General features: G+C 45.3%; 5 protein-coding genes and 2 long non-coding RNA genes across 12 annotated transcripts; 4 read left to right on the top strand and 3 right to left on the bottom strand.

Annotated features, from left to right (window-relative positions):
* Positions 1–6,043: 6,043 nt before the first annotated feature.
* LOC142010342 (uncharacterized) lies at positions 6,044–212,445 on the bottom strand. Of its 2 annotated transcripts, XR_012644772.1 has the most exons (4): positions 212,210–212,445; positions 156,060–156,159; positions 72,077–72,134; positions 6,044–6,775 (listed from the first exon to the last, which is right to left on the bottom strand). It is a non-coding gene; the product is annotated as an uncharacterized LOC142010342 (long non-coding RNA). The 2 variants fall into 2 exon arrangements; XR_012644773.1 differs by lacking the exons at positions 6,044–6,775; positions 72,077–72,134 and adding an exon at positions 145,683–146,079 and having other exon boundaries at positions 212,210–212,438.
* MAP10 (microtubule associated protein 10) lies at positions 111,313–115,302 on the top strand. Its single transcript, XM_074990162.1, has one exon. It carries the CDS (start codon positions 111,348–111,350, stop codon positions 113,985–113,987), a length of 2,640 nt encoding a protein of 879 aa, XP_074846263.1. The 5' UTR covers positions 111,313–111,347; the 3' UTR covers positions 113,988–115,302.
* Positions 212,446–212,513: 68 nt separating the features above from the next.
* Positions 212,514–230,447, top strand: NTPCR (nucleoside-triphosphatase, cancer-related). Its single transcript, XM_074988653.1, has 5 exons — positions 212,514–212,638; positions 217,099–217,261; positions 219,236–219,332; positions 222,953–223,162; positions 229,226–230,447. The coding sequence occupies exons 1-5, from the start codon at positions 212,605–212,607 to the stop codon at positions 229,292–229,294; spliced, it is 573 nt and encodes a 190-aa protein (XP_074844754.1). The 5' UTR covers positions 212,514–212,604; the 3' UTR covers positions 229,295–230,447.
* An 8,004-nt stretch (positions 230,448–238,451) lies between these two features.
* PCNX2 (pecanex 2) lies at positions 238,452–496,714 on the bottom strand. 2 transcript variants are annotated; one of them, XM_074988652.1, is made up of 36 exons: positions 496,547–496,714; positions 479,201–479,406; positions 475,069–475,186; positions 473,183–473,219; positions 469,971–471,275; positions 462,693–462,840; positions 462,376–462,521; positions 454,862–454,955; positions 429,129–429,264; positions 425,721–425,863; positions 423,642–423,795; positions 423,503–423,535; positions 400,209–400,380; positions 395,469–395,579; positions 394,055–394,146; positions 377,179–377,288; positions 373,235–373,353; positions 369,879–369,887; positions 365,344–365,408; positions 364,000–364,092; positions 363,274–363,424; positions 360,772–360,913; positions 355,326–355,503; positions 341,334–341,444; positions 336,928–337,055; positions 304,352–304,410; positions 301,433–301,648; positions 278,876–279,129; positions 277,260–277,493; positions 275,276–275,379; positions 260,457–260,601; positions 256,897–257,127; positions 256,181–256,455; positions 253,962–254,146; positions 241,168–241,616; positions 238,452–239,516 (listed from the first exon to the last, which is right to left on the bottom strand). In XM_074988652.1, the coding sequence occupies exons 1-36, from the start codon at positions 496,697–496,699 to the stop codon at positions 239,343–239,345; spliced, it is 6,480 nt and encodes a 2,159-aa protein (XP_074844753.1). In that variant the 5' UTR covers positions 496,700–496,714; the 3' UTR covers positions 238,452–239,342. The 2 variants fall into 2 exon arrangements, with proteins under 2 accessions (XP_074844753.1, XP_074844751.1); XM_074988650.1 differs by lacking the exons at positions 365,344–365,408; positions 369,879–369,887 and adding an exon at positions 276,896–276,898 and having other exon boundaries at positions 277,254–277,493; positions 373,257–373,353; positions 496,547–496,699.
* Positions 496,715–500,375: 3,661 nt separating this feature from the next.
* Positions 500,376–563,299, top strand: MAP3K21 (mitogen-activated protein kinase kinase kinase 21). Of its 3 annotated transcripts, XM_074990161.1 has the most exons (12): positions 500,376–501,300; positions 522,031–522,211; positions 543,036–543,184; positions 544,346–544,521; positions 547,423–547,663; positions 552,262–552,384; positions 553,667–553,783; positions 554,328–554,478; positions 556,179–556,273; positions 558,342–559,130; positions 560,339–560,562; positions 562,320–563,299. In XM_074990161.1, the coding sequence occupies exons 1-12, from the start codon at positions 500,562–500,564 to the stop codon at positions 562,359–562,361; spliced, it is 3,027 nt and encodes a 1,008-aa protein (XP_074846262.1). In that variant the 5' UTR covers positions 500,376–500,561; the 3' UTR covers positions 562,362–563,299. The 3 variants fall into 3 exon arrangements, with proteins under 3 accessions (XP_074846262.1, XP_074846260.1, XP_074846261.1); XM_074990159.1 differs by having other exon boundaries at positions 560,339–563,299; XM_074990160.1 differs by lacking the exon at positions 553,667–553,783 and having other exon boundaries at positions 560,339–563,299.
* Positions 563,300–636,874: 73,575 nt separating this feature from the next.
* On the bottom strand, positions 636,875–679,088 carry LOC142011158 (uncharacterized). Of its 2 annotated transcripts, XR_012644977.1 has the most exons (4): positions 678,983–679,088; positions 642,804–642,886; positions 641,007–641,086; positions 636,875–637,032 (listed from the first exon to the last, which is right to left on the bottom strand). It is a non-coding gene; the product is annotated as an uncharacterized LOC142011158 (long non-coding RNA). The 2 variants fall into 2 exon arrangements; XR_012644976.1 differs by lacking the exon at positions 636,875–637,032 and having other exon boundaries at positions 640,773–641,086.
* Positions 678,247–727,766, top strand: KCNK1 (potassium two pore domain channel subfamily K member 1). The gene is made up of 3 exons (XM_074990158.1): positions 678,247–679,509; positions 719,199–719,594; positions 723,030–727,766. The coding sequence occupies exons 1-3, from the start codon at positions 679,155–679,157 to the stop codon at positions 723,287–723,289; spliced, it is 1,011 nt and encodes a 336-aa protein (XP_074846259.1). The 5' UTR covers positions 678,247–679,154; the 3' UTR covers positions 723,290–727,766.
* Positions 727,767–938,851: the final 211,085 nt, after the last annotated feature.

Below are 938,851 nucleotides of genomic sequence, written 5' to 3'. Positions count from 1 at the left end.
CGGCGAGCAACGGCTGCAGGAGCAGGTGGCGCCGCGCCGGGTGGAGGCTCCGGGGACGGCGCCTGGACCCCTGTGTGGTGGGCGCAGACTGCAACTCCTGCTCCTAAAGGAAACTTCGGAGAACTCCTTATCTGGCTCTGACGAGGCAGGATCGGGTCCTGTTCTCGCACTGACTGAGCTGGAAGCCAGGCTGCGCCTTTTGCAGCAAGGTCAACAGCCTGGAGTCGCTGGCTTCCCTTTCAAGACCCTGGACAACTCCGCCCCGGCCCACGCATCTTGGATCTCATTTCTGGCTGCGATTTGTTCGCTTTACTTCAGTGCCCGTTCCATGGCCTCCCGCTTCCACTTCAGTTCCTTAAGCACACTGCAAACTTCCACACCCTGTGCGCTAAGCCCCCGTCTACCCTCCTTCAAATCTTTCCTTAAGTCCCATTCCGTCATAGTCTGAATCAGGAAATCCTACATAGATAACGAACGTCCCAGTCATCTAAAGATGTGGGTCTTAGAGAGTGAACACGGTCTTTACTCAACAAATAACCCACAACTATGCATCTATTTTCTTCTGCCTTCATCAACTTCAGGGCATTGTAGTAAGTGATGCAAACAAAATCTGATTTAAGCTTTGAAAAAAATCGTCAGTTTCCATTTGTACTAGGGCAAGTTCAGACGGGTCCACCTCACCAAGGCAATGTTGCAGAATAAATATGTTCATTTTCCTGCTATCAGCCTGGCAGTTGTAATGGTGTTTCCCTTTTACTCCCAAGTTATAAAGAGGACTGCAACACACTTTCAAACGAAAGCCCACTTCTATGTAAATTGATATAAATAAACCCATAGTATTTTTTTCAATTGTTATGTAACTTCCTGATTGTACCAGTTTGTTCAGCTCTTGTGACTAGGGCAAATATTAACATTTACAAGAATTGTGCTGTCTTGTAAATTTCACTTACAGTCTATTCTTCCCATAGATCAGATAGACTCAGTGAAGAGGAGATGATATATGGATGCCCAGGATACAAAACATTCTAGACCAAATTTTAGAGTGCTCACTTTAACTGTTCCTTTCATATTTAATTTGAATTAGAAACATACACTGATATCTAATTCTTAGAATTCAGAGACTCCATGTTTACTTAGAGATGAAACCATTATATGTCATGATTTACTCCAGAATATCTGTTATTTAATATTTGGATTGGTTTTATATGTTATTTTTAAGTGAAAGGATGATAGGTGATTGTGTATTAAGACAAGAGGACAGGCATAGTTTTGGTGCCAAGAAAAAAACAGACTGTAAAATAAAGTATTTCTCCATTAGGAGCATTTGATGAATATTCTTGGTGGAAAGTTAATTTCTCTAAAAACCAGGCTAGTTCAGGAAAACTCACTTCCAGAGAAAGTGTCTCAACCCAAAGAACACAGGAAGGTTTAAGTGTCTAATAAAGCATGTATTATAAAATCTGGCCTTTGCCATTATTTTTTATTCTAATATTAATTATTATTACCTCAGTGCCCAGTCTTTTTATTGCAGTGCTCCGGCTGGTTTGTCTTCTAAATCTTTCTTGGGAAACCAGGTTCCTCTAGGAATTCAAACTTCTTGCTACAGCTATTTCGGCGGGCGGGGGGCGGGGATTGTTCACAGTCTGGCTCTTCTTCTCTCTCTACTTCTCTGCATCTGAAGAGAAGTTATCTAAGCCCTAGAACAACAAGAAGTCCTGTGGCTGGCACTTTATAGACTAACAGATATTTTGGAGCTAAGCTTTCGTGGGTAAAGACCTGCTTTGTCAGATGTGAAGTGGGTCTTTGCCCACAGAAGCTTATGCTCCAAAATATCTGTTAGTCTATAATGTGCCACAGGACTTCTTGTTCTGGAAGATACAGACTAACAGGGCTACCTCTCTGATACTTATCTAACCCCTGTCCTTCACAGTCTCCTTCCACCAGGAGAACCCCAACTTCCCTGCTAATCATTCTCCCTCCCTACCCACCCCCACGTATCAGGTTATGCCTGCTCTTAGCTGCTAGGTGAGGATTGAAAGCTTCCCCATACACCTTGTGATCACCATCCCCGCGTTAAAAAGTGCACTTTATATCAAGTGATGCACAAACTCTTGGTCAAATTCTATTCTCAGTTGCTTCCAGAGAATCCTGTAACCCACAGCAGTATTTGACGAAGAATGACTGGTCTGGGAACAAGAGAGTAAACATCTCCTATTTGGATTCTTAACGTTACTGGAGCAGCTCCATGTTCCGGTGGGGGCTGTGGAGAAGGGGACTTTGACAGTTACCATAAGCTTTTATTGTGTTTCTTTTAACAATTACAAGTCTGACAGGAATGAGTTTTTACTGCTAACCACCACTAGGTGTCCCCTATCAATTATATAGCTGCAGCCTCCAAGGACCCAATACTAGCTTGGAACAAGCTCTCTACAGGATAAAGATATTTCTAATTGCTTTCAATCAAATCACTAGTTTCAGTTGTGGCTTTTCTGCTGCTTTTCACGTTGTAAAATTTTCTCTAACAAACTTGGTTTTAAAAGCACAGTGAAATGAATGTAATGGGGATATGCATCTCCTACAACTGGAAGGGATCTTGGGAGGTCATCTAGTTCAGTCCCTTGCCCTCTTGGCAGGGCCAAGCACCATCCCTGGCTTCTATTTGCCCCAATTCCTAAATGGCCTTCTCAAGGATTGAGCTCACAACCCTGAGTTTAACAAGCCCATGCTCAAGCCAGGGAGCTATCCCCCCTGAAATACTTAGGATCTGATATATTGATTCAGTGGACACAGCAGAATAGCGTTATTGCATCTTGACCATGTAAAACAACACTTTGGGACTTGTATGTTGATTATTTAAAATTTATATAACAACATGTTTTGGATGCAGATCAACTTTTTACAACAGGTGTATTCTTTCACCTACCTTAACAAAGAAACAAAATGCAAGGAAAGCTTACTGAAAGGGCTAGTTGAACAGTACCTTTCAGCGCACCTTTGAGATCATGCTAGTAAATCCCTGAAAGGATACTACAGTGATACCATTCACTTCTTCCTACACTCAGGGTGAAAATCACCCTTCTGCAGAAAGCCAGTGCAAGGCCCCTACCCTGCTTAAAACTTACTTAAGAAGGCTTAAATTGGTCCTGTGTGGTACATTAGAGCTGGTGTTGATGTTCTGCAGTGGGGTGAATTTCACTTTTAAAGAACAGCCCTCGTAAAGCAGTGCATCTGGTTAGAAGGCAATTTGTCACCTGAGTGAATGAAGTGAGTGTGGTGCATTAGCAGGTATGAGGGATTGTATCCAATAGACCGAATGTGTTTAGATTGAATTCCTAAAATTATAACCTATAATTTGACAAGCCCCAATAAGCTGCTGCTCTCATACGTCAGACATGTGTGATCCTATAACACACTGCAGTCATGTTATGCTCATGATTTACTAGGAAATATATTTCTCTTCCATTGTCAATCCATTTGCTTACAAGGTCACCATCTTGCACTCTCAGGGAGATGACAGGAGTAAAGCAAAGAAAAAGAGACAGAATACAGGTAGGAAGAGGTAAACAAGAGCGTTTGCATTAAACAGGATTGATACAGATATCGGGAATGCAGTGAGACTATGAAAGGGATGAATCTCCTGTAGGAGCAAAACTAAAACAGAAATTAAAAACAGGAAAGAGATGGGAGGATGACGTGTTTCCTTTGACATTCAAATACATCCAGATTGTACCAGTTTTTCTACCATTTTCTCATGAAGTGCGTCACTTCTACAGATTTGAGATTTAAAAGCTACAGCAAATCAGAGGTATTGCCACCATGTCTTTTCTTCAAATCACCGTATTTGAATTTAATTTCAGGTCAGCTGCAATGCTGTAGACTTCATAAATTGATTTCTCAGTTCATGCACCTAGAAGTTGGTATGCCATCAGGAGGAGGATTGGCTGGAGGTCAGGCAGCGAGGCATGTTTGGCTAACTTGGGGGAGTGAATAGGCCACATGCAGGAAGAATTTGTTTGTTTCTTGGATCCTAGGGTCCTCAGAATCCAGGTGAATCAGAGGTAAGTAAAAGGGTGAAGCAGAAGTAAGTAAATAAGTACAAGATCAGACAGCATTTCAGAACCGTAATACCATTTGTAATTTTTTAATGTTTTTGTTCAGTATTTTCTTAAGTCCTCAGTGAGGATGAAATTCGCAGAGGTAGAGAGGTCTCACACAAATCCCTCAACAAAAGCCAGCCCCTTCCATATAGTTGTGTAGGAGAAAGGAAAAGCTGTGGGCAGAGTAGCTGCATCTGAACGAGCAAGTACTTTCAAAAGGTCAGGCCCTCTATACATACTGCGCTTTCAAAAGAAAATCGAAGGAATGAGCCTGAGCTTTTGAATTTGGTCTTCCTAACTGGAAATAGGGAAATCCCCCCTCCCGCCCACTTGAAAGGCCCTTTTGAAAGACAATGTGTGTAGATGCACTGCAACCCACTCTTTCAAAAGAGAGGGTCCACCGTGGCCTCTGGCAGGAGGAAGAGGTCCTAAAAGAGATGGGGACCAAGCACCAGAACATGGCAACTTTCGCTTGGCTGGCAGACGAGCTGTCCTCCAAGGATCACCCTGTCCGCACTCCCGACCAGGTCAGGAGGAAAGTGAAGGAGCTGGGGCAGGGCTATGCTCAGGCAAGGGACTCAGCTGGGGGTCAGGGGCAGGTCCCTCTTGCTGCAGAGCCTCCTAGGACGCAGGAACAGTGCCTCCCTGCCCACTGTCCTGGACACCACCGCTGTGGAGCCCCACCCCAGGGCCGATGAGTAGCCAGGACCTGTGGCCAGCCACACCACACCAGAACCAGAGCCAGCGCCAGCACCAGAGTGGTCGAATGACAGGGGTAAGCTGCTCATCGACCTCTCCTCCCACTCCTCCAGCCGTGCTTCTGCCAGCTGGGCATCCCCTGACCTTGGCGGTGGACGCGCTGGTAAGTACCCGATGGCACGCACACCCCGGATCACTGGGTGGGGGCTCCATACCGGACAGAGGGCCCCCACGCCCCCAGCGTACCCTGGCTGGCCACAGCCCAGCTGGGTGTTGTCCTCAGGATGTCATAACAGCCGCCAGCAGCACTCAGCACCTGCTCCCATGGATAGTGCCACAGCCTGCTCTGGGGGGCGGGGCGGAGCCAGACCTCACAAGAGGGTTGCCCGCAAGGGGCCAGGGGCCACATGTGACTCTGTGATCCCCCAGGGCTGCCCTGCTGTTGGATGAAGACAGGCACCTACTTGTCAGGAGGGAACGGGGCTGGTGTGGCCCACGGGGCAGAGGTTCAGGACGCACAGCTCGTCCCTCCCTTCTTTTCCATTCCCACAGCTGCACTGTCAGAGGGCCAGGAGAGTCTCGCATGCTCAGTCATGCTGGACAGCCCCCCCGAGGCAAGGGACAGAGAACAGGCAGCCCCAACACCAGCACCAGGGCGTCCCTGCTCCAGGAGGGGCCGGAGGCAGAGGGCAGATGACATGCTCCTCACCTTCTCCATCCGGCACCAGGTGAAGGCTGACGAGCAGCACCTTTGCCTGGAGGAGGCCAAGGCAGCCTGGCGGTGGGTGGCCTCGGCGGAGCTGAAGGAGCCCTCAGGGATGCTGTGGGCACCTGCTGGGAGCTCCTGGCCTGGCTGCCCCCTCTAGCTGCCCTCCCACTGCATCTCAGCTGAACCCCCTGCTGGCCCAGATGATGAGCCCCCTGCCAAGGTAGCCACCCAGTCCCCACCTCCCCATCCTGCGGCCCCAACCCAGATCTGCTGGGGACCCTGAGCCAGGGGTGACTGGAGATCCTGGGGACGTCGTGGCTCCAGGGCCTCCACCCTTACCCTGCAATAAAGCCCCTCCATGAGGTGCACCCATGTCCCCTGCCCCAATGTAAATTGTTTGCCCCCTTCCCCATGTGTATATAGTTCTGTGGTTCTATGTTAATAACTGAACAGTTTGGTTAAACATAATATACTGTACTTTATTTTGTCCACATTTGGGGGTAGCTGGGGCAGTGATTAGTGGTGCCTCTGAGCAAAGTGCTCATGGAGGGTCTCCCAGACATGGACCCCATCCCAGTGGACCTGGCAGCTAAGGGCAGCAGCCAGCTGTACATAGGCTGCCCTGGACTCTGCCACCCACCCCTGGATAAAGGCCTCCCCTTCCTCTCTACAATATTGTGGAGAGTGCAGCAGGCACCCACAGCTGGGTGCACGTTCTGGAGGCCCACCTGCAGGCACGCCAGGAGACAGCACCGCTGGCCTTTCAAATACCCGAATGTGCACTCAACCTCATTTTGGGCATGGTGTAGCCAGGAGTTGAAGAGCTCCTGGCTGGGGTTGGGGTGGCCTGTACAGGGCTGAATGAGCCAGGCCTAGAGGGGATAGGTGGCATCACCACCATGCACAGGAGCACCATGATCTCCCCGAGAGGGACCTCCTTCTGGGGGATGTAAGTCCCTTCCTCCATGTGGTGGCACAGCCCAGAGTTTCTGATCTCTGGTGCATGATGGGTGAGGCCAGGCCAGCCCACATAAATGTCCTGGGATCAGCCCCTGCTGTCCACCAGGGCCTGAAGCACCACAGAGTGGTACCTCTTTCTGTTTATATACTGGCCCCTACTGTGTTCTGGAGCATGGATTGGTATATGGGTCCCATCCAGGGCGCCAAAGCAGTTTGAGAACCTGAGAGCTGTGAAGCCGGCAATGACCACATTCAGGTCCCCCACACAGATCACCTTCTGCAGAAGCACAGCATTCATAGCCCGAACGACCTGCAAGAGAAAGAGGACATATGCATCCATGAGGGTATGCAGGAAGTGCCAGGCCCCCCGCTCCCCAGGCTCCTCCCAACCCCTGATTCCCCACAACCTTCCTGGTCCCTGATCCCCGATGGGTTCCTTTTCCTGGGATCCCTCTCCCCCGGTGGTTGTATGTCCTGAGCTTGCCTTACTTCCATTACAACAGCCTCAACAGTGGCCTTGCCCATGCCAAACTGGTGTCCAACAGAGGGGTAACTATCTGGATAGCCACTTTCCAGACTGCTATTGTGACCCTCTTTTCAACAGGGAGAGCAGGCTGCGTCCTCGTGTCCTGATGCCGCAACACAGGGGCTTGCCCCTCACAGAGCTCCAGGAAAGTCAGCCTCTGTGTTCTAAAATTCTGGAGCTACCTGCTGTTGTCCCATTCCCCCATCACCAGGTGCTCCCACCACTCGGAGCTACTGGGGCAGCTCCAGAGTTGGCGGAGAACCCGGGGAAGTGGGGGAGCACAGAGTCTTCGTAAGTTCAGGGGTTCTATGGCCATGCCAGGTTTGTGGCAGCTCTGCAGGCCTCCTGCTGTGCAGGGTGAGGCTGTTGGGGAGTGTCCCTTTAAAGGGGCAACTGGCTGCAGGCCCGGAAGGGCTTGTCCACCATGTGACCCTGTATGTGGTGTTTCCTGGCCCTTCGTTTCAAAGAGAACTTGGGACAGTGTAGACACTCTTTTTCAAAAGAGTACCTCGCCCTTTTGCAAGGGCAGATCGGAAGAACCAGCCTCTGCTCACGTGTGGACGCTCCATTTCAAAAGGCGATCTTTTGAACCACCATGTTCGAAAGGGTGCCTTTCGAAATCATGCTGTAATGTAGACGTAGCTAGTGGGTATGTAGCATGGCTTCCACACCCTCTCTGCACTTTGTGTGCACAACAGAGTTATTCTAGAAATAATCCAGTCCAGAATAGCTATTCCAAAAGTAGCTTATTTTGAAATAACACAGCAACAAACAAGAATGCATTTTGAAATATGTGTCTAGACACATAGTGCCTATTTCAAAATAGCACCATCGGTTGCCATTTTGACTTATTCCGCCTATAATGAGGTTTACAAAATTCACAATAACACACCCACTATCTCAAATTTATTTCAAACTAGCGTGTGCCCAGTGTAGACTCTAGCAAATTTATTTCAGAATAACGTTTGTTATCTTGAAATAACTTTGCTGTGTGGCCATAGCCTCGAGCTCCTCTGCAGTATGATGAAAAGGAGCCACAGAATCCACCATTCTGTATATAGAACACTAGATCCTATGATCCTGCAGGAGCATCATGGACAGTTTATATCTTCAATGACAACACTTAAGAGAGGTGATCATGGGTGGTAGGAGGGGTGGATTTTCCTCACTCACTTGCACACATTTCAACAGTATAAAGACCTTTTCTTTGAGCCATGTGGCAGAAATCAACTTCCCACAATCCACAAAATGTCTATTTCACACATTGCTATTAAAATACAAAAACAATTGACCGCAGTGCTAATATTACATCCCAGTAGCTTTCCTAGACCATAGCTTATGAAGTCCGACAAACTTTGCTCTACATCCCCTGAAACTGACTTGGAAAGAGCAGATGTAGGAAAATACTATTTGTTTTTATTAGTGATATCCTTCAAATGAACCACTTATTAACTGAAGGGACATACAGAGTTTCATCTCATTTCCCCTAGTTTACTTAATACTGCTTCCCTTTTCTGTGGTTTACCAGCAAGAAACCACTGGAGAGGACTACCCAGATAAGCTCAGACAACATACGATTTGCATCCTCACTCTAACCAGGCTGATGTTCTCCAGTCGTTCTGTGAAATGCTGAGATGAGAATCACAGCTGTTCCAGCTTCAACCCACGTGGTGAAGAAAGCAGTTTTGTTTAATTCCATACCCCAGTCACCAGCCATGGTCCTTGCGACAAAGTGTCACACAAGAAAATTTCAGTTTCTTCACTGATAAGCATTTCAGACCATATGGTGGATTCACCCCAGTGTATGATGACCACAACTAAGGTGTTGAGTTCCTGCAGTGTCAAGCTGTTCAGGGGAGAAACTGGGCAACTGCAAAACAGCTGCAATCTCCCCTCTGCTGGAGGATCCTCTGGTTGCTAGCAGAGCTTGAAGCACGCGCTGTGATGGCAAGGAAGGAGAGGTGACTGGCTCAGCAGGGATATGCTCGGATTAACCACTTCTCCTCTGGAACCTATACAAGCAGGTTTCCTATGAGACCCCCCCCAGTTGGACACAAAACCTCCTCTCCCAACATAAACCATGCAGGAGGGCAACAGCAAGAAACACCTGTTCTTGCCAGAGTGAATGCCTGAAGGGCACAGCTGCTCTAACTGTAATGTGGATGTACACTCAGAATTCCCCTCACACTTACTCTGCTGCTGGTATTGTAAGTCCATTTTGCATTCATTTTGCACCAGTGTGGATGACTCTATGAGTCACAGATATACAGAGAAACAACTCCTCAGCGATCCCACAGTGCAGCCAACAGCCTCACCAGGCCCCTGGGTAAGACATAAGGTGAGCCTTATTCTACACTGCTAGAAGGGGCAGGGCCTCAGGCAGAAGAGGTGGAGCCAGGGGCAGCCAGCCCTCAGTGGTGCGCTGTAGCGAGGTGCAGTGGCCTCCCCCTGGCTCAGAGACCAAGGAAGCCTCTCAGAGACCTTGGTGGGCAGGCTCAGAACACCTGAGCCCCACTCCCCCATAGTGCAACACCTGGGGCCAGAAGTACCAGGGGCAGGGCCCAAGGCTCATTAAAAGGCTGGCCTCTGAGCAGAGCAGAGGCCTCTGACCAGGCTCCTGAGAACTAGAGGACCCAGGCCAGGCCACCAGGCAAGCAAGAGCCACCAGACAGCCACCCTGACCAACCCAGAGGGCCGCAGCCCAGCCTGCCACTAGCCAGGTACCCAGACTTTCCTGACCTACTGGGGCCTTCCAGCCTGCAGTGAGGTCCATGCCCTGAGGATGCACCAGAGCCAGGGAGCCTGCCTGTTGCTAGCTACCCTGGGGTCCCAGATGGGCACGAGCCTGGAGTCTTGCCTGTTGCCCACAGTGTTGAAGCCTCAGACCTGCTGGAGCCCCAAGTTCCTGCCCCTTGCACACTACCCAAATGACGTGGAGATGCCCGACTGGCCAGACCTGCCAGCTGCTACCTACCCGGAGGACACCTGCCTTCCAGAGGTCACCGAGCACTGTCCAGAAAATGGATGAGGTCAGCTGTGGAGAGGATAAAGCCATGACATCCAGGAGACAGACTGACACAGCACATCTCCCAGACAACATATTCGGGCAGGGCCTTTACTGAATTCCAGCTAGATTTTAGAGCTGCTTTCACAGCCATCCCCACCACTGCTAGAATAAAATTACATGAGGCGGTACTATCCTCTCCTTTCCACTGGGAGAATCCCTCATGAGAGCCACCGCATCCGTGTATAAGTGGCACCCCAGTGAATCTGCAGAGTGAATTACATCCAGGGGTTTTTAACGCCTTGCAATTATAGGTTGAAAGATGCTATATAAGAGTCAAGTGTGTAGCTGTTATTACTATTGCTATAATGCTTAGACACCCCTATAATGAACCATGACCCCAATGGGCTGTTGCACAAACAGAATCAAAAAAGATGTTCTCTGCCCCAAAGACTTTATAATCTAAGTTGACAAAATCTAGATGACAAAAGAGAATGGGTGGATACAAACAGGTGGGAGAGTACAAGGGAATAATGAAAGAACTGTGGTCACTTAACAGGCAGTGGTTTCAGCACAACTACTGTCTGACCACTGTCAAGCTTTTTGTAGGGATGGCAGCAAACGAGAATTTTAAGGCAGTTTAGAAGGAAGATGTTCACAGAGCGCTCCACCCAACTGTTTGGGGCAGCATGGGAGAAACCATGAGCTGGCATGTTTGAGAATTTAACAGGTGAGCTCTGGAGGCTGACATCATGGACAGGTCAGAGGTGGAAGTCAAGACCTTGATAGTGAATGAGAGATGATCGATAGGGTGGGAACAGGTTGTGAAGGACCTTTGAGCATTTGGAGGATGTTCAAAAATCTCATATAGGTCATATTCAGCCTAAATCTGCTGAGACAAATGTGTTGTACTTGGAATTCACCCTTGTGTAGGTGGTGGCCATATGACGCTCAAAGCACCAAGAAAGCCCCTCTCAAATGTTTATTTTTGGGATAAAGTGAGGAAATAAGGCTTTGTAGGGATCATCTATACAGGGAAAGAATTTCATTCTGTTAGGGTTCAGTCTGGTAGATTTAAATGTAATTGTGAATGATCTTAAATCTGTGCCTCTACCCAAACAATGTACATTGCTCGCGTTGTCTGAGATATCATCCCAGTACAAACCCATTTCTGTCCATTTTCTACACTTGCCAGCCTTTCTACTGCATTGGCTTTTGGGCTTGACAAGCAGAAAACATCTGTTCCTTCTGGAATTCATGAAGGTGTACATGTGTCTAAACACCACACAAGTACTACAGCCCAAATATTTATATTTCATATAGATGCCAGAGACAACATGTACTCAGATGTATCCACTAGAGCTCTGTGGAGGAAGCACCTGCTTGTCTGTGCTGAAAATCTTTAGGGAGGAAGGTAACCTAGAAGTTGAATTCCTACATGTTTCCAAAGTCTAGACACCCCTTTTTCCATGTGTTACATTGCCTGGTATTTGTAATTGTCGCCTCTTGCCTGCCAGTTGTGGATGTCATTTCACAACAAGATCTCTCTTCTATCTCACTGTTTAATCCATGACCCTGTTTTCCCTTTAGCACACCATGCTAAACTCATGTGACTGGTGCTGAAAACAAAGGGTTTCTGACTCATCTGTCACATGAGATGTTTAACATATTTTGTGTGATTTATTTTTTGGCTGAGGCTGTTCACTCAGTGCTCTGACTTGGGCCCATCAATGGTGGGGGCAAAAGGGGTATTTGCCCTGGGGCCTGGCCATTCAAAGGGGCCTAGAGCTTCTGGCTGGAACCATGGGCCAAGTTGAATTGCCACCAAAGCGACACTCCCTGCAGCTCTGAGGGCTGGGCTGGTGGGGTGGGCCATGCTAATGACTAACTGCCCTGGGTTGCACCTCTTCCAAGCGTGTGGACCCCAGGCTCACCCTCATCTTGCCACAGTGCCTGCAATGGATGTCAGCCCCACTCCCCTAACTGGTATTATAACACTGCCTATACCTAGTGTGTGATCCTCCATTACAAATTAGTGAATTTGTTCCACGTTTCAGAAATTACCAGATGCAAACACCCTGTCAGACCCTCTTGTCTGTTTAAAGGGTTGAATGTACATGATTGGGGCCAAACTCAGAAGTCCCTGGACATGACTCTTTCTTAGCTGAAGGCTCTTTCTCACATTCTGGTAACGTTTTGTGTAGATGAGACTCAAGCCTCTTGAGAGGATTGGAAGTTTTTCTCAAGTAGAACGTGAGTAAGGAGCTCAGGATCATCACATCACTAATGAATTTCTCTATTACCTCACCATCTGCTCCTTCCCACCACTTTTGTTTGTCTTGCGCCCCCGTTGTGTCTTGACACAAGATTTTAAACTCTTCACAGCAGAGATTATGTCTTTTGCTTGAATATCTGTATGGTACCCAGCCCAACACAATGGGACCATGATTGAGGCCTCTGAGTACTATTGTAACACTTGTGCTGCTGCATAAGATAGTAAAAGACAGGCTCTGTCCTAAAGTGTTTACAATTTTAATTTAAGACCAGAGGCAAACAAATATGGGAAAGAGGTTAGCATAAGCGAATATTCCAAAATACGTACTGGAGCAAGATATTGGGTGTGACTGACCTCATGGGTGATGGGGAATGCTCTCTCACTGGACTTCATGCATCCCAGAGTGGAACAGTAGTTTTCAGGCCTTACAGAGATTAGAAATTTAGGAACTCAGATGAGAAAGGCTGTCTGGGAAAGACACTAAATCTTCACCGCTCTAGAGTGCCCAGTTTTATCCCTTCTCTCCCAACCTATGCCCCCACTGATATGCCCTCAGGAGAGCAGGGGTTATGAACACTTTGCATTGCTGCATCTCTATGACCTGTACGGCTTCTGCTACCAGAGGGGTGCTCGGGTTGTCAAAAAATTTTACAGTCTAGGCAGCAGCCACAGGAAGTTATATTTCAGAAGATGGTTTTATGCGCTGAGCCAGCTTCAGGTGTCCCAAGTCTGTGGATCAATAAGGTAACTGATAAAAGATACGATTTTGTGGAAAACCCACACTGACAGGCCTGCAATGCAGAAACATTTCAGGTTTTCAGTAGCACATGGTCCCATAGCTGCAGGGCACAGCCTGACTTCCACTGGCACAAATGGGTTGAACTGGGCCCACCCTTTTCAGTGATGGTTTTACCTGTGGATGCTTTTTAAACCTATAGAAAACAATCATGGTATTTGTTTGTTTAACCTCAGTGGAACACTTCAACCAGCAGTTTCTTTTCCTTTCCTTTGTCTCTTAATATTTTCATTCCATTTTATTGACCTGTCGTAGAAAAAAAATGTTAACATAAGATCTGGAACAGGCCCCTGAACGGACTCTATGACATGGTCCAAAGCCTGCTGAAGACAGTGGGAATGTTTCCATTTACTTTGGATCAGACCCTTATATCAGAAATCCATTACCCAGAAAGGGAGAGGATGCTAATGTAAACCGGTTCCAGAATCTTTCAAACACAATATTGATTTCATTCTTTTTTTCCTGTCCTAAAACTATTTCTATTCTCACTGTTTTTCTAATTTGTTTCTGTATAGTTTCTTTTCAATGCTTTATACCTCATATGGGCCGTGTCTACACTAGCCCCAAACTTCACAATTGCCATGCAAACGGCCATTTCGAAGTTTACTAATGAAGCGCTGAAATACATATTCAGCGCTTCATTAGCACACTGGCGGCCGTGGCACTTCGAAATTGATGCGGCTCGCTGCCGCGTGGCTCCTTTTCAAAAGGACCCCGCCTACTTCGAAGTCCCCTTATTCCCATCTGCTCATAGGAATAAGGGGACTTCGAAGTAGGCGGGGTCCTTTCGAAAAGGATCCCCGTCTGGATGAGCCGCGCCAATTTTGAAGTGCCGCGGCCGCCCACATGCTAATGAAGCGCTGAATATGTATTTCAGAGCTTCATTAGTAAACTTCAAAATGGCCATTTGCATGGCCATTTCAAAGTTTGGGGCTAGTGTAGACACAGCCATGCAGAAGAAAGGAAAGGGAGAAATGCATCCATTATAATAGACAATAGACTTGAGAACGTTTATGATATTTTTTCCATATTGTTGAGCAGCTGAAAGTAAAGAAGTCATCTTTTGCTTCAGAGGTCAACAGACTACAGAACTGTGTAGCACTGACTGCCACCAGAGAATTTTCCACAATTGCAATAATAGGGTTGCCAACTTCAGAGATGTCTCCTAATTTCTGTTCCTTTTGAAAGGTTAGTATTTCCCTAGACCTCACCTTGCTTTTTTTTTAAACCAGAATGATGGTGCTGGGGGAAAAAATATTTCTTCTTCTGATTTACATTATTTCCAATACAAATTTTAAATTAAGATTTAGGCTCCTCAGACATTTCGACCTCAGTATAGTGCAATATTCTGTTTCATTTGTCAGAACAATGTCACACCACCATATGTGCTGTAAAACTGTAAATTAGCTTTTGTTTCTGCACAGTTCCTTTCACCTTTTCTCCACACACAAACTCCTGCTCCCTCTTTGCCCACAGCCTGATTGTTTATTGACCCAGGTTTCGAGACTCTCACTGTCCAAATTGTTAAGAGACACATGTTTTGAGTTACTGTGAAATGAAACATGATGATTTGGAGACCCCTTGCGAATGACTGAATTACGCTAATTGGCAAAGGAAAAATGGCAATTTTAAAAAAAGAAGAGTAAAATTCATTTTCTATAGTTAGTTATGTTCACAGCTGCAGGCTAATTTTAATTATTTCTCATACTTCATAAAGTGCTGTAGCAATGTTCCATTCACTGATGGAAAAAATTATAGGGAATACATTTTGTTATGTGTACCAAGGCATATGCAGCTGTACACCATCAATAGAAACACATGCTGCCAGCTGTGGGAAGCTCTGGGCACTCTGCTAATCAGCTGGATGGCATTTAAATCTCTCCTGGATGCATCTGACGAAGTGGGTCTTTGCCCACGAAAGCTTAATGCTCCAAAGCATCTGTTAGTCCATAAGGTGCCATGGGACTTCTTGCTGTTTTTGAGGCTGCAGACTAACACGGCTACCCCTCTGATACAAACCTCTCCTGGGTGGCCACTGAAGTACACAGCTTACAGGGAACTCTGTGCTGTAGTATAGGAAGACTTATAAGCAGTATAGTTTCTGTTACTACATCAGTGTTGAGCAGTAAAGAAATCAAATAATAGAATGTGGGCTCAATCCTGCAATGAGCTGAGCACTCCAGCCCTGATCCAGCACAGCACTCAAGCACCTGCTTAAAAACAGGCATGTGATTTGTTTCATTGACACTAATATGCCTAAATGCTTTGCCAGATCAAGGCCAAGTGCTCAGCACTTCTCAGGATCAGATCCTGGCTGCAAAAGCAGGGAAAATTATAAGGAGCCTTTCCTACTGGGACAACCCTGGCAGGAAGCAGGCACCTTTGAAATCCCTGCTGGTGCTTGTGAGGCAAAAGCCATTCTGAAAGGGGGGTACACGGCAGTGTGATGTGGCTCCAGCTTACCCAGCAGAGATGGAAAGGAAGTGGGGAAGAGCATGTTGCATACCCTTAAGGAACGATGCAATGGGTTCTTCGCTCTATGCCTCCAGGAGCTCCCCAGCACATTCTTCCTGGTGTTCCCGTGCGGGAAATGGGGCTTTAATGAACCCCCCAGTGCAGGATAGTGGATCTTCGATGTATGGCTTAGTGAGATTCTATTGTATTCAGACAGACAGCTACAAAACACACTCCTCCTCCCTGCGCCCGCCTCTTGCGTTATAACAGCAATTTCATCTCTGGCATTGCTGCTTTTGAATTGAGTTTGTTGGTTTATTCGGGCCAGTCCTGCTTCCAATGAAAACAATAGCAAAGCTCCCAGCAACTTTCATGGGAGAAGGACCAAGCCCAGAATAGGGATAACTTTTAAAAATCTCAAATGACACCAAAATGCCACTTTTCATTTAAAGAGCTGTCTCCTCTTAAAAGGCTGCATGCACATTTTGCCTTAAGTCAAACCCCAAGAAATATTGTGACCAACAGACTTTACACATGAGCTGTCCAGACACTGTAGTTAGGTTAAAGTGAACTTGTAGTAGAGGAAAGACTACCGTGTAAAGATTTTTCTCTGTTCCTTAACTTTGAAATCAGGAACACTACTTAACTCCCCCTCCCCTGCCCCCAAAACTGCTAACATTACGGCTACGTCTATACTAGGGAAAAACTTCAAAATGTCCATGCTAATGGCCAAATTGGAGAATACTAATGAGGTGCTGAATATTCATTTCAGCACCTCTTTAGTATTCTCCGATTTGGCCATTAGCATGGCCATTTCGAAGTTTTCCCCTAGTGTAGATGTAGCCATAAAGACACAAAATAGGATGTACTCTTTGTGGAGACAAACTTTAAAAAGCATGTAAGCCGCTTTGCTATTGAGTCTGAACATGAATATTCAGCTCTCTATTTCTATGGCTCTCAGAACCATAGTAACTGAGTGCATTCATTCTTACAACTGTCCCATGAGGTGTGTGTTGTGGAGAGGTACCCAATCTCTTTCCTACTGATGGACAGCTGAGGCCAAGGTAATTAAGTGACCTGCCCAGTCACTCAGGAAGTCTATTTCTGGGTCAAGAATGGAGACCAGGTCTCCTGTCCCATGTCATTCTATTTCCTTTTCACAAAGTCCAGTGTAATACAGTCATTCTGGAAGGGAATAACAAGTGGTACTCCACCAGGGCCAGTTTTGAGGCCAGTTCTGTTCAATATCTTCATCAGTGATTTAGATAATGGCAAAGAGAGTATGCTCGTCAAGTTTGCAGTGGATATCAAGCTGGGAAGGGTTGTAAGTGCGTTGGAGGATAGAGTCAGAATTCAAAATGATCTGACAAACTGGAGAAATGGTTTGAAGTTCAATAAGGACTCCACATAGGGAAGAACAATGAGTTTCACACTTACAAAATGGGAAGAGACTCACTTGTAAGAAGAAGTACTGGAGAAAGGGGAATAGGGGTCATAGTGGATCACAAGCTGAGTGTGAGTCAGTGTGACACTGTTGCAAAAAAAAGGAAACATGATTCTGCAATGCATTAACAGGAGTGTTGAGCGCAAGACACAAGAAGTCATTCTTCCACTCTACTCTACACTGATTAGGCCTCAATTGGACCAGTCTGTCTAGTTCTGAGAACCACATTTTAGGAAAGCTGTGGAAAAATTGGACAGAGTCCAGAGAAGGGCAACTCAAATGATTAAAGATATGGAAAAGCTCAGAGAAGATTAAAAGAATTTGTTTTGTTTCATTTGGAAAGGAGAAGGCCACCTGCCCTGTGGGTGGGTGGCATATGCGTGTGCTTGTTGCAAGGAGCTCCTGACCCTCAGAGACCGTGTTTGGGTTTTGGAGGCCTGGGTGGCTGAACTGGAGGAGCTCAGGGAGGCAGAGAGGTATGTGGACGAGGCTTTACGGGACACTGTAATACTGTCCCACGTCCAGTCTGAGAGCCCCAGCGCTCTTAAGGAGGATGAAAGGCTCAGGGGGAGAGAGCAGCCACTGGAAGCTCAGGGAAACCATCCCATAGTTGGGACCCTCCTTCCAAAGGACATTACGGTATCCGGGGGAGGGAACACCAGTTGTTAGGAAAAGGCAGGTGTTAGTAGTGGGTGATTCAATTGTTAGAAACATAGATAGCTGTGTTTGCGATGACTGGGAGAACCGTATGGTGACTTGCCTGCCTGGTGTGAAGGTTGCGGATCTCTCGAGGCATCTAGATAGACTAACGTGTAGTGCTGGGGAGGAGCCGGTGGTCGTGGTACATGTTGGTACCAACGTGTAACACATCCCGTGACGCCCAGCCCCTTGGTCTAGGGCGGGCGGCAACAAAAGAGGGGGGTTAGGGCACCAGCCCGCACTCAGTTCGGGCAGTCAGCGGCTCACCGCTACCCCCGTACAGGCCCCAGCCCTCAGTCCAGGGCGGGGCAGCAGTTCACAAGAGTTATATAGTTCTGGGCCCAGCCCTCAGTCCAGGGCGGGGCAGCAGTTCACAAGAGTTATATAGTTCTGGGCCCAGCCCTCAGTCCAGGGCAGGGCAGCAGTTCACAAGAGTTAAGCACCGGCCCAGCCCTCAGTTTGGGGCGGGGCAGCAACACAAGGATAAACACCGGCCCAGCCCTCAGTTTGGGGTGGGGCAGCAACACAAGGGTAACCACCGGCCCAGCCCTCAGTTTGGGGCGGGGCAGCAACACAAGGGAAAACACCAGCCCAGCCCTCAGTTTGGGGCAGGGCAGCAACACAAGGGTCTACAGACAGGCTCAGCGGGGGCTGGCCCTGTCAGGGAGGGGGGTAGGGGGTTGCAGGCCCTCCCACTCCACTGCGACCCGGCCCGGGGCCCTGGGGGTCGCTCACATGCAACCCCGGCAGTGGGGATCCAGACCGCAACACACTGCCATTGGTTCATGAGCGACGTTCCCCGGGCCACTTCCTACCTCACCCTCTGTTGGCGGCAGGTCCCAGTCCATCTGGTCGAGGGGTCCTCCTAGGTCGGTCTCCTCTGGGTCATCCACCTGTGGGGGCTCCGGCCAATCGTCCATGACCACGTCGTTAGGGTAGTCAGGCGGTGGCAACACAGGAGATGCACGGCGGTCCTGGGTCTGAGTGTTGTACGGATCCGCCGGGGCTCTGGGGCAGCCTGCTCCCGGGGCCTTTTCCACGGCAGGGGGTCTCCACCGGCGGGAAGGTCCTGGTAGGTCCGGGAAGTCCGGGTAGTCTCCTTGGGGCATACGGACCCGGGGTTGCGTGGAGCCTCTGGGGGCCTGCTCCTCCGGCCTGGCCGGGCGGCCGCAGGCCCTCTCCCTTTGGCCCCGGGGAGCTCGTGCAGGCACGTCCTCCCTGCCCGGAGGCCCAGCACTGAATGGTTCCGGAGTCCTGCCTTTGGCTCTTCTAGCCCTTGGCCCCGCCCTCTGAGGGGTGGGCCTCTGGTCTCCTGACTCCGGCCCCGCCCACCAGGGCCTCTGCATAGCTTCCCCGGCCTCCGGGTCTGCAGGAGGCCATACTGACCCACTACACAACGACATAGGAAAGGGTAGGAGAGACATCCTGGAGGCCAAATTTAAGTTGCTAGGAAAGAGACTGAAATCCAGGACCTCTAAGGTGGCATTCTCAGAAGCGCTTCCTGTTCCACATGCAGGGCCAGGTAGGCAGGCAGAACTTCAGAGTCTCAATGCGTGGATGAGACAATGGTGTAGGGAGGAGGGGTTTAGATTTATTAGGAACTGGAGACACTTTTGGGAGAAGGGGAGCCTATACAGGGATGATGGGCTCCACCTAAATCAAAGGGGATCCAGACTGCTGGTATTAAACATTAAAAAGGTCATAGAGCAGTTTTTAAACTAAGAGATGGGGGAAAGCCAACTGGTGCAGAGGAGCACGTGGATTGGACAGAAACTCCTCTTAGAAGAGAATCCTTTGATAGAGATACTCTAAGCTTTAGTAAAAAAGCGACGAGGGGAGATATCAAACACTGAGCTAGATCAGACAAACAATCATGTATAAAAGAATCTAATACATCTGGGATATGAAGACAAATAAGCAGAGGCAAATCTTTAAAATGCTTCTACACAAATGCTCGAAGTCTGACTAATAAGATGGGTGAACTAGAGTACCTTGTATTAAAGGAGGAAATTGACACAATAGACGTCATGGACACCTGGTGGAATGAAGACAATGTATGGGACACAATCATAGCAGGATATAAAATATATCAGAAGGGTATAATGGGTCGTGTGGGTGGCGGAGTGGCACTGTGTATGAAAGATCAAATCAAATCAAATGAAATAAGAATTTTAAATGAATCAAAATGTTCCCTAGAAGCACTATGGATAGTAATTCCAAGCTCCACTAAGAACACAGCAGTAAGGATATATTATCGACCACTTGATCAGGACAGTGACAGTGATGTTGAAATGCTAAGGGAGATTAGAGAGGCTATCAAAATAAAACTCAATAGTAATGGGGGATTTCAATTATCCCCATATTGACTGGGTACATGTCACATCAGGATGAGATGCAGAAATAAGATTTCTTGATGCCGTTAATGACTGCTTCGTGGAGCAGCTGGTACGGGAACCCACAAGGGGAGGGGCAATTCTTGATTTAGTACTGAGTGGAGCACAGGATCTGGTCCACAGGATCACTATTACAGAACCGCTTAGGAATAGTGATCATAATGTAATAACATTTAATATTCCTGTGGTGGGAAGAACACTTCAGCAGTCCAACACTCTGGAATTTAATTTCAAAAGGGGGAATTATGCAAAAACGAGGAGGTTAGTTAAACAGAAATTAAATGTCAGCGGGACGAGAACAAAAACCCTGCAAGACACATGGAAGCATCTCAAAGACACTATAATAGAGGCCCAACTTAAATGTATACCCCAAATTATAAAACATACTAAGAAACCAAAAAAAGAGCCACTATGGGTTAGCAGCCATGTAAAACAAGCAGTGAGGAATAAAAAGGCATCTTTCAAAAAGTGGAAGGCAAATCCTTGTGAGGTAAATAGAAAGAAACAAACACTACCAAATTAAGTGTAAAACTGTAATAAGGAAAGCCAAGAAAGATTTTGAGGAACAGCTAGCCAAAAGCTCAAAAAGTAACAACAAAATGTTTTTTAAATACATTTGAAGCAGGAAGTCTGCTAAAAAACAGTGGGTCCCCTAGACGATACAAATGCAAAAGGAGCAATCAAGGATGATAAAGCCATTGCAGAGAGACTAAATGATTTCTTTGCTTCAGTCTTCACATCTGAGCATGTTGGGGAGATTCCCAAACCTTCACCATTTTTTGTGGGAAATGAAACTGAGGAACTGTCCCAGACTGAAGTGTCATTAGACGATGTTTTGGAACAAATAGATAAACTTAATATTAACAAATCACCGGGACCAGATGGCATTCATCCAAGGGTTCTGAAAGAACTCAAATGGGAAATTGCAGAACTATTAACACTAGTTTGTAACCTGTCCTTTGGATCAGCTTCCGTACCTAATGACTGGAAGATAGCTAGTGTGACACCAATATCTAAAAAGGGTCTAGAGGTGGCCCTGGCAATTACAGACAGGTAAGTCTAACATCAGTTCTGGGCAAATTAGTTGAAACAATAGTAAAGAATAAAATTGTCAGGCATGTAGAAGAACGTAATTTGATGGGCAAAAGTCAACATAGTTTCTGCAGAGGGAAATCATGTCTTACTAATCTGTTAGAGTTCTTTGAAGGGGTTACCAAACATGCAGAGAGCAGAGATCCAGTGGACATAGTATACTTAGATTTCCAGAAAGCCTTTGACAAGGTACCTCATCAAAGGCTCTTATGTAAATTAAGTTGTCATGGGAAAGAGGGAAGATCATTTCATGGATTGAGAACTGGTTAAAAGACAGGAAGCAGAGGGTAGGCATAAATCGTAAATTTTCCAAATGGAGAGGGGTAACTAGTGGTGTCCCCCATGGGTCAGTCCTAGGACAAATCCTGTTCAATTTATTCATAAATGATCTGGAGAAGGGGTGAGCAGTGAGGTGGTAAAGTTTGCAGATGACACTAAATTGTTTAAGATAGTCAAGACAAAGGCAGACTCTGAAGAACTTCAAAAAGATTTCATCAAACAGTGACTGGGCAACAAAATGACAAATGAAATGTTATGTGGATAAGTGTAAAGTAATGCACATTGGAAAAAATAATCCCAACTATACTTGCAATATGATGGGGGCTAATTTAGCTATAACTAATCACGAAAGAGACCTTGGAGTTATTGTGGATGGTTCCTTGAAAACATCCATGCAGTGTGCAGAGGCAGTCAAAAAGGCAAATAAGATGTTAGGTATTATTAAAAAAGGGATAGAAAATAAGGAGTATCTTACTGCCCCTATATAAATCTATGGTACGCCCACTTCTTGAATACTGTGTACAGATGTGGTCTCCTCACCTAAAAAAAAAAAAAAAAGATATCCTGGCACTGGAAAAGGTTCAGAAAAGGGCAACTAGAATGATTAGGGGCTTGGAACGGGTCCCGTATGAGGAGAGGCTAAAAAGATTGGGACTTTTCTGAAAAAAGAGGAGGCTGAGGGAGGACATGACTGAGGTATATAAAATTATGACAGGTGTGGAGAGGGTGAATAAGGAGAAGTTATTTACTTGTGCCCATAATACAAGAACTAGAGGACACCAAATGAAATTAATGGGTAGCAGGTGCAAAACTAATATAAGAAAGTTCTTCACTCAGCACATAGTTTACCAGTGGAACTCCTTGCCAGAGGAGACTGTGAAGGCAAGGACTATAGCAGAATTTAAGAAAGAGCTAGATAAATTCATGGAGGTTAGGTCCATAAAAGGCTATTAGCCAAGGGTAGGAATGGTGTCCCTGGCCTCTGATTGTCAGAGGCTGGAGATAGATGGCAGGAGACAAATCACTTGATCATTGTCTTCGGTCCACCCCCTCTGGGGCCCCTGGCACTGGCCACTGTTGGCAGACAGGCTACTGGGCTGGATGGACCTTTGGTCTGACCCAGTATGGCTTTTCTTATGTTCTTATGAGAGGGGACATGACAGTAGCTTTCAAGTACCTAAAAGAGTGTACAGGGAGGAGGGAGAAAAGTTATTCTCTTTAATCTCTGACGACAGGACAAGAAGCAATGGGCTTAAATTGTATCCAGGGACGTTTAGGTTGAACATGAGGAAAAACTTCCTGCCAGGGTCATCAATTGCTAGAATAAATTGCCTAGGGTGGTTGTAGGGTGTATCATTGGAGATATTTCAGAACAGATTGGATAAATATCTTACGGGGTGATCTAGACAATACTTGGTCTTGCCATGAGGACAGGGGACTGGAATTGATGACTTCTTGAGGTCCCTTCCAGTTCTAGTGTCATATGATTGCATAGAAAGGAAATGTATAGGTGCTGCAAATTTCACAGCACAGCTTCTACATGGCTGGAGCAGATGTATCCTTACATAACAAAAAGCACATTTCATTACAGTGTTTCCTAGTGGCTTTTAGCAGAAGGTGAAATATAAAAAATATTGGCCCATATTCAGGGATACATTGGGTAAACATATACCGGAATGGTGGGACTGCGGTGGGAAAGGCTCTCACATCAACAATTTCAGGACTATAGGAATAGCAAAAAAAGGACTGCTAGATGAATGGAAGTACCAGGGAAGGATGAAAATAAAGAAGGTATAAAAATTACCATGGAACAAGTTTGCACAAGGCCCAGTTGTGATACACTGATCCATGCTGACTAGTATTTTGCACCGCGTGTAGTTATTAAACACCACCTATACAGTAGAACTCTGAGATACACACACTCAAGTTGTACGTATCTCGGGTTAACGCAACTCTGAGTGGTATGGAGCTGGCTGGCTCCAGGCTGCCTGCTGCTCAGGGGAGCTGGAAAACTGACCAGGGCAGCAGCTCTGGTCAGTTTCCTGGCTTCTGTACATGGTGGGCAGCCCTGAGCCAAGACTCAGCTCCCTGCCACTCAGGAGCTGGGAAACTGACCAACACTGCTGTGCTGCTCAGTTTCCCACATCCTGTGAGTGACAGGCAACCAGAAACCAGTCACCAGCTCCCCGCCACTCTCAGGAGTTGGGGAAACTGCTTAGTGCTACTGTGCTGGTCAGTTTCCCAGCTCCTGTCAGGGGCGGCAGGGACTCTTGGCTGTCACCACTGACAGAAGCAGAGAAACTGACCAGCACAGCAGCACCAGTCAGTTTCCCCTCTCCCTTAAGTGGGGGGCAGCCCAGGGCCAGGCTCTCAGCTGCCTGCCACTCACAGGAGAAGGGAAACTGACCAGTGGTGCTGCAATGGTCAGTTTCCTGGATCCCCTGAGTTACACTAAATTTGGCTTATGCGGGGTTGCGCAAGAATGCAACCCGACCTAAGTCTACCTAAACCTGTACCCAGTGCAGCTTTTAACACAAATCAGCACACCATGAATGTGTTTGCTACAAATAGTCAGGGTTTTCTTTTCAAATTTAAGAGTCTGGAAAACCCCATACATTCTTTATTTTTCCTGTTGTAGGTACATCCCAAGGCAAAACACCACAACAAAGGGACTTCCAAGAGAAAGCTATTACCCTGGAGGGTATGAAAAGGAAGTGTTACAAGCATCAGTATAGAAGAGTCAGTGTCACCATAATCACTGTGCTACCAGGCAGTTAGGCTATGTCTACATGGCAGAGCTTGGTATCCCAAAATAGCTGCTCCACTTCTCTGAAATGCGCCCCTTATTTTACAATATTTTTCAAAGTAAGGGGTGCACTATTCTGGCATCTCTGTACTCCTTAATGCAGGAGGAGTAAGGGATGCTTTGAAATAGCTCATTACTGTAAATCCTTCAGTTATGCATCCCTGTGTAACTCGAATTTCCACACAAGTCGGGGGAGATGGGAAACTGACCAGGACCCATCAATTTCCTGGCTCCCAGCAGCTGGTGACATGGCTGTGAAATACCATTAACTTTACAAATTGCTCCCAATTTAGCTTAACTACCCTAGAGATAAGCCTTCTCCATACATGCCTCTATGCCTCTTAACGTACTTCTTACTTGATTAACCCGGGACACTGCTGCTCAGTTGGTGAATGCCGCTTCTCTCCTATCAAAACAAAAAAGCAGTGAAGTAGCACTTTAAAGACTAACAAAATAATTTATTAGGTGAGATTTCATGGGACAGACCCTCTTCTTCAGACAAAAGCTCACCTAATAAATTATTTTGTTAGTCTTTAAAGTGCTACTTGTCTGTTTTTTGTTTTGATAGGATATAGATTAGCATGGCTCCCGCTCTGTTGCTTCTCTCCTGCTAAGAGAAACAGGGCATTACAGCAGCCTCCTTGGTGCTTCCAGGACAGCAGTGGGGCCAGGGTTTGTTTTGCCACTGTCTGATGCCTGGGACCACAATGGAATTTCTCACCAGGATTTTGCTGTCCTTAGTTCTGCTGTGCACCCAACAGCACAGGTATATCAGGTGATGGGGGAGGGTCGAGGGTTTTTACTTGTGTGTTGTTATCCTCCTTTGCCAAGTACACTCTGAGCCCATGAGCTGCTGCAGATCTCTGTGCTCTACTTTTGTTCTTAGGAGGGAAGCGGCTCTCCCCAACTGAGCACCTGCATCCCCGGTTAATCAAGTGAGAAGTACTTTACCATTCCTGCTGAGTGAAGTTGAGGCTCAGTTTGAAGCAGTGTGTTGCTCAGCAGCAGCCCCCACAATCTCTCCAGCCCCCGAGAGACACACAGGCAGGGCTAGGTGGGGAGCAGGGTCAGCCCTCCTCGATGCCTGGGCTGCACCCTGTGCCCTGCCTCATACCAAGGAGAGCAGGAGCAGCATGCCAGCACTGCTGTCCCAGCCATCCCCATTCACAGCTGCTTTTCAAAGGTTTCTTCCAAGCAGACCTTCTTCTGTGCAAAGCTGGTTGCCAAAAATAACGCCCAAAATTACAGACTGGATCCTAGCAAGCATGGGAGAAGGTGAACTACAAATGCTCCCCCCCGCCCCCGATTTGACTCGCCTTAATATAAAAACACGTAAGTCGAGTCCACATAAAGCGAAGGTCTGCTGTATTTGGACATTTGGCTCTCTTTAGATAGTGGCAAATGCTGAAATAGCTTAGTGCAAATTGTGCATCTTATTTCACGTTCAAGGTGCCCTGTAGACATAGCTATACTGACTCTTCCATTAACCTAAGCATCACAAACGTGAAATCCAAGACCTTGCAATTCACTTCTCTTGAGAAAACAGAGTTGTTCAGATAGCCAGAGGACCATTTGAAATTTGCAGATACATTTCTGTGGTCTTATCCATGAAGGCGCATTACCTAATAAGTAAAATTGTCTTTGAAGTGCTATAGGACTGCTTTAAGCTACACACTAACATGCCTCCCCCCTGAGACATTTCAAATGACAATTTAAAAAAAAAACAAGCATGAGAAAGCCACTTAAACACCAACCAAGACATATACAGGGAATATGAGGATATTTGATATTATAGGGAATCTCAGCCATGATATTCAAAAGGTGATCTATTCCCTTTGAGGCTAAGTTCACTGCACCTAGGTGTACAACAAAAAAGTCCCACGTCCAATACGTGTGGCAGGTGTTTCAACTAAAGCTGGTCACAGGCTAATAATGCCATATCATGAAGACTTTGTTTTTGTTCTGAAGCAAGACAAAAACCAAACCTTTCAAAATTTTTTTGAAAAACAACGAGGTCGGTGTGTCCATCAGTAGTGACTGTAGCAATGGGTATGTAACCTGGTGAGAAGAATACAGGTTGCAGGAGGGGAGAGTTGAGAGTATACATCAGTAAGTTAATTTGCTTTGTTTCTTGGTGGTACTGTTTTGTTTTCCTGTTAATTACACTCCCTTCCTTATATTGGAGGGGTATCTGTGTTAGTCTGGATCTGTAACACAGGACCCTTCGTTGCTGTTACTCCCTTCGTTGCTGATTCTTATTGGCTGCTATGTTTCACGTACCACATGCTTAGGTAATATGATAGGACCAATGTTCCCTCTAATCTTTTCCATCCATGTGCAAAATAATCTTCGCATATCAACTGAGGCATGTATGAACGTGCACTCTGCTAATCAGCTGGATGGCATCTTAATCTCTCCAGAGCAGCCACAAAAGTGCACAACTTATAGGAAACATTGCATAGGACTTCGTGTTTCCAAAACTAAGCTGCACCTTTAGTGAGAGAACCATTTATAGGGATGCTTCAATTGCAGCTAATGTTTGCATAACGTTGCATTGACGACGGACTGAGTTCACTCTGTCTCCTCCAAACTCTTCCCCCCGTCACCTGTGTTTCCCACCTCAAGTTCCATGAAGCTTGTTAGAGACCCAAGAGCCCCAGATATCAGATATTTCCCCAAGATCATGCTGCCCTCTGTACCCTGAAGCTGATGAATTTTTGTGAAGGTGACATCTTCAAAACGAGTAAATAAAGACTTGCAGAAATCCAATGTTACTGGTCCTTCATTGTAGAAGTGATGGAAGAGTTAATCCTCAATACAGTTTTGAAATAAGCAGCCTCTTTTGCATTTGAATATATACTAGAAAAGAAAAATGAGACTGGAAAAACTCCCAGATGCCTCTCCACACTGGAAGTGAACAATATACTACCCTTCAAGGACATGACTAGTTTTAACTAAGGCTTCTTTTATTACCAAGGAATATAATCCAGGGTTTTATTTGGAGTTAACATTTTTTAACATTCAGATTTGAATATTGAACAGTATTATTCTGCAGATAAAGAAAAATCTGGACAAATACTAGGATCAGATTCAAAAGAATAAACTGGCCGAGATTTGCATAGCAGCGAAAGTCCATATTATGCTTTAGAGAGATAAGGAGGGTGAAGCAATATATGTTATTGGACCAATTTCTGTTAGTGAGAGACACAAGCTTTCAAGGGTATGGAGAACTCTTCTTCAGGTCTGGGATATTATGCTTTCGCTAGTGTATTTTTTTATGGGCTTTTCTATAGCATCCATAATTTCGGACTTCCTCACAAGCATTCATTGAGTTATTCCCATGACACCTCACTAAAGTATTACCCTGATTTTACAAGAAGGGAACTGAGGCACAGAGGAACTAAATGACTCATCCAAGGTCAGGTGGGAAATCTATAGGAGATCATTGCTTGACTCCCAGGCCAGAATTTTAACCACAAGAGTTGTGGTGCATGTGAGCAACAGCTTAGACATTATTCAGTCAGAGGCTGAATATCCGTCTGTCAGAGAAAATACAGGAGGAGTGAATCTGCTCTGTGAATTATTAATGGATTAATAATCTTTTCACCTCTAAATTAAAATCAGTACAGCGATAACTGTGACCCAGAAAGCACCTCAAAGGCAGCTGGCAAAGGGCACACCACCCCACAACTCTCATTGGGTCTAACAGATTCATTGATTCAACACTCTGCTATCAAGCCTTGTATCTAAAGTGTGTCACGTGAAGTATCATGCCAATCGGTAATGTGGTATTGATATTATTCTGTGAAGTATATATGGGACTCTGTGAGGTGCATATGGGCAATGTATAAAGAATTCTAGATGTGTGATTATACATACATACATATATATATATTCTTAAAAGACATTTTGCAAGTAATAGATAATCCAAGCCTGTCCTAGACAAAGGAATGTTGTTTTACCTGTTTTCCTGTGTCTCCAATATAAATTGAGTTAGGTATTACTTCAGTAGTCGCTTTGCCAGACCCTAAAGGCTTTCCTTTTTGCCTTAGGCATTCAATTTCTACATTGTGATCAAACCAGTCCTGATGCTTCCTGGACTGGGAGCCAATGGCTTCTCCACAAGGTTCAATTTTTTTTAATTGACACCAGAGTTCTTTCACATCTTCATAGTGTACTGTCGGCAGCTTCCTTTGGAGCACTATTTGGAAGTCAATTTGTCTGATGGGGTCCTTCAAGTTTGCATGTTAATCTGTCATTGGATTTGTTTCCTCTGACTTCTCCACTTGGTGACAATCCTAATTGCCATTGTGGATCGAACAGGATTATGATCTTGGGAGGATAGGTGTATGAATACTAGTGTCTGGAAGAGTCAAACGTGACCAGCACTGAAGCCATTATCATTCATCAGCAACTCTGTTGGACTGGTCATGTGCTTCAGATGTCTGACCAGGACCCCCCAAAGCAGATTCTGTTTGCCGAATTGGAAGAAGGACAGAGGAGTGTTGGAGGCCAGAGGAAGCAATGTAAGGACATGGTGAAGGCACACATGAAAAAGTACAGCCTCTGTGTTGACACTTGGGAGAACCTTGCCCATGACAAGTGGAGAGAAGTAATCTGTGAGGGGTGATGCAATGTGAGAGGTCCCACTGCACTGCAGACAAGAAGAGGTGGAGGAGGAGAAGAAAAGTGTGACAAAAACTGCCCAATGCCACTCCAACAGCTACCAACACCTGTCCCTCCTATGATAAGACCTGCAGCTCCAGAATCGGGCTGGTCAGCCATCAACAAACCCATAATTAGCAGGGTGACATTAAGACATCCTACTCATTATCAATTGACTGGGGAGAGAGCAAGACCTCAGTAGACTATGAATAGTAGATTTACATATATGGTAAACAAAGCTATTACGTTAAACGAGCAGGGCAAATGCTGTTTAATGATCAGAACAGGGATGGACCCTGCACCTCAGGAAGCCGTCTTAGTTCCTGAAACAGAGAGCTTGGAAAATATAATCAAAGGCAGAAAGCCATTGTGGCATTGATCATCTAATGGGCAAAAAGGAGCAATGCCCTTTAAGCTCCTGGAAAGGGAATCGTCTTGGTCTGAAAACAGAATATGTGGAATGGACAAGTGAGAGATTTGCTTAGACAAAGATTGTAACTTGCTGAAGTTAAGTCTCAGTCACTAGAAGTATGTGTCATCATGTTTTACTGGTAACGATAGCTTTGTTTTCTATTCTTACATTTTATCACTTAAGCTTTTCCTTTGTTAATAAAATTATTCATATTTCATTACAAAATAACTTCGGTTTTGTGTATTAAACTGAAGTGTGAAGTCATCTATTAAACTAACAGGCTGGATGTATGTTCTGTCTCTTTGGGGACAGGAAACAGAGGGACTGGACACTGCAGAGGACACTGTATTGGGGAAATGGGTGTTGCCCCGCAAGGAGTAATCAGCCTGGTGGAAGCCAGAATGAGGTCATTGTGCTGTGAGCAGGCTGCTGGCTTCAGGGCTCTGAACCAAAGCTGCACAACAGAGAACCACCCGGGGCTACTTGGGGGATGGTGACAGGACCCCTTATTGGGCTGGGTGAGTCCCCAGAGCGTCACAGTACTGATTAAAGCTTTTGACACCAGATAGCCTTAGCCCAATACCTAATGGATAAGCATCCATGAGGAAACAGTGCAAAAACTACCTATAAATTGGCACTATTTGGCAATGTTAAATGACAGGCCGACAACTGACCAGACAAGGTGAACGAACTATTCTCACACCCAAAAATGCTCACAAAAGTTTTCAGTACTGTCGTTTAGGCCATGTCTATTCTGGGGTTAAGCGAAGAATAATATCCAGGGAGTAGAATAGATCAGTGACAGCTGTAAAATTTACAGACCTACAAAGTTTCCCAGGAGGATTGCAAGTAATGGTAGTTTGGCATAAAGATATTCAAAATCATTTTAATATAGTCAAAATCTTCCTGCCCCAAGAATATTGCTGACTGTAAAGTATGCAAGTATGTTGCATAAAGATGGACAGATTTGTGCTGTCTTCTTCATTTGAAATCTCAGCAACCAACCACTCACTATCTTCACTGGATTAATTGTGCTAAAACCGGAACCCAAATGTTGACTTTCCAGGTGATTTTAACTTCCAACTACCACATCTTACCCTTCCTAAACTTATGTCTTGACTTCCCCTTCCCTGCTTGTTTACACTTCTGTTTTCCTTGCCTCCTGACCCCTGATCTCATTAAAGATGCTTAGAATGGGCAACAGCTATAATGGATAAGATAAGCTTTGGTCCATCAATCCATTCCAAATGGCCATGTACAGAAAGACAATAATAGCTGACTTTCACAGGGTAAGAGTAAAAAAGATTAATCACATAAATGCCAAAACCTGCTCCATTTGTCCAGTTGAGACATTATTATTTGTATTGCATTAGTATGCAGAGATTGCACCTGGAGATCAGAGTCACTTTGAGATACTGTATACTACACACATGATGTAGTGACAGTATCTACCTGAAAGAATTTCCAGTCTAAGATGACAGAACACAGATGGATACAATGAACAAGTAACGGTAAGTCAATTTTGACTGATGTAATGAGTATTAGTACAGCCTGGCTATGACTTCAGAAGGATTGTGCGTTTGAATAAACAGAAGGATTTAACTGGGGATACCTCTATACTTTCCAGATGATTGACCTAGTCAGTATCAATCTTCCAGGTTCGATTTAGCGCACCTATTGGGGATGTGCTAAATCGGACCATCAGGCCTCGACAGTTGTCCCTGGTACCCCTCGTTCTGATGAGGAGTAAGAGAGGTCAACAGGAGAGCTCCTCCTGTTGACCTCCTTCTGTGTGGACAGCCTGATAAAAATCGATCTTAGATATGTCGATTCCAGCTATGTGGACCTTCCCATAGAGAGCCAAATACTCAGCTGGTGGACCTCAGCCTTCTTTCAATTAAGTCCACAGAGCTATGCCAATTTACACCATCTGAAAATCTGGCCTTACCTTTTGATATTGTGTCAAATGCTGTTCCCACATCAATGTAATATTTGCTGTTTTCCACGTAGAGTCAAATTTCTCAACTATTGCACTTGTGCTTGGAGTATTGCAGAAGAATGTCAAAACATAGCTTGATAACTATTTTGTGGTCGTGCCCAAAGGCCCCAGTCAGAATCCCCTGGTGCTGGGTGGTGTACAAACATACAGGAAGAGAGAACATATTTGGAAAAGCTCACACCCTAATTTGACTAAGATAAGTCATCAGGCCCACTCTAGTAAAGGAATTTGGAAATATTCCAATTGTTCATTTTAAGTTTAGAGCTTGACAAGAGAGCGAAGAGATGGAATATTGCCAGCTCTTTTATAGCAATCACCTGGATTCTCCCACACAGCATGTCCTTACAGCCCAACTCAATGTGCTGAGTAATCCAACCTTGAAAAACAAATCCTCTTCCCTCCCAAATTGTCCCTTCAGCGTCTTCTGAAATACACAATAAGTTAATGATAATTGGTTCATTTACGAAAAAATGCACTTTCCTCATTGAAGAAGCTGCAAATGGAAAACCTAATTACTCTTAAACACAAGGACAAGTGCTCACATGAAAATGTCTGGCAACCTCTTTATGATTCATCAACATCATCTCCACTGAGTCCTGAAAATTCAGCTGCAGTAAGGTGACTTTTGTTACAGTGGTGAAAATCTTAGCTCTGTTTTGGCACAATCATGATACTAGCTATGCACTTAGAATGGTGAGTAAGATGACATAAGACACCGCTTCTTAGGCAACCAATAGGAAAGGTTGCAGTCTGGGGTGGAAGAATTTGTCCCCTCTCACCCACTTGGTAAGCAGAAACAGAGAGTGGTTGGAGTGTTCACTCTGCTTCCTCTCCACCCTCCCTTCTAACATGCCAGCCAGCACTGCTGGACTAGATCAAAGGACAAAGCAAGGTTAGAATCGGTGACCACGTTGTAATTCTCAAGCACTTGGCAAAGCCACAACTGAGCCCTTTAAAGAAAATGTCTTTGTACAACTATGGCATTGGTTACATTGTCATTATTTATTGTGTGCATTGCACAAGCGCCAAATAAAATCAGGACCCCCCTACACTAGGGCAGTATTTCCTAAACTGTCTTCCAGGAAACACTGGTGTTCTGTGAACTACTCGCAGGTGTGCTGCAAGTGTTTGGAAAAATACACCAATGCTATATATTTTCTGTTATTTAAACCAGATAAAATGTTCCTTCTTCATTGCTATGATACCTGATTAAATTACTTCATTTTGTTTTTCTTGTATACGTTGATGTTTGTTTCTGGTACGAATTTTTTTCCCTCCAAACATTTTCATAAGTGCCCTGCATAAAAAACATTGTTTGGTGTTCCGTGGTCTCCAAAAGTTTAAGAAACACTGCACAAGGCATTGTACAAACTCTATCTTGCCATGAAGGGCTGATCTAACCAGACAAAGTGAAGGTGGGTAAACAAAAGCACAGACAGGTGAAGTCATTTTGCACCCTGGGTCACACAACTGCTCTGTAGCAGAGCCAGGGTTAGACCCCATGTCTCCTGATTCGTAGGCCAATGCTCTATCGGTTAGATCACACTGCCTGCCATGGCTGCATGGTGAACATTAACTGACAAATGGCACAAGCCATTTCTTGAACAGAAAGAATTTTTTAGTGTACTTTCCGGGTAACAGAATGCTAACAATGACTTCTGGTGCTCAGGCTCATCAAGCAATTGACCGAGAAGCTTAGGAGCTTATTTTCCTGAATTTAATTTTATGTATCTGAAGTATGATTTATATTAGGAGGGAACAATAAGCCCATTAAGGAGAAAAATAATTGAACATAAGGGCAATTAAGAGGAGTAGTGTCAACTCTCCACTCACAGTGATTGGTCTCTTCTCAAAATACTTATTACTATTATGTGATTTATGGGCTTAGATAGAATGATAAAACTACGATAGCAAAGAGACAGGCAAATCACAACTATTAAAGGAGGAAGATGACCTCTAGGGTCTTTATTTTGTCTTTAATTCACCAAAGATGAATATTAATAACAACAAACAATATTTGCTTTCCATTTCCACAGGGATTTGCATTATTGACAAATTAATCCTCACAACGACTCTCAGCGAAAACAAGCAATGCTGTAACAGAGTTATGGTGAAGGCTTTGGAAATTTGGCCCTCATGTCTCCCAGCTTCAGTAGGTGGTACAAAAAAGTTTGGTTTGGGGTTATGAAAAAGAACCCCTCTGGGAAGAGTTTAAGATTATTCTGTGATCTAATATTTTTATTTGATATCTTGAGAGGGGTTGGGATAAAGTGCATTACTTCTCTGCCTGTTTATACATATGTGCAATTTAAGTATAAATGAATGAAGTTCTGATTTATCAAGGTATTTGAGCACCTTCCAAGCTTTAAGCATGCAAGTAGTCCCATTGCCTTCAGTTTAGTCATGTGTTTCAGTACTTCTCTCAGATGGGGAATTTGAATGCATTTTTCTGTGCACACTGGGGATGGAGAACCCAGAAGAAATGCAGAAAAAGGATTAGACCAAGAATTTGAGACTAACAGCCAATCAAAATCAGCACTGGAGTACTCCTTCACCTGCATTCAAGGATCATTAAGTGTCTCTAGTTTCAGTTTCCTATAATATTTTAGATTCAGACAGACTACAAGATCTGTAAATAAAACTGAATCTACTCTTTAAGATGTGAAGGGACAGAATGTTTAAATGTGGATTGTGCTCTGAAAAGAGCCTCGGGGAAATTAAAAAAACTGATCTTATATCCAATTAATCTCTCTCCATCCATTTCTTTTTAGGTTTTAAAGAAGTCTGTTCTTGTGGCATCTAAACATCTGAAAATATAGTGGCACAGTTGGAGCTACATATGTGAGACAGAAATCCCGCTATTTCTTTCTTCTCTATTGGATTGTTTATTACAGCTGCACAAGACCAGGTAGAGCCCCTTATATTTCCTAAGTCACATGGGTTACAAATAATTTTAAATCATGGATTCAATAGCTGCAAATCATTATTCTTACGACTAGGTTACAGCTGTTGAAGCTGGTTTACAGAGTACTATATTCCTTGGGTGAACACTTCCTTTCAATCCACAGAAGGGAAAGTATGGACCAGACAGCATTCTGAGGCTTATGCACCTCCAAGTTCCATTCAGGCCTCCAAGCTGCCATAGATCTAGTACTGGCCTTCTACGAAGTGATCTTTTTTACCCTTCGTGCCTTTTATTTAAGTAACCCAAAAGCTTCAAGGCCTCCCCTGGGGCGATGACCCCCCAGCCTACCACCCCCAGCACCCCAGTGAACACAGCTGAGGAGCATCCCCCGCCACCCGCAGGAGAGCCAGAGCCAGGGATGGAGGAGGAGCAGCCTGGGACAATCGACCCAGGTGGGCCGGAGACACCCTCCGACCCAGACTCCAGTGATGGGACCTTTGTCATCACCGTGTCCTCAGCATCCACCAGCCAGGACATGTCGATCAGGGTGTCCCCAGATCTATTTGAGGGTCCATCAGGTAAGTACCCAGCACATCACACACCCTGGGGGTGGGGCACTTGCTCCTGCCACCGCTGTAAGTGGTCTAGCCACATGGGCACTGGCCTGACCCCAGACAGACCCCGGAAGGCCACCACCCACGGTTCATGGGCATGACCGCAGGTGACAGCATCTGCTTTCATGGATAGGTCCAGGAGCTGCATTTGAGGAGAAGGCTGAAGGGGGAGGCCCAGACTGCATCCAGCATGTGCCCCACACATGCAGGGACCCCTCAGTGCCTGGGATCCCCCAGCACTGCTGGGTTGTTGGATGTGGGGGCAGGGGGTCTGCTGCCCATGGGCTGTGGTGTGGGACTGACTTACCTTCCCCCCACTTCTCTCTTTACAGCTGCACCATCCGAGGGCCAGCCAGACCCATTCAGGCCCTGGAGCTGAGAAGTCCAGGAGTAGCCGAGGAGACGGCCAGGGCACCACCAACACCAGTGCCTGGGTGTGCTCATGCCCAGAGGGCCTATTGGTTTGTCTGTGATGAGGCCTCTGCCTACATGGCTGCTCTCAGGCTCCAGAATGAGCTGGCAGAGTGGAGGCTGCAGGTGGAGGTGGAGGACCAGGCATGGCAGCAGGATACATGGGGACAATCACCGCCATTTGCAGAAGCAGTCGGCCCAGCCACCCATCCATGATGCCCCCCTGCTCCTGCTACCTACTCTGCTGCCCTGCTCCTGCCTGAACTGAACCCGGGCTTCGACCAGTGGCTGATGGCCACAGTGGGCACTGCCATGCCAGTCCCCCCCAGGTCTCCTTTTTCCTCTGCTGAGCCCACTGCACCCCTCCCATAGCTGTACCTCCCCATGATCCCAGCCCCAACAGGGACCCCAAACCTGGGTGGGAGGGGATCCTGGGGCCACTGTGGCTTGTGACCCCCCCCGAGGACTAATGCCCCCATCCCGTCCCAAGCCCCCCCCATCCAAGTTGGTGTGCCTCCCCCTATCCAGAGCTCTTCGACACTACACAATTTTTGTGCATGGCTGGTCTTGGACACTGCACATACTTTTTGTGCATGAACATTTATTACCCACATTCTCCTGTCCCTACATTAATGTGTAAAGTATAAAGTTAGTGGTTCACCACACCCATATCCCTCCTTATTGGGGAGGGTCAGTGAGGGGTGGATGGGCAGGAGGGGCCTTGGTGGGGGGGCAGTAAGGGGTGGATGAGTGGGAGGGGTTGTGGTGGGGATGGGTGGGGATGTGGTGGGGATGGGATGTGGTGGAGCTGTGGGCCAGAAGACCCAGAGGGGTGCCTTGGGATGGGACACATGGGCCTGTGGGTGAAGCTCTCCTGGAGGGCCTCTTGGATCTGCATGCCATCACTGGGCTTGGTGGTCAGAGGCCACACCAAGCTATTTGTAGCTGGGGCCGACGTTGGCCACCCATCCCAGGAGGAACACTTCTTCCTTGCTCTCCGTGATGTTGTGGACAGCACAGCATGCCCCCACAACCTGGGGGACATTGTGCACTCCAGTGTCCAGGTGGGTGAGGAGACACCTGAATGGAGCCTTCAGGTGGAAGGTCTTGCAACCCAGGTGTCCCTGTCTAGTGTGTTTCCTGGTCCATTCTTTCAAAAGAGTGGACAGGGCTGTGTGGCCACTCTCTATTGATAGAGCAGATTGATTTTTCAATCCCTGGCCACACACAAAAAGCAATCTTTCAACAGACATTTTTCTGGAATAGATCTTCCAGAAGGACTTCTTCAAAGGATTGCTGTAGTGTAGATGTAGCCGAAATGTTTTATTTAGACTATGGAAAATTCTGACAACTTTAATCAAATTGCCCCAATGGAAACATCCTCACATCTGTTCAAACCCAAAAATTGATTTGTTCAAAAACCTGGAAAATTGTTTGTGTGTATTTAGATTTCTTTTTAGAAAGTTGAAAAATGTTCATGAAACAAGCACTTTACATTTTTTCATTTAATTGAAAAAGTATTTTAAAAAAATCATGAAATTTCATTGAAAACATTTTGTCCAGCCATCCTGTTAAATAGTGTTGCTCTAACTCAACAGTTACTCCATCTCACTCCAAAAGGGACTGTATTTTGAGCAGTTTATGAAGCTAGCCCCGTGTGTTTGCATCACTTGTAATTCAGTAAAGTGCTCTGAGCCTTGATAAAAAAATATTAAATTAATAAATGTGACCACAAACACAATCCAATACAAATACTAAGAACACTGTGCTCTGAGTAACAGTAATTTGATTTTTTAATGTAATTCAAACAATGGCTTATAGCCTGACCTTTAGACAATAGCATTCCCCTTGTCTAGAAAGAAAATCAAAATAACTGTAAGAGTAAAATGAACATAATAATCAATTTAGTTGAATAGCAATATTCTTCCCCCATGAAAGCTTACATTGCAAGAACACTACATCAAGAGTTTCATATTTTCAAAAACTGTAGAAGATTAGAACTGGAAGGGACCTCGAGAGGTCATCAAGTCCAATTCCCTGCCACACGTTCTGATTCTGTATGAAAATGATTGCCTTACATAACACGATGATATGTTCTTCAGGCAGGAGATAAACCTTTGCATAAACTTTTAAATGACATAAACTTGGGTTAAAATGAATGTGTTTAATTACTAACTCTTCCAGGTGCCTAATTCTTCCCCAGTCCTCTAGGCATATAAACTTTCATCCTGCAGATATTCTACATAACTCAGATGCATAGTAATCCCAGGTGCACCATCAGATTGAAGCAGATTTTGCTCAACCATTAAAAGACAGAGAAGGTCAAATGTGGTCAGGGGAATTTTCTACTGTATAAGACTATACAAGACATAAGCCATATGAGGGTTTCATGCTATATTGTATTCTAAACAACTGGAAGTGCTGTATTCCTTTTGTGTTGATCGCAACATTGCTGCGACCTCCTAAAATTAATACAGTTTTGAAAAATGCACATGGCTTGATTGGGTATCTACCACACTGGGCTCAGTATTGCCGGCAAGGCACTGAGTACCTCCTACCAGGACTTGAGAGTTGTCTTCTAATCCTGGCTTAGCCACTGACTTGCTGATTGAACTTGGACATCATTTCACCTCCCCTTACCTAGTTTCTCCATCCATGAAATGAAATAATGATACTGACCTCTTTTGGAAAGCACATTGAGAGCTGTGCATGAAAATGGCTACATAATAAATTATAAAACTTCCTCAACTCCCATTGACCTCAGAAGCCAGTCGCCATCCTTCACAAGCTCCTCCTATTATACCTAAAGTATTGGCCTGGTGGGAAGGAAAGACAGCTCAGTGGTAGAGGCACAGGCCTGGAATGTAGGAGACCTTTATTCAATTGTCTGTTCAGATACAGTTTTTCCTAAGCAAATGACTCAGCCATTCTGTGCCCTAGTCTTCTTTCAGGGATCCTGGAGAGGTGACAGGCACCACTGGGATAAACTGCCCATTGAAACAATAAATGATGGCCTTAAGACGATGCTGGTCTATATATATAGCCTTAAGATGATGCTGGTCTACATATATATATTATATATATGTAGTTCCAGCATGGACTAGTCCACAGGCAAAACATGAGATGGATGATTCTTGTTCTGAAGTCATGGCTCAGGACCTGCAGTGGAACCTTCCTAGAAAATCATTTTGTTCCTCTTAAATGTTTCCCTTCTTATAAATTCTAGACTCAGTCTAGTAAGTGACATCTGAACTGTGCAACACCAACGATTATAGGCTATGGCTACAGTAGCGAGTTTTACTGACACACTCCCAGTTTCGTCAACAGAATTCAGGGAGCGTGCAAGCACGTGCACGTGCACACACACACACACGCGCGCGCTCTGTCAACAGTGTTTTGACAAAACTCAGCACTTTTGCCAGCAGAGTTCTGCTCTCAGCCACGAGGCATAATGCTGCTGTTGACAGGTTCTGTTGACAAAAAAGCTGTGTGGACGCTCTGGGGGGCCTTCTCTTGACAGACAGAGCCCCCAGAACAATGGGCAGCCCTGTCTGCTGTGCTTCCAGGTGCCTGTTTTGGCAAGAGAGTGGCCAGGAAGTCTGGCGGCTCTGTGGACATAGTGGAGCGCTCTTTCAATCTGCTTTTACTGTTTGGCCACACTCAGTTGACAGAAGCTTTGTAGGGAAATCTCTTCTGACAGTGACTTCTGTTTGACAGAGTGCTGTAGTGTAACAGTAGGCCATAATGTACATCCTGGTACAGCTTTCAGTATACACTGAGAGCAGCAGACAAGGCTTTTTCAGTCATATTGACAGAACAGACTGAAAAAGAAGGTCAGAGGAAAATCCTTCCACTCTGCCAGGCCGTATTTCCCATTCTCATGAACCTCCCTCAGTTTGAGTTCTCAATCCCTCCACAATACCTCACTCTAAGTCCACAGCACCGACAACATACAACCATCAAAAGTGGTGAGGGCCCCGTCCATTCTGCTATGTTTAAAACCTGGATTAAAGCCCTGCACTTTTTGGCCAATATACAACAGTCCTGCCTCTCTAAAACATAAGACAGATCCAAGTTTGTGTGTAAGCTTGGGGAGAGGAATGCTACAACTGAAATGGAAATGCAGTCAGTGGTGCCAGAAAAGTTTTGGAGGGGGATTCTGAGCATGACCTCTGGAAGCATGCTTTGCTCTTAAAGGCAAGGAGAGATCTGAAAGGTAACAGATAGCTCCATGGAAGACAATGGAAGAGTTGTTGCAGATTTGACATTTCATTTTAAACATCAAATACCTTTACCTTTTAATGAAGAATCAGTAGAAGACCAGTTTCAAGGAGCCAGCTGTTTTGCACAGTTTCAGTTTCCTCTAGCTGAAAATATGGACGAATTTCCCAGTAGTATGTGCATTAATTTCCCTGGGTATTCAGAGATGAAAAATCATGCACAGGAACAATTTTTTTTCCCAGTGTTTTGTTTCCTAAGGTCATTCTTTAGAAAAATAAAAAAAAACGTTCCTTTCCTGTGCATTTATCATTTCTCACCTTGGGAAATATAAAAGATGGAGGAGGAGGTGTGGGGGGGAGGGGTGTACTGCAAGTGACTCACCCTTTTGATATAGTAAATTCACAGTTAAGAATTAAAAAAAACCCTGAAAAATATCCAAGCCAACCCAGTCAGTAAAAACTTTTAGACAACAGTGGACAAAGAGGGTCAAAACTGTCCTTTCAATTACACTAATGTACATGAAGAATAATGCCATTGGACTTAGAATTAAGTTTAGATTTACACCCTTGTAAAGGAGCACAGGCTTTGATGCAAGATGAAGTTTAACACTAAACATATGACTAAAGTGATGAACATACAGGAACACGTTTTCGAGGCAAGGCAATCTAAGTAGTAATCAGCCAGTGCGGGAGGTTAGGTAACAATTCCATGTTATGTAACTCGATCCTCAGGTGATGGAAATTGGAAGATATCCATTATTTCAGTGATACTGACTTACACAAGCTGAAAGCCTCATCCTTCTTGCTTCCAGCATTACTACTTTCTTAAGCAAAGTAGAAAAGTCAGCCAATTTACTAAAGGCTAGCAAACCTCACAATATTGATATACCTTTTCACCAAAGCAACTAATCAAAAGTTTGGTGCCATGTGGTTTTCCCCCCAGTATTGAGGAGTAACTGATGATAGACAGGTATTTTCTTCGCTGCAATCCTGCTTATTCACAAATATTATACAGAAAGTCCTGTTTGCCTGACCCCAGTAAGCATCACAAAGGAGACAGCTACTGTTCTACCCCTGTCCTTCTACCCAGCATTCTGTGTACAAGCAGTTTCCTCTCTTAAGCCGTGTCTACACGTGCACGCTACTTCGAAGTAGCGGCACTAACTTCGAAATAGCGCCCGTCACGGCTACACGGGCCGGGCGCTATTTCGAAGTTAACTTCGACGTTAGGCGGCGAGACGTCGAAGTCGCTAACCCCATGAGGGGATAGGAATAGCGCCCTACTTCGACGTTCAACGTCGAAGTAGGGACCATGTAGTCGTTGCGCGTCCCGCAACTTCGAAATAGCGGGGTCCGCCATGGCGACCATCAGCTGAGGGGTTGAGAGACGCTCTCTCTCCAGCCCCTGTGGGGCTCTATGGTCACCGTGGGCAGCAGCCCTTAGCCCAGGGCTTCTGGCTGCTGCTGCGGCAGCTGGGGATCCATGCTGCATGCACAGGGTCTGCAACCAGTTGTTGGCTCTGTGTATCTTGTGTTGTTTAGTGCAGCTGTGTCTGGGAGGGGCCCTTTAAGGGAGTGGCTTGCTGTTGAGTCCGCCCTGTGACCCTGTCTGCAGCTGTGCCTGGCACCCTTATTTCGATGTGTGCTACTTTGGCACGTAGACGTTCCCTCGCAGTGCCTATTTCGATGTGGTGCCGCGCAACGTCGAAGTTGAACATCGACGTTGCCAGCCCTGGAGGACGTGTAGACGTTATTCATCGAAATAGCCTATTTCGATGTCGCTACATCGAAATAAGCTACTTCGATGTAGGCTTCACGTGTAGACGTAGCCTTAGCTACATTATTTACCAGTAATGTTCTGTTACCATCCATTTGGCTGGCCACTGACTACTCCTGTCTCTCTGGCTTAACAACTCCTCTCACATATACATGGACAAAACCTGTTTCATCAGCCCCAGCCCTGGCATTTGCTACCAGTCTACTGGAAAAACCCTCTGGGCCACATGGTGTAGCTTCTGCTTGAGCTTCTCCAGTGTCTGTGCTACTGCTATTATTTCAGCCATAACAGTGGGTCAAAATAGCTTCTGGATATGTCTCCTGAGTAGGAGGCAGTGGTTGCCTGACATCATAACAAGGTTTAACCCAGTCAACGATAGCGCTCAGAGGCTTTTCTCAGATAAACACCTAAATGTTCAGTAGCTCATTCCAAATACTTCTAGGCTGTAAAATTGTGTTGATGATCTCATAGGAACAAACTCCCTCATGTTGTTCCAGTATACCAGTTCCTTGTATTTTCCAAAAGCTAGACATCCAGGCCTATAGATAGAATATCCCAAAATGAGACAAATGCATGTAGGTACAGGTAGTTAGTTTGCAGATTCATCATTTACTGCATTCCTTGGACACAGCTATAATCTCGCTAGGTTCTGGGACTTACCCACAAGTTAACTCCATTGAACTATACCCTTAGGTAGCGCTGATCACTTAGCCTATGTCTACACTATGAGACAAATTTGAATTTAAGGCAGTTAGCTCAATGTTACCACATGACTGTCTTCACTGTAAATACTGTTAGCTCGATTTAGGGAGCACTAATATCAATAGCACAATATTGTCAGTATCTGCTGGGTGTAGCATCCAACTCAAATTCAGAAGTATAACTAAAGGCCAGGGTGGAAGCACCATGTCTTAAAATCAAATTTATTAGCTTCCAGAGGTATCCCATATGTAACCCACAATGCCCCTCAGTATGCCACTCTGGCTGCTGCTCTTGGGTGCGCAGGAATTAGGTAACAGGAAGACTGTGAATTTCAAATCGGGACCAGGAAGCCTGTGGCTGTGGGCTCATGTTTGTATGAGAGCCTGAGAAATGTCTTTCTTTGCTATTACCACTGTGAGAGCATCTACACATTACATATAGCCCCAATATGGAGTATGTGGTTCTGTCTCTACACTTGGCATTTTTTTCTGTGCTGCCTGGCACCAGCCAGTACCCCACCGTACCATGTGGCAGCAAGGCTGTTGTCGGGGTTCTGCTTCCATAAGAGGCTGAGAAACTTCTCAGCGGTTTACCTTCGTATGCAAACCCCTCCTCACTCCCTCACAGGTGCCACGTAGCCGGGGTCTTTCCCACACTCAGCCACATCATGTGGGTAGCCCCCAAACCAATAAAAGGAGGTGCCTGCCATTCGGCGCTGACTATGCTGCCAGGCAGCACCATGTCCTGGATTGCATGAAATTAGGGCTCCAAGGGCGGGGGAAGATTTTCAGGGACTTGCTGCTGCCGGGGGGGGGGGGGGAAGTCTCCCCCCATGCCTAAGATATTTGGGGGCTTGCATCATGGTAGGCACAGGCAGTACCATCAAAAGTTGAGAGGGCAGACATTCAGTGTAATACATTTCTAAATTATGTAGCATCAAGAAGTATGTGTGACAGAGCAATAGCTTGGCATGAGTTTGAGCCAAAGGCCAATGAAATCAGCGTCTTAGCTCTACAATTACCACAGTTAGCCAAGTAAGGCGTAGAGTGACCAAAGGAACCATAACTGATTTAATGAGCCTTTCGCATTTGCAGTGTAACTCCCATGTGTACTTAGCTTGATCAAAATCCTTTACAATCAACAAAAGGTGATTAAAAATGAACCCCATGTGTACTTAGATGTGCATTTCTAGATTACGGAGCATCAAGAAATAAATGTGACAGAAAAATACCTCAGAATGCTATGGGGCTCAGGGAACTGTGGGATAGGCTCCCACAATATACTACTGCAACAGTTAATGTTTGGCAACTTGTGTGTGGCAGTAATAAGCTGAATTTGTGGGGAGCCTGTGGGAAGGTGAGAATGCTCAAATTCAAATTTATGAAACCCAGCATTAAAAAGTCGATTTTAATAAATTAAAATTTATCTCCTAGTGTAGACGTGGCCTACATCTACACAACACCCCTATTTTGAAATAACACAACCAAACACAAAATGCATTTTGAAAGAGCACTTAGCTATTTCAAAATAGCATTTCTGCCCCGTAGTGCTAATTGAAACAATGCCATTGGAGCCCATTGTGGCCTATTTTGAAAAAAGCATTATTCCTGAGGGAATGAGGTTTACCACAATAGAAACAACACACCCGTTATTTCTAATTTATAAACCACCAATCCTGCCACTATTCCTAAGCGTATGTTAGAACACTCTCGGATGAATCCTGAGGGAGCAGATCCCTGAGCTTTATTTCCCTAGGAAACATATGGTATAATTCTGCTTCCATGGAAATCAATCCGAGTTTTGCCTTTATCTTCTGTGGGCCAATAAAGGAATAAAGCTGACCAGCTGTGTGACAGGCTTGTCATTTTTCTGCCAACCTGCAAGCCCCACAAAAATCAGAAACAATAATTTTAGCCAAGTACAAAATAACAGGGGTAAGTGAAGGCAGTCCAGTCGCACAATAAAACCTATCTTGAATCAAGAGTGAAGCTGGGATTTTGGCTTCCGAGTCAAGGGTGAGAGAGCACAATGTGTTGGTAATGGGTTTCTTATCTGGAGGATGGGTATGAGCTACAATATTTTTGCAGCAACCCCAGTGACTCACCCAGGGAGTAGCTCCAGAAGCATTTGGCTGGTAGCGAATGCTGATACTTATTTGGGTGGAAGTGGGCTCAATACAGAAGAATGAAGTAATGATATAACAATTCACCTTTACGGAGTGTCTGTCATCATGAAGATTATATATATATATGAAAGGAGAAAGAGCAGCAGTCACCTCAGCATAGGGTGACCAGCCATCCCGTTTTGGGTGGGACAGCCTGGTATTTGGGAATGCCTTCCCAGTGTCTCACTTAATTTTAACTTGTGTGGCTGTTGGGAGCCAGGAGCACAAGGGGCCCCCCAGCTTGGAGGAGCTGGAAAACTGACCGGCGCTGCTGTGCCTGGCTCCTGGCTCCCCATCACTGGTGGGAACCAGGAGCCAGGCACAGCAGGGAGTCAGGAGCAGCAGTGCAGGTCAGTTTCCTGGCTCCCAGCAACTGCTCCTGGCTCCCAGATCCCCTCCGCTTGCAGGAGCAAGGAAACTGACCAGCTTACACACCCAATGTTCAACCAGCATGCCCTACCAAGAACCTTTCCTTACACTCCTCCCAGGATCATACCGTGCTGATGGCTTGATGCTTGGCTTTTATGCTCTGCTCTCAATCTCTTCTCTGCACTCCAGCAGCTTATTTTTTTCATACACTCCCACTCACCCTGATCATAACACTCACTTGAATGCTTTGCCCACACGGTGCTACTTCCTGGGCAGGCTGTTAGACCTTGTTTGGGGGGTAGCCCCTTAACTGTCTCCAATGAATGGCACACACACACAAGCTACGTCTATACTATGCATAGAAAGCTGACTGCAGATGTGCAATTTTAGCTATTCCAATTGCACAGATAAAATCGGCTTATCTGCACTCGACTAACTTGTCTGTCTTTACAGGACGAGATAAGTGGGAGAGTTTCTCCTTTGACTTTCCTTCCTCCTGCTGCCTTGCAATGAGTACAGGGGTTGACTGTGACCCCTGAGAGCTCGAGTTCATGTGTCCAAACTGGAGGCATGAAACAGAACAACAGAAAATCAACCCTGAGTGGGTCAATCTTTCACGATAGATAAACCCACAGTTCCAAAGAGGTTTTAATTTAACCCATAACAAGATTTAACCCAACTCATACCAGCTTCTTTTCACCTTGGCTAACTACACATGCAATGTAGCTGACCACCTGCCTAGCAGTTATTTTTCATGATATGTTACTTATTTAGAATGTGACAACAAAATGCATGGTTATGTATAGGTGTTAATAATGCTAATGATAAGGAAATCACAATGATGTTAATGACCCAGTTCGCACTGAGGCTTGATTTTGTTTTCATTCATTGACTTGGCATTACTAGTAGTACCAATGTGACTAAGGCAAACTCTGTTGTACACGAGGATCCTCACTAACAGCCACAGTCTATATCCCAGGAATACCAGTCCTGGAACCCTTCCCTGCAACAAAGCCCGCTGCCAGCTTTGTCCACATATCTTCTCTGGAAATACCATCACTGGACCTAACCAGGTTACTCACAGAATCACGGGCACTTTCTCATGCTCCTCTACTGACATCATAGATGCCATCATGTGCCTACAATGCCCAGATGTTTTGTATATTGGACAGACTTCTAACTCCCTTAGACAAAGGGTCAATGGGCACAAAACAGACATCAAAACACTCCAGATCCACAAACCAGTTAGTCAACATTTTAATGGAATGGGGCATTCTGTCAATGACCTAAAGGTATGTGTGTTACTGAAGAAGAATTATCGCACCGTTCTGGAAAGGGAAACAGCCGAGCTGGCTTTTATATTCAAATTCTGCACATTAACACATGGTTTAAATCATGATGGGAACTTTCTGAGTCACTATAGGGGCTCGTCTGCATACTTGGCTCAGTCTAATTCTTGACCTTCCCCCCCCATCCCTCCACTCTCTGATTTGCTCACCTTATATTTTTCTGATTTGTCCTCCTTGCTTACTGTTTTTGGTTCTCTGTGCCTTAAATATTGAGTCTGTTCTGGTCTGGCTATGGTCTGAAGAAGTGGGTCTGTCCCACGAAAGCTCACCTAATAAACTATTTTGGTAGTCTTTAAAGTGCTACTTAACTGCTTTTTTCTGTTGTACTTGTGATGGATGTTTTTAGACTGAACCAGACAAAAAAGCTCGATAGCCTTTATAAGGAAGGTCATGTCTTGAAGCATTTGCTCGCATGTCAGAATCAGCAAATATTTATATTGATGTTCTCTGGCTGTAACAGTACAGGTGGTTTTAATTAAAGAAGAGAAGGATTCAGGATTAAGAATGAAGAGGAGATTGTTGTTTTGACATACACTGTCAGTACGTATTTTAGTGACACAGGCTAGCATTTACTGTTGCCTGTCACACTGCATGGGAATGTCTTTCCTTAGTTCTTTTATAAAGGATATTAGTCTATTGTGACTTGTATGGCCACGAATTAGTGATAAACCTAGGACTTAATTTCAGCCACCTTCAATGACCAATTTGTGAAATTTGAGCGACTACATGATGATTCCGTTACATTCCTTGCGATGCTTTTGATGCCACCAACATGGATCAGAAGCTTCATTTCTTCTGCCAAAAACAAGGCCATGATAAGTAGTAGCCTAAACTGGAAACTCAACACAGACAGCTCCAGGCTCAATATAAATACTTTTGACACTCCCACACATATGCTGAATTACTTGCAGTTAGTCTCTGGCTTTCAGAGTTGGCACATGAACAGACAGAGCTCATGCTCCTTCTGGCCCAAAAAGAAACTTTACAGAGTGGAAAATGAAGCATGTAAATGATTAGTCCCTGGATCTGGGTAATTAGAAGTTAGTGGATTATAACAAATAATTTCAACCATCAGCATAATGCTGTAGTATACACACAGATTTCTGCATCTCACTGGACCAATCAGCATTTAATGACAGAGACACAAAATATGCTGACTGAAATCTAGCACTGCCTAATCATGTTGTAGGAGCCTTTGAATTGGATTCTATTATCCTTTTGCCAAATGTTGTGTGGAGGTCATATGGATTCTCACCGTTGTGGGAAACTGGGGAATTGAGAGAACTGTGACTGAATGAACCTTTTTCAGGGGAAAATTCGGTCCTGTTTCATTTTCATTTGACTTCAAATCTTTCAGAGCCATCACTAGAGGAACGGGTTCACTGTTTCAACAGTGACAATAGTAAAATAGTGGAATTTTAGGCACCTGTAGTAAGTTTGGAAGACCTTCTTGCATGCTTAATTTGGGATAGCTTAAGAGCTGTAAGTTTACGTTAGAAAACAAAAAGCCAAGCAGCAGAGTCTGCATTAATTAGAGTTGGAATTCCTGTTAGTACATTTAATTAGGAAACCCTAAGTGGATTAACAGTATGTGTATACAACACATAGAACACTTCAAGTACTAAAAACTTTGGGCCTGTACCTCATTGTAGACATTTACATCAACACAGAAAACAATAGAAATTGGAGTAAAATACAAACATTTTGATATGGTAGTTTCACACCCAATTTGCACTATAAATGACTACACAAAGTGCAGGGCAATGGGAAAAAATCAGGCCCACTGTGTGAATAAACGTGCATTTGAAACAGCTGTTTAGTTTGACCATATTTATATGCCTCATCAGTTACTATTCACAAGTTAGTCAAACTAGGGTCTTTTCATGTTAATGTTTAGGGAACTGTTATGGGGTCCATAAATACTCCAGTTCCAACACAAAATAGGTTATATACAATATCTGGAGGCAGAACCTCAGGTGGTGTTGACTCATAACTCTGTCAGTAAGATGATTTATACCAGCAGAAACGAAGGGTCCTGTGGCACCTTAGAGACTAACAGAAAAGTTTTGAGCATGAGCTTTCGTGAGCACAGATTCACTTCATCAGATGCTGGTCTTCATCAGATGACCAGCATCTGGTGAAGTGAATCTGTGCTCATGAAAGCTCATGCTCAAAACTTTTCTGTTAGTCTATAAGGTTCCACAGGACCCTTTGTTGCTGTTACAGATCCAGACTAACATAGCTACCCCCCCGATACTTTATACCAGCAGAGGCTCTGTCCTCTACTACTGTTTATTCTTTCCTTTCTCCTATTTGAAAAGGATCAGCCATCAAATCAGGGAGTAGAAATACCGTGTGACTTAGATAAGCAGCCCCTTGCTATGCAAAGCCGAAGTGAACAATGTTGCCACCACAGATTGAAGTTTCCAGACATACATTAACCAGAAAATGTGTGAACAGCAGAAACATTACCCAGAATTCTGGCTGAGCCATGAACAGGGAAAAAAGGAACATTCTCTTGATTTATTCACAGTTACCAATTTGTCCCATTCTAATTACAAATATAGGAATTTTTTGCTCACGGGTGTGAAAACATAGCTGCCCCCTCCCACACCACGCATTGCAAGTTACAGCACTGTAAAGCATCAGCAGAGATAGTGCTACCATGCTGAGAACACAGCTACTCCCTTTGTGGAGGTGGTTTACACTGAGCTCTGGGAGAGCTCTCCCCCAGGGCTGCTGCCTTGGCCACACTTCTCTGTTAAAGTGCTGTAGCAGCTGCCATTTAAACTCAGAAGTGTAGACAAAGCCTAGGTGTAAAAATATGATAAGGAAGACCAATAAGGATTGTGAGAAACAACTTGCTAGAGATGCAAAAGCAAGCAGAGAAATTTTGTTATGCACATCAGATGCAGGAAACTTGCCAAACATGCAGTGGGGCTATTAAGTAAGGGCATGTACACACTAGACCTGAAAAATTGATCTTAGATGCACAATTCCAGCTATGACAATTGCATAGCTGGAATTAACATATCTAAGATGTATTTATCAGGCTGTCCATCAAGAGGGAGATTGATAGGAAGAACTCTTGCATTGACTTCTCCTGAGAACGAGGAGTACCAGGGTCGACTGTCCTGATGGTTCAATTTCGCGTGTCCCCACTAGGCACACTAAATCAAACTGCAGAAGATCAACCTGGACCAAGTCGATCTTCCAGTAAGTATAGACTTATCCTAAATGACCAAAGTCCTCAAGGAACACTCAAGCAAATGAAGGCCGTTTAAGGGAAGTTAAATGAATTTCTTTGTATTGGTCTATACTGCAGAGACACATCAGAACTATCCTTTTAAAGTTACATATCTGAAGAAATGTCCCACACTGACATGTTCATACACGACGTTTTAGAAAAAATTGATATATTAAATAGTAAACTGCCAGGACCAGATGACCACCCAAGTGTTCCGGAAGAACTCAAAGTGCAGAACCACTAACTGTAGTAAGCAAGCTCTGAAATCACCCTCTGTCCCAAATGAGGGGAGCACATCTAACATAAAGGCAATTTTTAAAAAGGAGGCTAGCATACACCTGCTGTTACCTGCAAACCTGAGTCAAGGCTAACAGTGTGTCTGAGGAAATTGCTTGGTAACTAACAGACTGGGGGACCAGAGAGCTGACACCCAGTTTAGCACTAGTATGTGCATCTTGTTAAGACAGAGGAGTAATAACCTGACTAATAGTGATGAGTGCCCTGAGAAAGCATCATGAAACATGTTGCCATTTAAACTCACAGAAACTAACAGCATTTGTTTTTAAGAGTTCTGTTAATTGTCATGAATAAAGGACAGAAGAAACTGTTAGCATTGAAGTGCTAGTACACAATCCATGCTGTATTTTCATGGTAATTTCTACAATAGAAAGATCAAAGATGGGTCAGACTTATTTACCTCTAGATATTGGTTTTAGGCTAAATCCATAAACACCCCTCCATAGGGGAAGGTACCCAAATAAGAAGTAGAAGGCCTGGGTTCAAGTTATTGCTCCAAAACAGATAATGCCAAGATTTGAATTTGTGTCTTCTGCTGCTTCACTGAATGAGCTAACAATTAAGCCTACTTGCCCTAGCTAAGAGCATCTCGTAGGCCATCTTTAAGCATGCATACAGGATCAGGCCCTGCTAGTCAGCAAAGCAGGAAACGTCTATTTTGACACCCCAGCTCAGGGCTGTCAGGGTCTTGGTTTCAGAGAAGGCACAGAGCAGTGCATTAGCTGCAGGACGGCATCAGTTCTTAGGTGGTGTTGTGAATACCCCCCAGTGGAAACATCCCTATTTTAGGGTCTAGGATGCCCACAGGCTTTGGGAACTATGCATGGTGACAAAATGTTGGATTTAGATGCATAAAAAGACAGACAGTTAGTCAGTGCCTCAATACCTTTGTGAATCTAGCCCCTAGGATATGCTGCAAAACCACACTAGTTTATAAAAGGTGAATCAGCCGCAGGCTGACTTGCTGCTGGAGAGGCATTCATGTCTGAACACCACACAGTGTAACATTCAACTCATTTCTGGCTTGTTGAGTTTGTGGGTCAATGTTGTTGATATCAACCAGTTAAAAACTGCCCAATAGCCCAAATGCATGTGAAAAAAGCCAAACACGGTTCTTCAACTTCACAAAAAGGCAGAGGCTCAGTGGAACAGACAGCTCAAAAAGATAACAAGTTTTTCTTCTATATTACATTCCTTGACAGAGATCAGTGAGAGGTTTGAACTGTTAACCCCATGCAATGTAACCCAGGAATTTCCTAAGTCTATGCTATTTTGTTAAGACTGAAAACATGAGTGTTCTCTGTTGTTTTGCTGTTGTACTACCTTGGCTTTCTCTATATGTGGTCTTCTTGCTAGGGCAGCAACATCAGATTTGGGTCTATGACCACTGCTATATTGTGAATTGATTACCAGAAGTCACTCGGCTTCTCTCAGCTTCCTCGTGACATTACAAAGAGACATTGGGAAAGTATTAACAGATGCCATAGCTCACTTCTTAGAAGTGGCTGCAACGGACATGATGAGTAAAATTTAAAACTACACTTAAGTAGTATATTTCATCTGAGGATCTTGTGGTAAATGACACAAAAAACTTTTATTTAGTATGTTACAGATGGGGAATCTGGAGTACAGAGAGTGTAGATTCGTTATCCAAGGCTTACACAGTGAATTATGGCAAAATCAGAGTACTTTGTCATCTCAGTCTTGCATGGTGGGCTTTTTCTCCAAAGGTTTATCTCATCTTCAAATTTAACCACTGATGACGGTTGCTATATTTATTACTGATAGATGCCTTCAGGTAACAGACATAAAAGATATCACATGTAAGAATACATTTTGGGAGCTTTTAGCAGCATACTTTGTTCGGGATAGAATGGGAAAGACTGAAGTAGTCAATGCTTTTTTTGCCTCAGTCTTCACAGACCAGGTCAGCGCCCAGACTACGGCAGTAGGCAATGCAGTACGGGAAGGAGGTGGGCAGCCCTCAGTGGGGGAAAAACAGGTTAAGAGCTATTTAGAAAAGCTAGAGGCACACTAATCCATGGGTTCAGATTTAATGCATCCAAGGGTATTGAGGGAATTGGCCTATGTCATTGAAGGGCCTTTGAATATTATCTTTAAAAACTTATGGAGATTAGGAGAGATCCATCTGATGATTGGAAAAAGGCAAATGTAATGTCCATCTTTAAAAAAAGGAAAGAAGGATAATCCAGGGAACTAGAGACCAGTCAGCCTTCCCTCAGTCCATGGAAAAATCATGGAGCGGATGCTCAAGGAATCTATTTTGAAGCACTTGGAAGAGAGGAAAGTGATCAAGTAGTCAACGTGGATTTAACAAGGGCAAGTTGTGCCTCACCATCTGATTAGCTGCTATGATGAGGTAACTGTCTCTGTGGACATGGGGAAGTCAATGGATGGGATATACTTTGACTGGGATACACTTTGACTTTAAGAAAGCTTTTGATACAGTCTCCCACAACATTCTTGCCCATAAGTTAAGGAAATATGGATTGGATACATGGACTGTAAGGTGGATAGAAAGCTGTCTTGCTGGATGGGCCAAAAGGGTAGTGATCAATGGCTCAATGTCTGGTTGTTGGTCTGTTTCAAGTGGATTGCACCTAGGATTTGTTCTAGGGCCAGTACTGTTCAACATCTTTATTAATGACCTGGATAAGGGGGATGGATTGCACCCTCAGCGAATTTGCATTGGGAGAAACATTTCCAGAAGATCCAGAGAAGTTATTTTGCCCTCTACTCAGCACTGGTGAGTAGTAGTGTCCAGTTCTGGGACCCCAGTATAGAAAGGATGTGGATGCATTGGAGTGGGTCCAGCGGAGGGCAAAGAAAATGATTAGGGGCTGGAGCACATGACCTATGAGGAGAGATTGAGAGATTTGGGTTATTTAGCTTGCAGAAGAGAAGAGTGAGGGGCAATTTGACAGCAGCCTTCAACTTCCTGAGGGGGGCTCTCAAGAGGATGGAGACACACTATTCTTAGTAGTGGCAGATGACAGAACAAGGAGCAATGGTCTGAGATTACAGAGAGAGAAGTGTAGGTTGCATATTAAGAGAAACTACTTCACTGGGGGTGGTGAAACACTGGAATGCGTTACTGACAGAGGTGATGGAATCTCTATCCGTAGAGGTTTTTGGGTCCCATCTTGACAAAATGCTGGCTGGGGTGATTTAGTTGGGGTTGATCCTGCTTCTGGCAGGGGGCCAGACTCAATGACCTCTTGAGTTTCCTTCCAGCCCTCGGATTCTATGATTTTAGATCTGGGGACAGATGCTCGTGCAAATTGTCAGAGCTCCAGTGACTTAATCAAGTCTTCCATCCATAGAACAACTGCAACATAAGCAGTGGCAGCGCATCACTCACACTGGTCTAGAAACAGGAACCCCACGGCCTCCACCAGTGCCCCATCAAAAACAAACAAAAGAAAATGAAAAAGTTCAAGGGAAGTCCCTAGTAAAGAGGGATCATTGGGCTCCCTCTTTTTCCTGCTACAATTAATGGAACACTGGGCCAGAGAAATCCATTAAGTCATAGTTTCAGAAGGGTAGCCATGTTAGGCTGTTGCAGCAAAAACCATGAGGAACCTGCAGCATCTTAAAGACAAAGACTCTTACTCCAGAAAGCTTATGCCCTAATAAATTTGTTAGTCTTTATGGGCCATGGGACTCCTTGTTTTTTTTTATTAAGCCATACACTTCTTTCAATGAAATGTTTATTACTTAAATTTGAGCCACTATATTCAAAAATAACCAGACTGGCTTTTGGTTAACAATCATAAACCATGGGTTTTATAAGGGTGGACTGGGAATTTGGGCACCTAATTCTCTTACTTTTTAAAAAATCCCAGAGGTAGCATATACACACATTGATGACTATTTACTGACCTATGTTGTGTGCCCTAGAAATATTTACCACTGTAGTCAAATATTAGGGATCGTTTTACCACAGTATGTTTGGTTCAGCTTTAGCTAGACATCTAGAATATACTGGTTGCACCTGACACTTATCCAAACTTTCTGGAGGTACCACAATTCCCTTTCTAATACAGTCTTCTCCTTGCCCACTCAACAAACATTTCCTCTTATCTGATGTGGCCTTCTGAGGATAGGGAGAGAGAAGGGATGCTAGCAAGCACCTACAAAGACTTTCCTGATGTGCTTCCTAATTCTCTAGTTCTTCACAGGGATGAGTGAGGCTTTCCAGCTTCTCTTTGAAAATAGGGGATAACTCCAGACCCACTCACCCTTGCCCAGTTTGGGGCACACAACAGGCTTACCCTCTCCTTTTCAAGAGGAAAATACAACTTCCTAAGCCACGGGGTTCATGTAATCACTATAGTAAAAGGGAGATTTCACCTCCCTCACTCATGAGTCCCTTCATGCAAATATGCACAAGCATTTAAGATCCTTCCTCAATCCCTTCCTCTAGACAGATGTGCACTTCCACATTCTGGCCCTCTTCACTTCCCAGGCTCACAAAGTATGTATGATGGTGGATAGTTTCACACATACACACTCACACCTTTCAAGCTCATATACCCATATGCCTGAAATCCAGTAGTAATGGCAACTATGAAGACTGGAGAGATGCTGCAGTAGGTTATCCCGAAGGAGCCATGTTGGATGGGGAAGTTAAGCGATAGCCAATGGCACATGTTAATAAACACGCACTGCTTTTCACTGCAGAGCTGTCAAGGTGAAAAACTTGAAATGTGCATCTTGATTTGACAAGCCTCTAAAGCACTTGCAATGAGTGTGGGTGGGTTTGGCACTAGGGAGAGGGTCAAAGGAGCAGCCAAAGAAGTAGGAGACACTTGTCACAAAAAGAAATTGGAAGGGTTTGGCTGGCTAAAAGGGGGCCAGAGCACTCGCAGTAAGGGAGAAAAGTTTAGGGATGAGAAAGGGAGAGTGAGTAATGTTTTCCTCTTGGCCACAGGCACATTTTGGTTTGTTATTTTAGAGTCGCTGGAATTGAATTTTGTTCTCCATTTTTAGCTATCTAGGGACAGATTCCAATGCCCTTCCTTGGGCTGACTCCTGGTAACTTTTCTGGCTGATTAAGGAATGGCCTGTTTCCAATCTCATTAACAAGCATAAAGCAGGAGTGACTCCACCAAAGTCAACAAAATTATGCCAGTCTGGAACCAGTGTAAGTAAAGTGGAAGAGGGGCCTCCTTGTCGCCACTGCTCCCCACTCTGTGAGTGGGGCCTGGGCAGACTGCCATTCCGTGGGGTTTCTGGGCTCTGCTGTAATGGTGCACAGCATCACTACGCGGCTCGTAATAGAAGGCCACCATCCTCTCAAAGTGTCTGTTCACCAACGGGCACCTGACACACACACACAGAGGGTTTTTTGTTTTTTTTAAATATCTCCTTTCTGACCTTGCCTCCTGGAATATCATTGGAGCAGAAAATTCAACCCTTTACATTTGCTCTTCAGTTTATATGTTCACTTATAGTACACAGACTGGTGAAAACAGATCCTGCTTTGGGGAAGGCAAACCATAAAAGTGATCTGATGGTTTCATCAGTGTAATAATGGGAGCATGTTGAGGGAAAATAAAGATTATAGATGCACAGACAGGAGAATTTTCAACAGAAATGAGGCGTTCTTTTACTATCGGCGGGAACAAAGTGAATGTAGTAAACCACGATGATGCGGTAAGTCTGACAGACACTGAACAACTCTGACTTGACTCTGTTGTATGCTGATGTAATCTCATGGTCTGCAGTGGAGTTACGCCAAACATACGCTGGTCTAGGTGAGCTCTGAGACGGACAGTGGAATTGAAATTCTAGGCACCTGCCCAAGACTTGCATATAAGGGTTAATGAGACAGATGGGAGATGTACAGAAGAGGTTTATCATAATATAATTGTTACTGTACGTGGATTCATATCAAAGTATGAAATCACAGTTTTTTTGATGAGTTTAGGATTTTAACTGAAATGTTCTTTAATTTGCAAGGCGTTTGGAGATAGTGTTTTTAAAAAAATTATGAAGAGAGTACAGCTATAAGGCTGATTCTCCAGTGTCTTGTTCTTGTATGTAGTCAGCTACCCCTGCAGAAGGTAGTTGTAAAAAGATTTACCAAATCCTAGATCTCTACGAATTTATGCAGGGGATCATTCCCCACATCTGCTTGCCACTTGTTTTACACACGTGTAAGTGACAACACAAGGTGAATCAGGCCCCTGTGTCAGTCTATTCTACATACTCCTCAGTAACAGTGTCATAAAATACTGTTATAAATTAAAGAAAACGTCCTCTGTCCAGATATAGGATGCATTAGCTATGTAACAGGAAGACCATGCAGTTGGGAATGCACAAACTCTGTCCCACAGGAAGATATAGAATTGGAGGTGGAGGTAAACGTCTGGTGAAAGGATTACGGTTATTAAAAAAGCATAACAGCATGTATCTAAAACTCTGCAAATTGGAACTCCTGACTGCAGACTGATGAGCGAAACCAGACCAATGACGTTTGCTAAGTTTTCAGAAGACAGGTAGACATTTTGTTTTTGAAAGGATGCAGTTGGCGCTGTGATTTAATCCATCTGCCCTTCTGTTCCCAGAAACAGAACTGCTTCTGACAGGTAACATCTGTTTTGCCTTCACATCAGTCTTGAGTCATCATCTGTCACCATTTAAGCCACCATACAGTCAGCAACACTGGAAATCACTCTCAGGGAAATCCCAGGGCTGGAACAGCAGGAACGCTGCTGGCGTGGATTAAGAGAAACTAACATCTCTTCCTAAGGAGGAAGGAAGCCTTATGGAGCCTTATGTACTGCATGCTTCTCTTATGTCAGTGCAACCAAACCCTTGTGCAGCGTGCAAAAACTACCAAGCAAAACCAAAGAAGCAAACTAAGTGCCAATTCCTGGCCCAGTTTACCAGGCAGGGAGAGGCAGAATAGCCTTTCACAGTATTAAAATGTTAACAATGTTGGGAAGTAAGAAAGCAGCACATCAGCCAGTGTTTCGGTATCTGCTGTGTTTGGTAAGCTCTCAGGTGAAGAGATGGCTGGAGAAAAGCCCCAGCATACGTTAACTGGAGACAGGGCTGTCCTGAGGTGGGGGCACCCCCCACCCCCCACGTGCGCACACACACACTAGTACCTCAGGTACAGGGCCCAGGGCAACTCCCCCTGTGACCTGGCCCGGCCCCCCTCCTTCTCCTCCTCCCACAGCAATGTGGCAAGGGGATTTCCTGGGACCAGGGTTGCACACAAGAGCGAGAGCAGCAGCAGCAGCAGGTGGTCGCCTTCCCCTGCCCCACTCACCACACAGGCGGCGGGAAGCAGCGGGACTGGGACAGCGGAGCGGAGCAGGCTGGATCTCCTGCCACCTATGTAATGAGTGCAGGAAGGGGGAAGAGGGACTCTCTGCCACTGCTGTCACTGCTGCGCACAACCCCTAGCACCAGGTAATCTCCTGGCCCCGATGCCTGCCTCAAGGAATCCTTCCCCCTCCCATCCATAGGACAGCTGGGGCAGTCACTACGGGCTCCCCCAGAATGTAGGGTCTGGGGCAGCCGCCCCACCTCCTCCTAGCGACAGGATGGCTCTGTCTGCAGGAATGCCACACTCAAGGGGATCTGCTCAGGCTTCTGCCAACAACTGGGCCAACAACAGGCAACTATCTAGGGGCCTAAATATGAATTTACATGCCTAAACGTAGGTACCCAAGCCTGAAAATTTTGGCCCTTAGTAGGGTGACCATATTTCCCTGTGCCAAATACAGGACTCCTGGTAAAATTGCTCAGACTTCAGCGAGTTCAATGGAAATCATCAGACCTATGTAATGAAAAGGTTTCAAAATAACACTGTTTGCTGAGCACCCATTAAAAAAGAGATACTACACTTTTATAACTAATAGGCAAAAAAGAATTTAAAAAAATATATTTTCACTGAACTGAAGTTAGCCAGAAGTTTATAATGGAGAGTGCTATGTGCTCATGGTTTCTAATGAAAAAACTTTCCTCAAGTCTTGCAATGAGGTGTATATGACATTACGAAGTCACCATTTCCCAACTGTAACCATGTACATGCCCTGGGGAGCTGGGAAAGGGGCTGCTGCCCTGCCCTGGGGGTAGGGCTCCCTGGATGTGGAAGGCGGCTGCCCCACAGGGGGTTCCCCAGCTCCAGGGGCAGCTGTCCCGCGGGGGAGGGCGGCAGAGGAGAAGCTCCCCAGGCAACTACCCTGCAGCACAGCAGGGATGAGGATCCCTCTCCACAGGAGTCTCCCTAGCTGGAGGGGCAGTTGCCCCAAAGAGGGACACCAGGTGCCCTTAAAATCTCAAGCAAGAAGCAAGTGGGTGGGGACACACTACCCCCCACCACCTGCCTTACCATATGACAAGGCCCCAGGCTCTCTCTCCTGCTGCTGCCTGCACACGTGGTTGGTCGGTACATGCAGCACATGCTATCCAGCGAGCACCAGGTACCTGCAGCCGTGGCTGTGGTGGGACTGACTTGGGGGAAGGGCAGCTCAGCGGGCGTGAATACGGGACAATTAGCCCTTTTGTTAAAATAAGTCAGGACGCCTTCCTGATGCCTGAAATATGGGACTGTTCCAACAAAAACAGAGTGGATGGTCACCCTACCCTTAGTCACACTGGCCATACTCATAGGGTTAATACATGGGTGGGTGCAATTACTCGCATGTTACCAGTGACATGCATGCAATTTTTCCCCACTCTTGAGCAAAACGAATTTCACCATGTGCAGCAACAAGGAGGTGATATGCAACACACCGTGTTCATACTGGTGCACATAACAAAATTCATGTGGTGGGAGTAGGAGCCAAGGGAGTCTGAGCATTGGATGTGGTTCAGAGCCGGGGCAGATAGATGGGGTGCCTGGGCGCGAGGGCTCCACTTAGCTCCATCCCCACCATATGAGTTTTGTTATGTGCTGCATATCACCTCCATATTGGGGCAACATAACAAAATTCATTTACAACATTCATTCCCTCAGGAGTGGAAAAAAATAGAGGGAACACAATTTGGCGGGGGGCGGCACAAACTGGCCATATCTATGCCTAGAAAAAACTTTGAAATGGCCATGCTAATGGCCAAATCAGAGAATACTAATGAAGTGCTGAAATGAATATGAAATGAATTCAGTGCCTCATTAGCATGCTGCCGGCCACGGCACTTCGAAAGTGCTGCATTGCGCTCACGCATGGCTCGTCGGCGCAGGGGTCCGTTTCGAAAGGACCCTGCAAACATCAGCTGACAGGAATAAGGGGATTTCGATGTCTGCAGGGTCCTTTCGAAACAGAACCCCGGGCAGACAAGCTGCATATGAGCGAAACGCACCACTTTCAAAGTGCCGCGGCTGGCGCCATGCTAATGAGGCACTGAAATGAATATTCAGCACCTCATTAGTGTTTTTCGATTTGGCCATTAGCATGGCCATTTTGAAGCTTCTTCTAAGTGGAGACGTAGCCATTGTGTGTCAAACCAAGCCAAAATTAAACATTTCAAATCAGTTAGGCAAATAAAACAATATTTTGATACAGAAGCGTCCAAATAAAATGTTCTGGCATTTCCAAATTGTTTTTTTCTAAACTTTCCGTTCAGGGAAATTTCAATATTTTGACTTTTTGTCCTTATTTGGGATGAAAACTTTAGAAATACCAAAACGTCACGTGGCATAAATATCCTGATTTTTTTTTTAACCTCTGTCATTAGTACAAGTTGAATTTCTGTTATCCAGCGCCCTTGGGACCTGACCATGCTGAATGAAATAATTTGCCAGATGATGGGAGGTCAATATTGTCTAGCACTTTACCAACACTTCCACTGCCTACTGGGCTCAGACATTTAGGGGTAAATTACAGCTAAACAACAGCACAGAACACAGAGCCAGGACTGGTGCCTGCAAACAAACTTTATGGAACCATGGGAAACTTGGCCACATCCATAAATGGTTGCCTGGCTAACTAAAATCATGACATATTATGGATGTTGCTGGACAAGAGAGTTCCGGATTGGAGAAGTTCAACCTGCAGCCAGTTCAAACTGTTCCTCAGTTCGACTGCTTTTAGAACTGTTTGCACTTATGAAAGAAGCAAGTTGGGGGCGGGTCCTGTGTTAAAAAAAGGTTCCTTAAAGCGATCGTTTCTATTTCCATATTTCAGTGCTTCCCATTCAGAAGCTGCTCTGCACAATCTAGAGAGCTAGCTCCTTTTTTTTATGTAAACATAAGTGACGTTTAGCAGAAAATACTGAAATCTACAGAAAGACTGTAAATCCTTGGCAAAGGGTAGAATTTTTGTGAGATGTGTATTTCTAGAAGCTAAAATCATAGCTCACTTCACCAGGTTAAATTAAATCCAGACTGAATAATATTCTTACTCGCAGCAGGAGTGGCATTTGCATTATAATATTCCCCAAATCACTCTTTTGCTTATTACATTTCCAGAAAACAGGATTTCGCCTCATGTAAGCAATCCCCCAAAGAACAGGTGTTTATAATAGAAGTGACTGTGAATGGTTGATGATTTTTATGTTATTTCAATAAATAATGTGAATCACTTACTGAAGTCTCAGTTATGTTTAATTATTAAACAGTACAGCCTTTCTTCTGATTTTTGAAACGGTGTGAGAGGAAGTGTTACTTTACACTGGTTTTTCAGGAGACCATGGCATATTACCAGAATGCTACAATGTAATATATACCAGTGGTACATGAGTTTACTTAGTCTTTCTGCCCAAGGGTCACCACACAGAGTGTGCTGCATATGCTATTAACGGTATCCAATGTTAGTGCAGATGTGTAACAGTGTTGGATTTGCTCTAAGTGCATTGTAGAAAAAGTAAAATATGGGTCCAAAATAAATGCTTTTTACTATAAAAAGTCTGATTGTACTTTCAGAGGTGGTAGTTGCTGGGAACTTTGCTCGAGTTTGAGTAACATGATACATCTTCCTTTTCTTGATGTCATTGGTAAAATGGTGTAATATGAGAAAATAAAAAGAGCAGACGCATTTTTTCCCACTCTAGTCTTTCCTTTCTTCATATATTGTGAAGAGTTATTATATTAGTCATTTTTCTTTTCCACTTTCTCTTTGTTGCAACTTGCTATGGTAATTACACCGGTTGAGAATATTTCCCTAGCCTCTTACAGGCCCAGCTGCCTGGCAGAAAGGCGATACTCTTTTCCACAGGAAGCAGAGCCACCCTTAAGCATTTTTGGGGTGTCCTGCAAAACAGTTTTACGTTATCAACACTTCCAACATCTGGTGTAATGAGGTAGGGAAGGACAATGTGCCAGAAGCATTTTGTGGCAAGTAATCTTGGCAAAAGAGTTACATAAAGGGTGAAATTTATACCACCAGTTCCTGGCCTTTGCCCCAAATTCGTGTTGGTTGGGAACATAATACAGAACTTACCCTGAAGTACTGGTGGCTACCAGGGCTTAGCTAAGTTGGGACTCAAACACATATTGTGAAAGTTGAACTGTTTAATCTTCGAAAGAACAGTCTCAGCCAATCTGGCCAGTTGGTTTCTTTGGCATATACTCCAGGGAGGTGTATAAATAGGTGGCCCGTCTTACGTGGGGGAGGGGAGCAGAGCAAGTCATCCCTCAAATGTAACTTGCAAAGATTCCAAACAGCAGTTAGCGCGTAATAAATCTGTGGGCTGACCTAGAGTTCCTCTTTTAAATTACATTGTGTGCATTTCCCTTCCGCTATGCCTGGAATTGTGCTTTTGTTATTGTTACTTAAAATGTAGCTTTACAAATTGTATCTATTCTCATTAATCATAGAATCACAGGGCTGGAAGGGACCTCAGGAGGTCATCTAGTCCAGCTCCCTGCTTCAAGCAGGATCAACAGCCCCCCCTAAGTCATACCAGCCAGGACCTTGTCAAGCCGGGACTTAAAAACCTCTAGGGATGGAGAATCCACCACCTCTCTAGGCAACGCATTCCAGTGCTTCACCACCCTCCTGGTGAGGTACTTTTTTCTAATATCCAATGTACACCTCTCCCTCTGCAACTTCAGACCATTGCTTCTTGTTCTGCCATCCATCACCACTGAGAACAATTTTTCTCCATCTTCTTTAGAGCTCCCCTTCAGGAAGTTGAAGGCTGCTATTAAATCACCCCTCAGTCTTTTGTAAACTAAATAAGCCCAAATCTCTCAGCCTCTCCTCATAGGTCATGTGCTTCAACCCCCTAATCATTGTCCTTGCCCTCTGCCGAACCCTCTCCCATGTGTCCACATCCCTTCTATACTGTGGGGGGGGGCCCAAAACAGGACACAATATACCAGATGTGGACTCACCAGTGCCAAATAGAGGAGAATAACCACTTCTCTAGATCTGCTCGAAATGCTTCTCCTAATGCACTCTAATATGCCGTTAGCCTTCTTGGCTACTAGGGCACACTATTTTACTTATATCCAGCCTTTCATCCACCATAACCCCTAGGTCTCTTTCCGCTGCACTGCTGCTCAGCCCATTGGTCCCCAGCCTATAACAATACTTGGGATTCTTCCATCCCAAGTGCAGGACTCTACACTTCTCCTTGTTGAACCTCATCAGATTTCTTTTGACCCAATCCTCCAATTTATCCAGGTCACTCTGGATCCTCTCTCTACGCTTCAATTTATCTGTCCCTCTCCCTACCTTAGTGTAATCTGCAGACTTGCTGAGTGTGTAATCCACTCCCTCATCCAAGTCATAATAAAGACATTGAACAACACCGGCCCCAGAACTGAGCCTTGGAGCACTCTACTTGAAACCGATCACCATCCAGATATTGAGCCATTGACCACTACCCATTGGGCCCGACCATCAAGCCAGATTTCTATCCATCTTATCGTCCATGGATACAACCCATAATACCTCAATTTATGAGCAAGAACGTTGTGGGAGACTGTATCAAAAGCTTTGCTGAAGTCAAGGTATCTCACATCCACTGACTTCCCCATCTCCACAGAGCCTGTTACCTCATCATGGAAGTTAATCAGATTGGTCCGGCATAACTCACCCTTGGTGAATCCATGTTGATACTTGTGATCACTTTCCCCTCTTCCAAGTGCTCCAAAATGGATTCTTTGAGGATCCCCTCCATTATTTTCCCAGGGATTGAGGTCAGGCTGATGGGTCTCTAGTTCCCTGGATTGTCCTCGTTTCCTTTTTTTAAAGATGGGCACTACATTTGCCTTTTTCCAGGCATCTGGGATCTCTCCCAATCTCCAAGAGTCTTCAAAAATAACGGCCAAAGGCTCAGAAATGACATCTGCCAATTTCCTCAGTACCCTTGGGTGCATTAAATTCAGACCCATGGATTTGTGTACATTTAGTTTTCTAGGTAGCTCTTAACCTTCGGCACCTTCCTTCTCTATTGATGGCTGCCCTCCACCTTCCCAGACTGCATTGTCTAGCACCGCAGTGTGGGAGCTATCTTTATCTGTGAAGATTGAGGCAAAAAAAGCATTGAGTACTTCAGCTTTTCTTACATCATCTGTCACTAGGTTACCTCTCTCATCCAGTAACTGCCACACACCTTCCCTGATAACCCTCTTATTGTTAACATGCCTATAGAAACCCTTCTTGTTACTCTTCACATCCCTTGCCAGCTGCAGTTCCAATTGTACTTTCACTTCCCTGATTACAGCCCAGCATTCTCCAGCCATATATTTATACTCCTCCTCGTCAACTTTCCACGTTTCCATTTCTTATACGCATTCTTTTTGAGTTTAAGCTGACCAAGGATTTCCCTGTTAAGCCAAGCTGGTTGCCTACCATATTTGCATTTCTTACTATGCAGCAGGAATGGTTTGTTCCTGTGCCTTCAGTAAGACATATTTAAACTATTGCCGGTTCTCTTGAACTCTTTTCCCCTTCATCTTCATTTCCCAAGGGATCCTGTCCATCAGTTCTCTCAGGGAGCTGAATTGTGCTCTTCTGAAATCAAGGGTCTGTATATTACTGCTCACCTTTCCTCCTTTTGTCAGGATCCTGAAATCTACCATCTCTTGGTTGCTGCAGCCCAGGTTGCTACCCACTTCTATTTCTCCTACTCGTTCTTCCCTGTTTATGAGCAGCAGGACAAGTTGTGCATGGCCCCTGGCCGGTTCCTTCAGCACTTGCACCAAGAAGTTATCCCCAACATTATCCAAAAACTTCTTGGATTGTCTTTGTGCTGTTGTATTGGTCTCCCAACAAAAGTCCAGGTGATTAAAGTCTCCAATGAGAACCAGGGCCAGTGATTTGGAAGCTTCTCTCAGTTTTCTGAAGAAAACCTCATCTACCTCATCTCCCTGATCGGGCGGTCTATAGCAGACACCAACTACATCATCACCTCTGTTGTTTCTGCCTCGAAGCTTAACCCAAAGACAACCGTTTTTTCTCCCTCCTTATACAGGAGCTCTGAGCTATCATACTGCTCCCTCACATAGAGCGCAACTCCTCCACCTTTGCTCCCCTGTCTGTCCTTCCTAAACAGTTTATAACCTTCCATGACCGTGCTCCAGTTATGTGGATCATCCCACCAAGTCGCCGTTATTCCAGCTACCTCATATTTCTTTGACTCTGCCAAGGCCTCTAATTCTTCCTGTTTGTTCCCCAGGCTTCTTGCGTTTGCATACAAGCACCTTAGAGAAGTGACTGATCAGCCCACTTTCTCCTCTTCACGTAGGAAATCTACTTTATTGTTCCCTACTCCTTCCTCACCTACCTCAGAGTTTGTGTCACCATCGCCCGGCGAATCTATCTTAATGCCATCCTCACTAGGTTTGCAAGCCTTCCCACAAAGATGCTCTTTCTTCTCTGCCTTAGCTAGATCCCATCTCTTCCCAGCAATCTTTGTTCACAAAAGAGAATCCTATGGTCAAAGAAACCAAATGCTTCTCTGTGACACCACCTACGCAACCACACATTTACCTCTGCGATTCAACGATCCCTACCCCAACCCCTTCCTTCCACAGGGAGGATGGATGAGAACACCAGCACTTGTGCTCCGTATTCCTTGGCGATGACAGTTTGTACAGATGTCAGGGGGTGGAGGCAGGACTGTCCGAGGGGGGCATGGGCCACGGTTCACAGGGCGAGCCCCTCCATTACCCCAGACATGAGGCCTAGGGTTGTGACCTAGGGCAAGGGATTGGGGTGCAGGGTCTGGGAGAGGGTACGGGTGCTGAAGAGGATTCTGATCTGAAGGAGTGGTGCTGAAGAGGGGGCAGAGTATTGGGGAGAGGAGGAGATGGGGAGGCAAATGCAGGCTCTGGCCATGAGGCACTTACTTAGGTGGCTCCCACTCAGCAGCCCAGCAGAAGCCTCAGGTTGGCTCCCTGCCTGCTACAGTTTATGGCCAATGGGAGCTGCAATACTGTGCTGGGGACAGGGGAAGTGTGGGAAGCCTCCCTCTGCCCCAGGGCTTGTAGTGTGCAAAGAACACATAGCCCCACAGCCAGATGCTGCGAGTGGTGTGGGGGGGGCAGAAGGCAGCGAGCCTACCCGAGGTTCCCGTTGAGCCAAGGGAGGGCGGCTGGCCAGATCTGGTGGTTTTGTGAGCTGGGTTTAGCCCACAGGCTGTATTTTGCCCACCCCTGATCTAGTCCAACCTCCTGTATGTCACAGGCCACTAATACACCAGCCATCCACATATTAAATTCAACAACAGGAATGACACCAAGGTATTACCACCCTCAGGAGACTAAACTATTTCTCTTCAGAAAGCTGTTCAGTATCGATCTGAACTCTGCTCCCACTCTTGCTGCTGCAGCTGCTATCAGCTCTTAACTATTCCTTACTACCTTAATAGCAGCAGAGAAAAATAAACATGCCCACAACCTTCATAATATCCTAATGCATATTTTAATGCTGCTCCTTGGGTGGCTTTAAATTATACAGTAATCTTGATGGCATTTTTCTACAGTCGCTCCCCACAAGAGTATACACTTTACAATGCTGACAGGACACAGACTGCAGGAATCACAAATCTGATACTTTTTGCTATTGCATATGGGAGTCGTACACAACTTCTACCACTAGAGATGTAATTCAGTAGATGATGTTCACATTTGTTAACCATACATGAGATCTAGTTCTAAGTCCAGCAGCATTAGCTCTGTCTGTTGTTACGGATGTTGCAGCTTAAGGACATTGTATCTTCAGTGCACATTCCGTTTCATGACCTAATAAAGCCAGGAATTAGATCCTGGCTTGATGCCTATGGAAATCCAGCTCAGTGAGCATATAACATGAAAGCTTTGGATGTAAGTTATTTATAGCCATCATTGTCCAAACTATTAATTTACCAAAAAAGGTTTAAAAAATTAAGCAAACTGTGGGCATGGTGCTCGCAGTCAAACTGATTTAGGAGACCTTTCCAAATCACACTTATCTTCCAGCTTTGCTACAGATACCACAGAGAAGGATTGTTAACATTTCATCAGGTCTATTTACAGAATCCAAGACTTACTACTACATTTCACAGCACGTAGCAAAAATTTATGATCTACACCGTGGCCTGAGAAAATAATGGGCTAAACTTAATTTTTGTAAAAATATACATATTACTACTTTTAGCAGATGTAAGTGTTGGAGAACAAATAATTATACCCTCAAAACCAAACAAAAACAAAAATAAAAGCCAAATCCTGGGCACTTTGGTAGTGTTTGTTTCACCAGCAGGGCAGTTCAGTGTATTCTACAAAGATAGGCCCTGACCAGTGTTTCCTGTAAACCAAGTGCGTGGGTGGCCACCCAGAAGAGAGTCAGTAGCTGCCCAGCTGACTAGCAAAGAGCCCACAGCCACCCAGAGTGGGCAGCATGTGTTTTTATGGGTGGTGCACAGCTGCACGGGCCTTGAAGCACGTGACAAAATTTATTCCAACCGTGGATGGAAAAAGTTAGAGGGACCACTGACTCTGACTCTACAAATAGATCTATGCAGGCAGTCTCCTTGTGTCTGCATGGACCCCCACTGAATGACTGCCTTGTGATTGATTACTAAAGTTTTCCTTCAAATGCATCTCGTTCCTCAGTAGCGCAAAAGGCTATTTTTAAGGACTGAAACGTCACTGCTGCAGCTACTCCATTGCTTTGGTGGGTCACATCTATCTTACGTATTTCGAGGGCAGCTCTCTCCTTCGCAGTTAAAAGGCAACTATTGCATTAACTATGCATTCCTTTTTGTGTTCTAGAATGTGGTCAATAGAGCTCATTAATGAAATGCACTGTAGCATCATCTTTATCTCCTACCTACATCATCAGTCCCCAGAGACGTACAGGATCAACCTTCAATATCCCCCCGCCACCTTGCTCTCATTTGGAGGATAATTGCACTGACAAATCATTACTCTGCTAGCAACATAGACAGTAAACCCTCAGCTATATTTATTTCTTATGAATCTGTGTTACTTTGCCGGCTGTAACTTCACATCTCTCTCTTTTATTTATGAGTAAACACAGACCATTTAGGTCTGGCAGAAAAATGTGCCCAAGAGACGTGTAGGCAGCAAATTATTCAGGCTGCTGAGAACATGCATTTTAAAAAGATGCATAAAGTCACACTCAGGTCACATTTGGAAGAAGTTAGAGCTTCACATTTAGTGAGGTTTGTAAAAGATGTATTTCATGTTGTTTGTTTTACAATATTTATTTTTTCCATACCAGCTTCTGACTGGGACTGGAAAACCAAACACTGTTAGAAAAACTTCTTATGGCATTTCTCATCAGACGATATGTGGAATGTCACAAGTGTTTATTCTGGGGCCATTTACAACCTAAATTCTGGATCCTTACTCAGGCTGTTTTTCACAGCTGAAGTAGCACAAGAGAGACAGAAATCCACCCTAAAATCAGGTCCATGTGCAGGGTGTGGTGCAAAGGGTGCCAATGCACCTCTCGTTCAATGTCCAGCTTCATTCCCTTCCTCCCTGCTGTGCAGGGCGAGCCTGAAGGATATGATGGGGGAACCCAAGGAACCCTGGGAACTGTAGTTCCTTGGCCAAACCCCTGCCAGGGACTACATTTCCCAGCATGCCCTTAGCTGCTAGAAACCAAAAACTAATTATGAACATGTCTTAAACACTGCTGTCACGAAGAAAAATTTGCTGTTACTTAAATTCTATTTCATTACTACTAGCACAGACATAGTCTTAACTGAAAAATTCTGAAGACAAAAAAATACCAGGTCATCTTTACACTTGCCTACAATGGAGTGATGTCAAAAATTGAATTTCCAAATGGCTTCAGGGGAGGAGATGGCTTTAAGGTACATCCACACATTACTGGGATAATAATGTTAAGTTTAAGAGATGTTCCCAAAATTTTCAATCTTTAATCAAACCAGAAGCACTTTTCCCCTCAATGATTGCCTTCACTAGCATTAATTTTAAAGAAATTAAGCCCACCTCAAAATTAATTCACCATAATTATTGAGCTATACACAAGCTGTCAGGTTTCTGTTAGGTGCCCATGCAGGAAATTTAGTTTATTTGTATCTGTTTTTTGTACTATAAATGTGGCCAGAGACCGTCATTATAGGCAGGAAAACGGGTCTTTGAAATTAATTTATTTCATTCCCCCTTCCTGTGTATGTTTCTTGCATACATTAAACATGTTACTTATTCAGGTCTTACAGAGATGCTTACAGATTTCCCTGGCATTGTTATTAAAATCAGTACCAGAGAGTATCAGCACAAGAGTACTAGAAAGATTGGGCTTTGATCACAGGTGGGGTTGCTCAGAAAATGTCAGTTTAATCACAGAAAATATTAATATATAACTCCAAGGACTGCAGCGGATTTAGTTTGATAGGAGCTAGTCAAAAAAATAAGGGGGAGATTGCATTTCACCCCATTCATTTCACTGGAAATTTTGTGATCAGTCCCAGCTCTTATTTATACTGGACCATCAGTTCAGGTATAAAGAAATGCACCATCTTTCTCATCCCAATGAGTTCTAAAGGAGACTCAAATGTGACATCACACAACACTCTGCTGTACTGAAAAGTTGCTTTGAGAATTTTCAGAGAAACTTGGGAGTTCGTAACTCACAATATCATCAAATCCTAATCCACTAAGATTGAGAAAAATTTAAATTCCCAGTGAAGCCGCGGAACCAGTGGCTCACCTTTTCTAAGACAGAAGTGATTTTTTTCTGAACAACTCAATGGCTGTGAGACACAATGAAGACTGTCATGACCCTTTCCTTAAGAGTACAGGTATTATAAAATAAGAGTGGAAAAAAGTAGGATCCTTGGAATTTGGGAGCCGAGTTCCAGTCTTAACGAATAGCCAGAGGGTAGGTCTACACAGCAAAGCTATTTCAAAATAACTTTGCTAGCATCTACATGATGCAACCAATATTTCAAAATGAACTTGAGATAGCAGTTGGATTATTTTGAAATTGGTAAACCTCATTTCATGAGGAATAGTGCCTATTTCAAAAGAGGTGCTGTTTAGACAGGAAATAGCACCTATTTTGAAATAAGCCACAGCACATCCAATGGCTTTATTTCAAATTAGGATCTATGGCCGTGTCTATTTCGGAAGGGGCATGGTAACGAGCCACATCAGCAGATGCTAATGAGCTGTTGCCATAAATATGCAGCACCTCATTAGCATAATACTGGCTGCATGCAGTTCGAAAGTGACAGTAAAACCAAATAGGAAGAAGGGGCTTTGGAAGTCCAGGGGATCCTTTCAAAAGACCCCATCTACATGGGCGGCACGTGATTCAAAAGCGCCACTTTCAAACAGCACGCGGCTGGCATCATGCTAACGAGGAGCTGCATATTCATGACAGCACCTCATTAGCATCTGCCAATGTGGCTCATTACCATGCCCCTTCCGAAAGGAAGGGGCTAGTGTAGACATAGCCTATGTGTGTAGATGCTGAATTTTGAAATAGCTAAGTGCTATTTCAAGATGCAGTTTTGTACGTAGCAGCATTATTTTGAAATAAGCTATGTTGGAACAGCTATTCTGGAATGGTTTATTTCAGAATAAGGCTGCTGTGTAGACATACCCAAAGAGAGCACAGGAGGTGGAGAGGCAATAACCGTATTAGTCTTCTTACCAGCGCTGTGCTTCCTCACTCTTGTGGAAGATCAAGGATGCAGGAATGGAGGAGGGCAGTACCCATCGTGGGTAGAGGTACTCAGAGGTGTCTTGTGAATCTGGTCCCTTGTTTAGCCTTAATCAACCTCTTGTCATAGTTATTCTTTATCTAGTCCCTGTTTTCACCTGATCATGGGTTGACTGGGGCCCCCATGCAGTCAGCTATGATTTCACATAACAGGTGCATCTACACTAGTCAGCTACTTCGAAGTAGCCGGCACAACGTCGAAATAGCACGTGTCGCGTCTACACGCGCCGTGTGCTACTTCAACATTGAAATCGATGTTAGGCGGTAAGACGTCAAAGTTGTTATTCCCATCTGAAGATGGGAATAGCGCCCTACTTCGACGTTCAACGTCGAAGTAGGGCGTGTGTAGACGATCCGCGTCCCGCTACTTCGAAATAGGGGGGTCCTCCATGGCAGCCATCAGCTGAGGGGTTGAGAGACGCTCTGTCCAGCCCCTGCGGGGCTCTATGGTGACCACGTGCAGCAGCCTGTAGCCCAGGGCTTCTGGCTGCTGCTGCAGCTGGGGGTCCATGCTGCATGCACAGGGTCTGCAACTGGTTTTCGGCTCTCTGGATCTCGTGCTGTGCAGGGCAAGTGTGTCTGGGAGGGGCCCTTTAAGGGAGTGGCTTGGGGCTTTGCTGGCCCCTTATTTCGATGGGGAGCGCTTGTGTGTGTGGACACTCCACATTTCCTTCCGGGGCAGCTCCTTTTGATGTTCCCTGTCGCTACTTCGATGTGGAACATCGACGGCACCAGCCCTGGAGGACATGTAGACGATACACGTCGAAGTAGCCTATTTCGATGTCCTTACTTCGAAATAGGCTACTTTGAAGGCTACTTCGACGTAGTGTGCTAGTGTATACATAGCCAACCAATAATAAAACTTGCCATCTGCACGCATATATGTCAGCAACAGGGTATAGTTTAGAAGTCTTTGCTTCTGCTAGTTCAGAAAGGAAACAACAGTAAAGCCCAACTACCATGTCAAGATAACTCCCAGGGCTAGAGGCAGGAAGCAGAACACAGGAGATGTCAGCTTTGCAAATGTAGGCCCTTCTGTACATGGGAGCCTCTGACTGTTACTGTGTGCTGCTACCTGGCTCTAGAGACTACAACACCTATGAGGCTTTGGGAAGGAAAGGAGGCTTTTGGGGGCTAGACTGGAAAAAGAACACGGTGATCTCCTGTTGTTGAAGAGTTAAGGATGATTGAACAGAACACTTCAAGGCAAGTGTGAAGTTTTCTCCCAGATGGGAACTGCTCTGGGGAGCTACTGCCTGCTAGTGAGAGGCCCTGCAGGGAAGAACTTTATCTGTCTGTTAAAGTGCTGCAGAGGCCAGCTCCACCTCAGAGGGCCTGGTTAGCGCCTTGCCTTGCCTGGACCGCCCCGTGGAACTCTCGCCAAGCTGTCTGCAGTCCAGTGAGCAACAGCCGCATGTCACTGCAAGCGAGTAACTGGAACTTTGATAATTAAAGAGTGTACCCTCTGGGGTGGGAGAACTGAGGGCAGTGTACCTGCCAGTTATACGTTTCATTTGTCTCTGTGTACATTGTTAATTGATTTCATACACATTTAGTCTGTAACGCTGCTTCCTTAAGTTGTTAAGTAACGGTATGTGTTGATTCTGTGATCTATCAGATATATACTATTCTTAACTGCTGCTCGCGCGTTGAACCCAGAGTATAACTGGATTAAGTTCCCCAGAGGTTCCCAAAGGCACACCATTATATGTGTAGAGGGCCAGCCAGGTAGAGGCACTGCCTTTTCACAGATCTTTAGAAATCAGGAGTGGAAAGGGGATTCCCAACTATCCAACATCACCACTGGGACACTCAGGATCTCCTTTAATATTGAACCCATCAGGTCCACAGACACACAAGTGAGTGCTGCCTGCTCCTGAGTAACCCAGGGATGAAAGAAAAGGGGTTACACAAACAAGAAACAGTTTTGTTTCTGCTCGGTGTCAATACAAACGCCTCACACGTAGACATTGGAGTGAATCTGAGCGTAGCAACTACACACAGGCCAGAAGCTTCTAGTCTGTGCTCCCAAACGGTGCTGGGAATGGCTGAAATGATGGGTTAGGGGAGAGCGGGTGAACCTGTGGGTGCTCAATTTTCAAAGCAGCCTGTGGGCCAGTCCCCAGAGTGCCTTTATGTTCTGTGCAGTTCCTGCGGGCAGGGCTGGAGCATGGCCTGGCTCTCAGCAACTTGGTAACGTTTCCCAAAGCACACAGAGCCTCTCTTACAGGCTTGGCAATGGGCCTCAGACAGTGGTACCTCAGCCCAAGTCAGGAAGTGAAAGTTGACAGTGCTTTAGCAGTCACCCACCATCTTCCTGTCCAGAGCACAGGAGGCTCGACACAGGTGTCCTCTGCTCAGCCCTTTCCCACATCCACTTCCTTAGGTAATGAATTACACAAGGGGAACACAGAGGACCGTTACAAAAATACTAAATAAAAGCTTTGGAGATGGGCATGTCTGGCTCAATCTGTGAAACAAGTATTTTTTTAAAAATGGTGCCTCGCCCACTTCGGAGACAAACACGTGCACTTACGTATACGGGCTCCCACCCAAGCAAAACAAACCAACACTTACCAGTCTGAGGTGCCCCGGGTTTGCAGGGCCCAGTGGAGAACCTAGCATGCTGCAGCAGCTAAAACAGAGCAGGGGAATCAGTAAGACAAACATAATTCTCTGCTTCCTGTCCCCAGATAAACCAGTCCCGTCCCCCCCGAACAACAAAAGCAAAAAATCCCAACAACTCATGTCACCCTGACGCCTCCAATAACCTCTGGTCTCTCCATCCTTGAAAATCTGAGATGGTTCATGGTTGTGTCAGAGATTCTGAAAAGTCTGTTTGAAAAGCTTCCCTGCTCCCCCAATCGCCTGCATACCCAGTGCCCCAGGAACATTACTTTAAAAAAAGAAACACCCATTTTCTTCTAAAAACTTGGCATGAATTTGTCAGAGTGAGCTCGGGAAGTTTTGCAGGAATTCACAAGGATACATACGGTACTGTATTCATTTCAGGTGGATCAGATGAGAGCTGATGTATGTTGACAGGAAAAATGAAAAAAATGTAACCACGTTTATCTGCACCTACTGTTTAGCTTGTGGCCATAGTCACATTAAATAAAGCTCTTGTGTCGCATCTGAACAGACAGGTAAACAAATTTAGCCTAGCACAAGGCTATCAAGGGTTTATAGTTTTTCCTTGTGACAGACTGTGAGTGGGTGTGAGTGTGGCAAGAGAGACTGCTTTGCAATTTAACAGTGAAATGCTGCTAGCAGACATTGGTAAATTAAATAATGATTCGTTAGCAGCTGCAGTGATGCAGATACAATCACACTCAAACAAAAAACAAAGCACAAAAGCGCTGGCAAGAGTTAGAGAGCCTTCTGTAGCTTTTTAAAAACATATATTTATTTATTAAAATCCCCTGGCTACAGCTCTTGTTCAATATTCATTTGTGTTTCACTTGCCTTGGACCAGAAACAAATATTTTGATAAAGACTGAAAGAGCCAAATCCTCCGCTGGGGTAAATCAGTGTAGCTCCACTGACTTCAGTAGAGCTGAGCCAATTTACAGCAGCTGAAGAGCTGGAGCAAAGACCTGTTATTTCCCTGTAGCTTTTAGAAGTTATGAGCACTAGCACATCCTTCACTGAAATGCTGGTTTGTAACGGCAATGCTCCTCGGTATACCAACAGATGGAGGTTGAGATTCTCAAAGCCAGCTGGGGGAATTTGGCTACACAATTCCATTGAAATGACAGGGAGTTATGGGGCTAACTGCTCTCTAGCATGCTTTGAGAATCATCTCCATAGTTCTGCTGCCTCCAGTAAGAAAAGCACAGTCAGCGGGGTTCAAATTTGTGTATTTGTGTGGAGTTCCAACCTCTGGGCAGACAGCTGTTGTCACAGTGTGCTTACACCGAGAAAAGTGCAGGGTTCCACCTGCATCGTTTTCAAGACTTTGAACCCCAAGGCACAACACAACAGCACCGAGGTATGAAAGCAGACATTGCCTAACAAAGGTAAAACAAAGAACGGACAAAAAATCTTGACTTTCCTCTGCTTACTTCTCAACCCTATTCTCCCCTCTCCCACCCCTCCAATTCTGGTCAACTGCCTGGTTGCATCTAAGTGAGCGGCCCATCAAAGGCTCCATTAAAACCTCTTCCTCTCTCATTTCTGTACAGCGATTCATTAGAGAAAGGAATAGCTAATCAATGCAATCTTGTGTTGCTATTATTGACATGCTTGCTGCCCTCAAACAACCCCCCAACCTCCGCTAGTGTGCTGCACCCACCCTGGGGTCTTGTCCTTATTTAGACTGAGTTCTGCTGTGACTCTGAGTTATTTTATGTAACGTGGCACAGCAGCCAGAAGACTGGCATCTTGCTGCAAAACAGACTGTAAATAACTGGAAGGCATAAAGGGGAGTGGGCCGGAGGAAACAGTGAAAAGAGACAAAGGCTATGTCTATACTACAAGATGATTCAAATTTATTAAAATTGATTTTGTAACGCTGGGTTTTATAAATTCGAATATGAGTATCCTCACCCCCCCACCCCCAAAGTCAACTTATTGCTGCCATGCTCAGTTGCCAAATTGAGCTGCAGCTGAGCATTGTGGGAACCTGTCTAACAGTTCCCTCAGCCCTGTAGCACACTGGGTATTTTTGCTAGTGAAGCATGGGAAAAAAATGCCCCACAAGTGGTTGTGGGTATGTGATGTTATCACATTGCACTGCCCTCCTCTGTGGAAAGCAAATGACCATTTTTCCAGAAGGAAAAAAGGAAAAGTAGGGCACAGCTCCAGCAAAAATTGCCAAATTAACTGAAATCTCTTGCTTCTATAACTGAATTATCAAAGATCTTACAAAAGCAGCAGGTGTCTGTGTCTTCTCAACTGGCCCTCCAGCCACTTTTCCCTGCCTTAAGGGGCCATTTGATAAGGAATTTGCCAAAGCTTGAAGAAAGAGAAGGCTGGAAAAGGTTAGAAAAAAGATTTTGGGCTTCCCACTACACTACACAGAGTTGTCCAAGATTGAGGATGGGGCTTGCCAAATTTCAACAAGCAGCTGCCCCCCTCATCCCATGGGAGGGGCTTTGGGGGGGGAAGAGAGGATGAAGGGCCAATGGAGATGATCTCTTCAGTTTTGCTCGGGGGGGTGGGGGGCAGCCCTGACTGACTGTTAGGGGGCTGGTTCCCCCATTCCATGGGGGGTGGTTTTGGGGATCAGAGGATGAAGGGCCAGTTGAAATGCTCTCTTTAGTGCAAGCCCACAAAATGGTCCCTTCAGTTGCAAGCACCTAAAAATCTTAGCTGCTGGGGGAGACTTACCCCTCATGGCAGAAAGGCCCCAAAAATATTTTTTGTTGGGGGACCAGATGAAGTAGTCCCTCTCTTAGTCATCCAGGGAGACTTCCCCCTGGCGGCAGCAAGCCCTCGAAAAACTTTCCCGCCTTTGGAGCCCTCACCGCACGCAAGCCAGGACGTGGTGCTGCCTGGCAGCATGGTCTGCACTGAACAGCGGACACATCCTTTTATTGGGTTGGGGGCTAGCCACGTGATGTGGTTGGGGGCAGAAAAGAGCCTGACTGCATGGTGTCTGTGGGGGAGGGAGGTGGGGGCCTTGCACAAATGTAAACCGCTGAAAAGAAGTTTCTCAGACTCTCCTACCAGCACAACCTGCCCCCCCCCAACCCCAAACAGCCAAGCTGCCACATGGTGCAGTGGGGCAGGAGCTGGCGCCAGAGCTGAAATTAAAAAAAAATCAAAGTGCTCAGCTTGCAGAGGTAGAGACAGAACCACGAACTCTGTGTTGGGGCGATTTTTTAATGGGTAGATGTGCTCACAGCGCTTATAGCAAAGAAAGAAGGAAGCTTCACAGCCTCTCATACAAGCATGACCCCGCAGCCATGGGCTTCCTGGTGCCAAATTCAAATTTGCAGGCTTCTCGTTACCTAATTCCTGCACACCTGAACAGCAGCAGAGATGGAAGCGGCCAGAGCGGAGGACTGTGGGGCATTGTGGGACACGCACGGGACATCTCCAGAAACTAATAATGTCTATTAAAAGACAGGGCATTTCCACACTAGCCTTAAGTCAAACTTTTAAATTCGAACTTGAGGCTACATTGAGCAGCTTTCAACAGTGTTATAATGCCAACCATAGTCGTTGTCGTCATAATCATCATCATCAACCACCATGGGCTTTGCATCCACTGGTGTCTGACGCCTCTCTCACTGTTTCCTTCCATCTTTCCCTGTCCAGTGCAGAGTGGCTTAGTTTCTGTAGACTAGCTCCGCACCAATCTACTCTGTCATCTACCCATTTTCCGTGGGGTCTTCCACTCCTATTCCAGCCACCCATTATGCCAAACACCAGAGTCTTGATTTTTCATTCGTCATTCATTCTGCAAATATGTCCAAATAGCTGTAACTTGCATTGTACAACCTTCTGCAGTAGGTTCTTTGTATCCTCCTATATAATTGCTTAGTGCTGCCTAAAATCAAACTAGTGGCATGTACAGTGAAGACAGTGACATTGTAAAAATCAAACTAACTGCCTTAAATTCAACTTTATCATCATGTAGTGCAGACATAGCCAAAGACAAAGCTCTGAGTTCATTCCTGCACCAGTGTTGAGGCTATGCAAGGCGGACTGTTTCTTCTTCCAACTCAGGGCTGATTCTTCCCCAAAACTGGCAGAGCTGAGGGCTTATTTAGCTTCTGGTATCCTACCATGCAGTCCAGTCACAAGCACATAGTAAGTTCTTTTAACATTTTGTCTTTGCCAAGTTTTTTAGAGTAATTTATCTGAAACCAAATCTCAGCCACAAACTGAATCTGTTATTCACTGGGCTTGACACTAACAAGCTGTCCAGGGCAAGTAATGTCAGGAACCACATGGAAGGCTGGAAGAAAAGGCTATTTTTAAATTATTCTTGATCGGGTCTCTTTGGAACGTGTGATGTACCACGTGACACTCTGCTGTGAGATTCAGTGTGTCTGATTCTCTTAACTAAATGTGTGTACAGGGGTCAGGATCTGGGGAAAGTGACAGTATTCTTCCCAAAGATTGGCCTGCAGCCCATTCTTATTTCTCTGGATGATGTTTTTGCTAACATAGCCGCCAATTAACAGGGTTGATGTGATAAGTGATTAGTCTTCAGAGCAAACATGCAAAATAAGTTAATTGGGAGGAGTTGATGCCACTCAGAGGAATTTTATAAAAACATCTGTGGGCGAGTAAGGCAGTAAGGCAGTCCATTTGCATCTGGATAATTCTCCCCAAGCTCAGAGAAAGTTAGGGTGAGCACCTCATTCCAGCTGTAGTCCCCTTCCAGTGGGCAAGTGCTGGAGCACCAAGAAGAAGCCTTAAACCTCCCCCATCCAGCATGAATATAAATATCAGTACAAACGGGATACCATAGACAGAGGCAGTAAAGGCATGGGTGACCCATGCCAGATACTACTGCAAATGCGTATAGATAAGCAGAGGAAATCAGAGCCCTACCTTGTAGTGTTGACAAGACCATCCCCTGGGAAGCCTGGATTATGGTGCATTTTGAAGGTCAGGAAGGCACTCTCCTCCCGCTACGGCTTTTTAGACTTAAAACCAGATTCACACTTCATATTTCTAACTTCACATACCAGACACCTGGGGAGCTGGGGATTACACCCCTGTGCATATTTCTCTTTCCTCGAGAAAGGGGGCTGGCCTTCTGAGCTCTCGCTGGGTAACATTTTACACAGGACAAGACACATTTATTTGGGGTTTTGGTCCTCTTTGGGGTCTGTGTTCCCTAGTGCTGAGCCCTCCCAGAGCTGCACTGGTTTGGTGTCTTTGTTGCTCTGCAGGAGCTCTGCAGGACAGGCAGTAACCCCAACTTTGCGCTTTGGCTGGGGGGACCAGAGCTTTTGGCCCAGCAGAAAAAGAGGGCGGGGAGCCCCAGAAAGCGGGAAGGCAGGCATCAATGACTTCTGCGATCCACCCCACGACAGGGGCAATACTTAAACTCAAATGACTGACAGCTCATTTGGGATCAACAAAAATAAAAAATGCTGCAATACCTGGCAATTTCACATGCATGGAAGTTTGAAAAGCAGAGAGACTAGAAGCCTGGGAGCTGGTTCTCCTCTCATTTACAAATCAGAAGTAACTCCCCTGAACTCCTTGATGTTAATAAGTGGGGAGTTTTTCTCCTCTCGCAAGAGTTGGACAGTGAGAGATCAGTAAATATTTGTGAGTGGTTCCATTTCTTTTCACAATGTAGCAATGACCTCTCAGTATCTGGCCTGGGTTTATATGATTCGTGCTTCTTGGGAATCAATAAAGCAAGAAGAGTGGGCCCTTCCTTCCACATAAAACATGCTCCTCACTCTTACTCTGTGCAGTCATATAATTGAATTGCATCCTGGGAGCATATTGACACTGTTAAGGTGAATGATCTAACAACAACAGAAAGCATATTTGCAGCAAGTGGATTATAATAATTGCTTGAGCAACAGTACAAACACCACCTTGCAAATTGGCCTTCTGCCTGCTTTATCATCACCACCACCAGGCCCCCTTTCGTGATGGATAACTCCCCATCCCCCATTCTTGAAAGGAGCAATCCTTCCCAAGAAGTCCAATTGTTAATGACTGGTGACCTCATGTATGCATGCATCATGCACCTACCCAACTGTGCACCACAGGATATATAAGAATATCAGTATTTGCGGATGTACAGCATTCAGGGACTTCTAGTGTTGCCAACTTTCCCTATTTCCAGGCAACGGAAGTAACATGATTTTGGCCTCACCACTGCAGGAGATATTTGTCATTTGTGGCCTTCCCCATTTCCCCATCTCCTGGGGAAGATGTGCCAGTCAGAGCTGCTGTGGAGGCAGGCAGAGCATTTCTTCCTCCCTTGGGAGCCAAGAGCAATTGTGAGTAAGGGGGAAGACAAAGGAGAGCATCAAACCTCACTTTCATAGTCAGGGAAGTCATGAGAGAGGGCAAAGAGAGCCCAACAGTTCAGAGCCTAGCAGTGGTCCCTCCTCCAACTGGCTAAGAATGGGTAATTCTGCTTTCTTCATGCCCCCCACTTCCATCTCAATCCCTGCAACATCCAACCTGGGAAGGGGCAGAAGGGGGCTTGCTGCAGCTGCACCCCCCAGTCCTGCCTGTGAAGGGCGGGGGAGAGCTGCTGGATCTACAGGAGGAGCTGAGGCACACTGAGGGAGAAAGGGCAGAGGTGGGGCCGAGGAAGGCAGAATGGATGTGTTGGTTGGGAGTGCAGTGTTGATGCGGGGGGTTGACAGGGGACATGGTTTGACTGCTGGGGGGTGACAGAGAATTATTTAGTTAGAATTGGGCAAGCTGTGAAGAAGTGGGAAGCTCCACACAGTTAGGCAGCATTTAATACAAATCTTTGTAATCCGATCTCAGTCAGGTTCCTCCTGCAGCAGGGGCCCAAGTCCCCTTCCTGTATAAATGTGGGAAGGCTAGACACACCGCTTTCATCACTCACCTTGGGACTAGGCAGGGAGGGGTCAATATCAAAGAGACCAAAAAAAGCCACTTCTTGCCCATTTTTTTAAAATAACTCTTATGATTTATGGGCCAGCCTCCCCACAACAGCAAGATAAATAAATGGCAGTGAACTATAAGATTCCGAGACCACACAGGGAAGACAGAGAGGCATAAGAGTGAAAACAGAAAATGCAGACGGCAGTGCGCACTGAAAGCCAATCTCACTAGCGTACTTACCAGTGTATGTTTGCTACTCAAATGCCCCCATAAGCGAATTTGATCACGTTCTTTTGGTACAGTTATAGCATTCGCAGGGTATGGCTTCACTACACAGAAGATTGACTCAGCCAGGGTCAATCTTTTGGGATTTGATTTTGCATGCCTAGTAGGGACATGTGAAATCGAACGATCGGGGGTTGATAGTCGACCCCTGTACTCCTCAAAATTGCAAGGAGCAAGGGAGGTCAACTTCCCTCTGTGAGGGCAGCTGTAGCTAGAACTGTGTATCTACAATCCACTTTAAGGTCCAGTGTAGACCTGGTCTCAGAAAACCCCACCTTTCCACTGTATACAAGCACTTAGCCACTGTTTAAAACTGGATTGAGAACTCAGGACAATTATGAATGTGTTAGAGCATATCTTGTTACAACTACAGACAAAGGGCCAGATTTCTCCATCCACAGAATTCACTTAGGGCAGCAGACACAACGCAGTGTGAACTACCTCGAAGTGAGGGTCCCTCTACAGAAGTCCATTTATATGAGAGAAATCTCTGGCTGGTGTAAAGAAGATTTTTAATGAGATTTGAAAACCACACTGTAAGACCATAAGGGCTCAAGTTCCCCATCTATAAAAATCAATACCCCGCTATGGTCCTTAGCCCACTTCGGGGATTTATAATAAAGTTACTTGTAAATACAAAACTTTAATTTTAATATAAGATTTCTGTACACATTTCAAAAGCAACATCTATTAAATCACTGAATCTTGAAAGGAGCAGAACAATACCAAATCAAACATGTATAAGATGCACTTAGAACCATTGATCAGATTTCTATTTCTAGACTTCAATTAGAGTAAAATATTTTGTTAAATGCTGAACAAGTAATCAAATTGCAATCAGCAAATCTTCTTTAAAGAGAGAGAGATTTAAACATGTGTTGCTAGATTTGAGACGAAAAACAAAATTCACTGTAGTGCCACAGGAGGATTGTGGCATAGTCAGTCTACAATAGAATGAGGTTCAAAGGGGAGAGTATTGGGACTGGAGACAAAATTCAGGAATATAGGAATTCGTCCAGTTATACAGGAATTCCTTGAGAAATTTTCCCTTGAGAGCACAGTAAAATCATTATTATCCTGTTCAAACAACCGAGTCATTTCTGAAGGCATATGTATTTTTGCACCATTGTAGGTGAAAGAAAGAAAAACAAACATCACCTCCAAAATTTAACAGCATAAAAACTATAACTATTATAATGTATAGCATGAAACTGAAACTTTTCTACTGTTCTTATGGTCCATTCCTTGTCAAGGGGTGAGGTGGCCTGTGTGTCTCAAGGACCTGGAGAGCTGTGTCAATGGGAGCTACAGCTGCTGGAAGGGTCACCCGAACTGGACAGGTCAAAGAGTAGAGACCAGACAAATTTGGATCACCTCTCCCCACAGTAAAAGGAATTGGCTTAGGGTTACCAACCCTATCCATAAAATAGAATAAAAAAAAAGTGACAGAAACATCTACAAAGAAACTTACAACTACACAGCTCTTGGGAGGAGTTGACAAGCCGCTTGGATTGAGTATGAAGCATGGCAGGGAAAGCCAAAAGGAAGGTGCCCCACACATGACTCTTTTCTCCCCCAGAACAGCCACCCTGTTTGGTATATGGAACAATCTGACCATGTTTCAAGCGGGGAAGACAGCACAGATTGTGGCGGAGATGAAACAGTACAAGCTTGCAGTTTTGGGTTTATGTGAGACAAGATGGACACAATCTGGGCAGCGAGGTCTGGCAACAGGTAAAACCCTCATCTATTCAGGGCATGAAGAAGAGGGTGCACCACATGCAGAAGGTGTGGGCTTGATGTTATCAAGAGAGGCATCCGGTGCTTTAATGGAGTGGACAGCAGTAGCATCACGCATCATCACAGCCAAAGTGCGAAAGGTACTAATTGTGCCATATTATGTACCAACCAATGACACAGCTGAGGAACGTAAAAAACACTCCTGTGAGAAACTACGAAGCGTGGTGAACCAGAAAGCAAAGAAGGGTATGTTGATTTTCATGGGTGACTTCAAAGTGAAAATTGGAAGCATACATACAGGCAGAGAGCAGACCACTTCCTGCCACTTGCCTTTCCCAGTGGGTAAGTGAAGACACTAAAATAACTAGAAATCAGCAAGAAAGTCTCACAACTGAGAAGTCCAAATCTCTTCCTTTTGGGGTTTGGCCAACATCACCACAGTCAGGTCTCAGGAAGAATGAATTCCTTCAGAGCTCCTTCCCAGGTGCTCCAAGTGTAGGTCAGTTCAGCTCAGCTCCCCTGTCTGTTGCCTGCTTGCCTTCTGAGCTCTGGGTGGGCACCCTACCCCAGAGCAGCTGCCAATCCCTTCCTTATCAGTAAAAACCACAAGGAGTTGTGTAGCACCTGTGCTACAGGACTCCTCATTGTTTTTACAGGCACAGACTAACACAGCTATCCCCCTAAGGCTTTCTTCCTTATTAGTGTCAGGTCTGTGTGCCTCGGCACATTTGCAAAATTCTACTTGTTTACATCTGCTGGGGAGAGCAAATATTTTGGTATTAAAGTGAAATCGCCATTTGTGTTCCCATTATAATAGGTCATAGTGGTGAAGGTGGGCAAGAAGATGTTTGCCTGGACTTATACATTTTCCAAGCCTGTTGCAGGTAGTTGATTGTTGACCACTCTCCTGATCTTAAATGTTCTATGGTTTTGTGTAAAATAATAATGGAAGCTTTTGACTCTGTAACAGCAAGTCAAAATATTTATATATAAGTATGAAAAATATGCTTGGCTATTGGTTTTAAGCATTAAATGATCGGGTTCCAGAGTGAGGCCTAGAAGTTAGCAATATATATTTTGTGAGATTTTAGCAGTGCATCATGTGATAAATAAATAACCACAAACAAACAGATGCTAACATCTAGAGGTTTTGTGCCACAAAAACTAATTGCAGTGTCGTGTCAAAATTATTGGGACAGGGATTCACAGAACTAATTGCATTGACTCTCAGGAAAATGTAGTGATGGCTCACCAGAACACCCCACTTGGGCAACTGGAACCCTAAAATTGATCTCCTGGAATACCAACCATGAGCAGAGGCCTGAAACTTGAGCAGATGTGGTCCCAGATATGTATGGATGAAATGGAAAAAAGATGGGTACATGTTTCTCAAGCTCATCCCTAGTTGAGATACAAGGGATGACCACAGCCTGAGAATCAACAAGCTTTTTTATGGTGACTATGATGTTGGTAGACCAGATGCCAGCTCATACCAAGACCTAGGCCTCTCTGAACACTGACTAATGCACAGCTGGATTCAGTTTGGATCACCTGTGAGTTGCTACCAGTCTCCACAAGACTGTAAGTATGTCCATACTGGAAAATTGTTTTGTTTTGTCCTAAACTTAGATTGTAAGTGTATGCACAATCTGCTGTGTGTTTCATTCTGTGTATTTGTTATTGTATAATTATACTTATGCTTGTATTTATTTGGATGAACTAAAGTTCTCAAATGTCTATGTGCTCCACCAATCTCAACCTAGACAAATTTCTTACATTGTTACTTGAGTAAAGAACTTACCTGCGACTGATGAACTTTGCACCCCAGATTAATCGAGGCTAGAATTACCAGCTGTGGCTCTTCAGCAGTCTATATAACAATAGTTGATGGTCTCAGCCCACTTCATAGCAAAGAGTTATGATGATCCAAAAAATAAAAATAACCTGAAACCACCAGTAGCATCATCATCAACTCTTTTGGCAACCTCAGCAGGATGCCAAGCACTGATCTAATCTGTGACTATACAGCTGGTCTCCTTGGTCAGTGATGAAGCACATTGGTGGGAAAACTGACAGGAGCTGATATTGCTAACATCTACATTATATCTGTCTTCCAGATAAATTACGCAAATCTAAAAGTACTTGCCAATATCATAAAAGGGCACCATCAACATGATTTCCAAACAACCTAAACAAAAGTAAAAAGAGTTCAAAATAGCTTCATGTAGTCTAGTCACTTCACTTATTTTTGTATCTTTACAATCTCATTTTCAAAGTGTATTTCTAGCCTCATTGCAGTGTAAAAGAACAGGGGAAAGTGGCTGATAGACAGTATGAGCAATGAGACTAGTTATTACAAGCAAAGTGCTATCAAATACATGAGATTATGGTAGAAAAAAAGAAAAACCTGTAGTCCTTTTGCACTTTCAGTTCCAATGCATCACACATTGCTCTCTACTAGTAAGTGAAACTTTGTGGGCAACACTGTGATTTTAAGTTGACAGTTTCCTTTTAAACTAAATATATACTCTTACATTTCTACACACACACACAAAGTGCCTAACCAAGGCTCTAAGGTTACAAAAAAAAAAAGGTCATCATTCACAGAACAGAAATAACACAATTATTTAGTGAAACACGCATCATGGAAGGGAGCATTCCATTTATCTTCAATGGTCTTTATGAAAACGTTTGCCATTACTGATTAACGTATATGGAGGGAATATCGACAACAAGCAAACAGCACACCATCCCCAATTCCATTGACTGAATGCAGAAAAATGCGTCAACTTTTGTCACTGGCAGCAGAACACTTTTGGTCCACAGAAAGATGTCCCCAAACCATTTTAGACAAAGTAGGAGTGAGCACTGAGATTCCATTAATTCCCACTATATACATCATCTTCAGGTGAGTTCACGAGTCTAGAGTTACCTTGGTCTCATGTGACTTTTCAAAGCAAATTACCAGGCAGGTTATCCTTTGGATATTTTTACAATAAAATGAAATGAATATGAATGAAAATGGCAGTCTGGCTATAAGAGCTAGTGTACAAAGAAACAAACATAAACCCTTCATCTTTAATAACCAACAAAGCGTTTGATATAAGCAAATGAAATATAATTGGATAATGTTTGTTGGAAGTTAATGATCTGTTAGCTGGAATTACAAATGGGCTCTCTCTATAACAACAGCATTATTTCAGAATAAGCTATTCCAGAGGAAATTTTCTAGAATGGTTTATTTCAAAACAGCACGTCTACACACAACAGCCACGACTACACTGGCAAGTACATTCGGAAAACCTGGCCCTCTTTTGAAAGAGTACACAGCGCGTCTATCCAAAGCTGCACCCTTTTGAAAGGAAATTGAAGGAATGTGGTGCAGCTTTCAAAAGGGCTCCTCTGGTCTCGCATTAGGAAAAGTGCCCTCTTTTGAAAGATTCTTTAGAAAGAAAACTTCTGTAGACACTCCACATGCTGCTCTTTTGAAAGAAGAGCCCTCCATAGTGACAGCCGGCTGGGGCGTGGAGACATCCTGGCCAGTGCAGCAGAGCTCTATGCTCCCTGAGTCTGGCCATGTTTAAATCTACCCAGACCCAGAAACCCCATGGCAGGGAGCTAAGAGCGTGCTAGCAGCAAAGGCACAAGCTCCTTGGAGCACACCCTCATGGCCACACCCAGAACATTGATATACAGCAATGGCCAGCAAGACCCCGGGGCCCCCCGCACGGGGCTCACAGGAGCCCGGCCAGACTCAGAAGAAAAGGGCTCCCTCCTGGACAGCTCTGGAGCTTAGGGACCTCTTAAGACTGTAGAAGAAGGAGCAGGTCCTGAGGGAGATGGGTGGCAGATGGCAGAATTCAGCTGCCTTTGCCCACCTCACCAATGGACTGGCTGACCAGGGACACCTTGCCCACAGCAAATTTAAAAAGCTCTGGCAGGGTTATGACCAGGCCCGGGACCCTACTGGCTAGTCAGGGGCAGGTCCCACAACCTCCCTCTACTGCTAGGAGCTCCAGAGCCTCCTGGTGCCAGGACAGCCCCCCACCACCCACAGTCCTAAACACAATGGTAGACAAGCCACACCTCAAGGCTGAGGAGAAGCCAGGACCCCAAGGCAGCCCCTCCCTATCAAGCATCAAGCTGGAGCTCCTGTCCAGGGACAGCAGTGATGGGGAGCTGGTCATCAACCTGCCATTACAGTCATCGAGCCAGGCGATGGCCAGCAGGGCATTGCCAGACCCCAGTGAAGGACGCTAGAGTAAGTGCTTGATGGGACGCACACCTCAGCTCATGGGGTGGAGGCACCATAGCTGCCAGCAGGCCATTCACATGCTCAGCGGACCCAGGCCAGACACATCCTGGATTGGCATGGCTCCTGGCATACTGTAACGGCCAGCTGTCAACATTCAGCACCTGCCCCCATGGACAGTGCTGTGAGCTGTGCACATGGGGAGGGGGTCAGTGGGGCCAGATCCCACCCAGGGCCTGTCCCACACAGGCAGGGACCCTCTCAGTGCTCACAATACTCCATGGCTGCTGTGCCATTGGAAGGGTGCCCACAGGTGGGTGTGGGGCACGGCCCTCAGTCTGGTACTGAGGGATTGATGTGCCATCCATCTCTCCCTCTCCAGCCTCACAGCTGCACTGCAAGAGGCCCGGGATAGCCCCAACCCATACGGGATCCCAGACAGCCTGGAGGAGACAAAGGAAAGGGCCCAGTCACACACACCCCAGCACCACAATGGGGCAGCACCAGGAAGGCATGGCAGCAGTCCGCGGGCGAGGACATCATCCACCGCCAGAGAGGCGGTGGATAGGGTTTGGAAAAGCAAAGTGATCAGCCTAGGAATGAAGCTGAATGTCTTGAAAACGTGTATTCAGCAGCTTGTTGTATGAGACATGGGTAATGACAAAAGATTTGAAGAGAAGGACATTGGCATTCGAGAGGAGTTGTTATAGAAACTTCCCAAGAACAGGGTGGATGCAGAAGGTCACCAATAAGGAATTATATAGGAAGACACATCCAAAAGATAACCTACTGCAGAAGGTTATACTACGGAAGCTACAGCTATTCAGGCGTATCTGCAGAATGGACAATGAATGAAAAGTCAAGACCCTGGTATTTGTCATAATGGACAGTTCGAATAGGAGGGACAGACCCCCCAGAGAATGGGTAGATGATATAGTAGATTGCTGCAGAGCTAGTCTACAGAAACTAAGCCACTCTGCACTGGACAGGGAAAGAAGGAATGAAATAGTGAGAGAGGCCTCGGACACCCACAGGTGTTGAGCCCACGGTTATTGATGTTGCTGATCCTTGGGGACCATTGTGTTAAATGAATGGTTTATATCTTATTATAGGCTGGGATTGTATGCAATAGCAGAGGTGGCAGATGTGACTGGTGTGAGGCCTGAGGGTCCAAGGGACTGTACTGAACAATGTGTCAAACAAGAAAAGACTTCGGGAACAAAAGGCGGTAAGTGGGTCCTGGAGATTCTTTAGTGGATGCTATTTTTCCACCCACAGTAATGCAAAACCCCAGCTTTTCAAAGCGAGGTGTGTGGCATTGTCTGCCAATATCTAGTTACATAAGGCAAAAATCAAAGGCCCAAGCTATTTGATGAAGAGGTTGTTACCCACAGAAAGCTCATTACCTAATAAATAAAACTGTTAGTCTTTAAGGCACTACAGGACTGCTTGTTTTTTGTGAAGCTACAGAATAACACAGCTACCCGTCTGAAACTATCTAGGGCTAGGATGAGTTGATCCCGGTAGAAAAAACAATCGTGGGGAGAAGCTACTGCTCTCCCCCAGTCCTCCTCATAAATAGCACCGTTTCATAGTTGTTGTGGTCCTGAATCTGAAACAGTTGTGAACACATAGTCACACTGTGTTATGGGGCCAGAAATGATTATGCATCTTGCAGGCTATGTAATCAAAATTCTCCCTTTAAAGCTATATTAGGAAAGTATGTAGGGGTAATTAGGGCTATTCATTATAAACAGCTAACAAAGCCATGTTAGAGAGACAAGAGCTTTGAAATGTAGATTTGTATTGTTAAATAATTGGAAGAAAATAGTGATTGGAGTATTTTATTTTTAACTACATCATGTGAGAGGTTAACAATGTAATCATACAGTTCCTGTCTAACTGTGTTCTGGTAGTTCAAAGATAAAAAGGAAATATTAGCAATTAGATAAACTGTGAATGTGGTACTATCATTGTCTTCATTTCTCTTGAAAGTACATACGCAAACGCTCATGACCTAATTGCTTTGTTAGTCTCTAAGGTGCTACAGGATTACTTGTTGTTTTTGAAGTTTATATGATGAAAAATATTTTCAGTAATCCTCATCATATTTGACCTATCTGTGTAAGTAGTCAAGGCGTGGTTGCATTAAGGTAATTGTATTTCTGGCTTCTGCGTAAACAGTAAAATATTGCAGACGCTCTTTTGTTACTGGCTTGGTGAATCCAAGTATTAGAATAACCACCAGTTTTAGGGATTGTCAGCTCCATTCTTTGCAGTTTGCCCTAACTGATCAATTTCAGCATGCCCACCCCACTCCCGAACCCCAGTCACACCCACATAAAACTGTTTTGAAGAACTGACACATAACAGGACTTAAGGCTGGAGCTGGGATGACATCTGGTAAGCTTTTTAGCATGTACCTAGGTTCTTTTGTCATTTATAATGGCTATGTCTACACTTGCAGTCCTCTTTCAAAAGAGGGGTGCAAATGAGGGTAATTGAAAATGCAAATGAGGTACAGATTTACATATCCAGTACCTCATTTGCATATTCTTCCAAAAGGAGAATATGCAAATGGCACACCAGATATGTAAATCTCCACCTCATTTGCATTTTTGATTTCCTTCATTTGCATGCCTCTTTTGAAAGAGGAACAAAAGTGTAAACATATGTTTTCTCTTGTAGAGGCTTCACTTTAAGAATAAATGTGCTTGCTTATAATAGATGAATGGTAACTGATAACCACACCCAATCACATTGTTTATAGGCTTCAGAGAGAAAGCAAAGTGCAGATGCTGGAACGTTTAGGCAATCTGGCTTGGTGGGAACAGCCTGGAAAAACACGTCAGGAAGGAGAGAAAGGTGGATCGCTGCCCAAGAGAGATGACCAGCTGAGGTCAGTAAATGTTCTTGAGGACGAAGAAAGGAAGCATTGCATGAGGCAGCAGCAGGGCTGGGGGATGCTGGGAACATAGAACAAGTTTTGGTGGAGCCCAGCCCCAGGCCAGGAATATTTCTAGTGTGAGAGCACTACCCACCCACGTAACTTGCCTCCTATGTCTGCAACACTAACTCTGCTGGGTCCAGATCACAAACTTCTCTGAAGCACCCCCTTAGCTTGCAAAATGAACAGAACAGTCATCTGGGTATTGAAAGTGATACCTTACAATTTTACTACAGTTTTCAATGAACCACAAATTCTTGTTCAGCAGAATATTTTTTAAGACACACCTCCAAGTACAGAAAATAGGGCTGTCAAGCTATTAAAAAAAGGTATCACTAATCACAGGTCTGCCGGGGTTCTCCCAGCACAGGCCAGGTCCCCCCAGCTGCGGAGATGATGGCAAGACTCTGCCCTCAGCTGGCTCCCAGCTGCGAGGCTGCTCTCAACATGGGCAACCCTGGCAGCCTTGGGGCTGGGAGCCAGCCGGGCTGCAGAGCCTCACTGGCATGCGCACTTAACACTCCTAACTGCTGGCTGTCAGTTAACTCGTTAAGGTCTGCAATTAATACACGTGAATTTTTTAAATGTGTTAAGTCTGCCCTCCATTAAGCGCCAGCATTAATTGACAGCCCTAACAGAAAATAAAGCACATTTTGTTTCTCTGACTGGTTCCTTCTGCCTTTGTGCAGAGGGATGGTGTGGACTGCCCTGCTTCACACAATATTTATATTATTTGTTTTATGTTTGTATGACTCTGAATTACCGTCAGTAGGAGAGAGAACTCTAAAGTTTAAGTTGCTTACCAGATCCTGTCTCCTGCTGCTGCTATCCCAAGCTACACTTTGGGTTCTGAAGACATCATTCAATAACAGCCCATGCAATTTCTGTGGCTTGCTGCCATTGTGCCTGGTGATCTCATACTGAGAGCAGCTGGGTAGCAGAGAGTTAGACGGCAGCACACTTTGCTTTGCCATGGCCATTTCCCCCAGGTCCCATGCGCATGTTCTTTCAAAGCAATAAACGCTTTGGGAGGGTCAGGCTGACAGCATTCAGAGCAACTGTGACAACAGACTGAGTGTGATGCTGCTGGCAAATGCTAAAACAAAATTTGCCAACTGTGTCTGAAAAGTTCACTGCCCAAAGGGAACCTTGAAGAAAATGTTTGTCAGTCTCTTTTTAACTTAAAAGTCCCCTCTACGGATTTTTGCTTTAAGGACTGCATCAAATTATGTACCTGCTGTGCTGTAGGGAAATTGCCTCTGTGCAAATCTCTTCTGTTTTTCACTCTGCCACTTCTCCTGGGGTCTCCCTCAGGGGTGCAGCTAGTAATTTCAAATGTGTATCTGACTGGCCAGTTTGTTGCCCCAGAGTGGCATATTCAAAATTGCCTAAGACAGGCATGAATTTATATCTAATATTGCCAACAGAAGGCGTACGTTAACAGAGATCCAGCTGAGCTAATCAAAGGCCTGATGAAGAAACTGAGTAATCTGCAAGTCAGCACAAGAACGTCAGCCCCTAAGGAGCTATATTATTGGACACAGTGGCATATGTGTGATACAACCCTGCCTATACCCATGTTTCTCTTCCCTCTTCTTCTCCTGCCCTCTCCAAGGTTTCCTCTCTCTCCGGCATGCACTAGGTCCTTGGAATCGCAGATTTACAGGAGCAACACTGGTAGTCAGGACCCATCTTGCAGAGCCCAAGCAAATCATTCCCATGAGCTTTGAGAGCATAAAGCAGTCTTCTTTCTAAATGTTTAGATGCAAAGGAGTGCAGTCCTCCAAAGAACTGCATTCGGGTGTGAACCCAGCCCCTAGCACCATTGCATTTTTCTTTGCATATCTGCAAACCAGGAAGTAGAATTGAAACAAAGTCTGATCTCCCCTACCGAGCAGTGGAGCGAGAAACAACGAGATAGCAGCTGAATTGTCCAGTGATGCAGCTGACGGCTGGATCCAAAGAGCAGGGAAGGACATTTTGGAGGTTTGACAGCCAAGCCAAATTCTGCAGTCCTGACTTGGAGTTTTACCTGAGTAAAGCTGGCAGGAAATGGCCAAAAGCATCTACCAAAGAAACTCCAAATGTGTGTCTGTGCAGCAACTGGCAGGCATTATTGCAGCACATGTAAGCATAGCCGAGGGACCTCTGATGAAGCTAGCACTCTCAAACTAACAGTAGTGCTGTGCCACTGGTAGCAGCCTAGGCGAGCCATTCCAGCATAATCTCAGCCAGAATTCTATGTATATCTTCAGGCAGCTACCCTGGGCCACTGTCCACACAACGGTGGCTACATGGCTGCTCTGAGCGTATGTCTACTCAGTAGCATTGTTTTGAAATAAGCTATTCGGGAAAAAAATTTCCGGAACAGCTTAGTTCAAAATAACATTGCTACACACAAAATGCATTATGAAATAGCTGAGTGCTAGTTTGAAACAGAGCGTCCAGGCACAAGAGATCGAGCCTTTTTTGAAATAGAGCCAATGGACACGCTATTGCTTACTTCGAAATAGGCTCTATTCCCCGCCTACACAGTCTCTGTTTTGTAATACCTACTTCGAAATAAATGCTATTCCTCATACAATGAGGTTTACCCATTTTGAAATAAGATGACTGCTATTTTGAAATTATTTTGAAATAGCGGTCACAACATGTAGACACTCAAAGCTATTTCAGAATAACTTCGCCATGTAGACAGACTCAGAGTGAGCTAGGACAGCCAGACTACCACAGTGCTGTATGTCCGAGTTAATGACTACTCCAGATTGTTGAGTAACAGGCTCAGTTGGAATTATTTAATCAAGGGGTATCAATCAGAGATTAGTACAGCACCATACAGAATACTGAATGAATGAGTACATTTCACCTTGTGATGTGTTGATCATAGTAGCATGAGGTCTGGAGCAAATTCATTCCCCAACTAAGCTCCTGTATCAGAGCCTTAATATAGAGATTCCAAACACAGAAAATCCCAATGCCAAAAGAAACATATGGTCTATACGTTCTCAGGTTACCTGATTTGTGTGTGAAGACATCATTATTTACAACTGAGAGGACTAACAGTTCTTCAGGATAATATATTTCAGTCAGTCTTTCTCCACCCATAATTATTCTTTCCTGTTGTTTCCCCAGCAGAAAACACCTGCTGCAACAATCACTTCTTATCAGTTTCATAGGTTTATGCAGGCTAGTGTAAACAATATATATACTTAACAGAAATGGTTTCCCAGGCTGTCTAGAAGACACAAAAGCATCCAGAATTATTATAACGCTAAGTCTAACACTTAGGGTACGTCTTCACTATGGGGGAAGAGCTATGCTGCTGTGGTTGGTCTTCTGGAGTTCAATTTAGTGCATCTGATAGGAGCGCATTAAAGCAAACTCACAGGGGCTACGTCTACACGTGCCCCAAACTTCGAAATGGCCATGCAAATGGCCATTTCGAAGTTTACTAATGAAGAGCTGAAATGCATATTCAGCGCTTCATTAGCATGCGGGCGGCAGCCGCACTTCGAAATTGACGCGGCTTGCCGCCGTGCGTCTCGTCCAGACGGGGCTACTTTTCGAAAGGACACCGCCTACTTCGAAGTCCCCTTATTCCCATCAGCTCATGGGAATAAGGGGACTTTCAAGCAGGCGGGGTCCTTTCGAAAAGGAGCGCCGTCTGGACGAGATGTGCGGCGGTGAGGCGCGTCAATTTCGAAGTGCCACGGCCGCCCGCATGCTAATGAAGCGCTGAATATGCATTTCAGCGCTTCATTAGTAAACTTCGAAATGGCCATTTGTGTGGCCATTTCGAAGTTTGGGGCACGTGCAGACACGGCCAGGGTGACCCCACAGTGCTGGTACTCATGCTCCCCATGAGGAATAAGGGAAGTCAATGAGAGCATTTGCTACCCTTGTCCTCCTGCAGTGGAGGTGGTGCAGAATTTCACATTAACATATGCTGATACTGAGTTGTACATCTTAAATTTGACCTTCCCCTTTAATGTAGACCTGTCCTCAGAATACCTGAGTAGGGTAATTTATTGTTCAGTGTTCTGGGGCCTAGAAGCCAATAGATTCTTTGTTAACATCCTAAGGTTTTGAAAGAATAATTAATGTGTAAATGAATAAATAAAAAGAAAGCAAAAGACTAAAGTGGCTAATATTTGCTAGCAGGTTTTAACAACAGGTATACCTAGGTAGGTTATCCCAATTGCAGCCCAGATGTACACCGAATGTGGCTTTCCTGTCTCACAGCTTAATAAAGTGGTTGAAACTTAACAATGAATACGAAAATACAAAACCAAAAACATCTGATGAAATTAACTTTTTAAAATAATACCATGAATGTGGGTATTATATTTGTCTGAAAACTAACTGAGAGACGGTAACAGGGCAAATTAAACAAAACTTTTGTTTTCCTTCCATTTGTTTACCTTGTGCACAAGCAGCACCGTATTTATATTGCTACCTTTATTTTTCCCTCAGTATAGTCAACAGGTTTCCAGTCCTGCAGGTGAGCTGCATCAAATATGACTATGTCCACACAGAGCCCCATTGACTTTTATGGACTTTCTCACTACAGCAGATTACTGGACTGGGGACATGTTTAATAAGTTTCTCCTTTGCTGACAGGGCCATTATAAAGATTAACCAGTGCAGTGAGGCAGCATCAAAGAACAAAAAACCACAGGAATTTTAGAAAGAGAACTCTGCATATTTGTTACAGGGTATTGTTTTAGAAATGAAATTCTTTTGCCACAAAAGAAAAGCAGCTAAAAAATAAAAACCAATTCCCCGGGATACAAACTTTGGTAAAATCTGAATTCGAGATTTGGACTATCTGTAGGTCTTAGCACTTTCTCTCTGGCTTTCTGGAGTCTAGCTACCATAGAGACTGGCATGTATGAACATACCTTTTCTTTTTCTAATGGCATAGTGAAAGATAGATTCACCAATCATTAATCTGGCAATGTTGCTGAGCAGATAACATCACAGACCATTGTTTAATGGGCCGTACTTCACACAATATAAATAACCTACTAAATGGTAAGTTATTAAAAAATGAGAGCTTTTGTTTATCAAAAACAAACTCCTATAGGCCTGGTTCTCATTTACACAAAGGGCTTGTCCACACAACTAGTTATATCTACAGCATTATGGTGACACCAGTATAACTGCTTGTTGGCACACTCTCAAAAGAGTGGCTTTTTCTGGTTCAGCAGCTTAACTGGAAAAAGATTCTCCGGCTATGTCTACATTAGAGAGTTTTGTAGACAAAACTGGGGTTCTGTCAACAAAAACCATGGAGCATCTATATACAAAATGTGTTTTGTCAACAGAAACTGTAGACAAAAAAAGCTATGTAGGTGACCCAGGGTGCTCTTTTGTCGGCACAGCAGGTCAAAAGATGATCCACTTTTATGTATAGACGTGATCTGTTGACAAAAGTTTTGTTGTAACATCTCTTCTGACAATAACTTCTGTAGACAGATGCTCCTAGTGTAGATGTAGCCTCAGAGTGGAATAAGATCATCAACTCAGGGAGTTCTAATGCTATAATATGGTGTTTAAATTCAAGCTTTATCCTGGAACAGCTTCCCACATAAGCCCACTTCACCTTCTCTGGCTGAGAAACAGAAACTTAAAATGAGTGGAAAGGTGAATCAGACCCATTAATTCAATCTTCCTCGGATTACCAAATACTGATTTATAGAATTAGCCTGCAAACACCCACCAAAACAAAAAGATAGAAATATCACTGATATTCGTAATCAAGCTGAATGCAAAATAAAATGTAAATTGCTCTTATGCTAAGGAGGCACTGAACAGCAGTATGCTTACTTACAGTAAGTGAATGACAACAGATTTAAGGTTTAAAAGTTGAATTCTCATCTTCAGATGCTTAGGACGAAACGTAACTTAATAACTACCAGTAGTTACACCCAACATATCCTATTTCCACAGGTCTCATTCACTATTTGGAGGCTGGATGCTGAATTCTCAGAGCACCTCCCTTCTGTTTTAAGTTCCACCACTACTTTTTAAATGCATCCAGCAGAAATAATTTATTCTGTTTAAGATCAGCCTACGAAGTATAGTAAGACCGAATGTCCTTTTCTCCTCCCTGAGAACAATGGGGATAGCTTCCTAGACATCCATGATGAAGGGATGTGGTATCTAACTCTGAGAACTGCCAGTGTTAACAAAGGCATCTTTCAAGGAGACTTTAAGAAATGAATGAATGCACTTGGCAGCCCCTGGGTGTTTTCAGAGTGGTTTCTATTTTTACATTTTGTTATTCCTTGAAGGCACAGAAAACATGTACATTATGTGATTCTTTGCTGGGAATATTCATGTTCCCCAAAAGACACTGTTCTCTCTCAAGCAGAAATTTGAGTCACCTGGTTGGGGTGCTCCAGTGGTTTATGTTTTCAAAGCAAACCTACAATTATGTTTGCTGTACCTTGTGCCTGGGGATTAGAACCCAGCTCTTTCATTCATGGCTATTCATCAGCTATCTGAAACTTAAGTTAATGAAGTATATTACTGATTCAGATCTCAATTAAAATAATTTGATTTGATTTAATAGTGCTGGGATTCCCTTTGAGGTTATGATGTGATATAAGACCAGAATCCATATCTACTCCAGGAAGACTATTTTTAGAAAATGTGAATGATTGAAAAGGAAGTTCTTGGAATGGAATAATCTAAACCTTAACTATAATGGTGCTATTCTGCTGATGCAATGGCTGCTAACACATAGTCCCTGGTGTGCAGTGGACTATCTATCTATTTGGAGCAGAAATACCTATGTATATTTCTCAGAGAGGTGGCCATATTAGTCTGTATCTGAGAACAACAAGAAGTCCTGTGGCACCTTACAGACCAACAGACATTTTGAAGCATAAGCTTTCGTGGGCAAAGACCCACTTCATCAGATGAAGCAGGTCTTTGCCCACAGAAGCTTATGCTCCAAAATGTCTGTTAGTCCATAAGGCGCCACAGGACTTCTTGTTATGTATATTTCTGAAAGTGCTAATTCACTTGCCCAGCAAGTACACATTTAAAAATATTATACATGTTTGCAAATACAGTAAAGTCACGTGCAAAACATCCCACCTCCTCCATCCCTTTTCATTACAGCACTACTCCTGGGCAGGGCTGGAGGAGACTTGCTTTAGGGTATATCTACACTACCAAGGTTTACTGCCATAAACCCCTTTTTGGTGGCAAAACTCTCATAGCTTTCACACGGCAATGCGACAAAAGTAATGAAAAATGCCCATGTTTGGTGACAAAAGAGATTCCACCTCCAGAAGGGACTTTTTTCCCTTTCCCTTCACTTTACAGTTGACAATCATGCAGTGTGCGCCACAGTGGCTTTTTTGTCTTTATTGAACTCCAGGCTCTCTTTCACAATGTCCGAGTTGCCCACCTGGGCATCACTTAAAACTCTGCTACCCTGCAGTCAGGTTAACAGCAATCGACCCTTCCCTCTTGCAAGCCCTGGGATACTTAAATTTTATTTCCTGCTGGCTGGCTCACCATCGAGTGTTCTCATAACTTCTTCCAAGCTGATCACGGCTGGCTATCACACCAAACACTCTCCTGCTTGGACCACAGTGGAGCTTTTGGATAAAAATCAGTGTGGGGGGAGAGGAATCTGTGCAGTCCCAACTGCAAGTGATCAGTAGGAATTGGAGCATGTATGGGCACTTTTCTGGATGCTTGTGTGGAAAAGTGTATGAGCAGGATGCAGTATAGGGATGAGCAAAGATAAAGGAGCTGAGGCAATCATACTGTAAAGGTGAGGGAGGCAAACCATCATTCTGGTATTGCACCCAGGATATGCCAGTTTTATAAAGAGCCAGACACAGTCTTGGGGGATGAGACGACCTCCACCGCCAAGACTCCTGTGGATATTTCCAAGGGCACTGGGTCAGCAGAAAAAGGATTTAACTCAGAGCATGACATCACAGATGACAAAGTAAAGCTGGACAAGGATGTGGGACTCACAATGGAGTTGCTCCGTGTGGCAGACAGCCAGAAACTCGTTTCAAGTTCTAAGGCGAATGGCCAATCTCAGCAGCAGCTTGACAGGGAGCAGGAAGCAAGGGATGAGATGCAAGGTAAGTAACTCTGGCTTGGGGAGTGCAGCAGTGGGAGTAGGGCACAGAAAGGTGAGAGGGTGGTTGTGTTTCTGTGAGCTGCCCATAGCCTTGCATAGCTAGATGTTATCTCCAAGCAGGGTGTTGATACACACCGAGATGTCAACTGAATCCTGCAGAGAGATGCTCTGGAAATGTTACCCGAGGTATTTATTGATTTCTTCTCACAGGTTCTATGGCAGCGCATCCATGTTGTAGGACACTCTCCCATACCATTCTTCAATCAGTCTTGCAGAAAGCAAAGTGGCAAGTAACTGGGCTGCGTAAGGAGTGGGGTGACACCAGCTAGAATCCAGAAGTACAGCCCAGGTTTTCCTGCTTACTTTCATGGGTGAGCTACCAGCAACGGTGATATTCACTTGTGGAAAATTATTTCCATGCAAACCTGCTGCACAAGCCAGGACTGTATTTTAATATGCTGCTATGCACACTCCTCATCCCCACCCCACACCCCTTCCCTCAAACTCACCATGCTTACAGTGCCTGCACAGAGGTGTGTGTCTTGCAAGGGCCAGTGGGAAAGTGACTACATATGTTGAAAAAGGCGCTTGCATGTGAAATGTTTCAACTTTGTGTGGGAATTTAACAATCCCTCTTCTGTTACATTCTATGCTGAGGTGAGACTTGGAGAACTCAGAAAACTTCTCCCGCTAACAGACTGCATCAACTGAGATGGAGACCCAGGTGAAACACGGAGATCTTGTCAGGGAAGTTCTGAACCATCCCTCAATTGATTGGGGGTGGTGGGGGGGAGAGGAGCAATGACTGAGAGAAAGGGCAAGATAGGTAAGATGCCAATGAACATATGATCAAGGTCATGGAAGTGTTTAATCAAGCTGAAGTGTAAACAGACCCCAGCTGCAACCTCCCCTGCAACACAGAGAATTCTTTGTCCAGCAGCCCACCCACTCATTCCTTTTCAATGTCTGGGAATGCTCAGTTTCTCCATTCCCTAACAGAATTGTGACTATGACAGCTAGACCTACACGTAGTTGTGAGGCTTTACCCTAACCCAAATCTTCCCTTACCAGCACCTACTGATCCTTAAGTGTGTGACTATGGCTTGAAACTGATCAATCAAGGTACCCATTTTTAACAGTGCAATAACTTTATCTGCTGTTCCACAACCCATAAAAATCAGTCAGTTCTCAGGCACAGGCTGTTAAAGCAGCCCCAATACAAAGAGACATTTCAGCATCCCTCATTATCAAAGTGACTCTTCAAAGCCTCCCTCATGTTAACAGCTCTCATTTGGGTGTCCTTGCACTGCCCTTGAGGGCAGGTCAGCACACAGCTCCAGGACAAAGCCAGTGCAAACATACTTTTACTTTTGGTGACTTGTGCCAGTCGACATTACTTTTATTGCTAAAACATTGCAGTGTAGACATCTTCCAAGAGTCTGTCGGAAGTGCACTTAGTGAAGCATATGAGGAGAGGTTGAGGGATTTAGGTTTATCTAGTCTACAGAAGAGAAGAGTGAGAGGGGATTTGATAGCAGCCTTCTACTACCTGAAGGGGGATTTCAGAAAGAGGATGGAGAGAAGCTGTTCTCAGTAGTGACAGATGACAGAACAAGGAGCAGTGGTCTCAAGTTGCAGTGGGTGAGGTCTAGGTTGGATATTAGGAAAAATTATTTAACTCGGAGGGTGGTGAAGCACTGGAATGCGTTACCGAGAGAGGTGGTAGAATCTCCATCCCGAGAGGTTTTTAAGTCCTGGCTTGACAAAGTCCTGGCTGGAATGATTTATTTGAGATTGGTCCTGCTTTGAGCAGGGGGTTGGACTTGATAACCACCTGAAGGGCTCTTCCAACACTATGTTTCCATAGGGGTCACTACTGAGCATATACCACCAACCTTCTGGATTCTGGGGCTGGGCAACACTTCCAGGGTCTTTGCCAGCCAGGCAAAAAGATCAGGCCCAGAAACTGAGATTGGGTGTCTTGTATCACAGAAGCCAACACAGCAGGCCAGAGAGCACTGCTACTATGAGGTCATATAATTGCCCTTCTTCTAAGAAGCCAGGATTGCATATACATTTTCTTTAATTAAAATTAGAATTCTATTTCACTCTTCAAGTGAGGGTCTAAAAATACAAACAGACAAGCCACAGTGTCACCATCCAGTACTTGCAAAGTTCAGAATAAGAAGAGCAGCTGCAACCTCAGAGTGCCTTATCACAGTAAGAGGGAAGATTTGCTTTTTCCACAACTTTTCTCTCTTGATTATTTTCCTTGCAAAATTAAAATGAGCAATTTAAAGCCAAGTCTGAATTAGCATATTGAGGACAGTTTATTATTTATGAGATGGAAATCAGGATCCTGGATGACTGAACTCATTAACGACCTTTTGGAATAGTTCCCATCGACTTCCTCTGCAGCACTCCCCACAACAAATGATTCACACAGTAATTATTGCAATGTCTCCTCAAACAATACATGCTTCCAACAGGAATAATTCAAATGTGAAATGTGCAAAATGGCACTGAAATAGCAATAAGCTTCAAATACTTATCTGGAAACAGAGAAATTCTGTGTGAAGGCAACCACTGTACCCATAATTCAGCTCATTGGGACAAATATATTCCTGATGTAGTTCACCTAAATGTATGGCATTCAGTGCTTCTTTTGTGCTGGTACTGAGTACCGGCAGCTCAGCAGCCCCAGCTGCGGGATTAGCTGGGGATGGGGAGCAAGCAGGCGGAGTACTGGCTCTTTATTTTTTTTTAAACAAAAAAAAAAAAAAAAAAGCACTGAGTGTGTTAGACGAGGAGGGATTTATCCCAATGTTACTAAGTATTGCAGCAGATGCTATAGGATCAATTCTGAGAGTGTCATACAACACGGCGGGATGTTGTACAACCAAGTACTGTCTTACACACCAAGACTGTCATACAGGCAAACGTGGTGTAAAAAGATGTTCTAACCAGCCGTGGGTCATGTGGCCTCCTCTATATTCGTGAAAAGGACATTTAGTTAACAGGCAGGCAAAGGTAAATATTTACTCAGTTGCTGCAGCCTTTTAATGCTCTCTTTGTGCTACAATCTCTAAGCCTGAAGTAGAGGTAGAGAGATGCTGATTCTTTGATTATGTTATTCCTCATATCCAGATTTATAAACCTATGTGTTGTGTTGCTAATGTCGTCATAATGATGGGTATATTGCAACACAAAGATGGTAGATTTCGGTGCTGTGGGAGGGATTTCTATATGTGTGTGCAGCGTGGTATACCATGCTACAAAGGACTGTGAAGCTTGCAAGAGATGCTGTATAATCTATTCAAGGTAATTACAGCTTTAATGTATTTATCCACATAGCACCGCTAGTATTATCCTCATTTTATGGATGGGAAACGGAGGCACAGTGACATGAAATGACTTACCTAAGGTCACCCAGGAAATTTGCTCTGCAATAGGAGTTCAGCTTAGCTCTTTGGAGCTCTAACCACTGAACATCCTTCCTCTCTAATCAGTAAAAAAAAATATATTGATCCCAATCTTGGCCTACCTACAGTGTGTCCTTGTAGCCAAGAAGGCAAACTAGGGTGCATTAGGAGGAGCTCTTCCAGAGGACCTAGAGAAGTGGTTGTTCTCTTCTGTTCGGTACTGGTGAGGCAACACCTGGAGTACTGTGTCCGATTTTGGGCCCCCCAGTCGAAAAAAAGATGTGGATGTGCTGGAGCAAGTTCAGCAGAGGGCAACAAAAATGATTAAGGGGCTGGAGCACATGACCTATGAGGAGAGGCTCAGGGATTTGGACTTGTTTAGTTTACAGAAGAGAAGACTGAGGAGTAATTTAATAGCAGCCTTCAACTTCCTAAGTGGAGCTTTAAAGAGGATGGAGAGAAACTGTTCTCAGTGGTGTCAGATGGCAGAACAAGGAGTGATGGTCTGAAGTTGCAGAAGGAGAGGTGTACGTTGGATATGAGGAAAAACTACGTCACCAGGAGGGTAGTGAAGCACTGAAATGCATTGCCCAGAGGTGGATTCTCCATCCCTAGAGGTTTTTAAGTCCCAGCTTGACAAGGTCCTGGCTGGGATGACTTAGTTGTGGTTGATCCTGCTTGAAGCAGGGGGCTGGTCTAGATGCAAGCAGCTTTATATCTCAGTCTCACTGAGCAAGGAGAGAATACCTCTCTGCCCCTTTCCACAAAGGGCCTGAACATCCTCAGCATCATTCAGCCCCATGCTGATTTCACTGAGCATAAGCGGCTCATGCACGCTTTACTCCCACAAAAATGGGCTGAATATTTGGACCAAAGACAGCAAGGAAATTCTTGGCCCTTACATTCCACCAGACTTTCTGCAATCTCTCGAAAACAGAAACCCCAAGCACCCACGCTGATTGTAACCTCATTTTGAGGAAAAAGGGATAAAAGCCGTCAGGGCTGGAAATGTGTAGTGAACATAGTACCAACCCCTTAAACATAGTTTGCAATGGCATTTATGACTTGTACTTAACAAGGAGTGCCAACCATACAATGCTACAATGCACACACTACAAACAGTTTCTTAACCAAACAAATATTTCAGACATCTCCAGTTTTTTGTTCATAAAAGCCCATCTAACTGTTGGCTTCAGTTTAATACCACCCTGAGGCTCATAAAAGCTTACACTGTAGAAAGCACTGTCGGCTTTCTTAACTGCAATTTGCCCCCTGGTGGTTTCAGCTTGACCTATAAGCAAACGCTGTAAATGTAGCTTTTTAGGTGGTGTTAAGTGAGCCAGGCAAATCCATGCCTACAGAGAAAGAACCAGATCCTGAGATGTACCGAATGCCTGCAGCTTTCATCAGCTTCAGTGGGAGTTGGACAGAGTCTCAGAGCTTTACAGCATTTAGCCCAAAGACTCTTTGCTTCACATAAAAAAAGCGTGCAGCCCTAATTAAGTTGTCATTTATGGATGACTAAATGGAATTCTAACATGATTCAATGTATACAACTACAGCGAGTATAGGGTTGCAGCCATAAGGCCAAAGAAAATAAACTGACCTTTTTTGAATCCCTGGCAAGAGTTTCCCATGTACCGGATGTGTAGGTATCACTACTGAAACAATGGCTGATGAATTAATGCTGAATTACAGCACAAATGCTCAGGGGGTTTCCATTAATACCAAATGAGTTTGCGATGTTGTACAATAAATAATGAAAAAGAATGAGGGCGAGACCTTTAAATTAGAGTGATAATGACAAACTGGTCTTTCAAAAAAGAAGTTGTGCTGCTGGATTGTAAAAATGATGCCAAGAAACATATTCACATGGGAATGGATTCCAATCACCGTACTTCATTTCTTCTCCCCCTCCTCCCGCCGCCCTTTTTTTTTTTTTTTTGAAGCAGAGCTCGTATAGATTTCAATAAGAGAGTTTTGCTTGACTAAGGAATGAGCAAACACCTGAGGCATGGCTCCACATGGACCACCACACTCCCTCACTTTTCACACAGCTGCCTAGCCTTTCTTCTCCAGCGCACCTTTTTGTGACGATGCAGGGAGGTGCAGCAGCTGTGCACACTGGGATGGTGCTTGCTGTTTGTCCTGGTCCTTTTGTTAGGAGGGAGGGAGGGGAAAGTGCACAGATTCTGTGAGTTGTTCCCCTACCCGCTCCCTCACCAGACAGAGTGAGTGGCATGCAGGCAAGCCACTTACTTTACTCTCGCTCCCTGATGGCCAGGGAAACAGGAAAAAGAGCCAGCAGCACCCTAATACATGTGGCTGCTGCACCCCAGTACCCACCCAAAATGATACAACATCCTGTTCTCCACTGGCTCTCTTGACATCTTTCTTGGTTCTTCGCTCCAAATCTCTCGTGTGCCTATCTCAGCTGAGCTTTCCCAAGCCTGGGAGAGGGGGTGAAAGAATAACCCTCGGCTTTCGGTCGAAGAGGCACAGTCGTGTTTGTCCACATGCCACATTCCACTAACCCTATAAGAAAGCTCAAGTCCAGAAGGGGGTGAGTTTGTGGGGACTGTACTGGAGAAGGCTGGGAGAGCCACATACCTCACACGTTCGTTTATTTGAGTCTTTAAAAGACAGCGGTTTTTTTGCGCTAAAGCAATGAGAAAACAACCCTGTGGGCCCCCATGCTGGCTCTGCAGGACCAATTAACACACAAAGTTTCTCTCTCTGCACCTGAGGAAAGTAAAATATATGGCCAGCATTGGTTCATATCAATCTCCTTAAAAAGGCAGAAAATACATCACTATTTGCCAAATGGGAAACGACTGTTACAGAAATGATTATTTTTAAACTTCCAACAGGAGTCAAAGATAGCGAAGAATAAAAATAAACTCAATACCTGTTGTACTAAAATAATGTTATTAATAGCCTTCTTTAAATAAAACAAAGCAAAGAAAGTATGAATTGAGTGTTTTGGAGCCAGAGCTCCAAATGTATATTAATAATTAATTGTGGGAACCTCCAGGCTTCATTTCAAATAACAATCCAACATATTTTTGGCCTACAAGTGAGGCTGGAGCTCTGGCTGGATCAGTTTCTTGCAAGTAATTTCCAGTGCACTCTGTTTTGGCTGAGTCAGAAACTGGACAAGAAAAAGGCTGTTCATATTTCAGAAATTCCATTTCCAGAGGAAATGGTCATGGAGAGGGGCGCGCTCACATACACACAATACATGTTAAACTTGGCCCGTTAAGTTTCAGTTGAAGGCAGTTTGACAATGTGTTTGTTATTCCTACTGGGATCCTTTTCTTCTGCTTTAGAATTCTCCAAACTAATTTCCATGTGAAAGTCAAATGTTTAATTAAGAATTATCCATAAAATCATAGAATCCTAGGGCTGAAAGACACCTCAGGAGGTCATCAAGTCTAGCCCCCAGCTCAAAGCAAGATCAACCCTAACTAATCATCCCAGCCAGGACTTTGTCAAGCCAGGACTTAAAATCTCTAAGGATGGAGATTCTACCACCTCTCTAGGTAACACATTCCAGCACTTCACCACCCTACTGGTGAAATAGTTTTTCCTAATATCCAACCTACACCTCCCGCTCTGTAACTTCAGACCATTGCTCCTTGCTCTGCCATCCATCACGAGTGAGAACAGCCTCTCTCCATCCTCTCTGGAGCCTGCCTTATCACCCCTCACTCTTCTCTTCTGTAAATTAAATATGTACAGATCCCTCAGCCTCTCTCATTTTCATTGCCCTCCGCTGGACCTGCTCTAATGCATCCACATAATTTCCAGAACTGGACACACTACTCCAGATGTGGCCTCACCAGTGTCAAAGAGAGGGGAATAATAACCTATAGGTCTGCTGGCAATGCACCTCCTAATGCACCCCAATATGCTATTGACCTTCTTGGCCACAGGGGACACTGTTGACTCATATCCAGCATCTCATCCATTGCAATCCCCAGGTCCTTTTCTGCTGAACTGCTACTTAGCCAATCAGTCCCCAGCCTGTAACAGTACTTGGGGTTCTTCTGTCCCAAGTGCAGGACTCTGCACTTGTCCTTGTTGAACCTCATCAGATTACTTTTGGCACAATCCTCCAGTTTATCTAGGTCACTCTGGACCCTACTCCTACCTTCCAACATATGTACCTGTTCCCGTAGCTTTTTTAAAGATGAGCACTACATTTGCTTTTTTTCCCGGTCATCCAGGACCTCTCCCAATCGCCATGAGTTTTCAAAATAATGGCCAAACGCTCTGCAATGACATTTGCCAATTCCCTCAGTAACCTTGGATGCACTAAATCCAGGCCCATGGATTTTTGTATGTCTAGCTTCTCTAAATAGCCCTTAACCCATTCTTTCCCCAACGAGGGCTGCCCAGCTCCTTCCCATACTGCATTGCCTAATGCAGTAGTCTGGGAGTTGACCTTGTCCATGAATACAGAGGCAAAATAAGCTTTGAGTACTTCAGCTTTTCCCACATCATCTGTCACCAGGTTACTTTCCTCATCCAGTAATGGCCCCACACCCTCCCTGATCACCCTCAATGTTAACATGGCTGTAAAAACCTGTCTTGTTACCCTTCACGTCCCTTCCTAGCTGCAGTTCCAATTGTGCTTTTGCCTTTCTGATTAGTCCCCTGCTTTCTCCAACAACACATTTATACTCCTCAGTCACCTGTCCAAGTTTCCACTTCTTATATGCATTCTTTTTTAGCTGGAGCTCACCAAGGATTTCCCTGGTAAGCCAAACTGGTTGCCTATACTTACATGAGATCTTACAAACATACAGGGCTTGATTCAGAAAATTGATATTCATGCAAGTTGTCTCAGTGAAGGTAATGGGGTTACACAGTATGTGTAAGAGCTACTCATCTGAGTAAATGTTTGCATAATCAGACTGCTCATGGATAAGCTGGATAGAGACAGCCATGGCACTGACAAATAATTCAGGAAAGGAAGACTGCCTGCTTTATATGGATAAAAATATGTAAAATTACACACAAGTGGATTCTCCATTGCATTCCAGCTACTTGTACCACTCAGGCAACATAAATATCTCATACAAACAGCCAGTGAAGAATTCCTCTGGCGGAGAGGAACACACTGTTGGTGTAAAAGCCATCCCAGCCAGCTTCTGTACCAGTTGTCCTCATCCTTTTCAGCACGGAGAGCAAACCATGGATAGGACTAGACATGACAGGTGTGGGGCAGAGTGCCACAATGCTGTCCACTAACAAAAAGGCTCCTCAGGAATACTGCATTCCAATGAAATAACTAGCACAGCCACTAGGCTGCTCTTCCTCATTCCCGATCTGAGGTAGCAAAGGATCAGATAATCTATTACTCTCTGCTTCCTTGCACCAAGGGGATCTTGGGTGCATACAACAGTTAAGTCTCCTGTGTGCATATTGTCAGAAATTCTGATGCGGATGATCAGGTCTAATGGTACAGCCGGAATCAGGAGTTCAGCACCAGGTCGGAGTGAATTCAGAGTTACAGTAAGGTTGGAGAAGGGCTGGAGCAAATGGAAGGGTGGAGCAAGCTATGGGGTGGGAGGGGGAAGTCTGTTGTCAATATCACGCAAGGACGCAGTGTGGAAGGGAGAAGTGATGCTGAACAGGCTGAGCTGCTGTCCCTCCTTTTAAGGTCACCAGACCAGTCCCTGGATCGTGGACAGGCTGGAGCCCAGCACAACAATGACTCTTCAGTGCAAGCGTTAATCAGACTCTAGATCATGAATGTCTCGGCACCTCACATACACATGTGGACAGAGCACGAACTGTCCGTTTGGAGAGGCTAGCCCCTGACCCCTCCCCCACTCCGTCTTCTGGAGGCGCCTCACTTTTCACCCCCTCCTCTGCTGAAGCCCTGAGTCTCACGTTGTGGCTAGAGGAGTGCTGCCAAAGCTGCCCAGCTGGCCCCAGCCACCACAAGCTGGGCCACCGGCCAGCCCATCCTAGCCCCAGTTCACTTTAGGGAAAAGGAACAACCTGGGCTGGGGCCATGAGAGAAGACAATGAGGCAGGAAGAGACCCCAGGACGAAATGTGGGCAAGGCCACGCCTGGCTGGTTGGGGAGACTCCCTTGTTCTGCCATACCCTAGCCTCCATCCCCATGCACACACGTACAAAACTATGTCACGTTCCCACCTGAATTAGCTACTGCTGTAAACCCTTCCTGTGCTCTCCAAGAGGGAGATCTGAGGAGTGTCACTCCAACTCCAGCACAAGCCCTTGTAATTTACAGCTCCTTATTCTCTGGAACTAAAGAAGATGAATGCTGATAGGAACTGAGAGGGGGTTATTGAAGGCTGACACATGAATTTGTGAATTTCTTTTTGTACTTATCACCAACTTGACAAGTGGGTTTTTCAACAGAGTGGCTGAGAAAAGACCAATAAGACTTCTTTGAACTTACTTTAAGCTACAGGATTTCAAGAATTGCTCTTATTGTTACAACTGCATATTCCAACAGATTGGCTGACCTCCTTCTGACTAAGAGTGCTGTCAAGCAAAATATTGCACGCATTCCAAATCCATCATTTATGCTTAGGACTTGGAAGATTATTTTATATTTAATAAAACAAGAGCTTGTGGAAAGAATAAGTTGCCATGGGTTTTCATGTTTAGAAAATTTGTAATTTCCTTGGTCACCAAAATAAGCATCTTTTATTTGTAGGCTCACATGATTTAATTTCTCTTTCTGAATGTTAGATCCTTTCATTTATAAAGTGGTTTCTGACCAAAGAATCAATCACTTGCAGCAGCAGGTCAATGAATCTAAAGACTTATAAACCTTGCTCTCTTTGAAGGGGAACTTTAACACTTTTCTTGTATCCTTCAAAGTATTATTTGAACCAAAAGCTGATGAGTTTCTGGCCAACAGAGCTAGTTCTCTAAGGCCTGGTCTACACTAGGGATCAAAGTCGATGCAATTCTAGTCAAGCTATTTGCATAGCTAGAATCGACGTATCGCGATCGCCTTTCGTCCCTGGTGCTGACCAGGGATCTTTGGGCTCGCGCCTACGTCCCTTACTCTATGGGGCAGCCTCGAGTACCAGAGTCAACGACTGAGCCCAGAGAGATTGATTTTGCTGCGTCTTCACACACACAGCAAAATTGATCCCTGGAAGATCAATCGCGGCGCACCACGCCCATCCCCTGCTCCTAAGTATAGACATATCCTGAGATATGATTTCTGGGAAAGAAAGGTTAATAACTCACACAGATAAAGGAACGTTAAGTAAAAGATTCCAGTGATGATCCTCCTGGTTTTCCAGTTTCTCAGAAAGAATTAAATCTGCTAAGAAATAGGAAACAGGATGCACTACTCCAGTCAGAAGTGGATGAGAAAGGACAAAAACAGACAAGGCAATACACTGATCTTCCATTTAGCCAGAACTACAGGCTAGAATTGCCACCATCATGTGACATATTATTTGGTTGTCTTTCACCTTCCAGAGCATGGATTTGGCATTAACTGTAATCCACAACTGTCTTTCTTCAGAATTTGAAATGCCCCCACATCAAAAATACTCAAAGTAAGCCTATCTAACAATTCTGGATTTTTTTCCCTTTATTCTCCTCAGATTAATCTATTTGGGGTCACATTTAGTAATCTCAGATGCCAAAGAAAGAAGCTGATGGATGGAAGTGCTAATATCAGAGGAAAAATAAATTATGTAGTTCTGTTGGCCATCTGATTTAGCTATATATCTTACTTGAACTATTTGCATCAATGTGAATGGGTGGAAAAGTATAAAACACTTCCCTATTATCCATGTAGTTTCATTCACTATATTGCTGGATTCCAGAATCCAGTCTTTTTGTTGTATGATTTTTTTTTCTTAAGTAGCTTTTTGCAGAATGCTTCTGTGAAGTAACTGAAACGAGGAACACTATAAATCTTCCTGTCATGCTGCTCGTTAGAAATCATGAAACATGGGACAGAAACTTATTCTTTTTTTTTCCCCCCTCCCCAAATTGTAACTATAGCCGTGTTGACATATGCTCCTCCCTTTTGGAAGAAGCATGCTAATGAGGCACTTCAGAACAGGTTAATGAGGCGCTGACATGCATATTCAGTGCCTCATTGGCATAATGACAGCCAGTCACGCTTTGAAAGTGCTGCTTTTGAAATGCAGACTGGCTGTATGGACGCAGGCACTACGAAATAAGCACCACACTTCGAAATTCCTAGATTCCCAAAACACAGTCCCCTTCAAAAGAACTGGCCAGGGACTGAGGATTGCTCTTTTGAAAAAAGGGCCCCGGGGACATCTTCACATATTTTTTTCCTGAAAGAATCTTTCGGAAGAAGGCACTCTTCCTCCTCTGGGAGAGGAAGAGGGCCCCCAGAAAAAGTGCTGCATTCGATTTATTTAATATTGAAAGAATGAATTTTGTGCATAGACACTCTGTGGGATTTTTCAAAAGCGCCCCGGCTTTTTTTAAAAAAAATTCGCTATTGTAGACGTAGCCTTGAACTACAGATTTCCTTCAGCTTTTATACAACTTTTCTTTTAACACTTTGCAAATATGATTAAAATGGAGGGAGCGGTAGAAGTGACAAGGAATTCAATCCCTAGTCACAATTTGCAACTCTTTACTTCGGCAAAATAACTAGTGAAAACCACATGTACTTGGCTGAAAAGAAGAGTTGGATTCTGAAAGGATGGTCACTCTAGCCTGCAGAGCTGGCTCTGTGGAAGGTCAATGTCCTGCCTCAAATTTTCTTTTTTTTTTCTTTTCAGTTTTCAGATGGACGATTGTGATTGTTGGCAAAGGAAGGAAAGAGAAAGGAAGGAACAGAACAGAACAGAACAAAGGAAGGGAGGAATTAGTTTTCTTTTCCATTAACGAGCTCCCTGCTGGCAAATGCTAAAAGTGTTCTGTAACTTTAATTGAATGCCACCAACCTAGGTCACTTTATTTTATAGTAATTTTAATTGAACAAAACAATCTTCAAAAAGTAAGTGCCTCACTGACAGCTTTGGTCGTCTATCGGTGGCAATGAGACTGTTTTTAAAGGGTACAGAGATAAGAAAACTGGAAAGGCACCATGAGCAGTGGGTTAAGCTCCATTCCTACTTCCCCAGGCCCTGACCCCGCTCCGCCCAGGCTCTCCCACACTACTGCCCTCTTCTCTTTCCTCCCACTCTCTGTTCATCCCTTCCAGCCATATCCATGAACCCAAATGTAGCAAATATTTGAAGACAAAAAAACCTAACATTCCTTTCTAAAATAAAAGGAACATATTCTCTGCTGCGTGACAGATTGCAAAGACTGGACATGCAAAAGGTACCTAATTAAAAGCACTATGTTTGGGAATAAAAATGGCAGTTACGGGTTTTATATATACCCCGAAATTTGTCAGTGATTTAATTTGCAAAGCTTTGTATTGAGGGCAAGTCAGCTGTCCTGCTGAAAACAACATTAAATATTACGGAATACATGATGCAGCTCCTCTCTGTCTTACATTTTCTTAACCATATTTCTAAGCTGATCTTATATTTTAAATGTACTCTGCAACCTTCATGAAATAATCATTCCAGATTACTGCATATTTAACTCACTGAAACAAAAGGAATTACTTTAAATTAACCAGTCTGAGCAGTTTGTTCATGACAAAGTTCATTGCTTTTAGAAAAAGGGAACAATGTTATTGTGTGTAATTCCCACAATAGACAACAGTTTATGGAATTTCACCATGCCTTTATGTTAAAATGTGTTTCCAAAGATTTTAGGCCTAACATAGGATTTTATATCTCAGTAAGGTATTGATTTTGGTGGACGGTTCTCTTAAAACTAGTTCTGACTATTTAATGAAGTAAAGAAAGGTAAGGTCACTTCTCCAGCTATCCAGAAAAAGACATGTTGTCCTTTTTACAGTCTTCTTCAACAGCAGGCATGAAAGAAGAGTAGGACTGGATAGAAAGAACAGGAAGACTTTGGAAGCAAGTCTGGTACTATGATAATTAAAATGTGTATTTTAAATAGGGTCTTTTGAAGAATTTATTTTAAAGCTATACATCTGAAGAGCCAGTCATTTAAACCTAAAGCTTTAGACTGTGCATCTAAAATTTTATGTAAGGATATTTTTTGAGAGATGAAATCTTATAATCTTCATCAACAAACTACTGAATTATTTAATGCAAATTTCAAGCTCAGGTCCTGTAGACAGTATTTTTTAAATCAGTAAATTCCGGGTTGCAACATGTCAATTAGATGGCTTCATTTACCACTTAATGGCTCTTTTAGGGGATTAGTGTTATGCTACTAGGGCCAGCTTTAACTAAAGGAAAAGGTCAAATTAGGATATGCTCCTCCAGTTACATTAGTTAGGTAGCTGGAGTTGGAACACTTCAAGTTTCTGCACCATCTCCATTGTGGGAGGGTTGACTGGGGTGAACACTCAGATGACTTCTCATACTCCTCACAAGAAGCATGAATACCAGTGCCAATGGGGCTCCAGTGCATCCTGTGAGTTTGATTTAGTGCATTCCTAACAGATACACTAAATCAAACTCCGGAAGACTGATTGCAGCAGTGTTGATCTTCCCTGCCTTGTAAACTGGAAGCCTTTTCACTTTTAAGTTAGCTGAGCCACACCTGGGAAAGAATCATTAGTCTGCACGCTGCACTAGCCTGCTGTGGAAGTATTTAGAAATAGAATAGGGACAAGAAAGCGGTCAGTTTAGCACTAAGACCCAGGGGAGGCATTACCTCCCTTTTCCTCTTGTACCAGCTGTGCATAAAAGACACATAATGCTCCGGCCAGAGGATGCTAAATGTGATATGCATCTCACATCAGTTTTCACTCTGGTACAGCTCAAGGGACTTACAGTTACTTCTAACAAATAGGAGCAGGAGAAGAGAATTAGGGCTGGTGTTTTTCATGGAGTATACCCGGTGATCTGATATATTGATGGCTGATGGCTTCTGTGCTGTCATAAAAGCATTTACAGCTGATACAATAACTTTTGCTCTTCCTTAGGAATGGCACGCAGAGCTATGTAAATCTTGTGTCTGAGCGATGGGCGTCTGCCTTGGTCAGGTTCCTCTAGCATGGTGGGACCCAGGCAGCTGAGAAGCAGGGACTGGGTAGTCCTTGCCATACATGCAGTGACTGTGGCTGGGCACATCACTCTGGGGCTGGCTGCTACCTCTGGGGCCTGAGTGGTCCAGCCCATGCCCTGCCCTGCATTGCTGTCCCTTCCCTGAAGTCCTGATTCCCTGGCCAGCAGCAGCCGGGAACAGACTCAGGTGCGAGCAGGTTGCTGCTGCAGTCACCACCAGGAGTCGCCCTCCCAGCAGTAGTGCAGACTACAACTCCCAGGGGGCTTTGCGAGGTCGTCCGGCCGCCATTAAACCCGCTTGTGCGGCTCCCTTCCGCTGTCCGCGGGTCTCCACACTGCTCTCGCGGGAACTTAATTTACCCCCCCCCCCCCCCCCCCATTTCGCCAGTCCTATTCCCTCTCGCACCCTACCCACTCCCTCTCGCGAGACCTGAATCAGCCCCTAACTTCCAACCCGCCGCGGGGGCGCCCCGGGCTATGGCGACGGAGGCGGGCGGCGCGCGCGAGGGTCTCTTCTCGCTGGAGCTGCTGGTGGAGTGGGTGCGGCTGGAGCTGCCCCCGCGCGGCCCCCTGCGCCCGGCCGTGGCGCTGCGGCTGCTGGACTTTCCCACGCTGCTGGTGCGCGCGCCCGAGCCGGGCAGCCCGCCGGGGCCGCTTGTCCCCTTCGGCCGCGGCAAGTCCTGCCTCTTCCGCCTGGCCCCGGGCGCCCTGCGCGGCCTGCAGCTCCACGCGCTGCTGCTGGCGTTGCCCGCGGGGCCCGGCGCGCCGCGGCTGCTCGGCAGCTGCTGCGTCCCCCTGGCCCCGGCCGCAGAGGACCTGCTGCGGCCGCCGCAGGGCGGGACCTGGCCCGACTCCCGAGGCCGTAGGGGCCGCTACCCGTTGCGAGACCTCATGGGGGAGCGGGTCGGGGAGTTAGCCCTGGGCTACCGCCTCAGCAGCTTGGGGCCTGCCCTGGTGGGGCACCTGCCTGCTGACTTGGGGCAAGGGGTGGCTGGGAAAGAGCTGCCGTCCAGTCCCCGCTGCGCCCCAGATTCCCAGTGCAAAAGTGAGCCCAGGCTCCAGGGGGGACCCGTGGAACAAGAGCCTGGACTGGCCTTGTCCGGTGGCAGCGAACCCGAACCCCTGCACAGGGAGGAGGTTGGGGAGCTGGAGTCAGAGCCCAGTGTCCAGCCACCTTCACCTGGCAGCCAGGCCTCACTGCCCCCTGGGGAGGAGGAGGTGAAGGAATTGGAGATAGAATCAAATATCATCTGCCCTCCCCCCTTGTACTACACGTGCCTGTCTGCAAAGCCCCTTCCAGCCCAGGCCCCTGGGATGATAGTAGTTGCTCAGCCTCCAGTCCCACAGGAGCAGATCCCAAATGTACCACCGCTACCCGTGCAGGAAGCTTGTCCAGATAGAGGTCAACCTGCAGGAGCCTTAGCCCAATCGCTGGGTAGTACCCAGCAGCTCAGAAACACACTCTCAGAGCTGCCTCTGCTCAATGCTTTGCTAGTAGAACTGTCTCTGTTGAACAATCAAACCCTGCAAGTAGGACCATCTGCTGTTCACCCACAGCTGGCCTGGCTCTATCGCAAAGTGGAAGAAAACACAGAGGCCTCAAGTCCTCCCAGTGAAAGCAAAAGGCCAGGTAGGAAAGATAAGGAAACTATTTCTAACCCTAGTGCAGGATTCAAGAGAAGCCAGCAACAGTTTTCTAAATTTGGGTCTTTTGCCTTACGAGAACCTGGAACAGGGAAAGGAACCAAGAAATATGCAGTATCCAAGAACAGTGGTTTTGACAAAAAGAGTGAAACCAAAGAAAATACACCCCAAAGAAAGAAACTCTTTTATGGACTGACAAACACCCTAAGGTTAAGATTACAGCAGACCAATCCAGATATGTTAATACTTCATGAAAGGAGAGAACAATTGAGAAAGAGGCAACTGGAGATGGGCAGAGGAGAGAAGAAAGGCAAAAGCTCTATTTCCAAAAGAAGTCTATTCAGAAACACTGCTGAACAGTGTTTGATGTCTTCCAGGCATCCTGCCAGGGGAGGAATTTTAGAGCAAAATACTCAGCATGATGAAAATATTGAGACTTTAATACAAAGTAGTGTTGAAAAAAATTATTCTACCATTATAAGGGAAAATATTTCTGAACCACGGAAACATGCTGCCTATAACAGGCCAAACAATCATGAGGAAAACACAAAGGAAGAGAATCCATATGAAGTGAGTACAAACTCTTCAATTGAAGGAACTACAGTTAAAACTGCTTACAAAGAAAAGGATATGGAAATCCATCTGCCAAGAGCTTTCACACAGGATACCGATGCAAAGAGAAATAAAACAGATGAGGAAGCAGTACGTGATATTCATGACAAAGCCATGGATGACTATAATGCTTCCATATTAGGCTATCATCAACCAGGCTCAAACAGTCTTGAAAGTAATCCTGAACTCAAGTATTCAGATGATTTTGTAGGCAGCCCTGAGAACACAGCCTACTCAGAAGATTTCACCAGTGCTGACTATACTGGCAGAGACTCAGTAACTCTCGATAGCAGCCCAGAACCTGCATTGGTAAGCCAAAAGCATACTTGCTCGGACATGGAGTCAGAATCCAAGAAGTCCAGAATTTCTGAAAAAAGTCTGAGAACTGAAAGTATTTCAGCTCCTGTACCAGTTGCTTCAACTGTGTCTCCAGTCCACTCTCTTAGAAGACTCCATGACATAAAAGCAAAAAAACAGAGTTCACATGCAGCTGTCAGTATGTCCGTTAGTGACTCCTCTCCTGCAGGTTCATTAGAGCAGGAGTTAACTTCATGCAACAAGGAAGATAGCAAGATTGACCAAAATATTACCCATGCTCCTGATGTGAAGAGTAAGCAAGCTAATTCTGATATTAGTAGTGCAGTAAAGGGCCAAACCTCTTTGGAAAAGAGCCAGTCATTGAGGACATCTCAAGTTAGCTCCTACTTGCCATCCAACATGTCTGATCTTGAACTTAGTGGTGTGGAAAACAGTATATCAGACAAGGAAGAGGATGACGACTTTGGGACACTGAGTATTCCCAATCAATACAAGCACATCAGTGAGCTAGTCGTAAACAAGCTTCCTGGATATACAATGTAATCAAAATACACTTTTGGTCAAACAAAAGATGTTTAACTGTTTATTTTTATAAATGATATTAAATTAAGGTATTTGTAATTGTGTATATTAAAACACCAAATGTAAATGGCTCTTAATTTAATAAATTGCTATTTAGATTTTTATAGAAACATTGTAACTTAGGTTCAAACTACATATGTTGTATACACCAAACTTTACAAAAAGTGCTAAAATACCTCTTATTTTCAATAGCAGGAATGAAAATGGAAGCAGTAAACTTTCCTAGACTATCCAAAGTCTAGTGTCAGGAGACAATATTAGTGCTAAAGAAATAATCATGGAGTTAAGTTATGAATATAAATTTTGTTTAACAATTTTTACGGACTGATTTTTAAAACCACATCACCACCTCAGGAAATGTATTTATTATCTGAAAGTATAAAAATTACAATTGCTACTTAAATGTGCACAGGAGCAGTAGGAGCATAGGAGGAATTATGATAGTCTCATCTGACTTACATAACACAAACCAGAAGTTGGTAACCAAAATAGCAAAAAGCCATTTTTTCTTGAATTTGGTGGAAACTCAGTATTTCAAGAGCTGCAGTGCATGTGAATATGAGACAGCCCTTAATAATTAACATCAGCCCATACTTGTGTGGAGAGTGGAAGACAGGCTAGTTTAGATTGTAATACATTTTGACTGCCTCAAAACCCTTCTGAATGTCTCTCATCATTCACTTGCTGACTAGAAAGACATCAGTTTTTTTAAGATGCCAAGCTATGGAGAATGTATACCCCTCACCACTTGCTCAATGTGTATTTCATTTCTAGTTTGTGTTTTTTTGACCTCCAACTAATGAATAGTTTTATCCCTTTTCTGCTTTTTGATTTGGGATTATTTTTTTAAGCATTTGCCCATAACCATTTTCTAAATTTCAGAGGCATTCTCCCTTAGGTACCTTTGCTGACTTCGTAATGGTCTGTGACTACAACTCAAAACTGCTGCTTTAGTATACATCTTCACAATTTATCAGCAGAACTTTTGTAGCTGAGGGTATGTGTAAATAAAGCATCCATCTGAGCAACGCAAGTTACACCAGCATAAGCCTGGTGTGGACAGCTTTATGTTCAGGGAGAGAGCTTCTGCTGCTTGCAAAGTGTTGAGAGCTCTTTGCTGTCAGAGAAGAGCAGCGTTATCAGATGCAATGCTGTAATGCACCTGCAGTACCATACGTGTATATGTGTCCTTAGTTTTTTGTTTTCTCTCTTTTTAAAATATTTATTTATTTAGGCTCCTTACCCCTCCACTCCTTAGGAGCCTCAGTCTTGGCTTATGTTCCCTTCCTTGACTATGCTTGTAGTTGCTGTCACTTATGCTTGTATTTGTCTGTCTTCAGCTTTCCTCAAGCCTAAGTTACTTCCTCACCATTTCTCACTTTTAAAATATATATGCTTTAGTTTACTATGGAAACTGACTCCTGCACAAACACCTTCACATGTCATGGAGCTAGTCTATAAGAATGTTTAGTTGCATTTTTTCCACTTTTATACTTAGTCTGCTCTTACTCCCATTAGTTTTTTTTTTTCCCCCTGCACCTGTAAGTTAATATCTCCTTGTACTATCTAAATCACTTTAGCTATGTTTACACTTCAGGATCAGTTGACAGAAGTTACTATTGGAACAGATCTTCTGACAAAACTTCTGTCAACAGAGCGCATCTTCACACAAGTGGATTGAAAAACGATCCACACTAAAGGAGTGTGGCCAGACTGCCGACAGAACAGCCAGCTGGAAGCACAATAGACAGGGCTGCCCCGTGACCTGGAAGCCCTATCTGTTGACAGAGGGCCTCCTGAAGTGGCCACACAGCTGTTTCATCAACAGAATCTGTTGAGAAAGGCCTTCTGCCTTGGCTGGGGGTGGGGAGGAGACGCAGAAGTCTGTCAACAAAAGTGCAGAGTTCTGTTGACAACGTATTTTTAGTGTAGATGCTCTGGGTTTTGTTGACAAAAAGCCTTTTTTGTCAAAGCCTCTAGTGTAGATGTAGGCTTTATAATTACTATAATCTAATGGGAGTATTGAAAATCTATTAGAATCTGAAACTCATATGCATTGTAGTTTAAAGACAAGAAAACATGGCTCCTGTACCTAAAGTAAACTATAGAAGAGCTGCATGAAAAATTTAGATAGTTTGATGAAAAACGCAGTTTTGGTTGATCAGAAACTACTTGCAGGTTTGACATAAATAGTTAACATGGCCAGAAGGAGGCAAATGATATTTAGTCCTGTGGTTAGGGTGATGGCCTAGAGCAGAGGACACCTATATGCTAACATGACAACTGAAAATTAGATTTAATGAGCCCTTTTACATTTTTATTTTTCCTATATCTACACTCGCGCATGTGCGCACACGCACATACTTTTCAAATAAAATGCAGCTAGGAAAGTCAGTTTGTGCTACTGCAGGGAAAGATAGATAAATGGAGTCAGCCTAATTTTTACCCTTCAAAATGCTAGCTTGTTAGCAATTTGAGTAAGATCAACTGGATATTAGCAATGCTGTTAAGAGAATTCAGAGCTTAGTCTAATCATCAAATAATTGTCCAGTAAGAGAAACGGGATATTTTGTTTCATTAGTCTATTACTGAAGTTTTATAAACCAAGTATGTTGGAAGTGTGTTTTAGTAATACGATGATTTTCTGCATTTCTATGCAACAGAACAAACCAGGGCTAGTAGTTACTGTTGTAAGAAATATGAGAGTAAGAGGGAGAGGGGTCATTTTGCATGAATCTTAGATAATATACAGATGACAGTTTAAATTGGTATATGTTATGTGGCTCAGGGTTTTGAATAAGCCAGCCCTCTTAGAACCCTATACCAACCTAAGTGCTGATGTGGACAACAGTCAGTGGGAGAACTCCTGCCAACATAAATAGTGCTGCATGTGAGGGCTGGTGTAATTAGGTCAATAGGAGAACTCCATGAGAGCAGCTGCTCTAGAACCAATGAAGATGCATCACAGTAAACTGTGTAGTGTAATCAGCCTTACACTTACAGATTCAACTTGGCTTAGTAGTCAGTCACCTTGGTTGTATGCACAACTTGGATTAAATGTTCTCATGACCAAATTGCTGGCATCAGACAAGCTTATAAGAAGGGATCTCTTTATATTTCGCTTAGCTGAACAAATTTTTCAGTAAAGCATTTTTTAAAATTAAGAGCAAGATCCTGGCCGGTCCTCATGCAGGACTGCAGGGCAGGATGTGAGGGAGGGAGGAAGGATCAAGTGCTATCCTTGTGCAGCTTGCATAAAGGCTGGCTAGATTTACAACCTCGGACCTCAGGAGCACAAGGGTCACTGCCATCCCAAGAGGTGACAGCGTAGGCAGAGCCAAATCTCCATTTCCCATCTCTTCTGCGCTGCCAAGCACTGGAGGCTTTCTGAATGGAGGGTTGCAGGAGAAAGATGTAGCAATCTCTCAGAAGTGGGCATTCTTCATTGAGCTCTGTGTTATGTTCATGCCTTGAAAGGCATAATTTAGCCTCAAGTGAATATGAAAGTGCCTGGTCAACATCCCTAAAGATTTTGACCCACACACCAGATACAGAATTTCTTGAACGCCTCAGGAGAAATGTGCGTCCACTCTCCCCCCTTTTGTGTGGGTGAGGAAACAGTTATTTCTTATATCCTTGTTCTCTACTAAGATAACCATAACGGTTGCCATTGTGTGCCCCATCTGATGTAGGCACTTGCCCCACAGGAGTAAATTTCACATAGGCCAAACAGCTGCCACATTGCAACAGCTTTCAATCACTATCCTCCTATAATGGATTAAGATGAACAGTTTGAAGGCAACAGGTTGTGCAATTCCCCTGAACTGGCTGTTCTTATGGCAAAGTGCTTTGTAAGTGTTATATGTCAGAACAACTAAATTAACATTTAAAGTGTAATACAGAAGCATTATGTATGTCAAAAACTACTGATTTAGCCTCCTGTATCCTTCTAAGTTTAAAAGTAAATTGACAAATTATGTAATTTCTTAAAATCTAGTTAACCTTATAAACCTCAAACTTTAAAAATCTCTTATCTCTTCTCTACTTAAGCATTAACAAACTACCCCTTGGTTACTTCGAATGCATGCATTATACATTTAGTATGGCATATGCTACTTCGCTCTTCCATAGTTCACACATCTAATGTAAATTCTTTAATGCTTGAAAATAAACAAATGAAAAAGTGAAAAAACAACCAAACATTACTAAACTGTTCAACTGCTGCTTTCTTTGTGACTTGCAAATATTGTGCATTAAGGCCCTAATTCTATAAAATGCATGGTTGTGTTTAACTTTACTACTGCAAATAGTCTTGAAAAATCAGGGGGGCCACTTGTAGAATTCCAGTTAAATACATGCTTGAACATGTGCAGATCTGGACCCTAGCTAAAACTAATCAATGGATGTTTATGAAGAACAGTTTTCAATTACCTAAGCTGGATATGATTGAACCAGTTAAAAAAATTAAACTTTAACCAAAAAGAGCTAAACTATTTTTTTTTTTAAAGCTAAATGTATTGTTCAACTCTTCCACCACCCCCACGCCCCTGCCCAACATGCTACAGTTTGTACCTCCATCACCTGGAATTCTCTCATCCCACAAAATCCATAATCCAGCGTGATTTTAGTTAGCCAGACAGCCACTTACGCATCGCCAAGCTTTCTGTGGTCCATAAAGTTTGTTTGTAGCCACCACTTCTGGCTCTCAGTGTTTTTTGCTGCTATTTAGCAGTAATTTACCCCTAAATGTCTTCTAAGAGCCCAGTAAGCAGTGGTAATGTGCTAGACGACATTGACCTCCCATTGTCTGACACATTCTCTTTTCCTGCATTGGTCAGGTCCCAAGGGTGCTGGACGAGAGAGTTCAGCCTGTAAAATCTGGTAACACTAATACAGTAGTTTGTTATGGCAAAGCATGTAAAACTTTACAAATATTCCATCATTGTTTATTCAGGTAAATAGGTAGCCTATATAATAAAACTGGAGGAAAGCCCAATATATCAAGTATTGACAAATCATTGGCCACTGATCAGTATCATTTTCTCCTACTCTCCCCCTCTCCTTGACTCATTCCCAATAGCTTACTCCCTTGCTCCTGCTCCCATGATACCAAACACATCTGGAGGCAGTAAAACAGTGATTTCCTCCATGACACATTTGTTGTCTCTTTCAACTGTAACACTTTCCTGGTCAACTTGTACCATTTCTTTATTCAATGGCTACTGTGCCTACAGTTCTCATGGGAGGGGTTTGATATGCTGCAAGTTAGACATAGCTAGAAAGCACTGAAGCACTATTTAATATAAGGATTATCTAGGTCTAATTTCAGCAATTGTGCAATTAGATTTGCCATTGAAATTATTGCACTGAGGTTTGCACTGTTCATAGTTTATATTAGCCTGGGACCAGGTATTTTTATGACAACTAATTTTGTATTAGTTCTACTTATCTTTGTTTTAATGGATATTCTTATATATAAATTGCCGCTCACTGTTTCTAAATTCCATGGGACTTTATTTTCTTTTCCATTTTCTCAGCATTTGTCACAGGCATGGCAGCTACTTTATTATTTGTTCAGAGCTTCCAGGTTGAGTCTCTAGACATAAAGCTTATGTTCATAATCTCAAAGGTTTTGTTAAATTTTGCATTACAGCACTTGCATTAGCTTCTGCAAAGAGTAATGCTGTGTATTCCTATCTGAGACACAAACTTCTAAATATGATGGCTGTGTTCTTGATATACATGGTCCAAATATTTTTCTTTTTTTCCCCCACTCCCCACCACCAGATTGCCCTGCTTCCACTAATTTTTGAAAATTTTAGCTTCCAGAACATGTTAGATGACTGAAGCTCATTACTTTGAAATAGTAAATTGCTATTACCTCTAGAAGCCTGTTAAAATAAATTCAATTACATCTGCTATTCCTATCTGTCTCCAAGCTGTGGGCATTTTTATTTATTTAACTCTCTCTTTTCCTTACCCTTATTGTCATTTCAGCTTTGTTCCTGAGATTTCCTCAAACCTGTTTCACATACTTGACTGAGTATATGTTTCCTGTATACACGGATTTGCAATTTTAACAATACTCATACATGTTATATCTTCATAGCTGGCATATCCTTAAGTAGCATGGTTACTCCTGTTTTGGTTTGGGGTTTTAGTTTGTTACCCCTGAACTTCAGCTACTGGGGTTTTAATTCTTTCTTTGATTTCATGGTATCCTTTAGTAAGTGTTACCTAAATTTCATACTAGCGTACAGATCCATAGATCTAGAACCCAGGTCTCCAGAGCATGGGGTAATTAGCACTCTCACATTGACACTCAGAGGCCATGCATGAAGAATTGGCCAAACAGGCCAATGGAACAGCACCCTGATTGGCCTATGTGTAGTATGTAAACCTTAAAGCTGCCCAAGGAAGTTGTCTGGGCAACCATACAGGCTTCTGTGAGTCTTCACATTACTTTCCAATCTTCAGTCTCCAAACCTGGCCTGACACTGACCCTGATTCGTGCCTCCTGACCCCAGTCTGGTAACTACTTCTGAAATTTAATCTCTGGTTCTAGCTTGACTCCAACTTTTATTTGTTTTCCTACTGACCTTGGCTCTTGCAGCCACTCTGGTCCCTACTTGCTGACCACTGCCTTGTGTACCACCTTGACGTCACAACAGCAACCCAGCAGTACCCACTAGGCAAGACCGCCTACACCCCAGTCCCTTATAGTTTATTCAGACCCACTTTGACTCCTTTCATGGAACTACATTAGCAGGGGTATGTAAGGGGCAGGTTTATCGTTATCTATGGTACTTCATGAGGTGTAAGATATACAGGAGAGGGTCACAAAACTTCAGAGTGAGAGCCATCCACTATGGGCCTAGGTGATGCAGCTCCTACCAGAAAAATGGACACTCTGCAAGCCCTGTCTCAGGAAGAGAAGGTCTGATTTAGGCTCATGTTGGACTATTGTCTTCCAAACAGAGTACTATAGTAACAAACATCTTTGATGGTAACTGCCAGACATTCAGGTGGTTTCTAAAACATTTTCCTGTAGTGTCCTCAAATGTATCCCACTGACTAGGCCAGAGTGAAACTGGCTATCAGTTTACTAGCTAGAGAAGAGCTGGAGCTCAGCACCTTAGTGTTAAACAACTGGAACCCCTTCCTGGGAGCATTTTCTTCAGTTTTTGATGATCACCACAGAGTGTCAGGGAAGGGCACACTATGAAGGCTCTTCAAAGACCAACTGCCTCATATGTTGGCCACTTCTGACAGCTTGTGACAGGCATTAACTAGAACTGGCAGTCCAACTGTACCAATTTCAATGTGGACTTAATAAAAGATGAGTTAGTCTGTGTTGCATTCTCTCATCATTCTGAAAGCCTTCACTGGTCTCTTTCTCCATAGTGACAACTAGCTGCATCTTGCTTACATACCATGCCAAAAACCCTAAAGCTCAGATCGTGACTGGGCCTACCAAAGCTTGAACCTGGAAGAGAAGAAACAGTAATGGTGTAATAACTTGTGCTTGTTTTATGAAGCTATGAGACATGCCTTCTTATCTTATTCTGAGGATGGTGACTGGCAAACAGAGAAAGGAGTGAACACAATACTAATGGGAGTGAAGAGAGGTGACGTGGTATCACCAGGGCACTATGCTTCACAAGTATCCACAGCCGTTGATGGAAACGTTACGTGGCACATGCTGGTCCTCCCTACACTTCTTAGTACTGGTGCAGTTATGTACCATGAATGGAGTAAAGTTGATTTACAGTTTATAGATATCACAGTTTCCTGAGCCCTGTGAATCCTCCTACAGTTGAAGGCTAAGTAGATATTGTAGCCACAACTGACAGGTCATTCCTGTCCTCAGGGCTGGAGATTCAGGAAATGGTACCATTAGAGGCCATACATCAGGAAATATTGCAATGCAATGTGATTCATTCTCTCTAACACTTCCCCTGATTCTCAGCACTACCTGGCACAGTAGCATGACCCTTGCATCTCCTGGCAAGAGAAATATCAGCTTCTCCTCTGAACATTGTCAAAGGGTCTTTTTTTGTAAACTGTTGGCTCCAACTCCCTAGACCTAGACTTACGCAGCCAATTAGAGGCAATAGCATCTGTGGGAAAACCCTGGACAACAGCCGTTATACAGAAAGAACTACTCCCAGGTCACCATCTGAGCCTCCACTTCACTGATAAATCCAAGATTCTGAGGACCTTTGTGAAAAGAGAAGTAGGTGTCTGTGCACCAGGACTACAACTGCTCCATTGACCTAAAGCGTGGGGCAAAGGTCCCTTACAGATGGATCTATGCAGTGACAAAGCTAAATCTGGCAACCCTTTGTTCATACATCTGAGGCATCTGGCCAACAGTTTGGCCAGCGCTCAATCTCCCTGGGAGATTGTGGACCACAAGCTAAATGAGTCAACAGTGTGATGCTGTTGCAAAAACAAACAAAAAAAAAAGCAAACATGATTCTGGGATGCATGAACAGGTGTGTGGTGAGCAAGACACGAGAAGTCATTTTTCCTCTACTCTGTCCTCATTTGGCCCCAGTTGGAGTATTGTGTCCAGTTCTGGGCACCGCATTTCGAGAAGGATGTGGAGAAATTGGAAAGGGTCCAGAAAAGAGCAACAAAAATGATCAAAGGTCTAGAGAACATGACCTGTGAAGACAGGCTGAAAGATATGGGCTTGTTTAGTTTGCAAAAAAGAAGATTGAGGGGGGACATGATAGCAGTTTTCAGATATTTAAATGGGTGTCATAAGGAGGAGGGAGAAAACTTGTTCTTCTTGGCCTCTGAGGATAGAGCAAGAAACAATGGATTTAAACAGCAGCAAGGGAGGTTTAGGTTGGATATTAGGAAAAAGTTCCTAACTGTCAGGGTGGTCAAACACTGGAGTAAATTGCCTAGGGAGGTTGTGGAATCTCCATTGCTGGAGATATTTAAGAACAGGTTAGATAGATGTCTATCAGGGATGGTCTAGACAGAACTTGGTCCTGCCATTGGGGCAGGACCTGATGACCTCTTAAGATCCCTTCCAGTCCTAGTATTCTATGATTCTATGATAGTCCTTTTGGTTGTTAATGGAAAAGAGACACACTATACCTCTTGGTTCAGAAGATAATCTGCAAAGTGATGAGCACAAATCAGTGTTTTTTGCCCCTAATCTCAGAGTTGTGAGATTCTATTTACAACACAGTGTACATTAGGGCAGAAGATGAATGGGAGACTATCTTCCAAAGCTGCCATGGACACTGTGAATAAATTTCAGTCTGATTAATGCTCCCATTACCTTTCAGCACTTTGTGAATTATGTGTTTAGAGACATTCAGGATCAGTTCTTTAGACCGTTTCTTAGCAAATCAATTCAGTCACCTTCAAATGTAGCTCCCCTGTCCTCCATGTCCCCCCACCACAGCCTTATATGAGGATTTCTTTCTTGATCACTCTGAACAGTCACCCCAATAAGTCCAGCTCCAAGGGCATGAAGAATGTTTAGCCTGCCCTATCACCTCTAGTCTAGACAATGTATTGCTTCACAGGTTGTGGGGGCTATGGTCCTGAAACAGCTCCTAAGGAATGTGCTGCCCACGTCCATACCTTGATAAAAAGGCTCCATCGGATAACGTGGGCCTGGTGTTAACCCAGAGGAAGAGCAGCCCAAAAAGGAGGGTAATAAGAATCTACAAGACTAGAACCCAGGTCTGCAGAATCTGGGGCAGTGCATGTTCCTACATCACTGCAGGCAGACCACACAGTACTACCTACAAGGAGCATCCTAGAGACTGAGCACCACAGGAAACAAGGCCCAATGAGGCCAGACTGACACACTGCAACCCCTTATTGGCATAAGTTTACTATAAAACTCTGGAGGGTGCCCATGAAATTGATGGGGCAATCATGCAGACTTCCAACAGACTAGCTGTGACTCCTGACTTTGCTTCACTCACTGACCTTCAGTCTCTGACCCTGGTCCACCACTCTTCCCCTTTCCTGTTTCCCAGAAAATTTATTAGGATATTCTTCAGGAAGCTATGTAAGGTGCATATGAAAGTCTCACTGCTGAGTCATTGCGTGAGGTCTCCTATTGTTTTTCAATCTTCAGTTTTGCAGGCGGGGCCTTCGCTGTTGATTCAGTTTTCCTATCAATTTATAAATTATACAGCCTAGTGGAGGAAATTGCTAATAAATATCTGTGACTAACACTGTTCTTAAATTTTAAAATTACGTTCTAAAAGTGTATTCAGTTACAGTTATGGAATAAGGAAGAGGTTACAAAAGTGACAGGCTACATAGCATTCCTCTTATGAGAGAGGTGCAAATGAGGGAACCTGGAATTGCAAATGAAGTGCTGATTTACAAGTCTCGTGCTTAATTTGCATAATCTTGCACAATCATGCTGTCGGGAGGGATTTTGGCAAAAAATAAAAAAATCCAGCCATATAGACAGTGTTCTGTCAGTAAAAGCCCGCTTCATTGACAGACCCTTATCCCTGGGGAGGGGGGAAGGTGTATGGGGGTTTTCACCAACAGAACCCCATCTACATGGCTGGGTTTTTTCCTCCAAAATCTCTCCTGACAGTGCGATTGAGAGAGATTATGCAAATGAAGCACAGGATTTGCAAATCAGTGCTTCATTACATGGCATTCCTCTCACAAAAGAGGAATGCCATGTACATGTAGCCACAGAGAAAAAGGTTTCAAATTTACATCAGTTAATTTAGCATAATTACTCTAATGGCAAGCCCATAATTATTTCAAACCCCCAAATCTTTCGGGTGAAAGACCTCATGCTATTCGCTTTATGCATTGGTAAAGATTCATTATCAACTGCTGGGCTAAATAAGACAAGAATGGATTGAGCCTGAAACACTCTCTTATATTTAAATGGTTCTTATGTGAGTAGTCCCATAGTTTTCTATGAGACTAATGTTGGGGTTTTCACAGGCGCTTAAGGATTTATATGCTACAGATCCCATTGAAATTCAATAGAAGTCAAGCACCTAAACCCCAGGGTCTTGCAAATTCCAGCTGATCATTATAATGCTTCCACTGGGAGTGAAGGGTTGAAATCCTGGCCCCATTATGGTCAATGGGAAAAGTCCACTTTGGCATCAATGGAACAAGAATTTCACTGAGCCGTGTCTACATTAGCCCCTGGCTTCAAAGGGGGCATGGAAGTGACACAGACCGGGAAATATTAATGAGGCGCTCACATGCATATGCAACACCTCATCAGCAGCCCTGCAAATTTCAAAACTGCTAACTCCGAAGAGCTGACAGGCAGTCTAGATGCAAGCGCTTCAAAATATGTGCCTGACTTCGAAATTTCCTTACTCCCAAAACAATTTGGGAATAAGGGAATTTCAAAGTTGGACACACATTTCAAAGCAACCACATATAAACTGCCTGTCGGCACTTCGAAGTTAGCAACTTTGAAATTCATGCAGCTGCCATTATGCTAATGAGGCACTGCATACGCATGGCAGCACCTCATTGATATTCTGTGGTCTGTGTCATTTCCATGCCTCCTTCAAAGAAGGGGGCTAGTATAGATAGGGCCCCTGTGTAAGTAGGGCTTGCAAAATGAAGCCTAACGCTAGTAAGTGGTTTGTTAGGCAGCAACTCCAAGGTGAGCTGAGTACATAAAGAGTTCATTACATTCTAGTTTCGCATCTTGAGGCGGAATCTAGAATACACTTATTATAAGCAAAGAACATTTTTATGTAATAAAGATCTATAACTTAGCGCAAGGATGGAGCTAATTTTTGCCCAGGGACGGATTAAAGTTTTCCCTCATCTTCCACATCAAAATGAAGTTTTGTCCTATGTTCAAGACCTTGCACAATTTAGCCTCTTCCAATTTTCAAGTGCTCTTCCACTTCTACCTTTGCATTCCTTATCTCTGCCCAAACCATAAAACTAACCTCTACCTCCTCTCACGCTTGTTTTCATACTGGTGCATATTTTTGACTGAAGTAACTTTAGATACATGCCTCAGAAGTCTTGACTACACAAGCAAAATTATTAGCTGGTGGAAGTGGGAGTCACTATTGGCTGCAATTAAATAATGCTAAACACAATCTAACGGCAAGCACAACCAAGGTCTGTTTCTGCAGTGGTGCTAAACTCTGCTGCGAGTAGCATGGTATACAAAAGGATATAGAACAACAGAAATTCAGGACTGGAAGGGCCCTCCAGAGGTCGTCCAGTCCAGTCCCTTGTGCAGCAGCAGGATAAAGTACACCTACATGGCCTGGTAGGTATTTATCTCACCTGTTCTTGAAAACCTCATCTCTAAATAACCTATTCTGCTTCTTGAATAGTAGCCATGTTAGTCTGTATTCTAACAAGACAAAATAGCAGTCACGTAGCACTTTAAAGACTAACAAAATGATTTATTAGGTGACCTTTCACGGGACAGACCCACTTCTTCAGATCTATAGAATTTCCAGTCTAGACCTAGTTATATAGCATCGAGGTCCAAAAACAATTGCAACAAAAACTGACAAATCAAATACATAGGACTGAAGGAGAGGGGTGAGAGATGTTAAGTGTCTTGCCTGAGATAATTCTGAACAAAGGAAGGGAAGCAGTCCTTGTAATGCGTGAGATAATTGCTGTCACTGTTCATATCAACTGTTAATGTGTCGAATTTGAGTATGAACTCCAGTTCACAAATCTCCCAATGTAATCTGCTTTTAAAGTCTTTGTTGCAGTATGCATATTCTCAGATCTTTAACAGATGGGCCCACTCCTTTGAAATGCTCAATGACTGGCTTATGTGTATTGAGATTCCCGATGTCTGCTCTGTGTCCATTTGCATTCTTTGGCGAAGTGTTTGCCGGGTTTGTCTGACGTACGTTGTAGAGGGGCATTGCTGGCACAAAATGGCATATATAATATCAGTCGAGGTACATGATGTTCGTAATTATCTCAGGCAAGACACTTAATGTCCCCCTCCCCTTACCCCCCTCCTTCAGTCCTGTGTACTTGATCTGTCAGTTTTTATTGCAATTTTCTTTTTTTTGGTCCTCTGTGCTATATAACTGGGTGTGGACTGGAAATTCAGTACAACTGTAGGATGGAAATTTCTGAGGCAGATTATGGGATTCTGCTAAAGACCCCCTATTTGAATCCTAAAGTCTGGAGTATGCCTATAATCCTATAGTTCAGAAACCCAGTTAACAGGAGTGGAGAGATACCTCACTGCCCCAACCCCCTTCACTCACCAGACCCATGGAAGGTTGTCCCAGCTTGGTCAGGACCTTGGAGTCTGAAGGGAGGGATGGTTACCTCAGCAACCACATTCCAAAAAAAGACCCTGCATATGAGAACCTAATTATGGTATTTTCTCCTCTGCCATCCCAGATTGCTACTCAAAACAAATATATTATTGCTTTATGCTGTTAACGTCTTTTGCTTCATCCCTCTAGATAAGCACCCCTGAATGTGCCAGTATGAAGGCGCCATCACCACCCTCGTAGACACATCATCTATCCTATCCGACAAATAGGTTATTGTCTATCTGTTTTGTTCTAATAACTTGTTACGAAAAACACCTGTATTAGAAATAAGATTTTCTATAAGCTATGGGCGGGGATACTCTGTAACCTTTTTCCAGGTTATTGGCTTACTGGGCTCATTTCCTCTTGCTGCTAGGACCTATCCAGTCTTAGGCAACACCCATGCCATAGCTTCCTCTCCCCGTCTGCTGCCCATCAATAATCTATAGAATTAATTGTAAACTATTGTCTGGCAGTGCTCCACTGAGTCCTGATGGGCGAAGTGACACACCACCAGCGCTGTGTGTAATAAACCCTCCCGCTTGCTTCATATACTGTGTCCAGACTCTGTTTCCAACAGAACTGAAGAAGTGGGTCTGTTCCACAAAAGCTCATCACCTAATACATTATTTTGTTAGTCTTTAAAGTGTTACATGACTGCTGTTTCGTTTATTCTGCTGCTTAACTACATAATTAAAACACTTTTGCTAAATATCTATTCATTTGCTTCAAACTAAGATGATTACTTCTTGGAACTGGTGCCTGGACATTCTTTTGATTTTGCATGATATCAGAAGTGAAGCTCTAGCATACCACATCTTAGAAGTATTTTTACATTTTCTTCTGTCTTATGGCGCTAGCATGATAAGATAAAATACATAACTAATCATTTTGGGTGATGGAAGAAAGCCTCTGATTCAGTCACCTCTTTGGAGACCAGTTGCAATCATAGTGAACCTCTCTATTGATTGCGAAAAGCCTATCTCAGCAGGGCTGCTGAGAGCCTTATTTACAGTCCTGTAGGCTTTACACAGTTATCACCATTTCCAAATACAACTTTAAGATTTCTTTAAAATACATTTCTAATGAATTGTAACTTCTTATTCCTTTTAAAAACAAAACATGGAAGAAAATTCTCTATTAATGAATGCTTATACCATTAGTGAGTTCAGCGCATTCTCTTTGAGAGAATGACCTTCACGCCATACATGAGCAGTCAGTTATGAGAAGTCTTCATTTAGCTGTATCCTTTTGCTAATCTTCTATTTCTTAATTTCCATTTAAGCACTGATTTACTTCAAGTAAAAATATGAGTTTAACTATCAAAACTTATTCTTCTGAGGACTAAATTGCTCAAAATTTACACCCTCAAGATTTACCTTCCTCTTCTATGGCACCTTATGTAATAATTAATCATGAAATTACAACCTCTGACATTGAATCTGCTGGCTTCCAGTTGGGATGTGCATAACCATGAGTGATGGGCTTCAAAAGGGTTCTGGGATAAAGTTCAGCTGCTCCTCTAAACATCTGAGTCTCTTTAGATTGCAAAATAGATTTTGAAGCCTTTCAAGGCAGAAGCCCACAAAGTAAGAAAGGGCAAATCTGACTCACCTTCTAGAAAGTTATCATTGTTTTATAAGTCACGCACAGTGCCTAAACACTGTATTGAAAGACTGTGTGGGAATGCTTACGAGAAAGATTATCTGCTCTTTCTGGAAAGATTTTGGAATACTTCAGCCTTCTATTCATGTCTTAAACGCAATCCTAGGTGGAACCAACAAATCGGGAGATGCACAGTTTTGTTTTGCTCTGAGTTTTTAGCAGTTGTTCAGTTTACAACAGTCCCATTTTTCTCTGAGCCAACTCAGTTGCACAGAACACTCAGCAACTGGTGTATATGCCAAGGTTTATATCCAAGACTGTCTTTGTTATAAAATGAATTGATCAGAGAACCACCACTTAGCACATGTACATCATTAAGCTACTCTGAAAAAAAGTCTACACACATAGGTACATTAGTAACAGTAGAGGAGGAGCTTACCCCTTCCAGACGGGCACTTAGGCACGCCCCGAATGCCAACAAACTCCAACTATGGACATGCAAGGAGGGAAGGGCCTTCTAGCAGGATCCTCCTTGCTGAGAGCATCCTGCCTGCGGCTCCTGGTCTACATGACCAATTCAGCATCACAGCAGATCCAAGCTGCTATCCAAATGTGGTGTGGCTTTTAAGGTAGCGTGGACACAAACCATTTACAGGTCAAACCAAAACCATTTTGAACCAGGAATGTGTGTAAGAGTCCAGGTTTCATACACTCCCTAAAACAAGCACTACTTCTTATTGATAGGCTGGGTTACCTTTCATTTGAGTCATTTGTTTTTTAGAGTATTGTCTAACAAATAGTTGGATGCAACTGATAACACCCTTTATCCCCACTCCCAGAAAAATGTAGAAAAGCAGAACAAATTTAAAGATGAGAAAAGGAGCAGGGAAACTGTTTATTTCCTACCAACTTAACAGATGTAGAAATTGCTGTAAATCTGCCTGTGAGATGACCTGCTCTTTACCCCCAACAGCCCAATCTCCCTGTCAGTTGCTCAAGAACATCAGCAGTATTTTTGGCACTTATTCTCCAGATGTGCATATAGCTTCCTGTAAGCCAAATTAGTTACGTGCACATCTCCAGGGGAAAACAGGCCCCATAAGTGGTCTGGGAATTTGTAAAGCACCATGTCCTCTGCTACTTCATTCCATTTTCAAAAGCTGTCTACATGTTTGTGTGTCACTTCAAGTCATTTGTCCCAGCAGGCAGCTGGCCCTGTCTCGTGGTAACATACTGCTTTTCCTTCAGTATCCTGGAACAATTATTGTCCATTATATACAAAAGCTTCCTCTTCACGTCAACTCCTATAATCTGCCAGATTGCTGCCTTTGAAAGAATCCTCTGCAACACTCTTAGCACTATAAACCTACAGTTGTAATGCTACCCTGAGAGTCACCAGAGCGACTACACACTAATGGGCTAGTCATCATCTCCACTTTTATGGGCTAAGGAGGAAAATTCTTAGCTCTGGACAAGGAAAGACAGGGGAACGGCCATCTACTCCTGTAGCTTTGGTCTTGTGAATAACTGTCAACTAAAGGGCTAGAATATATTTGTGTGGGGATGCCAAATGGGGAGGAAGATAGTAGCCACAAGAGATGAGATGCCTGTCACTCTCCTTCAGGGTGGTACAATGGCTGCATTGCCCAGGAATCATTACACCTCCTTTAGGTACTTTGTGTCCTGGAAGTCCCACTATGACCGCGCAGTTTGGTATATATCCTTCCCCGCCTCTTCCCCACAATGCAGAACTGATTTGATCACAGCCTGTAAGCAACTCCATGAGAAACAAATATTTAAGAATGAGCTCTCCAATCTAGCAGGAAAAGGTATGACATAATCCAATGACTGGAAGTTGAATCCAGACAAATGCAGAGTAGAAAAAAGGTTCACACTTTTAACAGTGAGAATAATTAGCTATTGGAATAATTTATCAAGGATCATGATGGATTCACAATCACTGACATTTTTAAAAACAAGATTAGCTGCTTTTCTAAAAGGTCTGCTTTAGGAATGATTGTGGGGAAGTTCTCTGGCCTGTGCTATACAGTAGGTCAGACAAGATGATAATTCGTAGAGTCACAAGGAACCATTGGGATCCATTGTTAGTTTAATTACTAGGATCCCTTTATGTTATTGTGGGTCTAAAGTTGGTCAAATTTTGCTGGTAAATCAAAACACACCACCTTTTCAGAATTCCCAATATGATTTTCATTGCTTTGGGGTATTAACTAAGACCTAACTACTTTTACAATATTTAAACAACAGGGTTTTGTTGCAAAAATTTCCAAGGAAGTCTCACATTCAGATTGGAAACAGTTGTATGGACTGGCATGTGATATGATACAACATAAAACATATGGACATAATTACAGACCAACTGTTTGGCACTTGTTTGTATGGGCATGAAATGGCAATTAAGCTGTATTGTCAGCATGTGTAGATGACAGATCCCATATGAAACATCATAGCCTGTAAACTGTCTAAATAAAGAGTGATATGTTGTCCAGTTAATGAGTTAAATCACATGCCATGGTTATATACTTTGTAAATAACGTGCTCCTTTCCCATGTTCTTGGAAATGAATTATTTATCCAGTTGTTTTTTTAAAAGAATGGCCCATACAGCAGGTAAATAGGAACACTCACACTCAAAACTGGCCCTACACCAAGCAGCATCTCAGACAAGGAGCATCTTCTGTGCACACACTTAAAACTTTCTAATACCTTATTTTTTATTGCATTTGTAGCCTATTTCACAACTTTGCTGTGGAATTTGCATGCATAATTCATCCCCTCATGGAAAATGATAAATATTGCAGCTGAGCACTCTTTGTTTCAGTTCAAATTTTTATCTCACTGACTGACTGGTGACTCCCCGCTCCTTACATATCTTCTGGGAATGGCTGACAGCATTCTAGAAGGTTCTACGAGATTCTACAAAGACTTAGAACATTCTAGAAGGTTCGTGAAAAAAATTAATTCACATACAGGACACCTGAAATGAGTATTACTTCCAACATTCCATTTTCTCCTTTGTTGCTAATAAAAGCAGCACCCTGAACCTGCTACGCCAGGTGGTTGCCACCTCCTAAATCAGGGACTGGTCGCACTTTGCTTAGAGCAGGGTGATACAGCTGATGAGCCAATTACCCTATTTACCTGACAGACCAGAATTATGTCACACGCAAGCTTTCAAATCAAATGACTGCACAAGGTCACAAGATGGTTCTCAGTGAAGCTGAATACAACTATGAAACAAAGTACAAATCCCCTCCTAAAGAATTCATGTTGCTGACAGTGATTCAGTTGCTATTCTCAGTGGTCACAGGAGAAAAGCCAGACTATCTCCAGGGTATCAGCAAGTTTCAGGAAAGAGAGACAAATTATTAATGGGGTAGCATGGAGAGGCTCACAGCCTTTCAACTATGAAATATGTTCTGGTACTGGAAGAACATTGCATTTACTTCTTTCTCAGCCACAGTAGACGTCAATGGCTGTGAATGTCTCCCCTTCTTTTAAAAATATACGCAGCACTCTCAGTCACCTAACCCAAAACAGTTTTATCTTTCACCCACATTAGTTAGTGTTCTGATTCCATTAATTAAAACACTTTACAGCTGCTGATCCTTGACAGTTACTGCACGCCTTCATTTTGAGGCAGTGAAACCAATGCCTGATTCAGCAAACAAATCTTATATTGTCAGTGTATGTAGAAGGCAACGTAAGTCTATTCTACCTTCAGTTAACCTGTGGAATCAATGTTAAATCTAGATTGCAAAAATAGATGATTGCAGATTATGGGCGGGGGGGGGGCGTGGAGTAGCCACCTCACTACCAAAAAGAGGAGGAACCCTTCCAGGATCCATTTTGCCTAGAGCCTGGCCCTTCCCAGTCACCTGACTGGAAGCCAGGAGGTGGGACCAGGGCTATAAAAACCCCAGGGCTGAGGACTCAGTTAGGACTGAGTCTCTGGAGGAACCAGAGGATGGCTCTGGACTCAGTCTGTGCTGAGCTGCTGAAGGAGCCAGAGGATGGTTCTGGGCTCCCAGCCTGGGAGGCTGAGATCTGGATTGGGCTGCCTAGGCCCCTGCTGGTCCTGAAACCCTACAGACCCCAGCACAACCTGCCTGAAGAAGACCATCTAAACCTTAAGGACCAACCAGCATATCCACCTTAGCCTGCACCCCAAGGCAGTGGAATCAATAGGCTGCATAGGCCTGGACCTGGGCCACCTGGACCCAAGCCAGATCTGAAACCCTGTGAGCCCTGAGATGTTGGAAGAGACTGTGGGTATGGCTGGGTGGGGAGGATTGACCAGGAGTGGCCCAAGGTGTAAGAGGACCATTACAGGACCTCAGGTCAGCATGCTGCACTCTGGAGTCCCTGCTGACCTGTGCAGCAGGCTGTGCTGCTGCAACCAGAGCCTGTGGGCCAGTTTGTGGTGGAGTGGGTTGGCCTGCATTCCCACCACCTATTTGCCAGGTAGCAATCTCCCCCCTCCACCAGTACAGGTAAAGTGTTTGTGCCCATGTTGGTTGCCCTGCCATGAGCTGGGGCTCTTCTGGGAAAGGAGATAACTTGATGCTGCCCCACCCTGAGCTAGGGCTGGGGGGAGGGACCCCTGAACTATTTGTTCATTGCCCCACCTTGCTTCAGGGCTTCGGCTCTTTTGGATGGGTGCCACCCTGCCTTGGGATAGGGCCAGAGGCCACCTAAAGCCTGTGTTTGTTGCTCTGACCTGAGCTTGGGTTAGGGGCTTTCTATGAACTGTAGGTTTGTTGCCCCCTCCTCCAGCGAGGGCCAGGGGCCTTCTAAGACTGTGGGCCTGCTGTTGCCTGGCCCTTGGGTGAGGTCCTGATGAGAGCTAATTTTCCCCAGCACCTGCCTGAAGTAAGGCAGGGGGCTTTGAACTGTTGCCTCTCACCCACCTGAAGCAAGGTAGGAACCCCCCAAAGGAGTGACTTGGGGGTTGTTGGGTACTCGTGGCACTGGGGCAGGATGGCCACCTGCTGACCCAGAAGAGGCGGCACCCTTCTGGGAGCCTGAACTGGCTACAAGAGTCATGAATGATATTTCAGATCCCCTCTCATTCACACTGGTACAATTTTGGAGTATTCCATTTAATTCAGAGGAATTACTCCAGCTTGAGTTCTGTTACACCAATCTAAGAGTCCAGTCCAAGTTTTGGAGAACTTCTTGAATGTGTTTTAATGCAGAAATTCAAATGCACAAATGGAATGGAGGTATTCTACTTTGGTCAACATTTAGAATATCATTCAGTTGGAAAAGGTTTTTTTTTTTTCCATGTTTTTGGTACTTTCCTCCTTTAGCAGTGTTCACTGTGGGAGTGAGAACTACCACCACCACTGCACCATCATGACAACCATTTTAAAAAAAAATTAAAAAAGGGTCAAGCCAACTCTTTGAAGTTTGCATAAGCAAGTGTCTGCAGTCTTAACACTAACTTTCACAGTACCACTACAATTTTGGCTCTTGAGGAACACTTGAGAAAAGTTGATCTCATTTATTATTTACACTTTCCAGTAGCTTCACCTCAAGTAAATCATTTTCCACCCTTTTAAAATGGATTTTCGTAGGCCAGCGAATTTCTTGATGAACCAGCATGTTTAATGAATGGAGAAGTTATTTAGATGCTACAACTTTAAAAAAGAAATCAAGCACTCATAGATGCACTGCAATCAGGCACACAGCAGTCTGCCAAAACATCAATAACACAATCAAGACATGGATTGCTCCTAGATTATGAGTGTTGGGAAACTATTCAGCCATTCCATTTCTTCAGAAGATTAGGGCAGTGAGTGCAAATTTGAAAGAAAAGAAATCTTTTGAACCTTCTGAAAGTTTCCAAATTCCCACAAAGCCAATCTAATGTGTCATATTGGCGCATTAATGGCAGCTATAAGTAAACCCACCTAAACGCTTCCATTCCAAGTTTTTGTTTTGAGCCCGGCAGACATTCCCAAAACTGTTGCTCATCAGGCAAAATTTTACAAAGATTTTTGATGCTTATGAATAATCATTTTTGAACAAGGTTAGAGAATATAGTTGACATATTTGTGAAGGAAAATAAAAAGGTGAGGGAGAAGTTGTGGGAAGTGAGAGGGTGCCCCCAACCCTTTAACACCGATCATCTCCCTTTACAAAACTTCTTCCTGTCCTGTCCATCTCCACATACGTAACTAAGTTCTGGCCTACATCGGAAGCATTTCTTAAGAGCTATTGTGGAACAGGTCTTCCTCCCAAGCACCTCGTGTGGGCACTCTGCTTAAGTCTACTGAACTGCAGAAAGCTGACTTAAGATACATCAACTTGGGCTATATTATTTATGTAGCTGGAACTGCATATCTTAAGTCAAATTACTGTGGGAGCTACATGTGGGGGATTGACTGGACAAATTTTCCTTGTCAACTTACTCGTCCTCAGGGTTCGAGTAAGGTCTTCTTCACTAGCTCTACTAAATCAACCACCAGTGGATTAATCTTAGCACATCGATGCCCCACTATAGAGTAGATGTAGCCTTGTTCTGCACTAAAAGTGCCTTTGTGCCATTTAGCATAATTACAATTATGAAATAGCTACTGCACTAAATGCAAGCTGGCTCTATGTCCACCCTTGAGGTGTGGCTGCTAAGACCTCATTTGTTGGGGCGTGGGGTCTCTGGGAGAGAGCAATGTGAGCCACAGGGTATGGCCAATGGTTCATGTTTCCTATATACCCAGCAGGCCCTCAGACATAAATATTTACAGTAGCCAAATATGAAATATTTATCAGTAACCATATATGAAATTACCTCAATTTCAAAAGGAGACCAGTTAGGAAACACACAAGCAGTCAGCAATAAATACAGTATGTCTTGCAGTGCAAAGGCCATGTGAACAAAACATACTGCAGTGGCCTATCCATGAACTCCAGGAACAGAAAGTGAATTAAAAAAACGCCACAAAACACTGCAAAATGAAACAAGCAGTCGCTTAAATCCTTAGTTGCTCTGAATCTCATATCTCCAAAGTAAACAGAATTAATTCTATGTAATACTAATATGGGTATATTGGAATTTACATGTAATCTAATAATGATTAGCTAATAGTAATAACGCATAGCATCATAAATCATTCACTTGAGGGTCTCCAAACAAGGCTTTGGAAAATGGACTTCACTCCTAAAAATAGCTCAATATGTTCTAGAGAAGCACAGGCATATGAATAAGAATGCCATCTGTGTCCACAAGCTCCTGAATTCATGCAGACTCTTGCCCAGTATAGCAGCTATACTTTAAGGCCCACGGCTGACTTTTCTCAGAGCTCGTCTATACTTAAAATTCTAAAGGGTCACAACTAAGCCACTGCAGCTACACTACTGTAGCACTTTTGTGTGGACACTAACTATACTGATGGGAGGTATTCTGTTGGGCAGGTAATAGTAGGTCAACAAGAATTCATCTGGCTAGTTGGTGGTGTCTACACAGGATTTTTGTCAGCTTAACTATGCTGCTCAAGTGTGTGGATTTTTCACACTCTTGACTGACAATTAAACTCATCTAATTTTCACGTGTAGACCCGGCCTATGAGAAACTGTCTCTCACAGTCACCAAGGAGGGAGAATAATGTGGATCCAGAAGCCTGGCTCTTATGAAGACAAAGCTCCTTGCCAAATTTACTTACAATTGAGAAATAGATATAATTTTTGAAGTGTTGGTAGAGTTTTATAATACTAGGAACTCTCCTTGTCATGATCATATGAACATCACAAGTCAAACTGCAAAGACAAACACCAGGATTCCTAATCCTTAATTGGGAGAGTAGGGAATTGCTTGAGGTTCCTTTTCTGTGCAACCTTCATTGATTATGCTTTATTTTGTTCCTTGAAAACATAAGTCTCATGACTGGGTTATTGGGGCCAGACTTACGTATTCATGGGCTTCACAGTAGCAAATCCATGGCCAAACCCTCACATTCTGTTTAATTGACAGGAGGAGGAGAGGTGAGTGAAATGGGCAACAAGATCTCATCTCCACTAATTGGGGCTCAGAGGATGGCACACTAAGCCACCCCCAAAAATACAACAGAACACATAGTTCCTTACCTGGATATATTTATAACTGTTCACCAGTGTGCCCTCATCTTTTTCCAGCCATGTGAGGAATAATTCTTATGAGCACTGAGACATATGCAGGTGTGCACCACCCGGAGAAACACAAACCCTAACCGTGGGTGGTCAACGAATCAGCTGGGGGCACTTGAATCTCTCCTGAGTGGCCACACAACCACACAGCTGACAGGGAATGCTGCCGTTCACCTCCCCACAAAACTTCCTGTAACACTGGAAGAGAAGTTCCAGACTTTAAAGGGCCCTGTAGGAGCTGCACATCTTAGGGCACTCGAAATTATGAGGCTATCCAAGACAACTGCAGTACTAGGTTTTTTGTTTTTTTTGGGGGGGGGGGGTTCTCCTCCCCCCCCCAACTGGGTCTTTTCAAGTTTTTCCTCAACAGTTCCAGGGTATGTCCACACAGCAGCCTTATTTCAAAATTAGCTGTTCCAGAATAGCTTATTTCAAAACGACACAGCTTTCACAAAAATGCATTTAGAAAAAGCACTTATCCATTTTGAAATACAGCATCTACACACACAGGCCATGTCTACACAGGCAGCTTCTGGCAACACGACAGGGCTTCTGGCAACAAAACTCAGAGCGTCTACACAGTTACAGCACTGTTGAGAGTTTGTCAACAAAAGTCAGCTGTTCTACCGGTAGCATTATCTCTCTCCCTGTTCAACTATCCTACCACGGCCTAACGTGTTTTGTCGGCAGAGTGCCCATGTAGACAGTTCTGTCGACAAAGCAGGTCCTGCATGGCAGCTAGCTGCCAGAGCCGGGAGAGGCCCCTTCCACAGCCAGCAGGTGTCTATGGTTACTGCTTCCACCCTCCCTTAAAGGAGCAGGGATCCAGGAAGCCCAGAGCAGGAAGCTGGGGGCATGCCCACAGGCTGGCGGCACATGCCCAGGCACACACCCAGCAGCCACATCCCAGATGTTGTAAAGTGGCAGAGGCAGCCCAGGATCACCGTGGCCTCTCCCCAGGAGCCATTCCAGGAGCCCACGGCGGGGGGTGAGGGGGAGGGGGATGTTTGCAGGCTTGCCCGGTCACCATCCAACAATGAGGTCAGGGACTGGGCTGATGAGCCCCTCCTGCTGGACCCCAGTGCAAAACGGCACAACACCCCCAGCTATGGCCACCTGGCAAAAGCCCTGAAGCAGCGCTGCCACCCTGCATGCACCCTGCAATAGGTGTGTGCAAAGGTGAAGGAGCTGCGTCAGACATACACGCAGGCCAGGGACACCTGGCACTACTTGGGCGCAGGGTGCCCTTCTGTCCCCCAGTATGCAGCCCTACAGGGCATGCTGGGGGGAGATGACAGGGCCCTGGGACTGGAGACGGTGGATACTGGCAAGGAGGTCCCTCACACTGACACCAGCACCACCGACCCAGGATCCTTCCCAGATCCCTAGAACAAACCATCCTCTGACCCCAACACCAGCCAGGGCACAGTCACCATTGCTCTGTCCTCCATTCCCTCGGCGTCAGCATGGGCATCCCTGAATCTGTACATTACCCTCTGGTGAGTTCCCCACAGGGGAGCGTACACCCGGTTGGGAGTGGGGAGGAGACAGGGCATGCCACAGGCCCCGATAGGACAGTCCCACCAGGAACAGGCAGTTTGTGCCAGGCACATGTGCCATGTACCCATCAGAGCATCCTACACGGATTCCATGGGTGGCCCGTGGCCAACTCCCAGGGCTCCAGTGCAGATGGGAAGCCACCTGACCCTGCCATGCCTAGGAGCACACCAGCAACAGGGGCAATGGGCCTGCCACACACACACACCCCACTGCTGGGTGTGGCACTGCACCCTGGATCTGGTCCCAATCTAGCTGGCCCAGCATATGGCACACTGAAGCTCCCTCTCCCCTGCCACTGACACCCCCTGGCTACTACCCATTGTCCTACCTCATGCCCCTAGCCCAGGTGCTGGGCCAGGCCCTGCATTGGGCATTTGGGATCCTCCATGCCCACAGGCAGCCCTGGGGCTCCCCAGCCTGGGTGCTGAACCCTACCCTGCAGGTGCCCCTCTTCCCCAGCCATAACTCCCCATGCTCCCACCTCCCACATGGTCCTGGGGCAGACACCAGACCGGAGTGGATGGGGCAGCTGTGGCTGGAGGCTATCCACCACCTCCCTAGAATAGAGTCCCCAGCCAGTTCAGCTGCCCCCATTCCACCGTCCCTCCCCCAGTAATGTAAGTAGTTGACATGTCAGTAGGTAGTACATGGTGCTTTATTTTTGTGCATGTCATTGCTTTGGTTAGTTCACATTTCCATATTGTTTGTGAAAAGTTCAGCTTTCCTTGGTGAAGTTTGTTCTCCACAGTCTGTGCCCACGTCCTTCCTTTTGGGCATGGGTTGGAGAGTGATGGGGGGAGATGGTAGGGGTAACTGGGGGAGGTGGAAGGGCCGCAGTCATGGGGCAGCTCCCAGAAGCAACCCTTGCGAGGGGGGTCATAGGGGGTGCTGGGTGAGCTGCTCCTGCATGGCCTCTCAGATGTGGACCCCATCAGCATGCGCCTGGTGACTAGGTACAGCACCCAGCTGTTCATAGGGGCACCCCCACCCCTGGAGGAAGTCTTCCTCTGTCCTCTCCATCAGGTTATGGAGGGCACAACAGATGGCCATGACCCAGGGGATGTTTTGCTCCCCCATATCCAGCCGATTTAGGAGGCACCTGAAATTCCCTTTCAGTTGCCTGCAGGCAAGATCAATGAGGTTCTGGGCCTGTGACAGATGGGCATTGAATTTGTCTTGGCTAGAGTCCAGGTACCCAGTGTAGGGCCTTATGAGCCATGGCAGGAGCAGGTAGGCTGCATCCATCATGCGACAGAGAGGCATGTGCATGTTCCCCAAAGCCAGCTCCCGATGGAGGGAGGGGACACGTGCCCACCGCCATCCACCTGAACCTGCTGGAGTTGTGGAACACCCGCGTACCATGGCTGTGGCCCAACCACCCGCTGTACACATCTAGGAATTGCCCCTGGTGATCCACTAGGGCCTGCAGCACCACAGAGTGGCAGCCCTTCTGATTGATGTGGCTTTCTGTACGGTATTCTGGGGCCTGGACTGGTACATGGGTCCCATCCAGCGCCCCTGAGCAGTTGGGGAAGGCAGTGTGGGCAAAGCTGGCAATGAGGGTGGCCACATCACTGATCCACACCAGCCTCTGCAGCAGGACGATGTTGATGGCTCACACCACCTGTGGGGGGGGAGGACAGGGGGAAGAGAACAGAGACAGCCATGAAGGTTGGGGTGGTACTGGGCCCCTGGGCTGTAGCAGACCCTACATAACTGTCCCTCCAATCCCCCCTCCCCCTTCTGTATGCCCCTCCCCCTCCTTCCCCCTCCCACTGTGCTCAGCCAGCAGCTGGCTGGTTCCCTTACCTGCATCAAGACAGCTCCAATGGCGGACCTCCCACAGCCGAATTGGTGATCCACGGAGTGGTAGCTGTTGGGGTTGGCCAGCTTCCAGAGGGTGATTGCAACCCTCTTCACCACAGGGATGGCGGTCCCCATGTTGGCATCACAGCAGAGAAGGGTGGGGACGAGCCAGGTGCACAGTTGCAGGACTGTGTCCTTGCACATCCTGAAGTTCAGTGTCCATTGCTCATCACCCCACTGCTGCATGACGACCTGGTTCCACCACTCAGTGCTCATGGGGTGCCACCAGATCCACCCAGGTACCCGAGGGGCATGATGATGTCACGGACCTGATCTGTAGGCTGCCGCCTCTGAGGGTTTGGTCCCTAGATGTGGTCATGGAGACTGACGATAGCTGGTGGCAGGTCCTTCAGGAGCTGGTCTGTAGTCCTGGGCATGCCTGGGGGCTGCTGTGCCATGGTCAGTGTTGGGAAGGGTCAAGGAGGTGTGGGTGTCAGGTAAGAGACAGCAGTTTAGAAAAAACCACTGGTCTCTCAAACAGCAACGAGCCCTGTAACAACTTTGCTTTTCATCCAGGAGGTAGGCAAGCCTTGGCATGGGCAGGCATGCCTTGTGGGTTGCAGGGCGCTCTCTGTCGACAAAGGGGTTTGTTCCATCGACGGAGCAGCTGGCGTGTAGACATGGACAGAATGAGGTTTACCTATTTTGAAATAAGACAACTGCTGTTCTGAACTTATTTTGAAATAGCAGTTGTGTTGTGTAGATACTAGGATAGTTACTGCTGTTACTTCAAAACAACTTATTTCAAAATAAACTTTGTTTAGACCTACCCCCAGAAATTGCTTCCTGCTTCTCATTTGAGTTTGCAGAAAAGACAAGTGGCAAGTTTTGAAAACTTAAAAAAAAAAAACAGAATAATTTCTCAAGAAGCTATAGCTAGTTACAGGAGTGTACCTATGCTTTTGAACACCCTACACTGAACATTTGTGCAGCTTCCAGTGGAATAATCAAGGGAAGATGGTGGTATAGAGCTAGGGGACTGGGTATTATGACGATGGGGTAGTAAACAGGAGAAAAAGTGAGTGAAGAACACTTAGGCTACGTCTACACTAGCCAAAAACTTTGAAATGGCCATTTTTCGAAGTTTACTAATGAAGTGCTGAAATACATATTGGGGACTTCAAAGTGGCTGGGGTCCTTTCAAAAAGGAGCCCCGTCTGGGCGAGCCGCATCAATTTCAAAGTGCTGCGGCTGCCCACATGCTAATGAGGCGCTGAATATGTATTTCAGCACTTCATTAGTAAACTTCGAAATGGCCATTTCAAAGTTTTTGGCTAGTGCCAACACAGCCTTAGTTCTTTAAGAGCAGCTAAGCATTATTAGAACAGTGTGTTCTTTTTCTGTGTAAGCCAATTACAGCAGCTGTTGCTAATAGAATGAAGTGGCCTGCATGATTCAGCTGGGTTGGGGTCCATCTGACTACAGCTGTGTCAGTATGGTACAGGAAGAGGAGGTTGCTTGGGCCAGCATCAGGATGTGTGGCACTTTATAGGTAGCTAGCTGATTCTCTCATGGCCAGGTCCTTAATTTTTGTTCTGGGTTAAAAAGGAAATTGTTTATGCTTTAAATGATTATATTTTTCAAAAAAATGTTATTTTTATGAATTATTTCAGATATCTTAAAAGGGGATTAATTTTTCTGTTTAAAGTTTAGTACATTTTTAAACAGGAATTCCAAATATATTTTTTCTTCATCCCTCTAAACTCATTCCATTTGCTATGTTTTAACAAAAGAAGGGCCATAAGCAACTTTGTTTCCAGTGACATTTCCTTCTAGTTTTCAAACCTTAAGCATTGATTTAGCTGTGCCAAAATACACTCTACTCCACAGGTCTGTTTTTATTCTGTCTCTATAAGGTTTATTGAGATGCAAGCCTATTTCAGGTCCATCCTACTTTTTTGGCTCATCACGGTTCAGTCTCTTTCAACATCTGCTTGGTTATGTCAGCTCCAAGGACTGTACTTGATTTGGCGATTTTCTTCTCTGGTTGGTTTTCTGAGAAGCAATCCCATTCCAGGCACATCCTGTTTTCCTGGCATAACCAAATCTTGACCTTGTTTTCAGTTAGAAGAAAAAGCTGCATACCAAATTTGGTGGTCCTACTCTTACTGTTTAGGAGGAGTTCTTGATCAAACAGGCAAACTCTCTAAAATAAACAGTAGATAACTGGGCCTGGCAGACTTTGATTATAAACACTGATATGATCAAAGATTATCTACTGAAATTTTCAGTGTTAAAAGGAAGAGATGTTCTGGGGGATAGCTGCCTATTGTGCTGGCAGCTGCCTATGTGAAGATACAGCCAGGTCCCCATTCACAGACTTAATGCTCATAAATTCAATTATTCATGAGTGGGTGCTTCACTGGGGCAGGGAGCGTTGGTGACTGCCGCCTCGCCGGCGCTCCAAGCAGGGAGCAGCAGCAGCTGCCACGTTGCTGGGGCTCTGGGCAGGAGCACCAAACCCCCGAGGCTCCAGGTGGGGAGTGCCAGTGGCTGCCTCTTCACCATATTCAGGAAACTCCCCATTCGTGAGGGTTCTCAACACCAAACCCTCGTGAATGTAGTGACCCTTCTGTACAACACTGAGCACCGACAGTGCTTTACATCTTCCATTGCAGACATACCTTAATAGCACACAATCTGTTCGAAGAGCTGAATGTAGCTGAACTGCTTGGTAAAATCAGCCATGATGTAATCATATTCCTGTAGAGGGGGAAATACCACAGAAACCTACCATGGTAACATTTAATTTCAGAGAGGGGAACTACAAAGAAAAAAAGAAAAGCCTTGGAGGCTAGATTTGTAATTTACTTTGCTAAACTATCCATTCCACCTTGGATTTAGCTGGGACACTGGGGACTTGTCCACATTTAAATGCTACAGCACCACTTAGCACTTAAAGTGTGGTCAAAACTAGCACTTTTGTGAGCACAGCTTGTTTGATCACAGGTGTGACAAAAATACAACCCCCCAGATCAATCTAAGAGCCACCAACAAAAGTGCTGGTGTCAGCGGGAGACCCTCTCCTGCCAACATAGCTACAGCAACTCATTGAGGGTGGACTAGTTATGCTAGCAGTATAACACTCTTCCACCAGCATAAAGCAGCTGCATAGGGGACCTTACAGCAGTTGCTCAGCTATGCCACTGTAAGAGCCGTAGCCTAAGTACAGGCTCACTCCCTTTCCATCTACGCACAAATCACATTAACCCAGGTCTCAGGTCCAGGATCCCAGAACCCTGGGGGTGGAGAGGGGGTGGTGGCGAAGGGGCTCAGACAGACAAGCCAAGGTCCATGTTTCAAGACCTGTTGCTCTGCAGTGTAGATGCATTCTCAGTGGTTTCATGTAATGCAAGTCCACCAAAAAGTATTCCACGAGCAAGCTTTTTGTCCTCAGGCACTCAGGTTTGGTGGATGTCAACTTTCCCTACACTGCAGCTCAAATAAAGGACTATAATGGCCACAGTCTGGGAATCAAGAATAAAGCATTGAGACTAGAACATTGTCATGACGACTTTGCAAGGCTGCTTTCAGATCCCATGCAACAAAAAGATAACTAATTCCCATAAGCTATCTCCACTCCATTAAACAGTGTCTCTCGGATCTTTTCCATTCATAGCAGGGTTTCCAGATGATAAATGCACAGATGGCTCAATTTTTTGGAATGAATGAGCAAAATACTACTGTAGGTTTTTGAGTTACAGTGGAACTAGTCCTGGATTAAGGCACTGCCAAAAGAAGCAAAGGTGGCAGAATCTGATCCTTTACTACTGTCTTTTTTAAAGGAAAGCTTTGAGCAAATTTATATCAGGGTCACTCTTGAAATTATCTTGATTTATGTTTATCTAGAACCAAAAGTTCACCCTCTTTCCCCACTGGTGTTGAGAACATGTGGCCATCCACCCCATCCCCTTCTCTCTCATGTTGAAATTTGAAGCAGAAGGACTCTACCAATCACCCACAGACGTCACTGTAACCTTGATTGATCATATCAACTTTTGTAATTCATTATTAAGTGGCTCATGATAGGTTAGCAAAAATCCTAATTAGTAACCGCGACCATGTCAATGGTTGAAACCTTTCCCCATCACTGACACGTTATTAGATGTTACTTTCCCCATCAGTGACCTTCCCAATGCTACCCACCAAATCAGTGATAAGTAGCTCTTCAATGTCTCTCCTGCAGCTCTTTACAGCCACTAAAATACTGTGATTTAATCATTAACTAAATCTATGTTATTAACCAAACCAGGATGCTTTTGCTATGTTGTTAACCAGTTGTGGCTGATAAAGTTCTTGGTCATTTTGCCAAAAGAATGGACTATATTTAATAAATGAAACAATCAATTCACACTACCACATGTGGTATCTTTAGGGCCATGTTGATTGGTAATTTGCTCCTGAGTTGTCTGATGAGTTTCATTGCACTAAATCAAGTAGGGTTGCAATAGCAAGAGGAGCTGTTTGCTGTGAACAGCATGAAGATTGCCCAGCTGCTCCAGCCCTCCCAATAGCCTTAGCCAATTCAGAATGGTTTGTGTGTGTAAAAAGTAACCCTTATAGAAAAGCTAAGTGCAAAGCCTAGCTCTTATCAATATAAAGGCTGTTCATATAGAATTTCCCAAAGTCTGAAATCTCACGGTTATTTGCAACTACTGTCTCCCATATGTAAGCCTTGGTCTGAACTCACCCTTTCCCTGCCCTGCCCCCACCATGCTTTCTTGTTTACAGCTGTACTTATTCCCACATTGCAGTATCCCACGGTACATTGATCATTCCAAAGCATTCCATATTTATGTGGATTCTTGACTCTTGCTGGAAGGAAGCAATTTATCATCACACACTCCAACAGGTCTCCAAACAGAGGAGTCTGTCTCTTTCAAAATAATCATTCCAAGCCTTATGGGTAGGTCTGCCCATTACCCCTCCCCTTACTGACCCCCAACTTATGCACAAAATTACATTGACTTCTCAGAAGAAACCACTACAGGTACCAAGCTTTTTTTTTTTTTTTTTTTTTATTCTGGCAAGGCTGAAAATAGCAACTGTTAACAAATGTTTTGCCTTTCACAAGGCTTCTCACTGAGAGTCAGCTGTTATTTCATTTAGTAAAAGTGCCAGCCCTAAGGGGGAAGATAGACACTTAATTAGGTTAGAATAAACTTCAAAAAATGTGCCTATTGAGAAGTGATACCCATAATGCTTTGCTGCATAGGACCCTTGCACTGAATTCTAGCTCATGCTGTGAAGAACACTGAGTTTAAGCTTCCCGAATTTTTTTTCCCTTTCTTGTGCTTCATGTACTGATGACTTTGTTTCAGTCATCATAAAGCACCAAAGCTTTATTCCTTCTTTTACTTGCTGAAGCAGATAGATCTCTAGGACACAATGCTCAGCTTGTGTGGAATATCCTCTTCAGATTCCTAAATACCAATCCATCAAAGAATCCTTATTTACACTAAGCATAATGTGGTCTGAGAAAAAGCTTTGGAGAACTTAGCTTGAGCTGTGTAATTGTCTTGTGGAAATCCATAAAACTAAGATCTTAGCAAATCTTAGCACGTGGATGCAAGAAGCTTCTTCCTGTAAAAAGAGAGAGAGTTCATACTAGCCTTACTAGGAATGAAACTACAACCAGGTCAGATTCAATCATTAGATGTGACCTATTACATGTGTTTGTGTTTCCTTGCATTCTGTGTCAGGCAACAGAAAGATTTGTTTGTATATATAGCAGTCATCTTTGATGTGAAAGTGGAAATAGCAAATTTCCATTCCAGGTCTCACCTATACACTTAAGGAGTCTGTCCCACTAAAAATTGACAAAGTTGTAAATATCTTTCAGAAGCCATTCCCATGCTTTACAAGTCATGGGACCCCTGACAATAGGGCAAACATAATAGGAAGTTAACACAGTTGTGAGCGTGTGTACCACCAATACAAAGATCAGGAAGATCGAGGGAAATGTTTCCAGTGCATCCCCAGCTGGATGAAAGTAGCCTGGCTGTCACAACACTACCACCAAGGAAAGTTTAAGAGCAGTGCCATTTTCTCAATGCAGTAAACAAGGCCATAAAAAGGACAGCTGGAAATTGAGCCACATAGCAATGAGTCACTGAGCCATTTGCACTTCACTGGCTAACACAAGTGTCTGCAAGTTTTTTTTGTTTTTCTTTTGGCAAGGTGTTGTTTTTCATACCCCTTTTTCCTTTCCAGGCAGAGGCCATTGCATGGAGCTCATCCAGATTCAAACTCTTGTGGTAAGTGTTATGAGCACCTTACACATTGTGTTACAGTACATGCAAAGCCTAAGCAGCCTTCAGAATGGTGAAGACTCTTAGGAGGACACGGATATGTGAAACACTGGAGAGGAGGAATGGGGAGATGCTGGCCACACTCAATGTTTTGAGCACTGTAGAGCTCTGGTTCTGGTGCTGTGGAACAAGCTCAGATTGGTGGGATTACATTGTTTGGTAGATATGGGAGGATCAGCAGTGGTTAGAAAAACTTCTGTATGCATAAGGCCTCTTCACTGAGCTTTGTGACTTGTTTTTCCCCTTGCCCTGAAGTGCAGTAATAAAATGAGACCTTGACAGTTCAGGAACATGGGACAATAGCTCTGTGGAAGCTTGCAATGCTAGATAGCTACTGGTCAGTGGGCAAATCTTAAGTGGGGACTGCTGTCATCCAGGTAGCAAAGGCAATCAGTACCCTTCTACTACAAAAGACAGTGACTCTGGGAAATATACAGGACATGGGACAGTTTTGTGGGGCAACAGATGCAACACACATCCCTATCTTGGCATGAGACCACCTCGCCACAGAGTGCATAAACCACAAGGGGTACTTCTGCACGGTGTTGCAGGTGTTGGTGGATCACAAGGGTCATTTCAGACACATCAGTGTGGAATGGTTGGGAAGGGTACATGACACACACATCATTAGGAACTCTGGTCTGTTCAGAAAGCTGCAGAATGGAACTTTCCCATAGTAATCTTCCGGTCTGGGAAGAGACATCGAGATGCCCATAGTAAGCCTGGGGAGATCCAGCTTACCCTTTTCTCCCTTAGCTCATGATATACCACCCAGGCAGCCTGGACTACAGTAAGGAGCAGTTCCACCAATAGGCTGAAGAAGTGCAGAATGGTAGATGTGCATTTGCCCATTTAGAGGCCAGGTTCAGAAGCCTCCTGACTTGGTTAGACCTCAGCAAAATCAATATTCTCCTTGTGATGTCAGCCTGCTGTATACATCACAATTTATGTGAGCGCAACAGGAAAATTTTATGCCATGGCGGAAGGCAGAGGCCGATCACCTGGCCACTAATTAACGAACAGCCAGACACCAGAACAATAAGAGCACAGTGGGGCGCACTGCTAGTCAGAGAGGCTTTGAAATACATCTTTATGCATAGTGAGACAGCAACATGATAGTCATGTCTGTTGCTCTTAAGGAGGTGCCCTCTGAATGATAACATTTAGCCCATAAAGGAGTTTGAAGAACAGAATTCTCTGCTTCAGTCTTCAAGGATGAGAATGTTAGAGAGATTCCCAGACCCCGAGGCATTCTTTTTAGAAGACAAAGATGAGAAATTTTGCAAGAATGAGGTGTCATTAAAGGAGGGTTTGGAACAAACTGATAAACTTAATAGTAACAAGTCACCAGGACCAGTTGGCATTCACCCAAAAGTTCTGAAAGAACTCAAATGTGAAATTGTGGAACTATTAACTGTAGTTGGTCCTTATCCTTTAAATCAGCTTCTGTACCTAATGAATGGAAGATAGCTAATGAGACGCTGATATTTAAAAAGGGCTAGATAAGTGATCCTAGTAATTATAGATCAGTAAGTCTAAAGTCAGTACTGGGTAAATTAGTTGAAACTATAGTAATGAATAAAATTGTCAGACACAGAGGAACATAATTTGTTGGGGGAAAAGTCAAAATAGTTTCTGAAGAGGGAAATCATGCCTTACTAGAGATCTTTGTGAGGGGGTCAATAAGCATGTGGACAAGGGGGATCCAGTGAATATAGTACACTCAAATTCCTAGAAAGCCTTTGAAAAAGTCCCTAACTAAAGGCTCTTAAGTAACAAACTGTCATGGGATAAGTGGGAATGTTCTCTCCTTTATTCCTACCCTTTGTATCCTGTCTTTTTAACCAGTCAATGAGAGTGGTTACTAGTGGTGTCCAAGGGTCTGTACTGGGACCAATCCTATTCAACCTATTTATAGATATTTGGAGAAAGTGGTAAACTGAGGTGGCAAAATTCACAGAGGATACTAAACTACTCAAAATAGTGAAGAATAAAGACTGAAGAACTTCAAAAAAATCTCACAAAATTAAGTGATTAGGCAACAAAATGGCAAACTAAATTAAAAAGTTTATAAACACAAAATAATTCACAGTGGCAAAAATAATCCCAGCTATACATACAAAATGATGTAGACTTGGAGTCATTGTGGATTTCTCTCTGAAAACATCCACTCAATTTTGCAGCGGTAGCCAGAAGCCAATAAAATGTTCAGCATCATTAAACAATGGATAGAAATGAGAGAATGTCTTACTGCTCTTATAGAAATCCATGATTCACCCACATCTTGAATGCTGTGTACAGATGTGGTCATCTCACCTCAAAAAATATATTGGCATTGGAAAAGGGTAACCCCTTGCCCAACCTCCAATGTACAAAGTTTGCCCCCACTCCCCACTGTGCATAGTCTTTGTATGCTGGCTGGACACGACACTGTTCTTAGAACTAAATATAATTTTATTTTTGCATCACCGCTGTGTTGCATGCGCTTCTTGGGGAAGTGGGGGTGGTGGTGAGGGATGTACGTATCGGGGGCAATCCCTTGGGCCCCTGAATGAAGCTTTCCCAGAGGATGTCCCTGATGCAGATCCCATCCTGGTGGCTTGGAGTGCGGGCCAGTTGCTCATAGCCAGGGCTGGACTCAGCTGCCCACCCTGGGGTGGGAAATGCTTCGCCCCTGCCTGCCATGATATTGGGGAGTACACAGCAGGCACTCATCACAGCAAGCATCCAGACTGACCTCCAGTCACATGAGCACACAGACACCACTGTCCCTTCAGGCACCCAAAGGCCTGCTCCACCATGTGGTGGGCTTCGTTCAACCTGGCATTAAAGACCTACTGGTTGGGGTCAGGGTGGCTGTTGCAAGGCCTGCAGCCCTGGCTGATGCAGAGGTGTACACTGTTCACCACCATGCAGAGGGGCATGGTCAGGTCCTGACCTGGGAGCTCCCACAAGGGGACATATGTTCTGGCCTCCATATGGCAGCAGAGGCTGGAGTTCTGGAACACGTGGGTATTGTGGCTCCAGCCTTCCCAGTCCACTTAGATGCCCTGGAAGTGCCCCATCAGGTCCATGGGAGTCTGGAGCACTACCCAGTGGTAGTCCTTGTGGTTGACGTAGGTCCCAGCATGCATTCCAGGGCACAGATGGATGTGCCTCCTGTCCAGGGCACTGAAACAGTTTGGGAACCCAAGCCCCCTCAAAGCTGGTGATGCCCAGATCCAGGTTTGCTATACAGACAGCTCTCTGGAGCACCACTGCCTTGATGGCCTTCACCACCTGCATGGGATGGAGGACAGGCACTGCCTTGATGTCATGATGGGCTGTGCCATGCTCTTTCCCTCACCCTCTCTACCAATGTTCCCCTCAACAGCCTAGGAGCCCCCTCCCTCCTCCTTGTGGAGGATGCCGAACATCCATGAGGATAACCCCAATGGTGCCTTGCCCACCCCAAATTGGTACCCCATGGACTAGTAGCAATCCAGGGTGGCCCACTTCCCAATAGCCGGGGGTGGGGGGCCTCATTCAGGTGTCCCAGTGCCTCAGGGCAGGGACAAGCCAGTAGCAGAGCTCCTGGAACTCCATCCTGCTCATCTGGAAGTTCTGGTACCATCTGACATTGGCCCAGGTCCTCCAGCACCCGGCACTTCCACCAGTTGGAGCTGCTCAGGTGGCTCCAGGGGCACTTGGGGGAGGAAGGGCCTGGAGCAGTACCTGGTCAAGGGGTTCCAGTATCCCAGAGGGGAGAAAGTATACTGTGGCCACAAGGACCATGGCCAGGTGGGCGACTAGGGCCCTACTGATGGGCAGCTCACAGAGACGGAGCCGCTGCTGTGGGTCCATTCTGCCATTATATGGCATCTGCTGTGCCTTGTGGAAGTTGGGTGGCCCTGAGCCTGTGCAGGGCATGGATGCTTGGGAGAGGCCCTGTCTGCAGCATTTCCTGCTCTCCTCTTTCAAAACACATCTCTGGCTGCATAGACACTTTCAGAAGAGTGGTCCACTGCTCGCACGTGGACGCGATCTTTTAAAGAAGCGGATCAGAGGAGCGATCCGGTTTGTGCGCGTGGGGATGTGCTCTTTTGAAAGGCGCTGTTCTGGGGATACCTTCCGGATGATCGTCTTTTGAAAGCATGGCGTAGTGTAGATCTTGCTCAAATGAAATGTATGGGTAGCAGGTTTAAAACTAACAAAAGGAAGTTTTTCTTCACACAGTGCACAGTAGGCCCATGGAAGAAGATGTTTTGAAGACCAGCACTTTAACAGGCTTCAAAGAAGAACTAGATAAATTCAGGGAGGTTAGGTCTGCTGATGGCTACTAGCCAGGATGGATAGGAATAGCATCCCTAGCTTTTGTTTGTCAGACACTGGACATGGATGACAGCAGAGGGATCACTCAAAGGACTACCCGTTCTGTTCACTCTTTAGGGCCTCTGGCATTGGCCTTTGTTGGAAGATAGGATACTAGGCTAGACAGACCTTTGGTCTGGCTGTTCTTAAAGCTTCTAAATGTCGCCCTCCCCACAAGCAGTAGTGACACTGGTTGCGAGAGCTTTCTTGTTTTCACTCAGGGGACAGTAAAGGAGTTCATGGCAGGGAGTTTGCAGAGGGTAAGGAAGGGCAAGTAGCACTTTGCCATCACAGGGGGAGGAAGTGTCCCTGGGAGCAGAATGCAAGACTGCCCTTCACTCGCCCCGCTTTCCCACATTCTGGGGTGCCAAAGTGGGAGGGACAAGAACATGGTGGGGGGCATGTGGTTCATCATGTGCTGCAGTGGGGCTCTGTGGTGCCGTACTAGGTACCTCAGGAGCTCCATTTACCACCTCATCAGCTGAAACATCTCCCCCTGGGACTGGGCTTCATGCTCTGAGCGCTCTCCTGTCCTCCCAATCTGCCTGCATGTACTCCAACATGGTTTTTCTGCAGGCATTCAACTGTGCCCCAGCCCTGCAGGCAGCTTGTACGTGTTCTCGGAGTGTTTGCCTCAATGATGTTATGAAGACAACCAGGACAGTCTGTCAAGATTATTATTCCCTTGCTGTGTATATAAAACAATTTACAGACTTATAGAGAGCTGTAGTTTGCTTAAGGGGCACAGGGAATTAACTCTGCTTTAAAACACTTGGGTCCAAACAACATTTGATATTTAAACAGAAACATCTTCATGGATTCAGTTGGGGCACACTGAAGCTATTTCCATCCCTTCACACACTTCACTCTATTGAAATTGCAAAGTGCATAAGTAGTATTTGCATAATATCTTCACAAAAAATAAGCCACTCTGGCTCACATATGGGGGTTGGCAGGAGGAACTTATGTTTGAGATAGAATATTAGTGAACAAGAATTGATTGGCACAAAATAAGACTCCTTAAATCATAACCCCTAATCTAGACCAAATTTATTATTTCTTACAAAAAAAATAATGGCAGGATAACACCTCCCGCTCCCTATCTCCAAATTCTGTTCTTACCAATTCCACTCACAGAAAGCCAAGGTACCATAAAAAGCAAACAAACTTGAATTCCCCTCCAGTATTGCTGGCCTGACAGAAGAAAGCTATGAGAATCAATTCTTGTCCATTTTCCAGCCTACGCTGGCAACCTCAAGAAATTTCAACACCTATTTGAGCTTTTATAAGTTATCCAAACTCTAATCCTGTTGTCATCTTTGGTGACAGGGGCACTGCCAGGTGAATTTTGTTTTCTTTTTAGACTTTGCAGTTCTGTTCCCATTCTGAGGAGTGGCAATACACCTTCACAGGTAGCAATGTACAATTTCTCATCTCCAGACACCTGGCCATTGATGGTATTTTTTACACTGCACCTGGGAGCAAACTTTCTATCCCAGGCAGGTAGACAAACCAGCAAAGCTCAAGCTAGCATGCTAAACATTCCAATGTGAACACTGCAGCTTGAGGAGGAATTCAGGCTCTCAAGTTCACCTGAGCCTGTAAACTTGAGCGCACCAATGATGTCCACACTGCTGTTTTTAAGCGCGCCAGCTACATACACATCTATAGCATGCTAGCTCGTTGGGTACACCTTAAAAATCTGCTTAGCTTTGTCCCTACCCTTGCCACCAAGTAGCCATCCCAAAATTTGAAAAACAGATTGACAATCCCAATGCTGATGATCATTGTATAAGATGAACAATTTGCAGATAAAACAAATTTTACAAGCAGGGATAGCCAGAGAAAGTGGTGACACCTAAATGTAGCAATAAGTGAAAACACTATGCACTATATACAAAGTTAAAATAGTTGGGGGCAAGGGTGTGTGGGGATTAGAGGGGAGAGAATGTGGCTTCTGCTATATTTCCCCAGGCCTTGAATATTGCTAACCCCATCTGCTCAAAAATCTGGTGTCAGAGCCCCCTGAAATCATGAGAAAAACCCCTCCTCCAAAACATTTCCAGATTAATTTAGAGAAATTCAGCCAGATCCAAAAGTCATTATCCAGCCCAAACTTCCATTTGTCTTTATGGAAGTTGTGTCCGAGTAAGGAGTAACTAAACCCTGAGCTTCAGGATAGGTTATACTGTCTAAACATTGATTATCATGGCTGTCGACCAATAGGAGTCAAAAGAAAACCAAGGTTATAAACCATAGCCCTGGAGAAGCATGCGTGTTTGGTATAAAGAAAGCACATGCGCACAGCCTCGTGGGGGACGTAGTCAGGACTGATTAAAGTCCCTCCTCCCAAGGTAAGACATCTTTTGACATGGTTGCATTCCATCTAATAAATATTGAAAGAGTTATTGGATAGTAACAGAGAGGAAGCCGTGCTAGTCTATACACTATCAAAACAAAAAGCCGTCAAGTAGGACTTTAAAGACGAGCAAAATGGTTTATTAGGTGAGCTTTCGTGGGACAGACCCACTTCTTCAGACCATAGCCAGACCAGAACAGACTCAATATTTAAGACACAGAGAACCAAAAACAGTAAGCCAGGAGGACAAATCAGAAAAAGATACTCAGGGTGAGCAAATCAGAGAGTGGGGGGCTGGGGGAAGGGGGAAGGTCAAGAATTAGATTGAGCCAAGTATGCAGACAAGCCCCCATAGTGCATAGTGCATACTTGGCTCAAAGTATGCACTATAGGGGCTCATCTGCATACTTGGCTCAGACTAATTCTTGACCTTCCCCCCCACCCCTCCGCTCTCTGATTTGCTCACCTTGATTGTCTTTTTCTGATTTGTCCTCCTGGCTTACTGTTTTTGGTTCTCTGTGTCTTAAATATTGAGTCTGTTCTGGTCTGGCTATGGTCTGAGGAAGTGGGTCTGTCCCACGACAGCTCACCTAATAAACCATTTTGCTCGTCTTTAAAGTCCTACTTGATGGCTTTTTGTTTTGAGAGTTATTGGAGTTTCCTGAGCTTAGTGACACATGCTGAGCTCTCAACTAGTGCTGGTTGGGAATTTCCCTGTAATCACTGGTCCACAGAATCTCTCTCACTCTCTCCTGAGAAGTGACTATCCAGTTGAGTAGCTCTGAAAGAAGAGACTGAAAGAGACCCACCCCCATATAGGGCACACACCTATAGTAGGTTCAAGTTACTATTTTGAGTCAGGCAGAGCAGTAATTCCCACAACCCAGGTAAATCCACTAACTATGAGGCTGCTGTTTATGCTAGGGTCAGTCTCTCTCCCTCACTGAAAAATTTCAAAAGGTGTCAGTTTCATCCCAGGGAAAAGTACATTTTTGAAACCTTATGAAGGTTTGCAGGTTCTCACATCCATCTCAAATGTTTAGAATCATCCATCAGGAATAAAGGAGCAATGCTTTAGCTCAGGACTGGCTGAACCACTGTCTAGCCTCTCTTGCCAGTGTAGACAGAAGTACTGCAGATGCAACAGCCTGTTCTCCTCTTAACTCTAGTCCAAGACAGGGACTTATACCTGGAAGTTATCCAGAAGTCTCACCTCAGGAACAACATTGCTGAACTAAAGAGTATGTGTTTGAGACTGGAACCATTAATATAATGGGCTGTATGTTGCCATAGCAATTCTGTTTTTAAAACAGAACCTGCTATGTGAACAATAGAGGACAAATAAGGCAACATTATAGGCCAGGGTCTGCAATGGACTCTGTGCTCTAGCTCAGATACATCTTAAGTTGTGGGATTTAGAGGAACCATGAACCAAACATACATTCTTCAGAGGGCTTCCTGGGAACCTCCCAGTCAGTCAGTTTCACCTTGCATGAGTTCCCACTCCATTGCATTCAAGTCAGTATAAAATTCAGTCAAATCCAAGGAGCTTCATTTTGTGTTGAAATTACATGGAAACTGGTCATTTCAGGGTCTCAGCCGTAAACAATATAGCGTCCCAGGGTCATTTGAAAGTTATTTTCAGCCACAGAATGTACTTGAATCTTTTGCCAAACCCAAGCTGAGTTTCAAACTTTAATGGAACTATGATAGTTTTGTATGTTTTCAAGTTCTGTGGAAAAAACTTTTGGAAAGTATTAACAGACTTTAAAAGCCAAGCGATTCGGAGTAGCTCTTTTCTCTATATAGCATGTAGGACCATATTAATTCCTGGTATAGACCTGAAGTAGAGTTATATCAAGGACAAATCTGACTTGCTATCTTCAGAGAATAAATTAGCAGTAAGCTTCTTACCTTTAAGTTTTATACATTGCTTTAACATCTCCCTTCCCCCACCTGTCCTTCAGAACAAGTTATACCCTTCGATATTCCAGTTACATGACTCATCCCACCACATTTCTTTAATGCTAATTATTTCATAGTTACATTTATTCACTAGTATTTCCAGTTCTTCCTGTTTATTCCCCAGATGTCTTGCATTAGCATACAGATACAAGATGTTTATTATTATTTTGCCACTGCAGTCTCTCTGGCTTCTTTTTTCCTTGCTGTGATTATCCATGACCTCCCCCAGATCTCTATATTTTGGGCTAACCTATGACTTTTTGTCTTCTGCCCCTTCCAACCTACATTAAAGCCCTTCTTCACTAGGTTAGCCAGCCTGTATTCAAAAGGTACTCTTCCCCTTCAATAGGTGGATCCAATCTCTGCTCAGGAGTTTGCCTTCTAACAGGATCCTATAGCAAAAGGAGCCAAAGCCCTATTGCTCACACTATTCATGTTGTGATATCTTTACCTCCAAGTGTGTCTGCCCAGACCCCCATCCTTCACTGTAAGGATGGATGAAACCACCACCTGTGCCTCCTAAGCATCAATCCTACTTCCTGGGCCCTATTGTCACTTCTGCTCAGCTCAGACCATACCTTGCAGTATTATGAATGGATGATCCTCAGCAATCATGCTGTAATGTCTCAAGCAAGGACCCCTGGCAGATGCTATAGCTCCTGGGATGTCCAGTCAGACCTGCAGATGGTACAAATGTAATAGTATACAATTAGGTAATTCCATATGGTAAAAGCTGCAGAATAGCTTTTTCATTATTGCAATTATAAAAGCATGACCAGACGTTCAGCCTATCGAATAATTCTATTAACTGAACATTCACATAGGTCTTTTCTAGAACTATGCAGAGAAGACACTGCCTGGAGCAACACTAATAAACTGTTTCTTTGTTAGAGTTGAAGACTCATTATATATTAAAATTTTGAGAGCAAAACCCTAAAACAGAGGAAGTATTTCCTGGCGGGTGGGAAACACTGAAGCTTCAGAAAATGAAATTGTATCCTTGATAGGATCTGTAATAAAAAAAAACTTAACAGTTCTGTACTGTACTTTCCATCTATAAGCCTCCCAGTGTTTGACAGACACCTATTAACTCAGCCTTGCAACACATAAAAGACCACAAACTCAGAGGTCAAAGATTATGCCATTTCTATGCCAGCTGAAACTATTTTTAAATGTATCACTGTAACATTATCAGCAGTCAACAAATGGTGCTAGCCCTGCTGCTGTTACAAGTGGGATTTTTCCTGAATGACTCAGCAGCTAGCCCTTGAAGAAATGCTGGTTATCGGCTGTGGAGCTGTTAGAATGATATGCATCTCACCAGTAAGCTTTTTTTGGCTTTTGTGTGCCACAGATACTAAGAATTTATTGGTAAGTTGGCCTTCAGGGTATACCCATATAAGCAAACAAAAGAGAACACGATGTCATAATGTTAGTCATCAGCCTTCATTTTTGTCTGCCTTTTAGGCTATAGGCGCATCAAGGCAGGGATTGTCTTTGTATTCTTTGCAGCCCTCAGGCAGCACAGTCTGTGCTCACAAAAGCAAAAAACAACATGCTCACCAAAAGTAAAGTATTATCCCCAGCACAGATATGAGATGACAGAGGTATGACTTCCTAAGATTCCACTCTACTGAGAAATGATACATGGCCAGTCCAGGAATAGCTTTCAGTCCTAACCCTCTGAACCATAAACCTGTTGCCTAGCATTGTGTCCAAACCACAGAGCTACCCATCCACACCCACCAACAACTGTTTCTCACATTTGTGCACCCTTATATTCTTGCTTAGAACTACATGGAGCTGCTCATACTTTTTTATCTCCACAGCACCCATCAGTATATATGTAGCAGCTCTCATATGGAGCGATTCCAAAGCAGATCACAATCCATAACTATTCATAAAGTGATTATTTACTTGCCTGCCAAGTACAGCAGAGGTTCCTTAAAATACTTCTAGATTTACAGTAAATATAGACAAAGGACTGCCATAAATATTTTCTGCTCATCCCACACCCTGTACAGTCTTAATGAAAGTTGGGCGTGGGGAAGAAGGGTCTTTGCAGAATGCTCAGAAAGCCAAAACACTTTTGTCTGACAAAGATTAAATGAGTGTCATTTTGGATTTGCACTGGTGTAAACAAGAGCAGAATTTGGCTGCAGATCAAACACTCACATACTTACCTCAATAGTAGGGACCTAGTTCTGTTCATAATTGAACTCATTTAAATCCAACTTCAGTTGGATTTAACCACGGATAGAACTCAGCCCTCTTTCAACACAAACCAACATTCTCTGAATATTTGACTGTCTCATTCATTGAGCCAGGGCCATTGTGAGGACATTTTGTTAAACTGAGTTGTATAAAGTGTTTATTCTGATCATTCTAACTGAGAGTCTGTGGGCTTGATTCAATGTCCCAGATACTGCAGGAAGTGGGTAAATACAAGTTTAATCTCCCCGATTTCAGTAGCAATATTCCCGATTTACACCAGCCTATGTTAGAAGAGCTAGCCTTTTGCTTTCTAGGTTCTGAGAAAACAATCCTGTCAGAACAGAATTTGGGCAATGGCTACATACAGAAATACTACCATGCCTGCTTTAGATTAGGGGTGGGCCCATTCTGGGGGGCATGAAATTTCATAAAGGGGTGCAGCACAATTGGCTGCAAGGTATCAGGTTCATTTATCTCATCACAAATGTTGAAATGTTACTATTTGTGTCTTTGTATTGCTATACAGATAATGTAAAAAACTATTAGTTTTTTTTTGTTTTGACTAATATTACTGCTTTTTTTGTTTCAAACCACCACAAGTTTCAGTTAAGTAGCACTTTAAAGACTAATGAAATAATTAGGTGAGCTTTCGTGGGACAGACCCACTTCTTCAGACCATAGCCATACCAGAACAGACTCAATATTTAAGGCATAGAGAACAACAAACAGTAATCAAGGTTGACAAATCAGAAGAAGTGATCAAGGTGAGCAAATCAGAGAGCAGAGGGGCAGGGGGAATCAAGAATTAGATTAAGGCAAGTATGCAAAAAAGCTCCTGTAGTGTCCCAGAAAATTTGCATCCCGATTCAAACCACGTGTTAGTGTCAAATTTGAATATGAAAGAGTTCAGCAGTCTCTTTCCAAAGCAGAGTGAAAATTCTTCTTCAACAAGATGCAAACTCTTAAATTATTAACAGAATGGCCTGGTTTGGATTATGTGAGACAGGCTGGGTAGGGCGCCTGCTAACTGCAGAGATGAAGAGTGGGGCGCTTCCTAAAAAGTTTGCTCACCCCTTCATTAGATTACCAAGATTCAAACTTTTCTCTCTGGTGAATGGTGAGAAAAGGAGCAAAGGGCTGCACAGACAGTCAGGGCAAGACAACAGTGAAGAGCGGGGAGAAAGAAGAAGAATAGCTTTGTATTACGTGGAAGTTCCTCTGCTAATTTTGCATGGATCAGGCTGTGTGGTTGAGTGGAACCAGAGAGCAGTCACTTCAACAGCCTGCAGCTTTTCCAGCAGAAGTTAAAGCGGCTTGCAGCAGTATTAGCTGCACTTCAGTGGCTTTTCCCTCCTCCTGTAGTGCACTGCTTGGCAGTAGCCAAAAAACTCCAGCAGCCTAGATGTTAAATGGGCCATGCTATCAGTGGTTGGAAGGAGTAAGGCGGATCAGAGGGACACAGCATGGTTCCCAAAGGAGTCACTGATTTGTAGAGCACAAACACTCCACAAGCTCAGAGAGAGAGAGGAGGCTGCGTCAACACAACAACCCACTTCATTAAAACCGATTAATGCTGGGTTTTAAAATTTTGGTTTTGAGCATCCTCACCTTCCCCCATGCTCCCCACAAAAAAGACACACCCAACATTGCTTCCATGCACAAGTTGCCAAAATGGACTATTGCAGCAGGGTATTGTCAGAACCTATCCTACAGTTCCTTGAGCCCCATAGCCTTCTGGGTATTTTTACTGGTGCAGCATGGGAAATATCTGATGACATTTCCCTCATTCCCCAGCTGTGTTAATCAAATGTCCCTTTTTCCAGGGGGTCTGGCTTGCCTATATAAGACGTGTGCTTTTTATAGGGGAGGGGAGGAGTAGTAAACTGCTTAGGAAAGGTTAGAAAAAAAGATTGTGTTTCCCAACCAACTGGTTCAGAACAGGATGTAAAAGCCCTGGGTCTGGATTTAGACCCCCTGGCAAAGATCCTCAGATCAATAATTTTGTCTCGAAGGCCAGCCACTCTAGTGAAAAAAATTTGTGTGCGCCTGAACAGCAGAGCTACAAGCTGCTGTGGACACATTCTTGCACGCACTCCTTTCCAGACAGTGTTCTCCATGGCACACCAGGAGGGAGGCTCAGAGTCCCTGTACTCTCAAGGAATCAGCTGGAGGGGTCCAAGGAGCCAGCCTGGACTGGGTGAAAGTGCAGACCCTCCTGGACCTGTGGGATGGGGAGGATCTACTCTAAGATCCCAAGGTAAAGCACTAATTCCCAAGCCTAAGCCGGATGGCCACCACCCTTGGAGAATGAGGCCAACCACTGCTGCTACATGGAGGAAGTCCAGGCAAAGGTGAAGGAGTTCCAGCAGGGATGCTGGCCAACAGTCTGGGGCAGGATACACCACCTGCCTGTGGATTTAGACCTCCTGGCAAAGACGACCCTCAGCACAAGAATTTGCACCTGAAACGTATGTGTAAGTAGACACGGGCACTACACTGAAAACACAATAGATCATTGAATCAATTATGGCTGCTTACCAACACTCCAGGGCAGGACATACCACCTACCAGGCGTGGATCTGGATTTAGCCTGCCTGGCAAAGTAGATCCACAGAACAAGAATTTTCATCCTTGCACCCACTCCCAGATCTGGAAGTGTATGTGTAAGTAGTAGACATGGGAGTCACATGGAGAATGTAATAGATCATCAAATCAGTTATTGCTTGATTGGTCACTGCAAGCCTTACTTGGAGAATTGTGGTAACTGTAGAGGTACTACATTGACATCAATAGCCTTTTGATCAGGCCCATACAAAAATTTGGTCTCAAAGGACAGTCACTCTAGTGACAAAGGTTTTTCTTCTGCTGACCAAAATGCCTTCAGGTACCCCAGGGGACATCCTGTCTGCAGTAATCAAGGCTCTATCGTGCCTGCCTCTGGCTCTTCTTAAAGCCTCTGAGAGGCCTGTGAAAGCTCATGGCAGGACCCACCACCTGCCCATATGCCCAGCAGGCCCACAGGAAAGTCTTAGCTCTGAATTTAGACCTCCTGGCAAAAAAGATCCTTAGAGCAATAATCTGCACCCAGTCCATAATCTAAGTACCCACAGGTGTTACACAATGTCCACCTGATCACCTTACCCATAGGCATAGGAAGTGCCATTGAAACGGGGAAACCGGAGGTTAAATACAGAAAGGGAGCCTGACAAACAGCTGCCACGCTGGACCAAGTACACTTTAAATCCTTTAAATCCGGTGAAGGGCAAGTCTGGTCCCAGCCCCTGCCTCTGGGCACCTGATGCTCTTAAGCCAGCCCTTGAACATTAGCCTCTGAGGGAAACTTCCCCCAGGGGGCTGCAAGGTCCCCAAATAGCTATCAGCCCCCCAGTATCTTAGCCAGAGGGGGGGACTTCCGCCAGGCGACTTCCTTCCAGGCCCCCCACCACACGCAAGCTCTCTGGCAGCTTGCACAGCATGCCTCTTATTGGTTCAGAGTCAAGTCATGTGATGCAGCTGGGTGCAGGAAAGTTCCAGACTGCGTGGTGCCTCTGGAGGGGGGAAAAGAGGAAGTGGGGGTCAGAACAAAAAACATAAAATGGCTGAAAAGAAGTTTCTCATCCTAGAATACAAGCATGACCCCCACCCACAGCCTTGCTGCCACGGGGTGGCAGGGAGGGGACAGGACAGAGGCTGGCACCAGACAGCGCAGAAGAGAAGACTACGACAGCTAGCAGAGATAGACACAGAGCCTCCAACCACAGCCATGCTAATAGCGAAGAAAGATTTGAGCCTCTCATACAAGCATGACCCTACAGCCACAGGCTTCCGGGTGCTCAGCTGAATTGGTCTTCCTGTTACCTAATTCCTGCACACCTGAGAGCAGTGGGGATGTAAGAGGCCAGAGCAGAGAACTGTGGGGCATTGTGGGACACATACAGGACATCTCTGGAGGCTACTGAACTCAATTTAAAAAGACATGACACTTCCTCACCACCCTTCATTTAAAATTTTAGATTCAAACTGAATGCTACACCTGTCAGGTTACAATATTACATCTATTTTAGTGCTCCATAAATTGAGCTAATGGAATTCACAGCGAAGACAGGCACTTGGTTAAAAAAAAAGGCTAATTGCCTTAAAATTGATATTATCTTGTAGCATAGACATAGCCAGAGAGAGAGAGCGCGCTCCTACAACCTTTTTACAGCCAAAAAATCACTTCCCACCTTAGGAAGATTGTCAGGATTCCGCTGTTTCAGGCCATTTTTCCCTCCCTACTTGTCCAAAGGTGAGTAGCAATTAGCAACAGAAACATGAGGAACAGTAGATATGAAGGTACTGTCAGTGGGATAGTCTTCTGAGTAGACAAAGAAATTGCAAGAGCACTTCTTTTTAAAAAAAAACAAAAAACCTCCCATAAAAGAATCTTGGATGGTCTTACACTTCCATGGGAAGACAAACATGGAAAGTAGAAAGGTTGAGAGAGACACTCCATAGTGACTGTTCTCACTCTCCTTGATTTATTTTGACTCACTCATCTGACCTGGAGATGACCTCTCTCAAGATGTCAAAAATCCCTTTAAGTGTGTTTTTCAGTGTACTCAGTCATCCACACTGCCTATTGCCGACTTCATCACCCTGCACCCTCCACACGAGGGACAACACAAACAGAATGAAAGGGAAGACCTGCCAGAGGAACTGGAGAAGGAAGTAAGCCATCCACTGCTAAACAAAAACAACAACTGTAAGAGACAACCCAGACCAGACCATGAAAACTGCCAGATCAAAACAGACACAGAAGCTTTCCAGGCTTCAAGGTGGAAGCGGGGGTGGCAGTGGGGAGGAGAAGGAATCTACCTGCCTTTTTGGGGGGTGGGGTGGGGTGGGGTAAGCCTTTTCCTGGAAATAAACACAGAATGTTCATACTGACATGCACAGAAAGTTGAAATAAGGTGTTTTCCCTCAAAATAACTCCATGGTTTCTCACTTAATGGTCAAAGGAATCTTAAAAAGGTTCAGATGGATATTTTCTGTGACTACTCAGCCAAAAAGAGAGAGAGACTATATCAGCACAATATTAAAAACCAACCCTCCTCAAAAAAACAAAGCAGCAGCATCAACAACTAAAAAGGCCATAATTCAAGTGTAATTCTAGTTACGAATCACTGAACTATGATCAATAATTTTTCCTCATTATTCACAGAGCTCTAATTCTTAGGTGCGTGTAGTCAATAAGAGCTCATTTTCTGAGGATTTTAACTAAATCATGGGCAGTAGAATCAGATAACCACTGCTTTAGTTACCAGATGAAAACATTATGCAAAGCACTAACCACCCCACTGTACCATTATTCCAACAATCCTTATACAGATCATTTATTTTTCTAACCTTAACAGACGGGGGTTAAATTCCACCCTGGCATCAGCAAATGCAGTTCCGCTGAAATAAAGGAAGTTGTACACACACACACACGCTGCTGAATTTGACCCCTTCTGGAGCCAAAGATGACAGATGCAACATTGTGAATTAAACAAGAACGACTGAGGTACCTCAGACAGCTGTCAAAACACAGCTCAGAAACAATATTTAAGCATTTCTTATCAGTGTTTATTCATTCCAGTTTTGCTATTGTAGAGAAAACCTCACGCGCAAGTATGTACATGAGCAAATCTATAGTTAGGAAGCCAAGTGTTAGGTAAATAAGAATCTACATGCTCTACCCATGCTATGGGTGACTATTCAATGTAGGTAGCTAATATACATGAAGTACTGAGGCCTTGTGTATCAGCACCCAATTCTGAGACGCTTGAAATAATATTTGTCACAGGACAAGGACCCAATTTTCTTGACCCCTTCACTGCTGAGACAAAGCAGTCTAACATACAAAAATGCCCCCTGTGAACTCCTTCAGCATTAGGGGTATCAGAGCTACTGAAAAGGCTTTATGTCTACCCACTCAAGAGCTGTGGGAACTCAGGTGGGCAAGGGGTGCTGCAGTATTTGCAAGTTCTGATCCTGGCCCTGCAAGCTTGTGGCTCAGCTCCTTCCAACCCCCATGTCCAGCTCCTGGACTCTTCTCACACCCAGGGCTTTCAGCTCCCACCAGCCCTGCTCCCAGTGGCTCCACCAGGAGCAGTGGCCATGGGATCCCACAAGCAGGCTTAGCTCCTTCTGGGTCTCATCTTAACTGCTGGCTGGCACTGGCCCCACTTGCAAGTACCGTGCTCATGACCCTACACCCCAGTGTGGCAGCAGCTCAGCTCCTCCTGGTCTTACCACAGTTCTGGCCCCTGGGCTCTACTCATGGCCCTTTGCCTGGGGCTTCTGGCTGCCACCAGCCCCATTCCCAGTGGCTCTCTGCTCCAGCTCCTCTTGGTCCCATGGCCAGGGCTTCTCACGCAGGGTCCTGACTACAATACAGCTGCAGCTCTGAGCCCAGGGCTCTGCTCCTGAAGCAGGTCCCAACCTTGGCAATTGCTACTTCTGTCTGCCTCCAACTCCACCTCCCTGTCCGCACCAGAAAAAGCACACCAAAACCACCCCTCCTCTGTGGAGCATGAGTCATATCTACTGAGTCAAATAAAACTAGGCAGGATCATGCCATAATTTGATGCCCTCAAGTCACTGTTCTCATTTTCTTAGTAACAACTGGCACTTGGCAAAATGGAAATGCTATGTGAAATTAAAAGAAAAAAGATACAGCTGGGCCAGTCTTATTTGCTTGCTGCCAGTGAAAACCCAAACCCAGGAGGCCAGGTTTTAAAAAGAAAACATGTCATTGTCTGAGTGTGTTTTATGTTTAGAACATGGTTTCCCAAACTGGGGGTGCCCCCCCGGGGGTTGTGAAGAAATTCCAGGGGGGCTCAAAGCAACCCAGCTCCGCCCCCACCCCCCCGCCAGCCATTCCCCCTACCCCCGGAATAAAGAGCCAGCCCTTGCTTCCAGCTGTCAGCCCCTGCCATTTCGCATGGGCAACCTGGCACAGCTGCTGTAAAGAGCAGGCAGCTGACAAAGGCCCACATGGAGCTAGCTGCCTCCTGCAAAGCTGAGCAAGTGTGGGTTACATGGGAGGAAGAGGATGGGGTTAGATGAGGGGCTGGTGCTCAGGCATGTGGCTCACAGGTGGCTGGCCCACAGTAAGAAGTGCGGGGTGGGGTGTGAGGGTTTCTCAAAAAATCAAAGGGGGGACCCCCAGGCTGCCAAAAAGTTTGGGAACCACTGTTTTAGAATGCACATCAGGCATTCCTGCTTGCTGTGCTTAGTTAAGATTCTGGTGTCAATAATTTACATGCTCTATCCTTCACCTATGTACAGTAAACCCTCAATTTAACCAACCAATGGGGGGAGGGGGGTCCATGAACGCCAGAAGTCTGTTCTACCCAAGTGGTTATATTATATGATGATGCACTGACCTTCCGAGCCCATCACTCACCATTGTCCTCTGCCCTCCCTTCCCCTCACACCTCCATCTCCCTCTCCCATCTACCAGGACAAGAGCTGAATGCTGGCCTGGCTCCTTCCACCTCCTGCAGCTCTTAGTGCTGCAGCTCCTCCAGCCCCAAGCCACACGCATGAAGGTGGAGCATGGCCACCTCCAGCCTGCCAGCAGCCTCCACCATACCTGCTTCTTAGCATCATTGCAGGCAGTGACGGCTGGGTGCCATCATGAGCCATGCATGGTGGGGTGGGGGAGGAGAGCTCCTGCACCTAGGTACGAATTTACTACCACGGTTAAGAATTCATATTGTTTCAGAGCTCTATATATGGTGCATGGGGGTACTAAGGATTTATCTATTTTTAGTCTCATGGAACAAATCCACTACCTGTTGTTAAATAACCCAAAATTCTCTAAACGAATTCCCAGTTCTTTGCACACCTCACAGAAGGAATCAAGAATAGCATGTCAGATGTCCTGTGATAAAAATGGAGTAGAGTGGAGACAGGCTCATAGCACTATTGTGTTTTTTTAATTGCAAATACCCCTTGTTACATAAAATGAGAATACCACATTAGGCCGTACTGCTATGTGATAGTTCAGGACTTTTGAAGAAAATGGATGGGAAAAGAAACAAACCCAGCAGATTCTGCTAGTGGGAAGACTTTTTAGCATTAAAATCTCATTTACTAATGGGAGAGAAGAGCAAATTGGGCCTAAGTGTTCTGCCTCAGGGAGAAATGCTCCTGCTGAAGCCAGGAGCTGAAGACTAGGGCCCTTTCGGCAGCTGTGAAAAGAGGGCCTCTCACTAGAAAGAGAAAAGGTCATTCTGCTCGTCAGTCTCCTTAGTATCTCTAGATTTACACACCAAGAGATTATAATTGGTCTCTGTCTTTCCCCCCACCCCAGGTTCACTTCCAGGTTTATAAAACCAGTGTATTACACTCGGCAGCTGGGGTGAAAAGGCTGCATAGATCACTGTGTTCTTGAGAGATTATTGGAGAAGTCTTGTACCTTTCCCATCCAAGGAGACTTTTCTTGCCCTTCATTCAGAGTGCCATGGAATCCCATTCAAGTCACTTGGAGGAGTGTCAATTTCACTTGGGTGAAAAGTTCCCTATTTGCACCATGCATCTTTCTGGTGTGTTGGCAACGCTGTTCCTCGTTGCTACCACTCTGATGTACGTGGGTTTCAGTGAAAAGAGGAATATAAGGTTGCTATACAGTAAACCCTCAAGCCGTGCAAGGGTTGTGTTCCTGCAACCCCCACCTTACTCAAATTTTCATACAAAGTTGAGGGGAGACAGGATCCAGGCTGCAGCCTGGATTCCAGCTCCCCGGGGTTTGCAGGAGCCAGGGAACTGACCAACCCACCAGAGCTTGTCAGTTTCCTGGCTCCCAGAGTGGTGGGAGCCAGGCTGGTTCCTGGCTCCCCTTTTCCCCACTGTATGCAGGACCCAGGAAACTGACCAGCCATGAGCTAGTTAAAAGGACTCCATGAGCCAGTCAGTTTCCTGCCCTTCCCCCCCAAGCGGCTGGGAGCTGGGAACCAGGGGGCAGCCTGGCTGCTGGCTCCCCTCCAGCAGCCATGGTCAGTTTCCTGGGTTGAGCCAGGGAAGGGGAGCTGGGAACCAGGAGCAGCCTCGCTTGCAGCTACCCTCTGCTCCTTGGACGCCTGTCAGGGGCAGCAAGAGTCAGGCTGCTGCCCCTGACAGAAAATTTCCCTGCTGCTGTCAGGCAGCAATCTCCGACTTGCAGCTGCGCCTGACAGTGATTTCCCGCTCCTGTCAGGGGCAGCAGTCACATGAACTCAAGATGCATGCAACCAAGTCGCATGTGTCTCGAGGATTTACCGTACTTTGTACCCGAGTGTAGAAGAGTGACACGCTAGTGGTCAGTGCCCACTTGTGGTAAGGCTTTTCCCCCTCTGGTGACCCCTCCTGACAACTGCTCCTGTTTCGTCCTGCTCTGCTTCTTCTTGTGGCTCGGCTCTTTTGCAGAGTCTCTTTCAGTCCCTTCCTGGGCACCCAAAACAGTCTAGTGACCTTAGGCCAGGTCTTTGGTCCAGCTCTGGGCTCTCATTTGAACCTTTTTGGCTGCTCGTAAGGAAACAAAGGCCCCTGCCCTACGCTGGGCTCCAGTCCACAGACCCCTTAGCAAGCAGCTATGAACTGCTCCCTCAGACCCTTTGCTCTCCCAGCTCGCCTCCAAGTTCTTCCTGGGATCAGTCCTCCAGACTCTGTCCCCCCTAAACTCTACAGCATTTCTCCAGCTCTTGTGCTGAGCTTGAGCTCCCAGGATTCTGCTCCTCCCAGAGCTGCCCTCTTTTTGTGCTTCCTTCACGTGTAGCAAGACTGTGGCTGGGGCAGCAGGGTCTGAGTGGAGAGCATCTGTTGTTTCATATGCCAGTCGCGAGATCTTCCAGGAAGGCTATCTCTCATCTGCCTCCTCCATGGCTCTCTGGAGGCCTCTGGCCTCCAAAAACCTTATCTCCCTGGGGTCCGAATGACTCAGTAGCTCAGTTCATCTCAGACTCACCAATGCACTTTTCTCAGGCCAGGACCCCAAACCTTACTTGCCCTCTGTTATTTTGAAGGTGCAATCACCCTGTTCTGCTCAGCTGGTACACATCCCTACCCAGCCACTAGTTCCTCCTCACTGGGGCCTGGCTCTTCTTCCCCATGCCCCTATTTCTCTCCAGCACTTGTTAATGTTTTACTGGAAGTGAGAGGTCCTGCCCGTCAGAGCAGGTGGTACTAAAAAGTCACAGGATGGAGATTTATGCAATTCACAAGCGATTAAGGATGTCCAGACAACTACAGCATAATCATACAAGAGACCATACTTGATAGGCATCCTCTTGTCCTAAGAAACCCTAAAGCAGGGACAGATTGAAGCGATGAGGCCCTAGGCACAGCATGAAATACTGGCTGCCTTGTAAGGGAGTGGAGGGGCAGCAGAGGTTGCAGAGAGGAACAGTGGTCCCTCAGTATTGATCCCAGTGGAGGTTTATCTGCTATACTATTTACCCTAGCAGATGCCTCTGGGTGCAGCAGGGGCAAGAATAAGCCCTGCCTGCCCCCTTCCCACCGCGGGCAGCGCTACATTTCAGACCCAATTACACATTCTTGGTCCTGCTGTGAGTGCAGGAGACTGGATTTAATGAGGTCTCTTCCAGTTCCAATATTCTAGGACTCCCTCCTCTTCGCATCTTCCTTGTCTCCCACTTAAAGTGTTGGGAATTTCTTCAGTAAGACTCATTAACTTGGTGCCAAAAATTAATGCTTCCACAGAGAAAGCCACTTATCTTAAATTCAAGATACCAAGGAATTATGGTCTTCTCTGGTGGTCTGATGTTTAACCACCACCTGCAAAGTTATTTCAAATAAAACCTTGGTTTTAAGGCTTAATTTTTTGAAATGTTTGCCATGTCTGAAAACTTTAATATTTAATCTGTCCGAAGATAGATTATTTTCGGGAAGGCTTGACCATTATTCCTTCAGCTATGGGAGTATTATTTCCTCCTCGTGTACTGCCAGCAAGGGTAACGCTACCTGGGAACTCTGGGTGCCTGAGCCTCAATAATCTGAGCTAAAAGCCAGCTGGCTCTGAGCTAAGACTGTGGAAGAGACTCATTTGCTCTAAGTGCCACTACGTGGGACATGATAGGTTAGTCTATAAGGTGCCACAAGACTTCTTGTTCTCAAAAGCTACAGACTAACACAGCTGCCTCTCCGATGCATGGAACAGTGAACCACACCCAGTAGGTGTGTGGGTTACACTTGCACTAATTTTATTGAAAATTGCCTTTTTATGCAAGTCTTTTCCTATTCCTATGAAGGACCAGAAATTAAGACCAAAACATACAAAAATGCTAGTCAAAAAGAGGGTTACCATATTGTTATTCAGTGTCTACCAACTCATGTTGGATTAGTACACCACAGGGCTTTTCTTCTGGTGGAACAACGCAGAACATTGTTCCACCACCTCTACCCACTGCTGTGTTTTTCTAGAGGCAGCTGGGCGGCTCCAAGCCACCCGTGGCTCTTTAAGGAACCTACCTCCCCGTCCCTCCCTGACAGCCTCTAGCCAGCTGCACCATCCTGCCCTGCCAGGGCACTGCTGCCAGACCCAGCCTCGCTCAAGTATGTGTGGGGCTGGTGCAAGGGAGGGCTGGTAGGGGCCCAGATCAGTGGCGAGCTGGAGTGGGCCAGGAGCAAGGGGCAGCTCAGGCCCCACTGGGGCAACCTAGTCAGGCCCCAAGTGGGGATGCCAAGATGTGTCGTGGGCCCCACCAGGATGGCCTGCTTGGACCTGGGGGTGGGGTGAGAAGACCCACTCGGGCCCCATGCAAGGAGGTATTTAAGCCACTGGAGTGGGGCGGCTCGGTTCCCACATGAAGCAAATTGACCCTGCCACAGGAGGGCTTGGGTCCTGCAGGCATTGGGGGTGGGGGAGAAGGAGTGGCTGGGGCACTATATGTGGGGGCTTGGGCCCCATGCAAGGCAGTGCAGGCCTCTCTGGGAAAGGCCTTTAAGCTGCTGGGGTGGGGGCAGCTCAGACCCTGCACAAGGCAGGTTGGGCCCTGTGCAGGGGACAGATTGGGCCCTGCTGTGGTGGCTAGAACCTCCCTAAAGGGCAGTTAAGCCAGTGGGGGACAGCGTGGGCCCCATATGGGTGGGCAACTTAGGCCCCCACACAGGGCAGCTAAGCTGCCGGGGGTTGCTTGGAACCTGCAGGAGGTAGTTTGGGCCCCTGGAGGGCGGTAAACCCCCAGAGGTAGTTTAGGCCCTGCCTGGGTGGGGGGCACTTAAGTTGCTGGGTTGGAGTTGAGCCTTGGGGCAGAAGGGGTGGTGGTTTGGGGCTTTAGTTCCACTGCCTCTTTTTCCAGAAAAACAGCACTATCTAGTACAGCAATACAATGTGAGTTGGCAGATACCGACACAGCCTCTCAGAGTTCAGATATGGTAACCCTAGCCAGAACTGCAGGGGTGGGGAGTGTCTTGGAGAGGTAGCCAGGTTAGCCTATCTTCACAAAACAAAAATGCAGTCCTGTAGCACCTTAAAGGCTAACATTGTGTTACGAGCTTTTGTGGGACAGACCCACTTCTTGGAAGGGGTGGCCCACAGGCAGCAATTAGAAGACAAACGGGCATCTCTGGAGTGGGGAGAGGCAGCTGGGCCTAGTGGTTACATGGGAGGTCAAGTCACTGTGAGAGAGAGAGAGAGAAACCCCATGATGGGGGATTTCAGTGGGAGATGGCAGGAGGCAGCAGCAGGGTAAGGATTTCCAAGTCCTCTCATGGGGATATCTAAGTCACAAACTCTGAAAATCTTGTTGACAGAGTGGAGTAGTAGAATGTAGGCCTGTTGTACACCCACGGGTGGCAGGTTTGGCATCCGGCTTGGCATCATGCGTATGGCTATCAGAAGGTTTGTTGTGCTGTACTGAAAGTTATGGAAGAATATATAAACCCTTAGCTTTCAAAGCGAGTTAAACTGTTGTAAATCCACCGACTCCAGTGAAATTAAATGGAGGGGTGGCAGGGAGGGGAACTGGCCTTGTAGATTTCATTCTTTTTATACTGCTGCAAAAATATATCCAATGGCTTACACTGTTCCAGTACCCAGCCCCAGGGCTCCTCCCGACTCCGAGCCCTGATCTCCAGCTCACTCACATACCCCAGCCCTCCCCCAGATACCCGTAGCCTCCTGCACCTCTCTCACTGCCAGCCTACACTCTGAAGGACAGCAAGATTAGGACAAGGCAGGCACTTTTAAGCCATGTCTACACGTGCACGCTACTTTGAAGTAGCGGCACTAACTTCGAAATAGCGCCTGTCACGGCTACACGTGTTGGGTGCTATTTCGATGTTAACATCGACGTTAGGCGGCGAGATGTCGAAGTCACTAACCCCATGAGGGGATGGGAATAGCGCCCTACTTCGAAGTTGAACGTCAAAGTAGGGAACGTGTAGCCGTTGCGCGTCCCGCAACATCGAAATTGCGGGGTCCTCCATGGCAGCCATCAACTGAGGGGTTGAGAGACGCTCTCTCTCCAGCCCCTGTGGGGATCTATGGTCACCGTGTGCAGCAGCCCTTAGCCCAGGGCTTCTGGCTGCTGCTGCTGCAGCAGCTGGGGGTCCGTGCTGCATGCACAGGGTCTGCAACCAGTTGTCGGCTCTGTGGATCTTGTGCTGTTTAGTGCAAGTGTGTCTGGGAGGGGCCCTTTAAGGGAGCGGCTTGCTGTTGAGTCCGCCCTGTGACCCTGTCTGCAGCTGTGCCTGGCACCCTTATTTCGATGTGTGCTACTTTGGCGTGTAGACGTTCCCTCACTGCGCCTATTTCGATGTGGTGCTGCGCAACATCGAAGTTGAACATCAACGTTGCCAGCCCTGGAGGACGTGTAGACGTTATTCATCGAAATAGGCTATTTCGATGTCGCTACATCGAAATAAGCTACTTCGAAGTAGGCTTCACATGTAGATGTAGCCCTATAGAGCAATAATCACTCAATTGTAGGCCTCTATTTTACCTTTTTTTTTTTTTTTTTTTTTTTAATAATGCAGTATATGGTTTAAATGGGGGCTCACTCAACTTAATGGTATTTTGAATATTTGTACTGCATAGTTCTTATGGATTGCCATTGAATTCGCTTAACTCCAAGCAATTTAGCAGGTATCCCATATTGCACACAGGGAAATATGGTCACCCTACTCCAAGTGTTCCTACTAAGCATCAGGGACCAGCAATTGCTGCTTAGAACATTTCTGCCTCATTCCAAAGACCCAACCAATGCATATATCATGTGTAAGCTTAGGCTGGACATTGGTCATGACTTTTCATTTTTAAAGTGCTTTAGGGTGTGAAGCCTTGTATATGCACACTGGATTGTTGGTAACTGGTCTCTCTGAAAAGCAGAGTATAAACCCAGAGGAGGATAAATTAGGGAAGGAAAATAGGATTTGTGCTTCACATGTTTATTTATTCTCCATATCAGTTTACAAACCTAAAAGGGGCAATCCATTATGATCTCTTATCCATAATGAACAGTTGGTATGGAAGATTCTAGTCACCAAATATACTAGGGGTAAGTGACAGCATGCTGTAGTGTCTTTGTCTAACAAAAGGTGGATGGGCCATTCAAGCACAGGTGGTTGGGTGTGTGGTGTATGTATGCTGCAGAGGAAGTTTGTAGCCCATATGTCAGATTATATGCAGTGGAGGAACTGAGCTCCACTGAGAACACATTTTTATAGAGGGGGACAGGCGGGGTTTTTGGAATTTGTAATGTGGACATTGACCTGATTGCTTCATCTGAATATTTACATCCCTTTTAACTGCTAAATTTTTTCCAGCCACCTGCACACAAGAGGAATGTGTGTACACTTGAGAGCATGGCAATTTGAGTACATAATGCAAGTTAAGATTTAATTTAGAAATACATAGCTTTAAAGTTAGTTTGATGTGTTTCCCCCTTCCCTGCCACCCCAAAAGTCCCACTAACATCTGTTTAGATACTGGCAGTGATTAGGCCCACCCTTTGCCTACGTACTATAGCAGATGTTAGTTTCCAGTTGCCTGTTTCCCTAGGATGTGGGTATTGTTTACCTATATTGTAATGAATGGACTGTGTGAACTAAATGGAACCAGTTATATTAAAAATAGGGCATTATTCTCTCATATGACTAAGTTACATTGGCATGTTTAAGTGGAAAGAAATACTTGTATCCGATGGAAGGCTTCCATGCCCTCCTAAAGTTACTTCAAATTGTAGATAAACATCAGCCAAACAAAGTTCCTAATGATTCAGGCCAACATCTTGCTGAAAGTTTGTGCAATTCTGGCCTCTTAGTGGAATTTAAAATATTTTCTAGGACTTCACATTAAAATGCTTACGCTGGACATGTGATTGACAATGAGCTGAGCTCTAACTTAATAAGGAGAAGAAAGTTGGACTGCCTTTAGGAACCTGGGCAGTCTTTGTTGATTCCAAGCTTTCTGCTACCACAAAAGCCCATCTCTTCAATTCCAGTATCCTTCTGGTAATGCTGTATGGGTGCAAAATGTAGAACACTGATTCCTCTAATCCATAAGCCAAAGAGCATAGAAAAATGCATCATGGGTGTAAAGAGGTTACAGCATGTTACTATTGCTATGCATGCAGCAAGTGGTGTTGTTGATACCATCCAAGTTATGTATGACTGGAGAAAGAAGTGGGCTGGTCATGTTGTGAAATGGAGAGACAGCATGTATACTCCATTGGTATCAATGAGATATGAAAACAAAAGGAATGCCTCCAGGATGGTTGGGTGAAGTCTTTACTGAGGATTCGTGGAAGGACATGGACAAGAGTCATGCAACACAGGATGGTGTGGAACAGTTGTGATCTGCATCAGAGGTGAGACTATCCACAATCGATAAAAATCACAGGCTCCTGTCAGGGGAGAGAGGGGTCTGCAAATTTTATCTAATTTCCACAGGGATCTGCAGCTTCATTCCAAATTCTAAAGAGGCCTGCCAATAAAACAGGTTGAAAACCACTGGCTTAGATACATGATCCCCCTTTGCTTGCCACTCAGTTCCTACAGCTCTAGTCTTATGCTCATTAAAAGTGCATCCAAGTGACCCTGTCTTGGAGGTCCTGACAAGCTCAGCTAGTTTCTTTATCTCCTGCTTCAAGGAGGAGCAAAAATTTTGCTGTTTGTTGAATACCCCAGCAGGGGATAAAGACTTTAGAGTGACCTGGCTAGACAGCTGAGTCACATGAAGAGGCAAAGCAACAGAGTGACCTCCAGCAGGAGAGTTATTGCGGCCAAGTGTGGTGGAGCAGCTCTCTCCCATCAGAGGGCACCAGTGGAGAATCAAACCCATCACAGCTGCTGAGGGGGGTACTGGCACACTGAGTACTTTAGAGAGGTCTCACTGCGGATTCAAAACTGCTGTTTGTTGAAAACTCAAGGAATGCAGATAACACAGGCAGAGGAAGTATGTGCCTGGAGTTAAGATGTGTGACTGGAAGTCAGTTTGTGTCAGAATTCGCATCTGACCTTGGGCAAGTCATCGTTTCTCCATTTGTAGAAGTGGAGCAATAGCTGGCTTACCTGCTTCACAAGCTAGGCTGTGAAGCTATTTCAGACACCTGTAAAGTGTTCAAATCCCATGCTGGGAGAAGCTGCAGATAGTGGCAAAATGGCCAGCTTTGCTAGGGTGGATCCCACACTTTTCTTTCATCCCTTGCCCCTACTCTTGAGGAACCCAGGGCCCTATTAGTGCCCCAGGGAGCGGTAAGGGTGGGAAATGGGGAAGGTGTCTAAGCTCCGGCCACTTTCAAACTCCACCCCCTGGTCCTTGATGCTGGGTGACAGTATCTCCCTCCTCCAATTCTCTTGTCTTTCAGATCTCTGCAACAACTTGCAAAAAAGTGAGCCCCTTCTTTAATCCACCCTGTCTGCCTAAAGCAGGTTATTAGGTTCCTGACAGAACTTCAGCCAATTACAGATGCTTCTGTTAGCCTGTAGTAGGCTTCCCCCAGTTTACAGGGAACGGTGTCTTAATTAGCCTAAGGTTTATATACCTCCCTTTTAGCATTCTTCCACTGCTTCCTGGCTGTGCAGCATCTCAATATTCAAGGCATTATTAGGTAAAGATAGTGTTTCTTCCAGCAACACACTCTAAATGTCAGGAAAGACGTGTATGCAAACTGCTGACCTCTGGCCTGCAAAAAAAAAAAACAAACACCTCTACAAAACACCTTTGAGTCCAAGAATCAAGGCACTTGACCAGATTTTGCTCCCACTTTTATTCATGGCAAAATGCCACACAATGAGAGTGGGCACAGGAGTCTGCTGGTGGTCCCTTCTACAATCGAATTCAGTCTAAACATGTCCAGAACACAAAGTGCTAGCAGACCCAGAGGCCATTTTTCTTTAGTACAAGTTGTCTCCTTTTTGCCACAATGACTTAATACTTGTGTGCTAAACTGAAGTGGTCAGTTATGATGAGAAAGTTGAAGAATTCAGGGCAGGTGCCTTGGGATCAGGAACAGAGTAGGAATCTTGGAAGTAGCTGTTCAAGATGCACTCCGCTGTATTGTCAGTGTACAAGTTTCTTCTGTCTAATTCCTGGAATCTGTCAGGGATAAGTTTCTCACTCCTCCAGCCTTAAACAAGCTTCACCAAGTACAGTAAATTTGTGAGAAAGGCAAGCTGCAAACTCAATCAACAGTACATGTGGCGGGGGGTCACCTCCCCAGGTGCAGAGAGCTTCCCTTCAAACAATGCATCCATTTCCCCTTCTGAGGCACTACAGGACCTAGTAAGTATCATAAGGGCCAGTGCTAAGGATGGTGAAGTTAATCGAAGGCAGATTGCAATCAAGTGGCTAAGTTTAGAGGCATGGCAAAAAGATTGAAAAGCCAAGCTTGATTCATACCCAGCACCTTCTATACACAGATCATAGGAATGGCCATTACTAGGTCAGACCAAAAGATCCATCTAGCCCAGCTTCCTGTCTGCTAACAGTGGCCAGTGCCAGGTGCCCCAGAGGCAGGGACCAAAGACAATGATCAAGTAACTTTTCTCCTGCTATCCATCTCCAGCCTCTGACAAACAGAAGCCAGGAACCCCATTCCTACCCCACAGCTAATTATTTTGTGACAAGCAGTAGGATAACAAGGATCTAGAGTGTAAGGCCATCATCTGCGTAACATTTGCTCTGTACTTCATTAAGCTTGATTCTTTACATATTGGCTATGGTTACACTAGTGAGTTTTACTGACAAAAAAAGCTCTGACTGCTTGGGGGCAAGGGGCTTGTCTCAATAGACAGGGCATCCAGAACAGTGGGCAGCCCTGCCTGCTGTGCTTCTAAGTGCCTGTTTTGTCAGGAGCGTGGCCAGGCAGTCTGGCTTCTCTGTTGACAGAGCAGAGCGCTCTTCCGACTGGCTTTTGCGTGGCTGCGCTCCATCAACAGAAATTTTGTCAGGGAATCTCTTTCAAGGGTGACTTCTGTCGACAGATCGCTGTAGCGTAACTGTAGCCATTGTCTCGTAACACAGTATTGTTAAGTGTCAGCTGACCAGTGCAAGAGGTGTGCACTCATGGAACAGACCGCAAAATGCCAATACACTCACTCAGATTTGAGTCACTGAAGAATGCCAAACAGAGCACATTTTTATAGTCTTACTTTCATAAAGTCCTTCACACAGAAAGCAAGGAGGGATACAGCATAGCTTAAGAGTAGCAAGCTAAGACAAGAGCTGTCTGATAGGCAAACAGCTTATCTTCATTAAAACTGCACAGAGTTTCTTCCCTCCCTTCTGTTAGTTACAAGCATCCATTTCCTTTTTCTATATAGCAAAACTTGGCATAGTGACAAAGACTACTTAGCAACAGACATCTCCTCCTGCCATTTTCAGCCAATAAGCTGCCCTAGACTTCTGGTTGCTGTGCATCTGCAGACAGCATGATGCTACTCCTGCGCTGCCATCCATTCCAGCAGCAATATTCCAATACTACTAAAGTGGACACTCAGGAAAATAAGAGCTCCTGTTCTAGAGGAGTTGCTCTGTAAGGAGACAATCAGCGGCATAGGACCATGACTTGATGTGCACTGGTGGGAAGTATAACACATGGTTGTTCTTAACATTCTAGCCTGATTTTTCCAATCATCATCAATAAGGGAATTTGTTCATCCCTTGTCCACTGCCCTATAAACAACTTAAGTGCTAAAAACAACCCACTCCATTGTCTATTTCAATAGCATGAACTTAGTTACAAACTGGTTCCAAGAATCGCTTCTTCAGAGTTGTTAGAACTTGAGGCTCAGGATCTCTCCCCTACAGCGTCAGTAGCTGGATCAGCACACAGACACCCTTAAAGTAACTATGGCTTTATGATAGCAGCCATTCAAGAGGCAACTCTTATTCTGCTAGGATTTATGCTGCTTGCTATCACCATAAACCTAGAACGAAGTGTCTAGAAGGAAAGCTGTTGCACAAAGAACCTACAACCTTCCTCAAATTAGGGCTGCTATAAAAACCACCGAGTCCTGTGGCACCTTATAGGCTAACAAGTATTTTGGAGCATAAGCTTTCGTGGGCAAAGACCTGCTTCATCACTCATGCAGCTGACGAAGTGGGTCTCAGGTATTTTGGAGCATAAGCTTGTGTGGGCAGAGACCCACTTCGTCAGCTGCATGAGTGATGAAGCAGGTCTTTGCCCACGAAAGCTTATGCTCCAAAATACTTGTTTGTCTGTAAGGTGCCACAGGACTTGTTTTTGAAGACACAGAGTAACACAGCTACCTCTCGGATACTTGTCATCATGCAAGGCTGCTAGTAAGGGACCAGCACAACTGAAACGGGCAGTGGTGGTCAGGAAGAAGGCACTTCTGGAGCAGCTGGGCAGTGTGCCACTTCAGGGGCTCCCACCAGGCTTTAAACAAACATCCCCTATAGCAGAAGCCTTCAGAAAGGTTGAGGACACTGAAAGTACCCCACATGGTGTGATTCACTAGGACCCACAAGCACAGTTTATGCTGTGTGTGGCAAGGGTTCCAAGCATGGCTGAGACAGCTATTTATTCCCAACTCTTCAAAACAAAATTCCCTACAAAGTAATTGTTTTATTTTTGTTTAGTGCTAGTGCCTTGGGCTTTGACACATGAATTATATCCACCCAAAAGAAAGCACTTAGGTCTGTGTGTTTCTCTCCAATATGGCAAGCATATTGCCATGCAGTTTATTTTGAAACATTAACTGCTGTGTCCGTCTCCGATGCATGTTGTAGGGCAAATCCAGATGCGATTTGCCTTGACAAAGGGTGACAAATTCAAAAGGTGCCTTGACTTGCCATAAGGCACAATTACATGCCTGTCAAAGAGCCTACAATGCCTTGTTTTTAAATAAATAAAATAACTTTGCTCTGTTGAGCCAACGTACCAACTCTCCAAATACTCTAGTATTACTTATGATTGCAGGTTTCCATATGCTGTGCAACTGTAAGTCAGTCAGTACTATCATGGTAGCTAGTCAGCCATGTGCATACTATCAGAGGAAGTTCATAATATTCTTACATTGCCATTGTTTGGCTTAGCCTTAAATTCCCCTTTAGGATATTTTAGAGACCTATTGAAGTGTTGATACTAGCCACATATTCCTGCCTACTCACAGCTTAGATTAGCAGATCTTGATCCAAAGGGTCAGAAGTACCTTCTGCTCCAGGAGGTATATCTTGTTCTTCCTCCCAATCCCAGAGAAATCACTCTGGAGGTCTGTTATTTATTACTTTATAATATAGCGGCATAGAAATGCCTCAGCCAGATCACTGTACATGTCAAATGAAAGTCCCCATCTCAAACAGCACAAGGTCATAAGAAACAAAATACCCATAGGGTGGTGTGAACAGAAGCAGTTTTAGTGAGGAAGGATGTGCACAGTTCAAACATCACAACCCAGACCCAGTTAGTTCTACAGGTTGAACCTGTCTACTCTGGAATCCTTGGGACCTGACCACAGGAGAGCAGTATTGTCTGGCACATTACCAACACTTACCAGGCCCTTAGACATTTGGGGTAAATTACAGCTAAACAGCATGGAACACTGGGAGCCAGAACTGATGGCTGTAAATAAACTTCATGGGACCACAGGAAACTTGTCATGGATATGGCCAAGTCGTCAGTTGGATAACTAAAATCATGCCAGATTGTGGATGTTGCCTGAAGAGTGTTCTGGATTAGAGAGGTTCAGGGTTCTCTAGATCTGCACATTGCGAGTGGGGTAGGCTAGCTGCTGCTATGCTACATTTATCACCCTGGACACCACTACAAGTTAATGCTGATCTAGTCAGCACCAGAGCTGTCTTGCATGCCACACTGTGAAGTCACCTAGAAGGGGAAGGTTATTGGAAATAGCAGCTCATGCTGGCCAAGAGCCAATTAAAATGCAGTCCTTGGAGCCCATTATGCAGCTTGCCATAGTCACCAGCATAGCCTAAGTCCAACAAGGACTTAATACTCTGTAGGTCTCAGGGTCCAGATCATGGTGGCAACCCCATGGTCCCACCATCAGTGGAACTAGGAGTGCAGACTCCAAGGATTTCCAGCCTCTTGGGCAGAAAATTTCAGCTTTAAGATGAAGCTTGATATTTGGCTACCTCTACATACCCCAATATACACAGTAGACCCCCTGACTTACACAATTTCAACTTACATGTTTCTTGCAATAGTGCAAGTCAAAGTTGTCAGTGGCAGGATGCTCGGAAGCAGGCAGCAGCCTAGCTCTGGACTCCCCACCCCTTGGGGCTGATTAGCACAGCAGCGCTGGTCAGTTTCCCAGCTCCTGCAAGCTGAGCAGAGCCAGAAGCCAGGCAGCCACCTGGTTCTTGGCTCCCTGCCACTCACAGGAGCAGGAAGCCAGGCACAGCAGGCAGCAGTGCCCCGCCCACATCCCATTCCAACTTGCATGAATTTGACTTATGCGTAGCTGCCCAGGAACATAACCTATGCTTAAGTCAGGGGTCTACTGCAGACTGAGATTTTTGCTGCCCAATACATGGCAAAACAAGCAGTAAAGCCAGCCAACAAGATTAGAGAAAGAATACAATGAGGTACATATTATATAAAGATATCATGTTGCCCCTTATGGAATGGTATACCTGCCCTGAAAAGTTTAAATATTGGTATTCTCCTTGCATGCCTTTTTACTAGCTATAATAAAAGATTAACTCAAGCAACTCTTTGCAGGAAGGCAGACTTTGGGACCTGTTAGCATTGAGCATTGCCAGACTGCTCACTTAACAAGCTTTATAATGAAGGTCAAGAGAGAATGGACCAGAAGAATTAGTACTACCAGCAAGCTTAGAGTTTGTCAGAAACGTTAATGTTCTTTGAAGTGTTTATGGTTATCTTGATATGATCTTACATTTATAGAACACTTATCATCTAGAACAGTTCCCTTCCAAAACCACACACCACGGAAATGGCTCTCTCTCCCCCCATCACTCCATTAGTGAAAAGCTTAGCCTCTCTGAAGTGAAGTAAAATAAACCAACAAAACTAACAGAAAGTAGGACAGACAGTAGAGACTAGTACATTACCTAACTGTAGGCAAGGTACAGTACTCTAAATATAATGTGATCAAGATAATGGGGTTAACAGTCCTACTCAGATGCCACAGCTTATGTCTACACCAGAGAGTTGTGTCAACAAAACCCATGGAGCATCCATACACAAAATGCGTTTTGTCAACAGTACGTGCTTGGGAGGGGACACTCCCACCCCCTCACATTTATCAATAATACTTACCAAGTAATGTTAGCTGACATAAATGTTCATAGCTACCACCGTTTGGCAAATACTAACTTCTCAGTGGTCCCCAAAGTGGAATAATAATGGATTGCCAAAACAAACCAGAAGCAACAAGCACATTTTTAAACAGAGTTACATTAATTCAAAGACCCTTGATTAATGCAATTTACTAACATCAGGCTGATTCTTGCAAGCCTTCCTCATGCCAGTAGCCCTCCAAGACACTGATACCCCTCTGGTAGTGAGCAGACCTGCTTGTATGCTTAAGAGTTACAGGTGAAGGCTTTTGCAGCTAAGGGAAATTTATTAGTAAGACCATTTCCTTGAGGTGATCACAACTCCATGGTTAAGGTTAAATATTGGGGATAGCATCAGAGACTCTTTAAAGAGCAGAACAGATTTCCACCTCTTTGTTCAGCCAAGAGGAAAATAAAGTCATAAGGCAGCTTCCTTTGGGGAAAAAAAAAGGCCCAAATAGCCTCAAATCAATGCAGGCAAGCATCTTTCTTCCTAGTTGGAGTACTGACAAGCCAAACAAGGACAGCTTCCTTCAGCTTATGAGCCAGCTGGAAAAAACATAAAAATACTTCTTACCATAGCTAGTTTCTGGGCATCACTATAGTCTTGAATAAAAGTCAGACAAAAATTCCCCTTTCCTTGTGCAAATCTGGTTCAGAGTATCCTCACTGTAGAAAAGACTGAAGCAAACTTTAGCAGAGTAACAACCCTTTCTCTTGTTCCCCTCACCCTCTTTTGTTTCCTTTTCACTGCTTCTTTTCCTTAGGAGGCACAGGTGCTAGTTTCACTTCCCAACAGCTTAACAAGCCACAGCTGTCTTTTCTGCAGGTCTGCCAGCTCAGGTAGTTTTTAAGGGCTATTTCGTACTGTCAACTTTAACTCCATCTTTATATAGCTGTTGTCTTTGATTTGTACTTACATATCTGGAGGATCTGGATAAACATCAAATGGGTTAAAATTCTATAATGTGGAAATATTTAAACAATGAGAAAAAAGGTATGTTCCTGAGCAAGCCTGTAACCACTTACACATGCACTTAACTTCATTACCGTGATCTGTCCTTTTGAAGTCAATGAAACCATTCACAGTACTATAAGTAGATGCCTACGTAAGTGTCTGCAGAAATGGACCCCAAAATACTGGAGTTTTGGACACAATTATACTACATTATATGGTTTTTTCTTTAAAAAAAACTACACTGGAAACCGATCTGACTCAGTCATGCAGATGTGAATTTAGAGAGTGCATATTATATGCACTAGGACTGTTAAAAGTAAAATGAGAGCAGCTTTACTCATGGGGAAAACAAATCCTCATTATCTGACTATAAGGCAAGCTGCTGTACCTAGCAACTGAGATTACAGAATAATCTGAGGGTGATGAAGCAGAGGTTAAAATAGCAGAAACAGAACTGTGGCACAGTCTCTTAGAACAGCTTATGGGACAAATTGAGCATAATGACCACATCATTACAAAGGATGGGAAATAAACTGAGTTAAGCTATAAAACACATTAATAAATAGTAACTAAAACAAATAGTAACCATGAAGATGGTTTTTATGTTTTGAATAAAATTGTTATCTGTTGGTGTAACTCATTTTTTTCCAAGTGATCAAGTGGAAGGACCACAGAGCAATGATAAACACATTATACAAGCAAGCCAAGTGGGGCTCTGATTTTTCAGATCAATCAACGGATGATCAATTGTCATGAGAGTTCATACAGATATATTCCAGGGGAATCTTTGTTAATTTTGTGTAACCTTACTATGCCTGTATTTCTTTGACAAAATCACAGGAGGTACCAAGTGGGATTTAGTTAACTAGTGGAATTTTCTACCCTCATTCCATTTTTTTATTTTGGTGGAAACAGAGAATTTCATAGAATCACAGACACTAAAACTGGAAGGGACCTCGAGAGGTCATTGAGTACAGTCCCCTGCCCTCACGGCAGGACTGAGCAATGTCTAGACCATCCCTGATAGATGTCTATCTATCTAACCTGCTCCTAAATATCTTCAGTAATGGAGATTCCACAACCACCCTAGGCAATTTATTTCAGTGTTTAACCACCCTGACGTTGAGGAAGATTTTCCTAATGTCCAACCTAAACCTTCCTTGCTGCAGTTTAAGCCCATTGCTTCTCATCCTATCCTCAGAGGTTAAGGAGAAATAATTTTTTCCTCTTCTTTGTAACAAACTTCTATGTACTTGGAAGCTGTTCTCATATCCCCCTCAGTCTTCTCTTTTCACGACTAAATGATCTCAGTTCTTTCAATCTTCTGGCATACATCAAGTTTTTTAGATCTTTTATGGAAAGAAGGCCCTATCATATATGAAGGATTATCCTCAATACCACTCAGATTTTGCTAAATTTTGCCCAGAATTGATCTGATGGGATTGTTACATATAGAGATATTACTCAATAAGTTACTCTATAAGTAGCAAAGTTAAATTAATAGATTTTTAAGGCCAGAAGAGACTATTCTGATCAACTGTCCTACTATATAACTTAAAACATAGAATTTCATCTAGTCACCCATGTACTGAGTGCAGTGAATCCTGGATAAACCAGAGCATATCTTTTAGAGAGACATCTATTCTGATGAAAAGACTTCAAGGCTGTGTCTACACTAGCAAGTTCTTTTGAACAAACTGGGCCTTTTCCGGAAGAACCCACAGAGCGCCCACACACAACATGTGCTCTTTCAATCTGAAATCGAAAGAATGCAGCACTTTTTCTCGCAGCTCTCTTCCTCTCCCAGATGAGGAAGAGCACCTTTTTCTGAAAGATTCTTTCGGAAAAAAACTCATAGATGCCCAGAAGGCCCTTTTTTTCGAAAGAGCAGTCCTCATGGTGTCAGATTTTTTTGACCCCCAGCCCTGTCTTTAGAAAGAATGTGGGCTGTGTGGACGCCCTCTGTTGAAAGAATGGATCAATTTTTTAATCCGCTTTTTTGTGTGTGGACGTGCTCTTTCGACAGAAGTTTTTTTCGAAGAGATCTTCTGAAAGAACTTTTCAAAAAATTGCTGTAGTGTTGAGATAGCCCAAGTGATGGAGAATCTAGTGACACCTTTTGTTAAGATGTTCCAATGGTTAATTACCCCTATCATTTAAATTTTTCATCTTATGTCTTTTTTCTAGCGTCAACATTCAAGCACTTGATCCTCTGCTTGATTATAGCCCTACAGCAGCGTTTCCCAAAGTGTGGTCCACAGCCCAGTATTGGTGCTTGGAAAAAAAATACCAGTCCTTAGAAAATATAAAAATAATCGTTATGTACTGTGGAAGCCATCTTGCATAGAAGCCATTTCACATTTCTTACTTCTGCAAGTACACAAGACCCTGAACTTTTCCTGACCTAGCTGGGAATGGCAGGGAGGATGAGCTCTATGGAATGTGTTAACGAACTGTTTGGAGTTAAGGCTCCAGCTCCCTAATACCTGTTTCTCTTTGCTGATAACGGTTTCTCTTTGAGAAGTGATTAAAGTTGCCTTTGACACTGGGCTTTGTTTGTGTAAGGGTATAAAATACTAGAGTTAGCTGCATCAAGCAGCCTTGCTGGACTTGGTTTTACTAGTGTCCAATTTGGTTCATCTGTTGCCTTATTGAATTCAATAAAGCTGAATGTTAGCCGCCTAAACACAGAGAAGTCTTTGTGCTTCAACATGTACTATTATTATTGTGAATAAACAATAAACAATGAAAATGTATTCATTTTTCATTCTTTTTTAATATGCGTTCATATTTTTGGGGCCGCAAAAAAGGTGTTGAAGAAAAACAGGTCCCAACTATATAAAGTTTGGGAAAACCTGCCCTATGGCATCAGATAACTAATGCTTAAGGTTCTCCGTTTCGTTTAAATTAAGCGACCACTTGTATATCTTGCTTGTACTTACCTCCATGATTTTTAAGAGAATGTTAGACCAACACCAGTCAGGTGGTCCTAGATGGTGTTTGGTCCTGCCATAAGTGCAAGGGACCAATGTTCCCTCTTATATTTTCCATCAGTATATGGAATAAATTTTTTACGTTCAGTGAGGCATGTATAAATGTGCACCACCAGCAAAACCAGAAACCTAGCGCGGGCACTTTGCTAATCAGCAATGTGGCATTACTCTCTCCTGAGAAACCGCACAAGCACACAGCTTACAGGGAGCACTGCAAAAGACTGGACTTCATGACCTCTCAAGGTTCCTTCCAGTCCTGTGATCTATCCAGACACCCCATCACTAGAGAACTCACAGTTAAAATATTTTGTTGAACTTTCTTCTACAAGGAAATACGCCTTGTCAAACTAGTGTTACTCTGCCCCCACTCTCCCAAACGCACGTTGAGCGATTCATACTTATTTTGTTTGCTAGGAAATAAGGCCCCAGTGAGACCCACTTTGCTACTTTGCCCCAGGATTTTATTATTCACTTCATCCTGTGGTGGTGCTGGTGGGTTTTTTGTCTAACTGGAGTGCTGGTTTATGCACTCGCTGTACGACATCAACTGCAAGTGTGGGCACTGCCTAATGTCACGCAAGGTAGTGTAAAAACTCACTTATGTTCTGGTTTATGTAAACCAGGCATGATTTATTGATACTCTTTTTCATTTATGCATGATACAGTGAAGGGTTTTGTGGGCCACTGATGGCTGGGAAAAAAAGGAAGTTATCTTGGTCTCCTGAACAAGAGCTGGGACTTATTTCAAACCCAGATTGATTATGGTTAGGCTGACGGTGAGACAGTCCCATATCTGGGACTCCAGGAAGGTATCCCGATTTATTTTCTCAAAGGGGCTAATTGCCCTGTATTTTCAGGTGGCTGCCTTCTGCCTCCCCCCGCTGGGGGAGCCAGGAGCTGGACCACGTGGCAGCACAGCTTCCCCCCAGCTTCCCCTGGTTCCCCTGTGGTGGTGCGGCTGCCCGCCCCCCAGCTACCTCCTGGCTGGGGGAGCTGGGAGCTGGACCTGGCCAGGGCTATGCCCCCCAACCAGCTTCTCTCTGATGCAGGAGCAGGGAGGTGGACCATGTGGCAGCATGGCTGCTCCCCCAGCTCCCCCGTCGTGGCTGCCACCCAAATTCCCCCAGCTGGGGGAGCTGGGAGCTGGACCCGTGCTGTGGCTGCCCCCCTGCCATCTTCCCTTGGGTGGGGTAGCCAGGAGCCGGACTGGCAGCATGGTGGCCCCCAACTGGTGGAGGCAGGGAGCTTCACTGGCAGGGTGACAGCCCTCACAGGGTAGCCACCTACCGACTCCCAGATAGGGTGACCATCCGTCCCATTTTGGCTGGGATGGCATCATTCCCTGTCCCATATTTGGGCGGGGGAGGTATGGTCACCCTAATTATGGTCTGTACTGCTCTTATTACATAATTGAAACTAGAAATGGGTTTCCACCACCATGTTGTCTAAAGGAAACGACTTCTCTCCTGTGGCACCTCATTTCTATTGGCAATGTTGGGGAATGAACCTGACTGATTCCAAATGAGACCTTAAGTAATCACCTGCTCTCATGTTTACAGCAGTTGACATCTAAACTAGTGAGTTTCACCACCTTTTAAACCAAGAATTATGCCTTCGTTACACAAATACACAAGGCTTCAGCTTCCCCAGAATTGTGCTTTGTATTGTACTAAGGAGCTGCTCATAGCTGTGTCTACACGTGCACGCTACTTTGAAGTAGCGGCACTAACTTCGAAATAGCGCCCGTCGCGGCTACACGCGTCGGGTGCTATTTCGAAGTTAACTTCGACGTTAGGCGGCGAGACATCGAAGTCGCTAACCTCATGAGGGGATCGGAATAGCGCCCTACTTCGACGTTCAACGTCGAAGTAGGGACCGTGTAGACGATCCGCATCCCGCAACATCGAAATTGCCGGGTCCTCCATGGCGGCCATCAGCTGGGGGGTTGAGAGACGCTCTCTCCAGCCCCTCAGCTCACTGGTGGCCGCGTGGAGTGGCCCCTTAAAGGTCCCCTCCCACTCCCTTCCTCTGCAGGAAGCTGAGGGAACGTGCAGGCTGCAGCCTACACACGCGGCCAGCCTGCACCACCCTCAGCCCCACACAGCTGCGATGGCTGACCGGCAGCCCCCCCAGCGCCCCCAGGGGACCCCCCCCCAAGGGGAGCCAGGGCAGCCAGGCTGGCAAGCGGCAGCGGGGCCCCTCCTGGACGGAGGCCGAGCTGCGGGACCTGCTGGGGCTCTGGAGCGAGGAGGAGGTGCTCCAGGTAATGGGGAGCAAGAGGCGGAACGCGGATGCGTTCGCTCGGCTGGCCGACGGCCTGGCTGCCTGGGGTCACCCTGCCCGCACTCCTGACCACGTCAGGAGTAAGGTCAAGGAGCTGCGGCAGGGTTACTCCCGGGCCCGGGATGTGGCCAGCCGATCTGGGGCCGCCCCCGTCACTTGCCCCTTTTACAGGGAGCTCAGGGACATCCTGGGCCCCCGGCACACCTCCTCCCCTCCGGCCACCCTTGACACCTCGGCCGACGAGCCCCAGCAGGCCCTGCAGACGGAGTCCGCCCCGGAGGCAAGCCCCGCACCCCGGGGGCCCCCCCCGGAGGCCACCCCCGGGACATCGTGGCAGGAGGAGGAGGAGGAGGAGGAGGAGGAGGAGTGGGGCTCCTCCTCCGCAGAATCCGGGCTGCAGATCCTCCTCCTGCCATCCCGGAGCAGCAGCAGGGCCTCCGCCCCCCGGGGATCTCCGGACCGTGGGAGCGGACCGACAGGTAGGTACCCCCCTCTGGTGGACACCCCAGGGCTTGAGGGGCGGGGGTAAGAGATATGTGTCCAGGGCCCCCCACATGCTCACATGGCCATGGCCCCAAGGACACCAGGGCCATGGCCCTCACAGCACTGCATCCATCAGCCCCTGCCCCCCCACAACCCCGCATGACAGTGCCATGCCCCATCCCCAGGCCAGGGGGGAGCGGAACCTCGAGGGGCCCCCGGGAGGAGGGGGTGGGACACCCCGCAGCAGCAGCATGTGATGGAGTGGGGGGAGTGCCAAAGGGAGACTCAGGCTACATATAAGCCACAAGAGCCGAATAGCTCCCAGGGGCAAAGGAGGATCCTGGGGCTACAGCTGGCAGGTGACACCTCTGCCCTGAACAAACAGGAGGGAGGAGCCGAGCTGGCTTGGACTTGGGGGGCGAGGGTGGGGCCCACAGGTAGAGGCTAGAGGAAGGGAGAGCTGGAAGGCAGCCAGCCTGAGGAGGGGGAAAGCTGCATCCCCGAGGGGCACCCCTTGGGGTCTTCTCCCCAGGATGGGTTGGAAGGACTGTCTCTTCCGACAGCTGGTGCTGTCACTCCTGGCAGAAACTGGGCATCTGTGGCCTAAGAAACCTCTCCTGCTCTCAGACCCTGCAGGGTGAAGTGAGAGTCGCTCCCACCAGGGGACGGGGTGCAGGGCAGGGGGACCCCTGAACCCCATCCATCACAGCAGCATCTCCCGGGGATGGGGAACCTGCAGCACAGGGCTGGGGGGACAAAGGCCACGGCTCGGGGCCCACACTAACGCCTGTCTCCATTCTTCTTCCCCCCCTCCTCTCCTGTGTCCTGCACCTGCACCATCAGAAGGACCGGAAGAGAGCGCCGGCGAGGTGTCAGTCATCCCGGAGAGCCCTCTGGGACCATCGCTCCAGGCCAGCCCCTCGGCCGAGGACCGACTGGCCCCACGGCGGGCTAGACGGCGGACCCCGCGCCACCAACCGCCGACGGCGACGGACCCCCAGCTGCTGGCCATCCACCGTCGGCAGCTGGAGGTCGCGGAGCAGCACCTCCAGCTGCAGGAGCGGGCGCTGGCCTGGCGCCAGGAGGCATGGGGGGCCTACATGGACACATTTAACCGCTTAGTGGACTACCTGGCCCCCCATGCCGCGCCGGCCGCAACATCGCCCGCCCTGCCTGCTCCTGCAGCCCCAACACCAGCTGCTCCGCCCGTCGCCGTCCCGTCCGCCGTCGCCCCGCCACCCACCGGCGAGGGCCGGAGTGCCGAGGGACCCCTGGAGCCACCTGACACTCGCTGGCCACCATACCTTCTGGTCCAGCCCGCTCCCACCCAGCCACGGACCTGGCTGCGAGCGCGGTGGGGCTCCCGGCCGCCAACGCCCGGTGCCGGGCTATAGGGGCGAGGGGCCCAGGACGTGGCCCCCCCCCCTTGTATATAGTTGGACCCTGTTTTTTTCGGCCCCCAGTTTGCCCCGTCCCCCCCATGTAAATAGTTCGCCCCTTTATCCTCCCTGGTTTTCTTTTTATTATTGCGGACAGTTGTTTCTTTGTATTGTTTTATTTTTGTACATATTGCTTTTGTTCAACGTTTGTACATAGTTTTTGGTTTGTGGTTCACATATTTATTTACAGTCATAAAAAAAAAAGCTTCGGAAAGAAAAAAAAAAGTTTACGTTCAGCCACAAGTGCGTACTGTCATTTGTCCAGGACAAGTGGGCGGGGGTGGGCGGTGGGGTGCTCCATGGTGTAGGCGTTGGAGCAGGAGTGTGGGGGAGGAAGGGGGGGGCAGTGGGGGGCCTGGGCAGAGTTCACCCCGCAGCCTGTTCATCGAAGAGGGCCCGCAGGGCCTCCTGGACCCAGGTCCCCTCGGGGTCCACCTGCCGACTGGAGGCAGCAGGTGGCTGGACGTGTGCCCTGCCGGCCTCCGCAGCCCAGCTCTGGAAAAAGGTCTCCCCCTTGCTCTCGACCAAATTGTGCAGGGCGCAGCAGGCACCCACAATCTGGGGGATGTTGTTGGGGCCCGCATCCAGGCGGGTCAGGAGACATCTCCAGCGTCCTTTCAGGCGGCCAAATGAGCGCTCCACCACCTGGCGTGCGTGGTTCAGGCAGTCGTTGAAGCACTCCTGGCTAGTGGAGAGATGGCCCGTGTAGGGGTGCATGAGCCACGGCCGGAGGGGGTAGGCCGCATCTGCGATGACGCAGAAGGGCATGGTGGTGTCCCCCAGAGGGATCTCCCACTGGGGGATGTAGGTCCCCGCCTCCAGCCGGCGGCACAGGCCCGAGTTCCGGAAAACCCGGGCGTCGTGCGTGCTGCCAGGCCAGCCCACGTAAATGTCCTGGAAACATCCCCGGCTGTCCACCAAGGCCTGGAGGACCACAGAATGGTAGCCCTTCCGATTGAGGTATCGTCCTCCACTGTGATGCGGGGCGCGGATGGGGATGTGAGTCCCATCCAGAGCCCCGAAGCAGTTGGGGAAGCCCAGGGTGGCAAAGGCGGCGATGGTGGCATCTGGGTCCCCCAGCCTCATGAGCCTGTGCAGGAGCATGGCATTGATGGCACGCACAACCTGCAGAGAAAGCACATGGGACAGCACCAATGAGGGGTGAGCAGGGTGTGCGTGGCCCTGCCCTGCTCTGGCCCCCCTGCCCTGGCCCCCATGCCCTGCCCTGCCCTGCCCTGCCCTGCTCTGGCCCCCCTGCCCTGGCCCCCATGCCCTGCCCTGCTCTGGCCCCCCTGCCCTGGCCCTCCTTCCCTGCCCTGCCCTGCTCTGGCCCCCCTGCCCTGGCCCCCATGCCCTGCCCTGCCCTGGCCTCCCCTCCCCTGCCCTGCCCTGCCCTCCCCCCGTGGGTTCGCTTACCTCCATGAAGACAGCCCCAACGGTGGCCTTGCCGACACCAAACTGCTGGCCCACGGATCGGTAGCTGTCTGGAGTGGCCAGCTTCCAGACAGCGATGCTGACCCGTTTCTGCACTGTGAGGGCACGCCGCATGGCGGTGTCCTGGTGCCTGAGTGCGGGGGTGAGCCACTGGCACAGCTCCAGAAATGTCTGCCGGCTCATCCTGAAGTTCCTAAGCCAGCGGTCGTCCTCCCACTCCCCAAGCACCAGCCGCTCCCACCAGTCGGTGCTGGTGGGGTAGCTCCACAGCCACCGGCGTGTGAGGCGGGGGGGGGGCAGGGTGCTGCAGGGGTAGGGGTTGAGCCCTGCTGCCCTGGGGGCATCTCCTCCTCTGGGGCAAGGAGGTGCTCGGCTGCCTCCTGCATGGCACGGAGCAGGGCAAGCCCTGCTCCTGCCGGGAGGGCTGGGTGGACCTCTAGCTGCTGCTGGGGGTCCATGACTGTGGCGCCCGGGGTCTGTGTGCCTATGGCTCCTCAGACCACGTGCTGTGCAGGCTGCGTGTGTCTGGGAGGGGCCCTTTAAGGGAGCGGCTAGCTGTTGCCCCGGAAGCGCTAGTCCGCCCAGTGACCCTGTCTGCAGCTGTGCCTGGCATCCCTATTTCGATGTGTGCTACTTGGGCGTGTAGACGTTCCCTCGCTGCGCCTATTTCGATGTTGGGCTGCGCAACGTCGAAGTTGAACATCGACGTTGCCGGCCCTGGAGGACGTGTAGACGCTATTCATCGAAATAGCCTATTTCGATGTCACCACATCGAAATAGGCTACTTCGATGTAGGCTTCACGTGTAGACGTAGCCCATGAGAGCTGTTCATTTGCATGTTAATAGAGCCTGCTCCAAGAGAGCTTAACTAGAGTTTGTCAGCATGGGGGATTTAAACTGGATCAAATCAAGTTAATCCACTTTGAAAATGCTTCTATATGCACAATACAACCCACCACACTCTGCACTAGCTTCACACTCATCAGGAATTCTGGATGGGGTTTGTTTCAAACTGAAGTAGTTCAGGTAGGATATTTGTTCATATACATGCAACTGCAGTGTCCCAGTTTTTCATGCTTTCAACAGATAGCCCAGAATTCTTTGCAGGTCAATTGTTGCATAACTATAGACTATTTTTCACTGCTCTTTCCCACACCTGCAGGGGACAGAGTCATCAGTCCTGCTGTGGGAAATTGCTCCATTTTTGCTTGGCACATTGTAGGGAATGGCTCAATGCCCATATGCCTGTGGTATAGCTTACCGGCCCTTTCCACAACTGCAGCTCTTCTGAGTGGGACCAACCTGTGAAGCTACTCACCTGGATCTTTCATTGGCCTGCCCTTTGCCTCTTTGAATAAGGCCTTTCTTTGCTTGCTAGTTATGCTGAGGGGAGGAGAGGGACATTAAGAGTGAGGACACCCTTAAGAGGCTGTACAGGGGATTGCTATCCAGCTCAGCCCTGCAATGCTCCCTTTAAACCCCCGATGCCAGTCCTCAGAGAAAACTGCAAAGAGAGCCGTGGAATATAGCTCCAAACATCATACTCCTCACAACACAGAAGCAGGTACAGTAGATTGAAATCCAGTCATATTCTGCACCCTCTGTTTACCAGATCACTCACCATCACGGATGTTCCCTCAAGATTACACACTAAAGAAAAAGAGCTATTGTAATTTGTCTGGGATATGACCAATGAGCAACTTCTTTTAGGGCCTCCATGTATTTATTTACTGATAGGCTGGGCAACCTGAGGGGGAGCAAAAGGAAGACTCAGGGCAAGATGTTCACACATCTCATGACAGTCAGAGGAAAGCCACGTGGGCTGAAAGGCTGAGACTGTACACAGTGACCCAGAGGGAGAAATGTGGTTCTCCCATGAGATCCTGGCAGTGGCCAAAGACAGCATCGTAGTAGTTGTGGCCAAAAACAGGGTGCCACCAGAGTGAGAGAGAGCATGGAAGGAGACAGGTGCAGAGGCAACTCATGGATGCTATTCTGAGCCAGAACATCCTTTTACAAAACATGCCCCCTCCCAGGCCAGCAGCCCCATAATCTGGAACCCAGCTATGTCCTTCAGCCCCTCTTGACAATGCTGGCTACTACGACCAGCAGCAACTCCTAACCGCTGCTTCTTTGCAAGAGTGCTTGAAGTAGCTCCCATTCTTCTTTCCAATCCAACTTCTGAGAACACTTGCACGTGGGTGTCCAGCTCTTCTGAGCTCTGCAATGCCCATGAGAATTTAGAGCCAAGATGCCAAACCTCAGAACTGCACAAACAAGAAGAGCCAATGGCAAAGCGTATAATCACCTTTCAGATCCACCTGCCCCCACAAGCAGTGTTGTATTTGAAGTGTTCCTATTTGTTTGCCCTGTTGGAGTAATTAAAGGTTTGTGTTTAGTTTGTCAAATATGGTTTCAAATACAAAGATGTTGTTTTCCCATTGGCTTCATTAAAGCTATATTGTTTTTTAAAGTGTAGTTTCATTAAAAAAAAAGCTTTACATTACATCCACTGAGTCATCACTGCTCTTAAACCTTTCAATAGTGTACAGTGCTTGCAGTATACATATGACAACACCATCCCCACCCGTAGGCTAAAAAGTTCAGATAAATCAAAATCTGAGCAGTAGGTACAACTGATAGTGTTCCCATGGGTGTTTGGTCTCTACATCATACCATGCTGGCTGCTTCAACCACTGAGCAAATATCTACACCTCGGCTTCCCACCCATCACTAAACTTTCCCTCTTGCTCTCACAAATACTGTGTGAAATCACACATGGTTAGAGTGGTCGGAACATTTCTTTCTGCTGCTTCCAACCTATTCCATAAGCGGAATCTGCCTTTCAGATGTCTAAACATACCCTGCATTACCCTTCAGCACTTACTCAGATAATAGTTAAAATGTTCATTCCTTCTGTCCAAATGGCCAGTGTATTGCTTTGCTAGCAAGGGCATCAGGAGTAAGCTGGGTGTCCCAGAATAACCAGATCACCCTCTACAGCATTAGTGGCCACAGTGCTTCAAGCATCAATACAGTCCTTTCTCCATTAATATAACTAATACAGGTTGAACCTCTCTCTTCTGGCAGCCTTGGGTCCTGACTGGTGCCAAACAAGAGAAATTACCAGACCATGGAAGGTCAATATTGTTTAGCAGCATTACCAATTCTTCCACTGCTAACTGGGCTCTTAGAAGACCTTTAGGGGTAAATTACAGCTAAATAACAGCACAGAACACTGAGAGCCAGGACTGGTGGTTGTTAGCAAACTTTATGGGACTTTGGGAAACTTGGCTACCCTAAAAGTATGCTGGATTACGGATATTGCCTGATGACAGAATTCCAGATTAGAGAGGTTCAACATGTACTGAATGTGGTGGAAATGCCAGACACGTGGGCAATTAGTTGTCACAATACGGTTTGGGAACACTGTGAATGTAAAGCCTTTAGTCAACTCCTGAGCCTTACTAAGCTTCATGAACCAATGAGACAGTTCCTTATCAATGGCAAAGCAGAGCAGCATGAGCATGGCCCCAAAAGTTGATCTCCCCATGCCAATCTGAGTGGCTATAGACTGGTAGCATTCTGGCAGCAGCAACCCAGTTTCTCCATGGGCAGAGGGAACACGTGTGTGGGAGGGGTGGAGGGAGTTCAAATCCCTCCCCCCACCACACACACACATTTCTGCAAATGCCAAGCTACCCTCGAAGGTCTCAAAGCAAAGTGTCCCTGTGGCCCCAGGAAGAACACAATGTCATTGGGGCTGGGCACTGTAGGAAAATGCAGTATAGGCCCAATTATCCCAGCACTGACCACTCTTCTTCCCAGCTCTTGGCCCTTCACCGCATCTCAGTGCTCCACTTCCAGGTTTCCCTCTGTATCGCCTGCTGATGTGTGTGTGCGTGCGTGTGCGCGTGTGTGTTTGTGTGTGTGTGTGGAGGGCAGGGGGTGTTGTCCTTGTCATGCTGCAACACACACACTCCTGGCGCATTTCCGGCTCACTCACCCTCTCCCTGGCAACTGGACCCAGGCAAGGCGTGGAGAGGGAGGACCAGAGCAGCTGGTCCTGCCGAGTCAAGACAGCTGCTCCTGGTCGCTGCCTGTGTGCAGCATGGCAGCTCCCCTGAGATCCTGGCTGGGGTGAGTGTGAGGGAGGGCCTCTGCAGCAGACAATGTTGTTGGGGCAGAAAGGGTGCAGTGGCCTCAGGCTAGGCACATGATGGAAAGCGTCATGGCCGAAAGGTACCTTTTTGAGGCAGTGAGGAAACTGTACTCCTTATCCCAGGGAGGACACCAAGGAAAGCAGAAGTGTATTTTGATACCACTTGAAGGACGTAACATTTGGATGTTGTTCCCTTTCTCCCAATGGTGAAGAAAATTTGTGTGACTTGGCTCCTCATCCTGCAGGGATACAGGCCAATACAACCATGTAGCTATTCAATAACTCCACTGAAGTCAAAGACATAAGAAGATCCCCCTGTATGCATCTCTTTGCACAAATGAAGCCCACTGTGTGCAGCTCAGTCCCTGAGGGAGGACGTCGGCTCAACATGCAGGTGGTTAGACAGAAACACTTCATTCTAGCAGAGTGACATATGCTGTGCTTGGACACAGACTCGGGACCGAGCTGCTTGAGAGACATGATGTTTCTGCCTTTCAGGGAATCAGATATCACAAGTATTCTGAATGTACATATAAACGTAGGCCAGCATGAAGGACATTTTCAGAGTCTGCTTCAGATGTCTAAACTTCTTTCTATTGCCGTTCTTTTTCTCCATAGTAAACTGTCAGTCAGTGCTTTTTCAAGCTATTATCTCCAGGGAGAAATAATATTTGGCAGTCTCAATGGGTTCTTACCCACTTAAGGAACACGGGGAAAAGACCCAAGATGCAGCCTATATTGCAGTTTGGAGAATGCTGCATTCTTTCCTTCAAAGCAGTTCAGTGATGAACCTGCATTTACCAATGTGGATAAAATGGCTAATCTGTCCAAAGAGACAAGATGATATAAGATGTTTAATGGAGTCTCAGTGTCTTCCCTCATCTATTAACGAACAACACTGTTCTCTATGCAGAATCTTGTTACATTAGCTAAATGATAATAAAGCTGATTTTATAGCATACACGGCAAAGCACAGGAGCCAAGATATTGAAAGATCTCCAAAATTAAGAAACCAAAATACAATAGGGTCTCAACACTTGCTAGGGTTCCGTGTTGAGAACCTTCGCGAATTTTGAATTTTGCAAATACGGCTCCTGCCTGGAGCCCGACTGCTGGCATTCCTGCCCAGAGCACCAGGGAAAGCAGCAGCTGCCAGCGCTCCTGCCCAGAGCCCAGGGAAAGTGGCCATTCAGCTGCTCGCGAATAACTGAATTCGTGAACATTGTTTGTGAATCTTGAGCCCGTACTGTATAATTTTCTTCCTGACTCAACCACTACACTACACAAGAATGCTTTTCATTTCAGTCTGGCATGTATTGAAAAATTCAGATTAAGTTAATGGATAGGAAAGAACTACAACAACCTCCCACAAAAGAACTAAAAATGGACTCTCTATAGTAAGAACTAGCACCTCCATTTGCAAAACCAGAACTGCAACTCCGCAGTAAACCTCCCTTCTAGCTGGCTTCTGACACTGTAAGCTGCTGACCCAAATGGAGAGGGCAGGTCAAAGATAGAAGATTGCTCTCACTCTCCTTTCAGTTCCTACCTCAGGGAACATCACTTGGATAAATGACCTCTTTTCTTGGCCACTGGTCTGGAAACTTGCTATTAATTAGTTTCTCCCATTCAACCCAAAGTTCTAGAAATTCATCTAAGCTTTTCCATATACTACCAATATAGACTTCCCCTTGCCTGAACACTTCCAAATATAAACTCTAACTTCAGCTTCAGTTTAATACAACTGTAGCAGCTTCCTATGATTTGGAAGCTGGTAAAAAAGAGTTTCAGAAGTCACTTGACAAGTCTCATGAATTGTCCATTCTCTACTACATGTTTAGAAGTCATCAGGTACTATGACTGTAGCAGGGGTCAGTTGACTCCACTGAATTTACTGGAGTTATTTCAGATACACTAGCATAACTGATCTTTGTAGCCTATATACACACCAAAGGTAGAAGTGGAAGAAACCTGTTAGAGCAGGCGTGTCAAACTCACAGCCTGCTGAGGACCACACGCATAAAAACTGAAAGCTTTCAGGGCCACCAAAGAAGATCTACTTCTATCGGAAAGTCGCAATGACTTATTATTAGAGATTATGTTTTAGGTATATTTTATAATATTTTTCCAGGTCTTGTTCGAATATAATACAATAATTTAATTGAGAATTTAATACTTAATATGAATGTTATTGTTTTATAATTTCATTGTTCATAAAATTTGATGTGTGAAATTGTTGTTATTGTGTCACATATGATAATTTTCATTTTAAATATAAATTTAAGGTACTCTGTGCCCCAACTGGCTCCCAGCCCTGGGGTTGCCAAGATTGTCCCTGAGACTGGAGCTGCTGGTGGGATTCCCAGCCCCAGGGCTGCCAGAGATTCCCCTGGCAGTGGCTGGATGCCTGGGACTAGAGCTGCCAGTGGGGCTCCCAGCCCCGAGGCTGCTGGGGATCCCCTGGCCCTGGCTGGATCCCCAGGGCTAGAGCTGCCAGCACGTGGGCCACATGTTTGACATATGGTGTTATCCCCTGTTATATGTTAACTATGGTTTTGCCCATTCTTGTTTATCTCAAACAGAGCTTTCACCACTTCCCTTGAAAAATGCTTCATAGAGCCAGGAAGCATTTACAAAATATTCATCTTAAATGCTTAAATGCAGCTTTCATAACTTTATACCATTACTCCTAGTTAAATTACTTAGGATATCAGTAAATATATTCCCCTGTTTGTTAATTATATCTTTTAGATTTTCAAGGACAATTGTGCCATCCTTACATTTTTCTTAATTCTTATCTTCCAGTGAGATTTATGCTCTTAAGTCTTAGGCATGTAAAAATATCTTACTCTTAGCAGTTGAATAAATTACAGTTATTCTAAATGATTCACAAGGGTTTCAAGACCAACCATTTTTATAGCTGGTGAGAAGAATTCCAGCTTCAATATGCTGAGCAACTTATGCAGTTTGCTGAGAAACTGTAACATTTTATTTCTGTCACTGTTTCGGCTTCTAAATCCAGTCGTGTTGTTCTGCTGCTCTCTTCTTTCCTTCATTGCCTCAAATTAGGTCCCACTCCTGAAAACGTTATTCACTTTAATAGATGATGTTATTTGTGAGTAAAAATAAGCTTAGGTGTATGATATTTGGGGCCTTAAATGTAAACTTTACAGGTCATATATGATATTCCTAATCTACTGTGGGACACCAAGCACCCTACTGGGTGCAATAAAATGCATAATGAGCTATGCTTGTTTTTAATTGAAAACAGTATTGCCTCCAAATACTTGTATTGCTTTCCCCCCAGCTCCCTCCAGTATGAAGGTGCTCACAACCAACTGCATTCCGGCAACTGTTGCATTACAATAGAATAAAGAAATACTATTACCTCCTTATTATTATTATACCTCATACCTCTGTGCATGCAGCCCAAAACTGCAGCACATGTGACTTGCACAGCAATCTAATTTGCTGTCCCTGTCTCTACACATCTTTCAGCATTAATGCTTTATTCACAGATTCCAAACCCTGGAGGCACCATTCCAATCATTGAGTCTGACCTCCATTGTAACACAGGCCATAGAATGTTAGAAGTTTCTTTGGCCCACAATCTCCCCGCCCCCCCACCCCACCCTCACTTGAAGGATTTAAGTTTTGGATTAGTTTCCCCCATATCTATTTGCTTGCATTTTTCTAATTGAATTTCATTCCATGTTCTATTCATGTTGATGGGGTATCTGACCCATGCTGGATTGCAAAGGTTAACCTCAGCAGGTCGTGGGTCCTCCACGTGGCTCAGAGAAGCTGAGTGAGGCACAGTCAACCAGGGAGGAGTTGCCAGGATCACCCAGTCCAAGCTCCAGCATCAGCAAGCTCACATAAAAAGGAGCTGCAGGGCTGGAGTGAGTCAGTTGCTGCTGGAGGCTCAAGGAGTGAAGACCTGTGAAGATACCTGTGGCACCTTGGCCAGAGCAACTACTGGGAGAGACCAGGGGAGTAACAGGGGTGCTCCCAGCTGGCTGCTGAGACTGAATAGTTGCATGTGGAAGAGGCCCAGGAGTCACAGCAGCATTATAATAAGTTAGGAGTCACAGCAAGAGGCTGAATCTATAGGTTCCCAGGGTCAGAAACCAGAGGAGTGGGCAGTCCCCACCCTCATCCTTTGCCACTGGGGAAGTGGCAGAACTTGGACTGTGATACTAACTCCCCTGTCCTCTCCCCATGAAGGGGGAAACACAGATGGTCACACAGCTGGAGGACTAGCCATGAAGAGGATACCATGGTTCCTGAGGCTGGGAGAGAGGCTGCGGGTGAGTACACTGCACATGGGTTGCTAGCCTTGAATAACCAGGAGGAGGTGCCTGACCAGCAGTGAATGACATGCCCTGTGACCCCATGTTGCTAGTGTCTTTAAGCCTTTGCATAATGACTGGTTGAAGAAGATAACTGAAGCCCTCTACTTCCTAAATCTGCTCAGATAGAAACACCACCGTTCCATACTGGGCCAGTAAACTGGAAGAAATGTACGTTTTCCAGATACATTGCTGGGGTAAAGGAAAATTCCTTGATCCACATATTTAAGGCCAGATGGGATCAGTAGACCTAGTCTGACCTCTCAAGCACATATGATAAAACTTCATCCTGTTACTCTGATATGAGTTCAGACAACTGGGTTTGACTAAAGACTGGGCCCACTTTCTATAGAATAATATGAAGGAGCCATTTTCGGGGGGAGTAGATAAACAAGCTATCTGTGGGCAAAACAAAACAAAAAACCCACTTTTTCCCAAGTTGAATTTTGAGTGCAAAACTTAATTTACTATTTTTTTCAAAGTATATTTTCTTCGGCTATTATGCCACAATAGATAGTTGCTGTATATCCTGCATATTTACACAAACCTAATTTAACAGTTCCTACATATTCCAAAACACTCCTCACCCACACATTCCCAGTGCCTGACAAAGTGGCCCTTCTGAAGCTAAAGGAGCGTGATACACACCCTTTTGACACATCCGCAAGTAACAATTTCTGTGCACCATTGGGGCTTGGCTATGAGTACGAGGTCTCCATTGTGTTTGAGCCAACCCACATTCTCCAACAAGGCTACTGTGGGATTGTTGCGGTTTGCTGGCCTCTACACTGTGGCACAAAAGCAAGTTCTTTGGAAGTGATAGTGCAGTGCATCACTTGTGTGGGGGTGGTGTCTCTGGTGATTGGGTTTTGCAGAACAATATCATCTGTGCCTTGTTGCAGCTCTCCTCAGGTAAATTGTACATGATATAGGTGAACCTTCCCACTGAAATGCTATTCTGTAGGTCATCCTTCCCCAGGTGTCTCAAGGCTATGTTTCTCCAAGAATATCGTCCAAACAGTTTTCTCGCTGTGCCCAGCACTATGGTAAACAGTATCACAACCTAATGGTGCATAGAAGGAAAAAATTGTTTCTGTCTGCTTGAGGAATTACAGGCAGAAGCTTCTCTTAGTTAGGATACACAAGAATGCATTTGGGGTGTTTGATGTTCTAGTCTAGCCTTCATCTACAACTTGCTGCAAGGCACTTAATCATCATGTGCCAGTGCCACTAGCAGAAAAACAACCTCCGTGTCTTGTGGTGACACAACAACACAGTTGATATCTGTATGCATGCCAAGAAATACAATCCTAGTGTCTGCCTCTTTCTGTTCAGCTTACAACTCACGTGTGATCATTTAACTGTACTGCTGTCTATGAAACTTCAAGATACATTTTGTGGAACGCTGGCTAGGAGTCTGAGAGGAAGCAAACCAGATAAGCTGTATCTTTGCAATGGGTCAAGAGGTCTGGCCAGCTGTTGTGAAGTAGAACAAATCTGTCTTCCACGATTTTCCAAATTGGCCTGGAAGCTTTGGAGCGTGTCTGTTGTGTCATTCTGTTAACAGAATCATGTTTCTTGTGTCATTCCTTTAGTAGAATTGTGTCTGTGCCAGTCAAAAGTTACATCAAACCTGCTGAAGTGCTGTACAGAATGAAGAACTGACTTGACAAAAATGTTTGCAAAGCCACTGAAGGCTGTACATAGAAGAGGTGTCCCCAGTGCTGTTATACATTGTTGGCCATCAATTCCCCAGAGAGGAGGTACTATCAAGTACACTTTATCCCTCGCTATACGAGCACAACTGGTTCCCAACTTTCTGCTCGTAGGTGAAAACTCATAAGAGGGACACTAAATTGCCATTAAAATACATGTAAAAGTCTCTGATTGGTTCCTAGTGCTCCTAACTGGGGGAAAGAGTGGCAGCATGCAGCTTGAAAGGTAAGTGAACCTTGCAAGGTGGGGGGAGTGGAGTTTGGAAAAGGTGCAGTACCTGTGCGGAGTGCAGTGGGCTGGGGGGTATGTGGGGAGTTGTAGGCCAGGGGTGTTGGGAGCAGGGCCAGGCGGGGCTGTGAGTCTCTCCGTGCCCCGGCCAGGGACCCCACGGCTGGCTCATACAGGTGGGGGAAGTTCATTCTTCCAGTGAACAAAGGTATATATTTATGTCCCTCATTTTAGCAAGTACTCATAAGTCAAGTACTTGTTAAACAAGGGATGAGCGTATTATCTCAAGAGGACAAGGGATATCTCTGGTTAGAATGTCTGTCATACCACTTATTTCCAACTCTAAGATGGCAGTTTTTCTCAGTAAGAATAAAGGGGAACTGGTGTTAACTCACAATGTACATACACTCTCTTTTCAGTACTGTCTCTTCCTCATGGACCTTAAGCCCAGGATATCCAGTATGAGCAAGTGTACCTAAGTGTAATTTCAGCACTGCACATACCATTGAAAGAAACTCATCTTCCAGTTCAGTCGTGTACATTTTTCTCCTCCTGCGTTGTCTAACAATTTACAGACAGGGCGTGATGTGATGGAATCTGACAGACACTAATAGTGTTTGCTCTCTGAAGCAGGTTGATGAAAGACAGTGAACTGGTCAGTACCATCAAGATGTAGATTAAGTTCTTCTTTGAAGGCTCCCATACAAACGATAGGATTTCTCCACTCCCTTTGTTTGAGATAAATCAGTTATGAGTCCATACCTGTGAAAGTTCCACAATATGACTTTTTCTGCACAGTATTTTAATTCATTACTAAACCAGGCCACTGGTAACTCAGTAGCACAATGAGGGGTTTCCTGTTTAGTTTTGTTACTTTTCTCAAGAAATACTTATAGCAATTGAAGGGGTGGGTGGCTGTTCAAGGCTATGAGGTTACTATCCCAAACATGTATACACTCAGCTTGTATTTATACTCTGTTGCCTCAAGTACCTGTTCTCTTTGAATGTTCTTACCAAACAAAGTAACTTCCATCCTGCAAGACACACACTCCATGGGATCCATTAGGAAAGGGATAGATAAGACAGTAAATATCATAATGCCACTATATAAATCCACTGCCCACCTGGATTACTGCATTTAGTTTCAGTCACCAAATCTTAAAGATATTACAAATGGTAAAAGCAACAAAGGAAAAGGTACGTGGAACAGCTTCCATACAAGGAGAGATTAAAATGTCTTGGACTGATTAGCTTAGAAAAGAGACTGAGGGGTGAACATGATAGAGGTCTAAAAATCACAGGTGTTGAGAAAGTGAATAAGAAAGTGTTATTTCCCCCTTCCTATACAACAAGAACCAGGGGTCACCCAATGACATTAACAGGCAGCAGTCTTAAAACAAACCAGAGTATTATTTCACACAACACAGCCAACTTATAGAACTTGTTGCCAGGTGTGGATGTTGTGAAGGCCAAGAGTATAATCAATTTTGAAAAAGAACATGATAAGTTCATGGAGGACTGGTCTCATCAATGACCATTAGCCAAGATGGCTAAACTAGTGACTGCCACATGTTAAGACAAGATGACTGGTGATGAATCAGCTCATACTCACTACTGGCCTGTACAAGAATCCTATTAGAATCTTGTACTAGTGGCCTGTACAAGAAACCTCTCACCACAGCATTGTACAGGGAATTCAAGTCAAGTTGTTTGTCTGCTACGTTTGTCTGCTAAGTCTCTTTCACACTGTCTGCTGTCCAGGATACAGTTGTATGGCCTCAATTACTGGCCAGATTACATTGTTGTCTTTGGAATGAAAGTTCAACACAGCAAATACTTAATCATAGCTTCTAAATGTTAAACTCTGAGTACGTATATTATGAAACTTCAAACTGGATTAGTCCATGCAAATATTGCTCTTCTTTTGGAGAGAAATTTTGCAATGGTGAGCTCTTCATCTGGAAGCACAGCTTCCTTTTGATTCTCACGTTTCTTGAATACACTCAGTCAGAGAAGGTTTGATGAGCTCCATTGCAGATTCAAATGTGAATCACTTCTAACAAACCCTGGGTCTACAAACATTCTTCCATGTGCTTAATTTTACCTTCAAAATCCCCACTCAGCTGCTACAAAATGACTCCATGGTGCCTACATTTTTGCTGGTGGACATGTACAAACCTACTTCAGCCCTGATATCTGGTGGCTAACTAACTCACATCTAAACCTAGCATGGTCATTTTCCATGTTGTCTTAGTGTACTTGATTATTCCTTCCTAAGCATAATACTTAGCGTTTGTCCTTATTGAATTTCATCCTATTTAATTCCAACCACTTCCCCACTTTGTCAGGATCATTTTGAATTCTAATCCTGTCCTCCAAAGCACTTGCTTCCCCTCCCCATTTGGTATTGTCTGTCACACTTTTAAGTGTGTCTGTACCCTTTATGTACTCATCTTCCCTGACTGGAATTATCTCCTATGTCAATGGGATGTGCTCTTTGTCTAGCGATATATGACTATCTCTCCCACTGTTTCCCTCCTTAGGGTAGCAGAGGACAGTGGGTAGCCCTAAATCCACAGGCTCTCCTATAGATTTATACTACACATCTCTGCAACCTCACCCCACCTCCCAGCCCCTTTATAAAGAGCAGGTGCCTTCCCTTGAATATAACTTGACAGCATGTAATCAATTGCCTCAGGAGCTATTCACTGTAATGATATGTTTTACGTACTGAGTGGGGATGCACTAAATCAAACCATCAGGGCTCTGCAATTGGCCCTGGTACTCTTCATTCTCATGATGAGTAAGGGAGATCAACAGGAGAGTTTCTCTGGGTGGATGGCCAGAAAAAATTATCTTTAATAGGTTGATTGCTGCATAGCTGGGGGAACTGTGTTTCTTAGACTGAATTTCTGGTGGAGGTTAGACCTGGCCCGAGAAAAGAGGGCACTCAGCCAGGATGTGGGAGACTTAGGTTCAGGTTCCTGTTCTACAGCAGGCAGAATGGACATTTGAACTGCATCTCTTACAGCTGGGAAGGACAAAATATGACCCACAGGCTGAATCTGGCCTGTCGAACTGTAAGATCTGGCTTGTCAGATTCTCTGGGCTGCCAATGTCCCACGAACCAACAGAACCCTTGGGCAGGCTCTTGCACGCCACTCAAAGCAGCCAGTTGCTGGGGCCATCTGTGTCTCTGCACCATATGCTCCATGGGGGGGCACTGTTTGCTGCTCCTGTGCCAGCACAATCTTGCAGCTCCCAGTGACCAGAAAACCAGCCAGTGGGAGCCCATGAATTCCCCCACACAAGTGATTGCCAGCTTTGAGCAACATGCAGGAGGTGTGGAAGGCATGAAGCCTTTCTCAGGGTCCCGCTAGGTTGAGATCTGGGAGCCACATCGGGTAAGTGCTTCCCAACCAGAGCCTGTACATGACACCCCACATTCTCCCTCCCACCAGCTCCCTGCCCTAGGTCACAGCCCAAACCTTCTGCACCCAATCCTGCATCCCTTACTACTACTTAACCCTTTTACTCCGCGTGGAGCATAGGTCATCTGCAGGTTTCCACTTCACTCTGTCTCGGGAAGATTTCTAGCTGGCTCCAGGAGTAACCCTGTTGTCCTTCAGTCTCAGTGGACTTTCTCCACATTGTCTGAGGTCTTCCTCTTTTGCGTTTTCCTTGCAGGTTCAATGAGAACTTGTCGGACTCTGATGGATGATGGTTTTCCGAGAGTGTGGCCTAGTCATCTGTTTTCTTCTCTTGATTTCCATGTCAGTTGGTTCTTTTCCTGCTGTGTTCCAAACCTTCTCATTTGTGATGAAGTCTTGCATCTCTTCCCCTGGTCATAACCCCCTTCCAGACCACAAACCCCCTCCTGCACTCCTCCTCCAGGTCAGATCCTCTCCTGAACCCGTACTCATACCCTGTCCTGGACCCTGCATCTCCTCCTGCACCCAAATCCACGGCCCCAAGCCACAAACCCCTCCTTTACACAAATCCCTTCCAGACCTCCCACCCCATCTGTACCCCAGTCCCCTACCCTGAGCTCCCTTCTGCACCCAACCTCCATCACAGACCCCGTACCTCCTCCATTAACATAGAAGAGTACAGCCCTGGACCACTTACTAAATTCCTGAGGTGGCCCCTCATTAACAATAAATTCCCACCCCAGTCCTACATCCTGGGCAAGTATTCTAACCAGGGGGCTGCTAGCCGAAAAGCAGAGCATCTCTGCCTCAACCGTGGGGTTGTTTTTCCCTTTCAAGAAGGGACTAATCTGGCTCGCCAAATGTTTCATGGATGCAAAGCCAATGCAGACAGCATGTGCTTAATTTCCTCTAAAGGGCAAGTTTAAGCCTTTCCTCAGTGTCTCCCATTTCTGGATCCTCACTCAGCATGCTGGCCTTTGTGAATCTCACTCCTAAGTGCCTCTTGTTCTCCATGCACTATATGAGGAATCGGCTGTGGATTCCACAGGGTGAGAGGGTGCCTAAAATTAATATCGCAAGGCTGAGCCGAAATCCTTTTAGTAGATCTAGTCCAAAATTGCCCTCGATACACGGTGAGGGAAAACCAAGAACTTTGCCACATAGTAGCAATAGGCCTAATAGTCTCCCAAGGCAATGATGAAATGTGAAAATAGAATGATTTGTAAAACCTAGTAAAAACAGTGTATTGTGGGAGGGGAGTATTATCTGGAGCTCTTTATGCAGCTTGACTAGGCGGCCAGCCAGTGAGCTGAAAGAATTTAGTATGTACACATACTACATATCATACTATTAATCACAAGAATTTCTGGGTACTAAACCGCATTTTTATTACTGTGGACTGTTTTGTGTAAATGGTCTACTATCTCTGCAGTGTTATCTATGGTTCTTTCTTCAGGGTAAGCAACATATCTAACATCACATGTTGCAAGCAAAAGGTTAACACAAAAAGCAATTCACTGCTTCTGATCAAAACAAGACATTTTAGAGGGGTTTAAACTACCAGCACTCACTTCTCATTTCTAGAAAGCACTGGCGCTGTCTTCACTGGCTGCCTCCCTCAGTGGCACGTCTGTTTTCATTTAAGGCTACAGCTGTACTATGAGATAAATTGACATTTAAGGCAGTTGGCTTGATATTTCAGCATGACTGTCTTCACTGGAAATACCATTAGCTTGAGTTAGGGAGCACTGATATCGACATCATAATATTGTCAGAACCGGCTGGGTGTAGCACCAAGTTTGAATTTAAAAGTTCAAATAGAGGCAAGTGTGTTAGCACCAAGTCTTAAAATCGAATTTTACTAGCCTCCAGAGGTGTCCCGTATGTACCCCACAATGCCCCACAGTGCTCCGCTCTGGCCACTGCTCTCCAGGGCTACGTCTACACGTGAACACTACATCAAAATAGCTTATTTCGATGAATAACGTCTACACATCCTCCAGGGCTGGCAACGTCGACATTCAACATCGACGTTGCGCAGCACCACATCGAAATAGGCGCTGCGAGGGAACGTCTACACGCCACAGTAGCACACATCGAAATAAGGGTGCCAGGCACAGCTGCAGACAGGGTCACAGGGCGGACTCAACAGCAAGCCGCTCCCTTAAAGGGCCCCTCCCAGACACAGTTGCACTAAACAACACAAGATCCACAGAGCCGACAACTGGTTGCAGACCCTGTGCACGCAGCATGGATCCCCAGCTGCGGCAGCAGCAGCCAGAAGCCCTGGGCTAAGGGCTGCTGCACATGGTGACCATAGAGCCCCGCAGGGGCTGGAGAGAGAGCGTCTCTCAACCCCTCAGCTGATGGCTGCCATGGAGGACCCCACAATTTCGATGTTGCGGGACGTGCAACAACTACACGGTCCCTACTTCGACGTTGAACGTCGAAGTAGGGCGCTATTCCTATCCCCTCATGGGGTTAGCGGCTTCGACGTCTCGCTGCTTAACGTCGATGTTAACATCGAAATAGTGCCCAACACGTGTAGCCGTGACGGGCGCTATTTCGAAGTTAGTGCCGCTACTTCGAAGTAGCGTGCACGTGTAGACACGGCTCAGGTGCACAGGAATTAGGTAACAGAAAGACCATGAATTTCAATTTGGGACCAGGAAACCTGTGGCTGTGGGGTTGTGTTTGTATGAGAGGCTGAGACACGTCTTTCTTTCTTTGCTATTAGCACTGAGAGCATCTACCCATTACCAATAGCCCCATGGTTCTTTCTGTACCTCTGCTAGCTGTGAGTTTGATATTTTTTTCTGAGCTGTCTGGTGTCAGCTGCTGCCCCACTGCACAATGTGGCAGCCAGGCTGTTGTGGGGTTGTGCTTGCAAAAGAGGCCGAGAAATCTCTCAATGGTTTACACTTGTGCACGGTCTTCCCTCCTTTCCCCCCAGGTGCCATGCAGTTTGTGTTCTTCCTGCACTCAATCATATCATGCGGCTAGCCCCCGCCCCAGTAAAAGGACATGCCTGCCGTTCGGTGCTGACCATACTGCCAAGCAACACCATGTCCTGGCTTTTTTGCAGTTAAAGAGGGCTTGAAAGGGCAGGAAAGATTTTGGGGGCTTGTGGCTGTGGGGAGGAAGTCTCCCCCAGTGACTAAGATTTTCAGGGTGTTGCAGCTGTCTGGGGGGAATTGCTTCAACTAGCCCTCCACCAAAAATATCTTTGGGGTCCTTCTGCTGCTGGGGGGAAGTCATACCTGGCAGCTAAGATTTTCAGGGGCTTGCAGCCACCTGGGGCACATCTAGCCCAGTAGATACAAATTGCACAGGCTTGCAGCTGCCTGGAGGAACTACCTCAACTGGCCCCCCACTCAAACCCCCGCCATGCTCCATGCCCCGGCAAGGTCCAGGGGGCTAGCTGTTGCCATGGGAAGTCTGCACCAGTGGCTGTGAATTATGGGGGCTTACAGCCACCCGGGGGGGAGGCTACCTCAAGTGGCCCTCCCACTCAACATCCCCATGCCCCGTGCCACAACAAGGACCCAGGGGGCTAGCTTTCACTGGCGTGACGTCTCCCTCGGTGGCTATGAATTGCAGGGCCTGGCTGCTGCCTGAGGCAAATGGCTCAAGTGGCCCTTGAGCCATGGATCCCGCACCCTACTTCCCAAAAAGGCTTTTGAGGACCATGTGAACTGGCCATTCAACCTCCCAAACACCAAATCGCCCCTCAACAGCAATGAAATTTGGCGAGCCTCTTCCCCCATCCCCCGTGTTGGCAATGTCTGTGCAGTGAAGAGGGAAGTCAAAAATCTTTTTTCCTAGCTTTTTCTATCCTCTTTCTTATAACTTTGGACTCCTTCACACAGGGAAGAGTGGGTGGAGGGCCAGCTGAGAATACAGACTGGGCACAGAGGCTATATAATGGACTGGGAAGCCACAAACCCTCCCTCACCAAATCTCTTTTTTCAAACCCTTTCCTATCAACTTTCTTTATGCTTTTCAATGTCCCTGTATTATTTTCAAGAGTCAGATGCAGTAAAGGGAGCGAGAACAGTCTGTGGATGGCCAGCTGAGAACACAGACTGTGCACAGAAGCTGTATAATGAACTGGGAACCCAAAAACCCTCCCTTCAGCAACATTGTTTTTTCAAAAACTTTACTATCTACTTTCTTCATGCTCTTCATTGTCCCCGTATTATCTTTAGAGATCAGATGTAATCAAAGGAGGGGGGACAGTCAGTGGAGGGCCAGTTGAGAAGACACACACCTGCTGATTTTTATATAATCTTTCATAATTCAGTTACAGCAACAGTTTTAAAAAGCAATTCAGTTATAGAAGAAAGATTTCTGTGCATGTGGCAATCTTTGGTGGTACACTAGTTTTCCTTTCTTCCACCTGGAGAAATGGATGCTTGCTTACCATGGGAGGGGAATGAGGGCAGTGCAAGGTGGAAAGATGATGTCAAATACCAGTGAATATACCCAGAGTGCTACAGGGATGAGGAAACTGTGACTTAGACAAATTGGAAGACTGGTCTGCAAGAAATCTGATGAGGTTCAATAAGGACAAGTGCAGAGTCCTGCACTTGGGCCAGAAGAATCCCAAGCATTGTTATAGGCTGGGGTCTGACCGGCTCAGTAGTAGTTCTGCAGAAAAGAACTTGGGAGTTGTAGCGGACGAGAAGCTGGACGTGAGTCAACAGTGTGTCGTTGTAGCCAAGAAGGCTAATGGCATATTAGGTTGCATCAAGAGGAGTGTTGCCAGTAGATCCAGAGAAGTGATTATTCCTCTTTATTCGGCTTTGATGAGGCCGCATCTGGAGTACTGTGTCCAGTTCTGGGCCCCCAATTATAGGAAGGATGTGGATACACTGGAGACGGTCCAGCGGAGGGCGACCAAACTAATTAGGGGGCTGGAGCATACGACTTATAAAGAAAGGTTGAGGGAATTGGGACTGTTTAGTCTGCAGAAGAGAAGACTGAGGGGGGACTTGATAACAGCCTTCAACTTACTGAAGGGCGGTTGCAAAGAGGCAGGAGACAGGCTGTTCACGGTGGTCACGGATGGCAGAACACAGAACAATGGTCTCAAGTTGTAGTTAGAAAGGTCCAGGTTGAACATTAGAAAAAAATTTTTCACTAGGAGGGTGGAGAAGCATTGGAATGGTCTACCTAGGGAAATAGTGGAGTCTCCATCCCTGGAGGTATTTAAGTCTCACCTTGACCAAGCCCTGGATGGGCTGATCGGATGGGTTTGGTCTTGTTTAGGTCTCTTCCAGCTCTATTGTTCTATGATTCTATGAACTGTGAGATTCTTTCCCACAATGCACTACTGCAACAGTCGATGTTTACCAATTGAGTGTGGCAGCAATAAGTTGACTTTGTGAGGAGCACATGGGGAAGTGAAGATGGTCAAAATCGAATTTATAAATTCCAGAGTTACAAAACTGATATTAATAAATTTGAATTTATCTCATAGTGTAGATGTAACCAGTTTGAGTATTTGAGTGGTGCTGCTACTCACTGTCTGTATTGATATTAAAAGGATCATATGAGGAAGGGAATTTATAGATGATTAAGAATATAGTCATTTTAACTGGGCTCCATCTACAATGGAAAAAATAACAAATAAGAAATCATGGTAGCCATTTCAAAACTTGGGTCAGTTAAGTCAGGGTTGTGCTATGGGGCTAAAAATAACCATGTAGGTATGCCCTTTCCAGCTGGAGTCCCGGCACTAAGTCTCAGCAAGGAATCCAACCTCCAGCCTCTGCAGGAACGCACAACCTGGTATTAAATTGTAGTCCTGTAGCATGAGCCTGAGGCAGTTGACCCAGCCTCTGAAACTCTCTGCAGCAGGTATTTTTTCTTTTGCCATATAGACATGCTGAGTGTGTGACCTGGTAGAGTGAACAGTCAACCAATTATTCGATATTATTCTTCTCTCTGATACTAACTTCTTTGCAAGACCTCAGGCTAGTCATTTAATCTCTCTCTCTCTCTCTCACTCTCTCTCTTTCTCTCTCCTTCAGTTGTCCCATCTGTAAATATAAGTGCTGACTCTAACCTTACTAGTGTCTGGCAAGAAGTCTGAGTTCCTCAGAAAACAGGAGCCACATAAGTGCAGAGTACTATCATCACACACTAAAATAACTTCCTGTATCTATCATGTTTTTAGATGACCCAGCATTCTACACAGACTCCATTCCTGACTCACCTCTAAGGAAATAGCATATGCTTAAACAGCAAGAAAGAACAAACAGAAAAGAGTCTGTTCTTCATCCGAGCAATAGTACAAAACCAGCCAAGGGTGGCAACATGTAATGTATACATCTAAAATATTTTTTAAAATAATGGAGCTATCTGTCTACCACAAAGTACTTTTCTCCTGCTGACCTATGGTTCTCAAAGCTAAAAGAGAATCCTCTGAGTACGTTCAGGAAAATGATGAATGACCCTTAAATTGTGGAGAACAATGACACATTTAAAACAAAGGTGTGATAGAGGCAGTGAACTGAAAGAGAGCATTTATACTGAAAGGAAGCACTAAAAAGGACATGTCAGCCTTTTTCTATTTTAGGTATTCTTTTTGGTGTTTGTACGAAAGGAAAGAACTAATAAAACTATAGGCAGGCATAGTGCCAGCAAATACTGTGTAGCCTTCCACAGAGTTTTGCCAGTACACTTCACTCCTAACTGGCTTCCCCACCCCTCTGTTCTGTTACAAATTTTTGTCTCTTCAGCATAAATACTGAGGCCAAGCAGTGGTGTTTTGGGAGGTGGGTATAGCCCATCTGGGGCTTTCTTGAGCTTTCCAAATTCTTTTTTCTGATATGACCCAGTTAGCTGAGCTTTCCAAGAGCCTATTGTATGAAACTTCTGATACAGATAAAGTTGGGGGAATCTGTGTAACGCGACAAGAGGACTTTCTGGAGGAAAGGAGATTTATTATTATTTAAATAAAAAAGCAGTCCAGTAGCACTGAGCTCATCACCTAATAAATTATTTTGTTAGTCTTTAAAGTGCTACTGGACTGCTTTTCTGTTTTGATAGTACATAGATTAGCACGGCTTTCTCTCTGTTATTATTTAAATGATTGTCTTGCTGCATGCTGCAATATTTTATTTATTTCCAGGTATGACAAGCACCTGTCCCAAACACATTGGCCAATTCTACACATGCCAATTTCTCCGAAAGTGGCATGCTAATAAACAGCCTGAAATATGCTAATGAGGCATGGATGCAAATTGCCCATGCCTCATTAGCATAAGGTCACATGATTTGGAGTCTGGAAGATATTCTTCCAGGCTCCAAAATAACATCAACGTGTAGAAGCACGTCCCCCGAGGGGGTCTTCCAGAAGGAAGTCCTCCTTCTGGAGGTCCCTTTTTCCTGAAAGTGGCATGTGTAGAAACAGCCATTGAGAAAATAAACAGATCAAGCTGACCAAAATAAAATCCTCCTTACCCCCTACTATCATCTTAATTTTTCCCCTCTGCTCCCAATCAAGGCAATTTCCTTCTCACACTCTCCTGGGGGGCAAAAAATCCTAGGGAAATATATTAGCTTTGGAGTTGCTTTAAGAGCATATTAGGTCAAAGGTCAAACATATTACAAAATTAATGAATTGTGAGAACCCTAGTCACTAGCCCCTTCTCAAAGAAAAATGGGGATTGTCAGTTTGACTGACTGGTATGATTACAGGTGTTCCCAAAGGCAGAGGCCATTTCTAAGGGCCACATTTTAAAAGGTGTGTAATGTAGATGGCAATAGGCAGGTAAGCAAAATCAAGGACTTCATGTTTACAGAAAACAAGCAGTGTCCTAACACCTCAAAGACTAAGGTGCTACAGCAGGTGGTTCTCAGCCAGAGGCATGTGTATCCCAGGGGTCCAGAGGGCTCTTCCAGAGGGTGCATTAATGCAGTGTTGCTCAACCTTTATATGAATTTAAAAAAAATCACTTAGTTTATATTCATCTCTTTTTATTTATCCTTTTTCACCATCATTAAGTAGGATGGCAAGTTTATTGCCTATAGGCAATTTCATGCAACCAGCCAGTTATGATTAAGTTGTTCAAACAAATGTGTTGCAAGGATAGAAAATATTTTGCGCATCTGAAAACTGTAGATACTGGGGATACTTGTGATTTTTTAAAGGGGCGCTTTATAAAAAAAAAAAAAAAGTTGAGTAACACTGTGCTACAGGCCTGAGTGTAAACATGAATAGTCTCTCGTGTTAGTCTGCAGCTTTATAAAAATAACAGTTTGCTCACCAGGCAAAGGGGCTTTTGCTTAAAGACGCTGAGAGTCCCCGTGCGAAAACCAGGGCAGGGCACGAGCACTGGCAGGAGCCAAATGCCCGCGCGGGGCTGGCACCACAGGCCAGCCGTGTCCGTGCTCTGTGCAAGCCCAGCCCGGCCACAAGACTCAGGTAACCCGCGGCCGCCTACAGAGCCCGAGGGAAAGGCTGCCCCGGCCCCGCCCTGCAGAGCAGCAGCGCAGGAGGCCGGAGCAGCGCCTGCGCCTGCGCCACCTTCATACCAGCACCAGAGGCCCTGCAGGGAGCGCGGGGCGGGGCGGGGCGGGGCGGGGCGCAGCAGCAGAGCGGGCCCATCTGAGCGGCTGCTGAGGCGCGGGGGGGCGGGCGCAGCTCTCCCGGCCCCTCTCCATGGCCAAGCACGTTTTCCTCACCGGACCCCCAGGTAACCCCGCCGACCGCTGCTTGCGGCCATCGCCGTCGCAGTCCCGGGCCCGCGTGCACGAGCTGGGCCCCGCCGCAGCCCTTCCGAGTGCCGCGCGGCCTCCCGGGGAAAGTTTGGCCCCACCACCCTACGAGGCCGCCATGTAGAGGCACGTCAGCAGCCTCTGGGCCAGTCGAATTGGGGAATTTTTGCACGAGTCTCGCGGCGGTGTGTGAGCTGGACTGGCTGCATCTGCAGGAGGGGTTCGCACCATTGCGTTGCAACGGCTGGGCGTGCACGCGGATGCAAAATCCCTGTGGGCAGCCCAGCCATTGCTCTGCCGGCGTCTCACCCTGGGCCCATGTAAACCAGAGGGACGTTTTTCCTTCTGGCGATTACCTTGATTTCTGTGTACTGAAACCCTCAACTTCACCTTTAAGTACAAAACCTGTTTTTGAGTTAATTCAGCCTCCGTTCACATGAGTAATCTGCAAGTTTGCAGATCTGTGCAGGTCTCCCTTGTCTGGCTGTGTGCTATTTAGGTGAGAAATACTGAATTCAGTAAACTGAGATCATATAGACTTTCATCTTAGACAAACGAATGCTATGTCGCATGCATTTCCCAGCAATATTCTTTTTTTGGTTTTATGTCTTGTCAAAATGCTAGACAATTAAAACCCCCATCAGTTTAACTGCCAGCATTTCTAATTTCCTTTATATGAATATTGTCTGTAACAATTGTAATGACTTAGCATGTTCAGTCTAAATAATGTACCATTATGGTGCAATATTCTTGTCCCTCTCTTAAGAGGCAGAACAAAGCGACAGAAATGTAGCACTTTAAAGACTAACAAAAATGATTTATTCAGTGATGAGCTTCCGTGGAGCAGACCCACGTCTTCAGATCAATTTCATTTCCAGTGCAGATTGACATTTATAAGTACAGAGGACCAAAAAGGAAAAAAAATTGCAATAAAAACTGACAGATCAAATAGGATAGAAGGAAGGGGATGAGAGGTGGGGGGGTGTTAATTGTCCTATCTGAGAGGCAGTAATTGGAATCCCAAATGAGTTGAAGAAGGTAGTGCTTTATTACTGCCAGGGAATTTGATTATTATTGAGGTAAAGTGGACCAGAATGCTGCTGTTCTTTTGGTACAAGTTGAATAAACAAACAGTTCTTACTGTTTAGCTATCAAATTCAAGAAGTGAACTTATATTAACCTAATTCTCCACTGCTTTATGTACTTATGTAGAGTGAGCATAAAATTATACTAGGTGAGAGTGGTAGCAGTTATACCCTATTTGCACAGGATAAATAACTACAGAAAGTGCAAGATAGTGGGGAATCAAACTGCTTATGTCTGGAGAGTGCTTGAGGCAGCAAAGACCCCATTTATACTGATTTAGCTACATGTGATTTGAAATTGACCAGGTTAAGGCAGGAAACCCTCCCTCTCCCACATAAATGCATTTACACTGGTTTAAGTCTTGTTTGGATCAGTTTAGTTTGCAGTAGTAAAATACTGAGTTGTAATGACCAAGTTCCAGATTCAAAATCTGTTTAGTAAACCAATACAACCAATACAAAGCATCTGAGTCTGAAGATGCTCATACTGTCCGTGCCATAATAGTAATTTTGTTTTGATTTGTATCAGAGGGGTAGCCAAGTTAGTCTGTCTTCAAAAACAACAAGAAATCCTATGGCACCTTATAGACTAACAGATATTTTGGAGCATAAGCATTCAGGAGCAAAGACGCACTGGGTCTCATGCATCTGACAAAGCGGGTCTTTGCCCACGAAAGCTTATGCTCCAAATATCTGTTAGTCTGTAAGGTGCCACAGGACTTGTTGATTTTTGATTTGAATGCTCATTGTCATGTAGGCTTCATCTGTGCTACAATTTCCTCTGTGTTGTGAGCCGCTGAGGTCAGCTGGAGATTTGCCATAAATATTGGCCCCGAAGAAAACAATTTTTAAAACTGTTTGTTTATGTAGGAAGTCTCCACAGATTCACAGAGCCTTTCTATGTAAATATGAGAGAGAAAACAATCATTACAACAGTGAGCTGTTGTTTAGAGAAACATTAAAAAGTAATAAAATCATTAGATTTCTCTGTTTGGTGTCCTATTACAGGGTAAGAACCATTAAACTGCCAACAAGAGAACAATTTTTAAGTACAGGTTTAAAAACTGTTTCTGCAAAAGCTAATACTGGTTGGTGGGGAAGGGGCATAATTTTGTGAGAGACATTATTGTTCATTATTTTCTATGATGCTCATTCATTTAGCCATTGGAATGATCTTTATTAAAATTGTCTAGTGTCAGGTTTTTCAAAACTTTTAAAGGGTTTAGATTTTTTTCATAGATTATCTTTGTATAATTATTATATTAATGCATATGATTAGCGAGAATAATGAAGTACAGGTATTAATCTCATTAAGTTCTCATTCTTTCAGTGCCATTGTAACTTTTGTAAAGCTGTAAAGTGCAGAAGTAATTACTAAAATGATAAGAAAACTATTTAACTGGAGCGTTTTAACATCTAGGATAAATCTCAGTACGCAAACAGTGTAAAGATGTTGAGAGTATTACAAATTGGTTTTAACTTAGTTCTGTCAAATCTAGGCATTTATATTGCTCACCACCATGATATATGGCTTATACAACAGTGGTTTGTTTTTTTTTAAACTCTTCATTTACCTAGCCTAACCCTGTGCAAATGCAAATATAGATTAAACTGGTAGCTGAGGACAAAAGATTGCAGTAAAAGCCTGATTATCTGACATTTGGATATCCAGCACATTTAGTTAACCAGCATGCCCAGCTGGGGGGACCGCCGGTGTTGTGGTAGGGGCCAGCTGCTGCAAGGGCTGATATCCCAGCCGGGACTGTCTGCCCACTGCCCTGCCCAGGGATGAGATATAGAGCAGGGCCAGCTGCTGGCTCTAGCTCTACTAACCAGCACATTTTATTAGACGGCAGCTTTTTACTGTATTACCTTTATTACTTAGCTGGGGAGCTCCATGAGGCAGTCTTGTTTTGTTTGTACAACGCCTAGTAAAACGGGGTTGGACCCTGGGCCCTGGTCTATGGCTCTTAGGCATCATTACAGTAATGCAGATAATTATGCTACTAGGTGTGTGCTGTATAAGACATGATAGACTATGGGCCACATTTTCAAAGGTATTTAGGTGCCCAAAGATGCCCTTCTTTTGCAAAAGTGACTTAGGCTCCTAGCTTCCATTAAATCATTTAAATCAACAGTCTGGAACCCCAGTATCTTTGAGGATCTCGGCCTCAGTGTCTGACCCCCATGAAACTGAGCACTTCAGCACTTTTTGCAAATCCCTCTGGATGCCTGCGTCTGTTGTTGCACACCTAAATACCTTTAACATGGGCCTTTAGGCATTTAAATGCCTACTGTGCCAGAGACTTAACACTTTTGATCCACTAGGGTTATCCTATTTGCCTTTCAAAAAAGAGGAATCCCCTAAGAGGGAGTGTATCTGTATCAGTATCTACCAACTCAGGTTGTATTAGTGTACTGTATATACTGTAACACATTAATACAACATGAATTGGTAGGTACGGATACAGATGAAACCCCTGAGAGGGAGTGTCTCTTTTTTTATAATGATAATCCTAGATCCATAAATAAATCTACTCCAAGCAAGACAGCTGCCTGGCATGGTAAAAGAAAAGGGATGAAATAGCAAGGCTGGGTTTTGTGTGAGATGGAGGTTAATTTGAGTTTAAAATAAGAGACTGCCAAGTGGTGTATCTGTGGTGTGGCTTGGAGGGTCAGTTAGATTGTGCGATTGCAGGGAACCCCTGGAAGACTACCCACCAGGTAGAGGAAGAGGTACATGAAATACAGTCTGTCCTGCCCTGGTGGGGTGGGTGGTGGGAAGGGTTTCTAGAACCACTTTGGGATGAATGACTGGATTATCTTCAGCTTTTTTAGAAGTTTATTTATCTTGAAGTTTATTCCTTTTGTTAGAAGTCAGTTTGTCCTCCAAGACTTGATTTTTTTCAGTGGTAATGAAGCTGCTTCTCTGAGGCCAATGGGAGCTGCAGATGCTCAACATCTGTGAAAGTCAGGCCCATAGGGAATTCAGTTATTTTTAACCATTTGCTATACAGATGAGATGAACTCGGACAGTTTTGCCAACAAGAGAACAAATGACACTGTAATAAAGGGAGGCTGTGTGTGTCAGAGGCCAACAAACCTTCAAAGTGAAACATAAAACCTGACTTCTGTTCATTCTCCCTCCCCACCCCATCCCCTGGCTCCCAGCTTCTCCAGGACAGAAAGGTTTAGTAGTTGATGCTTTTCCTAATTCTAGTTTCTCCACTCTGTATAAAACGTGTGTAGCCAGCCATCTGTCTGCCAAATGTGTTGGTCACCTCAGAAAGGGCACATTTAAAACCAGGCTTTATGCTTTGCTTGCACTAATAATAGGCATTTCCTTATTTTAGGGATTGGAAAGACAACATTGATCCAGAAAGCCATTGAAGTCCTGAAATCCTCTGGGGTCGCTATTGATGGATTTTACACACAGGAAGTCAGAGAAAGCGGCAGGAGAATAGGATTTGATGTCGTCACTTTGTCTGGGAGACGAGGAACTTTATCTAGACTTGGGTACTGCTATTTTAATAGATTAAGGTGGTTACTGCTTTAGGGGTAGTCCTGCAAGTACCTCAATGCCTGAAATGCTTTTGAAGTCAGTGGGATTTCCACATGCACAGAGCTTTCAGGATCATGTTCCTTGTTAGATTCTGTGCGTCTGAATCTAACACTGTTATCCTTTGCTGTAAGCAGACACTAGCATGTGTGTGTGGTGCTGTTCAGCTCTTTAACTGAAGTAATGTTTATAAAAAATGTACATGACCTTTTTTTCAATTATAGTTATTTTTCAGATGTGCCCTTCCAGCAGATTCCAGCGGTGTGCAGGGTGTCTGAGGGGTGCCTGTCTGGAGGGGGATGCGCTGCCCCCTCCAGCTGCCCCTGCCCATGTCCTGCAGACAGTCTGGGGAGGACCAGGCTCTGGGGACTGCCCCTCCATCTTATGGGGACTGCCCCCCCGCTGAACCCTCCCCTGTAGCCTGCAGGCTGTGTGGGGCTGCCCCCCACCGCAGCAACTCCCTCTGTGGCATAGGCTCTCCATGGGGCAGAGTGGGGCAGGCTCTGGGTTTGGGACAGGGGAGCTAGTTACCCAGCCTTTGTAGCAGGCAAGATGGCGGGGCCCCAGCCCTTCTGGCCTCTCTCGGTGCTGAGACTGCATCCAGTAGCCACTCTTATTATCCTGTCCCTCCTATCTGTGCCCCTCCCTTTCCGTCTTCTGGAACATCCTTGGATTTCAGGCATTTCCCACTTGCCAGGAACAACTGAACCCTGACCTTGGTTTAAGTTAAGTTCGGAGGAAGCTGTGTACCAAATTTTGTGATTGTAGCTCTTACGGTTTAAGCTGAGGTCTTGGAACAAACGTAGCACATACAGAAAGACATACTTCAGCAAAAGGGCTGGTTTGCCAACTAAACGCGTGGAGCGTCCAGATTCCCCAGGACATTTTGCTGACAGAACACAGCATTTTTGTCGACAGCTGTACCCTGATTGCCACAAGGAATAATACCTGTTAACAGAGATCTGTGGAAAAAAATTAACTGTGGGCATTCCAGGGGGTATCTTCTGTCGCCAGAAAGTACTTCAGGGACACCAAGCAACCCTGTCCACTGTACTTCTGGCTGGCTGTTTTGCTGATAGAGCAGCCAGGCAGTCCAGCCACTCTCTGTCAACAGAGTGGATCGCTCTTGCAATTCACTTGGCAGTCTGGTGGTGATGTGCCAACAGAAGTTTTGTTGAAAGATATCCTCTGACAAAACTTCTGTCGACAAATCAGTCTAATCTAGAAGTAGCCTGAAATGTAGGTATGGATTTGCATCTCTGCCAAGGTAACCTAAAAAACCCTACTGACTCAGAACGTTTGTCTGGCTTTCCCCTGCAGCAGGGCAGCAGTGAACTGAGTTCTCTGAATTCAGCATGGCCTCGGTATCCCTGTAGTACAATAGAACATGCAAGCTAGTTTCATGATGCCAGGCACTATTTTTTCAGATGGTAAGGAAAATAACTTGCTTCCTCAATTACTTTCTAAGAGACAGAACTGATCATCATGGATCAAAGAAAAGTTCAGATAAGCAGTCCACAACAAGCTGCTGACTGTCCCATAAATCCCATAACTGTTTTTCTAACTAAGGAAATGTTTCAGATCCCTGTGCAGGAGGTACAAAATACATTGCAGTTGGAAGTCCCTCCTGCTTCACTAGACATAGGTCTGTGCAAAATGTTGGCTTCTTCACTCTTTCTACATACTGTTTAATATCACATTTAGATTACATTGTGAGTCATCTCAGAATGTCTCTGTATACTAGGAGGAAGAGCTCTCCATTTTCTGGTTTACCATCTGCAACATACCCAGTCTAGGTTTTTAGTTTTTTGGCTTATTGTACAACCACTCCCATGACAGCTAAAAGTATTACAGCAAATTTTTGGAACATTTGTGGTTTATAATATTGACACACCACCCCTTTTTTTGTTTGCTTTTTTTTGTAAATTCAGTTCTGAGTCGTCTTCTACAAGACATGAATATCGTGTTGGACAATACGTAGTAGATCTGGCTTCATTTGAGCAGTTGGCACTTCCTGTGCTGAGAAATGTGAGTATCTTTTGAAAGCTTCTAGAAAGCAAGTATACCAGAATGTTATCAGGTTTGATAGGTTCAGGCTGATCAGTAGCAGTGACTCCTGTTTTTAGGTTTGGCTGTCCTGCACTACAGGGGGGGAAGAGAGCAGTCTCCTCTGGTCTGTCTGACTTTAAGGAGATCCCTCTGTTTCTGGTTCCCCATCCCTCAGCCAGCAAATAAGTCCTAGAAACACCCTTTTATAACCGTGTTGTATCAGCTGGGGCAGGGAGCTGCAGTCTTAGACATCAGAGGATTCAGCAGCACAGCTTGCTGGGGTGAACTGCTGTGTCTGTTCACTTCGGTACCCACAAAATATATGCTTTTCTCCTGCAGAGCTCAAGTGGAGGAGTTCCCAGGGAACGCCAAGAAGGGGAGTTTGTTGCAGAGCCAGCAGCTGCTCTCTTCCTTGCTGTGATCCCCTTTTCCTAGCTTTCCTTTTCCTGTGAACAGAGGATTGTGTGTTTGTTTTATTTTAATAACTTGTTAAGATTTAGCCTAGTTTCAGGAGACTTGTTTCATCTTCGTTGCTGACAGTAACTTGAGTGTCTGTCTGTTGGTACTCGTGGACCACTCTGGCTGAATCAGTGCAGAACCTCTGTTGTTGTATTTTAATTGCCATTCTAGATATCACCTGGTGATGTAACTATGTTGCTAAAAGCAGGTTAGACTAGAGCAGAAGAGAATTTTGCAAGGCACCTGAAGAGGACAGGAAAGCAGACCTGGTCGGAAACAAAGACGAGGTTGAGGTTATTTTACCCAGTGCTTTGGAGGAGGAACAAATATACAACTGTATGGCAACAAAGACTGGATTGAAAGAATGTGAAGGGGGGAGAAGACATCAGTAATATTTACATGCATTTTAATTTAAAAATGAAACCTCACTTACAGTAAACTCAAGCTGGAGGAAAATACCTCACTAAATAAGGGCTGCACTTCGTATACTTATAAGGGATAATATAACAGTGGATATTTAATATAAATTCAACACAGATCTTACTAAAAAAGGATCATGTAATACTTTGCTTACAAGTAATACAATAGTTACAAGCATAGTGCTGTTGTGTGTATGCTTGAAAGGGAATGAAGAGTAGAAAGGAGTTGGAAAATTTCCTGCTCGCATTGAAAGTAGAAGCAAAAGTCCTCATGATTCAGTGGGAGGAGGATCGTGGGTACACAGGTCATTGGTGGGCAACCTTTGGCCCATCAGCTTAATTTCCTGGTGGGCTGTAAGACATTTTGCTGACATTGACCATTTGAGGGCATGGCCTCCCCCAGCTCCCAGGGGCTGTGGTTTGCTGTTCCTGGCCAGTAGGAGCTGGTGGGAGCGGGGAGGGTATAATACCAGCAGATGGTCAAAGTCAGCAAAATGTCATGCAACTGCCAGTGGTTTTAACCTGATGGGCTTCAGGTTGCCCACCACTGGTTATGTGGTACAGGGTGGGAAAGGAATAGTGTGAAAGGGACAGACATCATCCTATTGGAGTAGGAGGAGACCAGTGGAAAGTGGGTGAAGCAAAGTGGAACTAAAGGGGAGGGTAGGTATAGTCAGGGTGGCAAAGCACTGGAATAAATTCCCTTGGGAGGCTGCAAAATCTCCATTATTGGAGATATCAAAGAGCAGGTTAGATAAACATCTGTTGGGATTGTCTAGATGGCGCTTGGTCCCGCCGGGAGTTCAGGGGACTGGACTCGATGACCTCTTGAGGTCCCTTCTAATTCTAGTATTTTACGGTTCTGTGCAGAAGGGTGGCAAGCTGAAATAAGCTTAGATACAAATTAGCTTAGATGGTTGCCAATAAATGTACATGGTTCTCAATAATATTTTGTAGGGACTATGGAACAGCACCATAAGCCAAATAGGCAAAGCCCTGTTTTTGGATCGTTTGCAGAAACAGCAAAATATATCAGTTTTTAGTCCCAAGGCCCCACTACAGTTTACTGGAACAGAGAATGTCAGTCTGGAGTTTGGATTAGCCTGCTCTGATCACAGAGCATCTCGAACCACAAATATGCTACTTAACATGTTTGTGGGACTGCCTAGGTTCTATAGGCTAGCTCCCAGTTACTTCACTGGGCAAGAGTGAGTGATAAATCGGATTGTGTTTGGGGCTCTGGAAACTTCACCTGAAGGGACTGGGGATTCTGTGCAAAGAATTTCTTAGCATTTTCTTAGCGACTGGTGCTGGCTTTTCAGTTCACTGCTCTGTAAAAGGATTTTAGATAAAACTACCCCACCTTGCTGGGAGTCATTTGGGACTCTGTTCTGAAAGGTTTTAGGAAATATGTAGTGCATCCATTTTCATAGGAACTAACATTTTCTGTGTTCACATGGGACAACATGTAACTGGGATTCCTCCTTAAATGACATTCATAGCTGGTATCTGCACTTACTCGTGAATTAACAGTGAAGCTTTGACTTGGGTTGATTTGCTGCTTGTAGATCTAAATAAGAGAATATTTTTTTCAATTAACTGCCTCAGAAGAGGTGAGCTCACTTTGATCTCATAGCTTGTCAGATTTCTGTACTTTATTGGCTTGTGCCATCTTAAAAATGGTTGTGAAATGAATGGCTGAAGTATGGAGCTCCTATAATACCAATTATCAGAGGGGTAGCCATGTTAGTCTGGATCTGTAACAGCAACGAAGGGTCCTGGGGCACCTTATAGACTAACAGAAAAGTTTTGAGCATGAGCTTTTGTGAGCACAGACTCACTTCATCAGATGAAGTGCTGAAAACTTTTCTGTTAGTCTATAAGGTGCCACAAGACCCTTCGTTGTTGTTATAATACCAATGGTATGCTTACCAGAGTGTGGTAACCCCTGCCCTAATTGTAAGTGTACCTATCTATTGATCCAAGCTGGTGCAGTGGATGTGAATGGAACTTTAAAGGCCTGTTGGCCCTCAGACATAACTACAGTAGCTGTGTGCAAAAATACTATCACATCTCTACCAAGCAGTAGCAGATGTTGAGACCTTGCACATCAGTTTCCTTGGGAGGAGACATCAAAGACTTGGATTAACTTGTTCTGTACAATACATACACCAGTCCATGAAAACAGGTGGTCACAAACCACATGCAGACATTTTCTGTCTGAAATCTTAGCCCAAACACTAATGATTTATATGCTGGAAGCAACTTTCCTCCAAGAACTGACTTCAGTTAGAGAGATTAAGTTGGAGAACAAACTGCCCTGCTATTTCCAACAGCTTCCCCAAAAAGAACCTACATCACAATACTAAAAACATACCACATCTCCAAAGTTCTGTGTTGGTCACATGCTAATACAAGTGCCCTGTAAGATTCTGTAACTGCACTATCTGATAATTGTTGCCCTAAAACTTTCCAATCTCCACCAAGGAAAAAATGTCAGATTTTCCTTTCTTCCCATCTGTGATCTTGGTGCTTTGCTAGGTAACAGACTGGCTGGCATCCTTAGCGACTGAGGTGACTAGCTTTACTGTCTTGATTCTCCATCACTATTTCAAAGAAATGTTACTCCTGAACTGATGCTTCTTCCACAGAGAAGAGTGACTCCTACTTCTGTCTTCATTTCTTCCTGCATTTTAATCCATTTGTGTATCTTTCCTATAGGCTGATCTTGGCCGTGACACAGGGAAAAAAGTATGCATAATAGATGAGATTGGTAAAATGGAACTCTTCAGCCAATCTTTTATTCAAGCTGTTCGTCAAATTCTGACTGATTCAAGGACTACAATTCTGGGAACTATACCAATACCAAAAGGCAAGCCATTGGGTCTTGTGGAGGAAATAAGAAGTCGGAAGGATGTTAAGGTGTTCAACGTAAGTAATTTCCAAGGTCCTTAAGGAGCCTTTTAATTCTTGGTAACCAGTGTGAATCCGGCTCAATTCAATTGCCATCAGTGGATGTCTGTTAGATATCTCTAGCGAAGTGAATTTAATGGCTTCTGTTGAGTTCTTAATGGACAAATGTTCACAACACATACACAAAAAAGCACAGTGGGAACTTTTATTGGTAGATTTGAACCAGAGAAGCTAGAGATTGAATGAATGGGTCTGTCAAAGTACTATTAGTATTGTTGTTTCTAAAATTCCCAACACCAAGGTGTTCATCATCATTCATGCTTTCTTTCAAGTATATTCCATCATTGACAATTGGCCTGCAGAACCTTTGCCACCTGTATTAATAGGGGAGATGGAAAGAACCTAGCTTGAAAGTGAGCTCATGTTGAGTTTGCAGGATTGGTAATTGGAGAAAAACGATGGCATTTTTGTTCCCCTTGTAATTGGAGCTTCTTTTATCTGGAGATATAACAACATGGAGTCCATTGTTACAACACTTAGTTTTCAGATTAGAGGTGCACTTTAAGACTGTACAAATCAAGCACAGACAAATTTTCAAATCTGTTTCTTAACAATTGTTGCCTCCTTACAGAAATACCAGTTTGAGGCTTGTTTATTAAGCATCCAGAAATATGCTAGAGGTTTAACAAAACAAGCACGTTTTACAGATTTGATCTCTTGCCTTCAGTTTAATTTTGCATTTTGATATTTACTGTAACTAGGACACAGAATTATATCATACATCCAGAACATGACAGTAGAGTTTTAGGAGCTATAAAAATTCAGTACTTTTGACTTGTAAGAAAATGAAAAAAAAAAACAGAATATTTTGGTGCAGTTATATCATACAAGTAGATAGTAGTGCCTTGTAGTTCATAATTAAGGTGATGCAAGTTATGATGAGTGCTTACCATATTTTTTGTACATCAGAATTAAAATGGAGTGAATGATGAAGGAAAAAGTAGTCATTCTGATGCTGCTTTATAAGCTAAACGATCGTATGTAGTGCATGCTGTTTAAATCACGTGATGAAATGTCCACCTTATTGTGCCATGCAGCTCCCCAAAATATTCAGTTATATTATCAAATGTTACATGGTTTGTGAAATTATATGAATGGGATAGGATGCACCCCCCACCCCAGCTCTACTGCAAGTTAACATCTTTTTATTATACATACATTCTTTCCCATATATTCAATCAGCCTCTGTATGACATAGAATCAAAGTGTTTATGTACAGTTAATACGTCTCTGTGAAGTCTCCATACATCATCATTCTCCATACATTCAGCTTACTAGAAGTATGTTTTTACTAGTAGAATACTAAGCAACCATTATCAGGAGTCTTTCTACAATCATCCCTTTGAAGCTGACCTTTTTCAAAGCCCCACAATTTAATTGTTTACTGAAAGCAACATTTCTTCCTTTCTGATTTTTCCCCTTGTTCCTTCTGTCATGACATTTTCTTTGGAGAATTACTTGTTAAATAGCAAAACACCTCCTTTCCTCTCTTAGCTGTTGAAATAGTTATCTTGCATTTGTTTTTTGTAGTAACAGAGAGGAAGCCGTGCTAGTCTATACACTATCAAAACAAAAAGCAGTCAAGTAGCACCTTTAAAGACTAGCAAAATAGTTTATTAGGGCTACGTCTACACGTGCACCCAACTTCGAAATAGCTTATTTCGATGTTGCGACATCGAAATAGGCTATTTCGATGAATAACGTCTACACGTCCTCCAGGGCTGGCAACGTCGATGTTCAACTTCGACGTTGCTCAGCCCAACATCGAAATAGGCACAGCGAGGGAACGTCTACACGGCAAAGTAGCACACATCGAAATAAGGGAGCCAGGCACAGCTGCAGACAGGGTCACGGGGCGGACTCAACAGCAAGTCGCTCCCTTAAAGGGCCCCTCCCAGACACACTTTCATTAAACAGTGCAAGATACACAGAGCCAACAACTAGTTGCAGACCCTGTATATGCAGCACGGACCCCCAGCTGCAGCAGCAGCAGCCAGAAGCCCTGGGCTAAGGGCTGCTGCCCACGGTGACCACAGAGCCCCGCAAGGGCTGGAGAGAGAGTATCTCTCAACCCCCCAGCTGATGGCCGCCATGGAGGACCCCGCTATTTCGATGTTGCGGGACGCGGATCGTCTACACGTCCCTACTTCGATGTTGAACATCGAAGTAGGGCGCTATTCCCATCCCCTCATGGGGTTAGCGACTTCGACGTCTCGCCGCCTAACGTCGATTTCAACTTCGAAATAGCGCCCAACACGTGTAGACGTGACGGGCGCTATTTCGAAGTTACTGCCGCTACTTCGAAGTAGCGTGCACGTGTAGACGCAGCCTAGGTGAGCTTTCGTGGGACAGACCCACTTCTTCAGACCATAGCCAGACCAGAACAGACTCAATATTTAAGGCACAGAGAACCAAAAACAGTAAGCAAGGAGGACAAATCAGAAAAAGATAATCAAGGTGAGCAAATCAGAGAGTGGAGGGGTGGGGGGGAAGGTCAAGAATTAGACTGAGCCAAGTATGCAGACGAGCCCCTATAGTGACTCAGAAAGTTCCCATCACGATTTACACCATGTGTTAATGTGCCGAATTTGAATATAAAAGCCAGCTAGTATCTGGTAACTACATGTCAAATCCTATTTGTATTATGTCTAGTAAAATCAGAGGTACCAGACACAAACTCATTGAAGTCAGATGCCCAAGATGTTCCTGATTTATCTGTCAGTTTATTTTGATACAAATATCTAGGAATCTAGATTTATTTTTGTTTACTTTTTTCACCTTTTTTCCCCCTTATGCTCAGAAGAGGAAAGATTTCCAGATAAAGATTTTTTTGCAAGTTGATCTTTCCCTGAGAGTACTTGGACTTCCTGGTGTTCTTGCGTCTTTGGAATCATGGTGGTGTTTTTCTGTGTCTTACCCAAATGCTTTCTAATAGTGATCTCCATAGACACTTCCAGCACTCTGGCTAAATACTGATATCTCTAACATATATCACTAGAAGATTTATCAGGTGCTTAACCCAATGATTTTTTGTTTTTTCCTTTATTTAAATCATTGCTCTGGGGTGGGGCTGGGATGAGGGGTTCAGTATGCAGGCTGCCCCAGGGAGAGGTGACTGCCCCAGCCCTCTCTTACCGCAGCAGCCTGGGGGTGGGTGAGAAGCACCTTTCCATGGCCACTGCAGCACCAACAAGGGAGGAGGGGAGCATGTCTCCTTCCTGGGGCAGGTTCTGGTTCATCTGTTCCCTTCACTCCCCAGCCAGAGTGAAGAATGCAGTAAAGTGTGAACTTTCCCCTCCTTCCCTATTGAAGGTGAGGGTGGGAATCTTCCGCTTCCCCACTCTCCCTAGAAAGTGCCTGGGGGGTGGGATGCTTGGGGCTGGGGCAGTCCTGGACAGGTGGGAGGGGGACCCAGCCAGCCCCTTTCATTTGCTTAGTGATTCCGTCACTCTTTTCTGTGTGGTTTTATGCAAAGCAATCCCATTCCAGGCACTTCCAATTTTCCTGTCACAACTCAACTCCGACCTTGCTTTAAGTTATGGTAAGAGGAAGCAGTATAGCAAATTTGTTGGTCCTGCCTCTACTGTTTAGGAAGATTTCTTGAACAAACAGAGAAATTCTTGCAAATATATAGTGCATAAGCATGGGCTGTTGGGTTGTTCCATGTTGTCTGGAAACCAGCGCACAACTTGGGACTAGACCACCTCTAGAGGTTAAGAGGAGAAGTATGGAAATCTTCCAAAATAACCATGAAGATTCGACATTCTTTACAATATGGTTTGCCAGTATTCACAGTTTAGGTAATGTCTTGCTGCACGTATGTACTTAATGGCTTTAGCTACACAGTGATTTAAAATACCTTGAATATTTGGATATTGCTACTTCAAAATTTTGGCAGGTCACTAGGAAGTCCAATAAGGGGTGAAGTCAAAGTATTTGCTGTCGGACTATGGCATGTGGCTTACTTGTGGTATCCACAAGTCCCATGGTAAATATATATCCTGTAGAGCAATTGCACTTTTGAGAGCCTTGATCTGCATTTAGTTGGTCCATAAAAGTTACCTTTTTAAAGGCTTCTGCCTCCCTCGAGTTTTCCATGTCACTTTTCCATTGCCCATTATGGTATCTGCTCCCTGGAATTAAACCTGCCTGGATGAAAGTGTTATATCTCATTGCTAACAGGCTGTGCCTCTTCAGGTTCACATGTGTTGTCAGTAATTACATAGGGCTTCATTTATTGTATGCAGTAGCAGATGAGGACATTACCAACATATTTATATGTACATAAAGAAAGACTCTGCAAAGTTACTCTTTATTTCAGTGCTAACTGTTTTTTTGGAAGGGATATTGAACCTCATGCTTCAGGGCTTAAGCCAATTCTATTTTAATTTGCAGTGCAACTTTATTGGGGCAGATGGTCCCACATCTCACCACTTACTGTTACTGCATTTATGTACAATGGGTGAAATCACGTCCCCACTGAAGTTAACTGGAGTCTTCCTATTGACTAGTGTGGTCAGACATTAACCTGGGTCTCCACTGGTGCAGGCACAAGTAGTTTTGTATGTGCACATCTGACTGTGAACACTTGCATGTGCACAAGTGTTAGACTTTGCAGTCACAAAATGCAACAGTTATATGAGCATAAGAACCAACCAGCAATGTGCAGAGGTGTTTGTATTTTCAAAAGGATACTAAATTTTGTAAGACAAGGCAGTCAGGTAAAATATCTTTTATTGGACCAACTTCTACTGGTGACAGATGCAAGGTTTTGTGTTTACACAAAGCTCTTTTGCAGGTCTGAGCTTAAGAAATGTTCTATGTAAGTTAAAAAGATTTTAGTCTTTCACCAACAGATGTTTGTGCAATAAAAGATATTACCTTACACGTCTTGTCTTTCTGACAATGTGGGACCAACATAGCTATCTATAGTAACACCTGGGCTATGTCTACATGAGAGTTTTGTTGACAAAACTGGGGTTTTATCAACAAAACTCATGGAGCATCTACACACAAAAGAGTTTTGAGAGAAACGGTAGACAGAGAAGCCGTGTAGACACATCAAAGCCTTTTTGTTAACAGAGTGGATCAAAAGATTGATCCACTTCTATGTGTAGACATTATTTGTCAACAGAAGTTTTGTTGGATAATCTCTTCTCACAGTAACTTCTGTAGACAGTAACTTCTAGGGTAGACATAGCCCTAAACTTTAACTAGATTTTGAATTTTAAAAATCTCCAAATGTTCTAAGAAACCTAATATCACAGCACCAAAACAATGTTACATTGTAATCAAGGGCTTGTTTTAATTCACTGTAGGTGTGGCTGACCTGAGTAAGTCATCTCTATTGAACTATAGTCCTAGCATATAGTGAAGGCAGAAAGAAGTCACTACTGTACAGTTCGAATGGTTTAAGGTGTCTTTAAAAGGACTTCTAGTAATGGAGAAAGCGTGTGGTGCGTTTGAACGACGTTAGTCATTCACAAGTGAATAATCCATGCAAAATATCACTTGTATTTGCAGTACTTTTGAAGATTTATTTTAACAGTTTTCTTAGGTTTTTATGTATAGCAGATAGGTGTAGTAGCTTTAGTCTGTTAGCTGCTGGTGCTGTTAGAAGCACCCCTCCACTCTCTGATTTACTCACCTTGATTAACTTTTTCTGATTTGTCCTCCTTGCTTACTGTTTTTGGTTTTCTGTACCTTAAATATTGAGTCTGTTCTGGTCTGGCTATGGTCTGAAGAAGTGGGTCTGTCCCACGAAAGCTCACCTAATAAACTATTTTGCTAGTCTTTAAAGTGCTAGTTGACTGCTTTTTGTTTTGATAGTGTATAGACTAGCACGGCTTCCTCTCTGTTACTATTCAGGTGTTTCAGTTATTCTTTTTCTAATATGGAAATAGATGTTGGATATGATGTTAAAAAAGGAAAAAAAAATCCAATGATATTAAGGTGGTTATTCAAATGGTAAACCAAATCCTCGTATGTAAAAATTTTGATTTTTTTTTTTTCCTCTTCTAGGTTACTAAGGAAAATAGAGACAACATTTTACAAGATATTGTGACAACTGTGCAGAATTGCTGGAAATGAAGACCATTTCCTTGTTAGTAACCGTTAGCTTTTATATAAGTCTATTGGAGAGCCCAATCCTACTTGGGCCAGTGTCTTCTGAATCTGTAGTCCTCTAAAATGTGCGTGCTTATCAGTCATTTACATATTGTTTACTCAGTTCATGAGATTTAAAAAAACCCTCATCCTGGGATCTGAAAGTTAAGCAGTTGATTCTGATGCCAATTACAGTCGTGCAGATCTGATTGGGGAACTACTAATTCAGCCCCTAATCCTGCAATATGTGGTGAGGTTGTCTGCTGTGTCTGCAGAGATGCATTAATGAATAGAGCACTGCACAGGCCCCCACTCTCCCAACAGCCTTCCTGCACAATACACATTCCAGACCTAGGGGGCTGACAGCTGTGTAACAGAGCAAAATCTGGCACAGACTGCATTCGATTTGCGTTGTGCACCATCACTAGCACTGAGGTAGGGTACTATTGGAATGTGCCTCAACTCACTCCCCAACTTGCCTCAGCTGGGTCAGTATTATAGGGGTGATGGATAAAACAAAATAGCTTGATCCTCAGATTCCAGGATAAGTAAACTGAGCAAATGTGATCCAAAATTGTAAGACAGATGCACTATATAAATGTACAATAGTCATATACAGAGCTGAATTTTAGAAAAAAATGGTACTGCAAATTCTTGAGACAGTGCCTGATAGGAATGCTGCCTGCTGTGTTCATTTTTGCGTTGTCTGAGAACCAAAAAGAAGTCTTCAGGATCATGGCTTTCTTAATAAAATCCTGACAGATGTTTTTCATGAAATGTTTAAAATATTAATTTGGACTTAAGGCTGCCTAGTTAAATGGCTTATCGATGTGTAATTATTTCTGTTTATTTCCTTTTCCTGTGTATGGTTTTTGATTGATGAAATGAGTATTAGACAACATATATGCCCAGGAGGTTTGTAAATATGTTCAGGAAAAAAGCGTTTACCACTTCATCGGTCTTGCATGTCATAAACTAAATTTCCAGCCAGGTGTACTTCTTTCCGCATACAGCTGAAAGAGTTTTCCACTTCAGTAATTTAGGAATGCAAAGAACTGAATTCCTTCCTTTTCTGTGTAGAATGTAACATATGTTCAAATAAACATGTTTGTTAAAGGCATATGGAAACTTGCATTGTAGTTAGTATTTATTTGTACACCCGTACATAGTTATGCTCAAGTAACAGCTCTGTGTGTATTTATAAAGCCAGATGGTGACAGCCCTTTTGCAAGTATTCAGGAGGCTGTAAAATCCTTCCTCTTGCCCCAGGCCCAATGTGAGGGCCTGTTACAAGCGAGTTCTGCCGTGAGCCTCTTGAGGTTCATATCACCCCAAAGGGGTGGGACTAAAGCCCTGTTCTTAATGGGTTTGTCTACACTTGCCCCTAACTTCAAAGGGGGCATGTTAATCAGGGTGATGGAAGATTATTAATGAAGTGCTGCTGCGAATACGCAGCACTTCATTAGGTTAATTCTCCCCCACCGAAACTTCAAAGTGCCAGCACACGTGTAGCTGCAGATACTTCGAAGTGCCTTTACTTCTCAAAATTTTGGGTTTGAGGTGTTTGATGCTTCAAAGTTGTCACGGGGGAGAATTAGCCTAATGAAGTGCTGCATACTCGTTGCAGCACGTCATTAGTAATCTCCCATCACCGTGATTAACATGCCCCTTTCAAAGTTGGGGGCATGTGTACTAGGGACTGAGAATTGATCCCAGAGCTTCCTCTGGGCCCATAAAGTGCTCTATGCTTCCCCAACGCGGGGCTTTAACTTAAAGACATAATCGATCCCCTAAGTAAATATCACGTCTCCATTAGCTAGGCACTGTGGACAGCTCCAAGCTGCTGCTAAAAATATTGATGTTGGAAGACCCAGTCTTATTATCCAAGAGTGTTTGGATGTGTTCCTTACCATTAAGATGAACAGATACTGTCCCTGTCAGAATCAGGTATGGGACTGTTTTCCCCATTGTGAATACCCAAGTCCTTATACTCAAGTGCCTAAATCTAGGGAATCAGCAAGTATCATAGAATCATAGAACACTAGGACCAGAAGGGACCTCGAGAGGCCATCGAGTCCAGTCCCCTGCCCCGACGGCAGGACCGACCACTATCTACACCATCCCTGATAGACATCTATCTAATCTGTTCTTAAATATCTCCAGCGAGGGAGATTCCACAACCTCCCTTGGCAATTTATTCCAGTACTTGACCACCCTGATAGTTAGGAACTTTTTCCTAATGTCCAACCTAAACTTCCCTTGCTGCAGCTTAAGTCCATTGCCTCTTGTTCTCTCCTCAGAGGCCAAGAAGAACAAGTTTTCTCCCTCCTCCTTATGACACCCTTTAAGATATCTGAAAACTGCTATCATGTCCCCCCTCAATCTTCTTTTTTCCAAGCTAAACAAGCCCAATTCTTTCAGCCTTTCTTCATAAGTCATGTTCTCCAGACCTTTTATCATTCTAGTTGCTCTTCTCTGGACCTTCTGTAATTTCTCCACATCTTCCTTGAATTGGGGTGCCCAGAACTGGACACAATATTCCAGCTGAGGTCTAACCAGCGCAGAGTAGAGCAGTAGAATGATTTCTCGTGTCTTGTTCACAACACACCTGGCTAATGCATCCCAGAATCATGTTTGCTTTTTTTGCAACAGCATCACACTGTTGACTCATATTTAACTTGTGATCTACTAGAACCCCTAGGTCCCTTTCTGCTGTACTCCTTCCTAGGCAGTCTTTTCCCATTCTGTATGTGTGAAACAGATTATTCCTTCCTAAGTGCAGCACCTTACATTTATCTTTATTAAACTTCATCCTGTTTACTTCAGACCATTTCTCTAATTTATCTAGATCATTCTGAATTATGACCCTATCCTCCAAGGTAGTTGCAACCCCTCCCAGCTTGGTATCATCTGCAAACTTAATAAGCGTACTTTCTATGCCAATATCCAAATCATTAATGAAGATATTGAACAGAACTGGTCCCAAAACAGACCCCTGCAGAACCCCACTTGTTATGCTTTTCCAGCTGGATTGAGCACTATTAACAACTCCTCTCTGGGTGCGATTAGCCAGCCAGTTATGCACCCACCTTATTGCAGCGCGATTTACGTTGGACTTGCCTAGTTTGTCGATAAGAATATTATGCAGATTATTACCCTATCTCTGCACTGAAAGTGAAAAGTAATAGTTGGCCCAGATTCACGGGGCTTGGGCTGTAGGACTGTTTAACTACAATGCAGATGTTTGGGTAGGGACTGGCACATGGGTTCTGGAACCTTGCATAATGGGAGGGTCTCAGAGCCTGGGCTCCAGCCCAATCCAGAATGTGGAGCCTAGACATTTCTTTGAGAAAGGGTGTGACTCTCCCCGCTTCTAGAAGGGGACGGGACAGAACTTCTACCAAATTTACTAGCTGTTTCCTGATCCTAAGCTGCTGGGAATCCTCTAGTTGATTAGTGTGTTTGAATGTAAAATGAAATGAAGAGCCCAATCTCACTGATGCTCTTTACCATTACTCAGGCTACCTTTCAAGAGCCTGTTTGTTTCATAATGATGTAATATCTCAGGTGGGCAATTAGTGCTTATAGAGGTGTTCTCTAGCGCTGCTAGATCTTTCCTGCTATGGTTAATCTTCATTTTATAGGGTTATGATGCTGTCTGGTTGTAGCATACCTAGTATGATGGGTTCTCTACTCCTAGTGGGGACCTTTGTGTACATTATACAGCTATTAATTTTTTCCTTGATAACAGCCAGATAAGCCATCTGGAAAGTTCTAATAACATTCAGGCGCCTCTTGTAATAGAAGAGCCCTTTATTTTAATTCATTCTCAGATTCAAACTCCTCTCGACACGTAACTCTTCCCTTTCTGGTCTCTGATTAGATAGCCAGATTTTTCACTATATGAGTATGTGCCCCTAACAAGTTTCACACAAACTTGTGCCATTTAGATGTTTTAGCTGTCAGGGGTTTGCACCTGTAGTCTTTGTGTGTGTGTGTGTGTGTGTGTGTGCACGCGCGTGCACACACACAGTGGTCCGCATTATGTATCTCATAATGTGGCTGTAATTGGACTTCTCCACCAGTGCTCTGGGGCTTCTGGTAATTACCTATAACTAACTTTATTTCGAAGCTCAAAATGAACTGGGAAATAACACTGTTCTATTTGGTAGCAGTTTAATTCAGACTGCCCAAGAAAAAGTGGCTCATATGAGCTGTGGAAATGAACAGGTTCCCTGTGAAATGGTATTACACTTTTTCTGTCCCCACAGCTGAGTGGTTTAATATTGTTTTTTGATTTACATATTTCATAGAGCTGGAAGGGACCTAGTTCAGTCCCCTGCCCTCACAACTGGGCCCATCACCATCCCTGATTATTATTTATTTATTAAATGTTACTTGCCCTTGAAAGGCACCCCTCAAGGACTGAGCTCAGAACGCTGGGATCATAAGACTGAGCTTTCCTGAGAGAAGACAGGCTTTACTTAATCTGTACCTCCCACTCTCTGCGGCTACTGGGGGCATTTCCGCCACCCGCTGAAAGCACTTACTAGCCATTATTTCAGGTTAGAAATTCTTCCATTTTAAATTGGAATTGCATAACAAGGGAGCTGGTGCATTCACCATCATTTTGTTGTGGGATGAAAACGTGTCATAGGTGTTTTTCAGGTGAGTTCACCGGATTGAGGAGATCATTCTTTTTAAACAAGATTGGGTCTCTTTCTAAAAAACAAAACCAAAGCCCTGCTACAGCACACATAGGAGTTACTGAGAAAAATTCTCTGCATTGTGTTATGCAGGAGTTCAGACTACATGATTTTAATGCTTGCTTTTGGCTTTTAAATTGAAGATAGTCCCAATGTAATGTAACTTACCTGTTTTAAATGTTCAGTAATGGGGTGAGTAATAGATAGTTCCAAATTAAATTCAGCTTTTATGGTACCCTATGTTCACACTAAAGGTAAAAATGTATTGCCTGGTCTCATATGTGCAGCACTTTATCATCTGATCCCCTCATTTTCAATTAGCAAACGTGTGACAATAATCTCTAACAGAGCAACAAAACTCCTGATGACAATTTGCAGGTGCAGTACCATTGTAATTGGTGTAAAAGGCAGAGAATAATTAGTGCCTCCTACTCTGTTTAAGCTTAAAATCAAGGGTATTGTTTATAACAATTCCACCATAAAACAGAGCAGACAGCCTGACATAAATAGAGGCAGCCTTGCTGAGTGAGTGTCAGCCAATTATTTTATACGTGGCATTTGAGAAAACAGAGGGGATAAGTCTAACATGTGACCCTCTACAGAGCTGTTAATAGGGCTAAGAAATATCAATCTTACAGAATTAAGTACAAGTCACAGTAAAGAGCTCTAATTAATTACCAATCTCCCTTACATGGAGCAGGATAAAAATGGCAGTAACAGTAAACCCTCAGTTTAACAGACCCCGATAACGGATTTCAGAAATAACAGACGCTGTCTGCCAGCCCTCCCTGCCCTGCTCCCAAATAAATGTTGGAGACTCACCAGAGCTGCTGTCGGAGTGGCTGCGGTCACCGGGACTGGAGGAGCTGGGGGGTGGGGATTGTGGCAGGGTGCAGGAGCTCTCTTCTCCCAGCCCCATGTACATGGAGCAGGTCATCCACTGCTGCCTGCAATGGTGCTGAGTGTCAGAGGCTGCTGCCCCCGGCAGTGGCCACATTCTACCTTTGCATGGGCACCTTGGAGCCGGGGGCTGGAGGAGCTGCAGCGCTGGGAGCTGCAGAAGGTGGAAGGAGCCAGGCCGACATTCAGCTCCTCTCCTGGTAATTGGGAGAGGGAGATGGACGTGTGAGGGGAAGAATGGGAAAGGGTAATGAAGGGTAGAGGATATGAGTGAGGGAGGGGCTGGGAAGATCAGTGCATCATCATACAGTGTAACTATGCAATAGACCGGACTTGCGGCATTAATGGACACCCCTTCCTCGCTATTAAATCGAGGGTTTACTGTAATTTGGTAGTTAAGAGGAAAATTTGACAAGGAGAAAGGTATTACATGCTGAAAAAAATTAGTTTTATTCAGATGTCCTAAGCTGAGTTTCTGGAGTACATTTAAATCTGAACCTGAACTGCACAGCCTCTTTACCCAAAGCCAAGTAGGCTGCAGATAAACTGAAGTCAGCCCAAAGAAGCAATTTCCTCTTCCCCATCCTAAGCAGATGAGCTATGAATTAAACTGCAAAGACTCCCAAATACTTGATGATTACAACAGACTTCAAACATTCTGGAGATGGAGAAGGGAAATCACACTGCTGTTAAGTAGGCTTGACAAAGTTTATCCCAATCTTGTCTGTATGTTAAGCCCTGTTCCCTACTGACTACATAATCAGACACCTTTCCATAAGCCAGGCTTGGGGACTGCCAAGTGGTGACCAGATGCTAGGGTAAACATAACTGATTTAGCAGCCCCTGGCTGGTTCCACTAATGTTACTGAAGTCATTGATTAGACCCTCCCCCCCGCCCCCCCCGGGGGCAGATTCTGACCCTGTTTCCACCAGCGTAAATGAGATGAGCGCCTGACCTTTACTGTATTACTTGAGCATGCACAAATTAGTGAAAGACTAAAATACAGTCAAACAAGCCAAGAGAGAGAAACCAGTTAATCTGAAGGCTAAAATAGGACTAATCCTGCAATGTTTATACTTATTTTACCATATATCCCCACCACTCTATTTCTTTGCTCAGTCGTGATACATTAATGTCCCATCCCCCCCACCCAAACACACACTTTCCTCCATCTTTAATCACCAATAAAACGTCACCTAGCTAGGAGACTGAATATTTTTGTCACTGCCTGTAACTACGGGATCTCCAGGAAGGGCAGTGAATGGGGTGGTGCCACCATTCCTTCATCACTGATATTTCCATAAAAATAGCACAAACACAGCTTGTACTTGGAGCATGAGAGTTGTCTCACTCAACATGCAGTTGCCCACTACGCTAGGGGTGTACAACTTTGAAGCAGCAGTAAATGATTCACCTTGGCTATCCATTGCTGCATCGCATGGGTCATAGCAGTGCTACCTCCCAGTATACTGGGCACATTTTGGAATTAGGTGAATGAGGTTCTTTGCTACAGAGCATGTCAAGTAAGTGACTTCATGTCCCTGTTATTTTGGAAAATTTCAGCATATCACCTAAATCGTCAAAATATATATTTAAAGGCGTTGGTCACCGCCATCCTTCAACCACCACATTCACCGCACATCATGAACATGTCATATATATAGCTACTGCTTAGTCTCTATGCAATGCTGGATGGATAGTATATATAGTTAGGCTCTCAGAGGTACGCGCATATTGGAAATGGAAGCTGTTCATAACCTGAAACGGGTGTAACTATGAACAAAATGTTATTGTTTTCAAAAGGTCACAACTGAACAGTCAACAGTTTTGAAACTATTATGCAGAAGAAAAATGCTGTTTTTAACCATCTTAAATGAAACGTGCAGAAAGTGTCCTTACCCCGGCAAATCTCTTTTAACGTCCCATTTTATAAGTAGTGTACATTTAACGTAATACTTTATTTTATTAAAATTTTTTTTAAACCTCTGCTGCTGCCTGATTGCATACTTCAAGTCCCCAATGAGGTGAGTGGTCAGTTTATAACTCTGGTGTTCGTAAGGCTGAGGTTCTACTGTATAAGCTATTTCTAGCTCCAGCGTTGGCACAGGTTTTTATAAAAGAAAAAAAAGACAGTTACTAAAAGGCATTCAATAAAATTATCTACCTGGACCCTATTTCATGATTCCCAAGAGACCATCTTTGATGATGCTGTAGATATTGTCGCTAACTTTAAATGCACTGAAGATAAGAGTATTTTATTGACAACATATCTCAAGTGGTCACTACAAAGCTAATATGTGTAATTGTTACTGTTGGGAAAGTTTAACATTCCTGCTGTTCACCAAGCCAAGATATTTCAATAACAGTTTTAAAACAAAGAAAGATACCTGTAAAGGCATGTATAGGGGCTAAAAGTAACTGGATACTTTGCCAAAGTCCCCTCGCCCGTCAGGGGGCAGTTGGGATCATTTTTGTAAACATAAAATGTGTAGGACTGAAGCCGGTAGTGTGAGGCTAGGGCATCCTGTGCTTTGGAGGGACAGAATGCCTTCTTTATCTGCACACTTGTTCAGCAGCAGATTGGGATTCATTATGAGAACTCTTGTGGGGCAATGCTGCCTCAAAAGCACATGGCCAGTTGTCTAGAAATATGACTAGAAGCATGTCCTGTTCTCTGGTGGAGCAGCATCAGAGAACATGAACTTGTCACCGTGATCCCTTCAGGGCCTGTGGAGGCAGGAGCTCTGTGATGCCTTCAAAGGCTAGCACGTTCCAATTTGTCCCTTGCGTGGTTGTAATGAGGCATGGAAAGATTTTGCCCATAATATTCAGACCTTTAGGCTAGCTCTACACTAGGGAACAAAGTTGCTCTCAGATACCCAATTCTAACTATGCCATTAGTGTAGCTAGAATTGACCTATCTGCATCGACTGTGTGCCCTAGTGTAGATTGGGGCTCTTCAGGCTCGTGCCGATGTCCATTATTCCATGCACTAGTACCAGGGTCAGCAGCCGAGCCCAGAGAGGTCGATTTTGCCATGGCTTAACACAAACACAGCAAATCAAACTTCAGAAGATCAACTGTGGCACGGTGATCTTATGATAAGTATAGACACACTTGGAAGCAGGGTAATCGATATTAATGACTGGGAGACAATGTGGATTTCCACAATTTGGAAATCAGTAAATAAGCATGTAGACATGACTGAAAAGAATGAAAAGTGCTGCATCAGAGGCTGTACTTGGTTCATGTATTTTAACTAGTGTCCTATAGATGGGTTTTTTACAGTATTTCATACAGATGTCATGGTGATGGGCAGGATCTGCAAAGGTGAAGGCAACAGTATATTGTATAAAAGTCAGGAGATCTTGCTACAACATCCCCCTATTCAGTCTTGCTCATTAAATGGGATGAGACAACCTGGATTTGTGTAGAAAACCAGCATGGCTGTGGGTTAATGTGGTAAGACATAGAAAGGAGGAGCTGCTGTAATTATAGAGGAACATTGAGACACAGATAGTTGTAAACTGTTTAATTACAAAAAATTAATGAGCATGTGTGTGCACATCCTATAGTACATTAAGGATTTGTTTTAGGCTCACAGCTTCAGATACAAGCAGGCATTCCCGTAAACTTACCAGCAGATTACATGTAGGAGCAATCTTCTATCTAAAAACTGCTTTGTTTGCAAATAAGGAGCACCATAGGCTTTGTGAAGGCTTTCCATGCACAGGATATACTTGTTTTCAAAACATGCCTTGTGGCAATGTGTAATCTAAGCTCTTTCATACAATAGTTGAACATGGCGGCATGCAGTATATCTTTGCCTATATTAACAAGTCTCTATATGTAATGACCATCTGCATAATATTTTAAAGAAAAGGAAAAATGAGGGTTGACTTTAAAAACTCTCAGCTTCAGCTCTAATGTTACAGTGTGTATTGTACTGTCTTATTACATATTCATTGCTTCTACTCAGAATTTTTCTTTGTGATGCATAATGCATAAAATGCCAATTATTTGACGTGCAGTCCTCGTTTTCATTATGGCAGGAAACAGATGTGTGCTTTTCGCCAAGTTGTATTAAGATCTTCCAGTGCTTTCACATCCACTTCTAGGCATGCATCTTTTTGAGCACTTCCAGATTTCCACCACAAATGCGTCAGCACCCGCTGCAGGATGGGATATCAGGAGTTTATTCATTGCTTTAGAAATGTCAAGAACCTGAGATGAAGTTACAGTGCATTTTAGGACAACTTTAAACTCAGTAAAGGTGAGTCTTTTTGCTGAAGGGGTTCTCTCTGCAAGGTTAGAAAAACAGATGGTTTTGAGGATTGTTGTTACAATTGAAATAACTGCAGCTGATTTGGATGGGGTTTTCTTTACTTTGAAGGAGAACATATGGCCCTTGGACTAGCAAGACTCTTCATTGTTCTTCTGAGAGGCTCTGTTGAGAAGCTGTATCCTCTAGTGCCATATCCTCCTGGCTGGCTCTTCTACACTCCAGGTTATGACTCATGAAAATGGCACGGGCAGGGCCTAGATCTTTTCGTTCTCTAGGTTTTGTAGCATCTGTCACTTCATAAGTCTCGGAGAATTGCTTAAAACAAAATTTAGAACAGTTTAGGCAACGTCTCAATGGCACTTCACTTGGTTCTTTTCACAAGGACATTTTGAAACAAAAACGGACATTAGATTTCTGGACTTCACTAAAATTTATGTAATTTGGCATGATTCACATTGACTGGTAGTGTAAAGTTCAGGAGCTAAAAAGGAATTACAGAAAACTCCTGTACTTGTTCCCCTTCATGTGGTTAACAGCATAATACTGCCCACAAGAGCAGATTGCCAGATAGATATAACTGCAAATCTCTACGTTGTACTGTGCTTGATCATGTTAATTCAGTCTACACTGGAACCCATACAACAGAACTCTGTTATTAAGTAACTTTAGGCAGAGGCAACCAATGAAGGAATTCTAAGGATGTATGGCGGGGAGAGAGGCACTGGCCAGGTGCCCCTGCCCCTACTCGCCTCTTCCAATGAAGCACCACTTCTGGTGCAAGCGGGGCAGTCCATCTTCTCCCTGGATCAGCACAGCCTAGGAATAGCATGATCTAGGGAGTTCGTGCTGCTTCCAGGCTGTTCCATTCTGGGGGAGGGGTGGCACTGCACCAGCACACGTCAGAAGCGGTGCGGCGCTGACAGTGATTCGGGGGGGGAATGCAGGGGTGTGCATGTGACCCCCTAACACCCCCATGCTTTGCCTATGACTTTAGGTCTGAAAAGGATGCTCCAAATTGTCCCTAAACGTAACGAATTCAATTATGCTCCAACTTCCCTGGAAGACTTCTTGTGCTAAAGCAATGAGTTTAAGTAAAAGCCTTATTTCACACCACACTCTCACCTCAGGAGCTCACCTAGTGCCTGGCCACACAATGTGCTCAGCTCAGCACTCATGACATCAAAGGAAGCTGAAAATGGTTGGTAGGATCCAGACCTTCAACTGTAAATACTTGGGGTAGGGGTTGTGTCTTACCTGCTTGTGCAGTGCTGTACATGCTTATTGGTGTTACAGAAAGACAAAAAAATACTTCCATAAGAAAGGCAAGTGGTTGGCCTTAGATGAATAATGTTCAGTCCAGCTCTTGCTTGAGATAATGGCAAAACTCACTGCCTTCATTTGCAGTAGGCCTGAACATTACATGATGTGGTGAGAATGAAACTAAAATATACACAGAGCATAAAGCTTCTGCCACCTTAGATTTGGGTAGCCGTGGTGTCCTCTGGTTTTATGTTTATTTATGCTGTGTACATGAGAAACCAGATATGGCCTCTCCACATCCAATGATGTTGTCTTACAGAACTTGTTTCCATTTGGTAATTAAAATTATTTAATAATAATGATCCCCTCAGTCTCTCATTGGGTTTGCTGAAATGCTTCATTGTCTGAGGTGTATGATTTTATGTTAGCGGTCTGGAGGGAAGATGATGGACTTCAAAAAGGAAGTGACTGGTTGGAATTAAAAGTTAAATGATAGTCAACTATTCAACCACACAGACGCTAAAGTTCACCCACAATTTCCCTGGGACAGAATGAGAGAAAGAAAGAATCAACTCATGTGCAAGAAGATATTAGTCCCACTGCTTAATGCACTCCTGGCAGATGCTTGAATGCTACAGTGATAAAAGCAGCATAAGAACGTGAAGAGAGTAGAATTATAGCTCCTGCTAATATGATTCTGCCTTACCCGTGTTGCTTGGCTTGCGGCTCTAGCCGATGGTCCCATGGTAATGTTGACGCTGCTGGACGACTGAGTATCCGTTGTGTTTCCTCCATCAGCAGCTGAGAGCCCAGAAATCACCAAAGCACTTGAAAAACTTCTCTTGCCAAACAGAAGGCTGAGAGTAGAGCTGGTGGAAGAGGCCAGACTGGATCTGAGCATTGCTCCAGCTCTACTCTGGATAGTCAGCTGGCCACTAGCAGGAATGGCAGGGGTTTGAGAGAACACAGATGTGACTGAATTGTGGAAGGACAAATGGCTTCTGGAAAGCCTTTGGACAATTTCATGGGCAGATGCAGAAGATTGGATAAAGCGTTGGCAACTTTCTACAACTGGCTCAGAACGACTTGAAACCGGTGGTCTCTGGTTTAAGGCAGCATGTGTCTGTACCGACTGACTCCTGTATTTTCTTCTGCCTTTAAAAGAGAGTAATAGTTTGGTTTTAAATTACGTTTTCAGTTATGTACCATAAAAGCACATACATTGCTGGTTCTATCCGGTTAAAAGTGTATATTATACAAGGTATATTTTATCTAGTGTTTATCGAACATGCACTTTTACACTGGGGATATACACACATTCAGCAAACCATAGAAATTAGAGATTGAAAAAACACATAAGTCATTTGGTCCATCCCACTGGCAATGAGGAGTGTTTCAAATCTTCTGTTGCCTTGATGGTAGCAGAATCTGACACTGTGAGGAACATAAATAAGGTAATTTATGAAAGCCATTTCACAAGATGAATAAAGGGAGAAGCAAAGCTAGAAATTCCCAAAGGCCGTGTCTACCCTAGCCAAAAACTTTGAAATGGCCATGCAAATGGCCATTTCAAAGTTTACTAATGAAGCGCTGAAATACATATTCAGCGCCTCATTAGCATGCAGGCAGCCGCAGCACTTCGAAATTGACGCGGCTTGCCACCACGCAGCTCATCCAGATGGGGCTCCTTTTCGAAAGGATCCCACCTACTTCGAAGTCCCCTTATTCCCATCTGCTGATAGGAGTTGCATAGCTTGGCCCAGCCACATGGCAAAGCCAGGAAACCAGATCTCCTGACTCAGTCAGTATCCTACCTGCTCTTCTCCATGTATCAAGTGGCAATAACATGATTGAAGCAGCTTACCTGGAATAAAGTCTAGCTGGTCTCGCAAGTCGTGAACAGTGTTCCATACCATTTACACCACCACGTGATTTCTGCTTTTATACTTAGAAACAATAAAAAGCACACTTTCGAAAATGGCTTGCTGGGCAGTGTCCCCTGCAATAAAAACCTCACGCCTCTCACTAAAGCCAATGAGCTCAATGCAGCGTAAACCTCACGCATTGATTCAAAAATGCACCCATGGATTTTCTGCATTTCAGATGGGCTTACTGGAGAGTGTTAATGTTAATTAAAGACAGGCCTGAGCTACAGACTTTGGATCTAACTGCAGTTCTTACTTTCCTGAAGACCCAAAGTATTTAGACTCTGGGGTTTTGGTTAAGCTCTACTTCTAGGTCAGTTGCTTATTTTAGTTATCTCCTTAAAATATAAAGGGCAGATATGAATTAAGAACAGCGACACTGTTATACTAAGTTCAGTCAAACATGGACAAACATCTGTTCATGATTTAAACTGCCAAGCTGAACACTGTCCAAAAATATTCTAGATTCATCCCAAATTCAGCTGTGTAATAGACCACCCATGTCTACACATAAATAGCAGAGCTGCTGCAAATGCTTTAGAAACAAAAGCTGTTCTATATTCTGCATTGTAAAGAAACTTTTTTTTTGTGTGTGCACCCAACATATTATCGGTGCTCCTGATCTTCCTCATTTTTATGTGGGACTGTAATTGCATTTTGCAGATGGAATGGCACTGGTCACTAAAGTGAAATATTAAATTAAGGAACACTAAATACAGTTGGTTCAGAAAATTGTAAGGTCAGAAGGGACCATTGTGATCATCTGGTCTGACCTCCTGTATAACACAGGCCATGGAACTAATACAATGAATTCCCATTTAGATGTCTTCCTAAAAGAAGTTCTCTAGTTCCATCTTGACTGAAAAATTTCCATGAATAGAGAATCCCCCCATAATCTTTAGTAAGTTCTTCCAACAGTTAAATGAAATCCCTTTACAAATGTGTGGCTTATTTCCAATTTGAATTTGTCTAACTTCAATTTCCAGTTATTGGTTCTTGTTATACGTTTGCTACATTCAAGAACCCTCTATTTTCCAATTTCTATTCCTCATACTGTTACTTGTAAATTAATCAAGTCTGTTAAGCTACATAGTTTGAGCTCTTTGAATCTATCACTTGAGGCATGTTTTCCAATCCTTTAATTATTCTATTGGTTCTTCCATGAACCCTCCAATTTATCAACATCTTCCTTGAATGGTAGACCTCAGAATGGCCACGTCTACACGAGCCCCAAACTTCGAAATAGCCACGCAAATGTCCATTTCGAAGTTTACTAATGAAGTGCTGAAATGCATATTCAGCGCTTCCTTAGCATGCGGGCGGCCGCGGCACTTCGAAATTGACGCGCCTTGCCGCTGCGCGTCTCATCCCGACGGGGCTCCTTTTCGAAAGGACCCCGCCTACTTCGAAGTCCCCTTATTCCCGTGAGCTGATGGGAATAAGGGGACTTCGAAGTAGGCGGGGTCCTTTCAAAAAGGAGCCCCGTCGGGATGAGACGTGCAGCGGCGAGGCGCGTCAATTTCGAAGTGCCGTGGCCGCCCACATGTTAATGAAGCGCTGAATATGCATTTCAGCGCTTCATTAGTAAACTTCGAAATGGACATTTGCGTGGCCATTTCGAAGTTTGGGGCTCATGTAGACACGGCCAACAACACACAGTCTAGTAGAAGTAACAGCAATGCTAAATACAGACTTAATATAACCTCTTAAGTCTACTCTCATTTATACATCCATTGGCGACATTTGCCTTCTTGGCTACAGAAGTACATTGGGAGCACATATTCAACTGATCGTCTACCATGACCTCAAAGTCAATTTTAGAGTCACTGCTTCCCAGGATAGCATCCCTCACATCCTGTAGGTATGGCTTACATTCTTTGTTCCTGTATGTGTGACCCTATGAAAATGTGCATTATTTGCTCACACCTGTTTGATCAAGCAATCTGGGTATTTCTCTGTCGGAGACCTAGCCCCTACATTATTTACTATTCCCCAAGTGTGTCACCTTCAAAGTGTGTGATGTGATGATTTGTTTTTTTCCAAGTCACTGATAAACTTGTTAAATATTATCAGATCAAGAACCAGTTTCTGTGGGATTCCACTGGAAACATACCTGTTGATTATTCCCTGCTTATGATTACATTGAGACCTATCAGTTAGCCAATTTTTAATCCATTTAACATGTGCCATGCTCGTTTTGTATCATTCCAGTTTCTCAATTAAAACATCATACAGTGCCTGTCACCATACAGGAAAATTGCACATGTACTTCCCCTCTATGCTCTAACAAGGGCAGCCATTCTCAGGCTTCCAGCTCCCCAGCCACTGCCTTTCTTGGGTGAAGACTCACATTTCACTCCCTTTAACTGGGATATTTGAAGGCTGCAGAATTCCCTGATTTCACTGTGTTATTCACAGCAGAGACAGGTAGCCTGTGTATACCTTCTTGCTTTCTCCTTAAAGATTGATACCAAAGTGATTGTCAACAGTTATATCTAACACACAACTCTTCCTATGCAATTCTATTTTATTCTTAAGGCAAAAAGCATTAAAGAAAAGACATTAAAAACAGTACTAAAACCTATACACATGGCAATGAATTTGCCAGATACCATCAGAACTCGAATATGGGCTCTGGCAAAAGCACTCCTTCAAAGCCCCTTCCACAGGTTATGGTCATGAGTCACCTTAGAATAAGCACCAATTCCATGGGGCAACAGTAGACCCATTCTTCCACCTCAGTGTTAAAGAAAGGGGATCCCACGAACCAGGGGTCTGTTTGCTGGATTAGGAAGAAGGCCATGAAATAGTTTAAAAGCTGACTGTTTATCTAATAGTCCTTTCTCTGTCTGGTTCCTGGAGAATCCAGTTTGAAGTAGTATATGCGTATGTCTCTGGAGGTCTGGGGATGTCTTCAAAAGGCTGATAAGCAGAGGAATTCATTAGCATCACCTCCCTATCAGAGATGATATATACAGTGCCACAATAACACATATATAATTGCATTTTTAATACAATGGAATCCAAAGATAATAAGCCTAAATCAATAAGGTCTAATTCAATAAAATTCATTTGGGATACAGTAGGAAATTTGACTCAGCATACCAAGTCAAATGCCAGACAAAAGTTTAAGCATGCTACAGCAGAATGATTAGTTTTATTAAGCAAACTTATAATCTCATAAAAAATCAAGTTAGTTTGACAAGATTGATTTTCCTTATACCCATGCTGACTGTTATTCATTATATTATCTCCTTGAATTCTTTATTAATCAAACCCCAAATCAGCTGCTCAATTATAATGCCAAGGTTGAAGTCTTACTGACAAACTTATAATTACTTGGATCTTTTTGTTTCTTCTTTTAAAATGTTAGCACAATATTAGCTTTCTTTTGAATCCCATGGAAGTTCCCCAGTGTTCTGAGACTCACTGAAAATTAACATTATGATCTAAAACAGGGATAAACAAAGTGTGTGTGGCGGGGGGTGGGCCCCTCATGGAGGTGTGAAATTTCATAAAGGGGGTGCAGCACAATCAGTGGCTGGGTCTCAGGCTCATCCATTTAATTAAAAATGCTAAAATATGTTACTGTTTTAATATCTGTGTATTCACATTGATATACCAATTAATAAAAGTTTTTATATTCTACATATGTATTTTCTTTTTACACTTGCCAAAAGTTTTTTGTTTGGTTTTTTATGTGAACATAACTGAAATTTCCATTGGCTTGGATTACCTTAGACAGGTTGGAGGGCCGGCTAATTGCAGGGGTGAAAAGAGTTCTTTTAAAACTTTTGAGTGCGAGTTATCTGGACCTGCTCATTTAGAGAATGTCATGCTGTAGCTGCCTTTTAACATTCTCCTTAGTTTCTTTTGGAATGGAAACTATTTCATCATCATCATGAGATGCATAAATGATCTGGCTATATACAACTGAAATATTCACTCAACATTTCTGCCTTTTCCATATTATTAATACTTCTACCATTTCCATTTGTTAATGGACTAATGCAATTGATAGGATTCTTTTCATACCTAATACAATTTTGAAATTGTTTCTTTTCTTTAACTCTTCCTTCTGATTTATATTATTTTCATCTTCACCTTTTTTGCATTTGTTATATATAAGTTTAAAAATATTTTCATAGATTTTTCACTTCTCTAAGAGAAGGGTTTTTTAAAATCAGTGAAGCCTTTTATCACTATTGTGCCTTTTTAGGCATCTAGTAAAATGTTCTTAAGCGGTTCCCAGTAATCATTCATTGTCATTTGAGCCCCTCAGGATCATTATTTTACAATTAAGCTTACCTTCCTGATTATGGCACTATCAAATTATAAAAGTGCACAGGGGGATTGCTCCAATAAAGGAATAAAAAAGCAGCAGTGATTGCAATCTTATAGTATAATTTATATTCATGGGAAGATTCTCTCCAGCCTCATCCATTATTTTTGAAGTAAGAGCCAACAGATAAAATAAGAAATGTTCCCAGTTCTCTGCATTAATTCATAACCTATAGCATAACTGTGATGTACAATTAACTCAACCTAAGCCCAGGGAGATGTGATGATTGTAACTATTATTTTACCTGTTTTATAATTTTACACCAGTATTACCAGTGAGCAGGTAGCTAGGCCTGCCTTAAAGACTATCATGCAACTCAAACAATTTTGGCTCCAAACATGAGTTCAAAACATGGTTTTGTTCATAAGTGATAAGGACATGAATTACGCTACATCCAAATAATTGGCCAAATCTAAATGTTGGCTTTTTTCTGATGAATGCTGTGTTGGTACAATGGAAGATACACTAGAGAAATAATCCCTCTTGCATTAGTGATCAGGAAACCCTCTGGTTTGTATAGTCCGGACCCAGGATTGCTTTCTCCAATGTCTCCCATCTAGCAATTTAGTTAAGATTTGGCACAATTTTTAGGGTTAGGGTTCCAAATAAACAGTCAAGGCACAAGTGTCATTGAAGTCACTTTTTAAGTCCTTCCTATTTGTATTTGAATTCAGCAGTGTGTCAGTGGACACACAGGTAGCTTCTTTGATAGCTCCTTCACTTGTCCTATGTCCTCCCAATGACCCTCCTCTGGAAAAGTAAGTCAGAACGTCACCCCCAAACACACCTGCTTAATAGTATACTTGGAAATTAGGGAAGATGAGATCTATACATTAGGATTTCCTTTGGACATTTCTTTTGTTCTCAGTCTGGCCCCTTTTGCACAGCTCAGATGTCACAAAAGTGGCAGAATCTGACTACAGCTAGAAGAGAATACTCCTAGTGAAAGGGAACCCTCTGCAGACCCAGGGAAGCTGGCTCCTATGTCCATTTGTAGTACCAGTATCTAAGGCCATGTCTACACTAGATATTAAAGTTGATTGTAGATACCAGTTCTAGCTACGGCACTTATGTAGCTAGAATTGACTTATCTGCAATCACCTTACCTAGCCATCTTCACAGAGGGAGGTTGACAGGAGAAATACTGCAATACTGAGGAGAACAGGGTGTGATGGAGTGGGGGATACCTGTGTGTATGTGAGTGGCTCACAAAGGGTGTGGGGCTCCTGCTGAGGGTAACCTTGATGACCAGGTAACACCTTTGTACTGCAGACAAAGGAGGAGGTGGAGCCTGAGGGGTTTGAATTGGAACTGGGAGTTGGGAAGCAGTTAGTCTGGGCTGAGGGAGAGCGAGACAAAGGAGGGGCCAGGCCCCAGCTCTGGGGGCCCCTCGGGGCCTCCTCTCCTCAACATGGATGGGACTGGCTGTCTCTTCCTGCTGTACTGACTCCTCTGTACAATGCTGTGTCCTGTTGGCTAATAAACCTGCTGTTCTCCTGCTGAGTGAGAGACTCTCCTGCCTGCGGACAGGGTGCAGAGCTTGGGGGACCCCAGAACCCCATCACACTGGTGTCAGAAGTGGGATGTTTTGCACCCTGAGGATGGAGCATCCAGCAGTAAGTAACCGGGGCCCCGGAAGAAGTGGGGCCTGCGAGACCCAGGTGTGCTGAAGGGCAGTGAGGTGCAGCTCCCCAAGGTGGAGGGGCCTGCGGCCAAACCCAACCAACTGCGGTTGTGGTTCTCGAGGGGGGGGTGCCACACCCAAGCAGGGGTTACTCCTGGAAATCTGTTGGAGTTGGTCCCAGAAGGTGGAGGGGCCGAGGGCCTAACCCCTAGAAAACAAGTGACCCACAAGGAGGCTGACGCTGAATAAGTTCTTCCCAAGACAGTGTGCTCATGGTCCTTGAGAGCGGGTGTCACACTAAAGAAGGGGTTCCTCTAAGAGTCTGTTGGAGTCGGTCCCAGAGGGCAGAGGGGCCTACGGCCTAACCCCGGGGAGCTTGTGACCTGCAAGGAGCCTGGCACACTAAAGGGATTCTTCCAGGAAGCGTGGGGTGCAGAGGGCATCAGCCTGAGAGCCTGCAACCACACTCAGCAACGCCGCTGTGAAGTGGCAGCACCTGGAAACCGAATCAAAATTAAAAAAGCTGGACAAGGCAGCGTGGATGTGCAGTGGAAGAGCTGAGGGTTAAGAAAACTCCTGCAGAGGTGAGCCCGGATCGGGGCAGGGAACCCTGGACTGCATGGAGCTCTAAACCAAGTGGCCTGCCACAGCTGAAGGAGGGAAGGAGCGATTCCAACCCATCATCTACTAGTGGCCAAGACAGACCTGCGAAGAGTTTTCCAGGCCTGGGCCGAGGAAGGTGCCTGTGTGTCTGTGCAGGAAAGCAGCTGATCCACTGGGAATGGCAAGTTGTCTGTGAGAGAAGCTGCTTCACCTTCTGTGTGTGTGTGGAGACCAGCCGGGGGGCTGGGACAAAGGAGACAGTGTCTCCCATTGTCTGTCTGTGTTGAACAGCAGCAGCAGCCTGGGGAGAGAGCAGAGCCTGCATTTGGAAAAGGAGCCAATACGGAAACTAGCCGATTGTCTGAGAAAGATTCCCCAGCCTGGGGTGGCTGGAGAAGGAACCACCAGGAAAAAGCATTCCAGGTGTGCCTAAACCCAAGCATGGGGGCTGGAGCAGAGGGAATGGCTCTGGGATGGGCAGTGGTATCCCTGCTAAGGACACTGGTCCTAGGTGCAAGAAAAGTGCTTCTGCTTCTGGGGAAGTGAATCCTTTGCCTGAGCCTGTGGGGGCTCGACATGGGGCCAAGATCCCAGAGCTGGATCTGAGGGCAGCTGAAGCCCAGATGGGAAGTGGGCCTACCTCTGTGTCTCTCATGGGGGATGATGCTTTAACTTGGTCTAATCCAGTTAGTATCATCAGGGAATCCCAGAGACCAGACAATTCTGGTACTTGTTCTTTGCCTGATGCTGAGGTGTTACTGGGAGGGGGTGAGAGGACTCTGTCCTACCAGAGTCATCCTCTCGCCAGGACACAAGAACAGACGGGCAATGGAGTTACGCTGACTAATGAAGATAAAGAAGCTGGTAGCAGAAGGGAGGAAAGGGATCCTAACCTTCTGTCCGGTGGTACTGGCTGTCTGCCTGGAGGGGGATTACGTGGGAATCTCCCTGATGGGCCAAAAGTAATCCTGGGTGTAGGTAAAACCCAGGAGCTGGTTGTGGCTCAAGGGAGCAGTGCCCCTGTGGAGCCAAACAGGGGTAAGTTATTGTTTGGGGGAGCTCTTAAGAAAAAGAATTTTCCTAAAACTTTTCCTGACCCATCTGTGGGGACTGCAGAAAATGGAAGTAAGGTGAAGAAGAGTGAACAGAAAAGGTGCATGTGTGTAAAAGCCAGAGCAGCCCTTTGCCTGGGGAGAAGTTTGTTTCAGCTCCTGATGGCCAGGACCTGCCTGAGTGTGAAACCACTGGCTGTGCTCTGAAAGGGTCCAAAGAAGGCAGTGTAAAAGTTTCTCAGGAATTGGAAGCTGGTGCAAGTAAAGTAAAAACTATCAGGGAATGTAAGCAGCCCTGTAAGAACCAAGTAAAACAGCTGCACAGCCAATCTCTGCAGGATGCAGGAGAGCGCCAGCAATTCCCCATCTCCAAATGGTGGAAACACTTATATTCTCATACTGAATTCGACTTCTGATTCCATGGGGAGGCAGTAGTTGGAGGTAAAAGGACAAAGGAGCTGTGGGCCTGGTGGGCCACTAAGGGATAAACAGGGATTCCTTCATGTGGATTCTGCGTCTGGGACTCACAAAACAACTCTCAAAAAGCAGTTTGGTTTGCAAATTTCCAGACTGGCAGGAAGGGGGCCGTCTCCCTGAGATCATCAATGGCCCAGCTCTTGTTAAAAGGGAGGGCACACCCAGAGAGATCAGATTTCCACCCCAGGGGGCAAGGGAGAAGATTAAAACTTAATGGTGCTAAGAAAGGCCTCAGCCATTTATTCCCAAAATACCAGATTCTCAAGGAGGTTACACAAAAGTTGTGGTCTACCAAAGAGCAACGTAAATGTGCAGTTGCAATGGGTTTGTTCTGTTACTCACGCTAACTGCGGTAACCAAGGGGTGCTGCTACCAAAAGCTGTAAAATTGCACCATGCACTAAATGTTTAAAAAAAGCCATGTAACATAATAACATTAATGTAAAAGCACAAATTGTATGTTAAAAAAGTCTGTAACTCTAAAATGTCACCATTGTTCCCTGTAACTAGTCTTGCAACCTCTAACATAAAAAAAAACATTCCAAACCTATTGTGTGGCATGGAAGGGAAAACTAAGGCACACAGCCATTTTGGTGGTCTGGCTAAATGCCAAGGGTGGAAGCATTTGTACCTTCCATTACTGAACTGTAACTAAATTCCAAACATTGGCTGGAGCAGCTGTATGGACTGGTGGTCAGATGGGGCAGGACCCAGACCACAAAAGACCTGTTTAATTTGTTGGTGCTGCAGCATCTGTATGGGCTCTGCCTGCCCAACTTAAAAACGTGGCTAACGAACTGGGGCCGAAGCAGCAAGACCAACCAACCCAAGGAAACTAAAGGGACTTGCCCGGCTGCATCACATGAAAAGGGCCAAAACCAAGCTCCTAACTTGGAGCCTCCCTCAGCAGGACTATGATGTGAAGGTGGTGCACATCAAGGGGAGAACAAAGGGTACAGCCGATGCCCTGTCACAAGGGGAGAGCCCCAAACTTCCCCAGGTCACCAGTTAAGTGACCCCGCTCAGTTCGGTCTGAAAGGGGGGAGAGATGTGATGGAGTGGGGGATACCTGTGTGTATGTGAGTGGCTCACAAAGGGTGTGGGGCTCCTGCTGAGGGTAACCTTGATGACCAGGTAACACCTTTGTACTGCAAACAAAGGAGGAGGTGGAGCCTGAGGGGTTTGAATTGGAACTGGGAGTTGGGAAGCAGTTAGTCTGGGCTGAGGGAGAGCGAGACAAAGGAGGGGGCCAGGCCCCAGCTCTGGGGGCCCCTCGGGGCCTCCTCTCCTCAACATGGATGGGACTGGCTGTCTCTGCCTGCTGTACTGACTCCTCTGTACAATGCTGTGTCCTGTCGGCTAATAAACCCGCTGTTCTCCTGCTGAGTGAGAGACTCTCCTGCCTGCGGACAGGGTGCAGAGCTTGGGGGACCCCAGAACCCCATCACACAGGGGTCAACCCCAGATAGTTTGATTGCGTGCAGCCATACTAGTAATGAAGGCATATCCTGAGACAAGTTGGAGGTCGGGCAGGGGTGTGGCTAATGCCGTTGCCTTAAGATACAGACTAGTTCCCAGGATCAGGGAGCTGTAACCCTAACCAGCTCCTTAGCACAGCTCTTCTCTTCTCATCTACACTGAACAGATCTCAGACCCAAGGGCAAACCTGGCCCAGGATGTGTCTTCTGATTTTTTTAAATTTTTCAAAACACAGTATTTGATATGAAGTGTAATAACTGGGCACGAGTCTGGCGGCATCAGTATTTTTGCCATGCTCACATCCAGCTCGTCAGTAAGTTACTCCATGTTGTCACCTCACTGTGGAATGGATTTCAGAGAAATGAAACTGTTATCTTGGTGAATTATTTTGACCATTCAAATTCAATTCAGCTCCAGCAACTACGTTCCTCTCTTTCTTGTGCTGTCTTCTTCTCTTTGATAATGTAACACAAATCATGAGACGGTAAAGGGCGGAGTGTGTCCTCGCCTCAGCTTTACCAGAGCAGGTAAACATAGAGGAGTCTTAATACATGTAAAATTTGGTAAGCTGAGTGCTGTAGAGCTTTTCTGAGGCCAGAATCACCAGCAGGTGTAGTAATTTGAATCACAGTTTATACATGTGTCAGAAGAGTAGCTGTGTTAGTCTGTTAATCCTAAACCACTTCATGCATCTGACAATGTGGGCTGCCACCCACAAAAGCTTATGCCCGAAGAAATGTATTAGTCTTAAAGATGTCAAAAGACTCCTCACAGTTTTTACAGTCCTACTCCATAGAACCTAGAATTCTAGATGATGGTTCCTCTAAATCCGGGATTCACAACCTATGGTTCGTGGCCCAAACATGGGTTGCGATTAGATTTATTGAGGGTCGCTGGTAGGTTGGAGTTGCATGTCGTTCTTAAAGGAGCCATTTGCAGCTCCTTAATGCTGCCACATACAGCAGCGCTCTAAGTCAACTCCACTCGAAGGCATCCTTCAGTCTGCATAGACTATGGATCGTGCCCTTCATAACTCCATTTAAGATCGTCATTTGCAGCATTGATTGTGACTGTGGAGGCCCACACAAGAGTGACAGTCCTTGCTACATCTGCTGCATAGGTAGTGGGTGTCTGGCAGGTCCTTGCTGTCCTTCTATGGGCTCTCTTCTCCGAGAAGCAATTACACATTACAAAGACATCTTCTCCACCTATGATATTCGTAGTCATCCCAGACAAGCCACATAATCAGACTCTTGCAGTAAGTCATTTTTGCCCCACCCCTTTCCCCTTCTATTCTGGGCAGCTGATTTGTCAGTTTTCATTTTTTTTGTTTGTATCTCCCTCCAGCCTCTGAGTGTGACCTCCCCCAAATCCCGAACACCCCCATCCCTAGTGTGACCCCTGCAACCCCCTAATTCCCTCACAGCCCCTGAGTGTGACACCCCAGGCCCCCAATGCCCTCAGCTCCTGAGTGTGACCTCCCCCAGGCCTCCAGCCTCCTGAGTGTAACTCCTCCTCAGCCCTTCCAGCCTCTGAGTGTGGGGTTTAAGCTGGGAATGTGGGGGTGGGGCAGTTTGGGGATGAGGGATTTTTCCCCACCACAACTCCGATCAACTATAATAATAAAACAATTAACTATAATAAATGTAGCGTTATTTTTATTATCATTGTCTTTTCCTTTTTACTATGAAATAACTACTACGAATATATAAACATGAGGATACACAATTGTATATTCTTGCTTCAGGCACAAAATTAGCTAGTTATGGCACTGTCTCCCCCTGCCCTCTGTTTTTGAGTTGCCTTGGGTCACCAAGTCTTCCTGAATTGTCAAAATGGGTCCCCATCTGGAAAAGGCTGGGAACAGCTGCTCTAAATAGTCGACTGGATCAGATCATAAAGCTACAAAATAAAGTGCCAAACGCACCAGTCATAGTTTCCCTGCAGAATAATAAATGTAAACATAGAGCTCAGAGAGCCGATATTTGGACATACATACCTGCATATCGATGGGAATCTTGTGAAGCAGGCTGCATCTGGGGGGTTCCATTTCTTGTGTGCTGTGAGCTGCTACTCTGGCTTGAATTACTTGCACAATTGCGGCTGGATGAAGACCCACCTCCACTATCCACCTCTTCAATGTTGCTTCCACTGTTGTGACTTGCATGACAGTCCTTCCGCATTCTATTTGTGAGGTAAGACATACTATCAAGTTAGGTTGTTTATTACAATTTGTGCAACCAACATGAAATAAGTGTACAGTAGAAATGAATAGCTGTGCTCTGACCAGCCCTCAATAGGTGAATAACAGCTCCAGTCAAAATAAAAAACAATGTACAACTCCCCTCATCGCACATAACCAAATCCATATTGAATAGTAACAGAGAGGAAGCTGTGCTAGTCTATATACTATCAAAACAAAAAGCAGTCAAGTTGCACTTTAAAGACTAGCAAAACAGTTTATTAGGTGAGCTTTTGTGGGATGGACCCACTTCTTCAGACCATAGCCAGACCAGAACAGACTCAATATTTAAGACACAAAGAACCAAAAACAGTAAGCAAGGAGGACAAATCAGAAAAAGTTAATCAAGGTGAGCAAATCAGAGAGTGGAGGGGAGGGGGGGAAGGTCAAGAATTAGATTGAGCCACATATGCAGACGAGCCCCTGTAGTGACTCAGAAAGTTCCCATCACGATTTAAACCATGTGTTAATGTGCCGAATTTGATATAAAAGCCAGCTCGGCTGTTTCCCTTTCCAGAACGGTGCGATAATTCTTCTTCAGTAACACACATACTTTTAGGTCATTTAGGTATGTGTGTTACTGAAGAAGAATTATCGCACCGTTCTGGAAAGGGAAACAGCTGAGCTGGCTTTTATATTCATATTCGGCACATTAACACATGGTTTAAATCGTGATGGGAACTTTCTGAGTCACTATAGGGGCTCGTCTGCATACTTGGCTCAGTCTAATTCTTGACCTTCCCCCCCACCCCTCCACTCTCTGATTTGCTCACCTTGATTATCTTTTTCTGATTTGTCCTCCTTGCTTACTGTTTTTGGTTCTCTGTGTCTTAAATATTGAGTCTGTTCTGGTCTGGCTATGGTCTGAAGAAGTGGGTCTGTCCCACGAAAGCTCACCTAATAAACTATTTTGCTAGTCTTTAAAGTGCTACTTGACTGCTTTTTGTTTTGAAATCCATCTTGATGTTTGGTAGGTGTCCTTGGAGCCGTGAAACACATCATCATACTTTAGCCAATGTCTACCTGAGCCCGTAAGTTGAATCTTTATATGAGGCAGCCAAGCAGCATGCTCATCTTTACTCACTCTCAAACACTCTGGGAATGAAGTACACTCTGCAAGAGTAATACTAAATGCTAGTGTGCAGCAAATAAAGATGCAAAGATGGGTCCAGTAAACCAGGGTTCCTTCTCTTCTGTCCAACCATAAAAGGAATGGGGTAGGTGGCATTTCAAGTGCACTAGCTCTGTACGTATTGTGGTAGTTGGGGGCCTCATGGTGAAGATTCATTACAAGGTTAGACAGTATAATACTATCTGCTTTTGCACTGTCTGATCTTGCAGCTTTAACAAACAATATAGATTCATAATGTCATAATTTGATTTGGATAACTTGCAAAAATTGTGGGATTTGGTAATACATACTAGGTATAAGTCATTTATGTTTTTATATTTTTTGGTATTTGTTTTTTTAAGACAATTATATAATTTATTTTTTTTTCTTAAATAAAGCTTACGTGTGTTTTGGTGAAGTACCAGAATTTGGGAATGCTTGTCTGACCCAAACTGCCAAAGCTTTGGAGCAGAACACCTATGTTCTTGTTTCAGTGTGTTCAGAGTCACTGCACTGTTGGAATTCTATACTGCTATTTACTAAAACCAGAAAGGTAAAATGCCTTAGAATCATTTTTGTTTTGCAAACTCAGTCTTTCCTGAATAAGGTGATTGCCAATAAGGCTAAGTAGTAGGATGATAACAGTGCTGTCTGGCTGACAGAGGACTATACTTGAATGTCATATACAGAGCTCTGAGTTTGCTTTCCACAGTAGTTGAAAGCTATTTTATATTTGTAACTATGGCTGCAGCCATCAGTAATTTTTCCTCACAGAGTGAGAAACTCCCTTAATTTAAAATCATGTGACTGCAGACTACCTTTCCTGCATATCATAACACAGGCTGGCTATTTTCTAACCACCTACCTTAACCACTTGGATCTGAACCACGTTTTAATGTTGTCCAAACTGACAGGTCCACCCCAGATGCTCATCAGTTGGCTGTGTGTCCCGATGTATGACGTGGTTAATGGGGAAACATACATTGGATATCCCAGTGGCTGATCACATGAACTGTTAATCAAGTTCCTCAAGACTTGTTTATTGTTCTGGATACTGCCTCGCTCTGGATTACGATTACGCAAAAAAATTAGCTCCTGTTGCTGGCCAGCCCAAAGTCCTCTGACACATTCCTTGTTTACCTACAGTTAAATACAGTAGAAGAATATGGACCATTTGCAAATGTTTTCCATTGAAAAAATACTACAATAGGTGTATCATCCAAATAGAGTGATATTTCCATTTACGTGGTACCCTTTAACAACAAATCTCAAGAAACTTTACACATACTCCTCAGATAAGCTTGAATTTTTATTTCAAGTGGGTAAACAGAAGGACAGGAATTTTAAGTAAATTTACCCTGGCCACACAGTCAGTCGGGCATAAGACCCAGGAGTCCTGGCTCCCAGTCCCTGCCCCTATAGGTGCTTGATTAAACTCCTTTCTTAGTTAAACTTCCTCACTTGGCAATAGTATCCAGGTCTCAAGAATTCAACAAATGAAGACTGCGTGTTTGTGTAGAGCCTTAGAAGACACAGATGAAATCATACAAAACTGAAATACCAGAAAGATGGCTTTTGTACCTTGATAACTTTGAAGCTCAGGTAGCTTTTGTGGAGCATAATAACTTTATATTCATCTGTGCCTTCATCCACTATGTGTCTCAAAGTGAGAAGCTCTTCTCTGTTAGAGAGCACTGCTCTGCGCCAGGCAGGGTCACCTTCATGGCAAATTACAATCTTTTCTTCAAAGGACTGAATAGCGTCATACAGAACGGCAGGGTCTTCATACTCATCTGGACAAGTGAACTGGTCCTGGTGTTAAGTGAAAAGCATTACTATGATTAGCCAGTTCCATGACAAGAGAATAGCTATTGATGATAAACTGCTCTCATTGAAGTCAATGTTAAAGCACCTGTTGACCTTTGTTGGAACAGGTTTGGATCTATAAAAACTATGTAACACAGGGTGAGAGAGGGGACTGGTTGAGAGAAAAGGGATAGAACAGTTAACACACTCATAATATAGAGGGCTACATGAAGAAAAGGTTTTATGATTACAACTAGTTTGCCGAGTATCCACCCTCTTTGATGGATAGACAAAGAAAGAGTGGGTTTTTTTTTTGTTGAAGTATAGAATTGAAATAGATGGCTCTGCAAGTAGGTTAGGACTAAAATAGAACAACCTGTAAAATGTTGCACTTTAAGTGGAACTCCAATCTTTATTGGAAAAAAAGAAAAAGTCCACAAAGCTAAAGGACACATAAGCTGCGTCTACACGTGCACGCTACTTCGAAGTAGCGGCAGTAACTTCGAAATAGCGCCCATCACGTCTACACGTGTTGGGCGCTATTTCGAAGTTGAAATCGACGTTAGGCGGCGAGACGTCGAAGTCGCTAACCCCATGAGGGGATGGGAATAGCGCCCTACTTCAACGTTCAACATCGAAGTAGGGACGTGTAGACGATCCGCGTCCCGCAACATCGAAATAGCGGGGTCCTCCATGGCGGCCATCAGCTGGGGGGTTGAGAGATACTCTCTCTCCAGCCCTTGCGGGGCTCTGTGGTCACCGTGGGCAGCAGCCCTTAGCCCAGGGCTTCTGGCTGCTGCTGCTGCAGCTGGGGGTCCGTGCTGCATATACAGGGTCTGCAACTAGTTGTTGGCTCTGTGTATCTTGCACTGTTTAATGAAAGTGTGTCTGGGAGGGGCCCTTTAAGGGAGCGACTTGCTGTTGAGTCCGCCCCGTGACCCTGTCTGCAGCTGTGCCTGGCTCCCTTATTTCGATGTGTGCTACTTTGCCGTGTAGACGTTCCCTCGCTGTGCCTATTTCGATGTTGGGCTGAGCAACGTCGAAGTTGAACATCGACGTTGCCAGCCCTGGAGGACGTGTAGACGTTATTCATCTAAATAGTCTATTTCGATGTCGCAACATCGAAATAAGCTATTTCGAAGTTGGGTGCACGTGTAGACGTAGCCATAGGGTGCAGCTACATGAGGAGCTAACTTCGAAGTTAACGTCCAAGTTAGGCACTACATCGAAGTAGCCAGCAGAGAGTCTACACACATTTTCCCTTACTTCAAAGTTAACTTCAAAGTAGAGAGCCCAAATTCGAAGTCCTCACTCCACTCCTGGGAATGGAGTAGTGCCCTACTTCGAAGTTCAGCTTCGACGTAGGGTGTGTGTAGATGCTCTACTTTGAAGTTATTTTTGTACTGTAGACAGCCATAGAGAAATATCACAATATTGTGCTATTTTTATGAGATACACGGTAATATTACCAGCATTAACATAAGGAGAAAATATCAATGAAATGTGCAAGTTCATATGCTTTGTATGGCTAGTTTAAAAACTTACCTATAGCTGTTTTGAATTAAAAGAACATAAAAAGATTCTTTCCTGTCTATCTAAAGACTTTAATATTCCCTTACAAATAACCAGCATATAACATCAACCCAAGCTCACCAGAAAAAGGCAATTTTTCATTGTCACAGTTACTGCACCTTTTGTCCCTTTTGGTCTCCCTGAGCATATTCCACTCAGGTATTGAGCCATCATCTCTCTTGGTGTACTATCACACAGTCCTTCTACCCTCAGACCAGGTCCTGGGCTGCAATCACCTGTCCGGGAACTGTGACTACCTCAGCAGGTCTGAATTAAGTTCAGCACCAGCAGTTTTTTTCCTTCTGGGAGCTATGATCAGTGGTTAATACAGTGATTTGTCAGAGGCTGGAAGTGGATGACAGGAGAAGAATCACTTGATGATTACCTGTTCTGTTCACTCCCTTTGGGTCATCTGTCATTGGCCACAGGGTAGTGGGCTAAATAGACCTTTGGTCTGACCCAGTATTGCTGTTCTTACATTATGTTATGTTGACACGTTATGTTGACCAGGAAGCCTTCTCAAATCAAAATAATACTTATGTAGAACAAATAATACTTATTTAGAACCATTAGAAAAAAACAGAACCTAAAACAACAAACAGCCTACATGCTTGTCTCCCTTTCCCTGAGGCTAACTCTTCCAGGAGTGCTGGGAAGACTAACATCCACAGAAACTTCTCCAGTACCTTTCTGTCAACCACATCAGCCGCTCTGACCCTCAAGAGTTTACTCACAACTTCCCTCTGTCTCTCACCGGAGTGTCCTTTTAAACTTTTAGCGTCCCTTGGATCTCTAGGCTCACAGCATTAGCAAACATATCCGTGACTATGCAAAGGAACCTGCAGTCAAGCCAGTGTCCTGGCATTGTCCCCACCCTAGTGTTTTTTTTTTTTTGTTGTAAGGTTGCTTATCTATAGCCATTGGACTTCATTCCTGTTGGTTTCTCCAACAGCAGCCCCGTAGCAAGCAAAATTAATAGCTCCATACAGGGAAGTCCAATAACCCAGTCTTTCTATGCAGTAACTCACTGATCCAGTTACATATCGTGTTCATAGAATTATTATTGATCAGTAGTCTTAGATTATTACATAGCAGCTCCACCATCCACTACATTCACACCATAGACAGACAATACTACCAACTAAATAACAGATAATATAGGGCCAAAATACCATGTGGTTCATTTACTTGAACTACCCTCTGCTCTGATTACACAGATGTAAATCAGGAGCTGCTGCAACAACCTCAGTGGGAACACTCCAGGTGAAACCTCCTGGCATAAGCAAACATAGAGCTGTGATAGTGGACCAATGAGAAGAGTCTTAAACCTTCCAAACAACTTTTCTCCTCAACTACATTTTTTTAAAAGGAAATGTCAAATAATTACTTTCTTAGCATATAAATGGTTAACAAAATAGCAATCAAATTAGTTTAATTTAAAAATCCAGAAATGAATCTTGTCCTTCTTGTGTAGGTGAAACTTTGATAGAAATCAGTGAGACAGTTTTGTCTCCAGGAAGACCAAGGACCCCAGAAAAGAAATGATTTAAAATTGAAGAGGAAAAGACAAAGAAAAGATCAAACAGTAAAATGTAAGCTAAACAAATACAATCATGGGCAAAGCTTTTCCATTTTTGTCAAGAAAGTTATTCAGAATGAGTTACAACTACAATATTTCTACCTCATTATGTTTTAGGCAAGTTTCAGAGGCTTCCTGAATTTCCTTGGGAAGACATGCACAATAAGAACAGTGAAGAACCTGCCTGATGTAGCTTCAAGGACATTCTGACGGCTGGAACAACGACCTTCTGCAACAGATCCATGTCAGCAAACACCCATTCATCTTTTGCTGTAATTCGAAAGTCTCCTTTGAACAGCGTGTGGAGTCCATAAAGAAAGGAATCTAAACTGTAAAATAACAATATTAGTTATTCCCAAACCAATCATTGCAAAGTTTTTAATTTTTTACAAGGTACAGGCATTGATGGTGTAGTACCTGGAAAAGTGAGAAATGCTACAAAAGATCAAACAATGGAGTTCTGTTTCGATCCTGTGGCTCAAATGTAACTATTTTCTCCTGCAGCTTGCATGGTAAGGCTGTGTCTACACGACAACCTAAATCAATTTTATTAAAATCGATTTATTAATGCTGGGATTCATCCATTTGATTTTGAGCGCCCTCACCTTCGCACATGCTCCCCACAAAAATCAACTTATTGCTGCCATACACAAGTAGCTTAAATCGAGTGCTGAAGCAGTGTTTTGTGGGTACCTAACCCACAGTTCCATGACCCCTGTAGCATTCTGGCTATTTTCACTGGTGCAGTATAGGAAAAAAATGATCTGCAAGGGGCTGTGGGTATCTGACAGTATCTTCCCAATTTCATTTCCCCCATCCCCTGCCATGTTAAACAAAGGTCCCTTTTTCCAGGTGGGGTCTGGCTTGCTTGAGAGATGTGCTTTTTATAACTGAGGGGTGGGGAGGGGTAGTGAAGCACTTAGGAAAGGTTAGAAAAAAGATTTTGTGTTTCCCAACTGATAGGTTTTCAAAACAGGATCCAAAAGCAGACTTGGATCTGGATTGAGACCTCCTGGCAAAGATGATCCTCAGATCAATAATTTTGTCTCAAAGGCCCAGCAGCCATCCTGTGGTGCCAAGAGGCAGGTCCCTCCTGGACTTTGGGGTGAGGAAGATCTATTCCAACACCCCAACATGAAGTGCTGTAATGCCCAAGCCTACACCAGATGGCCACTACCTGGAGGAATGAGGCCACCCCCTGCTGCAGCATGGAGGAAGTCCAAGTGAAGGACGTCCAGCAGCGCTACATCTGTGCCCAGGACTCTGCACGACACTCCAGGGCAGGACCCACCACCTGCACCTAGAGATAGACTTCCTGGAAAAGAAGACCCTTAGAAGAAGAATTTGTTTAAGTAGACATGGGTGCTACACTGAAACTGCAATGCATCACTGAAACAGTTACGGCTCAGGGTGGCTAAAAGACCCCAGACTACAGCCAGCACCCGAAAATTGTGACGCCCAGGGAGACCCACCACCTGCCCCTACTAACGGCATGCCTAGGCTTGGATCTAGGTTTGAGCCCCTCAAAAATGTAGACCGCTGGGAAAAGAAGACCCTTAGAAGAATTTGTTTAAGTAGATGTGGGTACAACACTGAAACTGCAATGAATCATTGAAACATTACAGCTTGGGGTGGCTAAAAACTGTGAAAATCGTTACCACTGAGGGAAACTTACCCCAGGTGGCTGAAAGACCCCTAACTATAGCAAGCCCCTTGACCTTTGTATAAAGCCCACAGAAAAATTTCCTCTGAGAGGACAGCCACGCGAGTGACTAAGTTTTTTCTTCTGTAGCCCAAAAACCATGACTGACCAGGGAGACTTTCCCTGGCCAGCTACAGGACCCTCACTGCGTGCAGTCTGCCCGGTACCTTTTGCAGCACATCCTATTATTGGTTCGGGGTCAAACCACATGATGCGGCTGGGTGTGGAAAAGCTCCAGACTGCATGGTGCCTCCAGGGGGAGAGAAGAGAGGAGATGTGGGGGTCAGGACAAAACGTAAGCATCTGAAAAGAAGTTTCTCATCCCAGCACGACCCCCCCCCCACCCACAGACTAGCTGCCATGTGATGCATGCGAGGGAAAGTTCCAGAATGCACAGTGCCTCTTGGGAAGGGAAGGGAGGGGATGTGGGGGGTAGGAAAACATGTAAACGGCTGAAAAGAAGTTTCTCATCCTATCAGACAAGCACGACCCCCACCCACAGCCTAGCTGCTACTTGGTGCCGGGGGCAGCGGCCGGTGCCGGGCAGTGCAGAAAAAGGGCAGCTAGCAGAGTTATGCACAGAACCACAGACCCCACAGCCACGCTAACAGCAAACAAAAAGAGATAAGATTTTTCAGCCTTTCATGACCCTACAGCCATGGGCTTCCAGGTGCCAAACTGAAACAATCTTCTTGTTGCATAACTCCTCCACACCTGAGAGCAGTGGAGACGGAAAAGGTCAGAACAGAGAACTGTGGAGCATTGTGGGGCACATACGGGACATGTCTGGAGGCTAATGAATTTGATTTAAAGACATGGTGCGTCCTCACTGCCCTTCATTCTGAATTTTAAATTCGAACTGAACTCTACACCTGTCAGGTTACTATGATATTATGATATCGATATTATGTCGATTTTAGTGCACCATAAATCGAGCTAATGGAATTTACAGTGAAGAGAGGCACTTGGAAAAATCAGGTTAAATGCCTTAAAATTGATGATTTCTCATAGTGTAGACACAGAGTAAAGGACTGACTACAAAATGAGAGTAAATTGGATTGTAAATACTAAAGGAGCGTGGTTGTGAGTAAGGTTTTTAGATACATCTTGGGCTGATCATCTCACCTATGCATAGGAGAACAATCCCATTGATACCAGAGAGTGTACTTGCATGAATAAACATTGTAAGACCTTCAAAATGCATCTACTATCATTAACTTTAGAAGTTTGCAGCAGCAAGACACAGAAGTTTAGATACAAATATGCAGACGCTAATTGCAGCTGCACAAAACACTTTCAATGAATCCTGCAGCTTGCTTGGTTTAGGATTTCATTGCAAACCTGAAAGTTAAAAAAGACATGCTGTGAAGTACATTAAGATTCATGATTAATTCAAGGAAACCTGGGAACACTTTTGAGCAAAAGTAGAGGTAGTTTGCATTGAAATAACGAAAACTACACTGTTCTGTGCAGTTTTGATAAGAAGCCAGAGGGAACTTGGTGCTTCTGACTAAGCTTGGTTTGGAAGGTGAGCTTACTTGAGCTTGATATACTCAAAGCAAGATGCACAGGGTATAAATTCAGAAGATCAATACCAACGAAAATTTTGCACAGACCCTTGGAATGCAAAACTGCTAAGTTCAGCTATTAATGCTTATCTGAGACCAAAAGCTACCCAGGACTGTAACAGATGCCTACAAAAAGTTGACATTTTTTTTTTTACTGAAAATGACTTAAACCACAGTCCTAAAACTATTCAGAAGAAGCAGGTCATGGTGTTCAAGAAAATAGAATTAGACCTTGGGACATCTGTTACAAACCCACAGGACATTGCTAATCTACCTGACATGATTTTACTCACTCTTACAAGAGTGGGTTTTTTTACATTTTAAAGACTCTTAGGAGAAAAGCAATAAGATCATCGAGATTTCCATTACCATTCAGGCTTTCTCCAGAGAATGTGTGAGCTTTTCACTTAATTGAGCTTTTGTAATTATTTTAGAAGTTTGGGTGAGAGGCAGGGGGGTGGGGTCGGGAGAAAGTAATTTTCTTTTCAAGGGAGTAAACAGAGAGTTAGGAAATTGTCTGGTCTATCTTCAGCTGCAATACATTTCTAATTTTGGCTTTAGCAGGTACCATGTTTTTAAAAACTGTAACAGGAAGATATAGGCTATTACCAGCTGGATACCAATTTTCTCTTTAAAGGTGCTGTGTAATACAAACCCACTAATCAGCATGAACTGAGGTCACACTGCACCTAGATTGAAAGGCAGAAACTGGTGTCACTACTTGTGAATGTTATAAATACAAGTGTTCCCCTCTGAAATCTTAATTTACTTATGGTTATTAGTATTTAATAACACTGAGGTGGATTTTTTTTAAAGTGCCGCAGCGAATTATACACATAACTCCTTTTGACTTTCAAGCTCACCCAGATACTAGAAAACAGTAATATGCCAGCTTCTGGGTTTGTAGCTGGGATATCAGCATAAGGAACCATTTTAGTTAAGATTCATGTGTTAATATTATCCATTCTAGTGAAATATATGTTTAAGAATGCAAGATATTTACTTGAAACTCGTGAGAAGAACTCCCCCTGTCCCACCCAACTCACCCTTTGACCAAATATCCAGCATACAACTGAATCCTCACATGGGAAAATTGCTATTGTATTTAAACCATTTTTACAGGATAAAAATTAAGAAAACACACTGATCATAACAGTCTACAGAACAGTTTTTGTAAGGCAAAATTCCGCAGCTGGAAGTTGTTTGGGATGGGAGGAGAGTAGGTAGCACAGGGAACTGTTTTATTTATTTCCCGCTACAGCTTTAAGTCCAGTTCCTAAAACCACAGCTGATGAAGTGTTTGCATTCTCACCAAAGACCCTTATAGACTTTGTGCGAGTGGCAAACCCTGCCAAAGACAGGTCCAGGATTAGGATGTCTGTGGATGTTACCAGTAAGAATTCAACTGCATCATCAGATTCGTAAGTGGAACACTTGCATGCATTTGCTGTCCCTGGCCTGGATTTAGAAAGAACTGTCAATACCACATTCTGATGTACAGTAAGTTCACCAACCAATATTTCCTAAGAATCAATATTTGTACTGCAAAGGAGATCATATCAGGAACAGAACAATTTTGGGGAATCTAAAGGGCAATAACATTAAATAACTATAATCAAAACATAAGGCTGGAAGGAACCTCACGAGGTCATCTAGTGCAGTCTCCCATGCTGAGACCTCATTCATTTAGACTATCCTGATGGGTGTTTAAATTGTGTGTGTGTCTCTTGAGGCAATGGGATGAATTTATTTTATTTAAAAACATTGAACCTTTTTTCTTACACTGACCATAATTAGATGGGAGTACACCCTTCCTCTACTGCAACTGTCTTAACTCATCAGTACCGTGTACCCTATGTTAATTAGGCAATACAACATGCAGCCATTGTTATTTCTCACGTTAACATGCTCTGCGTCAAAGACTCGCATTTGATCATCATGAAGCAATAGCCAAGTTCTTTGATTTCCGGCCTCTCTCAGGGCTGGGTTTAATTTCTTGGCTCTGGTTTTAACACACACATCTTGGTATAGCTGCTGTTGTTATTAGTTCTCATAAAACCCTTTTGACTTTCACGCCAAAGAAATTACATTCACTAACGGAGATATGTAAAAGCATTAAAAACTGATGTCAGTTCATTTAAAGGATAGTCTAGAGAATTATAAGAAGATTTTAGGACTGAACTGTTCCTTAAATCATGAAATGAGCAGGGGATTAAGAGACAGGATAATCTGCCATGATGGCCCATAATTATCAGACGTCGCGCAGCCAAGCCAAAGCGGAACTGTCCTTTTCTCTAAGTCCACTGCAGACATTCTATGCAAATAGTAGTTGTGTATGTCCACACTACTTTTTCTTTTCCTTCTGAAAAATGATCTGTGCTAATAGTAACAATTGCGGGAAAGGTAGTATAGAGAGTTCACTGGGCACCCACAAGCATTTCAACTCCTGTGCCACGTTAGTCTGCTCAGAAGAAGGCTTTATGCCATAGTGGCAAAAAAATGCTCGTACTGTATCTACATCTGTGGAACCACTATTGTGATGGTAAAAATGGTGGGGCACTCCTCTGTCTAAAAGGCTGTTGTAGATGGGACTCTAGGTTTATTGGGTGGGGATGTACTAGCCAGGGGTCTGGGAGAAGAGCCATTTTTTCAAATTCAGTTACAAAGTCAACACTTCAAGAGCCTCAATGCATGTGACTACGAGACAATCCTTAATAAATAACGTCAAACTGTACTTTTCGTCATCCCTGTTTTAATAACTGCGCGCGCACACAATGATTTGTACCAGTTAGAAAGTTCAAGCTACTTTCAACCCGACTGGCGAGCAAAAGAGGACAAAGAAAATTGCTGTGCCTGGGGATGTGCTCTTTAAAGCAGGAAGGAGCAATGTTAACATCAACCCTTCTTGCTCACCCCATTCCCAGGCTCTGCCCCCTCAGCTCCCAGACCTGCCCCACAGCTCCAGGCTTTACCCGCCTCTGCCTCAGCCCCCAAATCTGGCCCCCTACCCCCCAAGCTTCACCCCCATCCTGAAATACCAACCTCTCATCTCCAGGCTTAACCCCCTCTCAGCCTCAAATCTGACCCCCCACCCAACACCCAGGCTTAACCCTTCTCATCCCCAAACCCACTGCCCTCTGTCCCCAAGATCAACCCATCTTAGCTCCAAACTGGCCCCTGGGACTATCCCATCCATGGTGCTGGCTGGGGAGCCTAGGCCGGATGGCCACATGTGCCCAGCAGAAGCAAGGCTGACATGGAGGTGTTCTGCTGGCGGGCGGGAGCCGAACCACCAGAGAAGTTTGGCTGCTCAGATAGTGGGTCGAGTGAGGGGCTCTCTGCAGCTTCCTGCTCTCCCACCACTGAAATACTGGAACTAAATTCAGTTGGTTTAACGGCCGGATCCTTCCCGCTACACTGCTGGCCATTAAACAACTGAATTTAGTTCTATTGTTTCAGTGGCGGCAGGGCATGGACCCACAGAGGAATCAGCATGGCAGTGTCCAGAGCCGCAAATGACTCCTTAAAGAGTTGCAGGTTGCCGACCCTTGTACGAGGCCAAAGAAGGACACAACTTTGTGTCCCAGTAAACCCATTACGTACATACTAGAGGGAGTTGCTGCTCCTCATTCGATACCCTAATGTTAGGCAGTCTATTAAAACCTAATCTAGTCAGAGTGACCATTCTAACTGCCACTCTGAGCCTTCTATCCCCTCAAGAGGCACAGCCACAGATGCGTAGGCAATCACTGGTCCATACTGGCTCCTCAGCTAACTGTGCCGATAGGTGAGAAACAACAAGGAGGCACAAGCTCTCTGCATAGATTGGTAACAGAACTTTCCATTGATCCTCAATGTGGGCTAGTGTTTACTTGTGGACTTTTCAGACTTCTAACAAGAAGCAGGCGAGAGAGAGACAGGGAGAGAGTTCAGAAGTTCTCTAAGATATTGACTCTGGTTTCATCCATTATGTTGTTTGAATAACTGTTTACTGAAACCTGAAACTTTCTTGTTTCCTTGAGAATTTTACAGATTGGTGATGAGAGACCAGATGGTAAATGCATTTGAGAAAGACAACAAGACCAAATAAAAACATCACACTGAAACCTTATACACTCTGCTTCCTCAAGAACTCAGAAACCATGCAGTTCACAGACCATTCCCAATGTGCTCTTTGCAAAACCACAACCCCAACCCTACTGAGGAGACAATAGCTAGGAAGTGCCAGAGAGGAATCTACATGAACTTTCCATAGTAACTTTACTTTTTCTACAATCTTGCTGCAGGAGGGACTGCATTACCTTTAGATTTAGAAGCAGATTCTGTCCCCCTGTGTGAGAAGAAAAACTTCCCTTATAGTTTACATGAGCTGTATGTCTTAGCTGACGGGGGAAATCTTTTCTGCTGTGCTAGACCCATTTACTTCTATCAGCTAGAGAGGTTATTTTGGATCCTGAAACACTATTAGCTAAGGGCTTACACTGCTTCAATGAGTATATGCAACTACCATTTGCATCCATGGGGATTATCCACAAAAATCTACGACAGATGTTAGACAAAGCCTTTGTGGATTAATTTACATTTATTTACAGTTTTACTAACATAAAAAGTTATAATGGTGAATACTCAACAATTCTGTCCCTTTACTTTCTGGAACCTCAAAGGTTCATAATAGTCACATTTTAAAATAAAGTAATCCACGTATAATACCCATAGACAGCATATTTAACAACAGGGACTTAACATTTATTTGGTAGTATTGAAGGCAGTATTATAAAAATATCACGGGCCAGATTCATAAATCATTTACACAAATGAAATTCATATTTATGCCAATGGAAATATACACAAATGTAACTGATAGCAAAATGTGTGCCCCCTTATTCTGTTCTGGTTAGTCTAACATTATCCTCTACTTCCTATCTTATCCTTCCTCCCCTTGTCCTCTGCACTACACGTGCCCTATCCTTTAGAGTCATCTTATTTAAAGCCTCAAGAAAAGGTAAAATAAACAGAGAAATCACAATGGTTACATGGACGAAAAGGAATTTAGGACTAAACTCTCTCCCTCTCTCCCTGGAAAGATGGGCATGCTGACAATGAGTTGTCCAGGATTCCCTGATTCTGCTCTGTTCAGCCTTCTCAGACAAAGCCACAGGGTGTGCTTTAATCCACAGGTAAAATCTGTAAAGGCACAGTGGAGCCTTGTTTTCTTGTACCTTCCTTCCCTATCTCTTTCCTCCTTTTCATAGGCAGTGTAGCCCTGAGGGTGATGGAGGTGGTGGTGTCAGATCATGGATGAGCGCCAGCTGCCTCCCCCTGCTTTACTAGAGTGAGAGATTTCCCCTCACAGAGGAATTCTCCTGAGGGAATCTCCAGCTGGGTGGCGTAATGCAGCACAAAGTGAACATGGTGAACCTAAGAATCCAATCCCTAAAGCTCATGGACCCCAGTTAGTTTTGGGGCTCTCTCATTTCTTGGTTTTTTTTTTCACAAAATACTGATTTATTTTTCTTAGTCTTCAGCAATATCTGCTTCTCTCCCCTTGTCCTATGCTCCAAAACAATGACCCATGGAGACTCTTTACTGGAAATTATTTACATATCTGGAATTTTTCCACAGTCCAGATTTATATTAAAGATGGTAAAATGTAGCTTCTTTTCTTTTTGAAGGATTAATGAACATATTTTTAAGCTCTCTCTCACAAACCCCCTTATGCTAAATGAAAAATGACATTGACACCTGAATAAACTAATGGCAAAATGATGTCATTCTTCAAATTACCCTGCTGAGATCTGCAAGATGTTGCCTAACACTTGAAGAGCATACGTGATTTGCATAGCAATATTCTGCTTTCTTAATAAGTAAATTTATTATGCAATCTAGTAATAATACTGGGTTTGTAGCAATATTTACATGAACTGTCACACTAAAAATTACTTACAAACATTATATAGGAAGATTTAAAACCTTGGTTTATACAATAACAAGTACAGATTAACAGATTAGAAAAAAATCATGTGTAATTGGATAGGTTCCATACAATTTGTAAACATCCATTTTGATGCAAGTGTGGGCAGCTCAACACAACTTTTTAAAAAGTAGTTTTGTATTAATATTTTTGTTTAGTACCAGCATGCTCAGCACTTCCTGAGTCAAATTAAGTGCCATTTACTCTAGTCTAAATCCAAAGACACTTTGCCACAATCAATGGAATTATGCCAAATTTACACCAGTGTAATACAAATCAGAATACAGCCCAACTAGTGCATACATTAGCTTCACAGATTTTCTACTAATTCATTTACATGTGTCACAATTTTGTGCTTTCTCCCACAAGATCTGCTGAGCAGAAATAGCTGACACTCTACAATCCTCAGACCACCTGTTGCATTTCATGGTAACTATGATAAGAGCTATGACTGGCGCAGAAGAGAGTGCATTTGTAGTTTTCTTTTTTGGTAACAGCCTTGGTGTCAACAGGGAGATATTCTCTTCTTGGTACCAATTTTAGCCTTATCTAAGATTCCCTATAAAGAGACATATATACTTTATTCTGACAGTATTCTTTGGTTCATCCCTATGTCTTCTGATTAAAAATTAATCTCAAAAATGGAGATATACTTATTTCACAATGGCCCTATGACATATAAGCTGTGTCTACACGTGCACGCTACTTCGAAGTAGCGGCACTAACTTTGAAATAGCGCCCGTCGCGGCTACACGCGTCAGGCGCTATTTCGAAGTTAACTTCGACGTTAGGCGGCGAGACGTCGAAGTCGCTAACCTCATGAGGGGATCGGAATAACGCCCTACTTCGACGTTCAACGTCGAAGTAGGGACCGTGTAGACGATCCGCGTCCCGCAACGTCAAAATTGCCGGGTCCTCCATGGCGGCCATCAGCTGGGGGGTTGAGAGATGCTCTCTCTCCAGCCCCTGCGGGGCTCTATGGTCACCGTGGGCAGCAGCCCTTATCCCAGGGCTTCTGGCTGCTGCTGCGGCAGCTGGGGATCCATGCTGCAGGCACAGGGTCTGCAACCAGTTGTCGGCTCTGTGGATCTTGTGTTGTTTAGTGCAACTGTGTCTGGGAGGGGCCCTTTAAGGGAGCGGCTTGCTGTTGAGTCCGCCCTGTGACCCTGTCTGCAGCTGTGCCTGGCACCCTTATTTCGATGTGTGCTACCTTGGCGTGTAGACGTACCCTCGCAGCGCCTATTTCGATGTGGTGCCGCGCAACGTCAAAGTTGAACATCGACGTTGCCAGCCCTGGAGGACGTGTAGACGTTATTCATCGAAATAGCCTATTTCGATGTTGCTACATCGAAATAAGCTACTTTGATGTAGGCTTCACGTGTAGACGTAGCCATAGAATCCTAAGGCCAGAAGGGAACTCAGGAGGCCATCAAGCCCAGCCCCCTGCTTCAAGCTGGATCAACCCCAACTAAGTCATCCCAGCCAGGACTTTGAATCTCCGCGTAGCCTGGAATCTGGTAGTAAACGTCACTGTTTAAAAAAAGACTTATGCTGAGAGATTCTGAGTTTATTATAGGATTTATGAGCGAAAAAGGAAGACAAAGTGACAGGCTTCCAGAGAAGTGTCTTGTGAGAAGGAAGCAAAAAAGATATTGGCAAAACTACCCTCATTTCATGTGGAGCCCTTTGTTGGTGGTGGTGGTGCTTTTGGTTAACACATACCCTTGCAAGGTACTATTTTCCATAGCTGTGGTCAGCCCATCAGTACAACCTTACTAAAATGAAGAGACAAATTTAATAGGAGATACCAAAATACATAAGAGAAAAACAGAATATTCATAACACTGATATAATTGTACAGGCCATGAGACTACTCCATGTCTGCTGAATGTCCTCCAGCCCCGCCATGCCCAGTATTCTTGAGAAAAGAGACATCCAATTAGCTGGCAATACGTCTGAGTGGTGACTACAAAATCTTCGTAAAAGCCTTTTCAGGTAATTAACTTTACCTGAAGTAATTGCTATATTAAACTTAGAGAAGGCTGAAATAAAATTATCTATTTGCAGCAGCAAAGGCACCATAGGCAGCCATTATCTACTAATCATCGGGCCAGTTAAATTTAGTTGCCTTTGCTAAAGTGCTGATGCACCGTGATGGAGATTTCAGGATCTGAGGTAACAGCTGCAAAGCAATGCCTTCAAGTAGCTTTCCTGGCCCTTGTAGACTGGGCCATTCGCAGGCATACGCAGCTGCACAGGTCACCATTAAATTAGTGGTGTCCTATGCTGAGTATGCCTGGAGACGGGATGCTAGACAGCTGCAGGTAGTGCAAGCTCCAGCAGCTCCATACCCCAGCTGCCCCTCACCTGGACTCAGCACTGGCTAGGAGGAGACAGCAGCACCAGCTCAGCACAGCCAGTGGCTGGAGATAAGTGGTGGTTTCCACTTCAAAGCGCCGCTTCTCACTGCGGCTGTTCAGCAGCTTTCTGCTCCCCCAGCCCCTGCTTCCATGGCTCACTGCCGCCCACGTCTGCCGCCCCTGCTCTCTTCAGGCTGCAGGTGAGCCTCCCTCCCTGCTCTGCTCCATGGGTGCCAACTCTCCTAGACTGGACACCATTTCAGAAAAAGGCATCCAGCTGGCAACCCCCCGCCTCCTACAGCTTCTGTCACCCCAGCTACTGCTCCCTTCCCCCATTGCAATGTCTGCTCCCCTCCGTGAGGGGGGAAGGGGAGGCAGGGCTGGGGCTGGGCTGCACAGGGCACCACCGCTTGTAGGGACAGCCCTGTCTACATGTGAGTTTCTAATAGCCCCTTCACTGTAGTGTATCTATTGATAGGCACAGACCCCGACTGGTTTAACCTTTTCCCTGAAAATCTCATCAATGCATAAAAGTTCTTCCAGAAAGTCCACATAGTCTAAAATTAGGCTTGCAGAGAAAAGAGTGTAACTTCAGGAGAGACTGGATATTGCTTGCTTACTAAAGAACACGCTACTCTGAGTGGTTAAAAGTGAGAAGAATAAGAAAGTTAGTCCCATTCAAAGTATAGTTAAAACAGCCAGGGAGCATGCAGCTGTTAATGGGGAGGAGATGAAATGTCTGAAGAAAGAAGAGAAAAGCAACACACTGTGAAATAAACAATGTGGGCTCTCAGTTTTGAGTCACTGGCTCAAAGAGAAATACATAAAGGTGGACTTTATAGTTAAAGATGAAAAAGTTAAAACAAATATTTAAAGGATTGCTTTATCTTGAGAAGGAACAGGCTTACAACATAAAATGCCTTCAAAGTAATACAAGTTGGCTGTGCTAATTCTTTCTTAATCATTCACACAGAGCAAACAAACTCTTAAGCAGAGTGGATATAGAAGACAGCCTAGTCTATTCACAATTTTTATCTCAATACAACTACATCAATTAGAAATGTATTTAAGAAAATAGCTTTCCTGATACAATCTCCAGAGTGGATGTATTAAAGGAATAAAGGTTCCTTATTCCTCTTTCCACATGAGAATTAGCTTTACCAGATAAGCACTTTTACACCTAGAGGGTTGTAACATCTTTAACTACACCAGTATAGTTAAATTAGTGCCATTTGCACAGTGAGACAAGGCCTTACTCCCATTTTTCATTGGCTTGGAAGCACGAAATAGTGAATAGAATAGCGAAAACAAGAGTGAGTTTGAAGGCAATAGATAAGATCTGGAAAAGCAAAGTTACTAGCTTAGGAATGAAGCTGGGCATCTTGAAAACGTGTAGTCAGCAGCATGTTGTACGGATGTGAGACATGGATAATAATGAAAAATTTGAAGAGAAGAATTCGTGAGGAGTTGTTATAGAAAGATCCTGAGAATAGGATGGATGCAGGGGGTCACCAACAAGGAATTATATAGGAAGATACAGCCAAAAGAAAACCTACTGCAGAAGGTTATACAGTGCAAGGCACAGCTATTTGGGCATATTTTCAGTGTGAACGATGAACAAAAATCAAGACCCTGGTATTTGGCATAATGGACAATTCCAATAGGAGAGGCAGACCCCACAGAGAATGGGTAGATGACATAGTAGATTGGTGAGGAGCTAGTCTACAGAAACTAAGCCATTCCCTACTGGAGAAGGAAAGATGGAAGGAAATAGTGAGAGAGGCATCAGACACCAATGGGTGCTGAGCCCATGGTTGTCGATGATGACTTTGATTTCTGTGTCTCCCTTTCAAACTGCATTCAAAGATCAGACCATATATACTACAACTAGGGCCATTTATTTGCAGTTTTTACTTTATTTGATTTTTTTTTCTGGGAATTTCAGTGTTTATTACCACAACAACAAAAACAGGTGAAAATCAGAGCAAAATATTAATAATTTTTCTGGGTAAATACTGAAGGTTATTTTGGAAGAAGAGAAAATGGAGGAAATAAAGTATTCAGTAGGTAAGTGCTTATTTATGCCTGCTTCTGTGATTTCCACTCCATACATCTCATGAAATCTCATACCCTAATAAAACTGTTAGGCTGCATGTACACTAATAAGTTCTTTCGGAAGATTTTTTGAAAGAAGGGGACTCTTTCAAAAGATCCCACAGAGCGTCTACACACAAAAAGTGTTCCTTCAAAAGTAAATCGAAAGAATGTGACACTCCTTTTGTAATTACTCTTCCTCTCCTGTTTCAGGAAGAACACCTTCTTTTGAAAGCTTCTTTCAAAATAAAATGTGTGTAGATGCTCCACAGGGCCCTTCTTTGGAAAGAGCAGTCTTCATGGGGCCTGACTTTTTGATCCTGGCCCATTCTGTCAAAAGAGCCGGAGCTGTGTGGACGCTCTCTTTCGAAAGAGCAGATCACTTGTTTGATCCGCTTTTTTGTGTGTGGATGCTCTCTTTTGAAAGAAGTTTCTTTGGAAGACATCTTCCAAAAGGGCTTCTTTTGAAAGATCTCTGTAGTGTAGACACAGCCACATTCTTTAAGAAGCCACAGAATTCCTCATTGTGAATACTTTGAATTTATCAGTATTGTTTGCAGCAGAACTAAAAACATAATGCTACCTCTGAGTTTAAGAAAACAATCTCTAGTCCTGAGATAAAACTTTTCATTTGACCAAACAATTTACTGTTGTAGACTTAGAACTATCGAAATGGAGAAGAACAAGCTGAGGTGCATGCCCTGGAGCTGTGTCCTTAATACCTGGGTCACCAAAAAGTTCCATAAGATCATTTTATTGTAAAACAAACAGGGACTACAGCGCTGATGCATCAAAGAAGCCTACAGATTTACTATTTAGTGAAGTGGGTCTTTGCCCACAAAAGCTTATGCTCCAAAACATCTGTTAGTCTATAAGGTGCCACAGGACTTCTTGTCATTTAGCCTATAAATCCATCTCTCGCTGTAACCAGCTACAGCCAGATGATTTAGTGGTATCGTGCCTTTTTGGAGAAGGTCATTGTTGTAGTATCTCATTCCAAAATTCAACCTATATGTGATAATTACTCTGTATTCTCTGCTGCGTGTAATTTTACTTTGGTAAATTAAAAAAATGAAACAAAAAACAAAACAAAACAAAACAAAAAAAACCCAGAAGTATTCATTATTGTACATGCTACAGAGGGTAAAAAGGAAGTTGATGACAATGCTTACAATAAATCTATGAATGTAAGAGCCCTTGTCAGTGATCAAGGGACCTTTTTAGCTTTCATGGTAAATGAAAGAGCAAAACAGCATCTCACTTTAAGATAAGTCCATAGAAAATTTTCAGTATATTTCTAGAAATTACCTGATGACCATATTGTGGGCTGCTGTCCCCAAAGCTCTTCTACCCAGGATACACAAGGCAAAGGAAAGAGTTACTAAAGGTGAATCCTCATCACAATCCAGATGCTGCAAAGGTTTAAGGATAGTGTGTTAGTTGTACATGCAACCTTATAAAAAGTGTTACAACAATCCTATAACTAAAATAGATCAATGCATGAATACATTTATAAGACTTATGCTGTCACGTAACTATGCCCAAATAAAACACTCCCCTGTGCAACTAAACAGAACAGGAAGGATGATCATCACCATGACCAAGAGTCTGCCGCAAATCAAATGAAAGCTCATTTAGCCTAATGACTAGAAACAAGAAGTTTTTATGTGAGTTGGCTGGATCCCAGAGTTTGTTTTTTTATTGTTCAGAGTGTCTTGAAAAGAGGTTGATGAGCATCAATGGGGAGGGAATACCTCCATTTCCACCTGGAAAGCTGGATGTGTGTGAAAGCCATACTTAGCACGCAGACCTTAGAAGCACAGTCTGGCTCTGAGAAGATCTGCAGATTCAGGCCATTAGTGACTGCCATCCTTACTTATGACAATCATGACAATGACACCACATTTTAACAAGTGCTTGATCCATACCCTTTACATATACCACCTCCACAGACCATTCTCCACAACTCTTCCAAAATGCTTGACGTCAAACAGGAGAAAAATTACACAATGGGAGTTTAAATTTTGTTCTGTTTCAGCCCATACAACGACCAATTCTTGTCACCCATACCTTGTTCCTGAAATTGAGGCAAACATTTTGCACCTCCCTTTATATAGTACACAGAACTTCAAAATGTGCAGTGCAGCTGTACTTTACACAGCATCTTCCACACAAACTTTTCCACAGGATGCTTCACAACATTAAAAAAAGGCAGCTTTGAAAATCTCAACAATTGTATGGAGAAAATAACTAAATCATGGAACAAAAAGGGAGGGAGAAAAGGCTGAAAGAGAAATGCAATGGAGAAGAGAAATGTTCCATATTTTAAATGTTTAAAGAGAGACGGAATATTGAGGAGGCAGAGAAATCAAGGAAAGTTGCTCCATAATGAAGAGTTATAATATTTCATAAAAAGTTCTAAATGCAGGGTGTTACTGCAGAGAACTGAACTAACAAAAGTGTGGAATCTTATTCAAAGAAAACTGTTGGAAATTCAAAGGTTCACTATAATATTCTCTTCAAGCATTTTTCTATGGTACAAAAAACATACATTTGCCCACAGTGTTACGCTGTAGAGTTTAGACAAAAACTAATGTTTGTATTATTCTTGGGTCAACAAAAGCGTAACTGTTACATAATTCAATGTCCTAGATGAAACATGTCAAACATGCAGACACGCGGCCCGACTGAATTTGTTTTTTGGCCATCTGAGACCTGGGCTGAGAGCTCCAGACCCAGGAGCCTGGGCGGGGCCAGGAGAACCCCAGCGGCCTCAGAGCTGAGAGTCAGCTGGGTGCGGAGCCCCGCGAGCAGCTCCAGCCACAAAGATCCATCCATGGCTGGGAGCTGGCTGGGGTGCAGACCAAAAACTCAAACTTACAAAGTATCTCAAATTTTCACAGAAGCCTGTTTTATTTGATTAACCACTGTCTAGACTTGTTTATATTTGAACAAAACAAGATATGTATCATATAAAAATAATTAAAAATGTACCTTCAATTTATATTTAAATTAAAAATTATTATATAAGAGCAAATAATTTTACACATCAAATTTTACGAGCTATTCATAAAAGGATAAAACAATAAAATTCATACTAACTATTAAATTCTCAACTAAAATATAACAAAATATACCTAAAACATAATCTATAATAATAATAAATAACTACGACTTTCCGATAGAAGTACATTTTCTTTTGTGGCCATGAAAGCTCTCAGTTTTCATTTGTGTGGCCCTCAGTAGGCTGTGAGTTTGACATGCCTGCTAGATGTTAAAGACACACACTCACCTCTCTTCTTTTTCTAGCACAATACTGAATCCAGTCAAGATAAATACTGCAGAAGCTAGCTCTGGTTATTCCCTGAAGACATGGAACATAGTCCTCATCAATGTTAATGTTGAACATTGCGAGATCACGTTCAATGTAATGCCATTTGGCATAAGGCTGCAGCATCTTCTGGATTGATTCATCTTTTACCCAGTGTGAGATTTTGGGCGAATTTGCAGTAAAGTATATTATACTCTGTTGACAAAATGCAATGTGGTTAGTCACTAGACTTGTGCTAAAAACAGAAACAGCTCTTTTATAACATATAAGAACAAATTAGAATAAGATGACACTATTTGTAATCTTGCATATTATTCCTGCTACTTTCCATCATTGATTCATATTTTGTGTGATAGTAATACTGTATGTCTAAATGAGAAATAAGGCAGCTAAATAATAAGAGAATATAAATTAATGGAACTTAAAAAGAATATTAATCATAAGTACCATACTTTGAAGAGTGTATATGGTGTAGACAATGCCAAAATCTGGGTAAATTAATTGGAGAATGTAAAGTGTCTATACTGCATACGCCAGAGTCGATAGTGATGATGATTAAAGCTTTATACACATTTTTCAAAAATAAAATGAAGTTGTATATGGTCATAAATATTTCCTTTTTCCCATGTGAACTTTCAGATTTGGGGGTGCGGTTTTCCCATTTCTTTAGCAATCCACCACAATGAACCTGTGAGAGTGCGAACTGTATCCAGAAAAAAAACCTCTTTTAATGGCTCTCTTCTCTCTGCAGTAAGAATTTTGGCGTTGTTGCCTGTCAATGGGGACAGTATATAAAAAGTGAAATGGGACCTCTTTAACACTTATGAGCTGTGTCTACACGTGCACGCTACTTCGAAGTAGCGGCACTAACTTCGAAATAGCGCCCGTCGTGGCTACACGCGTCGGGCGCTATTTCGAAGTTAACTTCGACGTTAGGCGGCGAGACGTCGAAGTCGCTAACCTCATGAGGGGATCGGAATAGCGCCCTACTTCGACGTTCAACGTCGAAGTAGGGACCGTGTAGACGATCCGCGTCCCGCAACGTCGAAATTGCCGGGTCCTCCATGGTGGCCATCAGCTGAGGGGTTGAGAGATGCTCTCTCTCCAGCCCCTGCAGGGCTCTATGGTCACCGTGGGCAGCAGCCCTTAGCCCAGGGCTTCTGGCTGCTGCTGCGGCAGCTGGGGATCCATGCTGCAGGCACAGGGTCTGCAACCAGTTGTCGGCTCTGTGGATCTTGTGGTGTTTAGTGCAACTGTGTCTGGGAGGGGCCCTTTAAGGGAGCGGCTTGCTGTTGAGTCCGCCCTGTGACCCTGTCTGCAGCTGTGCCTGGCACCCTTATTTCGATGTGTGCTACTTTGGCGTGTAGACGTACCCTCGCAGCGCCTATTTCGATGTGGTGCCGTGCAACTTCGAAGTTGAACATCGACGTTGCCAGCCCTGGAGGACGTGTAGACGTTATTCATTGAAATAGCCTATTTCGATGTTGGCTTCACGTGTAGACGTAGCCATGGTTAACACAAAAGCTGACTGATAGACAATTCCATTTTGTGGCAAACTCTCTTCACTAATACTCTACCTTTATGTAATATCTGATGAGTATTCTTCTCAGATCAAACACCTGCAGCATTGTGGCAGCATTGTTATCAATGATGCTATATCCTTCCAGTATATACTGTGTTCGTGTTATTTCCCATGTCAGCCATCGGAGGTTAAAGGCTGCGTTGCAGGATAGCAAATGAGGCAAGTGCCCTGGCTGACAGCAGCAGCAGCCTTCGTTGTCTTCATCTCCTTCTGTTATAGCTTCCACTTCTCTCTGCTGGCAATATGTCCCTTGTGAGTTAGAAAGGATAACGCAATAGCAGTTACAGGAGGAAGAAAGAAAGATCCCATTCAAAGCTAAAAGTGTAACCAAATACCTCAAGCACATACTCGAAGACAAATCAAAAAGAGCTATATCAATAAATTAGATGTGCTAATTGAGCTGTGTACAGCAGACAGTAATGAGGGCTACATCAGTTATTTATTGTTTCTAGCCATAGAAGTCAAAAGGCCCAATCTCACGGTCTGGGCATCCTTGCGTAATTACACAGTATCACATATTTGATTATACCACTTCCCTAATAAAAGCTCACAGGAAAACAGCAATAAAGGCTTCGGATGAATTGCCAACTGGAGGGCGTTTAATTTATATAGGTATTCTTTAAACCTTGCATCTTGGCAGAGGGTTAGACTTACACCAGGCACGTTAACAAACACCTCATTCCCAACCCACTTCCTCCAAAAATGCACTGAAGATGAATATAGATGTTGTAGTATGTCACAAGTAAAGGTTGGTAAGTAATTGATTTTGTTGGTAAACAGGATCCACCTCTCATGCCTCCCAGGTGAATAACTTAAATCATCAGCCAAGAGTGATTCTCACTCTCTACCGCTTTGGCCTGATAAATATTTCAGAATTGCAGAGTCCTGCACTTGGGACAGAAGAATCCCAAGCACCGTTACAGGCTGGGGATTGACTGGCTAAGTAGCAGTGCTGCAGAAAAGGACCTAGGGAATACAGTGGATGAGAGGCTGGATATGAGTCAACAGTGTGCCTTTGTAGTCAAGAAGGCTAACAGCATATTGGGGTGCATTAGGAGAAGCATTTCCAGCAGATCTAGAGAAGTTATTATTCCCCTCTGCTCAAACACTGGTGAGGCCACATCTGGAGTATTGTGTCCAGTTAGGGCTCCCCGCCCCCCAGGTATGGAAGGGATGTGGATGCATTGGAGAGGGTTCAGCAGAGGGCAATAAAAATGATTAGGGGGCTGAAGCATATGACCTATGAGGAGAGGATGAGGGATTTGGGCTTATTTAGTTTGCAGAGGAGAAGAGTGAGGGGCAATTTGATAGCAGCCTTCAACTTCCTGAAAGGGGGCTCTAAAGAGGCTGGAGAGAGACTGTTCTTAATGATAACAGATGGCAGAACAAGGAACAATGGTCTGAAGTTACAGAGGGAGTGATGCAGGTTTAGGAAAAAAGTATTTCACCAGGAAGGTGGTGAAGCACTGGAATGCACTGCCAAGAGAGGTGGTGGAATCTCCATGCCTAGAGGTTTTTAAGTCTCAGCTTGACATAGTCATGGCTGGGATGATTTAGTTGGGGTTGACCCTGCTTTAGGCAGGGGGCTGGACTAGATGACCTCCTGAGGTCCCTTCCAGCCCTAGAATCCTAAGATTCTATGAACTTTGAATCCATACACCCTATAATAACCTGGCACCTGCTGATTTGGATGCTCATAAGGGACGAGGTAAATCTGTGCTCTAGTCTCTGCTCCCCAGGACAGGTTCAAACTTGAATGTCCCATAGCCTAGGCAAGTGTCCTAAACACTGGACTAAAGGTTACAAGGGAACAGACAAATAAACATGTGGACCTAGAAAACTCTTCACTGCCCGAAGCTAGATGATCAAATTACCAAATAGCGTCAGTCAGTTGAAGCTACGTTTGTTGGTCAATAAACTTGAGACTAACCAACCTAGGTGCTGGCAGGTCTCCTAGGTGGCAGATTACAGAGAGACAGCACAGCTAGCAACACCCTCTCAGTTAAATCAAAGCAGCCCTCTCTTAAATGCCCCCAGTGATAGCTACCGTGAGAGTAGACCATGAGAAGTAGTCTGTTATATATGGCCTTGAAGTCTTCAAATAAAAATTTGATTCAGGTTTTAGAAAGACATGCTCAAGTTCATCCAGAAGTAATGTCTTGATGCAGGAAACACTTAGGCTACGTCTACACTAGCCAAAAACTTTGAAATTGCCATGCAAATGGCCATTTTGAAGTTTACTAATGAAGCGCTGAAATACATATTCAGCGCCTTATTAGCATGCGGGCAGCTGCGGCACTTTGAAATTGATGCGGCTCATCCAGACAGGGCTCCTTTTTGAAAGTACCCCGCCTACTTCAAAGTCCCCTTATTCCCATCTGCTCAAAGGAATAAGGGGACTTCGAAATTGATGTGGCTCGCCGCCGCGTGGCTCATCCAGACGGGGCTCCTTTTTGAAAGGACCCCGGCTACTTCGAAGTGCCGCAGCTGCCCACATGCTAATAAAGCACTGAATATGTATTTCAGCGCTTCATTAGTAAACTTCGAAATGGCCATTTGCAGGGCCATTTTGAAGTTTTTGGATAGTGTAGACACGGATTTAGTGACATTCTAAGCCTCACTTTATGCAGAAGGTCAGACTAGATTATCATAACAGTCCCTTCCAGTCTTAAAATCCGTTCATCTTGTCCCCAACAAGTTGCAGCACGAACAAGTAAAGCCAAAACAGTGAATTCCATCAGGAAATCTATCCGTAACCAGTGCAGCTCACAGAACATCTGTGGTATGCACTATTAAAGCCCAGCTCGGTTTGGTGAGCACATTTATTCATTCACAGGCTGTTACAAAAAGCATGCAACTAGGTAAATCCAACCTAAGCCCCAATCTGAGGTCTTCAGTCAACTTTAAGTAATACATAAATCCTGAATGGACTCTTTACAAATATCACATCTCACTCAGTAAGAGAGGTGTTGAATTTAGCTTTCAGCTGATCTCAAATGGAGAAATTTGTTGGAGATGTCATTCATCAGAGAGAAGACCATCTCAGTTAAATTTTAGCTGGCTGGACAGGATACTGGAAGCACAATACTTTGGATCTGAAATAAAGACCATATTTACAGATAGTTTCTCATTTGTTGTTTATTATTTCCCTGACAGGATAATTTTTTAAATTTAATCATTAGCTGATTTACTTTTGAATTTCCTCCATCACTTAATTTTGATGGGCAGAGTAACATTGAATGTTGCTCCTCACATACCAGAAAGTACACACTCCAGATGATACACACTATTTTTATAGTTAAAAGTAGAACAAAAACTATCTCATTTAAAAAAAACCACTGTGGACATTTCCTTTTGGCTTGCATTTAAAATTATTTCTACAACTCCTAATGAGAATGTGATTGATTTAGATCCCATAGAGAAAAATCAGAACTACCATCAATAACTCAGTGAATTCACTGAAATTCCCCCTAGAATTTATGATGGGCCAATTTTCCTTCTCATCTATGCAGAGGAACACACTGAAGTAAATTTTATTGCACCCATGGAATAAGGAAGAAGAATGTGGCTACATCTGTCTGTAGTAATAATTAGCAATATTATTTAGACAGAGGTAATACCTACTGCATGTGCTGTGTTTCCTAAACACAGATGAAGAACCTAAGAGTATTGTAGCGTAGTTCACACACAAATAAACATTACTGTTTCGACAATATAAGTGCTATAGGTACATACAGTAAAGCAGATTAATATATCCCCTCAGATACCCCTAACAAAAAAATTCTCTTTTTCAGTCAACTATAGGTTGAGCATCTCTAGTCCAGCATCTTCGGAACCTGACTGAGTTTGCCAAACCATGGGAGGTCAATATTGTCTAGCACATTACCCACACTTCCACTGCTTACTGGGCTCTTAGAAGACATGTAGGGCTAAATTATAGCTAAATCACAGCATAGAACACTGAGAACCAGGACTGGTGGTTGGAAACAAACTTTATAGAACCATGGGAAACTTGGCCATCTTCATGGTAAGTGAATATTCAGCTGACTAAAATCATGCCAGATTATGGATGTTACTGGAAGAGAGTGTGTGGATTACAGAGGTTCAACCTGTACAAAATATAAACCATGACTCATCAGTGTGACATTTACAGCAAGACAGATACAAAGAGAACTGCTTCTACTTTGCATTGAATAGATTTCTACAAGAATTAAGGTTTAACATAAAACTACAAAAAAGGCACAACTACTCTTGGACCTCTTGGTCAATGGATCTTTTTCTTAAGTAAAGTAAAGACACTGTAATCAAAGTAAACAGGGCAAAAAACTATTCACAGGGTTGGAAGAGACCTTCAGAGGTCATTGAGTCCAACCCCCTGCTAAAAGCAGGAACAATCCCAAATAATTCACCCCAACCAGGGCTTTATCAATCTGGGACTTCTGGTGATGGAGATTCCACCACCTCCCTGGGTAATGAATTCCAATGCTTCACCACCTTCCTGGTGAAATATTTTTTTTCTAATATCCAACTCAGGCCTCCCACACTGCAGCTTGAAACCATTGCTCCTCATTCTGTCATCTGTCACCACTGAGAACAGCCTCTATCCATCTTCTTTAGAACTTCCCTTCAGGTAGCTGAAGGCTCCTATCAAATACCACCTCAGTCTTCTCTTCTGTAGTCTAAATATGACCAAATCCCTCGGCCTCTCTTCTTAAGTCTTGTTCTCCAGGTCCCTACTCTTTTTTTTTCCCTCCGCTGAACTCTCTCCACACCTTTTCTATAATGGGGACCCCAGAATTGGACACAATACTCCAGATGTGGCCCTCACCAGTGCTGAATAAAGGGCAATAATCAGTTCTCTCTATCTGCTGGCAGCGCTCCTACTAATGCATCCCAATATACCATTAGCCTTCTTGCCAACAAGGGCACACTTAACTCATATCAAGCTTCTCATCCACTATAATCCTCAGGTTCTTTTCTGCCAAACTGGTGCTTAGTCAGTCAGTCCCCAGCATATAACACACAGTTAAATAGTTTGAATGCCAAAGAAAAATACAATATTTGCATTATTTTCATTTTTTTTTCTGTCTAACTTTTTTGAAAAGCCAGACCTTAAAATGTTAAACTGGAATTTACAAAAAGTAAATCTTCATCCTCGACCCTAATGTAAACAATATTATAGCAAATTGATTTTATGCTTTTGTCAGAAAAATATTTCGAAAGGGAGGAATTATAACCATAAAGGGTGTGTGGCACACTTGTGAAGTTAAGGGCCATACTGACAACTTGCCAGGAGCCCAAAGAGTCATGCTAATGTGCATAAAAATAAGGCAGATTGTGGACACCATCATCTTTAACTATCTGTGAAGTTCAACCTCTGAAAATTACAGGTCCCAAAGTCCAGCATCGTTCCATAGATTGAGGCAAACACACAGGTCATGTTGCAGAAAACTGTAGGCTGAACTCTGGCCATTCCGAACATGCACTTTTATTAGCATTTGGATGTTGAAAGGTCAGGATTTTCTAAATGTGAAAAGATTTTCTAACAAAGAGTCAGGGAAAAACCAAGCAATCCAGTTAGTTATTTTACATATTTAGGTTGCCCAAAGGAACAAATAGCAAGTGTTATTGAATAGGAAGTCCCATTTGAGATTTTGAATTTGGCACTAATGACAAATCACAGTATTTACTCTTTTTTCAGGTTTTATATTTATTACTTGAAAGGGGCACTGGCTTTCAGATGACAGGCCAGAGTGTTATAAATATGGGTAATAAGATTTACTTTATAACAATCACATCTTGTCCTTCCTCCAAAGAGGTTTCCTGACCTAGCAGAATCAGTCAGTATTGTCAACCCCAAGCATTCAAAAATCTGAGCCAAAAATTATTCATAAAACTGAAAAGCAGTGAAGCACAAAGTTCATTAATGTAAGCAATAATTAAGTGTACCACTGTTAAATATTAAAATACAGGAGGCTATTTTACTGGTAATTAGTAATTTTAAAATCTAAGGGAAAAACCTTTTACATTTTATAAAGAGAGTCAGTTCCATTACTTCTTGTACTATATTAATCATTTTCTGAGACACTTGCTTGTATAGATGAGACAGATTAATTTGCAAGATATCCATGATGGATGATTGCCAAAAATCTCCTGTTAATGTAAAAATGTGAGCCAACTCAGTGAAGCAAGGTCAAACTATTTGAGCCCAGGAGGAAACCAGTGTAAGAACTGGACTTTTCTCTTTTCCTGACACATCAGGATTTAAAAACTCACTTGCACTCTGACAGAATTACCTGACCTAAATGAAAGTCAGGAAATTGAAACTCATGACTCTCATCTGACTCAATAGGATACACAAAATGACTCCATTTGATGGCCATCTATCCAGCAAAAAACATTTCACTGTTGCAAAAATAATCGATGAAATAAAAACATGCTTTTGCTTTTCAATTTGCAAACCTACTGAGAAAAGGGACAAACCTTTTTAATTTTCTCAGGAAAATACACCAAATATGCTAACACAATAATATATATAAAAGGCTAAGGACTTTTCATTTTCAGACTAAATATGTAGCTCTCATAACATTCAAGTGTCCCAGATTAGGGTGACTGCACCAGTATTCTCCCTCCTTGTTCCCTTAGGGTTACCCACTCTAGTTCCTGGCTCCTCACCCATCATCTTTCTTGGGCAGAAATCATGTTTCTCTCTCCTTCTGAAAGGATTTTACCTAAACTATAGAGCTCTGCCAATATCATGATACTCACAACAAGCCAGACAACCTAAAGGACTCGCATCTTTGTTGCTTTCTCTCCAGATGTGATGAGCAGCATAATTATTCAGTTATAAGCAAGCACATTTATGCTTAAGGTGACAGCCTTAGAGAAAACATTAAAACAACTGAAGAACCTACACACACCCTAAAAAGCATATCAGAGATCACCAAGCTCAAACTTCACCTCTGGTATGTGTCTGTCCTTCAAAACCACATCTGTTTTTTGCTGGAGGTGAAAAGTAACTAAGTAGAAATACTTAGTTATACTGCTCAAGTACCTGCATCTGACCAAGTGGGTCTTTGCCCACAAAAGCTTATGCTCAGACATTTCTGTTAGTCTATAAAGTGCCACAGGGCCCCTCATTGCTTTTGCAGATCCAGACTAACACGGCTACCCATCTGATACTTGCTCAAGTATGTTTTTAAAGTATTTGTACTTTACTCAAGTAATTTATTTTTGTAATACTTTGCCTTTTAGTCCAGTCTTTCTTTAAAAGAAAATGTTGTACTTTTCACTCCACTGCCATTTCCAGTTATTTGCGACTTTCATCATGCCACTGACATTTGCACAAGCCAGCATTCTGATTGGCTAAAGCACAGCTGTATCCACAAAGCAGCCAATCATCATACAGTGATGATTTTTTTAAAGAAAATAACCAATGGCCCTGCCAGCAATGTAGCTTTTTCATTCAAAAACAGGATCTATGCATGGGTAGGGGGCCCTGAGCCTTGTGGGCTGGATCCAGCACACAGGGTTGAAGAAGCACGGCACTGCTGCTAACCCTCCCGCTGGCTGGGAGAACACAGTGCCGGAAGCTGCTCATGGGGGGATTTCCTCACTGCTGCTATTGGACACATAAAAGCCCACAGGAGCAACAGAGGCTACGTCTACACGTGCACCCAACTTCGAAATAGCTTATTTCGATGTTGCGACATCGAAATAGGCTATTTCGATGAATAACGTCTACACGTCCTCCAGGGCTGGCAACGTCGATGTTCAACTTCGACGTTGCTCAGCCCAACATCGAAATAGGCACAGCGAGGGAACGTCTACACGCCAAAGTAGCACACATCGAAATAAGGGAGCCAGGCACAGCTGCAGACAGGGTCACGGGGCGGACTCAACAGCAAGCCGCTCCCTTAAAGGGCCCCTCCCAGACACACTTTCATTAAACAGTGCAAGATACACAGAGCCAACAACTAGTTGCAGACCCTGTATATGCAGCACGGACCCCCAGCTGCAGCAGCAGCAGCCAGAAGCCCTGGGCTAAGGGCTGCTGCCCACGGTGACCACAGAGCCCCGCAAGGGCTGGAGAGAGAGTATCTCTCAACCCCCCAGCTGATGGCCGCCATGGAGGACCCCGCTATTTCGATGTTGCGGGACGCGGATCGTCTACACGTCCCTACTTCGATGTTGAACGTCGAAGTAGGGCGCTATTCCCATCCGCTCATGGGGTTAGCGACTTCGACGTCTCGCCGCCTAACGTCGATTTCAACTTCGAAATAGCGCCCAACACGTGTAGACGTGACGGGCGCTATTTCGAAGTTACTGCCGCTACTTCGAAGTAGCGTGCACGTGTAGACGCAGCTAGAGAGTGCTACCTGGTAGTGGCAAGGAGAGTGGAGCCAGGTAAGCGCCAGCCCCTGCATCCCCACCATTCTTCCCTGCCCAGCACTCCCAGACCGTCAGCTCCTTCACTCACCTCCCACTCCAACTCTTCACCCGAACTCCCCCTTGCTCCTGCACCTTCCCCCGTCCCACGCCCGGCCAGACACTCCTCCCCCAGCTCTCTCCTGCTCCCAGCCAGACACCCGCCTCCCAGCCTGCGCCAGCACTCTCTCTCCCATCCAGACTAGGGATGGAAAACCCCATTTAATTGGTTAACCTGTTAAACATTAAGTTTAACCAGCTAACTGATTAAATGGGTGGGAGGGATGCTGGGGCGCCCAAGCTCGTGGCACGCTGGCAACAAGTGCTGCTGTGGTCCACCTGGCGCATCCTCGCCTGCAGCATCACTGCAGATGGAGGGCCAGCAGAGGAAGAGGCAGAGGGGCCCCTCCTGGACGGGGGCCGAGATCCGGGACCTGCTGGGGCTCTGGAGCGAGGAGGAGGTGCTCCAGGCAATGGGGAGCAAGAGGTGGAACGCGGATGCGTTCGCTCGGCTGGCCGAGGGCCTGGCCGCCCGGGGTCACCCTGCCGCACTCCTGACCACGTCAGGAGTAAGGTGAAGGAGCTGCAGCAGGGTTACGCCTGGGCCCAGGACGCCGCCGGCCGATCTGGGGCCGCCCCCGCCGCTTGCCCCTTTTACAGGGAGCTCAGGGCCATCCTGGGCCCCCGGCACACCTCCTCCCCCCCGGCCATCCTTGACACCTCGGCCGACGAGCCCCAGCAGGCCCCGGAGACGGAGTCCGCCCCGGAGGCAAGCCCCGCACCCCGGGGGCCCCCCCCCAAGGACACTGGAGGAGGAGGGGGAGTCCTCCAGTGACGGGGGGGTTCCAAATCAACCTCCCCTCCTGCAGCTCCAGCAGGGCGTCTGTGGGAGCGGACCGTCAGGTATGTACCCCCCTGGTGCACACCCCCGGGGTTAAGGGGCGGGGACAAGAGATATGACCAGGGCCCTCCACACACCCAGATGACCATGGCCCCGAGGACATCAGTGGCACGTCCCTCAGAAGAGTCCATCAGCCCCTGCCCCCCAGCAGGACAGCACCATGCCTCATCCCTGGGGATAGGGGGAGCAGAACCTAGGGTCCCCTGTGGCGGGGGGGGTGGACACCCATCAGCAGCAGCAGCATCTCCGGGGGACGGGGATGGGGAACCAGCAACAGAGGGGTGGGGGGACAAGGGCCACAGGTCAGGGCCCAGACTAACGGCTGTCTCCACTCGTCTTCCCCCTCTGTTCCGCAGCTGCACCATTGGAGGGCCCGGAGAGCACCTGTGTGGCATCTGTGGTCCCAGACAGCCCACCGGGGCCATCCCACCAGGCCAGCCCCTCGGCGGAGCATGGACCAGCCCCAGGATGAGCCCGACAGCGGTGGAGCCATCCGCGGGCATCCACGGACCCCCAGCTGCTCGCCACCCTCCCGCGTCAGCTGGAGGTGTCCGAGCAGCGCCTGCAGGTGGAGGAGCAACAGCTCCATCTCCAGGAGCGAGCGCTGGCCTGGCGCCAGGAGGCTTGGGGGGCCTTCATGCACACCTTCGAGGACATCGCGCAGCACTTGGCCGCCCCCACCCCCCGCTGCTCTGCCCGCTGGTCCGCCTGCTGTCCCTCCACCATCCGCCTTCCTGGGGCCTGCTGCCAAGGGGAACCTGGGGCCTCCGTACACCGCCCGGCCCTATCTGCCGGTTCTCCCGGCCCCCACCCAGCCTCAACGGGGCCTCCGGCCGAGACGTGGGTCGCACCCCCCGACACCAGGCGCAGGACAATACTGGGTGTGTGGCCAAGGACGTTGCCCCCCAAGGCCCCCCTCCTTTGGGCATATTCCCCCCATCCTTGTAAACAGTTTTTCTTCTACCCCTGTTTACTACCTGCCCCCCCCATGTACATAGTTCCCCCCTTCTTTTAATTATTAATAAACATAGCACAGTTTTGTTTAAAAAAAATTCCATTTATTGCACAGAAGTGTGGGGGAAGTGTGCTCTCGGGTTCTCTGTGGTGTGGGTGTGGGGGCAGGGAGTGTTGTGGAGGATGCGGGGGTGCAGTGGGTAGCTCACCAGCAGCTGGCCCTGCCAGCGTTCACCCCGCAGCCTGGTCAAAATGGGCCCGGAGGGCCTCCCGGACCCAGATCCCCTCAGGGTCGACCTGGCGACTGGGGGCAGCGGGTGGCTGGATGTCAGCCCTGCCAACCTCCACAGCCCAGCCCTGGAAGAAGGCCTCTCCCTTGCTCTCCACCAGGTTGTGGAGTGCACTGCACGCACCCACAACCTGGGGGATGCTGGGGAGGCCTGCATCCAGGCGGGTGAGGAGACACCTCCAGCACCCTTTGAGGTGGCCGAAAGTGCGCTCGACCACCTGGCGCGCATGGTTCAAGCGTGTGTTTAACCGCTCCTGGCTGGCTGTGACATGGCCCGTGTAGGGGTGCATGAGCCAGGGCTGGAGGGGGTACGCCATGTCTGCGATGATGCAGAGGGGCATGGTGGTGTCCCCCACAGGGATCTCCCGTTGGGGAATGTAGGTCCCCTCCTCCAGCCGGTGGCACAGGCCCGAATTTCTCAACACCCGGGCGTCATGAGTGATGCCAAGCCAGCCAACATAAATGTCCAAGAGGCGGCCCCGGCTGTCCACCAAGGCCTGGAGGACCACAGAATGGTATTCCTTCCTATTCAGGAAGCGTCCTCCACTGTGCTCCAGGGCATGGATGGGGATATGAGTCCCATCTAGTGCCCCAAAGCAATTTGGGAAGCCCAGGCTGGCAAACCCCGCGATGGTGGCATCCGGGTCCCCCAGCCTCACGAGCCTGTGGAGGAGCAGGGCATTGATCGCGCGGATGACCTGCAGGGAAGGACATGAGAGAGCACCGGTGAAGGGTGTGCAGGGTGTGTCTGGCCCTCCCGCCCAGGGCTCCCCACCTCCCCGCAGGGTTCCCCTCCACCCCGGGTCCTCTTACCTCCATGAGGACAGCCCCGATGATGGCCTTGCCCACGCCGAACTGCCGCCCTATGGATCGGTAGCTGTCTGGAGTGGCCAGCTTCCAGACAGTGATGCCAACCCGTTTCTCTACAGTGAGGGCACGTCACATGGGGGTGTCCTGGTGCCGTAAGGCAGGGGTGAGCCACTGGCAGAGCTCCAGGAATGTCTGCCAGCTCATTCGGAAGTGCCGGAGCCAGCGATCATTGTCCCACTTGCCGAGCACCAGCCGCTCCCACCAGTCCATGCTCATGGGGTATCTCCACAGCCGGTGGTGTGTGTGGCGGGGGCGGGGCTGGGAGGGCAGCAAGGTCTGGGGCTGCTTCCTCATCCCCTGGGGGCAGCTCATCTTCCTCAAATAAAAGATGGTCAGCTGCCTCCTGCATGGCACTGAGCAGGGCAGCCACTGGTCCTCCAGGGGCGAGTGTGTGGGCCTCTAGCTGCTGCTGCTGCTGGGGGTCCATGGTGCGTCAAGGGGTGTGCGTGCTTGTGGATCTTCAGACCGTGTGCTGTGCAGGCCGAGTGTGTCTGGGAGGGGCCCTTTAAGGGAGCGGCTTGCTGTTGCCCCAGAAGTGCTAGTCCGCCCTGTGACCCTGTCTGCAGCTGTTCCTGGCACCCTTATTTCGATGTGTGCCACTTTGGTGTGTAGAAGGTCCCCTGCAGCGCCTATTTTGATATAGTGCTGTCCAACGTCGATGTTGAACGTTGACGGCACCAGCCCTGGAGGATGTGTAGATGCCATTCGTCGAAATAGCTTCTTGTGTTGTAGCATCCCAGTGTAGACATAGCTTCTCAGGTGTAAAATTCAGGATGGGAAAGAGTGGAGATAGTTTATGAAATAGTGAGACCAGAGTGTAGCCCTAACACGTCTGCTTACAGCAGGGGTGGCGGGTCAGATCTGGTCCACCAGGTTTACTCCCTGGCAGACCCCAACCTCTATATTTACCTGCACCTCCAAAGGCATCAGGCAACCACAGCCTGCATTGGCCACAGATTGCAGTTTGTGGCCAATAGGAGCCCATTTTTTTATCATCCACCCCTGCTTATAAAACTGTACTCAGAATAGAAAAATGTAAAACGTTAGCACTAACGAGTTGAAGCATGAAGGGGACACACAAATATTTAGCATACCTGGCATGTAAAGACCTTGCAAGGCTAGCTAAAATAGTGCCATGCAAATGCTGGTTCTTTCAGCTGACATAGCAAATAAGAAGTGGGCAGCATTATCTCCCGAAAACGTAAACAGATGTGCTTGTCTTAGTGATTAGCTAGCCAAGGAGTAAGATTAAAATGACTCGAATCTGGTGAATTGACAAATAGCGTTTCTTTTGTTTATCTTTTTTACAGAGCGAATATTTGTAATAAAAATAATATAAAGTGAGCACAACACACTTTGTATTCTGTGTTACAACTGAAATCAATATTGAAAATGTAGAAAATCAGTCACAAATATTGATAATAAATACAGTAAAGTCTCAGAGCACACGAACCCAGAGTATGCGACCCCACTCTTATGCAGCTGATCCCCAATTCCTACAGCAAACCCTGGAAATGTGCAATTTCCAGTTGCGCTTCACTCGCTCACCCTGGCTCTGGCTTAACGCTGCCCCTGCTCCGCATGGCCCCCACTCAGCCCCACCTCCAGCTCTGCTCACCACCTGCACATAGCTCCTGCTCACCTCCCACCCCACCTCTGGCTCTAGCTCACCACCCCTCAGGCGTAACTCCGACTCAACCTGCCCAGCCCCAGTTCAACCCCCCTGCCGATTCACTACTCGCGTGTGGCTCCAGCTCTCCCCCCACACCCCCAGCTCTGGCTCTAGCTCAACCCCCCTCATGCTCTGGTTCAACTCCCCCCCCACCCCTGCACTCCAGTTCAAACCCCCCATGGCCCGGTTCACCACGTGAGCAGGGCTCCAGCTCACCACCCCCACACATAGCTCCAGCTCATCTCCACGCCTTGTCCCCCTGCAGCCCTAACCCACCGCAGACTTAACCCTCCCCAACTCTCCAGCTCACCCCAGGACTTACCTTTCTGCTGCTTCTCTGGCTGCAGAACGTGTGTTCCACCAGGGAAAAACCTGGACCCCCACTTACGCAAAACTCAGCTTGCGCGAGGGTGCATGGAACGAATCCCTCGTGTAATTTGGGGCGGTCTATTGTATAAACAGATATTCTTTTATTGTTTAGCAGTGTGGTTAAAGCTGTGACTAGCTGTCATCATTTCTTAAATCTAGTTAATATGTTTTTTTATTTATCATATGCACTAACCGTGAGCAATTGACAGCCCTAATTATTTACGGAGATTCCTAGGTGCCACAAAATATAATCAGTAATAATAACGACAACATTTAGAACCAAAGCATTAAGAGGAAACAGATCTTAAACTAATAACCTTGTCTATACACTTCCCTGAGAGCCAGGGAAACCCCAGGTTTTTTTTCTATACTCCCAGAGGACCTGTCTCTGTCTTTCATATCTGCCTATTCTCCTCTGGCATGGCTGACTCAGCTACCCTTTCTCTTCTTGCAGAGTCTTTTCAAATCTTTAGTGTTCCTTTCAGCTCTAGGCTCCTGTCCCAGCCTCAGTAAAATATCTGAATAACTTGGTATAGAGCCTGGAACACCTTCACTGTTAATAGTTCAACTCTTGTCTTTTAATAGCCTTCCCCAGCCAATTTTGATGGATGGCTGCTTATCTAGAGCTATAGAGTTGCCTTCTAAATTGTTTTTCCAATAGCTTCTATTGAGATAGACCGATACATTTATATCAGAAAGTCCAGTGAAACCAATATAGGTATATAGTAACTCTACTTCATTGATCAGATCACCTGGACTATTTATAAAATGATTACAGATCAGAATCGTTAAAATATTACATAGCAGCTCCAGGTCCACCACAACCTCAAATAGAATTCTCCAAACGTATTGCCTCCGCAGACCCACACTGCTGAAAGACATGTTCCATAGCTCAGAAGCCAGACACAAATATTAAGAGCTGTAAAATGATCAGGGGGTGCAGACATAGCTATGAGCATTCCCAGTTGTGGATATAAAATGCTTTGCCCATGTTTTCCCCTCAATCTGGAAGGTTAACAGCCTGTAGCAAGTCCCTGTAGGAGGAATGAAGTGTACTAATTAGGGAGTAGTTGAAAGACTACCTCTTCCTGAAATTAGCATCTGTGGTTCTAGAGCTAAGGGAAAAAAATAATGCTTTGTAAAAGCACGTACTGGCCTCTTGCACCGCAAACGAACAAGTTTGAAGACAGGACACATCCTGGAAACAGCTAGCTGTGGCCGGGCCACTGCTCACCTGGTGGAATGAAGCTTTTAGTTCTTCTAGTAGTAGGACACCAATCCAGTGATTATAGGCCTTGATACATTCAAATTGATCTTATGGAAAATGTACATGCAAAAAAATCCAACTATGCTACAACTACTGAAACAAGTAGCTACTAAACTTTGTTTTGTTAACTAGCGGAAAAAAAATGTTTAAAAATTGGGATGAGCAAGAAAAGAGATTGGTTCCCCTGCTGCTCCGGGAGCAGGGAAGGAGGAACCAAAGATAGGTGGGGATGATTTGGGATGTTAAAATCTGTATTTAATACAAATGCACCTCCTGATAGTTATCTTACTACAAATAGTTCTGCAGCACGTAAGCTTCTAATCCATGAGGACAACCATTAGGCCCTTCACAGAATCTTAGATATTAGAGATGAAAAACAACTATTATTAGACCACCCAACCTGACTCCCCCATCTTCCTCCCTATGCAGGATTTCTCCCTATAGTATACTTTCTATCTAATCTCTTTCAAGCGATGTAAGAAGAGAGCCAAATACTGAGAGCGTGAAGAAACTTATGTTTCATCTACAACAGGCGAGATAAATTTAATTCACATTTTGCCATTGACCTATGCTTTTATTGCACCACAGCAAAATTACTAAAATGCTCAGGGCTGAAAGGGGACATCACAAAAAAGTTGAAGATAATCCAACACATATCACAACGGTGCTTCATATGTCAACTGGGTCCCCATCCAATAATGGTCCAGTAATGGTTCTAGTTCTATTCCATTCATTACCTACCATGGTATCTGAAGCACCTCTAAGGGCTAAGACCTAATTTACAAAACCTTATGCAGAGTGGGACCTGATTGCTCCAGGAACCCCTTTGCTTTGCACAGAATACATACAATCCTTTGATTAGAGAGACTGCTGCTAACGGAGCCCCAGATGAAACTCTTTGGTGCACTGGGAATAGGTGTGGGAACACCAGGGATGAAGATAATTTATTTAGGATTGTTGTACATGAGGGCCTACACATTAAGTCTTCCTGCTTTTGATCTCGCTTAGCTAAATGATCTATACCTATAAAATTCTTTTAGTCTTTCGTCAAAGATGATTTGCTCGTAAGGTGCAAGTGCGAAAAACTGGGCTCGGAGGGGATGTGGAAGGAGGAAAAAGGTGCCTAGATAAGACAAAACTCTGAATATTAGGACTGTTCCTATAAAATCTTAAAATCTACAGTAGTTCCCAAACTTTTCAGCATCACGCCCCACCTTTTGAGTTTTGAGAAACCCTCATGCCACCCACCTTTTTTACCACCATCCAACCCCTGCTTAACAAAAAAAAATTCAATGTGTAATTTAAAATAAACACAAAAACTTGATATAAAAATGTTATTTAAAATTAAAAATAAGCACAAATAGTTTTTCTTGGCCCAAAAATTCAATAAAAATTTAATTTAACATCAGAAACAAAACAAATTTAATGTGATGGATGATGCTGCATTTTCTTCACAGGTTGGGAAATCCTAGCTTTGAAAGATAAAACTATACAACACAAATCATTTTGACATCTAGTCGATTTTTTGTTTCGTTTTTAACGTGACTAAACTTGAAAAGCTTTTTACACAGAGGTACATTAATAAAAATGGAAGAATAATGTGCAGTACTTCTCCAACTTTTGCGTACATTGGGAAACATTTTATCCAAACTTTCTTCTAGCTTGAGTTTTCGAAATTATCTTTTGCATTTGAATCATATTTTATCGACTGCTTGTTCTTGCAATACTTCTGGCAATGTATCAACATCAAAGCTGAATGGATTGTGTACTAATTTATGAACGGGGTTGCCAGAAAAGTTGTCTGGAAAATAGCGGATGACTTCGTCAGCCAGGCAGTCCAGAGGAAACACAATTTTGTTCTTTACATCCTCTTTACAAAGTTCTTGGAAACCTTTATCTTCAGTGAGTGATAAAAATGTCAGAAAAGATGAACAGTTAGGCATCTGAGCTTGTGTTCAACATTTCCAGAGCTGGATTTTTTCTGTAAATGCTTTAATAGCATCATGGTGTGCTACAAAGTTTGCAGCATTGTCTTCTTGCAGCTTCAAATTGAGATTATTCAATGATTCAGAAATGTTCACAAGGTATGCCAGTGAAAGTTGAAACATTTGGTCTGTAAATGCATGATATAACTCTTCTTTCTTCTGTTGCTTGAGGAAAATTTCCATTTCGTCTTTCAGTTTAAAGAATCGTGAAAGCATGTTACCTTTCGAAAGCCACCGTACCTCGGTGTGGAACAAAAGAGTTTTATGATCCACTCCCAAATCCATGCAAAGAGCAGCAAAAAGTCTTGTATTTAAAGCACAGTTCTTCACAAAATTGACAACTTTGATGGCCAAATTTTACAGTCACGCAAAGCGCCTGAAAGGGTTTTAGTAGCCAACGCTTGTCTGTATATGATGCAGTGAGTTGTGGTTACAGCTGGATTTTTCTCTTTCACCAATGTTACAAATCAAGAGCGAGAGCCAAGCATCACTGGAGCACCGTCTGTGCATACAACAACCCGTTTTCCCCATGAAAGTCTATTTTCTTCCGTGGTATCATCACAATGAATTGCAAAATAAGGGGAAAACCAACACGGCCTTCACAACTTGAAGTTTAAGATCTTCTGCTGGGTTGTCGATGCAACATTTCACAGAACTGTTGGAAAGCGAAATTCCTGATAGTTTTCTCTTGTTTTTGACACCAAGCACAATATCAACTGCTTTCAACACGCAAGGCTTCGCAAGAGTTTCTCCGATTATGTGCACTTCCTTAGATTTAGTGATGAGCAATGATGGTTCATAAGATGCTTCTACCACTTTGGCTGACACTTGATGAAAAGCTCCAGGAGTGTCCAGCTTCATGCATTTCAAATTTTGAAGTTTAGCAACAGAATGCTCATTTGGTTTGTCTGTCAAGGTGCTGTGGTTCTTTGCCAAGTGTTGCTCAAGACGACTAGCTCTCAAGGCATCATTGCTGAGAACTGTGTGGCATGTACTGAGGATGATCAATCCCATTTGCTTCCACGGCAGTGAAGCCATACATAATGTTGTCTTCATTGTACTTCCTTTTTCTAATTGCGGCCATAATATATTTAAAAAAATCTATAAAACAATCTTCCTGATTAGAATGAATTTAATGGATGCAAAATACTTTGAAAAGTATCACAACTGTTTATTTACCACTTTTATGTAGAGATGCATGCTGCCTTACATATATCCCACCACCAGTAACCGCACAAGACCAGCCACCTAGTCCCACGATAGTTCAGTCCCAAACACTCCTGTGAGCATGCTAGAAAGAGCTCCATTGCCTTCTACATCATTCTTCAGCCTCCCAGCTAACCAAACCAGCACCCTTACACATCGAAAGGAAAAAAAAATATCACATTTTGTGGTATGAAATTCGAAATTTAAACTTTTTAAAGGCAGTGGTCTCCAATCTTTTTATATCCCAGATCACTTTTTCAATGTCAGGGCAAGCCCTAAGACCCCACCCACCACTCTTGCTGTTCCCCCCCTCTCCATCATTTGATTTCCCCAGCCTTTACTCATTCTCACTGGGTTGAGACAGGAGGTATGGGCTCTGGAGTGGGAATGAGGGATTTGGGTGTGGGAAGGGATGAAAGGCGCAAGCTCTAGGTGGGAATTTGGGTGCAGGAAGAGGTGGAGAAGGAGCTGCCGGCTCAGGGTGGGGGTTCCAGGCTGGAGAGTGTTGGGGCCAGGTGTAGTGTTGGGGTGCTGAGCAAACCACAGGCTTGGGGATGTGAGGGTGCAGGAGTTCAGGTTGGGGTGTATGAGGGGCTCAGGGCAGGGGGGTTGGGAGTGTGATGGGCTCAGGACACAGATGTGCAGTGTGTAGATTGTGCAGTGGTGTTGTGGTAGAGGACTGGGGACGTGAGAGGCTCAGGACAGGGGGTTCCGCTGACAGATTCAGGATGGAAGTGTATGTGGGGATGCAGCAGTGTTATGGTGCTGTGGCCAGATGGGGACTTGGTCCCGACTGGGGGCTTGTTGTCCAGGCTTCATTTTTAAATAAAATATGTCCAACACAATTGTTTTCAGCATTGTCTTTATTTCTGGGAGGGCTGGGGAACGTGTTTAGGGTCAGGGGACACTGACCCACAGAAAATAAGTCAGGTGCTAGTGGGAGCTGGGGCAGGCGGCAGGGTACTCAAGGGCGAGGGGAAGGGACAGCTCGGCTGGTACCTGGGGGTCCCACAGCTGCGCGCCAGGCCTGGGGTCTCAGGGAGTGTGTGGGCTGCTTCCCCTCTCTGCACAGCTGGTGTGTTTCCTGAAAAGCCAGGTCTGTTGCACACCAGTGACTTCCTTCCGCCTGCTGCCTTACAGGGAGTGGAAGTCCTGGGTCCGCACCAGCTCCAACTGTTCAGGCAGCCGGCAGGCGACAAACTTGGCTTTGCAGGAAACACACCAGCTGTTTGGGGAGGGGAAGCAGTGCACGCACTTCCTGAGACGCTGGCTCCAGTGTGCAGCTGTGGGATGCCCACCGTGACACTGCAGGAACACGCCCCTACCTCCATTTTTAGTGGTGGAACTCAAGCTCTAACCCTGCCCCAGCCACACCAGAAATCAAGCCCCAAACTGCCCCCAGGCTTCACCCCCCAGGCACCCCAGCTCCCCTCGCAACTCTACATCAATGCCCTCTCCCAGAACCAGGCACCCCCAGGCCTCTACTCTCACCTCAATCTCCTGCCCTCCCACCAAATCCTGCTCCACCAGCCCCCCCCACCTTATCCCATCACCCTCCCCTCCCCTGGAACCAGGCACCCCCAGCCCACCCTCTAACCCAGTGGTGTCCAAATGCACTTGCTTGGATTGCCACATGACCCTCCACCCCAGCCAAGTACTGCCCCCTGCAGCCAGACACCCTACCCCCCACCCCCCACAAACTGCCAGTGACTCAGTGGAGCTGTGCCAGCCACCAGATCCTTAGTGCTCCCCTCAGTCCTGGGGCCACCTTACTTGCTGCCAGACCTTGACCCCTGCTGGACTGACACCAGCCCAGCCATGGGCTGAAAAGGCTGGTTCCAGCCACATGCTGGACATGGCCCTGGACACACGGGCACCAGCTTCGCTTTGACTGGGCTGCCAGCATGGCCCCAGAGCTGCAGGCACGGCCTGGGCCCTGCAGAGAGCAGCTCCAACACTGCCTGGGGTGCCGGACACTGTGCCAGCGCTGTACCAGCCCAGAGGCTGACTACGGACTGGCCAGGCTAACAGCACAGCCTCCAGCTTGCGGGTGCCTCGTGCAGTCCCCGCTGGCCAGCTGCCTGAGCCCTGTGCCACCAGCCAGAGCTGCCCCCACTAGCTGCCAGCCTGCCTTAACCCCCCCCGCCCCGCTGCTGCAGCCGCCTGCCCTAGCCTTGCACTGCCAGGGCCAGCAGCTCACCCACCAGCTGCCAGGGCCAGCCCCCCAAGCTGCACCCACGACCCACCAGGTCCAGCTGCCTGAGCCCCACCCTCCACCTACTGGGGCCAGCCACCTGATCCCCCTGCTCTGCCAGGGCAGCCACCCAAGCCCTGTGAACCACTCCTCTGAGCCCCTCCCCTCCACCAAAGCCAGGCACCACCAGCCCTCTGCTCTTACCCCATCGCCCTCCCCTGAGCCAGGCACCCCGGCCCCCATTTAACCCCATCCTCCTCCTCCTCCCCCCACAACCCCCACTCACTCACCTTTGCAGGATGCAGCTCATGGGGGTCTTTGCCGGCTGCCTTTACAGCAGCTATGCCAGGTCGCCTACATAAAATGGCAGGGGCTGAGAGCCAGAATCAAGGGCTGGCTCACTCTTTGGGTGTGTCAGGGGGGGTAGGCTGAGGGGGGTCTAGGTAGCCTTATGCCCTTCCCCCCGAATTTATTCATGCCCCCAGAAAGGCACACACCCCAGTTTGGGAAACCAGCATCTAGTCACCCTAATCACACCATATACCTGAGTACTATTTATTCAAGTTGCTCTTTTCTGAATTCCCTTTGGTTTGTCAATATTTTTCTGGCAATTTGGTGCAGAGAATGAAATATAGTATTAACAAGCATAAGGACAGAGACTTTTCCTTCCCTACAGAATGAAAATATTGTATATTAAAAATGAAAAGAAAGTTGCAGCCACTCTTTAAATAAAGAATTAATCTTGCTAATAGATCAGAGTGATCAGACACAAAATTCACATAACTATTCCCTACAATTGCAATGTGTTTTGCTACTGCAATAAAACTGCATAAAGTATATACTGTAGATTGAAAGAAATATCTGGCCTTCTTACTTTAATCATATTACTGTGCCTTGGATATATAATTTAAAAGGACCATATCCACGATCTATTTTTTTGGTGGTGGTGGTGGTGGTGGTAGAAATAAATTAGACAATGCATAGAAAATCCCAGGGGTGATTCCATTGCCACTAGAACAGCTGCCTTCCACAGATGTGCAGTTACATCTATGCCTTCTCTGAGCCCACTTTCCCAATTCATCTTACAAAGTACCAGGCGAATCCTGATTTTTACGTTTGCATAATCACTAACAAAAATCAGAAGACAAATTTAGTAACTAACTGAGTTACTGAAAGACAAATGGAGTCAGTTAGAAAATAATACCCGCAGGTATCAGCAACTTGGTCCAGGAAGAATTTCCACACATGCTTTGCTCTACTAGATATTCTCCAAAAGACATTTTCTTGATGCATGGATTCAACAAAAGATTCCCCCACAGTCCAGCACTTTACTCACAGCTAATTGTGTTCTCCTGAAATACTCCTGATCTTTTCTTCCTCCAAATACAGCCATCTTTGTTACTTTTATTAATTATTTACTAAGCTATTTGTGGAAGATGGAAACAGACCCGGGGTAGTGAATGGCAAGATGGCTGCTGTACAGAAGGAGTGCATGATTTTTTAACAAGTGAGAATTCACTTGTTAGGTACTTAGAGCTCCACAAAAAGATATTTTTCATCTCAAGAGATGAACAAGTTAGCAGTTCTTAAGTTACTATAATATAGATACTTTTGTCTGTATATGCTTCCCTCCTACCAGCAAAAGACCCAGGACAGGAGTGACCACCAAGAAGCCTCCAAAAAGGAACATTCTCCTCCCTTCTCCAAGCAAGAAGCAAAGCAGAGCCCTCCCTCCCATGCTTCCAGGAACCTGCTGATCACCTGCACTTCTGAACCCTGGGAGTCATGAAGCCCTGATCCAGGGATCTACTTCTACTCTCTCCCCACTCCGCCCTCCCAGCAGGAAGAAAGGTAAGGTCATCTTCCCTCCTGACAGGCTTCAGCTTCACTGGAAGACATGAGCTATCCCTTCATGCTAATCATAATTGGCTTAACAGCAGCACTGAAAAACTGTACATACATGGGTGGTGCTTATGTTGTACAGTGATGGAGGTGACATCTGTATTGTCAACCCACAGGATTCATTTGCAAGTCTTGCAATATTTGGTGTTTTTCTTCAAGCCTCAGCTTGTAGCGTCAAGTGATGTCATGAGAATCCCAATTTCATTTTAAATAAAGTTTCTAATGCTCTTGATTGTGGTAAAGATATCCTGAAAACACAGTTCAAGTGCATCCTACAGGCTCAGAAACTACCAGGCACTCAATAAATCTTTATTGTGTTTTTAAAATATCAAGATTTTGAGGGGTCTGACTCTTGATTTTTGAAAGTTGGCAATACATCCTGTAAATAACTAGAGAACTAAGTCCTTCCAGTATGCTGCATAGCTAACTAGCTCAGGGGTTTCAGTATGCACAGGAAGTCTGACAACTAATGTGTTTGTATTAGTCTTTCATGCCTTCAGGTGTGTAGATCCTTACCTCGAAATTCTAGCCCTCTGAGCTGGAAAGTGACAAGGCCATTTCCAATTTCGATCAAGTGAACGAAGGCATTTAAATAATCAGATGCCAGAATAAAACAGTCTCCTGAGCTGTAGTTTCCCCAGCGGCCAAGCATCAAATCTCCACAAAGAGACTCCTGCAAAGATCTTGTCAGATGCTCATAAAAAATGGAGTTGAGATTATTGTCATCATTTCCTAAAATCAGAGGAACAAAGATTTTAAAGAGGTAAAATGTATTCAAAGCCATGCCTTTGTGAGAAGAGCCCTATTTCCTTATTCCTTCCTCCAGTAGCACCTCTTCTTGTGAGGTGAGGGGAGTGTCTCCTTGGGGACATATTGCACTTTCCATTCCTATTTGATTCTCATCACCTCACAGAATCAGTATTTTGCTGATAAAAAAAGCAGCACTGTAAAACAGAACAACGTACAAGTGACAACAAGCAGCTCACCTCTGAACCTTTTCATATATTTTATGCTTTATGATAACAGGCATTTTCTGGAAGCTTCTGACTAGCTGGGCTGAAGGCCCTCAGCTATATTGATAGGTTCACTTCACCATGCTGTCCTCAGCTGAAGTGAAATAAACCCACCTCAAAATCATTATTACCTGAACCTGCAGCCTTACACCAGAGTATACTTGTTGAGTTTATTACAATCAACTAGAAGATTTAGTCACTTTAATTTCGATCAGAGTTGCGTGACTGAATGCTCTGTTAGTTTTGAAAATCTCCAACACTACAATGTATGATGGTTAATTAAGAATTTGCTATTATCAAACTTATGTGAAAGCCACTTTATATAACAAATTTAACAAATAGGAAAAAAAGATCATCGCTGAACCAATTCACCTGTCCTGATGTGTCAATATCAGACCAACTAATCTTCAGAAGGTTGGGTGAAGCAGCACCAAATCACACTCTAAAACACTCCTGGGGAATCTGTGTTCGTGGCATTTAAAATGTGATTAAAATCAGCACTTAATTATACTTAGTGCAATGAAATAAATCTTCACCCATGCCAAGACAGTATCAGAGAGTCTAATAAAGTGTCAGTATGCTTGAATTCTCTTACATAATAGGTATGCTTGGTTTGGCCCAGGCATTCATTTTCTACTTTGCATCAGTGGCTTGCCCTCCGATACAACTAATGCCTATCCGAGGTCTTGTGTGTGTGTGTGTGTGTGTGTGTGTGTGTGTGTGTGTGTGTGTGTGTGTGTGTGTGTGTGTGTGTGTGTGTCCCCTTCTTTCTCTCTCAAACACATACATACATAATATATATATATATATATATATATATATATATATATATATATATATATATGTGGAAAACATTCATCTATATTCTCCTTGAAATATTCTGGGAAGATCTAAATGAGTCAGAAGTTAACCTTTCAACCATATTAGAACAAATGCATGTTTTGTCTTAGCAATGTATTCAAAACCACAATTATATCATGTGTTAATGTACATCAAAATACTGTGTAGCATAATGACTTTTACCAGATGGTAGCACAGAGTTGAAAAATACCTTTGTTCCATGCCTTGTCTTGATAAATAGTAACTGTGGATATTAGGATGACCCATAGTTTCAAAGCACTAACATCTCCCACACTACCTACAAATATTTATTCACTCTAATTTCTACTTCAAAAATATTGAAAATACTGTGCTAGTAGAATTGCATGTATGAGAGGGGAAAATTAAAATGTATCTTCAAAGTTGTTTTTAACAAATTTTCATAGTTTGATTAATATTTGACATGTCTAAAATTCCCTTTTGGGTGAAAAGACAAAAACATATTTTACATGGGTGAAGAGAAAGGCCACAGGTGAAATTGTGATCCCATTGAGTGGAAATTCTGTCAGTAACATCAAAGAGGCCAGGATTTCACCTGAAATGTTTACATCAGATTCTTCTCTAAGGATCTGATCCTGCAGAATCCTGAGCAAGTTCTCTGAGGTGCTGCAGACCTTCCACTCCCACTGACTTCAGTGAAAGATGAAAGCACTTCTACTTTCTGGGAAATGCTTAACACCAAGCAGGATTATGTTCTGTTCCTGGGCTTTGAAGGATCAGATTTTCTTCAGGAAATGTTGATTTCATAGTACACACACAAACCCATACAGAAATACTTCCATCAATGATAATCAAAATGTACAGATAGGCAAAGTAAGAAAAATGCTGATGGAAAATGCATTAGAATTAGGTCAAAGGAAATTCAGTTTATGTATTTTGATACACGATGTGGACCACTTGTGTTTTAATGGTTATAAAGCTTTAATTAAATGGTTATTAGCTGACCCCGCATTAATTTAATAGAACACTGAAACTTCAAACTGACATAAATAAAAAATGTTTAAGTTAAATATCAAAAATTATAAAATGAATAAATAGAATTTAAATTCTGACAAGCGTTTCTATATTAACATTTATCAAGCCCGGCCTTGCAGGCTGCTAAGCAATATAGCAGCCTATGTCACTGTGTCGCTTTGTCTTCCTGCCCCAATTTTCCCCTCTCTTTCTGTAAAATTTCTATTTGCTCTGATAAATCAGTTTTGAAATACAATGAAAGCAGACTATATGTCTATGCTTCTTACTTGTAAGTGACCATCTTACATGATCTTTCCTAGACCACTGCTTGACCAATGACTAATCCATGTCTACTGCTTATTACCTGGAAACTGAAACTGATTTACCTAATCAACTCTAAACAACAAATCACATCACAAGACGATCAGGATCTTTGCATACGTATTTTTGCTATTATAGTTTAAATGATTGCCTTCATTCACCCAATTCTTAAGCATTTTGCATCTATTTTAACCTTTATAGGCAAGTTACACTATGATACATCAATCACATTTTCTAAATTGTGTAAGAATAAAATCCCATGCCATACCTGGGTCCTTTTCAATCTGAATGGCCAGCCTTGTATTAGAATGATCCGCTCTTTTTGTGCTGAAAACAGACAGAGACAGTTCAAAGATAATTTCTTTTTTAAAGAGGACTTTCCTTCCCCCATCACAGCCCTGTTGAACATTTCTTACCACACTTCCTATTGGTGCATCACACAGTTCATACTGCTAATCTGTTAATTGATTTATTTTCAGTGTTAACATACTATTACCATACTAGGAAGTATTTCTTTTTCTCACACAAATCATGCACATATTTTATGAGCATCAACAATCAACAGGTATGTTTCTGCCACTTTCCATCACCTTCCTTCAATTTGACGATACATATAGTAAGGTGCTAGTCAGGGTAACAGGATTAGGTGGAAAGCTAGCATTTGTAATAACAAACAATAGATACCTAAATATTTACATGTCACAATAGACAACTGCCTACTATGTATTTACAGGTAAAACAGGTTCTCTCTCCTTTCCTTCCCAACCCTCAGCTGAAATACCTGGATTAATTTCTAGGGTTTTATGCATTTCTACTGAGAGAAAGGTGAGTCAGATAAATGAGTTCTGTAGTTAGTTGTTTTAAGCCAAGGGTCATTTTTACCTGTCAGGGAAATGCGTCTGATAGTCTACGTTCCACTGTGAGAATTCTGCCTCCCACATTAATATGTCTTTCCTTATTGGCCAGCCTTTTAATTGTCTCGGGGACCACTGCTGTCCTGAAAGGATGTGGCCATGGTGAGAGACAAGATGGCTTAGGGAGTTCAAGCCTTTGTCATAATAAGGTACGCTAACGAAGATGGGAGAGCCAGGAAAGCATTGTCACTGTGGCCAGATCACAGTCTGACAGGATGGGATGCAAATTAGCCAGCCTGGAAGTGGGTGTTTTGCACCAGCATGGCTATTTGGGAATTTAGTATCAAAAGAAGTCAGAAAGATCTTCCCAGCTGCAGACTGCAAGCAGAAGCACTTGCTAGCCTGGGTGATATAGAAGGTATATCTTCTGTGACATATTTCCTGCACACAGGAACTGAGGAAGACATCCAAAGACTCTCCTCCAAGAAACCCAAGCGAGTTCTGATGGTGGGAACACATGAGGAAGGGGGAATGCAAAACACAGCGCTAAAGAGAACAAGAAGTCCTGTGGCACCTTATAACAGATGTTTTGGAGCATAAACTTTCATGAGCAAAGACCTACTTCTTGCATCTGATGAAGCGGGTCTTTGCCCGGGACAGCTTATGCTTCAAAGTATCTGTTAGTGTGTAAGTTGGTACAGGACTTCTTGTTGTTCTCTAAGATACAGACTAACACAGTTACCTCTCTGGTACAGTATTATAGAGATTTTGAGGAGCACTGCAGTCCATAGGGTAGCATGGAGAGACTGACAACTTTGAAATCCCACCCCACCAGAGTTGTCTAAGTTATGCTGGGTGAGTGTCTAGCCCCCAGAACAGCTCTAGAGTAGGCAAGCACAAAAGGTGGCTTCAAGCCAGGATAGCTCACTCCCTCGAGGCTGAAAGTTGTGGGCTGAGCCACAAAACACAGCACCTCAGCATTGGAATTTCTCTCTCCCAGTTTTCTTTTGAGCCCAGGCCCAGCTCTTCCTCTTTTTCACCACCATGAAGACATAGTGGTAGCTCTACAGAGGTATGTCTATGCAGCAATGCTGTTTTGAAATTACAGCTGTTATTTTGAAATAACTTTACTAGCTTCTGCCCAACGCAACTACTATTTTGAAATAATTTCAAAATAGCAGTTGGCTTATTTGTGGATTGCCAACTCCTCCCAAGACTTTGTAGCTGTAGCTTTCTTTCTAGATGTTTCTGTAACTTTTGTTTTTTACAGAAAGGGTTGTTAACCCTAAGCCAGCCTCTTTTACCTTGACGAGAGGTGATCCAAATTCATCTGGTCTCTACATTTTGGTCTGTCTAGTTTGGGTGAGGCTTCCAGGAGCTCTAGCTCCTGCTGGCATCACTCTCCGGGTCATTGAGACACACAAGCCACCTCACCACAACAAGAAATGGACCACGGGTCAGTTTCCAAGTAGAGCTGTCCAACAGATATACACTTCTGTCAAACCTCATCCTGGAAGATGTTACCATGGAACAAATTTGGGAACCCACCAAAACAGCCTGCAAGGAGATCTGTCATAAAGCACTGGGAAAGAAGACAAGGTATCACAAAGAATGGGTCACAGTAGAAACTCTGAAAAATGTGAAGGAACAAAAGGACAGAAAGGCAGCAGTCAACAACAGCAAAACAAGAGCAGCCAAGGTGGAAGCTCAGAGACTGTATTTAGAGGCCAACAGAGAAGTTAAAAAGGTTGCAAAAACAGGATAAGAAGAACTTTGGGGAGAACCTTGCACAACAAGCAGAACAAGCTGCAGGATGGAGAAACTAGAAAGAGCTGTATGAAATCACAGTGCATTAGCCAGTACAGGATAAAGAGGGGTTTGTGCTAACAAGCACAAGTGAACAGCTCAGTAGGTGGAAGGAACGCTTTGAAGAGCTACTGTACTGCCCTGAGTACATGGAACCTCTGGAGTTACCACCTGCAAGTATACCTCAGCAAATTAACAGCAGTGGACCTATAAAATAAGAAATCAGAAAAGCCCATTGCCCATCTCAAGAGCGAGAAAGCATCTGGTCCAGATAACATCCCTGCAGAAGTAATCAAGGTGGGTAGTCAGACATCAGTCAACATGATGTATAATCTATTTGAGAAAATTTGGGACACTGAAGGGATCCCACAAGACTGGAAATATGTCTAACTTATTCAGCTTCCCAAGAAAGGCAACTTGAAGGAATGCAAAAAGCAGAGGGGCATCACATTACTGTCTATTCTAGGAAAAGTGTTCAATAGGATTCTATTGGAGAGAATGAAGACAGAAACTGACAGCTCAGGAAAGAACAAGAAAGCTTCCGAAGTGAAAGATCTTATGCAGAACATATAGCAACTCTCAGAGTGATCACAGAACAACTAATCGCTTGAGTGGAACTCCACCCCATACATAACCTTTGTAGATTTCGAAAAAGTCTTTGATAGCATTGATCAAGAAACTGCTGCAACACTGTGACATCCCATCCAAAATTATTGCCCTGATCCATCCAACATACGAACCTTTGACATGTTTAGTTGTTCACAATGGTGTCTCGACAGAAGTCTTCAGCATACTCTCAGGAGTGTGACAAGGGTGCCTACTGTCACCCTTCCTGTTCTTGAGCACAATGGACTGGATTATGAGCAGGATAACAGATGGCCATCAACAGGGCATTCAGTGGACCCTTTTCAAACGGGTAGAGGACATTGATTTTGCTCACAAGGTCACCCTCTTTTCACACCGGCATGAAAGCATGGAGGAGAAGGTTGCAACACCACACAAAGGTGTTTCAATGACTGGACTGAACATTAGCAAGGGAAAGACCAAGACAATGAGGATCAACCAGTCCAACACCACCACCACCACCACACTGGGAGGGGGTGACCTGGAAGATGTACAGCAGTTCACCTACTTGGGGAGTATTATGGGCAGAGACGGAGGAACAGACAAGGATATCAATGCCAGGATAAGGAAAGCAACAGCTGCATTCAAGATTCTTCATCCCATATGGAGCTCACAAATAATATCTGTGAAGACAAAATTACAGATCTTCAGCACAAACGTGAAGAGTGCGCTCTTGTATGGATGCAAGACCTGGTGTACTAAAAAGTCTTAAAATCACAAGCTACAGACAGTCATAAACAGATGCCTGAGGTAAATCCTTCACATCAAATGGCAAGACTTGGTCACAAATGAGGAGCTTTGGAACAGAGCAGGACAAGAGCCATTTGACATTCAACTCAAGAGAAGAAAGTGGGAAGGCTAGGGCACACTCTTAGAAAACCAGCATAATTCGTTCAGCTCTCAAATGGAACCTGCAAGGAAAACCTCAGACAATGTGGAGATCTACTGAGACTGAAGGACAACAACTGGGGTACTCCTGGAGTCAGCTAGAAGTTTTGTCCCAAGACAGAGTGAAGTGGAGGAGACTCACAGACAACCTCTGCTCCACTCAGAGTACAAGGGTTTAAGAAGTAAGAAGAAGAAATAGCTATTTCAAAATAGGAGCTGCTTAGACAGGGAATAGAGCCTATTTTGAAATAAGCCACAGTGCATCCAATGGCCCTACAGGAAATCCTTGAATTTACACGTCCTGATTTAGCAGACTTCAGAAACAATGGACATCCGCCAGCCACGTCCTCTCCTCCCCCACCATTGTTCCCAAAGCCCACTTAATCGGGGCTTGTAAAATCACAAATCCCACCCTCCACACCCCCAAAAAGGAAGGTGACTAACCAGAGCCACTGCTGCTGCAGCTGGAGGAGCCATCGCTTCCAGCCACCACAGTCCACTGGAGCTGAACCCTACACCTCAGCCTCAACCACCACTGGAGCCATTTGCTCTTCCCACCAGCGCTGGGGCACACGTGCAGGCAGCCAGCACTTGTATATGTGCCCCACCCCTGGTGGGAGGAGCATGTGGTGGCTCCTCCAGGCCATGGCGGAGCTCCCAGCCATGGCAGTGCTCCAGTCCATGGTGGAGTCTCCAGCCACAGCGGTGCTCACAGCCACGACAGAGTCTCTAGCCACAGTGGCGCTTCCAACCATGGCAGAGTCTCCAGTCACAGTGGCACTGGCTCCAAGCTGTGGTGGCTCTGGCCCCAGGGGCAGCAGCTGTGGTGAGTCGCTGGCATTTCTGGGGAGGGAGGGCGGGCAGGCGGGCGAACTGGGGCTGAGTGAGCCTGGTGTGGGGTGGGTGGGCTCTAGGATGAAGTCCAAAGTCAGAAAACCCTTGGATTTAATGGACTTTTGGGTTTAACTGATTCCCCTCCACCACATTAGTCCATTAAATCATGGATTTACTGTGTTCCAGAATAGGCTCTATTGTGTGTAGATGCTCTATTTTGAAATAGTTGAGCACTAGTCTGATAAGCATTCTGGCCATGTCTACATTAGCAAGTTCTTCCAAAACGTTTTTCCAAAGAACATACAGCGCATCCACACACAAAACGAAATCTTTCCATCGGAAATTGGAAGAATGTGGCTCTTCTTCCAGAAGCCCTCTTCCGCTCATGGATCAAAAAAGCATGTGGAGATACTCAGTGGGCACTCATGGTGCCAGATTTTTCAGTCCCTGGCCTGTTCTTTCGAAAGAACTTATGTGGATGGTTTTTTTGTGTGTGGAAGTGCTCTTTCCAAAGCAGATCTTCCAAAAGAGATCTGTTGGAAGATCGCTATAGTGTTGACTCAGCCTTTGTGTGTAGCAGCATCATTTCAAAATAAGCTATTCTGGAAAAGCTATTCCGGAATAGCCTATTTTGAAATAACACTTCTGCATAGGCATAGCTTAGATGAGCATCATGAATCCCAATTATTAAATGCCAAAATAATGTATTTCCATTTCTGCTTTCTTCACGCCTACAAAAATAGAAAATACATTCTTAATTTTTCAAAATACAGTTTTTAGATTTTTAATGACAGCATATATGAAACAACAATTTCATAACTGAAATCATTTAAAACAGTATTCTGACTTGAAGATACAGCATCTATCCCCACTCCTTTGTTGTTGTTTTTTTGTGCTGAGTACTCTTTTTTTTAAATCGCCACACAACAAGTACATTCCACTTGGTTTGAAAGCTTGAGTTGATCTAACCACAAGACATCTCACTCATTCATGTAACTATGGAGAATTTCATTTCCAAAACAGCAATGGGCAGAAAGCAACATGTCTGAAAGGGGTAAAACTTCAGGTTTTTCAGCTTAACCAGAGATATGGCTTAATTCATACACGCATTAGACATTGGTTTGGATTCTGGATCCCAGCTCATGGTCACCTGTAAAGGGTAGGGACCAGGCTAATGTCCGCTTCAAAATGTTGTCATAATGTGGGTTTGTCAGTTGGCAAAACAAGCAGAGATGTCTCAACGTCCATGAGGACACCACAAACACCCTAGTCAGGAGATCTGAAGATTCAGAACCAGAGGTGGCATATAAGTCAACAATAACAACCTTGGTGCATAAAATCCCATTGACTTTCCTAATGTTAAGAAGAAAATTCCTGGCTATTTCCTCCATCTTCCAGCCCTGTCTCCACCACAAAACTCAATAGAAAATCAATCACAAGAAATCCGCACAGGAACTTCCACAAAGTAAGTACAAAAGGGTTGCAATCGCCCTGCCTCAACTCCCCATGTACTACTGACCTTTTCTGAAAAGAAGCAGATTTTCTACTATGCTCTACATGAAATATTGTTGGATAAATGATGGGCCTTAATTAGCATTAGAATATTATCTGCATATATTAACAATTTGTCTGATGTATTATTTATTTCTGTGCCTTCTATTTCCAATTGGCTTGTTGAATTGTAACTACAGTCTTCAATCCTATTGCAGCAGAGAGTGGTGACAAGCAGAGGTGGCTTTCTAAGGCAATTCCAAATACGAAGAGTTATTTTAACTGCAAGAAGATTGCTAGAGGTCTTCTGCGCTAGGATCTAGGCCCTTTACCGATAATGCCTGCCCTCCTGAATTTAAGGAAGAGCAAGGGGATCAGGGCGTGAGATTTGAACAATTTGCCACTCTAGCTGGTCAACACTCTGTAATGTATTTTTTCATCATACAAAATAATGCTGTGGACAGCTTGTCTCCTAGGTGAAGAAAAAAAATCTTATCCCCTCTCCTCCCTTTTTATGCAATTACAGACTATTGTCTTTTGCCCTGTGATGTTCCCTCTTCTGAGGCTTATCTTTGGATTCGTTTTTGTAAATTTTTAAGCCTACACCTGGCCCAGACAGTCAACACAATCTGCCTCCATAAATGTTCACTGAGCTGTATGCTGATGGAGTCAGCCTTCAATATATTTTACCTTTCTCTTAAACTACTTCCAGTGCTAACATTTTCGCAACAATTGCAGTAACCAGTGGGCAACTGGTTCTTGGAAGATATCTTACAGTCTACCCTTTTGTGAACTTTACATGCATATATCTGGCCCATGGTTTCCTGTAAAACTTTGTACATCTCCTGTTGTCCATCACTTGGCATCAAGATGTCTCCAGGTCACTGAGACTGACAAAACAGTTATGGAAAATTGAAGTACAATGGCATGCTCAGAAATGGGAACAAGGAGAGGAATTGCTATACCCAAATGAAGCATTTTGCATAACTAAATGATCTGCGTAGGAGTTTTAAACCTGTGTTCCAAGTATACTCTAGACCAGAGGTGAGCAAACTTTTTACATCAGGCCCCACTTTTCGTCCCTGCAATTAGCAGGGCCCCTCCCTCACAAACTAATGGAATCCAAAGCACGGGAAATTTTGGTTACGTTCATACCAAAAAAAAAACCCCAACCTTTTTCACACATGTAAGAAAATAAATACATAGAATGTAAAAACATTATCTAATCGGTATATAAATGTGAACACACATACAGAAAAAAAGTAACAGATTTCAACATTTTTAATGAGATGGATGAGCCTGAGACCCAGCAACCAATTGTGCGGCTCCCCCTTTGCTAAATTTCACACCCCCAAGTGGGCCTGCCCTTACTTTGTTCACCCCTGCTCTAGATCAATTAAGCTGTGAAAATAGGGAGGTTCAAGATGAAAGAGGATAAAGCAAATTATTTTTCCTAAAAATATAGGAAAAGTCCAGCTCTCTATCCAGATTCTCTCAAGACATACTTTTAATTTATTGTAGAAATCCAGGGCAAAATTTAGTAGATAGTGGCTGAAAACCAAAAGATTTATAAATGACTTCTGCACTAAAACTCAGAGGAGCTGAAGTAGCTTATACACAAAGTCCATTTTGGATCTTAAAATATTCCACAATTATGTTAACTGAAGCTCTACTCTCTATTTGTAGGAATCTGCATAATATTGAATTATAAAATTCTGTGTCTAATAACTAAACCCAGCCGCACATTTACCCCTGGGGTTTTTGCTGTCAGCTAGGATCTCTAAAAATGAACTTCTGGGACTACTGGGCAAATTTGAGCTTCCCTTCAGAGGTTTCTTAGTGTAAAGTTAGTTCCTACCACTCAGCCAAGGTGATAATTAGCCCAATAATTGGATTTCTTCCTGAACTGCATTATTGTACACAAACTGAGTGAAGGTCCTTGGAAAGCAAGGGAGTATGTCTGAATCTCTTCAGAAAGTCTAACTAATTTTAAAGCCAACACCTCACATAGTTCCTAAAATATCTCACCAACTCCTGTTCTTTTACACCTGAGCTAAGCTGAGCAAAGCTAGGCAAGCAGCTTAGCATTATGGTACTGCTTCAACTATTATACCTAACACTTTATTTTCTTGTTACAGTGGGATTCCTGCCAATAATTTCCCTCCCACAAAAATATTGCCCGGTCTTCCAGCTGGAAATAGCCTCTGCAGCCACTCTCTCCTCTCCCTCCCCTGAAATTAGTAATCAAGAAGGTAAAATAAAGCAAGGATCAAGAGAGACGTTTAGATAGTATGTGTGAGATCAACGGATTCCATACAATGAAGCGTGTTTTAAGGAAGATTGCTTCCTGTGCTCCTTTCCAGAAGGTGGGGGAAGTGAAGCCATATCTGTACTTTCAGCCTTGCTGCTGCTTGATTTCACCCGAAGCAGATTAATATTTAATATTTCTGGGGATGGAGCACATATCCTTTCTGGAGATCTCCAGAAAGGCCTCATCCAGGCACTCTTGTATATTTTGCATGAGTTTTTTGGGCAGGCCTGACTTATTGCGGCTTCAACAGTAGCACACCTTGACATGCCAGATAACCAGATAGCGATCTGGTATCATGGTGCCACACAGCATTTTGCCAACTTTTCCAGGCTTGTGCTCACACAGGATGAGCATCTCTTCTTTTTCGCTCTCTGTTATTCTTAGCAGGATGATGTTTTCTTTGGCAACCTAAAGAAGCACGGGAATTTGGAGTGGATTTCTTCGCAATGCTCCCTGCCCTTTTACTTCTCCCTGGAGGGCACTGCTACACCATGTGGCTGGCAAGTGCTCTGTCTCCCCCGCACTGCACAGCTGGCAGGCTCTCTGGACCTTTTCCCCACCCATTTCCCTTTCCCCGTGCATCTCCTCTCACTTTACAGGGATCCCTTCCCATTCAGATGTCCCAGGAGTGAGTATTGGAACCTTCTCCACCCTTCTTCCTCGCCACATGGCTGCCAGGCTCTGCGGACCCTACTATTGCAAACCAGAATGTCCAGCACTAGTGGGTTTGCCCTCCCTTACATGGCATGATCTCCTGTTCATTTTCACGCAGTTAGTGGGTACTCTGAATTCTGGTGAAGTGCTTTGCATTCTGGGATAGTGACACCAAATACCCACAAATAGTTGCAGCAATTTTTTCACCCACAACTCATTGGTACAAAACCCCAAAAAGCAACAGGGCTAAGGCCCTGTGGCACAGGTACCCACAATGCATTGTGCATGAAGTCGAACTTGGATAAGGCAATGGGGACACAGTAACTCAATATGGAGAAATGGTGGATCAAATTTCCAGATGGATTGAGGACACGAATTCGAATTCATAACAAACAGGTTAAAAATCAAATTTATTAAAAGTCGAATTTATCTTATAGTGTAGAGGTAGCAAAAGGGGGTGAGCTACTATCTTTTTATTGAACAGTTTCTTCCAGTGAGAGAGACAAGCTTTTGAGTTTACACAAAATCTGAAGTCTTAATTCTCCATTCACAGCACTTTTCACTGCATTGTTTTTCCTTTTCTGTTTGCCCTGTTTACTTCATTTTTCTTGTTTGAATTCTAGATCTTTATGTTTGTGTTCTTGCCTGGCAGCTGCATACATTCTTACTCTGATGCCTCCCTTCTGTCTTTACGCTTTTCTAGCTTCCTAGAGAGATTCAAGGAACTGGACCTGTGAATGCATGTAACTTGGCAGGGAAGTATTGAGCATCGAATCTTGGATGCATTCCCAATCAAATTCCATAAATATGGCAAATATGGCAATTGCCCTTAATTTATGTTATTGGCAGCCACAGACAAAATTGAGAAAAAAAATGTTACTGGCTAAAGGGATACTGTCATATATTTAAAATATAACTTTGATTTTGTTGTACTCTCCAGTGGTTCTGAAATCTTTCTTAGAAGCTTAAAAACAACTTATTTTATACCAGTTTTTTTAGGGTTACCATATAAAAAAGAGGACACTCCTGAGAGAGAGAGAGCATCTGCATCAGTATATAGTATATATAGTACATTAACACAAGGTAAGTTGGTAGACACTGATACAGACACATACCCTCTTAGGGGAGTCCTCGTCTTTGAAAGTTCAAATGTGGTAACCCTAAAACTTCTATATACTTGGAAAACACTCCTATTCTCGCTCACCCAGACCTTCCCATATCTAGCAAAGCACAAACTAATTTATAACTTATTCTTCTGTTACCTCTTTTTTATTATATCTACACTGATAATTCATATCAGTACATGTGCATTTTAAGGACTGGGTGTTTCTTACCAAATATTTTTACAAGCCCATTGTTCCAGATTTATTACCAAAGCTCATAACCGTGGGAGCAGCCATGCTTTCTAGTTACAAGTAAAGAAATAAAAGTAGTTAAGGAGGAAAGCCATTTTCCGTCTTAAAAAAAAAATTAACCTTCCAGCCTTTGTAGTTCTGTCAGTCAAGGAGCCACTACCAATTATGACCAAAGTGCCCCATCCTTCCCAGTGCTTGAACTATGAGAGAAAATATTTTTGGACTAGATTACTAGCCCCTGGGCCAGTGGAACCCAAGCCCAAAGGCGCCTGGAAAATGGGTGCCCCTGCACACTAACCCAATCACTGGCAGAGATGCCAAGTGGGTGGGTGGAGCGGGGCAAGCCCCTTCCCCAAATCCACTGTCTGACAGGAGCATTGGGCAAGCCCCCATGCCTCTCACTTGCTCTGGCCCAGGGGCCCAAAAGACCCTAATTTGCTCAAGTGTGCCCAGTCTACCACTGCAATAACAGTTTGTAAGCAATCTCTGACTGTATTGGAAGAAAATGGCAAAACGGCAAAGTTAAGGGTGCCACAGTGACATCCAGAATGCTGAGTTCAGCGAAACTCAAACTGACAAAAACTTGAAAATAATTAAGAATTAAGGGGAATGCCCACATAACCTTAACTCTGCTCCTCTGAAGCTGACAATAGCCACTGGCACCTACTTGCATGAGTCCCAGACACGTCCACTGTGATAGATGCAGCTGTAGTGAAAGGTGAAGCAGTGAGCTGGTGCAGCTTAGAGGAGCTCTGATTGAGAGGTATGGGGATTCATTGGATCAGCTGGCGAGAGCTGTGCATGTCATATGAGCAGATCTCCATATGATTTCATCTATGTACATTATCAGACAAAAGTGATACATATCTACCTGGACATTTACAGATTCATAGATGCCAAGGCAAGAAGAGAACAGTGACCATGTATTGTGACCTCCTGTACAGCACAGGCCAGAAAATGTCCCCCAAATCTCTCCTAATAACAGAGCCAATCTTGATTTTAAAACTGTCAGTGATGGAGAATCCACCACAATCCATGGAACAGTGTTCCTTAGGTTAACTATTCTGACTTCATACTTGAATTTGTCTAGCTTCAGCTCCCAGCCTTTGGCTCATATTATAGCTTTTTCTGCTAGACTGAAGTGCCCACTATTAAATATTTGGTCCCCAGGTAGATACTGGCGCACTGCAAACAATTCACCCTTTAGCTTTCCCATCGTAAAGCTACATAGATTGAACTCCTTGAGTACATCATTATACAACAAGTTTTCTAATCCTTTTATCATTTTGGGGGCTCTTCTTTGAACCCTCTCCTATTTATCAACATCCTTCCTGAATTGTAGGCACTAGAACTGGACCCAGTATTCCAGAAGTGCACACACCAGTACTAAATACACAGGTAAAATAACCTCTCCACTCCTTCTCAAGATTTCCCTCTTCATCTCACTTGCAGCTGATGTTCAGCTCATTAGCTGTACTCAAATCATTCTCAATCACTGCTTCCCAGGATAGAGTCCCCCACTTTCATTGATGCATGTGCAACCTACATCCTTTCATAAAATCATAGGGCTGGAAGGGACCTCAGGAGGTCATCTAGTCCAGCCCCCTGCTTCAAGCAGCTTCAACCCCCACTAAGTCATCCCAGCCAGGACCTTGTCAAGCTGGGATTTAAAAACCTCAAGGGATGGAGGATCCACCACCTCTCTAGACAATGCATTCCAATGCTTCACTACCCTCCTGGTGAAGTAGTTTTTCCTAATATCTAACCTACATCTCTCCCTCTTCAACTTCAGACCTTTACTCTTTGTTCTGCCATCTGACACCACTGAGAACATCTTCTCACCTTCCTCTTTACAGCCCCCCTTCAGGAAGTTGAAGGCTGCTATTAAATCACCCCTAAGTCTTCCCTTCTGTAAACTAAACAAAGCTGAAATCCCTCAGCCTCTCCTCATAGGTCTTGTGCTCCAGCCCCTTAATTATTTTTGTTGCCCTCCACTGAACCTGCTCCAGCACATCCACATCCTTTCTGTACTGGGGGGCCCAAAACTGGACACAATATTCCAGATGTGGCCTCACCAGTGCCGAATAGAGGGGAACAACTACTTCTCTAGATCTGTTTGAACTGTTCCTCCTAATGCACCCTAGTATACCTTTAGCCTTCTTGGCTACAAGGGCACACTGTTTACTTATATCCAGCCTTTCATTCACCATAACCCCTAGGTCCCCTTCTGTCGTACTGCTGCTGCGCCAGTTGGTCCCCAGCCTGTTAACAATGTTTGGGATTCTTCAGCCCCAGCTGCAGGAACCTACACTTCTCCTTATTGAACTGCATCAAATTTCTTTTGGCCCAGTTCTCCAATTTATCCAGGTCCCTCTGGATTCTCTCTCCACCCTCCAACGAATCTACCTCTCCCCCTAGTTTTGTGTCATCTGCAAACTTGCTGAGGGTGCAATCCAGTCCCTCATCCAGGTCATTAATAAAGATGTTGCACAACACCGGCCCCAGAACCGGGTCTTGTTCTTAGTTCTTAGCCTTTGTTCTTAGATATATGTTTACATTTTGCCATATTAAAAATACATATTGTTTGCATCCTGTTTACAAAGCAATCCAGATTGCTCTAAATTAGTGTCCTGTCCTCTTCATTATTTACTCCTTCCCCAATATTTGTGTCATTGGCAAATTTTATTAGTGATGATTTTTTTTTCCCATCTCATTAATAAAAGTTAAATAGTGTAAGGCCAAGAGGCAAAGCCTGCAGGACCCCACTAGAAACACTGCCGTTTTTTGACGGTTCCCTGTTTACAATTACATTTTGAGAGTTGCCAGACAGTCAGCTTTTGATCCATTTAATGTGTACCACGTTAATTTTAAACTCTTCTGTTTCTTTTAATCAAAAACTCACACAGTACTAAGTCAGAAGCCTTACAGAAATCAAAGTATATTATGCCAACCTCATTGTGAGTCTGCATCATTTCAGTACAGAACTCTGTAGGTCAGTAGCAGGGCACTTTCTGTAAGTATTACCAGTGGTGAGGTGTGAGATGGGAGAATTCTGTATAGTTAATGACAAGTAGCAAAAGTGTAGGTTAAGATGATATTCTGTGCTGAAGTGGGAAGGGGTTGTAAAAGGGTGCAAACTGCCTGTTAAACTGTATAAACGGGGTATTCTGTCAGAGTAGTTGGCTCTGTGTTTGAATATAGGGAAAGTACAGGTACCACTGGTCCGTTGCAGCAAAAACGAAGAGTGGGAGAATGTGTGTTATGGACATGTGCAACATTCCTCAGAGAAGGCAAAGTTAAAGTTGCAGAGGTGTTAACCTTTGCTCTGTATTTCCTGAGTTTCATAGGATATTAGCTATTATTGGGTAGGCTTAACCCTGTGTTAATGAAAATATTTCTGACCAGGTCTGGAGTTAATGGCAACGTCTACACTGGGATGCTTCATCGAAATAGCCTATTTTGACGTAGAAAAATCGAAATAAGCTATTTCAACAAGTAGCGTCCACACATCCTCCAGGGCTGGTGCCATTGACGTTCAACGTCGACGTAGGACAGCACTACATCAAAGTAGGTCCCACAGGGGAGTGTCTACACACAAAAGCACACACCCCTGGAGCAGTGGCCGCCCCACTTGGTGCCATGAAGGAGGCAGCTCAGCATCTTCTATTAGAAGAAGATGAGCTGTCCTCGGAGGATAAAGCAGATGCCATAGACCATGCAGGCCTCCCAGCCTCCCCCCGCCGGACACACCACCAGCTATAGAGGTACCCCACTAGCACAGACTGGTGGGAGCGGCTGGTGCTCGGCGAGTGGGACAACGACCGCTGGCTCCGGAATTTCGGGATGAGCAGGCAGACATTCCTCGAGCTCTGCCAGTGGCTCACCCCTGCCTTGTGGCACCAAGACACCCCTATGTGACGTGCCCTCACCGTCAAGACATGGGTTGGCATCGCTGTCTGGAAGCTGGCCACTCCAGACAGCTACCGATCCATAGGACAGCAGTTCGGTGTGGCTAAGGCCACCGTTGGGGCTGTCGTCATGGGCATAAGGGGACCCCAGAGGGAGGGGGAGAGACCAGGGGGAGCAGGGAGCCTGGGGCGAGGGGGACCCCAGGGGGGACTGAGGGGGCAGCCGGGGGAGAGGGGGAGGGCCAGACACACCCCTCAAGGTGCTCTCATGTCCTTCCCCTGCAGGTGGTCTGCGCAATGAAAGCCTGGCTGCTTTGTAGGCTCGTGCGGCTTGGGGACCTGGATGTGGCCATCGCGGGATTTGCCAGCATGGACTTCCCTAACTGCTTTGGGGCACTGGATGGGACCCACATCTCCATCCATGTCCCGGAGCACAGCGGGGGAGGCTTCCTGACTAGGAAAGACTACCATTCAGTGGTCCTCCAGGCCTTGGTGGACAGCTGGGGACGCTTCTTGGACTTATATGTTGGCTGGCCTGGCAGCACCCACGACGCCTGGGTGTTTAGGAATTTGGGCCTGTGCCGCTGGCTGCAGGTGGGGACCTACATCCCCCAGTGGGAGATCCCTCTGGGGGACACCACCGTGCCCCTCTGCCTTGTCGCAGATGCGGCATACCCCCTCCGGCCCTGGCTCATGTGCCCCTACACGGGCCACCTCAGTGCCAGCCAGGAGTAGTTCAACACCCGCTTGAACCATGCGTGCCAGGTGGTCGAGAGGACTTTTGGCTGCCTCAAAGGCCGCTGGAGGTGTCTCCTCACCCGCCTGGACACAGGACTCCCCAACATCCCCCAGGTTGTGGGCACGTGCTGCACATGCCACAACCTGGTGGAGAGCAAGGGGGAGGCATTTGTGCAGGGCTGGGCTGTGGAGGCTGGCAGGGCCTATGCCCAGCCACCCGCTGCCCCCAGTCGCCAAGTCGACCCTGAGGAGACCTGGGTCCAGGAGGCCCTGCTGGCCCTTTTTGACCAGGCTGCAGGAAGAACGGTGGCAGAACCAGCTGGTGAGCCACCCACCGCGCCCCCCGCCACCACAACACTACCTGCCCCCACGCCCACACCACTGAGCACCGAAGAGCACACACCACCACACGTTTGTTTTGCTGTAAATAAACCAAACCTTCTTGAAAACAGAATGATGAACTTTTACATTAATGGGGAACTATGTACATCGGGGGTAGGGGGGACAATGACTACAGAGCCCCAGCAGGTCCCAGATCTTGGCGTCTGACCAGGAGGGGCTCCACTGCCTTTTCCCCCACTGGCTGGATGGCTGGGAGCCCTGGGTGCCCTGTGGGTGCTTGGGGGGCTGGCTGGCTGCCATGGGTGCTGGGTGGTGGTTTGGGGTGTCTGGAGGGCGTGCAGGTTGTGCACGTGTCTGTGCTGCTGCCTGCACGCTCTCAGCTTCCTGCCACAGGAAATAAGGGGGCAGGGAGCTTTAAGGGGCTGCTGCATGCGGCGACCAGAGAGCTCAGGGGCTAGACAAAGCATCTCTCAACCCCTCAGCTGATGGTCACCATGGAGGACCCGGCTATTTCAACATTGCAGGATGCGGATCATCTACACATGCCCTACTGCGATGTTCAGTGTCGAAGTAGGGTGCTATTCCCATCTTCTGATGAGGATAGTGATTTCGACGTCTCGCCGCCTTACGTCGATTTCAACTTCGAAATAGCGCTCAGCACGTGTAGACGCAGCGGGCGCTATTTCGAAGTTGGCCTTGCTATTTCGAAATAGCTGGCTAGTGTAGACGCGGCTAATATGCTGATTTGGAGATCTTTATGCGCTCTTAGTTGTCTCTTTTCTCTGATGAACAACCCTAAACTTTTCAGACTCTGCTTTCGTGGAAGCTGTCCTTTACCCTTTATCATCTTTGCTGCCCTTCTCTGAACCTTTTGCATTTCCCCTTTTTCCTTTGTTGAGACAGGGCAACCATAACTGGATGCAGTACTCAAAGAGTGGGTACACCTTTTGAATACTCTGCTGTACTGATATTAGATTTCTTCAAAATTAAAAAGCATATAAATAATGAAAGCACTTGGCAGAAGCAGATTTTTCCCCAATTTTTACAGTTAATTCTCAGATTTCTGCTCCAAGTAGATTTCAGACTCGAAGTTGCAGGCTCAGAGAGGGGTTATGTGGCTTATTCAACTTAATTAGATGTTGTCAGAGGAAAGAGAGCAACCCATGGAGACAACTGCAGCTGGAAACAGCTGGTCTGAGATGCATGAACTGCCCCGCTCATTTCAGTGGATGGTCCCTCCCCGAGTCCCGACTGCGGGAGAGTTTCTGCTGTGTTTCAAGCATACCTCTTCTCAGCACCTCACCTCCATCCCAGCATTGTGTTCTGGGAGCATGCTCTTATCATGCCTGTTGTAAGCCTCCCTGTCAGAAGGCAGGGATTTCCAAGGAAGACAGGGAGGGGGCCTCAGATCCTCCCAAAAATCGGGCATAAATGAGGGAAGAAGAGCGGGAGAATCCGCTTCTTGTAGACAGACACAGGGCAATCACCGAGCATCATAGAACACTGGACTGGAAAGAACCTTGAGAGGTCATCGAGTGCAGTCCCCTGCCCTTATGGCAGGATCAAGCAGTGTCTGGACCATCCCCAATCAATATCTAGCCAACCTGCACTTACACAACAAATGAAAGTTAGGAGAGAAATACCCTGAATGGGGAGATTATTCCATCAATGTCCACTACCGAGTTTCTTGCACTTTCCTCTAAAGTATCTAGTACATTAAACCCTCGATTTAATGGACTACGGGGGGAAGGGGTGTCCGTTAAACCTGAAAGTCCATTAAATACAAGGATTTATTGCCCACCCACACCCGCCAGGCTCCCCCAGCTCCCTCAACCCCTGCACCCCCACAAAAAATGCTGGCAACTCACCAGAGCCTCCGCTGTTGGAGAAGCCACTGAAGCCTGCTGCCCCTGTTGGAGGAGACGCTGGGGCCTGCCACTGCACGAGGCTGGAGCAGCCAGAGCCCACCACTGCGTGGGGCTGGAGCTGCTGGAATGCCCTGCCCCTGGAGTCCGCTGCTGTGCAGGGCTGGAGCTGCTGTCCCGCCACAGCTGGAGCCACTGGAGTGGCCTTGTTGCTGAGTGGGGCTGGAGGTGCCAAAGCCCCCCGCGGCTGGAGCTGCTGGAGCAGCCTCGCTGCTGCGTGGGGCTGGAACTGCCAGAGCCTGCTACCATGCAGGGCTGCAGTGGCTGGCCCATCGCACTGCCAGAGGCACCACCACGTGCGCCTCCCACATGCGGCGGGGCATGTACACGAGTGCCATCTGCCTGCATATGCACCCCACCCCAGGTGGGAGGAGCATGTGGTGACTCTGGTGGTGGAGGTCCAAGCCACAGCAGAGGGTTTAGCCATGCTGGCTCAGGTAAGTTGCCTCACTTTTTTGGGAGGTGGAGGTCAGAATTTGGGGTTTTAAAGGCCCCAATTAAGCGGACTTGGGGAACAACGGGGGGCCAGCAGACATCCATTGTCCCCACTTAATCAGGGCCCATACGATCGAGGGTGTACTGTACTGATCAATGTCAGTGACAGAAGGCTGAATTAGACACTGTGATGGGGTGCAACCACAAAAGACCCCTTGGGATGTTCCCTGGTATGTTGATCATGCCATCGACATCCGCCTTCTTACTCTCTGGAGCTCCCCACCATCCTGTCCTGCTTGGCCAGATCCTTTGGTCACCCGTAAACAAGGCACAGAGTTGGGGTTACTGCCCCAGTGCAGAGCAATGCTGACACTGATTTACCACAGCTCCGGGAGGATGCAGTTCCAGGGCACAGCACCTTGGAAAGCAACTCCAAACAGTATCAAACTCCTTAATAAATGCGTCTCTCTCTGTGCTAAAGATTTGCATGAGGAAGGCTCATTAGGTAAGCTCTCTGTGTCAATGAAAGGGAGATACGCATAGTGGTAGCCCCCCTCAAGTAATAATTATTTACACTGGGCTTGATTATAAACAAATCATAGAATCATAGAACATTAGGACCAGAAGGGGCCTCGAGAGGCCATCGAGTCCAGTCCCCTGCCCCGACGGCAGGACCAACCACTATCTACACCATCCCTGATAGACATCTATCTAATCTGTTCTTAAATATCTCCAGCGAGGGAGATTCCACAACCTCCCTTGGCAACTTATTCCAATACTTGACCACCCTGACAGTTAGGAACTTTTTCCTAATGTCCAACCTAAACTTCCCTTGCTGCAGCTTAAGTCCATTGCCTCTTGTTCTCTCCTCAGAGGCCAAGAAGAACAAGTTTTCTCCCTCCTCCTTATGACACCCTTTAAGATATCTGAAAACCGCTATCATGTCCCCCCTCAATCTTCTTTTTTCCAAGCTAAACAAGCCCAATTCTTTCAGCCTTTCTTCATAAGTCATGTTCTCCAGACCTTTTATCATTCTGGTTGCTCTTCTCTGGACCTTCTCTAATTTCTCCACATCTTTCTTCAACTGGGGTGCCCAGAACTAGACACAATACTCCAGCTGAGGCCTAACCAGCGCAGAGTAGAGCGGAAGAATGATTTCTCGTGTCTTGTTCACAACACACCTGCTAATGCATCCCAGAATCATGTTTGCTTTTTTTGCAACAGCATCACACTGTTGACTCATATTTAACTTGTGATCTACTAGAACCCCTAGGTCCCTTTCTGCTGTACTCCTTCCTAGACAGTCTTTTCCCATTCTGTATGTGTGAAACAGATTATTCCTTCCTAAGTGCAGCACCTTACATTTATCTTTATTAAACTTTATCCTGTTTACTTCAGACCATTTCTCCAATTTATCTAGATCATTCTGAATTATGACCCTATGCTCCAAGGTAGTTGCAACCCCTCCCAGCTTGGTATCACCTGCAAACTTAATAAGCGTACTTTCTATGCCAATATCCAAATCATTAATGAAGATATTGAACAGAACTGGCCCCAAAACAGACCCCTGCACAACCCCACTTGTTATGCTTTTCCAGCAGGATTGAGCACCATTAACAACTACTCTCTGGGTACAATTAGCCAGCCAGTTATGCACCCACCTTATTGCAGCCCCATTTAAGTTGGACTTGCCTAGTTTGTCGATAAGAATATTATGCAAGACCGTATCAAATGCTTTACTAAAGTCTAGGTATACCACATCCACTGCTTCTCCCTTATCTACGAGTCTCGTTATCGTGTCAAAAAAAGCTATCAGGTTGGTTTGACATGATTTGTTTTTTACAAAACCATGCTGGCTGTTCCCTACCACTTTACTACCTTCCAAGTGCTTGCAGATGACTTCCTTAACTACCTGCTCCATTACCTTTCCTGGCACAGAAGTTAAGCTGACTGGCCTGTAATTTCCTGGGTTGTTCTTGTTCCCCTTTTTGTAGATTGGCACTATATTTGCCCTCTTCCAGTCTTCTGGAATCTCTCCTGTCTCCCATGACTTTCCAAAAATGAGAGCTAACGGCTCAGCTACCTCTTCTATCAGCTCCTTGAGGATTCTAGGATGCATTTCATCAGGCCCTGGTGACTTGCAGACATCTAATTTTTCCAAATGGTTTTTAACTTGTTCTTTTTTTATTTCAAAAACTAACTCTACCCCTTTTCCACCAGCATTCACTATGTCAGGCATTCCTTCAGACTTCTCTGTGAAGACCGAAACAAAGAAGTCATTAAGCATCTCTGCCATTTCCAAGTTCCCCGTTACTGTTTCTCCCTCCTCACTGAGCAATGGCCCTACCCTGACCTTGGTCTTCCTCTTGTTTCTAATATATTTGTAAAAGGCCTTCTTGTTACCCTTTATGCCTGTAGCTGGTTGGATCTCATTTTGTGCCTTAGCCTTTCTAATTTTACTCCTGCATTTCTGTGTTATTTGCCGATGTTCATTCTTTGTAATTTGTCCTAGTTTCCATTTTTTATAGGATTCCTTTTTTAGTTTGAGATCATGCAGGATCTCCTTGTTAAGCCAAGGCGCTCTTTGCCCATATTTACTATCTTTCCTACATAGGGGAATAGCTTGTTTTTGGGCCCTTAATAATGTCTCTTTGAAAAATGAAAAAATGAGCTTTTATTAAGCAAAACACACAGCTAGCTCAATTCTACTAAGAATCTACTTATATGTGAGTTCTTACCCTGAACAACTGCTCTTACATCAGGTGAAAATTTGAAGTCAGGAATGATTTTGTCCTGACTTGGGTCTCTAGTTCACTGTTAAGTTCTCTCCCCCTATTAGGATGGGTCAGTCCATTTCCAAGGCAGGCTGAAGACCAAGATGGAGGAGCCCTTATGACCCTCTTTACACATTTCCCCTGTGGAGGGAATTCCATGTTCTTGCTGTGTAAATGTTTACTCCAAGATGGAGATTGTCCCATGAGCGAGTCAACTGTCCATGTACGATTCAGCCCTTGCTGAGGCTGCAGACATTGCCTATGTGCTCGTTTGAGTTTTTACAACAAAGTTCCTTAGATGTGTACTGGCACCCATCAAGGTCCTTTGTCAGTCACATATTGTTACGCCCCTGATAAGCCATCCTCTCACACTAAGGTAGCCACGCCTCCTGTTGAGGTCTTCACAAAAACAAACATTTGGAATACAAATATGTGGACAATAGTCTTACCTTCTAATATAAAAAATGATATGTGCACAAAAGCAGGAGTCAGTGGGCTCCAGCAGATTATACCATTGAAAATGATGGGTCACAAGGGGTATTATATCCAAAGCTCCTCCAAGTTATGTATATGTATATTCATAACCCATTTTCCATAAAGCACCACAGACAATATCTGTTCTGATATTTCCTATGCAAACAGTAACCACAGTTACTGCCAAAGTCTAAGAACAAGAGGAGGAATGTCAGACAGAGTACTGAAGAACAAAGTAATAAAAGACTTCTTGATAATGTCTTGCATTTTAAACATATTTGAGTGGGAGAAAAGAATTATGGACCAAAGCAGTGGCAGGGGGAGTGTGCTCCACTCCAGAGGCAAAGACAATGAGAGAGAAGAGACGGGCTCATTGGCAAGCAGGAGGAACAATGAGGTATCATGGTATGTGCTTTTGGAGGGGGTGGAATCTTTATTTCAAGGTAGGGAAGGAGATGAATGGGCACAATGTACTTTTTAGCTCCCTCTACCCCAAACATACATGATGTAGGTAAGTGCTAATTATGGCTACACTAGCAAATGCTTCTCCCCTATGGTTTCTTTGTATTCCACTAGCAAAAGGAAGGGTTGTCTTCAATGCATATGGGCTGTTCTTTCGAAAGATTTATCTAAAGAAGGGGCTCTTTCAAAAGATCCCACAGTGTATCTGCACACAAAAAGTGTTCTTTCGGAAGTAAATGGAAAGGATGCAGTGCTCCTTTCGAAATCACTCTTCCTCTCCCGTTTCAGGAAGAGCATCCCCTTTCGAAAGCTTCTTTAGAAAGAAAATGTGTGTAGACACTCCCCAGTGACCTTCTTACGAAAGAACAGTCTTCATTTTCAATCTCTTACCCATTGTTTCAAAAGAGAGGGGGCTGTGTAGATGATCTCTTTCAAAAGAGCAGATCACTCTTTTGATCCAGTTTTTTGTGGGTGGACGCACTCTCTCGAAAGAAGTTCTTTCGGAGGAGATCTTCCGGAAGAGCTTCTTTTGAAAGACGTCTGTAGTATAGAGGTACCCATGTCGTTCAGGGCTTCTTTTCCCTTCATTCCCAGCAATTTTAACATTTCAAGGTGACTATTTTCCAGACTACAGTGACTGGAACAATAAACTCGATGGTACGCTTGAAAAACAGAAGGAAAAATAAGTGTTATTGCAAGAGTCTCAATACAGTAAGGAGGCTGTAAATAAGAGTTCTAAGATAACTGGCAATTTAATCATAACCTCCTTGGGGACACTTAACTGATTTAGTTACACCATACACCAATTCACTGGAGACCCCAAAGCAAATGCAAGCTGTGCCAGACCCAAAATAGAAATTGAGACAGATGACTGAGAAAGGCTACAAACAAGAAAGAAAGGGAAAGAGAGACAAAAGAGAGACTTGTAAGCAACATCCCAAAATTCCAGTTTGTTTGCTGGAATGCATCAGAGTTGTAGCAGCAAACTGCTTTACCAGGCTGCTCTAAGTGGTCAAGCAATAAGACCCACTGGGGAAGAAAAGTAAACTTATTGCACTATTCTGTTTCTATATCCAAGATAAAATACTCAGAGGAGTGGAGGGGGTCTTTAGAGCTGCAGTGTGGAAAGAGTATGTTTTAAACCAAGAAAAAATGGAAGGAAAAGGCAGTTTTTAAAGAAATAATTGAAGCTTTAAAGTGCGTAGGTATTTAATAAGATTTACTGCTATTTCCCTTTCACGCCCCCTGACATCTATGGTCTAATCATCTGAACAGCTGTGAAAATAAAGAGTAAAACAGGACACTGAACTGGGAGTGGAACCCAGGCTGGGGACAGGCTGGAGCTGGGCTTTGTAACAAGATTTTTTTTTCAAAGAGAAAGCAGAAAATTTCTCACAGTTTGACTCCAGTGGGAAAACTAACTACGAAGTAGTGAGAAAACTTTATACTTCTGTCTATCCCCCACCAAATGCAGTGCTGTCTACAAATGTGCAAAGTTGTAAACAAAATAGTAACAAGCTAATTTGCCCTTTCCCAACATTCTTCTATTTATTTGTTGTATACTGCTTTAAAGGTTTTATTAAAATAACTGATCTCTATAATGGACTGGAATAATCATTGGTCCAGCTGTCAAGCAATTAACATTAATTGTGATTAATGGTACAATTTAAAAATAATTGCAATTAATTGCACAATTAATTATACAGTTAAAATGATAGACTACTGTTTATTTAACTATTGAGTGTTCTCTACATTTTCAACTATATGGACTGCAATTACAACAGAATACGAAGTGCACAGTGCTCACTTTATATTTATTTTGTTTACAAATATTTGCACCGTAAAAAACAAAAGTAATAGTATTTTTCAATTCACTTAATACAAATACTGTGGTGTAATTTCTTTATCATGAAAGTTGAATTTACAAATGTAGAATTATGTACAAAAAATAAGTCCATTTCAAAATAAAACAATGTAAATCTTTACAGCCTAAAGTCCTGTTGGTCCTACTTCTAGTTGGGCTATAATTTCTGGGACATAGTGCTGCCCATTTCTTGCTTGCAACATAAAGTGAAAGTAAAAATACGCATTCACGTGCGCCATTGTAGCAAGTGTCACAAGATTTTTATGTGCCAGAAGTGCTTAAGCTTGATAAGCCCCTTCATGTTTCAACCACCGTTCCATAGGACACGCGTCCCTGCTATTGATGGGTTCTGCACAATAATGATTAAAAGCAGAGTGGACAAGTGTGTGTTCATTTCCATCATCTGAGTCACGTCACCAGCCGAAAGCCAATTTTCTGGATTTGTTGTTCAAGTTCTGTGGTTTCTGCATTAGAGTGCTGCTCTGTTAAGACGTCTGAAAGCAATGCTCCGCTCCCTGTATCTCTCCAGCTTTGGAATGTACTTCCGATTCTTAAACCCTAGAGCTAGCGCGACAATGAGCGGTAGTGCTGGCAGCTTGATGCAAATAGTGGACTCGAAAATATAAATGGACACTCATTTGCATATTCAAACAGTAAATCTGCATATTCACATGAGATCCCTCTGCTGGCAGAGGCTGCTGCCAGCAAAAAACAAGCAGCATCAAGGTGGTTCTGCTGGCAAAACCTCCCTTTGTTGGCAGCCTCTTATCCCTGATTTTTTCCAGGCATAAGGGGCTGCCGAAAAAGGGAGGCTTTGCCAGTAGAACCACGTCTACACTGCTTGTTTTTCGCCAGCTGCAGCCTCTGCCAGCAAGGCAATGTCATGTGAATATGCAGATTAACTGTTTGAATATGCAAATGAGTGAACATTTGCATTTTCAAGGCCGCTCATTTTCATCAAACTGCTGGAAGCATGGCTCAGTGTAGCCCTAGCCTAGGTCAGTGATGTAGCTACTTCTACAAATCTCACACTGCTGTCTTCTTTGTTTTGGTCAAATCTGTTGTGAAAGTGTTTTTAAAACAATCATGTGCTGTATTGTCATCTGAGACTGCTATAACATGAAATGAAATGAAATGAAACGTATGGCAGAACGTGTGTAAAATGGAACAGGAGACAGAAGAATGGAAAAGGAGTTGAGTCACGTTGAATTAACGCTTTTTTAAAAGGGCATCATCAGCATGGAGGCACGTCCTCTAGAACGACCGTCGAAATATGAAGGGGCACATGAAGGTTTAGCACATCTGGTATGTAAATATCCAGCTTCCATTTCCTGCAAACTTGCCTGTCAGTGACTGAACAAGAAATAGGACTGAGCAGACTTGTTGGCGCAAAAATTTTACATTTTTAGTTTTTGAGTGCACTTACTTAATAAAAAATCTACATCTGTAGGTTATGCCTTCATGATAAAGTGATACTACAGTACACGTATGAGATGAATTGAAAAATACTATTTCCTTTGTATCACTTTTGCAGTGAAAATATTCATAATAAAATAAAGTGAGCACGACACATCTCGTATTTTGTATTGTAATAGAGATCAATTTTTTTGACCATGTAGAAAAATATCCAAAGATATTTAATACATTTCAATTGGTATTCTATAGTTTAACAGTATGATTGAGATTTAAAAACACAATTAATTTTTTGAATTAATCATGCAAGTTAATTGCAATTAAGCAATATACCGAATACCAGATATTTAATAAAAATGTTTACTCATTCTATAACAACTATCGTCTTCTATTCCTGGCATGATGTGATAAGTGCTGTGCAGACCCACATGGGGACACAAAAGCACCAAAGAATGTGCTAATACTTTTAGGTTTTTCCTTTAGGTTTGGCAGAGCTGATTTAAAAATATGGGCAATACCTCCCTTAACGCTTCTATACCCAAATGCAAGACATGCTATGAATAAGCTACTGCACATCTCCAAAGGAGCAGGGTAAACAGACAGCCAAACTGCACTTCCCTGAAGAGTTGGAGAAGCTGCTTACTACCCAGACTGGTGGCCTCCAGACACTCTCCTTTCTGGTCTTCAGTTCTCTGTCATCCCCCTTCCACCCAGCCAAATGCATCATCAACATAATAAGAGCAGTCAGAGCTTTACACATATGCACCAATGGCTCTTCCTTACAAAAACTAATGAACAGAATGATTTTTCCTCAACTAACACCACATCCAGCTATGACGTGCCAATTCCTGCAATATCTGCTTCTATATCTATCCATTTACCTTTTAACAAATTTTAACAATCAATGTATGTAAATTTGACCTACGGTTTGCATTCTTCAACACCCCATAAGAAGGTTTTTTTGGGAGGTGCTATAACAATATTGCAGTGCAATTCAAATACCTGGATCTCTTGTTCTAATATCTTTACATGATTTTCCACCCCTGCATGCACCAAAATGCAATCCTTCTGATTAGGTGCTTTCTGCGTTAGGCCCTTTCATGGAGCAATCCACAGTACCTATTATGATAGATATTTTCCTACCTAGCCTATTAAAAATGTAGATTAGTCTCACTGACTTCAATAGGATGCTCATGTATGCAATGTTTTGAAGGATCAGGCCCTAATACAGGATTGATCTGACATTTTTTCACTCCAGTGTTCATGAGCGGTGGGTGACCCCATGGCTTGAGGAGGCAAGACCCTGAAGCCATGTCCTTTCTGCCCAAGGCCCTGCCCCCACTATGGCCAAAGGCCCCCGCGCCCTCAAACACACACAATGGGACCACTGGCCCCCCCAGTCCAAGGAGTTCTAGGGAGCCATCGGCACAGATGCAGCCAATCCCGGTCCTGGCGTACCAGGGAATTAGTGGGCAGTATGGCTGCCCGCCTCAGAGATACGGGGAGCCGGCGAGCAGTGTCAATGATCAGGGAGCCAGCAAACAACATGGCTGTGGCTGCCCAGCCCCCATCCTTCCTTTCTCAACCTTTGCCACCCACCAGAGGAGGCTGGGGGAGGGAGCCTGGGGGCCTCTGATACAGCATGGGTGGCACCAAGTGAGGCAGTTTGGGAATGCATTGCCTTCTCCTGCCTACAACACTCACCGCCCATGCCAGTATATTATAATATACTACCTTTAATATAATACTGTGCTCACTTTTTATCCGATAGTGTTTCTTTAGGGTTCTTGATGTCAGGAACTTCTACTTCAAACTCTTGCTGTGCTTAGAAAGCTTAACTGTTCATGAATATAATAAAAGATTGATGTGAAAGTGAAGAAAAGTAGAATCAAAGCCAGAAGGGCTAATGACAAAATGAACATAGATGCAGGTAAGGTGATTATATGTATAATTTTTGCAGATTACCACATGTTCATGCAAACGTTTATTTCACTTGGACTGCTATCAGAATCTTCTGAGAGACTAATTTTGTACTTCCATATTAAACAAAGGTGAAAGGGAAGCAAGGAACCATACCCTATTTTCCCGTGCATGACAAACAGCAAATCTGGCAAACCAATGTGGTCTTCAAAAATGAATAACAAGAAGGAAAAAAAGTTTTAATTCCGAATGACAAACTTTGAGAAATGAAGGGACAAAATCCAGCAGGCATAAGCCATCACAGTTTCACCAACTTCAGTGGAACTGTGAGAACATACACAGTTAAATCTCTGACCATTTGGATACATTAGTATATGCTACACGTGGGATGAATTCGTTACCAAAGGAAGAACTACAGAAAGGCACTAAAAGGGAAAGATGCTTAAAAGAAAATATGTACCGCCATGTGCGTTCCATTTGTGTAATGAATAAAAAAATCTACATCTGTAGGTTATGCTTTTGTGATAAAGAGGTTACACTACAGTACTTGTATGAGATGAATTGAAAAATTCTATCATTTTTGCACTGCAAATATTTGTAATAAAATAATAATATCAAGTGAGCACTGTACATCTTGGTTGTCTACACTTCCATTCCTCTTTCAAAAGGGGAATGCAAACGAGGGAAATTGAAATGCAAATAAGGCACTGATTTACATATCTCATGCTTCATTTGCATAATCTCTTCAGAAGAGATTCTTTCAAAAGAAAAAAATCAGTGTAGATGGGGTTTATTTGCACAAGAGCCCCATCTACACTGCTTTTTTTCCTTTGAAAGAATCTTTTCCCAAAAAAAGATTATGCAAATGAAGCATGAGATATGTTAATCAGTGCCTCATTTGCATTTTCAATTTCCTTCATTTGCATTCCTCTTTCGAAAGAGGAATGCAAGTGTAGACACAGCCCTTGAGTGACAACCACTGAGTGACAACCACTAAGGGTCTAACTATCCCTTGCTCTCAAAGATTATTGCTTTAGTCTACCAAGAACTCCCAATGATTCCAGTTAGAGTACTTACAGAGTAAGGTACTAGTCAATGCAAGCAAGAGTGGCAGCATTGGTTAAGACAGAGCCATTTGTTTGGAAATATAAACTGTCCCTGAACAAGAATATGCAAAACAGGAACATGTACAGAGTAAAGGAAAAAATTAACTAAGGAGGCACAAGAAATGAGTAAGATGAAAATAGACTAATGATAAACAGAAGCAAGTTTTAAATACAGTAAACCCTCAAAATGCATGACTTTGAGTTAAGGGCAACTCAAAATCCTGGTCTTCCTGCCCATGGCTCAAGCCCACACCCCCATTTCAACACTCTCCCCCAATCCCACTCACCATCCATGCATGGCTCCAGCTCACCCCACACCCTCACCTCTGTCTCCAGCTCACCACCCTTCAGGCGCAGCTCCAGTTCAACTTCCCCAGCCCCGGTTCACAGAATCACAGGGCTGGAAGGGACCTCAGGAGGTCACCTAGTCCAGCCCCTACTAAGTCATCCCAGCCAGGACCTTGTCCAGCCGGGACTTAAAAACCTCAAGGGATGGAGAATCCACCACCTCTGTAGGCAACGCATTCCAATCCTTCACCACCCGCCTGGTGAAGTAGTTTTTCCTAATATCTAACCTACACCTTTCCCTCTTCAACTTCTGACCATTAGTCCTTGTTCAAACCCCCCCACCGCTGGCTCAACCCCCCCATGTATGGCTCCAGCTAATCCCCCCTGCACATGGTCCTGGTTCAAATCCCCCACAACCCTAGTTCAAGCCCCCCACTGCACCAGTTCAAACCTCCCCCCACAGCCTGGCTCTAGCTCAACCACCCCCACCCCACCCATGCAGCTCCAGCTCAACTCTAAGCCCTGCCCCTCCACAGCTCTAACCCATTCTAGGCTTAGCCCCGCTGCCCTCTTCCCATGGCCCCAGCCCACCACCTGGCTTAACCATCCCCAACTGCCCCCCAACCCCAGGACTTACCTTTCCAAAGGAGCTCCAGGTGCTACTGCTGCTTCCCCAGCTGCAGAACGTGCGTTCTGCTGGTGGAAAAAGCGGCCCCACAACTTACGTGAAATTCCAGTTATGCGAGGGTGCATGGGACTGCAACCCTCGCGTAAATCGAGGCACTACTGTACATATGAAAGAAACAACTAGACAAGCACTAAGACTATATCTATACTACGAGATAAATTTGAATTTAAGGCAGTGAGCTCAATATTACAAATAGACTGTCTACACTGGAAATAAAATTAGGTCGATTTAGGGAGCACTAATATCAATATCATAATATTATTCAAACATAGGCCAGTGTAGAAGTGCCAAGTCTTAAAATAGAATTTATTAGCCTTCAGAGGTGTCCTGTATGTGCCCCACAATGTTCCACAGGGCTCCACTCTGGCCACCACTCTCCAGGTGCGCAGGAATTAGGTAACAGGAAGACGGTGAATTTCAATTCAACACTAGGAAGCCTGTGGCTGTGGGCTCATGTTTGTACGAGAGTCTGAGAAACGTCTTTCTGTCTTTGCTATCAGCACTGTGAGCGCATCTACGCATTACATATAGCCCCAGCACAGAGTTTGTGGTTCTGTCTCTACCACTGCTAGTTGAGCACTTGGTGTTTTTTTCTGCACTGTCTGGTGCTAGCTGCTGTCCCACTGCACAATGTGGCAGCCAGGCTGTTGTGGGGGTCGTGCTTGTATAAGAGGCCAACTAACTTCTTTTCAGTGTTTCACATTTGTGCGTGAACCCCCGCTTCCTCCCCTGCAGGAGCCTTGCAGTTGGGGGACTATCCTGCATTCAACCACATCATGTGACTAGCCCCGACCTCCACAAAAGGACAGGCCTGCTGTTAGGTGCTGGCTATGCTGCCAGGCAGCACCATGTCCTGGCTTGTGTGCAGTTAGGGCTCCAAGGGCAGGAAAGATTTTGGGGGGCTTGCAGCCATCTGGGGGGACTGCGTCAACTAGCCCCCACCAAAAATATTTTCAGGGCCTTTCTGCCACCAGGGGAAAGTCTCCCCCAGTGGCTAAGATTTTTGGGGTGTTGCTGCCACCACGGACACTACCTCAACTGGTCTCCCAATGAATCCCTGCCCCCACTCCCTGCCCCAACCAGGACCCAGGGGGCTAACTATTGCCAGGAGGAAGTTTCTATGAAGCGGAAGTGGTTATGAAGTGTGGGGCCTGGCTGCAGCTCGGTGGGAATAGTTCAAGTGGCTCTCAAGCCACAAACCCTGCATTCCACTGCCAAAAAAGATTTTCAGGGACTATGTCAACTGGCAATTCAGCCTCCGTAACACCAAATCACCCCCAATGGCAATGAAATTTGGCAAGCCTCATCCCCCGCGTTGGCAATGTCTGTGTAGTGAAGAAGGAAGCCAAAAATCTTTTTTCCTAACCTTTTCTATCCTCTTCGTTCTAAGTTTGGACCCCTTCACACAGGAAAGCGTGGGAGGACAGGCAGTTGAGAATACAGACTGTGCACTGAAGCTGTATAATAGACTCGGAAGCCAAAAAGCCTCTGTCATGGCTCCTTCCCCACTCTAGCCACACAAATGCAGAAATGGGAGCCAGCAAAAGTACCTCCAAAACCTTATCTACCAGGTTTTGGTATAAACTTCCTCCCCAAAATCCTAAAAACCTTAGATTTTGGGGATAAAATTTGCTGCCACCACCCAAGTAATAATAAGGAAACCAGGGAGAGACTACTTGGGAAATCTCAGCCCCAAAAGTAAATAGCCAGGACACAAACATTAACCAATACCAGGTTAATAAAAAGAAAAAAGAGAGAACTTTTATTATTACAATATTCGTGTTGCAAACCTTATGACTAAATGGAAGAGTCACAAAGTAAAACACATGGGGAGTCTCCATCATAGGCCTAGAACTTAGTTACAAGGACAGTAAAAGAACATTTCTAAAAAGTGCACAGACATCAGATCCCACTTCCCAATCATAAAACAATAAAACCTAATGGACTCATCTAAACTTTACCCTACTTGCAGCAGATTGGAGGGCCTGTTCTTGGAGGGAGATATTCTGTCTCTCTCTCCCTCATGGCTGGAAAGAAGAAGAAACAACAGAGGACAGAAAAGGGAGGAGCCAAAAAATTCAATTCTTACCTACATTCCTAGAGGCCAACCCCACCTTGCTAAGGATGTTAACCCTTTTACTCCCAGGCTGCTGGCTAACCCTCATGATCATGACAGCCTCCCTCACCAAATCCCTTTTTTCAAAACCTTTATTATCTACTCTTTCTTCATGCTTTTCATTGTCCCTGTATTATTTTCAGAGATCAGATGCAATAAAGGGAAAGGGGACAGTTGGTGAGTGAAAAATCCATTCACTTCCACCTAGGAACAACCCAAAGCTAGCTAGATCTGTGACTGATAGAACGGGCTCTATGTGCCCCATGCATTCATGACTGCCAGATTTGATTCTGTAATTCATATCTCAGGAAAGAAGCCGCACACCTTCGAGAAACTCCAGCTGTCGCAAAATACAGGAGCCTTTCTGTTTAGTAACACAGGACACCATGAACAGACCGTGTCAGCTCTTCATTTGCTGCACTTGCAGTTTAGCTACCTGACATTCTCTCTCTTTCCACTTCCATATCCTCACAAAAACATACTTTCCACTAGAACAATGCAACAAATACTGAGGGATGTTGTAAGAGCAGGACACTGCTCTCAGGAGAGCTGGATCAAGACTATGAAATATCACCCACACCTCTCTCCTCCCTGCAAAAGATGACCAAAAAGACCTAATCATTTCTAGAAAGAAATACATTTATTTGACTTCACTTTACCTCAACAGTTTCTTCATGCGTGTGCATTCACACCTATCTATTCACTCACACAAACAAAAATCGACCTCATAGCAAAACCACGGAACTAATCTTGCTACTTCTCCTCTAGGCTGGAATGGAAGAAAAGGAAATAGTTGTTATTTCCATATTTAAATACTTAGAAGACACTCAGATACCAGACTGAGTTGTGCAACAGACGCACAAAGTGTGCTATACTCCTCTTTGGTCTGGCCATTCCTATTTTGTCTAACATTTTCAACACCTCCCCTAAACTACTGTGAGCTCATGTGTGCCGTTCAACAGAGGCAATATTTGACTCCAGAGCTGGCTGCAAGTCGGTGGTGGATGAAGAAACTATAAATAATCGGTTAACTGCTTTGAAGTCCAACTGAAAAAAGATGATAAAATAAAATGAGCTGTTTAATTTCTATGTTGTGTATTTTCTTGTCCACACAGAGGATACAAAACTAAAATTAAACAAAAATATCAAAATACATATAACTTCATGAAAGAATACCTGTTAAAATAACTGCATCAGACTCATCAGTTTGTCCATTCACATTAAGTGCTGTGAGTTCCCCACCATTTGCAAACTGGTAAAATTTTTCTAATACTGTCTACTAAAACAATAAAGGACGCATAAATTTCCATAATGCTGTTGCTGTTTGTCTGTACAGTAAATGTGATGTGATATAGCATATGTAAGATCCTGGTAGTTATTTAAGTTCATTTTAATAAATGACTAAATAAACACAAAATACTAATACAATAAGACAAAGATGTTAACACTAATGTTACTCTCAAACCCTACAGCAACATGTAGAATTATATTTAAAAAAACAAAAACAGCTTAAATGAAACTAGAAAGGGCAAAACCTTAAAAATAACTGGTGTATAAAACTTTAATTGTCTTACTTGTAGTTCTTCTCCCAGAACTTGACTGGTCTGGCATATGAAGTGATAAAAAGGACACTACCAAGAAATGGACTCAGTGGAGTAGAAAAGATCGAAGTAGCTAGAGTTTGAAAGAAAAGCACGGCAGAGTCTGATAATTTCAAGTTAAGGCAACATGAATAATTTCATCACAGTTTTAAATAATTCTTCAGACAGTTCATCATTTTATTATTTTTTCCAAGGTGGAGGAAGAAGCTCTGAGGTCATATATGACTTATTATTGAGAAGCTAACCAGGGTTGCCAACTGTCTAATCAGGCAAACCCAAGACTCTTGTCCTATCCTGCCGCACCCCTTCCCTGAGGCCATGCATCTGCCCCACCCTTTCTCTGAGGCGCCATCCCTGCTCATTTGTCCGTCCTCCTCCATCTGTTTCTTGCTCTCCTCCAACTTCACTAACATGCCACAGGCTAGAGTAGGAAGTTGGGGTGAAGAAAGGGGGCTGAGGTGCAGGCTCTGGGAGGGAGTTTGGGTGTTGGAGGGTGATGGGCTCTGGGAGAAGGTTTGTGGGGGATTGGCTTTGGGCTCGGGCAGAGAGCTGAGGTGCAGGAGAAGGTAAGGTGGGTGGTGCTTACCTCAGGTGGCTTCTGAAGGCAACCAACATATCCTCTTGGCAGCAGCTACTAGATGTGCAGGTTGGGGTGAGGGGCACAGGGGATGTCCACACACCACTGCCTGCACACACCGCTTCCGCTGCTCCCATTGGCCACAGTTTATATTAAATGTACAGTCTAAGGGGAGCTGCAAAGGTGGTGCTTGGGGCAGGGGCAGCGTACAGAGACCACCATCCTCAAACCTCAGCCGCCGCTGAGATAGTGCCAGCCACTTCCAGGAGCAGCACGTAGCCAAGGCAGGTAATGGAGTTTGCCTCCACTCCACTGCCACACCAGAACATCAGCATCCAAAATCCCCTAGCTTGGCTGAAGTAGAACAGGGTACGATTCCAGGAGACTCAAGGCAAAAATGATTGGAAACCCTAAGATGAGAACTGTAGCTGTTCAAACTTAAATAATGCTAATAATGAGGGCCACAAGTTCAGGTGAACAAGTTGCAGGGAGCAGTGGCTGGCAGAGCCACCTCTGACAGCATTTCCCTATGTTGGGGCAGGGTGGGCAGGCCTTCTCCAGCCACCCTAATGCTTCAACATTATCAGGGAAGACCATTCTCATTTGACTTTTGAAGGGTGGCTTTAATTAAGAATGTCATATACTTAAACAGAGAATAGGAGCAGGTAACAGGACCGTGGCCTCTTTCTTTACATTGCAGGATCTTTTGACAATATTTGTATCTGATATGCTCTATATTTTCCAAACTTCAGGACAGGGAATTTGTTTTATTGCACATACCTTAGCTTTTAGAAAGGGTCGTGAATATTTATAGAACATGATAAATACTTTTCTAACTAAGCTCATTTCTAAACGGTCCTTACCTCAATTTGACGTGTAGTGCGGGTAATTATTTTTGTCTGCTATCGTATCTTTTCAATTCACAGCAACTGACGTATTTTATTAGGTTCTCTTGTGTTTGGTAGCAATGCACTGATCATGTTCAAGTATTATTATAGTGCTATGTATGGTTTTATAGAACTTTTATTACCATGAATTTAAAAGCTTACTTACCTGTATTATGTTCCAGTTCATTTCCCTGGTGCAACATCTTCTTTATGCCTACTGTATGTGCAGAATTTGTCCCTTTGCAGAAGATACCCATAAGACGCTCCATGCTATGGTCCATCCAGAAAATGCCCACATGAGGCAAGGATTGAAAAAGCAGATATAGGATGCTTCTACAAATTCCTGGAAAGCCTGCACAGATATACTTTAGGGTAGCATAGAAGAAAAGACTAACACTGGCTAGGAGAGAGGGCAACTGGATTCATGTTTTGCCAGAACTAGTAGTTGTGAAATCTTACAGATTGGCTATGGAGGGTTATTATAAATAGGTTTCCATCTACATGCACGCGCTGATTGCTGGACTAGTTATTGCTGGGGTGTTGTAATACAGTTCCATGATATTTTGGGCTTTGTGCTCATTTCACCCCTTCCAAACTGTACACACAACCTGAATCTTGAAGACTTTCTTCTGAGATTAGTGTAGGAGTCACAGGTCTCTAGGTGGCAGCAACTGGAGAAAGGAGATGGGGCAGATGGATGCTTTTGGCTTCCTTTTCTGATATCAGCACAGGAATCAAACGAGGTAGGTGTAGTGTCACATCTCCAGCACAGTAATCAGAAATGCTAATTATTCTGCTCTTGATCCCATATATATTTTATTCAGGGAAAGTGCCCATGGACTCCTAACTGCACGAGTGCCAACAATGAGGTTGGAATTTATGGAATGCATCCAATAGCTGCATCATATTGTCTAGTTTTAAGTACAATGGAAACGAAAACCATTTTAGGCTTTTAAATCACTTAGATGCTTTTGAAAGTTGTACCCTACATACATTAGTAACTGTTTGCAGGAGTGGCCCTGCCATGCTCACCAAAAATTCACTAGGACTTTCAAGAACAATTTATTCACTTATAGTTGTTGTATAAATTACACACACAATAAAGAAAGTAAGACGACCTCATTACCATCACCGATAATGTTGTTACAGTGGTTTATAACATAAGATAAAAAGTATTTATTTGGTTATTTGGAAAAAAGATTCCACAATGCAAATAAATATGTCAAAAAGTAAACCTTTCATATAATATTGGAAGTAAGTGCCACTATTAATCTTGCCTTTCTAAGGAGCAGGACATAGAGAGAAAATGGGAAAGTTTCAAAATGATAACTGTACACTGCAAACCTGTATACTTCTGAAGACCACATCACTGAACAAATCCCACTGTGACTTAGTGTGTTCATTTGAATGCCTCATTGCTTAGCTATCTGTCAGAACATGAAAATAAATGCATGTTATGTGCGCTTTACTATATTTTTCTTCTGTTTTAAAAGAAATAATTAAATGAAAGATATGTTAATGTAATATGATTGGAAATTTACTTGAACATATTCAATTCCAAGTTATGGTTCTCAGATCAATCATACTGTAATTTAGCTCTTTTGAGCATGTATAGCATTTTTGCATTATTTTAATGGGGATGATGCATAAAAGTTAATAGAATATTCCATGCACATACAAAAAGGCAGAATTATGGTTGCTGTGGGAACCATAACTTATTCATGTGAAGTCTTAACAATAATATTAAATTAAGATACTGTTTTGCATTTAACAAGGATATAATTAACTTAAATAATAGATATCCAGTCCAAGTGTATGTCTACAATAACTACATAAATCAACTAAATTCTATTCGGCAACTGCCTTCCTTTTGAAAAGTCTTACTTAGGGATTTTATTAACATTAAAGTTACTGTCACTGTAATAATAATAATTGAAGACAAATCTTGTTAAAGTGTAATCTTCAGTTTTGAAATGTTCTGCTAAATAACTTTAAATAAACTTATTAATTGCAATTCATAGATAAAAATAGGACCCAATTCAATAAGAACTGGATTTTGATGATAGCTTTTCCTACACATACCATTTCAAAACTGGTTAGAGGCATCTTTACTTTTACAACACTTTTGTCAATAAAGCCTTTATGGAATCTTTCCTTTTTTTTTGTGGGGGGGGGGCGGGGATGGGGACGGGGGAGGAGTGGAGGAGGAACAACAGCTATTCTAAATATGTTTCCAGCTATCTTGTCACATTTCATGTGTTAGAACCAAATGTGGAAAATTTTGACAGGAAACTTCTCAACCCACTCAATGGAAAATGTGTATAAAAGAAAATCGAAGTCAGACTGCAATTCAGATAGGAAAAATTTAGAGATGAAACAGGGAAAAGCAGCTGAAGTAAATCTCTGCATTCAGATATTAGCCTGGGTTAACTGTTGAAAGGATTAACGTTTTAGACCCTCATCCTCAGGATGCTTTGCATCCCACAAGAACATCTTTATAAAGGTGACAGGTCACACAAGATGGAAGTATTGTACTGCGAATACATTTTCTACACAAGACACACAAGTTTAGTGCTTGGACAAATGAGAACCTTATAAGAAAAGAACACTGGCTGAATACGAGTGGAGAAGAAGAAAATACCATTCAACAAACTGATCCAAATTCTGTTAAATTCCCCAGATGCAATTCCTCATACAGTCAACAGCTGCCTCCAGAGGACAGAGGAAAAACTGAGTATCCTCTGTCTAATGATACCTTATTAGAAGTAGCATGGCATCCCAGAGTCAGTGGAATGTGTTTTCACCTTTTTATAAGATGTAATAAATTATTAAATGTTACTCTTCTTTTTCAAACCCTATACATACATAAGCCATGAAACTGAGCGTAAGCGCAAACAATAAAATCAATAAAGGATATGAGGTATTGAGAAGAGCTGAGCGAAAACGTGAAATGAAGACCCCCAAGCAATCTGCCAGGGAGCAATATATGTCAGAACAAACTGTAATTTTTGCAGTAGATCCCAGAGCTGAAAACAAGAGAAAGAAAAGAAAATGTGATACTTATAAATACCTAGGTAATTTCAACAGTAACATTTAAAAAAATTCTAAACCTTTTACCATTGTGCATTGTGTGGCAACTATATAGCAATAAACGAAATTCAGATTCTAACATGCTACTTTTTTTCAGTGATACCGGTCCTGATTCAGGAAGATGCTTAAGCATGTGCTTAACTTTAAGCATATGATTAATCCCGTCAACTTCTCAAGTGTTTAAATTTGGATACATGCTTAAGTAAATAGCTGTACTGGGGACTAACTGATTTTCTTTTAAAAGTAATTGCACTGGAAGAGGAAATAAAATTGTGTTGTGCTAACTTCTTTATTTTTGGTTGTATTATATTCACTTCCATTATGTTCTCTTAGCAGTGCCAGGGAAAGAAAAGGTTAGAGGTGATTATGTTGGGAATAACAATGAATCTGTAATAGGCATTTGGTACACCAAACCGGAATGCTTCATCTAATGCACTACATATCACTAACAGGATGGCAAAGAACACTAGTTTGACTTTTGTAAAATGTACATGGTGCTGCTATTACCAGCTTCCTAAATTTTCAGTTGATGCCTGGAGGATTCTGAGCTTGAACTTTCAAATGTTCCTGTTGAATTTAATGGTCCACATATTTATCAGTTCTACTTGAGTGACTGGTACCAGCTTCCATGTTTGGACTCAAATCTGTATTTCTAAGTCTACTGTTTTACTTTATCTTTGGCCATGGCTACACTAGCCCCTGCCTTTTGGAAGGGGCATGGTAATAAGCCACTTCAGCAGATGCTAATGAGGCACTGCCATGAATATGCAGCACCGCATTAGCATAATGGTGGCAGTGCGCATTTCAAAAGTGCCACTTTTGTAATGCGCACAGCCCATGTAGACAGGGGCCTTTTGAAAGGCCTCCTGGATTTCGAACCCCCCACCTTCCCATTTGGTGTTGGGAAGAAGGGGCTTTCAAAATCCAGGCGGTCTTTTTGAAAGGCCCCTGTGTACATGAGCAGCCTGTGTTTCAAAAGTGGCACTTTCGAAACATGAGCGGCTGCCATTATGCTAAGGAGGCACTGCATATTCATGGAAGCACCTCATTAGTATCTGCCAAAGTGGCTTATTAGCACACTCCTTTCAAAAAGCAGGGGCTAGTGCAGCCACCGCCCTTGTGTTTATATATGTACTTGTGTCCCAAGTAAATTAACAAAAATATTTCTTTGTTTGCAATGGTCAATTGTTTGTGGGGTATATACTAAATTAAAACTATTGTTTGTTTGCTCGTTTGTTTTGTTTTGCTGAAGTTTGTAAAAGAGTTGATTATGCCGCCAGTTTATAGCCTAATGTCATTTGAAACATATGCCGCCACTGAAACACTGGAAAACAAGATTTACTGGAAATAGTAATACTTTTCAGCGCTATTGCCACAAGCTATTACAGTATTCTGTTGACATAATTTGAATAGAAAAATCAATCTGAATCAGCTACTAATGGGTTTTGTACAACCCCTAACTGCATCTGGTTCAGAGAGCTTGAAGTTTTAATGCCGTGTGATTTCATGATGCTCACCTAAATGAGACATATGCCATTAATGCATGTTCATTAGTGACAGAGAGATAGCCATGTTAGTCTGTATTCTATCAGAACAAAAAAGCAGTCATGTAGCACTTTAAAGACTGACAAAATAATGTATTAGGTGATGAGCTTTCAGGAGACAGACGAAGTGGGTCTGTCCCATGAAAGCTCATCACCTAATAAATTATTTTGTTCATCTTTAAAGTGCTACATGACTGCTTTTTTGTTACCATTAATGCAGTAATAGAGTGACTACCATTTTAACAAAAATGGAAGAAGGGAACTGAGTTAACATGTATCCTCCCTCAGAGGTTACTTTGTTAATTCTTGTTATATACTGTGGCTCATCAGCGAAGTAAAAATATCTGATACATGTACATCTCTTAAGTCTCTCTAATAAATGGAACATACAAAACAGGGAGGAAGGATGATTCGTCAAGGCTACTACGAGTTGGGGCTCTTCAGCCTGACTCTTTCACTATCTTTAGGTGTGATCTTAGGCACGTAATTTTACTTTTATCATCTATAAAGTGGCAATTAAAATCACCAAACACAGAAGGGTCCTGTGAGGCTTAATCAGGGCAACTTTATCTGCATAGCACTAATAATCTGCTCTCTACATGTGTTCATCTCCCACTGATATCAACAGGGGGGCCTAGAAGCTCATGGAAGCTGGATATCAAGGGAAGATTGACTGCATTCAGGATTTCTGCATTTTTTGTATGTCAGAGAAGTGTGAAATTTGTCAGCTCGAAATGAGCAGGATGGGTGTACTTCACCCATAGGGTGGGGAGAGGATGTATGTAAAAATTCACCGTAAAACTGAAAACATCTTTTCCCTTTAATGTTTGTCAGATTCTTTGAAATTTACAGATGAAAAGGCACAAATGTAACAACAAACACGAGTAACGTCAGTCTTCTAAGCTCTATAATCTTAGTGCCACAAAGCATAATACATTTATCTGGCAGAGAATGACATAAGCACCACTAGACAAACAATGCATGTTGTATCTTGGGAACATGCCAATTAAACTAAAAAGCTTTCCCAGTGACTTGAAATTAGCCAGTGTGCAGCCTACATAAAGGGCAGGGTTACCCAGAAGAGGTCATGTGGGAGGCCATACTTTGATTTAGCATACCTCCTAGGGAGTATCCATGAAAATGGCTACTACAGAGCACCACTTGGAACTATACGGCCACATCTACACTACCAAGTTCTTCTGAAATGTTTTTTCAAAGGAAGGGTCTCTTTCAAAATATCCAGTGGAACACCTACACGCAAAACGTGTTCTTTTGAAATTAAATTGAAAGAACACGGAACGCCTTTTGAAAGCATTCTTCCACGCACGTTTCAGGAAGAAAACATGTAGACACTCTACAAGCCCCCACTACCTTTTTTTTCCCCCCAAAAGAGCAGCCCTCATGGCACCTGATTTTTGATCCCTGCCCGTTCTTTTGAAAGCGTGGGGGCTGTGTGGACCCTCTCTTTCAAAAGAACAGACCACTCTTTTGATCTGCTTTTTCTGTGTGTGGACGCGCTCTTTAAAAAGAGGTTCTTTCAGAAGAGATCTTCTGGGAGGATTTCTTTTGAAAGATCACTGTAGGGTAGATGTAGACTATGTGTATTCTTTGAGGCAAGGCGTCCCCATGCCCCGCCTGGGCCCCACGCCTCTCCCTCTGGCTGAAGGGTTTAGGCTGCACCCAGCTCTGTTGTTCTGGGCTGGTTGGTCAACCTCTTCCCCTCACCTAGCCATGGCCCGGCTTTCCCCATGGCCAGGAGGAGGGGACCCCAACCACTCCTTCCTTCCCATCTCCTCATCTCCCTCTCAACTGCTTCCTTATCTCATCCACCTCTCTCCTCTGTGGTCTCTCTCCCTCATCCTGCCCTGACCAGTATGGCTCTTAAAAGCCCAGCCAGCACACTGGTCATGAGATCAGCTGGCTCTCATTACTTAATTGCAGTTTTCACCTGCATGCTGAAACAGCTGGTTCCTTTCCTCCCTGAGTTCAGGCTGCATCCTGAGGTGCCTTTCCCTTTTCCTGACAGGGTCTGCTGGCCTGACCCTGTTACACAGCCTGCTGGAGCTCTGGGAAAAGCTTGGTGGTAAACTTTGTTAACATCTTATGTAAACAGCTGCATGGAGGAAGCCATTTCTAGGGCTCATCATATTTTTGAGTGCTACCTATCTTTGAGGTATTTACATGTATGATACAGAATACTCATAACAACAAACTTCTACCCACTGGAAAGTTACCCTCATCAGTACTGAGCATGTGTGTGTAAACAGCACCACACTATACTGAGAATGTGTGTTTGTCCCATTGTTGTGCATTGTCTTAGTTCCTTTTTAAAAAGGCTTAAAATTTGGAGACTGTGCCAGGAGCAAAGTCAGATGTGGAGATCAGTGATGGAAGGATGAATGGAAATAAGTTAAACTACATCTCCAGTATAAAATAGGAAACGAATTGCTAGCCATCAGGATTATCCTGTCAAACATCATGTGCAGCATTGGGTATTTTACTCCACAGAAAGCATCATATCAGGGACATATATACTAGATATCAAAAGATGAGGAAACAGCAGTGAGCTAAGAGGGTGCAGCTGATTAAAAATTGGATTTTACTGTGCAAGAAAGGCAAGAATTGGAATAGAATCTGAATGAATGATTTACCGTCAGAAGCTTTAAATCAAAACATTAGAATTATGGGAGGGGACTGAAAACTGGAAGGGAAGAAGAAAAAGCCATGTTTTTATCTTACTACGGTAACTAATTCACAGCAGCTTGCAGGTTAACCTTGAGCTATGTGGGCTGTATCCACAAAAATAAGCCAAAATATCCAAAAATTTAATTAGTGGGCTATAAATCAAGATGATGGTGAAGAATAAAAGATGATATGCATAAATTCACTCTCCTTGGAAGCCTGGTAAACCTGTTAAACGCTCACAGAATTAAGACTAATCTGAGCAAGTTTGGCAAGCTGTTACTGCCTGGCTCTCTTAGCTGGAGTTATGGTGACATGAATATCATCTTTCATTAACACACGACACCTGGTACGAAAGCAAAGATAAGCTATATTAAAAGATCAAAACCTTTATTAAAAATAAAAAATGACAAAATGTAGAGTTTTCATTACTCTGAAAATTCACAGGCGATCATGCGGGAAGAGGGAGGAACAGAAAAAATATCAGACAGGAAATATGTATCCATGAGTGAGCTCAGCAGGAATAAGGCTATTCTGGCAAATGAATGCAGTGTTAATGAAGGCATATTAATAAGCTCTGGTTCTTTGATTACTCTGTTTCATGCATAAAGACAAATTCTGAACCCTCTGAGAGTTTGACTATCAGAAAATATAAGATTAGTTCATATTTTAGTATTGCTAATTAGTTCATCCACACACAAATTAAGAGGCCATTAGACTGCCTGTCAACACCATACTAAAGGCAGAAGGTATGAAGATATGGCCCTACGGATTAGAGATTTAATGTCACTGGGTCAGATGATTCCCACTTGGATTTACATGCAAGACTGTATATGTGAGGATGTGTATAATGTTAATCTAAGATGACAAGGAAGCTACACAGCTTTACAAAAATTCTAGTTTTTACTAGGCCCAAAAATAAATAGCCTAAGGAAAGCTATGAATCTCAGGCTCAGAATGAACAGACAAGGGCACCCTGTGTTCCTGTACCAAAGTAGCCATCCTAAAACTGCCTTCACCCTGGGAGCTCCTGAGAGAAGCAGTGGCTCACATTTAAAGTGCCTTCATAAATTTGTAGATTTTAGGGACATCACGATCATCCAATCTGACCTCTTGCATAGGACACACCAAAGAACCACATGTAGACATTTCTACATCAAGGCCATAACTTTTCTTTGACAGCAGATCTTTTAAAACACTAACCTATCTCAACTGAAAGATCTGCAATGGGCACATTTGGATATGTCTGAGGAGGACAGTTTGGTTACATCTACACTACTACAATCTTTCGAAAGTTCTTCTGGAAGATCTCTTCCAAAACAGCTTCTTTCAAAAGACTGCGTCCACACACAAAAGAGCGGATCAACAGAGTGATCTGCTCTTTTGAAAGAGATCATCCACACAGCCCATGCTTTTTCGAAAGAATGGGCCAGGGATTGAAAAATCAGGAGTCTTGAGGATTGCTCCTTCAAAAAAGGGCCCGTGGAGCATCTACACACGCTTTCTTTCAAAAGAAGGTTTTGAAAGAAAGCACTCTTCCTGATTTAATTTTGAAATAACACTTTTTTGTGCGTAGATGCTCCACTGAACATTTTGAAAGAGCCCCTTCTTTCAAAAAAATGTTTGTAAACTTGCTAGTGTAGATGCTGCCTTTGTGAGCAGCTACTATAGTTTTGCAGTGTAAAAAAGGTGACAGTCCCCTTTAGGTTGAGAGCAGAAGCTTCAATCATTTAAAAAAAAAATAAGCTACTCTAAAAACATTATCTTGCTCCTTTTCCATGGCCATTTGAATCCCAACTTGGTGTATTCATTTTGTGTATTTCTAATCAGTTTTAACATTGCAATTTTGAATTCTACAATTTTTATATAAAATTTAGATGGGAGTAAATGCCTTCATAAGAGCAGTAAATTAGTCATATGACACTAACAAGTCACATAGCATTAAACAGAACTGAAAAATCAATCTCGATTAAAAATATCTGCACTACACCTCCCAAAAAACCCAAACCAAGAGTCAAGTTCACTGAACCCTGATGTTAGCTGCATCATCTCAATGCAAGTGGCATTATTATTAGCAAATGTGGAGAAAATCTGTGAGCAATCATTTCTGTTGTAATGCCCTGATTTGCTCAGTGAACAGTCATATTGATTTGAATTGCCTGATTTGAATGGATTGCACTACTAGCCTTGTGACAAGGGGAAGAGGGAAGAAACACAATCACTAGGAAATTCAGAGATATTCTATCTGACATTACTAGTGGACCTACTTCACCAGCAAGATGTAAGACCTGAGGACCAACTAACAAAAATTGTGAACATCTGCCAAGTTTAAATGTAGTTTCTTCCAGCATATGGCAGAAGAGAAAATAGAGAGGTGCTTACTACATCATGACTTTGGCTACCTCTACGCAGTAAAGATATTTTGAGATAACAGCCATTACTTCAAAATAACTTTGCAAATGTGTACACTCTGAAACTGCTATTTTGAAATAAATTCGAAATAGCGCGATGCATTTTTTGAAATCAGTAAACCTCACTGCAGGAAGAATAGCGCCTGTTTCAAAATAAGCACTATTTGCTGTCTTACTAACACCTATTTTGAAATAGCTATTTTGAAATAGGCACTATGTGTGCAGATACTATATATTTTGAAATAGCCAAGTGCAATTCATAAACACATTTTGGCTGCAGCTACACTACAGTGAGATTTCGAAATGTTAGCTTTCGAAACTCACCTTTCAGAAGACCACATTTTGAAAGTGCACATCCACACACAAAAAGCAGATCACATTTGCGATCTGCACATTCAAAATACTGGTCCCCATCTTTTGCAAGGGAGTGTCCACACAGTCCAGGGCGCTCTTTCGAAAGAAAGGGCCCGGAAATGCCATGGATGGGGTTGCACAGAGGACAAGCCCTTCGTGGGGCCACAGAATGCTTCTCCTTTAAAGGGTCCCTCCCCACCCCTGTCAGTCTGCACACATTGAGGGCTGGCTTGCCACCCAGAGCACCACAGACCCTGAGCAAGCAGAAGAGACACTTTGGGGCACACCACGAACCCAAAGCAGCTACCCGATGCCATACTGCTCGAGGTCATGACCAGCCTCCTGGCCACGGTGCTAGTTGCTGTGCTCCAGAAGCTCCAGGAGGGCCACCATGATGGCTGCACCAGTACAGGCAGCCCTCATGGTGTGACACCAGCACCCCCTCCCCAGGTCATCTGGTGCCTGTGGGGCTACCCCACCAGAAGCGAGTGGTGGGAACGGCTGGTGCTGGAGGACTGGGACGATGCTCAGTGGCTGTGGAACTTCTGAATGAGTGAGGGAACACTCCTAGAGCTGTGCCGCTGGCTCACCTCAGCTCTTTAGCACCACAACACCCAGATGTGGCCCGTGCTGCTCCTGGAGAAGAGAGTTGCCATTGGATTTGGAAGCTGGCCATGCTGGACAGCCACCAGTCAGCTGGCCGTAGTTTAGGGTGGGCAAGGCCACTGCTGGAGTGTCCTCATGGAGATAAGCCATGCTCAGGTCACACATCCACCACGGGGAGGGAGGGGGTCCTAGGCAAGGGGATCCAAGGGCACCAGGGACTGGGGGGGCCTGGAAAGGGGGCCCGGGGAGGAGGGCTTGGGGACAGAAGAGGGGGCCTAGGGAGGGGGGCTTGGGGACAAGGGGCTAGAGTAGGGCAGGGGGGCTGGGGACAGAGGAGGGGGCCCTGGTTGGGGGGCTTGGGAACAAGGGGGCAGGATGGGGGAGAGGCCAGCTGGAGGAGAGGGGACAGGGACCCATGGAGCACCCCTCCATGCATTAATGGATGTGTTGTCCCTCCACCCCATGCAGGTCGTCCAGGTGATCAATCACATCCTACTTCACTGGGTTGTCTGTGTCGGGTACCTTAACGTCACCCTTGTCGGGTTCCAGGAGCTGGGGTTCCCCAACTGTTTCAGGGCTCTGGATGGGACCCACATCGCCATCTGGGCCCTGGAGCACAGTGCAGGTGCCTTCATAAACTACAAGGGGTACCACTCTGTGGTGCTACAGGCCCTCATGGGCAGTTCATGGACATGTGTGTGGGCTGGTCTGGGCAAGCCCATGACACCTGCGTCTTTTGGAACTCTGGGGACCTACATCTCCCCATGAGAGCTCCCTATCGGAGACACCACCACGTCCCCCTGCATCACGGCCGATGCCGCATACCCCCAAATGCGTGGCTCATGCAGCCCTACACAAAACATATAGAGCCCACCCAGGACATTTTTAACGAGCACCTCAACCGGGCTTGCAACATGGTCAAGCGGGTGTTCAGCAGTCTCAAGGGGCACTTTTGCTGCCTCCTCATGAGGCTGGAGGTCAGCCTCCCCAGTGTGCCGCAGTGGGGGCACGCTGTGCCTTCCACAATATTGTGGAGGCAACACATGAGCCCTTAGTGCAGGGGTGGGCTGCAGAGGCCAGCCAGGGCTTTGAGCAACTGGCCACTGCCCCATGCTGCCAGATGCAGCAAGATGAGGTGCAGGTGAAAGAGGCCCTGTGGGACGCCCTATGACACCCCCCCCCATGCACTTACAATAACAACCCTCCTCCCACACACCCACCCACACAACAGGACTTGGAGGTGGTCTGGGGGTTTGGGGTCCGTATTGCTCTAGCAGGGTCCAAGGGGCAGAATCTACACTAGCCACAGGATCTCCTACCACCCCAGGTTCGGAGTCCCAGTCATGGCTGGGACAAGGACAAGGGTAGAGGGAAACAGGGGCACAGGATGGGTCCTGTGGGCTCAGGCTCAGCCTTGGGCTCATGTGGAGGCATGGACAGGGAGGGAGGGCTGGGAAGAGAAGGGGGGACTGGCTTGCACTGGGCAGCACGGGCTGTGAGCCACTCAGCCAGTGCCAGTTGGAAAGATGGGGTGAGATCGGGCGGGAGCAGGGCTGCAAGGCTCTGGACTGCGTGGTGAGGGGGCTGTGGGAGTTGCTAGCAAGGGACAGGGAGCCTGGGTCACAGTCTGAGTGAGGGTGTCCAGCCTGGCCGCCACTTGATCCCAGGCCATTGCCAGTCAATGCCGCATGATGGTGGTTATGTCCCACAGGGCAGTGGTGTGGGCAGCATCAGTGGCATCCTCCTCCTCCACACAGTGATGTCATCACATGGCCTGGTGCCAGCCCCACCTGGCTGATGGATGGAGTGTGGTCCCGGCCCCCTTGCTTCCCAGTGAAGGGCTCCACAGCCCGTGTATGGGTCTCAGCTTGCCCACGAATGGTGGAACTATGGAGACCGAAGGGGACAGAGGGATGAGCCATCACTACCACAACCTGGCCCTGGGGGCTGTGCTCTGCCACCTGTCCATTGCCATGGGGGTCCTGTATGATCCAGGGTGCTAGGGGACCCCACAGGGGTGTAGCACATGCAGGCGGCCATCCCCTCACCTTCCTCCTGGGTGTGCAGCCTGAGGTGCTATCTACAGGAGCTGGTGCTGAGTGCCGCATGCTGCCCCCGTCCCCGGGGCCTGGGGAGCGCAGCCATCCGGGGAGCATCCCAAATAGAGCTGCCATCTGTGAGAATGGCCTACTACCAGCTGTGGCAGAGACAGGCACCCCTCCCCACATACTGGGGGCACCCAAAATACATGAGACCTCCCTGCATATCGCTCCAGGAGCTTGGGGGAGGCCCTGGTGGAGGGGGCCCAGCTGGATGGCTCAGAGAGGAATGTGATGACAAGAGCTGCATCACTTGAGAACCCACTGTCGCTCGGGGCCTGTTTCTCTATGCCCATTGGTGGGTGGATGCTGCCTGACATGGTTCCTGGCACTACCTGGGGCTTGCTCTTGAGCTCCTGGTCCGGAGAGGTAGTGTCCAGCAGGTAGGTGGGCAGGGCCACCTCTTTGGGCCCCAGAAGGTTGTGGAGCTCCTAGCAGTGGGGACAGGTGGTGGCCCCTGCCCCCAAGTGGCTGGCTGCATCACGAACCTGGCAATATGCCTGCAGCATCTCCTTAACCTTGCTCTGCACCTGTTCTCCAGTGCAGGAAGGGTGGCCTCGGGAGATCAGCCTGGTGGACAGGCAGTTAAAGGCTGCTCACTGAGGTGCCATCCAGCTATGTGGAGCAGCAGCCCTTTGTCTCTGCAGAGTGCCAAGAGGCTCGGGAAGCTATGGGCTGGTGTGGAGGGCGTGCTGGTGGGAGCTTGTGCTTTGTCTGCTGCCAGCATGCTCTCAGCTTTCTGCCTAGGGGTTTCCAGGTCCCTGAATCTTTAAATGTGGCTGGCAGTGTGGCGCATACAGCCCTGCTTCTGCTGGCAAGGACATCTCCGTGCGCCAGCTGGCCGGTGCTGTGGAAGACCCACTCTTTTGAAAGAGCAACCCATGGAACGTACACACGCTCTCTTTCAAAACTGCCTTTAAAATGAAGTGCTCTTCCTGAAACGGGCAGGGGGTAGGGTTTTCAAAATGAGCACTGTGTTATTTCAAAATTACTTTCCGTATGATGTGTTTTGTGTGTAGATGCTCCCTGGAGGCTTTTGAAATAGCCCCTCCTCTTGAAACGTATTTCAAAAGTTTGTGCTAGTGTAGACGTGCTCTTGGTGTGTAGCAGCCCTATTTCAAAACAGCTATTTCAGAATAGCTAATTTCAAAATAGCTCTGCTCTTTAGATGGAGCCTTAGAGAGCTTGCACACAGTTTCTTGTACAGTACCGATGCTAAAAAATTATCATTAAAATGACTATGTAAAATATAATACTTGAGACCCCAATTACCAGACAGTGGAAACCTCATATGTTTAGTGATCAAATGGATCCAACTTGCCATTTTCCAAATTAGTTCTGCACAGGTGGTGGGTAAGAACTTCTTTTCTATCTTTTTAAACATAGTCATTAACACTGGTCATTGTGCATGTGACTTTCTAATATAAATAATTCAGCTATTCGATTTTAATTTTTAAAGCAATTCATAGCCAGGTCCACCTGCTGAACTGATGACCTGAGAAATCGCAGATTTAAGGAGATTTGGAGAAGCTGGAAGACCTCGGCTACAGAATAGTGCTATAAGTAGACATTTTAGCACCCAGGAGCCGTGTCTACACGTGCATGCTACTTCGAAGTAGCGGCACTAACTTCGAAATAGCGCTCGTCACAGCTACACGTGTTGGGCGCTATTTCGATGTTAACATCGACGTTAGGCGGCGAGACGTCGAAGTCGCTAACCCCATGAGGGGATGGGAATAGCGCCCTACTTCGACGTTCAACATCGAAGTAGGGATCGTGAAGTCGTTGTGCGTCCCGCAACTTCGAAATTGCGGGGTCCGCCATGGCGGCCATCAGCTGAGGGGTTGAGAGACGCTCTCTCTCCAGCCCCTGTGGGGCTCTATGGTCACCGTGGGCAGCAGCCCTTAGCCCAGGGCTTCTGGCTGCTGCTGCTGCAGCTGGGGATCCATGCTGCATGCACAGGGTCTGCAACCAGTTGTCGGCTCTGTGGATCTCGTGTTGTTTAGTGCAACTGTGTCTGGGAGGGGCCCTTTAAGGGAGCGGCTTGCTGTTGAGTCCGCCCTGTGACCCTGTCTGCAGCTGTGCCTGGCACCCTTATTTCGATGTGTGCTACTTTGGCATGTAGACATTCCCTTGCAGCGCCTATTTCGATGTGGTGATGCGCAACGTCGATGTTGAACGTCGACGTTGCCAGCCCTGGAGGACATGTAGACGTTATTCATCGAAATAGCCTATTTCGATGTCGCTACATTGAAATAAGCTACTTCGATGTAGGCTTCACGTGTAGACGTAGCCAGGGTGAGCAAGCACATTTGTGTTCCTTATGATCATTTCATGATTTTTACACCCTGGTGGCTTTGTGCCCTGTTCATCCCACTTTGGTTATGAACTGGCATAGCTGGATTCTCAATGATATCTATAATACATAACTTCAGTCCAATACTGTAGGTTTCACCATACCAAGCATCCCATAAAAACACATTTAATTTACCATGCACCTTTGATTGTCTCACTCTCTAGCTCTGCTCATTAATCCATCTCTGCCAGGGCTAACATTCCAAATCTCACAACAGCTTCAAATAGCCAACGCTTAAAATCAAACAGCAAAAAACCCTTCACTTCACCCACAGCCACATATATGCAGCTATCAACAACCACCCTAATTGTCACACAGCAATTTTCCCAGATAACTGCTGATTCTGAGTGCCCAATTTGAGATACCTTCAGGGGCTTGCTTTCTGGAGGGCAGCACTCGCTGCAGTGTCCCAGCCCTTACCTGTAATTCTGGATCCACCATGCTCTTTTCAGACAGTGAAAAAGTAGAGAGGACCTATTAACCAAAATCAGCACACCTCCTTTGAGAAAAGAAAGCTACCCTGTCTACTAGCGCACACCATAATCCAGCTAGGACTTAACAACATTACTCAACACAACCAACCATTCCAATTACCACTCAGAAACCCACCACTCACTCCTGAGTAAGCTAATTGAGAAGTTCAGTAAAGGTCCTCCAACTCTACAGAGGTAGTGTCAGTATCCTGGGCCTTTCCCAGTAAGGCTGCAGGTTAGGTCATGGCTGACTAAGCTACTTGTGGGCACAGGATGGCCTCCATATTTAGACTGTGAGACCTCTGCACAATATTTGTTCGGGTTAACCATGGAATTAACCTTTTCCCCTCTCAGAGATGCAGCCAAGTTTAGATGGATCAGACTGAGGCTATGCTTACATTAGGGTAAAGCAAAACACTTTCTCAGCAGTGACACTTATAGGTCTAGTTGTATTGGGACTCACAAACCATGGTGACAGGTGACCGTATTAAAAACCAAACCAAACCAAAGTAGATAATTGGTACTAGCACTATTGGGGGCTACAGTGCAGACAAAATTCAAGCATTCTGGTATTTTAGCACCATGTCAATTTAAGCTGCTTCTAATTTGAGACGAGCTGCGCAGGTCATGCATTTGGGTACAATCTGGAATTATGAAGACCATGTTATCACCATATACACAAGTCAAATAAAATTATGGTGGACGAATACGAAGAGAGTCCACAACACATTACAGTTAATAATGTAAAAGTACGGAAAAAGACTGACTTTAAAATTAAGTACAGTATAACTAGGTTAATGCCCTGAAATTAAGTCTGGAAAAAATTACAGTCAGATTTAGGAAATCATTTCTTATTATATGGATGGTTAAATATTGGACTAATTTCCCAAAGGAAGTTGTTGAGTCAAACACTTTCAAAGGAAGACTAGAAATAAAAAACACTCACGCAATTAATACAATGGGTGACCCTGCTTAATGTCTCAAAAGGCCTCTTTCAAGTCATTTATTGCTCTATTTTTAAAAATAATAACTGAAATTTTATGGCACCATGTGAACAAACAAGAAAATACAAAGTTTCATATGGAAAAAAAAATTCAACTTTAAAACTACTAGTTTTATCCTCCACTGAGATTTTTCTTCTGATATACTAATGGCCTGTTTCTGTTAAAAGGATATTATAACATAAATATTTAAAAAGACATAGCAGCCATTTGTCAATACAGTGATCTTGTAAAGATAATTCAAACTATGAAAATATTTTATATCAAGAAAACAGTGGTTTATAAACTTGCCTTGTGAAACACAATGGACGTTATGAAGAAATCCAGCAAGAAATTCTCTGAGATATCTTTGTAATCAAATTGGAAGAAGATTGCAGTAAAGCTTAAAGTAACAAATTGATTAACAGGATTACAGAATGAGGATCGGAGCAGCTTCATCCCAGCAATTGTTATCAGGAAAATATCACAGCTGGGGGAGTGTGAGAAAAGAAAAACTTAATCAAGTTAATCCAAAAAAAAAAAAAAAGAGGCTATACCTAATGAACACGAATAGCCATATCAGACCTAGTCTTCATTAGTATATCTACCTACACACATAGAGTTAATTTATTTTTACATTAATACTACTTTTTGTTTTAATAATCCTGTGTATTTAATCCATCTGCCACAGCACAGCTGAACACTGCCAACATGATGCATATCTGGCATATTTACAGACTGTAACATGGTAACGATTCTGTATTGTAAAAGTAGCATCCATACTGCAGTAAGTACCTTATAAAATAATAAAGATATAATTAAATAATATCCCTAAAATAAAATTTAACTTGGGTCTTAAGTTCGGCACCATTAATTTAGAGCACTATAATTTACACAGCTTTACATTAGAAAACATACCACTGTTAACTATGGCGAGTAAACCATAAATCACCACCACTTTAGGATGAAATAGTGATGAACCAGAATTTGTAAAATGATGAAAATAAATAAATAAATAAATTTCAGAATTTGTAAAATGCTGAAAATAACCCTTGATTCCAATCACAAAGCAACAGAAAGCTTGTGAAAGCGTGTGACAATTGACAGCTCAGAAAGTTCTAAATGAAGTGGTGCATTTTTGTCTTTTTAAGGCTCAGAGTTTGTGCCATTTTTATAGCACTTATTCACTGTTATATGTACCTTAATGCAGATTTTGAATGAGTTCAGGTCATTCCACAAATCACCTAGTTATGATTGTCTGAACTAAATGCCAAAAAAACCTAATTTCTTACTCCACCAGAACGTCTTTCAATGTTACTTGGATTTCTGAATGCAAAACTAGGAATTACTAGGCAACGTTCTATAGGTGTTTTAGACAGGGGGTCAGACTAGTTGATTATAACAGTCTTAAAAGCCATCAACCTGGTCATCATCTCTCACTGTTCTCAATGCGGGCTGAGTCAGACTGCCTTAAAGGAGGCTCCTTAGCTATTGAGAGCAAGGAAGGATATAGGAGAATGGGGAGGTGCATGGAATAAGAGGGCAGAGTAGCAGGGAAAGAGACTTTGGTAAGATCTTGGTTAGTAAGAGGAACACTGGGGAGAATTGTGTAGACTGAGGCTGTGTCTACACTAAGAGCTAAAATCAATTTTATTAAAATTGATTTATTAATGCTCGGTTTTATCAATCTGATTAAGAGCATCCTCACATTCCCATGTGCTCCCCACAAAATTGACTTATTGCTGCCAAGCCCAAGTTGCCAAAATCAACTGTTGCAGCAGTGTATTGTGGAAACCTATCCCACAGTTCCCTGAGCCCCAAAGCATTCTGGATATTTTCACTGGTGCAGTACGGGGAAAAAAATCCCCCACAAGTGGCTGTTGGTATCAGATGACATCTTCCCATATTTCATTTCCTACATTTCATTTTCCTCATTCCCCTCCTGTGTTAACCTAATGTCTCTTTTTCCAGCGAGGGTCTGGCTTGCCTGTATAAGAGATGTGCTTATAGATCGGCTGATAGGAATAAGGGGATTTTGAAGTTGGTTGGGTCCTTTTGAAAAGGACCCCCATCTGGATGAGCTGTGCGGGAGCGAAACGTGACAATTTTGAAGAGCCATGGCTGGCAGCATGCTAATGAGGTGCTGAATATTCATTTCAATGCCTCATTAGTAATCTTCAAAATGGTCATTTGCATGGCCTTTTCAAAGTTTGGTGCCAGTGTAGACGTAGCCCCAGTCTTGTACCTTGTGTCCGCTGAAGGAGACTTTCCCCCAGATGGATAAAAGACCCCCTGACTATAGCCAGCCAACAAAAATCATGACCACCCGGGAATACTTCCCCTGGGTATCTAAAGAACCCCCAGCTATGGCCAGACTAGAAAATTGTCTGCTGAAGGAGACTTCCCCCAGGTAGCTGAAAGACTCCTGACTACAGACAGCTCCGAAAATCATGACTGCTGAGGGATACTTCCCCCAGGCAGCTAAAACACCCCCAGTCATAGGCAACCCCCGAAAATTGTGTCTGCCAAGACAGACTTCCCCCCCAGACAAATAAAAGACACCTGACTATAGCCAGCCCACTAGCCCTTGCTCTCAGAGGACAGTCACCCTAGTGACAAAGTATTTTCTTATGTTGACCAAAAATCGTGTCTGTTGAGGGAGACTTCCCCTGGGTGGCTAAAAGACCCCTGACTAAAGACAGCTCCCCAGTATCCTAGCTGCTGAGGGAGACTTCCCCCAGCTGGCTACAGGACCTTCACCACATGCAAGCTGCCTGGCACCTTGCACAGGCACATCCTTTTATTGGCTCAGGGTCAAACCACATGACGTGGCTGGGCGCAGGAAAGTTCCAGACTGCATGGCACCTCTGGGGGGAGGGAAGGGAGGAGATGTGGGGCCCAGGACAAAATGTGAACAGCTCAAAAGAAGTTTCTTGTCTAAGCATGGCCCCCACCCACAGCCTGTCTGCCTCATGATGCCGCGAGAGAAAGTTCCAGACTGGGTGGCACCTCTTGGGGACGGAGGGGCGGGGACGGGACGTGGGGAACAGGACAACACGTAAACAACTGAAAAGAAGTTTCCTCTCCTATCATACAAGCACAACCTCCACTCACAGCCTAGCTGCCATGTGATGTGGAGAGTAGGGGGCACAGCAGCTGGCACCAGGCAGCACAAAAATAAAAAGGCAGCTAGCAGGGGTATGCACAGAACCACAGACCCCACAGCCACAATGACAGCAAAGAAAGAAGATTTTTCAGCCTCTCATGACCCTAAGCCACGGGCTTCCAGGTGCCGAATTGAAACGGTCTTCCTGTTGCCTAATTCCTTCGCATCTGAGAGCAGTGCAGATGGAAGAGGCCACAGTGGAGAACTGTGGGGCACACACAGGACATCTCTTGGGGGGCTAATGAATTCAATTTAAAGACACGGCGCTTCCTCACTACTCTTCATGAGGAATTTGAAATTCAAACGGAACACTACACCAGTCTAATTACTACGATATTATGATATCGATATGAGGTTGATTTTAGTGCACCATAAATAGAGCTAATGGAATTTACAGTGAAGACAGGCACTTGGTAAAATGAGGCTAAATGACTTAAGACTGATATAATCTCATAGTGTAGTCATAGCCTGAGAGAGATGTGGGTTCGTGGAAGAGGCTGGCTGAAGGAGAGTAAAGAGAAATCAGCCAGACTGAGGGGATATCTAGGAAGATGGAGTGCAGGAAGAAAATGCAGAACTAGATAATGTGAAGGGTTAGAAACAGTGAGGGGAAAGGGAAGGAAATACAGTGAGGCAAGTGAATGCAGGAGCTATATAGGAGAGCATGGAAGGAGGACTTGCATAGGGTAGCTGCTATTCCACCCCAACTATCCTCCTTTCTAGGTATTCTATCAAATTAGGGAAAAGATAGGGAATCTCTTAGCAGTTTAGAGGTCATCAAGCAAAAATTTCCACATAAGGCTATCTTGAAAGAGCATATTATAATCCTGTGGATCAGCCACATTCAGTTCTAACTAGAATCACAGAGGTGAGCCACAGAAAAAGCTTACACTATTCTCCTGATCACAGCCCTGCTAATTCAGGACAATTTTGCCCTCAACATTCTTGAATGCATCATCCAATCTAGCTTTAGTGACTTTAGTGATAAGGCCCATGACACCTCCTCTGAGAGATTTTCCACAGTCTAATAAACTTTACAGGTTTCTGATATCCAGACTAGATTTCTCGTTTTACCTCATTAATCTTGGTTACTCCCTAAGGTGTTCATACTCTTCAAATATCTGCAGACTGATGTAGTATGTCCTGATTTTAGCTGCCATTTGGGTAGGCTGTACATGTTTAGTTCTTTAATCTCCCTGGCCGTGTCTACAATAGCCCCAAACTTCGAAATGGCCACGCAAATGGCCATTTTGAAGTTTACTAATGAAGTGCTGAAATGCATATTCAGTGCTTCATTAGCATGTGGGCGGCCGCGGCACTTTGAAATTGATGCGCCTCGCTGCCGCGCGGCTCGTCCCAACGGGGCTCCTTTTCGAAAGGACCCCGCCTACTTCAAAGTCCCCTTATTCCCATCAGCTCATGGGAATAAGGGGACTTCGAAGTAGGTGGGGTCCTTTTGAAAAGGAGCCCCATCGGGACGAGCTGCACAGCGGCGAGGCGCGTCAATTTCGAAGTGCCGCGGCCGCCCGCATACTAATGAGGTGCTGAATATGCATTTCAGCACTTCATTAGTAAACTTCGAAATGGCCATTTGTGTGGCCATTTCGAAGTTTGGGGCTAGTGTAGATGTAGCCCCTAAGGCCATTTATTAGCATGCCACTTTTGGAGAAAATGCAATGCTAATAAATGGCCCAAAATATGCCAATGAGGCACAGATGTAAAAAGGTCACATGATTTGGAGTCCAGAAAAAGCCCTTCCGGACTCCAAAACAGCGTGTGGAAGCACAGCCCCTGGGGGATCTTCCGGAAGGAAGTCCTGCTTCCGGAGGCCCCTTCTTCCTGAAAATTTTTGGGAAGAAGGGGCCTCCAGAAGGAGGACTTCCTTCCGGAAGATTCCCCAGGGGCTCAGCTTCTACACGTTGTTTTGGAGTCTGGAAGACCTTCTTCCAGACTCCAAATCATGTGACCTTATGCTCATGAGGTGCGGGGAATTTACATTTACACCTCATTAGCGTATTTTGGGGCATCTATTAGCACGCCACTTTTGGAGAAAGTGGCATGTGTAGAAACAGCTTAATAAATTTATATCTCTCTAGCATCAATCATGTTTGCTGTAGTACCAAGAGCACCCCCTTTATCATATTCTAAAGAAGTTTGAATTTTCCTTTAACAGAACCATTTAGTAGCATTTTCTACTTACTGTTTTTTATTAATTGCACAAAATCAAATTGAGGCAAATAATAAGATTCATTTACACACCATTACACTTCGTAAGAACATAAGAATGCCCATATTGGTTCAGATGAGTAGTCTATCTGGTATCTTTATCTTTTGACGGTAACTGGTGCCACATGCTTCAGAGGAGATAATAGAAAAGAACAATTATCCAGCAATCTATCCCCTGTCATCCAGTCCCACCTTCTGGCAGTCAGAGATTTAGAGACACCTATATCATGGGGTTCTGTCCCTGACCATCTTGGCCAATAGCTATTGATAAACCAATCTGCCATGAGTTTCGTCTTTTGAAGATTAGTCTCAATTTGAGCTGCGTTTAAAGTATGAATCACATGCTATCAACTATATTCAACTTACTGTGTACCAAATCTCTTGCCATTACTAACTGAAAAAGCATCAATCGTGAGGGCATTCAATATTATTGCCGGATACAAGATGTATTTCTCAAAACACTGAAGCCATACATACAGCCTTTCGAACCACATTAAATGAGCAGCATCTGAAATAAAAACCCAGATAACAGACCATTTTGTCAAATTATTATTTTTTCAAAATAAAATAATGTATAGAAAATAAATGCATTAAAATCAGAGGAGAAATCATGAGTTTCATATATCACACAAGGTTATAACACTTCATGCATTCCTTAGCTCTCTTGCTGTGCAGAAATCATTCTGTTCTCTGGATCTGGCCAATATTTATACCTTACAAACTTTGCTTTTTATTGCTGCATTCACCACACAGTCATATATATTAGCTGAAATACTACATACTAGCAGATAGATCCTGCTACATTTTTAGAAATAAAACATGACATGATATTAACAAACATTTGTTTTTCACCATTTTAATCATTTTTTTTTTTTTACTTAGAATTCATAATTAACTAACACCTTTTCCTATGACCTGGGGGGATACTGGGTTCCCTAGTGCAGAAAGCATTGGACGAGCACACTGTAATTCTGTATTTCTATTCCCAACACTCTCACTGATCTGCTGTGTGACCTTGGTTAATTAATGTCACTTTCTTGTGTGTCAGTTTCCCCATCTGTAAAAATGGGGATAATGATTATGAATGTTTGTAATGTGTTTTCAGATTTGAAGGATGAAAAGCACTATGAAAGAGCTAGGGCTTATTATTATCACGGTGCAACCAATATACTTTACAAATAAACTATTATACATGTCGATACAGGGATTACTTCACTTAGCAACAACCACTGGGATGGAATTCAATCATTTAACTGTACACAACAGAGCAATCAGTCCTGTAGCACCTTAAAGACGAACAGTCTTATTTAGTAGGTAATGAGCTCTCATGGGACAGAACCACTTCTTCAGATTAAAAGGCAACCTTCAATCAAGTTTCTTAGGTACTTTATGGTCTGTCCGAGGGGCCCAGTGAGTCTGTCAGCCCCAATGTATGTGAGAGCTGATATTTAAGAGAAAGGAACCATGGTAAGAAATAACCTTATTTTGAAAGGGATAATCTGTGCGTGGCCCTGGAGGATTTCCTGGATACTCTGGGGCTGTGTTTATACTAGCAAGTTCTTTTGAAAGATTTTTCAGGAAAAGGGGGCTCTTTCAAAGGATCCCACAGGGCGTCTACACACAAAGCGTTCTTTCAAAAGTAAACTGAAAGAAATGCAGCAGTCCTTTCCAGATTGTTCTTCCGCTCTTGCTTCAGAAAGAGCACCCCCTTTCAAAAGCTTCTTTCGAAAGAAAATGTGTGTAGAGCCTCAGCAGGCCATTTTTTCGAAAGAGCAGTCCTCATGGGGACTGATTTTTCGATCCCTGGCCTGGTCTTTCGAAAGCATGGGGGCTACGTGGATGCTCTCGTTCGAAAGAGCAGATCACTCTTTTGATCCACTTCTTTGTGCGTGCACACACTCTTTTGAAAGAATAGTAACAGAGAGGGAGCCGTGCTAGTCTATATACTATCAAAACAAAAAGCAGTCAAGTAGCACTTTAAAGACTACCTAATACATTATTTTGATAGTCTTTAAAGTGCTACTTGACTGCTTTTTCTTTTGAAAGTTCTTTCGGAAGAGATCTTCTGGAAGGGCTTCTTTAGAAAGATCCCTGTAGTGTAGCTGTGGTCTGGTAGCTGGGGGCAAAGACAGAGGAGGTGACATGTAAGGAGGCTCCAACGCATCAAATGATTCAATAAAAGGGGAAGGAAGAAGCAACAAAAATAGAAAGAAAAGAAGTTGTTGCATGCAGAATTAAATTCCAAGTGTGCTTATGGGGTAGGCGGTTGAAATGTTTAGAAATATTTTAAATGTCAATCAAAATGTTCCACTTGAGTTTAATTCATAGATGCCCTATCCTGCTGCATCTGATGTGTAGTGGAATTTGCCTATTCACTCTCACAGATTCCTGCTGGAGGACAATCTAGAGGACTGGATGAGCATGTGACAATGAAATCACAATAGGTTGGGCTTGCCGCATCAGTTTTGCTAGTCCTCTCTTAAGACAGGAGGGAATGCTTAGAAAGACAGGTTAAACTTCTTCGGGCTTGAAGGTTTGGATAGTTGGGTAGTTTTTGCAGAATCTTCTGCTTGAAATATTCAAATCCTCCTTCTACAATGAAATGTGGAAAAGTTGCAGTTCACCTTTCTATCTATTATGACGTTACCATATTACTTTGTTCTTCCAGTCCTGACAGTGCCATCCAAAACAAACACAGAAATCAAAACTTGATACTCTTGATGCTCACAGGTATACCATAAAAAAGAAAAAAACTCACCTTGAAAAATATTGTCATTAAACATTACCATGGCCATAAGTAAGAATTTTTCCTCTAAAAACTGACAAGTTAAAAGCAATATCAATCACTATTCCGACAATATTACAAACCTCTCACTTCCCGTTGCTGATATTCCTTGTTTTTAAGTATGGGGTGTGAAATCCACAGCCAGGGATGATGCTTGCGGAGCTGAGGAAGTATGTAGTGTGTTATGAATCCCACAGTCCATGCTAAAGCAAACAGCACAATGCTGAGAAAGGGCTGAGCCAAAGGAGGAAAACAATGGAATCACATTTACAAACAGTATTTTATAGACACACGACTTTTTTTCATTTATAAGAATTTCATCTCCTTGATATATTTACTTGCCAGAAGCATTGATTCTTATATAAAAAAGCATCATATACTACTGATGGGAAGCAGATGTGGGGCTCAGGAAATGAAAGTAACAATCTTAGGTCTTTTCCAAAATGTACTTTACACACACATTTAACCAGTATTGTAACCACAAATAAAAAAAGCTAAATTGGTCAAGCTTATTTAAGATTTCTCTTTTCCAGCAGCTTGTAGCTCATAAAAAAGACTACTATACAGCAAAGATTTATAGAAAACAATTACTAAATGCATTAACTTGTGCCTGATATACATATCTATAATTGCAATTTACAGTGTGTATCAAAAACCGTAAAATTATCTTTGCCATTAAATATTTTTTCATTAACTCTTCTCTGAAGATCTTTTCTCTAGTTTGGTATTCTAAAATACCCTGTAGTACTGGTGAATAGAGATAATATCTTAGGGGAAAATATGTAAAAGGAAGGGACAGAAATACATACCTTTAATGACAGAAACACAGTGCTGGCACTGACTGCAAATGATAAAATTGCAGCCACTGAGCAGACAATGAGATCTGATTTCAAGATTTCCTTCTGTGAATATAAGTATTAAAAAATACAAAATTATCAAGTGAATATTATAATGACTGGCTAAATTTAATTACTCCATTATGAAGACTCTAGTCATTATTTAAACATATATTCATATTTTTATATGTAAAAATATTTTCTGCTTTGCGCTTTGCAAAATTATTTACCAACACTGCAAGTTTGTTAAAAAGATCCTGTCAATCATATTAAAATTTATCAAAATTCATTTTAAAATATATTTTATAAATATTGTTTAATTGTAAGCTGGGAAGCTTAAAATTAAAATGGTTTTACATTAAATTTTTGTTGCTGTTTATATAATGGTATTTGTGTGGGTTTTGTATTTTTCAAAATGGCAACAATCTGCTAAAATTCTGTTTGAAAGCTCTAATGCTTTCTCAGGATAATGCACTGTTTCGTCACTTGCTTATAATCTGTACTTTCTGCAAGAATAATTATAATGTGTTCACCGAAATCAATGATAATACATTTACTATTATGTGCTACGAGATGGATCAAAGCTATGATCTTTGGTTCGATATATGGGTCCACGTTTCTAAAAGATTTGCAGGTTTTCAAAATGGGACTCTTTCTAGTATTATGTAATGATAATGAAAGATAAAACAAAAATAAAGCACTGGACTAAAGTAATCGTGTTTTGGGAAACTTGGAAAACATGTTCTTCCTAACCCATATTTTTGTGATTAAAATATCATTGTAAGTAAAGAAATTAACAAGATCAGTTTTGAGCTATGTGAACTTATGATTTCATTTTAGATTTTACAGAAATGTCTTTGGTCAGCAAGTTAATAACTTGTCTTAGACATACGACTAGACATATTACAGAGTGTTTGCAGGACTTAGTGGTGGAAAAGAAGGTGCTGACTGACATAAATTAAATGCTTGCTGATAGATGTTTATCAACACACTGACTTGTAATGCTTTAAAGACCCTTAGTAATCTGAGATACAACAAACTTTCACTTTAAAGAAAACCTCATCTGACTCAAGATGTTACTGTAACTTTGCATCAAGTATCAATAACCAGACTAGTCAACAAGAGTTTCTGTGAGAAGAAGGGAGAAAACATACAATAACACCAGGATAACACTCCCAGCAACAGGGAAATAACAATGAAACAGAGATGCAGGAGACAACACTTGATCAATAAATGGAGTTCAAAGTATATAGGAAGCTGTTAGTGACCACTATATTTCAGTTGTTGAGCAACTTCAGCTCCTGAGAACTCTATGGCACTGTTTATAGAAGGCCTTTGAAATTTAGCTGGATTTAGACCCTTTGGCTTGAGTAGAGCTTTTTCTTTTTTTTTGTATCCTGTATAATTCCACTGAGGTTTAGCTGAAATATTAAAAATGACAAGACCACCTGCGGCACCTTATAAACTAACAAATATTTTGGATTATAAGCAGATGCATCTGACAAAGCGGGTCTTTGCCCACGAAAACTTATGCTCCAAAATATCTGTTAGTCTATAAGGTGCCACAGGACTTCTTGCTGTTTTTGAAGATACAGACTAACTCGGCTACCTCTCTGATACCTGAAATATCAAGTGTTTACTGTTCTTTTCCTTCCCTTGCTTGTGTGTCTCGGAAAATTCTGGCAGGCTGCCAAAGTATTTATGGAACATGAACGTTCTAAAGAATTGGATTTTAACAGCAGCACTATGAACACCACAAGCATGTTCTAGCAATGTATGAAACCTAGGAGGAGTATGAGCAGAGCTGGTGCAGGCTTCCAGCAACTACCCTGACTGCCTGGAGTCAGCAGGTGGTTCTGGTGGTTCATACCCATCTCTGAGGTCATGACATGCGACAGATGCTTTCCAACTCAAGAGGCAGAGGAAAAGAGAGGACCAAGGCAGGCCAACCTAGCCCCTCACCATCAACCAACGCCTGGTCCTTCCCCAGTGGCCCATTGTCACCCACAGAATAGCCTTCTCCTTTGACAAGGTAGTGTAGTTAGCCCTGTAGATTAAGGGGTAGCAGCCTGTGCACCAGTATTGAAAGTTCAGGGTTGAAACCATGATGATATTCATAGAATCATAGAGCTGGAAGGGACTTCAGGAGGTCATCTAGTCCAAACCCCTGGCCAAAGCAGGATCAACCCCAGCTAAGTCATCCCAGTAAGGACTTTGTCAAGCTGGGTCTTAAAAAACCTCTAGGGATGGAGAATCCACCACCTCTCTAGATAACACATTCCAGTGCTTCGCCACTCTCCTGCTGAAATAGTTTTTCCTAATATCCAACCTACACCTCTCCCTCTGTAACTACAGTTCATTGCTCCTTGTTGTGCCAGCTGCCATTACGGAGAACCGCCTCACTCCATTCTCTTTAGAGCCCCCCTTCAGGAAGCTAAAGGCTGTTATCAAATCTTTCTCACTCTTCTCTTCTGCAGAGTAAATAAGGCCAGATCTCTCAGACTTTCCTCATAGGTCATATGCTCCAGCACATAATGGAATCTATTTCTATATTTTCTTTATTAAAAATCCTAGGAAATTGAATACTAAAAATACATTAAATGAATGTTTTTAAGATGCAGAGTTCAGCACTTGAAAGCTTGGAAATGCCAGATTTATGGTTGCCTGTAAACCCTTAATTAGCCTTATGGTGTATATGCATTATAATATAATTTTATATTACTATAATATAATCTTTAATTACACAATCACATACCATCCTCAGTGATGCCAACTCCAAGCATTTAAAAATCATGAGCCAGGCCCCAAAGAAATCATGAAGTTGGCTAAAAATTAATAACTGTACTCAGGTCATGTTTGGAACATACTCTTCTAAAATGAAAGTCGATATTCTCACGTAAGCATATGCATCCCAGAGCTGGAGTCTTAAGAAAAACATCAAATATAATGACATTTGCAAGTAGATGGTGAGAGCTGGTGAGAGTAAATAAAACACTACACATCTGCCACAAGACCCCCGCACAGTGTGGCGCACTGCATGGATCCCAAACGGGCTGAATTAAGTTTGGATAGCCCACCACTTCCTATCATTTTTAGTCCTCGACTTTGCAACCTGATACACTTTGGATGTACTGTTTGATACGAATCATGCATGAAGGGTTTGACCTAGTAAAATTAAATTACAAATACTTGGACTGTTTTGTAGTAAAAACAGATCATGAAGACAAAGACTCAACAACACCCTCCCACCATTCTATCAAAGCAGTATCTCTTTATTTTTCAAAAGGCTATTCTGGATACCCACTGCTTGTGAGAAATAAACAGGAAAACATGCTGTAAATTGATTTTTCTTCTTGTTTTAAATTATACACTGGAGGCTTTGTATAAATCCTTTTATGAGCAATCTGACTGTTTGTACCAAAGGCCAGGAAGGAAGCTGAGTTTGAATAAAACACAACACCCTCAGGCCACTGGTTAATGTAGTAATCAACCATGGGGATGCCTATAGAAATTAATTATAATGCTAGGAAGCTCCATTCTCAAAGTTGAATGGTCAATTATCCATCATAGCTGTTTTGTAATTCCAATTGCCAAAGATGACAACTCTTACACAGCCTTTGGAGCAGAGGACAAAAATAGCACAGGTCATGTACTTTAAACATTACAGGTGTTATATTGATTACTACTAACATTACTCTGAAGCCTCTATACAACACGGCAGATTTATATTAATATTTAAACCTATTTGGTTTTATCTTGGAAGGTGAACTAGCTATTTATAATCATAAATTTATTGATTAAAAAGGCGCTATGACTTAGCCTGATTATTCAATGTGCTTTCCTCACGGGTGCGTATGCTACTGGCCACTGGACATTTTGTTGCACTTTGCCATCTAATACAGTTGAGAGTGGAGGAGAAAGTGTGTTAGGGCCATTACATAGGGCCATCCTGAGGGAAACAAAAGGGGGAAGGATATGCTATTCAAATGTCTCCTTCTGGTCCTCACATAACAGCGCACCCAATTCCCAGACAGATTAAAGCTCTTACAAAGGATCTGAAAGCTATTTTTAGTTTGCTTTTGAAAATTAATCAAAGCCATAGTGCAGTAAGGTTAGAATGGATTGTTGCTTGAATGTTTCCCATGGGTTTGATGCATCTATCTTTTTAGCTGCCTACACTCACCCATTTGCTGTACTGGCATTGCACGGTAGCCGCATCTACACTAGTGAGTACTTTTGAAATCTCAGGCCCTCTTTCAAAAGCGAGCGCGGAGCGTCGACACGCACAGGGCGCTCTTTTGAAAAGAAAATTGGAGGAAAACCTGTGTGGATGTTCTGCAACCTGCCCTTTCAAAAGAGTGGGTCCACCATGGTGCCGGACAGCTGGGATGCGGAGATGTGATGCCCAGCGCCTGCGGGGCTCTATGGTCCATGCATGCAGCAGCCCCTAAAGCCGCATAGAGCCAGAAACTCTGCTGCAGGAAGCTGAGAGTGCACAGGCAGCAGCCATTGCATGTGCTGCCCCGGAACACCCCAGCGAGACCCCAGCAGCTTCTGGAGCACCATGGGTAGCAGCCAGGCACGTGAGGAGCCCCAGGATTACCACCCCCTGAGTGTGCCCAGAGATCGCAGGGGTCCAGCCAGTCTGGCAAAAGGTGAGCCCCCCTGGTCTGAGCATGAGCTCAGAGATCTCCCGGGTCTGTGGCAGGAGGAGGAGATCCTCAGAGAAATGGGGAACGTGGCCACTTTTGCCCAGCTGGCTGGGACAGCGCCTGCATCCTGCCCTTTTACAAGGAGCCGCGGAGCCTCCTCGGCCCCAGGGACACCACCTCCCTGCCCACCGTTCTGGACACTGCCACTGAGGGGTCCCACCCCAGGGACTACAAAGAGCCGGGACCCACAGCTAGCCCCACCAGGCCAGAGCCAGAGCCAGCTGCAGAGTGGTCGAGCGATGAGGGTGAGCTGATCAGTGGCCTCCCATCCCGCTCCTTCAGTGGTGCCTCTGCCAGTTGGGCACCCCCTCATCTCGGCGGTGGATCCTCTGTAAGTACCTGACAGGGCGCACACCCCGGATCACTGGGTGGGGGGCTCCATACCTGGCAGAGGGCCCTCCCATATCCCCTGCATACTCTAGTGGGCCACAGCCCAGCTGGGATGGCGTCACAGATGCCAGTGGCCTTCAGCACCTGCTGTCATGGATAGCGCCGAGGCCAGGGACCCCTTCTGCCTGCTTGGTCCCTCAGGGCCGCCCTGCCATTGGATGGGGGATGGGGACCTGCTGCTCACAGGGGGATGGGGGGCGTGTGGTCACGGGGTAGGGGGTCGGGACTCATGGCCTGTCCTTCTCTTCTCTTCCATTCCTGTAGCTGCTCCATCAGAGGGTCGGGAGAGCCTCAAACCCTCTGTGGTCCCGGACAGCCACACCAGAGGTGAGAGACGGTGGCAGGGCAGCCCCACCACCAGCGCCAGGGCATCCCTGCTCCGGGGGGGCCAGAGGCAGAGCACTGAGGACTTGCACCTCACTGCCTCTTTCCGCCACCAGGTTGAGGTTGCGGAGTGACGCTTCCGCCTGGAGGAGGCTGAGGCGACCTAGTGGTAGGCAGCTTAGGGGGAGCAGATGGGGACCCTCAGGGATGTGGCAGGAACCTTCTGGGAGCTCCTGGCCCAGCTGTCCCATCCTGTTGCCTCCCTGCCAGCCACCCTGAAGAAGTCCCCGTCATGGCCGCTTCCCTTCCTGAGGCAGACCCCAGGCCCTATCTCCCCATCCTCCCCACTGAGGACCCCAAACTAGGGAAGGCTGGGCTTGAGGCCCCCCAGCCCTTCCCCAAAATAAGGCCCCTCATGAGGTGCACCTATGTCCCCTGCCCTAATGTAAATAGTTTGCCCCCCTTCCCCATGTGTATATAGCTCTATGGTTCCATTTTATATTGTTGTCAATAACTGCACAGTTTGGTTAAACAGAATACACTTTATTTTTCCCACATCTTCTGTGTGCTGTGTCCTTGGGAGCGGGGCATGGAGGGGAGTGTGGTGGGGGGTGACAAGGAGTATACAGGGGACCTGCTGGGGATGGCCGGGAAGGTGATCAGTGGTGCTCCTGAGCAAAGTGCTCATGCAGGGCCTCCCCAACGCGGACCCCATCCTGGTGGATCTGGCAGCTAAGGGCAGTGGCCAGCAATGGGTAGCCTGGGCTGGACTTGGCTGCCCACCCCTGCATGGAGGCCTCCCCCTTACTCTCCACAATATTACGGAGAGTGCAAGAGGCACCCACCCCTTGGGAGACAATCAGGAGGCCCATCTCCAGGTGTGCCAGGGGACAGTCACCAGCCCTTCAACATCCTGAAGGTGCTCTCCACCGTGTTCCAGGCATGGTTTAGCTGGATATTGAAGTGCTCCTGGCTAGGGTTGGGGTGGCCCATATAGGGCTGTATAAGCCAGGCCTGGAGGGGATAGGTGGCATCTGCCACCATGCACGGGGCACCATCGTGTCCCCAAGTGGCATTTCCCTCTGGGGGATGTAAGTCCCTGCCTCCATGCAGTGGCACAGCCCAGAGTTTCTTAACACTCGTGCATCGTGGGTGTGGCCAAGCCAGCTCACATATATGTCCTGGAACCAGCCCCTGCTGTCCACCAGGGCCTGCAGTACCACAGAGTAGTACCTCTTTCTGTTTATATACTGGCCCCTGCTGTGTTCCAGGGCATAGATTGAAATATGGGTCCCATCCAGGGCATCAAAATGTTTGGGAACCCAAGCACTGCGAAGCCAGCGATGGCCACATCCAAGTTCCGCACATGGATCACGCTTTGCAGGAGCATGGCGTTCAAAGCCCAAACCACCTGCATGAGACGGAGGACATATGCGCCCATGAGGGCACGCTGGGAGTGCCATGCTCCCCCCACAGACTCCTCCTGGCCTCTCTCACCTCCCAGGCCTCCCACCACCCCCAGGCTCCTCCCAGTCCCCAGCAGGCCCCCTTTCCTGAGATCCCCCTCCCCTGGTAGGTGTGTGGCCCAACCTTGCCTTACCCTCCATGATGACGACCGTCCTCACACCAAACTGGTGGCTCATGGAGCAGCAGCAGCTATCTAGATTGGCCAGTTTCCCGACAGTCATCGCAACCTTCTTTTTGATGGGAAGAGTGCTCCACATCTGGGTGTTCTAATGCCACAATGCAGGGCTAGCCATGGGCAGAGCTCCAGGAATGTCTGCAGCCACATCCAAAAATTCCAGAGCCACCTGTTGTCATCCCATTCCCCTATTACTAGGTGCTCCCGCCACTCGGAGCTAGTGGGGTAGCTTCAGAATTGGCAGGGAACCCGGGAGAGGTGCCAGAGGAGTCACAGGTCCAGAGGTTCCATGACCATGTCGGGGGGACTGCTCCCAGCAAATGATGGAGGGCAGTCACCACTCTTGAGGACAGCAGGGCAACCATGCCGCTGGCAACGGCCAGAAGCAACTCAAGCTGCTGCTGCTGGTCATGTGGACTTGTGTGTACTAGCGTCTGCTGGGCTCGTGGCAGCTCTGCAGGCCTCATGCTGTGCAGGGTGAGGCTGTTGGGGAGGAGCCCTTTCAGGGGATGACCAGCTGCAGGCCCAGATGGGCTTGTCCACCATGTGACCCATCTGTGGCGTTTCCCGGCCCTTTATTCAAAAGGGTACTCGGAACAGTGTAGACACTCTCTTTCAAAGGAGCGGGTCACCCTTTCAAAAGGGTGGATCAGAGGTGCCAGCCTCTGCTTGTGTGTGGATGTTGTATTTCTAAAGGGCATCTTTCAATTTGTCATTTTCGAAAGGTAGCCTTTTAAAATGGTGCTCTAGTGTAGACATAGGTCATTAGAACAATTGTGAAACCTATCTAAATTGGGTCATCTATTTATTAAGACACAGGTGCCAGACACTAAATGGTTTAGACAGAGCATGTTTTAAAATACAGTTGCCATCTCCTCTTCAGAAATATTGTCTGTGTCCCAGCATGGAAGAATTAGAACTACATAAACCAATTTAGACTTGTGCATACCTGCTTACATTAATATATAAACCTGAGGAAACCTAAACAGAGGAAGAAAAGAAGGGACAGAAATGCATGAAGCAGCCAGTACACAAAGCCTGTCTTTCTGGAAAACTACATGAAATGCCAAATCTGTGCAGCAGACGTGCGAATGACAAGCACCAAATTAAATCAATTCCTTGGCAGAAAAGACCACAAAGAAACAAGTTCAACCACAAAGAAGGGATCAAGACACAAAGGCCCTGTCTATAGCATTAGTATATTACAGAGCATTACAATGGAACACAGTTACCTCCTTTTCCTAGTTACATGGGCCCAGTCAGTCGTATGGTCAGGACTGTAACTGTGTTTTTAAACAGATCCTCATGTACGCTCTGAAATGAAATTACTGTAACAAGGGACAGCCATATTGCTAACTGGGTCAGTCCCCTGACATGGTTCCACTTGTAGAATAGAGGAGGTTAGACTGTACACTTGCCCCAGGCAATGAGCAATAAGTGGAAGGGATATGTGGGTTATAAAAATCAGAACAAAATTATGTCTCCTCTATACCTACAATACAGTCAGTCAGTTCATACAAATCATTGACAGTGGACTGTAGCCATAAGCTACATTCCAAAAACACCCGGAGTACGCAGCCAAGATTTATACATTAGATTTTTGCTTTGAAGCCTCCCTTCATTAATAGCCATACCACTATTATGCAATTCAACCAGGTGAAGTAATTAAATTTAACAGAAGCTATGGTTTCTACACCAAACAGCAATGTTGTATATTTTCCATGCACTGCTTAAATACTATGCCCACAGATATTTTGCAGATTAACTAGCTCCCAAGTGCTGTCTCAAGAGGAGGAAAGATGTCAAATTGCTGGGCAATTCAGAACTTTTGGAAGTAATTAATCCCACATTAAACCCCTGGGAATCCAATCCTTGACCAGCCTGAACTATTTAAGGTGTCCACCTTCCCTGGGGACCAGTCACCAATATTTTCCTAAGGTTATGTCTACACTATCAGGTTTTTTTTTCCATCAAAAGTTTTACTGATAACCAAAAAATGCTTAAAGAAATTCATTGTTGCATGTTCACATTGTTTCCCTCTGTCAGCAGAGTGCTTCCATACTTGAGGCAATAGCACAAACAACTGAGCATGGTTAGCAGATTCAACGTGAGTAGGTTGCAGGTCTCCAATACATAGAGCAAATAATTTTAGAAAGCCTTACCACCGACTGTCTCATCTTCTCTGGGAGTGGATCTGCTGATGAATCTTTCAAATTTTGACGTAGAAAGTGAGGAAAAATCTTACACTGAATAAGGGATCTATTGCAAAAAAAAGATTTCTGTTAGAATACTTCTGGATAACAGCTTTTCAGCTAATGGGGTTATATGCCCTTTGTAAGGGCAGAATGGACATTTTAGAGCCCAACTGTATCCTCACGTATGTAGTGACTAATCTAGTGCTGCCCAGCTGTGGCTTGCTTTGGAAAAGCTGTACATCTGGCCAGGACAGTGTGAACTTCCTCACTGATAAGGAAGTATATTCTAGAATCAGCACAGTGGTGCCAGCAATCAGCTTCAGCCTTGATTGGGAAAGGACCACCTGAAAAGTTCAGTTCTATGCCCCTTCTAATCTTTGACTATCACTGAGCATGCTGGCAGGGGGATTCATTAGTGTCACTGTTGCCCACATACACTAACGTCACAAAGGGCAAAATTCTCATCTCAATATAAATGACATGTTCATCCTCATTTTAGTTTTACACAACACAACTAGTTTAGTTTTCTCCTTCATCTCAAAGTTTATACCATAGGCCATCCCTTAAATACTGTTTCCAAGCCTCTAAACTCCCTTTAGTTATGTTCAGAGTCACTACAAATATTGAAAACCTTTTTCTGGGGATTACACACTTTAATCATGATTATACAATGAATACTTGATGTTCTTGTAAAATCAGAAGCATTTTAATCTCAAACAAGACATTTAACAATAATTTGAACTGCTCAGAATTTGATTAAGGTAGTTAGGGAATTAGAAACTAGATTTAAAAGGTGGCCAAGAAATGAACTGGAGGACTCAAAACACCTTATTTAAAACAAAAAAATGAGGTTTTGTTTAATTAAAGGCATTATATTCTGAAAAAAATACATATTTAAAATTTAAATAACACACTCTTGAGTGATTATTTTGTATTTTCCAATCTGTGCTTTACACAAGAACTGAGTAAGCCCTCCTGTGTGTAGTGATACTTCCCCCCAGAACCATTTCTGGATGCAATAGCACCATGTAGCATGAGTAATAGATCAGTTGTATTTGGACCTTACCCAGAGCCCAGTAAAAATAAATGGACAGCTCTGAAGAGTTTTTGGATTAGGCTCCAGAAGAGTAAATGGAAATACTTTTACTGTATTTCCACTTCAGACAGAATACAGCAGCATGTAAATATCGGACTTATCTGTCCTCAGGCATCATGAGGATGATGACAGGACTTAACATAAGCCATGCTGAAGAACTCAGCACTGCTTTACACCACAAATCCTTTTCACCTTCCTTTCCATTTCTGTTTCCTCTCCTGCATAAAATGATTCCACAGTCTTCCACAGTATTACATGACTCTCTGTAAATGCCCAAGAAAGCCCTCCATGAAGAGGACAGGGGTCCCATGTTTGTACATGCATCTCTACTTCTGTCAACCCAACCTTAAGATAGCAATGTTGCTTATTCTACCCTGGTTCTTCACTGTCCCCCTTTTAATACTTACTACCTTGCGGAGGAGTGTGGCAGATGACAGTCTGTAGCTGATAGGTGAAGGTGGGCAAGGGGAACGCTTTGGGCATTGGAGGAACCCCTTTTTGTTCTCCTTGTAAGTTCCCAGAGAGCGCAGTCCTGCAGGCTGCATAGACAGATGGGGCTCCTCAAGGGTCAGCCAGCATGAGGCTGTAGTTGAAGCACCTGGGACCAATAAAGGCCTTCAGGCTTTTCTATAAAAGGCTTTCCCCAAGCAGCAGGAGAGGGGCGTGGGGCCCAGAGAGAACAAGGCTGGAAGTGTGGAGCCCAGCCCGGCCCAGCGCATAGCAGACCACACCACACCACACCACACCACACCACACCACAGCAGCACAGTACTCGGGGAGAGATCCCAGAAGGTAGTGGTGGGGTGAAAAGGACCAGGGAAGAAGAGCTGTCATGGGGCAGGGGCAAAAAGCTCCACTGGCTTCCTCCTTGCCTAGGGTCCCTGGGCTAGAGTCCAGGGCAACGGGTGGGACTGGACCCCCCACTACCTTCTGTGGTAAGGTTGGAGCAGCTCGAGGTAGGATAAGGGAACCTCCTCCATCCCAAAGTCAGACTGACCGATGATGAACATGGCTCGGTAAAGGGAGACCCTTGCCTTTGGGAAGTACCAGGGCAACAAAGGGGGCCTCCCTGAGTCGCTGAGGCCCACAAGGAACTGCCTGGAAGCACAGGACACTTTAGGGATGGTCGAGGGGTCTGTCACAGGAGTTAATATCAATGTAGAGGCAAAGTTGGTGGAACTGACTGTAAAAAAATAGTTGTGATCAGTCTGTGCTCTCCAAGGGTCAGAAATTCTTCTCCTGGCTTCTTACAAGGCCTCCTAATGAATCTCCTAAAACCCTGGCAACCAACCTATCTGCAGGTGCCATCTATTGTGGATTAGCTAGCTCCATTTAATTCCCAGACAACAAAATCTGGCCAAAAGAACCTGGTACTCATGAAAGGTGCTAGATTTACTGCCCGAGTGGCTGAAGCCATTTATTCCTTTATGGAACAAGTACACCACTGGCAGCTGGTGTGAACACTTCTTATTTCACCAGAATACTTTTGAGCAGATCCTCCTTGTGGTAAGAAATTGAATAGAATCATAGAACACAAGGACTGGAAGGGACCTCGAGAGGCCATCGAGTCCAGCCCCCTGCCCCAATGGCAGGACCAAGTACTATCTAAACCATCCCTGATAGACATCTAACCTGTTCTTAAATATCTCCAGCGATGGAGATTCCACAACCTCCCTTGGCAATTTATTCCACTGTTTGACCACCCTGACAGTTAGGAACTTTTTCCTAATGTCCAACCTAAACCTCCCTTGCTGCAGTTTTAGCCCATTGCCTCTTGTTCTATCCTCAGAGGCCAAAAAGAACAAGTTTTCTCCTTCCTCCTTATGACTCCCTTTTAGATACCTGAAGACTGCTATCATGTCTCCCCTCAATCTTCTCTTTTCCAAACTAAACAAGCCCAATTCTTTCAACCTTTTTTCATAGGTCACATTCTCTAGACCTTTAATATTCTTGTCAGTCTTCTCTGGACCCTCTCTAGTTTCTCCAAATCTCTTTTGAACTGCGGTGCCCAGAACTGGACACAATACTCCAGCTGAGGCCTAACCAGTGCAGAGTAGAGCGGAAGAATGACTTCTCGTGTCTTGTTCACAACACACCTGTTAATGCATCCCAGAATCATGTTTGCTTTTTTTGCAACAGCATCACACTGTTGATTCATATTTAGCTTGTGGTCCACTATAATCCCTAGATTCCTAGAAACCAGTAGTTTGGTTTCTGTTTGTTCATTTGTCGATCCTTCTTTTGAGACTATTGGCAAAGGCACTAGTTAGTGCTGGATCTGATGGTAGTCCTTCAAAGGGGACACCTGCTCACTGAAATGGACCAAACTCAAAGATTATTTCACACAACTATCATACTAATGATACTGCTTTTCAGCCACTGACAACAAGTTTTGGCAGTGATCCAGCAAAACTTAACTATTGTTAGTCATCCTATTGATTTCAGTGGGACTGCTCCTGGAAGTACACTTAAGCACATGCATAAATGGTTGCAGCATTAGTACCAGTTATCTAGAGGTAAATATGTATCTCATTGCTCATCCCTTGAGCTATCCAGTCCCCCTAAAAATGTGTGTTTTCTAAAACAGTGTTAACAATAGCCATAAAAGTCATCTGTTATTGTACTTTTTCAGTATGCATGTTTCCAGCAAAACCCAAGTTTACACAGCTAACTTTGCTAGAAGTCACCGAATTAAAAAAAAAAATCACCATCTCCAGATTAAATATCATCCTGTGCAAATTAGAATTTACATGCCATACAATAGAACCAATAAAAAATTTACTCACAACTTACATAAGTACAGATGGATCACTGCTTTGCCTGCTAAGGTGATAAGAAAGTGCTACTAAAAGGCCACAGAAAGCAGAGAACAATGCTGGAATGTGCTGAGCATCCCATGGCTCCTAATGGGAGATACAAAAAGCAGAATACTGTTGTGTTAGGAATGCAAAACTTACTTTTCAAAGGAAGTTCAACCCTATAAACTGCCAGATCTATAATATGCAATGCATCGTATATCAAGGAATTATAGTTATTTCATGTCACTTTCTATTATTGTGAGAATGGCCGAGATAGTGCAGGCATGCTTTTTAATTATGCCTAGTGCAGTACCTCCATAACCTGCAATTAGAAAAGAAACTACAAAACACATTAACAGCAAGCTCCACCCCCCTAAAAAAAAACACTGGCACAAAAATAATAATCTTCATTAAAAGAACAAATTAACATTATGAGTGAAATAAATTCTATTGTATATGCTAAACCTTAAATTCAAAGGTAGTTTCTCGAACTTTGACAAGCTTTCTCAATAGCTTAGAGATGGACAGAGTGACATGCCAAGTTCCTCAGGCACGGTTAATACAAACAGCAACGTACATACAATAAAGCAGGCATGAACAACAGCTGTGAAAGGATCAATAAATTATTTGTTATGAGAGGAGGTAAAACAGTGAGTGCCATTATCATCATCATCATGAGCTTTCATGGGTAAAACCCACTTCCTAGAATGAACACTCCAGTCACCTGAGGAAGTGGGTCTTATCCATGAAAGCTCATGACAACACAGCTCCTCCTCTGAGACTACTTACTACAAAACATTGCATTTGACAGCTCTCTCCAAACTTTACACCGACTCTTGCCTGAATCCCAAGGGTCTCTAAATTGGGAAGAATATGAACTGATAAACCTTTCTCCAGAAATCTGCTTGAATTTTTATGTGGCTGAAATAAAACTGTGTAATAAACCTACAATTCTATATTAGGTCCCTTCCCTTACTCATGTGGGAATTCTACGTATGAAGTTTTCCGTGAAAAACTTTTGGGGGTAGTTTTAGCTGTTTGAAGGGGAACATATTTTTGCCCTGGTAGAACTTAAATTAAGGCAAATATATATCAAATTATAATTGCATGGATGAAATTAATATTCTTAAAAAGCACATATTAGGAAATAGCGTTCCACCTCATTATTATGACTACTGAGTTTGGGCCTGAGTCAAACTATCCCTCAACCTAAGCTAATGCTGAGATGTTACGAATGGGACCTAGAACCGCTCTGAAATTTTAAAACTGCTTGCCAAAAATTACAAAGAAATTATTTTGGAATATTTGTTTCAAGGAGCACAGCACAGCCACTGACATGCAAATCATACACATCTAATGAAAACAGCCAGCATCTGAGAGGCAACAGGCCGTCCATGCCGCTTACAAAATGAGGAAATTAATATTTTTCCCTGGATCAAACATCTCTTTTCTTCTCAGGATGATTAAGACAACTTATAAGTTCCTTAAATTAAAAGAAACTACAAAAATTCATTTGGATCTTAATGAATCACAAATCAAACGTCTGTGGTTGTATGATGCAAAAAGCGTTAATTTTAAATGGCTGGATGCCAATTCATTTGTATTAAAAATTATGACAAAAATTTAGTTTAGTGAAACAAGAAATAGGAAGTGTCTTCCACTATATTAGTCACATTTTTTTTTTTTTTTTTTTACAGGCCTTAGGGAACCACCATTATTGAGACCAAGTGAAATAATCACAATTATTACACATGACTATTTTATTACTAAAGAAAGGAAAATAAAACATTCAATCCAATGATAAAATGGCTACGTCCATGACAATCTATTCTGTATGTCTGTGTGGAGAGAGCTTATAACAGAGATTATACTCTTGAGCATTAAGTGCCTCTGGGGGTGATTCTCTTCAGTAAATTAAGACCAAAAGTATCTTCCTTCCTAACATTATTATGAAACGTTGTCTTAGTATCTTGGGGCTTGTCTATGCAGCAGGATAATGCACTCTATAGCGGTGTGATGATTTCTGAAGTGCACCAAGTATGCTGTGCATGCAGTGGTTTGTTGGCACCCTTTCAGCATGCTTTAGCACAGCGATATTTCAAAGAGCACAGGTTGAAACTCCCAAAACTGGCATTCTATTGTCTGGAAGAACCATGGGTGTTACTGGGCCAGAGAGGCTGGGATGGGAATTTAGTATGGAGATCCTGGCTGCCTTGGGCAGGGGATCCCAGGCTCCGTGGGGCCAGGACGGCACCTGGCACCTGCGGAGCTGGGGCCGCACTGACAGCCTGGCTGGGGCTGCACCAGGCGCCCCACACTCCCTCCCAGAATGTAGCTGCCCTGATCTCCACAGGAATGGGGCCAGAACTGGCAGCCCAGCTCATGCTTCAGCCAGTCTCCACGAGGCCAGGGCCACAGTTGGCAGCACAGCCCACGCCAAAGCCGGCCACCAGCCTCGGGGGAACTTCGCTGTGGCCACGTCAGGAGCTAGCACACATGAGGCCTGAAGTAATAGGTCTAGCAGGCTGAAGTAATCTCTGCAGCCAGTGGCACGATGTGGCCAGGTTGGTGTCAGCCCAGCAGGGGCCCAAGGTCCAGACAGGAAATCCTGAGCCCTGGGGCTGAAGTTGAAGGAGGGAGCAGAAGAGGAGCTGGCAGCAGACTACATGGCCAGAGCAGGGGACCACCCTTCATCTGGCAAACTCTCTCATCCGGGATCAGTCAGATCCAGAGGTTGCCGGAAGAGAGATGTGGAACCTGTATTACATTGAAGTGCACTAAGGAGCCTTTTAGTGTGCACCAGCAGGCTTTATGCACACTAATTAATGTGCAACACATTAGCACTCTTTAGAAATTACACCCTTATAAAATGCATTACCTCATCATGCAGACAAGCTCTTAATAGCTACTTCAGAATTGTTCTTGTATAGGCGACAGAATTTGTCTAAGGGTAGGTGGATACTGTTGGTTATTATAACCAGACAGTTTGCAGTAGGGCAAAGTACGCAATCTTAACTAAATCCTATGAAATTGAAGGAATATTTAAATTGGTTATTTAAAAGAAGCCATTTAAGAAGCTGTCTTTAGACAGCAATTACCAATAGGAGGAATCTTAAATCCAATTTAATCCCATTTTTTCTGAATTTATCAGTGTTTAGTCCCCATCTTGTTTCCATTTTTTTTTCTTTTGAGATGAGATTTGAAGTGCTTTCTCTTTAAGCAGGATAGCAGAGGATGTGGAGGGTATGTATGTGAGGGGTACACACTGCAGAGTTTTTTATTTTATTTTCTTTCCTTTTTAAACGAAATTAAGGGAAAATCACCTCTTCCAAGTTTGTTCAGATTCAAATTGGTTCCTATCATTTTTTCTTTGGCTCTGTGCCTTTTGGGTCAGTTTAGGTGACACTTTCAGCTGTAGCATATGTGGTCTATTTAATGAACACTCAACTTTTCTAATTACCTTCATTCTTTGTATAGCAGAAAAATCACAAACACTATTTTGAAGCTATACATAAGCATTTTCTTCTTATTCATTTTTTTAGAATCTTTATTTAATTTCCTTAGAGTTCAGCAGGAAATTAAATTCTGTTTTTAAAATGCCCAAACACTACTATTCTTCATGTAAAAGTTTTCAGATTACACAGTTATGAGTTTCAGTAATTAATTCCCCATTACTGTAAATATTCTTTATTTAAATCACTTCTTATATGAGTAACTAGTTCAGCAAGTTCATTACACTCCAAGAATTTTACTTTTGGAAATGAAATTAGGAAATTATATTAGGAGCTTTGCACTTAACTAACATACTTGGAAATATTCCAATGAAATTATTTTCCATTTCAACATTTAATTAAAAATGTTAAAATATTTCCAACAATGTCCGTGTTACCTAGACGCTTTTCAAAAGACGAGCAAAAGATTTTCTCTGAAAAGAAAGGTTTGGGAAGCTTTGTACAGATTCACTTCACCCCTAGATTTGATGGTTTGCTAAGGATCTTCAGTAATTCTTCTCTTTGACATCCGTGTTGTGTGTACCAGTTGCAGGCTTTACAACTAAAATGCCTACCAATTATTTTATACACAGCAGCAATCATGACACCCACGCTTAAACCCATTTTGCAAAACATAGCACAAAAGAAATTCATAGAGAAAATTAAAACAAATTTAAAATGCAGCTTTTCTGAATTTGTATAAATTCTCTTGGGAGGCAGGCAGGTAATAAACACGGTTTTATAGCTAAGGAGAGATTGTCTTCCTGCCATTTGCTTCTCCTTGGGGACAGAAAACAGAAACCATCTACGATTTCTTTAACCCAATCTGAATATTTTATAACATAACAAATTAAAACATACAGAGTCAGTATTATATTTCAAGCATCCTGGCTATACCATATTTGTAGCTATATCTTAATATTTAATAAAAGCACAAGCAAAGTTGTAATAGACTTATAACAATTTTTGCATTAATTTTGATGACTGTCCACCTCAGCTGGAACAACCTCCGAGAGAGGAGGAATCTGGTGTATTTTCTAGTTTGTTAATATATGCTGATAGACTGGTTGCGGCAAGATAGCCAATCAGATTGGTAAAAATGAAAAGTGACACTGCTAAACCAAGCACTTTGAATAACCGTGGAGGGGAAAGGAAGATATACCTGAAGGTTTGAAAGAGCAACCCTTAACTATTTAGGCACAAGCCAGAAAAAAGCTCAAGAGAGCAGAAACATGCAGTCCCACACATGCCAATGAGATTCCACATTGTTGGATCAGCATTTCCAAGCTGATGGATACAACATCTGAGAATAAAAATATCTCCAAGAAACAGAGAGATAATCGTTTTATACACCGGGTTCTAGGATGGTTATTAGGACTGTTTATTTCAGATGAAGTTTACAGAACCAACATGTAGAGCAAAAATAGAGACCAGTTGAAGGGAACAGGCATGCTTTCAAAACTAAACAAGTGGTACCAACCACTTCAAATGAGAAAGAGAAACCTCTGTAATTGATGCTGTTAGATACATGAATGGAATTAATGACCAAAACAGCCAATGAAATCATATCCAGGCTATTGAATTTTACAGGCACCCTAGTAAAAAAAGAAAATTAATAAATGCCTAAAAGAGTTGGACTGATACCTTGTCAAGAAAATGACCTACTCAGAAACAAAATCCACTCATTCACTCTGACCACACATGAGGAAAATGAAAAAGCAATGATACATGATTCACCATGGGCCAGTAGATTTTGGAAAGCAGTGCTACCTGCCCAGTACTCATGTGCAATTTAGCTCACATTAACTTACAGGATGATATAGCTAAGGGATGGCGAGGAAGGGTAAAAGAAAATGTCCTTGTAACCAAGCAACAAAAATAAATATTAGCAATCTATGTACTGTGGCATTTATGTTCTCACCATGTGAAATTAATATACAGTAGTCTGAAATGTAACCAGCTGAGATAGGCAGCTGGTTTTATTTTGTTCATAAGATGTGGAAGTGTCACATAGTATAAGATTTATGAAAAGCTATTATGCAGCATGTGAAAGCTATAACCAAAATACCATTTTGCCTCGCTAATAGGCCGCGTCTACACGTGCCACTTCCTCTGGAAGCAGCATGGTTATGAGCAGCCCAGTAGACGCTAACGAGGTGTGGATTTCCTGCACCTCATTAGCATATGGCCATATGATTCAGAGTCCAGAAGTAGCTCTTCCAGACTCCAACATAGTTGTGTAGATGCAGGGCCTGTGTGGATCTCCTGAAAAGAAACTCTCCTTGCGGAAGCCTGTCTTCCTCAAAATTTCATGCTCCCCATGAGGGAGGACCATCACAGGATGCTACTGAGTTGACTCATTTCACACAAAATGATCCTGGGAAATTCACTATCCATGAAACCTGCAGCAGTGCAATGAAGCATAGGGGAATAAAGGCAGGAGGAATCTTGGAATTCCTGCTGACCTGTAAAAAAAATAAGTGCTGGACCATCTATTCTTTTGTGACTGCAGCTGTTATTAAATTTCATCTGAAGAACAGAGTCAGTCCTGCCAGGTGGCAAAAAAGCCTTACTTGCAAATGTAAAGACAGCAAATGAGACTGTTGTACTTACTGCACCATTACTCTTCTATCTGCCCTGGGGAAAGCTTTTGCTCCTGTCTGGTTGGCCCAAGCTGCTGATATATTAAGGTGCAAAGAAAGACTACGAAAAGCTGACTTCACTCCAGGGTACTCTACAGTGGAGTAAATATTCCCAGTGTTCTAGTTTATTGAGAAGGCATGAGAATGTTAAGTGCCTTGCTCACAGTGCATCTGTGGATATCAAGGATGCATTTGACACTATTGAGAGAGAATCACTATGGCTGTGTGAGCGGTTCACACCTAGGACCCGATGGCCTAGTGGCTAGGCCCCCTGGCCAGGGCCTGTTGGGTGGGTCTTCAGCCCCACCCGAGAGTCTATGGGTTAAGTCTGGGGCATGGCCCTGAGAATCTAGTTTCCCCTTTGGCAGGAGAGGGGTACCCTGGGAGGGGGCTCCCCACCCCTGCTCAGTACCTGAGGGAGGGTCCTGGGTTGCACTCTCTGGCGGCTGACCAAGTGGCAGCTCTGGCTTGGGGCCTGCTGCCTCAGAGCCAGCTCCTGCCTCTTGGCTGGTCAGCCCCAAACTGACCTGGCTTCCTTCCTTTTATACCCCTCCAGGCCTGACACTGGCTGCAGGTGAGCTGGGGTGGGGCTGATTGGGCCAACAGGCCTTGTTTAACCCCTGCCTTGCCTGGCCTCCCTCTCACACTCCTACAGGCTGAAACTCAGGTCTCCCTGACAAGCTCAATAGAACATTTAGGGCTTGTCTACACTTGTCTACATCTTTCAAAGGGAGGATAGTAAGTAGGGTGTTGGGAGTTTATTAATGAAGTGCTGTGCTGCATACAAAGCACTTCATTAAGCAAATATACCCCCGTGGCAACTTCTAAGTTTTAAACTTTGAAGTACCAGCTCGCATCTAGCTGCGGCTCACCCGCTGGTACTTCGAAGTGCCCGGGGAAACTCTGAAGTCCCTTTACTCCTCAAATTTTTCTTAATATGCAGCACAGCACTTCATTAATAAACTCCCAACACCCTACTTACCATCCTCCCTTCAAAAGGAGGTTGGTAGTGTAGACACAGCCTTAATCGCCTATGTGATAACTCCTCAAGCTGCATTCTTGCAAACAGGAAAAAAACCACAAGCTGCCAAATTCAATCCGCATTCAAGAAGTATGATTTGACCTACTTCAGCTCTTTCTTAATAACATGGGCAGCCCTGGGAAAGAAGTTAAAGTCTGTATAGCAAAAGCAACCTCAGTAAAGGGCTGACTTATCAAGAACATCTTTTGAAACCCAAAATGCCCTGATTCACCTTTTCTTTGTTAAGCTAAATACATTGAGCTTTTTAAGCTTATCATTATGAGACACCTTTTCCAGGCTTTTAAGGCTGGACATACTGTGAAAACCAATGATCTCTCTAGGACAGTACCCATCTTTTGGCTGCAGCCAATGCCAGATATTTCACAGGGAATTAACTGAACAAAGCAATCCTCTAGTGATCCATCCACTGTCATCCGCTCCCAGAATCTGGCAGTCTGAGACTTACCTCCAATGTTGCTTCCCCACTCCCTTCAGAAAAAACCCTTTTTTGGGGGGGTGGGGAGGGAATCCATTGTGTCTACACTGCAAAACTTGCTATTCTGGAATAATAGGGCACTTAACTCAAAATAGCAACTCCACCAAAACAAACAACTTTCACTGACCACCCCCTTTCAATTTTGAAATCGACTCAGTGTGTACTAAGCAGAGGAAATTATGACTTAATTGGCCTCCAGGGAGGCATCCCATCATTGCTGTTAATTTCAAAGCTGGGCTCTCTAGTTTAAATGCTCAATTTCAAAATGCTCTTGCAATGTGAACACACTTTTCAGAAATTGCTTATTTTGATGTTCAAATGTCAAAGTAAATTATTTCTGAAAAACCATGCAGTGTGGACATAGCCTTAGGGATACACAGAGCACAGGGTTGCATCCCTCACCATCTTTGCTAATAAATATTGATGGACCTATTGTCCATGAATTTATCGAATTCTTTTTTGATTCCAGGTATACTTTTAATCTACTAATTCCAAGTGTTTGTTTTAAACTTCTCTCTAAGGCAGCAAGAATATGTGCACCAAATGCCTACCAAATTCCCTACAAAATCATCTGCAACTTTGATCCAATGAAAGCAGGATGGCAAAAACCACCTAGAAGGCCTAAACCACAAGGGCTGACAAACACTTGTCCCTCAAAGATATACTACCCTATAACATACTGGATTTGCCTTGGGACTGATCATAAGGTCACATAATGGTTACGTCTACACGTGCCCCAAACTTCGAAATGGCCACGCAAATGGCCATTTTGAAGTTTACTAATGAAGCGCTGAAATGCATATTCAGCACTTCATTAACATGCGGGCTGCCGCGGCACTTCGAAATTGACGCTCCTTGCCGCCGCGTGTCGCGTCCAGACGGGGCTCCTTTTTGAAAGGACGCCACCTACTTTGAAGTCCCCTTATTCCCATGAGCTCCCATTTCGAAAAGGAGCCCCATTTGGACGCATCGCGCGGCGGCAAGGAACGTCAATTTTGAAGCGTCGCGGCCGCCCGCATGCTAATGAAGCGCTGAATATGCATTTCAGCGCTTCACTAGTAAACTTCGAAATGGCCATTTGCATGGCCATTTCGAAGTTTGGGGCATGTGTAGACACGGCCAACATGTTCTGGGAGCCATACTTTGTCCAAACAACAGCAGGAGAATTAACTTAACCTAGTAGTAGATTATTGCTAACCAAACTCACTTCTCTAGTCACTGATCACCTTTCTAATCCTTTGATTTCTCATGAGCACAACCAGTATTAGTTTATTAGCACTCACTTTTCCTCCTTCAACCCGTGGCACTAAAGAAAAGAATGAACAGTGTCATAAAAATCTTATTAACACATCAATTTTATTTCAAAAATATTTCCAATTTGGGAGTTTTCATATTTTAAAAAAGAGTGGTTAAAAATATCCACACTCTAATTTTTTGAAGAAACAAAGTGTGTTTAGGCAAATACTTAAAGAAGTAAAGTAAGGTTGAACCTAGTCATTCTACAGGACAATATAAAAAAGTGAGGACACAAGAAGCACTCAAGGAAAGAGATGTTTGAGTTTGATATTACTGAAAGGATATCATTTTTCCCTCTGAGTGTTTTACATGAGCAATACTCTGCCAGTACAAACAGTAGAAGCCTCTAGGATATATATCTGTTCTTCAATTTAATTCAGGAAATAAAATTTTGCTGCGTATATCTGCTGAGCTATAAGATGTCCTGCAAGTAAACAGGGAATAGATTTGATAGGTTTAAATTTCAGCCCAACAACATGTTTTCTCTGCTTGTAATTTCTGTTTCTGGGTCAGGCGACCATGTTTTCCTACCCTGAATGATGCATTTCTTTATTTCCATAATATATTAGAAATACCCGATATGTACTTTTTCTCATTGTTTCTGACAAATTTGAATAAGCCAGTGGGGATCTGTAGTTTCTCCTTTTGCTAGCTGCTCTGTTCCTTTACCTCACTCTTCCAACGATCACTACCCCATATGACCAGCTAAGTCAAATGTATTATAATTCTTCAGCCTCATGGCATAGCACTCATAAGACACCTACACCCCAACTATCTGCCTCACTCATGTATTACATCTTGTGCCATATGAAGTTCTGGGGCACAAAAGTCTTCTTTGTAACTGGTGTGCACAGTAGGTAGCAGAATGGGGCCCTAGTACTGTGTGGGATTTTCTAGGCACAATCTTATTATAAATAAATATTAGCTTCAAAGCCTATTAGAAATAAATATTAGCTTCAAAGCTTGGAATTCATAAATTCCATTTTCCCCCTTCATTGCAAATGACACTGTCTGGTACCTGAGCTGCTTTGGGTTTGATCCTGCAGGCTCCGGTGCACAACTGTGATGGGACGTACCAGACCCCTTGAGATCCTCTGCTGAAGGCCTCATGATCCTACCACACTCCATCCCAGAAAAGGAGCAGTGAAGAGCAGTGGGAAACAACTAATCACAATGCAGCAGGCAGCTGCAGGGCCTTAGCAGATCAGTTGCTGGTTAGGACCAGAAGAGTGAGGAAGACTGTGAAACTCTCCAAGTGAGGGGGCCTGGGAGAGACTGTGCTCAAAAAGGGAACAGAGAATTCCTGCCCTGAGCTACATGGGAAGGGGCACAGGGAATAGCAGCAGCAACTATTACATGAAGTAGCTGCTATTTATAGCGTCCCTTGTTTGGGACCCAGAGAAGTGACAGGGCTGGATCCCCCCAGTGCACACTGGCAGAGTAGCCAGAAGCCTGAGATGATGGCAAGTGCCATTAAGAAGCCCAAATGAAGGGCAGGACTTGAAGAGTCTGCAGGGAGGAAGGCCTGCAGCACTGCTCTAAAACAGGGCATGATCACGCTTAAAGCTAGTCCAGAAGAGGCTGAAAACTGAGCCCAGAGACGTTTCCAAGGGTACACTGACAGGCCCTGTTTGTTCATTTATGCATTTGACTGGGTGACTTAGCCAAAGAGAGGAGCCACTGAAGACCCATCAAGAGTTCGTACATGGCTAGCAGGAGATGCTGACGATGGGCAAGTGTGCACTGTTGTGACAACCATTTTGGTAAGATTAAGAATCAAGTCTGCTGCCTGAAAAAAAAAAAAAGACAACTTGGTTTCTGACATAAGCACACATTTCACAGTGGTCACTATTCAGGGCCACATTCTGCCCCACTCCCTTCAGCTGAGAAGTGCTCTTCCTCCACAAAGTCACAATGAAGTCAATGTATATACTCATAATTCAGGTACTTCTCAGGAGTGAGAGTGGAAGAATCATTCCTTTAAAATAGTTTAGGTAACTGCCTAGAAAGAGAAGAAAATTGGGGGAGACTTAGGAACAAGGTAGATTTATGACAGTGCTCCTTTCATGTTGAATAAAGGACAGATCTATGAGAATTTTAAAGCCCAAGTGGGCTAAGGTTATGAGCCAAAGTAAGTGGAATTATCACTGTATGCTTTAAATTATCCTGCTTATAAATATATTCTGGCAAGCAGTGCAATAAAAATTCAAATGAGCTATAATATTTCCATGCAAACAGAAAGTCTGCACTTAACATGGGTAATTTACAGCAGATATCTTGTAAATCTCTCACCGCACTCTCCACGTTCAGGGTAGCATTACAAGCATATTTCTAAGCAGTTTGAAATCTAACCTCTTGGCAAGATTGCTTATCTGCAAAGCCACTTGCATGTTGTAATTTAAACTAATATGCTGACAAAAGAAATAGTTGTACAATTTGGAAAATATTTTAGAAGAATTTTCCAAAATGCTATTTACAAAAACTATTATAAATTGTCCACCATGCAACCTCCCTGACTCTCTTTCTGTCCACCTGCTGATCCCTTCCTTTTCCAACTTCATAAGAGACCCAACAACTTCCATCCACAAAAACACTCCTCCACACATGACCAATTAATTTCCTGCTGACTGGTTCCTCAAATATTTCTCACCATTTGTAGCGCCTACTTTGCCCTCCTCCCAACTGCCAGTTCCAGGCCCATTAACATAGCTGAGAACTGGTGATCATGATGTAGACAACTTGCACCAGACATTGTGGAAGTTTCCTACCATCATGGAGGTAGGTCAGGTGAAAACAGTATTAGTATAGTTGACGCAGAGGGCTGGGGCCAGCAGTGGATACAGGTTAAAATTTTAAGTAAGACACTGCAACATACCTTAACTGTACATGTTTTTCATTGATTAACAGCACCTATGGACATGCCTTAAGTCCTTGCGAGAGGTTGCTGGACTTTGCGTCAACATTATTCTCCCTTTGTTGTTTTGAAACCTTCACTATTTCAGAGCACCCAGAGCTGAGAACCCCTGCCACACTTACACATTGCCCGGGGTAGGCAAAGTCTGTTGCCCACCTTGCCCTTTATTTACACCCTTTGGGAGGGTCAGGGACAAAAGCCCTGTCTACACGTAAAACATAGGTTCACCATTGGCTCGGAGCTGGGAAAAATTTAACCCCTTGTATCATGTAACCTAGCCCCCAACTGTAGGTACAGTTAGACTAGCAGAAGAATTAGTCATTTGACCTAGCTACTATCTTCTCAGAGAGGCTGATTACTTAAAATTATAGGAAAAACCCTTCCATTGACATAGGAAGCATCCACACTACAGTGGCACACCTGCAGCACCACTGCCAGGTCACTATAGAGTAGACTGACCCTTAGAATTTCCAATAGTAAATCACTATTCCCTAGAAAAGGGGACCTCATCCTTTTGCTTTCTGTCGCCTCTCCCCATAACCCCCAACATACTACAAAAATTCCATGTCCTACCTGTGCCATAACAACTATTTTCTGCATATCCAGTCGATTAAAATCCAGGGCCAGCATTAGAGAGGAGCAGGCACAGCAGGGGCCTGAGAAGCTAAGTTGCTCAGGCTTCAGCCCAGGGAGGCAGTGTTCAGGATCTACTGTTTGTCATCAGCTCTACTGACATAACATCAGCTTTATTCTCTAGTTCATTTTGGTAGACCCCCTGAAACCTGCTGTGGCCCCTATCCCTCACTGTCCCGGAGGGGGCGGCATGAAGCCTGGGTTGAGAACTTCTGGACTAGAAGGTGCCAAGAACTGTTTGAAGATGCATCTCACACCGTGATGCATTGCTGAAGCACCACCAGAGAGTGAAGCACCATTGTTGAAACCCCACCAGATAGTGGACAGATGCAATTACCAAGCACTGAGACTGCTATATAGTATTATTAAAAACCAAAACATGTTACTACAAAACATTAAGGAAAAAGAGTTTTTATCTCATGAAATCTAGGGTGAAATTCTGGTCCTGATGACGTGAACAAAAATTTTGCCATCGACTTCAACAGAGCCAGGATTTTACCTCCAATGTATGTATGTTTGTTTGTCTGTTTGTCTGTGGCATTAGGAATATATTACCGACCACCTAACCAGGACAGTGATAGTGATGCTGAAATGTTAAGGGAGAATAGAGAGGCTATCAAAATAAAAAACACAGTAATAATAGGAGATTTCAATTATCCCCATATTGATTGGGTGCATGTCACCTCAGGACGGGATTCAGAGATTAAATTTCTTGATGCCTTAAATGACTGCTTCTTGGAGCAGCTAGTACAGGAACCCACAAGAGGAGAGTCAATTCTCGATCTAGTCTTGACTGGAACGCAGGATCTGGTCCAAGAGGTAACTGTTACTGGACCGCTTGGAAATAGTGACCACAATATAATAACTTTTAATATTCCTGTGCTGGGAAGAACACCGCAGCGGTCAAACACTCTGGCATTTAATTTCAAAAAGGGGAATTACACTAAAATGAGGAAGCTAGTTAAACAGAAACTAAAAGGTAGAGTAACTAAACTAAAATCCCTGGAAGCTGCATGGAAACTGTTTAAAGACACCATACTAGAGGCCCAACTTAAATGTATACCCCAAATAAAAAAACACAGTAAGAGACCTAACAAAGAACCACCATGGCTAAACAGCCATGTTAAAAAGGCAGTGAGAGAGAAAAGGGCAGCTTTTAAAAAGTGGAAGTCAAATCCTAGTGAGGAAAATAGAAAGGAACATAAACACTCCCAAATTAAGTGTCATAACGTAGTAAGAAAAGCCAAAAAAGATTTTGAGGAACAGCTAGCCAAAAATTCAAAAAACGATAGTAAAATGTTTTTTAAATACATTAGAAGCAGGAAGCCCGCTAAAAAAGCAGTGGGGCCCTTGGACGATAAAGATATAAAAGGAGCGATCAAGGAAGACAGTGCCATTGCGGAGCGATTAAATGATTCCTTTGCTTCAGTCTTCATGGCTGAGGATGTTACAGAGGTTCTTAAATCTGAGACAGCCTTTTTAGATGACAAATCTGAGGAACTCTCTCAGATTGAAGTGACATTAGAGGAGGTTTTGGAGTTAATTGATAAGCTGAATAGTAACAAGTCTCCAGGACCAGACGGTATTCACCCAAGGGTTCTGAAAGAACTCAAATGTGAAATTGCAGAGTTATTAACAGTGGTTTGTAACCTATCCTTTAAATCCACTTTGGTACCAAATGACTGGAAGACGGCCAATATAACGCCAATATTTAAAAAAGGCTCTAGAGGAGACCCTGGCAATTATAGACCGATAAGTTTAACATCAGTACCAGGCAAATTAGTAGAAACACTAGTAAAGAATAAAATTGCAAGGCACGTAGAAGAGCACGAATTGTTGGGCAAAAGTCAGCATGGTTTCTGCAGAGGGAAGTCGTGTCTAACTAATCTATTAGAATTCTTTGAAGGGGTTAATAAACATGCGGACAAGGGGCACCCAGTGGACATAATATACCTAGATTTCCAGAAAGCCTTTGACACGGTCCCACACCAAAGGCTTTTATGTAAATTAGGCGGTCATGGGATAGGAGGAAAGATCCTTTCATGGATCAGGAATTGGTTAAAAGACAGAAAACAAAGGGTTGGAATAAACGGTAAATTTTCACAATGGAGGAGGGTAACTAGTGGTGTTCCCCAGGGGTCAGTCCTGGGACCGATCCTGTTCAACTTGTTCATCAATGATCTAGAAAATGAGGTAAGCAGTGAGGTGGCAAAGTTTGCAGATGACACCAAGTTGTTCAGGACAGTCAAAACCAAAAGGGATTGTGAAGAACTACAAAAAGATCTCAGCAAACTGAGTGATTGGGCAGCAAAATGGCAAATGAAATTTAATGTGGGTAAGTGTAAGGTAATGCATGTTGGAAAAAATAACCCAAATTACACATACTACATGATGGGGTCAAATTTAGCTACGACAGATCAGGAAAGGGATCTTGGAGTTATAGTGGATAGTTCTCTGAAGACATCCACGCAGTGTGCAGCGGCAGTTAGTAAAGCAAATAGGATGTTAGGAATTATTAAAAAAGGGATCGATAATAAGACAAAAGATATCATACTTCCCCTATATAAAACTATGGTACGCCCACATCTTGAGTACTGCGTGCAGATGTGGTCTCCTCACCTCAAAAAAGATATATTGGCATTAGAAAAGGTTCAGAAAAGGGCGACTAAGATGATTAGGGGCTTGGAACGGGTCCCATATGGGGAGAGGCTAGAGAGACTGGGACTTTTCAGTCTGGAAAAGAGGCGATTGAGGGGCAATATGATAGAGGTATATAAAATCATGAATGGCGTGGAGAAAGTGAATATAGAAAAATTATTTACCTTTTCCCATAATACAAGAACTAGGGGACACCAAATGAAATTGATGGGTAGTAGGTTCAAAACTAATAAAAGGAAATTTTTCTTCACACAGCGCACAGTCAACCTGTGGAACTCCTTGCCCGAGGAGGCTGTGAAGGCCAGGACTCTATTAGGGTTTAAAAAAGAGCTTGATAAATTTTTGCAGGTTAGGTCCATAAATGGCTATTAGCCAGGGATAAAGTATAGTGCCCTGGCCTTCAGAACAAGGGCAGGAGATGGATGGCAGGAGATAAATCACTTGATCATTGTCTTCTGTTCTCCTTCTCTGGGGCACCTGGCATTGGCCACCGTCGGCAGATGGGATGCTGGGCTGGATGGACCTTTGGTCTGACCCAGTATGACCATTCTTATGTTCTTATGTTTGTTTGTAGGACACACCAAAATTACGGGGCACACACAATGATTATAAAAAAATTAAAATATACCAAGTACAAAATAACAAAAAAAAAAAGTCTATTTTCCATAGCTCAGTAATTAGAGCATTGGCCTTGTTAATGCAGGGTTGTGAGTTCGGACCTTGAGGGGCCTTTCAAGATTCTGTGGAAGATTAGATTAAAAAAAGAATCTGTTATGGACAGTGATTAGGTCCAGCTGTGAGTGCAGGGTACTGGACTCACTGGCCTCTCAAAGTCCCTTCCAGTTCAGTAAGATATATATGTATAAATCTATTTTTCTGCATCTTAAATATTGCCAGACCAAGCAGGAGAGGAGGTTCTGTGGTATTAGAGAAATGATATGTCCTATATAAATTCGTTTTTGACTATAGACCATGCAGACCGAATTTCAATAGGGACCATATTTTTAAGGCTCAATAATAAATACTGGAGGGCAGAGTTTCAGAGCCTTGGCTCCAGCCCAAATGTTTACGTTGCTATTTTGAGCCTCATGAGCCTTAGTCAGATGACCAAGGTTCTGGGACTAGCCACTATCAGTTGCGGAAAAGGGTGTTTCTTTTCTTTCTCTGTTCTGTTTTTTTAACAGTGTAGATACAGCCTAACAAAGTTCTGTAGAAAAAGCCCAAAATTAGTGCAACTAAGCTGCTTACTGTTGTAACTACAAATGGGGGAAGGGGTGGTTGCTTTGTGGGGCATACATGGTTTTGTTTTCAAGAAAGCAGAATCTTTGTTAAGAATCTAGACCAAATTCAGTTCAATCATCACCGTGATTAACTTGCAGTGGAATTGATGGGAGTCATGCCTATTTATACCACAGTAGTTTTTGGCCCTTTGTATTGAAAACACTAATGCAACAATTTCCGGTAGGACGGTAGACACCATTGTTCAATGAAGTCACGAGTATTAGTCATGGGTAATTTATACCAGTATTTCACAAAGATTTCTAAGTTTTACAATGTAGGTTGCATAAAGTACACTTATAAGCCACATTTTAAGCAATCTTGGGAAAAAAGCAGTGATAAAATGGATGCAGAACAAAGTAGGACTAAAGCCACTCACTAAACTAGAATATCTCTTGAAACATAAATAGTCCATTTTGCCACTGCAGTTGTGCCCACTTACCTTCACAGCACTGAAGCAGAATGCATACAGCACAATCACAACTACAAAACTTCGGGAAATACCGTATAGGGCAGATATCAGTCCAGCAGCAGCTGAAAAAAGGACATAAAAAGTTGTTACTTTCTAGATGAAATATATTTTAACCAAAAAAAAAAAACCCAACCAAAAACGGACTTGGTCCCTCAGAATTAATACAAAGCTTGCATCACAGCATTATTCTCTTTTTTTGTACAAAGAAAACTTCCAATGGTTTCATCAGTTAAACAAGCTACTCAAGAGATTAAGGGTGAAATTCTGGCCTTACTAAGTCAATTGGAATTTTGCCATTGACTTCAGTGGGACCAGAATTTCACTTTAAATACTATCCTGCCAAAATGTTGCTGACTAACCTTTTTTTCATTTTTGAAAAGAAAAGGAGGGTGTTGTTTAAAATATGTTAACCCGTAAACTGCTGCTTCATTCCATTGCAGCATTATTCAGAAATAAAGAGAAGATAAAGATCAGCTTATGTGACAGCGCTCATACTGTGTAAAAATCTGGCTCCATGGACGTCATAAATCCCTTGACTTTGATGGTGTCAGGGTTTCACGCAACAGGTTTTGCCTTCAGATCTGCTACATTATTCAAGAGTCAAGAATTGATACAGGTTGAACCTCTCTAGTCCAGCACTGTTGGGACCTGATCGGTGCTGGCCCAGAGAATTTGCTAGATTGGAGATTCGATATTGTCTAGCAGAATTACTAACACGTCCACTGCTTACTGGGCTCTTAGAAAACATTTAGGGGTAAATTACAGCTAAACAACAGCTCAGAACACTGAGAGCTAGGACTTGTGGCCATGAACAAACTTTATGTGACTACAGAAAACTTGGCCACACCCATGACAAGTGGTCTTCCATCTAACTAAAATCATGCTGGATTATGGATATTGTCGGGTGAGAGAGTGCTGGATTAGAGAGGTTCAACCTGTAGTTAACCTCTGACTTTAGCCCTCTGAATTTTTCTTTTCTGACTTGAGCTGAGGAGAAAAAAAAACATTCAACAGTCCCTTTCTCTTTCTGGACTTCTCCATACCACGTGTGAAATAATGCCAGAAATCACCATGCTTCTAACACATTTTCCTTCGTGTGAAAAAAGGATTTAAATTCTGCCACTGATCATGTTAGACATACTCAAAACATTTCTGTGGGCTGTGAGGTGGTTTGTAGTCCCATGCACAGTTTAAGTACTGCTGTTTTAAAGCAATATCTCTTGGTCTATATACATGCAATAAACCACGTGTAAGTGTGTGATTGCCTCTAGCACTGTTCCAAAGCTAGTGTGACTGGGGACTCAAAATATGCAGTACAACCCAGCTTAATTACATCTGACTCTGGACTTGAACAGATGATCTCAGACTCCAATAAGGTACTTACCAGAACCCCCAAAAAGCAACATGTCTATTTGTTCCAAGAGATATATACAGAATGTGTTGATTTGAGGAAAAAGGCCAAGAAGGGAGATTGCAGGGAAGCAATACAAAAACACTGAAATTAAAACAAGATGTACGTTAGCACATATTTGACTGTCACAATAACTGAACATACTTACATGAAAAAGTGAGACATTTCTTCTAACCAGATTAGGTTAACTTTCCGTTATATTTCAATGTTTTCTGCAGTAAGTAACTTTGGATATTAGGAACAATGGTGTACAGGCTTTTAACTGTTACTTAAAATTATTTTTAATGTTTCTCTAAAAGCAGTAATAGAAAGCACTATGAAGAATTCATGCAAACCTATTTACCCTCAAAGCAATTTACCAACTTTACTTCTCACAGCCCTCAGAAGTAAATATTATTTTCCTGTTTTACAAATAGATGAACTTATATACATAGGTTCTGTCTATGAGAGAGGATTTTTCTGGCAAAACTGGCCTTTTGTCGGGGAAAAACCGCAGAGTGTCTACAGGCATAATGAGCTTTGTCGACAGGTTGTTGACAAAACCTGGCACGTCCATCGGCAGCATTGTACTTCTCCCCATTCAGGTACAACACCTCTCTTGACAGCATTCTGTTGACAAAACAGCCATGTAGATGCTCCAGGGCCCTTTAGTTGACAAACAGGGCTTCCGGTTCATGGGCAGCCCTGTTTATAGAGCTGCCATTCTGTCGCGAGAGGGCCAAGCAGCCGGGCTACTCTGTCGACAGAGCAGACTGCTCTTTTGATCTGCTTTTATGTGTAGATGCAATCTGACAACAGAAGTTTTGTTGGGAAATCCCTTCCAACAGTAGCTTCTGTTGACAAAAGCTTCTCCTGTAGATGTGGCCAAAGAGTTATAGTTCAGTTCTACTTTGAAAAGTGACCTGGGGGGACATGATATAACAGTCTCCATTCCCCATGTCTCAATACATTTTAACATCAAATCTGTTCAGTTTAAATATTAAAAGAAAAAAAATTCCTTAACTTAAGGTCTCTGCAAACTCAGCCTGAAACTACTGACGTCTGGCTAATATATGCATCGTTACTGATAAAGATTCTGCAATTAACTTCCAGTTAGTTACCACGTCTGCTGAGCACGCGTGAGCCCGAATAGAATCCAGCTCTCTCTCCATACCTGCCTTGACTCTGAAGAACTGACAGAATTAAAACTAGCAAAAACTTATTTACACAGTAAAAAAAAAAAACCCACAAAGGTCAGATGATCTATTGAGTAAGATGGCGCCATTTATTCGCAGCCACTTTCAGAGGGGCACCTCACTTTAAGTCAAAGGCAGCAGGATTAGTACGCAGGATTCTTGTCTTATGCTCTTACCACATCCCTGTGACTCCGTGTGCTCCATCTTGCAAACTGCTGATCATATTGGCCCTGATCTAACAACACAGTTAATCACATGCTTAACTTTGAGCAGATAACAGTCTCACTGACTTCAGAGAGACTACTCACATGGCTAAATTTTAATCACATGTTTAAATGCTGTGCGGGATCATAGGCCTGAATGTTCAGCACCTTGCATGATCATGCCCTGTGCAAACAACACCACAGGGATGGGTGAAGGTAATCAGTGATGAGGGAAGCTAAAGCCAGACATTTTCAGGTGGCATAGCGTAATTACAGAAGCAAGAAATGAGGTATTCAGAGTGTGGCAGAACAAACAAAACGAGGGGAAAAGAAACAAGATAGAAACAACAGCATGTTAAATCATGAGATAAGCAGATTCTGAAGAAAAGATTTTCTTGTTAAACCCTGTAGAAATAAAAGCGGAGTACAAGGCATATAAGGGTATAAGCAGCCCATGAATTTCTGCCAGCACAAGTCAGATTGTAACTGCACCATAAAGAAATAAAGGCAAATGTGATCTAAAGTCCTTGTTAAAAGGAGGGGGCAACACACAGCAGGTTATAGTTTTATTCAAAGAAAAGCCAGTCTGATAGCTATGTTAAGAGCACCATTGGGAGACCGCAGAAAACTGTGCTGCAAATTGCATAGATCATTTGTCCCATTTTTTACAGAAAAAAGTTCCACTGTTCCTGGCAATGTTCCCTGTGAACAAACTTGTATTTATTTATTGTACATGCTGGGCAATCTACATTTTTTCCTCATTTGCTGTGATAATACATCAGTGCATTATGTCCCTAGGGGACACTGCTATCTCTATTCTCAAACCTGACCATTTATTCCTACTCTTTATTTCCTGTCTTGTAAGATATGTGGAACGACAGATCTTTGAAATGACATTCTCATTTATCCCATGATTGCTTAGTTTGTTTCAGAGCCTTGGGTGAGGGACTTTGTCAATGGCTTTCTGAAAGTCCAAGTACACTGTACCACCAGGTCACCCTTGGGCATCACATTAGCGATCCTCCAGTCCTTTGGTACAGAAGCTTATTTTAGCAATGCTATACTATGCTATGCTATGCCTTATTTTTCAGTTCACGTTGTACCTCTGAGATGCTTTCACTACATCATAGATAAAATCTCAGCTCCCTTAAAATTTTTAATGGCAAAACTTACATTATCTCCATTGGGGCTAGGATTTCATGTTTTTATCTCAAGCTAGAATCCTGAAAACAGAAATACTTAAACCTTCACCGTTAAAGGAACTACTGAAGTCCTGATAGCTCCAGCAGTCTGGCAGTGCAATATGTAACCACATACAAGACGTACATTCAAATCTATATTCTTCAAATGGTGAAAGAATTCAGAAGCTTGATTTAATAACATGAGTTTTATGAGCAACAAGAGGTTATCCAACTCTTTGACCATGAGGAAATATTACAGCACAGTAAAGACATGTTGGATGGGACTGCAGGGATTGAATCAATGCCCTGCTTTCTCACTCAGACAAGTCTTAGCCCTTGAACCATGAGCTAAAATAAATTTTGTCAGACTATGGGAGAAGAAGAGGCAGAAAATGATGCAGTAGGCTCCACTCTAGTAAGTAAACTTACAGCAATTACCTGCTTTCACACTTAACAAAGAAAACAAAACAGCAGAAATGTAGCACTTTAAAAAATAACAAAATTATTTATTCAGTGATGAGTTTTCATGGGACAGACTCACTTAATCAGATCCATAGTATTTCCAGTTCAGACTGACATCTATAAGTACAGAGGTCCAAAATAACTGTAATAAAACCTGACAAATCAAGTGCATAGGACTGAAGGAGGGGGTAGGGGAGGTTAAGTGTCTTGCCTGAGATAATTATGAGCATCAAAGGAAGGGAAGCAGTCCCCGTAACACATGAAGTAATTGTGGTCTTTTTTCATATAAAATGTTAATGTGTTGAATTTGAATACGAACTCCAATTCACAAATTTATCTATGTTATCTGTTTTTAAAGTCTCTTTGTTCTAAGACACAAGTTCTCAGGTCTTTAACAGAATGGCCCACTCCACTGAAGTGTTTGCCGACCAGCTTATGTGTATCGCGATTCCTGATGTCTGCTCTGTGTTCATGCATTTTTCAGCGAAAAGTTTGCTCAGACTCTCCAATGTACATAGTGGTAGGGCATTGTTGGCACATAATGGCATATAATATTGGTTGAAGTACACAAGAATGAGCCCTAGATCTTGTAGCTAACATGGCTGGGTCCAGTGATGGTTTCCCCAGAATAAACATGTGGAGAAAGTTGGCAGTGGGGTTTGTTGCAAGGAAAAGTTCCAGGATTAGTATTACTGAGGTGTAGCCTGTGATTGCTTGTGAGAATCTTTCTTAGGTAAGGAGGTTGTCTATAGGAGAGGACAGGCCGACTACCATTTATGGCTTTTTGGAGTGTGTTGTCATGATCTAGAATAGGTTGTATGTTTTTAATGATGCGTTGCAGGGGTTTGAGCTGGGGGATATAGATGATGACAAGTGGTGTGCTGTTATTGATCTTCTTGGCCCTGTCTTGAAGCAGCTGGTATCTGGCCCTGTTGATTTGTTTTGCTTTTTTTATTTCTCCCAGTGGGTAATTCAGTTTTATAAATGCTTGGTAGAGGTCTTGAAGTTTTTAATCTCTGTCAGTAAGGTCAGAGCAGATGTGATTGTATCTAAGGGCTTGACTGTAAATGATGGATCATGTGGTGTGTGCTGGATGGAAGCTGGAGGCATCTAAGTAAGTGTAGCAGCCAGTGGGTTTCTGGCAGAGTGGTGTCGATGTGGCCATCAGTGATTTGTACTGTGGTGTCCAGGAAATGTATTTCTTGTGTGGAATAGTCAAGGCTGAGATTGATGGTAGGGTGCAGGTTGTTAAAATGTCTGAGGAATTCTTCCAGAGTCTCTTTACCATGGGTCCAAATGATAAAGATGTCATAGATGTCGCATAAGTAAAGGAGGGGTAACAGGGGTCAAGAGCTAAGGAGACCAGGCAAACTCTTCACCAAAGAATGAAAGGACACAGAGCACACATCAGGAATCTCAATACACATAGGCAGGTTAGTCTCATTCCACTTCCAGCTTTGGCCTCAGGTGACAGGTCTCAGGCTTCGGTACGTGGACCCATCAAATGTAGAGCAGATCTGGCAACCCCATTAAAATAGCGTCGAGACCCACTTTGGAGGTCCAACCCACAGTTTGAGAACCGCTGTTTTAGATGAATGAAGGGGCCAACAGACATTAATTTGATTGCTAACATGAGAAAAGATAGTTAATGGTTAATTCATTTTTACATTCATAGACAAATTATCAACTCACCTATGACATGGTCTCTGGCCAACTGGAGAGATCCAGGTGTAAAGAGCTTTAAGCCGTACACTGTATAAATAGTAGGACTTTTGTCTTTAGATCCAGCATCCAGCAGCAAAATAAGGCCACACAAGATACAAAAATAAACTGGTCTGCTGTACATTATGATTTGATTATGTCCCTGGAAAAGACAAGCAAATGAAATATTTCTTAATGCTGTACTTTTATTTTCCTATTTATGTCCAGGACAGCATCTAAGCACTGCATCAAATTGGTAGGCGGCAGAAATGCTGAGCAATATTTTCTATATCATAGTCCTGCATTATTTCTTCTAGTCTTAGTTCCATCTATATGGGTTCAGTTCTTTGACTTCTTCTCCACTCAATTCTGTCTTTAAGCAGTCTCAGAAACACCGCAACAAACCAAATCCTTTTAACATGAATTCATCTAGTTTTGGGACTCCCAGCTCCTCTCTTACCCTCCACTTCTAATTTAACATCCTGTTTCTGATATATTCTTTCAGCCTTTTTTCCCACTTGATCAAAGCATCTAGACCTGGATTCCCTCAGATTTTCTTTAAATGGTACCATCCTTACTTGCCCCCTAATTTGTTTGTTCTTCTAATTAGTAATATAACACTACAAGTTATTTTATCTACTGCAGAATAGTCAGTCAAAGGCATAAATAGAAATTACAGAACAAGGTGTTTACCTGGCATTTGTGCCTTTGGAATCCTGCTCTTTTGGGCCTTTCAAAACTAAAATAGCAATTGTATATAAGTAATTACCTTACTCTGAGCAAAATCTAGACCTAGAAGAATCTTGCTCCTTAACAGGAAAATTTACATTTTTTAAAATATAAAGCTATTTTAATCTGTGTCTGCTTTATGTACCTTGACCTTTATTCCCAGCATTTATTAAATAAATAATGAAAACTTATAATTTGTGTTATATTAAGGAAAGGTAGTCATTGCTACCCACATCCTAGAAAAGGAGCTTTGTGGTCCTCACAAGCATAAACCTCCACATTTCACCCTTTAGAGCACTGTGTGTGTGATGTGTCTTATTGTAGATCACAAGCAAAATAAGTTCAAAGATCTTGATTTAAATGAAGCCTGGTTACCTTATTTAAAATCAGTACACTGTTTGTCAGAAGAAGCATTTACAGCTGAAAACACACAGCTTGCAGGGAACACTGCTTGCAATCCACCTGACCTGTGCTCAAATGGCAGGCGTGTTTCTGGAAGACCAGGGCCACATACTAATTTTACAGCTGCCTCACTTCTGTCTCTTGATTCTCTTACTTCTCACTACTCATTAAATTAAAGCAAACTACTTTTTCCTTTATTTTATCCTATTTTTATCCCTTTTCCTTTATTTTACTTTACTTTATCTGGAACTGCACATCCTCACACTGAAAATTCCCTTTAAAAAAGGAATTTTCAGACATTTAAATAATTAATTTTATCCTCTGGGAGGTGGCTTCCAATCTCTTCTTGTACCTCAGTTGTGTTTTGTCCATCCCTTAAGTACAGTACATTTTCATAAATGGCTTCCTACTAGCCCCTTCACTACCAACATTTTACCACCAGATTTTAATTTTTGTAAGGCCCGAATCCTGTCACTGTTTCCTTCTACTAAATCGCCACCATAGCTTGGGTAAAAGCATATTAGTTTGTGTTATCAAGATCATCCTACCTTTGCTGCTTTTTAAAGTACTCCCATAATTACAGTTCTGATTCAGCTCAGTTGACCTTGGTCTTTTTTTCCCCCTCATCAATCATTCTTTGCTTGAAACAAAAAGAAAGCTTCACTGAGAGGTTAACTCATGCCACCTCATTCGAGCTGAAAGCTCATCATACCTCACAAGCTATAGCATGTCAGCACTTCGATGAGAAACCTCAAAGGAAAATGCAGATTTCTCCAGGAAGTGACAGATGCTATGGGTGATTTAGTAGATGGGACCTCTGATCTTAAAACCAGTATGAAAAGTGTGCCCTATCATGTTGCTGAGTGGCACTGTACTGTTGGAGGTGTTGCTTTCTGAGGAGCTTAAACGTGAGGCTCTGCCCACTTTCTGTCAGGGGAGCTCCTAATGCTGCACGAGTGAGTGTTAACCTTTGTCTCTTGTCTCGGTTCCAACTTGCATCATTATATTTTGCATTCATTCCCTGGGCAGTTTCAGGCAGTTACAGTGTTCTTCTTTCTGTCCTTAATCACTGTGTAGTGACAAGATATGCTGGTGAACATCTGCAGCTTTTCTTTCCAGAAATGGTTCAATTTCAGCAGTGAGTGAAGCAACATATGAGTGTCTGTGTACTGAAGACTCATAGCAGTTTTGCTTGTGTTAGGATAGTTGGCTAAAACTCATGATTTGTGGGATTTTTTGGGGTAAAAAGCACTCCACCAAATGTACCATATCTCCAACATTTTTCTATTTTTTATTCCATGTGCTACTTGACCATACACTACAGCAATGCTTCTTAAACTACGTTTCGTGGAACACTGGTGTATGTGAACAACTCGGAGGTATGCCACAAGCATTTGGAAAAATACACTGATTTTCTGTTAGTAAAACCAGATACAAAATTTTCATGGGTGCTCTTCATAAAAAAATATCATTGTTTGGTGTTCCATGGTCTCAAAAAGTTTAAGAAACACTGCTCTAATATACCTGCTACCTGGGGTGACATTCCCCATGTTTCAGGCATATCAGTTTGAAATGCTGAACTCCCATCGGAATGCTGCAGAGGAGGCTGAATAACCATATATATTTACAAGAAGTTAAATGTCTTTCGTTTACATGATTCAAGCTGGTTGAAAAACATTTCTGTGGGGGTGAGGGATGGAGAAAATACAAGCAGATATATTAATAAAATATTAACAGCTCTTCCGACAGTAAGCTCAAGGGTAAATAGAATATTTTATACACTGGCAATTCAAAGGATGCCTTGAGTGTGAAAAGCCAAGATCAATGTGACAAGGTTTCAGGTTTGCCTTGTAAAATGTTGCCATAAACCTATTTGTACTTGCTAAACGTAATTTAAGGGAGCACCTCTTCTGTAGTAAAAGAGCACTTCTTCATAATCCATTTTTTAATCTGGAAGAAGGGAGAAAGTGACTGTAATGTTTTGACTTTCAGACAGAAACATACTTTGGTATTAATATTGACAGATATGTAATTGCTTTTGGAATCAATCAGTCAGCAATGCAGCAGATTACTAGGAACTGATGTGCTTACATCGCATCCCAGATTCATGAAATGTGAATTAAGTCAAAAGGTGAAGGCTTGTTAGCGTTTAGCCATGGACTCAATATTATACTGCAGTTCTCTCTCCCTTTTTCTGTTTAATGACTTTGTAAGCCCATGAATAACAAAGTAAAGTCAGACATCTAGATACAAGGGTTATTAAAAATGGCAGTTTTCCAGTTGTTTTAGAGTGTTATTCATTTACCTTAGAGACAAACTAAACACAAGAAAAACACCAGAAAAGCTTTGTTCCTAAAATTCAGTTCCTTAGCATAATGTACAGTGATGGCTAAAGACTACTGTAGCTTTGAGCTACATTTTTGCCTTTTATCTACTTGTTTCTTGTACCCAGATTTTGACTTTAACAAAATAGCTACTTTAAGTCTTATGACTAGCTAGCCAGAGGTTTAGCTTCAAACATCCTTCATTCCCAAGCAGATATATGATTGCATATAAATGTACTTACAGTACAGTTTATTAAATTTTACTCATGCTCTTTTATATGTTGGAATGAGGATTCCCATGCAGTAGTCATAATATTTTGTATTTCTGGAGCTTCATTTATCTCTAAATAGCTTACAAATTGTGGATAAGTACTATTTTCCCCATTTTATGGATGAAGAATCAAGGCACAGAGAAATTAGCTAAAATATCAGACAGTGGAATATAGTCAAGAGCAGCAGCACACTGTTTCCACAAGGACCCCAAATATGTAACACCATGATGGCTAGGGACAGACTTCAGAGCTGGGAAAACATCAACATTTTTACAAAAAGTCTCATTAACTTTAATCACAGCAATATTCCCAGCTCTTAAATATGCACGTTATGTTGATATTCATCTGAAGAGGATTTGCTTACATGAAATATTTGTGCATGTCTTGAAAACTTCTTTGTGGGAGTGGTTGGCCCATTACAAAAGCAGTTTCTCCACTCTTGATGTTCACACCTCTACATTAACATCTGACAATGGGCCACAACCCCCCTGACTGAACTGACTTTTCTCCTCTCGATGTTCACAACTCCACGTTAGCTGCCGACAACGTGCCATATCCACCCTGACTGAATAGACTTTGCCAGCTCTGGTCCTCCCCTTTACTGAGACTCTCATTTAAAACCTCCTCTAAACCGCCACCACCCCCCAACTCACACATCTGATGAAGTGGGTTTTTGCCCACGAAAGCTTACGTTCCAAAATATCTGTTAGTCTATGGCTGTGTCTACACGGGCACAAATCTTTGAAACAGCCATATTTTGAAGATTACTAATGGGGCACTGAATTGAATATTTCAGTGCCTCATTAGCATTAGGACGTGCGGCTACGCAGGAGTCCATTCTGATCAGGATAAGGGGATTTCGAAAGGTGCGGGGTCCTTTTGAAAAGGACCCCCGGGTAGTCGCACCGAGCCGCGCACTTTCAAAAACAGCGCTTTCGAAGCGCTGTGGCCAGAAGTTTCCTAATGCTAATCAGGTGCTGAATATTCAGTTCAGCGCCTCATTAGTAATCTTCAAAATGGCCATTAGCATGGCTATTTCGAAGACGTGCCCGTGTAGACACGCCCTATAAGGTGCCACAGGACTTCTTGTCGTCTTTCTGGCTGTGATATATGACAGGATGGATGTCAGAGAGAAGAAAAAGCAACAGCAGGGATGAGGATGTGATAGTAGATGTCCAAAGGAGAAACAGGGCACAGTCCTCTGCTATAGTAGTAATCTAGGCTTCTGAAGGAACCTAGAAATATAGCCACTTGTCCGGAGAGCAGCCAGACAATCTACAAAGCGAAGAAATACGCCCCCGGCACCGATCTATTAGGGTGCTGTCCTGACATACTTCCCACCTGATATCCCAAGGAGCAAGGTCATCCTGAGAGTGTGTGGGGCCCCATCCCTCCCCTCCTCTGCAACCAGCCCGTCTTCTGCCCCTTTCCCCAACCAGCCTGTCCAGGGATTACCTGGGGCAGGGTATGGTGGCAGCAGGGGGTCACCTCTTCTCAGCAGCCCCCCTCCCATTCACCATGTTGCATAAGCAGTAGCCTGTTACTTTCCATTGTGCCCTTCCCACCCCCTGAGCTTGATTCTTCACGGGTGGCTGGGAGCGGAGGCTGCTTCCTCTTTCCATGGAGAAGCAGGGCTCAGCAGCCTAGATGGCCATAGTGGAGTGGAGCGGGATTCTGCTGGCCCTGACTGGTGAATGCAGGGAGGAGGAGTGAGTGACCACTGTTGCTGCTGCTGCCACCCGCACCTTGCCCTTGGTAATTCTCCCTCATCCCATCCATAGGACACCTCAGGGCAGCCGTCATGGGGCCTTCCAAAGCACAGGGCCTAAGGTGGCTACCCCACCTCATTCTATGGATGGGATGGCTCTGCCAAGGAGCAAATATTGCCAAAGGCATAACAGACTTCTCAAGCCCCCAAGGCACAGGGAACAAACCACAACAGAGAAAGAGGAATTGCTGCTGGTTTGCGTGTTGAAAGAGAATCTGTCAACTATGTCTCCCATGGGGGTGGGCAGTGGATCTTTGCAGGAGACAGAAGTTCCTTGAAGAGATCCAATATCTGCTAGTTATCCCACAGCAGCACTGGCTAGAGTGGACAACTTAAGGAGGACACATTAACTTGTCATGGGTTTAAAGATCAGAGAAAAGCACATTCTGATCCTCTGCCAGCTGCTGATGTGGCTGCACTGGGCACGCTCCAAGCCCAGGCATCCTTCCATCGAAGAAGGGATGCAGGAATTGCAGCTTATCATTGACACATGAGAATTTCAAACTTTAAGGAATAATTTCCGTTATGGTACTTGCTTTGCATTGGTCAGTTTCAGCACAGTGAAATAACTTCATCCTCGTAAAGCTGGGTCTTCCTGAGTCCTGAAATATCTTGAGTTTGAATTTTTTTTAAAAACTGGGATTACCTGATTACATTATATGTACAGCTGTTTTTGGCAAATTATTTTTCCCCGGGGAAAAATTTCAAAAAACAACTTTTTTTTTCAATTCTGTCAAAGAATTTATTTGAAATGTTCAGGTTTAGGGATTTTGGTGTCAAAAATAAAACTCCAAGCCTGATTATCATTTTTATTATTTTAATTTTTTCAACACAATCCAAAATATCCTCCAAAATAGTTTGTTTTCCACAATTTTGGTCTAGATGAAAAGACATTTTTTCAATCAAAACTAATTTGATGGAAAAATTTCAACCAGGTCTAGTTAATTTTTTTTTTCCTCTGGGGCTGTATTTCTGAAAGATGCACATAAAATTGAGGTGGAGGGGAGAAGGCGAAGGGTATATATTACTGGTTCTAAATCTTTTTGACATGATGCACCTCTGTTGGTTTTCATTAAACCCTAATTCCTCTCCATTTATTTGACTGAAATAAATTTAACACTTTGCACACATCTATATTATTGTTCATGATTAGCTAACAATTATTTTACCCATGTATCAGGTGCATATTGGGAAGATTCAAGAATGCACATAAAGCAGTAAATATTTCATTTTATTGAAAATTTCCAAATGAACAGTGTATACATTTTAATTAACATGCATAATGTAATATACACAAAAACACTTCAAATTCAAACCACTTCTCACCTATCTAAAGCTTGATAAAACTGCAGTAAGCAAAACACCATAGCAACATACTGGTAGTTAATGATTAACCCCCATTTCTCAAACTGTAACTTAGAGGGTGGTCACAGCTGAATTCAGTTTTTCTCTCGCAAAAATTTGTCTCTCTCCGGCATGTCAACTGGCACTCCATTGAAACTGATCACATGAGTACCCATAGTCGGGCTCAGCTTCTCTCGCAAACGTTCACATCTCCGATGTTTCCACTGACAATCTAAATGCTGATTCTGTGATCTCAGGTGATCGGCTTCGGCTTCTTTCTCAAATATTTGTGTGTCTCCGGTGTCTCTGCTGACGTGGTGTAGTGTTTATTTGTACAACATCTTTAGTAGTCCTTGGAGTGTATGTGAAGTTCCATTCTTTTATCAATTATTATAAATTTATAAAAACTTTTATCTGTTATTTTAAATTTTTAGCCTTACAACATGGAAAGGTTTTTCTTGTGTGGTAAGCAAAAAGCTGATGGCAAATCTACTGATATTACTGATAAAAATAGGCCTAATTCAAGAATGTATGATGAAAGTTACATATTTTTTGGTTTCACGAGCGGTTTTGTTATTGGAATAGAACAGCCTCAATGTGTTATTTGTCAGAAAACGCTACCCACTGAAAGTATGAAGCCAAGCAAACTATAACAACCTCTGGAAACAAGTCAGGCAGACTTGACTAACAAACCTCGGGATATTTTTATTCGAAAAAGAGATGACATGAAACAACAAAATGTGATTCTAGTTAAATATATAAGCATCCCTTCAAAATCACTTTTAGCTTCGTATCAAGTTGCATACAAAATTGCTCAGTGCAAAAAGCCCCACATGATTGGAGAAAATTTTATACTTCCATCAGCTATTGATATGGTTACGACTATGTTGAGGGAGTCTAGTGCTAACCAGCTTTTAAGTATCCCTTTGTCTAATGACACTGCTTCCTGCCAAATTGCAGATATGGCAGAAGATCTTAACGAGCAACAAATTGAAAAAACAAGAAGCAAATCATTTTGCCATTCAGATAGATGAGGCAACAGATAATACTAAAGATATTCATTCAACAACATACGATAGATTCATTGATGACAGTAAAATTCTGTTAAGAAATTACAGGGATGAGTGAAGCTGAGGATCCTTTTGATATAATTGACAGCTTTATGAAGTCAATTCTCTTAAAGTGGTAGAATTGCATGGGCATTTGCACTGATGGAGCATCCTCTATGTCAGGCTGCTATCGAGGACTTCAGGCATTAATAAAAATCTCCTGGTGCTGTTTGTACATGTTGTATGATTCATAGGCAAGCTCTTGCTTCGAAAGATTTGAGCCCAGCATTGGAAAATGTTCTACAAGAAACCATAAATGTTGTGAACTACATAAAAGCCAGGCCTGTTAAGGCAAGGATTGCTGCAAGGTTTTGTGAGAGATGAGCATTGAACACACTTCTTTCCTGTTTTACTGTGACTCAAGATGGCTGTCTTGGGGAAACATTTTGACATGTGTTTTCTAACTAAGGAATGAACTTCACCAGTATTTAACTGAGGAAGGGCATAGCAGGGCACACGTTTATCGACTGTGATTTCAATATGCAGTCAGCTTATTTAAGTGACATATTCAATAAGCGGAACACTCAATACCTCACTGCAAGGTGGTAATCATATTCTTGAATGCTATGATAAATTGAAAGCATTTATTAGGGAAGTTGAAGTGTGGCAGAGCAAAATGGGAAATTCAAATTTAGACATGTTTCCTACTTTCAAACAACTTATTGAAAGCAATAACACATTAGTGAAGATGTGAAATTTTGTATTTTAATATCACCTTTCTTCTTTAAAATTTCATTTGAAGAACTATTTCTCAGATGTAAATATTGAAAAATTTGATTGGATAAGGAACCCATTCAATGCTAAACTAATAGCTGGTACATTCAGTGCTATTGAGGAGGAGCAAATCATTGATATCTCTCCTGACACTGCTTTAAAAATAAAATTCTCAACAATGTCACTCTCTGAATTTTGGATCAGTGTGCAAAATGAGAACAAAGAATTAAGCGACAAGGCTATGAACATACTGATCCCGTTTGCAACATCTTATTTGTGCGAGTCGGGGTTTTTTGCAGTTGCTGCTATAAAAAGCAAATACTGATCAAAAGTAAATGTGGAATAAGAAATGAGGGTGGCTACATCTTGACAATGAAACCCAAATTTCAAAAACTATGCAAAACAAACAAACTTGTCCTTCACATTAAACAATATGATTCCAAATTTGATATTTTTGTCTATTTCCAATAAAAATGTAGTTATCAAAAGTTATTGACATATATGTTTCTTGTCCCATCCTAATCCCAATACAATGATTAGCTTTAGTCATGGAGCAGTGAAGGTGGGGTCACACAAATTCATTTAGCATTTTAGGGGGTCACAGTATCACAAAATTTGTGAACCCTGGGTTAACGAATGACTTTTTTTCCAGACATTTACTTTTGAAGATAAAACAGAAATTTGAAAAATAGAAGTTTAAGCAAATAAAGCAATTTGAATCAATTTAATTTAATGAGAGAGATGCTACTGGTTTTCCCTCACAAGCTCAAAAAGTCAGGGTATGAAGGAGGAAGAGCACAATGCAAGTCTCATTCCACTTCCATCTAATTGTGCTGTTTTGTTTTTAATACAATAAGAGTTGAAATAACAGTTTCACAAAGATAAAAAAAAGAAAAGTGACTGATCAAATGCAGCGCTTCTTCACCAACTTTGTGGTAATGGGGAGGTATTTCACTCAAAACTCCTCCAGATTCATGGTTTTCAAACTATCTTTTGCACTTGTATCTCACCTCAGTTCAACAGCTTGTTCTTGCAAAGGGTCCAGCAATGAATCCACATCAATGTTGAAAGAATTTTGCACCAATTTCCACACAGGATTATCAAAGGTGGCATAAGGAAAACAGTGCATGAACTCCTCAGCAAGGCAATCCAGATGAGACGTAATTTTGTACTTTTGATCCAGGTAATGCTGATCAAGATCTATCATTTCAGCTTGGAGTTCGTTGAGATGAAGGATTGAAGAAAAGTTTCCAGCTCGAAGTCAGCAATTAGAAAACTGAATTTTCTCCATTAAAGCTCTGATTACATTAAAATGGGAAATGATGTTTGTGTTTCTTCCTTGTACACAGTAATTGAGGTTGTTGATAGCCTCAAAAATGTTCACACCACCAGTGAGAGATTAAATGTTTTGTCTGTGAAAGCACCATATACCCCTTCTTTTTCCTGATCTTAGAGAAAAATTTCCACTTCGTGCTTGAGTTCGTAGAGTCAGCTCAGCATATTTCCTTTCGAGATCCAGAGGACGACGGTATGATCAGCTCCTAAATATGCACAAAGACGTGCAAAAAGCCTCATATTTCAAGAGCTCCTCTTCACAAAATTGAGAACTTTGACTGCCAAATTCAGCAAACTACTCATGTCATAGGGAAGGGTCTTAGCAGCCAAGGCTTGTCTGTGGATGATGCAGTGAGTCCCATTTATGTCTGGACTCTTTTCTTTGACCAATGTCACAAATCCAAAGAGAGAGCCAAGCATTGCTGGGGCACTGTAAGTGCAAATGCCAACTAGTTTTTCCTCACGACAGACTGTTTTCTTGAAAAAAGCCAGAAACTGTTGCCAAAACACCAGAAGCCTTTGATTTGGTCTCCAGTCCTTTTGAGAAAAGCACTTCTTTCACAGCTCCATCATCCACAAATCAAAAATAGATGAGCAACTGACAGCATTGCACTAAATTGTGAAAATCCTAATGTTTTTATTTTTTTCCAAAACCTGTCTTCTTGTCCTGTGCAAGTTCATCAATGCACCACTTTACTGTGTAATCAGAGAGTGAAATTTTTTATATCTTTTTCTGGCTTTTTGCACCAAGCGCAATATTCACAGCACTCAACAATCGGTTTCACAAGTGTCACTCCAACCGTGTGAGCTTCCTTTGCTTTGGCACTGAGAAGTAACAGCCCATAAGATGCTTCCACTGATTTGGCTATCTCCTGATGAACAACTCCAGTAGCATCCAGCTTCATGCATTTCAGGCACTGAAGTTTGACAGCAAAAAACTCTTTTGGCTTGTCCTTCAGTGCCTTGTCTTCAAATGTTGCTCCATGGCTATGTTTCATGGCATACATCGCACTGAAGTTGGTCACTCCCATTTTCTTCAGTGATGGTGAAGCCCAGCTTGATAAACTCTTCATCATACTTCCTTTTCTTTGTCACAAACATTTCTTCAAATAATGAAAAACTATCTTTGGGCCTTCAATATATCAGATAAATTTCAGCCTCTCAACTCACAAAAACTGAATAAAATACCATTAAAAATTGCTGTAAAATTCTGCAATTAAGAAGACCAATATATAAAAAAGAATTAATAGTAATTTTTGGGGACATAAACTTAGGTGCCAAACTTCATGAATATCCATGTTTAATTAAAACAGTTATAAAGGATTGGAAAGTATGACACACACAAAGACAGACAGAGAAAACAATTACAGGCCTATAATCATCATTTAAAATTTTAAAAATTAGAATTTACCTTCTGCTAGAAGAAATAACAAACAACAGACACTATCCTGACAATGAATATCAGCAGACTGAGCAGAACACATGCCTTGAAGAGGATGTGAATGATTTTCCAAGAAAGAATTTGAAAGGCAGAGAATTTTGGCATTGGTGAAAATACCTAGCATATAAAGAAGTTAGCTTTACACACTTCAGCTGTGCCTTTGTTAAAAATAATTCTCTTTCTTCTTTTAAGGACACACAGGGATGCTGCACAGTGGTCTTTATTTGGTGATGAATAATGCCAACAAATGTTGAAATCTAACTGCTCTAATTTTTTTAACATTTGGAGTGGCTTAACAATTATGATGGTGTTTATAGAACTGATGATTAAATGCAGCTAAATATTGAGTATTTCAGCTGGATTTGACATTAAATATTTTTTCTCATGGCCTCATACCCCCGAACCCTCCTTACGCTTCCACCCACCCAGCCTCTGGCAGTGTATCCCAGTTTGGGAACCACTGGTGTCTATGGAAGAACAGCAAGAAATATCAAGGGACTTGTGAACGACAGCCATATTTATAAAAGTTGGCATGTAAAGATTGCAGAAAGGTGCCTAGTCAGATATACAAAAATGTCTAAGCAGGTGTTGGGTGGGGGTTACTTGTCTAAGCTGACCCTTTTGCACCCTGTATTTTATGCAATCATTAAACCAATTCGGAGTAAGCATAAAATGCTACCAAATCAAACAGCAGCATTTTCACATATTTTCCACTGGAGTAAATGACCAGTCAAAGTGCTGGGTGATAGAAAATCAGGCCCTACCATCTCTCAGAAAGCAGCACGAGAACCCTCAGTAGTGAGAATTTGGCAACTAAGTACTAAAATCAAACAACATTTCAAGCTAAAACAAAGCAAAGCAAAACAAAACTACTGAAAACATAACATTAAACACCAAACACAGAAACTGAACATTAATCACATTACATGAGCTGTACATTGTACTCTAAAGCTCACTAACCACACAGGCTCTGGCAGACAACTAGATGGAAAAAATTTCAAAAGGCAGAAGCCAAAAATATATGCACTTATTGTAAGTATACCTATCACCTTGGTATCTGACACCACTCTGCTGAGACCCCTGAGTCCACACAAGTAGGATCCCAGATGATTTCATTGAACTGTTTCTTGCCCTATCCAGCCTTCTGTGATATCTACCACAAAAGCTGGTCCTGGACCAGACAGGGCTTTTAAGATAGTCAGCAGCACCTTACCTTGAATCTCACACAGGAAATCACCGTAGAGATCTGAGCACTAGGTGCCTTATAGGGTTGTAGTGATGCACTCCACAATAGGCACAGTCATTCTAGGCCTACTGACTAGATGAATAAGTTCTAAGGCTAGTGGTTATTATTACGAACATCTAATCTGACAGCCTATAAAGCCTGTTCGATAGAACGTCCCAAAAATGATATCTAGTGCCACTTCTTTTAGGAAAAAGAATCCAGTTTCGATTTAAAAATTATCAGAGATAGAGGAATCACCACACTTCTTGTTCCAAATGGTTAATTACCCTGTTAAAAATGTCTTATTACTCTGGACTGTCTTCAAGGACAGTCCTAAATGGATTCTGTTACAGTAGTCTAGTCTTGAGATGACAAAGCCATGATGGACTACTGCAAGGTTTACCTGAAGGGGACTGGGGTGAATGTTTGGAGATTGCCAGCAGTTAGAGAAGATCAAAGGCATGAGAGAATCCAAGAACAAGAAGAACCCGAAAAACACCTAGATTATCCCAAGGCTCCCCAGCTGTGTTTTAATGCAGAAAGTTTTAGCTGCATTGTCATTCAGGTCTATAACACAGAGCATTCTTTAATCTCCCTGCTGTTCTGCATCCTCACATTAGTATCAAGCAATCTTATCTACTTTAATTTTAATGCAGTTGTGTGAATTATGAAGTAGTACAGTATGGTATCCTTTCAAGCACACTTTTTGTCTTATTTTAATGATCCTCGCTGATTCTAGCAAGGCTTTGTTAATAAATCTCATAAAATCTAATAACTTTTCAGTGACTATAATGCATAATGCAATATGGATTAAGTCTTCTCTAGCTTAATTTATGCTAAATACGCCTTTCATGTTCAAAATGTTGAGTGAAAAGATACTGAAAAATATTTTTCAAAGTCTCTGCTGCAAGACACATTAAAAAAAAAACTTATTAAGACAAGGCTTGTGCGGGGGGAGGGAATCAGGTATATTATCACATTTTTGTAATGCTGCATGGCATGTAGAACATAATATGATGGATGGTCTTACAAAAACATTTTTACTGAGACTGTAAAATTCTAGCCATGGTATTGTATAAAAATATGCCTCAATTAAACTTCATTAGTTATTTTGTCTTTGCTACAAATAATTTAAGCTATGATGTGATTATAATGAAGTTTTGATTATGCTAGTTACCGTCCGTCTTTTAACAAATTTGCACATCATTAATGTTTGCATGTGCAGGTGATTTGACTATTGTTCACATTATTGGGTAGCAAAACGAGTTAGTTCAACAGACAAATATGGCCCATTCTTGGCACTGAGAAAATTAGCTCTTTACTGGGGTATGAATATTTTTGTGTCACTAGAAATAATATACACTGCAATATATGGCATCGTAAACTAGAGTGTATCAACACTACCCAGTTTTCAGGAGGCATGAATCACTTCCAGATGTGAAATAGCAGAGCAATTCCATAATTTTATAGGAATGACTGAGGCAGGAAAGGAAACTAAGAATCCATGAAGATTCAGATTGGTCAAACTTACAATGGTAAACTGCAAAGAACCTGGATTTCAAGGTGTGATGGGGTTCAGGGGTCCCCCTGCACTGCACCCCGTCCGCTGGCAGGAGTGACTCTCACTCAGCAGGTACAACAGAAGGTTTATTAGGCAACAGATGCCCAGTTTCTTACAGAAGCGACAGTACAGCAGCCAGAGACAGTCCTTCCAACCTGTCCTGGGGAGAAGACCCCGAGGGGTGCCCCTCTGGGGTATAGCTTTCCCCCTCCTCAGGCTGGCTGCCTTCCAGCTCTCCCTTTTCCTAGCCTCTAACTGCCGCCCCCGATTCAAAACCCTGCTCAGCTCCTCCCTGCTCTTTGTTCAGGCAGAGGTGTTACCTGCCAGTTGTAGCCCCAGGGTCATCCTTAGCCACTGGGAGCTGCTGCTTGCCTCGGACATCCAGCCTGACTCACACATTCACTCCCCCCACTCCATTACATCTCTCCCCTCTTCCAGACCGAACTGAGCGGGGTCACTTAGCCAGTGACCTGGGGAAGTTCGGGCCCTCCCTGCGTGACAGGGCATCGGCTATGGTGTTGTTGTTCCCCTTGACGTGGACCACCTCCATGTCGTAGTCCTGCAGGAGCAGACTCCACCGCAGGAGCTTGGCATTGGCCCCTTTCATGTGATGCAGCCAGGTCAGGGGTGAGTGATCGGTGTACACGGTGAAATGCTGTCCAAACAGGTACGGCTGCAGCTTCCCCAGTGCCCACACCATGGCCAGACATTCCTTCTCTATGGCTGCGTAGTTCTGCTCCCGGGGCAGCAGCTTCTTACTCAGGTACACAATGGGGTGTTTCTCCCCTTTGTCATTCACTTGCATTAGCACCGCCCCCAGCCCCACGTCTGAGGCATCGGTGAACACCAGGAAGGGCTTGTTGAAGTCTGGATTTGCCAGCACTGGGGCCCTGACCAGAGCCTCCTTCAGCGCGCAGAGGGCCTCTTGGCACTGCTCGGTCCAGACCACCTTGTCAGGCTTTCCCTTTTTACATAGCTCCGTGAGGGGGGCTGCGATGGAGCTAAAGTGGGGCACAAACCTCCGGTAGTACCCCGCCATCCCAATGAAGGCCTGGACCTGCTTCTTAGTCTGAGGTGTGGGCCAATCTCTGACAGCCTCCACTTTAGCTGGCTCTGGCTTTAAGCAGCCGCTGCCCACCTTGTGGCCCAGGTAGGTCACCTCAGCCATTCCCGCCTTGCACTTCCCTGCCTTGATAGTCAGACCAGCCTTCTGGAGTCGGTCCAGCACCTGCTTGACCTGGGACACATGGTCCTCCCACGTCTGGCTGAAGATGCAAATGTCGTCCATGTAAGCCAGGGCAAAGCTCTCCATCCCTTTCAGTAGCTGGTCCACCAGACGCTGGAAGGTAGCGGGTGCCCCCTTGAGGCCAAAGGGCAGGACCAGGAACTCGTAGAGCCCCACAGGGGTGATGAAAGCCGACTTGAGCCGGGCATCTTCGTCTAATGGCACTTGCCAGTACCCCGTGGTGAGGTCTATGGTGGTGAGGTAAGAGGCTCCCCCCAGCTTGTCTAAAAGGTCATCAGGCCTGGGCATGGGGTAGGCGTCCGATACAGTGATGGCGTTAAGCTTGCGATAGTCCACACAAAACCGAACAGACCCATCTTTTTTAGGGACTAACACCACAGGCGAGGCCCAGGGGCTGGACAAGGGTTGGATCACCCCCAGAGCCAGCATGTCTTCAACCTCCCCCTCTATGTCCTGAGCCGTCCTCCCTGTGGCTCTGAACAGCACACACTTGATAGGGGTGTGGGTGCCTGTCTCTATTCGGTGGACAGCCAGGTCAGTGCATCCGGGTCTGTCCGAGAACAGCTGTTGATGCGAATGCAGCACCTCCTTGATCTCCGTCTGCTGGGCAGGGGTCAGCTGGTCTGAGAGGGGAATAGACTCCAGCAAGGAGCCGGGTCCAGTCCTTGTGAGTAAATCCACCAAGGGATCATCCCCCTGCCCCTCCCAGTGTCTGCACACGGCCAGCACCAAGTTCTGTCTGTCCCAATAAGGTTTCATCATGTTCACATGATAGACCCGGTGGCTGTGGGCCCGGTTCGACAGTTCCACCACATAATTCACATCATTTAGCTGTTTGACAACCTTGAAGGGCCCATCCCAGGCCGCTTGCAGCTTGTTCTGCCGCACAGGTACAAGGACCATCACTTGATCCCCGGTGGCATAGGCTCGGGCCCTGGCGTTACGGTCATACCAGACCTTTTGCTTCCTTTGGGCCATGGAGAGGTTCTCCCTGGCCAGGCCCATGAGCTCGGTGAGTTTTTCCCGGAAGGTCAGTACATACTGTACCACTGACTCCCCTTCAGGAGAGGCCGTCCCCTCCCACTCTTCTCTGAGCAAGTCCAAGGGTCCCCGTACCCTCCTTCCGTACAGCAGCTCAAACGGGGAGAACCCCGTGGATTCCTGGGGCACCTCCCTGTATGCAAACAGCAGGTGGGGTAAGTACTTGTCCCGGTCATGGGGGTATTGATTCATGAAGGTTCTCAGCATCTGCTTCAGAGTCCCATTGAACCTCTCCACCAGCCCATTGGTCTGCGGGTGGTAGGCTGTGGCCCAGGTGTGCCGGACCCCACACTTGTCCCACAAGCTTTGCAGTAGGGCCGACATGAAGTTGGACCCCTGATCTGTGAGGACCTCCTTGGGGAACCCCACTCTGCTGAAAATGGACAGCAGTGCATCCGCCACGGTGTCAGCGTCGATAGAGGTCAAGGCCACAGCTTCTGGGTATCACGTGGCAAAATCTACCACTACCAAAATATATTTCTTCCCCGAACGCGTTGCCTTGCTGAAGGGGCCCACTATGTCTATAGCCACTTTCTGGAAAGGCTCCTCTATGATGGGCAGTGGCCTCAGGGCAGCTTTCCCCTTGTCCCGGGCCTTCCCCACCCTCTGGCAGGGATCGCAGGACAGGCAATACAGACGGACAGCTGCAAAGATCCCTGGCCAAAAAAAGTTCTGTAACAACCTTCTCCTGGTGCGGTGGATCCCCTGGTGTCCGGCGAGCAGGACATCATGGGCTAGGTACAGCAACCTGCGCCGGTACTTTTGGGGGACCACCAGTTGCCTCTGGACCTTCCATGGCTCCGCTTTGCATCTGGGAGCCCACTCCCGGTACAGGAATCCTTTTTCCCACAGGAATCTCTCCCTACAGCCCTCCCCCAGCTGTGGAGCTGGGCTGAGACTGGCCAGTTCCCTCAGCTTCTGCAAGGAGGGGTCTCTCTGCTGCTCTGCCTGGAATTCTTCCGCTGGGGCAGGGGTGGATGCTACTCCCCCATCCCTGCCTGGCTCCAGCACCCCTGGCCTGTGAGATCTGGTTTTTGGGGGCCCCCTTTCTCTCAGGGTTGGCCCCTGTGGCTCCTGTGACTTTGGCTGGGCCTGTACCCCTGAATCTGGGGAGCGCACCCCTCGTTTTCTTTGGCTACGGGTCAGGACCAGGGCACGAGGGCGTTCACCTTGCCAGTTCTCCAGGTCAGCTCCCATCAGTACATCCGCCAGCAAATGGCTGTGCATGCCCACCTCCTTGGGGCCTTCCTTCTTCCCCCATTTCAGGTGCACCCTCGCCATGGGCACCTTGAAAGGGGTCCCATCAATTCCTGTTATCGTCAGGTGGGAATTGGGTATCATGCAGCCCGGTGCCACCACCCTGGGTCGGGCCAGCGTCACGTCAGCGCCTGTGTCCCAGAACCCCGTGACCTCTTTCCCATCTACTTCGAGGTGTTTGAGACACTTGCTCCACAGAGGTAGTGCCGCCCCCACTCTGTAAACTGACCTCTGAGCATTTGGTCCCCCTGAGGAGCTGGTCTGTGGGGCGGACTCGGCCCAATCCGAGTGCCCATTGTCAGCACCACCCGCCTTGGCCGCCAGCCCCTCTGGTTTCTGGGACCCCACCCAGTTGACTCCATGACCCCCCTGCCTGCTCAACCTGTCTGGGAGCCTGGGGCACTGGGCTGCTCTATGCCCCTTTCGCCCACAGCGATAACAGCCTGGGTCTTGTTGTGTCCCTCGGGCCAGCTGCTCTGTCCAGGCTCTGTTTGGCTCTCTGGGGGGTGGGTGGCTGGCCCCTCTTTCCTGGGCCTGCCCAAGAGGTGGTCCCCTCTGTCGTACAGTCAGGGACCGGTCTCTCTGAGATTCTCGGTCTCTCCGGGACTCCCTCTCCCTCCGGGACTCCCTCTCTCTCCGGGACTCCCTCTCTTTGTGGGGCTCACTTTCAAACCTGGCCCGGCTGTTTGTGAAGTCATCTGCCAGTTTCCCTGCATCGTGTGAGTCCCCCGGCTTCCGGTCCACGAGCCACACCCTCAGGTCAGGTGCGCACATCTCGTAGAATCGCTCCACGACTGCCAGCTCAATCAGGTCCTCTACAGACTGGACTCCCATTCCGAACGCCCACTTCTGGTAGTATTGCTTCAGGCGGGCGGTTGTATCTACATGGGTTTCCTCTGGCCTCTTCTGCGCCTCCTGGAACTTCTTTTTGTACAACTCCGGGGTCAGCCCGAACTTATGCAGCAGGGCCTGTTTGAACCGTTCATAGTCCCCAGGCTGCAGCCCCACCAGCTGGCTGAGCACCGCTGCGGCCTTCTGGCCCAGCAAGGGGGTGAGGTGCCGGAGCCACTCATCTGGGGGAACCTCATGCAACTCACAGGCTCGCTCAAAGGCGGTAAGGAACTCGTCCATGTCCCCTGGGTCCTGACACTGGGCCAGCACACGCGTCTCCAAGTGACTGGCCACCCCGATCCGTCTGGCGCTCTCCCTGCTTACCGCAGCTGGGGCCTCTTGGCGTCTCGCCTCTGCCATGGTTCGCTCATGCTCCCGCTCTCGCTCTCTCTCCTTCCGTTCTCGTTCTTTCTCCTCCCGCTGTCTCTCTTGTAGCTGGCGCTCGTGCTCACGCTCTCTTTCCCGTTCCTGGTGCTCGTGTTCCCTCTGCCATTCCTGGCGCTCGTGTTCCTTTAATTTCACCTCGAGTTCCAGCCGTCGCAGCTCTGCGGTGGGGGACTCTGCCTGCGATGGACCACTGCTAGCTGAGCGCGACCTGGCGGGCACCGCGTCTGTCTGACGGCGTCGAGCCCCTGCTCCTGTCGGAGAATCCAAAACGCTTCCCGAGGCTGACCAGCCACTTTCTGCCGGGACAGGCTCTGCCCCCCCAGATCGGTCATTCTCTTCCAGCTGGGCAATCAGCTGAGCCTTGGTCGCCTTCCCCATGGTCAGGCCCCTCTCTCTGCACAGCCCCGCTAGCTCTGCCTTCAGGAGTCGGGTATAATCCATCTCCCCGCTATCTCCCGGGGTATCCACTCACCAGCAGCAGCTGCAGGAATGACTCTGTTCCCCCTCTGGCTCTGGTGAGACTCCTTCCTTCTCTTGCGCTCAGTCAGCCACTGCTGGGAGCTCATCTGTGGGTGCAGTGCATCCCACTCCTGACACCAGTGTGATGGGGTTCAGGGGTCCCCCTGCACTGCACCCCGTCCGCTGGCAGGAGTGACTCTCACTCAGCAGGTACAACAGAAGGTTTATTAGACAACAGAAGCCCAGTTTCTCACAGAAGTGACAGCACAGCAGCCAGAGACAGTCCTTCCAACCTGTCCTGGGGAGAAGACCCCGAGGGGTGCCCCTCTGGGGTGTAGCTTTCCCCCTCCTCAGGCTGGCTGCCTTCCAGCTCTCCCTTTCCCTAGCCTCTAACTGCCGCCCCCGATTCAAAACCCCGCTCAGCTCCTCCCTGCTCTTTGTTCAGGCAGAGGTGTTACCTGCCAGTTGTAGCCCCAGGGTCATCCTTAGCCACTGGGAGCTGCTGCTTGCCTCGGACATCCAGCCTGACTCACACATGCACTCCCCCCACTCCATTACACAAGGCAAATTTATATTTCCAGTTTTTAAAATGACCGAGGCTAAAACTCACTGTCAAAGGGATACAGAGTCCAGGATACAGAGCTGATCTCTAGTTCTAGCCCTCTCCATACCACTTCCAACAGCAGCTTGCAGAGAGCAACTCCCCTTTTAGCTAGCTGCAGACTTCCCAGAAGATGGAGTCCAAGCCCAAACAATTGCAGGATAGGATCCATTCCTGAGAGTGAGTATACACACATTCCGACGTGGTGAAAAAGTTCAGTCCTCCTCCAACAGGTATCTAATTTGTGATTTTTCTTACATTACATTACATTATGCTTCTAGGTAAGAAAATTAACCTTCTACACACACATCCCCATTCCACATATCCAGTATTGGGTTGCTTTTACTAACAGTTTGCTGACTGATAGCCAATTGTAAGAACATAATGCAATGTATCTGTAAGAGTGTGAGAGGGAGGTCAGGCACGGCAGGGGTTAAACAAGGCCTGTTGGCCCAATCAGCCCCACCCCGGTTCACCTGCAGCCAGTGTCAGGCCTGGGGGGGTATAAAAGGAAGGAAGCCAGGCCAGTTTGGGGCTGACCAGCCAAGAGGCAGGAGCTGGCTCTGAGGCAGCAGGCCCCAAGCCAGAGATGCCACCTGGTTGGCTGCTGGAGGGCGCACCCCAGGACCCTCCCCCCCAGGTACTGAGGGGATTGGGAAGCAAGCCCCCCCACCCCCTGCAGGAAACCCCTCTCCTGCCAAAGGAGGAACTAGATTCTCAGGGCCATACCCCAAACTTAAGCCACAGACTCTCAGGTGGGGTAGAAGACCCACACAACAGGCCCTGGCCAGGGGGCCTAGCCACTAAGCCACCCAGTCCCAGGTGCCAACTGCTCACAGTATCCAATACTCCCCTTCATTTCTTTTACTAGCCTGGGAGCAACAGATGCACTGGATCCATTTCCCTGGTGTACATTGTATTCCTGGAAGAGATATTCCTAGTTAGGACAATCCAGCGCTAGCAAACCAAGGCCTTTGGAACATGGAATCAGTATTTCTAATGTACTAGTACTTCTGCTACGGAGAGAGTACTTCCAGATATAACTCAGAATGGCCGTGTCTACACTAGCCCCAAACTTCGAAATAGGCACGCAAATGGCCATTTCGAAGTTTACTAATGAAGCGCTGAAATACATATTCAGCGCTTCATTAGCATGCGGGCAGCCACGGCACTTCGAAATTGATGCGCCTCGCCGCCGCGCGGCTCGTCCCGACAGGGCTCCTTTTCGAAAGGACCCCGCCTACTTCTAAGTGCCCTTACTCCCATCAGCTCATGGGAATAAGGGGACTTCGAAGTAGGCGGGGTCCTTTCGAAAAGGAGCCCCGTTGGGACGAGCCGCACGGCGGCGAGGCGCATCAATTTCGAAGTGTCGCAGCGGCCCGCATGCTAATGAAGCGCTGAATATGCTTTTCAGCGCTTCATTAGTAAACTTCAAAATGGCCATTTGCATGGCCATTTCGAAGTTTGGGGCTAGTGTAGACGTAGCCAATAACAGGTTAGCTAGTTTCCCACCATAAGGCAAATCCCACATATCTCTTCTCAATTTAATCTAATACACAGATTAGTAGTGACAATTATAACAATCCATTGCTGATACCTCAATTATACTTCTCCCAGTTGTGTTACTTCATGAAGGAAGCATGAATATTAATATACATACAATTACAGATACAGATTACTTTAACAAGGAAGCATGTGCTATTTGATCAGTCAATTAACTATTTTTCTTAATGACTTTGAGGAAAACATCAACAATAGCAGATTAAAAATCAATGCTCTGTTTCGCAGATGAAATTGAAATCCCTATTGACTGAAGACTGAGGAATGAGCCTGCAACTGCTGCTGTTTTAAAAGCCAGCAGTGGTAAAAGGAAAACAGAGGAAATGTTGGTCAGATGTCATGTCACTGAGTTTCTGAATAGTGTAATTTGGACACATTTGTTTGTTACATTTTAGTATACACAGTACCCAAAAGTAATGATCATTTCAAATGATCAATCATGAATAAATATCGTACCGAAGCCACAAACAGCAGTGTTCTTGATAAGCAACCAGCAACACTTACAAGAGCTACTTATTTTAATGTTTCACTTTTGTGACACTAAGAACCCCTCAATGTCAACAGAGAAAGGGTTCATTCTTATGGGACAGCTCCTTTCGCAATCATGAAATATTGCTTTGGATGACAAACTTTGCAGACAACGCTTGGTCTGTGAAGTTTAGAATCTAAGAAGAGTGTTAATTGTTTTGTTTTGTTTTCGATGTAACTCTTCTGTGCCCATTATCCTTAAAACTTGAGACTTTGACCATCTGTTCCTTGTTAATAAATTGTATTTTCACTACTACAAATATATTTCAGAGCTGCAGTACTAAGCAAGTGTTGCTCCTGAGGTGAAAATTCAGCCTCTGTGTAAAGCTGTAACTGGATATTTTAGTGCCCAGGCTGAACAGACATGTTTGTGTCCCTCCTGTTTTGTTTTGTTTTGTTTTTTCCTGGCATTTCTACAGCCCATTTTTCTACCCCTGCTCACCTCACCCTAGCTACACAGCCCAGCTTGCATGGCTGCTGTCCATCCGAGGACAGCACACCTAGTGACTTTGTGAGTGGCTAATGGATAAGGGGTGGAATGCTCCAAGGACTCAGGGGTTGAGGTGCACTGAAACCTGCTGACAAGGAGGCCAAGGGAGGCAGCTGCCCTTGGGGCCTGGTGATTTAAATGGTCCGAGGCTCCTGGCTACTACCACTACAGCAGCAACAGTAGTGACTGGAGCCCTGGGAGACATGCACTGGGCAGCTAACTGGGGGAAGGATAGTTCCCAACCTCACCTCTTCTGCTTAAAGCCACGCTCCTTCCAAGGGCCCAGAGCTGCCTCTCCCCTCATCTTGCCCAGGATCCAGTTATTTCTGTTCACCACCCTTTGCGTGCCTGTTACTAGCCTGAAGAGAGGGAGTGAGGTCTGCAGACATCTGGAACACAGTGCATGCGTTGTCCGACATTGTTGATTACAGCGAGTTTGACTAGAACAGACACAGATGAGTCTGCTGCGCACTAAAGGCAGGCAGTGGTAAGGCAGTGCCTCATGATGACCCTATGCAGGGTCACAGTACTATCAACTGATTCCCTCTTAGTACAAAAGTGATAAGATAAATAGCATATTGCTCTGCTTGCTGAGACTTACGTGTATGGGTGAGGCAGGGTCAGGCTGAACGCTCTAAAAACACAACAAAAAAAAACCAGGAACAAAGTTTATTTACAGGTTTTTGTATTCCCAAAAATTTCAGAGATTTCTGTGGATAGCAAATATAATTATTTCTTACTTTTAGAAGGGAATATTGGCAACTGGCCATGATGAGACAGAAGAGAAGGACCCAAATGTCTTTACAAAAGCCTTGGGTCAGAGTTAGAAACCCAAGAAGTGAGACAAGAACTACTAGGAGAACAGCCAACACATTCTCCTTGATATCTTCAGTCCTACAGGATTAACATAAATATAAGAGTAACAGAGATCAGTAGGTTTTTGGTACATAAATATAAGAGCTTTCAGAGAGACAAAAGTATCCTGGTAACTACTAGTAACTTCAGCTGATGTAAGTTGCCAATGCTGAGTTACGACACGACACCATTTGAGATCTCCCCCCACCACTCTACACCAACCACTAATGAACTTACCAACAAATAGTCCTTTTTTTTGTAAAAAAGAGGAGCCGGTACTCAGCTGGCTCCCCACACTGTCCCCTTCTCCCCTGTGTTGGGGTTTCCGTGGCTACAGCTGCCGGTGGGGCTCCGTGCCCCAATCGGCTGCTCACCATGGGGCTGCTGGGACCCCTACTCCCAAGTGGGGCTCCTACAGCTGGGGCTGCTGGCAGGGTGGCGGAGGCTCAAGCTCCCAGCCCCGTGCTGCTGTGGGGCCAGCAGGGGCTCCAGCTCCCAGCCCTGCTCTGCTGCAGGGCAAACAGGGGTTCTGGCAGCCCAGCGGGTAGGAGCTGGCTGGGACACCAAGCCCCGCTGGCAGCTCCAGCTGTGGGGTCTCCAGCTGGGGGGGAACATCACTGAAGATGTGCCAGGACTCAGTACCAGTACATGCAGCCACAAAAAAAGCCTTGATAATACCTTACCCTAACAGTTTGGTTGCACTTATGATTAGGATACCTAAACCTCGTATTCAAACCTGTGTATTTTATTCTATAGATGAACAGATTTTAAGGCTAGCAGAAACCATTAAGATCATCCAACTTTCTGTATAGAATTCCACCAAGTAACGTGCAAACTTTAGTGTGCATTTACCTGTAGGTCTCTTTATAGAATACTTTATAAAAGGAACAAACAGCACTTATTTACTCAAAAGGCTAAGGACAAAGGATAGTGCGTGGCCAAAAGGTGATAAGCTATACTGTTGTCATTGTAAAATTATTCTTTAAAATGAAACCTTAACCACACAGAGATAGAAAAGATGTAAATTTTTTTCTTACGTGTAGTACTGAAACATGTTAAATCTTTCAAATACTTTTCATATACATTTATTAGAACAGGTGTGCAGAGAAAAGCAATTTAAATATTCCATCCATAACAAAAAGAGTGTTTGTGGATATTTTTCCATGCACTCAAGGTGTTTAGACAGGGCACCGCTTACACAGCAGCGTACATGCTGGACATAACTTCTCTGACTAGATACCATGATTTCTGTAGCACACTAAAGCTGTCGTCTAAAATTTCTGCAGCAGATATCATATTAATATGTACATAGGGCATACACCCACGCAGAGATCAACCTCATGACAGGCTAGCCTGCAGTCACTGGCTATATAGGCTTACTTGTTTTGGGTTGGTAATAATCTAGCAGATTATAAAGGGAGTAGGGTTAACTGAAAAGAGCGCTGCCAAAGCAGCTGATTGCAACTGACATGGAGGAAAGAAAAGAAGAGGTGCCACAGAAAGAAAGAGAATTGCCTCTCATCAAATAATTGTGAGCATTACCGAGAGGATTCCCTCCTGCATTTTCTTCTTAAAATTCAGAAGTATTTTTGTGACAAAAATCTGGCACCTTTTCCTCTGGTCTTCTCTCTTCCTGATTCACACACAACACTAAGTTTCTAACAGTGATGCCAGAAGCAGCAGTCCTAACAGTTCAGCATCAAACTCGGGACTAGCACACAAACTGGGCACCCACATAAAACCAGGTCTCTCTCCTCAGATAGAAGGGTCATGGACCGAAAAAGTCTGCTCTGAACTCTGAGGCCTGGAGCACAGAAACATTTTCACACACTTAACACTGAACAGATATTTATTTAAAATGAATCCCACCCTTCACTTGTTTTTTAATAGTTTGCATTTTACCTGTGAGAAGAAATTCATGCCACTTTTTATATTCCGTATTAGACAGTATGAAGAAATCTTACCGATCCAACAAGGCCAACAAGGCAAGCCGATCATACCAGACTTTAATCCACTTGCCAGGAAAAATAATGAATTTGTAAAACTGCTTGTTAAATTTTCGCTGTACTGAAGAGCATGAGGAGTCTTCAAAGTCTTGACTCAGATGCTTTAAAAAGAAACCATACGAAGTTTGATACTGACACAACTGTGACCACTAAAGTACATGTCAATGTTTCATTCTAATTTCTTTATAAGCAAATATTGATGAAAATTATTTTTCTCCATATTATTTCAACCATAAGGAACAAAACATATTAATCTAATTTCTTACAGATGACGAGAAGTTATGCTAATCATGAAAAACACTATTAACACAGTGACAAACTGTCTCTGTAATCCCTGTGACTCATCTTGTCTGTGGTTTTCTGGCTTCACCCATACTTCAGAGCAACTACGGCACAAACCACGACCACACCTCATGGGACAAGATCCTTGCCTCTGACTGAGAATCCCTGTGATCAATAATTCCAAGTGACAAACTATGATTTAAGACATAGTGGCTGTGTCTAAACTAGTCCCCAACTTCAAAGGGGGCATAGTAATTAGGGCGACGGGAGATTACTAATGAAGTGCTGTGGTGCGTATGCAACGCTTCATTAGGCTAAATCTCCCTCGCGGCAACTTTGAAGTGCTGGCTTGCGTGTAGCTGCAGGTCAGCCATGGGTACTTCGAAGTGCCCATACTACTTCCAAGTCCCTTTACTCCTCAAAATTCAAAGTTGTTGCGGTGGGGAGAAATTTAGCCTAACGAAGTGCTGCATATGTACCTCAGCACTTCATTAGTAATCTCCCAACACCCTAATTACCAAGCCCCCTTCGAAGTTGGAGGCTAGTCGAGACAAAGCCACTGTTTATTGGCTTTGTTTCTTCTGGCACAGTAATTTTTAAGCAAAATATGAATTCAAATATGCAGTTTCTACATTTTAAGTTACAATTTAGATATTTTACTCAATGTACTATAAAAGATTTTAAAAAGCCAAAAATGAAATATGTATATTTAATAATTTAGTTGATAATACCTACCACACCTCAGAGTATTTTCTGTATTTGATCTCCTTGTTCTACAACATCTGCCCCCAAAAAGAACTAGTAATTAATTTTTGTGCTTTTTTTCCTTTTTTATTTTTAAAAACATTCACCTTAAATTCACTACCACCACTCTTCTAATTGAGTATTATGACTTGCAAAGGAGTAGAAAAACGACACTGGTAGCAAAGGAATTGTTTAAAAATCTAAACAGGGCACAGGGGCCCTGATTTTCCAAACACTTCAGTATAAGTTTAAGCAAACTTCACTGGAATTCTGTATATGCATGAAGTTGAACATGTGCCTAAAGGTTTGCAGAGCTCTAGCCTAGCTCAGGACTTCTGTGTTGCCAGTGCTCTGTCACTGACAGGCTGCGACCAGCATGAGGCCACACTAAATCTATCTGTGTCTCCATTCACTCATCCACAAAATGAAACAAAAATCCCTTAGGGCTTCGCTAAATGAACATTGAGTTCACAGCAAAGCGGGGAGTGACTCTACCCTCCATTAGTATGCTGCGTACGAATTGTCCACGTGGATGGACCCTGCAAACATGCACTAACAGTTTGTTAGTGTGCTTTGATTTACCCCAATTTAACATGAGCTGTGAGTGCACATCTGCAAGGTCCACCCAGACAGTTAATGCACTGTCAGCTACTACAAGGTAGCTACAAACTACAAGGTACTCCAGCTTCCTACAAACTAAATGATCATATAATCAGCTAATGAATATGGATGACTGAAACTCTGAGTGAAATTCTTGCCTAGGATGGTCACTACCGTGATTGAGGGCCAAATTCGGACTTCCAGACACATCTGAATGGACCTAAAAATCTTTTTATCATCATCATTATTGTGAATTTTTTAATTATATTCTGCAGAGTCTGGATCTTGACCACACCTTGACCAAGAAATTTGTACCTGGCCCTATCCAAGTCAATGACAAAACTCCCAATGATTTCAGAAGGGTTAAGATTTCACTTAAAATCACAAGAAGGGAAGTCATAAAAACATAGGTTCTAGTCCCAGATTTTGAGCGTGATCTTGGGCAAGACCCAGTCTCTCAACACCTTAGATTTCCTATAGATGAGGGTAGTGCTTTTTTGTTAATAAAAAAGAAGCCGGTACTCAACCGGCTTCTCCCAGCCCCCACCCAGCCAATCCCGCATCTGGGGCTGCCGAGGTGCCCATATACAGCACCAGGGAGTACCAGCACGAAAAAAGCACAGGATAAGGCTGATGATAATTCTCAGGTTCGCAGGTAGTTTGAGGGGGGTTAATAAACACTTGTAAAGTCTTCTGAAATTTTTCTGCAGAAATCTATATACAAATCTAAATGATCATTTTATATGCATTCATAATATGCATTGACAAAAAATACTGTTAAATAGTAACAATAGATATTTTCCTGTCAATTTTTACTTCCTGTTAAAAATCTCAGTCAAGATAAATAATTGACTGACATTTTAGGTTTATTAACATCAGACTTGAAATGGCCACAGCAAAACGCGGGGAAGATGTGAAGCCTGGGATGATGGGGGTCTCCACATTCTGGAAGACAGTTGGAGAAAGAGACTCCAAACACACAACTATTATAAAAATATGCTATACCATAGTCTAAATCAAACTGAGCATTAAGGGCCTGCTTTTGACAAGTGCCGGACAATTCCAACGTCAGCACGTGTTTTGTTTTGTTTGTTTTTTGGGGGGTGGGGGGGATGGGGAGGGGAGAATGCCCTGCTACCCTACACATGATATTCAGGACCTAAGATGAGACCTTAAAAATTCTCCTTTCCATCTCAGAAAGGCAAAGACAGATTTTTCATTTTAGACCTACATACACACACTAATCTGCAAAGTAGATGCGTCAAACTATTAAAATTTGGCAATGCATATAAAATCCAAACAGCTGTATCCTCTGGCTTTCAATTTTTTAGGATAAGGGAATGACTGTTTACATGTTGGCAGTCTCCTCATACAGCTAGCATGAGCCTAATGCAAATACAGAACAGATTTAGACTCACAGTAATCCCTAAATACTATAATACAATTGGAAAATTTGTCTCTGTTATAAAAAAAAAAAAAAAAAAAAAGCTCAAAAATGCTCCTAATGGACCCATCTCTGCTACCTTTAATAACAGAGTTATTCCTTATTATTTTTAAGCCAGGAGGGCTCCTTGTACAGTAACATACTCAAAATATAGCCAAACAAACTCCCTGAGCACAGCAATAGGATATAAATTAATAAAAATGGTTAACATGATTGCCTCCAGACTAGGTGGCAGGTCTACAACACATGTATATGACATGAATCGTTAAAATGTTAGGAACTGAGAAACAATGTACCCGGGGTGTTTCTGAGAGGGCTCTTCGGGCCACCATCAGTAAGAGCTGCTGCTGGAGTGCATTTGCAGCATGATCTCCCGAAGATGGCTCCTGACTCTCTGAAGAGGTAGTCGTAGAAGAACTGAACTGCGTTTCACTGTGCACAGGAGTGAAAAGAAATGAAATGGTTTCAGAAAGCATCTAGTCAATGCAATTTAAAACAGATGATTTGGATGGCTCCTGGGATCCATAATGGGACACGGAAATTTCCTCCTCATCCGATAAAATCTAGCCCTGGCCTCTAGTGACCAAGAGTTGTTGGCTTTTGATGACTGTTTGTTATCCCCAATCCAGTCCCCTGTGGCAAGTGTTCTTTTTCAGAGAAATGCCACTATTGTAAAAGGAACTTCTGAAGACATTTACAACGCCTTAAGAAATAGCCAGGATCTTACAGCCGAAAAGTCAGGATGAAATCCAGGAGCCACCTTGCTCTTGCTTAGTTCTCTGTTCCTATTTAAACAGACCACCCCAAGGGCAAAGCAGGATGCTTTGATTGCTCACAGCTTGCTTTGGTTGTGAACCAATGCCCCACCCCTACCCCCAACTGTCCCTTAAAAAGGTTATACTCTCCTTCACACCTCTTTCTCTGATAGTTTCAGCCAAGATTTCAAGGGTGAAAGGGCAGAGATTTAACTCATTCAGCCCCAGAAGTGCTTCATCCACAATGGACTGAAGACATGCTGTGTGACTCTGTTGTCTTGTGCTCCAACACTTTTTATGTGGACAACAGACACCAGTTTCCAAAGATGTCAATCTTTCACATTTCAGGAGCACTAAAATTTACTTTAGATTCTACAAGAGAAATTATATGTCTTTTCTTTAAAATCAGCCCTAAATCCCTCTAAGGATGTGTGTCCGTCAGCCCATAATTTTAAATGTCGTGAAAACTCCCTTCTTGTTCAAATATGTATGTAATTAAGATATCAGAATGCAAGTACCCAAGGCTGGTCTTCCTCTATTTCTTTCCTCTTGATTCTGTACATTTAGCACTTAAACAACAAAATCTTCTTTGAGTTTGTCAATACACTGTATAGTAATACTACAACTAATAATTACACTGGATTGCAAAACCAATCCCATTACTGCAACATGATTTTATTTAAATAAAATTCTTGCTGAGAATCTATCATTTATATGTTACTCTTGGGTGGGATTCTTTTGAGATAGCTGCTCACTTTTGCTTTCACAACTAGGTTTTCCACAACTACCTCCCCTTCTAATCTCAGTATTTCCTAGCCTTCATCAGCTCTGGGTATAGTATTTATGTGGCCACCACCATTACAATAGGATCTAAGGGCCTCACATTGTTTAACACCTTTGTTACAGATGACCAGCTGACACACACAAAGACTTAGGCGAGGGCTACACTACAGCCTTATCTCGAAATAACATGTTATTTCAAGGTGACATTTCAAACTTGGCACCAGATACATGGCATCAAAGTTTGAAATAAGTTCCTTTTCTGAACTTCCCGCTATCCATCTCACAATGAGCATATTGTTTGGCTATTTCAAGTGCAGTGTTTGGCTGCAGGGTTTCTATTTCGGGATACAAGTGTATCCCGAAATAGAAACCTCAGTGCAGGGTAGTCACATTGTCCTATGGCAAATATGGGACACCAGCCACCAGGGATTGGGGGGCTGCTGTCACATGTCAGGGCACCTCAGCAAGGGGGGGCTTCTGCCCCACAGTGAGGCACCAGGGACGGGGGCTCCACAACCTCCTGGTGGAAAGGGGGAGTGCCAAGAATAGGTGCCTTACAGCCTCCCAGCTTGGATGACCAGGAAATGTGACAGCTGCCTCTTGGCAGGGGCCCCTGGCTCAGGGGCCAGCCATCCTATGCAGGAAATGCCTTGCAGTGGGAGCTTCATCCCCAGGGCGTGGGATGCCAAAGAACAAGGCATCCACCCCATGAAGGGGCTCCCTGGCAGTGGGAGCTGCCTCCCCTAGGCTTGGGGCATCAGGCAGCCGCCCTGTTGCAAAGCTCACTGGCAGCAGGTGCTGCTGCTGTGGGGTGCCAGGGAATAAGGAAGTCCCACAGAGGCGCTCCCCTGTAGCAGGAGCTGCTGCCCCAAGGAGCAGGATGCTGGGGAACAGGGAAGCTGCCTTGCGGAGGAGCTGCATGGCAGTGGGGGCTGCCGCCCCAAGACAAAGGTGCCAGGAATTGGGCAGCTGCCCTGCAGCAAGGCTCCCTGGCAGTGGAGGCTGTCACCCAAAACACTGGGTGTAAGGGACCAAGAGCCCCGCAAAATACGGGACAATTTGTCCATTTTCTTAAAAAGTCAGGATGCCTGTGAGACAGCTTAAATAAGAGACTCTCCTGGTAAAAACAGGACAGATGGTCACCCTCCCTCACTGTACCCTTAGTGACTTGCACAGAGGAACACAAAAAGTCTGCAGCAGAACAAGGAAGTAAACACAGGTAATCTAAGTTCCAAGCTGGTCCCCTAACCACTGGACCATCCTTTTGGCTTTAGAAAGTCAGACCTTCCACATAAACTCCCTTCAGCATACACCAGACAAAGGGGAAAGTCAACGGATCAGTGGCTGTCCAGTAAGATACAAAAAAAGAGAAAGTGAAGCGTTGCGTGCTACATATACATAGTTCATCACTTTAGAAGTGTCCGCCCACTCCCATAGCCACTGCTGTGCAAAAGCAAAGTGAATTATGGTTCATTCTTAATTCTTGTCTGTTTTCTTTTACCCCACATCCAGTAAGAAAGGGCCTGGCTTGATGATACTACTCTCATACACTACAAGCCTTCAGTCAGAACCCCTTGTCTTCTGTACCAATCAAATCTATCCACCGTAGACTCTTGACACTTCCCCTATCTTCCCTGAAAGAAGAAATTCTCCCCGATTAGACCAAAAACAACTTTGAAAGCCTAGTGAGGCAACAGGCAATTTTCTATTTCCACTTAGCAGCAGAATCCACAGCTCCACCCGCCAGCTGTGTCTGGCAGAAGCAACTCACTCCAGAGGTTGTTAACAACCAGGAGGCCAGCAGTGAGAAAGTCAGGAACTGTGGAAACTGAGCAGGGCAGTTAAGGCCATGGGGTGGAGTGTGTTAAGCTGGGAAGGCAGGGGGGAAAGCAGCTATTCAAAAACAGGCACTGCACATGGAACGTTACTTCTGCGTGCGCATGTATTTACATCTCGGGACAACATTAATAGGGATTTTAAAAATAAAATCTCACTTAGTCTCTCTCTTGCTCTGTACATCTTATCCTTCTTCCACTGCAAGCTGCCACCAACCCCCATCATCTCAGCCTTCTTTCTCTCTATGTCCCACATGGCTTTGATCATTGTCAGATTCACATGTAATGTCCCCTTTCTGATACTAAACAGTTCCATTTTTAAAGAATTACTTCTACTCAGAGATGTACACCAGGGCTGATGACACATCATTATCACACTAACAATGAACACCAACAAAAAATTCTACCGTTTTGTTTGTGTTTTTATAAACCTAAAGCAGGGCTCTGTAATGTATAAATAGGAGCAAACACTTCCTAATTACTGAATAATTTTAACATAAAGCTGAACATCATGATGTAATACGATGAACAGAAAATACATTAGTTAGCAGAATCAAATTAAGGCTATCAAGATCTACTGTAAACGGCACCATTAATATCAACAAAGGTATAATTACACTAAATTTTGAATTGTAAATTAATAACTAAGATATATTTGACAGATATGTAAAATATGCACAATTAATATGAAAGGTACAGAGCACCCTCTGTTGATCACCAAAAGAGATTAATATTTTACTGTATTTTTTGCTCAGCATGAAGTACTACTGCACAATGGAACAAGCATAAATTCAGCTTAACAACTGCGCAACGCTAAATATTTTTTTGTAACCATGCGACATTTGAAAATCTATGTTATAAATCTCGTTAGTCTTCCATGACTTTTTATGGCACTGAAAAATTTGGCCAAAAAAGCAGTCTAAGTAATAACACAGCTCATTCTGGCCCATATTCCATTACTTATCCAGACATATTTCTGAAGTTATCAGAGGTGAGATCACGACAGAAATCCGCATTAGAAGAAAATACATAATTTAATAGATACCTTGCTTAAAGCATGTTTATACTAGTCAATAAATGCATGGACAGACAATGCCAATATTTTGGTAGGTTAAAGTGAGAGATCTTCAAAATGTGGTACAGTGATCTTCTGGTAGCCAAATGGTGCAGGTTCTTCTCTTTATCTAGTGTTGTCCTGCTGAATTACAATTGAAAGAACATCAAATATTTTCATAATATTATTTTTCCATTGTAAGCAGTCGTACTTGTGGCCACAGAGATAATGAGCAATGATGAACGGGAGAGGTGGAGAGTGCACACCTCAAAAAGTGGAAGGTCGGAGATTGCAAGATACTTCATTAAGAATGGGACCCACATACACTAAACTCCTTCTTATTGGGCATTCGGTAAACCAGAACTCTCAAATAACCGGTGCCAACCCCAGCTCTGCCCTCAGCTTCTCCAGGCCGGGGCTAACCCCAACCCGGGCCTGGAGCTGCCAGCTCTAAGCCCCTGGGCTGCCAGAGCTCCCAATCTGGCCAAGTCTGGGGCTGAAGCTGCCAGTGGTGCTTCATCCCCTGCCAGCTCCAGAGTTCTCCTGGCCCCAGGGCTGCCAGGGTTAACCTGTCTGGGTCCTGTGGCTGGAGCTGCCAGCTCTCAGACCTGGGACCACCAGGGTTTCCCTAGCCCCAACAGAGTTCTGCTCCCTGGTGGCGTTCCCACGTGCTTGGGTCCGGCAGAGTTCTCCTGTGCCCCAGAGCCATGAGCAGAGCCCCACACCCTAACACAGCCCAGGTCTGACAGCATTGCCTCACGCGCAGGCAGAGCTCCACATGCCAGCAGAGCCCAGGGCCACTGGCATAGCCCTGTGTGCTGGCAGACCCAGGGCTGCCAGCAGAACCTCCCCCCTCCCCACTAGGTAGCTGGCAGAGCCCCATGGGCTGGCACAGCCCCCCCGCCCAACTCCAATGGAGGTCTCCCAGCCCCAGAACTGCAGGAGTTCCTCTGAATCTGGCACACCAGCCGGCTCCGCAGGGCTGGAGCTGTCAGTGGGGCTACTTGCCCCAGCCAGCTCCCAACTACAGGACTGGTAGGGTCCCCTGCCCGGGATCCTGCAGCTGCCTCTCTATTAAGAGGCATTTTTGAATATCCGGCAACCTCACAGTCCTGAGGTTGCTGGCTATGAAAGAGCTTACTGTAATTTTAAAAAAAATCAAGAGTTCCTAGATTAAGTAAATGATTTTTTAATGAGTCCTGGACTGATCTTTCCTTTTCAGAGTGTATGAGAAGAGGAGACTGCAAAGGCTGTGACTAAATACTAAAAACAACCTGACTAAAGGTATATTTTTAATAAACGCCACCCAGGGTGGTATGGGATAAAACAGAATGTTGGATATCTGGGGGTCAGATAACCTCCCCACAGCCCAGCAGCAGCTGGGAAATGGCTTCTGGCAGCTGGCAACCCTCCAGCCACCAGCCTGCCCTGAACAACTCCCCGCACTCAATGGGCAGCCAGCAGGTGCCCGCCCCATGCCGGATGGGGCTGTATGTCCCACGTCAGCAGCAGCTACTGTCCAGGCAGGTAGCCCCACAGCAGCCATCCGCCTGCCCCAGGCAGCCACCCACCCACCCGGTAGAAGGGGACCAGAAGCCGGCAACCCCTCTTTCACCCCCATGCCCACCCACACTTTTCCCTCCCCCTGAGTATCCGCCATTTTCAGTTATTCAACCATCAGTCGGTCCCGACTAGGTCAGAAAACTCAGATTTTACTGTAAATGGAAAGATCCTGTAGTCAGTGCTTCAGACGGTAGCAACTGGGTCATAGGAGCCGAGCAAGAGGCCAGGTAAATTGATCTAACTAAAATATCTCAGTTAAAAGCCACTTTTTAAAAAAAACGGGGAAAAGCAAAGGAACAACACAGCCAAGAAAAATGTGACATATAAGAAAATAACCCACATTTCTTAGTTAAGTTAGTTAAGATCCTAATTCAGCCTCGATCTTTCTGACATCATTGCATTACTCACAGCCTTAAAGTTAGGCACATTCTTAAGCACCACGCTGAACTGAGGCCTAAGGACCAAATTAAGCAAAAGCCCCTTGGAAACTGTAACTCTGACTTCCCTGCTTTTTCAAAAAACAAAAAAGCAGTCCTATAGCACTTTAAGGACTAACAATCTAATTTATTAGGTGATGAGCTTTGTTGGGACAGACCCACTTCTTTTGGTGAATTTCTGAATTATATCGGTTTGTTGTACTAATGCAGAAATTTGCCCACCAACAGCTGGGAAATGGCTCTTGCAGCTGGCAACCTTCCAGCCACCAGCCTGCCCTGAACAACCGCCACACTCAGTGGGCAACCAGCAGCTAGTCCATGCTAGCAAAAAAAAGATAGAAATCTTGGATCGAGATATACACAGATTCCCTGTTCACGCTGCTGTTGTCCTCCTGCTGCCACTTGACAAGACACGCTGCTCTTGCCCCATAGAGTTTACAACAGCATCTCCCTCCCATTCCTACTCCTCTTCTGCATGGTTCTCCTTGCTGTCTCCCTCCGCTGCTTCCATTGCTGCTGGAAAGGTTCTCTAGCAGGGCTCATCCAGCTAATACATTTAGATAAGCCACGAGTGACACTAAACCCATCCCACATGAAGATTTGCTCTTTTAAGCCATAGGTGGTTTACATTTAATGTATTAGGACATTCGATGACAAAGCTTTCTTCTTAAAAATTAAGAAGCAAATTGAAGCATAGAATGAAATTAGGAATATATAAAATCAGAGCACCAGAAAGATTAGATTAGATAATTGCACATCAAACTAATTATGGCAGACAAGAAAAGAGCTGTGAAGCTTAGGAATCACTCTGTGCTCTTTTTCGATAAATTCAGTAATTATAATTTTAGAAGGGACACTGTCAACTGAAAACTCATATTTTAAGCTTCCTTAATAATATTACTGATAGCAGCTTGGATTATTAAAACCCACATAGTTTAAAATCCAGTACTACTCCATTTAATTTTCAGTATTTCACTCACCTAGGAAATAATATCAGTGAAATTAGATATCCTTTTTATAGGCAGATTTCACTTTCAGGTTATCAATGAAGCAGCTAAAGTAGAGGACTGATAGGGAGTATTTATTTCTTTCAAAAACCTACTGTTTCAATTAGAAGTTACAAAAAATCCAGAAAATATTTTAATTGGTCTGAAGTACCAAGAAAATATTTTAAAACAATTTAAATCTCGATCCAAATTTGATTTGACATAGTTTCTTTAAACAACATGATGTCTTCTGGTGTAATGGTATCTGCATCACACTTAAGTTTATATTAGAAAGTTTCAGTTGGACAGCAGAAAGACTGAGGAATATCTGGTCTGAGTACTAGTGTTCATAAAATAAAAAATGGATAATACTCCTTGAATAATTATAGGTATTTAGTTGTATTATTTGAAGTTTCACAGCTGCTTATACATTTTCCAGAAAATGAAGGTTGTGTGTACATATATTTCCCTGGGGAAAGATCTCACTTTTCTTTGTACTCATCATGTAACTTTTCATGGCACAAGGGTTCTCACTATCACAAACCAGCTGTGGTTTAATGTTCTTGTCTCCCTTGGCATCGCCACCGAGCAAGAGTGTCAGGTGGTCTTTTGAAGCCTGGGGAAATTTTTCCATTAACAAAAATGTAGGTTCATTTCAGCATTCATTTCCAATGAAGCCCCATCTCATCCACATTAAAGACTTGTCAGGGATCATATCATCCTTCCTGAGTGATCGCTCTCAACGTCACCTCGTACCTTCAGCTGGGTCCCTTAGCACTCACTGTTTCACCAAACGTTCTTGAACCCATAGCATGACTGGAAACTGTGAAACCAGCCACAGCTACCATTAAGTGTTTCTTTTTTATAAGTGTCTCCCATCTCCTGCTTATCTTTATCCTTCAGGAATTCAAATAACCTCACTGCCTTCTCCTGAATGGCACTGAAACTTACTGGCATATTCTGCATATGCAAGTCATCCAACCTTGTCTCCAACGTTGTCAGCACTGTCTCCATCACCTTGCTTCTTTGCTGAGCAATCTTTACAGAAGATCGCTGCATTGTATGCTTAGCATTTTCCATTATATCACCAGCATTCTTGGCAATGGTATGGACTGTTGTCAGAGGTAGACCAAATGGTGAGCAACGTCAGTGTCAGCAGCCCGTTCACCATTTCTGACAAGCTTTATCACGTCTATTTTCACAGTAACACTCACACTAACATGTTGCCTCTTGCAAACAGCACTTCACTTTACACCAACACTTGATTTCCCAGTCATGGTTAAAGGATTACACAAGTATATTAAGATAAAGTATGTGTACTCGCAATGCGTTCACTTCAAAACCTATAAACAGTAAGGAGGATGATGCAAAGGATTGTGGTCCCTTGAAAAATGACAAGTGCATATCTGTGCTATGTATAATGAATTTAGCATACTTAATTGACAACTTTTATGCAAAATGACTTATAACGAGGCGATTTATAATGGGGAACCCCTGTATACATATTTTTAGTCTCAATGGAAAACATGTATGTCAAGCTGCACTCAATGAATTTTCATGTGCCAAAGCCAGAACGCTGACATCTTCTTCCCAAAAAGATTTTAAAAAATTAGAGAATAAAACAGAATGGAGAAACCTCCGTAATATTAAGGTAAAATATCTTCCCAAAGACATGGAATGCATATGACGTTTTAGTTGCATTTCAGTTCTTCAGTGGAGAGAGATGAAGCAAAGCAACCTTGTTCACCTTCCAGACTAACCACTAACAACTGCATAGCTACAGAGACTTTTCCTCCTACACAGAATTTTGCTGCCATCATGTGGCAATGGTGCCCTCACAGACTTGTATTTTACAGTAAAAACATCCATTTCCTCTCTATGTTAAAAGTGCAAAAATGGATGCTACAACAGCCAGAAGTCTAGAAAAGATTGTACAGTAGACCCCCAATATGCGCAATTTTGACTTGTGCTTAACTTGCGTTAACATGAGTTAAGCGCAAGTCAAAATTGTGGTGGTCCCAGGGGCTGGGAGCGCAGCTGCTCTGCCAGCTCCCTGATCCAACTCCCAGCTCGGGGAAGCAGAAGGACAGACAGCCGCACCACTGTGGTTTCCTCCTGGCTTCCCGCTGCTGGTGGGAGTCGGGAAATTTACCAGCACCGGTCAGTTTCCTGGCTCCCATTCCCCAACTTGCACAAAATTTGAGTTACACAAGGGTGCACAGGAGTGCAATCGTCACATAACTCGGGGGACTACGGTAAATGGATGTAAAGTAAAATATTACAAATCCTGTCCCTCTTGTTTATAACATGAATGCCAGAGAGACGGCAACAAACTTTGTTGCATTATGTAAAGGGTGGTTGACCATTTGCTTTAGGAAAAGCTATGACTTACGAGGTTAGAATTCAAAGTAGCAAGAAATTATCGATTTTAACCAAAAAAAATAAATTAATGATTAAACTTCCCTAGAGAATTACCTTTAAAAGCATGCTGGAAGAACAAATCTATCTGAAATCATCAAATCTCCAAACTGGTGGGTTTGGGCCTCTCTGTTTCTTCCTCAAATCCCCTAAATATCCCATTGTAACTGTACTGTAAGAGTTCAAAATGTGTGCTGTAGAGCAAAGTCATACATTTGTCAAAGGACAATGTGAATTTTTCACTAATAGTAAGAATCAGCAGCTTGTTACTATGGCTGGAGGCACTGTCTGTCATTTGAATCACCTTGTTGAGCAGAAAAAAATAACTGCTTTAGTGATATGGCATCTTTCAGTGCTGAACAACTTGCAAACAGTGTACATTGCTATTTCAACGTGAGTCTGAAGTGCAGCACAGCTATAAGGTGCTTGGGGAATTTGCCAGAGGTGAAAACTGTAAAGTATTAATGCACTTGCATATGTATGTTGCTGCTAAGGTGTTCAGATAGATGAGATCATACAGTACAAAGTACTCAGCGGCTACTTGATTTATGGAACTGAACTGAATGTGAAGGAAATATGCCCAAGGCTGGAAACACATGCATTTTGCACCATTTAAAAGCTACACTGAAAGGATATTTCAAATTATCTTTTTTTTTTAAGTAGTTGCTAAAACATTATTTTTGTCTGCAATTAGTTTCTTTTTAGCCTTGGGTCCTTACCCCTGCAGAAGAAACAGCAGATTGTGAAAGCAAAGAGACACAAAAAATTAAACCAGCGATTAACCAAGTTCTCGTTCTCTTGGAATGAATTTCATATTGCAAGGTATCATAAGGCCCATTCGTAGCTTAGCTTTAGTGGCAGGGTTTTGTTTTAACAGTGTGAGCAAAGAATTCAGAATGAACGACTCCCCATAGCTCCCTTTAACTTCAGCATATTGCGCAAAAGGACACTTCCTTTGTTTCTTAATTTGAAATCAAGAATTGAATAAACTTTCACGTTTCTATTTATGTCCACAAGGGTCTTAAAATGATCTCCCACGCAGTGAGAAAGGACGGCCTTGGGGTAAAGACACCAGACATGGAGTCAAAGGAGCTCGGTGCAGTTCACAGCTCTGCCTCACACTCCAGGCAAATCACTTAACCTCTCCAGGCTCCAAACTGGAATCTTCAGCTTGTACATTGTACCCCTTTCTCTGACCCATTGTCAATTTAGACTGAGCATCTCAGTGCAGGGACTGTCTCTTGCTGTGAATCTGTACAGTACCTAGTACAATGGGCACTGCTGAAACCTCTAGGTGCTAAGTAAAACAAATGATGATGATAAACAGCAAAAAAGTGTCCATCACTTAAGCCTGTATTCGAATGAATCAAACACTTTTGGACCAAAGAAGGTTGCATAATGTTTAGCAACCATTTTTGGAGAACCATTCTAAACAGATATCAGCTTTGTACCAGTATCAACACTTAGATGTCATGAATCTGTCCTGGATGGACACAGTTCCATCTTTAAGATGGGGGAATACAAGTTAGATTACACCTCCCAAAGGAGAGTGTTTGTTGACTGAACCTGTTAGCTGAAAGTAAAAGACCAAATGCTTCCTTAGTGTAGACCAGGAGTCTGCAACCTGCAGCTCCGGAACTGCACGCGGCTCTGAGTCCTGCCACTACTTGAGCAAAGCCTGCAGTTAAAACTGGATTTAGTTTTCTTGTTTCAGTGGTGGAAGCCTCCAGAGCCACAAGTTGCGTGAGCGGCAGCAGGGAGCCCTGGAAGAGGACACCAGCAGGGCTGGGAGTCACCCGCGTGCTGCACATGGGGGAACTCCAAGGCTGCAGGGGATCTGAGAGAGGGACAGCTGAGCCTGCCCTGCTGGAGCCACGCTGAGAAGGAGGCAGCAGGGGGATCAGCGGGGAGGAGGTAGCAGCCATGGAAGAGCAATGGCAGCATGCAGGACTCCTCATCTGAGGCAAGTAAATCCTAGAGATGGAGGGGTTGGGATGTTAGGGGTTAAGCCTGGGGATGAGGGCATGGGTTTGCAGGGTGGGGTAAAGCTTGGGGGATTGGGGGCAGATTTGGGCACTGAGATGGGTAAAGCCTGGAGGTGGGGGTAACCTAACTTTCTAACTGGTACAAATAATTGTGTGTGCGCTGTGTTCTTAAAACAGGGGTGACAAAAAGCACAGTTTGACATCATTTATTAAGGACTTCTCGCAGTAGTTACATGCATTGCGGCTCTTGAAGGACTGATTTTGTAACTGAATTTGAAAAAATGGATGCAGACCTCTGGTACAGAAGGATGCAAGTACAGATGGCTTAGGCAGGAAGAACACCACTTTAAACAAAGATGTTCCAAGGCCCCTAGGCAATATCAAGTGCTTGGGCACATCCACACTTAGGTAAATTAACTTCTGAAAAACAAGCAAAAATTGCACTCTTGAGAATGTTGCTGACTCCTGTAACTTTGGGGCATATGAGCTTGCACTGTCAGTCATTTGAATGAGTGTTGACAAAATTACCCTTTCCCACAGGTCAGAGTACAGAAGGCATTGTAAGGTGACCAGATGTCTCCATTTCATAGGACAGTCCCAATATCCTAGGCTTTTACTTCTACAGGCCTATATTATCCCTGTCCCTCCTGATATTTCATACTTGTTATATGGTAACCCCATGTGTGGGTTGGGCACACCACAGTCCCACATTATTTCATCATCAACATCTAATCAAATGCTGTGTGAAAAACCGCAACATGTCTTCTGTCAATACATCAGTCACTTAGGGTGTGTCTACACAGCAGTTAACCCATGGCCAGCCTGTGTGAGCTGATTGAAGCTAAGGGGCTCAAACTAAGGGGCTGTTTAATTGCAGTGCAGACACTCAGGCTTCAGCTGGAGCCCAAAGGCTGGGGCCCTGTGAGGGAGGTGGGTATCAGAACCTGAGCTCCAGCATAACCCCAATCATTTACATTGCTGTGTACAGCCCTGCAGCCCAAGCCACCTGACCCATGCCAGTCAAGGCTCTGCCACAGATCTTTTATTGCAGTGTAGACATCCCTACATGTGCTCACATCTTCTGGAAATAAACTATGATATTGAAAAATCGCTGTCTCATCGTCACCATCAAAATCTATGGTGGAAAGCAGGTGAATTTCAGAATGTCAACATAACTGCAGCGCTAAGGGATCTGTGAGCTGTTTCAATCACTTGCCAAATGCTGAGGCAAGCTTGGGTAACTCAGCCAGAAGTTTGGGAAAATATACAAGAACAAAACCGTCACTAAAGCAGTGGTGTCCAAAACCAATTGTCCCAATTGCCATGTCCTTCTCCCCTCCCTGCCCAGCCCCACGCCGCATCACCCAAGCCCCAGACAGCCATGCTGTGCCACCCAGCCCCAAGCCACCCCGCGCCCCAAGCAAGCCACAGGAGGAGCCACCGCTGCCATGCGCTTGCCCCACCAGGTGGTGGAGCACATGCACAGGGGGGTGGAGGGTGCTCCACACATGCAGCTCTAAGGAGCAAATGGAGAGAGTATTGGACACCACAGCACTAAAGAGTTACCAAACCATAAAAATAATTTTAAATGGCAAAGCAAAAGGTGAGGAAAACCTGACAGCAGGTCTATATGTTGGTTCAGAGACTATTCTTTGATTACAGCTATGTATTCTGTGTGTTCACATTTAGACATTGGATTTTATGTTCTTGATTTCTCCAAACATCATTATTTTAACATTAAACTTGTAACTTTACATTAGCACTAAATGTAGCACTTTTTTTTCAGCATTAGCAGAAAAACCTGTACACGTTGGCTGTGTCCACACTTGCATTCCTCTTTCGAAAGAGGCATGCAAACGAGGGAAATCAATATGCAAACGAGGTGCAGATTTACATAACTGGTGCCTCATTTGCACAGTCTTCTTTTGAAAGAGCTTCTTTCAAAAGAAGAAAAGCAGTGTTGACGCAGCTCTTTAGAAAGTAAACCCCATCTTTGAAAGAATCTTTCTTCCCATAAAAGAGGGAGGAAGGGTTCTTTCGAAGATGGGTTTTCTTTTGAAAGAGCCACATCTACACTGCTTTTCTTCTTTCAAGAGAATATACAAACGAGGGACCAGATATGTAAATCTGTACCTCATTTGCATTTTCGATTTGCCTCATTTGCATGCCTCTTTCAAAAGAGAAATGCAAATGCAGACACAGCCTCTATGAAGATACTCATTTAGTAACCCGAAGTTCACTTTAATACAACTTTTTGTTGGTCTAAACATGATGAAGTACTGATGGAGGACACGAACAGGCTTTTGAAGTTGATTATTTAATTCTAAAATGAACATCTCCTCAATAGACAAAAGACAAAGGGTAGTCAAATATTCAACTTCTATAGACTCTTGGTTCAGACACTGTGTCACATTGCAACTCGTAACTTGAAAAAAAGTGCAGCATTTTGTAGTAATTGAATTCAGTGTTTGATTTATGTAAAACCAGAAGGCATAATGTGTCCACAGAGTAGCTGATCAATCTCTCATGTTCTTAGTCATTTAAAAAGACAGAATTCTTAGAATACAATATTTCAGGCACACGTTCAGGAAGGCTGTGTTACTAGAAGGAAAGAAATATTGACACATTTTTCTTTTTTATGTTAGAAGGCCAAGTTCTTAACAAGAATTCTAATGTGTAAATAGATCACGTCATATGAGCAATTTAAATACCTTTAAGGGATACAGTAACTTGGTGCTGCAATAATACAGAGCAGTTTACTACAGGTTGCACTGCCAAAAAGTGCAACTCCCTTGTCCAACAACATCACTACCAGAGAACTGGGGCAGGAGGGAAACCAGCTGGCAATTCCACGGGGGGGACGGGGACATCAGCGCCAGGTTGGATGTGGTTTTCTCTGGCAACCCCCTGTAGGACACCAGGGCTGGAGGACCAGCTTGCCGTGGCAGCTCCGGGCAGGGCACTAGGGCTGGAGCACCAGCTTTCCCCAGCAACCCCAGGTGGTGGACCAGGGCCAGAGAGCCAGCATGCTGTGGCAGCCTGCTGCAGAAGACCAGGGCTGGAGTGCTGGCTTCCCTGGCAGTCCTGAGTTTGGATCAGGAGACTGGTTGGTTTGGTAAGCCGCAGCCGGCGAGCCAGTGAGCTGTGGCTGGAGGCAGTGGGGGTGGGGGGTGCAGCTGGAAGTGGGTGTGGCCAGGACAGAGAGAGACACATTAACCTCCCTGGTCTTGCAAATCCCTTATTCGGGACCACTGAGGTCCTGAGGGTGCTGGACTAGGGGGGTACCAATTGTACTATATAATTCATTAAGTGACTCTGAGCTAAACCTACTGGCCTAATTCACACCACAGGGGGCAGAACTCACTATTGATGCAAAAATAGTTATTAACACAAGCACAACATTTATTATTGTAATTACATGGTAAGAGCTTGATTTTACCTTCATTGAATTTTATGAGAACTTTACAATTATTTTTATACACGTGATGCTTGAGAACAGGAAAGCTGATGTGCTTATTAAAATTAACTATTTAATTAAATGAAATATTTAAGATAATTAAGGAAATCCCAGATAAATAACTGTTTGCTGTCAACCACTGACGGGGACCAAAATTGCCAAGGGGAACACCAAATCCTTAGCCATAAAACCCTATTTAATACCTTGTATATATGTTTTCAGTGGAATGTAGCCTTATAACTTCTACTTTGCTTTAATATTCTACATTTTGAATATTATGTAATTGTTAGTTACTCTGGTTTATTCCTTGTATAGAATACATGCCAGAATATCTGCTCATAGGAATAAGGGGACTTCGAAGTAGGCGGGGTCCTTTCGGAAAGGAGCCTCGTCTGGATAAGCCGCACGGCGGCAAGCCATGTCAATTTCGAAGTGCCGTGGCCGTCCGCATTCTAATGAGGTGCTGAATATGTATGTCAGTGCTTCATTAGTAAACTTTGAAATGGCCATTTGCATGACCATTTCGAAGTTTTTGGCTAGTGTAGACATGGCCTCAGAGACAGGAAGAAACAATCAAAGGAAAGACAATACATTTTTTTAAGTTTTACAGTCTCTGTTTATGAATAATCTAAGTTTCAAAACACTATTTTAAAAACTGCAAGACTCTGATATAGGAAAATAGGAGTGATTCAACCAAATTTTAAAGAGATTTTACTCCTATTAAACCCTGGTTGAAGTGAAGGGATATCTCAAAATGAACTGAATAACAGAAAGAATGAAAACTCTAGCTTCAGAAATGTTTGGCAAATTTCCTTCCCCGAAAAATAAAGTAATATAACCACAAAATTGAAGATTGACAAACCCATTGCGTATGAAGCAAAACATCCTATAGTACCTTAAAGACTAACTCTTTTATTTATTAGGTAACGAGCTTTTGTGGATAAGTGATGATGAAATGGGTCTTGCCCACAAAAGCTCATTACCAGGAGTTGTCAACGGAAAGAGCAAAAAGAACCACTTTTTTCGAATTCAGTAAAAAAACTCAGTAATGCAAGAACTGCAATGCATTTGAACACAAGACAGTCCTTAATAAATAACGTCAAACCATACTTTTTGTAATCCTGGTTTTAAGAACAGTACACACATTACAATTGGTAATGCAATACGTGTTTACTATAGGATGTGCACAAACTTTTCACATATTCTATTTCCTCACACTTTACATGTGTGTTTGTACCACTATCTTCCTGACTTTCATTCCCGAACCTATTTGAACTATGCCAATTTTATTTCACGTTTAATTTCAGTTTTCTCTCTTAAAACGTGCACGTCGCCTTTCACAGCAGGAATGTCACAGACTTCCTTTTCCTTTTCAAAGACTTTATTAGCAACACAATCAAAACACAGACACACTATCATATCCCACAATGCACTGTACATATTAAAGGGGGAGTTACCCAGTGTTTCGTGATCACATATTGTTTGCTATTTAGATATGAGTTGTTCATTGTTGGGCTTTTAGACGTTCATCATTTACCAAAAATAATCAGAAGGATTTTTTTTTTTTTACTTCGTAATTATAGTATCAAGAACCACAAAGAATTTTTTAAAGAGCCACATGCACCTCTAGAGCCACAGGTTGCAGTCCCCTACTTATTACCTAGTAAATAAAACTCTAAGTCTTTATAAGGTTACAGGACTGCTTTCTTTGTTTGATGAAGATACAGGCTAACATGGCTACCCCTCTGAGACTGTTGCATATGAATTATTGGGTTGCATATTCATGAACTGAAAATCCTACCAGACCCATGTCATGAAGGTGTTGAGCCAATGCAGAGTGACAGCAGCTCATAATTGAATCTGGTTTGTTTTCCACCTTCAGAGAGACTATGGAGAGAAGAGAGTACTAATTCCTTCAGACTTAAACATACTCTTTAAACATATTTAATGTACTCTTATGCTGCCAGCTCAGCCCGTTCATCTCAATTCCACAAGCAAGTAAACAACAGTAATGAAAAAAGGAACACAGCATCAAAAAGACACAACCTTCCAGTCCCCCACTGCTCCTGTGATACAATGACATCAAGATTTCAGCATCATTGATGCTACCCTGGGATAACAGTAACAGGCCTTAAAAATGTAATTATAAAATTACACGGACCATAATCACAGAAAATCCCCAGACAGCTCACTGTACACGATGAAAAGGCCCTGAAAGCCATTATCATGTGTGACACTTTTCTGTTGCAGTCTTCATCCTTCTGTTTCGGGAAAAAAAAAAGAGTTCTAGAAAGCACCAGCACAAAAAGGAGAAATCTCAAACTGCTTATAGCCACTCAGCAGATCCAGAACATGCTAAAGGCTTTATCTAGAATCCAGTCTGTGGTAGTGGTGTAACTTGAGTTAACCTGCATGATTGTAAGATGAGTCCCAGAGTAATGCAGTATCTTGGAATAAATGCAACAAGGAGTCCAGTGGCACCTTAAAAAGTGCCACCGTGTGCCAGCAATGCTCCTCTGCCATAGACATTGTCCAGACTGGACAGTCGCTACATACAAGAATAAATGGACACAAATCAGATATCTGGAATGGTAACAAACAAAAACTGATAGGAAAACACTTCAGTCTCCCTGAACACCCATCAGCAGATTTAGAAGTACCCATCCTGCAACAAAAAAACTTCAAACACAGACTGCAAAGAAAAACTGCAGAGCTACAATTCATTTGCAAATTTGACACCATCAGTTTAGGATCGAACAAAGACGGAATAGCTGGCCAACTACAAAAGCAGTTTCTCCCCTCTTGAGCTGCGTCTACACTACAGAGCAAATTCAAAAGGCGCTCTTTCGAAATTCACAGTTCAAAAGATTGCCTTTCAAAATGAAGCACCCACACGAGCAGCACCTGACACTTCCAATCTGCCCTTTCGAAAGGGTGTCCACACTGCCACAAGCGCCCTTTCAAAAGAAAGGGCTGAGAAACGCCGTGGACAGGGTCATGTGGCAGACAAGCCGTTCCAGGCCCGCAGCCAGGCACTCCCTTAAAGAGACCCTCCCAAGCACCCTCACTCTGCACATGCTAAGGCCTGCAGAGCTGCCACAAGCTCCACAGAGCCAGTGCATGGACCAGACGGCGTTCACACAGCCGGATGGACCCACAACAGCAACTGACGGTGGCCATCGTGAACACCATGGTTGCCCTGCTTGTCAAAGTAATCGCAGCCACCCTTGACCTCCTCCTGGGGTGAGACCACCTGCCAGGACCATAGACCCCTCCACCCAGGACCCTGCAGGTGCAGCACCAGGTGCCCAGCCACCCCAGTAGCTCCGACCTGTGGGAGCAGGATGTGGGAGTGGGATGACACCAAGTGGCTTCAGAACTTCCATATGGCAAGCAGAGTTTCTTGGAGCTTTGCCAGTGGCTTGCCCCCACCCTCAGACACCAGGATGCAGCCTGCCCTACCCCCTGAAAAGAGAGTTGCCATAGCCATCTGGAAGCTGGCCACCCCAGACAGCTATTGCTTTGACAGGCACCAGTTTGGGGTGGGCAAGGCATGCAGGTAAGGCATGCTCAGGCCACACACCCAGTGGGGGGAAGGAGCTTTTAGGAAAGGAGGACCATTGAGGACTGGGGCCGGAAGCGGCACGAGGGGCTGGGGCCAGGCACAGCCCATCACACTGTCATGGCTGCACATGCCCTCCATCCCATGCAGGTTGTCCAAGCCATTAAACACCATGCGCCTGCAGAGGCTCGTCCACATGGGTGACCTGGATGCGGCTGTTGCCAGCTTCACAGCGCTCCGGTTCCTGAACTGCTTTGGTGCCCTGGATGGGACCCATATCCCAATCTGCGCCCAAGAATACGGTGCAGGCTGCTATGTTAACAGAAACAGTTACCAGTCTGTGGTGCTCCAGTCCCTGGTGGACAGCAGGGGCTGGTTTATGGATGTGTACGTGGGCTGGACGGGCCACACACACAATGTCCACGTGTTCCAAAACTCTGGCCTCTGACAGTGCATGGAGGCAGGGACCTTCATCACCCAGCAGGAGCTCCCATTCAGGGACATCACCATGCCTCTGTGCACGGTGGCGGATACTGTCTCCTTCCTCCAGCCCTGGCTTATAGGGCTCTATACTGGCCACCCTGACCCAACATAGGTAGTAGTAGTAGTAGTAGGCGGCATCCTTCAGTCTGCACAGACTATGGATCGCGCCCTTTAAAGTTTCAATTGAGGACTTCATTTACAGCGTCTATTGTGACTATGAAGACCCACATGAGAGTGACAGTCCTTGCTGCATCTCTTGCAGATGTGGTGGGTGTCTGGCAAGTCCTTATTGTGCTTTCTGTGCGCTCGCTTCTCCTCTGCTAGCTGTCTGATCCTCATCTCGCCCTTCTGAAGGCCCTTGTGTAACCCCTGCCTCCATCTGCTGCGGTCATCTGCTAGTTCTTCCCAGTTGTCCAGCTCGATGTCTACCTCTCTGAGGTCTCTCTTGCAGACATCTTTGTAGCGCAACTGGGGGAGTCCAGGAGGTCTTTTGCCAGAGGCTAGCTCACCATACAGGATGTCTTTTGGAATCCTTCCATCATTCATCCTGTGGACGTGGCCAAGCCAGCGGAGTCGACGCTGCCTGAGGAGGGTGTGCATGGTTGGGATTCCAGCTTGCTCGAGGACGGCGGTGTTGGTCACTCTGTCCTTCCATGATATTCCAAGGATGCGCCTGAGGCAGCGCAAGCGGAAGACGTTCAGCCTCTTTTCCTGATGGGCATACAGGGTCCAAGTCTCGCTGCCATAAAGGAGGGTGCTGAGGATGCAGGCTCTGTAGACTTGCATTTTGGTGTGAGTGTACAGCTTGTTGTTATTCCACACTCTCTTGTTGAGTCTGGACAGAGTTGTGGCCGCTTTTCCGATCCTCCTATTTAGCTCAGTGTCCCACGACAGGGCGTCAGTGATGGTGGACCCGAGGTACACGAACTCGTGGATGACCTCTAACGTATAGTTGTCAATGCTGATTGATGGGGATTCAACAACATCCTGACTGAGTATGTTTGTCTTCTTTAGGCTGATGGTAAGCCCAAAGTCCTTGCATGCTTTGGAGAACTGATCCAGCAGTTTTTGAAGCTGGTCTTCTGTGAGAGACACTACAGCAGCATCGTCTGCGAACAGCATGTCTCTGATGAGGACTTCCCGCACCTTAGACTTAGCGTTCAGCCTTGCAAGGTTAAACAGTTTCCCATCAGATCTTGTGTGCAGCAAGATGCCCTCTGTTGAAGATCCAAAGGCATGCGTCAGGAGGAGTGCGAAGAAGATCCCGAACAATATCGGAGCAAGCACGCATCCTTGTTTGACGCTGCTCCTGATTCTGAAAGCATCCGATAATGCACCGTCATATTGGATGGTTCCTCTCATGTCTTCGTGGAACGACTGGATCATCTTGAGTAACCGTGGAGGACAGCCTATCTTGTGGAGCAGTTTGAACAGAACCCAACATAGGTCGTCTTCAACATCCAGCTGAACCAAGCCTGCAACGTGGCCAAGCGGGCCTTCAGGCGCTTGAGGAGCTGGTTCCACTGCCTCCTGGAGCATGCTGAGGTGGGACTGCAGAACGTCCCCCAAGTGGTGGGCACCTGCTGCACCCTCTACAATATTGTGGAGAGCAAGGGTGAGGTGTTCCACCAGGAGTGGGTGACTGAATCTGGCCTGGGATATGAACAGCCGGCCACTGACCCTAGTTGCCAAGTCCACCAGGATAGGGTCCGCATCCAGGACGCACTTGGCAAGCTCCGCTAACCACCCCTAGCCACCCCCTGCAGCCCACCCTCATTCTCACCCCCACTGTCATCTCCCCACACAACCACCCCTCACTGCCTCCCCATACACACAGCACACAGGGATGGGAAACTACTAAACTCTTTTACTTGACAAAAGAGCATGTGGATTTTTACAGAATGTAAACAACAACTATGTACAGTGGGGACAAGGGGCTTACTATGTCCATTGGGGGTGGGAGCATCTCAGCTGGGGGGGGCCCTGGAGCCCAGTCACCCCTGTGATCTCGTCCTGCCCCTGGTTCAGGGTCCCCAGCGGGGCTGAGATGGGGCAGGGAGGATGGGGAGGTAGGGCTGTGGGAGGGCCTTGACAGAGTCAGACTCAGCAGGGAGGTAGCTGAGGGGGCGGCAGGGGAGGTGGTGGTGGGGGAAAGCTGGGCCAGGAACTCCCAGAGGGTGGACACCATGTCCCTCACGGTGCCCATCAGTTTCCCAAAGGCTGGCTGCCACCATGCCAGGTCCTCTTCCTCCAGCCGGAGGTGCCGCTTGGCCACCTCCACCTGCTGTTGGATGGTGGCAGCGTGGAGGGCATCCCCACAGATCACCTGGGGACCCCTCCTAGCTCGGGTCTTCTCCGGTGCTGGTGGGAGATGCCCAGTCCCCATCCTCTGCCTCTGGTCGGCCGTTTGGCACAACAGAGGGAACAGGGCTCTCCCAGCCCTCTGACAGCGCAGCTGTAGGGATGGAAAAGGAGAGACGGACAGCACGTCAGTCCCACTCCAGTTGTCCCAGGGGTCACGCTCCCCACCCACGCATAAGCAGCAGCCCCCTGGCTCCCATGCAACAGTAGGGAGGCCATGGGGCTTTGCGGGCACTGACAGGGTCCCCACCCCACGTGAGGTCGGGCCCTGCCCACCCCCTTCCCCACATGAGCAGCTCACGATGCTGTCCATGGGAGTGGGTGCTGAGTACTGGCAACGGCCATTACAGCATGCTGGGGGCCACAGACAGCTGGGCTGTGTCCAGCCCAGGTCTGTGGGACATGTGGGTGGGCCGCTGGCGGCTGTGGTGCCCCTGCCCTGCGTGCTGGGGTGTGAAGCCCAGAGGGTATGTACAGAGAGTCCCTTGCCGAAGTCTGGAGATGCCCAGCTGGCTGTCGCCTGGCTGGATGAACGTGCGGGGAGTAGTTGATGACCAGGTCCTCCTCCTTGATGGACCACTCCATGGGCAGCTCTTTGTCCAGCTGGGTGGTGCTGCCTGGGGGTCCAGCCCCCTCCACAATCCTGGGGTGCAGCTCATCCACCGCAGTGTCCAGGATGGTCGGGGGGGGAGTTGTCCCAGGGCCCCAGGAGGGTTCAGAGCTCCCAGAAGAAGTGGAGGTGGAGTCAGGGGCCTGGGTATAGCCCTGCCGCAACTCCTTGACCTTGCTTCTGACTTGGTCAGGGTTGTGGGCAGGGTGCCCCAGGCGGCCAGCCCAGTGGCAAGCCGGGAGAAAGCAGCAACATTGTGGCGCTTGCCCTCATCTCCCAGAGGACCTCCTCCTTCACCCAAAGGATGTTCCTGAGCTCTGGCTCCATTCAGGAGGGGGCCCGTTTTTTGGGGCCTGCACGGGTCCCTGCAAGCCCTGAGAGGGCTCTGAGGTGGGGGCCTAAGGCTTTTGTGGTGGCTAGCTGCAGGCCATGGCACTATTTCAGTGTTCTGGGGGTGGCCGTGTGGGCATGCTGGCTGCAGCTCATGCCTTTTTTCTCAGCTTCCTTCCATGGGGTTTCTGGGTCTCTGCATCTTTAAATGCAGCCAGATGTATGGAGCATAGAGCCCCGCTGCTGCCGGCCAAGGAGTCTCCATGCTCCAGCTGGCCAGCACCATGGAGGACTCCTCTTTTGAAAGAGTGACTCGAGGAGTGTCTACACATGTGTTCTTTCAAAAGACTCTTTTGAGGAGATCAGAAGAGTGCTTTTGAAAGCGGTACCGCCTTCTTTCAATTTCCTTTTGAAAGGCTGCATTTTGTGTGTAAGCGCTCTGCACACACACTCAAAAGTGACCTGATTTCAATTTTCCCTTCAAAAGACCATGCTAGTGTAGATGCAGCTTTGGTGTTCACACCCCCGCATCAGCTGCTGGAAGTGGGCCACAACCTCCCTGACTGAATTGACCTCATTAACTCTGGCCTCCCCCTTGATCAGTGGATCCTTCTTTTCATGTGCCTGTATATTTATACCTGCGTCTGGAATTTCTACTCCATGCATCTGACAAAGTGGGTCTTTGCCCACAAAAGCTTATGGTCCAATAAATCTGTGAGTCTATAAGTTGCCACAGGATTTCTTGTTCTTTTTGCAGGTACAGACTAACACGGCTAACCCTCTGATACTTTAAAAAGAGAGACAATCCTGTAACATCAGCCATACCATCAAAGGCTCATATACGCACATATACTGACTTGATATATACCATTATTTGCCAGCAACATCCCTCTGCCATATACCGTTGGACAAACCAGACTGTCTCTATGCAACAGAATAATGGGGGACAAATCAGATATCAAGAACGGTAACATACAAAACCCAGTGAGAGAACATTTTAATCTCCCTGGACACACAACTACAGACTTCAAAGTTGCCATCCTCAAATAAAAAAAAAAATCTTCAAAAACAGGCTGCAACATGACACTGCTGAGCTGGAATTCGTATGCAAATCTATACACCATCAGAATGTGTCTGAACAGAGACAGGTAATGTCACACTCATTACATTAAGCAATTTTCCACTTTAGGTATTCTCACCTTATCTACACCCACCTTGACTGAATTAGCTCTGATGTAACAGTCCCCTCTCTGTATCCCTACTATTTCTTTTTCCTTTCACTTCATGCATCTGATGAAGTAAGGCTATGACTACACTAAACATAGCTATTGATGCCTGATACATAATTTTAGCTACGCCAACTGCGCAGGCAAAAATCAACTTTCCAGCTGTTGACTTCCATGGCTGTCTTCATAGAAGAAGGTTGACGGGAGCACTCCTCCTGTCGACCTTCCTTAGTCCTCATGGCTCATGAGGAGTTACGGGGTTGGTGTTGACCCTGAAAAGCACCATTTTGTGTGCCCCAGAAGATCAACCCAGAGCGGATTGATCTTCTGAGGTAACGTAGACCTAGTCTAAGTTGCAACTCATGAAAGCTTATGCCATAATAAAACTGTTAGTTTTCAAGTTGCCACCAGACTTCTTGTTGGTTTTGCTGAAAACAGACTAATAGAGCTACCTCTAAAACTTGGAATAAATAGCTGTGGCATGTCTAGATGAGCATCTACAACAGCAGTAGTTAACAAATCAAGATATCACGTTACAACAGGAGCACAGCGCCATAAATAGCAGAATTGATGCAGTGACTCTGGAGGTGGAAGTGGAAGGAAACATAGGCTATGGTGAGTTCACATGTCTTGCGCATACCAGAATTGTTCTCTGCTGAGATTCTCCACCCCAAGCACCTGAAGGTCTCTTGCGAAGTAGGTAGGATCAGTGGATTCACAACTATACATACTCAACCCAACCTTCTCACTTAAAGCAAAATTCAATAGCCACAGACTACAATGACTGTGAAGCTGTAGTGGAAGCCCAAGAATTGTTACACTGCTATACTGCAGGCAGGAGATAAGGAAGTGTTAAAAGTGCATTCACTACAGAAGTCCTCAGTGTATAGCGTGTGCTGAACTCAAGGATGAAGCTATTTGGCCTCAGGTTCTCCTTTATTTTCAATGAGCTTTTCATTGGTCCACAGACAATAAACTTCAGTATAAATGGAAGTAAGATGGCATTTTCAGGGCAAGTGGGCTCCTTTACCATCCTGTGAAAAAACAATGCCATGCCCAAGTAACTTTCAGGTCCTTCTTCTGGACACAGTTTATTAACTCAAAACACAAAACAACAAAACAAGCAGTTCCTCTGCCACCATGGGCTACAGTTTCCCTTGTCTCTTCAGCGTTGAAAAGAGGACACACCTCCATTTAATCTTCCCTGCTTCAGGGCCTACTACAGACACCCATGTCCCTCCTGCAGCTCTCTCAGCCTTTTACAGAAAATACCTGCCACCTTCCCAGCGGAGTTTGAAAATGGTTGTTGGTCTCAGAACCTTACAGGGAGAGACCATCCTGTTACAGCATTTCACTAAGCTAAAACTGTTCCTACCATGGCAACGCAGGCCTCTTTCCAAAGTCTCCTCTGAATGCCCAAAACTGAATTCATTTAAGGAAAAAAAAAAAAAGCCCACTTTTTAGAATAGTAGTTATTTCTCCTGAGTGATGACCCTTCTCCCTCAGCCCACTACTGAAGTTCTCCAACGGTTGTACAACATGGCATAAAAAACTTTAAAATATTATGATAAAACCACCTTCATGGACTTTTAAACAAAAATCCCAATATTTGAGTAAATAGAGCACAACAGCAAAAGGGGATGTGAGCATACTGGGAAACAGAAGTAATCAACATGGGTCATTCTAAAACCAAATTAAAAATAAAAAGCATTGTTTAAGTGCTGTTCTATAGTGACACAATGGTGGCTATGTATGTCAGACAGTGAGGAGGGTTCAAAAGCATGATCATTTGCTTACATAATACAAGAGCTTGAGATCCATAAAAGGCCAGCAGGCAAGGCCAGATAAGCAACCAGACAAAGTTGAAAGTTCATGCCTACCTCAATATGTTGTAATTACAATCCCAAAGACAGCTCTACATATAAAGTATCTATTACTAGCTGTAAGAAAAATATCCAGTAGTGGGTATTTGCCTTTTACTTAAATATCCTTACAACAAGGTCACTTCTCCCCTCCCATATTCCTTCAGCAAAAAATAATAAAAAATAATCCGCATGCCTTGACATCTCTAAAGTACATTAGCACATTTTTTTATGCATCACACATCTCTTTCACAGCAAGAATTACTTATGGCGCCTCCATCACTGAAAAATCTAGCATGTCTAAAGAGAGGAGTTTACTTACTGAGCATTAGAAATACAATCGTAATTTGATGTGCGATATTGAATATTTCCTTCCTTCTGACTGCCAGCCTTTAAATAACAGGATCTAATTTCCCCTTTAAAAACATAAAAAGAGAAGTTACTCACTTGTAGTAACAATGGTTCTTCGAGATGTGTCCCCGTGGGTGCTCCACAGTAGGTGTCAGGCTCGCCCGGCGCCGCAGATCGGAATTCTTCTAGCAGTTTCCAGTGGATCGCGCATGCACCGATGCACGCCACTCCCTTGCGCGCCTTTGGTCATGTGCATGATCCGGTCCCCGCCAGTTCCTTGACCAACCACCCCGGATGCTCCTGAAAAACACCAGACAGAGATCCGGAGCCGGGAGGATGGGCGGGTATTGGAGCACCCACAGGGACACATCTCGAAGAACCATCGTTACTACAAGTGAGTAACTTCTCTTTCTTCTTCGAGTGGTCCCCGTGGGTGCTCCACAGTAGGTGACTACCCAGCAGTAACCCCAAGTAAGGAGGTGGGTACTCGATTCATGTGCAGCTTGCCCCCAAGAGGACTGCTGTCGACAGGGGTATCCTCATCGAACACTCGATGCAGGGCATAATGCTTGGCGAAGGTGTCGTAGGATGACCAAGTCGCCGCTCTGCAAATGTCTTTCAACACGATTCCCTTGAAGAAGGCCATTGATGCCGCCACCGCTCTGGTGGAGTGAGCCCTGGGCAGGGCTAGCAAAGGGGTCTTTCGAAGCTCGTAGCACAGTTTTATACAGGACACAATGTGCTTTGAAATTCTCTGGGAAGAGAGGCCTTCCCCTTTCGACCTGGGAGTGAAAGACACAAGAAGCCTGTCTGTTTTCCGGAAGGGCTTAGTTCTGTCTATATAAAAGGCCAATGCCCTCCTCACATCTAGGAGATGCAGGCACGCCTCCTTGCTGGAGCTGTGAGGCTTCGGGTAAAACGAGGGTAATACTATTGGTTTGTTAATGTGGAACTCCAAGGAAACTTTTGGAACGAAGGCTGGGTGTAACCGTAAGATCACCGCCTCCTTTGAGAATACTGTGCAGGGCGGCGTTGCCATCACTGCTGCGAGCTCGCTCACCCTGAGGGCTGACGTAATCGCAAGAAGGAAGGTCGTTTTCATAGTAAGTAGTCGGAGGGGTACCATGGCTAATGGTTCGAAGGGCGGTCCCGATAGCATGTGGAGTACCAAGTCCAAACTCCACGATGGTGGTAGCAGTTTTCGAGGAGGGTACAGGTTTACCAGCCCCTTCAAGAACCTTGTGACGATAGGATGGGCGAATATGGTGGGCCCTTCCTCTTTGTGCCGAAAAGCTGATATAGCTACGAGGTGGACCTTTAGCGAGGATAGAGAGAGCCTGTCTCGTTTGAGGTCCAGCAGGTATTCTAGAATTACACTTATATGAACGTCAAGAGGAGCTAACTGCTTGGCAGAGCACCAGGCGCTAAAGCGTGTCCATTTCTGTTCGTAAGTCCTTCTGGTGGAGGTCCTTCGGCTACACTCTAAGATGTGTCGTACTCCCTCCGTACACGTGCTTTCTAAGGCACTGAGCCATGGATTAACCATGTTTGTAAGCGGAGTCCCTGAGGGTGCGGGTGCACTATGGACCCCTGAGCCTGCGTGAGTAAGTCCGGCGCTACTGGTAGGGGGAGTGGTGGACGATCCGACACGCGCAGAAGCAGGAGAAACCATTGTTGTCGGTCCCAAGTTGGAACTATGAGTATCATGCGAGCTCTCTCCCTTCTGGCTTTCTGCAGAACCTTGTGGATAAGTGTTGTGGGGGGAAACGCATAGAGTAGAGGGCCCTTCCATGAGATCATGAAGGCATCCCCCAGGGACCCCTGCCCTATTCCTGTTCTGGAGCAGTACTGAGGGCACTTCTTGTTGCGCTGGGTGGCAAACAAATTGACTTGGGGAAACCCCCAGGTGCGAAATATGCGTCGTAGCAGGTCAGAGAGGATCTGCCATTCGTGCGTGAGTGCAAAGCGCCTGCTCAGTTGATATGCCTTCATGTTGTGGGCGCCCAGCAAGTACGAGGCTTTCAACGTTATGTTGTTGGCGATGCACCAATTCCACAATCGGATTGATTCTGTGCATAGCGCATGGGACCGTGCCCCTCCTTGTCGATAGATGTAGAACATGGTTGGAGGTATTGTCAGTATTGATCCCAACTACTTTGCCGTGCAGGTATTTCCGAAAATGTCTGCACGCATTGAACACTGCTCTGAGCTCCAGTATGTTTATGTGCAGTGTCTGTTCTGCGGGGGACCATAGCCCTTGCGTCACCTTGCTGCCAATGTGTGCTCCCCATCCTATGTGGGAGGCGTCGGTTGTAAGGAAAATGGAAATTTGTGGTTGGTGGAAGGGCACTCCCACTAGCAGGTTCTTGGGATCTGCCCACCATGCTAGCGACTTTCATACCTCCGTCGTGGGTGATACTACCCTGTGGACGGTATGGGCTGCCGGTCTGTAAACACTCGCCAGCCAATGCTGCAGGCTTCGCATGTGTAACCTGGCATTCTGTACCACAAACGTGGCAGCTGCCATGTACCCCAACAGTTGCGGGCATGTTAGGATCGGCACCGCGGGGCTGTACATCATGACTTGCACCAAGGATTTGATGGTGCGGAAGCGGGCATCGGGCAGATATACTCTTGATGTGATGCGCGCCCCTATGAACTCTATATCTTGCGTGGGTTTGGTCTTTGACTTTGCAAGGTTGATAACTAGGCCCAGCGAAGTAAACGTGTTCGCGGTGACGTGTATCGTGCGTAGGACCTCTGCCTTTGAGGCCCCTTTCAGTAGGCAGTCGTCCAGTTATGGAAAAATAAACATGCCCTGCCTGTGCAGGTGAGCTGATACCACTGTCAGGGTCTTGGTAAAGACTCTGGGTGCCGAGGATAGGCCGAACGGAAGAACCCTGTATTGGAAATATTCCCCGCCAACCATGAAGCAGAGGAAGCGTCTGTGTGCCGGGTGGATTGTTATATGAAAGTAAGTGTCTTGTAAGTCGAGGGCTGCAAACCAGTCTCCATCGTCCAGTGCCTTAAGAACGGAGCCAACTGTAATCATCCGGAAGCGCTGCTTGTGCAAGTATCGGTTGAGGCCCCGTAGGTCCAAAAGCGGCCTCCAGCCTCCTGTTTTCTTCTCTGTTAGGAAGTAGCGTGAGTAAAAACCTTTCCCTTGGAATTGTTCCAGCACTCTTTCCACCACCCCTATGAACATGAGGTGATCTACCTCCTGCTTCAGCCTCGCCTCATGAGAAGGGTCCCTGAGAAGAGGCTGGGTGGGAGGTTTCGTCGGTGGGAGTGACTGGAAGGGGATTGTGTAACCCGTGGCTATAATTTCCAGCACCCATTTGTCTGTCGTGATCTTTGGCCATTGGGAGTGGAACAGTTTGAGGCGATGATGGAACATGAGGTGAGAGTGGCATTGAGCGATGGTGTTGACAGTGCAGTCCTCGACATACCCGTCAAACTTGCTGCCTCTGGGCTTGCCCTGAGGTTGTGCGACTTTGTTGACAACGTCGCCTGGGGGCCCTGTACTGTTGCTGCTGTTGATGGTGCCCGTGGTCATAGAACTCGCTGATATTGTGCGCGCTGTGGTTGGCAAGCGTGGCGCCTTTGCTGAGAATAGAACTTCTTTTTCTTGTGTGGAGGAGTGTAGATACCCAAGGTCTTAAGTGTGGCCCTCGAATCTTTGCTAGAGTGGAGGACCGAGTCGGTTGATTCTGCAAACAGCTTTTGCTTGTCGAAGGGAAGATCCACAATCTTCGCCTGTAGATCTCTGGGGATACCAGACGTCTGGAGTCAGGATTCCCTACGCATTACCACTGCTGCGGCTGTTGAGTGTGCCGCTGTGTCCACCACATCCAGGGCAATCTGAACTCCCATTCACGAGGCCGCGTAGCCCTCCTGGACGATCGCCTTTAACACTGGCTTCTTGTTCTCCGGGAGGAATCCATGAGAGAGGTGAGTCTAGAGTAATTGTCAAAGTTACGGTTTGATAAATGTGCCGTGTAGTTTGCCATTCTCAATAATAAGGTAGAGGAGGAGTAGACCTTCCTGCCAAACAGCTCTAATTTCTTAGCATCTTTATCTGACCCCCCTGATTTGTACTGAGGCATCTTTGACCTCTGCTGGGACAATTCGACCACCAAAGAATTGGGCTGTGGGTGGCTAAACAGGAATTCCATGCTCTTGGCTAGGACGAAGTATTTCTTATCTCCCCTTTTATTCGTAGGTGGAATAGAGGCCGGAGTCTGCCATATGTTAGTGGCTGACTCGATAATGAGTTCATCCAGTGGGATAGTGATTTTAGATGAAGCCAGGGGTCTCAAATTTTTCAGGAGTTTATGATGCTTCTCCTGTACCTCTGCTATTTGAACGTCCTGTGTGTATGCTACTCTTTTGAGCAGCTCTTGGAATTGTTTAAGGTCTTCTGGAGGGGAGACATCCCCGGGGACAATTGCCTCATCTGGGTAGGATGAGGAGGAACCACTGGGATAAACCTCCCCCAAGTCCTCTGGCTCCCGAGTTCGCTGGTATGCTTGCTCATTCGTGGGCTGTGAAGGAAAGTCTCGGGACTCTGGACCTAATTCTCCCTGGGACAGCTGCATTCCTCTCCCAGAGCGAGAGTGTACACGTGAGTATTGGCGAGGAGTGGGAGGGGATCTGCCCCTGGATCTAGACCTCTGATGTCGGTGTTCAGTATGAGGAGGACGGCCATAACAACATGGACAAGGGCCCGGTGATGGAGACCTGGACCACGATCAGAGAGTGTACCCATGATGTCTGGGAGAGAGGGATCTCCATGACAACATTGATAATGGTGAAGCTGGTTTGTGATAGTTCTCATAGGGATCCTTGCCCAAAAAGGGTGAAGGTGGCCTGAGCCAAGGCGAAGGTGGTTGGAGGAATGGAGAGGGAGGTCCGAAATTAGCCAGTGGAGTTGCTGCCCAGCGACGCGACATGTGTCTCTCGGGGGGGTGGGGCTGGGGGATAAGGGCATCGCAGCCCTGTCTGGAGATGGACTGAGGTGCCGAGTTTTGGCTCTAGTTTTCCCCTGCCCCTGCAGGGTGGGCGCCGCCCCCTCCCGTGCCGGGGATCTTGGCCCCACTGTCGGCGCCATGCTCGGTACCGTCATAAGCGGTGCCGCGCGGGTAGCTTCCTCCGGTGCCGCTGGGCCCCGTGCTGGGTGCCCCTGTGCCGTCGGCGCTGTGATAGCCGGTGCCGCGTGAGGCAATGCCACCGATTCCGGCGCTTACCGCGCTGGCGCCCGTGGCGTCCTCCGTGCCAACTGCTGCATAGTCGGAGGCCTGGCCCTGGCCACGTGCGCAACTGCGCTGCTGCTTTCATCAGCCCACGGCTGAGGGCTCTGCGTTCCGCTCATCCTGCTCGCTGGAACCGCCAGCAAGGATCGAGCCGGGGAGAGTTTCTTCTTCTTTTGCACAGAGGGGGTCAAAGACGCCGCCTTCCTTTTATGTGACCCAGAGGGCCCTTCTGTGTGAGGCTCCTCCGGCAGCTCAGGCTGGAGGGCCTTATCAAACATGATCATTTTGAGCCTTATCTGTCTGTCCTTCCTGGCCCTGGCTGTAAGCTTAGCGCAGTGCAAACACTTCTGGGTAACATGGGACTCCCCCAGGCAACGAATGCACTCACTATGCCCATCAAAGGCCGGCATAGCCTCACGGCATGACTCACACTTCTTAAACCCCGAGGAAGCCATCGCGGTGAGTCTTTACTGTTAATAGGGTACTTAGACACTAATCAATGCGTTCTACAACCCAAATAACATTCATGGCCTTCAGGGTAGCGGACGGCTTAAACAGCCTTCTTTGTCTGCTCCTCTCCCCTCCGTTCCTCTTCTCTCTACTATTTTGAATGCTTTTTTTTTTTTAATCACTTTTTTTTTTTTTGCTTTTTCTTTTCTTTTTTTTTTTTGTATAATAGTAAAAACAACGAACTAACAAGTAAAACAACTATCTCATCTGTCTCAGGCTTTAGAGTTGGAGCGGATTCCGTCTGCAGCCGTTGGCGGTTGAGAAGGAACTGGCGGGGACCGGATCGCGCACATGGCCGAGGGCGCACAAGGGAGCAGTGCGCATCGGCGCATGCGCGATCCAGTGGAAACTGCTAAAAGAATTCCGATCTGCGGCGCCAGGCAAGCCCGACACCTACTGTGGAGCACCCACGGGGACCACTTGAAGAAGAAGTATCAGTTAAGTGATGTAAATGATTTGTTTACACATGCACTAGTAGCAATCTGGCTTTCTAAGTTTAAAAACAAAAAAAGTATCTATAAGCCAAAAGTTCAGACTGATTCTTTTTATAAGTGATTGGCACTGTGAACATGTTTTAAAACATCACGGAACAAATACATGTTAAAATACACACTCAAGACAAAGCCCAAACAATACACGTATTAAGGGAAAAATTCTGTTCCTTGTTGGAAGATGAGAGCAAGAGAGCTCTGTGCAAGTGAAGAAATGGACTTCTGCCCCAATCTAAACATAGATTACTGATCTTCCAGTACCTTAAATACTATGCCGTCATATGTGTGCAAGGTAACTGTGAAACATTACCTAAAGTATAAAATAAAGTAAAACATTCTGATTTGTTCATGTTTGCCAAAGTGGACTAGTACAAGGCAGTGGACAATCAAGTTGGAGGTAAGTAGCCAGTCTAGTGCTTGTTCCACTCTTACTTCCTACCCAACATAAACACAGGGCAGCAGTCCTTCTGGAAAAAACATTGTTCACTGACCTACATGCCATGCTTCTCCCCTGGCCTGTTCACATCTGCTCTCCCATGCATCTGCAGAACAAGGGTCCACAGCATGCAAGGGGCAACACTGATGCCACACAGGACTGGGAGGGGAGAAAGGACAGTATCCAGGAGCCATGAAACGAAGCTACAAGGAAAATTCTTTTGTGCTTCTTGGAAGGGGATTGGATGTGACCCTAAATGACTTGTGGATCTGCTACTCTACAAATGCACTTACCAGATGGCACTAGAACACAACAGTCACTAGAACTAATTCATCACAGTGCTTCGAGTAGCGTAGTGGGTGCTGAATGGCACTGCTGCATGGTGGAGCCTCTAGCCCCAGGAAGTTCTCTGCACCAAGTTCAGCTACTGATGAGGTAAGGAGTCCATTCAACCAATGCCCTTTAGAGGGTGGAAGACCACATTTCTAAATGAAAGCAGCCCCAATAAGATGGGAGATGGCCGTTGTCTAAACCATAACCTGTTTACGCTCATCCTAGAGATCTGACTGCAAGGGATGGGAACATTTTGGCCAAGCACACGGGGCAATTCCCAACTCAGGCAAAGAGGTCTGTGGGATCGTCAGCATCCACAAAAACACACTGGCTTTTTAAGGCATCCTCAGAAAAATACACTCATCTCCACAGTATGCTGAATGTCAGACGAATACAGGTCTGAGATAACTTCAGGGTATTTTGTAGACCTCTATCCTCATGACTTACAGCTGCATAAACTTACCATTTTCATCTATGAATACATGCATCGCGTCGACAGATATCTCATCTTGCATTGAAGCCTCAGGTCCACTTATAACTTGCAAGACAGAACTATCTTGTTGGGAAGTTACTCGGTAGATTATCTGCCTTTGCCTGATGCCCTGGTAACTTGACACAAAAATGTTTCAAAACTAATATGAGGAACTTTTTTCTTGTTCTCAATAAAACAGAGAGAAAAAAAGGTTAAGTAAAAGTTTACATTAATGCTACTTAATATAATGCAACAGCTCACATCATCATGCTTTTGAAGTACAAAAAATATAAAGCAACTGCCCTTACTGTGATGTAAATTTGGCAGGCTCTGGAAGCACTGGACTACCATTAGCCCAATCTTCATTTTGCACGTCTGATCTTTCCTGTTTAGGAACCTGTTCATAGTGCTGTTCTGTCTCTAATGTTTCTTCTTTTCTGTCTCTTGCACAACTATCTGAAAGACACGTGAATAAAGAAGGGAGACTTTCTACACAGATCACCATAAAGAGTCCTGTTTATTTGCTTCAGAACAAGAGAAGTTTTAAGAGGACGTTGTCCACGGATGCAATGTTCCATTGGTTTCTATGAAGAAAAATAAATTACATGGGGTGAAAAAGGTAAATTGGTTAGAGGAGGTTGTGGGGTTTTTGGCGTAAGTTTCCCTGTGTGTCCTTCCACACACAGTGAACATCCATGAAGAGGAAATCTCAATTTCTAGACTGTGTGTCTCCCCATCATATGAAGGAAAATTATTAAAAGAGCCCACTTTTGATGACATGGCAGAATCAAGTGTCAAAATATGTAGAAATATCAATGTTTTCACTCTTTATTTGAACAGTCTCACTTGAAAATAAATCTGGCCATTCTTCTGTTTAATTAGAGATTTAAATTGCATTTAAATTAGGGTGAGATTTTGTGCTTAAACTATGAAGCCGATACAGTGTTCCATAATCACATAACTATACTCCAACAGAGGACAACAGGCTGTAGAAGCCTAATTAAATCCATTTTCCCTATGGGTTTGTAATTGTTCATAGATTAAGAATAACTACAAAAACGTTATATTAATCTACTTGGTCCCACACTGCCAAATGCTGGCTCTAGGGCTGAAACAATTACCAAGATTTTTGGTGTTTGCATGATGTGTTAATGTTTTGAAGTGGAAAATGTCTCACTCTTTTCCATTCCAGGGCCCAAGTGTTTCAATTCTATTTCCCCTGAAGTGGTGAAGATTAATAATAAATAAAAATGAAAGGCAATTCCTAGCACTCTTGGCACTAGAAAGATGTGTCAGAAGTGGTTTGTAATGCTGATTTCTTTCCACAGAAATTACTTATACTTTCAACTTTTGAGTGGTGATAACATGGGGATGGAGGGAATGGTTCTTCAGTTCTACCAATGAACAAACATTAAACTGATTACTCAAAAATGGTAGCTGAATTCTTCCTCCAAATTTTGGTAGTATAACTTACATTAAAATGTCTCTCTCTCTACCTCCCCACTTCTCTTCCACATATTATGAATTCTCCTTTGATATAATATATTTCTTTTTTTGCAAAACAATCACATTTACATTCTGACTTGAAAATCATTATTGTTTACGAATTTGACTCCTAGCAAAATATTCTCATTATCTGATCTTACACAAAACATCCTGGAACTACTGCAGTCAATAATTCAATAGTCAAATGCAATTTGTCAACTAACCTAGATTTTGTTTTTCACATTTTCATTGAGCAAACTGCTACAAAAGACATTAAACAAACGTTATCTTTCACACAAGAAACAAGAGGATGACAAAATTTATGAGTAAAAATGGATGGTTAAAAAAACATAAAAAAACAGACAACCTAGTAGAATTTATATTTCAGTAATTACTTCCTTACCTGGAAATGTACTGTCTCTGACTTAAATTCAATGGTAGGGAGCTGCTGATATTTACTGGTGAGTCAAGCTCAGGAAAAAAAAGTTCTCAGTACTTGTGCCAGATAACTAAGGCCTGGTCTGCATAGTTTTTGTGCCCACATAACTCTTTCAGTTAAGTGTATGATATTTTACTTGTATGTTTACAGTTGCTTAACCATCTAATGTAGATGCAGATATACAGTTTACTTATTACCCTTCCTTTTCTGAATTACTGTTAAACACTCATATAAGTGCACCCACATTAGAGAGTTCATGCTTCTTTAACAGCACCAGTATAATTAATCTGGTATAATTTTTGCATATAGACAGTTTGGCTGTCTGCCACAATCCAAGTCCAGTAGCAAATTTAAGACTAGCAAATTTAAGTCACGAACTTTCGTGACTAAGACTCACTTCTTTGGAAAGTTCATGACTTCATAAATCTGTAGTCTTTAATGTGCTGCAGGACTGTTTGTTGTTTGTGAAACTACAGACTAACACGGCTACCCTTCTGAAACTATTTGCCACAACGTGGTTGTCGCAGGTTTTCGGCTGTGTTCTCCCTGTCTTGGCTAATTTAAAATAAACATTAATGTTGCTATGATCAGTTAAAATATTCCTTTGAATTCTACTTTTTTCATTGTAATGCCAGAATTTCTCATGTTTATGCTTCTGATTTTCGTGTGTGTCTGCTTCTAGCTAAGTCTTAGAGGTTTAGTTTTATCTTAATTTTAATGCCAAACTGAAATGCCACTGCTTCTATAAGTTTTCATTTTGATTTGTTTCACTGAAGTTTTTTTAAAATAAAATTGCAATAAAATTCAAATCAAAATAATTTCAAATTAAAAAATGGAAATATTTCAATTTTTTCACATTGCATTGGGGGCAGTTTGAACAGAAACAATTTGGCAAAGTCAGTAAGAATTCATGAATTTACATTTTTTTTGCAAAAAATTTAGTCTGAAAAAAATTACCCAGTTCTACTTATTAGCCGTGTCTACATGTGCACGCTACTTCGAAGTAGCGGCACTAACTTCGAAATAGCGCCCGTCACGGCTACACGTGCCGGGCGCTATTTCGAAGTTAACTTCGACGTTAGGCGGCGAGACATCAAAGTCGCTAACCCCATGAGGGGATAGGAATAGCGCCCTACTTCGACGTTCAACGTTGAAGTAGGGACCGTGTAGTCGTTGCGCGTCCCGCAACTTCGAAATAGCGGGGTCCGCCATGGCGACCATCAGCTGAGGGGTTGAGAGATGCTCTCTCTCCAGCCCCTGCGGGGCTCTATGGTCACCGTGGGCAGCAGCCCTTAGCCCAGGGCTTCTGGCTGCTGCTGCAGCAGCTGGGGATCCATGCTGCAGGCACAGGGTCTGCAACCAGTTGTCAGCTCTGTGTATCTTGTGTTGTTTAGTGCAACTGTGTCTGGGAGCGGCCCTTTAAGGGAGCGGCTTGCTGTTGAGTCCGCCCTGTGACCTTGTCTGCAGCTGTGCCTGGCACCCTTATTTCGATGTGTGTTACTTTGGCATGTAGACGTTCCCTTGCAGCGCCTATTTCGATGTGGTGCCGCACAACGTCGAAGTTGAACATCGACGGTGCCAGCCCTGGAGGACGTGTAGACGCTATTCATCGAAATAGCCTATTTCGATGTCGCTACATCGAAATAAGCTACTTCGATGTAGGCTTCACGTGTAGATGTAGCCATTATGTTTTAAATTTAAGCAACAGTTCTAATGCCTAAATAATATTAAGAGTATAGACCATCTGATTTGAATTCTGTATCTTATCACATAGACTTGTACTGGGTTATTCAGGTCTCATACAGACTGTAATTCCTCTGATGCAGAATCTATTTCTTTCAGAAGAATTGGTTACTTGAATATAACTTCCATTTAAAAGATTAGACCTTTCTAGCCCCCATGGTTCCAAAGAAAATTTTCTAAGTGTGAGGCAATCTTAAACAAGTGCAGTGTCTTATGTACACAACAGGAAAAAACATTTCTGAGATGTATGACCTGTTCCATTTATCTCAAGGCAGTGTAAGCCTTGAGGCCTCAAGATGGTATTTTAATTAACAATAGTCTTAATTATTTCACTACAGATCATTTTAGCTGCAACCAGCTTCCCACAATCCCAGTCCTCCTTGAAAGGTACTTAAAAAAAAAAAAACTAAAAAAGGACATTTTTAAAATGTATCTGAGGAAATGCAAGAATAACCACCCCACTACAGTAGAACCTAGGGATCTTGCTACAGAATTTTGGTCCAGCTTTCTGAAGAGTACGTAACACCTTAAATCTGATCCTTTTCTAGTGCTGTGAGGTGTTCACTGTGAGTGTACAAAAAGACATTTGGCTTCTGCTTCCCACTTCAAGCTAGTGGGAAGCAACCTGATGGGGCTCGAAAGCCTCATTTGTATCTGCATCATGTCCTCAGGGGATATCCTGGCCTCACTGATGTCAATGACAAAACTTCACTAAACTTAATAACAAGGCATTAAATGGGGCAGAATTTCACTCTGTAGTGTGCTTTACTGAATATATGTGTATGCAGGGGCTGAATTTAAAATGGGAGGGCAAAAATCTGAACACTTCACCTGTCCTTCCTCTTCCTTTTTCAGGCACCCCCTCCTCTCCCTCAGCTTCTGCTAATCGGAGCAGTGGAGGCAGTGCTTGCAAACAGAGGTGCTGCAGGCACATGCTAGCCAACACTTCCTATAGCTCCCATTCACAGACTACAAAATCATCCATCCAGCAAAAACATTTATGTACGTCAACCCTTCTCAGCTACAAACTTGTCAGAGGAGCCATCAGCAAATACAGTAATAAGCCTCATTTTCTATATGCATTTCTGACATGTGTTCCTAGGACACTGCAATTGCCCCTATAAAGCCTTTTCCTATACAAGTATCATGCGTTTAATCCACCATTAAAACCACTATTGGGCAGCCAGCAATTTAGAGTACTTCAAGATCTCAAAAGACCAAAATCATGTCTAGCAATGGTGTAAGTGTGTTAAGATTTGTAGCTCCCTTTACTGAGCAGTTTAGTACTAAGGACTTCTTGGGGATAAATAACTACATTTTCTGCTCCTATGCATTTAACATGAGCCTAAGTGTGGGCATTCACACATAAAGATGAGTTCTAAAGCTCTTACAACCACTGACCAGAGGAGTATCCCAACCAGAAAGCTTCTCATGATTTCTACAAAAAACACCCACTCCCCGCAAAAAACCCAATCAGATGGCTTGACATATATATATATATATATATATATATATATATATATATATATGAAAAATGTCTGGAATATCAACCACTATATAAATTTATATATCAACTACTTCTCTGTATAGTGTTTATTCAAACACGTTTTATAATCTATTATATAAATTACAGATTAGTTCTTCCTGCTTCGCCCAGGAAGAGTAACTCATAACTGCAAAATGGGCAAATTATAAAGAGGTCATATTATTCCTATAATCAAATTTTGTTTTGCAAAATAAGCAAATAATCCGTTTATTTTAGTACACAGCATACTCTGCCTGGGTTGGAAGATTAAATTTGCTTTGAACTACCTTTGTTAGAACTTACTTTCAATTACCTGACTACAGCTTGAACCTCCTTAATCCAGAACTCTCTTGTCCAACAACATCCACAATCCAGTGTGGTTTTAGTTAGCCCTACAACCATTTATCACAGGTGTGGCCAAGTTACCCATAATCCCATAGGCCACTTCTACACAGGCCACTTCCTTCGGAAGTGGCATGCTAATACACGGAGTGAGAGATGCTAATGTGTCATGGGTGCAAATTCCCTGTGCCTCATTAGCATAACGTAATGTGATTTGGAGTCCGGAAGACCGTTCTTCTGGACTCCAAAATGCCGTGTAGAAGCACGGCCCCAGTGGGCTTCCAGAAGGAAGTCCTCCTTCCGGAGGTCCCTTCTTCCCAAAAATTTTTGGGAAGAAGGGGCCTCCGGAAGAAGGACTTCCTTCCAGAACTCCCCCCCGCCCCGGGCCGCGCTTCTACATGGCATTTTGGAGTCCAGAAGAACAGTCTTCCGGACTCCAAATCACATTACGTTATGCTAATGTGGCTCAAGGAATTTGCATCTGCGCCTCATTAGCATCTTTTGCTCCGTGTATTACCTTGCCACTTCCGAACGCTGTGTAGAAAGCGTGGCCATAAAAGTTTATTTACAGCCACAATTCCTGGCTCTCAATGTTCTGTGCTGTTATTTAGCTGTAATTTACCCCTACATTTCTTCTAGGAGCCCAGTAAGCAGTGGAAGCATTGGTAATGTGATACACAATATTGACCTCCAGTGGTCCAGCAAATTTTCATGTTTGACTCCAGTTAAGTCCCAAGGGTGCTGGCCTAGAGAGGTTCAACCTGTATAGTAGGAAAGCTCAGACTGATTCTTTCCCTTCTCCAACAACCCCATAAATATGATCAGTGCTCTAATAGACAAAAAACTCTGAGATTTATATCATGCATATTCAATAACATATTTCTCCCGGGTCCCATTTCTACTTCTTGCAAGTCATCACTTTTCAGATGACATCAGCAACACCCATCCGCCCCCCTCTTTTATTATACACTCAGCCTCTCTTCCCTATTTGGTCTCTTTCTCTCTGAGACCAAAAGTTATACTGCTCTGCCTAGTCACCAGCCAACATCGGAGACAAATGATCTCTCTCTTCTCCACTCTCACTCACCTCTTCTGGACACACTCTCTTCTGTCAGAAAATCTGCTGTGTTGGAGATCACTAAACTCTTGCCCTACCTCCCCTGCTGCCCTTCTCCAGCCAGCATGAATCCTGATACTAATTATTGTCTGTATTACCTCGGAGGCCTACGAGTTGTGAGTGATAAGCGGGTGAGGAGCCAGTTATTCTTATGTATGCGAAACAGAATGTACAACTTTGATTTATATATCACGGCTAGAGCAGTAGAAAAGTTCTGAAAATATTTAAACTAAAAAACTCCTTTTATTCAATAGAATTTTTCATGCAAAAATTCCATTTTTCCCCAAAATTTGAGGGCTTTCACAGAAACCCCAAATTTTTCCTGTAATGAAAAAAAATGAATATTTTTAGTTTTCAACAATTGAACTAATGACAATTTTTTCAGTTTTCAACTGTAAAATGCTATAAATATTTCAATGTAACCCCAAAAACCTGGATGATTTTTTTCAAGGTTATTAAAATACAACAAGAACTGTTCAGAAAAATGTAGGGATCTGGAGTTTGGGTTTGATTTTCAACACACAAAAGTGACTCTAAGCTCCTCATATTCATCTGATGGGAAGAGTATGAGAGGGAGAGGCACTGCAATTTTGCAGGGTTTGATAAACATGCATTGATATTCTAATAGAACCAAGTTTGTTCTGTCCAAGTTACTCCAATTTAGAAGTCTATATGAATACCAGCTGAGTACTCACTTTACTTAGCTCAAACCTTTTGCTTTGAAATGTTCAAAAGTTTACTAATGACACAGGAAACTGCATCAGGTCATTTTTACTTAAGGACCTTGCCCCCACTCTATTTAGAACTTCTCCAACATTCGATTTGGCTAGCTTTTTATGGGTTTGAATTAATTCACCATAAACAAAGTAGGTAAGTGTCAAGAAATCATTGATTTTCTTACTCCAAAAGAGTAGTTTTAAAATCACATATCATACCTCCAACAAACCCATTATCATTTGTAGTCTCTGTTTTGATACTGGATTGATGTGATACTGTCACCTTTGCAGTATTAATGGATTCCAGCAGGGAAACAAATTCCAGGAAGTTAGATTCACTGGGTACCTGTCCTTCTTTAGCTTCTAAGTCAGATTTAGAAGTTGGCAACGTTTTTTCTTTATCACTGACTATTTCCATGGAATTCTTACTTAAAAAGATGTCTGTCCCACTGTCTACGCTCAGCACTCGAATGTGTCTCTTTTCGTGAGCAGTTTTACAAGACAGTCGATCAAGATTCTTTTGACTTTCTTTAGAAGTGGTGACTAGCAAATTTTCAGAAGCATTCTCCAGATTTGAACCTAAACAAGGGTTAGTTTCTGAATGGTTATTTGCAGGATTATGGTCCTTTACTGCACTGTTTAGATCACCAGATTCATAGCCAGAACACTGAGTGGATGACACATCAACCTTTAAACGCTCTGGTGTTCTTTCACTTTCACTGACTTCTGGATGAACATTACTTCCACCATCATCTGACAATTCAAAAGTTATAACTGGAATTTCAATCTGTTGTTCATTATTTTGTTGACTGTAGAGATCTGCTACAGCTACACCAGAGTCTTGGTTTGAGCTAGTTTTCTCACTAACTGGCACCTTCAGATGGAGAGAAGCTTCTAAATCACTTATGGTGTTTGGTGTACTACTCATTGTAATAACTATTTTAATGGGTTCATGTAAATTAAGTTGGTCTCCAGGGAAAGATTTGTCAACAAGAGCAATAGCAACCTCGCCATCTGAACAGTCAAGATCTTCATTGGTATTATCAACAGTAAAAGAAACTTCCACAGGCCCATCGGTCTCTTTGGTTCCAATCGTATTACACTGTGAGAAGTTATGATTAAAGTTTTCATGCAATGATCCATCTGGGAATTTCTCTCTTTTGTAACTTTTTGGATTACTCAAATGTTCTGAAATATTAACTGAACTTTCACTACCCCATTGCTCAAAAGAAACACCAGTTCTTAAAATGTCATACTGTGAGAGAGAGAGATTTGACAACTTTTTAGCTTGATCTTCATTCATAAGAACGTCTTTGGATCCATCATAGCCAGAAGGGTGCATCTTCTCTTCTGTCTCATTTGTTCCATTACTGGCAAGTGCCTCCATAGCTGCTGGTTTTGTTACTATTGCCAATGCTGTAGAATCTGACACAGGGGCTGTAGAAATAGGCAACATATCTGCTTTGATACAGGGTGAGGTAGATAAAGCTGGTGGTGCAGCCTGGTCTTCTAACATTGTTACCCCTAATAAAAACATACATATGAGTGAGGTCACACAAAAGCCATTATGCATTACAGATGACAATGTCAATAATCTTAAGCATCAAAACCATCCCGCAGAGCTAGGGAAACATAGAAATACAGAGCAAAATAATTGGTAACCTTAAACAGGAATTTGCTGTGGAATGTCACAATAGATCTCTAACTTACTTTCACATTTTTTTTTGCATCTAGCTAACAAATTAGGAAGATAATTTTCTTGTTTATGAAAAAGAGAAAGGTTTATTTTATTTTGACAACCTCGAAACTGGGCCGTCCTGAGAAGGGGGTGGGGCAACCTTCACCAGGTGCAGGACCCAACACAACGCCCCCCACATTCCCTACCCTCCCTTGCCCAGGCCCAAACCTGTGCCCCTTACTCCTTCCCACTGCCACAGGGAAGCGAAACTCAGTAGACCAGGAGGATGTGGAGTAGAGCATGCTGATGTTGGCATCACCCATGAGGTAAGTATAGGAGAGTGCAGGGACAGGCGACCCCCTGCTGCAGCCGCTGCCTGCTACTGTCATGCCCTGCCCCAGGTAATCCTCCCGCTTCCCATCCATAGGAGGGCTGGAGCGATCACCCCACCTCATCCTATGTACAGGATGGCTCTGCCTGGCAATATGGTTCTTATTCATGTGAACAGTAAGTTAAAAGTTTGCAAATTCAGGCTCGGTCTCAGGATGAACGGGCCCTTTACCATAATAGAGTTGCAGTTCTCTTCTAAGCCTGCTTTCCTCACAGATCATCAGTGCATACAGTTTTTAAAAAAATAAAACTTAAAATAACCCAAGCAAACAACAAAATCTACCAAACCCAAACATTACACTGCACATACAATCCTCTTCCTGGGGAAAGGATGCCAGAAACAATGAACCGATATGATGGATGTTAGTCATGTCATCTAATGCACTGCTGGAACCACTCTCTAACACTCCAGTGACAAGGGTGGTGTAAAAACCTATGCAGGGAATTCTGGAACTTGCCATCCATAGACCACAGGAACTGAAAGAACACAAAGGCTCATGTGGTATAGACTCACTTTCTAAGTTCTTGAGGTCTGGGTTTGATTCCTCCTGTTGGTGTTACACTGGAATGTTGTCAGACAGCAAGAAAAGAACCGGAGACTTCAAGGGAGAAGGATGTGTTGTTGAGTCTCTCCAGGTTAAAAAACCCAGGAGGGTATTTGGTGGAGGCAAGGGAAAAAGCAAAAATAGTAATGATTCTGCAGGCTGAGTTGACCTGAGAGCGGACTAGCTATAGAAGAGCACCCAGGAGATGGAAATTCTAGGAACAAGACAGAGAGACAGGTAGAAAGAAGAATCACGAACTCCATGGAAAATAAAGTTCTATGGACTTTGTTACAGAGACATAGGTTGGATAAAGATGGGGAGCTAGTAACAGAGAGTTCAGAAGTACCTGGGGAAAAGTGGTGGTAGGTTAATGAGCCAAAAGTTGTACAAGTCAAGAAGAGGTCATCATCAACAGAAGCGTTTAGGAACTGGGGTGTGAGTGGAGCAGCAGTATCCTGTTTTGGGGTCTACGGTACAGGGCTTCTAAGACAGAGTAGGAAGAAGTCTCCTTCACTTCCCTGAATCAGAGTATACAAGATGCAGATCCTAAGGAAAAGCTGGGTCTAGACTAGGTGAAAGGAAGGGGGCTTTCTTTGGACTTTTGCTTACTCTGGCAGTGGTGTTTCTTCTAATTTAGCTAGAGAGCTCAACGAAACTGCACATTTATCTATGTTCAAGAAAGAAAAAGGGAGGCAATAGCCACACTTGGCCTGGAAGTGGTACAGGCTGTTCATGTGCTGAATTCCTTAGGTAAGCAATGCTTTTAAAAAAAAAAAAAAAAGTTAATGAAGTTTTTTTTTTAAAAGCTTTCAAGATACCTTTGAGATCTTCAACAGTTTCTTGTGCTGGCAGCTCCTAAAAATGAAATATACTAAATCAATTGTGTTCATATTAAACAGTGTTTTTCAAATTCCAGAATTTAAACTCAAAAGTCATCTAATCAATTATTAATACGTAACATTCATCAACCTGTGAATGAACCTGTGGGAGCTGCACATAGTGGAACGTGCTGATATAGTACGAGTCATACCGTAATGTACTTAAAAATGCAGATCACATTTGTAAAATGTAAAGTAAATTCAGAGCTGGATTTCTTGCCCGTCAGCAGCCCAAGATGTTGTTTTTCAGTCACAAAGGGAGAGAGGGCACATATATTGGTCTCCTTTTTCAGATTATGCATTTTTTAATGTTAGATTATCAGGTTTCCTCTCCAATATTCAACAATGATGGAAAAGAAAGCCATCTAATTTAGCAGACTGAGTTGGCAAACCAAAATAGGATCCTATGGAGAAAACTATGAGATGTGGCTCCTCTTAGTAGCCAGATATACCTGTGGCACTGGGCATCAGAACTGAAAGCAAGACGACCATTTCTCCTGTCCTCTAAATACTTCTGCTGCTGATGCCCATTAAGGCCATGTATACAATGCCCCTCTCTTTCGGAAGGGGCATGTTAACGAGCCACCATGGAACAGGTTAATGAGGAGCTGGCATGCATATTCAGTGCCTCATTTAGCAAAATGGCAGCCAGTCATGCTTCAAAAGTGCTGCTTTGAAAATGCAGACTGGCTGTATAGACTCAGGCACTTCAGAATAAACCCCAGACTTGAAAACTCCCTTATTCCCAATTCATTAAGTGTGGTGCTTATTTAGAAGTGCCCACATCTATACAGCCAGTCTGCATTTCAAAAGCTGTACTTTCAAAGTGCAACTGGCTGCCATTATGCCAAGGAAGCACTGAATATGCATGTCAGTGCCTCATTAACCTGTTCAGAAGTGCCTCATTAACATACCCCCTCCGAATGGGAGGCACATATGTAGACATGGCCTAAGTGAAAATCTATATCTCTTGTGCACCGAATGAGGCAAGGGTTCTATGGGAAAACAGTATGTGATCATTAATTAAAGATTTATCATAATGCACAAAGGGGCTGAAGTGAGGCTTCACGGACATTCCTTATTTGGTCATTTTCTGAGGGCTTGACTTTGCAACTATTATGTTATTTCAGAATCATTTTTGGTATGTAATATATATGTGCATTGTCACTTAACTTCAACTGCCCCACTGTCATGAGAATGTAACGATCCAGGAATCTTCTAATAGCTTAGAGTTTTAGTCATGCTGTAAAGTCCATTGTGGGAGTTAAGTCAAACATGCATGTTCCAAGACATGCCCCAAGATACGAGATAGGTGTCATTTTGTACATCTAAAAATAAATGCAGTAATGAGGAATAGCTGTGCAAGGGCTGTTATGAATGGACCAGGAGCAAAGTCATTCTAGGCACACAAAATGGTTGTTCGGCATGCTTTAGCAGCCTGAAATAAAACTATTCTCTTTGCCTCCAGGTAGCTCCCTTTTATTGGTCTCCAGACAGCAGCAGGTACTAGATGCCTGAAGAAGCAGACAGACTTCTAGAGGGATTTACAAAAGCGCCTAAGCAGGTGATAAATGCCTTTGTAAATTTGGCTCTTTGAAATCAGGCAAAGACTAACCAATCCAGTGCAGCAAGCAACGTGACTGCTCTGGCCTGTTTGATCACTAAATGGAGGCTGGCACAAGCCAAACAAAGAAAATAGCCCTATATATGTATCTCTGTTCAGGATCAGTTCTATGATTTACTCCCACAGTATGTGAGGCACTCTGTGATACACTGTATAGCTCTTCACAAAAAGAAGATATAAATATAGAAATCAGACTACTAACCACTATTCCAGAAGAGTGGTGCAAGTTTATAGCCTGTCCTCTTGAAATGCCAGGGATTGTTGGGGTGGAGTCATTTTGTTTGATCTCTTCAATTGTACCATTCTCCCCTATGAGATTGCTGGCCCAAAACAAGAAAAGCAAATGTCAGTGGTGACACCTATTAAGATAACTATGCCAGTGTTTTCATGCACAGCTGACAACACAAAGCTATTAGTAAGATCACAGTACTTGAACTGGTGGGGGTCAAAGTGGGGAATGATGGTAGTGCATTTTCCAACTGACAGTACAGTAAAACCCCGAATTACGCGGGGGTTGCACTCCTCGCAACCCCCATATAACTCAAATTTTGCATAAGCCGGGGAGGGAGACTCCTCCCTCCTCCTCTGAGCCACTGGGAGCCTGGCACAGCAGTGCCAGGTCACTTTCCAGGCTCCCACTAAGCCACCAGGAGCCAGGTGCAGCAGCACCTGATCAGTTTCCCAGCTCTCCTCTTTTTGCAGTAGCTGGGAAACTGACCAGGCACTGCTGCAGCTGAGTCCCAGCTCCCAGAAGGGCTGAGGGGTTTCCCTCCTGCCTCCCTCTCCCACTCCAAGCCCTCAGGAGCCAGGTGCAGCAGCACCTGGTCAGTTTCCTGGCTCTCCCCTGCTTGTGGGAGCCGGAAAATTGATGATGCACTACTGGGCCTAGCTCCCAGCTCCCAGGGGCTAGGAGGAGGAACGGGAGAAGAGGGAGGATGGGGAGAAGCTCCTCAACCCCGGGGAGCAGGGAACCAGGTGCAGCAGCGCCTGGTCAGCTTCCTGGCTCCCTGTTGCTTGTGCAAGGTGGGAAACTGGCTCCCTGGGGCTGAGGGGCTTCCCCCCACCCATCCCTCCTCCCAGCAGAGGTTTCCTCCTGGTTTCCCCTCAGGTGGGGGGAAACAGGAGTACTGAAATGGGAAGCTGTGAGGCTGCTCCTTTCAGCACTCTGCCACTGGCTCCAAGCTCTGGCACCAGTGGCAGAGCACAGAAAGGAGCAGCCCCGTAGCTTCCCCCAGCTTTCCTCAGCTGGGAAAAGTGAGCAGCTGGAGACCAGGATTTTGACATTTGCCTTAATAAGATTAACACACGTCAAAATCGCAGAAAGTGGAGGTTTACTCTATGCTCCAAGTTTTCCTCTCTCCTATCCCCAAAGGAACAGCTGTGAAAACCGTGTACTTGAGAAAAGTTTCTACTGCTCCTCCCCAATTCAAACACTGAAAGATCAACAACAGAATGAACAATACTTCTAGAAGTTTTATGAAGAGCAAAAAGACATAATCTTGTCCCCCAAAAATAAACAATATCAACGTAAAATGATATGGAGAAATAGGACTAAGACAAGCTAAAGATACAGTGATGCCACTCCAAGCTCAGTAAATAGACTAACAGACTCCCAGTAATCATCCATTTGAAATAAATAAATAGTCATGGGGGTAGGGGTGATGTGTGTGGCATTATAGCCACTAGACATTGAACACATTACAAGTTGAACCTCTCTAATCCAGCACCCTCAGGACCTGATTGCTGCTGGATGAAAGAATTTGCCAGATTATGGGAGGTCAATATTGTCTAGCAGCATTACCAACTCTCTCATTTCTTGCTGGGCTCTTAGAAGACACTTAGGGGGTAAATTACAGCTAAATAGCAGCACAGAACACTGAGAACCAGGACTGGTGGCAGTAAACAAACTTTATGGGACTGCAGGAAACTTGGCCAGACCTATGAAAAGTGATTGTTTGACTAAGTAAAATAATGCTGGATTACAAATGTTGCTGGATGAGAGGATTCTGGATTAGAGATGTTCAACCTGCAGTTCCTTTTCTGCCTTTTGGCTAAGTCAAGTGTAAGACATGCTTCACCCATGCACCTGCGTACTTTGGCACCATAGACACTTTACATATGGCATCCCAGGAACGCTTATCCACTAACTCCTGAAAAATTCACCCAGCTCAATCTGGGACAATGCAGGTTATGCTTGTTGCGTATCTTGTTAACAGTGTTAACTAACCTTGTATTTCCCCATAACCTAAACCTGCTCCTGGATTTAAAATGCCTTTGTTTTAACTTATACCTTGTATAACGATCTTTGAAACATTCACTTCAATAAAATCAGTATAGTATGTCTCTCAGTTGTAGTAAAGTGGAAATGTAGGTCTTTCATTGATCATAGAATTGAGCATCTATTTGGGGATTTTTCGTTTCCATTTCAGCAATTCTAAAACAGCAGATGAGCCTCTTATGTCACTATCCCAAATGTAAATAATAGGTGCAAAAACAAAAATCATTGTTTCGTAGAATGGACAGGATTTACAAGGAATGGGAATCTTAAATCAAATGCAAACATATAATTTTGACACGCTGGAGAAATAAATATCTTTTATAAATACTTACGTTTGCACAAAAGAAGATGCTTTTATAGCTAAGAGGATTTTTTAAGCAGACACTGACATTCCCAAAAGAGGTAACTACTAGGCCATGCAGTCTCAAAAGGTACCTCAGAGATACTAAAATCCGGTAGGTAACAATTTCTCTCCTGTTAGGCTCAAGTTTGTTGTGCCAGCCTGCTGGATCTTATTAAATATTTAATATTCAAGAACGTAAACATTTCATTCAGCGTTTTATTTATCTTCTCTTCTCTATTCAGTAAATTGCCAGTATATTAATCCCCCGAGTTACACAACGGTTGCACTCCTGAACACCCTCATGAAACTCAAATTTCGCGTAAGTCGGGGGAGGGGGAGCTGGGAACTAGGCAGCAGCCTGGCTCTCAGCTCTCCTGGGCTTGCAGAGCTGGAAAACTGACCAGTGCTGGTCGGTTTCCTAGCTCCCAGAGTGGCATGGAGCCAGGAACCAGGCAGAAGCCTGGCTCCCAGCTCCCCATCACTGTGGGAGCCAGGCATGGCTTCTCCCCGGCTTCCCGCAGCTGGGGGAAGCCGGGGAGAAGCTGTGCTGCCATGGCTGTCTGTCCCCCGGGTTCCCCTAGCTGGGGAAAGCTGTCGCAGCACAGCTGTCTGCCGTCCGAGCTTTCCCCACCTGCGGGATGGAGCAGGGAGCTGGCAAAGCAGCTGCACTACCCAGCTTCCAGGCCCGGGAATCCCACGATTTTGTCTTGCGCTTAACCCGCATTAACGCAAGTCAAGTGCAAGCCAAAATCATGCATATTGGGGGTTTACTGAAAATAAACTAAGCACAACTTTTTTTAAATTAACATGAAGCTGGGGAAATTTACCAAGTGGTGCTTTCACAGTACCTAATCCTGCCATATCTCTCTGCATTTTACTGTGCAAGCGATCTCATTAACTTCCATTGACTCTTTGCAGGGTAAGATACTACCCAGAGGCCACATATATACTAGCCCCCTCCTCTCGGAAGGGGCATGGTAATGATGGATTTCAGCAGATGCTAATGAGGGGCTGACATGAATATGCAGTGCCTCATTAGCATAATGGCAGCCGTGCACGTTTCGAAAGTGCCACTTTCTAAATGCATGCCACCTGTTTAGCTGGGGCCTTTCAAAAAGACCCCTGATTTTGAAAGCCCCTTCTTCCTACTTGGTTTTGGGAAGAATGAGCTTTCAGAGTCTGGGGCATCCTCTCGAAAGACCCAAGCCTAAATGGGCGGCACTTTCAAAACGCACATGGACGTCATTATGCTAATGAGGTGCTGCATACTCATGGAAGCACCTCATCAGCATCTGCCAAAATTCCTCATTACCATGCCCCTTCCAAAAGGAGGGGGCTAGTGTAGACGCAGCCAGAATGAATAATGGTGCAAAAATTGAGCTCAGGGGAAACAGACAAAGGTGCATGTGTACTATTCAAGGGAACTGATAAGGCTGAAGTTTGCCTTTTAGAGAAAGGCTACAAAAAGCCTATAGAAACTACCATGGGCTCAAGGAGGAGGACCAAAGAACCTGCGAGTAGAGTATTCAATCATAAATTGGATGAAAGAGTTACTATGTTCACGAAGAAGCAATTTAATAAGAATGCAAGTATTGTAACAAAAAACCTTTATGTTGATTCTTACCCCAAATGTCTTCATTGCAAGCCTTTATACTGACTCTGTTGATTTGTTCACTGTAGAGATATTTATAACACACAAGATGAAAAACTTACGTGAGATTTGAGCAGTGAAGTGCATTTTCTCTTCTGACCTCTTTTCCTTTGCTTTGCCTCCCATTTTTTTGAGAAATCCTTTGTTGAGTAACTTCTCCTTTATCAAACATAAGGTGCAGGCGATAACTGACTACCTTTATTATTGTGAACAATACAGTCACAGAACTACAGTAGATAAAAACTGTGACTGCATTTGGAGGGAATGCCTAGAGAAGGGAATAATAAACAGATAATGAAACACTCAGCAACCTATCACAAGAAGATACCATTATTTATTTACTATGTATTAACACCTTTTTATTCTACATTTCTTAGAAGATTTACCCAGCTTTGCTCAGGTTCATCTGGGCAGAGGGCTAAAGGTGTGGGGGTGCACTGGTGCAAGAGTCAAGGCAAGGGCTTGGAGATGTGGGGCAGGGGGCTCAGGATTGGGTCGCAGAGTCAAGGCAGGGGTGGGTGGCTTGGGGAGGAAGTTTGGGTGCAGGAGTCAGGGCAGAGGGTTGTGAGATGGGGGCTCCAGGGAGGGGGGCTCAGGGTAGGAGATTTGGAAGTGTGGCGGGGGCTCAGGAAAGGGTGTGCGGTGGCTGGCAGCTGCTCCACAGGGCCAGCCTGAGGTGGCAGGGGCTGCACTTCCATGGCAGATAGGAATAAGAGGATTTTGAAGTTCAGCAGATAGGAATAAGGGGATTTCAAAGTTCCTGGGGTCCTTTCGAAAAGGAGCCCCGTCTGAACGAGTCGCATGGCAGCGAAAAGTGGAAATTTCTAAGAGCCGCAACCGTCAGCATGCTAATGAGGCACTGAATATGCATTTCAGTGCCACATTAGTAATCTTCAAAATGGCCATTTGGGCTAGTGTAGGTGTAGCCAGAGACTTTTCAAGTAGTGAATTCAGCTCTCACTAGATGACATAGCCAGGAATCTCTCTGTATATGCAGGTATGAATACACCTATTTTCAGTTTTCCACTGGGGTCCAAATGGATCACATACCACTTTTTATTAAAAAAAAAAACACATCTCAGTGGTTATCTTGAAATTGTATATGCTTGACCTCTTCTGTGTTGCTGATGTAAAAGAGTGCAGTGTCACTTCTGTTCTAATGTCAGCTTAGTTAACTCTATACTTTCTAAGATGTATCTGACAAAACTTTCAGGCAAATCTTTTTCTTAAGATCCAGTCTGATTCATAAGTAAAGAGTCTATTTCATAGGGATGAAGTAGCTATTAACAGCTGGGTGCTACTGTGATTGGCCTGTTATAAATAACTAAAGACGTTAACGTCTACAAATTGAGGCTCGATCCAAAATACTGAAGTGTGTGGTTAACTTTAAGCATGGAAGTTGTTCACTTAAGCATATACTTCAGTACTTTACTTGATGAGGGCCAAATGGCTCAGCAGCTTTCAGGACTGATCCCTCAGGAAAAAAATGTTTGGTCATTGGTGATGAGCATGGAATCACAATGCTGGAAGGAACCCCAAGAGGTCATCAAGTCCAGCCCTCTGCTTCAAGCAGGATCAACCCCAACTAAGCCATCCCAGCGTAACTATGTCAAGCCGTGACTTAAAAACCTCTAGGGATGGATTACCATATAAAAAAAGAGGACAACCCTGAGAGTGAGTGTATCTGTATTGGTATCTACCAGATCACATTGTACTAATGTGTTATAGTATATATAGTATATATACTGGGATGCCTGTGGTTGCTAGCCAGCTCCTCACAGAACTCCATTACCTAGACCTGCGGAGAACCAGCTGCTCTAATAGGAATGTTTTGCAGGTGACGTTCATTAAATTTCACTGGATAGCGAGTATGTATATTATCAATAAGTCATAAAATAAAAAAAGTAGCAGGGCTCTTTTAACTTATTACATGCACCTATAAGCACACATTGATCTCTCTCCACAAGACACCTGATGCCATCATAGGACAACAGGATTTTGGAAAACAGCCAGACTTCTTGGCAAGGTGCTCCTAGATATGATTAAATGAAAGCTACAAAACCTGTCTTTAAGATGAGGAGGAGGTAGATAACATAGGAATTAAATTATAGATTTACATTTGATATGCTATAATTATACACGCTGGCTATGTCTACACGCTGGCTATGCTAATGAGACACTTTGGGACAAGCTAATGAGGTGCTGCATGAATATGCAGAGGTCCATTAGCATAATGGAGGCTGGGGTGATTTGAAAATGCTGCTTTCGAATCGCGTGCCACCCGTGCAGACGGGGGCCTTTCAAAAGGACACCCGGACTTCGAAAGCCCCTTCTTCCCAAAACCAAAAAGAAAGAAGGGGCTTTCAAAGTCCTTGGGGTCCTTTTGAAAGGCCCCTGTCTAAATGGGTGGCGTGCGATTCGAAAGCAACACTTTTGAATCACCGTGGCCGTCATTATGCTAATGAGGTGCTGTGTATTCATGACAGCGCCTCATTAGCATCCCCCTTTCGAAAGGCGGGGGCTAGTGTAGACATAGCCATTATCATGTGTTCATTGCATACTTGTGCTAACCAGCATATTTTATTGTTCTCAGACCGGTACTCTTAATAATCACATAATATCTGTGCATTCATTAACCATTTATTTCTTCAAATGCATCAACTGATTCTCAGTCTCAAACGAGAAAGATATGATGAGTCACAGCTGCTAGATACCGTCACCCATTTTTAAGGAAACTCATCTGCACTAGACAGGTACATTTTAGGGGAATTCCCTCAAAATACTCAAAGAAAATCTACCACAAACTTCATGAAAATTCACGTCAGAGTGAGGACCAGAATCGCCATTTTCAAGATTCTGGTATTCAGAGAAAACTCAGCAATATGTTGTTTGATCTCAGATTACTTATAAATCTTCATTTGCCACCTTTAAGTTTGAAAGGCCCTTTGTCCCAGGATCAGGCCTAGTATTTAATTATTCTACAGCTGGGAACCTGGAGGTGCACAGCTGCAACACTCACCCTATAGGAACTCTTGTATATTTACAAATATAGTTTATTAAGACATTTAGCACAGTCATAAGCACTCCAATTCAATAAGATAGATAGGGAATGTGCATCTATATTATCATACCATATACTCAGACCATTCTTTCAAGAACAACCTCAGGTGTTAACCATAATTTTCCTCATCATCTTCACTTCCCTGTCATTGCCAGTGACAATCATTCTGGCACCTCCCAAGGACTATCTCTTCTTTTCCTACCATGCCTAGGCTGGGATATCACTTTTATAATGTTACGCCGAAGTTCTGTTTGATACATATTCAGTAGGGGATGTTTCCTTTTCTCCTAGTCTGTATTTTCTCATTTTATTAATAAAGAAGTGTTTTTTCCTATAGCTCAATTTATTATTCTGTGTAAATTTGTTACCATGGGCGTTTTGTGGTTCTCTGTCACATTAGTTATTTCTATTCTACTCAGTTATTCAATCTGATATTACCCACTAATCTGCGGGTTTTCTAAGAAATGACTTACCTGCTAAGCTTGAAGCTACTCCTGGAAGCCCCTATGCCACTGAAGGTTCTTTTAGCTCAGTGAAAGGTCCCAAACATATGCACATTGACTTTGCTATCTGGGTAGGGTGACCATCTATCCTCTGTTGGGTGGGACAGTCCTGTACTTGGGATGCTAGAAAGGCATCCTGACTCTTCTTTTCCAAAAGGGACTCATTGTCCCATATTTCCCACTCTCGCCGCACACCTCATGGAAGCAGGGGGAGTGTGGGCAGCTGCCGCTTCTCCAGGACTCCCAGGGAGGCTGGCAGCTGCAGCTTCCCCGGGGCTCCGGGGGAACGTCAGTGGCTGACGCTTTCCTGGGATTCCAAGGGAATGCCAGCGGCTGCTGCTTCCCCAGGGCTCCCGGGGAAGGCTGGCAGCTTCTGCCTCCTTCCCAGCTCCCCAGGGCTTGGAGGAGCTACCCCTCCCCCACAGGTCTCCCTGTCCCGTATTTGTGACAGGGAGATATGGTTGCCCAATATCTGTGTGAAAGAACCAGGCACGTGCATGCTAGCTCTACAGGATATGGCTTGTAAGTCCCTTGTGTTACAAACTGCCAGTATAAAACTACTGTAACTTATTATAATAAGCATATAATCAAAACAATAAGGAAACTATAAATCTATATATCTATAGGCAAGCAACCAGGTTATGCTACATACCGAAGTAAATGGAGAAACAGAGTCATGAAGGTAATAGCTATCTTTGAAGAAACCAAACTTTAAAACTTTGGCTCGAAAAAGGCTTGCCTGTTATGCACTGTAAGTCAGATACTATTCCTGGTGATCTGTCCCGCTTTCTCCCAGTGCCTCCCACATGTCAGTGACATCATCACCACCATCAATAACCGTGCGCTCAGCGCCCATTGGTGTCTGACGCCTCTCTCATTATTTCCTTCCTTCTTTCCCTGTCCAGTGCAGAGTGGCTTAGTTTCTGTAGACTAGCTCTGCACCAATCTACTATATCATCTCCCCATTCTCTGTGGGGTCTGCCTCTTCTATTCGAACCATCCATTATGCTGAATACCACGGTCTTGATTTTTCGTTCGTCGTTCATTCTGCAAATATGTCCAAATAGTTGTAACTTCCATTTTATAACCTTCTGCAGCAGGTTCTCTGTCAGCTGTATCTGTCTATACAGTTCCTCATTGGTGACCTTCTGCATCCATCCTATTCTCAGGATCTTTCTATAACAACTCCTTTCAAATGCCAACATCCTTCTTTTCGAATCTTTCGTTATCACCCATGTCTCACATCCATACAACATGCTGCTGAATACACACATTTTCAAGACGCTCAGCTTTGTTCCTAAGTTAAACGCTTTGCTTTTCCAGATCTTATCCGTCGCCTTCAAATTCACTCTTGCTTTCACCATTCTAGTTGCTATTTCCTTCTTACAGGCTAGATCATACGTTATGTTGCTCCCTAGATATGTGAACTTCTCTACATTTTCTAGTTCAATACCATCCACACTGATCTTCCTTCCTATTTCCTTATCTCCAAATACCATTGTTTTTGTTTTATCGATGTTTATAATCAGTCTGTACCACTTCCCTTCTTCGTTTAACACCTGCACCATTTTCGCTAGCTTCTCCTCATCTTCCTCAATGATAACTATACAATATGCGAATCTCAAATTGTTAATTCCCTTCCCGTGCACAGATATCCCTTCTACCTCTTCCTTGATCTTGTCCATCGCTCTCTCCAGATGTACAATGAAGATACTTGGCGATATTGGATCTCCTTGTCTCGTACCTCTATTTGTTTTAAACCAACTTCCCAACTCCCCGCATGTTCGCACCGCCGCCTCCGCATCATCACTGAAATCCTTCAACAACTGCATCAGTCTGCTATCCACTCCCTATGACTCCACCACCACCCAAGTTACTTTCTGATCTATACTGTCAAATGCCTTTTGAAAAATCAATGAAGCAAGTGTATAGTTCTTGTTCTTTTGTCAAGCTTTCTCTATTATCAGTCTTAGTGCCAATATCTGCTGTATGGTACTTGTATCTTTTCTGATCCCTGCTTGCTTGTCTGCTATATGCTCTTCTACCTGCAATCTTAGTCCCTCAGTGGCCGTGTCTACACTAGCCAAAAACTTCGAAATGGCCACGCAAATGGCCATTTCGAAGTTTACCAATGAAGCGCTGAAATACATATTCAGCACCTCATTAGCATGCGAGCAGCTGCGGCCCTTCAAAATTGACGTGGCTTGCCCCCGCACAGCTCATCCAGATGGGGCTCCTTTTCAAAAGGACGCCGGCTACTTCGAAGTTCCCTTCTTCCTATTTGCTCATAGAAATAAGGGGACTTCAAAGTAGGTGGGGTCCTTTTGAAAAGGAGCCCTGTCTGGACAAGCCGCGCGGCAGCGAGCCACGCCAATTTCGAAGGGCCGCGGCTGTCCGCATGCTAATGAGGTGCTGAATATGTATTTCAGTGCTTCATTAGTAAACTTTGAAATGGCCATTTGCGTGGCCATTTCAAAGTTTTTGGCTAGTGTAGACATAGCCAGTCAGTATCATCATCAGCACCCTGCCTAGATGACTCATTAAAGCAATTGTTCTGTAGTTCCTGCACTCCAATGTACTTCCTTTCTTGGGTATTGTTGCTAGCACAGATCTTGTCCATTCCTTAGGCGCCTTCCCTTCTTTCCATGCTATATTACATAGGCAGTGTATTTCCTCATGCTTTCTTCACCATATTTGATCATCTCTTCCATGATTTTATCATTTCCAGGGCTCTTGTTGTTCTTTAGTCATTTCACTACTTTTTCTACTTCCCCTTCGAACTATCAGTCTCGCTCTCGATGCTCAGTGGAGATCTCTCTTTCAGTTCTTCCATCAGTCTCTCAGACATTCGGGTCCAACTGTGCTTTGTATAGATCGGTGCAATATCTCGTCCATCACTGCACAATTTTCTCGCTGTTCATGGGCACTTCTTTGTTCTCATATTTGATCGCCATCTGCTTCGGTTGCCATTTCCTATTAATATTCCTAATTGTCTTATACACCTCCCTGGCCTTACATTTGCCATAATACCTCTCTATACGTTCACATTGCTCCTCTAACCATTTCTCCTTATCCTTTCTGGCTGCTTTCCTTACCTCATTGCATTGCACCCTATACTGCTGTTCTGCCATCTCAGAAACATCTCTTCTGATCTTCAACGCTCTCTTCTCTTGAACCAACTTCAGTGTCTCCTGGGTAATCCACTTCTTATTGATCTTTTCTTCTTCTGGAACAGTCTGCTCAATTGCCTCTTCTATAACGATGGGTATCCCTGCTACTGTCTTATCTAGGTCTTTCTCTGTGGTGATTAATTCTTAATCTTCTCTTTGAGTGCTGCTCTGTATGCATTCCCTGTTTCTTCCTCACATAGCCTCACCACGTCTCTTCTTTTCTTAAACTGTGTCTCACATTTTCTTCTGAGTTTTACCTTGATGTTTGCAATCACTAGACTGTGGTCTAAGTCTATATCTGCTTCTTGGAAAGTTTGGCACTGCTGTACTGATGTTACCCATCTTCTTATTATCAAAATCATATCTATAATGGTCTTGGACTTCCCATCATTCGATCACCATGTCCGCTTCCTACAGTCCTTTTGTCGGACTCCCATGTTACAGATCACCATCTCATGCAATGTAGCAAACTCTAGCAGTTTCTCACCTTGTTCACTTCTTCCTTCATATCCAAAGCTTCCTATGACTCTCTCCCAAACTTCATTATCTGTTCCAACCTTTGGATTCCAATCTCCTCCGATGATCAACACATCTTTCTTTGGTATCTCCTCCACCATCTTCGTCAAGTCTTCACAGAATAGCCCAATCTCTTCTTCCATACTGTCTGACATGGGTGCCTACACCTGAATGACTGAGATGTTGAACAGTTTTGCTTCGACTCCCGCTACCATCATTTTTGCACTCACTGGTTTGTATCCTAATAATGCTCTTCTAGTTGTTTTGCTAAGAAGGAATCCAACTCCTGCTTCATGCTTTGTTTAGTTTTCTGACCAAATGATTTTGCAACTGCATCTCTCTCCTGATGCTGTCCAACCCATCTCGGTCAGTCCAAGGATATCACATCAGTATCTCTCCATCTCCTTCTGAAGCAGCTCTAATTTCCCTAACCCTAACCCTAACCCATGTTCCAATGGATAGCATATGCGTTAGCTACAATTTTCTTTCAGTAGCCAACTTATCGACCCGACCTCGATCGCTTGATTGGTATCATGGACCTTGTTTATCTGGGCGACATCTGAGCCAGCATCTTTTATCGTTTAGTTGTACTGGCATTAGATTTCATTCGTATTGTTGTTTGATGGTCAGCGCATCTACACACGTCTGACCAGCCCTCCTCCTTCACCCAGGCTTGGGACTGGCATGGAGCTCGTAGAGGCTTCATGGCGGAGTTCCTGTCAGTGACCCCACGGACCAACTCCTTCCACACCCTTCCAGTGCCTCCCACTTCTGCAAACAACTATGCCATGGCATTCAGAAGCTCCAAGAGGGGAAGAGGAGGGTGAGGCACACTCGCATGATGGAGTGGAAAGAAGCACGGCAGGGAGTTGAGGAAAGGGTGGAATAGAGGCTGGGTCTTGCCAGGGAGATGTGGGGGTGTCGATCCCCACCCCGCTTCCCCAGACTACAGCAGAAGTTGGCAACTATGCTCTCAACTGTAGTGCTAAAGTAATATAATTTCTCTTTTCCATGTATATATAAGCTATATGCCCGCTAAGCACCACATCAGAAATTTGATGAGAATATATGCAATTTTATTGTACTCCTTGGATTGCATGTGAGTTTCAGACAAGCAAGAATATAAGAAGGGCCATATTGAATCATATCTGTCCATCTAGCCCAGTTTCCTGCCTTCCATCAGTGGACAATGACAGATGTCCCAGAGGAAGTGAACAGAACAGGTAATCATCAAGTGATCCCTCTCCTGTCAGCAAATAAACAAGTATGCAATCTGCTGATGTGACCAGGCATACCAAGTGAGAACTGGGGATGCTGTGCAGCTAGGGCAGAAGGTAAGTATTCTACTTTTGATATTAATAAAGCTTAAGTGATTGCCACCAACTTGCCTGTGCCCAAGGGTGTCTTGCAAAGTGAGCTCTCCTAGTTTTCCGTAGCCCAATCAATGTATAGCTCAGGTGGGTCTACCAGGCTTTAGAGTGACAGAGTGAATCAAGAAGTCTCTCAGTAACTACAAACACAAAGTAAACAACGTGTGGTCTGCTGTGGGCCATGACCCACCCTGGCTTCCTGAGTTGGGATAGAAAAGATCCTCTGGCTTCAGCCAGGAAGGGCAGCCAGATGATGGATACCCCTCCCCACCCCCTTTTTTTTTTTGACCTTCTGGACTCTGATTGCCACCAGTTCCAAGCCCTTCTAGCCACTGGAGCTTCAAGTCTCACTGATTCTACCTGACCCTGGAAGGTGTTTCTAGGCAACCTTGGAGGTCCAAAACTCTCTGCCCTTCTTTTCATAAAGGGCCAATTCCTCAAGTGAGCTGGACCAACCCACCACAGCCTCTGCCAGAGGGCAGTGGATAGCTGGTACCTCTCATCATAGAGATGAACAATGGACAACCCAGTATGTAACTCAGTCCACTGCAAAAGCAACAGAAAATAAAAGCTCCTTGGAAACAAAATTTCCAAAGTCAAATTTAGATTTAGTTCATCATTTTATATTCTGGAAATATAACATGAAGATCCAATACCCATTTACATTAAGCAGTTCAGGAACGTACTCTGTTCTAAAAAGAAAAAAGCAGAACAACCACTAAAACCGCAAACAGTGATTCATAATAAACATCTGGATGTGCACTGTCTTGTACCTTGTAAAATACATTGGAAAATAGGCAGGCCAAAATTCATCCCCTGATTTCAATGAATTACACCAGTACAGATAACTTTGTAACTGTATTCTCAATGACTTTGTAACTGTACGCTCTCACAAAGAACATATTAGAGCCCTGTGTAATTAGTGCAGAATAAAATATGTAATCCAAAATGTCTTATAAACAAAAATAAAACAACAGCAGAAGCCACAGCCTGCTCCTAGCCCAGGATACTACAAGGCTGGGGCACCTGGCCCTGGTTGCAGCCCTTGCTGGACATTATAGGGCTGGTCCAGGTTCAGCCAGCCCCACTTGCAGTTCAAGGGTGCACAGTCCCACCCCTGTCTCTTGAAGCCCTGGAAATCACCGAGGCCTGGTAAAACCATAAAAATCAATGATTGTCATGACCTCCATGACTAAACTGTAGCCTTAGTGATAATACAGCAAGTATCTGTCCTTTTACAAAGAAGCCTGTTACAGCATGCATCTCCTACTTCAGTTGTCCCTTAAAATTGTAGAGCCACAGATACTCAACTTTGTCATCTATTTTGGAAGTAGCCAATCAAGGGCAGTATCTTCCCCTCTGTGAGCATTTTGTTTCCCTTCCCTTTCAGGCTCAATAGGATTTTCAACTGATGAAAACACAAGGCTCACAAAAGCTTCAACTCTCCAGTTTCAAACTAAGCCAGCCACATAGCATGAACCTCCATGGTCATTGCCCTCCTGAAAATTTGTTCTTTTTTAACTGCCAGAGGACAGTGCTTAAAACAGTCTGAAAAAAGTCTGTCAGAATCTGAAAGCAGCAGCTTTGGCAAGACATTTTTTTTTCTTTTCTCTTCAAATTATTCTGGGTTTTCTATGCCTTGCATCCAGTTACACTTTAAGCACTGCTCACAAGGAAACATAAAACTCAGATATCTCCTATTCCAGCTCAGTTCACAGTAGTGAGGAAGAGAAGTTAGGAAATGGCTTGCAGACATATGAATATAAGAATGGTCACAGTGAGTCAAGTCAGTGGTTCATATAGCTTAGAGCCAGATGCTTCAGAGGGAGTGAACAGAACAAAGCAATTTCCTGAGTGAGCCATCCTGTCACTCAGTCCAGGTTTATAGCAGTCAGTGGTTTAGGCAATACAGATCACGGGGTTGTACACCGACTATCTTAGATACAGTGAACTCTTCTATATCCAGCAGCCCTGGGACCAGGAGGTTGCCAGATATTCAAATATTCTGGATAATAGAGAGGTATACCTAGCAATCCAGAACACTAAAGAAAAACATGATTAGATATTAAGAAACAAACAAAAATATATGCAGAGTTCTTTATTTACCAACAACTGCAGTATTACTGTACACTGTAAACTTATGCTGTATTTGCTGTATTTAGTTGTATTTACTTGCACTATATCGAACTTATGGAAAATGTAACGAAAATGTATTTATGGTTAAAATGCCAGTTATTTTAGAGTTCCAGATAATTTATGCTGGATATGAAAGAGTTTACTATAGTAACTATTAATGGATCTCTTTTGTTATTAATATTGATTTTATTAGTCTCTGAAACTATCACACAATGCCCTCGATGTGTCCTTTCTGCTCATTGCATCACCTCTGCAGCTCTCCAGGTGAGCAGAAAGTAGCTAACAGGAAGCAATGGTCATCAGTCTGGGGCAGATGTCAGGAGCACACCTCTGCAGCACACCTACTAACCATGAGTTCATGGGGTTGCAAAAAAGCCCCATCATGGAGCTTTCAGGAGATCCAGGACCTCATAGCCGTGGGGGGGGGTGGGGATGAATCTGTTCTTGTGCAACTCAAAAACAGCACAAGCAATGCTGACATTATTTGAAGATATCACAAGGCATGATTCAGAGAGGGTACACAAGGGACACTCAGTATTACCAGGTTAAAAATCAAAAAGCTCAGGAAAATTACCAAAAGACCAAAGAAGCTAATGGTTGACCCACTCATTTCCCCAAAAATGCAGCTATTATGATAAGCTGCATGTTATTCTGGACACAGACCCAAACTCTTCCCCCCCAAAACTCTTCCCCCTCAGTATGTGCTGCTCAGCAGACTTCTGCCAGCAACAAAGATGATGAAGCAGGGTCTGAGGTGGTGGATGAGGAAGAGGTGGATGACAGCGGGATGCACTCCAGTGCAGAAGCTGATCCTGCAAGCCAGTACATTATCACATCACCTGGAGCCAGTTCCCTCATCCCAGGAGGTTTCAGAGGCAAACCATAATGCTGGAGAGGGTACTTCTGGTGAGTATGTTTTTTTTTCTACTGATAGTAGTATGGTGCAATTGTGGGGGGTGGGTCTATGCCCGTTTCCCTTAGAACAGTTTGTTAATATTTCTGGTGATGGAGCGCTGATTCTTTTTGGACATCTCACTGAGGCTATATCTACACCAGAAGCATCTATCAACAGCAGTTAGACTGCGGCTACACTACAAGATAAATTCAGATTTAATTCAGTTAGCTCAATTTTACCACCTAACTGTCTTCACTGAAAAGACCATTAGCTCCATTTTGGGTGCACTAATCTTGAGATTACAAAATCACAGTTACCTGACAGGTATATCATCAAGCTTGAATTCAAAAGTTCAATTAAGGCAAATGTGGAAGTACCATGTCTTAAAAGCGAATTTATTAACCTCGTGAGGCGTCCCGTATGTAACCCATAATGCCCTTCTCAGTGGTCCGCTCTGCCGCTGCTCTCCAGTAACAGAAAAACTGTTAATGTCCAAGAGGAAGCAGCGAACCTTTAGCTGTGGACTCATGTTAGTGCATGATAAATGGCTTTTTTCTTTCTATGCTATTAGCACGATGAGTGCATCTACCCATTCAAATAGCCCCTGCAGGGAGCTTGTGGCTCTGTCTGTACACTTGCTATTTTTTTCTGCACTGCCTGGCGCCAGCCCCTGCCCCACTGTACCACATGTCAACGGGGCTGTGCTGGAGCTCGTGCTTGTATAACACACTGAGAAACTTCTTCTCAGTGGTTTACATTTGTGTGCAAACCCCCATCCCTCCCCCACAGCTGCCACATAGCATGGGTCTTTCCTGCACTCAGTCACATCACATGGGTCGCCCCCAACCCAACAAAAGGATGTGCCTGATGTTCGGTGCTGACCATGCTGCCAGTCACGTGTTTAGGGCTCCAAGGGTGGGTAAGATATTCTGGGCTTTGCTGCTGCCGTGGGGAAGTCTCTCCTGGCGGTTAAGATACTGGGGGCTTTGCTGTTGGTGTGGGGATGTCTCCCCTGGCAGTTAAGATACTGGGGGTTTTGCTGCTGCCATGGGGAAGTCTCCTCTGGCAGCTAAGGGGCTTACTGCTGCCAGGGATGGACCATCTCAGCTGGTCCTCCACTGAACCACCACTCCCACCCTCAGCCCATACCTGGGCTTGCTGCTGCCGCCATGGAAAAGTCTCCCCTGGAGGCTAAGAAATTTGGGGTTTAGCTGGTGCCGTGGGGAAGGACCACTTCAACTGCCCCCCCCACTGCACCCCCGCTCTACCCACACTGGGGCTTGCTGCCTCCAGGAGAAAACCAAAAATTCTTTTTTGCTGAACTTTTCTATCTTCTTTCTTCTCACTTTAAAAAACAGTCCAGGACACTGCATTATCTTCAGGGATTACATGCACACAATGATGGGAAGTGGGACAAATGGACAGTCAGCTGAGAATACAGTCACTGAACCCGTGTTGGCAATGTAATGTGGGGAGAAACCAAAAATTCTTTCTTCTAATTTTGAGGGTCTCTGCATTATTTCCAGGGACCAACATATTTTCAGGGATCGGGAGGGGAATGAGGAAAATGCAATGGGGGAAGATGATGTCAAGACCAGCGAGCACACCAGAATGCTACAGGGATGAGGGAACTGTGGGATAGCCTCCCACAATGCACTACTGCAATAGTCAATGCTAGCCAATGTGTGTGTGGCACTAATGACTCAACTTTGTGAGGAGCAAGGTGTGAAGTGAGGATGGTCAAAATCGAATTTACAAATTCCAGAATTAGAAAATCGATATAAATAAATTAAAAATTATCTTATATAGTGTAGATGCAGCCTTACTGTCAACAGAATATTCTCAACAGAACCTCTGTTGACAGATTTGTGCTACACACACACCTTGCTCTATTGACAGAGAACTGCTAGACTGCACTGCCCTCTGACAGACAGAGGAATGGCAGCTCTGCAAACAGAAGTATCTACACTGCACTTCTGTTGACCCCACTCTGGCATTTCAGGCCTAAGGGACTGGTGATAGATGGGGGTTTAGATGGGAGAGGCACATCCACACAGCCTCTGCCAAGCCTGCACCCACTTCTGCCAGCACTGAACTCTCTTGTGGCTATGGTAATGCGCTTCAGGAGTATGCAAATAAGCAGCCATTTGCAGGCCTGAGCAGCTCACTTTGCATAGCTCTGCTGGCAACAGCGCTGAGCAGAGCTCTGTGTAGGCCCAGCCTTTAAGAGAGAACACTGTCGAGGCAAATGCAGAGTTCTGTTGGGACTCTGTCGACAGAATGCTTTGTGTGTAGACGCTCCCTGGGTTATGTCGACAGGAGGCCCCTTCTGTCGACAAAACTCTCTAGTGTATACACAGCCTGAATGTCTTAGACAGCACTTCTGAATTCTTCTCCCAAGATTTTTGGGGAGACCTAACATATTTCTGCTTCCACAGCGAGACACTTTACTTATTGGTGGCTTGGCATAGCAATCTGGAATTATGGCACAACAGAGCATTCTTGCATATTTTCCAGCCTTGTACCCAGACAGCACAAGCATTCCTTCCTTATTCTTATTCTGAGGAGGCTGATGTCTCCTTTGGCAGCCTAGAATGCATAGGAAGTTTCATGAATCACTGCAGTGACTTTTAATGATTTTTTTGCCCGTGACCCAGCAAACAGCAAAACTCACACAGCCTGGCTGGCTTTTAAATCATGGCATGTCAAGTCCCCCCGTTCACTTTCTACCCCCGCCTTCCCCAGGCTGGCAGGCAGTGAGACCCTGCCCTGGTTCACATATGCACCTGCAGTGACTTTTAGTGATTTTTAAACTCCTGCAGCCTGTTTTTAAATGAATGCTTTGCTTTAAGAAGCCTATGCAGCAGGAACCCCCACTTCCTCCCTGAGCTGGCGATCGGACCTTGCGCTGGTTTGTGTGCATGCCTGCATATTGTGGCATCAAGGCCCCCGAACATTGATGTACACCCATTCTCCAGAGGCATTAAGTTCAAAATATACTGCATTGTAGTGTGGGATGCCAGCATAAAACACTGCACCAAACATTGAAGCATCTGTGGATCCACATTACCCTTTGTAATGGTGTGTGGCAGGCAATGTAAGTGCAGAGTGAAAATTCCCTTGGCCATTTTTTTTTTTTTTTAATTGGAAGGAGGAAGTGAGGGAAATGCTTTATGCGATGACATGAGATACCCAGAATCACTTGCAGCAACATTTTTCCCCCCCACAAGACACTAGTACAGAGACCCAAAATGCAATTCAGCTGCAGGGACTGTGGACAGGTGCCCAAAATGCACTGCTACAACACCTGAACTAGGCAATTTAAAGGGGACACACCAAGTCAACTTTGTGAGCAGGTGCAGACACTCAACCTCGACTTTATTAAATTTAGTGTTACAAAGCTGACTTTAATAAATTCGACTTTATTCACAAATGTAGACATACCCTAATTTATTTCACCAAACAAAACAAACAGCTCTGGGAAACACAAAATCTTATCCTTTCCACCAACAGAAGAGGATTCAATAAAAGATATTACGTTAGCTACCTTGTTTCTCTAGTTCATTATTGATTATTGTACTACAGTAGCATCAAGTACTCATATCCAGGTTGGAGAACCTAATGTGCTAGATCAGTGAGGGCCAACATAGGCGAGTGAGTAAGCCACATGAGTGGCCCTCCTTCATCTCCGTGGGCTGCAAGAGTGTTGTAACCAAAATGGTCTCCCAGGATAGTGCATTTGCATGCCTAGAATTTGCGGGATGTGCCAATTGAACAACAGCATCACTTTAATTGGATGCTGAAGGAATGCATGGCTCCTATAATCAGTGTTGTATGTAACCAGTACATACATCACTTCACACACCCTTGGTTTATGTTCATTCCCGTTTAATAATACTGGTAGGAAAAATAAAAAAAACTATGAGAATGAAAACCAGCAGAATCTGATAAATCTATATATGGGCAACAGTAAACAGCAAATCAAAGGTCTCATGGGCCACACATAGAATCCCAATAGATTTTTAGCTCTCTGTATTAACTGAGCCAGGCAACAGGGCACAGGCTGTCAACCTCACGGTCCATGGGGCTGACAGGCTGAAGCCCATCCATTCTCTTTATTATCCAATTTTCTGATTATCTAATATGGTCCTGGTCCCAATTAGATTGGATAATCAGGCTTCCACTGTACGCCACCAAAGGCTTGCATTTCTCATATCACAAAACATCTATTTTATTCCTGTTAGACCAATTGTTCACAACAGCAGACAAAACTATTTAATTTTAAAGTGTGGTAGTTGCACACTGAAACTACAAATACAAAACTGGCAAGTAACTGGTCATTTTTTACCCTTTACATTACACAAGATTCCTAAAACAAAACATAACCACATCAGAATGTGTTCAAGAATGCCAAGAATGTAGCTACCATCAGAAAGCTGACAAAAACCAAACATTAATAAAAAGAAAATAAATAGTTAAGGACACCCTTACTCTTAGTCTCTGTAATAAACATAATATTCTTACATGAGATAAAACAATCCAATCATTGTTCATTTACCCAAGAACAGATGCTGGAGCTGATCAGATGATTCAGCACAAAATCAACCAAACTAGAAAAGGCAAGTCTATCTGGAGAGATCAAGGAGGAAGCCCAGGAAGTGGAAGTTAGTTCATGCACATGAGCAGGTTCTTCTCCCACAGACCCATCATTAAATGTTTTCATTCTTTGTTTCACTTCACAATTTTTAGGCTCAATATTCTTTAAACACTTCTATGTTCTGTCATATGTGATTATCTGACACCCTCCAGGAAAAGTGCATTAAAGAAAAATCTGCAGAATTGAGTTGAGACCACAGCCATGAAGACTCAAAGAACGGTAAACATTAGAAGCTAGATACTAAAGAAGCTAGTAGTAAAATCATGCACTATTCTTGTGAACAATATCCTCTTGCTCATTCTGCCTATCTCATAGTGATAGCACACTAGGAATAGCATAAAAATTCAATTTTTTCAAGGAAACTATTTATATTTAGCAAACAGAATGAAGTTATTGCAATCTGTTAAATTACAATTTAGTCACATTGCTTGAACATTTTAATAGAAAAAAGTGGAGGGGTGGATGTAATGAAAGGGGTGTGCTTTCATGCATTATTTACACTGCATGTGTGTCTCTATACAAAAGTGGAGAAAGTTAAGAGTATGATTTGGCCACACTGCTTATGGAGTGCTAGTTTAACTGCTCATTTGCTTCCCTGCAGAAAAGCCTGATTATTAGGCCTAAAAGGCCCACTGTTATTTCAGGATGAAAACATGAACATATCCTTGCACGAGGAGGTGCATTAATGTCCAAAATGTACCCAAGGTTTGTTTACTACTACTTATCCCTCTTGTACTGGGGCAGAACATTCATTCAAAATGCTATTTGTACAGAAGACTATGCAATTGACTTAGGGTCAACACTCAACTGTTACCAGCCAGGAGACACTGAATCCATAGTATCATCAAAATGGATAAAGTAAACCAAAGTGGGAGAGAGGGGACTTCAAAACAGCATAAAGAAAACAATATTTATCCACCTATACCAGGTTACTTCCCTCCCCCATTCCTTCTCTATTCTTCCCCTTCCTAATTCCAACCTTACCCCATCTCCAACCCTATCCATGGCCCCATGAGCCAGGACTGCCTCTCAGTCCTGCTCTCTCCACCCCTCTTCCCCACCCTCCTCCCTGCTCTCCCCCACCCCCGGCAGCCCCTCACCAGGTGCAGCGCCAGGGGCAGCGCCAGCAGGAAGAGCCACAGATAGAGGTGGCAGCTGTTGGTGAATTTGCTCTGCTCGGGGTCGTGGTACCAGCCGCCGGTCAGTGCCGCCCACACGCCCTGCCGCAGCAGCTGCACCGCTTGGGACACCATCGCCGCGCGCCGCCGCCTCACCCGCCCCTGCACCGGCTCCTGCGGCGGCCGCGGCGCCTCTGCCCGGCCACGGCCACGGCTGGCGCCGGCATGATGGATGCTGGGAAGATTTTCCCATCGTGCTCCGGGCCGCCGCCGTGACGGACAGTGCCCCCTCTTCCCGCCGCTGCAGGAAACAGCCTGGGCAGCCTCCTCCCCCTCCCCCAGGCCTTCAACACCGGCTCCCACCCACCCAGCGCCGGCTGCCGGCTCCTCACCCTTCCCTCGTCCCCGCTGCCCTGCGTCCTGCCCCCCCAGCCCCTGCCTCTACTGCCCCCCCTCATGCCCCCCCAGCCCCAACGGTGCCCCCTCACCCCGCTTCCTGTCCCCCAGCCCCCACCACCCCGCTTCCTGCCCCCTCATACCCAGCACCTAATGCCCCACTTCCTGCCCCCACTCACCTCCCGCCTCCACTGCCTGCCCCCCAGGTCCTGCCTGCACCCCCACTACCTTGCTTCCTGCCCCCTCTTATCAAACCTTCACTGACCTGCTTCCTGCCCCGTCATATCCAGCCCCCATGCCCTTCTTCCCGTCTCCAGCCCCCACTGCCTTTCCTACTGCCCTGCTTCCCGCCCCAGCCCCCATTATGCTTCCTCATGTCCCCAGCCCCCATCCTCGTACTTCCTGCCCCCTCTTATCAAACCTTCACTGACCTGCTTCCTGCCCCGTCATATCCAGCCCCCGTGCCCTTCTTCCCGTCTCCAGCCCCCACTGCCTTTCCTACTGCCCTGCTTCCCGCCCCAGCCCCCATTATGCTTCCTCATGTCCCCAGCCCCCATCATCGTACTTCCTGCCCCCTCGTGTCCAGCCCTCCCTGCCCGGCTTCCTGCCCCCCAGTCCCCTCACCCTTCCTCCTGTCCCCAGACCCCACTGCTCCACTTCCTGTCCCCACTCACCCCCAGTCACTGCCCTTCCTCCAGCACCCACTGCCCTATTCTTTCAGAGAAGGGCTACATTGAGAGCAAGAAGCTCCAATTTGATTATAGAAAAATCCAGTAGAAGGAGCTTGGAAGGAATCTCTATTCACATATTTTATTTGTTAAACATAAATTGTGCCAGGTTCTGTATAAACACAAAACAAAATTATTTGTAGAACAATTACCAATTAATATATCTATTTCTGCTATAGTGGAGAAGTATTTGGAATAGCAACTTAAATAACATAACCTTTTCAGTGTACTGGTATCACTGCTTTGTTTTACTTGAGGAAAATGTTCCACAGTTTATCAGTCTTTATGGCTTCCTGATACTATATAAAATGCAGTATGGAATTTGTTCACATGGTTGAATGTTTTTATTAAATGTTTTACACTTTAGACTACCAAGCAAATGTGCAGATAAAGGATATGTCTGCAACACTACATGAAAGATTGCAAGGCTTTCCTTTATGTTAAAGGAAAGGGGGAAAGGACTGATAAAGACACGCTGATTATGATCAGTTGATTTTTAAAAATAAAAATAAAGCATTATACACAACTTTTATTTTTTTCTGCAGAACTATCCAGGAGCAGTGAGGTAGTCTAAGGGGCACTTAAAGAAATGGTGACTTTTAATAAATAAGGGCAGATAAGATAATCCAGATAAAAAAAGATGTACTTAGGGAAGAAGTCAGTGGGTCAGACAGGAAGTTGAGTCCAAGGGGAAGAGTCTTTGTTCTTGGGTAAGAGAGCTGTAGGATATATGTATAGCATGGAAGTGTGACATGTGGCTTTGGCTTTATCCAAATCCACAGCCTGCTCATAAGAACTGCAATACTGGTGTAGCAGGACAACATGGAATCCCCTCCGTGCAGAATTGAAATCTTAACAGGTGGGACCAACAAGAGTACCTACTTGCCTTTACTACATTAAAGGACCAAAGGGAGCATCCCAAATATTAGATCTGAAGGAAACTAGTCTTTTGGGGTTTGCCTTCTACTAACCAAATTAAGAACTGTTGTTAAAATTTGTACTGTTTAAAATCACTATGTATTTGCACTTTTTGCCATGATAAAATGTGTTTGTCTGAGCTGTCTCTCCAAGCTCTTATCAGAATCCACCACGTACTACAACCTTTTGGGGACTTTTGTGCTTTATTTTTCAGTTGTACGCAAGGCATGTTATCACTTCTGTTTAAAAGGTGCTGTACACAGTACTCCAGTAGCCCTTAAAGTCCTTTATAATTTGTAAAAGAGGTCCCGGTTTATGATGTAGTGGCAAACGCTCTGTTCAATTCAGCACAGTTACAGAATAATGTTGTATATTATTTACAAGATTGTGTATTACACTTGTTATTTTTAACATATTTTAATGTTAGAGTGCCTTGCTTTTCTTCTCCTCAACTGGATTTAGGCCAAAAGTGAAATTGTATGTGCTGTCTAATTTGCATAATTATAATTTGCATTATTTCCTTCACTTTATTTTTCCTCCCATTTCCTCCTCTCTTCTCTGAAGTGTCTTCCCTTGTAGCCTTGTTTACTACATTCCTCCATATACATAGGCTACGTCTACACTAGCCCCTTCCTTTCAGAAGGTGCATGGTAATAAGCAAGTTGGGAAGATGCTAATGAGGTGCTTGCCTGAATATGTAGCACCTCATTAGCATAATGGCCACCATACAGAATTCAAAAGTGCTGCTTTCGAATTGCATGCCACCCGACTAGATGGGGGCCTTTTGAAATGACCCCCTGGATTTTGAAAGCCCCTTCTTCCTAAAACTAAATAGAAAGAAGGGGGGTTTGAAGTCTGGGGTGGGTCCACCTGAAAGGCCCCCATCTACATGGGCAGTGCATGATTCAAGAGCAGGGCTTTCAAGTCACATGTGGCTACCGTTATGCTAATGAAGTGCTGCATATTCATGGCAGCACCTCATTAGCATCTTCCCAACTCAGTTATTACCATACCCCTTCCAAAACAAAGGGGCTAGTGTAGATGCAGCCATATAAATTCTCGCCATAGGAAACAATGGTGGAAATGCGAATGTTGACCACAAACTAGCAGTTGCCAGTATTCTAACCACAATGTTGGCTAGACCTGGTCCCACTCTGAACAAATGACACTACAGTTAAAATGCATCCTAATAGCTCAGTGATTTGCGCATTGGCCTTATAAAGCCGGGGGTGTGAGCTCAATCCCTGTAGAGGCCATTTAGGAGCCCGAGGATTTAAAAAAAAAAAATCTGTCAGGGACGGTGCCCTGCCAAGAGTGCAGGGGACGGGACTCAAAGACCTCTGGAGGTCCCTTCCCGCTCTGTGAAACGTGTATGCCTATGTGCATATGGTGTACACACGCATCTGCCGCAAAAAGCAGCGCACGCAGAGCCTAGCTCACGTGCTTACACGGTGGCGCGCCCTCTGCTCCCTCACTGGCGCATTGGCCAGGCTTGTCCCAGTCTCTCACCGGGGCCGCGGCGCTGGCTACGTGTTTTCCCAACGCCTGCCCACTCCCGCACGTACTCCCGCCGGGCGTGCGCTGCGGCCCTTGGCGCGGGGCTCGCCGGTCTGCGCGTGCAGGAGCAGCCCGGTCACCTGCACCTGCCATTGACCCACCCCCCACCCCCACTACTCTGTCTGTCACGTGTCGCGGGCTGGCCAATCCGGCGCGCCCAAGGGGCGGGCCCTTTGGATTGGGACTGTGGGGAGCAGCTCGGCGCGGCGCGGTCCGGGCTGGTCCCGGGAGGCTGCGGGCGGAGGCGGAGCAGAGACCAGCCCGGGCCTGCCTCGCTCCCACACACCCCCTCCCCACGCCGCCGAACCTGTGGGCCGTCCCCCAGCCGGCTGGTGCTGTTACCGCCGCAGGTGAGGATGCGCGGCGGAGGCTGAGGCGGCAGTGGCCCGGCCCCCGCCATGGCTCTGCTGGGCTCCGCGGGCGCCCCGGCGGGCGGCGACGGCCCGTTCTGCCCGCTCTGGACGGCGCTGTACGACTACGAGGCGAGCGGCGAGGACGAGCTGAGCCTGCGGCGGGGCGATGTGGTGGAGGTGCTGTCCAAGGACGCGGCAGTCTCGGGGGACGACGGCTGGTGGGCGGGCAAAATCCGCCACCGCCTCGGCATCTTCCCGGCCAACTACGTGACTTACCGGCCGGGCCGGTGCCAGGCGCGCACGGCCGCGGAGGACGCCGGAGAGTGGCCCGGCTCCCTGACCCACATCGACTTCCAGCACCTGGAGCTGCAGGAGATCATCGGCGTGGGCGGCTTCGGCAAGGTGTACCGGGCCACCTGGCGCGGCCGGGAGGTGGCTGTGAAAGCGGCCCGCCAGGACCCCGATGAGGATATCATGGCCACGGCGGAGAGCGTGCGGCAGGAAGCCAAGCTGTTCTCCATGTTGAAGCACCCCAACATCATCGAGCTGCACGGGGTGTGCCTGCGGGAGCCGAACCTCTGCCTGGTGATGGAGTTTGCGAGGGGAGGCCCCCTCAACCGAGCCCTGGCCGGGGCAGCTAGTGCCGGTGGAGGAAGCCGCTGGGGCCGCCGCATCCCTCCCCACGTCCTGGTGAACTGGGCGGTGCAGATAGCCCGCGGGATGCTCTACCTGCACGAGGAAGCCATCGTGCCCATCCTGCACCGAGACCTCAAATCCAGCAATAGTAAGTCTGCTGCACTGTAAGAAGTGGTTCTAACTCTGTTGTGTCTTAAGCTCGGCTTTTATTATGACTAGCTCAGGAGAGAGGCTGGTGTGAGACTCACATTTATGGAGAGAGAGAGACTTGGCCCATTAGGGGTATGCTTTTGTTGCAAGCTGCTGGATTGGGACAGTTTGAATGAAGGGGCGAACAGGCAAAACTTTGACTTGTTCTTATTACACCTGTAATAAGATATGGTGATCTTAATTGGCTGGCTACAAGTTCCATTTGTGGCCACAGCACGTCTTTGGGCAATGATGTTGGTACAGCTGTACTCGCTACATTGCGTCAATGTATTTATATTGTTTTCTGGGACAATCTGGGAAGCTATCTTGTGGTACCCCAGTGAGGGATGACATCCTCTGTCCTATGGAGATGCATTGAGGGTGCCCTTTACGTAGGGTTAGAAAGGAGGACTGATTAACACTGTAAACTGACACCATTAGGGAATGTTATGTTGAAATAAAGTTTACAATTTACTTACTGGAAGACATGCTTACCAGAAGCTCCTATTAGCACAAGACTGATATGGTTGGTGAGTTGTCTTGGTTACCCCAAGCATGTAATGTGTGAACCAGACATATCACTAATTAGGTAAAAACTCTTAAAAATTAGCACAGAGTTTACATACCTAATTGAGAGACAGAGCAAAGTCCAATTTTCTGAGACACAAACACACAGAAAGAAAAACATTATTTCTCTGCCCTGTGGTTATAAAATACTTCACAATAAAACATTTTCCTAGTCTTTTCCCTCTTCCTTATTTTCGTTTTTAGTGAAAGATTTAATGGTGGTGACTGTGGTCAAATGATTCTTGTAACATCTACCATATGTTTGTGTTAATATGATTTAGTGCTGACACATGGTGTCAGATAATGGATTTGTAGATTCTAGTTCTTTTCAGAAATATAGTGAGCCGTAGGCAGATGAATTTCTTCTGCTTGGGATATAGAAAACCACATGAAGGAGTCAGAGGGTAGCTCAGTTTTCATGCCTCGGGAATCATTGATCTGTCTGCAAAGTTTCTGAAAATTACTGATACAGTATTTTAGATCCTTTTGCTTTGAGTGCTGGTCCCCTAAGAACTCGATTTAACCCAAAAGCACTTGTTGCCATTATGGGACATATTTGAACTAGTGACCTAATGGTGAGAAGCAGTGTTTTTGTGGTTAATGTTTTACATTTTGGGGGCTCTGTCTGGGCTAGACTTTTTCCTCCCTCTATTTCACAGTGGTAGTTTCATCAGTTAGCAGTGGGAATTTTCTTGTAGATGAGAGGTTGGAAACTACTGATACTTTTTACACTGTTTGGACTTGCTCTGAACAGAGTGATTAAAATGTCAGTGCCTGTTGGCATCTTGTCCATACTGTTCGTGTTACAACCAGTCGTGATAAATTCTAATTGTATTTAGTTTGGATTTAACATTATAAAAACCACTTAAGCTCTAAGTACGCTGACAAAAATGCTTTCTCTAGTAGGCTGTTCAGCATTTTGTATACACCCTATTCTACTCAAATAAAAATAGTCAGCTTATACAGGTTGCAGAATATCATTGTCATACCACATTTCATGAGTGAGCTGTTGCATCTTCAGTCCTGTGTATGATCTTAAGTTTTAGTCCTGTGCAGAGGGCATTGCAATAGATAAAACATTTTAAGGTGACAAAGGCATAACTTGATCACAAGAGCTACATCCGAAAGAGGTCGCAACATCCTGGCAAGAGGTGGTTGTTAAAAATGTCACTTGATTTTGGCCATTCTGTGATCTAACATTCTCTGAGTAGTTATGCTCTGTACTCCCCTAATGGGCTCATCGTTATGCTAAAGGGAGGAAGGTGATGGAAAAAATAGGTTACTGCAACTCTGTGCACTAGAATCCTTTTGACAAAAGAATCAGTTCCCACAACTAACTGTTGAGATTTTGCCAAAACAAAGCCAGTGAAGGGCAGCTTCATAATGTTTGCAGGCTGCTCAAAAGCAGCTTGGGCTTATGGTGTGACTAGGTGATTTAATAATACCTTCATGCACGTTCACCTTACCAGAAGGAGATGGTCTATCACTGAATTCAGTCTGCCAGTGCTAGGCCTGTACACAGATTGACAAGCATCATAGTGATGAAAGAAGTCTACAGGTTCCACCTCCCTCATCCAGCACCCTCAGGACCTGACTCCTCATGGATGAGGGAATTTGCTGGATGAAGGGAGGTCCCCTTCTCTTGCCACCCTGTCTACTGCTGGCTTCTCTTTTGTACAGACTCGCCTGCCCCCAATTCTAGCATTGATTACCTCCTGCCACGACCTCAGCCCCTGCTACACTGACCAGGCCACCTCAGCTGCCAGCCATGGTGATCACTCCAGCCCCAACCAGCCTGCCAGTCATTTATCAGGCTCTGCTGGTTCTGGTTCCAGATGTAGCCAAGGCTATGTAATGCTAACTCTCTGCCCTGACTGGGCTGCAGGCATGGCCCCCAAGGCTAGCAGTCAGCTCCGGTCCCACAGGTGCCCGGTGCAACTCCGGCCAGGCTGTCAGCACAGCCCCAGCTCCACATGCACCAGGTGCAGCTGCGGCCCCATGGTGGCTGGCTATGGCTGCTTGTGCTCTGACCAGGGACACAAGCCCCTCTGGCTCTCCTACTCAAGGCAGCCAGGCTCTCTGTACTAACCTCCTACGCCAGCATCTCTGGTCCAGTAACATCTGTGGTCCTGCCAGATGACGGATGTTGCCAGAGGAAAGTGTGCTGGTTTTGGGAGTTTCAACCTGTAGTTTTTCTCAGTTGGGGGGAAATTTAGTGTTGTACAGTCCAGGAGTTAGTTTAGGTGCTTATTTATTCCATTAATATATCCATATTGCTCTGAAACAAATTCATGAAATAGTTTACCTGAAACTGAAATGTCTGCCACTTGGATAGTCAGTTCAGTAACTGGTCCAACAATTCAAGGTTTGGCTTGTACTCTATTCAGATAAGAATTTTGGTGGGGAGGTTATTTATTGATTTGTGTGTGTGTGTGTTCACACTCATGCAGTTTTCTTCACCAGGAGCAGAAATTGGATCAAGACTCGCTGACCTCCTCCTTTCCTGAAGCAGGGTGTTAATAACTTCAAGAAATGCATTACACATGTGGAATATGTCCAAACATGTTATCCCTGCCTAAGTTGTCTAATGTAGTTCATGTCTTCTGGACAGTCCAGGATCTTGTATTAGTACAGTCTCTCAGCTGCCAAACTGCGACATGATGGAACAAAATCCTAGCTGTCTAGGGCAGCAACAGGGGGAGCGAAGAGGTTTTTGCAGCATTAGTATGAAGGCAAGCTAGCTTTGTGAAAAGTTCCTTGAACCAGAGTATGGATGTTAGAGTGAGTAATCTGGTAACTACCTGGCTACCCAAATTTCTGTTAGTTACTTGGTTAACCACCCTACCCCGCTGCTCTGTATTTAAAAGACTGAGCTGCTATGCAGGCTGGCAAGGCTTCTATCCCTCCTCCCCACTTCTGCCGCTCTGCATTTAAGGCAGAGCCATCAGATGGGCTGGCTCAGCTTTTGTCCCTGCCATTGGGATTGGGTTCTTCCCCGGTCCCTGCCACTCTGCATTTAAATTTTAAGTGCCTTTTAAATGCAGAGCGCAGTGATTGGAAGGAGGGACAGAAGCTGAGCCAGCTTGCATGCTGGTTTGTTTTTTTAAATACAGAGAAGCAGCAGGGGAAACTGCCTGATCCTGACACAAGTAGGGACAGAGGTTGAGCCAGCCACTCACTGTTCCCTTGAAGTGGGGGATGGGGGCCATGAATAATCGGTAGCACTGGTAAGCAGATGCTTACTGGTTAGTCATGTAACCGGATACTCTTACATCCTTAAACTGGAGCCCACAGGAAGGGAAGACGGTGGCATGCACTTTATCTCCAGATGAGAGAGAATTGGGAGGTGTCAGGATCTGTCATTTGCCATCACTGTAAAGAAAGAAAAAGCTTTTCCTAGTGGTGTGGGGAGGAATTAAGGAGGCAAGTGTACACTGGGATGCAAGGGAGGGACCTCAGGGCAATGAATTCTGTAAGTTAATTACACATGGTTTCTTCTTACCTGTTCTTAGTGTAGTGTCTGTCTTTTTCACTTGTTCTCCGAGTTTTCTGAAGAGAACTTAGTTAGGACTTAACAGATTTAGCTGGTAGATGTCAGTACTATTTCATGCAGAAATACTTTGAGCCCTGTAAACTTCCAACACAGACCAATGTCTCCTGTTTGAGTCCATGTTTCATGCAACTTGTGAAGAAACAGAAGGACAGCACATTCAGGAGAAGCTGAGCTTCCAGAAGCATGAGCAAAGTGGTGGTGGGAGGGAGGGCTGGGGTAACTCTCTGCTTTTAGCTGGCCTGGGGGGAGAGAGGAGAGGTGACAGGCATGCACAGGAGGGATGGGAAATCCTGGTTAATTGGTTACTGGTTAACCAAGTAAAGGGGTAGACAGCTAGTGAAGCCACTCCCTCCCTCTCTTCCTCCACCCCACCCCCCTCTGCTTGTGGCACAAGGAGGACCCAGGCTGCTTTGGCCCAGCTGCAGCTTCCCTGCCTCCAGCAGTGTCACAGGTTGGGGCACTCCAGTGAGGCTGGAGCAGCCGCAGTCCCTGGCGCACCATGGGCAGGGGCTCTGCAGCCTGGCCAGAGCAGCCCCTTCCTGCAGCAGGTGGTGCTGCTCCAGCCTAGTTAGGCTGGAGTAGTTTTCCCAGCCCTTCCACCCCCCAGCCCACCAGGCTGCATCAGACCCAGGGCTGCTACAGCCATGCTGGAGTGTGCCCTGATCTGTAGCTGCCCCACTGGGCTTGGAACAGCCCCCTGCCTGCACTGGTAAATTATTAGCATCCCTAATGCATAGCTGTGTACAGCCATAACCCCCTCTCTAACACTTGGAGGTGTTATCACAAAAGTCCAATTTTAAAAGACACAAGTTCCTTAATTTGTCACTTCCAGGCTTTCTAATGTGGATTCATTTAATAAAAAGCACAGCGTACTTCCAAGGTTGGTTGGTTTGGAGCGTTTTTGTTTTAGCATAAACTTCAGGTTCACTGTTTTTGCCAAGGAATAGACTTTAAATAGTCAGTACATAATGATAGTGGTAAATTCTTTTAATTACATATGTCCAACAATAGGGCTCCTGATTTTCTTCCTCTCCCCACCCCCCTCATCAAGTACCCATATAATGGCACCTGTTCTGGCCAATAAGAAAAGATTAAAACTAATTTGGAATTTCTAAGCCAAAAACTAGGAAGCTGTTAAAGCAATAAAGAATACTCTTTGTGGGGGGGCGAAGCCTTAGTTTGGTAGCAACCTAAATTCTCTGCCTTTCTATATGGGCAAACTGGAGTGCTCTGAAAACTATGAAAAACAGGATCTATGTAAGTGCAAAGTTGTAGTATTGCCCATCTTGTATCAGACTTTTCAGAATGTTGTCACCTGCCGTTCCCATAATCTTGTCCGTCTCTTATCTCTAAAAATATTTTCACCCCCACCATAGCAGATTTTGAACTAAAAATAGCCGTATAAGTGGAGTTTAAAAAAAACAAGTTGAGGAATGCTTTTTTCAAACTACTGTTCAAGCTACTTAGACAAAGTCTCAGGTGCTTACCTCTTTCCAAAACAAATTTTAAAGCCCCCAGTTAAGTGTTTCCAGAAAGTGTGTACTTTATATGAAAGAACTTAGTTCTTCATTTTCTAATGGTAGAACTGCTTACTCATAGAAACATAAAATTAGATGCAAATTTGGCTTTAACAGCAGAAATATTTTGTTGATGAGTCTCCCATCAGATTTGATGGATGACGTGTACTTATTGAGGGTCCTGAGATGAAACAAATATTTTAGCACACTTTTAAGCACAAATTAACTTGTGCTGCATAAGGATAGAAACACATTTAATATTTTATGTAAGAATTAAATGTCTGACTTCTTGATTGTTAGAAGCTTGTAACATTTGGGATTTCACCTAAATTGCCTCACTTGGCTTTCTTCCTCCACACTTTCCTATTCTTGAAACATTACCCCATGCGTGTAACTCAAAGTAAATACCAAAGTTACATTTCATAACTGTTTTAAAAATTGTTTTGTGCATTCAATCCCATGGAGTAAAACCCTGGGTAATACAGACTCACAAAAAAAGTATTTGAGTAAAATTATAAATAAACTTCCCCTCACCCCAGAAGTCTCTTTCCAAGTTTGATGATTCTGTGTTTTAGGATCATAGTTCTAGTTAAAATAGCCCCAGACATGCCAATGTTGGCAACATAATCATGCTTTGTTCTCTTCCATGCTCTGAAATCTGTTTTGACAGGTGTGCTTTTAACTCATGCCTGATAAGTTAACCCCTCCCCTCCTTGTCCCTCCATAAACTGCAGTGGTAACTATTTCACCATTGTGTTTCATTCCATCCCCCCATCCCCTTCAACTGATCTTGGAAATTTGAAAAGAAGCTTTGAATTTTCTTATATTCTTGATTTGTCATTAAAATCAAACTGCATCACCATTTTCTAGAGTCATCATCACAGTGATTAGTCAAGTATTTGTTGTGCATTAGAAAGGCCTATGTCAGGTTGGAATGAGAAGTCTAGTGTCTTTAAACTATCAGAGTATGGGATCTTTGTAGGTCTCAAATCTATATTAAAGTATGTATATACAGTACTTTGGGCCAGGACACAGAAAATCCATTCCTCAGGTTAGGTAGGATTGTTTTTCTGTGGGAGTGTCATTAAATTCTTCAGTGGCAACTCTAATGCTGCTTTCACTGTTAGGGGAGTTGAGCGCTGGACACTGCTGTCCTGAGCAGGAGACTCTGAAAGGGTAATAGGAAGTGGGCCTACTACCACTGGTCTTCCAATTGGTTGTAGCTTCCCTGTTCCACATTAGAGCGGGTCCAAAAAAAAAAATCATGAAAAATACATCCTTTTAGAGGGAGAACAAAATTTTTGACAAATGATTTAAATACTTCATTTACCTCTAGTCATTGGGCTGGTCCTTGGTTTTGTGTGGATTGATATCCAGTTCAGGAAGGAGACAACCTCTACATCCCCTTACTGTGAGGTTTGGTTTCTCCAGGACAAGAAACTGCTACTACTGTACTGCCAAAGGCTTGCATATTGCAAGAGTGGCCAGAAGTACTGATTCTCTGAGCCGTGTACGGTAATCTTTGGAAATTCAAGAGCTGCAAGACATGCACAACTTCCATCATGGGGTGGCGCCTGCCATAGTGCAGGTCTGCTACATCAGTGCTGCTGGGCTAAAGTAGACTCCTAGTCCTGCCACACTGCTGCAGGGCAAAAGCCCTGACCTCTGGTCTTGGAAGTGGAGAATAGGGATGGGGTATATGGGAGCTCTAGGAGCCACACTTTAACTATAAAAGACCCATGTGCATCTGACAAGCCATAGTTTGGCCATGCCTGATTTATTGGACAGCATACATTGATTTGTTTTGGAGGGGAATGCCTAGGACTAAAACTAGGGAGGCGGGAGGATATCCAGTGATTTCTTGAAATGAGAACTGTGGAAGTTTGTGTAGATTGCTCATGATCCATTGTGCTTAGGCTGGATTTGGGTACATCAAACCTTAGTTTTTTCTGGATTTGCTTTTTTAAGGATGGGACAGAGTTGCCAAAGGAAATTCTTGATTGGGTTCAAATAATAAGGCTTTCTAGAATGAATGCTTAGGTCGTCCTTTTTTTTTTAATACAAATTTAAGAAAATATAATCTTAGGAAGATGTGATTACCACCGTCAAAGGTAACATTTATGACCATTTTATATTTGAATCTTTCTGTATTATGAATTTTTTTCCCCCAAGATTGTTGGATCAAGGATGGAAGCTACATCAGGGTTCAACAACCTTGCGCTGGGGGGGGAGGGGCTGAAATTTGACCTCCTGACCTCTACATATGGTCTGAGTCAGTGATACTTTTCAAAGTCACTAACAGTCCTTCATTAATAAATAAACTAAGAGGCAGACCTTTACCATTCAGATAGTGGTTGATAGCATTAGCTGGTTTTTTGTTAATCCACGGGGTGGCATGGCTTTGAGCAAGCTCCTGGCTGCATGGGGAAGGGGGGTGGGACTTGCCTGCCACTCTTGGCACGCACACTGGGGTTGCTGACCCCTGGGCTAGATGAAAGCTGTATTTGAAAACAAAATAAGAAAAGTGACTGGTTTTATTTTATAAAAAATTTGGAAGGGGAATTCATGGGTAGGTGTATGTATATCTGAAATAATCCCAAGTGAATGTGCTCAGTTTTTCCAAGTGATGTCTCTTTCTCATGGTGTCTCCTGTCTGTATGATGAAAAACCACAGAAATCAGCACTTAGTACTCTAATATTTCTTTAAACAGGGAGTTGAAATAGAAACATACACTTGAATAATTCTTTAATTTTAAGAATTACAGAATGCTTTCTATTTAAGGTTCTTATAATGTTAATTTACCTAATTAGAACTTTTAATTCCTGCATTTAAATTGAGTATTTAAAATAGCAGTATTTCATCTAATTGGAGTGGGAGAGAGTTGGTGATGCAAGGTGCGCTCAAGCTCCAGTGTGTGCGCTTTGTGAATCTTTCATTTTCATTTCCCTTTCCCTTCCCCTTGACAAGAGATGTCAGATGGATTTTATTTTGCAGTTGGATGCATTGATGCATTTTTGCTTGTGACATGTTCCTTTTCTATACTGTTGCCTTTCTTTTATAGATTAGTAGTATATATGTCAGCTTTTACAATCAAGATCTTTTCATGACACTTGCGATAAAGTTCTGTCTCTGCAGTTGAGAACGCCTCTTTTCAGATCTCATTTTAGAATACATTTGCAATTGAGCCTAAAAAGTTGAACTTTTTCAAAGTAAACACTACTGAGTTCATGGTAAATTGGAGTAGGTTTGAGTCGTACAGTTACTGACAAATTTGCAAATAAAAAGAGATTTTAGGGTCTATACCAAGTTGATGTGGGGGGAATCCTGGAAAATGTGATTCTACTCTGGCTTGGAGGGTGGCAAATGTCTAGTCTGTGTCTTCTCATGGTTTTGTAGGATTAAAAAAATCTTCTAATTTTTAGGGAGAAGTGTAAGAAAGTTTGATCCAGAGCTTGAACGTAATTATATGCACAACGTACAAGGACAAAGTGAGGTCCTTGCCGCTCAGGGTGACCACCTTTCCTGTTCTAGCTGGGAATGTCCTTTTCTTTAGCTCCCTGGAAAGTGTCCCAACTTTAAAAAAAAACAAAACAAAACAAAAAAAACCTACCCAAAATTAATTGTCCCCTATGGTGCAAAGCAGGGACCTGAATTTTAAACAGTGCTTTAAGTAGAAGGCACTGTCTGTTTAAAGAGCTAGCTGGAGAGGCTGAAAGTGATGGGCGGGCTCTTTAAACAGAAGGTTTAAACACAGTTGCCTGCAGCCCTGTGGGGTAATAGGGGGGAATGGAGGAGAGGCTAGGGGGTCAGGCTGCCTGACTGCTGTGCACTCTGCTCATGCTGCCTGAGAGAGACATAGGAGGATGCTTTTCAGATATCTATCTATCTGAAAATACACATCTCATAGAACTGGAAGCAACCTTGGGAGGTCATTGAGTTCAGTCACCTGCTGTCATGGCAGGGCCAAGCACCATCCCAGACAGATTTTTTTTTAATCTATTTGCCCCAGCCCCCTAAATGACCTCTTCAAGGATTGAGCTCACAACTCTGGGGTTAGCAGGCCAATGCTCAAACCACTGAGCTATCCCTCCACCCCTCAAAATGCTGCTGGCTGGCAATAGGATTGGGATAGAGAGGGCAGGGCCCTATGGAGAGGAGTAGTACAACAACCAGGTGTGGAGGGAAGGAGGACAGCTTCTGGGGGTTTACACTTAGCTTGATACCCCCCAGGCAGCAGCAAACAGGCAAGTCTCTGGAGTGAAGAGCAGCTTGAACCCAGGCCAGGGCGAGATGGGGGAATCATGGGTTCAGAGGAGTTGCATGAAGGATGGGGGACAGGGCTAAGGAGGGCACAGAGACAGGAAGCAGGGGACAAGGAAGGTGAATCATGGAGGAGGACTTATAGGGCTGGATTAACTCTTCTGGAGGCCAGGGCTGTTAGATTTTGTGGGGCTCCCTAAGATCTGGAGTGAGAATATTGTTGTGAGTGAGTGAATATTGGAGTGAGAATGGGTTCAGAATATTGGGGGGGGGGGTGCTCCAGGCAGGTCCAGAAGGCTGGGTTGTGGGATGGAGGGTGCTCCAGCTAGAAGTTCATGCTCTGAGTTAGAGCCTGGGATGAAGGGTTTGAGGTGCAGCAGGCGAGAGCTCCAGGCTGGAGCCCAGGGGTTTGGAGTGTGGGAGGGGGCTCAGCCTGTCCCACTGATGGATGGGGGCAAAGGAGGTAAGTGCCCAGGACCCAAGGCAATTTAAAATGGCTTGAGAGCCCCAGACCCTTCTAAATTCCTTGGGCAGGTGGATGGGGGATGGATTACCTCACCCCCCACCTCCCTTTTTGTGAGGCTAACCCACAACCCTTTTCATTCTTTCTGCCTGTCCCTTCTCTGAAAGGCCAGAGCCACAGCCCTCTACTGTTCTGAAAAAGGTGAGGTGATGGGAGAAATCGAGTGGGGGTAGGGAGTTTGGCTGTCCCATTTGCATAGGTGTTTATGGTGTAGAAGGGAAATATTTTTTATTTTTTTAACAACATAATTCTTTTGGAGTTTTGTAACAATCTGAAAACTGATGGATAATTTAAAAAAATGCTGTGTTAATTTGCTGATTGATGTGTGGTAAATTAAAAGCTGGAAGAATTTCTCCACAGCTCCTGTTTATTTGTTTGACTTTTCAGTTAGAGCTGGATTTCCAGATAAGTGATTTCCGTCAAGTTTTAGCATGTGTTTGGGAAGGGGTGTTTGAACCATTAGGCTGCAGCCCTTATCTTAATCTGGCCTTGCCCTGGAAAATGAGGGAGCAAGCTAGGCCAGGACTTCAGAGCAGGGAAGAGAAAGGGTGGCCCACAGGCAATAGGTAGGAAAATTGGCCTAGTGTAGATTTCCTTTTCTTTTACACTGCTGCAAAAATATCAGATGGCTTACACTGTTCCAGAACCCAGCCCCAGGGCTCTTCTCCACTCTCAGCCTCTTGTCCTGACTCCTGTGCACACATTCAGCTCCGATTTCCTGCAACTCACTCATATACCTCAGCCCTCCCCCACATACCCCCAGGCCCCTGCTCAGGCTTCTGCACTTCTCTCTGACACACTGCCAGCCCTCACACTAGCAGCCCCGCTCTGGAGGACAGCAAGATGAGGACAAGACAGGCACTTTAATGCAATAACCGCTTAATTTTAGGTATGTGCTTTTAACTTACCTATTTTTGTTATAATAATGCAGTATGTAGTTTAAATGGGTGCTCAGTCAACTTAACATTACGCTGTTTGTACTACATAGTTGTCATGGATTGCTCTTGCACTCGCTTAATTCCAAGCAATTTAACCAGAAGTCCTGTGTTTCACATAGGTCACCCTATTGCCCCCTAATTTCAGTTAAAGTAATAGTTGAAGAATGGGACAAGAGACATAAAAAGAAGCTTGCAGAGAAGTGGCAAGTGTGTCAACAATAGTTCAAGTTCCTAGTAAAGGCAGGTAAAGCCATTACTTACCTGGCAGTATTTACTGTAGTTTCAAACTATGCATTGTAATAATGGGTGTAATGGAGGCATATCCATCCATATACGCAAACCGCATGCTGCTGTTGTGTGACTTTTTTTGAGAAGTAGGCATGCCACACATTAACAAGGTGACTACTAACTGGGTTCTGCAAAGAAGGGGTGTATGATAGCTGTCCGTTTCATAAGTAAAAATGCAAGATGAGCAACTCTGTTGCATGTTCATTTGGAGTTAACAGCAACTGAATCAGTGATAAGGAGTACTTACCATGAGGTGGTGTGATGTAGCCAACCTCCAAAGGTGATATGATTCAACATCTACTCAACCTGTGGTAGCATGAAGTATGGGATATATCTGGGCAGGCAAAATATGGCCCACAGAAGCCTCAGCCAGGCTCCCTCCCTGCTCCCATGCACCATTGAGAGTACCCAGCTGTTCTCAGACAAGTGTGTTTCTGAATGTTGTGAGCCTGTGAGGGGTCGAGGGGATTTGTGCACTGCTCCTGCCCCCAGCACAATCTTGCAGCTCCAGTTGGATGGTTTCCAGCCAATGGAAGCAGCCTGTTTGCAGGACAGGCAGCATGTGAAGTAACATCGCTACACCCCCAGCTCGCAGCACGTGTGTGGGCAGGGCCCTGGCTGAGGAACCTATTGAGCTGCTGGTACCCTAGCCCCTCCCTCCTACCTCTACTCCATGTAGTCTTCTGCATCCCTCATCCTTCACCTTTACCCCCTTTTCTGCACCCCAGTCTCTTACCCTTCCCTGTCACAACCCAAATCTTTGCCCCGGGTCACAGCCCTCTACCAGACTCTGCACCCACCCCCCTCCAGGTCAGAATCCTCTCCTGCACCCATACACTGCATCTCTTCCTGCACCCTCTCCCCTACCCCAGGTCCCAACCCCTTCCTTCACCCACACTTTCTCCTGTAGATACCACTCTGGCACTCCAGTCCATTTCCCCAAGCTCCCTTCTGCACTGAACATGCATTCCAGACCCCGCACCTCCTCCATTAATATCATGAAACAGTGTGACCTTTGACCACTTACCAAATTGTTGGAGTGCCCCTCCCTTCAAAAATTATTTCCCAGCCCTGGGATATATGGTATAATCACACATAACTTGCGCTCCTGTGGTTTAAAAAATCTGTGACTATCAGTGGCAGAAAATGTAATGGCACGTAGGCAGCTTCAGTAAGTTAATGAAGTTAATGGCTAAGTAAACCAGCTCGTATTTGCAAAATGCACAAGACTGAGCTATTTAGAGAAGTCCTAGATAAGGCAGTAGCACAGGCAGGAAAGAACACTCTATTAACTAAAGAAAACAGCTTGAGCGGCCTTGGTCCTCTGGTTTATTTCTACCAATAGCAAAAACATGATAAAAAAAAAAAAAAAAGGGCTCAGCTATTCCTGGAGAAGTTTTTGTAATCAAAGTAGCAAAGCAAGTTAAAGTACAGTTGGTGATTGTCCTCTGCAATTCTCAAATGTGTGACTGTATTTGGGATCTCTCCTTGATCAAAATTAGGAAAGAAGCTAACAATTTTATGGCTTAAACAGCTACAGACTGAAGATGACTAACTGAAATAATCACAAAAAGCAGTCAAGTAGCACTTTAAAGACTAGCAAAATAGTTTATTAGGTGAGCTTTCGTGGGACAGACCCACTTGGTCTGAAGAAGTGGGTCTGTCCCACGAAAGCTCACCTGATAAACTATTTTGCTAGTCTTTAAAGTGCTACTTGATTGCTTTTTGTTTTGATAGTGTATAGACTAGCACGGCTGACTCTCTGTTACTATGAAATAATCACAGTGTGCAATAGAACTTTTTCTAAAACTACTCCAGGTACGATCCGCAGAGCTCTTGACCTCTGTCAAACAACGGAGGAAAGCAATTGTTCCCTATTTATGCTAAAAAGGGATTTTAAAAGACCTACCTTCATTGTAGAAATACAATAAACTGTTCTTTTTATAACATTTAATGGAAAAGGATGCATTTAGACTGGGAGAAAATGAACGAGTGTATCCAGAACACTTAGAGCTCACTAGTGCGAACAGGACATCTTCTGGATAGGCTTCAAACTAAAATTTCACCCTGGCTTTCTTGTGGCATACAGCATATAGTGCTCTTTAAAACACTCCTGTGAAGGGAGAATGTGAAGAGCTGGGGATATCTTGGCTACAAGCTTTGAGCACTATGAATCAATCACTTGCAACCAGATTTGCTTCACTGTATATGTGGGTCTTGCCATTCATTTCATTGGAGCAGTATTTCACCCCATGTTTGTGTGCCTGCATCCTGCATTGCTATATTCTAGAGCTCCTTGTGCTTTTCCTCTCCACTTTCAAATAAACTTGATATAGGGCCACAATAGTGAGTGTATGGCTATATAGATTGTGTAGTTTAGGTTAGCCCTTTAATGATGTGTATTTCATTACATTGATATACTCTAGTTCACTTTCATTGTAAGCTGTTTTAGGCAGGGACCATTGCTTTGTTGTCAGCCTTAGGCCTAGTACAGTAGGTCCCTGTTCACTGTGCTGCTGCAGTTAGAAATCATAAATAATCATTAAAATACCCTGAACTTCCCCCAGTCTCTTTTAGTAGCCACTATGGAGCTCTCTCCTGGGTCAGGAACAGTAAGCGTTAGAAAAGAGGTTAATTGACATTCCGAAAGGACTTGTTTCTGATAAGGGACCATAAAGAAATGGGGAGAAAGCAACTGTTAGCTGGAAGTTTAGAGCTGTAGGGAGCGACCTTTAAAAGAGTACTGTACAGTAAACCCTCAAAATGCGTGATTTCGAGGTGCGCTTAACTTGCATTAACGCAAGTTAAGCGCAACTCAAAATCCTGCTCCCCCCAGCCCTGGCTCAAGCCCCCCCATGCGGCCCAAGTTCAATCCCCACGTGGCCTGGCTCACCACCCCTTGCACAGGTCCGGCTCACCACCCCTCACCCAGCCCCCTTTAACCACCCTTCTGTGCCCTGGTTCAGTGCCCCCACGGCTCCAGCTCTCATGCGCACCACCCTTCCCATATGTGTCTCCGGCTTGCTCTCCCATGACCCTCTGCAGCTCTTACCCACCCCATGCTTAACCCCCAGCCCACCACCAGGCTCAACCCTCACCAACTGCTCCCCCCCAACCCCAGGACTTAGCTTTCAAAAGTTGCTCCAGGTGCTCCTGCTGCTTCCCTGTGCGCAAAACATGCGTTCCACTGTGGGGGGGAGGAGGGGGAATGCCCTCTGACTTGTGCAAAATTCAGGTTATGTGAAGGTGCATGTCAACGCAACTCTCACATAACTCGAGGGACTACTGTATTTGGAGTAGACGAAAGCAGAGGGAAAACACACTGGTACTGAAGCCTGGCAGTGCCACAATGGTGTATATGCAACAAAGGGTCCTGTGGCACCTTATAGACTAACAGAAAAGTTTTGAGCATGAGCTTTCATGAGCACAGACTCACTTCATCAGATGCTGGTCTTAGAGTCTGTGCTCACGAAAGCTCATGCTCAAAACTTTTGTTAGTCTATAAAGTGCCACAGGACCCTTCATTGCTGTTACAGATCCAGACCAACACGGCTACCCCTCCGATACTTGACACAATGGTGTATATGTGACTAGTATGACAGGCCAGGATATCCGTGCACATAGTTCTATATGAGAGACTAAACTTTTGTCTCCTAGAAGCTCAGAATGATCACAGCCTGTAGCTGACAGAAGGTAGGTAATTGGGACAGAAAGATCCTAGGATCTTTAAGTAGTTACAGCTATGCTGCCAAGAGGATGAATACTGTACCACTGATTGATTTTAGCAGGTCTAGTATGGTAGAGGACCTGCCAAATTTACGTTAGATGAGGAGAGTAAGGGAAGTTAGTCTTCCCCCCCACCCTAGTAGCAGTAGGCATCCTTCAGTCTGCATAGACTATGGATCGCGCCCTTTATAGTTTCAATTGAGGACTTAATTTACGGCATCTACTGTGACTATGAAGACCCATGCGAGAGTGACAGTCCTTGCTGCATCTCTTCCAGATGTGGTGGGTGTCTGGCAAGTCCTTAGTGTGCTTTCTGTGCGCTTGCATCTCCTCTGCTAGCTGTCTGATCCTCATCTCGGCTTATGGGTATGAATATACAGAACTCAAGAAAGCATTATGCAAAACAGTTCATGTAACATCAATTTTACAGTTACCATCTGCTGAATCTGTATATCTATACTTTTGTGTACAGTAATCCTTTGAAATGCATGATATCATTACTGCAAGTTAAGCGCAACTCAAAATCCTGCTCCCCTGGCCTCTGCTCGCGTGCACCCGCAGCCCCAGCGCGCGCGCTCTCGCTTGCACGCACGCACGCCATGCGGTCCTGGCTCCCCTGTGCGGCCCTGGTGTGTTCACACACACATCCTGCACATCCACAGCACCTTCACACACCCTGCGTGGGCCCAGCTCAACTCCACTCCCCTGCCGTAACCCACTGTTAAGCCGTAACCCACCCCAGGCATAACCCCCCACCCTCCTCCTCCCACAGCCCCAACCCACCGCCTGGCTTAACCTTCCCCAACTGCCCCCTCCCCGCCAGCCCCAGGACTTACCTTTCAAAAGGAGCATCAAGTGCTCCTGCTGCTTTTCCAGCTGCAGAATGTATGTTGTGCTGGGGGAAAAAAGCTGCTCTCCTGACTTAAACAAAATTTGAGTTACGCACAGGTGCGTGGGAACATAGCTTCTGCATGACTCAAGGGACTACTGTATGTATCATTCTTACATGTGATGTTAAAAATATGAAGTGTAGATCCGATTATAAATCTTTGTGCTAACAACGGCTATGTCTTTCTTTTCAAACCAAAGATCTGTGAATAGTTGTTTGTCCTGTAAATCCAAACTGTGGTTGATACTACTAGAAAAGCAAGTGACCATATCACCTGGTACTGGAATCCTTCTTGAACCTAACATTTTTCCCTAGCAATAGGGAGTGCTGAACAAAGGGTTCCCACGCTGGGGAAAAGTTTTTATTTAAGCAATGGGAAATCATCAGTCCTTTGTTTTCAACTAGTCTTTGAAGCTGCCTGGCCCAGCCTATGAGGGTACTTGACAATGAAGAACTCTGAAAAGCTGTAAGACCAAGTCAGGAAAAGATCAAATCTGACTTGAAGCTCTTGACTTGAGATAAAAATAGCTGTTAAGGGTAAGAATTTGCATGTAACAGCTAGTTCTAATTCATTAAGAAAATTGTGTGTTTTTTTTTTTTGCTCATGTTAATTTAGTAACTTTGATCTGAGTGTTTGCGTTTGCAACCACTTAAATCTTTTATACTTAATAAAACTGCTTTTGTTTATTATCAAGCCCAGTGTATGTAATTGTTGAGGGGGGGGCAGGAAGCAATCCCTGTGCATATCTCCTTTACTGATATAGTGGGTGGACCTTATGAGCTTTCACTGTGTAAAATTTATACACAGAGTAGGATGGGTTTATTTGGGGTTTTGCTCCCTTTGGGGTTGGTTTCCTGTGTGCTGATCTCTAATAGCTGAGCTCTCCGAGAGCTGAGCTGCTTCAGCGTGTTGCTCTGCAGCGGGCTAGTAATCCCAGATCTGTGCTTTCTGTGGGGAAGGCCAGAGGATTTGGCCCAGAAGGACAGAGTGGTGGGGGAGCATCAGAGCACAGGAAAGCAGATGGCAGTGACATGATCAGCACATCACAGAGGAGAACTCCAAGGGAATTTCTGAGACTCGGCCTGTAGACCCTGCACGTTCTGCAGCCGGGGAAGCAGCAGGAGCACCTGGTGCTCCTTTCGAAAGTAGTTCAGCTTAAGTATGTTGACTCCAACTAAGTTATTTAATTAGCTTGAGCTCTGTATCTTAAATCAACTTTCCGTTGTAATGTAGAGGTAGTCTGAGGCAGCCGTCCTGTCCTAAGAAAGAAAAAAAAAAGATGTATGCAGTGTTTTTTTCAGTGAAGCTTCAGACTGGGAGATGCAAGCAGGTGAGAAAAGAAACTTGTGTCTGAGAGATTTGTCTATGTAGACTATAACTAAACATGTGGTATCTCTCTCCTTTATCAAGGATCAGGTTAGTTTGTAACCGTTTATTACTGTAATGCCTAGACAAGATAAGCTAGCAGTATTTTTTTAGATCCAACTTAATCAAGAGAAACTGTGTGTGTAGAGAAGGGAGTGTTTTGCCCCTTTTGAGGTTTTTTGGCAAAATAGCACAGATGAAAGTCTCTTCCATTAAAGAGTTGTGTGAGAAGGGCTGTGGTCTAGAAAAGAGACTAGAAATATTTCAGGGCAGTGGACAGGAACTTGGTTAAAAGGATGGAAAGTGAGACAACAGATGTTTTCACTTGTTTATTTCAAATATGGTCATATAGTCTCCCTTTTGTTGTTTAGCACAGGGAATATTTATTAGTAAATATTTTCAGGCTTTAGTTTCACATTAAGGGTAACATTTGAATTAAATTACATGTTAGGTTGCCATAATTTTCAGCAAGCAACATTTAAAACTGCTCCTGAATACTTACTCATAGGACTCTTGATCACTTGCCAGCACAGGCTGAACCTCTCAAGTCTTGAACGCTCTTGTCCAGCAAACTCCGTAATCCAGCATGATTTTAGTTAGTTGGACAACCGTTTATCATGGGTATGGCCAAGTTTCTTGTGTTCCCTGAAGTTTGTTTACAGTCATCAGTCCTGGTTCTCAGTGTTCTGTGCTTTGTTTAGCTCTAATTTACCTCTAAATGTCTTCTAAGAGCCCAGTAAGCAGTGGAAGAGTTGAAACTGTGCTAGAAAATATTGACCTCCCTGTCCTCTGGAAAATTCTCTTGTCCGGCACTGGTCAGGTCCCGAGAGTGCCAGACAAGAGAGGTTCAACTTGTACTGGAGAAGGGAACAGGATGCTGGAGGAGGGAGGGAGACAGATTTTTTTCTTCAAGCTCTCAATCTGACAAATGTATGCTTTTTTTTTTTTTAAAAAGAGAATTCTGTGTGTTTTGTTCCCGCTGAGATGTTTGTCTTTGGCGTGGGGGACGGGTGGGAGGGAAAAGGCAGAGGAGTATTGACAAGCTTTTCTTGGGCCAAGTGGAAGTAGTTTGTTTAGTGTTTGTTTTCAGTGTCCTGTACATTTTGAGTAATCTTTATCTTTTGGTATTTCTTATTTTAAAAATTGGATATTCAGGACAAGCATGTAAATTTTTTTATGATCCAGGCTGGTGCTTTTCTAATCTAATTATGGTAATTATATTGTTGGCAGTTGAAACTTTTTAAAATGTTGCATCTTTGGAGTTTACTCTGAAACAGTTTATGCTTAAATGTTAAGTAGGCCTGAGAGAGTACTAATGTAAACGATTTTTTTCCAACATAAGTTTGTATAACTTGTATAACAGTACTTCTAAATGTTGAGTAAATAGGTGGTAATTTGAAAATATTTTAAAGTCTGCCTTAATACCTGCTGCAAATAATTTTGTTTTATGAACATGTATTTTCTAAATAAGTATTGGAAAAATAAGTTGCTCAGGCTTGAGTGAGCAGGCTAACAAGGTTGTAAAGGCCAGTTCTGGAATGAAGGTCAGAAATCTTCAAAAGTCAAAGAGGAATGACTAACCCAGATTGCTAGGTTACCAGACTAGAATAATTTGGTCAGGCACCCAGGTTTATTAGTTAGGTTGGGCACTTTGCTTCCCAGGTGATTAGTGTGAATATCCACTAATATAACAAAGCAGCAGAAATGTAGCACCTTAAAGACTAACAAAATTATTTATTTGGCGATGAGCCACCAAATAAATCATTTTGTTAGTCTTTAAAGTGCTACATTTCTGATGCTTTGCTTTGTTGGAGTACAGACCAACACAGCTACCTCTCTGCTACTATCCAATAATATAGTTTTTCCTGTATTATGTACAGGACTATAGTTCTTCTTAACTATCAAAAGGGAACAGAAGTTTGAAGTGCGAGAAGCCATTTTTGTCTATTTGTAAAATAAATCTAATTATATTTCAATTATTTAAAATCAGCAAAATTGATTTATTTGTTTTTAAATTTTGGTCACACAGACAAGGAATTCTACTGAACTTGTATGAAAGGTAATTGAAAACAATAGGCTTTTCATTCAAATCTAAAAGCATAACACTCAATTATTTTTAACTTAGCTGTCTTAGTACTAATTTACTGAGATCTTACACTTAGTATATCCTCCAGAGGGTAGAAGCTTTATTGGAAGTGGCCTGTTTGCCTTGAGTATTGTCCCTCTTAAGTTTTAAGAAATCTGAAATATCAGTAACAAGTTTTTATTTTACTGCCCCAAACTGAGTTCAGTTAATACAAATGTAAGATCTGTTCAGATTATTGCTGAAACAAATCTCTCATAAAGCATGATAACTTTTCCTTTACAGACAGGGATACTGGAATAATTTTTATAGTATGGGTACCGAGAGCTAATGAACCCATCAACACAGTGTGCAGTGAAATGTACGTCAATTCAGGAGAGTGCAGCAGCATGCTAGTTCCGCAGCATCTGAGTTTGTTTTACTTGGTTACCTTGTTCCTTGTTTTACAGTTTACATTGCTAGAAAACACTTATCCAATAATTACAAATATCTGTAACTTAATCTTTGATCTGTGTGACATAAATGCTAAAATAACAGTTGCTGTAGGCTGGGGTTGTGGTAACTAGACATTGGATGACAATTGTGTTATGAGGAAGCTAATAAGAGGATATGATTCCATTGTGATAGTGATCTGGATCTCCCAGTATTGGAACACGTGATAATCACACTTTTTTTCTACCGCTTTTTAATATAGGAAGCTGCAGGTGGTCTTAGCCATAAAGGCCGATACCACACTATAGCTGTGATTTTAAATACAAGTCAAGAAAATAAGTGAATCATGCACAGTACACTAGATTAAACTGGTACAAATTCACAGGTGCAAGGGGCTATGGGAATCAAAACTCAGCATCCTCCCATCTTCTATTTACTGAAAATATATTAACTATAACATTGCATTAATGTAAAATTTGTATTTAAAATGTAAATATGTATTTTGCTACATGAAAGATATTCTCAAATCAAACTGTTTTTCTGCAGTTTTGTTGCTTCAGAAGATGGAACATGATGACATTTGTAATAAAACTTTGAAGATTACAGACTTTGGCCTGTCTAGGGAATGGCATAGAACAACCAAAATGAGTGCAGCAGGCACCTATGCATGGATGGCACCTGAAGTTATCAAGTCCTCGGTGTTTTCTAAAGGAAGCGATATCTGGAGGTGAGTGCTTTGTCCCACTTGAGATGGTTTAATAGCTAAATTCCCCATCGTGAGGATTTTGAAAGAAAAAATGATATTTGAGGAAGCCCTGTGTTTAAAACTTTTTGATGGTGTTGGTCTAAGGTTGTTGAAGAAATTGACCACTGGCCTTGTAAGGTGTCATGTTTCAAAACATGTCCCGATTTCTCTACTTAGAAATGCTCATGTCCACTGGCTTTAGAAGGCGTGCTCACAGATCAACATTCTGCTTCAAGAGATTGACTAAGTCATTTTTACAATCAGGAAAGTACGTGGCCTTTTGAGTGAAAATTACATTTCAATAGGAATAGCCCTTCATTTGTTTGCTGTTGAAGATCCCAGGTCTTTTACGTAGAGAGAGAGGACGTTTATTCTTCTTACCCTATTAATAGGCAGTGCATGCATGAATTATTTGTTTTTTTGCTTTCTGAAAAGACTCACAATGGCTTTCACAAATGAGACTGGTTATTTCATGTATAGTAAACAGGATGGGTAAAATCAGTGACTTCTATTTTTTAAATATAGGTTGAATTTCAAAAGTGAACTGTCAATTCAGATTTAATCTTTCTCTAACAGATGGTAGAATTGATCATTTAAAATTACATACAAAATAATCTTAAGCAATATGTTTGCTGACAGTGTTTTAAACAGAGTCAGCTATTGAACTGGTGGAATTCACCAGCTAAATACCTGGAACTATAGTTTGTTGGCCGGTAGAGAGAAATATTTTCTTTGGTTTTTTGAATTACTTCAGTTCAGTGAACACTTAATGCAAAGTTAAGAAAGCTAATGAGAGCTGAAAAAGTAAGAGAATGCATTTTCCTCTTCCAATTTAGAAATAAAAACTTAGGTGTGGGGGTTGAAGTTTACTAGTTTTGACAGCTTGAAAGACATAGTGGCCAGAAATAATGTTGTTCAATTCACTAACTACAGATAATACTGCCCTATTTAAAAAAAAAAAAAAAAGTTTTCAAATGCAAAACTTACTGTGACACTCCTATTTTTTCTTGTGTGTATACCTCACATGTAAGTTTTTTTTTTTTAAATTTTTTAAAAACAAGTTTTTTGGTGCATTTTAATTGTTTGAATATCTATACAAGTCAAGCCTGAGAGAAATCACAAATTTAAAAAAAAATTTTTTTAGTATATAAGAAATTACTCAAATATGAATATTCAAAATCCTACTAAATGTAACTTATGCTATATAATCGTTTACGTAAGTGTTTTGTAGCTATCATGCATCTTTCTGAGGAGCGCAAAAGAAAAAGGTGGTATAAAGGCTGTATTTGCACATCAACATCCCATAAATGTGTATGGAATATATTTCCATTAATCAAGTATAAGGTTAGAGATGCAGTTGTATAAATTAAAATTCGTCTTTCTATTTTGTCTTCTGGAGTGGAACGCCTTATGTTAAATTCATGTATCCTAAATGTCTTTATTAAAAAGTAGTATCCATCAGGTAAACCACATGCCTTAGAGTATCAGTGCAGGTTTCAAATGCGACAGTTGAGTTTCTTTCTTATCAGAGAATAAAATTATTTTAAATCATTTGTGTGGAAGAGTAAGTTATATTGTGAAAAGTAACCATGAAATAGGCATGGAGTTCGTGTCTTCTACCTTGAAATGCTCCTGTTGTCTGTCTTATAAATTTGTATTTATCAGGAGGAGCCAAAACACATGAAACTGTGTACATGGTAATTAGGCTGGTGGGGCGGGGGAAGGAGGGAGAGAAGACTTTAGCTCCATACTCTATTGTCTCATATCTTCTGCACGTTTTCTGATGTTTTTAGAGTAATATAAAGTTCTCTTTCTTGATAAGTGTCTCACTGTTCTTCTGCATTTTGAAGTAATGCTTTGGTATTTTCAGGTTAGTTCTGTAGACTTCACTGCCTCTTTTGTGATGTACTTTATACTCTTTTTAAATTTTGAAACTAAGTCCATAATATGGTGAGTGTTTGATATCAGTCTCAGGTGGTGTCTATTGGAGATGCTTTATTTGTATAGAGTGGAGTATGGATGTAGGTATTTCCCTAACCAGCTGTGTTCCATGCTTAATTACAGGTCCTGTCCAGTCTTGTTGCTGTGCTTTTTTGGGTATCTGAGGGGGTATGCTTTGGTGCAATTGTTATATTCTACTGCAACATTAGTTTACATTTTTGGAATCTACAGTATTTCTCTTCTTCACCTTCTCTTCTGCACGCCTCTCTTGTAAAAATGTAAGTATTTAGTTCAATGAAGAGTTTTAACAGGAGAGGTTTTTAATTAGTAAGTTTACGTTGTGCAGTTTGGTTTAGCTTTTTTTGGTTTCCATCTATTCTCTGCTTACTCCATGTTTTGAGAGCTCCTCTTTTGCTTTAAATAATGGAAAAATGGATTGTAAAATATAGTTGCATGATGTCACTTGGCATTGTTTCTTAAAAATATTCTTGGTGTAGAGTTTAGCAAGGATTTCCATACAGAACGTTTGAAATACTGTACAGAATATCTAAATTGTGAGTGATTTTCTTTTAGAATGTTGCCACCTTAAACTGTGATACTGCTGAGGATTCTGCCATACGTATAAGTCCAAAAATCCTCAGCAAGTCTTTTTTACAAAAGTATCAGCAACAGGCATTGGTGAATTTCCTTCTTGTGCTTAGCGTTCTGAAACATGGCAACATGAAGAAGTTCAGCTGAAAGAAATTGTGTAGCTTTGTTTTAGCAAATTAAGTAAATCATATTCACTTAAAATGTATTTTTATTCTTGAAGTCCAAGCAGCTACAGTCAGGATGTGTGACAATAGGAAGAAGTAATGTTAGGAACAGTAATTGAGCTGAGTATGCAGTGGCCACTTTGTTGTATGATCCTGAATTTACAGTGTAAAAATCGTAGGTCACCCAAAGAAAAGTAAACTAAAAATTATCAGAAGAAGCTGTTGAATATTACATGTATGAATTGTATCCACTTACCTTGGACTGCAAGATATTCAATGAGAGATGATTCCTGAATATTTTCTGTAACTGTCCAACTTCAGGTGCTTAGGCTGATTGTGTTTGGTCTCGTAGAATTTACAGTGTGCTTTAGTAGGTACTTATGTAGGCAAGAAGGAAGTAATCCTATCACTCTCTCTAAGAACAATTTATAGAACAGTGCATCTCAAAAACCCGCGCATAGTTTTGCTATATGTGTATGTGGGTTTTTTTTGTTTTTTGGGATTATTTTGGTTTTGAGTTTGGTTTGGTTTTTTTTTCTCCTGGTTCAGTTACTTGTAACTTTTTTTTTTTTTTTCCTGTAACTTTTTTATGGCTAGGGTTGTTAACCCTACACAAACCCCTTTTACCTCCAGGAGAGGTGATCCAGATTTGTCTGGTCTCTACTCTTTTACCTGTCCAGTTTGAGTGACCCTTCCAGTGGCTATAGCTCCCACTGGCATAGATCTCCGGGTCAGACATTCACAAACAGATGTTTGAGGCACATCCTTCATATCAAATGGCAACACTTCGTCACAGATGGGGAGTTTTGGAACAGAGCAGGAAAAGAACCAATTGATGTGGAAATCAAGAGAAGAAGGTGGGTATGGCTAGGCTACACTTTCAGAAAACCATCATTCAGCATAGTCCATCAAGCTCTCCCATGGAACCCACAAGCAAAACGCAAAAGGGGAAGACCTCGGACAACATGGAGAATATCTACTGAGACTGAAAGAGAACAACTTGGGTACTCCTGGGGCCAGCTAGAAGTTTTGTCCCAAGACAGAATGAAGTGGAGGAGACCTGTAGATGACCTATGTTGCACACAGAGTACAAGGCTTAATTATTAGTAGTAGTCAGTTACTTGAGCTAAAAGTGCTGTGTGTGTGTGTGTGTGTGTGTGTTTTTTGCTTTTGCTTTTATAAAAGGGGGCATTCTCCTTCTATTAGTATTTTGGTTTTCTAAAGTTTCACAACTGTTTTGACAAGATGGAAGACCTAGTAGCATTTAGGGGCTTAGAATTCTAAAGACAACTGAACCTGATCAGTACAATAAAATCTTATTTAGGGAAGGTTCCTTGTTCTGTTAGTCAAGGTGATTACTGTTTGCTGAACTTTGGTTAATGTTCTCAGAAAAAATAATCATGTTACTGAGATCCTGAGGAGATTCGCTGAACTCATGTTTAAAAACAGTCTATGACCTTAACAGAAGAGCATGAGGCTGCTGTTTGTGTGGACTTTAAGAGATGCAATGGTTGAGTAAAGTTCCTGTTCATGTTCAAAGCTCAGTATTCATGAAGGATTTCTGCACCAAAGTTATAATTTCTGGCTACCATGTTTTAAAATTCCGCAAACTTTTTGTCAGTAAATGTGGAGGCTCCAGCATGGCATCAGAAAACACAGCACGTTGGCTGCACAGAGGCCAGAGCAGTTTGTAATACAAAGAAACACACGTGCAGAGACACAGACATGAGCTTGATGGTGCGGCGGCATGCATCTCTGAGGCAGCACAGGGGCCAGGACTGCCTTACAAGCCGGTTTCCACAGTAGGAGTGGAGTGGTTGCAGAGTGATTTCTCACCTCCATGCAGTCAGTGATCAGTGGCCTATACTCTCCACTGCCAGGTGGGAGCCTCAGTATTTATTTATAGACTAATAACACTTGCAGAATTTTTAAACATTATGCACAGAATTGCTTTGTGTGCAGCATTCCCATCAGGAGTAGCAAGTGAAGCAACTCGCCGGGTTTAGCAGCGCAGCTGTGGGGCACACAGGCTCAGCCTGGCAGGAGCAAAGCATGGAGTGGCTTGGTGTGGGGTGAGAGGGTTCTGTGTGGGCATCCTGGGTGCAGGTGATTCATTGGGTGTAAGGTGTCTGGATGCACAAGGGCTCCTTGAGGAGATTGTGAGTGCAGGAGCAATGAAATTCTTCAGGGGAGTCCAGGGGAAGGTGGTAAAGGCTAAGCACAGGAGGAGAGAGGTGTGGGGGCTGGCTCTGTACTGAGGATTGGAGTCTGGCATTGAGGCCTGGGTGCAGTTAGAGTTGGTGGGGATCCAGGTGCAGGGTGTTCATGATGTGCCCCAGGTGTAGAAGAGGTTGTGCTCATCAGGGTAAGAGTTCAAGTGCAGGGTGGTCTCGGGGGAGTAGGGATCCAGAGAAGGCTTGGCAGGGAGTTGGCCTGGATATAGGGGTGAGGGTCAGGATGCAAGAGGGTAGGAGAAAGCGATGGGGACAGAGTCAGGATATGGGAGGGTCCAGATGTCTTGGATGGTGGGATGGATGAGAGAGTGGATCTCTGCATCCTGAACCCTCCCCTTTGGCTGAGGAGTTATGGGAGGCAAGAAGCAGGAGGTGGGAGTACAGAGCCGGGGGGCTGGACTCGATGGCCTCTCGAGGTCCCTTCCAGTCCTACTCTTCTATGATTCTATGACACCCCAATGCCCCAGCCAAACCCCTGGCCTGGGCCTAACCCCCTTATTCCTGGCCCCACCCTATAGTCTGTACCCCAATTTGCAGCCCCCTTTTCTAACCTGGGATCATCCTGCACCCTGAACCCCTCATAGTTTCAATCCACAGCCTGCATCCCCTGTCCAGAGCCCTTACCTCCCCCACACGCCTCCCCAAACTCTCACCCCGCACTGGAGTGCTCTCCCCCTCCTGCATCCCTGACACAATTCAGAGCCCCTTCACATACCTCTAGGGTTTTTTTTGCACTCAAACATCCTGCCCCAGCCTGAAAACAAGTGGGGGTTGAGTAAAGGGATAGATGATGGGAGGGGCTGGTGCATCAGAGAAAAGGCGGGTTAGTGTGTTCTAATTCCAGAAAACTGAAAGTTGGCAACCCTGCGTTCACAAACCTGAAATTTTAGTTCTTGAGTAGTAGGCTGCTAAATATGTCTAGTTCTGTATTGTACATGGAGTGTGGATAACAGATTGGGTTTTGACTGGCTGTATGTAACAACATACATATTGACCACCTCAAGTGATATTTCCCTGCAACAATGGTTTTGTTCTGCAAGTGGCATTTCCCTCATCACTTCATAAGTGGACCTTTATTTCTGGACTGACAAATGTATTGCTACGGTTTTCACTGTTTTCTTTTTCAGTAAACATGCAATTTACATGAAAAAATAAGGACAAAACAATATGAAGCCAGTTTGTTGCAAATCTAGCTATAGATGTAAATTACAAATGAAGTCTATAGGAATTTTGGTTTGTTTTTAAATGAATTAAGAACAGGAAAATGGCTATATTTATCAATAATTGTGTAAGGTGTAGAAAATATTATCTGTGATTATTGTCTTTTGATGGGGTCCCCGATCTTATAAACATTTACATAACAAAAATAAGACACTGCCAGGGCACAACTAACTGCCATAGAATTGTATTTAATATATGCAAGCATTAGGATCTTAGTAATCATACAAATAGTATTCATTAAACTATGGTTTGTAAAGCAGAGAACACTGAGCACCATTGCAGTTCACATAAAATCCTTGAATAACTGCTACCCTACTTCTATATATTACAGTTCATTGAGTCAGTTCGTGCAGGGCAGTCAAAATATGTCCCATAGGCTGCATCTGGCCTGCCAGACCTTTGGCTCTGCAGCCCAGTGGGACCCTTGGGCAGACTCCTTGCCTGCTGCACCCCCACATGTTGCTTAAAGCGTTTAGTTGTAAAGGCTGTGTGCATCTCTGTGCCTTATGCTTCCCACAGGCCTAACACAGTCCTTGCAGCTCCCTTTGGCTGGAAACCAGCCAATGAGAGCTGCGTGGGCCATGCTTGCAGTGCGCAGAAGCCCCCACCTAAGGAGCATGAAGCTCAGACTCCCACGTGGCCAAGAAGGAGGGATAGCAGGCAGGGAGCCTACCCCAGAGGCCCTGCTGGGCTGCTGGCCAGGACCCACCTAAGGTAAGTGCCTCCCAGCCAGAGCCTACGCCTAGCACCCCACCCCTCCTTCACCCCATCTGCCTGCCCCAGATCATAATGCAAACTGTCTGCACCCCTGATCCTGATCACAACTCCCTCCTGGGCCTTGCATCCCTGTCACCTACCTCAAGCTCCATTCTGCACCCACCCTCCATCACAGACCACACACCGCCTCCATTAATATAGCAGATTGTGACCCTTGACAATCTACCAAGTTCTTGGAGTGTTTTCTCCTCAAATTATTGCCCGCTCCTGTGTCTGTCTTTGCTGCTGCATGAATCCCACAACAGCAATTATGTGACTGAACATTTCAGTGGAATTTGGACAACTCTGCATCTAGAATATCCCTAGAACCCTGATGCTAAATCCTCAGAAATGAGCTGTGCACATCCATGCTGACGTCCACAGATGCAGATACCCATAAAGCGAATTTCCACAAATTTGCAGAATTCTAGATATAAAATTTGAATCCATATATGCAAAAAATAAGCCATGGATATCCTCATCACATCCGTGGATGCGGCTGCCTATGGATATAAAGCAGATATCTGGAGATTTGCAGGCCTCTAAGTATCTCCAACTCCTTTCTTTTTTTAATCCCAGTTATATAAATGCTAATCAATTATTTGTCCAAGTTGGTGGAAGCACGCACAATGGCATCTAGTGTTGTATGTTATCTCAAAGTGGTTTCTGGCATTGTATGTTAGCTCAGCAACACCGCCACCATTGCTAAAATAAAGTCTACTATTTATGTAAATAACGTTGATTTCTGTTGAACCGGGGAATATTTTAAACTTTATTTTAAATATTAATGCGTCAGTCCTATTACATAGAAAAGTGCTACAGAGAAGGTGTATGAAGGATTTCTGTAAGGTATAACTTTTATCTGAATAGTCAGTGATTGGTATCTGAGAGGCAGTTCTTCGAGTAGTGTCTCCATGGGTGTTCCACTCTGGGTGTCGGTGCATCGTCACGCTCCGGAGCTCGGAGATTATTCTATAGCCGTGGTTTCTCACGCATATGCAGTAGCACCCGCTTGTGCTATCTGGAGAACATGTGGAACAGGGCTCCCCAGCTTCCTCTCTGTCATCCTTGGCTACGGACAGAGCTTTATTCTCTCTGAAAGACAAGAGTAGCTAACTATAGTAAAACTAAAACTGTCCGAGTTTCTCTTCCTGCTCAGCCTTTTTTAAAAAGGGTTGTTAGTGTTAGGATTTATTGCTGCTTTAGTTCCATGCCAGGCTCCCTGGGCTTTAAGCAATGTGCAACATGTAGGGAAGCCATGCTGGTCTCTGATGGCCACACATCGTGCATTAAGTGTTTGAGCACCCGTTGCTCCCACCTCATGTCAAGCACAAGGAGGGACTGAACCAGCAGGATCAAAACTTATCTTTTACAAAAAGTCCCTCAACTACCAGCGCTGGAATAGCCTCCCGCTAAGGATTCAACATGGGAGACCAAAGCTAGGGACTCTGCATGTCCCTCTGCCTCAGCCAGCACCCCTACCACAGCAGCAGACCCATCTCCAGCATGTTCCTGGCCTCCAGTGACATCTTCACAGGCAACACCAGTGGGAAAATCTGCTGCAGTGTACCCAGCACTGTGCATGCCAGTACCACTGAAGAAGGTACTCTCAGAACTGAATCACCAACACTTGGTGCCTCTGATGCCATTGGCACCACCGGCTTTGGCTGCTTCTCCTCCAGGGCATAAGAGGCTCTCAAAGACCAAGAGTACAAGCGGTACAGATGCAAATCTCTCTGCTGCTCACACCAGGCACTGGATTTGTTGCTGTGCAAGCCCAGGGCCGAGGTACTGCCCCACTCTTGTGCGGTACTGGAGTCAGCATCAAAATGGCACCAGGACACCGCTTCACTGAAGCCTCTAGCACCAGAGCTCAGCACAGCGTGGAATGGTGCCACAAAGACACACTGCTGAGAGTGCACACAGCACCAGGCCCATCCTGCTCGGCTCTCTGCATCAAGTGTCTCCCTTGCTGCCAACATCCCCATGTCTATCCCAACATTTGGGATTTTCACAAGGCTCGGGGCCCAGAGTGCTCACTCTGGGAAGAGGTGGCTCCAACCATAGGAGTGTGTTTTCATCTCAACCCTGTCTTATGCATTCCACCTGGAAGGATGTGCCGCCCACCATGGTGTACCCACAGCCACCCTTGTTTGTGCATCACTGTTTTCTTCCTCTGGAGCTGGTGCCACAGGGTCATCATAGCAGGCATCATTGCTCCATCAGCACCATCCAGGGATCATCCCTCAGCACTGCAACCTACTATATCGAAGACATACCCACTACCTCAGCATTCAGGGGCTGAGGAGTTTGTCAGAGGGCAAGCACGGATCCCCCCTGCATCACTCCTCATCTTCACCAAATGATGCAGTGCTCTGTGTTGTCTCCCACTATGGCTGATGCTAGGACATTTCAAGAGCTGTTCTGGCAAGTGGCTCAGGCTCAGAAAAAGGACCTTCAGGAGTTGCCAGTCAAAAAATATAGGCTTCTCTACATCCTACAGCATCCTCCTTCCTCCACAATTGCAATGACTATGGACGAGGCCATTATGAATCCTGCCAATGCCATATGGCAGACACCAGCATCCATCCCTCCCACTAACAAAAGGGCTGACAAGTGATACTCGTGGCCTCCAAGGACATGAAGTTGCTATTTACCCACCTGCAGCCAAACTCACTGGTGGTAGAAGCTGTCTGCAGCAAGAATGTGTGTTTTTTTTTGTTTTTTTTTTTTCCATTCCACCCTTCAGTAAAAAGTGGGATATTATGGGAAGCAAAGTCTATTCATCCAGCACATTGCTCCAGCAGGCAGTGAATTATGCGGCCATGTTGGCTGAATATGACCATCTGAACTATTCCAAGTTGCAGGAGTTGGTCCCTTCCTTATCAGAACAACAGCCCCCAGCCCTTGTCAATGTTACCTGCAAGGGGCATCTTATTGTCCGCACAGCTTTGCAGTCCACAGTGGATGGCAGCTAATGTCACAGCATCTGCTATGGCAATGAGGCATACATCCTGGCTCCAGCCCTCAGGGATCCCCAAGGACCTGTAGTAGAAAGTGGAGGCCCTCCCATTTGACAGACAACACCTTTTTGCTGGAAAGATGGATGAGGTCCTCCTTCCTATGAAGGATTCCTATACCAAGCAGCATACACTGGGAGTGTGCCCACCCGCCTGCACACATGCACCCTGGTCAAGCGGGCTTGCTACTCTCCCTTCCAAAGACCCCGGGAGCACTTCCAACAACAACACCAACTCTTTGAACCGCGCCAGTGACATAGGTCCCAGCAGCAAGGACCCAATAGGCAACAGCAACAACAGTCTGCAGCATCCCACCCTCAGCAATCCAAACACTGGTTTTGAGGGTGTGGTTGAGAGTTTGAGAAGTCTTTCTACTCCAGCCATCCCACAGTATGGGCACCATCCGTTCCATCACTGCGTCTGCCCCTTTCTCCACTGCTGAGCTGCCGTTACATCGGACGATGTAAGGACGCACTACTGTGTTGCAGGGGAAACCACAGCTATAGAAGAATTTGCGAGCGCTGGTGTGAAGGTGTGCCAATACCCAGAACCCACGGGGACACACATCTTGAAGAATTGTCGTTACTGCACAAGGTGAGTGCCTTCCTTTTCACCACTTTTAGATGCATCCATCAAAATGTGGTTTGATTTCTTTCAACTTACTTGCTATCATGCACAAACATTTCTAGAATTTTTTTAATGCTTTTGTGCTCAGGCTTACACGCTGCACTTGTAAGGAAGATGCACAGTTCTCCATTAATGAAATTATCTATACTTGATTGATGTGATCCATTGCATTTGTTTGCTTAGCTTTTTGGAATTGTAAAGAAATCACTATTTATAAAAATAAAAATAGGTCAATTGTTGCTGTTTATTGCTGATCACTGGCAACATCTTTATTTAAGCACTCCTGAGGATTTGTATAAGACTGTGCAAAGAAGTTTCAGAATAAGTTTCTTCATAGACTTGCATAATTTGATGCTGTCTGCCTCTGCATGCAGAGGTTTTTTTAAGTCTGTAATCCTGCCTCAACCAACTGCTTCACTAAACCCCCATATAAAAGGGGAAGCTTTGATAAAGATGTGTGCAGAAAGGGTGTGTGTGTGTGTGAGAGAGAGAGAGAGAGAGAGAAACAGGGTTTCATAAATTAATAGAACTGCAGGCCAAAGGGGATGATTAAATTACCTCGTCTGACCTCTTGTATATCACCATAGAATATCATTCAGTGACCTCTGTATTGAGCTCAGTAATGACACATCAGTTTACTAAAATATATCTTCTAAAATAGCATCCACTTGACTGGAAGACAGCAAGAGAAGGTGAATCCATCACTTTCTCTGGTATTTTTTTTCTGTTACTTAAGAACTCTCATTGTTAAAAATAAAAGTAATTGCTCACTTGGTTTTTGTCTGGCTTCAGCTTCTAGCTATTTGTTCTTGTTCTCTTTCCCCACTAAAGTAAAGAGCCCTTGATACCCAGTGTTTTGTCCAGCTGAAGGTATTTATATACCGTAACCAAGGCATGTCTTTTCTTTGATAAACTAATAGATTGACTTCTTTAATTCTCTCACCATAAAGCACTTTCTCCAGCCTGCTAAATTGGTACCTCTATATGAATCCATGGTTGGTCCACATCTTGAATACTGTATACAGATCTGATAGCCCTGTCTTGAAGATATATTGTAATTGGGAAAGGTACAGAAAAGGGCACGCTGCCAACTGTGGCGTTCAAGTAGCCAAGGATGAATAGCGGCTCATGGGAAGGTACCTCACTGATGGCAATGCTAAGTTCATCATAGAACTTGTCCTTAACTTCCTGGGCAGAAGTTAAAGTAGGCGCATAGATGCTGAAGATGTTGACCATGCCCACTGGTGTTTGAAGCTGGATTTTCAGCATTCTCTCAGTTCCCACGTTTGGTGGTATGACTGAGCCAACTAGGCTGTTTCTGATTGCGAAGCCAACACCGTGTTGCCTGGTCTCTTCTGGAGGCTTCCCATGCCAGAAAAAGGAAAAGTCCTTCTCCCTGAGACATCCAGAGGACAATAGCCTTGTTTCCTGGAGGGCCACAATGTCCATCCTCAGTCTTCTCAGCTCGTTGTTAATGATTGCTATCTTCCGGGGGTTACTAATGCTCTGTAGGCCTTCCGTAAGGCCCGGAGTCATGGTCCTTACATTCCATGTGCCCAGCCTGAAGGCTGGATTATTTTGTTGCTTGTTTGCTTTGCCTGGTGTAAGGTTAACGATCCACCTGTCGGTGATTCCCTAAGCCCCACACACCCAGTGGAGCAAGTGGACCATGGCAAGGCAGCCCCTACCTGCCCAGCTTGGGGCAGGAGGTAGCTGCCCAATGAGATCCGAAGACCTCTCCCACTGTCGGAAGCAACCCCTGGCCCCTCACTCTACGACAATTGAGTGCAGTGGCTTAATACCGGTAACTGCTGCTTCCCGTGTTGTGTCACCGCTCAGAAAGCGATGCCGGAGTGTCCTCTCCAGGGCACAGGCCTGGGCAAGTAAGTTTGAAGAACCAACTGATACCCAGCAGCAGGTTCACCCTCTCCACACCACTGATGTAATCCAAGGGAAAGGCGGAAGCCAGTACAGCTTGGCACCAATGTCGTCGCAGGAGCTGCCAGAGTGAGATTGAGCACGACACCTCAAACTGCCTTGGGGGGCTCCATTTCCGGAATTTTTTCTCAGGGTTCACTCCCGGAGCCTTTCCCATGACTAGGTATTGCCACAAGGCAGCGGAGGTTTTAAATCAGTTTCCTTCTCCTAGGTGAGCGGCCTTCCCAGGCTGACGAGCCCCACCTGCCTGAAGCAGCTGGTTTGAAGACGCCAGTCACCTGCCTTCACTCCTTCTCCTGTCAGTGCAAACAGTTTCGCCGGGCTTAGAAACTAAGCCACACGTGAAGGCCAGGAGCTGGACTTCGGTTGTCAGAGGCTATTGGAGACGCACACCATGGGAGCATTTTGTAGATAGTGGGAGCTTATCCCCGCTACCACCCCCGGCTATGACAACCCTTGAAACCACAGCTGGCCATCCTGTCTGGGACAGTTTGGAACAGGGAAGATGAATGAAAATGGACAGCGCCTCCTTGAACTCTGCTCCCAACATGACCTCTGCATAACCAATACCTTCTTCAACGTCAAACCCCAGCACAAAGTTTCATGGTGACACCCAAGATCGAAACATTGGCACCAGCTCACCTCGCCAAACGCAGCCATTTAGGTAATGTCAGGGTGACAAGTAGCTACCACAGCGCAGACTGTGACACTGACCATTTGCTTGTGTGTGGTAAGGTGCACATCCAGCCACAAAGATTCTTTCACTCCAAAAAGGAAGGGAGGCCGCGCATTGACACTGGCAAGACTCGTGACCCTTCAAAAGTATGCGAGTTTGTCCAAGCACTTGAAGCGGACTTGCCCCGCCCAGACGACACTGATATCAGCATGGGATGGGAGCAACTACGGGACACTATCTATAATACTGCGATATCTACCTTTGGGAAGAAGACAGTAAAGTCTGCTGATTCGTTTGAAGCCCACACTGAAGTGCTGACGCCCCGATTGAGAAGAAGAGACAGACACTGGCTGCATACAGGTCCTCTCCCAGTGAGGTGAACCTGCAGGCACTCTGGTCTGCTCGGAGTCAAGTGCAGCAGGTTGCTTGGCGGTGTGCCAAAGATTACTGGCTCCAACTCTGCTCCAAGATTCAGCAGGCCACGGACACTGGTAACATGCGAGGAATGTACGATGGGATCAAGCAGGCCATCGGTCCATCACAAAGAGAGACTGCCCCACTTAAGTCGGCCACAGGCGAGGTCTTGAAGGACAGAACCAAGCAGATGGAATGCTGGGTGGAACACTACTCACAGTTGTATGCCAGAGAGACCGTAGTTACAGAGAGAGCCCTGAATGCCATCAAGCCGCTGCCCACCATGACTGAACTCGATGCTGAGCCCAACTTGGAGGAACTCAGTGACACTCTAAAAGCACTCTCTTCTGGAAAAGTCCCAGGGAAAGACAGTATTCCCTCAGAAATACTCAAATGCGCCAACGGTACCCTAGTTTCAGAGCTGCATGGAATACTTTGCCAATGCTGGAGAGAAGGCAGCATACCGCAAGATATGAGGGATGCTAACATCGTGACTGCCTACAAGAACAAGGGTGACAAAAGCGATAGTTGTTACAATCACGGCATCTCCCTTCTCAGTACCGTGGGGAAGCTATTTGCACGTGTTGCTCTGAAGAGGCTCAATGTTCTTGCGGAGAGAGTCTACCCTGAGTCTCAGTGTGGGTTCAGAGCTGAACGGTCCACCATAGACATGGTTTTCTCTGTTAAGCAACTACAAGAAAAGTGCAGGGAGCAGAACAAAGCTCTGTATATTGCCTTCATCGACCTGACCAAGGCAGTTGACCTCATCAGCAGAAAAGGTCTGTTTGCGATTCTGGCTAAGATCGGCTGACCCCCAACTCTGCTCAGCATTATTAGGGCCTTCCATGAAGGCATGAAGGGGACCGTCGTATATGACGGATCCACATCCGAACCCTTTGAGATTCTCAGCGGAGTGAAGCAGGGGTGTGTGCTGGCTCCAACGCTGTTTTGGCGGCATCTTTGCAGTTTTGCTCAAATATGCCTTCGGAACTGCTACAGAGGGCATTTGTCTCCTCACGAGAACAGACGGCAACCTCTTCAAACTGTCGAGGCTTAGAGTGAAGACCAGGGTGCTTACGAAGAGTCTAAGGGAGTTGCTTTTAGCTGACGATGCAGCTATTGCTTCTCATATTCAGCAGGAACTGCAGTCACTCATAACTCGCTTTGCAGATGCATGTATGGAATTTGGCCTCACAATCAGCTTAAAGATGATGCAGGTGATGGGCCAAAACGTGGGTAACGAGCCATCTGTCAACATTCTGGACTACGAACTGGAAGTTGTCCAAGAGTTTGTGTGCCTAGGCTCGACGATCTCGGACAACTTGTCACTTGATAGCGAGATCAACAAGCACGTTGGAAAAGCCGCCACAACGTTCTCCAGGCTGACAAAGAGAATATGGGCTAACAGTAAGCTCACTGTACACACCAAGGTGCAGGTCTACACAGCCCGTGTTTTGAGCACATTGCTGTACGCCAGTGAAACATGGACTTTGTGCTCAAAACAAGAGCAGCGGCTCAACACATTCCACATGCGCTGCCTTAAGCGCATACTCGGTATCTCATGGCAGGACAAGGTCCCCAATAGTGCAGTGCTTGAGAGGGCAGGCACCGCCTCCATGTTCACCCTTCTCAAACAGAGGCGTATGCGCTGGCTGGGCCACGTCTCACGCATGACGGATGGCCGAATACTGAACGACCTCCTCTTTGGTGAACTGGCATCTGGAAAGAGACCGAAAGGGCAACCTAAATTGCACTACAAGGACACATGCAAGCGTGACTTCAGCGCTCTATCAGTGTGAACACCTGGCATTCGCTTGCCTCAGACAGGCATGCCTGGAAATAGGGAGTGAAGGAAGCTCTTGTTATGTATGAAACTACCTTGGTGAAGGAAGTGGAAGACAGAGCCCACAGGAAGATCTGTGCCCGTGATACCAGAGCGACATCTGCCTACCTCTGCTCGCAGTGCGGAAAGGACTGCCTCTCCCGCATTGGATTGCACAGCCACAGAAGACGCTGCACGAATCAGTCCAACTGGGGCGCAAACCTATGATTCCTTGGGATCGAAGGATGCCTACTAAAGAAAAGGGCAACAAAATGATTAAGCATATGAATAGAGAGTAATAAAGCAGCAACTTTTCAGCTTGGAAAAGGGTTACAACACCAATCTGAGATTTAGAAACCTGTCTCACCTGGCAAAGTTGGGGGTGAATAAACAAATCCATAGCTTCATCCTCTGAAATTCTCATTAGCTGCTTTTGTTGCCCTGCTAAAGAATATATGTGTGTGTTGGGGTCAGGAATGGTGACATGGGCCACAATTTTTCACAAAAACAATTTCCATTCAGGGACTTCCATGCTTCATCTACATCAGAACAGTTGATCAGTGGTGGGGGAAGTGTCACTTGGGGTGACGTACTGTAGTGGTGTTGTAGCCATGGTGGTCTCAGGGGTTTTGGAGAGACAAGGTGGGTGAGGTAACATCTCTTACTGGACTAGATTCTGTTGGAGAGGGAGACAAGCTTTTGAGGTTACACAGAGCAATTCCAAACGTGAGGAAGGGCTCTGTGCTGCTCAGCCTCTCTCTCTTGACAACAGAAGTTGGGCTAATATAGGATACTGCCTCACTCAACTTAAAGTAAAACTTTTTAAAATCATGTCAGTCAAACCCTGGCTCCTTGTATAAATTCCATATTGAAAATAGAAGTGGGGGATAGGGTGTAACATGATAGTACATTGCTTAGGAATGAAGATGTGGGTTGGAGACCAGCACATCCAAGTTTTCTCCAGGATAGTCTTGACAGTTGCCGGCATGTATCCCGTGAGGTGGCCTAGAACTTAATCTGTCATGAACAATCAAAACTCAGTTCATTATTCAAATTCCACATATAATATGGGAAATGGGGATGAATTGCAGGTTTTTACCCTATTGTAAAGGAAAAAAGATTTGGATTGGTGTCATGCTCCAGCTCCTTCAGAGCAGTCTCAGGTTTGTGGGTGCTTTTCTCTTGGGAGTGATCTGAAGCACGTTTCTCATACAGCCAGTCAAATCTCCACTCCTTACACAACTGCCATGGAAAAAATAAAAGTGGTGCAGGGTGGGAAGGGGCTGATATTTGGCCACGTGTTACATTGGAATGAAGCTTCAGGTCAGAGTAGCACACCCCAGCTACTTCAGAACACTGTAGCTGTCACGGGCATATCATTAGTGACCTGAAACTTGTAATGTAGCAGCTTGTCGAAATCCAGCTTCTTATTTACTTATTTAATTAATAAGTAAGTACCAACCATCCCTTGTTTAAAAAGTACTTTACTTATCAGTAGTCGCAAAAATGAGGGACACACAAACCTACCTATGCTAACTAAATGAGTGAACTTCCCCCATTTATATGAGCAAGCCGTGGGTTCCCTGGCTGGGAAGCAGGGAGACCTGCACCCCCACCCTCAGTCACCCCAAATTTTCCCCAGCCTTAGAACCCTCCTGCAGCCCCAAACTCCCCCCAGTCTGAGACCCCCCACATCCCTAAACCACCCCCAGCGTCAGATTCCCCACCCACCCACCTTCCTGCCCCACCGTAGCCCTAAACAGCCCCAGCCTTAGACAATTCTCCTCCTCCTCCTGCAGCCTCTTCACTGGGGCTGCTAGGCTGGGTGGCTCCCCAAGCCCTCCTGCTCCCAGTAGATAAGTCATTAAAACCAATTAACTCAAGTGTTAAGCATAAAGCAATTGCTATCTCGAGTGAGAGATATCTACCTGAGGCAGCAGTGTTAAGAAACTGCAAATGGCTTCTTTAACAGCCACATGCAGCTTGGAACTGCCCAGCTGGCAACCCTTAACAAATCTAATGGTGACCCATGTTTGGGTCCGGACCCATAGGTTGGAAGTCCCTGCTCTACATACATACACTACATCCGATTTCTGGTGCCAGACTGTTCAAATACATCAGAAAAGTACCTAAACTCAACTGGTTTATGTCAAGTTACAAGCCGTTGAACAAATCTGAGACTTACATGTGTTTTAATGGGAATTTAGTGTCGTGCTCAGGAGTTTTCACCTATGAGCAGAAATTTGGGACTCAGTTGTGCTCATATAGTGAGGGATGAGTGTAGCAATTTCAGCTTTCACATTTTCATTACCTTGTCCCTTCTGAAGTAAAGTCATCCCTCAAAGTTGTGGAACAAGCATATTTGCATTAATCACGTTGTTCAATTTGCTTGAGTGTTCTAGCTCTTTCTCTGTCTTGTCTCTCTTTAGATTGTAAGCACTAATGGGCATAGACTGTATCATAGAATTCTGAGGCTGAAATGGCCCTCAGAAGGTCATCTAGTCCAGCCCCCTGCCTAAAGCAGGATCAACCCCCACTAAATCATCCTAGCCGTGACTATGTCAAGCCAGGACTTAAAAGCCTCTAGGGATGGAGATTCTACCACCTCTCTAGGTAACACATTCCAGTGCTTCACCATCCTCCTGGTGAAATAGTTTTTCCTAATATCCAACCTACACCTCTCCCTCTAACTTCAGACCACTGCTCCTTGTTCTGCTATCTGACACCACGGAGAACAGTTTCTCTACATGCTCTTTAGAGACCCCTTTCAGGAAGTTGAAGGCTGCTATCAAATCGCCCCTCAGTCTTCTCTTCTGCAAAGGTAAATAAACCCAAATTTTTCAGCCTCTCCTCATAGGTCATGTGCTCCAGTGCCATAATCATTTTTGGTGCCCTCCGCTGATCCCTCTCCAGTGCACCTACATCCTTTTCTATATTGGGGGGGGCTCAGAAGTGGACGCAATACTGCTGACGATGCCTCAACAGTGCCGAATAGCGTGGAATAACAACTTCTCTAGATCTGCTGGAAACACTTCTCCTGATGTGTCGTTAGCCTTCTAGGCTACAAGGGCGCACAGTTGACTCATTTCCAGCATCTCGTCCACTATATTCCCCAGGTCCTTTTCTGCTGCACTGCTACTTAGCCAATCAGTCCCCAGCCTGTAACAGTGCTTAGAATTCTTCTGTCCCAAGTACAGAATTCTGCACTTGTCTGTGTTGAACCTCATCAAATTTCTTTTGGCCCATTCCTCCAATTTGTGTAGGTCACTCTGGACCCTATCTCTACCCTCCAGTATATCTACCTGACCCCCTAGCTTAGTGTCATCTGCAAATTTGCTAAGAGTGCAATCCATCCCCTTGTCCAGGTCATTAATAAAGATACACTGTTCTGTATTGTACCTAAAAATGAGACCCTGCTCTAGGAAGTGCCTAGGGCCTGTATTAAACATACTTAATACAAAATAGGTTTATTGGAGATGTAAGAAGAGTAAAATCAGTTTAATTCAGGGTGGACTTGATATCTGAATTTCTTTTGGCTACTCTAATTAGCCTTGGCAAGTATATTGACAGGGACAGGTATATTGATACCTGATACACAATCAAGAGGTAAACCTGTCTCTTAAAATTGAGGAATTCTCTCCTCCCTTGGTTTTGTCAGCAGTTGATATTTTCTCTTGCCCAGACCAGCAAAAATGAAATTAGGATCATGGCTAGGGTGGATTGATTTAAATCAATTTACCACAAAAGCTAAAACTGACTGTGTTTACAATAGACTTAATTTTGGAGTCCACCCCATTGAACTCAATGGACCATCTATTTGTTTTTTTCGTTCTTTTTTTTTTAAGAAAACAAAAGAATGGGGTTACCTTGGAAAAGTAAAGTTATGCTGAAGGAAAATAGTGAATAGACTTTATGGCATCATTATGGTATGTGGCCATGATGTTCCAAAATAAGGGGAATGTATTATGTAATAGGTAAATGACAGTGGCAACTGGCAACTCTCTAGATTTCTTTTACAGCAGCTTTCTGTACTATATACTTGAGTGATAGATTCTAAACCTAGTTAACTAATTAATTAAGCAAGACAGAAAGGTTAGCTAAGTGAGTATTTTTCTTCCTAGCAATATCCGATATAGCAAACAGCTTAGGAATTTACTTGCCAAATCATATTTGCACTAAAAGGCATAGAGAGTCTTGAAGAATGATGCATTGCAAGGTGAATTATTTAAGTTACTAACCAGCTGATCTACTCAACCATATCCACATCTTCATCAACATCATTTTCTCCCAACAAGCAGTTTTCCTCTGATGTTTCATTCTTGCAACTAGACCATCATCATCTTGAACTGAATACACTTGACATGTTCCCCCCCGCCACCCCAGGAACAAATTTCTTCAAAATATTCCCAGGTGGGGACATTTTACAACCAGAAGCTGTGACAGTTTTTTCTGTAGCAAAAGTATGAGGGAATATAGGAAGCTGTTTATGTGCTGAATGTCTCCCCCCAACACTCCCCCCCCCCCTTTTTTTTTTTTTTTTTTTGGAAAGTTGACTTCACTGTTTCTTTTTAGGCTGTCTCCATCCTTTCCAATATATTGTGGGTTTTGTTTTTTTTTTTTTTTAAGACAATGTCTTAACTAACCTCTTTGCCATGCTTGGCCGAGGTCCACTACCTTATAAGCACAAAACAAAAACAGTCCTAACCAGCTTGTCTTTCTTTTCACATGCTACTTTTTAGTCTATGAAACAAAAATTGAAAGCCAAGAACTTTTTAAAAAAAAGAAACAAGACTGGACAAAGTAGAGCCATTAATTCATGTTTGAGTTTGTAAGTGTATCTGTAACATGTTTGTGATGAGATATATTTGTAACAGTTATTTTTAAACACAGAAATTTTCACTTCTCAAATGCAGCTGGGTTTAAGCCTAAAGAAGGGCGGGAGGGATGTACATTGGAATAAATTGTCCTTGGATCAGTTTGATATTTCATTTGAGGTAAAACATTAGTTTTTGCCTGTTCTTTGTCCTTAACCTCTTCATTTTCCATGAAAGCTTACATCTCAGTGGCATCTGAATAAAAGTAAATTATTGGAACCAATGTGTTTAATAGTTTTGGTTTGTTGGTTTTCCTGATAGCAATGTGACAATGATTAGGCAAGGTACAGTTACAATAATCCATCCGTCCATTTGGCCAGTATATCCAGTTTTGCTAACTGCTATTGGAGAGAAAATAACTGTTGAGGGGGAGTAGTCCTCTGAAGATTGTGACAAATGATAGTGGAGAGAAACAGTCCTCTCTCTCTCTGGAGCTCTGCAGTGGACAGAGTACTGACTTGTTTGTCCCTGAATAAACTCTGTCAGTATTGAGAAGATAAATTAACTGTTTAAAAATTTGCTTTATAGTTATGGAGTGTTGCTGTGGGAATTGCTTACGGGAGAAGTTCCTTACCGTGGTATTGATGGTCTTGCTGTGGCTTATGGAGTAGCTGTCAATAAGCTTACCTTGCCCATTCCATCCACCTGTCCTGAACCATTTGCTAAACTAATGAAAGGTACCTGTGCTGCTGTTCTTTACTTATTTAAAACATATTATCTGTAGAATAACTGTGCTTTTCTTATGCTTTATAATAATTACACACCCCAAACACTTCATTTGGTTCTGTGCTAACTCTGTATCCAGAAGTGGTTCTCCCTTTCTTGTCAGTCTGCTACAGGTTGAGCCTCTTTAGTTTGGCACACTCAGGTGTGGGAACATCTTTGTTTCAGCAGAAATTTAGTTAGTTGGATGCCCACTTCTGGGTGTGGCCAAGTTTTCCATGGTTCCATAAAGTTTGTTTACAGCCACCAGTCCTGGCTCTTAGTGTTCTGTACTGTTTGTTTGGCTCTAATTTAATGTTTCCTAAGAGCCCACTAAGCAGTGGAAGTGTTGGCAATGCTGCTAGACAATACTGACCTCCCATGGTTCAGCATACTCTCTGGTTCAGCACTGGTCAGGTCCCAAGGGTGCCAGACTAGAGAGGGCCAACCTGTACTACGACATTTTAATGCATTTCAGAGTAAATCATGCAATAGTACAACATACTGTGTCATTTTTAAAAAATGTATCACCTTAAGTAGTGGTTGAACTATCTTCTGTATTCTTTGTATTCTTGTGGTTTGTTGTGTTTTCTTTTATACCTCAGTAGGCTTTAATCTCCACCAAATATAGAATAAACAAGATGTAAAATATAAAACCAAGATGAATGAAGTCTTGGTGGTAGTGTGTTGTGGGAAGAGGGAAGAAGGAGTCACTAGCTGTAACCTCAGTGTTTTTGACCTTCAGGGGTTCTCTTGGGCTTATCCCTTCTCCAGAGAGAGATGAGGGACCCTGACAACTATGCACTAATGCTGAAGTGTCAAATGGATGTTGGGATAGGGGGCTGATTAGCTCAATAATCTTAGTTACTCAGTGCTGGACATTCTGCTGCTTAACATCCTGAAAATAGAGGTTATCTTGGAAAAAATCTGACTTCTCATAACATTTTTAAAACCTTGGTGTACCATAGGCAAGCTTGGACTATACCAGCAGTGTTAAAACAGGTGAATTCTCAGAGAGGAGTGTAAACGTTAGAATGCTGAAGTATAAATAACAAGTATTTTGAAATTTGTGCATTGTGTAAGTAAGCCCCATAAGGTTCTGTGAATAATGGAACTGGGATTTTGATGATTTTTAGAATGCTGGGATCAGGATCCTCATATCCGACCATCGTTTGCCTTAATTCTTGAACAGCTTACTGCCATTGAGGGGGCAGTTATGACTGAGATGCCTCAAGAATCCTTCCACTCCATGCAAGATGACTGGAAATTGGAAATTCATCAGATATTCAATGAACTAAGGACCAAGGAAAAAGTGAGTGAAGTTTTCCATCTTTAGATGCAGTAATTTTAACAAGGGTGGGTTTGGAATTCCTAGTACTGTTTCAATATATTTAGAAGTATCAAGACATTGTAAAGACAGACTTCAATCTTCATAAGTAAACCTTTTAAATTAATTTTGAATGTTTGTTATCCCTGATGGAAAGTGGGGCTGTCTTAAATTTAATAACTTTTTATCTCTCACAAATGTTCTAAATTACAATTACTGAAATAAGTAGATCTTCTGGAAAAAGTTTGACAACCCAGCGATGGCGATCACCCAATTCATTTCAAATTGTGACTTTGCCTTCTTCCCCTAATTTCAAAAATAAAGTAACTGAACAAGAGCAGAGCTCTGCTGAGGGAGCACTGACATTATGTATTGATGATGTTCCTTCTCTTTTGAAGTCTGCATGCCGCAGGATCAAAGCACTCTCTGAAAATGTAAACATCTCATGAAATTTAACTACTTCTTTATGTTGGTCATAGTGATTTCATCTCATACTGTAGAACAGTGGTGGGCTTTTGCCAAGGTATAAGCCCCTTTCTCCATCCAAACCAAATCAAAACAAAAATTTTCGAGTTTATATGCAGTTATTCTCTGTACTTTTGAAACTCAGAACCAGACATGTGAAAATGAAAATTATTCATTTGTTGGTATGAAAAAGTAGATCATTTTCTGGAACACACAAGCCTTCTGGGGGCATGGTGTTTAAAAGGATTAAATTTAAGTAAAACACATTTACATGTTCAATTTAAAAAAGTCAAATGTTGGAAAAACAATTATATGGGAGGGGAAAATGTTCAATATTACACTGTGTGAGACTGTTAGAAATGCTCCCATTGGATGAAAATTCCCCATTTAAAATTTTTAAGTTTTTAAATCCTTTTAATTTGTCCTTTCTTGACCTTGTATAGTGTTGACAGACAAAGCCAACATGGGTGGGAGAAGTGCTATCATTTTACACAAGGGAAAAGGGTGCTCAAAGGGACAAAAGCCAAGTCTAAGCCAGCAGGCTTAGTGACACAAATGTATTGGTGCAATTATGCCACTGTGTGGCTGTGTCTAGACTAGGCCCCAGCTTCAAAGGGGGCATGGTAATTAGGGTGTTGGGAGATTACTGATGAAGTGCTGAGCTTCATTAGGCTAAATCCCCCCCCACCCCACCCCCCTGTGGCAACTTTGAAGTGTGAAGCTTCAAAGTGCCAGCTTGGGTGTAGACGTGGGTACTCTGAAGTCCCTTTACTCAAAATTTTAACAGACGGCTACATGCAGGCTGGCACTTTGAAGTTGCCGTGGGGGGAGATTTAGCTTAAAGAAGTGCTGCATATACACCAGAGCACTTCATTAGTAATCTCCCAAAACCTTAATTACCATGCCCCCTTCGAAGTTGGGGACTAGTCTAGACACAGCCTACTATTGATCAATAGCTGTTGACATAATAACAGCACCTTCATCACCTGAGGTAACTTGGTGGGAATCCATCTGATAAAGCACTGTCAGCCTTAGACCCTTGGTGGTTGCAACTTTTTGTTACTATGGGGTATGTCCCCCCCCCCCCCCACCTCAGCTGTGAGTGACAAAAGTGGTAGAGTAGACAAGCCACTAGGGCCTTAAGCAAGGTTATGCTGAAAGTGTTTGACAGAGCCAGAAACTAAATCTCAATCTCCTAAATCCCTGTTAGTTACCTTAACCAGAAGACCATCTTCCTCATCAGACTCACAAATGTATATTTGTAAAGTGTAATAGTATAAATTTTAGAGGGTGACCTCTTATGTATTTGAGCATTAGCTTTCTTGAGCTGGAATCCTTTTCATTCACACAAATATTTGTCAGATTGACCATGCCAAAAAAACATACCTGCCCAGTAAAGTAGTACTTAAGTGGATAAGTCCAGAGGTTGAAAATTAGAAGATGCTAATTTTATGGTTTCTTATGTATTCTTAATTCTCCCTAGTCCATCCATTGTGTGCACTTGAATGAGGCAGATAAGGGTCTTGAGGGATAAAGACTGTGATAAGTCACTTGCATGATGTTGGATAAGCAAATATACATCAACTGTTCGAGTTCATGAATTTGCAGTTTGTTTTTTCTTAATTTCCTAGAATTTGATTTTACTTTCTTTTCTTTAAAAGAAATCTGTGTGTTTCTCTAAACCTCCCACGTGCATCATCAGTGAGGTCTGAACTCTGAACCTTCAGCACTGCAGTGCAGACTTCTCTATTTGCATTTGCAGGATTAAATGTATGGGAGAAGGAGAAGACTGCTGGTCCAGAGGGTGAAAGAACCCAGTTTTGACCTTCCTGGGAGTTGTGGCTTAATATGGTGCCCCGGGATAGGACTAGAGGAAACATGAGTGTCTGGGGCTGGAACTGGAGTGGATGTGAGGAGGTCTCTCCCCATCAATCCTTCCCACCCATTTCCTATCCTAAGCGTAGGGGTCCGTGTACAGGTAACTGAGGCCATGTGGAGAGAGGGAGCTCTGCCTAGTTTTTGTATTCCATTCCTGTCCCACCACCTTTGCTCCAGGGGCTTGTAGGAATTACAAATGCAGTAGTGCTGTTATGGTGGCATCAGTCATGCCATAGGGCTTGTAAATGCTTGGGTCCCAGCATATGGTGGGGTTGACTATAGGGCTAATATTTACTCAGCTTACATAAACTATGATTGTAAGTGGATGCCTGAAATAAATCTCTGTATATTTGCTTGCCTACAGAAAGACCTGGATTTTGAAGAGCTAAATAGTTGTGGCTATAATGATATTTATATTATATGTACACAGTGTGTCAAGAAAATTCATGAAGGATCTATAATTCAGTGCTATGTTTTAAATAGACTAATAGCATAAAGAATTGTTTTATGATTTACCTGCATCTATTTAAATCTCATTATCAGGAGCTACGATCACGAGAAGAAGAACTGACAAGAGCTGCTCTTCAGCAGAAATCTCAGGAAGAATTACTAAAGCGGCGTGAGCAGCAGTTGGCGGAACGCGAGATTGATGTATTGGAACGTGAACTGAATATTTTGATATTCCAGTTAAATCAAGAGAAGCCCAATGTGAAGAGGAGAAAGGGAAAGTTTAAAAGGAGCCGGTTAAAACTTAAAGATGGACATAGAATTAGTTTGCCTTCAGGTTTGAAAGTTTTTTTTGGTTTTTTTTTGGGGGGGGGGGGGCGGGGGCGTTTCTCCCATACAAAGCCTCCCTTTTACAATTAAATATTTAGATTCAAGTTCCCTGACTGAAATATTTAGGTATTTTATGTTACCCTGAAGAGGCCTAATCTACCAGCATGGTCTTTGACTTATTAGGCCAAAAGTACATATGACAGCTATTAACAAGACTTTTTTTTTTTTTTCTTTTTTTTTTTCTTTTAAACAACCTTTACGGCAGGGGTGAGCAAAGTTTTTAGGCTGCACCCTGTTTACAGCCCTACAGTGAGCCAGGCCCCCTGACCCCCCAAGCTATGGGAGGACCACAGGAAGGGATATGGGTGGGGGCGCACACTGACCAGGGGCTCAGGCGCTGAGCCAGTGGCGGCCCCTCCTGGGGGAGGGGGAAGCACCATGGGACCGGGCTGGCTGCAATGCTCCAGGGGGAGACCAAGTGCTGTACTGGGACGCTCTCCAGTTAGCTCGACCACTGCTGCCAAGAACCAGCCGCCTCAGCCTGGCAGCAGAGCACGCACCAAAGATGTGCAGTCGGCTCCCTTCCTCGCCCCACGCCCCTCCACAGCTTCCACTGCATCGCCAGCCCTCTGATGCAGCAGCAGACGGCTGGCGACATATCAGAAGCTGGGGGGTGGAGCAATCACACAGCACCCCCCTCCCCCAACAAAGTGTCACCCCCCCCCAGTTTGTGCAGCCCTGCTTTATGGGATTAAATGAGAACTCTCAGATGTACAATAGTTTGCAAAATGTTCCTCCGTTTAGTTGAAGTAAAGACAAGGAAATGACCCCTCCTTTCCAGAAACATCTTGTATCCTAGAGGAAACTGGCTCCAATTCAGTGCAGACACTTAGGTACCGACTTCTGCTCTAGCTGGGGGGTGTTTCCCAGCTCTCCAGACCCCACTACACTTCTTCTGACATGACCACCACCCCCACACACACACCTCTTTCCACCCTCCTCCCCTGAGCATGTCATGTCTTCAGTCCTCACCCTCCCTCCAGGAGCCTCCGAATGCACAGAACAGTTGTTTTCCCAGACATGAGGCAATGCAGGGAGTGGATAGTAAGGGGAGCTTGTCAGCCAAAGGGTGCTGAGCACTCACTAATTTCCTCTCATGTGGTCCAGCCCCATAGCACCTATGGACTTAGCACCTATAGCCAGAGAATCATGAAATCTGACCTAACCTCCAGCAAGAAGTGTTTGTATTTCTGTGTTCTGTCCCATCACTGCCTAACTCTACTCTAAATAAAAATCAAGTTTAGCACCACGTACCCTGGATTTTACAAAAGTATGAGAAGGTCACCTCATATGGGGCAGGAAGTAGAGCTTAGGTTTGTAATATAGCAGACCCAAGTCTTTGTTCATTCTGTTGTGTTATCTCTCGGAATGAATGGGCCAATTGTATTTGTTTTAGCGATCTGTTTTATAATGTTTAGACAACACTTTCCTTCCAGAGCTAGGAATAAATCCTAGTAGTTGTAATCTTCAGTATTCTGCTATTATCTCAGAAACAGTTGCATATAACCTGTTAATAAAATGTCACGTCTTCCATATGACTGTAAATGACAGAGGTCTGTGGTCCAGAATTCATTAAACCCTGTGAACAACTGATACTTTGAAGGAGGAAGTAGAAAGAACAGTGAAATGACTAAACAATAAGAGCCCTGAAAATAAGATCATGGGAGAGATGATCAAATACAGTGGAGAAAATACGGTTCAGGAAATACACTGACTATGTAATATAGCCTGGAAGGAAGGGAAAGCACCTAGGGAATGAACAAGATCTGTACTAGTGACAGTACACAAGAAAGGAAGCACGTTGGAGTGCAAGAACTACAGACCAGTTGCCCTAATGAATCATCTAGGCAAGGTGCTGATGTTGATTCTGATGAAGAGACTGAGGTCACAGATGGAACATCTAACAGATGAGCAAGTGGGATTCGGGAAAGATAAAACTACTGTACGGCAGATACTGGCACTAAGATTGATTGATAGTGGAAAAAACTCGATGAAAGAACAACAACATCTACATTGCTTCATTGATTTTCAGAAAGCATTTGACAGTACAGATCAAAAAGTGACTTGGCGGTGTTGGAGTCATACGGAGTGCATAGCAGATTGAAGGATATCAACAACAATGGAGAGGCAGCACTGAGAATGTGCAGAGAGTGGGGGAGTTGGTTTAGAATGAATAGACGTATGAGACAAGGTGATCCAATATCACTGAGTATGTTCATCGTACATCTAGAGAGAGATGGACAAGATCAAGGAGGAGAAGAGGTAGAAGGTATATTGATGCATGGGATGAGAATTAACAACTTGAGGTTCACGGATGATGGTGATAATCAAGGAGGATGAAGAGACGCTTGTGAGAACGGTGCAGGTGCTAAATGAGGAAGGGAAGCGGTGTGGACTGATTATGAACATGGATAAAACAAAGACAATGGTATTTGAAGATAAGGAAATAGGAAGAGAGATCAGTGTAGACAGGATTGAACCACAGAACATGGAGAAGTTCACATATCTGGGGAGCAATGTGACATGTAAGTTAAATTGTAAGAATGAAGTAGTGACCAGAATAACAAAACCATGAGAGTTTGAAGATGATTAATAAGATCTGGAAAAGCAAAGCAATTAGCTTAAGAACAAAGCTGAGCATCTTGAAAACCGTGTGTATTCAACAGCGTGTGGTACAGATGTGAGACATGGGTGATAAAGAAAGATTCAAAGAGAGAGAGTGGCATTCAAGAGGAGTTGTTTATAGAAAGATCCTGAGACTAGGATGGATGCAGGTCATCACCTGTAAGGAATTATATAGAAAGATAAACAGCCAAAAGAGAACCTGCTGCGGAAGTTTATACAAGGCAAGTTGCAACTATTTGGGCATATCTGCAGAATGAACAATGAACAAAAAGTCAAGAGCCTGGTATTTGGCATAATGGACAGTTCGAATAGAAGAGGCAGACCCCACAGAGAAGGGTAGATTGGTGTGGAGCTAGTCAACCAAAACTAAGCCACTCAACAGTGGACAGGGAAAGATGGAAGGAAATAGTGAGGGGGAGGCATTGGACGCCAATGGACACTGAGCCCATGGTGGTTCATGATGTGAACGACCTCTGTGGGATATGTTTTGCATGTGATGATTTTCCCCACCCCACCGATATTTTTGTAAATCATTACTTACTTCAGTGAGAGAACATCCTTTAAATCAGGTTTCACAGTTAAATATGGTGTGTACGCTGGCTGATTTTTGCAGTCGAGAGATGTAGGTGAAACTTATTTTTCTAGTCTATTCGATTAATGAATTATATCAAAACGTGTTAAACATAGCAATGATCATCTTTCCCAGATTATAGGAAACAAATTTGAATCAATCCCCCTTCTAGAAAGGTCAGTTGGTGTAACTTATTTCAGTACTTAAAAGTATTGGAACTATGCAGTAGATATACAGCTCTGTAGAAGGGAAAACAAAAAGTGACAGCTGGGTTGAAGGCAGTATTTTTGATTAATTTTATTTGCCTGCTGCCTTACTGACCTCGCATATCTAAGTGTTTCACTTGTAAAATCAAGGAGAAGTCCTGTGGCACCTTATAGACTAACAGATATTTTTGAGCATAAGCTTCCATGGGCAACAACCAGCTTTGCTGGATGCATTTGACAAAGTGGGTCTTTGCCCACTAAAGCTTATGCTCTATCATGTTAGTCTATAGGGTGCCACAGGACTTCTTGTTGTTTTGGTGGAGACAGACTAACACAGCTATCCCTGGGCTATATGACTTGTAAGCACAGTCAGCAGAAAAAACAGTGTTGGTGTAGGGTATGTTTGCACATGCCATGTGTAGTGCGTAAAAATGTAGTAATAGCTAAAGAGGAGCTCACTCACTTCAGGGCCTCTTTTCAAGCTTTATAAACAAGTGACAAAAGACTTGAAGGCAAAATGTCTATTCATCAATGGCATCATACCTAATGTCACTAGATGGCACTGTAGACTTCAAAGGACTGTGAAAAGATGTTAGTGATAGTAGAGACCAGCCACTGTTTGCTTCATTTTTCGACATTGCGTGTGCTTTAAGTATTTGTAAGGGTGTCAGAAAGACGGCCGTAGAGACTGGAGTTCTCAAACTCTTCCCATAGTACAGTATGTACAGGGCCAGTTCAGTCTTCCTCACAATTCTGTGCCAACATGTCTCAAATGAGACCTCTGAAAGCAAATAAAACAGCTGTTTAGCGTTCTCAACCTACTGAGCACCAGCAAGACTGCACTTCCACTTGTGATGTGGGCACCTGCTTAGTTCAGCTCCCACAGAGCCACCAGACTAATTCCAAATGACTGCCAAAAGCCCGTTAGATGGTTAGAGTGAAGCTGTAAAATTCTACAGGCATGACTCGAGAGTTCAAAGTAGTAGTTCTGAGTAGGCTCAGAATTTTTCTATGGTACTGTACCAGTCTTGTCTAGTGAAGTGCACGTGCATAAGTATAAACTTTATTATGGGTAATACTGAAGAAATATAACAATACGATCTTGTAAAGAGTATCTTTATGTATTTACTTTCTTCACAACAGATTTCCAACACAAAATTACAGTTCAAGCTTCCCCGAATTTGGATAAACGAAGAAGCTTAAATAGTAACAGCTCTAGTCCACCAAATAGCCCCACAATAATTCCTCGTCTTCGAGCTATACAATGTAAGTTTTTATCACCATTTGTTTATTCCTTTAACCATTATGAACATACTCATTTTATGTGGGTCCCCTGCAACATGCAAATTATTTCTTCTGGTATGTGGAGGTAAAGAAAATGACAGTGAATGAGCTCCTGGACATTCTGTGTAGAACAAGCTGCATGAATTGATAAAAATAATCTAGCTAGAACATTTTTAGTTACTATTTCAGAATTAGTAGCTGAAAAGAATGAAGTAAATTGTTAACTTATCGGGATTTAGTGAAATGTTGAATTGTTTCAGGAAGCTGTACGTGAAAAAGTGTAATCTGGCTTGGATAAATTACTGAAGGTCCATAAACAAAGGGCTAATGATAAATAGCAAATTATCACGAGAGGGAGCTGCTGCCAAACAGAATGATAGGAAATCAGGTGTCCTTGACAGAGTTGCCAGCCAAACATAGAAGAATGTCCAAAAGACACAGAGCAATGATATGTTCAGAACAAAAAGACCAATTGGCAAAGACATCTTAGTCAGGGCAACATGGCAGAAGGGGAAGCAAGGAGGAAGGAAGAGAACAGACTGAGGGAAGGAATAAATATCTTTCTTTTTTTGAAAATCACATACTTAACAAATACCTAAATGTTGTTTGTACACAGCTCTGGTGGTTGCTACAAGGCAATTGCTGTAAATGGCAATGTGAGATAGTAGTCATGAGTGGGAGGGGAGCTGGTCCCCAAGACACTCGAGATAGGATACTCTCTATCAGTTTTTGAGAACACAGTATAAAGAGAGAGAGAAGATCTAACACATCAATCATTCTTGATTTTAATGTCTAGCCTTGTGTACAAAGCAAGCTGGCTTGTACTCAGGGCCATATTGGAAACCCATGTGGGATGAAGAGTAAATCAACATCTGTTTAGTCAGGCCGTTTCCCATGAGACAAATGTTTCATGTAGCATCCATCCCAACAAATCCGTGGTTAACCCAGGACCATTTTCTGGTTACAAAGTAGTCTAGAATCTAGGCCTTCTTTTGCATGGACCGGTCTTCTCTTCTACCCCCACCAGATTCTCCAAGGAGCGAGATCCTTGTCTTCTTTCTGGTGCTTGTTCAGAAATACATGGCTCACTTTCCTGGTTATTGCCTTCAGCGAATCAGGTCTTCTCTTCTCAGAAAGCATTTTGCACAGTTCTGGATCTGGGTTTGTCCTAAAGCTACAAATATGAGGAAGAATCAGTCTTTCTTTTTGGGGAAGAAAGTAAAATTACTAAGGTCTCTACTGCATTTTCTTAATTTTTCCTCAGTGATTTCCAAAGCAGACACAAACACAACTAATGGCCGAAGAAACAGTGTATATGTATACCAGCAAGATGTAGATATCACAAGTGAATATGAACTTTCCTGTGGGGTTGTGGAAAAAGGCAAGATCCAAATAAATTGTAAAGGGTGTTGGTTCTATTAACTCTGCAGCTGAACTTGTAGTAAGTGACAGACTGAGCACTTAAGCAGAAAAATCCATTATAAAATACTTCTTTTGGATTAATGAAAAACACAACCACAGTAATTACTCAATAACTAAGATATTCTACTTAATTTATCATTGCATCAAAAAATTTTACTGAACAAAATATTGGTGAGTGCTCACTCTGCCTCAGTTACATGAACTACAAAAATTTAAGGTACTGAATTATAAGAAGCATGAAAAATAAAATTTCTTGCTGCTTTGTCTTTCATTTTCACCTTTCTTCCTAGTTTGCAAATTACTCCTTGCTTGCTTATCGTGTTGTGTCTTGGCAGCAGTGGGGAAAAGAAACAATCCTCTCAATTTTTCAGTTGCACCTTTTTGATTTTTGTCACTGTGATGAACTTTTAATGGAGAGAATACTGCTTTGCTAAAATCTAAATTCATCCAGTGTCTTTACAGTCGTCCTAATGACTACTGAACTATTGTACCTGTCTCTCTAGTAACTTCAGGTGAAAGTAATAGGACTTGGGGAAGAAGCACTGCTTGCCACCAAGAAGAATTTGAAGATGTGAAAAGGAGCTTTAAGAAGAAAGGTTGTACATGGGGACCAAGCTCTGTTCAAACAAAGGAACAAGCAGATTGTAAGGAGAGGTATGGGAGCTATATTTTATGTTGACTTAATATGTCTATTTTTATGGTTAGCTTGGAAGCGAGATTTTGAGAAAACAGTTCCACAACCCTCATTTAGCTAGGTAGTTTGCCGGTAGAATTTCTCAGACTCTTATTTTATTAATTAGAGGATTTTCTGGTACAAATAAATGGCGTCTATGCAGATCCTGATAAGACTCAGAGCTGCTAGAACAGTTGCTAACCTCACAGTACCTGATTCTTTGAGATGTTCTGATTCTTTTGTGTGGCTTCAGTGACCAGCCCTTCAACATCACTCCTTCATCCAGGGTTTACTAAGATCCTGAAAGATGAGGAAACATAGAGGCAGTTGGGGCACCACGACTTTTATGCCCATAGATGGGTTGATGTGGAAATTTAGGATGCAGGCTCTGATGGACCTGCTAATTAAAAGATTTCAATTTTGCGTGCATGAGGTGGATGCACACAATAAATGGTGTGCACCTGGACAAAGACTCAGAAAAGAAACCACCAATTACGCCAAGAATTTTTCAGTGCTTTTGGGGAGAACTTTTTTCCTGCGAACCATCAGTTTTCTGCTTCATGAGATTTTTCTTTCCATCCTGTTGTTCTTAGTGGCTGCGTCTACACTACAGCAGTCTTTCAAAAGAAGTCCTTCGGAAGATCTCTTTTGAAATAACTTCATTTGGAAAAGTGCATCCGCACACAAAAAAGGATCAAAAGGGTGATCTACTCTTTTGAAAGAGAGCTTCCATACAGCCCCCAACCGTTCGAAAGAATGGGCCAGGGATCGAAAAATCAGGCACCATGAGGACTGCTCTTCAAAATAAAGGGCCCATGGAGTGTCTACACACACTTTCTTTCAAAAGAAGTTTTTGAAAGAAGGCATTCTTTCTGAAATGGTAGTGGAAGAGCACTTTTGAAAGGAACGCCGTGTTCTTTCGATTTAATTTCAAAAGAACGCTTTTTGTGTGTGGACACTGCTGGATATTTTGAAAGTGTCCCTTCTTTCGGAAAATATTTAGAAAGAACTTGCTAGTGTAGATGTGGCTAGTGTATGCAATTATAAGTTGTGTTAATTCTAACATTGTCCAGGATTTTGAAAAATAGGTGGTTTATTTGTTTACTTGTTGCAGCAGTGAATTCCAGACTAAGCGCTGGATAAAGGAATTATTTCCTTTTTTCCTGGTTTGAAGGGCAAAATATTAAATTTTGAATTTTGTATAATTTTGTAATAGTATTGAAGTCAGCTATCTACATCTTCACTAGTGCTCTTCATTTTTTTTATAAACCACTCAAGAGCCTTTTTATTTATCCTTTATCCCAGGTATATTTTTGTCTATTAAGTATGCATCAACTGGAATGGGTACTTCCAGTGTCAGCAGAAGATCATGTATGTTAAATGTATCTTCCTGTTTTGTGCTTGTGCTCGTTGATCATGCACAGTTCTCTTCTACAAACATTTGTATTTTAAAGAATCTTCTAAGCTTCCATCAAACTGTTCTTCACCATGTGCTATACATACACTTCCTAGCCACTGTAGCTTTTACTGTTATAGCACCTGGTGAATGTTTAAACATGTAACATACAATAAATAACTTCTATTTCTAAGTTTTTTTTCTTTTTAAACCGACATTAGTTGTCACTGAAGTTGTAGAAACGTGCTGTTCTGTGAAGTGTCTAAAGAATCCTTGTGATTTCAGAATAAGACCCCTCTCAGATGGCAACAATCCTTGGTCGACCATTTTAATGAGAAGTCAGAAAGGTGTTCCATTAGCCTCCCTGTTTGTGGACCAAGGTAAGAGTTGGTTGTAAATATATGGAAATAGTGCTATATTTTAAGCACATAAACAGTATATTGAACTGTATATTAATTTAAGGCACATGTGTAGATGCCAATTCTGCAAAGAATTTTTCAGTAATCGTTGCCAGTCTTGACTGTTGACCCTAGAAGTATGGCTTTTGTATTAATAAAGTTCCACAGTATCACCATTAAGTCCCACCAATTATATTTTGTATATCAGTCCTGATGTGTAAATGTATAATTCTATAATTGTAGAACTGAGGTTTAATAAAAGGTGCTTTGTTAGGGTTGCAACACCATTTCCATCCTTGCACCGGATTTGAAACCCAATTTCAATAATTTCCCTTTCATTTTGCAATTTGTTTTTTTACAAAGTTTGTAATCAGTCCAGAAATCTTAGAATTATGGGACTTTTTAAAATTTTTTTCTATTTTCTGGAGAAATCTTTGGCCATTGTTCACTCACATCTAAAAAAATTTATTAGACATTTCTCGTTGATCATTAGTGAAGTTATTGTATAGACCTAGATTTCTCTTTCCAGAGTCCCTTTTGCAATTCAGATTGCACCACAATATTATAATCTCTGTTGAATATCTTGCAAATATGCTTGTGCTACAGATCTCTGCAGTGCATAAAACAGAAAATTTTAGATGCTGCAATCCTTACTCTGCCTGATCATGGGCTACAGGCATTGCATATAGAATGAACAATGAAAACAACATCTTAATTTTTTGTTTCTCATGCACTTATCTAACGTTGGAATGTAGTTAGCTAACTTTACAAAGAAATTTTTAAATAAAACCAATTTCCTGGTATTTTAAAAAGCCCAAGGACCATATTTATCATTTAAAGTAAATCTTTGAAAAGAAGATAAGCTTATTATTGACTGATGTTCTTCAAAGACTCTTCTTAGAAAGAAAGAAACAAACAAAAATCTTTCTTTTAATATATTTTGAAATTAATAGAATAATTTAGGCCATTAAGGCAAAACATCAAACTTGTTGGTAGCAGGGTAGGAAAGTGGGTAGGCCTAGAGTTCAGCTGCAAAACATTATAATTATGCTAGTTGAGTTAGAAAAACTAATTTGAACGGTCAGTATTTACTGTTGACTGTCTCTCATCCTACCCTACTATACAGAATAACAAACTGTTCATGCACTTTTACTGTGTCTCTCTTCTTTTACACACTTGCCTTGTAACGAGTCACTAAATATTCTGCAAGTAATACTTACCTTGATTACTGAGCTAAAGTACTAAAACGTCTCTGTTCATTTTTATTATACGGACTGGAAATATCAGATTTATTCATAGTTGACCTAATAGCCCATTGAACTCCCAGTGCCTTCATCATAAAGGTTTTGATTCAGATTCCACTGAACTTGTCATATATGACAGCCTTTTGACATAGCACAAAAGTAGAGAGTTAGTGTGTGTGTGAATGATTCCGTAATCCCGATATATTAATCACGTATACTAAAGATCTATTTGCAGAAATATACTGCAATTTAAGTTCTTCAACACAAAAGGAAAATGGAAGTCAGCAAAATATATGTATTTATACTCTAGAAAAATATGTATGCTAAGTATTAGCTGGGTGCTGAGTAGAGATACAAAGGCAGTTTGGTATTTAGACTTCCAGAAGTAAGGGTTAATCTTTCTAATTTTTCACATTTAACTGATATACAGCTAGTTTTATAGCAATGGTAGAAATACATGGTGTGGATTTACATTTTTGAAAATAGCATATTTGTAGAAAAAATTGTGCTTTTATTTTGACTACTAGAGGCTTATTTAGTAAGTTTCACAAAGACTATGGTTATATATTGATTTGAAGAAATTTTTCATCTGATTTAAGCTACCCCTCTGTGTTCCCTTAAGCCTCCAAAATTTTTGAATATGGGGCATGCAGTGTGTGTGTGTGTGTGTGTGTGTGTGTGAGAGAGAGAGAGAGAGTGTGAGAGAGAGAGAGAGAGTGTGATAATAAGGAATCCTAAGATACATAAACAAGTTTGCCAGACAATTTTGCAATATTTAATTACCTTCCAATATTTTTACATTATAGATGTTTGCACAGAGCAGAGACTTTGCACTGAAGGTTTGGATGTAAAGAGACCAAAGCAAATAAAGTTGCCAAATCAGGCTTATCTTGATCTGCCTCTGTGGAAAGATAATCAGGGGGAAACCACTGTAGAGCCTGAAAGCTTTGAAGAAGGAACATCTGCTAGTTCTGCAAATAGTACTCCACAAATGACTCCTACAAACAGTCTCAAGAGAACATTTCAAAAAAAGAAAACTGACTCCGTGTTGTACGGATGTGCTGTTCTCCTTGCCTCTGTAGCTTTGGGCTTGGATATCAGAGAGCTAAACAAATCCCAGGTTCCAGATGAACTGTTGCCCAAGGAGGAGAAGAAGAAACGGGAGGGAATATTTCAGCGTGCTTCAAAGTTTCGCAGAAGTGCAAGTCCTACAAGATTGCAGTCCAAAAAAGAGGAAACGCCTACTCAATCACTAAGTACATCTGCAAATACTGTGAATCTTCTCTCTATGCCTTCCCTTTCCACCAAATGCTTGCTTCAGTCTGACAGTGAAGATGCTTTTGTCTGCATCGTTCCCAGTGATTGTGACACAGGCGTTCCAACTGAGGCCTTTTCATCAGAAGCCTCAGCAACAAAGATGGGGGAACAAAGTGTAAAACAGGTGCTTGACACTGGCCCTGTGTTGTTAAATCAGTCTCCTGCTAGTCCTCCTCTGACACCAGAATCTGCAAAAGTACCAAATGACTCTTCATCAAAAATGAGGCGGTTGGGTCACAGACGAGCCATATCAGATGGAAATACTTTCCAGACCACATGTGGGTAATGGAGAATATCAGAGAAATGCTGTAGATTTCATAGACAAAACTGAAAATCTAATTTGATTATAACTTACTGAACATATCAATGATCAGTTATCAGGAATACTATCTTAATACAGTGTATGGGGGGGCGGGGACAGGTGTTTGATCTGAAGTACAATATAAATTCAACTAAATTCAGCGAAACTTTGCCTAAGGCTTTTTTTCAGCAGCTTTTGTGGAAGTCTGTGGGGACCTGCTGCCTGGTAGGATGTACCAAAACCCAGTGGAATTACCAGAATTGGTGTTGAGAATTCCGTTCAGGTGGATTTACCATATTATAGTTATTAAAGTGAAGCTGGACTGCCAAGTACAATGGGAAGTGTGGGTAGTTCTATAAAGGTGAAAGCATCAGAGCTTCAAGTGTCTGAAAGAAATACTGAAATTGTTACTTAATGTAGCTTAGCAATTGGTCAATGGACCCTAATTCATAAGTGTCATTTTAATGATGTGTATTTAGTAAATCAGCTTTCAGTAAATTACTTCCCTAACTGGGACGGGAGTCCTACCATACATTGAATATTTAACTACTAAGTTATTGTTAAAATATATTCAAACTGAACATACTTACCCTTAATCTGCTAGTATCCAGTAAAAATATTTATATAAAAAACCGGAATTTTGTGCTCACTATTATTACTAGCATTGTCTCTTGCAACAAGATACTGTTCTTCAATATGATTTTGGTTTAAATTTCTTTAATTTGTTTTTCTCCTTATTAATTGAGGGTTTCCAACTTGTGTGCACCTTAAATAATGACTTGACAAAGCCTGCATCTAACAAAGTGGGTCTTTGCCCACAAAAGCTTATGCTCCAAAATTTGTTAGTCTATAAGGTGCCACAGGTGGTCTTGTTGTTTTTTGTCAGCTTTATTCTTCTTGCTCTTGGGCTGATTGAATTATGCTGACTCTCTGCCTGATGAGACATAGGCTCCTTTACCCTCCAAAAAGGAGCACACAGGCATAGAGACATTTGTATGTTGAAGGACTGTGTCAGACCATTATCCGAGGCTGCTGTGCATTTACAAGGCACCACTACTTCCTACCAGCCTGTACAACTATTTTAGTTTGCATGCTACTGCTAAATTTGCTGTCAGTGGTCTATGCTTTTCTAGATGTTAAAAGTAGAAATAATCTAATGTTGTCTTTTTTCCCCCCTCCATCTAGATAATGGAATCACTTCACCTGATAGAGTCTTTATGTTGCCAGTACTTCCAAAATCTGAGATTCTGCCTTCTAAATCTGTTCGGCAAAGAAGCATACAGTGTGATGTGTCATCTGAAAAGCAAAGAGCTGTCAATATTCTATCAAGGCCTCGACCTTCTTCCCTAAGAAACAAAATAGATCCTTGGCAGGTTCTTCCTCAAAATATAAAGACAGACGCTACAGAGGTAGACTATTTAGAGAGTTATGAAAGTTCAAATGTTAACTGCATACAAGCTGCTGAAGAGAGAACTAAGTCCCATGTGCCCTCATTACTTGATATAGATGTGGAAGGTCAAAATAGAGACTGCACAGTGCCTTTGTGTAGAATGAAGAGCAAAACTTGTCGGCCATCTATATATGAACTGGAGAGAGAATTTTTGTCTTAGGTGCCTTGTATATTTCAAGTATTGCCTTTTTAAAGTGAACAAAAATTTAACATTCCTTTGTATGTTTAATATTTCATGTTACTGTTTTTTCTAAAATACCGTGGCCACTACCAAATTTTTTATAATGGGCAGCTAACTTTGAAGTGTATAACAAGATACCTATTTTGAATTTTCACTGGAATCCCATCTAGTAACTTTAAAAGCACAAAGCTGTGAAACAGTATTCTGGAAATACATCTCTAAGCACAATTTGAATTGATAAATTAACTTCTCCCATTACATCCCATATAGTCAAACTTTTTCTCAGCCAGAGCTCTTACTTTTTTGATGTGTGTTGTTCTGTCTCGCATTAAAGGACTGATTGGCATGCAGAGTATTTGCATTCAGACTACAGGGAGTTTCATGTCCTGTGGTGTGTGTGTTTTTTTCATGTTTCCTATGTCAAAGTGCTCTGCTGATCCCAAATAGTTGGTTTTCCCTTTGGAAATGACTGTTATATGGTTAACTTATTACCCCAAATGAATTTGCATAGTTTTGCCCCGGACTGTTTTGAAATACAGTAGATAAACTAATTCTATTATTGGTAATCTAGAAAGTGGTGCCATAGCTTAAATTAAAACTAAACTTAAATTTGAGTGACTGGAATTTATTTATAAATATTTGATACATTTGGTGGGTTTTGTGTGTGAAGCAACAGTCCACTAGGTAAAGATACCCTGGAACATTAGTAGTTTGTGCTCTGACAGTTTTTTGAAACTACAGTATATTTGCACTGAGAAGAGCATCCTTTGTGATAATTTGTAATTAAAACTGAGCTCTCTGTAGGGGAGCTGACCTATTTGCCAGGCCTCTCTTCCACCTCCACATCTTCATGCAGCATCCCTCAGAGCTGTCCAGAGTGATGGCCGTGGCTGGAAGCCACAGGCCCTTTTGAATCACTAGGTCCCAGGGCAGCTGTGGCCTCTTTCCTCCACCTCCTCTCTCTGTTGGTGGAACTGTTTTTCTGTGTTTCTATATCTTCTATGGGAGAGAGGAGGTTTTCTTAGAATGAGACAGTGCCGTTAACTACTTTTAAGATTGTAATACAACTGTTACAAAATTTATTCTTTCAAAGTCAGCCTTGCTTATTTTTCATTGTATTGCCAGCGGCGGCCCTGCTTTTTTATTTCAAAAAGCAAAATTCTTATGTACTTGGTTTCTTCTTCAGTCAGTAAATGTCTAACAAATTCCTAATTCTAGAGTTGTGGGGGGAAGTGTACTTAAATTTTCCAAATGGTGTAATTAGTGAAATCTGATCTATACACTGCTCTACCTATAACTGTTGGAAGTGATGAAGGAGGAAGAGCACCTCCATTTGAAAGCTACTTTCAGGGGAAAAAAGCATGTGTAGATGCACCATGGGCCCTTTTTTTCAAAAGAGCTGTCCTCATGGGGCCAGATTTTTTAATCCCTGGCTCATTCTTTTGAAAGAGCGGGGGCTGTGTGGGTGCTCTCTCAAAAGAGCAGATTGATCTTTGTGTGTGGATGTGCTCCTTCAAAAGAACTTTTTTTTTCAGAAGAGATTTTCTGGAAGAACGTCTTTCACAAGATTGCTGTAGTGCAGACATGGCCAGTATGAAGCATGGACATAAAAGAACAGTTCCTTAAAGTATTATTTCTACAAATATGTTAATACACTAGCCACTGGTTGGCTTTAGCTGGTTATTAAATTATTGCATTTTTGTTCTATCCTGTTTATTTTAAATAACCTGTATAATGCTGTTAAATTGTCAGTATGAATACTGCACATTTTGAAACTTACCACAAACTACAGATACTATACAATGTTCTTTAACTTTTATTCTTTGAACTTGTGCTTAAAATTTTATCAGGTACACTTCATTAGGTGAAATTCATTTTTTTTCATTTACGTTGTAATGCTTGGTTGTCATGTAGAAACTACACAATTACATGCAATGCACTGTAGAAAACATGGATCAAATCTTATATATAGTTTAATATGTATTTAATTTTGAAGACGAATTATAGCTTCAAAACATACTATTTTATTTAAACTATTTCAGGAGGTATCATGTTTTTATAATACCGAGAGAAATTGAATTGATCATAATGTACAACTATCCTCTTGGGAAAGGTACCTCCACTAGACTTTCTAAAGAAAAATCTCAGGTGCTAGAGTCATTTGTCTTACAAACTTCTGTTCCATTCATCTTTGTTTTACTTCATTACAAATGTTGAGTTATGCATCATAGATTTTTATAGTCAACAACAAGCATAAAAATGCCACGCCCCCCACCATGGATTTTAATGTTTTCTTTTGCCAGTGGTCTGTATCAAATGATCTGTTTTTAAGCAAAACTCCCTGTTGATTTCAGTGGAGGATTCTGATTAAAAAGAAATGGCATGGCTTAAGAGCTATACACTCAACCTGTCTCTACACTAGATTCCCCTTTCAGAAGGGGAATGCAAATGCAGATGATTGGAAATGCAAATGAGGTGCTGATTTACTTGTCACACACATCATTTGCATAATGGCAGTCACTCACTGTTCCAGAAGTGCTGTTTGTGGGGGGAGGGGGAGGGGACGGGGGACACAAGCAGTTTTTCAGGAAGAAGTGTTCTTTCAAAAACGGTGTTGGTTTTCGAATGAATTCCATCTACACTGCTTGTTTTCCCCCCAAAAACAGCACTTCTGGAACAGCGAGTGGCTACCATTATGCAAATGATGTGTGTGACAAGTAAATCAGCGCCTTATTTGCATTTCCACTGAGCTGTATTTGCATTCCCCTTCTGAAAGGGCAATGTAGTGTAGACTCAGCCTCAGAGGTTACGCCCCAAGAAAAGCATCGGAGGGGCGGCCGTGTTAGTCTGGATCCGTAACAGCAATGAAGGGTCCTGTGGCACCTTATAGACTAACAGAAAAGTTTTGAGCATGAGCTTTCGTGAGCACAGACTCACTTCAGCAGATGCTGGTCTTGGAAATCTGCAGGGCCAGGTATAAATAAGCCAGAGCAAGGGTGGGGATAACAAGGTTAGGGCAGTGAGCAAGGGTGAGGCTCACTACCAGCAGATGATCTGGAGCTGTGAACACCAAGCTTCCCCTCCCTTGGTGTTCACACCTCCAGATCAACTGCTGGTAGTAAGCCTCACCCTTGCTGACTGAGCTAACCTTGTTATCCCCACCCTTGCTCTGGCTTATTTATACCTGGCCCTGCAGATTTCCAAGACCAGCATCCGCTGAAGTGAGTCTGTGCTCACGAAAGCGCATGCTCAAAACTTTTCTGTTAGTCTATAAGGTGCCACAGGACCCTTCGTTGCTACTCCAAGAAAAAGAATGGATGTAAGCCATCTCTAATAAACTGGCTTTAATTATGCAGTCATTTAACTATAACATACAGTGTGTTTTAGAATTATTTTTTCACTCTTCTGTATTTTAAAATTATAGATCAGTCTTCACTAAAATGAAAAAATTAAAAATAAAGATTAAATCCTTAGTTTCACAGTTTGTTTCACTTGTTGCCAGAGACACCTTTGTTACAAGTAAGGTAATCTGGTGTATATTTATAATTTTACTTCTGTATATATAATTGATTAAAATATGCATTACTATGTGTGTGAACGGTCTGACCAGAGAAGTAGTAAATATATACTGATCATTTTAGCATACAATTTCAAAGTGCTTACACTGCAGAGATTAAGGTAACTACTTTGCATACTGTTTTACAAAGCCTTAAGACTGAAACATTTTTATTTTAAAATAAACTTTTGTAGTTAGTTTACTGCATATTGGTCTTGGCCTTCTTGGAAGTAGGACATGTTTGAAGTGTTTCTGTGTCTTAAACTCTCTTGTATAAATTTCAGGGAGTAACCATAAACTCTGAACAGCCTGTTCTTAGTTCTTCAAAATGTGGGAATCCACAGTTATTGTCACGGAAATAAATGTAAGTAATGTTGTTCTGAGCAGTTCTGTAGGTTTTTGTGTTCTAGAAATTCAGGTAAAAATATAAATAGTAGCAGGCTGCACTTCATGTAAACATAATACTTCTCATCTGTAGAAACTAGTTCATTTCAATGGTGAATACATACCCTGTCTTTGTAAAGAGGACTTGGGCAGTGGAAGATTCACATAGTGAATCAGTGGTAGAACTGACTTTGTAGTGGTAGAACTGAACATAAGTACAGATGTCAGATGAAATTCTGTCCCCATTGAAGTCAGTAGCAAAATTCTCTGACTTCTAGTGAGTCGGGACTTTGCTCCTTATATTCATCTTTTTGCAGAGTCCTTCCAATTATTCAGATGTTTAACTCCTCCTTGCAAAAGAAGGTGGTTCCTGTACACAGTAGCAGCAGGAAAAATTTAATAGTACCTCCCCCATCACGTCTAACTCTAGTGATTACGTGAACTTCAAAGCAGTGGGTTCAGTCCTGAAAATCTTTGATCAAGTGAGTAATAATTAAGTGAAGCTTCTCAAGTAATATATTCAAGTGGGCACTAAATAGCATTATTCAGTCCCAAATTGGGGTCTTCTAAACCCTAACAGGCAGGTAGTTCATTTGTCTTCCTTTTAAAAGGATAAACTTGGAAAAAAGGGAGGAAAAAAAACAAACCCCACCCCCAAGATTATGTATTGAGCAAGTGTCAGATTGAGTCTCAAAATAGCTATTTTGCATATTATGATTATTAGTGGGATTACAATAGTGGTGTGTATCGTGGAGGGTTAATGTGACTATGTCCTATGTTTGTGTTTTCTCATGTTTGTTCAGATCGCTATCCCTAAGGCAGCGTTTCCCAAATTAATTTGGCCATTGAACACTTCTGGGCTTGGAATATATTGACGGAACATATACATGCTGGTCAGGGGAGGAGAAGGTAGAGTGTTTCATACCAAAAAAATTCCACACATAATACTCAAAATTCGATTTAAAAGGTTTTTTTAAAGTTCTCTTATTTTACAAAGAACTAAAATAGCAAGAGAGAGTCATCTGAATGAACTACTAATGTCCTGATAGGATGGTTAGCAACCCTATAGTTAAGTGTAAAAATGAAATACAAACCCAAAACAAAACATTAATATAACAGCTGAAAGAAAGATAGTGTGGGTCTTTTTGTACAAAAATAGGAAGGACTCTATTATTCAAAAAAAGGACTGTCCTTCCTTAAAGTTTAACAAATGCAAAACATTAGACGTGGGGGAAAAATTTAAATGTTGTGTTTCTATAAAATTATTTTTACAGATAATTACTGAAAATAAAAATAAGTATTCGACAGCTTTTTTTAAGGAGAAGAGTGTGTTTGCATCCTTTGGTCACAAGTCCGCTTAATATTAGGAATGATGCTGGAGAGTTGGATCCTCATATCAGGATGTGATTTATCTGAACACAACTTGTGCTGAAATCATCAAAATCGACTCTATTTCAGCACAGGTAACATACCTATACTATTACAAGTGTGTTGCAAATATGAATATACCTGTAATCAAAATACTATTCAAATACATTAGTATTTTGACATGCATAATAGCATATTTAATATTTTAGAAGGGAAAAATATCACTATCTTTTTTTTTTTCCCCCGACAGACCACCTAGCTTACATTATGTGGAACACCAGAGTTCCACAGAACACAGTTTAGGAAGCACTGCCCTAAAGTTGGGTTAATCCCACTGTATTTCACTTTAATTAAAGTTTTGGGAAGGAATATATTTGTCTGACCCTAGCAAAAACTAGGTTCAGTTGATGATTAAACAAAAGGAAAACTCTCTCTCTCTCTCCCAAATTGGGTCACCTCTACTTGAATTCATAGTCATATGAGTGGCTTGTAGATGTAACCGATTTATAGTCCCAGCTTCTTTCAAATGAAAGAGGTATTTACATTCTGCCTGGCTGAAGAAAAGAGATTTAAAAAAAAAAAAAGAAAGAAACCTACACTTAATGCTTCTATTTAATATAATCTTTGTTTACAGTGTTGTAGCTGTGACTTGATCCCAGGATGACAAGGTGGGTGAGGCAATGTCTTTCATTGGACCAACTTCTGTTGATGAAAGACAAGCTTTCAAGCTTACACAGAAATCTTGTCTTTCACCAACCAAAGTTGTTCCAGTAAAAGAGATCGCCCCAGTCACCCTGGCACTACAGTCTTTATCATTACTCCATGATGTAACACAAAATACTTCCCCCCCCCCCCGCCCCATGATCAAAATAGCAGCATCCCTGCTGAGGTTAACTGCTAAGATTCATTCCCATCATCTCCATTTTTATAAGAGCTATGTCTCCATCTGTTGGTGTGGCGTAAGTGCTGCTTTGTAATGAGTCATGTCCATTTAAAAATATTTGCCATTAAATCTCAATATTTTAAAGGCTTGTGTACAAGATTAATTGAATAACAGAAATCTAGGGTACAGCTATCATAAACTAGCAACTACAGAGTGCACACTTATCTGTTACTGAACCATCCATCTGCTGACCGGACCTGCAATCTCGTGAGGTGTGCTGTTTACCGGGAGCTTGAATTCAGGATGTAACCAACAGCCTTACAAAACTGCTCAAGCCTTCCGAATACTACCCCTTCCTACTTCTGCATGTGGGAACTAATGATACAGACAAGAATGACCTTGAGCGGATTACTGCAGATTATGTGGCGCTGGGAAGAAGGGTCAAAGAATTTGGAGTACAAGTGGTGTTCTCGTCCATCCTTCCTGTCAAAGGGAAAGGGCTAGGTAGGGACCGTCGAATTGAGAAAGTAAATGCATGGTTATGCAGGTGATGTCGGAGAGAGGGCTTTGGATTCTTTGATCATGGGACGCTGTTCCAGGCACAAGGATTATAGGGAAGAGATGGGGTCCACCTAACCAAGAGAGGAAGGAGCATTTTCACAAGTAGGCTTGCAAACTTAGTGGGGAGAGCTTTAAACTAGGTTCACTGGGGGACGGTGACCAAAACCCTGTGGGGAGAAAGGAACTTGGAGGCCGGGAAGAAATGCAAAGAGGAATGTACAACAGAAGTGGACCCTTGGTTCGAGTTGTGAGGGCAGGGAGATCTACTGGTTATCTAAGGTGTTTGTACACCAATGCCAGAAGCCTGGGTAACAAGCAGGAGGTATTAGAGGCCCTGGCTCAGTCCAAGAACTATGACTTGATTGGAATAACAGAGACATGGTGGGATGACTCGCATGACTGGAGCGCTGCCATGAAAGGGTATAAACTGTTCAGGAAGTACAGGCAAGGGAGAAAAGGAGGAGGGGTTGCACTGTTTGTAAGAGAGCACTATGATTGCTTGGAACTCCAGTACATAGAGGGAGAAAAGCCTGTTGAGAATCTATGGCTCAAGCTTAGTGGTGTAGGCAGCACTGGAGATGTGGTGGTTGGTGTCTGCTACAGGCCACCAAATCAGGATGATGAGGTAGATGAGGCTTTTTTTGGACAACTGAGAGAAGTTTCCAGATCGTGGGCTCTTGTTATCGTGGGGGACTTCAATTACCCTGACATCTGTTGGGAGACCAATACGGCGGTACACAAGCAGTCCAGGAAATTTCTGGAGAATGTTGGGGATCACTTCTTGGTACAAGTGCTGAAGGACCCGACCAGGGGTCATGCGCAGCTCGACCTGCTGCTTACAAACAGGGAGGAATTAATAGGGAAGGTAGAGGTGGGGGACAACCTGGGAATCAGTGCTCATGAGGTGGTAGACTTCAGGATTCTGACCAAAGGAAGGAAACAGAGCATCAAATTACACACCTTGGACTTCATAAAAGCAGACTTTGACTCCTTCAGGAACCTGATGGGCAGAATCCCCTGAGATGGTACCATGAAGGGAAAAGGAGTCCATAAAAACTGGCAGTATTTTAAGGAAGCCCTATTGAAGGCGCAGAAGGAAACTGTCCCGATGCGCAGCAAGAGAAGTGAATATGGTAGGAGACCAGACTGGCTTAATGGGGAAATCCTTGGAAAACTTATGCACAAAAAGGGAGCTTACAAAAAGTGGAAACTGGGACAGATGTCTAGGGAGGGGTATAAATGTATAGCTTGAGAATGTAGGGCAGTTATCAGGAAGGCAAAAGCGCAACTGGGACTGCGACTCGCGAGGAATGTGAAGGATAACAAAAGTTTCTACAGGCATGTTAACAAGAAGAAGGTGATCCAGTAGGGGCCCCACACCCTCTCTGATGGAGGTAACCCAGTGACAGATGATGTAGGGAAAGCTGAAGCACTTAATGCTTTCTTTGCCTCTGTCTTCACGGACAAAGACAGCTCCTGGACTAATACGATAAGTGATGCATTGTGGGATGAAGGTGGACAGCCTTTGGTGGGGAAAGAACAAGTTAGGAGCTATCTAAAAAGGCTAAATGTGCATAAATCGATGGGCCCGGACCTAATTCATCCTAGGGTTCTGAGGGAGTTGGCATACATTGTTGATGAGCCGTTGGCCGTTATCTTTGAAAAGTCGTGGAGATCAGGAGAGATCCCGGATGATTGGAAAAAAGCAAATGTAGTGCCTATCTTTAATAAAGGGAAGAAGGGTGATCCAGGGAACTATAGGCCGGTGAGTCTTACATCAGTCCCTGGAAAAATCATGGAGAGGCTCCTCAAGGAAGTCATTGTGAGGCACTTGGAGGAGGGGAGAGTGATCAGGAATAGTCAGCATGGATTCATGAAGGGCAAGTCATGCCTGACCAATCTGATTAGTTTCTATGATGAGAGAACTGGCTCTGTGGATAGGGGAAAATCAATGGATGTGATTTATCTTGACCTTAGCAAAGCTTTTGATACGGTCTCCCACAATATTCTTGTCGGCAAGTTAAAGGAATGTAGATTGGATGAATGCATGGTAAGATGGATAGAAAGCTGGCTAGAAGGTCAGGCCCAGAGGGTAGCGATCAATGGCTTGATGTCGGGATGGCGGTCGGTTTCCAGTGGAGTGCCCCAAGGTTCGGTTCTGGGTCCTCTTCTGTTCAACATATTTATCAATGACCTGGAAGAGGGATTGGATTGCACCTTCAGCAAGTTTGCGGATGACCCTAAGCTAGGGGGAGAGGTAGATACGCTGGAGGGTAGGGACAGGGTCCAGACTGACTTAGACAAATTGGAAGACTGGGCTGCAAGAAATCTGATGAGGTTCAATAAGGGCAAGTGCGGAGTCCTGCACTTGGGCCGGAAGAATCCCAAGCATCATTACAGGCTGGGGTCCGATTGGCTCGGTAGTAGTTCTGCAGAAAAGGATCTGGGAGTTGTAGTGGACGAGAAGCTGGACATGAGTCAACAGTGCCAAGAAAGCTAATGGCATATTAGGTTGCATCAAGAGGAGTGTTGCCAGTAGATCCAGAGAAGTGATTATTCCTCTTTATACAGCTTTGGTGAGGCCACATCTGGAGTACTGTGTCCGGTTCTGGGCCCCCATTTATAGGAAGGATGTGGATACACTGGAGAGGGTCCAGCAGAGGGCAACCAAAATAATTAGAGGGCTGGAGCATATGACTTATGAAGCAAGGTTGAGGGAATTGGGACTGTTTAGTCTGCAGAAGAGAAGACTGAGGGGGGACTTGATAACAGCCTTCAACTTACTGAAGGGAGGCTGCAAAGAGGCTGGAGAGAGGCTGTTCACAGTGGTTGCAGACGGGAGAACATGGAACAATGGTCTCAAGTTGCGGTTGGGAAGGTCCAGGTTGAACATTAGGAAAAACTTTTTCACTAGGAGGGTGGTGAAGCATTGGAATGGTCTCCCCAGGGAAGTAGTGGAGTCTCCATCCCTGGAGGTGTTTAAGTCTTGCTCGACAAAGCCCTGGCGGGGCTGATCTGATGGGTTTGGTCCTGCTTAGGGCAGGGGGCTGGACTCAATGGCTTTTTTAGGTCTCTTCCAGGTCTATTGTTCTTTGATTCTTAGAAAGAAGCATAGGTTAAAATGCACTTTAAGATCTTTTCGTACACACACATTTTTTAATTTGCAGCAGGCTAGCATGGGGTAAATTTACACCCCAGCTTGCCACAAATTGTCAACAAATCCTTACTGTCACCCAAACAATATTACCATAATCTTACTTGAAATTTACTTGACCAACCAAACTACTGGAACTTATCAGTCCTTGGTCAAATTATTAATTGGTTTAGGCAATGATTGCTGTATTTCCCTGCCACAAATGGTAGCTCGCTCTGTGTGTGTGTGTGTGTGTGTGTGTGTGTGTGTGTGCGCGCGCGCGGATATAACTAAGTTGCAGTTGGAGAGAAGCTGTATTGGACTAGGGTAACATGAAAAAGGGCGAAAAAGAAGTACAATTCAAATTCAGCATATCTTCCTATCTCTCTACACTCTCCTCAGGTCATCCTGCTTTCTGCCTGTTCCTTTATAACCACATTTCAGTTTCCCTTTTACTTTTGACAATTTGATGAACTAGTTTTAAGAGAGCTAGTCAACAAAATAATTATCTTACTAAAATATAAAAACTTCTGATATGCCTAAAATCCTTGGAAACATTTTAACATAGTGAAATTTCATAAACATGTCTTGTTATGAAAATCACACACAAAATAGTGTTCCCTTTTTCTAAAAGCAATGGACTTTATCAAGAACACACTAAATAGTTCTGGCAGGTTAATTTAAAATGTCTGTTTCAGTGAGTTTAAATATGTAGTAATGTAAAATGATGTTTTTATAAAGAACTTGCATATATTTAAAATATAAAATCAGTGTAAAATACTGATGAACATGTAAAATTGAGAAGGGCTGCATTATGTTTTTCATAATATTTAATGTTGTGTTCAGCTGGACAACTGACTTGGCCTCATTACAGAGTCTTTGCACATAAATCCAACAAGATATAGGCTATATTAAAAAAAACAAAAAAAACCTGTGACTGACATTTTTATTCCCAAATTCAGTACTTTTAAGTACCTTCTGCATATCCAGTCTTCACAATCTGGCATAGGTTGAAATCATGCTCCTTTAGAAGAGAGTTTGTTTTGTTTTTGTTTTCCCCCAAATGTCATTTCCTACATTTGGGTTCAGGGATTTGGCTGGGAGTGGTGAGCACAGAGAAGTGGGAGACAGTGGAAAGGGAGTGGGGCGGGGTCTGAGCAAAGCAAGCGTGAAGTATGGGCAGAGCCACAGGCTGGGGAGCTTGCCTCCCCAAGCAGTAGTTTCACCCACTGCTCATGAATGAACAGCAATCTTAACAGTAAATGTAAGTACAATTCACCATCTTTTTTTTCATTCTGACATCGAGAGAGTGTTTCATAGCACGGACCACATAATAGCCTAGTTCAGACTGCTTTCACTACTCATGCGTGGACCACTTCTGGTCCTTGGGACAACTACAGCAAAAATCAGTACTATTTTCCATATGGGGTGTGTGTGCGTGATCCTTCTATTAAATAAGTCATGTGTTTGTTCATCTGCCAATCCTATCAGTTCTCTTTCATACATGGTGCATTGTCTTCTGAGCCTTTTCTTACCACTCCCTGTACATAGTCCCCTGTAGTCTAGTTCTTTGGTCTCCTACAGACTACACGGGCACCTAATTTTCTGTTCTGTTGGATGTACCTCTGATCTCTTGCATGTTCCTGTTGGTGGTCCACAGCTCCACTTTACTGTTTTGAATGGCTGCTTGACTATTTTAATGTGCAAAACTTACCTTTGTTGCTGGGGTTGATATATGAACTGAATGGAGGCATAGAGAGAAGGGTGCTTCTACCTCAAAGCTGGTAACAATGGAAGAAAGTAGACCGGTTCCCTCAATCAATGGCCCACTTGTTCTGCAAAATGCCTTTCACAACTTTGCTCCACTTCACCTTCATGGGCTTAAGAGGCACTCATTCCCCTATTTGCCAAAGGATAAAGGCTGCTGCCTCTTCTGCATATGCTAACAGATTGTTCCCAGGTTACTTATGTTTTATATCCTTAACTGAGCCATGGAGGTTCATAAATAAGCCAAATACTACATTGTATATGTCCCAATTAGTTTTTAAGGAAGAGATAAGACCTTAAATCTATTGTCGCCATTGTCACTACCCTGCTTCTAGGTCAATTTCAAAGATAATGAAAAATGCTCCTTCAGAACAGGTTTTAAATACAATTCTGTATAATTGTAGTGGTTTAATGATGTCACTTGAGTTGTGGGGGTTTTTTTGGGGGGTGGGATAAAATTTTCAGTGTGTAAGTGATTTTTGGATACATTTGTATCCCATTGAGACTGATATTTTGTAAATGTTGCCTTTAATTAATTAGAACTGTTCCATCGACATGTTTAATTGCATACAGTGAAAACTAGGCAGTAAACAGGAACTTCTAAGGTATCTTGAGCATTTGTCTTTCTGCCTTGTTTAATGGAATGATTTCTGAAGTGAAGTATTAACAATGCATCATGCCAAATGCTGATTGGGTCACTTGAGTTTTACTCCCTTTTCTGCCATTGGTTTTCAGAAAGCTACTTAACTTTTCTGTGCCTGGGTTCCCTTATCTGTAAGGCATTAGTAATTCTTTCACCTATCACTGTTAAGAATTTTGACATCCTTGAATGAAAACTACTGTAGGTGCCAAGTAATTTTATTAATATATTTTAGGAGTGGCTACATTACCAACACCAAAAGGTTGTTTCTTTCCTTTGATATTTAATGGATATAGTAACAATCCTAAACCTCATCAAGAAACAAAGTACAAACAAGTTCCCCCCACTCTTCCTCATATCCTGTCTCCACAAAAAATGTGCACGCTCCCAGAAGTTCCAAGCAAGTCAAATGTTGACCCAGGCAGAGAATTCTTGTATTAAACTCTGATTGAAAATGTTTAATCATCACTATAGCACAATAGATTTACTTTGTATAGGTCCTCTTAAATTCTAAAGCTGGACCTAACTTGTAAAATTTCAGTCTATATTTCAAACTCCAGCATAGAAGATTTCAGATTATGCAGACTGTTGTGTCAATTCAAGCCATCACCACTTAAATACTTTCATAAATATCTATTAAGTATGTTTTTACAGATTTATAAAACAGACAGCTCTTTTAATCTTAATTTACATGCCATATACCACCATGTTCCTTCTTCCTCTATAGGATTTGTCCCAGTCAAAGAGCTTTAAGTTTTCCTGCATTTGAACAGTAGGAGGGTAAATTCAGCATTTTGTGTTTTAATGCTGCTCCTACACAGCAGCATTTTTTGCTTTGTCCTGGTGATGACGAAACCAGATAAAGAGGACTAGACTGATAGTTGCTCCAGTCTGAATGAGAGAATTCAAGCAGATGCTGCACATAATAGGTCTCTTTCTTCTCTCTCGTCCTTTTTTTTTTTTTTTTTTCAATTTTTGATAGCATTTTTTAATAGTTTGCATCCTGTCTTTAAGGTAATGGACAGCACATGTGGCTGAAAACAATGCTAAAATGCAATATAACAGGGGTAGAAGATGCTCTTTCTTTCAGACCTGACATCCCTTGCGGTGCTAGAAGTGAAGCTGAGCAGTTTTCAAGATCTCAGCGGGAAAAGTCACAGCATGCTCTCCTGCCTTCAACTCAGAATCTACTTCACCTTTGAATCTATTTAAACTTGGGATGGAGAGAGCATTCCTGTCCTGTTTGTACAGTGCTTAGCACAATGGGATCCTTGTTTCTTGTTAGGGTTTCTTTTGGGCACCACAATGAGCCAATCTGGAAAGCAGGAGTTAGAAGGGAAAAGGTGCTTCCATGGCCTCTGTCATAGATGTGTAACAGGTGCCTCCAGCAGCTCAAAGGCGCCGCTGTTGTTCTTGAATCTAAACAGCGAGAGAATTCAAAGTGAGAATTCCTGCAGGTTAAACATTCTTCCCTGTGCTTTCTCTACTCCATTTTAAGGGAAGCAGCTCTCACTCTCAGCTTGTACAGGGGCTGGAGACTGGGACCTGGCTGCAGAGGAACCAGAATCCTTTGGTGCAGCAACTGTCCAGTTTGTCCAAGGTATGTGGCAGAGAGGCATTGCTGGCACATACTGCATTAGTAGGTGTATGAGCCCATGATGGTGAAGCTGATTTGGTTAGGTCCGGTGATGGTGTCGCTGGTATAGATTTGTAGAGAGAGCTGGCAGTGAGGTTTGTTGCAGAGACAGGTTCCTGGGCTAGTGGTTCTGTGGTATGGTTTGTGGCTGCTGGGATTTTCTTCAGTGTTTGTGGCTGCCTGTAGGAAAGGACAGGCCAGTCACCAAGGCCTGTGAGAGTTGAGGGATCATGTTCGAGTACGCACTGTAGACTGTTAATGGTGCACTGGACATGTTTAAGCTGTGGGCTATAGGTGGTCTATTTTCCTTGTTGGGCCTATCGTGAAGTAGAGCAGTTGTAATGGTGAATTATATATCCTCACTTTTCTAGATAAAGCCAGTGGCTGTGTCTACACTTGCATTCCTCTTTCAAAACAGGAATGCAAATAAAAGAAATCAAAACTGCAAATAAGGCACTGATTTACATATCTCATGCTTCGTTTACATAGTCTTTCAGAAGGGATTCTTTCAAAAGATAAAAGTGTAGACGGGGCTCTTTTGAAAGTAAACCTCATCTCCGAAAGAACCCGTGTTCCTATTTTGGTTCACGAAGAAGGGTCCTTTCGAAGATGGGGTTTATTTTCCAAAAAGATGGGGGAGGGAGGACCAAATATGGGACAATGAGTCCCTTTTAAAAAAAATGGCATCCCAAGTATGGGACCATTCTGCCTAATATGGGACAGATGGTCACCCTATTTAAGCTAAGCCCACAAAGCAGAAGACAGGAGGATGGCTGGTGGAGTGTGGTGGTCACGTGGCCAGCAAGGAATGGCTGTCAGAGCATGGCAGACTGGCCGCCAGCTGCCCTGTTCCAGACACCAGGCGGCCAGCAGGAGGTGGCCGGTGGAATGCCACAGACAGGTGGATGGCTAGCAACTCCATGGTGACGTACCTGTGGATTCTGCGTTCATATGGACTGGACTGGACTGCACTGTGAGAGGTACATTCTATAAATGTGGGGGGGGGCATGCTGATAAAGAGCTGTAAGCAAGAGTCTTAGTTCAGCAGACTCTGGGGACAGTACCTTGCTTAATAGGGAGTTACCTCTCCTCCTTTGTTTAGGCATATTACACAAGTGGTTTCTATCTCAGACTCTGTGCTTGTGAGAGGGAAAGAACTCCCTTTACTGGCACCCAGCAGGTGAGGTGATATCAGTTGGTTGCATTATTGACACAAACCGGCTAGGAACTGAACCTGGCCCTTCTGGCAGTCACCTGCCATTAAGAGAAGGGTTACACTTAATCTGTCTACGGCACCATACAATAAATACAGGCCACTGCTGCATCAGGATGTAATTTGATAGGCTGTTGAGGGGGCGTACATGACCTCAGCATGGAGACTCCGTGTGGCATGGAGACTGTGTGGCAAAGCCATGGGGGATTTCTGAGATTGCCCCTGCCCTGCAGCCTGTCCCACCTGGCTGTTGTCATGGACTCTGTGAGGTCACTGCATTTCAACCTCTTTTAATCAATAAGATGAGGTGCTGCAAAAGGCCTGTGTGATGCCATGGCCACACCCACCCTGCCCAAGACTAATATCATGCTGTATCATTCACTGTGACCACAGGAGGCTTGAAATGTGCCTGACCTGCTGCCATTGCACTCTGTGAGCTGGGAGCAGGCTATGGGAAGACTGTACATGGAAAGTCATCTCCACAGAACCACTGAGAGTGGTCCTTGACCGGGTGTGTATGTGCCAGGGCCTTGGTGGTTAGTTGACAGTAAGGGGAAGGTTCCATTCCCCTCCCTGTCCCACACACACACCTCAATGCTTGCTCAGTACCCTTCCATAACCCTTTACAGTGGAGTGGAGTTTCTCAACACCAATAACCCTTCTGAGGGAAGGGATTTGCTCTACTCTGAAGTATAAGGTACCGGTCCTTGAAGGCAGCAGTGGCTGCTTTTTGTGTATGAATTCATATTTCTCAAGCTTTTCCCATTCTGAGGTAAGAGAGTTTCCTGGGAGTGAAGAGGAGTGGGTGAAAAACACACAGTATCATCATTGTTTAAGGCTAAATTATTTTTGCAGCTTGAATCTTCGCAAATCAGGTTTGATTTGTTTTGTTAATCACGTCCACTAGGTGTCATCAGTGTATGCCGTTCTTATCAAAGGAACAGTGTGGTGTTGCAGACAGGTCAATTCAAAGTTTATTTAAATGATTCTTTTGTAGAAGAATGGACCATGAATCGAGGGAAGCAAGGCAAGGCACCCCGTATTTAGGAGAAGAGGCGACTCTGTGGGAAAGCCAGACTCAGTCACCTGCTGTGTAAATTCTGGCCCTCTTCTAAAATTCTTGCCACAAAACTTTCCCTTAGTAATATGGGTGACAACACCGCAGAGAATGCCACATTAACTCCATGAGACCCAGATGAGCTCCACTCAGTTATTTGCAGTATCTACAGATAGGGCACTCAGAGCTGGCTGGAGGATGACACTTCCATTTCATGGCAATTTTTGAAATTTCAAAATTTGTTTGAGTTCCTCATTGTCAATGTTTTCTCAAAAATTGAATTCTAGCAGCAGATGGGGGTAAGAGCTGTCAGTGGTTTGAGCATTGGCCTGCTAAAAAACACCCACGGCTGTGAGCTCACTCCTTGAGGAAGCCAGTTTGGGATTGGGGTAAATAGATGTCAGGGATGGTGCTTGGTCCTCCCACGAGGGAAGGGGACTGGACTATAGGACCTCTTGAGGTCCTCTCCAGTTCTGGGAGGGATGCGGGGGGGCGGGGGAGAAGAGACAGATAGAGTGTGGGTGTCGGCTAGGGGTTAGGGTGCAGGTCTGCTGTTGAGATACAGCAGACCAACCCTCCCCCCGACTTGCACGATTTCGAGTGGTGCTTTCTTGCGTTAATGTAAGTCGAAATCTACAACAGAATCACAGTACAGGCACCAGGGCTAAAGCAGACGCGAAGCACCCCCGGCTTCTCAGCACCTCCCCATCCGGTTTCCAGGGCTTGCCGATCCCAGCTGAGTCACAGCCGCGGCGCTGAAGTCATTTCCTGCCTCCGGCACAGCCACAGAGGGCAAGTCCTCAGCACCATCTGGAAGCCCCCGACTCCCAACCCGCTCCGCCACTGCCCCCTGCTGCCCGCCCCAGGCTGCCGCCTCACCCGCCCCTCCCTCTGCCCATTGCTGGGGGGGCGCTGTTGGGGGAGCTCCGCGTACCGAGCCGCCACCCACACCACAGCTCGTGGCGCCCACGGAACATGAGACATGTGGCAACACCACCGCCCAGCCAGGGGGAGACACTGCAGCGCCGTGGGGAAGGGGCGAGGGGAGATGTGAGTGTTTCTGCGGCGGCGGGACCCAGCCAATCCGGAGCCAGGGGCCGCTAGCACTAGCCAATCACAGTGCTTTGTGTTGCGTGAGTGACGGAGTTCAGAAGTGGGAGGAGCGTGGCCAGTTGTTCGCTGGTGGGGTGTGGGGAAGGCGCAGGAGAGGAACTTAAAAGTCCAGGCTGGTTCTAACTAATTGGCAGCCCCGGGCAAACGGGGCCGTAGAGGCCAAGGTGGGAGCCAGCTGCAGCTGCCAGCATGGGGCTGGGGAGTGGGTGGGGGGCTGCTCTGCTGCTGCACGCCCCCTTTCTGGGCCCTGCTGCACCCCCGGCTCTCCGCAGTGCGACCCAGCCGCCAGGGCGCCCAGCTGTAGCCCTGTCCTCCCGTCCCCCTCCGCACCCCCGTGCGGCAAGGCTGGACAGAGCACCCGCTGGCCCTGGCCCCGGACCCGGACCCGCGTGTGCTGTGGCTGCTGAGCTGGACGTTTGCAAAGGGGGGACCTCAACTTCCGTGAAATATGACTTACCCGTGGTTCCCTAGGAATGCAACCCGCGCGTAAGTGGGGTTTTACTGTACGTGTTTCTACTTGGCCTTTGTAAAAGTGGAATTTTTCATCTGAAAAGATTCAGATCAGGTTAAGCAGGACTTGAATCTGGGTGTCCCACCTATGTAGGCTGTCTCTTCCCTCATCCCAAAACCTTCCTTGCAGAAATTTAGTAGAAGCCAATATGTCTTTGAAGAAAGTTTTGTCTTCTAAAGAGCATGTTTTGCTGATATTTCATGTTAATGAAAATGCTCAGCCATGCTCTAAATCATATCCTACTTCACAGTTATTTTGATCAGTTTTATCTATTGACTTGGGAGTGATGCTGGCTGGCTGTGAAGGAAATTATATCCACTTCTTGGTTTGAAGGACAGGGTGCAAACAAGAATCTATTATCTTTCTCTCTTTGTCTGTCTGGCCTGTTTTTCTGTAGAGTCTTCAGCAAAGGGACAGCTTCTTAATGTGTGTTTGTAGAATGCAGAGCACAATACGCTAAATACAATGGTGCCCTAACCTGACTTGAGACTTTAAGAGGGAACAAAACAAATAATAATGTGGGCAACATCATAAACTTACATAAAAGCTCCTAATGCTGCACATATCTAGATCTTGTTCAAGTACATTAGGGCTGTGTCTACACTAGCCCCAAACTTCGAAATGGCCACGCAAATGGCCATTTCGAAGTTTACTAATGAAGTGCTGAAATGCATATTCAGCGCTTCATTAGCATGCGGCCAGCCGCAGCGCTTCGAAATTGACGTGCCTCGCCGCCGCGCGGCTTGTCCTGACACGGCTCCTTTTCGAAAGGACCCCGCCTACTTCAAAGTCCCCTTATTCGCATGAGCTACTTTGAAGTAGGCAGGGTCCTTTTGAAAAGGAGCCCCATTGGGACAAGCTGCATGGCGGCGAGGCGCGTCAATTTCGAAGCGCTGCGGCCGCCCGCATGCTAATGAAGCGCTGAATGTGCATTTCAGCACTTCATTAGTAAACTTTGAAATGGCCATTAGCATGGCCATTTCGAAGTTTGGGGCTAGTGTAGACGTAGCCTATTTGTTCTCAATCCCAGAGTGGTTAGAGTTCCCAAGCAGTGTCAATATTAAAAGTAATCCTTGCATCTTTTAGGGTACCTATGATGGTACAAAATAGGTTACTGTCATACAGATTACTGTGTGCGATAGGCAAATGAGTAAATAAATTAAGAGAATAAACTTCTAGTATGTAATCAAATGAATAAAATAAGGAATTAAAAAAGGAAGGTAGATTTTTCCATAATGGATTGGCTACACAGTATAGTGCTTTTTGTTAAAATAGAATAGTCTTTTTAGAATGTAATTACATTTTATTAGCATCTACCTTTACTTTGAAGCAATTTGAACAATGAGGTAACCCAAGCTGGGATGAATAAAATAAACTATTTCTAACTACTTTATATTCTCCATGAAAGTCCTCTTTTTCTCGTTAGTTGTCACAAATGAATCCTTTTTGCAACAGTGAAAACTACAGCGACTTGGTTTTCATGGACACTTCTAAGTATCATTAGAAAGCATTGCAGAACTGTAATAACCCAATTTTTTTTATTTTGGGCTACTAAAAATGCAACTGCTCTGCAATGGTAGAAGATGGAAATAACACATTTATATGGTTATATTAACATGCTTGTTCGCATTTTAGTTCTTCAGTTTTCTTTAGAAGTTTATTATGAAGTGGCTGCAGCTGTTCCAAAGTTACAATTTATCTAATTTTTCACTATAAGCCTCACTTTTGCTTCTCCTTTCCTGTCCCCCAAAAAATCCCCAGCCAACACTTTTTCTCCATGTGTGGCCTGTAAGCAATGCACAACTTGTGTGGGGTCTTCTACACTAGCCCGCTTCTTCAAATGGGGCATGTAAATGAGCCCGATTGTGAGTAGCAATAAGATTCTGTGTTGCATATGCAGTACCTCATTAGCATAACTCTCACTGCGCAAACTTTGAAGTTGCTAACTTTGAAGCAGTGGCAAGCAGTCTAGCCACGGTCTCTTTGAAGTATCCACGCAACTTGGAAATGCGCTTACTCCCAAGACATTTTGGGAGCAAGGGAACTTTGAAGTTGCACGGGAACTTTGAAGTTGCACAGGAACTTCGAATTGCCCGTGGATACATGGCTTGCCACCACTTCAAAGTTGGCAACTTCGAAGTGTGCGCAGCGAGAATTATGCTAATAAGGTGCTGCATATGCAGCACAGCACCTCATTGCTATTCACCAATCGGGCTCATTTACATGCCCTATTTGAAGAAGGGGGCTAGTGTAGACAAGCCCTTTAAGTAATTAAGGCAAACCGTGATTAAGATTAAGAAAAATTGGTTAATCATATTTCCTGTATTCCCGTAGCATATTTTTGCCTGGCAGTGTTTTAATTTGTTTAAGATCCTCCAAAGATATTTTAAAGATCTTAATGAACTCTAATGCACAGGTCTCCATTTGGGATGATCTCTATGGGCTTGTCTATACTACCACCCTCCTTCGAAGGAAGGAAGGTAAGTAGGGTGTTGGGAGTTTACTAATGAAGTGCTGTGCTACATAGCACTTCATTAAGCAAATTCCCCCCCCCCCGCACCCAACGGTAACTTTGAAGTGTTTAAACTTCAAAGTGCTGGCTCGCGTCTAGCCATGGCTCACCCACCGGTACTTCGAAGTGCCGGGGCAACTTTGAAGTCCGTTTACTCCTCAAAATTTTTAGTGTAGACATGCCCTATTAGATTAATATCACTAGAGCTATGTCTATACTACAAAAATAACTTTGAAGTTGCTTACTTTGAAATGCAGCTTTGAAGTAAGCAACTTTGAAGCTGAGCATCTACACACACACTACTTTGAAGTTAAATTGCAAAGTAGGGCACTACTCCATTCCCGGGAATGGAGTAAGAATGTTGAAGATGGGCTCCCTGCTGACTACTTGAATGTAGTGCCTAACTTCGAAGTTAATTTCAGTTAGTTCGTAGTGTAAACGCACCTTAGGTCATATAAAAAGGACTGTTGGTGACTTTGGGAGTGTAATTCACAGAATTCATAGAGGCTACATCTACACTAGCACCAAATTGCGAAATTGGCCATTTCGAAGATTACTAATGCGGTGCTAAAATGCATATTCAGCGCCTCATTAGCATGCCAGCAGCTGCAGCTCTTTGAAATTGCTGTGTTTCGCTGCCATGCAGCTCGTCCAGATGGGGCTCCTTTTTGAAAGGACCCCACCAACTTTGAAATCCCCCTATTCCTATCAGCAGGGGATTTCAAAGTTGGCGGGATCCTTTCTGAAAGGAAGCCCCGTCTGGACGAGGCGAGTGGCAGCAAAACAGGGCAATTTCGAAGAGCAGCAGCTGCCAGCATGCTAATGAGGTGCTGAATATGCATTTCAGCGCCTCATTAGTAAGCTTTGAAACGGCCATTTGCATGGCCATTTTGAAGTTTTATTTCAGTGTTGACACAGCCAGAGTGAGAAACGGAAGCAATGAACCAGGTTTCACTCAGACTCTTGTCACTGACAAATGCCTAACATTTTAAAAAAATCCTAAGAAAATTCTAACAAAGTTTATTAAACCTGGAATGTAGAGGTATGAGAACATGCAAGTATGTATATCAGCACTTGAGAGCCAATACCCAGATCTAAATGAGAATCCTAGTCACAGGCCATTATTGCCAACATGGAAGCCTTTTGATTTCACTTGACACAAATGATTGCTCACTCGGCGCTCTCCCTAATGACATTTCAGATCTAAGCAGGGTCTAAATGAACAGTTCCCTGACAGCTGGAAAAGGGAGAGACTTGGGTGTGTTTATGTAAATACTGTTACTCCTGCTCTGCTTACGTATTCAGCAGATACAGTGGTTTCAAAATGAGCAGTTGCTTGCTGTTGAGTGCAAATCGCCTTAGTACTGAATGCAGGGGTAATGAACTACAGTTGCCAATGTTTGCAGCCTGACCAAACCTTGGCATTTCTAGTGAGGGCTGCCCCAGGCACACCTTGTCATAGGCTGCTGCCACGTGTCAACCCCCTGATTCTCCCATTCCATTCAATCCCTCAATGTGAAAGCCTGGAGCTCCTGTTCTTGTCTGAAGGGGCCTGTAATGCACAGTATCCACCCCAGTCTGTGGTAGGTAGGAACAAGTTAATAATCAGCCCCTAGCTATATTTAAGGTCTGACTTGGAACAGCTGGCGTGAAAGGCTGTAACTCAGGCATAAAATGGGAGCTGTCTGAGGCCAGGAGTGGCCCAAAGAAATCTGCTCAGTAATAGGTTGGGAGGAAGCTTCATGAAGAGAGAACTCCAGAGCAGAAGGAGTGGAGTCTGTGGTCTTGTGAAAGATGCTAAAAAACAAGGGAAAGGCACAAGCAGCCTGGGGAATTGGTGTAGCATGCGGTTCTTGACCTGTAAGCCAGAGGAGGAGGTGGGTCTGGGTTGTTCCATCCCCTGGCAAGAGGTGAGGTACACACTTGACTCAAAACCTTGTACTCTGGATGAAGCGTAGGTCATCTATAAGTCGTCTCCACGTCACTCTGTCTTGGGATAATGCTTCTAGCTAACTCCAAGAGTATCCCAGTTATCCTTCAATCTCAGTAGAACTTCTCCATGTTGTCTGAGGTTTTCCTCTTCTGCATTTTCCTTGCGGGTTCCATGAGAAAGCTTGCCAGCCTATGCTGGATGACAGTTTTCTGAGAGTGTAGCCTAGCCATCCCCACTTTCTTCTCTTGATTGGAACGGCAAGTGGTTCTTGTCCTGATCTGTTCCAAAGCTCTTCATTTGTGGCCAAGTCTGATCATGTACACACCTTACGACTGAAAGACAGAAAATCTGTTGAGTCCTAGACAGAGGCTGAAGACCTGGCATAAAGGCCACTAGGCTCTGTGTTCTTTTGTTTGCATTACTCAATTAACCTGAAAGGGGATTGAACTTCAAAAGTGACCTGATTACTAGCCAGCTCTGATATCAAAGGGTCTGAAGGCTTCAATAGCAGCATCTCTTTGATTTTAACTTTGGAAGTGCTATAAATTCAAATTACTCCAGAAAGATGGCACTTCCCTTTTCTTAAGGGCTAGGGGAAAGGTGGAGGTTCTGAACAATGCTTGTTCCCTTGTCTGCAAAATTGGTTCAGACCAAACAATACTCAGTAGCGGAAACGATAGCTTTTGTGTGGATGTAGCAATTCTCTGATCCTGCAATTGGATCCCTTCGCATTCAGGTGGAGCCACATTGACATCATTGGTGTTCAGCACAATGCGAGGACCTGCTTGCACAGGTCCAGTAGTGGGATTTGTGTGCTTGCTCCTGGGCCGGTGACGGTCTCACTTTGGCTATTCTAAATGTTGGCTTTGGCCTTTAAATCCCTAAATAGCTCAGATTTAGTTATATGGTGTTATTGAAACTCTTCGTGACAGAGGTAGTTTTAACACGCACCTTTAAATCAGGTGTGCATCTGATACCCCGTAGGGCAATGATCTTTGGGGTGGGGCACCTATCTTTAATATGACATTCCTGAGGACATATCTCAACTACAAAATGAAGTACACTTAAGTTAGGTTGACTATAACCACCACGTAAATTAAATCAGCTCTCTGTGTCCACACTGTGCTCACCAGGTGTTCTTACCTCAGGCATTGTAGGGCACTGACAGACAAGCACCACTGCCAACCCAGGGGTAATGGCACACAACTCACGCTCTCAAAAGCAGCAACGAGTGATACAAGCAATGCCGTGTCTGCACTGACACAGCATTGACCTCAGCACTATACTTCTTGTGGAAGTGGAGTTATTAGATACCTGTAGCAGGGGAGATAAACTGGCAGAGCAAACATTGTCGTGTAGAAGTGTACACAGTTAGATCAAGGTAAATAAACCAGGGCTTAGAGTCTAGCAGAAAGGGGGCCTGATGTAGGCTCCTCTAGCAGTGATTGCAATACAAATATTGAATGCTACTAAGTGCATTAATGAGCATAAAAATGCAAAAGTGCTGTTTCATCTGAAATTAGAGCTCAACCAAGCTTCTGCACTCAGCATGAAGATCACACATTCACTGCCGCGCTGCCACTCCTGTCTGCGGAAACAAAGAGAAAAATGAATTTTCACAAGTCGTTTTAACTCATCTGAGAATATCATGGGCTGTGTCATGATGCTCTTTTTCTCTGTGCTTTGAAGGGTACAGGAAGAAAAGAAAATTAAAATTTTTTATTCCTTAACTGATTCATTTTTCAAACTTTTATCTCAGTTCTGCTTAGGATTTTTCCCTTGAGCATGTGTGTGTTTGGAGACAAATTATCTGAAATGCACTTACTGAGCGAGAGTCACTGGCTGTGGAGACGTAACTAAACTTTCCCTTCTCCCTGCATTGGGGAATTACTAAAAACTGAATTACAAATGCATACAATGTACATACATCTCATGCATCTGGCAGTAGCAACTACTGTACTCAAAAATTATCACCACGGCCTCATTAGGTGTCAATACAAAAAAATTCCTCTAAAGCATTTATTGCTTAGTCAAGCACTTTGAGATTTTTGAATGAAAGATACTATGTATATTTAAATTGTGACTACCATTGTGATCTGGAGGAAAAATAATACTGCATATCATTATTAGAAATTGGTAAAAGGTCATCTCTGTGAGGTAAGCAGACTGTGTGGGGATTTTATTAGCTGCTTAGGTCTTATTTCAGAATGTTTTTGAGCACATAAGCTGCATCTACACTGCCCCTCCCTGTTGGAAGGGGCATGCAAATGTGGCTAATTGGAAATGCAAATAAGGTGCAGATTTAAATACCTTATTTCTCATTTGCATATTCCTGTGTGAGCTGGCTTCTGGAAAATCCATTTGCAGAAGCTGAAGCATCCGTGTGGACGGTGTTCCTGTGAAGGAAAACCCCCTTGATTAGGAAAAAGGGTGCTTTCAAAAGGGGTTTCCTTTCAAAGGAACCCCTGTCCACAAGGCTGCTTTGGCTTATGAAAATGGCTCTCCTAAATGCCAGATCATGCAGGAATATGCAAATGAGGTGCATTTATTTAAATCCATCCCTTATTTGCATTTCTGATTGGCCACATTTGCATACCTCTTCCGAAAGGGAAGGGCCATGTAAATGTAACTATACTGTTTATTTTGCTCACAAGCGTGAAGTTTCATCACGATGAAATGCTGGCAGGTGTAGAATTGACACAGACACACATACACAGTACAAACAGCAGCCTTGATCATCCCCTCTATTTGCACAAGTAGAGGGGTGTCTAGCTTGGCAGAAGTCTTATAACTTCATGGAAAGGAGGAGATACTCTCTGTAACAACACTTCCCCCTTTCTGGGGCTCTAGAAAAGCTCTTTTTCTTTGATTACTCAATAGGGTCATCATTCTCCTTGTTTTAGGAATACAAATTGAAGGACAAACTTGAACAAAAAGCCTGCTGCTGCTGAGATGAAAGCCAATCCAGAAGAGTCCAGGTGTGGCTAACCATGCAATGAAAGCTTTATCTTTGAAGCGAGCCCTCAGTTTTGAGGCCCTCATACTGTAGGGATGGGATGCCTGCCCACGCCATAGTTTTCTCAAGACCATTCCACTAGTGAACTGACTCCTGAAAATTCCATAAAATGAACTTTGGAGTATTCCATTTCTTGTTCCCATGGGTTTCTCCATGGCAAAGGATCATATAGACCAAAGCTATTCCTGAAAGTACTTCTTTATCTACTTCAGCGTTATGACACAGAATATCATCTCTGCCTTCTCTGCAGTGGATAATGTGTGACATCACAAATCAAAATGATGCTTTTATGCTTCGGCAAAGCACTCTCAGCAACAATTTCTAATAGGAGACTCTTTTTCCTCTGTTCTTAGTCAGAAGTGTGACTCAAAGTCCCAGGTCTAATCTTCTTGGGTAGTTATATGGAAATCTGCTTCATTCAACCTACCATCCTGGAACCACAGTCATGAACCAGCAGCCAATTTGTAATCTAAGCCAATTTAGGATTCTGAAGTTGTTTCTTCAGGCAGTGATACTGTCAGTCGCCGTAGCAGTACAGCACATCTAAGCCTATTAAAAACTAATCATACCTCTAAAAAGAAGAACGAGGCACTCAACATGACATCCATTACTTTTCCTGTTGCTAATCATTACTAATATGTTCATAGCACTGAACAGTGTTTGCTCAGATACATGTAACTGTCAACACTTACCAGGCTTCTGTAAGCTGCCTTGCAAAACAAGGTTGAACACGTGCATCAGAAAGTCCTTAAAAATTAAGCATGTTTATGTATTTTTATGCTTGATAGCCATGTGATTAAACTGGAGGGGCATGTGATAAGTGTATCAGTATTCTCCTAGAATCTTTTTTGTTTCTGGCATCTTCAAAATCCATAGCTGGGGGAAATCCCCTTTTCCCTGGTGCTTGTTGCAGCTGGACTTTGCCAGTCCATACCACCAATTCATGATCTCCCAGTTTGATTATTGTACTTCTCTGTACCTAGGCAAGAGAATGATGATCTTTAAGGGTATACTGATTTGTAGTTAGAGCCCTGGTCTAGGACTCTGAAGCCAGAACTCTACAGTTCTTGGCTTTTCCTCAAATCTCCTGTGGGACTTTGGTCAAGTGACTTAGGCTGGGTCTACACTCGATGCGGAAGATCGAAAGCTTAGGTTTGATCTTCCAGGATGCCGTTTTGTGCATGCACGAAATGGAGCCTTCCAGGGTTAATGTTGATCCCCGGAACTGCTTGCAAGGGCAAGGATTAAGGAATGATGATGAGAGGAGAGCTTCCATCGGCGTTCCGCAGTGGGGACAGGGAGAGGTATTGACAGCTGCAAAATAAATTTTTGGTACGCAATGGGCGCACCTAAAATTGCGTAGCAGCCGTTGATATTCCGGGTAAGTGTAGACCCAGCCTTAGTCTCTGCAGTTCTCTGTCTTCAGTATATTATGGTAGCACCTCAGAGCATTGCTTCTGGTCCGGGACTCCATAGTGTTATGTGCTGGGCAAACAGATCAAAAGATAGCCTCAAACCCCTTGTTTGTGTCTCTTTAGTTTGTCAGATCTTAGAAGAAGGCCTGTCTCACAGTGTGTGTATATGTCATTTAGCAAAACAGTATCCCAATCTTAACTGGGGCTTTATACACTACTATAGTACAAACTAATAGTTTTAAAAGCAACGGGAGACCAAATGCTCCGCAACAGAGCCTTTCTCCCCTCCGCCTACCCCAAAAAAGCCCACACCAGCATTCTGCCTTCTGTGCTGGCACATACAAGGCAGTCAGAATCACGTTCCCTCTAATTCTTTTCCATCCGTGTGTGGAATAAATTTTATGTGCACTAAAGCATGTGCAGATGTCATCACCAGTAGAAATACATGCTGCAGGCTGTGGGTGCTCTCCTAATCACCTGGATGGCACTTAATTCTCTCCTGGGCAGCCACCCAACTACTCAGTTTACAGCGAACACTGGAAATTTTGGTTGATATCTCACTCCAGAGGGTGCCAGAATTCTAGAGAAAGCATCTGCGACTGGTGTCCAGAAGCCACCGTGGCCCGTATGCTCCTTGGCTGCTTGCTGAACGGGGCCAGCAGAACTCTTCCCAGAGTGGTATGTGAATGTACCCTTTTGTGGGGAAGAAACAAGGCTGCCATCTCTAGAAATGTTCCAGAGAGGAGATTCTTCGGAGATTAATTCTCTAGCATGGTATATTGTGCCCACCTCTGCACTGATCACCAAAGCAATGAAAATGCCACATCTATTTTTCCTGCCTCTGCCATCAGCCCCACTACCCTCCCTTTTAGGGTATCCAAGCACAGGACAGTGATCTGCTGTGGACACTGTAATTATAAATAATGTAAATAATTAATAATTAGGCTTAATATTCAAATCAAAATATTCCTGTTTATCAGTCTAAGAAAATGGACATGTATAGGGAAATTGGCAAGTAAGTAAGGTGCTCCATGTTTTGCTGGATGGGCACGTGCCTAGCATGGAGGGACCTTGCCACCCTCGGCCGAGGCCACGGGGGCATGTTAAAAATCTCTGAGTGGGGGTTTTTGATGTCCCCGCCCTCAGGGCGTATTACAGGGTCTCCTCCCATGTGTGGCCATGCTTATCACAGGCAAATCATGAAGTTTTTACTTCAAAAATGTTATCCGAGATGGGTTTACTTTTCAAACCACCACATGTCCATTCGCTTACATTGAGAGAATGACCGTTGGAGCCCCCTAACGGTCAGTCACAATCTAGCTTTACCACTCTATTAATGTAAATACGGTACAAGCTACCTATAGAATCATGATGAACTCCTGTATTAATAAATACACCTGGAACGTTTAGAAGTCCAGCAGACCACAGGACTTAAGTCTTCAATCAGGTCTGTTCAGAACTTTGAGCCTCATGAATATTAATGGAGGGGCTCTATAAAAGACAAGGGTTGGGGTCCCAGTTGGCTCATTTGCCCACTGCCTGCTCACTTCTTCACTGCTCACTTCTTGGAATCCAGGCAAAGAGAGAAGAGGAGGAAGGAAGAGAGCTGAATTAGCACTAGCTGAAAATCACTAAGGTGTATGGCATAGAGATTTGTCTCTGTGCGCCTATTAAAAGAGCTGACACTTGGCGGTGGCGTTGAGCCTTGTCTCCGCCCGCCATTTAAATAGCAACAGTAGACATCAAGAACCGGACGTGAGTTGCAGTGGGTGGCTCCTGCCCCTGTTGGCTAGCGGTCAAACTGGCCCCTCGTAAGGGGGTACTGCGCTCTAGTCAGCATGTGAGGTGGTAGAGCCCGACTGCCAACAGCAAGGGAACTGGTCTCCCCGCAGCAAAAGAATTGCTGCCCAGTTCCCCCATATCCTTTATTTTGATCTGTGTCCAACTATTGACTTTGAACATTTGATAGCAACAAAGACTTTAATTTCCTTAACTGTATAAATTTATAGTTAAACATAAGAAAGGTTTTGTGTTAATATAAGGTAGGATATGTATAGGATTAAGGATAAATAGATATTATTTAGTTAGTTAGGATATTTAGAAAAGAAGAATTTATTTGCTTAATGCCATTATCTTACTCCAATCAAAAATAGTATTCTTAAAACAGTTAGTGAAACATAGATAAAGAACTAGAGAAAAGAATACATATATATTGATAGCATCGAGAGGGAGCAGCGCCCCACTTGAGCTAACTATATTGGTAGCCTCAAGTGGGAGTAGCGCCCCACCTGAGCTAACTATAGTAATTAGGCTCAAAGGTAGCAGGGCCTCCAACCTATGTAACTAGTTTGTTTGTTTGAAAAGTAACAACCTTAAGGGTTAGTTAAAGGTATCAAGAAGAAAAAGCAAAAGATTTGCTACTTTTACATTGACACAAAGCTTGGCAGGGTGCCAGTCCTTTGGGCCATGCTTGGCGAGCTCTATGTAAGTACTAACTGTCATCTCATGTAACCATGTTTGTGAGTGTGACACAGTAACTGATACCAGTGACACTAAGAGAAAAATCAAACCTATGGCTTAAAAGATACAGGCGACAGAGCAAATAAACTCTTTGTTTTGATCAACTTGCCTGTTTTGTCTTCATTTGCTCTCGAGTATGCTGTAAGTGTGTTGAATTGTGATTTCCACCTGACGCCCTTTCTAGGTATTTTACCTGTACAAGAGCAGGCACCTGTGTATATTCCTAAATTTGGCACCGTATCATTTTTAACGAAACACCCACATTTTTTTGGTCTAATTGGCCAAACACTTTTATCTTTTACCAAAACAATTTTGTATAAAGGGAAACTGTACGTGACAGCAGCACAGATCAGCAGGCCATTATTGGTGCCGGGATCTGATCCTCTCGAGGGGCTCATGAGGTAGTGGGACTCGGGAGGTGGAGCGTGGTGAGTGGGGCCGGCTCTTGCACACTTGTACGTGACAGTTAAGTCACAACTTACCTTATCACCCAGTGTAAGAATTGCAGAATAACACTAATGCTTGAAATTATTGTGGGGATAGAGGGGAGTCATTGTTCCTCTGTAAACTGTAGATTACGCGGCAGAGCACTGTGGAGCAGAAGCGGGGAGGGGTACTGGTTGAACTAGCTAGGAGCCTTCTGGCCCTGCAGCCATAAATCTAGTTTGACTAATCGTTGCCCCCACTGTTCAAAGACAGAGCTAACGCCCAGACCAATCCTGCGGTTCTGTAGTTATTCCGTGAGAATTTACGTTGGTGGATACTGAGATTCTTGTGGCTAAGCCCAGAGCTGAAGCTACAGAGTGGTGAAATCACAGGGTTTTACCCAGTTTATTTTTCAATCTAATGACACATTTAGCCTCCACACCCATACAGAGTATGACTTCGGTGCTTCAGTGCATAAACTACGTCCATAGCAGTCACAGCCTTCTGCTTCGCATGTCTGGTGTAAGTAAAACCATCTTGGATCATGTTCTTCAGAAAAAATCTTCAGCACACCCTTATAAGTAAGACCCAAAATACACTTAATGTCTCCATAACGAGCCTAATGGCAAATAACAGGCTTTGTAATACCCTGGATGCTATCTCTCAGCACCTTCCTGTGGTGCTCAGCCCTTCTTTTCTGAGACCCTTACTTACCTTACCACGGCCAGACATGATCGCTGGGATTTCAAACCTGTTTTGTCTAGAGTCAAGCCCATAAAGCAGTAGACAAGCAACTGGTGGGGGCAGCCAGTGGAGCGCAGCGGGCAATCGGCTAGCAAGGGGCAGCCGGCGAAGTGCAGCGTTCAAGTGGTGGTCAGGCAGCTGGCAAGGGATGGTCAGCAGAGCGCAGCGGGTGGGGGCGACCGGCAGAACGCCTTGGGCAAGTGGCTGGCAAGGGGCAGCCAGCAGAGCCCAGTGGGCAGCAATTGATTCTGTCCCAGTGTGGCAAGAGTCACCATGCTGATATACCTGTGAACTCTGGGTACATGTGGACCAGACCTCACTGTGAGTGGAGAGTTGAGGTGGAGGTACACTCTATAAGTGGGGATGTGCGGATAAAGAGCTGTAAGCAAGGAACTTGGCTCAGCAGACTCTGGGGACAGTGCCTCGCTTAATGGGGCTCTCCCTTGCTTTGTTTAAGAATACTGGATGGGTTGCTGTATAAATTTGTTAGGCTACAGTGTAGTAAACAAGCTGTTCTATCTCAGACTCTGAGCTTGCAAGAGGGGAAAGAACTGCCTTTACAGGCACAGCAAGTGGGCTGAAATTGTCCCAGGTTATTGGGTGGTGGCTCAAGCTGGTTGGTTGCTTTATTAATGGAATGTCCTAGGAATACAACCTGGCTCTTCTGGCAGTCACACCTGTATTCTCAGTGCTGGTTTTAAAAGTAATGGGAAGACTCAAAATTCTTTGTTCTGTAAAATTGTGTGTGGGATGGATGCCATTTTTTAAACAGAGAAGAAAGGTGAAGGAGACAGGAAGGGTTTTGATCAATGGAAAAAAACCCAAAAATGTTTATAGTGAATAATGCGTCTATCCACTTATCTGAGCTCTGTTCTCCTTGATCACCAGGTTCACCTGTACTCCCCTGACAGGACTGACTTGGCTCCAGTGATGTTTCGAAGAGCTCTAGGTCCCTGCATGGTTTGTGTTCCACTTTGCATCTCCTCCACTCCCCCCTCGCTGTACATTGCAGGGATTTTGGTTTGTTCGTTTGTTTCTTCGCCCAGCTCTTGGAAAGCGTCCACAGTCCCATTCAGAGTGCTGGTCAGTGATTCCCTGCCAAATGTGACATGCTGTTCTTTGTAGAAACAACAGATCTGTGTAGCAGCCCCAGATTTGCTGTTACTTTCTGACATACCTGCTGAAGGTCCTTGGTTTTCAACCAGCATTGATGCTCATCCCTGTAGTGCTCAACCAGGAAGAAGCATTTCAAAGCCACCTATTTTTCAGAGGGCAGTAGTGTGACACCTCACCCTCTCCCCAGGCTGTGGAATTCAAAATTATGACCAGAACAGCTACTGTTGTAAGGACTGGACCATTGTTGGATGGCTGCAGTTGGAAGCCTGTTAGGGTCAGCCAGGGGCTGAGCCATCCTAACCATACGCAGAACACACAATTGCGTTAAGGCACCCAGAAATTTGGGGCACCTCTGGGTCTTAATGTCCACCCACCTGCCTTATCCTATCGCTGATCTGCAGTTCTGCTTCCTCTGGAGAGACTCTAGTTCGCTAAAGCTACGTCTACACGTGAAGCCTACATCGAAGTAGCCTATTTCGATGTGGAGACATCGAAATAACGTCTACACGTCCTCCAGGGCTGGCAACGTCGACATTCAACATCGACGTTGCACAGCACCACATCGAAATAGGCGCAGCGAGGGAACGTCTACACGCCAAAGTAGCACACATCGAAATAAGGGTGCCAGGCACAGCTGAGACAGAGTCACAGGGCGGACTAGCGCTTCCGGGGCAACAGCTAGCCGCTCCCTTAAAGGGCCCCTCCCAGACACACACAGCCTGCACAGCACGCGGTTTGCAGAGCCATAGGCACGCACACCTCAGGCGACGCAGTCATGGACCCCCAGCAGCAGCAGCAGCAGCCAGAGGTCCACCCAGCCGCCCCTGCAGGAGCAGTGCTCGCCCTGCTCCATGCCATGCAGGAGGCAGCTGAGCACCTCCTTGCCACAGAGGAGGAGACGCCCACAGGGGAGGAGGATGCAACCCCCAACCCTGCAGCACCCCGACCCCCACACCGCCTCATACGCCGGCGGCTGTGGAGCTACCCCACCAGCACCGACTGGTGGGAGCGGCTGGTGCTTGGGGAGTGGGACGACGACCGCTGGCTCAGGAACTCTTGGATGAGCTGACAGACATTTATGGAGCTATGCCAGTGGCTCACCCCCGCACTCAGGCACCAGGACACCGCCATGCGGCGTGCCCTCCCTGTGGAGAAACGGGTCGGCATCGCTGTCTGGAAGCTGGCCACTCCAGACAGCTACCGATCCGTGGGCCAGCAGTTTGGCGTCGGCAAGGCCACCATTGGGGCTGTCCTCATGGAGGTAAGAGGACCCACGGGGGGAGTGGGGGGAGGCAGCCCTGGCAGGGCAGGGGGGCCCTGTCAGGGGAGGGGAGGGCAGGGGGGCCCTGGTAGGGCAGGGCAGGGCAGGGCAGGGCAGGGGGGCCCTGGTAGGGGAGGGCCACAAGCACCCTGCTCACCTCTCATTGGTGCTCTCCCATGTGCTTCCCCTGCAGGTCGTCCGCGCCATCAATGCCATGCTCCTCCACAGGCTCGTGAGGCTGGGGGACCCAGATGCCACCATCGCGGGCTTTGCCACCCTGGGCTTCCCCAATTGCTTCGGGGCTCTGGATGGGACTCACATCCCCATCCGCGCCCTGGAGCACAGTGGAGGACGGTACATCAACCGGAAGGGCTACCACTCAGTGGTTCTCCAGGCCTTGGTGGACAGCCGGGGCCGTTTCCAGGACATTTATGTGGGTTGGCCTGGCAGCACCCACGATGCCCGGGTATTCCGGAACTCGGGCCTGTGCCGCCAGCTGGAGGCGGGGACCTACATCCCCCAGCGGGAGATCGCTGTGGGGGACACCACCATGCCCCTCTGCATCATCGCAGATGCGGCATACCCCCTCCGGCCCTGGCTCATGCACCCGTACACGGGCCATCTGTCTGCCAGCCAGGAGCGCTTCAACCAGCGCCTGAACCACACGCGCCAGGTGGTGGAGCTCTCATTTGGCCACCTCAAAGGGCGCTGGAGATGTCTCCTCACCTGCCTGGATGCGGGCCCCACCAACATCCCCCAGATTGTGGGTGCGTGCAGCGCCCTACACAATCTGGTGGAGAGCAAGGGGGAGGCCTTCTTTCAGGGCTGGGCTGTGGAGGCTGGCAGGGCCGATGTGCAGCCACCCGCTGCCCCCAGTCGCCAGGTGGACCCCGAAGGGACCCGGGGCCGGGAAGCCCTGCGGGCCCACTTCGATGAGGCCGCGGGGTGAACGCTGCCAGGCCCCCCACTGCCCTCCCACATCCTCCACAACACTCCCTACCCCTACGCCCACACCACGGAGCACCCAACGGCACACCCCCCCAACTTTTCCTGGACGAATAAAAGCAGACACTTGTTTGTGAAATCAAACTTGTTTACTTGGAACTCTGTTCTAACTAATACTAACTATATATAGGAACTTCTAACTAACTTAATATTAAATATGTATGTATATATTAACAAAAAAAAACAGGGATAACAAGGAAGGGGAGAACTATTTACATGGGGAGGGGGAAGGATCAGACTGTGCAAACGGGGGTCACAAATAAATAAATACAAACTATATACAAGCCCGGAAAACAAAACAGTGGGGGGAATATATACAAGAAGGGGGGCATGTCCTGGGCCCCACGCCCCTATAGTCCAGCATTGGGGGTGGGCGGCCGGGATCCCCACCTCGGCTGCAGCCCTGTCCGGGCCTGGCTGGGGGCCAGGCGGACCAGCAGATACGGCCGGCGAGTGTCAGCTGGCCCCAGGTCTCCCTCGGCGGAACGGCTCTCGGTGGCGGGGCGATGGTGGACGGCGCGGCGACAGGAGCAGCGGGTGGAGCACGCAGGGTGGGCACAGCGGTGGCCGGCACGGCATGGGGGGGCCAGGTAATCCGCTATGCAGTTGAAGGTCTCCACGTAGGCCCCCCCATGCCTCTTGGCGCCAGGCCAGCGCCCACTCCTGCAGGTGGAGCCAGCGTTGCTCCACCTGCAGCCGCTGCTCCGTGACCTCCACCTGCCGGCGGTGGAGGGCCAGCAGCTGGGGGTCCGTCGCCGGCGGCTGCTGCTGGGTCCGCCATCTTGCCCGCCGTGGGGCCGGTCGGTCCTCTGCCGAGGGGCTGGCCTGGAGCGATGGCCCCGGAGGGGATTCCGGGACCACTGACCCCTCGCCGGCATTCTCCGGTCCTTCCGATGGTGCAGCTGCGGAACACAGGAGGGGGGGAAGAAGAATGGAGACAGGTGTTAGTGTGGGCCCCGAGCCGTGGCCCTTGTCCCCCCACCCCTGTGCTGCAGGTTCCCCATCCCTGTCCCCAGGAGATGCTGCTGTGATGGGGTTCAGGGGTCCCCCTGCACTGCACCCCGTCCCCTGGCGGGAGTGACTCTCACTTCACTCAGCAGGTCTGACAGGAGAGGTTTCTTAGGCAACAGATGCCCAGTTTCTCCCAGGAGTGACAGTACAGCAGTCAGAGACAGTCCTTCCAACCCGTCCTGGGGAGAAGACCCCGAGGGGTGTCCCTCTAGGGTGTAGCTTTCCCCCTCCTCAGGCTGGCTGCCTTCCAGCTCTCCCTTCCCCTAGCCTCTAACTGCGGCCCCCGATTCAAAGCCAGCTCGGCTCCTCCCTCCTCTTTGTTCAGGGCAGAGGTGTAACCTGCCAGTTGTAGCCCCAGGATCATCCTTAGCCCCTGGGAGCTATTCAGCTTGTTGCTCATATCTAGCCTGAGTCTCGCATTTGCACTCCCCCCACTCCATCACATGCTGCTGCTGCTGGGTGTCCCACCCCCTCCTCCTGGGGGACCCTAGAGGTTCCGCTCCCCCCTGTCCCGGGAATGGGGCATGGCTCTGTCGTGCTGTGGGGGAGAAGGGGCTGATGCCCTCCTGTGAGGGACATGCCACTGCTGTCCTTGGGGCCATGGTCATCTGGGCATGTGGAGGGCCCTGGCCACATATCTGTTACCCCCGCCCCTCAACCCCGGGGGTGTACACCGAGGGGGTACATACCTGTAGGTCCACTCCCACAGTCGGGGGACACCTGGGGGGCGGACGCCCGGCTGCTGCTTCTCGATGGCAGGAGGAGGATCTGGAGCCCCGTCTCAGTGGAGGAGGAGTCCCCCCCCACCTCCTGCTCTGGGGGGGGCCCCCGGGGGTGGGCTCCAAGGGGCCCCCCCCGGGTGCGGGGCTTGCCTCCGGGGCGGACTCCGGCTCCGGGGCCTGCTGGGGCTCCTCAGCCGAGGTGTCAAGTGTGGCCAGAGGGGAGGAGGTGTGCCGGGGGCCCAGGATGTCCCTGAGCTCCCTGTAAAAGGGGCAAGTGACGGGGGCGGCCCCAGATCGGCCGGCCGCATCCCGGGCCCGGGCATAACCCTGCCGCAGCTCCTTCACTTTACTCCGGAAATGGTCCGGAGTGCGGGCAGGGTGACCCCGGGCGGCCAGGCCCTCGGCCAGCCGAGCGAACGCATCCGCGTTCCGCCTCTTGCTCCCCATTAGCTGGAGCACCTCCTCCTCGCTCCAGAGCCCCAGCAGGTCACGAAGCTTGGCCTCCGTCCAGGAGGGGCCCCACTGCCGCTTCCCGGCCTGGCTCCTGCCCTGGCTCCCCTTCGGGGGGGTTCCCTCAGGGCGCTGGGGGGGCTGCCGGGCGGCCATGAGGTCCTTTGGGGGTCTGGGTGGCTGAAGATGAGCGTGCAGGCGAGCCGCGTGTTATTGCTGCTGCCTGCACACGCTCTCAGCTTCCTGCACAGAAAGGGAGGGGGTGGGGACCTTTAAGGGGCCGCTCCACGTGGCCACCATTGAGCTGAGGGGCTGGAGAGAGCGTCTCTCAACCCCTCAGCTGATGGCCACCATGGAGGACCCCGCAATTTCGAAGTTGCGGGACGCGCAATGACTACACGTTCCCTATTTCGACGTTGAACGTCGAAGTAGGGCGCTATTCCCATCCCCTCATGGAGTTAGCGGCTTCGACATCTCGCCGCCTAACGTCGATGTTAACATCGAAATAACGCCCAATACGTGTAGCCGTGACGGGTGCTATTTCGAAGTTAGTGCCGCTACTTCGAAGTAGTGTGCACGTGTAGACATGGCTCAAAAGTGACAAAGCCAACGCTGTTTTCAGCAGAACCCATGAAACAGCCATTCACAGAATCATAGGCTTGGAAGGGCCCTCAGGAGGTCATCTTGTTCAGTCCCCTGCTTCAAGCAGGATCAAACCCCACTAAATCATCCCAGCCAGGACCTTGTCAAGCCAGGACTTAAAATCCTTGAGGGATGGAGAATCTATCACCTCTCTAGGCAACGCATTCCAGTGCTTCACCACTTCCCTGGTGAAATAGTTTTTCCTAATATCTAACCAACACCTCTCCCTCTTCAACCTCAGACCATTACTCCTTGTTAAATCGGATGCTCCGATTACTATATTTGCACTATGATTCAAGCATGGACACAGTACACAAATAATGTGATAAATTCTTAAAGTTTCAACAGTAAAACAGTTCAATGTTTGATGTGGCAATAAATTAGTGGTTACAATGTCAAGTTGGATAATAAATCTCAGATCTGGGTGCTACTTAGTCTCAAGGAATAAGAGCTAGATTGGAAGCCAGAACTTTTAATATCTATTCCCCAATCTGCAACCAATTCATTGTATAACCATGAGCATGTCACAAACTTTTACCTCAACTTCTCTACCACTAAAATGTGAATAATACATACAATAATAAAAGTGCTTTGCACACATAAAAGTAGTATTACACCTTAAACAGAAATCACTTTTTATCTTTTTCCAGATTTTTAAACCATTAAAAGAAATATAATGTTAAAATAATTCAACATTTCAAAATACACACATATATCTCATTCATATGTGAGATATGTATTTGCATCTTCAGATCCATTGGTCAAATAAAATTTATACATAGTAAAACCAACCTTTGAAAACATCAGACACACATAATCTAAAGGTCAAGAATTAGATTAAGCCAAATATGCAGATGACCCCTATAGTGACTCAGAAAATTCCCATCCCGGTTCAAACCACATGTTAATGTGCCAACTTTGAATATAAAAGACAGCTCGGCTGTTTCCCTTTGAATAGCGGTGCGAAAATTTTTTTTCAGTAACATGCATACTCTTAAGTCATTAACAGAATGGCCCATTCCATTAAGATGTTGACTAACTAGTTTGTGGATCTGGAGTGTTATTGATGTCTGTTTTGTGCCCATTAACCCTTTGTCTAAGGGAGTTAGAAGTCTGTCCAATATACAACGCATCTGGACATTGTTGGCACATGATGGCATATATGATGTTAGTAGAGGAGCATGAGAAAGTGCCCATGATTCTTTGAATAACTTGGTTAGGTCCAGTGATGGTATTTCCAGAGAAGATATGTGGACAAAGCTGGCAGCGGGCTTTGTTGCAAGGAAAGGTTCCAGGACTGGTATTCCTGGGGTATAGACTGTGGCTGTTAGTGAGGATCCTCATAAGATTGGGAGGTTGTCTGTAGGAGAGAACAGGCATGTCACCTAGGGCCTTGTGGAGTGTGGCATCCTGGTTAAGGGTAGGTTGAAGGTCTGTAATAAATCACTGCAGTGGTTCGAGTTGTGGGCTGTAGGTGATAACCAGTGGTGTTCTGTTCTTGGCTTTTTTGGGCCGATCTTGGAGTAGCTGGTCTCTGGGTATTTGTCTGGCCTTGTCGATTTTGTTTTTTTGCTTGTACTGGTGGGTAATTCAGGTTTATGAATATTTGGTAAAGATCTTGTAGTTTTTGGCCTCTGTCAGTTGGATCAGAGCAAATGTAATTGTATCTAAGAGCTTGACTGTAAACGATGGATCTAGTCATGTGTGCAGGATGGAAGCTAGAAGGGTGTAGATAAGTGTAGTGGGTTTTCAGTACAGTGTGGTACTGACCAGGCCATCCTTGATTAGTACTGTAGTGTCAAGGAAATGTATCTCTTGCATGTTGTAATCGAGGCATAAGTTGATGGTGGGATGTAGATTGTTAAAGTCTCTGTGGAATTCTTCTAGAGTCTCTGTACCATGGGTCCAAATCATAAAGATGTCATCAATATATCTTAAGTAGAGGAGGGGTAATAGGGGACAAGAGCTGAGGAATCCTTGTTCCAGGTCAGCCATAAATATATTAGAATATTGTGGGGCCATGCGGGTATCCATAGCAGTTCCACTAATCTGGAGGTATAAATTGTCTGCAAATTGGAAATAAGTGTGTGTGAGAACAAAGTTACAGAGGTCAGACACCAGATTGGCTGTAGTGACAGCAGGGATGGTATTCCTGGTTGCTTGTGATCTGTCTTTATGTGGAATATTAGTGTACGGAGCCTCTACATCCATTGTGGCATCTTTTCTGGAAGTACCATCACTGGACCTAACCAGGTTATTCATGGAATCATGGGCACTTTCTCATGCTCTCTGCCAAAATCATATATGCCATCATGTGCCAACAATGCCCAGATGTTTTGTATATTCAAAGTCTTTTATATTCAAATTCAGCACATTAACATGTGGTTTGAACTGGGATGGGAATTTTCTGAGTCACTATAGGGGCTCGTTTGCATACTTGGCTTAATCTAATTCTTGACCTTCCCCCCCCCCACACCCCTCCACTCTGATTCGCTCACCTTGATCATTTTTTTCTGATTTGTCCTTGCTTACTGTTTTTGGTTCTCTGTGCCTTAAATATTGAGTCTGTTCTGGTCTGGCTATGGTCTGAAGAAGTGGGTCTGTCCCATGAAAGCTCACCTAATAAATTATTTTGCTAATCTTTAAAGTGCTACTTGTCTGCTTTTTGTTTTGATAGTATAGACTAGCACGGCTCCCTCTCTGATGATAATCTAAAGGGTTTATCCACTGATCTCTGTGGTCGCTTGAAAGAATCGATTTGTTCTAACGTGTGCCCATGAAGCCAGTTAGCAGGCATGTGCCCCTCCCTGTCAGTTTCTGAATTTACTGTGTTAGTCAACAGGACCAAAGTTTAAATTTTGTTAAAAAATATTTTATTATTGTGGTGCTGAAGACTGTAAAATCACCTCTCTAAAAACTGTTGTCATCCCGCCGGCTGCCATTGGGAGTAAGGGCAGCAGTTAAATAGTACAGAATAGGGCCCCATGTATCCTAAGGACAGCAACATAGTGGTCAACATAGGCAATGCAGTGCCTGCGGTACCACGATACCGATGGAAGTAGATCTACATTGCTGAGCATCCTGTTGTGCCAATGTCATGGGCAGCCTCTGTGAGTGGGTGACAAGTTTGAGTATGGAGGCATGCAAAAATAAGTTGAAACAAATCAACATAGGTGGAGGAAACTTCGAAGTGTAGACCAGGCAGAGACCTCCAGGTGTCAGGTTGATCTGAGGAGCTCAGCGTGGCCCTGCCTGAGGAAGTCATCTAAGATCAATAAATAGCAGAATCATCAGCGAGCCACTGAGATGCAGAGTGCAGATCTCTAGCCATTGGGATGCAGATGCCCAATGTTGCACGTGAGGTCTCTACTTGAATTTCTTTTGATTGGCTTTATTAGTTTTTTGCTGTTCTGTTTGGTATGACTGTCTGAGGGGCATGAAACCTCTTGTAACCTAGCCCCATGTCATGGGAGCAGGAAATAAAAGTCATCTCTTTTAAGAGTGCTGGTGTAACAAATCTGTGTGACAGATGGGAAAGTCAAGATAACATCAAGATAATAGATGTCAATGTCGGATCAAGGTCTTGGTTTGTGCGCCCTTCTGACTAAACATATGTGTGTGATCTTTCTAGTATAAGGATAGAGATCACTTCATGTAGGTTTCCATGAGGTGAAGAGGATGATGAAGATGGCTTTGGGAGAATATTCCAGGTATTGGGGTAGCACAGTATAAATCACCTAGGTGTTCGTGAGAAGGCAATAAAGGGGCCATGGACTGGGCCGGCAGGATTTTCTGAGTGAGAGGAGTGGAAGTAACGTAAAAGAAATCAGCCCGGATATATAAGCAGCAGCTGTATGAATGCTGAATATTTTTTTAAACCCTGGATGATAAAATACCTACTTTTGAAAGGCCCCTAGAAGCATAATTTAGTGCGGCATTAGAATGTGGTCTGTCTCTGGGTTTATTTCAAATCCCTCACATCTTTTTTTCCCTTTAATTGGTAGGGATTTTTGTGCATTCTGCTGTGATTTACTGGAGTTCATGGAGCCTGAAGCTCTCCTGCAGTTGTAAAGTATTTCTATAACTACTGAAGGGTTCTCAGCAGCATACAAGTGCACAACCCTAACTGCCTCCAAAGAGAAGCACTTGTTAAATGTTAAGTCCTCTGAAAAATGTAAATCATTTCTATACCGTGTCCCTCCAGAATACTGATCACTGTTGCAGATTGAAGGGCTTTTCCCCAGGAACTTTTTACATTGCTCTGCATGGAATAAAGTTCTTTCAGCTGCTTGGGCTGCATTTCAGGTTGTGTGGCTCATTATGGGTGAGGGTCTAGGGGACAGTTAGAAGTGGAGCCACTGCCTCCTTCCTGTCATCTGTCCCTCTTGTGTAGGTTGACTAAATAGTCTAAGTGCAATTGGACATCAGTAAGGTGTCGTGATGAAGTGTTTTTGCTGAGGTACAGATGAACAGAAAACAGCCCCCTTATAGTCCCTTTCAGAGGTGCCTCCTCTGAGGTTGCTCTGGGGCTGGAGCACCACAGGGAAAAATTAGCGGATAGTCAGTACCCACCCAAACCTCTGCCCCCTGCACCTCCCACTTGCAAGCTGTCCCACTAATCTCCTCTTCCTCCTACCTTCCAGATGTTTAGCAGCTCACTGAGGCTCCGGCAGGGACAGGAAGGAAAGAGGATGTGGTGCACTCGGCGCCGGCGGGGGGTGGGGGGGATGGAAAAAGTGGGATAGGGCAGGAGTATGGGGAAAGGGGGTGGAGTGGGGCAGGGCTCAGGGTGAGGGCTGCACACCCACCTCCCCAGAGCTAGAGTAGCAGTCAGTGCCTACAGTCCCTTTACCCACAATTCTGCTCCTTTCACGGCGGCTGCATCTACACTAGCAAGTTCCTTTGAAAGATTTATCGAAAGAAGGGGGCTCTTTCGAAAGATCCCGTGGAGTGTCTACACACAAAGTGTTCTTTTCAAAGTAAACTGAAGGAACACAGTGCTCCTTTTCAAATTGCTCCTTCTTTCCCGTTGCAGGAAGAGCGCCCCTGTTCAAAAGCTTCTTTTGAAAGAAAACGTGTGGAGACGCTCCGGGGGACCCTTTTTGCAAAAGAGCGCTCCTCATGGGGCCTGATTTTTCATTCCGTGGCCCATTCTTTTGAAAGAGCAGATCACTTCTGAGCTGCAGCTACACTAGTGAGTACTTTTGAAACATCAGACCCTCTTTCGAAAGAGACCACGGAACATGTACACACACAGGGCGCTCTGTCGCAAGGAAAATTGAAGCAATGCTCCCCAGCTTTTGAAATAGCTCTTCCTAGCTGGAAATAGGAAATCCCTCCCCACACCTTTCGAAAGGATCTTTCCAAAAAAAATGGGTGTAGACGCTCTGCGACCTGCTCTTTTGAAAGAGCAGATCCGCCATGGTGCCGGACAGCTGGGACACAGACGTGCTGCCCAGCACCTGCGGGGCTCTGTGGTCTGTGCATGCAGCAGCCTTTAAAGGCTCATGGACCCAGAAACCACGTTGCAGGAAGCTGAGTGCGCACAGGCAGCAGCCATTGTGTGTGCTGCCCCTGCACGGCCCAGCAGCTCTTGGAGCACCATACAGCCAGGCATGTGAGGAATCCCAGAGGCCCTCCCCCTCCCTCCACTGAGCATGCCCAGGGCTCGCAGTGGTCCAGCCAGCCTGGCAAAAAGTGAGCCCCCTCCTGGCCTGTGATGAGCTCAGGGACCTCCTGGGCCTGTGGTAGGAGAAGGAGGTCCTCCCAGAAATGGGGACAAAGCTGTGGAATGAGGCTGCTTTAGCCTGGCTGGCTGATGGCCTGTTCTCTGGGGCCACCCTCTCCACACTCCTGACCAGGTCAGAAGTAAGGTCAAGGAGCTGCAGGAGGGATATGCCCAGGCTGGGGACTTGGCCAGCCAGTCAGGGGCAGCGCCTGCTTTCTGCCCCTTTTTATAAGGAGCTGCAGAGCCTCATCAGGCCCAGGGACACCACCTTCCCGCCATCCTGGACACTGCCACCAAGGAGCCCCACTGCAGGAACAAGGAGGAGCTGGGACCCGTGACCAGCCCCGTCACACCGGGACCGGAGCCAGAGCCAGAGCCAGCTCCAGAGTGGTCGAGTGAGAATGGTGAGCTGGTCATTGACCTCCCATCCTGCTCCTTCAGCTTTGCCTATGCCAGGCAGGCATCTCCTGACCTTGGTGGTGGACCCTCTGGTAAGTACCCAACAGGGCACATCCCCAGATCATTGGGTGGGGGCTCCATACCTGGCAGAGGGCCTCCCCACACCCCCTGCAGACTGTGGCTCTCAGGATGGCATCACAGCAGCCTTCAGCACTCACTCTCATGAATAGCGCCGCAGTCTGCTCCTGGTGAGAGGGGGTGGGCAGGGCTGGACCTTGCTAGGGGGTTGCCCCCCCCGCGCTGGAGACCCCCTTCTGCCTTGTTGATCCCCCCCAGGGCCACCCTGCCGTTGGGTGGGGGATGAGGACCTGCTTCCTGCAGGGGGAGTGGGGGTGGGGCCCACAGGACAGGGGTTTGGGACTCACAGCCTGTCCCTCTCTTCTCTTCCATTTCTGCAGCTGTGCCATTAGAGGGCCAGGAGAGCCTCACATCCTCCATGGTCCTTGACAGCCCCCCTCCCCCCATCCTGAGGTCAGGCATGGAAACTGGGTAGCCCCACCACTTGCACCAGGGCATCCCCACTCCAGGAGAGGCTATAGGTGGAGTGCAGAGGACATCCACCTCACCACCTCTGTCAGGTGCCAGGTCGAGGTCATGGAGTAGCGCCTCCACCTGGAGGAGGCCAAGGCAACCTTGCAGCAGGCGGCCTGTGGGGAGCTGAAGGGGACCCTCAGAGATGCTGCAGGCACCTTTCAGGAGCTCCTGGCCCAGCTGCCCCCTGCCACCGTAGCTCCCCTGGAGAGGCCCCCATCGAGGCAGAGCCCCCTGCCGAGGCGGAGCCCTGGTCCTACCTCCCCATTCTGCTTGCCCCATCCCAGCCCCGCCAGGGAACCTGAACCAGGGGAGGCTGCAGATCACAGGGACAGCATGGCTTGAAGCCCTCCACCCCTTCCCTGCAATAAGGCACCCCTATGAGGTGCACCCAGTGCCCCCTGCCCTACTGTAAATAGTTTGGCCCCCTTCCCCAAGTGTATGTAGTTATGTGGTTCTGTTCTATGTTGTTAATAATTTCACAGTTTTGTTAGACAGAATATACTTTTATTTTCTCAACATCTTCTATGTGCTGTGTGCTCGAGGGGTGGGATGGTGGAGGGGAGCGTGAGGGTTACCTTCTGGGGATGGCCAGGGCAGTGTGATATCAGTGGGACCCCTGAGCAAAATGCTCATGGAGGGCCTGCCATATGTGGACCCCATCCCAGTGTACCTAGTGGGCTTGGGGCAGTGGCCAGCTGTTGGGAGCCCAGGCTGGACTGGGCTGCCCACTCCTGCAGGAAGTTTTCCCCCCTTCTCTACACAATACTGTGGAGAGTGCAGTAGATGCCCACCATTTGGGGCACCTTCAGGAAGCCCACCTCCATGTGTGCCAGGGGATAGTGCCACTGGCCCTTCAACAGTCCAAAGGTGCACTCCATCACATTTCGGGCGTGGTTTAACCAGATGTTAAAGTGCTCCTGGTTAGGGTTGGGGTGGCCTGTATAGAGCCACATGAGCCAGGCCTGGAGGAGATAGGCAGCATCTGCCACCATGCACAGGAGCACTGTGGTGTCCCCAAGTGGTTCTAGGGTGTGTCCGTGTCGATTTGTTCCTGTGGTTTTACAGGGAGGGTCTTGAGCAGATGCAGCAGTTTCTTTGTGTACTCCTCAGTGGGATCCTGGAAGAGTGGCTTGTAGAATGTGGTATTGGCAAATTGTCTGGCAGCCTCCTTTTGGTAGTCTGTCCTGTTCGTGGTGACAAGAGCACCTCCTTTGTCAGCCTCTTGGATGACAGCGTCAGAGTTGTTTCTGCGGCTGTTGATGGCGTTGCGTTCTGCACAGCTGAGGTTATGGGGTAAGCGATGCCCCTTTCCACAATTTCTGCATGTGCATGCCGGCGGAACCATGCCATGTATAGGTCCAGTTTGTCGTTTCGACCATGGGGGGAGTCCATGAGGAATTCTTTTCCTTGTACTGTAGGTGGGAGGGTACCTGTGGGTCAGTGCGCTGTTCGGTGCTGTGTTCCAGATGTTGTTGCTAAACACGGTGGTGGTTTAGGCACTGGGCCAATGGAGGCCCCTGTGCCCCAACCTGTTCCACCTGCCCACGCAGCTGGTGCAGAGGGACTTTCCTCACTCCACCCATCCAGCACGCCTTCTGAGCAGCTGGGGAATCCCTGGTGCTGGACCACACTCCCCAGCCAGGAGCGCAGGGTGGGTTGCCCTGTTGGAAGCTCCCATGCCCTCACCCCATTTTGCCAACAAAGGGGACTGCTGGAGGAATGATGTGGTGGGGGGGCACTTGTTCTGGTCTAGAGACCTAAGGACTCCTATTCTGCCTCTGGTGAAATGCACCGAGGAGAGGGGCAGCATACCTCTGTCTCTGCTGCCCTCGGGGAGCTTGTCAGAGTTATGCAATGTTGAATTCTTGCCAGAGATGACCCTTCAGTTCACTCATGTCAGATGGTGTTTGCTGTTAACTGACCGGCCGGGCAGTGACTGTGTGAACTGGGGGATTGAGGGGGAGGACTTTGAAAAACAAAAATGAGATGTTCATTATTCCACAGCAGAATGCCTCCTGGGTAAGTAAGGCTTCTGGTGCATTTTTGTGTCTGATATAAATGATCATCCATGAGAGTTAAATATCTGCCTAAAATTAATCCAGAATGAGGGCTTCCGTTTCACAGTGAATGAAGCTTGACAGGTTTGTGTTGCAGAGAGGAAAAGAGAGGCATAAAATTCAATAGACATACTGCTTTCTGGGGCAGGGTGCGCGGGACGGGGGTAAGGAGAGGGTGACTGGGAAAACAGTGTAAAAATCTATTCGCCATGCAAAGCTAGGAAAGAATTATCTGCCTAGTATTCACTTCAGCTGCTTTATCAAATGAAGTGGTTTTCAATACTTCGTTTTCACTAATTCCAATAAATGGCTTAATTAATAAAGAACACATACAGTATTGTAGGCAGGAAAGCTAAAATAATTTACAGTTAAGCCTGAATAACAGGATGTGCTGTGACTTCCAATGGAAACAAAACCTCTCCTGAAGCCTTATTGTGCGAGTCTGCAGTAGTTGCTAGGGAACTTCGCAAGTCCACACTTCTGCTTTTTCACTTGTTTTTGATCTTCATCCTTTGGAGTATTTTCCTTTCCTACTCTACCTGATTTCCTCCTTGACCCCAAATTAACTGTAGGAACAGCTGAGATACATTTATCAGCCCTTAGGCTGTTATTTCTTCCAGTTAGGTAGGTTAATTATGCAAATATTTTTGCTCTGCTGACCGTTAATGATATGGACATTGTGCATGGTAATACAAAGGGTAAAAATCTGTTTCACAGAAGAAAAGGGTTTTGCTTTTGTAATCTGCATATAATGCAGCAGCTGTCCTAAAAGATGTGCAGAGGGCAATGCTGCAAAGGGTTGAAACCCATTCTGCTAACTGCAACAGAGGGAGCACCAATAGTGTCTTCATCTCCCAGAAGAGATCTTGCTTTGCTCTGTACAATGGTTCCATTAAAATTAGAAGAGTTGTGCGGAATCACCAATAGGAACAACGTATTTGGGTCACTCGCTGCCTGAGCAGTTACTACTTGCATGGGACTGGTCTTTATGACCTTTTCAGGTTCCTTCCAGTTCTGAGTGACATTTAAAAGGGACCTCTTTGTTCTTGCCTGTTTACAAAAATAATTGTCTTTGACAAAACTACCTGGACTCACTGACATCCTGTCCTTGGAGACTGAGCTAAATAGGAGGATCAGTAAAGCAGCCACAACTCTGTCCAGACTCAGCGAGAGAGTGTGGAATAACAACAAGCTGTACACTCACACCAAAATACAAGTCTACAGAGCCTGCATCCTCAGCACCCTCCTTAACGGCAGCGAGACTTGGACCCTGTACGCCCTCCAGGAAAAGAGGCTGAACGTCTTCCACTTGTGCTGCCTCAGGTGCATCCTTGGAATATCGTGGAAGGACAGAGTGTCCAACACTACCGTCCTTGAGCAAGCTGGAATCCCAACTATGCACACCCTCCTCAGGCAGCGGCGGGTCCGCTGGCTTGGCCACGTCCACAGGGTGAATGATGGAAGGATCCCAAAACACATCCTACATGGCGAGCTAGCCTCTGGCAAAAGACCTCCCAGACGCCCCCAGCTGCGCTACAAAGATGTTTGCAAGAGAGACCTCAGGGAAGTAGACATCAAACTAGATAGCTGGGAGGAGCTGGCAGATGATCGCAGCAGATGGAGGCAGGAACTATACAAGGGCCTTCAGAAGGGTGAGCTGAGGATCAGACAGCTAGCGAAGGAGAAGCGAGCCCACAGAAAGCACAGCAAGGACCTGCCAGACATCCATTACATATGCAACAGATGCAGCAAGGACTGTCACTCTCATGTGGGTCTTCACAGTCACAGCTGATGCTGCAAATGAGGATGCCAAACGGAACTACGAAGGGTGCGATCCACAGTCTACGTAGACTGAAGGATGCTACCGCTACTACCACTGTCTTTGACACTTTGTCCACGCTCGTGTGATTAATTATGTTTTTCTCAGTGCTCTCGTATCACAGACAATCTCATCCTGGAATTAGGACGTTCTCTCACTTGCTTTTTGAGCAGTTTTAAGGAACACTTGCCTGTGGTTTGCAATACTTGAGATAGTGAAATGATTTTAATGACCCTTTTTACAGTTACACAGAGATAGGTAGGAGATCCCTCATAAACACAGGTTCTTCTTCGAGTGGTCCCTGTGGGTGCTCCACAATAGGTGTCAGGCTCGCCCGGCGCCGCAGATCGGAAATCTTCCAGCAGTTTCTCCTGGATCGTGCATGCGCCGGTGCGCGCCGCCCCCCTGCGCGCCCCCGGCTGCGTGCACAATCCGGTCCCCTCCAGTTCCTTCTCAACCGCCATCGGCTGCAGACGGAATCCACTCAGGCTAAGGCCAGAGTCAGATTACTTAGTGGTTTTTTTCCATGTGTAATTTGTTGTTTTTCGGTTATTAAACAAAAAAAAAAAAAAAAAGAGAGAGAAAGCAAAGACAAAGAGAATACCAGCAAAAAAAAAGGAAAAAGGGAGGAGCGGAGAAGAACAGAGCGGACGTGAAAGGCCATTAGGCCTCCCGCTGCCGCAGGCCAGTGGTCACTCTTTGAGGAGGAAAGGCACGGATTAAGTGCTAAGTACCCTCTTAACAATAAAGGACTCACCACAATGGCCTCTTCAGGTTTTACACAGCGTGAGTCGTGCTGTGAAGCTATGCCGGCCTCCGTGGGGCATAGCGAAGGCATCCGACGCCTGCGGGAATTGCAGGCTACCCGGCCGCATTCTCACTGTGCTCTGACCACCCCCACCCCCCCGCAGTGCAGAAACGGAGGAAACTCTCCCTGGCTCGATCCTTGCCGTGCATCTGCAGCGAGCAGGACGAGCGGAGCACACAGCTACCGGCCGTCTTCCCTCCCTGGCTCGATCCTTGCCGTGCATCTGCAGCGAGCAGGATGAGTGGAGCACACAGCTACCGGCCGCATACTCAGGCGGCGGCACCGTCACAGGTGGCACGCACCCCCGCGGCACCAGCGGTGCAGGGGTGCCAGGCACAGAGCCTGCAGGCACCGGAGGGGTATACCCGCGCAGCACCGCAGCTGACGGTGCCGAGGGCGGTGCTAACAGCAGGGCCAAGATTCCCGGCAGGGGAGGGGGCGGTGCCGGCCCCGCAGCGGAGGGGCAAGGCAACATCAAAAACCTGGCACCGCAGTCCATTTCTGGACAGGGCTGTGCTGCTGTTAGCACCAAGTCCTCCCCCCTGTGATACACACGCCGCACCAAAGGCCTGTGTCTCCACTGGCCCATCAGGGGAAAAAGAAACAAAAAAAAAAAAAAAACCTGCCTTCTCCGTTCCTCCAACTGATGTCACCACGGCTTGGGCCACCTTCACCATTTTCTGGGATTGGATCCCCCTGGAGTACTGTCACAAGCCAGTTTCACCTCTATCGGTGTCGCCGCGGAGGTCTCGCTCTCCCAGACATCGGGGGTACACATCCCATGAGTGGTCCAGGTCTCCATCTCTGGACCCTTGCCATGCTGCCATGGTCGTCCCTATCAGGCTGGACACAGACAAACCACAGGCCTGCACCCAGGGGCAGGTCCCCACCCCCAGCCACTCAGTACCCCCGTGGGTGCTCCCAATCGGGGACGGAAACACAGTTGTCTCAAGGGGAGTTAAATTTAGAACCCTGAGACTTTCCTTCACAATCCTCCAGCGAGCAAGTGTGTCATCGCCCGCGGGAACCCAAGGGTTCAAGGGAGGTTTACCTTAGGGGTTCCTCCTCCTCCTCCCCAGACGAGGCCATGGCCCCCGGGGATGTCTCTCCCCGGGATGAACTTAAACAGTTTCAAGAGCTGTTTAAAGGGTGGCTTTCACGCATGACATTCAAACGGCAGAGGTGCGGGAGAAACATCACAAACTCCTGAAAAATCTGAGACCCCCGGCTTCATCCAAAATTGCTATTCCGCTGGACGAAGCCATTCTGGAGTCAGCCATTACTATATGGCAGACTCCGGCCTCTGTTCCGCCTACGAATGGGAGAGCGGATAAGAAATACTTCGTCCTGGCAGAGGGCATGAAGTTCCTCTTCAGTCACCCACAACCAAATTCTTTGGTGGTCGGGTCGTCCCAGCAGAGGTCAAAGGCTTCTCAGTACAAATCGGGGGATCAGACAAAGATGCTAAGAAGCTAGAGCTGTTTGGCAGGAAGGTATATTCCTCTCCTATCCTGCTATTGAGAGTGGCAAATTATGGGCACACCTAGCAAACAATAATTTTGATAATTACTCCGGGCTTACTCCCCTCATGGATTCACTCCCAGAAGACAAAAAGCTGGTGTTAAAGGCGATTGTTCAAGAGGGCTACGCAGCATCGCGGACGGGAGCCCAGATTGCCCTGGACGTGGCGGACACGGCGGCACGCTCAACGGCTACAGCAGTGGTCATGCATAGAGAATCCTGGCCCTAGACGTCGGGTATCTCGAGGGACCTACAGGCGAAGATCGTGGACCTTCCCTTTGATACACAAAAGCTGTTTTGCAGACTCAACCGACTCGGTCCCTCACTCCAGTAAGGACTCGAGAGCTACACTTAGAAACTCGGGCATTTATACTCCCCCATACAGGAGGGAAAAATTTTATCCTCAGCAAAGACGCTACGGTTACAACCACAGCGTGCTCAATATCAACGGGGCTACGGCCACGGGCGCTATCAATAGCGGCAACAGTACAGAACCCCTAGGCGACGTTCTCAGCAAAGCCGTACGCCCTTGGGTCAGGTCTCAAAGGCAACAAGTTTGATGGGTATGTCGGGGGCTGCACTATCAATACCCTCGCTCAGTGCCACTCTCATCTCATGTTCCATCATTGCCTCAGACCGTTCCACTCCCAATGGCAAAAGATCACCACAGACATATGGGTGCTGGAGATCATAGCCACGGTTGCGCGATCCCCTCCCAGTTGCTTCCACCAACGAAGCCTCCCACCAGGCCTCACCTCAGGGGTGCTGCCACGAGGCGAGGCTCAAGCAGAAGGTGACTCATCTTATGTTCACAAGTGCGGTGGCAAGAGTGCCGGAATAATTCCAGGGGAAGGTTTTTATTCACGCTACTTCCTATCAGAGAAGAAAACGGGACACCGGAGGCCCATCTTAGATCTTCGGGGCCTCATCCATTACTTGCGCAAGCAACGGTTTCGGATGATCACAGTTGCCTTGATACTCATGGCACTGGATGATGGAGACTGGGTTGCAGCACTCGACTTACGAGATGCTTACTTTCATATAACAATCCACCCGGTACACAGATGCTTCCTCCGCTTCACGGTTGGCCAGGAGCGCTTCCTGCACAGGGTTCTTCTGTTTGGCCTCTCCTCGGCCCCCAGAGTCTTACCAAAACCCTGGCAGTGGTGTCAGCCTACCCGCACAGACAGGGGATGTTTATTTTTCCCATATCTGGGCAACTGCCTGCTAAAAGGGACCTCGAAGGCAGAGGTCTCACGCATGATACGCATCACAGTGGACACGTTTCTTCGCTGGGCCTAGTCATCAACCTCGCAAAGTCAAAGTCCGAAACCACACAACATATAGAGTTCATAGGGGCACGCATAAACTCTATCACAGCAAGGGTGTACCTACCCGATGCCCACTTCCGTGCAATCAGTTCGCTGGTGCAAGTCATTACATACAGCCCCACGGTGCCAATCTTACCATGCCTACAGCTGCTGGGCCATATGGCGGCAGTGACGTTTGTGGTACAGAATGCCAGGTTGCACATGTCAAGCCCGTAGCATTGGCTGGTGAGCGTTTACAAACCAGCATCCCACACTGTTCACAGGGTGGTGTCGCCCACAACAGAGGTGCGCAGATCCCTGGCGTGGTGGGAAAACCCCGAGAATCTGCTAGTGGGGGTGCCTTTTCACCAACCACAAATTTCTATTTTTCTTACTACCGACGCCTCCCACATGGGATGGGGAGCGCACATCAGTTACAAGGTAACGCAAGGGCTATGGTCCCCTGCGGAACAGACACTGCACATATCCATACTGGAGCTCAGAGCAGTGTTCAACGCCTGCAAACATTTTCGAGATTACCTGCATGGCAAAGTAGTCGGGATTCAACACCGACAATACCTCCACTATGGTCTACATCAATCGATAAGGAGGAGCACGATCCCGTGCCCTATGTGCGGAAGCACTCCGATTGTGGAATCGGTGCATTGCCAACAACATAACGTTGAAAGCCTCGTACTTGCCGGGCGCGCACAACGTGAATGCAGACCAGCTGAGCAGGCGCTCCGCAATCACGCACGAATGGCAGATCCGCTCCGATCTGCTACAGCACATTTTTTGTACATGGGGGTTTCCCCAGATCGATCTGTTTGCCACCCAATACAAAAAAAAAAGTGTCCCCGGCACTGCTCCAGAGCAGGAGTGGGGCGGGGTCCCTGGGGGATGCATTCATGTTTTTCATGGAAGGGCTCCCTACTTTACGTGTTTCCCCTGCAGTGCTTATCCACAAGGTCTTGCACAAAGCCAGAAGGGAGAGAGCTCGCACGATACTCATAGTCCCGCTTGGGATCAGCAGCAATGATTTCCCTTGCTTCTGCACATGTCGGACCGCCCACCGCTCCCTCTACTGGTGGCGCCGGACTTACTCCCGCGGGCTCAAGGGTCCATAGTGCATCCGCACCCTTAAGGTCTACACCCACAAGCATGGCTAATCCATGGCTCAGCTCCTTAAAGAGCACATGTACAGAGGGAGCACAACAAGTCCTGGAATGTAGCCGAAGGACCTCCACCAGGAGGACTTACAAGCACAAATGGACTCGTTTCACAGCCTGGTGTTCTGCCAAGCAGTTAGCTCCCCTTGACGTTCCTATACCTGTAATATTAGAATACTTATTGGACCTCAAGAGAGGCGGGCTTTCTCTATCCTCGCTAAAGGTCCACCTCGCCGCTATATCAGCCTTTTCGGCATACAGAGGAAGGGCCCATGGTATTCGCCCATCCTATCGTTACCAGGTTCTTGAAGGGGCTGGTAAACCTGTACCCCCCTCAGAAACCGCTTCCACCATCGTGGAATTTGGGCTTGGTGCTCAGCACGTTATCGGGTCCACCTTTTGAACCATTAGCCACAGTTCCCATACATCTCCTTACGATAAAAACAACCTTCCTAGTTGCAACTATGTCAGCCAGCAGGGTGAGTAAGCTCGCGGCAGTGATGGCAATGCCGCACTGCACAGTATTCTCAAAGGAGGCGGTAACCTTAAGGCTGCACCCAGCCTTTGTTCCAAAAAAAAAAAAAAAAAAGTCTCTCCGGAGTCCAATCTTAACGAGCCAATAGTTTTACCCGAAGCCTCACAGCTCCGGCAAGGAGGCACGCCTGCATCTCCTAAATGTGAGGAGGGCGCTGGCCTTCTACACAGACAGAACTAAGTCCTTCTGGAAAACGGACAGGCTTCTAGTCTCTCTCGCTCCTGAGTCAAAAGGAGAAGGTCTCTCTTCCCAGAGAATCTCAAAGCACATTGTGCCCTGTATAACAATGTGCTTCGAACTTCGAAAGACTCCTTTGCTGGCCCCGCCCAGGGCCCACTCCACCAGGGCGGTGGCGGCGTCAACAGCCTTATTCAAGGACATCGCGTTAACAGACATCTGTAGAGCGGCGACCTGGTCATCCTATGACACCTTCGCCAAGCATTATGCCCTGCCTTGGGTATTCTGAGAGGATACCCGTCTGTTGACAGCAGTCCTCTTGGGGGCAAGCTGCACATAAACCGATTACCCACCTCCTTACTTGGGTTACTGCTGGGTAGTCACCTATTGTGGAGCACCCACGGGGACCACTTGAAGAAAAAAGAGAAGTTACTCACCTGTGGTAACGATGGTTCTTCGAGATGTGTCCCCGTGGGTGCTCCACCACCCGCCCATCCTACCCGCTTTGGATCTCTGTCTAGTGTTTTTCAGGAGCATCCAAGGCGGTTGGTCAAGGAACTGGTGGGGACCGGATCGTGCACGTGGCCGGGGGCGCGCAGGGGGGCGGCGCGTGCCAGCGTATGCGCGATCCAGGAGAAACTGCTGGAAGATTTCCGATCTGTGGCACCAGGTGAGCCCAACACCTATTGTGGAGCACCCACGGGGACACATCTCGAAGAACCATTGTTACTACAAGTGAGTAACTTCTCTTTGCCATCTATTTTTATGACTGCGAGTGTGATGAATCTGAGTGTAAATTATCCATAAAACCCTGGGTAAGCAGATGTTATCATATCAGCAGCTAAAAAAAGCAGCAAGTTCAAGTGTTAAACAAAATCACGTACAGAAACTAAAGAAGGAGATTCCAGCAGTGGTCAACCTGCAGCCCATTAGTTTAATCTGACTGCAGTCATGAGACATTGTTTTTGACCATCTGCAGTCTAATGTGGAACATATGTGTTGGTCTTCTGTAGCAATTAAAACCATGAGACCAGTTTATGATTTGCTTTTCTCTGGCAGAATAGAAGATGAGGTTTACAATGACAGCTGAAGTCCAAGAGACAAGGAAGCCCAAAGAAAATGATCAGCGGGAGAGACAGTGAAGGGTTTGATCCCTATTGGGACAAAGGTAGAAAAATAAAGAAACACTTACATATGTGGTGTTTAGGAACACTCGGAGCTAACGAGCATCAGGTACATTACAAAGATAGTTCAATGACATGGGGCTGGGGGGTGGGGGGTGCAGATCTGTTGCATAAGCTGCATTTTAGTCCCCCCACACCCTCCCCACACCCTTTGTATGAAGTGCATTCTCCAGAGATGGGTGGTTGAAAAGCTCTGTGATTTGAAGCTATACACTGGAAAAACAACGAAGTAGTTGCAGATATTAGCCTGTTCAGTAATTTACTCTTCATGATTAGTCATTCTGTATCCACAGTGCTAATTCTGAACTATAATGACTGGTGCAATGTTCCTCTTGTCAATTTTTGCAGCAAGGAGATAAATTTTTTTCCGTGAGACTTTGCTGCTCAGGTGATAGGGGATTATCTTGCTCCTCCCACACATGTACAGGCTGGAAATTCTAAACCAGGCCTCCAGTGTTCTGTGTGTGGCATAATAATATGGTTTGAGTACAGCAAATGTACAGTAAAAAAAATGTGTAAAATAACGCTGGCATTTTTAAAAAATTCTCCAGGAAGGAAATTTTCACCCTTTTTAAATGTGTTACCTTGAAGTAAAAGAAAATTTATACTAAGACGTTTTGGAAGTCCCTTTTAATCCATGCTCGGTAGACACAGGTCCTAAACTATTATACTGGTTAGCTTCTATGAAGAGGTAACAGGCTCTGTGGACATGGTGAAGTCAGTGGATGTGATATACCTTGACTTCAGCAAAGCTTTTGGTACAGTCTCCCACAACATTCATGCCCATAAATTAAGGAAATATGGATTGGATCCTTGGACTATAAGATGGATAGAAAGCTGGCTTGACAGTCAGGCCTAACGCATAGTGGTCAATGGTTCAATATCTGGATGGCGGTCGGTTTCAAGCGGAGTGTTTCAAGGCTCAGTTCTGGGGCCAGTGTTGTTCAACATCTATATTAATGACCGGGATGAGGGACTGGACTGCACCCTCAGCGAGTTTGCAGATGACACAAAACTAGGGGGAGAGGTAGATAAGTTAGAGGGTAGAGAGGGAATCCAGAGAGACCTGGATAAATTGGATGATTGGATCAAAAGAAATTTGATGTGGTTCAACAAGGAGAAGTGTAGAGCTCTGCACCTGGGGCGGAGGAATCCCAAGCATTGCTATAGGCTGGGGAGCAACTGGCTAAGCAGCAGCACAGTGGAAAGGGACCTATGGGTTATGGTGGATGAAAGGCTGGATGTGAGTAAACAGTGTGCCCTTGTAGGCTAACAGCATACTAGAGTGCATTAGAAGGAGCATTTCGAGCAGATCTAGAGAAGTGGGTGTGCCCCTCTGTTCAGAGCTGGTGAGGCCACATCTGGAATATTATGTCCAGTTTTGGGCCCCCCATTATAAAAAGGTTGTGGATGTGCTAGAGCAGGTTCAGCAGCGAACAACAAAAATGATTAAGGGGCTGGAGCACAAGACCTACGAGGAGAGGCTGAGGGATTTGGGCTTGTTTAGTTTACAGAAGACTTAGGGGTGATTTAATAGCAGGGTGAGAAACTGGTGTCAGTAGTGTCAAATGGCAGAACAAGGAGTAGTGGTCTGAAGTTAAAGAGGGAGAGGTGTAGGTTGGATATTCGGAAAAACTATTTCATCAAGAGTGTGGTGAAGCATTGGAATGTGTTACCTAGAGAGGTGGTGGTGGATTCTCCATCCCTCGAGGTTTTTAAGTCCCAGCTTGACAGAGTCATGGCTGGGATGACTTAGTGAGGGGTGATCCTGGTTGAAGCAGGGGGCTGGACTAGATGACCTCCTGAGGTCCCTTCCAGCTCTGTGATTCTATGATTTCTATGATATGTTTTTTTTCTCTGATCTAGCAATAAAATAAACTAGCAATAAACATTAAATTGCCTTTTAAAAGCTATGTCAATTAAAAAGTTAGGCTAGGGCTATAGTGTAGCCGTAGCTCAAAATAAGGTTGCAGAAATTAAGTAACTTATTTCAAGGTATCTTTTTTTTAAAACCAGTGCAGGCTACACTGCGCCAGCATTTGAAATTAGTACTTATTTTGAACTTACTGGTAACCCTCGTAGAACGAACATCACCAGGAATGAAACACCATGCTCAAAATAGCTCTGCTGTTTCAATCGTAGGGTTTGGCAATGCAGTTTCTATTTTGGGGTACAAATGTACATTTATATGCCGAAATAGAAACAATAGTGTAGCCTTAGCCTCAAGCAATTAATTTTTTTTCTCTTTTTTCCCAGTATCATAACTTTTTGAACAAGACACAAAGTGAGTTATGCAGACAGGTAAGAACACAGAGTGCCACAGTGGCAAAAGAAAGTAAAGAAGTAAAGCTGATAAGCTATGAAAACCACATACACTGAAAAGTAAAACTGATGGAAGAAAATTACTGGGGGAAAATATGGCAATGAGAGGTGGCGAATTGCAAAGCTGACCTGAAGTAATTAGTTCATTGTTACTCGTTGAACATGGTGTGTTTCATGTGCTCAAGTTGCTATGGATAGTTAACTAAAGCCAAAGTGCTAGTGACTCATGCAGACCTGTAGAGCTGGCTGGTTATTTTGACATCTCTTTCCTCTTTTTAATTGGGGTTCAGTTACATTATTATTATTATTATTATTATTACCTAATTCCCACAAATAACTATTTCATTGAGAATGTGAAGCAGGTTTCTGGGAGCCCCTTTTTAAAATTCTACACCTAATTTGGAGGAAACATTAGTGTGATTTCCTTACCTTGAGGAACTCCTTGTTCTCGAGGAACTCGTGTATCAGTGACTTAATTTTCATAGAGCTAGTTACATAGGACACTGTGCTTCCTGGATCACTGTCATGGCCCTTGCAGGATCCAGCCACACAAATTCTGTCCCCCTTAAGAATCCAGTTCTGCAAAGTGAAGAGCAGCTCCTGGATGTTGTTAGCAACTTGCAAGATTGGACCCTACGCCCTCTTAGTTCGTATGTTTGAAAATACTTTTGAACTCCTTCAGACCCTCCAGCAATCTTAGGCCTGCTCCTTTCCTATGTCATCGGGTTGCCTTGCTGAGTCTGTTGGTGTCTCTCACCTCTCCACAAATTCCCTCAGACATTTTTTCTTTTGCCTTGAATCCCTAAATCAGCTCCCACCTACTTCTTTTTGCACTTTCTCTTGTCCTCTGTTCATTCTTTAATGAGACAAGGGGCTGGGGTTGGATCTGTTGGTTGAAACTGCGGCTCCAGATCAGGGGTCAGTAGCCTTTGCAAGGCAGAGTGCCAAAATTTGATCTTTTGACCTCTATGTACAGTCCAAGTGGTGGTGATACTTTTAAAGTCACTAATAGTCCTACTTACAAGAGCTTCATTAATAAAATAATTAAGATGCAGAGCTTTATTATTTTGGTCTTTACATCTGTCTTTGAATCTCCTTCTGGCTGGGTTCTTTGTAAATATCTAAAAATGTCTGGGATTTTAATACAGGTTAAACCTCTCTTATCCTGGATTCTCTGGCCTGGCAACAGGTGGGAATTATGCTAATGAGGTGCTGCATATGTAGAGTGGCACCTCAATACTGTTCTCCAGTCGGGCTTATTTACATGCCCCCTTTGAAGGAGCGGGCTCTTCTACATGAGCCCCTTCAGAATTTGACAAAAAGGCAACATTTGCTCTCTCTATGTGGGTGTGTGAAATTTTTGTCATTCCAAAGGGCAATTTGGTTATTTTAATAACAAACACAACTGCTCCACCTGATAAACGAAAACCTTCTGCCAGAAAACATGCATGTCACAATTTCATGCCCCTCTTCAATGGGCTCATATCTAGTCTAGTCAGTTATAATAGTTTAATCAATACAGTCACAGGCTGCTATATATCTGATTAAGAAAAGCAATATTTTTCTTCAAAAGGATGTGATGGGGTTCAGGGGTCCTCAAGCTCTGCACCCCATCCGCAGGCAGGAGTGACTCTCTCTCAGCAGGAGAACAGTGGGTTTATTAGCTGACAGGGCACAGCGTCGTACAGAAGAGTCAGTACAGCAGGCAGGGACAGTCAGTTCAATCCAAATTGGGGAGAGAAGGCCCCAAGGGGCCCCCCGAGCTGGGGTCTTGCCCCCTCCCCTTTGTCTTTGTTTCTCTCTCTCCTCCCCCGAGCCCAGACTAACTGCTTTCCAACTCCCAGTTCCAATTCAAACCCCTCAGGCTCCACCTCCTCCATTGTCTACAGTGCAGAGGTGTCATCTAGTCGCCTGGGTTACCCTCAGCAGGAGCCCCACACCCTCTGTGAGCCACACAGGTACACACACTTATCCCCCACTACATCACAAAGGACAAGACCCTTTCTGCTAACTTAAGTGAAAATTTACACCTGATGATCTGTTCCAAAAGAGATGTTGCCATCCATTCTACCACTGGTTGTATTGAGGTCCTCCTTGCACAAAGAGAAGGACTCTGGAGTCCTAAAAGTGAAGATAGAAGACTAAGGCAGAGTATAAGTATATGGCTGGAGAATGCCGGGGACGGTAATCAGGAAAGCAAAAGCACAATTGGAAGTGCAGCTAGGAAGAAATGTGAAGGGCAACAAGAAGGGTTTTTTGAGGCATGTTATCAATAAGAGGGTTACCAGAGAGCCGTTACTGGACAAGGGGGGTAACCTGGTGACAGATGATGTGGGAAAGGCTGAAGTACTCAATGCTTTTTTTGCCTCAGTCTTCACGGACAAGGTCAGCTCCCCAACTATGGCATTAGGCAATGCAGTATGGGAAGGAGATTGGCAGATGTGCAGATCACACTAAGATAGGGTTCAGGTAGATGCATTGGAGGGTAGGGATAGGTTCCAGAATGACCTAGACAAATTGGAGGATTGGGCCAAAAGAAATTTGGTGAGGTTCAACAAGGACAAATGCAGAATCCTACACTTGGGACAGAAGACTCCCAAGCACTTTTACAGGCTGGGGAGTGACTGACTAAGTAGCAGTGCAGCAGAAAGGGACTTGGGGATTATAGTGGATGAGAGGCTGGCTATGAGTCAACAGTGTTCCCTTGTAGCCAAGAAGGCTAACGGCATATTAGGGTGCATTAGGAGACGCATTTCCAGCAGATATAGTGAAGTTATTATTCCCCTCTACTTGGTACTGGTGAGGCCACATCTGGAGTATTGCATCCAGTTCTGGCCCCCTCCCCCAGGACAAAAAGGATGTGGATGTGCTGGAGCAGGTTCGGCAGAGGGCAACAAAAATTATTAGGGGCCTGGAGCACATGACCTAGGAGGAGAGGCTGAGAAATTTGGGCTTATTTAGTTTGTAGAAGAGAAGACTGAGGGGTGATTTGATAGCAGCAGCAGCTTTCAGTTTTCTCAAAGGGAGTTCCAAAGAGGGTGAAGAGAGACTGTTCTCAGTGGTGGCAGATGGAAGAACACTGAACAATGGTCTGAAGTTACAAAGGGAGAGGTCTAGGTTGGATATTAGGAAAAACTATTTCACCAGGAAGGTGGTGAAGCACTGGAATGCATTACCGAGAGAGGTGGTGGAATCTCCATCCCTAGAGGTTTCTGAGTCCTGGCTTGACATAGTCATGGCTGGGATGATTTAGTTGGGGTTGATCATGCTTTAGGCAGGGGGCTGGACTAGATGACCTCTGGAGGCCCCATACAACTCTAGAATACTATGCATCTGTCATTCTGCTGATCTATGATCTCAGACTTCCACCTGAGAATACACAGCTCCAGCTCATAAGCATTCATTCTGAGGATGGTCTACTTCAGATCTCTCTTATCACTGAGTATAGCTGTTGCAGTGGATTGCTGATGATAAAATGGGCTGTGAGCTGATCATAAAGTTTAGAAAAGTCAAGAATAACAATTCAAAAATGTTTAATGTTGAGTATAAAATTGCTTCAACTTTCTCTAAGCCAGAGCAGGAGATTGAAGCATCCACCTCCACATATAGTAACCACAGAGGAAACTACCTCCAATGATGTGGTGGTGTCTTTTCACTTAGTGTTCTCATTGTCATTTTTCTTAGACCTCAAATTTCGGTTTTCTTTGAACAGCTCTTGTAGATGGTAATTCTTAAATGGATTAGGAATTCTCACTCATTTGAACAGCTCATATAGCCCTGTAACACATCATAGCATTCTGGTCATTAACTGCAATGATCATTGATTTCCTCTGAGACCAGTGTTCAATTCAATATATGTCAGTGCTAAGTGACCTTCATAAGATTTCTGTATATAAAAGCATCCAGGGGTTTTACACAGGAGAACTGTACCATTCTAACAATAAACTTTAGCTATCATATGACAAAGTAGAAAGCGTTAGGTAATTAAGCAAGGCAATTAGTCTTCATTCTTACATGAGTAGCATAGTGAATGATGGTCTGCTGCTGCCTATCACTTTGTGTAAGTTTGAGAGATGCCCTTTGGAACTGTACGTTGTTTTCAGCAGCCACAACTAATGCAAACCCAAATTTCCCAAGCCCAGACTAAATCACCATGTTGTGTCTTTGTGACATCTCTAGCCTAGAGAATCCCTAGTGTTTGGGCATGATACTGATAGGAAACGCAGTTCAATGCTTTACTTGATGCTGGTTGTTATTTCTTCCCCTATGTATAACCAGTTATTCACCTTATTGACTTTTGTCAGCCCAGTAAAAATCACAGCATCCCTAGACATCCTTTGAGCAGCATGGGACTTCAGCTCTTACCTCTTCTAATCATAATTTCAGCAGGTTCAGCCCTCTCAGGAGAAAGGAGATGTGTTAAACACTACTTCTGAGACTATACATCTATGTTCTTTGAAAAATCCACTAATGTTTTGTGACATCAGTCTTTTGTCCCCAAACTAAGATAACTCTCGTATGCAATATTCTGTGATGCAGAGAACCCACAACTCCCATTGACTTAAAGTGGAGGTGCACAAAACTAGTGAATATTTATGAAAAATGTGACCATGTTACTTACATGACAATTCATCAAGGTCCTCTTTCATATGAACGCAAGTCAGCGCCTTATATATCAAAAGCCTTACCTCTGTGAAGCTTTCTAAATGGTAAGTGTCATAAAAGCTCCTTTTAAAAATATTGGACCTTTCAGTTCAGTGGGTGTTTGTAACAGGTATTAGATTTTGTAAATTATTCTGACAGGGTGGGTAACAAAATATTTGGGGTCAGATAAAACTTAAGTGTGGAGGCTACACACACACCTTCAGTTTGTGTGTTAGATGGTGATTTTTGGAGGTGACATGTCCATCCAAGTTAGGAGGATGACCTATTTATAGGAAGAACAGCTATCTGATTGACAACTGAAATTGGGCAGGAAGAGGACACCTTGACAGATTAGCACCTATGCCCTTATGCATGAACTAGCTGTTTCATCTTTCCAAATGAATTTTGTAAATAGTCACAGTTTAATTTTCTAAGTAATTGCTCGTTCAGGCCTGTTGGGAGAGTTAGGGAAAGAAATTCAGGTACTTGTTAGAAAACTCGTCTCTATTACTATTCTACCAACTAAGGGATGGGAAAAGCAATGTTCATACCTTAAAATCTTAGATTATGTTATTTTGGGGAGGAAAAGGATTTTAACTAAACTAATGAATTAGAAGACCAGATGATCACAGCTTTTGAATAAATTGTAAGTTTTTCATTTGTTTTCCATCCGCTCTTTTAATTGCAATCTCTCGTTAGAAGTCATTGTCTGTAAAATGAAATCTGATAATGTGGTGACTCAAAATTTCACTGTGTTCCTTCCATCAGTTACAGAAGGAGAAAATAGTTAGGATTCAAGCTGAATAAAGCACATTCTGTGCAGATGAGATTTTTTGACTCTTCCTGGCTATGTCTACACGTGCCCCAAACTTCGAAACGGCCATGCAAATGGCCATTTCGAAGTTTACTAATGAAGCGCTGAAATGCATATTCAGCGCTTCGTTAGCATGCGGGCGGCAGCGGCGCTTCAAAATTGACGTGCCTTGCTGCCGCGCGGCGCATCCAGACGGGGCTCCTTTTCGAAAGGATGCCGCCTACTTCGAAGTCCCCTTATTCCCATGAGCTCATTGGGAATAAGGGGACTTCGAAGTAGGCGGCGTCCTTTTGAAAAGGAGCCCCGTCTGGACGCGCCGCGCGGCGGCAAGGCGCGTCAATTTTGAAGCGCCGCTGCCGCCCGCATGCTAACGAAGCGCTGAATATGCATTTCAGCGCTTCATTAGTAAACTTCGAAATGGCCATTTGCATGGCCGTTTCGAAGTTTGGGGCACGTGTAGACACGGCCCCATAGTCATTATTTCTAATTAATCAAGTTTCGCTTATATGAACAATTGACTCATTAATAATCCATCAGCAGAGTGATGACAGACATCCCACTTTGTGTAGCACGCTTCTGGAAAGTGTGAATTAGAGATGAGCACACTAATTATGAACTGTCTCCTGCATTGCAGACTTGAAAATTCAGTTCAGCTTGAATTCTGATGAGCAAGGTCAGGGTTTGGGGCTGCTGCGGGGGAGGGGGAGCAGCAGAAAGGAAAATCCACTACAGAGTTGTCTGGCTAGTATACTGTAGATATACACCCACCGTGCTAAGCACTGGTATTCTTCTAGACAAGCCCAAGTGGGGAAAAAGGGAGTTTAACAAGTTATCTACTGAGATGGATCTCACAGAGAAGGATGTGTTTTACTACAGTGTGCGAACATGCTTAAATCACAATTGCCTATTTAGACTAAGATTTTAACATGCGTTAGCTAGTATCTCTTCTTTTCGAGGTCTGAGCTACATGGCAGACCTGTATGAGTATATCAGTCAGGGTGTGAAAAATCACACCCCTGAGTGACATATTTATACCAACCTAATCACCCATGTAAACAGTGCTATATCAGCAGGTTGGCTTCTCCCATCAATATAGATGCTGCTTGTCCTCAGGGAAGTGGATTAACTATGCCAACAGAAAAGCTCTCGCCTGTCAGCTTAGAATGAATTCCTGCAAGCATTACAGCTGTATGGCTCCGTTGGTGCTACTGTGCTGATGCAGTGTTTTAAGTGTGGGCCTATCTCTTGTGATGATAAATCGAAGGCCTTATCTGCACTGAGGATTTTTTAAATCTCTGGTTAGCTGCCAATTACTTTTGTAAAGACCATTTTGGATACGCCCCTAAAATTTGTTCCAGGCTACTAAAGTTTGTGGTTTACTTAGGGAAGACAACCCAAAGAGTTAGTGTGGGTAGGAGCAAACGGGTTGGGGGAGAGAATATGAGAGAAATTACGAAAGAAAATATGGGACTTAATAATGCCTGGTCCTAGGCACTAAAGTGACAGAAGTTTTACTGCATGTGCTGGGGAGATTGTAGCCATCTGCAGGTAAAACTTGCTCCAAGGATAGTCCTCAATCTCTCATCCCAAGGGGGAGAGATGGTATTGTAGTAGTGTCATCTGTTACCCTCATCATTCCCTCTTATGCATCTTTCCTTTGCTCTAACCTGCCACCACAAAAAGTCTGGACAGATTCTTGAGTAGACAAAAAAGGTTTAATTTTTAATACAGTAACTGTACTTACACTGTGTTTGTTGTTTGGATGCATATAATTACTACTGACTCATATAACCCGATGCTTCAATACATGGTTGCAAATAATTAGTGTATATATAGAATACAATTAACATATCTTGTGTCCAATAACATATGTAGTAAGAGAAGTACCAAGGGGACAACAGTAATTCAGTCATGTAACTAACATTCTGGTTAAATAAGGCATCAAAGTTGCATGTGCTACGTAATTACAGTGCGGTTAGATTATAAATATTTTAGTCACTGTTATAAACTGAAACCAAATTATATGACACAGTATTGCAGAGCAGGGGTGAGCAAACTTTTTACATTGGGCCCCATTTTTTGTCCCTGCAATTCGCAGGTCTCCCTTTGTCCTCCACAACCTGTCTAATGTAATCCAAACTGAAGGAAATTTCAGCTATGTTCATATGAAAAAAAAAAAAAACTTTCAGCATGTGCAAGAAAATAAGTATGTAGAATGTAAAAACTTTATTAATCAGCATATGCATGTGAATACATATACATAAAAACAGTGACATGTTTCAACATTTTTAATGAGATGGATGAGCCTGATGCATAGCAGCCAATTGTGCTGTATCCCCTGTTATGACATGTCATGCCCCGCAGTTAGCTCACCCCTGTTGTAGAGAATACAATTGATCTTGGCCACAAAGGCTGAGAAGTGAGACCCATAAGTCCAGGATGTAAATTGATTGACTCTATTGGCCTTAAAATGGAGTAACTTTCGCTTACTGTGTTCAGTGTGCTTTGGATGAGAGACTCATTTAATGTGGAGGGTGTTCAAGCACCTGAAGTCAATGAAAATACTTCAACTGATTTTTATTGGCAGAGAATTAAGCTTTTAAGCTGGATATTGTTCATGTGAATTTATAAAAGTTTCTGTAAGTAGTTAAACTGCTTGATTGTGCCATCTAGTTTGTTTAACAACCCGGCAAGCTCCATTTTGAAAGGGGTTTCTTCTTCCTTAGAGAAAGAGCGGGAAATTGTTGCTAGGCAACTTGAATCCATAAATAGAGAGTGCTCACAGAGCTCTGTAGGTGTCAAGTATCAGAGGGGTGGTCATGTTAGTCTGGATCTGTAACAGCAACAAAGGGTCCTGTGGCACCTTATAGACTAACAGAAAAGTTTTGAGCATGAGCTTTCGTGAGCACAGACTCACTTCATCAGATGCTCAACACTGATCACTGGGAGCCTGGTCACTGGGAGGGTGCAGTGAGGGCTGCTCCTCTGAGTGAGAGGTTTGGTCAGAATGTGACCACTAGCTTGAAGTGGCAGTTTACTGATTTGATTAGGTGACGTCTGAGGGTGCACTGTAAAACCCTGATGTACGCGATGTCGACTTACACGGTAATTGGATTAACGTGAGTCGAGCTGAATGAGTTGAAATTCTACCCACCCACCGGCTCTCCCAGCTGGGGGATGCTGGGGAGCAGCACTTGGCCCCAGCTCCCCGGGAGCCACCCTGGCTGGCAGAGAGTCCCTGGCAGCAGTGGGGGCTAGGAGCTGACCAGACCGCAGCAGCTCTGCCCCAGCTCCACCCCCGAGGAGCCAGTGAGGGAGGTCAACCCTCCCTTACTCCTCACAAGATTGACTCCTCAACTGTCAACCCCAATAGTTCGATTTTGTGTGTCCCCACTAAGCATGTGAAATGGACCCCCAGAAGATCGACTCTGACTGGGTCGATCTTCCGGATAGTGAAGACAAACCCTCTGTCTTCAAGGAGACTTCATAATCATACTTCCCTGACCTGCTTTGATCATACAGACCTGCTTCTGACACTCATAATCTGTAGAACAGAAGAGTGTTCATATGCAGCAAGCCAAGTCTACATTTCTTTCTTTGCAGATCCCTCTGGATCTACCCCACCTCCTCCTGGTCACTGTGCAATTAGGAATTTAAATAGGACTGTGATAGCTCAGCACAATAGAGGGGTTTCTAAGAACAGGAACTTTATTTTCATCCTATCTGCTCCAATGGCAAATTCCAGCATCTTTTCCCAGGATGGACAGATATATTGTGCTTGGTAAGTCATTTCCCTTCCCTGGGAAATGTAGTTTTCAGAGGACTGAAAAGAGACAAACCCATTACTTTCTCTTGAAATGGTTAAAGAACCATCTTTGATGCTAGCAGTTTTGTTAAGTTTGCAGCATATTAATAGAAATCATCAAAAATGACCTTCTGCAATGAACAAAGTGATGAGCAAAGAACAAAAAAGGAAAGGAAAACACTTTCATTCTCATTAACATTATTAGCACTTGAAATTTCAACGCTGAATGCCACAAACAATTAAAAACTGGCATAATCTGCAAATGTTTTCTTTTGACAGCCAAATGGGGTCAAAGGCTTAAAAATGTCATTCCATCTGTCTTCCTTAGACAGAAAGGGATTTTCTTTTATTTTGCAATTTGCCTCCCATATTTCAAGATCTACAGCCGGATCTCTAGCTGGTATAAACCAGCCTGGCTCTGTTGAAAGTTGATGGAGTTGCCAGTTCACACAGTGGGGAGCTGGCCCCTCTACTTCAAATTGCATTGTGATAACCACTCAAACAAGGATCCCCCTTTAAACAGGATTATCAACACTCTCCTGCTCCCTAAACTCACCCTCTGAAAAACTCATAACATTCAAGTATCCTGATATCTGCTGAAGTGTGATATTAAGAAGTAAGTGTCACTCCCTGCCATTTACAGGTCACTACATAGTGAAATGTTGATCTGCAGCTTTGGCATCTCCTCTGACTTCTGTCTTTTTTAAGCACTGGACACAACTGCTATATTTCTTATTGCAAGCCTGACTTCCCTATCCCTATAATCATCTCTATGTGACAACTTGGCAAGCCTGCTTGTTATCTCACTCAAACTAATATAAGTCACTGATACCTACATAGCCCATGGGGGTATACTAGCAGGAGAGGAGAATCAGTCCAATCATGTTCCCTTTAAATTCCATTAGGATGGATCTTGCTTTAAGCTTTGCTAATTATTGCTCTTTCAGGTAACCATAACTCACCACTAGCTTTTATTTTCGTGTGTGTGCGCTTGTGTGATATACACATCATACAGAGTGTGGTGGGAGTGGGGCATGCAGCTGTAAAGCAGGGAGGGGGCTTGGGAAGGCCCAGAGCCAGGATCTGGCCGTGCAGAAGTCCAGACATTTCCATCTTTCTTGAATACTGTAGTGAGCTGCTGTGGCCTCCCGCCGACTCAGAGGCAGAGGAGGCTGCGCAGAGGCCCTGGTGGGTGGGCCCGGAGCCAGAACACCAGTGGCCCGCCCCTCAGAGGGCAGGGCCTAGAGCCAGAAGGGCCAAGGGCAGAGCTCGGGACCCATTAAAGCCTGGGCCTCCAGGCAGGGAGGGGGCGCCTTCGCAGGCTCCCAGATGCCAAGGGCAGAGAGCCCGCCGCTGCCCGGCCGGTAGGGAGGAGCAAGCCCCCAGCGGCCCAGACCAGCCAGGACAACTACAGATCCGGATGCCCTGGGGACCTACCCGGACTTCCCAGATCTGCCAGGGCCCTCATGCCAGCGGAGGACCCTCTCCTTGGAGGAAACCCCAGGCCCAGCCAGACAGGTGGGGGCTAGCAACCATGAGGCCCCAGGAGCGGCCTGCCCTGGAGTTCCAGTGGACCCCTGCAGCCCCCAAGCCCAAGATCGCCTCGGACCGACCGTGCTACCGCCACCGAACTACCCCAATGATGTGGAGATGACCGACTGGCTGGAGCCCCCAAAGGTAGATGATTTGGAGGGGGCCGACCCCGCGGGACCCCCTGACCAGATGGACTGGGACCCTGCCCCGATGGAGGTGGGGGTAGGAAGTGGCCCAGGGAACGCTGCACCAGAACCCATGGCGCTGTGGAGCGACCTGGATCCCCACTGCTGTGGTCACATGTAAGCGACCCGTAGGGCCCCGGGCCAGCTCGCAGTGGTGTGGGAGGGCCTGCAACCCCCTACCCTCATCGACGGGCTCCTGCCCCGCCCTGAACTGAGGGCTGGGCTTGTGCTACAAACCTTGGGCTGCTGCCCTGCCCTGAATGGAAGGCTGGGCTTATTCTGTAGAACCTTGTGCGGTGGCCCCACCCTGAACGGGGGGCTGGGTCTGTGCTGTAACCCTTGTGCTGCCGCCCCGCCCTGAACTGAGGGCTGGGCTTCCCAGGACAGCCGGTGTGGCTGCTGTCCCGTCCGGAGCTACGGGCACTGCCATAGCCCCGGGCGCCTACAAATACTTATTCCAATGCTTTCTCCCGCCCACATTCCCTACTCCCTACAACCCTTTGTATATGCAAATAGGAGTAGGGAGTTCACATCCTTGCAGTCAAGAAGGAAAGGAGGGCCAGGGATGAGCCCTGATCCCCTATGCCAAGGAACAGGTGGTGAGGAGCAGCATTTCTCTAGCTCTCCCTTGCTGTACCCTTGCTCATCTCACTGCGAGACTAGTGCTGTGGAGTGGCAGTGGCTTAGGTGAAGTTCTCCTCCCATTTCACCTTGTTGATGCACCAGTGAGTGCTGCTGTTGAGATGTTACGCGTTTTCAGGGGCATGGGAGGAGCACACAATGGGGGTCTCCAGCCAAAAGGGGAGGCATGTGACCTTCCATGAGTCTCTTCCCCACCTAGGATCTGCCCATGTCCCCAGGGAAGTTATGGGGGATTCTGTTCTCCCACTGCACCCAATACATATTTCAGTGGATTTCTGAACCTCGGAGGTCTCCTAGGAACTGCAGCAATGAAAGGAGCAAAACGTGGTACTGCCAGGTACTTGTACTGCCCCACCCCATCCTCTGCAGGGCTGAACAGACCCCAGTCAGTAAATGCACCTGTGTGGAATGGCTGGAGGTGGGGCTGGAGCCATGACAGGGCAGCCTCACATTCTGATCCCTTTGCAGCTGTGGTTTCCTGCTGAATGTGTCCACTGCCTCCCATGGCATCTGGGCAGCGGCATGTCACCTTCCTGCCCCCCACCCCACAGACCCAGGCATTGCCTTTGCCTGGTTTCAGAGTATAGTGTACTGACAAGAATTACCTCACAGCAGCAAACAGCACTCCCTGACTGAGGACAGGGCTGGGGCTGAAATATGCCAGGGCTAAGGAGTCTCAGAGCAAAATATAAAACTCCACTATCTTGCCTTTCATAAGTTAGATATCAAACCCCAAGCTCCAGGCGCAAGCAGCTACAAAGCTCAATAGAGAAGTTTTTGCCCAACCCCCCGTCCCACTTTTAAAATACATTTTTGGAAAGCAGACAGGACACTTGGGAGTCTCTCTTACTAACTGGGTTTTTTTCCAGGTTTAATGTTGTGCAGATCCTTCACATCAAAAGGCAAGACTTGGTCACAGATGAGGAGCTCTGGAACAGAGCAGGGCAAGAACGACTTCACCTTCAAATCAAGAGAAGAAAGTGGGGATGGCTAGGCCACCCTCTCAGAAAACCATCATCCAGCACAGTCTATCAAGCTCTCAAACGGAACCCGCACCAATACACAAAACTGGAAGACGTCCGACAACATGGAGAAGATCTACTGAAATCGAAAGACAGCTGGAGTACTCATTGAGTCAGATAGAAGTTTTGTCCTGAGACAGAGTGAAGTGGAGGAGACCTGTAGATGACCTATGCTCCACCCAAAGTACAAGGGTTTAAGTCAAGTGAAGTCAATATGGTAGAGATGCTGTTCACCATTTTTGTACTTCTCTCCATATTGGTACCTTCCCTTAAGCATAGGTCCAGTTCTGCCCAAATGTGAATTCAGTAGGATTGTTCCTGTCACTTCCACTGTTCTGTCCCGGAGATGAGAGAAATGTGGTGGTTTAGGGGCTCCAGTTTGAGATAGTACAATTTAATACGAATGTCAAATAGGAGTGGAGAGGAGAACTCTCCTGCTGATTCTTTTCTCAGTTTAACAGGTTTGAATCAAAGCTACCTCTGTTTATTTTGTTGAGGTTCGTGGGGAATGGCCTATGAAACCTAACACTGTTCTGTGACAAACGTGATGTTTAAAGAGCTGTGTGCTAAGGTAGGCTTTGTATTATGAGGCAAAATTGATGGGTGTTGTTGAATCAGACCGCCATACACTACAATTAACAGATGGAAAAAAAGAAATCAATACCATGATGTTGTTTTACCTGACCTAGACTTCTGTACATTGAAATGAACATGATAGTAAGTTTAAAAAAAAAATCAAGGGCAAAAACTTCTAATCCTTGTTCAATCCAAACGGTCATGGAAGCAAAGGACTGCAGGATTAGATTATATGAAAGGTAGTTCAAAAATACTTTCTTACAATCTTTCTTTAACTATGATTGTATTATTCAGTGTGGAGAAGGGGAAGTAAATGACTCTGCCTTATTCATGAGTTTTGAGATCTGCCTTCCAAGGGTTCATTTAAAAATATTCATGAGCAGAAATGTCTTTATATATTGCAAAACCATGTTTGTGCTTTGTGTGAGATGATATGTGTTAGTAATGCAAGAGTGCTGTCTGCCACAGATTGGGTGTCAGTGCCCTTCCTAGCTAATGGAATGGCATATATAGTAGTAGATTTATGTTCCAAGAGGGTAGTGGAATCATAAATGTTCTTTGTTTATATGGATTTTAGGTGGTGCTGAACTGCAGTGAAAAGGTTTTAAATTTGTCTTTTGTCATTTTTTTCTGGGGAATACATGCCTACATCTCATAAAATGTCAATTTTGTTTTTAAAGATTTTTGGCTCTTGCTGTTTAGTTCATTTGTGCTTGTGAAAGTATCTTCAAGAGCATGCAATGAGGGACTTACCAGCTCATCTACAAGTTAATCTGTGATGATTATCATATGTTAAAATATAAGGGAGGACAGGTTTTAAAAAATCTTGTCTGTTTGGGTCATTCAAAGAGTTGGCTACAGAGCAGCAGAGAGACAGTCCCTTTTATGTTAAGTGTTTATTAGTCACTTTGTTTTTCTGTTCACATTTGCCAGATGAAGTAAACTCACTGCACCAGAAAGCATGTAACTGGAGTCTGGGGGAGAAAGGAGGAAGTAGTTCAGCACGGTTGAGGATTATGGGTGTTTTTTTAACGTCTCCTTTTCAGCCTTAGCAATGGTGGGAGTTGCATTTAAGGGGTTATGACACCCAGAGGCATTCAGCATCTTCATGGTCTTGGCACAGGGTTTCCCTATGGCAGACTGTGTGTTTACTCCAGCTGAAGCCCATCTGTCATGGGGTTTGGCTAGGACTGGATGTGCTATGGCTGAGACGCCACTTGCGTTTTAGGGGAGAGCTTCCACAGAAGAGGAGGACAAGCAAGAGATAACCATAGAACCATAGATTCATAGACTCCTAGGGCTGGAAAGGACCTCAGGAGGTCATCTAGTCCAGCCCCCTGCTTCACGCGGGATCAACCCCAACTAAATCATCCCAGCCACAACTATCTCAAGCCAGGACTTAAAAACTCTAGGTATGGAGATTCTGCCACCTCTCTCAGTAACACATTCCAGTGCTTCACCACCCTCCTGGTGAAATAGTCTTTTCCTAATATCCAACCTAGACCTCTCCATCTGTAACTTCAGACCACTGCTCCTTGTTCTGCTATCTGACACCACTGAGAACCGTTTCTCTACATGCTCTTTAGAGACCCCTTTCAGGAAGTTGAAGGCTGCTATTGAATCACCCTTCAGTCTTCTTTTCTGTAAACTAAATAAGCCCAAATCCCACAGCCTGTCCTCATAGGTCTTGTGCTCCAGACCCCTAATCCTTTTTGTTACCCTCTGCTGAACCCTCTCCAATGTGTCCACATCCCTTCTATACCGGGGGGTCCTAAACTGGATGCAGTACTGCAGATGAGGCCTCACCAGAGCTGAGTGGAGGGGCATAATAACTTCTCTGGATCTGCTGGAAATGCTTCTCCTAATGCACCCTAATATGCCATTAGCCTTCTTGGCTACAAGGGCACACTGTTTACTCATATCCAGCCTCTCATCCACTGTAATCCCCAGGTCCTTTTCTCCTGCACTGATACTTAGCCAGTTGTGCCCCAGCCTGTAACAGTGCTTGGGGTTCTTCCGTCCCAAGTGCAAGACTCTGCACTTGTCCTTGTTGAATTTCATCAAATTTCTTTTGGCCCAATCCTCCAATTTGTCTAGGTCACTCTGGACCCTATCCCTACCCTTCAGTGTATCTAACTGACACCCTACCTTCGTGTCATCTGCAGATTTGCTGAGGGCGCAGTTCAGCCCCTCATCCAGGTGATTAATAATGATGCTGAACAGGACTGGCCCTAGAACCGATCCTTGGAGCACTCCACTTGAAGCCAACTGCCAACCAGACCTTGAGCCATTGACCGCTTACCCATTGGGCCCGTCTGTCAAGCCAGTTTTCTATCTATCTTACAGTCTATGTATCTAATCCATACTTCCTTAACTTATGGGCAAGAATATTGTTGGAGACTGTATCAAAAGTTTTGCTAAAGTCAAGGCATATAACTTCCATTGACTTCCCCATGTCCACAGAATGTTACCTCATCAGAGAAGCTAATCAGACTGGTCAGACACAACTTGCCCTTGGTGAATCCATGTTGACTGATCTTGATCACTTTGCCCTCTTCCAAGTGCTCCAAAATGGATTCCTTGACGATTCCCTCCATGATTTTCCCACGTACTGAGATAAGGCTGACAGGTCTATAGTTCCCTGGATTGTCCTTCCTTCCTTTTTTAAAGATGAGCACTACATTTGTGTTTTTCCAGTCATCTGAGATCTCTCCCAATCTCCACGAGTTTTCGAAGATAATAGCTAAAGGCTCCACAATATCTGCCAATTCCCTCAGTACCCTTGGATGCATTAAATCCAGACCTCTAATTCCTCCTGTCTGTTTCCCAGACTTCTTGTATTCATGCACAAACACCTTAGATAATAAGCTGATTGGCCTACTTTCTCCATTTGAATGAGTGGTCCTCCTTTGTTGTGCCTTATTTCTTCCACACTTATCTCAGGGCTTGGGTCACCGTGCCCCGATGAACCCAGTTCAAAGTCCTCCTCACTAGGTTTGCAAGCCTGCCTGCAAAGGTGCTCTTTGTTGGGTGGATCCTGTCACTTCCTAGCAATCCTCGCTCTTGAAACAGAATCCCATGTTTGAAGAAACCAAATCCCTCTCTCCAACACCATCTGCGCAACTACGCATTTACTTCCGTGATTCAACGATCTCTACCTGGACACTTGTGCTCCATATTCTGTAATCTTCCTGCCCAGAGTCACGTAATCTGCAGTGATCCACTCAAGGTCTTTCTTTGCTGTGTCATTGGTTCCTACGTGGAGAAGTAGGAAGAGGTAATAATCCACAGGGGTGATGATTTCTGGATGTCTTTCTGGCACATCCTGGATTCTAGCTCCTGGTAAGCAGCAAACTTCCCAAGATTCCAGGTCTGGATGGCAGATGGATGACTCAGTCCCTCTTAGGAGGGAGTCCCTGTCCACCAGCACCTATCTTCTTCTCTTGGGGGTGGTGGTTGTAGAACTGCATCCCAGGCCTTCCAGCCAGTGGGGTCTTCTGATCCTGTCTCTGACAGGTCTCTGCCACAGCATTCTCCACCATAGCACCTGTGCAGAGAGCTTGAAAGTGGTTGCTTACCTTCACGGGAATTGGAGATACCTGAATTGGCTTTCATCTGCTGGAGGTTACAGGCTTCCAGTTTCCTTCCTTGGTTTCTACTGCCCTCATCAGTTGCTCAGCCTGCTGTGCCTGCGGTACTGAATCATGCCTTTTATTGAGGAAGTCTTCAGCTTCTCTGATGTACCGAAGGGTTGATATTTGTGCCAGGCCAAAAGTAGCTTCCACTGGGCCTACTTGCAGATGCTCAGGTAAATAAAACATCTGACAGTCTGCCAAGAGCCAACCTTGGTAAACCCCATCCAGCCTGAGGGTTGCTGATTGCCCATGCACCCGCATCATGTTTCTCCTGCTCTATATCATCAAAATTGGGAGATGCCCATTTGATGTGGATGAGAGCAGCTCATCTTAAGATAGCTGTGAATTTTTTCTCAAAGGTGGATGAACTAGCTGGGACTTGGTATCCCTGTGTAGTTACTGACTGATCTGGTGAGTGGAGTAAAAGTCTGGGTGCTGCTTCTGGAAAATGAAATCACTTGGAGGGTCTTGTTGACATGGCTTTGGTCCCTCCTCTGTATCTTCCCAATGGGGTATTGTGATCTTGGGGTGGGGAGCTACACGTCACACAGAGAAATGGGAGGCGTTGTTTGTGAAATCTTAATACTGTTCCTGCCTCTGAGCTAAACCATGGAGCCAAGATCCCTCTTTCCAACCCCTCCGTGGAAAAACGTGGTGAAAGACAGCTGGCCTGGTGTCCAGTTAGTGCCATTCCTGCCCTCCTAATTCTATGTACGCTGACACCTGTGCACAGAAGATGCAACGTGCTGCCCATAGAATCATAAAAGCATAGAACGCGAAGTGGAAGGGACCTCAAGAGGTCATCAAGTCCAGTCCCCTGCACTCACAGCAAGACCAGGCACCATCTGTATCATCCCTGTTATTTATCTAACTTGCTCTTAAATCTCTCCATTGATGGTGTTAGTGTATGGAGAGTTCTGAGTAGTAGTGTTTTGTGGAAGTCTATGCAGATGAAACTGGCCCCATAAATTGGGGCAGTGAAGAATTAGATAAATGAATGAATCTTTCATTTCATGTTACACTTCAGTGGATGCAAAAATGAAAAATCTCACTCTTTCTACAATCCTTTTAATTCTGATACGTCTGAAGATCCCTTTTTTCTTGGCAACGGGTTTCTCTGGCAATGACATGAGGAGTTGTGATCAGGGAATAGGAATGACACCACTTAAATCCAAAGTGAAGTAAGACAGCCTGACAGTGCAAGGCACTGGAACTACTGCCAACTCTCTGAGCATCTCAGATTTGCAAATTGACCAGACTTGATTTGGGAGTTTTTAACCATTCTTCTGCACAATGAGATACAGATGAAGTATTTTCCTGCCTTTCTCACGCTCCCTAGTGCCACAGGTTGAGCATCTTGATGCTAACACCCAGTGTACTAAACAGAAGCACACCATGTCAGGAGAGAGCAATTATTTCATATTTCCTGTTGGACCCACTTGTGGTATAGCCGTGTTCTTTGTTTTCTCAGACACTCTGTGGGATTTCTCTGAGACTTCAGTGGATCACTCACTCCCAATTACAATGTGTATAGATGACAGCAGCTCAACATCAGTTTAAAAAACATGGAGTGAATTTAAATCTTGTGGATGATGGAAGAGAAGTGGGCTGATAGAATTTACAAGGATGAACCACAGATCCCTCTAAGGCTGCATCTATATTACAGTGATCCTTCGAAAGAAGTTCTTCTGCAAGAGATCTTCCAAAAATACTTCTTTTGAAAGATCACGTCCGCACAACAAAAAAAGCAGATCAAAAGATTGATCCGCTCTTTTGATAGAGAGCGTTCACACAGCCCCTGCTCTTTCAGGCCAGGGATTGAAAAAAAAAAACCAGTGGCGTAAGAACTGCTCTTTTGAAAGACGGGCCCGTGGAGCATTTACGTGCACTTTTTTTTTTTTTTTGAGTGTCTTTGGGAAAAAGGTGCTCTTCCTCATCTGGGAGAGGAAGAGGAATACCAGAAAAACGGCCACGTTCTTTTGATTTCAGATCAAAAGTGCATTTTGTGTATAGATGTGCAGCAGGGTTTTTTCGAAAAAGGCCCAGCTTTTCCAAAAAAAAACATGCTAGTGTAGACACAGTCTAAGAATCTCAAGGTCTTGTCCTAAAAGAGGAAGCATAGGCCAAGATGTGATGACTTTTAAACAGGCTAGCAAAGACTAAGGTCACGTCTACATTACCCAGAAGATTGACCTGCTCAAGGTTGTTCTGGGATTCAATTTCACACCCGTGGTAGTTGCACAAAATTGACCCATTAGGGTTCAGCAATCAACCCCGTACTCCTCTCTAGCACGAGAAGTAAGAGAGGTCGACGGAGAACCTCTCCCAACAGCCTCCCTCACTGAGGATGGCCAGGTAAAGTAATTGCAGGTAATTGCAGGTAAGCCTATTCTAGCTACACAATTGCATATCTGAAGTCAACCAAACTGTGTTGTCGACCAAGCCGAAATGTTGTCAGGGATCACCTTTGATGGATTAAAGATGTCAGAATGAATGAAAAGAGACAGGAAGGGACCTCAGTCAAATCCAGTCCCCGACTCTCTTGGCAGGACCAAGCGCCATCTTCCCCCCCCCCCACCCCACTTTTTCTATTTGGCTCAGATCCCTAAATGGCCCCCTCAAGGATTGAGCTCCCAACTGTGAGTTTAGCAGGCCAATGTGCAAACCACTTAGCTATAAGCATGAGCAGCTAGTCTTTTAAAAAGGTGTGCACGTGGAGGTGGGGAAAATCTTTCCGGATCTGAATTAGGGGAAAACGTTTTTGTGCTAATACATGTCTGTTTCAGGGGACCGCAGGGCAGACATTACAGTTCCTTTAAATTTTAACCCTTCAAGAAATATTGCTCTTTTCTCAAGGTCTGTTTCTGATTTGACCTAGAAAGTCAGAGGAGTTACAAGAGAGTAGAACTAGAAAGTTCAGTATCAGCAAGACTGTAACGTCATGGTGATGAGTTCAATAGAATAACCTGAATAAAACAGAAGTGTTTTCAATGTCAGACTTTAATTTATGCTCTCATTCACGGTTTCTTCCTGGGCTTCTCCTGAGGTGTTGCGGAGTGAGACAAATCAGAACGAATTACATAATGAACCTACTAAGCAGCTAGGATCCTTGGGGGTCTGAAGACTGATTTCCAAAGGGAACTGTCCCTCCATCTGAAATTTTTTTTTTGAGGCCTGCAAATGAAAAATGGTTGAAAATCATTGCTCTGGGCTGCACAGCATTCTGATAATATATATGCATTTACTTTTCCAGCTGTGCTGTTTAGTAGCAATTAATTTTACAGGGTTATTTCTATTTCCCAGTTTTTCGAGTTTGTTTATTTAACACAGATTTGTGTTAAAAATACAGTTCAAGCATTCCGTCACTTGAGTCTCCTTTCTCCTTTCTAATGGAGCTATTGTCGCTTGAGCATTACTCCCCTTCAGGCCCAATATATTTTTTCTGTGTTTCTCCTAACCCTACTGGCTAGCAGTACTTCCCTCTGCAGTACTTGTTGCATTTTTATTAAAGATTGTTGCAACCCCTTTGGGCCAGGGACCTTCAGGACCTGGAGTGTTGTCTGGCATGTAGTGAAGATGCAGACTAAATGCCAGGTGGCAGGGATAGCTGCTTCAAAGAGGCACAAGTCAGCTGACTGGAGTGGCTAACTGAGAAAGATGGTTCTGTAGTTGAGACATGGGATGAGGTTTCAGGAGATCTGGGTTCAGTAGTCAGTTCTGTTTATCACCTCCTGTGTGATCTTGGGCTTAGCATTAACCTTTCTGTGGTCCAGTTCCCCATGTCTCAAATAGAGATCAACAAAAAGTCCTGTGGCCCCGATAGACTAACGGATATTTTGGAGCATAAGCTTTTGTGGGCAAAGACCCGCTTCATCAGATGCATCCAAAATATCTTAGTCTATAAGGGGCCACAAGGCTTCTTTTGGTTCTCGAAGATACAGACTAACACGGCCACCTCTCTGATACTTGTCAAACAGAGATATTTCCCTTCTTCCAGTCTGTCTAACTTACCTATTAAGTTATTCAAGGTGGGCCATATAATATAATTTCTTGGCTTTTAGGATTTCAGAGGGATGTCTACCCTGCAACTGGGAATGAGAGTCACCAGCCCAGATTTGTAGCTTTGCACCTGGAGTGATTGTGCTAGTGAGCTAAAAATAGAGGTTTAGAAGATGCTTTGAGGTTGCAGCATGGGCTCTCAAGATCATCACTCACTCCCCAGGCTTGAGAACCCAAACTGTCTCCTTAGAACAGCTTCATAGTCATTCTTTAGGCACCGTGTAGACATACCTGGGTTGCTACTATAATACAGAGAATTAAAATGACATGACTGCAAGCGATTTCAAAGTGTAAGCATTAAACTTCATGTCCTAGGTTTACAAAAGTAGCTAATGATATTTGGGTGCCTTGAAGAGGAATGGTTGTCAGAAAATGCTAAGCACCCATGCTTGGAAAATGAGGCACTGTCGTCTACGAGCAAGAAAGAGCTGGTCCCACTTACCGTGCTCCACCTCCCCAGTCCCGTTACCACGCGAGCCCCTCAAGAGTATCAGACCCTGGTACTAACAGTGGCCTGGTGATCCGTGCTGCTGTCATGTACAATTCCCCGTTTGCTAAAACCTTTTTGGTAAAAATTAAAATGTATTGCCAATTAGACCTGATAAAAAGTGGATGTTTAGTCAAAAATACAGTGCCGAATTTTCAGGGTATACACAGGTGCCTGCACCAGCTTGTTTAAGCTACCCGGAGGGGGCGTCAGATAGAGCTCACCACCCCAATACACCTACAGTATGCCTGTGGACAAATGAGAATGAGACAAGTGAATAGTTCAAAAACAGATAAAGAATTTATTTGTTTAGACTGTTTATACCTTCTAAACCCTCAGTTTAGTGTTACAGTAACAAGTTGTTGTAATATACTCTTAGATATAACTGTTACGTAGTTATTATGTTACTCACATGAAATATGCTGTACACGCAGACCATGGCTTGAAACATTGGCACTTAGCCAGTATGCATTGCAATACAAGAAAATTATAAGATAGCAAAGGTTTTTGCTTCCCTTGCTCCTATTTTTAACTGACCTCTGAGGTCACTACTCTCAAAGGTCTGGTTATTTTCCTTGAGCTCAAGGCCCTGCTACACTGAGCTATATTACATTAATAATACTAACAATAATAGTAATTGTTCAAGGTGGGGTGCTACTCCCACCAGTAACTACTAAATACTAATAAAAATATATTCCTTTCTGTAGTATAATATTTATTTTAAATGAATGCTTATATTTTTAAGTAACAGAGAGGAAGCCGTGCTAGTCTATACACTATCAAAACAAAAAGCAATCAAGTAGCACTTTAAAGACTAGCAAAATAGTTTATTAGGTGAGCTTTCGTGGGACAGACCCACTTCTTCAGACCATAGCCTATGGTCTGAAGAAGTGGGTCTGTCCCACGAAAGCTCACCTAATAAACTATTTTGCTGGTCTTTAAAGTGCTACTTGACTGCTTTTTATCTTTAAGTAAGTACAGCTAGGATGTTAAACAGTGTTTTGCTTCTTAAGTGAGTGCTACAAAATGAATAAACAATGATAAGCAAGTAAATTCTTCACTAAACTTATCCAATCCTATACCTAATTAACTAACTAACTATTTAATTAACCTATCTAATCCTAACCCTATATTTAATCTTAACCCTATAGTAGTACTAATACTATTAACTATTAACAAAATTTTGCTTATAACTAAACAATCATATTGAATAAAGTTTCTTAGTTTGTTTATCAGCACTATTGTTAAGGAGATTAGAGTTATTGTCTTTTGTTAAATGTTTGGAGTCAATAATTAGGACACACATTAATTTGAAGGATATTATCGGTGGGCAGCTGGTGGAGCGCTTTCTTTTGTGTGTCTCCTTCGACGGCTACCTTCTGGATAATGCTGCAGCTCAGTCACTGGCGCTGTTGTTGGGCAACTGCAAGTGATGACATGGCCAGTCGCCAAGAAGCGCTGCTGCTCTCTTGATGCGATGTGGTGAGCTAGGGCGGAGATGCCACTCAGCGCTGCCTAGCTGCAGGTAAAGTGTTAGCTCTTTTAGAAAGGCGGGCAGAGACGAGGTTCTACGCCGCACGCCAGTGATTTCAGTAAAGCAGGGTGATGGAGACTCACTCAACACTGCCGCTGTTATCAGCTCTTTTTATAAGAAGGCAAGGTGCTGCTGTTGCTGCTTTTCAAGCGCCGCAGCCGCCGTTCTCTTCAGGTAACTGCCGCCGCCACTTTTCTTCAGTCTTTTTCTGTAGCTCCTCTCTCCGAAGGGCCCTGCATCCAAAGGCCCTGCTGCGGGCTGCTCTTTATAGAGCCTCCTCATCAATATTGATGAGGCCCAAAAGTTCCATGCGGACCTGTTTGAAAACTTTAGTTTTGTAGTCCGCTGGACTTCAGAAAGTTCTGGAAAGTCCAGGTATATTTACACAGGTATGAGTTCATCCTTGATCTCACAGGTAAGTTCATACCATAATGGCATTAATACTCAGGCGTGATTGGATTATAAGTAACCATTGGGGGCTCCAATGGTAATCCCCTCAATGTAAGTGAATGGACATGTGATGGTTTAAAAGTAAAACCATTTCCAATAAAAAATTTTAAGGTAAAACCTCATGATTTGCATGTGATGAGCACAACCACACATAGGAGGAGACCTTGCAATTCACCCCAAGGGTGAGGACATCAAAAACCCTACTAAGGGATTTTTAACAGGCACCATTAAGTATCTCAGTTTGTAGACTCCAAAATGGAGTCACCCAAAATTACTGTTAAATATTTGAAAATTTAGGACTGGCAGTGGGAGTGGAGGTGGGGTGTGGGAAGTCGTACAGATTTTTTTTCCTTGGAAAGAAGTTGGTTGTCTTTTGTTCAATGTGATGATGGCAACATGAATGCAGTATGCAAGTCTTTCAATATAATCTAGTAGGTGTGACATTTAACAAAGTAGCGAAAATGCTTCAGTAGTTTTGAAAGGATCCTTATTCTTTTTTTAAGGTATCCTCTTTAGGATTGATCTAAATAACATTGCATCCAGCAAAATGGCTTACCAAACATTCAAATAAAATGATGATAAATGTATGCACTCACCATTCGCTCCTTAAATACTGACCTTCACCATGAAACTTGCTTGGCTGATGGGAGCTTTCTGCATTGAATGCTTGCAGGAGGGAGACTAGACTGTGATGAATTCTGGATATAAAGAAAAATTAAGGATGAATTTCTTCTAGATCATTGTGTCTGCAATTATCTTTCAAACAGCACGTCGTCATTGAGATCTGCAACACCTGTATACTGTGATATCAGCCTAACTTTCAACAATGAGGGTATTTCTTCACTACACTCGGGATTAACCTGTCAGGGACCAATTTATTGCACCACTGAAGACTCAATAAATCAATTTCCAAACATGCTTCCATCAGTGCCAGTACTCCAGCAAAATGAGAAGAGTAGTCTACGTCAACAGGAAAGGGCTCCCTCACACTATTGACCTTACCATGTGGAAGACACTACAGTAGGTATGTCAACTTCAGCTATGCAATTTGTGTAGCTGAAGTAGACCATCATTAAAGGTAAGCATAGACAAGGCTTTACTTACATGTTCCAAATGAGCAGTACACGGATAATAAAATGTAATATTTTCAGAAAATGACTAGCATTCCACCAAGGTTTATGGAGTGCCAGTGAGAAGTACATTCCAGTATGCAGTAGCAGCACATGATTTGAGAGGGTACAGGATACTGGAAAGAAGTTAGGGCTAGCTCCTCCACCTTCCAGAGAGGGTGGGATGGGGACTGTGCTCCACCAGCTTCTAACTGCCGCCTTCGGTTCAAAACCTGGCTTGGCTCCTCCCTGCTCTTTGTTTAGGACAGAAGTGTTACCTGTCAGCTGAGGTTGCAGCCCCAGGGGGTCATCCTTAGCCCCTCTGAGCTGCTCTGCCTGTCTCACACACATCCAGCCTGACTCTCACACACCCACCCCCCACGCCTTCACATATGTATTTTGTTAAGTAGAGCAGCAAAAAAAGAAAATAAATGCCCCTTTTCCCGGCTTTGTGGGTAAGACAACTAGATGTGAAGATTATAATGCGGGACACTGATCGCCTTAAACCAGCTGCCTCCACAATCTGCAAGAATTTTGCTGAATATATATTCCTCATCTTCGTAATATAGCTAAGACTTATAACCCACACAGCTGCCTGTATATTTCTGATGAAATCTTAAAGGAAGTTTAACAGCCCCAACTGTTTTCTCTTTTAATTGGTGTGCCCCTCGACCAAATTACATTTCTAAGAGAGAAGAATCAGTCCACACTTGGTGGAAAAAAAATTCCTTCCAGCTGGCATGCAGAAGATCACTATAACCTCATTGTTGAGGAGTTTCTCTGATGAGATTTATAAAGTTAGTTGGAGGGTTTTGGTTTATTAAAGAACCAATGTTGGAAAATTCAAGATGGAGGCTGACCATCTCCATTTTGTAAAATGGCTGTCATTATGCTGAGTCATGATGACGGGGAACTTTCCTCTCAGAGAAAGAAAAGGTGGGAAAACCTTTGGCAGGAAGATCCCTGCTCATGTGGTTCAGTGAGATTGTATAAATAGCAGTGCTCAGTTTACCTCAGTAGGAGGGTTAGAAGATTCTGGTGGGTCAGAGACACAGAACTGGGAGTGCGGAAGAGGTGGGGAGGTTTAGCTCCCCCCCCACAGAAGAGGCACACCCTCTAGCTTTCTTGTTTCCCCCTGTTTCTCTAACTCTGACCTTTGGATCACTGTTGTGAGAGACAAGTGAGAACCCTGGACCGAAGGAAGCGCCATTTCCTGTTTAGGGAATTAATTAACAGGACTTGAAGCCTGAATAGGCGCTGAGGCCTAAATTAGGTTTCTTTGTTTGTACAACTCAGATAAACTTACCTGCACAGAGAATCCATTTACCCTAGGCAAACTCCATGCACGACAACGCCCAGGAAGACTTTGAAGAACCGAAGAATGAAGAGCTGGAAAAGGAGGAAAAGAAGCCATGCAGAGGAAGGGAGTCACCTTGGACAGAAGTTATCTTCATTTCAGTTCCTCAGGGAAAGGAAAGGTGGACCATATAGGGTATGAATGGACTCTTGGTTCAGGGATCTTTATAAATAGTTATAAGAAGGTTTAATATTGACAGTTGTGAGGTCTTAGTTGTATTAAAAGCTATATGGTTGAGTGTTCTGAGGTAAACAATTGCAATAATTGGGATTCTGTGATTCTGTGTGAATAAACAGTGTTTAGTGTTGATCAAAGTCTCCTTATTCAATCTTGCAAGTCAATCAAATTAGTTTCCCAGTGATGATAGATGCACATGTGTCTCGAGCCTAGTGGTCACTGCTGTTAGGCTTAAGGGTGATTTATGGCATAAGTGCCAGCCCACTGTTATGCCCCTCCTTAATTGACTGGCCAAAGGGAGAGGGAAGCAGTTTTGGGTAACGTCATGAGCAGAGAGGACAGAGAAGATACCCTCCCACATTATGACCAGCAAAATAATATCTCAACAAGGCAGCGGCTTGCAGATTTGCAAACTTGTTCTACTTTAAACCACCTCAGCAGAGAGCAGGTTTATGAACATTGAAAAGTTAACTGCAAAGGAACACCGAAGCTCATTAACCTGAATGTGTGTCAGAATGCTCTCACCGACTAAAGGCAAAGTGACACTCAAACAGCTAAAATGAAACTTGCCTTTTTGGTTGGCTTCTAAGGGTTCAAGTAGATGGTGTGATTTTTTTTTTTTTTTAAAGAATCTCTTTTGGAAATAGTCGTGGATGTGAAATAGCTGGCACTTTTGATTATGCTATTTCTATGCATGTTTAGTCATCCTGGGATCTGAAGTTATAAATATTAGCTATGTTTACTCCTGTGGAAACACCTGCAAGATACTTAGCCAGCATGTGAAGGGACGTGTCAAACTGAATGGCTTGTTAAGGAACAGTTAGCTCACCATGGAAAATATTTGTCTACATTTAATGGAATTTGCCTCTAAACATTCTCACTAGAAGTGGGTAGGGTGATGAATGTGTAACTTGCTCATGGGACGTCAGACATTTTTCAGAGTCAGAACAGATTGTCCTTTATTTGGTACTTGGCAGAAGATAAAAGTCCTTGGTCTTGAACCATCTCCATTTTGCCTCTTTCCTGTTCCAACCTCTGAGCTATGAATATATACTAACAGAAGTATTATAACCAATGGCTGCGTACTTAAAAATAATCTGGAGCCTTCTTATTTCCTTGCTCCTTTGCAGATTAATTTATGAGTTGAAAATGGATGTGGTACAGAAACTGTTCTAGTCTCTGACTGCTGATTTCTCCCTTGCAATGGATAGAGATCAGATGTCTGCTGACCTTCTCACATGAATCAGCAGCCATTGATACCTGTGGTATAAGCAGCATAGCCCTTGCTTAAGTGGTTTTGTTCTTTCCTCTCCCAATGTCAAAGCCCGTTCTCATTCGAAATCAAAAGGTGTTGCTATTGAGTTCAGAGAATGTGGTTTGGTTCAATTGCTTATCTATTATGCATGTTCCGCCAGGCTGATTTTGACTTCTCCTTCTCTACATGATGCTGAGGAAAATACTAAAACAGTTTGGGCTGCAGTTCTATCAAGATGAACATGCTACACACAGTTCTGTGCCTCTTTTCCCCTCAAGCCCAGACAGTATAGCATCTTTGCTTTCCTAGTGCCTGGCAGAGAGCAAAGTCTGGGCTGCGGAGAGGCACCAATAGCGTGTTAAGGAAAAGCGGGGCGACTGTCTTTCCTACCCTTTCGTGTGGGAAGTTTTCAGTTTGGAATGCTGTTTTAGGAGGTGTTGCAGATGACAGGGAGAGAATGGAGGACCCAGCCTGGAGTCAGGGTGGGGAAGTCACAAGGGGCAGTAGCAAGCCCATTCCTGTGTTCCTCCCATGACTGCAGTACCAGCAAGAAATGATTTCTAGGTGCACCACTGGATTTAGGATTAGTATTTGTATTTGGCTAGCTATTTGGGTCCAGGCCTAGCTCAGGAGTCCATTATGCTAGGCCCAGTACAACCACAGTTAAAAAATGTACCTTGGTCACAAAGGCTTGCAATCTAAGAATAAGATGAGACAATAGATGTATATCTATAGGAGAGTGAGTACCAGGTAATGAAGATCATACTGCTCAACATGGGCAGTGGGTGAAGCAGATGCTTGGGGAGGCAATCCCCCCAGCTTCTGGGTCATACTCCAATCCTGCTCTGTCCAGACCTTACCCCACTGACCTACCCCCTTTTCTCTAGCCACCTGTTCCAGCCTAATCCCTGAACCCAAATGCAGCAAATGACATCGGGGGCGGGGGGGGGGGTGGAGAAAGAAGGCACTCTTATAAAATTTCTTTCTAAAGAAAATGGAACATGTTTTGCACTGCATGCCAGATTGTGAAGACTGGACACCCAGAGGATACCTATTTAAAAGCACTAAATTTGGGAATAAAAATGTCAGTCACAGGTGTTGTGGTATACCTTGAAGTTTGTCAAAGATTTATTTGGAGAAACTTTGTAGAAAGTCAGCTGTCCAGCTGAACACAAAATGAAATATTATAAAATACCCAATGCAGCCCCTCTTCGTCTCACGTTTTCTTCATCAATATTTCTGAGCTGGTTTTATATTTTGAGTTTACTCTTAAATCGTCATAAAATAACTGTTCCAAATTACTACATATTTAAATTTACTGAAACAAAGATATTTTAAAGTAGTCAGAGCTGGTTAGCATGTTCATAACAAAGTTCGTTGCTTTTAGGAAAAAAGGGACACTAATTCGTTTTGTGTGATTCTCATAACAAAACATGTTTATGAAATTTCACTATATGTGTATGTTAAAATATATTTCCAAATATTCTACACATATCAAAGGATTTTATTTCTTTAGAATTAGTACTGATTTTGGTGGAGGATTCTCTTAAAACTAGTTCATCAAATAGTCAGAACTAGAAGGGAAACTCATTCGTCTAGATACCTGGAGGAAAAGGTACATTGTCCGTTGAAAGATTTGCTTCAACAAAGGAGGTAAAGGGAAATTGGGGATGGATAGAAAGGTCAGGAAAACTTTGGAAACAACGTTTTGTATTTAGTAATTAAAATTAAAATCTTTATTTTAGACAAGGGGGGGGTCTTCTGTAGAATTGATTAAAAAATGTATGAGGATCCCAGCATTTAAGGCTAAAGCTGAATTCTCAGATTGTGCATCTAAATATGTATGCAAGGATTTTTTTTAGAATTCTTTGTTGTAAGCCTCTGCCATAAATAAATGAAATATTTAAAGAAAATTTTAAACTACAGTCCTGTAGACATAGAAATTCACGACTGTTTTTATCAGTAAATTCAGGATTGGCATATGCCTGTTCGATGGTTTAATCACCACTTACTGACTCTTTTACAGGTTCAATGTTATGCTACTAGGTCTGGTAAACTGGCAAGCTTTTCACTTAAATTAACAGATCTCTGCTGTGGGAGCCTTCAGGAACAGTCAGAATAGGGATAGGAAGAGCACAGATGGTTGAACACTAAGACCCAGTGGAGGCATTGCTTCCCTTTCCCTCTGATACTCAATGCCCATGCGTCTCATCATGCAAAGCATTAGTTGCAGTAGATCAGCTGCCTAATCAGATCAAACTCGGTGAGAGCTAGTCAGTTTGTACAGCTCACTAATTTCTATTGTTAACTTATTTACCCTATTGTACCCCATCCTTGCACGTCACTTGACAAAATCATGAACTTGATAGAAGGCTATTTGTACATGCATATAAAAATTGTCATTGAGTGACTACTATAAAGGATTGGGAGCCAGAATTCCCTGATTTTATTCCCAGCCTTCTACTGACTTGCTGTGCTTAATTTAAAAAAGTGATTTGGCCCCACACAAATGTGAAGTGCAGCTGGGGTGGCCCCATACAAGTGTGAAGTGCAGAAAAGAAGTTTCTCAGCTTCTGCTAAATCCTGTCTGATGTGTCACTATCTGGTCCCAACAGCCAAGCTACTGTGTGGTGTGGTGGGGTGAGAGGCTAGACCACCAGCTGAACTGAGATCCTGGCTCTCTTGAGGGCTCCTTGTTGAGGATCAATTTTATGTCTAGATGCGATCACCACACTGATCCTGAAGAAATTAATTCAAATTGCTGGGCTTCCTCTTTCCTGCTTCCTGTTTCATACTTCCTGCACACCTGGAGAGCAGGGGAGGTGACAGTAGACAGAACGAACACATTCTGGGTATTGTGGGATACCTCTGGAGGCCGATAAGATTGATTTAAAGTAATGCTGCTTCCACACTAGCATTTATTTGACCTTTTAAATTTGAACTTGGCATTATGCCACATCGGAGGGTTGAGGGGAGAAAGTCGACCATAGCGTCTATTGTAAAATTGAGCTAAGTGACTTAAAATCAACTTTATGCTGTAGTGTAGACATAGCCAGAGATTGATTTGGATAACCTAGCTGTACACCTGATTGTAACTGAACTGCAGAAAGCTGGGAGTGGAAAAGATTTTGAGATACAAGAAGCAGCTGGTCTTGAGAAAGGAGTTTATCTTATCAGGGTCCCAGGCTTTGCATGAGTTTTTCTCAGCTTAGACACGTGATGAGTCAAGCCGTACTTCTGTAAGGGGCTGACTACATCTAATCTTCAGCACATCAAAAGACTGGGCCCTAATGGTGCCTCTGCTGAGGTCAGTACAAACCTTTCCATTCATTTAAGGTCTGCTCTAACTCCTATTCAGTCAGCACATAATTAACATTATATAATTTTATACTTGATTATGCTCCCACTGGGGTTAGTGGGCAGATTCCCATTGGTGGTGGTTGTATTACAGTAGCATGTAGCCACCCCAAACCAAATTGGCATCCCATTTTCCTGTGCACTGGAGAAACATAAAACAATTATTGCTTGAAGAACTTAGTGTAAATAGACAAGAACCTAACATGATGGAGTGCTGTCACAGAAGACCCATTAAGATTCTTCCCCTGGTGTGCTGGTCAGGCCACTGATACCCACCTTTTTGTTCTGTGGAACTCCCCACCACTCTGTCATTCATCCTCTGGTTTTCCCCCAGCTAAGGCACAGAGGCTGGGGTTACTGTACCCTTACAGAACAATGCAAACACTTACCCACTTCAACTCTGGGAGGAAACAGCTGTAGGGCACAGTACCCAGGAAACCAAACCCCAGAAGGGATCAGAAAACCTAAGTTTTGCACAAAGAGGGCTCATCAGGCAAGTCACCTTTATCAATAAAAGGAGGAGATGCATGGTGGTGGCCCCTCCAGGTAACAATCTCTTACATAAACAAGACTTTTTGTTAAGCATAAACAGTAGGATTTAAGTGCTGTAAGTGAAAACAGACAGCTTAAAGTAAGTCACTAAAATGAAAACACAGAGCTAGTTCTAACCTCCCTAAGGCTACATTCTACACTTACTGTAGAAGATCGACTGCTCTGGGTCAATCTCCCCGGGTGCCATTTTGCACATGCATGAAACGGGGTGTTCCAGGGTCAATGTCAACTCTGAAACTTCTTTTGAGCAGCATGGTATTAAGGAGGTCAGCGGTAGGAGGAGCACTCCTGTAGACCTTCTGCTGTGAAGACAGGCATGGAAGTTGATGGCTGCAAAGTCGATTTTTGGTACACAATTGGAGCACCAAAAATTGCATAACAGCTGTTGACCTTCCATGTAAGTGCAGACACAGGTTAAGAGACTTATCTCATACAGATTCTTACCCTAAAGAGCTATTCTTTTTCTCTGATTTGGGCCAGCAGCCATTCATAGTTCTTAGTTCCCTCCTAGGGTGTCAGGCAGATTCCAAAACGGGCTGAAGACAAACTGGCAGCTGCCCATTGCTTAAATAGACTTTTTCACAGGGTGGGAAACTTTTGTTTTATAACCTTTTCCCCTCCAGACCCCCAGAAAAACACTAGATCAAAATGGCTTTCAGTACCAGGTGGTATGCTCATACGTCTTTCTAGCACCAACTGCCTTCTAGACTTACAGGAAAAACAAGGCTGTTTACAGGTCTTTTCATTGATCACCCAGTCATTAGGGATGAGGCACCAGTCATGGCTTTCATTAGCATATTTAAAAGTATAACCAGAGGTGCATGCCATATTTCTAACTTCACATACAAGAATGATACATACGCAAAAATAGATTATACAGATCATAACATTAAAATTGACAGCTTACATGGGGTATTTTGTCCAAAGCATCTCCGACTTATGTATATTTATATTCACAAGCCAGTTTTCATAAATTACAAGGGGTGGTCCTGTTGTGCATCAGAGTGGCCATGTGCGATCAGCCCAAAGTTCCATCTAGCTCAGTATCCTGTTTTCCAACAATGGCCAATGCCACGTGCTCCAGAGGAAATTAACAGAATAGGCACCCACCCCTGCCATGCAGTCCCAGCTTCTGGCAAACAGAGGCTAGGGACACCATCTCTGCCCATCCTGCATGACAAGGCAGCAAACACTGAAGGAACCATTTCCCCTATTTTACAGATGGGCAGTTGACACCCACATTTCCAAGATCACATAGGGAATCTACTGCAGAGATGAAAACAGAACCCAACTCTCTCATCTTACCATGGTGACTTAACCACACAACCATCCTTCTTCCCTAGGGGGTTTAAATGGGTACAGGAATGGACTCCTGAAGTTTGTATCTTTCTCTATGTACCCGTGATAAATATGTTTTGATTACAATGCAATAAAGCATTTGCTTTTTTTAGGTAACAATTGCTATTGTAGTTTTTTTTTAATATTTATAGTTGTCCTTTCCAGAGCTCAGTGAATACTGAAAAAATAACTATGAGACGTTTGAGCTTTTAAATGAATACACTTCAACTCTGAGTGCCGCTTTTGTTTGATTTCCATGTACAATTAAGTTACACTAGCACGAATGCTGTCAGAATGATTCTTAAGCCCACGCTCTTAAATACTCAAAGACAAACCATTTTAAAAGTTACTTTCCACAAACATTCACACTGGAAATCTGGTAAGAGTTACAGAGGAGACCCAGGGACCAGACACAATGCCATTTAGCCGCTCTAATTAATCACATCTAAGCAAAGCAGCACAAATGCTGGGTTTGTATTCTGAGGATCCAAATATGGCATTGGAGTGCAGGTTGGATTGAGTCAAATCAAGGTGATTCACATTACCAGGAAAAAAAAAATACTGATTTAAATCAAGTTTCCTACTGATACGAATTGACATATTTCTTAAACAGTTGTGCAGATCTGATCACTAAACCATGTTAATGCACAAATTAGTTACAGCTTTTACAACATCCAAAAATGTATTTTGTGTAATTTTATTAGATTACATGATTTTGATTAATTTAGGAAGTAGCACATAAGGTTTACCTGTGTCAAGTTGCAGCTAGAGCAACCTTAGGAATGGTAAGAACTAAATCACACACACACACAAACACAACAGCACTAATTTAATATTTAGTTTAATAAAATATAAGTGTTTCACACTTGCAAGAGTGGCAGTCTTCTGAGTTGCTGGCTGACAGCAGTGCTTAAGCATTTTTTATTTTGAATTTTATTAACTGTAAGGTCTCAAAACACAAAGGCAACCTCTACACGGGAAACCTCTGGCACCAGAGATACCCCAGCAATACCTCAGTCAACAGATCATGGCTACGCACCAAAGCAGCCTGCAACAGTGATCCACTCACTTGGCAGAAAGTGGACAGGTGCCCCAGGCACTCTGTTGACAGAATTGGCACTGTAACCCCGGAAGGCAGGCGGACATGGGGGGAAACCCTTCCCGGAGTGCCAGCCCCACGTGCCTTTAAAGGGCTCCCCCCCAGCCCATGCTCTCTGCTCATGCTGAGGCTTGCCTACCTCTGTGAGAGAAAGCAAAGCTGCTGCAGGGCTCCCTTACCATTTGAGAGAGAGACAGGTCTTTCCAAACCTCTGCCATGCCAGAGCAGCCTCCAGGCTCACACTGGCCTGAGGACTGGCCCTGACACTCCCGGTCATCAGGCTCTTCCGCCACATCCAGAAGGATGACCCCAACAGGCAGCCTGCAGAGCAGGCCCATGGCACCACAGTGCATGAGCCTTCCTCACCCCCTTGGGTGCCCACGTGGGTCTGACAGTGCCCCACCAGCACCAACTGGTGGGACCATCTCGTCATGGGGCAATGGGAGGACCAGCAATGTACACAGAATTTCAGGATGTGCAAAGAGATATTTCGTGAATTTTGAACTGGCTTACCCCTGCCCAATGACAACAGGACACCAACTTGCAGACTGCCATCCCCATCAAGAAGCGAGTCACTAGTGCCCTGTGGAAGCTGACCACCAATGACAGCTACCACTCTGTGGGTCACCAGCAACAGCTACCACTCTGTGGGTCACCAGTTTGCACAGGGATCCATCAACTTTAACCCCTGAGAGCATCATTTTGCATGTACTTGAAATCAAACCCTGGGAGATCAACCCTGCATGAGTTGATTTTCCGTGGTAGTGTAGATATAGCCTAATATACTCAAATAACCTCTTCTTATTGCCTTTTATGACCCTTGTGAGGTGTAACTCATTTTGTGCCTTAGCATTCCTGATTTTGTCCTTTCGTGCTCGTGCTATTCTTTTGTACTTTGTAATTCACCCATGCTTCTATTTTTCGTAGAATTCCTGATTTCAGATAATTGAAGAGCCATATAGGAAGAGTAGCAAGATCCCTATTTTGCCCTCACAGCAGGGTAGTTGTGCCTTCAGTCTTGTCTCCTTGAGAAACAACTAGCTCTCCTCAACTCCTTTAGCTTTTATTTTCTTCCTAAGGGATCTTACCCACCAGTTTTGAGTTTGTCAGAGTCCACTTATTTGAAGCTCATTGTCCTTATTCTATTTCTCCCACTCCTTCCTTTCCTTAGAACCACGAGATGTGTCCTTTCATGATCATGATCACACAAATCACCTTCCATTTTCAGAGTCACAACCGATTCCTCCCTATTGGTCAGAATGAAGTCTAAAATTGCTCTTTCTATGGTTAATTTCTCCACTTCCAGAAACAAAATTATTCCGATTACATTCCAGAAGCTGGTTGGAAACTTTGTGTTGAACTGTTAATATTTCAACAAATAAATACCCGGATAGTTAAAATTCCCCATTATTTCCTTAAGGAACAATTATAACCAATAACCATAAAGTTAACAAAATTAATATCAAATTACTTTCAGAAAACTGAAAATGGTTCACAAATATTCCATAGACATAAATGTTGAAATTAAAATAATCCTTACAAGCCCTTTGCTCAGCATTATTTAGCATTGTTCAGTAATTAAGAGAAAATATTATTAAAAGGCCCATGAGTTGCAATGGCTTGTGTGTTTTTCCTGATACACTGAAGTAACAGATTGGGAGTTAAAGGATAAAAATACATACAAAAGATTTCAAAAACACATCTTAAAATAAAATGGCAAGCCAATATTTTTATAGCACTACTGAGCATAAATCAGTAGAAATGTATCTTTATAGATGATGATAATAGTATTTTTTTAACGTTTATGAGGAGGAGAAGGCACCTTTGGTAAGTTACCATGGTGAATATAACACAGCCTTTATTACTATAGTATCTCCCTATGTATAACTGAATATTTCAGTTCTCTTTTATAGAAAGACACAAGAACAAAATAGGAGTCCTATCATTTAAATAGCACTTCTGTTTCAATAGAACAAATAATAGTTTCATTGTCACAGAATATGAAAAAGGCATTTCTAATGAAACGCTGTGTTGTCCTTAATCACAAAAAGTCCATTTCCTTCAATAAACTGTAGCACTACAAGGAGTAAAGAAAATGACACAAATTATACTATTAGCATTAGAAGAAGCCACTCTTCTGTTACTGCACCAACGAATAAGTTAACTTACAGCTTATTATAAAGACACATTCTACCTAAAGAATGTCAAAAGAATGCAATTTTCATAACAGAAGCCTACACGTTGAAAGGCTACATCTGTCTCTTTCGCCAGATTTGCAGTCCAAGGAATGTTGACGTGTGCTGTAATGAGTTATGATTTAACTATCTGTAGGGGTGCGTCTACACTAGCCCCAAGTTTTGAAAGGGTTCCCCATTTCGAAAGAGGCCGCAGCGCATCCACATGCGTAATGGCCTCTTTCAAAACTGTTTTTCCAAAAAAGGGGTGTACATTTCAAAACCCTCTTTCCATCCAATTTCAGGAAGAGGGGCCCCCTTTGAAATTGATTTTTCAAAATGGCATGTGTAGGTGCTCTGGGGCCGCTCTTTCAAAATAGCGGGTTTGCCATGGCGGTAGCTGCAGGGAGCACGGAGAGACTCTAGCAAGCCCAAGCAGAACCCGGATACCCCGTGCAGGAAGCTGAGAGTGTGCCCAGAGCCTCAGGAGCATGAGCTCTGCCAGGCACACCCTCCAGCACCACAGACCATACAGCCGCACAGCCTACCGGCCAGATGGCAAGCCCCCCACGCTCCCAGGACCCCCAGGAAGCCGCCTCCACCCAGCCTGAGGGGTCACCAGAGACAAGCCAGGGCCAGAAGAGGAGGGGCCCTTCCTGAACAGAGGTCACAGTTAAAGACCTCCTCCACCTTTGGGCAGACAAGGATGTTCTATTGCACAGCACTGGGTGGCCCCAGAATGCAGAGACCTTCGGTCAGCTCTGCTGGGGCTGTGGAAGCAGGGCCACCGCCAGCGCACAGCCGATCAAGTCCGATTGAAGGCGAAGGAGCTCAGGCAGGCCTACAGCTGGGCCAGGGACGCCTGCAGGTGATCGGGACCAGGGACTGCCCTGAGGTGACCATGCTACCAGGGGACCAGCTCCAACGACACCCCCAAGCTAGTAGCCAGGTGGACACGGCCGGCCCTGAGTCGGACCGCGAGGCAGAGGCGCACAACCGGCCAGGACCACCAGGCCGGACCAGGATGGTGGAGCCAGGGAGAGGCTCAGAGCACGAAGGGCCCCCTCACCATCATCGTCAGCTCCAGCTCCACCAGCCAGGCCCCCTCGAGGCAGGTGTCCCTGGATGCATTCCCTGAGCCCCAGGTAGGTAATGGGCAGCCTGGGGTAGGAGGAGCACCCCGTCCTGTGTCCCCTGGCTGTGTCCCAGACCCAGGCATGGTGGCATGCAGCACCCACGCCCATGGACAGTGCCACAACCCCCACAACCAGAAAGGGGAGCAGGGCCAGACTGCAGCCAGTGCGTGCCCCACGGATGTGGCCCCAGCGGCCATACGGGACTCCCCCGGGGGGGGGGGGGGGCGGGGGGGTGAGCAGATGGTTGGGGACAGCAGATGGGCGGGGGATGGGCGGGGCCCCTGAGACCAGGTGGCAACACTGAAAGGTGGCCCCTCTCCTCCTTTTGTCACTGCAGCATCATCCTCTGAGGGCTGGGCCAGTCCCATTCCAGGCGCCAGCACTTCAGCCCTGCCGCCCGCTGGGGCCAGGGAACCCCTGTCTCCGCTGCCTGGGCTGCTGCCTGCCCCACCCTGGAGGGCCCACCATCTCCACCACTACAACCTGGAGGAGGCTGCGGCGCCCCTCCAGCACCTTGCCCCCCTGCTGCTCCACCCACTGCTTCCATCCCCATCCTGGTCACCCTCTCCCCAGCTGCTTGGCTCACACTGGCTCGCTGGCTCACCATCAGTGTGGACTGGGGGAGCCTGTCCCCTGCCCCTCCTGGACCCCCATCACCTCCTACCCCTCCCAGCTCCCCGACCCCCTGCCAGGGTGGTGTAACTGGCCTCTGCCTGGACCTACCTCCTTGTCATCCCAGCCCTATCCCAGCCCCAACAGGGCCCCTGCACCCAGGGTGGCAGGGCCCCCCCACCCCATGGAGGAATAGGCCTGCCCGAGCCTGTGACCCCGTCTACAGGGGTGACCCCCATGTACACAGTTCTCTCCCGCCCCATGTACAAAGTTTTCCCCCCTCAGGTACGTAGTTTGCACCGTACCTAGCTCCCGGTATAGAGGCCCTCATGCTGCTTTCTGTTCAAGTGCAGTTTAGTTACGTTTGGTTGGTTCCTGTTCAGTAGAGTGTTCCACTGTGCACCCCGGTGTCCCCTGTGCGTGGGTGGGCTGTGGTGTGGGGTGGGTGCGTGGGGGTCAGTGATGCAGGGTGGGTGTGTGCGGGAGGGTGATGCAGGGTGTGTATGGGCTGGAGGGTGCCTGGGAGGATCAGTGAGGCTCCTGGTTGAAGCCCTCCCAGAGGGCCGCCTGGACCCTAACCCATCCATTTGTGCCTGGCAGCACAGAGCCATGGGTGGCTGCTTGTACCCAGGGCCACTGTCCACAGCCCAGCACTGCATGAAATGCTCATACTTACCCCCGCTATGTTGTGCAGTGCACAAAAGGCCGCGACCACCCCAGGGATGTTGGAGAGGCTGACGCCCAGCCATGCGTGAAGGCATCGGACGCGCCCCTTTAGGTGCCAGGAGGCCTGCTCCACAGTATTGCAGGTGTGGTTGAGGCGGTAATTAAAAGCATCCTGGCTGGAGGTGGTGTGCCCTGTGCAGGGGCGCATCAGCCATGGCTGCCACAGATACTCCCTGTCGGCCACTAGGCATGCTGGCATCACGGTATCCCCTACGGGGAGTTCCCAGGCAGGGACATACGTGCAGTCCTCAATGCACTGCCCCAGCCAGGAGTCCCACGGCACCCGGGCATTGAGGGCTTGCCCAGACCAGCCCACACAGGTGCCACTGAACCAGCCCATGGTGTTGACAAGGGCCTGCAGCACCACCGAGTGGTGCCCCTTGCAGTCTATGTAGCGGCCTGCATTGTGGTCTGGAGTGCAGATTGCTATGTGGGTGCCATCAAGGGCATTGAAGCAGTTGGGAAACCCAATGGCCACGAATCCCCCCATGGCATTGTCCAGGTCCTCAAGGCAGATGGCCCTTTGCAGGATCACACGGTTGATTGTCTGGACCACCTGCGTGAGGGGGGGGAATTGACATGTGGGCCTGCACGGCAGGGAGCCCAGTGGCCCTCCATGCCCCACCCTTCCTTGTGAGCCCCCCCCTCCCCAGGGGCCCACTCCTGCCTTCCTGGATTGGTTGTGGGGCCATGGCCAGGCTTACCTCCAGGAGGATGGCTCCAACAGTGGCCTTGCCCACCCCGATTTGGTGTCCCACTGAACAGTGGCTATCCGGGGTGGCCAGCTTCCACAGCACGACCCCCATGTTTCTTGACCAGGAGTGCGGGCCGATTGGAAGTGTCCATGTGCTACAGGGCAGGTGTGAGCCACTGGCACAGCTCCATGAATGTCTGCCTCGACATTCAGAAGTTCTGGAGCCACCTGTCATCATCCCACTGGCCCAGTACCAGCCTCTCCACCAGTCCCCACTGCTGGGGTGGCTCCAGAGGTGCCATAGGGGATGGGAAATGGAGTGTGGTGGTTGCCCTGTGGCAAAGGCCTGCAGGACCCTGGTGTCGGGGTTCATGGGCTGCAGGGCTTCTACAATGGCCATGGCCAGGATGACCATGGACATCTAGGCCCCAGTGTCAGTGGAGGCATAAGCCTCGGGCAGCTGCTGATGCTCCATGTGCTGCGTGGTTCCCAGAGCACGGTCTCTGCAGTGCTGTCTGCTGCTCTGCGGTGCTCTGTGTGTGCAGGGTGGGTGTGTTTGGGAGGGGCCATTTAAGGGGGCCGCTGGTTGCAAGACCCGGAAGGGCTTGTCAGCCATGCAACCCCATGCACTGTGTGCCCTGGCTTGTTCTTTCAATAGGGCTCATGTTGCTGTGTGGATGCTCCCTTTCGAAAGACTGGGGGCCTCTTTTGATATAGAGGACCTGTGTGGCGATCCGTTTTGTGTGTGTAGCTGCGTTCTTTCAAAATCCCTTGTTTCAATTTCAATTCTGGACATTCCACCTTTCGAAATTTATGCATAGTGTAGACACAGCCTAGGTTTTTTAACTATGTAAACTCAGCAAGCAATATAATTTCCTCTGTAGTCAACTGTAGCTATTCTTAAAATAGTCTCCTTGTTTTTCTCCTTGGCTACATCTATGCTGCAGTCTGCTTTTGGACGTGGAATACAAATGAGCAAGATCAGAAATGCGGATGAGGCACAGATTTATGTATCTTGTGCCTCATTTGCATATTCTTGTGTGATCTCACTTCTGCAAGAGCCTTTTCCGGAAGCAAAAAGAGCTGAGTAGACGGTGTTCCTTCGAAATCGAAAGATGGGTTCATTTGAAAATGGGGTTTGTTTTCGAAGGAACCTGATCTACACAGCTGTTTTAGCTTCCGGAAAATGCTCTTCTGAAAGCGAGATCGTGCAAGAATATGCAAATAAGACATGGATTTACATGAAATCTACACCTCATCTGCATTTCCAATCTCACTCATTTGCAATCCGCTTTGGAAAGTGGATTGCAGTGTAGACATAGCCCTTTTGTGGGAGAGAATAGGAATGTCAATGCAAAAATGACGAGTTGAAGATTAAATTTGCTGCTATAATATGACAAAAGAAATGTTTCCAGTCTAGCATTTGCAATGTTTCATTTTCTGCTGCTCTGTATTGTACTACTTTGCAATAACATAAAACATAAAAGAAGCACCTTGCGATAGAAATCACTTAAATGTCAAAGCAAGCAACCCTATAATATTTAAGATCTTGCTGATTTTTTCATAAATATTTAATACTTAGCCTAAGGTATTTCTAGATTCTATTTCAGTTTGAACCTCTCAGGACAGGGGAAAATTATGCGATCTTGTGGAAGTTAACATTTTGTTCTGCTGAAAAATGTCTATACATCTATCACATAACAAGAACAGTGATTGCCAAGCAGATGAGAATTGGATTGTTATGCATTAGATTTTCTTCTATGAGAGGCTTTTCCTCATGTAAATTGATGTTAGAAAAACAGACTCCTAAAGCTAGATAGCTACCAAGCTTTGTTTCTACACACTGTCTTACCAAACTGTTTCAGAACTGAGTGCCTAACTCTAAGTGCTTAAATCAGAATTTAGGTAGCTAAAGAAAAGGTGCCTGGTTTTTCACTGGTGCTGAGCCTTTGTAGATCCATTGGAGATTTAGCAAAAAAGTCCTTTGGATTAATGGTCTTTGTCTATGGTCTATAGAAATAATCCTAAAGATTAGGGGTGCGTCTACACTAGGAACTAACTTCAAAGTTAGGCACTACTTCTAAGTAGTCTGCAGAGAGTCTACACACATTTTCCCTGGCTTCTAAGTTAACTTTGAAGTAAGGGAGCCCAACTTTGAAGTCTTTACTCCATTTCCGGGAATGGAAGTTTAACTTCAAAGTTTAACTTCAAAATCGAAGTTTAACTTCAAAGTAGGGTATGTGTAGATGCTCAACTTTGAAGTCTGCTTCTTTGAGGTAAGCAACTTCTAAGTTATTTTTGTAGTGTAGACACAGCCTAACAGGTGTAGTTTCTGCTTCTAATTGCAGGACTATTGGAATTAAGCTCCTTTAGGGAGTAAGATAGCTGGAGATCATGGAAGCCACTTCCCAAGGCACTAAACCTCATGCATGTACCATCAGCAGCTAAACCATACATGTGAAGGAGTTTCCTGGGTACTGATTGCAATTTCAGGGGCTAGGATGTTGATTGGCTGTAATGTATGTACCTATGTGATAGAAGCAGACAACATGGGTGCGTCTACACTGGACACTACATTGGCACTACATTGAAGTAGCCAGAGGAGACTCTACACACATTTTTTTCCCCTTACTATGAAGTTAACTTCGAAGTAGGGAGCCCAACTCTGAAGTCCTTACTCCATTCCCGGGAATGGAGTAGTGCCCTACTTGGAAGTTTAACTTTGAAGTAGGGTGTGTGTAGATGCTCTGCTTCAAAGTTGCTAACTTTGAAGTTATTTTTGTAGTGTAGACACAGCCCGTGAGACGTAGGGAGCAGGAGTACTGAAAAAGCTCCATAGGGCACATAACTGGCGGGAAAACGCAGACTTGGAAATTACGAGTAAGGAAATTGCCCCTTTTGTTTGTTCTTACAGTGTCCTGCAAAAGAGGACCGTGGACACAGTTTTGATCTATAAACACGGTTGCACCCACAATTAAATTAATATAATCAATTTATTCTCCTTCTGAAAACAATCTAGAAAAGCCTCAGATATTGGCCAAGTGCCCAAGTCAGAGGGCAACAGTATTTAGGCACCTAATGGTGTAATGGGCATCTAGAGTGGACTTACAAAAGCAGAGTTTGATAGGATTTCAATGGGAATTAGGTGCTTAATCTGCTTAAGACACTTTTGAAAACCCCACTTGGTGCATATATGCATCTTTTGGCATCCAAATGCCTTTGGAAACCTGACTCTTAATCTCTCTGCGCCTTAACTTTCATATCTACTTTAAAGATGAATAGCACATAATGAGAGTAAATGCATTAGAATGTGGGGTCCTCGGATACTGTTGTGGTGGAAGGGAGTCATATAAATAACTCAGCATTCTAAGAATCCTTATAACGGGCAAGTATAAAATAACTGTCCCAGAAGAAGCTTCTTTGTAACCTTACACATAAAGTAATTGCTTTTTCAACAAAGAAGGAAAATAATAATTATTAACAATAATAAGTCTTAGCTCATTATGCCTCTCCCCGCAAGATCTGAAGGTCTGATGTAAATACACAATATGCTTCACTTCTCACAAGTATACAATAACATGATGATTCTTCACCGGTTCGGCAGTTCAGCCTCTAGAAGCCAGTGTGTGCACTCTGTCATTGTCTTCTTTTGTTTTTGTTTTGTGCCTTTCAGTTATAAGCCCTTTGAGGCATCTGTTATCTGTCTGGCGCTGTATTTATGTAGAACTTTATCATAGCTATGTCATGGCTCTTCGAATCTTTAATAATAAACTAAAATATTAATTACATTTCTGACTATGCTTGAATACACTATTTTATTTGTTAGTATCTCTGACACATTGATATTATACTTCTTAATAAGGTCATACGACTACAGGTACTTAAGAATTTACCCTGTTAATGTGATTTCTCCTGTTAATATAGCATAGAGTAAGTATTTTGAGCCAAATTTCTTTCTACCATTTTTCTTTAATAGTTACTTGAAACCTATCGTATTTTTGATAGACTGAGGAGAGTGCATTGATTGCCTAGCTTTGTTGGGGAGGGAATTCTTCCTGACAATGGTGCATCAGGGAGTCTGCAAAGTAATTTTTTTTGCAAGCTCAGTAAACCCTGTAGAAAATAGTGAATTATCTTATGAGCATCCTTTACTTATAAATATTGCAGTGATGTTAATGGAAAGGGCAAGGCCGTGCTGCCCTCTAATTCCTGCTTGGTCATGACACTTTTTTAACAATTATATACGTGCTCTGTTGAAAGGACATCACCATGTTACTGTGGTAAAAATATTTCAACCTGTGCCAAAAGTTAAGCATTTACTTCATACTGGATCACCCTAAAGCCCTGATTCAGCAAAATATTTAAGCCTCTGGGTACTCTGATTAACTTCAATGGGACTATGTCCTGGTTCAAAGTAGGGAAGCACTTATGTACCTTGCAATATCAAAACCTGTCTTTCCTAATGTCTAGGGTGCAGACTGGGGCAAATGGCAGACTTCTCAGTACACTGATAATTCCAGATATATATGGATTGAACTGAAAATGATTTCTTTGACATTTTTGGTGAATCAAAAAATAAAAAAACATCGAGTTTAGGGGTCAAACAAAACACTTAGCTCTACCCAAAACCAAAATGTTCCATTTTTATCTCAAGCATTTTTTTAAATCTTAAACTTTTAAAAACTATAAATAAAAATTCAAAATAGTCATTTTAAATCAAATTGAAATATTTTCATTTTGACAATTGGAAAAAAATTGATTTTTTTTCAGTATTTGTTTTAGGGTTTTTTGTTTGGTTGTTTTTTGTTGCTTTTTTTAAACCAAAACAATTTGGCAACATTTGACATGAATTCACATAATATTTCAGTTTAGTGGAAGCTGTTTTTTGCCCATAAAAAACTGATTGAGAAAAATCTTGCCCAGAATTAGTGCTGAGTATTTACAATTCCCATTGATGTCAGCGAAAAATTGGGTTTAAAGTACGTATTCACAGAAACACTTGAAAGGTGCAGAAGAGGAAAGCACACAGAGTTAATATGTGCATTAGTAGCCTTTTAAAAACATATTTTAAAAAATAATAATTTGAAAATTTCTTTATTTTCAGACCATTATAAGATAGGCTGGTGGGTTTTTCTGCATTCTCCACTGGGATTAATAGAGCTTTGATCATTAATACTAGCCAAGAATTCTGTTGCATACTGTAGCTAGAAGTATTCCAGGCTTATGCTGTTGTAACTAAAAGCTGAATGAGGCTGACTACAATTTGTTCCTGATGCATGATGCTCTTGCTTTAGATTCCTCTAAAACCTTCCATTTCTTTTAAGGCTGTTGTAGTTCAGTTTCAGCTATACTCAGGCCAGTGATTGATGACAGCAAAGACATTGCTGCTGATTGCAATGCCTCTCCTGGGTCACCCCGGGCTGTGAGCTACTGTGTTGCTTGTCTCAGCCTCCTCGCCAGTCAGTCCTTTTTGCCTTGCCAGCAAAACCTATAGGACTGTGCCAGTTCAAACCCTACCTTTCAAGTAAGACCCTGTGAACCCCCTGTTCCCCTGAGATTTTCTCTGCAGCCACTAATTTTGCTCTCTCCAAAGAGACAAATGCACAGCCTGTTAGCTTATATGAGGACTCACTCTCTAGTTTCATAATCAGCACTGAAATAGTTTAACAAATACCATTTTTAACAAAGGACAGATTTCAGTGATCCTGACAAAGAATAAGAGATGGATTGTTACAAATAAAACAAAACCTGATTTCTAATGACTAAAGTTTAATTTTACAAGTTACAATCTTTGTCTAAGAATGGTTTTTTTCTCACCTGTAGTCAACTTCCAGGTATTCTGCCCTAAAAGACCAAAAGGATCACGAATCCCTTCCGTTACTTAAGTGATGGATGACTCAAATGTCTTTGTCCACTTCATATTAACCCACTGTGTCTGTCTTAAGAGCCAGGAAGGCTTTCTGGGTATACAGGCTTTTGATCTCTGTTGTGATCATTAAGTAGTCATCTTCCTGGACTTGACAGTTCCATGGCTTTGTTTGCCTTACATGCACATATTCTTTGCATTGTCCTCTGCTGTGAGGCAGCTGAGACACGTAAATACCAAGTTCTTTTGTCTAGGGCAGGCAGGGCTTTATGTGCAATCTGCAAAACACCTTGTAAAAACATATTTTAGCAAAGGCTTATAATTCCTTGTACACACCCCCTACCTATATGCAATGATTTTGGAGATCGGCGTGTTACTAGTTTCCATTTTCTATTTTACATAGAACCTTTTAGATACACATTATGACAACAATGTGTTGAGGCAACAAATGTGTCGGGCTACATCTGAGTTACAGTATAGTGTTCCCTCTGCAAGTTGGTACTGAGAAGCTCCCAGGGTGACACTCTTGTAAATTTGCCAATCCTTTAAGGCAACACTAACAGGGTTTTCAATTAGACAGTGTTGCTGAGATGTTAGTAAAATGACTTGATGATAGAGTGGGATCACTTTAGTCTTCTGTTAATGGAATAAACATTACTAATACAGAGGTAAACTCAATACCAATTACAAGAAAAAATCTGACAGTTTAGTCACCGAGGGTTACCTTCCATAAGAAACCTTGCCAGAATCCAAGATGGTAATCTACATTGTTTCTTGTCCATTGTCTAGCTTCACTCGCTTGGCCTCCGTAAAAGAAAGCATGCAAAGTCCATTGAAGAGACTGCTCAGATAGAAAGGGGAAAGATCACGGGAGGGAACAGTACGACAGATTTTGATAATATTTTGCAATATCCTGGATAAATCTGATGGAATTAAACCTTAATGGATGAAATATTTTAGCAGCTGATTATATTAAAAATCCAAAAGTTTCTATAATATTATACTATTGAATAAAATTTTGATAGAAAGGAAAACAGGGTTAATGCAATCTCTGAGAAGTATTAGAAATTTCAGAGGTTTTATTAGGACAATACATGTGAAGTGGATTTGTTAGGAAATGTGGAATGATGGGAAATGCAAATGGCCTACCTCTTAATCCATCCTTCTAGAAAACTGATTACTTATCCACAGTCTGCTCAAATGCCCAAACTAAATAAATGAATAACTCAGACATGAGGTTTCTTGTTCATAACATTCTCTTCTCAGACCTTGAAACCACAGAAAAACCCAGAGCGGCATTTTGAAAGACTGCTCACCAGTCAAAAAGTCTATCAAAATAATGTGTTAGGTGATGAGCTTCCGTGGGACAGACCCATCTCTTCAGATCTGGAAATTTCTGAATTCAGAGTTTTCCAGATCTGAAGAAGTGGGTCTGCCCCATGAAAACTCATCACCTAATAAATTATTTTGTTAGTCTTTAAAGTGCTACAAGATTGCTTGTTTGTTTTGTGAAGATATAGATTAACACAGCTACCTCTCTGTGACCTGCCAGAATGTGTTTGATTACAAAGAACTGTGCTGTAACTTCACTGTGGCAGTTACACTGTCAACCACCTCAGAAGAGAAGCCAAGAGAAGCCTGCTTGGGCAGAGTCTCTTTTGCTGGGGATATCATAGGATAGCAAGAGGACTGTTCACCCTGGAACTACCCAAGTCAGAATGGAGAGAGACCTCTAAAGAGCATGATCAGCCAGGGAGCCAGAATCTTGAACTGGGCCCCCTTGCCGGACCCCAGAGGGGACTATAGCTGCAGGTGTCCTACACTGACACATGGTATCGAAATTATGTAGGCTCTTCAAGAGATAGCAGAGGAATTTGAGGAGTGTGGGGTGCTGCCCTTATGATGGAAGTTGGGGAGAACTTTCTGGAGTTCAACTTTTTGTTATAAACTGGAGGGAGAGAAATTAAAGAGTTGTAGTAATACAGGCAAAAGAAGAACAAGGCATGGTGATTGGGAGGAAAACTAATTTGACTAATATATCCACATTGTTAAAAGTGGAATTTTAATGTTCTCTTTCTTCATTATCAGTTTTTACACACAAACTCATTGAAACTTCCTTTTCTTCCTTTAAAGAAAATTCAATATGATTCTCCTCTCCTTGGGCTCTTCTGAGCCCCTGATGCCTAGAGTTAATTTGTTGTAATCAAACTCAATTTAATTAAGAGAGATTATATAGCCTCAGAGGTTAATCTTCAATGAACAAAACTTTGCCTTTCAACAATAGTGGATTTGGGATGTATGCCATCGTCACATTTGAATTTTGTTTATTCACATGCAGGTAGTAACTGAGGGTATGGCTATATTCTATATAGCATATATAGTCTATAGTATAAAATCATCTATTTATGTTACATGTTCAGTGTGATGAGATAGCATCACATATAATGAAAACCTTGCTATTTCAGATTGTCACTAATGAGAACAAGAGGTTACTGCAGGTAGATAAAGTCATTGTTAAATGTGGTGATTTAGCCTGAGAGCATTGATTAGTATTGACTAAAATTTTGATACCCAGTAAAGTCAGTGTTTTTCTTTTGCTTCACAGCAGGCTGTCTAGATAAATACTGATCTTGCTTATTTTACGAAAAGAAATGTTTGCAAGAACTTCAGTCTTAATATTTTTCAAAGTTCCCCTCTCAAACACTGGCTAGAATACAACAGTAACTTTGCCAGTGTACTTTATTTAATTTTTTTTCACAATCCTTATACTAACTATGCAACTACTTTTACCATCTTATTATGCTTACTGTAATTGGCTGTGTTTTACTGCACAACACCTACACTTGTACCTAGAAGGCTTATAAAGAAAATACTTGTGCTGTTTTTGTTGAGAACACTTCTTCTGTTTTAATGTACCACTAAAAATAAACTCCCACATAGTTCATCCAGTTGTTACATTGTTTGGAGTCACCAAGGTTAGGATGAAATCACCTGAACACAGACAGCTGCTTTCCCATATATTCCATCTCATATTACAAGTTAGAACCAACAAAAACCCTCTGGACTAACCCACTAATGATCTAACTCAGGCCTGGTCTACAGTAGGGATCAAAGTCGATCCCAGATACACAATTCTAGTGATGCCATTTGTGTAGCTAGAATTGATGTATCAGGATCGACTTTCTACCCCGGTGTAGATCAGGGTTCTTCGGGCTAGCGCCAATGTCCCTTACTGTATGCATCAGCCAGGGCTGACAACCCAGGGCAGAGAGATCAATTTTGCTGCGTCTTCACACATGCGGCAAAATCAATTCCTGGAAGATTGATCGTGGCACATTAAGCCCCACCCCCATAAGTAAACCCATACCCTCAGTTACTATGACATCAAACAGTCTATCACTACAACCACCCAAAGCACAAGATCTATCACTTACAACAATTCAAAACACACCACCAGTGGAGTCTCTTTTACAGGTCTCTGTTAGCTAAAATCCCCATCTAGAAAACTGAAGGGGTGAAATCCTAGCTGTTTGGTAAGAATGTGCCACTTTTAAACAGTGACTTGTCAGATCAGAGTTGCACTTTGTTAGCCAGGGCATGCTGTGTGACAAAAACTCTTCCTCTGCATGTGATGAGCTCTGCATACCAACATAACATTCCAGCTTTGTGCAAGAAGAATTTTACTGCCCTATGTTTGTACTACAGTGAAATGCACATTCAATAAGTTAAAACAAATGAACCCAAGAAAATAAAAGAAAAGTACCAAAGGTGGCTAAATGTAGGTGTAAGTCAGGGGTGTCCAATATGTGGCCCACAGGCCAGAATCTGGCCCACACAGCCTTTTTATCTGGCCCACAGAGCCAGCAGCAGTGTCATTTTTATCTATCTGCAATAAACTGTTGTACTTATTAGTGAAAATCTAAAATAGCAAGGTTTTTGTTATGTCTGGAACTACACTTGCCAGCAGCAGCACCATCTTTAAAAGGTGGCTAGGCAGGTCTGAGTCGCATGTGGCTCTTTAAGGAGTCATTTGTGGCTCCCACCTCTGCTACCTGACTCCTCTGGCTCCTGTAGAGTACAGCACAGCGGGGGCAGAGAGAAGTGGCAGGGGGTATGCACGTGAGCGCCGCAAGCGGCTCTTAGAGCAAGAAAATGCTCAGAGCTGTGGGAGCCCTGTGTGCCATGCTCTGCACGCATCCCTCCCCAGCGCTTTGAGGGAAAAGTGCATGGCAGTGGTGATGATGGTGGCAGTGGCAGCTCCAGTAAGTCACCGGCATTGGATTACAGTGTGTGGGGGTTCTAGGGAAGAGAGGATTGGGTTAAAGTGGGGAGCTGCAGGTGCCTGGCTCTGGAGGAGAGGAGAGGGGAATTGGGTTAGAGCAGAGGGCTGAGGCTGCCTGGCTCTGGAGGAAGGGAGTGGGGGATTGGGGATTTTGTGTGTATGATTATTGTTATTAAATTTTTTTTGAAAAAGGGGTACTTTATTAAAAAAAGGTTGAGAAACACTGGAGTAGAACTCAATTTAATTGGTTGTAGAGCCTGCAGCAGGGATCCATCCATTAAACCAATTCAATTGAGTTCTGTTCTTTCAGTGCAGCAGGGCACTGGGAGCTGCTCCTGCTACGATGTTCATGGAGGGACTAGGAAGACTGCAAGGAGCCACACAGCCACGGTGAAGAGGAGAAAGCCTGGTGAAGGAGCAGTGGGCAGCAGCATGCGGAGCTCTTCGGTAAGTTAATCCTGGGTTTGTGGTGGCGGGGGGTGGTTTGTGGTTGCAAAGGGTTTAAGCCTGGGGGCAGGGGGTGGTGGTTAGGGGCTATTTTGTGTTCTGCCCCTGGGACATGTAAAAACCTGTGATGTGGCTCCTGATGTAAAAAGGTTGGACATCCCTGGTGTAAGTAAATGGACTCGCATCTTCTTTAACCCCTACAGGATTTTTTTAAGGTATTTGAGCTAGAACTCACCAGTCAGGTGAAAGCTGAAAAGGAGATTACACATGTGTGTGCATTGTGATGGAATATATATATAAGTCCGACCGAAGGGAATACTATAAGAATACAAATTATTTTCTGACAACTGGGTTAAAGAACTGGATTCTTCCTATTTCGTTTCAGGTAAAAGGGTTCTTTCAAAGACGGGGTTTATTTTTGAAAGAGCCCCATCTACTTTCTGCTTTTTTCTTTCAAAAGAAGCTCTTTTGAAAAGAGATTATGTAAATGAGGTGCCAGATCTGTAAATCAGTGCCTCATTTGCATTTTTGATTTCCTTCATTTGCGTGCCTCTTTTGAAAGAGGAATGCAAGTGTAGACACGGCTGAAGTGTTTGAAGGCTTAGTACTTTCCATGGATAGGTTAGAGAGAACCTGTTTGTTTTTTAAATCATTAAACATTTTACTATGAACTTTATATAACACATGATTCACGAGTTGAAAGCGATCTCATTTGGTTTGAATGACAGTATTTCCCATTACTTTTCTGATCAGTTTGGTTGGTTGGTTGTGAGTCACTGGGTGAAAATAGGACTTGGATTCAGTTTTAATTGATGTGTCAGATCACAGTGTTGAGAAGAAAATAGGGCAGTGTAGCGTGTTTTCTTTACCTCTGACTGAAAGGACTACATTTTCATCAGGTTCAGGTCTCTGAAGTTGGCTTTTTGTGATTGTTATAAGAGGTACAAGTGGAATTTGCATGTACTAATTGTTCTCAAAGGAAAGGGCCAGTGGGATGTGAGTTGGACCTCCTGGCTATGTCTACACGAGCCCCAAACTTCGAAATGGCCACGCAAATGGCCATTTCGAAGTTTACTAATGAAGCGCTGAAATGCATATTCAGCACTTCATTAGCATGCGGGCGGCCGCGGCACTTCGAAATTGACGCGCCTCACTGTCACGCGGCTTGTCCCGACGGGGCTCCTTTTCAAAAGGACCCCGCCTACTTCAAAGTCCCCTTATTCCCATCAGCTCATGGGAATAAGCTCATGGGAATAAGCGGACTTTGAAGTAGGCGGGGTCCTTTCGAAAAGGAGCCCTGTCGGGACGAGCCGCGCGGCGGCGAGGCACATCAATTTCAAAGTGCCGCGGCCGCCCGCATGCTAATGAAGCGCTGAATATGCATTTCAGCGCTTCATTAGTAAACTTTGAAATGGCCATTTGCGTGGCCATTTCGAAGTTTGGGGCTCGTGTAGATGTAGCCCCTGAGATTTTCTCTTTTGAGACATGATAGCCAGGAAAATGAGCCTGTTCAAAATGGTACAACGGCATGTGACCAGTAACTGCAGCTCCAAAATAGCTACCAAGACTGCACTTCATATCATTTGTACCAGATGAGCAGCCCCCTTCAGCTCTTAATATTGAATCCTTTGGCCAGCCGTTTTTTTCCTAGTGCAGCCAAGAGACAAGCAGACATAACTTTGTCAGTAGTTGGTGTTCACACTGTATCAGCACCATTCTCCTTCTTTCCAGGGAGGATAACCTTTCACAAAACACAAGACTAGTAGAAAACTGAAGCCCACTGGTCTGGGGGATTCTGCAGAATCTGAACCCTACAATAAAGATTACAAGGCACATGCTACCTGAGATTGCCAGAGAAGCACATCTGGCCAAGGCCCTAAAGTGAGAGATGACCAGGGCTGGTCCAATTATACAGGAGAACTAGGTGGTCTCCTAGGGTGACAGGCTTTTAGGAGCACCAAATAAGACAAAAGTGAATTTTTTCCTGTGTTTAAAAATATATGAACATTATCTCTTATAAACAAAAGTACATTGTTTTAACAAGACTGTAAAAGGAGAACCACAAGATGGCCTTTGCAAATTCAATTTGTAGTTCTGTTCATATTGTGATATGGTATCATGTTTGAGATTAACCTTATCAGTAAGAAACTTCGGGCAAGGACTTTGGCATATATTCTGCTATGCAACAGCTGCCACAGATGAAGTTTTTGGGCAAATGCAGGAGTGATGAAGAGTGTAAAAAGACATTAGTAGATGCTTGTGAGCTTGGTGAGAAACATGAACTACCAACAGGCGTTGAAACACAAACAGTACATATTTGGAGAAAGAAACAACTAGGGCTGTCAACAATTAAAAAAATTAAGCACTTTCCTAAGAATTAATTCCAACACCTGCACCTTTCTCCCCCCTCTGCCCTTCCCCAGCACCTAATAAATTATTTTCCAGTCAACATACAAACTTATTTATGGGTGATAAAGCGCAGCTGGGTTGAGTAAACCCACTGGACGTCAAGGCTTGAAAAATTAGCATTTAACTACTCTAGGGGAATCTAAAGCAATCTCCGCTGCGGTGCTGGAATCTCTGCTTTGGATTACAACAGCCTCAGGTGCTGGAAGGTGTAAAAGGTAGGGCTGTCAATTAGGAAGCATTAACTCACATTCATTTTTTTAATGTGTTAATTCTGCCGTGCATTAATTGCAGATGGTAACACACTTTAATTGACAGTGCTAGAAACAACCACTCACATATGAGGCAAAAGACAAATCAGTTCAGGATCTAGTATACAAATTCAAAGTAAATGTCTACTTTTCAGTCCTAGATACTGCAGTCCAGTCGGCTAAAGAATGATTTGAGCAGATATAGCAGTTTAATTCAATACTTGATTTCTTCAACTGTGTGCACAGTTTGCAAAATAAGACTTTAAAAGAGACGTTACTTGAAGCGAGATTTGGCATTACAACGTGGCAATTCACAAGATATTGATGCAGTAAATTTGTGCGCTGAACTGAAAGCTATTTGATGATGACTTCCAAGATGTCTTTCAGCTCAAGATGTTCTGAAGCTTATTTTATGTTAGAATTAATCAAAAGTAGAGGAAAACCAATAAAATATTTATTTTTACATTGTTCATTTTGAATACCAAATAAATAAAGGTAAAAATTCATTCTAGATTTCTCATTTTTCTCTATATAGAATGGGGGGAGGGGTGCACTAAAGTCTTCTAGGGCTTGTCTAGACTACTGCCTTCCTTCAAAGGAAGGATGGTAATTAGGGTGTTGGGAGTTTACTAATGAAGTGCTGCAGTGCATAGGCTAGACTTGTGCCGGTACTTTGAAGTTTAAAGTGGCCGCGGGGGGGGGGGGGGGGGGGAATTTGCTTAATGAAGTGCTGCCTATGCACCGCAGCACTTCATTAGTAAACTCCCAACACCCTAATTACCATCCTTCCTTTGAAGGAAGGTGATAGTGTAGACAAGCCCCTATTGTATCAAAAACCCTTGGACTGGCCCTGGGTGCTACTCTGAGGTCCCGTGGAGAGTCTCAAATTATTTGGAAAGTAAAATACACAAGTTCTTAGTGTAGTTGAAATCATCGCCCGAAAGTTAGAACATTACTCACAAGTAACATTTCCAAACATTGGCACACTTACACACTTCGACACTGTTTCAAACACTGGCACACTTACACACTTCGACACTGTTTCAAACATTGGCACACTTACACACCTGGGCACTGTTTCAAACATTGGCACACTTACACACTTCGACACTGTTTCAAACATTGGCACACTTACACACCTGGGCACTGTTTTGCTTGTTTTAATTTCTTTAAAGAATGTGCCTTTTGAGGTAAAAAGCAGCTACAGTTTGGGTGGGTCAAATAACCTAGTCAGTGGTAACTTTCACACGCTGGTTTGAGAGATGAGTTAAGAGCAATTTTGATCCTCTGCGGAATTAAGGCACTCTACACATCACATGACTTGCTATTCCTGCTCAGACAACAGAATGATGAGCCCTAACAGTGAGAGGAAGTGAGGGTCTTTGTGTGTGCGCGGGGTGGAGGTTGTTGGGTTTTTTTTAATTTTTTTCCCCCAACAGCTGTCTCATGACCAGTCAAGCATATCCTACCATAACACTCATCACCTTCAGCTTGAAAAGTAAAACCTATTTCTTTAGCCTTGCCTTCACAGAAAGAAAAAATAAATCAACACATGCACAATAGGAGGGAGAAGGAAAAACGCATCTTTCTTAATGTGTTTCAGAATTAAGAAGGCACGGATGCGAAGTCTAAGCACATCACATCTTTTGTTGAGAGGAAGTCCACCATGACGATTAAAGAAACAGATGTGTTGCCAGGTCACAGTCTGAAGACTCATTTTTTTCAGCTGGACAGACTAATTGGGAAGCTCTCCATTGGGTTTTCCCCACCTCACTTCTTGATTGGTGGGAGGAAGAACATGAGACCCCAAAGTAGTTAAAGAGGGAGCAACTACTCCATCTGGAGTGGGTAGATGATATCTGCTTTCCATTGCAAAGCATCCTCTGTGCTTTGGTAAAGGTAAGGACATTGCCACAGTAAAGGTGTTTATATTTAAAAAGAAAAATGGGGAAGGTGGGATTATACTAATATCCAGTATTAACAGAAATATGCATGATTTTATCCGTGCAATTAAATATAAATCTTCCTTGAAACATTTAGATCAAACCAAGAAACAGCGTGCTAGTGCATGAAACAAGGGGAAACTAAGCATGCCAGATTATTCACTTCCATAAACAGAGGCCCAAAAAGTAAGAAAATTATTTTTCCGCTTAATACTATCTGACTGAAACTATAACTTGCACGTTCATTAATGCATCTACCAAGCAATCTGTGTTTCCAAACGCCATGATACATACAGGATATGGGTACACCTCAGCATAAAGTTGATTCTAAGGCACTTAGCTCAATTTTACAATGCATGTCTTCACTGCAAACACTATTAGGTCGATTTTAAGGGGAGCTAAGGTCAACTTTCTCACCTCGACCCTCCGATCCAGTGTAATGCCAAGTTCGAATTTAAAAGCCCGAATTACTGCTAGCACGGAAACAGCGTTACTTTAAATTGATTTTATCAGCCTCCAGAGGTATGCCACAATGCCCCGAATGTGTCCTCAGCTGCTCTCTATATGTGCAGGAAAACGGAAACATGAAGCCTGGCCATTTGAATTCATTTTCTTTCTGGCCAGCAGTTTGGTTGCATTTAGCCATGAAAGAGAACCCCCATCATGGAGCCATCAGGAGAGCCAGGATCTCATTTTGGCTGGTGGGCTAGCCCCCACCCCCACCAAGCGGCAACTGGGCTGTGGGGACCAGACAATGGCATGTCCTGCCCTGCCTGGGTGAAGGCTTCTTCCCTGCACAGGATTTAGCAGGAGAGGCCGAGAAACTTCTATTCTGCACTTCTCATTTGTATGGGGCATCCACCCCTACCCCATAGGTGCTGTGCAGCTGGCAGGCTAGTCCCTGCCCCACCACACCATGTTGCTAGACCCCACACCATCACATCGTGTGCAGGCTGTGCAGTGTGGAACATGCTTCCAGTCAGCAGCATGTCCTGCCCTGCGGAGGGTGAAGGCTTCTGCCCTGCAAGAAACTAGTTTTCTCTGCTTAACATTTTCCAGGAGGGGCTCACCAAGTGCTGGCAGACTGGCCTCCGGCAGAAAATTTTTTCGGGGGCTGGCTACTGACAGACAACACGCGATGGGGGCGCTGTCCCTTGCCACCAAATATTTTCAGGGGCTGGCCCCTCAGTGGGCAGCAGATATTTTCAGGGATGGCTCCCCCTGCTTAGACACGCAACTAATTGAACCATGTCAACAGGTTACTCAGCTGGCCCCTGCCAGCAGAGCTTTTCAGGGGCTGGCCCCTTGGAGGCAACAGGTGCTGGGGGCTGGCCCCTGCCAACTGATATATTTGGAGGCTGGCCTCTCATAGGCAATACATGCCGGTGCTCTCCCCTTCCCAAAGCATGTGGCTTGGGGGAGCCGCAGTCCCAGCAGTGACCTGTTTGGTGTGTTTCACCAGGGGAAAAGTAGTCAAGTGACCTGTTGACATGGCACAGTCCACTGTGTGCTCCCAGAATGTTTGGTCTTCCTTACCCTGGGATTCCCTACTTTTCCTTCTTTCCTTGAGAATAATATGATTTTTTTCCCTATTTGCATGGAGCCTGTTTTCCACTTGGGCCTCCTGGGGACATGGTACAGTCTACTGGGTATATTTTTTACAGAGGGAAAAGTACTTGAGCAACCTGTTGACATAGCACAGTCCCCAGCATAGGTGCTCTCAGACCTCATTTGGGTGCTTCAGCTTCTGAAGCCCACCTGTTTGGTGTGTTTGCCCTGAGGGGATAGTAGTTGAGCAACCTGTTAATATGGTACAGTCAGATTATTTTTTAAAGTCACTGTTCCTTAAAAAGGGACACAATGAAGAACGGTGCCAGCAATGGATGCTCAGAAACAGCTTGGCTGGCTGTGGGAGGTGGTGGTGGTGGTGGGAGTAATGTGGATGACTCAAACAATTTCTCTTCACATTTTTGACTGGTGGGATGGTGATCCTATTGGATGCAGCTATCCAACCAGGAGGAACAAAGGTAAGACTATTTTTAAGGCACCTTTTCTAGCCCCGTCCCCATGTGGGGTGAGCAGAGTGGGTCCTAAAAAGGACAGCTCAGTCACAGATGCAGCTGCCGAAATGCTCAACCTGCCTTGAAGAAGTCGACTAAATCATGCACCCACCCGCCTGTGTGCCAGTCTGTGACTAAGAACATCCAGATCTCCCTGTCCAGTTCCTGTTGTCCCTCCCTGATTGCCACCAGACTTTTGACTTGTGCAATACTGGAAGATGCCCGTGTGGGACTTCTTTCAGAGAGACGAGACTGGTGCAGAACAGTCACCATACTGTTAGAGGGCTTGAAACCAATGGCATGGACACCACAATGTTTGGAATTTATCAGCTGCCACTTCACAGCCATTATAATATTACACAACAGTGTCATCTCCATTGTGCAGTTATCCTCCATTTTCTTTGTTGTTGAGGACCTCTTGGATCATACTTTGTCTGGAAACTCGCCCTTGCCCATTCTGCCAGGGAGGACATACAGGAATACATGACTCCAAGGCAGCATCACTCTCAGGGTCACTGAAACGCACTAGCCTCTCCACTGCTGCAAGGTGGTGATCAAGCACACTCTCCAATATTCATTTTACAAAGAATATGTCATAACCCGAGAAGCTGACAGTCATGACAGGCCCCTGGGCAAGGTGTGGGGCCTGACTCTGCACTTCTGGAAAGGGTAGGTCCAGGGCAGTGCATGGAAATGGGAAATCTTTGGGTGAGGCTCAATTGCATGGAGTGGGCTTTGCTATAAAGAAAAAGCATGCCAGCCTGCCCCCTCCTCTCCGCTGCCAGCCCCCAGCACTGCCAGGAGCGTGATGCATGCCCCTCCTTCCCACCCTAGCTGTCAGAGCTGCCTAGGTGTGCTGTTTTTTGTCTAGCTATTCATATGAAAAATAAGCATTCCAAATGATACCATTTCATTACCTCAGTCATTCTCTAAATACAACTCATAAATAAACAGGAATACTCTTTTTTGCTTCCTCAAATCAGTAATTTTAGCTGTTGAGGACAATGCTGTACCATGACTGATGTAAAAGGATTCTCTGAAGAAGCTACTCTCTCCACCCTTCATTGATAGCTCAAGCTTATTGTGACCAGGCTGGATATGGAAAATGTTTTGAACAAATTCTGCTGTCCTTTACATTTTGCATAGCAAGAGCTTTTCTGTCAAAAATTTGTCTGACAAATGCTAAGCTGAATTTGTCTCTATACTACTACTATGCTGTCTCTATTCTACAGCTACATTAGCTTGGGAAGGAGTACTCCCCTGAGAAATTATTTTAGTTGATGAATAGATTGCGTGTTAACTTTTAAAATGCATATTTCATAGCCCAGTTTAGGCAGAACTCCTTTTAGTTCAAGTAGATCAGCAAAACGTAGCTTCTCATTTGTCTGCGTCTCAGCTTGTCACTTTTTTGTTGGTGCTTCACAAAGCTGTGCTGGTAGGATACGTACAAATCTGTGCCATCTCTGCTCACAAGAACAGAGTAGGCAAGCAGACAGATGCACATATCTACAAGCACAAATCCAATGCTTAAAGTAATTCCTCTGGTACCTAACCCACATAAGAAGTGAGGATTCTAGGTAGGTTTTATCCTGCATTTAGGAGCTCTAATGGGTACCACAGGCTATGGAAAGGATTTTTTCTTTGTAGTGTCTATTAATAAAATGTGTTCATAGGACCAATTGACCTTGTCAGTATCCTTCTGAGTTCATAGAGGGCCTACATTTCCGGCTGATGGAAATATAATAATAATAGATATAATGATCTATGAATGTATAATTTAAGGTTTTGATTTCCTACATTTAATGCATCTATGCTTTTTCCCAAAGCCAAATTTGGAGAAAGGTCATGAAGGGTGCTGCAGTTCGTTACTGCAAGTCGATCTGTCCACTGTTACTTCTTGGAGGCTAATTTGTTTATTTTATATGTTCCCAAAGTACTGGCTATCTGACTCCCATTCTTCTGTGATACCCCATTGTGCACTGACTTTTAATGTCATACTGTGGCTAACAACGAGCAGAATAAGGACTGTCCACATGATGTGAGTGCAGGCAGGTGACTTCATTGACTAGGTGTATGGAGTTAGAGTTTTTTCAACACTATTACTACTACTAAAGGATGGCCACTTAAAGGGATATTTTATTCTAGAATCCTTGTTATTGAGTAATGAGCTAGATTTTTAAAGGTACCTGTAGGCATCCAGTGGGATTCTCAAAATCAACTTGGTGTTTAATACTCATGGAAGCAATAGCCTCAGGTTGCACCTCCGTGGTCGGGCACCCTCGAGACCTGAGTGGACCCTGATGAGGGGTTTTGCCGGATGAAAGAAAGTCATGCCGGCTGCCTGGAGAGGGGCCCAACTCCTACAGGGCTCCCCTGCAGAGCTGCTGGGCTCCCTGCATCCAGCAGGGGTTCCTGCAACCGAGGCTGCCAGCAGGGCTCCACACCCTGCCAGCTCACAGCTGTGGGGCTGCTGGTGTCCTGCGGCCTGTGACTAGGGTGCCAGCAGGGCTCTGTGCCCCAGCCAGCTCCCAGCTCTGAGGCTGCCAGGATTCCTCCATCCCTGACCAGGATTCCTGTGGCTCGGGTTGCCAGCAAGGCTCCACACACCAGCTGGCTCCAAGCCATGGGGCTGACAGGGTTCCCCAGCTGGGATCCCACGGATGCCCTCTGGTCCAGCAACATCCATTGTCCCGCTGGACGAGGGATGTTGCCAGACAAGAGACTGATGGATAAGGGAGTGTGAACATGCAGTCCATGCCTTCGTGCATTTGAAAATCCCTGTGGGTACTTAAATATCTTTAAAAAATTTGGGCCAAGAGCCTTAAATTCTTTGAATACACTGGAAGAGGATACTCATTCTAGAATATGTTATGTTCCTGTTGGACTACAGTCAGGAGAAGCCCCTGGATTGATGACAAGAAAATGCTGCCATCACTGTCAATGGCAGTGCTAGATAAGACCAGTGAGTTCTTGGCAGATTTGGCATTCAAGCCAGACATAAAGCACAGAGAAATGTGGCTTCCACCGTAATTTTGTCAGGGAAATCAGGAGGACCTCCAGTTTTGTCCTCTGCCATTTGTCCTGTGAAGGAAAATAGGAAGAGGCAGAATTGGAAGAGCGTGTGATATTTCTTTACAGAACAGGGAGCTTGCAGATGCGTTTATTCATGCCTCAGCACTTGGCTCAGTGCCATTGGGAGCACTGGCATCTGTCCTCAGACCTCTTTTCTCTATCACAGCAGCACCTTTCCCAGCATGAAGGAAATCTGGGACTTAGCCAGCAGCAAGGTCAGATAATGATGTGGTTTAATGAAGTAACTTTAATAGGGCTGGGTTGGAAAAATTTCCTAGAGACAAGCTGCCCCATACCAACCTACTGCAAGGTTTTTTGCAGCTTCCTGTGAAACACCCTACTAACAGTTGCTGTGATACTCCATTAGAGACACTGGTCTGATCCATTTGGACAATTCCTATATAACAACAGGTCTTGACAAGCAAAGTCAGATCTTACACTAAGGTGAAACTTGTTATTACACAGATCCCAATAGGAGGTTAAACTTGTTATATATCAGAATGCAAAAATATGATACCATAATGGCATATCTGAGACTTTATGCCCAGACAAGTCAATATCACAGTATCCTCTCTGTCCCTGATGTGTATACATCACTATGGGATCTTTCATTAAATAATCAGTCACAGATTCTGAGACAAATGTATATTTAGGGGGCTTTAAATTAAAGCCTATCTTACACAGTGTTGGCCAAAATTCAAAATGCCACAAAGTTTGGTTTGAGAGCAAGAGGTTGAATGATATGTGGAAAAGCCCATCTTTGTTGTTCTCTGACTGATCCGCACGTTCTATACTTCTGATGATCTTTGGAGGAAAGGCCACAGAGTTAAGAACTGTGAAGTTTCTGGGCATCAGAAGGGCTCAAATCTGTGTGTGTGTTTGTCTGCGTGAGAGAGAGAGAGAGAGAGAGTGAGAGTTATTTGGAAAAATGGAGACCTGAGAAAGTACCTGGGAGGCCAGTAGGAGCCTATTGAAATATTGTGTAGATGTCTGGTCACAGAGGAGGAAATGGTACAGTTTTCTACTGCCTCTCAGATTAGTGGCATTTTTAATTAAACATTAATTAAACAGTTTCTAACTTAAAAAGGACATTTGGTTGCGGGGAGTGTCAGGAAAAAATGGAGATTGATAGTTTAAATACAACAAATTCATTTGTCCACCTTGATATATAAGCAGAGTAATCTATGTGATGCTGTTATATTCTGGGAAATAAGTAACTGCGCTGGGTCAGACCAATTGCATTGGGTGAGGACAAAAGCCTAATGCCCAATAAATATTGCTTTAATTTTAAACAGTGTTTTTATTTATGTAAGGACTGCTTTGTCATCTGGAGTTTTTGGAAATTAATGATTAAGCTGATGGGGAAAATGGACTTAGTGTGTGTGTTGTGTTTTATTAGTCAGAAAGGTTTCATTTCTTGTCTTTATTGAATGACTTTTAAATGCCCCGTGTTAGAAGCCTGAAATGTTTGCTCCATATGCTCTCTTCACCAATTTCGTACTGCACTCTTAGACAGCATTCATTATTAATCACCATTACTGATTTCTGTATGAATCTTTTACAGCTAATAAATACATATTTCAAGATGAGTTAGTATTGCTGAAAGATGCTGGATTGACTGTTTAGAGATGGGAGTGACATCCCCTGTAAGGGCACTACTGCCAGTTGATGTCTGAGAATACATAATATAGGTGTAGGATTGTTGCTCATTTTAGAACTCCAAAGTTAGCTGCCTCTCACAGGATTTCATGTTACTCCCAGACTTCGCCTTTTCAGGACTGTGTGCAGAGAGAGAATACTAGAAGTGGAAGGGACCTCCAAAGGGCATCACGTCCAGTCCCCTGTACTCACAGCAGGACCAAGCACCATCTATATTAGGGGTGAGCAAAGTGTGGGGTGGGCCCCTCCTGCAGGGCATGAAATTCAGTAAGGGGGCAGAGCAGGATCGGCTGCTGGGTCTCAGACTTAGCTGGCTCATTAAAAATGTTGAAATACATTATGTTTTTTTGTGTATTTATTCACATGCATACACTGATTAATAAAATATTTACATTCTGCGTTCATATCTTCTTACAGATGGCAAAAGGGCTTATTTTTATATGAACACAGACAAAATTTCCATTGGTTTGGATTACATTAGACAGGTCGGGGGCCCCTAACCGCAGGGATGAAAAGTTGGGCCTCCCATAAAAAGTTTTTTCACTCTGATCTATCTCATCCCTGTTAGATAGATCTCCAACCCCCTCTTAAACATCTCCAGGGAGGGAGATTACACACCCTCCTTAGGCAATTTATTCTAGTGTGTAACCACCCTGGCTGTTAGGAAGTTTTTCTTAACGTCTAACCTAAACCTCCCTTGCTGCAGTTGATCCCGAGCTCCTGGGCAGGCTGAGCTTCCGCACCCAACTTGGGCTGCAAGAGACTTCCCGTTTTCGGACCCCTGCGGGCTGGCAGCCCGGCTCACAGCCACACACCTGCTGCGCTTGCACGCCCCACCCCGCCCGCTTTGCAGCTGTCCCTGCTACCATCAGTTAGTTCCCCGTGGGGCGGGTTCACCAGCAGCCCCCGCTGAGCTGCTCCGCCGTGAGCCCTACTGCCCAGCTCGCAGCAGGGCCCCGCGGCCCCCAGCCCGGCGCGTGCGAGCTCTCCAGCGCAGCAGCCCCCGCGCCGCGGCGGGTTACCTGAGCCGGGGAGCCACGTGAGCACCTCAAAGTCACAGGGAGGAAACAGGAACCGAGCGAGCGCGGGAGGAGCGGCTGAGGGAGGCCGCGGGCAAGTCCACCCCCCGATCCTGCAGCCTCCCTCCCAGCTCTGGCGGCGGCGGCGGGCGCTGCAGGGCGGCAGGGCCGGAAGATGCTGCAGTCTCTGGCCGGCTGCTCCTGCGTGCGGCTGGTGGAGCGGCACCGCTCCGCCTGGTGCTTCGCCTTCCTGGTGCTGGGCTACCTGCTCTACCTGGTCTTCGGCGCCGTGGTCTTCTCCTCGGTGGAGCTGCCCTACGAGGACCTGCTGCGCCAGGAGCTGCGCAAGCTGAAGCGGCGCTTCCTGGAGGAGCACGAGTGCCTCTCGGAGCCGCAGCTGGAGCAGTTCCTGCGGCGGGTGCTGGAGGCCAGCAACTATGGCGTGTCCGTGCTCGGCAACGCCTCGGGCCGCTGGAACTGGGACTTCACCTCCGCGCTCTTCTTCGCCAGCACCGTGCTCTCCACCACGGGTAAGGGCCGCGCCGCGCCGCGCCTCTGCCCCTCTCCGGCGGCCGCGCGCTGCGCCAGCTCCCCCTCCCCGCCCCCTAGCGCTCCCGGGCTGCCTCTCCTCCCCGCGCCAGGGCGCCTCCAGCCCCTGTGCAGGCCAGGCCTGTTTCCTCTGCCCCCCTCCGTGCTCAGGGGCCAGGCAGCACCTGCGGCCTCTCTCCGTCTCGTCCTTGCACCCCCAGATTCCTCCTTGCCCGCAGCCCCCGCACTGACACCTCTTTATTCCTAGCCCGCTCCATTCCCCTCTGTGTCCTCCTGGGCCCTCAGCAGCTCTCCTGTCCCAGGTAAGGCGCACAGACTCCAAGGGAGAAGAACCCTCTAGGCCAGTGGTACCCAATCTTTTCACAAGTGCAGACCCCCCAATCACCCCATGCCACTTGCAGACAGACCCCCAATCACCCCCCAATCTTTTTGCAGACCCCCGTCAAAGCCCATTCTAGCCACTTTGTTACATGCAAAAGAAAACCACAATATAAATTTTCAGACAGCAGTTAACATTCTTGGAGGCTGTTGGATTTAAAAATAATTGATTGTAACTTTGCAATGTATTTAAAATGTATTTTCTATGATTTTTGTGTTTTTGCGCACCCCTGCAATACTCTTGCATCTGTGGACCTCGGATTAGGAACCCCTGCTCTAGGCCTCTTTCTTTTCTTTCTTCCCTTTGGGAGCTAAGGGCTACAGAACTATGGAAATTCCTTTATGTAATAAGGTCCAGTGTTCTCAGGGAAACTAAGTGGTAGCCAAGCAGTTAGTATTTGCTTTGATGGAGGCGGTTTTTAATGTTGCAGAAACCAGAAAAGTGCTATTTAAACTGTTGCTTTTTGTCAAGGGTGATCAGGGAGGGTTTCCCTGGCTTGCAGAAATGTTGTTGGGTTTGTTTGTGCGGAGAACAATAATTGACAACATTTCTGAAAGTACCTCTTCATACTGCTTTGTATTCTTGATTTATATCAGCAATGATTTAGGGGATGGAAAGTGGTTTCAACCCCTTGGAGGAGGGTCTCAGTGTTGGGGATTCCAGCCATCCTGGCCTTTTCCTACAGTACTCAGTGGGGAGTTTAGATGGAGGCGGGGAGGCGTGGGATGCTGATAAGGAAAAATAGCGCTTCCCAATTTTACATAAATCAAGATAGCCAAGTTCTCTTCTTGCTAGTGTTGGCTTGATAATTATATATGGCCATGATTCTGTTCCCAGTTAAACAAGTGTAAAACCACAGTAACTCCCATAGTGTGTATAAGGAGGAGTGGTAAGGTAACTGGACAAAACCAGAAAATTTCAGAGGCCTGATTTCACCATAGTGTTATCCTAGTGTGATGCCACTGAAATCAATGAAGTCATGGTAATGTAATATTGAAGTTATACTGTGGTGAATCAGGATCCAGTTTCTGTCATTCTGATCTCACATTGTGTATAAAGTCACCTAGTGAGGACATGTGGGTACAGGATTTCCTTTCACAGTGGAAAAACAATTGATCATTCTGCGTACCAGAAAAAAGAGCATAGACATAACTAATTCATGAGCTTTCACTTTGAGTATTCTTGATTTTTCATAGTTAGGGAGAGTCAATATTGTATTGTCCACTTACAGTATTTGAACTACACCATGATAGGTGCCCCATGATAGGTAGTTGGAGTTTGAACCATCTGCCTACTTGTAGCTCAAACACGCAAACATTTTTTTCCCTTTAGATACCATCAGTTTATTCATGCCCCAGTAGCAGCAGCTAAAACGGACTTGTTTAAAATAATGTGTTTCTCTATATATGCAAGAAGTATGCAGACTAAGCAAAGTAAGGTAAAATGTTATTTGAAAACAATTCAGATTGGCTAGATTTGTACATTATCACAGGATGAAAAACTCAGGTACACCACAGATAATCACAAGTGACATATTGGTGGAGTGCTGCTGGGACTGGCATTAGAGTTTTTTTAATAATTTTATTCCTTCATGTAAAATTTCCACATCCACAGAATCAAATATGAAGAGAGTAGGTACAAAAGGAATTCCATCATTCAGTATCTACAACAAACTTTAAATATAATACATGAATGCATTTTAGAAAATAATAATTAATTGGAAAACCTCTAACTATGAACTACTTTCAAGCCTGGCTTGGAGCTGCGTGGTGCTGGTCAGAATCCTGGCTGCTACAGATGGGCCTATTGAGGGCAATGTCTGTGCTTGCAGTGGTTTGCCTACAGGTGGTTGCTTGTAGGATCAGGCCCATTACAATTAAACTTTGATTTATATGTTAACGTACTGTACTTACTTTAATTAAAGACAATATTTTTGTCCTGGATCTTGGTCACTGCCAAGGTAATGCATATTGTCTGTTTGTGTGCAGTTCTGTGCCATCTCTTCATTGTTTGTTAGCAAAGGGAAAGTCTGTGAGAGGAAATGGCATAAAAAACGACGGTGTGCATTAACTCTGTTATGCAAACTGAAGACAGATATGTGGGGGGAAATACCAGCTGATTCATCATTGATCCAGCAGATTAAGACCCTTCTATATAACTGGTTCCTGCATGCTGTGAGAATGTCTTAGAGCATTTTCTAGGAATAGGAGAATAAGTCTAGTCTGACTTGCCTTTTTTTCCCCCCATTATGAACAGGGACAATTTTTGGGATGGTGATTGGGACCTGGATTCTTTCCAGCATCTCCATGTAATGCACTTGTGAGAATATGTTTTGCAAAGTGGGATGATGTGGTGGTGTCTTCATTTAGAATAAAAAAAAAAAAAAAGGAGGATTGCAGTGAGGGGGAACTTCAGTGCTTTTGTAATCCAGCTTCACATACTTGTCTTGGGTCGGAGAGGAGATTCCCTCTGGTTTAACCAGACCTCTGATGTTATCATGAGTTGAGTGAGTTGCCACATCGCCAGAAGGTCTCTGAATGCAGCGTGGTTGACCTTTCATTGTGGTGCATGTGTACCAGAACATCTTCTGGAATTTATCTTGCATTAGCTGTAATTTGTGTGACTGAGTAGGTCTTTCTTCTATTGTGCTACATTTTATAGGTAGGAAGCATAGAAACAATGATTTGCCAAGTTAGAATTTCTCTTGGGTCCTGGATGAGGATGAGCATGGGGATCCAGCACCTAGATGCTCAGTGGTCAGACTTCTGAAATATTTGACTGGGGAGTGAGTCAAGCAGAGGTGCATTTCAATATTTGAGTTTTGTATTAAGGTAAAATAAATATGGTGGATATGGTTAAAAAGTGATATAATCCATCCTTGGTTATATCTGATACCGTTCAAATATCACTTGACAGCCAAAGACCATTCTGCAATAGGTCTAGTTTTTATTAACATACTTAATGATTTGGAAGTGAAGGTGAACAGTGCACTTAATTACAGAAGTTATCAAATTGGGAGTTTTGATGGCACCAGTGAAGACTGAGGAGTAACACAAAGTGGTGAGGAAGAATAAGCAGTACAGGTTCAGACTGGTCTTTACCATGGTAGTAGCCCTGGGGGCAGATGAAAAAAGAGACTCCCTGCAGTGCTGCTCATGGAGTTTCCTACATGTCATTCTGTTGGGGTGGGGTGACCACATTGCTCTGTGGCAAATACGGGACATGGGCCTCCAGGGATGGGGGGCTGCTGTCCCATGTCAGGGCTCCTAAGTGATGGGAGCAGTTGTCCCACAGTGAGGCACAGGGATGAGGACTCTGCAGCATCCCAGCAAGGGAGCACCAGAGAATGAAGAGACTCCCCCCTGGCAGTGGGGACTGTCTCCGGGGGTTGCCAGGGAATGGGCAACTGCCCAGTGGAGGAGCCTCCTGGCAGTGGGACTCTGGGTACCAGGGAACAGGAGCAACTCCCAACCCCACCCCAAAATACAGGAAAATGTGCCCATTTTCTTAAAGTCAGGATGCCTGTGAGACAGCTTAAATAAGGGGCTGTCTCAGGAAAAACAGGATGGATGGTCACCCTCATTAGGGGCACCTTCTTTCACCTGTTTTACTCCTCGTAGCATACACCCCAAAACTTGTGCATCCTTCCAGTATCCATCCAGATCCCAGGAAGGCAGTATGAAGCCAAGGCCCTCTGTTTCTGCCGCGCTTCTGCTTGATGGCCCACATCCTAGTGCCAGGCAGTGTGGCTCCTACAGGTCTCAGCTAAAAGGATCACAGGTGTCGAGGGACTCTTTTAAAAGGGAGAAGATTCCATCAAGGATCATTCCCGCCAGGGGAACATCCCGCCCTCCCCCTGGAACTGTTCCTTGTGGTCCAGCAAGGAGACTACAGCAGCTAAACCCACCACACCAATTTGGTTGCTCGCAGTAATATTTCATTCTCTGTACTGTTTCTGCTCTAAGGCCTGTCATTGGATAGTGTCTGCAGGTCTGGTAAGGACTCAGATAGGATTTCATCACCTTGGGGTTGGAACTTTTCAAAGACAATTTTGTCCTTGCCTGATGTGGTGTTTTGCTCCTTACCAGTTTGTGGCATTCCCTCAACCTGAGGCTTTCATTTAAAATAAGATCCACACCATCCAACCACATCTTCATCTGAGAGTTATCATTAAGAAATGTTATTTTCCTTTCCCCTAACTTCTATCCTGTTATCCTTGGTATTGCTGACTTTTTAAAATGTTCTTGGGACTTATTACTCCATGGCCTGCAACGTCAGTCTTGGAATTGTGTGACTCTTGCTCTTTATTCCACTTGTTTCTCAAATTTGCTTGTATAGTTATGTTTTAGCTTTATTTACTTTCCAACAGTATTTCATCCAGCTTTCTCTCTTTACCATTTTTTATAATGCTTATGCAACTATCTTACTTTTTTCACCTACAATAAGCCCTTGCCAATTAGTGTAGATTTTGGTTTCTTATATGCCTTATTCTTTTCCTTAATTACCTTGTCACTTTCCTTGTTCACCATAGTATACACCCCGTGTCTTTCATTTGAGTAGGCATCTTTGAAATAGCTAGGCTGGGCATCTTTGTAATTTCTTTTCTTTGTAATGTTACTACAGCATTCCTTGGTACCTCCCTGTGCTCTGCTCACCTACATGTTCTTCACTCTGGTGTCGAGAGAGTGTCCAATTTACTTTTTTCAGGGTTCTAAATGGAGGTCTAGTTCTTGCCTTCAATATGTCCTTTCCCTTGGTGTGTAATAAATAGCTGGAAGTGGTCATGGCCTACTTCCTCCTCTCTGTGTGCTACCCAACTGCATTTGCCTGCTGTTACTAGAAGCTATTCCCAAGCCTAGACAAGAGGCACCTGTCCTGTTCTCTTCATAAACTCTGAATGTGCATTGTTTAATCTGATTAAATTATGATCATCACTCAGTTCCTCTAGACAACTTCCATTTGTACAATGTCCCCACAAACTGTTCTGACCATTCAGGTCAATGCAAATAGTATTTGGCCAGGCAATATTTGCATTTTTTTTTTCAGTTCTATAGCCTTTATTTTTCTGCCTGGTTATAAACATTAAATCATCTGAGATGCGCACAGTTGTTTTCTATCAGTATCTCAATAGCAATAGACTCGATAAGTAACTTTTTAATCTCTACTTGTAAGGAGCAGCAAACCATGGCAACAGCAGCTGTGAACAGCAGTATCTATGGACATGCAGGTAAATAAAACATTTGGTGGCCCACCAGGAGCCACCTCCAATGAATTGTGTCCAGCCCACAGGCTGCCTAGTGCTAACCCCTACTCAAAACCTTGTCTGTCTTTTATCAATGGAAGTTGGTCAAATGCAAGCTATTGCCTCTTCTTCTGCTAGTTACCATCTTGTATGGGTGATGGGGCATTCCATATTCTGTATGGGAATATGCTTATGAGTATGACATAACAAGAATATGCTTCATGTGGGATGATTGGAAAGCATGTAGTCTTCTGAATGCAATTATCCTGTTTGTTTGCATATATGGTTTCTGTGTTTGAAGTTAGAAATGTGAAGTATAAACCTGTGTTACTGGATGAATTTATTTACAGCTCAGCTCCCAGAGAGGCTGGGTATCTGAAAGCTCGAGACAGGTACTTTGCTGTGCTGTTTTCAATTAAGGTATGCACGTTCAGATGCATGGCCTGGACCCTGTGTCTGTTGCAACAGACTGGCATGCCTGACCTGTGTCTCTCATGTTGCCACCAGAGATGGCAGTGGGGTAGTTCGTGCCCGGTGCGCAAAGCTAATTCATCACACCGAGAGTAGAAGAAGAATCTTTATTTGGCATGCCAAGTAAGGTGCAGGGGGATCTCTCCTCAAAGCCTGCGCACCCAGCATCTGGGTGATGGCACATATATACAGCTGTTCAGTGAAAGTCACTCCCCACACAGGTAATACACTCCGCCTTCCCATTATACAATCTCCTCGTACTACGCAGGCGTGGCGGTCTCTGGGGGTCCTCTGGTGGTCGTTTTAGACAGGAGACCCAGGCCCCGAAATTCAAAGGTTACCCTCGGTTATATCTTGTTCGCTTCATAGCAATGAAACGAAGCCAGAGGCCGTTTGTTTCATAGCAATGAAGCGGAGCTGGATGTGGGTTGTACATTCTGCATTCTTGTTCTACTTACTACTCCCTTTTCTCCGGTTACACTCACGTATTACCTTATTTTCATCTATTCCTTGCTTTATTTCCTTTTTCTCACATTCCTAATGACACACCCACTCACGTCAGTTAGAAACCTGGGTAGCTCACAGCTTATTTTCAATTTCCTTGCACCTGTGTCTTGAGGAGCTTCTGTTTTTGTTTTTCACTATTGGGCAGTTTCCTACTTACGAAACCCTGGTCTACGCTGCCAACTTATGTCCTATAATTATGTCCCATTCCTGCCTACCCATTTTTCTGCTCCTTTCTTTGGCACTGAAGAATCTCTCCTTTCCTTGTTATGCCTCCAGTCTATCTCAGAGATTTCCCTATCCACATTTTCTAGGGATGGTTTCAGTGTTTTGTTGTCACTTTAATCTCACCTCCTGCCCTCTCCAGCCACGCCTGCAATTTGCTCTGAATCCTGACTGAACCTGTATAGCCCCCAGGCACTACCCTGCCCTCTTAAGTGATTTATCTGGAAGCAATTGTTCTGGAATAGAAGAGTTGAGCCCATTTTCATTGAATTGGCCAGATTTTCACTAAGAAGTGGGTATTTGAGTATAGTAATGGCAAAAATTGGAAAAAAAACAAAACAAAACCTTCTGAGATCAGTCATCTGTAAATTGAGGCTAGAGTACAGAACTGGGGCAGGCAGTCAGTCCCAGGGAAATCCCATAATGGACTAGAAAAGATCTTAATCTGTAACGGGTCAGCAGCTTTTCCAAGGCAGAGTGCCATAATTTGGCATTTTGACCTCTATGTACAGTCCAAGTGCCAGTGATACTTTTTAAAGTCACTAAGAGTCCTACTTACAACAGCTTTATTAATAAATAAAGACGGAAAGCTTTACCATTTGGGTGTTGGTTGATAGCATTAGCTGGTCTTTTGTTAATCCACAGGCAAGCTGCCAGGTACATGGAGGAGGAAGGGCAGGACTGATCTCCCACCTTATATGCCCATCAAAATCTGCTCACATGCTACTATTGGCACTCTTTCTGAGTTTTGCTGACCCTGATCTATAACATCCTCAACAGACACGTCTAAAATGTTCTCTTCTAGACATCTTATTACCAGGAAGTCCTTGACAAACTCTCGGAAATTTTGATAAAAGTAATGAAAATGATTAGCGATCTAGAAGGATTGCATGATAGGGAAACGTGCTTATATCATGGTTTCCCAAACTGGGGGTGTGTGTGAAGACATTCCAGGGGGGGCACGAGGTGACCCAGCCCCCCACCTGTCATTTCCCCCACCTGAAGAAAGATCCAGCCTTTCTTTCCACCTCTCAGACTCTGCCATTTTACATGGATGACCTCGTGCAGCCACTATAAAAAGCAGGCAGACGGCAAAGGCCCATGTGGAGCTGGCTGCCTTCTGCAAATGAGAGTGAGTGTGGGTTGGTGGGGGTGGAGGAGGAGCATGGGGTTAGTTGGGGGGCTGAGGGTGCCTGGCTTGGGTGGGTGGCTTGAGAGGCTTCGGTGGCCAGCCAGCTTGAGGGACGCGTGGGGCTCAGGCAGCTGGCCCCAGCAGAGCAGGGCGTGGGTGGCTGGCCCCAGCAGCATGGGGCTTAGGCAGCTTGGGACGGTGAGAGGGAGGCTGACCTGGCAGCTTGGGTGGGCAGTTTGGGTAGCTGGTCCATGGCTGGGGTGGGTGGCTGGTGGGCGGGCGGCTGCTCCAGGCAGTGAGGGGTTGGGTGGCTGGCGGGCAGGTGGCCGGCTGCCCCAGCGGCTCGTGGGTGGGTGGGTGGCTGACCCTGGCAGCACAGGTCTCAGGCAGGTGAGGGGCTGGTGTGGGCAGCTCTGGAGGCTGACTTGGGGCTCAGGCAGCTGGCCAGCTGGTCTTGTACCAGGCAACTGCAAGGGGCCAAGAAAAATTATCTGTGCTTATTTTTAATTTTAAACAACTTTTTATATAAAACTTTTGTGTTTGTTTCAAATTACAAATTGAATTTTTTGTTAAAAGGGGGCTTGGATGATGGTAAAGGAGAGGTGGGGGAGCATGAAGGTTTCTCAAAAATCAAAAGGGGGGCGTGATGCTGAAAAGTATGGGAACCATTGGCTTATATAGTTCCAAGACCTAATGTAGCAAACCACAAATTCCTTGGTCCCCATAAACCCTTATAAGAGAGCCCTGAGTTGTTATTTGTATCGGAGAGGTAGCTGTGTTAGTCTGTGTCTTCAAAAACAATAAGAAGTCCTGTGGCACCTTACAGACTAACAGATACTGTCAGAGAGGTAGCTGTGTTAGTCTGTATCTTCGAGAACAACAAGAAGTCCTGTATCGGAGGGGTCAGGTATAATCTATAAGGTGCCACAGGACTTCTTGTTGTTCAGTTTGGAGCATAAGCTTTCGTGGGATTGAAAGAGGGGGTCTCAGTAAAGGGGAGGGCCAGAACTGACAAGGTTTATTCAGTCAGGGTGGAAATGGCCCATTATCGATAGTTAATGTGGAGTAGTGAACACCTAGAGGAGAAAACAAGCCAGTTCAATTGGGGGATGTGGCCCATTGTGGAGGTGTGAACATCAAGAGCAGCAGAGAAACTGCTTTTGTAATGAGCCAACCACTCCCAGTCTCTGTTTAATCCTTGGTTGATGGAGTCAAATTTGCAGATGAATGGCAGATCAGAAATTTCTCTCCATTTTATTTTTGAATTTTTTTTTTGTTGTAGAACTGCTACTTTTAAATCTGTTACTGAGTGTCCAGGTAGATTGAAGTGTTCTCCTACAGGTTTTTGTGTTACCATTCCTCATGTCTGATTTATATCCATTTTTTCTTTTACATAGAGATTGTCCAGTTTGGCCAATGTAAATTGCAGTGGGGCATTGCTGGCACATGATGGCTTATATTATATCAGTAGATGTGCAGGTGCTGAGCTGAGTTAGTAAGTCCTAACTGTCTTAACAATACTTTTTGTTGTATTTCTTTTGAAAGAGAGAAGATTTATTTCAATCAATGGGGAAAATGGAAATATTAGCAAAAGCAAAACTTTCGGTTGCTTTTCACTCTTGATTAAGTTCAGATCAGTGTAAACAAACTTTTTGTCACATAGACAACATAATGGTTAGTGTGTCTTGGGAGTTTAGATAGCTTGTGGCTAAAGGAGACTCCCATATTTTTCCATTAATACGGTATGAATTGATGACAAAAGTCAATTGCATTTTTTCTCTCATACCAAAATAGATATGTGAAAATCAGTTTTCTATGTGTTGCATATCAAACCAAAATATAAAAAATACTCCTTTTGATGCTTTAAATATAGTATTTTTACAGCAGTAAAAGAAAAAAAAAACAAACCTTTCATTTGGTCTCTAGTCTTAAGAAAAGAAAAGAAAAAAAGCCACCTAATTTGCTCTGTGTTTTGAGAGAGAAAATGATTAAACATGCCTTTTAAAAAATCCAAGTAAACCCCATTTTTTTTCAAAACCTCTTATGGTGTACCTTTACAAATGAATCAATGTCATTTAATTGGTCCAACATCCATCTGATGCTCTGAAACATGAGCTGAGAAATTTTTTTTCAGGTAGTTATAAGGAATGTCAGCTTTTAAAATAATTTATAATTTCATCTGATCCTTTTTTCACAAACTCTTTGTCATCTACCTCCAGGAGTTTTTTAATTTCTCACGTCAGCACAACTGGTCACCTCTGACTTCATCTGGGCAGGGCCTCACGTGGAAGGGACAGGGCAGCTGGCCCTCTGCGCTGCCTGGACCATACCTCCTGCCCACCCCCCAGTGCCATCTGGAAAATACCACATAGTGCTCCAGTGGTGACGTAAAGGGCCCAAGGCTCCATCCAACCACTGCTGGTTGGTAGCAGCTGGACCACTTTTAAATTGTCACGTCCCGTCCCTCACCCCCCACCTACCCAGTTGGCGAGTCTGGAGATGCCACTGTTCCCCCCATAGTGACTCATTTAAATTTCCATATTAAAATGTGGCTACTGACAAGAGGAATGTATCTGATTTTGAAAAGGCATTTTGTGTCTAACTTTTTTGTTACTTATTTGAAGTGAGTATAATTTATTAGGTGGCCCAACGACCTCGGTCAAGGGACATGATGATGATAATGATGATAATTTATTGGAGAGGTTATTTAAAAAATCAGGTCCACTACTAAGATTACTTTGCAACTTAACTACCCTAGAAAAGCAGCTCAGGATTTCCTTAGTATGAGGGAATCTTCCTTAATTTCATACCAGTTCTTCTGAGCATCCCCTGTGTGGTTAGGTGGGTGGGTGGGGGGCAGGTAGTTTTTTATTGTGGCTGTCTGGAGGTGAAAAGAGACAAAGCACATTACTCTTTGTTAGTATCTGATAATACTTCGGCACCTGGTTCCACAGGTTGCTTGTTTGCCAGCCCTGTTAATAGATGGGGAATATACATGGTTTCAGCTACCCGCATGCACCCTTTTCCTTTCTGTGTCCTAGGTATGAGCTCAATGCCACTGAGGATTGTGTTCCATGGGAATTCTGTGCATGTATGGGGGCAGAATCATGTAGATGAGTTTAAAAACTCCATGTTTAATAAAGGTTAATCAGGATAATCAAGGTGAAACTGGGGTAGCAGAAGTAGTAGAGCTGGAGCAAAGTGATAACTTAAAACCAATAAGTCGACAGGCCCAGATGTAACACATTCAAGAGTTCTGGGGAGTTAAAGTACAACTTTCATTAAAACCAGCCACTATTCAAGAGGATTGGCAGGAAGCAAGTTTTGTACTTTTGCATTTTAGAAAAGGTCTCTAGGGATGATCTGGGAAATTTATATACCAGTGATCCTGTCATGGGGCCAGAGCATAATTGGTCTATAATGATTCTGGGGACTACACCTGAAAGTAATCAAGTGCTGCAGGTGCTGTCCCTGGAGCTAATTAGTAACAGAGCAGCTGAGCAGAAAGTGTCTGCTAGAACTGTATGAAGGACAAGTTGTGCAGAGGGACAGGTTAAAGAGAAGGAGTTATCTAGAGCAGGTGTGAGTGCACTCTTCACGTCGGGCCCCACTTTTTGTCCCTGCAATGAGCAGGGCCCCGTCCCCTCCACGCACAGCCCTGGAAGTGAGCAGTCGTCTCTCAGAAGTGAGGCAATGCGCTCCCCCAGCAACAGTGATAGCGGAGGCCCTGGGATTGAACAGAGGAGACAGTGGATAAATCAGCTTTCTGGGTGCCACTTTCTCTTTTCAAAAGCTTGGCTTTGATTTTTAGCTCATTCAAGGAAGAAAGAACAGCAAAAAAAAAAAAAAAATTAGAAATTTCCTTTTTTATTGAGTGGACCCATGGGATCATTTCTGTGACCCTGGCACTGAGCAGAAAGAGGTTGACAGTAATTGTGCTAGTTTTGTAACTTACACTGCTTCTTACTGTGAGGGATTCTCAGCAGCAATGAAGCTTTAAACAAAGTGTGTTCTCCTCTCTTTATATCAGACTGTCAGAGGCTTTGAAGCAGGCCCAGCCCAGGGTGCGTCAAGGACATGACTTGTAAAATAGAATCAGCATTTGTAAAGCAGAGCCCCTACTGGGGCATGAGCCCGGAGCCAGTGTGCAGCAGACCTCAGCACACTGCTGAAGGGGGACTTAGTTTTCCTGAGGGGCCCAGCCTGGTGGGAACAGAGAGTGAGTAGCTGGCAGGTTCCAGTCTACTCTGGCCTGAGAGCTGAGCTGACTAGTCTGCATAGAGTGTGAAGCCTGCCTCCTTCTCTAACCACGCTGTCCCGCAGCCTCTCCTGCTGGCAGCTGCCAACAGAGCATGTGTAAGGCATGGGGCAGGCTCCGTGCACTGCAGAGCTTGGCCCGAGCTTCTCTGAATACTCAGCCATTGCTCACTTCCCCATGGGGGATGGGGGTCATTAATCAAGCTGCTTGCCTGCAGGAAGGCCACACCCTCCTCCCAGGAGCCAGCTGCTACCTTGGCAGAAGAAGAAGAAAAAAAAACCCTCACCATAATAGGAGCAAAGTGGCTGTGGGGAAGGCAATGGAGACTGTGGGGGAGGGATAGTCTGATTGTGCTGCACTCCCCCCATTAAAAATATCCCCCAAGAGGGCCACCCCCCACTTTGCACACCCTAATCTAGAATAATACACTGGAAGAGGTTTACGGAAGGGGGTAGGCTGGTAGGTGGTCTCTATGGGGCCAAACCTCGAATGAGGAATTGGAGTTGAGTGTGAGAGCTGAAAGGGTCCCTGGGGTAGTGTGGGGAATCCTAGCAGAGAACTAATTGTTTATTTGGTCTAAGAGGGGCCAAGGGAGATTTATTACTTTGGATTTGTTAGGACCTTTTAGTTACCCTGTAAAAGGTTTGGAATTCGTACGATTCAGACAGATCTGGGCCATGGAAGACTTGTTGAGAGGCTGATGACAGCAGAATGTACTGGGGGATGAGGTCCCTTTGCTTCATCTGTCCCTGACAAAAGGAGGTGCGACAGGTGGTGTATACAGAGTCTTATACCTGTATACAGTAGATGGTTCTATTTTTAATTCATTGTTGTTTAATTCAAAAACCTGAAAGAGCTAATTAGCATGATTTCTGTAAAGGAAAATTGTGCCTCACTAATCTTAAAATTCTTTGAACATGTCAGAATAGTGGTTAAACAGAATTGTTTGCCATAAATTATTTAGATTTTCTGAAGAGCCTTTCCAGAGGCCCTCTGAGAGGATGCTTACGGAACTAAGGAGGGGCCGGGGTGAGGGGCAAATCTTTTGTCTTAAATCAAAAATTGCCAAAGAAGCTGAAAGCCAAGAGTAGGAGTAACTGATCAACTTTTATTGTGGCAACAATGGTATCATTCAAGGTTCTGTATTAGTGTTTCTTAAATGTTTTTAGACTACAGAAGAACAAACAATATTTTTTATGCAGAACGCCTATGAAAACAATAAAACAAACCTGTCTATACTAAAACCTGCATAACTATACACATGGGGGTCAGGGAACAGTGACTTATGAACTGGGATGGGGCCTGGAACAAGGGTGGTGGGGGCCCTAGTCAAGGGGCAAGTTTGAGGGCCATGAGCCTTGGCATCTGTGGGTGCTCTTCCTGCCCCAGGTGTGCGGTCCCCTGCGGGTGCTGATGGGGCTGGGAGCACCGAGAGGTGTCTTTCAGAGGATCATCTTCCAAAAGATTGTGCATGTGTGGAAGCGTCCATAGGGAGTTTTAACTTATACCAACTAGAGCAGTGCTAGTCACTGTCAATGGAGCATGTCATATGTCAGGTCTCTTTCTCTCTCCTATCCCTGAAATCTTCAGATCGTGTCCCGACATACTCCCCTGCTGGGGAACAGCCCAGAACTTCCCCACTAGTAGGGGAATAATCCTCAATTGCTTCTTTGTCAGCTTCAGGATCACTGTGGCCCTGATCCTCTTGGGTATTAGGTGCATAACTCCCATTGATTTTTTTTTTTTTTTTTAAAATACCTAAAGGTATTCATGCCAAAATACCTTTGGGGATCTTGATTTATTCTCTGCTCCAGGCTTTTTTTTTTACAAATTTGGATGTGTTTTAACTGATGCCTTATGTAATGGAAAGGTTAATGTAAAGCTGGGACTCTGTTTTCCAATAATTTACTAGTTAGACTATAGTCTGGTATTTGGCTTTAAGTTTGAGCTGTGCTGTTTCACCTCTTTAATGAAAGTAAGGGATTAATTTTTAGAAAATCTGACTGCTATTAAAGAGGCTTAAATTGCTCTTGTATATTAATTCTTGAAGTTTCAGCAATTACCTTTCTGTTGACATCCCAAATTGGAATTTTAAGCATGGTGTTAAGTGAACTTTTGGACAACGGTCTCTTGAAAGATTTGCAAACCAAAACTGCAGTTCCTGCGCAGTACTTGAGATTTCAGTAGAGTTTGTCTGAGGTAAGACTTGGCTTTGTATTTGTGTAATTAAAGATACAACTTTCTTTAAACTCATATTGGAGAAAGAATTACAGGTTAAACCTCTCTGATCCAGAACTAGGTCATCTGGCAACATCCGTAATCCAGCATGATTTTATTTAGCCAGGTGACTGCTTATCACGGGTATGGCCTAATTTCCCATGGTCCCAAAAAGTTTGTTTACAGCCACCAGTCTGTCCTCTCTGTTATTTAGCTGTAATTTATTCCTAATTATCCTCTAAGAGCTCAGTAAGCAGTGGAAGTGTTAGTAATATGCTAAAATATTGACCTCTCATAGTCTGGCAAATTCTCTCATCTGGAACCAGTCAGCTGCCAATCAAGAGAGGATCAACCTGCATTACCTTAACCTCTTTCCACCAGTGTTTGTAGATCTTTTGGCAACTTGGATATGAAAAGCAAAACAATCCAGGGAGAACTGCTTTACATCCCAAAACAATAAAATAAGAAAGTGATTCCTCTATAGTTATATTAGCAGGAGAGTGCTTGTTCCTCATAATCAATGGGGATAAAGGTGGGCACTGAATGGAATAAAGGCAAAGGAATGGGGGGACAAAGCCCAGAAAACCTCAGATGCTTCCCTGGGTTGATTTTTTTTTTTTTAAACTGTAGTGAATCTTTCTTTCTATAATCAAGCAAGTGGGACCACCGCTAGAGGAGGTATGAGAGACATACTTCTAACAAAATGGGCTCAGCAGCCAGATGCTTCATAAGTAGCCGTTCAGTTGCAGGAGACACACACTGCGCTACTCTTGTATCTGTGCTAGCTGAGTTAATCTCCACAATGAATCCTTTGTGTATACACAGGTTTAGCTATGCTAGCATTTCCATTGTAGTTCTTCACCCCCCAATGGCACACAAAAACACTGGTGACCTATATGTGATTCTAAAGGAGGATCTGGTGGCAGAGAAGATCAAAAACACAGAAAAGAATTTCAGTGATAGCCATAAAATATTTTTTTGTGTTTCTCCCATTGGTGAGACGCATACATACAAATTGTATTACACTCTTTGCTCCTTTGTACATGGCCACTCAGTTTTCCCAAAAGCACTGTAGGTGTTCACGTTGCTTCAGGTCATTTAGGCTACACCTACACTAGAGTTTTGTAGACAAAATGAGGGTTTTGTAGACAAAACTCATGGAGCGTCTACATACAAAGTATATTTTGTCAACAGAAACTGTCAACAAAAGAACAGTGTGATGGCCTGGGGGTCCTTTTGTTGACAATACAGATCAAAATATCGATCCACTTTTATGTGTAGATACAATGTGTTGACAGAAGTGTTGTCCGGACATCTCTTCTGACAGTAACTTTGGTAGACAGATGCTTCTAGTGTAGATGTAGGCACAATGACCACTCCAAATTTTGATATCAAACCTTTTACTTGTAACTGTAGAGTTCACCAACAAGCTGTCCTCAAACACTACCAAAGTATAGAACACAAAATGAGTGCCTAGAGCTATTAAGTCTTCCTCCCTCTGTGCTATGAAATTAGTCATAGAAGTGAGGGATGCTTACTATACAAAATGCAGAAAAAAATCCCGAATACCATGTATCAAACTTAAATCCATAAATAAGACCATCTCACAAAAATCCAGTCTTAAAGATGACCAAAAGTATCCGCCCGACCAAATTAGTAGAAGCCTACAATGACAGGATGTCAGCTGGTAGGGCTCATTTCTGCTTACTCACCTGATAAGGGCTTCACTCTAAGAAACAGGATGCAAAGAATGCAAAATGCTAAAATGCTCTGATTGTATAAAATATTGTATCCTTAAAATTCAACCCATTTTACCTAAGAAGTGTTTCTTGGAAGGAACTCGGTGATCACCCTGCATGACAGATGGACTCTTAGTGCTGCAAGATCAGTGCTTTTTTTTTGTTTTGTTTTGTTTTTGTTCCTGTACTTGCCAGTACTGAGTACTGGCACAATCAGCAGCTCCAGCCATATGATTGGCTGTGGGGGAGGCAGGGGCAGTAGAGAGAACCGGCTCCTCTTTGCTTTTTTCGTTTCAAAAAAATGTGCAAGACTATAAGTGTAGTATTATAGCTTGGTGTTGAGGGTGACTGGGTGACAGAAGTTCCCATTTTTTTCCCTTATAGTGCTAAATCCTGATCTTATCACATGATAAGTGAATAAACTGCAGAGATCTATCATGTACCATCAACTTAATTCTTTGATAGTATAAGCCCAAATACATAGTTTGAAAAAAGAGTCTTCTAGTTAATAGAATTGTCCTGGATGCTTCATTGATTTCCATGTGTACATCCTCATTGTGACAAGGGTATCTGCACTTACTCCCTGCACATCATGATATGAGAAATGAGTAGAGTCCTTTGGATAATTTCAGAGTGCACGTTTTTAACTTCAAATAACAAAAATGCAGTTTTGTCCGTAACTTTTACAAAATTCCAAATATGACTACAGTTTCCAAGAGTGAGGAAGCCAAACACTAGTAACTGGTGATGGATCAAAAGACATGGGGAGCTATGTCTGACATTGGTATGGCTCTTAAATTAAAAAGATGGAATTGTTAATTATATGCTTTAACTTTTTTATTTAAAAACAGATAAGCAGTTACATGGTTCTGGGTACGCATTTAACAGCAAAGTGGCAAGTGAAATAAAACTTTACAAGCAACTATGCCTGGGAAAAGTATTGAGGCTTTGTTACCACATTAACTGAATTGTCTTTATTCCAGGAAGAGAGAATGCTAGTAGGTTTCCACATTCAGAGATGAATATAAGCGGATGTCTGTTGTCTCCAAAAAGCAAATCTGAACCTGCTGAGTGTATTGAATGTACTAATGCATTCACAGTGTTGGAGATTACTTTTCATAGATTCTGTACTGCAAGTTTTACCAACTTCAGCAAAGCAGCTCCATATAGGTGAGAAGTGAAGGGCAATTTCATGCCTGTTTAACATCAGTGAAGTTACTCAGGAGGTGAGGATGTGCAATGGTCAGGGGGCAGCATCTGGAAGCACTGGGGGAATGAGTGTGCTGGGCAACAGCAGACTTTTCCTGTGTAACAGGTGTAGCATTTCCGGTGCAATCCTGCAGGTATGTAGTGAAGCTGGGGCTGTGCCCTTCCCCCAAGTTACATTCGATTTAGGGGCATTGGCTACCTCTTTCCTATCTGTTCATCTGTGGACAAATGTAGGACTAATTTCTGAGTTCTAAGACAGAAAAGAGCTCCCTATGTCCTCTTTTCCTGGTGAATGAAGTGACTATAAGTGGGCTCAGAATGTTTCCAAATTTAATAGATTTCAAATGAAAAAGTATAACATGGTTTTATGAGAGATTGGAAAGCACTAGCAATGATCCTGAAGTGCTCTGCCCCCCCCCCCCCCCCCCCCCCCCCGCCGGCACCACACACTGAACATATATTCTAGAGATGTTAACTTCAGGAATCTGAAATGTAAAGGTTAAAATATGCCTGCAAAGTCCATTCTGCTTTTTAATATTTAATGCTTGCTTTTGTCCCACTTACTTACTTAGAGACTTAACATGGTTTCAGCTCATTAAAAAACCTTGAAAAACTCACAGCTGCTCTTCAAGGCCACAAGTATAGACCTTACCCAACACACAGCAGAGGAAAACTGACTGAAAAGTGTTTTATAATTTTTGTTTCATGGTTTTTTTTGACGCTATCTCAAGACCTGTATAATTTTATCAGGGAGGAGCAGAGAATATGGTCCTACCTGGGACCTCAGTTCCTAGAGAAGCACTTGAGCAAATGCCTGAAGTTAAGCAAGTGCTTAAGGGCTGACCAGAATGATGCTGGGACATCTTAATTTGACTTTGCTTCCTGGCTATGTCTCTGGCTCACCCAGTAGCTCTGATTGTTTTGGCTTCTGATCCCTGGCTGTGACTGTCAGCTCTGCCATGTACTACAACTTTCATGTATACTGTGATCTTGATTCTTGAGTCCTTCTCTGCTCTTCTCTAATCTTTAGAATTTGCCAGCCCATGGCTTTGGCCATTACTCCTGACTGCATATGTTGTGGTCAGGTACTTGGCAAAGTGTGATAATTTGGAAACTTCTGACTGGTTGAATCACAGAAATCCCCTTAGGGTTCTCAGTGCCATAACTAGCTAATTTTTTGCCTGAGGCAAGAATATAAGATTGCTCCCTTTCATATATTCATAGAAGGATATTTTGTAGAAAAAGAGAAAATACGTAAATAACAATAATATGTTTATGCAAATCTCATAACTAAATAATCAATTAATACATATATATCTTAATACATATAATAACATAGTCTATATGTATAACCTATATATTAATAAATATAATATATCACCATGTCAGGTACTAATAGTTTTTTTCATAATTGTACTTTGTGCACTTTTTAATAAGCCAAACTCATCAGTAATTGCATTAAAATTAATATTATTTACTACCTCCATGTTCTATTGATAAGATAGACGTATTTGAAATCTCTTCTGACCCGTGGATGTTCAAAGATGGTTATTAATCAGTTTTAGTTTACTGAAACTTCTTTTGCAAGAAAAGCCACAGTCACTGGCAATCAGAAAAATAGTCTCAGGGTGATTTACAAATTTGCATAAGATTCAGCCAGACTATATTCATAAATTTAACTGCAGAAGGTCCAAACTAGTTGCAGATGAAACATTTGGCAACAACACCAGAGCCTAATGTCTAAAACGCTGAATCTCTGGCGAAATTTCTGAGGCATTTAAATCGCTGTCATATTTAAAACTTAAATCTGCTGCTGCTTTTTCAAGATTAGCGGGATCCATTTTAACAGAAGAATTGCCCTGAAGAAAACATGTTTAGAAATCAGACAAAATCTTTGCTGCAAAGCATATTATTTTACTATACTGGTTTGGAAAAAGATGCACTCCTAAGGAGCAGTTGATGCTGACTGTCCTCTTTGTGGGTAGGGGCACTGACGTGGCATGAGGCATGAGCTGAGATAACTTCATACAGGAGTGGCCAGCCTTTTTCAGCAAGGGCCACATGGCAATTTTTTACATATTGTGTGGGCCAGACACAAAATAGCCCCATACCAGCCCCACCACACCCCGTCCACAGTTTTAACACCTCAGCCCCAAACTCTTCATCTCCAGGCTTAACTGCATTAAACATCAAACAAGTCATTTTTCAATCACATGGGTGGGTCTAATTATCTGCACAATTTTCAAGCATCATTGTTCAATTTATATTTCATATTTTTTAAAAAAAAAGTAAAAAAGTAACACATTTATTTGAAACAGTCCCTGCTGACCCCAGGCTAAACCATTATCAGGCCCCAGCCTCCCCCTACAACCTACTTCACACAAACTCTGCCTGCTGCTGCTGCCACCACCCACTGCTTCTTCACCTGGCCTTTGCTGCTGCCTCCACCACCTCCTCCTCTTGTGCACAGCTCCCCTAGCCCTCATACTCCCTTCCCCCGTGTGCAGTGCAGGCAGTTCCCTGCCCTGCCACACTGAAATAACGGGATTCCATTTAATTGCTTTAACATCCAGATCCCTCCTGCCAGCCATTAAACCAATTAAATTGAGTTCTTCTCTTTCAGTGTGGCAGGGCAGGGAGCTGGAGAAGGAGTCAGGTGGCAGCATTGGGAGCTGCAAATGGCTCCTTAAAGAGCCACATGCAGCTCCGAGCCGCCCAGCTAGCGAATTATGGGCTGGATTTTGGGTGATCCCTTCAAAAATGAAAGAAGTCATTGAAATAAGAAATAAGGTGTTTAAACAACCAGGAAACCCCACCAAGCCACAGCAGATGGTGGCAGGCATTGGAGGGGGCAGGGGCACACGAGTAGGCAGGGGAGGGTTGTGGGTCTGTTTCAAAGCAGGACTTCTGAGGCGTTTTGTCAGTGAGTCTCCTTGCAGACCTGCGTGCTGGTCCCTTCCCTCACACATCAAAAGGAGGCAGACTGAGATTCGCCCCCTTGAATTCTGGCTCCATTCCTGAGTCCCTGGGGGTGTTCTTCTTTGTCATGATCAGTGGTGAGGCCATGAGTGACACCGGCCAAGTCAAAACTTGAGCGAAGCTTCTGCGCCACACGCTAGGGAAATAAAGTAGGAGCCTGACCAGAAAAGGAAACCCAGGCCAGTTCAGCTGGGTTTAGCGAGGCATAAAGGCAAGGGGTTCTACCTGCCAGTTGAAAGATCTTTTGTGTGTGAGTGTAGGGAGGGGGGAGAGAAGCGGTGAAGGGGCTACCTTAACTGCACCCCCTCAGCTGCGTGCCTGAGTCAAGTGCCTCACTTGCCTCACCCTTGTTACGGCTCTGAGGGTTGTCCCCCGATATGCTGATCATGCCACCGACGTCCACTACCACCACCCGGCCTTGCTGGGCCAGAAGCTCTCACCGCCCCCAGGCAAAGGCACAGAGCTGGTTACAACTCCCTCTGCAGAGCAGTGCAGACACTGAACCCATTCAACTCTGGAAGGGGTCAGCCCTAAGGGCTCAGCACCCAGGAAACCAACCCCCAAATAAATCGTTCTTACTCTGTAAAAGATTGTGCAGAGAAGGCTTGTAAGGATGTCTACCCCTACCCCTTTATCAGTGAAAGAGAGAGATGCACAGCAGTTGCTACACACACGTGCACCACCGGTTGCAGTTATTTACTCTGGGCTTGGTAATAAGTGCGTTAAGTGTAAGCGTAGGATTTAAGTGTTTGCAAGTGAAAACGGATCAAAGTAAGTTACTAAAATAGTAAAGGAACAAACAATGCTTGACTAGTTCTAATTGGCTAATACGCTTGTTACATGAAAACTTACCCTAAACAGCTGTTCTTATCACAGGTAAGAAGCTTCAAATCAGAGTTGGTCTTTACTCTGACTTGGGTCTACAGCTTCTTTAAAGCTCTTTGTATCCCTTGAGGGTGGGCCAACTGAAGACAAGACTGTTGGCTTCCCATTGCTTAAATAGGCTTTCCCTTAGGGTAGTAACCCTTTTTCCCAAATTGCCGTTCCCAGGTTCAAGATGGATTCCAGTACCAGGTGGCATGGTCATGTCTTTTTAGGACAGAGTACAGTTTGGGCTTATAGACAGACAGGGCTATTCACAAGTCCATTGACTTGATCATTGAGCCATTCTGGCTTCCAGGGCATCAGTAATGGCCCTCATTAGCACATTTAGATTTAAAACCAGATTCACACTTTATATTTCTAGCTTCACATACAAGAATGATACATAACCAAATATAGGCTATATGAAGTCAGCAGATTGTAACATTAATATTGATACATTACATGACCTGTTTTGCATAAAGCATCTTTGAATTAGGCATATTCACAAACCAGTTTTCATAAATTACAGGGGTGAGGTGTGATACCGTCTGTGCAATTTATGGATTCAGCTTAAAAATGGGAGCCATGCTGCACAAAGGTTTCAGGAGGTTTGGGGGAAAAGTTGTAATTAAGGCCCCCACCCTTCCAAAATTTTTTTTCGTGGATGTATAATCCCGGTGTGGTGAGAGGAGGTTGGAGTGTGAGCTCATGCTGCTGTGAATGGCTTCTTGTATGTAGTAGCAGAGAGGTAGCCATGTTAGTCTGTATTCTAACAAAACGAAACAAAGAATTCATGTAGCTCTTAGAAGACTAACAAAGTGATGTATTAGGTGATGAGCTTTCATGGGACAGACCCAGTTCATTGGTGGGTTTGTCCCTTGAGAGCTCATCACCTAATAAATCATTTTGTTAGTCTTTGAAGTGCTACATTCTGCTGTTTTTGTTTTCCTGTATGCATTATGTGTGTTTATATATAGCTGTAGGAGGGCCTGATTTACAACAAAGACTGCTCAAGTCAGTGGGAGTTTTTCCAACAATTTCATTGGACTTTGATCCTGACCCAGATGCCTACACTTAAAAAAATGTATTCCAAAATGTCCTTAAAGCAATAACTTTTCTAAACAAATTTAAAATAAGTATGTGTGACAGTATGTTCCATACCATATAGAGAAAATATCATCCCTTCCCTTCGACGCTAACAGCCTAAAGCAAGACAGACCATAAGACACCCTAGAAGTACTTCACTCTGTTCAAAAATATCTAGATGACTTAGTCTGCATCATTAACTAAAGCCCAATTAAATTCAAAACAGCCTCTCATGTTTTTTTCCAGACACACTTGTTGCTACTATGTTTTACACGCAACTTCCTGAAAATAACATAAAATGTTGACCAGTAATGCAAAATAATCACTCCAGGAATCAAAGGCTTGCAAACATTTGACTAAGCTGTTGCATATCCAAAGTGTGCAGTCAGAAGGAGCAAAATGATCTAATCCCTCCAGAACAGTTAAATCATCGCATTAAAAACATTTCTACCTGCTGTTGAGGCAGCCTAAGAGAATTTTTATTTTGATTGACTTTAGACATAGTTGCATGTCCATTCAGACATAAAGAGCTCAATTCTGTGCTCACACGTAAGTGCAGTTCCAGGAAAGTGAGCAATGAACTGGTAACATCACAGGATGCTCATGTGCACAACATGCTGGCAAGCAAAGACCAAATCCTAGGTAGAGGAGTTGTTCACTGACCCTGTTTCCTGTTCTTTTGCCCTTTCTCCCTACCCATCTGTAATTAAAAAGTGATTCTCAGATCCTGAATGCAGGAGACCAGACCATCAAGTCCTACTGCAGGTTCAGGGCCTAAATATATATTAAATGAACACACTGTATTCATTGGCAGAGGAGCCCAAACCAAGATATCTAAATTTTGTATCTAGATAAGTCTGCAGATCATGTGGGAGCAGGGAGGTGTTTCTGTAGCTCCTTTCATCATTGGCTCTCAAAGCAGATGCACAAATGTAAGGTAGAGTTATTACAGGGCTGTCCTGTAGCCAAGATAAATGGCAGATCACACCAGTTCAGATTAACTTTGTCGTGACCAAGATTTTAAAAAATGGTTAGTGGTTTATGGTACCTATCTTAAGACACCTCAAAGGACCACATTTTCAGAGGCTGGTTGACAAGGTCTTTCTGAAAGTCAGGCTGCTTTAGAATGTCACAGGTTAGGCAACCAGACCCCACTAATCATCATTGTGAATGTGGGCCAGATTCTGACACCCTTCTGCATGTTGAGCCAGTTTCCTCGACAAGTAGGACCCCCCATCCAAGTTACACTTACAAACATTGATCAGTATCTGATTCTGACCCCATGTGCGTGCAATGAAGCACTTTCAATGGGGAAATTGTATTACAGGAAGTTCAGGAGGATTTGTGAAAGGACTTAATGTCCTGAGGAACGTCCTGAGGAAACATTTGATTGAGTGTGAGGCAAATCATCTTTAATTTCTTCAGACAATATAATTGAAGACCATGAAGTAGAAAACTCGTTCTCACTTTATCAGGATATTGTTAGCCTAGTTTTGTGTTGCCTTGCATCTCACTGGAGCATCTATCTTCTGAAATATTTGGTCATAATTCATTTCTAAATAATATCTTTGCATAAAGTAAAACTATCTGCTCTTCCTCATCTTTTCTAATATAAACATGTTAATAATTCTAGTAGGGTAAACTCTCATATCCATCAGTCCTGGGACTGGGGGGTTGCTGGATTTTCAAATATTCTGGGTTATAGAGAGGGCATACCTAGTAATGCATAACATTAAAGAAAAACAAAGTGCAATATTAAACAAAAATGTATGCCGAGTATTTCATATACTGACAATAGTAGTATTGTACACTGTAAACTTATACTGTATTTCCTTATTTATTTGTATTTACTTTCACTATACTGTACTTACAGAAAATATAACTAAAATTTACTTATGATTAAAATGCTGGTTATTTGAGAATTTCAGACGACATAATACTAATTCAGAGAGAGTTACTGTATTGACAATTGCTGTACTGTGTGTTCTCTGTGTTTTGAAAAAACACGTTCCTTATAAGTATCTTGCTTTATATCTTTATTTTGGAGGCTACATCTAGATGTGATACAAGGTAAGTTTATCTTTTTATGCAGAGATGCATCTCTGCTTACCCCATACCCAGCAGCGTATTTTGCCACGTTTCAGGTATTTCCTGATGTTGAACCACAAATTTCTTTCCCATTGTCCCCAGATGAGTTGAAGACGAGGGCTGTCAGCATTTCACAGTATTGATCACCCATAAGAGGAATGAGATTTCAATGTTCGTCTCTTTCTGCATCATGTCCACAAAGCCAGCCTGAAAGCACCTCCTTCACTTGGCATTACCTGACTGAGCAAAGTATGGGGCAGGCAATCCCCCAAGTTAGTGGCTTATTCTAATAATTTAGATTCACCAAGCCAGCAACAAAACAGCTTCTACAACACCTTACTGGTTATCCAGAAGACAAAAATATAGCTCCCCTACTGCATTCCAGAAGAGGCATCTGACTCAGATACTCATTATTCTCCTCATATTGCAAAAGAAGGAACTGAGTCTATCTGACTTGCTTGAGGTCCACATATCAAATCAGCCTTACGAAGAGAAATTCCTCTGTACATTTATTGGAAGAAACTATTTTCAGATGTTATTTTTTTAAATTGTTTACATTGTAGAACTCTTTGGCTCTGCCCATTGAACAAGTGGCTTCATTCACTAATCTCATACTCTGTTCCACCTGAAAGTACAATAAATAGTATTACTGTTTGGGGGTGAGAATTAGAAAGTGTAATTTGCAGCTGATGTTTCTCTTTATTCCCCAGTGGTGGAAGAAGTAAAATTGCAGGTCATTTCAGTGAAAGAAATGATAACCTTGTAAAAATTACGTCTCTTTTTCACTAATTAGATACTTGGTTGAAGTACTGCAGTAAATAGCTGTGCAACATCTTCAGCACTGTTGACACACACAAGGTGCATTTGGGACACCAACAACTGCCCAATGTCATTGGGAAGCTTGTTCTTGAGGAACTGCAAGCTGAGTTACTCTACGGTATAGGTGCTGGACTCAGCCGTGGCAGCTGGTATATCCCTACAGTGTGCTATGCATAAACAAAGTCTTCGATGTGGCAGAAGGCTCAAGTAATGGGGAGAAACTGGAAAAAAATAGATGGGGCACTGAAAATGTTCCTACATGAGATAAAGAGCATTGCTTCAAGCCTCTCTCGAGGTTAAATAAAACTTCATCCTTCTACACTAACCTCCAAGGTAGAGTGTATCCTCCAGGGTCCATGTTTTCACAGCTCAGCTGCTGTTGTCATAACTGACACTGCTGAAGTAGACTCTAATTTGGGATGAGTCCAAGGGTGTAGTATTTTTGGTGCAGGAGCACCTAGATGGACCAGCTAAGATCAGGGCCCCATTGTGCTAGGACTGTACAAGTACATAGTATGGGTAGTGCTTGGCTTTGGGTGGGCCACTTTTGCCTTTGGTAAGTGATGCTTAAGAAGGGACTCTGGTAGGAGAGCATGTGCGGAGAGACGCAAAAACCAGAAGTAAAATGAACTCTCAGATTCATTTTGTAACATTTATAGGTGGTTTAGAAATGCTGCTCTCCATTGTAGGACTCGTTTGTATTACTGTCTTACCCACAAACACTCATGACCTAATAAATTTGTTTGTCATTAGGGTGCTACAGGACTGCTTGTGTTTGAGATTCTTGAGTGAATTCTATCAGGCACAAGCCATCATGAAATAGCATGCTGATGGGAGCCAGACTCTGGTACAGATTTGACCATCTGCTGCCTGGCAGGCATGTAGAAGAACACTTAAAAGAATAAAATAACTGCTGTCTATTACTGAATGCTCAAAGAATTCTTCAGGAAATCTAACCTTGTCTTTGACCTGTTGGTTGGCTTGTATTCAGCAGTCTATTAATATTACTATTTTTTTAACCTATTACAAGATGAATCTGAGGAGGGGGAGAGGAGAAATAGCTATAGCTTTGTCTGTCAGAGTCTGCTGGAGACACCTAATAAAGACTTGATGGATTTATTTTGTCACTTTATTTCTAAATATGTATTTTTATTTCTCAGTCACAGGAGGCAGGAGGGGAGGGAGGGAAGGAAGGCTGGCTCTTGTGGTCCTAGGTCCAATTTATGGCTAAGCTGTAACAAATTCTTACATGAGGTGTTTAATTTTAAAAACAAGCAAAACCAAACCCAAATGGTAATACTGTATGAGAACAATACATATATCTTTTTGTCTATCATTTTTTCCAACTGCAGTCAGAATTTTTCTGCTAAGGTGTAGTAGATCAGCATCCGCTAAATAAGCTTGTAAATTTAGTTCTCACTCTTGCAGTGAGTGTTGCATGGAGTCGTGCATGAGTGTGGTGTACCTTGAAGTGTTTAATGACACATTGACTCACTGTAATTGCTACAGCTCTCTGTGCCCACATGACCCTACCCACATGGAGCTCATGTCAGGATCAAGCTTTAAGTATGCCCTAGTAAGAGGAGGCTCATGCTGGACAATTCTGAGTAATATGACAATGTTGGGTCTTGAAAATTCCAGCTGTCCACTCTCACAGGTGGTGTGATTTTTAAGGTGAGTGCCAGGTTGCCACCAGTTTCTGCAACATTCAGGCTTTCACTTCTTGTGGAAACATTGGGCCTTTTAAAATATGTGTTTGTTGGTCCTGGAAATGGTCTGGCTGCAATCACAGCAGTTCTGTATCGTTTTTTGCAGATAATGCCTTTTTGGAGACAGTTGGAACATAGGTTTTCATTCTGCCTTACTAATTAGAGACTTGCACCAGTGTAGTGTAAAGGTTTCACCTTGAGTTGGTACTTTGTGCTTAGCTCATAGATAATGAAAGTTTAGCAGGGTTAGCAGGTCTGTGGCATGAAAAATGCTCTCCTTCTCTACATCCAGTCATTTCTACAGTGTTAAAAGAACATATATTTCTCCCTGGTTCTTTTGCTGACAAGGGACATTGAGTCAGATATTAATCTGCCCAAATATGATGCAAAAATGTATTCAGCCGTATTCTTATGCCTGTGAATATGGAGACAACTTGAAAGGAACAAACTCTCTGCCCTTTTTGCTTCTGCAGTGCAGTAAGCCATATCGCTTTGTCATGCTTCACCTATTTTAGTCCAATTTCTAATTACCCGTGTAATTAAATTATGGATGTCTAGTAGAATTTTAAGTGGGGGAGGGGGAAAAGTTGAATAAGCTGTGCTTTTCACAACTTGTCCTGTATATTTATAATGAGCTTTCTAAGGCTACGGAAATAGGACAAGAAAGTCAAAGCAGAAAGACGCACATCATCATCATCATCATCATCATCAATAACGGTGGGCTCAGCGCCCGTTGGTGCCTGATGCCTCTCTCACTATTTCCTTCCATCTTTCCCTACGATATGTAGCAAGGTAAAATTCAACCTTCTACAGAGACCTCTCCAGCACGTAGCGTTAGCCATCCTCTCCAATTGGAGGTAGACTCGCTGATGCTTTCTGATGTAGTTTTTATTATCTGAAAATCATATGGTGCTTTATATAGGGGACCCTACTGGTCTCATTCTGGAATTTGCAAAGTGCTGTCCTTTATTATGTAGCAGCGCTGTAACTAGCTAATTTTGTGCCTGAGGCAAAAATATAAAATTGAGCTCCCTTGTGTTTATGAAGTCCACAGTAGTTTAGTAGAAAAAGGGAGAATAATGATAAATAATTAATAAATAACAAAAACATGTTTGTTTATTCTGGTTATAAGGGCCCTGCACCTTCCCAGGACCTGAAGACACCAGCTGTATCAAAAATCTGTCTGGAGGCTAAAGAGTAGGTGCAAAATCTGCCAAGGCAGAAGCTGCTGAGGAGAAAGGGTAGGGCAGGAGGCACATGAAGCACCAAGTAAGCTGGGTGGCACAGATTACAGTTGCAGAGAGAGTGCATTAAGCAGGTGGGGAGACAACCAATGGGACACACTGACTCTCCTGCCATGAGTAGTTACTGGGACAGATCATTTATTTGAGGGATCCAGGCAGGGAAGCGATTGAGCTCTGTTCTTAGGTGACCCCCTGGGGAGGAGTGTAAGAATGTTATCTGTGTGTTGGCTCTAGTGATGGGGGCATTGCCTACCCTAGAGCCGAGGGCAGGGGTCTGCAATCAAAATAGGGAGAAGAGCCATTTTCTCAAATTCAGTTACTAAATCAATACTTCAAGAGCCGCAACACATCGGAATATGAGACGGTCCTGAATAAATACCCTCAAACCGTACTTTTGTCAGTATCTGCTTTTGTAGGGGAGGATGTGCTGGTAGCTCAGCCATCCAGATGTTGCCTCATCCTCCCTCACTCCCAAAGAAAACCCTGTCAAGGAGATACACCTATCTCGTAAAACTGGAAGGGACTGTGAAAGGTCAAGTCCAGTCCCCTGCACTCACAGCAGGACCTAGCAGCATCCCTGACCCGCTTCTTTTAAATCTAACCTGCCCCAGAAGCTTGAAAGGCCACTCACGGATCGTGTTCACAGCCTTGGGTTTACAAGGCCATTGCACTATCTTGTAGGTGGAGAGAGGCGGAGAGCAGGTCTGACAGCACAGGGCTCCTCCCCTTGCAGCTCTTTGCAAACCACTTGCGGTACCGCAGGGAATAAGTGTTAGGCACCGGGGGAGGGGGGTAAAAATTGGGCAGGAGCTCTGTGAATAGTACTTCAGTGCACCAGTGGTGCTCAGTGTGTTCTCTGTTTAACAGCCAGCCAGAGCGGCGGTGTGTATATGTGACTAGATCTTACGCGTGAGACATAGTTCTTTGAACCCCACCATGCCAGTGTGGTCCCTTCACAGGCAGGAGTCCCACCTGATCTGTCACACAGATAAGGAAATAGGCAAGGAGCTAAAGTGAGTCACAGGAAGAGATGTCAGCTACGCCCAGCAGGAGGCATCTCACACAACACTGGTACCTGCTTCCCCCTCACACCTGCTACACAGACTGGCACGCAGGCAACTGGGCTGCAGCCAGAAGGGCTGGCTGGGCAGGCTGCACCTTCCATGGATCAGGGCAGGAGCAGCAGCCAGGGCAACAGATAATGGAGATAAAGAGGAGGGAGTGGCAGGGGTCAGACTGACCCTAGCCTGCTCCTCTGCTCTACATCCACCCCAGCCCCCCAAACCCAGCTTCTCCCTGGAGCCCCACTCACCCAGCAACCCCCAACCCCAGCTTCTCCCCCCAAGCTCCATTCACCCTGCAGCCCCCTGACACCCCTACAAGTCCAGCTGGCGAGTTCCTGGGTCCGGGGAGGGGGGCATCGTGAGCACCAGCTGCAGCTGGAGCAGGGTCATCTCATGAGCTTCAGTTAGAGCCGTTTGCAGCTTGTTATGCTGCTGCAGGGACAAAGGCAGAGACACACACTCACTCTCACTCTCACATACAGCTCCCCCCCCCACCCCATGGAGCTGCAGCTGCAGCTGCCTTTGTCTCTGTAGCAACAGCAGCAGCCGCAGGAAGCATAATCAGCTGCACATGGCTTTTAAAGAGCCACGTGTAGCTTGGAAGGAGCTGCCCAACCAGCTAACTGCGCCCCCTGAGGTGAGTGCCTCGGTCACCTCACTCTTGTTACAGTCCTCTTGTGTAGGGAGTTCCGGGAACGGCAGTTTGTGCCACGAGGTCATGCCCTAACAACTTTAAGTACTTCAAACGGAGAGAGTACGTGTCTCAAGTGTTAAGACTAGTTAGATTGCTGTACTGTGCTATATTCTGTTCCCCCTTATAAATTCCTCAGAAATGTCTTCCAAGTGTGGTCGGTGGTCAAAGGAGTATGCATGTATCTGTGGAAGTATTGGTTCATAGCACCTATCCTTTCCTCCCTAGCTGCTGCTGCTTCTCAGGAGGTCTTGTAGACTTGGTGCACTTTGCATAGGGCCATCATATGTACGTCAGACTGTGTGGAGTATCAGTTACAATGGTGGTAAAATACAAAACAGCCCTCACGCAAACTGCTTGGGGCTTCAATGGCAGCAAACTAATACGTGAAGACTTTTAGGGTTCAAAATGTTTCTAACTTAACTGACAGCCGGCAGGAATAATAAGCATCTTGTGCACCAATGTGCTTGAATTGAAAGGGGCTACAACCCGCACAGGTTCTGCCAGTGGCATTTCTGAACTTATTAGTTGAATCCTTCTTTCTGAATGAGGCTACGAAGAGTTGGCAGAATATCTGTTTTCAATAACTAATTGTCTTTTGGTTTCATTACCTCATCATCATAATAGCAACATATAATCTGTCCTGATATTGGGATATTTCTTCCTTCTGCACTCCATGAGTGATTCTGTCATCCTGCTTACAAAACATGATCATATTTATTCATTGAAGTATTATTGACCTCTTAAAAAAATCTTTTTTTTAAACCATTGTTTTGGTAATGTACGATTCTGCTTTCATGTCTTGTTTTATCAATGGCATTACTATATTTTAAATCTGAGTTTTTGTGCAAAGAAATCGTTTTCAGGCTGCCTTTGTATTTGATTTGTGCATCTTTAACAAAGGGATATTTTCCCATTTCTTCTCCTTCAGTCATTATTCCCAACCCTATCTTTTAATGAGCGGAAAGGTGTACACGTCAGGAGTGGGCTGAGAAGTTAATTAGCTAGCTGCCTAGAATTTTCATTTTATTTTTAAAGTCTGTAACGGGTTCCTTACCGATTCTAACCTGATCTGATTTTTTTCACAGCAACACGGGAGGCAAGAAATATTGCTTAAAATGCATTTTAAATTATGTCAGACATTGACACATCAACATAACATAGGTGTGCTACCTGAAATGACCTTTGAATTTTAATTTATTCATGCACATAAAATGTTATCCTTGTCCACGTGGGGATTTCTCTTCAGGGCTGTACAAGGGATCCTTGATATATGTTGGGGATCGGGACCGTACAGTTGTGACTTAAAGAGAAGCAACATATGTTGAGGAATTTTCCTCCATAAGAAGCCATGTAAATAGAGGGGGATAGGGACTGTAAGAGCATAAATTTTGTTTATGACGCTGTTTAAACCTAATGTACAACTCGCTTACTATTCCATACATTTTAAGCAACATTTAAAGAAATGATCCTAACCCAAAATACATTCTAAAACCATTTTTAGCCTATGTGCAGTATGAGACAGAGGAGAGTCAAAGAGGATGCTGGGAGGGTGCTCTAATTTTCCATTTTCTAAACAACATAGTGACTTAAGTTCAAGGAATTTTTGTGTCATGCTCCTCAGAGTTTCAATGGTGTAAGTGCAAAACAACTTATCAGAGTGGCTTATAACCAGCACTGACTGTATTACTTCTTACTTCTGGGTTCCCTCTGCAGCTGTGTTTGGAGGAACATACCAGGATATGGTTCTGGTCTGACATAATGGAAATCTTTGCTCACTTCAACAAAAAAAAGGAGAACGAATGGTTATAATCTGTTTGGATTTTCAGAAACCTTGTTAATAGTACCGAACATACATAATTACTATCAAAACAAAAAAGCAGTCCAATAGCACTTCAAAGACTAACAAAATAATTTATTAGGTGATGAGGTAACCCATGGATCTGAAGAAGTGAGTCTGTCCCATGAAAGCTCATAACCTAATAAATTATTTTGTTAGTCTTTAAAGTGCTACTGGACTACTTTTTTGTTTTGATAGTATAGAGACCAGCATGGCTATCTCTCTGTTTCTCTACATAATTACTGTATGCAACACTGCATGATATCTGAGAGCCTTGTTAATGTGGTCAGTTATATGCAGAATAGGATGTAGGCAAATAGACCTTTTAAAATGGTGATCACAGCAAGTAGCTTCTGGTGATATTTCCTGTTTCTGAATATAGTACAAGTGGTTGGATTTAAGAGATTAAGGGAAATCTGCATATAGTAATGATCATTCCATACCCAAGTATTTTACAGCTAAAAAGATTTCTATTCAAACTGAATGAAACAGTATTCTTTTTTTGTTTGCCCTAACCACCATTGTCCCGTAACAAACAGCACACCAACCAAGTGTTTGTTTTATTCTCACAGGGTTACAGTAGAGCTCTAAAGAGACGGTGATTGTGTACTATGGCTAATGCCTATGCAAAATGTAGCTGCTAAACTTTCTGCCTGCTATTCTAACCATATTACCTCATTGTATGCGCCCTTGCACTCTTTATAGTACCTGGTGTTCCATCACATCAAGTTAAAAGAATTAAAAATAAAAAAGTTTGCTAAGTATATCAGAAGCAGGAACTCTGCTAAACAACCAGCGGGACCACTGGATGAGTAGCTAAAGGAGCATTTGACTGTTAATGATCCTTGGAGAGAAACTAAATGATGTCTTTTCATCAGTCTTCGGAGCTGAGTATGTGAGGAAGTTCCCCAAATCCAGTCCGTTCTTTTCAGCTGACCTATCTGAAGATCTGTCCCAGATTGAGGTGTCATTAGAGGAAGTCTTGGAAATCAAGTCTCACCAATTCTTTGAGGGAGTCAACAAACATGGATAAAGGGGATCCAGTACATAGCGCATGCTTAGATTTTCTGAAAGCCTTTGACAAGGTGCCTCACCAAAGGTTCTTAAGCAAAGTAAGCTGGCACGGGGTAAAAGGAAAGGTCCTCTCAGAGACTGATAACTGGTTGAAAGATGGAAAATAAGGATGAGTGATAAATGGTCAGTTTGCAGAACAGAGAGAGGTAACTAGTGGCGTCCATACTGGGACCAGTCCTCAGAGAGGGAGCAGTATTAGTCTGTGTCTTCACAAAACAAAGCCAGCAGTCTTCTAGCATCTTAAAGACTAACAATATTATTTTTTAGTTAATGAGCTTTCGTTGGAGCAGATCCATTGCTTATAGTGAAGCCCTAAGATACAACTGCATCTGCTCCAATCCTGCTGACAGACAAAGAACTTCAAGATCTCTACCAGGTATTCATAAAACTTAATTACTCACTGGGAGAAGTAAAGAGCCAGATTGACAGTGCCAGGTGAATACCTAGAAGCCAGCTGCTTCTAGAGAGGTAGAATAAGGTATCCCAGAGGGTAAATAAGAGAACAGTGGTAGCACTCAACTTGAATAGTGCAACTACAGTGCATTATTGACAATCTACAACCTACACTGGAACATGATCCCTTGCTCTCACAGGCCCTACGTAACAGGCCTGTTCTTTCCCAGCCTCCAGAAAATTCTCACTAACAGCCACACACCATACCACAGAAATACTAGCCATGGAACCTTTCCTTGCAACAAACCCCATTGCTAGCTCTGTCCACATATCTACACTAGACGCCCTCACTGGACCTAACCACATCAGTCAGACCGTTAAGAGCTCATATTTCTGTACTTCTGCTACTATGATATATGCCATCATGTGCCTGCAGTGCCCCTTTGCCATGTACATGAGACAAACTGGACAGTCCCTTCATCACGGGATGAATGGACGTGAATCAGACATTAGGAATCTGAGTTGCAGAAACTGGTAAGTGAGCACTTTAACTTGGCAGGACACACGATTAATTTGTGTGTTAACAACAGAGAGATTTTAACACCAGATTACAAAAGGGAGACTTCTGAATTGGAATTCATTCACAGGTTTGAAACATATCACCTTGTACTCAAGATCTCAAATAACTTACTCATTTCCCCACCTTTGATATTTGCAGAGATGGCAGACATCCCACTTACCTTAATTGAGGCTTCCCAGACATTTTTTTTTCTTGTCCTGCGCTCTTTCCTCTGCCCTCTCCTTTCTTCTTTTTAATTTTTATATTTAGCTGATTCCTCTGTTTTTTGTTCTGTTTTACTCTCAGTTCTGCTCCAGAATCTGAAGAATGGATCTTTTCCATAAAAGCTCATTACGTAATAAGTATTGTTAGTCTTTACAATGCTATGGGACTGCTTGCTTTGTTTTGGGACCAATCCTATATTCATAAATTGTTTGGAGAAGGGGGTATACAGTGAGGGGGCAAAATTCGCTGATACAAAACTGCTCAAGATAGTTAAGAAGAAAAGGATCTTACAAAACTAAGAGGCTGGGCAACAAAATGGCAGGTGAAATTCAATGTGGATAAATGCAAAATAATATATATTGGAAAACATAATCCTAACCATATGTATAAAATGGGGGCTAAATTAACTGTTATCAAAACTCAAGTGAGAGATCTTGGAGTCTGTGGATAGTTGTCTGAATGCGCATCAGCAGTGAAAAAAGCAAACTATGTTAGGAATCATTGAAAAGGGGACAGAAAATAAGGCAGAGACTATTTTATTTCCTCTATATAAATCTGTGGTATCCTGACATTTTGAACGCAGTGTGCGGAAATGGTCGCCTCATCTCTAAATGTCTTGGCATTGGAAAAAATTCAGAAAAGGGTAACAAGCATGACTGGGATATAGAACAGGTGTTGTACAAGGAGAGATTAATAAGACTGAGATTTTCATCTTAGAAAAGAGAGTAAGGGAGATATGGCAGAGGTTTAAAATCATGAGTCATGCAGTAACAGTGAATAAAGAAGAGTTGTTATTCCTTCCCATAACACAAGTACTACGAAAACAAAAAAGCGGTCCAGTAGCACTTTAAAGACTAACAAAATAATTTCTTAGGTGATGAGCTTTTGTGGGACAGACCCACTTCTTCAGACCATAAGTACTAAAGTCACTAAATGAAAATAATAGGTAGCAGGTTTAAAATAAACAAAAGGAAGTACTTCACACAACACAATCAACCTGTGGAACTCCTTGCCAGGGATGTGAAGTCCAAGCCACTAACAGGGCTCAAAAAAGAGCTAGATAAATTCATGGAGGATAGGTCCATCAATAGCTATTATCCAGGATGAGCAGGAAGGGTGTCCCAAGCCTCCATTTGTCAGAAGTTGGGAATGGGCGATGGGCTGGATCACTTGACGATTACCTGTTCTGTTCGTTCCCTCTTGGGCACCTGGCATTGACCACTATCTGAGGAAAGGATACTAAGCTTAGATGGACCTTTGGTCTGACCTGGTATGGGCATTTTTGATGTTCGTTTGCTTTTATAGTGAAGTCCCCTCACAGCTCAGTCCCTTCTTCTGCTTGTTCTAGTCTCTGACTGTGGCACTTCAAGCCTCCATGATTTGATGCCAACCTATTCACCCCATCTGTTGACTTTTCACCCAAGCAAACAGTACTGTACCTGCAGCCATCCTGCCATTTAGGGGTAGAATGCTTTCTCTGAACTGAGTCCAAGGCCACTGTCCTCCCTCCTTGAGACCCCCCCTCTGCCGTGGTGCTTATCGGAAAGCTGCCATTTAACGATTGCTTGAGGGTGACGTTGGGTTAGTCAGCAGTATAATTAATTACACTTGTTTTTAAAATAATTGCATTAGTATGTACATACATTAAAACGTCCTGTCTGGTTCCAGGAAGGTAGCTGGGGAGGCCTCTCCAGCTTCCCAAACCTTTTAACTGGCTAACTGGTTAAACCTGCCAATTAAATGGGATTTTACATCCGCAACTACTCGGCAGGAAAAGACTGTTTCTCCTGAATCTCAAGCTAGTGCCCTAGCTGCTAGAACGCCTGCCAGTCCGTGGAGATAGGATCTTGTCTTGTGTTTGTTTTAATCCTTTTAATATTTTAAATAATGTTAAAATGTTTGACCCTGAACCCTTCTTTTTTAACCTGAATGGAAATGGAGCTAATCAGTTCTTAGACTTCAGGTGTTTTTCTCCTACTATGAGAGCTAACCAATATCATCTGCACATCAGTGTTTCTTAAACTGTGTTCCACGGAACACTGGTATTCCATGAACAACTTGCATGTGTGCCGCGAGCGTTTGGGGAAAAATACACTGGTGGTATGTATTTTATGGTGTTAAAACCAGATACAATGTTACTAGTTCATTCCTATAATACCTGATGAAATTACTTCTGTTTGTTTTTGCTGTATATGTTGCTATTTGTTTTTGTTTTTGCTTTTAGGTCTGAACAATTTTTGAAGAAAAAATTTTATAGGTGTTCCATATAAAAATATTGTTTGGTATTCTGTGGTCTCAAAAAGTTTAAGAAACACTGCTCTGTATGCTTAAAATGTCTGACAGGGACCATCAGACTCTGCAAACTGAAGTCACTTACTTATACAATGTGCAATTTAAGTCTGTAGTCTCTAGTATACATTGGAGCTTTAGTTCTTTGACGAAACATGCCCTGTACTGCTAGAAATATATGATTAAAAGCCTATATAGGTACTGTTGTGAGTGATTGCATGTGGCTCAGTATTTGAGTCTGAATCTTCAACACAAGAAGTCACTACCTTCTGATCTAACTAATTAAGTATAGCAATGGAAGCAGCATGACACTTAGGTCTCTTAAGGGGGACCACTGAATAGGAGATAAAACCCATACTTGGAGAGAGTGGGCCTTTACTATGAGAGGGCCTCCTAGTAGGCAGCGCTGGAGTGATATATAGGAGGGCCGGGTTCTATTTGTGAGTTGACCTGTTAGATATTTTTGGGAAGTCATTGCCGCTTTGTGCCTCAGTTTCCCCAGCAGTAAAATGGAGGTAATGATTCTGAGTTCCTTTGCAAAGCTCTTTGAGCTCTAATGCAAAACACTGCAAGAAGTAGGTGTCATATTAGGATTGTTCAAGGTGGGTCTCTGCTGTTCTCCCTTTGATAATCTCTTGCTGGGCTTTACATATGCCACTTAGATTCACCGGGAAATGAATGAATCTGTTGTTTGCCTGTCAGACAGTAAGTTAAAGATATTAACAGTTTAGTGTGGTTTAAAAATGTTTAAAGCTTGTAATGTTTTTCCGTCGTGTTACAGGCATAAAGTGTCTTGCAGCGTGACACTCTCTGGGGTTCAAGTGACTGAACTTGGATCAATTATTCATTACATCATTAAAATTCCTGTGGGACTGAAGACTCCTTTTTGCTGCATTGGGTTATATAAAGCAGATGAATTACACTGCATTGGGTTTCTTTCTGCATGTGTTTCTAAACATCTTGTGGGGGCGGGGGGGAAGAAAAATACTGCTTCCTCTGAGACATTTATGACCAATGTTTAGAACTCTGGAAAACTTTGAAGAGTGTTTTTTGATGTCTGACTCTTGAATCCTTTACTTCTGATCTTATCCCTCTCAAGTGATTCTTCATGAACTAGCAGATGCTTAACAGTAAAAATCCTAGAACTCATCTGAACACTTTATTTTATTTAAAATGAATTTATCAATCAGGTATTACAACCACCCTAGGTTTGGCCCTGAAGGCTACAGCTTCAGGGTCTACAGCAGGGGAGGGCAACCTTTAGGCCACAGACTGTGTGGCAGCCCACTGGGGTTCTGCCTGTGGACCCCCCTGTCTGCTCCCTCCTCCATATGCCTCTCACACACTGGGGCACAGGAGTGCTGCACTTTCTGCTCCTCCCACTTCCTCCCTCCATCCCTGCACTTAGGAACACCATGAGTTGCCTGATTTGTGCTCCGGTTGTGCTTCCGTCTCTCCTTCCCCTGCGCTGGAACGCTATAAATTGATTGTTTGAGGCTGTTCAAGCTCTGGGAGGAAGAGAGTAGAGCAGGGACAGCGTGTGAATCCAGTGATTTGTGACTCTGAAAGTGCTGGGAGGGAGTTTCAGGAGTAGAAACTGCAGGACTCTAGTGCCTCAGGGCATGACAGGTGCATGGAGGGGAGAGGGCCGATGGAGGCCTGCAGGTTTAACACCAGTTGGCCACAAGGTGATGCGGTCCATGGAAGTGAAATAGGACCACTCATGAGGCCCACTCCCTATTTTTGGATGCTCATCACTTTTCTACAGAGTGATGTCACCTCTGCTGCTTGCTTCAGGTTTAGAGCCTCTAAGAATACACAGAGACCAAAGAGACACACACACATACACAAGTACAAGCTCTAGTCTGTTTTACAAGGTTTATGAAAGTTACAGTTAATGTTGTGGTTACCTGGGCATATAGAAATCCATTCGCCAGTTACAAATTTGTTCCCACTCACAATGGCTGCTTTGCTAGTTGGTCATCAATAAAGGGATGATTCCTGCTGGAGTTTTCCCATAGGGAACTCATTTTATGCAGTCTGGAGCCTGTTTTATGTTGTCATTTTGATTCTATTTATAACCTGGGCACAAAGTGTTGACTCTTATTCTGGATTTCTATTGCCCTCCAAGAATATTGGGGTACCCTTTTTAATAGGTTGTTTGTAGTTCCTTTTGTTCTTATTAGCACTGATGCACATAATGATTATATTATATTCACGTATGATTATATGTGATGTGACGTATCAATAATGAACCAATTAGCTATAACTTGCTTGGAGTTCTGTTACTACATATCTTTCTTTTGGTGGGATCAACCTCCCTAGACCTTAGGAGACTTCCCCTACCTACCTGCAGTAACACTAAAATATTAATTTTTGTCAGCTGACAAAGGAAAACATTTGTGGTCTACAATGGATTTGCTGTGCTTGTGGCTTACTTTGAAAACTAAGCAATTGTTCATGGTGCATTTTCTGGCCTGGGAGACTAAACAAACATAATTGCATACGTTGTCTTCAACAGTCTGTACTGCACTGTATAAGTGCCTATATTTTAAATTAGATTACTATTGACACTTAAAATACACCGATGATCCAGTGAAGATTCAAGCTGATTATTTTTGCTGTATAGGTCTGTTTTGTTTTTTAAATATTTTTAGGGGATTATCCTTGAAACTCCCTATGGAAGAAATGCAGTTTGGAGTACAAATTATAGTAATACTTTGCAGTTTTAATCATCTTGCATCTAAAGATCCCAGAGCATTTTACAGTCAGTTAGACCTAACACCCTTGTGAGATAAGTATTATCCTCATTTGACAGGATATTAAATTGAAGCATAGAAAAGTTAAGGCCCATACCCTCACAGTTATTTAGGCAATTCCACTGAAATCAGTGGCAAAGTGCTTAAGTTCTTTTTTCAGGATCTGGGCCCAGTCACTTGCTTATGGTGAAACACTGAGTCGTTAGGAGAACTAGAAATAGAACCCAGATGTTTTGACTCCTGATCTCATGCTCTGAATATTATACAATATCTCCTTTCTCCAAAATATCTATTGTTAAAATGACGTGTAGTCTTGAAAAATGTTTCTCCCTATGCTTTGTACTGTATATAAAGATGTAAAAGACCCCTCCCCCCAAAACTCCAATAGTCTGGCTGTACCAGTAGTTTAAAATTATCCTTGATTGTAGAACACCTAAAGTATAACCTAGCTTAAACCTAAATGTTTGTGACAGGTTCTTTGTCTGTCAGAATGTGATATGGTCACACATGCAGTAAATGAGTTCCCCACTAGTGGTATGTACCTGTTCGAATGTCTTTTCCACATTTCATACACACTTTTTTCTTCTGTTTTGTTTTTTCCCCTCTCACAGGTTATGGTCACACAGTGCCTTTGTCGGATGGAGGAAAGGCCTTCTGTATTATATACTCCATCATCGGAATCCCCTTTACGCTGCTTTTCCTGACAGCTGTGGTGCAGCGTATCATAGTCTATGTCACCAGACGGCCTGTCCTGTATTTCCACATTCGCTGGGGTTTCTCCAAGCAGATTGTTGCCATCATCCATGCAGTGATTCTTGGGTTTGTGACAGTCTCATGCTTTTTCTTTATCCCGGCAGCAGTATTTTCTGTTGTGGAAGATGACTGGAACTTTTTGGAATCTTTTTATTTTTGTTTCATTTCCCTGAGCACCATTGGTCTTGGAGACTATGTTCCAGGAGAAGGTTACAATCAGAAATTCAGAGAGCTGTATAAAATAGGAATTACGTGTAAGTACCAATCTGTTACATAATAGTCATTTAAGACAACATGATTTCTTCATATTGGGTGTCCCTTTCTCCTCTTTGCCCCACCAGTATTTTTGTTACCAGTATTTTGGGTTGATGTAGGCCTCATGTCCCTTTTTGAGCTGATAACCAGTTCTTCGTTCTACCGGTTATTTTCAAAATCACTAATCTGAATAGAGAGTTTATTAAATGATGTCTTGTTTGACTGGGATTTAAAGTTTTTTAGCATTCTGGGCTGGAGGGGTTGTGTGTGGTTCTTTTTAAATTTTTGTGCAGTTTTTAATAGTCTGAAATGTCCTGTCAGACATTGACTAATAAATCAACCTGCATCCTCATTACGAAACCCCATGCTTAAACTAGCGTTAACATTGTGGCAGTCAAATAAGCTACACAAAACAGGATAACTTGTCAGCACTAAAACTGATTGAAATGTTCCAAAATTCAATTAAAGAAAATAAATTTTCATTGAAATTTCAAGGGGCAGCCAAAATAGAGACAATGTTCAGGAAAATTGCATCAAATTTTTCAACCCGCTCTATTTATAACATCCTCTGAAAAGCTGTGCAGACATCCCTAAAGTTCTCCAGTCAAGCATTTTCTAACAGAACTGTTTTCTATTGGAAAATCCTGATTCAACAAAATTGAAAAGAACCTGTTGATTTTGACGAGGTTTCATTTTGGAAGTGGTTAAGATTATTTAGGAAGTGGCTTGTTAAGAAAGATGAGAGACAATCAAATATCCTTCTTTCAAATCTGAACTGCTGATCTTTTTATTATTTATAATGCCAGGGAGCCCTCATTAGGGACCAGTAGCCCATTTTCCTAGGCACTGTAGGAAGACAGTGCGTGCCTGAAAGAGTTTACGCGCTCAGGCTACGTTTGTACTAGACCAAGAAAGTTGACCACATATACACAATTTAGTTACTCCAATTTTGCAGCTAAAATTGCCGTATCTGCAGTTGGCTAATTTGTCTGTCTATACAGGAGAAGGTTGACAGAAGAATTTCTCCCTTTGACCTCCCTTAATCCCTGCGTCTCACGAGGAATACAGGGGTTGACTGCAACCCCTCAGATCTCTATTGTGTGTGTCCAGACAAAACAAGTGAAATCAAACCCCAGAAGATCGACACTGAGCAGGTCAATCTTCTGTGGAATGTAGATAAGCCCGAAGTATAAAACAGACAGATGAAAGAGTACAAGGAGACATTGACACAATACTTGGTAGCATGCTAGGAAATTGTCTATGTGTACCTACAGCTTAACTGTTGTCAGACTTCTTGTGGGCATCATGGAAAAGGCGTTTTCATGAGGGGATTTAATGAGGTGGCTTTGCAGATGTTTATGGGGAGTGCCTCCGAAGTCTGTGGGGCAGCACTGGAGCTCCAGTGCAAATGTGGAAGCGTGTGTTTGAAAATTTAAGAAGTGAATGATGGAACGGACATTGGCCAATCGGAGGCAGTATCTTGGCTGTAAATGAGGTGGGATTGATAGGGTGGGGAAAAGCCATAAAGGGCCTTAAAGGTGAAAACAAGCAAGCTATGCCTGATGCGATAGAGAAGGGGGAGACAGTGGAGGGAATGCCAGGCACAGGGTGATATAGTCAAAGCAATGGGCTAGGAGGATGATCTTTGCAGCTGTATTTCTGAAGGAATGTGAACAGGGGGTGATCCTACAGTAGCAACATACAGTGCGTATCATTTGCCTTACAGCCTCATGCCAAGCAATCCTGAATTTACACTTAAAAACACAAACGAAATCGAATGGCTACCAAGACCTTTCATTGTTTTTACAAATTGCTCTCTGTTCCTCGCATGCTACAGGCATGGTCCTGCAAGCTTCATGCAGGTAGAATTCCCGTTCGCTTAGGTGGGTGGCTTGCTTATATGGGCTCTGCAGGCTCATGAGCTGAGTGTGCACTTTCAGAAGCAGAGCCCTGAGCTAGCAAGCAGTACATTTCTTTTTTAACCTTTTTTGGCAGTGTGCTGTATGTACCCCCGTGGCATTTCCTCCCTATCCTTCCTGTCCCGTTGATAGGAGCATTTAACGATGAATTTCCTGTGCAGCTCCACAGAGTAATGTGTCCAACTGCATATGAAGAGATGGGGCTATGGCTACTCTCCAGCATATGTTGGTATGAGTTGTGGTGTTCAGGGATGTGAATAAGCCACCCCCGAGTGACATAAGTTACACAAACCTAAGCGCTGGTGTGGACAGTGCTGTGTTAACTACTTCTCCCACCAATAGTACTGCTGCCACTCCTGGGTAGTGTTCCCTCCATTTTTTTTCCATCCAGGGGTGGAATAAAATTTTGTTGACCATGACGTGCGAATGTGCACCACCATTAAAATCATATGCTGCCCCCTGTGGGTGGCTGTGGATACTCTGCTACTCAGATGAGCAGTCCCTGAAAGCGCGGGAAGGGAGCAGGAGAGCTGCGGGGAAGCCGCACAGCTGCACTGAGATGGCGGTGGTGGCCGCTACGAAGGCCTAGGGATGGAAGGGGTTGGGACTATTCTGTGTTTGGCCCCCAGAACATGTAAAAAATTGCCGTGTGGCCCCTGATGAAAAAAGTTTGGCTTTATAAAAATGTTATATAAAATCCATTATAAATAGCTTAGTCCCTGTAAGTCAGGGCAATAATAGGCTGTACAGTAATTAAAGCAGCCCTTTACATTTGAACAGAATTCTTTGTAATCAGTATACAGTGCACATGTATATAGGGACTGTGCTATTTATAACAAAGTCAGTTTCTGCTTTCCTAACACAAACCTCCTCACAGCAGGTGCCCTATGCAATAGTATTTCTGAATTACAAATGGTGGTGGTCTAATTCTTTAGATTAAGAAATCCATTTCTTGGACAACATTCCCTGCAGTTCTCTTGAGGAAATTGGGTATGTCTGCATTTGGAGAGGAAAATGAAGAACCTGATGGACTATTAGTCCTAAGAAGCCTGATTTTTTGGAAGTTCTCCAGTGCAAGTCCTTGGAGTTGATCCACCACAGAGCCTCAAAGCATGATGTCCTTACGTGATTCCCTTACAAAAACAAATCTGAAATAGATATAATATGCCACAAAAGTCAGTGGTGGTGATTGTATAATGTCAGCAGGATTTTGCCTGAAAAGTGTAAAATTAGTATAGTGTATGTGGTATGTAGGCAGTCTTCCTGGGTTTTACTGTGTAATTCTTGTAGGGGAAAATGGAAATGTTTGCCTATTTGTAAAGTTCCAGCAGTGATTGTCTATATTTACATGACTTTTTTCACTTCTTTTTTGACTTTTTTTTGTCTGTTAATGCTTAGGCACTATGCTTTTTGTTCTGAACGAGCTCAAAAGCTGCTGCCTTTCACCAACAGCAGCTGGCTTAAGTCAAAGGTATTACCTCACCCACCTTCTCTTTCTCTTTGTTTTTTGGGCAGGTTACCTGTTGCTGGGCCTCATTGCCATGTTGGTGGTTCTAGAAACATTCTGTGAACTTCATGAGCTCAAAAAGTTTAGAAAAATGTTTTATGTGAAGAAGGACAAGGAAGAGGATCAAGTGCGTATGATGGAACATGACCAGCTTTCCTTCTCTTCAATTTCAGACCAAGCAGCTTCCATGAAGGAGGATCCAAAGGCAAATGAGCCTTTTGTGACAATTCAACCTGTCACTAGCTATGATGGCTGTATGAACAATTAATACAAGGGCATCCATACCAATATTGTAGTGCACTTACATCAGTACAGTAAGAAATAGAATGCCTCTTTATTTCTCTGTATACAAAATTACGGAAGGAGACTGTGCTGCTTAAATAAGTGATTGTTTTAGATGTAAAGAAGAGTCTGATTCAAATTAAAGTTACTAAAATGGAGCTACACTGGGAGAGTAGGGGGATGTCTAGGCACCCGTGGAGGCACTGTGCTTGAAGAGACAAGGAGAAAGCATAATGCCCCAGTGGTGCTGGAGGGAAGGCATGCACTGAGCAGCTCCCTGCAGCGCTCTTGGGATGGGACTAATCTGCTCTCCTTCAGGGTAGTCCTACAGCATGGGGTCAGCAACCTGCGGCTCCAGAGCCGCATGCAGCTCTTTAAGGAGTCATTTGCTGCTCCTGACGCCGACTCCTCTGCGGTTCTGGATGGTGTAATAACCCTGCCCATCCATTGCTCAAATAGCAGCAGCTATCTCCAGTCTGGCCAGCACCCGACTCTCCCTCCTCCCCCTCTCACATCAGGAGTCAGCCGGGAGTGTGGTTGGCCAATGCTCAATTGGGCAGGGTGGCAGGAGAAGGGGCCGGGGGAGCTGGCTCAATTGCTGTGCTGTGTGGGCTCAAGTGGAGTATAGTCTGGGGGCTGCTGTACGCAAGGTCCTGCTCCAGACAGGTGTGGAGCAGTTTGGGTGTCTTCCTTCATCCCCCCACCCACCCACCTTCTCTGGTTCCTTGTCCTGCCCCCGAGGCTGGGCTCCTGAATCCCCTGTCCCTTAGCCACACTGCTCTGTCCCCAGCAGCTGTGTGCTGACCCCACATGCCTCCATGTGAGCCAGGCTAGCTGTGTCTCTGCCATGCTGCGTTAGTCCCAGGCTCTCTGGGTATGCAGCCGCATCCAGTCCCCGCCCCACACTGGGCACAGTGCATGCTGTTGCTGCTGCCCGGCAGGGGGAGGGTGTGGAGCAGAGCCCCTCACCCTGGGAGTGCCGGCTGGATGTGCATGCAGAGCAGCAGTGTCAGTACATAAGGCAACGCACCCTGTTATTTTATAGGACACTGTATCTCAATGACCAATCGATGGACCGGTATCGATCACTGAAATCTCCCTGACACAATTTAAGAAGGCAGCAAGCCAGTCCCTGGTGTCAAAAAGGCTTAGACAGAAGAACTGGCCGTATGGTGAGGCAGCCATAATCCTGCCACTGAACAGCTCGTAATGATTTGAGCCAGCTCCAAGAAAATAAGTTCTGCTAGCGAACTGAACCTTCTGCTGTTTGGGAAACGGTTTGCTACCACTTACTACATGAGTAGTAAGCACGGTTACGCCTAGACACAAGTATGTTCAAAGCCCTAATTCTACAAATGTCTTTAAAAGCATGAGGAGTAGATGGGGCCTAGCTCCTCTGTGAAAAAGTATCTTATTCTAGTGCCATGAGGGTAGACTTCATCCTAAAATGAGTTTAAAACGTGGGTGTTATTTATCAAGGACTGTCTTGTATTCACGTGTGTTGTGGCTCTGGTTGTATCAGTTTTGTAACCAAATTTGAAAAAGTGGCTGTTCTGACTGTGTTTATTGCAGACCCGTGTTCTATAGGCACCAGCTGTCCTGTTACCTGCCCTAGGGGCAGTGTGCACTGAAGGAGCAGGAGGCCAGCTTCTCCACCATGCTTCCACCGTGCGATCCTGCCCTATTAGAGTCAGCAGTGGTAGACATGCCCCTGTTCAGGCACAAGCTGCCTGGGTAGATGCAGGTGTGATGGGTTAGATCACAGAAGTCCTTTTGGGATGGTCAACCAATGTGCTGATAAACCACTGACACTTGTCTTCCTGCCTTCTTGGGTTTGTCACCACCCTGTCCTGCTCCATCAGAAGCGCTGGTCTTCCCCAGCTAAAGCACAGAGTTGGGGTTACTGCTCCCCAGCAGAGCAACCCGCACACTGTACCAGCTCAGCTCTGGGAGGGCTCAGCTGTCAGGCTATTGAGAGTATCCAAGAACCCAACCCCCACAAGGGACCAAAACCCCAAACTAATCCACCTTACTCTGTATAAAAGTTTTTGACAGAGAAAACTTAACAGTTCCTCTTCCTTGTCAGTGAAATAGAGAGATACACAGTGGTTGCTTCTCCCCGCCTCCCCTCCCCTCCCGCCAGTTACAATTATTTATACTCGGCTTGATAACGAAAGTGATCTTAGTAAGTTACCAAGCCAAAATCAGCAAAACGCACCAGCTAATTGTAATACACTAACAAACTTGTTACATGTGAATTCTTGTCCGAACAGTTCTAATTCTCTCTCTTGCAAGCGAGGTAGCTTCTTAGCTTGGGCCCAGTCCTTCCCACTGGACGGTCTTAGATGTTTTCAGGAGGCATCTTGGGTGGGTAAGTGGGGGTCTCCTGGTATGTTGGCATTTCTTCAATTGTTTAGTTTCCCTCCTTTGTAGCCCTCTTGCCCAATGAAGAAATTCTGTGTGCCCAGTTCCAATTTTTCTCACCGTGAGTGGAGAAGTTCCAGATGCAAAATGGGTGCCAGCATCAGGTGGCCTGGCCACATGTCTGTGTAGGACCAACCATGGTTTGGAGCTAACAGGAAAAAAACATCCATTGACAGGTTGTTCACTTGATCACCCAGCCATCAACTTCCTAAAGTATCACTAATGGCTTTTACTAGAATACCAGGGCTAATAAAAGAGGTTCCCACTTAATGTTTCTGACTTGACGTGCAAGAAAACAGATTTTACACATTGAGGCAATCACTGACTGCTTACATGACCTGTTTTGCATAAAGTATTTTCCAGTTGTTCATATAGATAAGCCAGTTTTCATAAAGCTTGGGAGGGGGGCATCATGACAACAGGAATCACTGAATGAAATTCAACCATCTGTGGTAAAGCAGGTGGTTAAACTCAATGGCTACGTCTACACTGACAGCCCCTATCAACAGAGGTCATTGTTGACAGAGAAACCTCATCTACATGTCTACACATAAAAGCAGCTCGAAAGAGCAAGCCTCTCTGTCAACAGAGAGCAACCAAACTGCCCTGCCCTTTCTCAACACAATGGCTGATCAGAATCTCTGCAAACAGGGCTGCCTGGGCAATCAGGAGCCCTCTCTGTCAACAGAAGTGTTTATATGGGCACTCTGTTGACAAAACACTGTCGACAGCAACGTTCCACCTGATCGGGGAGGTATAAGATTGCCGGCTGAACAGCTGAATTTTGTCGACAAACTCTCAACACAGCGCTTTAACCATCTAGATGCTCAGCGAGTTTTTTCGACAAAAGCCACCCATGTAGATGCAGCCAATGATGATAGTGGTCTCTAGGGGCCTTAGTCTGTGAAATGGAAGTTCTGCAACTGACTTCTATGGCTATAGGATTGGGATCCTGTAGCGCTAGTAGCCATATTAGACTTTTCCCATGTAACAGCAGTGCTAGGGAAAGCGCTCTCCCTTGCAGTGCGTACATGCCAGATGGGGTGTAACTTGGCCTTTACTGTTCAGAGATTCATATTTTACTGTAATGAAACAGCAAAACCAGAGAATCTACACTTACCTGACATGAGAAAAATACTTGAAATTAATTTACCTAAAAGATACCATATATGAGATTAATTCTAGCTACGAAACAGATTTTATACCTTTTTCGGGGAAACTTTACTTTGTGGTTAAACCTATATGACTAAAACTTATTTTTAAGAAACAAAGCTAAAGATTGGAGTGGGGAAGAGGGTAAGTTGAAGCATGCTATGCTTGCATGATCCCAACAAAGTGGCTATTTTTGTACAGCCTAAGTTAAAACAACTCTATTTAAAAATGAACATTTAACTCGTATATGTGTACATATATACATAAATATATTTATATACTGTACATATATTGTAGCTCACCAGAATTTAACTGACATACAAATGATATTTTAGGTAGGTTTCCTCCGTCTTTCCAGATTTCTCTTTATAAAAGGAATAACTCAGAATAAACAGCACTGAAAATGTTGACTGTAAGATTTACGAGTAGTGTGCAAGGAACATTTCTACTGTTTTTCCAGTGAAGTTTTTGAAGTTGATTGATTGTCTTCAGTACTTGAAAACCCATGATTTCTGTCAGTTTGAATGTATTACTAAGTTCTAAAGAACACAATGTGCATAGAAACTAAGTGATAGGCATTTATGCACAAATTGCAAAGTACAGGCACTTGATTCTAAAGCACAGAATTCAAAGCGAATTGAACAGTTTACTGTGGTGTATAGGAGTATGTGGTATTTTCAATTTATAAAGTTAAATAAAAAGTGTGTGGCTTCTGGCTGCTTGTAACTGTGCTCAGTGTTTTAAGAACTTACATACTGTACATAGATGACATATTAAAAATGCTCTCATAAAGGTAGATTGTGTCACACTCACCCTGGTGAACATTTACTCAGCTTCAATGGGACCATTCATTTTGACTGGTTGCCGACATGAATAATGAATGTACAATCCAGTCCTCTACTGACCAGTCCTATAGAATGTTTAGTATTTGAAAGAAAAATAAACACACTTCAGAATGATAACAGTAAATAAAGTACAGTAATGACATTTACTTCAGTGTCTCAAAATAACTGAGCTGTTAGCTGGGGCTAATGTAAAAATGGTCATCATTTGTGGGCATATAAATAAATTCTAGTTCCTACAAGTGTCAGACAGTCATGTGAAATGAAAGCTCAAATAATGCATTAAGCTAGCTTGTTTAAGATGGACTCTAGAGCAGAAAAAGGAAACATTTCTTTGCATTGAGGCATCTAGTATAAATTGGAAATGTGTGGTTGAAGGTAATCTGAAGTCAGGCTGGCAAGTGAAATTGAGAGCAAGGATCTACAAGCTGAAATGAACAACCTGTTAGAAGTGTAGAAGTCTTAGGAAGAGGTGTGTAGAGAAGTAAACACTTTATTGCTAGAGAGAAACGAATAAGGCTCCATGCCTTTAACCTTGCACATGCTGCAGATCTCCCCCGACTTCAGCTTGTAAAATGCATGTGCCCCATTTACAGTTATAAGGGTTTTAGTACTGTGCAGAAGGACCATATTCTTCATCTTTCCCTTGTTTGTCTTGCATTCAGAAATGGGAATTGTTTGTCTCTAGGAATAGCGTTGTCAGGCTGTTCTGTAGCCAGTTTTGTTGGGAGAAGTCTTGAGCAAAGTGATTAAACTTAAAAGTGAGCCTTAAATGTGCCAGGACTAAGACTCTTCCTGATCTCTAGTGTAGGGCAGTTCCACAGCCAAAATCATTTTTCTGCAACCCTTCTGTGCCATTCCCAAAGAGTTTCTCAGTAGAGACTCAGTGGCAGTTTGTCTGCTGAGCACCGTTTTTGCAGAAAGAGAGAAGCAAGTTCTGGGATAGCTAAGCTATAACGCAGTGAGGTATAAAGATTAGAACTGGGCCCCTAATGTCTAGCTAGCTAGATATTAATACCAGAGCCGTTGCTGTAGTATCTGATGGGGATAGAGAGCCAGTGCTCCAGTAGCAGCCAGCGTATGTCAAAAGCATGGCTTACTGTGACTAGGTGGGAGACCCTAGCCAGTTGGCGATGAGAAAAATGACTAATCACTGCTATTAGTTAGCTATTTGGAGCCAACTGTACACCACATTAACTGAACTAAAATCTCACAACTTGATATGAACAACAAGCAGTCCTGTAGCACCTTAAAGACTAACATTCATTTATTAGGAAATGAGCTTTTGTGGGTAAGACCCACCTCCTATAACACTCATAAATCCTGGCCCAACTGATGTCAACAATAAAACTCTCCCTGACTTCCCTAGGGTCAAAATTTGACCCTTAGTTCCAGATTCTATTCTGTGTTAAATCAGTAAATTTGAAGTAACTCAAATAATATTAATGGCATTATTTCAGAGTTGCACTAGTCATGGTTACTATTGTCTGATGCTTTTTACTTAAGATGCTACTAGATTCAGTGTGTATCTTCACACTCCATCAAATTTGTTCCACTTGGAAATAACGATTTCTAATTGCCAAAGGTTCACCTTGACTTGGTCTGTAAACTCACATGCTATCTAATGCAAACTCCACTTGCAGGCACATGAATGAGTGCTTTTTATCACGTGTGTCCTCTTTTTACCGGGGAAGATTTCTTGGTCTAATTTTCCTAAAATAACTTTTGGTTTCTGTTGATGGTTCATTCCATTGCACAGTGTGATTGTACTCATCGCGATCCAGATACTCTGTATATTCATCTAACTGACGAAGAAAGACTACTGTTTACCATTGAGGTTTTGGTTAAATGACAGACTGGATAATGAAGAGGCAGAATATGGATGGGAACATGTGAAAAAGCTGACAGTCATCCAACGGAGTGGCATGATGTGAAGGCTTATTATGATCGTGAGCATAAATCAGAATGATAATGAATGTCATGATGACAACATGCTGACATTTTGTGAAGTATAGCACGTGGTTTTAGCCTCAACGATTACATGGCTTCATTCCAGTGAAGGAGAAGACAGTTTATAAGGTGAGAGAGGAGAAAAGATATTGCTAACCTTACCGTTTTCCCCCCATAGAATAACTTTACTATAAGATGAGGTTCACTGTCCTTGGAATTGCCATGTGTATGTGACTAGTCACTGAAAAGAGTTGGAGCTTCATTCTCAGGAGAGTTGCACAGTTTTTGTGCTCTTTGGAGGGAGGTGATATTGTTAAATGAAGTAAACAGAGAGAATTTCATAGAATTCTCCTAACATTACGTTTAGGGGGAGGATGGTCAGGTTGCAAGAAGGGTAATTAAACATCACAACTAAAGGGTCTAATATGGCCATACTTCTTAATCTATCGGTTTACTTAATCTGGAGTTGCTAATATTTTTAGATTCTATTCTCATCTGCAGGGATCAGAGTGGTTCACTGAGTAATGCGTCAAACACACCAATTCTTTTTGACGTGGAAAGAGCCACTTTTCTGGGAAGAGGACGGTTCACATAGTGCAGATGTTCATTAAATACCCCAATCTGTGTTTTGTTATGCAGGTGCAAAACTCATTGAGCACAACAGAGCACAGACAGGGTCCTCATCTTCTCTTTCTTGGACATACCACCGGTTTTGGAATCTAGAGACTTGGTTTCTGTTTCCAACTCTGCTGCTGATTTTCTGTGTGATTTTGATCAAGTTATGTTATCTTTCTGCACATAGACTTCTTCAACCAAGGAAAATCCTGCGATCATCAAGTCTAGCCCTCTACACTCATGGCAAGACCAAGCACTAACTAGACCGGGGTGACCAACACATGGCACATGGGCCAGAATCTAGCTCACAGAGCCTTTTCTTCTGGCCCATGGAGTCAGTAGCAGTGCCATTTTGAAAGCCAGCTGGGCAGCTCCAAGCTGCATGTTGCTCTTTAAGGAGCCATTTCAAGCTGCCGCTGCCACCACTCACTCCTCCAGCTCCTTGTCCTGCCATACTGAAAAAGTAGAACTCAATTTAATTGATTTAATGGCCATCAGGAGGGATCCAGATGATAAACCAATTAAATTGAGTCCCCTTATTTCAGAGCAGCAGGGCAAAGAGTCTTTGGCCATTATGTTTGAAGACTCTTGGAGATTGGGAGAGATCCTGCATGATTGGAAAAAGGCAAATGTAGCGCACATCTTTAAAAAAGGAAAGAAGGATAATCCAGGGAACTATAGACTGGTCAGCCTTACCTCAGTTCCTGGGAAAATAATGGAGAGGATCCTCAAGGAATCCATTTTGAAGCATTTGGAAGAGGAGAAAGTGATTAAAAGTAGTCAGCATGGATTCACCAAGGGCAAGTCCTGCCTAACCAATCTGATTAGCTTCTATGACAAGGTAACAGGATCTGTGGACCTGGGGAAGTCAGTGGATATGATATACTTTGACTTCAGCAAAGTTTTTGATACAGGTTCCCCACAACATTCTTGCCCATAAGTTAAGGAAATATGGATTAGATACGTGGACTGTAAGATGGATAGAAAGCTGGCTTGATGATCGGGCCCAACCGGTAGTGGTCAATGGCTCAATCTCTCGATGGCAGTTGGTTTCAAGTAGAGTGCCCCAAGGCTCGGTTCTGGGGCTGCTGCTGTTCAACATCTTTATTAATGACCTGGATGAGGGACTGGACTGCACCCTCAGCAAGTTGTGGATGGCACCAAGCTAGCGGGAGAGGAAGATACATTGAAGGATAGAGAGAGGATCCAGAGTGACTGGATAAATTGGAGGACTGGGCCAAAAGAAATCTGATGTGGTTCAATAAGGAGAAGTGTAGAGTCCTGCACCTGGGGCGGAAGAATCTCAAGCTTTGTTATAGGCTGGGAACTGACTGGCTCAGCAGCAGTACAGCAGAAAGGGATCTAGGGGTTATGGTGGATGAAAGGCTGGATATGAGTAAACTGTGTGCCCTGTAGCCAAGAGGGCTAATGGCACACTAGGGTGCATTAGGAGGAGCATTTTGAGAAGCTCTAAAGAAGTAGTTGTTCCCCTCTATTTGTCACTGGTAAAGCCACATCTGGAGTATTGTGTCCAGTTTTGGGCCCCCAAATATAAAAAGGATGTGGATGTACTGGAGCACGTTCAGCAGAGGGCAACAAAGATGATTAAGAGTCTGGAGCCATGCAGGGACAGAGCCGAGGCACCACCCAGTGCCCCATGTTGGCTGCCCCGGGGAGCTTAGGCACCAGAAACCCGGAGCAGTGCCTCGCTGCCCCCCTTGCAGCACTTGCAGGATGGGCTGAGCCACAGACCCACTCACCACGCTGGCAGTTCCCCATGGCCACTCACTCTCTAGCACTGACCCTGCTTCCTGGCAGCCACCTGGCTGGAGTCCTTCCCCTGCCTCTGGCAGTGCTTGTGCCTGACAGGTAACAGAACGTTCCCTGGGAGCGGTCCTGCCCAGCAGGGAGTGGAGCCTGCAACATCAGTCACGTCTGTGCTGCTGCTGGGAGGAGATTGGCGGGAGGCAGTGGAGGCCAGCTTGGAGCAAGTGCAGGGAGGGGAGGGTAAGAAGGGTAGAAATGGTGAGGTCCCTCGTTATGATGTTGCCATCCCCTTTGCAGGAGCTGGTTAGACGGAGAAGAGGGGGTTGGCTTCTGCCTGCCCTTGGAGTTTGCCTTGCAGCGAATTACAGCAGTACATGCACTCGCCCATGCCTTGTGTGTGGGCTGCCTGCTGCATGCAGGCATGTGTGAATGCTGCCCTGATTAGGATCAGTGTGACAGCGGTGACTCCATCCCCCACTCATCCTACCTAAGCCTCCAGGAGGCAGGGTGGTTGGGAGAGGGGTGTGGCCTGGCAAGGGTGCAGTGGGGTGCAGCAGCAGCAGAGCAGGAAGCTCCAATGTGTGGTAGGAGGGGGGCAGTTTGGGGCAGAGAGGGGTTAAGGCTGGGGATGGGGCAGGGTGGGGGTGGGGACAGGAATATGCAATCTATTCCACTGCTTACCCATCCTGACAGGAAGTTTTTCCTGATGTCCAACCTAAACCTCCCTTGCTGCAATTTAAGCCCATTGCTTCTTGTCCTATCCTCAGAGTTTAAGGAGAATAATTTTTCTCCCTCCTCCTTGCAACAGTCTTTTAGGTACTTGGAAAGTGTTATGTTGCTGTTCAGTCATCTTGTTTCCAGCCTAAATAAACCCAGTTCTTTCAGTCTTCCCTTGCAGGTCATGTATTCCTAACCTGTAATTATTTGTGTTGCTCTTCTTTGCGCCTTCTCCAATTTGTCCCCATCTTGCCTGAAATATGGTGTCCAGAGCAGGACACAATATTCCAGCTGAGGCCTAATCAGAACGGAGTACAGAAGAAGAATAACTTTTTGTGTCTTGCACGCACACTCCTGTTAATACATCCCAGAATTATGTGGCTTTTCTTTTCTCCCCCGACAGTATCACAGTGGTGACTCTCTTTTGGATTACAGTACACTATTACCCCTTACAAACATGCTGGGCAGAGATTGGCCCAACAATAGCTTCAGGACATAGCCTTTTCTGACATAAAGATTCATTTCCACATGCCCGGAATCTCTCCTGTACAGTAGGGCCTCAACATTCATGAGGATTCTGTGTTCAGCACCCTCACGAATGTTGATTTTTGCGAATGTGGGATGGGTTGGGGTGTGGGGGGGACTTAGAGCCCTGGGGAAGCTGCAGCCACCGGTGGTCCCCACCCGGGGCCCCTGGGAAGCAAGGCCATTCACGAATGTGGCACTCACAAATGTCAAGACCCTACTGTAATTCCAATGAAATAACCGCTGGAGACTTGAGCAGTAAGCATGTTGCTCATATCTCCTGCCCCATGGCTCTGATCCTGTTTACTCAGATGGACCCCACAATGAAGTCAGTTGGAGTTTGCTTAAGAAAAGGGGCCTAGGATCAGGCCTCCCAGCTATTAAACTTACAGTAGACACTACAAACACAGGGTGTGAAATTTTGGAAAGTGCTCAGTCTTGACCTCTCTTTCTGCTGCTAATGACTTCAATGGGGCAGAATTAGGTCAACCATAAACAACCTAAACAGGTTTAAATTAACTGTCGCTATAGTTCTTAGATCTACCCATGTACTTTTCTTAAAAAAAAGAAAAAAGTCCAACGTGGAAATGTTATATAATTCACCCAACTCGTCTTCATGTAAGTCAGCTACAGTCTATATTTCTTCACAGAATGTCAACTAATACATCACATAGCAGAATTTAATCTTCTGAATTGTGTTCTAGTTAAATGAAGAACCACGGTGTTACTTGCCATTATTCACGCACCTGAAGCGCCGCATCAGCAATTATGGATGGGGGCATAGGTGTGTCCCCCACTGGGAGCTCCTGTGGGGGGGATGTAGGTCCTGTTGGCCAGCCTGTGCCCGAGCCAGGAGTTGCGTAGAATGTGGGCATCATGGAAGCTGCCCGACCACCCCACGCAAATGTCCATGAATTGTACCCTGGTGTCCACAAGGACCTAGAAGATGATGCAATGAGGTGCTGTGCAAGGTGCCGAAACAGTTGGGGAACCCCAGCTGCTAGAACCCAGCCATTGCAGGGTCCACATCCCCCATGTGGATGAGCCAGCCTCAGCCCTCAGCATGTACATGGGGTGTGTGCTTGGGAGGGGCCTCTAAAGGGTGCTGTTGGCCCATGATCCAGGAAGGGCTTGTCAGCCATTCGACCCTTCCCGCACCGTTTCCTGCCCCATTCTTTCGAAGGGAGGCTCTGTGCTATGTAGCTGCTTCCTTTCGAAAGGGTGGGGGGGTTTCCTTTCAACATTGCGGCTTGCAACGTCGATCCACACTTTGTGTGTAGTCGCTCCATATCGAAAGGACTCGCTTCAAAATTACTTATTGGGGTTTCCCCTTCCAAAGTTCCTTGCTAGTGGGACCACACCCTTCATGTTTGCAAAAACCCAGAGGAAGTATGAAAATGTGTTTATCATTAGTTGGTATTGGTTTATATCCTCCTCTTTCAGTATCTGGAGGTTGCAGAGGTTAAACTCACCTACTATATTTGGACTAAAATATGTGTTTTTGTCTTTATCTTAAGGCTTTGAAAAGTAGCTTGTCGTGTGGTAGGGGTGTATGTTTGCTATGCCTAAAGTAAATTGCAATGCTAGATTTAACTAACCCAGCCTTTCTTTGACGTGCTTTTAGATTGAGTGACGTACAGATTTTGCCTGTCTGCTCTTTAGAATTACGTGTGTTTTTTTGAAATTTATCTTTGCTTTCTCACTTTATTTAATTCACATACTGCTAGAAGCGTAGTAGCAGTAGGCATCCTTCAGTCTGCGTAGACTATGGATCGCGCCCTTTATAGTTTCAATTGAGGACTTAATTTACAGCGTCTACTGTGACTATGAAGACTCACACGAGAGTGACAATCCTTGCTGCATCTCTTGCAGACGTGGTGGGTGTCTGGCAAGTCCTTAGTGTGCTTTCTGTGTGCTCGCTTCTCCTCTGCTAGCTGTCTGATCCTCATCTCACCCTTCTGAAGGCCCTTGTGTAGTTACTGCTTCCAGCTGCTGCGGTCGTCTGCCAGCTCTTCCCAACCATCTGGGTCATTGTCTACCTCCTTGAGGTCCCTCTTACAGATGTCTTTGTAGTGCAACTGGGGGCATCTGGGAGGTCTTTTGCTGTACAGGATGTCTCTTGGGATCCTTCCATCATTCATCCTGTGGACATGGCCAAGCCAGCAGAGCCGCCACTGCCTGAGGAGGGTGTGCATGGTTGGAATTCCAGCTTGCTCGAGGACGGCAGTGTTGGGCACTCTGTCCTTCCATGATATCCCAAGAATGTGCCTGAGGAGGGTGTGCATGGTTGGAATTCCAGCTTGCTCGAGGACGGCGGTGTTGGTCACTCTGTCCTTCCATGATATCCCAAGAATGTACCTGAGGCAGCGCAAGTGGAAGACGTTCAGCCTCTTTTCCTGGCAGGTGTACAATGTCCAAGACTCGCTGCTGTAAAGGAGGGTGCTGAGGATGCAGGCTCTGTAGACCTTGCATTTTGGTGTGAGTGTACAGCTTGTTGTTATTCCACACTCTCTTGCTAAGTCTGAACAGAGTTGTGGCCGCTTTTCCAGTACACCTGTTTAGCTCGGACTCCAGCAACAGGTTGTTGGTGATGGTGAACCCGAGGTAAGTAAACTCATGGATGACCTCTAGCGTGTAATTCTCAATGCTGATTGATGGAGGTTCAGCAACGTCCTGACCAAGTACGTTTGTCTTCTCTAGGCTGATGGTAAGTTCAAAGTCCTTGCACGCTTTGGAGAACTGATCCAGCAGTTTTTGAAGCTGGTCTTCTGTGTGTGTCACTACAGCAGCGTTGTCTGAGAACAGCATGTCTGTGATGAGCACTTCCCACACCATAGACTTAGCCTTCACCCTTGCAAGATTAAACAGTTTCCCATCAGATCTTGTGTGCAGCAAGATGCCCTCTGTTGGGGACCCAAAGACAGGCGTCAGGAGGAGTGCGAAGATCCCGAACAATGTCAGAGCAAGGACGCATTCTTGTTTGACGCCGCTCCTGACGCTGAAGGCATCTGATGATGTGCCGTCATATTGGATGGTTCCTCTCGTGTCTTCGTGGAAAGACTGGATCATCCTGAGTGGCCGTGGTGGACAGCCTATCTTGTGGAGCAATTTAAACAGTCCATCCCTACTGACCGAGTTGAAAGCCTTGGTCAGGTTGACGAAGGTGACATAGAGTGGCTTCCTCTGCTCCCTGCATTTCTCCTGCAGCTGCTTCAGGGAGAAGATCATGTCAATGGTAGATCTCTTGGCATGGAATCCTCACTGAGATTCAGGATACACCCTCTCAGCGAGCTTCTGGAGTCTGCCGAGGATGACATGAGCCAAGTATTTACCAGTGATACCTAGGAGGGAGATTCCACGGTAATTGTTGCAGTCACTTCTGTCTCCTTTGTTCTTATACAAGGTTACAATGTTGGCATCCCACATATCCTGTGGAACCTCACCCTCTCTCCAGCACAGGCACAGCAGCTCATGTAGGGGTTCCAGGAGTGTGTCCAAGGCACACTTGATTACCTCTGGTGGTATACCATCCTGGCCTGCGGCCTTTCCTACTGCAGTGCTGTCAATAGCTTTCTTCAATTCGACCACAGTTGGTTCCTGGTCCAGCTTGTCCATGACTGACAGGAGCTCGACGGCATTGATGGCTGTATCAACCACAGTGTTCTTGCATGAGTACAGCTCGGAGTAGTGCTCGACCCATTGCTCCATCTGTTTGGCTTTGTCAGTGATGACTTCATCAGATTTGGATTTCAGAGGTGACGTCTTGTTCTGGATGGGTCCCATTGCCTTCTTTATGCCCTCGTACATTTCCCTGAGATTACCAGAGTCAGCACAGGTCTGGATACTGCTGCATAGCTTAAGCCAGTAGTTGTTGGCACAGTGCCTGTCTGTCTGCTGTACTATTTTTCTGGCTACTCTGAGTGCCTGCTGGTTACTCTGACTTGGTGAGCGTTTGTACTCCAGAAGTGCAGCGTGCTTCTTTTCGATGACTGAAATCATCTCATTGGAGTTAGCTTCGCACCAGTCATTTGTGTTTCCAGCTCTTCTTCCAAACACTGACAAGGCTGTATTGTAGATTGTGTCCCTCAGATGCTGCCATCTGGATGTCGCATCAGCACCCCCAGGGCTGCTGCGCAGATTCTCCTCAAGGGTCTCGCTGAACATTTCAGCTTTTTCTGAGTTTGCTGTCTTTCTGGCATCAACGTGGGGCCTTCCAGCTGGTTTAGAATGGTGCCGCTTCTTGGGTCTCAGCTTGAGCTTGGAGCAGACTAGCGAATGATCTATATTGCAGTCGGCACTATGGTAGCTGTGTGTCAGGAGGATGTTTTTGAGGTTGAGGTCTGGTGATGACTAAGTCTAATTGGTGCCAGTGTTACAAGCGTGGGTGTCTCCATCACACACTGTGCTGTGGTTTCGTTTGGAAAAATGTGCTTGTGATGTGCAGATTGTGGTACATACAAAGTTTGAGGAGACGCTGTCCGTTGTCATTCATTTTTCCCACACCAAAGTGACCTAGGCAAGAGGTCCATGAGTCACGATCGGCTCCAACTCTTGCATTGAAGTCACCCAAAAGGTACAATTGTTCATGAGCAGGTATTTGCACTATGGCGGCACTGAGCTCATCATAGAACTTGTCCTTTGCTTCTGGTGTGGCGTTCAGGGTTGGAGTGTAAGCACTGATCAGGCGGACAGGACTGGCGCAGGTTTGAAGTTTGACCTGCAGGAGTCTTTCTGATCTGCCCGTGACTAGTTCCACCGTTTGCAGAAAGGTGTTTCTGATGGCAAAGCCAACACCGTGCTCCCTTGGTTCCTCTTGGGCTTTGCCCTTCCAGGAAAAAGGTGTAGTCCTTTTCCTTTAGGGATCCCGAAGCTGCGAGTCATGTCTCCTGCAAAGTGGCAATGTCAACTCAGAGCCTCTTCAGTTTCTCGTTGATGACAGCAGTCTTTCGGGTGTCGCCGATGTCCTGAAGATCTTCAGTCAAACTGGTCACCATGGTCCGTACATTCCAACAAGCAAGCTTGAAACTTTGATTTCATTTTCTTAATAATTTTCTTGTTGCTTTGTCTGGTGCTTATTTCAGTCACTTGTCAGGTTTGGGAACCTTAAGCCTCATGCACCCAGTGAGGCAAGTGAACGGTGGCGAGACAGTACCCTACTGGCTGGGGGCTGCCCAGCTTAAGGCGGGCGGTGACTGTCCAATGAGATGTGATGATCTCTCCCACCGTTCCAAGCAACCCCTGGCCCTCGTTCTCTACACCAGTCGAGCAAGAGCTTATAACCAGTATCTGTTGCCTCCCGTGTTGGTTCAACGCTGTTACACGATGCTGGAGTATCTCTCCAGGAGCGAGCCTGGGCAATTTTATGGAGACCCTGGGCTGCCCAGACACCAGGTCCCCACTCTCGGCTTTACTGATATAGTCCAAAGGAAAGGATAACCTCTACGTTTGGTACCAGCTCAGCTGCAGGAGTTGCCAGGACAGTGCCAGAAGTTGACACAGAACTGCCTTAGTACTCCCCTCTGGATTTTCTGTCAGGGTTTACTTCCTTAGCCTTACTCCTTCCCAGGATAACCCACGAGGCAGTGGGGCGTCTTCCTCCGCCTTCACAGGAGTTGTCGATTTGCAGCACCACACCTCCTGGTCCGCCATTGAGACTGTGCATTAGAAGGGAGAAGGAACAAGTCCCTCCATAAGGTTGGTATGGAAGACAGACCAGACCCCCACTCACTGTGTTTCGCCTGCGAGCTGACGCAGTTGCCCGGGGGATGGTGTTGCTGTAATGCACAACAGCTGCAAGGAGCCAACAGTGAGAGCTGAGTGGTGGGTGAGGACCAGTGCTTCCATCTGCGTGAAAAGGCACAGCTGCCAGAGAGTCAAAGGTACTACCTCTGCCCCAGACACCCCATATCTCCCAAGACAGAACAGAAAGACATCACTATTAGCATAATGAATGGAGAACAGCTCTTCCAAAGCAGGAACCACACTGAACTATGGGATACCGAAAGCAGAGAAGCACTGCCTGATGGGAAATGTCTGCTCCAGGTGCTAATAAACACAGGCCTGCTTACACCCAAATTAGTTATCAGACCAGTTCCAGTAATGGATTGTATTGATGCCCAAAATACTGAAGCTGCCTACTTGCACTGTGAGCTTGTTCAAGGAACATGGCCTATAGCCAGGTATGATCACTCTCTATTGTCTCACCTCTGCTTACCCATAATCAAATCCAGTGTTCTTCTTGAACCATTGTCCTATCTCTACAAAAACACCTACCCTTGCTTAAGAAACTGTTCTGATGCCTGGATGTAAACTCTACCTCAGTTCCATTGAGAGCTCATCATCTCCTGCCTGATTATGCTGAGGGCTCTGCTTGTCTCCTGCCCTCTGGACCCCTGGCTACCATCACCATGTGTGACCCCCGATCAGTGCAAACTCCACAGAGTGGTGAGATCTCCCTCCCTCTCTCTCTCTCTCTCTCTCTCTCTCTTCCTCTTTCCCTAGGCATAGCCTCCTAACCTTGACTTATGTAGTTGGTTATATGGCTTGCTAGCCCTAACATTGTTAAACTGGTTGCTTCTTTCTTTCTTCTTCCTTTCTGGCTCACTCTTCTTCAGGGTGTTGTTTTGGCTTCCCCATTCACTCTGCAACAACGCTTCTTGTACCTAACCTAAAAGATCCCTGTGGTGCCCAGAACTCCTGTGGGGTTTGCCCATCGAGTGGGTTACTAGTAGAATGATTGTGCTGTGAAAGTAGGGATTGGGGATGAGGTGCTGAACCGGGGTGGCATATGAGGGTGGCAGCTGAGTGTGCTGTTTAACCCAGCCACTGAGTCCAAGGGCACATAAGGGCCACAGCTTGGCACTGCTGTGCAACCCAGCCCATGGGGGCATATAAGGTGGCAGCTTGTAAGTGCTGATTAATCAGTCCTCAAAGATGAGCTCTGGCAGAGAGAAAGAGGGTGGGTGTGTGGGTGGGTTCATTCACCTCCGTCCACGATGGGATGAACAACAAGAAGTCCCATGACACCTTATAGTCTAACAGATATTTTGGAGCGTAAGCTGTCATTGGCAAACACCGGCTTCGTTAGATGCATGAACTTGATCCTGTGGACTCAGGATCTGGCAGAACAGCTCCATGGGGAGGGAATTAGTGGAAGGGAGAAGCAAAGGTCCTTAGGAGCACTAGTGTCACAAGCAGCATATATATATATATATAGAGAGAGAGAGAGAGAGAGAGAGAGAGAGAGAAAGGGGTAGTCCATTGTGTCCGACGATGACATCTTGAGCTTGCACAGGCTCATCGGTTGTGGACTCGCATGTGGTTGAGGAGTCCAAGCTTTGAACAGCCTGGGCATTCACAGTGGGGGCAAGGGAATTGTCCTGGCTCTGTTAGTGCAGCTGCTGCTGTTGCTTTCTTCCTCTCACGAGCATCAATGAGGTGTATGTGTTGCTGCTCTTCAAAGTTGTCATACGCATGTCGTACGAGAGCACGCCAGCCTGTTCGGTCTTTTGCATGCTGCTCTAGCTGATCTGGTTTTAAACCAGCATGAGCAATGTTGGCCTTCACACTGATAGAATTACTCCCTTTCCCCCCCCGTAGGCCTAAGTAAATGAGCATGCCCCAGAGTAACAGGCAAATCTGGTAACATTTCCCCCAGCTAGGAGAAGCCCTGCCTCCGGCATTAATGCAAGTTAAGCACAACTCCAAGTCGCGCATTTTGGGGGTTTTCTGTAAGTTGAACAGTATTGTTTCAAGTGCAGATCCCCGGAGTGTATCGCTTTTCATGAGCATCTAAGGATCCTTCAGTTAGTTAAATGACAAGCTATTTGTTGCCTCAATCACTCTGCCTCCCTCTGTTTAAGCTCTGCTGGAGCTGAGCTGCCTCTGGAGTACCAGGGTTCTATGCAGATCTCAAGTGTGAAATCCAAGGGTTTAGACTTGGGGGAGGAGTACAGACCCCCTTAGTCCTCCCTTAATGGTGTCCTGGGGAGATCTATCTTAAGCACTGCTGTTTCTCCTCTCTCTTTCCCAGGCAGTGTGACCAGTGGCTGTCTGAGAGAGTGATGTGATGTCACCTTTTGCCCCTTCTTCCATGCCTGTGCTCCCTCTGGTTTCAGTTTGATTAATACTCCAGACCACACACAGCAGACATGATACTTGTTCCCCAGGCCACTCAACATTGTACAAATATATCTGGTCTGTTTACACGCAGACATTTTAAAATAATGCACAAGCCCCAGCACTTACAGTATTCCTGAGATAATTTCTTGTTTAATCTGTTAAAAAAAATTAAGCGGATTACGTGAAAATATTTGTGGCAGGTCATAAATTTCCAGCTAAACGTTTAGAACACAGTGGAACAAACACAACCAAATCGAGAGCTAGGTTTCAAGCATGTGTTAGCTTTCCATTAAAGCTGCGTTATGCAGACGGTGCTCCTCAGAGGGAGGTTGCTGTCAAATTTGGGAAATATTACGGCTTAGTTTAATCACATACACTATTTAATGGCTGGACAGTAAGGGCTCCAAAAGAGATTATGAGGCAAATAGAAGTCTTGTGGCATTTTATAGACTAACAGATATTTTGGAGCATAAGCTTTTGTGGGCAAAGACATATCGTGGCAAAAAATATCAAGGACAAAACAATCACCACTTGCGTTTCAGTCATCACGGAAGTTGGCAGGAGTCCTTCCTTCGCCTTCAGTGGGAGTTGAACTGACGCCGATCCTTCAAATATGGACACATGGGAGTGTAACTGCCCTCAGGCAGTCTCCAGCCTAGGACCTCAGTGCAGGGGCCTCTCCAGCTTGAGCTGACGGGCAGCTGGCTCTCAGCTGGCAAAGACCCCGAAAGCTCATGCTCCAACTGTCTGTTAGTCTATAAGGTGCCACAGGACTTCCTGTTGTTCTCGAAGCTACAGACTAACACGGCCACCTCTCTGATATATGAGGCAAATAGGTACTCCTGAGGGAAAAACTACCTGAGCAAGTGAGTACTTGGTAGACTAAATGCTATGGTGGTGGGGGAAACCACCTCGCAGCTTACTGGGTTAATAATATACACTTTAAAGATGCCTACCATATAGCATAATCAAACAGCTGTGAAATACACTGAGACTGTGATCGCCCTTTTTTCACACAGTTGTTTTTTTTCCTCATTTAATAGGAAGTCTCCTCTTTTATTAGACACTGAAAAGAGAGAGAGAGAGAATGAGATCCAGCAAATGTCGGGAGTCTAGCGCCCCTGTCCTGCACACGCTTCACATGAAGCTTTTGCTACAGGGGAGTAGGCCCTTTGAATTCACTGTGCTTAGTCACGTGTACAATCTCCTCCTGTAACGCACTCACCTATGTGTGGTTGACTGTCCGCTGCAGTGGTGCCCAGACCACTTCACAGAAAGAATAAACGTGCTCTACAGCCTGAGCTGAGAGCCAGCTGCCCGTCAGCTCAAGCTGGAGAGGGCCCTGCACTGAGGTCCGAGGCTGGAGACTGCCTGAGGGCAGTTACATTCCCGCGTATCCATATCTGCAGGATTGGAGCCAGTTCAACTCCCACTCAAGGCGAAGGAAGGACTCCCACCAATTTCCGTGGTGACGGAAACACAGGTGGTGATTGTTTTGTCCTCGATATTTCTTTTTAGCTCTGTTTGATGCTTAAGTGAATCTATTAATGTTATACAGCACAGCTTACCCCTGTAATGAAATCTTACTTCTTGAGAAGAGTGCCCTCACGCCCCTTCCTCTTAGGCTTTAACCAGATCCCCTTGTAGTGGTATCTTTTAGGGTAGATTTACACGGAGAGCCGCGTGCAGAGTACACAAACTGCATGCCCAGCTACCACAGGTGTAAACAGCAGTTTAGATGGTGAGGCCCTGCTTAGGTGAGTAGAGTAACAACATGTGAGAACCCCCTACATTAGGGGGCCAGCAACTCCTGGCACAGGTGCCTAGCACAGCATGCAAGCTGATTTTCATCAGCACGCGAGGTGGGTGCTCAGCCCCGCCCCTCCCACCCCCATGCAGCTGGGACCTTGCTCAAAGCCATGTCCCCTGTGTATTAAGAAAAGACCAGCTAATGCTGCCAACCATCACCTAAATTGTAAAGCTCTACATCTTCATTTATTTATTAATGATGCTGCTGTAAGTAGGACTTTAAAAAGTATCACCAGCACTTGGACCATACATAGAGGTCAAAGGGTCAAATTCCAGCACTCCACCTCAGAAAGGTTGCTGGCCTGTGCCCGACATAGTGGCCTTCCACGTCTGCACTGGTATGTTTCCCTGACACGGGGAAAGACGCTGGCAGTGGGAAAAGGCTCCAGGAGATTCCTGCTGCTGGAGCCACGCATGGCTGTCTCCATTCTGCCACAGCCTTTCACTGCCATGTGCAGCTCCATGCTGCCGTGTGGACACAAACTGCCTCTACCTGCAGCATGTAGCTGCACGTACCCACTTGCTGCTGCAAGTGTAGCAAGGCTGAACCTATCGCTGATCCAGTTAGTTGTGTTGCTATGATTAGCCAAGAGGAAAGGTTGGAGCCTATTATCAAGGGTCTTTAACTTGCACGACACGCTTTCGAAATTAAGCATCAACGAATCCTGGTGCATATCATTAGCTGCCTTCCACAGAGGGAGCAAACGCGGGAAAATGGATTTGTTCATTTACCCCAAATCTGTCAGAATAGAAGCTGAGGTCTCCTGACTCCTATGGCCTGATTCTGATCTAACACTGCTGTAAATCAAAAGTAACTCTGTTGCTCCTGCTGTGGCTGCTGCTCTCATCTGCAGCCTAAGACGCCACACACAGAGAAGTAGCCAAGCTGGAAATGGAAGCACTGGCTGAAATCTGCAGCCCATTCCATCCTTCTGTTGTGGGCCTCGGTTACACAACTGTGTTTATTTACGTTACACATCTTTCACAGTAAAGATTGGTTTTAGTATTTATTTAGGTACATAGCCCCAGTATTATTTTCCAAAAAAACATTTCCCATTTGGTCTGATGTGTTTACCCCACTCGTATACAGTGGGGCATTCATCTGGAAGAGTCAGAGTTGGAGTACTTGTTTTATTTTCTTCTGTTTTCAAAGGCAGATAAAAACCACTGCCCTTCTTGACTGCCTTACTGTCATTAAAGAATCAGAGAGAGAAAAGATAGGTGAGGTAATACCCTTTGTTAGACCATCTGAAAAGGATCTGTTTTGTAGCCCAAATTTTTATTTCCTTCAGCCGCAGAAGCTGATCCAATAAAATAGACTATCTCACCTACCTTGTCTCTCTGGTAGCCTGGTGTGATGCTTTTAGATCTGAGAGGAGACTTGCATGTAAATGAAGCCCATCCATTTGAAATCTAGGAAGAAAGGAAAAAAAATAATGTCCCTGACAAGAAGAAACTAGGTCTTTATGCTGCTTGGACTCAGAGTGGCAAAGATTTCTAAGCATAAGCAAGGGATCCCCACCTGCTTAGCCTGGGTTAGTCTTAAAGTGCCTATCAAGGTTGCTCATTATAAGAAGCGTCTATCAATTTTTGGAAGGACTTGCATGTATGTGTCTGTTTACGTATTTTAACATTGTAAATAACTCTAATTTCTTTTGCTTAGTTAATTTGTTATCGGTAACTGAGGGCTGCAACTTTATTAAAGTCGATTTTTTAAACACTGGGTTTTATAAATTTGAATTTGAGCATCCTCACCTACCCACAGGCTCCCCACAAATTCGACTTATTGCTACCACGCACAGGTCACCAAAATCGACTGTTGCAGCAGTGTATTGTGGGACCCTACCCCACAGTTCCTTGAGCCCTGTAGCATTCTGGGTACTTCCATTTGTGCAGGGAAAAAAGTACCCCGCAAGTGGCTGTGGGTATCTAACAGCATCTTCCTACATTTCATTTCTCTCATTCCCCTGTTGTGTTAACCAAACATCGCCTTTTCCAGACAAAATCTGGCTTGCCTGTATAAGAGCTCCACAGCTTTTTATGAGTGAGGGGAGGGGAGGGAAGGGGTAACGAAGCACTTAGGAAAGGTTAGAAATAAGATTTTGGGCTTCCCAGCTGCCAGGGTTTCAAAATGGGATGCAAAAGCCCTGGAGCACATGCTTGATGTTAAGTGGGGATGAAGGGTCACAGAAACCACAGTGACTCCTAATATCAGCAGGGCCAAAAGCCACCACAGGCCAAGGGGAAAGGCTTCGATTGAGCCTTGTCTTGTATTTAGACCTCCTGGCAAAGAAGGTCCTCAGATCAATAATTTTGTCTCAAAGGCCAGGCACTGTAATGACAAATTGCTGAGTGTGTGGGAACAGCAGAGCTACAAGCTGCTGTGCAAACACCCTTGCACTCACTCCTTTCCAGCCAGCGTTCTACATGGCACACCAGGAGGGAGCCTGACAGTCCCTGGGCCCTCAAGGAATTAGCTGGAGGGATCCCAGGAGCCACCTTGAGGCACCAAGAGGCAGGTCCCTCCTGGACTGGGCCCAAGGTGCAGACTCTCCTGGACCTGTGGGGCAAGGTGGAGCTACTCCAAGACCCCAAGGTGAAGTGATGTGATGCCCAAGCCTATGCTGCATGGCCACCACCCTGGCCAAAGGAGGCCACCTCCTGGTGCAGCATGGAGGAAGTCCGGCTGAAGGTGAAGGAGCTCCAGCAGGGCTACATCTGGGCCCAGGATGCTGACCAACACTCTGGGGCAGGACCCACCCCTTGGATCTGGATTTAGACCTCATGGCAAAGATGATCCTCAGAACAAGAATTTGCACCCTTGCACCCACTCCATAATCTAGAAATGTACATCTGAGTACCCACAAGCGTTACACTGAATATCCCCCCGATCAACTTTTGGTGGCACTTCCCGTGCCTATGGATAACAATGAACCACAGGTTGATTATGGAGAGGGAGCCTGAGAAATGGCGGCCACGTTGGACTGAGTACACTTTAAATCCTGTAATGATGAGCCATTGGAGGGCAAGTCTGGTCCCAGCCCCTGCCTCTGGGCGCTTGATGCTCTTAAGCCAGCCCCTGAATATTAGGCGCTGAGGAAGACTCCCCCAATAGCGGCCAGCACCTGAATATCTCAGCAGCCACAGGAAACTTCTCTCCACGCAGCTGCAAGATGCCTGAATATTTCAGGTGCCAGAGACTTTCCTTGGGTGGCTGCCAGCCCCTGAAAATCTTAGCTACTGAGGGCGACTTCCTCCAGTGGCTGCAAGGCCCCCAAATATCTCAGCCACCGGAGACTATCCCCAGGTGGCTGCCAGCCACCCAAAATCTGAGCCAATGAGGGAGAATTCCCCCAGATGGCTGCCAGACCCCGAATATCTTTAGCTGCTGAGGGAGACTTCCCCTGGGTGACTGCAAGGCCCTCAAATATGTCAGCCACTGGAGACTTCCCCCATGCAGCTGTGCCCTGAATATCTGAGCCGTTGAGAGAGATTTTTCCCTTGCGGCTCCAGGCCCCTCACTGAACACTTGCTGCCTAGCAGCATGTTCAGCACCTCCTTTTATTGGTTCAAGGTCAAGCCACGTGATGTGGCTGAGCACAGGAAAGTTCCAGACTGCGTGGTGCCTCACGGGGGAGGGAAGGGAGAGGATGTGGGGGTCAGGACAAAATGTAAGAGGCTGAAAAGAAGTTTTGCAGTCTATCATACAAGCATGACCCCCATCCACAGCCCAGCTGCTATGTGGTGCGGGGTGCAGCGGCTGGCACCTGGCAGTGCAGAAAAACAAGGCAGCTAGCAGGGGTATACACAGAACCACAGACCCCACAGCACACTCATAGCAAAGAACGAAAGATGTTTCTCAGCCTCTCACACAAGCAGGACCCCACAACCACGCGCTTCCTGGTGCTGAGTTCAAATTTGTGGGCTTCCTGTCGCCTAATTCCTGCGCACCTAAGCTGTGTCTACACGTGCATGCTACTTCGAAGTAGCGGCACTAACTTCGAAATAGCGCCCGTCGTGGCTACACGCGTCGGGCGCTATTTCGAAGTTAACTTCGACGTTAGGCGGCGAGACGTCGAAGTCGCTAACCTCATGAGGGGATCGGAATAGCGCCCTACTTCGACGTTCAACGTCAAAGTAGGGACCGTGTAGACGATCCGCGTCCCGCAACGTCGAAATTGTGGGGTCCTCCATGGCAGCCATCAGCTGAGGGGTTGAGAGACGCTGTCTCTCCAGCCCGTGCGGGGCTCTATGGTCACCGTGTGCAGCAGCCCTTAGCCCAGGGCTTCTGGCTGCTGCTGCTGCAGCAGGGGATTCATGCTGCATGCACAGGGTCTGCAACTCGTTGTCGGCTCTGTGGATCTTGTGGTGTTTAGTGCAAGTGTGTCTGGGAGGGGCCCTTTAAGGGAGCAGCTGGCTGTTGAGTCCGCCCTGTGACCCTGTCTGCAGCTGTGCCTGGCACCCTTATTTCGATGTGTGCTACTGTGGCGTGTAGACGTTCCCTCGCTGCGCCTATTTCGATGTGGTGCTGCGCAACGTCGATGTTGAACATCGACGTTGCCAGCCCTGGAGGACGTGTAGACGTTATTCATCGAAATAGCCTATTTCGATGTCGCCACATCGAAATAGGCTACTTCGATGTAGGCTTCACGTGTAGACGTAGCCCTAGAGAGCAGTGAAGATGGAAGCAGCCAGAGTGGAGAACTGTGGGGCATATACGGGACATGGCTGGAGGTTAATGAATGCGATTTAAAGATATGGCACTTCCTCACTGCCCTTCATTGGGAATTTTAGATTTGACCTGAAGGCTACACCCCTCAGGTTCCAGTGATATTCTGACCTCAATATTATGTTGATTTTAGAGCTCCATAACTTGATCTAATGGAATTTACAGTGAAGCCAGGCATTTGGAAATATTGGGCTAAATGCCTTAAAATCAATATTGTCTCATAGTGTAGACATAGCCCTAGGGGAAGTGACCAGTCTTTTGGAACTGGGAGTAATCTGAATATGGTTGTAATCTTTGTTGCTGTTAGCACCTATCTATCACAAAGACAAGCTTCCCTGTATGGGAAGATTTGTTGGGGTATCCAAGGGGCCTGTCTGTGACGCATATTAAGGTTGTCGTAGCGCCTGAGGAGTTAACATTTGATGGTGAAATGTATAGGTTGGGCGTGTGCTCTACGTCTGAGCAGTCTGCCTGGAAGTTGGTGGTCATACCTTGGTGCCACTCCAGACAGTTTGACTGGTGCAGTCGTGGCAGGATTCACATGTCACAGGCCAATTGGACCATAACCCAATGCTGCTAAAAGTTTAAACCAGATACTGAAAGTTTATTTCCAAGGGGTGAATTTCAGCCATATGATGGTCTTGACAGAAAAGACTTTGAATAGTTCTTTAAGGAAATGGGAGTATCCCATAAAAAGAAAACCGCAGTTCAGGAGCATAGAGCTTTGCTCATAAATTTTGACCAACTGTCCACAGACCCACCGGCACTGCAGGTGAAACCACTGCAATGGAACCAGCACAGTAGCTGTGCCTGGCAGTCTAGGAAGAACAGACGCTCCAGAGACTGACAGAAGAACTGTGAATCAGTATGGGTGGCAGGTGTCTATGGCAGTGGGAGGCTAAACCTTCCCAAATAGCCTGGCATGGTCCTGCCCACACCTGGCCCCCAGGCCAGGGCCCTTCCTACTTCCCAGCAGTACTGTGCTGCAAGGGGGCACTTCTTCTGTGGCCGGGACCTCAGGCTTGGACTAATGCAGGCAACCCAGTAATGGGGATGGCAACCACCTGGCACTTTGGCTCTGAAATGTGGGGAGCACATCGCCTGGCATGCCGGGGGGGAGGAGTGCAGTACACGCCCCAGCAGGGATGCTGGAACAGTTTTTGTAGTGGGGGTGCTGAAAGTCATCGAACCAAACGATAAACTTGTGTATAATAGAAACCACTTCAAGTCAGGGTGTGCTGCACTCTCCCCCATATCTCTAGTTCCAGCACCCATGCTCACCACACACCAGGTGCTCCAGAGCTAGGGGGCTTCTGGTGGCTGGGGAGAACTGGGCTGTCAAGGATGGGCCAGGCCAGGGGCTAGCCTCCATGAGCCCAGGGTTCACCCACCACCCATGCAAATCAGAGAGACTAATGCAACCCAGCCCAGGGTCAAAACCAGTGAGGCAGCTTGGAAGAGTGCCCATAAAAAAAACTCAGTGCCACTAAACAAGGTGGGGAAAAAGCACACCGACGATGCCTGGAACAACTGGAAGCTGAGGACAGAACACACAGGAGGCAGATGGAAGCTCCCACGTTGCAGCTGGAGCAGCAAAAGGATCTTCCCCAGCCTGTGAGGACCTCTCCTCCTCCCCCACACCTGCACAAACGATAAAGGAGTGGGACAAAATCTGCCGAGTTAAAAAGAAACTGACTGTATAGTAATCTGGCCACCTTTAAGAGATTATGTGGGATACATTATGCCCCAGAAGAGAAGCAGATCCCCATCTTCCTCATTGGGAAACCCAGACAAATTTTCAATGAGAGGAAGGAGGGTGATGATAAGGTATAAAAGAAATGTAAAGAAAATGTATCAAAAAGATTTCAGATGACCCCAGCTTGGCACCTGGGACCCACGTGACTACGACAACATTGCAAATAGGCAAAAAACGCTACCGCTTGTGCAGATTGACAGCTAAAGCCAATTAGTTTTTAACTGTTCGGACCTGCCATGGCAACTAAGCAGCTCTCTCATGGCAAGGTGGGATTTGGGGTCTATGTATCTGTCTGGTTTTGGCAGCTCACTTTTTTAATGAATTGGAGATAATGGTTGTTAAACGACCGATTGCTGAAGTGGATTCTTATAAAAGGATCATCATCAATGGTAAGATAGGATGCATCAGAGTGGGAGTGGATTGAAGGATACAGAGCAGGCCTATGTGCTAGAAATACAAGATCTTGGCATTTCTGAAGCTGATACATATTTCTACCGCTTTCATTTGAGCTATTTCCTTTCTAAGCAGGGGTTACAGGTTACCTGGAATGTAGCCTATTCATCCCCTTTTCTGGCAAATTGTACTTTCACCTTGCATAGAGTCTTTCATATAAAAGGTCTCTGAAAATATGGCACAAACACTAAATAAGCGGCTGTGGCAGGGGAAGGTGTGAGCTAAGGGACAAAGCACAAGACTGGGACTCAGGAGATGTGAATATTATTCGCAGCTCTTACCTGTCAGATAACTCATAGAAAGCACTTTGACTCAGTTCCCCTATCTATAAAATGGGATTAATGATACTAACCTCCTTTGTAAAGTGATATGCAAGCCATTGGCAAAAAGCACCATGTGAGGGCTAAATATTAGTCCATCTGATTCAAAATTCAAATCAGAGCAAAGTGCAAGAGACATTCAAAGATGCAAGCAAGAGGGAGCGGGGAGATGGATTTTCTGATCAGATTTTAAAGCCAATGGAGAGTCAGTGAGGCAGAGATAAAAGTTCACAGGAGAAACTTTTGCACCTTCTTAGGCTATGGCTATAGTGATGAGAATTGGCAGCAAAAGATATATAAATTGTGTCCACACGGGGGCAAATGTTGGGAAGAAATGTCCTTTCTTCCTCCTGGAACATGGTTAACCAGGATATCAGCAGAATGCTCCAGGCCTGCAGTTCAGACACAGCCTAACATCTTGCATTGTGAGAGAACCTTTCATTCTCACAGATCCTAGAATCCTCTGCAAATAGAATCCTCTTTGTGTTACATGTCAGTCACTGCTGTGAATGAAATGCAGCAGCTGTCTAAAACTATGAAGCAATTCTGCACAGTGGTTTAGGAGCCTGGCATGATGGATGTTGCAGCTGCAGGCTGTGCCACTGGAGACCACTGCATTACATTTATGACTGGTTTATATACAATTGTGTTCTACTCCATGGGGCAGGGTTACACAGCTGTGACAGGAGCTAAAACACTGGGGGACAATTATCCCAGGACTGCAAATCTCTTCAGAGAAGTCCCATCTCCTCCCCTTTGACTTCCATTTACTGGCTCACGTTGGATTGCTAGTGACTGGGAAACACAGAAAGAAAATTGTTGTTGTTGTTGGGTGCAGTTGTGTATTGTTTTTTAAATAAAAGGATGAGCTGGAAGTGACCTGTGACCCTCTTTCTGATCCAACACCTGGACATGAATTCTTGTGCCAGGGGCCTCATCATGCCTAAGGGTTGGGAAGACTTTGGCTTACCAGGGTCCCATCAGACTAATGATTTCCAAGACCAGCATCTGATGAAGTGAGTCTGTGCTCACGAAAGCTCATGCTCAAAACTTTTCTGTTAGTCTATAAGGCGCCACAGGACCCTTCGTTGCTGTTACAGATCCAGACTAACACGGCTACCCCTCCGATACATCAGACTAATGAGTGACCACTGCTACATTTTAAGAATAACCACAGGAAAATGTGCCAGGGCCAACTTTCGGCCCACACAGCTTCACAGAGCACCACTAAATTTGGAGCACCACCTCTGTGGTGCCCCAGGCTGAATAGATCTAGGGACCGGGACACGCACCCACACCAGGCTCAGCAATCACCAGATCTGACAGCTCCCAACCTTGTCTCTCAGCCACACCCTTCCCCTTTCTCCCACAGGACTGAGGCCAGCCCCTGCTCACCATGTGGCTGCCAGGTATGTGCTCATGGGATGGGAAGTTCTGGAGGAGCAGGGGTTGGTCACACAGCCGGCAGCTGGAGAGACATGGTGGTTTCCCATTCAAAGTGCTGCTTTGCTCTGGCCAGTAGCACACCCACCTTCTTCTCCTCCTCATTCCTCAGGCCCATGCTCACACCATCTGCACCCATCCATGCCTCCTGCCTGGAGGCTCACAAGGGGGCCCCTCCCTGCCCAGCACCAGGGTGGCCAAATCTCTCAGACTGGACAGACCAGATATCATTGCAGCAAAAGGCATCTAGTCTGTCCAGTCTGGAGCATTGCCAATCCCCTGCCCCCAACAGGTTCAGTCTCCCCCTGCAAAGTGGCACTCCACCTACCCCTCCGCGGCGGGGACGGTATGCAGGTCAGTGCTGGGCTGCCTGGGACACCAGCCTGGCTAAAGACAGCCGCAAGTTGTGCTTTTGTTTTTCTTCCTCAGGTTCTCTTGTGACTCAGTTCCTCTACCTATAAAACGGGCTCAATGAAACAAAGCCCTTGTTTTTATGGGATATTTCTGTTTTCTTACATAACTATTCAAGGTCTTTGCTGTCCAGACCATCATACGACTTGTGAAAGCTGGGGGGGTAATGAGCATGCCCTAGTGTAGGGAGTTGAACCACATGGGCTAAACTAGGGGTCGGCAACCTGCAGCTCTTTAAGGAGCCACTTGCAGCTCCGACCACTGCCGCCACTGACTCCACATGAGGGTCTAGAGGCTGCCACCACTGCCACTTGGTTTTTCTGTTTAAGTGGTGGCAGCCTCTGGAGCCAATGAGCAGTCAGCTGCAGCGGAGGTGGGGAGACAGCAAGGCAGGGCACCTTGGAAGAGGAAGCCAGGGCAAGGTCAGCCTGCAGGAGAGCTGTGGGGAGGGTCGTCCAAGCCTGCCCTGCCGGAGCTGTGCAACCACAGGGAGAAGAAGGTGGCAGTGGAGCAGCAGCGGTGTACAGAGTTCCTCTGCTGAGCCAGGCAAATCCTGGGGTTGGGATGGTGGTTTGGGGCTAGAGGGGTTAAACCTGGAGATGGGGGGATGTGTTTGGGGCTCAGAGGTGTTAAGCCTGAAGATGGGGGTGGGTTCGTGGGATGGAGGGGTAAAATCTGGGCATGGGGTAACTTAACTTTCTAACTGTTGTTCAATTTTCATTGCTGTCCCCTACTGGTCGCGTTGAGCCCTTTGCAGGGCCTTGTGATGCTGAGAAGTGGCAAGTGGCAGAGCCCCAAGCTCCCTCACCATTAACTTGTCCCGGCTTTCCCTGGGGCTCCTTGGCTGTCATCCCACCGGGCTGAGTGCACAACCAGTACGTGTCAGTGTGTGTGTGTGTGTGTGTGTGTGTGTGCGTGTGTGTGTGCTGTACGTAAAATAGGTGTGACAAAAAGCACAGTTCAATGTTATTCACTAAGGACTGTCTCATATTGTAGTACAGTAGCGCCTCGCGTTACGTGACGGTTGTGTTCCCACACACCCTCGTGTGACTGGAATTCCATGTCAGTCGGTGGTGGCTTTTTCTCCAACAGAACATGCGTTCTGCATCTGGGGAAGCAGCAGGAGCACCTGGAGCTCTTTTTGGAAGGTAAGTCCTGGGGTTGGGGGGGCAGTTGGGGAGGGTTAAGCCAGGCGGTGGGTTAGGTGCATGGTGGGGGCAGGGAAATCCAACCTGGGGTGAGTTAGGTCTGCAAAGGGGGCAGGGGTGTGGAGTTGAACTGGGGTGGTTGAACTGGGATGGGAGGAGTTGAGCCACAGCCACATGTGGGGGTGGTGAGCTGGAGTCATGCTTGGGTGGTGAACCAGCCTGGGGGTGGTGAGGGGGTTGAACTGGGGGCACCCATGGGGGATATGAACTGGGGCAGGGGGTTGAACCAGAGCTGCAGATGGGGGTGGTGAGCCGGAGCCACACGCTGGGGGGCAGTTGAATGTGGGAGCTGAGCTAGAGCTACATGTGGGGCTGGTGAGCCAGAGCTGTGCTTGGGCGGCGAGCTGCACTGTGGGGGTTTGAAGCAGGGCTGGGGGCATTGAACAGGAGCTGTGCATGAGAGGGGGCTGGGGTGAGCTGGATCCAGAGCCCATGCAGGGGTGGTGAGTGGGATTGGCAGGGAGAGAGTCGTACCAGGGCCGTGCGAGGCTGAACTGGGGCTGGGCGGAGTAGGGGTTTCAAGTAACGCCAGGTAAGCGCAATTCCAACTCGCGCATTTTTGAGGGTTTACTGTACTGCTTTTGTAACCAAATTTGAAACAATGGCTCTCCTGGCTCTTTGGGTTGCAGACCCCTGGACTATCCCCTGGTTAGGTCAGCTGGAGGAATCCCAGCAAGGGGCTGAGGAGGCTGCAAGCTTAAACCCCCAGTCTGGATGGAGAGAGACAAGGTTCTTTGACAGAGTTGATGACAGGGAGCCTGAAACCTTACCTGGGTGCCCTTCTAGACGTGGAGTGGGGCTGAAGGGGAAGTTAGCCCTGAAACAATGACAAGTAAACTACCATTTCCATTTAAAACGATGGGGAATTTAGTCCAGCACTAAATAACCTGGGCTGCAATCTGGCCAAGTGCTGGCTTTAGTACGCGCTTGCAGATAGTGCAGTGAATTTTTTGGTAATCACAAGTGATCAAAACGACGTTGTTTTCACATCTCTCAAAAGGCCTCAGCTCAGGGCCCATTGAAGTCAGGGAAAATGCTCCCAGTGACTTCAGTAGGCACTGGATCGTGTCTAAAGAATAACATTGTGCTGCGGAGCCGTGGTCCAGCATTCCCTAAAAGGTGTTCTGGTAACACCGATAACAATTCCTGCAGCACCCTGCGGTTTCTATGGAGGTCATTCCTCCAAGTATCGGAGCTGATAATATCACAGCCCTACGCTGTGTGGCTGCTTGCTTTTACCGTTATTGCTGAGCTCGCTTGGACTGGTGCTTGGCAGTAGGATGAACAGATGGCCAGGAAATCTAACATCCTTCCACTTACTCCTACCCACACAAAATTCATTAATAAAATAGGTTCTGCCAGCTTTCTCAGAAAGGTCAAACACATGCTGGATAACACCACACTGTTTTTCATGATCTATGTAATGTTGTCACTAGCTTGCTGTCTAGCTCTGCCAACTGTTACAGAATTTATCTTCTACAGAATCAACCTGCAGCTCCAGGATGATGTTGGGTTTTAAATTTAAATAATGAGTTTGGGGGATTTTGTGGCATTGGTGTTAGGTTTTTGCATCAGTCGGTGTACTCCTGCGCTAGGTTCTTTCTGAATACCTAATTACCACCCCCACCCCATTTTGTTCTATGTCTGCTGCTATTCTTGGCATCCAAATCGACGTTAACTGGGATGTAATCAGCCTGTGTTTTACTGACCAGCCTTTGTTTCCTTGTCAGCTTTCATTGCAGGCTCTACTCTGATGCCAGTTAGTGTTCTGTTCTAACTGTTTCTAACTCTGAATTCTGTGCCACATGCTGCACTTGAGTATTTAGTCCCGTTCTAGTGAGCTCTGCCTTTGTTTCCATGCAGCTGCTTGGCCAAGAACCTTTACTCACTTTTTATTAAGGTCTCCTCCATATTCTTTCCTCCCACTATCTAGCTATTTCCCTGAACCAACACCCAGCCTATCTTCTATTTTCAGGACTCAAGATCATAAATCCACAGCCTTTTTTAGTTTATTTTCGTCATAAAATGACTAAAACATTAAACCAATGCATCCTGGCAGACTTTATACATTCATGAGAGGATATTTTGATTCATCTGGCACGGGACAAATTCACTGCATTCTGATTTGGTAATCAAACCGTAAAAATCCGTTCCGGTCCATTTCCAATCCGTACTAATTATTTGTTTTAGCTGAGGGCTGACAGTGTGTGCTCAGCACTGTATAAATATAAATATGTCTGTCCATGTGGTTGTGTTCTGCTAGTTGTGTGGATGGGCCTTCAGCTGACATGGCAGTTTACCTGGCATCATTTATCAGCACTAGTTTGAATTCACTTGCTGTTCTAGGGTTACACCCCGCGCTTTCTAACCATAGACCTAGAGGAAATCTCTTCTGAATTTGGACTTAAGTGAGGTAGAACCCAAAGATTTTTTGAAAATTTTATCCTAAATCCTGTTCGCTTGGGTGTTTTCTTCCAAAACCCTTTTAATTTATCTGAAAATGAGATATGCTGCTAAGTATGCTCACTGCCTCTTGTAAAACAGAATGGAATTGGATACGTGCAGCATTTTATTTAGAGTAGTCTCAGAAATGTGTACATCACTGCACCGTATTATACAGTCAGAAATTTTTCTTAAAAACAAACAAAAATGAAGATGTACATCACAGTGGACAAGATCAGGATATGGGGCTTGAATGAACAGGACAATAGCTGAGTTCTGATATCTGAGCTGAACAAAAATAATAATTCTTATTGTCTCCTCTGTAAATGCTAAGGGAGGGCACTACCATTTTTACACCCTTTTAAAGATGGAGAAATTGAGGCACAGGTCAAGTGACTTGCCTAAAGCTGCACAACAAGCAATGAAGTACAGCCACAAATTAAACCCAGACTTCTCAAGGGTCAACAAGGGCACTGGAACAACATTTGTGATGTGGGAGCTGAGAGCCACTGAACCAAGCTGTTAAACTCTATGTAATAGACACCAGTTCACACCACAGGGTTCTGCAGCACCACCGCCCCCACCCTCAGTTTCAGCACCTATGAGTGCCCATCCACTTCCCAAACCACCACCAGCCTCAGAAGGAGCCTCCAGAGCAGAGGAGATCTGGGACAGGGAAGGAAAGTTTGGGGCCTGAGCAACAGACAATTAAGACCAAATATAGCTTGAAAAAAAATCCTTATTTAACGGACACGTGTCCAAATAAAGAGGCATTTAAATGGTGATATGTTCTTTTAATACTGTGGATAAGGTGGAATCTTGGAGGTTCCCAAACAAGAAAATATTTTAGTAGAGATAAAGTGCAGTAATTGACTGTGAAATAATCAGAGGCGACAAGCTGAGTTCTGAGATAAGGAAAATGAGGAGGCAAAAGAAAGCTCCAGCTCAGTGAGAATCTGGCAGGTCTTTTGTGTTGGCTGATGTGTTTTCAGATTTAGTTAAGTCACTGTCTAGGGAAATGCTACAGGAGAAGATAAATGTAAAGCTGAAATCACCTCCGTGTCGGTTGCTACAGCTAGAGCAGATACTGCCCCTGGATCTGAATGGGGGGATGAGGTTTGAAGCTTTTTCTGATTGTAGTATGGAGAACGTAGCTAACCATGCTTGCTGAAAAGAGTTTGTTTTGCTCTTTTCAACATGAAAAACATTTTTCAGTTGTTGGATTAAAAATGTTTTAGTCATGTAACGCTCCCGCCAAGTCATACAGCAGCAATGATGGACCTTCGCTTACAACCATGGTAACCTGCCCACCTTCCATCACTGAAACATTTCCACTCCAGTCCTGTCATAGCCGACAGGCAGATGAAACACCAATATGACCAACTAAAGCAGGGCTTCCCAGCCTATGGGTCCTGACCCAAACATGGGTCATGATTACACATGAAAAGTGTCCCTGGCTGGGAGGGGCGGCTCCCTAGGTGGCTCTTAAGAAGCCATTCACCCTGAAGTGGTACTCAGCTTCTTAATTGTCTTAACAGCCATCAGGCAGTTAAACCAATCAATTAAATTAAGTAACATTTCAGCTGCCCGCCTGCATGTGAAAAAGGTAAAGGCAGAGAGCTAGGGAGCCAAAGGAGCAGCGCCCAGCTGCAGTGAGGTAGGTTCGGAGGCAGGGTTGGGGATTGGCAGGCTTAAGCCTGGGACTGGGGACTGAAAGCTGGTCAGGGCTCATTGCTCCCGCCAGCTTCCAGCGGGGGAACTCCCCTCCCACACCAGCCAGGGGTCCCCCTGCACCCAGCTGGGTTTCCCTGGCTGGCGCTGCTGGCCCAGGGCTTCACGGGTCAGGGGCCCCCCTAGCACCCAGCAGGGGTCTGCGGCTGGTGCTGCTGGCCAGGGCTCTGCACCCCAGCCAGCTTCCAGCCCCGGGGGTGGGCAGTCCCCCGGCCCCGCCCCCAGCCGGGGTTACCATGGCTCGCACTGCCAGCCCAGACCTCTGTGACCCAGCCAGCTGGCCAATGGGAGCTGTGGGTGGCAGTACCTGCAGGTGAGGGCAGAACGATGCTGGCAGAGCTGAGCCGCCTGCTTCAATACCCCATCCCCCAACCAAAGAGGGGTTGCTCCTGGTTAGTGCCCCACACCACATCCCCCTGCCCCAGCTCTGAGCCCCCTCCCATGCCCAAACCGCCTCCCAGACCCCACACTCCAACCTCATGCCCTAGTTCTGAGCCTGCTCCAGCACCCTAGGTCCCACCCCGACTCTGCACCATCACCCCAGCCTCTCGTCCTGAGCCCTCTCCTGCACTCCAACCCCCTTGGCCCTGACCTACACCCCAAACATTTCATCCCTAGTACAGAGCCTGCACCGCCAGTCAGAGCCCTCATCCCTCATGCCACACCCACCCTCCTGCCTCAGCCCACAGCTCCCTCCCACACTCCCAACCCTTCATTTTTCTCCCACCCCAGAGCCTTGGAGAGTCCACAAAATCTAATTGCTCCAGGTCTCTGGGTCCTGCTTTGGGCAGGGGGGCTGAACTCAATGACCTCCTGAGGTCTCTGCCAGCCCTATGATTCCCAGAATTAAGCCGGTCTCATCGGTCGTGTTAGGTGCCATTTCACTCATTGCCCGATGCCACCAGGCTCTCAAACCACTTCAATTTCCTTTGGCTTGGGCTCAGTTATGCTTTTTAAGGCCTTGCTTCATAGGCTGTGAGGAGCTGCACATCCCCAGCATGAGCCCTGTCCTGTTCAGCACAGCGTGTACCTGCAAACTGCTCTGCTGCCTGCAGTGGGAGGCAAATGGGACCAGTGCTGTAATGAGCTAATTTTGCACCTGAGGGAAGAGTATAAAATTGCACCCCCTCATGTTTATAATTAATTACTTAATTCATAATAGTTATTTTTTTAGCAAAAGGGAAAATAATAACTGATAAATAAATAAGTAACATGTTTTGTTATCATTTATTTATTATAGTTATAAGGGCCTCACGCCTGCCCCGGACCTGAAGACACCAGCTGCATCAAAGCTGTCTGGAGGCTAAAGAGTAGGTGCAAAATCTGCAAAGGCAGACGCTGCTGAGGGGAGCACCTGGCCTGCCCAGGAGAAAGGGTAGGGCAGGAGGCACACGAAGCACCAAGTGAGCTGGGTGGCACAGATTACAGTTGCAGAGAGAGTGCGTTATGCATGTGGGGAGACAACCAATGGGACACACTGACTCTCCGAATGGCCCTGCCATGAGTAGTTACTGGGACAGATCATTTATTTGAGGGATCCAGGCAAGGAAGCGATTGAGCTCTGTTCCTAGGTGACCCAGAGGGAGGAGTGTAAGAATGTTATCTGCATGTTGGCTCTAGTGATGGGGGCATTGCCTACCCCAGAGCCGAGGGCAGGGGTCTGCAATCGAAATAGGGAGAAGAGCCATTTTCTCAAATTCAGTTACTAAATCAATACTTTAAGAGCCGCAACACATGAGAATATGAGACAGTCCTGAATAAATACCCTCAAACCGTACTTTTGTCAGTATCTGCTTTGGTAGGGGAGGATGTGCTGGTAGCTCAGCCATCCAGATGTTTCCTCATCCGCCCTCACTCCCAAAGAAAACCCTGTCAAGGAGATACACCTATCTCGTAAAACTGGAAGGGTCTGTGAAAGGTCAAGTCCAGTCCCCTGCACTCACAGCAGGACCTAGCAGCATCCCTAACGCGCTTCTTTTAAATCTAACCTGCCCCAGAAGCTTGAAAGGCCCCTCATGGATCGTGTTCACAGCCTTGGGTTTACAAGGCCATTGTAGGTGGAGAGAGGCAGAGAGCAGGTCTGACAGCACAGGGCTCCTCCCCTTGCAGCTCTTTGCAAACCACTTGCGGTACCGCAGGGAATAAGTATTAGGCACTGGGGTTGGAGGTAAAAATTGGGCAGGAGCTCTGTGAATAGTACTTCAGTGCACCAGTGGTGCTCAGTGTGTTCTCTGTTTAACAGCCAGCCAGAGCAGCAGTGTGTATATGTGACTAGATCTTACGCGTGAGACATAGTTCTTTGAACCCCACCATGCCAGTGTGGTCCCTTCACAGGCAGGAGTCCCACCTGATCTGTCATACAGGTGGTGAGGCAGGGAGGTAAAGTGAGTCACAGGAGGTGACATCAGCCACGCCCAGAAAGAGGGAGCCCAGGTGACACTGGTACCTGCTTCGTCTTCATGCCTGCTGCACAGACTGGCACCCAGGCAGGTGGGCTGCAGCCAGAAGGGCTGGCTGAGCCGGCTGCACCTTCCATGGATCAGGGCAGGGGAGAAGTAGCCAGTGCAACAAGTAGCGGAGATAAAGAGGAGAGAGTGGCAGGAGGCAGCCTGACCTCTGCGACCACTCCAGCTCCCCATACCCAGCTTCTCCATGGAGCCCCACTTACCCAGCAACCCCCAACACCCCAAACCCAGCTTCTCCCCCAAGCCACCCCACTTCCCCAAGCCCCACTCACCCAGCAGCCTCCCCCCTCCAACACTCCTACAAATCCAGCTGGTGAGCCCCCGGGTCGGAGGGGGGCGGTGCTGTGAGCACCAGAAGCAGTTGCAGCTGCGGCAGGGTCTTCTCAGGGGGCGCAGTTAGCCAGCTAAGCAGCTCTATCCGAGCTGCACGTGGCCCTTTAAGAGCTGGGCAGCCAGCTAACTGTGCCTCAGTTGCCTCACCCTTGTTATGGCCCTGTGGGACATCAGAACTATGAGGATGAAACCTGGCAGGCAGAGAAGAGGAAAGACTAGAGCTACGCTGAAGAGGGGAACAAGTAAGGGAAAGGCCCTTTATGCCCTTCTGCCCATGATACAGTTGTAATGAGGCCTGGCCTTCTCTGGCTTTCTTTCAGTTGTTGTGTGGGCTGCCTGTTCCTGGGCATGCTTACAGACACCCCCTAAGGCACGTGGCTCCTCCAATACCAGAAGAATCCGTACCTCAGGAAGTGATTCTACATGGAAGTTGAGGGGCATTTGCTCTCCTTTCTCCAAGGGGAAAGAGGCAGGAAGACCAGTGACAACAGAACCTAGAGGGTGAGCTGCCTGTTCCAGTAATAAAAACAAACCTGGTTCTTTCGGTTCCTGAGCCTGAGCCTGCTTGTGCTAACCCTCCATAAATAAGTTGCAAGGTCACGGACTTATACATTAAGCACTGCTGTGCCAAAACTCTCACTGCTAACATGGCAGATGCAGGTTCATACTGATAATAATCCATGTGGCTTATAGACAGCATGATTTTTATATCTCAAAGGCCATGTCTTGAGAGATGCTGAGCATTTGGACTATCAATTAAGCTTGTAATTACATTTTTAATTGGGTCTATAGCTATGTGCAAAGATGAGCAAAAAATTAAACTCAATATAATATGATGCAGTTTGAAATAGTAAGATTAATATATGTACTAATTACTTAAAATGGGCAAAATATTAGAGCTGTGTGTGTGTGTGTGTGTGTGTGTGTGTGTGTGTTTCACCTTGTTTTAAACATTAAACATCTTCTCCACACACATCCCTCATTTTTCAGCTGAAAGTAGTTGGTAAATAGAGATGTGGTGTAGTGAAAATATCATCCTAATAGACCATTTAATTCATCCCTGTGCTGAGTAGATACCATGGTGATAGTTATGTATAAAAACCTCTATACACGCAAACAGGTACATTATAGGTGCTGAGAGCACTGCCTATTATTAAGGTTTCCTGACATTTCCCTCTGTAAAAACCTGTTATCAGCTGCTGGGTTGATCTGTAACTACCTGGGCTGAAATGTTCCCCACCAAATGTCTGCTGCGGGATGATTTTTTTCTGGAAAATTTAAGCTCAGATGCTGTGGCAGTTTGGAGGACAAGGCTAGCAGAAAAATACACTTTGCCCCATTCCATTCTTTCTAAGCGTTAGTGGCCCCACAATTCAGAGCAGGGAAATGAAGTTTGGCAGTGGAGTGGTCGTAGTGTCAAGGATTGCCGCTGCCATTCCAATGCCCCTACTCCAGATCCTGGAATGGAGCTTGGTGTGAGGCACCACTTGAGGGTAAGGAGCATGAGTGTTCTCTGGGTGCAGAGTGAAGACAGGTCATCTGGATGCCGTTCCCCTTTCTCAGGTGGTTTATGGGGAGACTGTGGGCGTTTGTCGGACAGAAGGTTGATGGTATGTTCCAGAAGGTGGAGTGGGCAAGTAGGCACAGAGCCTACTCAAGGTACATGAAAGCAGCAGGGGCAAGGCCATCCTCAGCTCCTAGAATACATCTCCAGGGGCCTAATAGGTAGACAATCCCATGTGGTAGCCAAGCAGCACAGGGTCTACCTCCAGCCATCATTCAGAAGGTTTCTGGTTCTCTCTAAGTTTTTTCCATCCCTGAATGGAATGAATTTTTGTGCAAGGAGGGGATGTACAGCAAGTCACCTTCGTATTGGTGCACATCACAAAATTTGTGTGGTGGGGATGGGGTCCTAGGAATTCTGAGTGCAGGAGGGCCTCGGCAGAGGCTGGGAGTGCAGGATTGTGATGGCTTTGGCTGGGGTGTGGGCTCTAGGGTTGTGATGGGGTGGAGGAGCTCAGGGCTAGAACACAGGGCTCTGGTGCAAGGACTCTGGCTGAGGGCACAGGCTCTGGAGGTGGGGGTGAGGATGAGGGGTGTGGAGTGCCGAGGGTGGATCTAGGTTTTGGGGAGGGGATCAGGGCTGGTGTGCAGGAGGGGATACAGGTCTTGGGTGGGGCTGGGGCTGAGGGCTTTGGGGTGTAGGAGGGTGCTAAGGGCTGAGGGGAGAGCTCAAGGCACAGCATGGAGCTGGGGCTGGAGCTCAGTTTGCCTGGGCTGTTCCCTGCTGGGACAATAAGGAGGGACCCCTTTTTCTCAGCCACGGCAGCCCAGTGTTGGGACAAGCTAGGAGGGGTTCCCCTCCACTGCTGGGGCAGCTCCGTATTGGGGTTGGTGGGGAGGGATCCCTCCGCACAGGCCCCGGCACCTTCAGGGCCTGAGGAGAGTTCTCTCCCCACTGCAGCCTTGAGCCCCTCCAAGGATCTTAATGGAAAGATATGCAGCCACATGGCTGCACAGAGGAGGGGGACCTGAGGTCAGGCCCATGTTCAGGCTCACCAAGGGGGACTCTGCCATCTGCACACAAAGAAAAGAGCTGTGCAGCAGAGGAGCTGCAGAGCAATTCGCCATCTCGGTGGCCACTGCAGCACTGGTTGCTGAAAGTAACTTCAAGGTCCAGGTAAAAGAGCAAAAGCTCAGGGAAGTCTGGGCAGACCTCTCAGGGAAAGACAAAACAGTGAACAGTTCTCGTGGCGTGAAGGACGGCAGGTGCAAGCAGGCTCCATTGTGGATTACGAGCACCGCACAGGCATCGCTGTAGGGCCTCAGGTGGATGGTGTTGGACTGGCTGTGAATACAGACTAGGGCCTGCAGAAGTGATCTGTGGGAGAATTGATGGGGGGAAACCAGCCATGTCCCGCCCCCCGCATCCCATCCCTGGCCATGACTCTCCCCTGCCCCTTCTCGACCCTGACCACCTCTTCCTGTGGAAGTGTCACACTGCTTTGGTTGGGGCAGGGCAGTCCCCCACTGCACTGGAGTGGCATGGCCTGAGAGTAGCACAGGCTAGAAAGCTTGTGCTGCTTTGGGCTGTGCTGCGTGATGTTACTGTGGTTAACTGTGTACGGAAGTAGCATGGCACTGAGACGGGTGATTCTGGGGATGTGTGTACACCTGAACCCTCCCAAACATCATCTGTGAGGATCTGTTAAACTTTTCCTGCAGGAGACCCAGTGCTTCCCCTGTCAAAATAACTCCATGCTCTCCCTCGGGAATCTGTCTAGTGGCACTGGAGATGGGCTTCGACCTGTGCCAGAGGATGGGCACGTCTAGCTGGTTGATCACTGTTGGAATAAAGTCTGGACACCATGGTTGTGTCTACATGGGAGCTCACTGTCGAAAGGACGAAACTGAAAGCCAGGAATCAAAATCCCAGCGTTGGAAAGCGTACGACCACATGTCAAAGGCAGCTCGCAGGTCCAACCCCCTCTTTCGACGCTCCATCCTGTTCTGTCCAAAGGGATGTCCACACGGCTATGAGTCCTCTTTCGAAAGAAGGGAGGTGGAAACACCGTGGTTGGGATCGCATGGCTGCCAAGCCTTCTGGGGCCCACAGCCAGTCGCTTCCTTAAAGAGCCCCCCGCAGCTCCTGTGTCCTGTATGAGCCAAGGCCTGCCGAGCTACCAGCAGTGACGTGGCCCCCAGAGCAGCAGCACAGTGGCCAATGACACCCTGCTCCTGGCACTGGACGCAGACATCGTGGACACCATTGCTTATCTCATCTGCATGGTTGCAGCACTCCCCCGGCTCTTCCTCAGGGGACAGACTGGCCCCCCAGGGACGTGGACCCCCGTAGCCTGCACCCCACCCCCTGGCACCTGGTGGTAGTGACTGGTGCTGGGGCACTGGGATGGTGCCACATGGCTGTGGAACTTCCGCATGAGCCAGGACCCCTTCCACGAGCTATGCCACTGGCTGGCACCCGCACTGAGGCACCAGGGCACCACTATGTGGCCTGCACTCCCTCTAGGGAAGCATGTCATGATTGCGAGATGGAAACTGGCCAGCCCGGACTCTTACCGCTCAGTGTGCCACAAGTCCGGGGTGGGCAAGGCCACCATCAGATCGGTCCTCATGGAGGTAAGCTGGGCCCAGGGCACATGCCCAGCATGGGGTGGTGGGAGGGGGTCCCTTGATGACCTCCAGTGACACCTGACTCCCTGTGGCCCAGCTGGATGACCACAAGGGGACATCTATGATGAGGTTGCCTTCTTCACTGGACCAGTCCCAGGTGGTGTCTGCTGCTGACTCAGGCTGGCTGGTCCTGGCTCCTCTAGCCCCTCCAGATCAGGCTGGTCTGTTGAGGTGTCCAGGACCACTGGGGAGTTGGCTAGGGGCCCCAGGATGGAGCGGAAATCGAGGTAGCAAGGGCAGGTGATGGGACCTGCCCTGAGCAGCTGGCCTTGTCCCAGACCTGGGCATAACCCTGCCGGAGCTCTTTCACTTTGCTCCAGACTTGGTCTGGGGTCTGCTTCATGTGTCTGCAGGTGGTCAGTCCCCAGGCCAGGTGGGCAAAGGCTGCAGAGCTCCTCCTCTTGACGCCCCTCTCTCGGAGGATCTCTTCTTCTTTCCAGAGACCTAGGAGGTCTCAGCATTCATGGTCTGTCCATGAGGGCGCCCTTTTTTTCTTCTCTGGGTCAGGCTCCTGGGAACTCTGTGAGGGCTCTGGGGAGAGCGGGGGGCCCTGGGACTTGGGAGGATGCTGGGCGCTGGCCATATGGCCTCTGCAGTCATCATGGCAGCTGAGCAGGCATGCTGTTGGCAGTTCATGTGCTTGCAGCTCGCCTGCTCTCAGTTTCTTGCCATGGGGTTTCTGGGTCCATGCAGCTTTAAGAGTAGCCAGACACACAGATCATAGAGCCCCACTGCTGCAGGGCAGGGTGTCTCCACGCTCCAGCTGGGCACCACCATGGAGGACTCTTCTTTCAAAAGAGTGAGCCGTGCAGCATCTCCACATACCTTCTTTCAACATAGTTTTTCGATGGCGGGGGGTGCTCTTCTCACTACAGGATCAGGGTCTGGCTTTCCATGTCTGGGCCATGTTCCTCCGATTTCCAATCAAAAGAGCATATGGCACATGTAGATGCTTCCTCTGTTCTTTCGAAAGGGGGACTGTCTTTTCAAAATAACGTGCACATGTAGACACACCCCATGTGTGAATCAAGCAGAAGGATTTATCACACAGCTCTGGCAGAGTGCCACTTTGCTTATTAGGCTCAGTGGGCACTATCAAGTAATCAGTTACAATTGATTATATAGGATGCCAATGGGTGGAGAGAAGCGACATGGTAGGAGTTCCCAAGCCTCTAGACAGGCTAGCAGCAAGACAAAATTAGCACAATAAGCCAGTAAGCTAAAAGGTTACATGACGACTCTGCCCATAGCTCTCATAACATTTTATCTAACACACAGGTGGTATTTCCTCAACAATTTCTTTAAACAATGCAAGCATTAGATTCTAATTATGTGTCCAGGGGAGTAATGGTGATTCTTTTCAGACATTCCTGATACTGGTATATTCCACAGATATGTTCTTGAGGGATTTAAAGCAGAACAGTAAAGTTAAATGGCAAGCATATGATTTTGTTATACTCTGTTATTCTCTCTGAGAGTCCAGGTTGGCAACAGGGGGAGGTGTCTAATAGGCAGGATAAGACGTTAAATCTCCTTATTGATGGTTTAGGACTCTCTCTGACCCCCCAGATCAGCCTTGGAGCAGGTGCTGTTATTTATTTCTTCAAACTTTTAGGCACCGTTTCTATTTATGGCCTTGCCTAGGCCTGTAATGTAAGATAAAGGGCAGGGACGTTAGGTTCTCACTAACTGCTTCATGAACCATGTTTAGTGAGGCCTTATACTAAACTATGAGATTTGGGCCAAATGGGAAACAGGTCTTAACATAAACCATGATACACATTGGGAATTTTTACCCTACAATTGCTCCCCCAAAGGGAAAGGCAGTGGTACATCCCTGTTACTTCCACAACCAGTTAGACACCCTGGCCTCCAACGGATCCAATTCCCTAGCAGATGGGGATAGGTGAAACACCACGCTAGAGCAGTGAACCCACACCGTAAAGGATGCCCTGGAACGTGGGGAAGGGAGTCCACCTGCCCCCAATCCATGTCTCTTGTAAGATGAGCTCTTGGGTGACCACCCAGAAGAAATTCAAATGCTAACCAGAGCACCTACAGTTGCCCACAGTTGGCAGCATGTGTTTCTATTGCTGGTGTACAGCTGCACATGTCTCGGTGCTCATAACAAAATTAATTCCAATCATGGATGGAAAAAGTCAGGCCTTGTCTACACTTAGATCTACCATCGGTCTACTTCAACTACACCGTTTGCGTAGATGAAGTTGATGTATCTACCGCGGTGTCTTCCATGCAGTATGGTCAATAGGGGCTGCTCTCCCGCCAACGCTGGATATTCTTCTAATTTTTCTGGAGTTCCAGTGTCACCTGGAGTGAGCCTGTTGGTCTATACGTTGCATCTTCAACGATGTGATAAGTCAGTGCCTGGTGGGTCGATTGCTGCCGGGTTGAGCCCCAGCATAGTGAAAACATACCCTTGGAGGGAACATTGCCCCAACCATCAGGCTCTCAACTCAGTTGGCCCAGTTGGAGGAGGCTGCCAAACAGGGGTGTCTGCGCAGGCCTCCACCTGGGCCAGGTTTGGGCCACAAGAGGCACATTGTCTGACTATCACCTGTATTCAACAACACCACCCACAAGTTTCAGTCTCATTATACCAGACCTGTACCAGAAGAGACCGAGGATGACCTCCATGGTGATACTGTGGAATTGGCCAGCTAGTTGGCAGCCCTGATTTACTGCTAATCTCATCGTGATACTGAGTTTTAGTAGTAAGTCATGGTGCACTGGGAACTTCCCAAAGACTGGAGAAAAGCTAGTGCTATACCAGTTGAAAAAGGGCAAGTGGGATGAACCAGCCAATCATGGGCCTCTCAGCTTGACACAGATGCCAGGCAAGGCAATGAAGCAACTTAAATTATTTATTTAATCAATAATTAAAGGAAAGTAATGTAATTAAGACAAATCAACATGGGTTTTTCATGGGCTGATGGAACATAGATCCTGTCAAACTAGCTTATCTTTTTTATGAGGTTACAAGTTTGGTTGATAAATATAATAATGTCACCATAATATACATAGACATTTGTAAGACATTTGATTGGCATCTCACACTACTCTGATTAAAAAACCACAGAAGGATGTCCAATTAATAGAGCCCACATTAAATGGATTAAAAATGGCTGTTAGGTCTCAAAATGAAACAGTAAACAGCAATTCATCACGGAGAGGCGATGTCTCCCGTGGGATTCTGCAAAGGATGGTCCTTGGGCCAATGCTATTTGAAATTTTTATCAGTGGCATGAATTAAAGCCAGATATCCTGGGTAAAGGTTGCAGGTATCACAAACATTGGGGGAGTGGAAAACAAAGAAGAGGACAGGTCACTGATTCAGAGAGATCTGGATCACATGGTAAATTGGATGCAAGCAAATAAGATGAATTTTGATATAAGTAGGCTCTGAATGAGCTCTCACCTGACATCTAGTGAGGAGCTGAGGCAAAAGAAGTGAGGAGCAGACCACGTTTACATAGAGATGCCCATGGAGCTTAGGCTTGCAGTGGTTGGCACCGCTTTGGCAAAAGATCAATTTTGTCTGGCGGGGATTACAAATTCCTGTAGTAGTCGAATGCAGGAATAATGAAATGACGTTATGTTCAGTGTATGAGTCCAGGACAGCAGAGCTGTGCTTAGCATGCCCTAATCGAGGACAGGACTCACCCTAAATTCAACCTCACTTGCTAAGCAGCGGGAAGGTATGCCAAAGCCTAACAAAGAGGAGAGAGGACAGTGAGTGGGGTTAGGTGTTTTCATGTTGTGTGGCGGATGGTTTCTACAGACTTCTAAATGCCTTTTGGACTGTCCCTGTTCAGCAATTTTCTAGCTGATTAGGCTCATCTGAAAGTTCTTGTTTCTTGGTTGGTGAGTCCTGGAGCTGGCAGTGCTGCTGAGCAGGTCTTGGGTGGCTATTTTAGCCCTCATATTGGGGGGAGTGTAGTTAAAAAAAAACATAGAACTAGTAGGGAGGTTCCCCACTACATGCTGACCTCATTAAGAGCTGGGTTAAGCAGTGGAACCTCAGAACATGATATTCTGAGAGCAGCAGCAGAGAGACAGAGAACAAGCAGCCATAGAGAGACAACAGCAGTGAGCCATTTGCAGAAGTTGGCGGAAGCAGAAGTATTCCTCAAAGTCCCCTACTCCCCGACTGGGGGAGGTGAGCCCCTGTGAATGAACTGTTGAATGCTGGGTTTTCACTTACCAGGAACAGCCAATTATGTGTAGGGTGTTGCAGATGGATGGGGGAGTGGTGTGTTAAAGGGGCATTTGTTCACCAAACTTTCCCACTACACAGTGAAAAAATAGACAAAGGACATTGCCAAATTCCTTATGGGATAGGTGTTTGTTTGTGGTCATATGCTTTTGAGTCTTGCGTGTGGTGTTTTCCCAGATTAATGCTGGATTCCATTTCCCTTTTAGTAAAGTTCTCTTTTGTTATACATAGACTCTAAGCTTGCATGTAGGGAAGTATTGCCTCTTGGAAGCATTGAGGGTGGTGGTTAGTTTTCCTAAGTTACTGAGTGGGGCTCAAGCTGGTTCTCGAGCTGAACCCTTAGGTACAGGATCTGGCCCACTTCTGCTGCTGAATTCACCTGGCAGAAGAGTTACATCTGATAAATGTGCCTATCTTGGAACAAAGACTGTGGGTCATTCTTACACGAAGGAGGACTCTGTCCGAGGAAGCAGTGGTTCTCAAAAAGATTTGGGGCTTGTGGTGGATAATCAACTGAACATGAGTTCCCACTGTCCTGTTGCTGCCAAAAGAGCTAACGCAATCTTTAGATACATACATGGAAGAAGCTCAACTAGAAGTTGAAAGATTATTTTACTTCTGCATATGGCACTGGTGCTACTGCTTCTAGAATACTGTGTTGAGTTCAGGCACCCACAATTCAAGGAGAATGCTAATAAAGAAGGTTCAGAGAAGAGCCATAGGAATGATTAAGAGATTAGAAAACATGTCTGATAGTGGTAGATTCAAAGAGCTCAATCTGTTTATCTGAACAGAGAAAAGATTAAGAAGCAGCCTGATTAGTCTATAAGTTCATGGGGGATGGGAAATATTAGTGGGGTTTTCAATCAAGCTAGCACAGAAAGATGTAACCTAATCCAATGGCTGGAAGTTGAAGCTAGACAACTTGAGAGGACATGTGGTGTGAACTTCCAACAGTGAATATAATCAATAGACCAATTTACCAAAATATGTGGTGGATACTTCATCACTGAGGGTTCTCAAATCAAGATTGGGTGTTTCTCAAAAAAGATCTGCCCAAGAAATTATTCTGGGGGCAGTCATGGCCTGTGTTGTACCAGAGATCAGATGAGATGATGGTAATGGTTTCTTCTTGCCTTAGACTCTGTGAATTCTTTGACAGAAGTTGGAAGGTGTGTAGTGGGAGAGGCAAGGGAGTGCCTCAAGAGAAAGGATGACCTCATAGCTAAGGCAGTTGAATGCTTCTGAAACTGAAATCAACTGAAGCTGTGTGTGGGTATATTAAATCCCATAAAGTGATCATCAGGGCTGATAAATCAAGTCCTACCCATCTTAAATTGAATGCCCAATGTCTTGTGGATACTTTGACCTTTATACTCTGTCTCAGTTCACCCTGTGTAAACCCTGGGAATAACAGCACCCCCAGATTTCCTATGGGTGTTGTGACAGTTCATTCCTATTTGTGAAGCATTTAGATAACGTAGTGCTAAGTAGTGCAGTAAAGCCAATAAAGAAACTAATGTCTTCAATGCAGGATTTGAATAGCATACAATAAATAAGGGTCTGAAACTACAAATGAGGGTAAAACAAAATATTGAATAGCTCCTAATTCAGTGAACACTGTCCAATCTGTGCACTAAATGAGACAGAGATAGAAAAATGTGATCGTGTAATTAAAGATGGTATTCTAATGCATGTGCACAAAGAAGGGCAAATGAAGGTTTTTGCACAGGCTATCTCAGTCCCGTCTTTTCACTAGCTCTTGCGTTTTTGACTTTGCAATGGTAATGGTCTTAAAACATAAGTTTTCTTCTGTGTAATTTTGATAAAGATTGGATAAAATTTAGCAGCCTTAAATGGAATATACTGCTCGTAAAGTAGTGCAGATGGCAAAAGAATGTCGTGTAATTGCATCTCATTAGCATGTTCCTTATTGTAAGGTGTGATTTTTTTTAAAGCTACCATTGAGCCCCGACTGGCTGTTCTGACACAGTATTGCTGAGTGTCTTCAAAATTTATGCCTGAGCCAAAGTCCAGGAAGGTTGATAGGAGTCTTCACTGACGTCAAGGAGCTTTGAATTTGGTCCTTGTTAAGGTAATTAGTTAGTAGAGGTTGATCAGTACACCACAAGAGCTGACCTTTAATGTTTTGCAAGAGCTTTTGGATCTCAGTTGAAACATGCTAGCTGCATAGAAGATCAAAATACTTTACTATCCACAACCCTGCTGATGTTATAAAAATTGAACTTGCTGCACTAAAGAAATATCTTTGTTTCAATAAAAGAGAAATCTCAAGGAAGATAAACAGTTGGCTTTAATCTGAAGATCTAGAATTCTTTTATACCTTTTGATTACCCTGTGACTGCGGCTTTCATATCTTCACATACAATCCAGGATTGTTGAATGATTCTTTAAGTAAGTTTCCATAAGTGCTTTTTTTTTTTTTTTTTTTGGGCTGGTTGGTTGGTGGTTATTTTTTTAAACAGTGGTGAAAATAGTTGGGAGGAAAAGCTTATCAAAGAAAAGTCACCTCTTCAAAATTTCACTAAAAAATTATGCAAAAAAACCTCAGATCAAGTAAACAAACATGAAAAGTTATAAAAGGTGGGGGGAGGGACTGGTTATATCTGCAACCAAAAATCTCACTAACTGTAATTGGTAAGGACTGAAACTCTTTGATATACATGCTTATGGCTATAGGCCCTTTGAAGCTCAATGACAGAGTGCTCTGGGGATGAACAGAACTCCCCTGGGTGTCACAACATTTGTGAGTGAGTAGGGGAGAGATGCAGTAGAGATGAAAGTAATGTGAGACGTGTTTAGGCCACCAATAGACAGAGGTGGCTGGTGTGCTCAGTGGTTCTGTATGGATTTTTGAACTTCCTGCCGTCATCAGCTGGGTGATTTTAGGTCTTTGGAAATACTATTCCTGGAGTGCACATAATTTGGAATTCCTCCATCCCCAGCCACACTTCTGATTAGCTAGAACAGGTGGCCTAATTCCTTTCATAATCTATCAGAGGTGTGCACTCTGTAAAACAGAAGTTTATATGAAAATAGTTCACGTGGCAGTAGATGGCGCTGTCTGAATATACAGTGTTATGCGTGGTTTATAGGACCAATGACATTTCTTACTGTGTTCTAAAAATGGCTTCTTTTGTACAGTTCTTTGTATGTCTCAGCAAGGAAGAGAAGATGGAGAGTTAAGATAATGAAAATCCTTTAGTGCTACTGAGCTTTGTGGTGTGCTGATGTTATTTTGCTTAAATTTTGGCTAACTGCGTAAGGAAGAATGTGTCTTTTTATGGTGGATGTCTATCTTTGAGTCCTCGAAAGTGACTACAAGTGCAAAACTCAAAGTGGAGGGTTTTAGAGGGCTGTCCTGGATTTTCTCCAGTGGTCTCTGCAGTGTTCATCATAGTTTCAGACCAATGAATAACTGTCCGTAGCACGAAGTCACAAATGGCAGTGATACTCTTGTTGGCAGCTTTCACAAAGTGGTCAAGGAGTAAGTGGGCATGAATTTTTGTCACTGAAATGGTATGTAAAGTACCTCACACTAAATTAGACAAAAGAAAATCTATGAAAGACACAGGGAAAAGGAGCTGTTCTCACCAGGATCATCAGCCTGGGAGAGTACTCAGCTGGGCACATGAAATCGGGCTGGAGGGGGCCTCTGAAAGTTCTTTCGCCCTGCCCCCTTTCCTTCTGTCAGGGAAGGAACTAGATTTCTGGTCAGACCAAAGAAGAGTTGAGAAAAATGACCTGCTCACAGTTTCTTGGTTGCCTTGGCTAAACAAAGCCCATCCCCTTTGCATTGCTGTTGTGTCTGGAGAGAAGCCATGGTTCAAATGCCTATATTATGGACATGCCTCAAGATACCTGTTTGCTTCGGCCAGTTCTGAGGAAAAGTTCTATGTGGTATGCATGTGCCTTACATAGCTGAAGATACTATATCTTTTTAGGGAACCCCCTCTGTATCTCTGATGCATTTTGATAGCTTGAGGAAGAACACTGAAAAAAAGTTAAATGTGTTGTCACCAAATGCAATTTCCCCCCCTTTTCATTACTCATCTGATGCTCTTCTGATGCCACTAGACATCATGATTAAATACCCATCACATTTTGATGCATGTGTTGCTGCAACTTTGAACTGCTCCATCAGCTCCTGAGAAAAAGAGAGCTGTTATGCCAGTTTCTTATAATTTCTGTGGGTCAGGTTTTTCCAGTGAAAACAAGTGTTCTACTTTTCTTTGGATGTTTATAATCTCCCTGGGTTTTAGCATCACACATTTCCCCCCAGCTGCTAATATTGACTTCAGCCATCATGGAGCCATTTCTTAATCTTCTGTTGGCATCCCTCTTGCTGTCCCCATTTCCTTGAACCCTGTGATTGCTGCATGCTTTCTGCTTCGTTTGTTCAGTTCTTTTTCTTTAGAGACAGACAAGAATCTACTGGTCCTTTGAACCCTGTTTGTCCCACTGTTATAAAGTGAACGTGGATGGCCACTAGCCCAGGCTTGGCAGAGTTGTCAGTAGAAGAGATCAGCCGGATCCTTTATACGGCATTTGTCAGAAGCACAAAAACTCGATGGAACTGCCAGAATGGGAGCATGGAGATGATCTTATTTCTGCATTTTATACCAGCCACTGGAAATCCTGGCTGTGGCCCTCTGTACCACACACTCTATCTGCCCTCTGCAGAATGAGTTTATTGCAGCTCATCAAATATATAACTTAGGGCATGTTTCTGTTTAACATGTAATCAGAAACATCTGTCAAAAAGACTGGCTAGTCACATCCACTTGTACTTTTTTTCTCTACAGACTTTACTGAATGGCTTTATATCTTGTTCACTTCTCTTCCTTCTGGTTTTTGACACCTTCCACTTGTTTTTCACTCTTTAGCTTGATTTACACATTTTGTCCCTTCTGTCTCCAGCTCATGGTCTCTAGCAAATAGTTTTCTTTGTACATAATACTTGGAATGCTGGGGTTCATGTCAAATTGGTGACTAACTGGCTGAAGTCAATGTTTTGCTGACCTCTACCACAGTCTATATTAGAGGTTAGTGGAGGGATGTACCAAGCCAACAGAAGCTCCTTCAGGCATAAAGTACTTAGGAGCACCCATAGAACATGCTAATTTCTTTTGTGTCTTTAGAAAGGGCATCATACTGTTGTAATAACTATGGCTGTGTCTGCACTAAGACAAAACTTCAAAATGGCCACGCTGATGGCCATATCAAAGAATACTAATGAGGTGCTGAACTGAATATTCAGTGCCTCATTATAGCATTTGCACGCTTCTGGCCATGGCTCTTCGAAAGCACCGCTTTTGAATGTGCGTGGCTCGGTGCGGCTACAAGGGGGTTCTTTTTGAAAGGAACCCACACATTTTGAAATCCCCTTATTCAGCTCAGAGGAATAAGGGGATTTCGAAATGTGCAGGGTCCTTTTGAAAAGGACCCCCATGTAGCCGCGCGCATTCGAAAGCAGCAGTTTCAAAGCACCGCAGCCAGAAGCATGTGAATGAGGCACTGAATATTCAATTCAGCACCTCATTAGTATTCTTTGGTGTGGCCATTTTGAAGTTTTGTCTTAGTCTAGACACAGCCTATCACTGTAGCAAGGTTAAACCAGACCTTTGCTGCCCTTTATGTGGCACATATTTGGCCACATCAGGCCCACTGCACAGAATCACAATCCTACAGGCAGGCTCAAACGTAGGACCTCTGGGGGTGCTTAGAGTGGGAGCTGCTACAGTTTGAGCTAGAAGCCAGATGCCTCTTAGCTAAGGCTGTAGAGGAGACCCGCTCTTTCTCTGTGAAAGTGCCACTACATGGGACAGTGAACCACACGTAGGTGAGTGGGTCACACAGGCAACCTGGAAGATTGCTGGGGATTCCTTGCTTTTTAAGGGATGACTGTGCGCATCTGGCTTGGAGAGCTTTGGCAGAAATTTAGTCTACTTGTAATATGCTTTGAGCACAAACTGAAATGTCATTAAATATAAATTAAGATAAATTCACCCCTTGGGTAGCACCACTTCAGTCAAAATAATTATTTGTGGCAAGGATAATTTTGGCCACACCTTTTTAAAAACAATATAGAAGACAATCCACCATGGCTCTTACTAAAAGTGTTCACTACTCTTCCTGCATTTCCAACTTGATGAGTGTGATTCTAATCTTAATTGGGCTCCTGCCGTTTTTGTGCTCTTGTGCATGCGGCTCCCTGATGTTTCTTTCTGTCTTTCATTTGCAATTATACAGATTGGACAGGAACTGGCCCTTCTGCTTCTGTTTCAGTATGTAATATATATTCTGATCTTGCACAATGGTTAAATATCTGCAGAACTAACCCCACGCTGAGAATTACCTCCACTGTATGAAGGGTGCAACTGATCTGAAAAAGGTGGCTGGCTGTTCATATAATTTTAGTAAACGTCTGAGCAAATCTGAACATATTCAATTTTATTTGGATGCTCATGGCATTCACTAGGCACTATTGAGCAGTGAATATTGTTATGGATTGTGTTTGCAAATTCTAATGGGTTCATTGTCTCCCTCAATACCTGCACTATAGCACTAATTAATATTAATGGGAGTTGTTCAAATGCTTTGAAAGGATAATAATTCCCTTAGAACTTTTGCACTGCCGTAGCTTCTGAAAATGTATTCTGATTCTCTGGTGTGTCTACATTTACGTCTGCAACAGACATGGTGCCTTTAAAGTATAGTTCAAACAGAAGCAGAGCTGGGGAGGGCAGCAACTTGTTGAGCTTATGGACATTGTCAGTGGCTGCAGGGGAGCTCAGGGCCAGGCAGGTGTTGCTGCACCTGAGCAGGCCAGGCTGCAAAGTGAGGACTGAGCATAGCTCAGATTCAGTGGGTGAGGACTGGTGCTACTAGCTGCAGTGGGCCTCCACAAGGTTTGGGAGTGACCAGTTGCATTTCACTGTAGCCCCTTGAACTGCTGGGAGGTTTGCAGTGGCTAGAGATACATTTCAGCAGCTGGACAGGGAGCGAACCACAATTCCTGATGCAGTTCCTAGTCAGAGGTCTGACAGGATTCCATGGCATTAGCAAGCGTGTCAATTTTCTTTCCCAGTCTCCTCCCTATATTTTTCAGAGCTTTGGTGGAGTGGCTTCCATGCGATTCCATGGAACGACTGGCAAGCTGCCAACAGCACTCATCACTATTTCTTGCCTCAGTTTGCTCCCTTTCCCCTACCCTCTGACCTCATCCTCACAGCCCTCCCCCACTACACTTCCACCAGCCGAGTCACCTCACCTGAGCTTGTGGAAGTGAGAGGAAGAATCTGTTGCTGCAAGAGAAAACATGATGATTAAAAGATCCTCCAACACTTAAGGCTGTTACAAAGGCTGCCATGCCACTGAAATGTCATGATTTCCAAGTTCAAATGTCTTCAGATGCTACTTTTGCTCCTCAGATCCATTGACAGTTTTTGTGGGTTTACACCAAATGCCTGAACGAGGCCAATATTTAACCAGGAAAGCCTTTTTCATCAGGTGTGGGATTGTGGCTTTGCAGGCATCTAGTTTCATGTTCTTAAACAATTGCCAGTTATTATTTTTTTAAAAAGTGAAAACAATGAGGGAGCCTTTGGCACCTTAACAATTAATAGATTTATTTGGGCATCAGCTTTCATGGACAAAATCTTTGTGAGTAGGATTTTGCTCACAAAAAGCTTATACCCACATAAATCTGTTAATCTCTAAGGTACCTCAGGAGTCCACATCGGTTTTGCAGATTCAGACTAACACGTTTACCTGTCACAGAGAGGTAGCTGTGTTAGTCTACATGCTATCAAAACAAAAAAGCAGTCCAGTAGCACTTTAAAGACTAACAAAGTAATTTATTAGGTGGTGAGCCTTTGTGGGATAGACCCACTTCTTCAGATGTTTACCCGTCTGATACTTGTAAATTATTATTCACACTTTCTCTGATTAGATTATTTTTCCCAGCTGATGTGGTTCATAATTGTTCTCAACTTTGTGAAATTAGTCCTTTAAAACACCATTTATATTACTGGTCTGGACTTTATTCTGTTGGCGCATCTTAAGTGTGGGCAAGTCATTAGTCACATGTATCTAAGTTACAATTAAGTTTTAGTTCTGTGGTCAGTTCCTCTTTAGCCATCAAGATTTCTCCTGTGTTGGATGCTATGTTTTTGAGTTAGGAAACCATCATTTACAATATGTAATTCTGAGGATATTTTAGTACTGGCAGCATCAGACCTCCAGTAACTGGTGAAGTTGAAGTCTGCATGTAGGTGTAGATTTTTTTTTCCCACTATACGCTCTATATATGTGTAGGTCATCTTGCTCCCTAGTGTGATTTGATGGTCTGTAGCAGACACCAGCTGATGCCCCATCCCTGTGAATTTTTCGGTGGCTACTTTAAATCTACAGAAGGCAAGCTTTCCGTGTAGCTGGCATTCTACTGAATAGGAAACTGCAGGGGGTTGAGCAGATAGTTTTACCGAGTCTGAATCCCAGTGGAGCAACAAACTGGTATTTCAATACGTTTGATCAATAAATAAAGAGACTTAGCCAATAAAAAAGAACCAGGCCTCAATATAGGAAACCCCTGAGACTTAGAATGAAGTTTATGGTATTGATCTCTTACTTTATTTATGTATTTTATTTTGAACTAGGATTATAAAATCAGCTGCAACTCAACACTTTTATGAATAAAAAAGGAAGCATTGTGGCGAAGAGCAACTTCCTTAGTTTTGTTGGAAACAATGATCAGGGATAAGTGTTTGTTGAACATCTAGTTTGAGTCTATTGCAAAGACCCAGTAAATAGATGGCATTTTTCAACTTGATTTTTTAACGCTGGGTTTTATGAATTTGAATTTGAGCATCCTCGCCTTCCCACAAGCTCCCCACTAATTCAACTTATTGCTGCCACACATAAATCACCAAACATCAACTATTGTATCAGTGTATCGTGGGAGCCTGTCCCACAGTTCTCTGAGCCCTGTAGCATTCTGGGTATTTTCACTGGGGCAGCATGGGAAACAAATCACCCGCAAGTGGCTGTAGGTATCTGATGACATCGTCCTACCTTTCATTTCCCTTATTCCCTCACCGTGTTAAGCAAATGTTCTTCTTTTCAGGTGGAATCTTGCTTGTATAACTAATTTGCTTTTTATAAGTGAGGTCAGGGGAAGAGGTAGCAAAGCAGTTAGAGTATTCGCCTGCTGAACCCAGGGCTCAATGTTTTTCATAAGAAGGACTTCCCATTCCAGATCAGTGATGTAGAATGGTTTAACCCATAACTGAAAAGAAATTCTGTGTCACTTAAGGCCTGAGCCAAAGCCCGTTGAAATCAATGGGATTCTTTTAATTGACTTCAGTGGCATTTGGATCAAGCCCATACTGAGGTATTGCTCTGTCACATTTATTTCTTAATGCCCCATAATCTAGAAATGTATGACACTGAATGTCTGCCCTCTCAACTGTCTATGGCACTTCCTGTGCCTACCATGGGGCAAGCCCCTGAATATCTGAGCCACCAAGGGAAGCTTCCCCCCAGCAGCAGCAAGCCCACAATCAACTTAGCCACCGGGGGAACTCCCCCCCTGCCAGTGGCAGCAAGCCCCCAAATATTTTAGCCATCGGGGGAGTTGCAAGCCCCTGGAAATCTCTCCTGCCCTCGGAGCCCTAACTACATGCAATCCAGGACACGGTGCTTCCTGGCAACATGGTCAGTGCCGAACGGCAGGCACCTCCTTTTATTTTATCGGGTCGGGGCTACCCACATGATACAGCTGAGAATGGGAAAGACCCCACTATATGGCTCCTGTTTGTGCACAAATGTAAACCACTGAGAAGTTTCTCAGCCTCTTGCATAAGCAGGACTCCCCCACCCCCCAACAGCCGTGTTGCCACGAGGTGTGGTGGGGCAGCAGCTGGTGCCAGGCAGGGCAGAAAAAAATACCAAGTGTACAGACAGAACCATGAACTCCATGCTGGGGCTATTTGTAATGGGTAGATGCACTCACAGTGCTAATAGCAAAGACAGGCATTTCTCAGGCTCGCATACAAACACAACACCACAACCACAGGTGAAATCCATGGTCTACCTGTTACCTAATTCCTGCACCCATGAAGAGCAGCAGCCAGAGCAGAGCACTGTGGCGGATTGTGGGTCATATATGAGGCACCTTTGGAAGCTAATAAATTTGATTTTAAGATGTGGCGCTTCCAAGCTGGCCTTTAATCAAACGTCTGAATTCAAGCTTGCCGCTACACCCAGCAGGTACCAACAATATTGTGATATCAATATTAGTGCTCCCTAAATTGAGCTAATGTATTTAGAGTGAAGACAGACACATGGTGATAGCGAGCTGTCTTAAATTCGAATTTATCTCATAGTGTAGATGTAGCCTTTATGAGGGGATACTCTTGCGATCATTCACTCACTTTCCACAGCATTTTCTTTTCTTCGGGTGTTGCCCAGTGTATTGACTACATCACTCTGTGCTGATGGAAAACGTGTGCTAAATACTGCTATGTTGCCTTTTGCATTCGGAAGATGACATTGGCTAGAATTTCTACTCCGCCGAGTTTACTTTGTGCCATAGGTCTGTGGTGGAGCTGGGAACAGGATTCAAGTCTGATTCTTAGTCAGCATTCTGTCCACTAGGCTAAATCACGCCTCCCTTGGCAGAATGCAGATGGCAGCGTCAAAATGATGCTGCTTCAGCAATGTGGCAATGAACAAGGAAGAAGCTGTTTTTTGCCTCCTGACAAAGTCTGATCCTGTAAGGTGCCAGGTGCCTTCAGTTCCTATTGAAAGCAGCTGGCGCTGAGGGCACACAGCACTTTGTAGGAGAGGGCTCATATCAGGCAACGAGTACCACCTTTCTCCCCTGCAGCTATCCGGAGGTCAGTGGGGAAAGGCCATTGTTCTCATTGCTGGATTAGCCCTTCACTGATTCATTGAAAAGCACAATACAGATATTTAGAGCAGTGACAAAATCAGTGGGGCTGACAGCCACTATGGGCCCTGGGGCAGGATGGGAGTGGGGCCTGGCGTCATGCATGCTGGGTTCTGGAGCAACTGCACCCTTTACTCCTCCCCCTGCCATTATCGGGCCAGAACAAAATGATTTGCTGGGTGCCAGCCAGGGATTCACTCCAAACTGCAATTTTAACAGGGGAGGAACACCCCCTTATCAGCAGAAAGATTGGTGTGTTATGGCTGCATTACGTCAAGTCACAGTGAGCAAAAAAAACATGTCAAAACATTTCTGGAAATTCAGCGAGTCCATATATCATGTTGACATGACTATACATATTCCTGAACATCACTATGCATGCAGCTGCAAACAGGAAGAGTGACTGTGAAAACCTTTTTCATATAGGAGATGAAGTTAGACAAGTTACAGGCATGACATAGATGGTGGTATTTCCAAATATACATGTAGGTTCAGTTAGAAACCAGAGCATATTTTGGGTTTAGAGGAGCTGCCTCTCCTTTCGTTTTGGAAATGTGGTGTTATTGTACTCTTTGACAGTTGAAAAATACATCTTCAGGGAATATTCCAGGGACATCCTTGACATGGTTAGTCATCTCAGCTGCATTTCTTTTCCAGCTGAATCGCAGGACTGAACTTTATAGTAACCTTGAGTGGAGTTCAGCATACACATTGATTCTGTATGCCTTTTAATAAGGAAAACAGCATATATTACTTTCTGCTGAACTACAGGCCATTAGAATACAGAGAAATGGAAAACCGTTGGAAATAAGGTTCCTAGGCTCACTATAATAAATCTAAGAGATAAACCATTGTAACTTCTGAATATAGCAGTGTTATTTGCATGAACAAAAGTCCCTTTATCTCTGTGAATAAAGAAGGAATAATTGCCTTCAACACAAACTGCCATGATAGTTGAGTACCTCAAGTATCATAAGAAAAATGGAGACCCTGAAAATAAAGCAGTGTCCCCCACCAACCACTAGTCTTAATGGACGGACTGACCCCGACAAGTCCCCTTGGCCCCAAACATTCAAATATTTACGTACATTTAACTTCAGGCACACGAGTTGTCCCCCCGAAGTCCAATGGCAGTATTTACACACTGCTGTTTGTGGCATCAGAGCCTCTTTGGCGCTTTCAGCCAAAAGGGGTTGAGAGGAATCAGGGTGAGTGATATAGTCCTGCCATCTTCCCAACCCACACTAGCTAGTGCAGCTGGCCAGATGCAGAGAATCAGAGTACGCTGCATTCTCCCAATGGATGAGTGAACAGGATATCATCTAAGACACGGTCAGGTGTTTCATAAGTTAAACAGCACAAACATATCATGTCTTTCATCAGAAAACAAGAGCCACAGTTGTGGAGAAATTGCAGAAGGTCCAGAGAAGAGCAACAAGCGTCATTAAAGGTCTAGAGAAAATAAGCTATAAGGGAAGACTGCTTGATTAGTTTAGAAAAGGAAAGGTTTACAGGGGACATGATAGAGGTTTTCAAGTACCTAAAATAGATTTACAAGGTGGCGGGAGAAAAATTGGTCTCCTTGACCTCTGAGGATAGGAGAAGAAGCAATGGGCTTAAACTGCAGCAAGAGATGTTTAGGCTGGACATTAGGAAAAACTGCCGAACTGTCAGGGTGGTTAAACACTGGAATAAATTGTCTAGCGAGGTTGTGGAATCTCCATCGCTGGAGATATTTAAGGAGAAGTTAGATGCACATCTATCAGGGATGGTCCAGACAAGTGTTTCTCAAACTTTTTGAGGCCATGGAACACCAAACAATGAATATTTTTATGTGGAACAGCTATGATAATTTTCTTCAAAAAAATTTTAAACAAAAAACAAAATGAGCAACAACATATAGAGCAAAACCAAAATGGATTAATTTAGTCAGCTATCATAGCAATGAAGAAGTAACATTGTCTCTCGTTTTAATAACAGAAAATCAGTACCATCTCTGTATTTTTCCAAATGCTTGTGGCACACCTGTAAGTAGTTCATGGAACACATGTGTTTTGGGAAACATAGTTTAAGAAACACTGAGCTAGATGGTGCTTGGTCCTGCCATGAGGGAAAGGGACTGGACACTGACCCCCTCAAGGTCCCCTGCAGTTCTAGCATTCTGTGATTCTGTGGTGGAAAGAGAGCTCATTACAAAAAATGTGAGTCTGGACTCTGCACAGCTTCATGCCTATTCTTTGGCCTACCTCTTTGACAGCAAATATTTAAACATCATATTATTCCTTTGCACAGTGAACCACTGGCTTGTGGAATTTACTGCTCCGCCAGTTTATTGAGGTAAGGACTGTTGTTCTAATTTTACAAAAAGGATAATTGTGCAACATTTTCATTGCTATGTGAGCTAAAACAATGTAATTAAATCATATGCTTCAGAAAGCCTCTTTATGCCTCTTTATGCAGTTCCTGCCTCTTTATAGATTGTTTTTCTCCTCACAGATTGTTGCACTGCACAGCTACCTCCAAGTAACTTCTGGTTTTGATTTTCTTAGGAGCTCCCAGGCAGAGGTAATGGTCACAGGAAGATACCTCCAAGATGAATCATTCATTATTCTTCTGTGCCATTTTGCTAATCATGGTGAAGCACAAGGAGGTAAGATCCAGACCATCTGGTGAATACAGTACAAAGACCAGCAAGCCTACACTGAGGATGGGTTGGAGACATGGTGGCCTAGATTGTCAAAGGTGTTAAAAGGCACCTAATTCCAATGGGTTTCAAAGGGAGGTAGACCCCTCCATTTTGAGAATCTGGGCCAAAAGCCTTTTCTTCAGCTCTTCCCTTGCAGCTTCCAAAACAGGGACTTAATTGATAGCTTAACCCTTTGGGACCTCAGCAGCATTGTTCCTCAGGAACTATTGAGTACTCCAGAAAAGGAGCTCACTTGATGGCAGGCCCAAGGTTTTGGAACTACCACAGGAACTAAGACTAGCCAGACAGTTTTCTCCGTTAGTTCCAAATGTAAAATTCACTACTTCAACTTTGCTGTCTGAATAGCAACAGAAAACTGTATTAAATATTTACAGAACAGCAGGTTAGTTCCCAGAAAAACAGACCATAAACAAAGCTCATGGAGAGTGGCTGATGAGGAATCAGGGTACTATTACGTAGGACTTATCCTGTATAAAGCCGTGTCTACACGTGCACGCTACTTCGAAGTAGTGGCACTAACTTTGAAATAGCGCCCGTCACGGCTACACTTGTCGGGCGCTATTTCGAAGTTAACATCGACGTTAGGCGGCGAGACGTCGAAGCCGCTAACCCCATGAGGGGATGGGAATAGCACCCTACTTCGACGTTGAACGTCGAAGTAGGGACCGTGTAGTCGTTGCGCGTCCCGCAACATCGAAATTGCGGGGTCCGCCATGGCGGCCATCAGCTGAGGGGTTGAGAGACGCTCTCTCTCCAGCCCCTGCGGGGCTCTATGGTCATTGTGTGCAGCAGCCCTTAGCCCAGGGCTTCTGGCTGCTGCTGCCGCAACTGGGGATCCATACTGCATGCACAGGGTCTGCAACCAGTTGTCGGCTCTGTGGATCTTGTGTTGTTTAGTGCAACTGTGTCTGGGAGGGGCCCTTTAAGGGAGCAGCTTGCTGTTGAGTCCGCCCTGTGACCCTGTCTGCAGCTGTGCCTGGCACCCTTATTTTGATGTGTGCTACTTTGATGTGTAGACGTTCCCTCGCTGTGCCTATTTCGATGTGGTGCTGCGCAACGTCGAAGTTGAACATCGACGTTGCCAGCCCTGGAGGACGTGTAGACGTTATTCTATTTCGATGTCGCTACATCGAAATAAGCTACTTCGAAGTAGGCTTCACGTGTAGACGTAGCCTAAATGACACATCAGATACCACACTGGACACAACATAAATGCCTACATGGAACAGAACCTAGTCTAGACTCATGCAGCTCTGAAGACACGATAACCAAGTTAACTATTAGTTGCTGTGAACCACTCTTTTAAAAAAGTTAATCGTTTAAGGGTGAAATGAACTGACATATGAAAACTAATCACTATAGAAAGAAATGAAGAATTCTATTTCTATAGAAATATATGGCAGGAATATAATTCAATAATACTGCAGAATGGTTCAGATACCTTACAGACATTTCTGTAGATTTCTAGACATAATTTCTATAGCAAATATTCATTTAATCCTTTCTATTTTCCATAGGAATCTTCCAAGAACTGACTAAAAACACCAACCTAAAGGAGCCCTTATTTAACCTGGGCATCACCTTAAGCATACTTTTCATTAAATTTACTCTGTTGTCCTCCTAACATTCCTTTAGCAAGCTCTTTGCAGTTTTCTGAATCATGTATGACATTGTCCTATTCAATAGTCAAAACTGACTAGCAAATGACAGTTTTATTTTTAATGGTGAAAGTATACTATTGGCAATTTTTAATTTTTTATATTTTAAATAATCTTTATTATTGAGGGCACAGAGGCATGGGATTTTATGTAAACAAAAAAGGGAAACAAACGATATGGATGAACATTTAAAAATAAATAAATAACAAATCTTGTTTAAATCCAGAAAGGACCATTAATCTGAACTCCTACTTTTCACATATTGGGCTTGTCTACACTACCACCTTCCTTTGAAATAAGGATGATAATTAGGGTGTTGGGGGTTTACTAATGAAGTGCTGCCGTGCATAGGCAGCACTTCGTTAAGCAAATTCCCCACCCCGCCACCTGGCGGCAACTTCAAAGTCCCCTTACTCCTCAAAAAGTACCAGTGGGTGAGCTGCGGCTAGATGTGTGCTGGTACTTCAAAGTTTAAAACTTCAAAGTTGCCGCGGGGGGAAGGGGAGGGAATTTACTAATGAAGTGCTGCCGTGCATAGGCAGCACTTTATTAAGCAAATTCCCAACGCCCTAATTACCATCCTTCCTTCGAAGGAAGGTGGTAGTGTAGACACAGCCATTGTGTGTGATCCAGTTACCCCCGTACTGAGCCCAATAACTTTGTGTTTCTGATCAAAGCATGTTTGCCAGAAAAGCATCCAGTCTTGGATTCTCCATGGCTTAATGTCTTCATGTAAACACCGCCTGTTGTTGTTTATTCCAACTTTGTGCCTTAGTTCCCATTAGAATTTGTTTGGGTTCAGCTTCCAGCCACTTGTTCTTGTTATGCCTTTCTCTGCTGGAGTAAAAAGCCCTTTTGTACCTGATATTTTCTCCTTTTGAAGATACTTGTACACTGTAATCAAATCAACCCTAAATCATCACAAAGCGAACTGAATTTTTTTAAGTCTCTCACTAATGTCTGTGGATTCCCTTATTAACTTTCCACATCATATCAGTATTAAATACTATCTTCTTTTTCATTAATTATGTTTTTTTTATTTCTGATTGCTGCCTTCAGTCCTCCATTGAACCAGGATGGCCTCTTAGCCAAGGCTGCGCACAAGAAAGAAAAAAAGAACTGTGGCTTTTACATAAACTCTTCTAATGCACTCCCAATTTCCATTCACAATCTCTAAGTTTCTCCTCTCAGTCCATTTTCCTCATAATTTCCCTCAGCCTTAAGAAATCAGCCCACGTGAAGCCTTATATGTAGTTCTAGTTGGACTGCCTTCTGTGTGCCACTGTAGAATATAATCCAGTCGTGCATGATCAAAGGTGTGTAGGAACCACATCTTCTAGTCCAGTGATGTATTCATCTTCCATCAAGGAGGTTCAAAATAAATTTCCTTTGTGGTCGAAGATTATAATCTACCATTTTCTAAACTCTTTTTTTTTTTAGGGTGGGTGTGTGGGGAGAGCAGAACACTAGCTGCCTGAGGTCTGAAGCATACGTCTCCCTATGACACTTCAGAGTAAAATCCAGACCACTGAGGGCTGTGTGATCCCTGACCTGCATCCTTGGCTGCCTGACGGTGCTTTGCTGTTGTAGCTTACAACCTGGGTTGATCACAAACAGCCCACATTGAATGTCTATGTAGGGCTGCAACCCTTGTCTTGCAGCTCTGACCCAAGCAATCTGTCAGTACAGCCCAGTCACGCTCTGGCTTCCTGCAGCTTTGGTTATCAATTGTCCCAAATGTAATCCTAGTCCAAGATTTTTCCTCCAAAAATTTTTTTAGCACTGCCCAGCCCTCTCCTTGGCACTTCAAGCGTGTAAGGAGTATGTCCTTTAAAACAATCAAAAAGCATCACTTTACCACTTTAAATGAAGTTACCCATACAGTTCCCAATAAATGTGGTTTGTTCTTGAATAAAAGCTAGTATAACTTCAAAGAGCTTTTTAATGAGCCCAAGCAATGAGGCATTAAACTCAGAAATTGTTACAAGAATAGAAAATATTTCATCTTTATTTAACCTCACAAAGGAGACATCGTTCAAAGGAACATTCTTACCGTAGGTTTCCATGAGATTGTTGACCAAAATGTCAGGCTAGGATTTGCTCCCAAAGTTCAAAGACTGGAGTTTCGGTAGGTTGTTTTTGTTTTTTGTCATCTCAGGTGAAAGGGGTTGAGACAGGTAGGAAGAAAGAATTTGGAGTGGTTTGCCCCTTGTTTTCATAGTTCAGTCACACTTTGAAATGCATTTTTCTGACCCCTAGAAAAATTCTTTCCAGCTGAGAGGTGTAGAATCCAGTGGGGGAGAAGTGTTATGTTGTTGTTTGCTAATATCAGATCTGTTTGTCCTTGCCCCACTTCCTTGACAAAGAAAGGCCAACACCCATCAAATGGCCAGTCAGCTTTGACTCCTGCCTGGTATGTCATCTTGTGCTTTGTCTTTGAGAAACAGGTTCTACCCACTCCACAGACTAGTCTGATAAACACACTTCAGTCATGATTTCATCTTATGTTCATAACTTTACGTATAATATTGCCTCCTATTTTTGCCATGATATTGACCAGAAATTTATTTAGTTTTCTATCTCGAAAGGCATATTTTGTACTAAAAGATTACAATAGGTCATCAGATGTGAAAACTGGGGTGCGTTCAGCCACACCTCTGTAACTACTTGGCTTTCTATACATTCAAGACACAGGCTTAAAGAATAACTCATCCAATTCTCTGATGTAAGTCTGCTGCAGGCAGCTGAATCACATCAGTAGTCCTCTTGATCTTTGTTCATTACCACATTGAATCATGTGCATCAAGCATCTGTGTTAAGGTCCTTTTTTCCACTCTGAAGAGACAACATTTACATGTGGAATCCTGCAATATTGGTACCAGCTATGTTACTTGGTGTGTAAGAAGAAATGTAATTGTTGCTTAATCCTGTGTGTGGGTTTTTTTCTGGTCCTCTTCATAGAGGCACTTAATGACTTCTTTGTTTTGGTCTTCACCAACAAGGCTGATGAAGGAATGTGTAACATAGTGAATACCATCGGGAAGGGGGTAGGTTTAGAAGATAAAATAAAAAAAAGAACAAGTTAAAAATTACTTAGAAAAGTTAGATGTCTTTAAGTCACCAGGACCTGATGAAATGCATCCTAGGACGCTCAAGAAGCTGATAGAGGAGGTACCTTTAGCTGTCATCTTTGAAAAGTCCAGGAAGTCCATGGAGATTCCAGAAGACTAGAAAAAAGCAAATGTAGTGCCCATCTATAAAAAGGGGAATAAGAGCAATCCAGGGAATTATGGACCAGGCAGTTTAACTTCTATGCCAGGAAAGATAATGGAGCAAGTAACTAAGGAATTCATCTGCAAACATCAGGAAGAAAATAAAGTGATAGGTCACAGCCAGCATGGATTAAGAACAAATCATGCCAAACCAATCTGACAGATTTCTTTGACAAGATAATGAGCCTTGTGGTTAAGGAGAAGTGGTGGATGTGGTATACCGAGACTTTAGTAAGGCATTTGATATGATCTTGCGTGATCTTATCAATATACTGGTCAAATACAGTTTAGATGTGCTACTACAAGGTGGGTGCATAACTGGCTGGATAACTATTCTCAGAGGGTAGTTATCAACTATTAAAAATCATGCTGGAAGGGCATAAAAAACGGGCCTTTACAAGGGCCTGTTTTGGGACCAGTTCTGTTCAATATCTTCATCAACGATTTAGATATTAGCATAGAGAGTACACTTAGTAAATTTGCAGATACCAAGCTGGGAGGAGTTGCAACTTCTTTGGAGGATAGGGCGAGAATTCAAAACAATCTGGACAAATTGGAGAAATGGTCTGAAGTAAATAGGATGAAGTTTAATAAGGACAAATCCAGAGTACTCCACTTAGGAAGGAATAATCAGTTTCACACATACAGAATGGGAAGCAACTGTCTAGCAAGGAGTACTGCAGAAAGGGATTTAGGGGTTATAGTGGACCTCAAGCTAAATATGAGTCAACAGTGTGATGCTGTTGCAAAAAAAAGCGAACATGATTCTGGGATGCATTAACAGGAGTGTTGTGTGCAAGACCCGAGAAGTCATTCTGCTCTATTCTGCACTGATTAGGCATCAACTGAAGTACTCTGTCCAGTTTTGGGTACCACAACACATTTTGTTTTCAGTGCCATTAAGGCTGTTTATGGGCCAGCTTGCTATGACGTGAATCCCCTGAGCTCTAGAGATGAAACCATGCTTCTGAAGAGCAATGAATCCATCAAGTTTCACTGGAAAGGACATTTTGAAGATCTTCTTAACTGTAAGTCCCATGGTTGTAGATAAAGTCCTTGAACAAATCGCCCAGTGACCTCCTAGGGATGAACATGAGGTATAATATGCCATTAAGCAACAAGGCAGCAAGTCCAGATCCTTAAAATCTGGATAAAGGAGGAGACTGTCACCTTGTTCAAGAAAGGGGATAAAGCAGTTAGTTTCCATTATTGTGGTGTCTCTCTCCTTTGCCACTGCAGACAAAGTTGTGACATGGATCCTTGCAACCCAGCTTCTGCCCTTGTCACAAGAAATTTTACCAGAGTCAGAGTAGTTCACAACCATGTCACAGAACTGTAGATATGATCTTCACAGCATGACAGCTGCATGAAAAGCGTCGGGAGCAAAACCAATCATTGTATATGGCTTTCACTGATATAACTAAAGCCGTTGATTCAGTGAATTGTTGTGCCCTCTGGATTGTCCTTTCAAAGACTGATATATTTATCAGGATATCCACTGTCCTCAAGTTGCTTCTAGACAACATGAAAGTGACTCTTCTGAGTAGTACTGCCTCTCAGAATGAACTTTTCAAAGCATAAACAGGGCTGCATCATTGCTTCAACCATATTTGTGGTTTTAATTGCCATCATTTGTTTCCTAATTGCTGGGAAACGCCCAGCAGGCACTGAAATCATTTATAGAATGGTTGGAAAGCTGTTCAGGATTAGCAGGCTGAAAGCTAAGAGTAAGAAGTCCACCACATCTATCATAAAACTTTAGTATGCTGATGACGACACACTCCTGAATATGTTTGATAATACATGTCTCAGTCTCATGCTCAACATCAGGAAGATCAAAGTGCTCCATCAGCCCTCTCCAAGGCTGCATCTGCACTGCAGTGATCTTTCAAAAGATGACCTTCCAGAAGGTCTTCTTTTGGAAGAGCATGTCCGCACACAAGGAAGCAGACTGAAAGACTGATCTGCTCTTTTGACAGAGAGCATTCACACAGCCCCCGCTCTTTCAAAAGAATGGGCCAGGGATTGAAAAATCTGGCACCTTTCGAAAAAAGGGCCTGCAGAGCATCGAGACATGCTTTTTTCCAAAAGAATCTTTCGAAAGGAGGCGCTCTTCCTGATCCATGAGCAAAAGCGGGCTTCTGGGAGAAGAACCACATTCTTTCAATTTCAGATTGAAAGAACATGTTTTGTGTGGGGACTCTGTGGGTTCTTTTGAAAAAGGGCCTGATTTTCCAAAAGAACTTGCTAGTGTAGACACGGCCCAAATGTGACACCACATGCTCCTGCTATTAAAATCAATGGAGAAGTACTGGAGAATGTCAGTCATTTCCTCAACCTTGGAAGTCATCTCTCATCCAAGCAGATAGTGATGTAGAAATCCAACATTATCTGAGCTGTGTCAGTGCAGCCTTTTCTTGTTTACAGCACAGGGTTTTTGAAGATCGTGATATTGAAATAGACACCAAGCTTCTTGTTTATCAAGCCACTATTCTGCTAACATTGTATGGGCGTGAAACCTGGACAACTTACGGGCATCACTTGAAAGTCCTTGAGAGGCATCATCAGCGCTGCCCCCACAAGATCTGAAAGGTCAAATGGAAAAACAGGCACACCAACAATAATGTTCTGGAAGAGGCAAAGACCTACCAGTATTGAGGCAACGCTCATCCGTCAGCAACTCCAGTAGACTGGTCACATTGTTAAGATGCCAGGCCATCATCTCCCAAAGCAGGTCCGGTTCTCTCAGCTGAAAGCAGGGAACCATAATGTAGGAGGACAATGTAAGGTCTTAGTGAAGGATAATTTTAAATAGGTGCAATATGGACACTTGGGAGACACTCACACAGGATTGCGCAAAATGGAGAGAAGCTGTATGCTATGATCCCCAGCATTTTGAACTTGCCTGCCGATAAGCTGAGGAGGAGAAAAGGAATAGGAGGAAGGTGAGACTGGCTTCCACCCATGGTCAACAGCCTCCTGCCATACCTGGAAACATCTGTCCATGTTGTACTAGAACTTTGTTTCAAGGATAAGCCTTATCAGCCTCCTGAGGATCCACAACTCCCATGGAAGATGATCGTACTCAGCAACGAGTGATTGCCATTGTCATCATCATCATTATTTTATTCTGGTTTATTATGCAGCACAATCTTTTATTTCAATGATTCTAGTGTAATAACAATAGTAACTTGAAGATGCTAAATTTAAAATAATCAAGGAGAAAAAAAAGTCTGCCTGTATAACCATCACATATAACTTTATAATTTATGGTATGAGTTTTGTAATAGAGCAAAGCAACTTAACATAGTACTCTGGGAATTTTTTTTTTTTTTTTTTTTTTTGCTATTTGGGCTCAAAAAATGATGTGTTTGCCTTTCAAGTTATCAATTTTGACAATGTTAAGTGTGTGAAATCTTTAGAAAATGTCTTTGCATGGTTTCAAAAGAGTACACCGATATCCTAAGGTCACCCAGTGAGTCATGACTGCAGCTGCGTGAATGCATTAGATTTTATTTTGTTTTTCCCCCATTGGATTTTAAGCAATCTAATAAGAGCTTACATTGCAAAGAACTTCACAGATCTAGAAACAAAAATAATTCGTTTTTCTTCATGAGAGAAGTTAAGCCAAGAGCTTAAGTTAGGTAACCTTCCCACCGCCTCCAATCCTGAAGAGTTTTTTAGCTATTGTACAAATAGATTTTAAACAAAAGCATCTGACTCAGAAAAATGAGTCAGGGACCACACGAGTGAGAAGCAAAAAATAAAACAGAACAGAAAATTTCACTGACATGGTCGCCATCTGAAAAACAATGAAAGGTGACCTTCCCCTCACCCATCAGCCCCAGAGCCTAGTGGGGCCAGAGCTAGTAGATTTTGTGGGCCCCCCCAGACTCTGGAATAAAAAAAATCAAGGGGTCCGTGTGGGAGGGGGCTGCCAGAAAGCAGGCTTAGGGTGTGGGGTCTCGGTGGAAGGGAGCTGCAGGACTGGGCTGGGGTCTGGGAGGATGTGAGGGTGCAGGAGTGGGCTTAGAGGTGAGCAATCAGGGTGGGAGTAGGGTGTAGGAGAAGGCTGCAGGTGGACGGTCTAGGCAGGAGTGGGATGCAGGATTGGTCTGGGAGAGTGAGATCTGGGCTTACCTGTGCAGCATCCTTGGAACGCACATGGCACTATACCCTCCCCTATCACTCCCAGGCACCATCAGATTGACAGGAGGAAAATCCTCTCCGGGCAGCTTTGCACTGGTGTTCCTCCAGCCAGGGGGAGAGGGAACAGCAGCCATGCATGGGGCAACAGAGCCCGTGGGCTGGATCTGGCCACAGTTTGCCTGACTCCAGCCTGCGAGGAATGGGGCTCCCCACCTCCCACGCTGCAACAGGCCAGATGCTGGTGAGCCCTGAGCTTTGGCGGGGCCAGATCTGCATCATGGGCAAGAAATTCATTACCCCTGGCCTACACAGTAGGAGACAATGAAGAAGTGAATTTCTGGAGAGACTTGAATAAAGAGACAGTGGCCTTGAGTACAGATTTTAAAAAGAGAATTGTGTATTGAGAGGCCACATGGAAAGAATCCTGGAGATGACCAAGTGGAGGAATACACAAAGGCAGTAGGCATCAGTGGAGTAGAGAGGGAGCACAGCAGGAGAGCTGCTCAGTTGTAACTTAGGGACCAGTAATGTGAGGCCTTGAAAGTAAAATCTTGGAAATGGTAGTACATTGAACGTCTATTCATTTAACAGACACAGAGGAGATGCAGAGAACCCACATGCCAGACCAGGAATAAACTTCTCAGTCATCCCTCTCAAACCTGAGCAGCAAGTTCTAAAACTTCCTTGTGCTCACTCTCCTTTTTAACAGGGTAGGCACACAGGCCTTGACTTAGCAAAGCAATTAGCCATGTGTGTCAGTCACAATGGGCCTCAAAAATTGTCCTCCAAGATAAATGCCTGTTGAAGTGCTTTGCTGAGTCAGGGTTTCTGTCTTGAGAGAAAACCCTTACATAGACTGTGCGGTGCTCTGTAAGAAATGCTACTCTCGCAGAAACAGATCTCCCTCTCCCTCCCTCTCTCTCCCTCTCTCTAAAAAAGGAAAAAAAAGAACTTTGACATGCAGTGTGGTCTGGGATGAGTGGAAGGATTCAAAGGGAGGAGGATGTGACATAAGTGGCAACTGAGAACTTATTCTGTCAAGAGCGTTTTGAGAATGGGGGATTGAGAGAAGCAGGTTGTGGAGGTCACAGCGGAAGAGATAAGGGTGTGTACGAATGATATAGGCATCAAGATGGATAAGAAAGCCTTTTTTAAAAAATGTAGGGGAAGAAAAAGCAACGGGAGATAGGCTTTGTCTACACGACACAGCTTTTAGCATCACAGCTATGCCACTAAAAGCCAGGCAGTGTAAACACTGCTTATTAACACTTTTGGCAACAAAAAAATCTAACCCCCAGCCCACGAACAGCAAAAGCTTTGTCACTCGATTACCAGTGTAGATAAAGTTTTGCCACTTCCCAAATGCTGAGGGAAATAAGGCTGGGGAGTGGGAGGACAGAGAGTAAAAGGTTGAGTTTGGTCTTGGTCATGGCAAGCTTGTGGTAACCGAGCATGGGTCATGATTAATGCCACTTGCTAGTTCTTCACTGGCTCTGTCTACAACTGAACATTGAAAACGTGGGCGAGTCAGGTAGGGCCAAAGTTCCTCTTTTTTTTCCTTTTTTTTTTTAATACCAGGACTCAGCTTGCTGCTTTCCTAAACTTACAGGGTGATCTCAGAGACTAGCATTGGCCCATGACCCCACCTACTGAGAAAGGCTGAGCTAATGGGGGACATAAAAGAGTAGTAAGACAACCCCCACTAAAACTTCTCTGACATTGCTTGTGATCAATCCTTCAGGGGATAAGAAATAAACAATTATTAGACCTTAGACTTCTGACATGCCTTATGCACCCAAAACATCCACAAATTTGGATGTGAGTTTTGAGTGCGCAAGAAATGCAAGACCCATTTTAGACTTAGATATGTAAATTGGGACTAAGGCTGGCAGAATGTGACCTTTCAATGATTAAAACAGACATAGTATGATGAATACAGAGTCTCAGTAATGACTATGGGTGTTGGTACTGAATTTCTAAAATGGCGTGTTTGAGTTATCAGAGAGGAGTGGACAGTTCCACTGAGCTTCCCCATAGAAATACAGTCACAAGATCTACTTTGGCCAACCATGAAAGATGAATGGATCTGACTGATGAACCATGAAGCAACCATCACAGGGACAGCTGCCTAGATGTCCTGGCAAGCCCCCGGGAGGAAAACAGACAGTCTGAGACAGAAGGAAGTCTTCACCCCCAGGTCCTGTAACAAAGGCATCACTGAACAATATGGTTATAGGGCCAACACACACAGCCACAGAAAGAGAGAGAGAGAGAGAGAGAGAGAGGGTGGGAATTCAGATGCGATCCCTGAGATAGTTTCTGGAAGGCAGAGACTAAACTGCATCCCAAAAGCTTCTTAACTGCAATTAGTACCTGATACATGCAGGACCCTTGTAGCTGGGTCTCAGCTTATGATTAGAAGAATAGCGTGATTCTCTCCTGAGACAGGCAAGAGCATGTGGCCCAAGATCTGAGGTGGTGTTCTCAGAGTGGGCAGAGATACAGCTAGTCCTGTAACCATGACACGGACTATGGGGAAGAAAAGATTGTTCTGTATTCTCTGACTTACTGGTTGCTCACTAGAGACCAGTGAATAAGCTTCATTCTCCACAGAGCTTTGTGTTGAATATAATGAGAAGAATTGAATTGGGCTTAACTCAGACAGCAGAGCTAGATAAGAAGGGATAAAACCTTGATTTTACTGTATTCATTTTATCTTGTAGTGTAATTAGAAAATGTTATTTCCTTCCTGTGAGTGCAAAGCTTATTGTAATACATAATACACAGGCTCATAATTCAATCCTTGCTGCATTTGTATTTTATATTGAACATGAGTTGAATTCAGATGCAAACTTCACACGATTAGCCTATAACGAAACTGTATTAGAATTTATAAAGGCAAATCTCAAATCTAAAATGGACCCACATACATTTTTCTTCTGACCCTTTTGATGCAATGTATCCATGGCGAGATCTAATCAGACAGCTGTACCTATAGCTATGAGCATCACAGTTCTGCCCCTATGTTTATACACGTTTGCAAAAGGAAGGGAGTCTCCTCCCTCATTCAGTGAGGGGTAAGGGAAAATTGAGCTGCTGTAGTTCATTTGCAGGATGTAACCCTTACTCTGGTTTGTCATTCTGCAGGGCTTCTGGAAGGAGGGTTTCCTCCCAGGGGATCCCCACAGACCGCACGTCTACACAGCTATTTGGAGTCCAGAAGAGCTTCTTCCCAACTCTGAATCATGTGACCATATGCTAATGATGCATGGGAAATTTACGTCTGCACCTCATTAGCTTCTTCCAGGATGCTCATGTGTAGACGCAGCCAAAATAAATTTCAAAATAGCACTTAGGTATTTGGAAATACAACAACTACACACTTAGTCTGCATCTACACTACAGCGATCTTTTGAAAGACAATCATCAGGAAAAGATCTTCCAAAAGAGGGTCTTTTGAAAGATCGTGTCCACACACAAAAAGCGGACCGGAAGAGCTAGCCATCCTTTCGAAAGAGTGTGTCCACACAGCCACAGGAGCTCTTTCAAAAGAACAGGCCAGGACACACCATGGACAGGGGTGCATGGCTGGAAAGCCCTTCCAGGGGTGCTGGCTGAGCGCTGCCTTAAAGGGCCCCTCCCAGACAGCCCCTCCCGCACATGCTGCTGAGGCCTGCTGAACTGTTTACAGTGAAGCTGAGCCTGTGCCTGGTTCTGACCCTCACTTGTGAGGGCCATGGACCCACAGCAGCTGCAGCACCACAGGATCTCCCTGGATCACTTGCTGGCCATCCTGCTGGCAGCATCTTCCATCTTGTGCAGTGCTACAGACCCAACCCCATGGGCTCCAACTCACCGGGGCTCCTGCCACTCCCTGCAGGGCCATCCAGCATTTATAGACCCACCCCATGAGCTCCGACTGGTGGGACTGGGTGGTTCTAGCCGAGTGGGATGATGCACACTGGCTGCAGAACTTCAGAGGGAAGAAGGGCACCTTCATGGACACCTTCTGCCGCTGGCTAGCCCCTCTCCTCTGATGCCAGGACACCTGGGGGCAGCCAGCCCTCTCCATGGAGAAGCATGTGGTCCTGGAATTCTGGCTCTGTCCCTGATCGGGGCCCTCTGCTTTGTGCCCTGGGCAGGTTGGCTGGCACCCTGGGGAGGCCCTGTGTGTCCCGGGGCAGCTGGCTGCTGCCCATGATGGCTCCAGTCACTGCAGGGGTGGCTGGAGGGTGTGTGTCGCAGGAGCACACATGCTTACTGCCTCCACACTTTCAGCTTCCTGCCTCGGGGGTCTCTGGGTCCTTGCAGCTTTAAGGGCAGTGGGATGTGGAGATCATAGAGCTGCAGTTGTGCTGCCAGGGAGCCTCTGCGCTCCAGCTGGCCGGTGCCATGGAGGACTGCTCTTTCGAAAGCGGAGGGTGTGGAGCATCTACACACACTTTTCTCTGAAAGACTCTTTTGGGAAAAAAGGCGCTTTTCCTCATTCGGGAGAGGAAGAGGGCCTCCGGATAGGTGCTGCGTTATTTCAAAAGGGATTCAAAAGAGCACATTTTGTGCATGGATGCTCTGCTTGTTCTTTCAGAAGAGGGTCTGATTTTCTGGAAGGCCTTTCTGGTGTAGCTGCAGCCATAGAGCTTACTTCGAAATAGAGCCATGGGGTATGAATGTTCAGCACCTCATTTGCATAATGATGGCCACTCACCGTGTTGAAAGCACTGTTTTTCAAAATGCAAACTAGCCATGTAAATGGGGTGCTTTGGGAAGGAAGCCCGGCTTTCGAAAGCACCCTTCTTCCTAATATTTTATTCATATCAGTGCCTCATTAGCATTTTTGATCTGCTGCATTTACATGCCCCTTCCAAAAGGAAGGCGCAAGGTAGACGCAGACAGAATGAGGCTTATCAATTATGAAAGAAGCCAACTGCTACTTTGAAATTATTTCAAAAAAGCAGTCGTACTGTGTAGATGCTAGAATAGTTATTTCGCAATAATATCTGTTATTTCATACAATCATAGACTCACAGGACTGGAAGGGATCTCAGGAGGTCATCTAGTCCAGCCCCCTACTTCAAGTAGGATCAACCCCAACTATGTCATCCCAGCCAGGACCCTGTCAAGCTGGGACTTAAAAACCTCTAAGGATGGAGAATCCACCACCTCTTTCAGCAACACATTCCAGTGCTTCACCACCCTCCTGATGAAATACTTTTTCCTGATATCCAACCTACTCCTCTCCTTCTGTAACTTCAGACCATTGCTCCTTGTTCTGCTATCTGATGCCACTGAGAACAGTTTCTCTCCATCCTCTTTAGCGCTCCCCTTCAGGAAGTTGCAGGCTGCTATTAAATCACCCCTCAGTCTTCTCTTCTGTAAACTAAACAAGCCCATATCCCTCAGCCTCTCCTCACAGATCATATGCCCCTGCCCCTTAATCATTTTTGTTGCCCTCCGCTGAACCTGCTACAACACATCCACATCCTTTTTATACTGGGTGGCCCAGAACTGGACACAATATTCCAGATGTGGCCTCACCAGTGACAGATAGAGGGGAACAACTTCTTCTCTAGATCTGCTCGAAATCCTCCTCCTAATGCACCCTACTATGCCGTTAGCCTTCTTGGCTACAAGGGCACACTGTTTACTCATATCCAGCCTTTCATCCACCATAACCCGTAGATCCCTTTCCACTGTACTGCTGCTTAGCCAGTCAGTCCCCAGGCTATAACAATGTTCGGGATTCTTCTGTCCCAAGTGCAGGACTCTACACTTCGCCTTGTTGAACCACATCAGATTTCTTTTGGTTCAATCCTCCAAATTATCCAGGTCACTCTGGATTCTCTCTCTACCCTCCAACATATCTGCCTTTCGACCTAGCTTAGTGTCATCTGCAAACTTGCTGAGAGTGCAATTCAGTCCCACATCCAGGTTGTTAATAAAGATGTTGAACACCATCGACTCCAGAATCGAGCCTTGTGGTACTCTGCTTGAAACCAACCGCCATCCAGATATTGAGCCACTGATCACTACCCGTTGGGCCCGACCGTCAAGCCAGCTTCCTATCCATCTTATGGTCCATGAATCCAATCCATACTTCCTTAACTTATGGACAAAAATGTTGTGGGAGACGGTATCAAAAGCTTTGCTGAAGTCAAGGTATATCACATCCACCGACTTCCCCAGGTCCACAGATCCTGTTACCTTGTCATAGAAGCTAATCAGATTGGTCAGGCACAACTTGCCCTTGCTGAATCCATGTTGACTACTCTTCATCACTTTCCCCTCTCCCAAGTGCTCTGAAATGGATTCCTTGAGGATACCCTCCATTATTTTCCTAGGGATTGAGGTAAGGCTGACCATTCTATAGTTATAGTTATATTATTTCCTGGATTGTCCTTCTGTCCTTTTTTAAAGATGTGCTCTACATTTGCCTTTTTCCAGTCATCTGGGATGTCTTACGATCTCCAAGAGTCTTCAAAGATAATGGCCAAAGGCTCGGCAATGACATCTGCCAATTACCTCAGTTTCCTTGGGTGCTTTAAATCCAGACCCATGGATTTGTGTACATCTAGTTTTTCTAGATAGCTCATAACTTGTTCCTTTCCCACTGATGGCTGCCCTCCACCTTTCCATATTGCATTGTCTAGCATCATAGTGTGGGAGCTGTGTTTGTCTGTGAAGATGGAGGCAAAAAGAGCATTGAGTACTTCAGCTTTTCTTACCTCATCTGTCACTAGGTTACCTCTCTCATGCATTAATGGCCCCACACCATCTCTGCTAACCCTCTTATTGTTAACATGCCTGTAGAAACCCTTCTTCTTACCCTTCACATCTCTTGCCAGCTGCAGTTCCAATTGTGCTTTCGCTTTCCAGATTATTGCCCGGCATTCTCCAGCCATGTTTATACTCCTCTTTAGTCAACTGTCCACATTTCTACATTTTATATGCATCCTTTCTGAGTTTAAGCTGACCAAGGATTTTCCTGTTAAGCCACTCTGGTTGCCTACCATATTTGCATTTCATACTATGCGGCAGGATGGTTTGCTCCTGTACCTTCAGTAAGGCTTCTTTAAAATACTGCCAGTTCTCTTGAACTCTTTTCCCCTTCACCTTCATTTCCCAAGGGATCCTGTCCATCAGTTCTCTCAGGGAAATGAAGTCCGCTCTTTTGAAATCATAGGTCTGTATATTACTGCTCACCCTTCTTCCTTTTGTCAGGATCCTGAAATTTACAAACTTTCAAAATAACTTTGTTGTGTAGACCTACCCTAAAGTGCTACATGACTGCTTGTTATTTGTGAAACTACAGACTAAAACAGATACCACTTTGAGATCATAGTTCATCACAGAGATGATGATATGTAATGTTTTTCAAAGGGATTATTTATAGATGGAGAAAAGGCAAAAAGTAAATAGTAGTGAAGTTTATCTAGTCAATCACTATTCAGTATTTTTTTTTCAATTATAAGACACATATATCAAGCTTAGTGTTTTCCTAAGGAAGATAGTTTTAAGTAGCCAGAGATTACGGTCTCCATTTATTACATCATGTAAAACATTTATTACAAGGATATAATCCTAAATGTAAAAAAACCAGCAAGATAATAAAAATCTCTTGGGGCTGTACAAGCATCTAAGGTATGTGTGATTAAATTACTAATAGCTATGAGCAGAGATTCTGGGGTGACAGAAATAATGACAATAGATAATGAGACTGATCTTTTTTTCCAGTTTCAGATAAGCTATAAAATGACAGGCAAAGGTGTCTTCCACCTGTCAGTTTTAATAATCATCCACCCATTCTCCCTCCTTCTCCCAGATGGATCACCATTCCACCTACAATGCAGTCCACAGAATAGCAGAGGTACAAATTTTGTCTCCCTGGGCTGACACCCTTGGGACCTGAGTGGTCCTTAATGAGGGGTTTTGCTGGACCAGGGGAGGCCAATGCTCTTCTGCTGTCTATTGGTTCTGCTCTGGGGCCCTCAGCTCACTTCCCGCTTTTAACACCCCAGCCTCCAGCTTCCTGGCCCCAGCGAGGCTCCTGCTCCACAGCCACCGCTGGCTTCCCAGCCCTGCTACCAGCTGCCACAGCTCCCCAGCTCCCAGCCCCCTCCTCAGGTAGCTAACCCACTGCTGGCTTCCTGGCCCCTGCTGGGTTCCCACACTGGGCCACCATAGCCCACCCCAACTGGCTTTGGAGCCCCCACCAGCTTCCCACCCCGGTTGTAGCTGCCCAGCCGCAGCTGGGTCTTACAGCTATGGAACTCACAGCCAGCACCTGCTCCTGGCCACCAGCACTCTCTCGTCTAGCAACATCTGTGGTCCTGCTGGACCTTGGATGTTGCTGGACCAGAGAGTCTCGGATTTCAGAGGTTGAACCTGTACTGTTCTTTGTCCACAGTTAGTAGTTTAGAATCTAATAGTTTCTGCTGCTGCTGCAGTGGCGAGTACAATGCATTTGTTTTAGATTGGGTTAAGTGCCTGAAATTATTTGGGTTTGGTCAAGTTTGGAATTTTGTAATTACTAACTGGTTAGCAATTGGCCCTGACAAGGCCAGGTTCCTCTGTATTAATTGGTGGCAAGATCCTTTTTAGATAGCTTGTGTGTTATCTCTTGGTGCTTCTTTGTCTGAAAGAAGACTCTGATGCAGCACTTGAATACATCTCTTAGCTCCAGCTCTATTCAGAAAAGTACTTAAGCATATCATTGGGGCTACAGAGTAGATGTGAGGACCATGAAAATAATCAATACCTTTCTCTTTCATAGGTATAGATTGCTGTTCTGCTTCAGATACCTGGACCTCTTTTAAAAATTTGTATCAAAATCCAGCATTTTGTTTGCCTCTTGGATTGTAGGAGATTGGCATTTTTTCTTAACTTGAAAATTCTGAACACTTCACAAGAGAGAACTGGGCTTGCTGTATGTGTAGTTTGTCTAGCGTTTAAATGAAATACTGCTCAAAAATCAGTTGTGTCTACCTATCTATCTTAGCAGGCTTTAGATGGAAGGTTCTGTTATCATCAGGCAGACTTTCAGGTCAAACAAAGATGGCACCTCTGAAATCCAAATCTGGTGAAGTCATCGCTGACAAAGCCAAACAGATGGAGCGCTGGGTTGAGCACTACTCCGAGCTGTACTCACGCGAGAAACTTGTGGTTGACGCAGCCCTCGATGTTGTCGAGCTCCTACCAGTAACGGACAAACTGGATCAAGAACCGACTGTGGATGAACTGAAGAGAGCCATCGACAGCATTGCAGCAGGAAAGGCCCCTGGCCAGGATGGTATACCACCAGAGGTAATCAAGTGTGCGGCGGACACACTCCTGGAACCCCTACATGAACTACTGTGCCTGTGCTGGAAAGGGGGTGAGGTTCCACAGGATATGCGTGACGTTAACATTGTAACGTTGTATAAGAACAAAGGAGACAGAAGCGACTGCAACAACTACCGTGGAATCTCCCTCCTAAGCGTCACTGGTAAACTGTTCGCTCGTTGTCATCCTTGGCAGACTCCAAGGCCGCTTTGGTGTATAGACGCTCCCCTGCAGCGCCTACTTCAATGTGGTGCTGCCCAATGGCACCAGCCCTGGAGGACGTGTAGACGCTATTCATCGAAATAGCTTATTTCAATTTCGCAACATTGAAATAAGCTATTTTGATGTAGCATACACGTGTAGACGTAGCTTATGTGTCACCCGGCAGGAGCCGGAACCCTGGGAAATGGTCGTCGGCTGAGAGGGTGTACCCCGAATCGCAGCGCGGATTCCGCGCAGAGAGGTCTACGGTTGACATGGTCTTCTCTCTAAGGCAGCTGCAGAAGACGTGAAGGGAGCAGAGGAAGCCACTCTACATAGCCTTCATCAACCTGACCAAGGCCTTTGACTTGGTCAGCAGGGATGGTCTGTTCAAACTGCTCCACAGGATAGGCTGTCCACCACGGTTACTCAAGATGATCCAGTCGTTCCACGAAGACATGAGAGGAACCATCCAATATGACGGTGCATTATCGGATGCTTTCAGAATCAGGAGCGGCGTCAAACAAGGATGCGTGCTTGCTCCGACATTGTTCGGGATCTTCTTTGCACTCCTCCTGAAGCATGCCTTTGGATCTTCAACAGAGGGCATCTTGCTGCACACCAGATCTGATGGGAAACTGTTTAATCTTGCAAGGCTGAAAGCTAAGTCTAAGGTGCAGGAAGTCCTCATCAGAGACATGCTGTTCTCAGACGATGCTGCTGTAGTGTCTCACACAGAAGACCAGCTTCAAAAACTGCTGGATCAGTTCTCCAAAGCGTGCAAGGACTTTGGGCTTACCATCAGCCTAAAGAAGACAAATGTACTTGGTCAGGATGTTGCTGGATCCCCATCAATCAGCATTGACAACTATACGTTAGAGATTGTCCACGAGTTCGTTTACCTCGGGTCCACCATCACTGACACCCTGTCGTTGGACCCTGAGCTAAATAGGAGGATCGGAAAAGAGGCCACAACTTTGTCCAGACTCAGCAAGAGAGTGTGGAATAACAACAAGCTGTACACTCACACCAAAATGCAAGTCTACAGAGCCTGCATCCTCAGCACCCTCCTTTAGGGCAGCGAGACTTGGACCCTGTATGCCCGCCAGGAAAAGAGGCTGAACGTCTTCCACTTGCGCTGCCTCAGGTGCATCCTTGGAATATCATGGAAGGACAGAGTGACCAACACCGCTGTCCTCGAGCAAGCTGGAATCCCAACCATTCACACCCTCCTCAGGCAGCGTCGGCTCCACTGGCTTGGCCACGTCCACAGGATGAATGATGGAAGGATTCCAAAAGACATCCTGTATGGTGAGCTAGCCTCTGGCAAAAGACCTCCCGGACGCCCCCAGTTGCACTACAAAGATGTCTGCAAGAGAGACCTCAAGAGAGGTAGACATCGAGCTGGACAACTGGGAAGAACTAGCAGATGACCACAGCAGATGGAGGCAGGGGTTACACAAGGGCCTTCAGAAGGGTGAGATGAGGATCAGACAGCTAGCAGAGGAGAAGCGAGAGCACAGAAAGCACACTAAGGACATGCCAGACACCCACCACGTCTGCAAGAGATGCAGCAAGGACTGTCACTCTCATGTGGGTCTTCATAGTCACGGTAGACGCTGTAAATGAAGTCCTCAATTGAAACTATAAAGGGCGCGATCGATAGTCTACGCAGACTGAAGGATGCCTACTACTACTACACTTCTAGCAGTATGTGAATTAAATAAAGTGAGAAAGCAAAGATAAATTTAAAAAAACACACGTAATTCTAAAGAGCAGACAGGCAAAATCTGTACGTCACTCAATCTAAAAGCACGTCAAAGAAAGGCTGGGTTAGTTAAATCTAGCATTGCAATTTACTTTAGGCATAGCAAACATACACCTCTACCACACGACAAGCTACTTTTCAAAGCCTTAAGATAAAGACAAAAACACACATTTTAGTCCAAATATAGTAGGTGAGTTTAACCTCTGCAACCTCCAGATACTGAAAGAGGAGGATATAAACCAATACCAACTGACGATAAACACATTTTCATACTTCCTCTGGGTTTTTGCAAACATGAAGGCTGTGGCCACACTAGCAAGGAACTTTGGAAGGGGAAACCCCCAATAAGTAATTTTGAAGCGAGTCCTTTCGATATGGAGCGACTACACACAAAGTGTGGATCGATGTTGCAAGCCGCAATGTTGAAAGGACACCCCCCCGCCCTTTCGAAAGGAAGCAGCTACATAGCACAGAGCCTCCCTTCGAAAGAATGGGGCAGAAAACGGTGCGGGAAGGGTCGAATGGCTGACAAGCCCTTCCTGGATCATGGGCCAACAGCACCCTTTAGAGGCCCCTCCCAAACAGACACCCCGTGTATATGCTGAGGGCTGAGGCTGGCTCATCCACATGGGGGATGTGGACCCTGCAATGGCTGGGTTCTAGCAGCTGGGGTTCCCCAACTGTTTCGGCACCTTGCACAGCACCTCATTCCATCATCTTCTAGGTCCTTGTGGACACCAGGGTACAATTCATGGACATTTGCATGGGGTGGTCGGGCAGGTTCCATGATGCCCGCATCCTACACAACTCCTGGCTTGGGCACGGGCTGGCCAACAGGACCTACATCCCCCCCCACGGGAGCTCCCAGTGGGGGACACACCTATGCCCCCATCCATAATCGCTGATGCGGCGTTTCAGGTGCTTACTCACACGCCTGGAGGTGGGCCTCCCTATGGTGCCCTCAGTCATGGGTGTGTGCTGTGCTCTCCACAGTCTCACGGAGAGCAAGCACAAGCACTTTGGGGCACGCTGGGTGGCTGAGGTCATGCTGCACTATGACCAGCCAGGTGCAGGCCTGTGCCACCGGGTGCACCAGGACAGGGTGCGCATGCAGAAGGCCCTCTGGGATGCCTTTGCCCAGGTGCTTCCCCATGACCTGCTCCTGGCCTGCACCACACAACTCCCTTGCACACCCACCCCTCACCAGTAGCCCACCAACACCCTCACCCACGTGCAAAATCCCTCACCAGCCCCACCCAAAGCCCAACACTGCTAGCTATTGCTCAACTTGTTGTTAAACCAACTGTGCAACCTTAGTGCAACTATGCACATGTGGGGGTGGGGGAAGAAGTATGTGCATGGAGGGAGGTGATGGGCCTCACTCATCTGTAGGTGTGGGGGGACAGGAGCCACAGTACCCCGGGTGCCATGACCTCCCCAGATCTGGGGTCCCCTGCGGGGCTGGGGTGGCACTGAGCACATGGGTAGAAACAGGCATGGTGGGGCTGTGGCAACCTAAGCCTCACTGTGATGGGCAGGTGGAGCCATGGCTGGGGCGGGCATGCCAGTCTGCAGCCACCGCACCAGCACCTACCATTCGGCTGTGGTCAGGTGGGGTGGGAGCAGGACAGCGAGGGTGGGGGCCACGGACGGGGTGGCAGGAGGGGAGGAAGGTGGGGTGGTGGGAGGGGCTGTTGCTGAAGTGTGCAGCCAGGCCAGGCAGGTGGTAACAGCCTGGGTGAGGGTGTTGGGGTAACTGGCCACCTGGTCCCAGGCCTCCCACTCAATCGAGAGCAACTCCTACAGGAGACAGTTTTGCTTCTGCCATGCAATTGTGTGGGCTGCCATGAGGTCCTCCATGTGGCTGTAGCCGTGGGCCCACCCAGTGCAGCACCTGGTCCATGGGGCATCGCCCTTTCCCCCTTACCGGCTGCTGCAGGACTCTCCAGGAGATTAGGGGGCGGGGAGGCTGGCTCATGTATGTTGAGGGTATGAAGATAGAAGGGGAAATGGGGATGCCCCATCAGTCACACAGCCGGGTAATGTGGGCCGGTGGCCACATCCCTCTCAGTTGTCCCTCCCTGCCCATGGTGTGTGAGAGACCTGGGGCATCCCGGGTGCAGTGGGGGGGTCTGTCCATGGGTGGGTCGTGTGCAGGGCTCAGTGAGCCCCCTACCCCCCACGCCTTGTCCTGCCATGCCACATGCCCTGTGTGGCTCTCTGTGGGCTCATGCAGGGATCCCCACGTGTGGGCCTCTCCTGGATGGTGACCATGGCCATCCCTGGGGCCCCTGAACTGGGGCTGCTGGCCATGTGAGCAGCCCCATAACAGCAGTGGCGGAGGCTGTCCCCCCGCCCCCCACAAGGTCTGGAGTGCTTGACACACCCAGTCCTACCTGATGGGGCTCAGGGGGAGGCCCAGCTGGAGATGGCCTGGCTCGTGCCCTCTGACGGCACGGCGATGTACAATGTCCCCTTGCCGCCTCACTCCCCGTCGCTGTCCCCTTGCTCCTGCTGTGGCTCCAGGTGTGGGGTTGGGAATGTTGCGGAGGGCCCTGGATGTGGCTGCTCGCCCTCTCCTTCTGGCTTAGCCACATCCATGGCCCGTTTCAAAGGTCCTGCCTCCCACGGGCTAACGAGCTGGTCCAGCTCTGTGAAGTAGGGGCAGCTGGCAGGCGCTTCCCCCAACCACCTGGCTGAGTCCTTTGCCTTTGCATTACCCTGGTGCAGCTCCTTTACTCTGGAGTGCACCTGATCAGGGGCCCAGGCGGGTGCCCCCTTTCAGCCAGGTTGTCCACAAGCCAGGAGAAAGCGGCTGAGTTGCACTTCTGCCCCTCCATGTGGAGCAGGACCTCTTCATCCCCCCAGATAGCCAGGAGGTCACTGACCTCAGCCTCCAGCTATAGGGCACCCCTCCTCTTTGCCGGCCACCTGGGTTCCTGGGAGCCCTGCTGCCTAGTGCCTGGGGATCCCTGGGGCTCCTGGGGGTCTTGCCTGCTGGCCATGGCTCTGGCTGGGGGCTTTTCTGACATTCTGGGGGTGCTGGAGGGTGTGCTGCTGCAGGCACATGGGCTTGTGGCTGCCAGCACACTCTCAGCTTCCTGCACAGGGTTTCTGTGTCCCTGCAGCTTTAAGGAAGCCAGAGCGGACAGCCATAGAGCACTGCTGGTGCTGGCTAGGACGTCTCTGTGCTCCGGGGAGCGGGGGGAGCGGGGGCGGCACTGTGGAGGACTTGTAATTTTGAAATGGCAGCCGGGGGATCCGCTACACGTCTCCTTTCAAAACTGACGTCAAAATGAGGCGTTCTTCCCAATGCAGGAGTGGAACAACACTTTCGAAATGACCGCCTTTTTATTTTGAAATTGCTTTCAAAACGAGCACTGTGTGTGGTCACTCTCCTGCTCATTTTGAAACTGAATCTCCTTTCGAAAACGCTTTTGAAATTACTTCCTTGTGTGGCCACAGCGGAAGTGAAATGAGAAAAAAAACGACGACACGCAACCGAACCCTGGAAACGGTATAAAGGCAAAAAAAAAAAAGAAAGAAATGAACTTGTAAGAGAAGAAAATCTCAGGGGATCTGACTCTTCATTGTCCTACACTCTATATAATCCTTTATGCCTGTGCAAGGGGGTATAAAATGCTACCCACCACAATAACAGCATTAAAGTGTAGAGCTATGGAGACTCGGGAATAATTCCATTTAAATCAGCGTAGCTACATTAGCATGAACTCAGGGTAAGCCAGAGAAGACTCCCCATGAAATGTCTGATAATGATGCTTTGCAACTACAGTGACTACTGCTATTCACAGTCTACACCAATTTCTGAATAAGGTCAACAGCAACCAAAGAAACTAGGAAGACTTGAGAGGGTACGGATCAGCGTTCCCTCTAATGCTTCTGTATGCATGAAGAATAAATTTGATATGCACCAAGGCATATGTAGCTGTGCACCACCAATAGAAACACAGGCTGATGGCTGCAGACGCTATGGGTGCTCTGCTAATCAGCTGGGCAGTATTTTAATGCCTCCTGGGTGGCCATCCAAGGCTACGTCTACACTAGAGGGTTTTGATGACAAAACACCAGTTTGGTGAACAAAGCCTGGGGAGCATCCAGCTTCCCAAGGCATTCTATCGATAGTGAATCAATACTTTTGTTGGCAGCTTGACCCCACTGACCACAAGGCATAACACCTCTGTCAACAGAGAGCTTCCGACAGAAAGCTGGTCTGGACGTTCCAGGGAACCTTCTGTCAACAGACAGGACTTCCAGGACACCGGCCAGCCCTGTCTGCTGTGCTTCTGGTTGGCTGTTTTGCCAATAGAGAGGAGGGGCAGTCTGGCTGCTCTCTGTCGATAATTGACTTGCGATGCACTTGGCAGTTTGGCCACAATCTGTCAACAGAAGTTTTGTCGGAAGATATCTTCTGACAAAAACTTCTGTCAACAAAAAACTGTAATCTAGACATAGCCCAAGTGCTAGGCTTACAGGGAACACTGGTACTGATCATAAAGTATAGACTGAAGCTACAACACAGGTGACTTAGTGATAGCCCCTCATTAGTCTGAAGCAAAACACAGATCAGAAAATATCCTCCCAGTTAAAGGCAGGTCTTCTGCAAATACAGTATTCTGCTATCAAGTGTCTTCACTGCTAAGTTCTAAGTTTAATGGATGTAAAACTGTTAGAGTTTGGTATACTGCCAAAACTACCCAATAACACCATTGGAAGTGCTATTCCAGCTTCCAAACTTGTAAATCCACCCAAGATATTCTACTTAGCTGCTGTGGGATAATCTGATTTCTGCCAAAGAATTACAGTGCTTATTCATTAAATGAATTGATGTTGATTTAATTTCATATGATATTACAAAAATGGAAATTGTTTAGCATCTGTCATGTGTGCATTAATTTGAGAATGTGTCACTCTTTGTTCAAACACTTAATTTTTTTTAATACTAAATCAGCAATAAAAGTCACTTATTGCCATGTACACAGACCACTAACTACTAAAGTATACATTAATTTTCCTTCTTCAGGCATAGTCTGCATAGCATTGCTGCTGCATCTGAAATGTACACAGCTTGCTAAAAAAGTAAGGCCAGGTCTACACTAGACCAGAAAGTTGATTTCAGGCACTCAATTCTAGCTAAGGCAATTGTGTAGCTAGAATCGACATATCAGAAATCGACTTATGTGACTTCACTAAGGAAGGTCGGTGGGAGCATTTCTCCCATCGACCTCCCTTACTCTTCACAGTAGGAAGGAGTACAGGGGTTGACTTCCAGCCCCAGACAGATCGATTTTGCACATCTTTACGAGATGTGTGAAATCAAACTCTGTAGGATTGACCCTGGTCGGGTTGATCTTCACGAAAGTGTAGACAAGCCCAAAGAACATACATAAGTTAAATGTGTTTTGCAAATGGATTGCATTGGTATCGGTGGTTTTGAGTAATGTCTAAAGCTTTGAAAAATGCTTTTACCAAGTGATTTAAGGAAACTGGTAAAATCACCAAGCAGTCAGTTGGATAGAGTGTGTTAGCTCTAAATGCCTAAGGTGCATAATGCCATCTGGGTCTCAAGATATTAGTGTTTGGTAACAATATCTTTTATAGGACCACCTTCAAGTTTGATTCAAGTTTAAGGTCCCAATTTAGATTTTTAGTCTAATGTAGCTATGTTTTCATAATGTTTTTGAAAAAAATAACAGTACATTATTTTATCAAATGTATTAAAGCATTTCTCTGTGCAGGTTTGAACGTGTGTATACCAGGGTTGTTTTAGATCATAACCGCACAAAGAAAAATGACTCTCAGGTCTGCTCAACAAAGGAATAAAAAGTTCACAACACAAATGTTGAACTTTGGTCAAAAATTTAAATTCCAATGAGAAGTGTCATCAAATGTGTGTGTTTAGAAAAATTTTGACCAAACCAACTGACTAGAAACTGAAATGCTACAGAAGTTAAATTAATCAGGCTCTTTTTAGGTGCCTGATTGCTGCTGATTGCTGAGACCCCAAACTGATACCCCACTGAGCAGTAGTTGTCGGGCTGGGTGAGGACACCATTGGAGCAGTCGTCATGGAGGTAACCCAGGCTCAGGTCACATCCCCACCACGAGGAGGGGGAAGGGGGCTCCTGGGCTCAGGGACTGGGGGCCACAGGGGGCTGGGGTGGGGCAGGGGGTTCAAGGGCTGCTGGCTGGGAGGGAGTGGGAATACAGGGGCTGGGAACTCCCTGCCACAACCTCACAAGAGCTCATGTCCTCCATCCCATGCATTCATCCGTCCTAATCCAGGATTGGGGTCCAGATTTCGAAGTCTGAGCCATGTTCCTACGATCTCCTTTCGAAAGAACACATGTGTAGATGCTCCCTGTGCTCTTTTGAAAGAGGGCCTGTATTTTTGAAATTAAGTGCATGTGTAGACACAGCTCAAATGTCCGTAGAAGTCATTTGTAGGAGACTCAAAATTCACAGAAATGTGACTGAAACATGGATTGCCTTTCTCCTGGGCTCCTGGATTGTCCATATGTTGTGGAAAGACTGATGCACATCTAGAAACTAATTCTTGTTTTCACCCTTGAATACAATACATCTTATTCAAGGAGGGAGGCAGGAGCTATGTTATGAAAACAAACTGGCACAAGTATCCCTCACCCAACTAGGTTCCCAATGGATTCTTTATTCACATCAGAGAGGGAAAAGAAATGTAACATAAGACTAATCTTAGGCTTCCTTTGACCCAAGATTTAGTTACTTTAAATTGACTGAAGATGTATTGCCTTGTTATCTCTGGTGAGGGAAGCACTTGAGCTATTGGGTTTCATTGCCCTACTGGGGAAATCAGATCTGATTTTGCTCAGTTAGTAACTAGGGCTGGATTCACAAATGCACATAGGCATCTAACTGCCTATTTAAGTGTCCAAGTCCAACATTTACATGCCACTGATCTCCTGAAAATTGTCACCAACCCCTGTAGGTGCCTAATTCTTGGACACTTAAGGTTCTTCCTGAGGCAGCGGGGCCAACAGCCACAGCGGGTCTGAGGACAAGATGCATGGTAGGAGGCTGCCTCTGCACTCCTGGAAGGGGTGGGGCCTTGGGTGGACTGGGCAGCCAGCCCTCAGTGCTTCCCTGACTATGGCATGTCCGCCCCACCCCCCAACTCCTCCAAGTCTCAGAGCCACAAGGAACTCCTGATGTGATGTTCTAGCAGCCACAGTAGTAAGTGGCAGTGACCAGGAGCCCCAGGCTCCTTTGAATCAGCAGTCCCTTAAGCAATCAATTGCCCCTTTCCCCTCTCCCACCTGCCATTGGTGGGCCCGACCGGAAGGCATGCGCAAAGCCACCTGAATCATGCTATCCCCACAACTAACAATTTGGTCAGCGCCCAGCCAAAGCCCTTGCTGATTTCTCAAACTAGATGTTCCTGTCCTATCTGCCCAGTAGGGCCACAAAGCTAGATGGGCTCAGAGCATGCCTACAGGATCAGGCCCTACACAAAAGATAGCCAAAAGTGAGCAAGTTTGTTCTGGCATCCATCCCTATTTTACGCACTAACAGCGTGCGTAGGGCACTCATGTGGGATACGAGAGTCTCAGATTCAAATCCTGCTCTGATATGGAGTGGTTTCCCGATGAATGTCCTAACTACCAGGCTGCTGGCTATTTTGGCAGGGGGACCTGCCTCCCAGATCAATGGGCATTAAGCCCAGATCCTCAAAGATATTGACATGCCTAAGCCCTGCCCCTTCCTCTGCATTTCACAGTGGCTAGCTTGGGAAGCTTGCTGCCTTGAGAATCCCCTTCCCAGGAACCTAACTCTCCTTTAGCACTGTATGGGGAGCCCGAGGGGCTGATTCAGTGGAATTTTTAGCTCGAGGTGCCTAGGAGTGCAGCATTGCTGAGCACAGGGGTATGTCTCCATTGCAATATCTTCCCAGGGTGTGAAGAAGAACTCTGTGTAACATGCCATAGGCCATGCTTACTTGGGACTGTAGCATTGTTACTCATCTGCAGCCTCCAAATAGTCTTCGAAGTAGGATGATGATTTAACATTGAGCTGTTCCATATTTCCCAAGCTAAACTACAAGGTTCAGCAGTATGTCTCCTATTAGTGCTGATTTAAGAATATGTACTCTACAAAAGAGAAAGAGTGACTGTTTCTATTCCCTACTGATTTCCTTTCTTTGTGCAACTATACCTATATTAGACACCTGCGACTATATTATTCATTATCACACGGATATGTCACAATCCACTTACTAAAATGGATTCAGCCTTTCAAAAAGTGCTCTAAAGATTTAACTAATTATTAGTCCTGATTTATGAACAATTCTTTCTTGTATACTCTCAGCAGATAGCCCAAGGTCTTTCCACTGAATGCTGCTGGGCACTAATTATACACAATATAACAGCACAGTAAAATACATTGCTCTCTTCTTTACTTTATTTTTAAACTTAAAAATAACACTTGCTGTCAAGGGACAAATCAAACGCCCACTTAGCTGTCTGTAATGTAAGAAGTACCAAAGTACCTGTTTGGATCCAAACCCTACATACAGGAGTGTTCATATTTGGTCTTTCAATGTGACCTTGCCCATTGGTAGGCCCACAAATCTGATTTGGCCACTTTGTAATGATTGAGCAAAACAGCACTTTCTCTGGAGCTGGCCTTTCCTGCACCACAGTCAAAATGTTTATTTTTTTAAACGTCTCCAGCCTTCGTAGGTGCAAGTAAAACTTCCAAGTATGAACTGAATGTGAAAAAATATAGCTGATGCTTGCTTCAGTCAGCAGGCATACTGCCACACTATCTCTAAGAGATGTGAACTATCCTATTCAGCTCCACGGACAGTTAGTGTTAAAGCTCAACTAGGTTACTCTTGTTAATTCTTACACAGCTGATCACGGGACACCAGAAAAGCAGACATGATTGCAATATGAAGTTCTGTACAATTTACTGAGTAGCACCTCACTTTGCTTTCACAAGTAGATGGCACTTGGATTATGGATGGAGTTTGTGAAAGTACCACAAACAAAGCTGAATTCATTTTCTTTACTAGTACTTAATGGCTACGGTTATGCTAGAGAATTTTGTCAACAAAACTTACAGAGCATTTATACACAAAATGGGTTTTGTTGACAAAACCCAGTACTTTCACCAGCAGTATTCTGCCTCCAGCTGTGAGGCATAATGCTGCTGTCCACAGACTTCTGTGGACAAAACAGCTGTGTAAAAGCTCCCAGAGGGTCTCTCTTGACAGACAGGGCATCCAGAACAATGGGCAGCCCTGTCTGATGTGCTTTCAGGTGCCTGTTTTGTCTACAGAGCAGCCAAGCAGTCCGGCTGCTCTGTCGACAGACTAGAGTGCTCTCCCAATTTGCTTTTGTGTGTACACACAATCTATCGACAGAGGTTTTGTTGGGAAAACCCCCCTGACAGTGACTTCTGTTAATAGATAGCTGTAGTGTAACTGTAACCAACCTCCAAGATACCACTGACTTCCTGAGGAAATTACAAAACGTCGGAAATCTTCCTGACAATTCCATCCTTGCCCCCATGGATGTAGAGGCTCTCTACACCAATATTCCACATGAAGATGGACTACATGCTATCAGGAATACCATCCCTGATGTTACCATGGCAAATCGGTGGCTGACCTATGTAACTTTGCTCTCACCCACAATTATTTCCAATTTGGGGACAATTTATACCTCCAGATTAGCAGCACTGCTATGGGAACTCGCATGGCCCCACAGTATGCTAACATTTTGTGGCTGACTTAGAATGATTCCTTAGCTCTTGTCCCCTCTTACCCCTCTTTTGCTTATGCTACATCGATCACATCTTTATCATTTGGACTCAACATAAAGAGCCTCTGGAAGAATTCCACAGAGATTCCAACAACCTGCACCCTACCATCAAGCTCAGCCTTGACTATTCCACACAAGAAATACATTTCCTGGATACCACAGTACAAATCACTGATGACCACATAGACACCACTCTCTTCCGGAAATCCACTGACTGCTACACTTACCTACATGCCTCCAGCTTCCATCCAACACACACCACATTATCCATCATTTACAGTCAAGCCCTTAGATACAATCATAAATGCTCTGATCCTACTGACAGAGACCGAAAACTTAATTATCCACCAGGAGAAGTTAAGAAAACAGATTGACAGGGCCAGATGAATACCCAGAAACCAGCTACTTTAAGACACTCCCCAAAAGATCAATAACAGAACACCACTTGTCATCACGTATAGCCCCCAACTTGAACCCTTGCAATGTATCATTAAAAACCTACAACCTATTCTAGATCATGATGCTACACTCCAGAAGGCCCTAGGTGACAGGCCTGTCCTTTCCTATAGACAACCTCCTTACCTAAGAAAGATTCTCACCAACAATCACAGGCTGTAACACTAATCCTGGAACTTTTCCTTGCAACAACCCCACTGCCAACTTTATCCACATATTTATTCTGGGGATACCATCACTGGACCTAACCATGTTAGTTTCAAGATCAAAGGCACATTCTTGTGCACTTCCAGCAAAATTATATGCCAACAATGCCCTACCACTATGTACATTGGACAGAGTGGGCAAAATTTCCACCAAAGAATAAATGGACACACAGCAGACATTAAGAAACTCAGTACACATAAGCCGGTCAGTGAACACATCAGTGGAGTGGGACATCCTGTTAAAGACCTGAGAATTTGTGTCCTAGAGCACAGAGAATTTAAAAACAGATTACAGTGAGAAAGTTGTGAATTGGAATTCATATTCAAATTTGACACATTAACATGTGGTATGAACAGAGACATCCATTACCTCACACATTACAAGGACTGCTTCCCTTCGTTTGATGCTCATAATTGTTTCAGGCAGAACACTTAACATCCCTCCACCCCTTATCCACCTCCTTCAGTAATATTTGATTTGTCAGTTTTTATTGCAATTTTTTTGATCCCCTGTACTTATATATGTCAGTCTGAATTGGAAATTAAATTGATCTGAAGAAGTGGGTCTGTCCCACGAGAGCTCATCACCGAATAAATCATTGCGTTAGTCCTTAAAGTGTTATATTTCTGCTGTTTTGTTTCATAACCAATGTGTTTGGGTTTTTTTCCCACATGTAGCAAAACATGTATTCTTGTGCTAATAACAAGGTAGAAGTTTTATTACACAAAGCCATCTTTGAATTATCCAAATACTAATATTTTCAAAGTACGAAATTTTTTTGCAATGGTAACTCCGATCGAAATTAACTGCCTTTCCTCCAATGCACATTTAAATCATTCACCTTTCACCTGAGGACTAACATCATCAATTTAATCTATAAAAAGGTATCTTTTGAGTGAATTATAAATATTTGGAGTCAGACATCAACTCTGGCCTTTGCAGTTCTGCCTCTACAGTTTGGCAATAAATATGGTAAAAGGGATCTAGCGTATCTGTGCATCTTATATTTGGGAACATAATTCCACCCCAATACTGTAACTTATTGCCTGGGTGTATTCCTCTGTCCATGCAGAACCCACTGGCATCAGTGGGGCTCCATACCATTGCAAGAGTCCATCCATAAGGAACACAGTCACAAAATTGAATTTGCCACTGAGTGAAAGTATATATGCTTTAGAAAGGATCTTATTAAGAGCAGGGCACCTTATAAACCTGTTTACTTTTATGCAAGTACCAAATCCTAGGCTCCTCTGCAGAAAAGTCTGGTTTATAAGGCCATGTCTGCACTACTAATCATCTCTGACACAATTTATCTGAGTATACACCTGCCAAAGTTAATATATTGCTCCTGTGTGAGCCTACTTGCCTTGTTTGCATCTGTGTGCCCCCCCAACTGATTTTTTTTTTTGAAAGCCAGTGGCCCCTAAACAAAAAAGGTTCCCAGCCCCTGGGGTAGGGTGTAGAAAAGCAGTAGGCTATTTGTGAGCTGGACCTTGCTATGTGTGTGGCATAAGAGGGTGATGATGGACACTGTCACCTCACAAGGCCAAGGCCGGACAGGATTTATGGGATTTGCTTCAACACAGAGCTGATTAGGGATAATAGCACTTCATTAAGCTTACCTCCTCCAAGTTACTGTAAATCATTCACAAAGTGTGCACTGATAAAAGAAGTACAGCTGTAATGTGTGTGTGTGTGAGTGTAATACCCGGAGGTACTGACACCCCATACTAGGGTGAGTGAAGTCTCTGCTCTACAGCCTTCCCTGAGAGCCAGCTGGCCTTTAGCTCACTCGGTAGAGCAGAGCACTTTAGCCCCTGTGATCAAAGGTTCAGCCCCTGGTACTGGCAATCCAGGTCTGTAGGTGTTACATATATGCGTGTGTGCCTGCATAAGAGACTCTTTAGCATGCTTCCATCCCTTTTCTGGTCCCGAAGTGCCTCACATCAGGGCTGCGGCAGACATTGCTGCAGCTGGGGTGACAGTCCAGGGTGCTCCTGAGGTTGAGAGTCTCCAGTCAAAACTCAGTGAGGGGCAGGAGCTCACAGTGGTTTTATCCCTTAGCTGTTCACGGGGAGTGCACGTACTGGCTCAACGCCACTTTTAATGTTCTCGCGGGCTGAAGCCAAGTTTGCCCATGTTACCGGTTCCCTGGTTCCCACATGCAAAGGCAGGTGTCAGGAGCTGATGTGGCTGTCTTATGTTTACATTTGCGTGGTTCAAGGCTGTATCCCAGGAATGGAACTACCCACTCATGCTCTCTGAAGCCTGCAGGCTGCTCTTTAAGGCCTCTAGGCCTGCAGACAGGTCTGCTGGTGTGTTACATGACAGACACCAAGATCTCAAGGCAATCCTCTGGAGACATCCCCAGAAAAGTGCCTAGGAGATACATGGTAAAGCCCCACCCAGGTTCCATGGTAGTGCTGCTGTGTTCATTCCCCCATCATGGGACACTGTCCCATGCTATTGTGCAGGGACCAAAGCAGCACATTGGTGAGCTGCATACAGAGTATGGCACAAGCTGCAATCATGCTACAGTTGTCACCTGGTTTCCCTGCTTATGGTGAGCAATGAGAGGTATGCTAGAATGATCCCTACCCATGGAAAAGCGTGGGGTAAGTTTAGAATGAGTTCCATGCAAAGCTGCGATATTTTCTGCTGTCCATGTGAACGCCCCCATTCCATTCCTGCAACATGCACCAGCTTTGGATGCTCGCAGAGATGTGTGCTGGGCAAGAGTCAGTTAGAAAGTGATCGGCATGTAGCAAAACGTGCATATAAATGAGACGTTTCAAAGCCGTGCTTCAATTTAATAACCCCTCTTCTATGTGTTGTTTGCTTGTGCTTCATCAGATGTGGCCCTGAGGAACATCCCACATACCCCTGCTGAACATCTGCAGCAGATAAGAAAGAGGACAAGGTGCAGCAAAGGAGGTGTGTTCAGGGTGGTGCTGCAGCGCTCCTCTACAGTCAAAAGAGAACAAAAGAAGTTCTGGAAAGCTGAAAGGCAGGACAGAAAAGAGACTCAAGAGTTTACTACAGATGCGATTGAAGGGATGCTAAAAGCAATGGAGAGATCAGACAGATGGCTGGCTTAGAAGGCAGAAGGCTGGCCAAGAAAAATGAACCAGAGTCAGAAAAGGATCATTGGAGCTGGCTGAGTAAGACCAAACCCGAGGGGTAACTGGGGGAACAGCTGCAGGCCTCATTAGCCACAGGCTGTATAAGCCTGGCAGGAAGGGAAAAGGAGAGAGGAAGGGGAGGAACCGGGGAATGGAAGGCTCTGCTCCCCAGTTAGCTGCAGGAGCTAGTAGTCGGAGAACTGACAGGACTGAACTTCTGCCTATAAAAGGTGGTGGGAACTGAAACAGACAATAAATGGAATGGGGCTTGCACAAGAAGAAAGGTCACTGACAGGTTTCTGATTCAAAAGGGGCCCAAAGACTGACGGGTGTGAGCACAAACCTGTCATGAGGAGCAAACAGAGATGGTCACGTCTTTAACAATGCTGCAGAAAAGAGCAGATCTGGGTTTGACCCCAAATATGTACATGAGATGCAACAAGGAACTAACTACAAAGCAGATATACGTTCTTGTACCTCATCGTCAAAGTATTTCTTCAAAGCTTCCATGATGTCAATTGCAGCCCTCTGGGCTCCTCCGACAGCTCTAGTATCTGGTTTCTCAAATTCTGCAGCAAAGCACTCTGCCTCGGCACGCCACCCTGAGCAAACATTTCACCCTTACTTTCATGCAGATTATGTAAGCAAAGCACAGCTACGAGCACTCAAGCCACTTACCGCTCTCTTTCTGCTCTTGTTCAGAGTCAGATATGCTGACTTTACAGACTACAGTAAGTTTCAGTGCTATGGACTTCTATGAGTCTTGTAGTGTCAAAATAGACAGAATAGGTGGGATTCTCATCCAGGTCAGACATCACCAGTAATTTGGCTAGCTAATACCCAGCTGCTAAATCTCTGTGACTCATGGGCCATGTCTACACGTGCACGCTACTTCGAAGTAGCGGCGCCAACTTCAAAATAGCACCCGTCATGGCTACACGTGTTGGGCGCTATTTCGAAGTTGAAATCGACGTTAGGCAGTGAGACGTCGAAGTCGCTAACCCCATGAGGGGATGGGAATAGCACCCTACTTTGAAGTTGAAGGTCGAAGTAGGGCACATGTAGACGATCCGCGTCCCGCAACATCGAAATAGCGGAGTCCACCATGGCGGCCATCAGCTGAGGGGTTGAGAGAGCCCTTAGCCCAGGGCTTCTGGCTGCTGCTGCTGCAGCTGGGGATCCATGCTGCATGCACAGGGTCTGCAACCAGTTGTCGGCTCTGTGGATCTTGTGTTGTTTAGTGCAACTGTGTCTGGGAGGGGCCCTTTAAGGGAGCGACTTGCTGTTGAGTCCGCCCTGTGACCCTGTCTGCAGCTGTTCCTGGCAACCTTATTTCGATGTGTGCTACTTTGGCGTGTAGATGTTCCCTCGCAGCGCCTATTTCGATGTGGTGCTGCCCAACGTCGAAGTTGAACGTCGATGTTGCCAGCCCTGGAGGACGTGTAGATGTTCGATGTCGCTACATCGAAATAAGCTATTTCGATGTAGCGTGCACATGTAGACGTAGCCATGGTGATGCATAAGTCTAAGAAAACCAAAGCTTGATTTTCAAAACTGGCTGGAAATTGGAAAAAAAATCTTTTCATTTCTCTATTTACTTGTAAAATTTGACTTCGTGTCACAACAGAATAAATGTAGAACCTCATGTTGCCAGTTTTACAAAGTTACAAGATTTGATGAGATGCCAATAAGCCTATATAAGCATCACTTCTGGAGATATACCAGTCTCAGAGAACTGGAAGGGACCTTCAGAGGTCATTGAGTCCAGTCCCCTGCACTTGGAGCAGGACCTATCACCATCCCTGACAGATTTTTTTTATCTGTTTGCACCAGATCCCTCAATGGCCCCCTCAAGGACTGAACTCACAAGCCTGGATTTAGCAGGTCAATGCTCAAACCACTGAGCTTTCCATATTCCAAAATATGGAAAAAATTATCATAAATGTAAGACTACTGGAATATTTGGAGAAACCTGGTACGCTGGCAGCAGTAAAAGTGGTTTCGGAATAGGAAGATGCACAGTTGATGAGATAGCGGGACTGAAAACAGAGGAACAAAAAAAGCGTAAGGACTGAGAACATCATGATCACAGTTTTCCTAGATGTTGGAAAAAGCACAGGGCGTGCACAGGTGGCATGTATCAGAGGCTGGGGAATGCTATTCCTCCCCAGACTGTCCCATGTAGTCCCACACATGTTCTACCCTGAGGTCCAGGAAGCTGGCTGGAGGCAAGACAGGCCTGTGGTCAGGACTTGGCATGTCTGGGGCCCCCCAGTACTGTGGTAGCACCACCTAATGCTTCAGGGTTGTGGGTGTTGGGGCTGCACCACTCAGTGGTCTGGGACTTGGAGTGCTGGGAGGGCTGTTCCTGGGTTGGAAATGCTCGGGTGGCCTGCGGGGAGAGAGGGGCTAGTGGCTGCAGGGAACGTGGCCTCTGGGGTTTAGCGGAGGAGGCGGGACAGTAGGAGTGTGGCTTTAGGCAGAAGGGGCAAGCCAGAGCCTAGCCTCCCTGAACCCATGGTTCACTCATCTCCCATGATAATGTGCCATGGAGGAAAGACCTCCTATATAAATCAGCTACATTTGGAATAGGCTGGTGGCTAAGGGACTTCTTCAGTGACAGAACTGTAAGGCGAAAATGGGAACCGCTTTATGAATCCCCTACAAGCTTACAATGGAACTTCATAAGGGAGTATTATGAGCCCTGCCTTGTTTCCCATTATGATAAATGGCATCCAGGGAAGCATGCAGATGGGAGTGGGGGTTCTGTGTTGTGCAGACAGCTGTGCTCTGAGGATTAAGCACAGAGGTGACAATAAGGCAATGTGCCCCCCAGCCCTGGCCAGCAAGAGACCAGTAGGATGCTGGGCTGCAGGAGGAGGGTGTGCCGCTCTCCCAGCTGTGCTCCTGGGACTCTGCTGCAGGCTGCCTTGCATAGCAGCAGGCAGGCGAAGGGAGCTGGAGGGCAGCAGGTGCCCTTCTCCAGTCTGGGACTGCCCCAACCCTGCGGGACTTCTGCAGGGCTGAACCCCTCACATCCATTCCTACCGGCACTGCTTGTTGCTTCCTTGTGCTCCTCACTCACTGTCGGGGAGTGAGGTGAGAATACAGCGTGTCCCTGCGTTCTTCCCTCCTGTCTGGGAAGGGAATGAGCAGAGGAGGGAGTGCCCTGTGCTGTGAGCTTTCCTCTCATACCCTGACAGTGATGGAAGGAGAACAGCAAGCAACAAGCATTAGTAGGAACTGGGGCGGGGCTTCAACCCCCTGCCCTCCATAAAGTGCTCCCTTGCCCCCCTTGATCCCTCCACACACCCAGCACTCTGCCCTGATTCTGGCACCCCCACACCCCAACCGTTTGCCCTGAGCTCCCACCCTGATTCCTGCACCCTTCCACACACCCCAAACCCTCTGTCCTGAACCCCTCCTAGCAGCCCCAACCCTGACTCCTGCACCGGCCGCATCCCAACTCCCTGTCTGTGCCTCCTCCACCCCCACCACACTTACATTTCTTACAGATGCTGTCATAGAGCCCCCCCTCAACCCCCCTGCCCTGGGACCCCCTGGGATGGGAGCAATTCAACCGTACCTGTAATCAATTTACATTACTTTCACACCTGTTAAACATCAGCAACTTAAAATGCTACTGAGAAAGACAAAGTGGGCAGCTGGGAAATCTGTCAGTTTGAATGTGTGGCTTCTGGTTGGCCAGTGGGGCCGGCAGAGGTACTTCTGTGTCTGATTGGACTTGCCTTAGTGAGAAGAAATCCCAGCCTGGGACTGTAAGTATGGTTCTGTCTTGCTTTCTTTTCTGATGCCTATGTTCTTTCTAAAATGTATCTCATGTACAGAGATTAGCAAAGGTACAAACTAACGCCCAAGACAGTCCAGTATATTTATAGAAAAGCTCCAGGAAAAAGGAATATAATATTCATCAGTAGCATAAAATCTTTATGAAGTAATGTTTGCCCATGTACAGTGCTAAACCCACCACAGGTGCCTTCTCAAAATGAAATTTCGTAGCAAAACTGATCTGAACTTGGCACAATATCTAGCAAATGGTCCTCTTGGAGGAAAAACATCATTCAGCAGGATCTCAGGGTGAGGCGGGGGGGAATGAAAGTGAATAACAGCAAAGACAAACACAAACGTCTGGCTTTTCTTACTTTAATTATGAATGAACCCAAGAGTAAGTAAATAATGATTTACTTTTAATTAGAGATTGGTCTGAATGACATCCCACATACTTACATATAAGCTCTGGATCCAAGTGAAGAGCCAAATGAAGGCTGTGTAATGTGCAATACCAAAATCACATACTGGCTATTCTGAATGTAGGGGTTTGAAGCCCCATACTGATTCTGAACTTTTTCCATGTTTGAAGCTCCTTGAAGGCTATGTCTACACTAGCACAAATCTTGGAAATGGCCATGCAAACGGCCATTTCGAAGATCACTAATGAGGCACAGAAATGCATATTCAGCACCTCATTAGCATGCCACCGGCCGCAGCTCTTCGAAATTCTCGTGTTTCGCTTCTGCACAGCTCGTAGAGATGGGGTCCTTTTCTAAAGGACCCTGGAACCTTTGAAATCCCCTTATTCCTATCAGCAGATAGGAATAAGGGGATTTTGAAGTTGGTGGGGTCCTTTCGAAAAGGACCCCTGTCTGGACGAGCCGTGCAAGAGCGAAACACGGCAATTTCGAAGAACCGCGGCTGGCGGCATACTAATGAGGTGCTGAATATGCATTTCTGCACCTTAGTGATCTTCAAAGTGGCCATTTGCATGGCCATTTCAAAGATTTGTGCTAGTGTAGACACGGCTGTAGAAAAATAGCTATCCTTAAAAACTGAACTTGTCTCAGGGCAGGAAGGAGGGGGCTTTGATTTGGGCCCATCTCTAGTTTATATGCTCCCTGCATTGGAGGATCTCTACCTGCTTTTAATTATTAATTTATCCTGCAACACCTCTGAGAGAAACAAATAAGTCTGTTTTCTGTACAGTACATCTGTCACTGTATAGGGTCTAGGCAACATGAATTAATATAACCGTTTTACCGAAGCAGAGAGTGAGGTCATCCTGAGAGCCAATAGCAGAGCTGACAATAAATTGAAGCAATCCTGAGTCTTCCTCCTGCTCTAGTCACTCCCCAAGACAGCTTCTTTGTACCACTATCAAATTAAGGGTCAAAACTTTACTTTATTTTAAGATGACAATATATGGGAATAGAAATTCAGGATGAGCAGATCCTTAACTGGTATGAATTGTCATCATGTAAGGATCTAACCCTGACTGTACAATCTGTTTCAGAAGGATGGTCAGCGCTTTCAGTTTCCCCATAATTCAGGCTGGGAAACACTGCTGTAGTAAGATGAGGGCCTGAGACATAAGCTTACATACCACAGGCCTGGTGTTAGGCTGGAGGCCTAGACAACAGTCATCACTTTACTTTGTATTAGCAAAGTCCTGAAGTTGTGACTTTATGTCTCAGGCCCTCATCTTACTACAACTGTCCTCTCCTAACTCTTAAAATAAAGGTGACTTTTCAAGGACAACACATTTATTTCAAAGTACTGTTTTGCTTATGGGATAAAAAGGCAGGGGTAAGGAAGAAGCCTCTTTGCAGGGTAGACTGCCAAACAGATTGTTTTATTTTCCTGTAGACATTACCTTTTGTTACCATATTAAACAACACGATCATGCATGCAATTTCTTTAAAGCACTTCCTTAAAGAATCCCCACCACTTTTACTTCCTTAGGAATTTTGCCTAGATCAAGAGGGGAAGATTAGGTATTCTATCTCTCAAGGTCCTTCCAGACCTATATGACTATGAGTCCATGATTATTATCATTTATTATTTTATTATTGCAGCACCTACCAACCTTGGTTGAGGGCTTTGAAATACTGATTTTTGTTCAAAGAAAAAAATATTAAAATTTATTTAAAATGAGTGTATCAGACTGAGTATACAACTCTATTAAAAACTCTCCATTTATAATGTTGTACTTTTTAACTAAACGTTGATATGTCAAGAGCTTTTAAAACTCTTTCAAACAACAGAGATAGGGCACAGCTTTGCCTGTGCTCACATACTTGGCTGAAAAGATGACAAAATAATACCTCTGAAAAATCTCCCATCTTTGAAAAAAAGGGCCAGTGAATTTTGTAGCTATTACATAGGAATAATTCCATTAAAATCCATGAAGTTACATTGGGATAAGATTTCTATAAAATGAGATTAGAATCAGACCTCTGAATTTCAAATTTAGAGGATAATTTGAGCTTAAATATTCATGATTTAAACATGCATAAGAGTCAGGGCTTCTACAGTATTTTAGCAATGCTGAAAGACAGCTACTTATGTCTAGAAACAGGGTATTGTTTGCAGCTGAATCCACTGGGAAATGATTACTTGCTCATTATTCATTTACCTATTACCGTTTACATGACAACACAGCTTGCACAATTGCATGTGCTTTTCAGAAGAACTGAAGGTGTTTGGCCTTTGTGCTTTCATTTGCACCTGGTACAGTGCATCTAAAATATGACCAGATCAGAACACACTCACTTTAAGTAACTAAACCTATTTATTCATGTCAGAATATTGGTGGCATCATAGGAGAATTTTCTAAAGGTTTTATGATTTATAAAGCTTTGAGCACTCACCAACACACCTGGTCAGTGATCTGCTACCCACTGTGCAAACATCTCCTTACTGATCATCCCTTACTATAATGACCCTTTGCCATTCCTTCCATAATAACCTTCTCAAGGTTATTTCCTTCTTTATACTTAATGGGCTTGTCTACTCTAGCCCCCAGCTTCAAAGGGGGCATGGTAATCAGGGTGACAGGAAATGTCTAATGAAGTGCTTCGGTGAACAGGCTAATTAAGCTAATTCTCCCTTGTGGCAACTTCAAAGAGTCAAACTTCGAAGTGCTGGCATGCGTGTAGTTGCAGGCACTTCAAAGTGCCTGCACTATTCAAAGTGCCTTTACACCCCAGAATTTTGAGGAGTAAAGGCACTTGGAAGCAGTGCAGGCCCTTCGAAGTGCCCACGGCTACACGCATGCCGGCAATTCAGAGTTTGACACTTCGAAGTTGCCGCAGGGGAAAATTAGCCTGATGAAGTACTGCGTATTCACCGCAGCACTTCATTAGTAATCTCCTGTCACCCTGATTACCATGCTCCCTTCGAAGCTGGGGGCAAGTGTAGACCCAGCCAATGTGATCGAGATATATGTGTGTGCAGCTGTTTTCTGACATGAGGTCTGCTTTGCCAATAAAATTCCTAGCATAGACCTGGAGAGGAGGGGTGTTAGCCCACTGGAGGGTTCATCCAGGACATGGTCAAGAGTTTTTGCCAGCACCACATTTCACAACTTCAATTTTCTTCTCGCCAACAGCAGTTAACGTTCCACAATTCACATCCGTAAATCACCATGGAAAAAAAATTTCCATATGCATTATGTTAAAGAGTCTTCAGGAACAATACAACCTCATCTCAAACCCTGCCCGGGGGAAAATCACTCGCTATCACCTACTGCTGTTTGCACCATGTTTACAGCTGCTGGTACAGACTTGAAATGAGTTCTATGAGATATTTTGGAATTCATGTCCACCAGTATCCTTCAAAGACAGTACTGCCTGGCAGCATCAAATACTCTTGCAGAGATGTAAATGCCTACACAAAGGGTAAGGCAGTGGAGAAACAACCCCCTTGGTTCTAACTCAGCCCAGATAAATAGAGTTTGGCCCACTTAAGCCAGTGTGAAATTAGGCCTATTCTGTGATCCTATTTTGCATCAAACATTAAGTGTGAGCAGATGATAGCTTTTATGTGTGCTAGCTTTTTGGTTTTACTTTTCAATAGATCAAGCAAATGGACAATAGAATTAAGCTTGATGCTTTTAATAATCAAAATAATAAACCACACTGCTTTTGCCCAAATTGGTCTGCACCCTAAGCACCGTGAAGGGGGACAATTTTTTTCTGAAGAGTTCAGGTCTAAAACTCTCACAATGACATCTACCAATTCAACCTTTAAGAATATGATTTAAAAGCTTTCTGAGTTTCCTTAGCACATGCCATTTGGCATAACTGAACTGCAGTGCTGACAGTCCAGCACAATAGCAAGCATGTTAATAAAGTGTCTTGACCTTTTAGTTAATTCTACATGCAGAATAGTCCATTCAGCTGTAACTGTGAGAAAGTTTAATTGAACGATGCCATTGTTACAAACTTATCACAGCAAGAAATAAAAAGAAGTTAAAGGAATAAGGAATGTAAATATAGCTTCTCACTAAACAGTATTTTTGTAGAAGAAGTGGTGTCTTGAGCTTGGAGTAGTAACACTAACCTTTGTCCCAGTGCAGACATGCAAACTCATCTATTTTGGAAATATTTGAAAAATCTGATAAATGTCAACACCAGCTGAAAAGATGCTGGAATGGAATAATGAACCACGCAGCTCTAAAATATGCCCATTCTAGATAAGGAAAGGCTAAACACTTTGTAGGAAAAACATAGGTGATATTTTGGAGGAAAATGTGATTGGACTGTAATCTCAGACAGGTTGGACAAAATATTTGGATACCTCCCCCCCCACCCTTCCCATCCCCAATTCTTCCTGAACAAACCATTGAAAAGATGCATATGCCTAACTTATTATAGTAGTTAAAATGCAAATATGGAGCTAATACCCATGTGATTAAACAGCAGGGCCATGTAATTAATACATTTATAATGCATGTTTGACCATCATATATGCTCTTACAAATACAGCTTCTGGGATTTTAACATTCCAAACTCCTGAGTAGCCTCAACCAGCTGCCACTGGATTTTTAAAAAATCAGTCACCCCTCTCCACAGCCTAGTAATCACTCTCCAAATTTTTCTCTTTCTCTTCAGAAATTACCCTTACCCAAAGCTCCACCCAGGCATGATTCAGTCCTGGGCCAGGGATGCATTTTTCTGTATTTTGACATGTCATACGTGTACACTCCCATACAAGTTGAACCTGTCTAGCCCAGCACTCTAGGGACCTGAACGGTGCTGGATTTGCTGGACTATGGGAGGCTGATATTGTCTAACAGCATTACCAACACCTCCACTGCTCACTGGGCTCTTAGAAGACACATGGGGTAAATTGGAGCTACATAACAGTACAGAACAGTGACAGCCAGGACTGGTGGTGGTAAACAAACTTTATGGGACCACAGGAAACACCCAGTGCCAATGGTTACACTTATATTAAAATACTCTAATATCTGTATTCCGACTCATGAGCCTTACACAGGAGAGCAGTAGGCAGGAAGGGAAATGTCAAGAGACAAAGCTGTAGGAGAAGCAGAGGAAAAGGCAGGGAGACAAATTGGCGCTGGCTGTACTGGAGGATGGGCAGGAGACTGGGCAGGACAGGGAGGGAGCTGGATGTGTGAGGACAAGCGATAGGGAAGTGAGCTAGACAAGGAGATGTGCTGTCTTGTATGTGTCCTGACCAAGTGGAATGGAAATGGTGTTTTGGATTCTTACGCATTTATTTATTTTATTTTAGGAAGTTTTAACAGGTTTGCAAATAATTGCTTTGTAAATATCAGAGTTTAAAAGAACAAATAATTACAAAATAGTATTTGCTTAGAGAAACTTTATGCAATACTATTATCATCAAACCTTCCTAGCTCATAGACAGCTCCCATTCTACAGACTACTCAGGATATATTGTTTCTGGTGCTTTCCTTGGGTTTTGTGAAACTTCTGATTACACTGTGATCAAACCAGACAAGCCTATTAAATGTTAGCCTCTTTTTAAAAAAATGCACAGGGACTGTATGCATTGTTGGGATGTCAGAACAGTCGCTGATCTGAATATCAGGACCTCTCAGAGGTCTAGAAAAGCCTGAGCCATTTCAAGCTTTCAAGGCGCTTCACCATAATAAATATTTAAAATGACAGCACATGAAAACAAAATACATTTTAAACACGTGTCCTCACAAAACTCAGTCTACAAGATTGCCCTCACAATTTTTCATCTTGAATCTGGGCCTATAGTCCACGGAAGCCTATGATGATGGCTCAACCAATCAGCCAGAAACCTCTTTTAGCAACCATATGAAGATGATAATGAGAGTCTCACACATAAATAATTCCCTAGTCAGTTAGATGTAAAACCGTAATGATACTAAAATGTAACATGTCAAGATGCCCTTGATCCAGCACAAGTCACTAGTAGTGGTTTGTTTATATAATCAGCTGATCTGAGATGACACATTCATAACGGTCTAATCTTGTGCCCTCAGAACTGATATTTTTATGAACATTTATGAACATTTTAGCTCTTTAATATGACAAAATCTGCATTTGTTAACAAAACAATTACACCTTTTACCAAATCTCATGTCTTAGCTGCTTAAATTTGCAGCTCTAAGCTGAGAGTGTGTCACATTTTGATCCATGAGGGATACACATAAAAACAAGTTGCAAAGCTCATCAAACGCCAAAAAATTAATGTGTGTCTAAATTTGAGGTCTCCTTTGAACTTGAGGCCAAGGCCAATTGGCCCTTCTATCCCCATCCCACATCTCCCTAGTTGGCCCTGCTGAATATATATGCTACATCTGGCCTCAGCAAAATGGGATAAATTAAAGATGTCACTCACTGTTTGCATAAGCAAGTAGGCCACAAATGAAGTCAGCTGAACTGTTTCTGTTTACACCAGCTTTAAATCTGGCCCCTAGCGTCAGTTCAGAATTTCAACCTGAGTTTTAAATTCCCTTGCTTTTGTGGTCATCATAAGACAGTTGGCTATATTTTTTAAAAACTGTTTATGGAAATACTAAGTTGTTTTTGTATAATGTGAAATGAAAACAATTTGACAGGATAGACTTGAAGAATTCCAGTTATGTAATGTTATTTTGCTGGTCCCAAATATTTCACATATAAAATAGCTTGTCTGTCTCTGATACACTTACTCACATTGACTAGCACCTATATTATCAAGCAGTGCCTATTGATTTTAATGGAACCACTTAATGGCTTCGGAACTACTAGGCTTGAGAAAACATGGCCCCGAGCCTGTTTATATGGCAAAACGGTGTAATTTTACTATGTAACCATCTCCGCACATCTGTATAGGATTGTTCCACTGAGTGTTGCATTTACCTGACTGACACTGTTAGCTCCTTGGTATAGGAACCTAACACCACTGGTCATCACATACAGCCCCTACCTAGGGCCTTTCCAATGCATCATCAGTGATCTGCAACCCATCCTGGACAATGATCCTTCACTCTCACAGACCTTGGGAGGCAGGCCTGTCCTCACCTACAGACAGCCTGCCAACCTTAAACAAATCCTCACCAGCCACTACAGATCACAACACAGTAACTCTTAACCTGGAACCTATCCCTGCAACAAACCTCGCTGCCAACTCTGCTCACATATCTACACCAGTGATATCATTACAGGACTTAACATCAACTACGCCATCGGGGCTCCTTTACCTGCACATCTACTAATACAGTATAAGCCATCATGTGCCAGCAATGCCCCACTGCAATTTACATTGGCCAAACTGAACAGTCTCTACGTAAAAAAGAATAAATGGACATAAATCAAACATCAGGAATGGTAATGTACAGAAGCCTGTGGGAGAACACTTCCATCTCCCTGGACACTCAGTAACAGATTTAAAAATAGCAGTCCTAAAACAAAGAAATTTAAAAAATCAAATGGAGAGAGAAATCTCTGAACTGCAATTTATTTGCAAATTTGACTCCATCAACCAAGGATTAAACAGAGACTGGGAGTGGCTTGCCCCTTACAAAAGCAGTTTCTCTGCGCTCGGTGTTAATATCTCCCCATTAGACTCTGACAATGGACCCACATCCCCCTGTCTGATCTGACTTATTTTTTCCTCTTTTGTTACATACTACTGATGATGGGCCATTTCAACCTTGCTGAATAGACCTTGTCAGCTCTGGCCCTCCCTTTTACTGGGACCCCACTCTTTAAATACCCCTCTGGAAATACCCCCGCCCACTCATGCATGTGATGAAGCGGGTCTTTGCCCATGAAAGCTTATGTTCCAAAATATCTGTTAGTCTATAAGGTGCCACAGGACTTGTTTTTTTCACTTAATGGTTTCTGTCTACCTTTAGCACTCAGTTAAACAATACAGATAGTGATGAGTCAGAAGTATTGCTTGTTTAAAAGACTCACTCACTATAGGATAAAATTCTGAAGTAGGCCATGATATTTGCTAAGAACCACTGTTCCAAAATGGAGCCTGGTAAGGCCCCCACCCCACCCCAGCCACATGGGGAGGGCATCCCTGCTGGTGTAAATAAGTCCCTAGGCTGCCACATTCCAGGAAGGGACCCAGGGGAATAGGACTGTAGTTAAGCGTGATAGACATGATTCTTTCACTAACTTCTGCCTTGATCCTGCATTGCCCGCTTACTTTGATCCATGCCCCCTGCCCATGCCAAGGCTAGTCTACCTCTTGCAGGAAAAGCTAAGCTGCTGCAGGGCTCCATGCTATTTGTGAGAGACATTGCTCTTTTCAAACTGCTCTCTACCTTTACGGACCCCTCACCCTTCCTGACACCTAACCCCCTTCACCCCGTACCCTCCCACCCTCTCAACCACCCCCTCCCTGACCCAACCCCCTTCCCTTCTGCTTGACCCCCACCCTTCCTGACCCTGACCATGGCAGAGCAGCCTCTGGGTGTGCCTGGGACTGCAGATCTGCTCCCGGTGGCCTTGCCACTGGCCATAATTGGCCTCTATGATCACATCTGGGGGGATGACAACTCCGAGAGACAGCCCCCCTGCTACCGGCATCATGCCTCAGCCGCACTCACCCCCCACGCCCCCGGGTGCACAGGTGGATCTGGTGTCACCTCACCAGCTTTGATTCGTGGGACCACCTGGTGATGGGGCAATAGGGTGACAAGCCCTCCATGCTGACTGTTAGGATGGCACAACCCTCAAATTAGTTGTGAGTTTCATACTCAGATTTCATGAACCCATAACCAAGCATAAACTTCTCAGGCCTAAAACAGTCTTAACGTGGAATCACAGACAGCCCCCTCTGGACACAGATGTGTCTTACCACCCAAATGAGTGACAGATGGTCCCTTACACCATAAATCACAGCAATATTCAGTTTACATCCAGTCCCAAAGGACATTTACCCCAGGTCAATTGAACTTTAGATTTCACATCACAGACAAAACTTGTAGCCAATCCTATAATAAAAGATGCACAGATTTATTAATAGAAAAAGAAATGAAAGTTATTTGAAAGTTTAAAAGGGGTAGACATAAGTACAAATGAGTTCCAATCTTAAGTTTAAAAAAGTAATAGAGGTTGAACTTCTCTAATCCAGAATTCTCTCGTCTGGCAACATCTATTATCCAGCATGATTTTATCTAGCCAGGTGACCACTTATCACAGGAGTATCCAAGTTTCCCATGGTCCCCTAAGATTTGTTTCCAGCCATCAGTCCTGGCTCTCAGTGTTCTGTACTGTTATTTAGCTGTAATTTACCTCTAACTGTCTTCTAAGAGCTGAATAAGCAGCGAAAGTGTAGGTAGTGCTCTAGACAATAATGATCTCCCATGGTCCAGCAAATTCTTTTGTTCAGCACTGGTCAGGTCCTGAGGGTGCCAGACAGGAGAGATTCAGCTTGTAGATACTTGTATAATAAGCAAGCTGTATACATCATATAGGCCTAACCCAAAATAAGCATTGTGGAGCTTTTAGTAATTCTCTACGCCCACCCCTGGCCCCAGTCCAAGCAGCGTAAGGATACACTTCCTCATTGTTAGGGTGTTTTTAGTCCCATTCCCTTCTTCCAATTCTACATGGAGCTTCAAATTCAAGCTAATGGGAGGAATTCATTTGGAGGATTCATGCCTGGGAAGGGTGGAGGTAGGAATTAAACAGCAGTCTTTTATCCTCTTTGATGTCCCAGTCTAGTCTGTCTGGTGTCTGTGCTGCCTTCGTCAGAGAGGATGTAACACCTTCTGCTGGAGACCAGCATTTCACATTAATTAACATTGCTCTCCTGTCTGATGATTTACATAGTTACAAGGGCCAATGACGGAAATGTTCAAAAATTAACTACCACTACAGGGATCATTTCTAGGTCTGGGTCTGTTTAATATTTTCATCAGTGATTTAGATAATGGCACAGAGAGTACACTAATAAGCCGGGTCTACAAGTAAGCACCCCTTCGAAAGGGCAAAAATAGAAAGAGGGCATTTGAAAGCTCAGCTTTCAAACGGGAGCGACCACATGTTAAAAGTGGATCGACAGGTCAATCTGCCCTTTCAAAGGGCCGCTGCATTCTTTTGAAAGGGAAAGGTCACACAGCTCCAGGACCTCTTTCGAAAGAAGGGAGCAAGAAATACTGTGGATTGGGTCCCATGGCCGACAAGCCCTTTTGGGGCCACAGCCAGCTGCTCCCTTAAAGGGCCCCTCCCTTCACCCTCCACCCCGCATGAGCTGAGTGCTGCCCAGATGTCCCAGCCAAGCAGAGCCCACTCGTGCTCCAGGATGGAGTCCCAGCAGCAGCTCCTGCATGAGGACACCCTCATCTTGGAGACCCTCCTGGCAGTGCTCTGCACTGTCGCCACAACCGCCCCCGAGATACTCGGGTGGATGAGCAACCCTGTCGGGCTGTGGGGTCCCCTGCCCAGGACACCACCAGGGTCCTGCCCCCCCGGGTGCCCTGGTGCCTCTGGAGCCACCCCAGCAGCACCAACTGGTGGGAGCACCTGTTGCTGTGGGACTGGGATGACAAAAGGTGGCTCAGGAATTTCTGCATGTCCAGGCAGACCTTCCAGGAGATCTGTTACTGGCTCACCCCCATGCTCCGGCACTGGCCCCTTGCATGCGGCCCACCCCCATCCTGGAGAAGTGGGTCGCGATCGCCATCTGGAAACTGGCCACCCTGGATTCCTACTGCTCCCCAGAACAACATTTCAGAGTGGGCAAGACCACCTCTGGGGCCATGCATATGGAGGTAAGTCAGGCCTGGGTCACACTCCCCCTAAGGAAGGCCTGCACACATGGCCACCCGTGACCCACACCCACAGTTATCCCCCCTTCACCTCTGCCTCCCACCATCCCTGCCACCACCCCCACCCCCACCAGCACCACCCCCGCACATCTGCCACCCATCATCCCTTCCTGAAGAGCATGGCACAAGAGGGTGTACGGCAAATAAACATTTATGCGCACAACTGAAAGGTATGTGAAAGTATGTATGGTGGGGAAAGATGGTGTACTGGGGGTGGTGGAGAGGGGGCTCCTAATGTGGAGTGGGGCAGGAGAGCTCAGTCCAGGGCTGGGGTGGTAGGCTGCATGTCCCATCAGCCCCAAGTTCCCCTGCCTCCTGGATGCGGGGTCCCCAGAGGGGTGTGGAGGTGGTGGGGAGCACTGCCAGGTAAGGCCATGGTTGGGGCCCAGTGGGGGCGCAGCAGCAGGCTCAGTGTGGGGGCAACAGGGGAGGCCAGGAGGTGGGCCACATTGGCTACATGCTCCCAAAGTGTGGTGCTGATGAGTTTCTCGATGTCTACTCTGTGTCCATTTATCCGTTGGCGAGCAGACATCAAGAAATTCAATACACGTAAACTGGTCAGTGAACATTTCAATGGAGTGGGCCATTCTGTTAAAGACCTGAGCATTTGTGTCCTGGAACTTAGAGAATTTAATAACAGATTAGAGTGAGAGATTTCTGAGTTAGAGTACGTATTCATATTCGACACATTAACAGAGACAACAACTACCTCACACATTACAAGGACTGATTCCCTTCCTTTGATGCTCGTAATTATCTCAGACAGGACAATTAACATCCCTCTCCACCTCTCACCCCCTTCCTTCTATCCTATTTCATTTTTCAGTTTTTATTGCAATTTTTTTTCTTTTTGGTCCTCTGTACTTATAAAAGTCAGTCTGTATTGGAAATGAAAATGATCTGAAGAAGTGGGTCTGTCCAAAAAAGCTCTTCACCAAATAAATAATTTAGTTAGTCTTTAAAGTGCTACATTTCTGCTGCTTTGTTTTGTTGGAGTACAGACTAACACAGCTACCTCTCCGTTACTATTCTTTTGATTGAGTTTTTCAAAAGGGAACAATCTTCCTGATACAGGGTCAGGGTTCAGGTTTCAACATCTGTTCCCGGTTCCTAAAATTTTCTTTCAAAAGGACATGTTAAGCGTGTGGATACTCCTCCCGTTCTTTCAAAAGCAGGCCACGTATTTTGACATTTCGTGCATGTGGGGACACAGCTATAAAGTTTGCAGATGATTCCAAGCCTGGAGGAGTTGCAAGTGCTTTGAAGGATAAGATTAAAATTTAAAATGATTTGGACAAATGAGAAATAATCTGAAGTCAAAATGATGAAATTCAATGAGGACAAAAGCAACATACTCCCCTTAGCAAGGAATAAACTGTTACACACATACAAAATGAGAAATGAATACCTAGGAAGGGGTACTGCAGAAAGGGAACCAAGGATCACAGTGAATCACCAAGTAAATGAGTCAACAGTAACAACACTCTTGCAAAAAAGCAAACAAGGGATGTGTTAGCAGGAGTGTTGTAAGCAAGATGCAAGAAGTAATTCTTCAGCTCAACTGGAATATTATGTTCAGTTCTGGATTCCATGTTTCAGGAAAGATGTGGGCAAATTGGAAAAGTCCAGAGAAGAGCAACAAAAAATATTAAAGCTCTAGAAAACATGACCTATTCGGGATAATAGAAAAAAAAAACCACTTGTTTAATCTGGAGTTTTCAGGTACATAAAAGGTTGTTACAAGGAGAAGGGAGAAACTTTGTTCTCCTTAACCTCTGAGGGTAGGACAAGAAGCAATGGGCTTGAATTGCAGCAGGGGAAGTTTAGGTTGGACATAAGGAAAAGTTTCCTGTCAGGGTGGTTAGACGTTGGAATAACTTGATAGGGAGGTTGTGGAATCTCCATCGTTGGAGATTTTTAAGAGCAAGTTCTGTCCGGGATGCTCTAGATAACACTTAGTCTTGCCATGAGTGCAGGGGACTGAACGATGATCTCTTCAGGGCCCATCCATTCCTATGATCCTATGAAAATGATACAGCCATTCTAAGTGAGATTTTTGAATACTTGTGTGTTGCTGCTTGCATAAACTCTAAAACCTTCTCAGCATTCTAATACCTATTTTAAGAACACTAACAGAGGAAAGCCAGTCTGATTTCTGCTAAGTATTTATCTGAAACATGGGGACCTTGGCATAAGTTGGCGTCTGGACTGTCAGCATCACACAGGCATTATGGCACTCACCTGAGATCTCGGAAATCCGGAGATGAAAGGAAAGTGGCGTGGTCTGGTGCGCTGCTCCGGCAAGAGCTGGCTGGGGCATTCTGCTGGGAGCTGGCTGGTGTGTGGCTTACAGTGCACTGCTGGGTTCCTGCTGCAGGCTGGCACTAGTGACCCAGTGCATACAGCCAGGTGAGGCCAGCAGGTATGAATGGGGCCAGGTGCAGGCACACAGTAGGGGAGGCAGGAATGCTTCCAGCTGGGCTTCTGGTGCAGCTGTGCCTGCTCTGCTGCCCCTCTCTTGCTGGACACCAGGCAGCACATGTGCAGTCTGTGGCATGCGTTGCTGCTGGCAACCCCGGGAAGAAGCCAGGGGAAGGGACTGACATGCCAGAGAGTTTCTCACACCACCACTGGTTTCCCTGAAGTAGTGTTGCCACTAAGCTGGCCCACGGCCCTATTGTGGCAGTGCAGCAGACAGGGGCAGTAAGGCAGGAACCCATCTACCAGCTATGTAAAGTTAACCTGACCCAGGTTCCCCCCATCCCCTAAACACTTACCCCAGCCCTTTGCCTTGAGCCAGCCCCTACACACCCAGACCCCAAAGCTGAGTTCCACTCCTCACACAGAACCCACCTCTCTGCCCTGAGCCCCCTGCACTCCACCCCACATTTAAGTTTCTCATATATACCGTCATATCACAACCTCTTCACTCCCTGCCCTGAGGCCATCCCCGGGGTGCAGGGGTGGGGTGCAGAGAGGACAGTACCTGAAAGAAATATAAGTTGCTTTCAGCTCTGAGTTCCTCTGCAAATCCTTTCTCCTCATCAGGTGGGAGGGAGCAGTGTTCTCTGTTAGCTGAGTGCTTGGGCGCTGCCCAGGAAAGATTCATGTACCACTGAGCTGATTAGCAGAGTGCCCAGAGCCAGCACCTTGTGTTTCTGTTGGTGGTGCACTTCGGCACATGCCTCAGTGCATGCAACAAAATTTATTCTGCACATGGATGTAAAAATTAGAGAGACCATTGTGGTGGGAAAGAAGAAAATTGATCTGGAGTCTTCTACATTTAGGGCTCTAACCCCTTGGCTAATGGATATTACTCCCTCACCATCTTCTAGACAGCTAGGTGTGCTCTGAGCACACTTACTAGACAGGACATCAGAAGTGAGAGGAATGGAGCTATGCTTATGTCCACCTGGTAGGAGGATCAGCTGGGGGATTAGGCATGAGATAGGCATTGAGGGACCTGCCTGAGGCAGCAGTGCGCATGCCCAGAGATTGTCACTCAGGCACCACAAGGATTTTTACAGCAAAATCTTAGGCACGGAGTGAGTTCAGGCATCTGCAGATTTGGGTGGCAATTGTGTGGGGGTTTTGTGGATTATAGTAGCATCCAGGCCCATTGATGGGGGCAGAGGGAGAAATTGCCCCATGGCCCAAGTGATTTAAAAGGACTCTGGCGCTCCTGACCACTGCTTGCAGCCCAGCAGGGCTAAGGCAGGCTTCCTGAGGAAAGCAGGCAGCCAGAACAACCTTGTACTAGGCTTTGGCAGGAAGGGTTTCTCTGCATGCTGCCCACAGTTCCCACTGGCTGGGAACTGCAGTCACTGGGACCTGTTTAGGAGGTGCCTGCAGGCAGTGTCGCACCCTTTCCCCCAGGAGCTCCCTGCATAGGAGATGCTGCCAGAGGGTGTGCCAGTTACTTTTGGGAGCCACCCAAGGTAACCACTAACCCTCTGTCCGACCGCCACACCTGTCTGCCCCAGCCCAAAGCCCTTACCCTCTTCTGCATCCAAACGCCTTCCTAGAGCCTGCACCCCTCCCTCCCTCCCACACCCAAACTCCACCCCCCAGAGCCTGCAAGGTGACCCACAGCCCAGCCCCAGCCAGATGAAAACAAGTGAAGGTGGAGGAAAGTGAGTGACAGAGGAAGGGTGGATTGAGTTGGGGCAGGACCAGGCGTATGGCCTCAGTAAAAGGATGTGGCAGTGGCATGGCAGTGGTCCTTTGGGTTTGTGCAATTAGACAGTTGGCACCCCAACCAGGCTGCCATGTGGAAGCCCTGGCTGTGCCATATGAGCAGGCCCAGCAGCACAGCTGGCAGCATGCTGGGCCCAAGCCAGTGCAGGTGCAGTATTGCTCAGATGTTAGACAGACTGTGTCCATGTGGGCATGGCTTGTGCATGCATGTTTGCCCAGCAAACTGCTCTGCCCTGCGGCCCAGAATTGATGTGGAGGTCTGATAGCATCGAAGTCCCGTTGTTGATCTAAACCACTGAACTGGTTGTCTAGAGCTCCAACAAAAACCCCGTGATATGTAATAGCAAGTATTCTGTATTCCTTTTGGGCTAAGACATCTTGTGAGTACAGCTGCTTTTCATAATATGGTAAAATCCAACCTGACGCAGTTCTTGGAGGTTTATATGCTGCTATTGAAATGTCACACTGTTGAGAGACATTTCACAAAGAGTTGTTTACGCAGGTGTAAGCTCTCTCATTGATGATGGCATTACAACTCTGGTTCCACAACAGCCCCCCTAGCTGTCTTCATTAATATTCCAGAAGACATATTTTGTCAAATCTTGCTTGAGACCAGTGCTTTCCTGTATGCTGAATGCTTGGGCAGCTTCCCAGGAGAGAGTCAGGTGCTGGCCAGCTGATTAGTAGAGCACCTACAGCCGCCCACAGCTGTCAGCATGTGTTTCTAATGGTGCTGCATATCCACACAGGCCTCAGTGCACATAACAAAATTTATTCCTCCTATGGATGGAAAAAATTAGAGGGAACACTGCTTGAAATGCTTATGTCAGTAAAATAAATCAGATTTACTCTACTGTCTCTGAAAGTAGCAGGCTTTCTAATGTTAAACTGTGAATTCATCTGCCTTACTGTTGTACTGTATAATGATTGTTGCAATAGATATTGCAACATATCCCAAATGTTAACAAATCATGAGTGAGGCCCTGAAAAATCATGAAATTTTTTTAAATAAGTATTTTGGTCATCTTTATTTCTCTGATAGGTTGCAAGGAGAGTCACATTTTCATGCCTTCCCCTACATCCATGAGGGCTGGTATCCATCAGCTGGGTCTTTAGAAAAACATCAATTATTTTGAGACTCCACATAAAATCATGAGGGCTGGGGTTTCCTTTTACTGTAGTTTTCAAATTTTAATTTTACTGACACCCTGGGAGCCTCTTTAACTGCACCTCTTTGTATATTTGACCAAAAGGAAAAAGTTCATCTTTTTATTAATGACAGTGCAGGCAAGCTGTTACAAAAATCATGTGTCACACTTTACTGTAGTGAACCACTCATTTGCATAATTTCATTTATGCTTGAGGTTTGTTTTGGTTTTTTTTTTGCTATATGAAAAAGTAGAAAGCAGAAAAAATATCCCCCTATCAGCAAGTCGGAGAATGAGGCATGGTTCTAGCTTCTGTCTAAATTTTGCTAGTAGATGCTGTGGGCCTATCTCTTTTATACCACCCTGATGGCACAGAGGATGAGAAGTTGTCCTGAAAAGTGCAGATAGGCAGAATCCTAATGATGTAGATGTCTTATGTCCCCCATTTCCCTATTCTGGTGTCAAACTAGGTCTCGTGTTGAATGTACCTTGGTTGAAAAATGGAGAACTGAACCCACATTAAACTTTTTTGGGGGAGTTTTACACCATACAGAAATGCAACAGCTGGACACTTTCAGGGTTCTATAACCTTGAGAATTCTTCCATGATGAACTCAACCTCCACACACAGCCCAGGCACACAGACTCTTGGTTTGCAAGAGAACTAGTCCCAGCCCAACTCCATTTATAGCTTTTGTTCCTGCCACTATTCTGGACTAGATGATGGATGAGACTCCTGAATACAATTTAGATAAAGCCAATGATCTACGTAATTATGGATTCCGTAGGCATCTTGTTGACATTCTCCTGTCCCATCCCTAAATCATCCGAGCACTGTGGTTGAGGTGTACTTTGCAGGACGCTCAGCTTTGCTGCACACATTCCTGAGTTTCTCTGTGCATTTACTACCCCTATCAGGACCACCGTTCTGTTGTATTGGGGGTGGGGGGGGGGGGAGAGATGTTCTCCCAGAGTTCCCAAGCTAGTTGTTTTCTCCTTAGGACACTGCTGTTCAAAATAATGATTATGTATGCAATAAATGAAACCAATGTATTTTCAATACAATACATAAAGTTCAAAATATTTAGTTTAGCTTTTGTCTGATAGTTTTTTTAAATTTATTCTTCATAAAGCAACAATTGTTTTTAACACTAGGGCTACGTCTACACGTGCACCCAACTTCGAAATAGCTTATTTCGATGTTGCGACATCGAAATAGGCTATTTCGATGAATAACGTCTACACGTCCTCCAGGGCTGGCAACGTCGATGTTCAACTTCGACGTTGCTCAGCCCAACATCGAAATAGGCACAACGAGGGAACGTCTACACGGCAAAGTAGCACACATCGAAATAAGGGAGCCAGGCACAGCTGCAGACAGGGTCACGGGGCGGACTCAACAGCAAGCCGCTCCCTTAAAGGGCCCCTCCCAGACACACTTTCATTAAACAGGGAAAGATACACAGAGCCAACAACTAGTTGCAGACCCTGTATATGCAGCACGGACCCCCAGCTGCAGCAGCAGCAGCCAGAAGCCCTGGGCTAAGGGCTGCTGCCCACGGTGACCACAGAGCCCCGCAAGGGCTGGAGAGAGAGTATCTCTCAACCCCCCAGCTGATAGCCGCCATGGAGGACCCCGCTATTTCGATGTTGCGGGACGCGGATCGTCTACACGTCCCTACTTCGATGTTGAACGTCGAAGTAGGGCACTATTCCCATCCGCTCATGGGGTTAGCGACTTCGACGTCTCGCCGCCTAACGTCGATTTCAACTTCGAAATAGCGCCCAACACGTGTAGACGTGACGGGCGCTATTTCGAAGTTACTGCCGCTACTTCGAAGTAGCGTGCACGTGTAGACGCAGCCTATGAAGGACAAGTGTCTTTATTTAACTGATGTTGATTAACTTTGCAATTAAATGTCTAGGTACTCCAAAATATATCAAAATAAAGACAAAAAGATTTCCCCCAGGTCCATCTGCTAAGACTAGTCTATTTTTTTAAAACAACATTCTTCCAGATATGTAAGTCTCTGACCATCTGAGAGCATGAACTTATTCAAGGTTTTCATAATAAATGCTTACAGATGTTAATCCTATTTTTCATTGTGTATATGAACCCAAAGAAACCATATACAGGCATTAGGGTACTCTAAAATAATCATTCCTTATACTACTATAGGTGCTGATTCAGGAACATACTCAACCAAATGCCTAACTTCCACACACGAGCAGTCAGTGGGACTATACACATGGTTAGACATCTGGCAGAATTGATAATGGTTCTAATAAAAGACCCAGACTCCTAGACTTTTTTCAGGAAAAGGCATTAGGAAATTATTAGTTTTTTCTTGCCTAAGGACTGTAGGATTAGACCCAAGGACTTTGCAGTCTCAACACTGATATCTAAGTAAGATTTTCAAAATGTATCCAACACTGGACTCCCACTGACATCAGTGAGAGCAGAGTTAGATCAATACTGAGTGCTTCTGAAAATTGCACCTATAATTTGTGGTTACATGATATTGTAAGGCAGAGAAGAGCAAATTTCTTACCTCCAGTCCCACTTTCACTCCCTGCAATTAGCAGCCCCCCCATCCTGTCTAATATAATCCAAAGTGATGGAAATTTCAGTCATGTACCTATGAAAATAAATCATTTCAGCATGTGGAAAATAAGTATGTAGAATGTAATAACTGTATTAATCGGTATATAAATGTGAACACACATACATAAAACAGTAATTATTTCAACATTTTTAATGAGCTGGATGAGCCTGAGACCCAGCCATTGATCGTGCTGTGCCACCTTTAGGAAATGTCATGCCCCCCCTCCCAACCCCTGGCCGAAGGGGGCTCACCTCCCACTTTGCACACCACTATGTTAAGGTCCCATTTATAGTAGGTTAATGAGCACTTAAAACATGTTTTAAGAAATGGTTAATTAATTATTATGAATCCCAACGGCTCGATAGGTTGGTTATAAGTGTTGTTTATAACCACCTATTAATATGTTCATTATCATCTACATTCTAATTGTCTGTAACATGCTTAAAATATATACTAATCACTTATTAACCTGTTACAGATTTTCATAATGGATCCTTAACATTAAGTGTTACTTTTTCTTTCACTGATGCTGTTGCCTCTTTGTTCCAAGTCTCACTGCTCTGAAAAATTTATGTATTTGTATGGCAGTGCAGGCTGAACCTCTCTAATCTGGAACTCTCTAGTCCAGTGACCTCCATAATCCAGCACTTTAGTTAGCCAGATGACCGCTTATCATGGGGGTGGTCAAGTTTCCTGTGGTCTATAAAGTTTGTTTACAGCCACCAGTCCTGGCTCTCAGTGTTCTGTGCTGTTTGTTAGCTGCAATTTACCCCTCAATGTCTTCTAAGAGCCCAGTCAGCAGTGGGAGTGTTGGTAATGTGCTAGAGCATATTGACCTCCTGTGGGCAAGCAAATTCTCTGGTCCAGGGCTGGGCAGGTTCCTGGGTGCTGGATGAGAGAGGTTCCACCTATAGCAACTAGAGGATCCAGAGCAACTGTACTACACACTGTTCATACACATACTCAGTGGTTTGAGCATTAGCCTGCTAAACCCAGGGTTGCAAGTTCAATCCTTGAGGAAGGCATTTAGGGGTCTGTGGCAAATAGATTAAAAATGGTGTGTGGGGGGGTGCTTGGTCCTGCCAAGCAGGCAGGGGACTGGACTTGATGACCTCCTGAGGTCCCTTCCAGCTCTATGAGAGGTGTGTATTTCCATACTCCAAAACCACAGTCTCCCTCCCCAGTGGTTAAATGGTGAAGCAGAAGCCTGGAGAGCTGGGCTCTGATCTCAACCCAGCTGGGGCATCTCGGGCCCTTCCCTGGGGCCCGGCTGCCAGCGGAACTGCGGGGCGGGGGAGGGAGGGTGACTCCGTATCTTTGAGGCTCTGCTCCGCCAAGGCAGCAAGGGGCTGGCTCCCCCTAGGGGTGGGGCCCCGGAGGGGCCGGGCGGCTTCTCCCCGGTGCTGGAGCAGCCGGGCTGGGAGCCGCTAGGGAAGGGCCAAGTGCCTCCCAGAGAACCCCGGACTCCAGGGGAGGCGCTGCGCTCCCGGTGCTGCGCTGCTGCCGGGCGCCTGAGCTCGACGTCTCTAGCCCTCAGAGCAGAGCGGCCGGGCCCGCGCCTCGCGCTCTGGGCGCCGGCTGAGGCGCGTGGCCCCTCCGCAGCATGTCCAGTCCCGGCACGAGCCCCGCGGCCGCCCCGCCACGCGCACAGGTGCCTCAGGCCGGCGGCGGCGGCGGTGGCGAGAGGAGGGAAAGGCGGGACCGGCGCGGCGGGGCTCCCCCTGGCGGAGGAGCGCGGCAGAGCACAGCCCTGGCCGGCGGGCGGGCGGGGGAGCCGGTCCCTCCCTCCACCGCCACACACGCCGCGGCAGCAGCCGGCTGCAGCCCGCCAGCACCTGGCCTCCGCAGGCCACGGCAGACGCACCTGCGGCGGCGATCGGGGCGCTCCGCTGCCCGCTTCTCCAGCGGCCGCTGCCAGCCCCGCCCGCCTGCAGCGCCCCCGGCCCGTCTTCTCTCTGCGCTCGGCCGGCGCCAGCCCCCGGCTGCCCCTCTCCTGAAGTCTGGGCGCCCCCGCGCCGCCCCGGCTCTTCCCGATGGGGATCCGGGAGTTTCCCAACGGCACGGCGAGGGGCAAGAGCATCGCCCTGTGAGTAGCGCCCGCCGGCGGGGCGCTGCCGGGTGCCCGGCCGGGCTGGGCTGCCCGGCTCCAAGGCCGGGGCTGGGGATCGGGGGTGGGGTCCCGATGGAGGGCGGGCACACGCAAAGTTCCCGCTGGCCCCAAAGCCCAGGGGGCGGGGGGCGGGACACGGCCCAGGCTGCGCAGCGGGGCAGCGAGCGCTTGGTAGGGGCGTTGGACAAGGGGCTAAACTTGCCCCGCAGGGATCGGGTTGCTTCGGGCGGGGGCCGCGCTCCGGCGGAGGGCGTGGGCATGGCACGGGCGCTGCCCGGCCCCTTCCTGAGGAGGGAAAGGGGAGCTGGCTTCCTTGGCCGGGTCAACGCCGATCAGCTCCGCTAGGACCAGCCCGGGCTCACGTCCTTTTCCTGCCTGGCCAGGGGCATGCGGAGGTCGCCGGATGTCAGCCCCAGGAGGCTGTCGGACATCAGCCCGCAGCTCCGGCAGCTCAAGTACCTGGTGGTGGACGAGGCGATCAAAGAGGATCTGAAATGGTCCCGATCCGTGGAAGATCTCAACAGCGCTTCCGTGGGGCTCACTTCCATTGAGGAAAGGATTCTGCGGATTACGGGGTATTACGGGTATCAGCCCTGGGCTGCCAGCTACAAAAGTAAGTCCCTTGTTTATCCCGTCTCTGCTCATCAGAGGCAGCAACAGTCCTCCCCTCCCCCGCTCAACTTTTGCGCTGCTGCTGCAGCAGCCTCTTCTCCAGCTGCCTGGAGGGCGTGGGGCACTTCGCGTTTAACCCTATCTCTTCTTTTCTGTGGTGACCCTGCACATTGATACTTCGGTGTCCCACCTGGTTGGAGGGATGGAAATTAACAACCTAATCTGATTTGCCACCTGCTTCTTCCCTAAACTGGATCCTATCAGGGTTGTCAATTTGGTAGTTTCCTCTAAAACATTCCCTTGCCTTTAGTTGGGAGGTTTAGCTATTTTTACTCTATGAACTGCTGCTTTGCCCGTTGCCATTTTTTTCTCTGATGAGATTGATAGCTAATTCGATACTGAGCAGTGGATAAACTTGCCCGCAGTGCGTGACTGTATTTGATGTGGCACTAGATGGTGGCAGTGTGGTCAGCGCCATATGGATTTGTGGGAAATTTAATAATTGACCTTCCTCACCTGGAAAACCCTGGTGATTATGAAAAATGTTAGTTTTTACAGTGGAGGGGGAGGATTACAGTTAGCTGGAACTCCAGACTAATCTGAATGTTTTAAATGGTTGCTGTGGCATAACATTAAGTAAATGATTATCTTACATGTTGATTAAAGTTTGCATCTTTTTACTGAAAATAATATTTAATCCCTATTAAAAGTTGAAAGCTTTAAAGAAATGCTTTCAGTATCTGCTAAAGGATTTAGCACAAGTGGCATTGATTTTTTGCGTAAAACCAGGCTGTCAGTGATGTGGTGTTAATCACATTAAATTCACTATTAAAAACAGTGCTTTCTTAGTATTGCTGATGATATGTGTGTAGTACAATGATTGACTTATTTGTGACAATTGCTTGGTGCACTGGGACTTTAAAACCCCTATTAGTTTTGAAAGCACTGCATTATTCAGTATCCTTTTCATGTTACCTTGATCATGTAATTAAACAGGATCATTATAATTAAACTTCCCCCTGAATTAAAATATCCTCACCCTACCCAACACAGCTTCCTGTTTGTATGTTCACAGATTTGCTGATAAACTTATCTTAGTGGATAAGGGTGTGAAGACCGGTTTCCTCTTTACAAGGTGTTTGCAACGGTGGTGATATTTTGAAAATCTGTTGGAAATATTCATACTTGCATAAAGTGTGTATGTAACATTTGTCTTCTACTGTTCTTCATTACCAAAGAGGACTGCATGTAGTAACAGTTTTTTAAGAATTCCTTTGCTCTTGTAAAGAAGGCATAATTTTGTTTGTGTCCTGATAATTCTTTTCATAACATCACAATTTTCTGTTGCAAAAATATTATTCTACCAGAGGATCATAATTTTTGAGGGAAACTGTTAGGATGAAAGAAGTCTTTGTTCTAATTATTAAAAATGTGCATTTTGAATGCATCCAACTTTGGATGCTTTGGTTGCCAATGCACTTACCAGTAAAGGGGGAAGATACAAAAAAGTTATATTGAATTTTTCTGTTTTTCATGAGTCACTAGCAACTCATGAAAACATGACTGCAAGATGTAAGAATATGAATTAGCAGATAAGGTGATAAGTTTTTGGATAATACTGGATTATAATATTTTTCTACAGTTACTACTATTCTAAGAATCTGACTGTGGTGCCCTTACTCATAGGGATTTGTATGTTTCTTCATTAGTAGTCCCATAGACTTCATTGGGACAACTTATCTGTGCAAAGTTATTGGATCGGGTGATCAGACCATATATGCGTGCCAACATCTGAGCTGGATATTGATGTCCTGTCTGACGCTATGATTAATAGTCCAATTGAATTCTTGGTGAGTTACTGTGGGTGATCCTTCTAAAACAGTAAAAAGTCATTTTCAGGTGCTCAGTTATAACCTATTGTTGAGATTTATAACTCCACTATAAAAGTTAATTTTGAGTCAAAATTTGCATTCAATGTGTATTCTCTATAGCACTTGAAAAACAAGATCACAGATGACATCTTAGCATTATAATGCAGGTAAATATACACATTTTCTAAGGATTTCTTTTTTAAATCTACTTTGGAATAGTTTAACATTTACATGAACTCGTTTTACAAACTAAAAAGATAACCATAACAGCAACTACCATATTTTATAAACTGTGTTGACAGAAATGTAGAAAAGATTATTTACATATACAGCTACTGTTATTTGGCATGACTCCAATGGAGCTACTTTGATTTACAATCACTGGAGATGAGGCTGAAGGAATGTAAGTTAAATAAATCAGCAAAACTAGATGGCTTTGTTTGATATCAACAAATCCAAAACCATTTTTAAAAGTCCTTTATTTTGGCTCCTGAAAGTGATAATGATACAAGGAACCTTTCACATTTTAAGCAACCGGGTTTACTCTGACTACGTGCTATGAACAAAAATAATTTACATTAACTTTAAATTGTAAACTCTTTGGTTAGGAAACTTGTCTTATTGTCTTCTTTATCTAAAAAGTATTTATGCTATTTGAACCATAAAAATGATAATGAGAATAATGAATTGTGGGAAACTAATTGATGATTTAGTTCTTGTGAAAGTATAAATCAGATTTCATCTCCTTTCACCCTTTTTTAGGCCACCTCCATTATTGTAAATGAAAGTCTAACCTCTAGGGCCAGACTGTGCACCTGTTGATCATCATACTGAGTAATTCCTCATACTGCTATTTGGGCTCATGTAGATTATCTCATTTATTTAGCCTTTCAGAAGTCTGCTGACAGGGTCCCTCACAAAAGGCTATTAATGAAACTAAGGTGTCATGAGGTTAGAGGCAAAGTATTGTCACGAATCAAAAACTGTCAAGGAGATGGCTTTTGCCATAATGAAAATTGACCTACTCAAGTCAAATTGTAGTAAATGTTATAAAGGTGAAACAATGCACATTGTGAAGAAAACTGGTTACTGGAGGAAATTACTGTCACACTTTGCAAAGTTCTATTCTAACAATAACTACAGGTTGAACCTCTCTCATCCAGCATCCTCAGGATGAGGAATTTGCTAGATGACGGAGGTCAATATTTTTTTGCTCATAACTAACACTTCCACTGCTTACTGGACATTTAGAAGACATTTAGGGATAAATTACAGCTAAATAACAGCACAGAACACTAACAGCCATGACTGGTGGCTGTAAACAAACTTTATGGGACTCTGGGAAACTTGGCCACACCCATGATAAGTCATCATCTGGCTAACTAAAATCATGCACGATTATGGAGTTTGCCAGATGAGAGATTTCCGGATTAGAGAGGTTTAGCCTGTATATCAATTAAGGAAAGAGATCTGAATGTCACTGTAGACTGTCAGTGAAGACTTCTGCTCAAAGTGCATCTATTGGCAGAAAAGCAAACAAGATTTTAGGGTGCATAAGAAATTAGATGGAATATTACAAAGAATAATACAGAGACAGTGTTCTTTATTAGGCTACTGGTCCCTGTTAATCAAAAATTTAGCAATGGTTTTAATTATTTGTTGTCTTAACAACATTGTAATAACCATGTTTAGTTCTGGCTGACTGCCGTATCTGAGTACGGTCTGAATAGACATTTTTATCCTGTCTTTCGTAGTCAGAGAAAGAAAAGGATTAAATTCTCATCTACAGAATGGTCATTGATTTTTAGCAAACAAATCAATTGCTTTGCAAATTTCTTCATGCAGCTTTAATTAACTCAAATGTCTTCTACAGTAGGCTATTATGTAGAGATTCTGGGCAGAACTGTGACTCATAAGAGAGGCTGGACAGGTTGCTGTAATTTAGCAGGTCCTCAGGGTTGTCTCTTTATGCTTGTGACTGAAGATCAGCCCACACTTTAGTGAGCACAAAGGTGATTTAAAACTTCCTTAGCCCGCTACCCACAACCCCTATTTCCAGCTGCAAGTTTTATATGGTCTCTTAGAGGTACAATATAGAATCTCATTCCAAATTATGTTTTGTCGAAGGTCTTTGCAAATGTTTGTAAGGCCTGAGTGGTGCTGGCACAGAAGGCTAAACCCAGAGTTGTGTCTCTTTTAAATTCCAATTGCCCAGGGAAGAAATGTGGAATCTAAGCATTAGGCACTTAATAAAATAATTAGTCAGAAGAGTCAATTCATGATTACATTACTTCTTTTCAAATCATCATAATCTTCCTGTTGCTGATGTAGGAGCACATAATAAAATAAATAAATGTGTTTTAAATTTTTAAGACTCCACTTTTTAATATCTATAATTACTTTATTTCTGCATTTTCTGTAACTTGTAGAAACACAGTTCAGTTGCATTATTTTAAAAGTAAACTTATTTGTCACATTGGAAAGGGTGTACATTCTGGTGATTACTGACCCTTCAGTAGCCACCCATCATCAACACCTGTTGGTGTGTGATGCCTCCCTCACTATTTCCTTCCGTATTTGCCTGTCCAGTGCTGAGTGGCTTAGTTTCTCTAGATTAGCTCTGCACCAACCTACTATATCATCTACACATTCCCTGTGGGGTCTGCCTCTCCTATTTGAACTGTCCCTTATGACAAATACCACGGTCTTGACTTTTCATTAGTCATTCTTTCTGCAGATAAGCCCAAATAGCTGTAATTTCTGTTATACAGCATTCTGCAGTGGGTTCGCTTTCAGCTGTATCTTCCTACATAATTCCTCATTGGTGATCTTATGCATCCATCCTATTCTCAGGATCTTTCTACAACAACTCCTCAGGAATGTCAATATACTTATAGTTGAATCTTTCATTATTGCCCATGTCTCACATCCATACAACATGCTGCTGATACACACATTTTCAAGATGTTCATCTTTGTTCCTAAGATAATCACTTTGCTTTCCAGATTTTATCCATCACTTTCAAACTTGCTCTTGCTTTCACTCTTCTAGTTGCTATTTCCTTCTTACAGTCTAGATCATGCATATCAAAGAATCATAACATCCTAGGGCTGGAAGGGACCTCAGGAGGTCATCGAGTCCGGCCCCCTGCTTCAAGCAGGATCAACCCCAACTAAGTCATCCCAGCCAGGACTTGGTTAAGCCAGGACTTAAAAACCTCTGGGGACTGTGATTCCACTACCTCTCTAGGTGTTAGCCGATGGCCAGCTGAGATGCCACTTGTGCCCTTTTCTATGTCAGAGCCCACCAGTGACCAGGCTGAGAGCAGCCGAAAGCAGCTGGGTTCTTTGTGTTCAGTTTGCACAGTAACAGGAGGAGTCAGGTTACCACTTAATCAATTACTTAGTTTATTTATCTAACAAATTAATCTCTTACTGTTACAATGTTGCTTTGTTTGTTTACATAGCGAGTTAAGCTCTTGTGGTTACAATTGTTACAAGGTTTATACTTTGATTACAAATAGCTAGCATACACTCTAATTCATAGATCTATACTTGTTAAATGCGCACAAAAGAAAAAGATAAAATAACTAGCAGGTCTTATTCTCACCCCTGCGTTACCAACGTGACTTGGCCAGTTTCTCTCTCAATCCCTTGGGAAGAAGTCCTTTGTCCCTTTTTCTCCAGGAGTCGGGTGTCCCCGGGGACCTGGGGAGACCCCCAACCTCCTGTCTGGCAGGAAAGATGATTGGAGCTCAAATAGGGGGTCTGCCAGACCCCTCTTTTATACCCATTGGGTCACGTAGGCTTCTTCCTTGTTTAAAAAAAAATGCCAATTGAATTAAACTGTCTGATGCTGGTTCTTACAGGGAGTTCAAGGGAGTAGTTCACATCTGTGAGGTAGACACTTGAGGGCATTTATTTCTTAATGGGCCAGAGATTTTCCTCGTGTCTGGGACTGTGTGGGTGAATCAACTGATGATAATTAGCCAAAGGCAGTCCCAGGCCCAGCTGTTAATTAGCCCATTGTTCTTAGCTTTGCTCCAGAGCTTCAAAGACCGTGGCTAAGATAAGCCCATCTGCGCTCTCGGGCATTCCAGGGCTGGGCTATTCCTTTTAACCCTTTTGTGCTCTGAAGCACCTAGGGAAGGCAAGATGGAGTAGATCAAAAGGGGGGGGGGGGGTTCTGTCTGGCTACACTAGGCAACGCATTCCAGAGCTTTACCACCCTCCTGGTGAAGTAGTTTTTCCTAATATCCAACCTACTCTTCTTCTCTAACTTCAGACCATTGCTCCTTGTTCTGCCATCTGTCACCACTGAGAACACTTTCTCTCCATCCTCTTTAGAGCTCCCCTTCAGGAAGTTGAAGGCTGCTATTAAATCACCCTTCAGTCTTCTCTTCTGCAAACTAAATAAACCCAAATCCCTCAGCCTCTCTTCATGGGTTATGTGCTCCAGTCCCGTAACCATTTTTGTTGTCCACAGCTGAACCTGTTCCCGCACATCCACATCCTTTCTATACGCAGGGGGACAAAACTGGACACAGTATTCCCGATGTGGCCTCACCAGTGCTGAATAGGTGGGAAAAACAACTTCTCTAGATCTGCTCGAAATGGTCCTCCTAATGCACCCCAATATGCCATTAGCCTTCTTGGTTACAAGGGCACATTGTTTACTCATATCCAGCCTTTCATTCACCATAATCCCGAGGTCCCTTTCCACTGCACTGCTGCTTAGCCAGTGGGTCCCAGCCTATAACAGTACTTGGGATTCTTCCATCCAAAGGGCAGGAATCTACACTTCTTGTTGAACCACATCAGATTTCTTTTGGCCCAATCCTCCAATTTATCCAGATCACTGTGGATCCTATCTCTACCCTCCAATGTATCTACCTGTCCCCCTAGGTTAGTGTAATCCACAAACTTGCTGAGGCTGCAATCCAGTCCATCTTCCAGGTCATTAATAAAGATGTTGAACACCAGCCCCAGAACCAAGCCTTGGAGCACCCCACTTGAAACCAGCCACCATCCATATATTGAGCCATTGACCACTACCTGTTTGGCCCTGACCATCAAGCCAGCTTTCTGTCCTTCTTATAGTCCTTGTATCCAATCCGTACTTGCTTAACTGATGGGCAAGATAACATACGTCATGTTGTTCCCCAGGTATGTGAACTTCTCTACATTTTCTAGTTTGAGCCTGTCTATACTGGTTTTCCTTCCTATTTTCTTATCTCCAGATGCCATCATTTTTGTTTTATCTATGTTCATAATCAATCTGTACCACTTCTCTTCTTTGTTTACCATGTGCACCATTTTCACTACCTTCTCTTCATCTTCCTCAATGATAACTATATCATCTGTGAACCTCAAGTTATTAGTTCTCATTCTGTGCACAGATACCCCTTCTACCTCTTCCTTGATCTTATCCATCTCTGTCTCTAGGTGCATGGTAAAGATACTTGGTGATTATCAGATCTCTTTGTTTTGTATCTCTACTTGTTCTAAACCAGCTTCCCGACTCTCAGCAAGTTCTCACTGCTGCCTCCACGTGGTTGTTGATATTCTTCAACAACAGTATCAGTCTGCTATCCACTCTGTAGGACTCTAACACTGCCCAAGTCACTTTCTCATCTATACTGTCAAATGCCTTCTGAAAATCGACAAAGCAATTGTAGATGTTCCTGTTCTTTCATCAAGCTTTCTCCACTATCAGTCTCAGTGCTAATATCTGCTGTACGGTACTTCTATCTTTCCTGAATCCCACTTGCTCATCTGCTAAATGTTCTTCTACCTGTAATCTCAGTCTCTCTGGCAGTATCAGCAGCAGCAGCTTACCTAGATGACTCGTTATGGCAGTCATTCTGTAGTCCTTGCACTCCAACATGCCTGCTTTCTTGAGTATTGTCACTAACACAGATCTTGTCCACTCCTAAGGTGCCTTCCCTTCTTTCCATGCTTCATTACATATTCAGTATAATTCCTGAATCATCCTTTCTGTGCCGTATTTGATCATCTCTCCTGGGATTTTATCTTTTCCAGGGCTCTTCTTATTCTTTAGTTGTTTCACTGCTCTTTCGACTTCCTTCTTCAAAATATCCGTCTTGCTCTCTATGCTCAGAAGAGATATTTCTTTTAGTTGTTTGATCAGTCTCTCTGAGACACTTGGGTCCAACTGAACTTTGTACAGATTGGTGCAATATCTCATCCATCACTGCACAATCTTCTTGTTCATGAGCACCTCGTCATACTCATCTTTGATCACGATCTGCTTTGACTGCCACTTCCTGTTAATATTCCTGATCACCTTATACACTTCCTTGGGTCTTGCACTCACCGTAATACCTCTCTGTCTTCACACTGCTTCTCTAACCATTTGGACTTATCCATTCTGGCCACTTTCCTTACCTCATTGCATTTCACAATATAGTGTTGTTCTGCCCTTTCGGAAACATTCCTTCTGCTCTTCAATGCACTCTTCTCTTGGACCAACTTCAGTGTCTCCTGCATAATGTACTCCTTATTGATTTTTCTCTTCTTCCAGAACCATCTGCTCAATTACTTTTTCTATTGCTGTGGCTATCCCTTCAACTTTCTTATTTAGGTCTTTCTCTGTGCTCACATTCCTGATCTTTTCTTTGAGTGCTGCTCTGTACGCATACCCTATTTTTTCCTCACCATGTCTCTTCTTTTCTTAAACTGTGTCTTATACTTTCTCTTGAGTTTCATCTTGATGTTTGTGATCACTAGACTGTGGTCTGAGTCTGTATCCACTCCTTGGAAAGTTTGGCACTGCTGTACTGATGTGCCCATCTTCTTTTTATCAGGGTGATATGTATCATGTTCTTGGACTTCCTGTCATTCAATCATATCCACTTTCTACAGTCCTTTTGTTGAAATCTTGTGTTGCAGATCACCATCTCATGCTCCAAAGCAAACTCTAGTAGTTTCTTGCCTAATTCGTTTCTTTCTCCATATCCAAACCTTCCCATGACACTCTCTCCCAACCTTCATTATCTGTTCTGACCTTAGCATTCCCATCTCCTCTGATGATCAACACATCTCTCTGTGATTATCCTCTGATGAGCAACACATCTGTTTTTGGTATCTCTTGCAGCTTCTCTTCCTCTGTACTGTCTGACATGGGTTCATACACCTGAACAACCAAGAAGTTCAACAGTTTTGCTTCAAATCTCACTACCATCGTTCTTGCACTCCCTGGTTTGTATCCTAGCAATGCTCCTCCAGCTCTTTTGCTAAGCAGGAATCTGACTCTTGCCTCATGCTTTGTTTTGTTCCCTGACCAAATGGCTTCTTAGCTGCATGTTTCTCTCTATGCCATCCAATTAATCTCTGCCAGTCCAAGTATATCACATCAATATCTCTCCTTCTCCTTTCAAAGCAGCCCTCGCTTTCCAGTCACCCACAGTGTTTGGACGTTCCACTTGATAGTTAGTGTTAGTTGTAATTTTCTTTCAGTAGCCAACTTATCGACCCAACCCTGATTGCTCAATTTGTATCATGGGCCTTGACTATTTGGGTGATGTCCGACTGGCATCTTTTATCACTTAATCATACTGGGATTAGATTTCATTTGTATTGTTGTTTTATAATCATTGCATCATCACATATTTGACCAATCTTAATTTATCTGGGTATGGGACTGGCATGGAACCCCTAGATGCTTCATGGCAGAGTTTGCAGCCACCTATACATCTCTAATAGGAATAAAAATGGGGACTAACATGAAATAATATGATCTACAGGAAATGCTTTGAACTCAGTTTTGAATTTTGCATGGCGGCAATACTTCTTGCTTCTTTGTGGTGTGTGTACTAGAAATTAAATTCCATGGGAAATAATTCCAGCAAATAACATTGGGATTATTTCATTCTAGAAATCTCAGGATATGGAGAAGATTTACATACTGTTTTCTAGAGAAAGCTTTGATATTGCTTTATCATAACAGCAGTGTACCAGATAGAAAAAATGAAACTTTCTGGATTTCAGATTTTTTTTTGATTTTTGGTACAGGAAGGAGGTCTTGATTTAGGTATTAAAAATGCATAAATTTGAAATGAGGTTGAGCTGGAAATAGGAGGCAGTCTTGTTCAAAGTAAGAATAAAAGGGATGAATAAAAGGGTGCCATCATGGTAGAGGGCTGCTACAGACCACCTAACCAGGACATTTTTTTTAAACTACCACCAAAATCATGCAAAGCATAGGACTTGGTGATGATGGGGGACTTCATCTACCTAGACATCTGTTGGAAAAACAAGGCAGTGGAGCGTGGGTTATCCAACAAGTTTTTGGAATGTATTATCAACATGTATTTTATTTCAGAAGTTGGAGAAAGCTACTGGGGAGAGGCCATGGGCAACCCAAAGAGGGACATAAAAGGTCACAAGCCCCCCACAAACACTGTAAGGGAAAGGGTAAGCAGCCAGAAGCTGCAGAACTGTCCTGCCCATTGGATTGTTCAGAGCAACTGCCCTGGACCCTATGCTGTGGGAGGGGCCATGGTGCCAAAGGCAGCCCAGATGGCTAGCAGAGGGCTTGACATTAGCAGCATGGTTTGTCTGTCCCTCCTGCACCCAGCACCAGCGGTGGAGAGAAATGAAGCAACATGTCCCCAACCGTGTCACTTGGGGGAGGGGGCTTGGGAGAAGGGGTGGTGGAAAGCATAGCAATGCAGCTGCAAGTTGGAGAAGTGGAACAAGCTGGGGTTGGGTCACTGTGTTTCTCACTGGTGAGTGTTAGCCGGTGGCCGGGTAATGTGCGTTGAGGTACCAACTATGCCCTTGTTACCATCCGAGTCTTTAACTGCCAGAGCGCAGGGCTCCTTCGCAGCGGGCAGCCTGGGCAAGGCTGATGGATGCCCCAGGGTCCTAAACACCCAAGTCTTTTACTGCTAGAGCAGGGAGCTCCTCCACAGTGGGCAGCCAGGATTGACTGACGGGTGCCCCAATGGTAGCACTAAGAGCCTTTCCACACCCGAGACTTCAACTGCTAGGACGCACTGTCCCGTCGCAGTGGGCAGCCAGGATTGACTGACGAGCACCCCAGGAGTCTGCCCCGTGGAGGCGGTACGACTCTACGCTAGGCTCTTAGCACTCTCACCTATGGCCAGGCTGTGGTAACCAAACGGTTAAAGTTCTTTTGATTGTGCCGGCTGTGTTGCAGTGACAGAGAGCAACAGCAGTCAGGCTTAGATCTTAACTAGTTATAAGTTTATTAAGCTACAGTCATAAGCGTGCGGTTACAAAAGGCTATTGTCTATTTCTTATATGCTAGCAGAGTACAGGTGTTAACAGGTTTCGTTACAATCCAATACGACGACATCTTAATGCAATGACATCTATCTATAGAGCTCTAATTCTTTAACTGTGTACACCAAAAGGAGACCTTAATGTGGGTACATCTTACCCTCCTTGCATCTGTTGATACCAGTGTAACCAAGCCAGGATCGGTCACTCAATTCCGCGGAAAGACAAATATGAGGTTGGCCGTCCCCAGTTGCGGACCTCGGGAGGCAATCACCTGACCCGACCGGCAGGTAGTTGGCGGGAATGCACTCAGAGTCAGAGTGCTGCTGGGCCCATCTTTATACCTCTTCGGTCACGTGTTCTCTTTCTTACCTATGGTGCCAGATCGTACTGGTCTGTCTTAGTGACGCCAGTTTTTACAAGGGCAATTCTTACTTAATTTGCACTTGTAAGACAGGAGATAAGCAATTTGGGAGTACAAGACATTCTTTTACAAGGGCAGAGATTTCTCTTCTGGGATAACTGTGTGGGTGCATCACTCCATCAATGCCAGCCGAGGGTAATTTCCTGAGGCCCTCCTATTGACAGTTGGCCTGTTAGCCCTTTTATCTGTGCTTTCTGTTTCTCAGGGTCACAATGAGCCAGCACATCTGGGCCTCTGTGACAGGCATCAAAGACTGTGCTGTCAGCAGCTGTTCCATGCCCTGTGTGCTTGTGGGGCACCTCAGGAGGGGCATCAAGCTGGCTTGTAACGGGTCAAACATTTGTCTGGCTACAGTGAGTTGGGGGAGGTGACTCCTACTGCTGATGCCAGATGCTGCTAGTCCCCCAGGGGATATCTCTCAAAGGAGAGGCTAGGGGAATAAATGAGTGGGGATGGGGTGAGGACAGAGCAGGGGCAGGAAGCGAGGGGGCAGATAATGGGCAGCGGCTTGGGGAAGGGATGGAGTAGGGATGGGCACAGAAAGAGGCAGGACCTGGGGCGGAGGGAGGTTGTTCCAGGCCCCACACCCTGGTAGGAACAGCCTTTCCCTTGGCTAGAGCTGACAGAGAGAGAGTCACATAGTGGGGCTGGTCATTGATTGGAGCCCCCATTGTGTCCTTCCCCAGCAGTCGCCTGTGGGAGAGGCTGTTCTAGATTTGGTTTTGATAAACAGGGAGGAAGGGGCTGAAAATTTGACAGCAGAAGGCACGTTCGGTGAAAGTGATCATGAAATGGCGAGAGGGAGAACAACAAAATAAAGACAGTCGATTTCAATAGGGCAGACTTCACCAAACTGAAGAAGCTGGTAGATAAGGTGCCATGGGAAGCATGTCTAAGAGGAAAAATAAATATAGGTGGCAGTTTTTCAAAGAGACATGAGTAAGGGCACATGAGCAAACCCCCCTATTCTGTAGGGAAGACAAGAAATATTGCAAGAGACCACCTTGCCTTAACCAGGAGATCTTCAACTATATAAAAATTAAATAAAAATAATTATACAAAAAGTGGAAAATAGGTCAAATTACAAAGGATGACTGTAATAAATAAAGGTTCGCTTCTGGGTCCTGTTCTGTTCAACATATTTATCAATGACATGGATGAGGGGTTGGATTGCACCCTCAGCAAGTTTGCGGATGACACTAAGGTATGGGGTGAGATAGATACGCTGAAGGGTAGGTACAGGGTCCAGACTGACTTAGACAAATTGGAAGACTGGGCTGCAAGAAATCTGATGAGGTTCAATAAGGACAAGTGCAGAGTCCTGCACTTGGGCCAGAAGAATCCCAAGCATTGTTACAGGCTGGGGTCTGACTGGCTCGGTAGTAGTTCTGCAGAAAAGGACCTGGGAGTTGAAGTGGATGAGAAGCTGGATGTAAGTCAACAGCGTGCCGTTGTAGCCAAGAAAGCTAATAGCATATTAGGTTGCATCAAGAGGAGTGTTGCCAATAGATCCAAAGAAGTGATTATTCCTCTTTATTCGGCTTTGATGAGGCTGCATCTGGAGTACTATGTCCAGTTCTGGGCCCCCAATTATAGGAAGGATGTGGATACACTGGAGAGGGTCCAGCGGAGGGCGACCAAAATAATTAGGGGGCTGGAGCATATGACGTATGAAGAAAGGTTGAGGGAATTGGGACTGTTTAGTCCGCAGAAGAGAAGACTGAGGGGCGACTTGATAACAGCCTTCAACTTACTGAAGGGATGTTGCAAAGAGGCTGGAGAGAGGCTGCTCACAGTGGTCATGGATGGGAGAACACGGAACAATGGTCTCAAGTTGCGGTTGGGAAGGCCATGTTGTATGTTAGGAAAACCTTTTTCACAAGGAGGGTGGTGAAATATTGGAATGGTCTACCCAGGGAAGTAGTGGAGTCTCCATCCCTAGAGGTGTTTAAGTCTTGTCTTGACAAAGCCCTGGCTGGGCTGATCTGATGGGTTTGGTCCTGCTTAGAGCAGGGGGCTGGACTCGATGGCTTTTTTAGGTCTCTTCCAGCTCTATTGTTCTATGATTCTATGAATACAAGTATGTATGAACAAAATTAGAAAGGCCAATGCACAAAATGAGATCAGTCTAGGTAGAGACATACAGGATAACAAGAAAACAGTATACAAAGACATTAGAAGCAAGAGGAAGACCAAGGAGAGGGCAGGCCGATTACTCAATGAAGGGGGAAAAACAATAACAGAAAATGTGGAAGTGGCTGAGGTGCTTAAAGATGTCTTTTTTTTTTGTGTTTCCCCCCAAGAAGTTGGCATTCACTATGTTGAATGTCCAAGGAAAATTATGTGGGATCAGAGGTTAAAACAGGGAAAGAGCAAATTAAAAATTACTCAGACAAATTAGATGTCTTCAATTCACCATGGCCTCATGAAATGCATCCTAGAATACTCAAGGAGCTGACTGCAAAGATATCTGAGTCATCAGTGGTTATCTATGAAACACCATCGAAGACAGGAGAGATTCCAGAGGACTGGAAAAAAGCAAATATACTGCCAATCCAGAAAAAAAAAAAAGAATAAGGACTACCTGGGAAATGACAGACCAATTGTCTTAACTTCTGTACCAGGAAAGATAATGGCATAAATAAGTAAGCAAAAATTAAGTGAACATCTTCTAGAAGAAGATAAGGTCATAAGTGACATGGAGCATGGATTTGTCAAGAAGAATTTGTGTCAAACCAACCTGATGGCTTTTGTTGATAGGTAACAAGCTTTGTGGATTAGAAGGTGTGGCAGACATGGTATATTTTCACTTTTGCTACAGTCTTACATGATCTTCTCATAGCAAATTGGCGACATGCTCTCTAGATGGACATACTATAAAAGTGGGTGCAAAACTGGTTGGAAAACCATTTCCAGAAAGTAGTTATCAATGGTTCACAGGCATGTTGTATGGGCATTATGGGTGTGGTCCACCAGGGATCAGTTCTGGGTCTGGTTCTGTTCAAGATCTTCATCATTGATTTGGATAATGGCATAGAGAGTACACTTACAAAGTTTGCAGATGATACTACAGATGGACAGGTTGCAAGTGCTGTGGAGGATAGGATTAAAATTCAACATGATCTGGACAAACTGGAGAAACATTCTGATGGGTTTAAATTGCAGCAGGAGGGGAGGTTTAGGTTGGGCATTAGGGAACGCTTGTTAACTGAGAGTGGTTAAGCACTGCCATGTACAGGCCTAGCAAAGTTATGGAATCTTTGTCACTGGAGATATTTAAGAGCAGATTAGACTAACACCTGTCAGGGATAGTAGAGGTAATATTTAGTCCTGCCATGAGTGTGGGAGACTATCTTAGATGACATCTTGAGGTCCCATCCAGTCCCATGTTTTTATGATTCCTCCCTCTTCATGTAATACACTTTCTCTATATAATGTAAAGTCAGAATGTTTTATGACTCACTAAGTACTTGCCCTCTCTTGCTGAAATTATTGCACAAAGGGAAATGCTTCCCCTCCCCCTTCATTCCTCTAATAGAGCTTTTCTGTCTGAAAAAGTTAAATTAAAATATTCCTTCCTTCAATACTTTCATACAAATGACAGTATTGCAAAGAAGTATAGGAGTCAAAAAGTCTTTGTGTGAAATCCTGACTCCAATGAAGTCAATGGGAGTTTTGGCTTTAACTTCAGCAGAATCAGGATTTAACTCTCCAGGTTTAGAGCTTTGAATTTGCCTGCTATGCCCATTGTTTCTTAGTTCTATGCACTGAACATCTGTTCCTAAGGCAACTGCATCCAATTACACCTACCCATATTAAAAAAAAAAAAAGATCCTGAACCTTATTGAAAAATTCTATTTAAAATAAAATAATGTACTACTTTTAACAGATGTGCAAATTTAATTTGCATTTGCTATTTACTTGCTGCTTTATATTTTGTTCTGAGATGGGTGAACCACACCTGCAACAAAAGGAAAGAGGAATATTTTTTCTCTCTTTTCCCCATGAAACTAAATGCCCTGGACTTTGTATATGCAGGTGATGGGTGGGGGCTGGGGAGAATATATATAGTCATGTACACATGTAGTCTGTCTTTCTCATTCATTAACTCTCTGAGACCAAAAATGAAATATACGAATTCGTACATCCAAGATAATAATCAATAATACATTGATATATTGAAAAATAGGTTGATCAACACAGAGCGCCTCTTCAGCCGTGTCTACACGTGCACGCTACTTCGAAGTAGCGGCACTAACTTCGAAATAGCGCCTGTCACGGCTACATGCGTCGGGCGCTATTTCAAAGTTAACTTCCATGTTAGGCGGCGAGACGTCGAAGTCGCTAACCCCATGAGGGGATAGGAATAGCGCCCTACTTTGACGTTCAACGTCGAAGTAGGGACCGTGTAGTTGTTGCGCGTCCCGCAACGTCAAAATTGCAGGGTCCTCCATGGCGGCCATCAGCTGAGGGGTTGAGAGACGCTCTCTCCAGCCTCTCAGCTCAACGGTGGCCGCATGGAGCGGCCCCTTAAAGGTCCCCTCCCCCTCCCTTCCTGTGCAGGAAGCTGAGGGAATGTGCAGGCGGCAGCCCAGACACGCGGCCAGCCTGCACGTCCCTCAGCCATCCAAACCAGCCACCCCACCTGCGATGGCTGCCCGGCAGCCCCCCCAGCACCCCCAGGGGACCCCCCCCAAGGGGAGCCAGGGCAGCCAGCCCAGCCAGGCGGGCAGCCAGGCTGGCAAGCGGCAGTGGGGCCCCTCCTGGACGGAGGCCGAGCTGCGGGACCTGCTGGGGCTCTGGAGCGAGGAGGAGGTGCTCCAGGTAATGGGGAGCAAGAGGCGGAACGCGGATGCGTTTGCTCGGCTGGCCGACGGCCTGGCTGCCCGGGGTCACCCTGTGCGCACTCCTGATCACATCAAGAGTAAGGTGAAGGAGCTGCGGCAGGGTGACTCCCGGGCCCGGGATGCGGCTGGCCGATCTGGGGCCGCTCCCATCACTTGCCCCTTTTACAGGGAGCTCAGGGACATCCTGGGCCCCCGGCACACCTCCTCCCCTCCGGCCACCCTTGATACTTCGGCCGACGAGCCCCAGCAGGCCCTGCAGCCGGAGTCCACCCCGGAGGTAAGCCCTGCACCCCAGGGGCCCCCCCTGGAGCCCACCCCTGGGACATCGCGGCAGGAGGAGGCGGAGGGGGCTCCTCCTCCACAGAATCCGGGCTGCAGATCCTCCTCCTGCCATCCCGGAGCAGCAGCCGGGCCTCCGCCCCCCGGGGATCTCCAGACCATGGGAGTGGACCGACAGGTATGTACCCCCCTCTGGTGTACACCCCTGGGCTTGAGGGGCAGGGGGTAATAGATATGTGTCCAGGGCTCCCCACATGCTCACGTGGCCATGGCCCCAAGGACAGCAGGGCCATGTCCCTCACAGCAGTGCATCAGCCCCTGCCCCCCCCCGACCCCGCACGACAGTGCCATGCCCCATCCCCGGGGCAGGGGGGAGCGGAACCTCGAGGGGCCCCCGGGAGGAGGGGGTGGGACACCCCGCAGCAGCAGCAGCAGCAGCATGTGATGGAGTGGGGGGAGTGCAAAAGGGAGACTCAGGCTAGATATGAGCAACAAGAGCCGAATAGCTCCCAGGGGCAAAGGATGATCCTGGGGCTACAGCTGGCAGGTGACACCTCTGCCCTGAACAAAGAGGAGGGAGGAGTCGAGCTGGCTTGGAACTGGGGGGGGAGGGCGGGGCCCACAGGTAGAGGCTAGGGGAAGGGAGAGCTGGAAGGCAGCCAGCCTGAGGAGGGGGAAAGCTGCATCCCAGAGGGGCACCCCTTGGGGTCTTCTCCCCAGGACGGGTTGGAAGGACTGTCTCTTCCAACAGCTGGTGCTGTCACTCCTGGCAGAAACTGGGCATCTGTGGCCTAAGAAACCTCTCCTGCTGTCAGACCCTGCGGAGTGAAGTGAGAATCGCTCCCACCAGGGGATGGGGTGCAGGGCAGGGGGACCCCTGAACCCCATCCATCACAGCAGCATCTCCCGGGGACGGGGATGGGGAACGTGCAGCACAGGGCTGGGGGGACAAAGGCCATGGCTCGGGGCCCACACTAACGCCTGTCTCCATTCTTCTTCCCCACCTCCTCTCCTGTGTCCTGTACCTGCACCATCAGAAGGACCGGAAGAGAGCGCCGGTGAGGCATCAGTGGTCCCGGAGAGCCCTCCGGGGCCATTGCTCCAGGCAAGCCCCTCTGCCGAGGACTGACCGGCCCCACGGCGGGCTAGACGGTGGACCCCGCGCCACCACCAGCCGACGGCGACGGACCCCCAGCTGCTGGCCATCCACCGTCGGCAGCTGGTCGCGGAGCAGCACCTGCAGCTGCAGGAGCGGGCACTGGCCTGGCGCCAAGAGGCATGGGGGGCCTACATGGAGACTTTCAACCGTCTGGTGGACTACCTGGCCCCCCATGCTGCGCCGGCCGCCGCAGCGCCCGACGTGCCTGGTCCACCCACCGCACCACCAGCTGCTCCGCCCGTTGCCGTCCCGTCCGCCGTCGCCCCGCCACCCACCGCCGAGGGCCGGAGTGCCAAGGGACCCCTGGAGCCAGCTGTGACTCGCCGGGCATATCTTCCGGTCTGGCCTGCCCCCAGCCAGCCCTGGACAGGGCTGCGGCCGCGGCAGGGCTCCCGGCCGCCCACGCCCAGTGCCAGACTTTAGGGGCGAGGGGCCCAGGACGTGGCCCCCCCCCCTTGTATATAGTTTGAACTTATTATTTTGTGCCCCCCGTTTGCCCCATCCCCCCATGTAAATAGTTCTCCCCTTTATCCTCCCTGGTTTTCTTTTTATTACTGAGCACACTTTTTTTTTTCTATTGTTTTATTTGTACATATTACTTTGGTTCCACACGTTGTATATAGTTTGTTCTTGTTTTATGTATTGATAGTTAAAAAAAAAAGTTCTCAAAGAAAAAGCAGTTTAAATTCAGCCACAAGTGTGTGCTGTCATTTGTCCAGGAAAAGTGGGAGGGGGGTGCGGTTGGGTGCTCCATGGTGTGGGCGTTGGGGCAGGAGTGTGGTGGAGGAAGGGGCGGGCAGTGGGGGGCCTGGCAGAGTTCACCCCGCGGCCTCATCATCGAAGTGGGCCCGCAGGGCCTCCCGGACCCGGGTCCCTTCGGGGTCCACCTGCCGACTGAGGGCAGCGGGTGGCTGCACGTCGGCCCTGCCGGCCTCCACAGCCCAGCCCTGGAAAAAGGCCTCCCCCTTGCTCTCCACCAAATTGTGCAGGGCGCAGCAGGCACCCACAATCAGGGGGATGTTGTTGGGGCCCGCATCCAGGCGGGTCAGGAGACATCTCCAGCGTCCTTTCAGGCGGCCAAATGAGCGCTCCACCACCTGGCGCGCGTGGTTCAGGCGCTGGTTGAAGTGCTCCTGGCTAGCGGAGAGATGGCCCGTGTAGGGGTGCATGAGCCAGGGCCGGAGGGGGTATGCCGCATCTGCGATGACGCAGAGGGGCATGGTGGTGTCCCCCAGAGGGATCTCCCGCTGGGGGATGTAGGTCCCCGCCTCCAGCCGGCGGCACAGGCCCGAGTTCCGGAAAACCCGGGCGTCGTGGGTGCTGCCAGGCCAGCCCACATAAATGTACTGGAAACGGCCCCGGCTGTCCACCAAGGCCTGGAGGACCACAGAATGGTAGCCTTTGCGATTCAGGTATCGTCCTCCACTGTGATGCGGGGCGCGGATGGGGATGTGAGTCCCATCCAGAGCCCCGAAGCAGTTGGGGAAGCCCAGGGTGGCAAAGGCCGCGACGGTGGCACGTGGGTCCCCCAGCCTCACGAGCCTGTGCAGGAGCATGGCGTTGATGGCACGCACAACCTGCAGGGAAAGCACATGGGAGAGCACCAATGAGGGGTGAGCAGGGTGTGCGTGGCCCTGCCCTGCCCTCCCCTGCCCTGCCCTGCTCTGCCCTCCTCTGCCCTCCCCTCCCCTCGTCTGCCCTGCCCTGGCCTCCCCTCCCCTCCCGTACCCTCACCCCATGGGTCCTCTTACCTCCATGAGGACAGCCCCGACGGTGGCCTTGCCGACGCCAAACTGCTGGCCCACGGATCGGTAGCTGTCGGGAGTGGCCAGCTTCCAGACAGCGATGCTGACCCGTTTCTCCACTGTGAGGGCATGCCACATGGCGGTGTCCTGGTGCCTGAGTGCGGGGCTGAGCCACTGGCACAGCTCCATAAATGTCTGCCGGCTCATCCTGAAGTTCCTGAGCCAGAGGTCGTCGTCCCACTCCCCAAGCACCAGCCGCTCTCACCAGTCGGTGCTGGTGGGGTAGCTCCACAGGCGGCGGCGTGTGAGGCGGGGGGGGCGGGGTGCTGCAGGGTTGGGGGTTGAGCCCTGCTGCCCTGGGGGCAGCTCCTCCTCCGGTGTAGCAAGGAGGTGCTCAGCTGCCTCCCGCATGGCATGGAGCAGGGCAAGCCCTGCTCCTACCGGGAGGGCTGGGTGGACCTCTGGCTGCTGCTGCTGCTGCTGGGGGTTCGTGACTGCGTCGCCCGGGGTCTGTGTGCCTATGGCTCCTCAGACCGTGTGCTGTGCAGGCTGAGTGTGTCTGGGAGGGGCCCTTTAAGGGAGTGGCTAGCTGTTGCCCCGGAAGCGCTAGTCCGCCCTGTGACCCTGTCTGCAGCTGTGCCTGGCATCCCTATTTCGATGTGTGCTACTTTGGCGAGTAGACGTTCCTTCGCTGCGCCTATTTCGATGTTGTGCTGCGCAACGTCGAAGTTGAACATTGACGTTGCCAGCTCTGGAGGACGTGTAGACGTTATTCATCGAAATAGCCTATTTCGATGTCGCTACATCGAAATAAGCTATTTCGATGTAGGCTTTACGTGTAGACGTAGCCTTCAAGTGTGTAAACAAGCTACATCAATGTTATACTCCCACAGCTACAGCTCTGAAACTCCCGTCTCTTCATCCCTGCCTTTGTTTTGCTTCAAGCATCTGAGGAAGTGAGTTGTAGCTCATGAAACCTTATGCCCTAATAAATTTATTAGTCTTTAAGGTGCCACCAGACTCCTTGTTTTTTGCAGAAAGAAGCACAGATGAGGATGGTAGAGGGTAGGGGGTCATTACAATGTTCTGGAGGAAATTCAGAATGGCATTAAAGTACAAGACAAAGTTTAAATATAATTTTATGTGACTTGCTGGATTTTTGTTTCTCTTAAATCTATCTAGCACCAAAAAGTATGAATAAAACACAGGATGTGTCCTGAAGGAATATCTAATTCAAGTATAAACCTTATCTGATGAAGACTAGTTGGATATTCAGATTAATGCATTAACTGCTGATCTTTCACATTTTATTTTGAAGGCATAATCTTGCAGAGTTTACTCGGCTGAAATTCTCATTGAAGATGATGGGAAGTTTTCCTGAGCGAAGATTGAAGGATTGAGCCTCCAAAGTATTTAGGTCCGAAATGAGAATGAGTTTTCTTCTCTAATCTTAGTCCTTAATCAATTACTGACCTTCCTACAGTTTACTGGGGAAGCATTCACAAAGTCCCACACGTGCCAAATAATGGAACAGTGGAGGTGTTGTGTGTCTGAATTGTGGTGAATTGGCAGGATTTGGGGGAAAATACCATATATTGCGTGCTTCCAACTATGTTTGGTTTCGGCTTAAGCTTTCTGCTGTCTTCGTAAGTACCAGATGCTATTATAAAACCATGCTATTGCCCCATATTGCAGTGGCTTTATGCCTCTCAGGCAGTGCAAAGTGGCAGGAACCTGATCTCTGTTGGCCCTCTGAGAATTCCTGTGGTTATCCATTTTGAAGCGCTTAGAAAATGAGAAAGTGATTGAGGGTCGTCAACATGGATTCATGAAGGGCAACTCATGTCTGACCAATCTGATTAGCTTCTATGATGAGGTAACTGGCTCTGCGGACATGGGAAAGTCAATGAATGTGATATATGTTGACTTTAGCAAAGCTTTTTGATACAGTCTCTCACAACATTCTTGCCAGTAAGGTAAGGAAGTATGGACTGGATAAATGGACTGTAAAGTTGCTAGAAAGCTGACTTGATGGATGGACCCAAAGGGTAGTGGTCAATGACTCAATGTCTGGTTGACAGCTGGTTTCAAGAAGAGTGCCCCAAGGCTCAGTTCTAGGCCTGGTATTGTTCAATATCCTTTTTAATGACCTGGATGAGGGGATGGATTGCACCCTCAGCAAATTTGCAGATGACACAAAGATAGGGGGTCAGGTAGATACATTGGAAGGTAGGGATAGGGTCCACAGTGACTTAGACAAATTGTAGAATTAAGCTAAAAGAAACATGATGAGGTTCAACAAGGAGAAGTGCAGAGTCCTGCACTTGGGATGGAAGAATCCCAAGCATTGTTACAGGCTGGGTACCAACTGGCTAAGGTACAGCAGAAAAGGACCTGGGGATTACAGTGGATAAGAGGCTGCATATGAGTGACCAGCATGCGCTTGCAGCCAAGAAGGCTAATAGCATATGGGGTGCATTAGGAGGAGCAGTTCCAGCAGGTATAGAGAAGTTATTATTCCCCTCTACTTGGCACTGGTTAGGCCACATCTAGAGTGTTGCATCCAGTTCTGTCCCCCTCCCCCCTAGTATAGAAAGGATGTGGATGCATTGGAGAGGGTTCAGTGGAGGGCAACGAAAATTATTAAGGGGCTGGAGCATATGACCTATAAGGAGAGGCTGAGGGATTTGAGCTTATTGGGTTTACAGAAGAGAAGACTGAGGGGTGATCTGATAGCAGGGCTATCAACTTCCTGAAAGGGGGCTCTAAAGAAGATGGAGAGAGACTGTTCACAGTGGTGAAAGATGGCAGTACAAGGAGCAATGGTCTGAAGTTACAGAGGGAGAGGTGTAGGTTAGATATTAGGAAAAGCTATTTCGCCAGCAGGGTGGTGAAGCACTGGAATGTATTACCGAGGGAGGTGGTGGAATCACAATCCCTAGAGATTTTTAAGTCCCGGCTTGACAAAGTCCTGGCTGGAATGAATTAATTGGGGTTGATCCTGCTTTAGGCAGGGGGCTGGACTTGATGACCTGCTGATGTCCTTTCTAGCCCTATGAGTCTATGATTCTAATGTAAACTAAGGTAGCCAGCTCCCTTGTCAGCTGAGTCCCCTCTCCCTGCTCTGCAGAAGAGTGGGAAATTGTGTGCTTGTGCTTTCACAATCCTTAACACACCTATAGCCCCTTAGGGACCATAATTATCTGGCATCAGTTATGGCAGCCAAGTGGCCATTTTAACTCACGCTGGGCTGAGGCCGCCTGGGAGCCATGGAGCTGTAATTGACTCCCTAGCTAGCCCCCATCCCTCCTTTTCTGAGGGGATATTGGTGCAGCGGGCAGTTGACAACATACTGAGTTTTTGGGGAAGAGGTTGGTAATTGGTGGCATGACATTAACCAAACTTCCTTACATTATTTATAGCCAGAATTTTGCCTTTAAGTCAAACTGTGCACATACTGACTTCTGTGGCAATTATGTAAGGGTGAGGTTGGTATAAATAAAAAATATCTGGAAAACATACGGCAGTAGAAGAAATTAAGTTACTCAGGCTAATCCCAGACTTTAACTGGATTTTGGAGGCATTGCTAAGCCTTATGTAGTTCTACTGTCTTGGCCCCAGGACAGTATACAGTAGCTCCTCCAACTGAATTGTGGCATAGTAACTGGGATGTATGAAATGACTTTGAATCCCATGCTAGTTTTTTCACTTCACATCTGTCTCTTTTGAACAGTGCAAGGTTGAACTAGTTGTGTTGCCGACCAATTATTCTCAACAGATTTTGCTGGTACATTCCATTGGCAGCCAAGTTTAATAGGAAAAAAAAACTGCATAGGGTTGAATGTAATGGAGATTTAGGGTATTTCTCTGCCAGTAACAGACACTGGAATTTTAGTCTTTTTTTCAATTTTTTTTTTGACCTAATAATTTTACCATCTCGTTAGAAAGGTATTAATAAGTAACTTTGTTATGGGGGAAATACAGAACTCCAATTAAGACATTTATTTTTATCTGCTATTGATTTAAATATTTTCCCTATAACTTTGTGTTTATAAATGCCTGGGATTAACTGGTGAGCACAGTTTATACTGTTTTCACTTCCCACTTCTTTTATCTCTTTCATTACATTTCTGTTATAGTCATGAAACAACAGCGATACTAGCCAGTGACCAAAGTAATACCTGCACAGTCTGGCTGTGAACCCAAGGTGATTTTTTTCCTAGTGTTTTGTCTACTTCATGCTTTAAAAGAGGTTCACTAATAATAGGTAATACTTTTTGTGTTGTAAATTGGATATTACAGTAGCAGGATTTTAATTAACTGTTTGATATGTTTTTTGGTAAATAGTGCCTTTTCTTAAGGATAAAGCACATTTCAAGCTAACTGTATTGTTTGGGCTGTTGTAGATTTTAGTGGGATTTCTTGTAGAGGAGACTACTGCTCATCCTGAACGAGATTGGCAAATTCAGGCCCATAACAAATTGTCAATAGAAAGCCAAATAAGACAAATTGACCAAATGTTAGAGCTGGAGGGAAACAGAGGCTTTGAATTTTCTGCTGCCTAAGGAAAACAAGTTAGGGAAAAAATACTTAAAGTGAAAAGGATAACCTAGATCTGAAATGTAATTGTTTAGGAAAATATGATTTTCCATTCTTCTATGGCCAAAATAACTGTGCAGGTTTTTATTTTATTTTTTTTTAATTTTAGTTTCATGTAACCATCAGTCGTGGAACTGTCATCATAAAACAGACAACTATTAGACACCACTTCATTCAAGACATTCTACAGGTGAACATGGCATCATCTTAGAGAAAGAACCCCCATGCCCAACTGTTGGGGAATGTGGCAGGGAATGAACTAGGGTGGTACAAAGATGTGATATTGTTTTCTATCCCACGCTTCTGCTCAGATCCTAAGTTGCTCATTTCCACCTAAGAGATGGACAGCAGCAGAAAACTGTGTGATGGAAGGCCACAAGAAGGAGAGATGATGGGTTGACCAGAGCAGCAGGGGCTGAAGCTGAATACTGTCACCACTTCTCACTGTCTGAAAACACAAGCTCAGAGTAGATGGAAGTTCTCTGCCTGAGTGTTTGTGGGTTTTTTTTGTTTTTGTTTTTGTTTTTTTTTAAATGCAGCACTTCCCTAAGGACAAATCTTTTATGAGCACTGAAGGCTTGTGGGTACCTTGAGTGACTGGCACATGGAACCTGAGGTGAAAATGAAACTTGGCCTTCCACTGAAGTAGTTCTGTAAAAATTACTGAATTAACCCCATGTGGTCTTCTGAAAATGCCGAAGGGTGGATTTGGCAATAGTTTCTTTGCAGTTTGTTGGCATGTACGAGGAAACTGAGGCAGGATGCCAGTAGTCATTTTTATACTGTACTCAGCTCAAACATAGTCATACATCAGATACTAAGTGCAAATCGGCAGCAGTGTGGAACTAACAAAGCTTCGTTTTCAAGTTTTAGGGTGTCTCAGGTGACTGGGCAGTAGGTTTTGCTCTAACCTACTTGTATTATTTCTTGCTGGCAGAGTGTCCCTCAACTATGGTGTTGAGATCTTTGATGGCGTTTCGCTCTTTGGGGTACTGTGTCGGCTTCTTGTCTTAGGCATGTGTCTGGTCTCTTGGTCCCTAATTGTCCTCCTCATTCTTCTGTACAGAGCAAAACAGCAGTCATGTATCACTTTAAAGACTAGCAAAATTATTTATTAGGTGATGGTCTGTCTGTTTGGTTTTGTTAGAATACAGACTAACCTCTCTGTTATCATTCTTCTGTGTTAATCTCTCCCTCTGTCGTCTGATACCCATTCCCCCCTCACCCGCAATTGCCAATACATGTTCCCCTCTTCTATTCAGAGATTTCGTCTGTCATTGTGGTACCCTCTCTCCCTTGATATCCATCTGCAATGCAGTTATAGAAAGCAATACACGGGAAGGGGAACTATGGGGCTCTGTCTTGGGACAGGGTAGAGAATCAACAGGGGCAGCTGACAGCAGAGGAAATAAAGAGCCAGAAGTACCCAATGACAAGTGCAGTGGGTGTTGCCTCCCGCTTCTTCCAGGACTGTGAATCCTGAGTATAAAGCCACAAAGGGCAAAGTAGAATACTTGTATATCTGCAATGTCTGATATGTTCACCTCTTGCCACATGTGGTAAATAGGACACTGTGTTGTGTCGAATACGGGGGTGGCCAAACTGCAGCTCTTGGGGCCTTTAAATGTGGCTCCTTCAGAGAGCTGCATAGTTGGAGTGCCGTCTGCCCACTCTGTGCACCTTTCCCACCTAGCAGATCACAAAAAGGCTATTCCAAAAGCTCAGAAAGAAATGTTGTATTTGGCATTAAATTAGAATGGGGGAGCTGGGGTGCCTGGCTCTGGGAGAGGGGGGCATTTATTTAGGTAATTATTTATTTAATAATATAATGTGGTGAAGAATATAGAAAGATGACAACCACAAGTGTGGTGATCTTTGAATTCCTATTGAACCCCACTTCATTATATCATTCTGGCTACGTCTACACTCGCCCAAAACTTCAAAATGGCCATGCAAATGGCCATTTCAAAGTTTACTAATGAAACTCTGAAATACATATTTAGCGCCTCATTAGAATGCTGGTGGCCGTGGCACTTCGAAATTGACGCGGCTTGTCCACGGGGGCTCCTTTTCGAAAGGACCCCGGCATCTTCGAAATCCCCTTATTCCTAACAGCAGATAGGAAGAAAGGGATTTCGAAGTTTCCGGGGTCCTTTCGAAAAGGAGCCTGTGTGGATGAGCCGCGCGACAGCGAGCTGCATCAATTTCGAAGTGCCGCGGCCGCCCGCATTCTAATGAGGTGCTAAATATGTATTTCAGTGCTTCATTCGTAAATTTCAAAATGGCTATTTGCATGGTCATTTCGAAGTTTTGGGCTAGTATAGACAGGGCCTCTCTGTTGTAAATCATAGAAAAACCAGGAGAGGCAACATTTACTTCTGTTTAGCCTCCAGGTGTATCAGTTTTACAATGAATTAAGGAAAGAAGAGGGAATCGTAGCTCAAGCAGATAATTTATTCTAGTCCATCCAACAGTACAGGATTTTGTGCTGAACCAAGTCTTACAGTACAGCATGAGCAATCGGTGTAACCCGCAGTCCTTGTGCATAGGTGTAGCTCTCTGCATGTCATCTACAGAAGGTGGGAGTCTGCTTCCAGTGACTGCTACAGAAACTGGCTTCTTGGTTCAAGCATTTGAAAGTCTCTGCAGGTCCCTGTTTCAGTACCCTGTGTCAGGCAAGATGGTGCCCATCACACATGCTTACTGTGTGTAATTTAAAATGGGGGAAAAAAAACCAACCCAAAACCAAAAACGCTCCATTGAATCCAAACAGTAATTTGCATAGTGCTGGCGTGGAGAGTGAAAGTGGATGATTACAAATCAGACAGGTGAGCAAATGAGTCTGAGAAGGAGCCCTGTTCTACAATACAGCAATGGGCTGCAGGAAGGACTACAGAACAAGTTGTGGAGCTTTCTTGAAGAAATGCAGTGAGACCTAGCAGATCACAAAAAGGCAATTCCAAAACTCAGAAAGAAATGGGGTGTTTGGCTTTTACAAATTATCATAAGAGGTTTAAAGGAAAGATGATTAGGTTAAAGTGGCAAATCGGGGTTGTTTCTGAATGGCAGCAAGCTAGAAGCTACTGAGTTATTGTTATTACAAGTTGAACCTCCCTAATCCTGCACTCTGGGGATCAGACCTGTGCCAGAGGAGAGAATTTGCCAGACTATGGGAAGTGAATATTGTCTAGCTGCATTACCAACACTTCCTCTGCTTACTGAGCTCTTAGAAACAGAACAAAACAAAACAAAACAGCAGAAATGTAGCACGTTAAAGACTAACAAAATGATTTGTTTGGTGATGAGCTTTCATGGGACAGACCCACTTCATCAGAGCAATCTCATTTCCAATACAGACTGATATGCATAAGTACAGGGGACTAAAACCAAAAAAAAAAAGGGCAATAAAAACTGGCAAATAAAGTACACTCATCCCTCATTAAATGAGTACTTTACTAACGAGCACTTGCTTAAACGAGGGACACCTTTACTTACCTTAGTTCACTCTGTGAGTGAACTCCCCCCGCTAATATGAGGCTAATCCCCTCCCCACAGCTCCAACTTGCCCTAGTCTGACCCCCGCTAGCCCCACGGCCCCAACCCATGGCAGCCTGAACCCCCGACCCTGCAGCCACAACCAGTGGCAGCCTGACCTCCCCCCACCCCACTGCCCCCCCCCATAGTCATATCCCCCCCCGCCTCCAGCCCTGCAGACCGGCCCCTTGTCAGTCTTACCCTCCCCCCAACCAGCCCTGCAGACCAGCCCCTTGGCAGTCTTACCTCCATCTCCTCTGGCCCCACAAACTGGCCACTTGGCAGCCTGACCCCCGTGTCGCCCCCACAGCCCCAACCCGCAGCAGCCTGACCCCCATGCCAGCCCCACAGCTCCAACCCATGGCAGCCTTAACCCCCCCTGCCAGCCTCGCAGACTGGCCCCACAGCAGCCTGACCCCCGCCACCCCTCCCTGCCAGCTGGGTAGAAATAACCTGCCACAGCCTGACACCCCTCCCCCCACCAGATCGCACACCCAACCTTCAGCAGCCTGACCCCCCCGCCCCCACACGGACCCAACCAGCCACCAGGTTTTAACCCTCCCTCCCATTCATGGCCCCAAACTACCCCCAGCCTTTATAACACCCCCCAACCCCCAAACCCAAGGTTCACTTACCTTTCAAAAGCAGCACCACCTGCTGCCACTCCTTCCTCGAGCTCTAGGAACCAATCAGAGACTTTTATATGTATTTTAATGTTAATTTAGTGTCCCTCTTTTGAGTTTTTGCCTACGAGCACAAAGATGGGAACCATCTGTGCTCGTATAGTGAGGGATGAGTGTACATAGGACTGAAGGAGGGGGATGTGGGTTGGGGGATGTCAAGTGACCTGCCTGAAATAATTATGAGCATCAAAGAAAGGGAAGCAGTCCTAGTAATGTGTGAGGTAATTGATGCTTCTGTTCATACCACGTGTTAATATGTCAAATTTCAATATGAATTCTAGTTCACAACTTTCTTGCTGTAATCTGCTTTTAAATTCTCTGTGCTCTAAGACACACATTCTCAGGTCTTTAACAGAATGGCCCACTGCACTGATGTGTTCACTGATGGGCTTATGTGTATTTGAATTTCTTGATGTCTGGTCTGTGTCCATTTATTCTTTGGTGATGGTTTTGCCCAGTCTGTCCAGTGTACATAGTGGCAGGGCATTTGGTCATACCCATGGTAAGTGGTGGCCTGGCTAACTAAAATCATGCCAGATTATGGATATTGCTGTAAAAGAGAGTGTCGGATTAGAGAGGTTGAACCTGTATTTATTACAAGTTGTATACAAGCTCTAGAAGCTAATACAAATAATTACAAACTGCAAACAAAAGCATCACCTTAGAACAAAGGACTGCATTGGAGCGTAAATGTAACTGCCCATATAACATTTAAGAATAAAATATAAATCACGGAATCAAAGAAGAGTAGGGCTGGATGAGAGATCTAGAGCTCAGTGAGTCCATCCAATGACACCATATTAAGTATATAGTCTCCGATAGTTTGTCCAACCTGTTCTTGAAAACCATCAGTGATGGGGATTCAACACCCTCTGCTGGAAGCTTATTCCAGAACTTAGCTAACTATATAGTTAGAATTTTTTTCCTAATGTCTAATCTAAATCTCATTTGTGCAAATTAAGCCCATGGCTTCTTATTCTAATTTAAGTGGAAGACGGAGAACAATTAATCACTGTGGTCATTGTAACAGTCCTTGATATATTTGAAGATTGTTATCAGCTCCCACCTTAGTCATCTTTTCTTAAAACCAAACATGCCCAGTTTTTGTTAGTCTTTCTTCAAGGTCAGGATTTTTAATAGAGGTTTTTAAATGGTTGAGGCTTAACCAGTGCTGAGTGGAGCAGGACACTTACCTCCCATGTCTTTCTTACAACAGTCTTGTAAGTATTACCCAAAATATTAGCCTTTCTCACAACTGCATTCACTTTCTTGGCTAATATTTAATTTGTGATCCACTATAACACCCAAATCCTTTTCAGAAGCCAATCCAGTTATTCAACATGCTGTATTTGTACATTTTGATATTTCCTTGCTAAGTGTTATCACTTTGCATGTGTCATTATTGAATTGCATCTTGTTGATTTCAGACCACTTCTCCAGTTTGTCAAGGTCATTTTGAATTCTAATCCTACCTTCCAAAGTGCTTACAACCCCTCCCATCTTGTTGCCATCTGCAGATTTTTATAAGCATATTCTCCACTCCCTTATGCAAGTCATTAAAGAAAATGTTGAAAAGTACCAGACCGATGGCAGCTGCACCTCAGTAGATAGCCCTCACTGTTGACAAATACTCTTTGGGTATGATCTTTCAGTTAGTTCTGCCCTTCCTTTATGTAACCCCTCCTGTTCACTAGCCCAGTGTGAGGTTAATTAGCAGAGGGGAAGCCTTGTGATTTCTTACATAACTTGGGGGACTACACCTGAGGGTCCTTGGTATGCTCTGCATTGTGTATTAATGGTGTATACCTCTGACCAGACCCACTCAGACAAACTGCCAAGAACAGGCTTTATTCTGTTTAAAAAAAAAAGAACCCACAAAAGAGGATCACAGTTCAGCAGCCCCGCTCCTCTGGCTGGAGCCTTCATGCTGCTTCAGCTCAGTCTCTGCTGAGATGCTGCTGAGGGCAGGGTGCACCTCCTGGCAGAAACTAGGAAGTTTTCCCAGCATACTGCAGTTTGTAGTTCACAACTCTAAGTTCTTCTTCGAGTGGTCCCCGTGGGTGCTCCACAATAGGTGTCGGGCTCGCCCGGCGCCACAGATTGGAAATCTTCCAGCAGTTTCTCCTGGATCGCGCATGCGCCAGCACGCGCCGCTCCCCCGCGCGCCCCCGGCCAGGTGCGTGATCCGGTCCCCGCCAGTTCCGTCTCAACCGCCATCGGCTGCAGACGGAATCCGCTCAGGCTAAGGCCAGAGTCAGATTAGATAGTTGTTTTCTACGTGTAATTTGTTGGTTTTGGTTACTAAAAAAAAAGAGAGAGAAAGCAAAGACAAAGAGAATATCAGCAAAAAAAAAAAGAAAAAAGAGAGGAGCGGAGAAGAGAAGAGCAGACGTGAAGGCCATTTAGGCTGCCCGCTGCCCCGCAGGCCGGTGATCGCTATTTGGGGTGGAAAGGCACGGATTAAGTGCTAAGTACCCTATTAACAATAAAGGACTCACCGCAATGGCTTCTTCAGGTTTTAAAAAGTGTGAGTTATGCCGCGAAGCTATGCTGGCCTCCGATGGGCATAGCGAATGCATCCGCTGCCTGGGGGAATCACACGTTACCCAGAAGTGTTCTCACTGTGCTAAGCTCACAGCAGGGCCAGGAAGGACAGAGCGATGAGGCGAAAATGCCGCTGTAAGATAAGGCTCTCCAGCCAGACTTGCCGGAGAAACCTCACCCAGAAGGGCCCTCTGGGTTGCATAAGAGGAAGGCAGCTTCTCTGACCCCCTCGGTGCAGAAATGGAGGAAACTCTCCCTGGCTCGATCCTTGCTGGTGGGTTCAGCGAGCAGGACGAGTGGTGCACACAGCCCCCAGCCACATACTCAGGCATGCGGCAGCGCACGTGGCAGAGGCTGAGCCTCCGGTTACACAACAGCCAACACACGCGGTGCCCAGAGCGTCAGTGAGGCAAGCGCCGGACCTGGTGGCACCGGCCCCTGTGGCACCAATGGTGCAGGGGCACCAGGCACGGAGCCTGCAGGCACCGGAGGAAGCTACCTGCGCAGCACCGCAGCTGATTGTGCCGAGCATGGCGCCGACAGCGGGGCCGAGATCCCCGGCACGGGAGGGGGCGGTGCCAGCCCCGCAGGGAAGGGGCAAGGCGAAATCAAGAACCCAGCACCACAGCCCATCTCCGGACAGGGCTGCACTGCTGTTAGCACCAAGCCCTTCCCCTGTGATACACACGCCGCACCGAAGGCCTGTGTCTCCACCGGCTTATCCAGAACCTCCTTCTCCGTTCCTCCAAACAATGTCACCATGGCTTGGGCCACCTTCACCATTTCTGGGAGTGGATCCCCTAGAGTACTGTCACAAGCCAGTTTCACCTCTATCTGTGTCGTCGCGGAGGTCTTGCTCTCCCAGACATCGGGGGTACACACTCCGTGGGTGGTCCAGGTCTCCACCGGACCCTTGCCCATGCGGCTATGGTCATCCTCATCATGCTGGACACAGACACCCCAGGCCTACATCCAGGGGCAGGTTCCCCCCCGGCCGCTCAATACCCCCGTGGACACTCTCGATCGGGGATGGAAACACAGCTGTCTCAAGGGGAGTTAGTTTTAGAACCCTGAGACTTTCCTTCACAATCCTCCAGGGAGCAAGTGTATCATCGACCGCAGGAGCCTGAGGGTTCAAGGGAGGTTTACCCCAGTGGTTCCTCCTCATCCTCCCCAGATGAGGCCATAGCCCCCGGGGATGTCTCCCCCCGCCCCAGATGACCTTAAACAATTTCAGGAGCTATTTAAAAGGGTAGCATTCACGCAAGACATTCAAACGACAGAGGTGCAGGAGAAACATCACAAACTCCTGAAAAATTTGAGACCCCCGGCTTCATCCAAAATTGCTATTCCGCTGGACGAAGCCATTATGGAGTCAGCCACTACCATATGGCAGACTCCGGCCTCTATCCCGCCTACGAACAAGAGAGCGGATAAGAAGTACTTCGTCCCGGCAAAGAGCATGGAGTTCCTCTTTAGTCACCCACAACCAAATTCTTTGGTGGTCGAATCGTCCCAGCAGAGGTCGAAGGCTTCTCAGTACAAATCGGGGGGATCGGACAAAGATGCTAAGAAGCTAGAGCTGTTTGGCAGGAAGGTATATTCCTCTTCCGCCCTGCTATTGAGAATGGCAAATTATGCGGCACACCTAGCAAACCATAATTTTGATAATTACTCCAGACTTACTCCCCGCATGGATTCACTTCCGGAAGACAAAAAGCTGGTGTTAAAGGCGATTGTTCAAGAGGGCTACGCAGCATCGTGCACAGGAGCCCAGATTGCCCTGGACGTGGCGGACACGGCGGCACGTTCAACGGCTACAGCAGTGGTCATGCATAGAGAATCCTGGCTCCAGACGTCTGGTATCCCTAGGGACCTACAGGCAAAGATTGTGGATCTTCCCTTTGATACACAAAGCTGTTTGCAGACTCAACCGACTCGGTCCTCCACTCCAGTAAGGACTCGAGAGCTACACTTAGAACCTTGGGCATTTATACTCCCCCATACAGAAAAAAAAAAAATTTATCCTCAGCAAAGACACTACGCTTACCAGCCACAGTGTGCTCAATATCAACAGGGCTACGACCAAGGGCGCCAGGGTGCTGGAGATCATAGCCATGGGTTACACGATCCCCTTCCAGTCACTCCCACCGACAAAGCCTCCTGCCAGGCCTCACCTCAGGGACGCTGCCCATGAGGCGAGGCTCAAGCAGGAGGTGGACCACCTGCTACTTCCTAACAGAGAAGAAAACAGGAGGCTGGAGGCCCATCTTAGATTTTTGGGGCCTCAACCATTACTTGCACAAGCAATGTTTTCGGATGATCACAGTTGCCTCGATACTCACGGCACTGGACGATGGAGACTGGTTTGCAGCCCTCGACTTACAAGATGCTTACTTTCATATAACAATCCACCCGGCACACAGACGCTTCCTCCACTTCATGGTCGGCAAGGAGCACTTCCAGTACAGGGTTCTTCCGTTCAGCCTCTCCTCGGCCCCCAGAGTCTTTACCAAAACCCTGGCAGTGGTGTCAGCCTACCTGCACAGACAGGGTGTGTTTATTTTCCCATATCTGGACGACTGCCTGCTGAAAGGGGCCTCGAAGGTAGAGGTCTTACGCGTGATACGCATCACAGCAGACACGTTTTCTTCGCTGCGCCTAGTTATCAACCTCGCAAAGTCAAAGACTGAACCCACACAAGATACAGAGTTCATAGGGGCACGCATAAACTCTATCACAGCAAGGGTGTACCTACCCGACGCCCGCTTCCGCGCCATCAGTTCGCTGGTGCAAGTCATCACATACAGCCCCACGGTGCCGGTCTTAACGTGCTTACAGCTGCTGGGCCACATGGTGGCAGCGACGTTTGTGGTACAGAATGCCAGGTTACACATGCGAAGCCTGCAGCATTGGCTGGCGAGCGTTTACAAACCGGCATCCCACACTGTCCACAGGGTGGTGTCGCCCACGACAGAGGTGTGCAGATTCCTGGCGTGGTGGGAAAACCCCAAGAATCTGCTAGTGGAGGTGCCCTTTCACCGACCACGAATTTCTATTTTTCTTACTACTGATGCCTCCCACATACGATGGGGAGCACACATTGACGACAAGGTGACGCAAGGGCTATGGTTCCCTCAGGAACAGACACTGCACATAAACATACTGGAGCTCAGAGCAGTGTTCAACGCCTGCAAACATTTTCGAGATTACCTACATGGCAAAGTAGTTGGGATCAATACCGCCAATACCTCCACTATGTTTTACATCAATCGACAAGGAGGAGCACGATCCCGTGCCATATGTGCGGAAGCAGTCTGATTGTGGAACTGGTGCATCGCCAACAACATAACGTTGAAAGCCTCGTATTTGCCGGGTGCTCACAACGTGAAAGCAGATCAGCTGAGCAGGCGCTTCGCACTCACACACGAATGGCAGATCCACTCCGATCTGCTATGGCGCATTTTTCGTACATGGGGGTTTTCCCCAGATCGATCTGTTTGCCACCCAGTACAACAAGAAGTGTCCCCCGTACTGCTCCAGGGCAGGAGTGGGGCAGGGGTCCCTGGGGGATGCATTCATGATTTCATGGAGGGGCCCCCTACTTTACGTGTTTCCCCCCACACCGCTTATCCACAAGGTTCTGCAGAAAGCCAGAAGGGAGAGAGCTCACATGATATTCATAGTCCCAACTTGGGATCGGTAGCAATGGTTTCCCTTGCTTCTGCGCATGTCGGACCGCCCACCGCTTCCTCTACCGGTGGCACCGGACTTACTCACGCAGGTTCAGGGGTCCATAGTGTACCTGCACCCTCAGGGTCTGCGTCTACAAGCATGGCTAATCCATGGCTCAGCTCCTTAGAGAGCATGTGTATGGAGGGAGTACAAGTCCTGGAATGTAGCCGAAGGACCTCCACCAGGAGGACTTACAAGCAGAAATGGACTCGATTTACAGCCTGGTGTTCCGCCAAGCAGTTAGCTCCCCTTGACGTCACTAAACCTGTAATACTAGAATACTTATTGGACCTCAAAAGAGGCGGGCTTTCTCTATCCTCGCTAAAGGTCCACCTCGCCGCTATATCAGCCTTTCGGTATACAGAGGAAGGGCCCACTGTATTCGCTCATCCTATCGTTACAAGGTTCTTGAAGGGGCTGGTAAACCTGTACCCTCCTTGAAAACTGCTTCCACCATTGTGGAATTTGGACTTGGTGCTCAGCATGCTATCGGGTCCACCTTTCGAACCATTAGCCACAGTTCCCCTACGTCTCCTTACGATGAAAACAACCTTCCTCCTTGCAATTACGTCAGCCCGCAGGGTGAGTGAGCTCGCAGCAGTGATGCCAGCGCTGCCCTGCACAGTATTCTCAAAGGAGGCGGTAACCTTAAGGCTGCACCCAGCCTTTGTTTCAAAAGTTTCTTCGGAGTTCCATCTTAACGAACCAATAGTTTTACCCTCGTTTTACCCGAAGCCTCACAGCTCCAGCAAGGAGGCACGCCTGCATCTCCTGGATGTGAGGAGGGTGTTGGCCTTCTACATAGACAGAACTAAGTCCTTCCAGAAAACGGACAGGCTTCTAGTCTCTCTTGCTCCCAGGTCAAAGGAGAAGGTCTCTCTTCACAGAGAATCTCAAAGGACATTGCGTCCTGTATAAAAATGTGCTACGAGCTTCGAAAGACTCCTTTGCTGGCCCCGCCCAGGGCTCACTCCACCAGGGCGGTGGCGGCATCAACAGCCTTCTTCAAGGGCATCACGTTAAAAAACATCTGTAGAGCGGCAACCTGGTCGTCCTACGACACCTTCGCCAAGCATTATGCCCTACTTCGGGTATTCGAAGAGGATACCCGTCTGTCGACAGCAGTCCTGTCGGGGGCAAGCTGCACATAAACCAATTACCCACCTCCTTACTTGGGTTACTGCTGGGTAGTCACCTATTGTGGAGCACCCATGGGGACCACTCGAAGAAGAAAGAGAAGTTACTCACCTGTAGTAACGATGGTTCTTCGAGATGTGTCCCCGTGGGTGCTCCACTACCCGCCCATCCTCCCCGCTTCGGATCTCTGTCTAGTGTTTTTCAGGAGCATTCGAGGTGGTTGGTCAAGGAACTGGCTGGGACCGGATCGCGCATGTGGCTGGGGGCGCGCGGGGGAGTGGCGCGCGCTGGCACATGCGCAATCCAGGAGAAACTGCTGGAAGATTTCCAATCTGCGGCGCCGGGCAAGCCCAACACCTATTGTGGAGCGCCCACGGGGACACATCTCGAAGAACCATCGTTACTACAGGTGCGTAACTTCTCTTTCCCAGGGCTGGGGCTGAAATGCACTGGTCGTGGGACTATATTTACAATAATGTCATTTAAATAATTTCCATACTTGGCTTATGAAAATATCATATGGGACTGTGTCAGAAGACTTACTAACATCAAGATATGTCATGTTTACTGCTTCCCGATATCCTCTAGGCCAGTGACAGTCAAGGAAGGAAAATAGGTTGGTTTGAAATAATTTGTTTCTGACAAATCCATGCTGCTTATGCCTTATCAGCCTATTATTCATTATGCGCTTACCAATTGATTATTTAAAAATTTGTTCCAGTATTTTTCCAGAGATCGACATTATGCCAACTAGTCTACAACTCCCTGGCTCCACTTTGCTCTCCTTTTTAAAGATAGGTACTGTGCTTGCCCTTCTCCATTCCTCTGGGATCCCACTTGTCCTCTGTGAATTCTCAGAGATAATCACAAGCTGTTCCAACATTGATTCAGCTGGTTTCTTAAGTATGCGAGGCTAAATTTTGCCAGGCTCTGATGTCTTGAATATACCTAACTTATCTGCAGGGTTAATGCAAGAGTGGGGGCTGAGGTTACACATGACCTTGCCCACCAAACACCATGGGTGGGAGGGCAATGGGCCAGTGCCTCTGGGTGGTCCAGCAGACCACAGTAGTGGTTGCCTCCTCTGGCCTTACTGGCAGTGGTGGGGGGAAGTGGAGCAATGTGGCTCTGCTCCCTTGGCCATGTCACTCAGGAGAGGGGCAGGACCACCCCCTTGTACTCACTATCGGGAAGCAGAGCAATGTGGCAGGGAGCTGGAGGGAACCGAGTGAGCTAGGGGCCATGTAGCTTCTCTTTCTCCTGCCAGTGAGTGCATTGGGAGGGCAGAACTCCTGCTGCCCGTGCCACATGCCCCTGTTAGTCCCCCGAGCCATGTTGATTGGTGGGAGGGAGCTTGGGGGAAGCAGCGGGGGGGTGGGGGCAGGATAGGCAAAGGCAGGGGCGAGGCGTGGAGTGGATGGTCTTTGTCCTAGTCCTCGCCCAGGCTAGGGGTGGCACAGGGAGGAGTTACATGGAGGATGATTACTTGTTTTTCTGTTAATTTGCTTGTCCCAGCACCACCGAGAGCTGCCATGGGCCTCGGGACAAGGTGGGAGGGAGGCCCATCTCCGTGCCCCAGAAGGGCTGGAGCCTAGCACATTTGGCCCTCAGTGCCACTGGGACCACAGTGCTGGCTTTTCTTCTCCCCCTGAATAACCAGAGCTGCTCTGCTGTGGCAATTCAAAGAGGCCTAGAGCTCCATCTGCTTCTGCTGAGCTCCAGGCTTCCTTGAAAGGCTGGGTCCTGGGGGTAGCTGCCCGCTTTGCTACCACCATCAGTGGGTATGGCTAGTCCACCTGTAACAAGCCAAATTCAAAATGTCTAAATCACTAGAATTTGACTCCAGTGAGTTCACAAGCAGCATTTTTCTTTGCTTGTTTGTAAAGTTTGGTTATTGTTAATGAAAATATTTACCCCCATCCCTCTCTCATTCTGTGTGTGTGTGTGTGTGCACGTGTGCGCAGTGAATTGACATTTACTGACATTTGATTTGCCAATAAAAATGAAATCCTTCCAAGCCTAGTTATGAGCATAGTAACCTGCAGGATTGCAGGTGGGTGCCAGAATCTCCACCTGCACTTAGTGATAGGAATCTGGCCCATGTGAAGACATGCATAATATTCTACAATGTACTATTATTCCAAATAACACAGTGGTAGAACCCAGTGTAATGGGAGGATAGGGAGAGGGAAGGTATCAATCCAATACGTATGTACTTCATTTACCTTTTAATGGCAGATTTACACCTTTCTCTCCAGGTATTTTACAGTAGCCTGAACTAGCCATTTGTGTATTCTCAGCAGTGCATGTGATATAGTTTGATGTTCAGTTATTTCGAAGTGCATATGCCTTCATACCCCTAACTGCAGTTTCTTGGGAATAAGAGGGAAAGCTAATAATGAGGTGTGATGGAAAAGTCAATATATGGTGCTTTCTACTTCTCCTCTTTTCCCCTAGGTTAACCTCTCTGGAGGGCATGAAGCAAAAAGGAAGTTCACGTTACTTTCCTTGAATAAACTACATTGTAAGGAAAAAAGTTTCCTCTAGCTGTTATGCTAATTAATTTGTGAGCATTCATAATATATTTAAAGACTTGAAAAGATCACTTGCTTAGATGCTCAGTAGTGTTTGGTGGAAGATTTCTTATATGGGAATCAGAGTATGCACAGAATGATAATTTCAGAATACCTGCAAAAATCTAATATTGAGTAATGAGTAGTAGATAGGTTCACACAGTATAATTCAATATGTCAGTGCTAATGTTAGTCTCAGTGTTCCAATAAATAGGAAGCATCATGGCACTTTTCCAGTTTTCTCCAGAACTGGGCAAATGTCTTGCCCTCCTTGGCTACGTCTACACGTGCACCCTACATCGAAGTAGCTTATTTCGATGTTGCGACATCGAAATAGGCTATTTCGATGAATAACATCTACACGTCCTCCAGGGCCGGCAACGTCGATGTTCAACTTCGACGTTGCTCAGCCCAACATCGAAATAGGCGCAGCGAGGGAACGTCTACACGTCAAAGTAGTACACATCGAAATAGGGATGCCAGGCACAGCTGCAGACAGGGTCAACGGGCGGACTAGCGCTTCCGGGGCAACAGCTAGCCGCTCCCTTAAAGGGCCCCTCCCACATACACTCAGCCTGCACAGCACGCGGTCTGACGAGCCATATAGGCACACAGCCCCCAAGCGCCGCAGTCATGGACCCCCAGCAGCAGCAGCAGCAGCAGCAGCAGCAGCTAGAGGTCCACCCAGCCCTCCCGGCAGGAACAGGGCTTGCCCTGGCTCTTGTGATGTTGGGGGCAGCTGAGCACCTTCTTGCCCCAGGGGAAGACATGCCCCCAGGGCAGCAGGGCTCAGCCCCTCCCCCTGCAGCACCCTGCTCCACCCCCCGCCTCACACGCCGGCGGCTGTGGAGCTACCCCACCAGCACCGACTGGTGGGAGCGGCTGGTGCTTGGGGAGTGGGACGACGACCACTGGGTCCGCCACTTCAGGATGACCCGACAGACATTCCTGGAGCTGTGCCAGTGGCTCAGCCCCGCACTCAGGCACCGGGACACTGCCATGCGGCGTGCCCTCCCTGTGGAGAAACGGGTCGGCATTGCTGTCTGGAAGCTGGCCACTCCGGACAGCTACCGATCCGTGGGGCAGCAGTTTGGCGTCGGAAAGGCCACCGTCGGGGCTGTCTTCATGGAGGTAAGAGAACCCACAGGGGGAGGCCAGGGCAGGCCAGGGGGGCCAGGGCAGAGCAGGGGGGCCAGGGCAGGGCAGGGCAGGGCAGGGCAGGGGAGCCAGGGCAGGGCAGGGCAGGGCAGGGCAGGGCAGAGCAGGGCAGGGGGGCCAGGGCAGGGGAGCCAGGGCAGGGGGGCCAGGGCAGGGCAGGCCAGGGGGCCAGGGCAGAGCAGGGCAGGGGGGCCAGGGCAGGGCAGGGCAGGGCCATGCACACCCTGCTCACCCCTCATTGGGGCTGTCCCATGTGCTTTCTCTGCAGGTCGTGTGTGCCATCAACTCCATGCTCCTGCACAGGCTCATGAGGCTGGGGGACCCACGTGCCACTGTCGCCGCCTTTGCCACCCTGGGCTTCCCCAACTGCTTCGGGGCTCTGGATGGGACTCACATCCCCATCCGCGCCCCGGACCACAGTGGAGGCCGATACCTCAACCGGAAGGGCTACCATTCAGTCGTCCTGCAGGCCTTGGTGGACAGCCGGGGACGGTTCCAGGACATTTACGTGGGCTGGCCTGGCAGCACCCACGACGCCCGGGTGTTCCGGAACTCGGGCCTGTGCCGCCGGCTGGAGGCGGGGACCTACATCCCCCAGCGGGAGATCCCTCTGGGGGACACCACCATGCCCTTCTGCATCATCGCGGATGCGGCCTACCCCCTCCGGCCGTGACTCATGCGCCCCTACATGGGCCACCTCTCCGCCAGCCAGGAGCGCTTCAACGAGCGCCTGAACCGTGCGCGCCAGGTGGTGGAGCGCTCATTTGGCCGCCTCAAGGGACGATGGCGATGTCTCCTCACCCGCCTGGATGCCAGCCCCAACAACATCCCCCAGATTGTGGGTGCCTGCTGCGCCCTGCACAACCTCGTGGAGAGCAAGAGGGAGAGCTTTCTTCAGGGCTGGGCCGCGGAGGCCGGCAGGGCACACCTCCAGCCACCTGCTGCCCCCAGTCGGCAGGTGGACCCCGAGGGGACCCGGGTCCGGGAGGCCCTGCGGGCCCACTTCGACAACCAGGCCGTGGGGTGAACTCTGCCCAGGACCCCTACTGCCCGCCCCTTCCTCCCCCACACTCCTGCCCCAACGCCCACACCATGGAGCACCCCACCGCCCCCCCCCCACTTGTCCAGGAGAAATGACAGCACGAACTTGTGGGTGAACGTAAATGTTTTTTTTGTCCTCACGATTTTTTTTTTTTTTTTAAATAAAAAAATATATATATGTGAAACAGAAACCAAAAAGGAGGGACAAACATTCAACAAAACCAAGATGGGCACAAATAAAACTATGTACAACAATAAAAATGAAAGCACTGTGCGCCATCAAAAGAAAAACAAAAAGCAGGGAGGAGAACGGGGAGAACTATGTACAGGGGGGGACGGGGCAAACAGGGGAAACACCCACACCACCCACCCAGTCCCCAAAGTCTGTGCAACAAGGGGGGGGCCACGTCCCGGGCCCCTCGCCCCTACAGCCCAGCAGTGGGCGTGCCCGGCCGGGAGCTCCGCCGGGCCTGCAGTCTGGTGCGCGGCTGGGTGGGAGCGGGTTCCACCGGAAGGTAGCGGCGCCGGCGAGTCTCGGGTGGCTCCAGGGGTCCCTCGTCGCGGTGGCCCTCGCGGGGAGGTGGTGGGGCGACGGCGGACGGCCCGGCGACGGCTGGAGCAGCCAGTGGTGGGGCTGCAGGAGCGGGCATGGCGGGCGGTGGCGCGGCCAGCGCGGCATGGGGGGCCAGGGAATCAATCAGCCGATTGATGGTATCCAGAAAGGCCCCCCATGCCTCTCTGCGCCAGGCCAGCGCCTGCTCCTGCAGCCGGAGGTGCTGCTCCGAGACCTCCAGCTGCCGGCGGAGGATGGCCAGCAGCTGGGGATCTGTGGCCGCCGCCGGTAGCAGGCGCGGGGTCCGCCGTCTGGCCCTCCGCGGGGCCAGTGGTTCCTCGGCCGAGGGGCTGCCCTGGAGCGAGGGTCCCGGAGGGCTCTCCGGGACGACCGATGCCTCGCCGGCGCTCTCTTCCGGTCCTTCGGATGGTGCAGGTGCAGGTGCAGGACACAGGAGAGGAGGGGGGAAAGAAGAATGGAGACAGGCGTTAGTGTGGGCCCCGAGCCGTGGCCTTTGTCCCCCCTGCCCTGTGCTGCAGGTTCCCCATCCCCGTCCCCGGGAGATGCTGCTGTGATGGATGGGGTTCAGGGGTCCCCCTGCCCTGCACCCCGTCCCCTGGTGGGAGCGACTCTCACTTCACCCCGCAGGGTCTGAGAGCAGGAGAGGTTTCTTAGGCCACAGATGGCCAGTTTCTGGCAGGAGTGACAGCACCAGCTGTCGGAAGAGACAGTCCTTCCAACCCATCGTGGGGAGAAGACCCCAAGGGGGGCCCCTCTGGGATGCAGCTTTCCCCCTCCTCTGGCTGGCTGCCTACCAGCTCTCCCTTCCCCTAGCCTCTATCTGTGGCCCCCGCCCTCGCCCCCCAATTCCAAGCCAGCTCGGCTCCTCCCTCCTGTTTGTTCAGGGCAGAGGTGTCACCTGCCAGCTGTAGCGCCAGGATCCTCCTTTGGCCCTGGGAGCTCCTCGGCTCGGGTGGCTTATATGTAGCCTGAGTCTCCCTTTGGCACTCCCCCCACTCCATCGCATGCTACTGCTGCGGGGTGTCCCACCCCCTCTGCCCAGGGGCCCCTCGAGGTTCCGCTCCCCCCTGGCCCGGGGATGGGGCATGGCACTGTCATGCAGGGTGGCGGGGGGCAGGGGCTGATGGCTGCAGTGCTGTGAGGGCCATGGCCCTGGTGTTCTTGGGGCCATGGCCATGTGAGCTTGTGGGGGGCCCTGGACACATCTCTGTTCCCCCCGCCCCTCAAGCCCCGGGGTATCCACCAGAGAGGGGTACCTACCTGTGGGTCCGCTCCCACGGTCCGGAGATCCCCGGGGGTCGGAGGCCCTGCTGCTGCTCCGGGATGGCAGGAGGAGGATCTGCAGGCTGGAATCGGTGGAGGAGGAGCCCCCCTCCTCCTCCTCCTCCTCCTCCTGCCGCGATGTCCCGGGGATGGCCTCCGGGGGGGGCCCCCGGGGTGCGGGGCTTACCTCCGGGGCGGAGCCCGGCTGCAGGGCCTGCTCGGGCTCGTCAGCCGAGGCGTCAAGGGTGGCCGGAGGGGAGGAGGTGTGCCGGGAGCCCAGGATGTCCCTGAGCTCCCTGTAAAAGGGGCAAGTGACGGGGGCGGCCCCAGATCAGCTGGCCGCCTCCCGGGCCCGGGCGTAACCCTGCCGCAGCTCCTTCACCTTACTCCGGACATGGTCCGGAGTGCGGGCAGGGTGACCCCGGGCAGCCAGGCCGTCGGCCAGCCGAGCGAACGCATCCGCGTTCCGCCTCTTGGTCCCCATTACCTGGAGCACCTCCTCCTCGCTCCAGAGCCCCAGCAGGTCCCGCATCTCGGCCTCCGTCCAAGAGGGGCCACGCTGCCGCTTCCCAGACTGCGTGGCCCTCTGGCTGCCCTGGCTGCTGTGGCTCCTCTTGGGGGGGGTCCCCTGGGGGCGCTGGGGGGGCTGCTGGGCAGCCATGGCTGCTGTCAGGGGCTGAGGGCTGTGCAGGCTCGCCGCCGCGTGTGCAGGCAGGAGCCTGCACGTTGCCTCAGCCTCCTGCAGTCAGGGCGGGGGAGGGGACCTTTAAGGGGCCGCTCCACGCGGCCACCAGTGAGCTGTGGGGCTGGAGAGAGTGTCTCTTAACCCCCCAGCTGATGGCCACCATGGAGGACCCGTCAATTTCGACGTTGCGGGACGCGGATCGTCTACACTGTCCCTACTTCGACGTTGAACGTCGAAGTAGGGCGCTATTCCTATCTCCTCATGAGGTTAGCGACTTCGACATCTCGCTGCCTAACGTCGAAGTTAACTTCGAAATAGCGCCCGACGCGTGTAGACGTGACGGGCGCTATTTCGAAGTTAGTGCCGCTACTTCGAAGTAGCGTGCACGTGTAGACGCAGCTCATGAGGTTAGCGACTTCGACGTCTCGCCGCCTAACGTCGAAGTTAACTTCGAAATAGCGCCTGACGCGTGTAGACGTGACGGGCGCTATTTCGAAGTTAGTGCCGCTACTTCGAAGTAGCGTGCATGTGTAGACGCAGCTCTTGTCTGCCTGCCTTCTAGGAGGCTAAGTGATCCATATACACTACTTGTGATAAAGGCTATATAATGTTTTGGGTTAAATGACTAGTCATATATCTTGAAAATCCTGAAAGGGTCTAAACTTCCAAAAATGTATTATCTGACTGGATTTAGATGTTCATTAGGGATGCTTACAGCAGTCAGCCTTACCCAGGCCCGTGGACAGGAGACAACTTCATCAGGGCCTGGTGGACTTAAGGGGGCTTGGGGCTGCTGCTGCCAAAGCCACTGCTGGTAGCCCTGCTTGGGTCCCAGACCCTTTTAAACAGTGCTGCTGTAGCAGTGTGGAAGGACGGTGGGGAGCCCCAGAGCTCGGATCTGCAGCACTGCAGGGCAGGAGCAGGGCCCAGAGGTTTTTAACAGTGTGAGTGAACAGGGATAGGAGAGTGAGGCTGGGAATGGAGGTGGGGCAGGTTGGGAAGAGAAAGCTGGAGCTGAGAATGAGATGTGGGGAGGAAGGTCCCAAGGGAGACAGAGGAACCAGGCTGGGAAGGAAAAAGAGGGGATGGGGAGCAGAGGTAGACAAGGATGGCTGGGAGAAAGGAGATGAGTCAGGGTGGGGGCCATAGGACTGCTGGTGGGCAGAGTTGGTCGGGGGTTGCTGGGGGGGCAGAGAGAGGAAGTAGGGTGAGGGGGCACCTTCAGGTAGGTGGGGGATGAGGCTGTGACGGACCAGGTTGTCCTTGGAGGGGAGGCACTTGGGTCTTCCCTGGATGAGGAGTGGCTTGTGGTTCAGTCTGAGGAAGGGCTAAGAGGCCCGTTGATTGTCCTGTCATGTGGCCTGGAATTCCTGTCAGCAGGCCTGGCCTTGCCTATGTAAAGCTGGTGCTTATCCCACGTGAAAAACTGGACCTTCCAAGGCTGAGGGAGGTTTCTCTTCCCTAGTTATGGTTGTTACTATGGTGATATTCATTCTGGGCAGGGACATGGAAATAGTCTTAATGGATAAAACCAGTGCTCCATCTCATCTCATGTCCCTCACCCAGGTACTTCAGAGGGAGGTGCAAAAAAAAAAAAATCCCAGCAGTAGGTTTCCTCCCAGCTGCCAGCTTTAGGTAACTGTGATCTATAAATTAAACTTTGAAAGGCTGGAACATAGCAGTAACATGAATATTCTGACAACTGCCACGTGATAGTTTGAACATTCAAACACCATCATAAAATAATTTAGAAGCTCCAGTGATTACATTGATAGTAGTTATATGTGTGTATATATATGGGATCAGACAGAGCTCATCCTGTTGGGCTGTAAAAATCAGAAACAGAGTTACTGGTCATAAACCTGTGAGTATTAAGGTCAGTTCAGCATTCTGAAATGGCTATAACTTAGAACCTCACAGTTACAAACACCTAAGCTACGTCTGCACTAGAAAGTTTTGTCAACAAAACTTGTGGAGTGTCCACACTAAAAATGCATTCTGTTGACATACTGTTTACAGAACTCAGCACTTTTGTCGACAGCTTCTGCCTCTCCTGCATGAGGCAGAACATCTTTCTTGGCAGAATCCGTTGACAAAAAACCCATATGGATGTTCCTGCGGTGTGCGGTGGTGCCTCTGTTGACAGACAGGGCTTCCAGGTCACCGGGCAGCTGTGCTGTGCTTCTGATTGGCCAGTCTGTCAGGAGAGTGGCCAGGCAGTCTGGCTGCTGCTCTCTGTCAACAGAGTGGATCGACAGAGTGATCTGTTTTCATGTATGGCTGGAATCTGTCGACAGAAGTTTTGTTGGAAGATATCTTCTGATAGTAACTTCTATCGACAAATTGCTGTAGTTTAGACATAGCCGTAGGAAATAGAAGTTGTTCATAATTCCTAACCATTTATAACTCTAAACAAAACATTATGGTGATTCTTTCAGAAGTTACAACTGAACATTGACTTAATACAGCTTTTAAACTTTACTTTGAGAAGAGAAATTCTGTATTTACCATCTTAATCTAAATGCAAAAAGCACAGGAAATACTTCCTTACCTTGTCAAATCTTGAGGTTTTAAAAAGTCTTTATTTTTTCAGTATTTTGCATGTAATACAATACTATACTATATTTGTTTGGGGGTTTTGTCACTGCTGCTACTTGATTGTATACTTCTGATTACAAAGGAGGTTGTTGTTTACCGTTTGGCTTATAACTTTGGTGTTTGTAACTCTGAAGTTCTACTATATAAATATGTTCCTGAGCAGGATAAAAGAGTTATTAGCCTACTGCCAGTGTATGCTGAAGTGGATTTTCATGTTGCTAAGCTGCAAACAAAGCTTAAATTGCCAAAGTACACAATAAAGAGTAAATCGCTTAAACACTGTTTCAGTAAATTTAATATGCAAAATTAAAAGAAGTGAAATTCTTCAGGAACTTCTTAGAAATTTGCCTCTGATACCTGTTATTTCAGGAAATACACCCACAAGAAGGAATGAGAGGGACACTGATTTAACTGAGCATACTTCTCTTTACGGCATTTGAAAAAGAACACGACTGTATTGATAGCTAGATCTTGTTTTAAAGGAAAGACTGAAAGATAAACCTAAAGTTCCACTACTCAAAGAAATGTTATTTGAGGGCAAAGTTACTCTGACTTTAGTATATGGATGACATCAAGTGACATGTTTATGAAGTAGTTTCACAAGAACCACAGGCCTGCAATGAAGAAGATTTTTTCTAACTCAGGGGAAGGCATGTGAGGAGTATGGTTTTTACAGTGTATTAACCCCCAAACTTGATAGGTCAGATGGAAGGGTCATAAATGAGAGAGAGGTGCTAGTAAAAAGTTAAGTGGTCTTTTGAATATCTTCCATTGACAGATATATGGAAATGCAGACTATTGGGAAAATTCATTTACTTCAGCCATGGAATCAGAAATATGGAGTTGGAAGGGGCCTTGATTGGTGTTTTAGTGGAGCCTCCTGCACTGAGACGGGACATATAATCTAGACCAGCTGCAGATAAACTGCAGGGTGCATGTGGGTCATCAGGATAATCTGATTGCAGGCCATGAGACATTTGCCTGATATTGACTATCTCCTGGCACCTGCCCTGTACAGCTCTCAGTGGTTGTGGTTCACCGTTCCCAGCCAATGGGAGCTGCAGGAAGCGATGACCAGCGTGACCCTGCAGCGCTTTTGCTTGCAGGCGCTGCCCACACAGCTCCCGTTGGCCAGGAAGAATGAACCATGGCCACTGGGAGATGTGGGAGATGACACCTGTGGATGGTCAAAATATCTTGCATCCCCCTCAGTAAATTAGCTTGATGGGATGCATGTGGCTCTCAGGCAGCAGGTTGCCTACCACGGATTTAGACCAACCCTTACAGTGTTTGTCTATTCTGTCCTTAAACACTTCCAGTGAGGGAGAGTCCTAGGCAATTTATTACGGTGCCTAATGCCTCCAACAGGAAGTTTTTCCTAATATCTGACCTAACTATCCCTTGCTGCATTTATTCCCTTTACTTTTTGTCCTGTCTTTATTGGATAAGGAGAACAATTTACCACCTTCCTCATTATATTAACCTTTTATGTACTTGAAGAGTGTCTCCTTTCAGTCTTCTTTGCTCCATACTAAACTAATTTTGTCAGGCTTTCATCACAAGGTTATGTTTTCCAGATCTTTATTTATTCTTGTTGCTCTTCTCTGGACTTCCTTCAATTTTTCCAGATCTTTCCTGCAATCTATTGGACGTAACTAGATATAGCACTCCAGCTGAAGCCTTATCAGCAGAGAGTAAAGCAGACGAATTACTTCTTGGCTTTGTCTACACTTGCATTCCTCTTTTGAAAGAGGCATGCAAATGCAGGAAATTGAAAATGCAAATGAGGCACAGTTTTATGTATCTGGTGCCTCATTTGCATATTCTTATTTCAAAAGAGCTTCTTTCGAAAGAAGAAAAGCAGTGTAGATGTGGCTTTTTTGAAAGTAAACCCCATCTTCGAAAAAATCCTTCTTCCTGAAACAAAAAAGGAAGAAGAGGTCTTTTGAAGATGGGGTTTACTTTTGAAAGAGCTGCATCTATGCTGCTTTTTTTCTTTCAAAAGAAGTTCTTTCGAAAGAATATGCAAATGAGGTGACAGGTATGTAAATCTACACCTCATTTGCATTTTCAATTTCCCTCATTTGCATGCCTCTTTCAAAAGAGGAATGCAAGTGTAGACACAGCTCTTGTGTCTTGCTTAAAGCACTCCTGCTAATATATCCCACTATAGCCACGTCTACACGAGCTGGCTACTTCGAAGTAGACACGTCAACTTCGAAATAGCGCCCGCCACGTCTATACGTGGCGAGCGCTATTTCAAAGTTGAAATCGACATAAGGCAGCGAGATGTCGAAGTCGCTATCCCCATCAGGAGAGGGGAATAGCATCCTACTTCGACCGTTGAACGTCAAAGTAGGGCACGTGTAGAAGATCCGCGTCCCGCAACATCGAAAGAGCGGGGTCCGCCATGGCGGCCATCAGCTGAGGGGTTGAGAGACGCTCTCTCCAGCCCCTGAACTCTATGGTCGCAGCGTGCAGCAGCCCCTTAAAGCTCCCCGCCCCCCGCGTTCCTGTGCAGGAAACTGAGAGCGCGTGCAGGCGGCAGCACTGCCATGCGGCCAGCCTGCACGCCCACAGCAGCCCCAATCCACCACCTGCTTGCCAGCCCCCCAGGCGCCTCCAGGGCACCCCCCCCAAGGGGAGCCAGGGCTCCCAGCCAGCCAGCCAGCCAGCCAGGGAAGAGGCAGCGGGGCCCCTCCTGGATGGAGGCCGAGATCTGGGACCTGCTGGGGCTCTGGGGCGAGGAGGAGGTGCTCCAGGTAATGGGGAGCAAGAGGCGGAATGCGGATGTGTTCGCTCTACTGGATGAGGTTCTGGCTGCCCAGGGTCACCCTGCCCACACTCCGGACCACGTCAGGAGTAAGGTTAAGGAGCTGCGGCAGGGTTACTCCCGGGCCCGGGATGCGGCCAGCAGATCTGGGGCCGCCCCTGCCACTTGCCCCTTTTACAGGGAGCTCAGGGCCATCCTGGGCCCCTGGTACACCTCCTCCCCCCCAGCCACTCTTGACACCTTGGCTGATGAGCCCCAGCAGGCCCCGGAGATGGAGTCCGCCCTGGAGGCAAGGCCCGCACCCCAGGGGCCCCCCCAGGAGCCCACCCCTGGGATGCCGGAGGAGGAGGAGTAGGGGGAATCCTCCTCCAGCGACGGGGGGCTCTGGATCGCCCTCCTGTCCCAGAGCTCCAGCAGGGCGTCTGCCCAGTGGGTGTCCCCCGACCGTGGGAGCGGACGATCAGGTATGTACCGCCCCCGGTGCACACCCCCGGGGTTAAGGGATGGGGACAAGAGACATGATCAGGGCCCCCCACATGCCCAGATGACCATGGCCCCGAGGACAGCAGTGGCATGTCCCTCAGAAGAGTGCATCAGCCCCTGCCCCCCAGCAGGACAGTGCCATGCCCCATCTCTGGGGATGGGGGGAGCGGAACCTAGGGTCCCCCGGGGGGGGGACGGACACCCATCAGCAGCAGCAGCATCTCCCGGGGACGGGGATGGGGAACCAGCAGCAGAGGGGTGGGGAGACAAGGGCCACAGGTCAGGGCCCACACTAATGGCTGTCTTCACTCTTCTTCCCCCCTGTGTTCCGCAGCTGCACCATCGGAGGGCCCAGAGAGCACCGGCGAGGTGTCCGTGGTCCCGGAGAGCCCACCGAGGCCATCCCAGCAGGCCAGCCCCTCAGCGGAGCACCAACCAGCCCCAGGACAGGGCCGACGGCGGAGCCACCAGAGGACGGCGACGGACCCCCAGCTGCTCGCGACCCTCCGGCGTCAGCTGGAGGTGTCGGAGAGGCGCCTGCGGGTGGAGGAGCAGTGGCTGGAGCTCCAAAAGCGAGTGCTGGCCTGGCGCCAGGAGGCTTGGGGGGCCTTCATGCGGACCTTTGAGCGCATAGCGCAACACCTGGCCCCCCATGCCGCGACGCCCACTGCTCCACCCACCGCTCTGACCGCCGCTCCGACTGCTGTCCCACCGCCATCCACCACCCTGGGGCCTGCCGCCGAGGGGGACCTGGGGCCTGTGGACACAGGCCGGCTGTATTTGCCGGTTTGCTCGGCCCCCACCCAGCCTTGGCCAGGGCTCCAGCCGAGGCGAGGGTCGCGCCCTCCAACCCCGGGCGCCGGACATTGGGGTGCGGGGCCGAGGACGTGGCCCCCCTCCTTTGTACATGTCCCCCATTTGTAAATAGTTTGTGTTGGACCCCTGTTCTCTTCTGCTACCTGCCCCCCCATGTAAATAGTTCCCCCCTTTTTATATATATATATATATATATATATATATATATATATATATTATTATTATTATTATTATTATTATTATTATTATTATTAAGAAGAGAATGCACTGTTTGGTTTCAAACAACATGTCCATTTATTTGCCAGAAAAGGGGGGTGGTTGTGCTCTTGGGTGCTCTGTGGTGTGGGCATGGGGGCAGGGAGTGTTGTGGAGGATGGGGGGGTACAGTCGGTGGCCTGCCAGCGTTCACCCCACAGCCTGGTCAAAATGGGCCCACAGGGCCTCCCAGCCCCGGATCCCCTTGGGGTGAGCCTGGCGACTGGGGGCAGCAGGTGACTGCACGTCGGCCCTGCCAGCCTCCACAGCCCAGCCCTGGAAGAAGGCCTCTCCCTTGCTCTCCACCAGGTTGTGGAGTGTGCTGCATGTGCCCACAATCTGGGGGATGTTGGGCAGGCCTGCATCCAGGTGGGTGAGGAGTCACCTCTAGCACCCTTTGAGGTGGCCAAAAGTGCGCTCAACCACCTGGCGCACACGGTTCAACCGCGTGTTGAATCGCTCCTGGCTGGCTGTGAGATGGCTTGTGTAAGGGTGCATGAGCCAGGGCCGGAGGGGGTACGCCACGTCTGCGATGACGCAGAGGGGCATAGTGGTGTCCCCCACACGGATCTCCCGCTGGGGGATGTAGGTCCCCGCCTCCAGCCGGTGGCACAGGCCTGAATTTCTGAATACCCGGGCGTCGTGGGTGCTGCCAGGCCAGCCAACATAAATGTCCAGGAAGTGGCCCTGGCTGTCCCCCAAGGCCTGGAGGACCCCAGAATGGTAGCCCTTCCTGTTGAGGAAGCGTCCTCCGCTGTGCTCCAGGGCATGGATGGGGATATGGGTCCCATCCAGAGCCGCGAAGCAATTTGGGAAGCCCAGAGTGGCAAACCCCGTGATGGCGGCATCCGGGTCCCCAAGCCACACGAGCCTGTGGAGGAGCAGGGCATTGATTGTGCGGACGACCTGCAGGGGAAGGACATGAGAGAGCACCAGTGAGGGGTGTGCAGGGTGTGTCTGGCCCTCCACCCAAGGCTCCCCCCCCAGGGCTCCCCCCTCCCAGGCTCCCCCCGACAGGGCTCCCCCGCCTCCGGGTCCTCTTACCTCCACGAGGACAGCCCCGACGGTGGCCTTGCCCACGCCGAACTGCTGCCCTATGGATTGGTAGCTGTCTGGAGTGGCCAGCTTCCAGACAGTGATGCCTACCCGTTTCTCGACCATGAGGGCACATCGCATGGAGGTGTCCTGGTGCCGTAAGGCAGGGGTGAGCCACTGGCAGAGCTCCAGGAATGTCTGCCAGCTCATGCGGAAATTCTGGAGCCAGCGCTCATTGTCCCACTCGCCGAGCACCAGCCGCTCCCACCAGTCGGTGCTTGTGGGGTAGCTCCACAGCCGGCAGCGTGTGCGGTGGGGGGTCGGAGGACAGCAAGGTCTGGGGCTGCTTCCTCATCCCCTGGGGGCAGTTCCTCTTCCACAAATAAAAGGTGATCAGCTGCCTCCTGCATAGCATTGAGCAGGGCGAGCACTGCTCCTGCAGGGGCGGGTGTGTGGACCTCTGGCTGCTGCTGCTGCTGCTGCTGCTGGGGGTCCATACTGCTTCGACGGGGTGTGCGTACCTGTGGCTCTGCAGACCGCGTGCTGTGCAGGCTGTGTGTGTCTGGGAGGGGCCCTTTAAGGGAGCGGCTTGCTGTTGCCCCGGAAGTGCTAGTCCGCCCTGTGACCCTGTCTGCAGCTGTTCCTGGCACCCTTAATTCGATGTGGGCTGCTGTGGTGTGTAGACACTCCCTTGCAGCGCCTACTTCGACGTAGTGCTGCCCAACGTCGATGTTGAACGTCAACGGCACCAGCGCTGGAGGACGTGTAGACGTTATTCATCGAAATAGCTTATTTCGATTTCACTACATCGAAATAAGCTATTTCGATGTAGCGTCCCCATATAGACATAGCTAATGATGATCATTTTTGTAATATTACATTGTTGACTCATATTTAGTTTGTGAGTCACTATGAAATCAGCACCTTTTCTTTTGTACTCTTTAGGCAGTCATTTCCATTTTGTATTTGTGCAATTGATTATTCTTTCCTAAGCAACCCTAAATGTACTACTTTGCATTTATCCTGATTGAATTTAATTCTGTTTATTTCAGATCACTTCTCCAGTTTGTCAAGACCATTTTGAATTCTAATCCTATCTGCCAAAGCTCTTGCATCCCCTACCGTCTTGGTATCATCTGCAAACTTTACAAGTGTGTTCTCTAAGCCATTATTCAAACCATCTATATAGATTTTGAACCTAATTGGACTCCAGACAAAACACTGCAGGGCCTCGCTCAGTACACCCTCTGAGCTTGTCTATGAATCATTGATAACTTCTCCAAGTACAGTTTTCCACCCAGTTGAGCATCCACCTTATACTAAGTTTGTCTAGGCTATATTTCCCTAGTTTGCTTATGGGAAGGCCATGTGAGACAGGTTCAAAATCCTTATAAAAGTTAAAATATATCCTGTCTGTTGATTCCCCTGATCCATAAGGCTTTTTATCCTGTTGAAGAAGGTTATGAAATTGGTGTGACATAATTGATTCTTGACTGTTATACATAATATTGTTATCTTCTACAGGTTGTACCTCCCTGATCCAGCACCCTTAGTACCTGAGTGTTCCCAAAGGAGGGAATTGGATGGGCAGGTTGGGCCTCCGGGCTCGTCTGGGGAGCTGTCCCTCCTGGCTACCACCATTCCCTGCCCCCAGGCTAGCTGGGTGGCTCTGCTCCTGGTGGGGCGCCCTGCTGGCAGGCTACCAGTGGAGCTCCCCTGCCATGGCCCAGTTCCCCACCGCTGCGGGGCTGCCAGAGTAGATCCCTGCCGCAGCCACGGTCTCCATAGGGATTCCTGCCCTCTGCACCTCTACCAGCAGGATTGTCAGTAGGACCTCCTGCAGTCAGTGGGAGAAGTTCACCAGATAGACTGGCTCTGGGTAGTTGGGGCTGGCTGTCTGGTGCAGGTCCTTATGACCTAGCAACATCCATGGTCTGACTGGACCATGGAAGTTGCCAGACCAGAGAGTGCTGAACTAGAGAGTTTCAACCTGTAGATGCTTACAGTTATTCTTACCAACTTGACTCTAGATAACCATAACGAAGTTTAGAACAATCTCACTTCATTTCTATCACCATTACCATCATTTGTAATCTGAGTTTAACCCAGATGATAGGAAACAATGTTTTGGGGAATTTAAGAAAGAGATGCAGCTGGCATTAGGGGAGTGAACCAATTATTTTTGGAAGGAAGCATTGCAAGGTTTGTGGTGAGGTCAAAGTCTAGGATAAAAGGGCCTCTCAAATTTTATCAGTATTTGAAATTATGCAACTCATTTATTCAGAACTAATACAATCGATAGACCTCTGGCTGGCCCATTATGAGACAATCAAATAATTAAGTAAATATTTTTTTCTAACATAGCCAAATTATTAATTGAGATTAACATGAAGCCCTGTACGCACATTATGAATACATGGAATAAAAGTATGAATAGGATAATACCACTTAATGAGTAGCTGTAAATATAGAAAAGAGACCACTTCTGTTTCTAATACTACTATGGAAAATTTAATTAAAATTCTTCATAGGTGATATTTGAGTCCAGTAAAATTTAAGTGCATTTTCAAAGCAGGATCAGCTTAGTTCAGGAGGCAAAAGGAATTGTATCAGTGTAAAACAGATATGCCCTTTTATCCGTAGCTACTGGTCCAAAATTAAACCACGTTTGAGACTAATTACTAAATTCCAGTTGATCCAGGCAAAGCTATTATCAGATTTTCCTGTGAAGAGGGTTTATCACAATAGTAGCTTGATAGAGCAAGGTGAGTTGAGACTCAGGATGTCCATCTGCTATTTTAGAACGATGAACTAGCCCTGGATTTCGTAGGTTTGAAAGAATTCACTCCTCATATTGAGATAATGCGAGGAATTTAAAAACATGATAATTAGATATGTAGATGTCTTATATTACATAGTAAGAGAAAGTAAATTCAGTGCAAAATTTCAGTCTGTGCTGATTTATTTTGGTTACTGAAGACGGTCTCAGAGGTCTCAGTCATTATGACTATTAGGGTGCATCTACACTTGCATTCCTCTTTCAAAAGAGGTATGCAAATGAGGTAAATCAAAAATGCAAATGAGATATAAATTTGTATATTTGGCACCTCAATTGCGTATTCTAATTTCTAAAGAGCTTCTTCTGAAAGAAGAAAGCCTGTGTAGACGCTGCTCTTTCGAAAGTAAACCCGTCTTTGAAAGAGTCCTTTTTCCCATTAAAAAAGGGGAAGAGGGATTCTTTCGAAGATGGGGTTTACTTTCGAAAGAGCAGCATCTACACTGGCTTTCTTCTTTAGAAAGAAGCTCTGTCGAAATCAGAATATGCAAGTAAGATACCAAATATACAAATTTACACCTTATTTGCATTTTCGATTTGCCTCATTTGCATACCTCTTTCGAAAGAGGAAGGCAAGTGTAGACGCACCCTTAGTAGTAGTATCTTAGAGCTGAAGAGTCCAGTCATGGACCAGGACCCTATTGTGCTAAGCACTCTACACACACAACAAAATGATGGTCCTCACTGCAGGAATCCAACAATCTAAGTATAAGACAAGATGGAGAGAGACAGACGCAGGGGAGTGCAAGAAAACAGTGAGACAATGTTGGTGGTAGGTAGTGGGGTGAAATCATGGGCCCATTGACGTGAATAGTAGTTTTGCCTATGATTTCTCTACAGCCAGGATTTCACCTCTGCTTTCCTAAATGGAGCATAAATTTTAAGAGATATGTGAGGAAAGGGGATATTTTATCTGTTAAAAAGGGTGGAAGAGAAAAATTTGATTACATTAACCTCAAATATATTGACTCTTGAAACCTGCTGTGGTTGGTTGTGTGCACACCTGAGCACATAAATATATACTGTGTAAACAACAACTATTTTACATTTGTCTGTACTGTTGCCAAAACCATTTCCAAAATATGTGCCAATTGTGTGTCATGGAAAAAATTTAAAATAAATTGAAAAATACCCCCTCGTTACTGATTTTAATATGCTAGGATTTAATGCCCTTAAAATGCCCTTTAGCTATATGCTGACAACAATGTTATCACAAAAGCTTTAAGTCAGGATATAGTTTAATGTAAAGGATTGCTTTAACTAGATTAAAAGGGGGTATAAATAAAAACCCATACCTTAAAATAATTTCCCATAGCTGGGAGAGTTGAGAAAGTGTGTGTCTGAAGAGGGTTTAATTATTTCAGTGCTCACTGGGCTGTCTGGCATTTCCATTATTAGGGATTGTATAAATGGCCTAAAAATGTTCAGTTCAGGCTGTTCCAAGGCATGACCTGTGGTTTTGAAAATAGATCTTATTTAGAAAAAAAAAATCTGGTTTACACTTTAGGTAGTGTAAAGCAACTTACAAATGTATTGCTTCTAACTATATTTGTTTGCACACTGCTGATCTTTTTATTTTGTGAGGAATTTTTCTAAAGCTGAAATTTTGTTCTTCAATTATTTTGGCAACAGTACAACGCATGCAATAACTTTTTACATATTGCACTTGCAGCTTTTCTCCCAGGCCAGGCCAGCCCTAACACTTATGGAAAAAATTCTGGTCAAATCCATAGAGACTACCACTTCAAACCCCTTCTCACAAGTCCTCTCTTCCATATTGCATACAAGATGCTGCAATTTGAGAGTGCAGATGTGTTTTGGTTACCGCTCCCAACTTGGCTAGGAATTTACATCCTGTTGTTGTGTTACCCTCTCTCCTCCAGTACCTACTGCAGCTCCTTTGTTTGGTCTTACCTGCCTGCTGAATTGTTTTGGTTGATACATTTGTTGAAGAAGGGAATGCAGTATGGTACACAGAGCCTAGCTCCAGGTGCCAACATAGTTGGTTTCTAGGTGTCAACATAATATAAATATTAAGTAATAATAAATATATAGTAATTAAATTGCAATGCCTCCATATCATTAATATGTTTCTGAGGTATTGGGTGCGTCTACACTAGCCGGCTACGTCAAAGTAGCTGGCGAGATGTCGAAATTGCTATTCCTATCTGAAGATGGAAATAGTGCCCTACTTTGACGTTCAACGTTGAAGCAGGGCATGTGTAGATGATCTGTGTCTCACTACTTCGAAATAGTGGGGTCCTCCAGGACGGCAATCAGCTAAGGGGTTGAGAAGTGCTGTCCAGCCCCTGCTGGGCTCTATGATCACCATGCACAGCAGACCTTAAAGCACGACATACCCAAATTTCCTGTGGCAGGAAGGTGAGAGCTTACAGGCAGCAGCACACGCATATGCTAGCCCTGCACGCCCTCTACGAACCCCAACCCGACCACCATGGCATCAAGCCAGCCCCCAGAGTGCCCCCAGGGCTGCCCCCCTGAGGTGACCCAGGAACCCCTGGCAGCCAAACAGGGGGGCCAAAAAGCAGTGGGCCCCTTCTGCTCGGAGGCCGAGCTCCGAGACCTGCTGGGGCTCTGGGGTGAGGAGGAGGTGCTCCACGTGATAGGGAGCAAGTGACAGAATGTGGAAGCGTTCGCCTGACTGGCAGAAGGCCTGACCACCCAGGGTCACCCTGCCCACACTCCAGATCACGTCCATAGCAAGGTGAAGGAGTTGCGGCAGGGTTATGCCCGGGACTGGGACTTGGCCAGCCAGTCTGGGGCTGCCCCGCCATTTGCCCCTATTACAGGGAGCTCAGGGCCCCCCTGCCACACCTCCTCCCCTGAGGCCACATTGGACACTGCAGCCGAGGAGTCCCAGCCGGCCTCGGAGCTGGAGTCCAACCCAGAGGCCAGCCCTGCACTCAGGGCCCACCCAAGGAGCCACCCCTCGGGATGGCGGAGGAGGGGTCCAGCAGCGAGGAGCGGGGACTCCTCATAGACCTCCTCTCCTGGAGCACCAGCTGGGCATCCGCCCACTGGGGTTCCCCTGACCGCAGCAGTGGACAGTCAGGTACGTACCCCACAGGGCACACACCCCTGGGCCACGGGGCGGGGGCATCAGACACAACCGGGAGCCCCACACACCCCAGGAGACCCCGAAACACAACTGCCCAGTCACAGCACAGTCCCAAGTTGGCGGCATGGCCATCAGTGCCCATCAGCACCCACACCCATGGACAGCACTGTGCCCTAACCCCGGGGGTGGAGTGACCATGCAAGGGGGCCACCCAACAGGGACACCACACCCACCGACAGAGGACGGGGACCCAACACCCAAGGGGGGGAATGGGCCATGGGCCAGGGCACAGTACTAACAGCCTTTCCCCCCCTCTCTCCCTCTCCGCAGCTGCACCATCCGAGGCCCCAGGCAGCCAGGCAACCTCCATGGTCCCCGCCAGCCCGCCAGAGGTCAGGCACCACCAGTGCCTGGGGACACCACTGAGGCCAGCAGGATGGGCACGCCACCACTGGACCCAGGGAATGGCACCTGTGGACCCCCAGCTCCTGGTGGCTCTCGGAGGTGGCTGAGGAGTGGCTCCACTTCTACCAGAAGGAGTCCATCTGGCGCCGGGTGGAGTGGCAAGAATTCATGGGCGTATTCTGGGACGTAGCCGGGTCGCTTCGGGAGGCTGTCACCTGGCTCTTGCCCCCCACTGCCCCCCCGCCGCTCTCCCCGCCACTCCACCCAATGTCCCCCTTGCCACCCACCTGCCTCGCCTGCCGCATTACCTGCTGCCCCAACTGCCAGCCCCCCAGGACCAGAGCCCACAGGGGCTGAAGACCGGCTGGTGGAGGCATCCCGTTCATACCTTCTGGTCCTCTCGGCCCCCAGCCAGCTGCACCAGGGACCGCGGACAGGAGGGGGGCCATGACCTGTACCTGCCGGGGGTCGTGCCCTTTTGCCACCACTCCAGATTGATGGGCCAACGGCTGAGCCATCCACCGGCTCCCAATTTGTATATCGTTGTCCCTCTTTGTTTATAGTTGTCTCCCTTTGTATATTGGTTCCAGTTTTTGTTGTGCACATAAGACAGTTTACCAATATTCAATAACCCACAGTTTTATTTTCCACAGAACCTGAGACATGTGCTTGTCAGGGGGATGGTGTGCAGGTGGTGGGGGAAGTGTGTAGGCGGTGGGGGCAGTGCTTGGGAGGCTCTCCAGGGAAGGCCAGGGAGGTGTTCAAAGGTCTCCCTGATCAAAATGGGCCCGCAGGGCCTCGCGGGCCCATACCCCCTCACAGTGGGCCTGGCGACGGTGCGGCAGCTGGCTGGGGGAAGCCTGTGCTGGTGTTGACTGTCCACCCTTGGACGAAGGCCTCCCCCTTGCTCTCAACAATGTTGTGGAGCGTGCAGCACGTGCCCACAACCTGGGAGATGTTCTGGAGGCCGACGTCCAGGTGGGCAAGGAGGCACCGCTACCAGCCCTTCAGGCAGCTGAAGGTCCTCTCCAACACCTGGCGGGCGTGGTTCAGTCAGGCTTTTTAGCGCTTCTGGCTGGCAGTGAGGTGGCCGGTGTACGGGCACATGAGGCAGGGCTGGAGGGGGTAGGTCGCGTCCTCCATGAGGCAGAGGAGCACGGTGGTGTCCCCCAGAGGGGAATCTCCCTCTGGGGGATGTAGGTCCCCGCCTTCAGCCGGTGGCACAGGCCTGAGTTCCTAAAAACATGGGCATCACATGTACAGCCGGGCCAGTCCATGTAGACATCCTGGAAGTGGCCCCGACTGTCCACCTTGGCCTGCAGGACCACGGAGTGGTAGCCCCTGCGGTTGATGTATCTTCCTGCACTGCGGTCTGGGGCGCAGACGGGGAGGTAGGTCCCATATAGGGCCCCAAAGCAGTTCGAGAACCCCATGGCAGCAAATCCAGCAACGGCTGTGTCCAGGTCCCTGACTCAGACGACTGACCCCTTGGAGCATCATGGCTTTGAACACACAGACCACCTGTGGGGAGGGGACACAAGCACCCATGAGGGTGTGCAAGGGTACCCCAGGCCCCTCCCCCGGGACTCCCCTCCCGGGCACCTCCCCAGGCACTCCCGCACCCAGCCCCTCCCTCCCCAGCACCCTGCCCCACAGTGGATGCATGCCTAGGCCTTCTTACCTCCATGACGACGGCCGCGACCATGGCCTTTCCCACTCCAAACTGGTGTCCCACAGAGCGGTCGCTGTCTGGAGTGGCCAGCTTCCAGACAGCTATTGCGACCCTCTTCTCGACGGGGAGGGCGCGTCTCATCCGGGTGTGCTGGTGCCTCAGTGCGGCGGTGAACCACTGGCAGAGCCCCAGGAAGGTCTGCCGGCGCATGCGGAAGTTCCACAGCCGCATGTCGTCGTCTCACTCCCCCATGAGCAGCTGCTCCCATCACTCAGAGCAGCCAGTGGGGGAGCAGCAGGGGAGCCCGGTGGTCAGGGGCATCCCTGTCTGCCCCCAGGGAGAGCCCTCCTGCCAGGAGCTGCTTGGCGGCCTTCCATGCAGCACCTAGCAGGGCGCTTGCTCCCTGGGTGACTACCTGGAAGGCTTACAGGTGCTGCTGCTGCTGCTGCTGCTGCTGCTGGGGGTCCATGGCTGCTCTGCGTCAGTCTGCAAGAGTGTGGCTAGCACTCTGCAGACCTTGTGCTGTGCAGGCTGGGTGTGTCTGGGAGGGGCCCTTTAAAGGAGTGGCTTGCTGTTGCCCCGGAAGGGCTAGTCCAGGCTGCAACCCCGTCCGCGGGCTTTCCTGGCCCCTTATTTTGACAGGGAGCGCTTGTGTGTGTGGATGCTCCGTGTTTCCTTCTGGGGCACCCCCTTTCAACATTCCCTGTCGCTACTTTCAACATTGAACATCGACGGCACCAGCCCCAGAGCATGTGTGGACGACACATGTCGAAGTAGCCTATTTCGATGTTGTTACTTCGACATAGTGTCCTAGTGTAGATGTAGCCACTATGTAATAGATCAAATAATGATTCAGAAGGCATTGTGCTAGTTAATACAAATACCTACTTTAAATGCATATAAAAAGTGATGTCGGTAGTAGAGTAAAAACCCTTTTAAAATTGCTTAAATATAAATTTAAATAATAATTCAAAATGACTGTGCATCAATCAACTCAGTATTGTAAGTCTCTTTTTTGAAAGTCCCTGAGCCAAGCCTGTACCGAAGCAGCAATCTTTCTGTGCAGCCAACAAAAAGGACAATCTGGTCACTTAATAAGATCTTGATGGCCTAAAATATTATTCTTTGGAGTGAAAATTTCACTGACCATGAAGTGTTTTAGTTATTTAGCTAGATGAAAGACTAGCTCTATTAATTTACCCAATAACTTGTCTGATAATCCATTCTCTGTGCAATCAAGCACAAGCAATTCAAACCCAACATAAAAAAGGTAATTCTTACCCATGTTTTAGTAGTCATGCACGCTTGAAAAACTGTGTTTATTTAATCTACTCAGGCCTGCCTATATCAAGCAAGGTCACTAACTGATGAGCTGTAACAAGTCTTTTTTGTCCTTAACTCACCCTATGACATATAAGAATTCCAAAAGGTCTTCAGCCTTACCTTTGAATCCTCCGAATTTCGGGATCTAATTCCCTTTAAGGGCAATAGAGTGTGGGGAGGCAGATTACCTATGTTTAACAGTCCATAAACTGTAATTTAAAGAATCATGTAAAGCATTATGGATTGTGCAGACTTCGCTAGACAAGAGGCCTCGATAATGGCTGCCAACATTTTTAAACCATTGAAGCGGTTTTCTTTGTTTTGTTTTGTTTTTTAAGAAAAACTGGTATTCAGAGAGAAACTTTCCTATTTATAATACTCAATACATATTAGATGGGATGTTGTTATGTTCTATCTATTAGTTGCTAGTTAGTAATAGAATATTTGTGATAGTAGTATTGGAGATCATGTAATGGGAACAGATATCTTGTTGTCTCTGAAAAAATGTACTGAGATTGCAAATTGGGATTCCCCTGCATGAAAATAGTCAATATGCTGTGTATCTTTGATAGAAAGAAATATGTTTGTTACCAAAGGGAAATTTACATGAGAGGCATTTTAACACCAACTGGCCGTGTCTACACTAGCCAAAAACTTCGAAATGGCCATGCAAATGGCCATTTCAAAGTTTACTAATGAAACACTGAAATACACATTCAGCGCCTCATTAGCACGCGGGCGGCCACGGCACTTCGAAATTGACGCGGCTCGCCGCCGCGCGGCTCATCCAGACGGGGCTCCTTTTTGAAAGGACTCCAGCTACTTCAAAGTCACCTTATTCCTATCTGCTCACAGGAACAAGGGGACTTTGAAGTAGCCAGGGTCCTTTTGAAAAGGAGCCGCGCGGCAGCGAGCTGTGTCAATTTCAAAGTGCCATGGCTGACCGCATGCTAATGAGGCACTGAATATGTCTTTTAGCACTTCATTAGTAAAGTTCGAAATGGCCATTTGCATGGCAATTTTGAAGCTTTTGGCTAGTGTAGAAATAGCCACTCTGTCCCCAGCCTTAATTAATTACTGAATCTTGATGGCTTCCTATAATTTTCTTGGTAAACTCTTGCCCTTCACTTCCCCCTAGTGGCTGATGAAAAAGTGAAGGTATGCATTACTTTTTGAAATGGTGTGCAATAAGTTTAAGTTTAAGTGGGTTTCCTGGGTGAAGAGGAGAAAGTGGCCCAATCGGCCCCTTCTCTAAGATGCTTGTACACTAATGCCAGAAGCCTGGGGAACAAACAGGAAGAATTAGAGGCCCTGGCACAGTCACACAAGTATGAGGTGGTTGGAATAACGGAGACTTGGTGGGATGATTCACATAACTGGAGCACAGTCATGGAAGGTTATAAATTGTTTAGGAAGGACAGACAGGAGAAAAGGAGGAGGAGTTGTGCTGTATGAGAGGGAGCAATATGATTGCTCAGAGCTCCAGTATGAGGAAGGAGAAAATCCAGTTGAGTGTCTTTGGGTTAAGCTTAGAGGTGGAAGTAACAGAGGTGATGTTGTAGTTGGTGTCTGTTATAGACCGCCAGATCAGGGAGAGGAGATAGATGAGGCTTTCTTCAGGCACCTTAGTGACGCTTCCAAATCACAGGCCCTGGTTCTCATGGGAGACTTTAACCATCCAGACATTTGTTGGGAGACCAATACATCAGCACACAGACAATCCAGGAAGTTTTTGGAGACTATTGGGGATAACTTCTTGGTACAAGTGCTGAAGAAACCAACCAGGGGCCTTGCGCAACTTGACCTGTTGCTTACAAACAGGGAAGAACTAGTAGAAGAAATAGAAGTGGGAGGGAACCTGGGCTGCAGTGACCATGAGATCGTAGATTTCAGGATCCAGACAAAAGGAAGAAGGGTGAGCAGTAACATACAGACCCTTGATTTTGGAAGAGCAGACTTTGACTCCCTAAGAGACCGGATGAGCAGGATCCCTTGGGAAATGAAGATGAAGGGGAAAAGAGTTGAAGAGAACTGATAGTACTTTAAAGAAGCCTTACTGAAGGCACAGGAACAAACAATCCTGCTGCGTAGTAAGAAATGCAAACAAGGTAGGCAACCAGCTTGGCTTAACAGGGAAATCCTTAGTCAGCTTAAATTCAAAAAGGATGCATACAAGAAATGGAAATGTGGACAGTTGACTAAGGAAGAGTATAAACATACGGATGGAGAATGCTGGGCAGTAATCAGGAAAGCGAAAGCACAGTTGGAACTGCAGCTGGCAAGGGATGTGAAGAGTAACAAGAAGGGTTTCTACAGGCATGTGAACAATAAATGGGTTATCAGAGAAGGTGTGGGGGATGAGGGAGGTAACCTAGTGACAGATGATGCAGAAAAAGCTGAAGTACTCAATGTTTTTTTTGCCTCAGTCTTCATGGACAAAGTCAACTTCCCCATGACAGTCCTAGACGATGCCGTATGGGAAGGTGGAGGTCAGCCATCTGTGGGGAAGGAACAAGTTCCAAGCTATCTAGAAAAACTAGATGTGCACAAGTTCATGGGTCTGGATTTAATGCACCCCAGGGTACTGAGGGAATTGGCAGAGGTCATTGCTGAACCTTTGGCCATTATCCCTGAAGACTCTTGGAGATCAGGGGAGATACCAGATGACTGGAAGAAGGCAAACGTAATGCCCATCTTTAAAAAAGGAAAGAAGGACAATCCAGGGAACTATAGACCCATCAGCCTTACCTCAATCCCTGGGAAAATAATGGAGGGAATCCTCAAGGAATCCATTTTGAAGCACTTGGAAGAGGGGAAAGTGATCAAAAGTAGCCAACATGGATTCACCAGGGGCAAGTTCTGCCTCACCAATCTGATCAGCTTCTATGACGAGGTAGCAAGCTCTGTGGACATGAGGAAGTCAGTGGATGTGATATACCTTGACTTCAGCAAGGCTTTTTATACGGTCTTCCACAACATTCTTGTCCATAAGTTAAGGAAATATGGATTGGATCCTTGGACTATAAGATGGATAGAAAGCTGGCTTGATGGTCGGGCCCAACGGGTAGTGGTCAATGGCTCAATATCTGGACGGCGGTCTGTTTCAAGCGGAGTGCTGCAAGGCTCGGTTCTGGGCCTGGTGTTATTCAACATCTTTATTAATGACCTGGATGAGGGACTGGGTTGCACCCTCATCAAGTTTGCGGATGACACAAAACTAGGGAGAGAGGTAGATACGTTGTAGGGTAGAGAGAGAATTCAGAGGGACCTGGATAAATTGGAGGACTGGGCCAAAAGAAATCTGATGCGGTTCAATAAGGAGAAGCATAGAGTCCTGCACCTGGGGCGGAAGAATCCCAAACATTGTTACAGGCTGGGGACCAACTGTCTCAGCAGCAGCACGATGGAAAGGGACCTAGGGGTTATGGTGGATGAAGGGCTGGATATGAGTAAACTGTGTCCCCTTGTAGCCAAGAAAGCTAACGACATACTGGGGTGCATTAGAAGGAACATTTCGAGCAGATCTAGAGAAGTAGTTATTCCTCTTTATTCAGCACTGGTGAGGCCACACCTGGAATATTGTGTCCAGTTTTGGGCCCCACCAGTATAAAAAGGATGTGGATTTGCTAGAGCAGGTTCAGCGAAGGGCAACAAAAATGATTAAGGCTCTGGAGCACAAGACCTATGAGGATAGGCTAAGGGATTTGGGCTTGTTTAGTTTACAGAAGAGAAAACTTAGAGGTGATTTAATAGCAGCCTTCAACTTCCTGAAGGGGAGCTCTAAAGAGGAGGGTGAGAAACTGTTCTCAGTGGTGTCAGATGGCAGAACAAGGAGTAATGGTCAGAAGTGGAAGAGGGAAAGGTGTAGGTTAGATATTAGGAAAAACTTCTTTACCAGGCGGATGTTGAAGCATTGGAATGCGTTGCCTAGAGACGTGGTGGATTCTCCATCCCTCGAGGTTTTTAAGTCCCGGCCGGACAAGGTCCTGGCTGGGATGACTTAGTAGGGGTTGATCCTGCTTGAAGCAGGGGGCTGGACTAGATGACCTCCTGAGGTCCCTTCCAGCCCTGTGATTCTGTGAAGTTAAGTCTAAATCTTTACTCTTTGGCTGTGTCTACACTTGCATTCCTCTTTTGAAAGAGGTATGCAAATGAGGGAAATTGAAAATGCAATTAAGGTGCAGATTTGCATATCTGGCACCTCATTTGCATTTTCTAATTTCAAAAGAGGTTCTTTTGAAAGAAGAAAACCAGTGTAGACGCTGCTCTTTCAAAAGTAAACCCCCTCTTTGAAAGAATCCTTCTTACTTTTTTTATGCGAAGAAGGATTCTTTCGAAGATGGGGTTTACTTTCAAAAGAGCAGCGTCTACACTGTCTTTCTTCTTTCGAAAGAAGCGCTTTTGAAATTAGAATATGCAAATGATGTACCAGGTTTGCATTTTCCATTTCTCTCATTTGCATCCCTCTTTCGAAAGAGGAATGCAAGTGTAGCCACAGCCCTTTTGTATATCTTTGAATTGCATGTGCAAGCTGGGTAATTACAAGACAGCATGTGAATTTTTTAAAAAAAGTAGGACTTAATCACTACTGATGGGCAAATCTCCAAAGAATTCAGGGTTAGAAATTTATGCAACTCTTTTGGTTCTGCAAATAGGGTCCTGAAATCTCTTCAAATGGGCCTTCTCATGAGATTTGCATATTTCTCTTTCCCTTTGGGTTAAAAGTACCTTGAGTTCTTTTCTGGTACTTGTGTCTCTAGTCTTGACCCTGGGCAGGAAAAAAGAAAAAAAATAATCAAATTATTCAAAACTCCCCAAAAGATTTATTTCAAGGGAAGAATGAAGGTTCAGGCTAGTCCTAATTATGTTCAGGGAAATTTGTGTATCTGTAGTTACTAAATAAAATATTTACCAATGTACTTTCAAAGTGAAGGTGGAAGAATACTGCCTTCATGTATTATAATAAGCATATTTTGGCCATGTTGGCACATCATGGCAGGTTATATGTAAGACTCCATGCATAACATTTTAAGAGAGAAAAGGCAAATAACTAATTAGAACATGGGTTGCTTTAGTCTCTCCCCTTCCCTCAAACTCTCACAAATTGGTGTGGCAGCATCTTAGATATGTGCCATCATACCAAACTGATGGAGCCAGCTTATTTTTTGCATCATTGCTGATATTTGAGTATTTTTCCACAAAGTGGTCTTTTTGGAAAGGGTGTGATCACACTGGTTAATCAGAGGTGTGGGCCATATGTGCCATTCCATCATATAAATATAAAGCAGAAAAATAATTTAAATAATTTTGCAGCTCTACCTCATTCTCGTTCCTGAACTATAAAATATGAAGCAGATGGGCAAAGGGAAGGGCAATAAATTACTGTTTACTATCAAAATTAATGAGTCCTGTTTTTAACATGGAACTTAGTCCAAAGGGGAGAGGCAATATGTCTCATGTAGTGATTTATTCCCTGGGTCTTCCCTCTGATTACATTTATTTACAAGACTTCAACAGTACTGGAACAATTTTTGGAGAGGGAGTTCTGAGTTGCACACACCCGTTACCTCTATTCACGCCCATCACCATCCTCTCGAGCTGGGACCAGGATCACAACTCTGAAATTGCTGCTGCACCCTGCTGCACCATGACTTGCCATGCCAATGCAAGAAAGGTTATCATAAAAAGAATTTGGATAGCTGATAATTTGCTGAATCGGAGAACAGTAGCATTATTGAGACTGTGTATTGAGAACTGCTTAGAGATGTTTTAGTGCTCATATCTTAAAATAATCCTTATTTAAAACCCAGGAGGAGATTTTTAAGGGCACAGAGGCAGAATGAGGTACTTAATTCCCATGAAAAGAAATAAGAGCTGGGCCCCTCCGTTCCCTTTGTGCCTTTCCCCTCACTTAGAGAATCACAGAAGTACGGGCCGGGAAGGAAACTTGAGAGATCCTTTAATCTAATCCCCTGTGTTGAGGCAGGACCACATATTCTTAGACCACATCTGACAACTGTGTGTTTCACTTGTTCTTACAAACCTCCAATGACAGGAATTCCACAATTTCCCTTGGAACCCTATTACAGAGTTGTGTCAACTATCCTTATGGCTAACAAGATATTCTTAAACTTTGTACTTTAAAATTGAATTGCCCCTTAACTTGAAATTTGTAATATTATCTTAGACCTTCCAGTAGTCAGTGACTACTTCACTGACATGATTGTTTAGCTGATGTTTCATTTCTGCTTAATGATGTGAATTTCTGGATTTGGTATTCAAAGGTGAAATGCAAAAGAAAGACTTTGCCTGTAGTCTTTCCAATTTCTCTACCCCTTCCTGACCTGTAACGACTGTTTTAAGGTTCAGAAAAGATTTTTGTCTTATCTTTTAGTTTAGAAATATCTAGAATATTAGATTTTGACTTCCCTCTTTTTTTCTGGAAACCTCTCCAGAGTTCTGAAAAGTTAGTTCACAACACAAGTAAGATCAATTTGTGTTGAACAAAACAAAACAAAACAAAACACCACCACCAACAGTTTAAACAGCTTCTCTCAACATCCTCTTTCCATTCAACTAGAAACTGCTAAAGCAAGATGGTGCAGAGGAAGTTTTTTCTTTTGTGATGTTATAATCCTGCAAATTCTCCAGTAATTCATCAACAGAGTTTAACTATAAACCTGTAATTTTTAATGTCAGATACAAGCAGAAACTCACTCTTAATTTTTATTTGAGTATGATCTCATACAAGCCCTTTCTTATTCATCATAAAGGAGCAGTAGAGGGCACACACACACTTTGTTTTTGATGTGTTGTTCTAATGGTTCTTTTTCGTCAGCGTCAGAAGAGTTTGCTCTGTTAGGCCCTAATCTTGTGGGTAACTTTCTCTGAGGCAGTGCGTACAAGGGCACGAATCTTTAATTTCAAATATTACTAATGAGGTGCTGAATTGAATATTCAGCGCCTCATTAGCATTAGGACACTTCCGGCCATGGCGCTTCAAAAGCGCCACTTACAAATGCCCACGGCTTGGCGCAGCTACACGGAGGTTGTTTTCAAAAGGACCCTGCATGTTTTGAAATCCCCTTATTCCGCTCAGCTGAATGGAATAAAGGGATTTTGAAATGTGCAGGGTCCTTTTGAAAAGGACCTTCATGTAGCAGCGCCGAGCCACAGGTGTTTGAAAGCAGCGCTTTCGAAGCGCCACAGCCGGAAGCGCCCTAATGCTAATGAGGCGCTAAATATTCAGTTCAGCGCTTCATTAATAATCTTCGAAATAGCCATTTGCTATTAGCTATTTTGAAGATTTGTGCCCGTGTAGACACAGCCTGAGTGATTAGTTTCATGCTTGCAGGACTGGAACCTCTCCTTCCAAACCTCTCGGTGAGAAAGAGCCTCTCTTTCAGTTTAATATATCTTAAGATGTGTTTCAGTTTGGAACTCAAATTGTGTAGCCAACTTTATCTATTGCTTAAGGCAGAAAAACCCATATGTGATCAAGATTTTGGTACTTTTCAGCAAACCATTGTAAACCATGAAGATCACTGAGTTCTTATTAATAAGAAGTTTTACATCCTGGATAGAATTTTATAGCCATTGCTCCCATTAATTGACTTTCATTTATGAGGTCGCTTACTTTACTCTTTTCTGTATAGATCCAATATATTCACCTTGGCCGCGTCTACACTTATAAAAAACTTCAAAATGGCCATGCTAATGGCCAAATTGAAGAATACTAATGAAACACTGAAATGAACCCTGCCAACATCAAAATCCCCTTATTCCTGTTGGTGACATGCTAATGAGGCACTGCATATTCATTTCAGCACCTCATTAGTCTTCTTCGATTAGGCCATTAGCATGGCCATTTCAAAGTTTTTTGTAAGTGTAGATGTAGCCCTTTGTGATATTTCTTTCTCTAGGAGGCATAGAGAGATTTAATGGAATTGTGTATTCAGTTACCAGCCATCCTCTCTTGCTTAATTCTTTTTCTTTGGTTGTCTTGGTTACTACAGTTACATTGATTACAGGTGCTCGTTTATCTAACATGGGTTGTGTCTTTTCCTTTTGAAACTTTTGCTTTATTTCTGTTTTTGTCCTCTTTTTTCCCTCGTCTCTTCTCCTTTGGTACTATTATACTATGCCTTTTTTATGTGTAATATTTGTAATTTAGTTGTATTAGGTTCACAAAGATGTTAGGACATGAAATGTATTATAAATAAATTATATTATTATTAACAAATCTTTAGTTTCTGGGTTTTCTCCATCTGAGTTTTCATGGAAAAATGTTTTAAAAACTTAATAATTTAGACTCTTGTGAAATATATTTCTCTCAAAATTGTTTCAGTGCATTCTCTCTCATACTGTGCCGTTTATTCAAGATCATGGCCTTCTAGATCCTTTTCATCCAGGTTTGTCTCTATGGCTAAAGTGGTGCTGCATATTTATCACTCAGGAAAACATTAAGGCTGCATCTGCACTAGCATTCCTCTTTTGAAAGAGGCATGCAAATGAGGGAAATAAAAAATGCAAAATGAGGTGCAGATTTACGTATTGGGTGCCTCGTTTGCATATTCTTTCAAAAGAAGAAAAGCAGTGTAGATGCTGCTCTTTTGAAGATGGAGCTTACTTTCGAAAGAGCAGTGTCTCCACTGCTTTTCTTCTTTGGAAAGAAGCTCTTTTGAAATAATATGCAAATGAGGCACCAGATATGTAAATTTGCACCTCATTTGCATTTTGATTGCCTGATTTGTATGCCTGTTTCGAAAGAGAAATGCAAGTGAAGGGGCAACCTATGTATTAATCTCAATAGGATTTAAGCATATACTTAAGGTTAAGCTCCTCCTAAAGTATTTTTTGGAATTGGGATGTGTTATGAGAGGAGCTCACCCCTGGAGTTCCTTCTTTCCTCAAGGCTGCTTTGAGAATCTGAACACACATACATCTGTCAGTGAGCATTTTAGTGCAGCAGGCCATAGCATCCAAGACCTGAAAACCTGCATTGTAGAACAAGGAAATTTTAACACCAGATAACAAAGGGAGACATTTGAACTGGAATTTATTTTCAAATTTGGCAATTCACACCTTGGCCTCAATAAGGATAACAATTTTCTTACACGTTACAAGGAGGGTGTGTCTACATGGGCACAAATCTTTGAAATGGCCGTGCTAATGGCCATTTCGAAGATTACTAATGAGGCGCTGAATTGAATATTCAGCGCCTCATTAGCATTAGGACGTTTCTGGCCGTGGCACTTCAAAAGCGCCACTTTCAAGAGCACATGGCTCGGCGCGGCTACACGAGGGTCCTTTTCGAAAGGACCCTGCACCTTTCAAAATCCCCTTATTCTGCTTATTGAGAATTATTGAGCAGAATAAAGGGATTTCAATAAAGGGATTTCACGCCAATCCGTGCACTTTCGAAGCATCCTAATGCTAATGAGATGCTGAATATTCAATTCAGCGCCTCATTACTAATCTTCGAAATGGTCATTAGCATGGCCCTTTCGAAGATTTGTGCCCATGTAGACACACCCAGACAGTTTACCCATCTTCGATATGAGTAGTGCCCTCAGAGAAGTCACTTAATAGACACTTGCAGTAAGTACTCTGTGTAGCTGATTCTTACAAGTGGAGATACGTGTCTCCTAGAACTGGAAGGGACCTCAGGAGGTCATCTAGTCCAGTCCCTTGCCCTCTTGGCAGGACCAAGCACCATCCCTGACATCTGTTTGCCCCAATTCCTAAATGGCCTCCTCAAGGATTGTGCTCACAACCCTGGGTTTAGCAGGCCAATGCTCTAAACCACTGAGCTATCCCTCCCCTGACCTGTTTTTACTTCATTTTTTCTAACTTTCTGTTAAATTCTCTTTGTGCCAGTTTACTTTTAACCGAAGGTGAGGTTTAGATACCTTCTCATGCACCTTGATGTGGGGGTGGAGAATGTCCCCCAGGTTGTGGGCACCTGCTGTGCCCTCCACAACCTCTTCAAGGTGTGTAAGGAGACCCTTCCCCAGGGCTGGATGACCTAGGCTGCCATTGACTACGAGCAGCCTGCCCCAGCCCCTGACTGCAGGTCAGCCATGACAGGGTCCACATCCGGGAAGTACTCCAGGAATCATTCACCCGTCGGGAGCACTGACCCTCATCGGAGCCCCCTCTCCCTGACAGGCCCCATCCTCCACCCTTCACTATTTACCCCCATCTCCCAAGTATCAGGGACACAGAGTTTTGAAAATGTTAAACTTTGTATAAGAAGAACTAGAAAATACTATAACCAAAAATGTTTAACCAACAACTCGAAAACAATAAACATATATGTTGCAACTAGGACATCCTAACTATGTATATGCGGGGTCATGGAATGGGGGGCACTCCAACTTGGGTAGGTGGGAAAATGATGGGGATGGAGGGGGCCCTCCTCAAGGGGTGGGGTGAGGGGCTGTGATCCCTGATGCCTATGGGTGCCTCTCTTGCCCCAGATGCACACTCTGCATCAGGGTATTGAAGAGTATTGGGGTATTGAACTGGGGCTTCTGTGGGTTTGGATCTGGGGCCTGGGTGGTGGGGGTTGCAGTGGAGTCCGGGGTTGCAGGGCTTGGAGTGGGAGCCAGGATTGGAGCTGGAGCTGCGGTGGTTGAGTCGGACCGCGGAGTTTGGAGTCAAAGCTGGGAGGGAGTTGAGCAGTGGGGGTGAACCATAGTCACAGTGGAGTTGGAGCCAGAGCCGCCCAGCTTCATGCAGCTGGGGCAGCCAGGAGCTGGGCCTGTGTGGTGGTGCGGTTGCCAATCACAACTCGGGGAAGCCAGGACCTTCGCTGGTGGGGCAGCAGCTCTGTTCCCGGTGCCCCAGGTGGGGTGACCATCCATCCCATTTTTGCCAGGACGGGGGTCATTCTGCATGTCCCATATTTGGCTGGGGGAGGTATGGTTACTCTACCTTTTTGTAGCAGCGGTGAAAGTAATAGGGAATACTGAATGGGACTGCACATGATAGGCAGTCTTTGAGCTTGCCTACTAGATCAGGCCTCTTATGTGATTTAGACAGCTATCTTCTGTTTGTGAATCACTCTGGAGCTTACATGGGAGCGGGGTTGTCCAGACATCTAGAGAAAGGCAGCAATACGCACGCTCAGAGGTGGAAATTTAAGTGATGAAAACATTTTACACTGTAAATTTAAGTACCGAGTGAGTTTGGGTCCTTCCTGAGTTTTGTGGCTTGCATTAGAGCCCACACTGGGACTTTGGCGTGGAAACCCAAGATTTATGCCACAAAGTCTGGTGCCTAGGTGCTTAATTAGCTTTTTGGATCTGCACCATCGTGTCTTCTGGAATCTCCTGACTGACCCTTCATAACACTTTGTTAGGTCCATCTATTGCTTGCTTAGCTGTCACCCAGCCATCTACACAATTAATTGTTCTTAGTTGAACCAGTCATAGGCAAGCTGATTGCTGCTCCCTCCCCCTCAGAGGGTCAGCTACTGTCTGGCTAAGTGCTTTTCTGAATTGCCATTGTACTTTTTTTTTTTTCTTTTTGAGATTACTGTAACTGCTTTTTTGCAGGTCTTGCTGCATCTACTTCTTTCTCAGCTGCACTCTTTACAGAACTGCACGGCTCCCTTTATTTTTTGTTGTTCTTCTGAGGTCACATTGCTTCTTTACGGTTCCTGCAATCATAATGGCTGCCCTTAATGTTGAGTGTTGTAGTTAAAATCTTCCTTCACTGTTTAAGACTCTTGACACCTCTGTATCTTCATGTCTACATAATTGATAGTTAAGCTCCTCCCAACTTATTCTCAAATTCCGATTTGAATATTGTGCCTGCAGCTTTATTCTTTACCACATCACAGTACTGCATACTTCATAATCATAGTCACATCTGGAGGAATTATTTTGCTGTACAAATTATTTATGTACTTTCTTTACTATTCATCTTGTTTTAAACTATTTTTCTTTTCCAGTTCTTCCCCAGCTTTGTTGGAAGTGTGTTGTCATATTGTTTTGTTGCTATCTTGGTTTTGTGAGAGTTCATTATTTATTTTTTATCCTGTTATACAGCATATTGGCGCTTGAGAAAGGTGACATCCCAATTATTTAACAAAAAACACATAAGGGCTACGTCTACACGTGCAGCCAACATTGAAATAGTCTATTTCGATGAATAACGTCTACACGTCCTCCAGGGCCAGCAACGTCGATGTTCAACTTCGACGTTGCTCAGCCCAACATCGAAATAGGCGCAGCGAGGGAACGTCTACACGTCAAAGTAGCACACATCAAAATAGGGATGCCAGGCACAGCTGCAGACAGGGTCACAGGGCGGACTCAACAGCCAGCCGCTCCCTTAAAGGGCCCCTCCCAGACACAGTTGCACTAAACAACACAAGATCCACAGAGCTGACAACTGGTTGCAGACCCTGTGCCTGCAGCATAGATCCCCAGCTGCCGCAGAAGCAGCCAGAAGCCCTGGGCTAAGGGCTGCTGCCCACGGTGACCATAGAGCCCCGCAGGGGCTGGAGAGAGAGCATCTCTCAACCCCCCAGCTGATGGCCGCCATGGAGGACCCAGCAATTTCGACGTTGCGGGACGCGGATCGTCTACACGGTCCCTACTTCGACGTTGAACGTCGAAGTAGGGCGCTATTCCTATCTCCTCATGAGGTTAGCGACTTCGACGTCTCGCCGCCTAACGTCGAAGTTAACTTCGAAATACCGCCCGACGCGTGCAGCTGCGACGGGCGCTATTTCGAAGTTGGTGCCGCTACTTCGAAGTAGCGTGCACGTGTAGACGCAGCTAAGCTGTTACATAACTTCTAGACTTTTTAAATAGCACATTTCTTCATAAGTGCTTTAGCGGCTTTCTGGATTACAGGGCATCACAAGGTACAAACCACGGGTTGAAAATGAATGGCTTCCTCTCACCAAAGTGAGTTTAGCCTGGTATTTCTGAATAACTGGGGAGAAGAACCATTGGAGCAAGTAATGTATTTCTGGTGCAGTTCTGTGTTTAACACTAATTCAACAGAACATCAGTAAGAGCCATGAACTAGTACAAAGGGACCTAGAGCTTTAGGAATATGTGCAAAAAATAAAATGACAATCAGCTTGGAAAAATACAAGTTAAGTGCTTAATCCTAGAGATTTTTGCCTCATGGATCTGGAGAAAAATGATCTGCAATACAGATATTTAATGGGAGGAGCATAGAACTGTTTCAGTACGAGGAGAGATTAAAAAAATCAGGAATAAAGGTTCCTTCAAAAAGGGGGTTTATTTTCAAAAGAGCTGCATCTATGTTGCTTTCCTTCTTACAAAAAAAGCTCTTTCGAAAGGAGAATATACAAATGAGCAGTGAAACTTAACCACAGTGGGGCTGGAGCTGGAGCTGGAGACATGTAAATGTGTGCCTCATTTACATTTTTGATTTCTCTCGTTTGCATGCCTCTTTTGAAAGAGGAATTCTAATGGAGACATAGCTAAAATGCATTTCGAAACAGCACTTAGCTACACACAATACAGCTATTTACAAATAGAGCTAGTGGACATAATAGCCGTGTCTACACGTGCACACTACTTCGAAGTAGCGGCACTAACTTCGAAATAGCGCCCGTCACGGCTACACACGCCGGGCGCTATTTCGAAGTTAACTTCGACGTTAGGCGGCGAGACGTCGAAGTTGCTAACCCCATGAGGGGATAGGAATAGCGCCCTACTTCGACGTTCAACGTCGAAGTAGGGACCGTGTAGTCGTTGCGCGTCCCGCAACTTTGAAATAGCGGGGTCTGCCATGGCGGCCATAAGCTGAGGGGTTGAGAGATGCTCTCTCTCCAGCCCCTGCGGGGCTCTATGGTCACCGTGGGCAGCAGCCCTTAGCCCAGGGCTTCTGGCTGCTGCTGCGGCAGCTGGGGATCAATGCTGCAGGCACAGGGTCTGCAACCAGTTGTAGGCTCTGTGTATCTTGTGTTGTTCAGTGCAACTGTGTCTGGGAGGGGCCCTTTAAGGGAGCAGCTTGCTGTTGAGTCCGCCCTGTGACCCTGTCTGCAGCTGTGTCTGGCACCCTTATTTCGATGTGTGCTACTTTGGTGTGTAGACGTTCCTTCGCAGCACCTATTTCGATGTGGTGCTGCGCAACGTCGAAGTTGAACATCGACGTTGCCAGCCCTGGAGGACGTGTAGACGTTACTCATCGAAATAGCCTATTTCGATGTTGCTACATCGAAATAAGCTATTTCGATGTTGGCTTCACGTGTAGACGTAGCCAATATGGCTTATTTCGAAATAGACTCTTCCCTGTCTAAACAGCACTTATTTTGAAATGGCCGTTTCAAAATATGTGTTATTCCTCATGCAGTGAGGTTTACCTATTTTGAAATAAGCCAACTGCTATTTAGAAATTATTTTGAAACTGTGTTTGCGTTGTGTAGATACTAGGATAGTTATTTTGAAATAAGAGCTTTTATTTCTAAATAACTTTGCCATGTAGGCCTACCCTGGGACTATTCAGTTCAGAAAAGAGATGATTAAACATAAAAGCAGGCTTAAAACAAACATAACACACAGCCTGTGAGATTCATTGCCATGGAATGCTGGAAAGACCAAAGTATAACTGAATTAAAAAAAAATAAGTTCATGGAGGATAGAGACACCAGTGGCTATTAGCCAAGATGGTCGGGGCCTGATAGGGGGCAAAGATATTTAGACATGAATTTGATACCCGATAGCAGCGAGCCACCATTATCGGTCTGATGTCTGGACATCTGTTCTGCTTTCTGTTGTGTTGATAACCTTTGGCTGTGTGTGGTATTTGCCCTACCTGCGTGCCAGTGCCAGCTCTGCACAGTTAGCCTGCTCTGCAGACTTCTGAGGGCCCACAATAACCCCAAATCAAGCAAAGTACAAGGGAACTGGAGCCAGGCATATTGTCAATAGTGCATGGGCTCCAACACTCACCAGTTTACTCTGGTACATGCATACGCTGTGACAATGGACGCGACTCAGTTGATAGCATGCAGGCTCTGTCATCCCCTAGGTCACTCGGTGCGCCTCAGTTGAGTGACACTTTTATAACCAGTTGTTTTACAAACAACTTACATGTATATTACGTATCCCAGAGGCTTTCCCTAATTGTGATAAGTTAACACCCCTTGATGTAGTCATATGACACTCACTGCCTTGTAGATGTCGGTATCATCAAAACACCATCCATCATGCTGTCATCTCACCCCTGTACTGAACCTGGGTCGGCATGTACCTGGTGCTAAGCTCTTATCTATGAGGAGGGTCCTGGTGCCATACAACATGTCCAACCTTACTGGGTTGTGTTAATGTGTACTACCCTGTGCTCGGCGCTTTGCGGTAATGTTCTGATCAGCCATGTCTCTGCCACATTCCTGATCACAGCTTGACTTTTTGCTTTTAGCTTTGCTGTATTAACACAACAAAACAACAATCATGTATCACTTTAAAGACTAACACAATGATTTATTACGTGATGAGATCAATAGCATTTCCAGTAAAGACTGAAAGTTATATAGTACAGAGGTCCAAAAAAATTGCAATAAAAACCGACAAATCAAATACATAAGACTGAAGGAGGGGTGTGAGGGGTAGAGGATGTTAAGTGTCTTGCCTGAGGTAATTACGAACATCAAAGGAAGGGCGACAGTCTTTGTAATGCGTGAGATAATTGCTGTCTTTGTTCATACCAAGTGTTAACATGTTGAATTTGAGTGTTAACGTGTTGAATTATATTGTGCCTTTTGTGCAGGGTCTCACAAATTATTGAAACTGAATGTAAGGGACAAAAGCTGGCAAAGATTTATTTCCAGATTGCAAGTGCCAGCATAAAACAAACAGACCAAGGACATTGAAGGCAACCATGAACCCCAAGCAACCCCCCGCCATCAGGGGTGGGGCCAGTGCACTGGCTGTGGTCCTGGCCGCCATGCACCAGTGGCTCTGGGTGGCCACCCAGCTAGCCACCCTCATGGAGGCCGTCCTCAGGGCATGACATCCCCACCCAGTCCCCTGGGTCATCTGCCACTTGTGGGGGTTCTCCACAAGCAGCAACTGGTGAGACAGGTTGGTGCTGGAGGACTGGGGCAATGATCGGTGGCTACAGAACTTCAGGATGACCAAGGGGACGTTCCTGGAGCTGTGCCACTGGCTCGCCCCAGCCCTCCAGCACCACGACATGTATGAGGCCAGTGCTCCCCTGCAGAAAGGGATAGCAATCACCGTCTGGAAACTGGGCACCCCGGACAGTCACCAATCCATCATCCACCAGTTCAGGGTGGGCAGGGCCACCATCGGGGCTATCCTCATGTGGTAAGCCATGCCCGTGTCACACCCCCATTACATGCAGGGGCAGAGGGCACCCGAGCAAGGGTCACCGTTGGTGGCCAGGGAGGTGGCCCGCACTGGGGATGGGGCAGGGCCAGAGACAGGAGGGCATGCAGGGAGCAGTGTTTGAGGGCCCCAGCGAGGTCTGCCCTGCAGGGGACAGTGGCAGGGGTGGGGATGGGGATGGGCAGGCACACTGCACATTACCCAACACTTACGAGTGCATTCCCCTAGAGCCCTGCAGGTTGTCTGGGCCATCAACAGGGTCCTCCTACAGCAGCTGATCTGTGCTGGGAACCTGGATGATGCCACCCAGGGCTTTGATGAGTTGGAATTCCTGAGCTGCTTAGGGGCCCTGGACAGCACACACATTGTGATCTGGGCCCTGGAGCACAGTGGTGGGACCTATATAAACTGCAAGGCCACCACTTCATGGTCCTGCAGATATTCATCAACACCAACAGTCAGTTCCAAGACATCTGTGTGGGCTGGTTCAGCCGCGCCCAGGACGCCAGGGTGTTCCGGAACTTGCGGCTGGGCCGCCACATGGCTGAGGGGACCTTCATCCCCCAGCGGGACCTCCCGATCAGAATACCACAATGCTGCCCTGCATTATGGTGGATATAGCCTACCCCCTGCAGGCTTGGCTGATGAGGCCGTACATGGGACACATGCGGCCTAGCCAGGACATTTTTAACGAGCGGCTGAACTGGGTCTGCAATACAGTTGAGCGGGCGCTTGGCTGCTTGAAGGGGTGCTTCTGACGCCTCCTCACCAGGCTGGAGGTGGGCCTCCACAGCTTCCCAGTGGGGTTTGGGGCCTGCTGCACCCTGTACAACCTCATGGAGGTGAAGCATGAGCCATCTGTGCAGGGATAGGCCATTGAGGCAGGCATGGGTATGAGCATCCCCCTGCCACCCCATGCCGCAAGGCGCAGCAGGACAGGGTGCACGTATGGGAGGCCCTGTGCCAGGCCTTTGAGCGGGGACCACAATAAGCCCCCCCAACCCTGAACACACACACACACCACCACCACCACCCCTGTGCATGCACACCCCCCAACCATCCTCATGCGCATGCCCCCCACCCCAACCCCCACACATGCACATGGGACTTGGAGTTAAAATGCTCAATAAACTCTTTAATTGTACCTGACAGTGGTCTGTGCCTGTGCCAACTCCACATAACTATATATGGGGGCGGGGGACTGCAAACAAGGGGCTGGGGGGAAATATATACGGGGGGGCTACAAATGGGGAGCTGAGGAAAACTATATACAGGGGTGTAGCAGCCCCAGGTGGGCACCTCCCGAGCCCTGGGAGGGCTGAGGGTTGGGGTAGGGCGCTCTACCTGTTGATGGGGGTCAAGGGCCAAGGATCCCTGTTGCTCGCACCCACCCCTCCCCCACATGTCTGGGGGCCCTGTTGGGGCCGGGCTGGAGCCAGCAGCATGGGGGGGTAGGGGAGCAGCTGGGGCAAGGCCCCTGCGGGCTCCCTGAGGTCAGGGATGGCGGGGCGCAGCCTTCTCCTAGCCGGTCCTGGCCAGCACCATACAGGTGAGCCATACGAGGCCGGCCAGGGGCAGGTGGGTTGGGACCAGGGCAGTGAGGTCGGGCTCGTCGGGGGGCTGGGGCCAGGGTGTGGGGGAGGTTGCTGGGGAGGCCAGGGGGACAGGGGATGGTAGGGTGGGGGCAAGAGGGGCTGGTGCAGGAGTGGCTTGCGAGGGGGTGGCGGGCCAGGCCCAGGCAGCTCACCACGGCCTGGGTTAGGGTGTCAAGATTTGCCACAACCTAGTCCCAGGCCTGCCACACCTGGTGAGCCACTCCCTGGCAAGCCTCTCCCGCAGCACGTCGGTAACACCCTGCAGGGCTGTGGTGTGGGCAGCATCCCTTGCCTTCTCCTCCCCACCCTGATGGTGCTGGTGGATGGCCCAGTGGTGACCCCACACAGTCCCTACTTGGGGTCCAGGCCACTCCCCCTGCCCTCGGTGGTGGGGCTGGTTCAGCTGCCAGCTGCTAGAGCTGTGGAGACAGAAGGGGAGCAGGATATTAATCCCAGATGCTGGCCCCCATGTCCCCGCCGCTGGTCCCCATGTCCCAACCCACCCTCCCCCGTCCTGAGGGTCCTGCGATGCTTACATCCTGAGGTTCCCCACATTGGTGCCATTGGCTCAGGCTTCTCCGCCACTGCCTGCCTGGTCCCTCCACGTCTGGCCAGCCCATTGTACTGTCCCGGCAGCATAGTGCTGAGTGCTGAGCCTCAGCCCCCTGGCGCCTGGGGAGTGTAGCCATCCAGGGTCCACATGCACTGGGGCTGGCGACCATGTGAAGGCCTGTGGCCACCCTGGGCGGGACCCGGCGCCCCCTCCCCTGGCCCTGGGGCGGCTGGTGTGCACGGAGCATTTTAACTCACTGGGGGTTGAAGGTCCGTCTGGGAAGTTGGGCGAGGCACGGGTGGATGGGGCCTAGCTGGACGGCTGGGATGGGATGTTGATGAGGAGGGTCCCCTTGCTTGAGCCCTCATCGTCACTGGTGGGCTCCAGTCAGCATGCCATCCGTGGGCACGTGGTGCTGGCTGCTGGTCCCAGGCACTCCTCGCCCTCCATGGCTGTCTCCAGCCTGGTGTTGGGCTCGGCTGTATCCAGCACAGTGACCAGAGTCCAGCCACCTTGGGCCTCAGGAGCTCTTTCTGGTAGGGGCAGCTTGTGGTAGGGGCAGCTTTGCAATAATCCTGGACTAGTTCTTTAACTTGTGACTGGTTCTGGTGCGGGTGGAGTGGCCCTGGCTGATCAGGCCCTTGGACAGATGCTCAAAGGCCATGGTGTTGTAGCACCAGACCCCGGTTTGATGGAGGACCTCCTCAGCCTCCCATAGGGAGAGGAGGTCCTGGAGCTCGGCCTCTGTCCAGGAGGGGGCCTTGCGCTTTGGAGCCTGGATCACCTCCTGGGAGGGCTCCCCACTGTCCTTGGGGGGGAGGCCTGGGGTGGGCGGGGGTCCAGGTGGCTGTCCATGGGGCCAGGGATGGTGAGGGGCTGGCTGGTGTGTCTTTGCAGGGAGTGGGCTATGCAGCAGCATGGGCTCCCTGCTGCCTGCAAACTCCTAGCTTCCTGCCTGAGGTTTGTGGGAACCTGCCTCTTTAAACGCGGCTGGATGCTGGAGCCACAGAGCTCTGCTTATGCTGAGAGTGGTGCCAGCTGATCGCCGCCATGGAAGACTCCCTCTTTCGAAATAGCTGCCTGAGGAGCATCTACACTTGCTCTCTTTTGAAATAATCTTTTGAAGTGGGCCACTCTTCTCACTGTGGGAACGGAGGACCAGCTTCAACGGAACTCCCCCATTCTTTCGAGGTTGCTTTTGAAAGAATGCGGGGTGTGTGTAGAGGCTCCAGGGGTTATTTCGAAAGAAGGCCATGTTTTCACCTCAGTTTCAAATGTACTTGCTAGCGTAGATGCAGCCAAGCACTGGAGTACTGGTGTGGAGGAGTCCTTTGCAAATATAAAAATGGTGCAACTGGCTCCTTTGTTGCTTTCCAAGTAGAGCTCAGGGAGGGACTGTGATGGAGTGGGGGGAGTGCATGTGTGAGACTCAGGCTGGATGTGTATGAGACAAGCAGAGCAGCTCCCAGCGGCTAAGGATGACCCTGGGGCTATAACCTAGGCTGGCAGGTAACTCGTCTGCCCTGAACAAAGAGGAGGGAGGAGCCAAAGTGGGGGGTTTTTGAATCGGAGGTGGCAGTTAGATGCTTGGGGGGGAGAGGGAGCTGGAAGGCAGCCAGCCTGGCGAGGGGGAAAGCTACACCCCAGAGGGGCACCCCTCAGGCTCCTCTCCCCAGGACGGGTTGGAATGACTGTCTCTAGCTACGTCTACACGTGAATGCTATATTGAAATAGCTTATTTCGATGGAGCAAAATTGAAATAAGCTATTTCGATGAATAATGTCTACACGTCCTCCAGGGCTGGTGCCGTTGACTTTCAACATCGACGTTGGGCAGCACCACATCGAAGTAGGCGCTGCAGCGGAGCATCTACATGCCAAAGTAGCACACATCGAAATAAGGGTGCCAGGAACAGCTGCAGACAGGGTCACAGGGCGGACTAGCACTTCTGGGGCAACAGCTAGCTGCTCCCTTAAAGGGCCCCTCCCAGACACACTCAGCCTGCACAGCACGTGGTCTGCAGAGCCACAAGCCCACATACCCGTCGAAGCAGTATGGACACCCAGAAGCAGAAGCAGCAGCAGCAGCAGCAGCCAGAGGTCCACCCAGCCGCCCCTGCAGGAGCAGTGCTCGCCCTGCTCCATGCCATGAAGGAGGCAGCTGATCACCTTTTATTCACAGAAGGGCTGCGTCTACACGTGCACGCTACTTCGAAGTAGCGGCACCAACTTCGAAATAGCGCCCGTCACGTCTACACGCGTCGGGCGCTATTTCGAAGTTAACTTCGACGTTAGGCGGCGAGACGTCGAAGTCGCTAACCTCATGAGGAGATAGGAATAGCGCCCTACTTCGACGTTCAACGTCGAAGTAGGGACAGTGTAGACGATCCGCGTCCCGCAACGTCGAAATTGCCGGGTCCTCCATGGCGGCCATCAGCTGGGGGGTTGAGAGACGATCTCTCCAGCCCCTCAGCTCACTGGTGGCCGCGTGGAGCGGCCCCTTAAAGGTCCCCTCCCCGGCCCTGACTGCAGGAGGCTGAGGCAACGTGCAGGCTCCTGCCTGCACCCGAGGCGAGCCTCCACAGCCCTCAGCCCCTGACACCGGCCATGGCTGCCCAGCAGCCCCCCCAGCGCCCAAAGGGGACCCCCCCCAAGGGCAGCCAGAGCAGCCAGGGCAGCCAGAGGGCCACGCAGTCTGGGAAGCGGCAGCGGGGCCCCTCTTGGATGGAGGCCAAGATGCGGGACCTGCTGGGGCTCTGGAGCGAGGAGGAGGTGCTCCAGGTAATGGGGACCAAGAGGCGGAATGCAGATGCGTTCGCTCGGCTGGCCGACGGCCTGGCTGCCCGGGGTCACCCTGCCCGCACTCCTGACCACGTCCGCAGTAAGGTCAAGGAGCTGCAGCAGGGTTACGCCTGGGCCCGGGATGCGGCCAGCCGATCTGGGGCCGCCCCCGTCACTTGCCCCTTTTACAGGGAGCTCAGGGACATCCTGGGCTCCCGGCACACCTCCTCCCCTCCGGCCACCCTTGACACCTCGGCTGACGAGCCCGAGCAGGCCCTGCAGACGGACTCCACCCCGGAGGTAAGCCCCGCACCCCGGGGGCCCCCCCCGGAGGCCATCCCCGGGACATCGCGACAGGAGGAGGAGGAGGAGGAGGGGGGCTCCTCCTCCGCAGAATCCAGCCTGCAGATCCTCCTCCTGCCATCCCGGAGCAGCAGCAGGGCCTCCGACCCCTGGGGATCTCTGGACCATGGGAGCGGACCCACAGGTAGGTACCCCTCTCTGGTGGACACCCCGGGGGCTTGAGGGGCGGGGGGAACAGAGATGTGTCCAGGGCCCCCCACACGCTCACATGGCCATGGCCCCAAGGACACTAGGACCATGGCCCTCACAGCACTGCAGCCATCAGCCCCTGCCCCCCGCCACCCTGCATGACAGTGCCATGCCCCATCCCCGGGCCAGGGGGGAGCGGAACCTCGAGGGGCCCCCGGGCGGAGGGGGTGGGACACCCCGCAGCAGCAGCATGGGATGGAGTGGGGGGAGTGCCAAAGGGAGACTCCGGCTACATATGAGCCACCAGAGCCGAGGAGCTCCCAGGGCCAAAGGAGGATCCTGGCGCTACAGCTGGCAGGTGACACCTCTGCCCTGAGCAAACAGGAGGGAGGAGCCGAGCTGGCTTGGAATTGGGGAGCGAGGGCGGGGGCCACAGGTAGAGGCTAGGGGAAGGGAGAGCTGGTAGGCAGCCAGCCAGAGGAGGGGGAAAGCTGCATCCCAGAGGGGCCCCCCTTGGGGTCTTCTCCCCATGACGGGTTGGAAGGACTGTCTCTTCCGACAGCTGGTGCTGTCACTCCTGCCAGAAACTGGCCATCTGTGGCCTAAGAAAGCTCTCCTGCTCTCAGACCCTGCGGGGTGAAGTGAGAGTCGCTCCCACCAGGGGACGGGGTGCAGGGCAGGGGGACCCCTGAACCCCATCCATCACAGCAGCATCTCCCGGGGACGGGGATGGGGAACCTGCAGCACAGGGCGGGGGGACAAAGGCCACGGCTCAGGGCCCACACTAACGCCTGTCTCCATTCTTCTTTCCCCCCTCCTCTCCTGTGTCCTGCACCTGCACCTGCACCTGCACCATCCGAAGGACCGGAAGAGAGCGCCGGCGAGGCCTCGGTTGTCCCGGAGAGCCCTCCGGGACCCTCGCTCCAGGGCAGCCCCTCGGCCGAGGAACGACCGGCCCCGCGGAGGGCAAGACGGCGGACCCCGCACCTGCTACCGGCGGCGGCCACGGACCCCCAGCTGCTGGCCATCCTCCGCCGGCAGCTGGAGGTGTCAGAGCAGCACCTCCGGCTGCAGGAGCAGGCGCTGGCCTGGCGCAGGGAGGCATGGGGGGCCTATATGGAGACCATCAACCGGCTGGTTGGCTACCTGGCCCCCCATGCCGCGCCGGCCGAGCCACCGCCCGCCATGCCCGCTCCTGCAGCCCCACCACCAGCTGCTCCAGCCGTCGCCGGGCCGTCCGCCGTCACCCCACCACCTCCCCGCGATGGCCACCGCGCCGAGGGACCCCTGGAGCCACCCGAGACTCGCCGGCGCCGCTACCTTCCGGTGGAGCCCGCTCCCACCCAGCCGCGGACCAGACTGCAGGCCCGGCGGAGCTCCCGGCCGGGCACGCCCAGTGCTGGGCTGTAGGGGCGAGGGGCCCGGGACGTGGCCACCCCCCCTTGTTGGACATACTTTTGTTGGACTGCTTTATTTTGGTGCCCCTGTTTGCCCCGTCCCCCCTCTGTAAATAGTTCGCCCCGTTCTCCTCCCTGCTTTGCTTTTTTGTTGATGGTGCACACTTTTTTATTTGCTTTGTGGTTGTATTGCTTTATTTGTGCCCATCTTGATTTGCTTGAACGTTTGTCCCTCCTTCTTTTTGGTTTCTGTGTCAGATATTTATTTATTTAAAAAAAAAAATTCGTTAAGACAAAAAAAACGTTTACGTTCACCCACAAGTTCGTGCTGTCATTTCTCCTGGACAAGTGGGGGGGGCGCGGTGGGGTGCTCCATGGTGTTGGCGTTGGGGCAGGAGTGTGGGGGAGGAAGGGGCGGGCAGTAGGGGGCCTGGGCAGAGTTCACCCCGCGGCCTGTTGGTCGAAGTGGGCCCGCAGGGCCTCCCGGACCCGGGTCCCCTCTGGGTCCACCTGCCGACTGGGGGCAGCAGGTGGCTGCACGTGTGCCTTGGCGGCCTCCGCGGCCCAGCCCTGAAGAAAGCTCTCCCCCTTGCTCTCCACGAGGTTGTGCAGGGCACAGCAGGCACCCACAATCTGGGGGATGTTGTTGGGGCTGGCATCCAGGCGGGTGAGGAGACATCGCCATCGTCCCTTGAGGCGGCCAAATGAGCGCTCCACCACCTGGCGCACATGGTTCAGGCGTTCGTTGAAGCGCTCCTGGCTGGCGGAGAGGTGGCCCGTGTAGGGGCGCATGAGCCACGGCTGGAGGGGGTAGGCCGCATCCGCGAGGATGCAGAAGGGCATGGTGGTGTCCCCCAGAGGGATCTCCCGCTGGGGGATGTAGGTCCCCGCCTCCAGCCGGCGGCACAGGCCCGAGTTGCGGAAAACCCGGGCGTCGTGGGTGCTGCCAGGCCAGCCCACGTAAATGTCCTGGAACCGTCCCCGGCTGTCCACCAAGGCCTGCAGGACGACTGAATGGTAGCCCTTCCGATTGAGGTATCGGCCGCCACTGTGGTCCGGGGCGCGGATGGGGATGTGAGTCCCATCCAGAGCACCGAAGCAGTTGGGGAAGCCCAGGGTGGCAAAGGCGGCGACAGTGGCCTGTGGGTTCCCCAGCCTCACGAGCCTGTGCAGGAGCATGGAGTTGATGGCACGCACGACCTGCAGAGAAAGCACATGGGACAGCCCCAATGAGGGGTGAGCAGGGTGTGCGTGGCCCTGCCCTGCCCTGGCCCCCCTGCCCTGCCCTGCCCTGCTCTGCCCTGCCCTGCCCTGCTCTGGCCCCCCTGCCCTGGCCTGCCCTGGCCCCCCTGCCCTGCCCTGCCCTGCCCTGCTCTGGCCCCCCTGCCCTGGCCTGCTCTGGCCGCCCTGCCCTGCCCTGCCCTGCCCTGCTCTGGCCCCCCTGCCCTGGCCTGCCCTGGCCCCCCTGCCCTGCCCTGCCCTGCCCTGCTCTGGCCCCCCTGCCCTGGCCTGCCCTGGCCGCCCTGCCCTGCCCTGCCCTGCCCTGCTCTGGCCCCCCTGCCCTGGCCTGCCCTGGCCCCCCTGCCCTGCCCTGCCCTACCCTGCCCTGCCCTGCTCTGCCCTGCCCTGCCCTGCTCTGGCCCCCCTGCCCTGGCCCCCCTGCCCTTCCCTGCCCTGCTCTGCCCTGCCCTCCCCTGCTCTGGCCCCCCTGCCCTGCCCCCCCTACCCTGCCCTGCCCTGGCCCCCCTGCCCTGCCCTGCCCTGCCCTACCCTGCCCTGCTCTGGCCCCCCTGCCTTGGCCTGGCCTCCCCCTGTGGGTTCTCTTACCTCCATGAAGACAGCCCCGACGGTGGCCTTTCCGACACCAAACTGCTGCCCCACGGATCGGTAGCTGTCCGGAGTGGCCAGCTTCCAGACAGCGATGCCGACCCGTTTCTCCACAGGGAGGGCACGCCGCATGGCAGTGTCCCGGTGCCTGAGTGCGGGGGTGAGCCACTGGCAGAGCTCCAGGAATGTCTGGAGGGTCATCCTGAAGTTCCGGAGCCAGTGGTCGTCGTCCCACTCCCCAAGCACCAGCCGCTCCCACCAGTCGGTGCTGGTGGGGTAGCTCCACAGCCGCCGGCGTGTGAGGCGGGGGGTGGAGTGGGGTGCTGCAGGGGTAGGGGCTGAGCCCTGCTGCCCTGGGGGCATGTCCTCCCCTGGGGCAAGAAGATGCTCAGCTGCCCCCAACATGGCATGAGCCAGGGCAAGCCCTGCTCCTGCCGGGAGGGCTGGGTGGACCTCTAGCTGCTGCTGCTGCTGGGGGTCCATGACTGCGGCGCTCGGGGTCTGTGTGCCTATATGGCTCCTCAGACCGCGTGCTGTGCAGGCTGAGTGTATGTGGGAGGGGCCCTTTAAGGGAGCGGCTAGCTGTTGCCCCGGAAGCGCTAGTCCGCCCTGTGACCCTGTCTGCAGCTGTGCCTGGCATCCCTATTTCGATGTGTGCTACTTTGACGTGTAGATGTTCCCTCGCTGCGCCTATTTCGATGTTGGGCTGAGCAACGTCGAAGTTGAACATCGACGTTGCCGGCCCTGGAGGATGTGTAGACGTTATTCATCGAAATAGACTATTTTGATGTCGCAACATCGAAATAAGCTATTTCGATGTTGGCTGCACGTGTAGACGTAGCCAAGAGGAGCTGCCCCCAGGGGAGGAGGAAGCAGCCCCAGATCCTGCTGTCCTCCGCCCCCCCCGCCACACAAGCCACCAGCTGTGGAGCTACCCCACGAGCACCGACTGGTGGGAGCAGCTGGTGCTCCGCGAGTGGGACAATGAGCGCTGGCTCCAGAACTTTCGCATGAGCCAGCAGACATTCTTGGAGCTGTGCCAGTGGCTCACCCCCACACTGAGGCACCAGGACACCGCCATGCGGCGTGCCCTCAGCGTGGAGAAACGGGTCGGCATCGCTGTCTGGAAGCTGGCCACTCCAGACAGCTACCGATCCGTGGGCCAGCAGTTTGGCGTGGGCAAGGCCGCCGTCGGGGCTGTCCTCATGGAGGTAAGAGGACCCACAGGGATTAGGGGGAGCCCTGGGATGGAAGGCAGCCCTGGGGGGGAGGGCAGCCCTGGGGTGGAGGGAGCCCTGGGGTGGAGGGCAGCCCTGGGGGGGAGGAAGCCCTGGCGGGGGAAGGGCCAGACACACCCTGCACACCCCTCACTGGTGCTCTCCCATGTCCCTCCCCTGCAGGTCGTCCGCGCCATCAATGCCCTGCTCCTCCACAGGCTCATGCAGCTTGGGGACCCGGATGCCGCCATCGTGGGATTTGCCAGCCTGGGCTTCCCAAATTACTTCGGGGCTCTGGATGGGACCCATATCCCCATCCGTGCTCCGGAGCACAGCGGAGGACGCTTCCTGAACAGGAAGGGCTACCATTCGGTGGTCCTCCAGGCCTTGGTGGACAGCCGGGGCCGCTTCCTGGACATGTATTTTGGGTGGCCTGGCAGCACCCACGACGCCCGGGTGTTCAGGAATTCGGGCTTGTGCCGCCGGCTGGAGGCAGGGACCTACATCCCACAGCGGGAGATCCGTGTGGGGGACACCACGATGCCCCTCTGCGTTGTCGCAGATGCGGCATACCCCCTCCGGCCCTGTCTCATGCACCCTTACACGGGCCATCTGTCAGCCAGCCAGGAGCGCTTCAACATGCGCTTGAACCATGTGCGCCAGGTGGTTGAGCGCACTTTTGGCTGCCTCAAAAGGCACTGGTGGTGTCTCCTCACCCGCCTTGATGCAGGCCCCACCAACATCCCCCAGATTGTGGGCGCGTGCAGCGCACTCCACAACCTCGTGGAGAGCAAGGGGAAGGCATTCTTTCAGGGCTGGGCTGTGGAGGCTGGCAGGGCTGACATGCAGCCACCTGCTGCCCCCAGTCGCCAGGTGGACCCTGAGGGGATCCGGGTCGCCCTGCGGGCCCATTTCGACCAGGCCAGGGGGTGAACACTGGCAGGCCCCCCACAGCACCCCCCCATCCTCCACAACACTCCCTGCCCTCATGCCCACACCACAGAGCACCCAAGAGCACACCCCCCCACACACACTTTTCTTGCAAATAAAAATAGACCTGTTGTTTTTGAAACCAAAACCGGTGATTCTTCTTCTTATTAATAGTACAAATAAATATATATAGAGAGAGAGCAGAACAAAAGGGGGGAACTAGTTACATGGGGGGGCAGGTACCATATAACAGAGCAGGGGTGTAACACAAACTATATACAACAAATAGGTATGATGGGGGATATGTACAACGGGGGGGGCATGTCTTGGGCCCCACACCCCTCTACTGTCTGGCGCCCGGGCTTGGCGGTTGTGACCCTCGCCTCGGCCTGAGCCCTGGCTGAGGCTGGCTGGGGGCCAGGCGAACCAGCAGGTATGGCCGGCGGGTGTCAGCAGACCCCAGGTCCCCCTCAGCGGGAGGCCCCAGGGTGGCGGATGGCGGTGGGACGGCTGTCAGAGTGGCAGGTGGAGTGGGCAGGGCGGTCAGAGTGGCGGGCAGCACGGCATGGGGGGCCAGGTAGTCCACTATGTGGTCGAAGGTGCGCATGAAGGCCCCCCCATGCCTCCTGGCACCAGGCCAGTGCACGCTCCTGGAGCTCCAGCCGCTGCTCCTCCACCCGCAAGCACCGCTCTGACACCTCCAGCTGACGCTGGAGGGTCACGAGCAGCTGGGGGTCCGTCACCGTCCTCTGGTGGTGGCTCCTCCTCTGGTGGTCTCGTCCTGGGGCTGGTCGGTGCTCCGCCGAGGGGCTGGCCTGCTGGGATGGCCCCGGTGGGCTCTCTGGGACCACTGGCACCTCGCCGGCACTCTCCGGGCCCTCCGATGGTGCAGCTGCGGAACACGGGGGAAGAAGAGTGGAGACAGCCGATAGTGTGGGCCCTGAGCCATGGCCCTTGTCCCCCCACCCCTCTGCTGCTGGTTCCCCATCCCCGTCCCCGGGAGATGCTGCTGCTGCTGATGTGTGTCCACCCCCACCCCCGGGGGGACCCCAGGTTCCACTCCCCCCATCCCCAGGGATGGGGCATGGCGCTGTCCTGCTGGGGGGCAGGGGCTGATGCACTCTTCTGAGGGACATGTCACTGCTGTCCTTTGGGCTATGGTCATCTGGGCACGTGGAGGGCCCTGGTCATGTCTGTTGTCCCCGCCCCTTAACCCGGGGGGTGTGCACGGGGGGCTACATACCTGACGGTCCACTCCCACAGTCGGGGGACACCCACTGGGCGGACGCCCTGCTGGAGCTCCGGGACGGCAGTGCGATGTGGAGCCCCCCATCGCTGGAGGATGATTCCCCCTACTCCTCCTCTTCCAGCATCCCAGGGGTGGGCTCCTGGGGGGGCTCCTGGGGTGCGGGGCTTGTCTCCGGGGCGGACTCCGCCTTCGGGGCCTGCTGGGGCTCGTCGGCTGAGGTGTCAAGAGTGGCCGGCGGGGAGGAGGTGTGCCGGGGGCCCAGAATGGCCCTGACCTCCCTGTAAAAGGGGCAAGTGGCGGGGGCGGCCCCAGATCGGCTGGCCGCATCCCAGGCCCAGGCATAACCCTGCCGCAGCTCCTTCACCTTACTCCTGACGTGGTCTAGAGTGCAGGCAGGGTGACCCCGGGGAGCCAGGCCCTCGGCCAGCCGAGCGAACACATCCGCGTTCCGCCTCTTGCTCCCCATTACCTGGAGCACCTCCTCCTCGCTCCAGAGCCCCAGCAGGTCCCAGATCTCGGCCTCTGTCCAGGAAGGGCCCCGCTGCCTTTTCCCAGGCTGGCTGCCAGCCTGGGAGCCCTGGTTCCCGTTGGGGGGGGTGCCCTGGGGGCTCTTGGGGGCCTGGCGGGCAGCCATTGCTGCAGGGGTGGTGGCCTGGGGCTGCAGAGATGCGTGCAGGCTGGCCACGTTGGCAATGCTGCCGCCTGCACTCACTCTCAGCTTCCTGCACAGGAACACGGGGCGGGGAGCTTTAAGGGGCCGCTGCACGCGGTGACCATCGAGCTCAGGGGCTGGAGAGAGCGTCTCTCAACCCCTCAGCTGATGGCCACCATGGCGGACCCCGCTCTTTCAATGTTGCGGGATGCGGATCTTCTACACATGCCCTACTTTGACATTCAACGTTGAAGTAGGGCGCTATTCCCATCCCCTGATGGGGATAGCGACTTCGACGTCTCGCCGCCTTACGTTGATTTCAACTTCGAAATAGCGCCTGCCATGTGTAGTCGTGGTGGCACGTGTAGCCGGCACGTGTCGACGCGGTTTCTGACTGCTGCGCTGACTCTTCTGTGATAAACTGGGCCGCTGTCACCTAATAAACTTCCTGTTCTACCTGCTGAGTGAGAGTCACTCCTGCCTGCAGACGGGGTGCCGTGCATGGGGACCCCTGAACCCCATCACAGGGATACATGAGGGAATAGGAGGGCCTGGAAAGTGGCATGGCAGTAACTTATGCTCCAGCTATGCTTGGATGGAAGACTGTCCATTAAGGGTAATTGCCATCTGGTGCAAATTAGAGAAGCCTCCTGATCAGGATATCTTTCCTAATATTACATGGAAAGGAAGCATCCTGAATTACCTTCTTCCCTGCTGAGTGCAGCTGAGGATCTGGCATTACAAAATTAATAAGCAGATGCTTCTTTTTAAATAACAATACCAAAAAAATGTAGTGTTATGAAAAAACATGGAAACTTGACCATACTTCATGTGTACACCTTCTCTTTTCTGTTCTTCCTAGCCCTTCTCTCAGGGATGGAATTAAGTGAATAGAAGATAAATGACACCAGGGATTCTCTTTTTGATTGACACCACCTTTTTCACATCTGTGTGATTCCACATGTATGCTGCATGCACAAAATTGCACATAACAGAGGATTCCTCTGAAAGACTTATTTCTCCCCTCTCTCAGCTTTGCTGTACTGAGAAAATGTACCTGGTAGTGTCATTGGCTTGGCTGCCTTTGTCATCTTTAGGGGGTTATTGTGGAAAAATGTAGAGTTAGAAGAAAGTTCTTACATTTTATTCAGAAGGTGGTAAGGTCATTCTAAATTAGTATCACGTGGAAATAACTGGGGTAACTATTTACTTAAAAAGCCCAATTCTCTGTGCCGCCTCTCCCCTCGTGCCTCCCCCAGGCTTAAAATGACAGATGGTAACAAAATTTTAGTTGAAAACTTTTCTGAGTGAAATAGGGGGGTTTATGGTAATGACCCTGTTTGTGGAACATGTATACCAGTTAAGCTTTCCTACTTTTTAAAGAAGATCAGCTACAACAAACCCTTCAGTTTTGAGTTGACATTTCAAATTTAAAAGTTAGTTTTTAATGGATGTTTACTTTTTCTTCTGTTTTGTATTTTATTTTTCATTCCATTTTGGAATGAAAGCAAATGTTGAGAGATCTGAATTTCTTGTGGGATGAAAATTCTATTTTCTGAACAGTTTTTAATGTAAAACACCACTGGTGAAATCCTGGCTCCATTGAAATGAATGGCAAACCTCCCATTGATTTCCCTGGGATAAGGATGTCAGCTTGCATACCTATTTTTAATGTTAGTGTGTTCATTTCTTAGTTTTGTTCCTTAAAAAATCTATTTTGGAGACCATTTTAAGGAGCACCATAGTTGTTTTCCTTTTCTCTACTTGGTCATCCTTTTTGTTCTGTTCAACTTGTAAGTTAATGAGGTCGCATTCTGAGGTCTTCTTAAGTAATTTGCTTTTTTATCCCCTCATGTGGAATGTTTTGAAATGGTTTTTCTCCTTGTTTTTCAAACATGGTGTCAGTGATCCTCCCCCACTCTGACATTCCAAGTGCAGAAAGTGAGATCCTGCAAAATCTCTAATACACCTTGCCTATATGCAGGCTTTACTTTAAAACTTTCCCAGGGTCACAGATCCCTGGACTCTGGAAGACAGCTACCACCACCCGAGTGGGAGAAGAGTCCTCTAACCCAGGAAGACACACTTGGACGTCTTCCTGTGGGGTATCCCAAGCTCTGAACCTTCAGTCAGGAGAGAGCTTAGGCACAAGAACTATAATTTAATACCTGACCTTTCAATTTAAGGCATGCGTGTATACAGACCCTTCTTACAACATGGCATCAGTTCAATTGCTTAAAAACAGTGATTTATTCACAAAGCAAGAGAAAAGTAAATCATGGGTTGCACAAAAAGAAAAATATTTCCATGGGACTCAGCTTATAAGTTACAGGGAAAAAAAATCTCAGGTCAAACACCACCACAAAAAAGAATAACAGAGCAGCCAGTCCAACCAAATTCGAAACAACCATAACCTGATTGTGTCTAACTAAACATTTCCCCTTTACGTACACTTTAATGGCTGGTTTTGCAATGGTGAGGATATTTCTTATTTTCATTCCAAATTGCCTGGGGAACATCTTCTTCCCCCAGACTTTCTCTCTGCTGTTACTCAGACAAAAAGCTCCCAAAAGCTGCAGTTCTCAGTTTAAACAAAGCTACTTCACTCCCATTGTCTCGTCTGTACTCAAGTTACATCCTGAGAGATTAACCCCTTCCCTGCACTCATTCATGACATGGTAAGAATCAAATTTTTAGTGATGCATACATGGGGACAAGGAAAGTTAATGGAAGTGTTTAATGAAAGTACTGTGGTAAAAAAAACAGTTAAGCAGGTTTATAGTTCCAGCATCTTGTGGAAATCATTAAAATCCCAGGAAGAATAATACCGATCTGCACTTATTATGTTAATTGGTGTAGCACCACTCACATAGAAGTCAATGGTAAAACTCCCAATGACTTCAATGGGAGCAGAGTTAGGCCAACACTGAGTATTTTTGAAAATCCTAACCTACATGTTTAAAGTATGGTACAAACATTAACTAATCAGCTAGAGATCAAATACTTTTGAGGACAATAGTGATGGCTTAGATATGTCTGTGTTTTAAATCCCCCATTGGTGGCTGTTGGAAGCTGCCCTGAGCTTTGGAATTCAAGAACAAGTTGTGGTGGAGATAGATTAGCTGCCATTGATCTGGTTAGGTGGTTATAGGTATATAATAATGCAATTTATCACCTAGCTTTATATATATAGGGCTTAGCAGTAAGTCCATATGACCCTATTGATTTGTGGTCAGATCTAACAAGGGACATTCTGTGATGTTCATGAGCATTTAAATAGTGACTATGTCATCACTACAAATAAAATCTTTTGTGGCAGTAACATCAGGCATATGTGCCTTCTTCATTTGATTTTAAGCTCCCTGCCCTGACACCTTGTCAATACAAATATGCCTTCTGATAAATATTCTATAGCTACAATTATTCTTGCTGGTCAGTTTTGTGCAGTGGTATTGTGACATTTGTACTGCATGATGATGAAACTCGAAGCACTATGTCATTCCCCTTCCAGAAAGTATTTAAATTGTGGTTTTGTTTCTCTTGCCTTTTCTATTATAATTTCAGCCTAATGACAACTTCAGGATTTTATTCTTCAGCATGATCCTTAGGTATACCTATCTCAAGAAAAAGTGCAGATGAGTCAGCCCTTCAACATACTGAATATTAAAATGACTCAAACTAAAATATGAACTACATTTACAGGTTTAAAAGATTATTCAGTTGCCTGGCAACTGTAGGAAAAATGCAAAAGATTTCTGTTTTTTTCTGTGATGTTAAGGGAAGAGCATGTTTAATTGTTGCAGTGGTACTTGAAAATGTTCAGAGTTCCATGTTAGACCATTTTTGTTAATTTAGGTCTCTATCTAGATGAAATGTACTCTTCTTTCTGAGCTGTGCCAGCCCCTGAAGATCACAGATCGTGACTCCACAGGAGGCAGGCTTATTTATCTGAAAGATCAGTCAGTTGTACAAACAGCTGGGTGGATTGGAAGTTGTGGAACAGCCTTTATAAGCTGGAAATATGGAAGAGAGTCTTCTTTCTATAAAATGTGAGGTTTAGAAACCTGTTGTTGTCTACCCCTGTAAAGCCAGGAAATCAGGAACTTTCAAAAGTTAAGGTTAGATGCTTAACTTTAATTCTGCCATTGTGCATATATATCCATCCATACAATCATAGAAATTGAAGGGAGTTTGAGAGGGCACTCACTGCAGGACCAAGCACTATCTAAACTATCCCTGACAGGTGTTTGCCTAACCTGCTCTTAAAAATTTCCAGTGATGCTGCATCCACAACCTCTCCAGGCAATTTATTCCATTGTTTATACCTCATGGAGGAAATCCCAGGTGGACCAGGGGTTTGGACTTAGGTCCTCCCCAGCCCACAAATCTAACCATTAGGCCATCTTCCCACCCAATGTGTTCCCTGTTCATGGTAGAGTTTGTAATACAGTACTGTCTAACTCTGAAAAGTAAATACGAGTCCCATACCGCCTTCATGTTGTTTGTTTCTGGGGTGTATAACAATGTTTATAGTTAATGTTTCACAAGTGCTTACATTCTTAGAGGGTCTTAGAGAGCTAAGAGGAAAAACAACTGAAGAGACCTGTCAGTTTTTCAAAGGGACATTATTAAGGGCCCAAAAGCAAGCTATACCGATGTGTAGAAAGGATGGAAAGTATGGTAAAAAACCACCCTGGCTGAGCCAGGAGATCTTGCATGATCTCAAAATCAAAAAGGAGTCATATAAAAAGTAGAAATTAGGAGAAATTAGAAAGGATGAATATGAGCAAACAATGCATGTATGCAGGGGCAAGATTAGAAAGGCAAAGTCACAAAATGAGCTCAAACTAGCTAGAGACATAATAGCCGCGTCTACACGTGCCAGCTACTTCGAAGAAGCTGCGCCAACTTCGAAATAGCGCTCGCCACGTCTATACGTGGCGGGTGCTATTTTGAAGTTGACATTGACGTAAGGCGGCGAGATGTCGAAGTCACTATCCTCATGAGGAGATGGGAATAGCGCCCTACTTCGACGTTCAACGTGTAGCCAATGCACGTCCCGCAACATCGAAATAGCGGGGTCCGCCATGGCGGCCATCAGCTGAGAGGTTGAGAGACGCTGTCTCCAGCCCCTGAGCTTGATGGTCGCCGTGTGCAGCGGCCCCTTAAAGGTCCCTGCCCCCTGCCTTCCTGTGCAGGAAGCTGAGAGAGCGTGCAGGCGGCTGCACAGCAATGCGGCCAGCCTGCACGCCCCTCTGCAGCCACAGTCCACCACCCCCGCAGCGATGGCCGCCCGCCAGCCCCCCAAACGACCCCAGGGCACCCCCCACAAGGGGAGCCAGGGCTCCCAGGCTGGCAGCCAGCCCGGGAAAAGGCAGCAGGGCCCTTCCTGGACAGAGGCCAAGATCCGGGACCTGCTGGGGCTCTGGAGCGAGGAGGAGGTGCTCCAGGTAACGGGGAGCAAGAGGCGGAACGCGGATGCGTTCACTTGGCTGGCCGAGGGTCTGGCTGCCTGGGGTCACCCTGCCTGCACTCTAGACCATGTCAGGAGTAAGGTGAAGGAGCTGCGGCAGGATTATGCCCGGGCCTGGGATGCAGCCAGCCAATCTGGGGCCGCCCCGCCACTTGCCCCTTTTACAGGGAGCTCAGGGCCATTCTGGGCCCCTGGCACACCTCCTCCCCTCCGGCCACTCTTGATACCTCAGCCGATGGGCCCCAGCAGGCCCTGGAGGCGGAGTCCACCCCGAAGGCAATCCCCGCACCCCAGAGGCCCCCCCAGGAGCCCACCCCTGGGACACCAGAGGAGGAGGAGGAGGAGGGGGGATCCTCCTCCAGCGACGGGGGGCTCCGGATAACCATCCCATCCCAGAGCTCCAGCAGGGCGTCTGCCCACAGGGTGTCCCCCGACCATGGGAGCGGACCGTCAGGTATGTACCCCCCCCCCGGTGCACACCCCTGGGGTTGAGGGGCGGGGGCAACAGACATGACCAGGGCCCTCCACATGCCCAGATGACCATGGCCCCAAGGGCTGCAGTGGCGTGTCCCTCAGAAGAGTGCATCAGCCCCTGCCCCCCCAGAAGGACAGTGCCATGCCCCATCCCTGGGGATGGGGGGAGCGGAACCTAGGGTCCCCCGGGGGGAGAGGGTGGGACACCCATCATCATCATCAGCATCTCCCGGGGACGGGGATGGGGAACCAGCAGCAGAGGGGTGGGGGGACAAGGGCCACAGCTCGGGGCCCACACTAACGGCTGTCTCCACTCTTCTTCCCCCCCGTGTTCCGCAGCTGCACCATTGTAGGGACTGGAGAGCGCCGGCGAGGTGTCAGTGGTCCCGGAGAGCCCACCAGGGCCATCACTCCAGGCCAGCCCCTCGGCGGAGCACCGACCAGCCCCAGGACGGGGACGATGGTGGACCCAGCACCACCCCCAGACGGCGACGGACCCCCAGCTGCTGGCGATCCTCCGGCAGCAGCTGGAGGGCTCGGAGCAGCGCCTGCAGGTGGAGGAGCAGCGCCTCCATCTGCAGGAGCAGGCGCTGGCCTGGCGCCAGGAGGCATGGGGGGCCTTTATGCGCACATTTGAGTGCATCACGGACTACCTGGTCCCCCATGCTGTGCCGGTCTCCGCTTTGCCTGCCCTGCCTGCTCCACCCGCTGCTCCACCCGCCATTGCAGCACCGTCCGCTGCCGAGGGGGACCTGGGGCCTGCTGACACCCGCCGGCCATATCTGCCGGTCCGCCCGGCCCCCAGCCAGCCCCGGCCAGGGCTGAGGCCGAGGTGCGGGTCGCGGCCGCCCACCCCCAGTGCTGGACATTAGGGGGTGTGGGGCTCAGGACATGGCCCCCCACTCCCTTTGTACATATCCCCTTTTACTTGTGTTGTATATAGTTTGTATTAGACCCCTGTTATTTTATGATACCTGTCCCCCCATGTAAATAGTTCTCCCCTTCCTTGTGTTGCACTGTTTTTTGGTTATCATATACTATATAATATTTATATTTGTTGTAATAATATAATAATACGAATTCACCGCTTTGTGGTTTCACGAACAACAGGTCTATTTT

This window comes from Carettochelys insculpta, chromosome 3 (genome assembly GCF_033958435.1).
Source record: "Carettochelys insculpta isolate YL-2023 chromosome 3, ASM3395843v1, whole genome shotgun sequence".
In the NCBI taxonomy this organism is placed as follows: Eukaryota; Metazoa; Chordata; order Testudines; family Carettochelyidae; genus Carettochelys; species Carettochelys insculpta.
The sequence above is the reverse complement of the archived record's forward strand: the minus strand, read 5'-3'. Positions and strand labels throughout refer to the sequence as shown.

Excerpts from the sequence above, each read along its gene's own strand:
- MAP10 (XM_074990162.1), top strand. The coding sequence starts at position 111,348 with ATGGCGACGGAGGCGGGCGGCGCGCGCGAGGGTCTCTTCTCGCTGGAG.
- MAP3K21 (XM_074990159.1), top strand. The coding sequence starts at position 500,562 with ATGGCTCTGCTGGGCTCCGCGGGCGCCCCGGCGGGCGGCGACGGCCCG. Across the intron at positions 522,212-543,035 it reads AAAGGAAGCGATATCTGGAG|TTATGGAGTGTTGCTGTGGG; the intron begins GTGAGTGCTTTG and ends TTTGCTTTATAG. Across the intron at positions 552,385-553,666 it reads TCGTCTTCGAGCTATACAAT|TGATTTCCAAAGCAGACACA; the intron begins GTAAGTTTTTAT and ends ATTTTTCCTCAG.
- NTPCR (XM_074988653.1), top strand. The coding sequence starts at position 212,605 with ATGGCCAAGCACGTTTTCCTCACCGGACCCCCAG. Across the intron at positions 212,639-217,098 it reads TTTCCTCACCGGACCCCCAG|GGATTGGAAAGACAACATTG; the intron begins GTAACCCCGCCG and ends TCCTTATTTTAG. Across the intron at positions 223,163-229,225 it reads AGGATGTTAAGGTGTTCAAC|GTTACTAAGGAAAATAGAGA; the intron begins GTAAGTAATTTC and ends TTCCTCTTCTAG.
- KCNK1 (XM_074990158.1), top strand. The coding sequence starts at position 679,155 with ATGCTGCAGTCTCTGGCCGGCTGCTCCTGCGTGCGGCTGGTGGAGCGG. Across the intron at positions 679,510-719,198 it reads CACCGTGCTCTCCACCACGG|GTTATGGTCACACAGTGCCT; the intron begins GTAAGGGCCGCG and ends CCCCTCTCACAG. Across the intron at positions 719,595-723,029 it reads GTATAAAATAGGAATTACGT|GTTACCTGTTGCTGGGCCTC; the intron begins GTAAGTACCAAT and ends TTTTTTGGGCAG.
- PCNX2 (XM_074988652.1), bottom strand. The coding sequence starts at position 496,699 with ATGGTGTCCCAAGCGGTGCAGCTGCTGCGGCAGGGCGTGTGGGCGGCA. Across the intron at positions 454,956-462,375 it reads TGTATTCATAGATGAAAATG|GGGAAATTAGATCCTGTTAT; the intron begins GTAAGTTTATGC and ends ATGTTTTTAAAG. Across the intron at positions 260,602-275,275 it reads GCCCACAATATGGTCATCAG|TTTAGATTCCTTTCTTTATG; the intron begins GTAATTTCTAGA and ends GTTATTTTACAG.